The sequence below is a fragment of the Schistocerca nitens genome, chromosome 5 (genome assembly GCF_023898315.1).
Source record: "Schistocerca nitens isolate TAMUIC-IGC-003100 chromosome 5, iqSchNite1.1, whole genome shotgun sequence".
Taxonomy (NCBI): Eukaryota; Metazoa; Arthropoda; class Insecta; order Orthoptera; family Acrididae; genus Schistocerca; species Schistocerca nitens.
This window is the reverse complement of record NC_064618.1, coordinates 370628169-371567562: the sequence shown is the minus strand read 5'-3', so window position 1 is coordinate 371567562 and position 939394 is coordinate 370628169. Positions and strand designations below refer to the sequence as shown.

The 939394-nt window shown below is 42.1% G+C and overlaps 4 protein-coding genes and 1 non-coding gene across 12 annotated transcripts in view; 2 read left to right on the top strand and 3 right to left on the bottom strand.

The window, feature by feature from the left end:
- Positions 1 to 147799: 147799 nt before the first annotated feature.
- On the bottom strand, positions 147800 to 189827 carry LOC126259171 (ras-related protein Rab-21). The gene is made up of 4 exons (XM_049955738.1): positions 189502 to 189827; positions 189252 to 189419; positions 160676 to 160794; positions 147800 to 148400 (listed from the first exon to the last, which is right to left on the bottom strand). The coding sequence occupies exons 1-4, from the start codon at positions 189634 to 189636 to the stop codon at positions 148160 to 148162; spliced, it is 663 nt and encodes a 220-aa protein (XP_049811695.1). The 5' UTR covers positions 189637 to 189827; the 3' UTR covers positions 147800 to 148159.
- Positions 189828 to 190279: 452 nt separating this feature from the next.
- Positions 190280 to 222594, top strand: LOC126259170 (SIN3-HDAC complex-associated factor). Of its 2 annotated transcripts, none has more exons than XM_049955736.1 (6): positions 190280 to 190310; positions 205532 to 205632; positions 206139 to 206292; positions 215020 to 215212; positions 215573 to 215774; positions 216186 to 222594. In XM_049955736.1, the coding sequence occupies exons 2-6, from the start codon at positions 205559 to 205561 to the stop codon at positions 216562 to 216564; spliced, it is 1002 nt and encodes a 333-aa protein (XP_049811693.1). In that variant the 5' UTR covers positions 190280 to 190310; positions 205532 to 205558; the 3' UTR covers positions 216565 to 222594. The 2 variants fall into 2 exon arrangements, with proteins under 2 accessions (XP_049811693.1, XP_049811694.1); XM_049955737.1 differs by lacking the exon at positions 190280 to 190310 and adding an exon at positions 205380 to 205407.
- Positions 222595 to 383249: 160655 nt separating this feature from the next.
- Positions 383250 to 909504, top strand: LOC126259893 (uncharacterized). Of its 4 annotated transcripts, none has more exons than XM_049956973.1 (17): positions 383250 to 383323; positions 452770 to 452809; positions 584520 to 584553; positions 727801 to 727948; positions 791811 to 791913; positions 803790 to 803900; positions 814334 to 814505; positions 845518 to 845886; positions 849158 to 849283; positions 849425 to 849532; positions 849611 to 849853; positions 857588 to 857786; positions 893621 to 893748; positions 898357 to 898563; positions 907553 to 907667; positions 907767 to 907851; positions 907947 to 909504. In XM_049956973.1, exons 5-17 carry the CDS (start codon positions 791843 to 791845, stop codon positions 908962 to 908964), a joined length of 2952 nt encoding a protein of 983 aa, XP_049812930.1. In that variant the 5' UTR covers positions 383250 to 383323; positions 452770 to 452809; positions 584520 to 584553; positions 727801 to 727948; positions 791811 to 791842; the 3' UTR covers positions 908965 to 909504. The 4 variants fall into 4 exon arrangements, with proteins under 4 accessions (XP_049812930.1, XP_049812927.1, XP_049812928.1 ...); XM_049956970.1 differs by having other exon boundaries at positions 907764 to 907851; XM_049956971.1 differs by lacking the exon at positions 452770 to 452809 and having other exon boundaries at positions 383258 to 383323; positions 907764 to 907851.
- Positions 699537 to 699611, bottom strand: Trnat-ugu (transfer RNA threonine (anticodon UGU)). Its single transcript has one exon. It is a non-coding gene; the product is annotated as a tRNA-Thr (tRNA).
- Positions 909505 to 938070: 28566 nt separating the features above from the next.
- Positions 938071 to 939394, bottom strand: part of LOC126259718 (DNA-directed RNA polymerase III subunit RPC6) — a 69423-nt gene continuing 68099 nt past the window's right edge. For all 4 annotated transcript variants that reach the window (XM_049956693.1, XM_049956694.1, XM_049956695.1 and 1 more), the window contains one exon: positions 938071 to 938264. In XM_049956693.1, coding sequence (XP_049812650.1) covers positions 938190 to 938264 — 75 coding nt within the window. In that variant the 3' untranslated portion in view covers positions 938071 to 938189. The remainder of the gene's footprint in view (positions 938265 to 939394) is intronic.

The following is a 939394-nucleotide window of genomic DNA, read 5'->3' as shown; positions in this document are numbered from 1 at the left end:
CCCAGGAGCTTAATCAACAGACTAACCAAAGATGATTTCATAAAGGCACCACATGATTCTTCTGCCAAGTACTCTTTCATCAGTTTAGTGTTCTTAGAATGCAACTGTCATTAAAAATATGTCAAGTGGACTTTTGCTGTTGATGGCATATTTAATTAAAATGTATTGTTTTCTCTTACTCTTTTGAAATAAAATTAGATTAGAAGTACTTTTCGTTCCAGTAGCTCCATGGTGAAGAGATCCTCCAGGCTGTAGACTGTGTCAGAAAAGAATAATATGCGAGAAATATTTACAAAGAAAAACAAATATGGTAATGTACTTTCCTCAGATCCCAAGTGAAATAGACATCATGAATCTGAAATAAACCAAAAAAACCTAAAACTTATTTTCATTTACAAGGTAATAGCAAACTTGTCACAAAACATGTAAATGTTCAATACACTGAGCTGCGTACAATTTTTAGACTTTTCATTGCCATGCATCATCAGACAGAAAAATCATTTTGTACTTGTATAAAATGATCACATTACTGAATTGAATTTGTACAGAAGTGAGAATATTCACATTATTTGATATCTGATACTTCCGTGTATTCTATTTACAGAAAATAGAACTAATAAAATTTGTTCTTCATCAGGGAAACTCATGGTTGCAATGTCAACATCATTAGGATAAAGTGAAATTGCTACTCGTGGTACACACACACACACACACACACACACACACACACGTGACCAGCAACTCGGGCCCGATTTGTTGGAGATGGTTATGGTGTGTTGAGTGAAGTGTGCTTGCTTGTGATTTTTGTGTGTGTGTGTGTGTGTGTGTGTGTGTGTGTGTGTGTGTGTGTTTTCTTTTTGGAGAAGGTGTTGGCTGAAAACAAATTATGTAACAGTTTTTTTCATTGCGCCTGCCCACAACTCAATGTGTTATCTTTACAGTGAGTAGCAATCTATCCTTTTCCTGTTTTTGTTGACATCCTTGTCATATTCATTTTTCTCAATCCAAAATTATTATGATTTAACTCACTAAGTGAAAGGCACATTTTAAAACAGTTCTTTTGTTGGGCAGTGTAACTATTGATAGAACAGTTAAATGTTCCCAGAGGAGGAATGTTTGGTGTGTTCTCAATAATGCATAAGGATTACAGACTTCTGAAATCTCACCTAATCTTGACAAACTAGTATGGAATTATCTCACCTTTTTCCTTACATGAACTGTAGTGTAACATGGTTTCCTACTCCTTTTATGAATATTCTTTCACTATCTTAAAGGCTCTCTGGTACTTTTTTTTGTCCCCTTTGTGATTGATCTCCAGCATGCTTGCATTTCCATGCTAGAAAAATGTGCACGATGTTACTGTATCTCAGGAACCACTATGGAACTTCCCCTTGAAACATGTGCATTCAAATCTCGCACAGAATAATGTGGAACAGCTACATCTATTTTCCACAAGCTAACTTTTGCATCACTATTCCTTCCTCTCTCTTTCTTTTAGAGTTGATAATGATGTTTCAGGAGACTGACCTTTGGATGTGATGTGGTTTCCTCGCCCACACCACACATCCTACATTTGGGGTGTCCTTCTATTATCCCCATTGTATGTAGGTGTTTTTTGAAATTCCCATGGCCTGTCAATAGCCCATTCATGAGTTTCATTTCTCTACTGTTCAAGCCCAGGGTTGAGAGACATCTGCTAGAATATGGCTTCGTCATTAATACCTTGCCATGTTTTTGCTTTTGGACTGTAGCCCAATATTCTGCATGCTGTTTCCTTGTCCAGTCTTGTAATTTTGCTTTGATCATCGCCTTGGTGATTGTCAGGACATGTTCTGTTCCAATAAATGGTATCATTGCCCTTATCCTGGCCAACTTATTGGCTTGCTCATTACCACTAATCCCTGAGTGACCAGAGACACACAATAGGTTTACCCTCTTGCTTTCCCTAGCTCCACAGGGATGTGGCATACTACCATGATATTTGATCTTGTTGCAGAGGCTGCCAGGGCTGCTTGGCTGTCTGAAAAAATGAAAATGCTACGAACTCTGTAGCACCTCCGCAAATTCTCCTCCACACTCACCCTAATTGCAGATTTTTTTTTGCTTGAAACACAGTGGCTGTCTTCCCTATAGTCTTGGCTGCACTCCTTATACCTTGGCCCCAACACTATGGTCTGTTTCCGAACCATCAGTGAACCAAATTATGTCGAAATTTGTTCTTCCAGAGCTATCTGCTTCCAATTACTACACTGAAAGGCTTGTTGAAGGAGCTGGGAGTTATACAGTCAGGCAATATTTCCTGAACCATACCAATGTCTAGCTTACTCAGTATTTTAGTGTGAGATCCTGGATACACTGCTAAGTTCCACCAGTTTTTGTCAGTCTTTAACCTGTGTGGTCCAGCTGCTGCCTCCATCTTTACCCACAGGTGTAATGGAGTCATGTCTAGCATGGTTCCCATCCCAGCAGTAGTTATGCTGCTAATTTCCCCTGTAATGGCTAAGCAGGCTAATCGCTGCACCTTAGCAAGCTCCTTAGCAGCTACCTGCTGTTCTACCTTTTTCCCCCACACTGTAGCCCCATAAGTGATCATAGGTCTTACTATCAAGGTGTATATCCAGCACATACTCTTGGGGCTTATGCCCCAGTTTTTACCACAAGCCTTCCTGGTACTCATTAGAGTACCTTACGTCTTGGAACAGGTGCTCCTTATGTGAGGGGTCCACAATAGTTTCTCATCCAGGGTTATGCCTAGATATTTCACTATCCCCTTCACTGGTAGTGTTTAATCAAGAAGCTTGAAATTCCAATGTGTGTGTTGGATCTGCTTCCTCGTAAATGGTACAACAACAGTCTTCTTAGGACTGACCCTTAAATCCTGATTCCTGCACCAATTTTGCACAATGTCCAACGCTCCTTGTGCCATAGCTCTGAGTGTACTTGAAAATTTGCCAAGTATTACTATGAAAAGATCATCTGCATATCCCTGGCAAAAGTACTGTCTAGAGTTTAATGCTAGAATGAGTTCATTAACCACAAGGTTCCACAGTAGAGAGGACCGGACCACTCCTTGTGAACAGCCTCTGGTGGTGTTGTTTGACATATTTTCTTGCATCATGGTGGCTTCTACCTTTGTACCACTAAGCATGGCTCTAACCCACCTGCAAATGGTGGTCTCCGAACCATGCACCTCTGCTGCCTTAACCATGGATTCCAAAGTCGTGTTGCTAAAAGGCCCCTTCGATGTCCAAGTAGATGCAGATGGTTATTTCCTGAAAATGTAGTGCTTCCTCCACCTTCCCAATGTGGAGTGCAGTTCAACACAATTTTCCTGGATGCTATGCATGTTGGTTTGTGTGTAGAGGAAACCATGTTAACCTCCTATCCCTAACATGCAAGTTGACCAGTTTTTCTAATGTTTTAAGAAGAAAGGAGGACAGATTGATTGGCCTCATATCCTTGGGCTCGGTATTATCAATTCACCCTGGCTTTGGAATAAAGACAACCTTCACTGCCCTCCAGACATTAGGAATGATTCCTGCTGCTAGGCTAACCCTAAATAACCTGCCTAGGAATCTTATTAAATTCACTCCTGCTTGTTGCAGGAGCGCTGGAAATATTCCATCTGGGCCAGGTGACTTGTACAGTTGGAATGTTCCCTCTGCCAATTGGATTTTACTGTGGTCAACACATTCTCTGGCAGATTCCCAGTTCTCCCTTCAAATATCTTAAAATTGATATCTCACAGGGATCTCATCCTGTTTATGTTGTCTATCAGAGTACATTGAGGAAAATGAGTTTTGAGTAGTAGTTCCAGTGTTTCATGTGCTGTGCTTGTATACTCCCCATCCTCTTTCCTTAAAGTTCCTCCTAGAGTAGTTGGTATCTTAGTGAGGATTTTGTGATGTCTGGCATGAACAATCATACCCTCTACCTCCTCGCAGAATACCTTCCAGGATGTTTGCTTTGCTTGCTTAATTGCAAGATTGTATTTGACAAGGACCGATATTCTGCCCATTGTCCTTTCCTTCTCGCAAGGTTAAACAGTCTTCATACCTGTTTCCTCTGTGATTCCAGGTTGTTGTTCCACCAAGATACATTCCTGTCCCTCCTATATGCCTCCCAGTCCGTTTTCCTGGGATTCCTATAGGACATGGTCTATCTAATGCCCATTTCAACTTCGAACTTAATATATGTGTGGTCTGATGAGGAAGGCTCTAAAGCCACATGCCATTGTTTGACACAACTCCCCATCAAAGTGGAACCAAAGGTTATGTCAGTTACCTCTTCCCTTCTTATACTCCTAAATGTAGGTTCCTTGCCCCTATTGAGGATCTCTAAGTTATTAGCTAGAAGAAATTCTAGAAGGTTCTCACCTCTACTGCTGGCGTTCGTGCTGCCCTACACTAAGTTGTGGGCATTAGCATCGCATCCAACCAATAGATGGTTGCCCTGTTGTGCACAGGCTTACGTCAGTCTTCTCACCTCCTGAGGAGGAGGAGGAGCACTAGGCCATTGCAAACTCCCTCGTGATACCTTCCTCACATTGCCGCATCCTGATGGTCACTAAGTCCCTAGAACAAAAGTTCACCATTAGCATGAAGAGGATTCCATTTTTTTACATAAATGCACCTTCTGGAATTTCTTATATTTTTAGCATAAACCAGCTTACCTCCAGTGCCGCCGAGGCTCGATACAGCCCCTTTACATAAATAGAGCTCCTGAATCAGGGCCACGTCCACTTCTTGTCTGCCCAGAAGACGACTCAGGGCAGCAGTGGCCCAGTTACTGTGTTGCAAATTTATCTGCAGCACATTTAGTCTCCTTATTGCCACCATTGTCACTTCTGATGTCTTTGATTATGCTGATGGCAACCTGTGAGAACCCAAAGAATAGTCTCAGGTCCTGTTCCCGCACTGCCTTCAGGGACTTCTCTCCAACGTCCACCACAGGTTTTTGGCGTTTGATGCAACCTTCCAGTTGATTACCTTCCAATCCTCTGTAGAGACTTTTGGGTTTTGAGACCCCATTTTCTCAATCAGAGTCTCTGCCACTGTCTTTACCAGCAGCTTTGCATCCTCCCACAGTGATATTAGGGGCACCTTTTCCTTAATCCAGTCCACTGTACTCACCTCCTCACAGACAAAGATAAGAGCACCATGATCCGGATAGACTCTTTTGAATTTGGGTCCTGGACCAGCGACGTAACCAATCTTCTCAAAGAGAGCCATCTGCGCGAGCTGCTGCTGCTGCTGCTGCTGCTGCTGCTGTGAGGTGATGTTGACCAGTGGATAGCCTTGCTGGATAACTGCCATCCTAAAATCCGAAACTGCAGTACTGTAGGTCTGTTTCCCTATCTCTTGCCTCTGCTTTTTCTGGATTCGATTATCCTGAGAAGTAAGAGTATTATATTCCTCCCTTGGTCTCTTATTGCCTGTCCTCACTGTAGAAGAGGTTTGTACACTCCCTTCGCCCTGGGACAGTCTTTTCTTGGAGGTCTTGGGCTCAAGTCCTTTTATTTCCCTCCACTTTTGTTTAGGAAGCCACTCCTTTCTTTCCTTCGGCTTTTGTTCTCTAAGAAGTTTCCTCCTCTGAGCCCTAGACAAGTCTTTGGTCTTAATCTGGTCCAACTTCTTAGTAACCATTCCCACTTCTTGAACAGGTCTGTCCCCCTGTTCAGCTGAGGGGATGTTTTACATTGATTTCAGCCCCGATGTTCGGGTGTCTGAAGTCTCAACTTACCCCTCAGATTACTATTTTTTTTTTTTCATGTCCATTTTGGTTCCACAATAGTAAGGGGATCTAATCGATCCACACTACGGAAACATCACACGGTGCAAGGCTAATTACTCAAGGAGGTTGCCCGGTATCCCTGAGGCTCCATTCACAACACATCTTCTCATGTGCCACGCACCCCTCGGCACAGATTGCATCACACCTTGGGTTTGGATCTGAGGAGTTGGGAAAGGACAAGGAATAGATGAGATGACAGGTCATTGTGAGACTTGCTCTGTCTGGTCTACCAGCCAAGACCTTACTGACGGTAGGTTCCCACAGCTAGCATAGCCCTTAGCTTCACGCGGACACACAAACCTCGCCACCTGCACAGACAGTGCTACTTCAAGGTGGTGTCACCCGGAGGGGTGTAGATGGACTACTCATTCTAGCAATTCCTCCAATGAATCTGACCTAGGCATCTGCCTTTCTTACATGTAATTTCATGTCATTGTTATACTTCTAGCTGCTCTGCATACATACTTCCAAATATTTAACGCATGTGAGTTTTTTCAGTAATTGGCAAGTGTGCAATCTGACATACTCCCAACTTCAAAGAGGCCACCCTTTGTCATGGAGAAGAGAACCCAATGACTAGTGTGTGAAAAATTGCTCATACTATGGGCTTCAGTAGAGCTCATTGTGTCCAATGTTTGTGTACTGTGAAACAGGTGGTTTGAAACTGATCCTATCTTTAAACTTACTTACATCCAAAACAGAAAATTTCCAGACACAGCTTCCTTATCAGAACTGTTTCTACTAAATCCCCTCTAAAGTGCCTAGAAGCCTGTAATAGGAATTGTGGAACAGTCTATGTGCTGTGAATAGTAATGGTCCCGTAACACTCTCATGGGGTACTTTCTAAGCTAGTTCTACTTATGAAGATATCTTTCTGTTAAGAGAGAGATGCTGAATTCTATTTGCTAGGAACTCGTCAAATGTATCACAAACTTGGTCTCATCTTCTGTATGTTTGTGTGGGGCTTGTGGATGACAGAACAAGCTGTGCTTTACACGATGGTTGTTAGCACAACTCTTCTTGATTCCTACAGAGATTATGTGTCCCAAACGATCACAATACATGAACGTAAAATTGTGTTCCAAAACTACATCAGATTGACATCAGCAATGTAGGCTTATAACTGTTAATACTTGATGAATCTTCTTGAAATTTACCTGCACTTGTTTCCAGTCCATAGAAATTCTTTGATCGTCGAGTAAATTATGACACTGCTGCTAGAAGAAGGGCAAGATTCTTCATAGCTTTCTCCATCCTGAATGGGGTACGGGAACAAAGCAAAGTAATAATTTTAAAAAATTGCACTCTCATGCCGCACTATCTGCTTCCTGCATGTAATGCAAACTAAAGTTCAGAAACAGAGTGAGTATGAACGTAACGTTAAGGGTCGCGTAGCGTAGAAATCAAGGTGTTACTGATACATTAGTGCTGTACCGGCTTCCTTCTTTCCCACTGTATTTCTGCGAGTATGACAAGTCTGAGAATGGTGGCACTGTGATCGCTTCTTACCCTTTGACTTGTTCCTTTACTGAAATGTGCAGAGATGTTATACAATTTGTGACTTCGTACGGAAATTGAGTGCACGATCTTACTGTTGTAATGTAGGGTTGACAGGATGAAGTGACTGCTTGTCAGGTTCAGATGGCATGTAATGAAATTGTTTTGTGAGGGTGTGGATGGTGTAAGATGAAAATAAAGGGCTGCCATATATAAATTACAAATGTGCACTATTATATGAAAAGTGGTGTTTGGCAAAGGTTCAAAGCTGTAGTCATCTTTCAGACGAAAAACATACAAAGTTTATCCACTGTAAATATAGTTGTATTCTTGTTTATTTCATCTCGACCATGAGAAAACGCAAGTGCACTGTCAAACAAAATCATCACTGTGACCAGAAAATGCACTATTTGTCTATACTTTTAGTAATGGCAAATTGTGCTTATAGGCTAATAATGAGTTTGTAACTAATCATATATTTCGGTAACTTTTTCGAAGACTGCTGTAAATCTATTTTAGTAATTCATCACTGTTTAGAGGCTACACTTAATCCATGAGTTCTGTGTTCTAGTACCATCGCCACTGACTCAGTTATGTGTCAAAAGTGTGTGTATAACTATGTTATTGTTAGACGTTCTCTGAACAGAGATTAAATATGAAAACAATTTTACAGCAGTCTTCAAAAAAGTATTTCTCTCTCTCTCTCTCTCTCTCTCTCTCTCTCTCTCTCTCTCTCACACACACACACACACACACACACACACAGATATATATATATATATATATATATATATATATATATATATATATATATATATATACAAAGATGATGTGACTTACCAAACGAAAGCGCTGGCACGTCGATAGACACACAAACAGACACAAACATACACACAAAATTCAAGCTTTCGCAACAAACTGTTGCCTCATCAGGAAAGAGGGAAGGAGAGGGAAAGACGAAAGGATGTGGGTTTTAAGGCAGAGGGTAAGGAGTCATTCCAATCCCGGGAGCGGAAAGACTTACCTTACGGGGAAAAAAGGACGGGTATACACTCGCACACACACATACATCCATCCACACATATACAGACACAAGCAGACAAAGGCGACATAAAAATGAAAAAGCTTGCATACTTTGCCTACTTTCATTCCATAATGTCATATGGTATAATATTTTGGGGTAACTCTTCAAGTCAAACAAAAGTTTTCAGAGTCCAAAAGCGTGTAATACGTAGTATTTGTGGAGTAAATTCACAGACGTCCTGTAGAAACCTCTTCAAAGAACTGGGTATACTAACTGCTGTCTCTCAGTATATTTACTCCTTAATGAAATTTGTCCTAAATAATATATCTCTTTTTCCAACAAACAGCTCAGTTCATACATACAATACCAGGAACAAAAGTGATCTGCACAAGGACTTGTGCTTACTTTAGTTCAAAAAAGGGGTCCACTACTCAGGAACACTCATCTTCAATAATTTGCCAATAAACATAAAAAATTTAGTTACAAATGAAGATCAGTTTAAAAGAAGCCTGAAAGACTTACTAGTGGCCAACTCCTACTCCATGTATTGTATACAGGGTGTTGCAAAAAGGTACGGCCAAACTTTCAGGAAACATTCCTCACACACAAATAAAGAAACGATGTTATGTGGACATGTGTGCCGGCCGCGGTGGTCTAGCGGTTCTAGGCGCGCAGTCCGGAACCGCACGACTGCTACGGTCGCAGGTTCGAATCCTGCCTCGGGCATGGATGTGTGTGATGATGTCCTTAGGTTAGTTAGGTTTAAGTAGTTCTAAGTTCTAGGGGACTGATGACCACAGATGTTAAGTCCCATAGTGCTCAGAGCCATTTGGACATGTGTCCGTAAACGCTTAATTTCCATGTTAGAGCTCATTTTAGTTTCGTCAGTATGTACTGTACTTCCTCGATTCACCGCCAGTTGGCCCAATTGAAGGAAGGTACCGTATTTACTCGAATCTAAGTCGCACTCGAATCTAAGCCGCACCTGAAAAATGAGACTCGAAATCAAGGAAAAAAATTTTTCCCGAATCTAAGCCGCACCTGAAATTCGAGACTCGACATTCAAGGCGAGAGAAAAGTTTTAGGCCGCACAAACAAATCGAAATAAAGTTGGTCCATTGTAATACAATTTAGGTCGAATGAATGACGATACAGCTACAGTAGTTTGGTTCGAGTTTTAAGCTTAGCAGTTAAGCTTTACCATGCAGCCATTGCTATGCCTCAGGTGCTCCGTCCGTATTTATACGGGTACCATTCCTTTATCACGTGCTTCGTCTGGTTTGAATTGATTGCTCATTTTTCTTTGATCTGGTAAGTGCCATTCTCTTTGTTATAGGTGTTGACGTCACTCTAAGCTGAAAATGCATTACTGTTCTGTGTCATGCATTGTTTGTCGCATTCTCATAAAGAGTGTTTACGACATGCCGCCGCTCGCGGCATGGCTTACTTTTTTTTAAGGAATCATCTTAATAGCGAAACAATGGCAAGAGACTGCTTGCTATTTGCTGTTACTTACACTGCTGCTTTCTTTGATAATGATCAACAAGAACCAAATAATAGACTGCGTATGATAGAAGATGTTCTGAACGAGAGTTTACCGAAAATTTTTCTCCGGTTGAAAATCTTTGCAGACGCCTCTGTAGTACATTACATTCTGTACAGAAATTAGTCATCTTAGATTTAAAAATCTTGTTAATTGCCGTGCTTCATTTCTGACTGTGTCACTATTAGGCATAAGAACAATACGAATATAAACATGACATGATATGTATATTATTCCGCGTTTACTGTTGTCTCACTCTAGTTTCGTAGTTTATTAGGCAGACAGGATTTAAATGAGATGGCAGCAAACACGAAAGAATACATGGCAAAATGTTTATATTGGTATTATTCTTATGGTGAAGAGAATACTGTATATAATTCACAATTCATAACAGTTCTTATTAGCAACGATCTCTTGTCCCAGGTAGGAAAAAATTCAGAATGTAGAGTTGGCCATACTGACAAACATCCCAAACAATCTTGCCAGTCGGATTTTCGTAGTACGCTCAACGCTGAAATGGTGCTACATTCGAAGATGAACAATACGGAATTTGTATTTACTTCGTTGGATAATGTATAAAAATGCAGTGGTCGAAACTTGGAGCTGTGAAAAATAGCTCGTCTTCCACTTTTTTTTTTTTTCTTTACTGACGCAGATGTTTTGTCACCAGCATTTATCTTTGTGCCTGCAAAGCATACCTGTGTAGCGCTACATAATTCAACGGCAGAAGTTAGTTGTGGCGGCACCTACCAACATTTTTCAGAACTGTCGCTTACTTTGCACTCGATTCTAACAGGGGGACCTCCCCATCGCACCCCCCTCAGATTTAGTTATAAGTGGATAGGCCTTGAAAAACTGAACACAGATCAATCGAGAAAACAGGAAGAAGTTGTGTGGAATGAAAAAATAAGCAAAATATACAAACTGAGTAGTCCATGCGAACATAAGCAACATCAAGGATAGTCTCAGCTCAGGAGCGCCGTGGTCACGTGGTTAGCGTGAGCAACTGCGGAACGAGAGGTACTTGATTCAAGTCTCCCCTCCAGCGAAAAGTTTTCTTTATTTTGGTAAAGTTATGATCTGCCCATTCGTTCACTGTAATAAGTTTAGTGTCTGTGTTTTGCTACCGCACTGAAAACCGTGCGATTAGTAGACGAAAGGACGTGCCTCTCCAATGGGAACCGAAAACATTTGATCGCAAGGTCATAGGTCAACCGATTCCTCCACAGGAAAACACGTCTGATATATTCTATACGACACTGGTGACGGCATGTGCGTTACGTGACAGGAATATGTTGTCGACCCACCTAACTTGTACACTTGGCGAATGGGTAAAAACATTCTTCTACGTTGCCCGATTTAGGATTCTTGTGGATGTGATAATTACCCCCAAAAAGTGATGAAAACATAAGAGTTTGTCACATAAACTGCAACAAATGAATCCAATAGTTTCGCAGTCGCTCACTTTCCCCTGTGCTCTGTCAAAACGTATGTTTCAAATTTTTCCGTGTGTAGACCGTCAAATCCTGCCTATGTCCAAGCAAATCTGAACATGTCCTGGAATTTTAGAGAGCGAAGTTGATTATGTGTGAGTGCCTGAACTTTGATAATTGTCTGAAAATAAAAAACTAAACTTATCGCTCGATTGGGGACTTGAACGTAGAACCTCTCATTCCGCAGCTGCTCACGCTAACCACGGGACCACGGCGCTCGTAAGTTCACGCTCCCCTTTATGTTGCTTACCTTGCACATAGACTACTCGGTTTGTATATTTTGCTTATTTTTTCATAGTTCCACACAACTTCTTCCTGTTTTCTCGATTGATCTGTGTTCAGTTTTTCAAGGCATATCCACTGTGCCAACTTATAACTAAATCTGAGGGGGGTGCGATGGGGAGGTTCTCTTGTAAGCCGCAGGCGGGTTTCTGGATTACAAAAACCGGTAGAAAAGTGCGGCTTAGATTCGAGTAAATGCGGTAATGTTGAATTCGGTGCTTATGTTGACATGCGACTCATTGCTCTACAGTACTAGCATCAAGCACATCAGTACGTAGCATCAACAGGTTAGTGTTCATCACGAACGTGGTTTTGCAGTCAGTGCAATGTTTACAAATGCAGAGTTGGCAGATGCCCATTTGATGTATGGATTAGCTGTGGCGCGGTACGTTTGTATCGAGACAGATTTCCAGAACGAAGGTGTCCCGACAGGAAGATGTTCGAAGCAATTGATCGGGGTCTTATGGAGCCTATGACTCGCGACTGGGGAAGACCTAGAACGACGAGGACACCTGCAATGGACGAGGCAATTCTTCTTGCAGTTGACGATAACCTTAATGTCAGCGTCAGAGAAGTTGCTGCTGTACAAGGTAACGTTGACCACGTCACTGTGTGGAGAGTGCTACGGGAGAACCAGTTGTTTCCGTACCATGTACAGCGTGCGCAGGCACTATCAGCAGCTGATTGGCCTCCACGGGTACACTTCTGCAAATGGTTCATCCAACAATGTGTCAATCCTCATTTCAGTGCAAATGTTCTCTTTACGGATGAGGCTTCATTCCAACGTGATCGAATTGTAAATTTTCACAATCAACATGTGTGGGCTGACGAGAATCCGCACGCAATTTTGCAATCACGTCATCAACACAGATTTTCTGTGAACTTTTGGGCAGGCATTGTTGGTGATGTCTGGATTGGGCCCCATATTCTTCCACCTACGCTCAATGGAGCACATTATCATGATTTCATGCGGGATACTCTACCCGTGCTGCTAGAACATGTGCCTTTACAAGTACGACACAACATGTGGTTCATGCACAATGGAGATCCTGCACATTTCAGTCGAAGTGTTCGTACGCTTCTCAACAACAGATTCGGTGACCGATGGATTGGTAGAGGCGGACCAATTCCATGGCCTCCACGCTCTCCTGACCTCAACCCTCTTGACTTTCATTTATGGGGGCATTTGAAAGCTCTTGTCTATGCAACCCCAGTACCAAATGTAGAGACTCTTCGTGCTCGTATTGTGGACGGCTGTGATACAATACGCCATTCTCCAGGGCTGCATCAGCGCATCAGGGATTCTGTGCGACAGAGGGTGGATGCGTGTATCCTCGCTAACGGAGGACATTTTGAACATTTCCTGTAACAATGTGATTTGAAGAGAAGTAATAAAATGAACTCTAACATGGAAAGTAAGCGTTTCTGGACACATGTCCACATAACATATTTTCTTTCTTTGTGTGTGAGGGATGTTTCCTGAAAGTTTGGCCGTACCTTTTTGTAACACCCTGTATATTCATACTATTAGTATTGTTGTTTCAGCTTAAAAAAAAAAAAAAATTGACATGTTCCACATGCACGAGGATCTCCTCAGCACGGATCTATGGAACGAAAAACTAATCTAATCTGGCCCAAGACCCAACAGAGGAAGTGTCATATCCTGCCTCACATATAATGGGCAAAAGGCGATAGATGTATGGCCAGCACTCATTCTCACCTTCCATTCAGAGATTCATAACTCCACCACTATTTGCTTTTCAATCTCATATGAGTGTGAATAGAGAAAGTCAAACATATTGGAACACACTGACATTGAGGACGCAGGCAAAGCTAGAGGCTCCACAGGTATCCCAGCTTTTGCTGCAGATACCTCAACACCACTACACTTCCAACTATGTTTGACAATGGCCAATTTCCACTGTATCCCTATGCAACAGACACAATCTTTATCAATCTTTACCTGCTTTCAACTATACAAGAAGAAATACTCTTGCAACCCAAACAGGCACTAGATACCATTTAGTACTGTTATGCTACTTGTGGCTATCCCTCACTTGTCAAGGACACAAATATTACTGATTATTTTCAGCAGCAACTAATTCAAATTAGGACTTGTGACTGGTGCTCTTGTAGCGTGCAAATACACTATGAAGGCAGGTAGTACCCCATTAATACTCACAAAATACATAAACATTTAAGAGAAATGAAAATGCCTCCTGAACACAGACACTAAGTAAATAGCTACAGATCACTTCCAAGTGCTGCTTCTGCTACGACTTCTGGCTACTACTCATGCCTAGTCCTAGATCACTGCACTACAAATAGGTTACAGTATATAACCACTTGCAGAATATGCAGAGATATTGGAAAAATAAACAGTTCAACACAAATAGACAGTAACTGTTTACTCCTTCACAGAAGAATGTCGGAAAGTGTCTGAACTGCATTTTGCATACAAACCAGGCACTGCTGCTAATGGCAGCTGCTTGCTGTTCTAAAACTGTACTATTACTGCATAGTCAACATCTCTAAAGAATACACAGCAAGCTCCAAACTTCATACACATTGTGTGAGGATTCTGTTCGTAAAATAATGTTTGATAAATTTTGCTGTTGGATTAACACAAACTTGCATATGTCAGGTTTTGGGAACAATATTTTAAGATTTAGCAGGCTTTTGAAACTTCATAAGATTTTGTTATACGCGCACAGGGATAACATGGGTGTAGGAACATGCTATAAGAATTCAAGTTTCATAAAAAGAGGATATTATGGATTTTGGAATCCTCTAAATTTATGTTCAACTATTACTTCAACAGTTGTTGACACACTACAGAATGACATGTTGACAGCACTCATGGCACCAAAAATTCCATGAGATGGAAGCTAGGGTGCAAAGTGGTGGACATTGCTCTAAATTGGGATAGATGTTGAGAAGAAAAAATGTACACACTTCACATTCAGTTATTAATGGAGATATAAACATTAATACTATATCATATTTTTTATTTGTTTAAAATATGGATAAGGTGCCCTCATTTTAAGTTGGGGGAGGGGTCCCATGATTTTTGCTACAACCAGGACCCCAACTGGACATTTTTACTTTCTCCTCAAGTGACAAGAATAAATAAATTGTTGTATAATCAGTACTGAGCAAGCAACATAAAGATGTCTGTTGGAAATCAGCTCATCTCAAAACGCTCTGTCATAATTAATAGGTTGCTTCTGACTCTAATATTGGTTGTACCCAGTTACTTTTATGTTTAAACCTGTCCATACACCCACCCCTTTGAGTGCTGCAATGTCAGCCTCACTCGTATGTGTATCAAGTTCTGCTGATATTACATCAGGTGTTCCAAAGAATTTGATGGAAAGAATACACTACAGGTTTTTAGTTTCGAATCCAGCAAGTTATCAGCATTTTAACCAAATTACCTCTTGCCTTAAGGACTGTTAACTTGACACAAAATCTGGGTGTCACACATGAATAAAAGAAAAACATTGTAGTCATTGTAGGCTTGTGTCTGTATATGTGGGGATGGATATGTGTGTGTGCGTGAGTGTATACCTGTCCTTTTTTCCCCCTAAGGTAAGTCTTTCCACTCCCTGGATTGGAATGACTCCTTACCCTCTCCCTTAAAACACACATCCTTTCATCTTTCCCTCTCCTTCCCTCTTTCTTGATGAAGCAACCGTTGGTTGCGAAAGCTTGAATTTTGTGTGTGTGTTTGTGTTTGTTTGTGTGTCTATCAACATATCAATGCTTTCGTTTGGTAAGTTACATCATCTTTGTTTTTAAAAACATTGTAGTGGTAGACTATAATGTTGGGGGCATGGCACTAGCCAGTTGTTGCAGAATGGATAGATAGAGGTCCTGTACTATTCTCAAGGGAATCTGATCCTATTCCTCCAACAAAATAATGGAAAGTCAGCCAATGATAATGGAGGTGAATAGTGGTCTCACACTTTTCTTTCGTAAATAGACCACAAAGGCTCAATAATACTGAGATCTGGTGACTTTGGTGGCCAGAGGAGATGTGACAATTTATTCTTATGCTCACAAAACCAGTCCCAGATAATGTGAGCTGTGTGAACATGGGTCCTGTCATCTCAAAACAAGTCATCACCATTGGGGATCAAACATTGTACCATGGATTTGACCTGATCAGCCAAAATGGCCACATAATCCTTGGCAGTAACGTGACCTTGAAAAGTAACCATGAGGCCCATGGAATACCACGATATAGCCGCCCTTATCATCACTGAATGCCTGCCATGTTTCACTCACGGGGCGCAATCTCAGCAAGAAGATGTGAAAAGAAATTATAATGAAATGAACACCCTTAGCTGCTTACAAGTGTTGACATACGTCAGCGGGGACGGATGAAAATGTGTGCCCCGACCGGGACTCGAACCCGGGATCTCCTGCTTACATGGCAGACGCTCTATCCATCTGAGACACCAAGGGGACAGAGGATAGGGCGACTGCAGGGATTTATCTCTGGCACGCCTCCCGCGAAACCCACGTTCTCAACGTATTGTCCCGCACTGGTTTCTATTCCTTTGATATATGTTTATTTGATTTGTTTATGTATTTAATAATGTGTGTTAGAGAGTGTTTATGGTACAACTGTAGAAATATTTATTTAATTTCAAGTTATTTAAATGTAAATCCAGTATTTTGTATGTGTTTCAATATGTTTGTGAGTGTGCGTTGACTTGGAGAAATGGCGGGAGCGCTCTAGCCAACCACAATGCTCTTTAATGGGGAGACTGTATGAAAGTGGGGAAGGAGCATCGGGTGGCACAGGACGGAGGGCTGGACGGGAAGGCGTGACGGTCGGTCAGAGGAACTACCTGTAGGGTGGGGCAGTGTGCGCGTGGTCGCGGGAGATAGAAATTTTTCGTAGTGCCAACTTGTGCACCTGTGAGATTTCTGTGGCTTCTGCAGTGAAGACGTAGTATGTGGTTAGAAGTGAATACCTCTCAAGCTATGTTGTTGTTATAACTTATTACATGAAATAGGACTCTATTGTTTACCTGTTATTCAACTTATATTTTATTTAATTGCTGGACCATCGACACCAATAAGTGTTTTGCAGTAATAAACGGCATTCTTAAAGGTACTTCTGCTATCATACTCATCATTTAAAATCATTAAAAATAGTACCTGCAGATTTTATTTAATTGCAATCTTTCATTTATAAATTTCTTTGTTACATTCAAAATTCGCAATTGGATTGATAGGAACCTTCGACCATTCGATTCATGTGTATATTCATATTGTACACTGTAGACTCAGTAGTATTTGGCTTGCAATGCGGCAACTACGTATCCCAGCCCCTAGACGACAAAACCAGCCAAAAATTTTAATATTTCAACTCTGAGTCTGGGGGTACGTAGTTGAGGGCCACACCATTTTTATTTTTGAAAGCCCGCAACGCTCTGGTCGGAACCACACTTCATTTACACACACCATTGTATCACCTTCCTGTCACCAATTTGTGCATTCCTGACTCTGGCTTTTTTCTTTTTGAACGCCCCTTATACATTTCCGTCTGTGTTGTGACTTCGTGGATCATGTTTTTCTGCTTTCCTTCTTGATATAGTGCCTCTTGACACAGTAAACACTGTAGCTACCTTGGTTATGGAAGCATTCACCATATGAGCATAAAAAATTTGTTCACATTTACAAGTCATTTAGCTCTAAGTTAATGTTCCCAGAACTATGCGGAACGTTGTACTTACCACAACTGATAGTTGCAACAAATTGAGTACATTGTAAGGTGCCATTCATGCTAAAATACAATAGTGTACCCTACAGGCTTGGCTAGCATCTGCATTTATATTCAAGCATTCATTTCTCACTGTATTTCCATATTTTAGTACAACCACTATATAAAGGATTATGACAATGTTTTATTTACTAAACAGGTACAAAAATGTGATACATAACATGCACACATTTCAAGGAGAAAACATTCTTGTACCACCAAGTTCACTGCCCAAGTCCCAGGTGACAGCACAGTATAAGCAAATGGAAAGCGTTCTAAATATAAATGTGGAAGTATAATCCTGTTTATGAACATCAGAGAAACAAAGAAAACACAATGTTTTTAGCTGATTGACATATAACTCCCACTTCCATTAATAAATGCTTAATACTTTCATTGTTTTTTTGTTTCTAACAAGATCTTCAGTTTCCAAAACAGAAAGTAGCTGTCTAAGTTTATCGAAGTTGCTTCCACTGAGTGGCTGGGTGGGAATATCTCCTTGCCAATCTGCACAGCTGATATGTTCCAGGTTGAAGATGCTCAGATTGAATTTTTCTCATGTAAAATAATACATTATACCTGTGTGTTTTGTTTGCTTATTATACTTAAGGTGTTCAGTCAACCAGATGGAACTTCAGCAGTCCATATACAAGGTGGTAATTATTTCTTGTAGCTTCATATTTTGCAAAATTGATTGGCTCCATACTTGGCAGAAAGTTAGATATTCTACTTTTATTGCCCACCAACTTATTGCCAAGGTTGTTTCAAGTACACTGCAGAAGTTAACTGGGAAGCACGTACACAGCCTCCATAAAGCCCTGATCTCTCCCTGTCTGTTTTCGATATTTTTGGAGCCATGGAAAAAGACGTTTGTGTCCATCAATATGATTTGCATGAAGAGATGCTTGTGTGGATACAATAATGTTACTGTAGGCAACTGAAAATATTTTTTCATGAAGGTACTTGCCATCTTGCCTCACATTGAGATAAATATATTAATAGTTATGGTGATTACTTTTGAAATAAGAAATAGTTTACATATTCTTTTTCCATCTGTTTCATTTTCATTTGACTTTCCCTTATACATTTGAAGCTAACATTTCTACATTCTTTCTCCAATGACCATGTTACATTTTAAACATTTACCTGGTTTTCTTGAATTTTTTATTTCAAAACAGGGGCTATTCTTAAAGAGGTCATTTCTTTGTTGTTTACTTGCCAGAAATACCTCCTCTTTTGTATGTTCCTGGAGATTTAGGTGTTTTCCTTCTATCAGCAATCTTAAGGTTGAATTGTTAGTGTTTGTCGCTCAGTATTTGTTGCCTCTCAAGCACTCAGAAAATGGTTATAGCTCATTGCTAACGTCATTAACAGTTCCGTGATCACCATAGGGTTTGAAATACATTCACCTTGATTCCTCAAGCAATGGACCAGGCATTCGAACTGTGAAATATATGTAGCCATGTCACTTGAAACAAACCTTTTTAAAGTATACCGTCGCTGTTGGGATAAATGTGTGCTTACACTGTTTTTGTGGTTCATAAACTGAAAGTAGTGTGGTCAACACTGGCGACAAGATTTCAGTTAATAATGTGTAGCAGTGGCTCTCCCTCAGTTGATGTTCCGGTATGATTCTGAGCTACAGTGTCTGTCCTTTTCCATGCTGTAAGTTTCTTTTCATATGCCTGTACTGCTGTCATATTCATTTCATCATTATGCATTGGTTTAATTGTTTGACCTGTAACTATATACCAAGCTCCCATGGCACTTAAAATTATATGCGCTTGAAATTTCCAGTCTAGCCTATTCTTGATGCCTTTGAGATTGTAATATTGCTTTCCATGAATTTAAGATTATGTTTTCACTTGCATCTGGAAGAAATAGCTTCAAACCTTCTAACACGTGCATGTTTTTAATATTGCATCCAGTGTTGTACTTTTTACATCACATAAATTTGTCAATCACTGATTTCTCAGCCCATAACCTGATAAATGGAGTCACAGTAAACCAGCACTGATTCCCACTGTAGCATAATAATCATCATTTGGTTATCTGCTTTGTGGCTGGTTTAGACTTCATAGCCCTCACTGCTTCTCTCTCCCTGCTTTGCTCTTCATTCTTTGGTATCCTCCTTGCAGTCTACTGAAGTCATCTAGCATCTGGTACCGTACCTTCTTCTGCTCTTCCCTTTCTTCTCCATCATGAAACATTTAGTTGCCCTAGTAAAAGGCAGTCTCATCTAAAATTATGTCCTATCCAGTTTAGCTTCCTGTTCTTCACTGTCAGCAACATCCTCCAATCTTTTCCAACTGTTCTCAGTACCTCCTCATTTCTGACTTTATCTGTCTAGCTGGTCTCCATTCTGCACCCATATCCACATTTCACAAGCTTCAGTTCTTGTCTTGCCCTGCTTTCTCAGCGTCCATGTTTCTGCTCCATACCAGGTATTTGACTAATCACTTTCTTAATTCTATGTTCAAACCACTAGCTAAGACTTTTTTCTGATTTTGAAATGTCTCTTTTTGCCAGCATCATTTGATTTTGATGTCCTGCTCACAGTGCATGTCTTGCTTAATCCAATTTCTCAAATACTTGAATGCTCTCACCTGTTATATGGTTTTAGATCCTAACATATATTTCACTCTTCTTTTCTTTAAGCCTATTACCATGCCTTTCATTTCCTTTTTGTTTATTTTTATGCCGTGTGCTACACAGGCATAATTTAGGTCATTTAGCATTTCAGTCAGTGTATCTTCATTTTTTGCAAGAATCACCATGTCATCTACAAATCTTGTGCATTCTATTTTCTGTTCACCTATCCTGATGCCTATTTTCCCACCCAAAGGGATTTTCACTATTCCTTGAAATAAAAGTTAAATAGGATCATCAAGAGACAACAGCACTAATCTTGCTATCTGTCATGGTCTCATTTCTTATTCATACTTCTGGTTTGAATACGGATTTGCATTCAGTTTTCTCTCTTTCCACTTTTCTCCCTTTCTCTTCAAGATATCTATCGGCTTAACCTAAATAGGCACTGTGCATGTAACAGTGTGGAAGCAGAGAATGATAGTAGTGCTCCTAGTGGCTTGGCAGTGAACTTCAAATATGGGAAAATATGGCTCAAAAATCTATATTCTTGCTATACAAAATATGAGTATTAGTGCTATATATTTTTCATTTATACTTTGTGGGTTGGTCTTGTGGCTTAATGGTGAAATGCAAGCCTGGTAAAATTTTTGTGACGCAGGAGTGTAAGATATTGGAGAAATCGCAATCAAAAACCAAGATCAACTTCTCACAGCTGGGGTTCACAGTCACATAAAATTGTAAATGACATTGTGATCACCTTCTGACTGTAAAATTATTTATTTGTAAAACTCAGTATTGCAGCTTCAACCATGTGACGACTGTCAAGTGGAAATAATTACACTTCCGCACTTGCAAAACCTAAAAGTCATCTGATATGACATGACCCAGACACTGGTTTCATCACATTGTGTTCCTAATTATGGCATCTCATCTGTACTGCACTCTTTGAATTGCATTGTAAGTATATTGTTTGTATTCTGCTTGATTTTTGCTACCATATGTAGTATTGGCTGAAATAAATGATTCAGTATTTGTTTTTGTTTCATATAGAATAGAGGCTGGTTTTATCACACGATATTCTGTGGACTCCTGTATATTCCTGTTTATGGACCCACATATGAACTGCTTGATTTAAATGTGTTGTTAGTCTATGTCTTGTATTCTACTTTATTTTCACTCACATCCGTTTTTTATACTTTCTCGCATTTAATGGAAAATTACAAAATCATCATTGGAGTGGAAGGATGATTCTACTATAGTGATGTCTGCTAAAATGTATCTTTTGTTGTATCTTTTAATAACATGTGAATACATATGTGCTACTGTTGTTGCATTTTTAACATTTGGAAGCAAGAAACCTCTAATCACTAAGACTACAAAGCATATACACGTTGATTAACTTCTCATGGTTGGGATTCACAGTCATGTAGAATTTTCAAAAAACTTCATATTCACCATTGACTGTAGAATATTATTTATTTCACTTCACTGTTGCAATTTCAGCCTTTGGACCATTATCAAGTGGTACTGCAAAAGATTTTGCTGCAGCATATGTCAGACTTTAAAACTCTTCCGACTTGTATGTATGTTATTGTCAACCACAACTTGTGCAGAAGTAAAGCTGTGAGGACATGTCATGAGTCATACTTCGAGGAGCTCCATCTGTAGAATAATTGCTCATGAAAGGCAAAGGTCCCAGGTTCAAGTTGTAATCGCTGTCTGCTGTAGAGGGAAAAATCATTCTGGCATGCCATAACTGTTAGGAGCATAAGCTGTTGTTCAACCTGCAAATTTAGTTATGTAGCTAAGAATGGCTTAAGAACCAAGAGTAGGTACGGTTCTCAGACTGTGCTGAAGGTCATGTGCTGCTTTTGAAAACAAAAATTTGTAGATAGGAGAATTAGTTGAGTGTTAACACATGCATGTGCATGAATTTACTTTGCCAACAGTTAATCAATTGTATCATAGCCATCAAGATTTGCATCTGCATGGATGAGGCAAAGAAAAAAATAGGGATTTAATTTGTTGTCAAAGACGAGGTCTTAAAATGATGGACTGCAAGCTGGCATTGGGCAAGAGAGGGGCACAAAGTCACCTTCAGTGTTTTTAGAGAAACCACCATCAGTAAACACAGAAAATATCTTATTGCAGATAAATCTTTCTTTTACGTAACTTGGGAGAGTGGCTATACTGAAAGTCCACCCAAATGCTTACAACTCTTGCAATTCACTGTCAAAATTCTTAAATTGTTTTGGGCATCTGTAACATATGCAGGCTTCCACGCATGCTTTATTCATTGCTACTATTGTTATGACCTGATGAAACTGCAATTGTTGAGTCATAACTGTGGGTTCTTTGATTACTCTGGTGATTGGCTGATCAGAATTACATGTGAAACATTAGTTCACTTTATTACAAAAACAATAAAAAGTTTTACTCAACTTTATACAGTTCATTGTCTGAGCAGTGTGTGAAATATTTACAACTGTCTTTGAAAAGTAAAGCATCACTTGATGCACAAAATTACAAACTTTTCTCTTGATTTACAAGTTCAAATTTTACAAAATACAGTTCCATCCAAGACTTTTGTAGCAGTGTTGTCCTAACTAGATGATGTTGACTGCTTCATCGGAGGCAGAGTGAGTCCCATGTTTGGCTCTATATCAGCCTCTTTATGGTGGTGTCGTGGTGCTAAGGGAGAGGGCATGTCTTCAGAAGCATCTCTCACTTGTCATTGCTCATTGCAGCAAGACATTGCTAATGGCTGTGGTATCAATGCCCGTTGCCAACATTGGTGTGACACCACGAACTTTGGACGATACCACAACTACAATTCATTATACCTTCTCATGTCACAATTCCTTGTCTGCAGTACAGGTTATATGGTAGGTCTATCATAAATGAACATTCGCCAAGTTACTTCCCAAACATAAACAATGTGGGCTGATGTCAAGTAGTGGACCATTGGCAGTATCCCATTCCTCAGTTTTTAGTTTTCTATGTTCCTACTACAGGATATATAGAGCTTTTTTTTGAAGATGAAGAGATGATAGCTTTCGGAAAGTAATTTCTGTTCTTACAAAAACAATTTGGCCATTGATCAGTGTTGTTTTGTTGATAGTATGCTCAGGCTGTAGCTAGTGTGTGGTCAAGACGACTGAATTTAGGAGTTCCTTTGTTGCAGCAGAGATGTTAGCACTAAGCACCTGCTCACTCGGATTAATGTAAGTGTTTTTGTTAGTAAAATAGAAAAATAAGAGTCTAGTGCTTGGGTCATACTCAGTGACCACCTAGCCAAATAACTCACTTTGAAGTTGTAATTTTTTTAAACAAGGGTTGCTATCATTTTGGGAACATAGCTGGTTCAGCCAAGAGCTCTGTGCTCTCTATCTGGGATTGCTAAAGAAACTACAGAACCCGTTATAATAGATGACTATCAGATAACTGGTTATGAATTGTATGTTAGTGAAACCTGAACATCACTAGGACTTACTGTGCCCACCATAAAGCACCATCCAAAGGCCATACTAACCATTGGAAATGCAATGGATATGGGAATGATTCCCCCTCTATTATATTCAGAGATCCTCTGCAACCAAGAAGTAACTAAATTAAAAAATAGTGAAAAATATGAATGCTGTTAATTAAGAATCTAAAATCATGAATTATTAACTGGAAAATGTTGATATAAAAATCACATTCATTTTCTTGCCAGAAAATTCAATACATGCAAAGAGATTAAATCACAAGAACTCAGATGTCCATTAATTAATTCCTCCCAACAGTGGAAGAATGCATAATGATAATATTTTGCATCATTAATAAATGTATTCGGAGATAAATAAAAAATAATAATTTTATTTACATTTTTTTGTAAAAAAGTACCATCAGACTAACAGGTCATTAAAAATCTTCAAATATTTTATCTTAATTTCAATATAAATTACAGTGCTAGTTAGTAAATGACCTTCACTAAATAGCTTTCACTGGACACTGCTACTAACCTGATATTTAGCTAACTAATTAACATATTTTTCTCTTAAAATAAGTATCATAAGCTATTCATTTATGGGTAAATAAAATACTGCATAACTTTAATTATGTCTGGCAAGACAAGAAAAGAGATGCAAGCTGAAGCTAATATTAGTCAGAGGGTAAAAGTGGCAGTAATGTCATTTTGTTATGGAGTAGTCTTGGAGAGTGGGCGGGGGCGGGGGGGGGGGGGGGGGGGGGAATCAGACAGAAAACTGCCTGGATAGTAAGTACCAAGTAGCTAGTATTTTTAAGCCACACAGAGTGCTCAGCAAAGTCAATTTTGATTTAGGCCTTATGTGGAAAATTATCGATAAAGAATATCATATAGTCGTTGCTGGGTAGCTGGTAACTGTATGCATAACCTCATATATGCAACTGAGTGCAACATCAGACACATCAATGAGAACACCCTTCATGCTAGTGTGAAGATGTAAACAGCTTCAGATTTAGAATGAGATTTTCATTCTGCAGCGGAGTGTGCGCTGATATGAAACTTCCTGGCAGATTAAAACTGTGTGTCGGACTGAGACTCGAACTTGGAACCTTTGCCTTTCGCGGGCAAGTGCTCTACAAACTGAACTAGCCAAGCACGACTCACGCCCCGTCCTCACAGCTTTACTTCCGCCAGTACCTCACCTCCTACCTTCCAAACTTTACAGAAGCTCTCCTGCGAACCTTGCAGAACTAGCACTCCTGAAAGAAATGATATGGCGGAGACATGGCTTAGCCACAGCCTGAGGAATGCTTCCAGAATGAGATTTTCACTCTGCAGCGGAGTGTGCGCTGATATGAAACTTCCTGGCAGATTAAAACTATGTGGCGGACCGAGACTTGAACTCGTAACCTTTACCTCTTGCGGGCAAGTGAGTCGTGTTTGGGTGGCTCAGTTTGTAGAGCACTTGCCCGCAAAAGGCAAAGGTTCCGAGTTCGAGTCTCGGTCCGGCACACAGTTTTAATCTGCCAGGAAGTTTCATATCAGGGCACACTCCAGTGCAGAGTGAAAATCTCATTCTGGAAACACCCCCCTGGCTGTGGCTAAGCCATGTCTCCGCAATATCCTTTCTTTCAGGAGTGCTTGTTCTCCAAGGTTCGCAGGAGAGCTTCTGTAAAGTTTGGAAGATAGGAGGCGAGGTACTGGTGGAAGTAAAGCTGTGAGAACGGGGTGTGAGTCGTGCTTGGGTAGCTCAGTTTGTAGATCACTTGCCCACGAAAGGCAAAGGTCCCGAGTTCGAGTCTCAGTCCGGCACACAGTTTTAATCTGCCAGGAAGTTTCAGCTTCAGATTTATTTAACGTATGTATTGATCTAGACGATTAGTGAGAAATCTGATACACTTGAATATCTTACGCCTATAGCTTGTTGTTTCAATGTTGACAATAACTTTTGAATTTGTATAGACAATTAACCATTCTTAATTAATAATTTAAGCATTTTATTTGGTGTTGACTTAAAATGTCAGTTCATGTTCTGACCTGCTCCTTGCTCCTTTAACTGCACTAACTTAGCAATAAATAAATTAGCAAACTTTACAAACTACTGCCTTTGCATATGTTTGCATAATCAATACACATTAGTATGAGCAAGTGCAGGTACAATAACCAAAGTTGATTATCTCTACTTATCAAAATTGTTGTTTGGCTGTTTGTCTAGATTGTATATTCTTCTTCATGCAAGATATAATTGTGGAGTTATTTGGAGATATGTACATCAACATAATGTTATGATGCTGATTATTTTCTTCACATTAACTTTTTAATGAACATCGAACTTTTGTTAACACAAGGAAATGCACACTGTATCTTTACAACATTTTCAGTTTGCAGATGAAACATTCTAGCTCCATAGATGATTATTATTATTATTATTATTATTATTATTATTCTTTACTTTCTCAGACGTTAAGTCTGGTTAAAAATGAAAAGTGACGCGGACCTTGATCAGGCGTCACTTCCTTTTAACTGTATGGTATGTGTTATATTGCATTTAGGAACTTTCGGGTAATTGAACATGTATCAATAATTACTGATTTCTGTAGTTGTATATATACGTTTGGATGTAGCTCTATTGCATTGATGTACTGGTGGATATTGTGTGGTATGACTCCTGTAGTTGATAGTATAATTGGTATGATGTCAACTTTATCCTGATGCCACATGTCTTTGACTTCCTCAGCCAGTTGGATGTATTTTTCAATTTTTTCTCCTGTTTTCTTTTGTATATTTGTTGTATTGGGTATGGATATTTCGATTAGTTGTGTTAATTTCTTCTTTTTATTGGTGAGTATGATGTCAGGTTTGTTATGTGGCGTTGTTTTATCTGTTATAATGGTTCTGTTCCAGTATAATTTGTATTCATCATTCTCCAGTACATTTTGTGGTGCATACTTGTATGTAGGAACTTGTTGTTTTAAAAGTTTATGTTGTAAGGCAAGCTGTTGATGTATTATTTTTGCGACATTGTCATGTCTTCTGGGGTATTCTGTATTTGCTAGTATTGTACATCCGCTTGTGATGTGATCTACTGTTTCTATTTGTTGTTTACAAAGTCTGCATTTATCTGTTGTGGTATTGGGATCTTTAATAATATGCTTGCTGTAATACCTGGTGTTTATTGTTTGATCCTGTATTGCAATCATGAATCCTTCTGTCTCACTGTATATATTGCCTTTTCTTAGCCATGTGTTGGATGCGTCTTGATCGATGTGTGGCTGTGTTAGATGATACGGGTGCTTGCCATGAAGTGTTTTCTTTTTCCAATTTACTTTCTTCGTATCTGTTGATGTTATGTGGTCTAACGGGTTGTAGAGGTGGTTATGAAATTGTAGTGGTGTAGCCGATGTATTTATATGAGTGATTGCTTTGTGTATTTTGCTAGTTTCTGCTCGTTCTATAAAGAATTTTCTTAAATTGTCTACCTGTCCATAATGTAGGTTTTTTATGTCGATAAATCCCCTTCCTCCTTCCTTTCTGCTTAATGTGAATCTTTCTGTTGCTGAATGTATGTGATGTATTCTATATTTATGGCATTGTGATCGTGTAAGTGTATTGAGTGCTTCTAGGTCTGTGTTACTCCATTTCACTACTCCAAATGAGTGGGTCAATATTGGTATGGCATAAGTATTTATAGCTTTGGTCTTGATTCTTGCTGTCAATTCTGTTTTCAGTATTTTTGTTAGTCTTTGTCTATATTTTTCTTTTAGTTCTTCTTTAATATTTGTATTATCTATTCCTATTTTTTGTCTGTATCCTAGATATTTATAGGCATCCGTTTTTTCCATCGCTTCTATGCAGTCGCTGTGGTTATCCAATATGTTATCTTCTTGTTTAGTGTGTTTTCCCTTGACTATGCTATTTTTCTTACATTTGTCTGTTCCAAACGCCATACTTATATCATTGCTGAATACTTCTGTTATCTTTAGTAATTGGTTGAGTTGTTGATTTGTTGCTGCCAGTAGTTTTAGATCATCCATGTATAGCAAATGTGTGATTTTGTGTGGGTATGTTCCAGTAATATTGTATCCATAATTTGTATTATTTAGCATGTTGGATAGTGGGTTCAGAGCAAGGCAGAACCAGAAAGGACTTAATGAGTCTCCTTGGTATATTCCACGCTTAATCTGTATTGGCTGTGATGTGATATTATCTGAATTTGTTTGGATATTAAGTGTGGTTTTCCAGTTTTTCATTACTATGTTTAGGAACTGTATCAATTTAGGATCTACTTTGTATATTTGCAATATTTGTAGTAACCATGAGTGGGGTACACTATCAAAAGCTTTTTGGTAATCAATGTATGCGTAGTGTAGAGACCTTTGTTTAGTTTTAGCTTGATATGTCACCTCTGCATCTATTATCAGTTGCTCTTTACATCCTCGCGCTCCTTTGCAGCAGCCTTTTTGTTCTTCATTTATAATTTTGTTCTGTGTTGTATGTGTCATTAATTTCTGTGTAATGACTGAAGTTAATATTTTGTAGATTGTTGGTAGGCATGTTATGGGGCGATATTTAGCTGGGTTTGCTGTGTCTGCTTGATCTTTAGGTTTCAGATAAGTTATTCCATGTGTAAGTGTATCAGGGAATATGTATGGGTCTGCAATGTAACTGTTAAATAATTTAGTTAGATGTGAATGTGTTGAGGTGAACTTCTTTAGCCAGAAATTTGCTATTTTATCATTTCCAGGGGCTTTCCAATTGTGCGTAGAATTAATTGCTCGGGTGACTTCATGTTGCAAAATTATCACTTCAGGCATTTGTGGTATCATCTTGTATGTATCTGTTTCTGCTTGTATCCACCGTGCATGCCTGTTATGTTGTACCGGGTTTGACCATATGCTGCTCCAGAAGTGTTCCATGTCTCTTATGTTTGGTGGATTGTCTATTTTTATGTGTGTGTTATCTATTGTTTGGTAAAATTTCTTTTGGTTTGTGTTGAATGTTTGGTTTTGTTTCCTTCTATTTTCACTTTTTTTGTATCTTCTAAGTCGTTTCGCCAAAGCTTGTAATTTTTGCTTCTTTTCATCTAATTGCTCTATTGCTTCTTGTTGTGAGATTTTACCTAACCTTTTTCGTTTTTTGTCTGATATTTCATTTCTTATAAATTGTGTTAACTGTCCGATGTCTTTTCTCAGTTTTTCTATTCTGATCTGTAGCCTGTGTTGCCATGCTGGTTTTGTGGGTTTCTTCTGTGTGTTGGTTGGTTCTGATATCTGCCTAGTGTGTATATTTAGTGTAGTGAGTGCTCCTACATAAACCAGTAGTTGTAACTCTTCCATAGTTGTGTATTCATTTATTTTGTTGTGTATGATTGTGTTGATAGTTTTTATTGTTGTTTCGACTTGTGGGCTATTTGGTGGTCTATGCAAGAATGGTCTAATGTCTGTATTTGTGTCTTTGTATTCTATATATGTCAACTGAAATTTTTCTTCTATATCTAACATGTGTGTCACTTCGTGTTCTATTTGTGCTTGTGCTGGTGGCTGTCTTAAGATTTCATTTTCCTCTGATTGTTTAATTGATGCGTGTTGTTCTTTGTTTGTTTGCTCTGGGATGTTTGAGTCCATTACTGTATTTTCTTCTTCTTCTAATTGCACATTATTTTGTTCCAGTATTTGTTGTACTTGTTGTTTGATGTTTTCTAATTCTGACTGGGGTATCCTGTTATTTTTTATTATTACACGGATCTGATCAGCTAGACGTTGTTCTGTTAAAAATTTTAATTCTGGGTATCTGGTAATAAATGTTGTGTATACTTGTGATCTGTATCCAGTTGTGTTGGTTCCTAGGTTTGTTGCTTGGTAATAACAGAACATGAGGTGTCGATTAACTTCATCTGACCATCTCATCCTCTGTCTTTGTTTTCCTTCTAGGGTGGTTGCAGGAAGCATATCCTGCAAAACACCTCTATTTGGATTTAAATCATTTTCCAGTTGGCTAGCAGTGTCATTACCATTGTGGGCGGGCATAGGGTTCAAGCGCCGTCCCCGACCATGACGGCGCTTGTCCGAGGCTTCTTTAGTTCTGTCCTGAACCAAGTAATCACACTAAAAGGGGGGTTAGCCCTATTAGTGGTTTGTTCTTTTCGTCGCCTTTTACGACTGGCTGAACATACCGGAGGCCTATTCTTTTCCCGGGCCTCCACGGGGTTTATTATTATTATTATTATTATTATTATTATTATTGAGGGAGATAATGATTATGACGACCTGTGGTGAGGATGCTAAAGAGCAATGTCATAAGCCCATTGCATGAATGATATACAGACGAGCTTTGTGAAATCTATTAAAAAATAATAATGAATTGCAAAACTAAGTTGCATTCACACAAGAATTGAAAAGGCAATTCTGCTAAGATGAGCATCGGAAAAGCCCTCAATAAAATTCAAACAAAACACAGCAGAATAATTAGATAACATAAAGGATGAAGTGCTTGTACAAACGGTTAAAAAGGGTACAGGTGACTGGCTCAATGAATTCTTAGAAGTAATCGGTGACCGAGCCACTCTGTGAAACATTAAAATCTCACATCCATTATTTTGGTAAGAATTCCAGACATCAGACAAAATCTTACAATGTGAACCACAAACACCTCATTATCATTTAAAATAGAGGACAGACCCAGATCAACTGTCAGGTTGACATATAAAACACACTCAATTAAAATGTGTCTTATTGACAGCTGTGTCCCACATCTTACATCTTAAGACACTGGTGTCTCCTCCAACATAACAGAAAGCCATGCACCAATGGACATTGTCCTACTCTATGCTGTTTAATGGCTACTTCTTCTGGCTGTTGTGGTCAGAAGGAGGTAATCTATGACCACACTGAAAGTTAACATAACTTCTTATTCATCGCTTCCCTCCTCTGAGCCTCCCATTAATACACGGTTGTCTTGGTCAAAAATGAGGTAACAGCTTGCAGAGAGGCTGAACAGTGAGCAGGAGGTGGAAGGGAGCAAGCCTTCTAGGCAGACACATCAGTAAGTAAATTTTTCTGGATCCCTATGCGCACTGGACTCCAGCAGAAAATTATTTCCTTCTCCTGCCTTTGCAAGAGAAGGGGGGCAGCCTGCACTTCTTGCACCATCAAATCTGCTGCTGGGTACATCTGACTAGTAGTGTGAGGGATGCTGTGAGAATTTGAGCAGATGAGAAATTTCTTGCCATGATGCTGTCTCATCTGCTCCAGTCCGCTCAAGATGGCAAACAATTCAATGTAATAAACTGAAAACAGCTCTGGGAGCCCTCACTTGAAGAAAATGCCAGGGAACATGACGCAAAGCTAATAAAATACCCCTGCTTACAACTATCCATGTAAACTAATAAAAACTAGGTGGTAATATAAAATCTCATCAAATTTAATTTTAAAAATGTATTCTGGTCCAAAATACTTCCTGTAAGCAAACAGTTGCAAAAGTAACCTCAGCCTCTTAAGTAGCCAGTGTGATCCCCTACGCCAGCCCTGGCTTTGGACATTAATCCTCCCCCACCTGCAGTAACTCAATGCTCTCTCTCACATGTATCCTAAATGGCCTCAATGCTTGTGGATGGACGCAGAACAGCCATTCCAATGGGGAGGGATCCCCACACAACAGAGATGGATGCTGGATGCTATCAATTTTGGAATGAACAAAACACTGTATGCTTGGTGTGCCATGAGGCTAAGATGTTGAACAGATGGCAGAGGCTCACCAGTCTCTGCACACAGGCTAGCAACTAGCCTCATGCAATAGGCCCCTGTTGACAGTATAATACCCTCATGGTGAACCACATACAGCATTTTGAGGTGTGAAGGCCTTGCTGATCCATTAACCATTAACCTGTCATTGGCATTCAAGCCGAGGGTTGCACAAAAGCCTTATAAAGTTGGGGCAGATGTGCCCTATTGCTCCCCAAGATCTATGACATGAATTTATGGATGTTTAAAGTCTTGAGACATCTCAGTTTTACTTCTTTAAAGTGTGGCAACCACATTAGCCTCTCATGAAAAGTTAGTCTCATTTATCTTACCTTTTACTTGAAAGTGAAAACACTAACCCCAGTTTTGAAATGGGCATATTAAAATTAGAGCTGGAGCAGTTAAAATCAACACAAACCATTTTCTTGAAAGAGAATTTTAAAAATTGTGGTGTTAGACCATTTCTCCAATCACCTGATCATCAAATGCAACTGCCGAGTATCCTTTGCAAGGTTGGAGGGTAAGCACACTGAAGATGAAGAAGTTGTCCACAAACAAGGAGCACAGCACGGGGTGCCATACTGTGGACATGTTACACAACAATATTGCAATGGAAAATGATGTGTCAATTAAAACACTCCCTTGAGGGACAACATTCTCCTGCTGAAAATGGACAGAAAAGCCATTCCCAACCTTGTATCAAAACTATTTGTCCCAGAGGAAGGACTGTATGAAAGTGGATAGTCATCCACAGAACCCCCACTGACAGAGCTGCAACAAGACATTGTGCCTCCAGATAGTATCAAAGATCTTTTCAAAATGAAGAAGACACTGATAAGGTTTACTTAGGGAGGAAAGCTTGTTGAACTGCTGCTTCAAGCAGGGACAATTTATCGAGTGTAAAAGTGATACTATCTGAACCCACACTGGCAGTGACTTAGTAGGGACATGGTTTTGAGAACCCACAGTAGGTGCCAGTTGACCATATGCTCAATTGTTGTCCCTATGCAGCTTGTCAGATCGTAGCTATGATAATTACCAGGGTTAGTCCAATCCTTTCCTAGTTTTAAAATCAAGATTAAAATAGGTTTTTTCCACAAGTTGGGAAAGTCTCCTGTCATTAAAATTTCATTAAAGGGCTGAAGGAGGACCTCTTTTAACTGTGGGTCCAACTGTTTCAACAGACTGTATGTTATCAGGTTGTGACTGGGTGTAGTATCATGAGCTACTGACAAAGGAGATTCCAATTCCCACAGAGAGAAACTCGTCCCGAACAGGCAATGAAGGCCCAACAGTATCGACGGGCCTCCGTGTCATTGTCAGCCAATAGAGGTCAGTGGATGTGGATATGGAGGGGCATGTGGTTAGCACACTGCTCTCCCGGCCATATGTCAATTTCCAAGACCGGAGACACTACTTCTCAACCAAGTAGCTCCTCAGTTTGCCTCACAAGGGCTGAGTGCAACCCGCCTACCAACAGTGCTCGGCAGACTGGATTGTCACCCATCCAAGTGCTAGCCCATCTGACGGGATATGGCGTTACCACTGTGGAGAGAGGCAGGTTGTATTCCTCAATGTAGTTGGGATGGAAATCACAACCAATCCTCTCCTGTGTCCCTCGATAATAACGGAAAGCTAGATCCTGGCTAGAATCAGCTGTAGTGATCTCATACAATTGAGCCACTGTCTGAGCAATGGCTCTTGGCGATGTTAGGAGACACCCTAGCTCTTGTACAGCTGCTATTGGTGGTTGTGAGTTCCACCTTGAGATCCTCCTGATGGCTTCTCGTACTTTGCTTGCAGGCATGGACCTATTAATGGTATTCAGGAACCATTGTCAAGACCCCTGCTTACTCTTGTGAATTATTCTCCTTGTCTTTGCCAAATCATTTGAAAGGTTGCAAGATTTTCATCTGTAGGGCACTGACTGTATCTTCAGATTGTTGGTATCCTGTCCCTGATTGAAGGATGACACTTATCATTCCACCAAGAGACAGGCTGCCTCCTAGGTGTCCCCATTGACTTTGGAACAGATGCCTGAACACAGCTGTAATGTGAGCCACCAGGCCTGGATGCCATCACAGTGCCCGAAAACAGCTAACTGCCTTTAAAGGATCTGGTTAGCCTTTCTGAACAGCCATCTCAGTGACTTCCTTTTGGAATCAGCTCCAATGGTCAGATGGATCCAGATGGGGTAGTGGTTGCTACCATGGAGATCATTGTCTACTCCCCATTGAGTAGTATCTGCAAGGGGACACAAGCGGAAGGAGAGCTCTGTGGCCATAGACAAACCTTTAGCAGTACTAAAATGCATAGCTTGCCCTTGTTCAACAATATGATGTCTGTAGTTCATGTTAGATACTCAAGTATCTGTCTCCTGGAGCAAGTGGTGTTAGAACCCCATAGTGCACTGCATGTGTTAAAATCCCATAAAAGCAGAATTGGGCATTGTATTAAATCAAGAAGGTGGGCAGCACAGAGCACTATCTGAACAGCAACTGCTTGTAGTGTTGTGTTAAGAGCATAGGTGAGGAGTGGAATGTGCCCTTGACAGACACTGCTGCCCCACCTTTTGCCTTGTCACCAATAAGACCGTCTTTTGTGCAGAGATGGTAGCCCCCAAGTACAGGTGTGTCAATTGTTTGAAATGAGTCCCCTGTATGAAGAGTCTCAATTCCTGTTGATGAGTCCTGTATCCATTCATATTCCACTGAAGTATGGAAGCCATTTCAATGTTGTGATTTTCAATTACCCGTGTCCTTGCACTAAGATGGTGAGCAACTTGTATAGCAAGGGGGATTTGAGGGGCAGCCAAGATCAGGTGATGAGGCACTGAAATCCATGATGTCCTCATCAGTCAAACATGCTATAATGCTGTCTGATGGTGCCTGGGACAGCTTTTGACCAGAACATTGTGACCCTTTCCCTTCAAGAATGGTGGGAGAAGGGGTGTTGAGAGACACTCTGCTTTTGTGGTGCCTTCTCAATCGTCACTGCAAAAATGTTGCTAGTCTCTACTGTCATAGCTGCCTGGATCACAATGTCCTTACTCACTTTGCTTTGGCATGTACAGGAGCAAGAACAGTGATGGGTCCACTCAGACAGAGTTCTGCTTGTCTGAGTAAGCCTTATACATCTGAGATGCAACAGGTCCTCGGAGGTTGCCTGCTAATGATTGTTCCACCTCAACAGTCATACATGTCATCAGCTTGCAGTATACCTTAAGACTGAGGGTCTTTTTTATTTTATTTTATTTATTTGAGAGGTTCCTATCATCCTTACAACCCAGGTGATTAAGCCAAGATTCCTGGTTCCTATGGCACACAACGTTCCACCACTGCACTGCATTACTGTTGCTGAAGTGTGCCCAGAGGTTAGAATGATAGAAGACTGGTGGCGCTCATCACTTCATATTTCAGGATGTGTACCGAACAAACAAGTGTTGAGCTTCTGAGTAGCCCCGTAGAACAATCACAGCTGACATACTTCTCCATTCCTGCAGAACAGACAGATTCCAACTACCTGTTGGCAATTACAAAGATGTACAAAGTTTACCTACAAAGATGTATTTCTTAACCAAAGACATATAGTCAGATAATATTTCAGAAACAAAAGCTTTTATCTATCAATTTTAACTTTCTGAATAATTATGGAAAGCTATAAGTGTGTGTACAATGCTGAGTTTAAATGTTCATAACTTAAAACTGTAGTGCATTAGCTGCTTCTATACTTCACAAAGAAAGAAGTGCTTTTATATATGTTCCTTGGTGCTAGCAGAACAGAGAGGTACATGTGATTCAGTTGCTGTAAACTGTCAAACAATGGTTAAAATAATCACATACAATATGTAAATTTCTGAACATACCATGGCATTATCCTTCTATGAAGAAGATATTGACTGTCTGCTATACTAAGCTTCTGAAAATGACAAATTAATTTGTGACTGGTAAAGCATAATAAAATTTATTTGCGACTGATAACTGAAATTCATCCTGAAAAAATAATATTACAGTTGCTAAAAATTACAGCCACGAATAAAATAATGAAAAGAAGTGTGTTGAGTAGTTCCATTACAATGTGTGATTTATGACTATTAATAATAACAACAACAATTAAAAAAATAATAATATGGAGATTATGGTTATCCCATCATTTTATGTCAAGTGAAGACGTAATGATTCGAGAATTTCCACATAAATTCTGTAACCACTTGACCTTTGCCACCTTGAACATGCGATGTTTTAAAGATAAGCCTGAGAGAGAACCTATTTACTGCGCAACACATGTCTGTATGTGCAGGAAGGACACTGGTCCTGGGAGGACAGGAGCAGTTTCAGACGAGCAATGTCAACAAGTGTTTGCCACTCACGCCATAGAACCTGTATGGAGGTTGCAAGGAGTAACTACATATTATTCCTTGGTAGTCGAATAATTGTAATTGTTATAGACAATTGAAACATGATTTTTCTAGAGACTCATACTTAATCTTGGTGTTAGACTTGCTAGAAGCAAGACCTGTTTTTGAATTTCTGGTGATTATTAAACCTATCACATTGTAATTATATTTAATAGTGTCTAATGGTCAATGGTGCAGTTGACTTGCAAAAGTTTGTATCCTTATGTGAAACTTGTGGAAATGAAAATATACCTGAACTGAACTGAAAGTATTATGAGGGTACCGAATTATTTCAAGAGAGAGAGAGAGAGAGAGAGAGAGAGAGAGAGAGAGAGCAGCATTATTTCTTCAGAGAAGAAGTTGTGGAGATTGACTCAGCTGAGTATCCAGAGAAGAGGATTAGCTAAACGTTTCAAGTAAGTCAACTGTAGTAAGGGAAGTGTGAAGTTCGCAATCCAGTTTTGCACCACTTCTTTTGTCGCTGAAACTGTTAGAATGAGGTGACCATGACAGGACTTGAAGAAAGAGGAATCTTGAAATGAAATCAAGATAAGAAGATATTGAGAGTTGCCATAGCAACCAATAGTAACAAGACTTGGAAATTGTTTCACAGAGTTGGATTTTGCATAAACGGTAAAAAGGGGTGAAAATTAATAAATACCATACCAGAGAAGACGTACGGAAAATCTCAACAGTTTAGACTAAGAAAAGTTACGATGAGATCTATCTGACGACGAAGATCCAGTGTGGAGAGTAAGCAGCCCTCACACACATCACAGGGATGTGGACCTCATAACCAGCAACTGATGCCAATGGTGCCAGCTGCTGCTCACCGGTGCTGACTACCAATCCGTTCACTGGCACTGATGCTGAAACCAATCTTGAACGCTGCTGGCACCTGTGCTGTTCTCCGGTGCGGATTCCACACTGGCTCACCGATGCAGCCTAAAACTCTACGCCAGGTGAGTGAAAGGCAATAATTATTTGAGTGTGAAGTTAAGGACACTGTTCAATAGTAGGCTGTTAGAATAGTTATTACACTCAGAGGTGAATTTTTTTTTAATGATCACTAGACCTAAAAGTAAGAGGAATATGGATAATACTAAAAAAACTGGGGAAACACCAGAACCAGCCATGGCCATGACAGTGAGTAAAGAAATGCCAGACTGGATTGTGGTAGCAAATTTAATTAAAGCACTAAGTCTTAAATTAGACTCAGTGAATACTCAACTCAATGCTACATTAGATAACCAAAGTGCAGCTGCAAATGCTCAAATTGCAACTTAAAGAGAAAAATTAGATGCACAGAGTGCAAATTCAGCTACTTTAAGACATGAACTAAGTCCTAAGTTAGATTTAGTAAATACTCAGTTAAATGATAGATAAGATGAACAGAAGGCAGTTTCAGCTGCTATAAGAAAGGAACTAAGTGCTACTTTAAGTGAAAAACTAGAAGCACAGGGTGAGGTTTTAAATGCTAAGTTCAGTGTCTTAAATGGTAAAGTGGAGAGTTTGCAATTAGATTTAAAGAATGAATTAAGTAATTCCCTGACTATCCTTGCAAACTTTAGTCAGACACAGAGTAACCAATTTCAGAACTTAGCCAAAAAACTAGAATTTTATATTGAAGATAAATGTAAAAATGTGGAAACTGAACTTGGCGAAAAGTTACGATCATTTCAAAGCATATGCAGTGTTACATTCGATGCTGTAAAGCAGAGGTTGCACACCTTAAAAGAGAGTTTGGAAAAATAGGATAAATTAATACCTATAGTCAAATTGCATGTGTTAGTACCCGAGTAGATAACATGGAATGCAACTTTAAGGAGAAACTAGTCACTACAGACTTAATAAATATAAGTAATCTGGAGGAACAGGTAGAGGAAATAATTGATCGAAATGTTGCCGTGAGGATAATCTCCCGAAACATTTCGACTGTTGCTTTTTCCAAACTTAATGATAATAGCAATGTTATAGATGACTTGTATGAAGAATTCAAACTTGTCCATGACAGAGTAGAAAATAGAATAACTTTACTTAATGTTGTGTTTCCTAGAAAAGTGGTAATTGTTGCGTCGTGGGGAGGCTTTCACACAAAATTTAACGAGAAGTATTGGTCTGTAAGTAATCAAGTGAGGTTAATGTCAGATCCATCGGACCCGGGTGGAGTCACGTCTGTCTCCCAGGGACATCAACATTCTGTGTTACCGGGAAGAGTGACGATCGTTGGATCCTTAGTTGTTTTCAGTGTTTTTTCTGCAATAAAATTTTCCTGCACACTATCCCCCTACTTCTTATACTATCCTATTATCCATCGTTAGAGAAACATATCAGTGTGGAATTGTGGTAATGTCACCAAAAACTGCTCCTGGTATGTGATTAAGTCATCCTCAGTTGGAGGAGTGTGTCCGCTAAGTATTTGGAAGAAGTTGTCCTCAGTTGTTAGAGTATTGTGCCTGCTAAGTATTCACGCTCTGCTCTAGTCAGCGGTGGTCTCGATTGTAATGTCAACAGCAGCCGACGCAGTCTCCACATATAGTTAGGTCTTATTTTTGCCTAGCCAGCCAGTCTCTCCTGCCATCCCCATATAGTTAGGTCTTATTTTTGCCTAAGCTATTCTTTGATGAAAGTAATCTCTTATCCAGTTTGTCTATGCAAACCTGGGTGCAGAGGTCTTAAGGGGCTTCGGAACGCCCTATACTTGCAATGTTAAAATAACGCTTATAAATTACATCTTTCCTCACAAAGTATTTGAGGTAGGAAGTTGAACTTTTTACAGATTATTTATTGGAATATGGGCTACAACTTCACACAGGGATTTTACAAAATTTTAGTTCAGTTATTAAAGATGATTTTTTTTTTCAATTGTAATGAAAATTCAAAACATTTTTTTGCAATTTTTTATTTATATATTCAAAAATATACAGTTTTTTGGAAAAAGGCTTTGTTAAATTATGCAGAAGGTACTGTGTAACATTTACTGAAAGTTTGAAACAAATATGTTTGGAAGATCCTTAGAAAACATGTAATTAGTATGAGAAAATAAAAGTTTTGGGAATCGAGCGACAAAGATTGGATTAACTTTTTAGTGCATTCCAGGTCCATAGGATGGATTATCTTCATCCTCTGCAAACTCCTCCTCCAGCTTCCTCTTGTTCCTCCTCCTGTTTACTCTTGCTTGTATTTCTAGACTCTTTACAGCCCTGTCTGCAGCCCGAAGGCGTTCCTTGTCTAAAGCAAGCATCGCTCGTACCATGTTAAAACCTATCTTCATTCCCATATTTCTAAATACCTTGCACCTTACAATGTTGCCATCATTGAAAGTCGCAACAGCATCATACACACCAAAGTGAAGTGTTTCTATTCCAACAAATACAGTCTTGGGGATTCTCGACCATATAACACTATTTACACTTTCATTGGGGTTTTGAGTTTTTCCGTGAATACACTTTTTCAACAGTTCAGGTGCTGCTAAGTCTCTGAAAATAGGTTTTATCAGCTCCATTATTGCATGAGGCAGACTATGCTTATGAGTGTACACTTCACCAGTTAGCAATCCTTTGTTATATTTACACCAACTGTCTTCTTCTTTGGGACACAAGCTATGTTGGGGATTTTCATCGTCTTTATTGTTTACAGTAATAACACATACCTTTGGCTCTCCAACATTTCTCCTTTTCTTAAAAGCCTTCAGAGGATTTCTAATAACTTTACTTTCACTCATTATTATACTTCAACAAAACAGAGACTCAAGAAACAGAATTAATTACGAATATTTTTGAGATAACGACAGAGTAAATAAACATGAAACAATCGACAATCACACCAGAGATATATATTGAACCATCACAGGTTAGCCACAACACATACTTTATCTCACATCACTAAAATGTACCTGATGAACACAGACGTTAATAATAACACCATTTGACAACAGTTTAACAGCGCCACAGTGGGTCACGCCCATGTAGAACACATTTCAAAAAAAATTTAAAAATAGTTGTAGTCTTCGGAATTGAATAAATTATATATCTATTAAAAGGTAATAGTCTGCAGATTCAGAAAACGCAAAAAAGTAAAAATTGAACTTTTCATGATTTTGAGCCTTTCTGGAGCCCCTTAATAAACTGCGAAGGATATTAGATTAATAGAAGATATGATATTGTTTGAATAATTTCATAATTGTGATAATATGATACGTAATTTTATACTTAATGCAGAATGTTTTTTACCTTTTATGAAATGTGATGTAAATGGGAGGATTTGTATCAATTTTGAAACGGGTGGGTAGTGTAAGTAATAGCATGATTTACACCAGCAGATAAATCATGACTAACACTAAACACACATCACACGTTCCAAACGACCCTCACAAACAAGTGTGACTGATTCTTCACCATTTGTCATTCCGTAGGGGTTGCTAAGGTTTTTCTTTGGGGACCTCAAGGGTGAAGGTGAGAATATCCATTCTTTAGGTGACGATTAACACCATACCTCCTCTGGCTTCTCACTCAAGTACCGGCGAGGTAGGGATTCTGGGAAAGGGGGTGGGAAGGGTATCCTGTCTTTGGAACTATGTTCTTTCTCTTCTTCAATCTCAGCAACCATTTCTACTTTTTTCTTTCTTACTTCTCATTTAAGTACCTACCTATCTTTCCCTCTTTCCATATTCAACTACTTCTGTCGCAGACGTACTTCTCATTTTCTGTGGTTTCCAATAACCTTCAACTTATTTCATACAAGTAGGCTGAAGAATCAGGATACACAGACACACTTACGCATACACACAATGAAACACGGAAGAGGGGGGGGGGTTTTCTCTCCCAGATTTCCCGGTTAAAAATACACTTTCTTCCAGGTGGAAACATAGTTTTTCCCTGTTAATTGACAGTATATTTTATCTCGGAACTGTATAACTTATCAATCCTTTGAATGGTTATGGTTTTATACATGCGCGAAGAATTTCCCGGCGCTTTAGAAAATGAAACACCTTTTGGAAAGATGTTTGATGTGCAGTAACATGTACGCTGCATATTTTCGTATTACAAAAGTATAAATTCGAATTCCACCAAGCACCGCATGTTACTTTCCAAAGCATTGAAATCAAAATTGTGATGCGTATTTGTAAGCCAGGCATATTTCATGTGACGTGATCTCGCCAGCCGATGACAGCTTATATTCAGAGCTTCGGACACGTGGTGTAGTCAGCCAATAGCAACATCACTGTTAAGTAGCGCGAACACGCGAACAGGAAAAGTTAATGATTTCAATTAATATATATAATGTTGCTACAAGAAAAACAAAGCTTTCACATATAATATTGATCTCTAAGGCCAATACGCTGCAAGAGAAGCTAAGCTTTCACATATAATGTTGGGCTTTTATGCACGTATTACATTTTAAGATATATCACACAAATGTACCAGTAAATTTTTTAATAACGACATAAAAGTGTGATCTTCTGGGCTATAAACTCTTCTAAGTAGCTCGTCATCAAAGAGCTGATTTTTAAATGAGTCCCAGATTCCCAGTGAAGTAGGCATCAACCTTATATTAAGCTTTTCAATGTTTATTTCAGGATGTAAATTTCTTTGGGTACCAGTACTTTGTTATCTCATGTCTGGTTGTTTGTTATGGCATAATGCCATACGTTTTAGGAGATGAAAACGCACACTTGAAATGCTCCGAACAGTTGAAACTAGCCAATAGTCTGAAATTAAACTCTTTGTTTCAAATATATTGACTGCCTCACCGGAAAAGATTAATAAAAGAAAATTTCTTCAGCAAACCGATAAAAATAACTTCATTGTTCTGCATGGCAATTAATGCTTGACTGTCAGAAAGGTGGAAATAAAATAAAATCTAAAACTAATAACGTAGTTTAGCCATCTGTAATTATGTGAATGTATTTTAATTCACATGACAGCTCCCGGCCAAAGAAATCAATTTTGTTTTCATCTGACGTGAGTGCAGTAGACAAAGAGGAAACAGCAAAATCACTAAATGTAAACACGGGTCACGTGGAGACTACCCACTTCCCCATTATAACTCAGACTGCTCTGCGCATCAGACCTGTATCTATGATATTTCCGAATCGGGGCAATAGAAGATAGTGGTGTCCCTCGAGCGTTTGAGATAGGACATCAAAAATTTAAAAAAATTTAATTTTGAAAAATACATTCATTTTGTAGTGCACATCTTTCTGAAGACTCTGATACATAAAAAATACTTGTCCAAGGAATTGTAAGACATGTTATCTGACCTTAAGTGTGCCAAAGTGCAGCGCCACACCTCTTCACACAGCATTCTTCTATCGCACATCACTGTATTTCGGTCTGGGGAATTGAAACGTGTCTATTTTGTACTGGATGCCATCAAACTGTATTTAGGACAGCGGAAATTAAAATGTCCTATGGTGCCTCTCCTGCTTCCAGTCTGCCGGTTTGACATCCTGCCCCTCTTTTTTTTTTTTTTCTTTTTTTCTTTTAAAGAAAAAAAAACCCTCAGAAGATTATTTGCACTCTTTATTCCCTATTAGCTAACAACTTGCTGCTTTGTGTGACATAAAATTAAGTATAGGATACATAAAGCGAGTAAAGAGAAGAGACAATCAAGACAGTACACATTTCTTCAATCCTTAGCTCCCAGATTTTTTTTCTGCCTAATCTTGCTACAGCTTTACATGGCGTGCTTTCCTTTCTGTGAAAGGATCTGTTACCTCATCAAAGTTCGTCAAACGTTTTGCTACATGAAAAATCGAAATGTCGTTGTCTAATACTGAAAAAGATGTAATTACAAATAGGCCCAAGACTGGTGTGGTTTCTCGACCTGATTACCTATATTTTGTCAGTGTCTGCAATATAAAACAAAATACAGCTTTATAATACTGCAACAATTGTAACACGCCAAATAAATGAGACTGTTTTGGCAGAAATGGTCGTTTTTATAACACGGCAGATTATAATTCACAAAGTACCAATATCAAATGCCTATTAGGCCTACTACAAGCAAAAAGCTTTACGTTAGGAAGTAGTTTTACACTTCATTCATACCCTCCAGTTTCTCAAGCATGAGATTGAAAATTAGTAGTGCAAAATTTTTATAGACATTTGGAATCGTCTTATTCTTCCATAATTTGTGTGATTCCCCGTTTCTTCTCCTTCCTCGTTCTAACAAACAATGTTGTCATCACTAATTCCGTATCTATTCCTGCCAATGTCAAAGCTTATTCGCCACTTAACTTCACTAACTCTGCCAGAATCACCTGTTTAGTTATCCCGCGATTATTCTCCCGTTAGGCATTGTTACGTGTTCATACAATGCGTTTTCTGCGCTACTTCCAGAATAGACCTTAAAGCGGCTGCTAGCCAGACACTGTAGAACTGGCCCTTGCTAGTATTGCGATCTGGCCAAAAATTTTATGTCAAAATTTCATTTTCTTGGATACATTGAGAAGATAATATGTAATCTTTCTTACCTGTTATTCCTATTAGTCATTTATTCGCACTCTGGTAGTCTGAATCTATGGATTTCGCTGGTAATCGTAACAATGCTCATCATTCGCAAACCCTATCAACCACATAATCAGACAGTGGTTGGCTTTCTTTCGTTCGGCTATACTCTGCTCAGCTCGTATAGCCCCCTTTATCTACAGGAAAGTTTATTTCTAGATGTGACGAGTATTCCACTGACAGAGACATCACGTACACTATGCACGCATTCACAAATCAACTTATGATTCATTCAGAAATCAACTCGGAATGTGTTCAACAATGTTCACAAACCAACAGGGACATACGAATAATCGATAGACCAACGTGCGGTGGATGCTAGGCGCTTTGTGAAACAAGTTTTATATGAATTTAGCCCCCCCCCCACCCGCCTCTCCTAGAACTGGGCCTGCTGCGCATGCAAGAATCTGGCAGCTTCGGCGCGCCAGTAAAATTTTTCCCGGTAGCACCTAGCTGCTTTTTTTTCTGTAGCCAGAAGTGGAAGAAGGTACTACTCAACTGCGCATGCGCATGATCCCACTTGTAACTGCTAAAACAAATCTAATGTTAACAGTTGTGACATCATGCTCATCAGAGGCAATTTGTTGTTACGAGGCATTGCATAGTCTTCCTAAAGCCTTTGACACATTTTGCTGTTGGCAGACGCGTGTATGGGCACTGTGTTCTGTTGCTGTATACGGCGCATTTCCTTTGCAATTTAAGTTTTATTTTAGTTTTTTCTCTCGTTCACGTTTTATGGCTGCAGTATTATTCTGCAGTAGCAGGATACAGTAATATCCTTTGTTAGAGTATTGGTTCTTACCAGTCAAAGTAACAAAAATTTAACTGAGAACAAAAACAATGAAAAAATTCCCGGATTTCAAAAAAATTCCCGGGTTTTCTCCCGGATGAAAAAATTCCCAGGTTTTTCCCGGATCTCCCGGTTGTCCCGGGTCGTAGACACCCTGTAGAAGAACTATGCTAATTTTACATAGAGTATACCTAAATAGGAAGCATGAGTAATTAAGGAGAGCATAAGCCAGAGAGGAAGGGTTTGTGATAATTGTTAAGGAAGGTCAGTCTGACAAATATTCTGATGACTTGTAAGATAGTGAGAGTCTTATAACAAAATTAGACACATTTTGTATAAATAGTATATAGAGGTAGAGTATATACTAAGAGTATAAAAGTTGAAAAGTGGAGGAGGACTCTAGGGTACTAAATGAAGTATTGAAAAGCGAGTGTGAAGTGTGAAATAGATTTTGTATTTTTACCAGAGGATATTTAATTATAGTGTACATAAATATGTATACTTGGGGAATGAACCTAAAGGCCTACTCATAAAGGATAAGGAGGGCACACCCAGCAGTTATTGGATATAAAGGGCAGATAGGCAGACCTAAGGAAGGCTGACCTATATTGTGCAGATAGGGGCACCAAGAAGGCGATTGACCTGTGCCATAGGAGAATAATAATTTAAAGGGGTGTACCTACTGAAACAGAAGGAGGAAGGGCACCAATAGGATCAACCCACGTGAAAGGTATAGATGCTGATCTGAGGGGAGAAGGACAGTATCGTGACAGAAGTCACACATTTTGTAGGAACTATTCTGGTAAGTTTGAATTCTGTATTTCACTAACATCATTATATTTTCTGAGTGTCAATAGGAACACTTTTATTTTGCCCAGAGTTCCTCCAGACTACAAGGGTCCATTATGTACTAAAGAGGTAGTACAGAGAATTAGAATTAGAATAAAGGATGAAATATTCAAGGGTCCATGACACCTGGAATTTATGATTGGAAAAAGAGCAGAAAACAAAAATTTTGATCCTCCTGATTTTTAGATATTGAAAGAGCTAACTCCAATATGGATTGAAAGGTTCTTGTTTTATAATTGTAGTAGAATGGAAAAAAGGAATACCAAGCAATAAGAACAAGAGTATTTGTGATTATTAATAGAGAAAGATGTATTGTTGAAAAATGAAGTGTTATACTATGTGATATTAATGTACATGGTAATTATGTATAAAATATCACGTGTTCTATCTAAGGAGGGGGATATGTAGTGATTCAAGAATTTCCACATAATTTATGGAACCACTCGACCTTCTGCCACCTCGAACACGTGATGTTTTAAAGATAAGCATGAGAGAGAGCCTATTTATTGTGCAACACAGGTCTGTGTGCGCAGGGCGGACGTTGGTCCTGGGAGGACAGGAGCTGCGTCAGATGAGTGACACCGACAAGTGTTTGCCACTCACACCATATAATCTGTATGGAGGGTGCAAGATGTAATTATGTATTATTCCTTGGTGGTCAGATAATTGTAATTGTTATAGACAATTGAAACATGATTTGTCTAGAAACTTTTACTTAATCTTGGTGTTAGACGTGCTAGAAAAGGATTGGCTAAACAATTCAAGTACCGGTAAGTCAACTGTAGTAAGAGAAGTGTGAAGTTCGCAATCCAGTTTTGCACCGCTTCTCTTGTTGCTGAAACCATTTGAGACTCTTTTTGTTACCGTATTTAAAAGCAAATTTGGAATTATTGTATGTGGCTTACGACTGTTATGTATGTGAAGATAGTTAACAAACATTAATCAAATGCTAAAACATACCAAAACAGGATAAATAATTATTTGTATGAAAGAAATGAATACTAATAAAAAAATGTTTGTTACTGAATTTAACTAAAATTCTAGACTCAAGTGGTATACATTATTTGCTGAAACATTTTTTATGGACAGTAAACTTAATTGTGAAATAGAAGACTAACAAAGGACAATACGAATTGACTGTTAGAAGATTATAAATATCATGGCAGCTGAAACCACATGTCTTAGTCTCTGTTCACTCTTAGTTCAATCGGTTGCCTCAGTAATTAGCTATAAAATGCTCGAGTTTTTGACTCAGTATGGTTCATTTAGTGTTTCACCTAATTTTTTTTGTAATAAATGGCAGAACAATAATGAAACACAAATATTTTTATTTGCATACACATTTGTGCAACAAAATCCCAGGAATGAAAACCCTAAAGAAGATAAGAGTTTCACAAATTTTTTTATTGTAACACGCTACTCTACAAATATTTACTAATGTACTATAGTTGCAATGTAGTTTGCTAAAGAATGCTCAAGATTAGTATTAATGTTGTGATTAGGGCAGAGTAATAAGTAATATCTCACATGTCACTCTTTGAACAATATTAGAAGCCCTGCATAAAGTATTCTGTCAAAGTGTAAAGGTAGAGCTTCAGTAATTACTTGATGAAACTGGTCTATTACATGTAAATGTGACTAGTGCTTTACCCTTCACATAGCCACACCATACTCAGCATTATATATATCTGAATGTTTCCAATAAAAGTTTACTTGCATGAGTTATTTACAGAAGCATTCAATGTAATTAGAGCTTTGTCAGTTCAGTCCCTGTCATTTCCAACATTTTTATGAGGCATTTTCTAAAGTAAGTGTGTCTAGAAAATAATGAGTCAGTCAGTAATGATCAAAAGCAACTTCCTCTGTGCCAAACGGTGTGGAGTCTGAAAACATTAATCATGTGAAACTCAGCTTTCACTTTCCTTGCATTACATCCTGAAAGCCATGAATCAAGGCAGTCAAGTAGGTGTGGTATTTCTTGACTTCTCAAGAACATTTGACTCAGTTCCACACGTACACTTATTATAGAAAATATGATTGTATGCTATCAAGCAAAATTTGGAACTGAATTGAAAATGTCTTGGTAAGGAGGACACAGCATGTTATCTTGGATGGAGAGTCACTGACAGATTTAGAAATAACTTCAGGTGTGCTCCAGAACAATGTGTTGGAACCTTTGCTTGCAGACAATATTAATAGCAACCTCAGACATTTCACATATGTTGTTGTTATGTATAATGATATACTATCTGAGAAGGCTGCACAAATATTCAGTCACATCTTGATAAAATTTGAAACTATTGCAGAGATTACCAACTCACTTTAAATGCCAGAAATTGTGCTCTACACAAAACAAAACATTTAGTATATTATTACTACAGTATCAATGAGTCCCAACTGGAACCAATCAATTCATTCAAATACCTCGGTGTAATAATTTTTAGAGGTATGGAGTGCAACAATCAGACAAGCTCAGCTGTAGGTACAGCAGGTATTCATTGGTAGAATAACAGAGAAATGCAACAGATCGACAAAGGGTATTACTTACGAAACACTCATGCAACCTATCCTAGAATATTGCAAAAGTGTATGGAACCCCTACCAAATAGGTCTAACAAGGAATACTGACTGCATTCAGGGAAGAGCAGCACTAATAGTCACAAGTTTGTTTGACTCCTGGGAGAGTATCATGGAAATGCTGAAAAACTGAATTGACAAATGGTTAAAGATAGACACAAACTATCCTTTGAAAGCCTACTTACAAAGTTTCAAGGGCCAGGTTTAAGCAATGAATCGTGGAATGTACTCCAATCCTCACAGTACTGCTTTCATAAGGGCCATGAAAATGAGATTTGACCAATTGCAGCATACATACAAGCATTTAAGTAGTCACTCTTCCCATACTTCATGCAGAAATGGAAATTGGTGGATAAATTGAGAAATTCTTGGCAGGAAGTATGCATAATGTGGAACAAATCATCAAAACTTTTCCAAAAGTTTCCATTGAGACCCATTTCTTGTCACTGTATTACCAATAAAACTATTTGTGTGTGTGAAAAGTGCCAAGTTACACTGGGATTCAGAGTCCCCATGAAACTAATGTTCTCCTGTAATGGCTGGATCATCCACCTCAAAAGTTGGTGGAAGGTAAGATTATACCTCCTGAGATAGTGCCATGCCTAGTAGGGCATTGCAGTGTCCAAACCAATTTCACGTTGAGAGAAGCTGTACCCTACTACTTACTACTTACTACTTGCTACTTACTACTACTACTACTACTACTACTACTACTACTATTTCCTTTTTAGGTCCACTTTGGCCTCTGAGCTTTAGGTGCTGTCTTCTCTGACATTACTTCCCACTTGTGTATTTTATGTTTATAGACACTTTTGTCTGTGATGTCCTCTGAATCTACCCATGATTTTTCCAGACCAATTTTGACTTGTGCCATCCAAGGTGTAGTGGTTTTGAGCCTCTGTATGTATCTGAGTATTCTGTTGGTGAGTCTGGTCTGTGGGAGTCTGCTGATGTGGCCATAAAATTTTAGTCACCTTTTTCTGATGTCTGCTGCAAGGTTGGACAACTTCTCTGTGGTGTCTCTGGAGTGAAGCCTGTATCCTTCATCTGTGAGTTTTTATCCAATAATTTTCCTGATAATTTTTCTTTCCTCTGTGACGATCTTCTCTAGGTTGCCCTTTGTGTGTAGCATCAGTGTCTCACAGGCATATAGCACCTCAGGTTTGATTACAGTATTGTAGTGATGAATTTTGATGGAGGTGGACAGATATTTTTGGTTATAGATACACTGTGTTTTGTATAAGGCTCTCTTCATCTTCAGTAACCTGATGTTCTGCATGATTTTCTCCTTTCCTGTCAGTCCAAGCACTTCCCCTAGGTATTTAAAATGCATTACTCTGTTGATCTTGTCATATTTTGTGTTTAAATTCAGTATGTTGAATTTCGTGCAGAAGAACTGTTTTTTGGAAAGGGATTTGCAGTCCTACTTTTTCTGCGCACTCTTTGAGTACTTCTGCCTGCCTGATTGCTGTGGTTTCATTGTCTGCAAGTAGTGCCAGATCATCCGCGAAGGCTAAGCAGCCAACCTCCAGTTCATCCTTGGGTCATTATTATTATTATTATTATTATTATTATTTCATCCTTAATCTAAGGACCATTATAAGACCACAGCCATTATTACAGTTGTTCTTATTGATTATTTTATTATTTAAACAACTTGTTTTTCATCAGTCCACTATGTCTAGCATGGCATTCATCTGACCATGTGGCTTTAGTTGCTCATTTCTCATCTCAGAAAGTCCCAAGCATCACTGAAGCTGTTTTGAAGATGTCTCCGTTTTGCACATCTCCCAATTGTAAATTATCTTTGGGTAATTTTTGGCATTTATGTACCATGGCAATATTTTTTTGAATTGAAGATACAGTATTTATTGTGTTTCATCCTTTTGGACTCATTCATGCTTCTGCAGTGGCTTTTTGCACATTGTATCCATATTTTTAAAATATTTTAGAAAATATTTCTTGTTTTAATTTTTTTATTTAGATGTGGTCTTTTACAATTTTGACCAGTATATTCTATAAACTCATTCTCTCTTTTTCTTGCTTTTGTGGCAGAGAACAGTAAGGGACAGAAATTAGAAATTTCTTTATTAAAACTCACTCACATAGCCCAGGAAAATTCAAGTCATGTCAGAGACAGAGGCAGAAGCAGGAAGCGAGTCATTATGTTGCAAGTGGGTAGTTGACGACACTGTCTGCCGAGTAAGGAGTAAGCATTCAGCAGAAAAGAGGTTGGGAAACCAAAGGATTTTGAGATAAGCATATTTGTTAACTCCTAAGGCTTGTTGCAAGAAAATGTGTCTATTTCATAAGGGCACATGGCGAGGGACTGATACAGCAGTTAACAGGCTGTTAAGAGAATGTAGCAGATTTATGAATTAAGCTATGTGTCATAGCCTCATGCTAGCTCCCTTTAAATACTCCAGCTCTCCAGTTCTGTTCATGAGTTGATCATTAGGATTGATGACATTCACAGTAATAACACTCAATTCCATGATTGTGATACTGTAGTGAATCTATGTTCTAGAAGCTCCAGCACAGTCTATGAACCAGACAAAGATCTACTCAAGATGATGGCCTTCACAGGATGAAAGCCATGCTGCTTGTCACCTACCATCTACTGATGAAGAAACTGACTGTCTTCTAACAACATCACATCACAGAGTGCTGCCAATACCAAACATCAATGTGAAAGCCAGCAGCAGGACCTCTTGGGAGACACGTTCCTGTTGTAATAAAACTGCTCATAGTGAGATAAATGTACTACCCAGTCTTGAATCATATGAAGTGAACGATACTGTTGTGAAGATGTAAAAACCAAAAATCCATTACTACAAAGCTATGCGAAAATGTTTAAATGTCAATGTTTATAAATACTTGAGATAATTACAAAGATGATTATGGACTTCTCAAAAAAAGATAGACAATTAATTGTACTTTATTTATGAATTGTATGTCTCAAAGATTATTTTGCATAAATAGATAGATATATGATAGTAATTTCTTTGCTACATATTATTAGAGGATAACCTTTGTTGTTTTGGGCAGTTGGCTGTATGAGTCTGAAGTGCAAGGATGGAGAACAAATTATGCGTGTTTTATTGATTTGAACTGTGAAGTGAAATGACTGAAAATATATGTGCAATTCTGCAGAAAATCCACCAGATATCACATTGTTATTGAAGTTGTATCCTGATCATCCTCTAGACAATTATAGAAAGATGAACCTCATTAAGGAAGAGAACAACAAATTAATGACATGCAACAAAGAAGAGCAACAAAAAGGATGAGTATTATTATTAGCAGAACTGGTTATTAAAATTCGTCTGTCTCTGTCACTTGCTGCAGTGTGTCATTATCTCAGAGTAGCAATTGCTGTGAAAATTTGACCAACCACCCAAATTACTAACTTACTCCAAACATCACTAAGTTCAACATTGGGCAACAAGTGGGTGGGGATGGTCAGACTTCAAAACTCAGTTCACCTTTGGGCACTGAAGCCGCCAGGGACGGGGAGCAGATTGGCAGACCATATTTTTATTTATTTATTTATTTATTTATGATATGAATATAATAGAGGGAAACATTCCACGTGGGAAAAATATATCTAAAAACAAAGATGATGTGACTTACCAAACGAAAGCGCTGGCAGGTCGATAGAAACACAAACATACACACAAAATTCTAGCTTTCGCAACCAACGGTTGCTTCGTCAGGAAAGAGGGAAGGATATGGAAAGACGAAAGGATGTGGGTTTTAAGGGAGAGGGTAAGGAGTCATTCCAATCCCGGGAGCGGAAAGACTTACCTTAGGGGGAAAAAAGGACGGGTATACACTCGCACACACACACATATCCATCTCTGCCCAAACTATTTGTCTTTGAATATGTCTGCTTGTGTCTGTATATGTGTGTGTGTGCGAGTGTATACCCATCCTTTTTTCCCCCTAAGGTAAGTCTTTCCGCTCCCGGGATTGGAATGACTCCTTACCCTCTCCTTTAAAACCCACATCCTTTCGTCTTTCCCTCTCCTTCCCTCTTTCCTGATGAAGCAACCGTTGGTTGTGAAAGCTAGAATTTTGTGTGTATGTTTGTGTTTGTTTGTGTGTCTATCGACCCGCCAGCACTTTCGTTTGGTAAGTCACATCATCTTTGTTTTTAGATTTATTTATTTATTTATTGTTCCGTGAGACCAAATTAAGGAGAAGTCTCCATGGTCATGGAACGAGTCAATACATGAAATTATAACACGATATTAGAAACAGATGAAATGAAATATAAAAAAACATATTCAGGTGACAAGTCATAAGTTTAAATAAAGAAAATCAACAATGTAACACTGGAATTTGCTTAATTTTTTAGCTCTTCCAGGAGCTCCTCGACAGAATAGAAGGAGAGAGCCATGAGGAGACTCTTCAGTTTAGACTTATTTTTAAGTTCTTGTGGTATCTTATTGAAAATGGATGCAGCAGAATACTGCACTCCTTTCTGCACAAGAGTCAAGGAAGTGCATTCCACATGCAGATTGGATTTCTGCCTAGTATTAACTGAGTGAAAGCTGCTAACTCTTGGGAATAGGATAATATTGCTAACAACAAATGACATTAAAGAAAATATATACTCTGAGGGCAATGTCAGAATTCCCAGACTATTGAATAGGGGTCGACAAGAGGTTCTCGAACTTACACCACATATAACTCGAACAGCCCGTTTTTGAGCCAAAAATACCCTTTTTGAATCAGAAGAATTACCCCAAAAAACAATACCATACAACATAAGCATATGAAAATACACTCCTGGAAATGGAAAAAAGAACACATTGACACCGGTGTGTCAGACCCACCATACTTGCTCCGGACACTGCGAGAGGGCTGTACAAGCAATGATCACACGCACGGCACAGCGGACACACCAGGAACCGCGGTGTTGGCCGTCGAATGGCGCTAGCTGCGCAGCATTTGTGCACCGCCGCCGTCAGTGTCAGCCAGTTTGCCATGGCATACGGAGCTCCATCGCAGTCTTTAACACTGGTAGCATGCCGCGACAGCGTGGACGTGAACCGTATGTGCAGTTGACGGACTTTGAGCGAGGGCGTATAGTGGGCATGCGGGAGGCCGGGTGGACGTACCGCCGAATTGCTCAACACGTGGGGCGTGAGGTCTCCACAGTACATCGATGTTGTCACCAGTGGTCGGCGGAAGGTGCACGTGCCCGTCGACCTGGGACCGGACCGCAGCGATGCACGGATGCACGCCAAGACCGTAGGACCCTACGCAGTGCCATAGGGGACCGCACCGCCACTTCCCAGCAAATTAGGGACACTGTTGCTCCTGGGGTATCGGCGAGGACCATTCGCAACCGTCTCCATGAAGCTGGGCTACGGTCCCGCACACCGTCAGGCCGTCTTCCGCTCACGCCCCAACATCGTGCAGCCCGCCTCCAGTGGTGTCGCGACAGGCGTGAATGGAGGGACGAATGGAGACGTGTCGTCTTCAGCGATGAGAGTCGCTTCTGCCTTGGTGCCAATGATGGTCGTATGCGTGTTTGGCGCCGTGCAGGTGAGCGCCACAATCAGGACTGCATACGACCGAGGCACACAGGGCCAACACCCGGCATCATGGTGTGGGGAGCGATCTCCTACACTGGCCGTACACCACTGGTGATCGTCGAGGGGACACTGAATAGTGCACGGTACATCCAAACCGTCATCGAACCCATCGTTCTACCATTCCTAGACTGGCAAGGGAACTTGCTGTTCCAACAGGACAATGCACGTCCGCATGTATCCCGTGCCACCCAACGTGCTCTAGAAGGTGTAAGTCAACTACCCTGGCCAGCAAGATCTCCGGATCTGTCCCCCATTGAGCATGTTTGGGACTGGATGAAGCGTTGTCTCACACGGTCTGCACGTCCAGCACGAACGCTGGTCCAACTGAGGCACCAGGTGGAAATGGCATGGCAAGCCGTTCCACAGGACTACATCCAGCATCTCTACGATCGTCTCCATGGGAGAATAGCAGCCTGCATTGCTGCGAAAGGTGGATATACACTGTACTAGTGCCGACATTGTGCATGCTCTGTTGCCTGTGTCTATGTGCCTGTGGTTCTGTCAGTGTGATCATGTGATGTATCTGACCCCAGGAATGTGTCAATAAAGTTTCCCCTTCCTGGGACAATGAATTCACGGTGTTCTTATTTCAATTTCCAGGAGTGTATGTGAAGTAGACTACTTTTCATGTTGAAGTGTCACTTATTTCAGATACTGTTCTAATGGTAAGTAAAGCAGCATTTAGTTTCTGAACTAGATCCTGGACATGGGCTTTCCACAACAGCTTACTATCTATCCGAACGCCTAGGAACTTGAACTGTTCCGTCTCGCTTATAATATGCCCATTCTGTCTGATCAAAATGTCGGTTCTTGTTGAATTGTGAGTTAGAAACGGTAAAAACTGAGTCTTACTGTGATTTAGCATCAAATTATTTTCCACAAGCCCCAAATGTATTTCATGAACTACATTATTTGATACTGTTTCAATATTACACGCAAGATCCTTCACTACCAAGCTGGTGTCATCAGCAAACAGAAATATTTTTGAATCACCTGTAATACTAGAAGGCATATCATTTATATAAATAAGAAACAGCAGTGGCCCCAGCACCGACCCTTGGGGAACGCCCCCTTAACAGTGCCCCATTGGGACTGAACATCACTACCACTCTCAATATTGTGGAGAATTACCTTCTGCTTTCTGTTCTTAAAGTAAGAAGCGAACCAATTGTAAGCTACTCCTCTTACTCCATAATGGTCCAACTTTTGCAGTAATATTTTGTGGTCAACACAGTCAAAGCCTTCGTTAAATCAAAGAAAACACCTAGCATTCGCAACCTTTTATTTAATCCATCAAAAACCTCACAGAGAAAAGCGAATATAGCATTTTCAGTTGTTAAACCATTTCTAAAACCAAACTGAACATTTTACAGCAAATTATGTGAATTTAAATGCTCCAGTAACCTTGTATATACAACCTTCTCGATAACTTTAGCAAACACCGATGGCATAGAAATAGGTCTAAAATTGTCAACATTATCAATATCTCCCTTTTTATAAAGTGGCTTCACTACCGAGTACTTTAATTGGTCAGGAAACCGACCACTCCTAAAGGAAAAGTTACAGATATGGCTAAGTACTGGGCTAACATACATAGAACAATACTTCAGTATTCTGCTAGATACCCCATCATATCCATGAGAGTTTTTGGTCTTTAGTAATTTAATTATTAACTCAATCTCCCTCTTGTCAGTATCATGGAGGAGCATTTCAGGTAACAGTCTCGGAACACTTTTTTCTAAGAGTGCCTCATGATTCCCTGTTGGGACTAGGTTTCTATTTAGTTCACCTGCTATATTCAGAAAGTGATTATTAAGTACTGTACATATATGTGACTTATCAGTAACACGGACATTCCCACTACGCACTGATTCTATATCCTCGACCTGTCTCTGCAGACCAGCCACTTCCTTTACGACTGACCATATGGTTTTAATTTTATCCTGAGACTTAGCTATTCTATCTGCATACCACATACTTTTTGCCTTCCTAATAACATTTTTAAGCACCTTACAATACTGTTTGTAATGGGCTGCTGCATTTAGATTTTGACTGTTTCTAACGTTTTGATGTAATTGCCACTTTGTTCTACAAGATATTCTTATCCCTCTAGTCAGCCACCCAGGCTGCCTGTTTGTGCTAGTACCCTGTTTTGAATGTTCTAACGGAAAGCAACTTTTAAAGAGCCCGAGAAAAGTCTTGAGAAAAGCATTATATTTATCGTCTACTGTATCAGCGCTATAAACATCTTGCCACTCTTGTTCCTTGATAAGGTTTACAAAGGTCTGTACAGCAACTGGATCAGCTTTCCTAAACAGCTGATGACTATATTTAACACATGTTGCAGCACAAAATCTTTTAGAGTTAAAATTTGTGCATCATGATCTGAAAGGCCATTCACCTTTTTGCTAACAGAACGCTCTTCTAGTAATGAGGAATTAACAAAAAATGTTGTCTATGGTTGTTCTACTGTTCCCTTGCACTCTCGTTGGAAAGAATACAATTTGCATAAGATTATATGAATTAAGGAGGTCTACCAGCATCCTCTTCCTTGTACAATCACTTATACAATTAATATTGAAGTCACCACATATAACTAACTTTTTGTATTTCCTATAGTGAACCAAGAACCTCCTCTAGCTTTAGCAAAAGTGTTGTGAAATCGGAGTCTGGGGATCTATAAATAACAACAGTTAGAAGTTTAGCTCCATTAAATTTAACCACACCTGCACAACATTCAAACACCTTTTCAGTGCAGTACTTTGAAACATCAATTGTCTCAAATGGGATGCCGTTTTTCACATACATGGCTACTCCCCCACACCGCAACGAGCTCCTCGAAAAGCTGCCAGCCAACCTGTATCCTGGTAAAGAAAGCCTCTGAATTATCTCCTTATTTAAGAAGTGTTCAGATATACCAATAATTTCAGAGTCAACATCTATAAGCAGTTCACTAACTTTATCTCTAATACCTTGTATATTTTGATGAAATATACTAATTCCCTCATTACTTGGATGCCTAAGCTTTGTCAAAAGTGGTTCCTTTGTTAGAGAGACTTCCCTTAAGCAGGAAAACCTATCAGCTGACTTCAATCTAAAAAAGGTGCAGCTCTATCACCCACTACTGCAGGAATTTTCCCATGGGTGATCCCACCAACCCCACCTATGCTGTCACCTATAAGCTTTGCCAACCTCCCCTTCCCATACCTATTGAGGTGCAGGCCATGTCTAGTGAAACCTGTCCTGCTGATAGACTCCACCGATACCACTGAAATGTGACCCATGCTTTCTGTCATCAGCGCACCCCCAAGTCTCATGTTATTACGCCTGACGGCTGTATTAAGATGAGGCCAATCGTGACGCTGAAACAGTTCCACGAAATGCACATTCGTGTTGCCAGTCTGAGTGGCTATCTTTTCCAGGTCACCATCTATGTCATAATCCCCATCCCTATCAATACTACACTCCTGGAAATGGAAAAAAGAACACATTGACACCGGTGTGTCAGACCCACCATACTTGCTCCGGACACTGTGAGAGGGCTGTACAAGCAATGATCACACGCACGGCACAGCGGACACACCAGGAACCGCGGTGTTGGCCGTCGAATGGCGCTAGCTGCGCAGCATTTGTGCACCGCCGCCGTCAGTGTCAGCCAGTTTGCCGTGGCATATGGAGCTCCATCGCAGTCTTTAACACTGGTAGCATGCCGCGACAGCGTGGACGTGAACCGTATGTGCAGTTGACGGACTTTGAGCGAGGGCGTATAGTGGGCATGCGGGAGGCCGGGTGGACCTACCGCCGAATTGCTCAACACGTGGGGTGTGAGGTCTCCACAGTACATCGATGTTGTCGCCAGTGGTCGGCGGAAGGTGCACGTGCCCGTCGACCTGGGACCGGACCGCAGCGACGCACGGATGCACGCCAAGACCGTAGGATCCTACGCAGTGCCGTAGGGGACCGCACCGCCACTTCCCAGCAAATTAGGGACACTGTTGCTCCTGGGGTATCGGCGAGGACCATTCGCAACCGTCTCCATGAAGCTGGGCTACGGTCCCGCACACCGTTAGGCCGTCTTCCGCTCACGCCCCAACATCATGCAGCCTGCCTCCAGTGGTGTCGCGACAGGCATGAATGGAGGGACGAATGGAGACGTGTCGTCTTCAGCGATGAGAGTCGCTTCTGCCTTGGTGCCAATGATGGTCGTATGCGTGTTTGGCGCCGTGCAGGTGAGCGCCACAATCAGGACTGCATACGACCGAGGCACACAGGGCCAACACCCGGCATCATGGTGTGGGGAGCGATCTCCTACACTGGCCGTACACCACTGGTGATCGTCGAGGGGACACTGAATAGTGCACGGTACATCCAAACCGTCATCGAACCCATTGTTCTACCATTCCTAGACCAGCAAGGGAACTTGCTGTTCCAACAGGACAATGCACGTCCGCATGTATCCCGTGCAACCCAACGTGCTCTAGAAGGTGTAAGTCAACTACCCTGGCCAGCAAGATCTCCGGATCTGTCCCCCATTGAGCATGTTTGGGACTGGATGAAGCGTCGTCTCACGCGGTCTGCACGTCCAGCACGAACGCTGGTCCAACTGAGGCGCCAGGTGGAAATGGCATGGCAAGCCGTTCCACAGGACTACATCCAGCATCTCTAAGATCGTCTCCATGGGAGAATAGCAGCCTGCATTGCTGCGAAAGGTGGATATACACTGTACTAGTGCCGACATTGTGCATGCTCTGTTGCCTGTGTCTATGTGCCTGTGGTTCTGTCAGTGTGATCATGTGATGTATCTGACTCCAGGAATGTGTCAATAAAGTTTCCCCTTCCTGGGACAATGAATTCACGGTGTTCTTATTTCAATTTCCAGGAGTGTATTACCAGCCCCACCCACAATCACTACCTGATCCTCTTTAGTAAAATCCCTACATAACCCCCCATGTTAACAGTCACCTGAGCCAATCCTACATTGGGCTTCACAATCCTGGTGACCTGGTACTCACTCCCCAGCTCTTCCTGCAACTGCTGGCCTACATCTCTGCCATGAGAACTACCTAGCAGCAGAACCTTCTTCTTCCTCTTTGACTTTGCAACTGTTCTAGCCACCGTAACTACTGAGGTCTGCTGCATACTTCCTACATCTACAGCTACTAGAGATTCCTCTCCACTACACTCTGACAGTTGGTCACATCTATTGTAAACACCAATAGTAAAACTATCTGAAAATCTTCTTCTCCTAGGAGATCTCTTGCCAACAGCCAGCTCCCATTCCCCAACCCCCTTCTCCCTCCTCATCCTATCTAGCTCCTCCTGTGCGTTTTTCAACTGCACCTGAAGGGCACAGATCTTATGCTCCTGCTCCTCTATCAACTTACTCTTGCTACATAACCTGCAGTTCCAGGAGAGGATCTCACCAGAATGTCCACTGGCTTCCCCACTGCATTCCCCCCAGTGAAAATACTTCGAACAAGTTTCACACCGCAATCCACTACTCACGAACCTACGGCAAAGCCCACACTTCTCACTCATGGTAAAATTTTACTTTTTCTAAGTTCCGTTACTACAATAAGAAGATGTTAAAAACCTGACTACGATAATCACAAACTTACTCTACAAGGGAAGTAAATACTATTATTAACAGTATTAATAAACAACAAATGTGAATATAACAAAAGACTAATATAGAAAGAGAATCAAACGTCTAATGACACAGTAACGAAGCTGAAAACAGTTCCCAAAAGGTTCTTCTGAAATTATTTCACCAGAAAAAAACAAAAAAACACTGGTTGAAGACTACTAAAGTTCCTAAATAAACCACTATACACAAACAATTAATTAGTACTTAGCTTTCAATGCGCCGCTACAGCTGCAACTGGTCAGCGCGGAATGTAAACACAGGTAAGAGGTTACGTTGCTCGATATGAAACACTCACAAATATCAGGTCACAACACAAGAGGTGAATGAAGAAACCACTAATAAGTCACTTATATAGTAAATATTATCTCAAAAACCGTTAAAATATGTATCTGAAACCTAAAAATATATAAAAACTTGGAAAGCGATCTCACATGCAGTCACTCGCTTATGACGTCACACATGACTACTGACACCAGGTACTTTATGGATGAGTCACCAAGGGCCATCTTAGAATTCAGAGTGGGACCAAGTAGGAGAACCACTTCATGCTGGGCAGCTACTGCCCAGCTCATTGGTAGCTGCTGCACTGCCAGGGTCGCTGACCTCTGGGCATGAAAACTCTGAGCTGACTCAGCAGACATCAGCTAGAATCCAACATGCGGGTGAATTAGCAACAGCCAAGGCTGCTGCTGAACAGCAACAAAATGTAAACATTGTTAAGAAATTTACTAGTGTTGTTAACACTTCACAGGTTCCCAACATCTATCCTGATTTCAGGAAAAGGTGTCTAATCTTGGCCCTCTGTAAATTGGTGTCAGAAGTTCACTCCTATGCTGCCATCAGAGAATTTGGCATTGGAAGTGTTCAACTCCAATGCCTGGAATTCAGAGGCAGTTGTTTTCATCTATGATGGTCACACACCATAACAGTAATCTCGATGTGGTATTCACACAACACATTCTTGTTTTACTCTGATTGTGATATGGCAGAGTTTGTATGGATGGGCGTGCTATGTTCGAAGAATCTTTTATGAAACCTAAGGAACCTGTTGATTTATCAGAATTGAGAGGAAATTGTAAAGAGATGTATTTGCTACCAATGAAGTGTACTATCTGTAATTTAGTGAGTCATAGTGAACCATGTACTAAATTCATACCAGTAACTTGTGCTACTTGTAGGTAGGATGGTCATGCAGCACACAAGTGTAGTGAGTGTCACTGGGAGATGATCAGCCAAAGGAAGTAGTTGAGTCTAGTTTCATACATTGTAAATTGTATTTTTCTTGTTTGATATATGTTGCTCTCTTTGAAGCGTGTGTTCTCAGTAAAAAATTAAGTTAGTGGTAAATTGCACAAGAATGCTGGGCACAAGGCCTGTTAGTACTAGTGAGAGTATAAGCGCTCTGATGGAGCAAGTGTCACTGCTGTTAGAGGAAAATGCTCAACAAAAGTTATGCCATAATTAATGGATGGTTCAGTTAAAATCTTTGCATGCTGCTCAAGAGTCACAAAAAGAATTTAAGCTGCTAGTAGCAATGCCCCCTTTTCAATGGATCCTGTAGTAGCTAATCTAATCACACCCTTCGCTGGCAGAAAAATAAAGGATGTAACAGTATTCATTAATGAATTGGCTGTGATAAGAATGAGCAATTAACCAGATGAAACTAGTCTGTGAGTGCCATTTTATGCTCTATGGGTGAAGCCAAGACATACATAATGTATCATGAAACACTGAGCAAGATAAATACATTTGAACAATTAGCGAAGTGGAATAGTGCTAGGTTTTTTAGAAAAAAGTTGGAAAATGAAGCTGTGGAGACTTTTCAGACAGAATCTGCGAAGTAATTGCACAGACATATGAATTGACAGGGACTCCAGTAGCAGATCACGTCATTTAAGTTTCATTTTATTGCTCGTAACATGTAATTTTATATGCATGTGCATTTGTAACTAAGCATAAAGCTTTTGCAATTACAGTTTTTTTTAGTTTACATTATTTCTTATTTCATTATAAGTCATGATAAATTCAACTTATAAAGGCATTTTTGGATAAGCCACTGCTTGACTCGCTTTTAAAAGTATCCCCTATCAATATCTTAACTTCATTTGGTAACAAGTTGTTAAAAACAGCTCCTTTGACATAGAGGATTTTTCCTGTTAAAGTTAATCTTCTGTTAACCATATGAAAGTCTTTTCTATGCCTTGTTTCATGGTTGTGAATATCCAAGTTTCTTTTTGTAATCTTAGTGTCTTCTTTCACTAGCAGTCTGCTGGTGTCTGTATATGTGAGGATGGATATATGTGTGTGTGTGTGTGTGTGTGTGTGTGTGTGTGTGTGTGTGTGTGTGTGTGTGTGTGTGTGTGTGTGTGTGTGTGTGTGTGTGTGAAAACCTTTCGTCTTTTCCTCTCCTTCCCTCTTTCCTGCTGAAGCAACCGTGGGTTGCGAAAGCTTGAATTTTGTGTGTGTGTTTGTGTGTCTATCAACATACCAATGCTTTTGTTTGGTAAGTTACATCATCTTTGTTTTTAGATATATTATAGTTTCTAGTATATACATGGCATTAACTGTGAGAATATTGTATTTAATGAATATACGTTTGCAAGAAGTTCCTGGTTTTACTTTTGCTATGATCCTCAAGGCTAGCTTGTGCAGTATGAAAACCCTTTTCGTATTAGTCTGGTATGTCCCACCGCACAGTACTATTTCATGACAAGTAAGGGTACACTAATCCATAATATACAGCCCTTAGGGTTTCAGAATTAAGATGTGGTGATAATCTTCTTAATACATATAGACTGGGTGTTATTTTTTTTACAGACATAATCAGCTTGCTGCTTTCATGAAAGTCCGTTATCTATGCATAAACCCAAGAATTTACGATCTGTACAGGTTTTTGGTAGAATTTCATCAATTGCAATATTTTGTGTCTTTGGACCATTTGGTTTAAAATGAATAATATTAGTTTTTGTATGTTTATTTTTAGGTTCCCTCTTTCAAAGTGAGCTCTTGCCTTTTTAATAAAATTGTGTATCTCATCAAGTAGGCTGACTCACTGTCTGCACAGCAGACAATGTGCACACATAGCAATCAATTGCTTATTGTCAAGAGAACTTGGAAATCTGTATACATAGCATATGAAGAGGACTGGGCCTAAAATAGAGCCCTACAGAACACCAGAATGTATATTTCTGATACTTGACCTTCTCCTCTTCAGTATTTCTCCATTAGAATATATAATCTCCATGCACTGCTGTCTACCCTTTAAATGCATATTTAGCAGTTGCATGATTTTTCCAGTGACACCACTCTTCGCAATTTTTGATAAGAGCACCTCATGATGTATTCTATCAAAAACTCTTGAGAGATCCAGGAATACTCCTGCTGCTTGTGATTTTTCATTTATTTTTTCAAGTACGTGATGGACAAATTGTACTGCTGCTGACGTGGTACTTCAATGTCTTCTGAAACCACGCCGGAAATCACCTAATATTTCAGCATTGTTGTAATGTTCCAGGATTTTTTTAGCATTATTTTCTCTATCAGTCTGCTGAAAGTTGAGATTAGGGCAATAGGTTTGTAGTTCTGTACATGCTTTACTTCCCCCTTTTTGTGTATTGGTTTAACTACAGCCAGTTTCAACTTCTCAGGAAACATACCATCTTCTAGAACACAATTTATTAGATGAACTAGTGGTTTCATTATTTTGTGTTTGCATTGCTTCAATAGATATGGAGAAATTTTGTCTAATCTTGCTGATTTTTTGTTTCTGAGGCTATCAATAAGCTGCAGTATGTCATATGTGCTTACTACTGGTAATCTACTGCTGTTCTGTTTGTTATCGGACTCAAATGTGTGCTGTATATATTGTTTCATAGACACATCATTTTTGACAGTATCTATGAAGTAATTATTAAAAATATTGCTGGGTAGAAAGGAATCAGAGATATCATCATTATTAATTTCAGTTTCTGTCTCATTGTTTCTGATTTTATTTACAATTGACCAACAAGTCTTTACAACACTATCTGAACCTCGTATCTGTTGGCTGATTCTTTCTGCTTTTAATCTCCTGACTTCTTTGCAGTTCTTTTGTCTATACTGCTTGTAGGGTGCTTTATTTAACTCTGAGTTAGTCAGTCTGTGTAAGCTATACATGTTTACTGTTTATTCTTTCGGATTGTTTGTTTTAAGTCCAATGGCACAGGTTTTGATTTTAAAGGTTAATTTTCTGCATACTCACTTTTTTTAATGGCATGTCTCTATTTAAGTACTCAGTCATAATTTCTATGAACATGTTCCAGTTATTGTTGACCCAAATGGTGGTAATAACTGATACCCATTATTCCTGACTTAAACTATGTCTTAGTGCAGCAATGTTGTTTGCAGATAGTATTTGCCTGTACTTATACATTTTTCTTGGTTTGAATTTGATATTACTTTTTAGTACTAGTGTTTGGCCTAAATGATTTGAGAGGTGACTATTTATGATGTCTGTTGAGATGATGTGGTCATATTTTGTGATAAGATGATCAGTGGAACTACTATGTGTGTTAGCTATTCTGGTGGGTACTAGTCCAAGAAGATCTTTAGCCCTATAAGACAGGATACAACCTGTAAAATGTTTGCTTTCCTGACCATCATGTAAAGTGTTGATGTTCAGATTACCCAGTATGACAAGATTTACACTTCTACAACCCGACATTAATTTATTTAAAACTCCATCAAGTGATTTCAGAAAACCATCAAAATTTTCACTGGGGGATCTATATACACCTATGAGACAGAAAGGAACAGTGCAAAATATCAGTTTAAGAATTGCAATTGTCAGTACAGAAATTGTCCCCCCCCCCCCCCCTGCCCCCCATAGCGCTTTTTCTGTGGTGGTTGTGAATTTATATTTTCTTGAGTAGATGGCAACACAACTACTTTTATTATGTGTTCTACAGTAGAACATAGCTAGGTTGTACCCTTCTAATTTGTAATATTGTATGTTGTCCATTGTTTTCTGGTGTTCTGTAACTATTATTACAAGTGGAGATAGTCCTGTGATAAATGGTTCAAAAGCATCTACTTTTTTTTCCAAACCCTGCACATAATAATGCAAAAGTGAAAAATGATTCTCATGTAGACTGAAGCCTGTTTGAAGCACATATGAAACACATACACTTGTATCTGATGGAAAGTTTTATTGTCCTAAGAAAACATAGCTCTTGTCCTGCTGATGTATTGTTTCACTGACCTGGCATTTTGTGGTTGATTCCCCCAAGTATTCATTATTTTCGTCCTTGAGAGGGATGCCTCTGTAGCACAACACTGCACATTCAATTTGCTGTTTACTACTTCTTTGATCCATGTTATAACTAAATCCTTCCCTAGTCTGTTGAGATGTAAGCCATGGGACGTGTGGAATCTTCTTCCTGCTGAGTTTAATTTGTAATGTTTTTGAATCTCGTGCATATATTTAGAATCTGTTAATTTGTGCTTTGCACTTCTTTATTTTCACACGACCAGATTGGCAAGTCATGTCAATGAGGAACCGATAAGATGATCGCATTTGAGCTTCTCAGGTCATGTAGCCTACTTTTGAGTGAGATCTCTGTGTCTTTCATTTCGTTTCTTGGTACATCACTTGTTCTCAATAAGAACATGAAAAAGTCATTATCTGTTGTTGCTGTTTTCATGTCATGGTTCATGGAAGTCACTGCCTGAAGTTTTGCATGTGGTTTCACTATGCTACTTATTTTGTGATTGCTCCTAGACTGAAATTCAGCTGCTGTGTTCTGTCTTTGACTATATGCAAATAGATTTATTTTACACATTTTTGCTGGTCAATGATAACTGTTTTTAGGCCTACTGGTATTTTGTTTTGTCTTTTGCATCCATAGTAGTCGATAATCCATCTTGAGGAACACTTGATTTTGATGACAATGTTTTTGGTTGAAAGCGACTCTGTCATTCTTTGTTTCTGATGTCGTTTTTCTTCTCATGCGGTTTGACATAGCTTGTTGAATATCACAGTCTACAGTTGAAAACACATCAAAAGGTTTCTCATGCACAAAGATTGTGTCACCGGTACATTTACCATTTACACTATTTTGTAGCTATTGTGTGCTCTTTTAGTAAGTGACTTTAGTTCACTTTCTGCTAGCAGGTGTGATGCTTTGTGGAACTTGTCGAATATTTAGTTCACTTTTTCCAAGCTGAAAATTCGAGATGTCCACTTTCAGAGCACTGATTATAAATTGTAAGCTCAACAAACATTCCTTTAACTTTGTGATTTTGTCTTTACAATTTGTACATGCCTTTTTTTCATGTCAAATTAACTCTTTTTTTCCATGGAAAAACATGTTGAACTCTCATGCTGGCTGCCATATTGGTTAGTTATATTCAGAAAGGCAGAAAAAAGAATTATTGATGTGTTTTTGTAAAGAATTCCTGTGGAGATTTCGCTAGGTGTTTGCATGGAAAGCTCAGAGGATTTGGCTACAGCACTGCATGTTGCCACAAATTTGCAGGAAACAGATATTGCTACAGGAGTACAATTTTTGTTTCTGATAAACATTGTTATGGTTGTAGGAAGAAAGGACATTTGAAGGTGTGATGCTATCAGCCACAGTGTTTCAGATGTGGGCATTTTGCCCACAAGGCAAATGAGTGTGGGATTAGGAAGCAGGGTAACAGAAACATGCAACAGAAAATGTTAAACATAAACAAGGGTGTTTCATCCATTATAAAACATTCCCTGTAAGTCAGAGTACCATAGAAACTAATGCAGATATGGATTGTTGTTTGATGCGCTTTGTAAATAGTGAAGAAAGTAAATTTGTAGTTGATACCAGTGCACATGTATCTGTCACAAGTTTAGACATCGTGGGTAGGAATAGACTAGGGGCTCGAAGGTATAAATTACGTAGAGTGGGAACTAATGATTTGGTATCATGGCTCATTTTTAGGATTGGAACTATAGAGTTTTGTGAGCATATGGAAGTGTTGTCAACTGTGGGACAAAGATATTCCATGATTCTCACACCTGACTTCCTGGATAGGCACTGTGCAAAAATTAATCTTTCACAGTGCTTAGTTGAACTTGGTGGAAACTTGTTTCTGATGAGTCCAACAGCTGCAAACGTTTCAATGTTTCATAATACACCAATCGCTAAGATGTCACCAACTGAAATGTATAGATGTACATTGAAGATAATTATGCATGACAAAGTACCAGGGAAGTTAGTTTGGTTATCTGTAGACATTTATGTGCCACAGCAGAGATTATACGTGGTTGCACCTGAAACAATTAACTATAGTGAGTTTAGAGATACTTGAGGACAAGGATAATGATGGATCATAAGGTGATCGAAGCATCAAAGAAAACATCAGTGCCTCTGTATTTTATGCTACAGTTCGTCACTTAAAAGACAGTGAATGGGAAGCCATGGAAACTTTATTGTCCGGGTGTTCAGATTTATTCAGTTCAGATGGTCCACTACCAACAACTCTTATCACATACCAACAGGTGATAATCCAATACACAATCCATACAGAATAGCAAAATGTCTACAGCCACTGTTAGACCAATTTATAGACCAACAATTACATGAGCATGTTGTCAAGCATACTAATAGCATGTGTCAATATTATCAATGTACCAAAAAAGTCAGTTGATGGCACTCGAAAATATTTGTTGTGACTACCATTACTTGAATGCAGAAGCCACAACCTATGCATATCTATATTTGTTGTGACTACCATTACTTGAATGCAGAAGCCACAACCTATGCATATCAGATCTCTAACATTGTGGATACATTAGACAACCTAGGAAGACATAAATATTTTTTTGATGATTGATCTTGGAAGTGGCTATCACCACCTGGAAGTATTTCCTGAAGACAGACAGACCTAGGACAGCTTTCACAACACCTTCAGGTCTTTTCCAGTATTGGAGAATGCCATTTGGAGTGAAAAAATGTTCTGGTTACATTCCAATGCCTATTAGATGGGGTACTTCATGGATTAAAACGAAGGGTCTGTATGGTATATCTTGATGATATAATTTTCTATTCAAGAATTATAGAAGATCGTGTTAAAAGTCTAGATGAAGTATTTCGTAGATTGAGGGCAGCATACCTTACACTTAGTGTGCAGAAATGCCATTTTCCTCAGACCAAATAAGTTATCCTTTTGATCATTTGTTGTACAAGGTATACAATATGATATTGGACAAGTCATTGTGATTTATAATACATCTTGGGCGTCTTATCAGTTAAGACAGAGTTAGGGTGGATCCTTGACTTACTTCACCATAAGTGATATTCTGATGCCGCAAACTGCTAAACAGTTACAGCCATTTATTGAATTATTCAATTATTATCATGAATTCATGAAGATATTCACTGAAATTGCACAGACATTAACTTAGTAACTACAATGAGGTGTTAGTTTTTAGTGGACAGTGCAGTATTAAGAAGCTTGAGGGTATGTTAATATTAGATCCGTGTTAATATTCCCTGACTCTGAACAATAATTCATACTTGCATGTGATGCATCCAAGAATGCTTTTGGCTGTAATTTAATTCAGAATGTTGATGGAACAGACCATCTGATGGCATATGCCTCCTGACAACTGAATAAAGCTGAAACTAATTATTCGACAACTGAAAAAGAAATGTCAGCAGTTATTTATGGAATCTCTTATTTTCGTTGTTATTTTTATGGTTGGAAATTCAAATTGATTACAGTGTATGCATCTTCAAAATGGTTATTAAGTTTGAAAGAGCCATCAAATCAATTAACAAGATGGGCATTAAAATTAAGTGACTTTGACTATGAAGTAATTCATAAGCCAGGAGTCAAACACATACAGTAAGTAGGAATGTGGCAGTTTTACAAGCAGTAGGTGGATGCCAGGAAGATCGGATAAAGGCACAGTCAACTGATAGTGAGTGTCAATTGTTTTGAACGCAACCTCAGTTTGAAATGCAAGAAGGCTTTCCATGCAGATCAACGAAGTGTGGACCTTGCATTTTAGTTCCTGCAAAAATGGAAGAATTACATCAAGCACATGAGCATGTTTAATCAGATCACAGAGGGAAAATAACAACTAGTAGACATGTAGCTGAAAGGTTTTGGTAGAAAACATGTCACACTAATGTAGAACAATTTGTAAGAAACTGCATCCCATATGCACAAAGAGCAGATTGGAGTCATCAGAAAATTCAGTTACAGAGACCACCAGAAGCTGACAAACCATTTTCTGTGTTAGGATTGGATACTTTAGGACTTTTTAATAGAACACAAGTGGGTAATAAGTATGCCCTTATGATGTTATATCATTTTTCATGATATTTAGTTATGCTAGCCATCAGAGATCAGAAGACAAATAGAGTAGCACAGACCATGGTAAACAACTGGTTACTGAAATTTGGTGTGCCAAAACCATTATTATGGACCAGGGTACTAATTTTGTATCCAAACTAATGAAACAGTTAAGTCACTTACTGAAAATTCGGAATTCACGTTCCCACCTGTTCCATCCTCAAACAAATGGAGGAACAGAAAAGAGTTCACTGTACTTTATCCAATATGTTAAGCCATTACGTAAATGCACAGCTTTCAGATTGAGACATATATTTAAGTTTGTTGTTAGCATGTATAATTCAAAAGTTCATACTGGAACTGGCCACTCTCCATACGAGGTAGTATATGGGCAAAAAATGCTGTCACCTTTGTAAGTCAACCAAACTGGGTCCAAGGGGTAAACGAGTGAAAAATTTGGAAAAGGATAAAACATGCTAACACAAGACTTTTAGAGAAGCAAAAACGTATTGCGCAACGAACAAACAAACTGCCACAATAAAGAACAGGACAGTGGGCACTACTAGCTAATCTGTATAACCCAAATAGGGAAAATAAGTGCTGGTAGATAGACACAATAAAAAATAAAAAACACACACACAAATATCAAGCTTTTGCAACCCACGGTTGCTTCAGCAGGAAAGAGGGAAGGAGAGGGAAAGACGAAAGGATGTGGGTTTTAAGGGAGAGGGTAAGGAGTCATTCCAATCCCGGGAGCGGAAAGACTTACCTTAGCGAGAAAACGGGACAGGTATACACTCACATACACACACATATCCATCCGCACATATACAGACACAAGCAGACATGTATAAAGGCAAAGAGTTTGGGCAGAGATGTCAGTCGAGACGGAAGTATAGAGGCAAAGATGTTGTTGAGTGACAAGTGATGTATGAGGGGCGACAACTTGAAATTAGTGGAGGTTGAGGCCTGGTGGCTAATGGGAAGAGAGGATATATTGAAGGGCAAGTTCGCATCTCCGGAGTTATGATAGGTTGGTGTCAGTGGGAAGTATCCAGATAACCCGGACGGTGTAACACTGTGCCAAGATGTGCTGGCCGTGCACCAAGGCACGTTTAGCCACAGGGTGATCCTCATTACCAACAAACACTGTCTGCCTGTGTCCATTCATGGGAATGGACAGTTTGTTGCTGGTCATTCCCACATAGAAGGCTTCACAGTGTAGGCAGGTCAGTTGGTAAATCATGTGGGTGCTTTCACACGTGGCTCTGCCTTTGAACGTGTACACCTTCTGGGTTACAGGACTGGAGTAGGTGGTGGTGGTAGGGTGCACAGGACAGGTTTTACACCAGGGGCAGTTACAAGGGTAGGAGCCAGAGGGTAGGGAAGGTGGTTTGGGGATTTCATAGGGATGAACCAAGAGGTTACGAAGGTTAGGAGGATGGCAGAAAGACACTCTTGGTGGAGTGGGGAGGATTTCATGAAGGATGGATCTCATTTCAGGGCAGGATTTGAGGAAGTCGTATCCCTGCTGGAGAGCCACATTCAGAGTCTGATCCAGTCCCAGGAAGTATCCTGTCACAAGTAGGGCACTTTTGGGGTTCTTCTGTGGGAGGTTCTGGGTTTGAGGGGATGAGGAAGTGGCTCTGGTTATTTGCTTCTGTACCAGGTCGAGAGAGTAGTTGCGGGATGCAAAAGCTGTTTTCAGGTTGTTGGTGTAATGGTTCATGGATTCGGGATTGGAGCAGATTCATTTGCCATGAATACCTAAGCTGTAGGGAAGGGACTGTTTGATATGGAATGGGTGGCAGCTGTCATAATGGAGGTACTGTAGCTTGTTGGTGGGTTTGATGTGAACGGATGTGTGAAGCTGGTCATTGGACAGATGGAGGTCAACGTTGAGGAAAGTGGCATGCGATTTGGAGTAGGACCAGGTGAATCTGATGGAACCAAAGGAGATGAGGTTGGAGAGGAAATTCTGGAGTTCTTCTTCACTGTGAGTCCAGATCATGAAGATGTCATCAATAAATCTGTACCAAACTTTGGGTTGGCAGGCCTGGGTAACCAAGAAGGCTTCCTCTAAGTGACCCATAAATAGGTTTCCAACAAACCTCAACCTCCTCTCATTGCACACAGACCCAGTCTCTCCCATCTACTCAATCTTCCAATTCCAGCTCCACTCCCCCCAAAACCTCTAAATGCTCCCGGTGTAAAACCTGTCCCATGCACCCTCCCACCACCACCTACTCCAGGCCTGTAACCCGCAAGGTGTACAAGATCAAAGGCAGAGCCACATGTGAAAGCACCCACGTGATTTACCAACTGACCTGCCTATATTGTGAAGCCTTCTATGTGGGAATGACCAGCAACAAACTGTCCATTCACATGAACGGACATAGGCAGACAGTGTTTGTTGGTAATAAGAATCACCCTGTGGCTAAACATGCCTTGGTGCACGACCAGCACATCTTGGCACAGTGTTACACCGTGCGGGTTATCTGGATACTTCCCACTTACACCAACCTATCAGAACTCCGGAGATGCGAACTTGCCCTTCAATATATCCTCTATTCCTGTTACCCTGCTGGCCTCAACCTCTGCTTATTTCAGGTTGCCACTCCTCGTACATCACTTGTCACTCAACAATATCTTTACCTCTATACTTCCGCCTCGACTGACATCTCTGCCCAAACTCTTTGCCTTTACACATGTCTGCTTGTGTCTGTATATGTGTGTGTGTGAGTGTATACCTGTCCCGTTTTCCCCCTAAGGTAAGTCTTTCCGCTCCCGAGATTGGAATGACTCCTTACCTTCTCCCTTAAAACCCACATCCTTTCGTCTTTCCCTCTCCTTCCCTCTTTCCTGCTGAAGCAACCGTGGGTTGCGAAAGTTTGATATTTGTGTGTGTGTTTTTTATTTTTTATTGTGTCTATCTACCAGTGCTTTCCAGTTTGGTAAGTCACAGCATTTTTTAATATATTTTTCCCATGTGGAATGTATATATATAATAGAAAGAAACATTCCACATGGGAAAAATATATTAAATAACAAAGATGCTGTGACTTACCAAATGGGAAAGCGCTGGTAGATAGACACAATAAAAAACACACAAACACACACACAAATATCAAGCTTTCGCAACCCACGCTTGCTTCATCAGGAAAGAGGAAAGGAGAGGGAAAGACGAAAGGATGTGGGTTTTAAGGGTGAGGGTAAGGAGTCATTCCAATCCCGGGAGCAGAAAGACTTACTTACCTTGGGGGAAAAAGGGACAGTTATACACTCACACACGCACACATATCCATCCGCACATAAACAGACACAACCAGACATATGTAAAGGCCTATTAATAGATAATGGCACACAGTTTACCAGTCATAATTTTAAGGAATTCTTTGGATGGGAAGGGATATGTCATATATCTATATCAAAATATAATCCACAAACTAATGCATGTGAATGCATTATGAAGGAATTAGGACAATTTTGTTGGACTTACTGTTCTACAAAACATACTACATGGGCATAACTTGTTCCAGAATTTCTGATAATCCTAAATGAGCTACTGCATATGTCAATGGGATCAGCTCCACTAGAGATTATCAATAAAACATTTAGAGGAGAACCCTTGTTGAAAATGTTTACCCAGCCATTATGGCCAGAAACCGGCTTTGAAAAACTGTGAGAGAGGTTGTGGGATAATGTGCATATACAGGCATAGAAAAGAATGGACACTTTTAATGATAAAGCTATTACACCTAACTTTCAAATAGATGATCTGATATTAGTGCATGATTTTCATCATAGCTCAAGCTTAAAGAAAGAGACAAATAATTTTTTCCATCATGATGGGGGACCATTCAAAGCACAAGACATACTACATCTGGAAGCAGTGTACTTGGTAGACACTGACACAGGACAAAGTAAAGGATTGTAAAATATAGATATGCTTAAGAGGTTCAAGGTCTCAGGAGAGTTCACATCCTTTGTGAATTCAGTGGGTTGACTACCACCGGCTGTCTCAGCTAAGTTGTTTCTGTATTTCTTTTTTAATCTTCTCAGAAAAAATTTATTTGTTCTTTGACTATCCTGTTATCTTTTAATAAAGTAATACCTGCTACTATCACTTCTTCCATAGAAATAACTATAAGATAACAAAAGGGAAATGAGCTCAGCATTGTAACGGTCAGGTAGGCACCTACATCTACAGCAGCTGGATGTGTAGCGTCTAGTGGTTGTTTTATGCCTATTGAACCATGACATTAAGATTATAGATGATCAGTTAGTCCATAAACTTAACTGTACTGTAGATTAAATTTATCATGAATATATGACAGTTCATATTTCCATTTCATTTATTTAATTGTATGTTACCCTATACATGTTGTGCGTGAAAAATTAAGAACAAGAGTGATTTTAGTTTTTATTATCATATGATAGTATTAGGCGTTGGAGGAATATATAGCATTATAAAACATACAGAGAAGTGAAATAGCAATGAAAATGTGCTTTTGATAAACTATGAATCTAGTAAAATGACTATTTAAGAATTACAAGTAAAATGTTATCAATTTTATAAAACTGAAATAGGAAGAATAGTATGGTGGAGTTATATGTAGTTTTTTTAGGGCTTTGCTGCAGTGATTTTTATTTTACAATTTCCATTACCAACTTTAGCCCATATAAACAGATACTCATCGGCATTTAGTTTCTTCTTCCTCCTAGTACTCAACACAAATGGCATACTGGGAACAAGTGTACCATATGGAACTTTTGCTGCGAGTCCTGTTGTCTCTGCTATACTCCATGTCTTCCATGTAAGAATATTTGCATCTGGGAAACCTTCAAGGCCACCATAATCACAATGATTGCCCCATACTACAGCAAGTGTGAGCCATTTACTACCTCCAAACACGGCTTGCACATCACATGTAAAGTTCAAACGGAGTCCTCGAAATACGTTTGGACCTCCAATTAATTGTTGTTTATTGAACTGTCCAGAAAGATCAATGTCTATCGCCTTCAAAGCATGATAGACAGGAACGCTGCGCCACCAGCGACGACGGTAACCACGTCACCGAGGCATTGCTGTGGCACCGAAGTTAAGTGCTGTTGGGTTAGGCTGGCACTTGGATGGGTGACCAGCCATTCTGCCAAGCACTGTTGGCAAGAGGTGTGCACTCAGCCCTTGTGAGGCCAATTGAGGAGCTATTTGATTGGAAGTGGTGGCCCTGGTCACAAAAACTGACAAGGACCAGGAGTGCAGTGTGCTGACCACATACCCTTCCATATCCACATCCAGTGACACCTTTGGGCCAAGGATGACACGGTGGATGGTCAGTACCATTGGACCTTCAAGGCATGTTCAGATGGAATTTTTGCTTAGAGGTCAGTCATGGATAGTGAGGTATCACCTCTATAGAATATTGACAGACGAACAGACTGACTTTAATGATTTTACTGACAATTTGATGATGACGTAGGTGAAAATACTTCCCTTTCTATTGCATTTCAAAGCAGATTGTTAGAGTCAGTTTTTGGGTTTGCTGCAATGGTGAAACTGTGGCAAAGCCATTCTGTAGGAAATTCCAAACACTGCTTCCTCTGGTGCCATGATGAAGTACCTTGGCAGATATGGTCTTTGGTAGTAAGGGAATCTATCAATGAGGTACTGTCTCCTTTGTTTCTTCGATCCTAACATACCTGTCTCTTTGGTTTCTTTCCTTACTTCTCCCTCCATAGCACCAAATCTATTCTCCCTCTGTCCATATGCAAAGTTTCTATTGTAGGCTTCCTTCTCTTTACAGTTCACATAATTGAAGTTACAACCAAACAATAGCAGGCTTGCAGTGGGGAGTATTTCATGTATGAGTGGGGAGTATTTCATGTATGATGACAACAACAGATTGGCAGAATTTTATGGCATGTCAATCAGATGACAGATGTTACTCATGCCATGTGTTTTAGGGGAGGAGAGCCCATGGAGGATGTAGAACGCTCGTAAAATTGATTTTGTGCTAACATGTTATATAACAAGAGATAGTATGCTAAGGAGTTAACAAGCTAATGAGATGGTGCACTAACTTATCTTCAACAAGAAGGATGTTATGTGGAATATGTGTTAGAATGCTAATGTATATTCACAATGAAGGATTTTATAGAACAGGAGTTGAGATGCTAACGTTCTTGTGGTATATTACAAAGAAGTGCTTTCACTAAATTTTCTCTTTTTGAGAAGACAGAAGGAGTAATCTGTTTTACTTGCTAAAAACATTCTAAAGGCAAGATTGCATAAAAATTGCTTTATTTAAAACAACTGGTTTTGACAGACGTTGCTGTCATCTTCAGGTCTTAAAAAATCTTTTTGTTATGAAACATGTTCTTTTTAAGTTGAACCTCACATCAAGTTGTCATTTGTATAAAAAACAGTATATTACAAAAGGTGTGTCATAACTTCAACATAAAGCACCTAGTGGAAAAAGCCAAGTACATATATATACTTCTCACAGATGATTGTTACAGACAAAAACACAGTACACAGTTACAGTCTGCTTTGTGTTTTTAAGTGTTTTAGTTATGACAAACCTTTCATAATATGCTGTTTTTCAACAACGTGACAACCTGAAATGAACATGTTTCATAACAAAAAGATTTTTTAAGACATGAAGATGATAGCAAAGTCTGTCGAAACATGTTGTTTTAAATAAAGAAATATTTATGTAATCTTGGCTTTAGAATGTTTTTAGCAAAACGAAGTACATTGAATATACTCAAATAGTCAAGTTTTGTCTAAATCTAGTAGATGGAACAGTGTGAAAGATCATAAAATGTGTATCAATAAGCAGAAGCTGAATACACAGGCGTGAGAACTATGTGTATGTGGTGGTGGTATACACATTTTAAACAAGAGTAAAAAGTAAAAAAGAAGTTAAAAAGTAGAGTTAAAATGAAGAGGTAGAGAGTAATCAGGTCAAGACACCATAGAATGACTATGGAGACTCTTCTCATTTAAAGTGAATAAAGACTGTAGAAAATGGCTAGTAGCTATGTTTACTGATGAAGTTAAGATGAGGCACACCCAAAATCACAAAATAGGTGCAGGAGAAGAAAAGGGTAGGTAGATCTGTAGGAGGAATGGTCTATGCCTTGGTCAAGTGAATCCATGGGAGGAATGACTTTTCCCATTTATGTAGTTAGGAAAGGTGTAAGGACAGGCAGACCCATGGAGAGGATGGTATATAACTTGCTCAGGTGAATTCATTGAGGGAATGCCCTGTACCATATTTTTGGTATGTGAAGGGAAAAAGGGGGACTCCCACATCTATAATGGTATACAGGTTTATAAAGCTTAAGTGCTTAGTAGTCTTTTTGTTATCCCTTTCTGTGACTCGACATCTCTGGTGTATGGTGAGCAGCAATCTATCCATTTCATAGTATTGTCATTATTCCATCCTGTATTTTCTATTCTTTGCAGAAAGGTTGGTCATTACATAACAGTTTACTGAATTAAATAAACAGAATGTGAAGTAAATAAGATGAATACTTGTAAGTTAACAGTGTGCAGCAGAATCTGCTTGAAACCAAATAAAAGACTTATAATTTTCTTAAAAGGTTAAAATTGAAAGAACAATACTAGAAATAATGCTGAGAACTGAAATAGATGGGACTATACAAGACTTGTGTCTTGTTATGAAAGATAGAGTATTTTCTTCTTTAAAAAAAGGAGATCAATTGGCATTAAGCAAATATGTGTTTTATAGTTTTGTGTTATGAGAATTCATTTGCAACTAGCAGAGTAAAGAATTATCCCAACACCTTTCCTTTAAGTTGGGGAATCTATAGTGTTCCATACCATTTAGGCAAATGACATTTCCCACTCTCTATTTATGACATGGAAACATAATCATGACAAAATATGTTTGTGCAGAGTTGAATGGAGAGGTGTGCAGTTTGGGTAATGGGCAAGGCATGATGGTGAGTAAACATCTTCACCTGTTGTGGGTGGGACCTTTTATGTTTTGACGTTGTACCTCGGTGGTGTCTTTATTGTCAAGGACCAGACAACTTCCCCAAGAATGAAAACAGCAACAAACAAAGGAAGGTCTAAAATGAAATGTCACTTACATATGGACTACTACTTATTGAGCTCGCGGAGTATAGATGTAGATGTAGATGTTGTGTTTGAATTAAATTGGTTCTGCTCCAAGTTACAAAGTAATTGTGATCTGTACATCAACTGAAACAAATACAAGACAGTCAGTGATGAAATGTTGAAGTCATTTTGTAATAACAGCTGCAAAGGGAAGAGTTCAAGTCTCTCCAGAGCTATGCATGTTTCTATGGAGATACTGCTTTGCAGGACCTCTACATAAAGAAGATAATTAATGGGGACTGACTTAAATATATTAAAAGTAAATTAACACGCAATATATTGGGTGACAGATCAAATGCAAGTGTTGCAATTCAGCTCCAAACACATAAAAAGAGGGTAAAAATATCTCATAAGGAATACTCAGCCTTATTAAAACAGTACGGAACTTAACGATAGAATTAGAACATTATGTGCAGGACACTAGGAATACCTTAAATAGTGATCTAGGGAAAATACAAACCCGGTTAAGCAAACTAGACGAGAACGTGGTAATAGCTCTGTTGTTATGAATCTTAACAGAGATACAGACAGTACAAGGATTGAGGTCAAAACTTTGCATGAAGCAGTCTATCATGTTACTCATGGGCAGCTGAGTTCAACATTATTAAATCCACAGCAAATTTTGATGGCATTGCAGAAAACGCAAAGAAAATTTCCAGAGGGACTACAACATGTCATACCTATAACTACTAAGAATGTAGCTTTATTTTATTGCATTCTGATGTAAGAATAGATACTGAACAAGTCACATTGCACATCAAAATACAATTTTCAGTAGTAGTTATAAATGCACCATACTGATTGTGATGTACCCCTGCTTTATTTCTTCATTGATTGTCCTTTTTGTTGACATACTTCGTTGTGGTACTGGCTGAAAAAATACGGGGTAGAAGTGTAGTACAGTCTACTGTAAATGATGTAGCCAAAAGATGCACAGTTGTGTTTCACAGTTCTTTACTTCCACTGTTCACAACCCCCCAATATTAAACAGTTATATGACCAATGCACTATTATTTAATTTTCGATAAGCCTCATTAATAGGTTGCAGGCAAACATCCCAATACTGCTACAATAGTTAACTGTTGAACATCTATGAGCAGTAAAAGCTAACCTCACGGTTCACAGTTCTTGTAGAATAATAAGGTACACATGGAACAGACACTGTCATTTTTTTAACACATGGCCTAATTGTGTTACACTTATTTCATGGATGCATTGTTGTTGATGTAACCAATACAGGTTCCTCATCTGAAACTCGACCATGGACTGACTGTATCGGGACTAAAAATCGGGCCCTTATTTATCCTTACAATAATAGGCACTGAAACTAGACATTGTTTGATGTTTAATTTACAGAAATTACAATTAAAATTTAACTCATTAAATTAACTGGATACATTGAAAAATTGGTTCTTTATAACAGTTCCTTCTACTACAAGGGTTAAGCTGAATTATTTGCTTAAATGATGTAATTAACAAATATCATTATGCAAACAATACTTTTGAGAAAGCTGTTTATTACTTTGGAATTAATTAAGGGCTGGGTTTGCTAACATGTTTTCAAATAGAGCCAAAATAGATCCTGTAAGAATACTATTAGTTGTTCCTCCAAATGTTTATACACTCCTGGAAATGGAAAAAAGAACACATTGACACCGGTGTGTCAGACCCACCATACTTGCTCCGGACACTGCGAGAGGGCTGTACAAGCAATGATCACACGCACAGCACAGCAGACACACCAGGAACCGCGGTGTTGGCCGTCGAATGGCGCTAGCTGCGCAGCATTTGTGCACCGCCGCCGTCAGTGTCAGCCAGTTTGCCGTGGCATACGGAGCTCCATCGCAGTCTTTAACACTGGTAGCATGCCGCGACAGCGTGGACGTGAACCGTATGTGCAGTTGACGGACTTTGAGCGAGGGCGTATAGTGGGCATGCGGGAGGCCGGGTGGACGTACCGCCGAATTGCTCAACACGTGGGGCATGAGGTCTCCACAGTACATCGATGTTGTCGCCAGTGGTCGGCGGAAGGTGCACGTGCCCGTCGACCTGGGACCGGACCGCAGCGACGCACGGATGCACGCCAAGGCCGTAGGATCCTACGCAGTGCCGTAGGGGACCGCACCGCCACTTCCCAGCAAATTAGGGACACTGTTGCTCCTGGGGTATCGGCAAGGACCATTCGCGACCGTCTCCATGAAGCTGGGCTACGGTCCCGCACACCGTTAGGCCGTCTTCCGCTCACGCCCCAACATCGTGCAGCCCGCCTCCAGTGGTGTCGCGACAGGCGTGAATGGAGGGACGAATGGAGACGTGTCGTCTTCAGCGATGAGAGTCGCTTCTGCCTTGGTGCCAATGATGGTCGTATGCGTGTTTGGCGCCGTGCAGGTGAGCGCCACAATCAGGACTGCATACGACCGAGGCACACAGGGCCAACACCCGGCATCGTGGTGTGGGGAGCGATCTCCTACACTGGCCGTACACCACTGGTGATCGTCGAGGGGACACTGAATAGTGCACGGTACATCCAAACCGTCATCGAACCCATCGTTCTACCATTCCTAGACCGGCAAGGGAACTTGCTGTTCCAACAGGACAATGCACGTCCGCATGTATCCCGTGCCACCCAACGTGCTCTAGAAGGCGTAAGTCAACTACCCTGGCCAGCAAGATCTCCGGATCTGTCCCCCATTGAGCATGTTTGGGACTGGATGAAGCGTCGTCTCACACGGTCTGCACGTCCAGCACGAACGCTGGTCCAACTGAGGCGCCAGGTGGAAATGGCATGGCAAGACGTTCCACAGGACTACATCCAGCATCTCTACGATCGTCTCCATGGGAGAATAGCAGCCTGCATTGCTGCGAAAGGTGGATATACACTGTACTAGTGCCGACATTGTGCATGCTCTGTTGCCTGTGTCTATGTGCCTGTGGTTCTGTCAGTGTGATCATGTGATGTATCTGACCCCAGGAATGTGTCAATAAAGTTTCCCCTTCCTGGGACAATGAATTCACGGTGTTCTTATTTCAATTTCCAGGAGTGTACTTAGTACAGAAGTTACATTTGTTTATATGTCAACAATAGAATTTAGGTTACAAAAAAATTACCGATTTTGCCCTACAATGAAAGATATTAACTAGGAAAGGTCAAAATAAATTAGAAAATCAATTACATATATAAAACTAAGTACAAAATTAGATCTGGTTTTATATTCTTTAAAACTGAGGGCCAACCTTTCTCTTTTATGAAAATGCAGATTACAGTCACATATGTTAATGGTAATTAGTTCAAAAGTGAACAAATGAATTTAAGGAGGCAGATGGCAAAACACAAGGGGAAGTGAAATTATTCCAGCTTGCTTCATCACACGGTGTTACACATTGCATTCATATCCCATTAAATAGAATACAGTTTGAAAATGGATAAAGATACAAACTTATGAGCTGGTATTAGTTTCTAAATGGAGAGATGCTCATGTCATTATGTTTGTTGCAGATTTAAAACATTGCCCAACAAGGGTGACACAAAAGAACAACCAGTCAAGTGAAATTCAGGTAAGTTTTGGAAAAATGGATGCAATAGAGTGTAAGAAAAAAAGTTTAGTTCCTCAGTAAAAATTCCAGAAAACTTCAGATCACTAGAATTACTCCAAATTTTCATGTGAAACAGTAATTATTGCTTGCTATAAAATGGCAAATCAACTGGGATAATGTAACTAGAAGTGCATGGCAGTGAATTGTTAATTAATGGAACTAGATGTGAGGCAGAAGGGAGATAATTACACTTTCCAGCTACCATAACACGCACAACAATGATTAATGTGCCCTGACCTATGTTGCATTGGCAGAGGAGCTACCACATGTATTACCAAAACAAAACCTAACCTTTATTAAAAATACATTGAATTTAACTTTGCTACAATCCCAAACAAATTATTAACATCTGAAAATAACAAATTTAAGTCAATCATATTGTGGGTAGAGCAAACCAAAGACTGCGATTCTTTGGCAGAACACTTACAAGGTGCAACAGGTCTACTAAAGAGACTGCTTACACCACACTTGTCCACCCTATTCTGGAGTATTGCTGTGTGGAGGGGGGGGGGGGGGGGGGGGACTGATGGATGACATCGAAAAAGTACAAAGAACCAGTTTTCTCCTCTGATTGTGAAAACATTCTGTTGGCACCCACCTACATAGGGGGAAATGATCATCACAATAAAATAAGAGAAATCAGGGCCCACACAGAAAAATTAAAGTGCTCGTTTTTCCCGCGTGCTGTTCAGGAGTGGAACGGTAGAGAGACAGCTTGAAGGTGGTTCATTGAACCTTCTGCCAGGCACTTAATTGTGAATAGCAGAGTAATCACATAGATGTATATGTAGAATCAAATAACACATCATGTGATACAATATCGCGAGAAATGTAGACAAAATACAGTTATTTTTAGTGTATCACTGATGAATATAATCTTAGTTCTAGTGTTCATTTGTGCAATTTGCTTTTGTGTAAACCATAGGTTATCTCATTCAAAAGAAGTCATCATCATCATCCATCATATATCTATGGAATGGATACAAACTAGCAGTAAGTATTGTAAGTAGAAAGTGTAAACAGTGTGTTCCACCAGTACAGAACGACAAGGTAGATTAATTAAGCTATCTAACTTTCAAGACTTAGGTTGAGAAGCAACCCAGGAAACATTTATAGAGTACCATTTTTTTAAATGCAAGGCAGCTATAGACTAACTAGTGATAAGTGAAAGAAAAGTGAAATTTGAGAAAAAATTTTTAATGAGGAGGGATGTGTTACAGCACAAAATGGTAAGGGGTGGAAATTAGAAAAAATATATGTTAAAATTCACTCAGATTGCTTCAGGCAAATTCAAATCATGCCAGAAAGAGAGGCAGAAGCAGGAAGCAAGCCATTATGTTGTAAGTGGGTCAGGCTGACAACACTGTCTGCTGAGTAAGAAATAAGCATTCAGTAGAAAAGGACAGAAAATCAAAGGATGTGAGACAAGCACATTTTTTGGCTCATGAGGTATGTTGCAAGAAACTATCAATTTCATAAGGGCATATAGCAAGGGACTGATACAGCTGTTAAGGGCCTGTCAAGAGAATATAACAGAATAAGGAAGATACATTCAGTCATTACAAACTGAGATTTGTTTCAAAGCCTCAAGCTATCTCCATTTAAATATTCTAGCTCTCCAGTTCTTGTTGTGAGTTGATGATTGGGATCAATGGCATTCACAGTAATAACACTGGATTCCATGATTACGGTATTGTAGTGAATCTATGTCCAAGATGCTGCAGCAAAGTCTATGAACTAGCTGAAAGTCTACTCAAGATAATGACCTTCACTGGATAAATGTCATGCTACTCATCACCTACCACCCAAAAAGTAATGGAGAAACTGACTGCCTTATAACAACAACACATCATAGAGTGCTGCCAATACCGGCCTTCAATACAGAAGCCAGTACAGGGCCTCTAGGGGGTTCACATTCCTGTTTAACCATCACGTACCTTTGGGCACTGAAACCATCAGGGATAGGGAGGAGATGAAACAACCACAACTACTGACATCTTAGAATCATCTTAGAATTCAGAGTGGGACCAAGTAAGTTCTGCAACCAGCTTGAGAACGACTTTGTTCTGCGCAGCCACTCTGCCGCTCACTGGTAGCCATCATGCTGCCAGGGTTGCTGACATCACCTCCTGAATGTGCAAATGCAGAGCTGACTTGACAGATGTCAGCTAGAATCCAGATGCAGGTGAATTAGGCTGCTGCAGAAGAATGATAACTAAGTAAACATTGTGAATAAATAATTGACACACACACACACACACACACACACACACACAACGTATGCATACTCTATCCTGTGCAAGCTTCTTCATCTCCCAGTATCTACTGCAACCTACATCCTTCTGAATCTGCTTAGTGTATTCATCTCTTGGTCTCCCTCTACGATTTTTACCCTCCACACTGCCCTCCAATGCTAAATTTGTGATCCCTTGATGCCTCAAAACATGTCCTACCAACCGATCCCTTCTTCTAGTCAAGTTGTGCCACAAACTTCTCTTCTCCCCAATCCTATTCAATACCTCCTCATTAGTTACGTGATCTACCCACCTTATCTTCAGCATTCTTCAGTAGCACCACATTTCGAAAGCTTCTATTCTCTTCTTGTCCAAACTGGTTATCGTCCATGTTTCACTTCCATACGTGGCTACACTCCATACAAATACTTTCAGAAACGACTTCCTGACACTTAAATCTATACTCGATGTTAACAAATTTCTCTTCTTCAGAAACGCTTTCCTTGCCATTGCCAGTCTACATTTTATATCCTCTCTACTTCGACCATCATCAGTTATTTTACTCCCTAAATAGCAAAACTCCTTTACTACTTTAAGTGTCTCATTTCCTAATCCAATCCCCTCAGCATCACCCGATTTAATTTGACTACATTCCATTATCCTCGTTTTGCTTTTGTTGATGTTCATCTTATATCCTCCTTTCAAGACACTGTCCATTCCGTTCAACTGCTCTTCCAAGTCCTTTGCTGTCTCTGACAGAATTACAATGTCATCAGCGAACCTCAAAGTTTTTACTTCTTCTCCATGAATTTTAATACCTACTCCGAATTTTTCTTTTGTTTCCTTTACTGCTTGCTCAATATACAGATTGAATAACATCGGGGAGAGGCTACAACCCTGTCTCACTCCTTTCCCAACCACTGGTTCCCTTTCATGCCCCTCGACTCTTATAACTGCCATCTGGTTTCTGTACAAATTGTAAATAGCGTTTCGCTCCCTGTATTTTACCCCTGCCACCTTTAGAATGTGAAAGAGAGTATTCCAGTTAACGTTGTCAAAAGCTTTCTCTAAGTCTACAAATGCTAGAAACGTAGGTTTGCCTTTTCTTAAACTTTCTTCTAAGATAAGTCGTAAGGTTAGTATTGCCTCATGTGTTCCAAGATTTCTACGGAATCCAAACTGATCTTCCCCAAGGTCCGCTTCTACCAGTTTTTCCATTCGTCTGTAAAGAATTTGCGTTAGTATTTTGCAGCTGTGACTTATTAAACTGATAGTTCGGTAATTTTCACATCTGTCAACACCTGCTTTCTTTGGTATTGGAATTATTATATTCTTCTTGAAGTCTGAGGGTATTTCGCCTGTCTCATACATCTTGCTCACCAGATGGTAGAGTTTTGTCATGACTGGCTCTCCCAAGGCCATCAGTAGTTCTAATGGAATGTTGTCTACTCCCGGGGCCTTGTTTCGACTCAGGTCTTTCAGTGCTCTGTCAAACTCTTCACGCAGTATCTTATCTCCCATTTCATCTTCATCTACATCCTCTTCCATTTCCATAATATTATCCTCAAGTACATCGCCCTTGTATAAACCCTCTATATACTCCTTCCACCTTTCTGCCTTCCCTTCTTTCCTTAGAACTGGGTTGCCATCTGAGCTCTTGATATTCATACAAGTGGTTCTCTTCTCTCCAAAGGTCTCTTTAATTTTCCTGTAGGCAGTATCTATCTTACCCCTAGTGAGACAAGCCTCTACATCCTTACATTTGTCCTCTAGCCATGCCTGCTTAGCCATTTTGCACTTCCTGTCGATCTCATTTTTGAGACGTTTGTATTCCTTTTTGCCTGCTTCATTTACTGCATTTTTATATTTTCTCCTTTCATCAATTAAATTCAATATTTCTTCTGTTACCCAAGGATTTCTATTAACCCTTGTCTTTTTACCTACTTGATCCTCTGCTGCCTTCACTACTTCATCCCTCAGAGCTACCCATTCTTCTTCTACTGTATTTCTTTCCCCCATTCCTGTCAATTGTTCCCTTATGCTCTCCCTGAAACTCTCTACAACCTCTGGTTCTTTCAGTTTATCCAGGTCCCATCTCCTTAAATTCCCACCTTTTTGCAGTTTCTTCAGTTTCAATCTGCAGTTCATAACCAATAGATTGTGGTCAGAATCCACATCTGCCCCTGGAAATGTCTTACAATTTAAAACCTGTTTCCTAAATCTCTGTCTTACCATTATATAATCTATCTGATACCTATTAGTATCTCCAGGATTCTTCCAGGTATACAACCTTCTTTTATGATTCTTGAACCAAGTGTTAGCTATGATTAAGTTATGCTCTGTGCAAAATTCTACAAGGCGGCTTCCTCTTTCATTTCTTCCCCCCAATCCATATTCACCTACTATGTTTCCTTCTCTCCCTTTTCCTACTGATGAATTCCAGTCACCCATGACTATTAAATTTTCATCTCCCTTCACTACCTGAATAATTTCTTTTATCTCGTCACAGTAAGTCACCCAAAACCCCGAGTCAGGGGAGACTTACCAGACAGGATGAGAAGGAAAGACTGATTGTTGGCGACTCCACCAGATGAGATTTGAAAACCTTAGAGATTAAACGTAGAAGATAAAGTAATATGCAAGATAAAACGTGCATGAGTTAATAAGAATGAAAATCTAAGAGCATTGTATGTAACAGAGGTGAGAGGTGGGACAGTAGAAAATAGACATATCAGGAAATGAAAAATGTAGAAAACTAAAATGGAGTGAAGAAAAGAGTAGGTACTCTGAAGAAATTCTGAGACAGAAGGAATTAATGTAAATTAAAGCCAGGAGGGTGATGAGAACCAAGGACATGTAGTGCTTGTTTCCACCTGCAGAGTTCTGAGAAGCCAGAGTCTGGGTGAAGAATCTAGATGGCACTTGTGATGAAACAGGCACCAAGGTCACAACTGTTATGTATGTTTTGCCAGTTACAGGGCTGGTGTAGGTGGTGGTAGGAGGGTACATAGGGTAAGCCTTGCAGCAGGAACAATCATAGGGGTAGGAGCCAAAGGGTAGGGAGATGGGTGCAGGAGGAGCTATTCTAGGTGTGGTGGGCAACATCTCAGATGGAATGGAGCTCATTTCAGAGCATGATTTTAGGAAGTCGTGGCTTTGTCACAGTGGATGATTGATATATTCAAGACCATGATAATACTGAGTGATAAGTGGTGTGGTCCAAAGTTGTTTGTTGGAGGGATCAGCAGTACCAAGATTGGATATGATGGCCTGGAAATCTGCTTTTGAACTGGGCTGATGGGGTAATTACATCTGATGAAGGCTGAGACAAGAATGCTTGTGTGCTGCTGTAAAGAGTCTGCAGCCAAACAAATATGTTTTCCTTGAATACCAAGGCTGTTTGTGCAGGGGTGTTTGGCATGGAAATGATGTGAACTGTCAAAATGTAATTACTGCTGTTTGTTAGTAGGATTAAAGTGGACAGAAGTGTGCAGCTGGCCTTCAGTGAAGATGAGATCAACATCAGGGAAAGTTGTATGGGATTTGGAATAGGACCATGAATAATTTAATTGGAAGAAGGTATTCAGAGATTCCATGAACTTTAACAGGTCAGCCTTGCCATGACTCCATATTGCAAAGATGTCATCAATTTATCTAAACCAAACCATGGGCCGAAGGCTTATGAATCCCATGAAAGCCCCCTCCAAACCATCCATGAAAATTTTGGCATAGGAAGGAGCCACCCTGATTCCCATGTGGCCGTACCTCTGATATGTTTGTATGTCTTCCCCTCAATGTTAAAGTAATTGATGGTAAGTACAAAGTTGATTAAGGTGAGCAGGAAGGATGTCATAGGTTTAGAATCAGATGGGTGCTGACAGAATAAATGTTCAGCAGCAGACAGATCATGTATACAGGGGATGTTGGTATAGATGGAGGTAGCATCAGTGGCAACAAACAAGGTTTATGGTGGCAGTGGGATGGACATGGATTTCAGACGATCTAGAAAATGGTTGTATCTTTAGGGAAGTCTTTGTACTATGGGTTGAAGGTGTTGATCAACTAAAGCATATATACATTTGGTGGGTACTTTGAAGCTAGTAACTATAGGATGGCCAGGACGATTGGGTTTGTCGATCTTAGGAAGAAAGTAAAAGTTAGAGGCACATAGTTTGGGTGGGTAAGAAGTTATATGGATTGATGTGCAAGTTCATGTGAGGAGCCTGAGGTTTTTAGGTGGGACTGCAGGTCAGTTTGAATCACAGGGATGGGATCTTGATGGCAGATGCTGCATGCAGAGGTGTCAGACAGCTGGTGTAGAACTTCACTAGCATACTCCTGTCAGTCAAGTACCACAGTAGTAGATAATACTTTGTCTGCTGGGAATGTAGAGCCTGGAGTTCTGCAGAGTAAAGGTTAGGGTCATGTTGTAGGACCTCAGGAAGGTTTGTAAAGCAATGCTGGATGTGAGGGATTCTTTGAAGGCTTGTAAGGGATGATTTTGAGATAGTGGTGGTGGTTAAGCTGGGATCATGGCTGGAACTGTTCAAGGCAGGATTCAGTGTCAGGTTTGCTGTTGGAAATCTTTTGGGATTGGGTTGCAGAATGTAAAGGAAAGCAGGTCCTTTACTAAAGCAGCATGATTAAATGCAGCTTTAATGCTGAAAGAGAGACCCTTGGATAATACAGATAATTCAAGAGGGGAGAGTGCTTTAGACTAGAGGTTGACAATACTGTACTGTTGTGATGGTTCTTATGATTATGAGTTGTTATTGGTCTGGGAGCTACTAGTGAAGGCTGTGGGATGTTAAGGAGGTGGACAAACTCAGTTTGTAGGAGAGAAATGGTGTTTGTTGGTGTGGCTATGTGTGTGTGGGGGGAGGGGGCTGCAGAGGGACAGGAAGGGAAACACCACTGTTGACATAGTTTAGGAGAAGGTGGGATAACTTTTTGAGGTGAAGTCTGGCATGTTGTTGCTGTCTGAAGTTGGCTTGGTAGATGATACCATCCAAGGAAAGATGAGGGGCAAATAACTGCAGTATTTTATAGAAAGAGAGAAGTCTGGTCTTGAATGTATTAATCAGCTACTGCGACAAGACCATGACTTCCTAAAATCGTGCCCTGAAATCAGCTCTATTGTGTGAGTGATTTTGCCCACCACACCTATAATAGCTTTTTGCCACCATCCCAATCTGCACAGTATCCTTATCAGACCCTATGATCCTTCTGCACCCATCTCCCTACCCTCTGGCACCTATCCCTGTTGTTATCTCCACTATAAGACTTACCCTATGCACCCTCCTACCAAAACATGTACCAGCCCTGTAACTGGCAAAATGTACACTATCAAATGGAGTAATAACGTTTTACTGGCTTTGTCGATAATTCACACACACACACACACTGGAAAAACACTTTTTTGTGTGGCATTGAAAACTATTTCAGTTTCCTATGACTCTTCCTTTGAAGGCTTCTTTATGCAGCAAACTTGCTGTAAATGATTTGCTCTATTTAAAGATATTCATTCTTTTCTTTTCCTGTATCTGATGTTTAACTGGGTGATATTGTCCTTGATATTTCATATTACTTCTAGTTTTTCAAAAGGTATTTGAAATCTAGTTTGTTCTGCTCTTTCAGTATATTAAGTCATTCTGTTCCTGATTAAAAGTCCTCAGTCATTGTGCCTACAACATCCACAAAAGCTAAATAGTCGATTTTCCACACTATTCTTCTGAGTCTCTGTCTTTAAAGGTTGAAGATCTTTTGCAGTTTTAATTCCTTGTGATTTTCATGTAATATTTTTTTCCAATATGCAGTTGAATAATAGTGGTGAGAGTCCAATTCCTTTTGTAATTTAAAAGGGTTTAGAAAAACATCCTTAAAATTTTATTTTGGATGTTGTGTTAGTCAGGGTTTCTCTTACAAACTCTAGCAATTTTTCATCAACTTATTATTATACTACTAATACTACTACTACTACTACTATTTCAATTTATTGCAAAATACACACTGACTCATTACAAAGTTTAAATGGGAGCTCTATTAAGTCAGTACAAGATTTCAGTACTTTGCTTAAAATACATCTACATCTACTTACATACACCACAAGCCACTGTGTGGTACATGGTAGAGGATACCTTGTATCACTACTGGCCATTTCCTTTCCTGTTCCACTCGCAAACAGAGGAAGTGGAAAACCACCATAGCCAGAAGAATTACTGATTTCTGTAATTTCCAACAGCTGGTTTGGCAAAAGTGATGTCTGCTGATGAAGTGTGCAATGTGCTAAATAAACTGCTTGTGTTAAGGACAAATTTTATGAATGTCTAAGTAAGTACTTGCTTTCAGGTATCCACTCTTTTTTCCCAATACTTTCAGTTAATATCAGAAAGAATTCTTTGAATTTAGTGGCTAAATGATCTGGATCTAACTTAATCTATCTTGCTGATACTGTATTCAAGCAATTGACTATCTGTGTCTTACGGAATTTCTGTTTTTCATGCCTAATAATGCAAAAGCAATTGCCTTGGCCTTGTTCACATAATTTTGAATCCATTGTGCTTAGTGCATGGGTTACAAACAATGCAATGAAGAATTTTGCAATATTCTACATGGCTTATGTTTTTACTAACGTCCTGGTATATTTTGCATTATTGGTGGTAACAGAATTTTGGCTCATTCTCTAGATTAGATAGAATATGCTCACCCTAACACAAGATAGTTTAATCCTGGGCTTTGTATGTTCTTGGCTTTTTGCTTTTATTTAATTTAACATTGGCATGTTGCAAGAGAAAGAAAGACTTACAGTGCTGTAATACCTTTAAGACAAAGTCAAATTTTCTGTTTATGCAATCTGCTTTGTTTCTACATCTACATCCATACTCTGCAAATCACTATGAATGGTATCACATATTTAGGTTTCTGCCCACTCCATTCACACAAGAGTGGAAGAAGAATGACTGCTTACATGCCTCTGAGAATTGTATAACTATTAATAACTAATCTAACAGTCTTGATACCTTCCTATCCTTCCACCCAGGCCAGGTCATGGTGCTGTACCACCAGTGCTGGCGCTATGGCACTACACAAGTGACCATTAGCTCTCCCCCCCAATCAGATCATGTGAAGTTTATTTACAGTGGGCCTGGGAGGCTGCTTTCGCACATTGTTCCCAGCCTTGGCCCATGATGGACTGATCCACAATCTTGACATTCAAGAGACTGAAGTCTTCCATTATGCCTCCCCATATGTGGACCCATGTACACCTTTCTGAATAAACCATGAACACATTCTTATTAACCCTGAATTCTCCTCCTAACTCAGACTTCCACTGCCTAGCTTGGCCATTCTGCATGTGTAATCTGACCTGTAAACTTTTAGCCTATTCATGGCTGCTATAAGACTTCTAGAATGGTACTTTTAAACAAAACACAGTTTCCCTATTGCACAAAAGCTTGCTGGGCAGCCCTGGCATGCCATGCTTTCATATGTATTCTGATTTCACTAGAGCATGCGTATTGGTGTGCACTCTCAGAGGCAGCAAACAGTTTCTTGTTTTTGCATGGTTGGGTGCCACTTGGTGGGCATGTGTTACCTTCCATTCAAATTGTCTAGATGCGACACTGATATATGGTCACACCACGTGTGCATGCCTTTTGCATGCGAGTATCTGACTACCTGGACAGCTGCCTGCTTGCCCGTCCAGCTCGTAGAGGGTCATGAGACCGGCTGCTGCTCCACCACATGTCACCCACGCATCATCAAGCAGCAGTGCTCTGCTGCTTTTGCCATGAGGTTGTCCTCATTTGTAGCCTCAAGATGCCAAATGTGGGCATTGAACTGTTGTTATTCTAGGCCACTGCAATGATTGCTGAGCTAGAAAATGGAACAAGAAGACCAGAGAATATCTATTGTTTTAAAACATAGCTTTATTTACAGCTTCACATTGTCAAAAGAAGATGTCTGGCTATATCCACTTCCATTGAAACAGCATTTGCTTGACAATATTTATTTATTACTGCTCATTTGTTGCTTTTTTTTAACTGAAGTGTCTTGCTATGCCATTTATTTTATGTAGTAGTTTACTCTTTCTGTGAAAATTGGGAATATGTTGGTTAAAACTAGAGCCCAGGGGAAAGATGCCACTAATGGAAGTATTTCAACTGTAGAGGAAAGTGTTAACAGTAATTATGTTATGAATCAGGTCAAGTTAGAGCAGTTACAGCAGCAAATTGTATCTCTTATGGTGGATAAACAAAAATTAAAGGATAATCTGGAGCAGGCAGTTGCAGCTTGAAACCACCATCTTCCCAACAATACATTAACATTCTTTGTTGAAATAAGAATGTTGGAAATTGCCATTAACTTGTGATGCACTCTTCTAGCTGACTAACTGCCAACTTAAAACAGCTAATATGCGTGGATAATATGTATGGATGAAGAGGTGGATCAGTGAGACAGAAATATATGCAACTGCAGTTGAAAATTTCTGTCAAAGATTTGCTCATTGTCTAGAACAGGCTGTTCCAACCGAGCTCCAGGGAGCCGGAGCACTCTGGAGCACTCACTGCGGCAGCTCAGAGCCCGCGTGGAGGGGGAAAGCGAACTCACTGCCCCCTGGCCGCATGCAGCCGCAACTGATGCAATAATCCGTGTTCAATGACAGCTATGCCTAGCCGCGGGAGCGCTGTACCTTTATTGAGAGGGGTGGTCGTTCGCAGTGTCTTGTATGTCATAAAGTATTTAATTCTGCGAAGAGGTATAATATACAATGACATTATACACGTCTTCACGCACTGCACTACGGTCAGGTAGGAGGTGTTGCACGCAGGGATTGGTAGCCAGGCTTAAGAACAACCTGGAGACGTAAGTTTAAAAACTGTTTCGTAATATGGAGGGTATCAATACATGCAACATAGTTCGTGTTCTGTAATGCGTTTATAATTTTCAGGTGAATGAGAGTGGAGAAAACACTACTGAATCTGCAATTCGAGCAAGCTACAGGGTCGCTCACATCATTGCGACGAGTGGCAAGCCATTTTCAGTGGGACCACTCATAAAATCGTGCATGGTAGCAGTTGCAGTATGTTTGTTTCCAAGGGAGGTGCAGGCAACTTAAGGGGTTTGCCTGTCGAAGCAAACAATGTCTCGTCGAATCCCGGACATGGCAGCGGATTTAGAGACCCAGCTCAGGAAAAAGGCGGAGAGATTTGTTGCATTTTCGCTAGCGCTTGACGAAAGCACCGACATATCGGACTGTGCTCAGCTTGCAGTCTTTGTGCGTGGTGTCGACATGGAGCTGCAAGTAACTGAAGAACTCTTGGATGTGGTACCACTCGATTACACTGCAACAGGACGTGACATTTTTGAAGTTGTTTGTGAGTCAATGGACAATATGAATTTGCCGTGGGATAAGCTCCATTCTGTAGTGACAGACGGTGCACCACAAATGATCGGGTGTCACCAAGGTTTTGCCTCTCGTTTGAAAAAGAAACTCAGGGACGAATTCGGGAAAGACATTTTGACTCTTCATTGTTTTATTCACCAAGAGGCACTATGTGCTGAAACAGTAGACACGCACGACCAGATCAGAGTGTTCATGGAAAAGTTACGTTTATTTGAGAGGCAGATGAGTAATGGACATTTAACGTTCTTCAATCGTCTTGCTTCTTTAAAACTACCTGAAGGTACTACTTTCCGTGATTACCAAGCAAAGTTAAAGCAGCTCATTATGTCGTTTGAAACACGATTCTGAGACCTCACTAGTTTGGAAATGGAACTTAATGTGTTCGCCGGCCGGTGCGGCCGAGCGGTTCTAGGCGCTATAGTCTGGAACCACGCGACTGCTGCGGTAACAGGTTCGAATCCTGCTTCGGGCATGAATGTGTGTGATGTCTTTAGGTTAGTTAGGTTTAAGTAGTTCTAAGTTCTAGGGGACTGATGACCTCAGAAGTTAAGTCCCATATTGCTCAGAGCCATTTGAACTTAAGGTGTTCAGCACTCCTTTTTCAGTTTCCCCCGATGAGCTGTCATCGTCACTTCAATTGGAGACTATTGATTTGCAAAATTCAACTTTGTTGAAAGAGAGGTACTACAACATGTTGGATTTGTCATGATGGTATCATTCATTACAGCAAAAAAAAATTCCCAAGCTTCACAACAATGCCACTCAGATCATGTGCATGTTTGGACCTACATATTGTTGTAAGCAGCTTTTCTCAGCAATGAAAAGAGTAAAAAGTAAGGAACGATCATTTCTTCAGGATGCAATAACGAAGGCCACCCTCTGCAGTAATGCTGCGAACACTTTGACGCCTGATATTTCTGATCTTGTAATGAAAAGAAAATGTCAAGCTACAGAGGCCCAATAAATTTAGTATGCAATTTCTTGTAAAACAGTTGTTTCTTATTTATTTCCTGAACATTGTATTTCCTGGTGTAGCATATCACCACGTCTTACCAGCTAAGAGTATGAGGTTGTCGATCTTATAAGACGCTTCTGGCACATCAAAACGCTTGCCTTGCCACCTGCCTCAGCCAGCGGTGCCACGTGCCGGCGTGCCAGCCCACTTGAATTGTCACAGCGAGCGACACGGTTCCCAGGAGCAGGGAGCGCTCCGCGGCTCACAACGGAGCCGACGAGCTGGAACAGCCTGGTCTAGAAGCTATGCCAGACAGATTTTTCAGAAAAGAACACAATATGTCGAAATGTTTGTATTTATTTGCTCCTTCTCATATCATCAGTAAGTTGCAAAATTTCACATTATCTAGAAAAATGATGTTATTTAATGATAAACAGGACACATTAAAAAAGAAGTGCACATTTTTTCCATGCATAAGACGACGACAGGCTGCTTCCAAGGAAGTGCTAACTCGCACACCTTTCCTGAGAGCCAAAGATGTAGCAACTGTTTGCAAAAATAATTATGTTAGCTGAGAACTGAACAGCATGTAACTGAAACAGAAACTTGTGTGTCTCTGTGCCACGTAGATTATGAACTGGGCTTCTGACTCCCATGTGGTAGTTTTTGTTATTACTTGAGCAACTTAAATGATGAGTGAATGACATTATTTTTTTGAAAATCATTTCTGTTCAAAATTATGTTCCTGTACACTTTTCATTTTTTCTAACATGAAACTGTCAGGATGACTAACTTTCTGGTATATCATGTTTTCAAATTTTAACATACAAACCATTCTTGTTAGCTTCAAACAAACTGTATTAGCTGTTAAGTACTTTATTCTATGAAGTTCTTCTAGAATTCTTCAAAAGTAAAAATGGTATTGGAAGATTAATTTTGTTTAATGAGCTTAAATCTTTGTGTCTTACAGGCTGCAGCAGTATTCAATGGGGTTGAAAAAGTACAAACAATTCCCATATAGAAACTGCTTAAAATAGTAGTTAATGCAGTAATAGTTTCTTCTAGTAATTTTATACTGGCATTTGAGGAGAAGCCACATGAAAAAGTGCATAAATTCCTATAGAATATTGGAGATGTCAGTCATGTGTCTGCATGGTCAGGTGAGGTTCAGTTGACTATTACTTGAATTAATTTGTCTCTGATGCCAGAAGCTATACTGAGTGAGTAGACTCACTTAGAAATGGCTCCTTCTTTGATACTCTTGCTCAAGGTTTGGTAGAACATTTCACATACAAAGAAAGTGTTATCTGTTGTTGGGCTAAATTATCTACTTTGAGTAAAAAGTCTGCTGAAGATTTTGTTTCATTTGCAGATAAATTCAAGCTGATTTTCACTATGCCTTCAACAGAATGGTGAGGACATAATGATATTCAGCTTTGCAACACCAAGATTCATGCTGTAGACATCTTTGTTAACAGAACTGATCATAGAATAGGATGTGTGATCAAGTTCATCCCCTGGTACTTAAAAGAGATAGTATGACTTTTCCTGTTGAGGAAAGAAGTAAACTAATTAGTAACAGCTGCAATTTGTCTGACTGATACATGCCACATATTCACAACCACTGCCAGGTGCAATCATTGCCATTGCCTGAGACACAGTGGTCCAAGCATTTCTTATTGTTGAGGAATAGGCCATATACAACAGGCATGCAATGAGCTACATATTCAACAGAATAGAGATGCTTAAAGAGGACATAGTAGACACACCAGTAGAGGCATAAATTCATGAAATTCACTGGGAGCCAGAGTAGCCTCCGTCCCAAGTTCCCATTATCCCAAATAAATCCCATGAGAAGCCCAGGATTAGAAAATATGGGAAATGTTACATTGATTGGAGATGTAGACAAATAAAAAGTGAAGATTATTTATGATATTGGAGCACAGTTGACTTTAATATTCACCCCCTTAGTGACAGACTTGCCCTAGGTGGCAGAATTTAGGGGTGGCAAATTTTGGGCAAAATTAAATTTTTAGATTCAGCAGAAAATATTTATTTTTGCTGAATTTTTTAATAATCTTTTTGTTGTGCCTGTCTGCAACAAAAAGTGTTATTTTTATGGTGAGTAGTATCTATCTTTTCCTTAAATAATCAATGAGGGAATTATTTGTCACATATTGAAACTAAGCATGATACAGTTCACTGATGACATAGCAATGTTCACCAGGGAGTTAAATGCATAGTGAAATGGAATTTGTACTATAACTTTGAACATGGACAAGACACTCTCACAAGATAGCAAATTTCAACCACCTCTGCAAATGGAATATTTAAAGAAGGGAAATGGAAGGAAGACATAACAGCAAAAATTACACAAAGCAATATAACTTTCTACAAAATGAAACAGATGCGTACATTATAAATACGGACCTTGAGACCAGAAAACTATGTTTGGACCATATATGCAAAATATGGGTAATAAATTTGTCATGTATAGAATGAAGATACTCTACAATGATGGAAAAAATGTGTGATAAAGATTATTATGAATCAAATAGAAAGAATGGTTGGGCACAAATTGCAACACAAGGCATTGCTGAATACTATAGAGGAAGAGATGGTGGAAGGAAAGAGTCACATTGGCAGGCCTAGATATGAGTATATAAAACAGCTCACTGTTGAAGGATGCAACAGCTATTCTGAAATAAATATTATAGCTGGCAACAACACTTATTCAGTTGTGATGTAGAGCCCAGAAAACAACAATGGAGGATTAGTATAACTGCAAAATACAGTAGATTTATTTCCCAGTATCATTTTTTTTTGTGTACTGCATAAAATGTTACTTTAAAACCATTTACATAATAAATCTCTCTCCAGATGTCATTTATTCCTTATTCCCGTACAACCTATTTGCACCCTTTGCGTCTGTTGCTGAACTCCAGCATCATCACAGTAAGTATGCCCCCATCTACTGTTCCACATCGTGTTCCTGCTGGGCAGCCTCTCTTTTGTGAAAGATAACTTTGTTGTAACGTTTATGTGTCTTGAGTATGTGTGTATACACACTGATAACACTATCAACTGTCTTCATTAAATTCCTCCAGTTATCTTTCACAACAGAGCATTCATTCATTCTTCACAAACTTTTCCACCTGTTTTCACATTTTTCGTATGTTACAACATTGAATAAAGAGTCATACACATACTCAGATTGGCCTGAAGTTACATTTATAAAACTGTTTAATCATCTACAAAGGCAAATAAAATGTGTAGCAATCTTAGAAATACGTTTAAGTGCTCACAAATGTCTCTCATTGGCAACATATATTTAAGGTCTTTTCTTTATAGTAATCACACATCTGTAAATGGCTGTCAGTTACAAGTTTAAAACACCAACAAACATAGTGACTGTTCACTAATTTTCTTATATTGCATCATCACTGAATGATAATATCTAATTTCACATAGCTCAAATTAACAACAAATCTACCTTGCCCACTAGATGTCAATTTGGGGAAAAGAGAGAGAGAGAGAGAGAGAGAGAGAGAGAGAGAGAGAGAGAGAGACAAAGTTTTTATATGAATTTATTATGAAGCTGACAGAAAAATGGCACAGTTCATACTAAATCCTTGGTATATGTTCAAGAAGTTTCATATTTATAGTGTGAACAAGCAGACCTTTTAGATTTTTCACTGAGATGATGAAAGAAAAAGCTGAGAAAGAAAGGGAAAAATATTGCTGCAACTATCTGACCCAGAAAGGTATCACTTAAAACTAAAAATTCAGGAGGAGCATAGCAATGATGCATTTATAGACTGTAATGCTTTTTGATATTAGAGGACAATATAGAACACCTCATCTACATGGTAAGTAATTTGGTGTTAATAATTCACTTCTTGGCACTCTAGGAGTTTAAAATATATTAAACATATGTTCATGGTTCACTTTATATGAAGATTGAAAGAATCCCTTAGTTCTCAAAATAGTTGAAATAACCCAATCAGTTAATGCCCCATCTATCTCAACCCATCTAGTTGGTATCTTCCTTTCTTGTTAAAAGCCAATCGTACACCTCCCTTGGTCGAAAAAACATCCACGTGAATACAAATGAAGCAAAATGTAGTGTTAAATGAGTGTAGTGAGACAAGGAACCTAATATCCATTTTGTGTCCCATTTCCTTCCAAATGAGTTTAGGCAAAAGATTTTTGCTTGAGCAAATACAATTTTCTCTTCATCCCTCCCTCCTGCAAAGGATTCTGCCTTGGACAAATAAAATTTAATGTGATTTAATTTTTTCTTTTTGTTTACATTTTTCTTCCTACCCTCCACCCCACTCCCTACTATTTTCTATCCAACAGGTAAAAAGTTGCATGAATAGATGTAGATTTGGGACTGTGGTCACTGTATTCATAACATTTTAACAAAATATATACCTCATGTGTTAAGATAAATCAAAGAAAATACCAGCACACTTTTAACACAACTTAGCATAAATCTCACAAATGCACAGGCTGACAGCAACTTGGAACACCCACTATGTCCCAAATTACCAGGCACTTTTTCAGAATCAGTATACTTTGTCTAAGGTTTTTCTTTTGTTACAATACAAACTCAATATCTGGGGTGTTATGCACTTTACTTCTTAAAGGGAACCTAGAATTCTTGTGCTGTAAAAGACACATGAAGTAAAAAGCAGCAAGGGTAGTTTAATTTGAATTGTTTATGTTCACAAAAATCACTGTGCCAACCACAGTGTAACCTAACTATGAATGCCATTCTCATGTACAGGATGATTTAGTTGCTGTTTGTAAGTAACTCAACTTTGTCTCGACTGCTGCCAAGCAACTGGAAACTACTGTGAATGGATAGGTAGAGAAGGTTATTAAGAGACCTGTGGCGCGATCAGGAAAACTACAATCATCTGGTCAGAACTGTGGGTTCTTTGATTGCTCGGTGAGGTGGCATGTAAGAACTAGAATGCATTACATAAATTATAAAAATATTTGCTTACCTTGACATAGTACTTTGCCACAGGAGTGGATGGTAATTTTCAACTGTCAGTTACTATTAAAGAATCACTTGCTGCACTAATTAACAAACTGTATTCTTGGCATACAATGTTCCACATTTACAATAGTACAAATCCATCTGATACTTTGAATCAATAGTTAATTTTATTGACTGATGCCAACTGCTTCAGCTGAGGTCACAAACTGGGGCATAGTGCTGCTGCACTTGGCTCTGTATTGACCTCTGATGTAAGGATGCTGCTGTGCTGAGGGGGGGGAAGTGCATGTTTCAGGAGTATCTCTCATATGTTGCTGAGGACTGTAAAGTAGGGTGTCCATTCATCCCGTTTTTTACCAAAATGTTCCGCTGTCCCGAAAGTTTTTTTGGGGACGCTCAAATGTCCATTTTTTTTTATGATTCCGCTTGGCTAGAGTATTTTACGCTACTGGTTGTTTGACTTGCTATTAACTGCGCAATTATTTATGCTAGGAAACGTGTGATGACTTCCAGCTTACCCCAAACATGTACCGAACTGTCAAAAATTGCAAGTAATTTTAAATGCGCTATAGATTATGAATAACAACGGAGATTCTTCTCTTCTAAATCAATCCACTGAATCCGTCCTTTCCGTCCAGATATACTCTACACCACTGATACTTGCTCTCTGGCTTTCGTCACCACTGTTAATGTTTTTCACTGTGCAATCACTGTTTCATTATGCCAAAACGAAAGTGTAATTCTAACAGCAATATAAAAAGCGAGTTTCCTTTTATGACTGGTAGTGGAGAAACTGTAGAATGTATGTTGTGCAGATCAAAATTTGCTATTGGTCATGGTGGAAGGTCTGACAGTGTGAATCACATTAAGACGAAGAAACATCGCATGGGTGATCAAACGAAAAGAGCAAATAAATGCGTGAGTGACTACTATGTAAACTTAAAATCAGTAACAGAAATGGATAGGCAGTTGGCAGCACAAGAAGCTACTTTTGCATACCACAGTGCAATCCATGACCATAGCTTTAAGTCAGTCGACTGTACTACACCAGTTGTTAAAAAACTTTTCAATCCTAAATTCACATGTGGACACACAAAATGTAATGCAATTGTTTCAAATGTTATTGCACCATATGCAGCTCAGCAGGTTTTAAATGAAGTGAAAAGTGCTCGATTCATTTCAGTAATGATTGATACATCGATTCACCTGGATTTGAAGCTGGCTCCTCTCCTTATCAGGTATTTTCACCCTGAAAATGGTATCACGGTGAAAGTGCTCTAACTGGTTAATTTAGCTGGAGAAACTCAGATTTACTTCAGAATTACGTGCTGGAGGTTTTAAAGAAATATGATCTTGAGGGAAAGGTGATTGCAGTTTCTGTAGACAACACTAACACCAATTTTGGTGGTAAGCAGAGGAAAGGAAAAAACAATTTGTTCTATAAACTGAAACAGAACACAGTGAATAATGTAGTAGGCATTGGCTGTCCAGCACATGTGGTGCACAATTCCTTACAAACTGACTGTAAAATATTTGCTTATTTCAAAAGTAAAAACATTAACATGAAAAACATGATTCATTTGGTGGAGTTTTGTCTGGCAATTCCTGGGTCAAAAGCTGCTGTGGAACGTGTGTTTTCGTTAGTGAACTCTTTGTGGTCAGATGAAAAAAAAACAGAATGAAAGTTGAAACAGTGAGGACCTTACTCATTGTCAAAACACACTTTAATGGTGTATCGTGTACTGACTTTTATGATACAATTTCAAACGAAAATGCACTTCTTGATAAAGTACATAAAAGTGAAAAGTACGGTGACCGTGTGGCAGAATAATTGTAAAAAGTGATTTGGGATCATCTGAGTGCATGTTCTAAAGGTAAACTTGTATGTGTATTAAATTTAGTGAATACAATATTTATGTCCCGTTTTTTTTTTTTTTTTTTTTTTTTTTTTTTTTTTTTTTTTTTTTTTTTTTCCTTCATTGTCCCAGGTTTTTCTCTAATTTATTTTAAATGTCCCCTTTTTCAATGAAAATGAAATGGACACCCTACTGTAAAGAGACCTCACTAATGTTTTTGGTATTGATATATGTAGCCAACTTTGGTGCAGCACCACAGTATCTAGACAATACCACAACTTGTATCATGGATATATCAGAGGTACCACAACTACAGTGTTCTCCAGTTGTTAGTTTCCTCTCCAGAAAATGTAGGACCTATTAACACTTGTTGACCTGAATGAATTGTGTACCAGTAGCCCAATCAATGAAGACCAAAAAAGGTTGAATAGGGGGGAAAATTGTGTTGTTACAAATTTTTGTACAGTGGTAGGAGGAAGTGTTATGAACAACGTACTAAAAATCCCCACCAGTGTGGCATGAGAGTGGGGGAGGGGGAGTTAAAAATCACTTTTATGCTTTTCTTGAATAACTCAGAAACTGCAGCTTCTAGTGAAAATGTTTCCCTGAACAAAATTAAACTACATCAGATTTCCTTCAAAAAAGGTCCTCTTTATTTTTTTCCCTGGAACTAACAGTTTCTGTATTGCAGGGGATGTAAAACAAATTGTTAAAATAGTGTTTACTATTAAATGAAGTGGGTTAAGAATAAATATTAAATGCATGTATCACATATAAGTGCAGCTGAGCAGTATTAAGGGATGAACTGTGTTCCTAGGGCATAACATGGTGGAGGAGGTGGATGGTAGAAGGATGAGGGAAGGTAAGTCATCAAATTGTTGTCACCTGTACAAGTTGCCCCAGGCCTCAAATATGAGTAATTTTTATTCTTTGAATTTTACGAAGAGGCTGCCTTTTTCATCCATCACTTTTCAACTGATGCGACAACAACTAACCAGTTCATACCAGAATAGGCTGGATCATTGTCAGCACAGCCACCTTGCAAATTAAATCATACTGCAGGATCACCTGACTTGTGAGACTGAGGGATCTCAGAGCCATGACCAAAAAATGTCTCTCTTCTGTTCTAAGCTGACACCTAGAGCAGATGCCAAATGGCTTAGTTTTTTCACCTTTGAATTCTCCCATCTCCTTCAAGACGGCTCTGGTGCTTCTAGAGTTAACTTCTCTCATCGCCCTAGCTATGCTTGATGTGTAATCCCTATGAGCAAATAAACTGATGTTTTATTTTCTAAAGCTTAGTACAAGCCCACATCAATTTCCAATTCTCACTACATCTCTGAGGGGCATACCAACTGGCATCAGGAGTGGAATACTGAATTTACCCTGTTTTCGGCTTTGAGGTGCCACATATAAATTACAAATCCATGAGCAGATGCATGAAACCACCATCCAGTTGTGTGCTATGACAAAAATGATGAGTGATTAGTGCATTCAGCTCAGCCTACTCAGCTCAGCCTACTCAGAGGCACCACTGATACAGCTGCCCAAGGCCAACCAACCTTGTCTGTCGCCTTTGCCACCTTCACACAAGGCCACGTCATGTGCGTAATGACCCAGTGTCACACTGAACCAGATGCCACCATTGTGTCACTGTCCAATGCCACTGTGCCATTTGCTGATCAAGAAATGTAAATCAGAAGCTTCCTTCCCTCTTAGGAAGAAGATGTCACCAAGACCAGCCATCAAAGGCTATTTCTTTGTATTGATGTGTGTAGTTTAAAGCAAGCCCATCACCAGATTGGCCTGAGCACTCTGGATGGAGAACAAAGATCTTCAAAGGTGCCTTAATGAAGCATTAGTAAATGCAATGCAGAAAAGCACCACTGTGCCGGCAGGTAGCCTCACTTCACCATTTCTAGGGTTTCCACAGCTGGTTCCCAGCTTATAATTGACATTGCAATGAGTCCACTGATTCCCACTTTTGCAGGTAAACCAGGTGAAAATGTTCACTCTTTCATATAAAACATAACAGATATAGAGAAACTGTCTGCATGAAGTATTAAAGTGATGGCAGGAGTCACCAACCTAAAGTTGCGAGGAGAGGCACATACTTGTGTAAATTTTGTGGAAGGGCTCAGAAACACTAAGATGTTTGATGTCCTAGCTAAGGGAGAGATATGGAGACAAGCACAGCATTAGCTGTTATTTGGACCAATTTTCCACCCTATACTAAAATTACTGAGAGGATTTAAAGCACTTTGCTGACAGAATAATAGCTGTGTTGTGCCATACATATATACTAGCCTAGGGGAAAGTAGAAGCTTACTATGTAGATATATATGCTCCCAGGACTGACCCACAGGTAGGTGCTCAGGTGAAGTGTGCACACTAAGAGAGGCTGCATGACTCATTTCTATGTGAGGAGACTGCAATTCATCTGTTCATTACCGAAGTGTGCTGTACTCATTGCAAAAGCCTAGATCACAAGGCTTCCGAGTGTTTGGCACCAGCATGAACCTATAGTAAAAAGATTGGACATGAAAGAGCAAACTGTCTGACTCTACAACATTGCTTGACTAACCAAATAAGTTATGGAGATGCTCAAAGGAATGTGAATACAGGAAATGCATACATAGGTATTCTGCCACTGTCCTCGCTCCCCTTCTGCAAAACAAATCCAGTAAGAGAAATAGGAATCACTCAGGTGACAAATGTAACTTTTCAAGGTAAAAAATGAGGTAGACAGTCTACCTTCCTCTTTCATATAGGCGCAGAAGTGAGTGTTTTGTTCGTTAAATCTACTAGTGGGTGAGAATTAAGAAACTGTCGCATTGTAGGCTTGGTGGATTGGAACAAAAAGGTAATTTATCCAATAGGTTCACAACTTGTGGAACTGGAAATAGATGGAAATGAGTACCAGATCATACTTGAAGTGGTTTGGAAGTACAACCACATTTTTTATGCGATCTTATGCAGCAATTTTTGTGCCATTTTAAACACATAGTTAACTTCTGAACACAAGAATTCCAAATTGGAAGAAATGCTCACCGTTTTGGCAGTGTCGCTGCAATATGGGTGAGAGGAAGTCCAGAACAAATGGCAACATTCCAACAACCCACTAAGCCATGTACCACAGCACTGAAGTTAAACAAAACTAAGAAAATTTTGGCACCACAGGAAAATCGTCTGGATAGAGGTACATCTACATCTACATGGATACTCTGCAAATCACATTTAAGTGCCTGGCAGAGAGTTCATCAAACCACCTTCACAATTCTCTATTATTCCAGTGTCGTATAGCACGCGGAAAGAACGAACTCCTATATCATTCCATACGAGTTCTGATTTTCCTTATTTTATTGTGGTGATTGTTTCTCCCTATGTAGGTCAGTGTCAACAAAATATTTTTGCTTCCGGAGGAGAAAGTTGGTGACTGGAATTTCGTGAGAAGATTCCGTCGCAACGAAAAATGCCTTTTTTTTTAATGATGTCCAGCCCAAATCCTGTATCATTTCTGTGACACATTCTCCCATATTTCACGATAATACAAAATGTGCTGCCCTTCTTTGAACTATTTTGATGTACCCTATCAGTCCTATCTGGTAAGGATCCCACACCATGCAGCACTATTCTAAAAGAGGATAGACAAGCGTAGTGTAGGCAGTCTCCTTAGTAGATCTGTTACATTTTCTAAGCGTCCTGCCAATAAAATGCAGTCTTTGGTTAGCCTTCCCCACAAGATTTTCTATATGTTCCTTCCAATTTAAGTTGTTTGTAATTGTAATACCTAGGTATTTAGGTGAATTTACAGCTTCTAGATTAGACTGATTTATCGTGTAACCGAAGTTTAACGAATTCCTTTTAACACTCATGTGGATGACCTCACACTTTTTGTTATTTAGGGTCAACTGCCAATTTTCGCAACATTTAGATATCTTTTCTAAATCATTTTGCAATTTTTTTGCTCTTCTAATAACTTTATTAGTCAATAAACGACAGTGTCATCTGTAAACAACCTAAGACGGCTGCTCAGATTGTCTCCCAAATCATTTAAAAAAATAAGGAACAGAAAATGGCCTATAACATTACCTTGGAGAATGCCAGAAATCACTTCTGTTTTACTCAATGACTTTCCTTCAGTTACTATGAACTGTGACCTCTTCAACAGGAAATCACAAATCCAGTCACATAACAGAGACGATATTCCATAAGCACGCAATTTCACGACAAGCTGCTTCTGTGGTACAGTGTCAAAAGCCTTCCGGAAACCCAGAAATATGGAATCAATATGAAATCCCTTGTCAATAGCATTCAACACTTCATGTGAATAAAGAGCTAGTTGTGTTTCACAGGAATGGTGTTTTCTAAACCCATGTTGACTGTGTGTCAGTAGACAGTTTTCATCGAGGTAATTCATAATGTTTGAACACAATATATGTTCCAAATTCTGCTGCATATTGACATTAACGATATGGGCCTGTAATTTAGTGGATTACTTCTACTACCTTTCTTGTTTCTGGAAAACAGCACTTTGTGGACACTATTTTGTCTGTTTGGTCTATTTTGGAGTATTGTGTTTCAGAGGAACCTTTTGCTCAAGGTAATTTGATGCATCTTCATTTTTACATAAAGCTGAAAGAAGTCTTTGGGTATGGATCTTTCGTCGAGTAAACAGTTGTATATGATTGTTAAGTATGGAGCTAATGCATACTCCGAAAGGAACCTACTGGTATACAGTCTGGACCAGAAGACTTGCTTTTATTAAGTGATTTAAGTTGCTTCACTACTCCAAGGATATTTACTTCTACGTTATTCATGAGGTAAACAAGGATTTGTTGAGGGAAGATATTTTCTTAGTGGGCCCATTAACAAGAAATGAAAATCGGGAATGGACCCCAGAGATGCCACTCTTGTAACATAGTAAGGATGTGACACCATGCTGTGTCATATGATTATTATTATTATTATTATTATTATTATTATTTGAGGTGAGGGGCACTCAACATCCAGGTCATCAGTGCCCTGATGAAAAATCAGCATGCCAGTCTCATGGGTGTGGATGACACCTGATAATTCACAAAATTTCACCACTCTTGTAACACTGGAATCAGTATTGGCGAGGATGGTGGGCAGATTTCTACCGAGACTGCCCTAATATCAGTATGTAGAACACACATTGCCAAAATATGTTGAAATGAAAGTGGAACTTCACAGAGTGGTGGATCCTCTCGCCAGAGGAAGAAGCCACATATTAAAGGGCTATGTCCGATGTGCAGCCTGGTAAGCAGACCCTCCTTCCAGCAGTGAGACTGACAAAGTCTGCCATGTCTGTGTGGTTAATTTAGCAACCACAGTTTGTTTTCTGTCACCTGTAACCATTCAGTCTCCCACTGATGCATGATGCATCTGTCAGAAAATGAGATGATGGTGTGCAATGGGATGGGGCTATGATGGACAGCACCATTTCAATATGTTTCCTTGGCATCATTCCCCTGTATCCTGATGTGACCAGGTACCAGCAAAAGATCACCTCCTTGCCACAGTGTTGGAACTGCAGTAAGGAGTCACGGATGAGCTGAATCAGCTGGTCTACTGGATACATATGGTGAAGTTCTTTTAGTGCACTAAGCAATTTGGAACAGACAAGAAATCTTGTACGGTGATGTCATGAGTCCTCTACAGTGCCATCAGAATCCCATATAACTCCATGTCATAATCTGTAAATTGTTCTGGAAGAGGCCTTTGAAAACGCTATCAGGGAAAACGGCACAACAACTCAGGACATTCTCTGGCTGGGATCCATCCGTATAAACAAGGATAAAACTGTGGTAAGTACTTAAAATGGATGGAAACAAAGTTATAAAAAGGTAAACTGGAGATCAAGTTTTCTCATTCTATGTCAAGCTCAAAATCACTTTGGGCCTCTGAAGATACCAAGGTGGCAATGTGTTACATTCCTGGTTGTGAATTTGGAGATCTGACAGATCCACATCTTTGAGACAGTAGCATGTATCTCAAACGGCTTGGTCACATGGGGCTGATTCCTGAACAACCATTCAATGGTGGGTTGGGCCACTGCACTAAATAACAAAGACTCAGGTGACACAGATACACTCCTGGAAATTGAAATAAGAACACCGTGAATTCATTGTCCCAGGAAGGGGAAACTTTATTGACACATTCCTGGGGTCAGATACATCACATGATCACACTGACAGAACCACAGGCACATAGACACAGGCAACAGAGCATGCACAATGTCGGCACTAGTACAGTGTATATCCACCTCTCGCAGCAATGCAGGCTGCTATTCTCCCATGGAGACAATCGTAGAGATGCTGGATGTAGTCCTGTGGAACGTCTTGCCATGCCATTTCCACCTGGCACCTCAGTTGGACCAGCGTTCGTGCTGGACGTGCAGACTGCGTGAGACGACGCTTCATCCAGTCCCAAACATGCTCAATGGGGGACAGATCCGGAGATCTTGCTGGCCAGGGTAGTTGACTTACACCTTCTAGAGCACGTTGGGTGGCACGGGATACATGCGGACGTGCGTTGTCCTGTTGGAACAGCAAGTTCCCTTGCCGGTCTAGGAATGGTAGAACGATGGGTTCGATGACGGTTTGGATGTACCGTGCACTATTCAGTGTCCCCTCGACGATCACCAGTGGTGTACGGCCAGTGTAGGAGATCGCTCCCCACACCATGATGCCGGGTGTTGGCCCTGTGTGCCTCGGTCGTATGCAGTCCTGATTGTGGCGCTCACCTGCACGGCGCCAAACACGCATATGACCATCATTGGCACCAAGGCAGAAGCGACTCTCATCGCTGAAGACGACACGTCTCCATTCGTCCCTCCATTCACGCCTGTCGCGACACCACTGGAGGCGGGCTGCACGATGTTGGGGCATGAGCGGAAGACGGCCTAACGGTGTGCGGGACCGTAGCCCAGCTTCATGGAGACGGTTGCGAATGGTCCTCGCCGATACCCCAGGAGCAACAGTGTCCCTAATTTGCTGGGAAGTGGCGGTGCGGTCCCCTACGGCACTGCGTAGGATCCTACAGTCTTGGCGTGCATCCGTGCGTCGCTGCGGTCCGGTCCCAGGTCGACGGGCACGTGCACCTTCCGCCGACCACTGGCGACAACATCGATGTACTGTGGAGACCTCACGCCCCACGTGTTGAGCAATTCGGCGGTACGTCCACCCGGCCTCCCGCATGCCCACTATACGCCCTCGCTCAAAGTCCGTCAACTGCACCTTCCGCCGACCACTGGCGACAACATCGATGTACTGTGGAGACCTCACGCCCCACGTGTTGAGCAATTCGGCGGTACGTCCACCCGGCCTCCCGCATGCCCACTATACGCCCTCGCTCAAAGTCCGTCAACTGCACATACGGTTCACGTCCACACTGTCGCGGCATGCTACCAGTGTTAAAGACTGCGATGGAGCTCCGTATGCCACGGCAAACTGGCTGACACTGACGGCGGCGGTGCACAAATGCTGCGCAGCTAGCGCCATTCGACGGCCAACACCGCGGTTCCTGGTGTGTCCGCTGTGCTGTGCGTGTGATCATTGCTTGTACAGCCCTCTCGCAGTGTCCGGAGCAAGTATGGTGGGTCTGACACACCGGTATCAATGTGTTCTTTTTTCCATTTCCAGGAGTGTATTTTCAATGTCTGTTGGGCCAAAAGGATATGTTGCCAAATCTAGAGTGATGGTTCACCAGTCTCTGCACACAAACTCTGAACTGGGCTGGTCCAAAAGGCTCCAGTCAATATCTGAATTACCCCATGGTGGACAGTGTCTAACATCTTGAGGCAGAAAGTACAAGCTGATCCATAGACCACGCTGCCATAATCTAAATGTGATTGAACAAGTGCCCTATGAACTGCAGGGGATGGGATCTGTCAGCTCCCCACAGTTTTCCACTAATACATTTCAAAATATTGAGTGACTGGAAGCCTTTTGTACATATGTATTTCAGGTTGGGGAGCCAAGTTAATTTCTAGTCAAATAATAAAAAAGCGCACAGTTTCTTGAAAACATGAAATATTGTCCCCCATTGTGAGCATTTGATGGTTAAAACGATGACGAGCATGGTTAAAATTGACACGTGTAGTCTTCTGTGGTGAGAACCAAAAACCATTTGTCCTGGCCCAGGTTTCCAGCCTCTTAATGGTCAGCTGTAGCTTCCTCATCATCGTTGTAAAATCAGAGTAAGAGTGTAAGATTGCAAAGTCATCCACAAGCAAAGAGAATTTGACAGGGTTTCTGATTGTGGAGGAAATGCTATTGATAGCGATGGCAAAAAATGTGAGGCAAAGTACACTGCCTTAGGGGACCCCATCTCTTGAACACCACAGTCAGACAAGGCATTGCCAACACGATTCCTCGAGAAAGGACTGGATAAGAACTGGCAGGCATCCATGTAGTTCCCATTCATGAAGTTGGCGAAGGATGTTGTACCTCCAAGTAGTGTTGTATGCTTTTTCGATGTCAAAAAACACACAGACCAAGTGGTTTTGGCGTAAGAAGGACTCCTGTATCACTGTCTCCAGTGGAATTAAGTTGTCAAGGGTAGAATGGTAGCACCTGAAACCACACAGAGTGGCTCAGGTGACCTCGGGATTCGAGGAGCCAGACAAGCTAGCTGTTGGCCATATGTTCAAGAGTCTTAACCCTTACACTCCAGTAACTCTTAGGGGCACTACGGGTCCTTGCCCAGTTTCCAGAATGGAATTAATATCACCTCCTTACAAGTCATGGGGTACTGTCCATCAAACCCTATCTGACTGAAACAAGAGAGGTTTTGTCCTTTTGCTTCAGGGCACAGATGACAAAGCTTGTCATAATGGATCTATCAGGTCCTGGAGCAGTGTCTCTGGCTGCAGACAGAGCTGATTCCAGTTCCCACATGGAGAATGGAAGGTTGTAGACTTCCTCATTATGCGAGAAGAAATGGAGCTTCCTCATCTCAGCAGTTGTATGGAACACCTGCACCTGAAAAGCAGAAGCTTGTCTGGATGATGCAGTGACAGTAAAACTTGAGTCACGTATTCTGTTATGTCCACCAAGACTCCATTACTTGACAAGGCCATAAGGGAATGTTTACTACCCTTGCCTGAAATCCGTCTTATTGATTCCCAAACTTGTGCAGTGGAAGTGGACTGATTAATGGAGCTTGTGAATTCCTTCCAGAAAGCTCTCTTCCATTCTTTTATCACTCACCTAGCATGTGCTTTCGCAGATCTGAAGGCAAGAAGGTTTTCTGTAGTTGGATGGTGTTTGAAGTTCTGCAAAGCTTTTAATTTGGACACAAGTGCCAATTGACAATCGTCATTCTACCATGGAACAGGATGTTGTCCAAGGTGATTACTAGACTGGGGGATGGTCTCTGGGGCATCCCACTGGATCTCACAAGTGATATGGGCCACCATCTCCTGTGCACAATCCTTTTGTTCAAAAATAGCCTGTCGACTGTACTGCAACAAATTTGCCCTTTGTATAATCCATCTTCTTGGTCTCCCGTCAGCTACCATACTAATCAGCAGACAGATCCACACTGGGATGTGGTCACTAGACTGTAAATCTGTAGCCAATTCTCACTGAATTGAGACTGCAATAGCTGGGAAACAAAAACAAAGGTCAATGGCTGAAGAAGACCATGTAGCTGTGGAAAAGTGTGTCATCTGACCTGAGTTCAGAAGGCAGATATTCTCAGAACGGATGAGTCACTCGATCATCCGACCCCTGGAACAAGTTGTAGCCAAGCTCCACAGCACATTGTGTGCACTGAAGTCCCCCCCAAGGAGGAATGGGTGTGGGAGTGCCCAGATAAGTTCTGTCAGTATGTCTGCATCCAAAGCATCATAAGGTGGAACATACTGTGGTGTTAAAGGGTGCTAGAACTTTCACAGCAGTTGCTTGTATGGTCATGGTAAGAGAGACAGGAGAGGAATGGCATTTGTTATCAATGAAAAGAGCCACTCCACCCTTAACCCTGTCTCCAGTAATATCATCCTCCTTGGAGGGGTGGTAACCCTGTAATGCAGGTATTTCAGTGACTTTAAGATGAGTTTCTTGTAAGCAGATGCAAAATGGTTTCTCCTGGATCAGGAGCTGTAATTCTTCCAAATGTGAGTGGTACTCATTTAAATTTCACTGCAACACAGAAGTCGCTGTGGGAGCCATTGTTTAGTGATGTTTGGTATTTTTTTTCTTCCTTGGAGGCAGTGATTTACCAGGAAGGTCAGGGGGAATGTTAGCCAGTTCCCAGCTATCTGGTTCCTCTGATTGGAAATCCACAGTCCTCATCTGAGAGGGAGAGAGCTCGCCAATCTGAAGGTTTAACTATCACTTTCTTCAACTTGGAACTACTTTTGGAAGGATGTTTTTCCTTACTTATGGGAGGAGTTGGTTGCTTGTGTTGAGGGGATGGCTTAGCAGGCTTCTGATAGTGGGCAGTGGTATGTGGCTTAGGTGGCAATCCCATTGCCGACAGCTTCTGAACAATTTCCATTTCAATTGTAGCGTTTCCCCCACAGGTACACCAACAGGTGCACATGCTCACACTTGAAGCTGCAGTCTTATTTTGTTAGGAGGCATCACACTTGGTGACTGGTGTCTTAAGGGATGATGCAAAAGAAGTAGCAAAAACTGGAGGTTGCATAGCTTTGAAAGCTTTTTTAACTTCATCTTAAGGTATGCTTCTCTTGACTTTCAACTCCTAAATTTTCCTTTCTTCGTTGTAAACATCACACTTTATGCTCCACACTGGTTGACCTCCAGAGCAGTTTACACAGTTCAGAAGAAGTGTACAAGAATTTCCTGATTTGTGAGCTGAGCCTCCACAATTGCCCCATGTGGCCCTCCCATTACATCCCATAGTGGTATGGCCAAATCTTTGACATTTGAGCATCACAGTGGGTTAGGATCAAATGGGCAAACCTTAAGATGGATACAGCCTGCAAGGATATGTTCAGGTAATACTGGAGTACTAAACATTAGAATAAATGTTGCAAATTTTTCCAATTTGCCATTGACTCTCCTCACATAGTTCTGCACTTCCATGATGCCCCTATTTTTCCATTCTTCACCTAACTCCGTGCGGTCCACCTCCATTATATTGGAGCAGGTAACCATGCCCTTACTAAAGTTAAGTGTGTTATGTAACTGAGCCTCAACTGAGTAGTTACCTAAGACCTTACATACCGGAATCTTAGATGCTTGGTTCGAATTAGCAGTTTCAACTAGAAGTGTTCCATTATGAAGTCTTTTGACACTTTTTAGGGACCCAGCAATACCTTCCAGTGCCTTGTGAATATAGAAAGGGGAGCCCTTCTCAAAGGTTCCCTGTTCTCTTGATTACAATGAAGGTGTTATGGCACACTAATGCCCTGTTACTATGATTCTGAGACTTCTTTTCAGGGGTGACCATCTGAGCTCTCTGATGAGTGGGTATAGGTACTACCTGTTGGTATATCGATCCTGTCAGTAGTAGTAGTTTGATGAGAAAGTTCAATAGGGATCCCATGAGATGCTAGGGAAACAAACATCAACCTGAACAGAACCCTGCATGCTTGAGAAAGCCTTATAGAACTGGGGGGCAGCAGGTGGTCCAGAGGTTGCCCGCTAGAGACTGTTTTACCTCAACAGCCATTCACCTCATCAGCACATAGCACACCTTGAGGTTGATAGTGTTTTTATACAGAGGTGTGTCACTTCCTTGTGGTCCGGGCGGTGAAGCCAAAGCCCCCATTCTCTGAAACATGCAACATTCCTCCACCATGGCACAAGGTGGTCGCTGAAGCATACCCGGAGATCACAGTAAAAGAGGACTGGCAGTGCTTACCAGCACCCCAGCTCAGGAACCGGGGTTGCCACGCCCATACCCAGCAATCAAATGCCGAGCCCCTAGATGGATTCCATGTTATAAGCCTTCTGCAGGTCAAAAAAGACAGTGATGAGGTGCTGATGGAATACAAATTATCGGTAGTGGAACAGACTTTGCAAAAACTGCTGAGATATGCAGCCAAAATGCCCTGAGACTCAAGAAGCCAACACAGCCACTTGCTCACCATGTGTTCGAGCAACTTACAGAGAAAGTCAGAAAGGCTGATTGTTCAATAACTGTCCATAACTAGGCGGTTATTACCTGGTTTCAGCACTGGAACTATCATGCTTTCACCCTCATTCCAGATCCGATTAAAGAGGGCAAGAATGAGATGCTGACAGTCCACTGAGGGATGTTTCAGCACTTGGTTGTGAATGTAGTCTGGCTCCGGGGCCATATCAGGGCAACGGAGCATTATATGGCTCCAGGTGGTGCAATCACTCGACCCACTGTTTTATGAACTGAGAGATGGGTGGTATTCTCTGATACAGGTGCGTGAGCAAAATGTTTGGCAACAGCATCTGAATCAGTACAAATGGCACCATCTAAGGAAATACTTAGTACACTGCAGGTAACTGGAAGCTCTACAGGCATATGATCTTTGCCCATACCTCAATGGAGAGGTATGTGATCCAATGGCGGAAATGTACCTTTCCCAGGATTCTTGCTTTCATCATTTTATGAGGTGGTGGACGCAGGCACAGAGCCATTTAAAGGCAATTAGGTGCTCCAGTGAAGGGTGCCACTTATGGTGTTGGAGAGTCCACCTACAATCTTGGATGGCTGAGCCACCAGGATACTGTCTTCCGATGGGGAGATCCCGAGGAAGAGTGGATGGCTTGGTTAGCTACCAAAAGAATGCCTGTGTTGTATGCTGAACAGCTGCATCAATACTGCCTTGTGATGGGGAGGCAACGATGACAGCAGAGGTGAATCCATCCCAGGTAGCATTATGGAGAACCCATCTGGGTGGGCGTCCATGGGAGCAACACTGAGGGAGAAACAGGAATATTGCGAAGTGGTCACTACCTCACAGGTCATCGTGGACCCTCCAGTGGATAGATGGTAGAAGACCGGAGCTGCAAAAGGAGAGATCAATGGCTGAACATGTTCAGTGTGCCACACTGCAAGGTATGGGGGCACAAGAGTCCAAGAGGCATAGATCAAGCTGTGTCAGTAAAGTTTCAATGTCTTTAGCATCGCCAGTGACCTTTGTTCCACCCCACAAAGGGTTGTGGGTGTTGAAGTCACCCAAGACTAGGAAAGGTGGAGGGAGCTGAAAAAGTAATTCAGACAGTACATTCTGAGATATGACGTCGTCAGGCGGAAGATAAACATTAAGATGGTAAAATCCTGATGCACCCTTACCCAAAAAAACAAAAATCTCCAAAGGTGTAGCAAGAGGCACAAGATCATTATATTCACCGATACCATTTCATAGCCGATATGGTTCTCAAAATAAACTCAGGAACCACAAAGGGTGCAGGTCTGAGTTGCTGGAAACCACATTTCCTGGATGGCAGTATGGAATGCAGGGTAGGTGCTTAAAAGCTGCTATAGCTTAGCCAGGTGGTGGTTGGAGTATCAGACTTCCTGAATACTGTGGGGGCATGAAGTGACTGGGGCAGGGGGGGGGGGGGGGGGCAGGTTATGATCCAGGGTCATGTGCTGCCACCAGATGAGATGTCAGGGGATCCACTGACCACAAGTTCTACAGTACATTGCCTGGATCATAACCGGTGCCTCAGGGCCACCGGGATCTCCACCTTGGGCACAGAAGGAGTACATGCAGAGTACGGTGGTGTGGTCGCCACCAGGGTTTCATTCATCTTAGAGGACTTCCTTTTGTCCTTCTCCTCCTCCTAGAAGATGAGGACTGGTACAGTTTCCATGAATTTGTTTCAGTGACAGTGGCATAAGTCCAATGGCCAGCAGCCTGTAGTTCCTTCAGCCACTGGCTGGTGTCTGGCTGTGGACGAGCAGGTACTGTGAAAGGAAGAGTACCCAGGGACCTAGGGACCTATTCCTATCTAGAGAAGCTGGCCTCTGGCTGGGGGAAGGGACCGGTGTCCCTGGCAGGTGGGGAGCCAATGCTCCTGAAGTGGGTGCGATGGAAGGGCTCCCAACCACCTGGAGTGCAGGTATTACCAAGCGGCACAACAGAAGAAAGCACCATCAACAGAGAAGGTGATAACATTGTGGCTGTAGTGTAAGATTGTGTCATTTGTATTGGGTTAAGATGCTCATACTTTTTTCTGGCCTCTTGTTGGCTTGTCCAGGGTCTTATACTCCTGGATTTTCTTTCCACACTTAAAAGTAGAGCAATCTGGTGAACAGGGAGAATGGAGCTCACAACAGGTTACACAGATGCAGGAAGGGCACAAGGAACATTCACCTGCAACAGACGTCCACAATCCCTGCAGTCAGGTGTAGCGGTGCAATGGGAAGACATATGTCCGAACTTCACACACCTGAAGAATCTCATAGGGGGAAGAACATAGGGTTTTACATCAAACCAGTGGACCATCAGCTTGACCTTCTCTCTGGCAACATATCACCCTCAGAAGCCAAGATGAAAGCCCCTGGTAGCAACTCTGTTTTCCCTTGGTTCCCAATAGATACATCGGATGAAGTGAATACGTTATTGCTCTAAGTTGGCCCACAGCTTGTCGTCAGATTGCAAAAGAAGATGACAGTGAAAGATGATGTCCTGGGTGACATTGAGACTCTTGTGGGTAGTGACAGTCATGCGAATGTCACCCAACTTTTCCCAAGAGAGCAGCACCTGTGACTGGGCAGGAGATGACATTTTAATCAGGTGGAGAATCACTCTTCATGTTCGCGATGGCTGCAGCTTCTCTGTATTTGTATTCAATGTGTTCAACAAAAAATAATAAAATATGGATGATGATAATAACAATGAAATAAAGATTTTTCTCCTTGTCATCTAGTCCTGTATTTTTCCCATGGCATGATCGGGGAAGGCAATCTGATGGGATCATACTTTATTGCATCATATGAGGCCTTAAATTCAAAGAGTCTGCTGGGGCCATGTGACCACCGGTGGGAGAAAGTTTAAGTCACTTCCAGTGTGAACTGTCCACCATAGTGCCACTCACTCTGGCTGGGGGGGGGGGGGGGGGGCGGCTCTCCTCATGGGCACCACCCAGCCACAGCAACAGCTACCTGGCCAGTAATCCATTGCTGAAAGTCCCTGTGTCCTAGTTGTGATGGGTACATACTCCGGGGCACACATGGAGTATGCAGTGCAGTCACCAACAGTGCGATCCCTGTGTGGTCAAGGGGGGCTACCACCGGCCAGGTACCTAATGACCCCTGCCACCCCCAACAATGGAATGGCTATCATGCTGGGTTTTGGGTTTACTATGACAACAGGAAGGAAGGGTGTCAGGGTGGAAGGGCACAGAGGCAGAGCAAATATCAGAGTGGGCGACCTTCCCTGCGCAACACGCACTTTTGCAAAATATGGCAGGTCAAACCCAATGATTGAGACCATATAATTGTTAGGCTAATGGAAGTTGGAGATAGGGCCAGGAGTTAAATTGGAAATCATGAGCAAAATTGTGAACCAAGTCCAGGCAGGGTCTGGACCAAAAGGACCATCAAGCAGAAAGTCAGAGGTGGAAAGAGATAGTCAAAGTGTAAGTTTGCACCTCAGAAAGAGGAAGTAGTGCTGCAAAGTTGGCGGCCCTGTGGTAGACAACCATGTACTCACCAAAGAGTGGTGAGGTCTCTTGGGGGTGTTTAATAGTGCCAAAGGTATCTGTAATACTGCAACAATGTCACGATATTGAACAGGCATGTCATAATGGGATAAGCACAATGCATGCACATGTCGCGGACCATTATTGATAACCAAAATTAAAGAAAGACGTCTAAGATCATGTTCAAAATTATCTTCTGTGCACTGGGAGAGCACAAGGAAAAAGACCAAATTTACCTCTTCAAACTTTTTCTGAGACAGTAGGGCCTTTTCTAATCTTATCACTCAATTTAATCATAGCATTATCTGCAATGGCCCAAAATAACTTCTGTTTTACGTATCATTGAGCATTTCTCTTCCTATCTTATTATAACACATATTGTAGACATGGCAGCTGAAAGAGTTGTGAAAGCATTCATCAGTCATTTGGTACTACAATTAGGAAGTCTAGAGGCTACTATAATAGATGAACTTTATGTCCAGTCTTAAGGTATAGGTATGTCAACTTTATAGAAGGAAGTAGAGATGTATGCCATTTCATTTTGAGCGATGACAGAGTTGAACGCATTCAGGAAGCAGTTGTTAAAATGTTGTCTTATTACATGAACAGCTCATGCTCAGAGTGGGGGAGCGTATTGCCACTTTTAATTTCATTGTGCGATGGGTTGAATCCCTTTGAGATCATCTGGACACAAAATGTTTTCCTCATTCAAGATAGAGAAGCTGCTGCCTGGAATAAATTCCAGTGAAGTCAAGCACCTGGCTGAAAGATTAAACTTCATTTGTAAGAGTGTTCAGCAGAGCAATGTAGCTGTAACATGGAGACAACAGCTCAGTAGTTAAAAGAATGCTAGTATGTCACTGTACCAAGTAGGAGATTATGTAATGTTATGGCAAACTGCCATGAAACTGAATCGAACTTAGACATTTACAAGCCCCTGGGATGGACTATTTCAGATATTGTGTTTCACATTGATTGTCAGTGCTGAATTACAGCTCCCAGATTGAAGGATTGTAGTTCATTTAGATCAGTTAACCAAAGGACTGCATCCTATTGGGTAAAATATTCCAGAGGTAGAATAGCCCCCCATTCAGATCCTTGGGCGAGGCCCGCTCAGGACGAGTCATAAGAAAATAGGAATGCTGGTAAGCTAATATGAACAGCACAGAGGATGCATTATTTTAGCGAAGATAGTGTGTGTGTGTGTGTGTGTGTGTGTGTGTGTGTGTGTGTTTGAGGTTTACGGGCGCTAAACAGCGGGGTCATCAGCGCCCAAACGCATAAAAACAGGAACACATGCAGTGAAGGGACTAAGACGGACAGGGAACAGGGAGAACGGCTAAAAGACACAGATATGACACAGTTTCAAATCCTCACATACAGAGGCAAAACGAGGAGAAGGAACACACGAAAAAGGAAGGGAAACAAGGAAAAGAGAACAGAAACCGAAGGGAAACGAGGAGGTAATCGTGACTGGCTGACCTCTTACCTAAAACCTGGGTGAGCCAGTCACCCAGCAGCACATTAAAACCCTCTCCCTAAAATCTGAGGCAACAAATTGGACAGGACACAAAACCGTAAGACCTTAACTACAGTAGTGGCGTCATCTTGTAAAATAGAGGGCAAATCCGGTGGCAAAGAAACCACCGCCCTCTGGTCAGAGAATAAAAGACAGTCAAGTAAAATGTGGCGGACAGTAATCTGGACGCCACAAGCACTGCAGATTGGGGGGTCCTCCCACCGGAGTAAAAAGCCATGCGTGAAGGGACTGTGCCCGATGCGGAGGCGAGTGAGGAGAACCTCATCCCGCCTGCATGACTGGTAGGACATACGCCATGGCCGCGTGGTGGCCTTGACCAGAAGCAGCTTATTTTCACCGACTGCCAGCCACTCCTCTTCCCACTGACGCAGAACGCGAAAACACAGGAGGGAGGTAACAGCATGGAGGGGGACGGCACATGCAACAACGTGAGGGAGGGAACACGCATCTTTGGCAGCCACATCCGCCAGTTCGTTTCCCCTAATACCCACGTGCCCCGGCACCCAGCAGAAGGAAACCTCCTTCCCCTGCCGTTGCAGGTGGAGTAGGGCATCATGGATGTTCTGGACGACTGTATCCGCTGGGTACAAGTGTTGCATGGTCTGAAGGGCACTCAGGGAGTCAGAACAGATGAGGAACGTACGACTGGAAATACATCTCATCTGCTCCAATGCCCGCAGGATCGCAAACAATTCAGCATCAAAGATGGTAAACGCTGCAGGAAGCCGTAACTTGACGACTCGATCAGGGAAAACAACAGCACAACCAACAGAGTCCCCCTGTTTAGAGCCATCCGTAAATACTGGTACATGGTCGGGATGCTGGGTTAAAATATCATAAAATAAGGAGGTAAAAACAAACGCTGGAGTGCAGCTCCTCCAGTACTCCGACAAGTCTAAAAGGACGCTGGGCCTCTGGAGCAACCAGGGAGGCAGGCGAGTAAAACCTTGTCGTTGGGGGGCCACACGCTCGACACCAAGGGACTCAAGCAAATGCTTGGCACGAATCCCAAATGGTCTCGTAGCCCTGGGACGACTTGAAAAGAGACGTTCCATAGGTGGTCGGGCAACGGTAGGGTACGCAGGGGAGGTAGGACAGGCAAGGAATTGACACACGCGTCGCACCATGAGGAGTTTCCGCCGGATGGCGAGCGGCGGTTCCCCTGCCTCAGCACACAGGCTGGGGATGGGACTGGTACGGAAGGCACCAGTGGCCAGCCTGATACCCTCATGGTGTACTGCGTCAAGGATCTTCAGATACGAAGGCCGTGCGGACCCATACACGGTGCAACCATACTCAAGACGCGATTGGACGAAAGCCCTATAAAACTGCAGCAGACGCGCCCGATCTGCTCCCCAGGACCGATGGCTCAGACACTTCAAAATATTCAGCGCCTTCAGGGCCCGCACCTTGAGGTCTTTAAGGTGAGGCAACCACGACAACTTGGAATCAAAAGTGAGGTCCAGGAACCTCACAGTGTGTCTAAAAGGAAGAATGGTGTCCCTCAGACGCAATTCAGGGGAGGTAAAAAGACGTCGAGAATGATTAAAATGAACACACACACATTTGTCTGCAGAAAAGGTAAAACCCGTCTTCGCAGTCCATGCCTCTAATCGCTGTATCGTAAGCTGCAACTGCCGACTAGCAGTGACAAGACTGGAGGAAGAACAGAAAACAGTAAAATCGTCCACAAACAACGAGCATTGGGCAGGACTCCGGACAGTGGACGTGATACTGTTAATGGCGACAGCAAAGAGAGTGACACTTAAAACGCTTCCCTGAGGAACACCATTCTCCTGCACATACAAATCAGATAGCACATTACCAACCCTATATCGAAAGAGGCGGTGGGAAAGAAAGGACCGAATGAAGATGGGGAGATGGCCACGAAAGCCCCACTCATGGAGTTGATTGAGGATATGGCGGTGCCAAGTAGTGTCATACGCCTTATGAATGTCAAAGAAGACACCTAGACAATGCTGGTTACGCAGGAAGGCCTGCTGGATGGCCGCCTCAAGCAGGGTCAAGTTGTCGATAGTGGAACGACATCTCCGAAAGCCACACTGAGAGGGGCTAAGGAGCTGCCTGGTCTCGAGCAGCCAAACCAGGCGACGGTTGACCATGCGTTCCAACGTCTTCCCGACACAGCTCGTCAAAGCAATACTCCGATAACTACTGGGATGCGTTCGGTCCTTCCCCGGTTTGAGGAGGGGGATCAAAATCGCCTCCCTCCACGAGTCAGGGTACGTGCCAGATAACCATATCATATTAAAAAAATTCAGGAGAACTTCCTTGGAAGGCAGTAACAAGTGCTGCAGCATGCTGTACCGGATTTGATCATGGCCAGGTGCAGTATCATGAGCCTCAGACAGTGCCGAATCCAGTTCCCACATTGTGAAGGGGCAGTTGTAGGGTTCAGAATTTGGAGACCGGAAGTCCAAGTGACCCCTCTCGATGGCAGTGCGGTAGCGGCAGAAAGCTGGATCACAGTGAATAGTAGCGGTAGATTCCGCAAAATGCATAGCCAGTGTCTGGGCAATGTCTCTCGGCGCCGTGAGGAGACTTCCCTGATGCAGCAATGCCGTGACAGGTAGCTGGCCGAGTTTCCCGGAAATCCTCCTGATGGCTTCCCATACTTTCGTAGAATTAGTGGAACGGGAGATGGAGTTCAAGAACGATTGCCATGACCGTCGTTTGCTCTCTTTAATCACTCGCCGCGCTTTGGCCCTTGCCACCCGAAAGGCCGCAAGATTGTCAGCGGAGGGACTGCACTTGAAGCGGCGCAGAGCTGCACGGCGGGCTCGGATGGCTGAGTGGCACTCAGTGGTCCACCAAGGGACAGGACGCCTCTTTGGATGACCGGATGACCGTGGGATTGACAATTCAGCAACATGGGAGATCACGGCTGTAACATGGTCTACCCATTCGTGGACGCTGGCACGGTGTTCCAAAACAGCCAGTTGGCTGAAAAGTGTCCAGTCAGCCCTGCAGAGGTGCCACCGGGGCGGCACTGGTAATGCCTCAGCCCCATCCAGAAGGCGAATCCAAAGGGGGAAGTGGTCACTAGAATGGAGGTCTGCAGCAACCTCCCACAGAGCAGAATCCGCGAGTGCTGGAGAGCAAAAGGAAAGGTCAATAGCTGATGACGACCCAGAAGCAGTACAGAAATGGGTGGGAGCACCAGAGTTGAGGATGCACAGTTCTTCAGACATCATGAGGTTTTCCAGAATGCGACCCCTGGGGCAAGTAGTCGAAGAGCCCCATAAGACATTATGAGCATTGAAGTCCCCCAGAAGAAGAAATGGGCGGGGGAGTTGGCTAATAAGGTCTGTGAGAGCCTCAGAGTCCATCGCATCCTGAGGTGGTAAGTAAAGTGAACAGACTGTGAGCCTCCGACCCACAAGAATGTCAACTGCAACTGCTTGCAAGTCTGTAACGAGAGGGAGCTCAGATGAGGGGTGCATGTCACGGACAAAAACCGCAACACCACCTTTTGCCCTTTGCCCCGTCAGATCATCTTTCCGATATACGGTATAGCCCCGTAAAGAAGGAACATCAGTGGCCCGAAAGTGTGTCTCTTGGAGACATAAGCACAAAGGGCACTCTCGTACAAGGAGTTGTAATTCGGCCACATGCGTCCTGAACCCATTCAGGTTCCACTGTAATATGGGAGCCAGTGATCAGGGTGGCTGAACTTTCACCCTGCCTCTGTGTTTTGGAGGAGAGCCCGTACTGGCCGGAGATTTATTCCTGGGGCGAGAAGATCGCCCCCGGTCGACATCAATGTCCATCAGCTCCGATGACGACCCACGGGAGATGTCAGACAGTACGATGGCCTCGTCATCGGACCGACCCTGACCAGTCTCCTCAGGTGGCAAAACCTTCACCTTCGGCGTCTTCGTCTTGGGGGGCTTAGAAGGCAGAGCCTTGGCAGCAGGTGGAGCTGTACCCGTCTGGGCAGAAGGCGCCATATGGGAAGAGGCAGGAAGTACCCCAATGTCAGCAACCACGGCCTTGTCCAACGTTGCGGGGAGGGCCGCAGGTTTCAAAGCAACCGCAGCAGCACAAGTGCACTGGCAAACGCAGGTGTTAGTGCTAACACTAGCAACCTCCGTTTGCATAGCAACAGTGGCCATTTGTACCGGTTTTTTCAGAGCGGAAGCGAAAGATGTCGTAAACACAGGAGGTTGCATGGCCTTAAAGAGCTTCTTGGCCTCACCATAGGGGATGCGCTTAGATGTTTTGATCTCCTGGATCTTCCGTTCGTCGAGATAGATGGGGCAGACCCGGCTCCAGACAGGGTGACTCCCAGAGCAATTCACGCACTTCACAGGCGACGAACAATCGGCTCCGTCATGGGTAGGCTGACGACATTTACCGCAAGTGGCTATCCCATTGCACCCCAACGTAGTATGCCCAAAGCGCTGACATTTAAAACAGCGCATTGGGTTGGGGAAATATGGCCTTACTGGTAAACGTAAGAACCCCGCTTTAACATGCTCTGGGAGTCGTGGGCAACTGAACGTGAGAATAAACGAGTCGGATTTGACTAGGTTCCCATCGACTCGTTTCATAATGTGCTGCACGTCAACAATACCTTCATCAGCCCATTCAGATTTTAACTCATCTGTGGGGATATCCACCAAGTCCCGACATGTCACAACACCCTTACTGTAGTTCAGAGTGGAGTGGAGCTCGGTCTCGATAGCGTACTCACCGAGACTGGTTGCCTTCCGAAGAGAAGTGACTTGACGGGAACTAGAGGTCTCAACTAACAGAGTCCCATTGCGCAGTCGCTTCACAGATTTAAGTGTTCCTGCAATTCCCTCAAGACCCTTGTGGATGTAAAAGGGAGAAACCCTCTCAAAGCTACCCTCCTTCCATTTAATAATCAAAAACACATTCTGATTATCAGCATGTGCTCTGTTACGACAGTCTGATAAATCTCTATCAACACTAGGCGCTGGAGGACTCGCAGCACGAAGTCACTTCTTTGATGGGGTGTGTTTTCCTACCAGTGGCCCACCCAAGCCACTGGTAGGGGGAAATGTAGAGGTCGAAAGGTCCATTGCGGTCCCACGAGCAGCTAGGGAACTAAAGGTCCGCTCAGACAGAGCCCCGTGTGCCTGAGTAAGCCTAATACAACTGGGGTGTGGCAGGTGCCCCAGAGGTTGCCCGCTTGCGACTGTTCCACCTCAACAGCCATGCATCTCATAGGCGCGGAGCACACCGGAAGATTGAGGGGTTTTTATAGAGGTTGGCCTTCCTCGCAATCCAGGCGGTCAAGCCAAGATTACCATTCCCCGCAGCACACAACATTCCACCGCCGCGCCATACGGTGGTCGCTGAAGCATGTCCGGGGGTTACGGTGACAGGAGACCGGCGGCGCCGACCAGTCCCCAGCTCAGGACCCCGGGGTCGCCATGCCCGTACTCAGCAAATGAATGCTGAGCCCCTGGGGGGTTAGCGAAGATAGACAAAGCCAACAATCACACAGTAGTACAAGTTTATATGCCAACTAGCTCCACAGATTATGAAGAGATTGAAGAAATGTATGAGGAGATAAAAGAAATTATTCAGATAGTTAAGTGAGATTAAAATTTAATTGTGATCAGGGACCAAAATTCAATAAAAGGAAAAGGAAGAGAAGGAGAAATAGTAGGTGAATATGGAACCGGGGAATGGAATGACAGAGGAAGCCACCTGGTTGAATTTTGCACAGAGGATAATTTAATCATCGCAGATAGGTGGTTTAAGAATCATGAAAGCAGGCTGTATACACGGAAGAGGCCTGGAGACACCTGCAGGTTTCAGATTGATTATATAACGGCAAAACAGAGATTTCAGAAACAGATTTTATACTATATTCCAGGGGGAGATGTGGACTGACGCAATTTATTGGTTGGGAACTGTAGAGTAAAACTGAAGAAACTGCAAAAAGTTAGGAAGCTAAGGAGATGGATACATTGAAAGAACCAGAGGTTGCAGAAAGTTTCAGAGGAAGCATTAGGCAACATATGTTGAGAACAGGGGAAAGGAACACAGAAGACGATGAATGGTTAGCTTTAAGATATGGAATAGTGAAAGCAGCAGAGTACCAAATAGTTAAGAAGACCAGGCCTAGTAGAAATCCTTGGACAATGAAGGAGATATTGAATTTAACTGATGAAAGGAAAAATGTAAAAATGAAACAAATGAAGAAGGTGAAAGGGAATACAAACATCTAAAAAATGAGAGTGAAGTGCAAACTGGCTACGTGGAAATGGCTAGAGGAGAAATGTAAGGATTTAGAAGTATATTTCACTTGGGGAAAAATAGATATGACATACAGAAAAACTAAAGAGACTTTTGGAAAAGAGAGAAGCAGCTGCATGGGTATCAAGAGTTCAGATGGAAAATCAGTCCTAACCAAATAAGGGAAAGCTGAAAGGTGGAAGGTGTAGGGAGATGAACTTGTAAGCAATATTATAGAAATGGAAGAGGACATAGATGAGGATGAAATGAAAGATATGATACCGCAAGAAGAATTTGTCACAGTGCTGAAAGACCCAAGTCAAGGCAAGGCCCTGGAAGTAGACTACATTTGTCACAACTACTGGTAGCCTTGGGAGTGTCAGCCATGACAAAATTATTCCGTCTGGTGTGCAAGATGCACGAGACATTCGAAATACCCTCAGATTTCAGGGAGGATTTAATAACTGCAGTTCCAAGAAAGCAGGTGCTGACAGGTATTAACATTACCAAACTATCACTTTAATAAGTCATAGTTTCAAAATACTAACAAAAACTCTTTACAGAAGAAGAGAAAAGCTGGTAGAAGCTGACCTCGGGAAAGTTCAGTTTGGATTTCAGAGAAATATAGGAACATATGAAGTGATACTGACCCTATGAGAGAGTTAGAGAAAGCTTTTGACAAAGTTAACTGGAATACTCTCTTTGAAATTCTAAAGGTAGAAGGGGTAAAATACAGGGAGCAAAAGGTTACTTACAAATTGTACAGAAACCAGATGGCAGTTCATAAATTAAGGGGCGTGGAAGGGAAGGAGGAGTTGAGAAGGGAGTGAGACATGGTTGTAGCCTATCCCTGATGTTATTCAATCTGCAAATTGCAGTAAAGGAAACTAAATAAAAATTTGGACTAGGAATTAAAGTTACCGAAGACGAACTAAAAACTTTGAGGTTTCCTGATGACATTGTAATTCTGTCAGAGACAGCCAAGGACTTGGAAGAGCAGTTAAATGGAATGGACACTGCCTTGAAAGGAGGATATAACAAGATTATCAATAAAAGCATGATAAGGAGAAATGTATGAGAGAGAGAGAGAGAGAGAGAGAGAGAGAGAGGACATAGGTTACTGTAGTTATTCCAAGATGATGAGGCTTACACAGGATAGAGTAGCATAGAGAGCTGCTTCAAACCAGTCTTCAAACTGAATACCACAATCACAACCAAGCATAAAGGAAGCAATAAAATCTTTCGTTTTGGATTCCTCAAAACTCAGAAAGGATCATTCAGAGCAACAGCCAATATCCACTAAAACTGTTATACAGCAACTGGCAAGTTCATGTCATTATAATTTACGTTCTGCTCCTCCATCAATTTACGGTCTAGGGATTGAGCACAAATTTTATCCCAAGTCTTAGGTGGGAGGTAGAGTTAATATTTTCCATATCAATCTACTGTTTAGCCATACTGATAATTCTGTTGTGTTTTCACATCAATCAGGCCCCCATAGATAGAATTTTTTGCTTGTTGTTGTTGTGGTCTTCAGTCCTGAGACTGGTTTGATGCAGCTCTCCATGCTACTCTATCCTGTGCAAGCTTCTTCATCTCCCAGTACCTACTGCAACCTACATCCTTCTGAATCTGCTTAGTGTATTGATCTCTTGGTCTCCCTCTACGATTTTTACCCTCCACGCTGCCCTCCAATGCTAAATTTGTGATCCCTTGATGCCTCAAAACATGCCCTACCAACCGATCCCTTCTTCTAGTCAAGTTGTGCCACAAACTTCTCTTCTCCCCAATCCTATTCAATACCTCCTCATTAGTTACGTGATCTACCCACCTTATCTTCAGCATTCTTCTGTAGCACCACATTTCGAAAGCTTCTATTCTCTTCTTGTCCATACTAGTTATCGTCCATGTTTCACTTCCATACATGGCTACACTCCATACAAATACTTTCAGAAACGACTTCCTGACACTTAAATCTATACTCGATGTTAACAAATTTCTCTTCTTCAGAAACGCTTTCCTTGCCATTGCCAGCCTACATTTTATATCCTCTCTACTTCAACCATCATCAGTTATTTTACTCCCTAAATAGCAAAACTCCTTTACTACTTTAAGTGTCTCATTTCCTAATCTAATCCCCTCAGCATCACCCGATTTAATTTGACTACATTCCATTATCCTCGTTTTGCTTTTGTTGATGTTCATCTTATATCCTCCTTTCAAGACACTGTCCATTCCGTTCAACTGCTCTTCCAAGTCCTTTGCTGTCTCTGACAGAATTACAATGTCATCGGCAAACCTCAAAGTTTTTACTTCTTCTCCATGAATTTTAATACCTACTCCGAATTTTTCTTTTGTTTCCTTTACTGCTTGCTCAATATACAGATTGAATAACATCGGGGAGAGACTACAACCCTGTCTCACTCCTTTCCCAACCACTGCTTCCCTTTCATGCCCCTCGACTCTTATAACTGCCATCTGGTTTCTGTACAAATTGTAAATAGCCTTTCTCTCTCTGTATTTTACCCCTGCCACCTTCAGAATTTGAAAGAGAGTATTCCAATTAACGTTGTCAAAAGCTTTCTCTAAGTCTACAAATGCTAGAAACGTAGGTTTGCCTCTTCTTAATCTTTCTTCTAAGATAAGTCGTAAGGTTAGTATTGCCTCACGTGTTCCAACATTTCTACGGAATCCAAACTGATCTTCCCCGAGGTCCGCTTCTACCAGTTTTTCCATTCGTCTGTAAAGAATTCGCGTTAGTATTTTGCAGCTGTGACTTATTAAACTGATAGTTTGGTAATTTTCACATCTGTCAACACCTTTAAGTGTTGCATTTATGACATTCTTGTAAAGTTGCCTCTGGGCCTTATAGTTTTTAAATACATTATTTTGCTAGCAGTACTGCCTGTGCACAACCACTTCCCCAGAGGGTTGTTGCTGTCTGTTGTCAACATCTGGACTTCATCAAATAGTGTCCGCCACTCAGCTGATGCCTTTTATCCACAGCACAACACTATGTGTTCAAATGATGAGGCATTACACATAGCTATTTCAACACCACGAACTGATGAGACTTCGGTGCCAGTTGAAATAGCTGTGTATAATGCCTCATGTTCTAATATGGTTTGTACCTTTGTTCCATGGGATCACTGCTTTTACATTTGCATGTTCACACTCCCCATGCTTTTTCAGCCTCATTTCACATTTTTACTTATTTCTTTATATTTTATTATCTGCCTCTTATTTCTGCAGATTCCTTAAAAACAACAAGGCAGCCTTCTCCATGATAATGGCTCACGATCTTTTGTAATCCAAATCTTCAAATTCCTTAACACTGAATATAACTCCGCCATACCAGACAATGGCAAAAACTATGTAGCAACAGTGTCTCAATATAGCAAAACAATGCAAACATATGACAAAACCATTTAACAGCACTCCTATTGAATGGTTTTTTCATATGTTTGTATTATTTAACTATGTTGAGACACTGCTGCTACATAGTTTTGACCTTAGTCTGGCATGCTGAAATCATGCTCAAAGTTTATGGAATTTGAAAACTTGATGTACAGAAATGCAGATCACAAGCCATTGTCACAGAGAAGGCTTTCACATTGTTTTGAAGGAATCTACAGAAATAAGAGACCACTTTTTGCTGAACCTATCTGTTGTTCAACCTCCGCTGAAATAGCACAACCCAGCACTGCTCCATGTGCCTGGTCTCTGAGCAGCCACTGGCAACACAATTCAGCATCTTTTATGGCTTCTGCTTGGAACATACTGAAGGCAGTTTGTCTCATATGCAACAAATTCAATTGGTACTCAACCGGTAGTCAAATTAATATAACCTTTGTTCTGCAGCATTAGAATCTGCTAGTTATACGTCATTCCACACCCCATTCTGTTTTAACTGTGTGTTTTCCCACTGGAATTCCGATCCACATACATACCAAGTAATGGACTTCAGTTCAAATCATTCCATTGCTATATCCTGGGACCTGCATTTCGGTTCTCTGCACAGTTGAAAGAAACTGACTGACATTATCAAACTATTCCCATTATTCACACCTGAATTTAACTTCTCTCTTAATAAAGATCCTGCCTTACTTTTGGACGCCAACAACACTGAATTGTTTGGGTCTTTGGATTAGTTGATGGCACAGAAGCACCAACAAATCTTACTAGATCGAGCTGTTGCCCATATTACAGCATTCTATCATATTTTACTTAATATAACTGTTCCTGCAGTGACTTCCACCCTGCTTGCCATACTAAGCATGACTATATACTGATATTTAACATGCAGTTTATGTATTAGAACACACACAACCACTCCACCTGACCACTTTCTTTAGCCAAGTTCCAGTGCAAAAGTTACTGATAACTTTTATTCTTCTATTATCATACGAAATATAATTTGGTGATCTCACTTGGGATCGATTGTTTCCTTTTAATAAAAACTATTATTTTGTATTTGTCTCATGAATCGCTTACTGTAGTCACATTATTGTGCTTATTTGTTCATCTGATATTGTTTTATTTCTACAATCTTTCTATTCAGCGTAACTGAACTTAATTACTTTGTCCTTGCAATCATGTAAATTTGGGTTGAAAGAATGATCCTTCAGGTGTCATTGCAAATGATTTATTATTTTTTTTACAACATGCATCACTACAATGAGAAGCTTCACGTTTTGTAGTTGTCAACAGAGGTGTGCATTGAGCCTGCACACCTGCCTAAGACCACAGCCATGAATGCCATGCAAGCGTCGACTTGCACTGCTGAGTCAGCCAGGCAAGCCACACTGCGGCCTGCCACACCAAGAAGTGCCCCACCAGAAACTGAGTCCACCCGGACACCCGTACGTCTCAGCTGCTGCTCACGTCTCATGCCCAACAGACACCACATTCTTGCGGGCACAGAACAAAATCTGTGGCCCATATGCATGCAGTTTTTTACTTCACACAGTATTTACAGACACACTGCTTAACCTCCAGTGTTACATTAAAATAACTTATGGCTGTAACATCAGGAACAAGATGGATACTTAAATCTCCACCATTGCTTGTAATTGTTAAATCAACTTATTGTTTAATACATGTAAAAAATTCTATACCTCATGATGCAGTTAGCTTTATCAAATGTCACCCTACTAAATACCATATTTTTGTAATACTATATGAGGAAATAACAAGTATTTAAAAGTTTTTGTTGAAACACGCTGAAATTAGGTTATACCACAGCAGAACTGTTCTCCGACATTTTGAAGGTGTCGATGATGAGCCTTTGTTCTCTGCATGATGTTTTTGCAAATAACGCAACTGTTCATATAAATTTATGACTTTTCACTACTATATGATAAAACATTGATGACACTAGTGTTGATTAAATAGAGCATAGCGAATTAACATTGCATTTACCTCACAGAGCAGCACATCTGGAATGTGCTGGGGAATAAATTTCCTCTCTCTCAGTTATTGAGAGTTGCTTTATATGATGCACCTGTGGTACTAGAAATAATGCATGCAAATGCTTTGACTTCATTTCAATTTATTTATTTATTTATTTTTATTTTATTTATTTATTTATTTATTTATTTATTTTTTTTTTGCTTAAGAGGTTTCAAGCGCTTGCTTTCAGTAGTGCTGCTTCCCACAAACGTTTGACATTATTGAAGCACACAGTCTTCTTTAATAACTGCTTCATTAAATACATATACAGGAGTACTTACCTTACTGTCAGTTACATTCTCAACACAGTGTTCCTGTAGCTGGTACACCCATGGAAGAAGCAACAGCAGCACCAAATTACTATCAGCTTCCGCAACCTTGGCACCCCCTTGAAATACTTTGCGAAAATAAATTAATTTGCACTTGTTTGGGAACTTGAATTATCAGGTAACTGACTTTTTCGAAATTCATGTAAAACTTCAGCAATTTGTTGATCTGTATAAAGATCGATTTTAGCATGACACACAACATATTCCAGTGAGTCAACGTAATGCTTCATGGTAAACTACAACAATTTGTCTTTTTCTTTTAAGTAAGTTGCAACATTTTTGCCAATTCCAATGATGTGTGAACATTATGGCAATGTCCCTGCAACCATTTTTCCTCAACAGAGTAGCATAGAACAGTGTTGAAGTAGTGATTGTTGTATGGAAGTTCTTTAGGGATTTTTCCACATTTGCCTCCTGATCAGTAACAATCATAACCTTGAAGAGATGGCTTATAAATACCCCTTCCTTGCTTATGTTAGTTACAGTTTCATCCCATATATTTGTAGAACTTTTCTCCAACAAGCAAGAACTCTGCAACAAACAAGACCTGATTTTCGCACTGCAACTCAAAGTAATGAATGCATGATAAGAGTAAAATAATGCCTTTTAGTGTATGCATCTATCCACATGTCCATTGTACATGTGCCTGCACCATCCTCCACGTCCACAGTCACATGGTGTGCTGCTGCTATTTCCTCTTAATGGTGAGAAATTGTTGGTGAGTGAGGAAGCACATCTCTTGCACTTGCAGCGTTTCTGTTTCTGGCAGTGTCTGTGAAAGTTGTGGAAAGACTTCTCCTGCACCTTCGATGAAGGGTCACAGAGCTCTTGTGCACATTGTTACACATTTCTCCAGGGCAATGGATTTTGCTGACACCAGAAGATTGCCATACTATTCATCTGACTATCAGGAGAAGCTTTGCAGATATTCAAGTGTCACAACAGGGTCCACGAGTTTTCCTGCATGTGACAGCAAGTTCTAGTTGCTTTCAGTATGGTGAAGAAGTACACCACTGATGCCATAAAATACTTATAAAACAGTACTGCAAAAGACCTTCTTTGAGGAAAATAACCCAGGAATGTCAGATGAAGAAATATATAAAAAAATATGGTATACAAAGAGATTGTTGAAACATTTCTAGATGTAAAATGTAGACCAAAGTGTAATAAAACCTAACTACTAAATTTGAGATAAAGTTTCATAAAAGAGCTCAGAAAGGCAGAGGCTTTAGATCAAAGTGGAAAAGAGAAAGGATGAATTGTATAAGACAATAAAAAGTTGCTTGTACAATGTTCATTATTGTTACATACATTACTGTGTTGCATTCATTATTTTATACACTGGAGTGCCAAAGAAACTCATATAGACATGCATATTCAAATACAGAGAGATGCAAACAGGCAGCATGTGGCACTCTGGTTGGCAACGCCTATATAAGACAACAATTATCTGGTGCAGTTGTTAGATTGGTTACTGCTGCTACAATGGCAGGTTATCAAGATTTAAGTGAGTTTGAGCATGGTGTTGTAGTCAATGTGCGAGTGATGGGGCACAGCACCTCCAAGGTAGTGACGAAGTTAGGATTTTCCCTCATGAGTCCATGGACCATGCATATCAGCAGGGGACTGTTCAAGCTGGTGGTGGCTCTGTAATGGTGTGGGGCATGTGCAGTTGGAGTGACATGGAACCCCTGACACGTCTAAATATACACAAGTGCCCTGTTTAATCATTTGTATCCATTGATGTCCATTATGCATTCCGACGGACTTGGGCAATTCCACCTGGACAATGTGACACTCCATATGGCCAGGATTGCTACAGAGTGGCTCCAGGAACACTGTTCTGAGTTTAAACACTTCCACTGGCCACAAAACTCCCCAGACATGAACATTATTGAGCATATCTGGAATGCCTTGCAACATGCTGTTAAGAAGAGATCTCCACCCCCTCTTACTCTTACAGATTTATGGACAGCGCTGCAGGATTCATGGTGTCAATTCCCTCCAGCAGCACTTCAGACATGAGTCAAGTCCATGCCACATCATGTTGCAGAACTTCTGCATGCTCACAGGGCCCTACATGACATTAGGCAGCTGTGACAATTTATTTGGTTCTTCAGTGTAAATCACTCGTCACTTGATTAAATTGCTAGTCTATAGTGCAATGTAAGTGTTGACGGGTCCAGGCAAGGTGTAAAGCTTTGTGTCGTGCAGTTATCAACAGTACATGAGTGGGCCTTAAGGTCCAAAAACCCATACTGATAATGTTCTGTTGAATGGTTCTCACATTTGTTGATGGTCCAGGATTGAAATCTCCAGCAATTTGCAGTAAGGTTGCACTTCTGTCACATTGAACGATTCTCTTTAGTAGTTGTTGGTCCCGTTCTTGCAGGATCTTTTTCCAGCTGCAGCAGTGTTGGAGATTTGATGTTTTACTGGATTCCCGATATTCACTGTACACTCACGAAATGGTCATACAGGAAAATCCCCCCACTTCTTCATCTCGGAGATGCTGTGTCCCATCATTCGTGCGCTATCACACCATTTTCAAACTCACTTAAATCTTGATAACCTGCCACTGAAGCAGCAGTAACTGATCTAACAACTGCGCCATACACGTGTTTTATATAAGCATTGCCGAGTGCAGCGCCATATTCTGCCTGTTTACATATCTCTGTATTTGAATACACATGTCTATACCAGTGTATTTTCAGTTTTGCAACTTTTCTTTGGTCAGTTAAATAGTTACAATGTTACTTGGAGGACATAACCAGTGGTGCTAACAAAGGATCTGAAAATAAATTTTACTTACAGTGCTTGCATCCTCCCTGATTATGCTTAAAACAAATGGTTGTCTTTCAAAATTCTGTTCCGTGTTTTCAATCTGCCTTATCACCACGTTGATAACCAACTGGTGTCACCATAAGAAGTTGGACACTGAGTTCACACCTTTCTAAAGGAGTAAAAAATCATTTCCTTTATTAATTTAACACACTCGACATGTATCGATTTTTTCAGTTATATCCTAATCCTTGTAGTACAAGTGTTCCAGTTGATTGTACTCCTGAATCTAGCTTTGGCCACCTCACTGTCACAGTCCCGTGTCAACAACTGTAGTTACTGCATGGTGGTGTAACAATTACAGTCACATTCCAAGAATAAAATTGTTATAAGAAATTAAAATACTAAATTGTAAAATGGAAATCAAATGATATTACCACCATACATAAGGCCCTATCGAGACTGTTGAACTCACATGCGATGAACTCTGTCAGGGAGGAGATGTACGAGGCCCCAAATGCAAGTATTTTTATTACTTAAATTTTATAAAGCAGCCACCTTTTTTGCCCATCACCTTTTAGCTGGTGCAATAAGACTCAGTTGACCCATGCTGGATTAGGCAAAAATGGTGTCAGCAAAGCTGCCTTGCCAATCAAAGCATATCACAGGATCATCTGACTTGTGAAACTGAGGCCTCCTGGAGATGCAACCAAAAACATCTCTCTTATTAAGTCACTTATGTGTTATGCAGCTTCTGATATTTCAGCACAAGTCAAGCAATGCAGTACAGCAGATTAGTGTTCTAGACTTGAACACAATCAGTCCATTTCCACCATTCATGCCCACCTTTGAAGATATGCTGTGGATGTGTGGTAAGTAGCTCCATTCAGTAAAGCCCCTCCACATCTGTCAGCAGTTCCCAAATGGAAGAGATTTATGAATCTGCCAGTAACACAATTAAAGGTGAGCGAAATGCAGTAAATTTCTGGTCATTATCAATTCACCAACAAATGGCAACAACACAATAATAAGCCATTACAATATGCTGTCAGTGATAGACAGCAGCAAGGTGTCATATTTGCCAATCCAATCCTTCTCCAAACAACATTACACACTTATAAATTATACACCTTTCAGCCATTGTTTCTAGGAATGTGTTTTACACGATACTTCACTTAACAACTGCAAATAAGTACTCATTTAATACACTGAAAATAGCTCCACTAAATAAACACATTTCGCTAAAGTTATTTTGTCTAATCACATAAAATAACTGGACAGAAATGCTGAGGAGGTATGGTCTGTGCAAAATGGAAAGCCAGCAGCACCTATGCCTTCCTGGAATAACGTTACTGCTGTCATGTAGGATGATTAGGAATCAGTTTCCCCTGTAACAGTGTGCAGAGATTTATGTACATTCTGTCCATATCTGCTTCTTGTATTAGTATTATTAGTAACTCATGTCTGTATTCCATGTAGGGTTAATGCAATTTGTGGAAAATAAAACACCCCTTGGGCATGTCTGCGCACTATGTGACCATTGATTCATAAGGTGCTCTGTGGAGGGTTGGCATAACTTTTGTGAAACACACTGTAGTTGATTCTTATGACATAGTGGGGTAGATAGAGTGGGGAATCACCTGCTCACTCTTCAGTTTGCATATCTGTGTAGGGGAAAAGTGGATGATCACAATCTGGTGACTCACCTTCCTTAGTTGCACTTCTGCCCTACACTCTTGCACACTCTCTCCCTGCCCCCAGAACAGAATATATCCCATAACATGGTTCTACTGCACTTAGGAGTGGTATACAAATTTTAATGTTTGTTCTTAATCCACTTCATTTAACATTAATTTTATAGGATTAAAACACTATTTTAATAACCCACTGTTCTTCCATCCCCTGAAACGCAGAAACTATTAGTTCTAGAGAAAAAATGAATATGACTTTTTTGTAGGAAATGTAGTTTAATTTTGTTAGGGGAAACATTTTTGTTGGGAGCCGTGGTTTTTAAGTTATTCAAGAAAAATATAAAAAGCGACCTTTAAACCCCCACCCCTACTAGCGGGTATTTATAGTATGCTGTTCACGACACTCCTTCTTACTACTGTTGAAAAATTCGTGACTGCATGATATTTTTCTCTTAATTTTCCTTCGTTGACTGGTCTACAGTAGTGGGGATGTAAAGGGGAGGCAGTGACCAGGGGGAACTCAGTGTACTACATCCATCTGCCTAACCAACAAGTTTGAGTTGCTGTCTCCCAGCGAAACAAACTGATCACGAGTCAGTGTGATAAACTTCAGCTGTTGAGAATCATGCTGCATCTCATGCCTCAGGGAAGCATGTACAAAAGGGTGGAGCCTGGTAATCACTGGCAGTTTGAAAGTGTAGTGAATAATAATATCCCTTTGTAAAATGCTAGCAAGTGATAAGGAAGATCACTTTGTTCACTCAAGATCTATGTCCAGTGGCCTCATTCAACATACTGGAGAGGCTGTACTGACACCCACAAAGGAAAGAGTGCAGTCAGCTGCAGATTATGGTGCATGTTTTGATAACACTTGTTCTCTAGGCTGTGAAGTCATACTTTAATCATTTTAGTGACTGGCACAGAAGGTTGAGGCTATCAGCGTTGCTCACGGAATTTCAACTAAGCTCACAATCTGCAGCATTGTAGCCAGAATTGACTGTGACTCCATAGCTCTAAGTCAAGAAGAGTGGCTATGAATGGTGGGCTCCATATGGTTCCCAAGTTGTGCAGCAACCATAAACCATAAAATTACCAAATAAGCAGCAACCAGCGACAAAAGGACTGCGACTGGTTGCTGCTTATTTGGTGATTTTAAGAGTGGCTATGTCACAAGCTAGGCTGCAACTTATTAGGTTTGTACTGTAAGTTTTGGAACTATAGAGTCAGGTGTGCATTACATCATCAGGGCTGTTACCCACGCAGGTTCATTTTAGATTGTGCAATTCTCCTATTGGCCTCAATAAGGAAAGCTGTAGAGACCCTGAAGCATCAGTGTATGATTGAAAAAATGCCCTCAAAGATGATAATGTTAATATGCCAAAGAATTTACAATGAAGTGCCATAGTTGGAAGTACTCTCAACAGCAATGGTCCTCACATGGTACTACGTACAGACAGGAGGCTAAAGTTTGCAATTGCCAAGAGTAACATTTTTTAGGTAAAGCTCAATGCATACCAAAAGGGTAGATCAATGGAAAATGGAGGTGGTGTATTCATAGCAGACAAGAAATTCAAATCCTTCAAGATAGAAATTGAAGCTGCATTTGAAATTGCTTGGGCAAGACACACAGTTGAAGGTTAGAATAAACTTTTAATTGGGTCCTTCTATCGACCAGCAGATTAACCTCCGGATGTAACTGAAAACCTCAGATCACTAGTATGTATGTTCCTCAATTATACTGTCAACATCAAAGAAATTTGAATCGTCCATCAATCAGTTGTGATGATTAGGGCTTTTTAAGTGGTGAGTGTGACAAGGCATCCTGCGAAACAATAATAAATGCCTTGTCTCTAAACTGGCTAGAAAAGATAGTTTGGAAGCAAACATGTGACGAAAACATACTAGATTTAATGGCCACAGACAGACTTGACTGCTCTGAGAATATACATATTAAAACTACTATCACTGACCATGATTCAGTCACAGAAACGATGATCAGGAATTTGAAAATGATCACCTCTGGGCATAAACCTATAGTGGTATTGTGGCTCTGGACAACACGGGAGCTTTGTAAACAGTTTTTATATCTTCAATTAATAGAACCGTTTTTAATGGGAGAGACCACTCCATCACATGCAGTCTCTGCCAAGGGAAAACTGACTATACACAATGAGTATAAAACACAACAGAAGGTGGTGATGAGAGATAAGGAGGTGGTGGTGGTGGTGGTGAGAGATAAGGAGGTGGTGGTGGTGGTGGTGGTGGTGGTGAGAGAGGTGGTGGTGGTGAGAGAGGAGGTGGTGGTGGTGGTGGTGGTGGTGGTGGTGAGAGAGGAGAAGGTGGTGGTGGTGGTGAGAGAGGAGGTGGTGGTGGTGGTGGTGGTGGTGGTGGTGGTGGTGAGAGAGAAGGTGGTGGTGGTGGTGGTGGTGGTGGTGGTGGTGGTGAGAGAGAAGGTGGTGGTGGTGGTGAGAGAGAAGGTGGTGGTGAGAGAGAAGGTGGTGGTGGTGAGAGAGAAGGTGGTGGTGGTGAGAGAGAAGGTGGTGGTGGTGGTGGTGGTGGTGGTGGTGGTGGTGAGAGAGAAGGTGGTGGTGGTGGTGGTGAGAGAGAAGGTGGTGGTGGTGGTGGTGGTGGTGGTGGTGAGAGAGAAGGTGGTGGTGAGAGAGAAGGTGGTGGTGGTGGTGGTGGTGGTGGTGGTGGTGGTGAGAGAGAAGGTGGTGGTGGTGGTGGTGAGAGAGAAGGTGGTGGTGGTGGTGGTGAGAGAGAAGGTGGTGGTGGTGGTGGTGGTGAGAGAGAAGGTGGTGGTGGTGGTGGTGGTGGTGGTGGTGGTGGTGAGAGAGAAGGTGGTGGTGGTGGTGAGAGAGAAGGTGGTGGTGGTGGTGAGAGAGAAGGTGGTGGTGGTGAGAGAGAAGGTAGTGGTGGTGGTGGTGGTGGTGGTGGTGAGAGAGAAGGTGGTGGTGGTGGTGGTGGTGGTGGTGGTGGTGAGAGAGAAGGTGGTGGTGGTGGTGAGAGAGAAGGTGGTGGTGGTGGTGGTGGTGGTGGTGGTGGTGGTGGTGGTGGTGGTGAGAGAGAAGGTGGTGGTGGTGGTGGTGGTGAGAGAGAAGGTGGTGGTGGTGGTGGTGGTGGTGAGAGAGAAGATGGTGGTGGTGGTGAGAGAGAAGGTGGTGGTGGTGGTGGTGAGAGAGAAGGTGGTGGTGGTGGTGAGAGAGAAGGTGGTGGTGGTGGTGAGAGAGAAGGTGGTGGTGGTGGTGAGAGAGAAGGTGGTGGTGGTGGTGAGAGAGAAGGTGGTGGTGGTGGTGAGAGAGAAGGTGGTGGTGGTGGTGAGAGAGAAGGTGGTGGTGAGAGAGAAGGTGGTGGTGGTGGTGAGAGAGAAGGTGGTGGTGGTGGTGAGAGAGAAGGTGGTGGTGGTGGTGAGAGAGAAGGTGGTGGTGGTGGTGGTGAGAGAGAAGGTGGTGGTGGTGGTGTGAGAGAAGGTGGTGGTGGTGGTGAGAGAGAAGGTGGTGGTGGTGGTGAGAGAGAAGGTGGTGGTGGTGGTGGTGGTGGTGAGAGAGAAGGTGGTGGTGGTGGTGGTGGTGGTGGTGGTGGTGGTGAGAGAGAAGGTGGTGGTGGTGGTGGTGAGAGAGAAGGTGGTGGTGGTGGTGGTGGTGGTGGTGGTGGTGGTGGTGGTGGTGAGAGAGAAGGTGGTGGTGGTGAGAGAGAAGGTGGTGGTGGTGAGAGAGAAGGTGGTGGTGGTGAGAGAGAAGGTGGTGGTGGTGAGAGAGAAGGTGGTGGTGGTGAGAGAGAAGGTGGTGGTGGTGGTGAGAGAGAAGGTGGTGGTGGTGAGAGAGAAGGTGGTGGTGGTGAGAGAGAAGGTGGTGGTGGTGGTGAGAGAGAAGGTGGTGGTGGTGGTGAGAGAGAAGGTGGTGGTGGTGGTGAGAGAGAAGGTGGTGGTGGTGGTGAGAGAGAAGGTGGTGGTGGTGGTGGTGGTGGTGGTGGTGAGAGAAGGTGGTGGTGGTGGTGGTGGTGAGAGAAGGTGGTGGTGGTGGTGGTGGTGAGAGAGAAGGTGGTGGTGGTGGTGGTGGTGAGAGAGAAGGTGGTGGTGGTGGTGGTGGTGGTGGTGGTGGTGAGAGAGAAGGTGGTGGTGGTGGTGGTGAGAGAGAAGGTGGTGGTGGTGGTGGTGGTGGTGGTGGTGAGAGAGAAGGTGGTGGTGGTGGTGGTGTGTGTGGGGGGGGAGATGTTAAATGAAGTACATTTGGTTTCCAGAAAGGTGATGCATGAAGTCTTCAATGACTACTGTACAAGAATCTTACTAAAAGATCTCTCATAAAATTCACAGAAATTCTGGTCATATATAGGGGGCCATTAGTTGCACCAAAGTTAGTGTCCACACACTCATATACGACAGGAACTGAAATTAAGGGTGGCAAAACAAAAGAAGAACTCAAAAATTCCATTTCCAAATGTTCCTTTACAAACAAGGCTCCAAGAGAACTCTCCTCATTAAATCTTGCACCATTGCAAAGACGAGTGATACAGACATTGTCAATGGTTTTGAGAAAAGTCGAAACCATTAAAAGTGAATTGGTGTACACAAATCACATGAACAGGAAAAGGGGGGGGGGGCATTATCACAGAAGAATAAATCCTTGTGATCACTAGAGTAAACGAGACACATTTTTTAAGGTTACAGTCAGGTTATAGACAGGTGCTACAGAAAGAAATTGGAGTGGAACAGGACCATAACATATGTAATAGTTTGCAGAAAAATAAAATTGTTTCATCAGAATGTTAGAGGGTTGAAATAGAAGATAGATGATCTCCTTGTAAGCCTAGAAGATGGGGAAAATTCTAAGTGATTGGTGTTCTGTGCCTCTCTGAACACCACATGACGACTCGGATGGAGAAGGTAAATTTGTGTGTAGATTTCAAACAGAAAAAGGAGTTGCAACATGTATAAAAGTTGACACAAAGTCAAAAATGTTTAAAAAATAGTTTTTGTGATGATCAAAACCTACAAACACATGCTTGTAAGTCATTACTGCAGAGTACTTCTCTGATAATTGTCTACAGCTCCCCTCTAAGAAACTTTCAGCTATTTATGAGAAATCTTTATGTATAATTGACCTATCTGTCAGACAAGAAGAAACAGTAGTTTGTGGAGATTTCAGTGTAAACACAGACAGGAAAATTAATTAGAATTATTATTTGAGTGCTTCAATCTGATATCAGTGGTCAGTTTTCCAACTTGTATGCAGCAAGACGATAGGACACTGATTGATAACACTTTTATAAGCAGTGCTGAGTTTGAAACAATTAATGCACACCCAGTTGTTATTCATGGTATACAATTTAGAGAAATAAACAATATGGCACCTTACAGCACTGAGACAGGTTCATACAAAAAAGTGAGGCTTATTAATGAGAACAGGATACAATTTTTTACAGAAAGTAAAAGAGGTCGTATGAGATGAGGTGTACATAGAAAGAGATGCCAGTGCCAAATTCAATTTATTCCATGGTAAATTTGTGTTGACATTTGAAAGTTGCTTTTGTTAAAAGCAAGATCCATTACAAAGAAAAAAGTCATGGATAATTAAGGAAATTAAAGTGTCATGTAAGAGGAAGAGGAAACTCCATATAGACCAGAATAAGTCAAGATTCAACATTACTTGCATCCTACAAAACATACTGCAGTGCAGAGTGTGGCACACAAAACCAGCCCCATTGTATGCAATGGTAGTGTTGCAGTATGTGTGCATGTCAGTAATAATGGAAAACGAGATATCTTCCAAACAGTTGTGCATGAACTAACTATTTCCACTGATGTACCAACATTGCATGGAACTTTCTTAAGTAAGGCAGCTGCAGCCACATCCGGTGAAACTTGTCAAAAGCAACTGAGAAAAAGGACACACTGTATGAAGTGAGGTTAGCGACAGAATGTGATAATGCCTTATTCGTTACTCGAGCATGTTGACACTGTTGAAGTGTTCTTTCACACTGGACCTTTCGTAAACACAAAGAATTTGTTTCAGAAGAAATTTACAGGACATTCTGTGCCAGCAAAAAGCATCATACAGGAATTGATTGAAAAATTGTGGCACACAGGATCAGCTCAAAATGCTCCCAGGAACAGGCCATCACTTGTTGCACACCTAAATTAAAGAGCGAGGTGCCAGGAGATAATGACAAAAATTGAGTCAACAGATCCGAGTGTGTGTGTGTGTGTGTGTGTGTGTGTGTGTGTGTGTGAGAGAGAGAGAGAGAGAGAGAGAGAGAGAGAGAGAGAGAGAGAGAGGTTGAAGCTGTGTTTGTGAAGTTAAACCGTATCAGATAAGTGTTGTGCAATAACCGGAGGAGCCTGACCTGCAGAAGAGTGTGCTTTTCTGTTCATGGCTGTTGAGAAATGTTGCTAGTGGAGTCTTGGACCCACTAAGACTCATTGTGAGTTATGAGGCATGGTTCCACCTGCCTGGGTACATAAATACCAAAAACAACTGGAACTGGTAAACATAAAATCCACACACGATACACGAGGTATGTTTGCATGACGAGAAGATTGGTAAGCCATTTCTGCCACATGTGTTATGAGGCCGATATTTTTTGGGACAACAATGAAAAGTGACATGTATTTGGGAATCCTGGAGGAGCTTTATTCAAACTTGACAGAAGAGGAGTGTCAGTTATGCTACTTATGGACAGGGATAACTATGCTGTTTTACTATAGTAAGGGGAGGCATCTGTGAGCCAAATGCAGTTGAAGGCCCTGAGTACATGTTACCTCTGGATAATGTCCAACTGTTTAACTGTTGGATCATCTGGTTGTGGATGGAATCCGAGACTGGGGCTGTCATGTGAGGTGGTAAGAACCTGCATGAATTTCCATTCAGTGAAGGGTTCCTTATATTCTTCAGCTTAGTTTAGGTTGAAACAGAGGGGTTTTTTTCAACTCATTTCTGTTGGTTATAAAGGTAGCAGGATAGGAAGAAGATGCCGATGCTGTTGCAAAGTGTGTCACGAGGTGTTCTGGAAGGACCGATGGATCAGTCCTGTAAGACCCTGGACAGGAGATTGTCGTTGGCGGCCCAGAAGGTTACGAAGCTTGGACCAAACCTGCAACAAAGAGGCATACATCCTCAGGGACGGAACACAGTGCCCCATCATTCCTTTTTTCTCTGTTTAATAAAGTAGTGGGCCATAGCACTGATATATTTAAAAGGAATAAGGTAGATGTGTGGAGAATGTCATTTAAATCGTTGCAGCACCCATCAGTGGTCCTCAATAGTGACTGCGATGTCCATTGTCCATCATGGTACTGATTGATGATGAGGGGGACCTGTGGAAAGGGTTATAGCAGTGCCAGTGGCATGAAGGACAGTATCAGAGATGTCCTGCATGACCGCATCAATGCAATCTGAGAGAGAGATGTTAAAGTGCACAGGAGACGCCAATTGGCTCTGCGGAATGGCCAGCATGGGGAACAGTCTGCCTGGTGGCTGCAGGGTAATCATAGACTCGCCAGATAGTAGTCACTGTCCAAAGATCATCATGGGGTGACAACTGTACAGGAACCACGAGAGTAGGTGAGGACATCATGAGATCGATAGCAGAAAAGGGGCCATGAGTGGCACTGATGAGGGTAGAAGAACCATCATTGAGCAGACACAAATCAAAGTCTGTAATAATTTGGTCAATTAGAAGACTCCTACCCATCGAAGTGGCACTCCACCAGGGGGGTTGGTGTGCACTGAAGTCTCCAAGGAGGAGATGTGGGGGGGTGGGAGCTGCTGTTTAAGGTAAGCAGTTCAACATAAGGATGTGGCCTACCTGTAGGGAGGTAGACATTGCAAATGGTGATGGCTAAGATTGTTCGCATTTATACCACTATTGCTTCCAGTTTGGTATGAAGAGGGTTCAGTCACTAATGACATAGGTGTGAACCAAAGTGCCGGCTTCTCCACATTCTATCCCAGGGCCCGCATGGTTCCGACAGAATGCCCAATAACCATGAAACATGGGAGAGTGGTCATCATGAAAGTATGTTTCTTGAAGAAAATGGCTCTGAGCACTATGGGACTTAACATCTATGGTCATCAGTCCCCTAGAACTTAGAACTACTTAAACCTAACTAACCTAAGGACATCACACACATCCATGCCCGAGGCAGGATTCGAACCTGCGACCGTAGCAGTCGCGCGGCTCTGGACTGAGCGCCTAGAACTGCTAGACCACCGCAGCCGGCTGTTTGTTGAAGAGCAAGACAGAATGTAGAATAAGAGGTAACAAGGTGTTACATTTCCGGTAGGTGACAACAATATCAATTGCAGTTCCACAGGATTAGCAAGTGCCGAGAGTCGAGGTTAGACATAAAGAAGCTGAAGGGAGGTCATGTCACTCCATCAGTGGTCATCACTGACAAGGATGGGGTGACATCCATAAGTAAGATGTCAGACTCAGGTTGTGAGGGGAGAGAGATGGCACCTCCGGGGGAACAAGGGATGAGAAGCGGCACCCTGAGGGGAGTGTGTGGGAAATGCAGGGGATGGGGAGGGGAGTGGGGGTGTGTCTGGAGTAAGGAAGAGTGAGGAGGGGGAAAGGATGTAACATAGGCAAAAGTTGAAGAAAGTGATACTGGATGGAGTCTGTCATATTTTTGGCAAGCCTCAGCATAAGATAGGCAATCCAAGGACTTTTACTCATGGATCTTCTTTTCTCTCTTGTAATGTGGGCAATCTGGTGAGCTTGGAGAGTGGCGGTCAAGACAGGAGTGGTTGTCCACAGTCACCATACAGAGGGTCTGCTGTACAGTGGGGAGACATATGCTCAAAACACAAGCACCCAAAGCACCTCATGGGAGGCGGGACGTATGGCTTCACGTCACAGTGCTAACACATGACCTTGACCACCTCTGGAAAGTTATCCCCTCAAAAGCCAGAATAAAGGCACTGGTATCAGTGTGGTTGATGATCCTTCTGCATACATCGAACACGGGAATGCCTTGTCGCTCCAGAACCCCTTAGTTCCGCATCGGTTTCCAGGATGAGTTCCCGATGAAAAATCACTCCCTGGACCTGATCAACAAGGAGCCCAACTGCATTTTACTGAGAGACTCCACTTTGCCAAACTTATCTTTGATAGTCTCCACAAAAAACAATGGCTTTGTGGCAGAGAATGTGTTCCCATTCGTTCTAGTACAGACCAGGTAGTGGGGAAAGTGTTTAATCCCAAGACGGCGAGCGTGGCCCTCCTCCATATGTGTAGCCAGGGAAAGAAAGGCTGCAGGTTCATACGAAGCAGCATTCAATGAACATTTACCACTTTGAGAGATGGCATTTTGAGAACAGCCAGATTTTTGCATCTTGATGCTTCATGCACCAAGCATCTGCACTTATATTGCCCACTCCGATCAGGGGCTCTCCCCACGGGCACCAATCAACAATAGCAAGGGCTGCCTGGCACAGTGGCCATTGCTGGGAGTTCCGATGCTTTGGAATAACAAGTAACCACTCTTTGCACTCCTTGGCATTCATGGGGAGGTAACAGCTCAGGTATCAGTAGTATGATGCCTGTGTTGTCAGGGGACACACTACCAGATGGGTATATAACAGCCCCACCACTCTGACTGGCTACATGTGCTCGTGACAGTTACAGTGGGGAAGGAAGCGGGGAAGAAAGGGGAGGACAGGAATGTCCATGCTGTAGATGCTAGGGAGGGAGTTTTTCCCCAAATGGCTAAAAACAGAAAATTTAGAAGTGGAGGTCAAACCCCAAGTGGGGAGCAAAATGCCAAAAAGGATGCAAGAACAGCCAAGAGGAACAAAATTGCAAGCAATACAGGGAACAAGATGGCTAGTCAGGCCAACATAAATCAGAACACCAAAAGAGGGGAAGGAGAGGGCAGCGGAGAAGGAGCGAGGATGGGGAGTGTGGTGCACGGTGAAGGAAATGCAGTCAGGGAAGGAAGAATGGGTTGCAATATCTCGAGGCCCTGTGTTTGTGCACCATGCCCATTATCATGAAAGAACCGAGAACTTGCTGAAGGCCTGAACACTGCTGAAATGTTCTCTCTCTTCAGGAGCTAGCTAATCTTTCCCAAGACCAGGCCACAGCAAGGCAAAAATGCAAGTTTCTTGCTGTCTTCTTCAATGGCAGTTTGTTGTGCATCTTACCAGAAATAGCCTGTGATACCTTGCCGTGATTGTAGTCATTTTCCCAGAAGACTTTTCATTGGTGGCTTAGTTCTTGTGGCAGGTTTTCAGCATCTAAGATGACTTTAGCATGATGAACAAAGGTGTTCAAAGTGCAACGTTTTTGTGGTGGATGGCGGTGGCCAAGAGCGTAGAGATACTGATACGTGTGTAGGTTCCCTGTAGACACTGTGGCTGGGGTTCCCATTGGTTTTCCAGTGAACGAAGAAGTCAAGGTAGGGTAATACATCATTTCTATTTCCATAACAAACCTAATGAGGTCGTGAATGTTGCTCAGGTGTTCTTAGAATTCTCACAGTCCATGGGGCCAGAAAATACAAGTGTCATTGGTGTAATGACAAAAGTGACGGTTTAACTGGGGCCATGTCCAATGTAACGGTTAGCAGAAACCTGAGAAGATTGTATTAACTGATATCACTGTGAGACCATTATTAATGCTGTCAGTGACTCAGAAAGGAGTTCAATATGCAGCAACAAAATTCTTTGATGATTTGCCCAGAAACATGGGTCACAGGCAGAAAAGCAAATTTTAAGTCTAATCTTAAGTCATTTCTCCTGAATAACTACTCCTATTCCATGGAAGAATTTTTATTTAAAGCTGGTAGCATATATATGTAACTAAGTTTCGTTGTACAAATAGGAGCAACAAAAATGAATGTGTTCGTTAATGTTAACACTAATCATCTATAAATATCCTGAAAACTGATTTGGTCTACATCATTTTGATAAGAGAATCATTCAAATGATTTATGGAACATGTAACTAGTTAACAGACTAATGCTCCAGAGCCTGAAAATAACCCTTATCAAATACTATATAGAACTTGCAGCTGAACTGGCACCTTTTTTTAAATACAACACACTGCAGGTCCCTCAAACAAAAACCTGTGTCAAAGTTGGAAGAAAGCACACCCTGTACCTGCCTATGAGAAAAGAAGTAATGCACAAAGATACCTTCAGTAGCATAAATGAAGTATTTTGAATAAAATAACTTTCTCCATGTCAACAATGAACAAGCCCAAAAATCGAGGGTCATATGAAACCCTATCTGCACTTTCTGAAACATGTCAATCAAATCAATTAGACAGATACAGTATTTATTGAGTTCCAATATTGTCTCAATACCATATCTACACTACTAATCTAAAGTATGATCATATAGAGTATTAAACAAAATTTGTGACTGGACTGCCCCAAAAAAAATTGTTCAGATCTTTGCCGTCATGTTTTATTTTACTGATCTGGTAGATGTTGTTGATAATAGTACCCTCTGGCTTTTTTCAGATGATGTAATGAATTACCGGATGAGAAAAGCTGCACAAACATTTGTATGGATCTTCACACATGGTACAAAGAGTGACAACTTGCTTCATCTATTCAGAAATATAAATCTGTGGACACCACAAAATGCAAAAAAACATAGCAGCCTATGACTACAATAGCAACGAGTCACAACTGGAATTAGTCAATTTGTACAAATACATGGGTGCAGGAATTTGTGAGGATATTAAATGGAATGATCACTTAGGCTGCCATAGGTAAAGCAGGAGGCAGATTAGTCATTCATTTTTCCTGTTATCCTACCAATGAATCAATCAGTCAACAAAGGAGATTGCTAATCCATCACAAAATATTGTTCCAGTGTGTGGGACCCGTATCATATAAGACTAATTGATGATATTCAAGGTAGAACAACACAAACGGTCAAATGTTTGTCTGATGCCTGAAAGCATGTCCAGAAATTCTGTAGAAGAAAACCTGAACTGGCAGACACTAAGACAGATGTCAACTTTCCTGTGGTCTACTTACAAGATTAGAAGAACCAGATTTAAGTGAGGAATCTAGGAATATACTATAACCCTCCACACTCCAATAGAGACTGTGAAGGCAAGATTAGATTAATTACAACACACAAACAGAAGTATTTATACAGTTATTCTTCCCAGACTCTATGTGTGAATGGAACGAGAGGAAATTGTAACATGTAGCACCAACAGCTGGTATGGTGTTCCCATGCATTTCAAAGTGCATTTTAGAGTGTTGATGAGAAAGTAAACCCTCGAATTGTCAAAATTTGCAGTTCCTTGTTTATGGATAAAGGATTATCAAAAACAGAAATTACACAATGGAGCAGAGTTGACATTCAAATTTCTCATATGTTAAATGTAGTGGTGCTGTAGTGGGAAAAAAATCAACTATTCATATATTAGACAAAAGGAAACTGGGAACGACTGACTTCTTAATTTAAAGTGAACCCTTCAATACCCAGATTTCTCATTCCAGGAAAGGGATAGCTTTTTGCAAAACAATACATTTCAAATAATTGTCCATCTTTTGTATAACTGTTGGAATTCTTCAGTAAAGAGATAGACCGCTGATGAAGGCAAATTGTTAAATCAAATTTTGTGCATCCTCTGGTTGAAGTCATAATTTTTTTTTTCATTAATGTCACAGTAAAAATTATAATCAAACACTTTGGATTTTTTTATTTTTAATAGCTGATGCATTCAAAGCACAAATTAAAGGTTGTACTTCGCTAAATGGCACGTTTTGTTTCTGAGCACTTACGCAAACATAAAATAAAAATGCGGTAAATACTATGTAAAAAGTTTCTTACATTCATGAAACTATAATGGGATTTGTGCACCTATGCAATAATGCTGAGTGTCAGTGAAAAACATTTTTGCAAGTCTAACAATAAAGGTCTTTTCCTGATAACAACAAGCTGCCTTTGTTGACATTCTCTCACTGTTGTACGGCCTAGTGTTCTGCAGCGAGTATTTGAAGATGTTAGTGTTTATTTTTATTTAAGAAAAAAAGTCTCTCAACAATAACAGATATATAAAACAGTAATAATAGGTAAACCAACCCTGATAATGCCAAGGAGACCAATTCATGTTTAGATACTTTTGCAAGAAAACTGATCATAAAACTATAGCAGGACATACCAATTAATCAGTTAACATAATTTAAGAAAATAAGTAACAACTCTCACAAATAACACTACTTGAATCATTTAATTACTATCCAAATGGCTTTCTCTGTTTTACTGTTCTTGATACTTCACATTATGCTTTATTTCATAACGTGGAAGGGAGTTTTGATATTATATTGCCTCCAAAGCCACTTTCAGTATTTGACTAAGAAATGCCTCGTACTGTTTAGTGAAATACATTAAAAAGGTTTTTGTACTAAGTTAGGTGCAATTTAGTACTAACCCTTCATGTATTGAACGACATTTTTAGTCATTAATTATTAATTCAAAATTAAGAAGTCTCCATCAGAGCACATGCACACAATCTGTTCTTTGACTGCTAACATATGTACTTCATTGGACCCATTATGAGAGTTAAATTCTTTTTTCTTATTTTAAATACAAACGATTTCTCTCTCATCAAAGCACATAACTGACAGAAAGGAATATGAGAGAAAGTAGTGACAAGAAGTGTTTTTGACAGATATCTGTCACATAAATTGGGGAAACATCGCAACTTATGCAAAATGGCATTAAACAAATGCAAAATGCAAAATTGGCATTAAACAAGGAATTTGAATTCAAGAGAACAGCAATCAGTAGTCAGTTACTATGAAGGCTAGTTAAGGCCTGTTGGCAGGATAATGAGCGTCAACTAAAACTTTCTGCAAATACAGAATATATTTACAAATGCACGCACTCTCTAAACTCACCCACAATCATGGAAAAATTGTGCACCACATTGATGTAAGCATTCGCTCTCAACTTTGTGATACAGTGTCTGTATGTCTCACTCTAAGGAATTCAAGTTTTTCAACAACGGAGGCCATGCCAGAAATAGTCAGTCCTACAACATTAACCACTTTTTCTTGCACTTGTGAACTACAGCCTCTCTTCTCTTCCTATACCATTCCTCCCGATAATTTCTTCTGGCTGCTTGTACCTTCGACTCTACAATTACATTATTTTATTTTATTTCACCAGGTCTTTACATTCATTACTTCTGTCATACCAGTTTGTCATTGTCTTTCAACTATTACCGTGCTGTTCTCATTTCACAGATCTAAGCCCCATCCAGGTTTTTCCCTTTTGACATACATGCTGCATATGTTAATAATGAGAAGAGGAACTTACTTTTTCCTTAAAGACATCACTCATGTTTTCACTAATGAAATCATTACATTAGCATAAAAAAGTGTGTGTATGCTCCTGAATTTGAAAACAGGGAGCACCACACAAAAAGGATAGACTGTAATGTATCAATTCAGGATGTGAAATGGAATCTTACATCTCCAGCAGCATAATCAGTGCTGTCTGGAATCTTCTGATTCTTTTTTCCACTTTGTTGGAGAATACCATAATGGTAGCATTTCTTTGCTTATGTTATTAGAATTTGCTTCAAATTATTCAGTAAAATTCCTTGTCTGCAACACTTACATTGCTCTTGCCAATTTCATCTATATTTTTACCTTTAAGATCTTCCTTTCCTTCACAGATCACCTGTATATAGCTTTTGCGATGCTTACCACCTGGTTCTATAGTTCTTTTATTCGTCATCTGTTTCTCACCTATGCTTATACCTTCTCTTAACTTTTAATTTTTAGGCATTTTTCACAATATGGAAGTTAATAAATAAATTTCAAAAGATTCATGTCTGTCATAGTACACTATAGTTGTTACACTGATCACTATTAGGGCAAGAAAGGATCACATACCTTTTCCACACTCTCTTGTATGTTAACTGTTATACACATTATTTCATGGATGTTGGCTGAAAAAAGAATATGTTTACCTAGAAACACACACTCACAAATAGACTGCCTTCAATAATTTTTTTTGAGTATAGTTATCTGTTGCAGAATAGTTTGGTACTAGAGATCATATTAAATATAATAATCTTCTTTAATCTTGAGACAAATCTGAATTCAATGACAACAGTAGTTAACACAAGGGACTAAAATTTGAAAGAAATTATGATTTACACTTCATACATATAAGTGATATACAATGTGTACAAAGCACAATGTGTACTAAGCACAAATGTGTGTACATCTTTATCAGCCCTTTCATAAAGGTAAGGTGACTTGTCCAGTGTAGATTAACAATTTTTACATTTTACATACAAGCAACTATTCCACTTCCAGTCGTGGAACTTTACACTCACACATGTTATACAGGAACAAACAGTTACACAATCAAATGCATTTAAGGCATGTATCATGTAAATGAGCACATTAGACAACCTAAGAAACTGCAGTACTTCCACCACAACAGCCTGACTTAGTCTGCTCCACTTCTTCATCATCCACAACAACCACATTTCGGCGCACACTGCCAGAACGTCCCAATGAGCCTGCTTTCTGTATGTCCTGTTCATTAGCACGTTCCATCATTCGCTGACTTAAGTCCAAAAACATTTCTTCGATTCCTCGATTCAGTTTTGCTGATGTACTGAAATGTTTTGCTCCAACTGACTGTGCATACCTGAAATCAATTAGGCAATCATCATCATGATTCAAACTTCAAAATAGATTAGCAAAAGGTGCATTGGCCTTTACAAAACGGTGCATTTTTCTTATGAACAGATGTAAAAAAAAAAAAAAAAAACAAGTTCTTTTCAACCAAGAATGGCACTGAATGTTATTTTACAGCTTCTGCAGTAAAAAAATATGCGTTTCACTTGTTTCTTCTCATCTAATAAGTCTCATCCTGTTACACAAGGACTTACCACCGTGATACAACCCCCTTATATTTCAGTTTAATGACAAAATATATATGCACACACAGAACTGTGACTGTACCCCTCCAGTCACAACTATACAAGTCTAAGTACTGTACATTGGAAAAGGGTGTAAATATAAAAATTTCATACTGACTGAAGTACATAGCATAAGCGGTCTTATATACTCAGAACTGGACAGTAGCAGAAATCTATCTGTAACTTAAAGAAAGGACCTCTTTAGACTATGGAAAATGCTTTGCTCTTTTGACTTCTCATGTTAACTGACTTGTATATTGGTTCTTACTGTCAACAATCAACAAGAGTGGTCCACAAGGGGTACTAGATCTGCGAGAATGACAAAACTTACTGCATTCTATGGCACAAATTGTAAAAAATTTATCTTACATTGCTTCATTCTTGACATTTACGGGAGTGGGCAAACAACTAGAGAGCTTATTGACTGGGCCTAGCCCATGTGTGTGCAGAAGCACATTTTACTGCTAAAATAATGTGAAAACAACAACTGTTCTCACATCACTAAACTGTTTTTATGATTTGACTGTGCTGTGCAGATTTTTGTGCTGTTATTATTTTGTGGTATGTGGCCACACTGAACACACACTTATAAAATGACAGATGGGAACACGTAATGCACCCAGAAGCACTGTCAAACATGTTAGTTTTGTTGCTCGGGGTTATAGTGCGAGGAGTTAATAGTGCTGCATGCACTGACTGACCAAATCTTTGTACACTCACCAATCAACATTATTGTGACACTGTGGGGAGACACATAGTAACACGTCTACATCCACCAATGACTGTCCATCAGTTATCAACGAGCTGGTGAGGCAATGGAATGCCCTACCGAAAGGGCTGTTTACTAACCTTGTGGCTAGCATGGGAGCACACTGCAGAGCATGCACTGCTGTCCATGGTGAACACACATCCTATTAAGAACCATGTCCTGCTTTTGTAAAGTCCAGTGGACCATGATGAATTGGGTGACATGTGTAATAACTGTCTCTGAATGAACGTTCCATTCTGTTCATCTCATGTATTTCCTTCAGTTACCTTCTGTATTATACTGTATCAGTTCTTTCTGTGAATGGTCCAAGTTTCATTCAATTACAGTACTTGTCAGTGACATCATGCAGAAGTTACTTTCTTCCTTAAGTTTTCCACAACAGTGTACAAAAAAATATCTTCTGATCATGTGAATCAACCACAATTAGTTTGACAATCAACTATAATGTACCTAAAGTTATCGATTTTGATGACAATTTCAATATTTTCAGCAAAAAAGATTAGAAGAAGAAATATTAAAGCCATATGTTGGAATCACCTATCAATAAAAAGATCTTTCATTATTTTACTGCTCCATTAACAATCAAATTGTTTTATTTATAAAAAACACATCACTTGTTTCAAAACATAAAAACTGTGTATGAAATGGTTAACATATTTTACTTATTTAACTGTTTGTATCAAAAATTGCTTCCCCAAAAAACCATGTGTGTTTTTGGAGTTGGGAGGGATGGAGTGGGATTGAGACAAGTTAAAACTGCACACTGGTTGCCAAACTACCTAGCTACATTGCTGTCCACAAGTTCTGCACAGCATGAGTGCTTAAGCAAGATAAAAGCAAACAGCAACAGAACGTGGGGTAACAGCATCATGGAGAAGGAGAAACTAATTTCTTGACAATAACGTCACTTATGATAAAAATTGGAAGGAATCCCACATTTTTAAGTTTCCCAATAAATGCTCTGAGGCTTAGCTAAACATGAATACGAAACTAGAATTTTCTAATTGCTAGCTTTTGGAGCACTCCTCCTTTGAACACACACACACACACACACACACACACACACACACACACCTGTGACCCTACATGGTGCAGGATGGACAAACAGTGCCAGTTCTGCATTTTGGCAGGTGAACTAGGTTGTGGTTGAGATAGTGCCCGGTAAGGTGAGTAGAGGTTGAGGTGGGAGGTAGGAAGAGTGATTTAGGATTAGCTGTTAGTGGCTCGGAGGGAGGCAACTGGTATGCCACCAGGGAATGCAGGAGGGAGGAGTGGCAGGTACAAGGATTAGGCATATGATGCATGGTTGTCAGAGCCAGAGAGTGGGAAACACTGAATGTCACATGGGGCATGAATTGGGAGTGGCTGACAGGGCAGAGGATGAGTAAACTATACAGTGGAGGGTGTAGGGACAGCTAGTTACCAGAGAATGTGGCCATGGCGATTATGAGAGCAAAGGATGTATTGCAGGACTGACTTCCATCTGTGTAGTTCAGAGAAGCTGGTGGTGGAGTGAAGGATCCTGATGGCCCATGTTGTGAAACAGCTACTGCAATTGAGCATGTTGTGCTCAGCTACATGTTGTGCCACCATGTGGTCAACTTTGTTCTTGGCAACAGTTTGACAGTGGTCATTTATTTTGGTAGACAGCTGGTTGGTAGTCATACCAACATAAAGACCTAGTCCATCTGCTGAAATGCACCACTCACAATGTTCATCCAGATGACACCGTGTAAGGGCATGGGCATGTACGTGTTCTGTTCCACGAGTATTATACTCTAGCTCAAAAAAGGATTACTCTGAAACCTATCAAGTTTTCTTTCCTTTTGTGTATGCCTACCAATGACTCGACATTTTTGCTTCTTGGCGCGTGATCTCCTTCAATCCAAAAGTGTTTAAATTTTACCAGAACTTTCCTACAATATTTAAACTAAAATTTTCTTATCTGACATTGATTCCCACAATGGCTTACATAGTTGAAATATGAGTTTTCTGTTTCACTATATTCTTTATAGAAACCACAATATCAGTCATTTTTGTTAATGCAATGTAATATTTTTGTTAGCATCATCATAATTTCAGTATTATAAATTGAATAATAATTTATTTCATGGGAAGCTCGTAAACAAAATTTCTTTTATCACTATTATTCCTCCACAAAATTCCTTAACATTAACACATAATTAAAATAACTGTTACACATAAATTGTACAATATGACTTACAAGTTTCATACTCTGTAAAAATTATATCAACCTGGTACTCATTAAATTAAGTGCTTTCACTTTTTCTGCATCACAAAATAGGTGAGAAATGTGATCATACACAAATACAAAACAATTTGAACATCCATACCAACTTTCTAAAACCAGTCTTACTAGTCCAAATATTGTACTTCCACTCCTTTTCTGCTTGTTATTGGCTGGTTGATAAAAAGTTTACTAAACAGTATAGGTGCTACTAGATGCATTAAGACACTGAAAGACGAATACGAGTAAAACACCTAAGTAAAGCAAAAGCATTAGAACTATGGGCAGTCAGCTTAAGAATATATGCTTTAACAGCTGTTATCAACGATGTTGAAAGTTGATTACTGCCACCACAATATTTTTCCCAGAATCTTCGAATCCAACATTTGGACTGGCAAGTGTGCAACCAGTTCTCAGATGGAGGCACCAGCAAGGAGGTTGAACTCTGAGTGGGAAGACTCTTGCAAGAACTATGTGCTACCAATACCTGAGAACTTTTAACAGCTGTCAGCTTATTTTTCTTCCACAATCATTTTCTTCACTTTTACCCATTACTTCTCTCATTGAATGTCCAACCAACTAGAGAGGATAGTAACTGAAGTGCATCGGCTAATTTGCTTCACAGAATTTGCAGGGTTACTTTTTTCTTATTCTTTCGACACAAGGTCCTGGACCTTTTTAATCACTAAATGTGCAATACTTTCTGCAGAATATTGGGAATAAGGACACAGAAACAATACTGCATGCAGAACTTCAAGATTTACTGCCAAGAGCTGCTGTATAATTTCTTTATTGACAACCAGTTTCAGTCCATGGACCATCATCAGGTTCATGAAATATTTACAACATCAAACTAAACAATATAAAATCAGTGGCCTGATAGGATAGCATAAATATCTTATAAACTTGATGATGATTTGTGAACCAAAATTGGTTTTCCAATAAAGAAATTTTACTGCAGCTATTGGTGGTAAATAATGATGTTCTTCAAATATTTATGAGCTGTGACACTACATTTTTTAAATATCTTATGATCTTGCCCAGTACTGTAATCCATTTTTAATTCATTTGGTAAACAAATTCTGAACTAATCATAAGCAATAATTTCTCAGTGCTACAAACATCTATTCATTAACTTTTTTGTATTCAGTCTCCTGTACTGATTACACATATTCCTAAAATAAATTACAGCACGAAGTTCATACAGTGCTGTACATCTGAATTAAACAGATCTTAATGTGCAAAAAGGGTATAAATATATCCTGGCAATGAAGCAAAGTCATGTCCGTTTTAAATTGTCTTGATGCAGAATGCTGCACTATGACATATGGATTCCTTGTAAGTGAAGTACACTGACAAGTATGACATGCCTTTGGTATAATGCATTCAAAACAGCAATAATGTATATATCGCACACTGCATAATTGGCAGCCAGCAGTTTGTTTTGCAATTCTTTTTAAAATGCTGATATCTTAAAACTGTATACACTCAAACTGTGTTTGTATTAAGAATGAGATTTTCACTCTGCAGCAGAGTGTGCACTGATATGAAACTTCCTGGCAGATAAAAACTGTGTGCCAGACCGAGACTTGAACTCGGGACCTATGCCTTCAATAAGTGATCAGTTCTTTATGCTATACACTAAATGCATTTCACTGAAAGACAATGTCAAATTTAAACTTGTATGCATTTCAATAGAAGTGTGTGTGTGTGTGTGTGTGTGTGTGTGTGTGTGTGTGTGTGTGTGTGTTTGGTCCACTGTTTAATTAGACTGTGTGTCTCAGCATGTTCCGTACTGTGCTCTTTGTCAAGCTGCAAAGCATCTCTCACAACCTTATAATTCTCCAAAGACTTTCTTCTAATGGCCAGAAGATATAAAATGGCACTTTACTGTGTGTAATGAAAGATGCTAGTCAACTGCTGTGAATTCCTCAGTAGTGGCCAGGAAAATGTGTGGCCTTATAATGCCATCACAAAGAACAAGATTTGCTTATCATTTCATTCCATAAACTTGTCAAACATGGTCTAAAATCATCATTAAAGTTACAATACATTGCAGAGATTATGTATCAGTGAAGTCAAACAAATATGGTTAAATTACTATTACGGTATATGAGGAGGAAAAGGCAAGGGGCGAGTGGAACTTTGAAGTAGTTCTCGATTACATGACACACAGATGTAAATGCATACCACATTTTACAATCAGAATCAGATGATTCAAGATGCACCATTCAGTGGTAGGATCATCTGAGGTAATCTAAGATTGCTACATTAATACTCAAATTTGGTTCAACAGTTACAGCATTCATATTATTCATAATACTGAACAGTAGAACATCCCTGAAGACACATCTACATTTGCACTGAAAAGGTGTGTGCTAATTATATTGAATAAAACTTCATATATTCCATAGTTAGGCAACATAATAAAGCAGCTTACACAAGAAATACGATAAGAACATAAGACTGCAAACTACTTTGCTGGTGAAAAAAAGGGAAAAAGAGGCTCTTAATATGAACAAATTAGGGTGATGATACCAGAAAGAGTTTTGATTTTTCCTAAATTTAGCATGTTCTTGTGTAAATTACGGCATAGTTTGTTCACAAAGCAAATGACAACAATATACGCTTATGAGGTAACGTTTCTGTTTTAGGCACAGGTGTTGCCATAACAGCAAGCAGATGATATATTGGGTCATATTTATAATAAGATAAGGATTTAATATAAAAAGTGATACTGTGCAAGGTAGGCTTGTAATCTGATGAAGCTGCACTCTCACATTACTTGACTGGCTGCATCCATTCTATCGGAGCAGAGTAGACACCGAGATTGTCCTACAAAAATTATATTGAATCTACATGCAGATGCAATCTGGATGATTGACTGATCTGGCCTTGTAACATTAAGCAAAACGGCCTTGCTGTTGTGGTACTGCGAACCGCTGAAAGCAAGGGGAAACTACAGCCATAATTTTTCCAGAGGGCATGAAGCTTTACTGTATGGTTAAATGATGATGGCGTCCTCTTGGGCAAAATATTCCGGAGGTAAAATAGTCCCCCATTCGGATCTCCGGGCGGGGACTACTCAAGAGGAAATCGTTATCAGGAGAAAGAAAACTGGCATTCTACGGATCGGAGCGTGGAATGTCAGCCAAATAGCTCTGCAGATGACGAAGAAATTGAAGAAATGTATGATGAGATAAAAGAAATTATTCAGGTAGTGAAGGGAGACGAAAATTTAATAGTCATGTGTGACTGGAATTCGACAGTAGGAAAAGGGAGAGAAGGAAACATGGTACGTGAATCTGGATTGGGGATAAGAAATGAAAGAGGAAGCTGTCTGTTAGAATTTTGCACAGAGCATAACTTAATCATAGCTAACACTTGGTTCAAGAATCATAAAAGAAGGTTGTATACATGGAAGAATCCTGGAGATACTAAAAGGTATCAGATAGATTATATAATGGTAAGACAGAGATTTAGGAATCAGGTTTTAAATTGTAGGACATTTCCAGGGGCAGATGTGGACTGTGACCACAGTCTATTGGTTATGAACTGTAGATTAAAACTGAAGAAATTGCAAAAAGGTGGGAATCTATGGAGATGGGACCTGGATAAACTGACTAAACCAGAGGTTGTACAGAGTTTCAGGGAGAGCATAAGGGAACAATTGACAGGAAGGGGGAGAAGAAATACAGTAGAAGACGAATGGGTAGCTCCGAGGGTTGAAGTAGTGAAGGCAGCAGAGGATCAAGTAGGTAAAAAGACGAGGGCTAGTAGAAATACTTGGGTAACAGAAGAAATATTGAATTTAATTGATGAAAGGAGAAAATATAAAAATGCAGTAAATGAAGCAGGCAAAAAGGAATACAAACGTCTCAAAAATGAGATTGACAGGAAGTGCAAAATGGCTAAGCAAGCATGGCTAGAGGACAAATGTAAGGATGTAGAGGCTTATCTCACTATGGATAAGATAGATACAGTCTACAGGAAAATTAAAGAGACCTTTGGAGAAAAGAGAGCCACTTGTATGAATATCAAGAGCTCAGATGGAAACCCAGTTCTAAGCAAAGAAGGGAAAGCAGAAAGGTGGAAGGAGTATATAGAGGGTCTATACAAGGGCAATGTACTTGAGGACAATATTATGGAAATGGAAGAGGATGTAGATGAAGATGAAATGGGAGATACAATACTGTGTGAAGAGTTTGACAGAGCACTGAAAGACCTGAGTCGAAACAAGGCCCTGGGAGTACACAACATTCCATTAGAACTACTGACAGCCCCGGGAGAGCCAGTCCTGACAAAACTCTACCATCTGGTGAGCAAGATGTATGAGACAGGCGAAATACCCTCAGACTTCAAGAAGAATATAATAATTCCAATCCCAAAGAAAGCAGGTGTTGACAGATGTGAAAATTACCAAACTATCATTTTAATAAGTCACGGCTGTAAAATATTAATGCGAATTCTTTACAGACGAATGGAAAAACTAGTAGAAGCTGACCTCGGGGAAGATCAGTTTGGATTCTGTAGAAATGTTGGAACACGTGAGGCAATACTGACCAAACGACTTATCTTAGAAGAAAGATTAAGGAAAGGCAAACATACATTTCTAGCATTTGTAGACTTAGAGAAAGCTTTTAACAATGTTGACTGGAATACTCTCTTTCAAATTCTAAAGGTGGCAGGGGTAAAATACAGAGAGAGAAAGGCTATTTACAATTTGTACAGAAACCAGATGGCAGTTATAAGAGTCGAGGGGCATGAAAGGGAAGCAGTGGTTGGGAAAGGAGTGAGACAGGGTTGTAGCCTCTCCCCGATGTTATTCAATCTGTATATTGAGCAAGCAGTAAAGGAAACAAAAGAAAATTTCGGAGTAGGTATTAAAATTCATGGAGAAGAAGTAAAAACTTTGAGGTTTGCCGATGACATTGTAATTCTGTCAGAGACAGCAAAGGACTTGGAAGAGCAGTTGAACGGAATGGACAGTGTCTTGAAAGGAGGATATAAGATGAACATCAACAAAAGCAAAACGAGGATAATGGAATGTAGTCAAATTAAATCGGGTGATGCTGAGGGGATTAGATTAGGAAATGAGACACTTAAAGTAGTAAAGGAGTTTTGCTATTTAGGGAGTAAAATAACTGATGATGGTTGAAGTAGAGAGGATATAAAATGTAGGCTGGCAATGGCAAGGAAAGCGTTTCTGAAGAAGAGAAATTTGTTAACATCGAGTATAGATTTAAGTGTCAGGAAGTTGTTTCTGAAAGTATTTGTATGGAAGTGAAACGTGGACGATAAATAGTTTACACAAAAAGAGAACAGAAGCTTTCGAAATGTGGTGCTACACAAGAATGTTGAAGATTAGATGGGTAGATCACGTAACTAATGAGGAGGTATTGGATAGGATTGGGGAGAAGAGAAGTTTGTGGCACAACTTGACTAGAAGAAGGGATCGGTTGGTAGGACATGTCCTGAGGCATTAAGGGATCATAAATTTATCATTGGAGGGCAGCGTGGAGGGTAAAAATCATAGAGGGAGACCAAGAGATGAATACACTAAGCAGATTCAGAAGGATGGGGGGCGGGACGACGAGGGCGGGGGCAGGGACGACGAGGGCGGGGGCAGGGACGACGAGGGCGGGGGCAGGGACGACGAGGGCGGGGGCAGGGACGACGAGGGCGGGGGCAGGGACGACGAGGGCGGGGGCAGGGACGACGAGGGCGGGGGCAGGGACGACGAGGGCGGGGGCAGGGACGACGAGGGCGGGGGCAGGGACGACGAGGGCGGGGGCAGGGACGACGAGGGCGGGGGCAGGGACGACGAGGGCGGGGGCAGGGACGACGAGGGCGGGGGCAGGGACGACGAGGGCGGGGGCAGGGACGACGAGGGCGGGGGCAGGGACGACGAGGGCGGGGGCAGGGACGACGAGGGCGGGGGCAGGGACGACGAGGGCGGGGGCAGGGACGACGAGGGCGGGGGCAGGGACGACGAGGGCGGGGGCAGGGACGACGAGGGCGGGGGCAGGGACGACGAGGGCGGGGGCAGGGACGACGAGGGCGGGGGCAGGGACGACGAGGGCGGGGGCAGGGACGACGAGGGCGGGGGCAGGGACGACGAGGGCGGGGGCAGGGACGACGAGGGCGGGGGCAGGGACGACGAGGGCGGGGGCAGGGACGACGAGGGCGGGGGCAGGGACGACGAGGGCGGGGGCAGGGACGACGAGGGCGGGGGCAGGGACGACGAGGGCGGGGGCAGGGACGACGAGGGGGGGGGCAGGGACGACGAGGGGGGGGGCAGGGACGACGAGGGGGGGGCAGGGACGACGAGGGGGGGGGGCAGGGACGACGAGGGGGGGGGGCAGGGACGACGAGGGGGGGGCAGGGACGACGAGGGGGGGGGCAGGGACGACGAGGGGGGGGGCAGGGACGACGAGGGGGGGGGCAGGGACGAGGGGGGGGCAGGGACGAGTGGGGGGGCAGGGACGAGTGGGGGGGCAGGGACGAGTGGGGGGCAGGGACGAGTGGGGGGCAGGGACGAGTGGGGGGCAGGGACGAGTGGGGGGCAGGGACGAGTGGGGGGCAGGGACGAGTGGGGGGCAGGGACGAGTGGGGGGCAGGGACGAGTGGGGGGCAGGGACGAGTGGGGGGCAGGGACGAGTGGGGGGCAGGGACGAGGGGGGGCAGGGACGAGGGGGGGGCAGGGACGAGTGGGGGGCAGGGACGAGTGGGGGGCAGGGACGAGGGGGGCAGGGACGAGGGGGGGCAGGGACGAGGGGGGGCAGGGACGAGGGGGGGGCAGGGATGAGGGGGGCAGGGATGAGGGGGGTAGGGATGAGGGGTAGGGATGAGGGGTAGGGATGAGGTTATGGTTTACTGTTCAATCCATGATGGGATAATTAGAGACTGGAAAAAGACTTTGGTGTGCCTTTTCAAAGGCACCCTGGCACTTGCTTTGTCAGTTTTAGTGAAGTTTGTGAAACATGTGAATCTGGATGGCAGGATGAGGATTAATGCTGCAGTCTCCACAAATACAATCACGTTAGCAAATAAATTCTATTCACTCCTCTATCCATAAATGAGGGAAGTAAACGAGTCGTGAAATCACACACCCTCATATCAAATACAGGAAAAATCAGTAGTGGAAGAACAACATGAAATAGAATAGATTCCTATTCTATGTGTCATAGAAGGGGCATTGAACAGCAGACTGGCACATTAACAGAAGACTGTACATCTGGAGGAGGACTGTCTGATAGACTATAACATTCTTCTTTCAACTTATTTAGCTCTCACTAACAAAAAACAATGATCAATCCTATTCTCACAGGTACTGCACTGATTCAAATGGCACTTTAGTTTTATAATCTTTCCACATTCACACACAGAACATTTTCCTTGAGGTAACCAAACATGTACGATATACTGGTATCACTACAACTGCGTCCTTGGCCTGGTGTCTGAATGACCTGTCCATGTTAACTTTCCCTGATCTATCCCTCTCTCCTCCCAATTTGTTTTTGTGTGTGTTCATCAACAATACTACAGATTTCACATCAAGAAGGTAAGTATTGGCCAGCAATGATGTGTTAGAATTTATTAAATATCACACTGTGAAGGCCCTGATCTATAAACAGAAAACCCCACTGTGTTGCCGTCAAATCCACTAAGTGTGTTTAAAAGGAGAAATTACAGGTAACAGCAGGACAGAACCACATCATAGGGAAAATTCAGTTAATTTTATCAAAGACTGTTAATTGATTTAGTTATTAATTACTGTAGCATTTGATGTCTCATTGGAAAGAATTATGATATTCCATAGAATAATGGGGAACTTCTAATTTTATGGGGTGCAGTGAAAATGCCTTCAACTAGTTTAGGATACACATGTAGATAAATGGAAGGCCAGCAGGAACTTTGAATCTAAAGTAAGACAATTACTGTGTTTTAGATACTCCAAGAATAACATTTCATTTCTCTCACTGTAACAATGTAAGTTGATAAATGGCTTCATTAGAAAGGAAGAATATTTAGGAACAATTTTCCATGTACAAACTGCGATAGCATGTTTCAGTACTGATGCCAAAAAGCAATATCTGAATCAGTCAGGTGATGCACTTCCATTACTTAGTAATGGTTTTAGGTTGAGTTTGTGCACAGTTCTGTGAGCAGATGGTACTGTGACTCCAGGCTGAACTGCTGAATGGTGCAGAAGATTTTTAGGACTTCTTTCTGAAACCATTCCCAACTCATCTGGCTTATTCTCAGTTAAAACATTGTATGGACTGGAGCAACAGGCAATGATTGGAGCCAGCCTAAGAGGGTATTGGTTCTCATGTAATGCCAGACAACACTTGCATCATACATTAAACACCCTGTATTTAATTACTGTCACAATGAAACTACCTGTTCAGAAGAAAAACACACACTTATCAAGTAGCAAATAAAGTACACACACACACACACACACACACACACACACACACACACACACACAAAAGCTTTATTTAAGCATGAAAACATCTCTCTGCTCTTCTCCTCTCACTTATGATTTCATCAATAATAGTAGATTAACAACGTTAGCAACTGTTGTACACTCATTTCAGTCAGTGGTTATAGGATTCTATTTCTAACTACTTATTTATTACTTGCATATTAAAGAAAAATAATGAAAATGTTTAGGCTGAGATCAAATGGTGTTTATGTTCACTAATATGTCACTGGTAGCATACATACACAGCTGGTCACCACATCTTGGTGGAGAGGGAAGTAAATTTCAAACATTGCACCAGTAACACATATTAGCTACAGACCAATCAATCTGAAGTGAAATTATGGGTATACAAGCCAGAAAAAAAGGACAAAATAATTTTACAAGGTGCACATCAAGTATTAGCAAAGTTATTTAGCATGAATATCTGACACTTATTGAATTAGTGACTGATAGTTTATTCAAGGAAAATAATTTTTCTGAATGAACTTACTCTTCAGCAACTTCAATAGGAACTGTTCTCTGTTTCTCCAAATCAATTTTGTTTCCACAAATTATTAAACATATGTCACTTCCAAGCATCTTCTTCAGTTCCTTCACCCAGTTTTTCACCTACAGAAAATACAGCATAATTAGAATTCCCATTATTTTTAGGTACACAGAATCAGACCAAACTTAATAAATATATCTGTGTGCGCGCGCGCACGCACGCACGCACGCACACACGCACACACACGGGGAGGGGGGGGGGGACCCCTTGTGCAACTTGACATTTTTTATATTCATAAGCCCCTGCCAAAGATGAAATAACCTTTCAGCTGTTACTTTTTTTACTTTGTTTCACAAAAGCAGCTACACTTGGTACTGGTGTTGTTAAAATGTGTGTCTCTGAATTTACTTCACTCAGATTCACAATGCACAAAACCACAGCATAAAAGTTTCAAGACAAGATTCTTGCTAGCCCACTTGATATGTAAGCATTTGCCCCATTTATTTAGCACCAATTTTCTATTTAGACATTTGTTGCTTTATGCCTTAAGTAAAGAGTAAATTTATTCATAATAAATAGTTCTATTAGGGGAGACTGGAAAGCAATGCCGTTTCTGTGCACATTGATATTCATCTATCATCTACCAGCTCACTGTACACTTAAAAGTCATGCCGAAGGCATTTTAATGCCAGAGTGACTTGTTTACTAATAAATAATTGTTTTCTTAAATTTAAAGTGAAATGGCTAACAAAGTACCAGAAGACATACATATGCAGCACTGTATGCTTTTTGAGTTTCCCAAGGTTAGTAGCACAATATTTGCTACCACAAACAATTGCATTGTTTATCAAAGTGCATTAGATGTTCATAAATGCCAAAGATGGTTTTCAAGGTTCAAATCTGGTAATTCTGATCTTTCCAAATCATGTTGATCAGGAAGGCCAATAACTTTAGACAAAGCATGTTAAGGGCAGAAGTGGAAACAAATCTGTGTCAGACAATCAAGGAACAGTCAAACATAGTTAACCAACCTTGGTTAAGTATCCATGAATATTTGCAGCAGATTGGTAAAGACAAACAAAGCTAACCAATCTACCACATGCAGCTTATTGGTTCAACGGCACAATACAGAATCATTTTTTGATCACTGGAGATGAAAAATGGGCCCTCTAATCCAAATCACTAACAGTAGTGACTCTCAAGGCACTTTTGTGTCTTTGTGGAGTATTCACATGTTCTTTCATTTTGAAATGCCGAAACCTGGAGAACCCTCAAATGGAGATCTTTATTGCTAACAACTGGATTGGGTAAAATGCTCTTCAATTGAAAAGTGCCCAGTGATGGCCAACAGATACAGCGTTATTCTGTAACACAATAATACAGGACCACATTGTGCAAGACAAAGCCTGGAAAAAGTTAATGAATTGGGGTGGGCGACACTGACTCACCCACTGCGGTTGTCCATTATTGCACCATCGGACTTCCATTTATTCTGATCATTTCAACACTTTCTAAGTGGTAAAAAAATGTGAAAATGCTGATGATATCCAAAATGCTACCTGCACATATTTTGTTCAAAAACCATTTGGTTTGTATTGATTGGACATTGAAAATTTGCACACTAGATGGAAAAAAGTTGTCGATAAATGAGGATGATTACAAATAAAAACTTATTTATTTATCTGTTTGAAATTAACGTAAAAAGACATTACTTTCTGGTCCCCCAACATGTCCATTGTTATCAGTCACAATGTTCATATATTATTAATTATGATAATTTATCTGTGACTCATTGCAAAACACTGGTGTTCATCTCCAGGCATTAAAGAATACAAACCACTTAAATACTATTCACATTACTGACAAAATTCATTATAACATCAAGTAAAACGAGTACTGCTAAATAAGGTAAATGAACATTCTTACTATTTACCTAGATTATCTTTGACAGCTAGCACACATACATACACCACTGCTTATTTTCTAAACTTACAAAATTAATGTGGTTTACACGTTGGTCGTTTGTCAAAATACATAGCAAAAAATTATCGTTATTATTGCCTTACCATGACACTGCACACACCATGTACACAGATGGGATCAGAGATACCATTACTAACATTCACAACGACCCCCTCAGCTATGAAATAATTGTTGTAACAAAATTGTTACAGGCCGATTCAACTGTCTTCCTTCCCGTACCCTTTTATCTTTCTTACTGAGTTTTCTTTACTTATCTACAACTCACTGTTCATTCTTTATTCCTTAATAAGTATACACTTTCATCTTCTTTACAATATCTGCCTTCAAAAATCACTATAAAAAGAGCAGGAGCTGGAAAGCTACTACGAGTACTGTTTTCTGTTATGTGTGTGTACGCTCCATACATCAGTCCACTACAGGCGAGTGGTTGCCTTCCCTTTATCTTACATAAATATTTTATTATTTCTGTTACACCACTAGCAGCACACGAATATAGTTCCTTGTTGTCTCTGACATGAACTAAAATCTGTGTGTAATCTGTCACTGTATGGGAATTCCATTTAGATACACATAGCCAATAAATGAGACCTGGGTGATACATCTTGTGTTGGGGATCAGCAATTTATAATGTTATTATCTGTTTTATATGTCAGTTCCCTTCATAGCTTAAGATTTTTCAGGTATCTAATTCACATGCAGACATACCCCTGTTTGACTGGTTGATCTCGCACAAACGAAAAAATGGTTTACATTGAAATAAGTGTCCAAGGAATAGAAAAGCAACTGAAATCACTCAACAGAGGAATGTCCACTGGACCTGAGGGGATACCAAATTGATTCTACACAGAGTACACGAAAGAACTTGCCCCCTTCTAACAGCCATGTCTAACAGCCATGTACCGCAAGTCTCTAGAGGAACAGAAGGTTCCAAATGATTGGAAAAGAGCACAGGTAGTCCCAGTTTTCAAGAAGGGTCGTCGAGCAGATGCGCAAAACTATAGGCCTATATGTCTGACATCGATCTGTTGTAGAATCTTAGAACATGTTTTTTGCTCGCGTATCATGTCATTTCTGGAAACCCAGAATCTTTTCTGTAGGAATCAACATGGATTCCAGAAACAGCAATCGAGTGAGACCCAACTAGCTTTATTTGTTCATGAGACCCAGAAAATATTAGATACAGGCTCCCAGGTAGATGTCATTTTCCTTGACTTCCGGAAGACGTTCGATACAGTTCCGCACTGTCACCTGATAAAGTAAGAGCCTACGGAATATCAGACCAGCTGTGTGGCTGGATTGAAGAGACGTATACAGACATTAAAGTAACCTCTGGCGTGCCACAGGGGAGTGTTATGGGACCATTGCTTTTCACAATATATATAAATGACCTAGTAGATAGTGTCGGAAGTTCCATGCAGCTTTTCGCGGATGATGCTGTAATATACAGAGAAGTTGCAGCATTAGAAAATTGCAGCGAAATGCAGGAAGATCTGCAATGGATAGGCACTTGGTGCAGGGAGTGGCAACTGACCCTTACCATAGACAAATGTAATGTATTGCGAATACATAGAAAGAAGGATCCTTTACTGTATGATTATATGATAGCGGAACAAACACTGGTAGCAGTTACTTCTGTAAAATATCTGGGAGTATGAGTACGGAATGATTTGAAGTGGAATGATCATACAAAATTAATTGTTGGTAAGGCGGGTGCCAGGTTGAGATTATTGGGAAAGTCCTTGGAAAATTTAGTCCATCAACAAAGGAGGCGGCTTACAAAATACTCATTCGACCTATACTTGAGTATTGCTCATCAGTGTGGGATCCATACCAGGTCAGGTTGACAGAGGAGATAGAAAAGATCGAAAGAAGAGCGGCGCGTTTCGTCACAGGGTTATTTCGTAAGCGTGATAGCGTTACGGAGATGTTTAGCAAACTCAAGTGGCAGACTCTGCAAGAGAGGCACTCTGCATCACAATGTAGCTTGCTGTCCACGTCTAAGGGGTGTGTTTCTGGATGAGGTACCAAATATATTGCTTCCCCCTACTTATACCTCCCGAGGAGATCACAAATGTAAAATTAGAGAAATTCGAGCGTGCACAGAGACTGTCCAGCAGTCGTTCTTCCCGCGAACCATACGTGAGTGGAACAGGAAAGGGAGGTAATGACAGTGGCATGTCAAGTGCCCTCCGCCACACACCACTGGGTGGCTTGCGGAGTATAAATGAAAATGTAGATGTAGATGTAGACGTGAGGTTATTGGCCCCCCATCAGATTAGGGAAGGATAGGGAAGGGAGTTTACCATGTCCTTTTAGAGGAATCATCCTGGTATTTCCCAGAAGCAATTTAGGGAAATTACAGAAAGCCTAAATCAGGATGGCCGGATGTGGATTTGAACCGTCATCCTATCGAATGCGAGTCCAATGTGCTAACCACTGCGCCACCTTGCTCGGTACCACTTTATGGAAGAATAAACAAAAATACTTCAGAGATTTCAATGAGATATGACCTCACATGGTTTTCTTGAAATTGACGGGTGGTGGTGATATATTATTTATATTTTAAGTCAGCATGTCTTAAATTTAACAATACAGAAGCAATAAAAGGGTGAAAATGCAAAATGTGAGCTGCAACAATACCAGAGAAAGAAAGTTGCTACTCACCACATAGTGGAGATGTTGAGTCGCGATAAGCGCAACGAAAAGATTCACACAATTACAACTTTCGACCATGAAGGTCTTTGTCAGCAGTAGACATGCGTACCCGCAACCGCACCCCCAACTTGCACACCAGTGTGGTTTCAACTCTCTGAGACAGCAGATGTGTGTGCAAGTTGCGTTTGCGTGTGCGTGTGGGCGCGCGCACAACTACTGCTGACAAAGGCCTTCATGGTCGAAAGCTATAATTGTGTGACTCTTTTTGTGTGCTTATCACGACTCAGCATCTCTGCTATATGGTGAGTAGCAACTTTCCTTCTCTGGTATTGTTACATTCCATCCTGGATTTTCCATTGTTTGAAAACGTGAGATGCATTACTTATAACACCTCAAGGTTCACTTTTCAATTTGTTGGTATTATACTGTATCTGAAACTCATGGAACCATCCCTGATTTCTTGGCAGAAGAATTCATATTTAAAGTTGAAAAACAAATAGTTCTACTAATATTTGTTGATTTCAAATCTGCTTTCAGCTGACTGGGCCACTATCACGAAACACCTGATTAGTGTCCACAAGTGTGTAGGGAACAAAACATTAGAAACAAAGATATAATCAATACACACAGGCTAATATACGAATTAAAGTAATACGTTTTTGAAAATATAATGTAAATAAAATATCTACTCACCAAGTGGCAGCAGGAGAAAACACACATAAAAAAGATATTACATATGCAAGCTTTCAGAGCCAGTGCAGCCTCCTGGCAGAAGGATTTAAGGGGAAGGACGGGGGGGGGGGGGGGGAAGGTGTGAAGGAAAATGATTGGAGACACTTCCTATGTACCTTACTACTACTGCTTATACCAGCTCTGTAACTGGCAAAACATATACTATCAAACGGAGAGTCACCTATGAAACGGCACGTCATATACCACCTCTCATGTGAACACTGTTTGGCCTTTTACATCAGCATGACTACCACCAAGTTATCAGTTAGGATGAATGGGCATAGGCAGGGGGTGTATACTGGCAATGCGCAATATCCTGCTGCAGAGCATGCACTACAACAACATGACAGTCATGACCTCAGTGGCTGTTTCACCACACTTGCTGTCTGGATTCTTCCTACAGACACCAGTTTCTCAGAACTCCGTAGGTAGGAACTGGTGCTATAACATGTCCTTGGCCACCCACTTGGCTTTAATTTATGTTAACTTCTTCAGTCTCGGCATTTCTTCACAGTGACTATTCATTTCCTCATTTTAGGTTTCTACATCTTTCATTTACTAGCCCCTCTATTTTTTGCTGCCCCCCTCCCACTTTTATCACGTACAACGCACTTAGCTTTTCACTCTTATTAACTTGGAGCATGGTGTTTTAGCAGTAATCTCTGTCTTACATATTACCCTATTTTCCAACTTTAAGTTCTCAGGTTTTCAAGTCCTGTCCAGTGCAGTCCCCAACAATCAGTCTTTCCTTCTCATCCCGTCCAGTGAGTCTCCCCTGACCTGGGGTGCTGGGTGACTTTTCTGACCCCCACCCCTTTTGCTAAACCTCTTCAGTCCTTTTCCTTCACCCCTCTTACTTTCTCTTCAATCTCCCTGCCACATTACGGAGCCACTGGCTCTGGAAGTTTGCATATGTAATACTTTTCTTAAGTGTGTGTTCTCCTGCTGTTGCTTGGTGAGTAGATTTTTATCAATCCAACTACATTATATTTTTAAAAATCAGCACGCAAAGATTCTTCAGTCATAATATTAGGTGAGAAAAGTCAAATCATGTGACCACCACTCATGCTGTGCACCCAACATGTTAAATTACAGTGTTAAATTACAATATTGACAGTATCACACAGTACAGAATGAAAATACACAATATTGAAGTATACAAGTAGTATGAATGTAGTGCTGAAGGCTGTAAGGAAAAACAGAGTAAAGTATAAACTATATTGTGACCCAAGTTTGTGTAGATGAATGCGACAGTTGGGATTTAGTTTATGGAGTGTGTGTCTAGTTGACTGAATCCTGAAAAGCTACAGAATGGGTATGTGCTCATTTAGAAGCTGGTAGTAGTAGTGGTGGTGGTGGAGGAGGAGGAGGACGAGGAGGAGGAGGGAGGTGCTAAATGTCTATTTATCTCATGTGCTTCTACAAGACTAAGGGTTTTCCCTTTATAAGTTATGTAGAACTTCTGCACTGACTTTGTATATATGACCTTATTCAGTACATGTTCAATGAAAGTAGAGTTTGACTTGTGCAATCTCCAGGCTCAGTCTAACTGCTATAGCCCAGCTTGTTCAACCAATATACAGTTTGTTACAGTCAATATAAGTGATTAAATAACCACCATTACATGATAAATCTGTTTTATCACTGGTGTTGAATAACACTTGAGCTGTGGTGCTTTTTACAAAAAACGAAGTTTTATGGTAGCAAAGTTTGAGATTTTTTATTAATTTGTTAGACAACTTTCCTAATATGGGGTAGTACACCAGAGCTGATTTTAGTAACAACTGTTACTGCAGAGGGGGTTAAACACAGGGCGAGATCTTTCTCCTTTTCATTATTGAGTACAATGTTGTCAACTACGTCAGGGCTGTAGCTACTGCCAGATGCAAATAAAATTGTGTCTAGTTTCATTTGGTAATCCTGTTTAGATACTGGTACAGATGTGAGTCAACACATCCACAGAACAGAAAGTAGCATGTTTGTGTGTTGGTTTAAGGATTAAAGGGACCAGACTGTCATCAGACCCCCCTACCTGGAACAGGCAAGTTAACAGAACTACACACCAAAGAAGGGCCCAATGCGTGAAACCCAAGGAAAGAAAATCCCAAGGTCTAATAAAGATTCAAGAACAAGGAAGATGAAAAGGGAGGAAAAAAGCAAGAAAAGCTGGAGAAATGCCCCATACCGGGAGCAGCAGGAGGCCCTCAAAGTCAGAAACTAATATGGGAGACTTACCTCTCCCCCCCTCCCACCCCAACACTTAACACTTAACAGAGGCATCCAACAATACACAGCAAAGACTAGAGACATGGACAAGGTGACAGAAACATAAGAAAACAGAGGAAGAACACCATGTCACACAGAACACATGAGAAACAGCACAGTCGGGACAATGGATGCAACAGGGCATCCTATCAATCCCAAATGGGCTGAAAAGGCTGAGCCACCCTCCATTAGAGAGTGATAAAACCCCTTTCACAAATAAACCATAAAAACAGGTCAGATGCTGAGACACTGCCCACCAACATCAGGGGTAAGGAATCTTAGAATCTGCCACAGGGCAGATAGGTTAGAACAGTCCAGTAAAAAGTGGAGCACTATCAAACAGGCACCACAACAACAGTGTGGATCCTCATGATGGGGACAATGACCATGAGTCAGTCAACTATGGTCGATGCAGAGCTGCCAAAAGAAGATGGAGTCCTTGTGAGTGATCCATATGAAGGACATCCACAAAATTGTAGTCTCCTTTATCACATATATTTTGTTCAGTGAGGCCAGGGTATGCCATTCTGTATTCAAAATCCTTAAAACTTGACAGCACAGTACCAACTGAAGGTCCAATGTCAGAATACCAATCTCAAGAGGCGGTTTGCCAGTAGCCAATTTAGCCAGCCTGTCAGTGAGTTCATACCCTGAGTCTCAATGTGACCTGGGGTCCAGACAGAGACCACTGCACATAAACATTGTTTGAGGGCAAAAAAGGACTCTTAGATAGTCAGGACCAAGGGATGGCAGAGTAACATTGGTCAAGAGCTGTAAACTCCTCAAAGAGTCACTACAGATGAAAAGGGATTCACCAGTACAGAAACATGTGTTCTAGAGCATGAGAGATGGTTGCTAACTGTGCAGAGGAAACACTGCCACCATTCATCAAGGAACAGAGTTCACAAAATCCCACATGAATGTAAGCCAAGTCAGTATGACCGGCAACCATCAAGCCATCAGTACCAACTACTTCTGAATCCCAAAATCCACAAAAAATTGATAACAATTGGCAGCAGAACGCGTCAGGCAGAGCTGAGTCTTTTGGACCTTTTGATAGGCCAAGATAGAGCTGTGGATGGGGAATGCAACATGGAGATGTATGTGAGTGGGCCAGAGACGAGATGGTAGAGGGGAAAGTTGGAGTTCTGTAAAAAAAAGTGGGGGATGGCAACTGGATGCAGATGACCTGGGCTGCCATTGTGGGAGTGGTACCCTGCAGATGGAATGAGGAGACATTAGTTCAGGTGCTCCAGAGAGCAGCAGGTGCGTAATGCATAAGCCATCCACTGTTGTTGGCATAGAATTTGCGAGAGTGGAATCGTGCCTCTGCTGGAGGGCTGATCACGGGGCTAGTCTGAAAGGTGCCAGTTGCCAGTTTTATCCCCTAATGATGTACCAGGTCAAGCATCTGTAATGTCGAAGACGATGCCAAGCTGTATGCGGGACTCTGTACGCTAGACAGGGCTGGACCAATGCTTCATATATCTATAGCAGAGTAGAGCAGTTCACACCCCAGTTGGTACTGTTGAGGCATCAAAGGGCATTGAAGTGCAACCAACATGTCTGGTTTCGTTGATGAAGATGGGGAAGCCATATCAACCATCAGCAGCCTCATTTGCTGGCAGATTGACATGACCAGAAACCCACAGAAACATCACACTGGCTCCACAAAGAGTGAGCCAATGACAGTTTTTCTGGATCCACTGCATTAAGGGATGGATGCTGTACAGGACACAGAGGCTCTGAAGGGCATAGAGACTCTGAGCAGATGATGCAATTGGAAAGCCTGTGCCACCAGATGTACTGCGTGGCTTGGTACAGGGCAAAGAGCTCAGATGTAAATACTGAGCAGTGTGCCGGAAGCCGATATTGAAAGACATGGGTGCCAATGATGAAGGCACATCCAACCCCCACAGTCAGTCCGAGAGCCATCAGTGTATGCAAAGGTATATCGTGAAGTACCATACAAAGGTCATGAAACTGAAGGTTATTGACCGAGGCTGGAATGGTGTCCTTAGGAAGTGAATGAAGGCCAAGGTTAACATGGGCCACTTCACGAAGCCAAGGTGGCGAAGGGTTCACATCCACCGGGAAGTTGCAGGTAGTGTGAAGTCAAGCCGCCGTAACAAGTGCCAAAAGTGGACTCCAGGAGGTAACAGAGAAGGATGCGCCCCATACTGACAATCAAAGGAATCATCATCAAAGAAGGAGGCATAGGATGGGTGGCCATGCATGGCAGACAAATGGCATGCATACTTGCTGAGGAGAAAGTCACGGCAGTAGGACAGTGGTAGTTCAGCAGCTTCAGCATACAGGTTCTCAACCGGGCTAGTGTAAAAGGTGCCGATGACCAAATGGAGATCTGGACGGGGATGCACTGTACGGCGATGACAAAACCATAATGTAGGTCTTGTCAACTGAAGATTGGAAGCCATGTGTAAGAGCCCACGACTGCACTCTGTGTATTGTTCCTTACAGTCTGCATTCAGCAGTGCCCATCATGGGCAAACAAAAATAAATGCAAAAGTCATCAGCATACACAGAGAGCAACACGGTACATCCCAGTCACCACTAGACCATTGGTAGGCACAAAAAAGAGAGGGACACTCAAAACGGAGCCTTGAAGAACTCCATTATCCTGCAGATGGGAGGTACAACCTGTATCCAAAAAGTGAGGCATGAAAGATAACTGTGGATAAAAATCTGAAGCAGGCGATGGAGGCCCCACTCCTGTATAGTGGCAAGGATGTGGTATCACAAACTCTCTGCAGATCAAAGAAGACTGCAATAAGGTGCTGATGCCACACAAAAGCCGTTTGGATAGCAGACTCCAGGTGAACTAAATTATCTGCAGTGGGACTGCCTTAGTGGAAACGACCCTGGGTTGAAGACAAAGGTCCCAGTATTCAAGGATCCATACAGATTTCGACTTGCCATACTTTCAAGCCACTTGCAGAATGCATTGGTTAAACTGATCAGACAATAGCTATACATATGAAGAGGTGGCTACCTGATTTCAAAACTGGAATAACAAAACTACCTCACCATAGGGAAGGGAATTCCCCCTCACTCCAGAGACAACTGAAAAGGACAAATAAATAATGTTGGCTAGCCATTGAAGAGTTAAAGTTTTTGGTCGTGTACCTGGTCCAGTCCAAGAGCTGTGTTGGGGGCAGAGAGCAAGGGCAAATTCCCTCTCACTAAATGGGGCATTATAAGGATCCAGGTGATGGAGAACAAAAGATAAAGGGAGTCATCATAGATGCTGTTTGAGAAGATGGAATACTGAAGCCTTGACGAAATGCCGAGCAAAATGCTCAGTGAGGAGTCGAGGTTGGTGAGGAAACACCATTCTTGGTACACCTGCAGGATGACGGCAGTGAAAAATGCAGCTGATCTTTTCCCATACCTGTGAAGAGGGACTATTGCAGCCCTATGGCAGAGAGATGGATGCTGTTTGTAGTGTTGGAGGGCACGACAGTGGTCTTTAATAGCAACACCAACTTTGGGGGTCCACCAAGGGAGAGTCTTCCATCAGGGAGATCCCGAGAAAGAAAGAAATGCTAGAGCAGCTGCTGAAAGGATGTCATCGGTCAAACTCTGTACAGACTTATCAATACCGTTGTGTGGTGGAACAGTTAGCATGGTAGACAAGGAAACGGCATCATAATCTGCATTAGTAGAGGACAATCTGGAATGGTTACCAGTTGAGTGATGCTCAAGAAATGCTAAGACAATTGGAAAATGATCACTGTCACACTAATTGTCATGAATTCCCCATTGAAAGGAGGCGAGGAATCTAGGGCTACAGGTGGAAAGATCAATGGCTGAGAAAATGCATGTGCCACAGTAAAGTGTGTGGGAACTGAATGTTGAGGAGGAGGCAGTGATAAAGTCCTGCTAGTAGGTCTTCAACAATCCCGCTCCAGTCAGTTGCCATGATACCACCCCAGAAGGTTATGGGCATTACAATCCCCAAGGAGAAGGAAGGGAGGAGGGAGCTGTCTAAGGAGAGCAAGAACAGCAGAAAGCGTAGGTCAGTCTGGGGGGAGATAAATGTCACAGATAGTTACTGCATAGCCTAAATGGATCCAGACAGCCATCGCTTCCAGTGCTGTTTGAAGATGAACCCAGGAACTAAAAATGTCCTTGTGGACCAACGTATTGACACCACTGGAGGCTTACTAAGGGCTGATCTGGTTCTGGCAGAAGGCTTGGAAACCACTAAGACCGTGTGAAAGATTATCCATGAAATGAGATTCCTGCAAGACAGCACAAGCTACAGAGCAGAAAGAAAGAAAATGACTGCAATTCCAGAAGGTAAGAATAGTAAACATTACAATTCAATTGGAGGAAAGTAGACAAGAGCCCAGATGGATGTTGAATGAGCATAACTGATCATTGTGTCGAGCCAGTGTTCATCAGTAGTAAGGACTTAGTGACATCAAAGAATGTAAGATCGGACCCTGATTGAAAGAGAGAGGGGTGACACCCCCTGGGATGCCAGTGGGGCCTCAGCCTGAGACTTAAGCATCTTCTCCTTTGGAGGATGAGAGGAAGTATGGTTGTGAAGAGAAAAAGTCATAGCAACACCACGATCCGAAAGAGAATAAGTGGTCTTGAAGCCCACAGAGTACGGGTCCCACATCCGACTAAGTAATAGGTATCTTGTCCTGGAGACGCTCCTAGAGGGAGCCCCATCCCTGGCAGGTGCCATAGAAGAGGGTTCCTTCTCCAGCAGAGGAGGAGGAGCAGTTCCGTGAAAGGAGGCTGTGGGAACTGCCATGGAGGAGGAATGGTAAGAGGGACAGGATGGAGGTAGTATCAACATTTAGGACCCATCTGGACTTACCAGACAAAATGAATGCCACACTGTGCCAGATTAATCCTGAGTTCCTCATCAGATTGGAAGTGGAGGTCCATGTGGAAAATAATGCCCTAGGCCATATTTAAGGATTGGGAGGTGTATTGCTCACTGGAATGTTTCCTAAGTGCTCACCAGCATAAAGGGAAACCAATCGACTGGAAGAGGACATTTTAATAAGTGGGAACCAGACTGCTTTTTACTAAGTGAGTCAACTTCATCAAACTAATCTTCACCATGTTCTACAAAAAAGAGCAGTTTTGTAGCAGTGAAAGTCTCTCCATCTGTTCTGGAACAAACCAAGTAACAGGGAAAGGATTTTGTGCATGCTGGCGGGCCTGGCCCTCTGACCAAGGAGGGGAAGGCCAAGGAAGCAAACTTGGGGGGGAGAGGGAGGGAGGGAGAGAGAGAGAGAGAGAGAGAGAGAGAGAGAGAGAGAGAGAGAGAGAGATAACCGTTCCTATTTCAAGAGTGGCTGCAGAAGAGCAGCGAGAAGTGTGGAGCTTAGCATGCTTCATGTGCAGAGTGTCCGATCTGGTACCATCCACTCCAATCAGGAGCTCACCAAGTGGGCACCACCTGTCAGCAGCAAGGCCACCTGGGACAGCAGTCATTGCTGGGAGTTCCAATGCCCAAAAAAGATGAGCAACCACTTCCAGGTATACAAAAGGTGGTGACAGCTCTGGTACCAGAAGTGTGATCCATGTGTTGACAAAGGGCTGAGCCAGATGGTTACACATTAGCCCCACAGACTGGTTACCATGCTCGTGACCTAGTGGGAGGGAGGGGAGAGCTGGAGGCTATAGTGGGGAAGGAAGAGGAAGGAGGCAAGGAACAGAACATTGTAATGGTCCTGTAGTCTTTTACATTATCTCTCCCACCTTTTTTTGTATAAATTGGAATTACCTCAGTTTCAATACATCAAGGAATGTATCCTGCTTGGAGTGAGGAGTTAGGTAAGTGTGGAAGAGACTGTTGCAGGAACATCACCAATGCCTGGAAAATCTTAGTTATATAATCCTGTTATTGCTTTAGCTACTACTTCTACATCTACATCTGGGCCGACCAAACGCTGCACAGTGTGCAGACGTGCGGAAGTGCTGCACATGTGCGCACGTGTGCGACAGGGAGCGACAGCGACATCTGTTATTAGACATGTGTCCTAGATGAACGGCGGCAGCTCCACTTCCCTGTTTATGTGGTACAAGCAAGAGGAAAATTGGTCATTAAACCGATTGTTTCAATGTATACTTACATTTAGGGTGTTTCTTTTTTTTTTTTTTTTTTTTAAATGTGTGAAGAGCTACGCTCAGCTGAAGTCGATAAAACATAACATCCATCTAACTGTCGGTTACTATTCAGATTTCAGACGGAACTGATGAAAGATATAGCAATAATAGTATTGAAATAATAGGTGATCATCGAGAGGTCTGCGGTTATCATTCAGTTCAGAGGTCAGTGAGACAGAAATTATGTGGGTGTAACTGAGGGCACCGAGAATTAGTTATAGGAAACCTTGCATTAGTTTAATGTTATTTGAAATCATGAATAAGGTTCGTTGGAAGCCACTAATTGCTCTCTTTCTTAAATACTAGCTCAAAAACATTACGCGTATTTACGTGCCGTCAGTCAAGCTGCCTTAATAAAAACCCACGGTTGTTAACTGTATTACATGTCTTACTGGGTTAAACTGTTAACATAAAAGTAGATGTCTCAATGAGTAGACAGTGACAGTATTTTAAATGTTTAATACGCAAAATACCTTCCCATGGTTGGCTTGCAAGCTGTGGAAAGAGCACTAGAATGCGCCGGTACAGAATATCCCAGCGAGTAGATGAAGCGACATCTGTGTGTAGAAACATGCACTACATGAACGCTGACGGCTGCGGCGTGCACGCTGTGAGCCGGAAGTTGCACATGTGCAGGAGCACCGCGCGCGTGCAGAATTTCTGGCCGGCCCTGATCTACATCCATACTCCGCAAGCCACCTGACGGTGTGTGGCAGAGGGTACCCTGAGTACCTCTATCCGTTATCCCTTCTATTCCAGTCTCTTATTGTTCGTGGAAAGAAGGATTGTCTGTATGCTTCTGTGTGGGCTCTAATCTCTCTGATTTTATCCTCATGGTCTCTTCGCAAGATATACGTAGGAGGGAGTAATATACTGCTGGACTCTTCGGTGAAGGTATGTTCTCGAAACTTTAACAAAAGCCCGTACCGAGCGTCTCTCCTGCAAAGTCTTCGACTGGAGTTTATTTATCATCTCCATAACGCTTTCGCGATTACTAAATGATCCTGTAACGAAGCGCGCTGCTCTCCGTTGGGTCTTCTCTATCTCTTCTATCAACCCTATCTGGTACGGATCCCACACCGCTGAGCAGTATTCAAGCAGTGGGCGAACAAGTGTACTGTAACCTACTTCCTTTGTTTTCGGATTGCATTTCCTTAGGATTCTTCCAATGAATCTCAGTCTGGCATCTGCTTTACCGACAATCAACTTTATATGATCATTCCATTTTAAATCACTCCCAATGCGTACTCCCAGATAATTTATGGAATTAACTGCTTCCAGTTGCTGACCTGCTATTTTGTAGCTAAATGATAAGGGATCTATCTTTCTATGTATTCGCAGCACATTACACTTGTCTACATTGAGATTCAATTGCCATTCCCTGCACCATGCGTCAATTTGCTGCAGATCATCCTGCATTTCAGTACAATTTTCCATTGTTACAACCTCTCGATACACCACAGCATCATCTGCAAAAAGCCTCAGTGAACTTCCGATGTCATCCACCAGGTCATTTATGTATATTGTGAACGGCAACAGTCCCATGACACTCCCCTGTGGCACACCTGAAATCACTCTTACTTCGGAAGACTTCTCTCCATTGAGAATGACATGCTGCGTTCTGTTATCTAGGAACTGATGCAAAATGGCCAAGTAAATGTGCTAATTTTGTACTATTGGACTGGGTATTCTGGTTTGAATTATCATATTATCTGCCACACCTGTGAAAACTGTTAGATGTATTAAGCACTTCTAAGAGGTTTATAATTATTTTATTTTCTTGTGACAGTTATTTTTTTATACAATTCTCTGCTTTCATAGATTCTTTGTTTTCATAAGTTTCTTCTTATAACACTTCACATGGTATTTGCTGTATTTTATACACATTATCATTATGGATTCCTTATGCTTCTCTTATTACTTTTCTTGGTATTTGGGAATATTTTTTATAATAATCTCAAACAATGTAAAATCCAGGATGGAATATATCAATATTGTGAAAAGGAAAATTGCTACTCACCATACAGCAGAGATGCTAAGTCACAGATAGGCACAACAAAAAGACTGTCACAAATAATAGCTTTTGGCCAGTAAGGCCTTCTTCAGAATTAGACAGCAAACACACACATACACACTCCCGCAAATGCAACGCACGCACACATCTAATTCTGAAGAAGGCCTTACTGGTCGAAAGCTATAATTTTTGACATTTTTTGTTGTTGTGCTTATCTGCGACTCAGCATCTGCACTGTATGTATTATAATAATGTGTATGCTTTAGGTGAGAAATTGCTAAGTTTCACATTTTACGTTTTAGACCCTTCTAGTGGCAAGGAACTTTTATTCCCCTTATGAGCCATCTATTAATTCTAGTATGCCTTTTACGGTTACACCCTCCTGTGGAAATGAAATTTGAAAGTAATGTGTTAATATATCAACGAAGATTTTAAAATTTTTACTTTGATCGTTTAGTCATTAACTTGGGGCCGTTTCTATTTTTTTTTAGTAAAATGCTTAAGTAGTTTGTTATCCTGACTCTGGTACCTACATGGCATTCTTATATATATGTTATACCCAAAACTGCATTTTACTTTCAAGCTTAGTATTTGAGCTAGATAGTCACTCAAGCTCACATTCAAAATATTTGGCGAGGTGCGGTATAAACACTTCTAAACTAGAAACTGACATAAAACTGTTTCACAAGTGGCTATTATCTGAGTAGCAACACTTATTTCAGCATTTAAATTCTAGTATGTAGGAAGATTCAAAAGAGCCTCTCTTCTCCCTACTTTTTATAAGAAATTCAATATTGAGGGCTCCACAAACTGACAAAGCATATTTCATTGCATTTACTTTGTTTGGCAATGATTCCAAATTATTTAAGAAAAGTTTAAAATTTCCAGACAGTGATTGGTAAGTTGCAGCAATAGCCGAGTCAAACTTGGCAATTTTTATAGCTGCAGTCTCACTCCTTTCTGACATTCAATTCATGTCATGTTGTTGTCGTCATCATCTTCAGTCCAAAGAGTGCTCTCCTGCTCTCCATGCTACTCTATCCTGTGAAAGCCTCTTCATCTCCGAATAACTACTGTGACATACATTCTTCTGAATCTGCTTACTGTATTGATCCCTTGGCCTCCCTCTACAATTTTTACCCCCCCCCCCCCCCCACACACACACACTTCCCTGCAGTACTAAATTGGTGATCCCTTTATGCCTCTGAATGTGTCCTACCAACTGATCCATTTTTCTAGGCAGATTGTACCACAAATTTCTCTTCTCACCAATTCTATTCAGTACCTCCTCATTAGTTATGGGATCGACCCATCTGATCTTCAGCACCCTTCTGTAGCACCACTTTTCAAAAGCTTCTATTCTCTTCTTGTTAAAAGTATTTCATCCATGTGTAACTTCCATACATGTCTACACTTCATATAAACTCTTTCAGAAAGGGCTTCCTGACACTCAAATCTGTACTCAATGTTAACAAATTTCTCTTCTTCAGAAACGCTTTTCTTGCCATTGCCAGTCTACATTTTATATCTTTCCTACTTTGACCATCATCAGTTATTTTGCTTCCCAAATCGCAAAACTCCTCAACTACATTAAGTTCTCCTTTCCTAATCTAATTCCCCCTCAGCATCACCTGATTTAACTCAACTACATTCCATTATTCTCATTTTGGTTTTGTTGCTGTTCCATCCTATATCCTCTTTTCAAGACTGTCTATTCCGTTCAACTGCTCTTCCAAGTCCTTTGCTGTCTCTGACAGAATTACTATGTCATCAGCAAATCTCAAAGGTTTTATTTCTTCACTATGGACTTTAATTCCTACTCCAAATCTTTCTTTTGTTTCCTTTACTGCTTGCTCAGTATACAGATTGAATAACATTGGTGATAGGCTACAACCCCGTCTCACTCCCTTCTTGATCACTGCTTCCTTTTCGTGCCCTCGACTCTTATAACGGCCATCTAGCTTCTGTACAAATTGTAAATAGCCTTTCGCTCCCTGTATTTTACCCCTGCCACCTTTAGAATTTGAAAGAGTATTCCAGTCATCATCAAAAGCTTTTATTAAATCTACAAATGCTAGAATGGTAAAATATATTATTTCCTTTATATAAACTGGTTCCCCACCCTGCCGGCCATTACTTCTGCAATAGTGGGAGGACACTATAAAATTTGAATACCGTATTATTTCCAAGTTAAGCCATTGCTATGAAATTCATATTACAGATATATCCCTTTTACTACCTCATCTTCTAGTAGAGTATATTAATTTCACCAAATTTATTGAGCAGGAATTTTACACTATAGTGGTAACTTTTATAGAACAGCTTGTTTAGAACTTGGTAGTTTGTTGCCATTTATAGCATTACATAACTTTAGTCTTAAGTCAGCTTGCCAGTTGTATTGTTTTTTTCTTTCTCCTTTCTATTCAGACACTAGTTTGTAATTGTCTAACTGTTCTTACAATTCCACAGTCAGAAAATAAGTGGAAGGAAGATGGATTCCCACACTCTAGAGTCCCAACAAACAGTGAAACACCTGAAGCTATTTAAGATGTTTACAGTCTTGAGTTACTTCCAGTGTGGGAACCGTGTGGGTTTCTCACTGAAGGTAAGACCCAGGAACTTCGGTAATTCTTGAAACTAAGAATGGTGCCTGCCCCCCCAAGTTTATTCTAGAGACACAAACAATCAAAAGATTGAAAACATAAAAGAGGCAGCATCACACTGGGTCCCGGACTGTAGATGTTTCACTGTTACTGACTTTTCCAAAAAGGGTAACACTTAAAGACACTCACTCCAGTGACACCTTTCCACTGATTATGTTGAGCTGAGACTACTTTGCCGTCTCAAACTAAAATCCCACTTTGAAAAACCAGGATCACAGTATAAAAGGAAGATCCTCAGAAGCTCCATTCACGCAGTTGTATGAGCTGTACCTTAGCCTTCGTCCCTTGACGGATGTCACATACAAAGTCAACGATTATAACCTTCATTAAGAAGATGAAAGTGCAGTGGTGTCAATCTTGTTCTCCGTATGAAGTACTCAACTACAGTCCAGGGGAACAGATCAAGAATGAGAGGTTCAAGGAAGACCCACTTGACAGTCGTGAACTTTGACTAGAGGGGGCTACCTTCGATGCTCATCATAGTGAAGACAATGTAACAGCACAACTGGAAGACAAGAATCCACCAGTGTCGCAATACAGAGGACCATTGACAAAATCTAGATCCAGAGTGCTGTAGTCGGCTCCACTGAGGAGTTCTGAGGCACCGGGTCACTGTTTTTCCCTAAGGGGGAGAAATTCTGCACGCTTTGGTACATGTGTGGTTTAGTGGTTAGCATCACTGACTGGCATGCTCAAAGTTGCCAAGTCGAACCTGACAAATAGCAATTACTTTTTATTTTGTATTAATCATATCCGGAAGTTTCTTGAAATATCCGATGTATCTAGTGTTTGTATATCTGGAATACATGACTGTATAAATACTAGCATTCTGGAATACTGACTATTTGTATAAATAACTGCTCACTCCAGTTAGTATGTGTGTTGGTGTCAGTAATAAACATGTTTTCAGTACTAAGTGTTTAAATTATTGATGACGTTGCCTTCAGACTGACTTGATTGTGGTTTAGTCATGACAATATTTGATCACTGTGTTAAGGGTCTTTAAACGCCAAAAATATTTCTATCAACTGTTGTAAACACATAAGGGCCTCTTGTATTGCTATAACCATGAAAATTATATTGTTGTGGGGGAATGCAAACCAATGACTGCAATTTATTGGCAGAACATGTAGAAAATGCAATAGGGCTACTAAAAAGACAGCTTACACTATGCTTGTCTGCCCTCTGTACTGCTGTGTGTTGTGGAATCCACATCAGATAGGACTGACGGAAGACATCAGAAAAGTGCAACAAAGGGCAGCTCATTTTATATTGTTGCGAAATAAGAGAAAGAGTGCCATGGATATGATATGTGAATTTGGATGGCTATAATTAAAGCAAAGGCGTTTTCTTTGCAGCAAGGTCTTCTCAATTTCAATCACTAACTTTCCTCTCAGAGTGTGAAAATATTTTGCTGGTGCCCATCTACATAGGTAGAAATGATGATCATATTAAAATAACAGAAATCAAAGTTCACACAAAAAGATTTAAGGGTTCATTTTTTCCATGTGCTGTTTGAGAGCTGAACAGTAGGTAAATAGCTTGAAGGTAGTTTGATGAACCCTTTGTTAGACACTTAATTGTGAACTGCAGAGTAATCACATAGATTGTTGATTGTAGAGTGGTACCTAAAAAAACCACACTGTAGGTAACATACGAGTTTCTGGCTTTAAGAGTCCATACTAAAATGACGCTGATATTACTTCTACTGTCTTCTCAGTGTACCTTGTTCCTGCAGCACTGGGCTAATTGCTTGGGTTGGTGTGATCTTTCCCAGATTTCAAGAGGTGGCTCATGACTGCTTCCTTCCAAGAACCAGAGTCATAATCAGAGTCATTCTCCAGACTAGATTCAGTTAAGAAGTATAAGGAGGTAGTTCTTGGACTCAATATTCAAATGTTGCAATATGTACTGCACTTTGTCTGGCCCTGGTGTTGTAGTGAGCCACATACAGCACATGATCCAACATCTCCATACAATAGCTTTACTGGAGTTTAAGTTCAGTCAAGCTCTTGCAGTTAATTCCAATCCTTATTTGGGTGTGGGTTGTCTTGTTTGGTATTAAACATTATTTTTCAGAAGTATTTCGCCATTGTGTGGGTTACTGATCAGAAGACCGCTGTCCTGCATTATCTTTCCCAATGTTCCTTCTCACTGACTTGCAAGCCTTTGCTGACTGAGAGAAAAAGTTTATAGATTGTAAAAATGCTTTCTGTGACTGTTTTACTCACACTGAGTTTTTACTCCAGTAAAGTAAAAGGCTGTCAGCAAATGGATTATGATGAAACTTTCACAGTTCTATACATATGTAGGCTTCCACGGCAGGTGTCAAATTCATTAAAAGACTACTAGGAGTACTGCCACATCATATTATAAAATACAAAATAACCTATGTTGTAACCGTTAGCTGTATTGTAGCAGACTTCCTCAGGGCATTGACTAATTACCTGGTAAGTAGTATGCTTCAGTGTATTGCATTTCCAATCGTGTCGCTAGACCACCACTGCCACATTTATCAAATTTTATTGGCCCTAAAACACATCTGGTGGGTGTTAAGAGAGAGGGAGGGGATATGTGGATTACATGGCTTGATGAGAAATAAAAACCCACAAACAATCAGTAAAAAACTTCTGGGAGCAGTTTTGCAATACTGCCTGCCTGCCACTGGTAGCTAAATGGCACTCCTTGCTCTACTAAAGATACTGGCCATCTGAAACTCTATGGATGACAGTAGGATACATTCTATCATATCCTCAAATGGTGCACAAATATATAGGTTGCAGTAAGTGTCCAGCTAGCTCTGTTAAACATCCACTGAGGTGGCAGGTACTGATGTATCTGGATCCAAATGGGAATGTTGTCAATATAGGTGTTCTGCCACTTCTCAAAGGACAGTATTGGCTAGTGTAGGAGAGCAAAGTAACAGTATGGATGATGGTGATCATTTATAATACTGAAGTGTGAGAGTTTTCTCTGCAATTGAAAGGCACACATCATTCGACAACAAAAAACTGTCCACTACTAAACACCTGCGATAAGTGAATACAGACCCCCAATGTATGTGACATGTATTGAAATTCCTGAGGAGGAGAAAGGGATGAAAGAGTCTGTGGCTGAGATCCACAAGGACTTCATTATTCAAAGATTTATTCGATGGGACGTAAAAGGAGCACAGTTATAATAGCTGTTATTTGAAGGTGAGTGGTCAGGATTATTGGTTCAGAATGACATATACCATAGACTCAACACCTATAGGCTCCTCTCTATGGACAGTGCAACCTTCAAATGCACATTGTCTGAATGTTTGAAGAGTTGCTCTCATATGCGTGGACACAAGATACTATCCTGTGTAACAAGTTCTGCTTTCTTCACTAACGTTCGTAATCTTTTCATATACACTGCAGTAAAGAAGTCATTAATCAAAATGGTTCTTTTATTGCTCAATCTCTTTTTTTGTGGTCATGTAGAACAGAGTGGAGAAGTAGCACATATTGATATTTTATCAGGATATATTTCCAGTTCCATTTGAGCTATCTTCATAGCTCAATAGTGATCTCATATCTGATTGTTGTATACCAGGTTTCTTTGGATTTTTTGTGACACAGGCTGTTTGGGAAGCGATAAACTACTTTGCACATCTAGCTTTGTGACAAATTGTCTAAGCAATTTGTTAATGACTTCTGCTGGAACAGATTCAGAAATAGCTGTAGTCTTGCTGAGATAGAAACTGCTGTAGGACCATTTACACTAATGTCTACTACCTGTGTCTGCATGACAGCACTGACGTACTACAGCTTTTCTCAGAGTACTAGCAAAAAGACCAAGAAAAAAAAGGAATTATCTACATATGAAATTATCTTTGTCACTTTCAATGCTTGAAATCTGTTTTCTTCTAAAAACACTGTACACTTCCTGCTTCAAGCACAATGATTACATGAGCAGTTTCCATAGGAGTCTGGTGTTGAACATGCTGACCCTGCTTTGTTAGTGTCTTTCTTGCATGTTCTCTTGCTATTGCACCCAACTGTGAAGCAACATTGCCTTGAGCATTTATAACATCTTTTCTGAAGTTGACAGTATTATGTTTCTCTACTGCAACAACAAACTGAGCAAAATTCTTACTGTGCAGAATTGTGGTCACTTTATTCTTTCAACAGTGTTCTATCATTATGTCATTTCATAGATTTTTACTGTCCCAGAAGAAATTTCCAAAATTTGGTTCATGTAGAAAGGACACCTTCTTGAATGACACCTCTCTCTTTGTGTCACAACAAAGACAGTCTGACTAATATGCCCCGCTCCAATGATAAAGATTTCATTTTTGTAATGCAATTCCTTTCAGTGTTGGTGATCTCTTATGCCAAAACCCTACTCTCCAAAATAACAATCCCACATCCAATGATTGTCTGGTGTTCACTAAAACATGCCCAGAGTTTACAATAACAGAGGACTAAGAATGCTGACACCACTGACCAGTCCACCCTCTAGGAACCGCTGGTTTGCTATTCCAGTACCTGGCCATCACTGACAGATAATGGAAAGGGAAGGCGGGGGGGGGGGGGGGGGGGGATGTTAGATTTATAACTTGGAAAGGGAAACCAGTACTGCCAACACTTGGGGCACCATGTTTTCAATAATAAGCTAATTAAAGAGTTTTAATTCTGCTGGATGCTACAATCTACCAATGAACTGTTGGTACTCAAAATCCCCTTTCTAAGTATGACACTCTGAATGTTCTAAATAACGATATTTTCTGTTCAGCTGTTTCAACACGCAGAAAATTTGGTTTGACTTTAACTTCATTCAAACAAAACTGGTTATTAAGAAAAGAGAATGACATAGCCTGAATCAGTCTACAATATCTTCAATGATAATGTTCTATATTCCATTGAACAGATATGTGCTCCATTTCCTTGAATTTTTGAATCTTTTTCTCATCTTTTTAATACCAGCCAACAATCAAGCATTCCACAATTATTTATGTATGCCTGTCTTCTACTGCAGGGGATAGGATCAGGTAACCTGATTGCAAAAATAGGGGTTGACAGAAGCGTCCGATCCCATGTGTCGGCTTTGACCCGTGACGTAAGGGTGTTGTGTGTGACGTCATGATGGCGCGGAGTTTGGTTTGAGTGTGGCTGTCTCCTGTTTTATCTTACTTTATTTACTTTTCTGATCTGTTCGTTCTATCTCGTGAGATTTTTTTTTTAAATTAAAAAACACTTATTACTTATTTTAATTATCTGTTTCCTCCAATTTCTGTTTTAGTTTATTATATTTATCTTTCTGATCAGTTCATTCTACCCCGTGAGATTTTTTTTAAAAAGACAAAAAACACTAATCAGCTACTGAAGCATCTTTATCTTCTATGGGTTGCAGGGGTTACGACCCCTGGGGAGGTGGGTGGGTATTCATGCATGGCTGTCTTCACTTGCACGTTGTAGCTACGTAAGGCGTCTAAATTTGTTTATATTTAGTTTGCCCCCACCCAAAACACCCCATTTCCCGCACTTGTCCCGTTAGTGTCATTAGGCTTCTTGTAGAAAGTGTGTGTGTTTGTTTGTTTTTGTTTCCGCCATATTTGTGACGTCATGGGTCAAAGCAGACGGGCGGGATCTGACGCTTCCGTATTTCCAAAAATAGTCATGTATGTATATATGTATGTTTTTGAAAGTACAAATATCGAAAGAGGTGCAGATAATCACTTGTCTATAGTAAAGGCATAGTGATCATTTCAATCTCATTTATGCACCTATTGACTGCTAAGTGCCTCATCTAATACTTACTTCTTCCCCCAGGACTTATTATCAGAATTTTTTGTGTAATTTGCAACCATTCAAGCAATAAGGGATAAAACATACAACAAACTTTTTCCTTGTGTTTTATGATGTAGCACACAACTACCAGATCACTAGCACAAAGTGGGACTCATTTCTGTATATTCAAGCCCCCTTCTATCTACTAGCGATTAGGGTAGTAAAGGGACCTACATGTTAATGAAAAAACACATTGTATAATGATAAATTATAGCAAATAGCATATGTCTTAAATCAAGCACTATTCATTCAAAACCTACTGAGAGAATGGCTTCATACATATTATCTATCAAACTTCAGGAGTATTTCGCACAGGTTCAGATGGAATCCCTATCAGACACTATACCCAATATGCTGCCGAATTAGCACCTCCGTAAACTGGAATCTGTCTTACAAGGAGACAGCATGACCGTGGTGTCGGGAATTTGTCCGAAATTTTGTGTGGTGAAAGAGGACCCCTAACACCTCACGTGGTTAAAATAATAGGACGCACTACCCAGAAAATCCCGGGAAAAATCGATTCAAAGTTTCTTAGGTGGCTTATAAGTATAAAATGTTAGCCCATTGCCAACCCGCTGTCTGGCCTAGATGTTTAGGGCTCTGACTATTATACCAGATGTCTCTGGTTCGATTCCTACTCTGGCACCTTTTTTTTCTTTTGTTCATTTTCTTTTGTTATTCCACCAATTATTCAGAAAGTTTCCCAAACTTACATTATATTTAACAAATTAGTTACATTATTGAATAAAAATTATTTTCTTTTTGTCCAACAACACAATTCATGGCAGTGGGTTTTCCATTTTTCATTGTAAAGTATATGAGGAGAAACATTGGTTTTTAATCAGAATAACAAAGTCGATTGGGAAACATTCAATTTTTATACATATAATAATTATAAACAAGAACCGCAGTGGTAATTATCGTAAAAACAAACAAAGCAATAATTTTTGCGACATCTTGCGCAACATATAAAAGCGCATTTTTTAAAATCACAGGGTGTTTGCAATAAATCTGTACAAAAACATGCCCCATTAACATTTACGAAAATGTTTTGAGTTTCTAATAATTTTGAGGCAAACCAGGCATATTGAATCATGTCTCAGAATATTGGTGACAACTGATGGTGAATTACAGAATGAATTTTTATACAGTCTTCCTGGGAATTAATTTCACGATTCTCCCGTAACAGTGCGCTGCAATTTTGCAAGGGGGGGGGGGGGGGGGGGAAGTGTGCCGGAGAAGGAATCGAACCTGAGACATCTGGCGTAAAGGTCCGACCGCTAACCATGTAGACCAGACGGCGGCTCAGCAAGGGACTAACATTTTATACTCATAAGGCACCTAAGAAACTCTGGATCAATTTTTTTCGGGATTTTCCAAGTAGTGCGTCCTAATATTTTAACCATGTGAGGTGTTAGGGGTCCTCTTTCACCACAGAAAATTGCGGACAAATTCCCGATTCCACGGTCGTGCCGTCTCCTTGTTAGATCCCTTGAATGAAAAATCAAGCCCGGTAGCTGGAAGAAAGCACATGGTACAACTGTCTACAAGAAGGATAGCAAAAGTGATCCATAAAACTACCGTCCAATATCCTTGACAGTCATTTGTTGTAGACACTTAGAAAATAGTTTGAGCTCAAACGTAATGAGGTACATACAACAGAATGATTTCCTCCATGCCAACCAGCACGGATTTCGAAAACACAGATCTTGTGAAACTCAACTATCACTTTTTTCATGACACCCTAAAAGCCATGGATCAAGGTGGTCAGGCAGACATAGTATTTCTGTAATTCCGAAAATCTATTGACTCTGTACCACACCTACATTTATTATCAAAAGTATGATCATATGGGGTGTCAGACAAAATTTGTGACTGGTTTGAGGATTCCTTTATAGGGAGGGCACAGTATGTGTGGAGAGTCGTCTACAGATGTAGAAGTAGCTTTGGGTATATGCCAAGGATTTTTGTTGGGTGTCTTGTTATTTGTGTTTTATGTAAATGACATTGTGGATAACATTAATAGGAATTTCAGACATTTTGCAGATGATAGAGTTATCTACAACGAAGTACAGTCTGAACAAATGGGCACAAATATTCAGTCAAACTACTTTAAATGTTCAGCAACTTATATAAAAAAACCTTGTACCCTATGAATATAACATTGACGAGTCACAATTGGAATCGGTAAACTCTTACAAATACCAGGCTGTAACAGTAGGAATGTGAATTAGGAAAATACATCAGTCTATAGACAGAACTTTATAGAGACCGAAATTATCAGAACAAAGTCTAACAAAGTTTCAAAAATCTGCTTTAAATGGTGACTAGAAATATACCAAAACCTCCTACATATTGCTGCCATATGGACTGTGAGGGTGAGACAAGATTAATTACAGTACATAATGGTGTCACAGAGGCATTTAAACAATCATATTTCCTGCATTCCATATGTGAATTGAATGGGAAGATACCCTCTGCCTTGCACTTAGAAGTCATTTGCATACTGCAGATAATATTTTGTGGCAGCATTTTGGGTTTAATACAAACGGTTTTGTTTTACAGCAGTGTGTCTTATAAACAGCCAAAAAAACAAAACTAAGAACCTACTGTCATTTTTTTGAAATTAAGTTTTACAGCCAAATTGGGAAGACTGCCCGTAAAAATATGCAAATGGATGGCCAATAGTCAAACTAATCTTCTCTACCTCTATAGCTAGCAGGCGGGATGGAGTGCAAGCAATTCCATCTGAGTTATTACCCAGTGTGCCTATAAAACTGAAACCTATCACTAGTTTATATTAATGACAAACATTTTATAATACTGTGCAAAACTTTTCAAGTACTTAATAATCCATGTTAACATCATTAAATGAACTTTAAGAGTATTTACAAGTGTTTTCACACAAGTTAAGGTTATGTCAATATTAAGATAACTTTGTCAATGACAGCTTACTTACTCAGATGAAATTAAGTATACACTAGAAGATAAAGTTACATATTGGACACCATTCTCCCCCAACCTGACTTTTGCCAGTGTTGACAGACTGATCTGTAGTGCAGCCCATTGTCTAGGTTAGGTTGGAAAGCGACAATTTGGTTGAGAGTTGGTGAAGCCAACACATGTGAAAGCAGAAAATCTGGTTGCGGTAACAAACTGACTGATAGTGAAGCCTAATATTTATGACCACACCATAATGAAAAATGCTGCAGTGGTCCAATATGTAACTTATCTACAGAAGCATAATGAAAAATATTTGTGTAAAATGACATTCCTCACAGTGCTGTGTGAAACTGCTACATGTAAGATTATTAATTCATCACTCCACCATGAAAATCAACATCTCATGACAACAGAATGCTTTAAATTATTTGAGCTAATATATCACAAACTTAAAACAGACATTTAATAAACAAATTTCTTCTATTCCTTTCTCAGTTTGTCCTGGGTGTGGCAAGATTCTTTACTGAAGGGCACTTCTCTTTCAATGATTTGGCAATTGTTTTTATTCTATGGAAGGTTGCCATTCTTGTTACTAGGTAAAAAAAATTGTTGCAATAGTATATTATACATGTACTACTGTAATATTGTAATAAGTTACAGGTAAATAGTAGGTGGCCGCATAGATTCTCTCCTCTTTTTTCTCGAAACCCAGGATAAACCCTCTTCTTAAAAGTTTATTATCCTCACATCCCCTGAATAAATGAATTACTGCATACCTAATAACTGAATACTGTAACATGTTAATACTCTGGGTTTATTCTGTTTTTATTTACTTATCCCTCCTCTGACCATTTGGCACAACAGTACAGGACATGTCTGATACATTACTGAAATAATATATGCGCACACAAAGTATGATAGAATAAGGCAAGGATAGGACAAAGTCTGCCGAGGCCTAATGAAAGGAATCATCCCAGCCTTCACCTTAGCATCTTGGGGAAACTATGGATGACCCATGTCAGGATGACTGGCTGGGGTACAAACCCCACTCCTCCTCAATGCGAGTCCAGGCATTAACAGTACCTTAGCCACCTCACTCGCTACATAAATAATGTAATCTTCAACCCCTATTATGATTACTTACTTAATATTCTATGCACATTAAGATGTATTTACATCTAAACTAAAGAAATTATCAATGAACTTTCAGTTAGCAGCTCCCTGAAAAAATATTTAATGACATTTTATGTTATAAAAGTAGCACCGTCCGCAGCTGCAAGATAATTATGAACTTGTTATTACATACGTTTAGGAGCAATGGGCAAGTAATTGTCAATCTTGCAATTAATTACCTTTTGGAAAGAATCTTGATCTGTTATGTCATACACCAGGATAGCACCATTCGACATCCGGTAATAAATTGGTCCCAGAGCGTGGAATCTTTCCTGTCCAGCTGTATCCCATATTGACAGATTAACTCTCTTACCAGCGATATTCAGCTTCTTCTTCAAGAAAGACGCCTGTAAAAGTAAAATTGAAATCGTTCTCAAGTACTGGATTCTTCTAATACTTCAGTATATGATTAAAAAATAATCAACTAACCTGCAAAGTAGTTAAGTGTTTGTCGTTGAATTTATCCTCAACATATCTCAAAATTACCGAAGTCTTTCCCACACAACCTTCCCCAAGAAGAACTACCTTAAAATTATAATTTCCCGAATTTGTTAAGTTTGCCATCGCAAAAAAAACATTGGATGAAAATTTAAGAGACGAATATGTATTTCACATTACTCTAATTCTGCGGGGAGCATTCTCTTCCTCCTTGCGTTTACATAATACGCCTCTACATTTTGACAGCGAAAACGCAAACTACACAACTCTTGCAATCAGCTGTTCATTGATTAGCGTGTGGCTGTAGATATCTCGTTGTTGAACTGTCACATTTCTTTATTTGATATTATTGAACAAACACTAATATGGAAGAAAGACACTGACCAAACTAAAATAATTTAATAATACAGATGACATTAACTTATAATCCCAGTAATACTTCAAAAACACAAAAATTTGTAAAAGTTTCCTTGATTTGACATGAACAAAAAGTCATAGAGATAGTTTACATACGTTACGCATCTACTTCAATATAATGCAGTGATGAATTCTGGGATCTACATCCGGTCGAGTCGTGCAAAAGCTGTAATTTGGTTGATTATAAAGCAATAACTAAGAGACCAAATAAAAGGAGGCTATACTGTATTTTTAAACAATAAATAAATTTATACAAACTTTCTGATAATGTTTCATTTAACGGTAAGAGGATTTTTTTGTGAAGTAATCCTAATTTGACCAAACATGCGCCATAAATCTGCGCACTCAAGCTCTTGAATCTTGCCGTCACCTGCATTGAAAAGGTAAGTTGCTGTTTTAAATTTAAAGTCGTTTCAGTAGCTTACATTCGGAGTTGACATGTACAACGAATGAGTATACGTTAAGAAAATAAATGGAAGAACTCTTAAAATCATTGTCATTGTACATTGTTCATCTTATTCGATTATTTTACGAAAGAAAATTTCGGCGTCCTGGAGTCTCCATTGTGCGTACCTACAGTATGCCCATTTCAGAAAACGGGGTCAGAAAAGAACAGTAAAAATTGATGACTGAAAATTTTGTTTAATAATTGTTCTTTATACAAAAAATCGTAACTGAGATGCGCTGTTTCGTATCAACACTGACAGTAAGGCTGGTACAATCTATGACATTCCCCAATATGTAAGTAGCGTCCTCGGAAAATGTAACTGCAAATAAACGTAAATTTTAGTTACTTGATTTTAAAAATTGAGCAAAGTGGTTAAACTGAGTACAGTATTCAGCAACGTTGAGCGATATTTGTAAATCGCAAAGTAATTTCGTAATGTAAATAATGAAACTCGCCACCGACATTCGTTTTACTCTACTTGTCAGTCCATAACTTCTAAAATACTTTGGCGACATTGAAGCATCTATCATAAGTGTAGCGACATGGCACTGAAAAATATTAGTTTTGGAAAGTGTAAACTAACTGCTCCCGTTAAAATTTTCGATCTGAGTGATCAAAGCAACCAAGTAAAAATTTCTGAGTCGCATGATCGTATGATGATCACTTCCCTTTTCTGCCGTAATTTTCGTATCTGTCGGAATATTTCATCGATCTAGGGCTTCTTGAACTTCAAATGCATTTTTATAGTCTCCTGTGCGTTATAGCTATTGCAGGAACGACTAAAAGGTAAAATTCATTAGCCGAGCGTAGTACAAATAAGATTTATTCGTTGTTTTACTGTGTTTATTTTTTCAAAATTCGTAATACTAAAATAATAGGGAATATCGGTGAATATATTTTTACTAATATTTATTCGCATATTATAAAAATAAATCTTCAGAACCTTGCTGTTACAATTTTACTGCAAAGCTTTCATCATGAGATAAAAAAAACTATGATTTAATTACATCATTAATTGTTTACCTTTACAGTTATAAAAATAAATCTTCAGAACCTTGCTGTTACAATTTTACTGCAAAGCTTTCATCATGAGATAAAAAAAACTGTATGATTTAATTACATCATTAATTGTTTACCTTTACAGCGTATATACTTTCAATGCTCTCAGAATATTCTCATTAAATTTCTACTTTGTGTTGCCTCGTATAATAGAAAGAGGACAATCTATAGTGCAATTTGCTATTTTCTTGATACAGTATTGATGAAGATTCCTGAATTACCAAAGCTATTCTAATGTTGATCGTTTCAAGCAAAAACCATTTACAGAATTTCAAAAACAAGGACACAGTGAAACGTCAGTCTACACTACAGTTTCATGCCTTCATGTACTACTTGTTAAAAAAAGGTATACTGTAATGATAGACTGCAAAGAGACATTAGCAAGTCTTCCGCTTAAACACTGTGTGGGAATGAAATAGGAAGAATGCACAACATATAGCACAGGGAAAAGAACTATCTGCGTTATTTAATAGAGAAAGTGGGACTTAATTGTGCAATTTAAGTATTAGATGAAGAGCTAGCATTGGTTTTCAGTTAGTTCCACCAGTAGCAAGTCGATGTATATAATCACACATTGTCTAATAGTATTAATGCATATATTGCAGTGTGAAATTGAAGTGCCACTCTCCAAAATCTGCAGTAGGTTTTTTTATGATTACAGGTTTTACATTACACTAGTATTTCATCATCGGCTTAATGTATCAGCCTTGTTGGGAGTATGTACATAACTACATTACCTATTACTGTCCCATTTGTGACCTGCCTGTATAGCTGTGCTCATCACCATGCTGCTTTGGAAATAGATGGAGGCATGCTGGCCCTGGATCGAATCTGTCCAGCAAATTAATGATGAGAGCTGATGTACCAACCAGTCCAAATGTGGCTTTAAGGCAGTTTCCCATATCCAACTTTGTGAATACCAGGCTAGTGCCCATGTCCTGACTTGGTTATGCAATCGGCAAACATTTATAAAATGTTTGCATGTTTTCATTTAGGTAACACCAGATGCAGACAGATGGGGTACGTGAATTCCATGCGGTGGTGGAAGGTGGGGTTTAGAGTGGCGACAGGAAGGAGTATCCAGCCACCCTCTGACACTAACATTGTCAACTCCAGTAATTAACTTGCCAACCCCATGAAGATATGGGATAGAAGTCGGGAAAAAAGACGATATTCGATATTTCCCCAAACGCCACTTTAGAAATTTGAAGGATTTCACCTTTCAGAAGGCAAAAGAAAACAGTTTCAATAGTGATCCAGTTAGGCCTATAGAATTTTCTTTAGAAAATAAGGAGCTTACTCAAGCATAATGGATGAAGATGAAAAAAATTATCTACACCTGTCACTTAGGCCATGTACCTTGGAAATTGGAGCCAAAGAACATGAGAAAGATTATATTACAATTTCTAAAATTAGAAATTGTGAATATTTTTTGGTATATGATATCATAATCAGTCCTCGAAGATTTGCAAAATACAGTAGTTTTTGTGTATGGGCGATTTGAGAAAAGGTGTCTTCTGCCTTTTCTTTTGCTGAAAATTGTCATCCTAGCATAAGCTAAGTAGAATTCAATGGCTGTAAAACTAAGAAAGGGCCTTTTTTTCCATGCACCAGCTCTTGTTTTTATTTAAATTTTTTTAGACATCCAGATTAATTGCAAAATGTGTTTCTGACATTGCATTTTGAATCAAAGTTCAGGTTTGAGAAATGTCCATCTAATGTACAGTGAGCAGCTCACAGAAATAATAAACGTAGGGCTCATGCTGAGGAATATAGATAGTCATTTTTCCACTTTATTTGCTTGCGGATCAGGTAAGGAAATGACTAGTTGTGGTACAGGGTACCCTCTGCCACACACCGTGCGATGGCTTGCAGAGTATGTAAATGCTAGTATGATGCCCTGCTCCAGTGGCCAAATAAATGCTATCTCTCTTTTTTTTTTTTTTTTTTTTTTTTTTTTTTTTTTTTTTTGCAAAACCAAAGTTTTTATTTTTCCAATTTATGGTTTCAACTTATCAGCAGGTGGATGAGCTAGACAGTGATCAAAACTACTCAGTGTTTGCAAATTGTTCAGTTAATCCAAAAAGAGTAATTTACTGTTAATTTGTTCTACAGTTCCTCCAGTTGGGTAGTTTCTTTCCTTTATATTTTACTTGAAGAAAAATATAAACGAGAGGAACAACACAGTTATAACCATCAAGTAAAAATAATAGATGTCAAGAAATAAATAAGCAAATGGGATAAGAAAAACAGGTATTTAACTATGAAATATGCATTTTTTTGATGTGTTGAAAATAAAGAAAACGGTCTTGTTTTCATACTGTCACAGCATATCCATTACGGAGGAGCGGGTGAGAAGTCTGATAATGACTGTATGTGGGGAATGAGTTACTGTGCAGAGAAGATGAGATGATTACTCCAGTCACTGTTTTTCTGGGGGGGGGGGGGGGGAAGGTGGAAATATAACAACAACAACATTGTGTGCTAGTTGGGTTGATGGTAGAGAAATCGCAGGACCAACCAAATAAGAAACAAAGTTGAGGACAAGAGAGGTGACAGGCAAACATCAAGCAGAGGGAGGTCAGTCAGGGAGTGGGCCTAAATATATGAGAAAGACAACAAGGTGGTTTCTCAACTTTTGTTGGGGAAAATCTAAGAAATTTGGTTGGAAAATCGCAGGAGTTGAAGTTAACAAAACATGAAATCTTAAGACTGATTAAATGTACTAACAATTTTAAATGCATTTCTGTTATGTGCCATTATTAACACTTGATAGTATGGAACTAGGCTGTCATTTGAGTGCAAAGGTCCGCAGAAGTAGAATTACCTCAATTGAACACTAGGGTGTCAAGGAGGAGGGGAAAAAGTGCTGACACTGCATGAAACCCATTGCTGGTTTGCAAGAATTTGTGATAAAAGCACTCACATATGATGTTCCAGCAATAGAAAATTGTTTTTCAGAATGTTAGATAAGTATTAACACAACTCAATTGTGAAGAATGTGTGAGGAAAACCTGCAGGAAAGGTACATTAGGCCTAAAAACACAGCTTGTGTAGTACAGGGAACAGAGAAATTTGTGTTGCATACAGGAAACAAATTTGATCCTCTTGCCTATGAAGACAGTAAATATGAAGGAAAACAAATGATAAGAAAAACTGGTGATTAGGAGGATGGTGAAAAATCTTGAACAGAGGTGGATGAAAAAGTAGATTGTACGTATCACCATGTATCAAAGAAAAATGACAAAATTATGTTTTTGCGGATAGCCATGAAAGAGGAACAACCAAAATTTTTTGTAATACTTAAGAGACTTGACACTGTCACTTGGCACTGTCTGACCAGGAGCTTCTGCATCTGAAATTCTAAAGACCTGTCAAAGCTTTATATAGTCTGGAAGCCAATGTATCGTGATACGGGGTGTAAATAATATGTACTGTAATGAAAGTAGATGGGCAATGAGAGTTTTGAAAAATAAACTTTGAAATAATCCACTTATTATCATTTTTGTTATGGCTGTTAAATGGAGGCATGATGTAATAGAAAAATCTTGTTTTAGTATTGAAATCGGAAACACTAACGGGGCTGCAAAAAAATTGTGAATTATTTTTCTTTGCAACTTTCATACCAGTTGACAGTTCTGTAAAAGAGCTCTCTACAAAACATGGTCTGCACAGAAATATCAGAGGTAAATAACAGAAGAGTCTGCAGGAATGCTACCAAAACCTTCAGGTGCAGCAACAATGATCTTGCAGGCTTGAAATGCAGCCATCAAACCTACAATAACTGACCTGCATTCATCAGCTGAAGTTTCAGAAGCTTCATCTGCTGTTGACCTAACATCAGTTGCTCAAAATCTTTCAGCAATATTGGTCCCTCCACAATCTTCAGCAGTGCAAGACCTTTCACTACCTGATGTGCCTCTGCCATCATCATCTTCATCAACTACTACTACTACTACTACTACTACTACTACTAGTCACAAGCAGCACAAGAATAAGGAAACTCACTACTCTACAGGAGTTTTGGTCCCCTGCGTCAGTTCTGGAACTAACCTAAGTCAGATACTTGCTTGTACACTTTGTATAAACTCTAATTGCAATTTATGACAAAACAATGCCATCAGAATAACAAGCTTAGGAAATAAACTTAGTATATTTCACCAGAATATAATAAGTCAAAGAAACAAACTGGACTGGTTGTCTCATATTGGTGTTAATGACAGTGAGGCAATAAACAATGCCCAAATACTATATTTTGCTTCTCTTATTCCAGAACGAAATTTTTACCCTTGCTGAGAATTTAAGGAAGTACCAAACTGAGTGATTGTAGGATACAGTGGCGTACTAAGGGTAATCAAAACACCCTATAAGCAAAGAGAATGCTTTATACTTCACTCAGAAATCCTAATTAACTTCAGTATAGAGAACACTTTAAATTATATATTGTAGCATCCTAAAGAATGTGATTACAAATCCAAGAGCATATTTATTAAATTTGAAATAGACAGTACAAATAATAAAAACAGTTTGCAAGGTGGCAAAGGAAAGGCTGAAAAAAATCAGAGAATACAGACAGCTTAGAGTTTGTCATGATGGAAGCATGGTAAATGAAGGTTAAGTAGTTTCCAATATCTTTAACAACCATTTCTTGACAGTGGTAGATCAAAATGGTTGCAAAGGATCTGTGGCTAAAGCCAAGAAGTTTATAGAAAAATCAGCATAGAACAAAATTTGTCAGGTGTGTGTACCCTGGGATTGGTGGGGATCAAGCCCCACAGTTTTCAGATTTTCTAACGTGTGGCCAATGAGGCACAAATTTTCCTGTGATTTCAACGTGCCAAATTCCAGCTCTGTGCAATCATTAATTATACAGAACTTTACAATTTTGCAAAAGAGATTGCAGGTCTTTGCCCCATTTGAGATAAACATGGATAAAAAAGGGTGACTGCATAATAAAAACACTTGAAATAAGACTTTATAACATTGTTATATTTGGGCAAAGTTACTTAAAACAATACTAACCATGAATATATCGTAAATTTGAACATAATGCTTAAAAATACGTGTACAGAAATAATACTTTCTTCTCCATGATGGGAGGATTAGTAAGATAACCTGAAAGAGTTAAATTACTGTGGCCAAGCTGTCTAGATGCCTAGTAAATATTGTACCACTTTTTTTTTGTAGTAGTAGAGGACCTGACAAAGTTATTGCATTGTTGAACCATGCCGTGGTCATCTTCATACCTGAGGGTTTCGACAGTTTCAGTATCACATCATCAGTGGCAATGTGTCAATAAATTTGTAGGCTCCAGGTTGTTTTTTTTTTTTTCCCCCCCCACAGATTCTTTGCCTTCCTATTGGTATTACCATGGGCAAAAAGAGCCAGAATGAGTTTTTGGTTTTTCCCTGCACTTTTACTACAGTGAAGCTCTTGAGTGATAGATAAATTTGGTTCTTCCTTGAAGTTCTAGACTGCTCCTTCTTCTTCAGATACTTCTTAACCAAGTAGTAATCCCATACCTATATTTGAGCTACTGTCGTGATGTGAGAAGTTTGATCTGACTCTGAAGAATGACCAACTGGCTGCTTGACCTGTTTTCTATCTTTTTTGGCTTTGATGTAATGAAGTCTAGCTTATGTTGTTTGGTTTCTGTAGCAAGCTTTTTTCTTTCTGTGGCACGTCTTTCTGTCTCACAAGGGAACCTCCCCATCGCACCCCCCTCAGATTTGGTTATAAGTTGGCACAGTGGATAGGCCTTGAAAAACTGAACACAGATCAATCGAGAAAACAGGAAGAAGTTGTGTGTAATTATGAAAAAATAATCAAAATATACAAACTGAGTAGTCCATGTGCGAGATAGGCAACTTTTAGAATGATGCGAGCTCAGGAGCGCCATGGTCCCGTGGTCAGCGTGAGCAGCTGCGGAACGAGAGGTCCTTGGTTCAAGTCTTCCATCGAGTAAAAATTTTTATTTTCAGACAATTATCAGAGTTCAGGCACTCAAACATAATCAACTTCGCTCTCCAAAATTCCAGGACATGTTCAGATTTCCTTGGACATATACAGGATTTGACGGTCTACACATGGAAAAATTTGAAAACGTTAAAAACATATGTTTTGAGAGAGCACAGAGGAAACTGTGAAACTGTTGCATTCATTTGTTGCAGTTTATGTGACACACTCTTATGTTTTCATCACTTTTTTGGGAGTGATTATCACATCCACAAGAAAACCTAAATCGGGCAAGGTAGAAGAATCTTTTTACCCATTCGCCAAGTGTGCAAGTTAGGTGGGTCGACAACATATTTCTGTCATGTGATGCACATGCCGTCACCAGTGTCGTATGGAATATATAAGACGTGTTTTACTGGATCAAATGTTTTCGGTTCCCATTGGAGAGGCACGTCCATTCGTCTACTAATCGCACGGTTTTGCGGTGCGGTCGCAAAACACAGACACTAAACTTGTTACAGTGAAACTTGTTACAATGAACAAACAGACAGATCATAACTTTGCAAAAATAAAGAAAGTAAACTTTTCGCTCAAGGGAAGACTTGAACCAAGGACCTCTCGCTCCGCAGCTGCTCACGCTGACCACGGGACCACGGCGCTCGTGTGCTTACATCCTCCTTTATGTTGCCGATGGACTACTCAGTTTGTATATTTTGCTTATTTTTTCATAGTTCCACACAACTTCTTCCTGTTTTCTCGATTGATCTGTGTTCAGTTTTTCAAGGCCTATCCACTGTGCCAAATTATAACTAAATCTGAGGGGGGTGCGATGGGGAGGTTCCCTTGTCAGTAGCAAGCTTTTCTTTTCTCATGCATTCTTCTTCCACTCATTCTTTAATGTGTGTCAACATTAGAAACACAGATTTCAATGCATTGCAGAACATTTCCCCTTAATCATTATTTTAGACAGCGGAATTACATCTTCAAGTGATATAATCTTGCATAGTGTGTGTTGAATGTCATCATCAGTGGGAATTATCATTGAAGAATTGTGACATTGCGGGAGCTGTGAGCATTTGTCCCAGAACGCCTTTGCGGATTTGTTTTCTGACAAATGCACCATTGTTGAGTTTGGGGACTAACTGGAACAATAATGTCCACACGAAAGTGAAGCTTAAATGCAGTAGTATCAGTGAGTAAATGGTCAATTCTTCTTATACTATGTGCAAGCAAACTGTCAGAAAAGATATAAAAACAACCACTTACCCCATTGTCTCACCTCTGGAGCAACCTGCCAGGAAGATCTTTTATGGAACACTAAGTTACAGTAAGATAAACCTGTAATATCGATGTCAACTTCTGAATTGGTGGTGGTCAGTTATGAAACTTGGTGTGGGACTTTAACCCACATGGATCTTTACCCCACATACCCTATATCACAACAGATGAGATTGAGAAGGCAATAAGCCAAATGAAAAACAAAAATTCCACTTGTGGATAGTATACCTATCTAATTACTGAAGCAACTGGAGAAAATACGTACAAAGGTATTGAAACTTGCAAGCTTTTGGAGCCAGTGTCTCTTTCATATGGTGGAAAGGTTGAAGAGGAAGGAGGAGGGGTGAAGGAAAAGGACAGGTGAGATTTTAGGAAATTGGGAGGGTTTGGAAAAATTGTCCACAACCCAGGGTCAGGAGAGACTGAATCGGTCTTTCCTTCTCATCCCGTCCAGTATGTCTCCCGTGATTCAGGGTTGTTGGTGACTTTTCCAAACTCTCCCCATTTCCTAAACCTCACCAATACTTTTCCTTCGCCCCACTTCAACCTTCCACCAGAAGGAGTAGTCACTGGTTCCAAAAGATTGCATATTTCAATATCTTTATATGTGTTTTCTCCTACTTCCACTTGATGAGTAAATTCTATCTATGCAATTACATTATATTTTTAAAAACTGATTATTTTTGTTGATATATCGAAGTAGTGAAACACTACTGCCAGTTTGTTCTTAAAGTTCTTTGTTGCATATTTAGTGAGTCTGTAACCCAAGGTACTGTCCCTAATAGACTCAAATATGCAATCATTAAACTGCTGTCTTGCTGTCAAGAAAAGGTGATGAAGCTGCAGTTCCCAACTGCCAGCCTGTTTCACTGCTAGCAAATCTTTCTAAAATCCCAGATAACTTATGTTCAAGAGAATTGTGGACCATCTTAATAAACATAATATGCTTAATGAAAATCACTTTGGGTTCCAAAAGGGTATTTCAACTTAAAGTACATCTCTTTTGTCAACCAACTCCTTGAATCTATAAACAATAGGCTGTCACCAGACAGATAATCTTTTGTGATCTGTCTGAAGCATTTGTATGTATGGATCACAAAATTCTGCCGAAGGAGGCTGAGCACTATGGCATAACTAGCAAAGTAAGGTTGTGTCTCGAATCATATCTAGATGACAGAAAGCAGAAGGTAGTGTTGAAGACTCAGCACTGGCCTGTTTTTGCACTGATGGTGGCACAATGAAACGTGGAGTACTGCAGGGCTTGTGTGTGGTCCCTTAGTTTTCTTAGTCGTTATCAATGACTTTCCATGATGTGTGAGCCAAAAAGCACACTTCACCCTATTTGCAGACAACACAACCATTATGACTGATGAAGTATCCAACTGCAGTCGAGGCCAGTATATTCAAACAGGCTCTAAATTGGTTCACTTCAATTGGTCTGTTCCTAAGTTTCGACACGACTTAGTTCATTCAGTTTCGACAAGACTTAGTTCATTCAGTTTCAAACCACAAATAAAAAACAGGGATTATATATATTAATAACAACCTAAACTCATCAGTTCACATCATCAGGTTATATAAAAACAGAATTCAGCAGCATATGCCATTTGTTCGATTGCATTTGTTTGTGTCTGGAAACAATCAGAGCTGCATACTGTGGATTTTTCTATTCTGTGTTCTCGGCTTCATATTCTAGGGTAACCAATATTTAAGTCTTAATTGCACAGAAAAGGATTATCAGAATTATGAGTAGAGTGCACCCTTGGATGCTTTTCCAGAAATTTATTCAAACAGCTGGGGATCCACGCCATACTGTGGCAGTACATTTTTTGCTAATGTACTTTGTGAACAACAATCATTCAGTTTATAAAACAAACTGCATATTATGACCGTGACACAAGAAGTAAGGGTGATCTCCACAAAAATATAAAAAATCTCACCATGGTACAGAAAGAAGCAAATTATTCAGGCATAAAAGTATAAGGTTTCTACTCATATCTTGTGTATGTAACATCTTTTATCCTTAGAAAATTGCCATCCTTTGAGCTGAATTTTCAGTTGTGGAAACAAGCCAATCACATGAAGAAACATTGTGGTTATTGATGGAAAAAATCTGCAAGTTGATAGTAATTATACAGTTTTGATTGCTGTGCTGGAACATGTCATGAAGAAAGAACCAATTACAGTTGAATTATATATGCACCACTATCCAGTTCCATTCTGAAAATGTACAATATGATTTGGGCTTGTTTTATTTAGTTGTTAACCCCCACCCCGCAACCTCGATATTCTCTTCCTGACTGTTCACTATTTCTAGGTCATGAGAGGTGTGTACTCCTACTTAGTGACTTGCATCAAATAGTGTTGCAATTACATCAGATTCAGTGTATTAACAGCGATGATGTTCACACAACCAGGTGCATTACTTTTTGATTTTTACAAATAAAGCTTTATGCCATGAAACATGCACCATTTGCTCCTCTATTGGAAGTGTGGTGCCCATTTAGAATAAAGCTTCCTCACTTTATGGTAGACAGCTCCTCACTCTGCCTATTGTGGCTATTAACTGATCAACAGCCATGCAAAATGGTTTGGAAGTGCTAGAGCTCTTGGTTGCAATGTCAGTATGGATATGTGTAATATACACAAAATAAAAACATTTTAGCTGAACACAACTCTGTTGTAGTTTGCACTAGACTAAGGCATTCTCACAAAAGTTCCACGGGGTTCACCAAATGTGTCCACAAGATTCATATACTTAATGACTTCCCAGCTGTTCATGCAAAATTACAATTTTTATGGCACCGTGACAGATGAATTGTTACTGTGCCTGAAAATTACACATCTGCTTAGATTCACTCCATATATTTTGAGATAAATATAGAACATTTCCACACCAGCAAATGACTACTGGACCATCATGGAATATTTCTCCACCTACGAAAGCTGAGGAAGATGGTGCAATTTCATTGGATGCTATGCTGCAAAAGTGGTACAGGCTGTCATAAGGTGTGCTCTCAATTTGTTGTCATGGCAGAGCAGGGTGTTATCTGTCTGTGGGATAGAGAGTTTGAAAACTTGAGTTGGCAAGCTGCAGTCAGTGAAGCCAATGAGCAGTCTTGCCCTTTCTCTTCCTGATCACTATGATGAGAAGTAATAATTTATAAAGCAATTCTGAATATGCCACTGCACTGTAATGCATTAGTTTTTTCTTGGGTATGAATTTGGTAGGTGTTTCTAGATTTCATGTGACTACTGACCTGCATAAGCTATTGCGTAAGAGATTTTAATATGTTTTTAAGGTGGCTGGCATATCTATATATTTGTTAAGTGATCAATCAGCCATAATATCCAGGGTTATAATTTTAATTTGTTATTCAATCAGGATTCCAGTAGTATGTTTTGACAGTATGCTGTGTTGATAAGTGCTGGGAACCTTGTTGTAGAGTGTCCTAAATCTTCATTGCTAATATCTCTCATGTTTGTGGTGGTGGGGACATGCGAGCACACACACACGCGCCCTTGGTAGCAACTAAAGATCTGACAGGGTTTCAGAATGCAGCCTTACCATGGCTGGTGAAAGGGGTAGGGTATTATGGAGGAAACAGGACATTTTACTGTAGAAGAATGGCAGAAGCCACCGAGGACACCAAGCCAAAAGAGGCAGCAGGGCAAAGAGCGTTTGGGGCTAGGGATGTTATAGTCAGTGGAGGTGATATTTAATTTGATTAAAAATACCGTTTGGCAGAAGTTTGGCACTAACTTGGGATTTTGACCCAATTTGATGCATTTAGTGGACAATCTATGACAGGTCCAAGGATCTGTTTGAGCTCAGAAATCACATGGCCACATCCAATTGTGCGACATATTGACGTTTCTTCCCATTCCATTCGTGTATGGAGAGCACCAAGAATAATTGCACAAATACATGCTGACATAGTAATTAGCTTTAATATTATCTTCATGGGCCCTGCATAGGGGCCTGTAGTATTTTCCTAGATCTATCACGTAATATGTTCTTGAAATTTCATAGTTTAGTTTAGGGTTCTGCCAGTTCAAGTTTTTCAGTATTTCTGTGATTCTCTCCTGTGAGTCAAATACACCTTTGAGCATTTGTGCTGCTCTCCTTGTATACATTCAGTATCCCTCATTAGTTCTATTTGATAGGGGTCCCACAACTATTTTGTTACTTACCTGAGTTGTAAATTATTGCCATTTCTCCTCATATTTAAGTTCTCGTTTTGCCGTATGTGACATACTTGTTTACCCAAAGCCAATAAAATGTTTGGTCATGGTCTGTGAATTGCTGCATTCTTAATTGCTTCGTTCTTAATTTGAAAGCCATGGTTTTGTTGGTTGAGAAGAGCCACTTGTTTGAGCACAGCACTGCTGCCAAAACCGTTGTCATGATACCGGTTACGTGTGCTTATGTAGTGGTGTGGCCCAGTCTCGCAGTTGCTGGGCAGGCACAGCATCGCTCCGGTGGTGAGTGGGAGGATATGGGCGTTGTGGGAGCCATTGATCAGGGGGTGGCGAGCGCATCGATTAGTCCAGCGAGTCCGGGCGTGTGGGTGGTGGCAAGGGGAGAGGGTGGCCGCGAGAGTGGGGTGGCTGGGCTGCAGCATCGATTGCGGCCGCCGCACGTGTCGTCTGGGAGGGTGCCCGCCGCTAACAGGTGTGCGCCGGTCGCCTCCTCTACGATCTCCGTCCGGCGTCTCTCGCCGATGCCCGTCATCGCTGTCATAGTTGAATTTTGCCATTGATAGCTAATTTCGTATAACTCGGGAGAAAGTAGTGTTTGCCTGTCCGAAGCGCATTGTTAAATATATACCAAGGCTTTCGCATGATGGCCAGTTTGTCAGAATGCATGAAAAGAAAATTTTTTGAAGCGTTTTTGAGCATACCTAGGAAACCAATAAGTTACTGAAAAGATTGGTAATGGAATAGTCGAAATAAAATTGTCAGGCGTACTATGACCCCGGATAGATGGGAGAAGTTAGTTTGATTCTGTAACGACGCTGCTGCACATAATAATGGGAAAAGTGTGTTTCGTGGTGTCGGTTAGCGAACATTTTTAACGTTTCTGAGACCCAAAATTTTGCTTTTTGTCGTTGAATACTTCCGAACGCGCGCGCGTTGCGTTGTCAAACCTTTTGTTTGTTATTCAGTTCCGTCCGAAAACTAGCCAGTCGTGTCCCTTCATTTGCAAATAAGATGTGGAGTGGCAACTCAGTTTCTACATGAGGAAAATATGTTAGCAACTTAAAACTTGTCCGCATAATTCTTAAGTACGAGAAAATAAGAGGTTTGTGTGATACTTGAGTTCACGCAGAATTTAGCGAAATTCCTTCATGTTTCAGATGTCAAACTGTATCACCTTTGTTTCACTTACATTCTGGAACCTGTGTCTGAATAACAGTTGTTCGCTACAGAGTGCGTTGTAATTCCGAGAAACATATCTATAATTGACAGTTTCATTACGGTGTGTGCATTTCGAAATCCACCAGTCACTCCCGTTTTTGAAAGTTCTCTTTGATTGTCGCTAGATTTCGTTTGGTACTTTGAAGACGAATTTAATGGTATATTTGACTCACACAGAAATGTCTAACAGTATTGCAACTAAGCACAATTTAATAAATCAGTAATTTACAGACTAATTACATTGATTCAAATGCATACATGTTGAAAAGTGATGCAGAGATTGAGAAGTTGCGCAGGATTTATTAGCTTGAACAAGTCTGTGGACAGAATACTTCAGTGAGATTGAGTGTGCATATTATTTTCAGAAAAAAACTTTCTATTGTGTAATTGTAGCATCATTTAGTTTCTGACTGAAGGAATAGAATTGCACCCAATTTTATTTCAGAATAAAGGTTACGGGATGTCCCCTCAGCCATCGGTCAGATGCTATGTTCCCTTCCGCCAATTAGCAGTCCCGCGCAACTTTGTACAAAGAAATCAGTACCTTTTAGCACAGCTAAATAGAGCGTCAGATTGGAGTGGCTGTTGTTAAATATTCTGCTAAATTGATCGGCCAAGAAATGAAGCACCAGTAATTGACGTCGTTATTAAATTTTTATCCCTGTATTCCAGGATGATTTTTTTTCCCCTACAGAGCAGTTCTTTATCAAGGGTACGGTTGGTGATTTTTAGAAACCAGCATAAACATCGACATTAGCCAAATTCATCACCAGCAAAAAAAAGAGCGAAAGTAAACGATTCGTGTATTTCAGAAAGTAATACGTAAGGATGGACGTACTTACGACGCAATTGATCACGTAGCCAGCGGCGACGAAATATTGTTGGCTGAATATACCGAATTATATCTAATATTGACGTGTCAAGCTGGTGGCTGCACTACAGAGGCAACTTTCTAAATTTTGTTTTCCATCCTGTCAATAGTAGTGTACAGATTTACAGCATTGGAACCTGATCAAGAAAAGTGAGCGTACGCATCGCAACGGATTCCCGCCTTAGGCTGTGTGTGCTGCAAGCGCACGGCTGCGTACGTGCTCGCGGCCAACGACGGCCGATGCCATGTTGCCATGTTAGTGGGCCCAAGGCCGGTCGACTGGTCGCCGGGGGTCAATGCGCGAGCAAACCGGCAACGCTGCCACCGCCGCTGTCGCCGCCTGTATCAACAAAAGATTGCTCAAAACAACCACGGCGTCCTGCGGACATGACGATCTAGTGAATCTGTCCCAATGACCCGATAGTTTAGAGTACCTGCTTGGAACTGTGTTAGTTGATTTGTTATGTGCATGTAGAACTTCGCCGGCTGCCGGGAACCACCAGCGATGGAGCAGCTTCGCCGATGAGCGCACAAGCTACAGACGCTAAGCAGCTTACTCTTGTGTGTTTTAGGTAACTGAGGGGAAAGAAGTATCGACAATGTTTAGCTTTCATAAACCGAAGGTATACAGGTCTTCCACGGGCTGTTGCATTTGCAGAGCAAAATCTAGCAGGTAAGTTGAACCCCTAGATATCATTTGATAAACTTGACACTAGAACTGTTGCCACCATAAACATAAGCAGATGTTAGTTACTTAGTACAGTTGCATATAAAGCTATAGCTTACGTCGTCGTGAAGTGTTTCAATATTATATGTTTTTACTCCGTAGCTCAAACATTTTCTTTTTGACGATACCATCCAGGCAGTCAATTCAAGTCTTAACAATAAATGAAGCCAAAATACGTAAATTTGTATAGGTGCCTAGAATTTACGCCGTAACATTTTCTGAAATTATAGGACAGTTTGTATGAAAAGCTCTTTACAAGTCACTTAATCAGGTTCCTTTTAGTGCATAGTTATCTTGCTGGGAGAGACCCCCACCCATTTTTGTGTGTGTGTGTGTGTGTGTGTGTGTGTGTAAAACGTGACAAGTGGTGCTTACAAAGGAATGCGTGTAGCGTTTAAAGTGTTGTTGAAAATTTATACCTAAATGATAATTGTTAATTCCTATTGTTTCAGTTCACGGTTTACAGACAGCAAAAAATATGAAGATGATTTTATGGACTGCTTCCAACTCCATGAGCGTCGCTCAGGAGAGATATGCAATGCATGTGTGTTATTGGTTAAGAGATGGAAGAAATTACCACCTGGCAGTGAAAGGAACTGGAGACATGTAAGCTTATTGAAAATGACATGATTTGTCTGTTATTGTTTGCCGGTACCTAACTTTGTTTTTAAATGAGCTAAGTTTATTTGTATGCTATAATTATTATTCAAGTAAATCTAATTTGCTGCCATACTAAGAGAAGTGACATAACAGGAGCAACTCTGCAAGTTGGTTTCTCTCACCAGTGAGTGTTTTAAACGAAACAAGTGGTTGTGACTTTTTACTGAACGAAGTGGCACAGTGGTTAGCACACCTGACTCACCTTCAGGAGGCTGATGGTGCAAATATCTGTCCACCCATTGAGATGTAGGTTTATTGCAATTTCTCTAAATTGCTCCAGGCAAATGTGGCTGTAGTTCCTTTGAAAAGGGCATGGCCAATTTCATTCTCATCCTTGTGTAATCAGAGCTTGTGTGTATTCTGTGATGACCGTACTGTCGACAGGACAGTATTTGGGATGTAATCAGTTAACATACTCAACTCTGTTGCATGAAAGTGGCATGTGCATTTGGATTGGAACAGAAATATTATTGCACCTAAGTACTACCAGTTCTCATTGCCCATTTTCTTCTCTTGTCTTGTAGCTGCAAGTAGTTATCCAAACTTGTCTTAAGTTATCCCTTCCTTATGTGTTGTTTATAGAGTAAATTAATTTTATTCTCTGGAACTGGGGTTGTGCTAATCGGCCATTTTATGTTATGTGCACAAAGAATTTTTGAAGCGTCACCTCTTTTCAGCTCATGACCAGCATAGTGACACTTGTTTTCAGATACTGGTGTGAAGTGCTAAGACCATACCCCTGTGCCACCAACACATCCTGGACTTTATTTTCAGTTCTTGAATTCATAGCAGTTTTCCTGTAGGGACATTGTGATGGGCAGTGGTGGAGTCTATTGTTTTAGCTGCTAATTTTGATTAATTGTGGACATTAAATTTCTGTGCTTGCACACATATAGTTATTCAGAATTTACTATACTCACCTGTGTTCAGGTTTTCAAGATGCGTTACTGAGTGCTTAATTTTTTTGTGCCATTTAAATTCAGAAATTCTAGTCACATCATGGAGTGTATGTAAAAATGATAGTCATGGATTTGGCGTAATGTCACAGCGAATAAAGACAACGCTTCTCATGACAGTCACTGAACATTGTTGTAATAATTCAGAAAGATAAAGTTGATATTTATATATGCAGCTGTAAAGTCTTTGTAACAGTCAAGAATCATTCTTTTAGAGCATCACAGTATATAAAGGTTTATCTAAATCGTATTCTTCTACTCTCCGAAGGAAGTTACGTTATGCAAAATCTCAATGCAGGAACTACGTCTATGGCCGTGCTCTTATACGAATCATTACATAAGCTTCAAAGCTGATGCTAAAGCTGCCAACAGATTGGTTTATATATGTGTTTAGTATATAAGTAGGTGAACTGGTTAAAAGCTTGACAAACTCGTTATGTTGTTCTAAAAACCACTTCCAGGCTATATTAACCATTCCTGTCAGTAGTTTGTTTCCACAATTGGTGTTGTACAGATCAGAGGTTGGAATGTCCGATCCCTTAATCAGGCAGACAGGTTAGAAAAATTAGAAAAGGAAATGGATAGGTTAAAGTTAGATGATATAGTGGGAATTAGTGAAGATCGGTGGCAGGACCAGGACTTCTGGTCCGGTGAATACAGGATTGGAAGTACAAAATGCATATGGACTACAGAAAGAGCAACCCGCCAGATAGAATTTTACACAGAGCGTAAGTTAATCATCGCTAACACGTGGTTAAAGAATCATGAAAGAAGGTTGTATATGTGGAAGAGACCTGGAGACATGGGAAGGTTTCATATGACCACAATTTATTGGTTATCATCTGCAGATTAAAACTGAATAAGCTGCAAAAAGGCAGGATTTTTAAGGAGATGGGACCTGGATAAACTGAAAGATCCAGAGATTGGAGAGTCTTTCAGAGAGAGCATTAAGGAACAATTGATAAGAACAGGGGAAAGAAATACAGTAGAAGAAGAATGGGTAGCTTTGAGAGATGAAATAGTGAAGGCAGAGGAGGACCCAGTAGGTAAAAAGACAAGGGCTAGTAGAAATCCTTGGATAACACAAGAGGTATTGAATTTGATCAATGAAAGGAAAATATAAAAGTATAGTAAATGAAACAGGTGAAAGGCAATACAAACATCTAAAAAAGAAGATTGACAGATAGTGCAAAATGGCTAAGCAGGAATGGCAAGAGGACAAATTGAAGGATATAGAAGCATATATCACTAGAGGTAAGATTGATACTGCATACAGAAAAGTTAGAGACTTTTGGAGAGAAGAGAACCTTCTGTGTGAATATAAAGAACACAGATGGAAGACCAGTCCCAAGCAAAGAAAAGCAGAAAGGTGGAAGGAGTATTTAGAGGACCTATACAAGGGCGATGTGCTTGAGGGTAAAATTATGGAAAGTTAAGAGGATTTAGATGAAGATGAGAAGGGAGATATGAAACTGGAGAATTTGAGAAAGCACCGAAAGACTTAGTAGAAACAAGGCCCCAGGGGTAGATGACATTCTGTAAGAGTTACTGATAGCCTTGGGAGAGCCAGCCATGAGAAAATTCTTCCATCTGGTGAGCAAGGTGTAAGGCAGTAAACCGTCAGACTTCATGAAGAATATAATAATTTCAATTCCAAGAAAGCAGGTGCTGACAGGTGTGAAAATTACTGAACTATCAGTTTTATAAGTCATGGTTGCAAAATACTAACACAGATTTTTTATAAAAGAATGGAAAAATTGGTAGAAACCGATGTCGGCGAAATCAGTTTGCATTCTGGAGAAATGTAGGAACACATGAAGCAATACATGACCCTACAATTTCTCATAGAAGATAGGTTAAGGTAAGGCAAATCTACATTTAAAGTGTTTGTAGACTTACAGAAAGCTTCTGACAGCATTGACTGGTATGCTCTTTGAAATTCTGAAGGTGGCAGGGGTAAAACACAGGGAGCGAAGGCTATTTACAATTTGTACAGATACCAGATGGCAGTAATAAGAGCCGAAGGGCACGAAAGGGAGCAGCGGTTGAGAAGGGAGTGAGACAAGGTTGTAGACTATCCCCAGTGTTATTCAATCTGATGTTGAGCAACCAGTAAAGGAAACAAAAGAAAAATTTGGAGTAGAAATTGGAAGTCCTGGGTGAAGAAATAAAAACTTTGAGATCTGCCGATGACATTACAGTCATGTGAGAGACAGCAAAATACTTAGAAGAGCAGTTGAATGGAATGGACAGTGTCTTGAAAAGAGGATATAAGATGGAACAGCAACAAAAACATAATGAGGGTAATGGAATGTAGTTTAGTTAAATCAGGTGATGCTGGGGGGGGGATCAGATTAGGAAATGAGACACTTAAGTAGTAAATATTGCTATTTGGGGATCAAAATAACTGATGACGGTCGAAATAGAGAGGATATAAAATGTAGGCAGGCTGTGGCAAGAAAATCATTTCTGAAGAAGAGAAATTTGTTAACAGGGAGTTTAGATTTGTCAGAAAGCCCTTTCTGAAAGTATTTGTGTGGAAGTGAAACAGACGATAAACAGTGTAGACAAGAAGTGAATAGAAGCTTTTGAAATGTGGTGTTACAGAAGAATGCTGAATATTAGAATGGGAAGAAGAAAAATTTGTGGCACAACCTGGCTAGATGAAGGGATCAGTTGGTAGATCACATTCTGAGGCATCAAGGGGTCAGCAATTGAGTACTGGAGGGAGGAAGGGGGGGGGGGGATTGTTGATGGTGACCAAGAGATGAATACAGAAGCAGTTTCAGAAGGATGTAGGTTGCAACAGTTACTTGGAGATGAAGAGGCTTGCACAGGATAGAGCAGCATGAAGAGCTGCATCAAACCATTCTTTGGGCTGAAGACCACAGCAACAACTGTTTTAAATGTTTTGTTTATCAACTTGCACCTGTTCATCTTTGCAAGAGGACTGTTAGTAGTTACTGAGTTGAAGCTTTCCAACAAAGAGCTCTACTTTGTCAGCACAGAAAACTGTACACTTATCTAACAAAATAGTGTTACCTACCCTCATCTGATGGCACATCAGTGCAGTTATACATAAGATACTGCTTGATGGGTTAATTTACGAAAAATATTTTAGTTAGGTTAAATCAAAGGATTTGTAGTGAGCTCGTCAAGATTGTGGGAAAGCAGTCAAGGATCTGTTTTGTAAGAAATATGTGGGATGGACCAGGAGAAATGATCAGTACTCAGGAACATGTCAAGAACAATCATTTGAAGCAAAACAGCGTATTAAAAGTAGGCTCTAAAATGTGTATCGTAAGGGGTAAGAGCACTTCATCTCCAATGCTGTATAACATATCTTTTCTACTGCAGTCTCTTTGTTTTCCATAGTTTGAGAGGTAGTAATATGGACAATACAAGAAAAAAAGTCCAGTAAACATGGGCTCTTAAAGTGCATAGCTTAGAAATCTGAGTGCCTGTTCATCTTCTACGCATTTGAGAGCCCATGTTCACAATTTTTTTCTTGTTTTGATCCATATTGCCACCTCCGTAAACATGGAAGGCAAAGAGCTTGTAGTAGAAGAGATTTGTTTCACAGTATCTAGGCCAAAGTAATTCTCATAGCTCTAAAGGTACTCATTTTAGAGCTTGTGTTTAATAGACTTTTTTGCTTTGAAAGATCATTTCTGTAATATCCCTGGATATTGGCCATTCTTCAGGGGACACCCTGTAGTTTCAAACCACCTTGGGTGATATCTAATTGAAAACACTCGTCTTTAGCACTCACTTTAAATGGTAATTTGGGGATGCAATAGTTTAGATTCTTTCTGCCCCAGACTTAAAATTTTACTTACTGACTTGTTCAAGTGTGTGTGTGTGTGTGTGTGTGTGGTGGACACCACATTAAAGATGAATAGTATAATGATGTTAGTGATCTAATTATTTATCCTGGGTTTTAATTGGTGAGTATGCTAAAAGTTGTTGTTATTTGTCTGCCCTGACAGGTATCCAACTGACAATTTCTCAGCCCTTGATTGGGTCTGCAAAATGTTGTCAGTTTCAATTAATAGGAACCCCAACTGCACAAATACGTGTCTTGTGACTGGTTTCAGGCCATCCTCAAGTGACCAGAAACTAGTTTGCCTAAAAACAAGGCCATATAACATTAAAACAAGATGATAGCAGCTACATAATATTGTTTAAAAAATTTGGTGTTCGTGTAAAATGCATATAGTGGTCAGCAGTGCTTAATTTGTATAAAAAAGAAGAAAAAAGGTGACCACCTTGGGGAGGGGGGGGGGGGAATTAAGAGGTACCAGTGTGTGGTACTGTCACTGGAGGTCAGCATATAAGAGGTAAATACCATTAGTTCCCTGGTTTCCAGCTCTGAGTTTGTCAGACTTGTCAATGTTTCTAAGAGTGTCAGAATCCTAGTCTTCTAAAAGTGGGTATGGTTTGTTGAAATGTCTTGCTGTTTTGATGAACTCACCCAACTAAAACCCAAGAACTTTGTATTAGTTGAAGTAACAGTGAAAGCAACAAGATCATAGAAATCATTTTTTAAATTTGCCAGTGTCAAGGCCAAGGTGAAGTACAATGAATTGTTGGTTTATAGGGAGGGTGAGTAAATGAGAGCCAGAGGGGGCAGGGAAAACAGTCTAAATACCATCTGAGTGGAAATAAAATCCTGTAGACTGGAAACCACATGAAATTAATGTGAATCACGTGCAATGTCCAGCAGAGAAGATAAAGTTCATCAACAAAAATTTAAAAGAAACAGTAAGGCAGTGCGAATGTATTTCGATGAGTATAACTGTCTCAGAACAAATAATTTTGACAACAAGGGAGCAAATATAACTCATGTTGTTTATGTTTGTTTCCCTGACCTTATTTGACTCATTTATCACCTTATGATATGTGGGTGAGTAAACAAATAATAATTTCAGAGTAGTTACTCCTTTAATTTGTACATATACTGTGCAAAACTTCTATGACCTTGTCTTGAGTCTTGTCTTTATGCAGGCTAATTAGTAATCATTTGAGAATGGGCTAGGAGTCAAAACTGGAAGCAAGTTACATAAAACTGTAACTGCTTTTATTGAACCTGATAAAAGCTGCACATACCCTGTGTCCAAGATATGAGACTGCTTAAAAAATAATAAAAAGTTGTCACTTTGTTAGTGATTGCACTGTGAATCATAACCTGACCATCTACAGGATGTTTGAAGGTTCTGAGGTCCATGGCTGAGTTGTTCTCAGATTTCTGTGTTTTTTTCCATTTACTTGTTATTCATATTTTGTTGGACAAAAATTACTTTGTAGACTGCTCTCTCATTTGTAGTATTATCAAATGCTTTTCAGTCATGCAGTGCTCTGTGACTAACAACAAAGGAAACATGATTACTGACTCTGTCTCCATACAGAGAGTGAAAAAGATATACAGTTCGTAACTTGAGTAGTTCGAGAAATAAACTTAAGGTAAAAATGCACTCATGATTTCTGCAGCCTTTAATTTGCATGCTGCTGTTCTTAATGGTTCTCGTTATGGTGGGAAGTGAATGTGGTAAATATTTATCAAAAGTGGTCAGATAGTCACTTTGATTGTTCATAATATCCTATGCTTCGTAAATGAAGTTAGCTGGTAATTTGTTTCACTCTCAGTAGTTTAATCTGTGCTATTAGGTCCCATACTAACCACAACCTCAGAAATTGTGATACCTTTCAGAATAACAGCCAGGTATTTGTGAGAAATATACAAGTACAATTAAAAATGACCATTAGGTCACAAACTTGAAAACTGGCACATTTAGGAGAAAATGATTAAATTGAATTCTCTCGTTGGCTGCTGTACACTAATATCTGATTGGTTACAACCAATGACAATGAAATGCAAACAGCAGTAGGACACATTAGTCGTGGACACTGTAAGTGCACTTTAGACCGTACTTGTTCTCCTAGTGCCACATTGCTTCTGCCATTCTTTTGTATGGAACCCACCGCTCTTAGTCTTTCCAAAAGAAGTGGTGCAATGGTTGAGGCACTGAACCTGAATGACTATTCACATTAATTTTCCCTTTTCCATAAATTATGTCAGAATGGTTCCTTTTAAAATTACATGACTGGCATCTTCTGCCTGTCGTAGCTTGTGTGCCATCTCTGACATCATCATTGATCCTTTCTTCCTGTTAATGTTATCCTGCATAAGTTTCAGAATGCGGATATCAACCTACATTTGCAAAAGAGTTATTTGATGGTCATATATACACTGGGCACTGTCAAAGTTTGTTACTCCTTAATTACCATTGTTTTCTACAGGAAGAAGTTTAGAAAGTAATTATGATTTCAGATGTTATCTTCATTAAGATTGCACATCATCTTGGATATTCTAGCTGTGTAACATGTGCAAATCCATCACATCCTATATCAGACGCAGTTTTAACTTGCATTGCTGTTTAGTTGGTACATTAAAATATATACAGTAAAACCCCGTATTTACGAACCCATTTTTAAGGAATACTTTCGTTGGTCCCGGCGATAACACCGTAAAAACACTGTTACTGAAATTCTGTTTTAATGAATCACGCTTCTTTTAAATCCCGCTTTTAAGGAATAAGTGTGTTACAATTCACAAATTAAAATATGGTCTGCAGCTGCACTTCTTGTTTTCGGACATTAAATCATAACGTTAGGCTTTCATCATTTGCATTCTTAAAATCGATGTCCGCTTTAGCGTTCGAATATTGGTCTCGTATGGATAGTTGTGAAGTTATTAAGATTGGTGAATGTTATCATTTGAAAACACAATTCTTCCACACACCCACTATGGACATGAGTGAGCTGTTTGCTGCTGATATTGGTGAAAAAACTGAAATTGGTGGTGAGTGGGGGTTGACGAGGATGGTGATGATGAAGATGTGGACTCACCAACACCAAGTTTTCTGCAGCTGTGGAAGGACTCGAGACTGTTAGAAGGTATTTCTCATCCTTCGTTGTGGATGAGTCAGTTTTTAACAGTATTAACCAGCTGGAACAACAACTTCCAGGAGTACGCTGTGCTGGAAGGAAGCAGCAGACTACTCTTCTAGATTTTTTTCAGAAATAAAGAAAGTATAGCAGTTTTATTCATTAATGTGACATCTAATTCATTGAGTGCCAATAGCTAAATAAAATTTTCTCCTTTTTAAATCAAGATACCAGTTTGAGTTTTGATGTGACCAAACATCCAGAATATCTTGAAATTAAAAAAAATAAATGTATTGAGTAGTTTTAAATTTGCCAAGAAACATTTTCGTGTTCTGTATTTTTGTATGCAGCACAAGGTGAGTTTGTAATTATGGAGTATTTATATGGCCTAAATAGCCTAGGTTCTGATTCTGGAACACTTATCTAGTGCATTTTGACCTAAATCTAAGGAAAACTCTCTTTTAAGGAACAAATTTTTTGGTCACCTGAGATTCGTTAAAAAGGATTTAACTGTAAATCTTCTCCCATTTGAAGAGAAGTGTATGTAAGCACGTGATTGAGATTTGATCCCAGTGAAACAAATCAACATCTTACTAATCATCTTTTTGTGTTTCTCGTTGTTCAAATATTGCGTGCTTGATTACAGTTTCTCTAGGCAAGTGGGAAGTTGTATTTGAGTTATAAAACCATCAAGCAAATACTTCCTTGAAAATACACCAGTGTCTCTTTGCAATTTTATAATTGCCACCACTTTCTTTTTTTATGACAGGTTGTAGATGCCAGAGCTGGACCCGGTACAAAATCGCTTACAAAATTCAAATCAAAAAATAAAAAGAAACTGAAACAAAAAGGAGATACATCTCAAAAATTGGAAAAACTCATTAAGAAGAAGCATATCTACTTAAAGAATGATCGTTCGGCTCGTGAACAAAGTCCAGGAAGTTTGAGTGATGATGCCACAGGTATTTCAAACTTTATTTCATTCAAACAGAGTACTCCAAATATTGTCACATGTTATTTCTTGGTGTTGAATATTATCTTCATGTAACTGCAGATTTATAGTGCAAGTTGGATGGGATAGTAATTGAAGTTTGCTAATAAAAGAAAAATAATTTTTCTGTGGTATGTCTCTCACTCAAGTTTAATTAACTTTTCAACAGTGTCCATTATTATCTCGTGCCCCTCCTTTTGTGCAATAAATCTTTCCGTTTGAAATAACACAAATGCTTCAGTGATGTTGCATGAATTTTTCTGACAGTGCCTTACTATTCTAATAAAACAAAAGTGAAGGGATATATATCGTCCAATCTTGTTCATCACAGGTGACGATTTCATAACAGATCTCAGCACACTCAGTAGAGCTCAAAGTCTGGCACCAAGCCCAACTCCAAGTGAAGAGATTGTGACAACAACTAAGCATCGCAACAAGGCTCATTCTCCCCACCGACGTGAGAAGGCTGCCAAACGTCGATCGGCACTTTCACCAACTATCAGCAGTTTCCTTGACATGACATTTTGGAAAAGGTCAGTATAAAGACTTCCCTTGTTTCTAGTTCATAAAATAGGAACCACAATAGACTACGTACTGCATTATGCTGAGGACTAAATCTGAAAGTTGTAGCTGTGCTAGGAATCTTCGTTCTTACAAATTAGCCACATTAGTGTAATATAAGCCGGCCGAAGTGGCCGTGCGGTTAAAGGCGCTGCAGTCTGGAACCGCAGGACCGCTACGGTCGCAGGTTCGAATCCTGCCTCGGGCATGGATGTTTGTGATGTCCTTAGGTTAGTTGGGTTTAACTAGTTCTAAGTTCTAGGGGACTAATGACCTCAGCAGTTGAGTCCCATAGTGCTCAGAGCCATTTGAAGTGTAATATAAAATGTCACAAATTACTTCAAAGCAGTTTAGATTTTAACTTACCGTACTTGATATTTCAGGGAGAAAGTATGCTGTGGCACAATTTTCAAAGGGCCTTATGGTGAAGTCATTGTTGATCCTCGATTTCTGAAGCCGTGCCATGGCTGCAAACCAAAGCAGCGTGCAGAAGTACAATCAGTAGCAGGAAAAGAACCTGGGTCTTCTGGTGCCCCAGAATGCAGTAAGAACACTGGTGGTCCCAATAAGCTCACCAAATCCTACAGTGATTCTTCATCAGATTCAGGGTATGATGAGTCATCAAACCAGGGACCTGAAGCAGTGCGGTCCCGTAGAACTGCTTCCCGTGAAGATGCTGGAGTTCCAAGCAATCCTCTGGCGGAGTTTGCCATTCACGCTGCAAGCCGCTGTCAACAGAATGTGGCGAGCTCAGCTAATTAACGAAAATTTTGTTTATAGTTTAAACTTAATTTATTGAAATATTGATGTTGTATGTACTTGTCTAAGGGTGAAACTGTCGTTCCACATGCCATTTTGCATTGGGTCCAAAATGAAAACCACAATCTCAAACTTCCACATGAGAAAGTTAGGTATAATTTCTGTGACTTGAATACAAACGGCCACATTATTTTAAGCTACTAAGAGCAATAACAGCCTTGACCGATTACCTGTCCATAAATTCACAGCATATCATTAATTACCCTCTATGTAAGAGGAAATAAAATGTGTCTTCATAAGAATACTGCCATCATCTACTATCTGTACTTTGGTAAAATTTTACAGGAAGAAAATTGACTTTTTTATAACCAGTTCATAAATGGAAAAAATTAAAATGTTGATACCATGACAATGTTATATGACAAATATTTGATCTTTAGCTTTGCATCATTGTCCTCAAAGAGGAAAGTGAAACTTTCGGTGTAAATTTGCTGTTTCAGTATATCGGTGAGGAAAAGTTTGTTTGCAGTGTAATTTTTATGAGTGAAATGGCATTTGACATGAAGCAGAATTTTATATGAGAAAATTGTATTTAAACTTGACATTTTATGCATTTAAATTTTATAGGTGTGCAGTGTCCCTTTTAATGTAGCTTCTGTTGTTTAAAACTGGTTTTAGTTAACTACACTATGGCAGCAGAAAGTTTCCTTTCTATAATAGTGTTCAATACTCAACAATTTTTTTACTGACAATCCAACATCTAGTCTGAAGAGCACTTATCTTTTTTTATATAAATGTCATTTTATTGTTGTGTAATAAAATATAATTCCTATATGTTCAGATTTGAGACTGAAGTGTTTCAATGTTTGGTGTCTGGGAATGAAATTTTTGAATCTCTTAATCACTGATTCTTTGATTTTTTTCTGAAACTGAATGTTTTTCTCTGTTATCTGTTGTGTGCGTGTATGTGTGTGTACACGAGTGCGCGTGACTGTATGTAATTGGCTCTTTGTTTTCGCTCTTTGATTATTCAGTTATTTATATTTGACATTTTTTAATAATTTAGAGACTGATGACAAATGAAGGTTAATGAACTAGTAATCAAACTGTTGGTTACTGCTGAACTACTGCCATAGGTTATAAATGTGAGAGTCTTGAGAACTCTTCCAATATTTTTTCATGTTGTGATCTCATCTTATTAAATATGGATAGTATTCAGAATCTTAATTTACTTGTCCCACATTTTGAGGTGCAAAGAATTGTGGTGTTTGCACAACATTGATACCAGAATGTGCAAATAATTATAAAAGTGATTTATTAAGTATTATTAAAATGTTTGGAACAGGTTGCCTGTGTTCCAGCCAGCAGAGTATTAGTAGCTATTGACTATTAAATACTTTAGACTTTATTTTTGTTTTTTCTCCACATTTTATGTTCAATAAATTGTATTCAGCATATAATTATGCTCATTGTTGAATGCAGTGCTATTATTCTTTAAAAAGTTATGTATGCATATATTCTCTGATCTTTATATTTCAGTAATGACTTAATGTGTGAAAGTGCAATTCAAAATCTATGGTGCCACATGCTGTTGATTTGTGTGTATTTCTACCAAGAAATCTGTGCATTACCTTCACCTGTTTAAGGAATTAATCAGGAATATCTTACTGTTACAAACAGAAATACTCATAAATCACCAGTTACCTTGCAGGCTGATGTAGATTGTTCTATGAATATTTAGTAAAAAGCAGTCTTATGTTAAATGAGGTTAATATTTTTTGTGTATTAGTAGTATGGATTGTAATGTGTAAATATGTGTTGAAAGAGTAATGTGTGCATTTGTTTGTAACCTATATTGTGAAACATTGTTCAAGATTTTCAAATTATATGAGGTGAGTTTAAAGTTTACACCTCAGCTCATTTTAATGAGTAAATGTAAGAAGAAAAATAAAATTCTGAATGTTGTGATGGCTATTAGTGACTTTTTGACAAACCATAGGTTGATTTATGCACACTGATCTCAGGGTTGCATGTAAAATGTGTTAAACAGTTTGTTTTTTACAGTTTGCAAAAAGCAAGTTTTTGACTATGCCAATTTTTGCATGTATATTGGAGATAGAAGTTGTAATAAAATTAGGAAACCAATTTTTGTGTACAAACTGAACTTTAATGTGTAGTGTAAATTGAATCCCTTGCCAAATACTGGATGACTTTATATCATGTAGATTGCTAACACTATTCATTATATTAAATCTTGAATTGGATTTATCAATAGTTTAAACAAATTTGTGTGTTGATATAAATATACTGTTCTGTATATTACAAATGAAAAAGCATTTAAAATAGAGCTAAATTTAAACAAAGTGAGTTATTGATTTCATGTAGTTATATTTGTGATCAGTTCCCATTGTTTCATTAATCACCTACCAGAAAAATCTTGTTTTGCTACTAATGCTTATATTTTTTATCATACACATCTCCTGCATTCACACTGTGAGTGTGTGGTCCATAACAAAAATTCTGATTTAGAATACATCAGTGTCATAACCACTGAAGAAGCTATGCATTATGACCTTTGAAAGTGCTGAGTATCTCGTATCTTAAACAGGAATTAATGATCATTTTGGTAAGTTACTATAATATACAACAAATGTATTTTGCTCCATTTTTGGCAGCCAGACAAATGATTTAGTAACCCAGATTCATAATTTTTGTGCTGAATTAAATTAAAATTGTCATGTTCTTGCCATATATACATAAAAATACTGCAGATGATAGGTCATTAATTACTGCAAGGATGCAATTACCTACTTCATGATTGGATATGGAGATTGTGCAATTAAAAAATTGCCAGCAACTGCCTTTAAATTGTGTTTTTATTCAATTTTGTTTTTGATATTTTTCTGTAGATATATCTGTTGTTTCATGAAACACACAATTTGCTTTTAAGAAGTTCCACATGTGTGTGCTAATATATACTGTGGATATATTTTGAGTGGATACTGAGTAGTCATTTTGATTTTGCAATGAAAATATTATTTTGTAAAGCCTTAAATTTTTTATCATGATAAATATTCTCATGTAAATAGTTATATTTCACAGTGCTAATTGAAGCATCTGTGAAAGTGAACAATCATTATTTTCAAATTGGCAGTTTTAAGACTTTTGTTTTCAGTTCTTACTTACATCTTTCGCATATCTAATTAGTGTTTTGGTTAATAGTAGCACAAAATAAAATGATTGTTTTACACATCTAGTACATATTTGCAGTTTCAACTTAACAGAAAACTGTTCTAAGTTTGCAGTAAAATTTTTTCTCAGTGTTTAAATGTATAATCAGTGCAAGAGTAGATATTTACAAAGCTGCACAGCTAGTCAAAAATTTACCTTCTGTCATCAATCTACTCCTGCAGTACAAGTTAGCATTTCTTTTCCACAGTTTCTATTTCCAGGGTCAACTAAATGATTAAAATTTTTGTTCAACTACACATTGTTATTATATAACAAAATCAATTCATAAGACATAAAATGAACATTACAATTTTATAGGAATGTGATGAATGCTGGAGTTGCTAGTTCTCTTGACATTCATATGTAACCTCTCTTCAGTTATTTCTTATCTGATCTAACTAGTAAATGGTTGTTCATAGAATTAGGGGCTACACACATTTGTACCTGACCATCAAGAAATCTGCATGTATAATACTTTATCCAGAATCTATGCACCCAGTCTTGGTAATTGGAAGTGGGCAAACTTTGTTCTTGAAAGCACTTCTCTTGTTCACCATATAAAAATTGTTTTCTTCAATTAATTGAAACTTGATTGAGGTATTACCGATTACAACTAGTGGAATCAGTCCAAAGAACCAGAAATACGGAAAGTACAGCTTAACACTGCCTTTAAGATTTGACTGTGTGTTGGATGCTTTCCATTTTCCGAGAAATTGCTGTGACTGGCTTTTGTACTTCCAGGTTCTATATAACCTTGCCTTCATAAACATCTAATCAAATCATCACTTGTATTTTATGACAATAGCAGCAACAGAACTGCTCGAACTTTAAAACTAATTTTGAAACCTTGAGTAAATTGATATTTATGAGATTTTTTCCTTCAAGGTTGTTTCAGCCATTGTTAATTAATGCTTAGCACAAATTTCTAATGTTTAGCAGGGTAAAAACAATCTTGAAAATACCTTTCTGTGAAAATACAAAAATGCAGTGCATGTTCAGAGTTTAATGCTTTTGTTTAAGGTATCACATTACTAAATTCACTTTTAGGAAAACAACTTTGTAATGTGAAAATGCATGTATTTTAATTTTGGTGATTTTTGACCACTTTAAAAATTCAGCCAATTAATGATTTTAGACTGCAGGTTAATGCTGCACTTTAATTTCTTTGTGTTGCTTGTACAAGGACATCAGTACATGGGTACTTTTTCTTATTTTTATTTCACTTGGCTCACATACTCATACACAAAATTGGTGCTGTGAATAACTTTTTAATTATTAATATATTCGATAAACAAGAAACAGCTGTATTCCGTGAGAGGCCCAACATTTATTTCTGGAGTAGGGTGCAGTGGGCTGTTACTCTGGGTAAACCTTCTAAGAATTTTTGTCATTATGGTCTTGTAGATAGTATCTCTATTTCTTCTGTACATGTTGTACTTCAGTATTAGAAATTCATCAGTACTGTAAAGTCTCCTTAGTTCAGTGTGTCCCTCCAACAATACGCAGATAAAAATACTAATTTAATGTGACTGATAAATATTCATTTGTATGGCTGTCATGTAAGCAACTGTGTTCCATTGGTAAATTAAATGCTGACATGTTCTTGCTCACTGTTTTGTACCTCACATTTTATAAGTAAATAATGGGAATATAGTATGTATATAGTAATTTAAGAAAAATATCCGATCAATTGCAGATCAGAAAGAGTGAAATTCTAATGTGTTCCAATGGAATATTCATAACAACCTAAGCAAACTTAATTTTAAATAAAAAATAGTATTCTTCAGTGGGTATTGATACTGGAAAACTGAGTTAAATTGTGATTGTTTGCTTTACATATAACTTATAACTTAATTTGTGAGTGAGGGAATTACTTGATATTCTTCCATAATTTCTGTAATCCACATCTCCTAAAACTTTTAGTGAGTGTTATGTTGCTCCCTGAACCTCCCTCACTCTTTGGCCAACAATACGTGCTCTGCTGATTCTTTGTTCTTGGTCATTGTCTGAAGACAGGTTCCCTTCCCCCCCCTCTCTCTCCCACCCCTCTCTCCCTCCCCCCCCTCTCTCTCTCTCCCCTCCCCCCTCTCTGTCTCACTCTGACTGAAATACTGTGCTGTCATTCATATTTTTTTAACTTAAGTAAAAATTAAAAGGCTGTTCACTTACAGTGTGATCTAAAGTGTTTACAGTTATGAACTCTTAATTATTCACACATGTCATGAACAAGCTGTTAACATTCATTTATGAAGATGTTTTCTCTACTCACATGCCACGATTTAGTCAAATGTAGTGCTCATTCTCTTCCTACATGATACAGGCACAACCATAGGTATTCACATTTGGTACAAATTGGAAAGTCTGCTGATGAAATATTTTTCATCGTTCTTATTTTTAACAGCATCATCCATACAGCTGGTTTATAACAGCAGGATTTTGGAGCCAGCAGTTACATAATCAAAACAAAATCAGTATTATGTGTGTGTCTGAGAAACTGCCTTTTGTAGTTGCTGTACTTTGGTCTTAGATTTCATATCTTGAAAGTGTCTGTGTAGAGTAATGTAGTAACTCAGTATTTTTTTTTTTCTGTGCTCATAATGCTAAAGATTTTTGTGATAATTTAATGATTTTCAAGACCAATATTGGAATGAAATACATGTAAAACTGAAAGACTAAATGGGTAACAGTGTTTTGAAATTTTGTACATCTTCTAGTATATTTGCCCATGATTTTATGTGAAAGTGTGTACACTGGTGATTCTGTGAATGTTTTATTGTCCAAACACTGTGTAACTGATGCAATATATTTATAGTACTTTAAACAATGTGTCATAGGATGTTTTTATTATCCTTCAATCCTGTTAAAAATTCAAGTACAACTTTCAATTCCCATTTTACCTTTATTATATCTAAGTAACTGAGCCTTGGATGCTGCAAATACCTATGTGATGGCAAGATATGTAGTTATATAAAATATTATGTATTACCTGTTTTCTAAAATGTCACTGACAAAAGAAGACTCAATGTAAATCTGCAGTACCATAAACAGAAAACTTCACAATATGCTGAAGGGAAAACTGGTAGGTTGGGAAATCTTTGTCTTCGAGCATCTAATCGCCTAGGCTTTTCCCCTTGCATGAGTGATATTACAAACCTGGACCACATTCTGAATTGTTATTCTTTGTCCGACTGAGTTGTTTAATCATTCTTTACTATTTTGTGGCTAAGGAAGGAGATGAAAAGTACTTTTTCCTCCATTAAATGTATGCTGTCATTGACAAAATGTATTTGTAAGACTGCTATTTTATCTATGAATCACATCATTAATTGTAATAGATGGTATACTCTGTGGTTTGACTGCCATTTTTTACATTGTGCAGTGTTTCCTTTGCATGGAAACGGAAGGCAGTGGTATATTGCATCCTGTTCAACATGTTACTTCTAGTAAGGCCACTTGGGAGTTTATTGATTCTTGTGCAGAAAGGAGGCTTAGCAAATTTTTTATGTCTCAAAGGCTTATCTGACAATTTGAAGTTATGGCGTGGAATATTTGCTCAAGATTTCAAAGGGCATATAGAGGAACTTTGTGTGTAACTGCAATACACTGAGGTGACAAATTGCACATGTACAGATGGCAGTAGTATTGCATATGCAAGGTATAAAAGTACAGGACATTGCAGAGGCATCATTTGTACTGAGGTCATTCATGTGAAAAGGCTTCCAACATGATTATGGCTGCACGTGGTAAGTAAGTCTTTAAATGTGGAATGGTACTTGAGCTAGATGCATGGGGCATTCCATTTCAGATATCATTTGAGAAATCAGTATTCTGAGATTAGCAGCATCGAGAACACGAGATTTCAGGCATTACCTCTCACTATGGGCAATGCAGTGGGCAGCGGCCTTCACTTAAATGACCAAAAGCAGCAGTGTTTGTGCAGAGTTGTCAGTGCTAAGAGGCAAGCAACACTGTGAAATAACCACAGAAATCAATGCGGCACTTACAATGAACATAACCCTTAGAATAGTGCAGCGAAATTTGGCTATGGCACCATAAGATTGATGCAAGTGTCTTAATGAACAGCACATCACCCACAGTGCCTTTCCTGGGTTTGTGAACATATCGGTTGGACCCTAATTGACTGGAAAATGGTGGCTTGGTCAGACTAGTCCAGATTTCAGTTGGCAGGAGCTGATAATAGGGTTAGATTGTGGTGCAGGCCTCATCGACCCAACTTGTCAAAGGCACTGTGCAAGCTTGTGGTGTTTCCTTAATTATGTGGGCTGTTTTTACATGGAATGGGTCCTCTGCTTAAACTGAACTGATCGTTGATTGGAAATGGTTGTGTTTAACTTCTTGGAGATCATTTGCAGCCGTTCAAAAACGGAATTTTTTTCGGTGATGAATCATTTGCAATTGGTGTGAAGAACATTCTGCACAGTTTGAACAAATGGTTTGTAACCCAGATCACCCGATGTAAATCTCATCGAACGTTTATGCAACATAATTGAGAGGTCAGTTTGTGCTCAAAATCTGTGTCGGCAACACTTTTGCAATCATGGACAGCTATAGACAGTATTTCTGCAGGGACTTCTAATGACTTGTTAAGTTGATGACATGTCACTTTGCTGCGCTATGCTGGTCAAAAAGAGGTCCAACACTATATTAGGAGGTATCCCATGACTTTTTGTCACCTCAGTGTATAATAACCAGTTTTAGGGTAAAAATACAGTGCGTAGGTGGATCAGAATCTTGCTATATCTGATACTTGCCACTGAATAGATGGTACCAAACAACATTGTGAGTGTCAATAGAATAACATTAGCTGAAAAGTCAACTACTCAATTAAAAAACAGCTAAGGAAATAAACATAGGTATCCCAGAAGTAACTCAAACAGCTATTGCTGGAGATATGACAGGAATGTCTAGAACCATGACACCACAAAATGTGGGAAAATATTGAAAACAGTTCACTGTGTGTTGTCAGGAGCACAGTTGGCAAAAAGTTCAGTAATCACCAGGGATGAGAATTTAAGCAATACCATTAATTCTAACAAGGCAGATGGACAAGAGGATAGCAAGTTTTTAGACGGAGAGACCTTCAGTAGCATAGATAATCATGGAGAAGCACATTTGTCACTTAAAAACTGGAATGTCTACTCTATGAAGGAGCTAGACAGACCAAACTTGAGACTTCTGGTTAAGAGGACAAAGATACCAGGTGGTTATAATAAAAATTATTTCCAATTTTGGCCACCAGGTGCAAGTCTGCACTGTACACTGTGAGTGCAGTGAATATACAGAACTGCCAAAATTGGGGCACTGTTAAACTGCATGTTGTACTCGCCATATGTGACTCTGGTATGGATTTACAAGTACCTCTATTCTTGATCTGTTCTTTGAAGAGGGTACATCCAAAGGACCTGTCAGGTGTACCATGATCTCTGCATGGTATCAAAATCTTGTACAGGATGTGATTTGTGCTTTAGAAGAGCATAAACATGTGGAAACAACTGTTTATGCAACATGGGGCAGCACCTCTTACTGTTTACCCCGTGAAAGCTTGGCTTAAGGTATCCTTCCATGAATGTGTTATCTCCAGACATTTTCCAGATGCATGGGCCACAAGATCCCCCAAGTTGAATCCATGTGATTTTTGGCTCGGGGGATATTTAAAAGGACATGTTTACCAGGGACTTATTCGGTCTCAGCCTGATCTGAAGGCTGTTATGTAGGAACATGTTTAGATTCAGTCAGAACTGCTGCAGGGGATGCAGCATCTTGTCATTGTTTCCGGTGCTCATATTGAACAATTTGTGTGAGCTGTAGTCAATAATAAAATCAACATTATGCTTTTCTCACTTGTTTTATCTTGTCTGCCCATGTCCCGTCCCATTCCTAATCTGTTACATACAGAAACATTTCTATATGTCTTTCATGCATTCACAGTGTTATCGAGATACGCACCTGATGCCCAAAATTCGCATTAATTTTTTTCCAGCATAAATCAGTTCTGCACTAGCATTTTCAAAATTTTGTCGCTACACGATTACTACAGTCCACACTGGACCTCTGTAAGTAATAATTATAACTACCCAGTATCTTTCAGGGAGCACAAAGACTTTTGACAGGTCAGACCCATCCCAAAGGAGAAACAATCTGTTTCCTTTGATTGAATGTTTCATCAAATCTGATAAGTGGCTGACAAACCTGAGAGAAGTTTGTGAACTGCTTGGTCTAGGATGAACACGCTGATCTGTAGGTCTGGATCTTAACAAGATCCATAGATATCTAGTTAGCATCAATGGAAGCATGTTCAACACCTTCAAGCAACTTCAAAATGCTGTGGTTTTACAAGAACTGATAGTGTGTTACAGCTAAACACAATGAGGTGCACACTGGTGGCTGCAGAGGTGGGGGATTTTTAAAGGAGCTGAGAGTCGACTCAGTGTACAGTGTGTATTCTGCCTAATACTAGGGTCATAATTGGGCCTCGTAACACCATGGCAGCAGTCATAATAACCAAACCAAAGTAGACTATAGTGAAGGTATCTTAACTCGTTACAAAATTGTCACACTGAAAGTAGTAGGAGGCCACAATACATGGATACTATCATCAATGTATGCCCTATACTCGCATAAAATAGGAATTTATCGAGAGGATATTTGTGGACTTGCTGACTGTGGAAGGTGGTGTAGTTTATTAATAATGAAATGGAAATGCACAATTAGTGGTCTGCCTCTGTGATGAGTGATGAACAGCTAAGGTGGTACAAGATATTCTGAGGAAAATGACCTGTGTATTGATCAACAATCAACCTATGAAGGAAGGTTGGGAGTGCAAAGCAACATCGACTCACTGTGCCAATGAGATTTGTTTGTAGCAGAGCACTAGACAGATTGTGTCAGGGTTAAGGAAGTAATGTTAAACCTGAAAGAAGCCAACTGATCCCAAATGTGTCACTTGATATCAGTCTTGCATTCAGTGGAAGACAGCATGGACTACAAAATTCACATATTTACGCAACAGGAGATTGTCTCCACTAATAAAATGGCAGACTACCCCATGGACACCACAGCTGACAAAACTGACCAGAATTGATAGAAGGTTGTAACTATGCTCCTTATGGCAAAGGGTAGATAACTTAGGCTAGACCAGTACAGAACAGCTAAAGACTACAAGTGTCCTGGGAAATTCATCTGCTTAAAATTTCAAGTAGATATCTGTGGCCCACACTACAAACTCGTGGCCAAGTGGTTCAAAACAACTGTGGTCCTGGTAATGCTGTGGACGAAGGATAGAAATTACTCAAGAGAATCTGGATATATGGTGAAATAATTGTTCCATCAACTCCTTCCCAACAGTGATGCAGATACAGATCAACACAAACATCCAAAAATCAGGTCCGTACTAGTCAAGGATTAAGACACTGATATGACGTATCTGTATATTCAAGAAGTGGTTGTCATGGCAATAGTCAAGTAAAAGAGAAGGAAAATACGTGAAGCTGATTATCCACGCAGAAGTCCTGCAGCACCAGAGAAAATTCAGGTCACATAAAATCACTAAGTGGGTCAAAGGCTTTTATCTAGTCACTCATTGATCAGTCTGGTGTGACAATAGTGATAGCAAAAAGAGAAGTGAAGTTTTAAATTTCGCATTTAAAAAATCATTCATGCAAAAGGATTGTACATACATATTGTCATTTCCCCAATGGAGGACAGAAATAGGCATGTGTAGAAATACAATAAGTCCCCAGATGCAGATGGAATATCATTTCAGTTTTCCTGAGTGTTCTCTATGGCATATGTCCTTTACTTAGAGTGCATTTATCATGAAACCCTTGCCCAACTAAAAGTCCCAAGTGACTGGGAAAAAGTGCAGGTGGCCCCTTTATGTAAGAAGGGTAAATGAAGGTACCTGCAAAATTACAGACCAATATCCATAATGTTAGTTTGCTGCAGAGTTCTTGAACATATTCTGAGTTTGAATATAATGAAAGGTCTGTCCACAATTGACCACAGTTTTGGAAAGCATTGCTTATGTGAAACACAGCTTGCCCTTTTCTCATATAATATCCTGCAAACCATGGATGAAGAGCAACAGGCAGATTCCATATTCTTAGATTCCCTAAGCGTTTGACTCTGCAGATTGTTGACGAAAGGCCAGACATACAGATTATGTCCTCAGATATGCGAGTGGCTTGAAGACATCGTAAGTAATAGAACCCAGAACACTGTCCTTGACAGCCAGTGTTCATCAGGAGTAAGGGTATCATCAGGAATGCCCCACAGAAGTGCAGTCATATCTCTCTCAGTCTCCATTTACATAAATGATGCTGTCAATTCTGTGGTGTACAGGAAGATGTCATCCTTGAGTGACTGTAGGAGGATATAGGATGATTTAGAATTTCTAGTTGGTGTAGTGAAAGGCAGCTTGCTCTAAATGTAGAAAAATGTAAGTTAATGTGGATGGTTAGAAAAAACAATCTTGTAACATTTGAATAAAGCATTAGTGGTGTGATGTTTTACGCAGTCACAGTGATTAAGTATCTAAGCATAACACTGCAAAGTGATATGAAATGGAATGAGCACATCAGGTTCATAGTAGGGAAGGTGAATGGTAAAGTTCATTTTTTTGAGGAGAATTTTGGGAAAGTGTAGCTCATCTATAAAGGAGAAGGCATATAGAACACTAGTGCGACCCATTCTTGAGTACTACTTGAGTGGTTGAGATTCCCATCAGGTGGGATGAAAGTAAGTCATTGAGGAAATTCAGATGCATGCTGCTATATTTGTTGCCAGTAGCTTTGACCAACACACAGGTACTACAGTAGTGGTTTGTGTACTCAAATGGGAATCCCTGAGGGAAAATTACTTCCTTTTTGCAAGACCATACTGAGAAAATTTAGAGAACTGGCATTTGAGGCTGACTGCAGAACAGTTCTACTGCTGCCAATGTACATTTCATGTAAGGACCCCAAAGGTAAGGTGAGAGAAATTAGGGCTTGTACAGAGGTTTATGCCAATGGCCTTGCTGCGGTGGTAACACCAGTTCCCTTCAGATCACCTAAGTTAAGTAATGCCAGGCTGGGCTAGCACTTGGATGGGTAACCATCTGGTCTGCTGGGCACTATTGGCAAGCAGGGTGCACTCCGTCCTTGTGAGGCAAACTGAGGTGTTACTTGATGGAGAAGTAGCGGCTCCGGTCTCATAAACTAACATAGGAGAGCTGTGTGCTGACAACATGCTTCTCTATTTCCGCCTCCAGTGACACCTGTGGGCTGAGGATGGCATGGCGGCATAAACAGCTATTAATGAGTAACGTATGCAGTACCTCATTTTAATGATACGTGTTTTGTTATTGTCATCCAATGTTTTTTTATGATACTGGTTCAAATCCCAGTCCGGCACAAATTTTCATTGTCGTCATTCCATTCTACAGCTGATGATTGTCATTCGCAATTTTGAATACATTTAATGTAATGGTTTTATGGTGTGTCAGAGACAATATTATAATGATTGCACACTGATGTACAGTGTTTTTAAGTAACTTTATATGGTTAAACCGTAGTTTCTTGGTGTATACTTGACTTCTCATACCTTAGACATCCCTCTCCCAACTTTGTAAAACATTTACATTTACATATTTGTTAACTGCTGACATGAGCAACTACCTTGACATCCTCTAGAATGATTCCGCATGCCTGTTGCAAATGATTATGATTATCTATAGTAATATGACATTGGTGATGCCATGTATGCAATAGTTTTACATGTATCACGCCTCTACCTCCCCCCACCCCCCTTTTTACAATTCTACATTTCCATGATGCAGAAATGTTTTATCTACTTTTAATATGTATCTTGCATTTGTCTTTAGGGACCTAATATTATGAGTCTGCACACATGGTATAAATATTAAATAATATACATACCACGGGATAGGCCATGGAGACATAGAGCATATTTAACTCACACCTCTGCTCCTTCCCCCCACCCTTTTTAAACTCTTACACTTTTATGAAATAGGCGTTACTCCACAGCTGGGTCATTTGGATATGATAACAGATATGTACATGTTTTTGGATAATTAAATTCATATTGATGCTGTTGAATAATATATGGTATAATGGGCGTATGCCAGGTTCAGATAACTGGTAAATTAGTTTAATAAAATTGGTTAGTGATGGTAGGGTCACACATGTGTTGTTGTTGTTGTGGTCTTCAGTCCTGAGAGTGGTTTGATGCAGCTCTCCATGCTAATCTATCCTGTGCAAGCTCCTTCATCTCCCAGTACCTACTGCAACCTACATCCTTCTGAATCAGCTTAGTGTATTCATCTCTTGGTCTCCCTCTACGATTTTTACTCTCAACACTGCCCTCCAATGCTAAATTTGTGATCCCTTGATGCCTCAGGACATGTCCTACCAACTGATCCCTTCTTCTAGTCAAGTTCTGCCACAAACTTCTCTTCTACCCAATCCTATTCAATACCTCCTCATTAGTTATGTGATCTACCCACCTAATCTTCAACATTCTTGTGTAGCACCACATTTCAAAAGCTTCTATTCGCTTCTTGTCCAAACTATTTATTGTCCATGTTTCACTTCCATACATGGCTACACTCCATACAAATACTTTCAGAAACGACTTCCTGACACTTAAATCTATACTCGATGTTAACAAATTTCTCTTCTTCAGAAACGCTTTCCTTGCCATTGCCAGTCTACATTTTATATCCTCTCTACTTTGACCATCATCAGTTATTTTGCTCCCCAAATAGCAAAACTCATTTACTACTTTAACCGTCTCATTTCCTAATCTAAATCCCGCAGCATCACCCTATTTAATTGGACTACATTCCATTATCCTCGTTTTGCTTTTGTTGATGTTCATCTTGTGTCCTCCTTTCAAGACACTGTCCATTCCGTTCAGCTGCTCTTCTAGGTCCTTTGCTGTTTCTGACAGAACTACAATGTCATCGGCGAACCTCAAAGTTTTTATTTCTTCTCCATGGATTTTAATACCTATTCCAAATTTTTCTTTTGTTTCCTTTACTGCTTGCTCAATATAGAGATTGAATAACATCGGGGAGAGGCTACAACCCTGTCTCACTCCCTTCCCAACCACTGCTTCCCTTTGATGCCCCTCGACTCTTATAACTGCCATCTGGTTTCTGTACAAACTGTACCCCTGCCACCTTTAGAATTTGAAAGAGAGTATTCCAGTCAACATTGTCAAAAGCTTTCTCTAAGTCTACAAATGCTAGAAATGTAGGCTTGCCTTTCCTTAATCTTCCTTCTAAGATAAGTCGTAAGGTCAGTATTGCCTCACATGTTCCGATATTTCTACGAAATCCAAACTGATCTTACCCGAGGTCAGCTTCTACTAGTTTTTCCATTCATCTGTAAAGAATTCGCATTAATATTTTACAGCCGTGACTTATTAAACTGATAGTTCGGTAATTTTCACATATGTCAACACCTGCTTTCTTTGGGATTGGAATTATTATACTCTTCTTGAAGTCTGAGGGTATTTCGCCTGTCTCATACATCTTGCTCACCAGATGGTAGAGTTTTGTCAGGACTGGTTCTCCCAAGGCCGTCAGTAGTTATAATGGAATGTTATCTACTCCCGGGGCCTTGTTTCGACTCAGGTCTTTCAGTGCTTTGACAAACTCTTCACGCAGTATCGTATCTCCCATTTCATCTTGATCTACATCCTCTTCCATTTCCATAATATTGTCCTCAAGTACATCGCCCTTGTATAGACCCTCTATATACTCCTACCACCTTTCTGCTTTCCCCTCTTTGATTAGAACTGGGTTTCCATCTGAGCTCTTGATATTCATACAAGTAGCTCTCTTTTCTCCAAAGGTCTCTTTAATTTTCCTGTAGGCAGTATGTATCTTACCCCTAGTGAGGTAAGCCTCTACATCCTTACATTTGTCCTCTAGCCATGCCTGCTTAGCCATTTTGCACTTCCTGTCGATCTCATTTTTGAGATGTTTGTATTCCTTTTTGCCTGCTTCATTTACTGCATTTTTATATTTTCTCCTTTCATCAATTAAATTCAATATTTCTTCTGTTACCCAAGGATTTCTACGAGCTCTCGTCTTTTTACCTACTTGATCCTCTGCTGCCTTCACTACTTCATCCCTCAGAGCTACCCATTCGTCTTCTACTGTATTTCTTCTCCCCCTTCCTGTCAATTGTTCCCTTATGCTCTCCCTGAAACTCTGTACAACCTCTGGTTTAGCCAGTTTATCCAGGTCCCATGTCCTTAAATTCCCACCTTTTTGCAATTTCTTCTGTTTTAATCTACTGTTCATAACCAATAGATTGTGGTCAGAGTCCACATCTGGCCCTGGAAATGTCTTACAATTTAAAACCTGGTTCCTAAATCTCTGTCTTACCATTATATAATCTATCTGATATCTTTTAGTATCTCCAGGATTCTTCCATGTATACAACCCTCTTTCATGATTCTTGAACCATGTGTTAGCTATGATTAAGTTATGCTCTTTGCAAAATTCTACCAGACGGCTTCCTCTTTCATTTTTTAGCCCTAATCCATATTCACCTACTATGTTCCCTTCTCTCCCTTTTCCTACTGTCGAATTCCAGTCACGCATGACTATTAAATTTTCGTCTCCCTTCACTACCTGAATAATTTCTTTTATCTCATCATACATTTCTTCAATTTCTTCGTCATCTGCAGAGCTAGTTAGCATATAAACTTGTACTACTGTAGTAGGCATGGGCTTCGTGTCTATCTTGGCCACAATAATGCGTTCACTATGCTGTTTGTAGTAGCTTACCCACGTCCCTATTTTCCTATTCATTATTAAGCCTACCCCTATTTGATTTTGTATTTATAACCCTGTAATCACCTGACCAAAAGTCTTGTTCCTCCTGCCACCGAACTTCACTAATTCCCACTATATCTAACTTTAACCTATCCATTTCCCTTTTTAAATTTTCTAACCTACCTGCCCAATTAAGGGATCTGACATTCCACACTCCGATCTGTAGAATGCCAGGTTTCTTTCTCCTGATAACGACGTCCTCCTGATTAGTCCCCGCCCGGAGATCTGAATGTGGGACTATTTTACCTCCGGAATATTTTACCCAAGAGGATGCCATCATCATTTAACCATACAGTAAAGTTGCATGCCCTCAGGAAAAATTACGGCTGTAGTTTCCCCTTGCTTTCAGCCGTTCGCAGTACCAGCACAGCAAGGCCGTTTTGGTTAGTGTTACAAGGCCAGATCAGTCAATCATCCAGACTGTTGCCCTGCAACTACTGAAAAGGCTGCTGCCCCTCTTCAGGAATCACACGTTTGTCTGGCCTCTCAACAGATACCCCTCCGTTGTGGTTGCACGTACGGTATGGCTATCTGTATCATTGAGGCATGCAAGCCTCCCCACCAACGGCAAGGTCCATGCTTCATGGGTGGACACATGTTGTAAGAATATGAATAATTATAGTTTCTGTATGGCACTGTTAGAAGTGATTTTAGCCTGTGTGTCTCAATTGGCTACATTTGTTTATCCCTGAACTTATGATATAGGAGATGTCACTGGAATTGTTTTGGTGGTTGTTTGGTTTTTATGCTCTCTGTTTTTAGTGGTACTGCTTTTTAAAATATTTCAGCATTACATGTCTCTGTATATTTTTTATTGTGGTGTTGTTCTCACCAAATCATTGGTTTGTTATGTGGAATAATAATATCACTGGATTTTTTAATAGATTCATGTAATTATTATATTACATAGTACGTATGCAGTTCCTTATTTGGTTATACTATTGGTATCATCGAACCTCTGATATGGATTTGACATTTGAATTGTTTTGCTACTGCCAGTCTGATTGAGTCATGGTAGTTGGATTGCATAACATAATTGTTAAACATCACATACTTATGCACATTTTCGATGATGCAGTTTTATCAAATGGTCTTTTTCATTTTCATAGTATTATATGACATTGGAATAGCACTGTGAGAGATCAGATACCTGAGGTGTGATATCAGAATAGTGACACTTCATAGAGATACAATTTCCACACTATTTATTGCTAAGCACAATATACATATCTTGTATAATTGTAACAAGCATCCGGAGCATAATAAACTCTCCTTACCTGCCAGGGCAGCAATCTTCCTTTCCTTCCTTCAGAGATGTTATGCTGTCACAGAGCCCTCTTCCTACCTCCAGCGCAGTTCAGAGGTACCTGAGGAGAGTCTGAGGTGGTGCATTGTTTGTCATAAGTGATGTAGCCAGCTGTGTGAAGGTTGGCGTGATGGAAGACATGTCATAGTCAGCGAGGTGCACCGGGGGGCCACAGGTCACACCCAAAGTGTGATGTGATGTTGGTGGTGCGACTAACGGGTTCCTGCTGGCTGTGTTAGGGGATATGGTGTCTTTAATTGTTGCTGGCTTGTTGGCAGTATTTGAAGAGGGAGGCATGTTGGCAGCATTGTCTTGCCTTGTTACATCCACAGGAGGTATTGCAGGGCCTGCTGTGGTGTAAGCCAGGGCAACAATGGTGAGTGTTCGGTCTACTGAAAAACGAACGCTGAGTCGTGCTGCGTCAACTCCTGAGTGGTATGTACGAAACTGTGTGTGTGATGGTGCTTGCACCCGACTGCTTGCCCAGGGAGGTAGAAGTAATCATGAGGTCGGTATTGTGACAGATATATTGGCAGGCAGAAATCATGGAGATTCACACACACTTGGAAATTGACTAACGAGTGCATAGGTGGCAGAGGGGTGAGGAATACCCATTGTGACAGGTCCGCTGAAGTCCACACTGCTTTAAGTTGGTTCACTGACACTGCTGTTTATTTGCCAGCAATTTCAATATCAAAAGTGTTTGTACTTCATTTCAGCACTAAGTAGGGTTACTTAAAAGGTAGTTGTAGGATGGGTTTTGCTGCACCTGCGCATAGTATCACATGAGCACATTTAATAAAAATTCATTGTGTCAAGTGATAGAAGGGGGCTGGCACACAGATGTTTTGTATATGTGTGTGCATGCACATGGCTAAGTTTGGTAAGTCCTGGTCTGTGGGGACTGATTCATGCACTATGAATTCGGTGGGTAAGATGAGGGGCTCGCTGTAAAGTATTTTGGAGAGAAAAGCATTGAGGTCATCTTTATGCAAATGCCCAGGAGAACCTATGGAAGGGTCTTCACCCACAATTCCGAGTAGCACATGAGAGAAGCTTTCATTGTCTAATGCCACCGTTCCATGAGGCCATTGGATTGAGGGTAGGATGTTTTGTGGAACCAGCAACATCTGCTAAGGAAGTGTGGGTCATTGAACAGTTGGGATTTGAACTGCTGACCCTGGAATGACGTTAACGAGGCCGGGCAGCTGAATCTGGCAATCCGAATGTTGATGATAGTTTTTGCAACTATCTCTGCTGTATGAACAGCAACTAAGATAATAGTGAAGAAGCAGATCCTGAATAGCACCAACATCATTGCCTTCAAAATTAAGTTATCAGAGAAGAAATGGGACACTATTTACCAAACAAATGGGAAAAATTTTATAGGACAGTGCTGACGCATTTTGACTGCTGCTGCACTCTCAAAGAAATAACCAGGGTAGAAACCAACTCTTATCTTGAAAGTGATACTAGGCTGAAACTTACACCTAGGTTGATTAAGTTAAGGCAGAATATATATGATCTTGACTGTTTATGTAAGGAAACAAAGCTATATACACTCCTGGAAATGGAAAAAGGAACACATTGACACCGGTGTGTCAGACCCACCATACTTGCTCCGGACACTGCGAGAGGGCTGTACAAGCAATGATCACACGCACGGCACAGCGGACACACCAGGAACTGCGGTGTTGGCCGTCGAATGGCGCTAGCTGCGCAGCATTTGTGCACCGCCGCCGTCAGTGTCAGCCAGTTTGCCGTGGCATACGGAGCTCCATCGCAGTCTTTAACACTGGTAGCATGCCGCGACAGCGTGGACGTGAACCGTGTGTGCAGTTAACGGACTTTGAGCGAAGGCGTATAGTGGGCATGCAGGAGGCCGGGTGGACGTACCGCCGAATTGCTCAACATGTGGGGCGTGAGGTCTCCACAGTACATCGATGTTGTCGCCAGTGGTCGGCGGAAGGTGCACGTGCCCGTCGACCTGGGACCGGACCGCAGCGACGCACGGATGCACGCCAAGACCGTAGGGTCCTACGCAGTGCCGTAGGGGACCGCACCGCCACTTCCCAGCAAATTAGGGACACTGTTGCTCCTGGGGTATCGGCGAGGACCATTCGCAACCGTCTCCATGAAGCTGGGCTACGGTCCCGCACACCGTTAGGCCGTCTTCCGCTCACGCCCCAACATCGTGCAGCCCGCCTCCAGTGGTGTCGCGACAGGTGTGAATGGAGGGACGAATGGAGACGTGTCGTCTTCAGCGATGAGAGTCGCTTCTGCCTTGGTGCCAATGATGGTCGTATGCGTGTTTGGCGCCGTGCAGGTGAGCGCCACAATCAGGACTGCATACGACCGAGGCACACAGGGCCAACACCCGGCATCATGGTGTGGGGAGCGATCTCCTACACTGGCCGTACACCACTGGTGATCGTCGAGGGGACACTGAATAGTGCACGGTACATCCAAACCGTCATCGAACCCATCGTTCTACCATTCCTAGACCGGCAAGGGAACTTGCTGTTCCAACAGGACAATGCACGTCCGCATGTATCCCGTGCCACCCAACGTGCTCTAGAAGGTGTAAGTCAACTACCCTGGCCAGCAAGATCTCCGGATCAGTCCCCCATTGAGCATGTTTGGGACTGGATGAAGCGTCGTCTCACACGGTCTGCACGTCCAGCACGAACGCTGGTCCAACTGAGGCGCCAGGTGGAAATGGCATGGCAAGCCGTTCCACAGGACTACATCCAGCATCTCTACGATCGTCTCCATGGGAGAATAGCAGCCTGCATTGCTGCGAAAGGTGGATATACACTGTACTAGTGCCGACATTGTGCATGCTCTGTTGCCTGTGTCTATGTGCCTGTGGTTCTGTCAGTGTGATCATGTGATGTATCTGACCCCAGGAATGTGTCAATAAAGTTTCCCCTTCCTGGGACAATGAATTCACGGTGTTCTTATTTCAATTTCCAGGAGTGTATATTTAAGGGAAAATAAAATCAAGCCAAAAAATTTAAGACAGACCTTTTACACTTGAGGAAACAGATAAACAATGATGCAATAGAGCGTTCAGCCAACATAGGTAAGGCATCGTGGAGACTTATCAATATACATCATAAAGCCACGAGCAAGGCACAGAGTGAACCAGTTAGCGGTAGAAAAGAGGGCAATCTAGTGAAAGATCCAAATGAAATATATAAGTTATTCAATAAGCATTTTATCTCTCCTTCTGACCAACCAGCCCCTATTATAGATCTACAGGCTGGCACACCAAAAGATGTCATGGATGGTATAGAGCTCAAATTTATGGAGGTTAATCAACAGGAAATACTTAACACAATACAAAAGCTAAAGAACAAGCATTCATCTGGATGGGATGGTATCTCAAGTGTGGTGTTAAAGAATTGTGCTAATGAAATAACTAAACCCCTTACTATCTTATCAACTGTAGTATTAATGAAAACATATATCCAAATGCCCTAAAAATAAGTGTAATTCAGACATTCCATGAGAAGGGAAGTAAAGAAAAAGTTTCAAATTATAGAGCGATATCACTAATCCCTACCTTCAGTAAAATATTTGAAACACTTATCCTATCACAGCTCATGACATTTTTCTCAAGACACAAAATGCTTACCGAATCACAGCATGGGTTTAGGAAAGACCTAAGCGCAGCCACTTCTGGTACCAGTTTCTTCCATGAACTTTACAGCAATATAGAATGGGGATACACACAGACAGAATATTCCTTGACCTGAGCAAAGTTTTTGACTCAGTAAACCATCAGCTTCTCCTAAAAAAAACTGTGGGCATAAAATACCAGTGATACATCAATGTTGATGACACCTCAGTTTTATTTCATGGTAAAGATAGTGAGGAAGTGAAATTTTCAGCAAGAAATGGGACAGGAATTAAGTTCATATTTTCATGCACAAGGATTAAAGGTCAATGTAAATAAATCCCAAATGCTAATATTTACAACTGGCATCTCACATCACTCATGCATAAATGAGGTATGTGGCATAGTGGCAGAGGAGGCAAACGAGTGCAAATTTCTAGGGGTCCATCTGGACTCAAACCTCCAGTGGATTAGCCACATTAATGCTGTATGTAAAAAAGTCAGCAATGGGCTGTATCTTCTTAGCCAACTGTCCGAAATGGTGACCACCCACATGCTTAAAACTGTTCAATATGGGACAATCTATCCCCATCTTAGCTACTGCATAGAAATATGGAGTTGTGCTGCAGACATTCACCTTAACAGAGTACTATTGCTACAAAAAAAGGGGGTTAAGGATTATACTTGTTCTAGATTATAAAGACTCTTGCAATCATGTTTTCAGACAACACAGGTACTTCACCATATACTCTTTGTATCTGTATAAATTAATTACTCTTTTTCTCTAAATGTAGTGATATACATTACCACAACACCAGGTCCAAAGAGAATTACTATAGACAAAGAACAAGATTAATAATGACAGACCAGGGCCCATATACTAATGGACTGATATGGTATAATAAACTGCCAGCGTCCATGAAAGACAGTAATAAAAAGCATGTCAAATCAAAAATAAAAGAATTCTTAATTGAAAAGTGTGTCTATTGACTCAACAAATTTTAACTGGTGAAGTTTAAGAGCTGTTAATAATGTATTAAAAAATAATTGGCTGGATTGATATGTGTAAGATGTAATGTTTTTTGACAAGCATCAATTTACTGTTTAATTATTACCTGTAAGGCTGTATTTTATGTTTTTAACTGTACTTGATGCTTGCAAAAGCCATATTATTGATGACTCTATGCAAAAAAAATTAAATAAATAAATAAATGTCAGAAATTGGTGTGGTGACATGATTATCATTGACATAATGTAACAGTAACAGCGTGACTCAGGGAGTGGCCCTACAATATCAGTGTGGACATGTTGGAACTGCCCCTTTGGAATTGGAATTTACCAAAGGGTGGCTGCGCATGATGGCCAATTTTTGACTGCTGGCATGGATTGCAATTCCTAACCCACATGGCACAATCCTTTTTAATGGTAGGCAAGACAAACCATTCCATGATGAGGCGTATGGTAGTCTACATGCCCAATGTGCAAGGCTGTTGGAGAAGGTCAAAACGTGTCCTGTGATACAGCTCTGGAATGAATGGTCAGATCCGTCCATTTGAAACATCACACCAAACATGTTTGGTAATGCTGGGTAGCATGCGTTGTTGTAATTGGAGTCCAGTGTGCGGTTTATTAAATAAGCTGTGGAGTTTGGGGTATGTCCCTCGTGCATCTGTGATCCTATCCAAGTCCATCCGGGTGGAGGCAGCTGCGATATGGGAAAGATAGTCTGCCACAATATTATAATTGCCTTTGATGTATCACACATCAGTAGTGAACTGTGTTATGAAATCTAGGTGGCAGAATCTCCTGGGTGCAGAATCCACTGACAGGTTTCGGAGTGCATCTGCCAGTGGGCAGTGGTCTGGATATGTGGTAAGAGGTCTCCCCTCAACATCATCTTGAAAGTGACAAACTGCCTCATATATGGCAAGTAGTTCGTAATCAAATGTTGACCATTTTTCTGGGTGTCAATAAGTTTGCGTGGGAAAAACCTGAGCATCTGAATGATTCCACAGATCTCTTCCTGTAAATCAGCACTGATTATGTAATCATTAGCATAGGATGCAATAATTTAGACGTGTGTTGAGCAATGGTGGGTGAGGGTCATGGCACGTCACAGGTGTTCTTTTATTTTGTCAAAAGCTGTCTGCATCTGTGGTGTCCAAATAGGTGGCATTTGCCAGATGTACTCTTGCCGTGCAATGCTTGTGTGAGTCATAGTAAAGTCTCAGTGGCATGTGGCAATTGGTCCCTGTGGATGTTTCTTATACCGAAAAACCTACTCAGCTCTTGATAATTGTTAGGAGGTAGGTGGGGGTGGGGAAGCATATTTTTTCAGTCTTCTTGGGAATAGGAAGCACCCCAGAGGTGTCAATGTGGTGTCCGATAAAGGTCAGAAGGGGTTGTCTAAGTTGTCACATTTGTCATCGTTTATCATGATTCCATGAGATGCCATCTTTTCAAGCACAAAATACAGTTGATTGTCATGGTCTTGTTCATTTTGTGAAAAAATTATGACCTCATATAGATAGGCAAATGGAACAGTACACTGTCAATAAACCTTTTCCACATTCACACTACGTTTTTTAGTCCATATGGAATGTAGAGGAAGAGACTGAATGGTGTGATTATCACAGTTTTTAGTATGTCTTTAGCCATCACTGGAATTTGTAGGTATGCTATTAAATTGGACACAGTTCCTGAAAGAACAGAATGTAAAACAAATAAAGATGACCAACTACCACCCAGAAGCTAGCTTAGTTGAGAGAATACTTCAAGAATATAATAGACTTATGAGAACTTGTATTCCCAACAAGCATACAAACTGGGTAGAGTACCTACCGATTTTCAAAGAAATACATAACAGTATACCCCACACTTCCACGAGACATCCACCTCTGGAAGTATTAACTGAAAAGGAATGCAGGAAGGAATGGCTTAATCCCTTATCTGCATTGCCTAGGCACACTAAACAGAAAGGACAAATCTGTGATGAAGTTTTAGCTAACCTATCGCATGCTACACAGACCAGAAAAATTGCATATGACTCATGTCTGAACATGACAGTCTTATGTGGTACATGATTTAGTGTTGTTGTTAACGCATCCCAAATGGTCTAAGATCTTAAGAAGAATAAAGAAATGGCAATTACTTTACATCAGTCGTTACAAGATTTTAAGAATGACAAAATGGTTGTAGTTATGTCCTAGCGGGCATAAAGACATGAAAAATGAATTGCTTATACCCTTACAAAGATATCAAGCCATATCTAACAAAGTGTGAATGATTTGTAAATAGTAGTTATACGTGTACATAGCTGTAATTTTATTTACCTGATTAATATTTCTTTGTATATGTGTTAGTATGTAAGAAAAAACCAATGGCCATCTGCCATAAGAAAATGAACAGACAGTAATTTTCATTAAATAGTGAACAGTCAAGAACTTAATTTATTTAAATTGAAATAAAGACTGAATGGATTCTTATTCCTTTGTTTTTCATATTTTATGATTATGTGTGATTTTCTTGGTATATAAAGATGTACAGTTAAAGTTTAATTCTGTGCACCATAGAGTGCCACTAAATACCAAATATTTTCTGTACTTTTCACATTGCAAACCATGTAGGAAGGATATGTGCCTTCAGCACATATAGCATTATTTTGGATGCAAATCCGCTTCCAGAATTTTGGGTAATGTTACAGGATGAGTGTCTTATTTTTCTTATGGGAAAAAACACTGCCGCCTGATCTAAGACAACTTCATGAAAAATATGAAAGTCTGCATATGTATTTCCAACCCACAAATGATTGTAAAGTCAGATCAGTATGAAGCCAGGATGAATGTCTAGTAATTTTAAGCATTTGAGACAGAGGTGCTGATTACACTAACATGTACATGAGGTTGTATTACGGACCTAAAGTAGCAGACCTGAGCAATAAAGAACATGCATATAAAGTTGTACTCATGTGAACTGTCAGACAAAATGCTAATGGCAAATGTGGAGACATGTTAGCATCAGAGGTCTAGGAAGTGACATTTATCTGAAGTCAGACCACATTGTTTGCTGGGAACAGTTGAATCGTGGGAAGTTACTGCAAAGACTCGACTACATTGAAACGCCCATGGGAAACTGTAATTCCGTTAAACCAAGTATGTGCATGTAGATAAAGAACTTTGTGTATGACTGCTGCAAACAAACAATTAGGACTGTGTGCTTTGTCATCCATACGTTTGAGTAAAGACAGAGTGTTTTTCATTCAGAACTATCACTATGAACAAAACAATCAAATATCGAACTTTAATAGTGACTTACGTAGCGTGCAACAGAAATTGGCTGCGTGTAGAATATCTGTGATCTGCACTGGACTTGCATACGAGTATGGGAACTGTGTAGCAATAACAGTGAAACCTATGAACAATCATGTGAACCAAACATTACGCAAACTGAGAGTGGTGTCCATGTGGAAGCTGTGTGGACTAAGATGAATCTAGGTTAGGCAGCATAGTAATAAACACTCTGCACTGGTTCTGGGTGTGCAATTATCTGACATTGCTTCCATGCCTTCTCTTCTAGTGGAAACTATGTCATAAACTGTACCTAACACCACCTGTTCAATTTCATCAAACCTATCACAGGTGATGATCATGACACGTCCCAGGGTGAGGTATGAGACATCAGTGTTGAGGGTACAAGATGATGGCTTGGAACACTTACGTCGTAGTCCAGATGTTGACCTTCGGTTCCTGATGGGTACTACACTACCACTGGTTCCTGACCTATGGTCATGTCATCATGGAAATCGTTGGAGAAGACTTCATTGATGAAGAAGACAAATCAAAAACAATATTTCACAATGTATCATTTATCCAAAAAGCAATTTATGTAAACATCAACATCAAAAGATAGACAATTACAAAGAGACTCTTTTTGTTGTTGTTAAAAACAATAATGTGTGTATAGCAAGAATAATAGAGTGTGATCAATCCCTTCAAAGGTTTTTTCCAGGTTGTTTTTTCCTGTCCAAACCAGGCCTGAATACAGAGATATGTTTGAAATGGCATAAGTTATAAAATCACACTCCACTCATGTTTGTAGAGAATGTATAACCGTATATTTGAAAATGTTACACAATTTGAACCTAACAAACACTGAATACAAAGAGAAACGAATTAGTGAACAAAATGAGAAACATGTCATTATAAACAATATTTATGTGAGTGAAAATCTGAAACAAGTTTATTGAAAAAGACTATAGAAGGATCCTTACCAACATTATATGCACTAACTACCCTTCTAGGGGGCTTTGTGGCATTATTCCATAATGTTACTAGAAAATTATTTATTTAATTAATTATTTGTGTTGAGAGAAAGGGATAATGTATAAACAAAGAATATATATATATGATTCCCTAGCCTAGAGTATATGGTGTCCTAGCCTAGAGCATAATCTGTGTCCCTCTTGGTATAAGGATAACAGAGATAGTATTCTCTCTCCTTTCCTTTGTGACTGCCATGTGATGAACAGCTCTTTATTCAGGTCTGTTGTTAAAGTACTAATATTTCATTGAATCGGTTTCAGAATATATACAGGGTGATTCAAAAAGAATACCACAACTTTAAAAATGTGTATTTAATGAAAGGAACATAATATAACCTTCTGTTATACATCATTACAAAGAGTATTTAAAAAGGTTTTTTTCTCTCAAAAACAAGTTCAGAGATGTTCAATATGGCCTCCTCCAGACACTCGAGCAATATCAACCCGATACTCCAACTCGTTCCACACTCTCTGTAGCATATCAGGCGTAACAGTTTGGATAGCTGCTGTTATTTCTCGTTTCAAATCATCAATGGTGGCTGGGAGAGGTGGCCGAAACACCATATCCTTAACATACCCCCATAAGAAAAAATCGCAGGGGGTAAGATCAGGGCTTCTTGGAGGCCAGTGATGAAGTGCTCTGTCACCGGCTTCCCTTGCACAAACACCCATCCTCTGTAAACTGTTTATACCAACATTTAATACACCACCTATCAGGAGGTTTAACACCATACTTCGTTCGAAATGCACACTGAACAACTGTCGTCGATTCACTTCTGCCGTACTCAATAACACAAAAAGCTTTCTGTTGAGCGGTCGCCATCTTAGCATCAACTGACGCTGACGCCTAGTCAACAGCGCCTCAAGCGAACAAATGTACAACTAAATGAAACTTTATAGCTCCCTTAATTCGCCGACAGATAGTGCTTAGCTCTGCCTTTTGTCGTTGCAGAGTTTTAAATTCCTAAAGTTGTGGTATTCTTTTTGAATCACCCTGTATTATTATTGTTAAATGATAGTACATATTATCATTTGTAAGGTTAGTGCTCCCTGTGTCAAATTCTTTAAGATTTCAGCTTTTAGCACTGAGTAGAAGAAAAACAATCTCTGGCTAACGGCCATAATATGCGCATTTCAATTTACAGATTTTCTTTCACAGCATCACATTGCAGAAGAGCGCCACAGCATTAATTTATGTCATTCCAGCTAAAGTGCAGTCCTGGCAGAAACCAGTGTATCTCAAGTAGGTGCATAACAGTAATTTAATCTTAGCTGGACTGACTACCCAATTTGCTCACACAGCATGCAAATAATTTTAATTACAACCATAATTGAGGCATGTTAAGAAAGTTTACTAATAATAACAACATTTGTATCTGAGTTTTTCCAAGCTCTGAGATTATCTTGAAAGAGCTACCTGGATTATCTGTGGATTTACAGAATACGATTAAATACAGAAGTTCAGATAACTGTAGCTTATCTCATAAAGAGTACCTCAGCACAGGCCTCTTGAACCTACCTTCTACTAAATAGGCCTCAACTATTTAACAATTAAAGCATTAGTAACCAAACTTAAATAAATTGAAACCCCTTTGAAACCTTAAAGAGTGTATACTTGGAATAGGAGAGATAAGAGAACATACCAGCTAGATTACATGATGGTAAAATAGATTCCGAAATCAGATTTTTGATTGTAAGGCATACACAGGGGGATACAGAATCAGATCACAATTTAGCAATGATGAAGACAGCATGTTGAAGTTTAAAGACATTTATCAAGAAGAATCAATATTTAACCATTTCACTGCTGCAGATGTGCTCCCTGCATCCCATGCTGAGTGTGGCTTTGTTGTTGCTGTACTGTCATCAAATGCTGCTACCTGTGCTGAGAGATGGTATCCCTGCCTTATTGAGATACATATCACACAATTTTAAGAAAACTATTTGGTGAAAAAATTTGATTTTTGCACAACTTAGTCTCACATCTTTGCTCAATAAAGGACTGAATGTCTTTTTGTTATTTGTCATAGATACTATGTGGCATCAAATGAAATAAAACACCACAGAAAATTTTAGAGAGTTAGTGGAGATAAAAATACATTGTGTAAACTGTGCATGTGACTGATTCTAGTTGAGGCATTGCTGCTTACCAAATGAAGACAAGATATCAAAATTTTATTTCAAATTGAGAGCAGAACAATATCCCATTTCGTTTATGAGTTATCAGTTTTTATATCCACCAAACGATCATACACAATGCACTCACTTCCATCTCTGTGTGTTAGGTATTGTGTTGTTATAACAATTGTCATATTTCATATTAAGATATAGAAACAAGGCTTTTTGCAAATGGTAGCATGCAAAGAAGCCTACATGTTGTATGATAAATACTCAAAACTCTTTTATTCAGCTATGGAAGTAACTTATCCACAGCAATGAGAGATCTGATAGTGGAACATGTAAATGCATTAACAGCTCTTGAATGAAAACCTAGGGGCCACATTTAAGCACATCCTCAGCACCTGAGGTGCAATAGAGCATGATAAGTTAATTCACAAATAGCAGTCAAAGGGTTAAAGAAATGAGATGATGAACTATGAAGCTATAGATAAAGTGATAAAAGTACTGCATAGGCAGTTCAATTGAAGAGGAATGGACATACAAACAAAGGATAATCACTAAAGATGAACTGTGAAATACTGGTACAAGGGTAATAATGAAAAAACATTGGAAATAATTCAATGGACAGATGAAACAAGAAAACACAGAAATGAACAGGAAACGAAATTAACAAGTATCAATGATAAAAGATACATATGGAGAACACAGACTAGAAGAAGTGGCCTGGTAGGATTTTTGTGTGCATTAGGTTGGTTTTGGCATTTATTAAGGTGTACAAGACACACATTGGATTTGCCTCAGTCAGTAAATGGTGAGGGCTGGTGCAATGGCCAGTCTGGAAGTGGTTTGTAGCTGGTTACCCACATCTCACTAGGTGGATTTATGAAAAATGTCTATTGTGACAAATTCACATGTCATACATGCTATTTAACCAGAAAAGTATACAACATTGCTGACTTGAAAATGTTAAAATGATGCTTAATGTCATAATACCGGCTTAAACAAGCACAAAACATTGAAAACAGGAAAACATGTAACAGCAGTAAGTGCACAGCACTATTGCTCAGACACAACACCACCCACTAGGTTAACTAATGTGATCAAAGAAGCTACAAGTCAAAGTCAAAAGACAAGTTCCAAAACATGTGTGCACTATAGGACAGTCACAGAGGCATACACATGTGCTCAAGTTGCAATAAAACAAATACAATAAAAGAAGATACAAATATATAAAATACATTTTTCCTCAGTACATTTTCTTTTCTCCCCCTTTATTTATTTATTTATTTCTTCTTATTACTTTTTTCAGTACAATATTATATAATATAATAGTCACACAACACTATTATACTGTTGCATGCTATAATGTCACATGTTAAAACAAACCAACCATTTGGGAAAAGGGAGATCACTTCCCTGAGAAGCAAGGAGAGTTTAGTATGCTCTTGACACTTGTAACAAATACATGAGTTACGTATATTGTGCTTAGCAATAAATAGAGTGGAAATTGTATCTCAGTGTTGTGTCACTATTCTGCTATCACACCTCCAGTACCCCATAACCCATGGTGGTGACCCTGAATTTCTGAATTGCACTGTGATTTTGCTCGTAAGTAAAAAATCTGCCACTTCAGTTACACTGTTAAAAATGCTACCGTTACAAATGGTACAACTTCACTGTTTCTTTGGCAATGTTGACAACATCTCTCATTAAGTGCTAGTGAATTCCATGAACATTCTGTGTGCAAAATTCCTACATATATCTGCCAAGGCTTGGATAATACTACAGTGCCAAATGACTTAGCGCCAATGACTTCATTCTAAATTCTTAGACTTTCCCACAGATTCAATGTCAGTTTGTGGAATCGGGTGTGCTGCCAGTGATCTGCATCTTCTCAACACAATATTTTGATGCCATAACTTGGCATCTTCATCAGGCGTTTTCTGTAACTGGTTGATAAGCTGACTGCGTCCCATATTTATGCCTGGGTGGTGCCTGTGCCTGCTGCTGCCATTTCTGGGGGTGCTATTTGTCTCTAGGGATGACATTTTCCGTCCACGCCTGTTTCCACCATTTTTCCTAGTGGTTGCACCCGTGCCAAGGCATTCCATACTAGGTCTGCACCCGCCAGGTGTGTTCCCAGCAATGTAGACATGCTGCACTGTAGACACTGCTCCGGATTTCTGTCATACCCCTGTCATTATCTTGGCCTTGTGGGTTTGGTACACATCTACAAGGTGTGATTCCTGCTGAATCAGGCTGCTGTGGGTGTAATAAAACGTGGCAAGAATGTTTATGTGAAGTTTGGGATCTGTATTGTAGTTTAACACAAGAAAAATAAAGTTCAGTTTCTATCTAATTATTTAATACCACATTTTTCAACGCATAACCATTGAAGGATATGTTCAGGTTAGTTACACAAAACAACCCCCATTTAGCAGTAGTTTATTTATTCACCCAAACACAAACAAGGCTCACAAAGAACTGAATATGACAGAAAGATAATCTTAGTTCAACAATGGATGCATCGATGTTGGTGTTGATTTCATCGATGCCACATAGCCCCCCCCCCCTCCGCTCCCCGGAGTTGAGAAGCTAGGGGGAGGGGGGGGGATGACTATGACATCGGCAGGAGAGGTCCACGGAAGCCAGACCACGGTCAGCTTGACAGCGTCGCCGGGGAGCTGTGTGGGTAGATGTCGTGAAGGAAGGTTCGGCCACCAAACCTGGAAGTTGTTGAAGTGAGCCGGGCATTGTACTGGGCATGCTGGTCATGCGGCGACAGGTAGGCCGGTGGTTTGTGGGTGGAACAGAGCGATGACGACGATGTCTCCGGTGTGCGTGGCGAACACACTAAGCATGTCCAGGTCGACGTCGGGTGGGAGTGAAACACATTTCACCAGGTGGCAGGGAATGGCGGAGGTTGCGTCATGAGCACTGGATGAAGAGAAACACACGACGAACAGTGTATAATCACACAGTGTTATTGAGGTGTCATGAATTATGAGCGGGGGAACAGGCACAAACACCTCGAACGAGGGCATGTTCAAGATGGGGGGGCATGAGAAACCTCGACAGGGCGAGGCAGGCGGTGGTGGAGAGGTCGAAGGGACCGGCAAAGGGCCCGGCGGCAAGGGCGTGATCATAGGTAAGCTCAACGTGGGGAGCATGTGGTCACTCGACAGAGTGCATGAGACTGGAGTAGAGGGTGAGGTTGGAGGAGAGCTCGACGATTGGAGCTGGAAGTCACTCGACTGAGTGTGTAAGTCTGACGTGGAGGGAGTGGTCGAAGCGTTGTGAGCCACGACAGTGAGTGGCATGGTCATGGCCTGAAGGGGGGGTAGAAGAAGGCTCGACACAAGCAGGCTTAAGTCTGTTGAGAGAGACTGTAACAGCTGAATTTTTCATCTGGCTGTCATAGGTGTTAGCTGAGCGCCGGAGAACTCGGTATGGGCCGGTATATGGAGATTGGAGGGGAGCACGGACAGAGTCATCTCGGAGCATGACGTACTCGCAATTGTCCAGAGATTTCGGGACGTGAACCTTAGGGTGGAAATGGCTGGTGGGTGGAGGGATATGGAGGTTGATGAAATGGCGTCTGATGTGGTCCACGAAAGGAGGTAAGTCAGACTGAGGGAGAGAAGTGGAAGGGCTCACAAGTTCACCAGGGAGAACAATGTTCTGGCCGTATACGAACTCGGCTATTGTGCCTTTGAGGTTTTCCTTATAGATTGCACAAATGCCGAGTACCACAAGGGGAAGGGCCTCCGTCCATAGAGAGTCGTGGCATCAAAGAACCGCCTTGAAAATGTGGTGCCAGCACTCAACTAGCCTGTTATTTTGGGGGGTCATATGCTGTGATATGGATGCACCGGATGCCGCAAATGTTACAAATCTCATTGAACAGGGCTGACTCAAATTGTCTGCCCTGGTCAGTCATGATGATAGCTGGACATCTGAAACACGATACCAATGACCTGACGAAAGCTCGAGCAACAGTTTCTGCCATAATATTGGGGAGGGGGACAGCCTCGACCCAGCAAGTTGTTTGGCCGATAGACGAGAGAACATAACAAAAGCCGTTCGAGGGGGAGAGAGGGCCAACAATGTCAATATGAATGTGCTGGAAACGCCCAGGAGGAATCGAAAAGGCGCCGAGGGGGGTGAAGTGTGCTTGTGTACTTTGCAGCACTGGCACGAGACGCAGGAGCGTGCTCGTTGCTGGCAGTCCTTGTTGACATTTCTCCACACAAAGCACTCTGCTACGAGGCGGCGGACGCATAACATGCCCATACTGTCGTCGCACCAGATCTCACCAGAAATGCCAGGGAAGGTGGTGCGGACGAAGTGTAGTGAAGAGGTAGAGTCTGAAATCAGGTTTTGTGTTTCCTCATCGGCGTGTTGGAGGTTAGGCAGTTCAGAGAGGTTTAACAGTGAATGGACAGCATCGATTCGTGAAAGGAAATCAGCAACGATGTTGTCAGCACCCTTTATGTGTCTGACATTGGTGGTGAACTGAGATATGAAGTCCATGTATCTGAAGTGGCGAGGAGGCAGGTTTGTAATAGCCGCAGCCAGGGGTTTGTGGTCTGTTAAAACATAGAAAGGGCATCCCTCAGTGTCATTCTTAAAATGCTTGATCGCTTCGTAGACCGTGGGCAACTCCCTGTCAAATGCAGAATATTTCCATTGTGCATTGGTGAGCTTGTGCGAGAACTGCAGAGGCGATGTTTGGCCATTGATTGTCTGGATAAGGAGAGCATCGATGGCAGTATTGCTCGCGTCTATGGTGATGAAAAGCTGCGCATTGGGATGAGGAAGCGTGATGGTGCAGGCCTAGGTAAGAATATTTTTGAGGGCAGTGAAAGAGTCAGTCATAGCAGGGGTCCATGGAACGGGCTGAGATCCAGAAGTGTTGGTGCCTGCCAAGGCATGCGTCAGTGGAGCCTGAATCTCCGCACCCTGAGGTAGATGTTGGCGATAATAATTAACCATCCCCAGAAAGCACTGGACCTCTTTGAATGACGAAGGTCTGGGTAGGTTTAGTATTGTTTGTACTTTCTCAGGAGGTGGTGAAATGCCATCGGCAGAGACCCAAAAACCGAGAAAAGTGACAGCAGGTTGATGTAGCTGCAATTTGTCCTCGTTGATCTCGATGCCTGCTGCTGCGAGAGTGTTCATAACAGTTTGCACATGTTGAATGTTGTCCTCGACAGAGGAGTTGAACACAAGAATGTCATCAGATATGCAAAGCAGAATTTTAGGTCGAATAGCACTTCATTGATGAAGCATTGCCAGGTCTGGGTTGCGTTTTTTAGACCCAAGGGCATGAATCGAAACTGAAATAACCCAATCGGGGTGGTGATTGCTGTCTTCTCGATGTCTTCAGGTACCATGGGGATCTGGTGGTAGGCCAGTTTGCAATCAATGACAGAGAACGTGGTCGCACGTGTGAGGGAACTGGTAAAGTCGGCAATTGTTCGTGCGTTTAGTCAATGGTATGTAGGGAAGCAGCCTACTCACGCCGTATAAATTTTAATCACTCTTTCCATTGTGTGCCAATCAGTCCGCTGTAACTAGCTCTGACGTCATAAATGTTGCGCAATACTTTAAAAATCAAGTAAATAACCTGAAACGGTTCTAGCATGTCAGGAGTAATACTAAATCAATATGTGTTGAATATCAATTCAATAACTTTAACCATTTTCGAAATTTGGACATTTTTCTGTAAAAATCATTGGCGCAACAGAAAAGAGCTAGAGACTTAAAAATTTATATTTAGATTACTTTTTCATAATAATTTAGTAGAAACAGTATTCTGGATCTCACAAATTAAAATTTTTGTTGAAATTCATGATTTACTGGTTTTTGTCTTAGAAATTAAGGAAGCAAGATAGATTAAGTAGGCGAATAAATAAGGCTAGGATGTTTAAATTTAAGTAGAAGGGAGATCCGCTATAATCATAAAGATGTGAGAGGTTTCAATGGAATAACTATAAAACTATAGCGATAGCGTATCTCCAATAGGCAAAGTTCAGAGCTCGTCTACTTAAATTAATTCTCTCGCCCAAAATATTTGACTTAGCCACGTCAGACTTTTATTATGATTACTTACCTGTGTGCTAATTGCACATTTAAATTGTGAGCTTCATCGGCCATCAGCAAAGGAAGCAATGATTAATTCGATAACTTAAAGTGGTGCATTATTAGGCCAGGGGCTAGTCGGGAGAGCCGATTTGATCAGGCATTCCCTTAGCCATCCACACCGCGGCTTTATATATAAGAACGCTGCGCAAGGAAGTAAGGCCCCAGTTCTCTCCAGATGCTGATTAGCACACCATCTGTGCCGGGAGTCACGTCGCGTCGGTATCATTGCTATAAACAGCCTCGGATGCCGTAATAAGTTACTCGGGATACACGTAACCATGAAATCGTTTTCGAGTGAAGTGTTAATTCTGGGATGACTTTAATGATCTATCTTCAGTTTGCGTATGTCGTATTTTCATGTGCTGCTGCAGGACAGACATTCTACCATTATTTAGCGTGGCGTTTGATGAACATTATCATCAAATTATGGCGAGCATTCACTTAAACATTTAATTTGAACAGTTATAGTTGCATCAGCACATTAAACTCTGAACTGCTCTGGTAGTTGGAATGTGTGGAATCTTTTTTTTTGGTCTGTGACTTTCAGAATATAGTGAAAATTTTAGACAGAATCGTTTTTGATTATGAATCCGAGACAATCTCCTAATTCCTCAGAGTTATAAGCTGTAGATGTAAGTGTATTTCTCAGATGAAGTGGGCACTAGGAATTCTAATTACAGGCTTCACGTTTTGCTAATCACTTTCTGGTTGCCAATATTGTAGCTAGAGAGCCAGTGTTGAGAACGGCAAACAACAGCATTAAATAAATACAAAACATTTATAACAATCATTCCACCCGCTGCCCCACATATGGTGCATTGGCCAGGAAATGCATCTACATTACAAAACATTTAATATAGCAAAAATAATTCCACCTGCCCCCCACAGGTAGTCTCTGTACACGTGCTAGGACCAGTCTTTCTTGGGTGTCATATGTATGGGCGTAGACCAGCTACTGGCAGAGTGTTCAATGACGCTGGAGCTTAGTAGTTCAGAAATCTGGCTTTTTAGGTCGGAGAGGCACACAGGACAAAGTCGACGTGGTTTACTAGAGATTGGGGGACCGGGCATGGGGCGAAGCTTTTGAACCATGCTGTTGGTGATGACGGAAATGTTGCCGGCGGCGCAGGAGGCGGTTTGTTTGCGACGTGTGGCAGGCAAGGGCAGGTGAGGCGTGGTCGTGGTGTTCGGAGCCACTCGGCAGATCCGACGGGAGCCGAGGTGGCAAAGTGTCCCAGGAGTCAACACGACAAGATGGCCGTCGGCCCGAAGCAATGGCACCATGGTCGGGTTAGCTCGGTAGAGCTCATGAGCCGTTAGTGAGTCCATTGTCCGAGGGCGCGGCCTGTGGCATCACGGTTGCAGGCGAAACACTTGGCGTGAGTGCACTGTTTGTGTTGTCAGTGACAGTCGCACGGCAGTGCGCAGCAGCCGAAGTTGCATAGTTTGAGGTGCTGTCCGCGAGGGGTAGGGTAGGAGCCGTCAGTTCAGGAACACGTGATGCTCGTTGCACATGCACACTTGTGTTTGGCCGAGTGTCAAATGCTGTCATGTTAGGAGGGTGTGGCCCTGCGGAGCTGTCAGTACATGTTATGGCTGTCTTGATAGCACAATTGCGAGGGGTAGCGGGAGGTAAACACACAGAGGCTCAATTGCTGGGACTGCAAGCAGATTCGGTGCACTTACTGACCTTGCTTTGTCCTTGCTGTAATGTCTGTAATTCCTTTGCTGCATCAGAGAGCTGGAGCCGTGTTTTGTGGAGCCGGAGGGAGAGCTCGAAGTTTTCCTTGTGTAGGCGAGCGACGTTTTCAAGCTCGACAAGGCACTTGTGCATTATTTCTTGTAACGGCGTTGACAGAGACGAGCATGTACAGAGAGATGAGCCCAGGCCGATGTGTCACGGGGGTGCTCGATGGAGCACAGGGGAAGTGAGTCTTGGACGGGTGATGAAACACGGTGTTTTGCACTAGGTCCGGTGAAAGTTTTTGGTGTCGGAAGAAGTCAATGCCTAGTATAGGTTCGTCAATTTCACACACTAAAAAAGTCCACTCGAGTTTGCAGTTTGCATAGAGTGAGACGACGTGGGAAGTTGAACCTGAGCATTGTAGTTTAGTTGAATTCATGGCCTGCAGTGAAGTATGATGAGGGCGGATGTTCAATGACGCTAAGGATGTAGACAGCAGTGAAACATCGGCGCCTGTGTCCACTAGGAAAAGGTATCCTGATGAAATGTCTTTAATGTAAAGTCGTCCGCAATTATCTGGTCATTCCCAGACAGAATGGAGCACTGGGGGGTGCCTGTCATGTTGTGCGCAGGAGGTGGCACCCAGACCTATCTGCAATTAGCGTTTGGGAAGTAGCAGGGTGGTCTGCAGTTCCGTGCCACCTCTCCAAACCATGTGTAGAAGTAACAGTACGGGTAGTGCGGTTGCATTTCCTGCAGAACATTCGTTGCCAGTGGCGGTGGCTGAGGTTCGGTGGCCACAGCAGGCTTGGTTGCAGGAGGGGGTGTGACCATGGGCAGAGCCGGTGATGTCCCAGTAGCTTATTTACTGCTTCCTGGAGCGAGCGGAACAGTCAGCACAGTGCGACCGCGGCCACGGTCGGCCGCAGGATGATGAGCCTGAACCTGAGACTTGTCAGATTGGCAGTGGCTGGCGAAACAGTGCAGTGATGCATTGTGTAGCTTGTCAGCAATCGTCATTCTTTGCTCGACAGGTTCGGGAGACCTCTGAGCCAGAGCAAAGCGGATGTGAGGAGATAGTTTATCTGACCAGATGGCGAGGAGAGCTGTGTCAGAGAGTAGATCAGTGCTGACCAGGGCACATAGCCGTCTCCAGAGCTGGGAAGGTTTGCCATTGCTTAGTTGCTCGATGTAGATCACTTGCCGTATTGCTGCCTCAGTTGAGCGTGCAAGCCGACGTTGAACTGTCTTTTTGGCTAGAGTGTACCGGGTAGATGAGTCCGGCGCGTCGACCAGGTCAGCAATCAAGTCCTCCTGGTCGTGCAGATGGGTGATGAGGCACAGAAACCTGGTTGACTTGTCGAATTTGTAATGGTCGAACACTTCATCCACAATTTTGAACCAGGTTGTAGCTCTGTAGGGATTAAATGGCAGCAGCATCGGTAAGCATTGTAGAATGTTCAGAAGAACAGGTAGAGTTGAGTTCATTGGGGCACTGCCTGAAAAGAGCTGTTGTTGCTGTAGTATTCCAGGAGAGTGTGCCTCCAGGGGATGTGGCAACGATGGCTGTTTGGGTGGCAGCGTGAAGGTGACACACTGTGGTTGAGCGCAATCCGTCGTGACGCGGAAGGCCGATGTGGGTGACACCGTAATGTGTTGATTGCGGTTGCGGAAGCTCAACATGTTGCGGGTGTGTTCGGATTGACGCTTCGTGGAAGACCAACACAGATGAGGCACTGGGATGTGCCGAGAATGGTAGCAGAAGTCGAACGTGGGATGGAGTGCGTGAATGTTCACTGTTCATAGTCACTCCACTCAAAATGGTGTGCGGATAAGATGAATGTCGTGACAGAAAACACTGAGGTGTAGCAGTGGGACAGAGGTGCGGGTCAGGCACAGATACCAAGTTATTGTTCCTGTTGCAGGCCGAGGTATCGAAGTAGGAAGGCATGTGCTGATGCTGAACTGAGGTAGCCACGGGCGTGGTCGGATTCTGAGGAGGTAGACCTGTGAACGAAGCAGTTCCGGCCATATGGCAGGTATCCACATGGTGCTGCACAGATGGCGGCATGGCAAATCATTGTCCTGGTGGTAGTAGGTTGTCCGACGAAGCATTTGCAGAAATCCGCATCGGTCCCGCACTGCACGTAGATCTGTAAGAGGTAACTGCACAGTCGATGAGGGAGGGCACATGTGGTGGGGACAAAGGCTACATATAACATCAGGGAGAGGCTACAACCCTGTCTCACTCCTTCCCCAACCACTGCTTCCCTTTGATGTCCCTCAACTCTTATAACTGCCATCTGTTTTCTGTACAAATTGTAAATAGCCTTTCGCTCCCTGTATTTTACCCCTGCCACCTTTAGAATTTGAAAGAGAGTATTCCAGTCAACATTGTCAAAAGCTTTCTCGAAGTCTACAAATGTTAGAAACGTAGGTTTGCCTTTCCTTAATCTTCCTTCTAAGATAAGTTGTAAGGTCAGTATTGCCTCACGTGTTCCAGTATTTCTACGGAATCCAAACTGATCTTCCCCGAGGTCGGTTTCTACTAGTTTTTCCATTCATCTGTAAAGAATTCGTGTTAGTATTTTGCAGCTGTGGCTTATTAAACTGATTGTTCGTTAATTCTCACATCTGTCAACACCTGCTTTCTTTGGGATTGGAATTATTACATTCTTCTTGAAGTCTGAGAGTATTTCGCCTGTTTCATACATCTTGCTCACCAAATGGTAGAGTTTTGTCAGGACTGGCTCTCCCAAGGCCGTCAGTAGTTCCAATGGAATGTTGTCTACTCCGGGGGCCTTGTTTCGACTCAGGTCTTTCAGTGCTCTGTCAAACTCTTCACGCAGTATCGTATCTCCCATTTCATCTTCATCTACATCCTCTTCCATTTCCATAATATTGTCCTCAAGTACATCGCCCTTGTATAGACCCTCTATATACTCCTTCCACCTTTCTGCTTTCCCTTCTTTGCTTAGAACTGGGTTTCCATCTGAGCTCTTGATGTTCATACAAGTGGTTCTCTTATCTCCAAAGGTCTCTTTAATTTTCCTGTAGGCAGTATCTATCTTACCCCTAGTGAGATAAGACTCTACATCCTTACATTTGTCCTCTAGCCATCCCTGCTTAGCCAGTTTGCACTTCCTGTCGATCTCATTTTTGAGACGTTTGTATTCCTTTTTGCCTGCTTCATTTACTGCATTTTTATATTTTCTCCTTTCATCAATTAAATTCAATATTTCTTCTGTTACCCAAGGATTTCTACTAGCCCTCGTCTTTTTACCTACTTGATCCTCTGCTGCCTTCACTACTTCATCCCTCAAAACTACCCATTCTTCTTCTACTGTATTTCTTTCCCCCATTCCTGTCAATTGTTCCCTTGTGCTCTCCCTGAAACTCTGTACAACCTCTGGTTCTTTCAGTTTATCCAGGTCCCATCTCCTTAAATTCCCACCTTTTTGCAGTTTCTTCAGTTTTAATCTACAGGTCATAACCAATAGATTGTGGTCAGAGTCCACATCTGCCCCTGGAAATGTCTTACAATTTAAAACCTGGTTCCTAAATCTCTGTCTTACCATAATATAATCTATCTGATACCTTTTAGTATCTCCAGGGTTCTTCCATGTATACAACCTTCTATCATGATTCTTAAACCAAGTGTTAGCTATGATTAAGTTGTGCTCTGTGCAAAATTCTACCAGGCGGCTTCCTCTTTCATTTCTTAGCCCCAATCCATATTCACCTACTACGTTTCCTTCTCTCCCTTTTCCTACACTCGAATTCCAGTCACCCATGACTATTAAATTTTCGTCTCCCTTCACTATCTGAATAATTTCTTTTATTTCATCATACATTTCTTCAATTTCTTCGTCATCTGCAGAGCTAGTTGGCATATAAACTTGTACTACTGTAGTAGATGTGGGCTTCGTATCTATCTTGGCCACAATAATGCGTTCACTATGCTGTTTGTAGTAGCTTACCCGCGTCCCTATTTTCCTATTCATTATTAAGCCTACTCCTGCATTACCCCTATTTGACTTTGTGTTTATAACCCTGTAGTCACCTGACCAGAAGTCTTGTTCCTCCTGCCACCGAACTTCACTAATTCCCACTATATCTAACTTTAACCTACCATTTCCCTTTTCAAATTTTCTAACCTACCTGCCCGATTAAGGGATCTGACATTCCACGCTCCGATCCGTAGAACGCCAGGTTTCTTTATCCTGATAACGACATCCTCTTGAGTAGTCCCCGCCCGGAGATCCGAATGGGGGACTATTTTACATCCGGAATATTTTACCCAAGAGGACGCCATCATCATTTAATCATACAGTAAAGCTGCATGACCTCGGGAAAAATTACGGCCGTAGTTTCCCCTTGCTTTCAGCCGTTCGCAGTACCAGCAAGGCCGTTTTGGTTATTGCTACAAGGCCAGATCAGTCAATCATCCAGACTGTTGCCCCTGCAACTACTGAAAAGGCTGCTGCCCCTCTTCAGGAACCACACGTTTGTCTGGCCTCTCAACGGATACCTCTCCGTTGTGGTTGTACCTACGCTACGGCTATCTGTATCGCTGAGGCACGCAAGCCTCCCCACCAACGGCAAGGTCCATGGTTCATGGGGGGGGGAGGATTATGGCCATATCGAAATGTAAATTTTACTCGTACAAAAATTAATTGTTGCATCTAGGCCTTTCATTCAATAAAACTAATCACCCTGTACACCTGATAATGTTAGCATGATTTTGCTTTGAGTCAATAAATTACTATATGCAAATTAATGAGATATATTGTTGCATGTAATTCATAGTCTTAATAGAATGGATTCTTTCCTGTCTTTATATGGAATTATTCACGTTTTTTCTACATGAATGTCTATGTAATTTGGGGAGATGTATGTAAAAACTCTAATTGTTCTTATGAAAAATTCAATATGTAACAATGATAGTAATTGTTTAAATCCATTTAAATAGAGGCGATTTGTATGCTGCCATTCTTCAGTCTTAGGCTGAATTTTGTATCAACAGCATGTAGTCAGACTTTGTCACAGTGAAAACTATTTTATAAGCAGAGGATGTAAATTCTATGGTGTAAACCATCTAGCTAAAACTTATTTCGACCATTTCATATCACCCATGTGACAATGCAGTAACATCAAAATGAGCCTACAGCAGCATTAAGAAGCAGCACCCCGGGTTACACAAGATATGTACAAAACTGATGGAGAGTTAGCTGAATGATGGTGTGATGTCGATGAAATTGACACCAACATTGATGCATCCATCGTTGAACTAAGCTAAGATTATTTTTGGCTTCTTCCACCATGTTCAGTTCTTTGTGAGCTTTGCTTGTGTTTGGGTGAATAAATGAGCTACTGCTAAATAGGGGTTGTTTGGTGTAACTATCCCGAACATATCCCTCACTGGTGACCCCGAGTTGTAACGTCTTCCGTTTTCGCCATTTTATTGTGTCTGCGACCTCTGCGTCAGTTATTTTCGCATGTATTACATCAACACAGCATTCGAACATGACTTTGGCCCAGCGCCTAAAGCCAGATTTTGTGATCGACACGCATTGTGTTGCGGGTAATGTACATCCACCAGGACTGCAACACGATGCCTCTCACTCGACGATTCCACCGATTTTGCCGGACATTTTCGGACCTGCAACAATAAGTGAGGTTAGGAGTGTGCATGATTCTGCCTATCAAATGCCTTTGTCCCCACCACATGTGCCCTCCCTCATCGACTGTGCAGTTACCTCTTACAGATCTACGTGTAGTGTGGGACCGATGCGGATTTCTGCAAATGCTTCGTCGGACAACCTACTACCACCAGGACAATGATTTGCCATTCCGCCATCTGTGCAGCACCATGTGGATACCTGCCATATGGCCAGAACTGCTTCGTTCACAGGTCTACCTCCTCAGCATCCGACCACGCCCGTGGCTACCTCAGTTCAGCATCAGCACATGCCTTCCTACTTCGATACCTCGGCCTGCAACAGGAACAATAACTTGGTATCTGTGCCTGACCCGCACCTCTGTCCCACTGCTACACCTCAGTGTTTTGTGTCACGACATTCATCTTATCCGCACACCATTTTGAGTGGAGTGACTATGAACAGTGAACATTCACGCACTCCATCCCACGTTCGACATCATTCCCCACTCTGTGCTTCTGGACAGCCCGCACCTCCGCAGCCTCCCTGCAACACAGGTGGCTCCGGCTCTGATCATACATCAAGCTTTCCGCGGACTAACACATGTTCTCAAACTTTGAACTATTTCTCGCCTGTGGCCCCGCGCTGGCTCCAGTCGAGCTTCTGCTACCATTCTCGGCACATCCCAGTGCCTCATCTGTGTTGGTCTTCCACGAAGCGTCAATCCGAACACACCCGCAACATGTTGAGCTTCCGCAACCGCAATCAACACATTACGGTGTCACCCACATCGGCCTTCCGCGTCACGACGGATTGCGCTCAACCACAGTGTGTCACCTTCACGCTGCCACCCAAACAGCCATCGTTGCCACATCCCCTGGAGGCACACTCTCCTGGAATACTACAGCAACAACAGCTCTTTTCAGGCAGTGCCCCAATGAACTCAACTCTACCTGTTCTTCTGAACATTCTACAATGCTTACCGATGCTGCTGCCATTTAATCCCTACAGAGCTACAACCTGGTTCAAAATTGTGGATGAAGTGTTCGACCATTACAAATTCGACAAGTCAACCAGGTTTCTGTGCCTCATCACCCATCTGCACGACCAGGAGGACTTGATTGCTGACCTGGTCGACGCCCCGGACTCATCTACCCGGTACACTCTAGCCAAAAAGACAGTTCAACGTCGGCTTGCACGCTCAACTGAGGCAGCAATACGGCAAGTGCTCTACATCGAGCAACTAGGCAATGGCAAACCTTCCCAGCTCTGGAGACGGCTACGTGCCCTGGTCAGCACCGATCTACTCTCTGACACAGCTCTCCTCGCCATCTGGTCAGATAAACTATCTCCTCACATCCGCTTTGCTCTGGCTCAGAGGTCTCCCGAACCTGTCGAGCAAAGAATGACGATTGCTGACAAGCTACACAATGCATCACTGCACTGTTTCGCCAGCCACTGCCAATCTGACAAGTCTCAGGTTCAGGCTCATCATCCTGCGGCCGACCGTGGCCGCGGCCGCACTGTGCTGACTGTTCCGCTCGCTCCAGGAAGCAGTAAACAAGCTACTGGGACATCACCGGCTCTGCCCATGGTCACACCCCCTCCTGCAACCAAGCCTGCTGTGGCCACCGAACCTCAGCCACCGCCACTGGCAACGAATGTTCTGCAGGAAATGCAACCGCACTACCCGTACTGTTACTTCTACACATGGTTTGGAGAGGCGGCACGGAACTGCAGACCACCCTGCTACTTCCCAAACGCTAATTGCAGATAGGTCTGGGTGCCACCTCCTGCGCACAACATGACAGGCACCCCCCAGTGCTCCATTCTGTCTGGGAATGACCAGATAATTGCGGACGACTTTACATTAAAGACATTTCATCAGGATACCTTTTCCTAGTGGACACAGGCGCCGATGTTTCACTGCTGTCTACATCCTTAGCATCATTGAACATCCGCCCTCATCATACTTCACTGCAGGCCGTGAATTCAACTAAACTACAATGCTCAGGTTCAACTTCCCACGTCGTCTCACTCTCCGCAAACTGCAAACTCGAGTGGACTTTTTTAGTGTGTGAAACTGACGAACCTATACTAGGCATTGACTTCTTCTGACACCACAAAGTTTCACCGGACCTAGTGCAAAACACCATGTTTCATCACCCGTCCAAGACTCACTTCCCCTGTGCTCCATCGAGCACCCCCGTGACACATCGGCCTGGGCTCATCTCTCCGTACATGCTCGTCTCTGTCAACGCCGTTACAAGAAATAATGCACAAGTGCCTTGTCGAGCTTGAAAACGTCGCTCGCCTACACAAGGAAAACTTCGAGCTCTCCCTCCGGCTCCACAAAACACGGCTCCAGCTCTCTGATGCAGCAAAGGAATTACAGACATTACAGCAAGGACAAAGCAAGGTCAGTAAGTGCACCGAATCTGCTTGCAGTCCCAGCAATTGAGCCTCTGTGTGTTTACCTCCCACTACCCCTCGCAACTGTGCTATCAAGACAGCCATAACATGTACTGACAGCTCCACAGGGCCACACCCTCCTAACATGACAGCATTTGACACTCAGCCAAACACAAGTGTGCATGTGCAGCGAGCATCACGTGTTCCTGAACTGACGGCTCCTACCCCACCCCTCGCGGACAGCACCTCAAACTATGCAACTTCAGCTGCTGCGCACTGCCGTGCGACTGTCACTGACAACACAAACAGTGCACTCGCGCCAAGTGTTTCGCCTGCAACCGTGATGCCACAGGGTGTGCCCTCGGACAATGGACTCACTAACGGCTCATGAGCTCTACCGAGCTAACCCGACCATGGTGCCATTGCTTCGGGCCGACGGCCATCTTGTCGTGTTGACTCCTGGGACACTTTGCCGCCTTGGCTCCCGTCGGATCTGCCGAGTGGCTCCGAACACCACGACCACGCCTCACCTGCCCTTGCCTGCCACACGTCGTAAACAAACCGCCTCCCGCGCCGCCGGCAACATTTCCGTCATCACCAACAGCATGGTTCAAAACCTTCGCCTCATGCCCGGTCCCCCAATCTCTAGTAAACCACGTCGACTTTGTCCTGTGTGCCTCTCCGACCTAAAAAGCCAGATTTCTGAACTACTAAGCTCCGGCGTCATTGAACACTCTGCCAGTAACTGGTCTACGCCCATACATATGACACCCAAGAAAGACTGGTCCTGGTGCATGTACAGAGACTACCTGTGGGGGGCAGGTGGAATTATTTTTGCTATATTAAATGTTTTGTAATGTAGATGCATTTCCTGGCCAATGCACCGTATGTGGGGCAGCGGGTGGAATGATTGTTATAAATGTTTTGTATTTATTTAATGCTGTTGTTTGCCGTTCTCAACACTGGCTCTCTAGCTACAATATTGACAACCAGAAAGTGATTAGCAAAACGTGAAGCCTGTAATTAGAATTCCTAGTGCCCACTTCATCTGAGAAATACACTTACAGCTACAGCTTATAACTCTGAGGAATTAGGAGATTGTCTGGGATTCATAATCAAAAACGATTCTGTCTAAAATTTTCACTATATTCTGAAAGTCACAGACCAAAAAGAAGATTCCACACAATCCAACTACCAGAGCAGTTCAGAGTTTAATGTGCTGATGCAACTATAACTGTTCAAATTAAATGTTTAAGTGAATGCTCGCCATAATTTGATGATAATGTTCATCAAACGCCACGCTAAATAATGGTAGAATGTCTGTCCCGCAGCAGCACATGAAAATACGACATACGCAAACTGAAGATAGATCATTAAAGTCATCCCAGAATTAACACTTCACTCGAAAACGATTTCATGGTTACGTGTATCCCGAGTAACTTATTACGGCATCCGAGGCTGTTTATAGCAATGATACCGACGCGACGTGACTCCCGGCACAGATGGTGTGCTAATCAGCATCTGGAGAGAACTGGAGCGTTACTTCCTTGCGCAGCATTCTTATATATAAAGCCGCGGTGCGGATGGCTAAGGGAATGCCTGATCAAATCGGCTCTCCCGACTAGCCGCTGGGCTAGTAATGCACCACTTTAAGTTATCGAATAAATTATCGCTTCCTTTGCTGATGGCCGATGAAGCTCACAATTTAAATGTGCAATTAGCACACAGGTAAGTAATCATAATAAAAGTCTGACGTGGCTAAGTCAAATATTTTGGGCGAGAGAATTAATTTAAGTAGACGAGCTCTGAACTTTGCCTATTGGAGATACGCTATCGCTATAGTTTTATAGTTATTCAATTGAAACTTCTCACATCTTTATGATTATAGCGGATCTCCCTTCTACTTAAATTTAAACATCCTAGCCTTATTTATTCGCCTACTTAATCTATCTTGCTTCCTTAATTTCTAAGACAAAAACCAGAAAATCATGAATTTCAACAAAAATTTTAATTTGTGAGATCCAGAATACTGTTTCTACTAAATTATTATGAAAAAGTAATCTAAATATAAATTTTTAAGTCTCTAGCTCTTTTCTGTTGCGCCAATGATTTTTACAGAAAAATGTCCAAATTTCGAAAATGGTTAAAGTTATTGAATTGATATTCAACACATATTGATTTAGTATTACTCCTGACATGCTAGAACCGTTTCAGGTTATTTACTTGATTTTTAAAGTATTGCGCAACATTTATGACGTCAGAGCTAGTTACAGCGGACTGATTGGCACACAATGGAAAGAGTGATTGAAATTTATATGGCGTGAGTAGGCTGCTTCCCTACATACCATTGACTAAACGCACGAACAATTGCCGACTTTACCAGTTCCCTCACAGGTGCGACCACATTCTCTGTCATTGATTGCAAACTGGCCTACCACCAGATCCCCATGGTACCTGAAGACATCGAGAAGACAGCAATCACCACCCCGATTGGGTTATTTCAGTTTCGATTCATGCCCTTGGGTCTAAAAAACGCAACCCAGACCTGGCAAAGCTTCATCAATGAAGTGCTATTCGACCTAAAATTCTGCTTTGCATATCTGATGACATTCTTGTGTTCAGCTCCTCTGTCGAGGACAACATTCGACATGTGCAAACTGTTATGAACACTCTCACAGCAGCAGGCATCGAGATCAACGAGGACAAATTGCAGCTACATCAACCTGCTGTCGCTTTTCTCGGTTTTTGGGTCTCTGCCGATGGCATTTCACCACCTCCTGAGAAAGTACAAACAATACTAAACCTACCCAGACCTTCGTCATTCAAAGAGGTCCAGTGCTTTCTGGGGATGGTTAATTATTATCACCAACATCTACCTCAGGGTGTGGAGATTCAGGCTCCACTGACGCACGCCTTGGCAGGCACCAACACTTCTGGATCTCAGCCTGTTCCATGGACCCCTGCTATGACTGACTCTTTTTCTGCCCTCAAAAATATTCTTACCTAGGCCTGCACCATCACGCTTCCTCATCCCAATGCGCAGCTTTTCATCACCATAGACGCGAGCAATACTGCCATCGATGCTCTCCTTATCCAGACAATCAATGGCCAAACATCGCCTCTGCAGTTCTCGCACAAGCTCACCAATGCACAATGGAAATATTCTGCATTTGACAGGGAGTTGCCCACAGTCTACGAAGCGATCAAGCATTTTAAGACTGACACTGAGGGATGCCCTTTCTATGTTTTAACAGACCACAAACCCCTGGCTGCGGCTATTACAAACCTGCCTCCTCGCCACTTCAGATACATGGACTTCATATCTCAGTTCACCACCAATGTCAGACACATAAAGGATGCTGACAATATAGTTGCTGATTTCATTTCACGAATCGACACTGTCCATTCACTGTTAAACCTCTCTGAACTGCCTAACCTCCAACACGCCGATGAGGAAACACAAAACCTGATTTCAGACTCTACCTCTTCACTACACTTCGTCCGCACCACCTTCCCTGGCATTTCTGGTGAGATCTGGTGCGACGACAGTATGGGCATGTTATGCGTCCGCCGCCTCGTAGCAGAGTGCTTTGTGTGGAGAAATGTCAACAAGGACTGCCAGCAACAAGCACGCTCCTGCGTCTCGTGCCAGTGCTGCAAAGTACACAAGCACACTTCACCCCCCTCGGCGCCTTTTCGATTCCTCCTGGGCGTTTCCAGCACATTCATATTGACATTGTTGGCACTCTCTCCCCCTCGAACGGCTTTTGTTATGTTCTCTCGTCTATCGGCCAAACAACTTGCTGGGTCGAGGCTGTCCCCCTCCCCAATATTATGGCAGAAACTGTTGCTTGAGCTTTCATCAGGTCATTGGTATCGTGTTTCAGATGTCCAGCTATCATCATGACTGACCAGGGCAGACAATTTGAGTCGGCCCTGTTCAATGAGATTTGTAACATTTGCGGCATCCGGTGCATCCATATCACAGCATATGACCCCCCAAAATAACAGGCTAGTTGAGTGCTGGCACCACACTTTCAAGGCGGTTCTTTGATGCCACGACTCTCTATGGACGGAGGCCCTTCCCCTTGTGGTACTCGGCATTTGTGCAATCTATAAGGAAAACCTCAAAGGCACAATAGCTGAGTTCGTATACGGCCAGAACATTGTCCTCCCTGGCGAACTTGTGAGCCCTTCCACTTCTCTCCCTCAGTCTGACTTACCTTCTTTCGTGGACCACATCAGACGCCATTTCATCAACCTCCATATCCCTCCACCCGCCAGCCATTTCCACCCTAAGGTTCACGTCCCGAAATCTCTGGACAATTGCGAGTACGTCATGCTCCGAGATGACTCTGTCCGTGCTCCCCTCCAATCTCCATATACCGGCCCATACCGAGTTCTCCGGCGCTCAGCCAACACCTATGACAGCCATATGAAAGATTCAGCTGTTACAGTCTCTCTCAACAGACTTAAGCCTGCTTGTGTCGAGCCTTCTTCTACCCCCCCCCCTTCAGGCCATGACCATGCCACTCACTGTCATGGCTCACAACGCTTCGACCACTCCCTCCACGTCAGACTTACACACTCAGTCGAGTGACTTCCAGCTCCAATCGTCGAGCTCTCCTCCAACCTCACCCTCTACTCCAGTCTCATGCACTCTGTCGAGTGACCACATGCTCCCCACGTTGAGCTTACCTATGATCACCCCCTTGCCGCCGGGCCCTTTGCCGGTCGCTTCGACCTCTCCACCACCACCTGCCTCGCCCTGTCGAGGTTTCTCATGCCCCCCCCATCTTGAACATGCCCTCGTTCGAGGTGTTTGTGCCTGTTCCCCCGCTCATAATTCATGACATCTCAATAACACTGTGTGATTATACACTGTTCGTCGTGTGTTTCTCTTCATCCAGTGCTCATGACGCAACCTCCGCCATTCCCTGCCACCTGGTGAAATGTGTTTCCCTCCCACCCGACGTCGACCTGGACATGCTTCGTGTGTTCGCCACGCACACCGGAGACATCGTCATCGTCGCTCTGTTCCACCCACAAACCACCGGCCTACCTGTCGCCGCATGACCAGCATGCCCAGTACAATGCCCGGCTCACTTCAACAACTTCCAGGTTTGGTGGCCGAACCTCCCTTCACGACATCTACCCACACAGCTCCCCGGCGACGCTGTCGAGCTGACCGTGGTCTGGCTTCTGTGGACCTCTCCTGCCGATGTCATAGTCATCCCCCCCCTCCCCCTAGCCTCTCAACTCCGGGGAGCGGAGGGGGGGGGGGGCTATGTGGCATCGATGAAATCAACACCAACATCGATGCATCCACTGTTGAACTAAGATTATCTTTCTGCCATATTCAGTTCTTTGTGAGCCTTGTTTGTGTTTGGGTGAATAAATAAACTACTGCTAAGTGGGGGTTGTTTTGTGTAACTAACCTGAACATATCCTTCAATGGTTATGCGTTGAAAAATGTGGTATTAAATAATTAGATAGAAACTGAACTTTATTTTTCTTGTGTTAAACTACAATACAGATCCCAAACTTCACATAAACATTCGTGCCACGTTTTATTACACCCACAGCAGCCTGATTCAGCAGGAATCACACCTTGTAGATGTGTACCAAACCCACAAGGCCAAGATAATGACAGGGGTATGACAGAAATCAGGAGCAGTGTCTACAGTGCAGCATGTCTACATTGCTGGGAACACACCTGGCGGGTGCAGACCTAGTATGGAATGCCTTGGCACGGGTGCAACCACTAGGAAAAATGGTGGAAACAGGCGTGGACGGAAAATGTCATCCCTAGAGACAAATAGCACCCCCAGAAATGGCAGCAGCAGGCACAGACACCGCCCAGGCATAAATATGGGACGCAGTCAGCTTATCAACCAGTTACAGAAAACGCCTGATGAAGATGCCAAGTTATGGCATCAAAATATTGTGTTGAGAAGATGCAGATCACTGGCAGCACACCCGATTCCACAAACTGACATTGAATCTGTGGGAAAGTCTAAGAATTTAGAATGAAGTCATTGGCGCTAAGTCATTTGGCACTGTAGTATTATCCAAGCCTTGGCAGATATATGTAGGAATTTTGCACACAGAATGTTCATGGAATTCACTAGCACTTAATGAGAGATGTTGTCAACATTGCTAAAGAAACAGTGAAGTTGTACCATTTGTAACGGTAGCATTTTTAACAGTGTAACTGAAGTGGCAGATTTTTTACTTACGAGCAAAATCACAGTGCAATTCAGAAGTTCAGGGTCACCACTGTGGGTGATGGGGTACTGGAGGTGTGATAGCAGAATAGTGACACAACACTGAGATACAATTTCCACTCTATTTATTGCTAAGCACAATATACATAACTCATGTATTTGTTACAAGTGTCCAGAGCATACTAAACTCTCCTTGCTTCTCAGGGAAGTGATCTCCCTTTTCCCAAATGGTTGGTTTGTTTTAACATGTGACATTATAGCATGCAACAGTATAATAGTGTTGTGTGACTATTATATTATATAATATTGTACTGAAAAAAGTAATAAGAAGAAATAAATAAATAAATAAAGGGGGAGAAAAGAAAATGTACTGAGGAAAAATGTATTTTATATATTTGTATCTTCTTTTATTGTATTTGTTTTATTGCAACTTGAGCACATGTGTATGCCTCTGTGACTGTCCTATAGTGCACACATGTTTTGGAACTTGTCTTTTGACTCTGACTTGTAGCTTCTTTGATCACATTAGTTAACCTAATGGGTGGTGTTGTGTCTGAGCAATAGTGCTGTGCACTTACTGCTGTTACATGTTTTCCTGTTTTCAATGTTTTGTGCTTGTTTAAGCTGGTATTATGACATTAAGCATCATTTTAACATTTTCAAGTCAGCAATGTTGTATACTTTTCTGGTTAAATAGCATGTATGACATGTGAATTTGTCACAATAGACATTTTTCATAAATCCACCTAGTGAGATGTGGGTAACCAGCTACAAACCACTTCCAGACTGGCCATTGCACCAGCCCTCACCATTTACTGACTGAGGCAGATCCAATGTGTGTCTTGTACACCTTGATAAATCCCAAAACCAACCTAACGCACACAAAAATCCTACCAGGCCACTTCTTCTAGTCTGTGTTCTCCATATGTATCTTTTATCATTGATACTTGTTAATTTCGTTTCCTGTTCATTTCTGTGTTTTCTTGTTTCATCTGTCCATTGAATTATTTCCAATGTTTTTTCATTATTACCCTTGTACCAGTATTTCACAGTTCATCTTTAGTGATTATCCTTTGTTTGTATGTCCATTCCTCTTCAATTGAACTGCCTATGCAGTACTTTTATCACTTTATCTATAGCCTCATAGTTCATCATCTCATTTCTTTAACCCTTTGACTGCTATTTGTGAATTAACTTATCATGCTCTATTGCACCTCAGGTGCTGAGGATGTGCTTAAATGTGGCCCCTAGGTTTTCATTCAAGAGCTGTTAATGCATTTACATGTTCCACTATCAGATCTCTCATTGCTGTGGATAAGTTACTTCCATAGCTGCATAAAATAGTTTTGAGTATTTATCGTACAACATGCAGGCTTCTTTGCATGCTACCATTTGCAAAAAGCCTTGTTTCTATATCTTAATATGAAATATGACAATTGTTATAACAACACAATACCTAACACACAGAGATGGAAGTGAGTGCATTGTGTATGATCGTTTGGTGGATATAAAAACTGATAACTCATAAACGAAATGGGATATTGTTCTGCTCTCAATTTGAAATAAAATTTTGATATCTTGTCTTCATTTGGTAAGCAGCAATGCCTCAACTAGAATCAGTCACATGCACAGTTTACACAATGTGTTTTTATCTCCACTAACTCTCTAAAATTTTCTGTGGTGTTTTATTTCATTTGATGCCACATAGTATCTATGACAAATAACAAAAAGACATTCAGTCCTTTATTGAGCAAAGATGTGAGACTAAGTTGTGCAAAAATCAATTTTTTTCACCAAATAGTTTTCTTAAAATTGTGTGATATGTATCTCAATAAGGCAGGGATACCATCTCTCAGCACAGGTAGCAGCATTTGATGACAGTACAGCAACAACAAAGCCACACTCAGCATGGGATGCAGGGAGCACATCTGCAGCAGTGAAATGGTTAAATATTGATTCTTCTTGATAAATGTCTTTAAACTTCAACATGCTGTCTTCATCATTGCTAAATTGTGATCTGATTCTGTATCCCCCTGTGTATGCCTTACAATCAAAAATCTGATTTCGGAATCTATTTCACCATCATGTAATCTAGCTGGTATGTTCTCTTATCTCTCCTATTCCAAGTATACACTCTTTAAGGTTTCAAAGGGGTTTCAATTTATTTAAGTTTGGTTACTAATGCTTTAATTGTTAAATAGTTGAGGCCTATTTAGTAGAAGGTAGGTTCAAGAGGCCCGTGCTGAGGTATTCTTTATGAGATAAGCTACAGTTATCTGAACTTCTGTATTTAATCGTATTCTGTAAATCCACAGATAATCCAGGTAGCTCTTTCAAGATAATCTCAGAGCTTGGAAAAACTCAGATACAAATGTTGTTATTATTAGTAAACTTTCTTAACATGCCTCAATTATGGTTGTAATTAAAATTATTTGCATGCTGTGTGAGCAAATTGGGTAGTCAGTCCAGCTAAGATTAAATTACTGTTATGCACCTACTTGAGATACACTGGTTTCTGTCAGGACTGCACTTTAGCTGGAATGACATAAATTAATGCTGTGGCGCTCTTCTGCAATGTGATGCTGTGAAAGAAAATCTGTAAATTGAAATGCGCATATTATGGCCGTTAGCCAGAGATTGTTTTTCTTCTACTCAGTGCTAAAAGCTGAAATCTTAAAGAATTTGACACAGGGAGCACTAACCTTACAAATGATAACATGTACTATCATTTAACAATAATAATACAGGGTGATCCAAAAAGAATACCACAACTTTAGGAATTTAAAACTCTGCAACGACAAAAGGCAGAGCTAAGCACTATCTGTCGGCGAATTAAGGGAGCTATAAAGTTTCATTTAGTTGTACATTTGTTCGCTTGAGGCGCTGTTGACTAGGCGTCAGCGTCAGTTGATGCTAAGATGGCGACCGCTCAACAGAAAGCTTTTTGTGTTATTGAGTACGGCAGAAGTGAATCGACGACAGTTGTTCAGTGTGCATTTCGAACGAAGTATGGTGTTAAACCTCCTGATAGGTGGTGTATTAAACGTTGGTATAAACAGTTTACAGAGGATGGGTGTTTGTGCAAGGGAAGCCGGTGACAGAGCACTTCATCACTGGCCTCCAAGAAGCCCTGATCTTACCCCCTGCGATTTTTTCTTATGGGTGTATGTTAAGGATATGGTGTTTCAGCCACCTCTCCCAGCCACCATTGATGATTTGAAACGAGAAATAACAGCAGCTATCCAAACTGTTACGCCTGATATGCTACAGAGAGTATGGAACGAGTTGGAGTATCGGGTTGATATTGCTCGAGTGTCTGGAGGGGGCCATATTGAACATCTCTGAACTTGTTTTTGAGTGAAAAAAAACCTTTTTAAATACTGTTTGTAATGATGTATAACAGAAGGTTATATTATGTTCCTTTCATTAAATACACATTTTTAAAGTTGTGGTATTCTTTTTGAATCACCCTGTATATATTCTGAAACCGATTCAATGAAATATTAGTACTTTAACAACAGACCTGAATAAAGAGCTGTTCATCACATGGCAGTCACAAAGGAAAGGAGAGAGAATACTATCTCTGTTATCCTTATACCAAGAGGGACACAGATTATGCTCTAGGCTAGGACACCATATACTCTAGGCTAGGGGATCATATATATATTCTTTGTTTATACATTATCCCTTTCTCTCAACACAAATAATTAATTAAATAAATAATTTTCTAGTAACATTATGGAATAATGCCACAAAGCCCCCTAGAAGGGTAGTTAGTACATATAATGTTGGTAAGGATCCTTCTATAGTCTTTTTCAATAAACTTGTTTCAGATTTTCACTCACATAAATATTGTTTATAATGACATGTTTCTCATTTTGTTCACTAATTCATTTCTCTTTGTATTCAGTGTTTGTTAGGTTCAAATTGTGTAACATTTTCAAATCTACGGTTATACATTCTCTACAAACATGAGTGGAGTGTGATTTTATAACTTATGCCATTTCAAACATATCTCTGTATTCAGGCCTGGTTTGGACAGGAAAAAACAACCTGGAAAAAACCTTTGAAGGGATTGATCACACTCTATTATTCTTGCTATACACACATTATTGTTTTTAACAACAACAAAAAGAGTCTCTTTGTAATTGTCTATCTTTTGATGTTGATGTTTACATAAATTGCTTTTTGGATAAATGATACATTGTGAAATATTGTTTATGATTTGTCTTCTTCATCAATGAAGTCTTCTCCAACGATTTCCATGATGACATGACCATAGGTCAGGAACCAGTGGTAGTGCAGTGCCCATCAGGAACCGAAGGTCAACATCTGGACTACGACGTAAGTGTTCCAAGCCATCATCTTGTACCCTCAACACTGATGTCTCATACCTCACCCTGGGACGTGTCATGATCATCACCTGTGATAGGTTTGATGAAATTGAACAGGTGGTGTTAGGTACAGTTTATGACATAGTTTCCACTAGAAGAGAAGGCATGGAAGCAATGTCAAATAATTGCACACCCAGAAGCAGTGCAGAGTGTTTATTACTATGCTGCCTAACCTAGATTCATCTTAGTCCACACAGCTTCCACATGGACACCACTCTCAGTTTGCGTAATGTTTGGTTCACATGATTGTTCATAGGTTTCACTGTTATTGCTACACAGTTCCCATACTCGTATGCAAGTCCAGTGCAGATCACAGATATTCTACACGCAGCCAATTTCTGTTGCACGCTACGTAAGTCACTGTTAAAGTTCGATATTTGATTGTTTTGTTCATAGTGATAGTTCTGAATGAAAAACACTCTGTCTTTACTCAAACATATGGATGACAAAGCACACAGTCCTAATTGTTTGTTTGCAGCAGTCATACACAAAGTACTTTATCTACATGCACATACTTGGTTTAATGGAATTACAGTTTCCCATGGGCGTTTCAATGTAGTCGAGTCTTTGCAGTAACTTCCCACGATTCAACTGTTCCCAGCAAACAATGTGGTTTGACTTCAGATAAATGTCACTTCCTAGACCTCTGATGCTAACATGTCTCCACATTTGCCATTAGCATTTTGTCTGACAGTTCACATGAGTACAACTTTATATGCATGTTCTTTATTGCTCAGGTCCGTAATACAACATCATGTACATGTTAGTGTAATCAGCACCTCTGTCTCAAATGCTTAAAATTACTAGACATTCATCCTGGCTTCATAATGATCTGACTTTACAATCATTTGTGGGTTGGAAATACATATGCAGACTTTCATATTTTTCATGAAGTTGTCTCAGATCAGGCGGCAGTGTTTTTTCCCATAAGAAAAATAAGACACTCATCCTGTAACATTACTCAAAATTCTGGAAGCGGATTTGCATCCAAAATAATGCTATATGTGCTGAAGGCACATATCCTTCCTACATGGTTTGCAATGTGAAAAGTACAGAAAATATTTGGTATTTAGTGGCACTCTATGGTGCACAGAATTAAACTTTAACTGTACATCTTTATATACCAAGAAAATCACACATAATCATAAAATATGAAAAATAAAGGAATAAGAATCCATTCAGTCTTTATTTCAATTTAAATAAATTAAGTTCTTGACTGTTCACTATTTAATGAAAATTACTGTCTGTTCATTTTCTTAAGGCAGATGGCCATTGGTTTTTTCTTACATACTAACACATATACAAAGAAATATTAATCAGGTAAATAAAATTACAGCTATGTACGCGTATAACTACTATTTACAAATCATTCACACTTTGTTAGATATGGCTTGATATCTTTGTAAGGGTATAAGCAATTCATTTTTCATGTCTTTATGCCCGCTAGGACATAACTACAACCATTTTGTCATTCTTAAAATCTTGTAACGACTGATGTAAAGTAATTGCCATTTCTTTATTCTTCTTAAGATCTTAGACCATTTGGGATGCGTTAACAACAACACTAAATCATGTACCACATAAGACTGTCATGTTCAGACATGAGTCATATGCAATTTTTCTGGTCTGTGTAGCATGCGATAGGTTAGCTAAAACTTCATCACAGATTTGTCCTTTCTGTTTAGTGTGCCTAGGCAATGCAGATAAGGGATTAAGCCATTCCTTCCTGCATTCCTTTTCAGTTAATACTTCCAGAGGTGGATGTCTCATGGAAGTGTGGGGTATACTGTTATGTATTTCTTTGAAAATCGGTAGGTACTCTACCCAGTTTGTATGCTTGTTGGGAATACAAGTTCTCATAAGTCTATTATATTCTTGAAGTATTCTCTCAACTAAGCTAGCTTCTGGGTGGTAGTTGGTCATCTTTATTTGTTTTACATTCTGTTCTTTCAGGAACTGTGTCCAATTTAACTATGTGAAATAGGCAGCATTGTCTGTAACGACTGACTGTGGTTTGCCAACTTTTGGTATGCAATCCTTTTCGTGTAGCTGGTTACTGCCGTGGCGGTATTTGTCTTCAAGGCATAGAATTTTATATACTTGGAAAATGTGTCGTATACAGCAAGTAAACATTTTACACTCCCCTGGTAAGCACCGAGGTAAGTCAATCAATACCAAATGTAATGGACAAGTTGGTAACACTGAGTGCAGTACATTTTTATGCAATTGGTTGGAATATTTTGTCTTCTGACATATCACATGTCTGTACCACACTCTGTACCTGTTTTCTTAAGTTCCTTGAGTGAAAATATTGTTTAAATATTTTCCCACATTTATCGATCCCTGCATGCACCCAGGTCAAATGTATATCCATATGAAATACTTCATATATACTTGAGGTATACATAGACATCGCTCGTCATCATCTGAATTCTTCCTATGATATAGGATCAAATTCTTTAATTTGTGATCTTGGCTAAATGGACATGCCGTATCTTGTGTCAAGCTGGCAATAATATTCTGCCATTTCAAGTCTGCATTTGCAGGCCAGACAAGTTTTTACAGATCTGCAACAACTTTTGCCAATGTACATAATCTTTTAGTAGCATAATCTTAAATTCTGAGGCTTGTTTTAATAGACCGACAGATTGTCCATGCCCTGTGGTAATCAGGATAAGGCATCTGCTACTACATCGTCTTTTCCTTAGATATAGATTATCTTTATCTGGTATCCCCATAGCCCAAGTGCCCACCAGGCTAAACGGTCATGTAGCAACTTGCATGTAAGTAAGAAGCTCAAAGCTTGGTGGTTGCAGTAAGCATTCACAGGTTTGCCATAAATGTAATACCGAAACTTTACTGCGCACACGGCAGATAATGCTTCTAATTCTGTAACCGAATAACAGCACACACAACTCGTGCATACTCTGCTTGCAAATATGATTACTCTGATTTCTTTCTTTCCCTCAACTTCTTCAATTTGATATAGGCAACAGCCTATATCATAGCCTGAAGCATCAGTAGTGATACAAAGCTCTTTTTCTATGTTTGGGTGAAACAGGAGATTCACATTCGACAGTGAATTCTTTATCTTTTCAAATTCCTGCTGACCATCATTCGTCCACACCCAAGGTGCATTTTTCTTTAATAGTGCCAAAAGTGGTACACTATTAAGGATCTAATCTGGCATGAATTGTCTTAAATTGATACAAGACCAATATAGTCTTTCAATAGCTTTTTTGTTTGAAGCATGGGACATTCTTCTATTGCACACAATTTATTGGGATCTGGCATGATACCCAAAGGTGAAATGACATCCTAAGAATTTCATCTGCTTACGTCCAAACTTTGATTTTTCAGTGTTGGCTGTTATGCCACCTTCTCCATGTTTCTTTAATACTTTTTCTAAAATTTCTACATGTTCTTCCCATGTTGCTGTTGCTAGAACCAAATCAGCAACATAAAAGGTTACCTTGTTGAGTAACTCAGGCCTAGTACTGCATCTAAGGCAGTAATAAAGACACCCGTGCTTACATTTAAGCCATATGATGGTACTCTGAATTGTTAGCTTCTACCATTGAATATGAAAGCAGTGTACTTTCTAGAATCCTACATGAGCATTATTTGCCAGTATGATTGCTTCATATCCATTGAGGTGAGATATTTCACTCCATAGAACTTTTGAATTTGTTCCTCACAGTTCTCAGGCTGAGTTCTGACCAGAATAATAATTCTGTTGATCTCTCGAGCATCCAGTACCAGGCAGATGTTGTTCCCAGCCTTCGCAACAGCTATGCGAGGATTACTCTAAGGTGATAGAGAAGGCTATGTTATTCCCCATTCTATCGTCTTACGGATTTCTCCGTTGACAGAATCTTTTTCTGGGACAAGGGACAGAGTAATTTGCATGGCAGTATTTATTGTGTTGGTATACTTCTATCTTGTATTGGTACCCTTTTACTATTCCTGGCTTGTCAGAAAACACTGCATTATAATTACATAGCAAGTCTGGTAGTTGTGTTTGCTGTTCTTAGGTGAGATAATCAGATTGTCGAATTTTTGAGTGAATCCTCTTTTGTATCTGATGTACTGTTCTTTCCTCATTATCTGAGTAATAGACCTCTTTGTTCAGCTGAGTGTCATGGATGTATAACATGCTTAAACTTCAACACATAACTTTAATGTGTTGGCTGTATTTGCCATGCACTTCTTTTGTTCTTAACTCACCAGTGAAACATGCCTGCCTTGGTTCATAATGTTGAGTTCTCTGGTTGCAAGGTCCATGTATGCCTCTCTGTTCTGTACAAACTCACAGCCAACTACACAAGATACCAACAGAGCTCAGGATATGAGGAAGCACACTGTATCGCTTTGCCCTGTACGTGAGCTGTTACCTGTACCAGCTGCTTTATGACCTGTCTCTGAGCACCAATAACACCTGACATGTTGCAGTTCTAAGATAATGTAGGAAACTTTTGTGCACGAGATATTCTCTTGAACAGAGTTTCACTCATTAAACAAACAGTCGCACCCATGTCAATAATAATGTTTACTGGAGTGCTGCCAATCTCACCTACAATGACAGCTTTCACTATTTCTTTCTCTGACTTTAAAATGAAAGACATTCATTCATTAATTCATTAGGCATACTATTGCCGTCATTGTATCTTAATAAAGATACAATATTGCTGTGCTCAACATCAGTAATGCTCTCACTATCTTGTCCGGACAACAAAGGAGAGCGGGTTGTGGCTGTATTTAGTTTAAAACTGCAGATGTGCGTGGCTGGCAATCATTTGTAACTTCAACTATATATAGTTTTTGGTTTTGGAGTGGTCACCCCCATTTTTAAAATCTTCTAGTATTAACCCAATTGAATCTATGACCGAAAGGAACTGATCCAGATCAATTTATGTCACATTGACTAATTGCTCATAAATTTTGAGTAGACACCTTGAATAGCCTTTTAAAAGCCAGAAAATTCATCAAGGAGCAGCAAGAAGCAGTTATTGAGCTGCTTTCCTTCTCGACTAATTATTATCTTCATACACTTAGTGGTGTAAATTTAAAAAATGCACTTGCTTTGAATTTCATTTTTTTATTATTATTATTTATATGGCAGGATAGAGGAGGGCTGCTTCAGTATGGAACCATGATCATACCCAGGCATGCACCTCTTTGTCCAAAGCAAATCAACAGGGAGAAATGTCTTTCTTCAAGGTTCCAAAAATATGGAAATCACTTAAAGAGATATCAGGACTTCATGGGAGGTGTGTAAGAGCTTTGTAGGAAAACCTCTATAGCTTAGTCAAAACAACATTGGTGACATGTGGGCCTGGTCCAGATGTTGATTTTATTCAATTTAATTTGAACAGGAAGATAAAGACAACATTCCTAGCCCACTACTGCCTGGATCACATGTTGCCAAGGCTGTTTCGACTATACTTCTGACTCTTTGCTGGGCATCCCATATATATTGTTCATACAGTCCCGATCTCTCTCCATGCAGTTCCCATATTTTACAGCCCTGAAGAAAGACATTCATTGCTGTCGATTTTCTTTGGGTGAAGAGGTGTATGCATGGGTACAATTGTGGTTCCATAGGCAACCACAAACATTTTCCATGAAGGCACTGACCATCTTCTCTAACAGTGGGACAAATGATTAACACTTGTGGTGATTACTTTTGAAATAACAAACAATTTACATACTTTGTTTTCGATCTGTTTAATTTTCATTTGATTTCGCTTTATATATTTACTGCAGAAACACAAAATTGTAATAAAAATAATAATAATAGTAAAACAATGGAAAATCCAGAATGGAATAACAATAATATAGATTGCACCTGAGGTGAGGGGCAGTCTTCGCTGGGGTTTGCAGTAGTGTGTAGTGTTACATGTCACACTGGAAGAGTCACGTGTAACCCCAAGTTTGCCTTTCTGACAAACAGTACTCTCAGACAATAAAACAACATAATAAATTATTATATATAATGATGTCCAAAGTTAAAGCAACAAATGAAAATTTTGCAAGGCTGCATTTATTTTGCCACAAAATAGTGTAAACAGGTGATAGTATAAGTAGTAACAATGTAAAGAATACAAAACGTAAACAACTGCAGTATGCATAACGGTAGACAATAATGTTTTTACCAACTTAATCTGATTTGTACACACATTCTGACAACTGATTAATGTGCTCAGTCTGGCAGCAACACAGGCCTGACAACAACAGGGTATTCAATGAAAAATGTCATCAATCTCATGTTGAGGCAATAATGCCCATTCTTCCTGCAGAGCTGCTCACAAGTCTTTGTGAGTGGGTGGTGGAAGCTGGCGTGATTCAACCCATCTCCGCAGTGTATCACAGACATGCTCTAGGGGATTCAAATCTGAAGAGCAAGCAGGCCGCATCATGCATGCAGTATCTTCCATTTCCAACTACCCATGCTCTATGAGATCAAGCACTGCTGTCCATCAATACAAAGTCTGGGCCCACCGCAACTTGCAACAACCACACATGGGATCCCAAGATCTCATCACTATACCTGATAGCACTTAAACTTTACGAACTGACCTGTACAATTTCATGAAGAGCTGTTCATCTGTAGAAGTTGGTCGACCTAATCCCTGCCCACACCATTAGGGACCCTCCTCTAGATTGTTCTCTTTCCACAATGTTTGAGTCCCAAAATCATGTTCCATGTTCTCTCCAGATGTGAATTCATTGAGAATCACTCTCCAGACCAATCTGGGACTCATCTGCGAATAGAACATTGGCCCACTATTCGACTGTCCAAGTGGCATTTAACAGCTCCACTCTAGACATTCCATTCTGTGAAGACACGTCAGAGGCGCACATGTAGCAAGTCTCTAAAATAAAGGCCACTCTGCTGAAGCCTTCCATACACAGTTTGCCACAAAATAACACATCTAGCAGATGCTGTGATGTCAGATGCCAGTTGCCAAGCAGCACTGAGGTGGTACTGTTGTGTGCTTACAGCCAAATAATGGATCTCTCTCTAATATGTCACACATGGTCAGCCCTGTCTTGGTCTTTGGGACAGAGTTTTGGTTTCTATAGACTGTTGCCACATCCAAGAAACAACAGAACAATTCACTGTAAGCCATCAAACCACATCAGTTTCTGACTTCCATGCTTCCATTCTTCCAATGCCACTACACTGCAGAGAGCCTGGCAGGGCATCTTCTCTGTGCCATACTGCACTGTCTGTGACTGTGTACATAGCAACTGTGGATGTGGGACTACCCATCAACTACCACTCCATTTCATGGATGCCCTGACATCATCACTGGCATGGTTGTCCATTGACCGGAATGCCATCTTCCGTGCAGAACACAATCGTACAGACATCTGTTGACTATACAGTGAATTAGACACAGGATGTGGAAATAGCAGTTTGTTGCTTTAATTTTGGACACGAGTGTATGACAGTCTAACTAGTGTGCAAATTTATTATTTATTTTCATGTGTCATGCCATGTTGATGGGCTATGTGTATCTCAAGGTGGGATGGCAACAGCAATAACTTCATGAGAAGTAGTAGCTCTGCGGAGGTGATATTGACACTCCACATATTCTACATCTATCTACATATACATCTATACTCTGCAAATCGCTGTAAGGTGTATGGCAGAGGGTAAATCCCATTGTACAAGTTATTAGGGTTTCTTCCTGTTCCATTCTCATATGGAGTGCAGAAAGAATGATGGTTTGAATGCCTCTGTGCATGCAGTAATTATTCTGATCTTACCCTCATGATCCCTTTGTGAGGGATACGTATGGTGTTGTAGTATATTCCTAGAGTAATCATTTAAAGCTGGTTCTTGGAACTTTGTTAATAGACTCTCTTGAGATTGTTATGCCTATCTTCAGGAGACTTTCAGTTTTGTTTCTTAAGTATCTCTGAGTGACACTCTCTCAAGAATTAAACAAACCTGTCACCATTAGTCCTATCAGGGGGTATGGGTCCACACACTTGAGAAATACTCTAGAACCCGTCGCATGAGTGATTTGTAAGCGATCTCCTTTGTAGACTAACTGCACTTTCTCACTGTTCTATCAATAAATCAATGTCCACAACCCGCTTTTCCCATGACCGAACCTATGTGATCATTCTATTTCATATTCCTACAAAGTGTTACACCCAGGTATTTGTATGAGTTGGCCAAGTCCAGCAGTGACTCATTGGTATTGTAATCATTGGATACTAAAATTTTTTGTTTTATGAAGTGCAAAATTTTACATTTCTGAACATTTAGAGAAAATTGCCACTCTCTGCACCACACTAAAATCTTATCAATATCTGAATATTTAAGCAGCTTCTTCTGAATAGTACTCCTTAATAGATAACAGCATCATCTGCAAAAAGCCTGATTAATACTGCTGAAAGATCATTAATTTATAACATAAACTGCAAGGGTTCCAATACACTTCCCTGGGGCATGCCTGAAGTTACTTCTACATCTGATGATGAGTCTCCATCTGAGATAACATGCTGCATCCTCCCTGCCAAAAAGTCCTCAATCCAGTCACAAATTTGACTTGATACCCCACATTATGGTATTTTTGACAATAAGCATAGGTGTGGTACTGAGTCAAATGCTTTTGGAGATCAAGAAATACTTTATCTACCTGACTGCCTCAATAAAGAGCTTTCAGGATGTCATGTGAGAAAAGTGCAAGGTGAGTTTCACATGATCAATGTTTTCGGAATCCATGCTGGGTATTTTTCCTTCTTTTCCTGCTGTTGTTTATTTTGTAACATTTGTGGTGGGTCTTATACCAGCACTAGCGGTAAGTTGTCTTGCTGGCTGATATAACAGTACAATATTTTGCTGAACATTTTCACTATTACTTTTCACAACACAACTAACAATTGCTACGGTAATACCACTCTCTTCAGTACATTCAAATGTCTGTACATGCATACTGTAGGACCTGAGAGAAAAGCCAGAAAATCAACTACCACTCTTCAGTTGTTTATTACACCATTGTTGGTGTGTCATTTACTCCATGGCTCTCAGATTCATGTACTTGCTACACCGCAGCACAAATGATCCCCGGATGACCAGTGGTTGTAATACCATTTTTACTGAATCCCTTCTCGCTAGCTCCACCTCTGCTCCACATTCACTGTGTACAAGACAGGAAAAACACAGTTTCCCTTTCCCACAACATTCATCCTTATTCAATTTATTCATGAGCATCTCTTGTCAAAGGCTTTCCAGTGGTGTGTTGGAATGTTTACAAATATCCTGAAAAACTACAGTTGGCACTGAGGATGTCATTCTGTTTAAGATACCTTATTATGTTTGAGCTCAGAATATATTCTACAATCCTACAATAAATCGATGTCAAGGATATTGAACAGTATAAACTGACAGTTTGATCTGGCTGAAGACCTGACAAGAATTTGATATGGTATTAGGCCTACACCAGAAAAGTCTACAAAGTTACATATTGGACTTAGTTTTGTGGATCACTTCTACTACCCTTCTTGCAGATGGATGTGACCTGCACCTTTTTCCAAGAACTGGGCACAGTTTTTTTTTGTTTAAGGGACCTATGATAGATTACAGTTAGAAGAGGGGCTAACTCAGCCACAAATTTAGTACAGAATCTGACAGGGACTCCATCGGGACCTGAAGCTTTGTTCAATCTTAATGATTTCAGCTGTTTCTCAACACCACTGGCACTAATACTTACTCCATTCATCTTTTCAGTGGTACAAGGATTAAACTGGGATATTTCTCATGGGTTTTCCTTTGTAAAGGAACATTTGAAAACTGAGTCGAGTATTTCAGCTTTTGCTTTGCTACCATCAATTTCAGTTCCTGTCTCATTCAGTAGGGATTGGACACTAACTTTGGTGCCACTAACACCTCACATAGAACCAGAATTTCTTTGGGTTCCCTGCAAGATCACTTGACAATATTCAGTCATGGTAGTCACTGAAGGCATCATGCATTGCTATCTTGGCAGCGAAACGTGTTTCAGTCAGCAGCTCTCTATCTGTATCCCTACACTTTGTATTACACCTAATTTCTGTTTCTTTACAATGACTGTATACCATGGAGATTCCTTCCAATTATGAACTGTTCTACTGGGTACATATTTATCCAGCATTTGGTCAAATACTCTTTTAAATTTGAGCTGGGGTTCCTCTACATGCTCCTGTCCTCGGCTGAAAGTTTAAGTTCCTCATTGAGATACGGCACTATTGATTTTTTATCTAGTTTACTGAACATGTCCTTTGTACATAGGTAGTCATTGACACTTCAACCACATCACAATCACTGATAACAGTTTCGATGTGGACATCCTCAAAAAGGTCAGGTCTGTTTGTTGCCATTAGATCCAATACATTTCCATCATGAGTGGGGTTCCTAATTATCTGTTCTAGGTAGTTTTCAGAGAAGGTATTTAGTAAAGTTTCACATGATGTATTATCACACCCATCAATAACAATTAATTGTTGGATCATTAGAGCCTTCACCAACAATTACAGTACGATTGGGGAACTTATGTACAAATGAAGTGAGTTTTCACAAATTTAGACAACATTGTCTGTCGAGAGCAGTGATCTTATGCTGTACTTTAGTTAAAACAGCAGTAGAGATTTCAATAACATTTGTTTATTATGTGGTTTCAGCCTACATTAAAGCCAACCTCAGATTTTGGTACCCCTACGGTTGGTGCTGGTGGGGCCTCAGTTTTTCACATGATAACATGATTATGGTATCACGTGAAAAACTAAGGGCGCATCAGCACCAGCCATAGGCTGGGGGGGCAAAAAATCTGAGGATGACTAACTTAAGCCAAAACTGGTCATAATAAACAAATGCTATTTCAATCTCAACTGTTGATTTAACTAAACTGAACTGAAGTTTTCTTTGAAGTTTTCAGTTACATCAGGAGATGCGTCTAGTGGGCAATTGAAGGATCTAATTATTATTTTATGCCCAACCCTCATACTGAGTCTTGCCCAAACAATCTCACATGCAACTACTATTTTTATCTCAGCGGATCTGAGTTTCTTGTCTACCATAACAAATACACCACCTTCATTTCCCATTTGCCTATCCCTTTGATATGCTCTTAAATTTTCCCCAAAAATCTCACTGCTATCAATTTCAACCAGCTTACCGTACCTAGTGTGAGCTCCACTGCTTTTCGTGAGTGCTTTCTAACTCTGATACTTGGTTGCAATTGCTTTGGCAGTTTACCATTAGGATTTTTTAATACTCTCACCTGATGGAGCATTTCTTTTGATATTACACTGATATTTCTAGGTTTTCTACAGCTGTTGTTATCTGAATTGGATGGAGAGCTGCCTAATCTAAAAAACCCTTGTGTGCACCCCACACAGAGCCAGCTATCTGAGTAGTATCCTCTGATGTGTAGTGCACAACTGATCTATTTAGGGGGACCCTGTAGTTCTCAACCTTATGGCACAAGTCCAGGATGTCGCAGTCTAGCTTAGTACAAAACCTTCAAAGCCAAAGGGCCACAATCAGTTCTGGGATCAATGCTGCAAATTGTGAACTTTGTTGAAACTCTGTGAGCAAGGCTGGTCTTCTCAATCTTCTCTGCCAGTTGCTGGAATGAAAAACCAGGAAATCAATTACCACTCATCAATTGCTCATTATGCCCTTGTTGGTGCATTTTTTACTCCATGGCTCTTGGATTCAGGCACTTGCTGCACCATGGTACAAGTGACTCCCAGATGACAAGTGGTTGTAATACCATTTTTACTGGTCCCCTTCTTAACGGCTCCACAAGTGCTCCACATTCACTGCATACAAGAAAGGAAAACACACAGTTTCCCTTTCCCACTACATTTATCCTGATTCAATTTACTCACGAGCATCCTGTGTCGTCGGCTTACCAGTGATGTGTTGGGATGTTTACAAATATCCCAAAACACTACATACCCCACCATTCAGACAAGAGATCTTGTGCTTAAGCCTCTAGCTACATACACATTTTTATTAACAATTCTATTATTATTATTCTACTCTTATATCTTTAAGCTGCCTTTACATAATCTCTCCAACATAACTTTTTATAATCGTTAATGATCACATGTTCACTTAATTACTACTTTGTTACTGTTTGGCAGGATTCATTCATTTTCTTCATACTTATAGTTTATTTCTCATATCTTGTTCATTCATTTTCTTCATACTTGTAACATTATTTCTCATATCTTGTTACTTTCTTTAATAGTAGGGCTATCTTTTCTAGATCGGCCTGAGTATCTGAGGAATGTGCATAGTATTACAAACACATTACTTGTCATTAATGTTATTCTTAACTTTCTTTTATTTGTGATCCTCTTGACCTCATAACCAATTAAGCATTTTTGTTTTCAATTTAAGACAATCTTATTGTCTATCTACTGGATACTTGTGAGACATTTATTCTGATACACATAGACATCATAATATTCTTCTTCTTTAAATATGTAAGCAATGTTAACCTTCTTTACGTAGGTAGCTCATCTTTAGTTATTATATTGATTATAAGTTTACATTATATTGACATCTAGTTCTTCTCTTTTTAGAGGACTTAATTTCCTTAATATCTCACCTTCCAAGAGTATGGACTTGTATTCCAAAGCTTTTGTGTGCAGTTATGTTGTGGTGTAAATTGTCTCCACCACTGCACTCAAATCCTTTCACCTCTTTACTGTAAACCATTGGGAAAAACTTATTATTATTTACAACCAATTTTAAGAATAATCTATTGATTATCCTTTTAACAAAACTTATCCTGACTTCCACCAAAGACCACGTCTGTGTCTCAGTACTGTAAAATATTTCTATTTTATTCAGTGTAGTAGTGCCCCATACTACTATGGTACAGGTCAATCCCTTTCTTGATGCCCCTGTCCACATAGTATAGATCAGCCTATCTTAGGTCCACCTATCTGCCTTTTATTCATCATTCCTAATTAGAGAGTACACTCGACATTTCGGATATATTTATATTTTCCATTACTTTTCGTTCTACTTTCTCCCATATTACTTTGAGGTTCCCTTTTGACTTCCATTTCTGTGCTCTATTTCAGGTGTTAAGTCTTTTGCTTACTACCTCCTTCATATTACAACTCATCTATTGACATCACTACATGTCTAAGTATTCTTAATTGCACTCTGTTCTTTCTTTTGTTCTTTCTTTTCTTAAAATCCAAGCTCCAGCAAGATTACCAATTCAAAACATTACTGTTTCTGCTATCCTCTTCTATTAATCCATTTCTTGTACCTGTACCCTATCTTTCAATTTGTCATCTTATTATTATAGTCACATCAAATACTATTTAGTACTTGGTTGCTTGTCCTCTCTCCCCTCCTAAACTATGACGTGACTATTATAAGTTTATTTATTGCACAGTTTGATTATATTTCTTTAGTTTGTTGGCATTATATAAACCTTTCTTCTAATCAGTATGTGGGTCAATTAAATGGTATGTTTTCGGATGTAGACTACCCATGATCTTAAATGGTCCTGCATATTTTGGAAAAAATTTCTGCATTTCCTTTTTAAGATCAGAATCATGATATTCTTCTTATACCAACACAAGATTGTTTATTTCAGATGTTGGGTTTATTGCTGACGTATTTTATTTATTTAGTCCTTCAAATCCTATATGTATAGAATATATACAAGGATATTGGACATGATTAGGTCTTTACAAGGTAAAATACAGTTTGCATTGTAATCCTAAGGACTAGATATTGAAGTAATTTAGCAAAGAATCATATGCACTACAAATATTAGAGGCAACATACAAAGCAGAATATTCATAATGCATCTTTATTTTTGTTGCTTGGTTTCAAGGCACTCTGTCAGACTGTAAAAGCAATGATCAATTAAATATGCCTTTAGTTCAGCCTTAAAACTACTTTGTTTCCTTACTGATTTAATATGGTTAGGCAGATTATTGTAAATTTTAATCCCAGTATGTAGAGCGCGTTTTTGGCACAAAGATCTACTCACCTGTTTCATATGAAGGTTAGATTTTTGCCTTGTATTGTATGCTTGTATATCTTCATTTTTTAATCTGGGTGTCTATTAATATATTGTTTGATGAAAACTGATGTTTTGTAGATAAAAATGCAAGGAAGAGGAAGAACTGACAGTTTTTTGAATATGGGTCTGCATGATTTCGTATTGTTTACCCCTTCAATAATTCTTAACATTCTCTTTTGCATCCTGAAAAGTTTAATATTTGTTGTTGCATTGCCCCAGAAGATTATGCCATATTTAATTACAGAATGCACATAGGAGCAGTATACATTTAACAGGCTGGCTTTGCTGCAACAAGTTTTTAAGATCCTTATCATGTAGCACGTTTTGATTACTTTTCTTTGCAAATATTCAATGTGTACCTTTCATTTTGTGTTGTTCTGGAGCCAGAGTCCCAGAAATTTTGTGCTGTCAACACTTTCAAGTACTCTGTCCCTTAGTTCTATTTGTATATTTGGGTAGTCTCTTCCTTTTAGATTATAGAAGTTCAGTGCTACTGTCTTTTCTTTGTTTATAATTAGCTGGTTATAGCTGAACCACTGTTCTACACTGTTTATTGTTTGTATAGTGGAGTCTTTTAGTTTTTCTTCTGTTTTACTACTAATAAAGATGCTTGTATCATTTGGAAATTGGAGGGTAGTTTGGCAATACTTGTTGTACATAAGATCAATGACAGCGAGGAGAAACAGAATGGGTCCTAATATTGATCCTTGAGGGACGCCACATTTCACAATTTCACATCCTGAATAGTAGGAGCTGATTTTGTTATGGTCAGTATATTGCACTTCAACCACATGTTCTGCGACCACATAGGTATGTCCTGAGCCACTCATTGGATATGCCTCTAATTGGTCAAGCTTCTGCAGTAGGGCATCATGGTCAATGACGTCAAAAGCTTTGGATAAATCAAGACATATGCCCGTCACAAACTCACTCACATCCAGTTTAGTATAGATTTCATTAAGAAATTCAAATATTGCACTTTCAGTTGAATAGCCTTTCCTGAAACCATGCTGCGAGGGAGAGAGAATATTTAGGAAATCAGACAATCACTTATAAAAAAATTTTCTAAAATTTTTTGGTCTATAATTTGAAACATCTTCTGAATTTCCTTTTTTGAGCAGTGTTTTCAGTTTTGATGTTTTTAAGCATGAAGGGAAGGTTCCTGATGCCAGTGAGCTGTTACACAAGTGTGTCAAGAATTCAGCTAAAGCAAGACATAATTTTTTAATAATTGCATCTGGTATTCCATCAATTCCACATGAGTGCCCTGTTTTCAAGGTTTTTGTATACCGAGCGGGATGGCGCCGTGGTTAGACACTGGACTCGCATTCGGGAGGACGACGGTTCAATCCCGCGTCCGGCCATCCCGATTTAGGTTTTCCGTGATTTCCCTAAATCGCTCCTGGCAAATGCCGGGATGGATCCATTCAAAGGGCATGGCCGACTTCCTTCCCTGTCCTTCCCTAATCCGATGAGACCGATGACATCGCTGTCTGGTCTCCTTCCTCAAACAAACCAAACCAAACCAACCAAGGTTTTTATAAATGATAAAATTTCTTCAGTATTTGTGGGTGAAAAGAGCAATGACGTAGACACATTTCTCACGCTATTGGATGATGGAGGTGATTTTTGCTGTATTCTTCCAGTCCACTCACCAACTGTTGACTTATGTTTGCAAAATATTTGTTGAAGGTCCCTGCAATTTTTGTTTGGCAAGAAATCATATCAAGATAAGATGTATAGTTTTTATGAGGCACTCAGTGATGTAGTTGTTAGAGTAAAGGACAAGGACAGTGTTCTGCTCATGGGTGATTTTAACACCAGGATTGGAAATCGAACAGAAGGGTATGAAAAGGTTATGGGTAAATTTGGAGAGGATATGGAGGCCAACAGGAATGGGAAACAACTCTTGGATTTCTGTGCCAGTATGAGCTTAGTAATCACAAACTCCTTTTTTAAACATAAGAACATTCACCGGTATACTTGGGAAGGCAGGGGAACCAGATCTGTCATTGACTATATAATAACAGATCAGGAATTCAGGAAGGCTGTGAGGGACACACGTGTATTCAGGGGATTCTTTGATGACACTGATCATTATTTAATCTGCAGTGAAATTGGGATTATGAGGCCGAAAGTGCAGGAGGTCAGGTCCATGTGTAGGAGGATAAGAGTGGAGAAACTTCAGGATAAGGAAATCAGGCACAAGTACATAGCAGCGATCCCAGAAAGGTACCAGTTAGTTGAACGTAGTCAATTACAGTCATTGGAAAAGGAATGGACAAGGTACAGGGACACAGTACTAGAAGTGGCTAAAGAATGTCTTGGAACAGTATTGTGTAAAAGTAGGATGAAGCAAACAGCCTGGTGGAATGACACAGTCAAGGCAGCCTGTAAAAGGAAAAAGAAGGCGTATCAAAAATGGCTACATACTAGAACTCAGGTAGACAGAGGAAGTTATGTTGCAGAAAGAAACAAAGCCAAACAGATAATTGCAGCATCCAAGAAGAAATCTTTGGAAGACTTTGGAAACAGGTTGGAGACTATGGGTCAAGCTGTTGGAAAACCGTTCTGGAGTGTAATTAGCAGTCTTCGAAAGGGAGGTAAGAAGGAAATGACAAGTATTTTGGACAGGTCAGGAAAACTGCTGGTGAATCCTGTGGATGCCTTGGGCAGATGGAGGGAATATTTTGAAGAGTTGCTCAATGTAGGTGAAAATGCAATCAGTAATGTTTCAGATTTTGAGGTAGAATGGGATAGGAATGATGATGGAAATAGGATCACATTTGAGGAAGTGGTGAAAATGGTCAATAGATTGCAGTGCAATAAAGCAGCTGGGGTGGATGAAATTAAATCGGAACTCATCAAATACAGTGGAATGTCAGGTCTTAAATGGCTACACAGGATAATTGAAATGGCCTTGGAGTCGGGACAGGTTCCATCAGACTGGACAAAAGCAGTAATCACACCAATCTTTAAACATGGAAACAGAAAAGATTGTAACAACTACAGAGGTATCTCTTTAATCAGCGTTGTGGGTAAAATCTTCTCAGGTATTGTTGAAAGGAAAGTGCGAGTATTAGCTGAGGACCAATTGGATGAAAATCAGTGTGGGTTTAGGCCTCTTAGAGGTTGTCAGGACCAGATCTTTAGCTTACGGCAAATAATGGAGAAGTGTTATGAGTGGAACAGGGAATTGTATCTATGCTTTATAGATAGATCTAGAAAAGGTATATGACCGGGTTCCTAGGAGGAAGTTATTGTCTGTTCTACGAGATTATGGAATAGGAGGCAAACGTAGTCAATTACAGTCATTGGAAAAGGAATGGACAAGGTACAGGGACACAGTACTAGAAGTGGCTAAAGAATGTCTTGGAACAGTATTGTGTAAAAGTAGGATGAAGCAAACAGCCTGGTGGAATGACACAGTCAAGGCAGCCTGTAAAAGGAAAAAGAAGGCGTATCAAAAATGGCTACATACTAGAACTCAGGTAGACAGAGGAAGTTATGTTGCAGAAAGAAACAAAGCCAAACAGATAATTGCAGCATCCAAGAAGAAATCTTTGGAAGACTTTGGAAACAGGTTGGAGACTATGGGTCAAGCTGTTGGAAAACCGTTCTGGAGTGTAATTAGCAGTCTTCGAAAGGGAGGTAAGAAGGAAATGACAAGTATTTTGGACAGGTCAGGAAAACTGCTGGTGAATCCTGTGGATGCCTTGGGCAGATGGAGGGAATATTTTGAAGAGTTGCTCAATGTAGGTGAAAATGCAATCAGTAATGTTTCAGATTTTGAGGTAGAATGGGATAGGAATGATGATGGAAATAGGATCACATTTGAGGAAGTGGTGAAAATGGTCAATAGATTGCAGTGCAATAAAGCAGCTGGGGTGGATGAAATTAAATCGGAACTCATCAAATACAGTGGAATGTCAGGTCTTAAATGGCTACACAGGATAATTGAAATGGCCTTGGAGTCGGGACAGGTTCCATCAGACTGGACAAAAGCAGTAATCACACCAATCTTTAAACATGGAAACAGAAAAGATTGTAACAACTACAGAGGTATCTCTTTAATCAGCGTTGTGGGTAAAATCTTCTCAGGTATTGTTGAAAGGAAAGTGCGAGTATTAGCTGAGGACCAATTGGATGAAAATCAGTGTGGGTTTAGGCCTCTTAGAGGTTGTCAGGACCAGATCTTTAGCTTACAGCAAATAATGGAGAAGTGTTATGAGTGGAACAGGGAATTGTATCTATGCTTTATAGATAGATCTAGAAAAGGTATATGACCGGGTTCCTAGGAGGAAGTTATTGTCTGTTCTACGAGATTATGGAATAGGAGGCAAACGTTTGCAAGCAATTAAAGGTCTTTACATGGATAGTCAGGCAGCAGTTAGAGTTGACGGTAAATTGAGTTCATGGTTCAGAGTCGTTTCAGGGGTAAGACAAGGCTGCAACCTGTCTCCACTGTTGTTCATATTATTTATGGATCATATGGTGAAAACAATAGACTGGCTGGGTGAGATTAAGATATGTGAACACAAAATAAGCAGTCTTGCATATGCGGATGACTTAGTTGTGATGGCAGATTCGATTGAAAGTTTGCAAAGTAATATTTCAGAGCTAGATCAGAAATGTAAGGACTATGGTATGAAGATTAGCATCTCCAAAACGAAAGTAATGTCAGTGGGAAAGAAATATAAATGGATTGAGTGCCAAATAGGAGGAACAAAGTTAGAACAGGTGGACGGTTTCAAGTACTTAGGATGCATATTCTCACAGGATGGCAACATAGTGAAAGAACTGGAAGCGAGGTGTAGCGAAGCTAATGCAGTGAGCGCTCAGCTACGATCTACTCTCTTCGGCAAGAAGGAAGTCAGTACCAATACTAAGTTATCTGTGCACCGTTCAATCTTTCGACCAACTTTGTTGTATGGGAGTGAAAACTGGGTGGATTCAGGTTACCTTATCAACAAGGTTGAGGTTACAGATATGAAAGTAGCTAGGATGATTGCAGGTACTAGTAGATGGGAACAATGGCAGGAGGGTGTCCACAATGAGGAAATCAAAGAAAAACTGGGAATGAACTCTATAGATGTAGCAGTCAGGGCAAACAGGCTTAGATGGTGGGGTCATGTTACACGCATGGGAGAAGCAAGGTTACCGACTCATGGGTTCAGCAGTAGAGGGTAGGAGGAGTCGGGGCAGACCAAGGAGAAGGTACCTGGATTCGGTTAAGAATGATTTTGAAGTAATAGGTTTAACATCAGAAGAGGCACCAATGTTAGCACTGAATAGGGGATCATGGAGGAATTTTATAGGGGGGGCTATGCTCCAGATTGAACACTGAAAGGCATAATCAGTCTTAAATGATGGTGATGATGATGATGAGAAATCATTTGTCCTTCATAACATAAGTTTATATTTTTATATTGTTTGGTTTCACTTGTTGTTTGATTATTTATAACTTCCCATATAGCTTTAGATTTGTTTTTTGAATTTTCAATGTATTTGTCATGTGCCATTGTTTTAGATTTCCTTACAATATTTTTGAGGATCCTCTTGTAATTCTTCAGGTACAAATGAAATTCATGAGGCATGTATTGTGTCTTTGCTATATCGTGTAATCTTCTTTTCTCTGCATAAGAGATTCTAATACCTGTTGTAATCCATTTGTTCTTTTTGAAGTTAAGTTGACATTTTTGTTTTTTAATGGAAATGCAGCTGCAAAGTATGACATGAAGATTTCCATGAATTTTTCAAACTTTTGTTGGTATTTTCACAAGCATACACTTCATACCAGGTTTCTTCACTTAGTCTCTGTATAAAAATGTTTATTTGTTTGTTAGTGAATTTTCTTGTTTCTTTTACAAGTTCCTCTTTCTCATTTGTTTCACTTGGTCATAGTGATCACTGAAGCCAGTATTAAGATTTCTGGCACAGAAACTGTGATTTACATTTGTGTTTATTAATATCTGATCAATTGTTGAGCTAGTAGTTGGTGTAAGTCTCGTAGGAGAATCTATGGTGGCTTTTATGTTATATTTCCCCAGTAGGGCCATTAAGCTTTGCTGGTCTTTTGAGATTTCTTGAAAAATCAATATTAAAATTTCTACATATGATCACTGTTTTGTTGAGGCTTTTTATAGTATTTAAAACTGCTTCTAGTTGATGGCAGAAATCATTTAAGTTCCCATCAGGGCTCCTATACAGGGTGTTACAAAAAGGTACGGCCAAACTTTCAGGAAACATTCCTCACACAAAAAGAAAGAAAATATGTTATGTGGACATGTGTCCGGAAATGCTTACATTCCATGTTAGAGCTCATTTTATTACTTCTCTTCAAATAATCAAATAATCACATTAATCATGGAATGGAAACACACAGCAACAGAACGTACCAGCGTGGCTTCAAACACTTTGTCACAGGAAATGTTCAAAATGTCCTCCGTTAGCGAGGATACATGCATCCATCCTCTGTCGCATGGAATCCCTGCTGCGCTGATGCAGCCCTGGAGAATGGCGTATTGTATCACAGCCGTCCACAATACGGGCACGAAGAGTCTCTACATTTGGTACCGGTGTTGCGTAGACAAGAGCTATCAAATGCCACCATAAATGAAAGTCAAGAGGGTTTAGGTCAGGAGAGCGTGGAGTCCATGGAATTGGTTCGCCTCTACCAATCCATTGGTCACCGAATCTGCTGTTGAGAAGCGTACAAGCACTTCAACTGAAATGTGCAGGAACTCCATCGTGCATGAACCACATGTTGTGTCATACTTGTAAAGGCACATATTCTAGCAGCACAGGTAGAGTATCCCATATGAAATCATGATAACGTGCTCCATTGAGCGTAGATGGAAGCGTAGGTGACGAAACTAAAATGAGCTCTAATATGGAAATTAAGCGCTTCCTGACACATGTCCACATAACATCTTTTCTTTATTTGTATGTGAGGAATGTTTCCTGAAAGTTTGGCCGTACCTTTTTGTAACACCCTGTATACACAGATAATTATTAATTTTAATGCAGAGAGCTCAACTGCGGATATTTCAAAAACTTTCTCTTCAGGTAACAGTTCAATGGATTTTATGTTACAATAATCAGTACCAGTTCTAACAAGTATACATGACCCTCCATGACTGGATGTAATTCTAGAGAATGATGATGAAAGATTGAAGTCTGCAAGTTTTGTGACTGACATTGCATCTTTAGGCTGCCGGTGTTCAGTTATACACATTACGCAAGCATTTTTTAGCTCATCAGTACATAAAATTTCAAGTCCACTTAATTTGTTCAGCAATGATTGGACATTTTGATGAATCAGCATGAAATTAAAACATTTGTTAGACTTTAGCATATTGTTAGACTTCGGCATATTGTTAGACTTTGGCATATTTAACTGATCACTTACATTTATCTTGCCAATAAAAAATCATTCAGGTGTACTGGAAGCACTGCTTTTCTTTTCCCGACTGCACTCATTCTTCTATTATCATCTGTAGTAGAATTTTCTTCTGTGTCTGGCTCCCCTGTTAGTTGTTCAGCTGCTCTGGTTGTTGATTCTGCTGCTGATCCTACTGTTAATAATATTGCTGCTGGAGTTAGAGCTGGGTTTGAAATAGGTGGAGCTGTTACTGCATTCATTGTTGTTGCTGTGCCTTAATATTGGAGGCACCTTGCTTCTTCTTTTGTTGTTGTTGATGTAGGTGAGTGAGGTCTTGTGGGCAATCCAGGATGATTTTGCTTTTGAGTGTTTGATGCCTCTTGCTGATAATTTCTTTAATTTTTCCGATGGGCAGTTTTTTCCCCATGTTGTTAACATGCAATCCATGTAATGTATGGAATCTGCGCCCAATATCATTAACATTTACAAGTTCTACATTTCTGAAATGTTTGCAAAGTAATGAAATTTGGTGAATTTTGTAATCTTTTATCAGCTGATCTACACAATTGATTTTCTACTATTTTGTCTAAGTTTGCACTTTCTTCCTGCTGTGCCTCTGCCCATTGGGAGAATTTTAATAGTGGTTCCCCTATAAATAAGATCTCTTTATTATAATTATCTAGATTGCACATAAAAGAGCCACTGTGAAAGTCTATTACCACTGCATATTTCATTAGACAGTCTACTTCTAGTAATACTTGCGTGGTTATTTTAGGGACTATTAACTTGGTTTGTTCAAACACCAATTGATTTATTCCAAAAGTAATCCTTGTTTCCCATTTCAGTAGATTACTCTTAGTACCGTTAATACCTACAATATGTACTCCCGTAACAGGTAACTTAGGAAATTCCTTTATTCTTCCACTTAATAGCCATTCCTCCAAAATTATTGATACTTTGCTACCTGAATCAATGTAAATTCCCACTCCTGTATTTCCTACTCATCCGATTACAATTGGTTTGCTGCGTTGCACCTTTTGTAAATTTTCCTCTTCCGCTAATAACCAGCTGTTAATAGGTGATCGTTTTACTTACATTTGGGCTGGTTATTGATCTGTTACATCCTGGAATTTGCCCTTGACCCAGCATTTTTCTCGTTTTCTGTCACTATGACCAGATACCGGTTGAAACTTACTTCAATAATACGCTGATTTGCTCCTGCGTCATTTTTTTGTTGCATATTTATTTTGCCGGTTTTGAGATGTAAACACCTGCGAGTTTACGTTATCCATCTGATTTCTTCCCCCTCAATGGTTATTGTGATTTAGACCTTTATCCCTGCTGTGAACAGCTTCATTACTGCCTACTCTACGGCAATTGGATTCCTTCATCCACAGTAGGGAATTAGGAAAGGATTTGTTATTCCTATTCCCTGTATTTCAGTCATTCACTGAATAATTTTCATTTCTTTCAGTATTCAGTGTGTCTAAATCTTCAATAGCGGTAAGTAACTTGTTCACGGTTTGGCCAGTACTTTCTCTTAAAGCTTTCCAAAACATAAATTTTTCTGCATGAGCGTTTCCCCATTCCGCAGCGCCTCCCATTTAATATCATAATGTGAAATGTATTTTCTTTAAATCACCACACTTTGTAGGTAAAGATCTGACAGACACTCTTAAAAAATAAATTGGGTGTATATCACCATTTGGTTTATACTTCGGAAATTGCTTTGCTAAATTAAACCCATTTCCTATGTATAAATCCTCTATTACATTTTTAGTTACTCCTGTCAGTTTCAGGTTTACTATATTCTAATTTCTTTTTATTGTCGTCTGGTGCTTCCCACTGTAGTGACCCAGAATTTTACGAAAGTCTGGAGACACTTGTGTTCCAGCCGTTTTGAACACGCGTTATTTTAAAGCAGGGCGTAAGGATGAGCATGGGATACTGCACCCATTTATTGTTTGTGCAGGCGAAACTGGAAGGGAGATAGTTCGTCGGCGCTGGCAAGTGTTCAGCGCAACCTGCGAAGAATAAACACATACGTCCCGGAAGCTCCGTGGCCGGCTGCAAAGAGTAATGTAGCTTTGTATTGTTGAGAAACAAATGGAGTGACTCGAGATAGTGACTGTTTTAGTAGACGTTGAACTGCTGTTGGGAGTACGTGGACTGGACGTGGATAGTCAGCCACGATAAAAGCTTATGTGTTAATTGTGTTCAAAAACGTGTAATTAACTGATCTTGGGTGCCCGGTAATGTGTGGGCTTAGTCATAAAGTTTAGTTGTTTTTTTGGTACAAAGTGGAAATAAATATGTTCCGGTGCATTGAATGATATTCCGCAAGTAGCCTAATTTTAAATAAGAAGAGAGACCGAGAGAGTGAAAATTTCCCTTCCTAGCAGTGAAATCTTCGGAGAAGCGTCCGGTGCTAGCACAAGACATCGGCGCTGCAAGAAAGCAGAACCAGCATTCTTCAACAAGTAAGTCCACGAAAACGCTTAAGTTGTATAGAGGGAGCTTAACAATACAACGGGCCACCACAAGAACGTGGTGACCGTAAAGAAAGGACCTGAGAAAGAAGGGGAAATATTAAGGAAGTTATAAGAAAAAGATAAAAAAAAAAACAGTTGGGAGTTGCCATAGCAACCGATAACAGCGAGGCTGATGAGCGATTCCACGATACTTATCCAGAAATATCGTGTTGATAAATGGTGAAATGATTAAGGGAATCAAGAAAATCGCCCAAAGCTGCTTAGTCTCAAATCGCCGCCGCCACCGCACACCAACGCCGACGCCGACGTACACCAACGCCGACGCCGCCATACACCAACGCCGACGTCGCATCACACCTACGCTGACGCCGCCGTACACCGGAGCTGACGCCGCCTTCCACCGACGCCGGGTGAGCTACTACTGACCTTTGATTGTTTGTGAAGTGTGGGGTGTTGTGGAAATAAGCGAGTGTACTTTTAATGATAACTAGATTAAATGCAAAACAAAACACAATGGAAAAGGAACATCAATCCGTATAGAGTCTGTTGGGGCTATGGGAATTGAAAAACAGGTACCAGATTTAGGTGGATTAATGAGGTTTATCAAAGTGCAGTTTTAATCACAAAACACAAAACACAAAACTAGAGGCTCAAGTTAATATCCTAAGTAATCAGATGCAAGAATGGAAAAAAAGAATTGTCCGATCCCTGAGTGAACAGACAAATATTTTATTTAAGGATTTAGAACAAAGAAATGAAGCCAATATAAAAGAATTAGTTCAAAAATTAGAATATGATGTCGACTGTAAATGTAGTAATTTGGAAACACAATTTAATGAAAAATACGACTCTGAAAAATATATGTAATGTTACATTTGATGTGGTCAAACAAGAATTAACTACGCTAAAAACCAATGTCCAGAAACAAAATAAGTTGCTCCCCCTAGTACAGACGCAAATTTCAGGGGTCAAATCACGGGTGGAAATCGTAGAACAGAACTTCAAAGAAAAGTTAATGACTGCAGAGCTTATAAATTTGAATGGCTTAGAAGAACAAGTTGAAGAATTAATAGGATGAAAGGTTGAAGAGAAACTAAGTGTTGATATCTCTTCGTCTATAGTAACTTCCGATTTAGATAACACCAAGAAAGACTTAGAAACGTTGAGGAAAGAATTCAAGCTTATGCAGGAGAAACTAGAGAAAGGCACAGTTCCCCAGAATATTATATTAAGTAAGGACATGATAACTGATTTGCAATGGGGATCAAATTCAGGCTTGTCGAGACAGTTTCCTAATTCAAAACAGATGGGGAGGTACACCTCACCCATTTCTTAAAACGGTTTAACCAAGGCATACCTAAAAGTTGCGAGGATGCTAAGAAAATAGAGTTTGCGGTAGGTTATTTGGAGGGTGAAGCTTCAGAGTGGGGCACAGTAAATATTGAAAACTTCACATCCTGGGAAGATTTTCAGAGAAAGTTTAAGGAAAAATATTGGTCTTCAAGTGCACAAGAGAAGTTGATCTCAGATTTGTGGGATCCTAAATACTATAGTAATGCCTGGGGTACAATGCGCAAGTATTTTGACTGGCATTTGACAAGGGCGAAATATTTAGATCGACCAGTGGACGAAGAGGGATTAGTTAGAATTTTAATAAGACGTCTACCTACTTATGCTAGAAAGGATATTCTATGCAGTGGGTGGAAAACGGGACCTGTTATCCTTTGTAGATGCACTCGATGGAATCAATAAAGACAGGAATGAGAACTTGCATGTGCAAGAAAATCCGAATTTTTGGAGGAATAATATGAATCATAATAACCAGTCAAAGCCTTATGAATCCAGTCTTACCTGAGTCCACAGACCTAGCAGGAATGTAAATAGAGGGGGTTGCTCATGAGGACCACTAACGTCCAACCTCGGTCCGGTAACTATGCAGGAATTCGTGCTCAACAACAGCTGTGGAACAGGGGGTAACGCAGTTCCAACATTTGGAAATCATCCCATGGTTGCTACCCATGACGAAAACGTGGAGCGATCTGGACCCAGGGCTGGGGCCCAGGTCGTCGAAATACATTGAGAGGCCTAAATAAGAGAGTACAGGTTTTCTTTATGCATAAAGCACCTACCAAGGAGTGGCTACTGCTGGAGGAAACGATTAAAATAACTACACCTCCACAACCTATTATAACAGGAGAGATAGAAAACCACAAAGTACATATATTCATCGATTCTGGTAGTGAAGTATCACCTATTTCTAAGGAATACTTTAATATATTAAAAACTAAAAGTAATTTACCTGTTTTACCAGGAACTGAGGTATACATAGCTGGTACAACTGGAAAGAAGAGTAAGGTTGTTAAATACGAAACATTGGCACACTGCCGCATAAGTGATATGATTTTGTTCGCAAGCTTGATCCCCCCCACCCTCTGGTTTCCTCCTTCCTCTCCACCCCCGTTTCCGCGCCTCTATCGCTGTATCCCTCCCTCTCTCCACATCCACACCCTCCATCTCCTTCATCAGGGCAATTTCCAGCGCCTCCCCCTCCCGGATGACGAACTTCGCCGTGACATCTACCCTTCCTTCCAATTATAACCTGGCCTTGTTCCCCCCCACCCCAGGGCCCCCTTTTTCCTCTCCCCTCCTTCTCGCAGAGCGGATTTTCCTCCTGTCTGTATCTGTGAATGTGCGGATGGATATGTGTGTGTATGCGAGTGTATACCTGTCCTTTTTTCCCCCTAAGGTAAGTCTTTCCGCTCCCGGGATTGGAATCACTCCTTACCCTCTCCCTTAAAACCCACATCCTTTCGTCTTTCCCTCTTTCCTGATGAAGCAACCGTTGGTTGCGAAAGCTTGAATTTTGTGTGTATGTTTGTGTGTCTATCAACCTGCCAGCGCTTTCGTTTGGTAAGTCACATCATCTTTGTTTTTAGATATATTTTTCCCACGTGTAGTGTTTCCCTCTAAACCTGACCCCCAAATATTACACAAAATTAAAATGGAGAAAACGACAGACTGGACACAACTTTCACGAAGAATCCGAGAGGCCATGAAACTAGCACAAGCACCACGCACACGGAAACACCGTTGGTGCAACCACACATGTGGCCAAGCTATTGACCAACGAATCAGTGCATGGAAAAAATTTAGTAGCCATAAATCCCAAGAGAATTGGATGAACTTCTTGAAAACACAGAAGCAATCAAGCAAAATCATTCGTAGTGAAAAACGACAATATGACAAACGGCGACTGACAGAGATCGAATCGGACTTCATGAAGAACAATACAAGAAACTTCTACAGAACGTTCAGAGAAAATATGACTGGATATCAACCACCCAACTTGTGCTTCAGAAGACCGGATGGAACCCTAGAAACCAATACCAAAAACAATTGTGACATTCTGGCAAAGTACTTTGAAAAACTGCTCAACACGGACCCCCCTATGGAAGAAATGATGACAGAAACGAGCACACACAATCCAGATAGTGAACCTCCAACTCTAGAAGAAGTTAAGGAAATAATCAAGTCACTCAAGAATCGTAGAGCACCAGGAGAAGATGGCATCATCGCGGAAATCTGGAAGTTACAAGACCCAGAACTCACCAAAGACATCCACAGGATCTTGGAAGACATCTGGAAGACCATGAAAATTCCTGACGACTGGAAAACTGCCCTGATACACCCACTACACAAAAAAGGTGACGAGACTGACACGAACAACTACAGAGGAATGTCCTTACTACCGGTCACATACAAGATCCTCTCTAAAGCTTTATTGAACAGACTAGAATGCCAGACCGACCACTTGATAGGGGAATACCAAGCAGGCTTCCGTAAAGGGCGGTCTTGTGCGGAACAAATTTGGAACCTGAAAATGATTTTACAACACGAACAGAACCTGATCATTACCTTTGTTGACTTCAAAAAGGCGTACGACTCTATCGACCGGAAAACTCTCTTCAAAATCCTAGCAGAATACAAAGAAGACAACAAAACACGGGCTATCATAGGGCAAACCTTAACCAACACGACCTCCAAAGTAAAGTTCTGTGGGGAACTATCAGATCCCTTTGAAATTTGCACAGGTGTCCGACAAGGCGATGGCCTCTCACCTCTCCTTTTCAATCTGGTGTTAGATAAGGTCATAAAAGAATGGGAAACATCACAACAGGGGATAACCTTAGGAAACCTACAGATTAAATGCCTGGCTTTTGCAGACGATTTGGCGATTGTCACGAAAGGTATAAAGGAAACAAAAGACGCTATTGAAAAACTGCACGAAATCGCTTCCAAAACTGGACTACAGATCTCTTACGAAAAGACACAGTTTATGAGCACAAAGAAACTCTCATCTCTGAACACAAAGTATGGCACGATTTACAAAACGGCAAACTTTAAATACCTCGGTGAAACACTACAAATGAGTGGACATAACAGAGACTCAAACGAAGAAAGAAAGACTAAACTGGACAAGGCATACAAAGTGTTGTGGAATCATTACAACAAGAAGTCTATCTCACAAAAAGCCAAATTACGCCATTACGACACGGTGGTGCTCACCGAGGCACTATATGCAGCAGAGACCACACTAATCCTAGGGCATACACGTATCAGACAATTAGAAAAAGTAGAACGGAAAATACTTAGGAAAATATTTGGCGCAACTAACAACAATGGAATATGGATCAAGAAACCTACAGAGGAACTGTACAAACATACGGAGACAATCACAGAAAATATTAGAAAACGCAGACTACAATTCTATGGACACCTATACAGAATGCCATCACACAGATTGACCAAACAGATCTTTGACTGGGTAACCACTAGAAACAAAAAATGGGTGGCAGAGGTAGAAAACGACCTGAACCAACTCATCATAACAGCAGACACAATAAACGACAGAATAAAATTCAGAAACATCATTAAGAAAAGTAAACTACATGAGATACAATGTGACAAACGAACAGGCATAAAATAGACCGAAGAACGCAAGTAAGATCACAGCCAGAAGATGAAAGATATATGGGCAACCAAAAAGGCAATCAAGATGAAGCCGAAGACACAAAGCCGACAAGAAGCATGGACAGAGGACCGGAAACAGAAACACAGCGAGCGAATGAGGGAAGTTTGGGCAGCAAGGAAGGCAGCAAAAGGAACTGGCCATGTAGTTTAGTCCAAATGCGCTCTTTAAGGGCAAAACACCAATAATATAGTGTATGAAGCAGTAATTAAAAAATATATATATATATATATATATATATATATATATATATATATATATATTTATATTAATTACTGCTCCATACACTTCATATATGCAACATCAAATATTTTGTAAGAAATACTGGAAAAAGTAGCTTGAATAGGTTAACCACCCACAATGGGAAAACTGCCGAATCCTGAATTGAAGAAAACATGGCGGGCGATTCATCCTATCACAAAGGAGCTCTCACCCTCCTCTGAAATCACGGACGTGCCATCTTCATGAGGTCCAGCTGGTAGCTCAGCACAGTTCACAGACAGGAAAATTCATGTGACTTTGACTCGCAAGGCCAGGTGGACCTGTGCCCAGTGTCCCACTGAACGTGCTGAGGGTGGCTGTTAGATGTTGCTGTCAGTGTATAAGGATGACACGCCCACTGCTAGCATTTGGCAAACATTGTGGGCAATTAACATGCTCGACCGGCCCACTGAGAGCAGCTACGGAATATTTTGGTCAGTGTGTAAGCACAACTCGCCTACAACAGCAGCATCAAGATGCACACGTGGCTCACTACCGCTGAGCCGTGCATTGCGGTGCTGTCAAGGAAGTAATCAATGGAAGGAGATGAAGACTGGTACAGCTAGGAAGTGTACCATTCACAATGGTTGTCATGGTTCCACACAATGATGACACCCCAGTGCAAAGAGAGGCATGGATGGCTAGCCCATGGCAGCACTGTCAAAAAGCAGGCATGACTATTCAGGAGAGACTAGATGGAAGGATGGAAGTGGCACACTAAGGGGGTGTGTTATCCACGGTGTCTGTCAGTGCCACAGAAGCTGATAGCACTACACAATGACATGTCAGCAAGGTGAGACAATGTGCTCACACCAGTCCAGCTGACTACAGCAACCTGACACTATACCTGGTGTTACAAGATGTGAGGAAGATGTTCGCTGTATTCCAACGGGGTGTGATGGAAACCATGCGCCACCATGTCCTGCAGTGCAGACGAGTGTGCAAGATGATAGGAGTCCATACAAGTCGCGTTGAGTTCTCCAGAGGAATATCAGAGGTGGGAAGGCTGCTTGGTCATACATGAACAGTCTTCAGACACTGACAAATGGAACATTGAGCCCTCCCATTAACCTCCATGTATCCTGCACCAAAGGTCCACCAAGTATCCCACTGTCCTCAGTGTTTGAGTGACAAGTGAAGTGCAAGATGCAATGAATACGAAAGAAAGTCTGTGCATGTTCTTTGTACAAAATAATGTATGGTTTATTTTTCACCTTGATCTCGCTGATATTTTGATTATGTCTTTGTCAAATTTAGACCAATTGAGGTTTAACTGCGTGGTTATTTGTTGTAATGACTTTTAATTGGTGTTAAATTGGTTTGTGTGACCTTGGGCCCTCAGACCCATGACTTATCAACATAATTTTAATATCTGATGCCATGGAGGAAACTTTGACATTCCTGTTTCCAAGCCTAATAAAGGCTGAAGCAACTGTGTATGTTAATTGCATGCTAGATAGTAATTATGTTTTATTTTATTAATTGATGTCTTTGCTATATTTATTTTTGTCTTGTGATTTTTGTGACTATTGTTGTCTCGATTGAGGATTAACTAGTTGCATAATCTGTGACATTCTTTTCCGTCACTATTTTCATGTGGCAAGTCTTTTTCTTTAAAATTTCCCTGTCCTATGTTGCTTTAATTCTGTTTGCGTTCTGCATACACTGAGCCCCCTCAGGGTAACATCCATAAAATGATGTTATTTCCAACTCAGTGACAAAAGGAAACTTTGCTGGTCTGTAAGATGGCTGTTTTGATATACACTCCTGGAAATGGAAAAAAGAACACATTGACACCGGTGTGTCAGACCCACCATACTTGCTCCGGACACTGCGAGAGGGCTGTACAAGCAATGATCACACGCACGGCACAGCGGACACACCAGGAACCGCGGTGTTGGCCGTCGAATGGCGCTAGCTGCGCAGCATTTGTGCACCGCCGCCGTCAGTGTCAGCCAGTTTGCCGTGGCATACGGAGCTCCATCGCAGTCTTTAACACTGGTAGCATGCCGCGACAGCGTGGACGTGAACCGTATGTGCAGTTGACGGACTTTGAGCGAGGGCGTATAGTGGGCATGCAGGAGGCCGGGTGGACGTACCGCTGAATTGCTCAACACGTGGGGCGTGAGGTCTCCACAGTACATCGATGTTGTCGCCAGTGGTCGGCGGAAGGTGCACGTGCCCGTCGACCTGGGACCGGACCGCAGCGACGCACGGATGCACGCCAAGACCGTAGGATCCTACGCAGTGCCGTAGGGGACCGCACCACCACTTCCCAGCAAATTAGGGACACTGTTGCTCCTGGGGTATCGGCGAGGACCATTCGCAACCATCTCCATGAAGCTGGGCTACGGTCCCGCACACCGTTAGGCCGTCTTCCGCTCACGTCCCAACATCGTGCAGCCCGCCTCCAGTGGTGTCGCGACAGGCGTGAATGGAGGGACGAATGGAGACGTGTCGTCTTCAGCGATGAGAGTCGCTTCTGCCTTGGTGCCAATGATGGTCGTATGCGTGTTTGGCGCCGTGCAGGTGAGCGCCACAATCAGGACTGCATACGACCGAGGCACACAGGGCCAACACCCGGCATCATGGTGTGGGGAGCGATCTCCTACACTGGCCGTACACCACTGGTGATCGTCGAGGGGACACTGAATAGTGCACGGTACATCCAAACCGTCATCGAACCCATCGTTCTACCATTCCTAGACCGGCAAGGGAACTTGCTGTTCCAACAGGACAATGCACGTCCGCATGTATCCCGTGCCACCCAACGTGCTCTAGAAGGTGTAAGTCAACTACCCTGGCCAGCAAGATCTTCGGATCTGTCCCCCATTGAGCATGTTTGGGACTGGATGAAGCGTCGTCTCACGCGGTCTGCACGTCCAGCACGAACGCTGGTCCAACTGAGGCGCCAGGTGGAAATGGCATGGCAAGCCGTTCCACAGGACTACATCCAGCATCTCTACGATCGTCTCCATGGGAGAATAGCAGCCTGCATTGCTGCGAAAGGTGGATATACACTGTACTAGTGCCGACATTGTGCATGCTCTGTTGCCTGTGTCTATGTGCCTGTGGTTCTGTCAGTGTGATCATGTGATGTATCTGACCCCAGGAATGTGTCAATAAAGTTTCCCCTTCCTGGGACAATGAATTCACGGTGTTCTTATTTCAATTTCCAGGAGAGTAGTTTCGTACAAGACCACAGTTAAGGATAGGTAATAGACGTAATATGTTACTTTATATTATGATAAGTTTGGGATGCTTAGTGCTAGTTTTGTTTCTTATTCAGGTGTTTTCTTGTTTTTTCAATATTTCTTTGATGTTTCCTGGGATATCCTAGTTAAAAAAAAGAATAGTAACGCACTCGCTTGGCAGGGTCACTCCATGCTCATTTGTTTGCTGGAAGCAATAGGTGATGAAACGTCTCAATGTGAGCCTTTCCATTGCCTCTTTTGAGCTGCCTTCAGCCTTTCTATACTTATTTGCACCTCTGTTGGTTGTAACATCTGTATATTCGATTCTGGGAAGAAGTATGAGCAGTAGAATCTATCATTAGACAGCCACAATGGCATTTTAATAGGCAAATACTGTCTTTTGTAAATTTATATCCGTACATTTCATGTATCTAAAGGTATATTAAGTGTATATGTAGTCCTGTGTTTCATTTTCCCATTTGTCTACTACGTTTTCCTGCTATATTTCTGTGTTTCAATTTTCTGTTCTTTGTCTCGTCTGCTAGTGGTGCTTTCATGTGCTATCGTTCTTGGCAGAGATTGTTTGAGTGGTAGTGGCAGTTTGGCCAACTTTTGTGTAGAGAAAGAGTAGCTTCTGTTGGACCAGACAGACGCTAGGGGAGACTGGTCAGCAGACGTTGTATTCGATGGTGCAGTTCCCAGAACATACTGTCTCCGTTCGTTTCCGCTCTTACCTGGGGACCTCGGTCTCGTAGTGTGGAAAAGCCCTGCTCACTGGGTCGTCAGAAGGTGAGGTAGTCTACTCTGGTCATCTCTTATAATGTAAGTTTAAGTAATTAGTACATGTGAGGATTTTGCTTGAGGTGAGAAGTTAATACGTTACTTAGAAGTATGGTCCTGGTAAATCACTCCGAACTATCCATTTCAGTTACTTAGCGGGATTTTTTTGTTCTACTACTGCTTAGTGATGGGAGAGCGCTTTGTTCTACTCATGTCTTGTTTTAGTTAGTGTGAATCTCAAAGTGTGCATGTGTTTTGAGTGAGTGTGTGTTATCCGCTTCTTAAGTTAGATTTCTTTTTCTGTGTTTTAATTTTAAATTCAATTCATGAGTTTGGTTTTTCTAAACTAGACCATGTGCCTTTCCGTCATGTGGAGAGCTTTACACTCTTATGTTATTGTTCATTAAATCGTGCTGTTTAAATTGATTTCTCGATTGAATGAGAATCGGGTTTCATCCTGTATACTTCTGTAGAGTTTGTTTCTCCGAGCTATAGAATCTTTACTCAAGCTACCAACCACGTAGATTTGATAACGGGAAGTACAGTCATAAAAAAATAGCTTACATATACTGGGACACGTAGTTGTTACGAACAATGTTGTCAGCAAGAAGCGTAAGTGGACTGATTAGCCATATTATCGAGTGCAAGTAGTGAGTTGAAAAACACTTCAAGAGTGACATGAACATCCTAACCTGTGCGAAAAGACGTTCAAGTGCTAATTAATTATGTGTAACTATTAAGTTATTAGTCAGGCCAAGACTATGAGCGATTTAAAAGCCAAAGTGAACACGGTGATAAAAGTCTGTTGAGCAGACTGTACTGATTCAGCGATCAACAATTAATATTGTCGCGCTGCTGCTGCGACCGCCACGACAAACGACGAGCAGAATAAATAAACAGATAGTAGCATGCGCATCGTTGACGGACGCTCAACATAGCGCAGTTCAGTGACGCAGTGTGTTTTGGTCCTACGAGTATAAAATGAGTGTACGGAAATGGCCATACCTCCAGAAACTAAGTTGGAATATGTGTTGTCAATACAGCCACATGAACTACAGACAAGAGCGCGTAAAGTGTGGATCGGCAATGCTAATTCTGTTCCTCGCAGGTAGCTCAGTATTAGCTGTGTGGAAATGTGCTATAACAGCAGGAAACTCAAGCGTCATGCGTTCCTGACTGCTATCTCACCGGCGAACCGCATCGGTACCAGCTGCAGGAGTGTTCCAGATCAACACTCGACGTGAGCTGAAGACCGTCATCAAGACATAATTGTAACCAAGAAATAAGAATGTACAGTATTAAAAAATTATTGTGAAGTTGTAATCAAAGCATGGACACAACTGCAAAAAAATTCAGAACGTAATAACCTTAAAGACATTTCAAAACGATTGACAAATGATGAGCGGTTCTAGGAGCTTCAGTCCGGAACCGCGAGACTGCTACGGTCGCAGGTTCGAATCCTGCCTCGGGCATGGATGTGTGTGATGTCCTTAGGTTAGTTAGGTTTAAGTAGTTCTAAGTTCTAGGGGACTGATGACCTCAGATGTTAAGTCCCATAGTGCTCAGAGCCATTTGAACCATTTTTGAAAGCTTTCAAATGGGAGGTGAGCCAAGACGTCAAGAAATTCAAGACAACAACGACTTAATTGGAAGAAAGGAAGAAAATGCATGGTGATAAGATGAAAGAAGTGTGGCATCCGAGAGTACCTCACATCAAGCAGACGCTTTGAGCCGTCCTGCAGCGTTCTATATTTTTCTATAATAACATAAGGGTCGAACAAAAAATCCCATTTGAGTGCTTTACCGCACTGTATATGCAACATAGCGCGATTCCGATAAATTTATATAAGTACTGATATACAGGTAAGGGATTAGTGCGGTATTCGTATCTTTCCGATGTGCGTGCGGTAAATGTGGGAATGTAAATTATGGTGACGTTATAGCCAAGAACGTTCAAACAGAACCAACGTGCTGTTGATTGCCTCAGTGCGCACAGTCATTTTGACTGATTGGCACATCGAGTTTGGTCTGTATGGCCTTCGAATGGAAATATTTTGATCTCCCCTTATAATAATAAACAAATAAATAAATATGTAAATGATAAAAATGCAAATGGTCTTGTGGTACTTTCCAAACAGCAGGCGAATTGCAACAAATACAGAATATTGTACAGTTTCTTTATTACATTTGCGTTGCAGTTTTATCTGCTTGCTACTGAAATCACTTTCGCCTTAAATGTACGCCAAGCACCAATCTACACGGTCTAATAAGTTGCCTACATCTAGGCACTAGCGTACACTTGCTGTCACGTCGATTTATGAGCAGATCGATGAGCTTACACCGATGAAACCTTTATGAGCTGTGATATTTTATGTCATATTAGATTTACAGTAACTGTGTTACTACCGGTATGTGAGATATCAAATGTTTGCATTTCATCTTGAACCATTTTTGGATGACTAGAGGTAATACTGCTACAGTGCGTTTCCCCATTTAGAAACGGAGTCCCAAGGATGAATTCTACTCTAGAACAGAGGGAAACAACTATTCGAACTATAACAGCTCTTAACTGTCTTATTCTGCAGCCTCTTCTTACGCATAATACAAATAACCATGTGGACGAATATGTCTTCAGATATATTACTACATCTGCTTCAAATCTGAATTTTATTGTTGCGAATAATCCACAGTTTAAGGCAACACAACAGTTCATTGTCATGATCACTGAAGTGCTCTGTTGATTGACTCTCTTTGGAAGCTACGCTCTCGGAGTTTTCGCAGTGAACACCAAATCCACTCTGGTAGCTTTTGACTTTGGATCAGAATTTCCGTGACACTATCGGAAATGTTTTGCGTACAACTTATCTTTTAACATCCCCCAAATTAAAAATAAATAAAAAGATGGAGGCCCTCCATGCTACCGCCGACGTGGTGACCATCTCAATAGATCTACTGTCACCTCCATATTGTTAGTTTCAAATCGAGGAGTTCATTGGATGTGTGGGCGTGATGTTGGCCATGCGTCTGGGTAGGATTTCCAACTAACACTGGGCCATGGAGATAATAGAAGAGGACGAAAAGCGATGAAGAGTAGCGGGTTTAAGGGCAGAGAGAAAAAAGTGGCAAGGCAAGCGCCAAGGGAAAAACCTCTGTGACAGTCTGGCCGGGTAGTAAGAGCAATAGCGGATTTTCTTGCTATCTGCGACAGATCATGCATGGGTAAGGTTATTTATTGATTGGGTATCGGGCAAAGCACTCTACCAGTGTTACAGCTTAGGTGCCTCATGAGAATAGTCTTGAGGCACTGCTGGATTGGGCACAGACGATGACTCCTGGGCCAGCTGCAGCGCCTGCGTCCCTGTAAAAGCCATAGTTGTCATATTAGTGGTCGACTGGTCACCCAATCGATCACAGATTATAGGAGACTGTGTGGGTTCTGTTTGTGTTTAGTGTGCAAAAATTTGGCTTCCCTGCTGTGGCCGGCTGAGCGGCCGTGTGATTCATTTGACGGTGCCAGTCAGCTTTGCTGTGATGCAGCGGTTACCAGCGATTTGCGTTGTTTGTGTGCCTTTTTTTGCAATAGGTGGTTATGTGTCCTTACTGAGGAGTGTCTGTGGACGATTGTGTTTCCACGTATGGTTCTAGTCGTAGTTTCCTAGATTCAGGATGAAGGCGTTGTTCGAGTGTCTCGGGTTCCTGTATAGTCGTGTGACGAGCTTTTTAATACGCCGAGAGTCTGGAGGCGGTATTCATAGTGAAGGTCCACAGAGCGTTGCTAATGATACGTAGCCCTTGATTTGAATGAGCTGCAGGCGGGGCAGGGGTGTGTTGGAGCTGCGTATCCTCAGACTGGGGATGCATACATCAACTGTCTAGTCAGTGTCATGTATATGGACCTCGACACCCTCCTATTCAGTGTGCTTTGCTTAATAAGCAATGGGTAAAGTTGTCTGAACCTCGCGCTTGCTCGGTTGGCGACATATTGTATGTGGTCTCCCCATGTTAGTTTTCGGTACAGCCAGACACCTCATGGAAACGCATTGGGCGTGTGTGTAGTGTTGCTTGTCTGCAATGTTGGTGTTTGTGCAGTTATTTCGGTGTACGAGTGGACAGCACTGCCTCGCACTTGTCGACGCTTACTTTAATACGTCATCGTTCCAACGAAGGCTCGACAGCTCTGAGTACAGTCTGTAGTCGTGAGTTGATGTTTGATGCTTTCCAGTTTTGCGCTAGGATGGCGGTGTCATCCGCGTAGATGACAACCATCGTGTTTTGTATAGCTGGCAGATAGTTTACGTAGATGTTAAAGAAGAGATCCAACGGATGCTGCCTTGGTGCACTCCAGCTCGTACATCGTGTCGTGTTGAAGGCCCTTAACGTTGGTGCTGAAGCATCTGTTGGTGAGTATGAGTAGATGAGAGGTATCAGTCCTTCGGGGAAACCAGCGTCGCTAAGTTTGCGAATGAGTCCATTGTGCCAGAGACGATCGAAGGCTTTTTCGATGTCTAGGAGCACTGCCCCTATTGCTTTGTTGCTGTTGTAGCCGTTTGCTATGTGTTGTACAACACGGAGAAGTTGTGTTGTAGAGTGGTGTTTCCTGAAGTCGAACTGCTCCGGTCTCAGGGTGTCGTTGTTGATGCAGTGCCTAGTGACACGTTTCAGTATTACCTTCTCAGCAATCTTACTGAGCGATCACAGCAGGCTGCTGGGTCGGTAATTTTGTGAGAAGAAGTGGCCTTTCCCTGGCTTCCTGAACATCAGGACCTTAGCCACCGTCCAACAGGCAGAGAAGTTTTAGTGTCGTAGAATCATTTGTGATGTGTGTAAGGTATTCTATGGCTTCATCCATGAACTACTGGAACATGCGGTTTTGAATGCCATCCAGACTAGGAGCTTGGTATGCTTAATAGATAGTGTAATTTCGTGTGCTCTTGCACGTCTGAAATCATCGCGCGCAGGCTGGGCTACAAGTCGAGGAACCTCCTGGTCCGTTTCGAGTGTGAATTCTGGATCCGAGGGAACCAGGTCCGATGTAAATGACGCTGCAAGTGTTCCGGCCATAAGCTCTACCTTCTTCCTTATGCAGTCCGCAGCTCGTGGTCGTGCGGTAGCGTTCTCGCTTCCCGCGCCAGGGTTCCCGGGCTCGATTCCCGGCGGGGTCAGGGATTTTCTCTGCCTCGTGATGACTGGGTGTTGTGTGCTGTCCTTAGGTTAGTTAGGTTTAAGTAGTTCTAAGTTCTAGGGGACTGATGACCTAAGATGTTAAGTCCCATAGTGCTCAGAGCCATTTGAACCATTTTTGTTTCCTTATGCAGGGTTGTCTGGCCCTAACAGAGCAGGCGGCCAGTGTCTCTCCTTGGTGAAGTGTCGTGCGATATTCCACATACCAGGTCGAGTCGTATTGGACCCGGCCAGTTTCTGGTCCTATTGTGTAGTTTTAAATGTTTGTTTTTTCTTTTTCCCCGTATAATTCCCTGGAACCTGTTTGTACAACGGGCGCCTACTACGCTGCCAGTATCTCCTGAGATGGTTTCTCATTAAGATGAGGCCCAGGATTTTCTGGGACAGGGCTGTTGAGTGTTTTAATGGTGTAAGACCTGGAATGACGTCAGCCATTGCGTCTTGGACAGCAGTAGTGAGTGCTTCAACAGCTATATCTATTTGTTCTGTGTGCGTAGCTTTGTGCATCTCTGGGACACGACTATCAAGCGTTTCCTTGAATAGGGCCCAGTTCGTGCGCTTATAGTTTAGTATCCGGTATGGTTCAATGTGTATCTTCCGTGTGCATCATTAGTGGCTGGTGGTCAGAGGCCAGATCGTTCTTAACTTCATCGTTAATATGCTTGTGACGCCCTTGATGAGAGCTATGTCCATCACGTCTGACCTCTGTCGCCTCTGTGTGGGCACTGGCGAGTTTACATCCGGGCCTAGTATGATGAAGTTTTGGCCTAGTGAGTGTTCGTACAGTTTTCTGCCGTCAGAGTTTTCAGTTTGCGATTCCCAGTCCAGTTACTTTGCTTTAAGATCTCCAGGAACGATTACTTGCGGTGCTGTGTTGACTAATGTTTTAATCTCGCGCGTTACGATGTTCTGTGGCAGATTGTACAGCGATATCAGTGCGTCGTATGCTCCATTGAACTGGACTCTGATGGTTATAGCCTCTGTCCTTTCGAGTTCAGGGAGCTCTATGTTCGTGTGCTTTATGTACTTGTGTATGATGATAGCTGTGCCGTCTCCCGCCTTGTCGCCCAGTCGATCGGTACAAAAGACGTAATAACCTAAAATACATAGCTGTGTGGGCGGTTTGAGTTGTGGCTCTATCACCAGAGCGATCCGGATGCCGTTTCATTACATGAATGCAACTAGTCCTTTTGCTGTAGATCCAGTTGGTGTTCCAAAACAGGATCTTTGTCAGAGTTCTGCTTTTGCCTTATGGGTTGGGTGCGGTATATTATCCATGGAAGAGTACGGTAAGTGCGGTGAGAGAAGTTTGTATGACAGACATGCGCTGGCCGGATTTGACTGCCACGAGCTGTGTGCGCAGTGTGGTGGCGAGGTTTAAGACCCTCGTGAGGATTTTAAGCCAAGCGTCATTGGAAAGTAGTGACTCGACAAGGATGATGTTCGTGTTGGCCAGTGAGGCGGTGAGTGTGTTGTTGGCTGCTGGTTCTGGTGTTGGTGTGGTGGATGGGCTGGCTTGAGTTTTGGTGGTGCATGTGTCTGCTTGTGGCGCCTGTGTTGTTACTGTGGTTGAGAGGACTAGTAGTGTGGGCAAGGGTTTCGCTGTCTGCTTGAGTGTGTAAGGTGGCAGAATAAATGGTCAGATTCGCACCTTACACGAGACCTTTACAAATCGCTATGAGAGGGTGAAGATGACACCTAACGTAAATCGACAGTTATGAGAACATTTGCCTATCAATATGTAATGCAAAAAGGGATGGCAGTCAATCGACGGTAATGAACACACCATTCCTATACAATGCATGTCTTTGAGCGGAAGGTAGAGCAGGGAATGAGAGTCGAGTCGCTTTTAGTTTTGAAAAGCCAGCTCCACAACGGTGTAGAGAAACCGCGCTGTGGGAGTTACGCCAGCGACCACTTAAGGGGGTGGCGGGATAGAGGACATCAACCCCGGGCCAGGTGATTCAAGCTGGAGGGCCACCTGTAGCGAGGGCATCGGTACAAGAGCAGAGAAGAAGCTTTAGAAAACTGCGTTTCGAAATTCCAACGGGATACAAACAAAAGCAAGTGACCCATTTTCGTCCGTGCAACACACGGAAAGGTCAGTGTACTTTAGGCGACTAGAACTGGCACAGAACGTCCGATTGGCTGAACTCACTAGGAATGAGAAAACTACTGAAGTTTAGACACTGTTTGATAGAAGGGACGTGGCGATTGGTACAGGGTGTTTCTACAAAATAAGAGGAACGCTCCTACTGGTCGGAAAAAGCCGTAACGTGAAAAAGGAACCCAAGTGGAGTGAGGCAGTTCTGCCACGAGTAGGACAAGAGAGAATTTTTGAATGGGTAGAGTCTTCTCTGAACTAGCGTCAAGTGCAGAACGGAGCGCTTAACGCTCCATGTGGACACTGCGTACACAGCGGTTGCACTTCAACTAAAGTTAGCTGTAGCAACGTTTAGCTCCAACTGTGGACGAACGAACCAGCCAAATTAGTTAATTGTTCTTGCGAGAACTGAGAGGGCACTATAATCTGCACGCTGCTCCAACCATGCGCGTGTATATCGCCACGTAATAAGACTAGGGCTGAGTACATGTTTTCTCGCATAACGAGAAACATAGGGAAAGTCTCTGCTGGAAAGTTCAGCAAAGGCCAGATTAGTTTTGTAGGAATTTCAGTGGGAGAGAGCGGCCTTGCAGACAGCAGCACGTCGCAGATTAAGGTAAATACCGCGTACAGAGGTTCACCAGCTCGCGTCCACTGTAAACTCGAGCAGCCTTGGGTAATCTTGCGCTCAAATTTATCACTTGACTAACCATCCACCGTAGACTTGATTGTCATCCTAAATAGTACCGAACTTCTAACTGGAATTGGACGATTTTCGTAATACTGACAAACATCAGAACGTATGTGTAGGAGCAATTTTGTGAAGAAACGTCCAATTAAACTTTCATATTATTGTGCTTAGGATTAATGTAAAGAAACTCCCAATTAAACTTTCATAATATTGTGCTAAAGATTAATTTTCTTTCAGAGAGTTGATATTTAACATTGTTGTGTATAAACTTATTTCACTTTTTCATGTTGGCAAGATGCGTTATCTATTGCGCTGTTTTTGTGTTGGCGAGTTGAAAACCGTGTGAAAAGCTGTAATGTGCTGAGAAATATTGCGACATTACACTTGTCATTTCACCTCACACAGTTGTTCTCAATTTAAGAATAAGCAAGGGAAAAAAACCGCAACTTACAACTGTGTACTTGTGTGTAGTTGGCCTGTTGTTGGTGTGTTTGTTGTGGTGTGGTGGTGTTCCCTCTTCTGTTGTTGGTGCCCCTTCTCCTTCTCTGGGTTCTGGGTTTCCCTTGTGTAGGTGCGATTGTGTAGCTGCTTGGTTGTCACAGTCTGAGACTACAGGGAATGGTGTCTGTGTTGTAGCTGATGAGGGTGTAGTGGAGTGTGTTGTTTGAGAAGTTAGTTTGTTTGTTGCTGGGGATGTTAGTTGTGTGTGTGGTGGGCGCTGAGGGTCCACTGCCCTCCCCTCGCCATTGGTGCCAGCGACTGCATCAGTGAAGGAGATGGCGCTCCTCACTGGGCGTGGGGGAGGAGAGAGTTGGAGCTATTCCGCCGAACGCTTGGATGTTTTTGGCGTTTGAGCCTCAGCATTTCTTTGAATACTTCGCGCCCCCTTTAGTCGGCCACATGGGGCCCACCAAAATTAGCGCATTTGCGTTGGTCTGTTTGGCTTCGTGTGCACTGTTGTGTTGTGTGGATGCGCGTGCACTTACGGCAACGATTTTTTTTAAATTAGAGGTGGAGCCCCTCTACGCCCACACCGGCACGATGGCCAACTCAAAAGGTCTACTGCCACATCTGCACAAGGGTTGGTTTTCACTGATGTGAAGTGTTGCAGGATGTGGGTACTGCGATGTTTGCGTACATCTGGTTAAGGTTAACCATTACTAAGCTCTCATCTGGAGATAGATTGGGTCGAAAGTCGAACGAAGGGTAGCGGTTTGAAGGGCAGAGGGAAAAAAGTGCCAAGGCAAGCGCCAAGGGAAAAAAAACCTCTGCGATAGTTAGGTCGGGTAGTAAGAGCAGTGGCGGAATCTTGCTGACTGCGATAGGTCATGCAAGGATGGGTTAAGTTAGCAGTGGGTATGATGCAAGATGATACCACGTAAAGCCATATGTTCGTCATAAGAGATCAGTCCGTGACGGTACTGCAGCTCGGTGTGCTGCAATTCAAGTCGTTGGAGCCCCCTGCCCCGCTGCGTCAGTGGTGACTTGGCCCGGGGGAAGGCCCAGGTCGCCCATCGGTGTCTGGTGGACGAGCGTCGAAGCGAACCGCGAACCGCTCGGAGATGAGTGGTCGCGTGGCGGCACCACTTCTCACTCGTTGGCAGCGCTGACAGGCTCAGTGACGGCCGCGGCTGTCTCTCCCCTGTGTAGCGGATGACGTAGCCCATACCCCTGAGTGTTCTGACCGCTGTGGTAGCCCTCTCACCGAAGTGGAGCTGCTCGGACCCGATGGGTTTCGGCGTTGTTGCGGCGGCTCCCGTCTTCTACTCGGTGTGTCCACCGCGGTGTGGTTTTCCGAAGGCTGCTCCATAAGGGGGGCGGCGGCAGGTGTATTTTCTTCGTCTGTGGCGTCCCCACTAGAGAGCCTGTATACAGAGAGAGTGGCCATAGGTGAAGTTGCCCGTGATTGGTTGATTAGCTTTGGCGCCATTTTTCTGCCAAACGTCTCTCGTGCTTCCTATGTACGCCGTGATTTTGAGTTGAATTGAAGTTCAGACGACTTTTCAAAACGATTAAAAGGTATTTGAATTTCTGCGAGACTTGTTATTAGTTGTGCATGCATGTTCGATTTTGTTGTATATTGTTTTTAGTACGTAATTAGCGTTTGCGATCTTAAATATGAAGCGTTTTGTGATGAAGTCGGTAGGCCTACATGTTTGAAGTAAACATGTTAGTAATTGTACAGTATTGTTTTTGACATCTGTAATTCGTTCTGCAGACGTTCGTAAACGATGCCAGGTGTGCTGCATTTGGTTGTAAACAACAGCTTACCACTTTCATTCATCTGACGTAATACAGGTACGTTAAATCTTTGGTGTTATGCACTTCCGATACAAAACAAATGCTAGACACTATTTTTTATTTACGTTTCTTTCATTGCAATATGTCTAGTAAACGAATTTTAAAGGAGATAAATGCAAGTAACGAATAATTTTTACAGCCACTGTATCAGATTTTCCTGTGCTGTACGTAGTAGACTACTATGAGTATATTATAGCTGTAAAGAAAGACATTTAACGAATGATTCCGCCATATTGTGTTGTTCTTTTGATTCGGTGAGTATGTACTCCACTACTGGCCATTCAAAAGTCCCGCCCGCAGTTTGGCAGAAAAATGGCCGCCGTATCGTCCGGTTGGCCACTCTCTCCCTATACAGGTTCTCTAGTCCCCACAGATGTCGTCCGCCATCTGTTAGTGCAATTGCCACAGTTGGCTGCATGCCTCCTCCATCTCTGCAGTCAGGGTGGCCTTAAAAGCTGCCCTGTGTGCGTCCACGGCGGCTTTGAAGGCCGCTATCGCCTCCTCCGCCGCGGCCACCAGCATGACGCGCATCTCCTGCACTAACGGCGCCGCTGCGCTACCGCCGGCGGCCGGTCCCCCGCTCCACTCTCGCTGGCGCGATATTCCGGCCGTCTGTGGGCAGTGGGAGCTGTCTTCTCTCCTTTCGGTTGCGTCGTCGTGTCTTCTCGGTTTGCGCCTCGTCTCCGGCGCAGCGAAAGCCGGGCAGCCACACCATTGCCACATGTGGTCCGCCGCAGCGAGCACAAGTTGGACCCTCTTCTCGGCACCTATCACAGGCTCGGGTGTCGTGCGCGCCGGCACACTTTTCGCACCGCTGTGAGTTGTGGCAGTATTTTGTCACATGCCCTTCAGCTTGGCACCTGAAGCACTGTGGCCTAGGGTCCGTGCCTAGAGGGAGAGCTTCGGCGGTCACAGGAAAGGCCAAGAGCTTCCTTGTCCCGAAGATGTGGCTGCCTTCCGTCACAGTTCCCACCACGACGATGTACAGCGGCGGCCTCTTCTTATTCGTCCGGTTGTACAGCTCGGTAGTTGCACCCAGGAATTCGGCACGTGACAGCCCCTCTTGGACCGTCTTCTCATCACAGATCCAAGGCAGCCCTCTGATCAGGGCATTGGATTGCTTCTCGCGCTGTTTCGGCGCGGTCGTCTTCTCCACAGTAGGTGGATCCACAATGTGGGCTACCACAGCGTTCTTCAGTGCACGGTGGTCGGCCACGCTCGCTGCCTGCAGCTGGACCACGACAATTTTGCCGTGTCGTAATAACGATTTGCTGAGCGTCACGCCACAGTCGGAGCACGGCTTCACAGCTCTTCTTGTAGCTCAGCACAGGTAGCGCGCTGCACCAGTGATCGGCACGCCTCCGCTGCTCGAGGGCAACGAGGTGCCAGACTGCAGTGTTTAACGACATGCCTACATCGCTGTCAGCGGTGACATTGTTGGGGAAGTTACGGTGGTTCGTATACTTCTACTGTCACGGCCACGTGAAGGAGGAACTTTACCTTCAGCAGCTCGCGGAAGTGGGCTGTGTCGGCCAGCTCCACCATGTAGCTGGGTACGTTTTTGCGTGTTCGGAAGCCCAATATGCGGCTCACGCTTACGCATTCCCAGCCAAGGGCGAAGAGCTCCTCTTGTACAGTTGCGTTTGGAGTGCGTACTTTCCTTATCACATACTGTTACGTTTTTTCGTAAGCAGTTCTGTACGTGTAGCGTTCTACTTTTCGTTCGTTCTTTAAGGTTGTCAAGTAGATCTTTGTATTCAGCCCTTTCTGCCAAGTACAGTGAGGCTTTGACCCCTGAAAGTTTGGTGCAGAATGTTGTGTTAGCGTGCCTACTCGCGAAAGCTTTTTGAGGACACGTAGGCCCCCGTAGTTGTGAATGACGACTGGGGGAAAACCAATCTGTGTCGTGTTACGCGCAACTTCGGATTGGTAGTCGTTTCGCGCTAGCGCAGTGCGGTTCATGTTGTTATCCTTTGAGTGTACTCGAATGGCGGCTGGAGCTGTGGGTGTCGGCAACAGAGCTTGCCGGATGCCTTTTCCTCTATTTTCGCTTTGAATCTGCGATCTGCCACAGTTCATCTTCGTGTGTCTGTTCTTCCTCTGTGATCTCCAGTATCAGCGATTTTGGTTCCAGGGACGTCATCAGTGAGAGTGGGCGTGTTAGCGTTGTTTCTGTTTGTGTGTTTCTGTTTGCGATGAGAAATCTTCACGCTCCGGCGTCTTCATCGGTGAGATTGAGGGCCTATTCAGTAATGTTGGCGCTGTCGATATGTGTGACTGTTGTGCTACTGTCTGCGATTTGTCAGCGCCAGCTATCAGTAGGACAATGCACTTCCGTTCCAGGGCCATTATCTCTTGAAGGGCAGCGAGCAGGACGGAGATGCTGGCGGGAACAGCAGACGCCACCATCGCTTGTGCCGCATGCGTAATGCTGCGAGTGGTGGGATGGGATGTGCTGGGAGGACTCGCCGTGTCCCGAGCCTAAGGAATGTCGTTAGGAGGATGTGATGTGTGGCCTACAGAAGTGGGGTTCCCTGAGGTGCAACGCGCGGCTCAACAGAGCGCGGGAAGAAGAGAAAGGCCTACAGCACGCGGTGTTACCCGATGTGAACCGGCCCCTGACACTCACGTATCCTACAACGGAGCGGGAGAGGCCCTCTAGGGTATGTGCAACGGAGATTGCGGGAACTTTGAGGAGAAGAGTTTTCCGCTGAGCTCAAGAGAGAGTCAGCTGGTTTCGCGAAAAATCATAAAATTTTATATCTGGGGAGCAAGGAGGCCACTGAACTATCCTGTCATCAAAAACACCTCCTAATACTAAAACTTGCCGGCAAATTAAAACTGTGTGACAGACCGGGATTCGAAGCTGGCGGCAATAAAACTGTGAGGGCGGTAGAGCATTTGTCTGTGAAAGGAAAAGGTCCCAAATTTGAATCCCGGTCGGCACATAGTTTTAATCTTCCAGGAAGTTACAGATCACAGGACACTCCGCTGCAGGATGAAAATTCATTCAGGAAACCTTGTAATTGTGTGATAAACGCATTGGCAGTGTGCTCTCTTGTGCTGCACTGCACGAAATAGCCGTATGTCTTTTCGTTAGTCCTTAGATCTCTGAAAATACCCTATGTGATCAAAAGTATCCGGACACGTGGTTGAAAATGACTTACAAGTTCGTGGCGCTCTCCATCGGTAATGCTGGAATTCAATATGATGTTGGCTCACCCTTAACCTAGATGACAGCTTCCACTCTCGCAGGAATACGGCTTAATCACATGCTGGAAGGTTTCTCGGGGAATGGCAGCCATTCTTCACGGATTGCTGCACCGAGGAGAGGTATCAATGTCGGTTGGTGAGGCCTGGCACGCAGTCGGCGTTCCAAAACATTCCAAAGGCGTTCTATAGGATTCAGGTCAGGACTCTGTGCCGGCCAGTTCATTACAGGGATGTTATTGTCGTGTAACCACTGCGCCACAGGCCGTGCATTATGAACAGGTGCTCCATCGTGTTGAAAGATGCAATCACCATTCCTGAATTGCTCTTCAACAGTGAAAAGCAAGATGGTGCTTAAAACATCAATGTAGGCCTGTGCTGTGATAGTGCCACACAAAACAACAACGGGTGCAAGCCCCCTCTATGGAAAACACGGCCACACCATAACACCGCCGCCTCCGAATTTTACTGTTGGCACTACACACGCTGGCACATGACGTTCACCGGGTATTCGCCATACCCACACCCTGCCATCGGATCGCCACATTGTGTACCGTGATTCGTCACTCCACATAATGTTTTTCCACTGTTCAACTGTGCAATGTTTACGCTCCTTACACCAAGCGAGGCGTCGTTTGACATTTACCGCCGTGATGTGTGGCTTACGAGCAGCCTCTCGACCATGAAATCCAAGTTTTCTCACCTCTCGCCTAACTGTCACAGTACTTGCAGTGGATCCTGATGCAGTTTGTAATTCCTGTATGATGGTCCTAATAGATGTCTGCCTGTTTCAGATTACGACCCTCTTCAACTGTCGGCGGTCTCTGTCAGTCAACAGACGAGGTCGGCCTGTACGGTTATGTCCCTTCATGTTTACACTTCACTGTCAAATCGGAAGCAGTGGACCTAGGGATGGTTAGGAGTGTGGAAATCTCGCGTACAGACGTATGACACAAGTGACACCCAATCACTTGACCTCGTTCGAAGTCCGTGAGTTCCGCAGAGCACCCCATTCTGCTCTCTCACGATGTCTAATGACTACTGAGGTCGCTGATATGGAGTACCTGGCCGTAGGTGGGAGCACAATATACCTAATACGAAAAACGTATCTTTTTGGGGGTGTCCGGATACTTTTTGTCGCATAGTGTAGTTGTAGTCCATACATTTATAAGAAGTTATGGTTTGATGGGAAAAAAATTGATCCAATTATTCTTGTTGTTGTAATTTCCCGCCACAGTAATATTTTCGCGTCATGTAGAGGCTGTTGAATAACTGACGAGAATTTTTAGAATACCATCGTCAATTGTTGTGCGAGTTACGCCAGTAAATGCAGCCACGAATAATCAGAAAATAATAGAATGAACGTCTCCAACACGCACATATTGTAGTAGTCAGTTGCAGCAGTGAGGTCGAGTAACGCCATTTGGATTGTTAGTTGCTGCACTGCCGGTACTTCTGTAAGCTCACTGGGCAATGAGACACCAGTCTGAAGTGTTAACGTTAATCACTGGAGTAAAGAGGCATTCCAGGGGACTGAAGAAAAGCACACGACATCTCCGCTTCCGAGAATCCACAGGGATGCACCTAATGACAGGCATATATCGCTTAGTTCAGTCTGTTGTATAATTACGGTATACGTTTAACGCTTTGCGAAGAATGAAAATTTCATCTAAGGAAATCATCAACCTGAAGTGATACGACCAGATAGAAAAAGTAGATGCAAAATTGAGTTTGCTTGGAATATCCTCCAGAAAACGTACGTTGTCCAGTGACATTAATGCGAGCACCTGTCAAAAGCCTGAATAACCACCTTTTGCAGCGCGAGACGTGCAAGAAGAAAGTCAACAGATTCTGGAAGGTAAAGACGGGGATGTGGAGGCATGCCGACTCCAGTATCGTGGCCGGTTTCTCTGTAGAAGACCCGTGGCGCTAACAGCCCAATCGAAGTGGTCTCTCATTCTCGATTGGGTATAAATGTGGGGAGTTTGGTGGCCAGAGGAGGACGATCCCGATGCTCCATGCGCGTACCGTGCGAGGTGTGTGACACGTTGCATTGTCTTGGTGGTAGATTCCATCGCGACGAGCAAAAACAAATTGTGTATAGGGATGAACATGGTCTCCAACGATACATGCGTACTTGTGTTGATCCATTGTGACTTCCAGAATGACGATATCACCCAGGGAACGCCCTCCTGCCTAGACCCTTCCAACGATTGTCGCAGAATGTTTGCTTTCAGACATTTGACGCCATGCACGCCGACGGTCATCTGTCTGATGGAGCATGAAACTTGATTCATCTGGTAAAGCCATCTGTAACTACTCAATGGACGTCCAGTTGCGACAGTGTCGTGCAAATTCCAGCCTTCGTCGCCAATGAACGGCAGTCAGCACGGTTCCACGAACCAGGCCCACATGCAGCAACGTTCACGGAACGATCGTTGAGCAAACACTGCTGGTAGCCCCTCGGTTCACCTGGCCGGTCAGTTGCTCAACAGCTGCACGTTTATGCGCCGGTACACATCTTGGCAGCCGTTGTTCACCCCTGGGCGCCACATTTGCCTCTGCGCCGGTTTTGGATAGCGCCTTTTTTGCCATGCGCGGTGTACGTTAACCACTGAGGCACGCGAACAGTTTACAGACTTGGCCCAAAAGCGAATGGTCAAGCCCTTTTTAACATCATAAAATCTCTCCATTTCTGCATTACGAAACGACTTCACTGTTTTTAGCGTCCCGTTCATTTAAGAAGCTGTGGTTTGATGGGGAAAAAATTGATCCACTAATTCTTGTTGCTGTTATTTCCCGCCACAGTTATGTTTTCACGTCATGCAGAGGCTGTTGATTAACTGATGAGGATTTTCAGAACATCTCGAAGAAGAAAAATTCGCGCACTCGGACTTCGCAGCGCGGTTCCTCACACACTAGCAATACAAAAATGTCCTTCACAAAATTTAGTCCTGCGCAAATTTCCGGCAGTTAATGGACGTTAAAGATTAGCTATCTGACAACACTGTAATCTCTGTGAGCAATTCGGAGCAGTGGTGTGCATTTGGTGCTGCGGACAGCGTTAGTGTGCATGAGGTGTCGAGGTAAAGTAGTCTGCGTGGAACGTTATCTGGCATCTTAATCGTCACACAGCGCTTACAATGGGTCTTCTGCAAAACATTTGCTCTCACGTACTTCGAACACAGAAATGGTAGTACAATAATTTTTTCTTTTCAGCTTTAAAAAAGCCTTTTGCACGTCGTGGACGTGAACTGTTTTGCACCACTGCATCTACTAATTCGAAACCTGTTTTCTGTGTATGCTCCCCCAACTGTCCCATCGATTAGTACCAACTATTATTCTTGCCACGATCATTTCCATTACATTTCGTTAGGTCCTTACGTCACCAGTAGGGCTATCAAAGCGTTTTGCAAATAATTTCCAGACTCGGTTACCATTTGTATTTATTATTACTGTGGAAGCACTAATTATGCCTTTCAACACTGAGTCTGATAAGCACATGCTGTTTAGTAAGTATGTCCAAGTGTTACTGTTATTACTATTACTATTATTATCGATGGAAATGTGGAAAATTTACGTCCATTGTCGTTAGGGAAACAGTGTAATTGGAAAACGAACATTTTACAGTTAGTAATGTCGGGGTGTCTCATACAAAACACAAAACAAAAGCTGGAAGCACCACAATAGGCCACAGCAGTCCACCCATCCCACTGCCTCCCCCCCCCCCGCCCCCCCCCCCCACTGAACCAGCAGTGTTATTCTGCAGTTCGGCCTCCAGTGCCCCCCCCCCCCCCCTCCTCCCCCGGGATCGTCTAATACCAGACGAGTGTAACCCCAAATGGTTGCTTGGTAGAGTAATTATGGTGAACGCATATGTGGAGCAATCGTCGACATAATGTAAGTGAGGTGGAACAAGGGGAACCAGTCCGCATTCGCCGAGGTAGATGGAAAACCGCCATAAAAACCATCCACAAGCTGGCTGGCACAGCGGACCTCGACACCAATCCGCCGGGCGGATTTGTGCTGAGGAGGGAAGCAGCGCATTAGACCGTGCGGCTAGCCAGGCAGGCTGATTAATGAACATGACAATAAAATCAGAGAAATTCAAGCCCGTACCGAAGCTTACCTATCGTCACTCTTCTCACACAACCTTTCGAACTGAACAGTACAGTGAGGAAATGACAATGATGCACGAAGAACCCATCGCACAGCGTAAGGCGACGTGCGGAAAGTAGATGTAGATGTGTGATAAACTGACAGTGACTTTTATATAAGAAAGGAAATTAACAGTGAAATCATAAGTCAACTACATAATACATGAGATATTGTACGTGGTTTGTTTTCTTAATAGTCTAAGACTCCAAGTCACAGTGATACATTTGTCTACAGAAGAGGCTCTGAGGGATTGCAAAGATCGTTTAAGAAACTCGGCATCCACTTTTGAAGAAAATCTTTTACTGTACTCGTAAAGTGTTTCACAAGATACGAAACACCCGAAACAGTATGTCTGCCGAACGATTCGGACCACGAACGTAATGATCAACCTTTTATGCTCGCATTTATACGAATAGACTTTGGTTTGTCTTAAACTGAGGGATCTTTTCTGCAATGGACAGATGTAGAAATTTGAAAATGTGGGGGTCTTATGGTGATTTGGGTTATAAGCAGTGTGAGACTACAGAACAGTGCAGTGAAGAACTTCTGTAGTTCCAATGGTCGTTTTTCTACGAGGGCTATTCGGAAAGTGACGAACGATCGGTCGCGAAATGGAAACCACTTTGAAAATCCGACGAGGCTTTTCACAGATGTTTTGGGCAGTGTCTCTAGTATGCCCGTCGATCTCAAAAAGACGCTCTTTTCAGTTGTGAGCACACTGTGGGCGAGTAAAGGTGCCTAGAACAACAATGTCTCCCACCAAGTAGGAGGGTCCGCTGAGAGGCTTGCCTTAATGAATGCAGCCCACCTAGCACAACTGCCACGCACTTCCTTCTACATGGCAGTTCTCAGCCGCACTCTGCAGGGGCAGTGAAGACGCTTCTGCAGCCTTTTCGATGGGAAGTGTTCGATTACCCACAACACAGCCCTAAGTGGCTCATCCTGAGTATCATCTCGGTTCACATGGAACGCTGGATACGAAGACAACACTGGGGCGCAGGCTACGCGCTATAGACTAGCGTAGGGAATTACCGGAAAGCACAGGCGGCTGCCTTCTATGACGATGGTGTTGGAAATTTGGTAAACGCTCCGAGAAATGTCTAAGTGGGAGCGGCGACTACGTAGAGAAGTGCCTGGAAGGTGTAGCTAAATGTGCAAAGAAAACAGTTTTGATTTTCACTGTGGTTTCCATTTCGCGACCGGTCGCTCCTTACTTTCCGAACAACCATCGTATCTTAGAGCAGAATTTGTGCCCTTTGGTATTCTGCATACTGAACGTAAGTAATAAGTTTGATATGACAGGTACACACACACACATATCACACAATGAAAAGCTTTATCGGTGTACCGTCGCTGTTCTAGCGATATCCACACGCTGCAGCAAGGGGACGTAAGCGCCTGCATGTAGGCAACTCATTCTCCCGTGCAGACTGGCGTTTGGCGTACCATTCAGGCCCAAGTGTTCTCATTAGGAAACAGACGCAAGTGCACTGCAGCTACAATAATGTATTTTATCGTCTTCAGTATTTGGTGCAATTCACCTGACTCTTGGAAAGCGTTACAAGGCCTTTCGCTTGAGTATAATGTACTTACCCTCAAAGAACTGTTGCTTAACTGGAATTTTTAGCTGTTTGGAGCAATCATTGACCGAAATTAAGTCAGCTTAGTCTATTTGTACACGTCTTCTGAATGAGAAAAGTTGAGACAGCAACTTAATATTGACAAGTATGGACGCATCCCTTAGCTGTGACAATAGTTTTCTAAGAATGATAACTGCTTGGTATCTGTTTATTTTGTTATTAATTCATTTTACCTGATCTGATTAGGGCCATCAGGCCTCTCTTACATCAGACCAGGGTTTTCACATATACTGTACCTTTTCTACAACATAATTACCTAAGAAATAACTAATGTTTATATAACAATAAACAATATAACAATAATATAACAACAAATGGTATTAAAATTGAGTGTCTGTAGTGATAATGTGAGTATACTGGCAGCACTTGTACTACTGCTACTGGTCCCACTAATGATGATAATAGTAATATTATTAATAACAATAATAACGATAGTGGCAGATATAAAAACAATTATAGGTGTACGAAACAGATATTTTCTGATGTAACAACTTACGGAGAAAGGAAATTTAAGGAGACTGCACCAGCTACCAAAGCTGGGAAATGAGAAAGATGTGGCCGGAAAGAAGAATTACAAGAGTAACGAGTGCGTACAGGGACGATGATAATCGGTATTGTTGCTTCAGTAGATATTCGTTAACTGTCTTCTGAAGCCGAAGATGTTATTCAATTCTCTAATACACTGCGGAGATTCTTCCAGAGTATCGGCGTCCCGTTACTGAGACGGACTTCGAGAAAGTGGCTGAACGATGGAGTGGAACAGAAAGGATTTTGCACTGCTGGGGACAGATGTTTCTGCCATGTTGTTCAGACAAGAGTCGTGAGGTCGAAGAGAAGTACGGGGGACAGAGGACATTGATAAGACAGTATAGAAGACACAGGACATGGAAATCTCTGTGCTTGTCTGCACATAGCAAGGATAGCGGTGCATATGATGGCGAAATACGATCAAAGAGTCGAACAACACAGATATAACGAACACAGGCATTCATAACCACTTCCAGGTGCCATGAGCTTTCCTGAGAAAGGCCTTGTATGATAACTTCGCTGTAATGAATGACTGGAACTACGAGGCCTGTTCAGAAAGTAAGCTCCGATTGATTGCCAAATTGAAACCACAGTGAACATCAGAAATGTTTTACTTGTAACAATTAGCTACACCTTTCAGCTACTTCTCTACGTAGTCGCCGTTCTGACTTAGACTTTTGTCATAGCGTTGTACCAACGTTTCAATAGCCTCATCATAGAAGGCAGCCGCCAGTGCTTTCCGCCAATTCTCCACGTTGGCCTACACCTCGTTGTCTGTGTCAAAATGTTGTCTTCAAAGACAGCGGTTCATGTGACCAGAGATGAAACTCAGGGGGAGACAATTGCGGACTGTATTGTGGGTAATCTCACATTTCCATTTGAAAACGATGCAGGAGCATCTTCATTGCCCCTGCAGAATGCGGCTGAGAATTGTCTTGAAGAAGAAACAGCACGACAGTTATGTAATGTTAGCTGCATAGCTTCAGGCGAAATTTCTCACCAGGCCTTCGTACTTGGCGGCAGACACTATTTTCTAGACATCTTTACGCACTCACTGCGAGCTCAGAAATGAGAACAGCGACGTGATGCTAACTGGGGTTATACTAGAGACACTACCCAACACATCTGTGCAAAGCTTTATCGGATTTTCATAGTCGTTTCCATTTCGCGACCGATCGGAGCTTACTTTCTGAACGCCCCTCGTATATGTGTTTGTACACGTTTCTCTTTCAGGTCAAGAGGGAAGAGCTTTTTATATGTTTGTAGGGCATGGAGAGATCCTACTGAGCTCTTGCACATTGCAATTAGTGCTCAATCCAATTTAGATTCTCATCCGTTATTACTACTAGACTCTTTGTTGAAGGAGATAAGTTGATGTTTGTCCCATGTAGAACAAAAATGTGAGAGATTCCCAATATTTCGGGCTAATGAGCCTAGAATGACCAACCAGTACCACTTGGGTTTTGGACGGATTGAGCTCTAACTCTACCTCCTGTGCCCGTTTTGATAGCGCACACACGTCACTATGAGATTCTCGATAGCTGTCTTCAGGTTTACTGGTTTTGGGCTTCGATACAACTGGAATTCGTCAGCGTTACATGTGGTATTTGCAGTGGGACAAAAATAATGACGCATCATTGGCATACAACAAAAAGAGTACATAACCTAATATCGTACCCTGGGGGGGGGGGGGGGGCGCCTGATACTATCTGCTCTGTGACTTTATTGTGCCGGACAGCCCGCATTGCTGGCGAGACGTCAAGTATGAGCGAAACCACTGCACTGCATTTGGCAAGAAATTCAGACTGCTAAGTTTGGCAAGTAACATGTCGAAGTCGACAGTGTCAAAGGCTTTGTTAAAATCTAAGAAGCAAGCGATAGTCGCCTCTTGTGCGTCCATGGCAAGCTTCAAGTGGTCATACGTTACCTTCATTAAGGCAGAAGTTGTGCTGCGATGTTTAGGGAAACCTGACTGGTATTGGTCTAGTAGGTTGTTTGTGGTTAGGTAGTATGTTAGCTGGTCGCGGAGTACGTATTCTAAGGCCTTGTACAGTGCAGGAAAAATGTAAATAAGTCGGTAACCAGAGGGTACTATGGCAATCCCTTTTTAGATAGTGGCTTAATTAGTCCCTGTTTCCAGGCCTCAGGTAAAACATTTGTGGTTAAGGAGTGGTTGAAGATATTTGCTGTAATGGACAGTTTTGGATCAATAATAAGCTTCATCACTTGGACTGCAACGTCACCATGTTCAGTACAAGCTGATACCATACGCACGATGGCTTTTTTGACGGTAATGCAGCTAACATACTTTAGACAGAAGTTTTCGTTGTTACGTCGCTTACTGCCTTGGGGCAATCAATGAATCTCTTGTTTCGTTTATGGTGCAATTGTGGCCCTAGGTAACGTGAAGTTCTGGTTCAGTTCTTCCTCTGAGACAGTTGGATCAGTTGCAACTTTTACTTTGCCTATACCACAAACACGCAGGTTTTTCATAAGACAGCTGGTTTACTTCTATTGTCAGCCAATGATTGGGAAAGCCTGAGTTTTGCATTTCTTGCAGCTTGAAAGACTCTGTTCTGCTTCTGCTTGTAAGCAATATGATTTTCAGGCTTGGGCGCAGTTTATAAGCCCGATATGTAGCGTCTCTGAGATCAGCTGTTTTAGTTCTTCAGTTGGCCAAGGTGCAGGTTTCCGTCTTACTTCACCGGCCTTTAGGGGGGCATGTCATATAGTTGAGTAAGTGTGTTAGTAAATCCATAAACTTTTTCGTCTGTGTCCGAGAAGGGAATATAAGACCCCCCCCCCCCACCCATACACTATTTCTTGCACCTCAGTTGCAACTTCAAATTAATGTGTTTGAAGTCTCGGTACGCAGTCAGTTGCGGTTTCTTTCTGGGACTCTCTGTTTGGGGATTTCGTTGCAAATACAGGATGTAGCAAAAATAATCATCCGATTAAAAAAAAAGCAGTAACTACGAGGGTTGCCCAGAAAGTATTACACCGCATCTTTTTGCTCAGCCGAAAACAATGCTAGGAATGCGAAACGTTACGTATGTATTATTTGAAGTCTCCTGAGTGAGCGCGCCAAGTTTCCGTCACTTCCGACAGATAGCGTAGCTGCAGGACAGTTTCAAAATGGCGTCTGTAGGTGACGTACGCTTCAAGCAACGTGCCTCATTGAGTTTCTCACTGCAGAGAAAGAAACTTTATGGAAAATTCACAACCGTTTGTGCAACATCTATGGAGCATCTGTTGACGGCAGAAGTACAGTTAGTCGCTGGGCACGGAGAGTGAGGTCATCAGTCGTCATTCGCGAGGACAGACGCATTACGACTCGGCATTTGGCGCTGCACCTGTCAATCAGTAAAGGAAGTGTGGATGCGATTATCCGCATTCTTGGATATTCAAAAGTGTGTGAAAGATGGGTCCCTCGATGTCTGGCGGTGGATCAAAAATCGCACAGAAAAAACATTTGTCTTGAGTTGTTGCAACGTTTTGAAGCTGAGGGGGAGGCCTTGATGTCCCGGATTGTGACAGGTGATAAAATCTGGGTTCACCGTTTTGAGCCCGAAACGAAACGACAGTCGATGGAGCAGCGCCATTTCCACTGCCGACAGAAGAAAAAATCAAAGGAACTGCTTCCACTGGTAAGGTCATGATCACCGTGTTCTTGGGTTGTGAAGGTGTGATTCTTATTGATGTGATGCCAAGAGGCGGTACGATTAATTCAGAACAACACATTAACAAAATTCAAGACTCGCGTCGGGCGGCTTCGGCACCAGAGCAACCCAGGAGATGTTTTGCTGCAACACGATAACGCTCGACCTCACGCAAGTCTGAGGACTGCTGAACACATCGCAAAACAGGGTTGGACAGTGCTACCCCATACACCCTACAGACGTGACCTCGGACTTCCACTTGTTTGGTCCATTAAAGGATGCCATTCGTGGAAGACATTTTGAGGGCGACGAGGAGGTGATTCACTCAGTGAAGCACTGGCTCCGCCATTAGTACAAGGCTTGGTACCGACAGGGCATACACCCCCTTGTTTCGCGCCGGAGGAAGGCCATAGAACTTGATTGACATTACGTGGAAAAATAGTGTGTGCAGATAAAACACCATTCTTTCGAGTGTGTAATTCTCATTACGTTCAATAAAGAATTGTTGAAGGAAAAAATGCGGTGCATTACTTTCTAGGCAAACCTCGTATTATGTTATTTGAGATATATGCATGAACAACGGACTGTTGGAAAGAGCAAACTCTCGAGTCTGACATGATTCCCGCTAGGTAGCAGCAGTGTGCGCCAACTTCAGTTCTTTTTAAATCAAAGGATTACTGAAATATGGATCGGTCTCACTGGACCAAATGATTCAGCCTTACATCACTGGTCTCCAGGGTTACCGGAATTGACTGTTTGTGTTTATTTCTTGCGAGAGTTTATAAAAAAGACTCTGTTTATGTGCCTCCGTCACCAAGAACAGTGAATGAACTGAGACAGCATAACAGCAGCTGTGGAAGCTGTAACTCAACATCTCCGGCGGTACACCGAAAGGTTGCCGCCCTTCGATAGTGCGATTTCAGCGCTCATCGAAGTGCTAGGTGTTACAGGTGCCAGCCAGCCAGCCAGCCCAGCCGCGGTCCAGCAGCAGCAGCAGCAGTTCTCGGTGCCAGCCAGCCAGCCAGCCAGCCCTCCTGTGGCAGCAGCAGCAGCAGCAGCAGCAGTAGCAGTAGCGGTCCAGCCAGCCAGCAGCAGCAGCAGCAGCAGCAGCCGCCGCCGCCGCCGCCGCCGCCCCGGCCCCGTCCGTGGCAGCAGCGTTCCCGCCGTCGCCGTCGCCGTCGCCGTCGCCGTCGCCGTCGCCGTCGCCGTCACCGTCGCCGTTTCCCCGTTTGTTTCCTGTCCTTTTTCGTGCTGTACGTTTTCTTCCTGTCGTCATGTCCGCCCCCACCACCACCGTCACTACTACCACCACCGTCATTGTCTATACATCCCCCTCCGCCGCCTCCACCACTATAACTTTGTGTGCCCAGTCACACCCCCCTCCTTCCATCCCACCTCTCCTCACCCTCCCTTCGCCCTCGCTCTTTGTCGCCCCCTCTCCCGCTTCTTCCTCTCGTTCTGATCCTTTCCCCCCACTCCCCCAGCCTGTCACTGCAGCTCCGGCTAGGGTGGTGGCCCGTCGGGCCACTGCCCACGCCCAGCTCTCCCCGTCGCCTTCGCCTTCACCGCCACCACCGTCATCATCGTCGCCGTCACCATCACCGTCACACTCGCCTGCACCGTCACCGTCACCATCTCCGGCGCCGACTGCTGCGTCCACACCGGGACCTGTCCCTTCCCGCCACCTCCCCATCGCTCCCGTCCCTCATGTCACCACCCGCCCTTCTGCCGCCATCAAACGCCCTAGTGGCACCCCCGCTTCCTCCGCCCCCAAAAAGGCCCCACCCCGACCTCCATCCCCACCCCAGGGTGCCATGGATGTCTCCCCACCAGACCCCGCTCCCCCCTCCTCCTCCTCCTCCTCCTTCTCCTCCTCCTCCTCCTCCCCACCCGGTTTATACAAATATCTCCTGTCCCGTCCCAATCCTTCCTTTCTCGAGGCCCGGAATCTCTCCCTCCTCCTCCGCCAACATTTCCCTGGTGCCCCCATCTCTCTCCTTACCCCCCGACGGGACTCTGTTCTCATCTCCTCCCCCAGCCCAACCCTCCATTCTGACATCCTCTCCCGCCTCCCCATCACCCGTTTTGGTCCTAACGCCTCCCTTACCCCTGCTCCTTCTCCATCTCCTACCCGCCAACCCCAACCCCCGCGTCGCCCGCCAACCCTCACCGCCGTGATCACTCGGCTCAGCCCGTCGATCACGGAGGAGGAGGTGTTGGCGGAGCTCAAGGCCCATCCCACGCTGGAGGTGAGGGCGGTCCGCCGCATTTTCAACGCGGCAGGCCCCACCCGACTTATGCGGGTTTTCTCTGAGGACGCCCCCTCCATTGACCGTCTCCTGAAGGAGGGTGCCCTCCTCTTCAATCAGCGGTACAAGGTCGACCCCTCCCGTTCCCCTCCTCAATCCCTGCGCTGCCAGAGGTGTCTTCGCTATAATGCGCATCCAACAGCTGAATGCTGCGAGGCCCCCACCTGCCCGCATTGTCGGCAAGCGCACTTCCTCCGGCAGTGCCCTAACCTCCAATCCCCTCCCTCCTGCAATACCTGCAACCTCCCCCATCCCACCTACTCCCAAAAATGTAAAGCCCGACCCCCTCCCACCACTCCTGAACTCACCGTCCCTGTCCGTCCCCTGGACGCCCCCACCCCTCCTGGCAATTCCCTTCGTCCCCCCCCCCCCCACTGCTGAGGACATCATCAGGTTCCTCACCATCGTCCTCCAGAATGTTCACCCCTTTCAGCGCCCCCACACCCTACAACAGATCTCCCTCGCCGCCCGTTCCATATTCCACCTTAAAATGTTCGCCACCTATTCCAATAACCAGGCCCATTTCACCTTCTCCCGCCTTGACACCCTCGTCTAAATCCTTGTCATGGCGCGACAGCATCGTATCCTTTTCAACAACATCCGCTCCCTTCCCGCCAACAAGAACCTCTTTCTCCATACCCTTGCCTCCCACCGCGTGGACGCCTTCCTCCTTAATGAAACCTTCCTCCAACCCCACCACACCGTCCACACTTCGCCCTACCTCCTCCACCGCTCCGACAATCCCCTCCCAATTGCGCGTGGCGGAGTTGCCATTGGGCACCATCGCCAGATCCCCGTTCGGCTCCAACCTCTCCTTCCCGACCCCACCGAACACCTGATCCTTAGTCTCTTCTTCCCTGGCCTTACCGTTACCTGCGCCACCATCTATGTCCGCCCTAACGCCCCTATTCCCTTCGACTTCCTCTCCCACATTGACCGTACCTTCTCCTCCTACGTGATCGCCGCCGACCTCAACATCCATAGTCGTTCCGCCGCCCAGTTACGGCGGTGGCATCGGTTCCTCTCCTCCCTTCAAGGCGACCTCATTCCCATCCCCCAGCACACCCGTCCCGAATCCAACTCCACTCCTGATGTTATCCTCTCCTCCCCCAACCTCCTTGGCCGCATAACGGTGGATGTCCTGGAGCCTATTGGTAGCGACCATCTCCCTGTCCTCCTCACCGTTTCGGACGGTCGTCGCCCTCGCCCCGACCCTCGTACTGACCCTCCCCCTAAGTATGTCCACGACTATTCCCGCGCCGACTGGAATGCCTACCGGGATACCCTTTCCACCCAGGTCGATAGCCACCCTCTCACCTACCACCACCCGGACGATGTCACCCAAGCCGCCTCCTTTCTCCAGCAGACCTTGTCTGAGGCCGTGGAGGCCCACGTCCCTACTGTCGCCATCCACCCCCCCCCCCCCCCGTCCTACCTTGCCCCCACAGGCCGTTCTCCTCCTCCGTGAATCCCGTCGTCTCTACTGTGCCTTCCTCCGCACGCGTGACCCGGACACACTACGACGCCACCGGCAACTCCAGCGACACATTCGTAATTTGCTCGCGGCTAAGAAACGCCGGGACTGGCGGCAGATATGCACCCGCTTAAATGCTACCCTACCAATCAACTCGTCCAAGTTCTGGTCGGCCTTCCGTCGCCTTACCGGAACTAAACCCTCCCCCTATTATCCTCTTCTCCATGATGATCGCCCTTTCCCTGACTCCCTTAGTAAGGCCAATCACTTTGCCTCCTACCTCTCCGATGTATTTTCCATCCCCGATGATCCCCAGTTCGATTACTCCCTCTTCCCGGATATCCGCGATCGAACTGACACCTCTTCCCCTCCCCTCGCTCCTGGTTTCCAGTACTTGGACAACATTGCACACACGGAACTCAATGCCCCTATCACTACACAGGATCTCATTGCTACACTCCGCACGAAACGCAACACCGCTCCTGGTCACGATCGTGTCACCTACCATCACCTTCGTGAAGCTCCTGTCTCTTTCCTCTCCACCCTGGCCAGGCTCTACAATGTAGTCCTGTCCACCGGTTACTACCCCGACCTGTGGAAAACCTCCCGTATCCTCATGTTCCTTAAACCCGGCAAACCACCGTCCGCCGTCTCCTCCTACCGCCCCATCAGCCTTACCTCGGTCTTCAGCAAGGTCCTGGAATCTATCCTCACCCGCCGCATCCACCAGCATCTCCGCCAGCACCGCCTTCTTCCCGTTACCCAGTGTGGCTTTCGGCCGTCCTTCTCTTCCAACGACCTTCTCCTTCACCTCACTCATCTCCTTTCCGAACAGCTTAATTCCCGTCGCTCCGCAATCTTCCTCTCCCTGGACCTCGAACGTGCCTATGACCGCGTATGGCAATCCGGTCTCCTCTTCAAGCTCCAAACCTTTGCCCTTCCCATTAACTACGTCCGTCTGATCGGCTCCTTTCTCTCCCGCCGTCCTTCCTATGTCACCATCCATAACGCAGATTCCTACACCTTTTTCCCCTCTGCCGGTGTGCCCCAAGGCTCCGTCCTCTCCCCCCTTCTGTACCTTTTGTACACGGCGGACATGCCGCCGCCGCCAGCCCCCGTCCACCTTCTCCAGTTTGCCGATGACACCGCCTTCCTTGCCCTTGCCCCCACCCTGCAGCGCTCCCAACACCTTCTCCAATCCCATCTTGACCGGTTCACCGCTTGGTGCAACCAGTGGTTGCTCAAGGTCAATCCCTCCAAAACCCAGGCGATCATTGTAGGCAACACCACCCCTTCCTTCCGCCTCCTTGATTTCTACATCACCATCTATGGCCGTCCTATCGCCCTCACTCCCACCCTTACGTACCTTGGCGTCACCCTTGACCGTCGCCTCTCCTGGACTCCCCACCTCCGGACAATCCAAGCCAAGGCACGCTCCCGACTCAGTCTCCTCAAGCTCCTCTCCGGCCGTACGTGGGGTCTGGACCCCTCCATCATCCTCCACACCTATAAATCCCTCATACGCCCTATCCTCTGTTATGCCCATCCGGCTTGGATCTCCACCCCCCCTCCCTTTTATAAATCCCTCCAACTCCTTGAACGCCATGCTCTCCGCCTCGCCTATCGCATCCGTCTCCCCTCCCCCACGCGGATCCTGTATGATCTCATCCCCTTCCCCCACCTCCTCCTTTTCCTTGAAAGGATACGTATCCTGTACACCTCCCGTAAACTCGACCCTCCACACCCGCTCGTCTCCCCGCTCCTCTCCCACCCCCGCCCGCTGCCGCGCCTGTATTCCCACGTCCCGCCCAGTCTCCATCTGTCCACCCTCCTTACCCTCTCCCAAGGTGGCTTCCGCCAGCTCCCCCTCCCTGATGATGCCCTCCTCCCCTCCATCTACCCCTCCTACCAACTTTGATTCTCCCGCCCTCCTCCTGTGCCTGCTCCTCTGGGCGCCCTCCCTCCCTTCTCTCCCTTTTTCCCTCCCTCCTCCTTTTCTCTCCCCTCCTCCCCCGGGCCTCCCCTCCCCTGTCCCTCTCCTCCTGCCCCCGTCTCCTCCGCCATTGGCATCCTTTTTCTCCCCTCTCCCCCACCTCACCCCTGTTCCCCTCTTGGCAGGTCCCCGGACTCGCACACGCTAAGTGGACATTCGCGCGCCGGAGATCACCGCCATCAGTGTTTCGTGTGTGCCGTCATGTTTAGTGTTCCGTGTTCACCGTCGCACTCCCTCGTTCACCAGTGCCATCGTCATCTTCAGTGTTTGTGCGTCGTGTCATCTGTTAGCAGTGTGGATTCTCGACGAGTGTGAACGGCTCCGTGTGTGTCTCTCTGTGTCTCCTGTTTTATTGCCCACCTTTTGTAACTTTTATGTTTTCTCCTGTTTCTACTGCTTGTATATTCTATGGCTGAAGAGCAGCATAGTGTGCTGCTGACAGCCTGCCTGTTGTACAGGCTTTAAAATTACAATAAAGTAAAAAAAAAAAAACTGTAACTCAAGACATACTCACTGCAGTGTGGGTACAATTTGAATAGCACATTGACATATGCCGTGCATCTCAAGGTATGATAAAAAACTTTTTTAGTTTCCCGTTCATCAAAAATAAATTCATTGTATATTTTTATTAGTTTCAGTGCAGCATGACTATTGTTCGTATGATAGCCAGGAGCAAACTGAAGTAGCGACACGTTAGAAGAAGAAAACATCGGCTTAAATTTCACACTGGAAGGGCTACTGTATATAAAATTTATGTTATTGTCACCAGCTATAATTATCTGCTAGTGTGTCGATACGAGACTTGAAAAAGCAGTTTCGAAGCAGGCAAACCCGCCTACTTTAGGAGATTTGTAATCAGACACTTTCTGTTTAGGGATTTGATCTCTGTGAAAATATATCCCACTTGTTTATCTTCATTATTGTCGGATGTGTGTAGCACAGCAGGTGATAAATCAGAGCCTCTGCACGCCCCTGCTCCACCCCTTCGTCTGTTACAGCTGCCGTATCTTAAAAGATGTAGCCATCTAGATTTATTGAATTTGTGGAAATAGTCGAATTAAATCGGGTGATGCTCAGGGTATTAGATTAGGAAATGAGAAGCTTAAAGTGGTAAATGAGTTTTGCTATTTGGGGAGCAAAATAACTGACGATTGCCGAACTAGAGAGGATGTAAAATGTAGACTGGCAATGGAAAGGAAAGCGTTTCTGAAGAAGAGAAATTTGTTAACATCGAGTATAGATTTAAGAGTCAGGAAGTCGTTTCTGAAAGTATTTGTATGGAGTGTGGCCATGTACGGATGTGAAACGTTGACGATAAATAGTTTGGACAAGAAGAAAATAGAAGTTTTCGAAATGTGGTGCTACAGAAGAACGCTGAAGATTAGATGGGTAGATCACGTAACTAATGAGGAGGTATTGAATAGAATTAGGGAGAAGTGAAATTTGTGGCACACCTTGACTAGAAGAAGGGATCGGTTGGTAGGACATGTTCTGAGGCATCAAGGGACCACCAATTTAGCATTGGAGGGCAGCATGGAGGGTAAAAATCGTTGAGGGAGACCAAGAGCTGAATACACTAAGCAGATTCAGAAGGACGTAGGTTGCAGTAGGTACTGGGAGATGAAGAAGCTTGCCCAGGATAGAGTAGCATGGAGAGCTGCATCAAACCAGTCTCTGGACTGAAGACAACAACAAAAACAACTTAGTTTCAGCTAGGTCTAAAAATGGTTCAAATGGCTCTGAGCACTATGGGACTTAACATCTATGGTCATCAGTCCCCTAGAACTTAGAACTACTTAAACCTAACTAACCTAAGGACAGCACACAACACCCAGTCATCACGAGGCAGAGAAAATCCCTGACCCCGCCGGGAATCGAACCCGGGAACCCGGGCGTGGGAAGCGAGAAGCTAGGTCTCGACAGAAGTATTACATGGATGTCTATGTCTCGAAATGTATGCCGGAACTCCTCAAGATGAGCTGGCAGTTGGACATTTGGAGTGCAATGTGGATGAGCTTGATACGTTCAGGTGCAAGGCTCGCAATGAATCTGGATATTACTGACTCTGCGTCAGCGCTAGCGAGGGAACAGAGAATAGCGAAGTGTGCTGGTGTAGGAGCGCAGGTTTCCAGAAGTGAAAGCAGCAGGTACCTCCAGGGTGGAGGGAGGTTTAGTGACCAAGGCCAGTGAGCTTTGCAGCGGTCATTAAATAATCGACTGGCGACGGGAAAATAAATTCGCTAAACAGAACTAGACTAATCTATGCGAAACAGTACTGATAGCAAGATAACCGGAATAAAAACAAAGTGTACTGTTATTGGTGCTACTGACGAGTAACAACAATAATATGATAATAAACTGCTACAATAAAAATGATAGTACGCTGCTTGCCACTTCTAGGGAGGCAAGACTGGCAGTGGCACTATAAACACCTCACACTTTCATCATTTCAGGCCTCTTTGTAAGGTTTCAGACGCGGCTGCCTCGCCTGCATAAGCATGCCATCAGAAGAGTCTGATGAAAGTAACGTGTAAGAACGCCATCCACCTAAACTAGCTGCTCTGGCTGTAGACTGTGAATGACCCGTAGGATGCATGTGTCTGTAATTAGACAATACATCCCGCCATGTAGGTATTTACTTTACATATTTTTGAGAGGAGAGTATTCTATAATTTTGTGATTCTGGCGCCGATTCTGATGATATGTGGGTGACTTTGGCGCCTTCAGTTTATCGACTGCGTTCGCCTGAAGTGCGAGGCAAGTAAAATCGTCACATCCTCCTACAAACAGCTGATAAGTATTCTGGTCCAGCTCACTGGCCATCGCTGCAGTTACTGAATGAAGCTTCTAGTAATGTTACAGCCTAGCGCCAGGACAATCATGAAGGGCCTTCTTTCTGTTACGTTCACAGGCTTGGAAAAAAAAAATGGTTCAAATGGCTCTGAGCACTATGGGACTCAACTGCTGAGGTCATTAGTCCCCTAGAACTTAGAACTAGTTAAACCTAACTAACCTAAGGACATCACAAACATCCATGCCCGAGGCAGGATTCGAACCTGCGACCGTAGCGGTCTTGCGGTTCCAGACTGCAGCGCCTTTAACCGCACGGCCACTTCGGCCGGCTACAGGCTTGGAAACTAGTATTACTGATTTTAGCTCGCGCCTACATTGACTTCATTACGGTTCCCGATTCGGTGTTCGATTCACTTCGTGAATGTGTAAGCTATTTTAAAGCCCGTCCATGTTGCTCTGGGGTTCCGGATAACCTCTCTACAACACACAATAACACACATTTTTGTCGACACCAACACTACCTCCCGCTCACTATACCACGCAATATTCACACCCAGAAAGTTTCCCACGTTAGTAGTTGACGCTTCGCTGTATGAGATGGGACTACCCTATTCCATAAAAACAGGAATGGCACAGAGAATCCAATAGCGCACAGACGTCTAAAGTAACTATTGGAAATGGAAAAGAAGATGCTGGTAGTCTGTGCTTCCGTCGGACCTTGAATGAATTTCCCATTACTGCTTGTGAGATAAACACAGCCACACAGTGAGAGATGCTACTTAGTTTACTGTTGTCATCAACTGGTGGCTACGGCACCTGCCAAAAATGGAATATCTGCTGTATCGGTTATTCTTTTCTTTTCACCACCATATGAACACCAGAGACGGCAATATACGTGTACTCTTACCAATTAAAAAAAAATGGTTCAAATGGCTCTAAGCACTACGGGATTCAACACGTGAGGTCATCAGTCCCCTAGACTTAGAACTACTTAAACCTAACTAACCTAAGGACATCACACACATCCATGCCCGAGGCAGGATTCGAACCTGCGTTTGTAGCAGCAGCGCGGTTCCGCACTGAAGCGCCTAGAACCGCTCGGCCACTGCGGCCTGCACCAATTTAAGAGAGAGAGTGCTGCATTATGTGTCGGTCCACCCCTTGAACCTCCAATTGCTCCATACATTAAACTGGAGCAAGAATGTAGGTGCTAGAAATGACGCTACAGTTAATGGTCCAGAATTTAGTCCGTAAATGAGTACACTGTTCGGCCCTACCACACTTGTGCCCTAAACTAAACACCCCCAGGGCAATGTTTCTCTCGCTTGCCAAATGTTGAGTACCTTTGGGGCCTGTGCACATCGATCCTGACGGTCCATTTCAGGGAGATGTGTGGTGAAAGAGCTCTGAGATTTCTCACGTGTAGGATGGATGTCAAACATCTTGGGACAAAGCGTGGTTAAAATCCTGTACAGACACAGGTTCAGTACGTTACTTGACCCGTACCAAAAAGTTATCATCTCTTGTATGAGACAGGCTCCCATGTGTGAGCAATCCGGAATTGCACAGCCCGTCGATGGTGAGGGCGAGTGGGGGGGGGGGGGGAGAAGAGGTTGAGGGCGGGGAGGGGGGGGGGCACTGATGTTTGAAGTCGCTGCTGAACAGGAAACAGGATCACCTGGTTCGTCATAGAAATCAGCTGTGGTCATGACAGCCAGCAGAGAATGCGACCCAGTCCAGGCCGATCATGGACATACAAGTGACCTAAGCCACCCCTTAGATAGGTCTACCCCACCTCTATCCACATTCAAAGCCCTACAATCTGTGACGCCACCGTCAAATGTAGCACCAGTAAAAGGCTTATTAACTGATTAACAACACAACGATCCTGTCCTGTTGATGTTCATAAACTTGCAGATTACGGATTTTGAGTGTGGGATTATGGATTCACTTTAGTTTCTGAATTTGCTTCAGATTCGTTTCAAGAATCCTTAAGGCAGTATAACGACCGCTTGTGTCAATTGAGGTTGTGCAGTAGTCTCATTAAAATGAACAGTTACTGTTAAGTACACCAACAGTGATCACCCTGCTATGCGGTTTCGTTGTTCCACTCAGTTACCAGTTCTAGTGATACTCTCGTGCCAGAAAATATATATTTTGTAAATATCGTGCGGGCAAATGATGACATAAAACGAACGCCTATATGTACTGGCGTGCAAAACTTATGGACGAAAGTTACTTTCGTATGATATGTCATTGCCAACTAACGTAACTCTATGAAACACGGACCATAGGTGCCGGCCGCGGTGGCCGAGCGGTTCTAGGCGCTTCATTCCGGAACCGCGCAACTGCTACGGTCGCAGGTTCGAATTCTGCCTCGGGCATGGATGTGTGTGATGTCCTTAGGTTACTTAGGTTTAAGTAGTTCTAAGTTCTAGGGGACTGATGACCTCAGATATTAAGTCCTATAGTGCTCAGAGCTATTTGAACCATTTTTCGAACCATAGGTAGAAATAACTGCTAGAGTATAGTACAGAAGCAACTGAAAGAAATATGCAATGAGACAAATGATGGTTTCCTGGACATTACAGAAGGCAGGAGTTTGCGATCACCACGGACGGTAGTGCATGCTCTGCAACGTGCTCCCATGCTGGACACAACGCCGGTAAGGGCTTCTTGTGGTAGGGAGTTCCATTCCCCCACTAGCGCGGCTGACAATGCTGGATTGTTGTTTAAGCATGTGGACGTGCTGAAATACATCCCTCCATCGCAACCCACTCTCGATCAGCAGGATTTAACTAAGAGATACGAGCAGACCAGCCCATTCTCCAAATAACCTCTCGGTCTAAGAGCTCCTTCATCTGCACTGTTCGATACTTTCGCTCATTGTCGTCCATAAAAATGAAGTCAGGGCCGAATGCATCCCTGAAAAGATGCGCATTGGGAAGGAGTACAGTCTCATAACAACGTTGACCGGTGAGTGTACCGTGTTCAAACATTTCGAGATCAGTACGCACATGCAACATTAATCCTCCTGACACCATCATACTTGGACCACCACCGCTACGATCATACTCGACGTGCTGGACGTATCCTCGTATGGCGAGAGGTGGGGACACGTAATGCAACCAGGAACATAGTCGAACATGACGCTTTGGTGATCTAGGTGTTATTATACAAACGTTGAAAAGGTCACGTACTTCCAATTCTCAACATTTCAGTTAAAAAAAAAAACCTATCTTCAATTTCTGAACTTTCGTAGGTACAGGTTTCGGACACTGCAGCACTGCAAATGTCTACAGTCAGTCTTCTTCCGTAACCCTCCTGAAGTGCTGTCCCGGTAATATAACCACATATCTTGAGTGTACTCAACTTTTAGATTCCATCGTATAGTAAACGATCAAATATAATTCGCAACAAATGAGAGCTTCCAAACGATTTATAGCACAAATAAAGCTATCCTCAGCTCGTTTGTGGTTTTGTGTTCTGTAGTGGTTTACCAGGCACAGCGCTAGTGGATGTGATATTCCATCCCGCGTTGGAGCTGATTCACCCAGCCACTTATAGGAGGACCAACCATTTAACTGGGACCGCGAACCACGGTGTAGCCTGGCATGCTTCACAACAAGTAATTGCCAGAGGTGAAGGAAGCTAAGGGGATAGATACAGTCCTAATACTAGGTTGGGTTCGAGCGCCACACTTTGCATTTGCATTCTAATACTCGCCCACTGAATGTTACCGTGTTCCTCTACCAAATCGCTGAGTGTAGTCTTTGTCTGATTGACAGTACGGCTGCGGGTGTTACCGTGTAACAGTATGATTTCGTACGACAGCATTCCTAGACAGTTTCTCATTGATTGTGGTTCCACGCTAGAGGAACTCGACGAACAAAGGGTCCCTACGGTCGAAGAAGAAAAACATAATGTCCTTACCGGAACTTGTATGAAGAGCTTTGGATTTCGTTGGCGGGGGAGATGTTGTATATTTCTACTGCTGGCATTGCCGTTTGCCCTCGGGCTGTCGAATGTTGTCGGGGGGAATCATCCTGTTGCACGATAACGCCCGCTTACACACAGCCAATTGGTCGAAGCCAACGCTTCAGCGATTTGGTCGGGAAACACTGTAGCATCCCCCATAAGGACCGGAACTTTCACCGTGTGATTTTCACATCTTTGGCGACCTGAAGAAAGACATGCCTGGACATCGGTTTCAGTCGGACGAGGCAATACAAGAGTGGGTTCGGTTGTGGATCCGTGGGCGGCCGACCGCATTCTACGATAAAGGAATTGATAGTCTCGTCTCCCAGTGGGATAAATGTCTTAACGCGTGTGATGACTGCTTTTGAAAGGAACTATGCTATGGTCCCGTTGTGTTCAGTTTTCATTTGACTGTCCCTCATACTCTCGTCAGATACAAACAACTTTCTGGGGAGGGCATTATTAGTTCGGCCACAGCGTTAATGCCATCTGATCAAAATAGTTTCAGGCCAAGTTATCACAGAGTGCCGCGTTTCGGCTGAAAGTTAAAAAGAAAAATATCCGTCAAACATTCCTTATTCCAATGAATGTTGCTTTAGGTACAGGCATAATTAAAAGGTCGAATACAGTAGATATAATAGTTCTGGGGTTTATGAGATTGCCTGAAATGACTGCCGCAGAAAATATATAGATCAGACTGGTGACAATTCAGATAATCAAAATAAGCATATTTGAATTATTCTTCTGAGAAGTTTTGCTGTTTGCAGTTTTATCACCTAGATGTTGACGCACAAAGAGCACTGGGGCAAAAACATAAGGAGTGGTCAAAAAGTTTCCGTTCGAGTGGCGTACAGAGGGCCACACAGTTCAGAATCGGTACGCCAATAGGCAAAACCGCAGTGAGCATTGCGGTAATCATTCCGACAAAGCACCAGGTTGAAGATACCCGTTTGGTAAAACACCGTCTCCTCCTGCGTTAAGAAGCCCGTAACTGTCTGCTTCACATCCTCATCCGAACCTTCAAGGCCTTTTTAAGGCACCGAAGGCGTGACAAAAGCGTGGAGAGAGACCAGGCCCTTAGGGTCGATGCTCGAATGCCCCCCACTCGATTTGGCGTGGCCTTTGCGTCACGATATTGGTGATACGCGCACGTGCGTTATCATCAAGCACTAGCACCACTTGGCTACAGACATGCTACCCCATTTCGTTATTCACCGACGGACGTCTACCGGTGTTTGTCCTTCTGCAGCCATGAAAAGAATAACAGAACTTTGGTCCTCTTCGGACGCATTTGGTAACAACGTCACCATAGTTCACACTGTTCCTTGCATGTATGTTGGCGCTTATGTAACCGCATCGGTGTCGTGCTATGCCCAATATACGCTGCGGCAAAATCTTCAAACGGAAACTTTCTCATTGCCCCTTCTAAAACCTACAGCCATTCACTGAACATTGTCACACCATTATTAACAGTAGCGCACACAACTGTGTTTATGTTGTTGGTAACTCCATTTGGTTCTGAATCTAGTTTCGCTACACCTAACTGACAGACCTACACTACTGGCCATTACAATTGCTTCACCACGAAGATGACGTGCTACAGACGCGAAATTTACCGACAGGAAGAAGATGCTGTGATATGCAAATGATTAGCTTTTCAGAGCATTCACACAAGTTTGGCGACGGTGGCGACACCTACAACGTGCCGACATGAGGAAAGTTTACAACAGATTTCTCATACATAAGCAGCAGTTGAACGGCGTTGCCTGGTGCGACGTTGTTGTGATGCCTCGTGTAAGGAGGAGAAATGCGTACCATCACATTTCCGACTTTGATAAAGGTCGGAATGTAGCTTATCGCGATTGCGGTTTATCGTATCGCGACATTGCTGCTCGCGTTGGTCGAGATCCAATGACTGTTAGCAGAATATGGAATCGGTGGGTTCAGGAGGGTAATACGGAACGCCGCTGGTTCCCAACGGCCTCGTATCACTAGCAGTCGAGATGACAGGCATCTTATCCGCATGGCTGTAACGAATCGTGCAACCACGTCTCGATCCCTGAGTCAACAGATGGGGACGTTTGCAAGACAACAACCGTTTGCATGAACAGTTCGACGACGTTTGCAGCAGCATGGTTTATCAGCTCGGAGACCGTGGCTGCGGTTACCCTTGACGCTGAATCACAGACAGGAGCGCCTGCGATGGTGTACTCAACGACGAACCTGGGTGCACGAATGGCAAAATGTCATTTTTTCGTATGAATTCAGGTTCTGTTTACAGCATCATGATGGTCGCACCCGTGTTTGGCGACATCGCGGTGAACACACATTGGAAGCGTGTATTCGTCATCGCCATACTGGCGTATCACAAGGTGTGATGGTATGGAGTGCCGTTGGTTACACGTTTCGATCACCTCTTGTTCGCATTGACGGCACTTTGAACAGTGGACGTTACATTTCAGATGTGTTACGACCCGTGGCTCTACCCTTCATTCGATCCCTGCGAAAGCCTACATTTCAGCAGGATAATGCCCGACTTCATGTCGCAGCTCCTGTACGGGCCTTTCTGGATACAGAAAATGTTCGACTGCTGCCCTGGTCACCACATTCTCCAGATCTCTCACCAATTGAAAACGTCTGGTCAATGGCGGTCGACAACTGGCTCGTCAGAATACGCCACTCATTCCTCTTGATGAACTGTGGTATCGTGTTGAAGCTGCATGGGCAGCTGTACCTGTACCCGCCATCCAAGCTCTGTTTGACTCAATGCCCAGGCGTATCAAGGCCGTTATCACGGCCAGAGGTAGTTGTTCTGGGTACTGATTTCTCGGGATCTACGCAACCAAATTGCGTGAAAATGTAATCACGTGTCAGTTCTAGTATAATATATTTGTCCAATGATTACCCGTTTATCATCTACATTTGTTCATGTTGTAGCAGTTTTAATGGCCAGTAGTGTATATAGGTCAGACTGGTGAGAATTCAGATAATCAAAATAAGCATATTTGAATTATTCTTTTGGGAAGTTTTGCTGTTTGCAGTTTTATCACTTAGGTGTTGACGCACAAAGAGCACTGGGGCAAAAACATAAGGAGTGATCATAAAGTTTCCGTTCGAGTGGCGTACAGAGGGCCACACAGTTCAGAATCGGTACGCCAATAGGCAAAACCGCAGTGAGCATTGCAGTAGTCATCCAGGCAATGCGCCGGGTTGAAGATACCCGTTTGGTAAAACACCGCGTTCTCCTGCTTTAAGAAGCCGATAACTGCCTGCTTCACATCCTCATCCGACCCTAAAGGGCCTTTTTTAAACCACCGAAGGCGTGACAAAAGCGTTGGGAGAGACCAGGCTAGTAGGGCGGATGCTAGAATGTCTTCCACTCGAGTTGGCGTGGCCTCTGCGTCAAGATATTTGTGATACGGGGACGTGTGTTATCATGAAGCAGCAGCACCATTTGGCTACAGACATGCTGCCCCATTTCTTTATTCACCGACGGACGCCTACCGGTGTTTGTTCCTCTGCAGCCGTGAAAAGAATAACAGCACGTTGGTCCTCTTCGGACGTATTTGGTAACAACGTCGCCATAGTTCACACTAATCCTTGCCTGTATGTTGGCGCTTATGTAACCGTATCGTAGTCGTGCTACGCTGAATATACGCTGCGGCAAACCCCTCAAACGGAAACGCTCTCATTGCCCCTTTTAAAACACACAGATATTCACTGAGCAATGTCACACCATTATTAACAGTAGCGAGCACAACTGTGTTTAAGTTGTTGGTAACTCCATTTGGTTCTGAAGCTACTTTCGCTACACCTAACTGACAGACCTATTTCGTACGTTTCGAATACGCTGTATGTTAGGTAATCTGTTCTTCGGCGTAAAATGTTATTTTTACTTTCTTTTGCGAAATCAGTTTTGCACTTAAGCAATGCAAACTCGGTTAAACTTGAAGCTGCTCATCTAATACCTGGCAATTCGGCAACCCGCAGTACAGTTCGGCTTTGCTGCGTCGCGTGTGCAAGGCGTTCAAGTCACTGTGTCATTCTACAGGGTGGAGAAATCAAACTGTTAATAAGGTCAGACCAGCACAGAGGACGTCGGTTAGATCGAATTTCTCCGTTTAACCGTTGGTCAGGACTGCATCAATCTAGAGCTATGGCCATAAAACAACAAATAGTCAGTGATGAGCGCACGGAAGTTAGTCAGGAAGGCGAGCGCGTCTCGGTGTGTTATGCAGTGCGGTTCGACCGACTAAGCTAATTAATTAACGCTTACCGTTTGCTACGACAGTAAAAATTGAAATGCCTGGCTTTCTGATTTCATTATTAATAATATCGGGAAATGGTTTAATAACGCGTTGGAAACCTGCTACTTAAACAAACAGAGCTTCAGCACAGATTCAAGAGAAGTTAAAACTTAGCTGACAAACAAAAGTCGCACGAAGCGAAAATAAGCGTAAGGAAGCCAATGAGATAAGCAATTAACGGCTTTGAAAGTAAAATTTTGCGAAACGATCAGAATAAAAACTCTAAGAGTTTCCAGTCTTACGCAAAATCAATACTCGGATCGGAATATCTATACAGGCACTCAGGGACCATACTGGCATCGAAACGAAAGATGACACAGAGAACACCGAAATACTAGATTGGGTCTTGCGAAATTGTTTCACCGTGGAAGGGCATAATACAGTCCCTCCTTTCAATCATCGTACGAACATTACGAACATCGAAATGGCAGACACTGTGATAAGTAATAATGGAAGAGAAAAGCAACTACAATCGCCCAGCAGCGGAAATGTATCAAGACCAGATGAGACACCTGTAAGATTCTACAAAGATTATGACAAAGAACTTTCTTCCCTACTAACAGCAGTTTGTTGTAGGTCACTGGAGCAGCAAACGGTACCTAGCGATTGGAAAAATAGCGAAGGTCATTTCCGATTTCAAGAAGGGTCGTAGGACAGATGCACACAACTATTGATCGATATCGCTGACGTCAATCTGTTGCAAAATTATGAAACATGCTTCATGCTCACATATTATGACGTTTTTGGAGAATGAAAATCTCCTGCGTAAAATCAACAGGGATTCCGCAGAGATGCGGAACTCAGCTCTTCCGTTCCTTCACAAGATCCACAGTGCTGTAGGCACCAGCTTTCAGGTTGATGAAGTGTTCCTAGACTTTAGGACGGCATTTGACACCGTCTGGCACTGTCGTTTACGAGCTTGCCGAGTACGGAACTAGATTTGACAATGAGACTAGATTCAAGACTTCCTTGCATAGAGAACTCAACACGTCGCTCTTAACGGAAGAAAGTCGACAGATGTAAAGGTAATTTCAGGAGTAGCCCAGGGAAGTGTGGTAGGATCGTTACAGTTTACAATATACGGAGTAACAGGTATAATTGTAGGTATTTCATCTACATCTACATCTACATCTGCATTTATACTCCGCAAGCCACCCAACGGTGTGTGGTGGAGGGCACTTTACGTGCCACTGTCATTACCTCCCTTTCCTGTTCCAGTAGCGTATGGTTCGCGGGAAGAACGACTGTCTGAAAGCCTCCGTGCGCGCTCGAATCTCTCTAATTTTACATTCGTGATCTCCTCGGGAGGTATAAGTAGGTCGAAGCAATATATTCGATACCTCATCCAGAAACGCACCCTCTCGAAACCTGGACAGCAAGCTACACCGCGATCCAGAGCGCCTCTCTTGCAGAGTCTGCCACTTGAGGTTGCTAAACATCTCCGTAACGCTATCACGGTTACCAAATAACCCTGTGACGAAACGCGCTGCTCTTCTTTGGATCTTCTCTATCTCCTCCGTCAACCCGATCTGTTACGGATCCCACACTGATGAGCAATACTCAAGTATAGGTCGAACGAGTATTTTGTAAGCCACCTCCTTTGTTGATGGACTACATTTTCTAAGGACGCTCCCAATGAATCTCATCCTGGTAACCGCCTTACCAACAATTAATTTTATATGATCATTCCACTTCAAATCGTTCCGTACGCATACTCCCAGATATTTTACAGAAGTAACTGCTACCAGTGTTTGTTCCGCTATCATATAATCATACAATAAAGGATCCTTCTTTCTATGTATTTGCAATACATTACATTTGTCTATGATAAGAGTCAGTTGCCACTCCCTGCACCGAGTGCCTATCCGCTGCAGATCTTCCTGCATTTCGCTACAATTTTCTAATGCTGCAACTTCTCTGTATACTACAGCATCATCCGCGAAAAGCCGCATGGAACTTCCGACACTATCTACTAGGTCATTTATATATATTGTGAAAAGCAATGGTCCCATAACACTCCCCTGTGGCACGCCAGAGGTTACTTTGACGTCTGTAGACGCCTCTCCATTGATAACAACATGCTGTGTTCTGTTTGCTAAAAACTCTTCAATCCAGCCACACAGCTGGTCTGATATTCCGTAGGCTCTTACTTTGTTTATCAGGCGACAGTTCGGAACTGTATCGAACGCCTTCCGGAAGTCAAGGAAAATGGCATCTACCTGGGAGCCTGTATTTAATATTTTCTGGGTCTCGTGAACAAATAAAGCGAGTTGGGTCTCACACGATCGCTGTTTCCGGAATCCATGTTGATTCCTACAAAGTAGATTCTGGGTTTCGAAAAACGGCATGATATGCGAGCAAAAAACATGTTCTAAAATTCTACAACAGATCGACGTCAGAGATATAGGTCTATAGTTTTGTGCATCTGCTCGACGACCCTTCTTGAAGACTGGGACTACCTGTGCTCTTTTCCAATAATTTGGAACCTTCCGTTCCTCTAGAGACTTGCGGTACACGGCTGTTAAAAGGGGGGCAAGTTCCTTCGCGTACTCTGTGTAGAATCGAATTGGTATCCCGTCAGGTCCAGTGGACTTTCCTCTGTTGAGTGATTCCAGTTGCTTTTCTATTCCTTGGACACTTATTTCGATGTCAGCCATTTTTTCGTTTGTACGAGGATTTAGAGAGGGAACTGCAGTGCGGTCTTCCTCTGTGAAACAGCTTTGGAAAAAGGTGTTTAGTATTTCAGCTTTACGCGTGTCATCCTCTGTTTCAATGCCATCATCATCCCGGAGTGCCTGGATATGCTGTTTCGAGCCACTTACTGATTTAACGTAAGACCAGAACTTCCTAGGATTTTCTGTCAAGTCGATACATAGAATTTTACTTTTGAATTCACTGAACGCTTCACGCATAGCCCTCCTTACGCTAACTTTGACATCGTTTAGCTTCTGTTTGTCTGACAGGTTTTGGCTGCGTTTAAACTTGGAGTGAAGCTCTCTTTGCTTTCGCAGTAGTTTCCTAACTTTGTTGTTGAACCACGGTGGGTTTTTCCCGTCTCTCACAGTTTTATTCGGCACGTACCTGTCTAAAACGCATTTTACGATTGCCTTGAACTTTTTCCATAAACACTCAACATTGTCAGTGTCGAAACAGAAATTTTCGTTTTGATCTGTCAGGTAGTCTGAAATCTGCCTTCTATTAATCTTGCTAAGCCGGCCGGGGTGGCTGCGCGGTTCTAGGCGCACAGTCCGGAACCGCGCGACTGCTACGGTCGCAGGTTCGAATCCTGCCTCGGGCATGGATGTGTGTGATGTCCTTAGGTTCGTTAGGTTTAAGTGGTTCTAAGTTCTAGGGGACTGATGACCACAGATGTTAAGTCCCATAGTGCTCAGAGCCACACTCTTGCTAAACAGATAAACCTTCCTCCCTTTTTTTATATTCCTATTAACTTCCATATTCAGGGATGCTGCAACGGCCTTATGATCACTGATTCCCTGTTCTGCACTTACAGAGTCGAAAAGTTCGGCTCTGTTTGTTATCAGTAGGTCCAAGATGTTATCTCCACGGATCGGTTCTCTGTTTAATTGCTCGAGGTAATTTTCGGATAGTGCACTCAGTATAATGTCACTCGATGCTCTGTCCCTGGTAAATCTGGTAAATTGAAATCTCCACCTAAGACTATAACATGCTGAGAAAATTTATGTGAAATGTATTCCAAATTTTCTCTCAGTTGTTCTGCCACTAATGCTGCTGAGTCTGGAGGTCGGTAAAAGGAGCCAATTATTAACCTAGCTCGGTTGTTGAGTGTAACCTCCAGCCATAATAATTCACAGGAACTATCCACTTCTACTTCACTACAGGATAAACTACTACTAACAGCGACAAAACACGCCACCACCGGTTGCATGCAATCTATCCTTTCTAAACACCGTCTGTGCCTTTGTAAAAATTTCGGCAGAATTTATCTCTGGCTTCAGCCAGCTTTCTGTACCTATAACGATTTCAGCTTCGGTGCTTTCTATCAAAGCTTGAAGTTCCGGTACTTTACCAATGCAGCTTCGACAGTTTACAATTACAATACTGATAGCTGCTTGGTCCCCGCATGTCCTGACTTTGCCCCGCACCCTTTGAGGCTGTTGCCCTTTCTGTACTTGCCCGAGGCCATCTAACCTAAAAAACCGCCCAGTCCACGCCACACAACCCCTGCTACCCGTGTAGCCGCTTGCTGCGTGTAGTGGACTCCTGACCTATCCAGCGGAACCCGAAACCCCACCACCCTATGGCGCAAGTCGAGGAATCTGCAGCCCACACGGTCGCAGAACCGTCTCAGCCTCTGATTCAGACCCTCCACTCGGCTCTGTACCAAAGGTCCGCAGTCAGTCCTGTCGACGATGCTGCAGATGGTGAGCTCTGCTTTCATCCCGCTAGCGAGACTGGCAGTCTTCACCAAATCAGATAGCCGCCGGAAGCCACAGAGGATTTCCTTCGATCCATAGCGACACACATCATTGGTGCCGACATGAGCGACTACCTGCAGATGGGTGCACCCTGTACCCTTCATGGCATCCGGAAGGACCCTTTCCACATCTGGAATGACTCCCCCCGGTATGCACACGGAGTGCACATTGGTTTTCTTCCCCTCTCTTGCTGCCATATCCCCAAGGGGCCCCATTACGCGCCTGACGTTGGAGCTCCCAACTACCAGTAAGCCCACCCTCTGCGACTGCCCGGATCTTGCAGACTGCGGGGCAACCTCTGGAACAGGACAAGCAGCCATGTCCGGTCGAAGATCAGTCTCAGCCTGAGACAGAGCCTGAAACCGGTTCATCAGACAGACTGGAGAGGCCTTCCGTTCAGACCTCCGGAATGTCTTTCGCCCCCTGCCACACCTCGAGACGACCTCCCAATCTACCACAGGTGAGGGGTCAGCCTCAATGTGGGCAGTATCCCGGGCAGCCACAGTCGTAGTCCGATCGGGGGATGCGTGGGACGAGCTGGCCGTCCCCGACAAACCACCATCCGGACCCCCACAGTGATGCCCATTGGCAACAGCCTCAAGCTGTGTGACCGAAGCCAACACTGCCTGAAGCTGGGAGCGAAAGGATGCCAACTCATCCTGCATCCGAACACAGCAGTTGCAGTCCCTATCCATGCTAAAAACTGTTGTGCAAAGAACGTCTGAACTAATCTACAGAGAGCACAAACAACTCGACACAAAATTTAAACTGGCATTAAAATATAAGATTGCCTAGCAAATGCAGTAATGCTGCTACTTGCGCACTGCTGACACACTGCTCGGCGGCGGAAGGAGACTACGCGATTTTACACTATTCAAGTACTAAAACGCGATGCTACAACTCTCAAATACTATAATACGCCCGAAATTTATGAATTAAACAATGCAAGTACCAAAAACACGCAAAGAAATTAAGAATTAAACTATGTAACAAATAAGTGAGCTAGGAGTATACGAATTGCTGCTGGCAGCTGCTTATCCAACGGCGGCAGGGAGCACACTGGCTGTGACCAACCGACACTAGCCGTTCAAAACAAAAACAGAAGACAGACGACTACGCGAATTTACACTATTCAGGTACTAAAACGCGATGCTACAACTCTCAAATAATATAATACGCCCGAAATTTATGAATTAAACAATGCAATTACCAAAAACACGAAAAGAAATTAAGAATTAAACTATGTAACAAATAAGTGAGCTAGGAGTATACGAATTGCTGCTGGCAGCTGCTTATCCAACGGCGGCAGGGAGCACACTGCTGGTGACTGATGACGGCGCACTGATCATAATTACATCAGAATTTTTTCGCAGACTAATGATCATAGTTATTACAAGTCATATGTTTTTAGGTTGTTTAGTACCACCAAGTACATGTGGCAAGAGCAAGCCATTATTTCTACACTACTGGCCATTAAAATTGCTACACCACGAGGATGACGTGCTACAGACGCGAAATTTAACCGACAGGAAGAAGATGCTGTGATATGCTAATGATTAGCTTTTCAGAGCATTCACACAAGGATGGCGCCGGTGGCGACACCTACAACGTGCTGACATGAGGAACGTTTCCAACCTATTCCTCGTACACAAACAGCAGTTGACCGGCGTTGCCTGGTGAAACGTTGTTGTGATGCCTCGTCTAAGGAGGAGAAATGCGTACAATCACGTTTCCGACTTTTATAAAGGTCGGATTGTAGCTTATCGCGATTGCGGTTTATCGTATCACGACATTGCTGCTCGCGTTGGTCGATATCCAATGACTGTTAGCAGAATATGGAATCGGTGGGTTCAGGAGGGTAATACGGAATGCCATGCTGGATCCCAACAGCCTCGTATCACTAGCAGTCGAGATGACAGGCATCTTTTCCGCATGGTGGTAACGGATCGTGCAGCCACGTCTCAATCCCAGAGTCAACAGATGGGGACGTTTGCAAGACAATAACCATCTGCACGAACAGTTCGACGACGTTTGCAGCAGCCTGGACTATCAACTCGGAGACCGTGGCTGCGGTTACCCTTGACGCTGCATCACAGACAGGAGCGCTTACGATGGTGTACTCGACGACGAACCTGGGTGTACGAATGGCAAAACGTCATTTCTTCGGATAAATCCAGGTTCTGTTTACAGCATCATGATTGTCGCACCCGTGTTTGGCGACATCGTGGTGAACGCACATTGGAAGCGCGTATTCATCATCGCCATACTGGCGTATCACTCGTCGTGATGGTATAGGGTGTCATTGGTTACACGTCTCCGTCACCTCTTGTTTGCATTGACGGCACTTTGAACAGTGGGTGTTACATTTCAGATGTGTTACGACCCGTGGCTCTACCCTTCATTCGATCCCTGCGAAACCCTACATTTCAGCAGGATAATGCACGACCGCATGTTGCAGGTCCTGTACGGGCCTTTCTGGATACAGAAAATGTTCGACTGCTGTGATAGTGACACGCAAAACAACAAGGGGTGCAAGCCCCCTCCATGAAAAGCATGACCACACCATAACACCACCACCTCCGAACTTTGCTGTTGGCACGACACACATGCTGCAGACGACGTTCACCGGGCATTCGCCATACCCACACCCCGCCATCGGATCGCCACGTTGTGTAGCGTGATTCGTCACTCCACATAATGTTTTTTCACTGTTCAACTGTGCAATGTTTACGTTCCTTACATCAAGCGAGGCCTCGTTTGGCATTTACCGGCGTGATGTGCGGCTTATGAGCAGTCGCTCGACCATGAAATCCGTTTTCTCACCTCTCACCTAACTGTCATAGTTCTTGCAGTGGATCCTGATGCAGATTGTAATTCCTGTGTGATGGTCTGTATAGATGTCTGCCTATTACACATTACGACCCACTTCAACTTTCAGTGGTCTCTGTCAGTCAACAGACGAGGTCGACCTGTGCGCTTTTGTGCTGTACGTGCCCCTTCACGTTTCCACTTCATTATCACGCCGGAAACAGTGGACCTAGGGTTGTTTAGGAGTGTGGAAATCTCTCGTACAGACGTATGACACAAGTGACATCCAATCACCTGACTACGTTCGAAGTTTGTGTGTTCCGCAGAGCGCCCCATTCTGCTCTCTCACGATGTGTAATGACTACTGAGGTCGCTGATATGGAGTATCTGACAGTAGGTGGCGCCATAATGCAGCTAATATGAAAAACGTATGTTTTTGGGGGTGTCGGGATATTTTTGATCACATAGGCGTTGCCAACCGCAGCACCGTATTCTGCTTGTTTACATATCTCTGTATTTGAATACGCATGCCTATACCAGGTTTCTTGGCGCTCCAGTGTTAAATGACGTACCACTGATAAATATTATTGTTTAATGTTTTCATCTTCACTTCAAAATAGCAACGGGATTCTTCGACAACTCAAACTCAAACTTTTCATTGGTCCAATATATAGATGCTGAAGTCTTAACAGCATTGTGTTTTATTGCGAGTAATATATGCGATTAGAATCGGTGAGAAGCTGATGTGATGCAAAACCCACGTGTGGCAAGATCGGCCTAAAAACTGCAGTGAATGAGAATGTGAAAAAAGGATAGAAACAAAAGACCTTCATTCGCCTTTAGAATGTTGCCTACCGAGCGATATTTTAAATTTTCATTAAACTGCTCTGTGCAATGTAACATGAAACAACATCTGTTTTATTTCAAAGCTTTCGCCTAGGGCTAGTACTGGTAAACTCACATTCACGTAACTACAGTTACTACAGTAATTGTAATGAGATTTGGGGTCTTAACCAATACCAGTTAGTCATTATTAAATTCATATATTTACTTCAGAACAGACTTGATATTTATACCTAATGAAATTGCTGTGTTCGTGCAAATCATTCTTGTCTGATCCACGAAATTCTTCTGTGTTGAGTAACTGTAATGAGATGAATCACAATTACTTAACGCAAAAGAATTTCGTGGATCACATAAGAATGATTTACATGAACACAGCAATTTCATTAGATGTAAACATAAAGTCGATTCTGAAGTAAATATATGAATTTAATAACGACTAACTGATATTGGTGAAGGCCCGAATCTCCCTGTATTCCTGCAATCGGTTACATAGAAGTCACTCCTGAACCTTAGCCACCCCATTAATGAGGCAATTAGTCCTTTATGACTTATAGTCCAGTTGGTTCCTGTCTTCCACGACTGCTCTTGGATTTTCCAATTCTCTGGAACTCTTACAAGTCTTAGACAATCGTTGAATAGTTGTGTGAGGAAGGGGACGGACTGAGGTATTACTTTATGCAAAACTTCGTCGTGAACTATCGTCAGCACCTGAGGCTTACTTAGAATTAAGTTTCGCCAACACCTTCGCAACTTTCTATTACGTAAAAGAAAACTTGCTTCCACTTGAAATGTAACCACCTTCCAGATTTGCTCTTAGTTTACAGCACTGTGGCTCGTCTGCAAAATGTAGAGCGTTAGTGAGAAGCTACCTAGTAGATACTCTGCTGCTTGTGTCCATCCCTGTGTTTCTCATATACCTGTATCCATTTTTTAAATTTTAAATTTATCTTTTTGTCCATATTTTAACTTGTTTGTTCACTTCTTGTTCGTCTATGTACCAATGGTTGAAAATTCAACATCTCCACTCTAGGAGAGTACACACAGCTTTACCTAGACACAGACGTGCACTTGCTTGCGGACGTTTTCGAGAAATTCCAGAGTCTATGCATGACCACATATTTTCTGGATCCTGCCTTTTATTACTTGGCTCCTGGGTTATCTTGGAACACAATGCTCAAGAATTATTGACCGATGCTGACATGCTTCTTTTCTTTGAGCGAGGGATCCGTGGGGGCTTTGTCAATGTATCCACAGGTAAGCGAAGGCGAATAACCCGAGAATGGGCGACCAGTTCATCGTATCCCGTGATTCGAGTTACATAATGTACCTGGACGAAAAGAACTTATATGGCACACTAAGTAGCAATCACTGCCGATTGGTGAGTTTCCATGGGTGCCGAAGACGAATGCAACGGATTAAGTGGAGAAATCAGGGGCGTATGGCAGCTGATTCTGAGGTAGGGTACGTGGTGGAAGCAGAGCTCACGTACCCTATTAGTTTGCATGATTTGCAGGCTGATTTGCTGCTGTGTCCAGAGCAACTAGTTGCTAGAGCAGGCTCCATTCCAAAACTGACGACAATTCTGGGGAATAAGCGGAGATGCATTACTCATTATCATAATCTCCAGCAGTGTCTCAACTTGGGAATGGAGCTGGTTAAAATCACCCAGTCTATCTCCTTCAAGCAGTCCCCCTCGTTGAAGGAGTATATTAATTTGAATACGAGACAGAGAGTTTCCGCAACGTGTGACTTTGGGAGAGATTTTTACAAATTAATGAATAATTTAATTTTCGGTAATACAACGGAGAATTTGAGGGAGAGACGTGAAATTTTGATTAGAACCGAATGGGATGGGCGTTATGGCGTAAGAAAATGCATTGCCAGACCAAATTTTAAGAGGGTCACTATATTCAAGAAGAACTTCGTCGCTATGGAGATGGCGAAGACTGCAGTAGAGTTTATGAAACCTATTTAAGTGGGTGTGTGCATACTAGACTTGTACAAAGTCCACGTATACTGCTTTCATTATGGGTTTGTGAAAACTCATTTCGCAGATCCTAAATTATTTTATATGGATAGAGATAGCTTCATCTATTGGGTGAAGAACTGCGATCCATATGAAGTAGTGATGTACTATGGTAATGAATTCGACACGTTCTCATACACAGCCGATAATCCTTATGGTATTGTTCCACAGAACAGAAGATTATCAGTGTTATGAAGGACGAGGCGAATGGATTGCCGATTGTGGAGTTTGTAGGTCTACGCTCAAAAATGTATGCAGATCGCACATTGGAAGGTGCCACCCGGAGGCGGGCTAAGGGTGTGCGTCATATAGCATCGAGAGCCCTCTCTGTCGAGGACTTTTTGCGGTGCGTGTACAACGGTGTTCGCGGTGCTCCACCACAACCGCCGCATACGGTACAGCAGGCGACTATTCGATCGAGAGGACACGAAGCGTACACTGTGCTGCAGTCTAAAATTGGCCTGTCGCCTCATGACAATAAAAGGGTCATCTGTGATGACGAGACTGAAACTCTCCCGTACTCACACTACTCACTTGTAGTGAGAGAAGGGATGGGGGACTCTGATTGAGTGAGAGTGAGAGAAAGGGAGAGAGTGTTTGTCTGCAGAGTACTAGTATGGCCCTTTTATCATAGTGTAAGTAATTTTATGTGTGTGTGTGTGGTGCAAGTATTTATGTGTACCATATATTCATTTATATACATACACATAGGCACATGTGAGAAAAGAAGGATAAATAAGAAAAAAATGTATATATATGCACACCATGTGCATGAAAGAAAAAAGTTGAAAAAAGCATAAACAAAAATATTAAAAAAGCATAAACAGAAAAATATTTGTGTATTTATTTATTTGTTCATATGCAACATGTGCGTAGCCTATAAATACATATGTCTATGCACCATGTGCATCTTGTAAATAGAAAAGTTTTTAGTTTTTCACCTGCCGCAAGACATTCAATTTATAATAATTTTTAAGCTCACAGTTCATCACAATTGTTATTGTAAAAGCCTTTGTTATTAGATTCTAAGTATGCACAGTCCATTACAATTATTGTAAAAGCGATGCTATTGGGACTGTGGACTTCAGTTGTAGTAAAAAAAGTACCTCTGCATTAGCTTTAAGCGTAGATTTATAAAAAAATTCCAGTGCTACTGGGAAAAAACTGTAAAAAAAATCTTCTCGACCACTGTCGCTGTTGTAGCGTATATGTTAAAAGTATCTCTGCACTGGAATATCAGAGTCAATTTGTACCTCAAGAATACTATATCGTACCTCAAAAAGTACACTGTACCTCAAGAATTATATTGTATATATAGGCTGTGCAGGTCACAAATGTCATTAGTTTTGCTGAAGATGAGTGCTATTAACGATGTTAAGTTTAAGATGGAAATTACTAAATATATAGAATGGTTCCATGGAATTACGCCTATCGTGTAGCACGAATTGTGTTATGGGAGCAGGAGACACGTGACCGTGTCCGCTTCCAAAGATATATAGCAGGAATGTCAAATATTATATCTCCAGAGCTTGAAGAAAACCAGAGACATAATATCTGGTTAAAACCATGAGTTCTCCTCCTTCCCCTTCATGTAGATGATTGTGTCCTTGTGGTTGAGTAATGGAAGCGACATCACCATATCTTTATAGGGTATGCCAGGATTATCCCAGCGAATTCCATGATAGAAATATGTTAAACACTTTGCACTCTTCCGTGTCTTAGCACACTTCACGTACTTGAAAGACCTCGGTGATGCAATGTTTTCTGAGACATTCTCTATTATTCCTGCACCTTTTGTGTATGCTATGAATACAACATCTTTAAATATGAACTGTCTATGCTCACTATCTTAGAAACCCTGAGCGTCTGCAATGATTTTCACACCTTGAGATGTCATTGTGGAATGCTCTAGGTATGGCGCAGCATCTGTTCATTTATACAGCTCGTTGCACAACAGCGGAGAGCTGGCAGTAGTTGATCACAGAGTCACGTAGAACTAGAGCATATCTATAGGTCCAGACATAATTATCTCGTTCTGTTTCGAGCAATCTATTACGATGATCGGTGATAGCTCCTTGAACTTCTGTGGACTGAGTAGACACCGTCCTCCTTCTTGTTGAGCACTTTCTTAGTAAGAAGCACGAAACCTCGCATATGTTTCATATGCTATACTGTTTACATTTTCATCCCACTGCAAGTGTAAATTGTCATACGGGTAATTTTCTGAATTTAGGTGGACTTTGGCATTAGTTAACTTGCAGTTGTCGAAGACAGAGGAATCATTTGCTATATTCCCTTTTCTATCAGTCTGAAACGCAACTATGATGAATCTAGGTGTCTCTAGCTGCGGAGAGGTCTTAATAGCCCATGCTTGTCTGCTTGCAGTCTGTAGCACCGGGTACTCGAAAACCTCCCACGAGAGAAATGTTAGTGATAGAAATCCACCGGAGTTCAGGACTTTTAAAAGCTTCAAACGCTCCTCATCTGAACAATGATGTGAGATATTTTCCATATTATCTTTCTGATTGTGATGATATTCTCCTCTTGAGCTCCTTTAATGTATGAGTTATTATACGTGGCACTCCGTACTAGAATGAGTTCCTTTCTAGCATGCATGGTAACCTGCCTCATGTCCTAAAAGCAGCACATAAGAATTTTTAGAGGTATGCATGCAGCAAATCGCTTGTACTCTGCAACTGTTCTATCCTCCAGATCGTCTATGAACCATCCCGCTTTTCTAAACCATTCGAATCTATGGGTGATGCAGAGACGTATGTTTTAAGGGTTGACGTTATGTACGGTCGAGCTCAGACCCATTGAGTTCATAGCGTATCTCTTGAAACAGGAACTCCAAAGTATTACCTGTAAGCTTGGATCCCAGTGTATCGCTGCCGTCAGTTTTCTTGACTGACCCCTCCATGTATATGAAACTCTAGCATGGAGGTAAGGTTTAAGTGAGATTTATTCCTGACGTAAAATTCGCTCATCATAAAGTAGATCGGGGAGAAGATGCCATACTTCAGGTTTGGATGATCACAAGGCAAGTTAGAATTGGAGATTTAGGATCAGCACTAAAATATTGTCCACTGATGAGATTTTTCTATGTAAAGGCCAGTTGGCATTACGAAACCATTAGTAATTATATGCGTATTTAATTTTTTTATGAACAGTGTCGTTTAGGCATCTCACCGCAGGCATCGGGGTGAGATGACAGTTATACTGCAAGGAGATTTCAGCACTAGTTTTGTGCATTTATGATACAACATAGCTACATAAGTAATTCAGAAAGCAAATTTATTACGCTTGTAAGGAATAGAATACAAAACAAATATAAAAATACACTTAAGAATAAGCAAATGACAAGAAAGCATCCAAATGAAATCAGAATTCATTTGCACAGTTATTACACATGTATTCTTCCTCTGTACAGGTTTGATACAACCATTTGTTGCAGATGACACACTGAATCCAATCCACCTGTGGTCCATTTTTATCATAGTAATTCTTGCACACTCAGCACAATAATCACTGTCATTTGCTCAGTTACCTGGTTCGCTAAACTTAGACCGACCTGGAAATGATTTTTTGCTTTTAATTCGCTGTGACCTAGCTCTTGCTGCTTCTTTTCGACTACCATCTGTGAGAACTTCAGGGGTTTTCTTTCTACCTTCGATGATAATGGATCCAAGATAGGCATAGGAGTAATTTCTTCGATGTTCCTGGCATCGGCTCATTATCGACCAGTCCTTCAAGTCTTCTATTGCCTTTCTGTGGGAGAACAACCTGAACACATCCTCTACAGTCGGTGTTATATCCTTCATTCTTGTCTGACACACCAGTAGCAGCCAGATCAGAAATTTGAAATGCCTCCTCTGGAATTATTTCCGGGTTGTATGGGTAAAAGCCACAAACTTCAAATCCAGATTGAGCATTGGGTGGAACTGCAGCTTTCTTCCAGGTTTCGCTGAGGAAGACTGGGAACTGTGCTCTTGAGACTTTACGTCCAGGATGACACAATGTCCAGTTTCGCATTGTCCTGTAAAAAGCTTGTTTCAGTAATTTGAAAACACGCCTGTTAAGAAGCTGAAGGTAGTGTGTTGAATGCGGAAGTAAACAAATCATGATCACATAATTTTCTGTTGCAAGTTCAAGCATATCTGGATCAGTAGAATGTGAGAAGCAGAATTACTTTTCCTTGTTGTTCTCTGGGAATAAAGTGGTCTTTCATCCAACTCATGAATATATCAGAGTTGACATACCCTGATCTCTCATTCATAAATACAATCGAACCATTCGGAAGTCCATCCTCCCACGCAGACTTCTTTCTTTTACCTTTTAAAATGCTTGCTGGAGGAATGAAGTTGCTTGCAGCAAGTGATTACCGTTATGGTTTCCCCATTTTCTTGGGAAGTTACTTGATTCAAAGAAGGCGAACCTTTTACTGTTATCACTTTGTCTGGCCTAGGATTCATCTGAAACCCAGTTTTGTCCTTGTTGTACAGGCGGCCAGGCTTATCCAGTAAATAATTTGCCGTTAAGACTTCCAGAACTAAAGAAAAATATGCTGCAATAGCTTCTCTAGTCATTCCCATAGCCCTATCAATAGAGAGACCTTGTAGCTTCTTCATAGCTAGCTGTGGGGTACGTTACAGAAAGGACTGTAACCAGTCCCAACATGCCATTTGATTTTATTTAGAAAATCTATGAGGAATTCCATTTCTGTTTGCAAACTGGAATACCAGCCTAGGAAGAGTGGAAATCCACACATTTGCAACTGTCTTATGTAAGTGAGCAATAGTTTCTCATTCTCTTCACCAATCATAACAATAATTATTATGTGATAGTTATTCATCACTGAGAAAAGTTTGAGCAATTACAAAAGTGTAATTCAATCATTAATGTTTAGGTGAATTTTATTTCGGTTAGAAATTATTCTCATTTTGCTCCATAATCAAAGAAAACATAATTAATAGAATACTGCTTACTTTGTGGGCATATGCCATGCTTCCTTTCATCTTTCTTCAACAGACGTCGTTTCAGAGTTCTATATGGGATCCCATATTCTTGGGACGCTCAAAACAATTCATTCCATCAGTCCTTACACGTTCCATAGCCATTTGTAGCGATTATTCAGACCACTGGCCCCTGTTTGATGTTCTAACATACGTTCGAGGCATTTCTTACCAAAAGAAAGTCTGTGTACCTGGGGGATACGATTCGGCATCTTACCCCCACAAAACAGTGGCGTCTCTCCCGAGGATCGGGGTGAGATGCCACTTACCATGACTGGCACAACATGGCTGTTGTGTGGCAACGGTGGATGGCAACTTAAACTACAAAGTATCCTCTACGTTCAACATGTGCAGCATTTGGCTCTTCTACATTATTCAGACGCTCGTACGCTCTTGAAAATAGCTGTGCACTATTAAGAAGGCGTCAGTTTTAGCTCTTACATTGTATTTGTTGCTTCCAAAGCGGAGAAACAAGTACCACAGCGAAACACGGAGCTGCCTTCGCCCCATACTACAGCTAGCGATTGCCGTGCAGGTTAGTGTCGCGGTCTGTTGAGAGCCGGCGTAAATCCCAGCTTAGGCATCTCACCCCGATAGGCATCTCCCCCCGATCTACTCTACTCTACTGGACTGGTTATATTGAGTGAGGACGTCATTGCGAGGTTTCAAGCCAACTGATGGTTCAAATTGCTCTGAGCGCTGTGGGACTTAGCAGCTGTGGTCATCAGTCCCCTAGAACTTAGAAGTACTTAAACCTAATTAACCTAAGGACATCACACACATCCATGCCCGAGGCAGGATTCGAACCTGCGACCATAGCAGTCGCGCGGTTCCGGACTGAGCGCCTAGAACCGCTTATGACCTCAGAATTAAAGTCCCATAGTGCTCAGAACCATTTGAACCATTTGAGCCATTATTCTCATGTGAATATTTCATCTACAAGATCAGCCTCTCATAAGTCATCCAAACCATTAATCATAACAAGCCTACAAGGGTAAGTTTTGCGTGCTGGGTTGTGCAGTTCTCGAACTACTGTCTCCATATTTATTCGATGATACATCTCTCTCTAAGCTCAGAGATTGCTGAAACGGCCTCATTCGAATGAGCTGTATTACCTGCAGCAGCTGATGCCATGTGCAGCCCTAGCTATTGCTCGTTGGGGTCGTCATAATATTTATACATCGGGATCCGATTATTCACTGTTTTACGCTCAATATCAATACTATCGCCACTGCTGCTGTTGTTGTTGCTGTTGTTGTTGCGCCGCGCGGAGTGGCCGCGTGGTTTGAGGCGCAATGTCACGGATTGCGCGGTCAGTCCCACCGGATGTTCGAGTCCTCACTCGGACATGGGTGTGTGTGTTGTTCTTAGCATTAGTTAGGTTAAGTTAGTTTAAGTAGTGTGTAAGTTTAGGAATCGATGACCTCAGTAGTTTGGTCCGTTAGGCATTCACACACGCCTTGTTGTTTTCGCCATCAAATTCTGCTTTTATAATGGTTTTATATTTCTTGTTGCTCAGACTTTTTGCTATCTTATGTACATCAGTCAAATGCAGTATTTCACGGTACATTTCTCTGTCACTAACTGAATAATTTATTGGTTTTTGTTAGGTCTTAGGAAAATAAGATTCATTAAGTCAGTTGTTCTCTCAAAGCGCCTATCACTAATCTGTCATCAGTTACTTTTATAGGATACATGCCCAACATGTACGGTCTTCGCCTGCTAACGCCGAATGTTCTATATATCTTACCAGGGGCGTGACGAGTAATGAATTCGTCAATGACAGCACCATCGATATCGTGTGGTTTTGTTTTTGCTGAGAGCTACCTGAGAGATTCAGTAAATGGCTTAAAGGTCTCTTTTAGTCTTTGCTGTCGAGTCATATGCCCTAACCTTAGCAACCACAATTTCTCTCGAACCTCTTTCCGCACCTGGATGGCTTTCTGCTTCGTTGACATCTCGGTGTATACTGATCAGACGTCTCCGCAGTGTGAGGCTTTATGTATCCGCTATTCTTTCTCTTATTATATGCCTGCTCCCCCTTCTCAACAAATCGGTTACTTTCTTACCGATTACATTAACTAACTCATTTAACGCAATGACCATTCTCAGAAGAGTCTGGTAATACGTCTCTGTTTCCCTGCACATAACTCCAACTTTATGCTCAATAGCCTGAATTTTCGCATCCATGTACAAGCGAAGGTTCAGTCTGTGTACACCCATTCTCTCGGGTTGCGAGCTAGACATGCGTGCGAATTTGTCCATGGTACAGCGTATACTGATATACTCACCTCTCTTACCAGGCCATATATACAGAAACTCATGAAAGTTCGCCTGTACTTACCATCATTTAGTTTTCTTGTTTTATCAATAACGAGAAACCCCCACTGTGTATGATTCCAGCAGTCAGCATATATCTTTACAAAATCATTGAACGACATGTCAGTTCCTACATGTGCCTTGTAAATGCGTTTTAAATTCAGATTGTCTTGTTTGAAGGCTGCCTGGTAAATGCGTTTTAAATTCAGATTGTCTTGTTTGAAGGCTATAATGAGGTTTGCATTATCTCCAACCAACTGTTTCGGGATTCTGGATATGTTTGGCTTAGATAAAATAGATCAGCACTCATAGGACGACCGAAACAGAAATATTTTCGAATTTGGTCTTGGTTTTCCACAGCAACACCGTCAAATATCAAGACAGTGTTTGGCTTTGCTTTTGCAGGTGGGGGTGGGTGGGGGGGGGGACATCACCGATTTCACTGAATGTCATGTATGTAACACCATTTACACCGCGCAATATCTCCTGTAATAGCTGATATTTGGGCTGAAACAGTGTTTTTGAGAATACACAAACACGTTAAACTCGGACTCCATCTGCATGTGTTAGAAGCGTCAGGAGGGCATTAGTCTTGCCACAACTGAAAGGACCTACAATAATTACTCGTATATTATCAGGAAGGAGTATTCCATTCTTCTTCAGGTCTTGTTTTGCATCTTCACAGGACCAGTCACTGACAACAAAGTCCTTGTGATGAGGATGTTTCACTCACCCTGCCGTAATACTAACTACGGCAGGTACTGACAAGTAATTGGCGTATATAGCAAGGTACATGTGAAGGGATGGTAATAGTATGTGTAGCCACTATAGCTCCATCACTTAACCAACTGAGCTATATTGGCTACAAAGAGAAATCGGCTATATATATGTGACCCATGAAGAGTAACTTCGTTCATTTTGTCAATGACTGATGAGGAGATGTTTGGGGTAACTGTCTGCTGCTGCTGCTGCTGCTGCTTCATTGCAGATGTAGCATCGAAAAATAATGATGATATTAATAAGTGTAATGCTAGGACTATAATGAGAGAGGTATGAATTAAAATATAGTTTGAGATTTTTATACATTATTTATTTAAATATCATTCATCGGATGCAGTATTTAAAAAAAACATCAGACTCTTTCTTTATTTTCCCCTTTTCACCTGTACAGTATTTCCTAAACAGAGTTTTTTGGTGTGCAATAAATATCACACATATCTCCTTCAAGCCAATGGGTGCCTCACAGTACTCGGGTTTTTCACATGCACATTTAACCTGTTTCTCTTTTGGTTCTGTGTTCCTGTGCAAATAAAGGTACTGCTCCAAATCATCAACATGTACACTACACACATGTAGGAAGTTTACAACATGATTGTATGACGAGTCTATGCTCAGCAACCAACAACTCAATCTATCCAATCCAAGGTGTAGCGCAGTATCCAGATCATATAAATTCATAACTGAGGCGTGCTATAGATACACACACTTGCTCCACGATTTCACACATAGTGCAGAGCCATCATACACTGTTGCGATACATAGTGTCACACCAGTGAGGTGAATGTCTGAGGGGGGGGAGAGGGGGAGGTATGAGTTGGATAATACTCTGTAGTCATCTGCTGATTGATGCACAACATATTTCGCCACAGTCGAACACTTTAACACCCTTCGATGCATTTTCAATTTCTATTTTCCCATCCAAGCCCCAGTAATGATGTGCTTCTATATCCATGTTTACATGTTTCGTTCCACTGAGAGTTAAATTATATGTAGAACTGAAAAACATGGGTACACTTGATACCTTCTTATCCACAGCATCTGCACTCTAAGCTGGCACTAGCACAGGGATGCTCTGCTGAGATGGATCGTATGTCAGTGACAAGTACTGTCCTCTGTCTTGCTGTTGTTTAGGACCACCAGCAGTGTTCGATGTTTTGGGAGCAGACTGCTTGTCCACATCACACAAATCGACAAGTGGGACAGACAATAACAGTTCCTTGTCCTGCTCCAGCAAGTGGGTTATCTGCGCTACAGGATCCCACGGGGTCACTACAGGTTCAGACATGTTGGAGGTTGTTGTTGCCGCAGATCGAGAGGTCAGTGCAGGTCTTGACAAGATAGCAGTTGAGGTTGCTACAAGCCTGGAGGCGGTAGAGGTCGACTTGTTGGCGCTCGCCCTTGCAGATTTGGACGTGTCAAGGGCTACTACTGAAAAAAGAGAAGGAAGCGTTACATACAGATCAAGACGAAAAACATCAATAATGATAATGCTAACCACAGACAAAATTGTGGTGTGAGGTACTTACTTTTCTGTTTCTTCCTGTTCTGCAGGTCAGTGCTGGAGTGTGACTGCTGTTGATGCTTCATGGTTCTTCTTCTCCTTCTTCTTCTTCTTCTGCTGCTGCTGCTGGCTGACTGACTGAGACTGAGGTCGCAGAGCTACTGAGCCTGTCCTATACCCTCTCCAATCACATTATCAGATACTGCCATTCTACTGGCTGAAGTCTAAGGATTCAGGGTTCCTATTGGTTTCCACCTTTTTTTCTGGACCACTTTCTTGGATTACATCATGAGAAGGGAGGGGGTAGGGATGATAGTGCCCTCTGGTGGTGGCACTGTGTACTATGTCATTTGGACTCTGGACCTCATGGTGAACACACTGGATGGGGCTACTGCCCATGACTACTCAAATTGTTTAAATAAACAATGCATGCAAAATAAAGGCTTACATCCATCCTATCCAGCACCCCAGCACAAGCAGAGTCCTTTTTCCGCCAATTCCGAGGAATAGGTGGTGGTTGGATGACTTAGGTTAGAGGAGGTAGCCCAAGTGACCTTTTTTCCCGAAATTTTTTCCCGCCATTTTCTTGGGTTAGTGGGGGTAGCCCAAGCAACCCATTTCCCTCTACAATTTGATTTTTCCGCCATGACGTCATTGCGATGTTGCCACATCTACCACCGCCATCTTGGATCCGCTGTCTTGAATAAATTTGGCTACAATGCAACATGGGGCCATAACCCTGTTGCTCCACTACTGCAAAATACTATTATTAGTGAGCGCATCTTTCGATTTCATATTTTGTAATTTACGGCATTGTCAACTTTTTGTGAGTCTATTGGTCTTACTGTTCTTAAATCAGCTCATTATATACGTAAAATTCAATTTTTCAGATGAATTATTTTCGAATTATATGTGTTTGTGAACTACAAATTCTTAGAAGTTAAGTTAAAGCCATGTATTAAGCAGTAACGTAAACAAGTTATCATTGTCATATCAAAATTGTTTACATATTTTACTGTTATTATTATTAAAATCATAGACATGTTGTGGGGCAGAAGGTTAATAACAACAATAATAGTAATATATAAACAGCCATAAGTAATAGGAGAAAATATTTGAAATATTAGAATATTCTTGAATTGCTGTAAATATTGGAATATTGTTCGCCATCTTTTACAAGAGCCTAGAAACTACACTCCTGGAAATGGAAAAAAGAACACATTGACACCGGTGTGTCAGACCCACCATACTTGCTCCGGACACTGCGAGAGGGCTGTACAAGCAATGATCACACGCACGGCACAGCGGACACACCAGGAACCGCGGTGTTGGCCGTCGAATGGCGCTAGCTGCGCAGCATTTGTGCACCGCCGCCGTCAGTGTCAGCCAGTTTGCCGTGGCATACGGAGCTCCATCGCAGTCTTTAACACTGGTAGCATGCCGCGACAGCGTGGACGTGAACCGTATGTGCAGTTGACGGACTTTGAGCGAGGGCGTATAGTGGGCATGCGGGAGGCCGGGTGGACGTACCGCCGAATTGCTCAACACGTGGGTCGTGAGGTCTCCACAGTACATCGATGTTGTCGCCAGTGGTCGGCGGAAGGTGCACGTGCCCGTCGACCTGGGACCGGACCGCAGCGACGCACGGATGCACGCCAAGACCGTAGGATCCTACGCAGTGCCGTAGGGGACCGCACCGCCACTTCCCAGCAAATTAGGGACACTGTTGCTCCTGGGGTATCGGCGAGGACCATTCGCAACCGTCTCCATGAAGCTGGGCTACGGTCCCGCACACCGTTAGGCCGTCTTCCGCTCACGCCCCAACATCGTGCAGCCCGCCTCCAGTGGTGTCGCGACAGGCGTGAATGGAGGGACGAATGGAGACGTGTCGTCTTCAGCGATGAGAGTCGCTTCTGCCTTGGTGCCAATGATGGTCGTATGCGTGTTTGGCGCCGTGCAGGTGAGCGCCACAATCAGGACTGCATACGACCGAGGCACACAGGGCCAACACCCGGCATCATGGTGTGGGGAGCGAACTCCTACACTGGCCGTACACCACTGGTGATCGTCGAGGGGACACTGAATAGTGCACGGTACATCCAAACCGTCATCGAACCCATCGTTCTACCATTCCTAGACCGGCAAGGGAACTTGCTGTTCCAACAGGACAATGCACGTCCGCATGTATCCCGTGCCACCCAACGTGCTCTAGAAGGTGTAAGTCAACTACCCTGGCCAGCAAGATCTCCGGATCTGTCCCCCATTGAGCATGTTTGGGACTGGATGAAGCGTCGTCTCACGCGGTCTGCACGTCCAGCACGAACGCTGGTCCAACTGAGGCGCCAGGTGGAAATGGCATGGCAAGCCGTTCCACAGGACTACATCCAGCATCTCTACGATCGTCTCCATGGGAGAATAGCAGCCTGCATTGCTGCGAAAGGTGGATATACACTGTACTAGTGCCGACATTGTGCATGCTCTGTTGCCTGTGTCTATGTGCCTGTGGTTCTGTCAGTGTGATCATGTGATGTATCTGACCCCAGGAATTTGTCAATAAAGTTTCCCCTTCCTGGGACAATGAATTCACGGTGTTCTTATTTCAATTTCCAGGAGTGTATTTCTGTGGTCAGCCAGAAAGCGATGGAGAACATACTAACCATAGTTACCAGTCTGCATATCCATATTCTTGTCTGGTCCCACTGAAAGAAATGTTTCTGTTCTCTATTTGCCCAGCAGGATCATGACTATCATTATAAATGAAAATTTTTGAGTTCTAATTGATAGATATTTTTGGTACAGTTTCACTAGCTCTGCATTGCAATATTCATTATGTTAATACTGACAATAAATCTCTATCCTAAACAGCACTATGAGCAGTTCAGAGGGGACCTCTACAGTAAGTTCCTATTAAATTGTCCTTCGCCCTGTCTTCTGATAATCAAAATAATTGCTATCCACAAAAGTGGAAAATGTCATCACTTGCCACACAGATTAGTTAACATTACGAGCGGCACAGTAACAGTTACTTCTGCAAAATCTAAGGGATCCAGGATGGTGCGCAGTCCTCGCGAGTTCACTTTCTATTTTTACTGAAAATAAGCGTTTAGTAACAGGCTGTCGCTGACATCATCCGAGGCAGCGTGCACTCCGGCGTTTGACTTACGCGGATCGCGCAGTGGCTGAGTGCAAAGTGAAGCCTAGTCTTGCCTCTCGCGCTGTATTCCTGTATGTAGCGCAGCGGATGTCCAAGGTAACACCTCCCGTCAACCGCCCTATGTCCACGGTAGCAGCCTCTACATGGCCCCTTTCTCGGACACATATGTTATAACACGTGTATTAATTGAGAATCATTGTAATTTTTGTACACATGTAGTTAAGTTGGTTAAAATCACAGAAAAAGCTTTAGCTCGCCTGCATTTAAACTTTGCCATCTAGAATTTTCAGAACCGAACTGACAGTAGAACGTGACCTCTGAACTACAACTTTAGGAGACCTTGTATTTATTATTATTTACATCCAGGCCTTGAAACTTGCTATAGATGTATTATTTAATAGGTTTCATCACGTGCTGTAACCAAAACTTCCTAGCATTAATATAACAGATACTTAATCTACTACAAATAAGAACATTTTAGTTCCAAATTAAGTTTTCTTCAAATTACTCGAAAACTATTAGAGGTAGCTCAATGGGGTAACATAATTAATATTTTTATGTTCAACTGAAGCTTCCTACAAATTTTCATATTTCTAAGTCTTATTTTTAGCACCTCCAATTTTTCTTAAAAAAAGCGGATTCTGACAAAAAAAAATATTTCTTTAATCAACTTGAGACTTGTAGCCGTTAATTTTGACATACATCTGCACATTATGACAAATTTTTGGGTTTCTAGCTTTATTATTTAACGCCACTTATTTTTGTCTTAAAACGATGTATTTAGGGAAAAATATTGACCTGATCATTCTGAGATTTGACAGTTTACAAATTAATATATTAAAGCACATGTTAACAAAGCTTGGAAAAGCAACTTTAACTTTTAATTTCATTCTGAAAATATGGTGCAATATTTGTGTGCTACGCACAGTCGCGTTGTGGTGACGTGGCGCTACTTGCAGTGAACTGCGGTAAGTCCCGACATGCTCGATCGCCCCTGTATTTCTCCAGTGACACAGCGCTTGTTTCACCACAATCTACGGCATGCTAAAAATTAAGATTACGACAAGTTACGCTGCCAGGAAAAATATGCAACACCCTCAAAGACAAGGTCATTTTATTGACAAGTAAGGTGACAGGTAGTTCATCATCGTAGGAGTAAGTGAAACAAATTCAGGCCAAATGAAACACACGTATCACAGTAAAGGCTGCCCAAACAGTCGCATCATTACACATATTATACCCCCTCATGCAAACGATCACAAAGGTGCCGACTGTCCCAAGTGCCTTGGGCCTTTTGCTGCAGTAATTCCTGCAGGCCCTGTAAAACGAGAAAGTTTCCGCTTCATCATGTCTCATACGTGTTCAGTTGGCGAAGATCTGGTGATCTTGATGGTCAGGGCAGCTTTCGAACACAACGGAGAGCAAGTTGTGTCGCGGCACGGCTATAAGTGGACGTGCACTGTCCTGATGAAAAAGCGCATCACCGTCTGACGAAGAAATGGCAGTAGCACGGAAATAACAGTTTGCAATGTAGAGGGCATTGGTTACTCTACCCCACATAAAGACCTAATGTGCAACGTACAGGGGTGTAATGAATATGAAACTTCTTGTTTCGTTGCTGCTATCTGACATCGGCTCTGTTTAAAAGCGCGAATGTACCCCCAGTATCGTTTGCATCGAATTAATATGATAATTTTTTTATTAATAAAACCCTTATTCTATCAGTAGTTCGCCACCTATGGAAGTAATAATGCTTTGATTATGGTCTGTTATTAAATCTTACATTTATTCATTAAAAAACAGAATGAGCAATATTCGTAACCTAAAACATTACAATAAAATTAATTCCCTAAACTAACTATCCTACTGTTGGCACAATGGAGACTCTATCCCTAATCGTCCCTTTCCCTAATTTACTTAGGTTAATGCTGGCCACGCAAGTGGTTTTACTGAAGTTCCACCTAGACGCACACAGAATCAGAGAGCTCAATCAAAGAGCTAGTGGAACGCGTACGCACTTGCAATTACAGTGCCCTACTTTGCCAGCTGTTTGCTCTAATATCACCATAATTCGTGGATTACGACAGTCGTGCCAGGCACCAGCGTGATGTTGCCTTTCCACTGTGTGAGCTCTTGCGTAGCAGACGTTCAGCGTCCGCGTCGCACCACCGCCGACACCAGAGTCCCGATCTCGTTGCCGCCAAACTTTGCCGTTCCTCGCACATGTATCCATACTCGGGTTTTGGCCAATCAGGACTCTAAAATTTCGCGCGGGACACCCACCTTTCATGGGCACGCCGTATTTGTGTCCCGTCATCCGCAACGGAGGGAAACAGTCTCTCTCTCTCTCGCTCTCTCTCTCGCACATACGCCCTCTCTCTTCTTCCACCTGTGAGGTGTCAGGCCCCCCCAATACCCCCTGCGGTCACAAGTGTCACTCAACCGACAAAGCAGCCGCCGTGTGAAGCACCGGTCTGCTACCGGCCTGCTACCGGCCACCTCGCTTGTGTCCAACCATCTTCCCAATGATAATACGCACGATTCTAAAATCTTAAGTACCAGTGTTAACCTTGACATGTTGATACTAGCATCGTTCTGTCAAATGGCTATCTCTGTCCGCAAGGTACTTGTCATATACACTACTGGCCATTAAAATTGTTACACCACGAAGATGACGTGCTACGGACGCGAAATTTAACTGACAGGAAGAAGATGCTGTGATATGCAACTGATTAGCTTTTCAGAGCATTCACACAAGGTTGGCGACGGTGGCGACACCTACAACGTGCTGACATGAGGAAAGTTTCCAATCGATTTCTCATACACAAATAGCAGTTGACCGTCGTTGCCTGGTGAAACGTTGTTGTGATGCCTCGTGTAAGGAGGAGAAATGCGTACCTTCACGTTTCCAACTTTGATAAAGGTCGGATTGTAGCCTATCGCGATTGCGGTTTATCGTATGGCGACATTGCTGCTCGCGTTCGTCGAGATCCAATGACTTTTAGCAAAATATGGAATCGGTGGATTCAGGAGGGTAATACGGAACGCCGTGCTGGATCCAAACGGCCTCGTATCACTAGCAGTCGAGATGACAGGCATCTTATCCGCATGGCTGTAGCGGATCGTGCAGCCACGTCTCGATCCCTGAGTCAACAGATGGGGACGTTTGCAAGACAACAACCATCTGCACGAACAGTGCGACGACATTTGCAGCAGCTTGGACTATCAGCTCGGAGACAATGGCTGCGGTTACCCTTGACGCTGCATCACAGACAGGAGTGCCTGCGATGGTGCACTCAACGACGAACCGGGGGGCACGAATGGCAAAACGTCATTTTTTTCGTATGAATCCAGGTTCTGTTTACAGTATCATGATGGTCACACCCGTGTTTGGCGACATCGCGGTGAACGCACATTGGAAGCGTGTATTCGTCATCGCCATACTGGCGTATCACCCGGCGTGATGGTATGGGGTGCCATTGGTTACACGTCTCGGTCACCTCTTGTTCGCATTGACGGAACTTTGAACAGTGGACGTTACATTTCAGATGTGTTACGACCCGTGGCTCTACCCTTCATTCGATCCCTGCAAAACGCTACATTTCAGCAGGATAATGCACGACCGCTGGATACAGAAAATGTTCGACTTCTGCCCTGGCCAGCACATTCTCCAGATCTCTCACCAACTGAAAACGTCTGGTCAATGATGGCCGAGCAACTGGCTCGTCACAATACGCCAGTCACTATTCTTGATGAACTGCGGTATCGTGTTGAAGCTGCATGGGCAGCTGTACCTGTACACGCCATCCAAGCTCTGTTTGGCTCAATGCCCAGGCGTATCAAGGCCGTTATTACGGCCAGACGTGGTTGTTCTGGGTACTGATTTCTGAGGATGTATTCACCCAAATTGCGTGAAAATGTAATCACATGTCAGTTCTAGTATAATATATTTGTCCAATGAATACCCTTTTATCATCTCCATTTCTTCTTGGTGTAGCAATTTTAATGGCCAGTAGTGTATTATTTTCTGCATAAATATTGTGTAAGGTGCTAAAATCGGCCACCTTACAAATGTATCCGCGAGTTGTAACTTATCCTGTTGTAACTCATGACCATCCATCATGAAGCCTGGGATGGGACCCGCGTGTCGCTCGCCAGGTCTGCACCATACATGTGTACTCGTATGTTCGTCGCTCTCATACGCTCGGAGCCCATTTTCATCACTTAAGACAACACAGCGCCATTCCACTCTCCGGTCGATTCTTTCACGACACCAGAATAGCCATGATCAACGATGACGTGGTGTCAGCGGTAGCTTGGCCAGGTTCAACCTATTCTTGGGCCTGTTGCGAGCAGATGGCTCGCAGTCTTCCCTGATGTGCCCAAATTCTGTCCCTTAAGATGTTCCGTCGGCCACCGCTGCTCGCACAGTGCGTCGATCTTGACGTGCGTCTGTTCTATGTGGATTCCAGCGCTATTGGTGTGCGAATGTTCCAAAGCCTACTACTGAAAGCAACGACACGTCACCAATACATTGTGCCCTACATTGCAGCAATCTGCCGACAGGTCCATCTAGCACCCCGCGGGCCCATAAAGCGACCTCGTTCAGATGGCTGAAGCTGTTCACCAGGAATGTGTATGCGTCACTGGGAATGACTGTATCCTCAAATGAATGTTGCAAAAAATGTTCACCACTAAACTCAGCACAGTTACTGCCTGTAGAGTGAAAACACAGGGTTTCCCTAAATCGCTCCAGGCAAAGGTTTCTGGACATACACTTACAGGGGTTATTTGCTTGTTTCATTGCATTCTACTCGCTCCTACCTACAGTCAAACACCCTTCCTTTGAAAGGGCATGGCCGACTTCCTTCCCGGTCCTTCCCTAATCCGACGAGACCGATGACCTCGCTGTCTGGTCTCCTCCTCCAAACAACCCCCAACTAAAAACACAGGGTCCACAACAGGCCTCCTGAGTGCCATCTGATCACTGATGACGGTGACAAATGAACCACTGGCAGTACAGCTCTTCAGCATCCACGTATTCCTGGTGCCAATGAACACAGTCCTTGAGGGTGCTGCATTTTTTTTTGCGCGCCTGCTGTACTACGGTATCTAAGCAATGAAAATGTCAAGAAACGAGACACCGTGACAGTCTTGTTGTTTACTTATCGACAGACAGTGAAGATACACAATCTTGTGGCTTGAGACTCATGCCCTCTGTGCATGGTGATTTGACTGCTAAGTCATGTCCTGTCTGAAGTGACCCCACTGTTTACTGCCAGGCTTAAACGGTCCAACTAAGTCACATGAACGCATGACGATTGGGGTAGGTCCACGCTATTCTACAGGGTGTTTGACTGTAGGTAGGAGCGAGTAGAATGCAATGAAACAAGCAAATAACCCCTGTAAGTGTATGTCCAGAAACCTTTGCCCGATACGACGTATGCAAAAGTACAGTCAAGTCAGTGTTATAACATTGTTAATGTCCAAGTATTTGGATGATATTCCTTATGGTGAAAGGAGAGGTATGTGGAATACATGCATGTTAGGGCACCGGCACACTTTCTTGTGACTGTCAAGGAATAAACAGCACGAATCGTCGACAGCATGTGCATCGGTTTGCAATATTTCTGGCTCAGTCAGCCATCATATTAGGCTCCAAGAAACTGTTCCCAGAGCAGTGGAGATGCAAGAAGTATATAGATGACGAAATGTGGTGTTAGGTACCTGTGGCAGATAGATTCGGTACCTTTCCCGTGAGAAAGACCGCCTGCATAATGCTACTGCTCTGTGACTGGCTGCTGTGTTCGGAGCAAGGGCGCCAATAAGTTAAAGTATAGTTATTATTATTGGTTAAACTACTCATTGCAATAACTTCACTTTTTAATATAAATATCTCTCAACTGCTATCAATCAGTCATTTTAGAATTATTAAAAAAATTTAAATCAAAAGCAAAAAACTGACGAAATTGCGGACGAATCACTTCGGAAGCGTTCGGGTCACGCCTTTTCTGGTATGACGCGTGAAGTGTTTCGGGCTGTTCGTCACTCTGGATTAGGCAGTCGAGAAGAACAGACATGTTGTCTGTCGTAGGATGTGTTTCCAATTTTTATTTAAGTTCCTGTTCGTCACTGTGGATTAGGCAGTCGAGATTTACAGTCATGTTGTCTGTGGCAGGATGTGTTTGCCTGTATTCGGAATAAAAGATTCATTCCGGTAGTCATGAGACACAGACACGTGCCACAAATAGTGTAAAGATACATTTTCGTAAACATTGTGTTTGGTCATGTACTTTGCTGTCTCAGAAGGTGTTGTATTAAGATCATGTAGTCTTCTCGTGTGGCTATATTAAAATACGCGAGGGGCATCCCAAAGAACCTCGCAAAAAGTCAGTTTCAGCCTCAAGATACAGAACCTACGACCTGCGTGCTGTTTTCTGCGCTGGAGACATTAACTTGAAGACAGCAGGTTAGTGAACTATAACAGAACCTTCGTATTCCACACAGTGCAGTGGAAACAACTAGGCGCCTCACGTGTACTGCTTGCACAGAACAAATGTGCTCAGTGAGAAGTCATCTGGAGGTAAAGGAGGTAAGGCCGGTATTACAATATCAAATTTCTTTGTCAAATATCTTTGTCCAATATCTTTGTCAAAGATATTTCATGGTGTAATAGGGAACTTTGTCAAATGTCGTCCAATATTTGATCAAATCTAGGGCCTCGCTGTAGATTTGATCAAAGAAGTCTCTTGTCTTCTGTTCACTGCAATGTGACATGTTACCACATGAAGCGCTAGCATCGCTGCAGCATTCTGTCGTCTGAAGTGTTTTTATAAACATTGCCGGTAAAAACAATTGGTGTGTGCCGTCAACTACAAAATTAATAGAGATGTATGAAGCTGATGAGGCGCTTTAGAACGTGAGGCATGCTGAATACAAAAATAGATTACGAAGATTGGAGACCTGACCTGACCTGACCTGACCTGACCTAACCTAACCTAACCTAACCTAACCCAACCCAACACTCTCCTATAGCAAGGAATCGGAGTGTTACAGTGAGCCTGTCTTCTGCAGATGTAGCAGTTCTTAAGTGAATATTGTGCTTTGTGATATGAGGACACACTTCATTGAGCACATACAGAAATGTATGCTCATCCATTCTTAAGTAATTGATGTACGAATTGACGTCCTCCACTATAAGCTCACGTAACAAGTTTTGTTGAATGTTTTTATCGTGTCGTCGTAAAACCCACGGCTTCACCCTGGTATGTTTCCTTTTTTCCCCCCCGCTTCTCTTCCACATGTGCACACAGTGCAGTTGTGGTACATGCAACTGGTGCGATTAATAAGTTGTTGATGTCAGCCATCTTGAACTTTGATGAAAACTATCTAGCGCTACGTCAAAGATCTCTGTCAAATATATTTGACGGAATATTTGATCACATCTTTGATTAAATCTTTGACAAAGAATTTTGATAGTGTAATACCGGCCTAAAGGAGGATGATCGTTATTAAAACCAACAATCAATTCATTCTTCCTTTCTTACCGTAGGTTGTGGCTCGTCAATACCATGGCCTTCCAGTCCCCTGACTTGAACCCGCTGGATTTTATTTTGTAGGGATATTCAAAAGCTTTGGTGTATTCCCACCATCTTGATAGTGTCGTGAACTCAGAAGAACACATTGGGGATGGTTTTCAAAGCATTCGGGACTCGTTAGGGATTTTTGAGCGTGTAGGGGCATAGACGAGGAGACGTGCTGAACTCTGTGCGTGAGGCACTTAGTGTAATGTTTTGGTCCTCAAGTGCATATCTGCAGTTTCGATCCTTGGGGACTCAGTTATAAGGTGTTCATGCACTCAGTCATAATACATGAAATGTCTTCGCCGTTGCAGATAGCCGGCCGGCGTGGCCGAGCGGCTCTAGGTGCTTCAGTCTGGAACCGCGTGACCGCTACGGTCGCAGGTTCGAATCCTGCCTCGGGCATGGATGTGTGTGATGTCCTTAGGTTAGTTAGGTTTAAGTAGTTCTAAGTTCTAGGGGACTGATGACCATAGATATTAAGTCCAATAGCGCTCAGAGCCATTTGAACCATTTTCGTTGCAGATATGGACCATTTCCAGCTGTATAATAGAATGACTACAATGAAAATTTGCGCTGGACCGGGGCTCGATCACGGATTTCACGCTGTACACGAGCGTTGTCCTAAAATGCTTCTGCTATCCGCACACGACCCACGGCTAGACCCCGAGTTCTAGACGTCGCCGCCCATGTATCATACCTGCTCGTACCTCCCATCAATATTGTTCTCGTATAGGGAATACATTTTATTTGTTAACATATTCGTGTCAGTCGTAATACGTCATATCCGGGAAACCAGTGGTTTCCGGACCTATGATTATTAGGATTATTTGCTTGTTCCCTTGTTCTGTACTCATCTCATTTGCATCTTCAACTGTCGAACAGCCTGTATACCTCAGAGGGAAATGGAGCTGTTCGTGTATTCATAGCGAATTAGGTATGGAACACAATCACAGAACTTAATGCAGTTCTTAATATTCTCTTCTCTGCAGAAGAAATAAATGAGGGAACAATGATCCCTCGATACACTACATCTCTAGCAGTTCCGAAATGCATCGTTGATCTTCCAGGCACACACATCGATAGGTTGGGCGACACAACACACCACTAGGTGATTATTTGTTAGCTATTATTCTCATCAGTTTTGTTCGCGAAGCGTGGATCCAGTTTAGAAAAGCGTCGAGGTGAAATCAGCAACACATCATTTCTTACTCCTCCTGCGCCCACGCACACTGAGCACGATTACTTTCAGTAACGCGGGACCGCGGCTGCATGGGACACATGTCCAGACTCGTCTAAATGATGTACCACCAACACGTCAAGCCACTCGTCATTTTCACTTGTTTGCAAATAATGTTAATATTCGTGTTAACGTGTAATTCTGCACTGGATATGGACATTTTCTGTACCTGTAAGGGTTAGTCAAATGAAAATTAAATAGATGGAAAAAAGTAAGTAAACTTTATTATTTCAAAAGTAATCGCCATAACTGTTAATATACACTCCTGGAAATTGAAATAAGAACACCGTGAATTCATTGTCCCAGGAAGGGGAAACTTTATTGACACATTCCTGGGGTCAGATACATCACATGATCACACTGACAGAACCACAGGCACATAGACACAGGCAACAGAGCATGCACAATGTCGGCACTAGTACAGTGTATATCCACCTTTCGCAGCAATGCAGGCTGCTATTCTCCCATGGAGACGATCGTAGAGATGCTGGATGTAGTCCTGTGGAACGGCTTGCCATGCCATTTCCACCTGGCGCCTCAGTTGGACCAGCGTTCGTGCTGGACGTGCAGACCGCGTGAGACGACGCTTCATCCAGTCCCAAACATGCTCAATGGGGGACAGATCCGGAGATCTTGCTGGCCAGGGTAGTTGACTTACACCTTCTAGAGCACGTTGGGTGGCACGGGATACATGCGGACGTGCATTGTCCTGTTGGAACAGCAAGTTCCCTTGCCGGTCTAGGAATGGCAGAACGATGGGTTCGATGACGGTTTGGATGTACCGTGCACTATTCAGTGTCCCCTCGACGATCACCAGTGGTGTACGGCCAGTGTAGGAGATCGCTCCCCACACCATGATGCCGGGTGTTGGCCCTGTGTGCCTCGGTCGTATGCAGTCCTGATTGTGGCGCTCACCTGCACGGCGCCAAACACGCATACGACCATCATTGGCACCAAGGCAGAAGCGACTCTCATCGCTGAAGACGACACGTCTCCATTCGTCCCTCCATTCACGCCTGTCGCGACACCACTGGAGGCGGGCTGCACGATGTTGGGGCGTGAGCGGAAGACGGCCTAACGGTGTGCGGGACCGTAGCCCAGCTTCATGGAGACGGTTGCGAATGGTCCTCGTCGATACCCCAGGAGCAACAGTGTCCCTAATTTGCTGGGAAGTGGCGGTGCGGTCCCCTACGGCACTGCGTAGGATCCTACGGTCTTGGCGTGCATCCGTGCGTCGCTGCGGTCCGGTCCCAGGTCGACGGGCACGTGCACCTTCCGCCGACCACTGGCGACAACATCGATGTACTGTGGAGACCTCACGCCCCACGTGTTGAGCAATTCGGCGGTACGTCCACCCGGCCTCCCGCATGCCCACTATACGCCCTCGCTCAAAGTCCGTCAACTGCACATACGGTTCACGTCCACGCTGTCGCGGCATGCTACCAGTGTTAAAGACTGCGATGGAGCTCCGTATGCCACGGCAAACTGGCTGACACTGACGGCGGCGGTGCACAAATGCTGCGCAGCTAGCGCCATTCGACGGCCAACACCGCGGTTCCTGGTGTGTCCGCTGTGCCGTGCGTGTGATCATTGCTTGTACAGCCCTCTCGCAGTGTCCGGAGCAAGTATGGTGGGTCTGACACACCGGTGTCAATGTGTTCTTTTTTCCATTTCCAGGAGTGTAATTGTCACACTGTGAGATAAGACAGTCAGTGCCTCCATGGGAAAATGTTTGCGGTTGCCTACAGGGCCGTGATTGTACCCAGACGTGCTCCTCTTCGTCCGAAGCAAATCGAGAGTCACGAATGTCTTTCTTCAGGACTCCAAAAATGTGGAACTCGTAGGGAGAGAGACGGGACTATATGGTTGATGTGTAAGGGCTTCCCAGCATAATTCTGCAGCGTAATCGAAACAATCTTGGTGATAAATGACACTAATCATATGTGTGTATAGAGTCGATAGCCAGAATTGCGACAGAGTAAGTAAAGATGAAGGAAAGTTCCTCTGTATTAGAGAGGCAACAGTGGACCAGTGTAAAAGAGGAGGGCGCGGAGAAACCGCACCAAATGAGAAAAAAGTATCAGTCGGTCGTTAGCCATCATACCGTACCCATTCCGGTGTCGGTGTATGGCTTAAGTATCTGCAATTACAAGGAACTAGAGCCTTGAACGGACGTTGGTTCTGCATTTAAATATGTGGAATGCTAGTATTACGCTCCATGACAACTGTTAATTGCAAGAAGAGCCAAGTGTAAGCCTATCTACATTTGCCGACCGGAGTGGCCGTGCTGTTCTAGGAGCTACAGTCTGGAACCGAGCGACCGCTACGGTCGCAGGTTCGAATCCTGCCTCGGGCATGGATATGTGTGATGTTCTTAGGTTAGCTAGGTTTAAGTAGTTCTAAGTTCTAGGGGACTGATGACCTCAGCAGTTAAGTCCCATAGTGCTGTTGAACCATTTTTGAACACTCCGCTGCAGAGTGAAAATCTCATTCTGTCTAGACTTGTTTATTGCATGTTTTTCGTGAATATATTGAGGGATCTGAAGTTGGGTGTGTATCCAGACCAATCAACGTCATTTTATCTGTGGTAGGATCCGGGTTCAAATCCTAAAATCTACCTTAGTGTTAAAACTACTTTAGGATTCTAACTATACTAAAACAACAAAATTTATTCTAATGAAAACTATTAGAGATTAGCAAAATTTGTTGAATTGTTTGAAAAATAATTTACAGAATGAGCAAGGGAAAGAAAATTTAAGTGAGCCATTGCGTAGTATTGAAGTAAAATATGAAGTTCATTAAAAACATTCATTTAACAAAAAAAGAACAGCTCTGACGTTACAGTGATACCCAACGAATTTAAGATGAATGTTTAAATTTTCTTCTGCACTCCATTGTTCCATTGCGACAAGAATGTATTCAGGCATGTGTACTTGTGCTACTGGAGTATCTGTGTAAAGAAAGTCGGTCTGCAGGTTCACTTCCATGACAACTTTATGTGTTGATTGATTCAGAACCATACAGATTATTTTCGCAGTCATGAATATGAGGTAGCTACACTACTGGCCATTAAAATTGTTACACCACGAAGATGACGTGCTACAGACGCGAAATTTAACCGACAGGAAGAAGATGCTGTGATATGCAAATGATTAGCTTTTCAGAGCATTCACACAAGGTTGGCGCCGATGGCGACACCTACAACGTGCTGACATGAGGAAAGTTTCCAATCGATTTCTCATACACTAACAGCAGTTGACCGGCGTTGCCTGGTGTAACGTTGTTGTGATGCCTCGTGTAAGGAGGAGAAATGCGTACCATCACGTTTCCGACTTTGATACAGGTCGGATTGTAGCCTATCGCAATTGCGGTTTATCGTGTCGCAACATTGCTGTTCGCGTTGGTCGAGATTCAATGAGTATTAGCAGAATATGGAATCGGTGGGTTCAGGAGGGTAATACGGAACGCTGTTCTGGACCCCAACCGCCTCGTATCACTAGCAGTCGAGATGACAGGCATCTTATCCGCATGGCTGTAACGGATCGTGCAGCCACGTCTCGATCCCTGAGTCAACAGATGGGGACGTTTGCAAGACAACAACTATCTGCACGAACAGTTCGACAACGTTTGCAGCAACATGGACTATCAGCTCGGAGACCATGACTACGGTTACCCTTGACGCTGCATCACAGACAGGAGTGCCTGCGATGGTGTACTCAACGACGAACCTGGGTGCACGAATGGCAAAACGTCATTTTTTTCGGATGAATCCAGGTTCCGTTTACAGTATCATGATGGTCACACCCGTGTTTGGCGAACATCGCGCTGAACGCACATTGGAAGCGTGTAGACGTCATCGCCATACTGGCGTATCACCCGGCGTGATGGTATGGGGTGCCATTGGTTACACGTCTCGGTCACCTCTTGTTCGCATTGACGGAACTTTGAACAGTGGACATTACATTTCAGATGTGTTACGACCCGTGGCTCTACCCTTCATTCGATCCCTGCAAAACGCTACATTTCAGCAGGATAATGCACGATCGCATGTTGCAGGTCCTGTATGGGCCTTTCTGGATACAGAAAATGTTCGACTGCTGCCGTGGCCAGCACATTCTCCAGATCTCTCACCAACTGAAAACGTCTGGTCAATGGTGACCGAGCAACTGGCTCGTCACAATACGCCAGTCACTACCTTGATGAACTGTGGTATCGTGTTGAAGCTGCATGGGCAGCTGTACCTGTACACGCCATCCAAGCTTTGTTTGACTCAATGCCCAGGCGTATCAAGGCCGTTATTACGGCCAGACGTGGTTGTTCTGGGTACTGATTTCTGAGTGAGACCTGAGTTTCTCCTGGCGTATACAACTTTCAAATAACTTCCGGGAATTCAGCCAGGTAACACTTTCAGCAACCGCCGATATTTCGGCGGGAGAACACCCCGCCATTTTCAAGGCAAACTGCAACGGACAGGCGGCGTACATGCAAATCGTCGGTCGTATTTTACGGAAATACGATGTGAAATGTGTTTTCCGACCTCCATCTAAAATTAGAGCACTTTTGAGTTCTCTTAAGGATGATCTTGGACTGCGTAAGGCGGGTGTATATCGTATTCCTTGTAGCTGCGGCATGGCATATATTGGTCAAACTATCAGGACCGTGGAGGACAGATGTACTGAGCATAAACGGCACACACGATTACAGCAGCCAAATAGATCTGCTATTGCCGAACATTGCTTGGATACTGGTCACCCCATGTTATATAATAACACCGAGATATTGGCATGCATGTCCAGCTATTGGGACAGTGTCATTAGGGAGGCAGTTGAGATTAAATTAGCGAGCAACCTCGTTAACAGGGATGGAGGTTTCTGTTTAAACTCTGTTTGGAATCCGGCTCTCTCCCTTGTCAAAAAACAGAGGAACAGAGTCAATGCTGCCTCACCTGCGAATTCATAGTCTCACTATCGATAGCTCTGACTTTGGTCATCTTTGGTGGCACTAGTGTTCAGTGTGTGTGTGTGTGTGTTATCTTTCCAGCTTCTGTCGGAGAACCGAGGTATTAAATTTGCATGTACGCCGCCTGTCCGTTGCAGTTTGCCTTGAAAATGGCGGGGTGTTCTCCCGCCGAAATATCGGCGGTTGCTGAAAGTGTTACCTGGCTGAATTCCCGGAAGTTATTTGAAAAAATGATTTCTGAGTATCTATGCACCCAAATTGCGTGAAAATGTAATCACATGTCAGTTCTAGTATAATATATTTGTCCAATGAATACCTGTTTATCATCTGCATTTCTTCTTGGTGTAGCAATTTTAATGGCCAGTAGTCTATTTTATTGTTAATTACCGTCCCATAGTAAATACAAAAAGTAATAGTATAATGAAAATTCATTGCACAAGATAGTCCTCTCATGAAGCTGTTAGTCAGGAAAGTTCATTTATTGAAATATTGAGTTTAAAGCTTGAAATTATCTTGCTTACTAAAATATACGTCCGATTTGCACTGGCTATCTTCCTACATCCTACAACGTCTAGTAGCGAACTGTTTTGCGAGATCTCACTAAAATGGTTTAAATCCTGCATTTTTCTGTAGGCCTATACTGATTTTCGTGTGTTCCACTTTAGTGGAACTGCATTATAGTGATACAATTTGAATGAAAGCAGTACAGTGATATCGTTCCCCTCCAGCTCCACACTGAGCATAAACACTTTCATAATTGCGTGGCCCCATAATCAGACTAGAAATGAAGTCCATCCTATTGATTGGATTTCACAATCCTGATCCCACTTTGTTGGAGTAGTATTACAGCGACAAATGCGAATCAAAGCAAGTGATTAGAGGGCTGAACAGATGAGATCTTATAAACAAAAAAAGTAAAATAAAATAAAAATGGAATATTACTTTCTTCAGTGAGAACTGTAGGGGAAATTAAGTATTTACTACTCTTCGAAAATACCCCAGTCTCTCCGACGCCAAGAAATCAGGGCAGCAGAAGAAAAAAACTGATCAGAGAAAAGATTGGTATCGTTAGATAAGGTGTTCGTTCTTCATTGCAATAATGCATATATTCATCGCAAAACGTGTCAGATTCGTTCGGAATATTTTTCCGTATCAGTATAGCGTGTGCCTTAACTAAACTAAGACGTTCCGAAAAGTGTGTGGCTAGTGAAGAAACACCTAATAATATACGGCCCACATAATCGGTTAACTCTTCCTCATGTCAAGAACTAAGAAACTCAGTACCCTTATAGTGACAAAGAAGAAACCCATATCTGCTGCGCCTAGCTGCAACCGTTATTATCGGACGCGGTTTCTTCTGGGGATCTGTCCAGACCAGCGCGCCGGAGTGAAGCGACTGGCGGTGAGCCGTGACGCAAGCACTTGCGAAAACTGACCGCGCGCGGCGCTGCAGTCGATGCGCAGTCTGGAGCGTGCGCAGAACGTCGCTAGCAGTGGAGGTGTTCAGTACGACGGGGCCGTCCGTCGATAACCGTCAAGACGCCGTAGGCTGCTTGCAGGTGAGGCTGGCGGGGTGGCCGGCGCGCGCGTTTTCTGCTTCTTGCAGCACACGTGTTTCGCTCTCGTAACTTTTCGTATTCCGCTCACTTTATTGGCGACTTATCTTTTGAAACTGACGAAGTTTGCTCTTTAACATGCACGTATTCTGTTTGTAACCCCCTTACTTGATACTTAATTCGTTCGACGATTAAATCCATGTAAACAAACAAAATACGTTTTTTTTGTCTGTCAGCACAGTGCATTATTAGTAACTACTTCGGCAGCTAATCACTGCTCGTTATCACATGTAGGATACCAGTGAGTTATAAAAACAGAAAGAAGTTCCCTTGGACTGTATATTTAACAGTGCTGGTCGGCGTGTGTGCTCTCGTAAATAATTAACGAATCGTACTGAAATCGAGCCGTTACGACATTATAGCGTGGCATCTAAATCTATCAACGTTCAAAATAAATTTAACGCTTTTCTTGCACACAGGTAGGTACACAACAAAAAGAATACGATGCGCGTACTTCAAAGTTCGCACAAGAATATTCTGTCATCATGGAAACTATATTTCATTTCTCATCACCCAAATTTCAGGAAAATATTAGATTTTTTGTCGGTGATCAGTAGACAAGGAGACCAGAAGCCAGTAAATTCGATTGTTAGATGCTCGAAATTCGCCGGCGTCCGGGAAGCAATGTTGGTTGCAGTAACCACACGTCAGTCCGAGCGAATCGGGAATCGGTCGTTAGGATTTTCTGTCCATGAATTAAGAGTCAAGTGTCTCCACTTCGGTAATTTTTTCATAAATCCAGTGTGAACTGCATTTGCTGACGAAATCTAATGTACATTAAATAGTATACCTCTTACTCCGTAATCCTGTGAGTCATTACACTATTAGACAAATATCTGTTTACCTTGTCATCCGGCTAGAAGATTTTGTGCTCGTGGGTGGTGGCCAGACAGTTCGTAAACATTTAAAGAAAGTCGTATTTGTATAACAAGAGGAGATGATTATCAACAGCGTTCGGAATATATCAGTATGATTTTTCTTTGTATGATTATTAATTTTATTTTACATGAATTTTGGTGAAAAATATGGTATATTTTTAATAATGCCTGTCCTCGAAACATCGTTCTGTGTATGGTATTTATCGTTGACAATTTTCTTTGAAAAAATGTTTTTGAAAATCTAATACATATTATACAAGCACTTTCCATATATTCAACACCTTTTTTCTGAATCATTGACCACCATGTCGCGAGAGAGAAGAATTTTGTGTCTCCAGTCTTGATTTATTTTTACCAATCCTGCACTTCTGTTGTACTCGTAATGCACTCTGAATTTAAATGTGTTACAACATTTATTTTCGTTTCGATCCTCATAGTTCGTGAGCTGGTTTTCAAAATTTATCACAAGATTATTATTATTATTATTATTATTATATTATTATTATTAGGCAGTGAGAGATAGATCATACTTGTATTTTTTGTTGTTGCTATCGAGTAAACACTGGTTATATTCATAAATATCCGACAGTTATCTTGAAATCTTTATTATAACAGAAGATCTTAAGAAGCAAAATAAAAAATAATGGTCGCTATTTTTTTTCGTTTAGCGAGAACTTTTAGTGTGTACCTAATAACCTATTTTGAATGTTCGTAAGTTATCAAATCCTGTCCGCGTCATTTTGTAACATTCATTGTTGAAATATTTGCCGCCATATGTGACTGCCCCATAGCTGGGGGGTTCTTTTCAGTGAGCAAAAAAAGGTGTGGTATCAGCACGAAAATTTCAGGTTTCAACCTGCTGTTGCACCGCGACTACTACTGAGGTTACTCGCTTGTTGGGATAAAATCACTAAATTTGAAAAACAACGGCGGCTGTGCAGGAGATGAACATGCCAGTCCTCTGTATTCATGTGCTTAGAAGTAGGCAACATAGACGAATCGAACACAAAGTAATAATAAAATCGTGTACATTGGTTATATTATAGAAAGGAATTTGTAGTATTTATAAAATATTCGCACTGCATTTTAATTGTCAGGAGTTCACGTCTGACATGTTCTCTTCGCGCTAATAGGGGCGCTGCAGTGGCACAGAGGAAAACCAAAATCGGCAGATAAATGGCCGAAATGCCTTTACACAGAGCGACCGAAAGCTGTGACATCGTTTTACTAATTGGAAGGGAAGAAACCGAAATGTATATCCATAGAAAGAAATCTTGTCTCATAAAATGGCTGTAAAAAGCTACTTAATCATCACAGCACAGATACTAAATATATCGTCTTTAAACAGGTATGCAATAAAAACTAGCATACTGACCAAAGGAAAAGCTGGGAGTTAAACGTAGCAAGCTCTATCTTCTGTCAGAACACTTTTAAATGCACTGAGGAACCGCAGTGTATACAGTAAGGGAATTTCCCTACGTGTCGTCTCCTACAAAACAGTTCTACCTGTTTACACTGGCTGACAGTCGCGGGGTTGCGGCGGCATCATCATGTCGGGGCCATTAACTCTTCTCGGACTTCACAGGCAGTTAGCGTATAAATTCCTTACGTCTCCATTACTTCGCATATTCAGAGTGATACTGCTGCCTAGATGCACGCACTTATTTCCCTTCTTTTGCTGTATAATCTCTAGTTTTAGTGAATAGTCGGTTATTATTATCGTTCATGATACCGTTCGTTACCATTGGTGTAGCGCTTGGATCCCAAACTTGCTTTAAAGCTTCACTGCAATAAGTCAGACAGCAAGTGAAAAAAAAAAAACAAATTGTGGTATGGTGTGAATGTAATGTTAAACTGTATATAGGTGTCAGGTTGATGGAAGGCCATCTCCATTAAGATCTTGCACTGTAAAACCCTCTATTGTTCAAAGCAACCGCCTGGTTGATAAATGCTTTAGTTTTTTCAAGTAGGGTTCTGTTCTAAGAAACCTGTCCGTTCTATTGTTTCAGTTTTGTCTTTCTTGTTTTGAAGCACACTGACCTCTTAATGAGCTAAATGTAGTTTTAATACTGTCGTGAATCTTCCTGTTTTTATATAGCTGCTCAACATTGAAATTAAACAGACGGAGTAATGAATGATAACTCTCCCATCCTCATTTTTAGTAGTTTATTTACTCTCATTTTCAATTTTCATTACTGGCAACTTGTGTTTGAAAGTGTTATGAATTACTCACCAGTATCGTTATTCAATCCCTATTTCCTTCACGATTCTGAACAAATTACTCCACTTCGTCATATACTTCTGTTTATACTCACAAATGCCGCAAAGGTGCCCCGTATATATCTTAATTACTTCTGTACACTTACCTTATTGGGTATCTTACTTTTCTGAAACTTGTATGACTACTTCCTAGCACAATTTTTATTTCTAATTTTTTGTATGTTATTACTGCAAACAATCTACAAGCGTGGAGGTCCCATTCCTGTCAAATATTGCTATTGCTGTTGAGACTTGAGGTGAGCAAGAAATTACTAAATGTGTATGTTTGCTTGTGACATGCATTCTGGTGATAGAAAAATAGAGGAAGAAGAAACTGGATGTATTACGGACGTGATGTTACAGAAAAACGCTGTATATGTTACAGATAAATGAGCGAAATGAAGATGTTTGGGAATAGTTGATGATTGAAGTCTGTGAAATATATTAAGAGAAAAAAAATTAGTTGTCGACATATTTACTGAGACAATAAAGGTAGCAGTAAGGGGGAAAATTGCACTCGCTGACAAAGGCTGAACGTTGGTGTACAGAAATGAATCGTTGAGGGTGACACTCTTAACGATATTCGTATTTCCTGAAATGTTTCTCCATAACGAGCTAGAAAATTTTCAACGGAAACGAAAACAAAAGGATATGATGTCTAAGCAAAGTAATCGAAGAAGCAAAAAAAAACGTCATGTGTGTTATGCTACCCACCGTGTCTGTGCGTGGCTTGTGTTGCGTCATGATGAGCCAGTCACACAACTGAAGCCACCGCCCATATCCAGTATCTGGAAGAGAAACATACGTAGTAGTTGGCGTATCTTCCCCACAAACCAGAATTGCTGGCCTGGTTAGTTGTCGTCAAATGATTCTGGATTATAGTGCTGCGAAGATTGCAACTTCGGAGAGGCTAGCAAATAGCGAAATTTTACATATTGTGTGCATACAGTATGGCACAAAAAACACATGATTGAACTTTTAGGTGATTTGAGGGTATACAGGATGCGAAATTTAGTACGCAATCTGCCACGTCGAACACCAATAACGGCCCTAATACGGCCGTGCTTCGAGTCGAACTGAGCTGGTATGACGTATAAGGGTATGTGATTCCATCGTGTGTCTACTCTATACCACGGTTCACCATAGTGGCAGCGTGCCATTCTCTCGGTTACCCATGAGCAGGTGATTTTCAGTTAGTGAGCGACCCGGAGAATGTGATGGCCAAGACAACAGTCGTACATCCTCTGTATCGAGGTGGGTCAGGACAGTATAGGCAACATGAGGTCTTGGCTTAGCTTGCTGGAAGATAACACCACGGAGACTTCGAAGATAGAGCACAGTCACCGGCCGTAATCGCCAACAATGTACTGCTCAAGTCACTAGTTCTGGGAACTAGATGTGTTGCGACCGGTACCAAAGCTACTAGCTACTGGTCCGTATGACAATGATAGTTGCAATCTAACGACGACTGTTCTCCTCGGAGCCTCTAAGTACGGGTACGTCCATCGTGATGCTGTAGTATGCAGAACCCGGACTCGTCTGGTGTCATTCTTGTGTCCAGTTTTGTTGTTGCATGCACCACTGTCGACGTATCTCTCCGGAAGACTCAACAATAGTAGCGTGTTGACAGTTCGTGGTGCTAAAGACGTCATCTCTCTGCCACTTTGGATTCTTGTTTTGCCGCAAAAAAGCCCAGGTCCTACGTAACGAGCGAGGTGGCACAGTGGTTAGCACAGTGGACTCGTATTCGGGAGGACGACGGTTCAAACCCGCGTCCTGTCATCCAGATCTAGGTTTTCCGTGATTTCCCTAAATCGCTTCAGGCAAATGCCAGGATGGTTCCTTTGAATGTGCGCGGCCGATTTCCTCCTCTATCCTTGATACCATGTAAGCTTGTGCTCCGTCGCTAATGACAAAGATGTCGACAGGACGTTAAACCCGATCTCCCTCCCTCCAGTTCTACGTGATTTGACTGTACGATCCTGCATGGCCCACCTATGAATGTCTGGCGCTAGGCACATGGCACGGAGCATTGCGCATTTCAATCCATCAGTTCGGCATTCAGATGGCAATCGTGGGATCCCAATTACACAAGCAGCAATATTGTGGAACGATAAACCACAGTGTTAACAGACCACTATAGTGGCAGTGCCGAATTCCGGCATTTTCTACTATTTACACGAGACATAACACGATTTCCCCTCCTGCGGGTTCGGGGGTTAGAATAGGCCCGCGGTATTCCTGCCTGTCGTAAGAGGCTTCTAAAAGGAGTCTCAAATGTTTCGGCCTTATGTGATGGTCCCCTCTCGGGTTTGACCTCCATCTTTCTAAATTATTCCGAAGAGCGAGCCAATTGGGGAAGGGCGCCTTACATGGTGCACTGTATCCGTCGTGCATTGAGACCTTTAGCCGGCTTTTTCGTCGTTGGAATGGTGTCCCGCTCGTTTTCCATCTCTTGGACGAGGATACGTCCCTGGGTGCGATTACCACGCTGCACTCTGCAGTGTTGCTTTTAACTGCGACGACGACCTTGGACATTTTTGCACCTAAGATCCAGCACGGTAGCCAGTCCGTTGTGGTGGGGCCGCCATGTACCCTGTTGGTTGTAGCCCCCTGACAACACAGGGATCGCTCTACTGATGCCTGCGACGTTAACTCCCCACGTATGCCAAGGAGTAGATGCCCATCTCCCTGGGGCATCAGGACTCCCGGCAATGGCCATCCTGCCAGGTGGCTATTGCTGCGGCTGGGTGGCGCCCGTGGGGAGGGCCCTTGGTCGGAGTAGGTGGCATCAGGGCGGATGACCCGCAATGAAGCGTGGTACATCATCTCTCGCTGGCGGCCAGCCACCAGCAGTCTCTAAGCGTTCGAGGGCTCATTTTAAAGCTAACGTTTATGACCCCAAATCGTTCCCATCCCTGGCCACTCCATGGGAGGAACGAAAGGCAATGAATGACAGTGACGTGTATTCGCCCACGTATCTCGTCTGTACCAGAGCTGATGGTGACTCGTTTCTGTCCGTGAAGCCTCAGTTCTTTGTAGAGCATTTAGAGGACAAGTTTGGGGAGGTGGAGGGCTTGTCCAAAATGCGCTCTGGGTCAGTTTTGATAAAAACGGCATCCTCTGCCCAGTCACGCAGGTTACTTGCTTGTGACAAGTTGGGGGATGTTCACGTTACCATCACCCCACATAAGAGTTTAAATATGGTCCAGGGTGTTATTTTCCATAGGGACCTCCTTTTGCAGTCTGATGACGAGCTGCGCGCCAATTTAGAGCGCTGAGGTGTACATTTCGTCCGGCGTGTTCATCGGGGTCCGAGGGACAATCAGGTAGCTACCGGTGGCTTCATCTTGGCCTTCGAAGGTGATACCTTACCAGAGAAGGTCAAGGTGATGGTCTACCGGTGTGACGTCAAACCCTATATCCCTCCCCCGATGCGGTGCTTTAAGTGCTGGAAGTTCGGTCACATGTCCTCTCGCTGTACTTCTAGCCTCACATGTCGAGATTGTGGACGCCCATCTCATCCCGATACTCCATGTGCTCCGCCTCCCGTCTGTGTCAACTGTGGAGAGCCTCATTCCCCTTGCTCGCCGGACTGCAGTATCTTACAGAAAGAACGTAAAATCATGGAATATAAGACCCTGGACCGACTGACTTACACTGAGGCTAAGCGGAAATTTGAACGGCTACATCCCGTGCGCATGACGTCATCTTATGCCTCCACTGTCACTCCTGCTCCAGCTCCTTCAGCTGCAAGATATACAGTCAGCTCTGAGTCAGAGGGCCTCACCTGCCCCCTTGTCGATGGGGGCCCCCTTCTCTCACTGTTGCTCCCACACCATCTACCTCGGGAGCAGCACCCACTAAACCACCGGGGACACCAGTCCCCACTTCTAAGCCGGAGAAGCGTAAGTCTTCTTCGGCTTCTCCGGCTTCTCTCGCTCGGAAGGGATCCCTTGGGTCACTCCCTTCCCAGGTTCCTACCAGCGGCACAGCAGACACCAACCAGTGGCTGAAGAAGCCACAGGTCGCTGGTCGACGGGCTTCGCGATCCTCCTCGGTCCCAGAGACTGACTCCAATAAGCCCTCTCAACAACGGCAACCAAAGGAACAGCGAGAGAAAACGACTTTGAAGACCCGTAAGTCCAAGACACCTGCAGTGGCACCTACTCCACCGCTACCTAAAAGCTCTGCGTCTGAGGATGAGGTGGAGATCCTTGCGTCCGCTGAGGACCTCGATCTCGCCGATCCCTCAAACGCAATGGATAGCACTTGCACGGGTGCTCCATCAGAGGCAGCATGTGACCCAGCGGCGTAATCTGCCTTCCCAGTCCCGTCACGCCTTTCTCCGCAATGGACAATACCATCCTCCAGTGGAACTGCAGCGGTTTCTTCCACCATCTAGCTGAGCTCCGCCAACTTATCAGCCTTCACCCTTTCTTCTGCATTGCTCTTCAGGAAACTTGGTTTCCAGCAATGCGAACCCCCGCCCTCCGTGGCTATCGGGGTTATTATAAGAACCGGGCAGCATATGAAAGGGTGTCTGGTGGCATCTGCCTCTATGTCCTTCACACTCTGCACAGCGAGTCTGTCCCTCTCCAAACACCTTTAGAGGCTGTCGCTGTTCGGGTGTGGACGCCACAGGCTGTTACCGTCTGCAGCCTTTACCTTCCACCGGATGGTGATGTCTCGCAGCATGTCCTGGCTGTGCTGATAGCCCAATTGCCGCCACCTTTCTTGCTGTTGGGCGACTTCAACGCCCATAACCCTCTGTGGGGTGGGTCAGTGGCAACAGGTCGAGGCGCCACCGTTGAGCATTTATTGTCGCAGCTCGATCTCTCGATTTTAAATGATGGTGCCTTCACACACTTCAGTGTGGCGCATGGCACATACTCCGCCATTGACCTTTCAATCTGTAGCCATAGCCTCTTACCGTCTGTCCAATGGAGTGTGCATGACGACCTGTGTGGTAGTGGCCACTTTCCGATCTTTCTGTCACTACCACGGCGTCACTCTTTTGGGCGCCCTAGCAGATGGGCTCTGAATAAGGCTGACTGGGACTTGTTCTCCTCCACTGCCGCTATTGAGCCTCTCTCTAATGATGACATTGATGCGGTAGTTCAATCGGTCACCACCGGCATCGTTACTGCCGCCGAATCTGCCATTCCCCGTTCCTCTGGGTCCCCACGGCGGCGGACTGTGCCTTGGTGGTCGCCTGAGATCGCTGCAGCGATTAAAGATCGCCGGCGGGCGCTACAGCGTCACAAGCGACATCCCTGCATTGAACACCTCATCACCTTCAAACGGCTGCGTGCGCGGGCCCGCCGCCTTATCCGCCAAAGCAAGCAGGAGTGCTGGGAGCGGTATGTGTCCACCATTGGCCTCCATGTCTCTCCATCGCAGGTCTGGGCCAAGATCCGACGCCTCTATGGCTATCGGACCCCTGTCAGCGTCCCTGCGCTCTCACCGAATGGAGCAGTTTGTACAGACTCCGGCGAAATTGCCAACAGCTTGGCAGAGCATTTTGCACTTAGTTCCGCTTCTTCCAATTACCCACTGGCCTTCCGCTCCATTAAAGAGCGGATGGAACGTCGGGGCCTTTCGTTTCGCACCCACCACCCAGAATCTTACAATGCTCCATTCAGTGAGTGGGAATTTCGCAGTGCCCTAGCCGTTTGCCCTGATACCGCTCCTGGGCCAGATGGCATCCACTGTCAGATGCTGAAACACCTTTCAGTGGACTGCCAGCGGCGCCTCCTCGATCTTTACAACCGTCTTTGGGTCGAGGGGGAGTTTCCGTCGCAATGGTGGGAAAGCATTGTCATCCCCGTTTTGAAACCTGGAAAGAACCCTCTGGAGGTGGACAGCTACCGTCCCATTAGCCTCACCAACGTTCTTTGCAAGTTGCTTGAACGGATGGTGAGCCGGCGCTTGAAATGGGTACTGGAGTCTCGGGGCCTTCTGGCTCCGTCTCAGGGTGGGTTCCGTAAAGGCCACTCCGCCACCGACAATCTGGTGAGCCTGGAGTCGGCCATCCGTACTGCCTTTGCCCGCCGTCAGCACCTAGTCGCTGTCTTTTTCGACATGCGAAAGGCGTACGATACGACATGGCGTCATCACATCCTTTCTACGCTTCATGGATGGGGTCTTCGGGGTCCTCTGCCGATTTTTACCCGCAATTTTCTGTCGTATCGTACCTTCCGCGTGCAAGTCGCGGCCTCTTATAGTTCCTCCCACGTCCAGGAGAACGGTGTGCCACAGGGTTCTGTTTTAAGTGTCTGCCTGTTTCTAATAGCCATTCACGGGCGCGCTGCGGCCGTGGGAAATTCTGTCTCCGCTTCCCTGTATGCTGACGACTTCTGCCTTTACTACAGCTCTACTGGCATTGCAGCTGTTGAACGTCAGCTACAGGGCGCTATCCGCAAGGCGCAGTCTTGGGCTGTAGCTCATGGGTTCCAGTTTTCGGCAGCCAAGACCTGCGTTATGCATTTCTGCCGGCGACGTACTGTCCACCCGGAGCCGCAGCTTTCTCTTAACGGCGAACTTCTTTCAGTGGTGGAATCACACAGGTTTTTGGGGGTGGTTTTCGATGCCCGGTTGACTTGGCTGCCTCATATCCGGCAGCTCAAACAGGCGTGTTGGCGGCGTCTCAATGCTCTGCGATGTTTGAGCCACACCCGCTGGGGCGCCGACCGATCTACCCTGTTCCGGTTCTACCAGGCGTTAATCTAGTCTCGTCTGGATTATGGGAGCCTGGCTTATGGCTCAGCTTCCCCATCTGCGTTGCGGGTGCTGGACCCAATCCTCCATAGCGGGATACGCCTGCCACTGGTGCTTTCCGCACCAGCCCTGTGGACAGCATACTAGTGGAGGCAGGTGTCCCTCCACTGCGGTTACGACGCCAACAATTACTGGCTGCTTATGCTGCCCATGTTTTTAGCAAGGGACTGATGACCTTGCTGTTTGGTCCCTTAAACCTCAACCAACCAACCAACCAACCAACCATGTTTTTAGCTTGCCTGGGCATCCAAATTACCGTGTCCTGTTCTCGCAGTCAGTCGTCCATCTGCCAGACCGTCGGCCCCGATCGGGTTGTCCGATCGCCGTACGCGTCAAGGAGCTTCTCTCCGGGCTTGGGTTTTTCCCTGTTCCACGTCCTTTCCGGGCACCTCTGCGTACACCCCCGTGGTGTGTTCCTCGCCCTTGCCTTCCGTTCGACTTGGCACAGCGCTCGAAGGACTCAGTCCCTCCAGAGGCCTTCCGCCGCCGATTTTATTCCATCCTGGCCACGTATCAGGGCTCTGGAATTGTTTACACTGACGGTTCGATGGTTGCTGGTCGTGTCGGGTATGCGATAACTCTAGGGGACCATTCCGAACAACGTTCCTTGCCGGATGGCTGCAGCGTTTACACTGCTGAGCTGGTCGCCATCTTTCGTGCCCTAGAGTATATCCGCTCCTGCTCAGGTGAGTCCTTCGTTATCTGTAGCGATTCCCTGAGCGGTTTACGAGCTCTCGACCAGTGTTTTCCTCGTTCTCGTCTGGTGATGGCTATCCATGAGTCCCTGCATACTCTTGCGCGTTGCGGCCGCTCTGTGGTCTTTGTGTGAACCCCCGGTCACGTCGGTATCCCGGGCAATGAACATGTTGACCGCCTTGCCAAACAGGCCACCAGTGAACCCACCCTGGACATTGGCCTCCCGGAGACTGATTTGCGGGCAGTCTTCCGCCGCGAAGTTCTCTCGCTTTGGGACACTGAATGGCGCAATCTGCCCACGCCAAAACAAACTCCGTTCTCTCAAGGCGACGACGCGTGTGTGTCAGTTATCCATGCGAGCCACTCGCAGAGATTCAGTTGTTCTTTGTCGGCTCCGCATTGGCCACACCCGACTGTCTCACAGTTATTTATTGCGTCGTGAGGACCCGCCTCTCTGTCGCTGTGGGGCGGTTTTGACGGTGGTGCACATTTTATTAACTTGTCCGCTTTTAACTGTGCTCAAGCAGACATTTGCGCTGCCTGATACGCTCCCTGCCCTTTTACTAGATGACTCTGCCATGGTGGACTTAGTTTTGCGTTTTATTCGGGCAGGGGGTTTTTATAGTTTAATCTGAGTGTTTATGTTTTTTAGTGTTGATTCTGGCTTTTAGCCTCTGATTTTAAACTGAGTTTTTAATGTGTTCTTGGTGATTGGCTTTTCCTCTTTTTTTTCTCTATGGTCGGCCAACCACCGTCACACTCTGTGTGTTTTAATTTGTTTTGTCTGATCTCTGTCGGAGTCTTTCTCGTCCTGTGTCGTCTGACGTCTTTCCTGCTGTTCGTTTTTTATTCTCTTTGGGCGGTTCTAATTTTTTGGAAAAAGGGACCGATGACCATCGCAGTCTGGTCCCTTTAATCCCACAAACCAACCAACCATAACACGATTTTCTGACTAATAACCAACGTTCAGATGAGATATCTGAATCAGAAACCCGTTGCGTAATCTTTCCTTTTATACAGAATGTACAGGAACGCACAAGTGTATATGTAATATACGCTGTTTAAAAAAGTGCGGCATGTTCCTACAGGAGGAAGCATTGGTTAATACTATAAAAAAGTACAAATAACTTTCTGGGGTGGGAAACTGCGTCTCAGAAACATGGTGAATAACAATAAAAAAAACGCTGGGTGACCATTCAAATGCCGGCCGGAGTGGCCGAGCGGTTCTAGGCGCTTCAGACTGAAACCGCGCCACCGCTACGGTCGCAGGTTCGAATCCTGCCTCGGGCATGGATTTGTGTGATGTCCTTAGGTTAGTTAGGATTAAGTAGTTCTAAGTCAGGGGGAGTGATGACCTCAGCAGTTAAGTCCCATAGTGCTCAGAGCCATTTGAACCATTCAAATTATAAAATTATAACAAAAAGATGAAGCGTTTTTGAAAGTGTATGAAGGTGCTGTATTCGTAACTACCTGTTTCACGTCAGTATAGAAGCATCTTCAAGTTTATAATGGTTATAGTTTCATAATGCAGATTGACTATTTCGGAGTCTCGCCATTCTGGAAGTTATCCACGTTAAGAGTCAAAGCACTTCCGTAGGCTGTCATAATAAAAATCAGTGCACCCAAAAGATGTTTATCACAAAGCATGACAACTGAATGAACCAGGCCAGATAATCTGCCGTAGGATATATTATTTCACAATGTTAACTGGAATACTCTCTTTCAAATTCTGAAGGTGGCAGGGGTAAAATACAGGGAGCGAAGCGCTATTTACAATTTGTACAGAAACCATATGGCAGTTAGAAGAGTCGAGGGACACGAAAGGGAAGCAGTGGTTCGGAAGGGAGTGAGACAGGGTTGTAGTCTCTCCCTGATGTTTTTCAATCTGTATATTGAGCAAGCAGTAAAGGAAACAAAAGAAAAATTCGGAGTAGGTATTAAAATTCATGGAGAAGAAGTAAAAACTTTGAGGTTCGCCGATGACATAATTCTGTCAGAGACAGCAAAGGACTTGGAAGATCAGTTGAATGGAATGGACAGTGTCTTGAAAGGAGGGTATAAGATGAACATCAACAAAAGCAAAACGAGGATAATGGAATGTAGTCAAATTAAATCGGGTGATGCTGAGGGAATTAGATTAGGAAATGAGACAATTAAAGTAGTAAAGGAATTTTGCTATTTGGGGAGTAAAATAACTGACGATGGTCGAAGTAGAGAGGATATAAAAAGTAGACTGGCAATGGCAAGGAAATCGTTTCTGAAGAAGAGAAATTTGTTAACGTCGAGTATAGATTTAAGTGTCAGGAAGTCGTTTCTGAAAGTATTTGTATGGAGTGTAGCCATGTATGGAAGTGAAACATGGACGATAACTAGTTTGGACAAGAAGAGAATAGAAGCTTTCGAAATGTGGTGCTACAGAAGAATGCTGAAGATATGGTGGGTAGATCACGTAACTAATGAGGAGGTATTGAATAGAATTGGGGAGAAGAGAAGTTTGTGGCACAACTTGACTAGAAGAAGGGATCGGTTGGTAGGACATGTTTTGAAGCATCAAGGGATCACAAATTTAGCATTAGAGGGCAGCGTGGAGGGTAAAAATCGTAGAGGGAGACCAAGAGATCAATACACTAAGCAGATTCAGAAGGATGTAGGTTGCAGTAGGTACTGGGAGATGAATCTTGCACAGGAGAGAGCAGCATGGAGAGCTGCATCAAACCAGTCTCAGGACTGAAGACCACAACAACAACAGGATATATTACAGTATTCGGTAGACATCAGCTGTATATATAAGCTTAAAATCCGCCGTATCGCCAACAGGCCGATGTGGTGTAAGCAGCCCGTGGAATCCAGCAGTACACTCCAATGTTTGTATACAGCTAGTGTCTACGAAATCCTGTAATATATTTTACGTTGTGATATCCCGCCAGGCTCATTCAGCTGTCGTGCTTTGTACATTTTGACAAGCGACTTTTGGGTTTACTCAATGTTATAAGGACAACCCACCAGTGTGCTTTGACTTTTAACGTGGATAACTTCCAGAATGCCGAGACTCCGTAATTGTCGATCTGCATTATGAAAATATATCCATTATAAACCTGAAGATGCGTCTATGCTGGCGTTAATCCGGTAGTTGCGAATAAAGCACCTTCATACAACTATTTGGCTTAGGGGAAAAAAAACTTCATCATTCTTGAGTTCTCAATTGTTATAATTTTTATGATGATTTCAATGGTAATTGAGTGTTTTTATTGTTGTAAGAAAAGTTACTACAGTTATATATCCGAAACCAGTACCCACTTAGATACAGGCTGATTTAGTTGTGATAAGAAGTATTTACAAATGAGCCAGGATTAAGAAGAGATGGCATAAACAGTTACCATGATACACACGTGTTGGGAGGTACAAATCTTCGAGCAAACATGGAGATGAGACATCACGATCGCTTCAGTTCTGGGAGACAAACTCACAGGACTATACACTTCATCAAACTGATGAACAAGTGCTGTGTGTCACCAATCTCTGCGCGAAGAATTACTGGCGCTATTGGAGAAAGTTACTCTTGCAGAAAGCGACTGTGGTTTACACGCGACCGGTCGCCAGCTCATTTTTTACGGATCGCGTGAAAATAACCTCACTGCAATGTTTGATGAGCGATGGTTTGATCGAGGTGGTCCGATAGCATGGCTAGCCGTTCAAGCGGACCTGAATCCAAAGGATTTCTGGCTTTTCGGACATTTAAAGGCATTGATGTATGCCCGATCCACTACCCACTACAGGAGCGATTGGCCAATGCAACGCAGTCCTAATGGAGCCAGGCGTAGTTGAAAGAGAGCGTGATTCCCTACGAAGAATGGCTGAAGAACGTGTCAGGCTGCGTGGTTACCACATACTGCGCTGCCTATACTGTCTACTTCTCTGTATGGGAATGAGAAGACAGACTTGCCAGCATCTCAACAGATTCTGGTTTCCGGACCTTTGGTTATAGGAACTTCTAGTTTTGACTAATACAAGCTTCTGTATGAATACGAGACACTTTTCGTAAATACCGTGTATACTCCGCGACCATTGTTCATAGCATGGCGGATGGTACTTCGAACCAGTATTAGCGATTTTCTGTTGCAAATCTTTCAAGTATTGAAAATACTTGAAAGATTTGACTGTCTTTGTGCTCCTGTACGCACCGTAATCTCATTCCTTATTCACCTGATCCCTAAGCGAGATATACGACGGCGGGAGCAGAAACAGCCCGCTATCTGCCTCGAATACCGGAGTTCTAAAATTTCTCAGTAGTATTCATAAGAACAACGTCGCCTTTTCTCCATAGATTTCCATTTGTTTCCCGATCATTTGTTACGCTTTTTTTATGGGCCACAATAACTTCCTACGATTGTAGCACGCGTCTCTGAATTCATTCGCCGCTTGCTGTCATGCCTACCTGATACGAACATCAAACTCTGCAACAATACTCCAGAAATTCCTTTAAAAGTGCGCTGCTCTTTTCCAGAACCCCTCGAACAAACCAAAATATTTCATTCGTTTCCCTGCTACTGATTTTTATATGTTCGTATCGTTTCATATCGCTGCTTAATATTGGCTGTAAATATTTGAAGCTCGTGAAGTATTCCATTATGTACGCCCGTAATCTAGTAATCGGATACTGTAGGATTCTTTGTTTTTGTTATAGGCATTGTCTCCATTTATTCACATTTGAGAGAGCTGTCATTCGTTACACTAAATCGAAATTTGGCTCAAGTATTTCTGTATTTAATATGGTCGTCCAATGACGCTACTATAAACACAGCATTATCAAATGGTTCTTTTTCTTTTGGTTTATTTGGCCTTTGAGTGTGTACTCAATTTAGCCATCGGCAACACATAGTGACAATGTACACATAATTGAATAAACAAATACAGAAATGCATATTTACAAGAACAAAAAGCTTAACAGTTGCAGTTTTGTACATAATGTTTTAAAAATTGAATTGAATTGGAAAATAATTAAGTGTCTTGGCTTAGAATTCACACCAATTTTGAAATATCTTCATCAGCAAGACATATTTATAATTTACGTACACCATTAAAACCTACAGATTGTAACGCGTACTCTTGATGAAGTTAACTATCACTTTATATAGACGAACGTCTTTAGTACACAAAAGAGAAGAAGCTGATTGAGGAAGATGGTAGCCCATACTCAGCAATGTCTTCAGAAAGACCAACCGTTCATGGTCAAATTTGGGGCACATAAATAAGATGTGGTTGACATCAGCTTCCGACTCAGGATCACACTCACATGCTGGTGAACTGTAAACGTTGATCCGATGTAGATGTTGTGGGAAAGAGGCATGATTGAAGCGGAGTCTTATGATGGTAGAAATCGTGGATCGGTCCAGATGTGTCATCATGAACACGGCTGTGAAGGAATCCGAGGTTGTAGCACTGTGTAATAACCGCCTTTTGTCTGTTGAGAAACATTCCACATTTCCTGCCATTGTTGTCTTGCGTGATCCTTGACTTCACGTAAGTAGTCTGTATAAGGAAGGTGCAGATCCAGGACGGTGCCTAAGGTTGCCGCTTGTTTGGCTAATGCATCAACTTCATCATTATAGAGGATACCAGAGTGGGAAGGTACCCACAACAAATGGATCGTCCGGCCCGTGCGTGTGCTGCGAATATATTCAGATATCACATCCAAGATATAACTGTTGGTTGTTTTGTTCCATCGACTGTACTGAATGTTTTTAAGAACGCATTGCGAGTCAGATACTATCAATATGATGGGGAAGGAAGTGCTAGAGACAAACTTAAGTGCTTCCAAAACTGCCACTGTCTCCGCCGTAAAAATAGAAGTGCTCGTAGGCAGTTTGAAGGTTTTGCGGATCTGGATCTGAGGGCAGAAAAATGCGCATCCTGTACACTCTTCTTGCGGAATTTTGGAAGCATCGGTATATACACAGAGAAAACCCGGCCATTGTGCTTGAACGAGACGATTGAAGCTAACGTTGACATTAGTACTGTCCAGCCAGGTCGTACTTAAATAATGGACTGGGATCTGGGAGCAGAGCGTTTGAAGATCATATTCAAAAACAGGTAGATGCGCTGAACGCCGTATAGAATGTATGACAGGTGAGCAAGTGTCAACGCTGGCACAAACGGCTGGCAATTTATTCCTTCTGTGGGATGCAATCCACAGTCGATAAATGCAGTCTCTACTTTGATAGACGGAACTGTCCATAATGGCCATGCCTTGAATGTAGAATTTGTCTGATAACATTTGGCGCCTAATGCTCAAGGGCATCTCTCCTGCTTCTATTAAAAGGGCGTTGGTGAGCGTCGATCGCATGGCTCCAAGACAGGTACGAATGGCTCTATATTGAAGAGTATCTAATTTGGAGAGATGAATCTTTGACGCACTGTGGTAGAATTGACAGCCATAGTCTAATCGAGATCGAATTATCCCTCGGTACATGGTGAGTAAAACACTCCGGTGCGCTCCCCACCAGACACGAGTGAGTGATCTGATTACATTTAAACCTTCTTCACACTTGGTAACGGTGGATCTGACGTGGGGCGCCCAGCTTAACCGAGAGTCAAAAATCATACCCAGAAATCGAACGTGAGATTTTATTTGGAAGATGTGCTTGCCACAGGCAATGTGATCTTCAGTGCAAGCTGTCGTCGACTTGGAGAAGGGAACGACTGCTGATTTCTAAGCCGAGATCTCCAGCCCATTGATAGAGAGCCACTCATCGATGTGTGCGATGGTTGTGGTTAATGCCGTTTTGGCCTGAAGATATGAAGCAGCAGTAGAATAAACACATATATCACCAGCATACTGTAGGATTTTTGTGGGGGGAGTAAGTATGCGTTCTAGGTCGTGCGTATATAGAGTATACAGGAGAGGACTTAAAATTGCACCTTGCGGCAAGCCCTGGGAGACATAAAAAGGTCCGATCATGGTACCTTTGAAACGGACGTAGATCGTTCTTTGAGTAATCAGGGTACTGATACCGTAGATCATCCGTGAAGGAATTCCGAATCCTGCCAGCTTGTCCAAGAGTATCGGTATTTGTACGTGATCATATGCACCCTTAACATCAAGAAAAGCTGCCACTACTGTCTCTTTCGTTTGAAAGGCTGACGTCATATCCATATTAAGCAAAAACAGGTTATCCATGGTCCCTTTGCCTTTTCTGAAGCCGTATTGACTCCGAGGCAACAAATTACTTTTTTCAAGCCACTATTCTAGTCTCCTTTTTACCATTCGTTCCAGTGTTTTTGCAACACACGACGACAAGGCAATAGGTCTATAATTAGTACCGACATTTGGATCTTTACCACTTTTGAGAATTGGAATTATTACTTGCGTCTTCCATGTTGATATGAGGTCTTTCTTCATCCAGTACTGATTAAAAATGTTCAAGGGAAAGTCTTTCGCTTCTATAGGAAGGTGTGCAAGCATAGAGTAGTGTATACGATCAATGCCAGGGAAACTGTCGCTCGATACTTTAATAGCATCGTTGAGTTCTTCTTTAGAGAAAGGACGAAGGAGAACATGGTCTTCTTCAGCAGGGAACCGATGGTTTAAAAATGGCACCGTGGGAGGAGCGATTGTATCTATGAATTCCTCTAACCAGGCCGTGGTAGCAGGAGGGGAGGAAGACAGTCTTCTTGTTCTAAAAGCTTTTATTTTATGCCAGATGTTGCCATACTGGTTTCATTATTTAGGGACAGGCAAAATTATTTCCAACTGTCCTCCTTGGTTTTCTTCAGGAATTTGTTAACTCGCGCATTCACTTTTTGCACAGCCAAGAAGTTGTCCAATGAAGGATTCTGATGATAGGTTTTCAAGGCGAGTCGTCGCTTCGCAACTTCCCGAGAGCATTCAGAATTCCACCATGGAGGAGAACGGTGCTTCATTACTGTAAACTCTTTTTTCTTAGGGATGCTGATGCCAGCTGCGACGTTCACAGCATTGAGTAAAACTGGGTATGCATCTTCGTCCCGTAAGTCACGTCTCGTATTTGCGAGTGCCCGCCGAACCGTTTCCTTATAAGAGGCCCAATTGGCTTCCTTGATTTTCCACGTACTATTAGAGTAACAGATGTGCATAGTATCGACGTTGATGTTAATGTGAAACTCTATTGGGAGATGATCGGCTCCCATTGAATCCTTTTTAACGCACCAATTAGATATTTCAGTAAAGCAAGGGGTGCAAAGAGTTACATCAACTGCGGAGGGTCTACGGAGAGGTGAAGTTATCATAGTAGGAGAGCCATCGTTGAGTATCACTAGGTTATTATCTTAGATAACGCTTATCAAGGTCCTGCCGTTCCTGTCTGTCACGTCTCCTCCCCACGCTACATGGTGGGCATTCACGTCTCCAGCTACGATAAAGGGAGGACGAAGCTGACTTATTGTCTCCAGTCATCTTCCACGATACTGTGGTGGGGAGCGTTATACAACGAGACAACTGTAAAGGTTTTGTGGGCAGTTCGTATCAAATGGTTCAAATGGCTCTGAGCACTATGGGACTTAACGTCTGAGGTCATCAGTCCCCTAGAACTTAGAACTACTTAAACCTAACTAACCTAAGGACATCACACACATCCATGCCCGAGACAGGATTCGAACCTGCGACGTAGCGGTCTTGCGGTTCCATACTATAGCGCCTAGAACCGCTCGGCCACTCCGGTCGGCAACAGCATTGCCATCGAACGGTCTGTACCCTTTAACACTGCTAGATCAAAAGCATCCGGACACTCCTATATAATGTGGAATTGAGCACTAGATGTCACGAAGGTGGACCCATCAGTATAAAAGTGGGCGGGGACTGTTGTATTCTCAGTATAGAAGCAGTAAAAGCAGACTTCGTCACCCAGGAGAGCTTGCTGACTTAGAACGACAACTAGTCATTGGATGAAACTTCCTGGCAGATTAAAACTGTGTGCCGGACCGATACTCGAACTCGGGACCTTTTCCTTTCACGGGCAAGTGCTCTATCATCTGAGCTACCCAAGCACGACTCACGCCCCGTCCTCACAGCTTTACTTCTGCCAGTACCTCGTCTTCTACCTTCCAAACTTTACAGAAGCTATCCTGCGAAACTTGCAGAACTAGCACTCCTGAAAGAAAGGATATTGCGGAGACATGGCTTAGGCACAGCCTGGGGGACGTTTCCAGAGACGAGGTACTGGCAGAAGTAAATCTGTGAGGACGGGGCGTGAGTCGTGCTTGGGTAGCTCAGATGGTAGAGCACTTGCCCGCGAAAGGCAAAGGTCCCGAGTTCGAGTCTCGGTCCGGCCCACAGTTGTTAACTACCAGGAAGTTTCATATCAGCGCACTATCCTCTGCAGAGTGAAAGTCTGGTTCTAGTCATTGGATGTCACCTGAGTAATAGACCCCTCAGGCGCACTGCAAGCCTTCTAAAGCTGCCCAAGTCGACTGATAGTGACGTGATTGTGAAGTGGAAATGTGAAGGATTGAGCACAGCTAAACAAAGGCCAGTAGACCTCATGTACTAACGGACAAGGACCGTTGAGATTACGTACGGTGCTTGTAAAAAATCGAATGAAAACAGGGGAAGGAATCACTCAAGTTCCAAAGTGCTACCAGCAGTCAAATTAGCACAGTAACTGTGTGTAGGGAGTTACAAAGAATAGTGTGCAGTGGTCGAGCAGCTCCTTATAAGCCACATATTTCCGTGGGCGCTGCCAAGGGACGCTTGAGATGGTGTAAATAGCAACGCCACTGGACGGTGGATAGTCACGAATGATCTGAAGTGGTGATTTACGCTGTATTCTGTGGCAGTCCGATGGAGGGGTTTGGCGAGTTCCTGGAGAATGTTACCCGACGAGCTTAGTGTCGAAAGTGAAGTACGAAGGAGGGAGTGTTACAATTTGGTGGTATTTTTCGTGTTTGGTGTGCAGTCCTCTTATTGCGCTTAAGGAAATGCTGTGGAAGGACATGAACAGATTATGTAGCATTGTGTTCTGCATTCTGTAGAGGAACAGATCAGAGACGATGATTGGACGTATCAACACGACAGTGCACCCTGTCATAAAGCATCATCTAATGTCATACTAGTGACACAAAGTTGTATCGTGGTTATACACTTCATAAACAGACCAGAATGAGTTATAAGATAATCTTTAAATAAGAAATTGATCTTAAACCTGGTCGCAGTTTCAACTTCAGTCTCAGTATGACTACAAGTATTCAGAATAATACTGTATGTTTTTAAAGAAGGTGATTTTTTTCACGAGATTTGTTTACATATTTTGTAACGGAAATGTGGTCACAATAAGTAAGGAATACCGCCGATGGTTTCGTAATTGCATATTGCTCGTTTCAAGCATGCTGACCCACGTTTTCAATAAACTACGTGTGTGTGGTGTACGGTACCCAGCGCTTAGAGCTTACTCCGAAACAGGCACATGAATTCCACTACATATCGGTGTTCCACACACAGATTTGTAGTAAAATAGATTGATGTACTGATACGCAAATAAGATCACCCAATGTTGTGAACTAAAATGTAGTAAATTAAATTAAAAAATTATAAATACATACTAACATTAATATTTATTATTATTATTATTATTATTCACAGATTAACAATACAAAAAAATCTCAGGGTCTATTTTACTGGACACAGACACAACTTAGTAACTGAGCAAATTGTGAGCGGGGGAGGGGAGTGGGGGGGCGCATATGCGGCTGATCGAATGTTGGGGCGATGTATCGAATGATTTCGTTGACGGCTTTGAGATGACACCATATATGGAAGCTGATGTTGCACTAGAGAACTGGACTGTAAGAATGCCCATCCGATATGGAATGCTAAACGAGGATGTCACAAAGTGACGAAAGACATTGAAATGAAAACAGGCATCCGACTTAAGCTGGAAACTGCGCCAGCAAGGCAAATTTAGAACACTTTATGCCAAATATCATGCGAACCACTTTTCTCAGGAATCCCTGGGTCCTCTTCTCACTGATCGGATCGAAAGTTGTCCTAATTGACGCCTGCCCTAGCGGGTCCTCTTTACTCGACCGTATTTACTTCCCTCACTTTGCCCTTGAGGGTGCTGAAATTTCCATCGTATCGTCTTTGCAGTTGGTGGGGCCCATATTAGAATTTCACCGAGTGAACTATCGATACTTCGTAACCACCTCTCCCAGTCTTCGTACAGGGTGACAAAATTTCCGACTATGCGAGTCGGAAAGCCCCTCGGCGCTAGCTGGCATGTGGTATGGGAAGTTCTGCATCTACATCTGCTTCCATAATCCGCAAGTCCTCCTATGGTGCGAGGCGGAATACCACTAACAGTCATTTCCTTTCCTGTTCTACTCGCAAACAGAGCCCCAATTCCTCGTATCTTCGTGGTCCTACAGGAGAAGTATGATGGTGGCAGTAGAATCGTTCTGCAGTCGTCTTCAAATGCCGGTTCTCTAAATTATCTCACAAGGGAACCTCCCCATCGCACCCCCCTCAGATTTAGTTTTAAGTTGGCACAGTGGATAGGCCTTGAAAAACTGAACACAGATCAATCGAGAAAACAGGAAGAAGTTTTGTGGAACTATGAAAAAAATAAGCCAAATATACAAACTGAGTAATCCATGCACAAGATAGGCAACATCAAGGAGAACGTGAGCTCAGGAGCGCCGTGGTCCCGTGGTTAGCGTGAGTAGCTGCGGGACGAGAGGTCCTTGGTTCAGGTCTTACCTCAACTGAAAATTTTACTTTCTTTATTTTCGCAAAGTTATGATCTGTCAGTTCGTTCAATGACGTCCCTGTTCACTGTAATAAGTTTTCTGTCTGTGTTTTGCGACCGCACCGCAAAACGTGCGATTAGTAGACGAAAGGACGTGCCTCTCCAATGGGAACCGAAAACATTTGATCGCAAGGTCATAGGTCAACCGATTCCTCCACAGGAAAATACGTCTGATATATTCTATACGACACTGGTGACGGCATGTGCGTCACATGACAGGAATATGTTGTCGACCCACCTAACTTGTACACTTAGCGAATGGGTAAAAAGATTCTTCTACCTATCCCGATTTAGGTTTTCTTGTGGATGTGATAATCACTCCCAAAAAAGTGATGAAAACATAAGAGTTTGTCACATAAACTGAAAATAAAAAATTAAACTTTTCACTCGAGGGAAGACTTGAACATGGGACCTCTCGTTCCGTAGCTGCTCACGCTAACCACGGGACCACGGCGCTCCTAAACTCCCATTGTCCTTGATGTTGCCTATCTTCGCATGGATTACTAAGTTTGTATATTTTACTTATTTTTTTCATAGTTCCACACAACTTCTTTCTGTTTTCTCGATTGATCTGTGTTCAGTTTTTCAAGGCCTATCCACTGGGCCAACTTATAACTAAATCTGAGGGGGGTGCGATGGGGAGGTTCCCTTGTCAGTAGTGTTCCTCGAAAAGACTGTCGTCTTCTTTCCAGGGATTCCCATTGGAGTTCACGAAGCATCTCCGTAATACTTGCGAATACTGGTAACAAATCTAGCAACCCGCCTGTGAATTGCTTCGATGTCTTCCTTTCAGCCGACCTCGTGCGAATCCCAAACACTCGAACAACACTCAAGAATGGGTTGCAAAAGCGTCCCTTACGCTGTCTCCTTTACAGAGGAACCACATTTTTCAAAAGTTCTCCCAATAAAACGAAGTCCTCCCTTCGCTTTCCCTACCACAATCCTCACATGTCAGATCGCTTAACAAAGTTACGCCCAGATTTTTAAATGACGTGCCTGTGTCGAGCAAGACACTACTAATGCTGTATCTGAACATTACGGGTTTGTTTTTCCTACACACGCGCATTACCGCACATTTCCCTACATTTAGAACTAGCTATAATTCATCCCACCAACTAGTTCACTACTGGCCTTTAAAATTGTACGGGCCTTTCTGGATACAGAAAATGTTCGACTGCTGCCTGGCCAGCATATTCTCCAAATCTCTCACCAATTGAAAACGTCTGGTCAATGGTGGCCGAGCAACTGGCTCGTCACAATACCCCAGCCACTACTCTTGATGAGCTGTGGTATCGTGTTGAAGCTGCATGGGCAGCTGTACCTGTACACGCCATCCAAGCTCTGTTTGACTCAATGCCCAGGCGTATCAAGGTCGTTATTACGGCCAGAGGTGGTTGTTCTGGGTACTGATTTCTCAGGATCTATGCACCCAAATTGCGTGAAAATGTAATCGCATGTCAGTTCTAGTATCATATATTTGTCCAATGAATACCCGTTTATCATCTGCATTTCTTCTTGGTGTAGCAATTTTAATGGCCAGTAGTGTAATTTTTTCTGTCATCTTCTATCCTGCTACAGTCACTCAACGTCAACACCTTCCACAGCATCAACAACAAACAACCCTAGATTGCTACCCACCCTCTCCGCCAGATCGTTTATGTATATAAAAATAATAGCGGTCCTATAATACTTTCCTGGGGCACTCCTGACGATACCCTTGTCTCTGATAAATACCCGCTGTCGAGGACAATGTTCTGGACTCTATTACTTAATAAGTGTTCGAGTCACATATCTGTGAATCTGTTCCATATGCTCGCACCTTCGTTAACTGTCTGCAGTGCGACACCGTATCAATACGGAATCTGCCGGCTGCCTTTCATCCATAGTTCGCAGTATATCATGTGAGAAAAGCAAGCTGAGTTTCGCACGAGTGATGCTCTCTAAAACAGTGCTGCTTCGTGGACATAAACTTTTCGGTCTCTAGGAAATTTGTTATATTCTAACTCAGAATATGTTCTAGAATTCTGCAGCAGACCGATGATAAGAATATTAGTCTGTAATTTTGCCTTTTCTTTCTTTTACCCATCTTATATACAAGAGTCACCTGCGCTTTTTTCCAATCATCTGGGACTTTGTGCCGGGCGGAAGATTTGCGATAAATGCAAGTTAAGTAAGGAGCCGATGCCGTAGAGTAAAACCGAATTGCGATTCTATCCGGGCCTGGCGACTTATTTGTTTTCAACTCTTTCAGTAGCTTATCTATGCCAGGAATTCTTAATACACTCCTGGAAATTGAAATAAGAACACCGTGAATTCATTGTCCCAGGAAGGGGAAACTTTATTGACACATTCCTGGGGTCAGATACATCACATGATCACACTGACAGAACCACAGGCACATAGACACAGGCAACAGAGCATGCACAATGTCGGCACTAGTACAGTGTATATCCACCTTTCGCAGCAATGCAGGCTGCTATTCTCCCATGGAGACGATCGTAGAGATGCTGGATGTAGTCCTGTGGAACGGCTTGCCATGCCATTTCAACCTGGCGCCTCAGTTGGACCAGCGTTCGTGCTGGACGTGCAGACCGCGTGAGACGACGCTTCATCCAGTCCCAAACATGCTCAATGGAGGACAGATCCGGAGATCGTGCTGGCCAGGGTAGTTGACTTACACCTTCTAGAGCACGTTGGGTGGCACGGGATACATGCGGACGTGCATTGTCCTGTTGGAACAGCAAGTTCCCTTGCCGGTCTAGGAATGGTAGAACGATGGGTTCGATGACGGTTTGGATGTACCGTGCACTATTCAGTGTCCCCTCGACGATCACCAGTGGTGTACGGCCAGTGTAGGAGATCGCTCCCCACACCATGATGCCGGGTGTTGGCCCTGTGTGCCTCGGTCGTATGCAGTCCTGATTGTGGCGCTCACCTGCACGGCGCCAAACACGCATACGACCATCATTGGCACCAAGGCAGAAGCGACTCTCATCGCTGAAGACGACACGTCTCCATTCGTCCCTCCATTCACGCCTGTCGCGACACCACTGGAGGCGGGCTGCACGATGTTGGGGCGTGAGCGGAAGACGGCCTAACGGTGTGCGGGACCGTAGCCCAGCTTCATGGAGACGGTTGCGAATGGTCCTCGCCGATACCCCAGGAGCAACAGTGTCCCTAATTTGCTGGGAAGTGGCGGTGTGGTCCCCTACGGCACTGCGTAGGATCCTACGGTCTTGGCGTGCATCCGTGCGTCGCTGCGGTCCGGTCCCAGGTCGACGGGCACGTGCACCTTCCGCCGACCACTGGCGACAACATCGATGTACTGTGGAGACCTCACGCCCCACGTGTTGAGCAATTCGGCGGTACGTCCACCCGGCCTCCCGCATGCCCACTATACGCCCTCGCTCAAAGTCCGTCAACTGCACATACGGTTCACGTCCACGCTGTCGCGGCATGCTACCAGTGTTAAAGGCTGCGATGGAGCTCCGTATGCCACGGCAAACTGGCTGACACTGACGGCGGCGGTGCACAAATGCTGCGCAGCTAGCGCCATTCGACGGCCAACACTGCGGTTCCTGGTGTGTCCGCTGTGCCGTGCGTGTGATCATTGCTTGTACAGCCCTCTCGCAGTGTCCGGAGCAAGTATGGTGGGTCTGACACACCGGTGTCAATGTGTTCTTTTTTCCATTTCCAGGAGTGTTTGTACTTAGTCGTCCATACAGGATCTTGTGCCATGATGAAAGGATGGTGTGTTTATCCGATTCTCCAACGTAAATGATTTCTTAAACGCGAAATTTATAATATTGACTTTCGTTTTGCTGTGTTCTATTGCCACTCCTGACTTGTCGTCGACTGGCCGGGCAGAAACCTTAGAGCCGCTTAGCGATCTTACATAGGGCCAGAAAATTCGCTATCGTTCACATGTTTTTCTCGTTGTGGCGGTTCCCAACACTAGTTGCTAGCCGGATTTTCTTGGGAACACGGCTGATAATTCCTTCAAGTGTTGCCGAGAAGGCTTGTTTGTTACGCTAATGCCTGTAAGCCTTCACCCAAGCGCCCCAGGCCTCTGGGGCGGCCCTCTGCTGTCAGTCTTCAAACGGACAGGCCTTTCAGAGCGAAGCAAACACTTCAGTTAAACCGTACCTGCCTGACTCGCCAAAGTCTTACTAGGACCAAGTGCGGGTTCATTGGCGCCCTTTAGCCCTCAGCCAAGTGTATCGTACTTCGTCAGCCAGCACAAAACCTTCACGTTGGTGATAACGCCCAGGACCAGAACTGAGACCTGAAGTGAGACAGGGCTGTACGTACACCTTGCAGTCAAGGACACCAATGAGAAATTTGGTAAAAAGATTACTATAACAGTGTAAGAAATCAAAAGTTTAAGATTAACTGATGACGTAATTCTGTCATAGGCGGTAAGGCACTTGGAAGGAGAGTATAATATAACGGAATAGCTAGCGTCTTGGTGAGGTTATAAGATGGACATCAATGAAATTAAAACAAGAATAATGGAATGTAGAGCATTACTTTTGCTGTTTGGGTAACAAAATACCTCATGATGGACAGAGTAGAGAGGATATATAAAGCAGAAAGAGAAATTTGTTAATATCCAGTACATACTTACGTGTTAGGAAGTCTTTTCTTGGGAATATTTGAAGTGTGACCTTGTAGGGAGTGAAACATGGATGACACAACTCATCCAAGAAGAGAACAGACGATTTTGATACAGAGGAATGCTGAGGATTAGATGCGTAGATCGAGTATCTGAACAGAACTGGGGAGAAACTCAATTTATGACACAACTCATTAAAAGTACGGATCGAATGGTAGGACACATCTTGGGCCACCAAGGAACCGTTAGTTTGTTAATGCAAGAAATTGAAATTAATTTCAGCGACTGAGCCCTTGACATCAAAAATACAAAATGATGTTGAAAAAAAAACGACGTTCCATTTGTGGAGACTTTGATTGACTTCTTGTAAGGCTTTAAGTTTTGACTCGGTCACTTTTTATGATGCAATAAGAACGAGTTTCGCCCTTCAAAGGCCATCTGCATATGTTACATGCGGCATTTGATGGACAAGTGCTGATGCTTTGTAAATAGTTCACAACGCATGAACATTTATTCATCAAATGCTACCCATAGCATCTGAAGGCGGCATTTAAAGGCGAAAGAGGTAATTATTGTATTAAAAGAAAGTGACTGAGTCAAAAATAAAAGAAACAAAAAATGATGTGGTTAACCAGTACTGTCAGCCGCGTATGGTACTCTGATTAACGGTACTATGATTAACCCGTGCAGGTCCAGGAGTCGATACGGTCATGGACCAGCGATTACTGTGTTATCGAGGGGAGGAGGGACGGAAACTTTGCTCAAGTTCCTTCTAAGCTGTGAGCTGAGAAACGAGCGCGTCACACGCCAAGCTGCGTTGACTCGACATGTTGAAAAAAACATAAGGCAGTAGGCCGTTGCATTAACTGTAATTTTCCGTTATGTGGTCTTCAATTTTCAAGTTTATACATAACAAAGGAATAAATAAAATCATAAATAAATAAATGAGAAAAAACGGAGCTTCAAGAGAAACATGCGAATGCGAAGAAATACTAAACGCCTGGCCGTGATTAAAAGCAAATGCACTGCTGATAACTTCTTAAGAGGACAAACCAGGTGCTTGGTTATAGTAAGTGCTTTGTCAGTCCTTGTTAGGTGGGAGGTGGAGCAGCTCATCAGCTAGTTTTCATTAAACACATGCAAACAACAACTCACAATAAAGAAAAAGGGAAGAATTATCTTGCTTCATTTACACACACGCGAATCTTCTTTTTCTTTGCCGAAACCTGTCTTCCCGGTACAAGCCTTCTCTCTCTCTCTCTCTCTCTCTCTCTCTCTCTGGTGGTATTCCCGCTTTGATTACGGTCGTAAGCGGTCATTCGCCTCGGACACTGGTGCCCCTTAGCATTACTGCGACGCCACCTTTGTTCATGGAAGAGAAACACTGCAACGAATTTTTCTGCACATCGTCATAGTTTTAACAAACTGCAGATGTAAAACAGAAATGGGAAACGGGCGCAGTATTGCCTGAACGGGTGTGGAAAATCACCTCGGAACTATTCCTTGACGTGCGTATCACAAATAACTGTTGCCACACCACATTCCTGTCTCGCAAGCTTTCTGAACACACAGAAGGGCCTGTATATTAATCATTTTAAAAGGTATACTATCTCGGCACAAAAGACACTATACTTTGCGCATCACTAAAAACTGTTTGTCACATGGTGATAATGAGAACTCAAGTCGACGACTCTTACCTGAAAACTTTAAGTAAAGAAACAGTCAGTCTCATTTCTTTTGTGGCGGACGTCGAACACGGAATTTTGCGGCGGATTGAAAGGACACGTCTGTAGTAAACTGATTGCTCAACAGCCACTGCGGTGTTCGATTTTGAACTTGTCACAGCGTAAGAATATAGTTAAAGGACGAAAAAGAATCGTGCACCAACACACCACGCCAGGTAATTCATTACTAATATGAACAGTTATCAGTATAAGATAGTTTTGACTACTCGTTAACTCTTAATGTCGTTTAGCTTGAGTCATGGAGACGGTGCTGCGCTCTAGATAACCTAACCATAAAAAAAAAAACGCATTCGGCATTCATTCTAGGTAATGTCCCCAAAGCATTAAAAAGTGCTTGGCAACGTGTCATTTTATTGCATCCCAATTTAAGGTTATTTCCGGTTACATCATGTGTGGAACGTGGGAAAATTGCTGCTTATGTGCACCTCATCGAGCTGTTAGCAAATTCATTTTACCTCCGCGGTTCCTGCGGAAGATGTACACAGGGGCCTGTGGAATATAAGTTTATTTCGCTCGGAAAAGTAATTTCTGCAATCTCTTTTCCGTTTCTGAAGAATTTCAGATTTTGCACCGTTTTTATTAGTCTCATAACGCACTTAAGTATTAACGTTGACCTTTTTTTTGTATACAGTCGATATCTCCTGTTAATCAAAGCTAATTTTCGTCCTCTGTCTGATCAGGTTACAGTTATTTTATACTATCAGTTTTTCCATAGCCGAACTCCTGTTTGCTAGTAGTCTACTAATGAACAGAAGAAGCCTGCTATTTGTTTCTCCCACAACTAAACGTGCGTGATTATTTCGCTTCAAATTTACCACTTAACCGAAGTAGGTGCCGCAGAGATTAATACACTCCACTCAAATTCTGGGCGAGTAGGTTTCAAATTCTCGCCCATCGAATTTGATTTAGAAATTTTGACTCGTATTTATTAACTCATGAATACCACCTGTCTCATTCTTGTACAATAAGAGACGATGTATGACCTTCATAAATATCGCCTCATCTCGTTGGTCCTAACTGTTATTATGAAATGAGTCGTTCAAGTTTATAAATCGCGTCGTCGGAAAATGACGCTTCTTGAAACGAAGTACACAAACTTTACGTGTCCCTACAGTTAGATACGTCGTCTGTAAAAAAGGCACACAGCTTATACCACTGGCATCTGGAATGTTGTGGAGATATCTTTAGCGCAATACAGATAAAAAAGTAATGGCATAAGAAATCAAATGGAATGAAATTAGTATGTAACGAACCACTGGAGATAATGAGTGCATTAAACCAAAACACTAAAAGATCCCTGAAGACCCTCCAGAATTTTGTCATTGGATCACGGATTCACCCTGTTTAGTGACTATTGGATGAATGAGGAAAATCAGTCGACTTGTAGACAAGGCGGAAAGGAATAAAAAAGTGATGTACTATTTTTCACTAAAATTTTTGAAGATGTGCTGCTGAGCTTCTGTAGCTTAGAAACAGGTCAGAAGAACGTAAAAGCAAGTAAACTGGACGTAAAATAATTGCGTTACAAAGATTACATGTAGCTGCATCGCATAAAGAAACTCATTGGTCGCAAAATACAAGAAAAATTTCAGCATTGAACCAACCGAAAGCTTTGGAAACAATCTTTCTAGGTAGCGTTACTTGCTGAACGCTTCGAGCGAATGTGGCATAGGTTTTCTTGGCTGCCTGCTCAGGTCACACTGTTTCCGAAACATTCCCCCTTTGACAAAAATGTTTGATGTAAATTAGTGAACAAAAAAGGAAGAGGACTGTTTGTCTGCACATTATCTGTACTTTCTACAGGTGATGCTTCCGTATGCATCAAAAATTGCCTTTTATGTATTATGAGTGATGAAGATTAGATGGGTAGACTGCGTAACTAATGAAGTACTGAAATGAACTGAGGAGAAAATAAATTTGTGACATAACTTGATTAAAAGAAAGGTTCGGTTGCTAGGACATATTCTGGGACATGAAGGAATCGCTCTTATAATGGAGGAAAGTGGGGATGGTGGGTTAAAAATTGCAGAGGGAGACACATAGAAGAGCACAGCAAGCAGTTTCAAATGGATGTGGGCTGCACAACCTATTAGGAGATGAAGAGACTTGCACAGGCTAGAGTAGCATGGATAACTGTATCAGATCCGTTTTCGGACTGAAGACAACACGAAAAACATATATGATTTTCTGCAGTTACGTTATATCCGAAATAGATGTCATTTCTTTACGTTTCCAGCTTCAGATTGAATCTTTTATTTGCAGACTTTTCTTTGCTGTTAAGAAGCTTGTTTGTAATTTTTTAACATCGAATATAAACTTAAGTATTGGTAAGTCTTTTTCTGAAAGTATTTGGCTGGAGTGTAGCCTTGTACAGAACTGACACATGAACGATTAACAGTGTTGACAAGAACAACACTTAACATTTTATAAGTAGATTGGATAGCTAATGGTGTTGGAAGGTCGCAGTCGTCTTCAGTCCGAAGACTTTGATGCAGCATTCTGCACTGGTCTCTTCATCCTCGCATGACTAATGCAACTTACATGCATTTCACTCAGAGTGCTGTGTTTGACCTACCTCTACAATTTTTACTCCTCACACTTCACTCTGTTGCCAAACTGACAATCACTTAATGCTTCAGGACATGTTGTATCAACCGACCTCTTCTTTTAATCAGCTTGTGCCATAATTTTTATTTTTCGCCATCTGATTCCGCATCTTAAAAATGGTTCAAATTGCTCTGAGCACTATGGGACTTAACATCTGAGGTCATCAGTCCCCTAGACCTAGAACTACTTAAACCTAACTAACCTAAGGATTCGAACCTGCGACCGTAGCAGCAACGTGGTTCCAGACTGAAGCGCCTAGAACCGCTCGGTCACAGCTGCCGGCCTTCACATCTTATCTTCAGCATTCTTCTTTAGCACTACTTTTGAACAGCATCTATTACATATTTGTCTGAAACGTTTATTGTCCGCGTTTTAACTCCGCAAGAGGCTATTCTCCAGGCAAATAAACTACAAGCCTAAAAAGAAAAACGACGCTCCACGAAGTAATTAACCGAATGGGACGGAAACCGGTAGATGTTGACATCAATGTAGAAACAAATGATTACAATTTCAGAATAATGGATTGTTCATTCAAGACAAAGAGCTCCATAAACTGAGCAAAGCCGGCCGCGGTGGTCTCGCGGTTCTAGGCGCGCAGTCCGGAACCGCGCGACTGCTACGGTCGCAGGTTCGAATCCTGCCTCGGGCATGGATGTGTGTGATGTCCTTAGGTTAGTTAGGTTTAAGTAGTTCTAAGTTCTAGGGGACTGATGACCACAGCAGTTGAGTCCCATAGTGCTCAGAGCCATTTGAACCATTTGAAACTGAGCAAGTCCTTTGACTCAAACACAAACACCCTCTTGGTCATTTATTTTCCGATGATTCCGAGTCCTCAAAACAAAAGCCATGTTGCTAGTAAAATAAGATGCTCCCATGTCCCTATTGAAGACTTCACCAACTTGAAATGTACGAAAAGCAATAACATCTCTGCTATTAAAAGTCTCCAATCCAGAAACACCTTTAACGGTACTACCATCGTACCGTACAATAGCAACAGTTATCCAGCCATTACCATGCTGTGGAACTTTACTTTTGGTAATAGTAAAGTTCAAAACACCTCCACAAAACGTAGACGGGCCCTGAAGGATCACTTGACCTCCAAGACCTGACGTTGTAGTAATTTCAATATCATCTAGGATAGTTGTTTGATATTCTCCTAACAGATACCGGACCAAATTCTGTCCAACTGGCGCATTAGATCGTCAAGATACCTAGCTGATTAGAGTGCCCTGCCCATAATGCTCCAAGTTAGGGTTTGACAAGCAGTAGACACTCTTGCAGTGTGCAGGTGGGTATTGTCTTTCTGAAATATAAGCCGAGGATGGTTTGCCATGGAGGGCAACCAAACAGGCCGTAGAATATCGTCGACCTACCACTGTGCTGTAAGGGCGCCGCGGATGACAACCAAAGAGGTCCTGCTATGTAAAGAAATGTCACTGCAGACCACCACTCTGGATTGTCGGACCATATAGTGAACGACAGTCAGGCTGGTACCCGAACGCTGCCTGGAGCGTCTCCAGACACGTCTTCGCCGTACTTTGGGGCCTGGAATCTCGTTGACTGGTGTAGAATTGTCTCCAGTGGTGAGTCCCCCTTCGAACTGAACGCCCATGGCGAGCGAAGACGTGTTTGGAAATGTCCCGGACTGAGTGGGATACCAACCTGCCTGTCGGCCGCCATATGACCTGACATCGAAAAGCGATGGTCCGGAGTGCCATTTGATTTCATGGCAGGACCCCTTTGGTTGTCATCTGCGGCACCCTTACAGCACAACCCATATTCTACGCCTATTTTTATTGCCCTTCATGGCAAACCATTCTGGGCTTACATTCCGACAAGATAAAGTCCTTCCGTACACGGCAAGAGTGTCTACTGCTTGTCTTCGCGCTTGCCAAACCCTATCTTGACCAGCAAGGTCTCCGTATCTCTTCCCAATTGAGAACGTTTGGAGGATTACGGGCAGAGCCCTCCAAGCAGTTCGGGATGTTGATGATCTAACCCGCCAGTTGGACAGAATTTGGCACGATACCCTGCAGGTGGTTATCCAACGACTTTGTCAATCAGTGCCGAGCTGAATAACTGCTTGCATAAGGGCCAAAGGTGGACCAATGCGTTATTGACTTGCTCAATTTCTGGAGCTCTCTCTCTTGAATAAATGATCCAGTTTTTCATTTGTTTGTCTGCACATGCACGTCATATCTCATCATATCTACCGATTTCCGTCCGATTCGGATAATTCCTTCGTGGTGCATCGTTTTTCCTTGTGGTCTTAGAGTGTACATTCACAAAAAGTTCCTACCATAATTGAAGAGGTACTGAATCAATGTTTGGAAGAAAAGCAATTTGACAGCTTGATGCATAGAAGGGATTTGGTTCATAGGACACATTCGGGGTATCCAGGAGTCGTCACTCTGTTAATGGAGGGAAATGTGGATGGTACAAATTGTAAACGGAGATTAAGGCTCGACTCTAATGAGCAGACTCAAATGGATGTATTTTAAAGTATTTATGAAGATATGAAAAAGCTTGAATACAGTGGGATATAAATGGTGAGAGTGAAAAGTTCTATGAATTGTCTCAGAAAATTGAGAAAAGAAGGGTTACAAACGAATATCTCGACTGGTCTTCAAAGTAAGCACCATTAGCTACAACACACTTCTGACAACGGTTGTAAAGCTGTTGTAAACTGTCAGCAAACGTTTATGTGGAATCGCTCTAAGCACCTCGGTCACGTATTGTTGGACATCGGCAGTATTATAGGAGATGAAACCGGAGAGCAAGCAACAGTCAGTGGAATGGTATTCGTCTTCCCCACCTTCCAAGAAAGACGGCTGACAAAATCAAAGATTAAGACGAGGTTGATAGCCTTCTTCGACAGCAGGGCTTAATCCATCATGAATTTCTAGCTGAGAAATGTGGATAAGACGATGTTTAGCAAGCCGCTGACTGTCGCCTGGTCTCCGGGTCGTATTGGTAGCACCAGGTCTCATTTCATGTAATGATGCGGATATCCAAAATTGCAAGATGACGGTGCTTCGAGCGATTCCGCAAGAAGCGTTGGGTGATAGTTTCCAACAGCTTTACAACCGATGTCAGAAGTGTATTGCAGCTAATGGTAAGTACTGTGAAGTCAAGTAAAGATAGTTTTTGTAACTCTTACTTCGTTAATTTTCTGACACCATTCCAGTGAAATTTTCAGATCACTTTGTTCTAGCGTGAAGAGAGCTGCATTAAACCAACTTGTTACAGAAGACTGCGTAAAATGAACTTACACTGATGAGGCAAAACATTATGACCACCGTCCAGCCGGCCGCAGTGGCAGAGCGGTTCTGGGCACTACAGTCTGGAACCGCGCGACCGCTACGGTCGCAGGTTCGAATCCTGCCTCGGGTTTGGATGTGTGTGATGTCCTTAGGTTAATTAGGTTTTAGTAGTTCTAAGCTCTAGGCTAGGGGACTGATGACCTCAGAAGTTAAGTCCCATAGTGCTCAGAGCCATTTGAACCACTGCCCACTGCGACCTTGGATGCCGCGTGGTGGGGTGACGCGGTAACGAAAGTATGTAAGCGGAGCAATCACGGACGGGGTATCATCCTAGCGAAGACATGTGCTCCAGATGGGGAAATCCACTGAGATAAGTGACTTCGACAAATAGTGTATTATTATTACGCAGAGCCTACGAACAAGTATCTCGAAAACAGCGAATTTGGTCGAATTTTCACGTGCTACCGTCATGAGCATCTACTGAAAGAGGTAGGAGGACATTGAAACTACCATTAGGCGCTAAATGGTTGGACAGCCACGACTCTTCACAGAAGGCGGGGTTCGGAGGCCTTTCTGCTCTGTAAAGTAGGACAGATGGTGATCCGTGACGTCTCTGCCGGAAGAGCATAGTGTTGGTGCACTCACAAGTGTTTCGGAGCGCACCGTTCAAAGTAACATTGTTAGGCGTGGAGAATCGCAGCAGACTACCCCCACGTGTTCACATGTTGACCCAACGACATCGTCATTTACGATTGCAATGGGCACAGGACCATCGATATTCGACCGTCGATCAATGAAAACATGTCGGCTCTTTGGGTGAATCAGATTTTTGCTACACTATTTCCATGTTCGTCTCCACATACGCCAGGGCCGGCCAGAAATTCTGCACGCGTGCGGTGCTCCTGCACACGTGCAGCTTCCGGGTCACAGCGTGCACGCCGCAGCCATCAGCGTTCATGTAGTGCATGTTTCTACGCGCAGATGTCGCTCCTCTGTTACACAAAGTGCGTTATCGACACCTCGTATGTATATCACAACCTGGGCTGTATCTGTAAGATCTGTTGCTTCATGGAGCGCAACAGAGAAACAACAAAGTATTTAGCCTTATTTATTAGCTGCCTGTGCAGATCGCCGGCCATAGCACTGATACGTCTTGTCACTGTTTGAACAGACTGATTTCTTGAAACCTGCTAACTTTCGTGGGACACACAAGTTCTGCAGCATCAATCAGACACCCTTTCACAAACTCCCCTTCGGAAAAGGGTTTCCCAGATTGTGCAATTCTTAATGCGATTTTAAAACTTGCTCGCAGTGAAGATTTAGTGTGGTTGTCGTTCTGGAAAATTGAAAACAGTACATTGTACAGCGTACAGTAAAACAGACATAAATGTAACACAAGAAACTAAGAGTTCAAGAAGTATCAGTTACTCTGACGTACAGTAAAATCGAGTTGATGTGTCTCATCCATTTTCTGAAGGACATTTAATTTTGCTTGCCGTTCGTCACTGTTGAGTACACTACACTCGTCTTTGTGATATGTATTGCAATGTCTTTCAATTGAAAACTTGTGCTGGACGTCTATTATTCGGCGGCACATCAAACACTGTGAGTTTTCACCAACGGCTACAAAAAAGAATTGCAGTTCCCAGTCATTCTTAAACGACTGAGAACATAGAACTGCCGTCCTTTGCTTTTTCACAGTAGTTGCCATTTCTCAGTACTTCTCTGTCAAGCTTACGGTCACCAGGAGTAAACGAGACTGGATATGTTGCGCTCTTGCTTGTACCACAGGGAAGTGGAGCCGCCGCCGTTCATTTAGGACACATGCCTAATAACAGATGTCGCTGTCGCTCGCTGTCGCACATGTGCAGCACTTCCGCACGTCTGCACACTGTGCAGCGTTTGGCCGGCCCTAACATACGCAGTCATCGAGGTGAACGGCGGCTCGAAACGTGCAGCGCCCTACGGACGCAGGCTGGTGGGAGCAGTATTACGCTATGGGAGACACTCTCCTGTGCTTGCATGGGACGTGTGGTAGTAATCAAAGACACACTGACAGCTGCGAACCACTGCGTCCCTCCATGCTTGATGTCTTCCCCGATGGCGATCTCATATTTCAGGACTACATTTGTCCGTGTCTCAAAGACAGAATCGTGCTACAGTGCTTTGAGGAGCATTATAGTGAAGTCACGTTGATGTATCGGTGACCAAATTCGTCTCACGTAAATCCTGTAGAACGCATCTGGGACGCTATCGGGCGCCTTCACTACAAATCAGCGGCCCGTTATTTACGTGAATTACATGACCTGTGCATAGGCATCTAATGCCATATACCTTCACAAACCTACCAACGAACGGTGTGCGGACATTTGCCACGGCGGACATTTGCCACGATTGTACCTGCTCCGAAGGGTTGGGTCCCTTGTCTCCTCCTCCTCCTCCTCCTCCTCCTCACTCGCCACCCGACCCGCAGTAAAGGTACTTACTGAGCCTTTCCGCTGGTTTTCTTAACATAGGACCAGAATCTCTATGGATTTTCTAGAGAGAGTTTCGTTGTGCAAACTATTAAATGCATCTTGGAGATTTTGCGCTCGTCTAAATTATACGTGCCTTTTTCGGTGCTCCTGCAGCAGCCTTCTGTCGTGTTTTGTGCACCATGGGGAATCAGTTCCGTCTGTTATTAATTTATTTGGTATGAATCTCTCGAGTGCTGTTGATACTATTTCTTTGAACTTAAGTCACATATGGTCTTCACTTACATAGTTTGAAAGGATTGGAGACTGTCTCTTAGAAAGTAGTCAACCGAATTTTCAGTTGCTTTTATAAATAGATATATTTCGCGTTTAGTTTTGGTGAATTTCTCTGTTACGGAATTGAGCCTCGCTACGACTGTGTGTTCACTAATCCCTGTATCCGTTGTGATGCTCAGGATTATTTGTGGCTAAGAGGTAAAGTGTGTTTTCGTAACCATTTACAGTTTGAATGGCCTCGTGAACTAATTGTTCAAAATAATTTTTAAAAAAAGCATGTAGAACAATTACGGAAGTTGTTTTCTATCTACAATAGGATCTGAAAATGTATTTTTGTCAACATACGGAAGGTAGATTCAAGTCACTGCCAACTATAATTGTTTGAGTAGGGTACCTATTTGCGATGAGACTCGAGTTTTCTTTGAAATGTTAAGCAAGTGTTTCATCTGAGACCGTGGGTCGGTAAAAGGAGCCAGTTATTAATTTATTCCGGTTGTCTAATATAACCTCTGCCCATACTAACTCACAGGAACTACCTGCTTCAATGTCGCTTGTGAGCTGGAACACACATTACATTATTTTTCCTTAAGTTGTGCTTCTTGTTTCTGTTGTGGAGATCATTACAATTACGGCTTTTTCCTCCAAAACCTAGGATCAGTGTGCGATTTGCAGGGGGGATGGGGGGGATTTCCCCCCCCCCCCCTCTGTATCAGCCCATCCCCTCCTCTGGTTTTAGTTTATGCACCCCAACCTGGGATGTTTATTTCCCACGCACTGGAGTAAAACTTTACATAACATTTACATTTGTGGAGCCGAACACTGAAAGTTTTTAATAAGTCTTACTATTAATGCTATTAATATGTTTCAGTTTTCTATCATCAGAATTATTACAGCTTTTCACAAATGTGCCTCTACTTTCTGAATTCCCCTCGTATACCTGTATGTAGATGATTTTGTAAATAAGCTTTACGTATAATGCACTTTTAAAGATATAACAAGGGATGGCTTTTCTGATAGTGCATACGCATGAATAGTGAGTTTCGGCATTAACATCTATTTATAAATAGTTGTTTAACCATGCGTAACGCCACGGTCCAAGCTAGTAACATGTGTTATACTAATAACCCCGTAAGACATTCCCCCCCCCCCCCCCCCACTGGTAAAAGCACAAATCGCACCCTGGCTAGGATGCTTTCTCTGTGTCCTGTAAATACCAGAGCTAGACAATGTAGAACAACAACGTGGAAGCATAGCATTCTGTATTACTTCATTTCCTTATTTCTAACATTTTAAAACTGTACGTCGAATTTAGATGACATGTCAATCATAGATGTTCTAATCTCTGTTTATGAACGTACTTTGTCATGTTTTGAACATTGTCCCGCAAGGGATATCGGATTTTAGAGAGTAAATTAATATGGAGTATGTCGTTCTTCTTTTCGAACATTCACATACCCATTTCTTCTTTCCCTGTTGTCTTTTGGGCATGTAGTGATCAAAAAGAAATGATTAGCGTACATTGTCATTCTCTTTAATCGTTCCTTTCTTGTTGCTTCCATGGCGATGGACTGTTTCTATCGCAATCAGTTAAGCGTGAAAGGAAGCTACCGTGCAGACAGAGGTATCTATATTTATACTTGGAAGAACTAATTACATACTGACGTTGTTGTTGTTGTTGTTGTGGTCTTCAGTCCTGAGACTGATTTGATGCAGCTCTCCATGCTACTCTATCCTGTGCAAGCTTCTTCATCTCCCAGTACCTACTGCAACCTACATCCTTCTGAATCTACTTAGTGTATTCATCTCTTGGTCTCCCTCTACGATTTTTACCCTCCACGCTGCCCTCCAATGCTAAATTTGTGATCCCTTGATGCCTCAAAACATGTCCTACCAACCGATCCCTTCTTCTAGTCAAGTTGTGCCACAAACTTCTCTTCTTCCCAATCCTATTCAATACCTCCTCATTAGTTACGTGATCTACCCACCTTATCTTCAGCATTCTTCTGTAGCACCACATTTTGAAAGCTTCTATTCTCTTCTTGTCCAAACGTTATCGTCCATGTTTCACTTCCATACATGGCTACACTCCATACAAATACTTTAGGAAACGACTTCCTGACACTTAAATCTATACTCGATGTTAACAAATTTCTCTTCTTCAGAAACGATTTCCTTGCCATTGCCAGTCTACATTTTATATCCTCTCTACTTCGACCATCGTCAGTTATTTTACTCCCTAAATAGCAAAACTCCTTTACTACTTTAAGTGTCTCATTTCCTAATCTAATTCCCTCAGCATCACCCGATTTAATTTGACTACATTCCATTATCCTCGTTTTGCTTTTGTTGATGTTCATCTTATATCCTCCTTTCAAGACACTGTCCATTCCGTTCAACTGTTCTTCCAAGTCCTTTGCTGTCTCTGACAGAATTACAATGTCATCGGCGAACCTCAAAGTTTTTACTTCTTCTCCATGAATTTTAATACCTACTCCGAATTTTTCTTTTGTTTCCTTTACTGCTTGCTCAATATACAGATTGAATAACATCGGGGAGATGCTACAACCCTGTCTCACTCCCTTCCCAACCACTGCTTCCCTTTCATGCCCCTCGACTCTTATAACTGCTATCTGGTTTCTGTACAAATTGTAAATAGCCTTTCGCTCCCTGTATTTTACCCCTGCCACCTTCAGAATTTGAAAGAGAGTATTCCAGTTAACGTTGTCAAAAGCTTTCTCTAAGTCTACAAATGCTAGAAACGTAGGTTTGCCTTTTCTTAATCTTTCTTCTAAGATAAGTCGTAAGGTTAGTATTGCCTCACTTGTTCCAACATTTCTACGGAATCCAAACTGATCTTCCCCGAGGTCCGCTTCTACCAGTTTTTCCATTCGTCTGTAAAGAATTCGCGTTAGTATTTTGCAGCTGTGACTTATTAAACTGATAGTTCGGTAATTTTCACATCTGTCAACACCTGCTTTCTTTGGGATTGGAATTATTATATTCTTTTTGAAGTCTGTGGGTATTTCGCCTGTCTCATACATCTTGCTCACCAGATAGTAGAGTTTTGTCATGACTGGCTCCCCCAAGGCCATCAGTAGTTCTAATGGAATGTTGTCTACTCCCGGAGCCTTGTTTCGACTCAGGTCCTTCAGTGCTCTGTCAAACTCTTCACGCAGTATCTTATCTCCCATTTCATCTTCATCTACATCCTCTTCCATTTCCATAATATTGTCCTCAAGTACATCGCCCTTGTATAAACCCTCTATATACTCCTTCCACCTTTCTGCCTTCCCTTCTTTGCTTAGAACTGGGTTGCCATCTGAGCTCTTGATATTCATACAAGTGGTTCTCTTCTCTCCAAAGGTCTCTTTAATTTTCCTGTAGGCAGTATCTATCTTACCCCTAGTGAGACAAGCCTCTACATCCTTACATTTGTCCTCTAGCCATCCCTGCTTAGCCATTTTACACTTCCTGTCGATCTCATTTTTGAGACGTTTGTATTCCTTTTTGCCTGCTTCATTTACTGCATTTTTATATTTTCTCCTTTCATCAATTAAATTCAATATTTCTTCTGTTACCCAAGGATTTCTATTCACACTGACATAATCGTCAGAATTGCTTTCGTTTCCCAAAAGTTATAAATATTTCGATTTCGGATAAGAAGCTCCGTATTTCGCCAAGATGTCGAAGAAGGAGGTGCCTTGCATACTTGCTGTATCGAGTAAGATGTGGAGACGGCGGTTTGAAAGCGGGCAGAAGTAGTACGAGGAAGGGCGTCCCTTACCTGATGGATCGCTACTCAATCTACCTGGCGAAGGGGCAAGTGTGGCAAATGTCCGGCATTCCAACGAAGAGTGATGTATATCGTTCCAGAGACGGACAAACAACCTATTAAGCAAGTGGTCATAACGTTTTGGCTCATCAGTGCACATAAATCTAGTTAAATATTTTCGCCTGGTGTTTGGCTATCTTCTTAACCAAATTTTAACCTTAAATCGAAACGCCGTGCCAAGATTTTCGAAGGTGAACGATGCAGCGCCTCAGTCGAACAACTCGCGTATTGTATGGTGCTGCCAGCGAAGCTTGCAGCCTGCCGTATCATTCTGTACGCCGCGCCACGCGACGGGAACGAGCGTGCAAGCCTTCCGCTGCCAGCAAGGACGCGAGGCCGCGTTTTTGCAAGAGGCGAGGTGCGGCGACAGGGTCAGGGGCGGCTCGGCAGGCGGCGGGGTCGGCGCTCCCCCCCACGCTACACACGTGCCTCTCAGGAGGGACGGGCGCGCGCTATGCCACGCTAGGCTGGCCTCCGTTCTGCCCCTCGCCTCGTCGCGTGGAGTAGGTCCGCGAGACAAAGCGGCGCTGGCCGCCCAAGGCCACGGCCTAAACTCGCCTAGCCCGGGCTGCGTGGCGTTGCCCTCTTCTGGGAATTCCTCCGCTTGCCAACTGCGAGTCAGCGCGGCCTCGGAGCCAGCTGCGTACACTTCTCGGCACTGCAACATCGCTGTGCGTATGAGGCAACGCGGAACACTTTTCAAAAGGAAGTGGTATACTCGCTACTGTTGCGCCATCTCTAACGCACCGACGAAGTGTCCTCGCCGTACGGAACTTTTTTCTGATCTTCAGCGGGCGTCGATACGGAAGGCGGGGGCGCATTATGTGGTGTCATGACTCCACCATCCTCGAAAAAAAAAAATTATACCAGGATTTATGTATTTAATATATCGTTTTTCAGATTTCTCTGCTGACTTTTGGAGAACAAACTGGTATAAAAACTGTCTCGAAAATGGCAAGGAATTCTCGAACTTGGAATCTACATTTAACACGGGGTACTTCTCCGTTGCTTGCATGAGGGTGTGCCCTCGTGGATGGGCTTATGGCCTGACTCGCAACTTTCCTGCCAGGTAAGGCTGAGCTACCTGCTGTCAACGGCAAATTCGACATGTTCGTTAACTCACAGGTACCGGATGGTTTAAATAATAGCGCAGCTACTCAGAAAGGTCAAGTGTGGGCTGCAATTATCGTATAGCAGCGAAACTTGGTAGATAAGCTAATGCGTTAATGCGGAATCGATTTACGGTGAAAAAAAAGTTCCAGTTTTGGCCATAGGTGCAAATCTGGCGCTGTGCAACATCTCTTCCACGTCTCCCGTGCTAATATTGAATAAATAGTGTAAGCGGTAGTTAATAATAAAATTAACATTATGTTTTTCTCACTTGTTTGACCTTTCATGCCCACGTCCTTTCTCACCCATTGCATATGAAAACATTTCTACATGTCTTTCTTGCATTCCAGCGCCAGATTTGCATTTAGTCGCCAATTTTTTTCCCATCGTAAATAGATTCCGCAGTGACGCAGTAGAATGTCTACCAAGTTTCGCCGCCATACAATAGCTACAGCACATACTGGACCTCTGTGAGTAGCAGCACTTTAATTATAAACACCGTGTAGAAGCGCGATCCACGGCAAGTAAGAGAAGACATAAACGGAGACCCTACACTAAGGGATAAAAATTAGAAAAACTGACTGCCCGGACGTCTATTGAATAGAAAAAAAAACAATTGAATCGTTTAACGGAGGAAATGCCACTGTACCTGACAGATAGCAGTTCGATTCCTCACAGAGTATGCGAAAGAACTCTCACGGCAACAGTGTACTGTAGGTCTCTCAAAGAGCAAAGCGTTCCCAACAATTGGAAAAAGCACAGATCACTCCTTTTTTCAAGAAGGGCCGTCGAACATACGTAACAAAACTGTAGCACATATCTCTGACGTCTGTTTATTGTAGAATTTCAGAACATGTTTTATGCTCGCGTAATATGACATGCTGGAGATGAAATCTCTTCAGTAGGATTCAACAGGGGTTCAGAAAAAAACGATCGTGTGTAACCCACCCGTCCTGTTGGACCACGAGGCCCGGAAAGTAGTAGATACAGGCGCCCAGGTTAGTGGATCACTTGACTTCCGGAAGGCATACGTTACAGTTCCTCACTGCCGATTACTGGACAAAATACGAGAGTATCCATTGTCAGACCAGCTGTGTGACAGGAATGAATAGTGTCTAGCAAACAGAACACAGCATGGCATTCCCCACGGAGAGAAATCTTCAGACGTAAAAGTAATTTCGGGCGTATTCCGATGGCGAGCAGGATCATGGAGGTCATGATTCCACCAGCCCAAAAAAATTATATCAGTGTTTACATTTTTAAATGTATCGATTTCCAATTTTAAAAGCTAACTGTTGGAGAATAAAGTAGTATGAAAACTGTCTCGAAAATGGAAACACATTCTTGTACTTACAGGCTACGTTCAAGACAAGATACTTCTCAGATACTTTTTAAAATACAGGTCGAGTCAATAAATATTACCACCAAGAATAACTACGAAAGTAAGATAGGAGCTGTAAAGTTTGTGGACAAAAGTTGTATGGGACAACGGGGGCCATAACAAATATGATGTTGGATTTTTATTGCTGGGTGGAGTCGCTTCAGAGATATGAAGGTCAACTTTGTTTTTTTAATTGGATGCTATAGTTTGGTACGTATTTTCTGATAGCGGCTATCGAGACGAATCGAATGACGTGTAACAGTAAGGTCTTTGTAGGTCAACGAAGGTCAAAAAGGAGGCATGAACATCTACTTACAGAAGGTGTTCGAAGTGATGACCATTGGTATCAATGCAGTGCTGCAATCTTATCATGGATTGAATGGTATTCCTTATCACATCGGCACATATCGAAGCACATGCTCTGATAATTCTCTCTCGTATATCTTCAGTTGTAGTTGGAACGTCTTTATAAACTTCTTCTACGAATTCCCAAAAGAAAAAATCCGCGGCGTAAAGTCTGGCGAACGAGCCGGCCACGACACATCTCTCCGCATCCAATTCAACGATTTGGGAATTGTCTCTGCAACTCATTTCTAGTCATCAACGAAAAATGTGTCGGACACTCATCGTGTTGATACCACATTCTGTTCCTTGTTTATAAAGGTATTTCTTCTAATAACATACCTAATGTTTCTTGCAGGAATGTGCTATACTTCCTACCATTAAGATTTCCTTCGATGAAATAGTGGCCTATAATTCTGTCCTCCAGAATCCCACACCATACATTCACCAACCACGGTTTTTGGTGTGCAACTTGCCGCAGCCAACGTGGATTTTCAGTTGCCTGTTAATGCACGTTATGCGAATCAACATGCCCATGGTTCGTGAACATAGCCTCGTCAGCAAATAAAATCAAATTAATAAATGTGTCATCACTCTGAATTTGAAGTTCGGCCTATCGGCAGAATTCAGTGCGACGCATACAATCCGTACCAGTTAACTCCTGGTGGAGACTGATATGGTAAGGACGATATTTATGGCGATGCAGAACACGAATAACTCGACCCTGGCTCATGCCGGATTCCCTTGCAATTTAACGCGAACTAACACAAGGAACTCAAACCACAGTGGCAAGAGTACCAATTTCCGTTTCCTCGTTAGTAATTTTCCTTTGTCGGATATGTTTCCAATGCGTTAAAGATCCAGTTGTTCTCAATTTATCAGACACACATTTAAATGTACGACGTGTAGGGTGAGTACGTTGAGGATATCTTTCAGCGTATATTTCTCTAGCTCTCAGTGAATTTCGTTGGCATTCTCTGTAAATGAGAAGCACATCGACTTGTTCTTCGAAGGAATACTACATTCACATTCGCTTGATTCGACAATATTAGTCTTACCGTTCCTATTAGTGTTGTATTGCGAAACCGTCCAATGGTGTTTACATGTCAATGGCACATTAGATGGATTCGCCGTCTACGGCGATTATTTACAATTTGCACGATATACGAGAGGAAACTGTCAATGCATGTGCTTCGATAAGTCACGATGTGATAAGAAATGCCACTCAATCCATGATAAGAAGATTGCAGCACTGCATTGATACCAATGTTCATAACTTCGAATACCTGCTTTAAATGGAAGTTCATGCCACCTTTGTGACCTTCGTTGACCTTCAAAGACCTTACTGTTACACATCATTTGATTAGTCTCAATACCCGTTATCAGAAAATAAGTACCAAACTATATCAACCCAATTTAAAAAACAAAGATGACCTTCATATCTCTGAAGCGACCTCACCTAGCAACAAAAAACCGTCATATTATGTCCCCAGTTGTCCCTTGCAACATTTGTCCCACAAACCTTTCAGCTACTATCATACTTTGAGTTATTCTAGGTGGCAATAGTTAATGACTCACCCTGTATATATAAAGGAACTTTTAAATAACATCGGAAGCTCCATTAGGCTTTCGTGGATGACATTGCCAGAAAATTGTGGAGTACCCTTGTTTTACTTTTGTTAATGTTCTTTTATAACTTCTTTTCAAGACATTTTCCATTGCTAAAATATTCTCAGGTTTCAAGCCGCGACAAGTGGTTAACTGCCCACGAGCTTTCGGCAGAGATCTCCTTTGCCATTGTCAAGTGGTTGCCTGTCGTGTGGATGCCGCTGCCGTGCTTACGTAGGACCGCCGCGCCAGCGTCAGTTCACCAACCACAGGACCCGGGCCTTACTCAGCTGCAATCCACCGTCTTTATTGAAGTTGTTGACCGATGTTTTGATCTCTATTTCGTTTATTGTACCACCCCAGAAGCTGTTCGTCCGTTTAATAATAGAAGTCTCGTTGAATGCAATTCGGCGTCCTTTTTCCAGTGCATGTTCCGCTACAGCTGATTTTTCGGGATTGCGTAGGCGGAAATACCTTTCGTGTTCTATGCGGCGCTGTTAAATGCTCTGACCGACATAAAGCTGCCCACACCCACACGCTACTTTGTATGTTGCAGGTGTCCTCGTCTTCCGCAGGCTTCATTAGTCGCCGGATCTTTTCTGGGGGGCCTGAGATTAAGTCGATTGAATGTCTTTTTCAGGAGCCGGCTAATCTTCTGTTATTGAGCAACAAAACGGCAAAAACGAAATCTCCTTCGTGTCTTCTTCGGGAGGCCTTCTGCTTTCGTGGCATAGATGAAACGGCTGGCGAAATTTGTTGTTGAAGCGGTTATCCTTGAAAACTTTACGTAAGTGGCTCAGTTCCCTCGGGAGGTTTTCGGCGTCTGAGACGCTTTCAGCTCTATATACGAAGGTCCTCAGAACAGACTGTTTCTGTGCTGGGCGGTGGTAGCTCGTGGCGCGCAGGTACCGATCGGTGTGGGTGGGCTTGCGGTAAACGCCGTGACCAAGACACCCATTGAGTTTACGGCGGACGAAGACGTGTCCAGGAACGGCGACGAACTGCCCTTCTCTCCTTCCACCGTGAACTTTGCGGTCTTAGGTGTTGTTGTTGTATCCCAGGAACTCTTCCAGTTTTTCGTGTCCACGAGGCCATATGACGAAGGTAGCGTCAACATAGCGATAAGTTCGAGCTGCCCTATCATGATTAGTTTTGATGTGGTTTCCTTATTCACGTGTGTGCCATCACAAACTCTATAAAACTTGCTCTCCCGCCTATCTGACGACACCATCGTGGATTTATTGAAACATACTCTGACGTTATCGTATTTTTTACATGGTGGAGAATATTTCAACCAAACGGATGGCGTGGGGAGCTCATAACCCCCAGTTGTAGCCAACCTCTTTACGGAGCATTACGAGGATATCGCCTTGGAAAGGCTCACGCAAAGCCTAGTTGTTTTTACCGCTACGTCGACGATACCTTTGTCATATGGCGTCATGAACGTGAAAATCTGGAATAGCTCCTGGAACACATCAGCAACATCCACGACCACATAAAGTTCACGATGGAAGTAGAGGAGGACAGTTCGTCGCCGTTCCTGAACGTCGTCATCCGCCGTAAACTCAGTGGGTGTCTTGGTCACAGCGTTTGCTGCAAGCACGCCCACACCGATCGGTATCTGCACGCCATCAGCCGCCAACACCCAGCACAGGAACGGTCTGTTCTTGAGGATCGTGGTATATAGAGCTGAAAGCGTCTTAGACGCCGAAAGCCTGCCGAGAGAACTGAGCCACTTACGTAAAGTTCTCAGCAACAGACAAATTTCGCCAGCAGTTTCATATAAGCTACGAAAGCAGAAGGTCCCCGAAGAAGACACGAAGGACATGTGTCGTGGCTCAGTAACAGGGAATATTAGCCGGCCCCTGATGAGACATAAAATCGATACAGTCTTCAGGCCCCCGGAAAAGATCTGGCAATTAATGAAGCCTGCGAAAGATGATCTAGGCCTCAGGAAACCTGGAATATACAAAATACCGTGTGGGTGTGGGCAGTTTTATGTCGGTTAGATTAATGAACAGCGCAGCGCAAAAGGTGAAAGGTGTTTGCTCGTACGCTATCCGAAAAAATCTGCTGTAGCGCAACATGCACTGCAAAACAGATATCGAATTGCATTCGATGAGACTTCTATTATTAAACTGACCAACGGCTCCTGGGATAGCCTAATAAACGAAGTAACAGATCAAAATATCAGACGACACCGGGACAATCTCAATAAAGACAGTACGTTGGAGCTGAGTACGGCCTGGGGCGTGTGGTTGGTGAGTTGAAGCGGGCGCGGCGGTCACGCCTCCAAAACAGTTCCGTTTATGGTGCGGGACTTGAGCACCAGTGACGTTACTGGCCCGCTCGACGGTCAGCCACTTGACAATGGCAGAGGAGATCTCTCAGCGCGGTTTGAACCCTAAGAATATTTTATAAATGTATATCGCCGCAATGCATACATTCGTACACTTTCCATCACGTTCAACTGATCATCCGAGTGCTTTGTTGTCTTTGATAGAATCACAATGTCGCTAGCAAACTTCAACGTTTTCATATCTCTTCCCTGAACTTTAATTCTCTTTCAAAATTAAACCTTGGTTTCCAAAAAACTTTATCATCGGTGAATTCCTGAATATGCACAAGTAGTCAGCTACAATCTAAAAACGGCCAGTATGTTGCCATATAAATATAATTATCAATTACAGATTCCGTGAAGTTCGTAATTAGCGCTGAGATAAAAGAAGTGAAGGTATATGCGAATCGCTACTCGTCGAATTTTCGCTTCGAGGATACGCTGTCAATCATTTTCTTCTGTAATCTGGTAAAAAAAAAAAAAACCGCGTTTCAAAACAAAATACTGTTACACTAATTTTCTTGCAGCACAGTAGACATAGCATAGAGGAACTACGAGTGCTTTAGTTCTTCGAATGACAAATTTTGACACAATCGTCGTACAGTCCATATCGAACAAAGTAACATTCCCTTCCTTCCTCAGGTATGCACTGTGTGTGAATTCCTAAGGGACCAAACTACTGAGGTCATCGGTTCCTAGACTTACACACTACTTAAACTAACTTGTGCTAAGAACAACACACACACCCATGTCCGAGGGAAGACTCAAACCTCTGGCGGGAGCCGGCCGCGGTGGTCTCGCGGTTCTAGGCGCGCAGTCCGGAACCGTGCGACTGCTACGGTCGCAGGTTCGAATCCTGCCTCGGGCATGGATGTGTGTGACGTCCTTAGGTTAGTTAGGTTTAAGTAGTTCTAAGTTCTAGGGGACTGATGACCACAGCAGTTGAGTCCCATAGTGCTCAGAGCCATTTGAACCTCTGGCGGGAACGGCCGCGCAATCCGTGACATGGCGCCCCACTTCGCGCGGCCCACAGGTATTGTTTCGGTGAAAATTCTTGTACTGGTGATGTAGTTGAATAGGCGACCATAATGTGGTTGAGAAAGAGCAGGAACAAGTTTATGGACTTATCATAAATGCAGCTTGCTGCCCAGGCTCGCGAAGTATCTGGTGATTGACAGGAAGTAATTAAAATATGTGTCCTACAAGTGAATCAAGACAATGCAAGAATACATTGCTTCGAAAGCATTTTCGATACTTTGTACTTTTAATTTACCGATATTCTCAGAAATGAAATTAATATGTAATGAAGACATTTTTGCGTTGAAGCGCCACACAAATAGAGATTTGTGCATGTTGTAGGAAGTGGTAGGCACCAAGTAAGCTGCTGAAACACACAGGAAGAGTCCTTAACACGAAGCGTAGTAAGTTCCGGGAACAGCCAGCCACAGGATCTAAACTTGGCAGCGGTGGGGCGTTCTTGACCCTATTCTTGCTAGTCCTCCGGCGACGCACGAGAGCCTATCGGTAGTGTGAAACCGTAGTAAATCTAGCGCAGATTGGAACTGAGAGTCTACAGTTGCACGCTGCAAGTCAGTGCAAACTGCCTGGCAGAGAGTACTGTTCAATTTTGTATATAAGTGATGGCAATATTAAATGTGCCCGGGAAGTGTAATATAACGTAATATCAACAGCAAGTAGGCCATTTAGAAGACTTTCTGAAGCTTGTCAGAATAACAGATATCATTCATTAAATGGGAAATAACCTGCAGAAAAATACGCCAAAACCGATTAGCTGTGCAAGTAGGGAAAACAGTCCTTCGAGCAGGAACAATATTGAAAACAACGTTCATCTTTAACCTTAAATATTTTATGTATGAATTCAAGCTTCTAGAGCAACCTGCACGCGTCCAGTTCCGCTGATGGTATCTTAATGGAGTGGCATTTCGATCCTGATTGTTTGAGACAAGATCGAACATGTCCAGATATTCGAACTCACAGGCTATTTGCCTTTATTCAGAAGGAAACCCTCATCAGCACAGCGAATAGACGTGTGTGTTACTGCTGGTGGTCGGAGATCAATGTCCGGGCAATTTACATCGTTGGTTTGTTCCTTTCCATTCAGGGGTGGACCGTGAAAACAACTCCTTATATGCATATATGCGAGCTGTTACTAGTATTAATTTTGTCCTTAAAGTTCCAAAGAGAACGCTGAACAGCACTTGTGTAGTCTTCCGATAATATCAATTGGTGACATATTCGAAGTAGAATTTCGCAGGATGTGAGTTTAGCTGTCCGATCAGATTATGAAGCAGCCTTGTTCACTCCCGTACCATTCAGTCAGGCCTGTCGCTATTTACAAAGGCATGCCGAAAAGGACTGTCTCCGAATTTTTTATGTGAAAAATTCTTAAAGCTTTTTAATTGAGACATACGTTTTTAACTGTCTACATCTTTATTCTTCATGTCTACGTATGTGCAGGCAACTGCCACTAGAGGGTTCCGAATCGTAACGTGTAACATAGTGGTGTGTAACGTATCTACGTTGATGCTCGAGAAACAGCGGGCCGCAATCGAAATTCTAATTCGAAGAGTTCGTTCAGACGTGCAGATCCTCCCCGTTAGTATGACAATGCCAGACCACACAGGAACGCTCGGAAATCCGCAACAATTCGACGCCTTGGTTCACTGCCATCGATCATCCTCCATACAGTCTCAACTTGGTCCCACCCAATTTTCATCTGTTTCCGAAACTTAAAGAACACCTTCGAAGACTTCACGCAGCAAGCAGAGGTTAGGTTGTGGCTACGTCAACAGTCAAACATTCTACAGCGACGGTGTCTACAAAATTGTCTCTTGCTGGGAGAAATGTGTTCGTCTCCAAGGTCACTATGTTGAGAAATAAATATGTAGAGATCAGTAATAAAGTTGTAGAATGTTAAGAACATGTTTTTTGTAAAAAAAGCTTTAATTTTTCACATTAAAAATTCGGAGACATTGCTTGAGCGCTTCATGTTCCTTGTATGTCGAAGCTTCGCAGATCTCCATACTACAGCAGCTGTAGCCACACGTGTACTTTACAATTCAACTGATTGAGGTACAGCAGTCTTGCCAGTGAATGAATGTGCTTTGTTTACAACTGAGCCCAGACGACACATCCATTCCTTAAACCATTGTAAAAAAAAACTCTGACGTTGACATGGCATGATATGACTGACTCCAGTTTCTTTAACCGCGTGGTCAAAGGCTACCAAATTACAACGTTTCGTGGAGTCCACTGCCTTTCATTTCTCTACGTGAATATTAGTTTTCGAAATCGTGTTCGACAAGCTAGTTAGCTAGTAGCAGTCTGGCACACAATAGCACCGAAAAGCGTTGGTAATGTCCTTGTATAAAATAAATACCATACATTTACGTAGAAATCAAAGGGGATATCTCGGCACATTATATACTACAAATCTGTCATTTGACACTTACAAGGGAACCTCCCCATCGCACCCCCCTCAGATTTCGTTATAAGTTGGCACAGTGGATAGGCCTTGAAAAACTGAACATAGATCAATCGAGAAAACGGGAAGAAGTTGTGTGGAACTATGAAAAAATAATCAAAATATACAAACTGAGTAGTCCATGCGTAAGATAGGCAACATCACGGACGATGTGAGCTCAGGAGCGCTGTAGTCTCGTGGTTAGCGTGAGCAGCTGCGGAACGAGAGGTCCTTGGTTCAAGTCTTCTTTCGAATGAAAACTTTACTTTTTCTATTTTCGCAAAGTTATGATCTGTCCGTTCGTTCATTGACGTCTCTGTTCACTGTAATAAGTTTAGTGTCTGTGTTTTGCGACCGCACCGCAAAACCGTGCGAGTAGTAGACGAAATGACGTGGCTCTCCAATGGGAACCGAAGGCATTTGATCGCAAGCTCATAGGTCAACCGATTCCTCCACAGGAAACCACGTCTGATGTATTCAATACGACACTGGTGACGGCATGTGCGTCGCATGACAGGAATATATTGTCGACCCACCTAACTTTTGCACTTGGCGAACCGGTAAAAAGTTTCTTCTACCTTGCCCGATTTAGGTTTTCTTGTGGATGTGATAATCAGTCCCAAAAAAGTGATGAAAACATAAGAGTTTGCAACAAATGAATGCAACAATTTCACAGTCGCACAGTTTTCCATGTGCTCTGTCAAAACATGTTTTTAACGTTTACAAATTTTTCCGTGTGTAGACCGTCAAATCCTGCATATGTCCAAGCAAATCTGAACAGTCCTGGAGTTTTGGAGAGCGAAGTTGATTATGCGTGAGTGCCTGAACTTTGATAATTGTCTGAAAATAAAAAATTAAACTTTTCACTCGAGGGAAGATTCGAACCAAGGACCTCTCGTTCCACAGCTGCTCACGCTAACCACGGGACCACGCCGTTCCTGAGCTCACGGTATCCTTCATGTTGCCTCTCTTGCACATGGACTACTCAGTTTGTATATTTTGCTTATTTTTTTCATAGTTCCACACAACTTCCTCCTGTTTTCTCGATTGATCTGTGATCAGTTTTTCAAGGCCTATCCACTGTGCCAACTTATAACGAAATCTGAGGGGGGTGCGATGGGGAGGTTCCCTTGTTAGATACAGGCATTTCAATGTCTGTGGTCTTGGAGACAATGTGAAAAGTCAACGTCTTCTTACATACGTAAGTTGAGTATTGACCAACTGAGTTATAATTCTCTGTTTCAGATTAGTAGTTCGGGGCTTTGAGGTTCGAATTCTTTGATTTTTTTGTGCTCTTTGACGTAACTATCACTTTTGGCAACACATCGGTATGTGAACAAAGAATCCATATGGGACGATTGGCATTCTGAATTAAACGATTCGTACCCCGTCGACGTTTTGCAGTGTGGGATGGGCAAGTGGTAGGGAAGGGGGAAGAATGCGCCAGGTGTAACAAGTACATGACTGGTATAATTCTGTGGCGCTCGAACCAACATTCCAGTTGATGACTAATAGCATAGATTGTCTTTGAAAGGGATGCAGCAATAAACGTAAATAAGGGTGATGGAAGAGTGAAGATCAGTGTTTAACATCTTCAAGATATCGAGGGTTGCGCCCGTAACAATAGGGAGGTGAACCGGCCGTGACTTCGTTCAAGGAACAATGCAGACATTCACAGGAGACTATTTTAGTGAAAGCTAGACCGGATCGGTGATTTGACACCTGTTACTCTCAAATTAAGCCCAAATACACTAAGACAAAAAAAGATACTCCACGAAGAAATTATGAAAATTGGAGGGAAATAGGTATATGTAATGTACATGCACAGACAAACAAGTGATTACAATTTCAGAAAAACTGCGTGATTTATTGAAGAGAAAGAGCTTCACAAATTGAGCAAGTCAGTAACACAGTGATCCAACTCTGTCCCTTATGCAAGCAGATACTTGGCTTTGAATTCAGTGGTAAAGTTGTTGGACGCCCTTCTGAGGGATATCGTGCCAAATTCTGTCCAATTGGTGCGTAAAGTTATCAAAATCCCGAGCTGGTTGGAGGGCCCTGCCAATAATCGTCCAAACGTGCTCAGTTGGAGAGAGATCCAGCGGCCTTGCTGGCTAAGATGGGCTTTGGCAAGCACGAATACGAGCAGTAGAAACTCACCGTGTTGGGGGCGGGCATTATCTTGCTGAAATGTTACCACAGAATGGCTTGCCATCATGGGAAACAAAATGGAGCGCAGACTTTCATCGACGAACCGCTGTGCTGTCAGGGTACCGCCGATGGCAACCAAAGGGGTCCTGCTGTGAAAAGAAATGGCATCCCGGACCGTCACTCCCGGTTGTCGAGCCGTATGGAAGCAGACTGTCAGGTTGGTATCCCACAGCTGTCCGGTGCGTCTTCAGACACGCCTTCGTCCTGGGATCTCACTGAATGGAGTAGAATTGTCTTAGAGACGACCCCGCTTCGAATTGAGCCCCAGTGACCTGTGAAGACATCTCTGGAGGCGCCCCAGACATTGATGGGATACCATCCTGAGTGGCGCCCTCCATACGACCCGACAACCAGGAGTGATGGTCTGGGGTGCCATTTCATTTCATAGCAGCACGCCTTTGGTTGTCATCCGCGGCATCCATACAACAGAGCAGTACGTCGACGATATTCCATGCCCCGTTTCGTTGCCCTTCATAGTAAGCCATTCTGGGCTTACATTTCAGAAAGATAATGCTTACCCGAACACGGCAAGAGTTTCTACTGCTTGTCTTTGTACTTGCCAAACCCTACCTTGGCCAGCAAGACCGCCAGATCTCTCTCCAATTGAGAATGTTTGGAGGGTTATGGGCAGGACCCTCCAACCACCTTTGGATTCTGAAGATCTAAAGCACCAATTGGACAGAATTTGGCACATTACCCCTCCGGATGACATCCAATACGACTATCAATCAATGCCAAGTCCCATAACTGCTTACATAAGGATCGGAGGTGGATCAACGCGTTATTGACTTGCTGAATTTAAGAAGCTCATACTCCAGAGTAAAATATACATTTTTTCTGGAACTGTAAGCACTATGAGACGTAACATCTGAGGTCATCAGTCCCCTGGAACTTAGAACTACTTAAACCTAACCAACCTAAGGACATCAAACACATCCATGCCCGAAGCAGGATTCGAACCTGCGACCGTAGCGGTTGCGCAGTTCCAGACTGAAGCGCCTACAACCACTCGGCCACACCGGCCGGCGGATTTCCGTCCCATGCGCATAGTTCCTTCGCGGTGCATTTTTTTTCTTTTTTCCTTAGATTGTATGTTACCTGAAGCACCGCTCAGCTCAGTAAAGAATGCAGACAGCAGAGAATGATAGCTCCCTCTCCTTACCAACCAACAGTTCGCTCCGAAATGTTTCGTGACGAACATGGCCCACTTCTCATCTCGGAATTAACGATGATTGCGTATCGTTATATGGGTCATCGCTAACTGTTTGCGTCTAAAACTGAACAATAATATATTCCGCAACTGCAGTTTTTTTATATAAATCCTGTTTCCACATTCCGTTTTCCCCCGTTTTCCAGCTCCTGCACCCACCACACCACACTGCACCCACGATTGAGAGAAACTGAATTCAAATATTTAGCAGCCTTCCATATTTAGATTTTCCTATATCGTTTCTGCGAAAGTAGCCGGGTGAATTAATGCTCTGTCTCTAATGACTTAGCTGTGGACGGATCGCTAACCTTTTGTACCTATTGTAGCACTACGTGTGCCGGATGTAACAGCGCTATTCTTTCCTGTACCATCAGACATTTCTGAGTGTCGTGGCCCTATTTCACCTCACGCTCTTGAATAAATTGCGTCATTCCCACCGATTTTCGTTCTCGCTGTGGTAGCATTCTTGCTTGCTTCAGAATCTTTTTCACTTGATCGATCCGCCCGTTTGTATTTTTACCCTTTTATGAATCGCTAGCTATTTATCTTCCTTTTAAGGTGACCTCATCAACGTTCTCTCCATCTCCCCTCCTACTTTACCCCACAGTGGTTGTCAAGGATTCCCTGGTTTGTAGTTCCTCCATTACTGAGACATTTCGTGCTTCAGTCAAGGGTACCCTTGGCGACATAGTCCAGCATCGTGTCCGAAAGGCGTCTGTTCGTTCCGTATCACTAGCTCTGGATTCCCCAGTCATGCAGTCCTAGAGAAAGATAGAAAATATTTTCGCAAGATGTATTTTGTAACTGTGGTTATTGCTGTGCGTTTCCAAATCTTAGTCATTGCAAATTTTCAGAGATCGTCGTCCTCTTGCTGCTCTTCTCACCGCTATCTGCATTCTAGGCGAATAATCCTGTTTAAACGAGGTTATTGAGAGTATGTAATGTTGTCAAATAAACAATTTGCTTTTACAAGCTGCGTTATAGTCTCAAGTAAAGAGATCTACATAATTTCTGTCTTTAATTCCAAACATTGATTATAAACATATTATCGTCAGACTACCAATTTTGGTCCGTAACAGCCATCTTCACATCATAACATCGTCATTATGGACCGAAGTAATTTGTGATTATTGGCTGGAATTGAAGAAAGAAATTAAAACCTATACTTGCTCTGTTTGAGATATAAAGATGTTATTTTGTTTGTCCAAATTGGCCTCTAATGTCGCTGCCGGTTTATTGCTTACTGTTTTTGACATAAAATTAAAACCATGTTCAATATAAGCAGAGGACAACTTCCTCTTCTTGCCACTGAGATACTTACTGCAAGGAAGTTAAGTCTCCATCTCCTACGTCTGCTTGCCGTTCACAGTAATTAACCCGCCGGAGTGGCCGTGCGGTTCTAGGCGCTACAGGCTGGAACCGAGCGACCGCTACGGTCGCAGGTTCGAATCCTGCCTCGGCCATGGATGTGTGTGATGTCCTTAGGTTAGTTAGGTTTAATTAGTTCTAAGTTCTAGGCGACTGATGACCTGAGAAGTCGCATAGTGCTCAGAGCCACAGTAATTACTTCGGCTGACAGTGCAGTGTAACAATCATAACATGTAACATTTACACTTAGTACACACAGGCGAAGTCATTTGCTTCAAAATTTACTCTGGATCAGATTTTAAAAAGGTGACTGAAACAGGCTGTTCAATTTAAACTTTGTTGTGGCTGCCAATGATACATGTCTCATAGTTACAAGCTGCTTACAACCCACTCCACCGGAGAGACCGAAAACACCCCCTTTATATCTGACAAGTAATAACCGCCAGAAAATAAGACGAAACGAAAGGTAAAGTCCATTCTCTCCTCTGATTTCAGCAAACATGCTCACAATTGGAGAAAATATTCTGCTAAAATAGCTGAAGTACTTGTAGATTGAAATATATGGCTTCTTAGAACAGAATATTCATACCACCCTGACCATACGCAGAAACTGACCACATGGAAGACATTCAGGAGATTATTGTTCTAGATTTACAAGATGCGAGATCAAGGCTCAGATATGAGCTTCAGTGAGGAGTACCGAGTTTTTCAGTATCGCAGGTGTTCAGTATCACGTACCTAGAAGATTTGGCTAACACTACGGTTAGATATCTAGATGTCACCAGCTTTTATCTGCAATTTTTTAACAATTTGTTGTAATTTTTGAAGGTTTGTTGTTCGTTAAGTGAATCTGTGTTCCACATCGTGTGCTGCTGTCACGATGAATAAGAAAATGAAATTGCATTTGATTTTCTTTTTGAATGTTACGGGCTTCGGTATACACGCGTTGGACTGTGACTGCAACTAACATATCAAAAATTTGGACCCATTACTATCGTTGAAGGCGTGTATCGTGTTAGTTAAAGAAGTGAAGTAGTGCGAGGCGTGATCAGAAAGTAACGAGAATTTTTTTAAGAATCTTTATTTAATTGTAAACATCAACTTTGTCCCCTTCATAGTAATACCCCTCAGATAAAATACAACTGTGCCACCGCTTTTTCCAATCTTTGAAGCTCAGCAATTCTGTTTGCTTCTCAACTGCAGATCCGATTCTCTTCACCCTCGGGAACAGAAAGAAGTCGCAAAGGATCCTGTCCGGAGAAGGGTGACTGAGGCGACTTGGTTTTGTTTTTTGCCAAAATGTCACGAACAGGCGCTGAGGTGTAAGCGGGAGAATTATCGTGATGCATTTTCCATGAATGGTTTTGGCAAAATTCTGGCCGTTTTCACGCAAACGGCGCATAACTTCCACGCAGTATGCCTTATTGACCGTATGACCATTAGGCAGGAACTCATGATGCACTATCCCTTTTGAACCGAAGAAAACAATGAGAAGAACGTTATATGTGGTCGAACTGGTCTAATTTTTTTCAGTCTCGGCTCTTCAATCAGCTTCCAATCGGACCATGTGTCCTTCGTTTCGACATCGTACCGTATACCCAAATTTCGTCACCTGTTACAATCTTCGTTACGAGTTCTGGATTGCTGTCGACTTTCTTCAGCAATTCCTACGCGACGTCGTTTTTGGTCGAAATTTAACGATTTCGAAACAAACTTTGCAGCGACACATTTCCTGCCCAAAATATACGAAAAAATTGTTTGACATGAGCCAAAGTATACGCCGATATCAGCAACATCATTGATGGTGATTCGGCGATTTAACAGAACCATTTGCTTTCCTTCATCGCAGGGCTTTTTATACCATTAGGCAAGAATAGGCGTCCACCTAGGGCAGCAAAATTTTAGGGACAGCAAATGACGTATGAAATTAATTTTAAATAAACAGCGAAACGCTGAGCAAACGAGGAGAAAAAATGAAAAAGAGGAAGAATTAATACACTGAATTGTTTTCAAAAGAGTACAGAACAGTTTTTTAATAATTCTTTACTTACTTTTACGAAAATAAACACGTTGCCTTTACCTACCTATGGTACTGTGTACGGGACGGAAACAAACATGACACTGAATCAACTCTGTCGAGTGCTGGAGCTGAGGACCTGCGAGGGCTTACGATCATGTTGCCGGCTTAATAGCATACCCTCAGTCCGTCTTTTTGTTTCGTCTCTGCAGATCGTCTTTATACAAGCAGAACATCCATGCTTCACCGGGATTCGAACCCGGACCCTTCTCGGACGACTGATCAGAAGCCAATCACATAGACCACTGCGTCACCGGGTCAGCTAATAAAAATTCTGGAAATTTCAGTAGAAAATGCAAACGTGGCTTCATTTATTTATCACAAGAAAGTGGATGCTGAAAAGGATGAGACTTACCCCTCATTCTGAAAGTATTTTACTTTAAACAGAAATGAAATAACACTGTACTTATCCAGATGACCTAGTTCGATACTTCGGCATGTATAGCTCAATTTCGGTACTCAAGGAAACATTCATTATCTCCAGAAAATAGTTTCACGCCTTTATTAGCCCATTTTCTTGCAATTAAAATAAAATAAGGAATTGGTGCCAAATTTGGCTGCAGTGGAACAGTGTGATCAAAAGTATCTGGACACCCCCAAAAACATAAGGTTTTTTTTATATTAGGTGCATTATGCTGCCACCTACGGCCACGTACTCCATATCAGCGACGTCAGTAGTCATTAGACATCGCGAGAGAGCAGAATAGGGCGCTCCGCGGAACTCACGGACATCGGACGTGGTCAGGTGATTCGGTGTCACTTGCATCATACGTCCGTACGCGGCATTTCCACGCTACTAAACATCTCTAGGTCCACTGCTTCCGATGTGATAGTGAAGTGGAAACGTGAAGGGATACGTACAGCACAAAAACGTACAGGCCGACCTCGTCTGTTGACTGACAGATACCGCCGACAGTTGAAGAGAGTCAGACATCTATCCAGACCATCACACAGGAATTCCAAACTGCATCAGGATCCACTGCAAGTACTGTGGCAGTTAGACGAGAGGCGAGAAAACTTGGATTTCATAGTCGAGCGACTGCTCATAAGCCACACATCACGCCAGTAAATGCCAAACGACGCCTTGCTTGGTGTAAGGATCGTAAACATTGCACGATTGAACAGTGGAAAAACGTTGCGTGGAGTGACGAATCACGGTACACAATGTGGCGATCCGATGGCAAGGTGTGGGTATTGCGAAAGCCCGGTGAAAGTCATCTGCCAGCGTGTGTAGGGTCAACAGTGAAATTCGGAGGCGGTGGTGTTATGGTGTGGTCTTGTTTTCCATGGACAGGGCTTGCACCCCTTGTTTTGCATGGCACTCACTGCACAGGCCTACATTGATGTTTTGAGCCCATCTTGCTTCCAACTGTTGAAGAGCAATTCGGGAATGGCGATTGCATCTTTCAACACGATCGAGCACCTGTTGATAATGCACGGCCTGTGGCGGAGTGGTTACACGACAGTAACATCCCTGTAATGGACTGGCCTGCACAGAGTCCTGACCTGAATCATATAGAACACCTTTGGGATGTTTTGGAATGTCGACCTCGTGCCAGGCCTCACCGACCGATACCGATACCTCTCCTCAGTGCAGCACTCCGTGATGCTGCCATTCTCCAAGAAACCTTCCAGCACCTGATTGAACGTATGCTGCGAGAGTGGAAGCTGTCATCAAGGCTAAGGATGGGCCAACACCATGTTGAATTCTAGCGTTACCGATGGAGGGCGCCACGAACTTGTCATTTTCAGCCAGGTGTCTGGAATCTTTTGATCACATAGTGTATATTCACTTAAGTTCTAATTTAAGATGTTACATTCATCCTAGTTCGATTCTCTTGGGAAGCTTCAAAAACTGAAGACAAAAAACTAAAAAATAAAGAACATTTCTTGTTCTCAGTCAGTTTTAAAGAAATCGAGGACAAAGTATGAAAACTTACATCAGCGAGACCGATTATAGTAAAAAAGAGGGGGGCGTCATTTTTTATTCTTCTATAGGATGGCAAAACATCTAGAAAGGGGCCTGCTCCTTACACATTTGGTCAGTAATTGATGTGCTAGGGCGTCGAGGGTCGTCGTCTTCAGCGTCTTCCCGACCCCCTTTGAAACGTTTACACCACTCGTAAACTCTTTTCTTACTCGTAGTAGTACCACCAGAAGCCACAGTCAACATTTTGAATGCCGTGCTGCACTTTATTCCTTTTTCAAGCAAAGTTTGATGCAAATTCTTTGATCCATTCACGGAACACTTTAAAACATGTATAATATTTTCTACTATCAACAATAAACTACATATTTAAAACCTCTGAAAATACGTACGTACTTCAGGAACATGTGTATCCGCAAGATAAATAAATAATCGGAAGTATAAAGCGCTCGAAATTAAATTTTCATTACTTTTTGATCACATTTCATAATTTTTGCAAATTTTTGAAACCGCAAGATTGTTTTATGTGCACCTTCTCTAGGTTATCACGGACTCTTTATTGGAGAGATGCTGCAGTCCTTCACTTGTTACTGTTACATTCCCGTGTGCTCGTGTATAGTCATTCGTAATCCACAGCTTTCGTGCAGGATATAGACAATTTCAAAGATGATTAACGTCGGAAGTGTTCCTTAAAATAATGCACCGCAATCGTTCGTGATATATTGTTGTGTGTTTCGTTTTTCTTATGTCTACATGCGTGCCATATGGAAATGAAATTGCTGGTAGGTGCTGCTGGAATGCTGGTACCAGCATCAACGGGTCGCTTTCCTCAGTCACTGGCTGAGTGGGCTTGCACATAGAATTTCCATTGGCTTATACATTCCGGCCGCTTCTTTCGCACTAAACTTCCATCAATGTTCTACGGTGATCCCTCAGTAAGTTACAGTATCAAAAATTAACGTGAATTAGATTAGGTATTTTTTTTTGTTCCGTAGTGAGATCATCAAGAATGTAGTACATCTCGTGAACGCAAAATAAAAATTTTACAGGAGTGTTACTTCCACGGATCCTAACTAAAAAGGTCATTATTGACGTGGAATATTTCAAAAAAATCTTACACGAATTTTCATTCAAAAAGTAATCACCAGCTTGTCAAAAAACCTATAACACGAGGTGCATAAGATAATTTATTCTTAGGTTATTGTAGCTTCGCATCATCAAACAGTTTGCAACACTATTCACATAAGTGCAATGAAGATGTGCAAAACTAAGAGTTTACGCAACACTCACGTTACTTGATACTGTTAATGACACTGGGTTGGTACATAAGTTCGTGGAGTTTTTCCATAAGTTTAATAAACTCAAGAAGTACACATAACAGAGATTTTAGTCATCAGTACGGTACTTCCCATCACTGTTTACAATCTGTCTCCGTTGGGGCACCTTTAAGGTTGTTAAATAAAGAGCAGAAAAGGTGAAAAATCTGAGATCATGTAAATAAGGTGGGTACGGAATGGCTTGCCAACCGAACCCCTGGCTAGTGTTTTTGTGAGTCTAGTAAAACACAGGAGGACGTTATCTTCGAGTAGCATCACTTTATGCAATGTTCGTGGTCGTTGTTCTTGGACTGCGTCTGCAAGACGACTCACTTGTTGACAATAAATATCAGCAGTGATGGTTTGGTTACACGGGGGGGAAGCAATTCGTAGCACAGCAGACCGTCGATGTTCCACCAGATGTGTAACATTGTATTTTGTGGATGCGCACAGGTATTTATAAGGGGAGTTGTTGCTTTGTTTATGCTCAACCGCTCCCTTCATTTATTTATATTAGCATAAAGACCCCATTTCTAATTAACAATAACGATACAAGTTAGGAATGGCCGGTGTTGGTCACTAGCCATTTGATGACGAACAAGCAGGGGTGTGTGTATCGACACCCGCTGATTTCTGTGACTTTTGCTTAGAGCATGCCGTACCGATTTTCGAACCTTCCCTATTGCATGCAAATGTCGCGCGGTGGTGGAATGACCATACACAAATCCTCACATTTGCCTGTTCTCGAGTACACTCAAGTGGATCATTGTGGATAAATGCTTTTAAAATATCTTCATCGAAGCCCTAGGGTCATCCTGAACGTGGAGATATACTATTGTCAAAACAAGGCTTCTTACAATGAGAAAACAATTTTCTTGCTGTGCTTTGTCGAATGGCATTATCCTCATACACGACGTAAATGTTTCCGTCTCCCTCCGTTGCTGTCATCCCTCTGTTGAACCTCAAACAAAAGAATGTCGGAAACGTTCAGGTTTCTCCATTTGGCACTCTGTTTTCTAGCTTCCACAGCTCCTCTCACTATCTCCAAATGACAAAATGACTGTATTTAATTTGATAGCAACAGTGAACTATAAATAAAATTTTGTGGTTTTTTGAAAAGAATTTACACTCAAAGTAGCTACGTAACTTGGTTTTTTTATACTTCATATACCTGAGGTACCAAGACACTTCTACTCGTTTCTGCAAACTCCCCAGAACCCATCTGTGTGCTTGCACAGTAGATTGCCCACCTGGGGTAATTTGTTTTACGCCACACTCTTTCGTGATGTATGTGGTGACTCTAATTGCTAGAGCCACCGGTTTACAACTATGGTTTCATCTCATTAGACATTTTTTTAAATTTTCTTATTTTTAAATCTAGTAGACATATATTACGTTAGCGCTATTTCAGGTGGTTTGCTTCGGCTCGCCTACGCTAATTCCTTCACTGTGCTGTTCATAGTACTTCGCTCTTTACTGTTTATTATTTCGCCGCTTCTGCATTACCACCTTTAATTTTGTGTTAATATACATGTGGTCACACGACCAGAAATCTTGTTCTAACTGCGACCTCATTTCTCTCAGTCTTTAATTTCAATACATCATTTCATTTTTTATTATCTCTAACCTATCGATACGATTAAGGGGTCAATCATTCGATACTCCAACCTGTAGAACGCCAAATTTGTTATTTGTTCTGACGAGATCATCCTGAATACTCCCTGCCCAGATGATCGATTGGGGCTGCTTTTCTTCTGGAATATTTTACGCAAGGGGTAAAGATAAGTTCACATTGACTAATGTTAGTCCGCATCTCGTGGTCGTGCGGTAGCGTTCTCGCTTCCCGCGCCCGGGTTCCCGGGTTCGATTCCCAGCGGGGTCAGGGATTTTCTCTGCCTCGTGATGACTGGGTGTTATGTGACGTCCTTAGGTTAGTTAGGTTTAAGTAGTTCTAAGTTCTAGGGGACTGGTGACCATAGATGTTAAGTCCCATAGTGCTCAGAGCCATTTGACTAATGTTACAAGGCCAGACCAGTCAATCATCCAGAATGCAAGTGCAACTACTGAAAAAATTGGACCCCTCTCTTCAGGAGGCATATGTTTGTTTGCTCCACACATACCCTTCCGACGTCCGACGACAGTCGCCCTCCCCCCCCCCCCCCTTCCTCATGTGTTCGTTGAGGCACGCAAGGCTTTCCACCTCGGCGGCAAGGTCCATTGCTCGTGGGAACGATACGTCCTAGAACCCCCGGATGAGAGCCATCTTTGGCGTCCGAGCGGCGGCTTCCTTTGTAATGTGCTGGAAGCTACGAGATTCCACGAAGGACGTAAACATACGTAACTGCTGGCAATATCTATCTCTCTCTCTCTCTCTCTCTCTCTCTCTCTCTCTCTCTCTCTCTCTCTCTCTCTCTCTCTCCCCCCCCCCCCCCCCGAGAGAGAGAGAGAGAGAGAGAGAGAGAGAGAGAGAGAGAGAGAGAGAGAGCGCATCGATGCTAGTTTTGAGCCTATTACTGCTTGTAGGGGAACGGTCTTCACATCTGGTGAGTGATCTTCCAACATTCCGTCTGCCTAGTGACTTACACTACAGAAGAATGAAATTCTGTTACTGTTCATTACTGGAACATGTTCGGTCCGTTGTAGTATATTGTCTTTATTCTATCATTTATATTGAAAATTCCAGTTCCTTCTGTACATTATTTCTGTCTTCTCGGTGACTTCCAGTTGCGTCTCGTCTGGTCTGATTAACGTCCAGTTGTTGCTGCCGTATGTCAATATGGGGACTACCATCACCTTATAGAACTTTCTTTCCGTAGATTTCTATTAATGTCTTACTTTACTGTACCAGACGTCCTTCGAAATTAGCTAATATTGTCGGAAATCTTGTAATTCATTCCATTGTCTGTATACGTTAAAACTTCAAGCTTGTTAGGTTGCTCACTACGGAACACGAGAGCTACTTAGAGAGTGAAAATGGCCGATGAAAGGCTTTTAAAAAAGAATCGCCAAACTTGTTTGTACCCGACTCCTTTCACAGCTGGTTCTGCGCTTGTTCTTGTTATATTTTGTGTTTGAAGAATTAATTGCAGAGGCAGAATACGCTACTGGACAGCAATAACACGGGTAACGTGCGACCGTGTAAAATTCCAGTGCAATACGACGACGTATATCGCAATGTACAGCAATAAATTTTCGGACTTCGTTTTGAAAGCAATTAAGACTGCAGGGTCGACCGGATTGGCCGAGCGGTTCTAGGCGCTTCAGTCCGGAACCGCGCGACCACTACGGTCGCAGGTTCGAATGCTGCCTCGGGCATGGATGTGTGTGGTGTCCTTAGCTTAGTTAGGTTTAAGTAGTTCTAAGTTCTAGGGGACTGAGGAACTCAGATGTTAAGTCCCATAGTGCTCAGAGCCATTTGAACCAAGACTGCAGGTTCTTATGAGCAAAGTAACGATTCATTTAAAAGTACGCGGATGGTGTTACTCTCCACATCACTCAGCTAACGATTCCCAGCGGAAAAATTGGTCTGAAACAGAAATTACTGGGACATACAATCATGCTTGTGGGATATGTAATGTAACAACTAAAAACTCAATATCTGACAAATTATGGTAATTTTGAGCATTCAGCTTAAGAACAATAATAATGTCTTACATTGATGGACGCCAGTGACAAAGACTGAAGAGAAAGGCTTATTAAACTCATTTGTTTAACAAATTGACGAACGTAATTATACCAAGGATTCCTTATCAGTCTTACAAGAAAATTGGTAAAGATATTGTTTAACCTCCCTTCTCTCGCATTAAGATTCATTATGTCACAAGTAATGGAAATGGCGTACTTATTCTGGGATTTTGTCGTTTGTCGTTGTTTTACTTCTCATCTGTTGTTTCCAAGGCTCGAATATAGTAATTAGGTACAAATCTGTGTATGTTGCAGTAGTTACGCAAAGATGAAGAGGTTTGCACAGGATAAACCAACGGGATGAACTATCAGACCAATCTTCGGTCTGAAGGCAAAACAACAACAACAATAACAAACTGTTTTTCTTCTGTCTTTTCATTACAGATGCCTGAGGTAATAAAATCTGACTATTCATCCTGAGATTAAAGCTCACTTTTCGTGTTCATATTTGCTTTCACCTCTGGCTATGTTTTTGAGCTAATTCGTTGCTAATTGCAGAACACCTTCTGAATGCTTCAAAATAACCTCGTTATCAACAAATAAATGGGGATTTAAAAACGCATTGTCCATTTTAGAATGACTTTGTCAGGAATACTTTTTATTCCCGTGTGACTGCATTTGTCCGTACATTAAAACATTACTGTTGTTATTCCGCCAATAAACAGGAATTTTGGAGCTCGGGATCTAAAACCCTAGAGATACGGAAACTGAAAAACTGACGGAGGATAAATTGAGCTAGTTTCCAAAATTAATAATTAACGTGTGACATAAATATTATTAACTAACGACGTGATTAAGGAAAACAATTCTGATAGTTTGGTAGTGTCGTTTTCACACCAAAAAGAGAAGTACTCTTTCAAAGAGTCTATAAAAATTAAACTTATAAAATAGCTTCATGAATGAATCAACCAAAGAGGTGTCCACTAGAAAGATTATCTGAACGATCGTTTTGTAAAATGCTAAAAGCTGCTACACATCGTGAGGAAGTAACATAAATATGTCAGCGAAGTACTGGTAGTACGCTATATCTCATTGCAAACAAAGGCTGCAGTATGATGCTGTGCATCAGAACATGATAGGGTAGAATACATTTTAATTAACTGAAAGTACTCGGTAAGGACTTCCTGGATGACGTCAAGAGCACCACGGCGTTCCAAAATACATGGCTCTCAAAGTTGCTGACATGGAGTGGCCTGTTGCCTTTACATTATGGTACATGTTGCTGGTGGTACGACAAAGTTTTTTTCCAAATAATCGATTTCATAACGCGTGGAACAAAAAGTGGCCAGTTCAACTGTGCAGTATCGCACCATCGAGGGTTGCAAGAGGTTATTATAAGAAACTGTAAAATCTTCCCTGAACGACCAAAAGAAAACGACACTGCATCAGTTTCTATATCTGACCTCAAGGCTTTTCGGTGGGAGAGACATAGATTTGTTTTCCATAGGCGAACAGCTGCTGCTAAGCCATACACCGCACTGAGAAATGCTGGCGCTGTCTCGTGTTATTTACGGCACGACGCCACAGGATCATGAAAACTGGCGACACAAATCTCGTGCCGCGATGAATCAAATACAAATGTGTCCCAAAAGGAGCCTCCGGCTCCGGAAAACGCCTGGGGAATGTGAGCTACCGTACTACATGCAGCTGGACGAACATGAACTCCGCGATTAATACAAAGCAGAGCAGCACAGATTCGCTACCATGCCAATAAAATAGCAAAAATTTCCGTGAACAGGCTGAGAGTCAAACTTAATCAAGTATGTATCGATCGCTAAAGCCACAGGATTCCCGTTGCACTCGTCAACGCAGAACGTGCGGCTGTGTAGAAACGCGATCATTTCCAGAAATTTCATAATTCTGAAATGAATAAAAAGTCGATCTCTGATATACCTGCTTCGTGTTGCGGTCGGATGTGCACTTTATTGGACGAAACAATGTTCAGCGTGTTTATGTGGAGTAAGATTTCTCCTTAAGCACCAGACATGCCAAGGTTTACGGTAATGTTGGATTTGAAATTTTGTATTCTGAATTATCGTAGTTTCTGTACACTTAGGCTCAGAAAGCAACAATAGTTAACGAAACCTATAAATCTTCACGGAGGACGTGCTAAAACGTAATGCCCCCGAATTTTTATATGAAAACTCTTAAAGCTTTTTAAATAAAACAAACGTTATCAACATTCGACGTCTTTAGTCTTCATTTATACGTATTTTCAGCCCTCTGAATTGTAGCGTGTTACATAGCGGTGTGTAACTTAACTATACTACTGGCCATTAAAATTGCTACACCACGAAGATGACGTGCTACAGACGCGAAATTTAACCAACAGGAAGAAGATGCTGTGTTATGCAAATGATTAGCTTCTCGTAGCATTCACACAAGGTTGGCGCCGGTGGCGACACCTACAACGTGCTGACATGAGGAAAGTTTACAACCGAATTCTCATACACAAACAGCAGTTGACCGGCGTTGCGTGGTGAAACGTTGTTGTGATGCCTCGTGTAAGGAGGAGAAATGAGTACCATCACGTTTCAGACTATGATAAAGGTCGGATTGTAGCCTATCGCGACATTGACTCTCGCGTTGGTCGAGATCCAATGACTGTTAGCAGAATATGGAATCGGTGGGTTCAGGAGGGTAATACGGAACACCGTGCTGGATCCCAACGGCCTCGTATCACTAGCAGTCGAGATGACAGGCATCTTATCCGGATGGCTGTAACGTGCAACCACGTCTCGATCCCTGAGTCAACAGGTGGGGACGTTTGCAAGACAACCACCATCTGCACGAACAGTTCGATGACGTTTGCAGCAGCATGGACTATCAGCTCGGAGACAATGCCTGCGGTTACCCTTGACGCTGCATCACAGACAGGAGTGCCTGCGATGGTGTACTCAACGACGAACCTGGGTGCACGAACGGCAAAACGTCATTTTTTCGGATGAATCCAGATTCTGTTTACAGCAGCATGATGGTCGCATCCGTGTTTGACGACATCGCGGTGAACGCACATTGGAAGCATGTATTCGTCATCGCCATACTGGCGTATCACCCGGCGTGATGGTATGGGGTGCCATTGGTTACACGTCTCCGTCACCTCTTGTTCGCATTGACGGCACTTTGAACAGTGGACCTCACATTCCAGATGTGTTACGACCCGTGGCTCTACCCTTCATTAGATCCCTGCGAAACCCTACATTTCAGCAGGATAATGCACGACCGCATGTTGCAGGTCCTGTACGGGCCTTTCTGGATACAGAAAATGTTCGACTGCTGCCCTGGCCAGCACATTCTCCATATCTCTCACCAATTGAAAATGTCTGGTCAATGGTGGCCGAGCAACTGGCTCGTCACAATACGCCAGTCACTACTCTTGATGAACTGTGGTATCGTGTTGAAGCTGCATGGGCAGCTGTACCTGTACGCGCCATCCAAGCTCTGTTTGACTCAATGCCCAGGCGTATCAAGGCCGTTATTACGGCCAGAGGTGGTTGTTCTGGGTACTGATTTCTCAGGATCTATGCACCCAAACTGCGTGAAAATGTGATCACATGTCAGTTCTAGTACAATATATTTGTCCAATGAATGCCCGTTTATCATCTGCATTTCTTCTTGGTGTAACAATTTTAATTGCCAGTAGTGTACGTGTGTGCGTGAGAAACAACGATTTTTGGATTCGAAGAGTTCGTTAACATATTTGGCACCCTCTCCTTCCGCATGATAATGCCAGATGACACACGAGCACTACGATATCAGACGCCTTGGCCTCACTGTCATCCGCTATCCTCCACAGAGTACCGAATTGCCCCATCCGATTTTCATCTGTTACCAAAACGTAAAGAACACCTCTGAAGACTTTACTTTGACAGTGGTGAAGTGGCACAAGCAGAGGTGACGGTATCAACAAACTGGTATCTCGTTGGTAGAAATGTGTTCATCGCGAGGGTGATTACGTTCAGAAATAAATATGTAGAGACGAAGAAAAAAGATGTAGAATGTTACTAACGTTGGTTTATTTAAAAAAGCTTTAAGAGTTTTCACAGAATGAATTCGGAGGCATTACTTTTCAGCACACCCTCGTAAATGTAATTCAGTCTCAATTTTTTCTTTTCTTCTTCTTCTTTTCAGCCCTGTTCATCGAAGCCAATTTTATATCCAATCTACGGGGGTGAGTCAAATGAAAACCTTAAATATTTTTTAAAATATTATTTATTGTGCAAAAGTGGTACAAAGCTGTATCACTTTTCAACATAATCTCCCCCAAGCTCAATGCAAGTTCTCCAGCTCTTACAAAGTGCATAAATTCCTTTAGAAAAACATTCTTTTGGTAGTCCGCGCAACCACTCATGCACCGCATGGCGCACCTCTTCATCGGAACAGAACTTCTTTCCCCCCACTGTGTCTTTGAGTGGTCCAAACATATGGAAATCACTTGGGGCAAGGTCTGGTGAGTATGGTGGATAATGAAGTGGTTGGTGGAAGTGAAGCCAGGTTTCGTCCCCAGTAACGATTCTTTCAAGGAAGCCATCACCTTCTCATTCAAAGCGCCGAAGAAGTCCTTCACAAGCATCAACACGTCGTTCTCTCATTTCAGGAGTCAGCTGCTGTGGCACCCATCTTGCAGATACTTTGTGAAACTGGAGCACATCATGCACAATGTGGTGTGCTCCACGACTAATCTGAAAACATGCTGCAATGTCATTCAGTGTCACTCGGCGTTTTCCTTCACCATGGCTTCAGTCGCTGTAATGTTCTGTGGAGTCACAACTTGTTGTGCCTGACCTGGACGAATAGCATCTTCTACTGAAGTCACACTATTTACTAACAATTTACAAACTACAAAGTGGCTATGTTTTCGTTTTTGCTTTTATTATACCCCGGTGTGCAAAACTTAAGGACGAAATTAAGTTTCGCATGATATATCACTGGCAAGTAACACAGCTCAATGAAACCTGCACTATACATGGGAAGAACTGCTACAATATATACAGAAGGTAATTGAAAGAAATACTCAGTGAGACGAACAGAAATGACACTTTTATCAACAACAAAAAATTACATTGAAGTCACAGCGATTAATTGCAATCCGCTGGACACTAAAAAAGGCGCAGGATGTCAAATTAAACACCTTTTCAGCAGCGTAGTTTCCAACCTTATTTTATTTGGCAACCAGCTTCAGGACCCTGACCGACGTGTAGGAAAATTCTACATCGATTGTAATCAAAACAGGGATTTTGATCACAACCGAGGCAGAATCTGAAAGGTGTTCAATTTGACATCCTGTACCGAACAGACGAGTCCAGCAACCATCCCTAAAAAGATGGACAGAGAGAGACCTAAAAAACGATGGACAAGGTTCTTAATAGAGTCTGTGGTCACCAGGGACGGCTGTACATGCTCTGCAACGTGCTCCAACGCTGGTCATAAGGCTGCCAGATGGTCGCTGGTGCATGTGATGTGCTGCAGTAAGATTCCCTAACGCAAGGGATTTAAGTTGGGGAAATGAGCAGGCCGGTCCATTTGTCGAATATCCTCTCGTTCCAAGAGTGCTCCGTTTGCTCTGTCGAGAGCGGTCACACATTGATCAAAATGAAGTCATAACCGAATGGACCCCTGAAATGACACACATGGGGAAGGAATATGTCACGATGACGTTGACCAGTGAGTAGAGCATGTTCAGAGATTTGCAAGTCAGTACGCCCATTTAGCATTATGACTCCCCGCACCATAACGAACGATGTTCCTGGGTGCATTTTGCATTGTGCTTTCACTTCTCTTGTCATGTGAGAATAGGTCTAGCATTGTAAAACATGATCCTCTTGGTGCTCCAGGGTGACACTGTGTGTGTGTGTGTGGGGGGGGGGGGGGCATAATATTGCATGGGCGTTCTGACCTCCAGATCGTCACACGCTACATTCACCATTGTTATGATACTGTACTCCTTCACCATGTGCATCTTTTCAGGCGTGCATGCGCCCTTGACTTCATTTTTATGGATGACAATGGCAACCGAATGTAACTGTGCAGGTGGAGCTGCTCTTGGACCGAGCGGATATTCGGAGAATGGACTGGTCTGCCCTTTTTCTCGACTGAAATCCCATCGAGCACTTGTGGGAGCCGTGGGGAGAACGTATTGCAGCACGTCTACACGAACCAGCGTCCATCCAGCGGTTGACAGCCACACTGGTGGAGGAATGGAACGGCCTTCCACAGAACTGCTTACCAACCTTGCCAACAGGGGAGCACGTTGCATAGCATGCAGTCTCCCCTCTGTTGATCGCACACCCTATTAAGAACCATGTTCCGCCTTTTTTATTGCCCAGGAGAACTTAATAAATCGCGGTGTCTTCAATGTAATTATTCTCTCTGACTAAGTGTCATTTCTGTTCTTCTCTTTGCGTATTTCTTTCAGTTACATCCTATAATATATCGTAGCAGTTATTTCTAAGTGTGGTCCAAATTTCTTCGAGTTATCTTACTTGACGGTGACACATCATGCGAAATTTACTTTCATCCATAAGTTTCGCAGACCAGTGTACTTTGAGGTAAGGTGATATGACAAGGAAACGGCAGAGGCGTGGCTTCTAGCAACCTCACCACTCACGGAACATTAAACAGGAAAGTTCAGAGCGCTGTGACTGCCAACGAGCTCGCGACTGACACAGGCAGTTGCGTGAGCGATGTGTTGACTTGCGAAAGGCGATAGATAAGATGCGAATTAAAAACCAGTACGAAGCACGAGTCGTCGTCAGCTAATTGCGGAATGTGCAATGAGCAAGTCCAAAGCAAGACAGACTTTTACCCGTGCCGCTTCCCAGATACTGAATGACGCGTGACGTATAGCTTCGAACAATTCAGAAGAATCAGTGAGAGGCTGCCGCGCTCTTGTCCTTCACGGTCCTACCCGGAAACGCTGTGTGGGCACATGGCACTCGTTACGAGCGCCACGCACGCCGAGAATCGTATGCTGTCGACTCCGACACCTCTAGAGCATCGAATTTATCATCAAGTCGACATACCCATTGTACGATATTGCAAACTATAATGTTCCAAGACCTCTCTTTTCCGCAGTTTCTACAGGCCTGTGCAAGAGTTTATTCATACCAGTGACGGAGATTGACTTATTTTGCGATTATTGGGAAACATAAGAAAAATTTCCATAACAAATATTTTTGGCAGGATGGATCCTTCCAAACGGAATAAGGTGTGAAACGTGGTAATCACTGGAATTAAGGAAAACGTGGAAGGGAGGACCCACCATTACAACTTTCTTTTCACACAACCTGTTCATCTGACGATATAGCCGAGCGGTCTAAGACGCTGCAGTCATGGACTGTGCGGCTGGTCGCGGCGGAGGTTCGAGTCCTCCCTTGGGCATGGGGGTGTGTGTTTGTCCTTAGGATAATTTAGGTTAAGTAGTGTGTAAGCTTAGGGACTGATGACCTTAGCAGTTAAGTCCCATTAGATTTCACACACATTTGAACATTTTTTTTCTGATAATATATAATCATACATTATTTTTTTTACAAAATGAGTAATTTGTGAAATGAATTAGCTTTTGCAAGGGAAATCAAAACAACAACCAACATGACAATAATTACAAGACGACCGGACCTGCAACCCGCCCGTTATCGGGTCAAACATTGGTGTTTACTACCGCGCTGGGCACAATTTTTCTTATTAAATGCCCTTCTGCAACACATGAAAACTATATAAGCACCATTGATGACAAGAGTGATTCAATTACTCAAACAGATGACGTAACTTTTAATTTGAAACCTGTATGTCGAAACGTTCGGCGTTAAGATGCGCACATGTGCTTAAAGGTTAAACAGATTAGGAAACAATTATGAGAATGATAAGTCTTACTTCAAAGCAAGCAACCCCTTAATTTCAATCTGCAACCAAGGTGTGACTGGATCCCAACCCGCCTCTTTCGATAATCTTATTCTGGCTAAAGCCCTTGTGACAGTTGGCTGTTAATATATTAAAAGTTAAACTGATTGTCAGTTATGAAGACCGTTCTGAAGGAACGTTTTAAAACATTACTTATGAACACTCATTACAAGAGAACTCACTCGGCGGAACCACAAGATCCACTTAAAAAAAAAAAAAAAAAAAAAACAATAATGGCCCGGTCTTTCAAAGACAGCAACGTTCAGGTTAGTACAGCAGGTTGTTCAGATTATAACTAATGTAATTACAGTCAAAGAATTGAACCAGTAGCCGGCCGCGGTGGCCGTGCGGTTCTGGCGCTGCAGTCCAGAACCGCGGGGCTGCTACGGTCGCAGGTTCGAATCCTGCCTCGGGCATGGATGTGTGTGTTGTCCTTAGGTTAGTTAGGTTTAAGTAGTTCTAAGTTCTAGGGGACTGATGACCTAAGATGTTAAGTCCCATAGTGCTCAGAGCCAATTGAACCAGTAAACATCTAAATCTAACCACAAGACTCCTGATTAACGGCAACCTGTGCCTTAGTACAATTGTTCCGACTGTATTTACGACCAGGAGCTGATTCCTTAGAACATTGATGATCGGGTATAAACCAGAAAGGAAAGGCAATATAATATCGGAACAAATTTTCGAACGACAACTAGTGCCTATATTTACGACCAAAGAGCTGACAGAGTAAGATTCTGAGGGTCGGGTTCAAACCAGAAAAAACTAGGAAGGCAGGTAGACGATACGAATCACCACGAGGCTTACAGAATGTTACTCCCCTTCATCAGCAAGCAGCTCCATGGATCCACGGTGCGTCGCGGCGGTTACTGAGTGGTGCCGATGAAAGCCAGGTAGAAGGGGACAGCCAGGCCACGAGCGCTCGTCCGACACAAATGTTGCCAACCAACCGACGGGATGTCGGCCTGCTGCTTGTAGTCGACGCTGACCCTTGTGAAGTACTCTTGTATCTTCGCTCTGCGCAGGCCCTCCTTACGTAGCTCGTGGCTTCGGCCGCTCGGACATCCAGACTACTACTTGTCGCGACGCTACCGCCAATCCCAAAACTTTGTGCCGCCTCCTCTCGGGCCAGCGAACCTAGTATATACAGGGTGAAGCGAAATTCCAACGAAAAAAAAGTCTCTCAAAAAATTACGTCCGGCGAGTACATCCGGCAGAAAAAGGACGTTAAAGAGTGGCAATCTGGCAACACTGTAACCACATGTATGGTAAGTATCTCTCTCGCCATGCATTAGTTGTGCTGTACAGTTGGTCCAATGGACAGAGTTTTATGCTAGCATGCAGGAGGTCGAGGGTTCGATCCTGCGTTGGGGCGCATTTTTATTTGTTATTTCGTTCTGACATTTCCTGCTGTAACATACACCGTTTCTTAGGTCACATGTATCCTAAATTCATGACACTTTTTACCACTGAACATAACAAATACGTGGTTAGACAAATAATAAATACAAAAAATTGAAACAAATAACCACTCATATGACAATAACTACAACAGTTTCGATATGTTAAAGATGATAGCACAATACAGTAACACAACATTACTTGTCACTTATACTACATGTAATATGAGCGCTCAGATGTTGCACATTAGCAACCAGTGACAATAATAATAATAACGTACATATTAATGACTGCATGACGTTGATAACAGAATACGTTGTCCTCAGAACAGATGCTCAAAGCGACCTCCCTGCACGTCCAAACATTGCGCAACCCGCCGGATCATATAGCTCTGTACCCTTTGCAGCAAAGCCGCGTCCACGAAAACAAGAGCAGCATGAACACTCCCTACCAATTCTTCCACATTCGTTGGCGGAGTAGAGTAAGCACGTGCTCGTTCAGGTGTGCCCACAGGAAGAAACCCTGGGGATTTAGGTCACGTGAGCGTGGTGGTCATATGCAACTGGACCTCCACGTCTAAGCCATTTCCCTGGAAATGTTCTGTCGCACATGAATTCCAGAGTGTGGAGTTGCACCATCATGTTGGAACCATATCGTCTGCCGAACATGTAGTGTAACATCTTCCAGTGCATGATGAGACGAATTCATGATACCTTTGTGCAGTCAACCAGTCAGGCAACATGTAGGGGCCTAGACACCTATCGCCCAATATTCTGGCCCAGATGTTGATACCAAATCGAACTTGATATCCACGGCCGCGGGTGACCTGCAGGTTAACCTCACACCAATGGTGGGCATTGTGCATTTTGCAGACACCCTCACGAATGAATGCTGCTTCATCCGACCACATTACGATGTTCACAAAGTCATCGTTGGCTTCCTGCTGTTATTGTTGTTGGAACCATTCACAGAATGATGGCGATCTGCATGATGCAGGTGTTGCGTGAAAGCATAATGATAGGGGAGCAGCCCGTACTCGTGCAACACGTTAACGACCGTGCATTGCGAGACACGCAGCTTCCTTGCTATGCTACGTGTACTTCGCTGAGGTTCTTCATGTATGACCTCCAGAATAGCTTCCTCAGGAGCTGGAGTATGACGAGTCCGTGGATGACCTCTGTCACACGATGGTGGAAGGAGAGAACCTGACACCAGAAGGCGCAGCTCCAGGCGACGAAACACATTTTTATACGGATGACGTCCACGAAGATATCTAGCAGCATATTCACGAGTGACAAGACCAGCCCGGTTATGATATGCACCAAGGACCAGAAGCATATGCACATATTCTCCGTTTGTGTATGCTATACGTCTACCACACTGGTTTAGAGGTTTACAACGAGAAAATTCGATACGTGTACGCATGTACGTTGCAATATGTCATGGGTGCGTTACTTCGCTCTTAACTAGTCCCTGTCTGGTGGACAGCGCACACAGTATAAACACGCCGTCGGTCCTGCGCGATGTTCCATTTAACGGCATTACCCCTCTGACAGATATTGTTCTGCATGATTCATCCCGACACCGACAACTGTGAAATGTTCAGTTTCGAATTACACTGTTTCCCAAATGGTAATAGACGTGATGTTTCCACAATATCATCGATAGAATGATAATAATAATAATAATAATAATAATGCATTTAGATACATATTAAACAGCATGCGGTTACCAGGCTCAATGTTGAAAGGCATAATTAATGCGATCATGGTGATAACACATACAATTATTAACCTAGTTGGACATTATTCGCAAAGCACATTGCTAGTCCCACTGGTAACGTAAGGCCCTAACGAATTGTACTGTACCTGAACGAGGCAACAATAATAGTTGGTACTAATCTATGGGACTACTGGAGGAGGGTACAAAGAAAACAGGTTTCGCATCTAGTGGATGAAGTGGTGCTCATAAATTCACTCCCACGACGTGGAAAGAGCTTCTTTCAAAGCTGACCAATCTTCCATTTCTGCGATTGTAGTATGTAAGTGCAAATGTTTTCCAGAAGACACACTGCAATCGCTGTTGAAGATGAAGATGCCAGGTACCATACCACCTGGACTACATTTAGCAAATAAGAAACATATGCCTCGAGCCAGGATTGAACCATCGACATCCTGCATGCTAACCCAAAACTCTATCCACTGCACCATCTGTAGTGCACAACTGAAATGTGCTGTCAGAGGTACCGTCAGAGGTAGTTACCATACAAGTGGTTACAGTGTTGCCAGATTTCCACTCTTTAACGTACTGCCGGATGTACTCGCCAGGCGAAATTTTGTGAGACATTTTCTTATCGCTGGCATGTGAGGAGTCGCGCTGCGAAGCCCGAGTGCGCGGATTTCGCTTCAGCCTGTATATCGGCAAGCAAAGGCCTAAGAACGCAACCCACAGATACCAACTCTTCCTCATAGATATTAGCAATGGGGCTGCAAGAGTGATAGTCGATACTACCCTTGAGCCAGTAGCGCCAGACAGAACAGTCTATTATCTCAATGGCGCCACGGCTCAGGGTGGGGGTGGGGGGGACAGTAATTTCCGTAATAGTGAAGTAGCGAGTGCAACAATTACGCGAACAATAGAAATTAGCTATCGCATTGATTCAAAGACGAGGAACTTGAACTTCGAATCATGATACATAATTAAAAGCGTTATTGAAAAATGTATCTTAAGGTACTGTCAGAATAGTATTCCGGACGAGCAGGCCTATTACGCAACTGTATTGCTCTCGCGTGTCAAGCCGGTTGTACTCGTTTATGAAACACGATATTTAGACAGCATGCCTTGTCATCATGTTCAGGTGATACCTGCACCACACTCAGCTGCAGAGTGAAAATATCATTCTGGAAATATCCCCCAGGCTGTGGCTAAGCCATGTCTCTGCAATATCCTTTCTTCCAGGAGTGCTAGTTCTGCATGGTTCGCAGAAGAGCTCCTGTGAAATTTGGAAGGTAGGAGACGAGGTACTGGCAGAATTGAAGCTGTGAGGACGAGTCGTGAGTCGTGCTTGGGTAGCCCAGATGACAGAGCACTTGCCCGCGAAAGGCAAAGGTCCCGAGTTCGAGTCTTGGTCCGGCTCACAGTTTTAATCTGCCAGGAAGTTTCGACGTACGACTTGTTTGGTTCACAATTTGTTACTGTCGTTATATGACTGTCATAGCTATGATGCTGCTTTTTTTGATGAAGGAAAGGGGCGGGAGCATCTTCAGTCTTCTGACTGGTTTGAAGCGGTCCTCCACGAATTCCTCGTCTCTGCCAAACTCTCCTTGTCAGAGCAGCACCTCCAGTGTCTTGGATATATTCCGAGCTATGTCTTCTCTTACACGGTTTGCCATCTACTGCTCTCTGCTATCCTGGAAGTTTTCCCCTAAGTTTTCAACACATGCCCTACCATCCTGTCCCTTCTTCGAGTCAGTGTTTGTCACATATTCCCATCCTCATCGATTCTGTGGAGGAGACCCTCATTTCTTATCTTGTGATTCTACTGACTTTCAGCATTGTTCTGCAACACCGCATCTCAGTCGATTCGATTCTCGATGGTCTTTTATTGGTTATGACTATGGTAGGACCCCACAGGTTATATTTTATTACTAAAGACGTAGTATTATGTACATAGAGTGCGCTGGTTTGACATTTCATGATATGACTATGATCAGTGCTATCGAAATTGATAGTAAATAAGTTCTTTCTGATAAACTACTAGCTTCATTTGATGAATATGATAACCATTAAATACAATAATATTTCAACAATGAGCTTTTATACTGTTATTTTGTTGAATTATGCAAGACTATAATAAATAAATAAACCATTTTCTGGGCGCTATACCGTTAAATACAACCCGACTCTAAAACTTTACACAACACTGCTACTTTTTGATGTATATATTTTACATCATTACATATGTCACCGTGTCGAGGCAGCTACATACCTCTGGCTATATAATGCACCTATAAAGTACACCAGTTATAGTTTTCCGTAATAATTTCCTGCAGACGTGCAGCTTTATCACTGTTTGGGTAGTCGGCATATAACACAATGAACATTAGCGTGTGCCATATGTGCCCATCGCAGTCAACGTCACCAGACAGGATAAACATCGTAAAGTACTACGCTGAACACGTGTGCCGAAACGAAAATCTTTTATCGCCCAGTCTGCACATATAGGTGGCCCAAATTCCAAAAGAGTATTTCTTAAAAAAGTCTTATGTTCCTTATGTTCTTTTTTAACCGCACTGGGCGATGTATACTCACGTTTAACCATGCTGACCCTCCTTGAAATTAGTGTCGATGTGGCAGCAGACAGGAGCAGCTAATTTATGGTTGCTGCGCCTTTCTGGCGGTTACATTTCCGCTGTTATGCATAAATGGTTTCAATCGGAAGTGAGATTGGAAAATTTGAATAATAGTAGTTTTTTGTCGGAACTTGAAACCATGATACCGCCAGGGCTGCAAATATATTGCAAAAATTAAGAAATTGGCACCTAATACAGACCAAATTCGGCTTTTAAGAGATTGCCAAGAGATACTTAAAATATGAAAAGTATACATTGATTGTATGCAGATGTAAAGCAATCTGTGAATTATGTCAGAAGAATAACAAAATGTCTGGGTAAAATAAATTTCATTGTCATTAAAAAGTGACCTGCGTCAAGAACATTTTTGCAATGATTACTTTTCTCACATGTATGTCACTCCAGCTGCATACGCCCCCCACCATTACGGAGTCTCTACCAGCTTCATCAGGGTCCATGGATTCATGAGGTCGTCTCCGTACCCGTACACTTCCATCAGCTCGATACAATTTGAAACGAGACTCGTCCGACCAGGCAACATGTTTGCAGTCATCAACAGTCCAATGTCGGTGTTGACGGGCCCAGGCGAGGAGTGGGTACTGGGCTCCGAAAGCCCAGATCGATGTTGTTTCGTTGAATGGTTCGCATGCATTGAAATTTGCAGAAGGGTTGCACTTCTGTCAAGTTGAAAGATTCTCTTCTGTTATCGTTAGTTCTGTTGTTGCAAGATCTTTCTCCGGCCGCAGCGATGTCGGAAATTTGATGTTTTACCGTTTTACGGTACACTTGTGAAATTTTCGTACGGGAAAATCCGCACTTTATCGCTACCTCGGAGATGCTGTGTCCCATCTCTCGTGCACCGAACATAACACCACGTTCAAACTCACTTAAATCTTGATAACCTGCCATTGTAGCAGCAGTAACCGATCTAACAACTGCACCAGACACTTGTTGTCTTACATAGGCGTTGATAACCGCAGCGCCGTATTCTGGCTATTTACATATCTCTGTATTTGAATACGCATGCCTATACCAGTTTCTTTTGCCCTTCAGCGTAGTACACAACAATAATCAGTTATAGCTGAAATTACATCAGGAAAGTGAAAAATGTTATTCATGGCCATGCGTCGTAACCTACTGGCTGAATGAATATCAGTTTATCTCAGTGTACGATATAAGGCGCAAACAAAATGCCTGGAGAAATTTGTAGATTTCAATCGTGCTTTTAGCAAACATAATCGTAGTTTCGTATTTTCCCCATCAGATATTAAATATGGAAGAACCTGAAGACAAACACTCGTAAATTAAAGATCAGAGAATTCACGTATAACAAAACTAATTTCGTATCCTCTTCGTTTTAGATTGAGGAGATTGCGCGGTCACAGGAACGGCAACACGTCTGAAAAATTGGACTGTTGATGCTTGACAGAGAAAATATTAGCTTTGAGATTCAGGAGAAGCGGGTACGACGGATGGAAATAGTGGAAAAAGGTCTAAGAATCATACCAGTTTGTTTTAATGTAGGGAATGACTGGTAACGCAAAGCTGATGTTACGGCATTACTTCTCGTTTCCATTACAGAAACGGAATTTCGCAGAGTCAAAACTTGTCGTGATTTGTTCCGGAAAAATTCCATTCCGGTACCGGGAATCGAACCCGGGCCTCCTGGGTGAAAACCAGGTATCCTAGCCACTTATTTTTTTAAATCTCATTTTGTTCGTTTTTGTTCGGGGCGGACGTCGCTAGACACCCGTTCAGTTCGTCGTTGATCCATTTACTCAGATTTTTATTAGAGAGGGCAGCTAACCCTCTGACCGAACACGCTGAGTTGCCGTGCTGGCGAGCCACTAGACGACACCGGACGTGCGCATTTTTCTCGTGGTTTACACGCCGCCCACGCACTTTTCGTGTCTCATTTTCCGTGGTTGCGAGCATCTTTTCGCGCATGGCAAAAGTCACAAACCATTGCTTTTGGCCTCGTTGATACTGGGATAGGAGGAAAAGCAAAGCTGTAAGTAGTAATTTTTATTTAGTTATTTCTCAAGTGAAGACCTTCTGCCTGTCATTGTATAGCAGGTCGTACATCGTCTCAGTCTTTTGTTGAGTCGACGCTGTGTATTAATTATAAAATTTATCTCTCGATTTCTATAATGCACAAAATTGGTGTCATTTCAGTTCAAGGAATTGTATCGGCTTCCGATTCATTTTCAAAGGCTTTATTATATAAGCTTCTTTCGTTTTAATCCTCTTAACTTTCAGTAAGGTTCCCTTAGGGATTACACGAAAGTCTTATCAGCACTCTTACACGAGGGTGATCGAAAACTGTGAAGCGACGTAGATGTTACATCTTCTTAAGGCTTCGTATATTCTGTTTCAAGTCCGAGGAAGACGGAGTTTCGTCTTTAAGTATCACCCAACGAGGAAAAAATTCCAAACAAAGCACACTATGGATCGAAGAGAGAGAACGACTGGGCGCTTATTAAGACTTAGGTTGCTGCTGGAAATATTCGTTGAAAGGATTTTGGAAGGAAAGAAGTTAACAGAAGGCCTAAATAGAAATAACAAGGTAGACCCGAGCTCCACCTACAATATTACAGACTTAGTTCAGGGATATTTTCTTATTTTGATAGTAGGGACTCGTCATACCCGGTGGCTTGTCACAGAATAATTTGAGATTGTTTGATTTATTAATCCAGTTTATTTTTGTATCGGTAATGCACTGAAAGTACCAGCACAGCAGTGGAAATAATGACGATATGCGCTGTTTGTCTTACTTTGACAGAAGCTTTTTCATTCACTCACGGTGCTTGGTGTTAAAATTTTATCCTCAAACTGCATTGAGTACTACTGGGTTCTGGCTCGGAGAGTTGACCAGTATGCTACTTCTATATGGGGACACCGAAAGCTATGGAAGAGCGGCATAACGACGCTAGGCTGGGCTGTTCCCGGATTCCCGCAACGACGGCAACATTGTCGCAGTTCTTTTGCAATAGGCGCGTCCGAGAAACCAGATCCTTCCGGGCTGGAACGGAAGATACGGAGCATACTGTTTAGATTTGCAGTGTAATGCAGGTTCTTTCAACGCAATACAGATATAAAGATAAATGTCGTCGTCGTCCTCTTTCGTCAGAAGTGTAGTTTGATGCAGCTCTCCGTGCTACTCTGTCTCTCAATAACTACTACAACCTACATCTTTCTGAATCTGCTTACTGTATTCATCTTTTAATGTATGTCTACGATTTTTACCCCCAATATTTCCCTCCAGCCTTTGATGTCTCAGTATGTGTCCTATCAACCGATCCCTGCTTCTAGACAGGTTGTGCCACAAATTTCTTTTCTCTCCAATTTTCCTTAGTACCTTCTCGTTAGTTACGTGATCTACTCACCGAGTCTTCAGCATCCTTCTGTAACACCACATTTTAAAAGCTTCTGTTCTCTTCTTGCCTAAACTGTTTATCGTCCATGTTTCACTTCCAAACATGGCCAGACTCCATACAAATATTTCAGAAAAGACTTTCTAACACTTACATCTGTATTCGATGTTAACAACTTTAATTCTTCAGAAACATTTTTCTTGCAATTACCAGACTACATTTTATATCCTCTCCTTCGGGCACTATCAGTTATTTTGCTGCCCAAATAGCAAAACTCATCTATTGCTTTAAGTTCTCATTTCCTAATCTTATTCCCTCAGCATCATCTGATTTAATTGTACTACATTCCGTTATCCTTGTACTGCTTTCGTTGGTGTTCGTCTTAGGTCCTCCTTTGAAGACCCATTCCATTCCATTCAACTGCTCTTCCAAGTCCTTTGCTATCTTTGACAGAATTACAACTGTCATCGGTAAACTTCAAAGTTTTTATTTCATCTACCTGAACTTTAATTCCTACTCCAAATTTTTCTTTGGTTTCATTTACCGCTTGCTCTGTAACGAGGCACCAGAGACCACAGGTCTTTCGTATCAAAATACTCAATAAATATCCCTGAAAAGCCTCCGAAATTTTGTAGCTGGATATCGGGTTCATCCTGTAAAAGACAAATCGTTGAAGTAACTTCTAGCAGTTATTCCCAATGAAGTGCTAGGACGGCAGAACGGTAGAAAAAAACTTTTTGTGGTCGTGACGAAAACAACAAACAGTACTGTATTGTCACGTGTACGTATTACCCAAGTCCTTCCATTGAAATGCCACAGGGTACAGTGTGATTCATCAATCCCAATCCCTCGTTTCCAGTCATCCACTATCTTAATGGCGTCGCTCTTTACACGACCTCAAGCGTCGTTTAGCATTGACTGTCCGTCAGTACATCAAGTCTGCCTGGTTTCGGTTCAGCTGTCCGCAGCTCGTGGTCTCGCAGTCGCGTTCTCGCTTCCCAAGCACGGGGTCCCGGGTTCGATTCCCGGCGGGGTCAGCGATTTTCACCTGCCTCTAGATGAGTGGTGTTTGTGTCGTCCTCATCATTTCATCAGCATTCATGAAAGCGGCGAGATCGGACTTCGCAAAGGTTGGAAATTTGTACGGGCGCCGATAAACGCGCGTGTTTGAGCGCCTCACAAACCAATCGTCATCATCATCCGTTTAGCTGTAGTTGTTCCTTCGCGTTCCCACTTCACGATCACGTTACCAGCAGTCGACATGATCAGCTTCAGAAAGGTTGCAATGGATTTGTTACTCAGGTGACATCCAGTGATTGGTCCGCGTTTGAAGTCACTGAGCTCTCACGATCGATCCATTCCGCTTTTACTGCCTCTACTGACAACACAATGTTCCTTGCCTCCTTTCATACGAGCGAGCTGCTACTCGTGACATTTAGTGGTCAATTGGGCATTACATGGGGATGTCCCGATACTTTTGACCAGAAGACATAGTCTTCGTGTTAGACATGCACTAATTCCCGCTCCTAGACGAATTCTATATCGTCTTTGAAACTCCATTACTTTCGTGGACCTTCCACCGTGATGGCATAGGTTTTGTAAGTTATCCTGGATTTAACCTTTGTTTTTTACTTTGACCGGCTACAGTTATTGTCATCACATAACCTAAGAAGCGCAATTCATGTATATTATTTGTTGCAAATCGTGTAAATTTTATAACCCTTGTATTTTACCTGTCTGTTGTTTGAGGCAGAGTTGTAAAAAGTACTCAGCCTCTGCGTACACAAATGAGGGTTAACCGCTTGGAGACTACATTTTCAGTCTGGTCAGTTCACTAGAATAACATCAGTTAGCCCAGAGTGCGGATGCGATGCTGGTGGGGATCTCTTCCCTGCCTCGGAACACAGTACTGTAGATCCAGAGTAAAGTTCCAGACATAATATGTATGCATCCCAATTTGGAAGATAAACTGATGCAACATTAAAAAATAATTAATGCACAGCAATGGAATTTCGGTAATTACATTTGTCTAGCTAACACATTTAAGTGATTAACATTACGATGGCGAGATAAGCCATTGCAAATGTGAAACGATGGCACATTAATAACCGGTGTAACCACGACAATGTGGAATGCAAACATGCATGATTTGTGTTGTACAAGTGCCGGGTGTCAGTTTGTGCGATGGAGCTGAATGTCTGTTGCACTTAGTCGATCAATGAAGGGACGGTTAACGCTGTTTCTGGGTGACGCTGGACTTGACGGCCGATGGTGTCTCATGTGTCCTCGATTGGTGACAGATCTGGTGACCGAGCAGGCGAAAGCAACATGTTGTCACTTTGTAGAGCATGTTGGATTACAACAACAGTACGTGGGCGAGCATTATCCTGTTGAAAAACACCCCCTGGAATGCTGTTCATGAATGCCACCACAACAGGTCGAATTACCACATTGACGTACAAACTTGCAGACAGGGTGCGTGGGATAGACACAAGAGTACTTCTGCTGTCGTACGAAATCGCACCCCCGACAATAACTCCAGGTGTAGATCCAGTGTGTCTAGCACGCACACAGGTTGGTTGCAGGCCCTCATCTGGCCTCCTCCTATCTGACACACGGCCATCACTGGCACCGAGGCAGAAGCAGCTCTCATCAGAAAACACAACAGACCTCCACCCTCCCCCCCAATGAGCTCACGCTCGAGACCCTTGAAGTCGCGTAATGCACGCTACAGGACGTCGGGCTTGGCGCCAGACCCGCGATGTTCTTCCCTCTCGGTAGTGCCACGTGGCCCTTCTGGAGACCGCTCTTCTTCTGACCATACATTTCTGTGACCATCACTACCAGAATCATGTACAATGGCTACATTCCTGCCAAGTCTTTCTGCAGTGTCGCAGAAGGGACATCCAGCTTCTCGTAGCTCTGTTGCACGACCTCTTTCAAACGCAGTGAGGTGCTGATAATGGCGGCTTTGTAGCCTTAAAGGCATTCTTGACTAACATCAGTTCACCACTCTCAAAGGTAAAAACGCTCCAACTGTTACAGTGCCTGTTTAAAGCAGCCGGCCGTTGTGGCCGAGCGGTTGAAGGCGATTCAGTCCGGAACCGCGCTGCTGCTACGGTTGCAGGTTCGAATCCTGCCTCGGGCATGGATGTGTGTGATGTCCTTAGGTTTACGTAATTCTAAGTCTAGAAACTGATGACCTCAGATTTCAGTCCCATAGTGCTCAGAGCCATTTGAACCATTTGTTTAAAGCAAACCTGATTTGCATCCTCATAGCGGCACTGCTGGCGCCATTCTTACGCGACTTGCGCGAATTGGATCGACGTCATCTTTTTGATGTAAAAAAACGCCTCCCAACTTTCGTTTGTCTCACAACTCCTCCTAGATGTAGGATGTCAAATTAAATACCTTTCAGCCGCCAATTTTCAACCTTATTTTAATTGGCAACCAGTTTCAGCGTTTTATTACGCCAGAAATTGGCGTAATAAAACGCTGAAACTGGTTGTCAATTAAAATAAGGTAGAAAGTTGACGGTTGGAAGGTATTTAATTTGACATCCTTTATCGAACACTCAAGTCCCGCATCCATTTCTAAAAAGATGGAAATGCAGATACCTTCTAGGTGTTGATTCTTTTGGGTCAGTGTATGTAGTTTTAAATAATTTTTAAAATATCTTCTAGTTCTAAAATAAAATACCGACTCTAGTTCCGAAAACCACATTTTATCATGTTGCCGTTAAAATTCTTTCGGATCGCATATTGAAATAGCATTTACAAATGTGACACACACACACACACACACACACACACACACACACACACACACACACACACACGTGCACGATTCAGCTACCCCTACCGCTGGAATTTATGCACCCCCTTCCCTCCAAAGACGCCATCGAATACCACGCGCAAGATTTTCTATCTGCCTACCTACCTACATTATATTCCGCAAGTCACCTAACGATGTGCGGCGGAGGGTACTTCTGGTGCACTAACTGTATACCGTCGAAAATAAATTGAAGCAAGTGGTAGTGTAGAGTACCTAATGATCCGGCCGATGTGGCCGAGAGGTTCTAGGCGCTTCAGTCCGGAACCGCGCTGCTGCTACGGTCGCAGGTTCGAATCCTGCCTCGGGCATGGATGTGTGTGATGTCCTTAGGTTAGTTAGGTTTAAGTAAGTCTAGGGGACTGATGACCTCAGATGTTAAGTCCCATAGTGCTTAGAGCCATTTGAACCATTTTTATTACCTAATGTAAACAGGCTGTTTACTTCAAATTTCCTTAAGTGAAGGCGTTCATGTTTCAAACTTCGCTTGTCGTGAAGGGTCAGTAACACAAAAACGGGTGCAGAGACAGCTGAAGCCGGCCGTTCCTTTTTACGATCCATCCCGCATCATCCCAGCAGTCTCCCACTTTCGAAGGAAGGTATCAGTCACGGAAAGTACAATGCTTTCATCTTCAGTTACTTTACAGGAGATAATTTATTTGCTCGGGTATTACTCGTTTGAAATAAATGGAAGCAAACTGCCTCACTCCAAGCAAACGTTAATAGTTTCCTTTTACAATCTGCGGGTGTGTGAACTAATTGTGTGTGTCTAAGTGCCATGTCATTTTCTTACCATTTTTCCATTCTTTTCCAGAAGCATGGGCTAACGGGCATCCTTTCTCGTTCTCCTCTTGATCCCAAGCTAAACAGAACTTTTTTGTGTGCAAGGGAAAGAAACTGGGGAACAGGGGAAAGAAAGCAAATATCGAAAAATATGAACCACTCTATTGCACATGTGTGTACAATCTTCTCATCGGGTCGGCGGGCAAAAATATACACACGATAACGGGTTAACTAATCTACATTCAAAGCTGCCAAGTTAGGACTAATGCAGTTAGCAACAGTCAAGTGCCTCATCACATGTCTAGTTAGGCGTTTGAATGGGTTATCGACCTCCCGCTGTTCCTAGCTGTTGGGGTGCACGGTGGATTAGTTTACTTGTTACCAGCCATTCTTCATACTGGCAGGGTTCTCTGCTCCGAATAGTTGTTTAACGACCACTGTGTCGTACTGGCTGTCAACAACTCTTTTGGTTTACATCTTTTCCTGTTGTGCCTTCGTGGCCTGTTCGGGAGGAGTTTAGTAATAGAACTTTTCCGAAGATTCCTTACGTTACTCTGCTACTTTCATGCCTTCCAACATCTCTGAACATTTGTTACAGCGCTATGGAAATATTCAACCACATTTATTAAAAATCAGTGAAACAAAATATTAAAGGCAAAAGGTGCAGTTTTTCTACCATACGATATAGCTCCTTCTGTTTTATTGATGGATGTAGGATGTATAAGGGGTAGTCGAATGAAGATGAGACAAATGAAAAAAGTAAACTGTTAATTATTTCAAAAGTAAACGCCATAACTATTTACACATTTATCCCACTGTGAGAATAGACAGACGCTCAGTGCCTTCATGGCAACATGCTTGCAGTTGCCTGTGGAACCATGATTGTAGCCAAGCGTGGATCCCTTCTTCCGAAGAAAATCGAAGGCCACGAATATCTTTCTTCATTGCTGCAAAAATATGGAAATCGCATCGGTAGAGATCGGGACTATATTGAAAATGTGTGAGGGGCTTCCCAGCGAAATTTCCGCAGCATACTGGGAAGCTCTCGCGCGTCCTCCAAACAGTCCCGATTTCTCCTCTCACGATTTCCATGTTTTTGGAGCCCTGAAGAAAGATCAGTCGTGTTCGTCGATTTGCTTCGGGCGAAGAGATGCACGTCTAGGTAAAATCGTGGTTCCATAGGCAACCGCAAATATTTTTCCAGGCACGTACTGATTGTCTTGCCTCACAGTCGGATATCAGTTATGGCAATTACTTTTAGAGTAATAGACAGTGAATTTACTTTGTTACATATGTCTCGTTTTCATTTCACTGCCGCTTATAGGAAGAACTGCTGTTCGTATGCCTCAGTGCGCGCTTTTATTAGCTCTATTTTTGTCCCTGGCGCCAGTGGAGCAATCCATAAAATCTAAGAATATTCCTCGTTGTCTCTGTGGTGTTAAAGTGGTTCTTGGGATTTTCTGAGTAGGTTTCAGGACATACTGCGTGATCTGACTTAGATTATTCGAGTAGCCGTTTTTGCAGGTATTTAATAGGCCGTGTCAGTCTATCCTGATTTATAGCTATAGACAGTGTCCCAAACGACGCGTACATCGTTAATATTTTTAAAAACAGTTGAAGATATACATTGTGTCAGAAACATTTTTGGGTAAAAATCGTACAGATGGTAGAGGATGCTGAGCTATTTTGAGAGATGGTCAGAAATGAAGTTTCGGGTGGTATGAGGTCAGGAATGAGCCACCTGTTCGTAAATTGAATGTGTTTCATAACAAACTACCTGTTTCATACACACTGATGATGTTAACCCTGAGAGACCATACATGATCGTTCGCAGTGTAGCAACGGTGGAGTTTTCATTGTTCACAGTTGATGACTGGTTGTTGAAGATGGGGCATTACTCGTTTGAGGAGTTTGCAGGAACGGGCTCAACGGGAGGGTTACCCCACTGGGCGGCACACAAGCCCGGACAATTTTATGAAAAACGTTATTAACGAACTACAATAAAAATTTCATTTTCAAAATACAACATTAATACTACAAAATCACAAAAATTATAAAGATAGGCCGTCTTCAATACATTATAAAAAAATATATGCTACAACTAACTATACCTGACGCCAGACACACTCTCAGTAACGAAATTTTGCGATATGAACACAAAAACAAAATTTAATAGAACAGTAATATCGATGTTGTTAGAGGCTTTTAAAAACCAATTCTTTGCTCTGTTGAAACCTTGTGTTCTTTGTAGGCCGGTAGACTGGGCTCATTGCAAGGAAAATTCGGAATGTCGCTTCATGAAACCCCGCAAAAAAATGTATTATCTACAGTCCTTTTGTTCCTATTGAATATTTCGCTGAATCATAAACATAAAAATTCTGTTTTGTTTTGTGACAGAAACCAGTTGTCTAAATGTTTTACGGTATTTGATTACCTGATCTTCAAGTTGATTAGTGAAAGTATTATTAATCTGCTCCAAAAAGGTACCATTGCTATACTTTCCAATGTCTTAAGAACAGCAACACATTCTGCTATTGAGCTCTTAGGGACAGAGAACAATCCTACTTCCCCGGTGCTGATTTTCCAGCTTTTTTTTCATTTTCTTCATCCCGTTTTGATTTTCTTAAAGTTGCCATTCTGACAATAATCCCTAAAAAATGAGACACAGCTTCAGACTGTTTGTCTGTAAAATTGATTCCATGTCTAGGGTTGAAATCAACAAAACAGGTTTAAAAACCACCACCACCAATTTACAGCTCCAGGCTGGGTCGTTTTGAAACGTAAGTCTCGCTATCTAGTCCTCTCTTCCCACTATCTTTCTGCGTTTACTCTGGTCCAGTCCTCGGCCTCTTTTTTTCAACGCTTTTCTCCACAGCTTTCAGCCAACAATCCCTTCGCCTTCCTCTTGGTAGTTTCCTTCGCATCTCCATTTCGTGTCTCTTCTCGGGACTCCTCTTGTTTTCCATTCCCTTTAAGTACCCATGCCATCGTAGTCTTGCTGTTTGTATCCTGCTCTGCAAGGTTTCCTCTTTCACTGCTTCCTTTACCCTTTCATTCCTTATCCTCTGTCTCCTTGTTACTATATCCTACTACCGAGGAACTTCGTTTCACATGCCTGTAATCTGCTTATATCTCTTTTCTTCATTACCATATTTGAGATGCATGGCTCAGTACTGGTATGTAGTAACTGCTGTATTCGTGTATTACTACTTCGCTTTTCTTGTGAGAGGTTTTTGTTCCAAACCACGCATCTAACACTGCAGGAATTCTTCTACGTATCTGCCACGTTCACTGTTCGCGTTCTCATTTCTTCCGTTTTGCTCTGTTACACTTCCTAAGTACTTGAGACTTTCGATCTTCTTCACTTGCTCACCTCCCATCCATATTCCTCGATTTGGTCTATCTTTTTTAAAAATGCATATTGCGTTTGAAATATAGGTAAGTTTCGTTAGCAAAAGAACACAGTATTGTTCTTAGTTTAAACACATCTTAACCGACACTGCAATAGTTTCGATAAAGTTACCAGAAGAGGTCCCAAAATTCCCACGAAAATTATCAGCGTAGCTCTAGTAACGGTGGATTGTACAGTTAACAACGGATTTCTCAGATCCGAGAAGAGCAAAAGCAAAGTCGTTTGAGAAATGCGCACAAGCGTATTCCTGTAAAACTGAAAACTAGTCATCTTCTGCCTTCTAGCATGCAAATGGGTCAACCAAACCAAGCCGCTGGGCAAGCTGCGGGTTGTGGTAGTGCTCGAAACGCCAACGGATATAGAGAGAAGTCGTTCTGACTGGAAGAAATTTAGCTGCTTAAATAGATACTTACGAGAAACTGGGTCGTTCAAGCCACAGAGTGCTGTTCACGGCTGTCGGGAAAGAAGTGCTCGCACAGTACAACCGGAGGATTTAACTGTAGGAATTAATGTCTTTGTCACATTTTAGTTTGTTAAAATTCACGTACGATTTCGCCTCTACAGTCATCACCAGATTCGATGAGTACAGCAGTGACACTTAGGCATGTAGTCAATGCAAGTGGGTACTTGCCCTGGTACAGGTTTTTCTTCAAAAAATTTTGACATTCCCAGCGAGCCTACACTGCCTATCGCTAAGGGAAATACTGTGACATAAGCAGTCAGGAAACGTCATGGGCCTCTTTGATTCTCCTGCTGTTCACAGGAAATTACGCTGCATCTTTGTTGCGATGGCAGTTTCGGCTCCATTGTGCAGTCAATCCTTACAGATCGGTGCTGAAACAAGAGGCCTCAATCTTTCCTCTGTTACTTCCTCGTACAACTCGTGCCTATCTCCGAGGCGCGAATTTCCCTTCTTCCGCAAGCTCCGTCAGAGGAAAACAAAACTTCTTACAGAGAAGCCACGAGGCCCCACCACTGAGTTTCCACTCTGAATGCGTAATCGACTATCGAGATTTTAATTAATAATCACTGCCTTGTTAATCATCTTACACTTACAGTAATGTTTAGTTTTCTGCCTTGCTTAAAGGTTTCGATTTGTACATTTGATGTTACTTTTAAATTTTTAATTTTTTTACGTAGTTGTTGCTGTTTACTTTACCAGGCTTTCTATACAATACACATTTTATGCGCATTTTAAGTATGGTTTTCTTCCACATATTGTATGTCCGTTCATGTTTTATTGTCAGACGCTTGTTTTGCCATGTAAAGTAATTTTAAATGATGGCTACGCATGCTGAATTTTAACAATTGAATTTACGATATTGGTTACCCGTGTCCCCTAGCATTAGCGCACTCTACTGGCCTCAATTATTCGTATAAATACTGGACACATCTAGACCATCTTCAGCATTTATTACATACCTAGATATGTAATTTTGACGTTGATATCTACATCAGTATATTTTTATGTTATGTATGTCGGGTATGCATGACTGTTAATTATGTTAATATTTTTACTTTCCTTATGTCTCACTGGGCTTGTTGTAGATTTTGCTTCGTATAATTGAAGCTAGCTGGCTGCACCATTGTGTTTCTCTTTGTAATAGATCTGAAGATGGCAGTGGCCGAAACCGGTAACTTTGAATTGTGCAGTTCATGTGATCAAGACGGATCCTTACAAATAAAGTGCCATAACATGATCAGGGACTCATTTACAGACTTTCTGTCTTCAGTTGGTCTACACAAGAATGTGGTAACAGTGGGACCTGTACGTCCCCATCATCTGTCCCCAATTTAACCCCTCCTCTTACGGCACAATGGAATAACAGCATGGTATACCGTTTGTCCGTTGACATGAAACACCTGGTGTGGCTTGATAATTGTGCAAATCTTTAGATGGAAGAGCTACTGTAATAGACTGTGAAGAACACTGTCCAAACGTGTCACCCGAAAAAATATTATACTATTTTCTCTGCTGAAATGAAATGTCGTGTGGCGAGGGCCTCCCGGCTGGTAGACGTGATCACCTGGTGCAAGTCTTTTGAGGTGACGCCACTTCAGTAAAAGGCGCGTCGATGGGGATGGGATGAAATGATGATGATGAAGACGACACAAACACCCAGTCCCTAAGAGGAGAAAATCTCCAACTCAGCCGGGAATCGAACTGGATGCAGCATGTTTTCGAAAACTGACGTGCCTGAAATTTTTACGTGATCTCCTTTAAAACATATAGTTCCTCCCTTGTCGATATGCTAGTCATGTTCAATGTCCATGAGCGTGATAAAAGAAAAAAATGAACTTTCCATGTCTAGTCATTTTTCTCAGTTTTTAGTAGAACACGAGAGTTATTCTTATTGTTTCACATCTTACATTAAATCGTTGAAGTTTTCAGAACATATGAGATGGAGAACTTCATAGAAGCCAGTGATAAATCTCGTGCTGCAAGTAGTGTAACCTCTCTTGTAGAAAAAGCTAAAAAGCCATTTATTTATTGCAATATTACTGTCAAATTTTTTGTTCGACGCGCGCGCACACACACACACACACACACACACACACACACACACACACATTGTGCAACGGTATCAGTTGTTTTTATATTTCGTATCTTAGCAACATCAGTGTGCTGGGTGTTTTTCTCTGCGCTCAACAGACTTCCCGTGAGCACCTCATTAACTCTACTACTTGATGTTTTCTGCACGGTCGTAACTGCACTCGGAAGACTACGCCTGTCGGTATAGATTGCTCGTTTTGCAGTCTGACTGATCTTGCTTCTGCGAGGCGTATGTGGAGGTACTACTTAACCTGAAAACGTACTTCTAATAGCTATAATCATTATTCTAAGATAACGTAATACTGATATTGTTGTTCAGTACACCGTCCTCTGTCACCAACAGAAATACTGAATTTATACCAGTTGCACTCTATATAGGGTGTAACAAAAATCTATGGCAGAAATTGTAGGACAAATTCCTCACACGTAGACGAAGAAGTTATGTTACTTGAACATGGGTCTGGGAACGCTTTGTTTCCATGCTAAAACTTATTTTCTCCAACACATTAATCATGGGAAACACACACACGAACGGAACGCACCAGCATACCAAACACAACTCTTTCTCACAGGAGATGATCAATATGCCCTCCGTGGGCACTGATACTAACATCAATCCGCCGTCGTAGTGCATCTCGCATGCGCTGATGTATCCTTAGAGCATTGCGTATTGTTTCCAGAACATTCGAGAGTATTAGAGAGCGCTCCACAGCATTCTAGAACGTTTCACAATGATTCTGGATGTTCTGGAATGTTCGGGAATAGCCTGGTATATTCAGGTAAATTCGGGAACGTCCCGGAACATCTCAGATCATTGTGGAACATTCCAGAACATTCTCGAGAGCTGTGGATTGTTCTGGAACATTGTGGACCATTCGAAGCCTTTTTGGTACATTGTGATCAAAAGTATCCGGAAACCTGGCTGAAAATGACTTACAATTTCGTGGCGCCCTCCATCGGTAATGCTGGAATTCAGTATGGTGTTGGCCCACCTTTACCCTTGGTAACAGCTTCCACTCTCGCAGAAATACGTTCAATTAGGTGCTGGAAGGTTTCCTGGGGAATGACAGCCCATGCTTCACGGAGTGCTGTACTGAGGAGAGGTATCGATGTCGGTCGGTAACGCCTGGCACGAAATCGGCGTTCCAAAACATCCCAAAGGCGTTCTATAGGTCAGGACTCTGTGCAGGTCAGTCCATTACAAGGATGTTATTGTTGTGTGACTACTCCGCCACAGGCCGTGCATTATGAACAGGTGCTCGATCGTGTTGAAAGATGCAATCGCCATCCCCAAATCGATCTTCAACAGTCGGAAGCAAGAAGGTGCATAAAACATCAATGTAGACCTGTCCTATGATAGTGCCACGCAACATAACAAGGGGTGCAAGCCCGTTCATGGAAAACACGACCACACCATAACACCACCGCCTCCGTATTTTACTGTTGGCACTAAACACACTGGCACATGACGTTCACCGGGCATTCGCCATACCCACACCCAGCCATCGAATCGAATCGTGATTCGTCACTTCACACAACGTTTTTCCGCTGTTCAAATGTGCAATGTTTACTCTCCTTACACCAAGCGAGGCGTCGTTTGGCATTTACCGGCGTGATGTGTGGCTTATGAGCAGCCGCTCGACCATGAAATCCGTTTTCTCACCTCTCGCCTGACTGTCATAGTACTTGCAGTGTATCCTGATGCAGTTGGAATTCCTGTGTGATGGTCTGAATAAATGTCGGCCTATTACACATTATGACCCTCTTCAGCTATCGGCGGTCTCTGTCAGTCAACAGACGAGGTCGGCCTGTACGTGCTGTACGTGTCCCTTCACGTTACCACTTCACTGTCACATTGAAAACAGTGGAACTAGGGATGTTTAGGCGTGTGGAAATCACGCGTACAGACGTATGACACGAGTGACACCCAATCACCTGACCACGTCCGAAGTCCGTGAGTTCCGCGGAGCACCCTATTCTGCTCTCACGATGTCTAATGCCTAGTGAGGCCGCTGATATGGAGTACCAGGCAGTAGGTGGCAGCACAATGCCCCTAATATGAAAAACGTATGTTTTTGGGGGTGTATGGATGCTTTTTATCACATAGTGTATGTTGTGGGATTCACACTGGTGTAGCTACCCTTTTGTCGGGGGGTGTATAAAGCAAGACCCGTCTTGGGTTCGAATGCCTGATTCTTATTAGTGACGAAGAGAAGAGCTGAAAAAGTAGGGGAGTGAGTGAATAAAACAAATAGTGAAGTGTGAGTAGTCAGTGATACAATGACTCATTATAAATCGAAAATAGTGCCAAAAGTTTTTAAAGGTACTTTGTGTACTTATTAATAAAAATTTGTTTTGATTTATATTTTACGTAGACAATTCCCAAACGCAAAAGAGTAGAACATCTTGCCAGTTCTCAAGCAAAACGGCGAACATAAAAAAACAGCGAAGAAACGAAGCCTACGAAGAGCGAGAAGCACGTTTAAGTTACCAACGAACGAGAATGAGGAACGTGAGAAGCAGAGAAACCGAAGAACAGCGTAATAAACGGATTGAAGCATCAAAAATTGCGACACAGTCTTTTAATAAAAGACTGCGATCTCAAGACAGCCATGAAAATATCGCCCTACGAGAAGCGTGGACGAGGACAAGTAAACGGTACAACTTAAGAAATTAAGCATTCAATACGACTCGACGAAAGTTTGTAACGGTAATCTGAAGCTAAAAATGAACTGTCGAGAATATTATAGCATTTTGCTATAAAATTAAGAATTACCAGTTCCAGTCCTTTTTGGCCCACTGTGCATGAGCGAACTGTCATCGTTATCACGGAAGGTACACCTAGAGAGAAAAGATTCTGGGAAGCTACGGAGAAATAATTAGGGAAAAGGGTCAGAACGAATGCAAACTCGCATTTCTGCGCGGCGACTAGAAAACTTTTCGTTCTGAGCACTCCAGACGTCCGCTCGCGGTTCGTATCGTGGGCAGAGCGCTTATCTAATCTGCCTGCAGCAACGGCAGTACGAGCGCCCGCATTCGATGGCCGTCCGCTCTTAGGATCTTACCTCAACTGGCCCTGTAAGAGCCCTGCTACGTACAGATCGCTCTGCCGTAGCACGCGTGCGTTCTGCCTTCGTAATTATAACGCATTTAATTTCGCTCAGAATGAATTGCTGGTCGACGGACCGCGGTTGTCGGTGCATCGACAACAGGTTTTCGTTACTACCTCTTCCATAATATGAAAACTATTGAGAATAAAAACCACAAAAAATGTTACGGGAGTGTAGTGTATTCTAGCTTCGGGGTTGCCAGGACTGAACCCGTGAAAGGCGGAGGTTTTCGGATAAATATTACATGTTCTTTGGAATTTGCCAACCGCTTCAAATTAGTGCCAAGGACTCAATCTGGTTTCTGTCAGCCAAATACCTCTGTCTCAGCAGAAAAAAGATTGACTTAGAAATATCACATAACCAGTGTGTCCAGTATGGCTGACGGCCTATTTTATCACTTGTATCTGTTCTTTATGAATGACACTAACAGACGACGTAAAACCCTGTACATTAGTCTTTCGAGTTATAACCCGCGCTCTTCGCTACACTCTAAATTTAATCACATTAGGCAACACGTAGGCTAACCATCAATCATATCATTCATCAAAAGTGTATTAAATTTTATTTGAAAACAAATTCCCCTCCTCCTCCTCCTCCTCCTCCTCCTCCTCCTCCTCCTGATATAAATTCTTTAAGCCAAGATCCTCCACATTCTCGTCAAAAAGACCAAAGATGTCTCTGACACGACACTTTAGACACTGACTACTTATAGACCACACAAACAGTTACACAACTAACAGATCACATTGCACCGATAAGTGGTCCGAAACCGGTCGCAGATTTAATAAAAAATATTCTTACAGCCAGTGCGGAATTTTCTTTGAAAAAATGTCGAAGTTTGGTTGTGGTTGCCCGCCCTACAAAACAACAGATCACATTGCGTTACTTACTATTTATCTATAGCTCTTTAAAATGCCTAGTGGCACTTCTGGGGTACTAGAAACACATAATCTAGTGCCAGCGTCTACGGATAAATACTTTGCGGGTTCACTTGGAAGGCTTGTTGCCTTTATTATGTAATGTTGTTGTCTGTCTGTTCATAGTACGTATTTTGTTCTCTAAAAGAACGATGACATCATTAAAGGCTGTGTACAAGGACTTTGTCCTTTTCGAAGGTGCTCTCCGGCATTTTCCGTAACCGGTGTATTAAATCCACGGAAAGCTATATCTGGATTTCAACCACTGTAATCCCGAAGGCGGGCCCAGTATCTTTTCTCTGCGCCACATCGCGGGTGCTCTGATGTTTCAGTTTGTATGGTAAGCGCTCTTTGCTAGACGATTTTAAATTAATCCTCTCAGGCTGATAAATACAGTGAAAGAATTCAAATTCCTCTAAGAATTAACCCGTATAGTACAAGTGCTTATAGAAACATTCTGTTGAATCAATAATCCTCGAGGGGAAAGACAGGTGTTGGATAAATGCTGGACTGAGACAAGGCGACGTCGTCTAGTCCGCTGTATGTTTCATATTCTGAGAGAAAACTGACAAAATGTATGAAGACGAATCAGGTGGGAATTTGGTTGGGACGCGGTCGGTAAACACTTGGTTATGCAGGCGATTTTGCTTTAAAAAGCAGCTTACAGGACATCTCACAAAACTGAAGCAAAACTATTTTAAAACATGCCATGCATGTTGGTCTGCGTATCAGCACAAAGAAAAAAAGGAATATTTTCTCATTAGTAAAAATGATAAAAAGAATACTCCTTTATGGCCAATTTCAGCATGAAGAATTCTGTTGCAATGGACTTACGCCGCGCGGGATTAGCCGGACTGTCTGAGGCGCTGCAGTCATGGACTGAGCGGCTGGTCCCGGCGGAGGTTCGAGTCGTCCCTCGGGCATGGGTGTTTGTGTGTGTGTTTGTCCTTAGGATACTTTAGGTTAGGTAGTGTGGAAGCTTATGGACTGATGACCTTCGCAGTTAAGTCCCATAAGATTTCACATACATTTGAACATTTTTGGACTTACGATACCTACTTAATGTTTACAAAAGGTAGTTATTTCAACTCAAAATATACTGTTAATAAAATTTTACGAACAAATGACGATATTGGCATGTGCATATGATGAAAACGGTTAATGAACGTTGCCAAGCAGGTAAAACCGAAGCAAAACACATACGTAGGGGAATGGAGTTCAATCATTATGTCGCATGAGCTGAAATACATATGAGGATGCGGAGAGAGGTATAGAAAAAACAGTAGATGCTCATTACACTAAAAAATTAATCATTCTCTGAAACAGTCGAACGGAATGACCCGAAACTGGAACAAGGGAGAAAATAGGGAAGTAAGGTTTGTTACCAAAAGCTTTTAGCTTCTCAAGCCTCAGCAACGGCGATATTATTATGGATTATCATCGAGAAAATGAAATACATGCACTGTGTGGATATAAAAAGTTTGGTAGGAAAGGTATATACTAATGTAAAACATTTTATATGTGATGTTCCTAATTGAGGTTGTTCGTAATTGTAACCCCTACATATTTAGAAGAGAACATTTAAATTTGTGAGATTTATCATGTAACCGATACTTAACGGATTTTTTTTTATTTCTATACAGGTACATTGTCTAAAACATTTTGCAGTTCGTTGTGATCTTCTGATGACTTTACTGGACAGTAAATGTTAGAGCGTCATCTGCAAACAATCTGAGGGTTGTTCGGCTTCTACCCTAAATACAATTAAGAACAGCAGAGGGTTTGTAACCCCAGGTATCACTTCGGAATTGGGATACCATCCGAACTTGGTGATTTATTTGCTTTAAAGATCTTTCAGTTGTTTCTCCACGCCAAGGATGCTTATTACTATATCGTCCGTACGAGAGTCTGTCCGATGGTCAAATGACGGTATGTTTGTGCGACTCTCCTGTGTGAAAGACTTCTTGAACGTTGAAAAAAATAAAAGTAAATATTAAATTACAGTACAAATTGAAACTTCTTTGCTTTCTCGTGATTTACCGTATATACTTTTAATAATAGTAGAATACCGATCGACATATAAATATATTTCATGCTTGCTGAACAGAACTTGAAAATAAAAAATAATTTGAGAAAATACAAATGCTTTGTGAAATGAGTTGCCCAAAAAAGAAACAAGACATTAGGGAAACACTTGAAGCGCTATACTTATATACATGATTTCGAGAATCATCCAAAGGCGCGTCAAAAGTTTCTCTAACTTGTTTTTTCCTTACCCTTAGATAAATCATTTCACTAAACATTTGCCCGCTTTTTTCTTTTTTCCAAATTTTTTCATTTGCTGTTCATTTAATTCATCGGCCCTGAGAGGTATAATACTATCGCAAAGTGGCTATCGCTGAGATAGAGGCCCAGGAAGATTGTATAACTAATCAAGTATGAGAGAGAAGATACTTCAGATTATGCTTCACAACATTAATCTAGAATATCTTATGCCAGTACTGCGAATACATGTCAGTGTATATTCACAGGTCAAAAGAGGGCCATAATCTTAGCGTATCTCAGTATCCTGCAGTGTCTGCAGCAGAAATTCCTACCCTGACTCTTTTTCAGCTTCCCATTAACTATGCAATATAGCACAACGGAAGCCGTTTTCTGTTGGGCATTGCGAATATTCTAAGAAAAAAATTGGTAGATGCTGCCGCTATTTTTTTGGATCATCAGTTTTCTGAGTGGTCTGACGCGGCACGAAGCTAATTAATTTCGTGTACAAACCATTTCATCTCAGAGTAGCACTTTCACCCAGGTTCCTAAATTATGTGTTGAATGTTTTAAAATTTCTATTTTCCTCTACAGTTTTTCCACTCTACAGCTCCCTCTAGTACCTTGGAAGCTATTCCCTGATGTCTTAACATATCCTTTCATCCTGTCCCGTCTTCTTCACTCTTACCTTAACAGTTAATCTAATTTGCAATCTCCTCCTACAGCACCACATTTCAGATGCCCTTGATTATCTTCTTTTACGGTTTCCCCACAGTCGTTTCACTGCATACAGTGCTGTGCTCCAAACGTACATTCTTAAGAGCTTCCTCCTCAAATTACGATCAACGTTTTATATTAGTACGTTAGATTTCTTTGGGCCAATAATGTCCTCTTCGCCTGTGCTAGTCTGATCTTTGTGTGTTCTTCACTTTCTTCGTCCAAGACAGATTTCTTTAACTTTATTTAATGGTCCCAAATTTTGATAAGTTAATCGCTAATTTTTGCTACTCCTAACTACTTTCTTCTTTCGGAACTCATTCCGTAGTGCGTGCTCATTAAACTGCTCATTCCATTCAGCAGTTCCAGCAATTCTACACAATCATTTCATCAGCCGCTCTTATTATTAATATTTCACTGTGCGTAATGAGGCTCGTCTTGAAGTCTCCCTACACGAAACGTACTCGTTGAGGCATAATGTTATGCGCCATTGCGGGGAAGCATGGCATGAAATAGGGCCTACACACACACACACACACACACACACACACACACACACACACACACACACACACACACACACACACACACACATATATATGCGCACGCCTGCGCGCGGTCTTCTTCTGATTCTGGTTCTTCATGTAATGTAGTTACTGCTGTGGTATTGTCGCTTCAGATACCCAGTGTGTACCTAAGTGACAGCCGTGATGTGTGTACTTCCTATTCACAACAATATGGTAGCATTAAATACTGTTCTTTTTTGTGCACTTGTTTCGTTTCTCTGACGTGTAGCTGTCTTTTTTTCCAGTGATCTGACGATATGCTTGAAACATCAGTGCTGTAAGTTCAGTGAAAGGGGAAGTAAATATTTTGCTGTCAGGTAATATAGTTATGCTGCGCGACTTGCTTTGTACGTTCTGAAACTGGCAGTATTCCGTTCTTTTTCTTAAGTTAATTTAAAAGAATTAATTTGATAGTTATCTCAAGCCCATCCTTGCCTACCTTTGCCGCTCATCCAATCGAACGATCATAAACTGAGGAGAAATTACAGCTGCAAGTAACATACAGAGTGACAATTATTGAATTATATGAAATAAAATCGTCATAACTTCTGAGCGGTTTGCGTTAGGACGTTCAGACTACACGGTTGGCGCGGGATATGATGGGAATTAGTATGCGCATTGTTGTTTGTTTTAGCAACAAAGTCCACTTTCATTTGGATGGGTTAGTCAAGAAGCAAAATTGGCGCATTTGGGGAACTCAGAATCCGCATTTCGCGATCGAGAAGTCTCTTCACCGTCAACAGGTGTGGTGTGCAATGTCCAGTGACGGAATAATCGGTGCCACATTCCTCGATGGCACGGTGACTACTGAACGGTACGTGAAGGTTTTGGAAGATGATTTCATCCCCATTATCCAAAGTGAGCCTGATTTCGACAAGATGTGGTTCATGCAAGATGGTGCTCGACCCTATCGAAGCGGGAGAATGTTTGATGTCCTGGAGGAGCACAGTGGGGGCCGCATTCTGGCTCTGGGGAACCCAGACGCCACTGGCATGGGCCTTGATTGGCCACCATATTTCCGGATCTGGGCACATGCGACTCCTCTAATAAAGACAAGGAGTACAGCAATAACCCCAAAACTATTGCTGGGCTGAAAACAGCCATTCAGGAGTTCGTCGACAGCATCGACATTCCGACACATCAGCGCGTGATGCAGAAATTCGCTATTCGTCTGCGCCACATCATTGCCAATGATGGCAGGCATATCGAACATGTCATAACCTAAATCCGAATATCTGTAGTGACGTTATATGTTGAATAAAATGTTTGCACGCCGTAGTTTGTAAAGAATTTACGTTTCTTTCTTATAGTTCAATAATTGGCACCCCGCGTGAAGTCTGACTATAAAAATCAGAGATTTTCTCAACTCTTTGCTGAAACAGACTAGCCCGTCGCCTTTTTGTGTAACACAGGACGTGGATGGGCCTCACTGCAGGAGGCGAGAGGAGGAAACCTTCCCAACTGCAAGGCAACATCGTGTTCGGCAGATTATAAATATACAACTTGGGTGCACTTGACCTAATCACAATACAAGTGCAAGAAGTGTAACTGGAGATATGGAAAATGGCAACAAAGTCTAATGAGATCGAAAGAAAAGCTAATAGAGTTTTAAAAGAAACTATCAATGAAGTTTTTCATCTGCTATAGAAAATTCTCGATATGCGGTAAGTCGCAAGAGGTCTAATTAAGATATTTAAAGGAGAGGTCGTGAAATGGAAAGAAGCTCTGCGAAATAAATGAAAAACATTTTGGTAACAAACTTAACGAATACCATGAAATGAAAAAGGCAGCAAAGGAATAGAACAGTCTTTACAGGGAAGGAAGAGGAAACAGGCCCCGTGTTTTACTGGTAGTGCAACAGACGGACGTCGTCCTGATTCGAGTGGATACTACCAGCCCTAGGGCTACAGCCGGCTAGCGTGGGAGCACTGTCTGCTGCGCCTCGCCCGCCTTTGATCTCGCCGCGCCAGAGGACATGCAGCCCTCGCAGTCCCTCGGGAAGTACAAAAAGGGACCCCCGTGTCGGATCCAACATTTGACCCCAATGACCTAACGCAGACGACCGCCCTGCGTTGGTAGACATTGGTAACTTAACTTGAATCCGACTTTCACCGACTGAAAGTCGAACTCGAAGCCACGGCTTTGGAGCTTTAGTTACGCCTGCACCTATACGCAGTGGTGTGGTGGTGGAGTGTATGACTAAGAAAAACCAAAGCAGAGTAAAAATACTTGTAGCTTCTTTGAAAGTCGATATACTAACTTCTCCTATTCCAGTACAGCGAATTTAGAATATGTGAACTCATCATCATCTTGTAACAGAATATTTAGTATCTGTTGGTAACAGAACTCAAACCAACTGCTTCATAACCTCACCAAAAACACTAACTTTCCTCAGTCCAAAACTATTTAATTTCTCTCACCAGCTGACATGCAAGTATATAGGAAAAAGACCTTAATGCAAATACACTAGACTCGCATTCGGGAGGACGGCGGTTCAATCCCGCGTCCGGCCATCCTGATTTAGGTTTTCCGTGATTTCCCTAAATCGCTCCAGGCAAATTCCGGGATGGTTCCATTGCAAGGACACGGCCGACTTCCTTCCCCTTCCTTCCCTAATCCGATGAGACCTATGATCTAGCTGTATGGTCTCCTCTCCCATAAACAACCCAACCCAATTTAATGGAAATATTTCTTTTCAAATTGCAACATAGAATCCAGTATAGTTGTTATCATTATTAAGAATGACAGAGAAACACAAAAAACTTCTCGCACTTAAAAAACGATGTAGCAAAACAACATTTAAAATTTCTTTGCCTTTAAGATGGAATAAGTGTAATTTTCTACTTACAATCAGTGAACATCGTCATTCTCTACATTGTTAAGTTTATTCCTCGTTGACGAAACTGGGTCTTATCAATATATTCAAGAATAACTACTTGGAAAATTCAGATTAATGTGAGACACTTTCTACCGTTAATTCTATCACATTGTTTTCAGATATACTACAGTTTAAACACGAAAAACTAGATAAGCTGCTTCCATGCAATTACTGTAAATTAAACTTTGCATTACTGGTCCACACATCTGGTCGTAGTACGCAAGTTTCAAGTTAATTGGATTTCCAATCTCGCTCTTCAGAAACAACATAAACAAAATATAATATTTATAAATGATGCAAAGTAGCACATCAAAATAACTATACAAGTTGTTTAGTTCTCGTCTTTCCCATTATTAAAACTCCTCCCACGACTCCGCTCGATTCTCCCCCGATCAATATTTCTTGGTTAACGGATCTCGTCCGTCACATGGTGCTGTTGTCCAGTGGCGAGAAAGGGAGTCATCTGGTCACGTCCTCGTAACTTGTTATACCGTTTAAAGCTTTTCGACGAGTCGCGTATCTACGTTTCGGTTCTGGGGTTGCGACCTCAGTTTATTGCCCATCCAAGAATAGTTATACACGAGGAGGCTTCCAAAAGTAAGTTACACATTACTAAGGCAGGCCGAGTAATTTTTACTGTATACAGTGCTGCAGTTCAAAGTGACGCATACATGACAGAATTTTCTTCAAAATTGTTACCGAGCCCCGCAAACAACAATTGGAGCGTTCCACCAGTCGTTCAATTAATAAATTACTAAACCTTTAAAGTTGCACAGACGCTTGCCGTTATTTAAAATGGCGACCAGTTTCCCAATTTACGCCATTATCAAGCCATCCTCATAAGCGCTCCCATAATTTTGTGTGTGTGTGTGTGTGTGTGTGTGTGTGTGTGTGTGTGTGTGTGTGTGTGTGTGCGCGCGCGCGCGCCAAATAGTACCTTGCACTTAGCCACTCTCAAAAGCAATGTGGCCAGCATAGACACATTGTATGTAGTAGCACTTGTGTAGATGGCCTGATAATGGACTAAGGTCCGAAACTGGTCGCCATTTAAATAGAAACAAAATTCTGCGCAGCTTGGATGGTAATTATATTGAATCATAGTAAGTTGCTGTCTATTGCCATCCATCATGCTGGAAGTGAATAAATCGCTCAATTCCTGGATGACAGGTATCTGCTGTTTGGTCACGAAGCCATTCGAGAACCACTGTGTGGACGTCCTCATCGTTGGAAAATCTCTTACCCCCCAGATATTCTTTTAGTTTGCCGAAAATATGGAAATAGTGGAAGTTGCATGGTGGAAGATTTGGAGTGTATGAAGATACTTCCAAAACAGCGCGCCTGTGGGGTGTTGCGTTGTCACGCAGGAGAACAATGCCTTTGCAAAACCTCCCACGCATGTCGTTCTTTATGGCGTCGCACAGCTATGTCAGTGTTGTGCAGTATCAATTGACATTGATGCTACATCTACATTTAGACTCCGCAAGCCACCCAGCGGTGTGTGGCGCAGGGCACTTTACGTGCCACTGTCTTTACCTCCCTTTCCTGTTCCAGTGCGTATGGTTCGCGGGAAGAACGACTGCCGGAAAGCATCCGTGCGCGCTCGAATCTCTCTAGTTTTACATTCTTGATCTCCTCGGGAGGTATAAGTAGGGGGAAGCAATATATTCGATACCTCATCCAGAAACGCAACCTCTCGAAACCTGGACAGCAAGCTACACCGCGATGCAAGAGCGCCTCTCTTGCAGAATCTGCCACTTGAGTTTGCTAAACATCTCCGTGACGCACTCACGCTTACCAAATAACCCTGTGACGAAATGCGCCGCTCTTCTTTGGATATTCTCTATCTCCTCTGTCAACCCGACCTGGTACGGATCCCACACTGATGAGCAATACTCAAGTATAGGTCGAATGAGTATTTTGTAAGCCACCTCCTTTGTTGATGGACATCATTTTCTAAGAACTCTCCCAATGAATCTCAACCTGGCACGCGCCTTACCAACAATTAATTTTATATGATCATTCCACTTCAAATCGTTCCGTCCGCATACTCCCAGATATTTTACAGAAGTAACTGCTACCAGTGTTTGTTCCGCTATCATATAATCATACAATAAAGGATCCGTCTTTCTATGTATTCGCAATACATTACATGCTTGTACCTTTTGCCCCAAAATCTGTGAACACAATTGCCGCGCGGGATTAGTCGAGCGCTCTAAGGCGCTTCAGTCATGGACTGTACGGCTGGTCCCAGCGGAGGTTCGAGTCGTCCCTCGGGCATGGGTGTGTGTGTTTGTGTGTGTGTGTGTGTGTGTGTGTGTGTTTGTCCTTAGAATAATTTAGGTTAAATAGTGTGTAAGCTTAGGGACTGATGACCTTAGCAGTTAAGTCCCATAAGATTTCACAGAGATTTGAACGTTTGTGAACACAATTGCTTCATGTCGAAGAAACCGGTAGCCACGACCTTGCCGCCAATGGCGTGACTTTGCATTTCTCCCGCGGAGATGAGGAAATGTCTCCATTCCGCAGATGATCTTTGTTGCAAGTGTGAAATGTGGACCCACTTCTCATCGCCCGTAGTTATGCGGCTTAGGAAATCGTTGCCTTTCACGAGATAACGCCCGAGGAAGTTCAGAGACGTCATAAATCTTGCGCCTTTGTGTGCAGATGTCAGTGATGACGGTACGCAGCGTGAGCGCAATTTCCGAGACTACATACGAACTCGGTCGTTGGATTGAGGTCTGCCTACCGAGGTGAGCATGTGCGTAACGACGTCCCTGATAGTCGCTCTGCGATTGCTGCGAATCAATTGCTCGATTGCCTGGGCATTGTCGTCTGTGGCCGATAAATGGCGACAGCCTTCCTTGCCGGTCAGCATCAGTCACGTCTGAGCGGCCTTTGTCAAATTGTTTGTATCATTTCACTGCGTCTGGACGCGACACTGCGTTTGGTCCATACACTGCCAGAATTTCACGGTGGATCTGTATATAACTCGAACAACTTGTCCGCACGACTGTTTTGTCCCTCGCACTTGAACTTCGGAGTGCGTTTCCAGTTGCTGCTTTGTCTCACTCCCACACTGTGATGCAACCTGCTACCCGTGCCGCAGCAGAGGGAACCTGAAACATAATACTCCCTTCTCACGATGCGCCACTCTTCTTGTGCAACGGTCTTCATTAGAGACGACATGTGCAACCGCTTCAGCTTAACTTCCAATAAGTACCAAGTCGGATAAGTACTTCATCTGAAAAGTATTCATCCAAATTCTGAGACGTACCCGTGATTTGCATTTTTTTTAAGAACTGGATTGTACTTGTAGTTGAACGGAATGGACACTGTCTTGAAATGAGGATACAAGATCAACATCAACAAAAGCAAAACAGGGATAATGGAATATAGTCGAATTAAATCAGGTGAGGCATGGAGAATGAGATTAGGAAACGAGATATTTAAAAGAGTAGATGAGTTTCGCTATTTGGGCAGCAAAATAACTGATGGTCAGAAGTGCCAAGGATATAAATTATAGGCTGGCAATGGCAAGAAAACCATTTCTGAACAAGAGATATGTGTTAACATCGAAAATGGATTTAAATGTTAGAGGGTCTCTTTTGAAGTGGGCATGTACGATAACTAGTTTAGACAAGAAGAGAATAGAAGCTTTTGAAATGCAGTGCTACAGAAGAATGTTGAGTATTAGATGGGCAGATCACATAACTAATAATGTACTGTATAGAATTGGAGAGAACAGGAACTCGTGCCACAACCTGCCTAGAAGCAGGGATCGATTGATAGGTCACGTTGTGAGACATCAAGGGATCGCCAGTTTAGTATTGGAGGTTACTTGGGGGGGGGGGGGAGGCAAAAATCATGAAATCGTGGAGGGAGGCAGAGATGAATAAAGTAAGCAGATTCATAAGGATGTGGGTTGCAGCCGTCATTCGGAGGTGACGAGTCTTCCACGGGATATAGTAGTGTGGACAGCTGCGTGAAACCAATCTTCGGATTTGAGGTCCACGACAGCAACGACAGTAGTGATGAACTTACACAACTTTGAGAACCTCATGATTTCTACGAAACAAAATCGAAGTGTGCACTCACGAATGTCAGAATTTGTTTTAGGTCTACCTGTACGCTACGGCTTAGGTCGACTGCCTATAGTTTGTCGGTATCTCCTGTGACGTCAGGAACCGTATCAGATCTGTTGTAGGCAGCAGGTACTTTTCCTGGCTGGAATGTTCGAAACAGCCAGTTAGGCCACAAAAACAATGTACGTGGGCTAACCATCAGAAATGGAACTGAAATGTATACTGCGTTGTATGAGGCTTAAAATTTTTTAGAATTTCATGCCATTTTCGAAACTCCTATTGTTCACAACACCGTACTCTCCGTAAGTTAGGTGAAAAATTGGGTAATTAATACATGTATGAATATAAACTCGTTCGTTAAAAAGTTGTTCGTGTGAGGTTTGAGAATAATGAGGCTCCTCACGCCACCCTGGATCCGCATATCCTTTTCAATGTGTTGGTGCAAAGGTTCGTAGCGTTTTCCATAATTTTATTAAATACAACAGAAACACGTAACAGAGACTTCAGTCATCAATAATATATTCTCCTTCATTATTTACAATAGTCATCCAGTGTTGGAATAATTTTTCGATTCTGCGACTGTAGAAATCACGTGAAGAACTCTTAGAGCCATCTTCGGACCGCATTTTCATCCGGGAAGGAAGTTCCTTGAAGATTTTTCGATAGAGCGGAAAAGGTGAAAATCTGACTGCACAAAATCAGGTGAATAAGGTGGGTGCAGAATGAGTTCGCAACCCAACTCCTCTATAGTGTTTTTTGTTAGTCTGGCAGAATGCAGACGAACGTTAGCATAGAGTAGCATCACTTCACGTAGTCTTCCTGGTCGTTGAACTGGGACTGCGTCTCAAGACGTCTCAACTATTGACAACAAATGTAAGCAGTGATGGTTACACCTCAGGTAAGCAATTCGTAGTACACACCGTCGCTGTTCCACCAGATGCACACCGTTGTCTTTTGTGGATGCGCGCAATTCTTTGTACGGGGAGCTGCTGCTTTCTCTGGGCTCAACCATTCCTTTCGTTTTCTTATGATAGCATAAAGACACAATTTCTCGTCACCAATAACGATACAGGATAGGGATGGTCGGTGTTGTTCATGAGCAAATTGATGAAGAACAAGCAGAGATACACATCTAATCACCTGCTGGTTTTTGTGATTTTGGCTTAGAGCATGCAGTATCCATACACCTGATTTTCGATACTTCCCCACTGCATGCAAATGTTGCACGGTAGTGGAATGATCACAGTTCATCACATTTGTCGGTTCTCGAGTACGCTGACGTGCACCATTGTGGATTAATGCGTTTAAACTATTTTCATCAAACCCCGAAGGTCTCCCTGAACGTGGAGAGTCATTTCACTAATGTCAAAAGAGCCTTCTTAAAACGACAAAACCATTTTCTTGCCGTGCTCTGTCCAGTGGTATTATCCCTATACTCAGCGCAAACGTTTGTCTGCCTCCGCTGCTGTCACACCTCTACTGAACTCAAACTGAATAATGTGTCGGAAATGTTCAGATTTCTCCATTTGGCAGTCCATTTTCTAGTGTACACAGCTCCACTCGCTATTTCCAAATGACAAAAATAACAATATGTAAATTCAAATAGCTATAGTGAACTGCAAACAAAAAATGACAATCGATAATCAACCCCGTAACCGGAATACCAACACGCAAAACAAAAACCGTAGCAACATACAGACTTCTCTAAGCGCTACTCTCCTCAGATAAAATGTTCAAATGTTGTGAATTCATAAGGGACCAAACTGCTGAGGTCATCGGTCCCTAGACTTACACACTACTTAAACTAAGTTAAACTAACTTAGGCTAAGAACAACATTCACACCAATGCCCGAGGGGGGACTCGAACATGGCGCCTCAAACCTCGCGGCTCTCCTCGGTTACACACAGCTGTTTTCCTGCTGCATGTTTTCTGACTGACTTACCTGCCTCCCATTAGGTCATCGTCTCATTCTTTCGTTATCTTTTAGAATGTGGCAAAGAATTCCCTTGGCCCATGTATCGTCAATTCGCGTTACTAAATGGCCCGCCCACCTATGTTATTTTTATTGGAAACTTTCCTGATGGATTCCCCCCTCTCTCTCTCTCTCTCTCTCTCTCTCTCTCTCTCTCTCTCTCTCTCTCCCCCTCCCCCTCCCCCTACCTACCTCCTAAAGTGCGCGTCATTTATGTTGGCGGCCGAGTTTAGGTTCGTTCTGCGCATCTGACGTCAAAAAATACAGTCAGCCAATGAACAGAGAACGACGTTGCCAGATCTCGACTGCAGAGCAGAGCATGGACGAGTGTCTTCACTTTTAGAAACCTTCAGTCATAAATACAGTAATAGAACAAAAGCAATATCTTGATAGCAGACTTTGTTTTTTGAAAGTTTGGAAAACCATTCTTTATTCCAATTGCTTCATTTTCTATTAATTAAACCAAACAAGCAATAAGACTCTTAATTCAGGCGATAGCAAGGAAAGGTGTTTGTATCAATTTCACGAACCGCTTTTTCGCAATAAAGAACTGCGGTAATTGTTTATTTCCTATTGTACTTCGACGAAGTGCGAGTAATTCATAGGCATACCAATAGTGTTTGTCAGAATTTTGCGTTACCTGTTAGACTCCTTATGGTGAGACATTGTTGGACAAGCTGCGTTAGCGTAACGGTTAAGGCGTTGGGTTTGAAAGGTAATGAGTTCAAACCTTGTGCGATGCTAGATATTTTCTTTATTTAAAAACAATATCGAAGTGTCTTACTTCACGAATTTTATTCGTTTGAATGCAATTTTATGAAATTTCTAGTGCTTTGTCTCTTCATTAATCCTTTCGCTGCTGCAGTCACGTGCTCCCCGCATTCCGCGCTGTGCGCGATTTTGTCATCACTGCACTGCTCGCCTGTGCAGCACATGGTGTTCCCACTGCTTTGACACACTTATCATTCGATTTCACAAAAACTATTTGGCCCAAAAATTAGATTTTTACACATCTTCTTGACTGATACCTTCCCCCCATAAATGACTTAATTTTGTTTCGATGTTCAACCCAGTTATTGTGCAGCATTAAATGTAGTAAACCATTACACGAAATTTTGACGAGTTTGCAGAGGTAAAAGTCCATAGCGTATACTTTCCATATGGTCGATTTTAGTTGCCACAATGTTGAGAATGAAATGTGGACAAGGTACCTAAATTTCATATAAAATTTACTGTATAAGAATATCTCATTTAATTTAAGTACCACATAGGTGTCGTATGTAATATCGAGAAATATTCAGTCTTTCGCGACTGTAATAAAAGTTTTATTTACACCGGGCGCGTTTGGCTTTATTTTAAAGCACTTCAATCAGTCAAAGGAAGTGGGGGGAAGGTATCAGTCAAGAAGATGTGTAAAAATCTAATTTTTGGGCCAAATAGTTTTTGTGGAATCGAATGATAAGTGTGTCAACGCAGTCGGAAACACCATGTGTCAGCACAGGCGAGCAGTGCAGTGACAAAATCGCGCACAGCGCGGAATGCGGGGAGCACGTCTCTGTAGCAGCGAAAGGGTTAATGCGGCCGTGGTGGCTTTACTTCATAAACTGCGCGCTCCTCCCTAAACGTAAGCTTGCGTACTATACTATACTATGGCGTTGCTTCTCTTGGCGCGTGCGTCGTGTGCAACTGGCAACGCAGCAATCTCCCGCGTCTGGGCGGGCATGCGCGAGCCGCAAGATAAAAGAATTCAACTATAGTAACTACCAACAAGCTTCTCTCCATTTCTCGCTACGAAACTCTGGTTTTGAATTGTTTTCTGATTCTTAACTTTCCTTTTCAGACGAATCGAAAGCTTGGTTCCGGTTAAGATTACCAAAAGCTCTGTGGCCGTTTTTACACTTTTGTTTTTATTTCTTCTAACCTGTCTTCAACTGCCCTGTATATGTAAAATCGCTAACCAGGTCGAAGAGCTCTATTCGATCTCTCGTCGACCAGTCTGATGTGGCAGTAGGAGGCGGCAAAAGGAGAGCTCAAATTTTAAATTTAGAGTTTAAAAAATCGTCCACGTAGGATTATCGTGCAGACATGCCATGGTTTGACTGTCGCATAGAATCACATATGGAGGACGTAGAAATAGGCATCCCTGGTGTAGAGAAACGACTAAGAGAGTTGAGAACAGACATGACATCCTGTCTTTATGGAATCTCAGTTCCGGTTTACAGTGAATACTCTGCGGCATTGCATTTGCCGCAAGTCTCTCACCCAGTCCACTGTCCCAAGCGACTGGGATGTGAGTCTTGTTTTAAGAAGGGCAAAAGAAAGAGCAGATTTAGGGAGTAGTATCCTTCATATCCTGCAGAACTCTTCAACATTTTATAATTTTGATTACAATAAACTTCCTTGAGATAGAAAAACTTCTGTGCAGAAATCAGTACGGATTTAAAAAGCACTACCCGTGTGAAACTCAGATTGCTCTTACCTCACATGGAATCCTGCCATCCACGGATGTAGTGCAACAGGCAAATTCTATATTCCTTGATTTCCGGAAAGCATTTGACCCGATGCCCCATTGCAAACTGTTAACGAAGATGTGGCAGATGGAATAGGTTCCCAGATAACGTGAGCGGCATGAAGACTTCTTGAGTAATAGAACCCAGTATGTCGTTGTCGACAGCGAGTGTTCGTCAGAGACAAAGGTTTGGTTTAAATGGCTCAGAGCACTATGGGACTTAACTTCTGAGGTCATCAGTCCCCTAGAACTTAGAACTACTTAAACCTAACTAACCTAAGGACATCACACACATCCATGCCCGAGGCAGGATTCGAACCTGCGACCGTAGCTGTCGCGCGGTTCCAGACTGTAGCGCGTAGAACCGCTCGGCCACACCGGCCGGCCCAAAGGTATCGTGACAAATGCCCCAGGGACGTGTGACAGGACAGCTATTGTTCTCTATATACATAAATAATACATAATATATACATAATATATACGAGTAGGATGAGCAGTAACCTGCGACTATTTGCTGATGACGCTGTAGTATCCTCATTGAGTAAATTTAGATGGCTGCAGGACGGCTTAAACAGAATTTCTGTTTTATGTGATGAACAGCAGTTTGCTGTAAATGTAGAAAAATAAATTTAATGCAGATGAGTAGGAAAAACAAGCCTATGTTCGGATACAGTATTAATGATGTGCTGCTTGATACAATCACGTCGGTTAAACACCGAGGTGTTACGTTACAAAACGATATCAAAAGGAACGAGCATGAAACGACGGTAGCAGGGAAGACGAATGATCGACTTTGATTTGTTGTGGGAGTACTAGGAAAGTGTACCTCATCTACTGGGTGATTCAAAAAGAAAGAATAGATTTCAGTTGTTTACTGCAGATTATAAACAATATAAACACATTGCGCGTGCCACTGGATAGAGGACGGTTCGAAGTTTTTAAACAACATGGCGACCACAGCAAAAGAGAGATCATTTTGTGTGTTGGAATTCGCGCGGAATCAATCCAACGTTAGAGCGCAACGTGTATCCCGCCCCCGATTCAGCAAGAAGCCCTCTCTGCACAAGCAGATATATAACTGGCATACAAAATTTTTGGAAGCAGGTTGCATATCCAGAGGGAAGAGCACTGTTTGGACACCCACATCTGATGAAAATGTTGAGCGTATCAGAAGTGCATTGACACGGAACCCTCGGAAGTCCACAAGACGAGCAGGCCAGAAACTTCAGCTACCACAAACAACGGTGTTATGTGTTCTGAAACGACGCCTGCTTACGAAGCTTTACAAGTTGCAGCTACTGCTCCAATTGCAGTCCGGCGACCATATCAGAAGGTACGATTTTGCATTTCAGTTCTCCAATATCGGCAGAAGGCATTTTTTTCAGAATGACACATCTTTTCGGACGAATCGACGTTTTGTCTATCGAGTAAAGTAAACGACCATAATATAATAATTGGGGGGTTCCAAGATCCTACCGTCATCGTCGAACATGAAAGAGACTCACAGAAACTGAATGTGTTTTGTGCCGTTTCTGTTCACGAAGTTTATGGGTCTTTCTTTTTGCGGAGGAACTTGTGACAGGAATGTCACATCTGGACAACTGAAAAATTCTGTTGTTTCCTCAGTTTCACGCATGGCAGCGCTCCTCCTCACTTTCAATCTGAGATGCGACGTTATCTTAACACCACCATCTCACAACGCTGGGTTGGAAGAGGTGGACAACAAAATCTTGTTCATTGCTTTTGGCCTCCTTGGTCACCAGACCTCACACCTTGCGATTTTTCTATATGGATACATAAAAGACAACGTCGTTGTGCTAGCTGTAGCAGCTACCCGTCGAGAACTGAGAAATAAAATTGTTACAGCTGTAGAATCAATATACACGCACTTGTTGTTTCGTGTGTGGAATGAAATGGTTTCGATGTCTCTCGAGCAACGCGTGGTAGTCATGTTGAGTCAATGGTGTAGGATCTGTGCGGACATAAAACTTTGAACCTTCTTCTATCTAGTGACATGCACAGTGCGTTTCTATCTTTCATACTTTGCATGTAATAAACAATTGAAATCTGTTTTTCTTTTTGTATCTCCGTGTGTAAAAGTTAACTGCATGTAGAAAGATAGCGCGATCCAATCTTAAGTACTGCTAGAGTGTTTGGGACCCGCACCAGATCTGATTAAAGGAAGACGTCGAGGCAATTCAGAGGCATACTGCTGGATTTGTTACTGATATGTTCAAGCAACACGCGAGTGTTACGGAAATGTTTCGTGAACTCAAAGGGAATCCCTGGAGGGTAGACGACATTCTTTCGCGAAACGCAGTTGAGAAAATTTAGATAATTGGCATCTGCTGCTGACTGCAGAGAGATTCTACTACTGCCAACGTACATTTTCCGTTAGGACCGCCAAGACAAGATAACAGAAATCAGGGCTCGTATGGGAGCATATAGGCAGTCGTTTCTCCCTCGTTTCATTTGCAAGTGGAACAGAACAGGGAATAACTGGCAGCGGTGCAATGCACCCTCCACCATGCACCGGTTGGTGGCTTGCGGAATATTTTTGTAGATGAAACGTAGATGTAGATTTAAATACAAAACATCACCTGCTTCTACGATCACTTGCTCACGGTACTAAGAAAAGGGTGAAATGAGGTCATTTGCAGTTGCACTATGCTTTAATATGTATTAATCATATCCAGTAGACATCAAATGATATGAGAGCAGTTTTAGAAGTCAAGTATTTTTTTTAAAGAGCTTTAAATATTTTTATATGGCGCAAATATAGATGTGCAAGATCGTTAAAAAAATCTAGAATGCGTGAATTTCTTCCTTTCCTTCCACCAAATGGGTGCCGTTTGAAGTGATCAGTGTGGCTCGCGATGTAGCCGCTGGAGAAACAAACAGTTCCTCGCCATCATTCAACGTTTCAGTTTGAAGAGTCAGACATCTGCGCAGACCGAATGCCGAATATTAATGAGCTTCAGAGTGGTCGCAGAAGCACGGTGTAACGATGCTACAATCTTCCTGATCGTTACATAAAGTTTCTTAACCTTTTCCTGGAGTTCATTTTGATGAAAGAACCTAATTTTGCAACTTCTCATTATTTATTGACAACAGAACTGCATTCTCGACACGTTTAAACAAAGCACTTCACAGACATTACTGATCTCTTTGACAAACACTCTCAAGCAGACTCAACAACAACAACAACAACAACAACAACTACTACTACTACTACTACTACTACTACTACTACTACTACTACTACTACCTCTCAGCCTCGCTGCTTTCCCTTATATAGAATTTCGAATTTTAACAGTTGCTCACAAAATATTCCATTATTAATTTTGTATAATTTCAGTGTTACAATTAAAAATTACAAAACGTAAAGAAACTGGTGTTACGGCCGAATAAGGTATAAAATACAATGTTTGAATAACAATCTGAACTTTAATTACAATAATGACTAGTATTATTTTTGTTACGTAATTAATTATAGTTTGGATTCGGTTCCTAACATGTAATGGTAGTACAGAGCCGTGCTTAATCCGATTAAATACATAGAACGTACAAATAAGGCCTCAATTACTGCAATTGGAAAACTGTGAGATGTAAACAATTGGAGAGCTAATTAGAAATGTAATTACAAAGAATAGCAATTACAGAAGAGGACATAAGAATAAGTAACAAATGAAAATGCATCGATTGCTGACAGCTTTCAAGCCGTCTCTCAAGATAATGAGGTTCTTTGTGTTAACTCGTTACTTGATTGTAATTATGGTAATTAGAGGAGCCGGCCACCTATGCCAAAACTTCCACAGCATTTTAATATTTTCCGCCTAATTTTTAGCCCTTCAATTTCTTTATTATACATTCAATCCAGCATTTGTACGTAATTTTGTTAATGACAACAATCTCTTGATAATGACAGTGTACGTCCCCCTAGAACATTCCACACGCCTTCGCAATGAATATCAAGGTATTTTATCAAATAGGCAGAATGATATATATAAAGACACACATACAAGGCCTTAAGAAGCACTGAATTGTCCGACAACAATCCAGATGCTTTTCATAAAAATTTTCGGGAAAACTGTATCGTTATAACGGGAAGATGTTGCACGTTACGGACGGCTAGTGGAGCTTCGTACACACACAAGCAATTCCTCAAACCGTGGACGACGACTCCGAGGGACGTAGGTAACTCATCGAGATGGATGGAAGACGAGGAGACTTCTGTGGCCTTGACAACATTCACGTGTATCGATTATGTTAGAAATCACACACCCTAGTTAGTGACGCCCAAAAGTGCGGGAGATTTGAATGTGTGTTGCTGTATTTTGCGTGTAGCGGGAAAACTGTACGTGTCTGGGCGTGAATTCCTACGCTAAACTTTGCAAACTTTTCTACACTTCAAGTCCTCAATGTCTGTAAAAGGAATTTAGTTACACCCTGTATACAACGAAAGATTGAGCGGCGGGTTTCTCATTCAGAAATCTTAGTGAGACTTGAAAACATCGTTTTATGCTTCATGTAACCAGGGGAAGCATGTACCAGCATGCCCTGGAATCGACAGCTGTAGGATCGTAGCTCATTTAGATTACAGTTGATCGGCCAGCGATATCGCCGCTCGTGTTAGTCAGGATACCACGACTATCATTCGAATATGGAATGAATGGGCTCATGAGGGCTATACTCAACGCCATGCAGGATCTCAATGGCCTCAAGTGACGAGCACCCGGGAGAACACACACATTGTTCTCTTTGGACGTGTTGGACCGTACATCCGCGTCACGTTCTTTGAGTCAGAACTCGCTTGTTTGCAGTAAGCCAAGTATCCTGGCCAAAAGAAATCTATTTGTATCAAATAGTGGTCTTAATTTGAGGAAGAACTTTCTGAGAATATACATCTGGAGCACAGGATAATGGTAGTGAATCGCGGACTGTGGGAAACCTGAAATGAAGAGAATCGAAGCGTTTAAGGTGTGGTGCTAAAGGACGTTGAAATTTGATTAGAGAAAATAAAGTAAGAAATAAGATGGTTTTGCACAGAATAGAAAACTTTGGAAAACATTGATAGGAAGGAGGGACAGGATGATTCGGCACGTGTTAAGTCATCAAGGAATAACTTACGAGGGGGCGTTCAATAAGTAACGCAGACTGAGGCGATGAGAGACAATTTTCAGCAACGCCAGTATTCGAATCCAGGTGTCCTGCTCACTAGGCAGATGCGTTAACCACTGCACCACACTGGCGATCTGCTAGGGTAGTCTTTGCACTTGTGCAAAGCCACTGTGACGGGATGGTGTAGAGGTTTACATCTACCTAGTGGGCAGGAGAGCCAGGTCTTAGTAAAAATTTTCATTAGTTGCTTCACTCTGCATATATACATCATAGATGTTTGAGACAAGAAAATGTCTCTGTAATCATATAGCTTTATTTGATTATTACTGATGCCAGAGGTGACAGCTCTGTGTACTGAAGTGCAAGAGCTGCATTACCTCAAATCACCTACAAGTTTGATCATGTCTTCGTTTCACTATGATCACTTCTGACACACACGTTATCCTTCGTGGTGTTGCAGTTTTAAAGGCCAGCATTGTATTTAAGTTCTATGTAGATGCAGATTTTAAGTATACGAGTTGTGAAGAAAATTGCTGGGCTCCGACTTTGGGTCGTTTTCATTTCTACATGCAGTTGTGCAGGTTCCAAATACTATGAAGTGTATAGGTCAGGGTATTTTCCATTTTTCGATACTCAAGTTTACTTTACGTTCCATTCGCGGGCTAAGAATGGAAAGAATGACTGGTTACGTGCATCTGGACAAGGCACTGTCTACATAATTTTGTCTCCCTGTGACATTAGGACAGTGATATGAAGGTCTGCTGAATATCCATAGATTATAACGTGAAAACTATTGTGGTAATTTTATAAGTAGTTTACGCATGTGAATGTGTGTACAAAATCTGAGGCATTAGCACACCTTACATGTCACGATTAGTATAATTATGCTCCAAGAAGAACTATTCTATCATCCATCAGGAAGTATACAGGGTGGTTTGGCTAAATGAGGACAAACCGTTAGAAATGATCTCTCAGATGATAAGGAGCAAAAATGTAACGTGGACATATGGCAGGAAATGTGTACAAAGACGAACGTGTGGAACATCCTTCACGTGAGCTGCCAGTATCTGTATCGCAAAGCGTGCAGTGTAGACTTGCCTCCACAGCGAGGGTTAAGTCGCTCCTTCGTCGCACAGGCCACCGTGTTGCTGGAATTTCTATAATTCGTTCTCTCACAGATGAGGCTCACTTTACGAGGGGTGGTATCGTCAACCTTCACATCACCTCCCTGAGGGCTACGGGGAATTGCTGCTGAAAGACGTGCCTTTCGTGGTTCGAAGGGTGCTGTGGCTAACTACAGGATGATATTTCAGATCATTGCTCTTTTGAATGTGGAGCTAAAACACTAGTACCGATGAAACATTCCCATTTCCTGGTGTGTTCTCATGTGTGCGTTAAATCATTGAAACCTACATTTTCAAAGGTCTTTGATCTCCACCTTCAACTGTGAGCACCTCCCTAGGAAAGCATTTCCGGCCATATGTCCATAAGACCTTTTCTGCTCCGCATCCTCTGAGGAACGGTTTCGTGGGTTTTTTCCCCGTTTAACAGACTTACCCTCTATAAGCATGTGTATAACACGCAATCAATATGGGACGTTGTACTCTAAATTCACATGAACGAATTTTAGCTTTGATCCAGTCTCCATCTCAAAAGCAGGCCTTTGCGTCAACAGTTCATGTCGTATTTAATTTTATTGGTGCACTGACGTGAGACGTAACATAGACGACGTTCGCCGGTCGAAAAGCAGAATGCAGTTCCCAGTGACAGGACACAGGGAACACGCTTGGAGTATCTTCGTCATTGGAGGTTGGAGGGGATCCTAAGCGACAGATTAAACTTCCATTAAGAGAACAAAGAGGAATCGGTGCAAATTTTTAAAGGACGGAATTTTGTCTGTTATTAACCACAGCCTAATATGTCACAGCATACCCAGTTCATGACTGTATAACAGATTCAGCTACGAGTGCGGTGCAGCCCGTGTTAGGTACGGCCCGACATGGTCTCATTACTTAGGTAACACCGCCTGGGTTGAGTCTCTGGCGTGAGCCCGTTGTTAACTCCTTCCATTATCAGCTCCGCGCTTGGAACACGCTCCAACTTCCCCTTCCTCTCACACGCGCTGTCCTTCGCACATACCAAACTCTCATCGAATCACTGCCTGAGCATCATATCACTTAGCTACCCGAGGTCCGAGATTTCTTCGTATGCGTGTACAAGGATATGAAACTTATCAACTATTGTTGGTAACGAAACAACATTCTTCACTTCTTCGCCGGCCGTGGTGGCCAAGCGGTTAAAGGCGCTACAGTCTGGAACCGCGCGACCGCTACGGTCGCAGGTTCGAATCCTACCTCGGGCAAGGATGTGTGTGATGTCCTTAGGTTAGTTAGGTTTAAGTAGTTCTGAGTTCTAGGGGACTGATGACCTTAGAAGTTGAGTCCCATAGTGCTCAGAGCCATTGGAACCATTTTTTCACTTCTTCAGCCCGTCATTCGAGTCATCGCACTGCTTTAGCTATATCAGGTCGATGATCTTTCATCTTCCATTGTCGTTTTCTGGCGGGAAAATAGTATACCCCACTCATATATGCTCTATGGTGTAATCGACGTTGTGTGCAAAATTGTGAAATGCATGGGCACTTATTGGTCTAGCTAGTTTTCCAGAGCGTTTCTACTAGTTTTTACTCACTCTTAGGAGACGAAATTCTTTAACGTTCGCCTGTATTCCTTTCTCATGTGACTATCCCATGACGGTTGTTTCTGGTCTGCAAAACGAATGTTGTCTTGGTATTCTTCTCATAATTTAAGTTTTTCTGATTGTATCTCGTAGTGCATCGACTATCATACCCATAAATTTTTTCGCCTCTATTACTATCGACTTGTTTTTACTTTAGTGTCTGACAGTCTTTATCGTATGTGTCTACATTTTGTCCCGTATCTCTTACTTGTATGTACAAGGTGATTCATCTGCCTGTAGCAATAGGTTTTATGCAACCCGCAACGCCTTCATAAACCACGCTCGAAATTTTCATATTCTCTGCTTGCAACACACGAGCTGTTAGTCCTTCAGGAATAACGAAAGAGCACCTTTTTGTAAGAAATTTGTTGTAGTTAAATTTTGTGCTAGAATACGTTTTCGCTGGAGGCCATGGTTTTCGAGTCATTCAAGTAAACCGCGTTTGAAGGTCACGCTTGTGCGTTTCTATGAATAATTTGTAAACTGTCCCAGTAGGTATCCCAGTATAGAATTTAACTACATTAAATTCCCTTCGAAGAGATCCTGTTCATTTTATGTGTAGGAGTAATAGTTTGCACATAGTGAGCAAGAGAATATGAAAATGTTGCATGTGGTATTTGAAGCGTTGTTGAGTCACCTTCTATACGCTGGATCAAGACGTTACGAGCACCTGCTTAAGAGCGTCGGTCCAACTCCGTAACCTAGTACAGCAGCGGCTCTGCTTGACACGGATTCGACAAGTCCTTGGTAGATTTCCGGCAGTTTGTGGAACCAGCTTTCCACGCAATTTCCGTAAATTACGGCCAGTGGTTTGTGAGCAAGGAGCTGGCGCTCGATAGCGTCCCAGATGTGATGCATCAGCTTCATAACCGGCAAATTTGAGTTCAAGACATCGAAGTGAGTTCACTACATGCATTTCATACAACTGTGTCAGTGACACACACAGTTATTTTGCTGGGATATGCCATCACCAACTGGAAAAGCATCAAACATGATGGGATGCAGGTGGACCGCAATAATAATCACGTAGTCCACAATGGTATCAGTGCTTTCAGTTACTACCATAGGTCTAATGGAAGCCCAGGTAAATGTCATCCACAGCGTAGTACTGGCCCCATCGGTGACGCGGTTCATGTTTCGAACAGTCAACCTGATGTGAGAAGAAACGTGTTTCATCCGACCACGCTACACGCTGCCATTCATCTACAGTCCACAATCTCGATGATCCCATGGCCACTGTAGTTGTCACTGACCATGTCGTTGAGCCTACATGGGAACGTGTAGGACTCAACTGCTGTTGATGTCCGATGTTCAACAATGTGAGATGAACGATTTGCTCCGAAACGCTGTGCCAGCGTCATATTTGCCATAGATCGCCGCTTATCCTGCGGTACAGCGCTGGCAGGCTTTTAGTCACCACGTTCTGTGACGAGATGTGGGCGTCCAACACCTTGTCGCCTACTCGTTGTCTCACCGTCTTCCAAACATATTCTATAGAAGCTGACTGCAGAAGCACGCGAACACCCAAACAGCTTCGTTGTCTGCGGAACGCTCGATCCCAGGCGCCGAGCCGTAACGATCTGCCCTTTGTCAAAGTCGCTCAAGTCAGTGGATTTCCCCATTTGCGGCCAGCATCTTCTCAAAATGATTCCATATCCGTCTCTGCTCTGCTTACATAAGTGCTTCCTTCAGTGCGTCGTCTGCTCGCAACGTCACCAGAGGATTCTCGCAGTGGTCATAATGTTTTGATGCATCGGAATATGTTGGTTTATCATTTATATTCAGTTCTGAAGTTGTATATTTTTGGCGTCATGTGTTAGATATCGTCTTGGTCTTCTGCACATTTAACTATCAGTAGACAAAAACTAATTGCCCTCTTTTATCACAAAATTACTGAGACTACTCGTATTACCAAGGAACTTTCTGTAGTGTCGCGTTACTAGACAACTATTACTGGACGTTGAACTGTGCCCTAAAGTTCTTCAAGTTATGAAAACAGAACAACTCAAGGAAGGTGGACCAGCAATTCACTACAGTCGTGACAGTGCGCTCCACCAAAATGCAAAACATGACGGATTATGCTGTCTCATGGAAAAAACATGCAGAAATGGTTTGAGGAGTGGAAAGAATGAACACGATACGAACTCGAAGTTGACCATTATTAACTGAACAAGCCAAGTACTCGAATCAGTAGCATCAGTCTCCTTCCGCTTGAGTACACATTTTCCGTCCGTTCGCAAGAGTACGTCTGTAGTGCATTGTTTGTTAATTGCCACTCTACTGATGCATTTCATGAATTTTGTAACTACGTTAGGATACAGTTCAAGGTCAATAAAGTCACGCTCTAATATTGCTAGATAATAGTTCCTTAGTAATGCGAGCATTCTTGTATCCTTAGATGCGGTGTGTAAAATAAATTTTGTTTTATTTGATAACTGTTGGTTTGCGCCATATTTCTAGCTTATTCCTATTCATACTATTTTACATTTTTACACGCATCTGCTACATTGTATTAGAGCTATATTGGTGATTTGTAGTGACAGTATGCCCACCGGTCAATCCAAAAAGTTTGGATTAATAAAAATAAAGAAAAGCTTAGATGATGGTGTTAGTGCTTCTTGTGTTCTAAATAGTCTCCCACAACATGAGTACAGCGCACAGAACTTTCGTACATTCATCAGTGTCAGTCAGAAAAGTCCATCTTCGGGAAGTTTTTCAACTCGCCCATCTCATTGACTTGAATATTGGTTGCGTCGCCAAAGCGTTGACTCTTCATACGAATTTTAGCATTTTGTCGTTTCGTTGTAGGTGATTAATTTTTTTTTTCTAGGAGAGAAGTATTCGCGTTGTGCATTTCAGTGAAGTCGCTACAGGCGCCCACGCGTTGTCGTTTTTGTTCGGGAGTCAAGGTCTGCGGGACGGACTTGGCATACACTTCCCTCTTCTTCGAAGTATTCTGGTGAATGTCTTGGACGCCTGGTTTAGAGATGTTGCCTCATTGCGATGTGACACAACAACGTTGACGCACCACGGCCGGACGTCGACTATTTAACACTGCCTGCTCACAACTGACAGGTCGAATGTACATCTGCTGTTTACAGCTGCTCACTCGAGCTGCCGTCGTAGTTAGTGCGCTGCGCTGACATCGCTTATACGCTAGGAATAAAATAAGACACGAAACTTGCGGATGGACATTATACTTGAAGAGCTCGTTGTAAGATCTGTTCTGGTTATTTGTGTACGGAATGACGCGAGCGATACTTGGACTGTGTGAGTAAACAAGGGTATTTCTTGTATATTGTAGCTGGCTATATGAATGTAAAACAGAGAGACAGTAAAATTAAAAAAAAAAGTTTGTCTGATCATCTTTTGCTACTGGAGCAGCCACACAGTCTGGCAACCGATGGCTAAACTGCACAAGTTCGTGTTAGAGAAGTGGAGCCCTCAGAAAAGAAGTGGCTTGAGCCCCCTTCTCCACAAGAACAGAAGGGAGCTTCCACGATGTGCAGCCTGTGCGGATGTTTACGAAATTTGCGTCTGGCTATTAAATATTCCTGCTGCACACAACCGGATTAGAAGTTTCATTTGGCTACACCTTTCTGACCACTACATCACTACTTCATCTCTTCACCGAAGATTGTCATAAGGGTTAATGACACGCAGTGACCTAGTCTCAGAGCATTCCTTTCTGAGAAATTGTCATAACATCTATCATTCATAATTTGATTGCTTTATCTTTATACGGAATAAACTACATCCTGCAAGTATGTCATCGTTTAGCTCCGTGTCTGTCCAGAGTTCTATTTACTGTAACGTTACTGTATTGTTTGAAGTTTTCATGTTTTCTTTAAGATAACTAACCTGCCTCTACAGAATCTTGCAGGTCGTCACCCATAGTCTCCTGTAAGATGTGCGTGATATTCAGTCTCCTTCATATTGAGAACATCGTCTGCTTAAACTAAGGTAAAGGGCTCGCCTTAAGACTCAGAATATGGCGTCCAGCCAGTCTGGAACCGCGTGACCGCTACGGTCGCAGGTTCGAATCCTGCCTCGGGCATGGATGTGTGTGATGTCCTTAGGTTAGTTAGGTTTAAGTAGTTCTAAGTTCTAGGGGACTGATGACCTCAGCAGTTGAGTCCCATAGTGCTCAGAGCCATTTGAACCATCTTATGGTGTCCAGCAGAACAACAGGTACAGGTTTGCGGCCAGAAGACACTTTCTGTTCCTTCCACTAGACCTACTCTTTACACAATAACTCTTTAGAATTCTTGATTGTGTTCTCTGTTTAATGATGCGAATCTTCTTATTCTCACTCGTTTCGAGGATGGCCACGCAAATAAACTCGATATGAAATTGTTTAATGTATTTCTTCTGTTGTCCTACATATGTAACTTGATCCTTTCCATTACCATGATCCCAAATCTGAAACATACGTATGAGGTGTCAGACCATTCCTTTTCCGTTATAGGCCAAGACCACCGCGTTTAATCAGCTAGTCATCTTTGCGCGTTCTCTAATGCTCTTTCGTCTGTTCGCTATTTTGTGTACTCGCTTCTGCTACCCATTTTCTTCTTAGATACGGCTTAGTTTCGAAATGTTCCCACTGCTCTAGGTTTTGATCCCACTTGAATTTTTATTCTTTCCCAATTTCCTGTAGCTCTTCTGTTACATTCTGACAGTACATTTTCTTAAGTATTTTTCAACCTGATAGGATTCATGTGCTTGTAGAACATCAATCCTAAAAAGCAGACATTTATATGAGACAGTTAGGCCTACTGTAACTACTTAGAACGAAATTACTGAATGCAAATTGTTGCAGAAGCAACGAAAAAAGCATGCCAAATTTAAAAGAACGCAAAATCCCCAAGATTGGCAAAGTTTTACAGAAGTTCGAAATATGTCGCGTACTTCAATGCGAAATGCTTTTAATAATTTCCACAACAAAATTCTGTCTCGAAATCTGGCAGAAAACCCAAAGCGGTTCTGGTCATACATAAAGCACACCAGTGGCAAGACATAACAATACCTTCACTGCGCGATAACAACGGTGAAGTCACTGATGACAGTGCCACTAAAGCAGAGTTATTAAACACGGTTTTCCGAAACTCCTTCACCAAAGAAGACGAAATAATTCCTGAATTCCAATCAAGAACAAGTGCCAAGATGAGAAACATAGAATTAGATATCCTCGGTGTAACAAAGCAGCTTAAATCACTTAATAAAGGCAAGGCCTCCGGTCCAGATTGTATACCAGTCAAGTTCCTCTCCGAGTATGCTGATAAAATAGCTCCATATTTAGCAGTTATATACAACCACTCGCTCACAGAAAGATACGTACCTAAAGACTGGAAAATTGCTCAGGTCCACCAATACCCAAAAAGGGAAGTAGGAGTAATCCACTGAATTACAGGCCTATATCACTAACGTCGATTTGCAGTAGGGTTTTAGAACATATACTGTATTCGAACATTATGAAGTACCTCGAAGAAAACGATTTATTGACATATAGTCAGCACGGATTCAGAAAATATCATTCTTGTGAAACACAACTAGCTCTTTATACTCATGAAGTAATAAGTGCTATCGACAGGGGATGTCAAATTGATTCCATATTTTTAGATTTCCAGAAGGCATTCGACACCGTTCCTCACAAGCGTCTTCTAATCAAACTGCGTGCCTACGGAGTATCGCCCCAGTTGTGCGACTGGATTCGTGATTTACAGTCAGAAAGGTCACAGTTCATAGTAATAGACGGAAAGTTATCGAGTAAAACAGAAGTAATATCCGGTGTTCCCCAAGGAAGTGTTATAGGCCCTCTGTTGTTTCTGATCTATATTAACGACATAGGAGACAATCTGAGTAGCCGTCTTAGATTGTTTGCAGATGATACTGTCATTTGCCGTCTTGTAAAGTCATCAGATGATCAAAACGACTTGCAAAATGATTTAGATAAGATATCTGTATGGTGCGAAAAGTGGCAATTGACCCTGAATAAAGAAAAGTGCGAAGTTATTCCAATGAGTACTAAAAGAAATCAGCTAAATTTCGATTACGCGATAAGTCACACAAATCTGAGGGCTGTAAATTCAACTAAATACTTAGGGATTACAGTTACAAATAACCAAAATTGGAACGATCACATAGATCATATTGTAGGTAGAGCAACCCAAAGACATTCATTGGCAGAACACTTAGAAGGTGCAACAGGTCTACCAAAGAGACTGCTTACACTACGCTTGTCTGCCCTGTTCTGGAGTACTGCTGTGCGGTGTGGGATCCGCATCAGATTGGACTGACGGATGACATCGAAAAAGTACAAAGGAGGACAGCTCGTTTTGTATTATCGCGAAATAGAGGAGATAGTGTCACAGACATGATACGTGAATTGGAGTGGTAATCATTAAAACAAAGGCGTTATTCGTTGCGACGGGATCTTCTCATGAAATTTCAATCACCAGTTTTCTCTTTCGATTGCGAAAACATTCTGTTGGCACCCACCTACATAGGGGGAAATGATCATGACGATAAAATAAGAGAAATCAGGGCTCGCACAGAAAAATTTAAGTGCTCGTTTTTCTCGCGTGCCGTTAAAGAGTGGAACGGTAAAGAGACAGCAGGAAGGTGGTTCATTGAACCCTCTGCCGGGAACTTTATTGTGAATAGCAGAGTAATCATGTAGATGTAGAACACCTATAACCAGCCACAGATGATTTTAATTAACACACTACTACAACTTTTGACATTTACACATTTTCAGGTAGTTCAGGTTTTACGTATCACTTACGATATCTGCTTCTTTATCTTTCGTACAAACCCACGACACGTGTAGTGCAGCGTTAATAAAGTTATTAGTGTTTTGATCTAGGCGATAGTTTATTTTTCAGACATTCATTTTCATGTTTTATAGTTATCTACTTCAGTACACCATTTTAATAATTTAAATAATGTTATATTCCTTGGCCAATTATTTTTCTCACAGTTTGCCTTCCTTTCTTCCCTAATTAAGTCATACATTTTTATCCATTGTGAAATTAATATTTCTGAAGGACATATTCTTTCTGGCGCAGTTACATATATACTGTAAGATTGTAAACGCGTGAGTCTGGTTTGGCAGCACAGAAAATTTGTTTGCGTAAACAGTGCATTTCAAATAAAAGTTTGTGAAAAATGATTAGTGTGTGTAACTTCGGGCAAATTAGAACTGAGTACTGGACCGGGACTCGAACCTGGGGCGTCTGCCTTTCGCGGGCAAGTGCTCTAGCGATTGAGTTACCGCAGCTATACATCACCTATCTTCATTGCATACCTTACAGGACAAGCACTCCCGGAAAAAAGGATATTGCGAAGACTTGTATGGCTTAGCCACATTCTGAGAGACTGTTCCCGGAATGAGTTTTCACCCTGTGTCGGAGTGTGCGCCGTTTTCATGTTACCTGGCGGATTAAGACTGTGTGCCTAGCTGGGACTCTGATCTGGGACCCTTGCAACGGTTTTTATCTCCAGTTTTTGATTATCCGCGGCCGTGCGGTTCTAGGCGCTTCAGTCTGGAACCGCGTGACCGCTACGGTCGCAGGTTCGAATCCTGCCTCGGGCATGGATGTGTGTGATGTCCTTAGGTTAGTTAGGTTTAAGTAGTTCTAAGTTCTAAGGTACTGATGACCACAGATGTTAAGTCCCATTGTGCTCAGAGCCACTCTTTTTTTTTCCCGCGAAGTCTGCAGTCAGCGCCCGCTCCGCTGCAGAGTGAAATTCGTTCTGGACATGTGTGTTTTCTGGAGGCAACCATTTCCAGCTTTTATTGAGCACGCTACTTAAGTACGGAGGCCGATGAAACTCGCTAACTCCCGTAACGAAGAGCGAGCGCCATGTTTATTGTTAGACAGTGCCATCACCGCCCAGGCGAATAAAACTCGCTCGTTTTCGCTCTCGCCGCGGCGAAATGAGAGCCACACAACGCATTCACAGCGACACGTGCCGCCGATAAGGGCGCCGACAGCGCTTCCTGATTTCGCAGTTGTGCAGAGGTCTGCGCTCTGCTTTGTGCCTGACGTCAGATGCAGCCGGTGATTCACGCTTGCACTTTCGCTCTTGCTGTGATTTAACGATATTACGACGCGTTACCGTCAGAGGCCAAATCAAGTTCAAATGGCTCTGAGCACTATGGGACTTAACTTCTGAGGTCATCAGTCCCCTAGAACTTAGAACTACTTAAACCTAACTAACCTAAGGACATCACACACATACATGCCCGAGGCAGGGTTCGAACCTGCGACCGTAGCGGTCGCGCGGTTATAGACTGAACCGCTCGGCCACATCGGCCGGCTCCAAATCAAATTCTTCAACCGATACATGAGTTAAGACGGTGATGGAGCGAAGCTCCTCAATCATGTTCCGCGTTCACTTTGTGTAAAAGTACTGTGACAAAATTGGATGCTCCTGATGATTGGGCTGCGTCGATAGGAATGTCTTCGTGGTCATGAGAACGTATCTTTGTGACTTTAGATAGCCGTCGTACTCGCATACATTAATTTAACAGTCATGGCTTACGACAGTTGACAAAATTTGTTTTTACGTACCGAGGCGTGTACTGAAAACAAAGTAGTTATATAACGTTTAACTTATTTATATTCGCAGAGGTTGGGCCGAGCTGTTCTAGGTGCTTCAGTCCGGAACCGCGCTGCTGCTACGGTCACAGGTTCGAATCCTGCCTCGGGCAATGATTTGTGAGATGTCCTTAGGTTAGTTAGGTTTCAATAGTTCCAAGTCTAGGAGACTGATGACCTGAGATAAGTCCCATAGTGCTTAGAGCCAAGAGGCTGGGACAAGAAACTATACCTGGAGATAGAGCGTGTGCATACGGAATGTTTTGTTGTTTTTAAAAAAATTGATGGCAGCTGTGAGAGTAGAAAGTTTTGTTGTATACCTTTAATAACATAGCTACAGAATACTGCAATATATGAAAGTAATAGTGTGCTAGTCCACTTTTGCAAAACATTTATCAGTTTTATTTTTGCCCCCACATATTTACCATGGTTTTGTCTCATTCTTGGGCGCTCTATTTCTGATCTGCAAACGTTTTTTTCGAAAAAATGGTTTTTACTACGAAAACTAAATCATAGTTTGGTCTCAGAACGCAATTTATTTTCAATAATTCCCTTTGTAGTGTCATATACAGTAATTGGAAAAAAACTGAAGACAGTCTCGAAAACATTTTAGTGTTAGTTTATTTCCTGCAAGCCATGAATTTATGTCATGAACTGCACTATTTGAAACAGCCAGTGTTGCACACAACACCTTTTACTACGAAGCTAGTGTCATCAGTAAGACTCAGTTTTTACAGTTTCTAACACACAATTCAACAAAACTCGTAGTTTTAATTTCACAGAATGGGCATATGATTAGTGAAACTGAACAGTTCAAATTTCTACGTGTCCAGACAGTAAATTGTCGTGGGAAGCCCACGTTCAGGATCTTTTTCAAAGACTTAATGCTGCCATTTTTAGTATTCTAACGGTATCTGAAACAAATGATCCGACACGAACGTTAGTCTACTTTGCTTACTTTCGTTTGCTTATGTCGTAAGGTATTATATTTTGGGGCAACTCTTCCCATTCTAAAAGGATATTTCTGGCTCAGAAACGGGCTGGTCGGCCAATAAGTGGTGTAAGTTAGCGACCTTCTTTCGACCGCTGTTCATTAGTCTGGGTATTTTGACATTGGCCTGTCAATATATATACTCTTTACCGTCTTTCTTGTTAACAATATCAGCTTATTCCCAAGAATTAGCAACTTTTACTCGGTTAATACTCGGCAGGAATCCAATACGCATTGGGATCGCAGTTTAACTCTTGTGCGGAAAGGTGTACATCCATTTTCAATAAGCTACCACAAGAATTCGAAAATCTTAGCAGTAGTCCACGCGCTTTCAAATCGCAACTGAAGAGTTTCCTATGGGTCAGTCCTAATATTCTGTTCCTTGAAAAATTAAGTTGATTCTTATGTTTGTTGATTGCGTTTACCTAAAGTTATGGATTGACTTTTGTGGGTTCATACACATTTTATTTTATCTTATCTGTTATTACTTTTATGTTGTAATTTCATGTACTGGCACGTTCCATGACCTTGGAGATTTGATCCTCAATTTGACCCTATGGAATTAGACTTGTAAATAAAAAGAAATAAAAAACATAGTACGTCCTCATGGAAAGTAAGAACTTTACAAGTTGCGACACGGTTGCGAATAGGACAGTGAACCAGAAAGTGGAGAATAAATTTGTTTACTTCTGTCTGTGATCACAAACTTGTCAGGTCCTTAGACTATCGGTTTCGGTCAACAATGACCATCTTCAGACATATTTTAGAAACATTTCCTAATATAATGGAGCCATAGTGGCAATGTCAGAAGATAAACGCAAAACCAGCTTAGCATCGTCGCATACACCATATTTTAAGTATGTGAGTCTAAGCTTATCTGATTTCGTGTTTATCTTTTGACGATGCCACTATAGCTCCATTACATCAGGACATGTTTTTAAAACGAACCTGAAGATGGTCGTTGCTGACCGAAAATGGTATCTAAGGACCTAACAAGTTTGTGATCATAGACGGAAATAAAGAAATTTATTGTAAGAATTTTGAACGGTTTTTAAGTAGCATGTGTTTTGTCTTGCAATCGACTCCATTCCTTCGTTCAGACAGTAAATGCACAAATGTGGTACACAGTTAAAAAGTGCATTAACAAAAATAATAGACTAAACGAAATTAGTGGGAATATCTTGCAGGAGAAGACAGAGTTTAATAGAACACTACTACGATATAATTTTGAACTAGAAGGAGCAGTATACGAGAAAAACAGTTCGAACAAGCAGACGAGAATGCGCTGAACAAGACAGTATCGTATGCAGAACGGAATCAGACAGGTCGAAAGACTAAAGCCGTTCTCATGCGTGCTGTGAGCAAGAAGCGTGACCGGTATTGTAGCATCAAAACATGGAATTTCACTCTGGATAGCTTCATGAAGCTCGTCGAATTTTCTGTGTTTGTTGCTAGACGTGACTCCTTTTGATACAAGATGACGTGCTGTCACAGACTGCACTTTAACAAACGTCGTCTTAAGATACAAGCTTTCGTAAGCTGTACTTGCCGAAGTCTCTGGATTTTGTAATAGGCATAGTGTATTATAAAATATGCTGTTAAGGGGCATAGAGAATTTAATACACTGTATAGGAAAATCGGATCTGTTTAGCAGGATTTCTTGTAATAAAATGACGGCATGTAATTTTGCACAAGTTTTACTATATCAATGATCGCATGCATCTCCACTGAATTTGTAATTGTGAAAATCTTTCGAGATGAACTTGGAATGTACAGAGGCAAACAAGTTAAAAACACAAACTTTGAGAGTACTGAATCCATATACAGGAATAAACGGATCGATAGGATACAGATCCTGAAGTTTGGCAATCTATTTCTGATCCACGATGGGCTACATTATTTGAACTCTCTCAAATGTTCCAAGGATGAAATTATAAAGAAAAATATAGCACACTTTTCAGCATATTGAACACTCTTGAATCTATAGGTTTCCACACTGTCTTTCGCGATTTTCTCTGTCCCTCTTCGACAACCGCTCATGAAGTTAAAGCGCGTATTTCGTGCTTGCCTGTTCGCGGAACCAAATTATTATGCTCGGTGCGCCAAACGCAGTTGGCCACTGACGCTGGAAAGCGTTGCGTCCGCAGATCATGTTGGGAACACGTCCCATGTGATTTTTCACATTGTTCTCAAACACGTTGGAAACCACCTCCACACTCATGTCTACGTTCACAGTCGCGATTATCGTCACGACGGATTGAAAGCGCTCAAGGAAAAAAATGAAGAGCAACTGCTGCTGATGATGCATCTCATTTTAATCATTTATGGAACGTAAAAAAAGCAAACAATTTGTGTTTAACAAAGTTGCACGTCAGTGACCTTGCTTAACATAAATGTCTGCTCCTGCTTTTCTCTTCTGCAGACTGACCTCACCTTCGAGTAGCGTGAAGCAGTCATCAAACAGAAGATTGGTTCAAAGGTCCTGTACTAGGCATTGTGACGTCGTTGGAGCAGATATACACTACTGACCATTAAAATTGCTACACCACGAAGATGACGTGCTACAGACGCGAAATTTAACCGACAGGAAGAAGATGCTGTGATATGCAAATTATTAGCTTTTCAGAGCATGCAAACAAGGTTGGCGCCGGTTGCGACACCTACAACGTGCTGACACGAGGAAAGTTTCCAACCGATTTCTCATACACAAACAGCAGTTGACCGGCGTTGCCTGGTGAAACGTTGTGATGCCTCGTGTAAGGAGGAGAAATGCGTACCATCACGTTCCCGACTTTGATAAAGGTCGGATTGTAGCCTATCGCGATTGCGGTTTATCATATCGCGACATTTGTCCAATGAATACCCGTTTATCATCTGCATTTCTTCTTGGTGTAGCAAATTTAATGGCCAGTAGTGTATACAATGCGGCCGAAATCGGTTAAGTTTCCTCTTCATAATCCGGTACAGAAAACCCCTTTCTCTTATGTTCAGATAAAGTGGAAAAAGCAGCATGTAGCGTTCTTGATGTGGCGAGTAGACAGTGGTAACAGTTAGTTGCTGCGACAACTAATCAGTTTAATGAAAAGTGGTTCAAATGGCTCCGAGCTCTATGGGACTTAACATCTGAGTTCATCAGTCCCCTAGAACTTAGAACTACTTAAACCTAACTAACCTAAGGACATTACACGCATCCATGCCCGAGGCAGGATTCGAACCTACGGCCGTAGCGGTACCGCGGTTCCAGACTGTAGCGCCTAGAACTGCTCGGCCACTCCGGCCAGTCCCGTTTAATTAACTGTTGCTTTATTTCCTAAGTCAAAATGTGTGGCATTATAAAACACGTTTAGCATTTCTATCTGGTTACTTTATTTCTACATACGTACTAGTGCGTACAATGTAAATCCGTCTCTGTTACTGTTTTAGTCATCCAGTCTCGAGTATCGAATCAGACCAAGGGTTACTCTGCGTAAACGCGCATTCTGCTGCTTGCCAACATTTACACGCCTGAGTCAGAGGTTGGCGTATCGATAACGGAGCTAACGTTCGCCTCTACTTCTTGACGTGAGTTGTCGAACGTCAAAAAGAGGACATCGACGAATGTCACTACGAAAGGAGTTGTCGCAATCCGCGAAGTTTCTCCAGAAAACATTTCACCAAACGTCCCAGAACCCATTAACGCAAAATGAGACCTGTTATAGCGCTATCAATCACTGCTCAAACGCCTGTCCATATGACACTATGACTGTAATCCTCTCATGGCGCAAAGCTGTACAGGAGACTTGGCACTCTTTCAGGCAGTCGAAGAGAGCCCTCCACCGTAAGTTATGGAAGACTCAGTCATAGAAAACATCACGAAAACAAACTCTGATGCATCACCAGCTGTTTGTCTTGTCCTCTGTGGACATACTTTCCCAATCGCATACGGGCCACATTTTGGATACTGTGCTCCTGTGGTATTAGTACATGTCCCTGGATTTGTACCACGGTATTCAGTAGAGAGTAGTCACCACAAGATTTCGGTACCACTCCATTGCTAGATACCTGTCCCACTTGGCGCCACTCACGAACCTCGTCAGTGAGGGACAGGTCTGAAATAGTTCACTGGAGGACTTCAATGGCGCTGGAACGAGGACCTAGGCCTACATACAGCCCGTTTCGAAGAGGATAACTGTTTCTCCAACCTCGGTGTACAGCCTCACAGGCGGTCATCGCCCGATCACTCAGTTTCCGTGTCAGAGCTCAGGATTTCCATTGTCCGTTTCCATTCTTTCGTCCGAAAACAAGGCGCCAATTAGGGCCACTTCGGATTACCTCCTGTCTCCTGCGAAGCTCCCTTAATCTTCGGGGTGTAAATAGACATTGACGACCGAACCTCTGAAAAAACGATGTTGTCCTGTCTCAAGGATCCATTGCAACCCTTTCACGCACGAGTCTCATTGGAAATCTCGTCAATACATTCAAGTCGTAACCGATCAGTCTAAGCTCAAGGGGCCACCTGAGATTACGGACGTTCCCTAAGGGGTTGTAGACTTCGCTCTGCACCCTTATTAGCTCAGGACAAACATTAACTTTGCAGGAAATATACCTTGTGTCCTTGACAGTGCTGAAGCGAACCGTCAAGGATGTGAATTTTCCAGTCTTGGTATGTGTAAAGAGCTACAAAAATAAAGGGGGGCATAAAGTCCGAAGAACAGCAGCGAAGTTCATCGCAGGTTGGCTCCAAGCTTCAGCAAGCCGCATTACAGCAGAGACAGCCTCACTCTCGAAATTTCGAGTGCCTACTTTCCAGTATAAGCAAAGATAAATATTCTTCTTCCAACAGATACCTAGCTTAAAAATAAGATAAAAATATTTTTTGCAGCAGTACTCCACAGTGCTCAAATGTTGCAGGAATTACATCTATATGCCTCCAAAAACAGCTAAATGAAAATTTTATTCATAGCTAATTTCAGTCCTAGGTTATCAAGTGAATGTAGTATGGAAGGGCAGTTTGTTGACACCAGCCATACAGTCCGCAGCTCGTGGTCTTGTGGCTAGCGTTGCTTCCTCTGCATCACAGGCTCCCAGGTTCGATTCCCGGCCGGTATGGGGATTTTCTCTGCCCGGGGACTGGGTGTTTGTGTTGTAATCATCATCATTCGTGACAGTGGCTAGATTGAGTTGTTTAAAAATTGGACTGTGAAAAAATTGGGACTTTGTACGGGCGCTAATGACCTCGCAACTGGGCGTCCTACAAAACAAACTTCATCACCACCCATACAGTCGAGATGTAAGAGCCCACTGTATTGGGAATCATTTATCTGCAAATGTTCAGCTAACCTATGAAATTGTAGAACCATGATGCTCAGTAGAGTTGGCTCTTGTATTTCACTTGTATTATATATTCGGGCCCATACATCGCCTCATATAATTACTGCGGAGCGAGAACGCAGCTGCAGAAATGATTAGCACACGGAAATAAGGGAATTAATTTGCTGGACGAGACCTGCAAAGAATACGCTGGAAGTAAAGGTTTGGTTCAAAAATGGTTCAAATGGCTCTGAGCACTATGGGACTCAACTGCTGAGGTCATTAGTCCCCTAGAACTTAGAACTAGTTAAACCTAACTAACCTAAGGACATCACAAACATCCATGCCCGAGGCAGGATTCGAACCTGCGACCGTAGCGGTCTTGCGGTTCCAGACTGCAGCGCCTTTAACCGCACGGCCACTTCGGCCGGCCAGTAAAGGTTTGGCATTACGTCACGCTGCCGATCGAATTTTAGCTGATAAAGCCAAGCAAATACTTGGAAGAAAGGACATCGGCATAGCGGAACGAAGCTAATAAAGCAGTACGTGCCAAACTTGCTTCCTGGGAGAAATTTCCGACAAGTAATGAGTGTTGGAGCTGGAGGGAATGATTTTGGTATTCTATGTACCTTCCGTTTTAGCAAGTCAACGTACCTTGATTTGCGGACTGTAGATTTATTGTAGACTGGCAACAATTTCTAACAATATTCCGACGACTCTGTTCCACTAACGGTGGTGGTCCCACATAGCCCATGGAAGAACAGCTGGTAGTAGAGCTCGGAAATAGCAGATGGAAACATCAGTGGCAATGAAAGATTGAGTCAGCCCTGGAGATGTGCTCTGATATCTTAAAAGTTAAGGCTACTGCTCATAAAACAAAGAATCGGAAATCCGATACGAATTCCGGTTTGGCACAAATTTGTGTTTATCATAATATATTCACTCTGCACATCATCTTTATGGAATACCAATTATCTCATAAGAACACGAAAGTTGTTCTTGCACTTCGTGTTCGAAATGTCTTATACATTCGCCGTGTACTCCCAGAAATAGTGATTCAGTCGTTAACCTGATAATAACACGGGTCAAGTTTTTTTGATGTACTACGAACAGGTGTGAATAGTGGTGACGTACTTGCCTTAATGGGTGATGTCTGAAATCAGTCGCGCTGTGTTAGCAACCGAATTATGCAAACTATAAACTACAAACGCCTCTCGCTCGTTTTTTCCATGTGAAAATCGGATGTCGTCAGACAGGGTAAAATGGGAGGCAGTGGCCTTGGTAAGCTACTAGTGATAAATATCAGCTTCCAGGCCGTTCCGCACAAACACAATACGTCAGCCCCTCCCGACCATTCTGCTAACGAGGCTCGTCCGCAGACGACTTGTTTGTGTCACTTGGGGAGAAAGGCTTGTGCAACGAGTGGAGAAGAAAGGCGACGGAGACGTGGGAACACGAGAACGCCACTAGGAAACGTCTCACGCTCCACAACACGACACCCCAAACAACTGGCGTACGTTACAGAAGAATACAATTCCCAGAAACCCACCTCTGTTACTAGTTGGTACAACAAAGCAAATAGAAAACCACAAATAATACAACTGAGAAACTCCTATGAATATGGAGTAAAAAATCTAAATGGTGAAATGATTTTAAGAGCATTAAATACATCATTTCAGTCATGCTTGCTTCGGACATACACATCATGTTAATACTGTATGACCGACTAGGCCTGGTAACAGGAACTCTATCTAAACTGCGAAAAATGGAGCAGCAGCATTGCTAAAAGCTTTCGGATCAGCACCAGTAAGGCATGCTCTTAGAACATAGTCATATGTACTTATCAGAGAGCAACACAGCATTACCCTTAATACTAGATAACTAAACACTCTTGAAATTTACGATTGCACTTCGAATCTCCTTGCGGTTCCCGCCGATATAACCACATGAGCGACACGTACTCTTGAGTCCTTCATTGCAAAAATGTTGTTAACAATGGATTTATTGCCAGACCAGCAGTTTGCTGACGCTGCTGCTCTTGTCGTTAAGGATTACGAATGTTTAGTAATGATGTACCTGTTTTCTGAGAGTCATCGCAGTTGTTTTGTTGTTTCGATCCAATCTTATTGTGGCATCTTAGATGAAATATCAAGTAGTCATAGTTAGAAGACTGTTAGTTTATTTCACAGTGCCCATCTTCAGTGCCAATCAAATCCTTTGCGGCTGAAGTTAGTACAATATGGATGCTGCTGGTTTTGACACTAACATACTAGGTGTTGTTTTTTTGTTCGTTTTCGTTCGTTGCATCTGTTCGGTGCGGACGTCGTAAGACATCAGTTTAAGTTCGTCGTTGATCCATTAACTCAGTTTTTTTTTTAAATTACAGTGGGTAGCTAAACCCTCTGACCGAACACGCTGAGCTACCGTGCCGGCTACCACTCAGCTACCGGGGGCGGACTGAGTTGTGGTGGGGAGGTTGTTCGTCTCCACGTGACCTATGTTTACGTTCAGTGATTTTGTTGTTGTCTCTTCGTTTATTGCTCTCACGTTAAATGATAACAAAACGGATTATTGTGGCCGGGAGCTATGAAATTAATTAAAATACGTTCTCATAATTTCGGAAGGCTAAAATATGTTATTAGTTTGAGATTTTATTTCAACCTTTCTGACAGTCAAGCATTAATCGCCTTACAGAACAATGAAGTTATTTTTACCGGTTTGCTAACGAGATTAGGCTTTTATTAATCTTTTCTGCTGAGGCACTCAATTTATTTGAAACGAAGTATTTAATTTCACGCTATTGGCTAGTTTCAACTGCATTTCAAGTGCACATATGGCATTATACCGTAATAAGGAACCAAACATGAGGTAATACCCTACTGGCACTCTAGAAAGATTTACATACGAATGTGCATTTTAAGCCAAATTATGCATTTCAGTATGGTTCACGAAATTCCGACGCTCTTGAAGTATTCTCTGTTGTCTTGTTTCTTTTATGACATAATGTAATATCTTTTAATGTTTTACACATGCGAACATATGGGCTTCCTGCGTCATCATAGTTGCGCAAGCGCGGTGACGCTTGTTATCTGGTGCTCTCTTGCAACCGCTGAAACGAACCTATTTCTAACAGGTCGCGGGAAAACATTGCTAATGGCGGTTTGAAAAGCGTTGCAGTCAAAGCAGATTTCCTTTTACACAAGATGAACTACGTGCGAGAATGTACGATGAATTTCTTAAATCACAAAGCGTTTGACTCTCATTTAAAAATCAACTCTTTGAGGACGACCATTTAGAAGAATTTCGAGCTCAGAAGATCAGACATTTACGTCATTATTAAAAATTTTACTGGCACATTTGTGTGATGTATCTTAAAGTGTAACATGCGCAGAAATGATCAACATTATATGTGGAAGCTTAGCTTCTCTTCCAGCTTATTAATCTTTGAGACCAATATTATATGTGAATGCTATGTATATTAATTTAAACCATTAACTTTCCTTATTTGTGTGTTTGCGCTACTTAAGACTGATCTTATGTTGTCATGAGCTGGCGAGATCATGTGACATGAGCTGTGACTGGCTTACAAAAGCGCATCACAATCTCGATTTCAATGCTTCAGAAAGTGAGATGCGGTGTTTGGTGGAATTCAAATTTATACCTTCATAATACGAAAATATGCAGCGTACATGTTGCTGCACATCAAAGGTCTTTCAAAACGTGTTTTTCCCCCCTGAGTTTCGTTTTCTAAAGTACCAGGAAATTCTACATCGGTATATAAAACCATAAACATTCAAAGGATTAATGAGTTTTTTAGTGTCGAGGAAGAGTATACTGTCACTTAACGTGGAAAAAGTGTATTTTCACCTGGGAGAAAATGTATTTTTAACCAGGAAATCCGGAAAAAATCCGGGAATTTTTTTTCCTTGTTCACGTATACACCCTGACCAACAATCTGTCCAAATTCGAATTGCACTCATAACTACACAGAACACAGTTCGGACCACGACTGACACTTGCAACGTATTGAGGACAACTGCACAGGTGAATTTCGCAGTCTAATACGGAGTGTTCAAAAAGTCTCTGCAGTGCCGTATGATTGTTCGCCTGCCTGCCTTCAGGTGGACTCTCCTAACATTCCACTGCTTCGTTTATCTCAGCCAGCATCAGTAGTATCGTTGGTGTGTGTCGTTACGTGTTGACATGAACGTTTTAGTTCCTTTGTTCGTCTGTCTCGTTTTTTGTCGCCGTTAAAATGCTAACCATTGAAGAACATGTGTTTTTAGTCGAACAAGTGTTCAAAGCTGGCAGTATATACACAGTTTCAGTTCGTCAAACATTTAATTCAGTTTTCCCGGAGACAACACTCCCACATCGCGATACTGTGCGAGATTTGATTAACAAATTTCGAAGTACGGGTTCAGTGACAGATGCACCGAGCAGTGGTCGTCCTAGAGTTTTGTCTGAGGATAAACTACTCGGTATTTCCGATAAAATGTTCGAGTCCGAACAAGTCAGTGAGAAAATTCGCCCAGGAAATCTATGTTAGTGTCGGAACGGCCCACACAGCTCTAAGGAAAAAATTGGAACTTTTCCCATACAAAGCGACAGTCATGCAAGAACTGAAAAATACTGATCATGGCAAGAGACTGCATTATTGTCAGTGGTTCAAAAATATCGTTCAACAAAATGGAACGGATATTCTTAATGAAACGTTTTTCATTGATGGCGTGGTTTCATTTATCCGGGTACATGAACTCGCAAAATTCTCGTATGTGGTGTACTGCAAATCCATTGTGTATTCATGAGGAACCACTTCATTGTGTGAAAATAGGAGTTTGGATTACAACTTCTAGACGTCGGATTTTTCAACGAAACAATAAACGCACAACGATACTGCAGTGATAGTCTGTACTCATTCATAGGAGAACTTGTGTTAAGCGAAATACTGAACGGTTATTTTCAACAAGATGGTGCAACCGCGAATACAGCTCGCGTTTCAGTGTCACTGCTTGCAGATGTTTTTGGTGATCGCATAATTTCACAGGGATCCTCCACGATCAAATGGTTCAAATGGCTCCGCGCACTATGGGACTTAACTTCTGAGGTCATTAGTCCCCTAGAACCTAGAACTACTTAAACCTAATTAACCTAAGGACATCACACACATCCATGCCTGAGGCAGGATTCGAACCTGCGACCGTAGCGGTCACGCGGTTCCAGACTGAAGCGCCTAGAACCGCAAGGCCACAACGGGCGGCCCTCCACGATCGCCTGACGTAACACCACCTGACTTTTTCTTCTGGGGTGCAGCTAAAGCAACTGTCTATAAAAACCGTCCAAAATCCATCGATGAATTGAAAACTGCAATATCCACTTTCACTGCTTCTGTTACAGAAGAAATACTACAGCTTGTGTTTGGAAACATGGTTAGACGAATTGAATTGTGTATTCAACAACAGGGGGTCACTTTCAACATTCAATGTGAAAATTTGTAAGTAAAAATGAATATTAAATAAATTAATAACTTGTATTTCACTGATTTTCATTTCAGTATATTCACTGCATCATACGGCACGCGCGGGTAACAATCATACGGTACTACGGAGAGACTTTTGAACACACCGTACAACAGCGCAACCTGTAGGCTTGCCTAGCGTCTGCATCAATGTTCAAACACGCATTTCTCGTGGTCCTCCCATATTTTTGTCTACTCCTTGTACATCTTATAAGACCACAAGTAGCTCGCTAAGGTACAGTGATATTTAAGTCCCTTTTACATTTAACTGATGCTGCGAAAATGTGCTGTTTAGACAGTCGCTAGAAATCCATTTGTGATAGAAGACCTGGAATTTATAGATAGGTAATACTTAAGGAATATTAAATATAGTACGAACGATTTGGTACGTTCTTTACCACTTCCTAATGGCGAACGAGATAAGTTTTCAAGGTGGGTTTACGTCTTATTTCCTCTCTTTGTTAAAGTCTGGAAACTCCCCGTCTAGAAATCTCATCTCCGCTTGGTGCTGTGCACCTTTGTGCGAAAGACACTTTACCCGCTCAGATGATGGCGACGGCCTTTAACATTTGCGTCACGAGACTTCCCCGAAGGCCGGTCTAGTTGCGTCGGCTACAGAAGACAGCAACTGTTGCTCCCCGCGCGCCTTACGTCACACACCACCAGCTAATTCTAATTACTATCGTTTACCAAGCGGGGGCAGTCATGATCCTCGTAATCAATCATAATTTCCCCTTATCTCGCGGCGCCTCATCGACAAGCAAATCACTTCAGCGAGTGTGATACCTCAGGCTTCTGTGTACCAAATGTCAGCGTACTGTGTGCTGGCGGATCAGTTAGACACTTTCACACACATTTTCTGTATCCTGTCATTTGTCACACGTCATACCATGCATAATTCAAAGATATTAAAGCAAAAGGCTTTATGCCATGCTATCAAATCTGTAGAGATTGATTTATGATATACGAGGTATCGTTGACAAGCCGATAAGCACACACCTATAAACAGATTTTCGATCTTGCACTTCCGATGTAATTTGGTCGTAGGATTTCTATGAATGCCCTTAAACATGTTCTTTAATTAAGCAATGGTGTATTTATATGTCCTGTTCGGTGAACTGCATTTCCCGTTACTTTTTACATCAATTATTTTATTGAGCTGCTTCTCACATGAGAAGATACAGGTTACTAACACTTAAAATGAGAAATTAAACGAACTTTCTGTCATGCCTATTAAATTTATATCAATTACAACAGTATACGTCTACTATTCCAGTTAAGTCTTGAGAGATGTATAATTTTCCTCTGCATATTATAACTTACGTACCAAGTATAGAAAGGAGATGTTTGATATAACCTAGCTTCGCGGAAGGCAGAAAGGAGACAGAATTGGAAACAGATAGCGCAAATTGTTTGTCTCTTGTATTAAAGTCTAAATATTTTTTGGTGTTCGTCATTTTCACTTGTGATAGTGTGTGTGTAGTTAATTGGTACCAGAATTTACTATTGTTTGGGTTTCAAGAAGAATACTCCTTGTAAGACCACATGTAGCCCACTGAGGTAACGGTACTCCACGAAGCTAAGCGCGTAAGTTCTTGTTATATATGTTACTTTCTTAAAATTTGGACGAGTTGTTATACAGGATGTCCCACATAGAACCGGTACGCCACAGCACACCCGAGATTCAAGTAACAATGAACTACAAAATTGTTAAGGCTTTCGTGGCCACTTGTTGACAAACTGCCTATTGGCTTCTGTCTCGGGTTCTTCGGCCGACGTTCATCTAATGATTTTTCTGACGTTTCGCCAGCACGAGTGGCTGGCATTGTCAAAGCTTCACCCTCCATTGCCGGTGGTGAACTGGAGGCGAGCTCGCGGCCGCAGACTATATGTACCTGGCGCGCCAACGTCCGAGGGCTTCTCCGCGGTCATTTCCGGTGCGGTTCTCCTCTTGCTACCTGCGACGGTCGTTCGCTGCAGTACGGGAAGCCAGGATCCGTTTACCTTAAGGCTTTCCTCTTTCTTGTTGAAACTGTTCGCGTGTTTTTGGATTTCTACAGCTTCTCTGAACAAGCGCGTGTGATAGTGCTTCTCTACAGCCAGAACTTCCGTGTCGGCGAATTCTATTACGTGGTCGGTCTCATTCAGTGCGTGCTCTGCCACGGCCGATTTCTCCACCTGCCCCAACCTGCAATGTCGCTTATGCTCTTTGATCCTGGTGTTAATGGATCGTCCAGTCATTCCGACATAAACTTTTCCGCATGTGCAAGGTATACGGTATATTCCCGACATTGCAAGTGGGTCTCTTTTCTCCTTCGCCGATCTAAGACACTCTTTGATCTTCCTTGTCGGTTTGAAAATCGTCTTTACGCCGTGTTTGCGCAATATACGGCCGATTCTGTCCGTCACTCTGGGAATGTATGGCAGAAAGGCCGTACCCGACATTTCTTTTTCTGGTTCCTTACTTCGCCGAGTGTTTGGCTCTGTTACACTTCTAATGTCATTTGTGGAGTACCCGTTGCTCCTCAGAACAGTTTCCAGGTGTTGCATTTCTCGTTTGAGGTGTTGAGGCTCACATATTCGTCCTGCTCTCCTTACGAGCGTACTAATCATGCCTCTTTTCTGGCTCGGGTGGTGGTTTGACAGTTTGTGCAGGTATCGGTCCGTGTGTGTCGGTTTTCGATACACGCTGTGTCCCAGGTTTTCGCCGTCCCTTGTGACCAGCACATCTAGAAATGGCAGTTTCTTATCCTTTTCTACTTCCATGGTAAATGTTACGTTGGCATGGAGGCTGTTCAAGTGTCTCAGGAATTCACCGAGCTGTTCTTCACCATGGCTCCACACCACGAAAGTATCATCGACGTACCTGTACCACACCTTAGGTTTGCAAGTCGCCGAGTCCAGTGCCTGTGCTTCGAATTGTTCCATGAAGAAGTTGGCCACCACTGGACTGAGAGGACTACCCATGGCGACGCCTTCCAGCTGTTCGTAGAAATCGCCATTCCACGTGAAATAGCTCGTGGTGAGGCATGCATGGAAGAGCTTTTTGATGTCTTGCGGGAACATGGAACTGATGTGCTCCAGGGCGTCGCTGAGTGGCACTTTCGTAAATAACGAAACAACATCAAAACTGACCAGGATGTCGTTTGGCGCAAGTTTCAGTTTCTTCAGCTTCTCAATGAAATGTCCTGAGTCCTTAATGTATGTGTCGGTCTTTCCCACGTGTGGCTGGAGCAGAGAGGCCAAGTGTTTCGCCAGTTTATACGTTGGTGAGCCAGGAGCGCTAACGATCGGTCTCAGTGGAACGTTGTTCTTATGGATCTTGGGTAATCTTCATGGAACAATTCGAAGCACAGGCACTGGACTCGGCGACTTGCAAACCTAAGGTGTGGTACAGGTACGTCGATGATACTTTCGTGGTGTGGAGCCATGGTGAAGAACAGCTCGGTGAATTCCTGAGACACTTGAACAGCCTCCATGCCAACGTAACATTTACCATGGAAGTAGAAAAGGATAAGAAACTGCCATTTCTAGATGTGCTGGTCACAAGGGACGGCGAAAACCTGGGACACAGCGTGTATCGAAAACCGACACACACGGACCGATACCTGCACAAACTGTCAAACCACCACCCGAGCCAGAAAAGAGGCATGATTAGTACGCTCGTAAGGAGAGCAGGACGAATATGTGAGCCTCAACACCTCAAACGAGAAATGCAACACCTGGAAACTGTTCTGAGGAGCAACGGGTACTCCACAAATGACATTAGAAGTGTAACAGAGCCAAACACTCGGCGAAGTAAGGAACCAGAAAAAGAAATGTCGGGTACGGCCTTTCTGCCATACATTCCCAGAGTGACGGACAGAATCGGCCGTATATTGCGCAAACACGGCGTAAAGACGATTTTCAAACCGACAAGGAAGATCAAAGAGTGTCTTAGATCGGCGAAGGAGAAAAGAGACCCACTTGCAATGTCGGGAATATACCGTATACCTTGCACATGCGGAAAAGTTTATGTCGGAATGACTGGACGATCCATTAACACCAGGATCAAAGAGCATAAGCGACATTGCAGGTTGGGGCAGGTGGAGAAATCGGCCGTGGCAGAGCACGCACTGAATGAGACCGACCACGTAATAGAATTCGCCGACACGGAAGTTCTGGCTGTAGAGAAGCACTATCACACGCGCTTGTTCAGAGAAGCTGTAGAAATCCAAAAACACGCGAACAGTTTCAACAAGAAAGAGGAAAGCCTTAAGGTAAACGGATCCTGGCTTCCCGTACTGCAGCGAACGACCGTCGCAGGTAGTAAGAGGAGAACCGCACCGGAAATGACCGCGGAGAAGCCCTCGGACGTTGGCGCGCCAGGTACATATAGTCTGCGGCCGCGAGCTCGCCTCCAGTTCACCACCGGCAATGGAGGGTGAAGCTTTGACAATGCCAGCCACTCGTGCTGGCGAAACGTCAGAAAAATCATTAGATGAACGTCGGCCGAAGAACCCGAGACAGAAGCCAATAGGCAGTTTGTCAACAAGTGGCCACGAAAGCCTTAACAATTTTGTATTACGCCTCTACGGGGAGGAGATTTGCAGATTGTACCGACGCCTTGACCAACGACGGAAGAAGAAAGCGCGACTGATGTCCTCTCTCGCCTTTCTGTCACGGTGCCGAGATGAATGTGCTACACCGAAGTTCTTGAGATGCAAGCGCCTATTCACCAGCGCCCAAGCACATCGTATCTACGACAGAATGGAACGAGCTTTTCTTCGTGAGCGAATACATACAACACGGAGAGACTTGGCAAGAACGGATCAGGAACTTCTGGACATTTTCTATCAACTAAGTAGCAGAATGCATCGAGACGACTGGGACAAGATCGACAGCATCACTCACAGGAGCATGCAGAACGAACTCGAGCGCTGCACCGAGCGGCAAAAGAAAAAGTTTGAAAGATGCCGGAAGCAGACCGACAAGGCGATTCCCGACATGTCACACACAGTGGTCAACCTCACTGAACGACAATTGACCGAAGAGGAAGTGTCAGTTCTTCAAAAAGGAGGGAATTTCGCTATCATACCGAGAACTATACCTATGGAGGACATCATTGCCAACACCGAAGCAGCCATTCGGACCCTTCCTTGTGAAAGGGCAGAGGAAATACGCACTGAAACAGCCAGGATACTGCGCCGAGCAAAACCACCAGCTTGCAACCTGAAGAAAGAAGAGGTACAAGCCATTAAGAATCTCAACGCCGACAAGAGTATATTGGTACTGCCTGCCGATAAGGGGAATGCGACCGTCGTAATGAAGACCGAAGATTATGAGCAAAAGATCCGAGACCTATTAGATCCGACGACGTACCGAAAACTAAGCGCAGATCCGACGCAGCGTATCACTCGGAACACGAATCGATTAATCAAGGCGTCCTCTCTGCCGGCGGACATACAGAGAAACCTGCGCAACACAGAAGCCCTACCACCTCGGCTGTATGGATTACCCAAGATCCATAAGAACAACGTTCCACTGAGACCGATCGTTAGCGCTCCTGGCTCACCAACGTATAAACTGGCGAAACACTTGGCCTCTCTGCTCCAGCCACACGTGGGAAAGACCGACACATACATTAAGGACTCAGGACATTTCATTGAGAAGCTGAAGAAACTGAAACTTGCGCCAAACGACATCCTGGTCAGTTTTGATGTTGTTTCGTTATTTACGAAAGTGCCACTCAGCGACGCCCTGGAGCACATCAGTTCCATGTTCCCGCAAGACATCAAAAAGCTCTTCCATGCATGCCTCACCACGAGCTATTTCACGTGGAATGGCGATTTCTACGAACAGCTGGAAGGCGTCGCCATGGGTAGTCCTCTCAGTCCAGTGGTGGCCAACTTCTTCATGGAACAATTCGAAGCACAGGCACTGGACTCGGCGACTTGCAAACCTAAGGTGTGGTACAGGTACGTCGATGATACTTTCGTGGTGTGGAGCCATGGTGAAGAACAGCTCGGTGAATTCCTGAGACACTTGAACAGCCTCCATGCCAACGTAACATTTACCATGGAAGTAGAAAAGGATAAGAAACTGCCATTTCTAGATGTGCTGGTCACAAGGGACGGCGAAAACCTGGGACACAGCGTGTATCGAAAACCGACACACACGGACCGATACCTGCACAAACTGTCAAACCACCACCCGAGCCAGAAAAGAGGCATGATTAGTACGCTCGTAAGGAGAGCAGGACGAATATGTGAGCCTCAACACCTCAAACGAGAAATGCAACACCTGGAAACTGTTCTGAGGAGCAACGGGTACTCCACAAATGACATTAGAAGTGTAACAGAGCCAAACACTCGGCGAAGTAAGGAACCAGAAAAAGAAATGTCGGGTACGGCCTTTCTGCCATACATTCCCAGAGTGACGGACAGAATCGGCCGTATATTGCGCAAACACGGCGTAAAGACGATTTTCAAACCGACAAGGAAGATCAAAGAGTGTCTTAGATCGGCGAAGGAGAAAAGAGACCCACTTGCAATGTCGGGAATATACCGTATACCTTGCACATGCGGAAAAGTTTATGTCGGAATGACTGGACGATCCATTAACACCAGGATCAAAGAGCATAAGCGACATTGCAGGTTGGGGCAGGTGGAGAAATCGGCCGTGGCAGAGCACGCACTGAATGAGACCGACCACGTAATAGAATTCGCCGACACGGAAGTTCTGGCTGTAGAGAAGCACTATCACACGCGCTTGTTCAGAGAAGCTGTAGAAATCCAAAAACACGCGAACAGTTTCAACAAGAAAGAGGAAAGCCTTAAGGTAAACGGATCCTGGCTTCCCGTACTGCAGCGAACGACCGTCGCAGGTAGCAAGAGGAGAACCGCACCGGAAATGACCGCGGAGAAGCCCTCGGACGTTGGCGCGCCAGGTACATATAGTCTGCGGCCGCGAGCTCGCCTCCAGTTCACCACCGGCAATGGAGGGTGAAGCTTTGACAATGCCAGCCACTCGTGCTGGCGAAACGTCAGAAAAATCATTAGATGAACGTCGGCCGAAGAACCCGAGACAGAAGCCAATAGGCAGTTTGTTAACAATGAACTATCCGAAAAAAGAATAGATAATAGTAACGTTAAAAACATCTAGTTACCTGTTTGTAAGAGATCCCGGAAGTGGTGGCAATGCGCATCCAGGCACCGCTGACTTCGTGTGAAGACGTTATCAGCAACATACACTAGTTCTGCACGCGCAGTGTTGTTAATTTCTCTAGAAATATTTCATTTAATGTCGACTGTCACCATACACTTTGCTATTAGTTTTTTTTCTTTTTTCGTTCCATAGATCCGTGCTCAGGACATCCTCGTGGATTGGAACATGTCCATTTTTTAAAGCTGAAATAACAATACTAATAGTATGAATATATACAATACATCATTTGTTTCTATTAAAAAATTCGCCAATGGAATAGGAGGAGGCTCCTTTTAAACTGATCTTTATTTGTAACTAAATTTTTTATGTTTGCTGGCAAATTATTGAAGATGAGTGTTCCTGAGTAGTGGACCCCTTTTTGAACTAAAGTAAGTGCTTTTAAGTCCTTGTGCAGATCATTTTTGTTCCTGCTATTGTGTGTGATTGCGGCCAACGAAGAAAAGAAATGTTGTTTAAGTGGTGGCAGTACCTCGTCTCTCTACCTCCTGGTGTCTGCAGTCATCCACCGCCCACCAACCATAACGGCACAGAAAAATTTCTGCGAAGTTTTGAGGAAGCAACAGTTTTATTAGAGCTTTACTAGTGATGAGAGAAAGACGGTAGTAATAGCTACCTGTTTGTCTGTAATCACAGTAAGACAGTTAAGTGAGATTGTATGCCTGGCGAAGATGCCCACTAATACCACAAAGGCCCGCATCTCGTGGTCGTGCGGTAGCGTTCTCGCTTCCCACGCCCGGGTTCCCGGGTTCGATTCCCGGCGGGGTCAGGGATTTTCTCTGCCTCGTGATGGCTGGGTGTTGTGTGCTGTCCTTAGGTTAGTTAGGTTTAAGTAGTTCTAAGTTCTAGGGGACTGATGACCATAGATGTTAAGTCCCATAGTGCTCAGAGCCATTTGAACCATTTGAATACCACAAAGGCTTTAATAATCCTAAGAAAGAGAGGGCGAGTTCAGCGCCACTACAAAGGCGCGTAATGACTGAGTGAATGCGTTGGCAGTATTTCTAATACGTTGTGTTTACTAATTAATTTTAATACACCTGATGTCCCAGAGTATAACGTGTGACTAGACAGGCGGTCCTATACATGCAGATTCTGCTTAATTTTAATTTTTATATAAATAAATGACAAACAGTAACCTAGTATGAGGAAAGCCTAAGGCTGTGATGGTCTGTTCTCAGCCGGACTCGGGATGACGCGGACTGCTATTCACTTAAGGTCACTCTTGACGTGGCTTCCAGCTTGCTAACAGACGTTTCTCTGCGACTCTCAAGGTGCCATTGTTCCCAGTCTGCACAGTTCTGCTAAGTCTTCTACACAGAAATTTACCCTATTAGTGACACACATTTTGCTGTTGCGTGCACTAACACTTTTATAACTAGTTTAATTTCTGAGAAGTAGTGAATGTTTTAGTCTATCCCTGAATTAACATATATATCCCAAACTCTTCTTATATAAACCTGTAATGAACGTGAAGACTAGTTCTGATCCGAGAGCGGTTTACTAAGCACGGTCAGGCCTATTGGAGGTGCTGTGCCTTGCGTTTCTCTGGCCTCTGAACTGAATTACGCAGTCAGTTATAGGGGAACCACAGCTTAGCGCGGACTCCGGTAGACGTTGCAACCTGGCATTATACACATGAAAAAACATTGCCAGGTGTAAAAAAAAAAGTGGTAAGTGACAAAAAATTCTAGGACCGACCGAGGACCGAACCACAGTCCTTCTGATTCGTAGAGAGACATTTACTCACAGAACCACCGAAATCATTAGGGTCCTTCAATAAATAACGTCCCACCTTTTTTTTCTCGGAACAAATGTGTTCTTGAGAGTAAACATTTCTTCTGCATTTATCATTTTTCTACATAGTCTCCGTCACATTCTGTGGCCTTACGCCAACGTTGAGTAGAAATATATGTTCGCTGCTGGTAAAGGTCCTTACCAGGTGCTCGAAGACGTGTTTTTACTGTGTGACTTATTCTCTCAAAATGTCAGACAGAGCACGTCGGAAACGGTTCTCAAGTTTGAGTCTTCACACATACCTCTGAATCAATGGTTGACCCTTTCGGCAAAACATCCACGAGAATGACACCATGACTACTCCAAAAGACTGTCGTCATGACTACTCCAAAAGACTGTCGTCATGACTTGGCCAGCAGAGAGAGCTGCCCTGAATTTCTTCTTTTTTGGTAGTTGTGGGTGGTGTCGCTCAGTGAGTACTTTTTCGTATCTAGCTCAAAATGATGCATTCAGGTTTCGTCATCTCCAACGATTCGTGACAGTTAGTGTCTCCCACTGGCCTCAAACAGCTAAAACAGTTGAAACGAAACGACGTTTCTTTCTATCTTGCAGTCTATTGTGAGCATTCGTGGGACCCATCTCGAGCACATTTTTGACTATATAAGTCTTAGTCACTGATGTCATTTCCAACGCTCACAGTTAGCTGTAGAACCAATTGTCGAGTCCTGATTCGTCGGTTTGCACTAATAATGGAATCAGTGCGATCCACCATTTCTGGAGCTGTGACTCTTTCAAGACGTCCCGAACTTAATCGAGCATGGAGCTCAGTTTCGGCACTTCCTGCCGGTTTAACTCGTTAGCCACCATCCAACAGTTTCCTATCAACTGCAGCCTCACCATACACTATAAAAGTTTATGAATGTTCACAACAGTTTCTTTTTCTGAAACCAAAACTTAAAATCACAGTTTGTTGCTTGTAACAAGTGAGCAGTGTAGATGCAATTGTGATGGTTCACTACCGCTCTGTCGGTCTTGTTCGAAACTTCGCACACGTGCAGAAGAAACCCCAAATGTTCAGCACCTAAAACGACGTTTTCCTGCGTATATTAATACTGTAAAGAGAACTTGGGGCATTATTTATTGAACGACCCGTGTATATAAAATTACGAATACGTTCTGAATTCCGCCATTAGTGAACAACTTTACGAAGAACGTCGGTGACAGCACTAAATTCTCAAATATGTGGTAATTCGATATCGTCAAGAGCAGAAATAAATGGCAGTTTTCGACAACATAGTGTTAGGAACGTACCTTTCCTTACGCGTTCCGAGATCGCTGTTGGTGTACAAAGAAACTTTAGGCTCCGAGCTCTAGTTTACTCTTCACATCAGAACTACCGACACCAGCCCGGTCGCTTCCCAAACTCATTGGCCACAACACTATGAACACTTTCCTAAGATAACAGCGGCACGGAAACAATGAGGCCTTGGCCGGTTGGTGGAGGGAGTAGGCACCAGATCTGCACACACAAGTCACTTAATTCCCGTCAATTCCGGGGAGGAGGCCGATGAGCTCTGACGCCACATTTAATCACATCCCAGATGTGTTCGATCGGGTTCAGGTCTGGAGAGAGGGAGGGCCAGCACATCAATTGTTAACTCGCCACAGTGTTCCTCGAAGCACTCCATCACACTCCTGGCCTTTCGACCTGGCGCATTATTTGCTGAAAAATACCACGGTCGTTGGGAAACGCGAGTGTCGTGAAGGGATGTACGTGGTCTGCAACCAGTGCACGATACACCTTGGCCGTCATGGTGACTTGCACGAGCTCCACTGGACCAATGGATGCCCACGTGAATGTTCCAAAGAGCATAAAGGAGCCGCCGCCAACTTGTCTCCGTCCTGCAGTACAGGTGTCAAGGAGCTATTCGCCTGGAAGACGCCGGATTCGCACCCTCCCATCGGCATGATGAAGGTATCGGGATTCATCAGACCATGTAACGCTCTGCCACTGCGCCAGCGTCGAGTGTCGATGGTCACGTGTCAGTCGTAGGTGTCGATGTCGTGGTGTTAAAATTGGTACATGCATGCGTCGTCGGCCATGGTTAGGAGTGTTCGGTGCACTGTATGTTCGGACACACTTGTACTTTGTCCCGCATTAAAGTCTGATATTAGTTCCGCCACAGCTCGTCACCTGTCCTGTTTTACCAGTCTGCCTAGCCTACGTCGTCTGACATCTGTAACGAGGGGTGCCCGCCCAGAACCACATCGCCTGGACGCGGTTTCGCCACGTGTTGAAGACACTTACCAAAGGCACTCCTCGCACAGCCGACTAGTCGTGCAGTTTCCGAAATGTTCGTGCCGAGCCTCCGGGTCATCACAATCTGCCCTAGGTCATACATAGCTCGCGCGCCTTCCCTATCCTACACACGGACAGCACTCTCATTGATACTAATGCACCGTGCGTGTGTCTGACCAGCAGTCATTCCTCTCCAGGTGACACTGCTATCAGATGGGCTTATATCGATAATAGGTTGGTGATCATAATGTTCTGGCTGATCAGTGTATTCCTGTGACTGTATAGGCTATAAATATCTCCCCATCCCTCAAATCATTCCGAAAACTTTATCAAGATTCAACTGCACACTGCAATTTCCTCCCTTACTTACAGAAATGTGCCGCATTGTAGCAAGAGAAGTAGTGATTTTATTATTATTTAGTGAAATGAGAGTGTAATACTCGTTTTAATAGTTGTTACTGTTTCTGACAAATTATGTCACCATCATATTAAACACTGAAATGCAGGACTATTGCGACCACCGGCACCAGAGCACTGTTTCTGAACGTTATGGAGCCACGAAGGAATCGGCAAAAGCACCTGACGAACTGTTTTGGCCTAATATTGCCGTATACCTTCAACACACAAATTTCACACACAACTGTCTCTTTATGTCTATTGAAGTCTTTAATGTAACGAAAGTCTCACACTGCAGTGGTTACATCATGGAAGTATTTCAAGGCCGGTCGGAAGTGGTAATGTCTGGGTTTCTGGTTCAGCAAACAGTGGGTTATCGTCAAAAAGATAGCACTAGACGTTATCTCCTTCGATTGGCTAAGCTTAATCTTATCTGTCGTTAATGCCGTAACTGTTTATACAGCGGTTTGCTGTTCCTGCTTCCTATGGGCTACAGAGAAAAAGGACCTACGTTTTGATAGAACATGAAAATTCGTCTCAGAGCTCCAAATTTAGCTAATTTTGTGATCTTAGACGCGGATTTAAACAGTCAAAATCTTTGTGTTAAATGTCAATGGCCTGAATTTTGGTGCTGGCAACGTGTATTTCATCTTTGGTTTAATATCCATTACTTCCCCCACCATCAACTCAAATGCAGTACATGGAGCGTTGTTGATGCAAATCATCTGTTACATGGGATCTGTGATCCACATCATCATCATCATCCTCAATGTCAGCAGTGGCAACCACATGACATACACAGTTGGACAAAGGTCTCCTCCAACCTTATCGGTGAATCACGTTTTTCAGCTATGGGCGTCCACGTTTTGGTCGTGGTGTCGTCCTTTTCTAGTCTGTTGGGACGCAGCAGAGATCTTTCTTCGTTCACCTACCATCAATTATCCTGGTCACAATTCATGCCAATCCCCATTTTATATTCGTTACTATAGTAGTTACACTGACGACACGAAACATTACGATACCTTCTTAATAGCACACTGCTGAGCGGTTCTGCGTGACATGGACTGGATTAGTCCTTGATAGGTTTCCGGAAGTATGTGGCACCAGATGTCTGCTCCCTTTACACTGCAGTGGGTGTGCGAACACAACCGAATACACATTTGCGGACAATTCGCTAGTGTTCCCTACTATTAAAGTGTATCTGTGAACTAATGTTTACATTAGAAGGGGTGGAAGGCAACCGGAGATGACGATCATAGCCTGTGAGCGCTGCGTTATTGTTATCTGGTGCTAATAATCAGGACATCGAATACGACACTATATAGTTAGAGCCACAATGCAAAACTGTCATATTCAGAGTGCATTTTTTTTTTTTTTTTTTTTTTTGCGAGCGCATTGCCTTTGACAAAAGAGACAAAACAGCACAGGAAAGGAAGAACTGAAAGAGAGAGCTGTAGTTTGTACGTAAAGGCGAAATGCGTGGACGTGCACTTGACACTTTACTTGCAGCTCCACCATTCCCTACCATTCGTTTAAAACTTTGGGTATCTGTCGGTTGACGCTTTTCTGACTTCTTATAAACTGAGGAGGAAATTTAAAAGCAGAACGCTAATTATCGACGACTAACACAACCTGGAGAAATGCTAGCAATTGGACCCTGGTTATTAGCAACCGGAGATATTTATGTTGGTTGATTGTTTCACATTTCAATGGCTGCCATATATATCAGATAGTTTCTTATATCTGCAGAGACATATGCAAAGCCCTTCAAGCATTTTACTGAAGTACGTGTGAGGAAGATAATATCCATAAAATATGAGTAATGAAATGTGAAATATACAAAGGACCTACCATATAAAATCTGCTAGGCAGTTTGTTAGAGGGCAGATAGCGCGATCCCGTGTAAACCATTTTTATCACAAAAAATCTGATATAACAGGGATTCATCAGCCGTGTAATTACAGCTACTGTGAACACAAGCAACCATAATAAGGTCTTTGGTATATTTTTAATTTCGATGAGCATAATAGATACATATTCACACTTTTTTATGTTCAAGGAAATTTACTGTGCTTTTCCTTTTTAATAAAAAGAATTACAAAGTTTGTGTTTATTCACTCTGTTCGCGCTTAATGCAAGGTATTTAACGAATTTATAATCTTTCTCATGTCTTCATTAGAAACTTTGAGTACTTTGGCAGTTTTCTAATAATATTTCTTTTCCTTCGAGGTTTGTACAGTGAATCTCTTGGATCTCAGAAGCACGTTTGATATCTATATACTGGTAACAGTAACATATTCTGTTCGGACCACACGACAGCAAACGAAAAATTTCAATAATGCTTGTGCCGAAGATGAAAGGACGCGAAATAATTTAGATGGTTTGTTAAAGAACCGACAACCACTGGAAAACGAACGAACAGAAACGAATGCGAATCGAATACGAGCGAATATCGTTTGCTCACACGCAATTACCTTTACACCAGCGAGAATTCTCGTTCGATGTTGTACATTCGTTTGTGTTCGTTTCGGTGTGAATGGCGCATTACGGAACGGTGCTGAACCCCGACAGCTCCTAGAAGTGTTCCATTGGGTTCAAACGTGGCGAATTTGGTTGCCAAGACAAAAAAAAATGGCTCTGAGCACTATGCGATTTAACTTCTGAGGTCATCAGTCGCCTAGAGCTTAGAACTAATTAAACATAACTAACCTAAGGACATCACACACATCCATGCCCGAGGCAGGATTCGAAACTGCGACCGGAGCGGTCGCTCGGCTCCAGACTGTAGTGCCTAGAACCGCACGGCCACTCCAGCTGGCTGGCCAAGACATCAACGATGGTTCTCTGTTATGCTCCTCAACACAACAGCACGATTCTGGACTTGCAACACGGACAATCGGCAGTGCAGAAGACAACACGTATGGAGAGATACAGCTGGCCCGCAACTGTTTTCACGTAGTCCACAGCTGTCATGATAGCATCGATTACTACCATAGATCGCGCAGAAACCCAGGTATGTGCTCCCCATAGCATAATGGAAGGAAGATTAAAGAAAAATCAAGACACTGTCATAGGATTTGTCGATCTGGAAAAAGCGTTCGACAGTGTCAAATGGTACAAGGTGTGCGAAATTCAGAGAAAGATGTGGGTAAGCTATAGGGGAAGACGAATAATACGCAATATGTACATGAGCCAAGAGGGAACAATAAGAGCGGAGGACCAAGAACGAAGCACTCGGATTAAAAATGGTGTAAGACAGGGATGTAACCTTTCCCCGTTACTGTTCAATCTATACATCGAAGAAGCAATGACGGAAATAAAAGAAAGGTTCAAGATTGGAATTAAAATTCAAGGTGAAAGGATTTCAGTGATACGGTTCGCTGATAACATTGCTATTCTCAGAGAAAGTGAAGAAGAATTACAGTATTTGCTGAATGAAATTAACAGTCTAATGAGTAGACAATATGAATTGTCAGTAAATAGAAGAAAGACTAAAGTAATGAGAAGCAGCAGAATTGACAACAGCGAAAAACTTTACATCAGGATTGGTGACCACGAAGTAGATGAAGTTAAGGAGTCCTGATATGTCGGTAGCAAAACAATCGATGACGGACGGAGCCAGGCCGACACAAAAAGCAGACTAGCACTGGTAAAAAGGAGCACTGCTGCCCAAGATAGGTCTGCTAGTATCATAGATCTTAATTTGATGATGAAATTTCTGAAAATGTATGTTTGGAGCACAGTATTGTATGGTAGTGAAATGCAGACTGCGAGAAAACCAGAATAGAAGAGAAACGAAGCATCTGAGATAGGGTGCTACAGTAGAATGTTGAAAATTAGGTAGGCTCATTTTTTAAGGTAAGGAATGAGGAGATTCTCCGCAGAATCGGTGAGGAAAGGAATACATGGAAAACACTGACAAGAGAAAGGGACAGGGTGATAGGACATGTGTCAAGACATCATAGAATAACTGCCATGGTACTAGAGGAAGTTGAAGAGGTGAATACTGGAGAGTAAGACAGAGATTGGGATACATATAGAAAATAACTTAGAATGTAGGTAGCAAGTGTTACTCTGAGATGAAAAGGCTGGCACAGGAGAGGAATTCGTGGTGGGCCGAATGAAACCAGTGAGAAGATTTCGTCCTTGGCACAGTGCGTGTTTCTAGGAGCCATTCGCATGGATGACGTTTCCGGACACATGGTGTTACAAGAAACGTGAGTCATCCGACCAGGCGACACGTTTCCATTCATGGACAGTCCAATCAGCCCAATGTCGATGACCCCGTGCCAACTGACGGTGTCGTTGGATCAACATGGTGTTACGTAGGGGTGGTCTGCTGTCGAGTCTCGCGTTCAACAACGTGCGCTGAAAGATGTGCTCGGAAAGACTTTGTCAGCACCAGCATTTCATCTGTCCTGCTTTACAGAGCGCGCAAGACTCCCATCCGGTTCCTGTAATGAGGCCTGGACGTCCAGCACCTTGTCTCCTGTACGTGGTTTCACCGTCCTTCAACTACTTTCGGTTGATGCTCACAACAGTAGCACGCGAAAAACCGACCAGTTTCGCCGTTTTCGAGGTTCTAGTTCCCAGGCAACAGACCATAACAATTTCTTACGTCAGTGGACTTCCCCATTTGCAGGCAGTATCGTGGCTAGGATGTTTCCCCATTCGCCTCTGCTCCGCTTACTACTTCCCTTAGCGGGTCACGTGGCGGCAAAGCCACCATGATGCATTCGTTCTCGCGGTGAGCTGCCTCGAGCAGCTGTTGCGAATGAATGTCTAACAGGGGAAGGTGTTTACCGAATGGACTGTCCAGCTAGCGGACATGAGTGGCACGGAATATGTCTGAGGTTCACTGGGTAGACGAACTGGAGCCTCTCGACTGCCAAAGAGGGTTCAGCCAGAGTCACACTCAATTCATTCTGAGCACGGGACTGACAGCCGATGGAACTCTTGCAAACATTAGAAATGTCTACAACGTGAAGCTTGATCTCAGTATTACAGTGATTTAACAGGCGTGCTCCCATTCAAGGTGTAACGGCCTTGCCTCCTCCTAAGCCAGTTGTATGATTACCTGTGGTGTAATGTGGACTCTGTTGCGAAGTCTTATAGCACTTTAAAGACGCAGTCGTGAATTATTAATTGCCAGATCAAAGAAGTGAAGTTGCGACCTTGCGGTTAGGCGATGGTGTTAATCCATTTCTAAATATTTACTCTTCAGTACAACACTTTCATCCCAAATTCGATGACATGGCGCAGATCATCTTTGGAGGAGTCTACATTTCAGCTGTTTATGGAAACGACACCTTGAAAATCACGACATGTTTCTGTAAATGCCTATCATGCAACAGTTCCTTCATCTGAAGAAGGGGGAAAAAGTCATTGGGTTCCATGTTAGGAGGCGGGGGAGGCAAAATTTGACGTCCCAAAGAAGCAGCAGGAGTGGCCGCGGCCTGTACAGAATCCACTGGAGCGCTGTAGTGGAGCAAAAAACTCCCCCTTAAACAGCTTCCCAAGACGTTTGGTCTTTACAGCCTTCCGTAACCTTGTCAGGAAACTGATTTCGATAGTATGATCGAGTGACGGGATGCCTATTACGATCATAATATGTTAGCACCATACGGTGACTGTCCCAAAAAATACCTATCACCATCTCGGCCGCTCAGGCGTTTAATCTTTTCTGGCGATGCTGAATTGCGTGTTTCAACCCCTTGCTTTGGTCCTTTTTGTCGAGATCATAGTGGCATTCCCAACATTCGTTCAAATGTTGACTGTCATCTAAATTACGTGACACAGTAGTAATATTTGCGCTGCTGCCGTGGTTCGTCGGACCTTGTGAATGGGTGTGAACAGTCGCGGAACCCAGCGGGCTGGAACCTTAGTTATGTTCAAAATGCCGTGCAAGATGTTGAAAAATGATAGAGGACTGATTTCTCTCTTTTTCCATTATCGCCTCGATTGTGAAACGCCGCACGAAGGTCTCTTGTGATTATCTGTTCTTCACGGACGGACGATCTGCCACTTGCTCCTTCGTCATTCTGATATATTTAACCACACTGAAAGTATCCACGCCACTGAGTCATTCATGGTGTAATATTGCCGTACACTGCACCCAACTCGGGGTGGATTGCAGCAGCGTTGTTCATTCTCCAATGCAGAAAACGAATTGATACACACTACACGACTTTGTCAATAGGTTGTGGCTTTTAGTTTTTGCTCCTCTGGCGGCGCGTTACGGTACTGTGGCGCGGGGGCTAAGACTATAGACATGTACTTTGTAACACGGCGGCCTATTATGAACGGAAGAGACACTTAACACTTTATTCAATCACAAAGACGCCACCGCGGATGCACAGGCGTCGACTAAGATCGGATCACATGCGTTTTGACAGCTGAAATCAGCTTGACAAGAGCACGTGGAGGGCCCGTTTCAGACTGTTCTCCAGAAATGGCTTTGTCTCTGGACTTCCATCGGCCGCTAAGGCGACCGAGAAAACCCTTCTGTTGTGCAGCACAACGGCTACTCGTTTCTCGTGGCCGCTTTTCGCATTCAGTGCTAAATTAAAAATTACCCCAAAATGAATAAATATTGGACTATGTGTGGACTGAAGAGCCAGTAGTCTCTTTTCAACCGGAAAAGATGGACGGTTACGCATGTGAAGACGCGCCTTCGATTTCTTCTTTGGTTTATAAGTTATTGTAAGTTAAATGCTATGTCGGACTGTGATAGCAGACTTACCGAAATTATTCACATAGTTAAATGAGAGGCTGAAAAGTGATTTCGCACAGTTAAAAACAGTTTTCTATTAAATAAATAGAGAAACATTAAACGTAGCGGCAGTATTGTCAGCTTCAGATTGCAAGAAATTATTTAATGTGTAATTTAAATTGTTTGTTAATATTTACACTTATAAATACGAAAATGCAGGAAAACCGTATAAATTATTATTTATAAAGAAACTATGGTAGATAAAAGAAAACTGATAACAGTATAATTTTTCTCGGGAAAATTTTCCGTGTGATTTGATGTATCGTGTGTATAAAAGGTTAAAATTAAGAATTTCAGCAGTTTTCGTGTTCAGTAGTTTGACTTCAGTGGTGCTTGCCCGAGGTTTCCGGGGTGAACAGCGGCAATTTGGAGGGGAGTTCGGGTTCGGACGCCGTTGGAGGCAGGCAGGCTGTGTTAGTCTGTATTAGTAGAAAGTTTTATAAGATGAGTGGCGAAATACACCGCGGTTCGTATGGATGAATTATTCAGAGTTCCTACTTACGAAAGTAGATATTTTTCGGGATCTGATGAACTTGTCACTTTTCGAGTTGCGTGGTACAGAATCCGCCCTTACAGGGTTTTATTGTGTAGCCATTGTGGAATTTATAGTTTGATATACTGTGGAACTTCAACGGTGTTCTGCAGATAACTCACGTAATTAATCGTTGTATGTTCAACGGCCTCCAAGATCTTAAGAAACTCGGCCAGACTCTGATATTAATTTATTGTGAACCGTGACTTTCAATTTTTCTGTGTTCTTATTGGAAAGAAACTCGAATTTGTGAAACTTAAAAAATATGTGATTTCATACGTGATTCTTGCGTAGCAAATCCTGCCTGCATTTGTATTAAATATTTTTGTGGCACATTGGGTGTAATGCGACGAATGAGAGATGATGCCCCGTGGACAAAACGTAGGCAATCCTCTAAGTACAACCACACTTACGGAGGCACAATGAAGTCTTTCTGCTGTTTAATGTGTGGGTAAATCTTTTCGTGCAGTAGCACATGGGAGCTCCGAGCTGATATAGAACTTGTGAATAGTTTAGAACTTTGATTTTTGGCCAGCTGATGAGAGTGTATTTTATTTCGTCACACACACCACGTTCACATTCCCATACAACCAGTACGGCCGCAACCTACAAAAAAGAAAAAAAAATTAATTACGTAACATAATTTCTTGGAGGCGACAATCACAACTCTGGCTACCCCTCGCAGAGTGTATGGGGTGCGCCTGCCATGCATGTGTCTCAGCTAGATACGACCAAGTCTTCCTCGTTGTAGAATATGTTACTGCCTTTTTAATATAACGCTTCACTTTAAGATTTTTTGTGCTGTAGAATACCAGATGTTTCACGATTACGCTTTTCTACCTCGCATAATCACTGAGAGTTCCGCGTCACTTGATCGTCAGCATGAGTGGCCGGCATTCTGAAACAGTTTCGCCAGAATGATTGGTATCATTCCTGGAGAATAATTCTTTGAGAATCTAACACACTCTTGCCCTCGTTACGACAAATTATTACGCAAACAGCTGTCGCCACCGAACTCGAGACTCCTCCAGGCAACGTGTTATACTTTACATTGCTCTGTTATCTCATCATGAGTCCACTGATGATTCTTAACTTTTGACTCTTAGTATATGAGTAGGATTCGGATGTCTGTCTGCACACATTACGTGGGATTTCAATTTGTTAGAGAGCCTACCCGGTTAATTGTCTTGACAGTTAAACTCCAAAGACGGACAACCTTATTTTTTTAGGCTATTTTAACTAGAACCCTGCAGCTAAACGTACTTGTTAAGAATCATCTCATAACTGCGTCGGCCTTGGTAATCCAGTGGTAAGCGTCCTAAAGGTTGCAGGATGAATCCTGGTCCAACAACTGAATGTTTGAGTCTGCTCCTAAACTAGCTTTCGCTTATCAATGATGCTCCAGGAATGATCCGTGGGTCGGATTCCACGTTAAACTGTAGGCCCCCTTTTCCTGGTAATGGTAATAGGGTCGGTAAGAGACTCAAAGGCCACAGAATTGGGATCCTATGGAAGACCTTCACAAAGCTCTTGAGCCACAGGGAATTATAATTATTATTATTATTGTTATTATCATCGCAATGACAGCAACAATGTCATTTCACGACCGCTATGAGAAATAAAAAATTGAAGGAGGTCTTCGGCAAGAAGTATGTGAAGAAAATGAGAACAAATCCGAGATTATAAGGGTAAGTTAATCTGTGCACGTAAGACTTAGATGACACGCCTACAAAGCCAGCTGACTTGTCTGATAACAGCTTCTCAGTAACTGCCGCGCGTCGAAGAAGAGGTCTGTATTCCAGCGCCGTCAACGGCTTTTACGAGAGAGCGCTTGTATTTTCAGCTGCAACGTGCAAACGATTATAACTAGCTATAAAACTGAATGCCCATTGTGCAAAGGTGGGTTGGGAAACGTCGCGAGGAGTGACAAGACGTCAGGAACAGAAAAGGACGCTTACAGAAGGTTAGGTGTGTGGAGGCATTACAAGATACCATGACTAGTGAGCTGCCTGGAAGGTTATGGCGATTTCGTATGGTTTCACCTTTGTGTTTCTGTATGAGGTGAAGTTTCTTTGAAAGATTTTTATCTGAGTAAAACGTCTTTTAATTTTGCCGGTTCGACCCCCATTAATAATGACTTCATCAGAGACCGATCAGTTTTATGCCACCTTTGGAGAGCGACTTCGTTGTATGGTGGCTCTGAGCACTATGAGACTTAACATCTGAGCTCATCAGTCCCCTAGAACTTAGAACTACTTAAACCTAACTAACCTAAGGACATCACACACATCCATGCCCGAGGCAGGATTCGAACCTGCGACCGTAGCAGTCGCGCGGTTCCGGACTGAAGCGCCTAGAACCGCACGGCCACCACGGCCGGCTTCGTTGTATGGTTCTCTGCCCAATTTTCAGAACATGATTCATGGCACCTACGGCAAAAATCAAGATCACATGTCTAAAATTTTAACTCGGCTCCCGCCAGATAGTCTCTTATCTTTATGGGTCCACAACCACTGTCAGTCTGATTGAATCTTCTCATATTGAGAGATGAGAAGTAGCGATCTGTTTTACTTGGTAAAAAACTTTCTATAGCCAAGACAGCATACATACTTCATTTTCGAAAACCGGTTTCGACAGACATTGCAAAATTTTTGTTACAAAGCGTGTTCAATGTGAGTTGGAACCTCATGCGAAGTTGTCATATTAGTGAATAAAATGTACCACACTATGCAAACGTTTATCAGAAATAACACGTTCACAGTTAAAAACCACCTTGTGGACATGGCCATGTACATATATGTAGCGCTCACACATGATTGTTAAGTCTTAAAAAACAATATGCAGTAAAATGTACGATAACATATATGTTTACACTAGCTTGACATGTTCCATTCATTGATGATCCACCGTAGACGGCGTATGTGGTACCACACATATAATTAACTGTACTATGAATAACCTACTCGTTCGCACTTTTAAGTACCCTGGGTCCATTGGACCTGTTATGTGTAATACGAGAATTTAAATGAAAACAAGTAATTTTTTGGATATTATCATAAACGAATATATTGTTTTAAGATTTATCAGTGCAATATAAGACAGGTGAGATCATGTTTAATAGTTTTATTAAGTTAAAAAGACTATACTTTTTAATCCTGAATAAATTTCTTTGAATATACAGTATTACATAATGAAAACATAAGCCACCATTTTACTTTATCACAAACTGTTCACAAATTGATGATTATCGTATTGACAAAAAATCATTAAACAAAAAACCAGGACATTAATTTTGAACAAATGTTGCACATCACACTTCTATGGTTCCAGCAACATTTTTTGTGCACCTACAGCACACTGTTTGATTTTCCTGTCCTTTGAAGCAGGACACAATGAACACCTCTTCTAACAACCCATTGAACCATTTCTGTTGTTTACAGAATAATAATGAATTTCACCATATCCGGGAATACAGATTTCTGTAGGAGGGGATTAGAAGCTCTTCTGATCGTAGACGGATGGATCAACTCCAGCAGTAGTAGTTCACTAATTGGAACTTTCCAGCTTCAATAGGAAGTAAAGTTCCCCAGAAGGTGAACATTTCTTTTCTAGGTACATCACACCAATATATTTTTCTTCGTGCGCAAAATCAACAATGACTAGAGGAATAAATAAAGCCCAAGCATCTTCTGGGGTTTAAGCGATTATGCCCCTTGTTGGTCCTGGTATAAATTTCACCCATTTGTGTGCAGACGTTCTATCTTGCACTGTACAGGGTGGGGTGGTTTTTACTCCATAACGTGGAGAATATATGCTAGCAGAGTCACTGTGTATTTGTCTAGAGGCATTATCACTTGCATCACCACCACCACTACTTCGCTCTTCATCCAAAGAGTTGTACGCTGCGGCCTGAGGAACAACTGCATGGTTTTCATCCGAAGCAGTACTTACATCTGTCAGGAAATCGCCATCTTCAGCTACCCACCGGCTGAATAACAATTGATTCAAAATTTGGGCTTGAAAAACGTATGTTGCTTTCTTTCCTGCTCCTTTTTTTCTAGATGTAGGTTCCAACATTGTATATGAAAAAGAATAATGTGGAGATATAGCCTAAATCTTCTTCTGTGCACTGCTGTTCATGATACTTTTTAGTGTTAAAATGACCCTTACCTTTCTTCCAGATGAGTATCCAATATCAGAGACAACACTGCTTTATAGCGAATTCTCATATCTCTGTACTGCTCCATACACTTGTAAACATCTACTGCAATATTTCGCTCTTTTACACGGCACGGGAGCACGCTATACGACAGCTGTGCAGAGTTAAAAGTTATAATAACTATTTTCTGCAACCACAACATAGTATTTGTGCGACAATAACGTAGTCTCTGAATTCCAATAAAAAGCAATTGATTACAAGCCACTCTAATTTAATAATAATGCGACGTAAACCACAATGTCCATCGGACACAGGTTATTTAAATGTGTGGTATAAACAAGAAAATGTAAGTGATACTTAAAACCAATGACACAAATTGCTAATACTACGTTTATTGTGTGATTAAATATTGGAAGAGAACATAGCTGATGAGTAGGGGATCAATCTTAAGTCTTCCAGTCAGCAATTAAAAGTTAGAATTTTATCTGCGTATGCACAGTCGAGTTAATAAGGTGCTAAGGCTTAGTGTCCTCAGGGGCTCAGCATTCGTTTGCTGGGTATGGGCTTGGCGACCCCGGGGTTCCTGAGCTGGCGACTGGTAGGCGCCGCCAACCCCCTGTCACCGTGAGCTCTGGGCGTGCTTCAGCGACCACCGTACGGTGTAGGGGTGGAACGTTGTGTGTCACAGGGAACGGCTATCTTGGTTTGATCGCCACCTCCCGGATCGCGAGGATGGTACAAATTTATATATTATTTTATTATTATTATTCGTTACAGTCAACTTTGGACTACGCTAAGCATCAGTCATTTCTTGTGCTTTTTCTTGCGTTCTTCCCAGTACTTCATTTTTTCTGAGTGGGCTTCTTTACGTTCTTGCGACCAGGTTGTTCCCGTCTTCTTTGATTGCGTTCGGTCTTTGAATCCCTGTATTTTGTTGATGGCATTCCTATATTCCATTCTGTTGTAAACTGTCTCTGATATAATGTTCATTTCTGCAATGTCTTCTTTTACTTCTTTCAGCCAGTTAATTTGTGTCTTTCTGCTTTCCATGTATTCCAGGATTTTCTTTGCCGTTCTTTCTGGTGCCATTCTTTTGACATGCCCATAGAAACTCAGTCTTCTCTTTTTAAAGGATGTTGTCAGTTTTTCAATTTTCTCGTATAACTCTTTATTGGATCGCAATTTATAATCTTGTCCATCCTTTTTAGGTCCTAAGATCTTTCTCAGTATTTTTCTCTCTTTTATTTCCAATTTCTCCAACAGACGTTTTCTGTTCAGTGGGATGCATTCAATCGCATACAAACTTTCTGGTTTTATTACCGCATTGTAGTGCCTGAGCTTGGCATTGATGGAGATCGACTTTTTATTGTATACATTTCGGCATAGCTGGTATGCCGTTTCCATCTTTATTGCTCTTTCCTGTAGTGAAACATTTGGTAACCCTGTCGGTGTAATCCATTCCCCTAGATACTTAAATTTATGGACTCTCTTAATTATTCCATACTTAGTTTGCAATGTCTGTGTTGGGTCTGTTTTGTCCTGTATCATCAGTTCTGTCTTTTCATACGATATTTGTAGACCTGTCTTCTCAGCGATCTCATGCAGCATTTCTATCTGAATCTTTGCTGTTTCGATGTCATCTGCCAATATTGCCATGTCATCAGCAAATGCCAGACATTCAATTTTTGTTTTATTTCTTCCTAACGTTATCCCATTTTTCACTCCAGCTTCTGCCATCTTCTTTCTCCATTCCCTGACCACTTTTTCAAGGACAATGTTAAACAACAGTGGGGAGAGTCCATCCCCTTGTCTAACACCTGTTCCAATTACAAACGGTTGTGACAATCTACCCAAAAACTTCACTTGCGATTTTGTTCCCGTAAGGGTTTCCTGGATTAGACTTCTGCTTTTATCATCAATCCCAAATTCTTCTAATGTGTTAATCAAGGTTGGTCTATCAATAGAATCATATGCTTTTTTGAAGTCTATGAATGTAATTACTAGATTTTTCGATGTGCGTGCGCGAAGTTGTATTATGGAGAGTAGACTGAATATCTGTTCACTGCATGATCTTCCTTTTCTAAACCCAGCCTGATATTCACCCAGTTCTTTCTCTACTTGATTTTCAATCCTGTTTTGTAGTGCCTTGGATAGGATCTCATAGGCCACTGATAACAATGAGATACCTCTGTAGTTATTTGCATTTGTCCTGGCACCCTTCTTATGTAATGGATGAATCAATGCTGTCTTCCATTCCTCCGGAATCTTCTCTGTATTCCAAATTTCTTCAAACAGCGCCTCGAAATTATTTATTAAGTTTTCTCCTGCGTATTTCAGTAGTTCCGCGACTAACGAATCTTTACCAGATGCTTTATTGTTTTTCAATCCTTTCAAGATCTCTTTAATTTCTTCTTTATTAGGTGGTTCAGAGTCTGGTAGCTTATTCTTAGGCTTCTCAAATGTCAAGGTTTCATCAGGTCTTTTGCAGCTTAGCAGCGTTTCAAAGTAGTTCGCTAGGTGTTGGCAATTTTGTTCTACACTGGTGATCAGATTTCCTTTTTCATCTTTGAAGCAGAGTGTCGGTGGTTTATATCTTGTTATTGTAGTTCTGAATGTTTGAAAGAAATTGCGTGTATTGTTCTTAGAAAATTCATCTTGTATTTTCTGTATTTGTTGTGTGTCATATTTCCTTCGTTCACTTTTAATGATTTTCGTCGTTTCACGTCTTTGCGTTTTGAACTGCTCCCAGTCAGTTGGCCTTTTGGTTGCGTTGTATTTCTCCCAACTTCTGGCTCTTTTCTGTAGTGCTTTCTCACAGACCTCATTCCACCAGGGATGCTTTTTCTTTTTGGTTAGTAAAATTGTTTGTTCTGCTACGTCTCGTATTGAGGTTGCAATTTCTTCCCATTTGTGACTTTTGATTTTATCTGTCTTTTCCTTGTAGTCGTCTAAGACTTGCTGATTGAGCATTAAGTCCTGTACTCTATATTTGGCTATTTTTGTTTCGTCACTCTTGTGACTTCTTTCTGGTGTTAATTTCATCTTAATTTTGGTCAGATAATGGTCAGAATCAAAGTTGGCCCCTTTCACCACCTGTACATCTTGAATGTCCTTTGAATTATCATAACTTATTGTCACGTGATCAATCTGGAATTCGCCAAGTAATTTGTTCGGTGATTTCCATGTTGTTTGTTTTTTGGGATTCTTCTGGAATTTAGTTGTCATAATGTTCAATTTGAATTTCTCACAAAACTCTACTAATCTCTGGCCATTCATGTTAGTTTTAGTGTGTGCTGTAAACCTCCCTGTGCTTTTTGATAATTCGTTTCTTCCAATTTGTGCATTAAAGTCTCCTAACAGAATTGTAGTGTGTTGCTCAGGGATCTTCCCTATTGTTTCTTCCAGTTCCTCCCAAAATGTCTGCACTTTCTCTGGATTTTGTTGGTTGTCTTTGTTTATTGGTGCATGGGCATTTATAAGTGTGTACTTTTTATTTTTATTTCTGAATGTTATCAATGATATTCTTGGTGATTTAGATTTAAATTCTAGTACCTTAGTAGAGAATGAGTTATGTATCACAAATGCTGTGCCATATACCCGAAGACCTTTTGTATTCTTTACTATCTGTGCTGGTTTCCCTTTATAAATCCTGTACTGGTCTGCCTGTACTGTATCCTCATCTGGGTATCTTGTTTCTTGTATAGCCAGAACTTTTAGTTTGTGTTCATCCATTAGTTTTGTCAGTTCTTTTTGTTTACCTGTTCTCAGCATTGAGTTCACGTTCAGTGTTCCTATGAACGTTTGATGTCTGTTCCTATGTTTAGCGTTAGGGATCCTAGGACCCTCCGACTGGTCTGTTGCGCAATGATGCTGGGCCCCCGGATCCGAATGCCCAGCTTCGGTGGTATTACCACCACGGGGAGGAAACTTTCTCATTGCACCTTCCATTTCTGATACTTGGTTAAAGCTGTTGTTTCCAGAGGTATACACCTCCTTCCACTAAGACTTAGCTCGCTACACTAAGAAGTTAATTCAGGCCGCTCCTCTGGAGTACAGACGCCTTTCGCAGCCGCTTCTCTGAAGTACAGACGCTGCTGATTGAAGATAACTCTTCCGCTCCAAAAGCCGTTGGGACATATAGTGTCTTCTTCCGCCTTCTGGACCGTTGGTTAATCTTCACCTTTTCCGCCAGTTCCGCCGTTCCGATGATCTTCATCTCCGCCTTCACTGCCGTTGAGGTCTTCACCGTTACCCTGGCAAGGGAAATTTTTATATATATATATATATATATATATATATATATATATATATATATATATATATATCCACAATCTCAAGGTGTGCCGATGAGATGCGTGGCCCTTGGTGTGGAACAATCGTTAGCAGGCAACCTCTGGGGAACCTTCCGCACCTCAGTTGTATGAGGCTTACCCAGGCAAGTGGGACTCTGTCTGGATGGACTTTCTTTCCTAGATGCTTGTGGAAACACAATTTTCTATTCCCAGCAGCTCGGGTGCGACGTTGGATAGTATTAACAACAAAAAATCCTAAGAAGCCTCGTGTGGCTAGTCCACCTGGGTCATCTCTGACCGTCAACGACAGTAAGCAAAGTAACAGACCATATCCTATGGTGGATAACGTCTTTGTTGTGATGAAACGTGTGGGCGGTTCTTTTGAAAAATTGTCGCCGTTTATATCCCTAAAGCTACTGAAGGACTTTTAGGGAAAATCTGCCGAGAGGCTACAGAGTGGTACTCATCTGCTGGAGACTTTGAAGGCTCCCCAAGTACATAAGCTACTGAATGCCAAGCTACTTAGAGAGTATCCCATCACCAATGAGCTGCATACCACTGAGCTGTTGTATCATCCCGGAACTTTATCCATATATGGATATGGATACAAAAGAACTGCAACAGGAATGGGAAGGTGCACGGTTGACTGAAGTCCAAAACGTTATAAAAAGGGTTGATGTTGAGCTCAGAAAGTCAGCATCATTTATTCCGACATTCAATGTGCCAAAGTTGCTAGACTGTATTGCAGCAGGATTTCTCCACTTTCAGGTAAAACCATATATCACAAATCCATGCGTTTAAAGTGCCAACACTTCGGTCATAGCTCTATGGGTTGTAATGGTCAGGCTACACGTGAACTATGAGGCAGTGTGGCACACAAACAGGGTTTACAGTGCACTGCGCCACCCAGTGTCTTAATTGCTACCAGGCCCATCCGGTTTGGAGCAGGGATTGTGCGTTCTTCGCTGAAGAAAAGAAGATTCAGGAAATTAAAGTCACCCACGTATCTCGTACTCCGATGCAAAGAAGGAATTTACGGCCACTCGGCCAGCAAGTTTCATAAAGTCTTTTGTCTCGGTATCCAGAAGGTCAGACCAAGACTGTAAATTCAGCTGCCAGCCTGCGCCACTGATCCCTATTGCTGAAGCACTGAATGTTGCAGAACAAAATATCAGTGTACACAGCAAACCCTCATGGCAGGCATTGGAAGTGGTCCAGCAGAATGTTTCTGTTGCATCAGCATTGCCAACGTCCCAAAATCCAAGCTTGGGACGAAGGCCAATGGCCAAAGCAGTCCATTCCAAAGCCATCAGACCATGCGACATTGTTGCTGTTTAATTGATCTGGAGAAGATCGTAGCATCGCTGGTGTGGACGTCAATTTTTGTCTGAGGGTACCAGCGAGCCCCTCAAATGGACACCCCCCTCCATTGCTGTGTCACCACCACAGCAGAACAAGAAGAGGAAAGAAAGAGTAAAACATCGCCGTTTAAATGGCTTCCACACTGCAATGGAACATCAATGGGTTCAGAACACTTCTGGAGGAACTGAAACTGCTAGCACAGGAACGTCCCCTGGGCTTTGGTTGCAGAAAACACATTTTTAAAGCGTTTGGTGCCCCTGTCTCAAGAGGCACTCTACCGCAAGGATGACCTGATTGGCGAAAGGGCCAAGGGAGGTGTCGCTCTGTTTGTTAATAACACTCACCACTCTTCTGCTCTCTCGCTCGCTACTGACCTGCAAGTGGCTGTAGCTGATGTTCATGTCTGTCAGAGGATCACACTTTGCTACCTATATTTCCCTCCACATGATGTGATTCACTCTGAGGTTCTAACAGGTCTTACAGGACAACTCCCAACCATTTCTCCATTTATACACTCCTGGAAATTGAAATAAGAACACCGTGAATTCATTGTCCCAGGAAGGGGAAACTTTATCGACACATTCCTGGGGTCAGATACATCACATGATCACACTGACAGAACCACAGGCACATAGACACAGGCAACAGAGCATGCACAATGTCGGCACTAGTACAGTGTATATCCACCTTTCGCAGCAATGCAGGCTGCTATTCTCCCATGGAGACGATCGTAGAGATGCTGGATGTAGTCCATGCCATTTCCACCTGGCGCCTCAGTTGGACCAGCGTTCGTGCTGGACGTGCAGACCGCGTGAGACGACGCTTCATCCAGTCCCAAACATGCTCAATGGGGGACAGATCCGGAGATCTTGCTGGCCAGGGTAGTTGACTTACACCTTCTAGAGCACGTTGGGTGGCACGGGATACATGCGGACGTGCATTGTCCTGTTGGAACAGCAAGTTCCCTTGCCGGTCTAGGAATGGTAGAACGATGGGTTCGATGACGGTTTGGATGTACCGTGCACTATTCAGTGTCCCCTCGACGATCACCAGTGGTGTACGGCCAGTGTAGGAGATCGCTCCCCACACCATGATGCCGGGTGTTGGCCCTGTGTGCCTCGGTCGTATGCAGTCCTGATTGTGGCGCTCACCTGCACGGCGCCAAACACGCATACGACCATCATTGGCACCAAGGCAGAAGCGACTCTCATCGCTGAAGACGACACGTCTCCATTCGTCCCTCCATTCACGCCTGTCGCGACACCACTGGAGGCGGGCTGCACGATGTTGGGGCGTGAGCGGAAGACGGCCTAACGGTGTGCGGGACCGTAGCCCAGCTTCATGGAGACGGTTGCGAATGGTCCTCGCCGATACCGCAGGAGCAACAGTGTCCCTAATTTGCTGGGAAGTGGCGGTGCGGTCCCCTACGGCACTGCGGTCTTGGCGTGCATCCGTGCGTTGCTGCGGTCCGGTCCCAGGTCGACGGGCACGTGCACCTTCCGCCGACCACTGGCGACAACATCGATGTACTGTGGAGACCTCACGCCCCACGTGTTGAGCAATTCGGCGGTACGTCCACCCGGCCTCCCGCATGCCCACTATACGCCCTCGCTCAAAGTCCGTCAACTGCACATACGGTTCACGTCCACGCTGTCACGGCATGCTACCAGTGTTAAAGACTGCGATGGAGCTCCGTATGCCACGGCAAACTGGCTGACACTGACGGCGGCGGTGCACAAATGCTGCGCAGCTAGCGCCATTCGACGGCCAACACCGCGGTTCCTGGTGTGTCCGCTGTGCCGTGCGTGTGATCATTGCTTGTACAGCCCTCTCGCAGTGTCCGGAGCAAGTATGGTGGGTCTGACACACCGGTGTCAATGTGTTCTTTTTTCCATTTCCAGGAGTGTATATTGTGGGCTTCGACCTCTGCTTGCCCTCGGGGTCGGGTATTGGAGAGCCTCATGGTGTCTTACGAGCTGTGCATCCTCAATGCAAGTACTCTTAACTCATTTCTGTGCTGCTACTGAACTATTCTCAGCCATCGATCTCTCTTTCTGATCATCTTGTGGACTCTGTTCAGTGGAAAGTCTCTGACGAACTTATTTCTAGTGACCACTTTCCATTCCTTATTCACCTAATGGATGGGGTTCTCCCTGAAATGACTCAGCCACAATGGATGATCAGCAGAGTAAACTGGACGATTTTCGGCCAGCTGGCTGTGTTCGAATGCCTCCAGGAGTGGGTTGATCACATTACACAAGTAATCCACCATGCCGCTGATATCTCTCTCCTCATCGTCTTAGGAGGCCCCTGTGCCTCGGTGCACTGATGAACGCCACGCAGTCCTTTGGGTCAGGCGTGAAACTCTGTGATGGTTTAAGAGCCGTCCAAAGTTCATCTCTCAGCCTTTCCATTAGCGAGGGCAAAGGCTCGACGCAACATCAAGGAGAGCAAGACAGGGTCATGGCGAAAGTTCCTGGACTCTATCAACCGTTCCACTTGGCTTCTCATACTGCAGTAGAACATCAGGAGGATTTTCTGTAAAGGGAGTTGGTTACCTGTAGCATCGTTGCATAGTAAATGTCAGAAAATTTTGCGCTGACTACTACCACTGCGAGCCAGGATCCAGCGTTCTGTCGCTACCGTGCCACTGTGGATAGGGGTGAATTGGACTTTAGGTCAAACAGTTCAGTCGTACAATTGCCTATTCTCCTTGTGGGAGCTGGATTCGGCACTGTCTGCAGCTCGTGATACTGAGCCTGGTCACGAGCAGATCCGATGTAGCATGCTTCGATATTTGTCAGCTACATCAAAGGAAATCCTCCTCCATATGTTTTAATCTTATTTGTCTGAGTGGCAACTTCTCAACTCGCGGAGAGAGGCAATTCTGATACCTATCCTCAAACCAAGAAAGGAAGCACATGTTCCAGGGGTTAACAGAGTGTCGCCTTAACAAGGTATATAGGAGACACCTTAGAGCGAATAGTTCACCGTCGTCTGGTTTAGATGTTGGAGACCAGGCAGTTCCTAAGTCGCTCTCAGTGTGGATTCAAGAATTTCGATCCGCTGTCGACAACCTGACCTTGCTAGAGGCTGCTGTTCAGCAGGCTTTCATAGGTAACCAGTATTATGTTAGGTTTATTTTTTTACATAAGAAAGGCATACAATACTACTTGGAGACACTTTGTTTTAGGGCAGCTCCACCAATGGGGATTCTGTGACCATCTCCCCGTCTTTATTCGGTCCTTCTTATCAATGCGCTTTTTTCGGTACTGAGCTGGTTATGTGCTGCCGAATGACTTCTTGGAGGACAATGGTGTTCCTCAGGGCAGTGTTATAAATGTTAGCCTCTTTGTCATAGCTATCATATCTATGTAGCTATCGTATCTACTGTAAGGAGTCCTGTACGGTGCTCCTTATCGGTGGACGATTTTGCAGTTTTCTGTTCTTCCTCCTGTTTTGCAACAGCAACTCGTTAATTACAAGTTACATGGAAGAGACTGGAGGAGTGGGGTGCAAGGACTGATTTGCGGTTTTTGCAGGAAAGTGTGTGTGTGTGTGTGTGTGTGTGTGTGTGTGTGTGTGTGTGTGTGTGTGTGTGTGTGTGTTAATTTTATTGATTCTCTTCATATTTTTAATTTATCTGACTTGTATATGTGAACACTATTCTCCCTTTTAAAGACTCAGTGCCGTAATTTGGCCTCATTTTTGACTCCAAGCTGTCGTGGCTGCCACACCCGAAGGACCTGAAGGCACATGCCCAGAAGGCATTGATCATTCTGAAGTGTCTTAGACATAGGTCTTGAGGAGCAGGCAGGGCACATCTGCTCCAGTTTTATAGGACTTTTGCTCGATCGCAGCTGGACTATGGGTGCACAGTGCACAGGCCAGCGGGGTCTTTGTATCTGAAAATCATTGACGCTGTATACCGTGATGGCATCAGGATGCCCACTGGCGCTTACAGGACCAGCCCCAGACCCAGTGTTTGTGCTCAGGCTGGTGAACCGCCACCTACCATCCAGCGGCAGTTCGTCGCTACTCTTAACTTCCGCAGCATATCACATCATTGCTCGTCCAGCTATGGAACGCCTTTTTACGAATCGTCCACAGGTAACGAGACCGATTGGGATCCGTGCAAAATATGTGCTGGGGCTCTTGTTGTGGGGCATGTATAGGTTCCAATCCGGGGTTTTAACCGACTGCCACCGTTTTTATTACAGAGGCCCAGAGTAATTTTAGATGTAGTGCAGTGCAAGAGAGATTGCACCCCTGCTTCTGTTTTTAATGTGATATTTTCTGGCGTTTTAAAGGAGTATCACAACTGTATAGCTGTCTTTACATACAGGTCTAAACAGAGCGACTCTGTTGGTTGCTCTCGTGTTTTCCCAGACGATGTCGTCAAGATTCGGTTGCCTCCAGAGTCCACTATATTTGATGCCGAACTATTTGCGATCTTGACGGCGCTGGAGCAGATGAGATGTGCCATGCTTGCTAAATTTCTCGTCTGCTCCGACTCCCTCAGTGCCTTTCAGTCTCTGTAATGCTTGTTTCCAGCTGATAAAGTAGTTCGGATATCCAGGACGCCTTCCTCCAGGTACAACGGCTGAGGAAGAAAGTGTCATTTTGCTGAGCGCTAGGGTACATGGGTATTGTGGGGAACGAAAGAGCGGGTATAGCAGCCGAGGACGCGTGTAGCGATCCTCAGCTAGTTCAGTATGCCATCCTCTGCATGCTATCACCTCGATGCTGAGGTGATGGGACTACGAGTGGCTGGAAGTGACAGACAATAAGCTCAGTCTCGTACAGCCCACAACGTGGCCGTGGCGTATTCCTTCCAGCCACGTCGATGGGACAAGGTCCTCATTACTCATATTCACAAAGGTCGCAGCCCTATGACGCAATGACTCATGGCTTCTGGATCCGGCGAGAGGAGCCAACAATGTGTGGTGCTTGCAGCGTACAAGTTACTATGCGCCATATTTTATTGGACTGCGTTTTATTTTCCGACAGGCGGGCCGCTGCGGATTTGCCGATGGATCTGCCCTCCATTTTAAGTAACCTTCAAGTAACGTAGTTAGAGTTTTAACATTTTGTGAATTTTCCAGTATTTTTCCGAGGTTTAAGGGAGACGGTTTTAATATGTTAACAGGGTGACTGGCTCACCCATGTTTTTTCTGAGTTGTCAGCCAGTTACATTTCCCTGTGCCTTTCTTTTAGCTCCTTCGTCGTTTTAATTGTGGTTTAGTCCCATATATAGCTACTTTTACTCTGTCTCCGTTGCTTTAGCGCATGTGAGATAGAGTGATTGTGTAATCAATTTGAGTGCGTGAGATTTTATCCACATTCGTTCGTTTTAATGAGTGTAAAGCAGCTGATAACCTCACCACTGAGCGCCCAAAAGCTACAACCGCGCCTACACGCACACGCACACAAACGACGTTCAGTGAGATATTTAGTGCAGATGCACACCAAGTTCGCACTCTTACGGGCATCTGTGAGTTGCCGCGACTAATGAGGCTAATGAGCAGGGGCACTGCATCATTGGTATATGTGGTATCAGCTAGAATTTGGGTCTGACGGGAGGCATGCTAGTGTGGTCTGTGCGGTTATGGTGACCATTGTGTTAGGAGAGCATAGTCGTCAGCATCTACCTAGTAAACAGGAGACCCAGTTCGAAGCCCGGTCAGGCACAAGTTTTCAACTTACCCCGTTTATATAAATCAATGCCTACTGGCAGCAAATGTCTTTAATTGCTTTGTTTCTTGACTCATAGCGGCTGCAGGGTCAAAATGGTATCTGTTCTTTCAGACATTGCTTTTGGACATGGGCGAAAGAACAGACACTACATATGTAAAAATATAATTTTTACCTAATAGCATTTCTTGATTCTTAACACCGTCATCTGAAAAAAGTCTGTGAATGCAACTAACATTTTATTTAAAGATATTTTATTCGTCATCGACTGTAGAAATTGTTTTTCACTATTTCAATTTTGGCGTTAAGGCCGTTATCAAGTGGTGTACTGCAGACGGCTGAGCTTCAGAACATGTCAAACATTAAAATCCTCAGACACGTACACGTGCCATCGTTATGTCGTGCGTGTACTTGTCGGAGGATTTTAATGTTTGACATGTTCTGAAGCTCAGCCGTCTGCAGTACACCACTTGATAACGGCCTTAACGCCAAAATTGAAGTAGTGAAAACAGTTTCTACAGTCGATGACGAATATGTATTTTAAAAAGTTCTGCATGATTGTGAACCCCAGTCATGAGAAGTTAATCAGTAAATAATATTGTCCACTAATTATTAATGTATAAAATTAACAGCTCCCTCTCTCGCTCTCGCTCTCCTCCTCCCTCCCTCCCTCCGTTCATCCCGCGATATGGCATTCGTTGTCTTCATGATTTGATTGATTTACTTTTATTTAACTTTGCGGCCGGATGCCCTTGTAGTCGCCAGTAACATAAGGCGGGGACTCCATGCAGGGAAGCCAACTGTCTGTTACTCGTGTAAACATCTGTGCGTTATCGTATCATATCTTTTCGTGTATCGTATTTTCTGAAAACCACACTCCAGATTGACGGTGTACCAGATCGACGTTCGTTAACAGATTCGATGTGGGTCTGACTCAGCTCGTTGTCCCTGAAGAACTCATGTTGTACGTGTTACGCTACACGAGCAAGCGTTATAACAACGATAATGATCGTTTTAAGCTTCACTAGAGCACGCAAAGTATTATTTTACCGTACACATGTGACTTTTCATCAGAGAGAGAGAGAGAGAGAGAGAGAGAGAGAGAGAGAGAGAGAGAGAGAGAGAGAGATTCTTAATGTTTTACATTAATAATTAGGGGATAGTATCAGATGTGTCGTGTCTGTCAAGAAATTTTCGGAAGAATTGCAGCTTGTTTGGATATCACGAAGGTACATATTTTCTTCAGAAAGCATTCCCTCACTACATACATTTATCTTCACACAGAGTTTGTGATAATTTACCGTCGAGAATGAAATTAAATCACTCGCAAATTCTTGATAGCGACTCGAGTGGCCACGGGGCTACGTAGAGTTCTCGTGGTGATAGCCGCTTTTCAACAGCACTAGGACCGATTACTGTGTCCGTGAACTTAGCTCTTACTCGATTTTCTTTCGTGAAAAAGACATTTAAAAACTGAATTCAATATTTAATGTCTTCTTTTTCTCTTTTGGTTTCGGTTCGTAATCCACAGGCTTCTGGACACTAATTTTTGTGGCAGTGACAACTTAAACACCTGACTAAAATTAGTTGAGGTTATAGTACAAATCCTGCGATAGCATTTTTACGGTTACAATTGAAAGAAAAACAGCCCTCGGTCACTATATTTAAACGAATTAACCGGGTTTCAACACTCCTAGGAGTGTCTTCCTCAGAATTTAAATCAAAGAATGGTCTATATTCTATAACATGGTCACAGAATTATGACTAAAAACGTATGGTAGAGCATAAGTACGGAATTATCGTAATTATATGCCATTTATAAAATAATAAATATGCGAGAAGGGCATTAGTCACAAGGATATTTAAGATAAAGAAAACAGTGATGGCGAGCCACTAAGGGCTGCTCGTTACTTGCTTGGTGCAGGTTGCAAAACGGACTCCATTTTTACGGTATTTCTATAATTGCCCTTTCGGTAGACGAGCAAGCTTCAATTAACATTTGGCTGCATACGTTTTTAAGCTTACCTTCTATAGCTACTGTGCAGTAGGAGCTATTTCTGTAGATTTTAAATACTAATTGTTTGCCAAGGTGAGCTTATCAGAGTGTCTGCACTGAGAAGAGCGTCCAATATGTCGTTGATATGTGATATCAGTATGTTCCGTAATATTGGTCCATTGTACCGAGTGAAGTCCAGCACTGATTGAGACACTGGTCTCATTCATGTTAGGCAGGAAGGCGGCTCAGATCCCCTGACGGCCAATGAGGGTTATGTTCCGCTAAATCCCTTAAGACAAATGTTGGGTTGGTGCTTTTGAAAAGAACCCCATCGATTTCCTGCAACACAGTTCCTCAGTGTGAGCCCGTTCCTCGAAGACGGTTCATCAAATTGTAGTATAGGGGGATTTATCGTACTCGGTCTGCGTGTGCAGTAAAAATATCTCTTGCCGATTTGAACGCTCTGATACAACTCATAAAATGCGTGCGTGCACTCTCTCCTTGTTAAAGTTACGTAGCATGAATGATTGAATGATTAGACATTTAACGGATCATTACTGCATAGCTGACGAGTAGTTCATGGCATGGTGAGATGCCGGTTCCTATTAGCAGACTATTAGCGGGGCTTGTGCAGAACCCTCCCAATGCTGTCCTTGAGGCGCTGCAACGTGTGACTCCAGCAGCTTCACTACCGACGTGGCAGCGCCGCGGGCCTGTAACACATCACGTCTATAGTTCAGGCAAGGTAGCTTTCGGAATGTGTACAGAGATATACGGAGAGCCTCGAGTCATTAGGGCCAAAATGGTAAAGGATTCCAAACTGCATATTTTGAGATGAGGAACCCATGGTCGAAAATGAATTTTTCTGGCGCTATGATATCTTCAACGAGCAATGTCTTTACCAAGTTATATCACATTGCTAACATTAATCAGAAAATAATCTGTAACATTAATTTTAAAAGTTTCTGTACAAGTAACATATAATGTCGAAGTAGCAGTTGCGACTGTACCTGACAGTTTCAGCTGCGTAGTTAGTTGCTCTTCTAAACAGCAACCCATAAGAGCAAACCAGTTTCGTCTTTACCTGTGGTCACTCGTACGTTAGGTACTTGGGCTCAGTTTAAAAACAATAGCTCAGCGTAGTCATAGGGTCGAACTACTAGTGTCTCGTGTCACTGTCTCCGTCTCCGTTTTACTTTCTCTTACTGTTTTCCTGTTACTGCTGTCTCTTCTCATTGACACTGTCTCTCTCTTCCTCGTCATTCTCATGTACACTCTCTCATTATCACTAGCTGTCACCCCCTACCATTTCCTCTTTCTCTTTATCCCCCTCCCCCTTCTCCCCACTTGTCACTGTCTCCTCCACTCCTTTCCTACCACTGTTCTGTCGTAGTCCACTGCCACTGTGTCCCTCTCTTTCTCTCACGCTGCCATTGTCTCATTATCTCTTTCTGCACCACAACCACTGTCTGCTATCTTCCAGTACTTATTACTTTTCCGTCTCTTTGCCACTGCCACTACCACTGCATAAAAAACCGCGAATATGTTCGCATGCTAAAGTTTTTGGGAAAAATTTTTATAGGTGCTGAGGAAGGTAGAATGAGGCAGCTGGTATCCCACATTTCAGTCAGTCTTTTAATTAAACAAGAACATATTCCAGTTTCTTGTTCGCCGATAGGAGCATTCTTCCGCTGGATTCCTTCTTCTACCTGTTGCAGCAGGACACGTGCCTCATATGAAAAGAAATGTATTGGTCAGTAAAATTTAGATAGTTTATTTATGTGAAACTGAAATAACGCAAAACAAACTTTACACAACAGACCGGATTTTACGTACAAAAAAAAAAAAATAAATAAATAAATAAAATAAAATAAAATAAAATTGCATATTCAGCAGTACAACAACATGGGGTTCCCAGATGATAACAGATACACTTTACAACACATTTATCCATGCTTCGTCACTGTATAACACTGGTTTTACGTGCATACTTTACGTACACAGATAGGGTAACTTTGAGTGTCTGTATCACGAAAACGGTTACGATATGTAGAAAATTTCAGTGATGTTAGAGATCGAGATCTTCAGAATATATCGTACAAATTTCAGCCATTTGCCATGCTTATCCGTCTAGGAATACTCGCCTGGGTTTTGATCCGCTGGTGACGACGAAAAATATTTAAAAAAACCTTTTTTTTGGAGGGGTCCTAGGAACCGCTCATGAACTAATAGTGCCACTGTAAATCCCATGAAGTCCACCTCAGACCGTATAAAACGCAAAGAGAACCAACCGCTTTGCTCCATTTGCCTAAGCAAGAGGAAGCGTGTAATATTCATTTTTTTCACCCTGTACTGTAGGATAGTTACACTAAGACGATCCTTGGGTATACAAATGCTCCTTAGCCCAAGGGCTATCCAACACCCTTGATCCTGCCCCCCCCCCCCCCCTCCCTTTTGCCGATAGCACTTGAGGTATGAGTACGGAAAATCGTTTTAATGCGCGGCGCTTTGGAACTTATTAGGTACGAAAGCAGTCGTGTGCATGCCGATTTCTTCTTCGTTTCCCAGTGCAGGCACCAGGATGTTCAAGCAGAAGCGCCGCTTCCTGCGACGGCTGCGCCTTCCTGTCAACAGGCGTCGTATTGTGCAGGCTGCAGACTGCGGAGCCCATATACGCCTGTGATAAGCGCGGCGGCGCGGACCACGTGGCTCGCGTGCCAAGGCGCGGCGGCTCCCACAGTGGCCTGCCGTGGGCTCGTGTAGCAGGTCCGCTGCCTACATCACGCCCTGGGCAGCGTGCCCGAATCACACGATACGGGCATTTCCAGTTGACAATATCACTCGTGACATGGGTACCCTAAACAGCGGTTCTCATATGCTCTGTACTGACACAATATTACTACTATTATGTCAATACACTGCGCGAAAGTTCGAAACGAACAACGGCACAGCATTATTGCGTAGATCTCGTGCCCTGGATGTGTCACTTACAACTATGACTTAATTGCGCACAGCATAGATTCGCCAACCACAACAGTAACTAACTGCAAATTAAGCAAGTGAACTGTAAATTTTCTACGTATTTCTATGCTGCAATAACTGTTGCAAATTAAATAAAACAGTCGTGCTGATTGAAAGCTTACCTCCTCATACGAATGTGCTGTGATAAGTTGCAAGAAAAATAAACATCTACGCTTACTGGACAGTGTAATGGTCGCCTAGTCGTAGATATTCCTAACTGCTATAATCGCACTATTTCACTCCAATTTACGGAGCTTGTTAGCACTTGATGTTAGATTGGCACCATTAAAATGCATTGTGGTAATCGCTGCTGCTTGCTGGATCGCTGCTGTGTCTCGATGCTGATGCTGGCTCTAAATCTGGTTGTCTAGGGTTAAAAACATGAGGTCCCGTGTTTTTTATGTGCTTTTGATGATAAAGAACGAGCGAAACCAACAAATATGTAAACTTCAAATATTTATTACTCTGGTGGCCATCTTAATTCCACTGTCCACCAAAGACCATGACACAACACAAAGTAGTACTTCCTTTACATGTTCTTTGCATTGTTTATCCATCTCAAACAATAACACACAAACACATTTTACCAAAGTGACGTTCCGACTGCGCCCTCAACCCTTCTTGCTGCTTGTATTTATAACCTTGTCAAAGAACTACTAAAAAGAGATATAGTTTATAAGTCACATGTACATCTGTTATCATAATTTGTGCAGAAAAGTTATTAATTTACAGCAAGTTACATAATTTAACATGTTATTAAAATGACAGACAGATTTGTTGACTTGACAGAATAATTCTTTGTTACAAAAAGGCCGTTTTTTAGAAGTTTGTCAACTGACTTCTCTAATTTGCATAAATAAGTAAACAACATGAATTATTAAGAATTACATTGGTTTTCGTCTAAAATAGGATTGATTAGGTGAATGCTGAGTGAAAACGCTCCTAGTGAACAAATAGGTTTCACTGGGTGATTTTTATTTAAGGAGATCAATAATACCGAAGTTGGCCACTATTTTTCGTACTTCGTATTAATTATTTAAGATGAACTTAGTGTTTTTACATGATGACATTTGCTGTATCAGTGATCAAGTGATATTAACTTTTGTGTGGGTCAGTTATTCAGTATAATTTAATGGATTGACTGTTTATGGAGACATGTTACGCAATCATTGGTAACATACACAATAACTTGTCTATAATCATAAATACTCGATAAACTGGTTGAATTTGGAGGGTATCGCATACTTCGGTAAAGTAAAGCCTTTAATAGGTAACGTTACAACAGGTAACCTGATCTTATTTACCAATTCTGAGAATTTCTGTAAGAAAAATAAACATTTATTGCATGTCCATCCTATTGCATGGACAGGAGGCTTCAGCTGATGATATACGAGGGTAATCCCAAAAGTAAAGGTCTCCTATTTTTTATAAGTACATAGACCTCTTTATTTCTACAATGGTTTACATCAGTTTACAACTTGAACATTTAGCTATTTTTCGACATAATCACCATTTCTGTCGATGCATTTTTGTAGACGCTGTGGCAGTTTTTGTATGCCCATGTCATACCAGCTCGCCGCCATGTTGTTCAGAAAGTTATGAACCTCTTCTTTCACCTCTTCGTCGGAGTTGAATCGCTGGGACCACAATTAACGCTGACAGGTACTGTGAGACTCTGAAAAAACTCAAACGGGCAATTTAGAACCGGAGAAGAGGAATGTTGAGCAAGGGCGTACACATTCTCCACGACAACGCTCGCTTTCCTGCAACAGTTTCACTGGAACATAATCACCCACCCACCCTATAGTCCTGACTTGGCGCCCAGTGACTATCACCTGTTCCCTAGGTTAAAAGAACATTTGGCCGGAAAGTGATTCAGCTCTGACGACGAGGTGAAAGTTCATAACTTTCTGAAAAGCATGGCGGCGAGCTGGTATGACATGGGAATACAAAAACTGCCACAGCGTCTACAAAAATGCATCGACAGAAATGGTGATTATGTCGAAAAATAGCTAAATGTTCAAGGTGTAAACTGATGTAAGCCATAGTAGAAATAAACAGGTCTATGTACTTATAAAAAAATAGCAGACCTTACTTTTGGGATTACCCTCGTATATGACAAAAGTACCACCACAGCTGTATTTCGAGAATGACTTTCTCACACGATTAGTTTCGTCGGCACTTTACTTTCATCCTCGAGCCCCACCACGGCGAAAAGAGTATAATATTTCCTTGGTGCATTTGTTGTGGAGTCCTTGTTACTAGTACACGTGGGCTAGCTTTTGTTAGAAGTCTCTACATGACATCGTATTGTCTCATGTGTTGGGAGACAACACGGTGTCGAGTAGAGGCTTCTGACGAAAGCTAGCCCACGTGTACTAGTAACAGGGGCCTCACAATAAAAGCACCAAGGAAATATAATACGCTTTTGGGAGTGGTGGTGCCTGAGGATGGCGGTAACGTGCCGCAGAAATTATTCGTGAGAGATAAGTCATTTTCAAGGCGCAGCGATGGTGGCACTTTTTCTCATATAAAATAAGCATTTCTGCTTACTATCATCAAACTGTGATCTTCGGTTTCCTTTGTTGCTATAAACAACAAACTATTTGGTGTTTCCTGGTCGGTCAGAACTTTATTCCTTCAAAGTACCACATGGTGCTTTCATATACTAAGGTAAATCAAAAATTATCCACAATGTAGCTTTTATTGTTATGTAAATACGACACTATGGTAACATTTTTTAGTATAGTCTCCTTGCTTTTCAACGCACTTGGTCCGTCGTAGCACAACCTTCGTGATTCCCTCAGAAAAAGCGGTTTTCGGCTGAGCAGTGAGACACGTGTGTACCGCGTCCGCCAGTTCTTGGTCCGAGGCGAATCCACGTCACTTAAATGGCTTTTGAGTTGGCCAAGCAAGAAAGGGGACAAGATCAGAACTATACGGAGGATGAGCCATTACTTCAAACTTGAGTTTCGTAGCGTTTCAGCGTGTGGGCAGCAGTATGTGGACGGGCATTGTCGTGCAACAACGCAACACATTTCGACAATAGTCCTCGGCGTTAACTTCGAATTGCAAGCTTTAGCCCGCCTGTAAGCATCAGTTTTCCTGCGGATGGCTGGGTTTTGAACTTTTTCCTGCTAGGCAGTTATGGATGGTTCCATTCCATACTCTTTTTGCTCTCCGGCTTGTAATGGTCGATCCAAGTTCCTTCAACAGTGATGATTCTGTCTAAGAAGCTGTCAATTTCATTACCATAGCGATCCAGATGTTTTTGGCGTACGGCCAAGTTCGTTTGTTTATGCAACGCTGTGAGTTGTTCCGGGACCCATCTTACACACACTTCATGAAACCCAAGGCTATTGTGGATGATTTCGTAGGCAGAACCTCGACTAATTTGCAGCCGCTCTGCCACTTCATCAATAGTCACTCATCTGTCTACCAGAGCTCTGTCAAGTGAACGCTGGCATCATTTGTGGCCGTGGATGGTCGTCCGGCTCCTTCCCCATGCCTAATAATTGTGCGACCATTTGCAATCCATTTGTAGACACTGTCTCGTATTCTGCCGAAAGCCTTTGACGGATTGCCGTCCCCGATACTGCTCCCGACCAAAAAAAGCCAGATCACCACTCGTTGTTGGTCCAAACTTCTAATGGGGCGGGCATGGACTATCTGCAACAAAAGGAAGACAAATGGAGGAATTAGGATCAAACTTTCATCAGGATCCCCACGCCCGGGTTCCCGGGTTCGATTCCCGGCGGGGTCAGGGATTTTCTCTGCCTCGTGATGACTGGGTGTTGTGTGATGTCCTTAGTTTAGTTAGGTTTAAGTAGTTCTAAGTTCTAGGGGACTGATGACCATAGCTGTTAAGTCCCATAGTGCTCAGAGCCATTTGAACCATTTTTTTCATCAGGATCACAGCAGCGTAGCTAGAAAATAAACGAGGACAGAGGTCAGTGTGAACAAGGTAAGAACAACTACGTCAACATTGCGGGTAATTTTTGACGTAGCCTCGTACATTTTACAGCCCACTTACTCATCTTCTGTCATACACTTCTTTAGTTCTTTGCAGGAATTCATTCTGACTGACTTCCATTTCCATCGGTCTCGGTAGGAACTGACGCGTATAGTACAATACCACCCTTACATGCTACAGCATATGGAACGATATTTTTAAGGCTGAGCAATCTTCTTCAGTATACTGCGCAAACCGTCGATACAAATCTCAGATGGTCAAAATTACTGAGCAGTGCTCAGTATTGCGCAATAAATATTGAGCATGGAAAGTTCCCCTGCGCAGGAACCATTCAATATTACTTTCTTCATGTGTCGGTCCACAGCGTCGACATAATTTCTGAAAGTTAAAGCCATTTTGGCACAACTTTAAAATGTAGCATGTACCACGGATGTATTTCTCCATCACGTAATAAATCCATTTTAAATGTCTACCGTAGACTGAAATTTTTAATATGGTACAGATAAACAATATTGTATCGTGGATTACATTAAGGACTCATTTCGGACTACGGCCATTTTAAAATGCATCCATTGCCAACAAAATAAAATGATAAAACACTTTTTGACATATTTACAATTTGCATCTTATGGTTACTGTAAGTTACTTAAAGTTAAATCGGTGAAATGAAATGTCTCGTATTTAAAAAGTATTTAGTGATTACATCTCTGCTGGTATTAACGCCGACTGGCAATTAAACACAAACCCTCCTTCCGCTCGCGTACGATAGAAAATAAATTAGAGTATAACAGCCGATCGGCTTGAGGTACATTATTACCTCAGTTGAGGATGAAGTTTAGTCGCCTACAGATTTTTGGGAAACCACCTCGGCATTCATTGACTTTTAGACACTAAAAAAAAAACAAAAAAAGAAGCAAAACGGTAAGGCGATATAAGCTCTTTCTCCTATCATCTGTAAGTCCAGTGCCTGAGACACTGGATCGACTAGACATTCTGATCTACACTCATGAGCAATTTCGCAAGAGATATCTTCTTAATAGCATGTATCAGCGTTTTTCGACTTGATGAAGATTGCGATGTGTCATGCCATAGACTCCAGAAGAAACGGAAATCTTTGGGGAACCATTCAGATCTCTAGCCACACCAGTGTCGTTTACATAGATACTCCGCAAGCCACCGTACGGTGCGTGGCGGAGAGTACCCTCTACCACTACTTGTCATTTCCCCTCCTGTTGTACCTGCAAGTAGGGCGACGGGAAAATGATTGTGTGTCAGCCTCCTACGAGCCCTAATTTCTCGTAACTTATCTTCATGGTTCTTACGCATGATGTATGTTGGCGGCAGTAGAATCGTTTGGCAGTCAGCTTCAGATGCCGGCTCTCTAAATTTCCTTAATGGTGTTTCTCGAAAGGAACGTCACCATTCCTCCACGTATTCGTTCCCATTACTCCTTGGAGAAAGTCTGAAGCTGGATCCAAGGTGAGCATGGCTCGGTAGGCGACGCTCTTGGTATGCTCATCAGGACTGAGGTCATATGACCTACGAGACCTCATAACAACCCTTATGATGATCGAGTGAACATTGCGCCATTCTGACAATTAATTTGCCTTAGGGTGGAGTTTCGCGTCGCTGGAGGCATTGGTCGCGTGGGAGGTGCTGTAGAAAAACAAATGAATACTCATCTGAACGAAAGAACCTGCAGTGCCTGCCTCGGTGGTGCCTGTAGGCAGTCAGGATGCTTTGACTCACACGGTTTCGATGCGCTCTTACCCAGCCCTCTGGCGTTTATCCACGTGCACTACGGCTGATCAGTACAGGCGGCATTTTCCCCTGCTTACAGCATCCAGTAGCGTTGTTACCGCGCCCGTGCATATTTTGTCATGTGACGTGCAGCTGTCGCAGTTACTCTTGTTGCGCGGTGGTTTCAGAACCCGAAAGCGCTGTTGTGGTCTCGGTGGTTGTCCAATATTGATCTGGAGAATGGAATATCGCCTCATTAATGCAATTGGATTCGTGATTTTCTATCAGAGATGTCACAGTTCGTAGTAATTCGCGGAAAATCATCGAGTAAGAAGTGATTTCTGGCATTCCCCAACGTCATGGAGACAATCTGAGGAGCTGTTTTAGGTTGTTCGGAGATGATGCTGTCGTTTATCCTCTAGTAAAATAATCGGAAGGAAACCAATTGCAAAACGATTTGGGTAAGATTATGTATGGTGCGAAAATTGGCAATTGACCCTAAATAATGAAAAGTGTGCGGCCGTGGGAGCTAAAAGGAATCTGGTAAACTTCGGCTACACAATAAATCAGTCAAATCGAAAGGCCGTAACTTCAACTAAATACCTAGGAATTACAGTTACGAAATAACTTAAACTCGAAAGAACACACAGAAAATGTTGTGATGAAGTCGAACCAAAGACTGTGTTTTATTGGAAGAGCACCTAGGAAATACAACAGATCTACTAAAGAAGCTGCCTCCACTACGCTTGTCCGTCCTCTTCTGGAGTACTGCGCGTTGGCGGGTCCTTACCAGACAGGATTGACGTTGTACATCGAGAAAGTTCAAAGACTGGCAGCACGTATCCTATTATCGAGAAATAGGGGAGAGCATGTCACGGACATGACACAGGATTCGGAGTGTTTATCATTAAAACAAAGGCGTTTTTCGTTGCGGCGGATCTTGTCACTAAATTTCAATCGTCATATTTCCCCCCTGAATGCGAAAATATTTTGTTGACGCCGGCTTACATAAGGAGAAATGATCATCATAATGTTGTTGTTGTTGTGATCTTCAGTCCAGAGACTGGTTTGATGCAGTTCTCCACGCTACTCTATCCTGTGTAAGCTGCTTCATCTCGCAGTACATACTGCAACCCACATCCTTCTGAATCTGCTTAGTGTATTCATCTCTTGGTCTCCCTCTACGATTTTTACTCTCCACGCTGCCCTCCAATACTAAATTGGTGATCCCTTGATGCCTCAGAACATGTCCTACCAACCGATCCCTTCTTCTAGTCAAGATGTGCCACAAATTTCTCTTCTCTAATTCTATTCAATACCTCCTCATTAGTTACGTGATCTACCCATCTAATCTTCAGCATTCCTCTGTAGCACCACATTTCGAAAGCTTCTATTCTCTTCTTGTCTAAACTATTTATCGTCCATGTTTCACTTTCATACATGGCTACACTCCTTACAAATACTTTCAGAAACGACTTCCTGACACTTAAATCTATACTCGATGTTAACAAATTTCTCCTTTTCAGAAACGCTTTCCTTGCCATTGCCAGTCTACATTTTGTATCCTCTGTACTTCGGCCAACATCAGTTATTATGCTCCCCAAATAGCAAACCTCATTTACTGCTTTAAGCGTCTCATTTCCTAATCTAATTCTCTCAGCATCACCCGATTTAATTCGACTGCATTCCATTGTCCTCGTTTTGCTTTTGTTGATGTTCATCCTAGATCGTCCTTTCAAGACACTATCCATTCCATTCAACTGTTCTTCCAGGTCCTTTCCTGACTCTGACAGAAATACAGTGTCATCGGCGAACCTCAAAGTTTTTACTCCATGTATTTTAATTCCTACCCCAAATTTTTCTTTTGTTTCCTTTACTTCTTGCTCAATATACAGAGTGAATAACTTTAGGGGTAGGCTACAAGCCTGTCTCACTCCGTTCCCAACCACTGCTTCCATTTCATGCCCCTCGACTCTTACAAATGCCTTCTGGTTTCTGTACAAATTGTAAATAGCCTTTTGCTCCCTGTATTTTACCCCTGCTACCTTCAGAATTTGAAAGAGGGTATTCCAATCAACATTGTCAAAAGCTTTCTCTAAATGTACAAATGCATAATATAATAAGGGAAATCTGAGCTCGCACGTAAAGATATGTGTGTTCGTTTTCTCCGCGCGTTGTTCGAGGGTGGAGTAATAGAGAACTAGAGTGAAGATGGTCACTTAAGCGTGATTTGCAGAATAGCGATGTATATGTAGATTTGCTGTAGTTTCGCTCGTCCCTCCGTTGGTGCAGTTCTCTGCAGTCGGCGGCGACCTTAATCTTCAACACGTTCTTGCCTCAGGGCGTTGAGTGGAGGCGTGGGAATTCCCCGAGTACAGGCGCTCGCAGTGCTCTGTTGACACTTAGGCTCTTGCAAAGTCCAGACAGTGCGGGACCTGCGTTGGACTGCCACGCCATCGGCCTGTACAACGTCCGATGACTTCCCACTCGCGTGACGTGTCTGAACGATTGCATCCGCCGTGACGAGTGGAGCTCTGTCACACGACAGCTATCTATAATTCAGTTGCTTATGAATGTGTAATATAACCTCTCGTTTGTACCAGATGCGGCCACAGACCGCGTGGAAAGTCATGACATGCAAATATTGGGAGTACTAACACAGTTGGTCGGTTATCAGGCGATTGGACGTGACGATGTGGCTGCGCGGAAAAATGTTTTCGCACTGGCTGTCGATTTTACTAAATACTGACCTGCGGCCGGTAACACTATTTTATCATTCCGTAAATAATTTCTTCTTTGAGGGTTGAATAACACATCAGCGTTTTTTTGTTCTACTGATTTTTATTTGTATGAACTAGTTTTCGGCTTATTAGGCCATCTTCAGATAACTACTGGCTATTGTATACAAGGAGCTTGTGTTCTAGGCGCTTCAGTCCGGAACCGCGCTGCTACCACGGTCGCAGTTTCGAATCCTGCTTCGGGCATGGATGTATGTGATGTCCTTAGGTTAGTTAGGTTTAAGTACTTCTAAGTCTAGGGGACTGATGACCTCAGATGTTAAGTCCCATAGTGCTCAAAGCCATTTTGAGCTTGTGTTCTTACGAACCAAATTAGTTGACAAAATCTAGCACATGAAACAAAGAAGGAAAAGCTTGCCCTACATTTATGCCCCCTCTGCAATAACTATCACACCAAAAACCAATTGGTGTACTATTCCATATCTAGGTGAGCTATCAGACGAACTAGCCAAAACACTGAAATCCCAAAACTGCAAAACATTTTATGGAAGAGGCACTACAGCTAATCTCCTATTCAACAGCGAGGACAAAACAGATAAACTAAGCAGCAGTGGGGCCTACAAACTAACCTGGACCGACTGAAATAAACTGTACATTGGTCGAACGGACCGGGCCATAGCAATAAGGCTGGCTGAACAGGAACGCAGCTGGAGATTAAATAAATCAGACTCCACCATTGCTGAACATGTGCTCAAAGGAGGGCACAAATATCTAACACACACAGAAGTTCTACATATAGCCAACAAAGGCAGAAAACTAAGCCTACTAGAACCACTTGATATTAACAAACAGTTAGCCCTAAACCCACAGCTGGTTCTAAATGACCAATTACAACTGAGCACATCACCGCTCTTAAACTTAACACAATACAGTAAACCTGCTGCTAACCACAAAGTATGCCAAGAGTTAACAAATTCACATCCTAATATAATGTAATATCCCTTATGTGTTTACATTCCTAACTGTAACTCAACTGTAACGCTGTCATATTTGGTATTTTTTATACGATAGTTCTCTTATCATGACATTTAGTGGCCAATTCTGCATTACATATGGCATCCGGATACTTTTGATCAGATAGTGCATGAGCTGTGACCAACAAATTGTTGTATATTTTTTAACATTAACCGTTCCTCAGGGCTGTAAAGAATACGCACAAATAATTAGTCCAAATCCATGAGCATTTGTTGATTGCAAAACTCAAACATACATGCATACATACGGTGCAGATTAAACACATAATTTTGTCCAGACTGAGAACGAACTCCCATAAACGAGAAGTCACATGCAGAAGTAAACACCCACCCCAAAGACAAGGTCTTTTACCACGCCCCTGCCACGGCTGTGGTGGTCCCTATCCTCGAAGGCTATTTGCTTTTGGGCGACAGATTCCAGACCGCTGGCAGCACTCGTCCGACTGCTGCTAATGAAAGTTGCGGTCCACGTAACTCGTTCCTTCTGACCAGCAACTGGCGAAGACAGACTCCTGTCTGCCGATGATTATCTGCTGCCTGTCGAAGAGTCCTGAATCCGTGGCTTTGTCTTTGATGAAACCTACCGAACTCCCAATATACTCCACGGATGAACTGACACTGACTCGCTGGGTTGCGTGTTGTAAGGCCGCATGGATTACTATACAGAACCCGTGATGCCGGAGGAGATAACGGGCGCTCCGCTTGTTTGCTCTGCAAACACGATGATGTCAATGTTGTGCACCATTGATGTTCGTGCAAGGCATGGCTAAAAAATGCTGTCACCGCTGGTGGCTTCTGGGAACAACTGCCGAAATCCTCACCGTTCTTGGCCTCGCATCGATGTAGGTACGCTGACACACTGCAATGTCAGAAGGGTGGACTAAACGTCAGGGGTAACGACGTGAGATACAACAGGCCACGACCGGTCGAGTGTAGTATAGGAAATAAGCGATCATTTTCGTGAAATTGCACATTTGTTGCCTTGGATTCACCTCGGAACAATCAAACAGCTGACTACTGCTTCGTTTCCAACTTGTAGGAATACATCCAGAATTTGTCTCTTCCGTGTAACTTTTCGAACGTTCCCTTTCACGAGGTACCACAAACAAATTTTTGAGCCACAGTGAAACTCTGCAGAGTATGAGAAGAACGAATGTTTTTCGCTGCTGAATGTCGATAAAACCTGGAATGTACTGCCGACTTCGGTGTGCCTAACGATGCACCTATTTCACGGGCAAGTCACATGCCTACCCTCTTCAGTCATGTTGCACAACATAGGTATTTCTTGGAAGATATACAGTTTTCGTTCTACCTTCACTAATTTCATCGTTGACAAAAAAGCGTGACCTCGACGAAAATTGTTAAGTCTTTCCTGAAGATTGAACATTTTTTGAAGGCGATCGCCGACAGCTGCTATGCATTTTAGAAAACACGTGGCACGCAGCTATTTAGTTATTTAAGAACATAATCCTGAAGGTGATTTAAGGCCAGAGTTAAACAAAGCGATACAAGACATTTACGAATTTTTTTAAATTATGCAGCATCTGAAAGCCTCTTACCTTTCTGCTTTGCATGAAGTGAGTACATGAAAATATGTGACTTCAATAAAATGGCCTGAAAAAAAGTGTACCTCTCTATAAAATATTTTGACCCACGAAATAACACTATCTGACGACAGTTCTGTAAACATATTCAAGAGGAGATGCTTTCGCTGCGCAACAGGAAGAAAGGGGGACGTGAATGAATATATGAATTAATTCAAGATCACCTTAACTTTTTAAACTTCCACGCGCGCGCGCCGTTTGTGTGTGTGATATATATAATCTGCTTTGTAGTCACACCACGTGCAGTGAAGGATGTGAATATCACACTGATAGCCTAACGTGGGTCCGCACAAGAACAAGAAATATATGTCACTTAATATGGAAACACACGCTTTCTCGGAGTCCCGCAAACACAACTTACCTTGCAAATTGTGAAGGGATGCAAAGAGTTCAATAATAATTTTGCTGACAGCAGTTTGCCTTTGCTTTGGCTGATAATTGTTCCGAAGGAAGATTTCACAGTAAAATACCAGCACCAGTCAGGTACAGAAAGAATTAATATGAAAGCACGTGTGCAGACCGAATATAGCACCGAGTTCATAAATGATAGGAGAAGGAAAATTAATCGCTTTATGTGAAAGTTCTCAATTCAAAAGCATTAAAAAAATAATGGCTTTACACTCGACACATGACGGACCACGCATAGCCAAGTCCACGACATATGAGAATCAGTACAAAAGAAATCTCTATATACGCCAGAATGTGTTAAGCAGTGGAAGAGTGACGAAACCAACACGCTACACCCAAATACGAGCCAGTGAATACCGACACCGTACCACGAGCCTGGAACACCGTCTACCCATTATAACAATAGTTAAATTTTCACACGAGTGAAGGTATATTTGCCGACCTGAAAACGTTGCCAGTAAAATATTACATCATGCAGCACGTGCATGCCACAACCTAGCCTTAATTCTTGTAGCTCGTTGCATGAGAATGACCATCGGAAAGCAATCAATTCAAATACGCAGCGTCCACAAACAGGCTCCGAGACCAGTCGTCCGTAGCAAGATGGAAGCAAAAAATAGCAGACTACTCCAGAACACAGTTCGAGAATGTCTACCGTTGAAAGGGGCTCGCACAAACGCGATTCGGTCTGCACAGGGCTCTGAATGGCCCGTACGCGACACCTCCAAAGTGTTGCCTAGTAGACATATCTTCACTTTATCAGTCAAAGACTGTAGTATGTTAAGCAGTCGTTAACCCGGGTACAGAATGTCTTTGCTATAGACTCACGAATCAGAACTCGAGCCGGACATTTTAATGAACGATTTCCACACTGTTTCTTTAAACGCTTACTGTGTTAAATTCAGTGAACAATTTCAGAGCTGCCGTTGATTAACGATAATGACGCGTTTTAAAACAGTAATGTCGTAAATGAATTTTATCCATAACGGATTGAGTTGAACTTCGTGACTTCTTTTATTGAGTGTAGAATTGTAGCCGCTACCAATAATAACATAAGGTAATTTTGTACTTATCACACGACGGGTTTCGTGCTTGTATCCGTATTCAGGCAGTTTACTTTCATTTACATGTTTCCACAGTCAGTAATAGCGTTCACTGTTTAAATAAAAAGCAAATAATGTGACAATTACAGTTGCGACTATTTAAGCAGTGAACTCCGAAAACTGAGTGTGGAAACATGTAAATTCCCGAAACCGATCGTGTGTTAAATAAGAAACATCTTTTATTGTGACTGGTAGCGGTTATTATTCTACACCCTAGTAACATCATAGCTCATTATCGCCATCAAGGTGATGGTTTGTACAACATTTTAAAGGCGACCCCTATCAGATTACGGGGTACAAACTTTCTTGGTCTGGATTGCTTGACTAAAACACAGAAACAATGTTCATCGAATGCTTCACTTGTCACCTTACTCGCAATTAGTCGCTGTTTATGAACCGAGAACTTCGTAGTGAAGAAATAATTATTGTTTCAAAAACGTCTGGTTTATGCGTTATTGAAACTTTGAAAACTGTCTTTCTTGCGTCGTGTTGGCAACTGCCCTGCGAGAGGCTGTGGCGTTTCTGCTACCACGCTGTATTAAAGAAGTGCAGCCGGCTGGTGTGGCCGATCGGTTCTAGGCGCTATAGTCTGGAACCGCATGACCGCTACGGTCGCAGGTTCGAATCCTGCCTTGGACATGGATGTGTGTGATGTCCTTAGGTTAGTTAGGTTTAAGTAGTTCTAAGTTCTAGGGGACTGACGACCTCAGAAGTTAAGTCCCATAGTGCTCAGAGCCATTTGAACCAAAAAAGTGCATCTAGGTTTCTCTCTGGTCTCCTGCTTAAAGCGGTTACGTTAGGAAGGCAGAACTTTGCGAATCGGTTGAGGAAACATTGGCCAGTATGTAAGATTATTACCTATGTCCTTCAGTCAGGTCAAGCGATTCTGGGAATGGCGAGAGGTAATTTGCTTGTAGCACGCGAGTTACTTTTTTTTCTCTCAACGTGATAAGACGTCACTTGCGGAGTTACGACATCGCATCGCGGTTAGCTAGAGGCTTTGGAGCCATGTAGCTGCAAAACATTTCGCAGTATTCGGCTAGCCCTGGCTAGTGGATGAGTGTGAATTTTAGATGTAACTGACGGAAAGTGAAAAACATCACGAAGCGCTGTCAAGAAATGTTGCACGTGATGGCTCTAGCGCAGTAAGAACCAAGCACATAACTGCAAAATTCGTTGATTACCTATACTGAGAAATACACCTTCTGCGATCCTGCTGATGTTTCTTCTCTTGACCGTACACCTGTATTAGTACGCCACGCGGGGTAGCCGCGTGGTTTAGGGCACCTGGCCACGGTTCGCTCGCGCGCGCTCGGAGGTTCGAGTCCTCCCTCGGGGATGGGTAAGTGTGTTGTCCTTAGCGTAAGTTAATGTTAGATTAAGTAGTGTGTAAGCCTAGGAGTCGATGACCTCAGCAGTTTGGTCCCATAGGAACTTACCACAAATTTCCAAGTTTTGTATTAGTACAGACATACGAAATGTTGATGAACCTCTCTCGAGGCACTATTGTCGCCTCTACTGAAAAAATAATGATCTTGAGGAGCTGTAGCATCAGGGATTTTTATTCAGTTTCGTTAAAGGATATGTTAATTTTGTTTGTGGATACTCCACGATTCAGCTGCCGTTTCATTCTAGTCGCATATACTCTCATGAGGTCACATCCTTAGTGACATTTAACTGCCCCTTCCGCTATTCTCATTCATCATCACTAAACCACCGGCCAAAATTCTCAGCGAGTGGTTCGAGCATCATCCAAGGCGCATACATACAAATCGATAGCACCCCAGCTGTGCTCAATACGACTGAGAACCGTTGCCAACAATAAGAGTTCAGTTACACAAGCAGACAATAAAGGAACGGTTCAGTATATGATGATATTAAACCTATAGCTCAGTATGTAAAAGGCGACGAAAAAGTGATAAGCAGGGGGCCTGGAACGGAGTAATAGCGGAAGGAATAGAATTATGGGAGAATAGTGAATGCGCCGTCGGAAACGAGACAAGGGAAGGCTCCTTAGGTACGGTATTGAATTTCATGTAGTATTAACAAGCACACAAAGTATCACAAGAGGATATAGTATCTTTGGAAAAGGCCTGTAGACATGGAAGACGCCTATTGGACTATAGTACACGGCGTACCCAGGAGCAGACATACATTCGTAGTTCAATACGTAGTTAAGTCCCGTTAACCACTGTCGCTATCTGCGAACATTGAACCCAAGTTTAAATGTAAAAGAAGAAGAAAAATGGTTGGGAGAGAAGTAAAGATGACATTTGCCCTAAACATTTAATGTCAACATGTGTCGAACTTAAATGGCGAGTTTTTGTGTCTCAAGAGTTTCTAATTTAGAAAGCCTGATACTTGACTTGGAAGTGAAGGTCCTATGCCTAATAATGTATTATATTCGGTTGCCGACAAGGGAAGTTTATCGGCAATTCGTATGCTATGGCAGGTCTTTTAATTCAAGCTTTTGGAAATATTTCTGACGTATTTTCCTACAGTTGATGGGTATACAGAGTGATTTTTCCCACCGGGTACAAACTCTAGGGATTGATCGATGGGAGCATACGGAACAAAGAAGGTCTAATGTTCAGAAATGCATGGTTCCCGTGCTAGAGACCATTTATTCAATCATACCTGTTTGCCACCATGGTGTTTACTTACAGAAAGGTAAATGGCAACGGGCGGCGGGCAGCAAGGTTGTATAGGAGAGCTATCCCCGGCGACATCCACCACGCATTCAATGTTCGGAACAGTGTTTCGCCGTTTGTCTGAGGGAGGGTCGTTTCAGGAAGCAGGAAATTCTGAAGGACGTACCCGAAATGTTCGGACACCAGACTTGGAGAGAAATGTGATTAATATTGTGAAAGACGACCTCCGTGTCAGTACCCGCCAGTACAGAGTACGCCAGACGACCGTGTGGATCATTCTGCATGACATTTGTTACTACCGTTATAACTTACAGCGTGTGCGGAGCTTACTAGGGACAGATTTTCCACATCGGGAGCAATTTTGTCAGTGGCTTCTTCACCAGGCAACCACGATTCCGGGATTTGGGTCATCCATTCTATTCACAAATGAAGCCACCTTTACGCGGGGTGGTATCTTCAAAATGATTCAAATGGCTCTGAGCACTATGGGACTTAACATCTATGGCCAGCAGTCCCCTAGAACTTAGAATTACTTACACCTAACTGACCTAAGGACATCACACAACACCCAGTCATCACGAGGCAGAGAAAATCCCTGACCCTGCCGGGAATCGAACCCGGGCGCGGGAAGCGAGAACGCTACCGCACGACCACGAGCTGCGGACGTGGTATCTTCAGCTTTCATAACAGTCATCTGTGGGATAGTTTGCAGAACCTCCTTGGTATGATGACAGCGAATCATCAGCATTGGTGCAGCCGGAATGTGGGTGCTGGGATAATTGGCGACCATATTTTGGGACCAGTCTTCCTTCCACCTCACCTAATTGGCCGGAACTAACGGCTTTTCTTGCGGATGACCGTGCCTCCCCTGCTGAAGAAGTGCCATTGATAATTCGAAGGGTTATGCGGCTCTACGAGATAGTGCTCCAGCCCACTTCGCCGTTAACGGCCGGACGCTTCTCCATCGTGTCTCCCCTGGTCGACGGATCGGACGAGGGGGTCCAGTTGCATGGCCTGTTCGTTCACTGGATCTCAACCCGTGCGATTTCTGGTTACGGAACCATCTGAAAAGTATCGTGTATGTAGAGTCCATTCCAGATGTGGAGACACCGGAGCAGCGTATTCATACTGCCATTGAAACTGTTCGGTGTAGCCTGGCCGATGTGAACGTGAGAGACAGAAAATGCGACGGCGCGTACACGTATGCGTTGAGGCACATGGAGACCATTTGCAACACACTACTGTGTCCGCATTGTACAGCACTATTACACCGCAGTCTCTGCAACGACGTATGATTGAATAAATGGTCTCTAGCAAGGAGACCATGCGTTTCCGGGCTTAAGTTCATTAGATCTTTTTCGCTCCATATCCTCTCATCGACCAATCACTAGAGTTTGTACACTGGAAAAAATCACCCTGTATAAATGCTTAGTATTACTATGTCCCTTGATGCATGGAACGACAGGGAGGATGGACAAATGTGGTCACTGCTGATAGTGTTATCGGGACTCACAGAGTTGATAGGGGTAGTGCAGAACACCAAACGCATAGCCAACGCGGTGTGGGAGCGCAGAGAATCCCTCACAGACACCTTACACAACGCTGCCAGTAAGTGGAGTTCATTACACGTCGCACTGTGTCTCTGCATCCAACAGAGTGGTCGAATCGGGAAATGTACGGATGCTTCGGGCGTTTCCACGTCACAAAGACACTGTGAAGGACTTGGTGAATACACGGCGGACCCATAAACGTTCTGATGCTATGGGTAGAAGGCAATGCGTTGAGAGGTCTGGCATTTCGTTCACCTTGGAGTATACTCTCGTGAGCTGTTGAATTAGTAGCTACCGCAAGCTTCAGTTCTGAGAGTAGAGGCGCTGACAGATTTTAAGCTTCGAAGGCGAGTGGTGAGTTAGGCCTGGTCAGCTCAGTCTGTAAAAACATTTCCTGCGAAAGTCGAAGTTTTGGGTTAGGATCTCGGTCAGCACATAGTTTTAACCTGTGAGGAACTTTCACGTGCACTCTGTTTGGCTAGGTGAACGGAAATTCATTTAAGACCTGTCTCCCCCACAGAATTTTTGTTAATAGCCACGACAAGAGATATTTTTTAACTCGATTTCCTTCGTAACTGTACCACATTTTGGAAAATTATACCAATAAACCAGAGACCCCCTTTTCTTATTGCTAAAATGGCGTGTGCGTTACACAATACCTTTCACATCATAAATATTATTATTCTAAATTTTTGGTCATTAGTAAGTATTCCTTTTTTTCGTAAGTATTCCTTTTTTTCGTAAGTATTCCTTTTTTCGTAAGTATTCCTTTTTTTCGTAAGTATTCCTTTCCTTTTTTTCGTAAGTATTCTTTTTTTCGTAAGTATTCTTTTTTCGTAAGTACTTTTTTTTCGTAAGTGCTCTTTTTTTCGTAAGTGCTGTTTTTTTTTTCGTAAGTGCTGTTTTTTTCGTAAGTGCTCTTTTTTTGTAAGTGCTCTTTTTTTCGTAAGTGCTCTATTTTTCGTAAGTGCTCTATTTTTCGTAAGTGCTCTATTTTTCGTAAGTGCTCTTTTTTTCGTAAGTGCTCTTTTTTTTCGTAAGTGCTCTTTTTTTTCGTAAGTGCTCTTTTTTTTCGTAAGTGCTCTTTTTTTTCGTAAGTGCTCTTTTTTTTCGTAAGTGCTCTTTTTTTTCGTAAGTGCTCTTTTTTTTCGTAAGTGCTCTTTTTTTTCGTAAGTGCTCTTTTTTTTCGTAAGTGCTCTTTTTTTTCGTAAGTGCTCTTTTTTTTCGTAAGTGCTCTTTTTTTTCGTAAGTGCTCTTTTTTTTCGTAAGTGCTCTTTTTTTTCGTAAATGCTCTTTTTTTTCGTAAATGCTCTTTTTTTCGTAAGTACTCTTTTTTTTCGTAAGTTCTAGCTTTGCCAATACCTTGGGTATGTGGCAAATGTCAAAGTGATTCGTCGTTTGTATTCCACGATGAAACGTAGCTCTCTCTCTCTCTCTGTTTCTCTCTCCTCTCTACCTGGCTAACGAATACGGCTCACAAGTACGAAAGGCGTAAGTTGTAGCTACCAGCTAAAAAGCCTGGTGTTCAAAATCCAACGTTGTGGATGGAGTTCGTAACGTTTTATGTGCTCCAACATATCAGGACTGTATGATTCCACTCAGTGACTATCACGGTTGTTGTTTTTTTTTTCTGAAGCCACCCGCCATTTTATCATAGTATTTGGCTCCCGGATAGAGTATTTATGCGTATCTGTCAAGATTTCATTTAGATAACTGACTTTCAGAAAGTTGCTGTTAATCGATAATGCAATACTGCATTGCAGCATTTAAGAATAAACATCTGTATCTACAGAATGAGATTTTCACTCTGCAGCGGAGTGTGCACTGATATGAAACTTCCTGGCAGATTAAAACTGTGTGCCCGACCGAGACTTGAACTCGGGACCTTTGCCTTTCGCGGGCAAGTGCTCTACCAAAGTTTGGAAGGTAGGAGACGAGATACTGGCAGAAGTAAGGCTGTGAGGACTGGGTGTGAGTCGTGCTTCGGTAGCTCAGATGGTAGAGCACTTGCCCGCGAAATGCAAAGGTCCCGAGTTCGAGTCTCGGTCGGGCACACTGTTTTAATCTGCCAGGAAGTTTCATCTGTATCTACAGTTTACAAGTTCACTTGCTGTACGTAAAGAAAGCGAGCTAGTTTGTGACCGAGAAAGATGTACAAAAATGTTAGTGTATTATTCCTTCAAGGGCGTTAATTATAGCAGACATACTGTCACTTGATAATGTATACAAGCGACTGTAGATACACATATTGGTGTAATTGTCTGTAAGTGCTCGTGTAACCTTCTTATAAGCAAGGTGTGCTTGTGTAGGGGCAGTGGTATGGCTGATCTGAGCTGTGAGTGAATGTATGCCTTCAACGTGTTATTTAACGACTATATAAAATATCAGTTTACACAAAAACGTCAGTGACAGTGGCTTTAATTTTAAATCAATCGCCTGGGTAGCCAAAATAACAACAAAGATTTATCTACAAAATAACGCTTCCCCTCGACGATTCTGCAAATTCTAAAGAATAAAAGCAATAATAGTAATACTTCTTTAAGGCAGAGAATGAATTTACGCCATTAGATTTAGAGTAAATAAAAATAGAGAGCTAAACAAAATTATACTACAGGGAATATACAATACACAGGAAGCTCAGCTTTAGTTAATGAAGGCCATGGCCGTACTGAATAACGCACTGCCAAGTAATTAGAATTACCACTATTTCTCTTCTATGTCGAGCAGTATTTCTCATTTTCAAACGATTGTTCTTACCTGTTTTTCCTGAGCAAGATTAATAAAACTCAACTAGACGATCATATGTAAAAAAAGTGTTAAAGTAAGAGATGAGAGTGCAAACCCGCATTCCATGACGAATGTAAAATTCTTCCCAGTTTCCTTTGATATGATTTATATTTTCAGCACCATCTTAATTTTTCGGGGATGTGCTTTAATATTTTAGGATATCGTAGGTTCTTTTTTGCTCCACAATGGTTTCAAATCGCAGGAAGTGGAAGATTTTTGTATTGCATATATAACTGCGTAGGCTTCCGCGGTCAGAATCAGTTAACATGAAAATTTTGCAGGTATGGTACCGCGTGGTATTGTAAATAACTATCACTGATGAAACCCGTGTTTCGTTCGCGGCTACAATGGCCGCCTCCTGGGACTGCTAGTCTAATTTTGTTACCCAGGGTCTTTATATTTTGTCATGACTGCTCTCCTGAGCATGACTGTTAATTTAAAAAGGTTGATATTGTTTTTTCGTTCACGAAGGACTGAGAAACTTTAATGAAATAGGTTTTTCTGTAGTGGAGGGAGTAATGTTCAAATCTCTGTGAAATCTTATGGGACTTAACTGCTAAGGTCATCAGTCCCTAAGCTTACACACTACTTAACCTAAATTATCCTAAGGACAAACACACACACACACACACACACACACACACACACACACACACACACACACACACACACACACACACACGCCCGAGGGAGGACTCGAACCTCCGCCGGGACCAGCGGCACAGTCCATGACTGCAGCGCCTGAGACCGCTCGGCTAATCCCGCGCGGCAGTGCGGGGAGTGATGACCTGCTGTTGTCGGTTACACCTTGAAGTGTGTACCGTGATCGGTAGTCATTGGCGTGTGGAGAGTGGGTTCTTGATTTCTCCATGTTGGGCACAGATCGCGGGGAGGCAGGTACTGGCCGGTAACGTGCGCGTCTCGATATATTTGAGAGACCTCTTGGGGCTCTTATGGCTGGCAGGCAGGATGGTGCAAACCTACCATCCTGTCTGTTCATGTTGTTATCATGTTTTAAAAGCACAATTTCCTCTCTGATACTGCGTTCGATCATCCCTGGCTGAATTGCAAGCATATACGTTTCGTTGAATTTTATTTCTTTGCCGCAATCTTCACGATGTTCGGCGACAGCAGATCTGTTGTTCTGCTCAAGTCGATAATAGCGCTCGCTCTTCCGTTTGCGCGTTGCTACCGGGCTGCCACTGAAATATTAAAACGTCTTAACAACAACGATAGGGTAGCCTCAGGTTTGCACCATCCTGGCTGCCAGCCATAACAGCTCAAAAGGCCGCACAAACAACGCGAGATGCAGCGTTACAGGCGAGTAACTGCCACCCGACGACGACCTATGTTCAGCATGACGAAAACAAGAGTCCATAACCCATTCGTCGATGACTACCAGTCATGGCACACACCGCAAGGTGTAATAGACAACCGCAGATTCCCACAGGAAACCAATTACAATAAGGTTTCCCACTCCACCCGGCACAAGAAACCAATAATCGCGTCGTTTTTTAAATGGTAATGTAATACCATGCTCATTAAAGCAGTTATGTCAAAATAAAAGGATCTTGGACAACAAAATTGCACCAGTAGACCCAGAAGAAGGGCACTGTAATCGTAACTGAAATATTGCTTTCATCCGGAAGTTGGTTGCAGTATGGAAGGGTTCCATACCCAGAAACACCTGTGTTAACTGGAAAATACTTTTATCGCTAGTGTTGTATTTTCGAATACTGACTTTGCAAGGCTGCTGGCAATGTATTCAGTTAACGGAACTGCTGCACGTATCTATTTGTGTGTGTGTGTGTGTGTGTTTTATTTTAGATTTCTCCTAGAATTCTGTTATACGTGAACTCAACTTATATGCAAAGTGAGCTAGTTTTCAAACAGAAACAAAACATGTTATTTTCATAGATAATAATGTCAGACTTCTCTTTTCTTCACAGGTGTCAGTTCTTGGGACCAGCACACAAGTAGCACGTAAGTGAACGCCTGTTTTTTTCATCATTACGTAAAAATTTATCGTAACTGTCTTTGTTTAAATACACTTATGTTTATATTGTTATGGTCTAGAGAAAAATCTGCGACAGGGAAATCTTCTGTACAAAGTAGCTGCAGCAACTAGCGCATTATTTTCCAACTGTTATTAATATACTGTCTTATTATTGCTTTAGAAGGGGGTCATGGAATGTAGGGCTTGTCGCAGGGTTCTGTTCTGGTATCGTTGCTTTTCGTATAATCAGTGACCTGCTACTGAACATGCCTCAGACATGTTTCTCTTTGTAGTGTTATTGTGAAAGACATGGAACGTAATGTAACTGATTCCAAAAAAATCTTACTGACGTGCCCGCAACGTGCATTAAGTCCGTAAATGTCCTAGTATACACTGATGAGCCGAAACATTATGACCACCTGCCTAATAAGTTGTTTGTTCGAAATACATCACTGATTCCGTTTATCAGGGATCCGACAGTTTGTTGGTAGGTTTGTGAAAGTATGTGGCATTAGATGTCTACGCACAGGTCATGTAATTTGCGTAAATAACGGGCCTCTGATTTACCTACGCTGTGATGGCGCCCGATAGCGACCCAGATGGGTTCCGTAGGATTTCCATCAGGCGGATTTGGTTGCCAAGACACCAACCTGTGTTCACTTCAAAGCTCCTCAAACCAATGTACCACGTTTCTGGCTCCGAGATACGGAGAGATGACATCGCTGTCACTGAGGAAAGGGGTGTAATGGTTGGCTAGCAGCTGTCAGCGTGTCTTCCATTACAACAGGTCCCATGTAAGCGCAGGAGCATAATACTTCTCCCACCAGCCTGAGTACATGTCGCGCTGCACATTTCGAGCCACCTTTCACCTCGATGACGTGGAGACGACTATGGACCTAACGTAGCAAAAATGTGATACACCCGAAGAGCCGACACGTTTCCGTTGATCGATGGCCGAATGGCCCCGTACCCACTGCAATCGTAATTGACGATGTCGTTGGGTCAACATGTAAACACGCGGGGGTGGTCTGCTGCGTAGCTTCATGTTCAACAATGTGCGATGAACGGTGTACACCGAAAGACTTGTGCGTGCACCAGCATTGTGCTCTTACGTCAGAGATGCCACAGATCACCACTGCCCTACTTTACAGAGCAGACAAGCCTCCGGACCCCAGGTTCTGTCAAGGGACGTGGACGTCCAACCATTTAGCGCCTAGTGGTAGCTTCACTGTCCTTGTACCTCTTTCGTAGATGCTCACTGCAGTGTCACGTGAACATTCGACCAGCTGTGCCGTTTCCGAGATACTCGTTCATAGACACTCCGTAATGATGATCTGCCCTTTGTCAAACTCGCTTGACTCAATGGAAATGGATTTCATTTGCAGCCCATATCTTGACTCGGATGATCCCTCGTCCGTGTCTGCTCCGCTAATATATTTTAGTTAGCGCTTCCCCCCCAGGGGATCCACAACTCTTTTGTGGATACGTGCGTAGCGAGCACGGGACCCCGAGCTGATGTGGCCTTCCTTCCTTTCCGGGCTGCATACCTTCCCTTTCCGCATCATTCCCCATCCCCCCTCTTCGCCTCCCCCCCCCCCTCACCTCTGGCTCTTTCCTTTCCTTTCCTTTCTCTCCCTCTGGGGGTCTGATTTGTGCCTACGTCCGGAGACGGACGCTTGTAAATGTACCACATTCTTCGCCTTCCTTGCTTGTAAGTCTTCATCCTTCCTTTGTCCTTCTCTTTTCCTTTCCTCTTCTCTCTACCCTTTTCTCCGCTGCGGCGTTTGAGACCTCTTCTTTCCTTTCCCTTTCTCTTTCTTCCTCCCTGTGCGTGTCTGAAGGCCGACCCACGCACTTCCATGCGTAGCCGGTGACGGGGTAACGCATTATTCCCCGCCCCGGGTAGACAGGTAGGACACGTACGTACCCCCTGGTAACGGCCAGGCTCAGGGAGGGGTGATTACCCGAGCTGATACCTTCCGAAAGGTCCGATTGGTCCCTCCGTCCGTTTGTCGGGAGGTGTGACCTGAGGTGTGAACAATCACCTAAGGTGGGAGTGCCCTCAGAGAGGGCCCCCACAAGGGAGGAGCGCGCCATCGGAGACGCCGGTAATCATGGGGGATTCTTCCGCAATGGTTTCCTCACCTTACACTATGTCTGCTCACAAACGTTAAGTTCACTGAGTCTCAACCACAGTCAGTTCTTCCATCGTTGCTACAGTTCCTTGTTGTTTCTCGGTCTGACGAAGGTCACGACTTCTCCACGGTCAACCCTTTCATTATTCAGAAAGGTGTCGACGCAATTGCAGGTCCTGTAAAGTCTTGTTCCAGATTACGGAATGGCACCCTGTTGTTAGAAACAGTCAGTGCCCTCCAGGCACAAAAATTGCTGCGTACCTCACTACTACACACTTTCCCTGTCCGGGTGGAACCGCACCGTACCTTAAATTCCTCGCGTGGAGTCGTTTATACTCGCTCCCTCGATGGACTGTCTGACGAAGAAATTCAGCACTACCTGTCTGACCAGGGTGTAACGGTTGTTCATAGGGTTATGAAAAGGGTTGACACGAACATCATTCCAACCCGCACTGTCTTCTTGACATTTGACAAAGTTCAACTCCCATCGACAATCAAAGCAGGCTATGAGATAATTTCCGTTCGCCCTTACGTCCCAAACCCTACGCGTTGCTATCGGTGCCAGCGGTTCAATCACACCAGCCAGTCCTGTTCCAATCCGGCCAAATGTGTTACATGTGGCAGGGATGCCCATGAGGGTGCTTGTCCACCTCCATCCCCTCGCTGCATCAACTGTATGGGTGACCACGCCGCTTCCTCTCGAGATTGTCCCGTTTTTAAGGACGAAAATCTCATCCAGGAAATTAGGGTGAAGGAAAAGGTGTCGACCTTTGCTGCTCGAAAATTATTCGCCAGTCGACAGCCCACCGTGCCTCAGAAAGGAAAATACAGCACTGTCCTTGCTTCTCCTCGGCCAACAAAGGAGGCGGCCACGCAGACTTGCGACCTCACCTTTAGTGCCATGGTCGTCAGATCGGCCAGCGCAAAGATCGCCCGTTCAACCTCACCACTTTCGCCTGCCCACTCTCTGGCTCACCCTTCGTCGAGTTCTGCTAAATCTCGAGCCCAAAAGTCGGACACCAAGACTTCGAAAAAAGAGCATACTCGTGAAGAGTTTTTACGTACGGCAACTTCCCAACCATCGGTTCCTCCTTCCTCTAAACATCATACTTCCAAGAAGGCTACAAAGAAACCCAGTTCCTCTCCTTCTCCGCCAAGGCGTGTCCCATCTACAGCACCACCTGGCGGAAATCGCCCTCGGCCGTCTTCTGTGTCGCCGAGGCGCACTGCTGGCGGCCGATCAACCGGCCGGTCGCTGGTGGCAGGAGCTGCTCCTGACCAACCTATGGATCAGGATCTTCTGCCTTCGGCTGAATGCCATTCCATGCTGTCGGTCGCAAGCTCAGAGCAGTCGTTGAGTTGACAGCGACCTTGGTCACATTCCTCCATTTTCTGTTCACCCTATGTCCATTATCCACTGGAATATCCGCGGTATTCGAGCCAATCGGGATGAATTGTCGATCCTCTTACAATCCTACTCGCCGGTCATCTTCTGTCTTCAGGAAACAAAGCTGTGTCCCCATGACCGCTTTGTTCTTCCTCATTTTCAGTCTGTCCGATATGATCTCCCCTCTGTTGAAGGCACTCCAGCACATGGAGGACTCATGATTCTTCTCCATGAAACTCTCCATTATCACCCAATCCATTTAAACACTTCTTCCAAGCTGTCGCCGTCCGTCTTTCCCTTTCCGGATACACGTTCTCTCTTTGTACTGTATACATTCCATCGTCCACACCAATAGCACGAGCTGATCTCCTTCATCTTCTTGGTCTGCTTCCACCCCCCTATTTGCTGGTTGGGGACTTCAATGCCCACCACCCGCTTTGGGGATCTCCACATCCTTGTCCACGTGGCTCACTATTGCTAGACGTCTTCCACCAAGCAGATCTAGTTTGCCTCAACACTGGGGTCCCTACATTTTTGTCTGCCTCCACGAGAAATTTATCTCATTTGGACCTTGCGGTCGGTACTGTTCCGCTAGCTCGGCGCTTCGAATGGTTCGCCCTTGATGATACACACTCGAGTGACCACTTTCCATGTGTCCTTAGACTGCAGCCTCAACAGCCATATATGCGCCCGCGACGCTGGAAGTTTGCCCAAGCCGATTGGACACTTTTTTCGTCTCTAGCGACATTCGATGACCGTCACTTTCCCAGCGTCGACGATGAGGTCACACATATTACCGACGTTATTCTTACAGCTGCGGAACATTCAATACCACGCACCTCCGAATTGCCCCGGAGCCCCCCAGTTCCTTGGTGGAACGAGGCATGCCGTGATGCACTACGTGAGCGGCGACGTGCTCTCCGCGTTTTCCGCCACCATCCTACTTTGGCCAACTGTATCCGCTATAAGCAGCTCCGAGCGCGATGCCGTCGTGTCATCCGTGATAGCAAGAAGGCAAGCTGGAAATTCTTTATTAGCTCATTTAACACCTTCACTCCCTCCTCGGAAGTTTGGAGTCGGCTTCGACGGTTCTCAGGCGCGCCTAGTTTCTCCCCGGTCTCTGGGCTCACTGTCGCGCATGACACATTAGTGGACCCCGTCGCAATTTCTAACTCGTTGGGTCAGCACTTTGCTGAGATTTCGAGCTCTTCAAATTACCCGCCAGCGTTTCTCCCGAAGAAACGTGCAGCGGAAGTGCGACCTCTTGCTTTCTCCTCTCAAAATCGCGAAAGCTACAATACTGTTTTCTCCATGCGGGAACTCCAACATGCACTCTCTTCTTCTCGCTCCTCCGCCCCAGGACCGGATGGTATCCACGTCCAAATGTTGCTGCAATTATCAACCCATAGTCTGCGTTACCTCCTTCGCCTTTATAATCGAATTTGGACCGACAGTACTTTTCCCAGACGATGGCGGGAAGCTATCGTCGTTCCTGTTTCGAAACCTGGAAAGGACAAACATCTCCCCTCTAGCTATCGCCCCATTTCTCTCACGAGTAGTGTCTGTAAGGTTTTGGAGCGTATGGTGAATTACCGTTTAGCGTGGTGGCTGGAATCCCGCAGTCTTTTAACACCTGCCCAATGCGGATTCCGAAAGCATCGTTCTGCAGTTGACCATCTTGTTGCTCTCTCCACTTATATCATGAACAATTTTCTCCGGAAACGCCAAACGGTAGCAATATTTTTTGATCTGGAGAGAGCATACGATACCTGTTGGAGGACAGGCATCCTCCGCACACTGTTCAAGATGGGGCTTTCGAGGCCGGCTGCCCCTTTTTCTTCGCGAATTTATGGCAGAGCGCACATTTAGGGTGCGGATGAACACTACTCTCTCCCGCACTTTCTCCCAAGAAAACGGGGTACCCCAGGGCTCCGTGCTGAGTGTTGTACTGTTTGCCATCGCTATAAATCCAATTATGGATTGTCTCCTTCCTGATGTCTCGGGCTCCCTCTTTGTGGACAATTTTGCGATCTACTACAGCTCTCAACGGACCAGCCTTCTTGAACGACGTCTTCAAGGATGTCTCGATCGCCTCCACTCTTGGAGCATCGAAACCGGCTTCCGTTTCTCTCCCAGTAAGACCGTTTGTGCTAATTTTTGGCGACGTAAGGAGTTTCTTCCGCCCTCCTTACATGTAGGTCCTGTCAACCTTCCGTTTTCAGACGTCGCTAAATTCTTGGGTCTTACGTTTGACAGGAAACTGTGCTGGTCCTCCCACGTTTCCTATCTTTCGGCTCGCTGTCTGCGATCGCTTAACACCCTCCGTGTCCTGAATGGTACCTCCTGGGGAGCGGACCGAGTGGTCCTTCTCCGCCTCTATCGCGCCTTAGTGCGCTCGAAATTGGATTATGGAAGCATAGTCTACTCCTCTGCTCGGCCGTCTATTCTTCGGCGTCTCGACTCTCTCCACCACCGTGGATTACGTTTAGTGTCTGGAGCTTTTTACACTAGCCCTGTGGAAAGCCTTTATGCTGAGACTGCTGAACCTCCGCTGTCCAATCGGCGAGCAGTCCTTCTGAGTCGATATGCTAGCCATCTGTCTTCCATGCCTGCTAATCCAGCCCATGACCTTTTTTTCGACGCCTCCTTTGATGTAGGGTATGCAGGCCGCTCCTCCTCCCTACTACCCCCGGGAGTCCGCTTCCGTCAACTGCTCCATTCTCTTTCCTTCCGCTTTCCTAAAACCTTCTTGACAACTTGGGGTACAGCACCGCCATGGCTCCGTCCCCGGATCTGCCTGCTCCGTGACCTTTGTCGATTTCCCAAGGATGGTACCCCTACACTTGTTTATCGTCGGGTATTTGCTGCTCTATGTGCACAAATGACGGACGCCACATTTATTTACACCGACGGCTCGAAAACATCGTTAGGTGTAGGGAGTGCCTATATTGTTGGCGACACCCCAAATCAATTTCGGCTTCCCGACCAGTGTTCGGTGTATACTGCGGAGCTTTACGCTGTTCTCCAGGCTGTCCACTACATCCGCCGCCATCGGCGGATACAGTACGTTATCTGCTCAGATTCTCTCAGCTCTCTCCTCAGTCTCCAAGCTCTTTATACTGTGCACCCTCTGGTGCACCGGATTCAGGACTGTCTGCGCTTGCTCCACCTGGGGGGCGTCTCAGTGGCGTTCCTCTGGCTCCCGGGACACGTTGGTATCTATGGAAATGAGGCGGCCGATATTGCAGCCAAGGCTGCAGTCTCTCTTCCTCGGCCAGCTATTCCATCGATTCCTTTCTGCGATCTACGGAGCGTTTTATGTCGTCGTGTTGTTCATTTATGGCACGCGCATTGGTCAACACTTCCCAATAATAAATTGCGGGAAGTGAAAGCTGTTCCTTGCGCTTGGACTTCTTCCTCCCGAACGCGTCGTCGGGAGGAGGTAATTTTAACTAGACTCCGGATAGGGCACTGTCTTTTTAGCCATCGACATCTTTTAAGCGGCGATCCTCCCCCACTCTGTCCCCACTGCTCTCAGCTGTGGACGGTAAGACACCTTTTAATTGAATGCCCCTATTTTAATCCGTTACGCGCCCGTCTACAGCTATCGCCTGATCTATCGTCGATTTTAGCAGATGACACGCGCTCAGCCGACCGCGTTCTCCAGTTTATTAGTGCTAGTGAAATGACGTCAGTCATTTGAAGCTTTTTTTGGGGACAACCAACCCCTTTCTGTAGTGGATTTTTAGCCCTTCCTTCTGCTTTAGGTTTCTCCAATTTTATGACTTTGTTCCCATTGCTGCTGGTTTTCAATTTAGGTTTTTTTACTGTTTCCTAAGTCACGGGCTGGGCGCTAATGACCATAGCAGTTTTGCGCCCTAAAACCAAAAAAAAATGTTAGCGCTTCACGTGCCAACACCACCAGGCGGCATCCAAGATCGCGGTGGGCAGTGTTCATAATCTTTTGGCTTATCAGTGTATATATCTCAAGTTTCTGCTGCACAACGACGTTATTAACTATATACTTATATGGATATAGTGTCTGTTCTTTCGGACATGTCCAAAAGAACAGACACCATTGATGACCTGCTGCTGTCTGGAACGAAATTAGAGTTATATTAACATCTTCAGCTGCTGACGGGCATTGAAATACATCAACGGGGCGAGGTGAAAATGTGTGCCCCGACCAAGACTCGAAACCGGGATCTCCTGCTTACATGGCAGACGCTCTATCCAGCTTAGCCACCGAGGGCACAGAGGATAGTGCGACTGCAGGGACTATCTCGCGCACGCCTCCCGCGAGACCCACATTCTCACCTTGTATGTCGACACACTACATTCGTAGTGTCCCACCCCAACTGTGCGGATGCACACATATTCCCCGAACTCTTATGGGACTTGGTAAGAATGTCTTCCGCGAGTAATGAGTGGAAGAACATTCTTCTGAAACCCGTCGCTTCGTATAAACACTTGCGTAGTCAGTATACAAGTCAACGCAAGGGATCCACGTATCCACTCTTTCACGCAGAGGACGATTAATTTGCTTTTTGTGGTAATTTTAAAGCTCTTAATCCCAATTTTAATCAACAGAATATTCCGAAAATAACATGTATCTGGTACAGCGAATTTTAAAAAATAAGTTTGATGAAAAAAACTATGTAACCTGATCGGCATTGGCATTGGCATTGTCGTTGTCGATGGTTTATATGTAATGCGAAGACGTAGCAGAAGTGTGTCCTTTAAGCCGCAGACGTTGAATCTCGTGACGTCGTGCTACGAGGATCGTATTAACATCAAGACGACGCTCACTACCTTCCCTCGAGACATTACCGACGTGCCTTAGCCAACGTTGTCTATCAACGTTAACTATCGTTCGCTAGCTGTCGAGATATGAGAAGAGAACCTGCTGTCTCTTTCGTTTATACCCATCCTGCTTCATTGCCGGATTGTGCACGTAAAAAGGATTCCCTCTACTCGCACGTACATGGGCCAGATTCTCTGAATTTATTATCGAGATCCTTGCGTCATATACAGGTGAAATAATTAATGTGACACCGCTCACAGTCCATAAGACAAAAGTATTGAATCGCATGGTGCTTCCAAGAATTTCCATTTAAGTCTAGATTTGTAGTGCAGGCCGATCACGTTTAACGTTGCCTACTTTAGCGGATATTTTCACGTGCATGCTCTAAGAAGCAAAAGAGCAATATGAAGAAGTTTATATTCCCATTGGGTGACTGTGTCCAAGAGCACGACATGTGGAAGGCTTTTGCGCAAAGAGAACTGTGGTGTATCCTTCATGCACCTTTACAATGGCTGGAAAACACAAGATTCTGTTTTTTAAAATTGGATTTCAGGACATGTCCATTCACCATGTCAAGAGTGAAACGTCATTTTATGATTTTACGAACATAAGGGCGACACTAAACCCAGTTCCTGAGCGGAAAAAGTATCCGACACGGCCGGCAAGCGAACCCGGGCCCATTTCGCTTGTCAATCCACCACGCTGATCGCGCATCTACCGAGGCTGATAAAAAAAAATGAGCCTGTACCATGAGCAATGACGTAAAATATGTGTCACAGACCAGTTTTCTCTAGACAATGTCTCCGCACAGTCGCTGATCTGAAGAGAGAAAGCGACACCCCACCATAAAACCTACATCATTTCTAGATAATTACTATTAAAAACAGTCTTGATCACGATTTATTTAACAAGGTGACCGGTTTCAACCACACTAGTAGTGATTCTTCAACAGTAAGAGGTTCCTACTCAATGGTCTGAAGATAACCACAGTAGTGGTTGAAACCGGTCACCTTGTTAAATAAATCGTGATCAAGACTGTTTTTAATAGTAATTATTTATAAGACATTGATCACTGCTGTGCCCATAATGTATTCAAAAGTAAATCATTTCTAGACATCGATCTAGAAACACAGTCGCGTTTGTTTAGGGAGCTTTACTTTTGCGCACGAAATTGTGACTACTCAGACGAACGATGATGCCATCTTTGATAACTATGTGAAGGAGAGGGAAAATAATTTCCCAATACGATAATGCCCATCGAGAAAAGTCAGTGTCTAGTCGGTCACGGAAAAAATATCCAAAGAAGGAGAATTATAAAGCGTCTACCTATATATTCGTAGAAAGCGTGAACAAATTGCCGGACGGGAGAATGGCTGATCTGATACCACGTACCCCTTAGACGAACACCAGCGAAATGGCAAATTCGTTTTCAAATAGACCGTTTCTAAAAAGTTATAACTTTTTGTTGATTGACAGAAATTTTTGTTTTGCGTCACCAGTGAGCATTTGGAAATTCGTACTTGCACCAATAATTACACAGACCGGTTTCGTGTCTCAGAGTTGGGTAGCCTTAACTCTAAAACAAATCTTGTCGTATTTAATATTTTTCCAGATTTAATTCTTTTGTTGCAGTTAAACATGTATGTTTTATTAAACTTACTACAGAGCAGCGACAAAACACGAAGAGGTAAATCAATGGTTTTCTAAGTTTAAGGAGAACTATTGCGTCCACTATAGTCTATCAGGCATCAATTAAGAAAGTCTCGATCATATCCAAAAGCCGGCCGAAGTGGCCGTGCGGTTAAAGGCGCTGCAGTCTGGAACCGCAAGACCGCTACGGTCGCAGGTTCGAATCCTGCCTCGGGCATGGATGTTTGTGATGTCCTTAGGTTAGTTAGGTTTAACTAGTTCTAAGTTCTAGGGGACTAATGACCTCAGAAGTTGAGTCCCATAGTGCTCAGAGCCATTTGAACCATATCCAAAAGTGACGCATTGCATAAACAATGAAATATCACCCACTATAATTTGAAATTTGGAATTCTGAAATCGACTAACCACGACATTAAACAGAAGAAAATGCTATCATTCTTTTAAACAAATCATACACGTCATAAACTCACAGTGTCTTACCGTCGTGGAAGATGGACGCTGTTAAGAAGCAAGATTTCCACAGATGAGACAGTTTTTCTTCTGAAGGTATCCACAGCCCGATATAAATGTTGGATGAATGTTTTTCTGCTATTGACCAAAAGTACTAACTTGGAGGCAAGTTACACTCTCACTGTAGAATTCAGTTCTCCTCGTAGAAGAAACTGCCATGAGAGTTAGCTGCGTATATTTACGTCCATTCTTACAGACCCGGGCAGTATACCGCATACTCATTTCCCGGCAGAATGACAAATCACCGTTTCCGACTGGGAAGTATGAAAAAAAACTTCACATCTGTGGATGAATAGGCGATGTCACAGTGTGTGGACATTTCGAAGTCCAGATTTCGTACTACTGAACCTTGGTCTGCGTTGAGGATTCTGCATAATTCTGTTAAGCTGATGCTGCAAACTGCTGCAAAGACCGCTGCTCAGTAGTACTAATCCAGAAATCTGAAACATCATTTCTCCAGAGTATGCTAGCTTTAGGGCAAATAGAAGCTACACAGGCCAAGTGTTGATTCTTATCACACATGTAGAGGCAGGATTCCAAAAACAAGAAAAAAACTTAAGTAGTTTGTGTAGATTTACATCTACATCGCTAATCCACAAGCTACCGCAAGGTGCGTGGCGGAGGGTACTTGTTCCACTAGCAAACAGAGCGACGGAAAAACGACTGTCTGTACTCCTCTCTACGAGCCCTAATTTATCGTTTCTTACATTCGTGGTCCTTGCGCGCGACGTATGTTGGCGGCAGCAGAATCATTCGACAGTCAGCTTCAAATTCTGGTTCTCTAAATTTTCTCAATTTTCCCGAAAAGTACACCGCCTTCTCTCCAGCGATCCCTATTTGAGTTCTCGAAGCATCTCCTTACAAATTAAATTTTGTTCGAACCTACCGGTAACAAATCCCGCAGGCCGCCTCTGAATTGCTTCGATGTCTTCCTTCAATCCGACCTGGAAAGGATCCCAAACACTCGAACAATACTCAAGAATAGGTTCGCACCAGCGTCCTATGTGCGGTCTCCTTTACAGGTGAACCACTCATTCCTAAAATTCTCCCAGTAAACAGAAGTCGATCATTTGCCTCCCATATCACAGTTTTCAAATACTTGTTCCACCTCATATCGCTTTCCAACTTTACTCCCAGGTATTTAAACGACTTGACTGTGTCGAGCAGAATACTGCTAACACTGTACCCGAACATTACAGGTTTGTTCTTCCTACTCATCCGCATTAATTTACATTTTCCGACATTTAGGGCTAGGTGCCATTCATCACACCAACTGAAAATTTTGTCTAAGTCGTATCTTCCTATAGTCACTCATCTTCGACGCCTTGCCGTACACCACGGCATCACCGACAAATAAGTGCAGATTTGATAAAATCCTTGTCTCTGATGAACACTCGGCGCCGAGGACAACATACTTAGAGCCACTCACATATCAGTGAAGTTATTCCGTATGCTCGTACCTTCGTTAACAGCCTGCAATGGAGCCCCGTGTTAAATGCTTTCCAGAAATATAGAATCTGCCTGTCACCCTTCATCCATAGTTCTTAATACACCATTGAGAAACGGGAAAGCTGAATTTCGCACGATCGATGCTTTCTAAAACCCTGGTGATTCGTGGACATGCTTCTTAACCTCAAGAAAGTTGATTATATTCGAACTGAGAATGTGTTCAAGGATTCTGCAGCAAACAGAAGTTAGGGATATTGTTCTATGATTTCGCGGGTCCGTTCTTTTACCTTTCTTATGTACTGGAGTCACCTGCACCTTTTTCCAGTCGCTTGGGTCTTTATACTGAGCGAGAGATTCGCGATAAATGCAAGTTAGGTAAGGTGACCAATACCGTAGAGTACTCTTTGTAAAATCGGACTGGTATTCCATCCGGACCTGGTGATTTGCTTGTTTTCAAATCATTAAGTTGCTTCTCTACACCAGGTATGCTTATTTCTATGTCGTCCGTGCGGGAGTCTGTCAGTCAAATGACGGTATGTTTGTATGGTTCTCCTGCGTGAACGATTTCTTGAGCGTGAAATGTAAAACTTCGTCTTTCGTTTTGCTATCTTTAACTGCCACACCAGACTGGTCAACAAGGGATTGAATGGAAGCCTTAGACCCGCTTAGCAATTTTTACATACGACCAGAATTTTCTCGGGTTCTCTGCCCCATCTTTTGCTAAGGTGTGACGTTGGTAGTTTCTGTATGCTTCGCGCATAGATCTTTTCACAGACCCACAAATCTCTACTGACCTTCGCTTGTCATTTGTGCTAGTTATGACACACTTTGGAAAGAGGGCCTTCTACACAATCTGAAAAGGCAGTTGCACAATACTGAGGTTAATCAGCAGCACGCTGTCAGACAAATTCTTTCGCATTGTACAACGCAACACTGCAAGTAAACAGAGACAATGGACTACAGCACGGGTCTGTTCTGGCTTCCATTTTATTCGTTCTTTATATCTCAGATCTGCCCCACACTGAAACATTGTGGAAGATTAAAACTGTGTGCCGGACTGCGCTTCTAGTTTCGAGTCCTTCTATGAAGTTCCAAATTAGCTTACACTCGGCTGCAGAGTGAAAATTCGTTCTGGTACGTTTTGCGTGTTTTCTTCATTAAATGTGTTGTAATACTATATGTACCATTCGCTAAATAAATAAATATACTTGTTTTATGATAGTCTGTAAGTTACATCATTCACGCCAAACGACAGTGAAGTGTTATTCTCGTCACGCTCGAAATGATAAAGCAAATGAAGAAAGGAAATTGAATATCGTCTAGGTTTGTTCACACTACTAGATATGCCCAAGCGAAATTGATTAACAAGTGCTCAAAAATGAATGTGTGTCACCAGCGCGTGTACAAAAATAAGCACTCTCACTCAATATGTATTGTAGCAAGTTGTTACTGCGACAAATGGTATGCACGCTGATTAGTGATAACAGATACCAGCCCACCCAATCCATGCGCTTATTATGTAGTACTCTGTTTCATTCAGAATGTGGCACTATTCAGAGCAATCATATGCCTTGTTACAATTAGTCTCCGATCTTTTGTTTCTATTTTCAAATCGTTCAAATGGCTCTGAGCACTATGGGACTTAACTTCTGTGGTCATCAGTCCCCTAGAACTTAGAACTACTTAAACCTAACTAACCTAAGGACATCACACACATCCATGCCCGAGGCAGGATTCGAACCTGCGACCGTAGCGGTCACGCGGTTCCGCACTGACGCGCCTAGAACCGCACGGCCACACCGGCCGGCTGTTTCTCTTTTCCTTGGATTTTTGTGTAGCACTATAGTGTTTAAATAACAGTATTTTGTCTTTGGATCCGTCAGTAGAGCGTTCGTCTCGTTAATTATTTAAATGGGAGGCACGATAATTACTCGTTACCTGTTATGTAAATTTATACGAATTAGTTTTGCAACTAGCATGCAGTGTATATTGAGGTCGTTCCTGTTTTGATGGCCCACTGCACCAACAGAGGTTACACCAGTGATTGTCAAGCTGCGGTCCGCGACATGCATCAAATACTCGTGCGTTCCGTAGTATTTCGTAATAATATGCCGAATTCTGAAACGTCAAGTAACGTTAAGAGCATCTTAAGAGTAATTCTCCTGCTCAATAACAACCAAAAATACTTAGACAATAATATTTTAATTTTAATTAAAGCTTTTGTCAGGCGCGTGCGTGGATACTGAGAGGTCACGGGGCGAATCGCAGTCGGACCGCGGAATTTTCAGTCTGCATTTTAACTTTGCCCTCATCTCCCTATGATGATGTGAGGAGTCACCAGAAACGACGCGTGGTTCGGATTCCACGTTGAACTATAGGTCCCGTTTTCGCAGTTGGATAACTAGGGAAGGTTAGGTACACGCAAGTCACCGAAGGGGCTTGCACCATGACATTGAGCAGCACGAAATTGTTATTATTACTGAAGCTTTTGAAGGATAACAACTTATGTAGCTACTTTTGGTTACACGTGACTCCATCGTCGACTCAAAAATGTACAGGAGGAATTGTAGTTTGCACGTAAAATGTTGGCCGATCACTTCAGAGGCGAAGCTGGATGCGGGGGCATGGACAAGATATTCCTCTGCTGCACAAACAAGAGAATATGGAAGCAGTTTTCAAAACGCCAGCTTGATTACTACGCGAGGTCACTTCCGCTTCCTTCAGCGATCCTTGACCGACTTTAGTTAACGCACGTCCTCGGAAAACGGTTGCGGACGCGCGCGCGCCCACACACACACACACACACACACACACACACACCTGTCGCTCACTTTCTGACACTATGTTCTCGAAAGTCATTGTCTTGCACTGTCAAAGCTTTTGTCACAACTTGGTTACACTACAATAGCCTGTCAGTTCACTGGAAATTTTCTGAACATAGCATAACCTTTCTGCTCATACAGTGTGCAGTAACGTGACCTGTTCTTATGCGAAACAGAAGAAACAGCCAAGCATTTTGCCCATTGAGTATTCTGAGATAAAGTTGTAGCGTTTCAATCAAACAATACGTCAAATATGATACTTCAAGAGATCGTAAATTACGCCTCTGGTCTCGCAGTGTATGTTTGCTATGTGCTACACCTTGGACTATAGATAACATAGACTGGGCATCAGGTCATTTTACTGAAACAACAGCTAAGTCACGTGACTCGGGACAAGAAGCCGAGTATTTTATTGCGCATTTATAGTGCGCAATTTATGACATTTTTGTTACAAATAAAATGTTGTGCGTTTTACTAGATGCAGAAGTAAAGACCTTCACGTATGCTTAGATAAGTCTTGTTTTATGTCCTACAGATTAGGTAAAGTGACAAATATATCAGTTGTGTAAGCGAATTACTTCAAAATACTTGCAGAGGTATTTCCATAAGTTGAAAGTTAGAATGGATGTTGGTCGTTGGATGTAAAACTACTTGCAGAGGTATTTCCATAAGTTGAAAGTTAGGATGGATGTTGGTCGTTGGATGTAAAACTTGTTGAATGACTAAGATTTTGAGGCGACATATCGTTAATATCTAGTTTACTACGCCAGCATAATCAATGTTTTGTAGTATATTACGCTTCCTATCTTGTTATGATTTCGGTATCTGTACTGGATTAAGTAAAAGTCAGAAAACGTATGTGCTTATTTTACGTAAATACCTCATATTATACACAAACCGAATTTCCTTTCTTACAAAATACTACTACAGCATTTCACACACATTCTTGTGGAATCTTTACAAAACTAATGCTGCGTTCGAAATTGTTATTTTTTCTCTTCCAGTCCTGTGGAAGCGGTGAACTGCAAGAATTCACAGTGAAAGAAAAGAAAAGAAATAAGAATTCACTAAATTCTGTCGCTTGTTAAAAGAATTATCAATACAACCTGATCACATGTAGAAAAGATAAGCACTGCATTATCAGGAATTTCGGAGAAACTATGCTAACTGCACTACTACATGTATAATAGTAGTACTACACTTCTTCGAACTGTCAAAATCAATGCTTGATTTCAGCTACGAATGGGAGAAACTGTAACTGTCAGCTCCACTTCACACAGGATGTAATGACAGACACTCGGCCTTCTGCCCCGAGTCACGTGACTTAGGTGTTAGTTTCAGGCGTTAAGACGGCAGAGACGGGGACATGCGTAGTCTGTTATATATGGTCTATGGATACACCACAGACGCAGTGTGGGTAATTTGAATCGGATATACTTTTTCTCGCTGACTTCGATCTCGCAGAGGAAGACTTTTCAAGGATCACACAAACACGAGCGATGGATCGCAGCAATCCGTCGAACGCAATATCGCCTGTCATCGGTCGCTCGCTACACCCCACACACGAGCGATTTGCCAATCAATTTCAAGCAGTATTATGAACGTCATTGTATCGAGAAGTTATGCGATGGAAAATGAACTGCTATGTTTAACGGCAGTTCAGTTGATCTCCGTATTCCATGAATTACTTGCGTAACATAAATTTAAAATAAATGAGAATTATAATTTATTTTGATGCGCCGATTCCTTTTTATTAGTTACTCTTACAGTTTAACTGCAAGTATTTACTCAATTTATTCGCTGTGTCTTTAAAGATGATGTCAAAAGCAGCACTACTGACTACCGTAATTCTTGTTATAGATTGTATGGAAGAGTGTTAGTTTGTATGCGATGACAAGGGATTTGGATGCAACTTTGTAATACATTTGCCGTGAGCAGTTAAATTAAAATGCCCTCTTAACATTACAGTAGGTACGTATGTCACTCTGCTTAAAAGCTAAAACTTTAATAATGCATATAACTATTTCATAAATGAACTTCCCATCAATTCTGCTTCTAAGGCACAAGCTTCAAAATTCTAATCATTGCAAAATGGGAGTGTGTATTTTGTGTTACTTTTGAATGTAAATGGAAACTGGCTTTCACTTAAATTCTCATAGTAGACCGTGTTTCCTGGATAACTTCAAATTCTAACGTAAATTTCTTGCTCAGTGCGGGCAAAGCGAAACGAGACAAAACTGAAAAATCGTGCTTAACAAGTAGGGAAACGAATCGCCGCCAAATTGCCACACGCCTCTGATAACCAGCCAGGGAGCCATATTGCGTGCACGAATTGCATGCGATCAAAATGGTTCAAATGGCTCTAAGCACCACGGGACTTGAAATCTGAGGTCATCAGTCCCCTAGACTTAGAATTACTTAAACCTAACTAACCTAAGGACATTACACATAGCCATGCCCGAGGCAGAATTCGAACCTGCGACCTTAACAGCAGCGCGGTTCCGGACTGAAGCGCCTAGAACCGCTCGGCCACAGCGGCCGCCTACATGCGATCCATTAGACTGCCTGTGATTTCAACGCACCAGCGATTAGCGACCGATCGCAGAATTTACCCACACACATGCGATCTACGAAGCGATAGGTCGCCCATGCGACGGATCGCTGCAAAAAATGGTTCAAATGGCTCTGAGCACTATGGGACTTAACTTCTGAGGTCATCAGTCCCATAGATCTTAGAACTACTTAAACCTAACTAACCTAAGGACAGCACACACATCCATGCCCGAAGCAGGATTGGAACCTGCGGCCATAGCGGTCGCGCGGTTCCAGACTGTAGCGCCTAGAACCGCTCGGCCACTCCCGCCGGCGGATCGCTGCAATCCGTCGCTAGTGTGTGAAGCTTTTTAGCTTCATTGTCTTTCGAACCATAACATTGACGAGATGCTAATATTTATTATTCGCGGTTAAGTCGCCGTTTTGTGTACGGAGGCAATAAATCAATTATATTGTGGTGAGCATTACTTCATAGTAGAAACTAGGTCAAACAAAGAAATAAGTTTTTTTTATTATCCTTAACATTAGGGCCTATTGCTAATGGCCATTTATCATCGTGTAGTATTTTCCATGAGTTTCAATGAAGGCGTAGAGCAGTTGCGTAAAGAAAGAACCTCATTCCAATATGAATCTCTCTATAAATAAGGCGTAAGAATTACTATTCAATAACTTTCATTTCTGTGTTACGATTTTTTTGCCCCTTATTTCGTAAAAATAAAATTTTGCTATTCCAATACATTACATATTCAAGCAATAGAAGGAGTTAGCAGTGTTAGCCTGCATAAGAAATTCAGAGCTTACACGCTGGTGTACATAAACATACTAGTGATATAACAGCGAAAACCTCTGGCGAGCAATGGCCGGAGCACTTACGGCTAAGTAAGTCCCTCACCATAGAATTGAATATTCTGAGACTACTTCTTCACAGTTTGCATTTGTGTAGGAAGTCTACTAATAACATAGGCTAATGCAGTCAGATACATGTTTCATAGATCATTTGAACGATTCTTTTATCGAAACTGTGTGGGACGAGTCAGTTCGCAGGATATATACTCGTATATGAGACTGGTAGTAAAATAAATGAACACATTACTTTTTAGTCTTGCTCACGCAAGTACATTTAAAAACGTCTTTCTTTACAGGCTGTCAGAAATACAAATTCGTCCATGGAATAGAAGAAGTTGCCCATGATTAATAATTTTAGATTAGATTTAAAACGTGTGTTGCTACCTGTCAGACATTTTATTCGCATAATTGGACAAACGATCAAAGATTTTTGTTGTTGCATATTGATCTCCTTTCTGAGCCGTAGGTAGCTTTAATAAACGGCAACAAAGGTCAATCTTCCCTCTAGTGTTGTAAGTATGGAGCTTACTGCTCTTTTCAAATTCTGATAGGTTATTTGTAACGAATTTCATTAGCAAATCGTGACAGCGCAGATAAAACACCTAGCTCCTTGAAGACGTACCTATATGATGCTTACTGCTCGATTTTGTGAAATAAATACTTTCTTTCTAAGTGGTGAGTTATCCCAGAAAATAATTCCATAAGACATTATTGAATGGAAACATGCCAAATAAGTCAGGAGGTTTATTCGCTTGTTTCCAAGGTTAGCAGTCACACGAAGAGGAAAAAGTAGTTGAACGTAATTGTTTGAGAGTCTCAATAATATAGTTCTTCCAGTTCAAATTTTCATCAGTATGTAGACCCAAAATTTGGAGCATTCTATTCTATTTACTGACTCCTACTCATGTGCTACATCAGTTGTTGGTATGACTCTTTGTTACGCAGAACTGAACATAGTGTGTGTTTTCAAACTTTAGGGAGAATCCGTTTTCTGAGAACCACTTAATAATTCTTTGGAGCACATCATTAACAATCTCTTCTGTTGCTTTCAATCTAATGGGGTTTATAATAACCCTAGTATCGTCTGCAAAACGTACCAATTTTGCTTGTTAAATGTTAAGCGGAAGGTCGTTCACATATATAAGGAATAGGAGTGGACCAAAAATTGAACCCTGTTGGACTCATCTTCATCTACATCTACGTGGATACTCTGCAAATCACATTTAAGTGCCTGGCAGAGGGTTCATCGAACCACCTTCACAATTCTCTATTATTGCAATCTCGTATAGCGCGCGGAAAGAACGAGCTCTGATTTCCCTTATTTTATCGTGATGAACCTTTCTTCCTATGTAGGTCGGTGTCAATAAAATATTTTCGCATTCGGAGGAGAAAGTTGGTGATTGTAATTTCGCCAGAAGATTCCGTGCAACGTAAAACGCCTTTCTTTTAATGATGTCCCGCCCAAATCCTGTATCATTTCAGTGGCAATCTCTCTCATACTTCGCGATAACACAAAAATTGCTGCTCTTCTTTGAACTTTTTCGATGTACTCCGTCAGTCCTGTCTGGTAAGGATCCCACAGCGCGCATCAGTGCTCAAAAGAGGACGGACAATCGTAGTGTAGGCAGTCTCTTTAGTAGATCTGTTACATTTTCTAAGCGTCCTCCCAATAAAACGCAGTCTTTGGTTAGCCTTTCCCACAATATTCACTCCCTTTGTGATTTTTCCCCCAGTCACTAAAATTTGTACCCTTCCAAACATTGTCTGAATTATGTATCACAGCTTTTGCGTTTTGTTAGTATACTTCAGATCAGCTGTGTGAAAAGCCATCAGCTCCATAAAACTTGAATTTTTCTAAGAGAATCACATGATCCACATAATCAAAACCCACGAAAGACACAAAAATACCAACTGGTCATATTTTATCATTTAAGACTTGTGTCATTTGATGAGTGAATGTATAAATGGCATTCTCAGTCGAGGCACCGTCAACAATCGAAACTGTGATATGCTGAGTGAATTGTTTCTACTTAAGTCTGAGACTGCTCTTGAGTACATTACTTTCTCGAATATTTAAAAAAATATGTCATTAAGCATATTTGACGATAATTATTTAAGCCCTCTTTTATGACAAGATTTAACAGTTGCATATTTAACATGTCTGGAAAATCCCCCATGCCAGTGATGCATTATATATATCACTAAAGGCATGAATTATTAAATCGGAACAACTTTTCAGAATTATGTCTGGAATTCCATCAACACCAGATGAGATTTTCTTCTTTAGAATTTTTATAATTCTATTAATTTCAGCGACGGCCGGCCGTAGTGGTCGTGCGGTTCTAGGCGCTACAGTCTGGAACCGAGTGACCGCTACGGTCGCAGGTTCGAATCCTGCCTCGGGCATGGATGTGTGCGATGTCCTTAGGGTAGTTAGGTTTAATTAGTTCTAAGTTCTATGCGACTGATGTCCTCAGAAGTTAAGTCGCATAGTGCTCAGAGCCATTTTTTCAGCGAAGGCTATACTAGTTGCTTAAAGTTCCGTGAAATGACGTTTTTAATATATTCTCTTGCTTCAAGTGAACCATTTAATCCTATTTTCCTGCTAAATTTAAAAAGTAATTGTTAAAAGTACTCAAGTCTTGTGAATTATCAGTCACAACAGTGCCATTTAGTTTAATTATCATGGTGTCTTGTACACCGACTGGCTATCCTGTCTCCCATTTGACAGTACCCCAAATATTTTTAATATTATTTTCCGTATTCAAGATGTAACGAACACTTTGCTGTACAACATCGAAGAATTAGTTATCCGGGGTGCGTGCTATAGGCGGCCGCGGTGTCAGAGCGGTTCTAGGCGCTTCAGTCCGGAACCGCGCGACTGCTACGGTCGCAGGTTCGAATCCTGCCTCGTGAATGGATGTGTGTGATGTCCTTAGGTTAGTTAGGTTTAAGTAGTTCTAAGTTCTAGGGGACTGATGACCTCAGATGTTAAGTCCCATAGTGCTTAGAGCCATTTGAACCATTTGGGTGCGTGGTATAGAGCGTTTGAAATGAGTCCACATTATTAACCTCTCATTTTATGAGCGAGTGAGTTAATGTACTGAGATGACAGACAGAATTCCAAGACGCCTGAAAACCACCAGTCAGGACGATTTTTAACATTTATTGTTTTTGATTTTTGTACTCCGAATCTCATGCATTTAGCTGACCTGCCATACGTAAGAAACACAATAGCATATAATACAGATTAAATTCTAGTCCAACGTCTGCTCATATGAGCTTGTGTGTTAAACTAAAAGAGAAGCAGGGAAACATGCAATACATCGAAAGCGTAAAAACAGTGCCAGCATAGCAGGGAAAAAGAGAGAGAACGCAAAAGTGAAAAAAAACTGTTCTATTCACAGTTAACTTATCTTTCGCTCTGTAACGGAAGAATTAGAACCTATGCAATTACAGTGACCTAAATGGTTGTAGATGTTTTTATCCAATTCCTTGATTTCCCTTGTAAAATTCTATCTCGAGACTAACGCAGGTATTGTTTGACATTATTAGATATTATCAGTCTTTAAACACAGTGTATAGCTTTTGTATGCGTTGGACTTACAAATGCTGTTACTACTACTAATATAGATACAGTCTTTTGCTGTATTTAAAATAAACTGCAAAAACAAGCTTTGCATAGCCTTCGTATTTTCGAACGTGCTCAGGCGGGGCAGGGAATAAGTCTTATGAAACTAAAAAGTAACTTTACTGTGAAATAAAAACAAAACAAGAACCAAAATAAAGGCAGTCTGTTCGAAAGTACACACCTGCGCTTCTGTAAAATCAAACTTTGCTGCTGGGTAACATTCAACACCAAATTGGCTTGGATACTCTTTCGCATGTCCACATTCCGTAGGAGAGAGAGAGAGAGAGAGAGAGAGAGAGAGAGAGAGAGAGAGAGAGAGATATTCATTATTACTCTGTGGCGTGGTGAGTTTAAATAATTATTCTTAGATAGTAAGCTTTTGTTCTTGATAAGATTTAATTTCATGAGAGGAGTCTGTACTTTATTGTGTAGTACAAATCGACGCCATTGCGAGACTGAAGGTAATTTGTATATACATCTTTATATATGTCAGAGAATCGCTTATTCACGTGCGAGAAGAATTTCATTGACACTTAGGTCAATAAAACTTCGTTCATTTCAAAAGGGTACGTGTTATTTCCACAAGCGATATATACTCAAGTGTGATCTATTCATACCAGCTCGCGAACAATTCCGACGGGAGCGTTCTGTTCTAATTAAATAATTTGATGCTTTCTTCGGAAAATAAGTGATTTCAAGGATCTTTTTTTTTTCACCTAAGTTTCTAAGAACTGAAGGCAAATCTAATTGCTGTGCAACAGAGCCCCGACGACTATTTCTCCGCAACTTTGATTAACACTTTCAGCTTCAGTACAGCATCTGCAGCAGATCGCCATAACAACGGAAGCGTATAGTGTGAAAGCAGTTGCAGCCATCGCCCTGTGTCCCACCAACGGTGGATGTATTCTCTACAACAGAACACACACAATCACTGATACATATAAAGCCATAACACAAGGTGGTGTGGAAACATCTCCGCATAAAATGCTCTATATAGGCAAAATACAAAAACAGTAAGTGAAGATAGCGGAGTGATTTTGTACTGTGTCATTGAAAAGGACAGTGATGAAAAATAAAGGGATGTCAGGGCAAAAGTCACTGCAGAACTGAATGTCTCACTCGCGATAGCGGTCAGCATCAAAACAGCTCGAAGAGAGGTTTATAAGCAAGGAACTGCAGGACGAGCTAGAATTCCAAAACTACGCACCAAGGATGCAAATGCCCGTAACAGGAAAAAGGTGGTGGCGAAGCCATAAAACCTGGAATGTGGACCTATGAATGAAAGTCACTTGTTCGGATTAGTTTTGTTTCCAACTTCTTGCCGAATTAACGTCCCAATACTGAAACATGGCTGGGGTTTGGTGATGATTTTGGGCAGTCGTATCGTGATATTCCATTGGCCCCATGGGTACTCTGCAAGGTCGCATTGCCGCCAAGGATTGCGTGACCAATTTGGCTGATCTAGTGTATCCCATGTTACAGTACTTGTTCCCCAAAGGTGACGCTGTGTTCCGGGACCACAGGGCCCCTGTTCACACAGCTCACATCGTCCAGGAATTGCTTTGTGAGCAGGAGGATGTATTGTCGCTCCTTCCCTGACTACCAAAGTCACTAAATCTCAACATTATAGAAATTGTGCGGTCTACTTTGGAGAGAAGGGTGCGTGATCGTTACCCATCTCCATCATCGTTACCTGGACTTGCCACTGTTTTGGAGGAAGAATGGTATAAAACTCGCTTCAAAAGCATACAGGACCTGCATTTATCCATTCCGAGGCGACTGGAAGCTGTCTTCAATACCAACGTGTTCCCTACATCGTATTAGGAATGGTAATGTGTTGTGTTCTTGGCGTTCCCATATGTTTGTCCACCCTCTGTACTGACAGGCTTTCACTTTCAAATTGATACCCACTTAGTCTCCCCTACAGGAATGTGTATCATAATTACGAAGGTATTCCAGGAGTAGCACCAAGTATTTTAGGTGGTGGTAGTACCGACCAATTCAAATAAAACATTCCCTGTAACAGATGTCCAGTTTTCATTAGTGATAGTGATAAAGCTGTTAGAATATAACCCAAACAAATACAGAAGATGTTAAACAAAGGCAAATGATTAAGTTCCAAGTTTAATGACTTCTTATCAAAACAGTATTGTACATTGGGGTTCAATAGAACGAGGTTGTGCCTTGCATTCAGAAGGATGGAATCTCGAATCTCCATCTAACCATCGTGTTAAAACGTTAGGTTCTTCCTTAAATTACTTCAGAGAAACGCCGGGATGTTTCCTACTATAAGACCACGACAGACTACCCGTCCCATTCTCGTCAGATGAAGCACGTAAATACATGCAGACCAGACTTTTAAATACAAGTGTTACATATTCCTAGACGGGGTAGTATTGGTCAAATACGGCATAAAAGTTGCTATAATTATATGAAAGAACAGATACCATCCATGTTCTATATGAATATCAACAAAAGCAAAACGAGGATAATGTAATGTAGTCAGATTAACTCGGGTGATGCTGAGGGAGTTAGATTAGGAAATAAGACACTTAAAGTAGTAAAGGAGCTTTGCTATTTGGGGAGGAAAATAACTGATGATGGTCGTAGTAGAGAGGATATAAAATGTAGACTGGCAATGGCAAGGAAAGCATTTCTGAAAAAGAAAAATTTGTTAACATTGAGTATAAATGTCAGGAAGTCGTTTCTGAAAGTATTTGTATGGAGTGTAGCCATGTATGGAAGTGAAACGTGGACGATAAATAGTTTAGACAGGAAGAGAATAGAAGCTTTCGAAATGTGGTTCTACAGAAGAATGCTGAAGATTAGATGGGTAGATCACATAACTAATGAGGAGGTATTGGATAGGATTGGGGAGAAGAGAAGTTTGTGGCACAACTTGACTAGAAGAAGGGATCGATTGGTAGGACATGTTCTGAGGCATCAAGAGATCACCAATTTAGTATTGGAGGGCAGCGTGGAGGGTAGAAGTCGTAGAGGGAGACCAAGAGATGAATACACTAAGCAGATTCAGAAGGATGTGGGTTGCAGTATGTACTGCGAGATGAAGCAGCTTACACAGGATAGAGTAGCGTGGAGAGCTGCATCAAACCAGTCTCTGGACTGAAGATCACAACAACAACATTATGATGATCATTTCTCCTTATGTAAGCCGGCGTCAACAAAATATTTTCGCATTCAGGGGGGAAAGATGACGATTGAAATTTCGTGACAAGATCCGCCGCAACGAAAAACGATTTTGTTTTAATGATAAACACTCCGAATCCTGTGTCATGTCCGTGACAGGCTCTCCCCTATTTCTCGATAATAGGATACGTGCTGCCAGTCTTTGAACTTTCTCGATGTACAACGTCAACCAACAACAACATATATATGGCTCACCGGCCATTCTTCTTCTGTGCGGATGCACAAACAATGCCCGAACTCTTACGGGTATCGGCAAAACGCCGCGAGTAATGAGTATAATGGGCAGGGGCACTGTGAATGTAGTGCGGGACAATAAGTTGAGAATGTGGGTTTAACGGGAGGCGTGCGAGAGTGCAGTCGCACTAACCTCTGTGTCGTCGGTGGCTCAGATGGGTAGAGCGTCTCGCCATGTAAGCAGGAGATCCCGGGTTCGAATCCCCGTCGGGGCACACATTTTCAACAGTCCCCGTTGACTTATATAACGCCTGTTTGCAGCTAGGAGTATTCATTTCATTGTAATTTCAAAGCAAGTTGAGATGTGGGTCAGTCGGCTTATTACAGTAATGCACAGCACTCAGTGGTGGAGGGAGGACTAGCAATAGATGGCATGGAAAATTATCAGAGAACGCACGTACGAAAAGATGCAGGTCCTCTAGCAATCATGGAGGTGAGGCATCAGGATACCTACATTATCAATGTATGGAGAGGAATTATCGGTGAGTGGCCCATAGTCACACAGATTAACAGCTGCTGTGTGTCATCGATTTCTGCGCGATAAATTACCAGCTTTGTTGAAGAAGAACGTTATCCTTACGGAAAGACAAAGACTGTGGGTCATTTACAATTGGGGGGGGGGGGATGGAGGGGGCGGCAGCACTCCCATTTCTACAGCTCGTGAGACAGTACTTTACCACATCGTTTCGTTTGCGATGTATTGGTCGAGGATGATTGGCAGCGTGGTCTCACAACTGACTGGACCTGAGTCCGTTGGTTTTCTGGTTATGGGGCACTGAAAGGCACACATCGAAAATATGCAGACGTTGTAGGAGCGTCTGACCAAATCATGTGTGTTGAAAGAGCACGTGCTTCACTGCGAAGAAGTGAATGGTGTGTTAAGATGCGTGGTAACCACGTGCAGCACTGCCTATAATGTCAACATTTACGTAATAGGCGGATGAGAGACGGTATTAGTTCCTGAATTATCATTACTGGATTTTTTCCTTTTTTTTAACCAATACTACTTCCTGTGGAATATGAAACTTTTTAAAAGCATTCTGTATATGAATAATTTTTTTTCGTTAAATAGTAATAGCGTGTCACGTTTTATACCATCGTAAAAGCGATTCACAGGTAAATATATCTTCTTCTTCTACTCCTAGTATTACTGTAATCTAAAGATGTGTTAGGCCGTAGGTTCCGGCTTCTGCGCTGTTCTTCTCTTACTGGTAAGTCTGTATTTGCACACTGGCTAAACTACGAGTACTGTAGACGCTGTGAGGAGTTTGCTTACGCACCTAACTGGATAGCACTGTGAGAACATTCCTACAAAGGTTCCCTAAGTGCTGCGGTAGTCTACCGGAAGTTTCAGGAGTCGTAAGTGCCGAGTGGAGCGTGGCCGCCGGCAGTGGACGCTGTATCAAGTTCCGCTGCGTCGGCTGGGAGAGTGCTGACAGAGCAGGACCGGCGTCATTCTGCTCTGGCCACGCTGGGAGCGCCCCCCAATCCCATTCTGCGTCTCGTGTGGCCGACTGCTTCTAAGGGTTCCGTCAATACTTCGGGGCAGTATTTACGTACTCACGCACACGTGCGCGCGGGTATAGGCACTTGTCAACACAATGCCACCGGCGTCTGGTGTTATCGGAACCACGCGCGCTGCGCATATTCTGCGCATCGCTTGTTTACGAGGACGTGCTATGTGGCTTCCCAATGATTCGCATTAAACTTGCCGCCAACAGTATCACCTGCTATTCGCTCACTTCTTGAGGATACCCGGTGCGTGGTTGAAACAAAAGACATCGAAGATACTCGACCGGCACTGGCAGCTTTCCCTTGGTGACAGCCTAGCCTGACTTCGTTGGTAGACAGCACTCGGTTTAGCGTTTCGTCTGATACGTCTGTATACGAAGGCAGACGAGACGAGCGAAACTGATGGGACACGAAACAAAACCCAGGCAGCAACAGTGACAGTGTACGCTGCATTGCATGCAAGCAAACAAACCGAAACAAGTAAGTTCAGTCCAAAGTAGAATGCTGTCTAGTGACTTGTCGATTCTACTACTTCCACCAGCCGCAGCGCCGATTATCTTCTGACCCCTCACCCTCATTTAACTATTAAAAATAATATTCGAAATTTATTATTGGTGGCCATTATCCAAAAATTACTCACTGACTGCGTTTTTGTTAGAATCAGAAAATATTCAGCATGAACCTGAGAGTGGGCAGGGCAGTTAATTACCGACAGTTAATTACCTCCAGTAATTTTAGCAAAAAATGTTGTCAACTTTGAGTGTTTCTCGGCTATAATTCTTGTCTGTGGCACAGTAGTCTTAGCGGATGATTCCTTTCCGCATTGGCTACAAAAGAGGTCTGTAGGTTTTTTAGTTCCATACACATTTAATAAGTCGTATAGGATTGTATGTTGCTATAATATACTTTCAACACAAGAGTCCTTCCAACTCGATAGTACAACTAATGTCATACAGCGCAAGACTACAACTCCGCTACAACTGACTCGCGCCAACCCCTTACACACACACACACACACACACACACACACACACACACACACTCTGATTGTTAACAAGAACAGAGCTATAACAATTTTAGTACAAAGGTATGCGTGTACAGTCTATAGAAACAATATAACCAAAGAGTATATTTCGATAGTATTTCATGCAGAAAGACATACATCTCTTAATTTATCCTTCGTAATTAATAATTATGTTAACAATTTGAGCTTTAAATATTTATGATTTCAATTATGAATATGACTGAAATACTCAACAAATATAAAAATCATTATGTTAGTAATAAAATAATTAATACTAGTTAAATTCAGTTTTTCGCCGGTGATTTGACGATAAAAATGCAACAGAATACAATGAGTTCTATGAAACTGATGTTTCAATGAAATTAGATCACAAGATTAGAAACAATTCCTCATAAACATCTAAACAGTACAAAGGGAAAATAATTTTTTAGTAAGTACGTTACAAAACAACAAAACAAATTTATTAATTTAAAAATTGGAAGAAGTCAACCACCACATTTAAATTTATTAAAAACAGCGCAAATTTTTCGATATTTTACTAGAAGAAGTCAGTCTGGTGTAGCATCTCCACTAGATTTAATACAAAACTGCTACATTAACCATCACATCTAATGAAATATCCACTCTCGCTCCTAATATTCGTGGTTAGTATCGAGAAGAAATCCTGCAGCGCAGTAAATAGACTGAGACAACCAGCAACGTCCAATTTCAAATGCAGCCAATAAAAATAGCATCGACTATTAGCTAAAAAGCTGGCTTTGTCTTCGCTCCCCAATACTTTTTATATTTCCTTTCACCCTCAACAAAATAGCTTAACGAAGGAAGATCTCTGCTACTGTGAACGTCGTGACAACCTGTCTTCATCGTTTTTTGAACAAAGATGCATAGAATGATAAGAGAAGGGAAGATTATAGATGCCTGTAAGATTGAAAAATCGATTGGACAGGAGTTTCAATACAACGTACGATTAAAAGAATGAAGAAGTATTATTTTAAGTATAACGTTGTCCCCCACTATAATAGTATATTCTGTCCTCAAAACCACAAAAGTTTTTAAAGAATTTTGGTGACACTTGGTCAGTGTTTTACAAATAAGCCTTCGTACACCTGTTCTATTAAATGTCTGAGTATTTCGTTGACTGCCATTTCTTTACAGAAGATATTGACGTGCAGTGTTGTTACGCATGCATCGATTGGATCCTGCCGTGACATTTCGTTACAGCGAGTAGTTATCGTTGACAAAGGGCTTTTAGCCTCCAGCGCCGATAGCAGGCGATAGCTAACACGGGCGGCCACTCACACTAGCAAAAAGTTAGGACAGGACTATACAACAGGTCCAGGTTGCAAAAGAGGAAAGCCGATGTGTCATCATAATTTATCGGTTTGGATCATTGCGTTTCTTACCGTAGTCAAAGGGAGATACGTTATCAAGTTAGCATACATCACTTTATTTACTCCTCTACGCAACATTGAGGTTCTAAGGGAAAAACTAAAAGAACAGTGTGCTTAATATGTATCATGTTAACGATCGACTAACAATGCTAAAACTGAGGGTTTCCCCGGCAGATGTATCCATAAGAAAATTTTGCTCCCCAACAACAAACAGCGAAAATAATAAAAAATAAGAGCTGCTAGGAATAACAAAGGTAACCGACAATTAACTTCATTCATCATAAACGATGTTGTTGCAAAGCCTCCAACTGTGTCATTCGTGATTTAAATCCCGGAAAACAACAATTTGTAATAATGGAAGGCTCTGATACCTGTGTGGGCAGATACTACAATATTCAAAAATGACTGGCAAATGTGGATCATAAAACATGAATGTTAGAGGTGAATGGCTATTAGAATTCTGTAAATACTTAGTGGTCGTAACGAACACAGTTCAAACTTCCTAACAGAAGGAGGCATACATGGAAAGCACTATTACGTACAGGAGTCAGATAAAATCTAGTCTTTCATACCCTCGTTTTGACAATGACAGTGATCACGTAATAGTTACAGTCTAGTGTAATACTACATACAAAAAGCAATAAAATACAACTGAGATTAAGTGTTGTATAGAAACACTAAAGAATGAAGAGATCTGAGAAACTAAGTGGAGACAGACAAGATCTATCAGGAAACTGCAAACTGAGAGGAAACAAGATGATGTATATTAAGGAGCACAAAATGTACTAGAGAAAAAGGAATTGAAATCAAGGAAACTACGGATGACTCGAGAAATAATGGGTCTAATAAAAGAACGAGGTTGAGAGAAATAGATTTTGACCGATATGTAAAGAAGAGTCGTGTAATCATCTTGTACTAGAAAAAATCCAATGAATGAAACTAAAAGAAATTAAGGAGAAAATTACATTGATTAAAATGATACAGAGAAGAAAAACTAAATTAATTAGGGCACTTAATTCGACATAAGTTTCATAAAAAACGGCAAAATCCTGGGAGAAATAAAGAGGCAGGTTGAGAACATCTATATTAAAAGTGTTATCAGTGAAATAAACTGCAGAAACTATAAGCGAGGAGTTCAGTTGACGAGGGACAGGGAAGGATAGCTATATCAGCATGGCGTTACCTTTAGTGTCTGATGATGACATAACCTGTTCGTTATGAGATATGATTATTATATGGGAGGCGCTTAACATGAGAAAGGTGTGCAATCTGAGTCTTAAAATCGAGAAATAATAATAAAAAAGGGCACTTCAAACAGATGCTCTGTAACTTAGAAAATTAAATTGTTTAGATGCTTATAACATCCAACAAATGACGTCAGTTACTGCTTTTATTAACACACTGAGAGAGTTATAACATAAAGATGTCATACCTTATGAACAATCTAAATCCAGTGTCCTACATAGTGGACAGACTCTCATATTTCGAACTTCGTCTGCTAAATTCATTCAAAGATATGCACTTACCTATTTCTTCCACACGGCGAACAGCATAGTCCACACAGGACTTCTAATATCCTTCCTACCCTTCACTGACTTCCCCATCGACACTTCTCTTTCCTCCTCTCCCGTCCTCTCTCCAACCCCCACACTCCTTCATACCTTGAATTCGCTGGGTGGACTATTAGTGTCGCGCATCCTGTACCGCACTCTCTCCCCAGCTTCTTACTTCAGAACATGTTCCCAAGTCACCCTGGCAGTGACAGGTAATTGCGACACCTGACTACTGAGATATGTGAACGTAGTAAATCGGTATTATAATAAGTTGTCACATCATGTTCGAGGAAGTCTTTGTTAGTGTTTTTTATGCCTTCGCCATGCTTAGAAAGAACGCTGCAAGTGGACTTGCCCAAACCTGCTGCCTGTGAATGCAGGAGTAGGAAATGCTGTCCGCAGCTTTGCCGCAGATCTTAACCGTTTACGAGAACATGTAAGACCGTCAACGTCGTTCTGATGTTTGTTCTTTGTTCCTTAATTTGATATTTGAGAAATACAGTGGTACCTCGTTTATACGGCTGTTATTAATCCGAATATCTGGTTCATCCAGGGAGGTTTTTCCGCAATATTTCCTACTCCAGAAATGCATAATTTGTAATAACAGCATTCTACGACGAGAATTAAATTTAAATTCAGCCAACCGCCGAACACAGATCATGGCGTCAGGTAACAAGTACACACTGAGCTGTACATTACTGTACTGCCCCCGTAACAGGCGAGTGTAAAATGACTTCAAAGAGCAAGAAGGTGATAATGTCCACAGGCAAAAGAATAGATGTAATGCACGATGTGGATAAAGGAAAATTGTTGAAAAACTTTGATGCTCAATTTGATGTTGGAAATTTGCCAAAGGTTCCAGCACGCTCAGACGTGGCGTAAATGGCGCAAAAAGGTCGGCTGCGAAATGACGACGCTTACCTGATGATGATGGATTAGCTGTTGTAATTGGCGGTCAATCTGGAGATATTAAAACATGTACCGAAGTAACCACGCTGCTACACAAAATAATGGTTGATTTGGAACGCTGGGCGGAAATAACTTCGGCCGAATTAATGCTGGTGACAGACCTGCGTGTAACTGGTATACAAAACTGGCTCAAAAGAAACATGGTGATTATTTCAGTGTATAAAACTTAATACGCTTTTCCAATATCTGGCCAACATTTATTTGAAAATAATGTAGAACTTGCGTCTTTATGTGAAAATAAGTGTACCATGTGTGTTTGTAACATTTAACGCGTTTCATTCTATTTTTTCTCAATTTTCGGATTAACTGGTTTGCGATTATCTGGATGACCTAGGGTCCCATGTTGTTCGCACATTTGCAAATCTCTTAATTAGCTTAGCGTGCAGCGCGCTAGTTTGATCCAGACCCATACCGAATCCGCGTGGCAGGATAACGATCGTTGATCTGGTACACCGACCAGTCGGAAAGTATTTTAGGCTGTTTTCCACGCTCGTCTAGGCAAACGCTGTGTTGGTCAGAAAATACGATACACAAACAGCTGAAAGGCGGTAACACGCAGTAAAGTTTACACGAACCACAGGCATCTGGCGCACACGACTTCCTTCCCGTAGATTTCCCCTTGGTGAAAGGAAACTAATCCAGCTACAAAGACAACATAAATTTCTCAAACAGCGAAAACAGTGGACCACATACAAGAGGATAAACGCTACGAAAGATAGATTTATGTATCTTAAATCTGCATTGTTGTCGACCTTCAGCTGCTGCGCAGTGTAACTGCGACATGTACCCTACATACTGTATCAAAAGTGCTTGTTTCTGAATGGACGTTGGTTCAGTTAGGGCGTTACAACTTCCGATCCTCTCTCAGATCAGTGGTTTCCAACAACCACACAAAAAAATTGTTGCTGTAAATCGGAAACTATCTGAGGTTAAAATAATGACAATAAAGACCATAGAAGATACAGGAATAATTGATTTTGCCCCATCTGCGGTTCACACAATCCGTACAACTAAAGATGAATATCATTGCAACAGGAAACGCAACCGGCCATTACTGTGATGATCCAGCCACGTCACACACAAACAGTAGTGGACCTATTGCGACCGAAAATCCCATTCCGTGCAAAGGACAAAAAATAATACACTCCTGGAAATGGAAAAAAGAACACATTGACACCGGTGTGTCAGACCCACCATACTTGCTCCCGACACTGCGAGAGGGCTGTACAAGCAATGATCACACGCACGGCACAGCGGAGACACCAGGACCCGCGGTGTTGGCCGTCGAATGGCGCTAGCTGCGCAGCATTTGTGCACCGCCGCCGTCAGTGTCAGCCAGTTTGCCGTGGCATACGGAGCTCCATCGCAGTCTTTAACACTGGTAGCATGCCGCGACAGCGTGGACGTGAACCGTATGTGCAGTTGACGGACTTTGAGCGAGGGCGTATAGTGGGCATGCGGGAGGCCGGGTGGACGTACCGCCGAATTGCTCAACACGTGGGGCGTGAGGTCTCCACAGTACATGGATGTTGTCGCCAGTGGTCGGCGGAAGGTGCACGTGCCCGTCGACCTGGGACCGGACCGCAGCGACGCACGGATGCACGCCAAGACCGTAGGATCCTACGCAGTGCCGTAGGGGACCGCACCGCCACTTCCCAGCAAATTAGGGACACTGTTGCTCCTGGGGTATCGGCGAGGACCATTCGCAACCGTCTCCATGAAGCTGGGCTACGGTCCCGCACACCGTTAGGCCGTCTTCCGCTCACGCCCCAACATCGTGCAGCCCGCCTCCAGTGGTGTCGCGACAGGCGTGAATGGAGGGACGAATGGAGACGTGTCGTCTTCAGCGATGAGAGTCGCTTCTGCCTTGGTGCCAATGATGGTCGTATGCGTGTTTGGCGCCGTGCAGGTGAGCGCCACAATCAGGACTGCATACGACCGAGGCACACAGGGCCAACACCCGGCATCATGGTGTGGGGAGCGATCTCCTACACTGGCCGTACACCACTGGTGATCGTCGAGGGGACACTGAATAGTGCACGGTACATCCAAACCGTCATCGAACCCATCGTTCTACCATTCCTAGACCGGCAAGGGAACTTGCTGTTCCAACAGGACAATGCACGTCCGCATGTATCCCGTGCCACCCAACGTGCTCTAGAAGGTGTAAGTCAACTACCCTGGCCAGCAAGATCTCCGGATCTGTCCCCCATTGAGCATGTTTGGGACTGGATGAAGCGTCGTCTCACGCGGTCTGCACGTCCAGCACGAACGCTGGCCCAACTGAGGCGCCAGGTGGAAATGGCATGGCAAGCCGTTCCACAGGACTACATCCAGCATCTCTACGATCGTCTCCATGGGAGAATAGCAGCCTGCATTGCTGCGAAAGGTGGATATACACTGTACTAGTGCCGACATTGTGCATGCTCTGTTGCCTGTGTCTATGTGCCTGTGGTTCTGTCAGTGTCATCATGTGATGTATCTGACCCCAGGAATGTGTCAATAAAGTTTCCCCTTCCTGGGACAATGAATTCACGGTGTTCTTATTTCAATTTCCAGGAGTGTATAATACATTAAAGAAACACATGACGCACAATTGAGTGATGTTCGAAACCATGTACAGCAAATGTGTCACTAGATAATTTAAAGTTCAATGTTTAAGTTACAATCTTAGAACTTAAAAGAATGCTAGAGGATATTTGTGTGCTGTATTATGTAGTCCGTGCAGTCTCATTTGCTGTACATTATTTCGAACATCACTCCTTGGCGTGTGAAATATTTTCTAATTTGCTATATTTCTTGCTTTGACAATTCATTTCACAAAATGAGTGACCTTTTTAAAATTTTTTTATTCATTAGTTGTCAGATTTGTTTATATGCGGTATCCACTCGTGCGTCACACAGAGGATAGTACGTTATGACACCAGTCGCTAGAGTCAGACGAACGTTGGCCGTATCGCTGAGTGTTCGTGTGGATGGTTATTACTGAAAGAAAATCGGAAAAGGGCTAAATAATGCGCAAGAACAAATAAATTATTATCGGCGATAGTGATTGTAGAATTAGGGAAATAGTTTTCCAGCGTGAAAGATATGACTTTAAACATTAGTTTTATAGTATACGTAACTGATACTGAAGCTTGATCAACTGTCATCATCCAACTCAGCATTGATTGTTGCGGCGCCCTTCCCCTTCATATGCAGAAGATGAATTACCACACACTTTATCAGTGAGCTGCTCCTTCGTGTTTTGGTTCCTCTAGCAGGTACTACGGGATTGTGGTGTGCGGATTCAATTTTTACCATATCTGTAGCCATCACAGACGTCACCTTATTTTTCCGAGGTGATAATTTTGACTGCCCCTTTTTACTGACCAAACCGCAGATACGACAATCTTCATTTTCTTCTTCTTCTCCAGTTTCCCAACTAACTGCGTTTTATTTCGATAAAGTGCTACAACCGCACAATTTGAGACACTTCTGTCCCAACTCTAAATTAATTTTAAGTAGTGTCGTGCTAGTCTACCTCTAATATCTTCCTCGATTCAGAATTATTGTCCAGTCTTTGGCTATAACTTTTTCCCCACGGCATTTTCCTCAGTCCTGATATTAAGTCACACGTTGATGTCATACTATTCTTCTTCACTTTCGACTTTATTCAGTTTATTCTTAGCGTAAATGACGTCCTTTACAGTCTTAGAGAAATGCTACAATCACAATATCAAAAAAATATCTCGAATCTCCAAGTATCATTTCGACGGTCATAAAGTAATATATTTGGTAAACTGGAAGTTCCCTCGGAATGGAGTCTGCGGCCAGCTGCGCGACGACGCCAGGTGTATTTTTGCCATAGCGTGCCGGAACAATAGACGGAAGTCGTAAAGGCAGGCGTCCCACCGTGCAGCGTTCACACTGCTGCATCGGCCCGGCTGCGGTGCCCACGCTGCAGATTGGCGACCTTGTCAGGATTCTCGTGCTACTCCCAGCAGCGGCCAGGTCATTCTACTACTAGCTTCACGACAGTATGTGTGTAGGCGGTTGGGGGTGGGGGCAGGGCTGAGAAGTGAGCTCACTTCCAGTGAAAAACGTTCTAAGTACATTTTCTTCCGTAAGCAGAAAAGAGATTTTCTGTGATATCAAAAAATGTCGAGAACACGCCTGCTGGGAGAACCAGTGACACAGCAGTATGTTTAGATTTAATGATGAACATGATATGGGATGAGTGAGACAACGAAACTACGCTGACCTGTTTCAGCACCGACGGCAACACCACCACAGCATCTTTGCATGTACAACGGTAAGACTATCCGTACTAAAACCTTTTACATCGGCATGACTACTACCAAATTATATTTAGGATGAATGGGCGTAGGCAGAGGGTGTACACTGTCAACACGCAATATCCTGTTGCAGAGCGTGCTCTATAATGTGACAATCGTGACCTCGGTGCCTGCTTCACCCCACGCACCATGTAGATTCTTCCCCCAGGTGGGAACTAGCGCTACAAGATGTCCTTGGTTCTCGCCACCCTCCTGTCCTTAATTTACGTTGATTTCTTCCGTCTCAGCATTTCTTCACAGTTGCTACTCGTTAGTTTACTACATCTTTCATTGTCTCGCCCGTCTTTTTTTTCACCGGTACCCCTGCCACCTCTGTTACGTACAATGCACTTAGCTTTTCACTCTTATTAACTATTGCATGATGTTTAAACAGTAGTCTCTGTCTTGCATCTTACCCGTCATCCACCATTAAGCTCTCAGGTTTTCAAATCTCGTCCGATGGGCTCTCAGGTTTTTCAAATCTCGTCCGATGCAGTCCCCAAGTCAGTCTTTCCTAATCATCCCGTGCGGTAAATCTCCCCTGACCCGCTGTTTTGGGTGACTTTCTCGAAATCTACCCCTTTTCCTAGACCTCTCCTGTCCTTTTCCTTCACCGCTCTTCCTTCCCCTTCAACCCTTCTGTCAGGAGGAGGAGCCACAGGCTCCGAAAGCTTGCTTAATTACGACCCTCTTTTGTGTATATGTTCTGCCGCCGCTTGGCGAGTAGATTTTTTTTATCTGTCCAATTAAATTATTTTGTCATAATGACTGTGTGTCACTTTAACGAGTAAGTAATTCCGCTGGGCAAACAAATCCAAGGCAGAACTGAGATCTGCAGAAAGCTAACTAGATGGCGAAGAACAAAATGGTCGTTATAGTTGTCGACAACTAGTAAAGCGAGTGACTTGAGCAAGTTTGTATTCAAGCAAGCGACACAGTGCACACTGTCGACAGTTGAACTGTCTCACAGTTATTTTCGGTGCAAAAAAAATACAAAAGTAAATAGAAAGCGGAGCAAGTGAAGATAGAAAATGAAATACAATTGTTATGTAACGAACCACCTACGGACGCGGGTCTCATATAACAAATTTCACAGAAAAGATCTCAGAACAAGTTCCGAAATTTTATTAACGGAATTAGAGTTCGCACTGTATACTCTTGTGGTACTTAAATATGGAACATCATTTAGAAATGCAACGGCTTAGGTTGGATTCGACGATTCTCTTTGTATTCAAAACTTGTGAGAAGGAAGAGCGAATAGAATTTTAATGTCACGTCTCTGCGGTTAGAGGTGGAGTACACAATTGAATAACAATGATGGAGGAAGAAAAGTGTGTTTCTCACTGGAAGCATTCAGAAATTCACCTTCATCGCATCGGATCCTCAGGAAATCTAATTTCCTTTGGCAAGCGCGTATTTAAACCACAACCTTTTAAAAGACGATTCCTGCACCCCATCTCGCTCTACCTCTTACTGTGTCAGTCTTACTCTGTACCATTTCCCGCAAAGTCGTTGTAATCTCTTGAAAGATGTAGTAGATGATGCCGGCCGCGGTGGTCTCGCGGTTCTAGGCGCGCAGTCCGGAACCGTGCGACTGCTACGGTCGCAGGTTCGAATCCTGCCTCGGGCATGGATGTGTGTGATGTCCTTAGGTTAGTTAGGTTTAAGTAGTTCTAAGTTCTAGGGGACTGATGACCACAGCAGTTGAGTCCCATAGTGCTCAGAGCCATTTGAACCATTTTTTTGTAGTAGATGATACTGCTCTTTGTTTTTCTAATATAATATACAAAAAGTCTCGATAATATTTATATCTAGAGTCATTTCATCATCTTATTAATATTAACCAGTTGTGGACATTTTCTGTTATTTGAGAGGGCGCTTTACCATCTTGAAACAAGTAATTACCCGCAGGAAGCACTGACTGCACTGTTGATTGAACTGGTCCTCTAAAATGGTTTCGTAAACCTTAACAATGAAAATAATAGTCAATGTGACCTTCAGAGCCACTGGAATCAATACGACAGCCCAAAACGTTGCAACAAGCTTCCCCTTGCATTTCCTATACATAAACACTTCGTACAATACGGAAAACTGTCAAAATAGGTTGGATGACATTACATGTTTGTAATGATTGAGAGACCAGGTTTTGTGGTTTTTATAACCACCAAATCATCGTTTTGTGTTCATCTGTTTCATAAAAGACTTATCAATATGGACACCACCGTGTTCGATTGTTTATGCAGTTTTCGTCGTACTGCCATTGTTAACTCTGCTGGACGCGCAGTAAGCTCTAGATTTCATGGTTTCCTTACGTTTGCTGGAGCTTATACTTATCTAAAAAGCCAGTACGTTTAATTTTTCTGTCGCTGTTGTTCAGATGATGGAATTTACCTTTGAGCTCCATGTACTGTACTAGGATGGCATAAGATATGGCAGCTCTAGACACAACTAGTAGTTACGCGATCATTAGCGCAGGTGCAATAATAAACTCTGACTTGACTGTGAGTACCACACTCTAATTTTCAAAGTCGTAGGTCTACTGAAGGCTCACAACATTTTTTAAATGTAAGTGGAAAACGTAAGACAAGGCTCGTGAGTTATATGTAAGTGTGTCCTTTTCGTTATAATTCATACAGATCTATAGTTTTATTTTGATCTTGATGAAGTTTCGCTCACTTCACCTTCAAGACAAAAGGAAGATCACTGTCTACATAATATTTCGTAATCGGAGTTAAAACAGATATATATGTAATATATAGAGGGGAAAGGTTATCAAAAACTTCTAAAACTTCTTGGCCCATTTACCTCGCATCTAATGAACATTTGGGTGAACATAGGCGCTATATAAGAGATACGTTGTTACCAAACATCTCCACATCTACATCGATACTTCGCAATCTACCTTACGGCGCTTGGCGGAGGGATCCTGTACCTCTACTACTCATTAGTCATTTCCTTTCCTGTTCCATCCACAAATAGAAAGAGAGGAAACCGACCGTCTATATGCTTCCTTATGAGCCTTAATTTCTCGTATCTTCGTGTTCCTACGCGCAATGTATGTTGGAGGCAACAGAATCTTTCGGCAGTCAGCTACAGATGCCGGTTCTCTAAATTTTCTCAATTGTGTTCCTCGAAGAGAACGTCGCCTTTCCTCCAGGGATTCCCATTTGAGTTCCCGAAGCATCTCCGTAAAGACCTTCGTGTTATTTGAATCTACCAGAAACAAATATAGCAGCCCGCATTGGAATTATTGGAATGGCTTCGATGCCTTACTTCAATGGACCTGTTAGTGGTCCCAAACACTCAAGAATAGGTTGCACTAGCGTCCTATATGCTGTCTCCTTCACAGATGAAGCATACTTTCCTATAATTCTTCCTAAAAACCGTCAAAATTCTGATTCTCGAAGGGATGACTTTTGCTCTTGGTGTATTTTCGTATAAAAAAATAACATGTGACAATACAGTTGCAACGATAGCAAACGTGTAATAAATCATCGGCCAACAAATCTTTTTTTTTTTCTTTCGTGTCTTTCAAATACCATAATCGGTTTCAGATAGCGAGTATATGACATCCGTTTGTTGAAGACTTGTGGATAGTCTTCTCACTGGTTTGATATGGCCCCCGAGGAGTTCTTGCTCTATGCCGATCTCTCTATCTCAGACTGGTACTTACATCTAATATCCTTTATTATCTGTCTTCCCCTACAATTTTTCCTCTCTACCGTTCGTTCTAGTACCACGATTGTTGTTCCTTGATGTTGTAACATCCCGCCTCCTCTTCTAGCTAGCGTTTTCGACAAATTCCCTTCCTCGCCGATTCTGCGGTCAGCCTACTCATTTATAATCAGTCGGTTTAATTTTTAATATCATTTTGTGAGATCAAATCTCTCTTCCTTTGCTAATTTTCCGAAATGAATGAAACGAAAATGTAGGAGAAAGAAAAACCGTTCGTCGACAGATAAAACCTTCCACCAAGGCCGCTTTAGTCTTTAGTTAGTTTTTTTAATACTCATTACGACAAGCTAATTTTGGCCTTTTGTCCACTTCTTAAATGTTGCATGTGTCACTTGCTGGCGAAATTTTATGCAGCGGAACAAACCGTTCTTATCTGCATACTTCCAAACATGAAATCGGAATTCACGGACGAGTTCACTATACAGATTCCATTCGTTTGTGTAATGGAATTGTCTGAAATTGAAAATGGCAACAAGTCCGAAACCAGCTAGTCCTGACGAAATAATTGACTGACTTACGAATAAAGAAGCGTAGGTAGTAGATGAAATGGTTTTATCAATTGCAAGACTTTTGGAGCCTGTGTAATCCAACAGAAAAATGTCCGAATGGCACCTGGTCGGATTAACGTCGTACATTTTCAGCGGCGATGTCGTAAGCTGTGCAGCAATGGGCAAGGTGTTGGCGGAAACGACCGCTACACAAAGGTCGCGTAGCTGTGTGGGGGTTCAACAGCGCCTGTAGACGTGAGTCGCGTTACAAGGCAGAGTGCCCGTGACACAATGGCGTGGGTGGGGGTTGGGAGGGGGGGGGGGGGGAGGGGAGACCGCCACCGCTATCGCGAACGCCCACCCAGTCGTTAACCCGGAGTTGCGGCAGCACAGTGCACCAAGTTTGCCGACTACTGACCACCAACAGACCGGAATTCAGTAAGTGTATAGTCAATTCGCAAGGCGCCAAGACATCATTCTACGTCACTCGGGTAAACTGTTTGCTTTCGGGTCTTAGCCGAGTTATTTATTTCAGTTAATACAAAATATTTCGACGATTGACCAAATCGTCTTCTTAAAGTTCTGCGAATTTGTTGTTTTACGTGCTCGTTGCTGGACTCCAACCAGCATTCATAACAGCACAACGTGCAGCACCTAAGAAAATGACTACGCCGGTCGTCGAAATATTGTGAGTAAAACTGAATAAACGACTCTGATGAACACCCGAAAACACGCGACTAACCAGTCACGCCGAGAAAACCCGAGATACCGCTGTACTTGGGTAGTGGCCATTGCGCAGACTCCCGTATGTTTAGTACCTGTGGCGTATTGAAACATCTGAGAGTTCAACACATGTAAGTCACAAGGTCGGGATGGAATCCCATTTCGGTTTTACAAAGAGTACTCTATGGCACTGGCTCCTTATCTAGCTTGCGTTTATCGCGAATTTCTCGCCCAGCGCAAACTCCCAAGCGACTAGAAAAAAGCACAGGTGACTCCTGTATATGAGATGGTTAAAAGAAGGGCATCGCAAAATTACGATAACCTTAACATTCATTTGCTTCAGAATTTTAGAACATATTCTGAGTTCGAATATAATAAATCTTCAAGAGACCTAGAAGCTTATGTCCATGAACCAACATGGTTTTAGAAAACATGAATCGTGTGAAACTCAATTTGCCCTTTCCTCGCATTATATACTGCGGACTACGGATGTACGGATGAAGGGGAACAGGTGGATTCCATATTCCTAGATTTCTGAAAAGCATTTGACACGCAACCCTACTGGAGACTGTTAACGAAGGTACAGTCATACAGAATATTCCCAGATACATGACTAGCTGGAGTACTTTTTAACTAGTAGAACCCGGAATGTTATCCTCGACGATGAGTGTTCATCAGAGCCGGCCGGTGTGGCCGAGCGGTTCTAGGCGCTACAGTCTGGAGCCGCGCGACCGCTACGGTCGCAGGTTCGAATCCTGCCTCGGGCATGGATGTGTGTGATGTCCTTAGGTTAGTTAGGTTTAAGTAGTTCTAAGTTCTAGGGGACTGATGACCAAAGAAGTTGAGTCCCATAGTGCTCAGAGCCATTTGAACCATTTTTGAGTGTTCATCAGAGACAAGGGTATCGTCAGGAGTGCCCCGGAAAAGTTTGATAGGACTGTTGTTATGTTATTTATACCTAAATGAGCTGGCGGACAGAATGAGCAGCAATCTGCGGTTGCTTGCTGATTATGCTGTGATGTACGGGAAGATGTCGAAGACGACTGACTGTAGGATCTTAGAGGATGACTTAGATAAAATTTCTAGTTCGTGTGGTGAAGGGTACCTGGCTGTAAAAGTAGGAACAAGTTAATACTGATGTGTATGAAAAACAAACCCGTAATGTTCGGATACAGCAATAGTAGTGTCCTGCTTGACACAAAAGTGGTTCAAATGGCTCTGAGCACTATGGGACTTAACATCTGAGGTCATCAGTCCCCTAGAACTAAGAACTACTTAAACCTAACTAACCTAAGGACATCACACACATCCATGCCCGAGGCAGGATTCGAACCTGCGACCGTAGCGGTCGCGCGGTTCCAGACTGAAGCGCCTAGAACCGCTTGGTGATTGACACAGTCACGTCGTTTAAATATCTGGGCGTAACGTTGCAAAGAGATATTAAATAGGACGAGCATTTGAGAATTGTGGTAGCGAAGGCGGATAGTCGCCTTCTGTTCATTGGGAGAATTTTAGGGAAGTGTGCTTAATCTATAAAGGAGACCAAGTATAGCTCGCTAGTGCCATCTATTCCTGAGTACTTTTCAACTGTTTGGGATCAGCTCCAGGTCGGAAAAGGAAGAGAGCGAAGCAATTCAGATGCGGCCTGCTAGATTTGTCACTGGTGTGTTCGAACAACACGCAAGTGTTAGGGAGATGCTACGGGAACTCAAATGGGAATCCCTAGCCAACGTGAATTTCTCCTTAGGGCCACGAAGATAAGATACGGGAAATTAGGGCTCATATCAAGGCATATAGACAATAATTTTTTTTTCGCTCTATGTGCGAATGGAACAGGAAAGGAAACGACTGCTAATAGTACGGCGTACCCTCCGCCACGCACCTTACGGTGGCTTTCAGAGTGTGTACGTAGATGTAAATGTAGGTGTTACTACTTAAGACGACCTCTGACAGAATCAGATGTTCATCCACGTCTGTACTTTAAGCGTGTCTACAACACGGGTGGGTGACGGTACACATTGTTGGCCGTTAAAATCGCAACGCCATTGATGTGGCAAGCAACAAATGTCAAACTGGCGTGAAATATAATACATCACTGAATATGCAATTGATCAATATTTTAGTGCATCCGCACGAGGTATGTAGGAAAATGTAAACAGTAGGTTTTTCATTCAGAAATTGTGTATGAATGTTGGTTATTTATGAGATGCCTCGTGTGAGGAGGGGAAACGTCTACCAGCAGGTGCTGGATTTCGGCAACACCGTGGTAATGTCCTGTGAAGACCCCAGTTTATCATTTAGCGATACTGCTGTTCCCATTGGTCGGGATACCAAGAGTGTCAAGAGGGCGATATTCAGCGCCATGCAGGGTCTCTGCTGCCTTGCACGACTAGTGGCTGAGATGACATACTGTTCGCCACATGTCACAGTGAGTCAGGAAGGACCTACACAGACAGTGTGACAACGTGTGCAATATCAGCACAGCGAGCGTTGTTACAGCTTCCCTTGACGCGGCAACAAACACAAGCGCGCCACGTTAGGTACAGGATTATCACCTTGTTATCCCTTCAGACGAGCATCACGGTCGATACATCCATATTTGCAGGATCCGAAGAAAACTATCATCGTCATACAGATCCAGAACCTGGCATGATGGTATGGAATGTACAACACGATCACCTTCAATATGCTTAGTTGGTAATTTGGACGGTAGGTGTAACTTTTCTGTCGTGTTAAGACCGAATGATGTGCCCTGTTCTCGAGGTTGAGATCTCGTCGTATTTTTCAACAAGACCGCACGCATTCCGTGCTGTCCTGACCTACCTCTCGACAGTGTGTGTGTTCGACTGTTGCCCTGGCAAGCACGTCCTACAGATCTCTCACCCCCCCCTTGAAAACATCTGGTCATGGATTACAGAGAGCCCAGCAATTCACCACTCAGCAGCCACTGCAAGTGATGAACACTACAACAGAGTTGAAGCAGAATGGAATTACATATCATCCATGCTCAGTTCGACTTTGTCCAACTGGGTTAGATATTGTTGCTGCCATAGGTAGCACCTCTATGTACTAAATTTCTCATCATCTATACCCCTGAATCACCTATAGATTTAATGGATTCCTTCCTACTGTACTGTATACACACAATAAGTAAAATTTCTTTATTTGCAGTGGTTTCAGTGACCAGCAGTATATTTTGTCATACAACATATAGTTGTTTGCTCCTTGATCCATACATAGAAGCCGGATAGGCATAATGATTTCCTGTATGCACTCCTCCTCCTCCTCCTCCTCCCCCCCTTCCTTCCGGAAACGTTTATGAAGATCGTCCACGGAGCCTCTTCCACGCTCCTCTTTCCTCTCACTATCGTTTAGCATTCCCCCCCCCCCCCCCCTTTGCACTCCCCGTCCGTTCACATCATCGTGGTCACTTCACCTTGTTCGTGGTCTCCATTGGTCTTGGTCCAAATTCTGTCTATTCTAGGGCTCTTCTCGGAAGTATTTCTGGTCCCATTCTTATAATGTGGCCAAACCAGTTAAGCCTATTACTCTCCATAGTTTCTTTTTGTGGCTTGATCTGCAGGCTGTTTCGCATTGTTTCATTTCTTACCCTACCCATTTTCGACTTACTCAGGGCCCCTCTATTTGCTCTTATTACATTAATTTTGTCTTCACGCCTTCTATGGGGCTGATCGACGCAAGCACTCCCATGTTCTATACGGATTTTAGAAGCGAATCAGCTCCACTCTTAAACATAAGGTACCACAGACATCTTCAAAATAGTGACACCCTTAACAGGCATGGACAAAGGTAACCTGGAGGACTCAGTGTTTATTTAAGGTCGATTTAAGAGTCAGATTGCAAGTTTTTCTCCTGCGAGGTTCCTTATTAAACCGTTTTCGCAAGTTCTCATTTGTTACAGCGCATTACATTATGTATTTTTTAGAAAGAACTCTTACTGCAGCGACGCTATGCAAAACATAAATGCCTAACAGATAATGGAAATTTAATGAACAGCATGCTCCTCACAGGTGCAACAACCTAGCATGAACTATTCACAATGTCCTTGGTTGATTGCTGCCAGATCACAAATGCATACCTCGACTACAGTGGAAACAGACACAGATTCCGAAAATACCAAATATATTTAATTCGACGTACTCTCTTCGGGTATGAGTTGCAGTAGTAGTAGTAGTAGTAGTAGTAGTAGTAGTAGGCTTCTAAGGGACTCGAAGCTCTTGTCTTGTGCTGCCTCTTGCCAGTTATTTATTCCCAATCTTTAGCATATGCAATCACGTATGATGCATTCAGTATTTTCAGAATCCATGTTTGTTTCCGTAAAAGATGAGGTAATTTGTGTCAGATAGGCCCATTAAGTCTGAATTCTGCAGCGTTCTCGAATTCTGCTATTTGTTGAGGCCAGTGACATAACCTAGTAGAGCACTCCATCTGCCTCTTTTTGTTGACAGGTGTGATTTATACTTTTTGCTAAACTCTATGCTCAATGGATCTATGACAAATTATGTTTAAGAATAAAGTTACATGAAAAATCTTTGTGGAGCTTGACTGTCCCTACGTCTTGTGTTACTCTTCTTTTACAGCCCGAGTAGTACTTTGTTTATCGAGACGCTCATACAGCAATATAAATATACAGGACGTCTGAGGAGGAATAGTCAATATTCAGGGATATAACAGGAACGACCAATTGAAGCAAAAAAGGCCACTAAACATGGCCTCCAAAATGCATACCTTAAAAGCTATGAGCACTTGTTCATCTTCAGTGCTGTTAAACACATCTCTTCTGCTGAACAAATCCTCAGGATACATTTTAGATCCCATGTTTGCTACACAATTTTTTCTTGTTTTGATCCATACTATCTCTTCCCAAAACATGGGAAGCAAAGAGTTAACAGTAGAAGAGATTTGTTTCACAGTGTCGAAGATGATGTAGTGCTCATAGCTCTTAATGTATGCATTTTAGAGTCCATGATTATTAGACTTTTCTGCTTCGAATGATCATTCCTGTCAAGCCCGTGAATATTGACCGTTCTTCCTGGGACATTCTGTATAAGTGACACTATTTGTGCGTACTTGGATTCCTCTTACTCCCAGAGTATGTACGAGCACAAAAACTACGCAGTGTATTTCTCACCAGCTTGTATCACTTCGTTGCCGAAAAAGTCACTTTCGAAGCGTCATATTGGCTCCTACTTCAGTCGGACCTCATTAGCATATTTGATGACGAAAGCACCCAAACAATACCGGTATTCACAATCTTCATTGTACGCTCAAAGGTCGTTCCATGTCAATTAAAGTTTACAGTTGGCCTCACGTTTTAACGACGTGTTTAATTGTTAAAGACATTCAGTGTCTGCTTAATAGTATGGGAGTTGGATTAGGTAGTAAATAGTCACCTACACATCCCTTTTTTTATGTGTATGGGATCTACGTCACACTTCCTGAAGTCACAGTAAGTTTCGCTTCGAACACTGACAAGTAGCTTCGCTGTCATCGCGCGTTGCTGAGACTCGAAAAGTGAAACCGAAAAACCTGATGAGCAGTGGTTCCACACAGTTTTCCTGAGTGCACACATTATTCGTGAGATTGATATCATACACCTTTACGTTTTCCTGCAGCGTTATTCGCCAGTTGTATTTTCCAATAGGGCAGTTTTCAAAGAAAGTGGGGGAAGTAAGTTACAAATGTACCGAAATTATCTAGAGTTTTTTTGCATGAAAAATATCAAGAGTTGACTCAAACATGAATTTAATGCATAGACTGCTCATAATATCTACTTCATTCAATGAAGTAAGCTCGTTTCTCTAAACATTACACTTTATCAGACTGTTCAGATAGCACTGATTTGAAATAAATAAAAATATGAATGTTCTTCATAAACATAACACAGTAATAGTTATGTTTGTTTTCTTTCTGCGTACTGTGCCTTATGAACTATGTTAAGGTGTACTCTAGATAGAAAATACTTCCCACTTACTATATATACTTATATATCTCCATAGAAACAAACAGTTTGTACTAGTTATCAGTGAAAATGAAACAGTCTTCTCCGTGTAAATACACACCCCACAAGCCACCATACGGTGCGTGGCGGAGGGTGCCACGTAACACTACAGTTCACTTCCTTTCCAGTTCCATTCGCAAATAGTGAGGGAGAAACGACTGTTTATAAGCCTGCGTACGAGCTCTAACTTCTCTTATTTCATCTTCTCATCTGGCGGCAGCAGAAATGTACTGCAGTCGGCCTCAAATGCCTGCTCTCCAAATTTCCGCAATAGTGCCTCTCGAAAGGGGCGTCGTCTTCCCTCCAGGAATTCCCATTTGAGTCACGAAACATCTCTATAACACCTGCTGCTGACAGAACTTACCAACAGATCTAGCAGCACGCATCTGAATTGCTTCGATGTCTTCCTTTAATCCGATCTGGTGGGGATCCCAAAAAGTGGAGCAGTATTCAAGAATGGGTCGCAATAGTGTTCTACACGACGTCTACTCTATAGACGAGCTACACTTTACCAAAATTCTCCCAATAAAATGTAGTCGAGCATTAGGCTTCCCTACAACCATCCTGACGTTTTCATACCATTTTATATAGCTTTGCAACGATAGGCCTAAATATTTAATTGACGTGACTGTGTCAAGCGCGACACAGTACTAATGCATTCGAATTTTACAGGATTGGTTTTCTTACTCATCCGGATTAACTTATATTTTTCTCCATTAAGAGCTAGCAGCTATTCATCACACCAACCAGTCATCTCGTCCCCTCCTATTGTCACTCAACGATACCACCTTCCCGTCCACTACAGCGCCATCAGCGAACAGCCATAAACTGCTGCTCACCCTGACCGCTAGACCATTTACGTATAATACATACAGCGTAAGACCGGTCCCATGAAGCTTACCTGAAGCAGTTCTGACGTTACCCTTGTCTTTCAAGAACACTCGTAGTCGAAGACAACACTGGGTTCCGCTACCTAAAAAGTCTTTGCCCACTTGTATTTTTGGGAATCTAATCCGTATGCTCGGGCCTTCGTCAACAATCTACAGGACAAATGCTTTCATGTAATCTAGGAATATGAAATCTGCGTGTTGCCCTCCGTTCATGGCTTGTATGATATCATTTGAGAAAATGGCAAGCTGTTCATATGCCGTGGTTGACTAGGACACATCGATGGATAGCTTCTGGCCCCTAATTGCACAGATTTGTTTGTGTAATGTTACATTTCCTCACTGCGGAGAGGTTAGTAACCTAATCCAGGACATTGTCTTGAAGTGTAGTGATTGACACGTATTCCACCTTCTTTCCTCTCTCTGCCTCCCAAATAGTAGTGACGAAATTTTTTCCACCAATACGATTCTAACTGGTTATGTTAGGACAGAGCGTCACCGCTGTGGCGAACTTCAGCGATCTCGGTTTCAAAGGTAGGTACACAATTATTGTTGAACTGAACATATATAGCCTTTTAATTGTGTATGTGTAAATAAACCCTTTTGTTGTTGTTGTTATGATCCTGAGTACGACGACTAATTCGATAGAACTGTCATCTTTGCGTAGCTATTGTAACCTACATCATGCGTAGATCTCTTTCTAGAATGTTACCCCAAACACTTCCCTCCAATACTAAATTTACGCTTCTTTTGTGCCTCAGGATCAACTGAATCCAGTTTTTAGCTAAAATGTGTTAAAATTTCTTTTTTCTCCAATTCGATTCGTTACTTCATTGCTAACCCGATCTAACCATGTACTCTTCAGCATTCTTTCGTAACACAACATTTCAAAAGCTTCTATTCTCTTCTTTGAACTGTTTATCGTCCACGTTTCACTTCCGCACAAGGCTAAACTCCAGACTTAAACCTTCAGGAATGACTTAAATTTATATTAGACTTCAACAAATTTCTCTTTCAGAGGAACCTTCCTTGCTACTGCCACTCTGCGTTTTACACAATCTGTGCTTCGGCCATCGCCAGTTATTTTGCTTACACTACATTCCATTTTCCTTGTTTTAGTTTTGCTGGTATTCGCTTTACAATTCCTTTTGTTCAACTGATCTTGCAGGTCCTTTGCCATTTGAAGGAATTACAACGTCATCAGCAAACCTCAAAATTTCTGATTTCTTCTTCCTGAACTTTAGTTCCTTTTCCAAACTTCTGATTGATTTCCTTTACTGCTTGCTCAATGTACTGATTGAATAACCTCTGGGACTACAACTCCGTCTCAGTAAGTTGTCAACTACTGTTTCCCTTTTATGTTCAACTGTTATAGCTGCACTCTTGTTTCTGTACAAGTTGTACATAACGTTTCGTTCCCTGTATTGTATCCCTGCTATTTACTAAATTTTGAAGAATTTAGTCCAGCCAACATTGTCAAAAGCATTTCTGTAAACTTACAAATGCTATAAAATTAGTCTTGCCCTTCTTCAAACTATACCCTAAGGTAATCCATTGTGTCAAAATTACGTCGATATTTCCACAAGGTCGTCTTCTACCAGTTCTTCCATCATTACGTAAATAATTCGTGTCAATATTAGGCAACCATGACTTCGTAAACTGATGGTTCGGTGATATTCACACTCGTCAGCACCTGACTTCTTTGGAAGTGTAGTTAGGTGTTTGTAAAGTAACGTATTGTACGAGCTTGCCTTACATAGTACTATAGTAAATAAAGAGTACATCTTACATACTGGTGTTTGTTATTTGAAAATGCGTTTAAGTCTTAACGATTTTTGGCATAGATCAACCAGAGGACAGAGTCCCCTTACCTTACATTGCGAATAAGTTGTTACAGAAGATGACCTGCAAGTCGCAGCACGGCCATGACAGAGTGGCGGATCATTCTGTCAGTGACCCTCTTACTCGAGCTACGTCGAGAGTCCTCAGCTATGACGGAAGCCCTATGCAATTAATGACGAGGGCTTGTAACGGCTGCTTTGTATAGTGCTCTTTAGCGTCCTGTGGTCAGTATCAGTTAAAGCTGTACGTATTTTTGGATCATGTTTTCCTTTAGTGCTTTCTTGATGTTTTCAAATCGCAATGTCACCGGTTGTTGATGAGAGGAAATTAACTCTCTGACGGAATAACTGAAATGCTACTATCAGGCCTCATTCGAGCTGATCCAGTTCCCTCTGATAATTCAGATCGCTTTCATTAGTTGCTCGAGGACCTTTTATCACAAAGTGCTTTTGTATGCCGTATTAATTACTAATTAGTGTTAATTATAGCATGTCAAATCCCGTATCTGACAAATCTTTACATTTTCTGTGTATTAATTTGGCAGTCAATTTAGTACGTTAATGCGTACAAAGGGAACCCACGCTCTCTCATTGTTTTTTTTTAGTGGTTATGCTGTACAGCTGATGTTAGAATGATGCTGTAAATTTATTTGTGTGGGCATACACAAAAACGCGTATTTACGCAAGGAAAAAATATATTTAAATACAAATAATTTAGTCTGCAAGTTTATTTTGACATGTACACTATGTTATACAGCATCAACATACATTAGAAGTTCCAGATTCCGTAAATGTAGAAAATATTTTCAAGGGAATTTTAGATGGAAAATACGTCGGAAAGTGCACAGTAAGCGTGAAGTTTTAGGTGAAAATTGTGTTGAAAAGGTGCTAATGCCAAACACGAAAATTTATTATGGAATATACATGCACTGATGTACAAAACTTAAGGACGAAAGTTACTTTCGCAGGATGTGTCATTGCCAATGGCGTGATGAGACTTGGCCCATACACAGAAGAAACTGCTGTAGTACAACGCAGAAGGTGAAAGAAATACGCAATAAGCCAAACCGAAATGACGCTTTTTTCAAAGGCAAAGGCAATAATTACACAGAACTCACCGTAATTTATGATAGTCCCCTGGAGATTGTGAAAAGAGGTGCCCAACCAGAAAAGTTCCTTAACAATCATGTGCCTAGCATTGGAGCACGTTGCAAAGCTTGCGTTGCCATCCTTAGTGCTCACACACCCTATTAAGAAACGTGTACCGCCTTTGCCCAGGGGACCATCATCAATACCTCAGTGTAACTATTATCTTTGAATAATATGTCATTAAATCTGAAACCTTCCAAAAGTACCTATTTGCTCAAACACTGAAATATGCAGTGAAACGCATTACTGAACACGCTGGCATACTTTACTCACTCATTCAGAAAACTGATGAAAAAATAATTTCGCAGTTTTTTTAGTTTGCATGTGCGAATACGCCGCAAAATATTTGTGAATAGAAAAGGAATATTCTAAATCAGCAGAAACAACAGAGGCGTATTTTGAATTTAAATGTCCTCCAGATCAGGATTTTTAGCTAGGCTTTTCTCAAGCTTTCGTTTTCCAATACCATCAAGCGCATCACTCACGTCTCTGTAAACAGTGCACTGTGCTTTTTTCTCAAAACTCTGGTTCTCCAGTTTTCTCATTCCTGTGGTCAAGGGGTGTGTAGGACATAAGGTACATCTTGCAGTTCGTATTTAGCGGATACTTCTTGAAGTTAAAAGCTTTTTTCTAGATTTTCTTAATGTTGGAAAATAATTGGATCATTTATGAGTATTCTTCTTTCAATCCCTCGCAAACTCGATGAATAACGTGCACTATGCAGATCACTTGTTTTAAATTACGGAAAAAAGACATGAGATTAGAAAACGGTAGTAACAGTAAAAACCTTGATCATATCTTACTCCATCTGATGCATGCATTGTTAAAAATTTACATCGCATTGACTCTGTTTTCTTAAGAAAGCAAGTTAACAACAACATGAGTTGGTCTCCACTCAGGCGTCCATAAAAATATTCAATCTAGGCTATATCTGTTCTGTTTGTCAGTGTTTCCATCTAGAATAAAATACATAGGTACTTGCAAACAGGACGTCATCAGCAAGTTATGCCCTTAGCATCCTATCGTCAGTGTGTAACATGCAGTATCTTTTAGTTAGATATTATTCATATGTACACCCGATTCTTAGCTACGGCATTCTTTTTGGGGAACAAACGAACAAAATATGAACACAATTTTCAAACTCCAGAAAAGATCCATAAGAATAATATCCAAAAATACTAGTCGAGCTCATGGAAAAGACCTGTTCAAAACACTGGGGATTTTAAGTGCTCCATGTGAATACATTTACCAGTCAGATGTACACATAAAAAATAACATAAGTAATTACTGCACAAACAGCTCTGTCCATGACCATGCAACAAGAGATACTCAGCTTACATTTACCAAGAAAAAATAAACATAAAACTCAAAACAGCATTTTCTACCAAGGAATAAAACTGTACAATAAATTACCAAACGAGATTAAAGAAATTGCAAAAATGCAGCTAAAAAGTACCTGTTACGCAATACATTTTATACATTGAAGGATTACTTAGATAAAACAGAGTAGGGGTTTGATTAAAAAACGTTGTACAAATAATTGATAATAATTATTATTATAAAACATCCAACATCACACCTTCACTTTGTTTTCTTTTTTTCTTTTTTCCCCTTTCTAGAAATACGTACCTCCAAGCTATGCATGGCACTGTACTAACACCTCTTCCTCTTTCTGAGCTCAACATCTCACTCAATATGGAGGGACGCTGACTCAGTTTTTCAGGATAGCAAATGGGAAGTCGCGGTACAGAAAATGGCAGAGAGATCACCAGTGTGTGTGTGTGTGTGTGTGTGTGTGTGTGTGTGTGTGTGTGTGTGTGTAGTGTAGTGTTATGAAACAATGTGTGTATAGTGTGTGCATTGACTGATAGTGAGATATGAGTGAACGGTGTGGCATTACATTATTTAATAAGTTATTTGTATACCAGGAGTAAATCTAATGATTATGTCTAACTAGAAGTCTGTAAATATACGTGTATATGAATTAGCTTATTTTAAATTGGTCTAAACTTGTAAATACTTTGACATGTCCTATATCCTTGTAAAAAGAGATCTACAAATGAATAACGCTACTACTACTACTACTACTACGAGCTACTACTAATCAGGTTAGTGACACTTTTCCTTCATGCAGAGGCTGAAGTTATAACTTTCTTAATGGTCTCTCATCTGGAACAGACGTTCCAGTCCACTTCTTCAGATATGCTTTCACGATGGCATTGTTAAATTTCGAAAGGGAATGCCAGATGCTAGAAATGCCACCGCTGTGTCACAAAAATTCATTTCTTCTTTTTGAACTTGAAGGTCTCATTGCCCCACTAACAAACTGCTGTGTCACTCTACTGTTTTCACGCTGTCGTTACTTATTCTTGGCGCGCTCTAGTTTACTCGTGGTGCAGAAAACGATTTCGTTGGTACTTCCCATCGTTTGCAGCGGAGATGTCACAAATGCTAGATCTCAGAATGTCTGTCACCTATTATAAACTGTTTAACAAAGTCACACATTATTCCAACGCTCATTTTGGATTTCGGCATTTTTCACGTAGACAGAAAATAAAAATTAAACAAAAAAGCATACCAAGTCAGACATGCGACACTCGGCCCTGTGAACTCCAGATTGCTTCTGCTTATGGACCAGTCGCCCATGACAGCCGCAACCAATGCGCTGACCAGTGCTAGGTGTGATACACTGCATAAGTCTGCCTTACCAGGAATTTTCGTATTTAATGAGAACCGTTCACGTAAACAATAGAGAGAGACATCCTTTGTGGTTTCATTTGATCTTTTTTGTGACTGTTTTGCTCAATTTTTATTAGACTTTCCACAATTTCTCTAGCGTCACATATTTCGTTTTATTTATTATTTTGGTGTGTTATTCATGATAATGTGACTCTAATGTCTTGCGTTACAAAATTACGTTTGTTCATTTGCTGTACGTGAAGTGCCAAAACATTTCTGCTGAAAGTATTAGAGTAGGCTACCTTTTCTACTTCTGTTGGACCAATAGTGGATTTGTAACTTTTATGTTTTCCAATGGAAAAGAATCACTGGGGAATTAGGGATATTTCTGAATATCTATCCTCACTTTATAGGAATAAACATAAATTAGAAGAGTAGCTTTTAGGCTTACAGGTGCCATACAGGGCATCCATGAGGGTGACAATCCCCGGTAGGCGTGCGTGAGCATTTCAGACAAAGCAGCTGAAATGCAGGCCTAACCTCAAAGGGATGAGCAGTAGTTCAAAGTGCCTTGAACCATGAAGCCGCTTACTTTGAGGATATAAGCAAGAGGAGAATCACTCAACCGGCAAACAACTCGGAAGGTTTGTGGGCACTTCACAACTTTCTATAAAAAAAGATGTAAACGAAACGTGAAAGTCTGTCAGTGAAATATCGCTGATATTTAGAGTTAATTAGCGATGACTAAAAACTTTTTTTTCTGTCACATAACGTAAATATTCAGAATAACTTAACCGCATAACTGTTCATTTGATGTCTAATGGGAAACAGTTGTGTATTTTTACTATTTTCCAAAAATCAAAATGAAGTGCCAACTTTTGGATACACGTCTTAGATGGGAATCTCTTTCAGGCCAAAACTGAAACATGTGTCATTAGGTCTCACAGGTTAAACTGAATTTGTCACGAAAGAGTTGAAGCTATGAAAAGTAACAAAAAGCTCCAAAAGGATCAGACGCTGAGAAAAAGTACAAACAATGACTCTGAAAAAATGTACTGAGGTTGAAAAAAGGAGCAAAAGGCGTAACAAAATCTCAGGAGCATTTTTCGTGTTTTCTTTGCTGGAAAACTTATCTACAACCATTCAATTAGCAAATAAAGTTAAGGATCAACATATGAAATTCCTAGGGTTGTTATTAGTACATTTTAAAATATTCTTTAATTGTTTTAACTTAAAAGGCCATCGCTCCACCTTTAAAAATACACATAAAAATTTGAAGGTCCATGAGTCCTTAGCGCGACGGATTGTAATTAGCCTCGTAGACCTTACTTACTATACTCCATTGTGGAATATCACCTTCAGAGTTCCGGAGGAAAAGAGGTTCTCATTGTTGGCTTTTGTCCATTTAGGTCAACAAAACATCAGTTGTTGCCGGACGATGCACGAGGAAAGCTAATGTATAGCCAAGGGCAAACGCTGACTCAAAACGCTGTGGCCATATGCAACTCAGCTAGCCTTGTTTACTCATCACACTGTCGTTTAAGCGCTCATATTTCTTCTTACAGCCCGTTCCTCTTTCTTGTTTTAGCAGGACAGTTTGTGTGCCGAAGAGTGAATAAGAGAGCTGTACTGTCTCCAGGATAACTGCCATCTTACGAGACACCGTAGCGAAATATCAATCGACATTCAATAGGTCTGATTAGTTGGTTATCATCAGTACACTGCACCTTACCTCTCCCCTCCCTGCTCCTCCCTCCATCCACACAAAAACCAGACATCCAAATCCTAGCAGCTACTCTTTTCAACCATGTTGTGGTTAATATGCAGAACACAAAAATCTCCCTGTTCCATAACTCATATTCTTCTGCTGTCCGGTCCTACAGAAGTGCTTCTGCTGATCAACCACCCTCAGCCCCCTCACACCATGTCACCCCTCCTTAACTTCAGAGCCCCTTCAGCACCAATAGCAGAAACCCCTGCCCCCCGCAACTTCTACTTGAGATGGGCCATACAGTGCATCTCGTGGTCGTGCGGTAGCGTTCTCGCTTCCCACGCCCGGGTTCCCGGGTTCGATTCCCGGCGGGGTCAGGGATTTTCTCTGCCTCGTGATGGCTGGGTGTTGTGTGCTGTCCTTAGGTTAGTTAGGTTTAAGTAGTTCTAAGTTCTAGGGGACTGATGACCATAGATGTTAAGTCCCATAGTGCTCAGAGCCTTTTTTTTTTTTTTTTTTTTTTTTTTTTTTTTTTTTTTTTTTTTTGGGCCATACAGTGATGAGCGGAACGAAATCAGAACAATTGAGTTTCACTTCATTAAATGTTGAGAAAGGTTGAAACGAGGCCTAAATTTTGATTGCAAAAGAAACTGGCCACTACATCATCTGGACACAGTGTTCACCGCTACGACACAAACTATAGCACGACTCCTATCAGACCCAGATTTTCAACTTATACCACACACTACTGAATTAGTGCCCCTGCTCGTTAACTCTGTCCCAAAGAACAGATAGATACCACATACATACTTAAGGAGTTGTTTCTTTGCGGTTAATGAATGACCGATTTCTGAATATGTATTTGTTGTTTCGTTTAATTGGCTCTTGTTGTACGAAGATTCAGGTTTTACGTTTCGTTTTTCACTTCACTTTAGAATGTAATCTCGAGTTATCTGTACGTACTAGTACTAACATGAGTAGGTGCCTGCTACTTCATAATGAACGCAGATACAAACCGATTGAGGCTGAAAATAAAACTAAATTTACAATCAAACCCTCGTAGCTTTTTATATTTCGCTTATCTTTCTATATTGACCTAGTAACTCACAATGGAAGCATTATTTTTAACAGTAATAGTAATAACAGTAGTAGTAGTAGTAGTTGTTGTTGTTGTTGTTGTTGTAGTAGTAGTAGTAGTAGTAGTAGTAGTAGTATCAAAAATTAAGGAGAAGGAACTTGAATAAACTGAAAGTACCAGAATTTCAGACGAAGCATTAGACAACTTTGTACTGAAATGGATGAAATAAATGTAATAAAAGACGAATGGTAGCTCTGAAATAGGTAAGACCGCAGAGGATAACACAGGTAAAAAGACAAGGCCTAGTAGAAATCCATGTATAACACAATAGTGATTGAATTTAACTGACGAAAGCAGAAAATAAAAACATGCAGCAAACGAAGCAGGCTAAAGGAAATACAGACGCCTAAAGCTTGAGATTCGCGGAAAGTGCACAATGACAAAGCAGTGGTGGCCAGAAGCCAAATGCAGTGTGTTTCAAAAAGGACTTTACAATTTTGAAAATACATGTAAATTAATTCATAGTACCTACAAAGGTGACTGTAATGTCAATTTGTAGGGAAATACAAGTTTTGTCTCGCGCAGTTCGCTAGTGCCGAATCGCACCATAAGGAGCGCTAGCGGCAGTTGCGTTAAAGATGGCTGCCTTCGCCGGACCCGAGCGTGCTAGCTGTGTGTTTTAGTTTGAAGAATCGAAGTTGGGGACAACAGACCGGTGTAACTTCCGTACCAAGTATGCTAAAGATCCTCCTAGTAGGCCTACAATTTATGAGTGGCATAAATGTTTTGTAGAAATGGAGTGCTCGGTAAGACTTGGGAAATCGTCAGGTCGTCTAAGCTCATCTGACGACGTCATTGAGCGAGTGAGACAACGTTACAATTACTTTTGATACCACAGATCTATGATGATGACCAAGGACGAAATGTTGACTTCATGCAAGATGGTGCACCACACCACTACCTGGCTGACATTCGGGATTTTCTCAGTGACCACTTTCCAGGTCAATGGATTGGCCGTGATGCACCAATTTCATCCACATAATTTTTTTATGGGGATTCATCAAGGATATCGTGTTTGTACCTCCTGTGGCAGCTTCTCTACCTGAACATAGAGCAAGAATTTACGCCACCACTGAGCAAGTTACAACTACAATGCTACAGCTAGTTTGGGAAGAAACTGACTTCCGGTGGGATGTAAGCAGGATAGTTGAGATCCTTTGAAGTGCCAACCGTGATAAAACTATTCCACCCGGTGTACAAGATACGAGACAGGCGAAATATCCTGATTCCAGAAAGAATGTAATAATCCCAGTTCCAAAAAAGACAAGTGCTGGCAGGTGGGAATGCAACCGAACCATTAGTTTAATAAGACATAGCTGCAAAATGTTGACATTAATTATTCACAGAAAAATGGAAAAACTGATAGAAGCCGACGTCGGTGAAGACCAGTTTGGGTTCTGGCGAAATGTAGGAACACGCAGGGCAATACTGACACTACGATCTATCTTCCATGGTAGTTTGAAGAAAAGCAACTCTACGTTTATAGCATTTGTAGAAAACATCTAACAATGTTAACTAGTCTAAACTCTTCTAAATTTCGAAGGTAGCGGTATTAACTACAGGAAGCGAAAGGTTATGTACAACTTGTACAGGAATCATACTGCAGTTGTAAGAGTTGATGGATGTGAAACAAAAGCAGTAACTGAGAACGGAGCAAGACAGTGTTGAAGCCTATTCCCGACGTTATACTATCTGTACGCTGAGCAAGCAGTAAAGGTAAGTAAAAAAAATTTGAAGGAGTTAACGTTCAGGGAGAAGAAAAAAGAATGTTAATATTTTCCGATGGCGTTATAATTGTCAGAGACAGTGAAAGAATTGAAAAAGCAGTTGAATGGAACTGATAGTGTCTCCAGAGGTTACAAGATAAATTTCAACAAAAGTAAAACAAGGGTAAGGGAATGTAATCGAATTAGGGAATTAGACTGGGAAATGAGACACTAAAAAGGGTAGATATGTTTTGCTGTTTGGGTAGCAAAACAACTGATGATTTACTCTTGGTTAGGGACCACCGTCATAATCTACTTTTTGAATGAGATGTGCATCAAAACAGTCTTCTGACTGAAGACGACCACCACCACCACCACCACCAACAACAACAACAACAACAATGCCTAACAGGTTCAAAATTGTATACTAGATAGGGACTCTAACCAGAAACCTTGCCTCCTTACCTGTATTGACAGCTTTCATCTCACAGTGTCACCCTCTTATTTTCTCCTGTGTCTGTTACTGGACTATAACCTTCGCATTGAGCAGAATTACAGAGATATGGCTTTGACACATCTTAGGATGTTTCATAACAACACACAATTTGCTGCAGGATGAAAGAGTCATCTGAAAATGATAGAACTACAGGAAACTGCAGTATTACGACCAAATCATGATTTAGCCAAATTTTTCATTCTCGCCTGTTAATGAAACTATTATCTTACAGGGAATTTTATATTGCAGCGAACGAGAGAACGAATAGTGCAAATTTAAAGCCCATTTTTTAGTGTCAGTTTAATGAGGTAAGCACTTGCGAAGCAGCATTATGAATTAAAGAAAGATGAGTAACGACAGGAAAAGAGTGACTCAGTATTTTTTTTATCAATGCGATATATAGATCATAGAAAAATAATTCAGAAAATAGCTCTTATTTACCGTCTCATTAATGTGGACGATAATAACACAATCTGAAATCGTCGCAATATGTAACAGTTAACGAAGTAATCTATCTCGCTATTGTTGTACGAGACTAATCTGCCTGCTGATAGTGTAATACCAGGCACTATCAAAAAGCAATCAGCCACGAGTCTCGCTCCTAATCTGTTGACTGGTAGCCACAGATTTCATCAGCAAGAACATTATCACCAAGTGCAGTTGATTCAAATTAAACTCGGAAAAATATGTTTCGTCCTACGTTAGCGCACGGCAATTTGCACTATCATTTTGATGGTGATAACTTCATCAGACTTCAAGCTGTCCTTTAATGTGGTTTAAACTGTATTGCTGCAACAAATAATCAAGCAATATATCATTCTGTTGTTACCTCATTTACAAGACCTAGTGGCGTAATGATGGAACAATTATGCAGACGACTGATTCTCTAGGCTATAATTGCGAGTATTATTGTTAATGGAATGTCATTACTTTCAACAGCCTGTCGACACCAATGTCGAATACCGGTATACGTGTCGCATCAGTGTCTGAACGAGAGTGAATAAGCGAACATTCAATCAGGTCCGGCCTTTCGTCCTCTTCTGATCAATTTCCTATGTAGGTTTCCATCCTGTGCTTTCTCAGATTGTGTCCACACTTCTCATGAAACGTTTCGTTTTCATTTCTATGTATAGAGCCTATTTTTGCCGAAGTTCTTTCCTAACCATTCAAGGTGGACCGGGAACAGAGTAGTAACAAACTTGGCTGAATATCAGAATAACGAATCAAGAAGATTCGCAGATACAATAATAATAATAATAATAATAATAATAACCACCTTCAAAAGACTCTTTTACATATATTTCTACGACATCGCAAATTTTCATTTTATAATTTGGCGCTACTGAAATATGGACCAAAGAATCGCAGACATCGGGTAGCGTACTATCTCGTGGTGGTTTTAGCCCCTTTAGAGTAAAACTGCCTCGCAGAGACGTCGAACTCTTAAATTCCTCGTATAAACTGAAACGATATCCCTCTAATAGTCATAATACGACGTTCTGAAACGACGACATTCAGTTTTAACAGTACTAAAACTGCTACCGCTGCGTTACTTTTTTCTCCATTTACATCTACATGGATACTCTGCAAATCACATTTAAGTGCCTGGCAGAAGGTTCATCGAACCACCTTCACAATTCTCTATTCTTCCAATCTCGTATAGCGCGCGGAAATAATGGACGCCCATATCTTTCCGTTCGAGCTCTTATTTCCCTTGTTGAATCGTGGTGATCGTTCCTCCCTATGTAGGTCGGTGTGAACAAAATATTTTCGCATTCGGAGGAGAAAGTTGGTGATTGGAATTTCTTGAGAAGATTCCGATGCAACGAAAAACGCCTTTCTTTTGACGATTTCCAGCCCAAATCCTGTATCATTTCTACATGTGCATCTACTTCCATACTCCGCAAGCCACCTGACGGTGTGTGGCGGAGGGTACTTTGAGTACCTCTATCGGTTCTCCCTTCTATTACAGTCTCGTATTGTTCGTGGAAAGAAAGATTGTCGATATGCCTCTGCGTGGGCTCTAATCTCTCTGATTTTATCCTCATGGTCTCTTCGCGAGATATACGTAGGAGGGAGCAATATACTGCTTGACTCTTCGGTGAAGGTATGTTCTCGAAACTTCAACACAAGCTCGTACCGAGCTACTGAGCGTCTCTCTTGCAGAGTCTTCCACTGGAGTTTATCTGTCATCTCCGTAACGCTTTCGCGATTACTAAATGATCCTGTAACGAAACGCCCTGCTCTCCGTTGGATCTTCTCTCTCTCTTCCATCAACCCTATCTGGTACGGATCCCACACTGGTGAGCAATATTCAAGCAGTGGGCGAACAAGTGTACTGTAACCTACTTTCTGTGACACTGTCTGCCATATTCCGCGATAATAGAAAACGTGCTGCCTTTCTTTGAACTTTTTTCGATATACTCCGTCAGTCCTATCTGGTGGGGATATCCACCACCGCGCAGCAGTATTCAAAAAGAGGACGGACAAGCGTAGTGTAGGCAGTCTCCTTAGTAGGTCTGTTACATTTTCTAAGTGTACTGCCAATAAAACGCAGTCTTTGGTTAGCCTTCCCCACAACATTTTCTGTGTGTTCCTTCCTATTTAAGTTGTTCGTAATTGTAATACCTAGATATTTAGTTGAATTTACGGCTTTTAGATTAGACTGATTTATGATTTATCGTGTAACCGAAGTTTAATGAGTTCCTTTTCGCACTCATGTGGCTGACCTCACACTTTTAGTTATTCAGGGTCAACTGCCACTTTACGCACCATTCAGATATTTTTTCTAAATCGTTTTGCAGTTTTTTTTATCTTCTGATGACTTTATTAGATGATAAACGACAGCGTCATCTGCAAACAACTGAAGACGGCTGCCCAGATTGTCTTCAAAATCGTTTATATAGATAAGGAACAGCAAAGGGCCTGTAACACTACCTTGGGAAACGCCAGAAATCACTTCTGTTGTACTCGATGACTCTCCGTCAATTACTATGAACTGTGACCTCTCTGACAGGAAATCACAAATCCAGTCACATAACTGAGACGATATTCCATAAGCACGCAATTTCACTACGAGCCGCTTGTGTGGTACAGTGTCAAAAGCCTTTCGGAAATCCAGAAAAACGGAATCGATCTGAAATCCCTTGTCAATAGCACTCACTACATGTGAATAAAGAGCTAGTTGTGTTTCACAGGAACAATGTTTTCTAAACCCATGTTGACTGTGCGTCAATATACAGTTTTCTTCGACGTAATTCATAATGTTCGAACACAATATGTTCCAAAATCCTGCTACATATCGACGTTAACGATATTGGCCTGTAATTTAGTGGATTACTCATACTACCTTTCTTGAATATTGGTGTGACCTGTGCAACTTTCCAGTCATTGGGGGCGGATCTTTCGTCGAGCGAACGGTTGTGCATGATTGTGAAGTATGGAGCTAATGCATCAGTATACTCCGAAAGGAACCTAATTGGTATACAGTGTGGACCAGAAGACTTGCTTTTATTAAGTGATTTAAGTTGCTTCACTAATCCGAGGATATTTACTTCTACGTTACTCTTGTTGTCAGCTGTTCTTGATTCTAATTCTGGAATATTTACTTCGTCTTCTTTTGTGAAGGGATTTCGGAAGACTGTGTTCAGTAACACTTTGGCAGCACTGTCTTCGATAGTATCTCCATTGCTATCTCGCTGAGAAGGCATTGACTGTTTCTTGCCGCTAACATACTTCACATACGACCAGAATCTCTTTGGATTTTCTGCCGGGTTTCGAGACAACGTTTCATTGTGGAAACTGTTACAGGCATCTCGCATTGAAGTCCGCGCTAAATTTCGAGCTTCCGTAAAAGATCGCCAATCTTGAGGATTTTGCGTCTGTTTAAATTTGGCATGTTTATTTCGTTGCTTCTACAACAGTGTTCTAACCCGTTTTGTGTACCAAGGAGTATCAACTCCGTTGTTTGTTAATTTATTTTGTATAAATCTTTCAATTACTTCCGATTCTATTTCTTTGAATTTAAGCCACATCTGGTCTACACTTATAATATTAATTTGGAATGAGTGGAGATTCTCTCTCAGGAAGGCGTCAAATGATTTTTATCTGCTTTTTTGAATAGGTATATTTTTTGCTTATTTTTCGGGATTTGGGGATGACAATAATCAATCTCGCTACGACAACCCTGTGTTCACTAATCCCTGAATCGGTTTTGATGCTCGTTATTAACTCAGGATTATTTATTACTAAGAGGTCAAGTGTGTTTTCACAACCGTTTACTATTCGCGTGGGCCCATGAACTAACTGCTCGAAATAATTTTCAGAGAATGCGCTTAGCACAATTTCGGATGATATTTTATGCGTACCTCCGGAATTAAACATGTATTTCCGCCAACATATCGAGGGTAAATTAAAGTCACCGCCAACTATTATCGTACGAGTCGGGTACGTGTTTGAAATCAAACTGAAGTTGTCTTTGAACCTTTCAGCAAATGTATCATCTGCATTTGGAGGTCGGTAAGGATCCAATTATTATTTTATTCCGGTTGCCACCAATGACTTCTGCCCATACTAACTCACAGGAAGTATCTACTTCAATTTCGCGACAAGTTAAACTACTTCTGACACCAACAAACACGCCACCGCCAACCGTGTTTAGCCTATCCTTTCGGAACACCGTTAGGTTCTTCGCAAAAATTTCGGTTGAGCTTATGTCCGGCTTTAGCCAGCTTTCAGTGCCTATAACGATTTGAGCATCAGTGCTTTCTATTAGCGCTTGGAGCTCTGGTACTTTCCCAACACAGCGACGACAATTTACAACTGTTATACCAATGGTTCCTTTATCTACGTTCTTTCTGTGTTCAGCCTGCTTCCTTTGTGACTGAAGCCCTTCTTGTGTTTTCCCGAGACCCACTAACCTAAAAAACCGCCCAGTTCACGCCACACAGCCCCTGCTACCCGTGTAGCCGACTCCTGCGTATAGTTGACACCTGACCTATTCAGCGGAACCCGAAACCCAACCACCTTCTGGCGCAAGTCGAGGAATCTGCAGCCTACACGGTCGCAGAACCGTCTGAGCCTCTGATTCAGACCCACTCGGCTCTGTACCAGAGGTCCGCAATCGGTCCTGTCGACTATGCTGCAAATGGTCAGCTCTGCTTTCATCTTGCAAGCAAGACTGGCAGCCTTTACCACTTCTGTTAGCCGCTCGAAACCAGAGAGAATCTCTTCTGATCCAAAGTGACACATATCATTGGTACTGACGTGAGCCACCACCTGCAGTAGGCTGCACCCTGTGCTCTTCATGGCATCCGGGAGGACCCTTTCCACATCTGGAATGACTCCACCCGGTATGCACATGGACTGCACATTGGATTTCTTACCCTCCTTGTCGGCCAAGTCCCTAAGGGGCCCCATAACGCGCCTAACGTTGGAGCTCCCTCCCTCTGCGATTGCCCGGATCTTGCAGGCTGAGTGGTTTCCTCTGAAACAGAACAGGCGACAGCATCTGGCTCAGCGACAGTGTCAGCCACAGACAGCACCTGGAACCTGTTTGTCAGACAAACAGGGGAGGCCTTACGTGCGGCCGCCTGGGAAGTCTTTCGCCGCATGCTTCGCCCCGGGGCGACCTCCCACTCGACCTCAGGTGAGGGGTCAGCCTCAGTGCCAGCAGTAACTGGGTTAGCCACCGGTGAGGACCGATCGGAGGACTCTGACGCGCTGGACGCCCGTTGGATCCCGACGGCCGGCCCACAACAGTGGTGCCCATCCACTGCAGCCTTAAGCTGTGTAGCCGAAGCCATCACAGCCTGAAGCTGAGAGCGAAGTGTCACCAACTCGGCTCGCATCCGTACACAACAATCGCAGTCCCTGTCCATACTAAAGGCCGTGAAAAACTAAACTATGCAGATAAACGGACTATCGAGTCGCGCTACGGAAATCTACCGTAGAACCTGACGAAAACGAACGAACTGTGTCTAGTAATACGCAGATATTCAAAAACCTAACTACCGAAGCACTCAGGTGAAACTAAATAATTTGCCCCTGATAAGGAACTTTTAATATGTCACAAAATCGGTTTACTTTCTTACGCAAACGAAAACGCGAGAACTGTGGCTATTAGTTTTTAAATTTACACGCAGAAACTCAAGAAACTAAACTATTGAAGCACACAGATATAATAAAATTCGCTCCTGGTTAGGACCTCGTAAATATCATAAAAGCGTTTTGCTTTATCTGTTCCTGCGTCTGTCGCGGTCGGCTACTGCTGCCTGACTTAAAGTTTGGCAAAATTCAGACTCACGTATGCTTATCCTGCCGATCCCGAGAAGAGGAACCCCAGGTCACAAAATAATATGATTAAAACAAAATACTTTTCCGATTTATATGGAGCAGTCTTTTTTTCCCACGATTGGTCGATTTCGATGGGTCCAGTATTTTTCGTTGAACATATCCAGAAGATCATACCTAAAGCCGTAACATGTTGCAATAACAAGAAATGAAATTTCAGAAAATGCTCCAGGGACATCGAAAGCCCGTAAAATACACAAAACACACCATGACGATTCGTACAGTTACGTTCAGATCAACAACAAAATTCTCCTAGTATTCTCTCATGTTTCGTTCTTAATCATTACATCGTGTACCATCTGTTAACGCATACGTACATGCGCATATAAAAATGCTCGTGCTATAGAAACTGACGAAGCGAGTGAAATAAAACGTTTCTTTTGAAACGGTAGACATGACGTCAAGTATAAAGGAAACAAAGGTTATGTGAATAAATAACACCTTTTGGCCTGCCTGAGCAGGCAAAAAACTTGGAATCTCTGACCTTTTGCAGGATAGGCTGCAGTCACTGCCCGTCTGCTCTCCGTTTCTCCCAAGAAACCGCCGCGCCCAATTTAAAGTTTTTGATGCCAGTGTTCAGCGCCGAACGAGAGCAGCATTTTAAAGATTCATTTCTGACAGGTAGGACCGAATAACCTTAACACACTGCTGATGATCAATTAGAAGTGTGTTTAAATTTCACTGCAAGTACGTGGGAGCAGCGTTAAAGTGATAAAATGGGCGATTACTCTTAAGTAATTATTTGCTCAGTATGTTGGCGTATGGGCAAAAAGCAGGTGCCGGGAACGTGACTAGGTAAAAATACAGACACTCGTGGAGCCAGTGTGGCGTGCCGGTGGAACTGATAGCGCAGCCTTCGTGTTTGACGTGGTTGCTGCTCGTTTCACCGCGAGGCGTCACGAATTTCTATGTGCTGAATGCAACAAGTGTCGCAGTTAGCGTGCAGTGGATAGTGTTTATCGATCGCGTGTACATTTTCCTTCACAGTAGGCGCATCATAGACGACTTGAGCAAAGTTGCCCTTTATAGCGGAGCGTGCTAAAATATCGATTAGCGGGGAGCACGCTTCGGGGTCGATCTTGTCTGATAGTCTGTCCGCTGTAGGGGGATTAATGGAACCAGCTGTTCTGGGTTCGTAGACGCCTGCTGTTCGTCGTTGCAGTACTTTTCTCCGTAATTACAGCATTCACTGTACTGAAGAACGGACGAATGTCCTTTGTAGAAGATCTTCGCAGTTAAAACTTCAAGCCATATGAAATTCTCGGCTGATAAATCTCGATAATGTAGCTATTTTTACTGTTATTTGGTGTACGTACCTACAGCCAGCAATTTATTACATAGGTGGTACATATTATGATTAAAAAACTGTAAGACATGCAGCCCCCCATAAACCATGGACCTTGCCGTTGGTGGGGAGGCTTGCGTGCCTCAGCGATACAGATGGCCGTACCGTAGGTGCAACCACAACGGAGGGGTATCTGTTGAGAGGCCAGACAAACATGTGGTTCCTGAAGAGGGGCAGCAGCCTTTTCAGTAGTTGCAGGGGCAACAGTCAGGGTGATTGACTGATCTGGCCTTGTAACATTAACCAAAACGGCCTTGCTGTGCTGGTACTGCGAACGGCTGAAAGCAAGGGGAAACTACAGCCGTCATTTTTCCCGAGGGCATGCAGCTTTACTGTATGGTTAAATGATGATGGCGTCCTCTTGGGTAAAATATTCCGGAGGTAAAATAGTCCCCCATTCGGATCTCCGGGCGGGGACTACTCAAGAGGGCGTCGTTATCAGGAGAAAGAAAACTGGCGTTCTACGGATCGGAGCGTGGAATATCAGATCCCTTAATCGGGCAGGTAGGTTAGAAAATTTAAAAAGGGAAATGGATAGGTTAAAGTTAGATATAGTGGGAATTAGTGAAGTTCGGTGGCAGGAGGAACAAGACTTTTGGTTAGGCGAATACAGGGTTATAAATACAAAATCAAATAGGGGTATTGCAGGAGTAGGTTTAATAATGAATAAAAAAAAATAGGAGTGCGGGTTAGCTACTACAAACAACATAGTGAACGCATTATTGTGGCCAAGATAGACACGGAGCCCATGCCTACTACAGTAGTACAAGTTTATATGCCAACTAGCTCTGCAGATGATGAAGAAATTGATGAAATGTATGATGAGATAAAAGAAATTATTCAGGTAGTGAAGGGAGATGAAAATTTAATAGTGATGGGTGACTGGAATTCGAGAGTAGGAAAAGGGAGAGAAGGAAACATAGTAGGTGAATATGGATTCGGAGAAAGAAATGAAAGAGGAAGCCGTCTGGTAGAATTTTGCACAGAGCATAACTTAATCATAGCTAACACATGGTTCAAGAACCATGATAGAAGATTGTACACACGGAAGAATCCTAGAGATACTAGAAAATATCAGATAGATTATATAATGATAAGACAGAGATTTAGGAATCAGGTTTTAAATTGTAAGACATTTCCAGGGGCAGATGTGGACTATGACCACAATCTATTGGTTATGAACTGTAGGTTAAAACTGAAGAAACTGCAAAAAGGTGGGAATTTTGGGAGATGGGACCAGGATAAACTGACTAAACCAGAGGTTGTACAGTGTTTCAGGGAGAGCATAAGGGAACGACTGACAGGCATGGGGGGAAAGAAATACAGCAGAAGGAGAATGTGTAGCTCTGAGGGATGAAGTAGTGGAGGCAGCAGTGAATCAAGTAGGTAAAAAGACTAGGGCTGGTAGAAATCCTTGGGTAACAGAAGAAATATTGAATTTAATTGATGAAAGGAGAAAATATAAAAATGCAGTAAAAGAAGCAGGCAAAAAGGAATACAAACGTCTCAAAAATGAGATCGACAGGAAGTGCAAGATGGCTAAGTAGGGATGGCTAGCGGACAGATGTAAGGATGTAGAGGCTTATCTCACTAGGGGCAAGATAGATACTGCCTACAGGAAAATTAAAGCAACCTTTGAATAAAAGAGAGCCACTTGTATGAATATCAAGAGCTCAGACGGAAACCCAGTTCTAAGCAAAGAAGGGAAAGCAGAAAATGGGAAGGAGTATATAGAGGGTCTATACAATGGCGATGTACTTGAGGACAATATTATGGAAATGGAAGAGGATGTAGATGAAGATGAAATGGGAGATGCGATACTGCGCGAAGAGTTTGACAGAGCACTGAAAGATCTGAGTCGAAACAAGGCCCCGGGAGTAGACAACATTCCATTAGAACTACTGACGGCCTTGGGAGAGCTAGTCCTGACAAAACTCTACCAACTGGTGAGCGAGATGTATGAGACAGGCGAAATACCCTCAGACTTCAAGAAGAATATAATAATTCCAATCCCAAAGAAAGCAGGTGTTGACAGATGTGAAAATTACCGAACAATCAGTTTAATAAGCCACAGCTGCAATGGAAAAACTAGTAGAAGCTGACCTCGGGGAAGATCAGTTTGGATTCCGTAGAAATGTTGGAACACGTGAGGCAATACTGACCTTACGACTTATCTTAGAAGAAAGATTAAGGAAAGGCAAACCTACATTTCTAGCATTTGTAGACTTAGAGAAAGCTTTTGACAATGTTGACTGGAATATTCTCTGTCAAATTCTGAAGGTGGCAGGGGTAAGATACAGGGAGCGAAAGGCTATTTACAATTTGTATAGAAAGCAGATGGCAGTTGTAAGAGTCGAGAGGTATGAAAGGGAAGCAGTGGTTGGGAAGGGAGTGAGACACGGTTGTAGCCTCTCCCCGATGTTATTCAATCTGTATATTGAACAAGCAGTAAAGGAAACAAAAGAAAAATTCGGAGTAGGTATTAAAATCTATGGAGAAGAAATAAAAACTTTCAGGTTCGCCGATGACATGGTAATTCTGTCAGAGACAGCAAAGGACTTGGAAGAGCAGTTGAACGGAATGGACAGTGTCTTGAAAGGAGGGTATAAGATGAACATCAACAAAAACAAAATGAGGATAATGGAATGTAGTCGAATTAAGACGGGTGGTGCTGAGGGAATTAGATTAGGAAATGAGACACTTAAAGAAGTAAAGTTTTGCTATTTGGGGAGCAAAATAACTGATGATGGCCGAAGTAGAGAGGATATAAAATGTAGACTGGCAATGGCAAGGAAAGCCTTTCTGAAGAAAAGAAATTTGTTAACATCGAGTGTAGGTTTAAGTGTCAGGAAGTCGTTTCTGAAAGTATTTGTATGGTCTGTAGCCATGTATGGAAGTGAAACATGGACGATAAATAGTTTGGACAAGAGAATAGAAGCTTTCGAAATGTGGTGCTACAGAATAATGCTGAAGATTAGATGGGTAGATCACATAACTAATGAGGAAGTATTGAATAGGATTGGGGAGAAGAGAAATTTGTGGCACAATTTGACTAGAAGAAGGGACCGGTTGGTAGGACATGTTCTGAGGCATCAGGGATCACAAATTTAGCATTGGATGGCAGCGTGGAGGGTAAAAATCGTAGAGGGAGACCAAGAGATGAATACACTAAGCATATTCAGAAGGATGTAGATTGCGGTAGGTACTGGGAGATGAAGAAGCTAGCACAGGATAGAGTAGCATGGAGAGCTGCATCAAACCAGTCTCAGGACTGAAGACCACAACAACAACAACAACAAGACATGCAGAGCATTATCATCTGATAACAGATCATAACGTATATTCGAGGAGGTAACAATACAGTTCTTTCTGATTATTGGTGGAGAAAAGTTAAGAATAATACAAAATAATACTTTGTTATGAAGTCACACTGCTATGTAACTTGTTTATAAGGCGGCTTTCATAAGGTGACAATCTATAGGATAGTGTAGAAACTATTAGTGTGAATACTCTCAATTATCATCAGTTATATGTGGTAGTTGTGAAAATAATGGGAAATGCGTGTTTCCGCGGGCTGGGTTCAGCCGCTTAATTGAAAAGGTTTTCATTCGTCTGGCTAGTGGAACCTTTTCTTCGCGTAAGTTTGAGTGTTGTGTTAAATCTATCGGTCGAGTGCGGGTTATTGTGATGTTAGCGAGTGGAGTTTTAATACTTTTATTGCTATATGCCTGTCTGGATTGTTGTGCATCAGTAGCTCGTTAAAGTGCAACATCTGTATGACTTTCTTCTCACTCATTCCTAAAAACGGTAGATCGTCTTTTCTACTGATTATCGTAGAAGTTACAAGTCTTCATAAGCCTACTCACTAACACGAGGTATTTTAGAAGAGATGATGATTTAATGGCCAATGGATTTGGCCTTCGGAGTGCTTAAAAGATGACTTTTTTTTACATGATTATAATCTGCAGTTTCCAAGAATCATACTGCTGCGGAGTGTACGCTATAATACAGGGCTGGCCAACCTTTTCGGCAGGCGGACCAAATTTTTGACAGAGGCTTTCCCCCACGGGCCGCATTACCAATTTTTGTTTTGTAAACCAAAACAAGCAAGAAATATTAATTTATTCTTTAAAGAAAATGAAACAACTCTGAGGAAAGAACATTTATTATACAATTTAATGGAATACTACGTTAGAGGGATGTCTGGCTTTCTTTCTCTGAATCAAGTGAGTCAATGTTGATGCCAACTAAAGTTGTTGCTACACGCAAAGAGTTTTCCAGATGAATATCTGTAATTCGTATTCTCATTTGTGATTTGATGTAATTCACTCGACTAAAAAGCTGTTCACTCACGTGTTTCTAAATAATGAAATCATTGGTATTTCTTCTTTTCCAAATATGTTCTGTAGGACTCTTCCAAGCCAACCTGATCAAATTTCTCTTTTACCTGTGCACAACATTGCATTTCGCAGCATTCTGTTTGTAAATGTTACGATAGTGAACTCACGTCTACGGAGAATGGCGCAGCAAATACAGAAAAAAGCAGACGATGTTTTTTGAAATCGGTTTTCGAAAGTGTATTTAAAGTCAGTATGTGATCGCTGCTGCCTCTGTGATGTCCGACTGCTTTGACTGTGTAGGAAAATGTGTACAGTTTATTGTTCGTAGCAGTTATTCCCAAAGCCCAAGTTTCATTTGGAATGCGGAAATAAGATCATGCTTGACATTAATCAGCTGTACATATCCTTCAAGTCGAGTATTAACATCATTTACTTGGCTAGTTATATCGACCTAGAACGCAAAGTCGGAAAGCCATTCTTTATCTTCCAACTTCTGGAGTCTCTTTGACTTGCTTTCTAAGAGCGATTGTACTTCTTCCTTCAAATCAAATTCTCCTTTCAACATTTTCACAAGGGTAAGCCATCTTACTTCTGTATAATACAAAATGTTATCATGCTCTGAATCCAGAGACTTCAGTAATTCTTGGACTGACCGTGATTCAATTCTTTCGACTTTAATAAAGTGCACTGTTTTGACAACTACCTTCGTGATATAGTCCAAATTGAGGGACTTGGCATATGAATTCTCGTGGTAGATAATGCAATGAAAGTTTAGCATCGACGTATTGCCAACTTTGCGGGCCTCTTTTTTCAACCAACTGAACTAAACCTTGGTGTTTCCCAGCCATTGCTGGAGCACCATTTGTTGTTAGCCCCTGCAGATTAAGTCTGAACTAAAACCGACTCAATATCGATATATCTGCTTCCACCAAATCTCGTGACTTCGTGGTATCCTTAAGTGGATACGACGCCACTACTTTTTCTGTTTTATTAAAATGGTCATCAACACTTCTGACATACATGGCCACTTGGCCGGTATGCATCATACCTGTGCATTAATCCAAAGCTAGATTATCTTCCATTTGTCTTCCCACGTCATCCACACGTCTATTAATAGTTTGACGAGACTCGCTTATTTTTGAGAAACCTTTTTTTCTTTTCTGGGCACACAATTTCAATGATGGTCTCTAAGTATCCTTTAATCCATTTCACCATCTGAATATGGCTTTGATTTTTTTGCCATTATCAGAGATACTGCGTAACTCGCTTTCACGTGGCATATTGACTCAGGATTCGCCCTTGTAAATATCTCACGTTGAGCAGAAAGTTTCCTTTTTAAGTCGTCTACCTGATATTGTCGAATTGTCCCTTGTGCTTATCATACATAACCCCATGTTTAGTCTCGAAAGGCCGTTTGACCTTATATTCTTTTGGAACCGAGAGAGATTCATTGCGTATCACATATATATGAGTTTTGTTTTATATTCTACAAAAAGTAGTTTAAAGTCCACTTATTTTGAAAGGTTTTCAACTCCACTGTAACTTTCGTCGTCTTAGATCCTATTTGTTTACCAATTGACGCCATACCAAGTTACGTCTTGAACTGAAAGGGACTTTTTTAACTCTAGGTGGGAAACTGAGAGACAACACGATGATCGGAGTTTTGCAGTTTTTTGTATATATGGTACGTGAAGTTCAGAATCAAATATCGGTTATCTAAAGTAGTTCGATGCAACTCTCAAAAATTCCCTACAAAATCTACATTAAAGTTCCTCGAAGTTGTTTAACACCGTAAAGCAAGTTGACTGTTTTGATGGGCTGTGTGGATCTGTGGTAGGATGTGCAACTGCCTTATGGGTGGTCTTCGATTTCCAGCTTTAGTAAATTTTTAAACAAAGCTTCATGTTACACGGGCATTTCCGTGAAGCGTAGTGTACATGAAGACGAAAAAAAATTAATTTTATATGTTTTTCTTTTTTAAATAACCTCACATATAAAGGATCGGTGATATCTGAAATTAAAATTGGATTTTTGTGTATGATATGTAATTAGAAATAAGAAGACGTGCATTTTTCGTCAACTGACAAATATGTGTTAATTAGCATATTTTATATGACGTAAATATTGGAACTGAACGGAAAAAAACGAAAAAAGTAGTGATCGAAACTAGACTCGAACCACCACTCCAGCAATTACCAGTCTCGATCACTGGCTTTTTTAAAAATCTTTATGTATTTCACGCTTCAAGGAAATGCTTGTAGAATATGCGACTATGTTAAATAATATATATCAACTATACGCCTATGTTTAAAAATACAACCCGCCTGGGAATGGAACACTGGCCCTTCATATGTAAGGTTACCATCGTACCAAACAGCTTCATTTGAATATTATTCACACTTGGGAAACTTCGTAGTCTCTTCTCTCGAGAATTTTTGAGAGTAGTATTCAGTTGCTTTAGGGAATTAATATTGTAGTTCTGAACGTCATATATCACAAAAAATACATAAGCTTCACTTAATCTAGCAGCCTTACTTTAAAATTTCGAGCCCCATTTCAACTTCTTTTATTATGATTATTTCTTAAAACTATTCTACATTTCAAGTCGATAACATTGTTAGTTGTTGTAAAAAAGAAAGAAAGGTAGGTGGATGAAGCTGCTCTAAGAGGGTCTCTTTTCCACCTTTGTATTGCAGAATCCTTAAACGTCATCAGTAAAAGAAATCATTACAATTAAGTCTTTATTTATTTTGTATTACTAAAATTAAGAGAAGGTAGTAAGGCAGAAACCATTGTTAATGTCGATTGGTGTACCTACTCACCATAATTGATTGCATAAAATAAATGCAAGCTAACTAAAATTAAAGATAAGCATCACAGATTAATTGTAAAAAGATAAAAGCTGGCTTTACTTAGCTGAATTGATGATAGGTCTATCGCGATCGGTGGTGCACCACGTATACACGTGAAAGGCCCTAACTTCACGGCCGATATTTAATACGGAATGTATTGGCTATGTCTGGCACTCGTCTCTCTCGCGCAACGCAACAAACGTATCTGGTTGCGCAATCCATACTGCTGTTGATTCCTGGTTGCATATCGCCGAGGCGAACTACATTTTTCTTTTTTTTTTTTTTTTTTCAAAATGGCTTGTGGGCTTTTCAAAATAAATCCGATAATGTGATTTTTTTTTCGTACAGAAATCTGACGATAGTTTAATCAGTGAACTGGGACATTCCTATTGGAATTGGATATTATACGAAAAACGCTTAATGGGATGCTCTTTTGGTGGTTTTACGTGAAGTTTTTCTTTGATATGAAAAAGCTCCGCGGGCCAAAGATTAGCGCTCTTATAGTGCGACCTCTTCGAGAACAACTCCCTATACGACTCAAAGTTTTAGTTTGTTGGTACCTAGCCCCCAATGCTCAAACTCACATATGCTCCGTCATACACGTTTGCTGGACTTACATACCTGCTATACCAGGTAAAGCATTCGCAAAACCTAGCGTAGCAGCACAAAATGTTTTGTTTCCAAAATGTAACTTTCACTCTACTTTGGAGGATATGTTATTATCTAAATTTCCTAAAATAGGTAAACAGTGAAAAGTCCCGTTTTGTAATATCCACTCAATCCTTAGCTGAAAAGCTTTGATGTCTGGAAGATCCACAGTGTCACTGAAGGGTATGGAAACGTTTTTCTTTCCATCTGAAAGTAATTTCTGAGCCACGAAGTGAGACAATGGTAATTATGAATACGTCAGTAATTGACACTGTAACTGGAGCGGCAGGGATCCGGTATCGTTAATAAAGGAGTGCCCGCAGTAATTTCAGACTCTATGCAGTAGCCAGGAAGTAATCCATATACTGCCCATTTTATTTTTCTTGCTGTTATACGAAGCGGAACTAGAACTGACACTCGGGTTACGCTTTTACATCAGAATTAAATTTTAATCTCGTTTCTAAAACGTCTTAAATGAGACGAGGTCTGACACTAGGCACTGTACTGTAAATAACTTTGCGCGTTTAACGACGACGTATGAAGTGCGACACAGTCTGACATGTGTTGTAACAAAACAAAACTTCCGAGTGGTAGGTACAGGCACTTTGAAAATCATTCTCAAAATTAGGTATCTTGTAACTTTACACAGCGCCGTTCGCAGCAACCGTGTAGTACGAACAAGTTCGAATAAAACAATAAATTGTAAAAATATTCTAGAAAACAGAAATTAGATCCTGACATTCTCATTGAGTCGTCAGGTAAATAATAATTTGCAAATGCTTATTTTAATTTTTTTTGAAAATATCTTCACAATATTAAATTTGGTTATTTTGTAACTGTCTTAAAGGTCTTTTACGATCGAAGCAATGTCCACATTGTGAAAGATCATTTCTAGTCTTAAGCACTACTCTGCCCAATTAATGGTACAAAAACAAATGGATTAGGACTTGGAGAGGTTGATGGCCAATTAAGGTGGTGGTCCGTTCAGGGAAAGTTGGGTGTACCATAATTCATTCGTCATCTAAGGAGTAGGGCGTGCGGCTATCAATGATGATGGAGGAACAAAGGCAATCATATAACCAAAGGAACCTCTTAGTCACTAGTGAAAGCTCATTCCGAAATAACTCTTCATACAGTGAGCATATCATACATGTAAGACTGTTCGCGGATCAAAGGCCCAGTAAACTATTACACTGTCATACCTTATTTCGTTTTCACGAAGAAACAATGCTACAACGAGTCCCTACAATGGCAAGTGGATTATCATGGGAGGACCGGAGTCACGAAAGAGTTTCAGGAGAACAGCGGATAAGGGTCAGTCAAATTAAAACGAGACATATGTAAGAAAAGTAAGTAAACTGTTTATTATTTCAGATGTAATCTCCATAACTCTTAATACATTTACCCTACTGTGTGACAAGGTCAATGCCTTCCCGGAAAAATGATTGTATCCAGGAGTGCACCTTTTCGTCCCAAGCAAATAGATGACCACGAATGTCTTTCTCCAGGCCTCCAAAAATTTGGAAACTGCTTGGGTAGAGATCGGGACCACTAATGTCTTTTCTTCAGAGCTCCAAAAATTTGGAAATAGTTGAGGAGAGATCGCCACTGTATGAAGGATATAGAAGAGATTTACAGAGAAGCTTTGGCAGCGTAGTCGAAACATCCTTGGCAACATGTGCGCCAGCTCACGCTTGGTGTAACCACGGTTCTGCAGGCAACTGCACACATATTTCCAGGAAGGTATTGACAGTCATGTCTCAAAGTGCGATAAGTGTATTAACAATCATGGAGATTACATTTGAAACTTTTTTCCGTCTGTCTCATTTTCATTTGACTGTCCCTTAATTCATTATCTTAGCATACTGGTTGCATTATTTTTCGTATGGACATTACATCTGCGATATTCATGCCCGTGTCAACTTCGACTGTGCGAAACTCTTGTCACATTGAGGCTTTTTCCCCATTTGTTGTTACATTGTTAACCTGCTGCGACTTAACTATTTTTGGTGTGATGTAGCTTGATAATGACGAAGCGGGCGAAATTAGCTAATTTCTGATAACGAAATAAAATGTTTGTCTTTATATACAAAAGGTAATGCCCTGACTGACTCATTCACTCGCTCACTGACTCCTCGTGGCGCAGCCCAAACCACTGAGGATAGAAATTTGGAGTATGGATGGAAACTTCAGATTTCCAGGTGGTGGTGATCTTGTACTGTAGGCGTCTGTTAAGAAGGGATTTTTTTGAAAATCCAGCCCTTAGGAGGTGAAATAGTGGAAGAAAGGTTTTTTGAAAATATGTCGCTATTAAGACAATTTTGAAGCTAGATATACGAAAATTGGTATTTTGTTTTTCGATCAGATATAAAAAAATAGATGTTTCAACATTTTTGGAAATTTGACCTCTATGGAGGTGAAATAGTGGGTGATAGAATTTTTGAAAATAGTTCATTATTAAAGAACTATTAAAGTATTTTTAAAGTCACAACAGTGAAAATTGGTATATGACTTCTCAGTTGGTAATAAAAATCACGTGTTAGAGTGCTTTTCGAAATGTAACCCGTAAGGGGGTGAAATGTTTTATGAAAATGTTACATTGTGAGAGTATTTTTGAAGTTAAATCTTTGAAAATTGGTATTTTGGCTTTTCGGTTAGAAATTTTAAAAAATCGTGTTTCACTCCTTTTGGAACTGCAACCTCCAAGGCGGTGAAATAGGGGATGAAAAATTTTAAGAAAATGTTTCGTCATATTAAAAAAGGGGATGAAAAATTTTGTGAACATATTTCGTCTTATTAAAAAAGTTTTGAAGCCAAATCTATGAATACTATTTCATTTCTCTGTTAGATACAAAAAGTTATTAAATGGAACAACAAGTTCACTGTTACCAGTCACCGTTTTATTTATTTCCACGACGCGTTTCGAAGGTTTAAACCTCCATCATGGGGTGGATTTACATTGGTAAGTATTACTTTTGTGTGTGTGTTGTGTTACGATTTTTGGGGGAACTTGTGGCACTGCCTAGTGGAGAAACGAGACACTAGTAAATGCCGTGCTTCATGCGTTCTCAAAACCCGTACACCTTCTCTGGAACACCGTACAGAACGTGCAATTCGTCAATACGCGTAACAACTGCCACAATTATGATCTGGTGACGTCGACCGGTATAATAGTTTAATTGTATTGTAGCATTTTTCAGTATGATACGTGGACGAGGGCAGTTGCTTCGCAATCGAGACCAACATGCAGTTTAACATGTCGTCGTCGTCGTCGTCGTCGTCGTCGTCGTCGTCATCATCGAGGTCCTGAAAGACTAAGCACAGACGCGAACAGGACAAGGATGAAGAGGGCCACGTGATGTAGGGACCGTCGCTGGCGCTTTGTAGGGACTGGCCCTGAACTAAATAAACGTAACAAATTGCCACAAACAGGCGAAGAAATCCATTGTTGGTGACAAATAATTGTAAACAATAGAACTAAAGTAGACTAAACTCCGTCCAAACAGGCATTGGACGGCCCAACGGTACCGACCGGCCGCCGTGTCATCCTCAGCCCACAGGCGTCACTGGATGCAGATATGGAGGGGCATGTGCTCAGCACACTGCTCTCCCGGCCATAGGTCAGTTTACGAGACCGGAGCTGCTACTTCTCAGTCAAGTAGCTCCTTATTCTGCATCACAAGGGCAGTGTGTGTGTGTGTGTGTGTGTGTGTGTGTGTGTGTGTGTGTGTTCTTAGCGTAAGTTAGTTTACGTTAGATTAATTTGTGTGTAACCCTAGGGACCTATGACCTCAGCAGTTTGGTCCCATAGGAACTTACCATAAATTTCCAATTTCATTTACATCAGTATCTACTCTCGGCACTGTGCAAGAAATTTGTTAAAGGAATTTTTTCTCACCTTGTATACTGAAATGGATGTGGACAGAGAATGTATAAATGAAAAAAGAGTACAGAAAAGATGGAGCGTTAGAGCGTGACCTCTCATAAACAACATAGTCATTAGATGTTAGTTGAAACGCAAAGAGGAATGAATGTACAATTACCTTTTAGAAGCAAACTAAGCAGCATTTGTCTCAAAATGGTTCAGAAAAAACTAAATCATTGAGGCTGGATGGGATTTGAAAACCGCTCCTATTGAACGCAAGTGTAGTGAGAACTATTGCGTACTTTTTTTATGTTATAATCGAATACCTCCTACGGGTACCATAAAGGATCGACCTACTTGTAGACAATTATATTCTTCTTCTAGTGATACGTACAATGTTGGTGATTGTATTCCTGTAATGAGTAAATTATTTTTGTTTAATGTATCTGTCTTATGACGGGTTTTAACTAGAGGCTCTCCATCGTTTTCTGCTGTGAGCATCTTTATCTTTTTGTATGTTCGTCCTAATGTCGTCCATCATTCCAAATCTCTTCCTATCATGCCTTCCACTTTTCTCTCTATAATTCTTCATTGCAGACAATTCCTAAGCACTAAAAGTCACAGCCAAGATTTTTTTCCTCTTCCTGATCTCATCCAGTCATCATCTTTCTTTCCCTGTTTTCCATAACTTCTCGGTTCTTTAGTCTGTCAGTCCAGTTCACCTTAAGCATTCTTCTCCATAGCCACGTTTCAAAATTATCTAAATATTTTCGTTTTGTAACTGTACGTGATTCACTGATGTACAATACTACACTGTAGACGCAACACATAGCAAATCTATTGCTCAGCTTCATTCGAATCCTAAAAGATAACTGTTTCACGTTTTCAAATGCTCTTTTCCACAGATATCCCCCCTCCTTATTTATTCTGTACATCTTCCGTTCCAGGTACATAAAGGATTTCATTTGTTCTATATTTTTTGTCAATAAATGTTAACTGGCTTCCTTCTCGTTTAAGCTCATCACTTTTGTCTTTATTTATGTTCGTTCCGCAAAACTGACCTTTTCCTGCAGTACTCTTCAGCACCTACTGTAGCTCCCCTCTTCCGATTCTGCGGATACTGTATGATCGTTTACGTATTTTATAGTCTCTAGACTTTCTCCTTCAGTTATGTAAAATGCCTCTTGCGTTCTTCATGGCCTTACCTATCAGTTCTTCATATACGACGAACAGTTCCGGCGATGAGAAGGTAGAGCGCCGGGAGCTGGACCTGAAAGGATAGACCAAAACCTATTTAGCCCAAAACAATTTTTTAAGCCATTGCTGGAAACAGAAACACCGGTTTGTTGCCGTGAGACTTAGCAACAAATACAAGCAATTTATTAGTGCTACATTGGCACTTAAGAAATTTATAACAACATGAGCTAATGCTGTTGTCTAGACTGGACGTGCATAATTAAAAAACCAAAGGACAGGCAGTAATCAATGCCAATACCAAAACATACTAGGGGCGTTCAATAAGTAATGCAACACATGTTCTTTCTCGGTTTTTAAGTGAGAAATTTGCTGTCGGACATCATTGTGTATTCCTCTTCAGCTCCTGTGGTTTCATGAATTTCCGATAGGTGACGACACTTTACGTAGCTTTCGAAATGGCGTCTGAAATGGAGGTGCGTTTCAAGCAGAGAGCTGTCACTGAGTTTCTTTTGGCGGAAAAGCAAAGCATCGCGGATATTCATAGGCGCCTGCAGAATGTCTACGTAGACTTGGTAGTAACAAAAGCGCATTGAGTCGTTGGGCGAGGGGTCTGTCATCATGGCAAGTTCGCGCAAACCTGTCCGGTCTCCCGCCTGACGGCCGTCCGCACACAGCTTTGACTCTGCGGTGTTGGAACGTGCGGACACTCTCATTCGAGATAATCAACGGATCACAATCGGACAACTCGCTGCTCAACTGAGCGTCTGTACTAGTGGTGCTGACACACTCGTCCACCAGCTGGGGAACTCAAACGAATGTGCCCGCTGGGTTATCTGGCTAACAGAAGACCTTGAGCAACCATCTGTACGGAAATGCTTGCTCGTTGCGAGGCTGATGGTGACAAGTTTATGTCAAACATCGTCACAATCCATAAAACATGGGTTCATCGATTCGAACCGGAAAGAGAACGGCAATCCATGAAGTGGCGCCACACCACCTCTCCTCTGAAGAAAAAGTTCAAAGCCGCACTCTCCGCCAGTAAAGTTATGGCGACGGTCTTCTGGGACTCTGGGTTACTCAGTCTGATGTCCTTCCACGTGATACATAAACAACTCCGAAGTGTATTGCAGGAAACTGAAGAAACGACTTCAGCGTGTTCGTCGCCACAAAAATTCACACGAACTACTTCTTGACAACGCAAGGCGTCACACAACTCCGCGCACCCGAGAGCAGCTCACAGAACTTAATTGGACTGTGTGTATGGCTCACCGGTCATTTGACCATCTTCTGTGCGGATGCACAAACAGTGCCCGAACACTTACGGGAATCGGCAAAAAGCCGCGAGTAATGAGTATAATTGGCAGGGGCATTTTGAATATAGTGCTGGACAATAAGTTGGGACTGCGGGTGCCAGAGATAAGTCCCTGCAGTCGCACTGTCCTCTGTGTCTTCGGTGGCTCAGATGGATAGGGCCTCTGCCACGTAAGCAGGAGATCCCAGGTTCGAGTCCCGGCCGGGGCACACATTTTCAACTGTCCCAGTTGGCTTATATCGACGCCCGTATGCAGCTAGGGGTATTCATTTCAATGTAATTTCATTGGACTGTTCTTCCTCGTCCACCGTACAGCCTGAGTATCGCACTTTCCGACTTCAATCTCTTCGGCCCAAAGAGGGATGCACACCGCGGGAAACAGTACGCTGATGAGGGAAGGTCATTGATGCAGCAACGGGTTGGCTCCGACGTCGACCCAGTAGAGTGGTACCATGCGTGCATACAGGCCCTCTCAGTAAGGTAGGGTAAGGGCGTCGCATTGAGCGCAGGTTATGTTGAAAAATAGGGCTTTGCAGCCGAAAAAGTGGGGAATAGTATGGTGCAATGGAATCCCGAATAAAACCCACCTGCTTTCAGAAAAAAAGTTGCATTCCTTATTGAACGCCCCTCCTAATAACACTAACACAACCTGGTATGTGTAGATATATGTCCCTAATACTCCGTAAAACCCGATGGCAGTGATTTACAAATTTTTAGCTAGAGAGAAACCGCTCTGCCAGTACACTGAAGATCATTGGCAAGTTAGGCAAGTTAGTCTTATGCATATACTTCGGTCACTGCACTGTGGAACACAGTTTATCTGAAAGCGCGTGTTCTGGAAGGCTCCTCACCGTATGGTCTTCGGTGCTCCGCTGGCGATGCAATGAACGAACACAACAATTCCTTAGGCGCAGTTGGCTTCGGTCTGTCACTAGCCCGATCCCTCAGACTACAGCAAGCATAGGTCGAGGTCTCGAACGGGATAGCACGAACAGCGTGGGACAGCGCAGCGCCTCTGCCTGCAGCTTTATCCACTGGCCATCGGCATCACCAAGACTGAAACCGATTAAACGAAGAAAGCACCCTGTGAGGGAAAATGTGCACGGAGCGTTCTTAAATCAGGCAGAGGGGATAAGTAGCGCACTCTAGTGGAACGCTGTAGCACTCGCTGCTAAGTCACAACGTGAAAGGCTTAATAGAGGGAAGGCTACTACCGATAGTACGCCCTACATCCATATCATTGCTTATGTGCTCTGTCTCCTCATTCCCACCCTGCCACTCCTTGCGCTGCACACGCATTCCCTGTATTAACCCTCTGTCACTACGCTCTGCAGTATATTCTAGTGGACCATATCGAGTGCCTTCTCCCACACACCTCCTTACTTATTTCTGTCATACTTTCTCCAGTCATCATCAGACAACCTGTACCATCCATTTTTTTGTTTACTCTTTCTGAACCCAACTGGTCTTTCCGGGTATTTTCTTCAGTTATCATTTTAATTCTCCTTAGTGTGACTTGTTGCTGCTTTTGTAACATGGCGAATACAACTAATTGCTCTATAATCTTTGCATTCCGTTTTCGTGTAAGGATACTACAATGGTCTTAAGCAGATCTTGAGGCCAAAATCTTATGTCATAGTTTATGTTTACGACCTTAGTTACTCTGGCTATTTTTTTTGGACCTAAGACTTTCAGTGCCTCACATGGTATTCCGTCAAAGCCCAAAGCTTTCATTTCCCCGAAATCCTGAATTGCTTTCTCCAGTTCCCAATCGGATAACAGTCATAGTGTCGAAAGTAGATACTGATACGTGGCTGAGTTCTTAGTCGATTTATGAGAACGACTGCTCCGGCGATCTCAGGAGGTTAAAAAACAAACGACACGTTTACATATTGCAGACAGTTACCACATCATCACAAAATCAGAAGCAGTTGTCCCTCGTACATTCAGGACGATTGAGTCTTCTCGCTACTCCTTGTTGTGCAGTCAGCATCCAATCGACTTAACGCGGCGGATGTCCACAAAAGGTGACGTGCTGTCGTATCTGCAAGTCTCATGGTAACTGCGATCGCCGTGTGTTTCAACTGGCAGATGACGCCATTATGCCTAGAGCCCTCTTGTTTTTTTTTTTTTTTTTTTTTTTTTTTTTTTGTCTGGATACTTCTGGTAACGCAGTCAGTGGCACTAAATGCACGTGGATTTATACAGGAAGGTCAGTTAAGTAATGGTACAGTTATTGAGGAGTAAAGTTGTTTCTATAAACGAGTCTACTGTAGAAAGTTTTGGAAATACAGCCGTTTGAATAAAGCCCGCGAATTTTTTTCTCTCGACAAAACTGCGTTTTATTGAAAAGGTCAGTCGTTTTCTGAAAGCATAAATTACAGACTTCTCTTTATTGTTCCAATGTATTTTCTTTGTCAACAACAACGACGACGACGACGACGACGACAACAAGAACAACCATATCAACATTTTCGACGTCATCAACAATAAAATCACAGACATCAGAGATTAGATCTACTGACCTGTTCCACATCAGAGCTGTAGACGCCATGTTATTAAAGGGTGGGCAATACTTCTGGTATTGCAAAGCAGCTGTAGTGATCAACCTGTCTTCCATTCAGTGTTAATCATATCTCCACATCATTCTGTATTTTTTTATAGCATCCGTAACTGACTTTACATTTAATTCCTTTCGATGACAATATTATTCTTATGGCGTAGGAGTTTGTATCCCGGAACATAGCGGTGAAACATTTCAAACGATACAATTTGTAATATTTAGTCAGGCGTCGGTCCAGCTTTCGGATTCGCACAGCAGTAACAGAAGAGATATAACTTTTTATAGCTTCGGACGTTACATTTTGCGGCGAAGGAAACGATTTTTGCACACGTTGTACCCTACACGACACTGTACACAGCTTAAGGAGTGCAGATGTTGCTTGTGTTCCATTTATAGTAACTTCGTCGTCTACAGGAATTTACACCCAAACTTTCCTTTTTACACCAGCAGCAATGCTGAATCTCTTATTCAGTTTTTAGTGGGCATGCAGTATGGTTCGTTACCAACTACTAACTAGGTAAACAAACAATTCTGCGTCAATGGGAACTTGCTGCTGCTGCTGCTGCTGCTGCTGCTGCTGCTGTTGCCGCCGCCGCCGCCGCCGCCGCCGTCGCCGCCGTTGTGGTCTCCAGTCCGAAGATTGGTTTGATGCAGATCTCCACGCTAATCTTTTCTGTTCAAGCGAATTCGTCGCCGCGTAACGAATGGAAACTTACACAAATTTAAACGTGTGTATTGTATTCAAGCTTTGGTCTCCCCCTACAATTTTTAGTCGCCTCCTAATACACGCACACACTTTCCTCCATTATCAGATTAATGATTCTTTGATGCCACAGGATTTATTCTATCAACTGATCCCTTCTTTTAGCCATGTTATGCCATAAATTTATTTTTTCCGTGATTAGATTCACTAGTTCCTGTTTAGTTATTCGGTCAATCCATTTAATCTTTGGCATACTTCTGCAGCACCGCATTTCGAAAGCTATTCACTTCTTGTCTAAACTGTTTATCGTCCACTTTTCATACCTTTACAAGGCTATACTTGAGACAAATACAGACAGAAAAGACTAACTCTTAAATTTATATTCTATGCTAAAAACTTCTTAGTTCCAGAAACGCCTTTCTTGCTATTACTAGTCTGTAGTTATCTCCTCCTACTAATGCCATCATCAGCTGTTTTGCTGAGCAAATATCAAAACTTACCTACTACTTTTAGCGTTTCATTTCTTAATTAAATAGTCTCAGCACCGCGTGATCTAATGCTTCTACATTCCACTATCCTTGTTTTACTTTTGTCGGCGTTCATCTTATAACCTCTTTTCAAGACAGTCATTCGTTTCAACTGTTCTTGGAAGTCCTTTACCGTCTCTTGCTTTCTGTCCTTATACTGTCCACCATCCGGTATCTTCTTCTTCTTCTTCTCCTCCTCCTCCTCCTCCTCCTCCTCCTCCTCCTCCTTTTCCCATTCACCATTCCTTTCATTACATCCATCAGTAAACAATCCCTTCTCATCCGATGTCCAAGCCAATTGTGTTTCCTATTCCATATTATCTTTAAAATTTCTCTATCTTCCCCCCATTCTTCTCAGCACCACCTCATTTCTTGCTTTGTCTGCCCATTTTATCTCTTCCACCCTCCTGAAAATCCACATCTCAAATGCTTCTGTTCTTCTTCCTTCCTCTTCCCTTGGCGGCTATGCCTCAGCTCTTTATAATGCCACGCTTCATATAAGGCATTTCGCCAGTCTTACCTCAGGACCCTGTCCATGTACCCACATAGAAGCCTCCTTTTCTTATTAAATGCCTCCTTCCCAATTGTTGTACGTGTTTTCACTTTCTTATTGCATCTCAGGTCTTCCGTAGTTCTGCTTTCCCGATACTTGAAAGCACTAACTTGTTCTATGTCTTCCTGTCCTAACTTTGTGGTTGTTTTTACTTTCTTGCATTTATCACCACACACACACATTGTCTTTTCCTTATTAATTCTCATTCAAATTCCTCGCAGGACTTCTTTAATTCTTATAACATTCCAATCATAGTTTTTTCACTCTCTGCCAATAACGCCATATCATCCGTAAATCAAATACATACTATCCTCCTACCACCCACCAGCACTCCTTTTTCGTTTCAAACATTATGGAATAATATGCTCTAAATATGTGTTAAACGATGTTAGGGAGAGACGGCAGCCTTGCTTCACTTCGCTCCCAATTGTGCTCTCCTCTGTTGTCTCATTGCCAATCTGTACTCTTATTTTCTGTTGTAGTTACAGATTCGTAATCGATCTTCTGTCCTTTCAGTCGACTCCATTCGTCTTTAGGATGTCCATTAATTTATTCCATTGTAATCTGCCGGCCGCGGTGGCCAAGCGGTTCTAGGCGCTTCAGTCCGGAACCGCGCGACTGCTACTGTCGCAGGTTCGAATCCTGCCTCGGGCGTGGATGTGTGTGATGTCCTTAGGTTAGTTAGGTTTAAGTAGTTCTAAGTTCTAGGGGACTGATGACCACAGATGTTAAGTCCCATAGTGCTCAGAGCCATTTGGACCATTGTAATCTGTCAAAGGCATTCTTCAGTTCAATGTAAACAGTATACACTTTACTGCCTCTTTCAGTGTATCCCCCACTTATAATTCTCAATGGTCCAACTGATCTCTTGTATCTTTCCCTATTCTAAATCCGTACTGTTCCTCTGCAATACTCTTTTTCCGATCTTCTGTGTAGTCTTCTGTTTATCACAGTTAGCAGAAATTTTTCAGCATGAGAAATCAACCTTATGGTTCTAAAATCCTCACATCTCTTGGCATTGCTTTTCTTCCCAGTCAGCACCATTACTTCCAAGAGAAAATCATCCAGCCATTCAACTTTTTCACATGTTTTATTACTTAGATCAGTTAACTCTTTCATACCACTACTCCCTAGCTCTTAAACAAATCTGCTGGTAATCTATCGTTTCCAGTTCCTTTATAGTTCATCACTCTTAAAGCAGTTTCTACTTCCCCTTCCAAGATGCAAGATCCTTAGCCCACTTCTATAACTCTCGTCTCGTAATTCAGTATCATTTGGTTTTTGATGCACTGAAGATAGCTACACTGTAGCTGAAATCGCTTTGTAATAAACAGATCAAAAATTTACGACCAATGGCGTCCTTGCTTATATCTTAGATCTCTTTAAGCTATACATCATTTCACATTTTCCTTCATTTTCTAGTTTCTCTCTGTCTTTACATATCTTTTTCATCTTTGTATTCCATGTCTGTTTCTTTCAAACAATGTTATCGACAAACCGCAATTTTTTTATTTCTTCTCCCTGAACCTTAATTCCCTCTGCAAATTTCTTCTTTGTTTCCTTTACTGCTTGTTCACTGTTCAGATTGAATAACTTCGGGGATAAGCTACAACCCTATCTAATTCCCTTCTCAACTATTGCTTCACTGTCATGTCCTTGGACTCTTATAACTGCTGTCTGCTGTCTGTTCAAGGTCCCTGTATTTTATACCTGCTACATTCAATATTTCAAAGAATGTAGTCCAGCCAGTGCTACAAAATATCTCTGTAAAGCTACAGCTGCTGTAAATGTAGGCTCTTCTAAGGTGGTAGTGGGTTTCTTATGCCCCCTCTCGTTTCTGTTGCGGTGTTATTGTTGTTATCCTTTCGTTATCACTGCGCAAACACTCGGAGCTCACCCATACACATTTTTTTTGCCGGCCGCGGTGGTCTCGCGGTTCTAGGCGCGCAGTCCGGAACCGTGCGACTGCTACGGTCGCAGGTTCGAATCCTGCCTCGGGCATGGATGTGTGTGATGTCCTTAGGTTAGTTAGGTTTAAGTAGTTCTAAGTTCTAGGGGACTTATGACCACAGCAGTTGAGTCCCATAGTGCTCAGAGCCATTTGAACCATTTTTTTTGTATTTTTTTTTAGTGGAACGGCAAAGTTGTTACTGAAAAGATTCCAGAGCTGTCCTTTAGCACTGAAATATATATTCAAAACTTGTTGTTTCAAGTCTTTGCTCGCCAGCGATGTTCGAAGCCCTAAGTTTTTACCTCATTAAGGCGACTATAAATATCAGTTCCATTGCTAAAACAGCCTCTGTATTGTTCCTTTCTTCAAACCAGTAATAAAACTACTGATAAGTAAAGAGTTCAGAAAAAAACGCTGGCATAAGAAAGATTAAGGAAAGGCAAACCTACGTTTCTAGCATTTGTAGATTTAGAGAAAGCTTTTGACAATGTTGACTGGAATACTCTCTTTCAAATTCTAAAGATGGCAGGGGTAAAATACAGGGAGCGAAAGGCTATTTACAATTTGTACAGAAATCAGATGGCAGTTATAAGAGTCGAGGGTCATGAAAGGGAAGCAGTGGTTGGGAAGGGAGTAAGACAGGGTTGTAGCCTCTCCCCGATGTTATTCAATCTGTATATTGAGCAAGCAGAAAAGGAAACAAAAGAAAAATTCGGAATAGGTATTAAAATCCAGGGAGAAGAAATAAAAACCTTGAGGTTCGCCGATGACATTGTAATTCTGTCAGAGACAGCAAAGGACTTGGAAGAGCAGTTGAACGGAATGGATGGTGTCTTAAAGGGAGGATATAAGATGAACATCAACAAAAGCAAAACGAGGATAATGGAATGTAGTCGAATTAAGTCGGGTGATGTTGAGGGTATTAGATTAGGAAATGAGACACTTAAAGTAGTAAAGGAGTTTTGCTATTTGGGGAGCAAAATAACTGATGATGGTAGAAGTAGAGAGGATATAAAGTGTAGACTGGCAATGGCAAGGGAAGCGTTTCCGAAGAAGAGAAATTTGTTAACATCGAATATAGATTTAAGTGTCAGGAAGTCATTTCTGAAAGTATTTGTATGGAGTGCAGCCATGTATGGAAGTGAAACATGGACGGTAAATAGTTTGGACAAGAAGAGAATAGAAGCTTTCGAAATGTGGTGCTACAGAAGAATGCTGAAGATTAGATGGGTAGATCACATAACTAATGAGTAGGTACTGAATAGGATTGGGGGGAAGAGGAGTTTGTGGCACAACTTGACCAGAAGAAGGGATAGGTTGGTAGGACATGTTCTGAGGCATCAAGGGATCACCAATTTAGTATTGGCGGGCAGCGTGGAGGGTAAAAATCGTAGGGGGAGACCAAGAGATGAATACACTAAGCAGATTCAGAAGGATGTAGGTTGCAGTAGGTACTGGGAGATGAAGCAGCTTGCACAGGATAGAGTAGCATGGGGAGCTGCATCAAACCAGTCTCAGGACTGGAGACCACAACAACAACAAGGCAACAATCAAGATGGAATAAATAAAATCAATACATACGTTCTGTTGCGCAGAAATTTCAAAACACACTGTACTTTGACCATGTGTTACGCAGTATCAGTAGTTTAGTTTTACCCATATACTCTTGGTTGGTTCTGACATATACTATGTAAACGCAGCGTCAATTAAGTGCCTAAGTGATTTCAACACAATAAGCATGGTGTTTTACGGCATACTACAGTCAAGTCACCCACAAATTCGGACAACGTTTAATTAAGGCTTCATACTCGTTAGCGTGCTAGTATTTTCAAATCCGTGGTATCTCGCTTTTATATACGACATGGCAACTGCTTCACAGAATAACACGTGACATTTGCAAAACATTTTTCAATTTTCACGTAGGAGAAAACATCGATCAAATCCGTAAATAATCATGAAGTTTTTCTGATTCTTGCAGATTTTAGGGGGAAGGGAAAGTAGAAACCTGTTTGACAGCACCTCTGATTCCTCTGTGATAAGAGGGTACAATCTTTATAGAAAGAGCTACCTCAGTGGTGAAAAGAAGAGATCCCTATTGAGCAGTCCTAGCGTTAGATTACATGATGTATGTGTGGCTTGGTCGCGAAGAACGTGCAGACTAGAAATCGAAAGACCCGCGTGAGAAACCTCAGTCAATTCTAAGATTTTTTCAGACACTTATCGCTTCTTTCATCTCTGGTAATGATTTGTTAATGTTATAAATCACAAGCTGCACCGTGCTTCGGAGATCACTTCAAACTAGAGGTCCCTCTGTCACTTGCTTGATAAAGCAGTTCAAAGGTCAGAGGAAGGCAATGCTTAGCAAAGCACCGTGCTGTTCAAACCAGTGATGGTATCAGCACAGTTTGACTATGAACACGTCAGTCAAATCCTTATAAACTTCATTCAAGAATACTCGCACCTTGCATTTCTCCTTCTAGATGTCAATGTCTTTTAAATAACTGTAAAATGACATTTCTGCAGTGTATCGACCTCATTCAGCGTCAAAGCTCTCAAATTACGTTTACGTATACTTGTAGATGCTGCTTTATGGGAATGACTACATTCCAAAGGAACCCCGACAGTCTCTCAGTATACATAACAGAGACGTCCTCAAAAATGGCTGCAGTAACAATAACTGTACGCTGCATAGACAACTGGATGTGGTAGAACACTGTGACAGTGTACAAGAGTTAGTGTACTGTGTGGCAGATGGCATCCACAAGGCCGATGAAGTACCCATTCCGAAACTTCTCATTTTAGGATGCGACCTGTTCCGTGGTAGAACAGCGGCTACTAATGTGCATTGAGGATCAGAAAGGCGCCGCTACGAGTATTCAGAAACAGAAACGTTGAAGCATATCGGATAACTAGAACTAAAGCCAGGAAGTTAGCAAAGCGTGTTTTAAGATGTCATTGCATGAATTCCGGTGCCGCATAACCACTCCAATTCCTCAACAGAAGTGTATCAATCATTATTAATGATTTCTGGGAGAGGATGAATATTTCTAATCACTGCTGTACCGAATAATATTTCAATTTCCTCTCCAGACTGTGGTGAAACACTTCTTTCAAATCACCATCTCAGCCTGTCAAAGTCCTACATTCTGTCTGTGCCTTGACACTGCAGAGGAATACAGGCAGATGTTATGACGAACAACAGAGGAGTGCAGCCGTTCATTCACAATGGAGCAACTGGATTGAGCTCTCCTGTGGCACACATTACCTTCACCGGGGCAGATAAGATTCAGTATAGCATGCGACAACATCTCAATTTGTTGTCAAAAGAAACCCTGATCGCTGCTTTCAACATAATTCGGACTTACACAGCCAAGTCACATAAATGTGACCACCACCTATGTTAGACATCAACGACTAATTATCACTCCCAGACGGCAGGTAGCAACACTAGCAGTGTCTGGGGATGCGGAAAACAGTGCAGTCGTTGTTGGAATGAGGAAAGCGAGCTATTTGTCCTACATCCAAAGCAGCAGGATAGTTGGTTTTCAGGCCAAGATTGCCAACATTTCCTAAACAGCTAATGTTATAAACTTTTCGCGGCACAGCAGCAATTGTGGTGCACCAGGGGCCCCAGATGACAGGGTGAACGACGCCCTCAGAGATGTGCACGGGCGAACAGACATGCAACTGTTGACCAACTGACTGCCCAGATGAACCAAGGGGTTACCAAAAGTGTACCCTCAGTGACCATTGAGAGAACGTTGCTGCATATAGACCTCCGCAGCAGGCGCTTGGTTCATCCACCCATGACGACTGCTGTTCATCGGCGATGAAGGCCAAAATTTGGACATCCACAGACGGCCTTTTAAAATGAATCACGTTTTATCCTTCATCGCACAGACGGCTGTTGGCATGTACAGCGTGAAATGTCTGAAAGAAAACATTCTCCAACAATTGTCAGCGCTTTTGTGGCATTCTCTGGGTAATCGCGTCATTCTGGAAGTCACAAAGAATCAACACAAGTGTCCCTCTACCCTTAGGGACCATATCCATCCTAAATGCACTTTTTTTTTCATTAGCACTATGATATCTACCAACGGATCAGTGTAAGGTGTCGCACAGCTCGCAGTGTGTATGCATGGTTCGAAAAGCACTAGCCTGAATTTACCCTACTCCCCTGGCCACCGAACATCCTGGATTTAAACCCAATCGAGAATCTGTGGGACCTCGTCGATCAGGCTGTTCGCGCCATGGATCCTGTCCACAGAACTGGGATCAGCAAGGCTCTGCATCCCTCTCGGTACCTTCCAGAACCCCATTGCCTCTCCTCTGGCATGTCTCGTAGCGCTCCACGCTGCAAAAGGTGCTTATTCGGGCTTTGTCACGTGGTCACATTGGATACCTTACCCAACTCATGGAGGGAAACAATCTTAATAACGTAAATACATAAAATGCAACCAGTCACTTTTTCGAATAATTACTTATTATTCCACGAACCGATTTTCGAACCTTTTCAGGTTCATATTCAGATGGTTTCTGGAAGTTACACCATTATTTCTAGCATATTGCGGGTGCTGGCTTGCGACAATAGGGGCGGCTTTTTTCTGTTACTGTCTGTCTGCTTCCATTTTGATGGCTAGTTGGTATATCACTTCACACGCTTACACAATAGATATAAATTTACACTGTGACAGTGAAACTGCGCCGTTATCCAGCATGTCCTGTACAACTGCGCTTTTTCTTACGAGCTAACCCTACACCCCAGCCCAGTGAGCTCTCTTAGACCACCCCGTCTTACATGTGTGGTGAGACGGGTAAGGCAAAACAGGGACAAATTTATGTTCTTCTGGAGAGTGGGATGCTTCTACAATAGGAAGTATCCGAGAGTGAGAATGTATCTGTAATGGGTTGTCTCCTAGAGTGGGGCTGCATACATCATTAAAGTTAATGACACATTATGTCAAACTGCACGATATGACAAATATCATGCAGGATGACGTGTCATGTTACTTTACTTGACGCGATGCATTATATTACATGACATAGGTACTAATACTAACCAGTAAAAAATTGAGAATATATCAAGATGCCAGACAAGTCAAAAAGCTAGTTCCCTTCTTTAAAATCCCTAACTCTACCCAGGACATACTCACCTTTTTTGTTCTGCAATAGGAGCAATTTTCAATCTGATTAATTTTTGTTTGTTTTCAGCTACACTTCTGGAGTCCAGATTTTTTTTATCGATTCTCTTCAGTTCCGGTGTTCGCATAGTCCATGTTTCATTACTGTACAATGAAGAGTTTGAAAAAATCATCCAACTAGTTGCAAATAAAGGCTTACTAGCCCTTGACCTAGGCTTCGACATTTGTAAAAATATCTTCTTCAGAAGTAGTGTGCCTTGTTACATCACATGATGGTTCATCTAATCTAATGTACCATCATGTGATGTAGCAAGGCCCACTACTTCTGAAGAAGACACTTTTACAAAAATAGAAATCTGTGTCATGGGCTAATAAACCTTCATTTGCAACTTGTTGGCTGATTTTTCAACCTCTTCTGATTTACACAGTTGCTGTTTCGCAGCCATGTTTAAAATTTTCAGTTTTGATAAGTTTGTCGCAGTTCTCATTTCTGCTCCTTCCCATTACTTTAGTCATTCTTCGATTTACTCTCAATCTGTATTCTGTACTCATCAGACTGATCATTCCAGCCAACAGATCCTGTAATTCTTCTTCACTTTCACTGAGGATAGAAATGTCATCAGCGGATCTTATCATTGATGTTGTGACACAACAATCATTTGCTGTGATCTGGAGAGAGAAGTTTGGTCGCGGACCACGCTTAAAGGGCTCGCGCACAGCGACTGGTCTAGCCGGCTCATAGCGGAATAGAAGGCGCCGGCGAGCGAGTGGTCAGCGGCAGCTCACACCACGTGGACCTTCAGTTTCAAACGGCTGACAGGTGACGTCATGCGGATGTATCCCGTTCCAGCGCACGGCTTTAAGACAATGTTATACACAAGTTTGCGTTGATTACACGCAAATGCAAATTAGTACGACAAAGTACAATATGGCAAATGAAAGAGGAGTTTAAGACGATTCAGCCGAGACGCTGATATAATTTATACGATTTTTGTATCAAAAGATATTAGATAAACAAATCTGTAACATGTGCTATTTACTACATTACTCATAATTTTTGAACTAATGCAGGCACAGAGTAGAATGAATGCTCTATTTAAAGGTCTCATCGAAACGCCACGACTGACATATTTGTATAATTTCGGGCATTAATGTTCATTGGAGAAACACCAATTCTATTACTTTGTTGATAATGAGTAATCGAAACGAATAATACAAGACAGATATACGAACAGCGAGGCAGTGTAAGACCACAGGTGTCGCTACACACATTTCAACATGATAGTTAGTGATATTTGTAATTATTATGATTGCCGTCTTTGTTTACTAATAATTTTTGCATAGTTTTGCCCATATTTGCTTAACCTTTGTATATATGTAACTTCTGATCACCGCATCAGAAAGAGTGCTTCAAGTCCGTATGGAAAGTGCTGGCCCATAAAGAACTGTAATGTTATTTAGTGGCACAAATGGACAAAAAATATTTTTGCACTCTGCAGAGAGAACTGCAGAACATTGAAACATTAATTCTGGGCAAACAACTGCAGTTACAAATTTGCGTATAGTTTTTTTAGGAGAATTTGAGAGCGCATCATATAATGGTGCAAACAGAATTAAGGTTGCTCTTATATGTAAAAAATTATGTTAAGAAGTGTTGATCAATTGAAAGCAGTTACGTGACGTAGCTTGGGGAATGTTGGATCGAGGATACTTAAGCGGAGTTGACACAAAGCTCCAGGACAGAACCCAGTCATGGACTGCGCGTCTGGTCCCGGCGGAGGTTCGAGTCCTCCCTCGGGCATGGGTGTGTGTGTTTGTCCTTAGGATAATTTAGGTTAAGTAGCGTGTAAGCTTAGGGACTGATGACCTTAGCAGTTACGTCCCATAAGATTTCACACACATTTGAACATTTTTTGACAGAACCCAGAGGTACAATAATTCGACCATTCAGGAATAGAGGAGGAACAGCTTCCAATAGCTTAAACTCCTATGACTTGGGTCAAGGCTAAGGCCCGTCATCTCATCGTCAGCTCCAGGACAGAGTTCTGCGACACGCAGTTAGAGGCGCCATGTCACGAACCGCACGTCCACGTGTGTGTGTGTGTGTGTGTGTGTGTGTGTGTGTGCGCGCGCGCGCGCGCTGTCCTTAGCGTAAGTTAGTTTAAGTAGCATTTAAGTCTAGGGACCTATGGACACTTTGGTGATGGTTGTTACGTTTCCAGAAGTACTGAACTTACGTTAGCCTAATTCAGCGTGTGCGCGCAAACGGAAGATAGCATTTTCACGACGTATCCGGACTTAGAGGACATTTTCGATGTGAAACGCAGTAGGGACTTGCGTTTTTTAGGCGTTATGCCTTTTGTTTTTTAGAGCAAACGGCACTTTGCTGCAAAATCGTAGCTGTGGGATTCTGTTTCCATTAGAGTGCCGCCACACTTAACCGTTGCAGCGACACTTTGGGACTCAGTTTATTTTTGAGCATTCCGAACTGTGTTTTGGGGCACCATCGAGACTTAGTTTCTGATATGGTCAGGTTGGACTCTAATTATTTTCACCACGATTAGGTGATTGATTTTGAAACAGTGCCACTGGACTTTAACTGTGTTTAAACAAGTCAGGACTTCGAATTTTTGTGGCATCCGACACTTAGGAACTCGCGCTAGTGTCGAGTGAATTTTAAATCACAGGGATTAGGCCGTGTTTTAGCGAACTGATCGATTTGCTAAATATCGATCGATGTTCTTCAGCATTCAGCAACTTTTATTATAATTGACTATTGGTGGCTCGAGCAATAAGTGAAACGGCACGTAGCTGTTTGGAAAATGCCACCAATGAACTGTATTTAAAACTTTTGAATTTTAAGGAACCTAACACATGCATTCGATTCATCATTTGACTTCAGCCTCCTAGACTGTACCCTGTTTAACATTTGTACCTGTCGGTCAGCAGCATCGATTATATTTTATTTATGCACTTCAAAAATGGTTCAAATGGCTCTGAGCACTATGGGACTCAACATCTTAGGTCATAAGTCCCCTAGAACTTAGAACTACTTACACCTAACTAACCTAAGGACATCACACACACTCATGCCCGAGGTAGGATTCGAACCTGCGACCGTAGCAGTCGCGCGGTTCCGGACTGCAGCGCCAGAACCGCACGGCCACCGCGGCCGGCTTATGCACTTCAACAGATGTTAAGCGCACGTGTCTGGCGGTAGAAAGGGTAGGTGTGTGTGTGTGTGTGTGTGTGTGTGTGTGTGTGTGTGTGTGTGTGTGTGTGTGTGAGGTTTTCGGGCGCTAAACAGCGTGGTCATCAGCGCCCAAACGCATAGAAACAGGAACACATGCGGCGAAGGGACGAAGACGGACAGCGAACAAGGAGAACGGCTAAAAGACACAGACCTGACGCAGTTCCAAATCCTCACGTACAGAGGCAAAACAAGAGGAGAAGAAACGCACTAAAAAAGGCAAGGAAACACAAGGAAAAGAGAACAGAAATCGAAGTGAAACAAGTAGGTAATCGTGACTGGCGGACCTCTTACCTAAAACCTGGGTGAGCCAGTCACCCAGCAGCACATTAAAATGCTCTCCCGAAAATCCGAGGCAACAGATTGGACAGGACACAAAACCGTAAGACCTTAACCACAGTCGTTGTGTCCTCTTGCAAAATAGAGGGCAAATCCGGTGGCAAGGAAACCACCGCCCTCTGGTCAGAGAATAGACAGTCAAGTAAAATGTGGCGGACAGTAATCTGGACGCCACAAGCACTGCAGATTGGGTGGTCCTCCCGCCGGAGTAAGAAACCATGCGTTAAGGGACTGTTCCCGATGCGGAGGCGAGTGAGGAGAACCTCATTCCGCCTGCATGACTGGTAGAACGTACGCCATGGCCGCGTGGTGGCCTTGACCAGACGCAGCTTATTTTCACCGACTGCCAACCACTCCTCTTCCCATTGACGCATAACACGAAAACGCAAAAGGGAGGTAACAGCATGGAGGGGAACGGCACATTCAACAACGTGAGGGAGGGAACATGCATCTTTGGCAGCCACATCCGCCAGTTCGTTTCCCCTAATACCTACGTGCCCCGGCACCCAGCAGAAAGAAACCTCCTTCCCCTGCCGTTGTAGGTGGAGTAGGGCATCATGGATGTTCTGGACGACCGTATCCACTGGGTACAAGTGTTGCATGGTCTGAAGGGCACTCAGGGAGTCAGAACAGATGAGAAACTTAAGACTGGGAACACATCTCATCTGCTCCAATGCCCGCAAGATCGCAAACAATTCGGCATCAAAGATGGTAAACGCCGCAGGAAGCCGTAACTTGACGACTCGATCAGGGAAAACAACAGCACAACCAACAGAGTCCTCCCGTTTAGAGCCATCCGTAAATACTGGTACACGGTCGGGATGCTGGTTTAAAATATCGTAAAATAAGGAGGTAAAAACAAACGCAGGAGTGCAGCTCCTCTGGAACTCTGACAAGTCTAAAAGGACGCTGGGCCTCTGGAGCAACCAGGGAGGCAGGCGGGTAAAACCCTGGAGTTGGGGTGCCACATGCTCCACACCAAGGGACTCTAGCAAATGCTTGGCACGTATCCCAAATGGTCTCGTTACCCTGGGACGACTGGAAAAGAGACGTTCCATTGGCGGTCGGGCAACGGTAGGGTAGGCAGGGGAGGTAGGACAGGCAAGAAATTGACACACCCGTCGGTCGCACCATGAGGAGTTTCCGCTGGATGGCGAGCGGCGGTTCCCCTGCCTCAGCACACAGGTTGGGGATGGGACTGGTCCGGAATGCACCAGTGGCCAGCCTGATACCCTCATGGTGTACTGCATCAAGAATCTTCAGATACGAAGGCCTCGCTGACCCATACACGGTGCATCCATAGTGAAGACGCGACCGGACGAAAGCCCTATAAAACTGCAGCAGACGCGCCCGATCTGCTCTCCAGGACCGATGGCTCAGACACTTCAAAATATTCAGTGCCTTCAGGGCCCGCACCTTGAGGTCTTTAAGGTGCGGCAACCACAACAACTTGGATTCAAAAGTGAGGCCCAGGAACCTCACAGTGTCTCTAAAAGGAAGAATGGTGTCCCTCAGACGCAATTCAGGGGAGGTAAAAGGACGTCGAGAACGATTAAAATGAACACACACACATTTGTCTGCAGAAAAGGTAAAACCCGTCTCCGCAGTCCATGCCTCTAATCGCGTTATCGTAAGCTGCAGCTGCCGACTAGCAGTGACAAGACCGGAGGAAGAACAGAAAACAGCAAAATCGTCCACAAACAAGGAGCACTGGGCAGGACTCTTGATAGTGGAAGTGATACTGTTAATGGCGACGGCAAAGAGGGTGACACTAAAACGCTTCCCTGAGGAACACCATTCTCCTGCACGTACAAATCAGATAGCACATTACCAACCCGGTATCGAAAGAGGCGGCGGGAAAGAAAGGACCGAATGAAGATGGGGAGATGGCCACGAACTGATGGAGTTGATTGAGGATAAGGCGGCGCCAAGTAGTGTCATACGCCTCATTAATGCCAAAGAATACGCCTAGACAATGCTGTTTACGTAAGAAGGCCTGCTGGATGGCCGCCTCAAGCAGGGTCAAGTTGTCTATAGTTCAACGACATCTCCGAAAGCCACACTGAGAGTGGCTAAGGAGCTGCCTGGTCTCGAGCAGCCAAACCTGGCGACGGTTGACCATGCGTTCCAATGTCTTCCCGACACAGCTCGTCAAAGCAATACTCCGATAACTACTGGGATGCATTCGGTCCTTCCCAGGTTTGAGGAGGGGAATCAAAATCGCCTCCCTCCACGAGTCAGGGAACGTGCCGGATGACCATATCATATTAAAACAATTCAGGAGAACTTCCTTGGATGGCAGCAACAAGTGCTGCAGCATGCTGTACAGGATTTGATCATGACCGGGCGCAGTATCATGAGCCACAGACAGCGCCGAATCTAGTTCCCACATTGTGAAGGGGCAGTTGTAGGTTTCAGAATTCGGAGACCGGAAGTCCAAGTGAACCCTCTCGATGGCAGTGCGGTAGCAGCAGAAATCTGGATTACACTTAATAGTGACAGTAGATTCCGCAAAATGCATGGCCAGTGTCTGGGCAATGTCTCTCGGCGCCGTGAGGAGACATCCCTGATGCAACAATGCCGTGGCTGCGTTTCCCGGAAATCCTCCTGATGGCTTCCCATACTTTCGTAGAACTAGTGGAGCGGGAGATGGAGTTCTAGAACGATTGCCATGACCGTCGTTTGCTCTCTTTAATCACTCGCCGCGCCTTGGCCCTTGCCACCCGAAAAGCCGCAAGATTGTCAGCTGAGGGACGGCACTTGAAGCGGCGCAGAGCTGCACGGCGGGCTCGGATGGCTGAGCGGCATTCAGTGGTCCACCAAAGGACAGGACGCCTCTTGGGATGACCTGAGGACCGTGGGATCGATAATTCAGCAGCATGGGAGATCACGGCTGTAACATGGTCGACCCATTCGTGGACGCTGGCACGGTGTTCCAAAACAGCCAGATGGCTGAAAAGTGTCCAGTCAGCTCTGCAGAGGTGCCACCTGGGCGGCACTGGTAATGCCACAGCTTCATCCAGCAGGCGAATCCAAAGGGGGAAGTGGTCACTAGAATGGAGGTCAGCAGCAACCTCCCACAGAGCAGAATCCGCGAGTGCTGGAGAGCAAAAGGAAAGGTCAATAGCTGATGACGACCCAGAAGCAGTACAGAAATGAGTGGGAGCACCAGAGTTGAGGATGCACAGTTCTTCAGACATCATGAGGCTTTCCAGAACGCGACCCCTGGGGCAAGTAGTCGTATCGCCCCATAAGACATGAGCATTGAAGTCCACCAGAAGGAGAAATGGGCGGAGGAGTTGGCTAATAAGGTCTGTGAGAGCCTCAGAGTCTATTGCATCCTGAGGCGGTAAGTAAACGGAACCGATTGTGAGCCTCCGCCCCACAAGAAGGTCAACTGCAACTGCTTGCAAGTCCGTAACGAGAGGGAGCTCAGATGAGTGGTGCATGTCACGGACAAAAACCGCAACACCACCCTTTGCCCTTTCCCCCTTCAGATCACCTTTTCGATACACGGTATAGCCCCGTAAAGAAGGAGCATCAGTGGCCTGAAAATGTGTCTCTTGGAGACATAAGCACAAGGGGCGCTCTCGTACAAGGAGTTGTAATTCGGCCACATGCGTCCTGAACCCATTCAGGTTCCACTGTAATATGGGAGCCAGTGATCAGGGTGGCTGAACTTTCACCCTGCCTCTGTGCTTTGGAGGAGAGCCCGTACTGGCCGGAAATTTATTCCTGGGGCGAGAATATTGCCCCCGGTCGACATCAATGTCCATCAGCTCCGATGGCGAGGAGATAATCCCCGAGTTAGATGACGAGAACCAGCGAGCGGAAGCATTTGCAGCCAGATTGCATTCCGCCGACCGTCGCAGTGTTCTTTCACCATGCATTTTAATCCCACTCTTGAACCTTTATTTTATTTCCGTCAGTGCTTCTTCGATATATAGATTGAACAGTAGGGGCGACAGACTACATCCCTATCTTATGCCCTTCGTAATCCGAGCGCTTCGTTCTTGGTCTTCAAGTCTTATTGATCCCTCTTGGCTCTTGTACATGTTGTACATTACCCTCTTTCCCTATAGCTAACCTATATTTTTCTCAGAATTTCGAACATCTTGCACCATTCGACAATATCGAACGTCTTTGCCAAGTCGGCAAATCCTATGAATGTGTCGATTTTTCTTCAGTTCTTGCTTCAGCTTTCAACCATAACATCAGAACTGTCTCTCTAGTTTGTTTACCTTTCCTGCATCCAAACTGATAATCATCTAACAGATCCTGCATTTTCTTTACCATTCTTCTGTATATTATTCTCATCAGCAACGTCGATGCATGAGCTGTTAAGCTGATTTTGCGATACTTCTCGCAATTGTCGGCTCTTGCAATCTTCGGAATTGTGTGAAAATTTGATGATATATCACCAGTCTCTTCAACTGAACTGCCTACTGAGCTGTTCATTATCGCAGTATCTAGCCTTAGAGAACTTCAAGCGTCTCTCTTCACTCCTTAGTACTTCCGTATTCCACTTCTTTGCACACTGACTCTTTCTGACTAGTCTCTTAAACTTCAGCCCGCTCTTTATCACTACAAAATTGTGCTCTTGGTCTATATCTGCTCCTGGGTATTCCTTACAATCCAGAATCTGATTTCGGAATCTCTTCCTGACCAAATATTTCTGTATTTTTCTGCCTTTTCCAGGTATATCTCCTCCTCTTATGATTCTTGAACAGAGTATTAGTTATTAATAACTGAAATTTGTAGCAGAACTCAATTAGTCTTTCCCCTCTCTCACTGCTACTACCAAGCCCATATTCTCATACAACTCTTTCTTCTACCCCTTTCCAGACAACCGTATTCCAATCCCCCATGACTATTAGATTTTCATCTCCCTTTACATACCGAATTACCCTCCAGTATCCTCATATACTTTCTCTATCTCTTCACCTTCGGCTTGCTATATCGGCACGTATACCTTAGCTATCGTTGTTGCGGTTGCTTTGCTATCGATCCTTATGAGCACAAGCTTATTACTGAATTGTTCGAAGTACCGCACACTCTCCCCTACCTTCATATCCATACCGAGTCTTACTCCCGTTAAAGCATTCTCTGCTGTCGTTGAGACTCATCTGACCAGAATTCCTTGTCTTCTTTCCATTTCACTCCACTGGCCCCAAGTACGTCGAGACTGAGCCTTAGCACTACCCTTTTCAGATTTTCTAGCTTTCTTCCCACGTTCAAACTTCTGACATTCCAAGGCCTGACTCGCAGAAAATTATCCTTTATTTGGTTATTCAGTCTTTCTTTCATGGTTACTTAGTCCAGAATCTTTTGCCAATGAAGAGATCATGACACTTTTTCAGTTACAGGCCATAAGTCGTGTGGATACTGTCTTGTGTCTGTAATGCAGTGGTTTCCATTGCTTTCTGCATCCTCGTGCCGTTGACCATTCCTGATTCTTCCACTTTTTACAGCAGTTTCCCAGAACAAAGTTTCCCAGAAGAGAGTGCTCTGAACCACTGTCCGCTCCTCTGCCCTTCTTGACAAGGCCATTGGCTGAATGAGTGTGACTTCTTATACCGGGAGTCTTTGACCGCCACCGCTGATGATTTTATTCAAAATGTAAGCTGTGGCGGCGTTCGAATCCGGAATCGAGAACGCTACCCCTAGACCACGTATCTACCTGTACACATTGAAATTCCCACGCCACAATACCTTAGCACGTCGGTAGAGGATATAAAACAAAATGGTGTAGCCTTTTGATGAAATGGAGTTTCGTGCGGTACTTTGTTTTCGGCAGCAGCGGAAACGTTGCAACTGTGTCCAGCCAATCAACAGGGCTACAGAAATCATATGACTCCATCTGACGCAAAGACACTAGTGCACCCAGGAAACTGCTACCAAGCGAAGAGTCGCATTGGTAACACACTAGCCTCGTATTCGGGAGGACCAGTTTCAATATCTTTTCCGGTCACCCAGATTCACGTTTTCCAAGATTTCCCTAAATCGCTTAACGGCGATGCCGGGATGGTCTCTTCAAAGAAAACACGGCCGATTTCCGTTCCTAATACAAGCGCGCGCACTTTCTTTAATGACATCGTCGTCGACGGCAGGATACTAATTATTTCAGCCTTTCACGTTTTCCGCGGACCATATTAGCGACAACTCTCCACGATGTGGAAAGTGTCAGTAGGTTCAAAGAAGACAGGTTTTCTCTGCGAAAACATGCCTACATGCTGGCCATTTACGTAAATGTATTTTTTTAAAAAATATCATTTAATAACAAAATTTAGTAAAGGTAACCTAATTACATATAGGGTGACAATTATTGAAATATATGAAAAAAACTACAGCGTGCACACGCATTATTTAACATGTAAACGTCACTACAGATATTCGGATTTATGTTATAACATGTTCGATACGCCTGCCATCATTGGTGATAAAGTGTCGCAGACGAATAGCGAAATTCCGCATGACCCGCTGAAGTGTCGGAACACCGATGCTGTCGATGACCTCCTAAACAGCTGTTTTCAGCTCAGCAATGGTTTTGGGGTTATAGCTGTACACCTTATCTTTGATATATGGTAGCCCCACAAAAAGGAGTCGCATGTGTTCAGATCCGGAGAATATGGCGGCCAATCGAGGCCCATGCCAGGGGCCTCTGGATACCCCAGAATGCAGTCCTCAAATTGCTCCTCCAGAGCATCAAACGCTCACCTAATTCGATGGGGTCGAACTCCGTCTTGCATGAACCACATCTTGTCGAAATCAGGGTCACTTTGGATAATGGGAATGAAATCACCTTCCAAAACCATCACGTACCAATCGATAGTCACCGTACCACCAAGGAATATCGCACAGATTATTCCGTAACTCGACATTGCACGCCACAATGTCACCCGTTGAGGGTGAAGAGATTTCTCGATCGCGAAATGCGGATTCTCAGTCCCCAAAATGCGCCAATTTTGCTTATTGACAAACTCATTCAAATAAAGTGGTCTTCGTTGCTAAGCCAAACCTACAGCGCATACTAATTCCCATCATTCCCCGCGACTTTCTAACGCAAACCGTTCAGAAGTTATGACGATTTTATTTCATATAATTCAATAATAGTCACCCTGTAAATAATATCCTAGCAGAAATTAATCTGTGAAATAAAAGTAGATGCTAGTCAGGAATGATTTCAATTAACTTTTAAACTTTCATTACCTACAGTATCTTTATTTCACGAGGAAAGAGGTCATATTTTTATGCTACTTAGTTTGCTCCTCTGTGTGCACGAGTAATGTTAATGAGTGGATGGTGTAGGCTGTTTTTGTTGCCAGAGTCATAATTGCTAAAGCTGTTATTTAAAATTGTGCTCGATTCTTCACAAGAAACTTCCTAAGAGGGTAAATACAGGAGGTGGACAGAAATATGGGAACACCAAAAACACAACACATATACAACACATTACGACATCAAGTATGGTGTAGGAAAAGCGTTGGCGTCCTAAACAGCTTCCATTCGTCTCAGAGTGGTTAAATATCGTTTCCAAGGGAATCTTATACCAAAAAATGGTTCAAATGGCTCTGAGCACTATGGGACTCAACATCTGAGGTCATCAGTCCTCTAGAACGTAGAACTACTTAAACCTAACTATCCTAAGGACATCACACACATCCATACCCAAGGCAGGATTCGAACCTGCGACGTAGCGGTCGAGTGGTTCCAGACTGTAGCGCCTCGAAAAGCTCGGTCACATGGACCGGCTCGAGCGTGTCTTTCTCACGGTGTTCCCATAGTTCTGTTTATCCAGTATATATTGTGTAGCTGTTATTAGTATTCTAAATTTTTTAGTTGCTTGCATGATATCGAGGATAGCCATCCGATATTATCCTTGCAACCCGTTTATGCAGAATGAGTATGGGTTTACAAACAAGTGTTTGCGAATGTGCCTCTTGAATGAAGTGATGTGTATGGAAACGATGGAGAGAAAAAAGTATGCTGTTGCTAAAGCGTTAAAAATGCTTTTCTTGCATTATTTGGAATATGCATTTCATCTCATTCAAGAGAAAAAATAAAGCATGTATTAAGACGAATTACACCTGAAGATTGACACACAGGGTCGGAAATGCATCGTGTAATGAATAAAAAACGAAAAGTTGTGAGTGAAGGCGTTTTTTAATTCATACCTCCAGTGTATTGAGTACAGTCACGTTTGAAGCTGCAAAATATGGATTAAATTAAAATATATATTTGTGTCTGTTTATGGAATTTCCCCATAAAAGGATTGCAAGTAAGCTAATATTGTAATTCTTTCATGACCAAGACCTTAGTTACACGTAGAGGAAATAAATGTTGCTGATGTTAAGTTCCGATCATTGTGCACACCGAGAAATTTTTAGTAGTGTTATACATTTACCTTCCCCTGTGCTGTATTGTAATTCATTATGACGTATCTCGATGTATTACAGAATTGAATGAACTGTGAGTGTTCTTTTTTTATTTTATTTATAAGTGGTTTACCGAGAATTAAGGCACAGGTGAATTATGTGCTGCTGCAATGCCGCAGTTGATTCAACTATGCTCGGTCTAATTCTAATCTATTTGTATTCCATTCAAGGTTGGTCGGTTGATTTAGGGGAGGGGTCGAAACAGCGAGATCATCAATTCCATCGGATTAGGGAAGGATAGGGAAGGACGTCGGCCGTGCACATTCATAGGAACCATCCCGGCATTTGCCTGAAGCGATTTAGGAAAATCTATATCAGGATGGCTGGACGCGGTTTTGAACCGTCGTCCTCCCGAATGCGAGTCCAGTGTCATAATCACTGCACCACCTCGCTCTGTTTCCATTCAAGCATTCTCTTCGTGGAAGAAATGAACTAGGGGATTTGTGTGGGAGATTGTAGTAGGAAAGAGAGCCCTGCAACGTCGGAAGAGAGATGTCTCATTCTATGGCGGGGGTCAATTGCTGTTGATCCGCAGTTAAGTAACGCGCCGTGTCAGCGAGCTCGCACTGCTACTGCACGTGGCGCCGGCTGCGGCTGTGCTTGCTTCAGAGGTGGCCGACCAAACGATGCGGCGTTAGTACAGGGCCTCACACAAAATCATGCACAAACGAAGCATTTGTGGTCGTATCAACCGAAATCGCTCAACAGAGGAAAGACCACTTCACCTGATGCGATACAGTACGATTCTCAGGGTGCCCAGCGATGGAGTCCCTGATTTCAGAATTAAATATCTCGAAAATTAATGTAGATAGGCGAGTGCAATAAATGGTATGTTTATTGTGAAAGCTGCACTTCACCTGATGCGATACACTACGATTCTCAGGGTGCCCAGCGATGGAGTCCCTGATTTCAGAATTAAATATCTCGAAAATTAATATAGATAGACGAGTGCAATAAATGGTATGTTTATTGTGAAAGCTGCACTTCACCTGATGCGATACACTACGATTCTCAGGGTGCCCAGCGATGGAGTCCCTGATTTCAGAATTAAATATCTCGAAAATTAATATAGATAGACGAGTGCAATAAATGGTATGTTTATTGTGAAAGCTGTAAGAATTTTACGCAGTTTTTGATATAGTTCGAAAAACTGCTAAACAGAAGGCGCAGTAACCGGAGAACGTAGGGCTTGTAGTGCTTATAAATAGCGCACCGGACCTTAAGAGCTATTACTTCCACACATTAAACGAGAAGGTGGTTCGTGTACCGCAGGAAGAGGTTGAAATTGAACAAACCATTGGCAAGCTCTTCGCCAAATTCCAAGGGACAGACAGCGTGGCTTATGATCTAGCGGTGAATGTTGGCTCCAGGCAAACTGCAGTTACTCCTGAAGATTTAGCTACGTTTTCTGGAATTGCTTAGCAAAATCCAAGGGAATCCGCCCGAAGGATTGCAGCAGGATTTCGTTTGAGGCGTTCCAGCACGCAGAAAAATACTGTCACAGAGCCTACACATGTTTCCATTCCAAATCCGAAGCCATAAGACCGCATCTGTACGAGCTGTGCGACAGGGGGCTGACTTTGCGAACCAGATTCTCACACTGATTAATAATGAACGTCTTGGCTACATATGGTTCACAAAAGAAGCACACTGCCACTTCGATAGAGTCGTGAATAAACAAAACTGGTGATTCTGGGGTTCCGAAAATTTCCATTTGTTCGAAGCGAAACCACTGGATTGTTCCAAAGTTACTGTTTGGGCTGCGGTATGCAGCAGAGGCATTAATGGCTCATCTTTTCACGCGGGAAAGCTATCGCCAGTGAACGTTACATTATAACTTTGGAACAATTTGTCGCCACATAGCCAGCATTGGAGGACTAATCGGGCTCAGAGTGGTTCGTTCAAGACGGGGACATACCACATCGCTCCGAAAAGGTGTTTCGCTTACTTGGCAAATACTTCGGTAATATAATAGAGTCATTGCGTTGGATTATTGCATATTTCAGGGATGGAGTGGGCGCCACATTCGCCCGATTTGACTCCTTGTGCATTGAAAGACACTCTGCCGGAACCGTCCCACCACGCTGGACGAGCTTGAATTGGTAATCTTTGTGGCATCTGAATCCATTTCCTCAGAGACACTACAGGATGTAATGGAAAATTTCACGGTTCCGTACTGCGAGTGGTGGGCACATTTCGAAAAGATTGTGAGAGGATTTCAAAGACTGCTTGCAGAAGACGAGGTCAATTATGCCCGCTGATACTGTGCGAGCTGCTTAGTGTACAGGGCCACCTATTAGCAGCTTTCGAACCATTTCGAAACTTCTGTACAAGAACCTTACCGCTTCCATATAATCGTACGATTCTTCTAGATCAAATTTTATGGCTGTGTCCTGATATTTGTAAGTCTTGCTTACATTGTGAATTACAACTTTTTTCTATTCTTCTGGATACAATTCTGGTCAGAAATTTGGGTTCTTAAGCATTTAAGCTGATTGTGTGATAGATCTCCTCTTTAATTGCCCTTGCTGACCGAATGTCAACTAAGAATATGGGAAACCCTGCAACCTGATTCCAGCATGCAGTTTACTACTCTCAAATAACAAGACTGTCGCCGAACGTAACGCCCCATACGGAGGGCGCAACACATTGTCACATGCTTCCATTCCACGAGACATTTCAGGGACATTTATATGTTAACTCAGAACAGGCTACGTCCCATATACTGAAACTTTACTTCGCTTCCTTTCCTCTCATTTCCAGCCAAAATCCGGTTATAACAAAGCAAATTCCGTGGAATCGTCTTCGAAACTAATACCTGATGGTGAAGTTGATTGTACTCGAATAATTAACTATGTCAGTCTTGTGATAGCCCACACATGCGTCAAAGAGTGATTAATAATAGATCACCACACGAAAGAATCGAGTGACTGCCAAGGTCTTGAAACCTCTTGGATGACTGGAACTTAGGTCCCAATTTACGAGTGGCACAGAAGAAATTTAAGAGCTGAACGAGACTTCGTTGCGAGATCCTTTTTATGATGATGATATTTCACATCATCTTGCGCCCTTATTCGGAGGAGGATCAGTGCCGTGGCGTTTGATTCATGTGTAAGAGTCACTCGACTGAATACAACCACAGTACCGCATAGTGCTCCTGTTCCCTCTACAGCTCTTGAAGAATTGAAGATGACGGCAGCTAAATATTTTTATAAGAATAACTAGTTATTCTCTTATCATGTCTCCCATTAACCGTTATTTGTTTATTTTAGTCTATTTGAGATCGATTTCGAAGATGTAAGGCTTCATCTTCAAATACTGTAGCTTGGTAATTGATACTGTCTATCGTGTATCGGATTCTCGTAATCCGGCATCCTCTGGTGTCGTTAATACGCGATGAAACGAGTAGCAACTACTGGAATACGATAACCCGATGCACTTGAGGAGGTAGACGGTATCGATTACCAGGATAGAGTGCCTGAAGATGAAGCCTTGCACTTCCGAAGCCGATCTAAAATGGACAAAAAACAAGTAATTCACACAGCTGATGGGGGACAAAATAATAAGAGAGAATTGTAATAATTCCAATTCCAAAGAAGTGTGAATATTACCAACTATCAGTTTGGCAAGGCATACCTGTAAATACTGACACGAATCACTTATATAGATGGAAGAGCAGATAGAAGCGGTCCTCTGGGAAGATCAGTGGTGTTCTGCGAACTGTCCCAAGTGAATTCGCGCCCAGAAATTGTCGCGAGAACGCCCATCAATCCCTCTGACCGAACTCCGTAGGTTACACTCACCAGGTACAAGATCCGAGGGCTCTTACGTGATGTAATGAGGAAGAGTACTGGAGGTGCTCCAATAAGAACTGAATACCGAAATTTTTATCATTGGAATTGATCATAATTTTATTTGCTGTCGGACGTAATCATAAAATTTTTACTTATGATCTGAGCTTCAGAATGGAATATGGAAAAGATAGAAGCTAAATTACGAAGGCGGAATTTAAAAGTCGTATATCATCTATACGACAAAGCCTACTGAAACATAACCGTGAAATCAAATCTGGTTCATACTCGTGGATCAGAATATGGTGCGTGTAATGTACAGAAGAGATATTGTCAGATTAACATGTGTGGGTGACATAAACCATATATAGTTCCTCCTTTCACTTACAGTTTTAAATGCACACGTCCTCTGTATGTGACTTCAAAACATGAAAACAGTTTCCTTCATAGTTACAATTCTGCATATCATAATCATCATTACCAAGTGGAAGATCTGTGCGTATAATAAAAAATTATAAAGTATCATCTTTCATACGTGACATAGTATGCATCATAAAATAACTTAAATAATAACAACCAAAAGTATGTCTTAAGATGACAGCGCACAATATGATTTTTCGTATTAGGACAAAATACGCTTCATAAAAGAATGAAAAGCAGGATTTAAATAACAAAACAGTGTAACCAGTATAATATTATGTGTAAGCGGGCATATCGAAGAACGCTGTGTCCACCATTGGTTGAGCGCTTCTTCCGTAGAACGTCTACGTTGCTGGTCATTTGCATGGCGGCTTACACGCGGCTCGGACAGGGCGGTACGTCACGTCACCTAATGTGGGTAAACAGAGTCTCTCCGCTGGACGACGACTACAGTGGTGCAGCTACACTATGAGTTAGTGAGCACGTAATTTCAATAAATACAGGGTGCAAATTCCACGGAGTGGCCGCGCGTTTAGACTGACTGCGTGGCCCATCCCGCCGGAGGTTCGAGTTCTCCCTCGGCGCTCGCGCTTGTGTGTGTGTGTGTGTGTGTGTGTGTGTGTGTGTGTGTGTGTGTGTGTGTGTGCGTGTTGTTCTTAGCATCAGTTAGTTTAAGTAGTGTTTAAGCCTAGGGACCGATGACCTCAGTAGTCTGGTCCCTTAGAAATTCACACACACTTTAACATTTGTATGGGCACAAATTTCAATAGACACAGTTTTCGGAGAAATGTGGTAACACGCGAGGCAATATACACGACTTAACGTGTAAAATACATTCAACAAAGGCAAACCAAATTTTATAGTATTTGTTAATTTAGAGAAAGCTTTTTGACAAATTTGATCAGGCTACATTCTTCGAAATTCTGATCGTAACAGGGATAAAATAAAGGGAGCAAACGGTTATTTACAGCTTCTGCAGAAGCACACACCAGTGAAAAAACTCCAAGGGCACGAAAGAGAGACAGTGGTTGAGAAGGAAGTAAGACAGTGTTATAGCCTATCCCCGATGTTGTTCAATCTGTAAATTGGACGAGCAGTAAACAAAACCAAGGAGAAATTTGGAAAGTGAACCAAAGTTCAGCGAGATAAAATACAAACTTTTAGGTTGCTAATGACATCGTAATTCAGCCAGAAACGACAAAGGATGCGGAAAGAGCACTTTAATCGACTAGATTGTATCTTCAAAAGAGTTAAAAATACGAATATCAACAAAAGTAAAACGAGCGTAAAGGAATGAAGGGAATTAGAATAGGAAATGAGACAATAAAAGTAGTAGATGAGTTTTGCTATTTGCGCAGCTAAATAACCATGATGTCTGAAGTAGAGATTAAATGGAATGCACACTGGTGATAGCAAGAAAAGCATTTCAGAAAGAGAGAGATTTTGTAACATCGAATAAAAATTTTCTGAAGGTATTTGCAAGGAGAGTATCTTTGCATGGAAGTGAATTGTGGACGATAACTACTTCACATAAGGAGAGAACAGAAGGTTTCGAAATGTGTTGGTACACTAGAATGCCGAAGACTAGTTGGGTAACCGAATAACTAATGAGGTGCTACTTGGAATCGGAAAAAAAGAATTTTATGGTATAATTAGACTGATGTAAGAGATCGGTTGATAGGAGGCATCGAGAAATCACCGGTTTGGTAATGGTAGAAAGTGCGGAGGTAAAGATTGCGGAGCGAGAACAAGGCTTGAATACAGTAAACAGAATCGGGTGTACGTAGGTTACAAATTACAGTAGCTGTGCGGAGACGAACAGGCCCGCACAGGATATACTAGAGTGGAGAATTGCATCAAACCAGTCTTCGGACAGAAGACCACAACAAGAAAGTTCAGAAATTTATCTTTCTTAGAAACGCTTCTCTTGGCGTTCGAAGTCTGTATTTTATGTAATCTCTGCGTTGGTATCGTCAGTTATTTTGTTTCCCAAATAGCGAAACTCTTCTGCTTTTACAGTCTCATTTCCTAATCTAATTCCCCCAGTATTACCTAATTCGACTACATTTTATTTTCCTTGTTTTACTTTTGTTGACGATCATTTTGTAACTTCTTTTCAAGAGACTGTCCATCTCATTCAATCGATATTCCCTTTTCCGTCTCTCGCAGTATCATAGTGTCATCTGTAAACTTGGAACTCTTCAGTTTGATTTTTTTGAGACATAATTAGATTTCCACACTTCTCCTTGGTTTTTCGTCATTGCTTGTCCAGTATGCAGATTCAACAGCATCGGGGATAGTCTACAGCCCTATTTTATTTCCTTCTCAATTACAGCTTCGCTTACAACTCCGTCGACTCTCGTAACTCCATTGGGTATTATAATTGCAATGGACAGCATACGTTTCCATTTCTCATGTTCTGTTCAGTTCAGTGCATTTCGCGTTTAGTTTTGCGCTTGAGAACGCAGCTGTATTACTATCGCCATGAAGTCAGTCGGCACCTAAATGTAGCTCTACACAATGATGTAACAGTTCCGCTGCCGAGAATGAAGTTAACACGCTGGGACGACCTCGCTAACCAAGCGCGACTTCCCTCCATTTTACGTGCAGATAGTTTCAGTAAACCAGTGTTAGCGAGAACTACAGAAAAGTTGAGAACTATTTAATTACGCTACGGATACCATGTATCTACAAACGTTCCTTGGTTTGAAATGGGTACCAGTTCATTAATGAACAACATACTCAAAATTTCATTAATGCATCTTTTTCGAATTGGTCTCATGCTAGCCAGCAGCATTTATCCTACAGGATGGGTCTTCAAGAGGAAGGCTAGGTGATTATAAGAGCGTATAGTAATCTCCTGTTGGTCACACCACTGACTAGTGTTTCTTACAACTGTTAGCTCAAAGCACACAAAGTTATGTCTTTTTTGCTATAAACTATGACTGGAGCCACACGGCAAATAGGTGCCATAGAAAAGACATTGGTCTTGTATTTTTAATGAATAAAGTTTAGTTTACCATTTGGTCATAGAGATTTAAGTTTTCCACCGTTTCTTTAAATTGATTAATTTGCATTTCCTTAAAAGAAAACTGCTAATTTCCTTCTCGTATCCGAGTATGTGGTCTGTCGCTAAATGAGTCCGCCGTTGACGGAAAATTACACCCTAATTTCCTTTTAAATAGTCCTGAATGTCAGTAATTCAGTATCATAGAATCAGGTATAAATTTCATTAAGAGATCAGTTGAAACTACGATGCAAGGCGCCAGCTGTTACCTTTGACGTAATGACTTTGCGTATGACGTCATATGTGCGCAAACAGAGGTACAACTGTTCTGACATTTATTTGCATCTACTCGTATACTGTCTTTTGAAATGTAGATTGTGATGAGTGATCAGAAGCGTAGACCGGGTCTAGGTTAGGTTGTAAGATGACAGTTTGATTGTGAGCTGGTGAAGCCAGTAAATGTTCAAATGTGTGTGAATTCCTAAGGGACAAAACTGCTGACGTCATCGGTCCCTAGACTTATACACTACTTAAGTTCACGTATGCTAAGAACACACACACACACACACAGCCGAGGGAGGTCTCGAACCTCCGGCGGGTGGGGCAGTGCAGTCCAAATGCTATGTCAAAGAAACGACTAAAATATTTAGTATTGCGCGTATTTTACGCATATTAGATTTCAGTAAGCTACTTTTTGAGCCCAAGTGGATGGGTGGTATCGATAGGTTTATTATTTTACATTTATCAATACTACTATAGAACTGAGAATAGCAGTAGCCTTATGAAATTAACAAACACGGAAACTCTTCCAGTGAAATAACTTTTCAGTTATTCACATTACATTGACGCATTATTCTATACATGACACACTTCTTTGCTGCGCAGTGTTTTTATTCAGCGAATAGGTTATGTGGTGAAGTTTTGTCGCTGTCTATCAGAAAACGTTTATACACACTGGTTAACAGTACCCCGTGCTGTATAAAGATTTTAAATTCTTTGTACAAATCGGTTTGGTGTGACTTGTCTCTTTTACGTAAAATACATGATCATAATTTGTATCACGAAATGGGTGACCAATGCCATTAACATCCAAACTGTTTTATTCAAAGCCATTTATCACATTTTTGAGAAACTATAGATAATTTATTCGTAATTATATTCAGTGAAGAACAGGCCCGCATCTCGTGGTCGTCCGGTAGCGTTCTCGCTTCCCACGCCCGGGTTCCCGGGTTCGATTCCCGGCGGGGTCAGGGATTTTCTCTGCCTCGTGATGGCTGGGTGTTGTGTGCTGTCCTTAGGTTAGTTAGGTTTAAGTAGTTCTAAGTTCTAGGGGACTTATGACCTCAGCAGTTGAGTCCCATAGTGCTCAGAGCCATTTGAACCATTTTTTCAGTGAAGAACAACTTCAGTTACGTAAAAAACACAAAAGCAACGAACTAGAAAAATATAAAACTGCAAGGCATACAAAATCTAAAGATACAATAAAATTCGGGTGTTCTTCGTTGTTTTTGTGAAAAATGATTTAGATATTTTTCATAGTATAGACAAGAACGTCAAATTGTCCTAAATAAAGAAATGTATACGGAAAGAAACAGTTGAATGGCACAGTAGAAAGAACTACACTAAACGTTTGCAAAAATTTTCTGTTACTGGCAACTTAAGTTGTTGCATTAATAATAGTAGTATTGTGCAAAACAATTGTCTATGCTTATAAGATTCCGAGTCGACACTTCAGGATCGCAGCTGAATTGTTTAGCACGTCTTCTTGCTTCCCGATTCTTCTTCCTTCTCTCGCTCCTCCTTGTTCCTTCTGCTTCTCTGATACAGTTGCCAGTTCATCTGTGACCTTCCGTACGAGGGTTTATTTCAGTTATTCCAATACTCTTCCTTATTTCATCCAATTGCTCCCCATAAATCATGTTGCACACCACAAATTCTTGGTCAACAATCAGTTATCCATTCTCGTGATGTGGCAGGTGCCCAGCATATATCTCATACGGGATTACACAATCTTTCTTCTTCTTTTTCCCATAGCGTTTATCCTCTAGTGTGCTATTTTTTTCTCAGGATTTGGGAAATTTTACTTTATTGTTTAACTTTGTGGACGCCACAGTCGTCAAGATAAACTAACGGAGGGGAGTCGTGTGCGTCCCCTGTCTGCGAATCTTTGTGTGTGTTAGCTTGTTTTAACTGTTTGCGTATCATATCCTCTGAGCCCAAATTTGGGGACCAGCCCAGCATTTGCGTAAACGAGTATGCGAAACCGCCCAATATCCGCACTGGGACTGGCTAGTGTACTAGACAACGGTCAGCAATCCGCCGCGCGGACTGGACCCGGGTCTGGTGCACCTTCGTGTCTTGTACGCGTACGCTATAGAGCCGTGTGTTACGCTATAGGAATAGCTCGAATGCGTTACACAATACGCTGTTTATTAAAGGAAGAACAACAGTTTATTACGAAGCGCACGACAGTAAGTGTATTAATTGCGATGTAACAAAAGATTTGCCGCTAGTTTTCACCCGCGCCATCGTGGTTTTTTGCCATAGCCTTTAAGAAAATTTTGTGTTTCTTGAAGAGTTCTTCGAATCGGAGAAAAATCTCTACGTCTGACATGAAGAATTATGAATGTCCACAGTTGATGTACAAACGATCCCACATGTCTGCCATTGGAAAATGAACTTTCGTGTGAAGCAGGTCGTGGCCCAAAATGAAATGAAGTCTAGAATCCACCTTTTGTGGTCTTCAGTCGTACGGGACCTTCTTACATATATCACAATATTTCGCAGAAAAACTGGTTGCGCCATAGATATTAAAAGTTCAGATGCATTAATAAACGAGTACCCTGTTAAGACAGCCGCCACGCCTTGATCAAAATGGTGTATGCATTAGATATACTACGCGCTTCTGTCTGAGTTACGGTATCTTTAACATCCACGAAACAACGTGAGGTACAGCGTTAATATGTACTCGCCAAAAAGTGCCCTGAAAATATTATGCCACATAACCAAGTAGTACAGAAACAAGGTACGCAGAACGTCAATATGGGATGTGCTTACTTCGCGAACTCCTTTCAGATGAGCAATGGTACGCAATGCCAGTGTTAGAACTGCAGTGTGTTAGGATTGCAATCCTTCATCCCATTTACGTTCATTCGGATGTACGCGAACTGGTTCATCCAGGCTGATGTCCTCATACCGCAGGTACTCGTCCACCAGGTCACTATATGTGATCGAAGATCCAGATTAATCAGATGCATTAGATGTAATCTAGGTTCACTTGCAGCACGAAAACTGCACTCGTATCATAGTAGGATGTCAAAACTATAGACCGCAGCCGTCACCTAGGAAACAGCTGACTTACGCATTCCGTTCATCATTTAACCTAGACGAAAACGACGGAGTTACCGTTTCGGTCCTTCAGCGATAACTTTGCGAGGTGGAACAATCGCCCGCATTCGAAAATGGGGGAGGGGGGAGGGAAGGAGGGGGGGGGGATAACTGATTGTGAGCGGTGGCGATTTGAGGCCCATGGCGGTTAGTTGGCCCTCTCCGTTGCAAGGGTTCCTGACGATTTTATCAAACACCTTTCTCACTCCAGGCGGGATTGAGCTAGATGACGCTTTCCCGGATTTCTAGGTTTCAAGTATTAATGCTATTGCTTGCCTGATGACAGAGTCCCAGAACCCTCAGGTGGGACACAGCGTCTTCGTGTCTTCAAGGGCGAATACACACAGAATGAAATGATGATTAAATCAAGACCCTAAGCTGTTGACAAGCGTTGATATATATCAACGGGGACAGTTGAAAATGTGTGCCCCGACCGGGACTCGAACCCGGGATCTCCTGCTTACATGGCAGACGCTCTATCCATCTGAGCCACCGAGGGCACAGAAGATAGTGCGACTGCAGGGATTTATCCCTTGCACGGTCCCTGTAAGACCCACATTCTCAACTTAATGTCCACACACTACATTCGTAGTGCCCCCACCCATTACACTCATTACTCGCGGCAGACAATCTTACAGAGTCCCGTAAGAGTTGGGGCAATGCGTGTGCATCCAGCACAGGAGGAGGTCAATGGCCGGTTAGCCATAATGAAGATGGCATCTGATCTTTCGGACATCTTCATTTAATATACACGGAGGTGACAAAAGTCATAGAATATCTCTTAATAAGGAGTCGGACCTCCATTTGCCCATCGTAATGCAGCAGCTCGACGTGGCGTGGACTCAACAAGTCGTTGGCACTCCCCTACAGAAATACTGAGCCATGCTGCCTCCACAGTCGTCCGTAATTGCGATAGTGTTACCGGTGGACCGACTAGCCCCTCTATTATGCCCCATAAATGTTCGATGGAATTCATGTCAGGCGATCTGGATGACCAAATAATTCGCTCGAATTGTTCAGAATGTTCTTCAAACCAGCCGCGAACAATTGTGGCCCGGCGACGTGGTGCATTGTCATCCACAAACATCCCATCGTTGTTTGAGAAAATTTACTCCACGAATGGCTGCAAAGGTCTGCAAGCACTCGAACATAACTATTTCCAGTCAATGATCGGGTCATTTGGACTATAGTATGTAGTCGATTCCATGTAAACATAGCCCACACGGTTACGGAGACATCACCAGCTTGCAAAGTGGCTTGTTGACATATTGTGTTCATGGCGTCGTGCAGTCTGCGCCTCACTCGAACCCTACCATCAGCTCTTACCAACTGAAATCGGTACTCGTTTGACCTGGCCACGGTTTTTCAGTCGTCTAGGGTCCAACCATATGGTCACGAGCCCAGGTCAGGCGCTTGAGGCGATGTAGTGCTCTTAGCAAAAGCACTCTTGTCGGTCGTCTGCTGCCATAGTCCATTAACGCCAAATTTCGCCGCATTGTCCGAACAGATACGTTCGTCGGTTGTCCTACACTGATTTCCATAGTTATTTCACGCAGTGTTGCCTGTCAGTTAGCACTGACAACTCTATGTAAACGCCGCTGCTCTCGGTCGTTAAGTGGAGGCTGTCCATGGCGAGGGGGAATGCCTGAAACGGGATATTCTCGGCACACTCTTGACAGTGTGGCTCTCGGAATATCGAATTCCCGAACGACTTCCGAAATGGAATGTCCCATGCGTCTAGCTCCAGCTACCATTCCATGTTCAAAGTCTGTTAATTCCCGTCGTGCGGTCATAATCACATCGGACACCTTTTCGCATGAATCACCTGATTACGAATGACAGTTCCGCCAACGCACTCCCATTTTATACCTTGTGTACGTGATACTACCGCCATCTGTACGTGTGCCTATCGATCTCCCATTATTTTTGTCACCCCAGTGTATGACCTCCTTTGATGTTATACTCAGTCACCACCTATTTTCCTTTGTACTGTACACTTACAGATCTTTCGTGCTCCATGGAATGATCAGTAACAGTAGATTTACTCTGACGTAAAAGTCAGATGCTTATTTGATGCTCGGCCCATGGCTGCTGTATAGGGAAGGTACTCGTCTTTATACATTGAGAGGAATTCTCTGGCAACGTGACTATTTGTATACAACTGGGTTATCTACGATCAGTCTCATAGAGCGAGGTGATGCAACCGTAAAACGATGGACTTGCATTGGAGATGACACCGACTCAAGTCCCCGTCCTGTTATTCAGCTTACATTTTCCGTAGTTTCCTAAATCAATTGCCAGAATGGTTCCTTTGAAAAGGACACGGCCAATTTCCTTCCCCAATCAGAGTATGTGCTCCGTCTCTAAGGACCTACACCTATGTATCCATCTACATCATTGTTCTGTAATTCACAATGAAATGCCTGGCAGAGGCTTCATTGGACAGAAGATCAGTTTTAATCTCCTTCTTTCTGCGAATGGCATCAAAGAACAGTAGAAGTAGACTTCATATATGTACTGTGAAAAGTAACGTTCGTCCCATAGTTATTTACGTTTGTGAATTCGTCTCCCCATTAAGAACTACGTACTAAATTATATCGCTTACGATAGCCACATTGCAACAGCATCCTTGAGCTTATACTTCTGAAGTACCCAACTTACGCTCTGTTACTTATAGAATTCTGTACTTCCTAACCAGAAATCGATATTCACCTTCGTAATCCCGATTTCCAAGAAATGCGTTGTTGTTGTTCTTTTCCAGATATAACACATATGTCTAAACGAAAGGTCGAGTTAATCTCTTTCCACTTCTTTTGACAGCCCAGCACAGAGCGGAAAGAGGCTTCTTAGCTCATACAGTTGACTTTTTATCGACGGACTGTTTCGATTGTTAGTTGACGATTATAGCGTATACACTACTTCAATCAGATCTATCATGCCGACAAATGTGTAGAACAGAACTATTGTCAAAATGCAGATAAGTTAAACAAGAAACATATCCAAGAATCAGACGATAGCTTTATGAGCGATTCTCTTCGTGAATGAATTACACTTCCTATCCAAAGCCATCTTCCACCGACACGGAATCGGATATACAGGTTACCCTGGTATTTTTATGAATTCCTTTGGAGACTACGAACAATCTCTTTGATTCTAATCAGGTAAATCAGAGAGAGAGAGAGAGAGAGAGAGGGGGGGGAGGGGGGGAGGGGGGGAGGGGGTATATCTGTAGTGAGGTTTATGCTTTACGATTCAACATCGTATGCGTCCATTTCGGCCACTAATTATTGGTAAGATGTGGCACTGTCTCCCTGGACTTTCTGCCGCTTGAAATAATGGCCATAGCGAAACGGTGGCTTACGTAAGCGTGTCTTGCGTAAACGGATGACGGCACATCAATTAGTGTGGGCGGATATTGGTAACCGCAGAGCGCCCGGCGTCACTGTCTGTTGCATGAGACCACAAACGCTGCAGACATCTGTACCTCCCCCGAGACCGTTGCGTCAGAGATCAACTGCCTCGAAATAATGATACGGACTGTGTGCTGAATGACGATTTTGCAGATTACGCACACGGCCGCAGAGCAGATGTCGTGGTCATTTTGTTATGAAACTGATCACAGTGTTAACCGTTTGAAGTGCTTCAATTAAATTAAAGATGCACTTTTTCAAAAAGTTTATTACTGCTAATCAGCAAGTCGCTGTGGTGACCGCAGATGTAATATCGCGTTTGAAGATGAACCCTTAGCAAATACGTTGTTTACGGGATTGAGCAGTAGGTTGGCGGATCCTGACTTGGTGCCACTCAACCCTCAAATTACCCTTGATAGCGGTAAGTGACAGCATGCATATGTACATTATACCCTAATCAACCCTCAAATTACCCTTGATAGCGGTAAGTGACAGCATGCATATGTACATTATGCCCTAAACATGTCTGCCTCGCTGCTGAACCATGGGACCACACACTTTAGATGAGCACTGACATCAACCCATCTCCACACGATCACCAGGCACCAACTAAATCCTGCACTCATCGGTGTAGAGAACCCGACGCCATTTATCCAACTTCCTTTTTACGTAGTCCCTTGGACACCACCTTCGTGCTCCACGTTGCTGGGAGTTTCTACCGTTGTTGATAACAGGTCTGTAGAGGCCGATTTAATCATGTGGAGACGGAACAGTTACTCTCAAAGCCATTAAATTTTGTAAATACATGTTTGAAATACAGTACCGTATCAGGAGATTGGCCAGCTGCAGTTGTCATCCGATTTTTTTTCTTATTTTTAAATGGGACACACAGGATATTTGGTAGTAATATAGGTATTAATTTTTTGAACTTTGGCTTCAGAATTATGTGAAATTAATAACAATTATACTGAAAACACTTTCAGAAACGCATCTTACAGAGCAACGGAATGAGTTTCGGGTGGGAAGTTCTTGTTTAGGCAGCGTTTTTTTTTCTTTTTTTTTCTCCTTCAACGTCCCAAATTACTGAAACACAGAGAATACAGTTATCCCACATACATAGCTTTTTTAGACTGTGAAAAAGCTTTTGATAAAGTTAGGGGAGTTAAATTACGGCAAATTTTAGAAAAGTATGATGTTCCTCAGCTTGTAACGGATGTGGTGTAATTGTAATACAAAGTACAAAAAGGAAATCCATTTGCGAGAACCATCTCCCAAGGAGTGATACTAGGATGTCCGTTATCACCCACATAGATGACGTTGCAAATATATGACAGAATATAGTAGCGCATTATTGTAAGCTTCATAATAAAGTTATAAATACAATCCTGTTCGCATGTGACCAAATAATCTTAGCAGATTAGGAAGATAAGTTACAGAGAGAAATTTTGTCCCGATACAGGGTAGCAAATGATATGTTAATATCTAAAGAAAAAACTGAAATACTGGCATTCCATGGGAACATCATTTAAGATCAAAAATACCTTTAAATACCTAGGACGTGATATTGCATCCATCAAAAAATGGTTCAAATGGCTCTGAGCACTATGGGACTTAACATCTGTGGTCATCAGTCTCCTAGAACTTAGAACTATTTAAACCTAACTAACCTAAGGACATCACACACATTCAAGCCCGAGGCTGGATTCGAACCTGCGACCGTAGCAGTCGCGCGGCTCCGGACTGAAGCGCCTAGAACCGCTCGGCTACCGCGGCCGGCGTTTGTCCTTAGGATAATTTAGGTTAAGTAGTGTGGAAGCTTAGGGACTGATGACCTTAGCACTTAAGTCCCATAAGATTTCACAGACATTTGGTCAAATGTTCACGTGGTGCTGTCGTGAGCATCTACGGAAAGAGGTAGAACGACAGTGAAATATCGCTAAGTGCTAAATGGTTGGACGTCCACGACTGTTCACAGAACATGTGGTTCGAAGGCTTCCCTGCTCTGTAAAGTAGAATAGATGGTGATCTGTGGCATCTCTGCCGAAAGAGCACAGTACTGGTACACGCACAAGTGTTTCGGAGCACACCGTTCATCGTGCATTGTTGAACATGGAGCTCTGGAGCAGATCAGCTCTGCGTGTTCACATATTGGCCCAACGACATCGTCGATTAAAACTGCAGTGGGCAACGGTCGTCTCCGCAAACGCCGTCATCGAGGTGAACGGCGGCTCGAAACGAGCAGGGCGCCATGGACGCAGGCTGGTGGGACCAGTATTGTGCTATGGGAGACATTCTCTTGCGGTTGTATGGGATCTATGGTAGTAACAGAAGAGACGCTGACAGCTGCGAACCATCTGCATCCCTTCATGATTGATGTCTTCCCCGACGGCAGTACAATTGGACGTGTCTCGTAGCCAGAACCGTGCTACAATGGTTTGAGGAGAATTATGATGACCAAATTCGACTGATATAAATCCTATGGGACCCATCTGCGTACGTAAATCAGCGGCCCGTTATTTTCGCGAATTACATGACCTGTGTGTAGACGTCTAATACCACATACCTCCACAAACCTACCAAAAACTGTCGGATCCCTGATACGCAGAATCAGTGATGTATTTCGTTCCAAAGACGGACAAACGAGCTATTAATCAGGTGGGTATAAAGCTTTGGCTCATCAATGTATATTGTCCAGGTCGACGTAGTCCTTCCAGTTGCCTCCAAAAAGGCAGTACGAAGTTCTCTTGCACTCTGCTTGGGGAGTACTACCGAGCCACAAGTTTTAGGTTGTGGTGCTCAGCTGGTGGCGTTTGCGCGGGCGACAGCTACTGGCATATCTTCAAATGTTTTCTGTCTCACGATAGCGGCTGAATGTTTCAGTGACGTTACTGAGGTGCGCGTCTATTCGGCGGGCAGTTCCTCGAGCCGGCAGTCCGTCTCGCCGAAATGCGACAACGCTCGCACGCTTTGCCTCGCAGTGGCCCATCGAGGCATGCCGACGGACAGGTTGCACAAACCACACTGGCGCTTCACAGTTGGTGACACAGCGCGCTCTGCTGACCTGCATGAGAGTGCGGTTTATTTTTACCTGCGTTAAACAGGTAGCGATTAACTGTGGTCGGAAGAGTAATGCGGAAAACAGCCCGGATGGCCGCTCGCGTTATGTGACGGTACCAGGGGCATGTCGCGCCGGCCCTGGATCGAATCCGCCCGTCGGCTAACTACGAGAGTTGGTATGACGGCCAGCCTGGATGTGGTTTTGACGCGGTTTCCCACAACAGACTAGGTGAATACTGCTATGGTACTCACATACGACCTCAGATACACTTTTCGCAAACATTTCGAAAACTTATTTGCACTTTCACACGGAATGACACTAGACGCAGGGGGCGATGACACGAAGGGATCCGGCCACCCTCTGCCATTAACACTGCCAAACCTAGATTAACATGCCGACCCCGTGATGACTTGGTTTAAGGCCAGGAAGAGGAAAAAGAAGAAGAGAGTAAGCTTCAGAGTTAAAAGAACAACACGCACGCTATATGCAAGCCACGAATATGGCACAAAGCTTTTTTTAACAGCCTAGTATAAACATCTTTAATGACCTGAAATTAGACTGCAAATTGCACTTACAACTATATTGGAACAAGTGTTCAAAAATTTCAGCTTATGCTTCTGGTACTACCGTAAGTATTTTTATTTGTTGCACGTTACCGTAAGAATAACATTACGTCGGTGCAAACAAGGAAAGTGCGTGACCTCGAACGCTCAGAATCGGACCAAAATGTACTTACAATGTTAATCGTGTTATGAGCCATTCGCATACAAAGCTTCACGTCTTGCTACGAGTAACACTGATTCAAATTATTTTTGAGTGTATTTTAATTCCGTCTTCACAACTACAAAAAAATGCCTCTTTTGTCAGCAAAAGCATATCGTTTATATCATCAGTCGTCTGTAATGAATAATATTTACAATATGACTTACTTTGTAGGTCGAAGAAGCAGTTAGTTTACTTACGGTATTTCATGGCTGGTTTTTCACTCAGTTCAGGGAACCCCGTCTGCTTGTACGTTTATGGATTATTTCTTCGTTTGGTAATGCTGATTCTGGCCTAATCCCACACTGCTTTGCAAAACTATGTATTTTTTACGTTAAACGTAACACAGTGTAATTCTATCACTGTTTCTTTTTACCCTTCTCGCTAAAGATGAATCGTGATTTTGTACAATGTTGCCAACTTTGGAATTAGTTTTCTTTTATGTAATTTTTTTCCGTGCAGTTTGCCATTTGTTTGTTACTCCATTGAGTTATGTTACTGTATATATATTTAATGTGTAAGAGAAATGAAGGGGCAATGATAGGACTGAAAATCTTATTGACAGTAGGTGGGGTGAGGGTGGGGAAAACACACACACACACACACACACACACACACACACACACACACACACACACACACACACACACAGAGAGAGAGAGAGAGAGAGAGAGAGAGAGAGAGAGAGAGAGAGAGAGAGAATTTCTTTCCTATGTGCTTTTTTCAGTTATTTTATAGTGTTGGATTTCCAGTATTTATCAGACATTGAGTAACTGTTTTTTTGTGTGTATTTGGAAGGTGCCTGTCTTTACTGGTTTTTATGACATTCATATCTTTTTCTATAGTGGTTATCGAAAGTCTAACAGAGGAACTTCGCTAACGCATAGAAAAATGTCGATAAATAGGACCAAAAACACACGGAAGACAACAAAATATTACCAATCTCTTAATGTACGTTTCTTTAGGCAGAATCGGGATGGGCGATTTATGTTCTAGGCACGTTTTCGTGCGGCTCTGAGCGTTAGAGGTCACACGCTTCCATTGAACGTAAAATTTGTCTTTGATATTCGCCAACTGATTGATCCTCACCGGGCAAAAAAATTTTCACGCCACTGCGGACGCACAAATGAATCGTTAAACCTTTACACGTGGCTCAGCGATCCAGTCACGTGCTCAACCGCGTGGGCATTGCCTCTACGTGAGTGACACATTTATGTCTCAAGCGGGCATTGTACGTAAACATGGGTAAACGTAAGGACGTGAAAGAGTGCAAAAAGGGGCACTCGTATTTGGCCGTGCCTGTGATCATATGATATGTGAAGTTGCTGGATTTCTTGACGTTTCTACAAGATGTATAACATAGATGATCACTAAACACATTGTCAGAATTGTGGCCGAAAATGCGACAGGAACTTCTGCAGGCAGTGAATGAAGGTCCATCCCAACCGGTTAGCGAGCGAACACAGCGACGGAAACTGCATGCAGTGAACATTTGAAGTCTGCAATTTCGCAAGGGCCATTGCTCAGTCGGTTACAGACGACAACAAGAATGCTCATCGAGCTGGAAGAATGTGTGACTGGTTTTCTGAACACTCCCTCACCATATTACATCTCGATTGGCCTGCAAAATCCCCTGCCTTGAACGCCATCGAAAATCTGTGGAACACATTGAAACAGCGGTGGAATTGCGCGAGAAAATCCTCAGCGAACGTACTTGACAGCCTAACCGAATCCAGGCGGTTATTACGTCCAGGGGCGAAATTGCGCGGTATTAAATGATGCTTGTAATTTTTCAAGGGATGACTAACTTTTTATACATTGAGCTTTATAAAGAGAGTTTTGGTTGTCTTACATCTAATGAACGCATCTCCGTAGCGCAAATCGCAGATCATTCTGACGGAAGAGAAACAGCTCCTGATGACTATATAATGTCTTACATCGAGAAAGTGACTGCTAGTGGGAGGGCTGGTGGCTATCTACAATTTCTCAGCAGGATGAGTGCTACAGTGGTGGATTAAATTTCAGACTCCATCGTAATGCAGCATACAGCGACGGCGTAACACGGTTATCGATCACACTTCTGTTGGATGGGGCCGTTAATATCGTGTTACACGGCAAACGGAGTGAACGATCGACTAGGTACCGCCTCAGTGTTATACCTGGTTTCGAAACTGACAGAAGCCATGCAGGGCTTTAAAGAGGTCTGCATGCGTATTGTTTCATTTACACGATAGTTGCACTTCCCAGTTTCCCGATAGTGACACAACGGACACTTAAACTGTAGGGTCGCAACATGGGAATATGTGGCGTACATGACAGGCTGTCGAGAGATTGCGCAGTATGACATCAGCTTAGGTACTGGATACAGTGCTTCTGAATGTGTGTTTCGTATGTGTTCGTCACACAATATTCAGTTGTTGGAAAAAGCGATGGCATGGCGAACAAATTTAGATGATATTACGTGCGGGCTGACCATTGACAGAACAAACCCAGTAACGTCATTTCACGGGTGTGGAAGAGATTCCAGGAAGTAAAAACTAATAATACGCTTTTGCCAACTGTTCCCTAATATTCGCAGACGCATAGTCCTTGCCCATGTGAACTCCAGCCTGGACATTGTGCATCACTCAGCGAGACGCGCCCATTATCCACTCTATCTGTACAAATTCAACAGTAACGACAGTGATATGCCATTTTGTTCTTGGGGGGAGCACCCGACGAGATCTTGTGTAACTGTGAAGTTTACAATGGAATTAGGGAACCTGGTGAGACAAACAAACCACTATACGAACATTTAAGAAACTACGAATGGTCGACAACTACAGATAATAATACTGACATAATTTCCTCGAAATGTAAAAGACAAATAAATGTACAAGTGTATGGCACTTCCCAAATCCCTGCACCTCTCCCCCCCCCCCCCCCCTTTTCCAACCTAAACAGCATGTTGCTGCAATGTTGAAAGTACAAAAACCTTTGGAAAGTACTGGAGGATAGCATCAGGAGAAGACACATTTCTAACAAGAGAGACCTAGAAATGGCATTTCAAGACGAATGGGACAAAATCCCAGCCTCTCTGAAGGCAAACTTGGTCAAGTCGATGCGCAGACGATTAAAAGCAATAATAGCTGTAAAGAGAAACCCCACTAAATATTAATTTTTGTAATTGAAATCATATTTTCAGATTGTAAGTTAAAAAAATGAGTGGACGAATACTTTTTGAAGTAGCCTTTGAGTAAATTCTTCATTTTGTCAAATTTGTTATCGTTATGGATGTATTTCTTTCCTTGTCCATCAATAAAGATGACTTACCAAGTTCGTTGCATATGACTGGATGTTCACATTTTATGTTCCCTTCCTTTCACGTGACATACACTTAGTTAAAAAGAATACAACTAGACGAATACTTTTTGGACTCACTGTAGATCATACTCCACAAGCGGAGGGCACTTTTGGTTCCACTAACTGATCCTCCCCTATCTCGTTCCACTCGCGAATGGTGCTTGGGAAGAATGACTGTCGGTAAGGCTCTGTATTGGCTCTTAATGTCTCGAAATCTGTCATCGCTGTCACTACGTGAGATCTATGCGGGAGGAAGTAATATGTTGCCCGACTTTACATAGAAAGTACTCTCTCGAAATTTCAATAGTAAACCTCTCCGACATTCACAACGCCTCTCTTGTAAAGTTTGCCAGTGTAGTTTGTTCATCATCTCGGTAACGCTCTCGCGCAGACGATCCCGTGAAGAAATGCGCTTCTCTTCTTTGGATCTTCTCTCTCTCTTCTATCAGTCGTACCTGGTAAGCGTGAACAAGAGCCTTACAATTCACTTCCATCGTAGACGAGTTACATTTCCTTAAGATTCTTTATAGGAAGAATCTCCGTCTGGCATATGTTTTCCTACTATTTATTTTTGTCGTCATTCCACTTACGGTCGCTCTGGATAGTTATTCCTAGACATTTTACGTTAGATACTGTTTCCAGCAGTTTGTCATCAATAGTGTCATTGTACAGTAATGGATTTCTTTCTCTGCGTATGTGCAGTATATAACATTTATACATGCACCATTCATCAATCCTCTGTGGGTCCTTCTGAAAATCGATACATTCTTCTGACGTTACTTTCTTATAGACGACCGCATCCACCCGCTAATAGCCTTAAAGAGCTGCAGACTCTTCCTTCGAGTTCATTTATACAAGGTGTTTTAAAAAAGGACTTTACAACTTTAAAATTCATATACATTTATTGAAAGGAGATAGAGCTGGGTTTAGTGTTACTTTGTAGGGAAACGCATCATTTTTTTTTATCTTAAACTAAAGATGTATGTGGCTTCCGTTAGTTATCCTGCACACATCCCATCGGAAGTCAGTTTCTTCCCAAACTCGCTGTAGCATTGGAAGTGTAACTTGCTCAGTGGCGGCGTAGATTCTTGCTGGAAATTCAGGTAGGAAAGCCGGCGCAGGAGGTACAAACACTATATCCTTGATGAAGCCCCAATTAAAAAAAAAATAAAATAAAAATGAGTGGGGTCAGGTCTGGGGAACGTGGGGGCCGTGCAATTGTCACATCACGGCCAATCCATTGACCTGGAAAGCAGTCACTGAGAAAATCCCGGACGTCAGCCAGGTAGTGGCGTGGTGCACCATCTTGCATGAAGTAAACATTTCATTCTTGGTCATCCTCATTGATTTGTGGTATCAAAAATTGTTGATGGTTCTCTCACGGAATTTTATCAGTGTCTTTTATTGGCACGATCGTCAGTCGGTACGGTTTCAAACGCGAACGGTTTCTCAACACACGCCAAACAGTCGTACGTTGGATTCACAGTTCGCGACATGCACGCCGGGTCGATTTCGTAAGGCTGTTGACAAAACTTGTCTCACTCGCTCAACGATGTCGTCAAATGTGCTTGGACGGCCTGATGATTTCCGTCTTACCGAGCACCATGTTTCTACAAAACATTTGTGCCACTCATAAATTGTAAACCTACTAAGAGGATCTTTAGCGTATTTTGTACGGAAATTACGCTGAACTGTTGTCGCCGACTTCGATTCTCCAAACAAAAACACACAGCTAACACGCTCGGGTCCAGTGAAGGCAGCCATCTTTAACGCAACTGCCGCTAGCGCTCCTTACTGTGCGAACTACGCGAGGCAAAACTTGTATTTCCCTACAAATTGACACTACAATCACCTCTGTAGGTATTATGAATCGATTTATATGAATTTTCAAAGTTGTAAAGTCCTTTTTGAAACACCGTGTGTATAGTGTAAACACTTACGGTCCTTTCACACTTCCTTGCTGTTCTACGGAAATTATCTTCACGTCTGTCGATTTTGTTCCAGTAAGAATTGAGTTCTATCTGCAAGAAAGTCTTGAATCCAGGGCAAATCCTGTCCGATACTCGACGATCTCGTATTGTTTTCACTAAACAGCAGTGCAGGACAGTGTCAAATGCCTTCCCAGGTTAAGAAGCACGGCATCAAGCTGATCGCTGTTGTCTACAGCTATGGATCTCATAGAGGAACTGAGCAAGCTGAGTATCCCAAGAGCTCTGTTCGCGGAATCCGTGTTGATTTTTGCAGAGAAGACTTTCGTTCTCCAAAAATGTCATAATTCTTAAGCATAATTCTACAACAGATTGACGTCAACGATATTGAGTGCATCTGTCCTGCAGCCTCTTTCTTGAAAACAGGGATGACGTACGCTTTTTTACTATCGCTAGGTACCTTTCGTTGCTCCAGCGATCTACGCTAAACTAGAGCTAAAAGGGGAACAAGTTCTTTTGCATAATCTTTGTACAACCTTATAGGTATCTCATCTGGTCCTGATGTCTTTCCACTATTAAGCAATTGTAGTTGCTTTTCTATTCCGCGATCGCTTATATTAGTGTCTGTTGTTTCGACGTCTCGATATTTCTTACGGTTACTGAAAGGAGGGACTGCGTTACTATTTTCCGCAATGTAACGGTTTTCGGGAGACCGAACACAGTTTTTCGGCCTTTTCTCTCGTATCTTCCGCTTCGGTGCCATTGTGGTCCCTGGGTGAATGAATGTATGACTTCGAACCGCTTACTGAGTTTTACGTAAGACCAAAACCTATTAGGGTTTTTACGGGGATCAGTTGACAAAAAAAATTGCTTTCAAAGTCATCGACATACTCTATACTGTTGGAATCAAAAGTTGGATTGGAGTTTTCGCCCATAATTAGACGAAGCAAGACAACATTGAGTTCAGTTTGCCACATAATTTTAATCGATCTTAATATGTAGCGAGTCTTTTAGAGAAACAATACACTGTGTCTACGTACGCTGTCTGACAATTACTCACCGGCTGAGCTTGTGTTCTGGTCGCGAGCCAGCGAGACATCCGTCAGACTCGGTCAGTCACACGCTCTAATCTCCCGGGTCCCACCTGGTCTCGCGTGGAAGCCAGCTGACCTTCCGCCAACAAGTCCACCCACACTGCTTGCAGCTGTCCGATCTGAAGACACTCTTGGCCGGATTTCAGCCGCCTGAACAATAGTGCAAGCTGTGCTCAAGAATACTCACTCCTCGCGAAGAACGATCATTACGTAAACAGCTTACTTCGTCACCAACGCTTTTACCATCTGGCCAAATTACGGACATTGTGTATAGCTGTCACTGGTGCCTAATGTTCTTGTGTGGGTATGAATGACATGTCGCAGTAATACACTCATGAGTCAAAACATACACTGCCTACTGTGAGAGTAAAGGCCTCGCCGTGGCGTTGCTGCCACGTGACGGCTCACAGAAAGTGTACAAGCAGATAGAAACGAATGGGAATGCACGTACATAAGCGATTTTGACAAAGGACAGCTTGCTATGGCCGGGTGTGCTGGGAACGGGCATCTCAGAAACGGCAAAGCTGGCTAGCTTTTCGCATGCTGTTGTCGCGAGTATCTTTGGAAGGTGGTTGAGGGACGGTGAAACGACGAGTAGATGACTATGTGTTGGACTTCGACGTTTCATTACAGAACTGTCCGCCCTCGGTAGATGAGTGGTAAGCGCGACATCGTGTCAATCCTAAGGGCCCGGGTTCGATTCCCGGCTGGAGATTTTCTCCACACAGGGACTGGGTGTTGTGTTGTCCTAATCATCATTTCATCCCCATCGATGCGCAAGTCGCCGAAGTGGCGTCAAATCGAAAGACTTGCACCCGGCGAACGGTCTACCCGACGGGAGGCCCTAGTCACACGACATTTACGTTACAGAACTTCGAGATCGGAGGCTTGTCCGCTTTGTGCAGTAGAATAAGAGCTGATATGTGGCAGATCTAACGACGGAGTACAATGTTGGTGCAGGCAAAGCTATTCTGGTACACATCAGCGCATATTATTTAACGGCAGCAGACTGTCCCTACATGCTATCTTGTTGACCCTACAGCATCGTTGAGAAGGGATCATCTAGAGTGGACCGTAGATCAATGGAAACCTAAAGCGTGGTCGGTTTCTCTTTGCACCAGGTCGATGGCAGTGTCCGGAAATGCCGTTATCTAAGCGAACGGCTGCTAGAAACACGCAGCGCCCCACAGACGCAGGCTGGTAGGGCAATATTATGTTATGGAAGACATTCAGATGGGCTTCCATGGGATCTGTGGTAGTAATCTAAGCCACAGTGATAGCCAGGATTAAGTGGAGACTATTGCGTACCACTTACATCCCTTCAATCTTGATGACTTCCACAACAGCTATGGCATTTTCCAGCAGGAAATATGCTGTGTAGATAAGCCACAATCGTACTGAAATTGTTTGAACAGCTTGATAGTGAACGCACGTTCGTGTCTTAATCATTAAATTCACCTGATGTGAACCCGACGGAACGTTACAGGGACACTACGGGGCGCCACCTCCGCGTCCAAAAGCCATCTGTCCGTAATTTACGGGACTGCGTGAACTGTGCGTAGACACGTGATGAAAAATATCTCCGAAAACCTACAAAACATTTGTGGAATCCATGTCAAGCAGAAACGCTATTTTGTATCGTTTATAAGTGGTACAGTACACTCTTGCGCAAGTGGACATAATGTTGTGTATCCTCGGTGTGTGTGCACTAAGAACAAGGTTAGGTTCGAGAGTATTATATAGTCAGACCTCTTAATTATAAACTAAGCTCTCTGCTGTAATATATTTGATACAGTGTAGAACGACAAAGTGTTCTGTTTGTGCATGGAAGGTCAGCAGTGCATTTAGAAATATGCTCTTGGCCCATGTTTCTTATTTTGTTGTATTAGCCGAGTCTTCTATTACTCTCTCTATTCATCCCTCCTCTTCCTTCGCACCCTCTTCCCCTCTGTCCATCCATCTACTACTTCCATTACTATATGTCCACCTCCCCCTCACCCCACTCTCTGTCTCTCCGTCTTCTCCTCACCCCCCCTTCTCTCTCTCTCTCTCTCTCTCTCCCCCCCTCATCCCCTCTCTCTGTCTCTTCCTCATCCCCTCTCTCTGTCTCTTCCTCATCCCCTCTCTCTCTGTCTCTTCCTCATCCACTCTCTCTCTGTCTCTTCCTCATCCACTCTCTCTCTGTCTCTTCCTCATCCCCTCTCTCTGTCTCTTCCTCATCCCCTCTCTCTGTCTCTTCCTCATCCCCTCTCTCTGTCTCTTCCTCATCCCCTCTCTCTGTCTCTTCCTCATCCCCTCTCTCTGTCTCTTCCTCATCCCCTCTCTCTGTCTCCTCTCTCTGTATGCCTCATCCTCCACACTCTCTCCCTGTCCATCTGTTCCTTTTTCCCCCTCTACCTCCCCCCCCCTTCGTGTCTGTCTCATCTTCCCCCCTCTCTGTTCATCTCCTCCTCCTCCTCCCACCTCTTTGTGTCCATCTGCTCCTCTGTCTTCTTTCTTTCCTATCTGCCCATTACCCCTCTCCATCTTCCACTTGCTTTCTACAACCCCTTCCTCCCCTCTCTCTATCCCCCCTCTTTACATATCTCCTCATATACCTCTCTTCCATTCCTCTCCCTTATCTGTCTGTCCATCTCCTCCTCTCCCAATCTGTCTGTACATCTCCTCCTCTCCCAACCTCTCTGTCCATCTCCTCCTCCCCTCTTCCATCTCCTCTTTTGGCTTCCCCCATTGGAGGTTAGAGTCCTCCATTGGAGGTTAGAGTCCTCCGTGTGTGTGTGTGTGTGTGTGTGTGTGTGTGTGTGTGTGTGTGTTGTCCATAGTGTAAGTTAGTTTAAGTTAGATTAAGTAGTGTGTAGACTTAGGGACCGATGACCTAAGTAGTTTGGTCCCATAAGACCTTACCACAAATTTCCAGATGTCCGTCTCCTCATTCCCCTTTCTCTGTTCATCTCCTTCCCCCATCTCTCTGCTCACCTATGCACATCTTTATGTATACCCCCTGGAATGCATTCTCATACTACCTATACAACATGCCAGTTCTGCAGGGCAGCCTTGATGTCAGTGTTGCCGTCACTTTTTCACCACCCCACCCCTATGGGAGCTAGATGGTATTTATCCTCATAGTACTCCTCTTCAGATATTTGAAAGAGGAATTTATGACCACTCAATGGCGAGGTTACCAGCTTCCCGACAGTAAGTAGTATGTATACCAAATTTGATTGAAATTGATTCAGTGCTTCAGGAAGAGATGGACACACACACACACACACACACACACACACACACACACACACACACACACACACACACACACACAAACTGGTTCATATGTTTCGTATGTGTCTTACACTCCTCGTTCGATAGCTCTAGGGAGGGTAACTCCACATACTCATTATGATTATGGGCGCATTACTAAGCAGGCGCAAACATTTTTTCTTGTACAAAATTGTAGTGCCTGACATGGCGGCAGATTAGCACGATTATAAACAAACTAGCACCTAAATAGACTATGATGATATTATAGAATAAGAGAAACATAAGAGATTGCCAGTATGTCAGGAAAAATGCTGCGGGAACGAGATGGTCTTACGAGGGTGTTCATTTTGTTTCGTACAATCTCTGTAAATCTAAATCGGATTCAAAGGATACATATTTTCGTTGCTAGGATGGGTTTTAAATGTTTGTTCCCCATATTTTGGATTATTAACGCCGCACACCATCATGAAAGGACTCTCCACAAAATTCGTTTATAATGATGTGGATGTTCAGTGTGACCTCATTGTACGAGAGTTAAAGCAAATGATCACCACCACTTTCGTGTAACAGTGGATCTGCACTCAACCCATACACCTGGTACTCATCATCAGTGTTCGTGGTGTTAAGAAAGTTATTACCACTGTTTGCGCTCTCCAGAATATCCTGTGCAAGTTCCACCCTGAATTATTTCCGACTTACACTAACACCATTCTGCACCCCTTTCCCTGCAAGATCAAATATATCGTGAAAACTGAAAGTGCCGTCCAACATATTCCTAAGATGTCACACTCTGACACAGTGCTGCACACGAAAGTCTACACTTTAACAACGACACTTTCATTTTTTGTATATATGCGTATATTCATTTTTATCCTGCATCCAAGCTTATATCACATACTACCGATGTAGTGCATCCGCTTACTAGCCCCATTACTCGTTGCATCTCGCCGATTCCTGTAAAAGTTCGAGCTTGGTGTGCATCCGCACTCAATGGATCGCTGGAAATCATCGCCCGAATTATATATGTGATGTCTGTTCTTTCAGACGTCCGAAAGAACAGAAACCACGTATAAAATTTGGGCCAATGATCCATTCAGTGCACGTGCACACCTAGTTCAAACTCTTATGGGAACTGACGAGATGCCGCGGGAAATGACGCTAATGAGGAACGGCACTACATCAGTAGTGTGTGGTATAGGTTGAGAGTTTGGGACTGACTGGAAGCTTCCTAGGGTAGTCCGTGCGTTTGAGATGACCATTGTGTCCAGATGGCTTAGTAGTCAGTAAGCAGAAAACATAGGTTCGAATTCCAGTTCGGCACAAATTTCGACTTGCGTAATTGATATAAATAAATTCCCACTGGCAGTTAATGTCTTCAATTCCTTTGCGTCTACTTTCATTTTGGTTTGATGGGGGACTACTGGGGCGCAATTCACTGTTATTTGCTCGGGCTTAGTGGTGTTGCGTATAGTTTGTTCCTGATAACCGAAAGCTCGCGTGAGCTAATTCCAATCGGAACACGAAATTTTTCATTTTGCATCTAATCGAGCCTTCACCTCTCAATGATTAGATGATTCGCCAGGAACGACAGGTGCTTCGGATTCCACGTTAAACTTTAGGTCCCCTTTCCCCAACAGGACACGCAAGTCACCGAGGCAGCGTCCAATTCAAAGACTTGCTCCAGACAGTATTGTACAGATGCCAGATGTCTGTTTGTGGGATGGAGTTCCATGCCTGTCGTGCTTGGTCGGTCAAAACAAGGAAGGTTAACGCTCTTAGTGGACGACGCTGGAGTTGTCGTCCGAGGATGCCCCATATGTGCTCGACTGGAGACAGATCTGGGAATCGAGCTGGCCAAGGCAACATGTCGGCACTCTGTAGAGCATTTTCGCTTACAGCAACGGTATGTGGACGAGCGTTATCCTGTTGGAAAACACCCCCTGGAATGCTGTTCCCGAATGGCAACACAACAGATCGAATCACCATACTGACGTTCAGATTTGCAGTCAGGGTGCGTGAGATAACTGCAGGGTGCTCCTACTGTCTTACAAAATCACACCCAGGGCCATGACTCCAGGTGTCAGACCAGCACGCAGACAGGTTGGTTGCAGGACTTCAACTGACCTCCTCCTAACCAACACACAGCCAACTCTGACACCTAGGCGGAACCAGCTTTCATCGAAAACACATCAGCTCTCTACCCTGCCCTCCAATGAGCTTTCGCTCGACACCACTGAAGTCACGAACGGTATTGGTTTGGGGTCAGTACAATGCACTGCTTCAGGGTGTCTGGCTTGTCGCTGTGGTCTTTGCTCTCGGTAGTGCCATGTGACCATCCAGAGCCCAGTTTTCTTGCTACCATACATTCTCGTGACCACCGCTGCCAGCAATCGTGTACGGCGACTACATTTCTGCTAAGTGTTTTTGCAATATCGCAGTAGGAACATCCAGATTTTCAGTCCTATTACACGACCTCGTCCAAACTGAGCGAGATATTGATAATGGCGTCTTTGTCGCATTAAAAGGCATTTTGATTAACACCAACTCACCATGTCCGATCTCAATGATAACTAACGCTCACGGCCGCTACAGCGTGTCTTTAAAGCATACCTGATTTTCATCCTTCTAGTGACACTACTACCGCAACTTTTATGCGACTGACGCGAAACTTGAAGAGACATCAACTTTCAGATGTAGAAACACGACTACAACTTTGATTTATGTCGCACAGCTACTTCTCGGTGTTGCGATTTTTTTTTTCCGTCAGTGAAGTTTTCAGGTTTTTAGGTACTTTCGGGTAGCTGGTTAACTGGTACCTATAGATTACCTCGTATTTTAGCGTAGTGATGAGCTTACGGTCCAGCAGTAGAGTGGTTGAGCGTGAATGTGCATAGCGGGCGAGTAGATAGGCAGAGCTACACCCACCGCCAGGCTCACAATTCGCTTGGCCAAGCCTTCCTCTCTTCGTACTGTGGCAGTGGCAGTTGGGATGTCCCCTGGCAGTTGGCAGTTAGTAGTTAGTGAGGTGGCCGGCGCCTGCAGCGCCGCCGTAGGAAACGAGCAATTGGCGGTGCGCGCGCGCAATATCCGGACGCTCACCTGGCGCCGGAGCCGCCGACGCATCGATCGCTCAGCGGCGGGTCACGGCGGGACACGCAGGGCCGGGACGCGACACCACTCGCCGCTGGCGCCAGTCGGCTGGCGAGATACCCGCGTGTACCACCGCCTCTCATCAGTTCCGCGCCCGCCAGTCGCCAGAGCGTCCGTTCAAAGCTTGCAAACGTTAAACACCTATTAAAGTACTTTTCAACACTGATTTCTTCGTAGTGGGCCCCGCAGCCTCAAGAAATTTTGAAACGTGACATGATTCCACCATACAATTTTTTTAAATTCTCTATTTGCACTACTAGTTTCAACGCTGTCCATTTTCAAGTGCATCTAAAAAACGTACATCACGCCGTATTCTCTGACTCACAGTTGAAATTTTCCCACATATTAATGCACATCTGACAGTCATTTGAACAGCTGCATATAGCGTGATTCGTAGTAAACATTAAGCGGTTCCTTTGCCTGGTGCTTCTGGCTAGATGTGACATTTTAATAAGGCAGTAATGTTACCATTCTCGAAAGCTCTTTGCATGTCGTGCACCTTACCCTGTCTGATCAAAAGTATCCGGACACCCCCAAAGACATACTTTTTCATATTAGGTGCATTGTGCTGCCACCTACTGCCAGGTACTCCATATCAGCAACCTCAGTAGTCATTAGACATCGTGAGAGAGAAGAATGGGGCGCTCCGCGGGTCTCACGGACTTCGCACGTGGTCATGTGATTGGGTGTCACTTGTGTCATGCGTCTGTATGCCAGATTTCCACACTCCTAAACATACCTAGGTCCACTGTTTCGCGTGTGACAGTGAAGTGGAAATGTGAAGGGACACATACGGCACAAAATCGTACAGGCCGACCTCGTCTGTTGACTGACAGAGACCGCCGACAGTTGAAGAGGGTCGTAATATGTAATAAGCAGACATCTATCCAGACCATCACACAGGAATTAGAGACTGCATCAGGATCCACTGGAAATACTATGACAGTTAGGCGTGAGGTGAGTAAACTTGGATTTCATGGTCGAGCGGCTGCTCATAAGCCACACATCACGCCGGTAAATGCCAAACGACGCCTCTCTTGGTGTAAGGAGCATCAACATTGGACGATTGAACAGTGGAAAAACGTTGTGTGGAGTGACGAATCACGGTACACAATGTGGTGATCCGATATCAGGGTGTGGGTATTGCGAAAGCCCGGTGAACGTCATCTGCCAGCGTGTGTAGTGTCAACAGTAATTTCGGAGGCGGTGGTGTTAGGTGTGCTCGTGTTTTTCATGGAGGAGCTTGAACCCGTTGTTTTGCGTGGCATTATCAGAGCACAGGCCTTCATTGATGTTTTAAGCACCTTGCCTCCCACTGTTGAAAAAAAAAAATGGTTCAAATGGCTCTGAGCACTATGGGACTTAACATCTATGGTCATCAGTCCCCTAGAACTTAGAAATACTTAAACCTAACTAACCTAAGGACATCACACACAGCCATGCCCGAGGCAGGATTCGAACCTGCGACGGTAGCAGTCGCGCGGCTCCGGACTGAGCGCCTAGAACCGCTAGACCACCGCGGCCGGCTGTTGAAAAACAATTCGTGGATGGCGACTGCATCTTTCAACACGATCGAGCACTTGTTCATAACGCACGGTCTGTGGCGGAGTGGTTACACGACAATAAAATCTCTAATGGACTGGCCTGCACAGAGTCCTGACCTGAATCCCATAGAATGCCTTTGGGACATTTTGGAACGCCGACTTCGTGTGCCAGACCTCACCGACCGACATCGACACCTCTTCTCAGTGCAGCACTCCGTGAAGAATTGACTGCCATTCCCCAAGAATCCTTCCAGCACCTAACTGAACGTAGGTCTACGAGAGTGGAAGCTGTCATCAAGCCTCAGGGCGGGCCAACACCATACCGAATTCCAGCATTACCGATGGAGGGCGGAACGAAATTGTAAGTCATTTTCGGCCAGGTGTCCGGATACTTTTGATCACATAGTGTATATTTTAGATGATGATCTATGACGAGTGTGCTGCGCAGAAATATTCATGGCACGCGATTTATTAACGAACTGACAACGATGTGTCCTCATCTATTACTGTAGGTAACTACTAGCTTAGCGCCCGCTGCTTCGCTCGCATAGACTGTATGGTCTACATAGATTTTTTGTTCTTTCTTCCTTGAATCGAATTTTTATGTTGTTCACAAGTTGCAACACTTTCTATACTTTTCACGCTAATAAGACCATAGAAGCATGGTCTTTTCCGAATGTACTTCTGACCAAAAAGCGACTTAAGCGTTGTTATTTCTAACCAAGAAGTCGAATATCAATTTCCATAGAGGCAGCTGTAAAAGGCTTTAGTTCTTTAATAATGATTTATTTTCAAAAAAGCTTTCACCCATTATTTTACCCCCTTAGTGTTGAATTTCTAAGAATGCTGAAACACAATTTTTTTTATTTCTGACTGACAAATCAAAATACCCATTTGCGTAGTTGTAGCTTCAAAATTGCCTTAATAGCGTCACTTTTTCACAAAGCATTTCATCCCGTATTTCACCTCCTTGGGGTGGAATACCGAAAAGTCACTTTAAACGACGCTTACAGTAAAAGACTGCAGATTTCAAGTTTGTAGTATGTTCCTTGGCCACACTTAAAAATGGGCAGTATCTGAAGGTAGTTCGTCCAAATAATTTAAAACACAGCCTCGTGGAATAACGTTATTTTTCAATACTTTGAAACCTTTACTTCCCATAAACATTGCATATTGCTGACACTGTATCCCTGCAATGTTGTCCGACATCAATGCGACCATACGAATTACAGCCACATATAATACAACGTTACCGGCGGCCATCGCCCGGCAATGTTTGCGGCAATACTTTTCCAGGGCAGAAGTATTTACGAGGAGCCTCACTATTGCAACAAAATGGACGAAGTCGTGGTAGTGGAAGTGAGTACCGTTCAACTGCTTATACATGATACAGGGAATATCGTTAGGGAGAACAAGAGAAATCGGCGATGCGTTCTTCTTTAAGTAAGTGGAAATGCTTAAGAAAATTTGACTCGTGAACTGATAGTGGATACATGCCTTTTTCAGAATTTTACCAGTATGCCAAAACACTATTTCCAGTATCTTGCACAAGCAGTTGGTCTGAGAATCACTAAATCCGATACAAAGACGAGAGACTGTATACCAGTTACAACCTTAGCAACTCGTGATTGGCACTACTTATCATTAAGCCTCTTGGTAGCAGAAGTAAGCAATGCTTTGGGAGAATGACAGAAGGTTTTCATTAACGTAAGTCTGAAATAAGAAAACAATTTGTATTTAAATTTTCTTCTTGTTCACCAGCACAGGGAAACACACGTGATATAACTAAAAAAAAAAAAAAATCGTGATTCCGATCTAACCGGAAACAGCTTGCGAATTGTCCTTTTTCAGATTTCAGTTTTAGTATACATTACTTTCGGCGTCCCATAGCTCAGGTAATAGATACATCGTATGTATGAAATTCATAATTCTCCAATTTGTCTACTTCACCATTGCTGTAAACAACAAACTCAAAATTAAAAAGAGGTAACAAAAAATGTGGCTACATGTATGCCCAAACTTTCGAACAACATCGAAACGACATTGTTTTCTCTTAGATACGTGACTGCAGCGCTTTCGGTGAGATAAGCAAGAAACTAAGCTGAGAGTCAGAGGGAAGCTTTTACAGACAGGAACAGAGAGAGATGTTGCTAATGCGAGCATCCCTCTTTTCTTCTTCTTTTTTCTGCAAATCGAGATTTTTGTAGCTCTGGCCAGAATTTTTTCAAAGGTAATCCGGAACACCTATTTGTGCCGCATTTAACAGTGATGAAACGATTTACCTCGAATAATATATTTACTTTACCTGTGTTGATATGTTCTATTATACGTTTTAGTTAAGTTGGAGAAAATTCACAGCACTGGTAAATTTAGTATGTTTTCTCACTCTCCATCATAGCAGACACTAGTAAAAAAACAAATTAATGTACTTTTCGTAACGAATTAAAGTTCTGCACTGACAAGTTGCTCTGTAACTGCAATATATGATCTGAAGATGGGCAGCTAGCCTGAAACCGACCATTGAAAATAAAAAAATAGCGATCAAAGACTGATGCCATATTTTTATTGGTCTCCAAGTAGTCGCACATAATCATTTCCAGTCAATCATAGGTTTAGTTGGACCAGGGAACCCAGTTCATTCCAGCTCCGCCATTGTTCTTCGCTTACACACCTTGTGTACGCGATATTAACGCTATCCGTATATGTGCATATCGCTATCCTATTACTTTCCTAATTCAGTGTAATTGTTAGACCTTTGCAATTTGGATATGGATTGTGTGTCGTAACGTAAAGTTTTCTTTAAGCAAATGGAAAATAGGGAAATGGGGTTGAGGGTGTCCCAGGCCTTGCTTACAAGTGCACCACTCGGCGATCGGATTTTTTAATTTTTTCATACTTATTGTATCGATCGGGCAGTTCGTGATATGGATCCAAATCCAAAAAACCTTGTACAGTTGGCCGTGGCACTGGAGTCGGCGTGGCTCCAAATCCCTGTCGGATCCTTTCAGAACCTCACTGACGTCCTACGTCCTTCCTGCACATCTAGCAAACTGCTAAGGTCATCAGTCCCTAAGCTTACACACTACTTAACCTAAATTATCCTAAGGACAAACACACACACCCATGCCCGAGGGAGGATTCGTACCTCCGCCGGGACCAGCCGCACAATCCATGACTGCAGCGCCGTAGACCGCAAAAAGTTAGTTAAGGGGGCTTTTGATATGAGATCACATTAATGTGACAGGATGCAGCTGGAGTTGTTAAAAAATCTCGCCTAGCTGATGTTTGGATAGTGACCTACCTGTCGACGTTTACTCTCTGGTTATCATTATTGGCATTCATCCAGTGTTCATCTGAAACGGATTTGGCTCTGTTTACGGATTACGCGATCGTATCAGAAGTAAACGTAAGCGTGTCCAGTCGCCATTCCATAACGATCTGTTCGTTCTTTTGAATAAAGAAAGGGAGATTAGGATGTAGCGTTCCATCGATGGCTAGGGCATTAGAGGCAGTTTTTTTTTCACTCAATTAGTTCCCGCGCGTCATGCAAAGCGTAAGAAGGCTGGAGAACTAAGATTGATTTTCATCTTCGCTTTGTGTCTGGCAGAAGAGAAGCTGTATAATGTAAAATTCATTATTCTCAAATTACTCTGTAAAGTCGTTGCTTCAATTCCAAACATTTTTGTAGTTTCTGGGAATGTAGGGCGCATATTTTTCCATCCGCCTGTGGCCGGCCTGTCACTTTTTTTCAAGTGGCTTATCAGTATTTTCAAGGATCACTCTCCAGTGACTGTAGTAACTTATAAGCCTGTCTTTGTAAGACGAAGCGAGGTGACCCATAGTTAAAATCTGGTCTCCTAACACAGAGCGGAGACGGAACACCTGTACGGAGAGACGTGTCTGCGGAGCCTGGCGCTCCTGTTCAAATCTGCTTTTCGCATGTGACTCGGAAGCACACTAAAGATTTTATTTCCTGTCTAGCAGTGTAGCACAGCGCGCTGTAGTGGACGGCACGTTTTACTAGAAATTAGTTTTACCGTTACGTTGGAAGGTTCAATAAATTGTGAAGTCACTTTTTATGATAATTTATTTCTCCTTTACTAATTTTAGGCTGGTCTTCCAATCTTTAAGCGAGGTCTAGGCTAGATTGGAATGTGACAGTTTGGTTTTGAGTTAGTAAAATCAACATATGAGAAAGCAAGAAAGTATCTGATGTGTGTTGAGCTCTACAGGAATGCCATCTCATTCAATCTCTGCACACGTGTCACTCAGCACAACTGCCACAAACTCATTGGGACGGTGGAGTCGAAATCTTGTCCTGCCAATGTAATTAAGGTTTTTTGATGTTTTCCAAATTACTAAAGGCGAATGCTGAGTCGGTTCCTTCAATGAAGCAAAGACCGATTTCGTAATTCTATTCACGTCCAATGGACCCCAATATCCATTTCTAACGTTCTCAAGATGAAACAGACATTAGAATCTTCCCTTCTTTTCACCTAACAAATATTAACCCAAGGTGGACGTAGCTTTTTATGCGCACGAAGTAATGGCCGCTATCGACAGTGGATCTTAAGTTCATTCCGTATGTCTAGATTTCCGGACAGCTTTTGACACAGTTTCTCACAAGCCACTTCTAATCAAGCTGCGGGCCTATCGGGTATCGTCTCAGTTGTGCGACTGGATTCGTGATTTCCTGTCAGGAAGGTCGCAGTTCGTAGTAATAGACGGCAAATCATCGAGTAGAACTGAAGTGATGACTTGGTTCAAATGGCTCTGAGCACTATGAGACTTAACATCTACGGTCATCAGTCCCCTAGAACTTAGAACTACTTAAACCTAACTAACCTAAGGACATCACACAACACCCAGTCATCACGAGGCAGAGAAAATCCCTGATCCCGCCGGGAATCGAACCGGGAACCCGGGCGCGGGAAGCGAGAACGCTACCGCACGACCACGAGCTGCGGACAACTGAAGTGATATCAGGTGTTCCCCAGGGAAGCGTCCTGGAACCTCTGCTGTTCCTGATCTATATAAATGACCTGTGTGACAATCTGAGCAGTTCTCTTAGGTTGTCCGCAGATGATGCTGTAATTTACCGTCTAGTAAGGTCATCCGAAGACCAGTATCAGTTGCAAAGCGATTTAGAAAAGATTCCTGTATGGTGTGGCAGGTAGCAGTTGACGCTAAATAACGAAAAGTGTGAGGTGATCCACATGAGTTCCAAAAGAAATCCGTTGGAATTCGATTACTCGATAAATAGTACAATTCTCAAGGCTGTCAATTCAACTAAGTACCTGGGTGTTAAAATTACGAACAAAAAGGTTTAGGTGTTCGTTTTTCCCGCGCGCTGTTCGGGAGTGGAGTGGTAGATAGATAGTATGATTGTGGTTCGATGAACCCTCTGCCAAGCACTTAAATGTCAATTGCAGAGTAATCATGTAGATGTAGATGTTAAAGACTGACAAAGACTTCAGCTACCATGTTCTTGACAAAGAAAAAAATATTGATTTCAGTGCGAAAACCTCAGACCCGTTCGCTACGTCAGTAACCCTTGCAAGAACACCCTCAGACAGTTGAGAATCTGCCTGAAGCTATCTAGGCCCAGCCTAGGGAAACCCAAATTATCAACAAATGCCGACAAAGGGAACATTCGAAAGAGATATAATCCGGCAGCGTCTTCACCGTCAAATGTTGGCAGATTCCCACGCTCATTTGAATGATACGAAAAATGCATCCACTCTACTGTGGTGTTTCTCATTAATTTTAATGCGTGTAAAACTTCTACCCTAATTAAATGCCCGTAGGATACATCCTGATACAAAGGTCCTCTCCAGCAGACTTAGAAAATATATATTATATGCGTGGAAGATGTTTTCGGTTTTCCATCTCCGTGAATAGAGGTAAAATTGCGGAGGTGCCATCAGCTACTACCGCCATCGTGCTCGTGAGGTAAAACTTCTTAATGTCAGAACGCAGGAAAGTGAGTTCAGCAGCCTGTTAAAAAAAAGTGGTAAGGTCTTATGGGACCAAACTGCTGAGATCATCGGTCCCTAAGCTTACACACTAACTTAAACTAATTTAAGCTAAGCAAGAGAGACACCCACGCCCGAGCGTGGATTCGAACCTCCACGGGGCAGCCGCGCGGACCGCTATAAGGCGTCCAAGACCGCTCGGCTACACCCGCGTCGCAGCCTGTTAGCAGGCTCGAGAGGCCGGCGCCACTTTCGAAATTCCGTCCTGCCGACGACACGACGACACGACACGATTTCCGAACGATTTGGATGTTCACACAGCGGTTCTCGGATAGATCTATGTTCACGGGAGCAGATGTCAATCTTCGAGGAACTGGACGAATTATAGTGTCTTCCGACCATTGTTTACAGAGACATGGTGACTATGTAGAAAAAGTGTGTCATGTATCTATGTCACTTCGAAATGTAGTGCAGCATTCGAAAAGGGTTACTTAGCTTGCCATAATAATGTGTAACTTAACTTCTTGAAGTACCTCGCATATCAAGATCTTCCTCTGATCCCATTCGGTGTCAAAAGCCGACATGCAGACTGTGTACAACTGTCTATATTGTCATACAGTAAAACCGTACAATTAGGACCATTAGTCGATTTTAACTGGTGTACATTAAAACGACTGGCTAACTGTATGCTGAAATTTCCTATTAGATTAAAACTGTGTGCCAGATCGGGGGCGCGAATTTGGAACTTTCGCCTTTCGCGGGTGAGTCGTGCATGAATAGCTCCGTTGGTAGCGCATTTTACCGCAAAAGGCAAAGGGTCTAGGATCGAGAACCCTGTCGATGACACAATTCTAAACTCAATGCGCAATCCTCTGCTGAGTGAAAATTCATTCTGGAGATAATCTGCTACTGTTTGACGCTGTATCCTTCTTATAGACCCAAGAACAGATACTTAAACAAAACGTAATTTATCCTGCTCATAAATGTATAAAATCATTGGAGCAACTAGTTTATATATATATATATATATATATATATATATATATATATGGGCGATTCAAAGTTTTGTGTTTGCTTAGTTATCCAACGTACCAGTAGTGAGAGTATAACTGTACTAAAGAGGCTGTTTGTGTTTAATTATGCATTGATTTTGTTTTCTCTGTTCCAGGATATTTATTTTGGGACGCCACACCACCTTGAATATATTTCTTGGATCCTCCAGAGCAGTGCTGGACTTCGCTGACTGGAATCACTTGTAGTTGGTGTGTTATCTCTTAGTCAGTGCTCAAGAACAACTTCGGATAGACTCACTATAGGTGAGTACCGCAGTTAACACCTATTTTTCTTTCTCTTTCTCTTTTTGTTTCTGTACAATACTTTCAGATATGTCGCTGTGTTGCAAACTGTGACGTGATGGAACAGTGTTTGAGCATACTCTGGCTGATAGACAGCTGTAATGCATTCCATTGTGATTGTCGTTGTCACAGATTTTAAGATCGCACGAGGTGAATTTTTTTTTTTTTCGTTTTTATTTGATGTTTCTGTGTTTGACGGCAAGAGGAAATACAGGTACTGTACCATTTAAGGCACTACTAGCTCCGCACAATACTTTTAAAAGGGCTGTTTCATATTTCTAGAAACTCGCGTGTTTTTTTCCACTTCGCCAAAAAACTAGATCGCCTTTCGTTGTATGTAATTATCTTCTGATACGCACGAGAAGGATCGAACTCTAGTACAGAGCAAGGCTAGAAAGCCTCCTTTGTCAATCTGAGCGCCATATGAACGATCGGAAGTTTCTAAGAGCATCCAGTTTCGTGATGTATCATAAGGTCTTTCTTCCATCCCTTCGTCTTTATCAGTGTATCATAATATAGCATTCATGAGGAGTCTTTTTACTGACAGAGCAGCAGAAAGTCAGGAAGATAGATGCTGTATATTAATGCGCGAAGAATTCAGAAAAGATAAAGAAAATCTTGCAGAACAGCTAAACTTAAATAAAGTTTCTCCCATAAACTGAAAAATTTTGATGAGAAACATATTGTAAGGGCCTCGGCTGATACCCTTATGGTTGCAGGTTAGCGACTCGTACAGTGCGACCCTTATGGTTGCAGGATAGCGACTCGTACAGTGAGGTGGTAAAGGCTAGTTGGCACCCTCTGCACTAATGAAATAGCGTTAGCAAGACATATACACTGAGGTGACGAAGGACGTGGAATAGCGATTGCACATGTATAGATGACAGACAGTAGTGCCGCGTACGCAGGGTATAAAGGGGCAGTGCACTGGTGGAGCTGTCGTTTGCACTCACGTGATTCATGTGAAAAGGTGTCTGACGTTGTTATGGGCGCACGACGCGAATTAACAAATATTGAACGCTAAATGGTAGTTGGAGCTAGACACAGAGGACATTCCATTTCGGAAATCGCTTGGGAATTAAATAATTCGAAATGCACAGTGTCAAGAGTGTGCCGAGAATACCACATTTCACACATCCCCAGACAATGCAGCGGCCGACGGCCTTCACTTAACGACCGAGATCAGTGGCGTTTACGCAGAGCTGTCAGTGCTAACGGACAAGCAACACTGCTGTCCCTGTCGGCTGGACCCTAGACGATCGGAAAACAGTGACCTGGTCAGATATGTACCGATTTCATTTGGTAAGAGCTGATGTTGGGATTCGAGTGTGATGCAGACCGCACGAAGCCATGGACCTAAGTTATCAACGAGGCACTGTGCAAGCTGGTGGTGGTTCCATACTGGTGTAGACTGTGTTTATATGGGCTAGGACTGGGTTCTGTTCTCCAACTGAACCGATCATTGACTGAAAACGGTTATGTTCAGCTACTTTGAGACCATTTGTAGAAATTCATGGACTCCATATTCTCAAACAAAGGTGGATTTTTATGGATGACTGTGCACCATGTCAATGGGCAAGAATTGTTCTCAACTGATTTGAAGAACATGCTGGGCAATTAGAGCGAATGACCTGGTTACCCATATCGCCCGGCATGAATCCCATCGAACGTTTATGTGACATAATCCTGCGCCAGCAACACTTCGCAATTATGTCCGACTATAGAGGTAGCACGGCTCAATATTTCTGCTGGGAACTTCCAAAGGCTTGTCGAGTCCATACCACGTTGAGCTGCTGCAATAAAAAAGGAGGTCCGACTTGACATTAGGTGGTATCCACTGGCGTTTGTCACCTCGATACATTTGTTCGATGTAAGTGTTACAATTGAATCATCTTCCCCGCAGTCATGGAGAGGGCAGTGGATGTAGAATGCACTTAGTACACGCTTAGTCGTCCCCCTCAGCGGATTCTCCACTCACGTTGACACCTTAGTGCCGTGGAGGGGGTCGCGGGGGTGGTAAGGGTGGTAGTGGGCAGCAGGCGTAGCTTGTACAGTGTCATCGATCTCTAGATCTTTGACTGCTTGTTACAAGGTCACGCTCTCTGACATCGAAGGTATGTGCCCAAGTAAACTCCAGCATGTTTGCATAGGATGCAGATGGTAGTGCAGAGTTGTAGCATGCCCCTCCGCCAGAGGTAGGCCGGCGTCGGTGTCTGTTCCCAAATCCATATCGGCGGCAGCAGTCCTTAAACATGCCTCCCAGATAAAGCGACAGGTTGACGGAGCGCCAAGCACCATCAGTTAGCCTCTCAGAGAGCCGTAGGTAGAAGTCCCGAAGACTCTGCATCAGTGGGTGAGACGTTGGCAGTTCACAGCATACAGGTTCAGCAGACCAGGCAGGCAGCAATCTCGAAGGCAGAAGTCATCTGACGAATGGGAGGCAGCACATTTGGTTCTTCCATCGTAGCTGGATCACTGTAACTGAAAAGATTAAGGGTTTGGAAGCTTCAATATTAATTGCTGTCTGCCTGAAGCAATGGCGTTATGTCTTGCTGAGTATGAGCACACTTATCCGCGTTTTCTGGTCTCATCAGCGTTCTTTGCCACACTTCGATGTCACAACAGAGGCTTTCAGTGCTTTAGCTTGGTGCTTTTTCGCCATGTCAGCAATCTGGTAGGTGTTCTTGTAGAGAATCGACTCGTCCTAGCAGTATCGTGCTGTGCTGTCAGAAAATCATGTCTGCTTGTTTGTCTTCCTTATTTGCTACACGACATGCTGGTCTGGTGTGACCTGGCTCAGCGCTTGTTGGGGAAAACTTTAAGAAATTTTTGCACGTGTCCACATGCGGCACAACAGTTTGGAAAGCTGGTTTCCTTTCATCTCAAGCAGATCAAGATAAAAGAAAATTTTCATTCAACCAAAGGATTCTGCTCTGTTTTTCCTCTGATAAAGCTTAACCCACAGTTGACGTTGTATTCTAATGTTAAAGTGAGTGTCGTACTACATCTTGTACATCTGTCTGTTACAGACCGTACTACGGCGTGTGTCACAGGGCACATACACTGGTGAGTCAAATATTATGACCATCTGTTTAATACCGTATTTGACGGCCTTTGGAGCATAATACAGCAGTGATTCTTTGTGGATTTCCGGAGGTATGCGGCGCCAGACGTTTAGGCACAGGTCATGCAATTCCTGTAAGTTATGGGGCGGTAGGTTGTGGGCGCAGAGGCTGCACGCGATAACATCCCAGAAATTTTCGATTACCTTCAGTTCAGATCTAGAGAATTTGGTGGCCAAGACATAAACATTAGTTAACTATCATGTTCGTGAAACAACTGCAGCACCACCTGTTGCTCTGCATAGTGCAGCAACCTGATGTGACACGGAATCAACAAGTCGTTCGAAGTCCGCTGCATAAATATTGAGCTCTATAGCTGGCCCTATAGCCGTAGATAATCGCGACAATGTTTCCGGTGCAAGATTTTGTGCACGAACTGACCTCTCGATTATGTTCCGTAAATGTACAATGGGATTCATATCGGTTGTTCTGGATGGCCAAATCATTCGCTCGAATTGTCCAGAATTTTCTCGAAACCAGTCGCGTACAATTATGGCCCAGCGACATGGGGCATTGTCAACTACAAAAATTCCATCGTTATTGGCCGCAAATAGTCTCCAGGTAGCCGAACATAACCATTTCCAGTAAATGATCGGTTCATTTTGACCAGAAAACCGAATCCACTCCATATAAACACAGCCCACGCCATTATGGAGCCACCATCAGCTTGCATAGTATTTTGTTGAAAATTTGCGTCCATGGCTTCGTGGGGACAGCGCCAGACTCGAATCGTACCATCAGCTCTACTGCGATCGGCACACACGAGCCCAGAAGCAACGTCGTGCTGTTAGCGAAGGTACTCGCGTCTGCTGCCATAGCCCATTAAGGCCAAATGTCACCGCTCTGTTCTAATGGATACGTCTGTCGTAAGTCCCACATTGATTTCTGCGGTTATTTTCTGCAGTGTTCCTTGTCTGGTAGCACTGGAAACTCTATGCAAACGTCGCTGCCCTCGGTCGTTAAGTGGAGGTCGTCGCCCACTGCGTTCTCCGTTGTGAGAGGTAATATAGGTAATGCCTGAAATGTAGTATTGTCGGCACACTCCTGACACTGTGGCTCTCAGAATATTTGAACCCTCTAACGATTTCCGAAATGAAATGTCCCAGGCTTGAAGCTCCAACTACCATTCCGCATTCAGTGTCTTTTAGTTCCCGTCGTACGACCATAGCCACATCGGAAACCTTTTTACATCAATCGCTGGAGTACAAAAAATGACGGCCTCGCCAATACACTGCCCTTTTGTACCTTGTGTACGCTTTACTACCGCCATCTGCAGATGTGCAAATCGCTATCCAATGACTTTTGTCACGTCACTGAAGTCTCCCTATACACTAATGCAGTTGGTCCCGCCACGTTCCAGTGCCTTGATGCCATCTCGAATATTGTATTCCTCCACGCCTGGAAAATCCCCTCTCGCTGCCATTTCTTCGTTTGAAGAGAATATTCGCTAACCGAGGAAATTTTTGAGCTTTGGGAAGATCTGGAACTCTGATAGAGCCAAGTTAGGCGCATAAATTTGGTGTAGGAACAATTTGTATCTTAATTCAAGCATTTTTGCCGTGCAACGACTCGTATGTGTGGGCGCAATGTCGTGATGAAGGATGATTTTCTTCCTTCTAAACCTGGCCTTTTTTTAAATTATCTTTTGCTGTACTTAGTGCAGGAAGTTAGCGACATATTGTTTCGTAGTTGTTTGACCAGTGGGAAAATAATCTGTCAACAGAATCCCTTTCGCATCTCAGAAAACTGACATCGTGAACTTTCCGAGCGACCGTATTGTCTTCGGTTTCTTTGGTGGTGGTGAATCAACGTGTTTTCCACTGCTTTGATTGTCGTTTTGTCTCTGGGGTATTGTAGTTTACGCAAGTTGCATCTGTGGTCAGAAATTACAGCAGAGAGATTTTGGTGGTTGCTGCGAAAACGAGTGAAACTTTGTTCGGACGTTTCAATTCTGATGCGTTTCAGATCCTACTTTAAGAATGACGGCACCCATCTACGACATAACTTTTTTCATACGCAATTCCACTATTTAAATGTGATATACCCGTTCAGATGACATCGCTGCAGCTTCAGCAGTTTTTCGTACTTTCGGTCGGCGAACCTCCATGATCGTTTTATCCATTTTCGCAGTACTTTCTGGGGTAGTGGCACATGATCACCGACCACTAAGCGGTTCATCAACTAAGCTGTCCCCACCAAATTTAAACTCATTTGTCCATTTTTAAACAGTTGAATACGAAGCAGCAGTCCCTACCCAGTGTGTTCGGAAAATCGCCACTAGTTTCTAATTTTAATGCGAACTTGGTAGGTTAAGCTGTTCCGTGACTAACTGATATGCAAGTACGGGCACTGTGGCATTAGTGAGGAGTTAAGTTCAAATACCCTTACGGATCTCCATATTTGAGGCTTCCGTGCTTCCCCTAATTCTGTTAAAGTGAATACGGGCAGTTTCCTTTGATATGGACATTACATGTTACTTCATAGGGACCGAAGACCTCAGCAGCTTGGTCCCATACGAAGTTACCAACCATCATGTTACTTCATCATACCTCAATGTCGACTCTAATCTTTGTTCTGTTTGTAGTACTCAATTCAATTTGTCTAATTTTCATTTCTTTTACGAGGTGAATTTGCCAACTGCATTGCTTTCTTCGGTTGCAAAACCAGTATCATTAAACTGTTTAATGAAAGTTACAAATGGTTCAAATGGCTCTGAGCACTATGGGACTCAACTTCTGAGGTCATTAGTCCCCTAGAACTTAGAACTAGTTAAACCTAACTAACCTATGGACATCACAAACATCCATGCCCGAGGCAGGATTCGAACCTGCGACCGTAGCGGTCTTGCGGTTCCAGACTGCAGCGCCTTTAACCGCACGGCCACTTCGGCCGGCTATGAAAGTTACAGTTAAAGTCTCTTACCTGTACACGGTGATTCATATTAACGCTTAAAAACCTCTTCAGGACATAGACGACGCCGAGACAAGTAATTTAATCTCATACAAGGCACATGGGGTCGCAAATGTCTGGAAATACCCGCAAAATGGATGAGCGCTGTGACGTCGCCAGAGGAAGTAGGCTACCTCGCCACACATAGCGGATGGACTTGGGTGAAAATGGATGACTGAGTGATACAGTAGAACACCTTTTTTAAATGTGATCTGTTGTAAATGTAGAAGTTACAAAATTATTGTCATTGCTGTAATCAAGTAAAAGCTATTTTTAGTGTTTCTTTCCTCTTGCCCTTCTTTTTGTTGGTTTACAGATATATTTACTAAAGAAAACGTGTGTTATTTACTGGTAACGACGGAATTCGGAAGCTTATACTCGTTTACTTGTGACGCAATACGGTAGGTTTTTGCTGTAGGCCTACTGTACTTTGCAAGTAACCAGCAGAGACAACGAGACGGCTAAATAAAATAGCAAACCTTACCTCAATGTAAACACACAACTGTCTACCACAATGAAAAATGCTGCCTGCCAGACGCAAGACTCGAGCCGTCAACTCCGCACTCTGAAGTCGCGCGCGTGGGCCCAGAGTCACACCGACGTCAATACGTCATTGTAATGATCAGATCGATAGGCTCAGCCGCAGCACGTGTGGAGAGGTACATCATCTGGTAACGTCACTTGTTCAACATTTGTCGTCCATTTTTGAGGTAGTTCCGGACAGTTACGACCACATGTCTTATTTTAAATTTCTTGTCTCATCGTCATCTGCATAAATTGAAGGGGATCACTGCTGTCAGCTGCAGCGGGACATTACGCGGAATAGCGGTGACGAGTGAACTCGTATACTGGACCAGGATTCGAATCCGGAATCTCCTGCTTATTAGGCAGGTGCGGTAACCACTAAGCCAACCGGAACACAGCGTTATCGGAACTCCGCTGACTGTCTCGACACACCTCACGGCCTATCCACATTCGCATTGAATGCCACCTATCAAAAAAATGGTTCAAATGGCTCTGAGCACTATGGGACTGAACTTCTGAGGTTATCAGTCCCCTAGGACTTAGAACTACTTAAACCTAACTAACCTAAGGTCATCACACACATCCACGCCCGAGGCAGGATTCGAACCTGCTACCGTAACGGTCGCGCGGTTCCAGACCGTAGCGCTTAGAACCGCTCGGCCACAATGCCACCTATCCACAGTCCCTGTCCATTGACTCCTGTCCGCTACTCTGAGATTCCCACGGGAGATGGGACGTATTTGCGCAGCAGCACTGAAGGAGGTCTATCCATTTGGGCAATGGATCGACCTTCTTCACTGCTGTTAGACGTATCAACGATATGAATGCGTGGTGTCTGTTCTTTCAGACATGTCCGAAAGGACAGACACCAAGCAGCTGACAGCAGTGATCCCCTTATATGTACATATATTGTTTCTGCGTGGTGTCTGTTCTTGCGACATGTCCGAAAGAACAGACACCACACATTCGTATTAACGTCGTCTTCGTTGCTTCGGAAGTTTTTAAAGGTCAATAAGAGTCGTCTTGTATATTACGCAGTCCGTGGTGTGGTACAGATATTAATAGATCCTTTGCATTAGAGACTGACATGTTTCCACAGATAAAAATCTTTCAAGCAGCATATCTCGCCTTGTTCCGTGTCTGTACCGCAATATATACACTATATCTGGTACACACAACTACGAGTAATAACGCTCGCATATACAATCTCATTTAAAGCTACGCTACACATAACCGTGAATAGACTCGCTGTATCATTCGCATCCGCTACACGCGATACAGATACCAGCAGGAAGTGGTAAACAAGCGCTGTTGACACATCCTGAAGCTCATGCTAAATATGCAGCAACTGATAAACTTGCCTTTTCACACACTGGGTGACAAATGGTAAATGCTACGAGAATTTTGTCATATTATCATGAATTATATTTATTTCCTTACTAGAGTATCCATTCTTCTCAAAAGCCTGCTTTAGATGTTTTAACTCGGCTTCCAGGTGTTCCGGCGTACAAATCCTTTTAGCTCTGTCCACCAGACTTTTAACACATAGTTTTGCGACAGAATAACAGGAGGCCTAAGGACAACGATAGGACACAGCGCTGGAAGAACACAGTTTCTCTACCCTTCATCAAAAACGTAACGGATCAAATCGGCAAGATTTTAAGGAAACAACGTTCGACCGATTTTAAGACCAACTAAGAAAATAGGCCAAGCGCTTCGTTCCGTTAAGGACAAACGTCCCCCTCTGTCTGCAAGTGGTGTATACAAGATTCCGTATACATGTGGTAGGGTCTAAATTGGAACTACAAAGAGAAGTGTGAATACACGGTTGAAGTAATATAAATGTCTTTGCCGTCTAGGGAAAACAGCCAAGTCAGCTGTGGCGGAACATGCTCTACAGTCGGGTAATCACTTACTGAAATTTTCGGAAACTGAAGTTTCATGTACTATGATGAACTATTATCCACGGCTTTATAGAGAAGCCATCGAAATATATAAACATTTGAATCATTTTTGAACTTCTTTTGAAGTACAGTCACGTACAATCTCATGGTTTTGTGACCACGAAAAATTACGGCTATTGCCACCATATTACAAAAACACTGTAAACCCAAGCCACAGTTCGAAGCGACAGTATTTACCTGATGGCGCGTCTCTATTTTCTTCGTCTTTGTAATGCCTTGCGTTGGCTTCTGGATCTCTCTTTGAGGAATTCTGAAAACACACACACACACACACACACACACACACACACACACGAAGCACGAAATCTAACATCTGCCTGAGAGCTATCACTTGTGCCAGTGATCACGTTTATACGAATCAAAAGTGGCTATGGAATTTTTTTTTGCCAGTCCAGGACTCGAATCGTGATTACCTGTGTGCCTAACTGTGACCTACCCAAGCACACTTCTGTCCCGACCCAAAACCTGGGGGTTTCCTTTCATACCTCAACATAAAAGTTCTCCCATCTTCGATTGGCTGATTTAGAGGTGGGGGGACCAGGCAGCGCGGTCATCGGTCCCATCGAATTAGGACAGCATGGGGAAGGAAATCGGCCGTGCACTTTCAAAGGAACCATCCCGTCATTTGCCTGAAGCGATTTAGGGAAATCACGGAAAACCTAAATCAGGATGGCCGGACGCGGATTTGAACCATCGTCGTCCTCGCCGTGCGAATAGATTAGGGTGTCCATTCAATTTTCATTGAAAAAGGGGACATTTAAAATAAATTAGAGAAAAACCTGGGACAATGAAGAAAAAAACGGGACATAAATATTGTATTGACTAAATTTAATACACATACAAGTTTACCTTTAGAACGTGCACTCAGATAATCCCAAATCACTTTTTACAATTGTTCTGCCACACGATCATCGTACTTTTCACTTTTATGTACTTTATCAAGAAGTGCATTTTCGTTTGAAATTGTACCATAAAAGGCAGTACACGATACACCATTAAAGTGTGTTTTGACAATGAGCAAGGCCTTTACTGTTTCAACTTTCATTCTGTTTTTTTCATCTGACCACAAAGAGTTCACTAACGAAAACACACGTTCCACAGCAGTATTTGACCCAGGAATTTCCAGACAAAACTCCACCAAATGAATCCTGTTTTTCATGTTAATGTTTTTGCTTTTGAAATAAGCAAGTATTTTACACCACGTTGCACTAACACTTTCTTAGTCTCCTTCACTTTTTATGAAGTTCTGTGCACATGAAAATTCATCGAACAGTTCGTCTTCATCAACAGGAAAATTTGGTACAATACTTTTAACAAAAACACAACAGGCCGGAATATCCTTCCACTGTAGATGCTCCTTTTCAGTATTAACCCAGTCAAATGCTTTAAAAGGTGTGAGAAATTGTAAACACCATTCTTTAATACACTCAATGCAAGAGTCGTAGAAGATGTCAGCATAAATATGAAATTGTTCTACAGTAATTTCACCCTCTTCTTCCAGCTTTCTTAGAGTCTCATGTACAAAGGATGTGAGAAATCTTTTAGATTTTCTACATTGTAATTTGCCCAATAATTTGTTTATTTCTTGGTAAACTTCCACTATTGTGGTTTCTTGTTTCTCAATACATTTAATTGTTGTGGAGAAAGGTTTTAGCCGGCTAACAAGAAAATGTAGAAGAACAATAGACACAGGGTTATCAAAAAATTGTTTAAGGATAACAGGACACTTATCAAGGGAAATGAAATATGATTTAGAAGCAGGAAATATCTCTACAATTCTTTCCAATGCTGGTAGCAGAGATAGCCTCTTTGTCTTGCTGTGCCCAAGTACAGTTTTGTATTCATTTTCAGTAAACTTACAGAATGACTTCAGACATTCAACCCTTACTGTATATATGTGGAAATGCTGGTAGATTTTGTTTACAATTAATTGGCAGTCCATGGGTAGGCAATCTGAGCCAGTTTGTAAGGAATTGTGCAAGACATGTGCTGGACAGCCAACACCTACTATTTTATTCACTGTGTTCCGTTGCAGTTTATAGAACAAATTGTTTTTTCCTTTCCTCTGTTTACCACCAAAATTGGTGTTAGTGTTGTCTGCAGAAACTGCAATCACCTTTCCCTCAAGATCATATGTCTTTAAAACCTCCAGCACGTAATTCTGAAGTAAATCTGAAGTTTCTCCAGCTAAACCAATTCGGCACTTTCACCGTGATGCCATTTTCAGGGTGAAAATACCTGATAAGGAGAGAAACCAACTTCAAATCCAGATGATTCGATGTATCAATCATTACAGAAATGAATCGAGCACTTTTCAGTTCATTTAAAACCTGCTGAGCTGCATACGGTGCAATAACATTTGAAATGATTGCACTACATTTTGTGTGTCCGCATGTGAATTTAGGATTGAAAACTTTTTTAATAATTGCTGTAGTACAGTCCATTGACTTAAAGCTATGGTTATGCATTGCACTGTGGTATGCAAACGTAGCTTCTTGTGCTGCCAACTGCCTATCCATTTTTGTTACTGATTTTAAGTTTACATAGTAGTCACTCACGCATTTATTTGCTCTTTTGTTTGATCACTCATGCGATGTTTCTTTGTCTTCATGTGATTCACAATGTCAGACCTTCCACCATGACCAATAGCAAATTTTGATCTGCACAACGTACATTCTACAGTTTCTCCACTACCAGTGATAAAAGGAAACTCGCTTTTTATATTGCTGTTAAAATTACACTTTCGTTTTGGCATAATGAAACAGTGATTGCACAGTGCAAAACATTAACAGTGTGGTGGCGAAAGCCAGAGAGCAAGTGTCAGTGGTGTAGAGTATCTCTGGACCGAAAGGACAGATTCAGTGGATCGATTTAGAAGAGAAGAATCTTTGAGCGTCCCCCAAAAAACTTTCGGGACAGCGGGACATTCTGATAAAAAACGGGACTGTCCCGGGAAATACGGGACGAATGGACACCCTAGAATAGATCCTCTGCAAAGGAACGGATTAGGCGATCTAGGCTCATATATCGTGTCAGGGGATGTTTTTAAACATGTTTGATACAAGAAATCAAATATTTGTATGAAAACCATTACTTAAAACAGAAACTGAATACATTTGTTACCGACTCCTCAGTTTTCGTGGTAGACACCAAATGTCAAAGGCTCAACAACCATACTTCACACATTCGTGGCGAAATTGCGCAATAGGGTTATTTATTGCCTTCTGGAAAGAAGTATTACCGAGCGTCCGTCCGAAATGACCAGTGTGTTCCCCCCCCCCCCTCTCTCTATCTCTCTCTCTCTCTCTCTCTCTCTCTCTCTCTCTCTCTCTCTCTCTCTCTCTCTCTCTTCCTCCCCCCCCCCCCCCCCCCCCCCCCGATAACCATTTAGCGTAATTACCGTCGCTCCCAGGCTGTGTGTGTTCTCTGGAGATCTACATGGGACATAAGTCAGACGCAATCGCCCTAGTGTGATCGAGCAGCTCGCGAGGCGATGTGCAGACCTTGGCGCAGAGATAATACTACTAATTTCTTCGCCACTCTCAACTCAGACAAGCACGGTATTCATATTCCCTCTTTTTCTGCCATATTCTCTGTTCATCCACCTCTTATTTATTATTTCCTTCCAACATCCCTATTCTCGCTCTCCATCACAATATATTGCAATGTTCAGGAATAAAATCGGCAAAACAGAACGTTTAACATATAGGGTGTACAAAAGAAAATGAGAAATTGAGTATGACAGAGGACACTACATCCATGAAAATCTCTCAAAGACCCAGTGGTCCAAATCGCGTCTTTGTGGAACTGCAGCAATAAAACAGCATACAATAAGCGACGGACGCGCACGTGGAAGTTTATGCTTTTATCCTAACTTGACCGAAATAGTACCAGATATGCTTTAGAGCACAGATACTGACTCAATTAGATTAAGTTGATTACTTGAGCCGGGCAGCACAGCTAGTGTAAACATTCAGTGCTGTTTACATTCGATGTGATTTTGTCCGTTACGTTTACTGGGTAAAGCTTGTCTGTTAAATAACTACCACAAAGAGTCATTTTCTACGGTAATATGCTGTTCTACAGAATAGTCACTACAGTGTGGCTCAGTAATACACGATGTTTTAAATGAAATTTAGTGGTGGCTTGTTTTAATTTTTGATAATTTATGGATAAGGAAATTGGGTTTTTATTCTAAGTAGTAGTTTAGTATTTGAAAAAGAAAAACTAAATTAATTTTAAAAACACTCTTGGCTTCTCAGGTTACATTTATTGGAGAAAATACTAAATTTCAAAGGTGACACCGCCGAAGAAATTATAGGCACAGCTTCTCGAAAATTTCTAGCGTGTTGAAAATGATTCCTACTTGCTCAAATATTCGTATGATCAGTTTCCTGAGAGAGTCGACTGGTGTTTTCTTGGCGAAACTATTCATGAAACCCCGCACATTATGACTGTACAAACAGCGGCTTGTTGGTTGGTACAACAAACCAGCGGTGAAAGTCCTGTGGTCGTTGATCTGCAGCTGAGAGAGAGAGACTTCAGCGCGCCGAAGTTAACGTGGATACGTTGGGTTGCCAGTGAGACTACGTTGCAGCATTTTGCCGTATTCTGACACCTGCATCGTCTTCGTCAACCTAATGAGTGCTTTCTTTGTGGACAGGTACAAGAGCGAATCTTACCTACCTCATTCCATTGCTGGTTGCTGCCACGGATCCTTTCTCAGCAACCCGACAACAAACATCAGTAGGGATTGAATGATACTGCTCTCTTTCTGTTTGGAACTGGGTTTTGATACAGTCTTGGCAGCCTATTCTTCATTACAGTTCGTGTGGGCATACATTCTTGCTTGCGAAATTAATATCCTGCCATGGCCAAATGGAATGCGTCACTCGATTATTTCACAAAGTTAATTTTAATTGTAGGTGACAACCTCAGTTGTACAGAGTTATTTTTATGTACCATTCGGGTTTCAGTAGATGACTGTACGAAAACTTCCAGACATAAAAAAAATACACACATCAGTCAGGGGACAGAGCATAAGTCTAAGTTTTTAACTCAACTTATAGGTGTTCAATATAGGCACCGTTCGTGATGTGGCAAATGCTAATAGAATAACCTGTTCTTGCCGTGCCTACGATCCACGTATTTGCACTTTGGATTTCTCGCTACGCGGCGCTGCGTCCTCTTGTCTAGGCTGCGTCTGCTTATTCGCCGACTCGCGCGCCTGGCAAGAATGGCTGTAGAGCGCGCCGTTTTAAACGATTCTCTGTGACGAAGACATGCGTAACTATAACATTTTTTAAAAAAGTTCTTGCAGTGCGCCTTAGCAGCTGAAATTTCGATAGTGCAATAACCCCCCCCCCTCCCACTCCTACTAAACGACCACAAATGTCTCAATTTAGCCGCCGAGTCCGTAGATGGTGGTGTAAGGGGCGCACAGTGTAACTGGCCACGCTTTCCCATCCGAGTTTTGCGATAATGAGGCCAGTCCGTTCTTGAACTGACTTAGTGAGCCGCCGCTTAGGAATTCCTCCTACCTGATATGTGGAGATGCTCTCGTAGCTGTATGTCCCGTTGCAGAGCCGTCTGATCCTGAAAGTTGAATGTTACAGTCTATATTTTACGTGATGAAGCGGGAAGAATTTTTTTGTGCAAATAATATTTACATGGGATGCCATTGTAGTGCGTGCGTTTATTTAAGAAACACCGTAAAATGAACTTGGTCACACTGATTATAAGCTGACTGTTAACGACACGAGAGCGTGGTCTTCCGCATGACCAGATCAAAAGCCATCCTATTGACGACTGCCGACTATGGAACATAGTCTGACACTTTAGCGCACACTCGTTACAGTTCGTATAAGATAGTACACTTCGGTTATACCAAAATTATTAATTTGTTTATTAATATCAACGTTTCCTGGCATTGTAAAATCACTGAAAGGTGGTATTTATGACCAACAGACTCCTCCTGTGTCTGAGTGACAAAAGGTAACTTTTGTTAGCAAATATCTATTAATAACAGTTACTTGATTCGCGCCAGAATAAATGTATTTTCCCTACGTATTTTTTTACTGAAGTCAAGCGCGATTTCTGCGTCGGCACCTCAACTCACTGGATCTGAAAGTGCCAGGTGCCCAACCGCCTGTGCTAGCCAGTGTGGGAACCTACCGCTCGCTCCTTACTCCGTACGCACTGCAGCGCTGATACAATCACTTCACATATGTGAAATAGCAAAACTGGAAATAAAGTAAAATGCTCTTATCTGCTAATAAGAGGTATCTTACATGGTGTAGTCTCCTGCGTGGATAATTTCAGGGTAGGTTTAGACATGTCGGATTGGACCATTCCCTTGTCAGTAAAGAGCTTAGACAGTTGAGATATTGGATAAAACCAGTTTTCACGAATTCGGTCGTCAGTTTTCTCTTCTGTTTGTGCCTAATTATGAAGGAACTGCCATTTCTCTCACCTCCATAAATATTCTGCGCTCCACTTTTAATTAGATGACATCATGGACACACGACATCTCCACTCATCATATGTGATCCGTGATCAGCACATCTATATAAATAAAAATGTAAATGTTCAAAATCGTGTATCTCTGAAGGTTTTTGACCAAATGCTTTGAAATTTTTACACAATGTTACATTTTAATATAGGTGTGTTTGTAGGTACCTATTTCTTTATATATAACTTTCGTTATTACTAAATCTGTAAAAAATTATATATTGCACTATATATTAATAGAAATTGGTATACAAAAACACACGCATTCCAGTGCAATGTTGCTTCAAAATTTCAAAGCATTCGGTCAGAAATTTTTGGAGATTTGCGATTAGGAACATTTACAGTTTAAATATGAGTACAAACGCATATGTTCGTTTCTTAAAGAGTCCAAGTCTCAGAAAGTTCTTCACAGATTGCTTTGAAGTTTTGGCACAACATTGCATTCGAATACTAACGTGTTTTATATAACTACTGGAAGAACATCTGGTATATATGTAGATAAAGGGAAAACGTTATAAAAACGTAAATGTTGGTTTGCTCAAAATCTTTAATCTCCGAAAGTTTTTGACCAGTTGCTTTGAAATTTTGATACAAAGTTCAATTCTAATACGGGCACTGTTTTAGGTACCTATTTCTTTAATATAAGTATATTTTAGTAATGTAATATATATTTCATATATAACGAGAGAACATTGTTACCAAAAAAATCTCAAAATGTATCTTCCCCATTTACTCCAAATTTATACATGTTACTGTAATAGACGGAGGAGATGGACAGAGAGAGAGAGAGAGAGAGAGAGAGAGAGAGAGAGAGAGAGAGAGAGAGAGATTAGGACGTATATTCACTTCCCATACATATAAGAAACGTTTGCTTTCTCTTTCTTCTTTTACATTTAAGCAGACTGAGCTACAGCAAAGCGTGGCTGGGTAAAGCTAGTCTTCAATAATGAGGGTATCTCCTGCTAGGCAGTGGTATCGGCAGTCCGATGTAGCTATCCAGATCATGCGTCATAGGCCAACGACATCCCTCCTTCCCGGAATCGCTTGTCCCACGTCTTGACTCTTGCAACGAGCATGTTCTTGGTATACTTGTCATTATCTGATGAATTTCCGCTCCCCGCACTCCTTTCGTTGTCAGGAAATTCAATACACCCCAGAGCTCTTCTTTTGAAGCCTCCATTTCGCTGTTTTCAGTACAACTGAGGGCAGAGAACGTCGAAGTGTGTGTTTGCTCGCTCTATCGTAACATGGGTGTGCGGCGATGGTCCTCTAGCGGCGAGTGTGGGACATCAGTGCTCTTATAGAGAACACATCCTCTTCCGTAGGCAACGGCATTACGATGCTTTCAACGGTTTTCATTTTATAGCCTCCAGCTCGTTCATTTTTAATGGACCTTGGATTTAGAAATCCCGCTGATACTGTTGAATTAGAAATGGACAGAGGCCGAACGCACAAGAAGTAACATCGTCTTCATTACTAGTACTGAAACCACCTGCAACTTAACACACGATTGCGCCACTGAAATCCCCCTCTAGCTCTCTGCCTCAGCAACGTCTAATAAGTGTAGAAAAGACAGAAGGGCTAGTGGTAGTATTCGAATCCTTAGTCATATTGCATCGTTTATGAATATCAGATACATTCGGAATGTGCTTCTGTGAACATATTAAACAGCCAGTCTTCACCGCGTTTAAGTTTTGTATTTTTATTTAATTTTTTATTTAATTTTTTTATTGTTTTTAGGTGACCTGTTTCAATCTTCTAAGAGATCATCTTCAGATATTACATTCTGTGAAGAATAAAATGTAATGATTCATTTACAATCCAGACAGACACTAAAATAAAATAATGTAGGAAAAAAAGCGTAGCTGATATACCCTTGATGACCGTAGGAACCGTTGGCGTTTTTAAGTGATAAAATATTATTATGTCTGGTAAACACAACACTATAACAAACTGCAAATTATACGTACACATGTAAATATTTACACCAAATAGCCATACAGGGTAGCTCTTACTGCACCACTATTATTAATTTTATCGCTCTTTGCGACTATAACTTAATTCGCTCTGGAATTAAGTGCATTCTTGATATATGCATGTATCGTACATTAGTAAAAAGTGGTTATATGTCTTGTGAGCCATACTTTAGGTCTGTATTTTCCTTGAAGAAATGACTCGGCCTTTTAAACAAAGAACAATTATATCTGGGCAAACGGAACGACATATCAAGCAGCTAATTCATGTAAAAGACGCATGACGTACATTTTTTATACTAGCTCTACGTCGTTACGTAGATCTGTTGGCAGATAACGGTACTTACCGATTCCGCGTCGTTTCCATAGTTACTACTGCGACCCTTCTGGCAAATGGGAATTCACAACATCTTTGACTAACTGGAACGTATATCGTCTACCGGGTACCACGATGGCGTCTTACCGTCCGTCTTTACTACGTTTACGTTTACCAGAAGGCCCTGCAGAGGGCAGTGCATGTTTAAATGAGACCTCTCATTGGGTAGTGACTGTTTCTCTATTTCGACGCTTTTTATAACATATGTTCTTCTTTATAACATCAAAATATTCTTCGTTGTTTTCTCAAGGACCAAACTCCTAATAACTATACAGCTAATACATGTTCTTCCCACAATGCAATCAAGTCTCACGGCCGTTGGCTACCAGTGAGACAACGATCGGAGCTTCCGCCATTTAACTAACGCAGTCGAGCCGTATTCGTATTCTCTGCGCATCCACAATGGACATGCTTCACGCCAACGGATCCTACGGTCATCAGGAGTATATCAGCTGCGCTTTTTTACTTTATTATTTTATTTTAGTGTTCATTGCGATCGTAACTCTTCACACAATGTAAGATCTGAAAATGAGCCGTCAGAAGATATAAATCGGTCATTTAAAAATAAACAACTTAAATGCTATTACAACTGTGCGCATCGAAATAAATAATAATATTATAGAGCTTGCTGTTTCTCCAGGAACAATGTTCCAAAAAATTTTAGATTAAAGGGCACCCACCGCACCCAGTAAGTTTTCTGGAAGTGAGAGGAGATCACCAACCCTACCCTTCTCTTTTTCCACTCCTATACGAAGAACATTAGCGGAAGACGTTGGCGAACAGCCAGCGGGGAGTTCATTATCGAACGTAGCAGTGCTGCCTCTGCACGAGAGGTTGCTTTTGGCTGCTTAGCCCTTCTCATCCTCTTTGTGAGAAATAGCTTCACTCCGTACGCAACACCCGCCTCCTACGAAGAGTTACGAGGGAATTTATTTTTAGTTATGCAGACAGTAAGAACCCGGCGACTGTAGACACCTGGCAAACGTCTTGTGCTGTTAGCCGTGTCAACTGCTCTGCAGTCGACTGATTTGATAACTGAGGTATTACAGACACTAGTACAACTCTTACGAAAATCACTCAGATGTCTACAGCAAGGATTTTCCTATGGTCCAGTTTCCACGTTTGATACAGGTAACGCAATTTGAAACATTTCGTAATGCACACGGTGTAAATGTTTGCAATAACATACTAGAACTCTTAGCAAAAAATAGCTCTGAGCCAACAGGGAGCATGACGAATACAGGGATTAGTGACCACAAGGTCATTGTAGCGAGACATCGAAATCCATAAAAAATAAGCACAAAATATTCTATCGGAAAAAGTCGCAACAGTACAACATAATTAATGTAGAGTAATGAAATTTCGTGAATATATTTGTGTAGGTAACATATTTTATTGATTAACATTGAAGATCTACATCTACCTCCATACTCCGCAAGCCACCTGACGGTGTGTGGTGGAGGGTACCTTGAGTACCTTTATCGGTTCTCCCTTCTATTCCAGTCTCGTGTTGTTCGTGGAAAGGATTGTCGGTATGCTTCTGTGTGGGCTCTAATCTCTCTGATTTTATTCTCATGGTCTCTTCGCGAGATATACGTAGGAGGAAGCAATATACTGCTTGACTCTTCGGTGAAGGTATGTCCTCGAAACTTCAACAAAAGCCCGTACCGAGCGTCTCTCCTGCAGAGTCTTCCACTGGAGTTTATCATCTCCGTAACGCTTTCGCGATTACTAAATGATCCTGTAACGAAGCGCGCTGCTCTCCGTTGGATCTTCTCTATCTCTTCTATCAACCCTATCTGGTACGGATCCCACACTGCTGAGCAGTATTCAAGCAGTGCGCGAACAAGCGTACTGTAACCTACTTCCTTTGTTTTCGGATTGTATTTCCTTAGGATTCTTCCAATGAATCTCAGTCTGGCATCTGCTTTACCGACGATCAACTTTATATGATCATTCCATTTTAAATCACTCCTAATGCGTACTCCCAGGTAATTTATGGAACTAACTGCTTCCAGTTGCTGACCTGCTATATTGTAGTTAAATGATAAAGGATCTTTCTTTCTATGTATTCGCAGCACATTACACTTGTCTACATTGAGATTCAATTGCCATTCCCTGCGCCATGCGTGAATTCGTTGCAGATCCTCCTGTATTTCAGTACAATTTTCCATTGTTACAACCTCTCGATACACCACAGCATCATCTGCGAAAAGCCTCAGTGAACTTCCGATGTCATCCACGAGGTCATTTATGTATATTGTGAATAGCAACGGTCCTACGGCACTCCCCTGCGGCACACCTGAAATCACTCTTACTTCGTAAGACTTCTCTCCATTGAGAATGATATACTGCGTACTGTTATCTAGGAACTCTTCAATCCAATCACACAATTGGTCTGATAGTCCATATGCTCTTACTGTGTTCATTAAACGACTGTGGGGAACTGTATCGAACGGCTTGCGGAAGTCAAGAAACACGGAATCTACCTGGGAACCCGTGTCTATGGCCCTCTGAGTATCGTGGACGAATCACAAGTTCATATTAGCGCGAGATAAAACGTTGCAAATGTGAAATGCTGGATGTCAGCTTGTGGGGTGTAGTTAACACGCCTGTAGCATTTGGTCGTCTAATAAAGGAACGGTTAATTCTGTTTGTGGATGACGCTGGAGTTGTCCGATGATGTGTCATGTGTTCGATGGGAGGCAGATCTAGTGAGCGACCTGGCCAAGGCAACATGTCCGCTCTCTGGAGCATGTTGGGTTCCAACAGCGCTGTGTGGGCTAGCGTTATATTTCTGGAGAACACCCCCTGGAATATCGTTAATGAATGGCAGCACAACAGGTCGAATCACCAGGCTGACGTACAAATTTGCACTCAGGGTGCGTGGGATAACCAAGAGAGTACTCCTGCTGTCATACGAAATCGTATCCCAGACCATAACTCCAGCGTGTCTAGCACGCACACAGGTTGGTTGCAGGCCGTCAAATGGCCTCCTCCTAAACAACTCACGACCTTCACTGCCACAGAGGCAGAACTAGCTTTCATCAGAAATCAAAAAAAGATATCCACCCAGCCGTCCAGTGAGCTCTCGCTTGATACCACTGACATCGCAAATGGCGGTGATTGCGGTCAGTGGAATGTACGCTACAGGGCGTCTGGCTCGGAGCTGTCCTTGAAGTAATCAATTTGTAACACTCCGTTGTGTCACTGTGGCGCCAACTGCTGCTTATATTGCTGCTACAAATCCGGTACGATGCGCCAGTCCTACGCCGAAGACGATGGTCCTCCCTCTCGTTAGCGCCGTGTGGCTGTCCGGAACCCGATCTTCCTGGTGCCACTGTAAGTAGGCTGTTTAGGTTTTTATGTTGGTAACGCCATGTAGCGCTCTATATGAAAATCACTGACCGTGCTGTGTGCAGTCTGTGGCTGGTTTGCATTGCTGGAATTTGCTATTGTAGTGTTGGGCAGTTGGCTCTTAACAGCGCCTAGCGTTGCGCAGTTGGAGGTGAGCTGCCAGCAGTGGTGGATGTGGGTAGAGAGATGGCGGAGTTTTGAGAGTTGACGATCGGATGATCTTGACGTGTGTCCATCAGAGAGAGTAAATTTGTAAGACTGGATGTCATCAAGTGAGATATATATATATATATATATATATATATATATATATATATATATATATATATATATAACTTTTGAACACTATTAAGGTAAATACATTGTTTGTTCTCTATCAAAATCTTTCATTTGCTAAGTATGCCTATCAGTTGTTAGTGACTTCAGTGCTTAGAATCTCTTATTTAGCTGGCAGTATTGGCGCTCGCTGTATTGCAGTAGTTCGAGTAACGGAGATTTTTGTGAGGTAAGTGATTCATGAAAGGTATAGGTTATTGTTAGTCAGGGCCATTCTTTTGTAGGGATTTTTGAAAGTCAGATTGCGTTGCGCCTAAATATTGTGTGTCAGTTTAAGCACAGTCATTTATAAATTTTTCTAAGGGGACGTTTCACCACAAATTCTCTTGACCACCACTGCCCGCAGTCATGTCCGGTGGCGACATTCCTGCCAAGTGTTTCTGCGATATCGCAGAAGGAACATCCAGCTTCTCGTAGCCCTGTTACATGATCTCGTTGAAATTCAGTGACTTGTTGATAGCAGCTTTTTTGTCGCCTTAAAGGCATGCTTGGCTAACATTAGTTTACCACGTCCAATCTCAAAGACAAGTAACGTTCATGATCGTTTCAGCGTGTATTTAAAGCAAACCAGATTTGCATCCCGCTACTAACGCCACTTTTCTGGAACACGTGTGAAAGTTGAAGAGACATCATCTTTCAGATGTAGAAATACGCCTGCCAACTTTCGTTTGTGTCGCACAACTATTTCTCGGTGTTGTGACCTTTTTTCCGTTACGGTATATCTACTTCAGAAAGCAGACAAAATTTCGCTTGACACCTTCCTAAGAGACAATGTAATTCCTTCGAAACTAACTATGTAAGCGTAGACCAGACGTGGTTTAAATTCAGAGAACTTGTTTCGACTGAAATTAAGGGATTTATACCAAATAAATTGATTATTGACTGAGCTGATTCGCCTTGGCACACAAAACAGATGAGAACACTGTTGCAGAAACAACGAAAAAAAGCATGCTAAATTTAAAAGAATGTAAGATCTCCACAACTGACTATGTTACACAGAAGCTTGAAATTTAGGGAAGACATCAGTGCGAGTTACTTTTAATCGTTTCCACAGCGAATATGACAAAAAATCCAGAGGGATTCTGGTCGTTTGTAGAGTACTCCAGCGACACGACACAATCAATACATTTACTGCAAAATAGCAATGTTAATGTCAGCGCTGGCAGTCTCATTAATGCACACATACTGAACAAGGTTTTCCAAAATTCTTTCACCAGGCAACACGAAGTAAATGACCCAGAATTTGAAATAAAGACTACGTTTTATTAAAACACTTAGAAGCTGCTACAGATCTGCTCAGGAGGCTGCCTACACTACACTTGTTCATGCTCTTCTGAGTATTGCTGAGCGACATGGGATCCTTACCCGCTAGAACTGCCGGAGGAAATAAAAAAAAAGAGTAGCTCTTTTTGTATTGTCGCGAAACAGGGGAGAGAGAGTCACGAATCCGATACGCGAGTTGCAATGTGAATCATTAAAACAAAAACGCTTTCCGTTGTGGCGATATCTTTTCAGGAAATTTCAATCACCAACTTTTTCTTCTAGATGCGAAAATATTTCGTTAACGTCTATCTACGTTCCCAGGAACGATTATCGCAATAAAATGAAAGAAATCAGAGCCCGCACAGAAAGATTTAAGCGTTCAGTGGGTGGTTCGATGAACTTTCTGCCAAGCACTCAAGTGTGAATGGCAGAGTAATCATGTAGATGTAGCTGTAGATATTTTACCTTCATTCGAGTATTAATACCCGGTTGGTACCTCTAAAAAGTAAACAGCCGGTTTCTCTTCACAACCGTGTTCTACTCGAGCTTGTGCTCTGTAACTAATAACGTTGTAACCACCGAATGACACACTCTAAACTTCTTTTCCTTCCTTCAAGCATTAATATGATGATTCGTAGCTAAATAAATAACTACTATTCCTCCCCTCCCCCTTAAAAATGCACTCTGATCGCTGTGGAGGCCTACTAGATGGACACGTGACCCTCCGACGCTGACATTGCAGTTATTGCGGAACCAGCACACTAACACGGCTCGACGCGGAGACGTGACACACTGGCACAGGGAGCTGTCGTGTTTGGTTGTGACCCGTCTACCAAGATAACGACAGCCGTCTTCACAGGGCCGTGCGGATATGTTTCAGGCTTGACGAACACTCAGCCACTGTACCATACCTCAGATGGTCCGAAAAATCACCCTTTCTTGATCCCATAGAATATATTTGCGTCTACGTGGAACATCGGCCGCGTAGCAGTCGACATTTGCTAGCTCTGTCGGATCTGATCACCGATGAGTGACTTCAGCCGCATATGGTAAACCTGAAAGAATTTGTAGACCTCTTCGTCGCCGAATAGAGACCAATATCAAGGTTGTACCGTTTCAGCCTATTGTACCCATGGGCAAGGATGGCGGCTATCGCTGAAACTGCTGGTTTTCTTATATCGGTATTTTCCCACGCTAGTTTAACGTGACTGTTAAAGTCGCTAAAAATAAACAGTTTCCGGAATGATGATTCGTAGCTGTTATTTCCTGCAATAAAATTAGAAATCGAACAAAGATTGAAAAAATTTTACTCTCTAAGTTTCAAAATACGTAGAAACAAAATATTAAATTACATTGGCAAACATAAGAAAACTTAGTTTTTCCACTGTTTGTTGCTATTCTCGAAAAGTGATAAGTGGTTGAATGCTACAAAAAAATCAGTAGCATTCTCGCATTCATTCTAATTTTTAGAAATTCCGCTCAAAAATCACGCTTTAATCGGGGATCATACCACAATTTGGGCATTACGAATAGCCAGTGCTAAAGGGTGAAAACTGAGGTGGAAGAATGTTATTTTACGTGTTAATTTGTCCGTTTTCACGGACTACAAGCAGATAAACTATGTACACAGTGGCAGCAGAACAGCTATTTCTGTTTTCATTGTGTACTACGAATGAATTGCTGTAAAGTTCTTAATTTATTATAATTTCCTTCCTCTTTTATTATTTCATAGAAATGGCAGACAAATCTAATCTTTTAAAGCAAATGAAGCATTGTACTTCATTGCTAAGACACTTCGTAAAAATATTTCCAGACTAGGGTTGGTGGCATTCTGCAGCACACATGATACCCGGCGACGACAGCGAGAAACTGCCGTGTAGGCCAGGTGGGGGCAAGTCCTGCACACTGCACGTTCATGCATACTTAAGGCAACAGGGACATAGTTGTCTCAGCAATGCCGTACCATTTCTTATGCCATGTTCTAATTACTCGTTTCTGGCAATATTTCAAATCAACACAAATTTTAGAAATAAAAGTTCCTCTTTTTAAGAAAGGTTTATTTAAAAACCAAAAATTTTCGCATTGTTTCTACGGGTAATATGTATTTCGGTTTTTTATTCGGTTATTGGTACAAAATAAAAAATACCGAAAATATAGGTGATTCAGAACTAACCGGTTTTAATTGGTCTGTTTTTCCTGTCCGTATTCTGGGGCGACGGTTTTCTTGTCTGGCGTGCTTCACTAGGCACGCATCCAAACGCCTGTCATGCAATTTCTGTAGATTACATGGAGGTTGATTTTCCGAGCTGTGAACTGGCTTTCGATCGCTGTTTTTCTTGTGTCTCTGTCCCGCATCGGCGCAGGGTTGACGTGGTTATGAAATAATGTAGCGTGATTTATTTAAGGAGTGGCCAGGTGTCCTCCATGCCGCCACACTCCGTTAATCCCCGTGACGGAACATGTGTCCCCCAGCTGTCTGCTGCAGTGTTACTCATGTCAAAGAGGACGAATTTTTTTCTCTTTCTTTTAAGTGTTTGCGAATCGTATAACTGAGGAGGGTCTTGGGTATCAACCCGGTATTCACCTAGAGAGCTGTGGGAAGCCGCGCGGGATTAGCCGAGCGGTCTGACGCGCTGCAGTCAGGGGCTGTGCGGCTGGTCCCGGCAGAGGTTCGAGTCCTCCCTCGGGCATGGGTGTGTGTGTGTGTTTGTCCTTAGGATACTTTAGGTTACGTAGTGTGTAAGCTTAGGGACTGACGACCTTAGCTGTTAAGTCCATAAGATTTCACACACATTTGCACATTTAGCTGTGGGAAACCGTCTGAAAACCACTTATAGACTGGACGACCACACCGATCCGATTCGATCCGAGGATGGTACACTTCCCTGTACCGGAAGCTGTGCCTGAACACTAACGACTATCTGGACGGATCTAGTGAACTCGCTGTCCACGATGTTCGAAAAGTAATCATATAACTGGAGAATTCAGGGGCAAGGCAAGTGCTTAGCAATAATACAGCTGTCGTCCTACAGCCCGCTGTATCAGCGAGGCACAGAGGAATCTCACAGTGGTACGACACTGCCGCCGCTGGCCCGAAATCCAGTGAGCTAGCCCAGAGTGTGATCACACCGGAAGGAACGATGATGACAAATCCCTGTTCGACAGCCCACCCAGTACACAAGGCGCCGTGGCGGCTCGCAGTTTACAGCCCGTGAAAGCTGCCACCGACGGATCTGCAACTGTCATTGTCGAGCTGTATAGGACGGAGACGCCCCCGGTGCGTGTGTTTGTCGGCTATAGAAACGCACATAATTTACGGGTTCCGGAGGAAACGTAATTTTCTGTAACGAAGCAATGCCTTCTGTAACGAAGCAATGCCTTCTGGGGATAAAACTACCTTGGCGAAAAGGTGTGTAGTCTTCTTAGTATGAGAAAAGTCTGTTACGAAAGTTTTTAAATGATTCGATTGGTGCGAACGACAACATGAGCATGCCTATCAGATGTACGGACACGCCCATAGAAATCTTGGAAGAAAGCTAGTGGAGAGGTCGTCCTAGCGTGGCGTTAGATTTCAAGGCAGTGACTATAATGCTAGCCCTAAAGAGAGACACTTCGCTGCAGCTCGGAGATCGCTCGGGGTGGCGAAGCGGCTCTAGGCGCTACAGTCTGGAACCGCGCGACCGCTGCGGTCGCAGATTCGAATCCTGCCTCGGGCATGGATGTGTGTGATGTCCTTAGGTTAGTTAGGTTTAAGTAGTTCTAAGTTCTAGGGGACTGATGACTTCAGAAGTTAAGTCCCATAGTGCTCAGAGCCATTTTCGGAGATCGCGCAAGAATTTGCCTCAGAGTCCAGTCACAGTCAGTGGGAGGCCCTGCTAACAACGCTCGAGGTCTGCACCTCCCTGGATCACAGTCGCGGTCTGCGCACAGACCATCCAGCATGATACCTATGAGCTCCAGTGTTGCAGACGGACCATCATCACCTGGTAGATGACACGCACTGAACTCATAGTTCACCAGTAAGTGTTCTGATCGTTTCTGATGAGGATGATTTTAATTTATGGTGGTGGTATGGCGACACGGAGACATTATTTAAACGATATCTGTTCTGCCAAACGAAAATGTTGCGACGCTTCCCCAGTAACACAGTTCGTCTCTGAGGAACAGTACCTAAAAACTTTGACCCTGAGGCTCACTAATAAGTTGCACATATTGTTTTATCATTAACAACGTAGTGACGGAAATTCAGTAATTGTTTCAATGGACTGGAAATAACAGCCAGCCAGTCAGTAGCAAAATACAGGTTTATTGAACTTTGACCATGGTTTCGACATTTTTAAAAATGTATTGTACGTAGAATCACATATTATCTGTATCTGATATGAGAGTCGTTGACTCTCCCCGGTATATGCTCGTTTTATTCACTTAATCACCACTTAAAAACATGATTAAAAGTTGTAGCTCTCCACCGTAGGGCTTTCTCTTAAAACTTTTTTTAAACATTCACACATTAGGCAATGGATCCAACAACAGTTAGTGTGGATCCATTGTCTAATGTGTGGTTTTGGAGAGCTTCATAAAGTCTTATGAGCTGTGCATCAGCAACACAGGCACTTCCACTCATTTCTGTGCTGCTACTGGGTCATTCTCAACAATCTATCTCTTTGTGCTCTCCAGCCCTTGCGGAATCTTTTCTAGTAAGGTCTCCCGAAGACCAGTATCAGTTGCAAAGCGATTTAGAAAAGATTGCTGTATGGTGTGGCAGGTGGAAGTTGACGCTAAATAACGAAAAGTGTGAGGTGATCCACATGAGTTCCAAAAGAAATCCGTTGGAATTAGATTACTCGATAAATAGTACAATTCTCAAGGCTGTCAATTCAACTAAGTACCTGGGTGTTAAAATTACGAACAACTTCAGTTGGAAAGACCACATAGATAATATTGTGGGGAAGGCGAGCCAAAGGTTGCGTTTCATTGGCAGGACACTTAGAAGATGCAACAAGTCCACTAAAGAGACAGCTTACACTAAACTTGTTCGTCCTCTGTTAGAATATTGCTGCGCGGTGTGGGATCCTTACCAGGTGGGATTGACGGAGGACATCGAAAGGTTGCAAAAAAGGGTAGCTCGTTTTGTATTATCACGTAATAGGGGAGAGAGTGTGGCAGATCCGATATGCGAGTTGGGGTGGAAGCCATTAAAGCAAAGACGTTTTTCGTCGCGGCGAGATCTATTTACGAAATTTCAGTCACCAACTTTCTCTTCCGAATGCGAAAATATTTTGTTGAGCCCAACCTACATAGGTAGGAATGATCATCAAAATAAAATAAGAGAAATCAGAGCTCAAACAGAAAGGTTTAGGTGTTCGTTTTTCCCGCGCGCTGTTCGGGAGTGGAATGGTAGGGAGATAGTATGATTGTGGTTCGATGAACCTTCTGCCAAGCACTTAAATGTGAATTGCAGAGTAATCATGTAGATGTAGTGGAAAGTCACTGGCGGCCTTGATACGAATGACCACTTCCCACTCCGCATTCGCCTACTGATTGGAGTTCTCACTGGATGAATATCACGGCCAACTAGACGCTTTCCACCCAGCTGGTTATTTTGAATGCTGCGACAGCATCCAGGAGTGGGTGAACCACATCACACGAGTAATCCGTCACGCCACTGACTTCTCCATACCGAAGTCATCTTATCATCCTAGGAGACCACCTGTCCCTTTGTGGACTGATGAGTGCCGTTCAGTCATTCGGGTCAGGCGTGCAGCTCTGTGACGGTTTAAGAACCACCCAACAGCGGAAAACCTCGCAACCTTTCGGTTAGAGAGGCCAAAGGCTCGACGCATCATTAAGGAGAGCAAGGAAAGGTCATGGTGAGTGTTCCTGGACTATCAACCGTCCCATTTGCTCTACCACATTATGGGAAGCTATCAGCGAATTTCTGGTGAAGGTAATCGGTTACCTAAAGCAGCGTCGTCGTTGAATTACGGGCGTCTCCAAACACCACCTGGAGACATTGCATAGACTGTGGCAGAGTATTTTGCACTGACTACTGCCATTGCCATCTAGGATCTGTCGTTACCGTGCCGCTAAGGAATGGGGTAAATTGCGCTTCAGCTTTAACAATACGGAGTTCCATAACTGCCCATTCTCCATGTGGGAGCTGGATTCAGTGTTGTCTGTGGCTCGTTATACTGTTCTTGGTCACGACTAAATCCGATACAACATGCTGCGGAACTTGAAACCACCATCAAAGGAACTCCTCTTACAATATTTTAATTCGATATGGCAAACAGGCAACTTTTCCATTCGCGAAGGAAGAAAATTTTAGTACCTCTCCTCAAACCAGAAAAGAAGCGCACGTGTCCCAAGGTTACCGGAGAAACGCCTTAACGAGCTGTGTAGGAAATATCTTGGAGCGAATGGTTAACCGTAGCCTGGTCTGCTTGTCACACGGCCAGCCAGCTTCTAAGTTGCTTTCATTCTGGACTGTAGAGATTTGGATCCACCGTCGACAACGTTGCTATGGCCGACTATTCACCAAGCTTTTCTATGTAACCAGCATTGTATAGGTATATCAGTAAATCATATGACACTACTTGGAGACACCAGATTGTAAGGCAGCTCCACCAATTGGGTTTCCGTGGCCATCTCACCATCATTATTCGCTCTTTCTTATCAAGCTGCTTTTTTCGGTACCAAGTTGGTGACATGTTGTCGAATAGTTTCGAGCAGGAGAACGGTGCTCCTCGGGCAGTGTTTCAGATGTTTCCCTCTCCGCCATAGCCATAAACATCATGTCTGTGTTAAGGGATCCCTGACAATGCTTCTAATCTATGAACAATTTTGAGATTTTCTGTTCTTCCTCCAGCATTGCAACAGCAACTTGTCAGTTGCAACTTACAGCAAAGAGGCTTGAGGAGTGGGCTGCAAAGACTGGTTCCAAATTTTGTTAAGAGAAGAGTGTGGCGCGCGCGCGCGCATTTTAATCGTTCTCGTCGTATTCTTAATTTACCTTATTGCGTTGCTGGAACACCACTCTCGTCTCCGTGGTCTGCGCTCGTTGGTAGTACAACGCGCCCTGTACTCGTCCCCGCTGCTCTCGCGGTCACAGCACCAAGTTAAAACACCTGATGTTGGGCGCATAAGAGCTCGAAACTGGCCGTGTTCTAAAAAAAAGAACCTTACAACTGAAGCTGTATTTTGAACCTCTACCAACGGATACAGCTTATGTCCCCGCGCTGTCCATAAGCTGCCGTGCCCACTCTTACTGCGTGCGTCGGTGCCCAGCGGCAGCGTACTGTCGGCTCGGTGCCCCCTCCATTGGTGATCACAGTTACCTGCAGACAGCCACGTCATTCTCGTGCTCACTCTGTCCGCAACTCGGCTCTGCAACTCAGCTCCCTCTTCTCACCCTCTACGATACTCAGATATCAGTTACATAGGCCAGCTGCCTAGCTTGTGGCTCTGAAAAAACTATGGCTCGACCCCGGTCTAGCAAGTTCGATACATCGACACACCTCGAAAAGTAATGTTCCGAATTTTTTGTGTGAAAACTCTTAAGGATTTTTTAATGAAACTAACGTTATTAAGGTTCTACGTCTTTATTCTTCGTGTCCACATATTTATTTCTCACATAGTCAGCCTGGCGGCGAACGATTTCTCCCAATGAGAGATCGGTTTCTCGATACAGTCACTGTAGAATGTTCGACTTTGTTGACGGATCCACAATTGTAGAGGGGCCGGCCGCGGTGGTCTCGCGGTTCTAGGCGCGCAGTCCGGAACCGTGCGACTGCTACGGTCGCAGGTTCGAATCCTGCCTCGGGCATGGATGTGTGTGATGTCCTTAGGTTAGTTAGGTTTAAGTTCTAGGGGACTAATGACCATAGCAGTTGAGTCCCATAGTGCTCAGAGCCATTTTTTGAATTGTAGAGGGAGGCCAAGACTAACACAGTAAGCAGGTTCAAATGGACGTAAACTTTAGTACTTACGCTGAAACGAAGAGGTTTGCTGAGGACAGACTAACGTGGAGAGCTGCATCAAATCAGCCTTCGGACTGAAGACCATAACAAGGAAGGCACAGGCATAAACCCTCCAACCGAACAGTGCCTAGTACTCCAGTCCGTTCAAACGCGTCCGCGAATTTTCGGTGCCTTGCTGACTCGAGGTTGCCCGAAGACAGGCGCTTTGGTTCCCAGGCGCTTATTTTGGTTCTCCCGGTCAAGATTCCCAGTGTTTGGACACTGCTTGCGCCCACAACTGGCAGGACTCCAGGAGACGCGTCACCTGGCGCTCGTCAGCTGACCCTCCTCATTCTGAGCCTGTCGCGTGTGGAAACACGGACGCTCTAGCGAAACCGTGGTGCGCTCGGTCAGCCCCGAGCAGCAGCTGCCACGTGTTGCGTAACTTGGAGGCGGCAGCTTGTCTGCCTACACCGCAGCTGGCTGTGGCTGTCTCCTCAAAACCTCACGGAACTAATCAGCGCTGTATCTGCTCACATACGGCTGTTACGATTTCTACTGTATGATGCAATACACAAAACTGTTCGCGAATTTCTCGCCCAGCTGAAAGTCTCAAGCGACTGAAAAAAAAAATCGCAGATGATTTCTGCATAGTAGAATGCTAAAAGAACGGACTCGCAAAATTACAGGCCAGTATCGTTAACGTTGGTTTGCTGCAGAATTCTTGAACGTTCGAACATAAAAAAATTACTTGAGAGAGAGAATCAACACGGATTTGGCAAGCTTTCGTTGAGCGAAACTCAGCTTGCCCTTTCCTCGCACGATATCCTGCGGACCATGTATGAAGGACAAGAGGCACAGTTTATACTCACAGATTTCCGAGAAGCGCTTATCACAGCGGCATACTGCAGACTGTTAAAGATACGAGCATACGGAATAGGTTCCCAGAGGCATGAGTGGCTCGAAGACTTGAAGTGCTGCAACACAGTATAGTTTCCGTCAGGAGTGCCCCAGGGAAATGTGATAGGACCGCTCTTGTTCGCCATATACTTGTACGTAAATGATCTGAAGGTTGGGTGCGCAGCTGTTTGCTGATGACGCTGTAGTATACGGCAAAGTATCGCTGTTGAATGACTGTAGGAGGATACAGGGTGACTTCGAATTTTTGTGTTGTGGTTCAAAAAATGGTTCAAATGGCTCTGAGCACTATGGGACTTAACAGCTATGGTCATCAGCCCCCTAGAACTTAGAACTACTTAAACCTAATTAACCTAAGGACATCACACAACACCCAGTCATCACGAGGCAGAGAAAATCCCTGACCCCGCCGGGAATCGAACCCGGGAACCCGGACGTGGGAAGCGAGAACGCTACCTCACGACCACGAGCTGCGGACATTTGTGTTGTGAATGGAAGCTTGATCTGAATGTAGGAAAATGTAGGTAATGCGGATGATAAAGAAAAGAAAAAAACACCTGTGATGTTCGAATACCGTAATATTGATGCGCTGGTTGATAGTCACGTCGATTAAAAATCTATGCGTAACGCTGCAGAGCGTCATGAAATGGAATGAGCACATCAGGTCGGTTGTAGGAGAGGCGAAAGATCGACTTCGGTTGTTGGCAGAATTCTAGAAAAATTAAACTGTTTATTGTTTCGAAAGTAATCGCCATAAGTGTTAATCACTTATCCCGCTGTGAGACAAAACGGGCAATGCCTTCAAGGAAAAATGTTTGGCTTGCCTACGGAACGATGATTGTTCTCGTATCCAGGCGTGCACCTCTTCGTCCGGAGAATGCATAACGGCTTCACAGCCAAACTGCTGCAGCATAGTCTAAACAACCTTGGCAACAAATGGCGGGCATTATCCGGCAACAGAACGGATGGCGCGCTTCACTTTTCACAGTTTGTCTCTTACCGCCGGCCCTTACTTGTGGCGCCATGAACCAGAAAGTCAATGAGCAGCAAGCTGTGCTAGTCAAAGCAACATGTCAAGACTTTCCAGTGGGGGTGAGACCACGTGCTTCCATTGTTGGCTCTGACGTTATCTTTTTGAGCCAGAGAGCAAACACCACGTTTCACCTCCAGGACATTGCGGGTCAGGAAACAACGTTCTTCATCGTAACACAGTACCAGGTGCTGCAGTGATGTCGGCGTTCTGTTCAACTTCTGTGCCTCCGTTAGGCTGTGGGGAACCCACTGCGCACAGGTGTTCAGGATGTGATCGTGGCGTGAGCGTTACAAGAGCCGTCCGTCATTCCTGACGGCAGCAATGACACGATGAGCCTGTCCTGGCCGACTGCTGTCTTTCAGTGACACCCCACCTGCTCTAAAGCGTTTACTGCATGCAAACAAACGCGAAAGTGACTTACTGTATTCACTATACACTGCAGACATTCGGGCTTGGAAATCATTAACACATACCAAAAAAGAACAGCGCTAAAATAAAGCCCCCTGGAGCGCCATGGTATCTCGGAAATCACAAACACATTTTCAAGTGCGTTTATTCGAAATTTTTTTTATTTGTACACTCGCTGAATCTTAAAACATGAGCATATAAGTTGAACAATGGAATAAACCTTTCATATTAATTTCCTCGGCTAGTCAATTCACTTTAAAGTAAGAAATCTTCAGTTATTAATGACAATTGCGGCCCACACACACGCACGAAAGTATTTTTTCTTACCTCCGTTAACCATTGCATTGTAGTCGGAGTCCTGGCTCTCGGCTGTAGTACTGAAAATAAGAATCTTAAAACTACGTATTTTCTGCAACTTCGGGCGGCTGTGGAGAAAAATGTATATTACGTTAATAGTGGGCGAGTTTTTCGCTTCCGCTACTTTTGTAAGTTAATATCGCCACGTAATGGCGTCGTTGGCTGCATCGGCCGTTGCGATTGTTGCACTGTAAATTACTCGAATGCAGGTTAATTAAAGGAAGGCGGACATGAAATCAGGATCACCTCTTACAAATTAAAAGTGAACAATAATATTAAATCAATATAGTATCTGCTTAATTAGTACAAATATGTTTACATTTGCCAGCACTCGCAAGAAGTCCTACACACAACCAAGACAAGAGAAGTAGTAAAAGTGAGGACGACTAAAAAATTAACAAAAGAGCGCATCTTGTTTCTTTAGATCATTTTGTTTCGAGTTCATCTTTGCCCTCGAAACTTAGAGAAATTATTACAATTTTTAAATGTCTCTTCTTTGTAAATACTGTTTTTAAGTCTTTTCTTAGTATTTCACTGGGGTCGGTATAAGGGGCACAAAAGGTTTCATGAATGCAGAGATTCAGTGCAAGAAGATCCCAGAGTTGGTCGACGGTCTACAGCACATACCGATGCCAGCGTGGAGCATGTAAGGCAGTTATTGCACGATGGCCGTCATAACTGTGCGTGCGATTTCAGAACTTAATTTGAATCATGATGTTTGTCATACATTTTAAGCAAAGATTTTGATAAACGGAAACTTGATGCAAAATTCGTCCCTCACACACCAACAGACGAACAGAAAGAGGAAAAATGAATTTTGCTGAATTACTGGATAGAGCCAGACATGATCCCACATCTCTGTCAAAGATTATTGCTGTGGATGAAAGTTGGTGGTGCCAGTTTGAGCGTCAAAGGGTGAATGGTGGAGTCATGGATCACTATCTTCGAAAAAGTCAAACGATAACCTTAGAGAACAATGTTGATCGAATTCTTTGATTGTTAAGGATTAACTCACCATGAGTATATTTCTCCAGGTCAAAGAGTGAACCAAACGAGTTACATCGATGTCTAAACGTTTGCGACAAGCAAGTCGAAGTCGCCGGTCTGATTTGTGGCATTCTGAGGACTGATTCTTACTGCTTTATCTGTTACCGAGGATCAGGCCAGACATTCTGTTATTGCCATCCCATATCCGCAATATTCGCCCGACCTCTCGCCCTGTGATTTTTTCTTGTTTCCGCAAGTGAAAATGTGACTGCCAGGAGAGCTTCAACATATAGCAGACATGCAATGGGCTGGGAAAAATTGGTTTAAAAGCATAGCAGTTGAAAATTTCGCTACTTGAGCCAGCAACTGTGTATAGATAGCCAAGAGGACTCTTTCGACAGGAGCTAGGATTATTACTTGGTAATTGCAGTTTTATATATTTTTTTAAATTGTCCTGGAACTTTCCTGACAGAGTAGAAAAATGAGAGTTGTTTCGTTTGGCCGTTGTTTTGGAATCCATGCCAGTCTGCATGGGAGGACGTTCTGCTAGAAATAGCTTCTTGAAACTGGTAGCTTCGGTGAATCTGATTCCAGTTCATTAAATCGATTGGAAATAATGAATAAGACACCGCACTGGACGACTACGCAACCAATGGCGACTCCACGGCGGCAGCCCTGGGTTTCCTGTGTCGCGAGGGAGGGAGAACGGGATGCGGCCGAGGTGCGCAATGGCATTTTCCACACAGGGGCAGGTTCTCGGGGGACAGTTCAGGGCAGTCAGTAGCAGCCAGGCATCTGAGATCGCGCCACAGTTATATGTTTAGTTGGACGACAAGCTCGACTGCTACGTGCCTTTGACCGCTTAAACTGTCAAGTAAGTCTGAGCAGAAGTATACGTTAAATAAACGTGCTTTGTGAGTTGAGCAACGTTACTTCGGCCTGTGGTTTTGGTGCTTAACTTACAAAGAAAGAATACTGCTAAAGTGTCAATGATTTTGCGCGATTGTAGTACGTACTTAGAAGTAATGAATCATTCTCTAGTACGAGACTACAGGAATACCACACGAGAGCGCCACCCACAGTGCTGGCGCTTTAGAAGACTGCCCTTACTGCGTTTGACACCCGTCACTTTTTCCGCTGATCTTCCATCGAACACTCGTATGATGATTAACCATTCGCCGTTGAATGTACTGGTAAAGGCGCAATTCGAAAAACACGGTAAACTTACCTTTGTAGTGAACAGTAACGAACAAGCTTCTCACAAATATATGAACGGTTCACTAACAACTCTGAAGGGGTCGGCAACGCATCATGTAGGAAAGCAGGCGACCCCGACCCGTTCTATTATTGTGGTACACAGTTGCTTTCTATTTATGCTCCAAATGCAATAAAAATGCAGTGCACGAAAGTCGAAGTAGTATAATCTGGTATGACGTGTTTCGTGTATGAATGTATCTACAAATAAATTGCGGTAGTTTATTAGAAAATCGCCATTTACATGCTGCAAATTATTTTATTTACGCGCTTAGGCGAAACGTCTGTGTGCATAAATAAAATTTGCAGTATGCAAATGGCGTTCTTCTAGTAAACTACTGCAACTTGCACACAACTGCTGCGAAAAATGGAAACCACAAGACATTTGCGATAGACAGATGTTCATTCCTTAACGATCCCGTATTGTACCTAGATTACACGTTACCTCGAATGTACCACTATGATCGTTCGTTGCGAAGGAAACTAGACTTGCTGTAAAGCTACAAGTGTTCCGAGAAAAATTAGTTAATAAGAAATAAATATGAAGAGATTTGAATGCAGTAGGGAGAGATTTCCAATCTGGTGCCTTACTTGGTTGCGCAACGTCGCTTCACCGACCGGCCCTGCCGTATGGTATTCAACAGGTTCCTAAGACTTTGAACTTCGATTTCTGGAAACTGTTTCAGAAGCGCACCGTACTAGAGTAGTGCATAGAATTATGTACTAGTCGCAAGGAAGATTAACAAAAATCAGTGATATCTCGGGTGTATTCTTTCTTCGAAAGGAAAACTCTCACTTGGTAACGATGAAGCCCCACCCGAAAATAGACCGTTCGAAACCTGTTAACGAAACGAATTTATGTCGACAAAATTTGGCTGGTCGTAGAACAGGAGCCTGACGCACATTTAGTGGCAGACTATTCGACCGAGTTCTAAGATGAACGCAAGTGGGAACAAGGCACAAATAACAGCTGTCATTGAAGTAACTTCAACCAAGAAGAGGCCTAATTTAGTGAATAAATTGTAATCCATAGTTAAAACCCCACTGTAGCAGTGAGCGTCCACAAACAAATATTCTGAAATTATAATTTGTTATTGAGTCGGTGCGTTTGGATACGTGTCGCACAACTAGAATTAAATTTTATAGGTGCCAATAAAACTTACTATAACTCAAAGAATTTGTAGTTATCCATTCAGTATTTTTTGCTGGTAGATGACGTTGATTACATGTTCATTAGTGCATACTAAGTCATTTGAGGTTTAAGGTAGCACACGACTTAGTACTATCCAATAATACGTATTCATTCTGTAAACGTTATTTTAATTTCATATGATACGTGAAAGAACCACCGTTCAGCAAACTATTTCACTAGCTCGCAGCAGGCTCTACTTGATGATTTGGCTCAGATAATGTTTTAAAAATCAACATTTCTTGAGACACTAAAACCTGTAGCCATATTGCACTCTTAACTGTATTCACATAGCAAAAAAAAAAAAAACACTGTTTACGAATAATAATTCTTCCTATCATAAAATTTGAATAAAATTAGTGTACCACTATCTACTTTGGGCCGTTTATACATTGAAACTGACAAAGTGACAAGCCTATTTTACTTTTGTTTTCGTTAAGAGGGAAGGGTAACGCAACCATCGCTAGAATCAGCGGCAAGCAGAACTGATACTGCCGTTACAGGCGTGACTTGCATTTTGACATTCGACATTCTGATAACACATTAAACAAGAAACACACAATAAAAATGAAGGGCCAACACTTCGCGAGTTGCACGGCTGTGAATGAATGAATTCGTGGTACGTTCACGGCGACAGTATCACTCTCCAGAAATCCGACGAGCACGCAAGGCTGACGGCAGCACTGCCGTTGGCAGCGGCTCCGTCCCATGGTGTGTGTGTGTGTGTGTGTGTGTGTGTGTGAATACATACAAATTATAACAAGAATGTTTTTAATTTTTCAGAAAGGAGAACAGACCGCTCTCTGCCCTTTCACGTCACGGGTGTGCGTTGATCGACTCAAAAGGCGGCGGCCGAAAAACTTGCACACTAATACGAGAAATAGTTAATTAGCTATGGGAAGTGAGTTTTTTACCTAGTAGGCCAATTATCTTAGAGACTACATATATAACATCAGCAAAAGTAATAAAAAAATGCTTTGTTATTTCGGCTATCAGTCCCAAGTTTGGTTGGCGTAGCTCTCCATTCCTGTTGTTCGTGTGCGGTCTCTTCAGCGACAATCCATACCGTAATACACCGTCCGTCCGAAAAGTTCCAAGATTGGTCTTATTTCTGGCGTATAGGCGAAGTTAGCGCATTAACTGAGGTGGCTGCTTGAACAAGCAATTGCAAACAACAGATGTGCTCTCTGCCAGTCAGTTGTGAGCAACTAGCGTTATGTAATGGACGTGCTGCCATAGCGTGTCAATGTTGTCTCTCAAATCCCAAAGGAGCATTTGACATGAGCTAAACGACATCCTAAAGATCGATTTTCTGACTGTTTCGCATGGTTGTATGAACGTTCTGCGCGTTGTACCGAAGTGGGGGCAGACTAGGTGGGACACGTGTTGCATTAAAACCATCTATTTTGTCTGTCCGTCCTTGTGATCGATGGCCCGTGGACTTCGGCCGTTCACTTATCCAATAAAATGAAACACCATCTGTCGTCTTGATTTTATTACACTGAAACCTGTTTGTGACTTAACTGACGCCGAGGGAGTGAATTCATATCTTGTACAAGATTCCATCATTGGCCATTTATGAACTGGCTCCCGTAGAATACTGTAAAGGCGATGCTGATGGTTGCAGGCACAACGCCGCTGTTGCAGTATTCTACCGAAGGCCGCTGATGGGATCGTGTATAAGATCAGAGTTCATCCTCTAAAGCCTGAAGATGGTGGACCGAGTCACCGAAACTGATTGCAGTAAAATAAAATATCAAAAAGACGGCTCCAGGTGTTTCATTTTACTACCATCTCAATTATTCTCTGTTTATTCAATCTCGAAACTCTTTGCATTCACGTGGTAGCATCCTCAACAGCATCGACGTTGAATGTGTTTCTTCAGTTTTGAGAATTATTACTCAAACGCGTTCTCTACAAAAAAGAAAAGCCAGATGCGAGTGAGGCTCGAACTCTGAGTTCCGTACAAAATTATGTACACCGAGCTCATCTATCCCGCAAATCGAGAATGTCTACGATTTTTGTCTGTTATCGACATCGATCTGGGAAGGTATCGGGCCTGAAATTCCCATACTTTCGAGAGTGTTTAATTTTAAGTTTGGAGTTCGATCATAAACGACAAAAATTATTTTTCGTGTGATAATTGCAAATTATCAATTTTCGTATTTTCCTCTTACTTGTACTGTGAAACTTTGCTTCTTGCCAAATTTCATGAATCTAGGTCAACGGGAAATCCGCTATTGTATTGACTTAGAAGCTTAAGAGTTTTACACCGCCGAAGAACCGCAGACTTTATATGTAACATGAATTTCAGCTTGATACTTCCATCTGTTCGTGATTAAAAAGGATTTTTAACAGACGGACAAGAAAGTGATCCTACAAGGGTTCCATATTTACCGATTGAGGCACGGAACCCTAAAAATGACTGGACAAAGGTAAAAAGGTATTGCGGCCCCAACCCGAAGGTCGTTGGAACACCCCTGGTAGCTGCTGGATTGAGTTGCAGCTAGTGTATCCAACGTTCAACGTCGATTCTGTTGAGGATGCTAACACGTGAGTGCAAAAAGTTTCGAGATTGTATAAATAGATAATAATTGAAATAGTAGTAAACTAGCGTATCCACATCATTTATGTCGACTGCATACATCACGGTCTTTACACGTCGCCAAAGCCAAAAATCCACAGGATCCAGGTCATGAGAAAGGGCAAGCAAGATATTGGTCCTCCATGAGCAATCCTACACTTCTGAATGACTCGCCACATCCGAAGTTGAAAATAGGCCATAACTAGGACGATAGGAGGTTTTAGACCAATGTTTATACGAACTTTTTCCTTCCCTAAAAGCATACTACATCCTCTGTACGTCTGTAACACTCCACCCATCACTTACCTGGTTTGTCGTGTGTCCACCCCAGGTAATTGAGCCGGCCGCGGTGGCCGTGCGGTTCTGGCGCTGCAGTCCGGAACCGCGGGGCTGCTACGGTCGCAGGTTCGAATCCTGCCTCGGGCATGGGTGTGTGTGATGTCCTTAGGTTAGTTAGGTTTAAGTCGTTCTAAGTTCTAGGGGACTTCTGACCTAAGATGTTGAGTCCCATAGTGCTCAGAGCCATTTGAACCAGGTAATTGACTAACAGATCAACAGAGAGTGCAAAACTACCGCAGTGTCGGATAACGCAAAGAAAGTAATAAGGCCCTGTGACTCCTGATTGAACTGTGGTGGCAGTGTTGACATTAATTGATTCAGAATTGATCCCTTTTAATTAAAAAAAGGGTGTACATTGATGTTATATTCACTTATTGAACACCAGATGCAAATGCTGAACATAAAATTAAGGAAGTGACTTGGGATTTCCACTACTTGATTGAAAACAGATGCAGTCGATTAGCACAAATTTATTTTAACTCACGACCTTCAATCATCACATCACATTACATGACTCTCCTAACAGGCAGTGGTAATAAATTGCGTTTGCATGGAGTAAAGCGCGATAAATCGAAAGTAATTCCTATCGACTGACCCAGGCGTAATGCGAAGTGCGAGAAGATTTCTACAATACACAGCCCATGAAACCCTCGTGGAGACTTTGCCGACGTGATCCAACAAATTCATCAGTGGCCTAACTCAAGCCGGAGCAGGCGCAATATCACCGAATTCAGCGTGGCAGGGCGGCATCGTTGTGCGAACGTCAGCCGACCTCGTGGTGCTGCAAGGCTGCGCTCGTCTATTCACTCTTAGCTATCTTGCTCAGTACATAGCTGAACGAAAACTTTCTATCTCCAAACTCAATTGTTCCATTTGCTAAGTCCTAAACTGCGGAGATGCTCACTCTCTCTCAGGCAAGCTGAGTAAAGAACGCCACATCCGCACTCTGGCAAGCTGGGAATGGAAGACTTCTATCAAGACTTCTGCCAGTCTCCTTTTCGCCTTGGTTTCCCCTCCAGCAAAATCACTTACGCCAATTGCAGCGCAAGTCGCGCTAATTATGCGTCGCTTCCCAGCGATGACCAATGCCTGCTCTGGGAAGTGAACAAATTCCCACAAAATTTCCCTTCCTCTCAGCTTCTGCCATTTAGCTCCTCCCAGGCCACCTATCAAGGTTAGAGTCTGCACAAAACACCAATTTTTCTGGAATTCTGACTCCCAGGAGAGTACTTCAAATTCCTTGGTCCTACGTTCCCATCGGAGGCCGGCGCATTTCATTCTGTCGCTCTTCACCTGATTTACTTCAGACTCTGCGGACCGTGAATTCAGCGTAAAATTGCTATAGTCATGAACATGTATATTTTGGCCTCTGTTGACCACTCCACCGTAGCTTTGCGCGGCTTTCTCGCATGTTTCACTGAAAACGGGATGACATACATTTATCAACTGGCGTACAAGTTCTCTGTCTGCTTCCCGGTACACCAGCATGGGGTCAACCACCCCCCTCACTGTCACTCATCTTAAGCCAGTTGGAGGCCGTGCCCCGTTACCGCTTTCTCAGAGCTTGAGCCGCCCTAAGCTGCCTATTGTCGCTTCCCTTTGCCGCTCCCCGCCGGCCTTGGTCAACTCTTGAACACTTCCCTGGGATAAACTAGCCTCCAGTAAATCGATGCGTTTCCACAAAGTTTTCATGTCGTGTGAATTACTTTAAAACCATCACCCGACATTAGTTATTCCAATACGTCCACACTATACCCTCTACAAGAAGCATTGTGCCTTGTCAGTCATTTTTGTTCAGCCCTACTGTTCACTCAACGTGAGTTCGGTGATCTTTAATGACTTCATGTAAGGGGCATAGTTCTTGCCATCTTACACATGTAGCACATGTAGTATCTATTATTTAAGGAATGAAATTGAAAGGCATAAATATTTGGTTGGTGCATAACTTCGTAGCATGATTCTGTAAGTTTAATAAACACAAAAGATACACATCACTATGCCGCTAGAGAGAGTGGTAGGACTAGGTTGAACTGTGGATCGTTCTTGTTCCTTGCTAAAAATTTTATTTTATTTAAACAAGTTCTGAATATTTATTTTCTCGTTAAAAAAAGATATTTAAAAGAATTTTTCCAGACCAAAACTGTTACAGTATGAGCAAACAAATCAGCTTTGTAGCTACTCAACAAGAATGATTTCCTCAGCACCAAAATGCTCACATAACAGTATAAAATTCCACTACAATGAAAGAACGAAGTATCAGTGCTGCTTCGTAATAAAAACTGATTTGAAATACATATTAAATGTTGAAACCTACAACTATGGATAAAGGGGTTTAAGGCGAAAGATATTAGTGTCCATGTACCATCATGTGTCATTTCCTGTTACTACCTTATTGACAAATACCTCTGAAACAGGTAGGTCTGTGGCAAACAATTACAACACAGATTGAGTAAAATAGCAGATCTCAATAACAGGGCAATAAAAGCAGGAAGGCCGTGATTAATAAGATTTTCAGCTAACCCAATTATGAAATAGCTCTTAATTAAAAGAGAACAGACTGGCCTTCGGTAATAACAGCTTAAGATACTAAATAGAAAACTGGCAGGCCTTCAGTAATAACTACTAAGACCTCAAAATCAAAAATTTAACTGGAGTTCGCGAATACAAGCTGAAGCTTGCCGGTTCCAAAGGAGCCAGAATTCAGCCCAGCGAAACTGATTTCAACTCAGTCATCCGTGTGTGACGTCCCGGAGCTGGCTCGGCACTAAGTCAGCCACAGGTTCAAATATGCCCAGTGAGCGGTCGCCGGACTCCGTGCCCAAGACACTTGCACAAGTGCTCACCAAAAGCCTAGTTTACACGACGACATTGGGTTGCGTCACTCGTTGCATGGAATGAGTTGCACGCTAGTGGTTCCATATATGACTGTAGATATGGCAACACCAGTACGCACTTCAGTTTCGTCGTTTTGTCGGTCCCTGAGTCGTGTGTGAAATGAAAGGTTTGGCAGTTGCACATCGCACGAGTTGTGGAGTTAAAGCTTGTTGCGTGGAATCATTGCTTAACAAAAAAAATAAACTTGTTTCGATTCGTGACTGGATGAAGAAAAGACGTCAGCTCGGTTGCTCATCATCACTGCTGAAATAATTTATAACGGAAGATCCAAAAAGTTTTTTAATGATCTTAGAATGTCACCAGAACTGTCCACGTTTGTTCTAAATAGAGTTAATTATGCAATAAGGAATAAAGGTGCTGTAATGCATGAAGTACTGTCGCCAGAACTGAAATTACAAATCATATTGCGTCTATTACAATCGAGAACACTCGGCATGCTATAAGATACGGTTTTAGTTGGTGATGACGCTATTTCATTAACACCAATAATTATTAACATTAAGAGTAATAATTATCAACATTAGCAACAATTTTTCGAAGCAGGCCACATTATGGTAGATTTGTATAGCGGCAATATCTCAAAATTCTAACGTGTGAATGGAGAGCACTGCAGCGACGTTTTAAATAGATGAATATTGAATAAAGAATGCAGCTTCTTTAATTTGTATAGCGTTCCCTCCTGTCAACAATATTCCTTAAAGAGCTGGCCAACTCAAACGATGACGAAGACGAGGGCATTGCCACAGCTAGAATTACACTTGCTTGTATTTTTCTTAATTCAGTTGTATATGTGCTCCTAACTCAAAAAATTTTGCCCTGCAGCAAAGATATTGTCAAACCATCTATGTTATGATCGCACATGACGGTGTCAGCGGCAGCAGTACGTTGCTTATTTTGGTAATCAGCATCACTGAAATCCCACAAACACCTATCAAAGCATGATGTGATGATGATGATGAGGTCCCATACTCAGAGGAGCGTAGGGGACAATGCGGGAGACCCGCACCGCTGTACTAGGCAAGGTCCTAGTGGAGGTGGTTTGCCATTGCCTTCCTCCGACTGTAATGGAGATGAATGATGATGAAGACGACACAACAACACCCAGTCATCTCGAGGCAGGAAAAATCCCTGACCCCGCCGGGAATCGAACCCGGGACCTCGTGCTCGTGTAGCGAAATACCTTGAGACCACGAGCTGCGGACCTATCAAAGCATAGATATCCAAAAAGCTAACATTCTCAGTTCCCCACTTCATATTTCAGTTTGTCTACACTCTACGAACACACACAACCTCAAAACTCGTGCAACTAGTTGGAACACGCCGAAAGTGCTTAAGTTGCTCAAGCGCGCGGCGCGCATGCGCAGTGGCCGGTAGCGCAGTTACCTGCAACCTAGTGTCGTGTAAACTAGGTTTTACTCGCCGGGCGGACGGACCTCCCACACCGTCCTCGCTCCGTTACCACTCCCCAGCTTGCCACGCCACAACACGACCCGTCCCCATCAACAACCTCGAGCAAAGATCTCAGGGGCCTCAGGCCAGAGAGACATCAACACGACAGATCGAGCTAGTGGCGCCAGCTATTCGAAATGCGACGCCAGCAACCCGCCACGCCTCAAATGGTACACACAAAACCATTACGCAAAGAGCGAATTCTACTTTAAATGTATAAGAGAAGTTTTATAGTAAAGATACAGCCCAAATAAGCATCAGCTGCAACGTGACAGTTAAACAAGGAGTCAGTTGATTGCATAGAATACAACGAAAAGTCAGGTGACCTCAAACACAATGACTAAAAGAATACGCATCTGAAATACTTACGGAATCTGTTAGAAAGCAAGTACTGGTTTTGTAATATGTGCTTATCTGGGTGAATTCACTCGGACACAGCAGCGCGCACCACTTACTGCAGACGTCCTACACAAGAGAACAGCCCTATATAGTAACCCATACAGGCAATTCCGCTATCTCCAGGTTCTGCTTCGGTAACGGCCAGCCAGGTAGCCCTGAAGCAAACTGCGCCCAGTCTCGCCGTATTGCAAGTTTCCGGCCAAAACCCTCTTGCCGTCCACCGCAACAGCCACGGCGTGCAGTTAAATCCAACGGGTGCTTCCACTACTGATCTCTGGCCCTGGTAGATAGTCGCACGCCGTCCAAAACCAGACACCTCGTACTGCTAGTTCTACTGCGAAGGTTCGCTCGATGGCGCCTGTGTCGCGATGCACCCGGCGCAGCGCCGCCACCGAGCTGCTCAACCACGTATGCCTCGCAATGGCGCGGGTTTTAACGGGTGGCGGCTGCGTGCCTTCTTGTGACAACCAGTGCTGTTTTTCTGGGGGATGCGTACCCCTAAACTTTTTCGTCGAGAAAGTAATTTTTTTACGATGTTGAGAACTTGGAAGAGTAACAAATTTATTTCACGGACGTAAATTTTTTATTTCATTTTTTCGTGTTGGTAATTGCAATACGAACGATATCAGTGCAGTTTTTGGTGGGAAAATCGATGTCATTGACTGTGTCCAGCATTTCGAAGCTGCTGCAACCGTTCTCAGGTGAACAAGCATGTAGTGCCCTCGCCCGCTAATAGTGGGCGATGGTTGTGCTAAACGGATATGCGTACGCTCAAAGCCGAGCTACCGATAGATGTCTCTACGGCCCCGCTACCATGATGCTTCGCGATTCATTGCCATCTTTGTTTTGTTGTTCTTTATTCGTTTGCGTTTGCCGTTCCGTTTGCTGTTTCATTTGAGTTGTATTATAGGTCAATTGAAGTGTATGATGCCATTTTCTTTCATTGTTCAGGGGTTGATGGGAATCGCATGCTTCATCTGAGGTGATGTAAACTGAAGTGCTCGATACCACATTCTCTTGTATGTTTGGGTGTTTCTCGGTATCGCCTGCTTCATTTGAGCTGCAAAGTCAACTGAACAGTCCGATACCACTTTTTTTTAGTTCGACATGTTGATTACGTCATGGCTAAAAGTAGACGGGTGGTATCCCATGATTCAGTTATAAGTGATTTTTGCTGGATTATATCCAATGTACCCTCAAACTTTTTTTTAGAAAAAAAGCACTGGTGACAACACAATAACAGAGACTTCAGTCATCAATAATATATTCTGCTTCACTATTTACAACAGTCTGCCAACGCTGGGATAACTTTTTGATTCCGCGACTGTAGAAATCACATGGTTCTGAGGCGAAGAACTCGCCGACCTATGTTCTGAGCGCATTTTCATTCGGAAAGGAAGTTCCTTGAAAGTTGTTCGACAGAGAGTGGAAAAGTGAAAATTTGAGGGCGCAAAATCATGTGAATAAGGTGGGTGCGGAATGATGTCCCAACCCAACTCTTTTATAGTGTTTTTTGTCAGTCTAGCAGAATGCGGGCGGCCATTATCGTGGAGTAGCATCACTTCACGCAGTCTTCCTCGTCGTTGCTCTTAGATTCCGTCTGCAAGACGTCTCAGTTGTTGCAATGAACGTCAGCCGCAGTGATGGTTACATTTCGGCGAAGCAATTCGTAGTACACCACACCGCCGATGTTCCCCCAGCTGCATAGTCTAACATTACTTTTTGTGAATGCGTGTAGACCTTTGTACGGGGATTTGCTACTTTGTTTGGGCTCAATCATTCCTTTCTTTTCCTTACGCTAACATAAACGCGTCATTTCTCGGCAGCAGTAACGATACAGGATAGGAATGGTCGGTGTTGCTCACAAGACAGTTGATGACGAGCAAGCCAGTCTTTTAGGATTAAGAAAATCTGGCACTAAAAGAGCTGTCGTGAAGAAGATCGAGAAAACCAGTTGTAAATTTCCTAATCAAAAAGCCAGAATTCCTTGGAAGTCATTCTGCAGCTGCTGCAGAGGTTGCAAACAGAATGGAATGGCAGACACACCTTATAAGCATCAGACGCGGAATCTCACTTTTAAGTATTTCATACGCTCCACTATTAATACCAACCACCACACTAGCATTATCTCCTCCTATTCCCTGCAATTTCGTTAAATGTAAATTAACTAATTTCAACGAATCTTTCATAGCTGGCACGACATACCCAGCACCAAGTTTTTCAAGTTTTACTAGTGTAACAAGTGTCGATACAATACTGTGTGATGTTTTACTACGATAAATTATAACTACCGCTAGAAGTTTAGGGACACTAATATCAGTTGATTCGTCAGTTAAAATGCTGCACATAGCATCGTCAACGTAAGCTCTCGGACCTAGGGCCCAAGAACATTCTCAGTAACAGTACTACGCTTTGTACGACGTAACCTATTTTGGCTTGCAGTAACACTATCTTTGAACCTGTTTTTACACATATCTCCTACGTGATCACACGACATTATAACACAATGCGCGGACACAAAACGGGCAAGTGACCCTTAAGACTCGTTAAGTTCCATGGAATCCTCCACTGGTTTTAAAATAATTTTTGCCTGTCCCTGTGAGGAAAAGGAAGAAACAGCAGATTTGTGTTGTTTTTGTTTCTCTGTGATTTTCTATGTCCGATAAATGAGCTGTTACAGTAAAGTCGCACTCTTGAGAGAATGCCTTTGTTATCCCCTACAGCTTGTGGTAAACACTGCAAAAATTTCGGATTTTTTTTAACCACTCTTCCCTGTACTGTTCTGTGCATTGGGGTTTGACTGTATCTACACTACTGACCATTAAAATTGCTACACCATGAAGATGACGTGCTACAGACGCGAAATTTAACCGACAGGAAGATGATGCTGCGATATGCAAATGATTAATTTTTCAGAGCATTCACACAAGGTTGGCGCCGGTGGCGACACCTAAAACGTGCTGACATGAGGAAAGTTTCCAACCCATTTCTCATACACAAACAGCAGTTGACCGGCGTTGCCTGGTGAAACGTTGTTGTGATGCCTCGTGTAAGGAGGAGAAATGCGTACCATCACGTTTCCGTATTTGATAAAGGTCGGATTGTAGCCTATCGCGATTGCGGTTTATCGTATCGTGACATTGCTGCTCGCGTTGGTCGAGATCTAATGGCTGTTAGCAGAATATGGAATCGGTGGGTCCAAGAGGGTAATACGGAACGCCGTGCTGGATCCCAACGACCTCGTATCACTAACAGTCGAGATGACAGGCATCTTATCCGCTTGGCTGTAACGGGTCGTGCAGCCACGTCTCGATCCCTGAGTCAAGAGAGAGGGACCTTTGCAAGACTACGTTTACAGCAGCAGACCAAGGCTGCGGTTACCCTTGACGCTGCATCACAGACAGGAGCGCCTGCGATGGTGTACTCAACGACGAACCTGGGTGCACGGATGGCAAAATGTCATTTTTTCGGATGAATCCAGGTTCTGTTTACAGCATCATCATGGTCGCATCCGTGTTTGGCGACATCGCGGTGAACGCGCATTGGAAGCGTGTATTCGTCATCGCCATACTGGCGTATCACCCGGCGTGATTGTATGGGGTGCCATTGGTTACACGTCTCGGTCACCTCTTGTTCGTATTTAGGGCACTTTGAACAGTGGACGTTACATTTCAGATGTGTTACGACCCGTGGCTCTACCCTTCATTCGATATCTGCGAAACCCTGCATTTCAGCAGGATAATGCTCGACCGCATGTTGCAGGTCCTGTACGGGCCTTTCTGGATGCAGAAAATGTTCGACTGCTGCCCTGGCCAGTACATTCTCCAGATCTCTCACCAATTGAAAACGTCTGGTCAGTGGTGGCCGGGCAACTGGCTCGTCAGAATACGCCAGTCACAACTCTTTAATGAACTGTGGTATCGTGTTGAAGCTGCATGGGCAGCTGTACCTGTACACACCATCCAAGTTTTGTTTGACTCAATGCCCAGGCGTATCAAGGCCGTTATTACGGCTAGAGGTGGTTGTTCTGGGTATTGATTTCTCAGGATCTATGCACCCAAATTGCGTGCAAATGTAATCACATGTCAGTTCTAGTATAATATACACTCCTGGAAATTGAAATAAGAACACCGTGAATTCATTGTCCCAGGAAGGGGAAACTTTATTGACACATTCCTGGGGTCAGATACATCACATGATCACACTGACAGAACCACAGGCACATAGACACAGGCAACAGAGCATGCACAATGTCGGCACTAGTACAGTGTATATCCACCTTTCGCAGCAATGCAGGCTGCTATTCTCCCATGGAGACGATCGTAGAGATGCTGGATGTAGTCCTGTGGAACGGCTTGCCATGCCATTTCCACCTGGCGCTTCAGTTGGACCAGCGTTCGTGCTGGACGTGCAGACCGCGTGAGACGACGCTTCATCCAGTCCCAAACATGCTCAATGGGGGACAGATCCGGAGATCTTGCTGGCCAGGGTAGTTGACTTACACCTTCTAGAGCACGTTGGGTGGCACGGGATACATGCGGACGTGCATTGTCCTGTTGGAACAGCAAGTTCCCTTGCCGGTCTAGGAATGGTAGAACGATGGGTTCGATGACGGTTTGGATGTACCGTGCACTATTCAGTGTCCCCTCGACGATCACCAGTGGTGTACGGCCAGTGTAGGAGATCGCTCCCCACACCATGATGCCGGGTGTTGGCCCTGTGTGCCTCGGTCGTATGCAGTCCTGATTGTGGCGCTCACCTGCACGGCGCCAAACACGCATACGACCATCATTGGCACCAAGGCAGAAGCGACTCTCATCGCTGAAGACGACACGTCTCCATTCGTCCCTCCATTCACGCCTGTCGCGACACCACTGGAGGCGGGCTGCACGATGTTGGGGCGTGAGCGGAAGACGGCCTAACGGTGTGCGGGACCGTAGCCCAGCTTCATGGAGACGGTTGCGAATGGTCCTCGCCGATACCCCAGGAGCAACAGTGTCCCTAATTTGCTGGGAAGTGGCGGTGCGGTCCCCTACGGCACTGCGCAGGATCCTACGGTCTTGGCGTGCATCCGTGCGTCGCTGCGGTCCGGTCCCAGGTCGACGGGCACGTGCACCTTCCGCCGACCACTGGCGACAACATCGATGTACTGTGGAGACCTCACGCCCCACGTGTTGAGCAATTCGGCGGTACGTCCACCCGGCCTCCCGCATGCCCACTATACGCCCTCGCTCAAAGTCCGTCAACTGCACATACGGTTCACGTCCACGCTGTCGCGGCATGCTACCAGTGTTAAAGACTGCGATGGAGCTCCGTATGCCACGGCAAACTGGCTGACACTGACGGCGGCGGTGCACAAATGCTGCGCAGCTAGCGCCATTCGACGGCCAACACCGCGGTTCCTGGTGTGTCCGCTGTGCCGTGCGTGTGATCATTGCTTGTACAGCCCTCTCGCAGTGTCCGGAGCAAGTATGGTGGGTCTGACACACCGGTGTCAATGTGTTCTTTTTTCCATTTCCAGGAGTGTATTTGTCCAATGAATACCCGTTTATCATCTACATTTCTTCTTGGTGTAGCAATTTTAATGGCCAGTAGTATATTTCAACGGAAGTGTAATTAATCATTATGACTAGAAGTACAGGCACGGCTACTACTAACACGAATTTAATAGTGACTGATATCAATAATAACAAGCAGCATTCCTGAATTTGCGTTTGGTTCAACTGCTCGGTCCTCGACAATGGAAGTACAATTATTAACTGGAAATATTATATCATACATTATTGAAGTTAGTTAAATCACCATGTCATTGTTTAAAACTATTGAAATACTTTAACATTTTGTTCAGGAATTTGAATATTACTTTTATACCTTTAAATAATGCAAAATAAGGAATAATAGTTCTGTACTTAGGTTCTACTTGCACTCGTTATTTACCCCATCGAGTACAGTAGCAATTATGCTTGTGTTTCTTACCAGTTTTTAGATTATAACCAGTTGCAGGAAAGTATTTTTTCTATAACCTTTAAGTACAAGTTGTAGATAGTGACATACAACACACAACTTCAGAAATGAACAAAATTTTTCGAAGAATATTTAAAAAAGCTAGAATTCAACCAGATAATATTTTAAAAAGGCTAAATTCCCCACTAGGATCCAGATCTTACTTTTTCCAGCCAGGTGGCCTTCAAATGGTTCAAGTGGCTCTGAGCACTATTGGACTTAACATCTATGGTCATCAGTCCTCTAGAACTTAGAACTACTTAAACCTAACTAACCTAAGGACATCACACAACACCCAGTCATCACGAGGCAGGTGCCCTTCCAAAAAAGCTATATCTAGTTGGAAACCTTGTAATTTTGCAGCAGTGCAGTGAACTACAAATAAAAAATGACAATTTATAAACAAATCCATAGTGACCTGAATACCGACATGCAGAACAAAAACGCTACGAACATATGCAGCAACCTAATAATAGTATCAAGAAAGGCCTATACGCTTTCGTTTGCCTTGTATGAGAGTTAGTCGACAAGCCGCATATAATGACGCTTACGAGTCACGACTATCAGGTTTTGTTCTTTGACGTTTAAACAATTTTACCGGCACTCCGTACCGCTTCTGGAGCGCCGCACTGTCGCTAGTTGGTTCACCGAAGTTCTGAAGAGAAACCTCTTACAAAATCCCCTGTACAGTGTTTCGAGCTCACGAGTTGGGCGGCTTCAGTGGAGAGGAGCGATTGACAAGCAACCGGTCGCGCGAATGTTTAAAAGATGTGCATTCGGAAGGTCATAACTGCGTCCTGTCGCTTATATGATCCAAATTTTCACGTAGGATCGTTTGCTGGAGGCTGATGTTTTGCAAGTGTGCTTTTTTCCCCTTAAAATATGAGGTCAAATTGGTAATGTTTCCTTATCGGAACTAGGACACAAAATTTTGTTCTTAGAATATTCTGTATCTTGCGTGTACATTGATGATTTCCCTCTTACGTGAATCGAGCCATGTTAGTATCGGAAAGCAGAATGTCTTACTTGACAAATTGTACCATAGGAAAATGTTAAACTGAAAACGGATTAGGTTTCACGAGATTCTGAAGAATTATGCTGCCACAAAAATCCTTGGTCATTTGCCAAATAGTATTAAAAGGTTGACAGATATCCAACCAACATTTAAAAGCAAATTAAAAGATGAATTCTTAGATATGAAGCGGTAACTGTAAAAAAAATAAAAAGTAATAATAAAAAATTAATTAATTTGTATAAAGAAAACTTATGTTAAAGTGATAGTTCCACATCATTACAAAATGTCGTATTGATGATCTATGGAACAAGGATTAATGTACGTTTGTACATTAACATCCAAATACTTTAAACAACTGTTCAGAAACTATTTTGTTAGCTGATGACACAAGATACCAACAAAAGACCCAGTCTCAACAATAGCAACCTACAGCTCAAGTGATAACCAAACAGAACTGCAACTGATATGTTAATCTCGTGCAGATTCCTATTATCCAGATTTAGACAAACAGAAATGAGCTGCTGGTGCCAGAAACGATATTAATGGCCTTACATTGAATGTAAGAAGCTTGTTTCGATATATTTTGCATTCAGAAGTCTCAAAAATGGCTCTGAGCACTATGGGACTCAACTGCTGTGGTCATTAGTCCCCTAGAACTTAGAACTACTTAAACCTAACTAACCTAAGGACATTACACACATCCATGCCCGAGGCAGGATTCGAACCTGCGACCGTAGCAGTCGCACGGTTCCGGACTGCGCGCCTAGAACCGCGAGACCACCGCGGCCGGCTGAAGTCTCTCTTACTGAATGACCCGAAAGCTATCTTGTTTTGCAAATTTCTATTCCCTATTTCCCTGTGTAATAACTCGTATGTTAAGGGATATTGTACCTAATGAAACAGATTATTTATTTACCAAACGCGGGCAACAAGAAAATTGTCTTAAGTACATTACTGCATGTCTTATAGATGCCTCTTGAGACATCACATACTCATATACCAGTTCATTTGCCCTTTAATGTATTTATACATCGAAGAGCCAAAGAAGCTGGTACAGATGCCTAAAATCGTGTAGGGCTGCAGCGAACACGCAGAAGTGCTGCAGCACGACTTGGCATGGACTCAACTAATGTCTGAAGTAGTGCTGTAGGGACCTGTCACCATGAATCCTGTAGGGTTGTCGATAAGCGCGTAAGAATACGAGGCGGTGAGGATCTCTTCTGAACAGCACGTTGCAAAGCATCCAAGATATGTTGAATAATTTTCCTGTCTGGGGAGTTTGGTGGCCAGCGGAAATGTTTAAACTCAGAAGAGCGTTCCTGGAGCCACTCTGTAGTAGCCTTTCTGGTCGTGTGGGGTGTCGCATTGTCCTGCTGGAACTGCCCAAGTCCGTCGGAATGCAAAATAGACATGAATGGGTACAGGTGATCAGACAGGATGCAAACGTACGTGTCATCTGTCAGAGTCGTATGTAGACGTATCAGGGGTCCCATATCACTCCAACTGCACACGCCCCACATCATTACAGAGCCTCCACCAGCTTAAACAGTCCCCTGCTGACACGCATAGTCCGTGGATTCATGAGGTTGTTTTCATACCCGTGTACGGACACGTCCATCCGCTTGATACAGTTTGTAACGAAACTCGTCCGACCAGGCAACACGTTTCCAGTCGTCAACAGACCAATGTCGGTGTTGACGGGCCTAGGCGAAACGTAACGCTTTGTGTCGTGCAGTCGTCAAGGGTACATGAGTGGGCCTTCGGTTCCGAAAGCCCACATCGATGATGTTTCGTAGAATGGTTCGCACGCTGACACTTCTTTATGGCCCAGCAGTGAAATCTGCAGCAATTTGCGGAAGGGTTGCACTTCCGTCACGTTGAACGATTCTCTTCAGTCGTCGTTGGTCTCGTTCTTGCAGCATCTTTTCCCGGCCGCAGCGATGTCGAAGATTTGATGTTTTACCGGATTCCCGATATTCACGGTATACTCGTGAAAAGGTCGTACGGGAAAATCCGCACTTCATCGATACCTCGGAGATGGTGTGTCCCATCGTTCGTGCTCCGACTGTATAGCCACGTTCAAACTCACTTAAATCTTGATAAACTGCCACTGTAGCAGCAGTAACCGATCTAACAACTGCACCAGGCGCTGGTCTTATGTAGGAGTTGCCGATCGCAGAGCCGTATTCTGCGTTTACATATATCTGTATTTGAATACTCATGCCTGTACCAGTTTCTTTGGCGTTTCAGTGTAGGTTGTAATAGGTACGTACAAGGCACGAAAATAATTTCCGTGTAAACCTTACCGGCCGGCCGTGGTGGCCAAGCGGTTAAAGGCGCTACAGTCTGGAACCGCGCGGCCGCTACGGTCGCAGGTTCGAATCCTGCCTCGGGCATGGATGTGTGTGATGTCCTTAGGTTAGTTAGGTTTAAGTAGTTCTAAGTTCTAGGGGACTGATGACCTTAGAAGTTAAGTCCCATAGTGCTCAGAGCCATTTGAACCATCTTTTTTTTTGTGTAAACCTTACCGCTTTGGTCTAGGACAGAGAGAGCTTTTGTACTTTCTTGTGTTGGTAAATATAAAACAATGAACTGGGAAACAATGCAAATTCTGTAAATGCCATGTGACTAGGGCCTCCCGTCGGGTAGACCGTTCGCCGGGTGCAAGTATTTCGACTTGACGCCACTTCGGCGACTTGCGCGTCGAAATTCAATAGTGGATGAGTGCGAATGGTATCATTTGTATTGGTTTGTAACTTAGTTTTTACAGTGGGGAGCGTATGTCGTGCCATAAAAATCGACAGTAAGTGTTAAAAATGACAGCTCATTTGTCTGTCTTTGGTTTCCTAAAGACGCCGGGATGTACGAAACGGTACATTACAGGACAGTTTATTTATTATTATCTTGTAACATACAGATACTTTTATTGAAGAATGTCGTTTTCTTTTAAGAACAAAGAGAGCTAGTAAACAGCAGAAGACGTGACCACATGCAGAAAGACTTCGTACATCTACTCAACAATGTGAAATTTTGTCCACCACACTTCTAGACAAATCAGTGAATGTGGAACGTAGCAAACCCATATGGAATGAAGTACCTACCTTATTTAACGTATAAAATATGCCACCACAACTATAGCAGGCTCAATTTTAAAAGTAACAATAGAAAAAATGGTCAGTATCGAGCAAGGAAGTGACTAGAATGACGGAAAAACAGCGCGCTAAACTCGCTTAACTGCTTTTAACCAAGAGACTCTTTCGCCTATGGTACATCCTGGTTGTTCTGCCTTCAATAATTCATTCGACAAATATTGACACGATTTTTTTAGTTTCCATTTTCTGCCTAATAAGAAGTTTCAAGAACATAAAGCACGACTTAGTGCTACAACAGATAACTTGCCAGATTCAGGGCTCGTGCCACTTTTTGAAGCAATTATTGTCAAATAGGAACGTAGCAGAAACAGTAAATGTGCAGAAATATCAAAATGCAGCGATTAATTTTTTAATTATCACCAAAACCATTAGCTCTCCGTCGTCACTGTTTCTTTAGTGCACTCCTGGTACGTTGTAAACACAGCACTGGAAGAAAGAGGGTAGTTGCACAATGGGGACTCCCTCCAAGCGTCCCCTCTCCCCTTCCCTAAACCACACGTGATGACGTTCAGCTACCGCTTCGGCTGTTCTCGGTTCCTGGCCACGATTCGCAACGGTTTTACTGTTGCGAGGAAGGAACATAATTATGGGGCCGCTGTTTCGCGCGCGTCAGAAACCTCGAGTGGTACATTTGTTCCAACAGATTTCCCTGCTTACTACCGTTCCGCAAGAAGATAGTTTTACTAGCTGATTTGTTGAATATTGCTCTTACTTCAGCATTGTAAGTAGGGTTGGTAAGTCGCATTTCTTTGCATTTTTCTTCGCTTACGTGACAGTATGTTAACCATTGTGATTTTTTTTTTTTTTTCGTACTTGACAGGGAGGTCAGTTTCCAGCTATGTAAGAATAATATTTATTAATAGTGTATGGAATGTTGAAGTAAACTTACTTTGAAATATTGATGGGCAGCAAAAGGAAATGCATGACGCTTTTAGAAGTAAAATCGCGAAGCCATCGTTCATAATAAATTCTGCATGTCAAACTGAAAAATGTGTCAATGCCGATTTCATGAACTGCTGTACACAACAGGACTCCTTGACCTGATGATATCTTCATGGAATTAAGGCTAGGGTTATTGCTTCAAATAGTTCTCTCCATTTTCTCCAGGATTTCTGCTGTCTCGTGGTAAATTCTAAAGAACATGCTTATGTAGAAGTGACTTAGCTTTCGAAATGGAGCCCGACGATCAGGTTTCACAGAATTTCATATCATTGAACAATGGTGTCACTATATGGAAGGCTGCTAGGTCATTCAGACTTCTCTTTTCGAAATTGAAAGACTTCTCGACCTTTCAGGCAGATTTCTACTGGATTATTTTCCCTTTAAAAGCTGCTGATACTTTTATATGTAATGCACGTCTAGCAGCAAGTTGAGCAACAATTTTTGATGAAATTCGTGTCCATATTTTGGATACCGTATTCAGCGTTCGAAAAAATAGCTCGCACATTCTTATTCTCCTAATTGTGTTTTACATAGCGTTGTTTGCAAGCAGCTCGTTCGTCGTCTCACCTATTTCCTGTTTGCAAAAGTGTGGAATAATACACAACTTTTTGCAAATGAATCTTACCAACATACCACTGCACCGATAAGTACTTCGATCTGTACAGGCTAACAGGCCTATAGGATCTGCTATCGCTGCAGACGTAGCTCATTGTCGCTTTACTTTCGAAACAGGAATAGTTTAACAAAGGATTAGGTTTTTACAATGTGTGTGTCACGTTGTATAGCACACACACACACACACACACACACACACACACATATATATATATATATATATATATATATATATATATATATATATATATATATATATTTCAAATCAACCGAGTAACAAGCTTGGAGATCTTTGCAGGAAATGGGTAATCCAACGATACGTGACTTGAGAGATGGGAGCTACTAAACCTGAATCTCTGGAGATTATGGTTTTTGCTCTCACTTGCACGAGGTTTTGATTGCTTTATGTGATTGATTCCTTATTTATTACACAGTCTGCAAGCTTAAAAAGAAACTTAACTTAGTCTTCTCGTGTACTAGTGACTTCTGAGACTACTGTCGCCACCCTTCGCTTCTCTGTGTATAACTCCACAGATGTTTCACATATGTAACTGAGTGTAAACATTGTTTCAATAATTAGTACTCGGCGCTCGTTCGTGGAATTGATTGCTGTTGAAGGTATAACATGTTTTGATTTATAAAAATTTTGTTAATGAATTTATAAAGTTTATTGATTCTCAAGAGTTAACGAAAATATTATTTTCACTATTGTTGTGAACGTTGGAGTGGTTCGAGTAACGCGTTTGCACGATGTGTAAAACTGCAACTAGACGCTTAAAAAATGAAATGTGAAGAAAGCGATTTTGCAAATCTTTGTGGGAATGCTAAGTTTTCAACATTTCCACAGTTTCTGCTTTTCCTTGCTGTTAATTTTCTACAAGCAGGTGTGAAATTTTCGCATTTTTAAAGGTTTTATTTTTATTGGCAAACTTGTTATTACAACAAGAAAATCTACGGTGCACTGCGTAAATTGCCGACAAAAGTATAATCACAATGCTATTAGGACGAATGTTGGAAAAAATAAACGTTATTTCCAACATATTTTCTTCGCTTCTGAAGTCACGCATGAATCGGAAATCAATCGGCGAATTGCGAGTAGCTGGGTCAGGGACTGCCAACCGTTGTGATCTGATAAAATTTCAAGGTTGAAGGGCCACATCGTCGTTGTTGAAAAACCGTTTTAAGTTTTGGCTGTATATTCTTTCACATACAGACACTAAAGTTTGGGCTAAATGAAGCTTTTACTATATGAAATAAATATCTGCGTACAAGTTACGCATGCAGAAAAGTACAAGGGGGGGGGGGGGGGGAGAGTCCAGTTCTCTCCTTGGCAGAACCTCATGGACGTAGTTTAGTGTACCTCTTCCCGTCTGAACTGCTGCAGCCCTTGTGACAGTGTTGGTTGAAGTTGAAATACAGTCTGAAAGCGCAAAAATAGGAGTTGCGAGAATAGGACAGGCGTCGCGCCACTGCCGTGGGGAACTTGTCACATATCGACACAGTAACGAAAGTAAAGCATTTGCAAGACAGCTGGGACTTAGAATCCTCGTGTTATGGCCGAATAGTAGAAAATACGTCGGCAACGTCATTTTCTTAGTACTTTGGCAAGTGCTACACTGTAGTTGTAATTATTCGATGTATCATTCGCTGGTATGTCGTTTAGTGTACTAGTTAAACTGAGTGAGAAGCAAATGAAGATGCGGAAAGACGTGCCGATACTGGGTGAAGCAGTAGAATAGTGACAGAGAGCGAAGTACCTTCTCTTACGTTTATGAACAACGCTGGTACTCAGGGCAAGATAAACAGACCATTGAGCGGTTGGTATCAACTCGTTTTCCTGAAAGTGTAGCTAGCTCCCCCACAAGTTGCTACAGGTATTGGGAGTTTTGTTCATTCATGAATATTCAACTGCAGCCTGTAACTTGCGGAAATTTGTCACAATGAAACCCAAGACGCGCACTCGCGGATCCTTTTTCCACGGTGTAGCAAGTGCTGTACCTTCCACTGAGTTGAGCCAGCGTAATTTTCCTCTGCAAGAACGGTCATGTGGTTGAACAAAATACTTCTGGCACGGTTTGGAAAGCTAGCGTGACATATTGTCTTTACGAACATATACGTTTGCATTGAGATGCTTTAGGTTTTGTATCTAATGCATTGGTCCTCAAATGTTTTTGCCCAAGAACAGTACTGACACTATGGGACGGCATCCCAGCCCACGTATGTACAGATTGTATTATTAATTGGTAACTTACGTGAATATTAGTGTTTTATGATCCCCCGATAGGCTACCTATAGTAAGGGCGCGATAAATTGAGCTACAGTGAAATACCGGTGCTAGACAAAATTAATATCTAGAGTCTTTGAAAATAATTTAATTATCTTTTCACAGTATTCATTCGGCAGTAAAACCTTTTAGATAGGGGCCAGAGTTAATGCGTCCATGCTGACCTTTTGTTTTCGGTAAAACCATGAGTACACCTTTTTCTGACTTTTTGTTATATCAGCTTCATACAGATGTACAAATGCATTTTGATTTTTGCCATCTCTCTGCAGAAATGTCACTTCATGGTCACCTCCATCCTCCTCCTTTCTCATCTCTTAACCAATATATTGCGAAGTAGGTTCTTATCAGGAAATTTTACTAAAACCTAACCAACTTGAACAGGTGGCCTAATGTTTCCCTGCCCCCGTTTAGACCTTTAATATCTTTATTGTCTGAATAATCTAAAGATTCACACATTTTATTTCCCACAGTTCCACCCAAGTTAGAATCTTTGGAAAACGATTTCTCTTGTTGCTTTTAGTTTTTTCACTGTCTTGAATGATCTTCAAACACTTTTTAACTAGGTTACCTGTACAGTGATATTCATTTCCGTTTTTCTATTTTTTTCGGCTACTTATTATTCCGTCAGCTTTAGGGAAACCTCTAAAAATATCAGGCCAGTTAAATTCTTGCATGGTCTATATTCTTCAGTTGGTGTATTAGATGGGCCTACCTGTGACACACTTTGATCTTCATCATTGTCTGTGGTGTCTACAACAGGGGTTGCACAGTTCACATTACTATAACACAAACTTTCTTTGCAAAAATTATGAATTTTTGCAACTTCATATGTTAAACTAGTATATGACTGTGGCCATAAGACTCAGAATAACACCTATTGTTTGTGATTATAAAAAATAGAGAGAATATCATGTAATAAAATTTTACTTTACATAATCCAAAAAAAAAAATTTTTTTTAATTACACACCAAAGATGAAATACGAGAGTCTCACTGAAAATAATCAGAAATTTTTTTAATAACTTTTAATCCTTATTATTTAGACAAACCAAGTACATCATCTTATTCTATAAACTTTCTGACACTTTTTGACATAGTTTTCAGTTCTTTGCACACATTTTTGCTATCACTCTGCAAGTTTGAAAATACTCTTATGACAGAACTTCTTTCCAACCTCCAGAAGACACAGATTAACTGTTTGTCAACCACCCTCCATTGTCTCGTAGCATTGTCCTCGCACCTGTTCCGTAAGAGAACCGAGAAGATGTTAGTTGGAGGGTGCCAAGTCAGAAAAGTAGGGAGGACATGGAAGAGTTTCCCACCAAAATATCCTAATATGAGCAGTGGGAGGACATGGGTTATTCTGTCACAAGATGACCTTCCCAGGCCATTTATGGCAAAATGCGCGATGGAGCTTCAAAAGTATCAGGATATAGCGGACAGCATTTTATGGTTTGTCCAGATTCGACAAAGTTGACCAGAATCATTTCCTTGTAGTGTTCTGTGTGGAAGTAGTGCGAGGGCCACCATCACCAGTCTTTTCCTGGATACTCGTATCTGCACCTTTGAAATATTTCACCCATCTCGTAACACTGCTAGTGCCGATGCTAACTTCTCCATAGGTAGGATGAAGTCGGAGGTGAATTTCAGTAGCACATTTTCCCCCCTTTGACAAAGAATTCAATGAAACAAAACATTGATGTCAGCCATTTTGGAAGTACTGCATGTGGTCACATGATAGATGCTAATGACATCACAATATGGCAACATATGGTGTTAAGTCTGTATTACTGTCTTGCAGTTGTTTTTGTTACTTTGTTGGAATTGGAATTTTAATGGTGGGTTGCTCACAGCTTTCAATATGGCCCTCATATAAACACTTCCAAAGTTCACTGGCCAAAAGTGATAACAAAGACAACTGGAAATATGTTAAACACAAAGCTAGCAACATGATACACAAATCCAAATGTTACACTGTGCTCCATTTTACACAGCTCCTCACCTTCCCCTGCTGACCGATAAGCCAACACCATTTGGAACACTTTGTGTTGATTGTCCTGTTTCAGACTGCAGCCATCCTGAGCAATTCCAGAGCTGTCACACTGTAATTGCCTAATTTTTGTTTGTTACTGTGTAGGAAAACTACACTATAAAGAAGTTCTTGGATTCACCTGTTGGTTGCTAGATTCTCATTATTACAAAGTACTGCTGAGAACCTCGGGTCACATGAATCCTTGATTCCAACCACATGTAGCCTGTGGCCGCAGTTTAATGACCACTGACAAAATGTATGGAACGAACATTGCACACCCATCAATGGCTTGGATTTCACTCTTTGTTATCCACTAGATGGCGTGTCACAACTGTTTTAAACTGTACTGTGTTGGCAAAAAAGGTTCAAATATGTATTGACAAATTCATATCACGAAAGCAGTAGGTGTCAGTATGTACTGCGTCATTAGTCCAGATCATATTTTCTTATGCCTAACATTTCCAATGTTGGTAGCATTATATCCATAATGTCCCCTTTGTGCTGTAATTTGTGATTAGCATCGAGTGGAAAGCTTATATCTGAACTTCATAGATAGATCATTCTGGAAATTATAGCTGCTTATCAGATTTTGTTGCCAACAATGAATTAGCATGTGATCCTCTGTAGTGTGGAAAAGTTATCTGCTGTTGCAATTCTCTAAGCTGTTGTTGGCTCAAATGGCTCTGAGCACAATGGGACTTAACTTCTGAGGTCATCAGTCCCCTAGAACTTAGAACTACTTAAACCTAACCAACCTAAGGACATCACACACATCCATGCCTGAGGCAGGATTTAAACCTGTGACCGTAGCGGTCGCGCAGCTCCAGACTGTAGCGCCTAGAACTGCTCGGCCACTCCGGCTGGCAGCTGTTGTTGGCCCTCTGGTAGACCTATGACATGATGACATGTGGAAGACCAACTCAATTTCAGAGTTAGGATGCCCCATGCATTCTCTGGCTGATAACATTTAACTGTGAGCTACAATGAGTTATTCCATTTGCTGAGATGACAAGTCTCTTTGTCTGTGTGGCAGGTCTGATATCGCTGACTGAATCTTCATCAGTGTGTGCTCTAAACAGTGGTTACTTTTTCCATTAACAAAAAGCAACACAGTCTCTTCAGTCAAGTGACTTTTACATTTGAGGGTAACAAGACCTATATGCTCAATAATTATCTTTTCATTGGGGATAAATAAAAGGGGTGGTAAGACCATGTGCACCTCCTTTCTGCCATTTGAACATAATGAAGTGTAGATCCATCAGTTTCTGATACTTGTTGTGTACTGATTACAATTTGACATATTTTAATAGTGTATGTTTTACATAATTAAAAGAAATTTATTAGCAGGCCTGTCCTCAGTTTTAAATAACATTGAGACAAATATTTATATTTTTTAGAAGAGGGCAACATGATTTTCTTCACCCTACATTGTGCATATTTCTAACGAAGCTTTTCTGAAGTTTTAATGTTTGACAAGGAGTTACCCCAAAACACAATTCGATACCTTATTACTGATTCAAAGAAGCCATGATATACTGCTTTTCTTATGTCTTCACTGGTAGCATTGTACAGTATCCTCGTGTCATACTGGTAGCATCATTGTACAACATCCTCATTGCAAATTGTGGGCTATTTAATTTATTTGCAAGGTACTGTGTATAATAGAGACAGAGGTTAGTGGTCGTACATTATGTGAAACTCTTGAGTGTAAATGTCTTTGGGGTCCAATGGGATAAATTAAAATGCTGCAAATACATAGATAAACAAATGAAGCAGTTCATATAAGCATGTTTTGCTCTTAGAAGTATCTCTCATTGCGTTGCCCAAAGATAACTGTGATTGCATATTTTCACTTGCTGTTATCTTATGAAATTGTCTTCTGGTGTGGAGCACTTAAATAAAGTATTTATTCAGCAAAAATGAGCAATAAGAATATTGTGTGAAATAGATGACTGCTCGTTTTGCAGAGATCATTTAAATGACTTAATAATTCTTCCAATGCCCATTGATAATCACTATTCCATTAGCGTAAAAGTTTTAAGTACACTCCATGTAGGAAGTAATACAGAAAGGACAGGTTACAGAAAAATTTTCCCACCAAGCGATTTTTTTTCCTCGTACAGTTTCATCATGTCAGTTTTCACCACTAATTGTGATATGCACTGTACTCAAATGTTGCACTAGAACACACTCTGTCTGCTGCCCAAATTGGCCACTACTGATTGTGATACATCTTGTATAGAAATTTCACAATTGTGGCACCTTTGGTGCCCATCATAGCTTGGTGTCCCAAGTGGCAGCTTGTGTCGCTTGGGCCTTAAACTGGCCCCGGATACGAAGCAAACAATGTAACACACAAATGCTGTAAGTTTTTTTCCTTTAGCATTAAGTGGTCTACAGTTATAATAATTGTAAAGCTACATTGAATTTCTGTTGCTCATTCGGCCAACAAATGAAAGTCTGAGAAGAACATTGTTTTACATGATTGCTCCTCTATTACGTACAGTATGTGGTTCGCTTCTGGACAAAAGTTATTTTGCAAAATGGTAACTCCTTACTTCCTGCTATGAGCTCAAATGTGTATGTTGAGAATTTGGAAACACTGTGTAGAAAGATTCAGGGAAATGGTGAACTGTATGTATTATTGTTTGCTGTTATAAAACAGTGTGACAGACTACGATCATCAGTTGATTAAGTTATGGATTCTGAAAGGGAGTGAGTGATAGATATTTATCAGTGTGCTGTATCATTGTAAAATAACAGTGTCTGTGAGGTATAATCGAAAGGCCATGACAACATTCTGGGAAGCAAGCTAGACATTGTAAACATGTTAGTAGATCAAGAAATGTAATACGTCCATAAGTAAAATGTAAATACTAATAGTAACATATAATTAAAGAAAGAACTCCATTTACATATGCAAGCACATTTATAAATGACTTCATCAGTAATACACACTCTAAATAATAATTTAATTCTAGAGATACTGATATTTCTGTATCAGTCTATTTATTCTCTGTTTCAGTCCAGAAAGGCAGTGATAATGTTATTAAATGTCCTTGGATCCTGTCTCATAGAGAAACACTATGATATGCTAAATCCACAAAGAAACAGTCCCCTTTTGAATAAAATTCCCATTTTCAATAATTTCCTCAATTTCCACTCAAAACAACTCCATCTACTTCACATTTAGTGCACTACCCGCGAATATGCACTAGCCCTAAGATTTTATTGTTGCATCTAACTTTTATATTTCATACACTATCGTGTGCACTTATGCCAAAGTTCAGAGAGCACAATTCCACTGAACCCTATGTAGTTCCACATTACTGAATTTCTTTTTGATTCCGTTGGACCCTATATAATTCAAAATTAATTAATTCCATGATGAGGTAACTTATCTCTTAATCAAAATAAATAATAAATAGTAATTTATTTTAAGAAATCTGTATAACAATCTTGCCCATCCTAAACATTGTATAGCTGTTTGATTAGTAAATTTCTGGACGTGTATTTTACTTTGAAGCTTAAACATTATTGAAGCTTGTAATGACGTGGTTTTATTGTCATATGAGATTACTTTTGTACATTATTTTGGAGGATGATCCAATAATTGGCCATAATTGTGTTTTGCAGGTTCACATACGCAGAAGGATTGAAAACTAAATATGACTATCACTTATACTGGAGAAGTTGCCACGTGCACTGGACTTGGTTGTTTCTGGCGGTTACTCTTCAGGTTTGTCATTTGTCAGCTAAATTGCATTCATGAAAAAAAGCTTTATATGCTGCTAGACTGAATATAAATGCTGGAGAATGTTGTTTAGCATATTGGACTTGAAAGAAGCACTTGATCACATAGTGTTATTTTCATGTTACCGAAAAATATTTACCGTGCTAGTTGATTTTTCTACTAAGAGCCTGTACAAAAGTCTTGGATACTTCATAGTCTTAGACATTTGCACAGAGATAGTTATTTGTGAGAGACAAATTGCACTCATTTCCAAACACTAAACTGTCCTATTCTATATATGAATTGCTTTTAGCTTGAGATGATTTCAAGCAGCTAGAATGATGACTAAACATTAAGAATGCCCTTCACAGATGTAATGTTCCACTAGATCCAAAGTGAGGATATCCTCCAGCAGTAGAACATGTCAGAACATAAGTAAACATTAAATATTTACAAAGAGAGAGAAAAAAAATACCACTAATGTACCTTCCACAGACCCCAAGTGAAGTGGTCCTCATGGATATGGAATAAGTAAAAAATCCTTTAAAATATTTTCATTTATAAGATGACAAACTTGTCACAAAATATATAAATGTTCAATGCACTAAGGTGTGTACGACAAATCTTGGGCTACTGTAGTGATCCATCATCAAGTAGAGAAATTATTTTACAGCTCTTACTTACACTGATAGCATTATTGTCCTGAATTTATACAGAAGTTGGATTGTACATAATACTTCCATTATTTGATATTATTAGTAATATGCACACATCCATTGGTTCTACTAAGAAATTAATCTGCAGAGTAGGAGGAATCGGCCATCAGTAAATCCTGTAGGCTCCTCTTAAACTGAACGTAATTAGTATGTAGTTAACCTTTTATGGACGCTGGCAGGTTATTGAGAATGTGAGCTCTTGAATAATGGACAAGTTTCTGGACTAAAGTAAGTGACTTCCACAAAGATTTAAAACTGTTGTTGTTTCTAGTACTGATGTCATGAACTGAACAGTTGGTTTGAAAAAGAGATATATTTTAATAATGAATTTCATCAATGAATGAATAGTTTGAGAAACCGTAGTTAATAGTCATAGTTTTCTACACAGTCCTCTGTGAGACGTTCTTGAGTTTGCACCACATATCATTGTTTTTGCACATTTTTGGCCTCTGAAAACTTTAGTTTTTGGAGTAACTCTCCAAGCCAAGCTAACCCCATATGACTTTTTGGAATGAAAGTAGCCTAAGTGTAGTAACCTAGCTTTTCTATTTTAATACCACGTATGTCTGACAGTATTTGTATTGCAAATAGAGATTTGTTTAAGTGCTTTAACACAGTCAGCTGCTTCTTTATTAGTATCCATGAGAAATTTCATTAACTGATCTTTCTAAGGCTATACTTTATTTGGTATTTGTTGCAGTGTTTGTATCATCTGGAAATAAAACAAACTTGGTATCTGACATGAAGTTGGGTTAAATCAGGCCCTATATCTTTTTGATACTTGAAGATAAATTAGTCAGTCAGGTGGGAGATAAGTTATTGGCCTTGGCTGTATCAAAATAAGCAGCCTAACATTTATCTCATTATTTGCAATGAAGAGCTAGATAGTAAAACTGCAATAACCATTAGTGTTTATGGTGCATATATTGGTATGAGAATGTAGGAATGTGATGTATTAGAAAAGTGCCTCACTTGTAATATTTATACCATCTGCCATATCTGGTCATTCTGATTTAGGTTTGCTGTTATTAGATTCACCATTTCAGTTAAATGCATGCTGATTTATTTAAAAGGCCGTAGGTAATTCCTCCCCATTTGCTTCTCACAATGAGGTAGTGCTCTTTCTCCAATGGTCACATTGTTGAAAAGATATAAAATTCTAGTAAATGTAAGTAGATTTGTTAGAGTTCCCATAACCCTGTGTGGACCAGCAAAATGCCATATTTTTTTACTGCAATTATGATGATAGCATATAATCTCTGGTATCTCTCCTCTTTGACATTGCTAGGGTGCTGAACATTTTCTTCGTGGAACTAGTGTATCTAAATTTGATGAGTGACTATTGTACTGAATTTATTACTATTTCATTAAGGTGCAAGGACCACTGAGTAATATACCTACTAGTGAAACATTTTAATAAACCACCCAACTGCAAAAACTACACAGAATGATGTCTTGAATATTAATATCTTATGTGTTTTCTCTGTCTCAAATGAAGGCCAGTTAGCCAGGTGTGTGTGTGTGTGTGTGTGTGTGTGTGTGTGTGTGTGTCAAATGAAGGCCAGTTAGCCAGGTGTGTGTGTGTGTGTGTGTGTGTGTGTGTGTGTGTGTGTGTGTGTAGATTATGACACTGTTCTCTTCTCCCCCCTATCCTGAAATAAAATAAGCATTTCTAAAATAATCATAATTGGTTTATTAAGAATTAGTTACTTGAAACACAGCTTGCTTTTCTCACATATGATAAGTGTAGGTGAACAGTTTTATTCAATTCCATCTTCATGGATTTTTAAAATACTTTCAACACCATTGACTCACCACCTAGATATGATTGTGGAGCCATTTAACAAATTGTTATTGGCTAGAGGGATTTTTGACAAATAGAACTGGCCAGCGAATGTTCATTAGATATAAAATTAACATTAGGTGCTCTCCATGGAAGCAAAATATGATCACTAGTGTACTCAGTATACATTAACAATTTATTATGATATGAATATAACAGAGGGAAACATTCCACGTGGAAAAAATATATCTAAAAAGAAAGAAAGTGATGAGACTTACCAAACAAAAGCGCTGGCAGGTCGATAGACACACAAACAAACACAAACATACACACAAAATTCTAGCTTTCGCAACAAACGGTTGCTTCGTCAGGAAAGAGGGAAGGAGAGGGAAAGATGAAAGGAAGTGGGTTTTAAGGGAGAGGGTAAGGAGTCATTCCAATCCCGGGAGCGGAAAGACTTACCTTAGGGGGAAAAAAGGACGGGTTACACTCGCACACACACACATATCCATCCGCATATACACAGACACAAGCAGACATGTCTTGAAAGTTATTAATGTACAATATGAACAGCAAGGGTCTCAACACACGTGACTGGGGTATACCCAACACTACTTCTACATCTGACGATGACTCTCTGTCCAGGATAACATACTGTGTCCTCCCTAGTGCAGTGTTACGTTGCCTTATGCTTAATTACAGACTTACTATTTTATCAGTTGATTTGTTTTCACCACGTAACACCCACTGTTTACGCCCTTCTTCATTGCTGAGCGATGTATCACTTTTCGTTCTAACGCCGCAACTCTTCCTTTCCTATATCTTTACTACTTTTTATCTATATAAATGATGAACTATTGGTTTTGACATTTAACAACTTGTTAATGATTGTGGAAGTACAACAGGCATCAGGTCCCACCTAATGTGTCGCCCGCCTATACGTTTTACAAGAACCTTTCAAGACTCGATCGATCTTTTTACAAAGAGAAAGCAGAATATCTCTTCCTTTGACGTTGTCCAACAACGATCTAGGAAGCTTGACGCCCTCGCGGCCCAGGCTCTTCCACGGCTCGCGGTAGTTTGCAGCATTTGTTTTATTCCTTGCCCACTTGCCGCTACGTCGAACTTTCGTGGTGATCGTTGGGCAACGTCTTCCACGTTATCTGCAACATAAATAAACTTTCTTCCCACAGTATTTCTGAAAACCCAAAAACAAACTTAAGGAACATAATAATAATAACTGTTCTTACAATTATTCGTATAAGTTTTGGTCTATTTAATGAGGGGTGGGACAGGCCTAAGCCTTGTGACACCACACTAGCAAAAAGTCCAGTCACAAATTTCACATGATACCCCCATATGATCGAGCTTTTGACAATAAGCAAAGATGTGGTACTGACTCAAATGCTTTTCAGAAATCAAGAAGAACTGCATCTACCTGATTGCCTTGATCCAAAGCTTTCAGTATGTCATGTGAGAAAAGTGAGAGCTGAGTTTCACATGATTGATGTTTTTGAAATCCGTGCTGGTTTGCATTGAGAAGATCATTCTGTTAAATATTGGATGGTAGTTGTGTGGATAACTTCTACTACCCTTCTTGTAGATAGGTGTGACTGAGCTTTTTTCCAAGAACTGGGCACAGTATTTTGTTCAAGAGATCTACATTATATTATATTTCGAAGAGGGGCTAACTCGGCTGCAAATGCAATATAAAATCTGACACTGATTCCACTGGGCCTGCGAGTTTTGCTCAGTTTTAACAATTTCAGCTGTTTCTCAACACCACTACCACTGATACTTATTTCATTCATCGTTTCAGTGGTTTGAGAATTAAATCAGGACAATTATCCTGGGTTTTCCTTTGTAAAGGATAGTTTAAAACATAGTTAAATATTTCAGCTTTCGCTTTGCTACCCTCAATTTCAGTTCCCGTCTCATTTGCTAGGGACTGGACATTAACTTTGGCACCTCTAACAGCCTTTACATACGACCAGAATTTCTTTGGGTTCTGTAAAAGATCATTTGACAATTTTCAGTTACAGTTGTTATTGAAGGCATCAGGCAGTCAGCATCTCTCATTCTATAGCCCTACATTTTGTTTTACACATATTATGGAGTAGCCTCTGTTTCTTTAGAAGTATCTTTACAATGACTGTATACCATGGAGGTTCCCACCCATAATGGACTGTTCTACTGGGTATGTATCTATCCAGTGTGTGGTCAACTATTCTTTTAAACTTGAGCCGGAGCTCCTCTACGTTCTCCTGCCCTGTGCTGAAAGTTTCAAGTTCCTATTTGGGATATGATGCTACTAATTTTTTATGTATTTTACTGCACAGATATATCTTGCTGCCTGGTTTAGTTGTCCTTTGTACTTTGGTAATCATTGCTGCCACAACTGCATCATGGTCACTGATACCAGTTTCAGTGTGGATGTCCTCAAAGAGGTCAGGTCTGTTTGTTGTCATTAGATTCAATATGTTTTGATCATGAGAGGGTTCCTAACCATCTGCTCCAGGTAGTTTTCAGAGAAGCCGTTTAGTATGGTTGTAAAGTATGTCTTATCATGCCCATCACTGACAAAACTCTAATTTTCCTAATTGATTGTTGGATGATTAGAGTCTCCACCAATGATTACAGTATGATTGGGGAACTTATTTACAAGTGAACTGAGGTTTTCTCTAAACTGATACCGAGTCTTGCCCAAACCACCTCACATATAGCTTCAATTTCTGTCTCAGTGGATTCGAGTTTCTTGTCTATTGAGACAAATACACCACCTCCATTTGCCATTTTCCTATCCTTTCAATATACACTTAAATTGTCTCTAGAAATCTCACTGCTGTCAATTTCAAGTTTCCACCAGCTTTCTGTGCCTGGTATTATGTGAGCTTCACTGCTTTTCATAAGTGCTTCAAACTACCATTTCGCTGCAAATGCTGCAGCAGTTTACCATTAGGATTTCAGTACTCTCACCTTTGAGAGGCATTCCTTTCGATCTAACACTGATGCTTCTCGGATTCGTACAAGTATTGTTATCTGGATTGGATGGAGAGTTGCCTAATCTAAAAAACTCTTGTTTGCACCCCACACACAGTCAGTTACCTGAGTAGCAGCCTCTGATGTGTAGTGCACACCTTTCTGTAAAAACTACCTGGAACACACAGTTTGGAACCCCACTCATGGTGGAAATATTATGTTGGTGAACAAGTTCCTAGCATTTCTGTTTCACATGTTGGTATCCTGGTTGCTGTGGGTTTATTTATCCATTGTAATTTTTTATTTGTAGTTCACTGACGCTATCTGAATTTACATATTGTCATTTGGAGACAGTGAGTGGAGCTGTGGGCGCTAGAAAATGGAGTACCAAATGGAGAAATCGAAACATTTCTGATGTATTCATCTGTTTAGTTCAGTAGAGGGGTGGCAGCAGCTTTGACTGCCAGAAACATTTGTGCTATGTATGGGAATAATGCTGTTGGATAGAGCAGGGTAATAAAATGGTTTCCCCATTTTAAGGAGGATCATTATGACATTGACTCTCCACATTCAGGAAGACATTCAGGGTTTGATGAAGATAGTTTAAATGTATTAATCCCCTATGATCCACAACACTGTACTCGAGAATTAGCAGAGCTGATGAACTGTAATCATTTCGCCTTCATGCAACATTTGCATGCAGTGGGGAAAATTCGAAAATTGAGTTTATGGGTACCACATGCTCTAAGCCAAAATCACAAAAATCAGTGAGTGGGCTTATGCACATCTCCGCTTGGTTATTATCAATTGGCTTGAGAACAACACGTCCATTCCTATCCTGTATCATTACTGATAACAAGAAATGATGTCCTTATGCTAACATAAAGAAAAGAAAGGGAAGGTTGAGCCCAAACAAAGTAGCAGCTCCCCACACAAAGACCTGCACACATCAATGAAAGATAATGTTATGCATCTGGTGGAACAGTGCTAGTGTGGTGTACCATGAATTGCTTCCGCGAGGGACATTTATTCTCAGCAACTGAGATGCCTCGCAGACTCAGTCCAAGAACAACAACCAAGAAGACTGTGTAAAGAGATGCTGCTTCACAATAACACCCGCTTGCATTCTGCTAGATTGACAAATGACACTATACGGGAGTTTGATTTCAAAGTCATTACACACCCACCTTATTCACTTGATCTTAGATTTTCACCTTTTCTGCGCTCTATCAAACAACCTTCAAGTAACTAGCTTTCTGGATAAAAATGCACTCGGAACATGGCTTGATGAGCTTTTCACCTCAGAATCACATGATTTCTACTGTTGCAGAATTGAAAAGTTAACCCAGCATTGGCTGACTGTTGTCAATAGTGAAGGACAATATATTACTGATGACTAAAGTCTCTGTTGTGGGGTATCTGTTGAGTTTATTAAACTTCTGCCAAATGCTATGAACTTATGCACCAGCCCAATGTATTAGATCTAGTGATGTCAAACAGACCTCACCTCTTTGAGGAAGTCCAGATTTAAACTGCTATCAGTGACCATGAGGCAGTTACAGTGACAATGAATACTAAAACACACAGCGCAACTAAAAGAAGCAGAAAGATTTATGTCATATCTCAATGAGGAACTTGAAACTTTTAGCTCTGGACAGGAGCATCTAGAGGAACTACGACTCAAGTTTAAAAGAATAGTTGTCCATGCACTGGATGGATATGTACCCAGTAGGACAGTTCATACTGGAGAGATCTTCCATGGTACACAGTCACTGAAACAAAACTTCTAAAGAAATGCATGCTACTGAATAATAGGTATAAAACAGAGCATTGGGCTATAGATACAGAGCTGCTGAAGAAATGCATTTGACAGTCAAGAGAGCAATGTGTGAAGCCTTCAATGACAACTGCAGCAGAATATTGTCAAATGATCTTTCATAAAACCCAAAGAAATTCTTGTCATACGTAAAGGCTGTTAGTGGCACCAAAGTTAATGTCCAGTCATTCATGGATGGGACAGGAATTGAAGTTCATAGTACCAAAGCAAAAGCAGAAATGCTTAATACTGTTTTGAAATGTTCATTTACTGACCCAGCAGTATTGCCCCAATTTAATTCTCATACCACTGAGAAGATTAGTGAAATAGATACTTGTGCAGGTGACATTGAGAAGCAGTTAAAATTGTGAAAATTGAGCAAAGACCCGGGGCCTGATGGATTCCCTGTCAGATTCTATACCCAATTTGCAGCTGAGTTAGCCACCCTGTGGACTGCAGTCTATCATAGTACATGCTTGCCATCTCTTTATTGTAGAATTTTTGTATATATTTTGACGTCAAATATAATGAAGAATCTAGAACAGAGCGACCTCCTCCATACCAACCAGCATGGATTTTTAAATATGGACTATGTGAAACACAGTTCACACTTTTCTCACATGACATCTTGAAAGCTGTGGTAGTCACGTAGATGCAGTATTTCTCAATTTATGAAAAGCATTTGACTCCAATACCACACCTACACTTATTATAAAAGTACAATCATATTGGGTATAAGGTGAAATATGTGACTGGACTGAGGATTTCTTTGTAGGGAGCATGCGGCCTGTTATCTTCAATGGAGAGTCATCGACAGATGTAGAAGTAACTTGGGATGTACCCCAGTGAAATGTGATAGGTCCCTTGCTCTTCATATTGTATGTTAATCATCTTTCAGACAATATTAATAGCAACACCAATCTTTTCACTGATGATGCAATTACCTTCAGTGAAGTACAGTCTGAATAAAGCTGTACAAATATTCATTCAGACCTTGATAAGATTTCAAAGTGATGGAATGATTGACAATGTTTTAAGTGTTCCAAAATGTAAAACTGTGCACTTCACGAAATGAAAACATGTAGTATCCTCTAAATGTAATATCACTGAGTCACAGTTGGGATCTGTAAGTTCATACAAATACCTGAGGCATAACACTTAGTAGGGACATGAAATGGAATGATCACATAGGCTCAGTCATTGGTAAAGCAAGTAGGAGACTGCAGTTTATTGGTAGAATCCTAGGAAAATGCAATCAGTCAACAAAGGATATTGCTTATAAATCACTTGTGTGACCCACCATAGAATATTGCTCAAGTGTGTGGGAGCGTACCAAATACAACTAGCAGGGGATATAGAATGTATACAGTGCAGGGGAGCATGAATGATCACAGGTTTGTTTGACCCACAGGAGAGTGTCACAGAGATGTTGAAAGAGCTCAACTGGCAGACTCTTGACTAAATGGAAACTATCCTGACAAAGTCAACTAACAAAGCTCTGTGAACCGGCTTTAAATGTTGACGCTAGGAATATACGAGAGTCAGTCCATAAGTTGTGACAACTATGCTATATCGTGCTAACTTGTGTCATCACCGTATTCACAGTAAATACATTTGAAAGCCTGCAGCAAACAGTGCTGAAATCAACTCATAAATTGTGACTGTACCTCTAAAGACATTACAGGATCTTATTGAAATTGAGTTGTGCCTCATAATTATTGTGTCACCCTGCTCAGTATGCTATTATTGTTGATCTGATAATATATGAGATCATTTTGTTAAAAATTACATTCAGTTCCATTCATATTGAACTTTGTCCATCTTCAGTTAATGACAGTCTAATTGTTATAAAAATCAGAATGACACTATTAATTACTACAGTGTTGCATCATGTGTGGAATCCACACACAGTACGATGTTGCATTCTACATTGAGCATTGATTTCCTATCAGAGAGTACTGATCAGTACAAATTTGTTAAATTTACATTCACATTTTGTTTGAGCTCCACAATAACATTTTCATTGATAGAGGAGCAGTGAGTTTGCCTAGTTGCTCATTGATCCAATTGTTTGCAGTGCTAAATGCTTGTTAGACATTATGATGACATGGTTACTTAAAAATATATATAAATTTTCTTTAAACATAATAATGGTCAGTTACTAAAATGTCTTAGATTATCAATGCATTCTTCTGACTGTGTGCATGCTACTTTTATGGGTAAAAAGTGGATCAAATAACCTATTATTTAAGCAAATAATGTACTCCTCTTTATACATATCTTCATTGAAATGTTGCTGTTTTTTTTTTAGGTAGTATGGTGAGTCTTTTTTTGCAGAAAGGACACCACTTGTTGATTTGCCTTCTGTTTTGTTAGTGGGCAGAAGCATATTTTAACTTTTGCTTTAAAAATGATATGTCACAATAGAAAGTCGTAATGAAAAAGACTTCACATTTTTCACCAAACCATATAAAATAATCACACCATGATATGCTTGATACAAAATGAGAGCCCTTGTACAAGTAAGTGCAATTACACACATTTTTCAGAGAACAAGAGAACCACAAACTGCTTGTAAAGACATGCAAATTATGATGTGTATCTGTGGGCTGCAAATTACTAACTAAATCTTGGCACATTTTTTACTATTGTTCATAATCTACATGTTTGCACCAGAATATTCTGAAACCTCCATTGTCAGACTAATTATTGTATTAAAATCCAGTTTTCTTGACAGAGAAAATTTAGATGAAATTGTGTGTTTTTGTAAATAGAAAAATTTAAGAGCCAAAATGATTGAAAAGATATGGGAAATGACCATGAATTGAATATTGCAGTTTCCAGAAAATAACACAGAAAAGCTGGTTTTCATTATTTCATTGGTTTGTTGCAATGCAGTAGGTGATAATGACTCAGCAGTCAGCCCAGCATATAGCAAGAACGTCTCCAGCAGCTAAAGTGCTATAATATGATGATCTTATTCTATATAATGATATGGATACACAGCTGCATTAAATGTTATTGGACCATATTGAATCATAAAAAATCAGTGTTTCATATCATTCGCAAACAACAATTTTTAATGTATTTTACTGACATTGTTGGCCATTTCATGTACAAGTGAATGATTCCTTGTCATTGACCACATATTGTTTCTGAATATAGATTATTTGTTGCTCTATTGCCTTGGCATCGTCAGCGAACACTAAAACCACAATGTACAGATATGTGAATGGCTCGAAGACGTCTTAAGTAATAGGACCTAGTGTGTTGTCCTCGAAGGCGAGTGTTGATGAGACAAGGCTATCATCAGGAGTCCCCTGAGAGGTGTGATAGGACCGCTGTTGTTCTCTACATACATAAATGGTTTGGTGGACAGGGTGGGCGGCAGTCTGCAGTTGTTTGCTGATGATGCCGTGATGTACAGTAAGGTGTCAAAGTTGAGTGACTATAGTAAGAAACAAGACGACTTACACAAAATTTACAGTTGGTGTGATGAATGGCAGCTAGCCCCAAATGTGGAAAAATGTTAGATAATGTGGATGAGTAGGAAGAACAAACCTTTAATGTTTGGATACAGTATTACTAGTGTCCAGCTTGACACAGTCAAGTCATTTAAATATCTGGGTGTAAAGTTGCAAAGCGATATGTGGTGGAATGAGAATGTGACAACTGTGGTGGGGATGGAAAATGGTAGACTTCGGTGTATTGGGAAAATTTTAGGAAAGAGTTGTCCACCTGTAAAAGAGACCACATGTAGGGCACTTGGGCGATCTATTCTTGAGCACTTCTCAAGTGTTTGGGATCTGTACCAGGGTAGATTGAAGGAAGACGTTAAAGCAATTCAGAGGAGGGCTGCCAGATTTGATACCGGTAGCTTCGAACAAAACATAAGTGTTATAGAGATGGGAATCGCTGGAAGGAAGGTGGCATTCTTCTTGTGAAAAAATATTGAGAACGTTTAGAGAACTGGCATTTGAAGCTGACTGCTGAACAGTTCTGCTGCCACCGTCATTTTTCCCTCGATCTATTTGCGAATGGAACAGGAGGGCAAATTACAAGCAGTGGTCCAAGGTACCCGCTGTCACACATCTTATGGTGGCTTGTGGAGTATCTGTGTGTATGTAGATGCAGATGTAGCTCAATCAAACGTAAAACAGTTGTACTGATCATGAAGACTGATGAGACTCACTACATTTTTTACCTTAAGAAGAGTGCTGTAGTTTCACTATCAAAAAATGAGAGCAAGTAATATGGAAAAAAAGTACTAATTATTTTCAAGTGAGACACTTGCATGCTGCCTGAAATGTACATAAATGCACAAGAACATCTCATTCATGACTTTCTTCAACACACACACACACACACACACACACACACACACACACACACACACACACACACACACACACACACACGTGAGAATTGTCTCTGGGTCAGGCCGTGGCAGCCAGAGACAGTGGTTTTTTGGGTGTGCTTTAGTAGTCTTTTTGTTCTGCCTGTCTGCGACTCAACATCTCTGCTATATTGTATATGTCTTAGTTATATATTAATTGTCTAACATTTTGTGTGTTTACTCACATTTCAGATGGAAAGGAAGTATCTACAAGCTCCTTTGGCCAAATTTTTTTCTTTATGGTGCTGTTTATTTCGCACTCAGTTGTGTGTATAGGTTTGTACTGAGTGAAGAAAATAGGCGGTAAGTGGTCAAATATTCACTGATTATACTGATATTAAAAGTGCATATTTATTTGAGCTTCAGATTTGTTTTCATTGTTTTCCGACCTGTCTTGGGTGTACTCTAGCACTGTGGACAACACTTTCTTAGTTTGGCTTCCTTTTAAGACTCTTTTTATGAAATTTAGTGATTTACAGGCAAAACTGCTTAAAATTTGGACATGAGTGAATGTTCCTGGTCATACTGTGTTATAAATACAGATTTTACTTTCAGAGTGTAGGTTCACATCTATCCTAGAACTGTACTAAGTAAAATTTAAAGAAATCTAGGTTGAACGTACCGTTGGTGGCTAGACTTTTGAGATACTGTATTCCACTGAACAGATAATGTATCTGGTGGTGTACGAGGTGCGACAATAAAGTAATGAGACTGATGTGAAAGAAAAAAATGTTGCTTACCATTTTAGTCAAGTTTAGTGTTGTCTCCTTCAAAGTAGTTCCCTTCTGATTGCACACAATTTTTCCAGCGCTTCTGCCACTGATGGTAACATTTCTGGAACTCATCTTCTGTAATATCCTCAAAGTCCCTCGTCACAGATTTTTGGACATCTTGTGTTGTTTATGTTGTTTGACCGCCGTTTTGACTCTTGTAAATAGAAAAAAGTCACATGGAGTGATAGCCGGTGAATAGGGTGGCTGTGGTAGTACTGAAATTTGTTTTTAGGTTAAAAATTGCTGTACTGACAGAGCAGTATGGGATGGCGCATTATGATGATGCAGATCTTCAATTATTACTAGACGAACCATTTCTCGATTGACGTTCAGTTCTTCTGCAATCATTTCCACGGATAATCTTCGATCAGATTGTACGAGTTCACACACCCTGGCCAAGTTGACATCTGTCCGTGAGGTTGATGGTCGTCCACTGCGGTCTTCATCTACAACATTCGTTCTGCCTTCACTAAACACTTTATGCCAACAAAAAACTTGAGCTCTTGACATAACCTCCTCTCCAAAACCCTTCTGAAGCTTACCGTAAGTTGTCGTCACATTTTCACCCAATTTAACACAAAAAGAAATGGCATACCATTGCACAATATTATGTGGTTCCATTTCTGTGACAAGAGACACAAACACGTGTTAACTTATTACAGCACAACTCATGACTGAGCAGCTTCATCGATGTGTCGCTTGGACTAGAAGCAGCCTATAGACCAAGATCAAAGATATTGTGCCTATGCAAGCCTGCAGAGTTGCCACATCTTGCAAGGAAAATAAGTCTCATCACTTTATTGTCGCACCTCATATATGTGCAGTCACAACACAGGAACATCATAGACATGTTTAATTTTATAATCACTATCCCACTGAACATGTAGATGGTGTATATATGCAGCCACAATGCTGAAACATCACAAACATTTTTAATTCTAGAATCACTCATGAACGGAAAAGAATGAGTTTAAATGGAGTGTGATTGTGAGAGCCCATTATATTGAGCAGTCTGTTGGATATTCTTCTCAATACTACAGAGTTCCTCAGATATAGTTAAAGTATGTAAATCAGTGACAAAGTAGGACATTGAGGGGTGATAACATACAGTTAGTATGGGTGTGATGCTGCCCAGTCACTGATTCTTACATGAACGATGCGTGACGTTGCTGAGTAGTGGAAACAACGCTATCATTGGTCAGTGGACAGTTTTATTCGATTTTTCGGAATGTGAAATATAGTGCATTTAATGTGATGATCCAGAGTTACTTTTCCTGGATTTGGATCTGACTTATTTTTGCTCAGTAGCAAAATGAATGTGAATGTTTATGAAAACTTTTTCAGCAATAGTATGCTTCCCACACTGACACAGTTGTTTGGAGCCAGACCTGTTCTGTAGGTGAGTGACAATGCTCTTGTCCACAAAGCTCAAACTGTCACATTGTGACTTGAAGAAAATAGCCTATGTTAGTTGGACTGGACTGCTTAAAAACCCAAGCTGAACCTAGTTGGACAAATTTGGGATAAACTAAAGTGTTGTGCATGTACCCGATCAGTTGCTCAAAAACACCAACTGCCTTTCTTGAAGATTAAATTTTATAACAATTGCAAAAGGTGGTCCTACCTGCTATTAGTTGTGTGTCTGGCATCTTTGGAACAATGAGTAATGGGTGTCCAGAAACTTTGGGCAATATGGAATTACATCACAGTGAAATGTTAGCTGGTAATTTCACCGGGGTTGTTAGTGAAGGCCAGTAATTTTGAAGGCAACGTTTTGTCCACAAGCTTTCAATTTCCAATAGGTGTCTGGCAGTAAATTATGCAATAGAAATGCTCAGCTGAAATTCTCCTCATTCCAATCTCGTAATTTCCCTGCCATTTCACATCCAGTTCAGATCCCCTTACAGTATATTTTTTTGTGACTCCATTCTTTTCTCCAGACACTTCTTGCCTTACAATTTTTTGAAATGTGAGTGCACTCATGAGAAATTGTACTAAAGATGTATACTTTGTTGAGGAGAGAGCACTCTTTTTGTCATTTGGCATGTAACTTGACCGTGGCATTGTTTGACCTATTGCTGGCAGTTGGTCTGACAGTCTAGTACAAGATGTGCAACACACATGATATGAGTGTATTTGATGACAGTCATTTTGTGGGTGCTGATGTTTAGAAGACGTTACTGCATAGTAGTGCTGCCATTGAGCTTTTCAGGCTCCTCTATATTGAGAGTACTGTGAGTAACTCAGTTTCAGATAATTCTTTGCCAGTGTCGTCTGTCATGGACAACTGTGCTGATGAAAGGGACCAACTGTTGACAGTCACGTAGTTTAACTGTGCAATGCCATCCACATTGCAGAAAATCAATCACCAATCCAGTGCTAAACAATAGCAAACAGTGAACAGCCTTGCCAATCAGAACCATCACTTCACTATTTGGTACAGAAACCATTGCCCCTCATGCAGATTAACTGTTGTGATGGTGTTCGCAAGTCTTTGTTCCATCATAAGTTAATTAACACTGTCCAAACAGTTAAAACTACAAAAGAAACAAAACACTTCTCTGGTCTCCGTGTAACTATCTGAAACACAAGTAAACAGTTTAACTCCCTCAAGGGAATTGTGAGTTCATAGGCTGTGGAATAGGAGTATGTGTTGTTACGTTTTGTACCAGGAAAGGAACAGCAGTAGTGAGAATGCAAATTCTGTTGGTTACATTGTCCATGTAGAAAATGATGACATTGTCTTGGATCATACAGTAGATCATCTGTAAGTGATGGCACTGTGATACTAGAACACCCGAGAACAGTGCAGCTCCGAAAATTCACTTATCTGTAAAGTAATTGGCTCATGAAGCAAGTGTGTGGTATAAGCTGGCCTAGACAATGAGTAAAACTGGGACTGTCTACCATGAGAAACTGTTGAGAATGTATCAATCAAAGTCAACAGAAAAGTTGTGCTGATGGAGTGTTTCAGTACAAAGTGGCTGAGGCATGTCAACACCATGTGACTCCACAATGGATAGGAAAGCTGGTACTAATCATTCTGTTGGAATACAGTTTTTAACTGTTGCAGCTCACCTAGCTGGTTGTCAGGTCCTGGGATTACATGTGCTTTACGTACCTGGCAGTGTAAGACCCCACCACTTTGCATAAAACTTAAGAATTCAATATGGCTGGTCATACTAGGTGCCCAGCCCTCAAAAATAGCCCTTTGCTCCAGGACACATAGATATTAGACTATTTAGTAGCTGTAAGTTAAACTGGAGAAAGATTAAATTTGTATCCACTTGAAGATTCAGTTCACCATGGAACTAGAAAACAATGGCAGCTTGTTATTTCAAAATGTTATGATTAAAGGAAATGATGACATAATGTTGAGCCATTGTGCCTACTGCAAACCAACTCGCAGAGTTTTAATACGAGTGCAAAAGCTGTCATCACCTATGCAAAGTGGTGGGGTCTTACACTGCCAGGTACGTAAAGCACATGTAATCCCAGGACCTGACAACCAGCTAGGTGAGCTGCAACAGTTAAAAACTGTATTCCAACAGAATGATTAGTCAGATAAACAGATACATAATAATGCTTTCTGGTCAAAGTGACTTAAGTGTAGGAATGTAAATAAAGATGCAGAAACAACCACTGCAATGGCCTTCCTGCCTTATTTTGGCAGCGTGCATTCAAGAATCAAAAAGACTCTTAATATGACATTAATTGCACTTTTATGTTCATCTGCAAAATTGAGAAACAGTCTTGGCACTAGAAAGCATGGTGTACACAGGATCCCATGACAGTCTTATATTGGGCAGAGACGTTGCATTGTGCAAGAATGTTGTGCCGAATACCATAGACAAATATGTCAGGACCAGCCTGGTAAATCAGCTGAGGTAGAGTACTGCCTGATTGTGGAGCCTTACATGTTCTAAAGAAACATTGAAGATTTTTTCTTTGTATCATCACTCTGGGATTGCATTTATAAGGAAGTCATACATGTCTGCACAGCAGGGATGTAGGATTCCAAATAAGTACTGTCTGGAATGTAGCACTGGCTGCCATTAAATTAATATGTGATGAACAACCACCTCAGATTTCTGACCTGACACAGTGAACTGCAGAGAGTTAATTCAGCTTTCAACTACAGCAGCATCTGGCAGCAGTCATTTCCCACTGTGCACATGCAGAATGCCTCTCTCTGTCTCCCAGCAGTGGCACTAAGATCGCTACTTTCATCTAACTGTGAGTGCCTCTGTGTGTGTAATTTGTGCTCCTGGCTTTGAGAAATTCTGATGCCGCTAACACATGAGTATAACCGATCACTTCTTGCAATAGTAAACATAGCAATAGCAACTTCATGGAGGTTTTGAACTGTTGTTTTGACTAAATATTTGGTGACTTGCACCATTTTATGTAGCAGCAAAGTGAAGAAGTGTTTTTGCAGTAGTTCAACTTGTTGTATGGAACGAAAAAAAAAATCCAAAAGCTTCAAATGCATCCATTCCAAAAATGTTAAGCATTGTGTTGTTATATACGGTGCCTTGCTATCAGTGCACATACAGCAATCTGGTGTATTAAATCATTTTATCTCCAAAAACTTTACTGTCATCTGTAAATTAAGTCCCATGAAAGAATTAAAAAATCTTTAATTGTGTAGTTTCTTCATTGTACACCACTTGTTACAGAAATGTTTCCAGTATGCCAGAAACCTCTTCATTTTGAATTTTCTCTAAACATTGCTCTGTATACATTACAGACACTTCTAACAATTTTGTTTACCTATTGGTACGAAAAAGTGATACATTAAATGTTGATAGTTTCTGAAACTTGTTAATTAACATTAGGTTTTCTGCTGAAACTATGTGCATATGTTAAGTTTTGCTTTGGAAGCCTCTACATCATGACTGTCAGTCTATTATGTTGCTTCCTTGTATCTCATGATAATTAGAATCTTTTATGTTAATTCATTCTGACCTGAATAGCTCACTACTCAACCCTCCATCCCCCCCACCCCACCCCTCTCCTGTACCACGGAAAAAACAACTCCTCATATATGTTAGGTTGGTGCATAAGTTCGTAGCATTTTTGTTTTGTTTTGCAATTTGGTATTCTGGTTGCTACAGATTTATTTATTGATTGTCATTCTGTTATTTGTAGTTTACTGTTGCTATTTGAGTTTACATATTGTCATTTTGTCATTTAGAGATGAAGAGTGGAGCCGTGTACACCAGAAAATGTACTGCCTAGTGGAGAAATTGGAACTTTTCTGACATATTCTTCTGTTTGAGTTCAAGTGGGGCGACAGTAGCACAGGCAGTCCAGAAACATCTGCACCGTATATTATGGGGATAATGCCATTGGATAGTGTGTAGCAAGAAAATGGTTTTTCCATTTTAAGGAGAATCATTTTGACGTTAGTGACTCCCCGCATTCAGAAAAACCTTCCAGGTTGGGTGGACATCATTTAAATGCATTAATTCACAATGATCCACTTCAGTGTACTCTAGAACTGGCAAATGTGATGAACTGTGATGTGATCATTCCACCATCATGCGAAATTTGCATGCAATGGGGAAGGTTGAGAAATCAGGTGTGTGGGTACTGTCTGCTCTAACAAGGGAATGGGCCAGTAAGACATGCCAAAACCTAGCCTGAAATTTTTTACACTGGAAGAAGACAACGAAAGAAATGCACTGCCAAAATTTTATCTGCTAAGGATTTTGTAAAAGATGTTGAAGTTACACATTTTTTGCCACGTGAAGAACAGCTTATAACAGCAGTTTGTACAGCTCTGCCTGCCTAGTGTGCAACTTGGCGAATCACTCACGCAGTGCTGCATAGTGGAATTATCTGGAGTTCACAGACACAAATTTTAAGCACCTAAAGCCTGTTTTACATTGGAGCGAATGGAAGCAAGCATATGCGAATGAGCATTTGTAGAAAATTCACTTGTATATGGGTAGAATTGTTTATACTAGAGGGAACGGAAGAGAACATGAGGTATTGAACATTGCCTGTGAAAGCTGTGTTATTAGTCTTCAGTTTTTGGAGCTAATATTTGGCATACAGGATACAACTCTATCTTGTTAGAGCCGCAATGCGAAACTTTGATATTCAATGAGGATTATTATGTGTGGCAAGCGCACTGTTCTTGACGGAGTTTGCAAAATGGCACAGGGAAGGAAGAATTTAAGTGTCTCAATTTGTATGAAAGCGTGGCATGCTTGGAGATCATGCTCTTTACACGGAATTGCATCTCCATCTCTCCTTAGCATTGGTCTAAAATTTTCCTTGTATGTTGGCTGCCATTTTTCCCTGGCTTCTCATTACCATTGAGGGGGAATTTATAACCAGAACACTAATTACTGACTTCGAGCATCATCTTGAGGTGACACGGCTAGTGATTCCACTACTTGTGTAAGGTCTAATGGTCATATTCTTTTTTCTTTCCCCAAAAAAACAAGTGGTCTAGTGGCAAAGCACGTGCTTCTGCGCTCCAGAGAGCATGGGATCAAAACCTGTTCAGACCACAACTTTATCACTATGATTTTTAATCGAGCGTTCACTTCTCACAGATGTTGGACTGGCCACAAAAGACATGTGGTTCGCATTCCACGTTAAACTGCAGGTCTCAGTTTTCTGATTAGGTAACTGGGGTGGGTTAGGGACACATAATTAGCTGCAGTGGCATCCAGTTGGAAGACCTGCAAGAGGCGTACTGGGAACACCAGACAGAATTCTCTTTTGCTCGTGCTTGTTAGCTTGTTTGCTCTGGTGAAAACCTGGCTTAAACTATACAAACATTTTTTTGAATAACTTCATATCAACAGTTCAGTTCTTGGACATGTAATTCTGATAAAGTGGCTTGCAGAGAAAATAAACTCATTACAGTGTTTGATGTCACAGATGACTTCCAGCAATGAGGACTTGTAATTTCTTGAAATGAAATGTGTCCGGCAGTGCCACATTTTATAACAATTCCTGTAGGCCTTTCCTTATAATAATGTTTGAATGTTGTATATTTGACTATCAGTGAAACAGTTCTTTGTTTATTCCCTGTAGTCGTCACAAAAATGCGAAGTGTCTATTGAGTGACAAAAACAAACATTTTTCATGTGCCAGGTACACCGGACAAAGGAAAAATTGATTCAGTCAGGTATTTCATGGTGAGCACTAGTTTTACTTAGACAGAACTGGGATGGAGTCAGAAATGGTCCCAGCCATTTTTCTGCACATTGTACTGCATTAAAGGCATACTTGATCAAATTCGTAAAGCGTGACGAAGAAAACTGGTAATGTACAAATGACTACAGCTTGAGAATACTGTTCTGCTGATAAACCTGAAATGAGAGAAGGTATCAGAAATTATGTGTCTGATACTTTCCTGAAAAATCTTGTCCACTGTCAAAAAAATTCTTTATTGAGAGGTTGAATCGCTTCAGTAGTTCCAGGCGGAATCCACATTACATCTACAGATTTTTCATTATCCTCAAGAAAAACAGAGGTATCATTATGTCCAGACCATGAGTCCAACAATAGCAATGAATTAGTTTCTGGAGCTGGTAGGAATATGTTTCAAATGAAATGTTGAAAATTATTTGTTCCCATTTTTCCAGATTTTGAAACATCGATTGTAAGATTTTTGCAACTAAACAGTCCATTTCTTATTTTTGGTCCTAATTTGCCTTACAGTTCTTGAAGACAGATATACAGCTGCAGAAACAGTAAACCACTCATACTTATCATTGGCATTATTGTAAATGAATGTGTCATTGCATTCATTGATTGGGCAACCGACTCCATCTTTTTTTCACACCGAAATGATAAAGTGCAGTGTGCATGCAGTTATTTTATGGAACCTGACTGATCAGCATTATAAACAGCAGTCTCAGGGATAACAGCAAGTTTCATATTTATGTCAGCTATGAATTTCTCTACAGCATTGTCTTCGCTGGCAAGTGCTCTACACGTTTATGCGACATAAACTTTGTAATTTTGTGACTTTCTATGCTGTATGATTTCTTGAACCTGCATAGCCAGGTTGCTGAAGCCTGGAAATTAACAATTTCATGTCAGATGCAATTCGGAGGGCACAATCTCATAGATCTCCATTAGTAGCAGTGCATAGCCTCTCACGAGCAGTTCTAAATCTTTCAAACAGTTTTTCATTTAGATGGTTCCATGTTTCGTTTGGCGCATATTTCCTACTTCTGTAATTCATTCTATACCTTTCGTACAGTTCACGTTCCGATTTTATGAAACAAAAATGCTTTTACATACTGCATAACTTGAAGCGTTTTTTCCCCCCTCCTTTATTTAACCAATATTTTACTGCCTCTTCTTTGTCACTGAAAGCTGTTGCAGTACGTGTTTTTTTTTTTTAGGCTTGGAAGGTATTCTTCATCAGAACTATTACTGGCATAAGTGATGTCATCTGAACCATGATTCATGGAGTCATTTGCTATTCCTTCTCAAGTATCCACAATTTCAAATGAAATGCCGATATCATTCAAATGAATGTAATGGAAATCAACTAACAAATGACACATGTACATCTTCAGGAGAAGTAAGTGATTTCAGCTGGAAACCAAATTCTTCATACTTCATCAATGCTAAATTGAGAATGTTAATTGGATTCCACATTACTGTGAAACTGGAAGAAAGAAAAAGGTACTATCAGCAGGCATCCCTTACGAAAACAAAATAAATATTAATTCGGCTATATCTGTATTGTCAGTACTTACCAATACTGTAAAAAGCAGCTGATAATTTGTAATGTTATTTGAATCACTAATTCGAGAGAATAGTAACTGTGTGCTGTAGTGTCACAGAAACTATCAGTGAACAGTAACTTGAAACATCCTTTACAAATTACAAACAGGTTGTCATGATTCCTGTTTACAAATGTATCACTGACCTCGGCTGTGTGTGTGTGCCTAGTTGTGCTGCACAATTGGTACAGCGCCACTAGCGGTGTACATTTCTACCGCCGCCTGGCACACTACGAATTTGGCAATTTTCATCTTATACATGCAGTGCTTCTTAGCAGCTAAAATTTTGACAGTGCATTTCTTTTGTTGTCTTCTTCCTAAGTAAAAAATTTGAGGGTAGGTTTCAACATGTCTTATTGGACCATTCCCTTGTAGGCCAAAATCACAAGACCCGAGCGCATCCACAAAAAATAATGTGAAGCATCTGGTGCAGTAATGATAGCGTGGTTTTCTACGAATTACTTCCCTGCGGTGTAACCGTCACTGCTGACATTTATTGTCAACAACTGAGACATCTTGCAGATGCAGTCCAAGAACAATGTCCAGGAAGACTACTTAAAGTGATGCTGCTGCATGATAATGCCTGCCTGCATTATTTTAGACTGACAAAAAACACTATACAAGAGTTTGGTTTCAAAGTCATTCCACACTCACCTTATTCACTTGATCTTGCACCCTCAGATTTTCAGCTTTCCAGCTCTCTGTTGAACAACTTCAAGGAACTTCCTTCCTGAATGGAAATGCTCTCCAAACATGGCTCAATGAGTTCTTTGCCTCAAAACCATGTGATTTTTACAGTTGTGGAATCAGGAAGTTACCACAGCATTGGCAGACTGTTGTGAATAGTGAAAGAGAATATATTATTGATGTCAAAAGTCTCTGCTATGTGTATCTGTTGTGGCTATTAAAATTATGGAAAAACACTATGAACATATGCACCAACCAATGTCTGTTGTCTCCTTACTTGGACAGCATATCAGCAAACATGTAATGATAATGATGTTGTCCAGAGTGTTATTGTTACTCACTTAATTATTGGTAGTATAGTTACATATGACACTATAGTTTTTCATATTATACTGCCCTTTGAAGGATTAATGTGTCTAAAGAAACAAAATTATTGATATGATTATTAGACTAATGGCAACTACACTTCCTTTCACAGTCAATTAATGTGCTGACTTTTGTTTATTTTCAGGTTGTTTGAAAAAATTTGTCTTCACTGTCAGACATACGCAGACTTGATACCAATTGCTTTTATACTTGGTTTCTATGTTTCAATAGTCATCAAACGATGGTGGGACCAGTATATGTGCATGCCATGGCCTGATAACTTGGCCATGTTTGTTAGCACACTTATACCTGGACAGGTATGGTTATTAATGCCACTAATAGTATTTATTTTTAATTCAGTGGGAAGGACTGAAGAGAACAACTGGCTAAGGTTGGCTTGAATTTTTGCAACTATGTGTCTTGTGTCAGAAGTTCTTGTTAGTTATGTACATGTGTGTACAGTAAAATGCGTGCCAAATATCTCGCAACCATTTAATGACAGTAAAATCTACCATTATTTCTGATAAGCATGAGAAAAACGGACTGGTTAAAATTGAAACGAGCACTTTAGTTCTGGATAACCAGTATATTTTGGTATTTTTTTTTGTCTTGGTTACAACAGGTGTTTTCTATTTTTTACCAGTAATGGAAAAAACTGAAATACCAACTAGTCATAGCAGAAATGCTAAAATGTTTGGTTTTTAATGTAAGGAGAAAGTTTAAAACTTAGCAATTCATTCATAGTTAACAATAAATAGAAAATAGCTCATGTCTTCATAATATGCCTTTATTTTTGTATAGCTTTTGAAAATGGGCAGACTGGCATGAAAAATAGAGTTCTTCAACCTCAGTTTTCACACTCTAGCACTGACTATTCATAATACCCAAATAATCCTTGATTACAACATGATTTTTAGCAGCATTTCAAAAAATTAGAATCAGTAGGAGAATAAAGGTGATTTTTTGTAGTATTCAACCATTTATCACTTTCCGGGGCAAGCAGCGAATGGTTGATGGACTAAGTTTTCTTTAATTTGCCTATTTAATTTAATATTTTCATTCTGTGAGTCTTCAAACTGAGGGAGTCAAAATTCTTTTATATTTATCAATCTCTACATTTATTACAGGAAATGGTAGGGATAAAAACCAAAAATTGGTTATTTCAGAAACTGGTTACTCTAAGCAGTCTTAACTCTCAGGTTAAGCTGGTATTGACAAAAAATTATGTAACCAGATACAGATTACTTCAATGATAACTGCCATCTCTACTTTCTGATTCTTGTGACTGACGCCCTAGGAAAAAACGAGTAGGTGTAAAAGCTCAGAATAGCTTTACTGTCCCCAGCATATTAAATCTTGTTTTCTGAATGGTGTCCTTAGGTTTTGAAGTGTGCAGTCCTCATAATGTGTCCTATTAAATATTTTATTTTCATGTTCAAGAAAACATTAACACTTTAATTTCTTTTAAGTATTATGAAATACAAATTGAATTAGAAAACTTATAAGTGTCTTTGTTTATTCACATGCCTTTTCTATTTCAAATTGTGAATAAATAGCCAAGGGATGCCTAGGTTGTGTAAATGAAATATTTTCAAGGATCTTTCTTTCTCGCGAATTATATTGCCAATCTAGGCAACCATTTCATATTCAAGCAGCTACTTGTTTCCTGGGAGGGAAGTTTTTGAAGCAGTTGACTTAAAAAGGAAAGTGTGTGTGAAAACAATGTGATTATGAAATCTTCAGAATCTTTGAACTGTGTTTCTGCTTGCTGTGTCTTCATATTGTTTCTCAAAGTATAACTCTTTGCTTTAACTGTAATAAATTTTAGTGTTTTAATTTTAGTTTCCTTTCTTCCTGTTTCTTTTTGACCAGATGATACGAAGAAAAATAAGATGAAATATGTGAAAGCTCTTAATGTAACTCACATTAATATTACAAATGCAAAAGTAACTTTGTGTGTTTAGTTTTTATGACTAAACCACTGAACTGATTTTCATAAAATTTGGTATGGAGATAGCTGGAATGTTTGGGAAGAACATAGGATACTTAAGAAAGTGTATAGTACAGAATACATATTGATTTGAAAAATATAACGTGAAATAGGGAACAATAATTACTTTTGAAAAAGCTATTTGGTCTTTGACTTTTGAGCTTTATCATATTTGTAATAATGGATAGTGCTTTTATTGTTTGATATGTTCTACATAACACAGTTCAATATAATGAATACAATGCTTATGGAGCAGTCATCTACACATTTAATCAATACTTCCATACTAATATCAGTCACAAACTCATCGCATTTTTGCTGCTGAGTGTCATATGTCCCTTATAACTTGTTTGGTGCATTGAAATTTTCATGAATTGGTCTTGGTCATATTGTTAGTGTTGCTTTTTCACAATAGTGGGTTCCCGGTCAAGTCTGGATGTGTGTTTGCTCTTATCGTATTATCATCACCACTGAAGTGGCATCAAATAAAAAAACTTGCACCAAACTGCTGAACATCCCAGTTGGGGTCTCCTGGCCAATAAAACCGTATGCGCATTTCATTTCATTTCATTTTGCTGATATGCGAGTGCAGCCATGGCTAACTGCTAGAATACAGTGCTTATACAATCCCCAATGTGTTCAGTCCATGCCAATCCATACTTTCTGTTTTCATGACTCTACTGCTAAACCAATTCCAATGTTATTTGGTTGGGAGATAGCTTGAACCCTGAGGAAGAACACAGGATACTGTAGAGAGATGTATATTTTTCAGTATTATTAATATTTTTGAATATGGTATACACTAGTGGCAATCAGACAATGCTGGTGTGATGGTTGGTGACTCTTAGTGTCTATAGGTTATTTCGTGATAGTGCAAATCTGAAGTCATTGTGTGCGTGGTTTATGACATTGAGTTGCTACACCATCCAGGATTGCTGGAGAGTTTTGGTGGAAATACAACAATAAAATCAGCCAGTAAGCCAGAGGACCTTATTTACAACTGTTGCCCTCAGGCTCGCAAATATAAGTCTGATTTAGCACACAGTTCCAAAAGAGCTCAAGCTGCTAAAGTTACTCAAATCCAGCAAATGTCAGAGCAATCTCATGTCTGCCAGAACTTGGATGCAGAAAGTCAGGTGGCCTTAAGAGCTATAGAGACATAAGAGCAGTCATGAGCCAGTTGCATTTTAAATGTTGAGAATCATGTATCCCTTACAGGTTTCAAAACACTTGAAGTTTTTTTTTTTTGAGGCTGTACAACAAATGGAGAGTCATACCCTTTCATGTGCAATGTGGCAGGCTGCTGATGAGGCTGCATTTGAATATGATCTATTATCTGACTGTGTTAATCATAAGTTAGTCATTGTTGGGGGTGGATCAAAAATGTAGGCACCATAGTGCATTACAACGGAAGCTCTGGTGGCAAAATCTCACATAAAGAACTAGGCGAGCCAGAAAAAAACCCTAAAAACTCTACTTATACATGAATGTGATGAATCGAGGCATTTTTTAAATATAATTAAAAAATGGAATGCATGATTTAAGATTTTACATTCATCAAAATAATAGAAACGCATTCATTATGTACCTGCATACAGCTTATAAATATGTCCTTACAGCACTGTACACACAGACACCTCATAAAATTACTAGCTTACTCATCACTCATCATAACAAAACTACTCATATGTGAGCAAAGCAATGGGTAGCAGCTAGTAAGCATATAATTCATACGGTTATAAAGCTCAGTGTGTAATAATTCTTGGAATATTGTGAAATATTAAGCATTTTCATAAGAAAATTAAGTTTCAGAAGTGAATGAAATCTATCTAAGGTGGAGTGCGATAACAAATAAACTGAATCAAACGGTGGAAATCCAGGATAAATGATGACAATATTATGAAAAGGATAGATTGCTACTCAGTATACAGCGGATATTCTGAGTTGAAGACAGGCAAAACAGAAAGACTGCTACATAAGTAAGCTTTCAGCTAGAAAGCCGCCTTCTGGATAAGACAAAAATACACACACACACACACACACACACACACACACACACACACACACACACACGTATGTTGACACAAACACTTTCATTTATGTGAATATGCGTATGCATGTTTTCTAATTCAGAAGAAGGCCTTTTGGCCAAAAGCTTACTTGTTTAGCATTCTTTTTGTTGTGCCTGTCTATGAATCAACATCTCCAGTATAGGTGAGTAGAAATCTACGCTTTTCATAATATTATAAACAATTAAACTGGCACATTTATTTGCTTGATTTCATATTGTTTTGAAAAGATTATCTAGCCATGACCAAAATTGTTTCAGGTGACATAGTTTTGTGAAAAGGAAACTCGTTCTTAAATTTAACACCATCACTGTTGTCTGTCTGTGGTTTTTGGACACTCACCATTGGTGCCCTTGGCCTGTTGGCCAATGTCTTCTTGTCGTGTCCATTTCTGGTAGATATAAATGGTGACAAGGAAAAAGGTTACAGTGTCTTGTGGATGTGAAACTCGTGCAACTTGTGGAACCGCAGCAGCAGCAGCTGCTGGAACAGCATTTTGCCACGTTTTGTGTTTCTGATGATGCTCTTAAGACAGTTGCTCTTCCTTTTCTGGGCTTCCCTGGAGACATTTTTCTTGCTAAAGAAGCTGGCTCCCCTCTCAAATCGAGTTGCACTCACATTCAAGAAAATGTGTTCATTGATGTTGAACTATTATTCGCAACACTTCCATGTGGTTGTGTCATGCCTCAAGATCCATCAATACCACAAGCAACCGGATCAGTCATACAGCTCATGGGTGACGGATTTGCAGGGACTAAGTCGGCATTGTGATTTCGCTTGCACAAACCTGTCTTGAAAAACCTCATATTCAGAGTCCTTGATTTGAAATGTAGTCCAATTGACCCCCAGTATGGAAGTATGCACTGCAGCCCTTGAGCTGGACAATCCTTCCTTGGACGATATTTTGAAAATCGCACGCTCTGTCGACATTTCACAGGCAACAAATGCAGGTGGCAGCGGTTCAACCACCACCAGAGGGTCAAAATTCTCATAAATCTTTATCTTTTGGTATAATAATTCATCACTTTCAGATATGCCAGTGGCTTCTGAGCAGCCAGTCACACTGAGTAAGCAGTGGGGTCTCCCATCTTGTCCTGACTGCTTCACAATGCGCCACTGTACAGACTGACCAGATCACACTGTGAAAATTTTGGATCAGCAATGAATGCCCAGACACATACGGAAACCTCCCCCATGCCATCCAGATCACCTCCTGCTATGATAAACCTTGCCAATGCATATTTACAGGTAACACTGGATGATGAATCACAACACATATGGTTATCAATATACCCTTTGGCTTGTGTAAATACAAGTTTTTGCTCTTTGGCATCTTTTCTGCTCCAGCAATCTTCCAGAGATACCTAGAACAGTTAACCACATCCATTCCCAATTGTACCAATTACTTAGATGATATAATGGCTATGTGTGCTATGCGCCAGGACCAGCGCAACGTGTGCATCCTCTTTACTATTTAGGGTGCATCCATTCTCTCAACAATGACCTCTCACATCACCTTTTCCCAGCACATTGCCTTACATCCCGTGTTCCTTCTCCCAGATGGCAAGCTCCTCTGCCGGGACACAGTCTGTGCCTCCAATTCATCTTTGAAAACATTGTCCAGAGTGCATCTGTCCATTTCAGGTAGGAGGTATTTGGTACTCCTGCCCAATAGTTCAAAAGCTCTCCAGAACGCACGGACCCAGACGGCAGCCACTAGGCAGTGCTCCTAACATTTGTGAGCACTGCCATCACCATCTCAGTACTAGGCATGTGCCTTGCTTCGTGTGCCAGCCTGTCAGCACTCGCTGCAGCCCTGTAAAACGAATAGTGCAGGGGTCCAGACCTCAGTCGTGTTCCAGCTGTGCTATCGTAATGTTCATTGTACTCGGTGTTGCTTGATTCTTGATATTGCTGTGTCTAGGCCCTCAATTCGGTTCACTCTCTGGACTTGTCATTCTGTTGTGTTGTCTTTGTTGTTCATCCATCACTGTTGTTGTCTGCACTTGGTTTTTGACGGTGCACCGTTGACACACTTGGCCGGCCAGCCAGCCAGTGTCTTCTGGTCATGTCTGACTCCAGTTACTGTAGATACAACACCTTGCTGTCGATGATGAGTGTTTTTAGGTTAAACAGCATGTAGTGTATGGAATTTGTGTCAGCCATGAACTGATGTTGGTTTGTGGCATTGTTAGCTACATTGCTAAAACTTATCATCCTCTTCTCTGAGTGTGAAGCAACAGTCAGGCGAGAAAACAATCTCCATCTGGTTGCAATTGTGATAAAAAGTCTAGGACAAATAATATACCCGAAAGCCATATTCTTAGCCCAGTCCCATTTTGATGGTAAATGACAGAGCGTACAAATACAGTAAATCAAATACAAATTGATCTAAAGGACATTGGACCAGTAACTAGACATCACACAGGCTGTCAAGAATTTCAGTGGTTTTACTCTCACATGACAGTAAATTTTCTCTTTCACAGCATTTTCAATTAATAATAATGTGGATTTCTGATTAACCACATTGTACAAAATCATAACACAATATACAAAAATAATTTTTATCCTGTCCATGATTGAGACTGACTTTCTGTATTCTGATGTGGAAGATTTAATAAGTTACCCCCACATATAAAATTTTTATAGTCCTTGTAATAAAAAACTAAATTGCAGGCCTAACTTAGCTAACTTACCTGAATTCTGGGACATTTGTTTATCAAGCGAATCATCTCCTCATAAAGCAAGTCATCTCCATACTAAAATAAGTTGCAAGACTACCAACAGTAGGTGAAGTGTGCATTGGTATAGAAACTGTGTCTGAATAGTTAATTGTGAAGTATTATTTTTCTTTGTATTAAAAGTGATTTTTATTCGCAGTTATTTGAGGTACAAATAGAAAAAAGAATTCTTTCTGCGATTCCTCATGAGCAGACTAACTGAACTAATGTAGAAAACTGAAGTAATTTATAAATATTGCTTCTCATCCTGTTTTTTCCTAGACCTTGGTTCATTGATAGGATATTAGGAAATACACTGCATCCACGAAGGAGACTGCTTACGAGAAACTTATGCAACCCATCTTAGAATATCGCTCAATTGTGAGAGACCCATATCAGGTAGCACTAACAGAGGATGTTGAACATATACAAAGAAGAGGAGCATGAATGGTCGCAAGTTTGTTTGACCAGTGTGAGAGCATCACAGACATGCAGAAAAAAATGAATTGGCAGACACTTGAAGATAAACACAAACTATTCCATGAAAGCTTATTTACAGAGATTCAAGAAACAGCTTTATGTGATGAATCTATGAGTATCCTACAACCGCCTATGTATCACTCCCATAGGGATCACAAAAGCAAAATTAGACTAATAGTCTATTTTCCTATGTTAGAAATGTGGTTTGGATGGTTGTTATTCTTACTGGCTGTAACATTTAAATTGCATTTATGGTCAATGTTATCACAAAATATCTGTTATTTTTATGTAATTAAAGCTTAGAAATCATGATCTGGTCAGATAATCGAAGATTCTTTATTATTGGCTGATGCTCTGGTGATGTCAGAGGCTAGGAGTGAGAATAAGCAATATGTGTGTTACAGGAGCATTAGCCAAAGTTACAAGGTTTTTATGTACTTTTTCAGCAAACAGAGTAGCTATTTAGTGATGGAAAATGCAATTACAACTTCTAAGTAACAATAGAAAGGAAATTTATGAAAACTGATAGCGGAAGCCTTGCCAGAATTGATGCCATTGAAGCAGCGATATGTACAGTAACAGACATTCTGCTACATCATTAAACTTGCTCAGAGCCAAGGAATTGTAGAACTTTTGCAAATGGGTCTGTATATTATAACCAGATTGTTGACTATCAGTCATGTGCTATGACCCAAAGCACAATAAAATTTTTTTGGCAAAACTTAGTGCTGATTTCCTTTTTAGAAGACACTCAGCAGAAAATCTATTTCCAGCAGGCATTTGGTGGTGCAATGGGTAACGCATCTGACTGCAGTGAAAGAGATCACATGTTCGAATCCCAGGAGGGTCACATATTTTTAAAGATTTTACACAAAATACGAAAATAGCATTAGCAAGAATTGATTGTAGCAGTTGTTTCAATTCCGGGATTTGTTATATACAGCTTCACATTAGTCTTAGTCTGAGAAATGGACATACATTTACTTTGTGAACAAACAATTCACTTTTTTGGAAAGCATTACTAGTAGTGAAGATATCCGTACACCCACAGTACAATGAGGTATAGAACGATAAGGTTATATGGAGAGATGTAAAATATGTTCATGTCACCTGCATGTTGTACCTAAGTGCTGTGATGTTTGTGAGTGTAAACTAACATTGGCATGTGAAGCAGACTCACTTCATCTTCATGTAAGATGATGAAACTGCAAAAGTATATACAATAAGGATCCTAGCTGGATGTTACTAAGATAAAAACAGTTTTTCTCATAAAGTAAAAAGTGTGTGGTGATATTAACTAGAAAATATCTTTTTGAACATGAAGTGTGCGAACAGTGATTGCGAATATAAGCACATGTAAACAGCAAGGAAAACACAATAATAATCTTTCCTGATTGGTGTGCTGAAGTTTTGTGATTGTGATTTGGTTATTATATAAGAGGACTGTTGGGTATTTTATGAATAAGTTAAAATCTTCTTTCGGGTTTGATTTGAACCAGTGATCTGCGGACATCAATTTGTAAAATTCGATGGTCTACTGCTCTAACAGCAAAGCTACTGAACAGCTGACGTGTAGCTGGGTAAAACGATAATTTGCACTAGGAGTTTAATTTCGAATGATGTTATTTTTCTTTGTGACAGTGGAAGAGCATATATCAGAGGTAAGTTAATGTTAACTTCACAGTGCAACACATTTTTAATTAAGTTAGTGAACTCGAGTGTCAATGTCGTGGCAATTTTCTGGAACAATGAAACCACATTTTATGCATCTTCTCGTTCTCTGGAACACTCAAAAACAACTTTTCGGGAGTTTATAGAGTATCTGTGCAATGTAGCACCACACACCATTTGTACCCATTTTCTGAAACATAAGTTCCAAAACAAGACGTCACTGTGAATTAGCATTATGCCAGTAGGAGCAGCGAGCTAGCCAGTGACGTCTCGGGCATCACATAACTCAAATGGAGCGTTTTAGCGGACTTTCAAATTATTTGAATTTTGTTTCTGTTTTTATATAAGAATACTAAAATTTAAGAGGGGAAAAAAGCGTGTTAGGAACATAAAATGACATAAGTAATTGTTTAAGACAATTTCCAGAAAATATTCTTCCCATGCTCCATATGGGAATAGAATGGGAATAATATGTAATAACTGGTATGTAAGGAAGTACTAGCTGCTATGTATTTCACAGTGGTTAGCAGAGTACAGATGTAGATGTTGACTTAACCCAAGTTCTTAAAGGGCTTTATGCTTGTATGCGCAGAAAATAATGTATGTTTGATTAAATGTTCCTTTGTAGTGTTGTGGCATACTGATCGTAGGAGACTCAGATTTGGCCTTACAGACTGGCATTTACCTCAGTTTTTCATTGCACGTCACCAGGTAACAAACTGGCAAAACATCTTGCAAAAGCTTTTCTGTCATATCAGTTTACTGGATCACTTTTCAAGGTAATTATTTTGTATGCCTGGTTTTATTTCAGATTAAATATTGAAACTGGAGAATTCATTTCTTACTGCTCGTTTGTAGGATTCCATACCCCAGTCAGTAAAAACAGAACTCTTAAAGGATCACTTTGTTGTCTTTCTGTAAAGACTTTTTTTTTCCCAGGAACAAATAGAAGTATCAAATTGAAATTTATGTTGATTTCTAAGGTCTTCAGTTCCATGGTGGTGTAAAAAATTTAAGCTTCTAAGTCTAAGTCAATGCAGTCAAAAGATACATCCATTTATTTTGATACTTGCAAACTCACTCATGAAAATATATATACAGGATGAAGCGAAATTTGTGCACTCGGGCTTTGCAGTGCGACTCCTCACATGCCAGCGAGAAAAAAATGTCTTTCCAAAATTTCGTCTGGTGAGTATATCCGGCAGATCTAGGACATTAAAGAGTGGCAGTCTGGCAACACTGTAACAACACGTATGGTAAGTACCTCTGACAGGACATTTTAATCATGCTGCACAGTTGGCGCATTGGATATAGTTTTGGGTTACCATGCAGGAGGTCGAGGGTTCCATCCTTGGTTGGGGTGCATTTTTTCAATTTGCTAATTTCATACTGTAATATACACTGTTTCTTATGTCACATGTACTCTAAATTTACAACATTTTTAATGCTTAACACAACAAATACATTATTAGACAAATAAGAAATATACAGTTGAAACAATTAATGGGACCATGGTGATAACACATACAAATACTAACCGAGTTTGGACATTATTCGTAAAACACTTCGCTAGTCCTACTGGTAACATAAGGTCCTAACGAAATGTAATGGACCTGAACGAGGCAAGAATAACAGTTGGTACTAATCTATGTGACCATTAGAGGAGGGTACAAAGAAAACAGGTTTTGCTTCTAGTAGATGAAGTGGTGCGAATAAATTCGAGCCCACAACGTCGAAAGGACATCTTTCAAACCTGACCAATGTTCCATTTCTACGATTGTCGTATGTAAGTGCAAATGTTTTCCAGAGGACCCGCTGCAATCGTTGTTGATGATTAAGATGCCAGATACTGTACCACTTGGACTATATTTACCAAATAAAAAACATATGCTTGAACCCAGGATTGAACCCTCGACCTCCTGCATGGTAACCCAAAACTCTATCCTCAGCACCAACTGTACAGCACAACTATAATGTGTTGACAGAGCTAGTTACTATACATGTGGTTACAGTGTTGCCAGATTGCCACTCTTTAATGTCCTTTTTCTGCCAGATATACTCGCCAGACAAAATTTTGGGACACATTTTTTTTAATCACTGGCATGTGAGGAGTCGCACTGAGCAGCCCGAGTGCGCAAATTTCGCTTCACCCTGTAAAATTAAGTCTATATGGAACCCGGATTTTTTTCTGCTCTGAGTGTCAGTGTAGCAAGAGTGAGTGAGTATATGATGTCTTTAAACGAATTTCTATTTTCTTCTTTCATTCACCTGAAGAACAAATCTTTTAATTAAATCTGTTTAATCATTTTTTTATAAGTACATAGACCTGTTTATTTCTACAATGGTTTACATCAGTTTACAGCTTGAACATTTAGCTATTTTTTGACATAATCACCATTTCTGATGATGCATTTTTGTAGACGCTGTGACAGTTTTTGTATGCCCACGTCATACCAGCTTGCCGCCATGCTGTTCAGAAAATTATGAATCTCTTCTTTCACCTTGTCGTTGGAGCTGAATCACTTTCCTGCCAAATGTTCTTTTAACCTAGGGAACAGGTGATAGCCACTGAGCACCAAGTCAGGACTATGGGGTGGGTGGGTGATTATGTTCCACTGAAACTGTTGCAGGAGAGCAACGGTTTGCTGAGCGACGTGTGGGTGAGCGTTGTCATGGAGAATGTGTACACCCTTGCTCAACATTCCTCTTCTACAGTTCTGAATTGCTCGTTTGAATTTTTTCAGAGTCTCACAGTACCTGTCAGCATTAATTGTGGTCCCACTGGACATAAAGTCGACCAACAATACCCCTTTCCGATCCCAGAAAACGGTTGTCATGACTTTACCGGCAGACTGTGTTTGTTTAATTTCCACGGCTTTGGCAAAGAAGGATGCCGCTACTGGTGTGATTGTTGCTTGGTCTCAGGTGTAAAGTGGTATGCTCAGGTTTCGTCACCCGTGACAATTGAGTCTAGAAAGTTGTCCTGTTCGGCTGCAAGGTGGTGAAGAAATGCGCGGGAAGCATCAACTCGTTGCCGCATTTGGTCCTCAGTCAGCATGCGTGGCACCCATCTTGCGCACACATTCCGATAGTTCAATGTTTCTGTTAAAATTCTGTGAGCGGTGCTTTGGGAAACCTCATTAACCAATGTACAGAGATCATTCAGGGTGATCCACCGATCTTCACAAATGCTTTGCTCAACCTTCAACACTGTCTGCTCAGAAACTGATAGTCTCCTGCTCCTTTGTTCGTCATGAATTTTGGTCCTACCAGCTGCAAACTATCTACACCACTTACAAACATTTTTGATATCCATGCATGACTCGCCATACACTTCCTTCAATTGGTGATGGATTTCAATAGGCGCAGTGCCCTTGATGTTAAAAAACTGAATAACTGCGCGCAGTTCGCACTTGGTGGTAACAACCAACAGGAGCTCCATTCTCAATGGCTGCCAAGCCAAGATTGAGCGACTCAACGCGGCGTGTGCATGTTTACACACAGCGCGTGAAGCACTCTTCATAACAGTGTGACCAACTGCCACACAAACAGAGTTCTGTACTTAATAAAAAAATAGGAGGCCTTACTTTTGGAATTATCTTTGTAAATACTAGCACTTTTCTGCAGAAATTTATATGAATCTTTGTAAAGTAAGTTATTTGTCATTGCACTTGAAAGAGAACTGTCATGCATGTGGGTAACGAAATTTTGATGATACTTTTCCAGCCATCACAAGCTTTTCTCAGTTCTCCAGGTACATCCTGTTCAAGCCAGGTCGTTGGCAAAAAATTCATATGTGATAAAAGGGCCATTTCCATTGTGTTATTTGGCAGGTTATCTGTAAAAGCACTACCAACAGGAAAGGTGTACTTGTGATGATGAGGAATGCTGTGTTGTCACCATTAAAAGTAAAGTTGTATGGCACAACGGGGTAGTAGATCCTAAAGGGCAGGTTCAGCAGCCTAGTTGGAAAGGTTTTTATGTCCTCCACATACAATGGTACTTTCCTTTCACAGAGTGTGAGAGTTGTGTGTCTAAGTGTATGTAACTGTAATATGTTTGTGTTGTGTGGTGTTGTATTTGTGTTGGATGATTAGAGATGAAGGCACATAGTCTACTCCTCTCAAATAGCAGCATGGGGGCTGCTGAGCTTAATGTACCCATCTGATGGGTGGATCACCATCAACAGTATCACTTGCTCTCACTTCTTGAGTCACTGTGGAGAGGTTTGGAATTTAATCCAGGACTTTACCACAACATCTGGTGATGTGAAACTTTACACCATCCTCCCTCCTCCTCTTTGGTGTAAAGGTAAAGGGAAAGCTACCAACAGCAAGTGGTGTATTGCTCAAACACAGTTGTCTGATGAGAACCGGTGTATTCAGCAGGGCAGGTTCATTAGTGTTGCTGCCGTTACTCATACACTACATTGGTTTTCCATCAGGCAGCACTGATTGAGGAGACCTGGAGCTGTTACATGCAGCTCTGGATTATTTGCCACACTAAAATTCCCTACAACAATTGAAGGACATAATGCAACAGCCAGACTGTTTGTTTTTAGAGTCAACAACCTGTAGTGATTTAGTTATAGCCCTGTAGTCAATGGTAGAAAACATGCACTACATTACAGAAATAAAACATTTCAAAAATACAGCCAAGAATTTGGAATATAATCAAATAAGCAAACAAAAATAGCAAAACAACAATCCAAATTAAACTGAACTCCCAGAAAGTATGTGTGTGACAGATATTTTCTACCTTATCAGAAACAAGGTCCCCTATGAAAATAGCCATGTAGTCTACCAATTGAGCTGCAAGCACTGTACAGCATTCTGTGTGGGCATGGACACTGACTGGCTGCATGAATTGCCACTGCTAAACTGCTGCCAGGAGACAGCAGTTGCTGATCAGAAAATCTCTCCATAACACCCCCCTTAGATTTAGTGGTAAGAGGGCCCAGTGGATAGCCCATCAAAAACTGAACACAGATAAAGCTTGAAAACAGGAAGAAGGTATACTGAACTGTGGAAAAAAAAAGAGAAGCAGTGAATGGTCCAAGTGCAAGAAGTGTAACATAGAGCAATGTGGAACAGTCACGGTGTCGTGGTTAAATGGTCATGGTGTCAGACTGCAAAGCGGATGAGGCCTTTTCAAAGCTCCCTTATGCTAGCTATTTTATTTATTTATTTAAATTTTTCATTGTTTGCTGTGTTATAATTTGTGTCTGTGTCATGGTGTAATGTCTGCAACAGTGAGGTGTAAAGAAGGGACCTATAATGAATGATTCTGCACAACTACCGTATTTACTCGAATCTAAGCCGCACTTTTTTTCCGGTTTTTGTAATCCAAAAAACCGCCTGCGGCTTAGAATCGAGTGCAAAGCAAGCGGAAGTTATGAAAAATGTTGATAGGTGCCGCCACAACTAACTTCTGCCGTCGAATATATGTAGCGCTACACAAGCATGCTTTGTGGGCACAAAGATAAATACTGGCGCCAAAACCTCTGCATCAGTAAATAAATTAAAAAAAAAAAAGGTAGAAGACAAGTTTTTTTTTCTCCGCCCCGAGTTTCGACCACTGCATTTTCATACATTATCCAACGAAGTAAATACAAATTCCGTATTGTTCATCTTCGAATGTAGCAGAATTTCAATGTACTACGAAAATCCGACTGGCAAGACTGTTAGGGATGTTTGTCAATATGGCCAACTCTACGTTCCGAGTTTTATCCTACCTGTGAGAACAGTTGGTTGCTAATAGGAACCTGATGAAATGTGAATCACATGCAGTATTCTCTTCACCATAAGAATAATACGAATATAAACATTTTGCCATGTATTCTTTCGTGTTTGTTACTATCTCATTTAAATCATGTCTGCGTAATAAACTACGAAACTAGAGTAAGACAAGAGCAAACGCGGAAGAATATACGTATCGTGTCATGTTTATATTCGTATTATTCTTATGCCTAATAGTGATACAGTCAGAAATGAAGCACGGCAACTGACTAGATTTTAAATGTAAGATGACTAATTTCTGTGCAGAATTTGATGTACTAAAGAAGCGGCCGCAAAGATTTTCAAACGGAGGAAAATTTTCGCAAAACTCCCGTTCAGAACATGTTCTACCATACGCATGTTCTATCATACGCATTTGGTTCTTGTTGATCATTATCAAAGAAAGCAGCAGTGTAAGTAACAACAAATAGCAGTCTCTTGCCATTGTTTCGCTAATGAGACGATTCCTCTTTTTTTTTTTTTTTTTTTTTTTTTTTTTTTTTTTTTTTTTTTTTTTTTTTTTTTAAAAAAGCGGCGGTAGCGCCCACAAAAGCAAGTCATGCCGCGAGCTGCGACAGGCCGTAAACACGCACTATCAAAATGCGACAAACAATGCATTACACAGTACAGTAATGCATTTTCAGTTTAGAGTGACGTAAACACCTATAACAAAGAAATCGGCACTTATCAGATCAAAGCAAAATAAGCAATCGATTCAAACCAGACGAAGCACGTGAAAAAGGAAGGGTACCCGTATAAATACGGACGGAGCGCCTGACGCATAGCAATGGCTACCTGGTAAAGCTTAACTGCTAAGCTTACGACTCGAACCAAACTACTGTAGCTGTATCGTCTTTCATTCAACCTAAATTGTGTCTCATATTACAATGGACCAACTTTGTTTCGATTTGGAGGTGCGGCCTAAAACTTTTTTCTCCCCTTGAATTTCGAGTCTCAAATTTCAGGTGCGGCATAGATTCGGGAATTTTTTTTTTTCCTTTATTTCGAGTCTCATTTTTCAGGTGCGGCTTAGATTCGAGTGCGGCTTAGATTCGAGTAAATACAGTACTCTATTAGCAGCCGAAAGGAAATGGGTTTCAAATGGGGACTGCAAATGTTTAATGACAAGGCGAAAAGTCAACTGAATCCTCCACCTGAAAACACATCTAGCGTGACAACGTGTGTGTCATATGATAGGAAAATCTTATCAATGCACCCAACTCACATGGCTGATGAGTAGGTGAGATATGCCTCCTTACCTGATTCAGGTGTTTGTACGAATGTGAATGTGAATGTCAATATGATCATTCCCAACAAAATGATGAAATCATAATAGTTCGTCACATAAGCTGCAACAGATGAACACAGCAGTTTCATAATCTCACAGTTTATCTGTGGTGTGTCAAAACATGAGTTTTTAACATTTTTGAAGTCGCATTCTGTTTTTGAAGTTTTGACTCTTGAGTTCCTTCTTTGTAACATAGTTCACAACTGTTTATTTGTTGTTTTCATTTACGTGAGATGTCTATGTGATATCTTGCTTGCTCCCACTATTCATCACATTTACTTGCAAAGGTAATATTTTCTTAAAACATGAATCATATTATATAACTAATGTATAGTATGACAATTACCAAGACTGGACAGACAGTTCATGATGTTGAGAAGAAAAAAAGTAATAAAAAAAAGTGAATGACATGAGAGAGTATTGAACCTGGCTCATCCACTTTTTAGTCCAACACCATCACCACTTCACCACGATGCTGTGATGATCCCACAGCACTCGGTGTTGCACTTTTTGTGCTTGGACTGTTCACTGTTTCTATTCTGCTTTTTTCCCCACAGTTCAGGAGACCATTTTTGTTTTCATGCTTGATCTGTGGTCAGTTTTTGATGGGCTGTCGACTGGGCCATCTTACCACAAAATCTGAGAGGAATGCGATGAGAAATTTCCCTTGTGAGTGTACCACATAAGATGGTGTGTTTGACCCTTCCCACAACATTAGCTTTCCTGAACTGTGCAAGTTGGAACACTTCCTGCAGCATATCATTTGTTCCCATAATCCCACTGGCCTTTGCTAGTCCCTGTCCTCCACCTGCCTCTACCCTCTTCCCACTTCAGCCTCACCCTGCCTTCTACCTGCCTAGACGTTTCCTTTCCATTGCTTCTCTCCTCTCCCCAATAAAGGGCACCAACTCTTCCCCACTACAAGATCCATATCATATGTTGATGCGATTCTGTGATCTTACGCAGTGATCTGATGACGTCATGAACCAACAGTTTGGATACGTAAAAACAGTTCGACTTGCTAAGCTTGTTGTAGTATGTCATAGCTTTCCGAGTCATAATTCCTCTGATGACATCACCAGCAATGAAAGATGAAAACATTAGACAGAAATCAAACAATGGAAAATCCAGGATGGAATGTAACAATATTGTGAGCAGGAAAGTTGCTACTCACCATACAGTGGAGGTGCTGAGTTGCAGATAGGCACAACAGAAATACTCTGATAATTAAAGCTTTTGGCCACTGGCCTTCATCAACAACAGACACAGACACACGTGTTCCCCCCCCTCCCCCTCCCCCCCTCCCCACACACACACGCATTTGCAAATGCAACTCTCACACACAACTGCAGTCTCAGGGAACTGAAATCACACTGCGAGCAGCGACAGCACTAGTGCATGGTGGGAATGGTGACTGGATGGGGTAAGGAGGACGCTGGGATGGGGAGAGGGAGGGATAGTATGGTGGGGGTGCTGGACAGTGAAGTGCTGCAGATTAGATGGAGGGCAGGGGGGGAGTAGTGGAAAAGGAGAGAAATAAAGAGATTGGGTGTGATGGTGAAATGACGGCTATGTAGTGCTGGAATACGAACAGGGAAGGGGCTGGATGGATGAGGACAGTGACTAACGAAGGTTGAGGTCAGGAGGGTTATGGGAACATAGGATGTATTCCAGGGGAAGTTCCCACCTGTACAATTCCATATGACACAGGCTGTGAAGCAGTCATTGAAATGAAGGATGTCATGTTTAGCAGCATGTTAAGCAATAGGGTGGGCCACTTGTTTCTTGGCCACAGTTTATCAGTGGCCATTCATGTTTACAGGCAGCTTGTTGGTTGTCATGCCTACATAGAATGCCTTCACTGACCGTAATTATCCTCCCAACCTTGTACTAAAACAAATCTCCCGTGCCTTATCTTTCCAGTCTCCCACTACCTCCCAAAGTCCCACTGTCCAGCCACAGAGGAGCATTATCCTCATAATTCAGTATCACCCAGGACTGGAGCAATTGAATTCCATTCTCTGCCAGGGTTTCAATTACCTCTCGTCGTGCCCTGAAATGAGAAATGTCTCCTCCACTATCCTTCCCACCCCTCACACAGTGGTATTCTGCCATCCACCAAACTTGCACAGTATACCCGTCCATCCTTACACAGTCCCTGCTCCCAATCTCTTAGCTCATGGCTAATATCCCTGTAATAGACCTAGATGCAAGACCTGTCCAATACATCCTCCCACCACCAGCCCCTCCAGTCCATTCACTAACATCACCTATCCCATCAAAGGCAGGGCTACCTGTGATACCAGTCATGTGATTTACAATCTAAGCTGCTACCACTGTGCTGCATTCCATGTAGGCATGACAACCATTAAGCTGTCTGTCCACGTGAATGGTCACCAAAAAACTGTGGCCGAGAAACAAGTGGACCACCCTGTTGCTGAACACGCTGCTAAACATGACATACTTCATTTTAATGACTGCTTCACAGCCTGTGCCATCATATGGATCCTTCCCATGAGCACCAGCTTTTCTGAACTGCACGGGTGGGAACTTTCACTGCAATACATCCTACGATCCCGAAACCCTCCTGGCCTCAACCTTTGTTTGTCCTCACCCATCCAACCCCTTCCCTCTTCGCATTCCAGCACTACACAGCCGTAATTCCACCATCACAACCAGTCTTTTTATTTCTCTCCTTTTCCGCTACCTCCCCCCCCCCCCCCCCGCCTCTTCTCTCCTCTGCCCTCCGTTTAACCCGCAGTACTTCACTGTCTGGCACCCCCATACTATTCTTCCCACTCCATGCCCCAGCCTCCTCTTTATCCCATCCCGGTCGCCACTCCCGTCATGCACTGGTGGTGGTGGTGTGTGTGTGTGTGTGTGTGTGTGTGTGTGTGTTTTGTGTGTGTGGGCGCACACGCACGCACACGCGTATGTGTGTGTATTGTTGATGAAGGCCAATGGCCGAAATCTTTAATTATGAGAGTCTTTTTGTTGTGCCTATCTGCAACTAAACATTAGACAGAGCATTTTGTCATGTACCACAGCCTTATGCTCGAAAATCAAATGTCAGTAATATAGCAAATGCTGAGTGTGAAAGCTGGCATTGTATGATCGGTTCACTGTGTTTTGCTGTTTTGCCATTAGAAATCTCTCTCATTCTGTTGATGTAAAAACAAAAATGTTGGCTTTTGCATATTTTTTCTCTTTGATGTCTTCTGGAATTTTCTTCTGGAGCAGTACACCTAAAATAAATAAAATGTTCATTCAGCAGAGGTGAGAAGTAAGAATATTGTCTAAGGTAAATAACTGCGCTTGTTGCAGAAGCCTTTTGATGACTATTGGAATTTTTACACACATTTCCCAGTGAATTTACTTCTCATTGGTTTTTGTAGCTGACAATGATAGGTTTCAACTGAACTGTGATACTGTTGTAGAGAAGTTGCAACACTATAAAACTCTAGTGAGGTGCTGGAAGGCCTGCAGAGGATGAATGCTTGGTGCAAGGTTGGCTGTTGACTCTCAGCATAAACAAATGTAACATATTCCAGATAAATAGGTGGGTACACCAATAATTGTTTGATTACATGATTGCCAAAAAAGCACTGGAAACAATCACTTTCATTAAATACCTAGGAATATGCACATGAAGTAATTTAAAGTGCAACAGCCACGGGAAACTAATCATAGGAAAAGGAGATGGTAGACTGAGATTCATTGGAAGTATCTTCAGGAAGTGTTGTTCATGCACAAAGTAAGCAGTGTACAAATTCTCATTCAACCAATACTTGAGTGTTGCTGTTTAACCTTGGAACCTTATCTGATAGGATTCACAGAGGAAATAAAGAAGATACAAAGAAGGCAAGTGCACTTCATCATGTGTATGTTCAGAAAGTACAAAAGTATCATGGATATACCAATCCAACATCAGCTGAAGATACTTCAAGATAGTGTTTCATCACAAAGAAGTTTACGGCCAAAATTCTGAGAGCATGCATTCCTGAAAGAGTCATTTAATATATTGCTTCCTCCTCCATGTATTTTGTGAAAAGATAATGAAGGTAAAATTAGAGAGATTCAAGTTCACATGGAAACTTATCAGATACTTCAGCACACCATTCATGCCTGGAACAGGAAAGTGCTAAGTGACAACTGTGCATGACAAACCGTCTGCTTATGCCATTATTTATTTATTTGTTTATTTATGGTGTCAAAAGTACAGAAATGTCAATTATAAAGTGTTGACATAATTTTAAACAAAAGAAGACCAAAAATTAGACACTTCAAGTGCATTTGGTGTAGCTCTCATAAGGTCTTGCATGGTGCTGGTGCAGGTGGTTGGTGATGGGGAACACTGAAGGAAATGGCAAAGAACTGAGTCCACAGAGAATCCCCAAGTCCACAGATTGGTCTTGTATCTTGTTGTGTTTGATTGTAGTCTAATGAGAGACCTCCATATTGACCACTTCTCCAAATGTCCAGGGGGAAGTTCTTCGTTTACAGCCATCCATTCTCCCAAATACCGACATTTCTCCCGTCATTGCGAGATCCTTGCCGCATGTGGATTCTTGATGAGATCCTCAGTAGTTGTCAAGAAACTCTTTCTTGATTTCAGCCTAGGATGTGCAGGCTGACGACCATATAGTGGATGGGCTTCCTTTGTTGTGGCCTTACTTTTCTCATATCTCGCAGCTACCTCATGTCTGATTTCAGGAGGAGCTAAGCCAGTGAGGCAATGGAATTTGTCCTCAGGAGTAGCTCTTAAGCAACCCGTGATAATCCAGCAAGGCTCATTTAGAGCCAAATCTACGTTCCTGGCACGACTGGACTTGTACCATATTGAACATGCATATTCAGCAGTGGAATAGCCTAAAGCAAGTGCGCTTGAGTGCAAAGAATGCATGGATTGGCACCCCATTATGTACCTGTCAATTTTCACACTATGTTATTTCTGGCTGCCACTTTCTGTTTGGTGTTTAGGTAATGCTTTTTATATGTTAGCACATGATCCAGAGCTACTCCAAGAAATTTGGGAGTAGGATTATGTTCGAGTATGATGCCTCCCCAGGGTATATTTAAGGATCTATTTGCCTGTTTATTCTTCAGGTGGAAAGTGCAGGTCTGAATCTTGGCAGCATTAGGTTTCATGTAATTCCCATAGTAGTAAACAGTGAATTCTTCCAAAGATTTTGATAGCGTATCTTCTACAGTCTCAAAACAGTCAGCCTGAGTAGTGATAGCACAGTCATCAGCATAAATAAAGCTTTGAGTTCCTTCAGGTATAGGTTGATTGTTGGTATAGATGTTGAGTAGTAGTGGTGCAAGCACGCTGCCTTGGGGTAGCCCATTTTTCTGAGTTCTCCATCTGCTTTTCTAAATGTAGCTTAGAGATTATAAACATGTGTGTAGGTGTACATTATCACAATACAAAACACACAAATAATTTTTATTTAGACTGGCTTCTTTGTATAGGGTTCAGAGTGAAGTTATGTATTATACTGCAAAATATTCAATGAAGTCCCATCTGATGTAAAGCAATAAATTGGGAATCCTTACAAATCCAAAAGAAATTTTATTATGCCTCATTAATCAGTCTTCCTACAAATTATTTGAATATGATGTAGATTAAAGGGTTGAAAACTTGTGTTAGATACAGAGGAAGTATTCTCTCTCTCTCTCTCTCTCTCTCTCTCTCTCTCTCTCTCTCTCTCTCTCTCTCTCCTGAATGACAGGAAGTGATGTAATGCTAACAGGACTTGTATTCTTTGATGTAAGCAACTATTTTTTAAGCTATAAATAGAGCAGCTATTCAATATAACTAAAGAGGCAGCAGCTTCTTTCAAACTAGCACGTTTCTTTCTAATTTACATGGTTAAAATTAATTTGGCGTCAATATAAAATATACGAAGCAATGTAACAATAGTTTATTACCAATACAGTGTACATATGGACTTTGAATAGTTTGCCTGTTTTTCATTAATGCATACTTTGTCTCATTCCACAATCCTGAAGGTTTTCCTTCTTGATGCAATCTAATGAACATAAGTGAATTAACAAATGAATGAAAATTAAATAGTAATGGCATATTATTGAAGTTCAAAATATATTCTACCAGATAATATGTGGCAATTCAGTTTTTCGTGATGATATGTGAGCACCACATGAAACACTGCAAATTTTGACAGAAGTCTGTGTATGTGAGGCATTGAAAAAATTCTAAATTCATCAGAAGAATAACCAATTTGCTGGATGTAATCCAAGGTTCAAGGATGGTAAACCAGTGCTGTACCCTGTGTACTTCCATTACTAACATCATTTGCATTTGATCCTAGAAGCCTAATTTCTGACAAAGAAAATATTGTATTGCCTTCAAGATGCTTTCAAACATAACCATTCAGAAAATGTATAGTAAACAACCATAAATTGCTTTATGGCAGCACTCTCAGACATTGGTCATTACTGCTTAAAACCTCATCAGCAATGATGATTGTACACTGGAAAATCCATCCAGAACTGTATATTCTGATTTCTGTCAGTTTTTTGCTAAAAATGAGGTTTAAAAGACAGTTTATGCAAACTTTGAGGAGATGGAGAATCAAATACAGCAGTTGAAGACACTTCCTAATAGAGTGTTCCAGCTGTGTTTTGTAGAACTTTCCAAATGTTGAGACAAGTACAAAAATGCAAAAAGGAAATGCTTTGAAAGAAATAACACTTTCAATGTTGTAACTACTTGTCTCTCTCTCCCTTCACATTCTACCTACTGTTTTTAGTGTTTCATTTTTGTCTATTCTGTATAACTTTTGATCTTCCATGTAGCATTGCACACATTTCATTATTATATCTACAAAGAAATTTGTTATTTTCAAGATTTGGTTTTTCCTTCTTCTTGGTTTGTTAGTCGACCTTCTTCTTGTTCTTCTTATATTAATAATTAGTAAATATGTTGTGGTTTATATAGGTAAGCCACATAAATAATGATACATAGCCTTCAAAAGTACAGAAATAAATTTTATTTTTACATGAATATATAGAACACTATTTGGTACAAAAGTTGATGAAGAACTGAACTTACAAGGTTACACTAAATATAAAAATATGTACCAGAGAGGCCATGTGTACATGTCAATATCACAATATACAGATACAAAATACCATCACTGCCACACAGCACCCCCTCTGTAGTGCGCAGCACCTGAGATGTCATATTTTAATTTGAATTGACAACCAGCTCTTGTTTGGCCCAATTGCTGTGATGGTATGAAGCTTCTGGCCATTAGTGCAGGCACATCCACAGGCAGCAAGATGGCAGTAGTGTGATTCAGTGACTCTCGATGGGCTGTGCTATGAGGTGTGAGTGTGTGACTCATTCAGTGGAGACTTTCAGGGGTTTGCCATTTTATAGAATATCTACTGTGTGGTCTCTTTTGTGCAAAACAGGGAAAGGACCAGTATATAGTGGTTGGAGGGGTGATCTGACTGAGTCTGTATGCAGCATTACATGTAGGTGTAATCTATTAGGTTGGTGCATAAGGTCATAGCATTTTTGTTGTTGGTATTCCAGCTACTGTGGGTTTATTTATCAACTGTAATTCTTTTTTTAGTTCACTGTTGTTGTTTGAGTTTACAGCTTTTCATTTATCATTTGGAGATTGTGAGTGGAGCAGAGGACGCTAGAAAATGGAGTGCCAAGTGAAAAAATCAGAACATTTCTAGCGAATTGTTTTGATATTAGTGACTCTCCAAATACAGGACGACCATTGGAGTTTGATAAAGATCCATGTCAGTGTACTCAAGAATTGGCAAATATTATGAATTGTGATCATTCCACAATTGTGCGACATTTGCATGCACTGGGGAAGGTTCGAAAATAGGGTGTATGGTTACCACATGCTCTAAGCCAAAATCACAAAAATCAGCAGATGGCTATGCTTGCATCTGTACTTGGTCATTATCAACTGGTTCATGGACAACACCAACAATTCCTATCCAGTAGCGTTACTGGTGATGAGAAATGGTGTATTTATGCTAACATTGGGAAAGGGAAGTAATGGTTGAGCCCAAACAAAGCAGCAACTCCCTGTACAAAGTCCTGCTTGCATCCATTAAAGGTAATGTGAAGCACCAGGTGGAACAGCACTGGTGTGGTGTATTACGAATTGCTTAACTGAGGCGTAATCATCACTGCTGACATTTACTGTCAAGAACCGAGACACCTCGCAGAAGCAATCCAACAATAACAACCAGCAAGAATGCTTGAAATGATGCTACTCGGTGATAATGTCCACTTGCATTCCATTAGACTGACAAAAACACTATACAGGAGTTGGGTTTCAAAGTCATTCCACACCCACCTTATTCATCTGATCTTGTGCTCTCTTTCAAACAACCAACTAACTTCCTTTCCGGATGAAAATGTACTCTGCTCTGAATATGGTTCAATGTGTGTGTCACCTCAAAACTGTGATTTCACAGAAGCAGAACTGAAAAGTTACCCCAGCATTGGCAGACTGTATTAAATGGTGAAGGAGAATACATTGTTGATGACTGAAGTCTCTGTTCAGTGTATGTGTTGTGTTTATTATACATACGGAAAAACACTATGAACTTATCCACCAGCCAAATAAATTCATATCAAGGGACAATTGGCAAACTTCCGACTTGTGTCCTGCCTTGCCACAGGAAGAACATTTAGCCCAACGATAACAACACTGTTACTGTGTGTGAGCAATAAAATAGTTGCTGCATAAGGTTAGCTGTTATGAGCACCACCCATTGTTTGCGGTTTTGCCAGCTGCAGGTGAATCGGAGCATGTGGTTGGGGCTATGGCTGGTGAGTCTGCCACTAAAGACTGTTCAAATGCCATAATAATGGTGAGACAAATCTCTAATGTGGAATCCTTGAGTTTGAGGACGTCGTTATGGAATGTATCATCTGGTGAATGTATGAGATTCAAGTCACTCAGGAAATTAAGTTGTGTATGACTGATTATATTGAGGGTTTGCTCACAGGAATAGACAGTCACAGGATGAATGTTGCAGTTTGGCTATGAAGCCTCTGTAAAATTGTTCACTAAGGTTAAGCAGTTAAAAAACTTACGACAGGCAGCAGCAACATGCACTTGGGAGTCGAAATAATCTAGCAAACAAGTATTTAAGCATTCATATGGGAGGGCATGCAACTCCACTTCAGGGTGGATTTGTTGCAGCAAATGGTAAATATCTGGGCCTGGATAGGCCAAGAACAAAATGTGCTGCTCTTGCCACTTGCTGTCTTCTCTTGTAGTGTCTGCCACTGAAATTTGTTGGGCACCTCTGTAATACTGTCACTCTCACTAAATGATTTCACTCTTTATTCTATCTTCAGCTGCCTGTTAATCTGTCTTCCACTTTAGGTTGCTGTGGACAGTTGCTCCTATGTGTCTTAAAGTTGTTACTGTTACTGGTAATTTTTCATAAATAGCTTAATTGAACAGTAATGTATCTTGCCACCTATTTACGCATGATGTATTACATTTATTTGTTATGGGTAAACTCTCTGTCCTTGCAACAATAATAGATCCTCTGTAGGTCTTTCTGATTTTTGTTGCAGCTTGTGACACTGCAACCTTGTTATAGACAACAGCACCATATGCAAAAAGCTTCATAGAGCTTCCAACACTAGATCATTTATTTTTTATTTTTAATATATATTATAAACAGTAATGACCTGGTAACACTAAAATAGGAGACTGTCTGCCATAAGTGAACAGCTAAGAGTATGTTGTTACATGGCCATATAACATTCTGAATGGAGTTCCCATCAGTTTTCTGATCATCAGTATAATATTTGCATTTGTCAACGTGGCCAGACAAGTAAAATTGGGCCATCCTGATAGAAACCAATTAATAAACATTTATGGGATTTCCCTGTAATAAATGCAACATGAGAGTAAAGAAAGTAGCTCTTGCTATCTTGTTCCTATTGCTTAAATCGGATCAAATCAAATCAAAGTTTTGTCATCACATGACATGCCTTTTACAGTCAAAGAATGTGACATAGATGTCTTATCAACCCTAAAACAATATACAGGCTAATGAACATAATCTAAGGTTATAGTTCATATGTTGTTTCTTCTTCAAACAGAAATTTTACATGGTTGTCATTAAAAAGATCTTTGCTTATAATAAATATGGTGTTACTTTAGAGAGATGTTATTTTGCCTGGTCATCATTCAAGAAAACTTCTACACTAAAGTAACATTTGCTTTTGAGATATTATACCAGGTCTCCTTCACTACTAATTTTCTTTTTGATTTAGGTCAAACATACCCTTCTAGATTTTATGTATAAAATTCATGTCCACATAATGTGGAGGGTTTTTTTTTTCACATAGTTTTAATCTGTGGTTGGGTACTATGTGACTTTCTCTATATCTAGTCTCATACCTGTGCAAGGAATAGTTGCTGTCAAAAAGTTGTGTGTTACCTTTTGTGAAAATGAGACTCATATATGTACATGCTTGAAACAGATAAAAGTTTGCAGTGTTATTTCTTGTTAGTTCCCACCATGGCTCAGATGATTTTTTTGTGGTCTACAAGCTCTGGAAGATTAGTTTTCTCAGCTCCTCAGAAAATTATGCTATGTCTAATGACTGAAACAAAATATGCACAATGACAGTTTTTTTTACAACTAAATCAGTGATGTTATATAGGATGTTCATGACATAAACAAGCTGTTCAGGCAACACAGAATTCTGTCGATATGATAAAACCATGACCTAGTTTTGTTTTCTAGTCACTGAGGAACTTGACACAGTTCGTGATGTCCAGTTTTTTTTGTCCATGTAGTGTATTTCAGTTATACATTACACATATTGTTTCATGCTGTTTTCATAAAATTTAATTACAAATTATTATTTTTGACCCATGACTACTTTTCCAAGTCTGTTCTCAGTACAGTAGACTAAGTCTTCATTGGTTTTACAGCAGATATTTCTGTTGAGTTATCTGCATAAAGGATGATATCGGGCTGAACCTGACATGTCATATCACTGAACAATGTGGAATGACTAATTGTATGTGTTTCTAGCCACTGTTATTAACAAGATCTCTTTATTTTCTGTTTGCTAAGTGTGATGACATCCAACTAACAAATTTTCCTTGAAAACCATAGCTTGTCAGTTTTTGGAGAAGCCAGTCATGATCCACAGTATCGAAAGCCTTGGCAGTGTCACAAAAGATCCAGATACTAACATTCTGTTACTGAGACATCTGGTAACTTTTGTGTCTAATTCATTTATTTTGTGGGTTGTGCTACAGCCTTTAACCATACAGATTGTGTAAAATAGTGCTGCAGGATGAATTATAATTTTCTATCTGATCACATGCAGCTCTTTCAGATATTTTTGAGAAAATTAATTACAGTAAGATAGTTCTCCAATTTTCCATTTCATCTTGTTTGCCCTTTTTATGAATGGGCCAAGCTTCGGCATATTTTAATTCATACAGAAAAAAACTCTAATCTAAAGAGTGTCTGCGAGAGAGAGAGTGGATGTGCAATACTGTGACAGATTACTTGTAATATTATAGCAGGAACCTGATCCCAATCCAGTGAGTTTAAATTACATATGGATGTTGTTATTTTCATAATATCATAGTTGGAAACATGAGAAAACTTAAAACCTGAGCTATTCTATCTGTCATACTAGGACCTGTACTTGCTGGTGAGCAGTTACTTATTTAATTACAATTTATGAAGAAGTCATTGAAGGATTCACTTATGGAACTGGATCTATAACAGTTCTAGCATTTGTCATTAATTTAGAGAGGCATTTTCTCTCCTTCTCATTGTCGACTTCACTTATTATAAAAGACCAAACATCTTTTGTTGCATTTGAAATGAACCTATTGTTTGCAGTGCGTTTTGCTAGTTTAACTACTTTATCAATTTTTTTCTTTTTCTATACTTTTTGGATGTGCTTACCTGTCAAGAAATTTGGGTCTTCTATTAACTTTCACCCCCATATGCTAGACACTGTTATTTCCTTTTGTTTCTACTTTTATGAGAGACAGTCTGCACTGTTACAAAAGGGAAGCATTCATTAAAGGTATTCATGCATTCAGTTGAAAAGTTTTTGTAGTTGTCATTTGTTGGAGCACGTTTTCTGACTGCCCACGTGGTGAAGTTTAGTTTTATAATAAATACCTCCGCCATTTCGTGACTGAAGTTCCTACGTCATTTTGTTGTGCAGACTGAATTTAACTCTGATAATGATACAAATAGAGCTTTGTGATTTGATACTAATAACTGTAAAATAAATCTTTCTTTTAAACTAGAGCTATGCAGTAACTTACAATATTATTGATACATGTTGGAACATTTGCTCTAACCCTTTGACATTGCTCAAAATTTAGATTTAACCCATTTGCGGCTATTGGGTTCTTTAAATGTAAAGCAAATTTGTCATCAGTTCTTGCATTTGTGTAGAAATCAGCTCGCATAACCAGTTTCTTAAACAGTTTTTCATTGTTTAATTTATGTAATAATTTTTCAAATTTATCTGTGAATACAGAGCTTATATTGTACCCACGCATGTGATATATGCTGATATTGTACTCTTTTAAGTTCTATACAAAATCTTTGAAAAGTAAGTTCTTCATTTAGATGGCTGAAATTCTGTCTAATTTCACGGTCTACTGAGGAATGAACTAGTGTCTAAGAACTTCCATATCCATTAGTTTTACAAAAGTTGGTAGCCAATTTGTTGCCTGCAAGTCATTGAGGAGATGGATGTATTCAGCTTTAAACCACTGTTCATTTAGACAAATTACTTCTACTGTCTATTCCATACTTTCTAACAGAATTTACATATCGTACAAGCTTGCTGATCAGTTATTATGACAGACCTCCAGTATTCAAATGTGCAATGAAATTACTACGGCATACATTATCAGGCAAAGAATCTTTGAAATTAGTTTCATTACAAGGTAAGTGAACTTACACCTATGTATTTAATACATATTCTGGATTTTTAATGTTGGGTGAAATCTGGCTGGAAATGGCCCCTTTCAGTAGTTTCCATGCACGTGAGCGTTTAGGCACTAGCTTGTTAGCATTTTCAGTGCTTTAGTGCTTTATGTCATCAAGAGCTTTGTTTATATCTGGTGAGTCTCTTCTTACCAGATCGATTTAGGTGTTGTCCAAGCATTGTGAAACTATATTTTTCATTACTGTTCATGTCAAGAAGTCATAACACTTCAAACAGAAGTGTTTTAATTTTTGGTCCATTCATCGAATTGCACTGTTCACACAAGACCAGTTCACCAGATCATATCTCGTAGATAGATTTATCAATACCATGTCTGGAGTTAACAGTAATTGCAAGGTACCAAACAGCCTTTTTAAATGCACTGGCCTCATTGCAGTTAAACATTGTTTGATCCAGATATAAGAACAAGACAGTCACTTTTGCATTATAGTGCTTTTCATTTATCATCATGTTGTTCAATCAAGAAGTGATGGAAGAATCACTTAACACTTTTTAGTAGAATTGGCACATCTTTTCCTATCTTGCTGGTCTTATTTGTGAACTTCACCCTAGGCTTAACAATGCCGACACAATCACAATCTCTTAAGCATAGTTTGATAGAAAGTTTGAAACACCGAATGCATGGTTGTCTTCAAATCTTTTGACCTTGATTCCATGATGTATTTGTTTTTGGATGGGGGTGTGTAGCTGTTCTTTGCAGATTTCATGTTTATTTTTGAGAGGCCACCTTTACATGTGATGTTAGACACAGCAGTGCTAACGTCGTCCTGTACAGACACAAATATTTTACTGGTCACATTTTTGATATGTGTAGAGTGTTTTTCGTCATCTACTATTGTTACACATTTTTCTTTATTGTCCTTTTCTATTTTTTCAGATAGGATCCCTTTCTTGGTTACATGTGAGCTAAATGATTCAAAAGACTTACTTTTGTCCACTTTTAAAGGGTTGCTCTTCCCCAGACTATTGCATCTGTGTTCTACAGTGGCATGGGGGGTGGGGGGTGGAACCCTTAGAAACATTCAGAATGAAATTGTATGTACACATTAATTTGTGATGTGAATGTACAAGGACTCATTCCACATCTTTACGATCTATCGTGCAAAATGATCCGTGGAACATGTAACTAACTTTCACTTGAACTCTTCAGTATCACTTTGCAACACATGACTTATTGAATTCTTGTCTCTGATAATGTTTCAGTATTTTTTTCACACATTTCTGTAACACAAGCATCACACAACCACAAGTAGTTAACAATTACCAACCTTCTGTTTATTTTGCAACAGTTTTTGTGAAGCCTCCATTTACAGCATTTGTACTGGATACATTTCAAGATTTTTTTTGTTACACAACTTACAATTACCAGTTTGTATTTCACTATTGTCACTTTTATTGGAACAGTTTACACCTGCTAGTCTTATTGGTACAATCTTGAAACTCACAAAAGTTTGTGGTAGAGACATAAAATGCAAAACTACTGGTTCGTTAGGCATTGACAGCAGTATATGAAAGCTTCTCTTACGCTATAAGAGATCTCTGTCTTGTAGATATTTTGAAGAACTTCACACTGTCACTCACTCCAGGTTTCTCCACTCAAACCAATATGGTATTCTGAGACAGTACTGATCATATTAATCAACATTGAACTTTATGAACTTCCAGCAAACTGAAATAGCTGTGGGCCAACAACTTCTGTAAATCAGTACAGCAAAAAACCAGTTCAAAATTGCAAATATTACTTTTTTATTCACTTGGTGACTAGTTTTGGGTCAAGACCCATTTTCAAATCCTCATAACATAGTCAAAAATGGTATTTCCGAAGATGTGAAAACCATATCAAAAATGTGCATTTAACAGTTCATTGCACATTTTTTATATGGTTTTCACATCTTTGGAAATACCATTTTTGACTATGTTACAATGTTTTAAAAATGGGTCTCAGCCTGAAACTAGTCATTGAGTGAATAAAAAAGTAAAATTTGCAACTTTGGACTGCTATTTTGTTGTACCAACATTGAACTGATGTCTAAAGAAACATTGTTACAGTTTTGGTGTCACATTCTTTATCTCATAATAACTATGAACTGGCACCAACTCCATTACAGCCGAGTCTGGAATCAGAACTGGTATTTTCTCTCCTGTTGTTTCTCTGACTGCAACAGTAAACAATAGCACTTGCACCATATTAAAATTTGAAATTTTCTGTCGGCTTGGCACAGCTCTTTACATGTTACTTAGATTGACAAAACTATTACATCAGTGGTTGATGTAATTTTTGCTTTGGAAAATTTTTGATTTTAGGATGACAGAGGACGTCTAATGCGCAGAACAGTCATAAGATATGTTAACCTAAGTTTAGTTATCACTCTCCGCATGATGAGCCCTCGTGTAAAGAAGAGATTTCCTACTATGGATCACTTAGTGGAAGCTGGTTTTATGCAGCCCAATGAAAAGAAGGTCTTTGATGCCCTGGACCAAAAGACAAGTCACCCGAAGTACTGGATGCCACTAGTATGGGCAGGAAGTATAATTACAAGAGCAAGAAAAGAAGGCAGAATAAAGGATGATTTTTCAATGAAGACCCTCATTGATGAACTAAATACTTTCAGAGGTGGTTGTGGAGGAATGTTAAATTATGACTGGATCAGCATACCTCTTGTTTACACCCAGGTAAAAATTTTTTTCATTTTATGTTCTGTCACACTCTTTCCATTAAGAAAAAGGTGTGGTATGTCTAACTTGAAAGTGTAAAATAAATTTCTATAGTTTTGTGTGCACTCAAAGGTGTTGTTTGTGTGAGACTTGCCTCAGAAGTAAGGGTCATTTGCCTAGAAAAGATGCAGATCGTAAATTTATTGTAAGATCCAAACAAATAAAATTTCTGCCCCTAATTCCGTGGAGTGATTATTATTCTCCAATCACTTTTGGTAACAAGCTTAAAAAAACTGTGCATACAATTCCACCACCTTGGATTTCAGTCACTCCATAATTTAAGTTTTCAACATTTCACTATTTTAAAACACTTGAAAACAAGCCATTTCTTGAGATGCAGGAAGTGGTAGATAAAGGAGGCGATATCAGGGCGAGTGTTTTTGAAAGTTCCCACCCAAAGCTCCAAATCATGTAAACTCTGTGGGCATTGATGTGTGAAAATGTATTGTAATGATTGTAAATAACTCAAGCTTTTAGCCTCTTTTATTCATTCCTTCAAATGACTACATCTCATTTTTGAAAATACACTCCTGGAAATTGAAATAAGAACACCGTGAATTCATTGTCCCAGGAAGGGGAAACTTTATTGACACATTCCTGGGGTCAGATACATCACATGATCACACTGACAGAACCACAGGCACATAGACACAGGCAACAGAGCATGCACAATGTCGGCACTAGTACAGTGTATATCCACCTTTCGTAGCAATACAGGCTGCTATTCTCCCATGGAGACGATCGTAGAGATGCTGGATGTAGTCCTGTGGAACGGCTTGCCATGCCATTTCCACCTGGCGCCTCAGTTGGACCAGCGTTCGTGCTGGACGTGCAGACCGCGTGAGACGACGCTTCATCCAGTCCCAAACATGCTCAATGGGGGACAGATCTGGAGATATTGCTGGCCAGGGTAGTTGACTTACACCTTCTAGAGCACGTTGGGTGGCACGGGATACATGCAGACGTGCATTGTCCTGTTGGAACAGCAAGTTCCCTTGCCGGTCTAGGAATGGTAGAACGATGGGTTCGATGACGGTTTGGATGTACCGTGCACTATTCAGTGTCCCCTCGACGATCACCAGTGGTGTATGGCCAGTGTAGGAGATCGCTCCCCACACCATGATGCCGGGTGTTGGCCCTGTGTGCCTCGGTCGTATGCAGTCCTGATTGTGGCGCTCACCTGCACGGCGCCAAACACGCATACGACCATCATTGGCACCAAGGCAGAAGCGACTCTCATCGCTGAAGACGACACGTCTCCATTCGTCCCTCCATTCACGCCTGTCGCAACACCACTGGAGGCGGGCTGCACGATGTTGGGGCGTGAGCGGAAGACGGCCTAACGGTGTGCGGGACCATAGCCCAGCTTCATGGAGACGGTTGCGAATGGTCCTCGCCGATACCCCAGGAGCAACAGTGTCCCTAATTTGCTGGGAAGTGGCGGTGCGGTCCCCTACGGCACTGCGTAGGATCCTACGGTCTTGGCGTGCATCCGTGCGTCGCTGCGGTCCGGTCCCAGGTCGACGGGCACGTGCACCTTCCGCCGACCACTGGCGACAACATCGATGTACTGTGGAGACCTCACGCCCCACGTGTTGAGCAATTCGGCGGTACGTCCACCCGGCCTCCCGCATGCCCACTATACGCCCTCGCTCAAAGTCCGTCAACTGCACATACGGTTCACGTCCACACTGTCGCGGCATGCTACCAGTGTTAAAGACTGCGATGGAGCTCCGTATACCATGGCAAACTGGCTGACACTGACGGCGGCGGTGCACAAATGCTGCGCAGCTAGCGCCATTCGACGGCCAACACCGCGGTTCCTGGTGTGTCCGCTGTGCCGTGCGTGTGATCATTGCTTGTACAGTCCTCTCGCAGTGTCCGGAGCAAGTATGGTGGGTCTGACACACTGGTGTCAATGTGTTCTTTTTTCCATTTCCAGGAGTGTATTTGACTGGCTACGTTATCTACTATTAGTGTTAAGACTGCATGAAAGCTGCCAATAGCACATCTTATTAGCCCCTAAATATGTTTCTTTATGAAGTGCTGTGCAGATTAAGGAAGGGGCAAAAGTCCTGCTTCACCCTTAGGTATGAGCAAGTCACACATAATAGGGTTGTTTCGTCTTTCAGTTGTATTTTCATACAGCATTTTGAGGGTTCATTTATATTTTAAGTTATCTAATTGTGATCTTCAGCTCGGAGTAGTCTGAGAACCCCCGACTTGTTAAATATTCTTCCTATCTGTAGAATAACTTAATTTTTTACAAAAAAACTGGGACTTGGCAACTCTGATCTTTTAAGGCTTTTATTGTGCCTTTAAATACAACACTTATTAGATGACAAGTATCTTGTTACAGGCCACCATCTGGGTAATGAATAACAAGCTTTTTTTTTTTCAATACATACATATATACATTATTGATACAAACAACTGATGATTGGTGTTCATTGACAACATGGCTGGAATAGAAGACTTTTTGTTGCCTTGACTACTTTGCCCATTGAGACTCCAAGTACATTTTCATCTCTCTTGGAATGGCACAGAGACCAAGCAGAATACCTCATGCAAATAATAAAGTACACAAAACAGGACCTGTCCCGTAATAAATCTTCTTATATAATAACGAAAACTGTATATTCTGAACAATTACTCTGGACAGCAAAAATGCACATAATTATAAAGCTTTTTCATTTATATTCAGAATTAGTATGAGGTTTCACTTCCATACTACAAAATTATTTAATTCCGAACTTTGGCTACAAAATATCTGGAAAATCTTGTGCTCTCACACCATGTATGGCGACCATTGGCTACTTAGGCTCTGTTCTGTGAGTTACTGTATAAGTGCCGGCTGATCACTGCTGTAAGTCATATTATCCAGCCAGTTGGTCCATGCTTCTGTGATGTGCCTTATGGATATGCATTCCATGGAATGTAATAGCAGTGGATGCAGTGCTTTATAAGAGTGTGAACAGTTTGAGTGATAAATACCTTCATTCATAGGAGACATAAAAAATACTGTAGTGGAAATGACAGTTTATTAAGAACCACACTACAGTCTCCAAGTTTTCATTCTCTTTTTTCCTGCCTTTTGTTGTGCCGGACATTATTATAGAGAGCTAAATGAATGGTAAGCCTGAGCAGTGCTGTGTGACAAAATGAAATTTTACTTCGTATGCTACTCTCATGAGACCATCTGTTGACAGGTTCCTCGCTGTGCTTCCAGGTTGTCACTCTGGCAGTGTATGCGTACTTCATAGCTACTTTGATGTCCAACCAGTTCCTGGATCCTTCAATGAAGTATCCCAAGCATGAGATTGATTTAGTGTTTCCTACATTCACATTTCTGCAGGTAAGTTTTTTGCATAAATATATTTACAATGAAATTAACCCTAAACTTGAAAAAATCATTGTAGAGAGATGAGTAAAAATCGTGTACTCACACAGTTATCGATAGTACCAAGCGGTTCTAGTGATCATCTTCTGTTCACAGTTCTCATTTTACATGGGATGGCTGAAAGTGGCAGAATCACTTGTTAATCCTTTTGGTGAAGATGATGATGATTTTGAATTGAACTGGTTGGTTGACAGAAACTTACAGGTATGCCTGCTTGAAATAAATGAAACATTTACAAAATGATAGTTTGTAAATTGCTGAGATGTGCTTTTTCTCAAACAGGTTTCATATGTTATTGTTGATGAGATGCACCAAGAGCATCCAGAAATGGTGAAAGATCAGTACTGGGATGAAGTGTTCCCAGCAGAACTGCCTTACACTGCAGCTGCAAAGCAGTACCAGACTGGGCCACCACCTCATTCTGCTGAAAATGTTGAGGTTTCTCTTGATCAGGCAGAATTCATGCCTCTGGAGACTGTTGTAGAAGAGCCCCAAGACGAAAGGGATGAAATGGGAGATATGGAGGTGAATATCTGCAGTAGCCATTAAAAACACATTTGGAAATTATTGAATAGTAACTGATCTTTTGTAGCCTTACATAATTATAATCACATATTGCACATGACTAGGGAAACATGATTTGGATCATGTTATATTACTGTGATACTTGGAGTAAAGCTGAAGTAAGTTGTGAAAATCAGAGATCTAATTCCATTTTTCATTACTACAATAACATAGTTGTACAGGCAGTGACATTTTATGGCAATAACTTCATTTTTCCAGTGTGTTTTCTACAATAAAAGTTTTGTGAATTTCAAATTTCATAGAAAGGCAGTGTTACTTCGATTTTTTTTTTTTTTTTTTTTTTTTTTTTACATTTAATCATCAAATAGGCAAACAACTGTGGTAGAAAGTACAAGGGAACAAGGGCTTTCCCTCCCTATTCTAGCTGATAGTTTAAATAAGACACACAGACAGATGTCGCTGTCAAGCATTCTACTGTCAGAATGTTTTATTTATTCGCAAGTCACTTACTTGTGGATTAATATTATCTACTTCCATTTGTTGTTCTAATATTAAGAAAAAAGTTTCAGCAGCTGTCTCCCTTTACTGTTGTGTGCCTTCCTTTATAATATTTTACTTAACTCATTCCACATCCTTTTAGGCTTACATCAAGATGGGATTTACAGAACACAGTGTTCCATTGATGTTATTCATATTAAATTTTTCATCCAAACAGACCAAAGCTGAAGATAACAAGAAACCTAGAATCAACACAGGGTCACTGAACAAAACAAAGATAAGTACCTCAATAATGTGTCTAATACAGAGATGTACAGCTGTGAAGAAATCAAAGAATAATCAGCTAAGGCATCCAAAAACCCAGGTGGTGGAATAAAAGTTATGATGAAACACTTGAAAGAAGATTAAAATCCTGGAAGAGGTGGGACTCTGACAAGACAGAGGAAAAATGGGAAGACTTCAAGAATGGAAGGAAAGAAACAACGGGAGTGGAAAAGGTGGAAGGAGAGTTCAAAAAGAACATCATGGAATTTTACAGAACCATCGAAGAACTACTACAAGGGTATCAATGACAAAGCCTGTGCTAAAGGTGAACAGATGGAAGCATAGATAATAATGACAAAGAACGCAATCAGCTCTTGGCAAACTACTTAAAGTGCAGCTAAATTGTGAAGAGTCTTGTGAAAGCCTAGATAACTAGAAACAAATCCACAATAATTTCGGTTCCATGCCACGAAACCTAGGTGAAATCAGACAGGTAATCAAGGAGCTTGAGGATAATAAAAATCAAGTGAAGATGGTGTTGCAGCAGATGTTGAAGACTGGAGGGCGTCACTGCAGATGGAATGCTTTACCTGAAAACTAGAAAGATACCAAAGGCTGGAAATGTGCACTTACACATCCACTCCATAAGAAAGGTAACCAAATTGATACAAATGACTGCAGAGGAATCTCCTTGATCTCAGTTGTTTATAAGATACCCTCCAAAGTCCTGATGAGAATATCTGAACACTATCACCTCATCGGAGAATGTAAAGCTGCTTCCTGAAACGACTGGTCATGCATGGTATAGATATTCAACTTTGTTATCAATAAGAAGCCACAACATAATAGTAATTTTTGTCAACTACAAAAAAGTGTGCAACTCAAATTAAAAACATGGTTTATTTAGAGTTTCAGAGGAATTCTGAATTGATAGAAAAGCAAGGGAAAATTGCAAAGCAAGCTATGGTTGACACTATCATGTAAGTTAAGATTTTTAGAGAAATCACAGAGCCCTTTGAAACAAAGATGAGAGTCAGTCAAGGAGACGGGCCATCTCCATTTATTTTCTGTATCACCTTGGAGAAAATAATGAAATTGTGGGAAGAAACTCTGAAGTTGGAAGAAATAATCAAAATACACCTTGGGGAGAAAGGAAATAAGCTGGAAATCAGGTGTTTAGCTTTTGCCAATGACCTTGCCCTTTTATCCAAAAAGTAGAAGGGTGCACGAAGAATGCTGGAGATCTTGTTTGAAATCTCAGTCTTATATGAAAAGATAAAATATATGAAACACAGAAGCCAAGGTGCAAAATACTTGGAGGTAAAATATGGGAAGATTAAAGGACAGATAAATTAAAATACTTGGGAGTGTAGATCCAACACAAGGGGCAGAGTAAAGAGGCAGTCGGAGAAGAGCCAGAAAATTAGACTTTGCTTACAGACAGACAGAACAAGTAAAACAAAAGAGTGATATCCTGCATGGCCAAAATGAGGTGCTACAGTTCGGTTACGAAACCAGAAGAACTCTATGCTTTGGACTGTCTTGTTTTAAATAAAAAGGGACAGTTGGAGGAACTTGAAAAGAAGGAAATGAGGTTCTCTTTAGGGACCACAGAAGTCTACTGATGAAACTTGGAAGAATAGGAAAAATGAGGAGCTCTACAAATACACCAAAAAAATCAGACACAATGTGATAACAATGGTTGAAATTTTAGGGACACAAAGTAAGAATGGACAAAAACTGACATGAAAAAAAGATCTTAAATTAGATGTAGTTAACTATAACATTTGGGTTGCATTCAAAAAGTATTGATATAATCAATCAACCTTAAATAGAATAAGAAGTGAAATATTACAGTCAGTTTTGACCTGGTAGATTGGTAAATAAAATACCCTTATTCTTATTAAGTGAAGCCAAAAAGAGGCATATTACTGTTAATAATATAATTGAACTATGAAGTTCCAGTTAAGGAAATGTAAAGCTCGTCATTGAAGTCTACTTGTAAGTGAATAAAAGAGGTCAAAAGAGATGTACAAGAAATTGATATTATTCTAGAAATATCCAGAACACAGAATAATTCAGTAACCGTTGACTTAAACAGCATAAAATCATTCCATGAGAAACCACTAATTGGGAAGTCTATACATTACATTTCAGTGTTGGAGAGAAAGAAAAGAAGTGAAAGAATGAAGAGGTGCTTGGGAGAAGGAAAAGAAAGGCTAGGAAGCCTTAAGTTCAATGCAGTCCATAGTTTGACCAAATCTGGAAGGGGGAAAATGTTAGAATATGGAGTCACATCCTAGTCATTTATAGAAATGGATCAAAGAAAATTTGAGAAGAAATACACACTTTTCTGTAGTTTGTCTCAATAAATCCAACGTGTGTAAATGTGGGACTCATAAATAAGACTTACTGTTATGTGGCACAGATTCAGAGTGCCTACTTATGAATTAGTGATATGTAAAAGGTCAGCAAATGAAGAAGCAGAAATTGATCTCTTGTTTTCATATATTTTTCAAGCTGTTATTCTGTCGAATAAGACAGGGAAAAAGTTATTAGTGCAAGTAGTATATGCTAGCTTGGTTGTACATAATGAAATAATAAGCAACCAGTTGCATAAAAGAAATTTAATTTCTTCACCAGTTTCAGGCCTTTAGTGCCCCTCTTATTTGTAAGTGTTAATAATAAAGTGCATATAGCAAAATGCCATGCTCATGTAGTTCATAGTGTCTGCATAAAACCAATACAAAGAAGTGCAGACACTGTGATCTGCATGACCATGGCAATGACACTCATAAATAATGTGATAGGCATATCGATCTAAAGAAGGGCACTGAGTGATCGAAACCAATAAATAAATTGAATTTCTTTTATGCAACTGGTTGCTTATTATTTCATTATACAGGGTGAGTCACCTAACATTACCGCTGGATATATTTCGTAAACCACATCAAATACTGACGGACCGATTCCACAGACCGAACGTGAGGAGAGGGGCTAGTGTAATTGTTTAACACAAACCATACAAAAGTGCACGGAAGTATGTTTTTAATCACAAACCTATGTTTTTTAAAATGGAACCACGTTAGTTTTGTTAGCACATCTGAACATATAAACAAATACGTAATCAGTGCCATTTGTTGCATTGTAAAATGTTAATTACATCTGGAGATGTTGTAACCTAAAGTTGACGCTTGAAACCTCCGACGTTCAGTTGCGTGTTGTAACAAACACGGGTCACGGTCGGCGAGCAGCATCTGCAGGGACAGGTTTACGATGACGACCGTGTTTACGAGTGTGGCTGTAATGCACTGTTGTGGTTTGGTCTAGCATGTAGCACTTGCTGCTATTGTTATTCTGCATTCGTCTCCGCACGCAGACCAACTGTAGTACACTGTGTTACCAAACGTCTGTGATAGTGTAGTGTTGTAGGAACTGTGACCATGGTGTATTCGAACTCTGAGAAGGCAGAGATGATACTCATCTATGGCAGGTGTCGACGAAATGCAGCTGAAACCTGCAGGGTGTATGCAGAACGGTACCCGGACAGAGAGCATCCAACGTGCCGCACATTGCAAAACATCTACCGCCAACTGTATGCAACAGGTATGGTTGTAGCATGCAAACGGGTCCGTAACAGGCCCGTCACAGGAGAAGCGGGTGCAGTTGGTGTGTTAGCTGCTGTTGCCATGAACCCACATGAGTTCACGGGACATTGCGAGAGCCGGTGGACTGAGTCAAAGTAGTGTCGTGCACATACTGCATCGTCACCGCTTTCACCCGTTTCATGTGTCGCTACATCAGCAATTACATGGTGATGACTTTAATCATCGAGTGCAATTCTGTCAATGGGCATTAACAGAGAATGCGTTGCAGTTCTACCTGTTTACTGATGAAGCGGGTTTCACAAACTACGGGGCAGTGAATCTACGGAACATGCATTACTGGTCCATGGACAATCCTCGCTGGCTCAGACAGGTAGAGCGACAGCGACTGTGGACTGTAAATGTATGGTGCGGAATCATTGGCGACCACCTCATTGGTCCTCACTTCATTGCAGGGGCCCAAACAGCTGCAACATACATTGCGTTTCTACAGAATGATCTGCCAACGTTGATCGAAAATGTCCCACTGGAAACGCGTTGACGTATGTGGTATCAGCATGATGGTGCACCTGCACATTCTGCAATTAACACTAGGCTGACCCTTGACAGGATGTTTGACGGGCGTTTCATAGGACATGGAGGACGCATAAATTGGCCAGTCCGTTCTCCTGATCTTACACCTCTGGACTTCTTTCTGTGGGGCACGTTAAAGGAGAATATGTACCGTGATGTGCCTACAACCCCAGAGGATATGAAACAACGTATTGTGGCAGCCTGCGGCGACATTACACCAGATGTACTGCGGCGTGTACGACATTCATTACGCTAGAGATTGCAACTGTGTGCAGCAAATGATGGACACCACATTGAACATCTGTTGGCCTGACATGTCAGGACACACTCTATTCCACTCTGTAATTGAAAACGGAAACCACGTGTGTGTGTGTACCTCATCCCTCATGGTAATGTACATGTGCATCAGTGAAAAAGACCAATAAAAAGGTGTTAGCATGTGGATGTAATGTGCTGTTCCAGTCTCTTCTGTACCTAAGGTCCATCACCGTTCCCTTTGGATCCCTATGTAATTCGGTGCTCTCAGATACACACGATCGAACAGCGGAGGGGTGGTACTCAAGTGTCAACTTTAGGTTACAATATCTCCGGATGTAACTGACATTTTACAATGCAACAAACGCCACTGATTACGTATTTGTTTATATGTTCAGATGTGCTAACAAAACTAACGGGGTTCCATTAAAAAAAAAAAAAACGTAGGTTTGTGTTAAAAAACATACTTCCGTGCATTTTTTTATGATTTGTATTAACCAATTACACTAGCCCCTCTCCTTACGTTCGGTCTGTGGAATCGATTCGTCAGTATTTGATGTGGTTTACGAAATATATCCAGCGGTAATGTTAGGTGACTCACCCTGTATATGACTATAGGTGCTGAAGATGGACAAAATACTATCTTGGTTGCATCACGTGTGAGAGAAAGGAGACACTCGAACCAAGTACTACTGTATAACCTGCTCCTCTCAAATAGCATCTAGGGTGCCACCAAACTCAGTATCATTACTTTACAAATGAATCACTAGAGTAGCCCATTTCTTCACATGATGAATAATTGTGGAGAGTTCAGCATTTTATTCAGGAAATTGGCATGTATCTTGTTGTTTTGGAAAATGCAAACCATGTCAGCCAGGTTCTGATGATGAAAATTTCTTCTATGCTCGCACTGACCTCTGGATCAGGTACCATGATGCTAGAATGTGTTACCAGTGTTAGCTACAGAAGGAAGTTTTTAGCCTGTTTATCACAGTGAATTTCTTATGTGGCATATAGTGAGTCATGAATGCCACATTTCCATATTTATGACCAGTGAAACTTGTTCATTCAAACTAGTTAATTCATTGTTTCATTCTCACTTATGTTCGGTAGATCACATCATGAAGAAAAGCTTTCATGGATGTGGAGTGAGTCAAGTTCAATATATATATATATATATATATATATATATATATATATATATATATATATATATATATATATATATATATATATATATATAAAGAAAGATGATGAGACTTACCAAACAAAAGCGCTGGCAGGTCGATAGACACACAAACAAACACAAATATACACACAAAATTCAAGCTTTCGCAACAAACTGTTGCCTCATCAGGAAAGAGGGAAGGAGAGGGAAAGACGAAAGGATGTGGGTTTTAAGGGAGAGGGTAAGGAGTCATTCCAATCCCGGGAGCGGAAAGACTTACCTTAGGGGGAAAAAAGGACAGGTATCACTCGCGCACACACACACATATCCATCCACACATACAGACACAAGCAGACATATTTCCCCCTAAGGTAAGTCTTTCCGCTCCCGGGATTGGAATGACTCCTTACCCTCTCCCTTAAAACCCACATCCTTTCGTCTTTCCCTCTCCTTCCCTCTTTCCTGATGAGACAACAGTTTGTTGCGAAAGCTTGAATTTTGTGTGTATATTTGTGTTTGTTTGTGTGTCTATCGACCTGCCAGCGCTTTTGTTTGGTAAGTCTCATCATCTTTCTTTTTAGATATATATTTTTTCCACATTCCACGTGGAATGTTTATATATATATATATATATATATATATATATATATATATATATATATATATATATATATATATATAACAGAGGGAAACATTCCACGTGGAAAAAATATATCTAAAAAGAAAGATGATGAGACTTACCAAACAAAAGCGCTGGCAGGTCGATAGACACACAAACAAACACAAATATACACACAAAATTCAAGCTTTCGCAACAAACTGTTGCCTCATCAGGAAAGAGGGAAGGAGAGGGAAAGACGAAAGGATGTGGGTTTTAAGGGAGAGGGTAAGGAGTCATTCCAATCCCGGGAGCGGAAAGACTTACCTTAGGGGGAAAAAAGGACAGGTATACACTCGCACACACACGCATATCCATCCACACATACAGACACAAGCAATATATATATATATATATATATATATATATATATATATATATATTATTGCATTGAGGTTATACCTAAAAAAAAGTGCACCATTTAAAATATGTTCTTTGTGTTTTAACTAAAACTATAAATATGAAAAATCCAAATAGCATAAGGTTACAATGTTTGATTAGTGGAGAAGTTAGAGAGAATTTGCTCTTGTGTTTGTGCTGTAATCTGTGCCAAAAAGACTGCTAACTTATGAAAACTTAAAAAAAGAAAGCAGTATGCATTACCATGAAATTTAACTATTTATTTCGTTCAATACTTCCATATTGTTTGGATAGCGTAAATAGATGACTTTACAATACATTGATTAAGTATTTGGTCTCAATTTTCATTTTAGCTTGATGGTGACATACAAGGAGATTCTGGATCAAGAACAGAGACCCAGCCAGTGAAAATGACAAGAATGATTCGTCTGAAGAGTGGGTCTGCAGGTTCTATATCCAGCAGTTTCTCTGGGCCTCGAACAAGCCGAAAAAATTCTGTGCTCAACATGCTTACAAAGCTGTTTCGTAGAAATGAAAGCAGCAGAGATATAGGTAATTGCATGCCTCATGTAATATATCTTTGTTGTGGTGCATTTTTCATAAACAATATAAATTGTGGCCTAGTTAATATAAACAGATTTTGCTACATTGAAATATCATAATCTAGTTTCTGCATAAAATTAGATATCTAGTCAATTTGCAATATTTTTTATAAGCTACAAGATATAATGGGACAGACTTGTAAATCTGTGAGGTAACTGAAACATATTTTCCTAAGCACATCATGGCTTTCTTAAGGTATCCTCTGTAGAATTCATGGTCACCTACACTTTTTTCTAATATAATTAATGTAATTTAGAGATGTGCTACATTGTTTCTGATTTGTGCATAGTAACGATTATGCTACATATTTCTTATAGGCTTCATCTTCTTGCAAATCCTTATCTTCACTTACAGTTTGCAGTTCTGTTTTGCTGACTGCAACTGCATTATGAAAATCATAGTCACTGTAGAAATCTGAGATGGCCATTGTTTCTCAGAATTGTCACCTCATATATACCCAAAAATGACATGGTTACCCATATATTGTGATTATATTGTACACTGTCAGCGGTGGTTACTACTAAAGTTTTGGCATGTGAGTTGAATTTTTTGTGTGCTCCATGAGTCACGCAGAAAATATTCTCATAACAAATTAATCTCTGACACTGTGTAACAAGTCCACACTAATAGCATGTACAGCATGTAGTATCTGATCATAAAGTTGCTGTCCCATTGTCACAAATTGTATTGTATTGTATTGTATTTTTTATTGGTCCTGTTGTCTACATAGCAGCTTATGCATAAGACATTGGACAAGTCAAGTTATAAATATACAGGCTGAAAGTCATTACAAGGCATACACATTTAAGGTTACAATAATACACTTTATAGGTAAGTATTTACATAACACATTTCATAAATTTAAATATTGTTCAATGGAGTAAAAGCAGTGCTGCTGTAAATATGACTTAAGAGATTTTCCAAATGTATTGACCTCAGTGATAGCTTTTATGTTTTCAGGAAGTTTGTTATAAAGCTTAACTCCCATGTGAAAAGTACCTTTTTGGCACAGTGCTGTGCTGATTTGAGTCATGTGTAAGTTTCTGTTTTGTCTGGTAAAGTGTTCATGTATATCACAGTTTTTTTGCAGTCTCTGGTCCTTGCCTATTACATTTAATTTAAAGAACAAAAGGGTTTCCATAATGTATACACATGGTAATGGAGGAATACCAGATTTCTTAAACAGGGGTTTAAAAGAGTCTCTAGGCTTGCACCCAAACAAGATTCTAATGGCCATTTTTTGTAGTTTAAAAGTGCTATTAGCTGTTTTTAGAGTTTCCCCAGAAGGTGACCCCATATCTAAGACGAGAATGAAAAGTACGCATGATATGCATTAAATAATGTTTTCTCACTACAGCATGATTTTAATGAACAAAGAAGGTAACATGTTTTGCTCAGTTCTGCATTGAGATATTCAATACGCTTATTCCATCTGATGTTACTCTGCAGCCAAAGTCCTAAAAATTTGGTTTCAGTATTGTTACCAACTGGTTCGTCATTGATGGAGACTGATGGGATAAACATGTCCTTGTTAGGAACATTGTGGAATTTTAGAGCAATGGTTTTCTTACTGTTTATTACAAGCTGATTACTCTGTGCCCAGCTGCTAAGTTGTTTCGTGACCGTGTTTACTGTCTGCTGTAACTGTTCATTGTCGTCTCCTTTTAGTAGAATCGTGGTGTCATCTGCAAATATGATTGTTTTGTGTGCATCAAGATTTAAGCTTAGATCATTTATGTACAGAAGAAACAGATGGGGTCCCAATACTGATCCTTGGGGTACACCACATTTAATTTGTTTATAGTCAGATAAGTGATTAGATACAGTTTTTAGTTCAATATTTGTGTGCTTGATACACATTGCCTGCATACGATTAGTCAGGAAGGAACTGATCCACTTGTTGGACAGACCTCGAATACCATATCTTTCTAGCTTTGATAGCAGAATTTTATGGTCCACCATGTCAAAAGCTTTTGACAAGTCAATAAAGACTCCTATTGTTTCCTGTTTTTTGTCCATCAGGTTTAGGATGGAACTGATGCACTCATAGACAGCAGTTGTCGTTGACCTCTTGTTTCTGAATCCATGTTGTTCATTACATAGGATGCTGTTTTTATTTATAAATTTCGTAAGTTTCTCATACATAACTTTTTCCAGTACTTTAGAGATGCAGGAGGAAATTGTGATGGGTCTGTAGTTATTTACATTGTCTTTATCCCCTTTTTTATATGCAGGAATAACTTTTGATGTTTTCAACACATCGGGGAAAGTGCCTGCCTGAAGTGAGCAGTCGCATAAGTGTGTGAGTACTTCAATTAGGTTTGATGCACTCTTCTTTAACATTGTTGCAGTTATACCATCAATACCTGCCGATTTGGAATTTTTTAGTCGTTTTATTGCTTTAGCTACTTCATCTTGTGAAACAGAACTGGTGTACATTGATCCTCTACATGCACTTATTTTATACTCATTTGCCTGGGTGCTCTTAAAGTTTGATTGTAACATATTATCAGCAACACCTGTGAAAAAGTTGTTAAATGGTAGTAAAACAGTCTTTGAAAAGTCCTCAGAGAAAGAAATTGTTTTGTATGAGAACTAGCAACTGGGTGACCTATAGCAGGTTTGACACAATGCTAAAGAGTGACATGACTTAGAGAACCTCAGTAATTGTGTTAAAATTGGGGTTCTCCATCAAGTTCTAGGACATATTTAATTTAGATGCTATTTAGTTCAGGTAACATGCAACTTTACTATATGTTCGGAAATAAGTTTTCCTTTCTGTTTGCATCATTGAGGAAAGCTGTCCTTTTTGTTGGATATAAAGCAAAAAGCATTGGCATTTTAAAGATTGTGATGTTATCATTACATACATTTACTTGAGTTTCCAGAAGCAGATATTAAATCTGTCTGTCTTGCCACTGATATCAGATTCTTCCATGACTTCACTAAGATGGCTGTCTCTGACAGAAAGAGCCAATTGTCCTATGTGCAACTAGAACATTGTATGTACGTATAAGTAGGTGTATACACATGATTGGTATTTGATTCCAGATTGTACATGACATAGTGTGGTGAAAGTGTCAGGGAACTTGGATATTGACATTACCATGGCGTTAATAAGGCTGTGCAAAAGACATGTGCTTCACAGGCACCTACCAGAGCACAAGTAGTACAGTCTTCCTATGCACCAAACCATAAAGGTATCAATTAATACAAAAGTGTCAGTGAGTCAGATGCACATAAGGCACCTAGAAGTGTTTTCAAAAGCAGTAAGTCAGGGTTTGATGAAAGGTCTAAAGGGAATCAACCGTGTCTCTAAATATGACAGCTGAGATGACACAGTGTTCCTAACCAATGTCTACTTCTACTTGGATGGCACAGTTGTGCATTGGTTCAAAAACAGTGAGGAAATGCAGAAGAGCTGGGACAACTTTCAGGCAGGAATTAAGAAAACGTGACGACAACCAGTACAGGTTTGCTTAGCTGAATAACTGAAGAACAGAACCCTATGCCAGGGGGAAACAGTACAATTATATATGCAGAGTGTTTTGGCACTCTGCCGCATTATGAACTCCAGTATTACAGAAGCCAACAAACTATCACACCTACTGAATTGAAGTGTGTGACAGAGGCCATTTATCAAGTGCATTTTTTGAAAGGTGTCACTACAACAGAGGACTTCATCAAGTGGTTCAATCACATCAAGGTAATGCACCACAAGAGTATGCCAAACGATGATAAACAGACTTCTGAATCTTATACCCAAGGCAGTCATAGAAGACCATCAGGACGTCACTTCACTGCCTAAATAGATAGTTATTTTGTGGATGTGTCACATTTATCAAATTTTGTTTTAGATTACAAAATCCATTCATGTAATGGGCTAGAAATAAGGAATAATTTCAAAGAGAAAACATTTTATTTGTAAACTTACTGTCACATTCCAAATCATTGTGAGTTGTCATGAACACAATCCATAGAACAGGCAAAAAATCATACTAAACTACATGAAAAATAGTAAGAGAAGAGTTACAAGTATTTATGACATCTTTTAATATCCAACCCAGATGGCTAGATTAGTGTTGACTGTTGAACCCAGCCACAACAAGATGATGATCAGCATTATGTGCCACTGATTTCTACAAGGTAAGCCAACACTGAACAATGGAAATGGAGACCCTGAACATGTGCTGCAACTGTCAGGAAACATCCAAAGTTCTCGATGATGCAGATAAAACTGATTCCCCATCAATTTGATCACTACGTAGAAAAAAGGACGTTTTCAGGAAAGAGGACAACATACCAGTAAGTTTCCATTGGGACACAAAGTTCATGTCATATGCTTCTGTAAAGAAAGAAGAAAGGTGTTTGATGACTAATACACTGCACAACATCAAACAACAGAGTAATTCCACACATGAGTCAACTGCTGATAACTACAGCCAGCCTGCGAGGTGAAGCCCATTGCCATACCCCCTGGTAGAGATTACTCTCCAACATCATGCCATTGTTCACCACCACCACCACCACCACCACCATACAGAGATTCCACCCACTGATCTACTTGCCAAAATCAGGAAAACCACTTTCATGGGCTCCCACAAGGACCGACCAATCCACCGATTTCTTTATTGATAAACATGTGTGTGTTCATACTAGACGCATGTGTAAAATGTCAAAAGATGACTCTTCATCAGTATTTATACATGGTCTGGGTATTGCAATGAAACTGATATTTATTGGTGATGGTACTGTGTATAATAGTATATAGAATGCTGGTGTCAGCCGAGTCCCCTGACTGTATACTAAGAACCACTGGGCTCAAGAATGCAACAGTTTTATTAATAAATAACACTGATCTGTCAGAAAACGTTTTTTACTATCTTATGAGGGTGAGGTAGCTACAGATGAAAATCCTCCTTGGATAACAGTTGTCAAGATGACAGGAAATCACATTTCTCATCAAGAACCAATCTATTTAGGCACTAGTGGATGGTAGGGAATCATTTTCTGTGGTAATGGATGTTTATTGATGCCAGGTGAAAAAGACAGTGTTCTGAGATTTGAATACCATTGTACTGATGATTGTAAATGGAAAATTCATCCAACCAATGGGAACCCGTGGTTTTAGAGCAACTATAAAGTATAGAACACAGCCCTTCGAATTTGTCATTTTACCAGAATTTGGCCTTAGTGTTATCCTCCGATGGAACTTTCTGTTAGACGTTGATCCTCCCTTGTGATCCTTGTGAAGAAGAAATATGGCACATGGCTCTTCTGTATCAATTATCATTGACCTAATAAAATCACCAAAAAGGCTGTAGACCCATTTTCACAATTTAATGGCGCATCAGGCTGCCTGATGGGAGTGAAGTATTTCTGTAATATGGTTATACAGTCTGGCTACTGACAGATGCAAGCTGATGAGGTTTCATAACACTTGACAGCCTCTCTGAGTTCAGAGTTATGCCATTTAGTCTATGCAGAGTGTGATAGACCACCTGATTCAACACCTTAAATTGACAATGTGTCATCCTGAGGCAGGCATTTCAGTTTCATCTCTACTTTCATGAGATTGTTGATAGACCATCTTGGGAAATCATCTTTTTCTTGTGCCTTTGTCCTGCATTGGCATAGGGCCAGCACATTTATTAACAGATTTGTCATGGTTAATTTAAAGGGTGGGCAGGTACCCTTCTGTCGCCACTCCATTACTCCCCAGGCCAGAGAATGTGAACCCAGATTGTCTGCATATGGTGTCATTTATGTGAAAGTGAGCAAAATGTTTGCAAATCATGTAACTGAGGTGGGTATCAGTATCAGCCTGATATTCACCTAGTGGGATGTGGGAAACCACCTAGAAACCGCACCCAAGCTGGCCGGCCATCGACCCTAGTTGTTAATCCAGTGGACACATTCAATCTGGCACCAGCACACCTCCTTGTCCCAGAAGCAGTGCTTCAGCATGCACAGCTGTTTGGGGAGGTCTATCTGTACTTTTGTGTGTGCTTAAGAAATATGCTTTCATTTGAAATGTTCTTGCTCATAACCCTGCTATCAGAAATGGTATTTTGGGTCCATGTTTCACATAACAATGTTTCTGTTTAGAAAATGTCGCCAGAAACAGATTGCAGGCTGTCTGAACAATCAACATTTTTCATACTTGAATTGTGAAATGTGGAATATCAACTGATTAAAGTCAAGAGAATCTATCCCTCTCCAACCACCCTAGGCAACCATTTTTTCCATGCTTCCCAAGAGCCATAAGCTGAACCACCCATGATATCCTATTACGACTGGTTACTGCACTCTCACTGAAAGATTCTACTCTCATGTAGTTAAAGCCTTCAACCTATTGCCTGTAGCCTATCCTCCTTCATCGAAGACACTAACTGCGGGTGCCCCTTCTCTCCAAATGAAACTCTCCAATACATGTGGTCCCACTACTGTTGAAAATGGCTTCTCCCAGTCCCAAGCTGAGTCCAAACGTCACCACCTATCAACAAATTCCTCAGATTGTAATCAGGGAACACTTGAATGGATCTATGCGATGACAACTTGTTGATAGACCATCTTGGGAAATCTTTTTTAGCCACAAAAAACCATAGATGCGTCATTTGGTTCATGTTCATTGAAGACATATTTGATTTATGCATGGTGAGCATGCTTGAGAGGTCTTGTCAAGGCCATAACAGACTGGACGTAACCTCTTAATACCGGCCAAAACAACCCTTCCACGACATGTCTCTGAACACATCTAATAATGCATCATGTTGATCAGTCACAGAGGAGCAACCTGTTTGTCAATCACTAGTCCCAGGACTAGAACAACTAAATCATATCCTACCCCAGGGCTTTGAATATCTCTTATTGTACTCTCCCACTTCTAACCCCCTGTTCCATGTATAATGTTCCCGTGGAAGAACCAGGTGCAAGACCTGTTGGTTGTTTGGTTGGTTAGTTGGTTGGTTGGTTGGTTGATTTGGTGGAGGGGACCAAACAGTGAGGTCTTTGCTCCGATCAGATCAGGGAAGGAGGGGGAAGGAATTCGTCTGTGCCCTTTCAAAGGAACCATCCCGCCATTTGCCTGAAGTGATTTGGGGAAATCATGGAAAACATAAATCTGGATGGCCAGACGCAGGTTTGAACCATTGTCCTCCCAAATGCAAGTCCAGTGTGCTAACCACTGCAGTGCTGCACTCGGTGCAAGACCTGTTCCCAGTGGCTGCCCATGATTATACATCCTGGGTGTTCACAAATTTTTAGATCCACATAAATTTGAGAGTGTGGAGTTACTAGCATCTTCTGTATAGCAGTTTGCTTATTAACAAGGTGATAAACCTACAGCCGCTGCCAATAATAATAATAATAATAATAATAACAATAATAATAATAACAACAATATGCATAACTTGTTTGAAAAGAAAGAATTCTTATGTGGAATTTTGTTGTTTTGTATGTAAGTAAGAACAGTTTAGGGCAATAACGAAATAATGTTTAAGCTTTCGCTACTCCCCATTTTGCATTTTTGTGTAATGGCAGGTTTCGTGTTTTTTTTTTTAACAAATGTGTAAGATCCTTAACATATGTATTAGTCCACAAATTAACTTCCAGGACAATCTTATGTTGCACCTACACAACTACTTACGCTTATTATAAACTTCTTCATTAAATGTTCATTTGTAGGCACAATTTCAGATATCGTCACTTTCTGAGTCAACGGACCGGTCAGAGAGACCTTAGTTCCTTTGCAATTAAGTTATCCTGGTAATTTTCTTTTCTGTTAGCATAAACAGATTCAACAGAGTTCACGTTGACACTGCACATGAAAGCCGGTTCCAGCACAGTAAAGAACCAACTCAAACTGCCATTTGTTGAAGTGATTAAATTCAGGTAGTAATGTCTACCAGTATGGTCACTTGATTAGAATACAAATGAGGCGCTGAAAATCATAAGGATCAAAAGCACACTGCTATCGATCCCACATTTAAGTGAATATCAGACAAACCAGAGAAACAGCTTTTTGTGATTGTTTATATATACAGTGTGGGCCTACATCACAGATAAACCTGACTCACTGTAAGATCGACAGATTTCAGAGGCATGAATAAATGCTAAAATCTCAGAATTGATGACATTGTGCTTTATCGTTCTCAGTGCCTCAAATGGATTACTATGTGATAAAAGTCAAAACTTAATATATTATAACTCATTCATAAATCCACAAAATTGGTTTTTCTGTCAGTGTAACTATAACATATACAGACATTTGATCTAATTTTACTACATAGAGAGTGAACTGAGGAGTCTCCACCTGGTGGCATTGATGTAAACTTCTAGTTGAGTGGTGAGGGCTAGCTGTGCCTACTGTGAACCGTGCACGTTGTTTATTAAATCTCTATGCATGTAGCCTGTAAGGCAATTATGTCACATCAGTTGCATATGCTCAAAAGGTGCTTAAAATGTGCACAACTGAAGGTGTGCTCAAGACCCTGATGCCAAGTTTCATGTAGTCTTGAGGAGTATCAAAGCAGCATAGCACGGTAGATTTAGTGCCATGTATTTCTGATTACAGCATCTATGTTACATTTAACAGCATTCAAAGAAAAATACCCAAAACCTCTGCTAAGTGTCAAAAGTTAGGTTGTTCACATGCTCTTGTGCTCTTACACAGCAGCTGACACTGTCTGTTCTACAAACTTGTGTGCCACCTTCTGTTTCATACCCCATCACAGGCAGACTCGCATGTATAAGCAGCCACATCTTGTATCAACTTTACTGCAACTACTGCTCAGGAATGTACATGTGTTTGACCACAAACTAACTACCCACTTGGAAAAATGACAACTTCCAAATTGTAATCAAAGGTCAAAAAGGTGATCCACTTAAGGAGTTTATGTGGAATTTGTCACTTACTGCCACCATTAGCGATGACAACACACAACAAATGGAATAAAAATTCACGATAAAACTTTCTTCAATAATGTGTGTGTGTGTGTGTGTGTGTGTGTGTGTGTGTGTGTGTGTGTGTGTGTGTGTGTTTTTCAACAAAGGCCTGGCTGAAAGCCTATTTGTGACAGTCTTTTTGTTGTGCCGATCTGTGACTCGGCATCTCCACTACACCGTGAGTAGCAACTTTCCTTTTCATGATATTGTTACACCCTGTATTATGTTGGTTTTAAATTAAGTTTTATGCACTAATAGTATGTTATTCATTAAATAAATTAGCAATTTGTATGGGACTTTCAACAGTTCTTCTTTTTTATGATAAAATCATTGTGTCCATTAAACAGGTTAACATAGTCTGACTTTTTTCTGGGATTTCCATGAAAATATGAATTTATGACTAAATTGATTGCACTTATGACTATGAAGCTTGTTTTTATACAGCACTTCTTGGTTTTGCACCACCACTACCATCATCATAACTGAAATCTCTATGTAGTGAAATTAAGCAGTTCCAGGAAGGTGGAGGTGAAATGGAACAATAAAATGGCAAAAAAAGTAATGTGGGAGACATGTGAATTAGAAGAAGCAAATACCTATGATGTGTCAGCCAAGTTGTCCTGGAAATTGTTTAGGTGTGACATTAGAAAATGTAGTTTTAGGGAACCTTCATCCTAATTGTTTCAATGACTGTAGCATATCTTACATTATTTCCTTGTAATCAGGCTGCTTATTCTAGCCAAGAAAATGATGCACAACAATTTTTAAACTTCTCTAAGCTTGCTGTTCTATTTCTACATCTATATCAATACTCCACAAACCACTGTGGTGTGCATGGCAGAGGGTACATCCCATTGTACTAGTTATTAAGGTTTCTGCCTGTTCCATTCATGTGTGGAATGTGGGAAGAATGACTGTTTGAATGCCTCTCTCTCTGTGTGTGTGTGTGTGTGTGTGTGTGTGTGTGTGTGTGTGTGCGTGTGTGTGTGCAGTAATTATTCTAATTTTATTCTCTCGATCTCTATGTGAGCAATACATAGGGAATAATTAGGGTATATGTGTGGATGGATGTGTGTGTGTGTGTGTGTGTGTGTGTGTGTGTGTGTGTGTGTGTGTGTGCGCGCGCGCGTGTGTATACCCGTCCTTTTTTCCCCCTAAGGTAAGTCTTTCCGCTCCCGGGATTGGAATGACTCCTTACCCTCTCCCTTAAAACCCACATCCTTTCGTCTTTCCCTCTCCTTCCCCTCTTTCCTGATGAGGCAACAGTTTGTTGCAAAAGCTTGAATTTTGTGTGTGTGTTTGTGTTTGTTTGTGTGTGTATCGACCTGCCAGCGCTTTCGTTCGGTAAGTCACATCATCTTTGTTTTTATATATATATCTTTGCCTCTGCACTTCTACCTCGACTGACATCTCTGCCCAAACTCTTTGTCTTTAAATATGTCTGCTTGTGTCTGTATATGTGTGGATGGATATGTGTGTGTGTGTGTGTGCGAGTATATACCCGTCCTTTTTTCCCCCTAAGGTAAGTCTTTCCGCTCCCGGGATTGGAATGACTCCTTACCCTCTCCCTTAAAACCCACATACTTTCGTCTTTCCCTCTCCTTCCCTCTTTCCTGATGAGGCAACAGTTTGTTGCGTAAGCTTGAATTTTGTGTGTATGTTTGTGTTTGTTTGTGTGTCTGTCGACCTGCCAGCACTTTCATTTGGTAAGACACATCATCTTAGTTATATATAAAAAACAAAGATGATGTGACTTACCAAATGAAAGTGCTGGCAGGTCGACAGACACACAAACGAACACAAACATACACACAAAATTCAAGCTTTCGCAACAAACTGTTGCCTCATCAGGAAAGAGGGAAGGAGAGGGAAAGACGAAAGGATGTGGGTTTTAAGGGAGAGGGTAAGGAGTCATTCCAATCCTGGGAGCGGAAAGACTTGCCTTAGGGGGAAAAAAGGACAGGTATACACTCGCACACACACACATATCCATCCACACATATACAGACACAAGCAGACATATTTAAAGTATATATATATATATATATATATATATATATATATATATATATATATATATATATATATATATAAAGATGACCTGCCAGCGCTTTCGTTCGGTAAGTAACATCTTTTTACATATATATATATATATATATACATATATATACACCAACAACCTGACAACAGCTTTCGCATCCCGCAACTACCCTCCCGACCTGGTAGAGAAACAAATAACCAGAGCCACTTCCTCATCCTCTCAAACCCAGAACCTCCCACAGAAGAACCACAAAAGTGCCCCACTTGTGACAGGATACTTTCCGGGACTGGATCAGATTCTGAATGTGGCTCTCCAGCAGGGATACGACTTCCTCAAATCCTGCCCTGAAATGAGATCCATCCTTCATGAAATCCTCCCCACTCCACCAAGAGTGTCTTTCCGCCGTCCACCTAACCTTCGTAACCTGTTAGTTCATCCCTATGAAATCCCCAAACCACCTTCCCTACCCTCTGGCTCCTACCCTTGTAACCGCCCCCGGTGTAAAACCTGTCCCATGCACCCTCCCACCACCACCTACTACAGTCCTGTAACCCGGAAGGTGTACACGATCAAAGGCAGAGCCACGTGTGAAAGCACCCACGTGATCTACCAACTGACCTGCCTACACTGTGACGCATTCTATGTGGGAATGACCAGCAACAAACTGTCCATTCGCATGAATGGACACAGGCAGACAGTGTTTGTTGGTAATGAGGATCACCCTGTGGCTAAACATGCCTTGGTGCACGGCCAGCACATCTTGGCACAGTGTTACACCGTCCGGGTTATCTGGATACTTCCCACTAACACCAACCTATCCGAACTCCGGAGATGGGAACTTGCTCTTCAATATATCCTCTCTTCCTGTTATCCACCAGGCCTCAATCTCCGCTAATTTCAAGTTGCCGCCACTCACACCTCACCTGTCATTCAACAACATCTTTGCCTCTGCACTTCTGCCTCGACTGACATCTCTGCCCAAACTCTTTGTCTTTAAATATGTCTGCTTGTGTCTGTATATGTGTGGATGGATATGTGAGTGTGTGCGAGAGTATACCCGTCCTTTTTTCCCCCTAAGGTAAGTCTTTCCGCTCCCGGGATTGGAATGACTCCTTACCTTCTCCCTTAAAACCCACATCCTTTCGTCTTTCCCTGTCGTTCCCTCTTTCCTGATGAGGCAACAGTTTGTTACGAAAGCTTGAATTTTGTGTGTATGTTTGTGTTTGTTTGTGTGTCTGTCGACCTGCCAGCACTTTCATTTGGTAAGTCACATCATCTTTGTTTTTAGATATATTTTTCCTACGTGGAATGTTTCCCTCTATCATAACTATATATATTTATATAAAGAAACATTCCACATGGGAAAAATATATTAAAAACAGAGATTCCATGACTTACCAAACGGGAAAGTGCTGGTAGATAGGCACAATAAAAAACACACACACACACAAAAAATTTCGATCTTTCGCAACCCCCGGTTGCTTCGTCAGGAAAGAGGGAAAGATGAAAGGATGTGGGTTTTAAGGGAGAAGGTAAGGAGTCATTCCAATCCCGGGAGCGGAAAGACTTACCTTAGGGGGAAAAAAGGACAGGTATACACTCGCGCACACACACCTATCCATCCACACATATACAGACACAAGCAGACATATTTCTGCATATGTTATTTAAAGACTTTTTATACTTATCACACAAGTTCCACATGCGTAACAAAATGTAACTAGTGTATTCACACATTGCCTCCCTGACACCTTGTACACAGCTTCAGTGAAATAACACAACTAGGAAACAGTTCACATCAGCACCTTCTTCTAGATCTTGCACTCAATCAACTGTTGATTTCTGTGGTAATAACAGACATCATCTTTGGGTTTATTCTCCCCCTCTACTTCACCATCCTATTGCCATATTTAGATAAATTACACAACATAACATGGGTTTTGCAGCCAGTGGTAATAGTCAATATTCTGCAGGAGGTTGTGAGGAGGGGTACCTGTGCATAGAAAACTAGTGGTGGAAAAAAACGAATATGATTTTCATGTTCAGGGGTGCCAAAATAGTAAAGAGCACCATTTACTTTCCAAACACAAGAACCCATGTCAATCTGCATTATTATTTGTACTCCAGATTGGTTTCTTTTTGAGTTTTGACAGTTGAGTCATTTGCTAACTTTTTTGCTGTTACTGTAACTTTCCTGTGTACCTTCTTGTACCTTTTTACACATGCTTCAAAGTTGTTTTTGTCTGATGCAGTATCAAGTTTTGTAAGAGTTTCTGATGATTTTCTTGTGCGCTGTTTTATTGTTGACTTTACCGTTACTCTTATTTGCTGTCATGGCAATGCAACCCAAACAATGCTTCTGATTGCTGAAAATGAGTCAAACACTTTGTTGATGCTACCTTGGGATACCTTTTCCCAAGTTATTTTCTGTAACATGCAACTGAAAAGCCTGTTGTTGTTTTCATTAATTTCTGTTCCTGCAATGCAGTTGTTGTTTAATTTCTAGTTATTACTAATCACACTGTGAAACACAAATTGAACTGTCTTGCAAGCTGAAAACCAAGCATCTGTCATCTGATTGTCGTGTTTGTATATCTATTTGTCATTAAATATTTTGTCAGTTTTGTCCCACTGGCCTCACCATTTATTGTGGTTTCTTATACTGTTACTGGGAGGTTGGTTGTACTTAATAAGTTCACAATTGAATCCTTTTAGCACACACTTATTAAGTTGCATTGAAGTCACACAGCACAGTTGTACATTTGATTGAATTTAAAGTTCATTTAATACAAAGAAAAAGTACTTGTTACTGTTCTGCATATATACACCTACAGGCTTGCTTATAGAAGCAGCTTGTTTCAAAAATCTGTCACAGCAGTGCTGTATATTTTTGTTTTCCTCAGTCAGTGCTCACTGATGCAAAACATTCACACTTCTTTGAGATGATCCTTTAGGAGCACTTCTAATTCACCTTTTTTGCTATTCAAACCTTCAACATTTTGGTACAGCAATGTTAGAGAATCTAAGCAGTCTATCTTTTTGTTACTGTTTACCTTAGTGGTTTCTTTGATACTATCTTACGCTACATCCTTCTCCAGATATGACAATAGTATTGCTCTTCTCTCATATGCTATTTGCTGTTACTTCTGCTGACGATTATCATCAGGCTGGCTGTTTCGTTGTTGATTGTGTTTGCTATGGAGTGCACAAGGGCCCCACATTAGTTTCTGACATATACAGTGTATTTGTTTTGACACGAGACAACTAAATATCTTGAAAATGACAGACTGTATGAAAACTATGTTCCAGGTGGAAAGTTAATATTAGTAAAGGGGACATCTGGTCACCTTGTAACCACCCCTCCTGTGTGGGTGGGGTCATCTTTGTATTTTCAAATGGGAACCCCCTTTTTATTGCTTATTTGGATTCTACACCAAAAATTATATCTGGCTTACTCAGACCATGGTAGATGGTGCTACAGTCGGCAAATATCAAGTGTGCCTGTTTCTGTAATTAAGAACCAATAAATTTCATTTTACATTTCATTTGTGATGTAAATGTAGACTTTTGTGTTCTTATGGTTGATATTGATCTTCAGAAATTACTTCAGTGTTGCAAATGTGATTATACGATACAAATAATATGGCTAGACATTGACACTTCTATCAAATAAGCTGCTTGCTTGGTAACATAGTTTTCTGTTCCCTACGAGGTTGATTGTGTCGAGTCCCCAAACCACCAGAACGCTTAATTTCACTGGCTGTCATCAGGGTAATTGATTTCAACAAGTGTTTCCATCCATCAGCTGTAACTCTTGCACTGGCCACTACATGGGTACTAGTGGAAGACTTACCACATCCGTTGAAATGAGATAAAAGTCCATGAAGTGATAGTGACAGGAGCACCTGCCATGGATACTCATGAGAAGCCAGCACCTCAATGGGGGAAGACGAAGGGACTCACGGAAATCAAGCACTTCAATGGTGACAGGCAAGGAGACTCACTAATATCAGTCATCCCAATGGGACCAGAAAACTATTACATCCACATCGTTGATCCTGGATCGTGCTAAACATGAGTTTCTAACCATACATTGAAACAGCTAATCATATTGTACTATAAAATCAAATTAGCAGTGCTAAAGCAAATTTCAAATAGAAATATCAATGATTGGAACACAAAGATTTACATTTAGGTTTAAATGAAATGTAGAACCTCATGCGTCAGTTCTTAATTGCAAAAACAGATGCACCTGTTATTTGTCAATTACAGTGTCATTTGACACAATTGGGAAATAATAATTTGAGTAAAAAATGTATTTTTTGGCGTAGAATCCGAATACACAGTAAAAATGGGGAGAGAGGTGGGTTCCCATTTAAAATTGTGAAGTTGACCCCTTCCATGCAAGAGGGCTGGATGGAAGATGGCCATTTGTAGCACAGGCAGATGTTTCCTTTATTAATATTAACTTTTCACCTAGAACAGCTTTGTGGTATGATGCCTCATTTTAGAGATATTTAGTTGTCTCAAGTTAAAACAAACATCCTACATTAATGATTTGCCAAACCATTTGATGGCAGCAGATACAGTGATTTTTCCGATGAGATGAACGTTTTTATAATTGGATGCACTGAGAATGGTCTGCAGCAGAAAGTTTCTAAGATGATAAAATAGTCAGGAAAATGTTTTATGGGCAACACTTTGGTCATAGATAAGGAAAAAATGGCATGAATGAATTTCAGTAACATCAGTTGTAAAGTTAGCAGCAGCATAAGAGCTGAGTCGGGGAACTGAGCTATTGTACACGCTCCATACACAAAATTTCGGAGTGTATGGATGATGTGCATTTGAGATGGGAAAAGCATCTAGAGTTTTAAATACAAAACTAAGTAAATGATGTTATATGCTAAGTATACTTCATGAGTGTTGCAGCACTGAATCATTGTTGTATGCCTATTATGCTTATATGACCAGCTAGAGAGCCGTGCAGGGTAATATGTAAAGAATTTAAAATAACAACATTTCCTAGCTTATGCACTTATGAATGTGTGTGCTTTCTGGAAACCTGGCAGGAAATATCAACTTAAACAACCGGGTTCATAACAGGAAACAAGAAAGAGAGATTATTTTGACAGAGCAACACACAAAAAAAGCCCTTTACCAAAAAAAGAGTTCATTATTACCTGAAAAACTTTTTAAACAATGGAAAGTCCAGGATGGAATAACAACAATATCATGGAAAAGATAGATTGCTATTCAGCATATAGAGGAGCCACTGAGTCACAGACAGAACACAAGGAAAAGACTGCTAAACGATTAAGCTTTCAATCAAAAGGTGTTCTTCGGAAACAGGGAACACATAAGCACAACTCGCACACACACGACACCGTCTCCAGCTACAGTGACTGGAGACAGGTGTGTGTGTGTGTGTGTGTGTGTGTGTGTGTGTGTGTGTGTTTTGGCTGAAAGCTTAAACATTCAGAAGTCTTATCATTGTACTTTTTTCTGACTCAGTACCTCCTCCATATGGTGAGTTGCAATCTTTCCTTTTATAATACTGTCAAAATACTTTTTAGTGCATTGCCCGCTAGGATACAGAAAATTAAAGAATTACATAAATTCAAATACAACTAAAACAATTTTTAATAACATGCAGCTTTTATAACATTGAAGAATATCTGTATCTGAAAAGTAAAATTATTTACATATAATGAACTAAGATTGTAATTTAAATGTAAGAAGTTTTATTTAACTAGCTTTGGATACATCCATACAACATATATTGTTAATGGGTGAATAAAAAGATTGGTTGATTTATACTGCTGCTATTCTGTTTTTAACCGAAAAAAGCTCATCACCTCATGTTCAACAGTCTATCAAAGGCAGACCCATGTATGCAAACATCAAGACTACATATAAACTCCACCAAAATTTAGACTCCCTTGACCACAAATGAGCTGTACTTTTTCATCAGTGAGAAATACCATACTGTGACCAGAGACCGAACTGCATATGTGGAAACACTATCTGTAACATATCGTTCATTCCAATACCAGGGCTAATCTCAATTTATACTATTCTTTTTACCCTATTTGCCTTCCACAACTCCTACCCTTTCTTCTTTCCTCTCTCTGTTCCTTCCTGCAAACAGTCTGTTCTAATTCTCCCGTTACTTCCTCTCTGCATTGCACACAACTTTCATTTACCATCAGCCATCCAGTCTGTGATGATTACTTGTCCAATCAGTTGTTGTCATTTGGATTGAGGAACGTGGCAAATTATTCTTGCGAATGTGATTTTGTGGATTTTCCTTCTCTCTTACTTATTTACTTTCTTATACACTTAAAGTTTTTACCATCTTACTTTGTAATGATTTGTTTTGGATTGATATATTTCTTGAATAAGAAAATTCATTGAGAAAAATATGTTTTTGTTGTGATCTTCAGTCAGAAAGTGGGTCTGAGGCAATTGTGCCCACTAATGTATCACTTGGAAGCATCATCATTTCTGTATAATTATTGGAGCCTAGATCCACTTGAACCTCCTTAGTCCTTGGTATCCCTCTACAATTTTTATCCCCACATACTTCCCTGGATTACTAAGTTGACTTTTCCTTGATGCCTCAGGGTGTATCCTTTTAGTGAAGATGCACCATAAATTTCTTCCTTCCCTTATTCAGCTCTGAACCACCTCATTAGTTACTTGATCTACCAATCTGATCTTCATTCTTCTGTAGCACTGTATTTCAAAAACTTTTTCTCTTTGCTTGTCTGAACCATTTATTGTTCGCATTTCACTTCTGTACAAAGCTACAATTTAGACAAATATCTTAAGAAAGGACTTTCTAACATTTAAATTTATACTAGATACATGCTGTTACCCACTGCTTTGCTAGCATATTAGTAGTTTTGTTACAATGAGCGACGATGAGTAAGCAAGCTAATGATGTCTGTGTGTATATAGTGGTATAGAGACGTAAGTATAAAAAAAAAAAAAAAAAAAATGTGTGCAGTACCGTTACATAGGTACTAATGAATGTGTTTCTGTTACTTTGTTGTATGCTGCATCTGAATGCATGCATTATATTTTATAATTATATTTTAAAAATGCCTCAGTTCATTAGTCACGCAGAAGTCTAGTTTTTAGGGGTTCCTGTGGGTTACTTAGTACTGGATGTGGAATCTTGCCACCAGAGCAATAAATACTATCTGTTTCTCCCTTCCATTTCCATGCATTATGGTGCCTACATTTTTGATCCATTCCTGTATGATGACTAATTTATGATCAACGTAGTAAGTTAATAGATCATAGCCAAATGCAGCTTCAACTAATGCTTCTCACCTTCCACAAGTAAAGGTATGACTGTCTGTTTGCCATACAGTCTTTAAATGATGCCATTGTTCCTGAGTCTTCAAGCATCTTGGAAGCTGTAAGAGGTGCATGATACTCAACATATAAAATGCAATGGGCTTGTGACTGTGCTAATATCTCTGTAGCTGTTAAGGCTGCCTGTTGTCCTACATCCAAGTTCCGGCAGACATGAGATTGCCCTGAAGTTTGCTGTATTTGAGGAACTTTCGCAACTTGAACTGTCTTGGAATTACACATTTGTAGGCCTAATAGTAAGAGTTTTAAATATGGTTCTCAGGCTTAATGGACAATTTTATTATTGTATTCCCAACAAAATTCATCAGCAATGCCTGGTGGTGTGGTAGCTCAATGGCATAAACCACTTGCACAGTAACATTGGATTTGCACTGTCATGGTATAATCTACAGACACTAAGGGTCACAAAACATGGCAGCAGCATCATCTGTATGCCACTCACATGTGCCAGATTTAAAAATGTTAATGATACTCAGAAAGATACAACTTTCTGAAGTAGCCTATTGTCTTCCTTGGGGCTCATGCTGTCTCTATACCAAATACCATCGGAATCGTTTCACCAGTAGAGATGTGAAAATGTAACAGATTGAATTTCTTTGTAATCAATAATCACAGTAGTATGGAAGTATGGATTAAATTCGTTGAGAATTGAATAAGCATTGTATTGATTACTTTGAATCATATAGTGTAGAACATGTTGTTGTTGTTGGTGGTGATGGTGGTGGTGGTGTCGTTGTGGTCTTCCATCCAGAACCTGGTTTGATGCAGCTCTCCTTGCCACTCTGTCCTGTGCAAGCTTCTTCATCTCCCAGTACCTACTGCAACCTAAATCCTTCTGAATCTGCTTAGTGTATTCATCTCTTGGTCTCCCTCTACGATTTTTACCCTCCAATGCTGCCCTCCAGTACTAAATTGGTGATCCCTTGATGCCTCAGAACATGTCGTACCAACCGATCCCTTCTAGTCAAGTTTTGCTACAAACTTCTCCCCAATCCTATTCAATACCTCCTCATTAGTTATATGATCTACCCATCTAATCTTCAGCATTCTTCTGTAGCAGCACATTTTGAAAGCTTCTTTTCTCTTCTTGTCTAAACTATTTATCATCCATGTTTCAATAACATATATGGCTACATTCCGTACAAATACTTTCAGAAAAGATTTCCTGACACTTAAATCTACACTTGATGTTAACAAATTTCTCTTTTTCAGAAACGCTTTCCTTGCCATTGCCAGTCTACATTTTACATCCTCTCTACTTTGACCATCATCAGTTATTTTGCTTCCCAAACAGCAAAACTCATCTACTTCTTAAGGTGTCTTATTTCCTAGTGTAATACCTTCAGCATCACCTGATTTAATTCCGTTCAACTGCTCTTCCAGGTCCTTTGCTGTCTCTGACAGAATTACAATGTCATCAGTGAACCTCAAAGTTTTTATTTCTTCTCCATTTATTTTAATTTGTACTCAAAATTTTTCTTTTGTTTCCTTTACTACTTGCTCAATATACAGATATGACATAGGTCTTTCAATTCTCTGTCAAATTCTTCACACAGTATCACATCTCTCATTTCATCTTCATCCTCTTCCATTTCCATTATATTGCCCTCAAGTACATCACCCTTGTATAGACCCTCTATATACTCCTTCCACCTTTCTACTACTTTTCCTTCTTTGCATAGAACAGGTTTTCCACCTGAGCTCTTAATATTCATGCAAGTAGTTCTCTTTTCTCCTAAGGTCTCTTTAATTTTCCTTTAGGTGGTAACTATCTTACCGCCTCTACATCCTTACATTTGTCTTGTAGCCATCCCTGCTTAGCCAATTTGCACTTCCTGTCGATCTCATTTTTGAGATGTTTGTATTCATTTTTGCCTGCTTCATTTACTGCTTTTTTATATTTTCTTGATCCTCTGCTGCCTTCACTATTTTGTCCCTCAAAGCTACCCATTCTTCTTCTACTGTATCTCTTTCTCCTGTTCTTGTCAGTTGTTCCCTAATTCTCTCTCTGAAACTCCCTACAGCCTCTGGTTCTTTAAGTTTATCCACGTCCCATCTCCTCAAATTCCCACCTTCTTGCAGTTTCTTCAGTTGTAATCTACAGTTCATAACCAATAAATTGCTATAAGAGTCTACATATGCCCCTGGAAATGTCTTACAATTGAAAACCTGGTTCCTAAATCTCTGTCTTACTATTATATACTCTATCTGACACCTTCCATTGTCTCCAGGCCTCTTCCACAAAATGGCCTATCTTTCGCATCGGGGTTCTAGTTATCTCACACCATATATCATGGGTATCGGTTTTATTTTCGCATTTATAATATTAGTAGGGAAGTTTGAATTGACATAGAATACACATTGAGGATTGTATAAGCATTGTATTCTATGTTACCCATGGCTGCACTCACATATCAGTAAAATCAAATGAAATGTGCATACAGTTTTATCGGCCAGGAGATCCCGGTTGGGAATTCGGGAGCTTGGAGCTAGTCTTATTATTTGATGTCACTTTGTTGACTTGCATGTCAATGATGATAAACATATCATACACATCTAGATGTGAGTAGAAAAAAACCATGTGGTAATTGAACCGAGGAACCTATGCTTGTGATACAATGACACTAACCACATGGTAAAGAGCTGTTCATGCAAATGTAAGCACAACAAAGTAGTTATAAGAGACGCTTGATGCTCAGTGACTAAAATGTGATGGGTTTGTGACTGATATTAGAATGAAAGCATGGATTAAACATGTAGAGGATTGTATAAACATTTTATTCATTATGTTGAACCATACCATGTAGAACATATCAAACAGTAAATGCATTTTCACAAATATGATAATATTAAACAGTCAAAGAGTAATTATTGTTCTGTATTTCATGTTAATATTCTTCAGATCAGTGAATATGTTGTACTACACACTTTCTAAAGTAGCCTATGTTCTTTCTTAGTGTTGAAGCCATCTCCATACCATATTTTATCAAAATCAGTTCAGCAGGCTAACTGTGCAAGCATAACAGAGTTACTTTTGCATTTGTAATATTAGTGTGTTAGTACGCATTAACAAATTTATCTTTCTCACAAACACTTTTATTGCTGTTTCCTGTCTGCATTTTATATCCTTTCTGCTTCAACCATTCTAATTATTTTGCTACCCAAATATCAAAACCCATCTACCTGATTTCGTAATCTAATTCTCACAGCGTCATGTGATGTAATTCACCTAAATTCCATTAACTTTGTTTTTATTTTTGTTGGCATTTGTCTTATCTCTTTTCAAGAACTATCCATTCTTTCATCTGCCCTTTCATATCCTTAGCTTGCCCTCAGAAATACTTTGGCTGTTTAAAACTGGTTAATTCTCTGTCTGAAATTTTGTGGTGTATCCAATTCTGTTCCACATGTACATGCTTCTTTATGATTCGTGAACCAAGTATTATTGATGATTAATCTACGCCTTGTATAAAACTCTGCCACGAGGCTCCCTCTTCCATTTCTTTCATCCACTCCGTGTTCTCCTGCTATTTTTTTTTTTTCTGTTCATTTTCCTACTGTTTAATTCTATGCTCCTATCACAATTAAATTTTAATTTCCCTCGATTATCCAAATAACTTCCTTTATCCCATAATATAGTGTTTTAATCACTTCATCATTTGCGGAGCAAGTAGACATGTAAACATGTAATATTGTAGTGGATATTGGCTTCATGTGTGTATGACATGTGTAATCACATACCACATACTCAGTTTCTTATTCATTGCCATACCTACTCTTGTATTACCCTTATTTCATTTTGTATTTATTACCCTGAACTCACCTGTCCGGGTGTATTACCTTCCTGTCATCACTCTTCACTAATTTCTACTGTTCCTAACTTCACCTTACCCGTCTCTCTTTTTAAATTTCCTAACTTGCCTACCCAACTAATGGATCCAATATTTCACTATCCCTAGATTGTCAGTTTTCTTTTTTGTGACTACAACATCCTGCTTACTTTTTCGTGTCTCTAAGTCTAAATGGGGCACTACTTTACCTTCAGAATGTTTTATCTAAGGTGATGTCATCATCATTAAACACATAATAGAGGTACTTGGCCTCAAGAAGAACAGTGGCTGTAGTTTTCTCTTGTTTTCAGTCATTTGCGGTACTAATACAGCAGTCATGTTGGCTACATGTTTTTAAGACCAGATCAGTCAATCATCTCAATTGTTGCTCCTGCTGGAAAAGCTGCTGCCCCTCTTCAGGAACTACAGATTTTGACTGGCTTTCTCACAGATACTCAGGGTTAACAACACAAAATTAGAGAGGGGTAACTCGGGAACAGTGCAGTAATGAATGAGAAATAAGAATACAGGTACTTACTATGCCTAGTAGCTACATATATGATGAAGAAATAGAAGAAATGTGCAATGAGACAAAAGAAATTATTTAGTTTACTAAAGAAAATGAAAATTTAACTGTGGTGTGTGACTGAAATTTTAAAATGGTAGGGGTTTGTGATGAGATTGCCAAACAAGTCTTATGTTGGCAACCTCCATACAAGAGAAAAACAGAAAGACACTGTGCCCCATCTGTCACCTGTGACACATCTCCAGGGCAGCAGGTTATGTGTTTAGCTTTTTCCAAGTTTTATTAGTAGTACATAGTGCTTAAATTTCGTGCGTGTTTTTGTATTGAAGAGTTTTAGTCTCGGATTTTGCAAGTGTAAATTCAGACAGTCTGTAGCTCAGTTGTCATTTCTACTGAACTGCCAGCTACACAGTTAATTAAGATATCAGTGTCCATTGGTGACATATCAAGAAGGTTACAAGTTGCATATCTAGGTATCTCTCAGGTTTTATAATTTACTTTTTCACTTAGTCTTACTGGAATGGGTAGGATGTGTGTGTATTGTGTGCAGACTCAAGAGGAGCTGGCCACAGTTTGCGAGCAGTTGAATGTGGTTTTGGCTGTGGTCAGCAGCCTTCAGGCTGCTGCCTCAGGGTATAATGGTGGTGGAGAATGTGGTGTGTCACATAGAGCGACTCAGGTGTCACTTCTTTAGCCCATGGGCTCTGCTGCTGGCAGAGGTGGTGAAGGCTACTGGCCTTATGTGCAGGGTGCAAGATGAGCTTGCAATCTGCAGCATTATTCCCAGAGTCGATCAGGGTCCTTTAGTTTGGGGCCAAGTGGAGGGTCTCAACCAAAGGATTCGTCGACACTGTGATGGTCTTGCCTGTAGGTTTATAGACCTGTGTTATTGGGTGGGAAATTGTAGGACGCACCTTGATAGGTAAGAGGTGCACTGCACAAAGGAAGCAGCTACTCAGGCAGCAGAGTATGTTTGTGGTGTGCACATGGGGGTTTTTAGTCTAGGCAGTAGAGGTACTCTGATGAACTCTAACCATGTGATACGCAGGTAGGGACACTAGACAGCATTCAAAGTAAAGATATTTTGACTGTCAAAATTTTATCAGTCAATTTTCGAAGTATCTGTAACAAAGTTCCCGAATTTACTGCTCTCCAGGTAAGTTCTTATGCTCAAATTATTATTGGGACTGAGAGCTGGCTAAAACCTGAGGTAGAGAGCTCTGGATATTTGGTGACTCATTGAATGTGTATCAGGGCAGATTAGATATCTTAGGGTGCATGTTCATCGCAATTAACAAAACCATTGTCTCTGTTGAGGTTGAGATTGAGATTGAGTGTGACAGTGAAGATACATAGTCATGTATAAGAGGTCTGTATGAAACCAAGTTAATTAATGGATGTTTTTACTGGCTACCTGATTGTGCAGTGAAAGTTCTAGGTCATTTGAAAAAAGTTCATGCTCAGCAGCATATAAAGACACAGACCATGCAATACAAGTTGGAGCTGATTTTGATCTACCGAGTATAGATTGGGATGTCTGTGGATTCAGTACGGGAGGGGGGGGGGGGGGGCGCAGACAGACAGACAGTCAGTCAGTCATGTGAAGTCCTTATGAACACATTTTCTGGAAACTATCTTGAGGAGCTAGTTTGGCAGCTTACACACAATGGAAATATCTTAGACCTTTGGCTACACATAGGTCAGACCTTATTGTAGTGTCTGTATAGAGATGGGGGTTAGTGATCATGCTTTCACCATAGAGACTATGATTACGAGAGTTAATAAATCAGTCAAAAAGACTAAGTGACTGTTTCTGCTACAAAGCCTAGACGAGCAGTTGTTAGCATCTTGTGTAGACAATGAATTGCAGTAATTTAGTTCCATTATGATGGCCGCAGAGGAATACGGGCAAAGTTTAAATAGATTGTAAATCGTGCTCTGGACAAGTATGCGTCTAGTAAGTGGATTAAGGATAGAAAAGACCTACTGTAGTTTAGCAACGAAATTCGTGAAATGCAGAAGAAGGAAAAGCTGTTGCATTCCCAGTTCAGAGGAGAATGTGCAGATGACAACAAATTCGTGTACCTATGAAAAGGTCTATGTGTGAAGCATTCACCATCTAGCAGTGTTATACATTGTCAAAAGATTTGACTGAGAACCCGAGAAAAGTGGTCCTATGTAAAATCGTTAAGCGGGTCTAAGGCTTCCATCCAGTCACTCATTGACTGGTCTGGTGCTGCAGTTGAAGACAGCAAAATGGAAGCCGCAGTTTTAAATTCTGCATTTAAGAAATCATTTATGCATGAGAATTGGACAAACATACCATTGTTTAACTATTGCACAAAGTCCTGGAAGGGCTACATAGCAATAAACATCCCTGGCATAGAGAAACAACTGAAAAGGTTGAAAACAGATAAGTTGCCAGGTCTGAATGGAACCCAAATTCAGTTTTACAAAGAGTATGTTATGGCGTTGGCCCTTTAGTTAGTGCAAAGTCCCAAGCAACTGAAAAAAAGTACAGGTGACTTCTGTATATAAGAAAGATAGACCAATATCCTTAACATATTTTGAATATAACAAATTACCTAGAGACCAAAAAGCTTTTATTAAAAATTAAACTCCTCCAGCTGTACTTAAGATTTCTTATTTATTTAGCTACTAATTTCAACATTATGTCAATGCCATCTTCAGGCCCGTACACTTTGATGATATCAATTGTGTGTGGCTGAGTACTAGAAGTCCGCGGTGAGACCACATGGATGGCGGGCAGTAACTCAAAGTTACGTATTGGTCTCACCGCGGACTTCTAGTACTCAGCCACACACAATTGATATCATCAAAGTGAATGCGCCCGAATACGGCGTTGACGCAGCGTCGAAACTAGTAGCCAAATAAATATGAAATCTTAAATACAGCTGGAGGAGTTTCAGTTTTAATAAAAATTATACCAGCTGATGTCCCACCATCATCCAATTTAAATATGGATGTACGAAGATCAAAAAGCTTATGTCCATGAATCAGCGTGGTTTTAGAAAGCACGGCTCATGTGAAACCCAGCTTGCTCCTTCCTCATGTGACCTACTGCAAACTATGAATGAAGGGCAACAGGCTAATTCCATCTTTATAGATTTCCAAAAAACTCTTGACATGCTACTGCACTGGAAATTGTCAACAAAGGTACAACTAAACGGAATAGGTTCCCTGATATGTGAGTGGTTTGAGGATCTCATAAGTAAGAGAAAACAGTAGTCGTCCTCGGTGGTGAATGTTCATCAGAGACATGGGTATTGCCAGGAGAACATCAGGGAAGTGTGATAGGACCATTGTTGTTTTTTTATATACATAAATGATCTGGCGGATAGGGTGGGCAGCAAACTACAGTTGTTTACTGAAGATACTGTGGTGTATCGGAAGGTGTCTGTAGGATGATAAAAGATAACTTAGACAAAATTCCTAGATCGTGTTATGAATGGCAGCTGTCTCTAAATGTAGAAAAACATAAGTTAATGTGTTAATGTTCGGATACAGAACTAGATGTGTCCTGCTTGAAATGTCATTTAAGTAGCAGGATGTAATGTTGCAATGTGATATGAAATGGAAGAAGCATGAGAGGATTGTGGTAGGGGAAGTGAATGGTTGACTTTGGTGTCTTGAGAGTATTTTAGGAAAGTGTGGTTCATCTGTAAAGGAGATCGCGTATAGGATGCTAGTGCGATCTATTCTTGAGTACTGCTCAAGTATTTGGGACCTGCTTCAGATCAGATTAAAGGAAGATACTGAAGCAATTCAAAGGCAGGCTGCTAAATTTGTTGCCTTTAGGTTCAAACAACACTCAGGTGTTACAGAAATGCTCTGAGAACTCAAATGGGAATCCCTGGAGCAAAGGCAATATTCTTTTCGAGGAACACTTGAAAAAATTTAGAGAACCAGCATTTGAAGCTGACTGCAGAACAAACCCTCTTCTGCCAACATATATTTTGTGTAAGGCCCATGAAGATAAGATATGAGAAATTATAGCCGATATGGCGTCACATTTTTCCCTCGCTCTATCTGTGAGCAGAGCAGGGAAGGTAGTATAGTGGTACAGGGTACCATCTGCCACACACTATACAATGCTTGCAGAGTATATATGTAGATGTTGATGTAGAATAGAAAAATCAAGTGAGGGAGGGTAAGCAATAAAGAAATTTGGAAGAAGATTAATACTGATCTCTGTGACCACTCCTTTTGTAAGATGCTCCTTATAATAACCATACTATCTCCAACTACTGGCTAGAGCTCTCGTATCAAATGGAAACAACTTGTATCACACATCAACTTTTATTCAATCACTGTCCAGCTTTTTATGCTGTTTTGAAAACTCCATGTTGTTGATAAAAATGAAAGGACATACTAGTTACTATCTTGCAGCCTGTTTTGCCTTATGTCTCATCTGGATCCTTTCAAAACTTAACAGTACGGTAACTTGCTCTACAATTGTCACCATCCACCTGCAATCAATTTACAGTAATTTACAGGTCTTGTTCTTTTTTCTTCCCATGTTATTTATTTTCCTAGTCCTTAATTTTCATTTGTTTTTTCCTACTTAACTATTTTATATGCATTTAGTTTTTCCCCCATTTTGGCTTGTTTATGACATACATCCACTCATCTTTGACTTTCTCACTCATCTCTCAACCATGTCTTCAAAATTTTTCTAGTGCCAACAATCCATTTTTCACTCTCATCGTGTCTGGTTAGTCTTCCTGGACCAAGGGACGTGGGTCACTTTACAATATGTGTCCTCGGAGTCTTTTGCTGTGGCATGCCTGAATACTCTTTTTCCGGTTTACAGGCTGCATCATTTTGCATAAAACAATATGTGTCCTCAGAGTCTTTTGCTGTGGCATGCCTGAATACTCTTTTTCCGGTTTACAGGCTGCATCATTTTGCATAAAACAATTGAGTTTCAACGGCTATTTCTTCCAGTCTCATCAGAAGTAATAAACCACTGTTTGCTGGGTATGACACACTATTCTGCTTATATGATCACAATTGCAGAGTTTGGGACCAATCAGATAGGAACAAAGTGATACATTAAAGATAAGTTGCACAGCTCACAAGCCCTCTGGTCCGCCACAAGGCCAATCGCATCAGGAGACGTGAGGGGCCATTGTATATTTGAAACTGAGTGCTCACATCCCCACTACCAGCATCAAGCATCCATTTTTTATTTCTCTAGATATGTGAAGCCCACCTCCCATGCCCTGTGTGTACAGATGGTCTCTGGTAAATTGTTGCTGTTTAATCTCAGCTACCTCCCTAATGAAAGAATCCTAATCTCAGCTATGGCTTACCTCTCAAGCTCCCTTTGTTTAAAATGTCACTTGTGCTCCATACAATACTCCACAACAGTATCACTGGGTGACCTGTAAAGATGTCACATTTGTAAGAGGCACCATAAACACCAGGCACTCAAAGATCTATGTTATCTTAAAAGAGCGTAACATATCTTGTATCTTGAGGGTGGACCAGAATACTGTTCTTGGTACATATCTCTGTGGCATATGTTCTAACATGCTGCTTGTTGCTCCACAGTGTGGCAAGAATGCAGCTGGCCTGGCCTCTTCTGCCAATTCAGAAGTCGCCCTTCATCAATAGCACCTGCAGGCATCTGCAATGACTCCCTTTCTGTACCCATTCTCTCTGAACACGTGTCTCAAGTGCTGCAGTTCAGACTGTAGGTATTAATCATCAGAAAAAAGGCACTGCAGCAGTTCATTGATCACATCAACAGTGTCCATCTCAACATTGAATTTACCGTCGAGATGGAGAAGGATAGCAAGCTACTGTTGTTAGATGTTTGAGTCAAGTGGAAGGCAGCAGATCAGCTTGGTCATTCAATGTACAGGAAACCAATACACGCCAATTGGTTCTTAAAAACGCCAGGATTTTTCACCATGTACACAAGGAAACAGCCCGGAACATGTTAGTACACGGACCAAAAATTATTCCTAATGATGACCACCTAACAGTCCAAATTGCAGCACTTGAAACACATATTCAGAGATAACCTTTACAGCATGGGAGATATTACAATTGCTTTCTGGTGTCTCCAACAGTAGGTGCCAGAAGAGGCCAACTGGCTGCATTCCTGCCATACTGTGGGGCAACGAGTAGCAAGTTAGGATGTGTGCTGTAGAGACATGGGCTGAGACCAGTGTTTTGGTCCGCTCCCAAGATACAAGGTATATGTTAGGCCCTGTTAAAGATGACATGGGACTTAGCATGGTCGGTGTGTGCAGTGTCCCCTGTGAATGTAGCAGTATCTGTATAGGTCAAACAATTTGCAATGTTGTAGAGCATTTTACAAACCACAAGCAACATATTAAACAAAGGAAACTTGAGAAGTTGGCCATATTGACCGGAAAACCAAAATAAAATACAATTTGAAAAGAAAAGGTCTTGACTCTTCCGTTGTTGTGCTGGGTTTCTGTAATATGAGTAAAATAGAATAAACGGCAACAGTTTTAGCAGAGACACTTAGTATGGCATGAGTGGCTGTTTTAAACATGGAACTGGCTCCTTGTGCCACATGATGTCGTTGGTCTTGCAGTGAACTGAAGCTGCTGTGAGCTATGCAACTTGCCTTCCATGCATGTGTCACATCAGCCCTCTTTGATTATTTCCAAATATTGTAATCTTGTACATATAAGCAGAACACCATGCCAGCCTCAGCAGTCAGTGGTTTTTACTTCTGGTGACTATGGTGGAAACAGTCATCAAAGCTTGAGTGTTTTATTCAAAATGATGCAGCTAGCAAACTCAGAAGAGTTTATTGACTTTCCTATATTTTAAGCTGTATTAGTCTGTTTTCCTTATATCCATTCCATATTTTTGCCAGAAGAAGGAACCTACTGATTCCTGGCATTTTACACCATTCAAGAGGTACCCATCTGCTGATGCTATCCAACAAGTTAATTTTCTCCATATGTATTATAAATACTACTTGTTCATTGACTATTTTCATAGATATAGTATTAATTTTTACTATACAGAACTGTATGTGCTTCTTACTGATAGAGGCTAGTGCTGTACATACCAGGTGTACCGGTATGAAATGAGGTTTCTTTTTTTGTGAAAATGAAACACTAATTTTGAATTGAAAAGTAAAAACATTTTATTCAAAGTACTGACCATTGCTTTCTATACATTTTGACCACCCTTCTGGCAATTTGTGGACACCACGCTAATAGAAATGTTCATCTTTTTGAAGCAAACCAATCATACACCCAATTTTCGACTTCTTCGTAGGAATCGAAGTGTTCCTCAGCCAATTCGTGTCCCATTGATGAAAACAAATGGTAGTCGGAAGGGGCCAAGTCTGGTGAATACAGCGGGTGGGCTAGCAGCTCCCAGCCAAGTATTTTGATTGTATCCTGAACCAGTTTTGCTTTGTGTGCAGGTGCATTGTTGTGTAAAAAAATTACTTTGCCATGTCTTCTGGCCCATTCTGGTCTTTTTTTGATCAATGCATAGTTCAAATTGATCATTTGTTGTCTGTAGCGATTAGTATTCACAGTTTCATCGGGTTTTAGAAGCTCACGATACACCACACCTTTCTGATCCCACCAAACGCAGACCATTGTCTTCTTGCCGAATCTATCTGGTTTTGCAGTCGATGTTGATGGTTGTCCCGGATTAACCCATGATTTTTCCCATTTAGGATTCTTAAAATAAATCCATTTTTCATCACCAGTAACAATTCGATGCAAAATTGATTTTCTTTCATGTCTTTGAAGCAAAATTTGACAAATGGTTTTTTGGTTTTCCATCTGTCTTTCATTCAATTCATGTGGCACCCATTTTCCACACTTTTGGATCTTTCCCGTAGCTTTCGAACGGTCAGAAATTGTTTGTTGTGCAACATTTAGCATTGCTGCCATTTGCTTCTGACTCAAAGTATCATCTTCGTCCAATATTGCTTGCAATTCAGCATCTTTGAACTTTTTTGGTGGTCTTCCACTTCACTCATTTTTTAGATCAAAATCATTATTTCTGAACCGTTGAAACCATCTTTAGCATGTTGCTTCTGATAGAGCATGGTCACCATATGCCTTGACAAGCATTCAATGCGACTCTGCAGCAGTTTTTTTCAAATGAAAACAAAAAATTTAATGCTTTCCACAAATCATCACTTTCTGGTACAAAATTCGACTTGTTAACATGATGAAAACATATGATGTTGTTTGTTCCATGACTTGATGTATACTAAATATCTTTGACAGATGTCATACCAACCAAACAAAACGAAATTAAAGCTCGTTTACGACAAATGTTCCCTATCAACACGTTTGTATCTTAACACTCATTTCGTACCGGTACACCTGGTAGTTACCCGTTATAATTTTTAACTGTGGGAGATGCCTTCAAGTTATTAAATTTGTAATAAATCTAATTAAATCCTCTCCTATAGGTGACTAATGTGTTGCATGTAGAAACATGCAACAGGAAACAGCATTTACAATAGCTTTCAAGCTCTTGCTCTTTCTCTAGTAGAAGTACATACATTCACACACACAGACACCCAAAAGCACACACCCGTGACAATGGTGAAACTGACTGTTGATTATCGATAGCAGTTGCCTGGGCAGATGGAAGTGGGAAGGGGGTAGGGAAAGATGCATGAGGTGAGGAGGTGCTGCAGGATAGTGAGAGGCAGGTTTCTTGACGGATGACTCAGCGGCTGCACAAAAAGATCAAAGGAGTACAGAGGAGGGAGCACATAATAGTTAGAGAGAGAGGGAGGAGGGGAAGTGAGGGGAGAATAAGGGAGGAAGGTACCTCTTATATGCTGTACCCTCTGACCTTTCTTGTTGTGTAACTGCCAAGTCATCTGTTGAAAAAAATGTCTCTCACTATCCCATCTCCCCCTCATGGTTTTGTGCATCCATCCCTACCTCATCCCCTCTTCCATTTTGCAAGGCAGTTGCTATTGATAATCATTAGTCAGTCTTGCTGCAGCCGCAGGGGGGTATGTATGGGTGTTTGTGTGATTGTGTGTGTGTTAGATTAATCTAAAAGCTAGCCTTTCTTTAATGTATTTTCAATGACTCTACTGTTGGGCCAGTTGTTGCCTTTACTCTTAATTATTTGCATTCTACCAGGTCTTTTCATTTATTCAGTATTTTATTCAGTTGTATGTAGTATGATGTAGCTCTATGGAATTTTGATGGTAGCGTACCAGAATAAAATCTTATCAATACTTGATGGTGTAAATCAATCTTTAATATGCTCATATTGCTTTTATTCATATTTAGTTGTAAACTAGGGATGTTAAATTTACTACAGTCTTCATTTATTGCCAATGAAATATCTTGGAGATATTGTGAGAAGGAAAGTTGTTACTCACCATATAGTGGAGATGCAGAGTCTCGGATAGGCACAACAAAAAAATTTTCACACTTAAAGCTTTCGTCCAATAGCCTTTGTCAACAATAGACACACAAGCGCACACGTGCGTGGGTGCATGCGCACGCGCCCACACACACACACACACACACACACACACACACACACACACACACACACACGCCAAATACAACTCTCACACACGACTTTAGTCTCAGGCAACTAAAACCACACTGCGAGCAGCAGCACCAGTGTGTGATGGTGGGAGTGGCGACTGGGTGGGGGAAAGGAGGAGGCTGGGGTGGGGAGGGGGAGGGGTAGTGTGGTGGGGTTGGCGGACAGTAAAGTGCTGCAGGTTGCACGGCGGCCAGGGGAGAGGTGGGGAAAAGGGGAGGGGGTGGGGGGGGGGGGAGAGTAGCGGAAAAGGAGAGAAATAAATAAAATAAAATAAATAAAAAAATACTGGGTGTGCTGGTGGAATGAAGGTTGTGTAGTGCCGGAATGGGAGCAGGGAAGGGGCTGGATGGGTGAGGACAGTGACTGACGAAGGTTGAGACCAGGAGGGTTATGGGAATGTAGGATGTATTGCAGGGAAAGTTCCCACGTGTGCAATTCATAAAAGCTGGTGTTGGTGGGAAGGATCTATATGGCACAGGCTGTGAAGCAATCTTTGAAATGAAGGATATCATGTTTGGCAGCATGTTCAGCAACAGGGTGGTCCACTTGTTTATTGGCCATAGTTTGTCGGTGGCCGTTCATGCAGACAGCCAGCTTGTTGGTTGTCATGTGTACATAGACTGCAGCACAGTGGTTGCAGCTTAGCTTGTAGACCACATGATTGGTTTCACAAATAGCCCTGCCTTAGATGGGATAGGTGATGTTAGTGACCGGACTGGTGTAGGTGGTGGTGGGAGGATGTATGGGACAGGTCTTGCATCTAGGTCTGTTACAGGGGTATGAGCCATGAGGTAAGGGATTGGGAGGAGGAGTTGTGTAATGATGGAAGAGTGTATTGTGTAGGTTCGGTGGACGGCAGAATACCACTGTGGGAGGGATGCGAAGGATAGTGGGCAGGACATTTCTCATTTCAGGTCACGACGAGAGGTAATCAAAACCCTGGCCGAGAATGTAATTCAGTTGCTTCAGTCCTAGATGTTACTGAGTTAGGAGGGGAATGCTCTTCTGTGACCAGATGGTGGGGCTTTGGGAGGTGGTGGGAGACTGGAAAGATAAGGCACAGGAGATTTGTTTTTGTACAAGGATGGGAGGATAATTATGGTCAGTGAAGGCTTCAGAGAGACCCTCGGTATATTTCGAGAGGGACTGCTCGTCACTGCAGATGCAACGACCATGGGTCTCTAGGCTGTACAGAAGGGACTTCAGGGTGGCAGCTGTCAAAGTGGAGGTATTGCTGGTGGTTAGTAGGTTTGATACGGATGGACGTACTGATGTAGCCATCTTTGAGGTGGAGGTCAACAACTAGGAAGGTGGCTTGTTGGGTTGAGTAGGACCAGGTGAAGCAAGGGAGAAGTTGTTGAGGTTCTGGAGGAATGTGGATAGGGTGACCTCACCTTTGATCCAGATAACAAAGACGTCCTCAGTGAAAGTGAACCAGGTGAGTGGTTTAGGATTCTGGGTGTTACGTAAGGATTCCTCTAGATGGACGATGAATAGGTTGGCATAGGATGGTGCCATGCAGGTCCCCACAGCTGTACCCCAGATTTGTTTGTGGGTAATGTCTTCAAAGAAGAAGTAATTGTGAGTGAGGATATAGTTGGTCATGGTGACTGGGAAGGAGGTTGCTGGTTTGGAATTCGTCGGGCGTTGGGAAAGGTAGTGTTCAATAGCAGTAAGGCCATGTGCGTTAGGAACGTTAGTGTACAGGGAGGTGGCATCATTATTGACGAGCAGGGCACCATGTGGTGAAGGGGCAGGAACTGTGGAGAGTTGGTGGAGGAAATGATTGGTATCTTTTATATATGTGGGTAGGTTCCGGCTAATAGGTTGAAGGTGTTGGTCTATGAGAGCAGAGATTCTCTGAGTGGGGGCACAGTAACCAGCCACAATGGGGCATCCTGGGTGGTTATGTTTATGGATTTTAGGAAACATGTAGAAGGTAGGAGCGTGGGGAGTGGTAGGGGTGAGTAGAGAGATGGACTCCGGGGAGAGGTTCTGGGATGGGCCTAAGTATTTGACTAGTGACTGGAGAGCCTGCTGGATTACTAGAATAGGGTCACTGGGGCAAGGTTTGTAGGTGGAAGTATCTGACAGTTGGTGGAGTCCTTCCGCCAGGTAATCCTTGCAATTCACAACAACAGTGGTGGAGCCTTTGTCCACAGGTAGGATTATAATGTCGGGATCAGTTTTTAGATGATGGGACTGTGGTTCTTTCTGTGGAAGTAAGGTTAGTCTGCATGTTGAGGGATTTGGGGAATGATAGTGAGTCAAGGTTTGAGGTTAATAAACTCAGGAAAGTTAACAGGGGGTGGTTTGGGGGAGTGGGGGTGGATCACGGTTGGATAGAGGAATGAACTGAGTTAAGCAAGGTTCAACATTGGTCTTTGGTTGAGTCTGATCGGTAGGGTTGATGGCGAAAAAGTGTTTCCACTGTAGGGACCAGGAGAAGGAGAGAAGATCTTTAATAAGTTCTGCATAATTCAATTTTGGAGTGGGGCAAAAGGTGAGGTCTTTGGAAAGGACTGATATTTCTGTGGGGCTAAGGCTTCTGGAAGAAAGGTTCATGACTGTCTTGCACATATGTTTAAGTTCTGGATTCTGTTTGCTGGTGGGAAGGAGTTTTGGAGGTGAGGTAAGTGTACTAGGTCTGTGAGACAGGGTTTGTCAGCTATGAGGGGGCATGGGGGAGGTTTTGGAGGTTGTTGTAGAGGTGGTGGACAGTGGTACTCCAAGGCGGGAGTAGGAAGTGAGCAGGATGGAGAGCTTTTGAGGTGGCGTCATACTCGTTGCTCAAGTTCCTGCAGGGCAGAAGTTTCAATGTGTGTTATGCATTCCAGGAATTTGGGATTGCATAGCAGGAGAATCTTGTGGATGGAGAGAAGGTAAGGCAAGGAGGTTTGGGCTTGGTTGATAAGGTTTTGCAGGACTATGTTAGTGAGGGATAAGGATTGGTGGAATTTAAACAGCAGGAGGTCATTGTGGAAGGAGGGGTGGCAGCCAGGAGTTGGGTAATTTGAATGTAAGGCCATTAGGGGGGATTCCATGAACCAAGCAACAATGCAGGAACAGTATGTGGGACTGGGATCTGGCTAGGAATAAGGAGACTTTTCTGTATTGATGCAGGTGGTAGGAGCAAGGATCCTTGGTGGCGGAAATATGTGAAAAATTACATAAATAATGTAGAAAAACATCCGAAAAAATTCGCAAAAATATACCCAAATACGTGTAAAAATATATGAAAAGGATAGAATGGATGCAAAAGGGGCAAACTAGATGAAATCTGAGGGAGTCGACGATAGCGAAACACAAAAAGTCGCTAAAATTGGTGAGAAGTCACAAGGATCAAAGTAAAGTATAACTGATAACAATTTTCATAGAAGCTACTCTATGTTAAAAATAATTTTTACACACATACACAAGAAATTTCATGCTACTCATGTTAATGTAGTATGTAAAATATCATTTGCTAATTTTCTCTTTATTTCAGGAAGTAACATGGGAAGCAGTGCATCTATTCAGAGTCGTCGTGGCCCAAGAAGTAATTCCAGGATGAGCTACTTGTCCCAGTCTCAGGGGCAAAGTCGAACTTCAATCTTCAGAGAAAATACATTCCCGGTACTGAATGAAAATTTTTTAGTTGATTATTATGATGATTATTTCTCTTATGTCAATCTTTAAGATTATTATTTTCTAATCAATAGATGCCAGGTTATCTCCTGCCAGTGTTAAGATTTTTAAGATAGACTCTTACTCTGGCATTGAAGAATAAGAAGTTCTCTTACTCTACTGGCAGCTCCCTTATAAGAAGGCAGACGAGTGCTTGAATATTAAATTATTGGTCCTGAGTTGGAAACTGTGTGTGTACATGAAAGCTTCACTGTTCGGAAACACAGAAGACAGCAGGAATGTAATATATCCCCTGGAAACAAAATCTTTCATAATGTCCTGATAATAAGTTATGTATGGAAAAAGAAGAAGAAAGAAATGCTGCTGAGGCAAATAACTTGGCCACTTGGGATTCATGGACAGATACTCCTTTGTAGTTTTTTAAGGTCAGAAATAATAAAGATGAATAAATATGTTCTTCATACTGGTGCATAGTATAAGTTTGATTTTTTTGAGAAAACTGAAACCTCTGAAGATGATGATGAAGTAATGGCTCATATCAGTTAAGCAGTTGTTAATTAAATGAAGTGGAAAGAGAAATATTGATGGTTAGAAAGCTTTAAAGAAATAAACTAATTGTGTTGCGGATATTGGTGGTGTTATGAACTTCGTCACAGAGTTCGGTGGAATATCTGAAGTATTATTCCAATTTTTGTGGGTAATTATAACATTGTACACATAAGACGGAGGTAATGTTGCGATATACAGTGCAAGGAGCACCATACCATGTGACGCACCATCTACTATGCACACACTCCTGGAAATGGAAAAAAGAACACATTGACACCGGTGTGTCAGACCCACCATACTTGCTCCGGACACTGCGAGAGGGCTGTACAAGCAATGATCACACGCACGGCACAGCGGACACACCAGGAACCGCGGTGTTGGCCGTCGAATGGCGCTAGCTGCGCAGCATTTGTGCGCCGCCGCCGTCAGTGTCAGCCAGTTTGCTGTGGCATACGGAGCTCCATCGCAGTCTTTAACACTGGTAGCATGCCGCGACAGCGTGGACATGAACCGTATGTGCAGTTGACGGACTTTGAGCGAGGGCGTATAGTGGGCATGCGGGAGGCCGGGTGGACGTACCGCCGAATTGCTCAACACGTGGGGCGTGAGGTCTCCACAGTACATCGATGTTGTCGCCAGTGGTCGGCGGAAGGTGCACGTGCCCGTCGACCTGGGACCGGACCACAGCGACGCACGGATGCACGCCAAGACCGTAGGATCCTACGCAGTGCCGTAGGGGACCGCACCGCCACTTCCCAGCAAATTAGGGACACTGTTGCTCCTGGGGTATCGGCGAGGACCATTCGCAACCGTCTCCATGAAGCTGGGCTACGGTCCCGCACACCGTTAGGCCGTCTTCCGCTCACGCCCCAACATCGTGCAGCCCGCCTCCAGTGGTGTCGCGACAGGCGTGAATGGAGGGACGAATGGAGACGTGTCATCTTCAGCGATGAGAGTCGCTTCTGCCTTGGTGCCAATGATGGTCGTATGCATGTTTGGCACCGTGCAGGTGAGCGCCACAATCAGGACTGCTTACGACCGAGGCACACAGGGCCAACACCCGGCATCATGGTGTGGGGAGCGATCTCCTACACTGGCCGTACACCACTGGTGATCGTCGAGGGGACAATGAATAGTGCACGGTACATCCAAACCGTCATCGAACCCATCGTTCTACCATTCCTAGACCGGCAAGGGAACTTGCTGTTCCAACAGGACAATGCACGTCCGCATGTATCCCGTGCCACCCAACGTGCTCTAGAAGGTGTAAGTCAACTACCCTGGCCAGCAAGATCTCCAGATCTGTCCCCCATTGAGCATGTTTGGGACTGGATGAAGCGTCGTCTCACGCGGTCTGCACGTCCAGCACGAACGCTGGTCCAACTGAGGCGCCAGGTGGAAATGGCATGGCAAGCTGTTCCACAGGACTACATCCAGCATCTCTACGATCGTCTCCATGGGAGAATAGCAGCCTGCATTGCTGCGAAAGGTGGATATACACTGTACTAGTGCCGACATTGTGCATGCTCTGTTGCCTGTGTCTATGTGCCTGTGGTTCTGTCAGTGTGATCATGTGATGTATCTGACCCCAGGAATGTGTCAATAAAGTTTCCCCTTCCTGGGACAATGAATTCACGGTGTTCTTATTTCAATTTCCAGGAGTGTGTGTGTCTATATATATATATATATATATATATATATATATATATATATATATATATATATATATATATATATATATATTGTTTTCATTGTGAGTAAGAAACTCATCCAAACCGTAAAATTACCTTTCCAGAATAAATTGCCTCAGAGGCTCCCTGAAAGTGGACTTCCAATCTTTGTGGAAATCATGCTTCCTTCTTTTACTGTATTCATTATATTCACTGTTTCTTTTATATGACTCAGTATTTTTACTGCTGAAACATGTAAGTGATAATATATGTATTGAGAAGTAGTAGTAAGAATTTTTAGTTTCCGGAAAAGGTTTGTACAACTAGATTTACAGTCTACACCACTCATTATTCTTACAACAGGTTTTTGGGCCAAGAATATAACCTTTGGCGGTGACTGGTTTCCACAAAGTTTAATTCCATATGTCATTAGAGACGTATCCACAGTATGCTGCTTCCATAGTGTTTAAGTTCCCACTCTCAGAAGTAATATGTATGGCAAAAATTAGTGAGCTGAGCTTCTTGTGAAGATTTATTATATGATGATCAGTTTACACCGAGGAAATTTGTTGTTCAACTCCTTCTATTGTCTATGTGGCACACATCAGTTAGTTCTTCCTGAGTTTTGGCAGTTGCTGTAAACTGAGTGTGGTTAGTTTCATTAAAGTATAATAAGGCTCTATCGACACCAAATCATTTTACTAAATCAGTAAGGGTATTGTTAATAGTTCCCTGAGGATTTTTGTGGGCACCAATCATAATGTGATAAAATTGATAAATCATAATGTGATAAAATTGCATTGCAGCTTTATACATTGTGGTAGGTCATTTGTAAATATCAGGAACAGTAGAGGACCAAGAATAGAACCTTGTGGCACTCCACTTTTAATGATCTTCCACTCTGATCAAGACAGACCACCACAAAAATTGTCTCAACTGTCCAATAACACTTTCTGCTTCCTATCATTGAGATGTGACTGTAACCACCTGATACACCACATATTTCTGTAATAATGTTTGATGGTTTACAGTGCCAAAGGCTTTTGATAAATCACAAAACAATTCTGCTGGCAACATTTTGTCCTTTAGAGATTCTAGAACTTTATTTATAAAAGCAAAGATTGCTTGTTTGGTTGCCAGATGCTTCGGAAACCAAACTGTCTTTTTCTGAGAATATCAAATCTGTTAGATGTTCCAAAATTCTTGTACATATGAGCTTTTCTAGAATCCTCGAAAAAGCAGTCAATAGAGAAATTTGTAACTTCTATTTTTTCACCTTTCTTGAAGAGAGGTTTCACAACAGCATATTTGAGCCTTCAGGCACAGTTCGTTGTTGATGCATTGAGAATCTGGCTAAGTACATCACTAATAAAACCAAAATCTTTTATTCAACATATTGTTTGAGATATTATCTACTCCAGTGGAATTTTTATTCTTCAGAGAGTTGATTCTTTTTCAAATTTCAGATGAAGCAAATATGAATTATACCAATATTTCTGGGAATAGTATTTTGCATAAGATTCAATGTTTCATTAACAGAGCCCTTGTAGCTTGTCTATGCTGATGCTGATAAGAAGTGTTCGTTGAAAATATTGATTATGTGTCCAGATTTCATTCATGTTTGTTTTTTTTGAAGTCTTCTAAAGTTATATTATTCTCCTCCCCCCCTCCCTCCCCCTATCTAACAAAATGCCTAATGGTTTTCATCTTGTGGTTAGAGGTATCAGTTTCTTGTTTGTAATAGAATGCTTTTGACTATGGTATCAATTTCTTTAGGATCTTACAGTACATTTTATAATGACGAGTTTTATTGTGTCCTTAGATATTCTAACCACAGTGTAAAGGTCTGTCTTTGTTTTACACGACTGCTTGACTCCCTGTGTGATCTATGGTTTTTTCAGGGATGCAGAAGTATTGTTTCTAACAATCATATTTTGAAAAACTTATTCAAAGAGGGATGAGGATTCAGTTATGACTGTATTAAATTTAGTGTTAACCTCATCCGTCCTGTACAGCAATGCTTGTGTGTGTGTGTGTGTGTGTGTGTGTAATACAAAAGTGAAATATTTACAGCCAAAAAATGCTTCACTGTTTCCTCATCTCTCTGTTCTTGATCTCATTCACAGTGTAATCAAGGCTTCCTCAGAGCAATGATAAAATTCACTGATACATTATAAGCCTTCAAATAAGTGCCAAGATTGCCCCATTAATGGTTTCTTTGTCTAAACTTTTCCTTAAGCAAGCCTCATTACTCTTAATTGCTCTGTTAAAGAAAGACATTAACCTTAGAACATGTGAAACTGAACCAGATATTATTGTTTCTCATTTGCTTTTTAATTTAATTGGTTTAATAAACACATCTGTTGTCTGTCCATAGGACGAAATGTTCCGAATGTCTGATATATCTCTGGCTGGATCAACTAACACCATTGGCTCAGCAATTCAGATGGTGGCACCTAAAGAACATGCTCCAAAATCACACCAGGGAGCTGGTGAAGGGGTTGAAGAAGATCATGAATCAACAGAAGCCTCACAGCTGATTCCACCTCGTAAAAACAATCTTGGTCAGAGGAAAATATCAAGGGTATGGATGATTGTTAATTTAATGGAAATGCAATCACTCACCTATAGCTGACTGTTGTGTGACACAGAGGAAACTGTTTATACAAGCTTCTGAGCTCTTGCTCTTTCCCTGGTAGAGGTACACACATTCACACACAGACACCCATAAACACAAACCTGTGGTCCAGTGCATAGATAAAATACACTCTAAGGAGGAAAAAAAGCCAACAATAAAAGAATTATCCAAATGAGACAAAAATCAGTAGATGTGATGTATATATAAAGACAAACAAATGATTATGGTTTCAGAAAAAATGGGTAATTTGTTCAAGAGAAAGAGCTTCACAAATTGAGCAAGTCAATAAGTGTCGGTCCACCTTTGGCACTTATACAAGCAGTTGTTCAGCTTGGCATCGATTGATATAATTGGTGGAAGTCCTCCTTAGGGTAACTTGCCAAATTCTGTCCAATTGGTGCATTAATCATCAAAATCCCAAGGTGGTAGGAGGGCTCTGCCCATTATCCTCCAAAAGTTCTGAAGTGGGGAGAGATCCAATGACTTTGCTGGCCAAGGTAGGGTTTGGCAAGCACGAAGACAAGCGTAGAAATTGTCGCCATGTGTGGGTGGGCATTATCTTGCTGAAATGTGAGCCAAGGATGGGTTGCCATGAAGGGGCAACAAAATGGAGCATAGAATATCACTGATATAATGCTGTGCTGTAAGGGTGACACAGATGACAACTAAAGGGGTCTTGCTGTGAAATTAAATGGTACCCCAGACTGTCACTCCTGGTTTTTCGGGCCTTATGACTGTCGATAGGTTGGTCTCTTACTGCAGTCAAAGGCATCTCCAGACACGTCTTTGCTGGTCATTTGGGCTTAAATCGAATCAGGGCTCATCACTGAAGACAATTCTACTCCAGTCAATGAGATTCCAGGCCGAAGATGTGTCTAGAGATGCCCTGGACAGCGACAGGATACCAACCTGACTGCCACTCTCTGTACAACCTGATTACCGGGGGTAATGGTATGGGATGCCATTTCTGTTCACAGCAGGATACCAACCTGACTGCCACTCTCTGTACAACCTGATTACCGGGGGTAATGGTATGGGATGCCATTTCTGTTCACAGCAGCATCCCTTTGGTTCTCAGCTGCACAACTTTTACAGTGTAGTTGTACGTTGACGATACTCTACACCCCGTTTTGTTGCCCTTCATGGCAGGCCATCCAGGGCTTACATTTATGCAAGACAATGCTGCCCACAGATGCAAGCGTCTTTACTTCTTGTCTTTGTGTTTGCCAAACCCTACCTTGGGCCAGCAAGGTGGCCAGATCTCTCCCCAACTGAGACTGTTTGGAGCATTATGGGTTGGGCCTTCCATGGTCTATTGCACCAGTTGTATGGAATTTGGCACAATATCCCTCAGAAGGACACCCAACAACTCTGTCAATCAGTGCTAAGCCAAATAACTGTGTGCATAAGGGCCAAGGGCCACAGGTGGACCAACGCATTACTCACTTGCTCAATTTGTGAAGCTCTTCTTCATGAATAAGTCATCCAATTTTTTTCTGAAATTGTAATCAGTTAATGGTCTGTACATATATATCACATCCACCATTTTCAATCTCATTAAGATAATTCCTATGTGGTGTGTTTTCGAGTACATAGTTTCTTCAAGATTTGAAATTCACAAATTGTTTCCATACATCTTCTGATCTGTCCAAACAAGTACATTAGCCAGAAGCTTTGCCATTGTTGTTGATCAGTTCAAGTTATCAGATATCACAGTGGAAGAACAAAGTATGCCAAGCCATCTTCTTTCTCAATAGCTGACAATGATAAAAGATTTAAGAATTTAGTACAAGGTAGAAGTACATCCTGATAATACAAGGGTACTGATTATTTGTTTTTGCCCTCACAGACAACCATCTCATTCTCTGTGGGACTAAAACCATTACAAAAAGGATGAAATAGACATGTTAGAAGAATGCATAAGGCAAAAATAAAAGTTCCTGTATACAGCTCATATATATACAGACCATAAAGATCATTGCAGAATGCAGGTTGTTCCAAACCTTATAGCAATATGGTTTACACAAAATTCTGATGCATACCATATGACAGACAGTTATAATTAGGCACACTTCTGAGCTAGGGTCTCCTTCTCCAGGCAGGAGAAGGAAGAGGGGTGAAGGAAAAGGAATGGAGAGGTCTAGGAAAAGGTGTAGATTGCGGAAAAGTCACCCAGAACCGCAGGTCGGGGAGACCTGCCAGACAGGATGAGAAGGAAAGACTGATTGTTGGTGACTGCACCAGATGAGATATGTAAACCTGAGAGTTTAAAGGAGGAAGACAGGGTAATATGCAAGAGAGAGATTACTGCTAAAATCAGTGTGTGTTCTGCCACAGCTTGGTGAGTAGATTTTTTTATCTATCCAATTACATTATATTATAAACATTCATTCTTTTCCTTGTTATATTAGCCCATGTGGCCATTATTCCTTCTTATGTAACCCTCTTGTCAATCTTTGTTGTCAACTGTCTTGTTCGAACGGTTGTCTGTTTTCTAACTTACGTGCTAATCACCATGCTTATTTACCTGTATCAACAAGGTTAATCAACACATTGCCCCTACATCTTTTAGGGTACCGAATTCTGTACACAAAGACGGGCCCATTTCTATTTGTGTATAACAATTCCATTGTTATTTACGAATTTGCCTATAACTATTTACAGGCCACTGCACTGCAGGGCCTCCTCCCGATCATCTTTTGCAAATTTATTCACCTATTTGACAGCTAGTTTCTTTCCCACCTTCCACTTCTCTTGTTTATACATAATTCTTTTACGTTTTTGTGCAAATTACCCCCCTCACCCCCCACCCCACCCCCCACCAAACTGCTCTGATCGACTTTTACTCTCATCTCCTATGTTACTTTACTTTCCAAGCCAAGTAGTTTACATTTTCTCCTATGACTTTCTGTTTATCCAGTTTTTAAAATTTGTCTATTTTCACAACTTTCCCAACAGATTTTTTTTCTTTTCCTATCATATTTTTCGTATCATATAGACCACTTTTCGGGTGAGAAATTTTTATCCAGTCATTACCTCTTGTTAAGCAGTGTCTGTTCTCGCAATTTTTGTAAAAATTTTTCTGATTTTTTCCCAAATTTTTTTCCTTGCTTTCCTTCCATTTTTCTATCTTTTATCTGCCCTCTGCTTATCTTTTTTGCCACTCTCACAATTTATAACACTCCAAATCGTCCTCTTTTGCCATGATGAATCATATCACATATTACATATGTTCTTTTCAAAAACAGATTTTACACTATCAGAACTAAGGTCCCACATTTTCTTTCTTGAAGCTTGCTTATCCCAAGGAGTTACTCCAGAAGGCCTAACATTGAAAGTCCCTGTTTCTGAATGTAATCCTACTCTACAATAGGCTCTTTTACAGTTTCAAATACTCTAATCCCTTGCTCTTACCAAGCTAATCTGTCCTATATGCCTCATCAGCCAATTTCCACTTCACTAGACTTTTCTTTTCTTTATTTATTTTATTTTATAAAATCCTGCAGTTATCTTCCCCTCATGTGTCCTTGGATGGTATCATCCACCAAGCCAACTTCAGACTGCAACAATGCCAGACTTCACCTCAAAAAGCTATCCCACCTTCTCCTAAACTATCTGATCAGTGGTATTTCCCTTCATGGCCCTTTGCAGCTCCCTACACAGCCACACCACCAACCACCAGTGCTCTCCTACAGACCAAGCTTGGTCAACCTCCTTAACATCCAACAGCCTTCACGAGTGCCACCCAGACCAAGAATAACCTGTAATTACAAGAACCAGTCACAACAGTACAGTGTCCTCAACCTCTCATCTAAAGCACTCTCCCATCCTGAATTATCTGTATTATTGAAGGGTCTCACTTTCAGTCCTAATCCTGCATTTAATCATGCTGCTTTGGTGAATGATCTACTTTCCTTTACATGAAATGTCGACTGGAAATATCACTTTGCAACCCAATCCCAAAACCTTTCCAACAGTGAACCTGACATAGAACCCTGCATTGAACAGTTTTGACCATTATCCCAACTTGATCCACCACAGCTACCTCAAAATCATCCCTTACAAGCCTTTCAAGAATTTCTCACATCCAGCATTGCTTCATAATCCTTCCCCAGATCCCTACAACATGATCCCAACCTGTCCTCCGCAGAACTCCAGGCTCTACGTTCCCTAACAGCTGATGACTCCATCATTATCCTCCCAGCAGACAAAGGATCTACCACTGTGGTACTTGATCGAAAGGGGTATGTTAGTGAAGGTCTACGCCATCTGTCTTGACACCTCTACATGCAGCGTCTGCCATAAAAATTCCATCCCTGTGATTCAAACTGACCTGCAGTCCCTCCTTAAAACCTCAGGCCCCTCACAAGGACTAACACCTCAATCCATAGAACTTCTCACCCCAACCAAACCACACACCCCACCTCTTACTTTCTTCCTAAGATCAATCATCCTGGCTGTCCTATAGTTGCTGGCTTCAAAGCACCCACTGAACGTATATCTGCCTTAGTTGATCAGCATCTGCAAACCATATTACAAAGACTTCCCTCCTTTATCAGAGTTACAAACCATTTGCTGGATTGTCTCAAATCCGTGCCATCCCACTCCCAACACAACCTTGCTCATTACCATTGTTGCCACCAGCCTCTATACCATCATCCCCCATATACATGGTCTGTCTGCTGCTGAACATTTCCTCAGTCATCACTCACCTGATTCCAAACCTATAACATCCTTCCTGCTCACCTTAATCAATTTTATACCTACCAACAACTGCTTCACTTTTGAGAGGCAGACATACAAACAGATTAGGGTTATGTCCGTGGGAACCAGGATGGCTCCTTCCTATGCCAACCTTTTTGTGGGTCACTTGGAGGGTGCTTTGTTGGGATCCATAAGTCTTCAGCCCGTGGTTTGGTTCAGATACATTGATGACATCTTTACCATGTGGACTCATGGTGAGGCTGACTTGTAAAAATTACTGGAATCTCTGAATATTATCTCCCAGTTAAATTTCACATGGTCCGTGCCACTTTCCTTGATATTGATCTCATCCTAGCTCCATACTTCTTTCCACATTAAACCTACTTACATTTTTACAGTTGCCATTCTTTCCATGTCAAATGTTCCCTCCCATACAGCCTTGGAATTCGAGGCAAACATATTTGTTCGTATGCAGACTCTTTACAGCAGTAGGCCACCATTCTCAATTCGGCTTTCACTTGATGTAATTACCCCACCAGCCTAGTTCGAAAGCAGATTTCACTGGACATCACATTCAATCTCGGTACACCTGATCCCTCCAAAAAATGACTTCGGAACACACCACTGATCATTCACAGAGCACTGGTCATTCAGTATTATCCCAGTCTGGAATGTCTTAATCAGCTACTTTGACAAGACCATGACTTCCTAAAATCATGCCCTGAAATGAGATCCACTCTGTCTGAGATTTTGCCCACTACACCTAGAATTGCTTTTAGTCAACCTCTCAATTTCCGCAATATTCTTGTCAGACTGTATGCTCCCTCTGCACCCATCTCCCTATCCTATGCCTCCTACCTCTGTGACCATCCCTTCTGCAAGACTTGCCCTGTGCATCATCATCCTCCTCCTACCACCACCTATACCAGCCCTGTAACTGGCAAAACATACACTGTCAAAGGGAGAGCCACCTGTGAAATGACACATCATATACCAGCTGTTATGCAAACACTGTTAGGCATTTTACATTGGCATAACTACCACCAAATTATCAGTTAGGACAAATGGGCTTTGGCAGAGGGTGTATACTGGCAACACTCAGTATCCTGTTGCAGAGTATGCTATACAATGTGACAGGTGCCATCTGGTTTCTTCCTCCAGATACCAGTTTCTCAGAACTCCGCACGTGGGAACTAGTTCTACAACAACTCCTTGGTTCTTGGCATCCACCTGGCCTTAATTTATGTTAATTTCTTTTGTCTCAGCATTTCTTCACAGTAACTAGTCCTTTCTTCACTCCATTTCAGTTTTCTTTGTTTTTCATTTTCTTACCCGACTATTTTTTGCAATCCCCTCCCACCTCTGTTACATACAGTGCACTTAACTTTTCACTCTTATTAACTCGTACACAATGTTTTGGCAGTAATCTCTGTCTTGCGTATTACCCTGTCTTCCACCTTTAAGTTCTCAGGTTTTCACATCTCGTCTGGTGCAGTCCTCAACAGTCAGTTCTCATCCCATCCGATAAATCTCCCTTGACCTCCGGTTCTGGGTGACTTTTCTGAAATCTACCCCTTTTCCTAGACCTCTTCAGTCCTTTTCTTGTACCCTCTTCCTTCCCTTTCAACCCTTCTGCCTGAAGAAGGAGTCTCTGGCTCTGAAAGCATGCCTAATTGCAATCTTCTTTTATGCGTGTGTTCTGCTGCTGCTCGGTGAGTAGATATTTTGTCTGCCCAACTACATTTGACGGTTTTCATTGTTATCTAACTATATAGGTGAGACAACCAACAAGATAGTCATATGCTTTAACCTATGATAGAACACCACAGAATACCATCAAGCTGTTATTCAATTGTATATAAAACTACAAGGAAATGATATAAATCCAGAGCAGTACACTTTGTGAAGAAACTGTCTCTTAAAAACAATCTCCAAGTTGTTCATGTATCTCAATAAACTAATACACTGAGGTGAAAAAAGTTGAGAGATACCACCTAATATAATGGACCTCCTTTTCCCCATCATACTGCAGCAGCTCGATGTGGCATGGGCTCTACAAGTTGTTGGAAGTCCCTTGCAAAAATATCGAGCCATGCTGCCTCTATAGCCATCCATAATCACAGAAGTGTTGCCAGTGCAGGATTTTGTACAGATTGACCTTTGAATTATGTCCCATAAATGTTCAGTGGGATTCATATTGGGCGACATGGGTGGGCAAATCATTTGCTCAGATTGTCCAGAATGTTTCCCAAACCAATTGCAAACAATTGTGATCTTGTGACGTTTGGATACATGAAATCTATGAATGAATGGCTGAACATAACCATTTGCAGTCAATGATTGATTCAGCTGGACCAGAGGACCCAGTCTGTACTATGTAAACACAGCCCATACCATTATGGAGTTGCAACCAGCTTGCCTAGTGCCATATTGACAACGGGGGTCCATGGCTTCAGAGGGTCTGCATCACATTCAAACCTATCATTAGCTTTTACCAACTGAAATTGTGCCTCATCTAATCAGGTCACGGTTTTCCAGTCATCTAGGGTCCAGCTGATATCATGACTCCAGGAGAGGTGTTGCAGTTGATGTGCTGTTATCAAATACACTTCTGTTGATCGTCTGCTGCTATAGTCCACAAATGCCAAGTTTCTCTGCACCGTCCTAACATATATGTTCACAATACACCCCACATTGATTCCTGCAGTTAGTTCATGCAATGCAAATGCTGCTGCTTGTGATCATTAAGTGAAGACTGTTGGCCATTGAGTTGTCCATGGTGAGAGGTAGTGCCTGAAATGTGGTATTCTCGGCACACTCTTGACACTATGGGTCTCAGAATATTGAATTCCCTAATGATTTCCAAAATGGAATGTCCCATTTCCAACTACCATGTTGTGTTCAAAGTTTGTTAATCCCTGTTGTGCAGCCATAATCACATAGGATACATTTCCACTTGAATCACTTTAGTACAAATGACAGATCCACCAATGCACTGCCCTTTTATACTTTGTGTATGCAACACCACTACCATCTGTATATGTGCATATTGCTATTCCATGATTTTTGTCACCTCAATTCATATCCAACAACATCAGAATGGATCAAATGTATAGATTAACATTATGTTATATATAGAGAAGAGCCTCAAAATGTTGGGAAACAGCAGCATGGCGATTGAGACATAATTTTCAAAACATCCCGTGCAGTAAAGTATAATTGAAACTGGAATAAAATAGCTATAAACTGTAGCAGTGAGATTTGATACTTGTTGTGATTTCCAGAAGTAGAGTATGCCATGCAATGAGCACACCAACACAGTTTTTTTTATACATGGGGAACACAGACTCCCGCCACATCCTACATCATCATCCTACTAATGCTTTATCTTATATACAGAATGACAATTACTGAACTATATGAAACAAAACGTAAATTAGTTACAGTCTATGGCATGCACACACTTTATTCAACATGTAAACATCACTACAGATATTCAGATTTAGGTTATGACACGTTCGATTTGCCTGCCATCATTGGCAACGATGTGGCGCAAACTAATAGTAAAGTTCTGCGTGACTCACTGAACTGTTGGAACAGCAATGCTGTCAATGACCTCCTGAATGGCTGTTTTCAGCTCAGCAATGGGGTTATTGCTGTACACCTTATCTTTAATATAGCCCCGAAAAAAAAAAAGAGATCACATGTGTTCAGATCCGGAGAATGTGACAGCCAATTGAAGCCCACGCCAGTGGCCTCTGGGTACCCCAGAGCCAGAATGCGGTCCCCAAAGTGCTCCTCCACCTGCGTCCATGGCCAGTTTAAGGCACAAGCGGGTGAGCATCAGGGGTGTCTAGGTGCAAGATATGTGTACAGTGTGTATCACAGTTAGAAGTGAAAATTCATGTGGATGAAAGTTTAAGGGAAAAGGGGGAAGGAGGGGGTACCAAAGGATAAGTCACTTGTTTGGTGAAATGTTCTCAAACCAGCTCTTCCTGCAGCTTACAGCATTCTGTAACTCTTCAGCTTCTTTGTGTGCTGTAAATAGTGGTTATGCTGAACATCAGCAACATGTCATAGTAATCTGAAAAATGTCTATTTCATACTGCTGCCATTAGTAGCTTAATTAAAAAAAGTGCAGAAATATTCTATTTTACAGGCTAATTTTTGTTATTACTAATTTTTAAGTATTTCACAGATGAACCATGCTCAAGTCATATTCTCTTTTCAGAATCTGTCTGCTGAAATTAAGGCTGTTGATTTATCTGTAGCAGATGATGGGAGTGATGCCAGCTGTAGCTCTGGCAAGATAACCTTCTATCCAGACTGCAACAGTAATGCCCATTGTAAGCAATAGTTCTGATGTTACAAATCAGAGTAGAAATAGTAATATTTTAAGTTCTATGGGGACTGTATTATACATATGTGTTTACCTTTTTCAGTAGCTGTCTCAGATACATATCCATCACCATCATCATCAAAAGTTACAGAAATATTCAAAAGAGGGTTGAGATCAGTGAAAGAAGACTGGTAAGCAGAATAACAGCACAACACACCTGTTTAAATATATAATGTTGATTTATTTTGACATGCTAACATATTTCGTTTTATTTATTCATTTACAGGAGAGACAGTGTAACGTCATCGCCTTCTGTGACTATAACTGAACCAGCTGCTGCAGGAGAGCAGCAGAGTATGACTACAAGAGTTATAATTCCAAATAGTCCCCCTAAACGACAAACCTTCTTACCCATTTCTACCTATTCATCGGCTGTCAAAGATATAAAAAGAAAAATTTCTGATCCGAAGAGTGACATTCCTCGGCAGCAACTGGCTAGTAGTTTAACTCGTAGCTTACAACAACAATTATTTGAGGGATCCCCAAGGACTGTCCCTCATCCAAAGCCAGAGCCTGATCAGCTTGCTGAAACCCATATTTCAATTAGTGAACCACCATGTACAGAGCTGAATGTATATGAACCAAACATAAAACCTGAACATGAACCTGTGGTTACAATCTTGCCTCCAGTATCGCATTTTACATCAACCACTGCTACCGCAACAGTAGTACCCAGTGATATGGTGTTAACTACTTCTGTCTCCCTTCCATCTGCTACTGTAACAACAACTAGCACCATTACAACATCTGCAGGATCTACCCAGCCAGTTACTACATTTGTTTCTTCTCCAATAGCTTCCGCACAGCGGGATGCTACAATTATCAACATACAGCCACGTTCTGAAACAGACACTATCAGCGAGTTTGAAGAGAAGATAAGTAACATCCTTGCTTCGCAGCAGTTACCTTTCCAAACATCTGCTTCAGAAGAAGTACCAAGTCAAGAAACCACAATGCCAGAGGAGAGTCCTCCACCTCCACAGTACATTCCAAGTGCGGCCATACCAGTACCGTCAGTGTCACCTGCCCGAGCAGCAAGTGCAACAGATATGTTGGAGAGTGATTTTGAGCTTATAGAAGCTGCATTAATGCCTATGCAAAGGAGAACTCATCATGATTATCACAACTTGGAACCAATAAGTGAGCATGGGGAAGTGTCCTCAGACAGTCCTGTGACATCAGCCATTGAGTCTGATGGGACATCAGAAGCCGCTAACCTTGAAAGAGAAGGTTTACCTACCTGATCACATGAGACGTTTTAATGAATTGTACAAAAAATGCAGTATTTATATGTAAACATTTTTGAGAGAGAGCTATTTTAATGTCCTCAGAAAAATGTGTACTTAAAGTATTCCTACTACTTTTAAAGTGCCTGTAATGAATGGATGCTGTGATATTCTGTGAATGCTCTTTGCAACTGAAACATATCAGTGTCATAAGTGATACGCTTATTTTATTTTATAACTAAATATACTTGACTTTATTAATCTTGTACAGAAAAGACACACACTGAGAACTCTTCCTATTTTTAAATGAAATGTCACAAACATGGTATCAACTGGAAATTATTATTACAGCTGTGACAGTCTCCTCAGTTCCTTCCTTTTCCTCAAATGTATGAATATTTGCATAGTGTGTGCAGTATCAAACCAGAATGAAAGATTTAAGTGATATTTGTATTTACAATAATTTACATTGTTCCTGAAGGTGTGAGGAAGACCAAATTATACTTACAAAAACATCACTGCAAAAAATGTGTAAATTACAGAGTAAATGTGGATGAAATCAGGTACCGAATTGATATTTGCCTGTGTAAAAATCCGAACTGGTTTATTAAAACTATGCTTTGCTACCACATTTTAACATTAACCTCTTTGGGTCCGGTTATTTTTCCTCCAGAAAGTGCATTTACTGCCTGATAAAGATGATTTTTTTCAATATTTAAAGTATCATTTGACAAATTAATATGGAAACCATATAGTGAAAAGTACTACAGTTTGCAGTGAAGTTCTTATCATAAGGAGACAAGATCAGTGATGTAGCAAGTGTTCATAACCAACAACATGCAAAGCCATATTCTAATTGGATGGTCATAAAAGTACCCAATTTCAGGCTTCTTTTCAGTTGTTTTGTAGAAGATCTTGCACTTGTTTCTAATGATGAGATCCCATTTCCATAATTACACACATTCATAGTAAGACATTGTGCTGGAAGGAAACATTGCACAGACAAAAGACTCAACTGCAAGTACTTTTTTAAAATTTGTAGATATAAAGGGAAACTTTTTGCCACAGCCAGCTTGACTGAAATGGGATATCTGTACAATTTCTATTGTGATGAATAAGGCTGGAATTGAAGTTTCTTGAAAGACTGTCAAACCAAAGAAAACTTCCAAATTCAGAATTTATCAACTCTATCATCTTCTCTGAATCACTGGAGCGAGATTACTGTATTATTTTCTGTCACGAGCAGACTCTGTGGATCATATTCAGTTTGTAGTGGAGCAGAAAAGGATTCTAGTGTTAGAGAAATGATGCCCAGAAAAGACATTCCAGCCACTCCATGGGAAAGAAAATTGTACAACTTAAAAACAAGAGTTAGCTGAACAGTTTTCATTGTCAACATGATGTATTATCAGCAAAAAGCCATCTAATATGGAATTTAGTTCTGGAAATAATTTGAGGAGTAAAAGTAATGCCTCACCAAATAGTAGAAGCGCTCGGTCATCACTAGGAGTATAAATACGACAAATCCTTCTTTAAAACTATAGAATTATGCTTGTGCATGTCTCTCTCTCTCTCTCTCTCTCTCTCACACACACACACACACACACACACACACACACACACACACACACACAAATACACACACACCTGCTAAAGAATGTGTCACTAGTGAGATCAGTTGGGCTGCAGTAGGAATAGTGGGCAGTACCTGATGACACAGAGAAGATAGATCAAAGAAAGAGGGAGACTGTGAAAAAGAGGGCGTGGGTGCAGGATGAGCAAAGTCAGGGTCATTGGGTAGCAAAAGAAGTGGGTAAGAGGCAAGGCCCTGTGGAAACTGAGGCCAGAATGATTTAAGAGATTGAAGTATGTGTTGCAAGAACAACTGCATATATGTAAGTCAGAGAAGCTGGTGTTTGGGTGGAAGGATCCAGATAGCGAGGGTTGTAAAGCAGCCTTTGAAATTGAAAATTTTGGCTCAGCAATTTGATAGGACAGCATAAGCCTGTGTATTTGACAATTATTCAGTTTCCCTGGTTTTCCTGAGCATCAATATGGAGAACAGGTCAGAGGTACTCTGACTACAGCCTGTCCCTACGTGAGGTGCTGCCACATCTACAAGCGTGTTGTATGGTGCCACTTATTTGCACGAGGTGCCTGTAAATACAGTTGCCACACACTTGTCAGTCAGTCTGTCTCACTAGTTCATTGAAGCCTTAGAGATGTGCCATTGATTAGTGAAGTATTTTGACCTTACTTGTATTACGTTTTTGATTCAAATTGGACTCTGGAATGTTTGTGTACACTGAAGATGACTTTGCTACACTCTGCACTCAGGAACTGCCTGTTTGTTCTGCCAGCCTCTTAATTACAGCCAGAGTGAGTGATCAAGAACTGTTTTCTACCTATGCAGACTAGGATAGAATAGTGGTGAGGAGGATTTTCTCATCATGCAACTATTCCTGTGAAGCATGGATCCTGAATTTCTAAAGTTGTGGCAGCAGCAATTGCAGCAAGAGTAACAAAATCACTGGGAATTCCAGCAACAGTGGAAATCCCAATAGCAACAACAGAAATTGTTGTTTCAACTAGCGGTAAACCAACAATAGTCTACAGCTGCAGCTTCATTGTCTCACCTTCGCCATTCACTTGCCTCAAAGAGGCAAATGAGGGTTGGGAGGTCTATTTACGTAGTTTTGTTCTTCATTGCAAGGCAAGTCAAATAACTGAGCCAGAAGGCCAGAGTGGGCTCTTACTGTCTGAAGTGGTGTAAAAACTACGCCCACTTTCAACTAATGTTTTTGGCTTAGATGCTTTTTGGTTTCCAAATTTGAGACCAAGTGAATCTAGTTTCAACTGTGATACCATTCACAGAATTTGACACCTTCTGTGTGCAATATAAGCAACTGTTTGAACCTGTTAGGTTGTGCAACAGGTTTCAAAGGCACACATATTCTTAAAACAATCAGCAGGCCTAACTCTTGTAAAACATGTCTAGTGCTTTCACCATGCACAATCTAGATAAAGCAGAACTACATTGCAAAGTATGGGAGTAATACCTCAGTATCATCCAGCCAGAGGGAAATGTTCACGGTCATAGCTAAGAAGCCAAATTGATCACTTAGGATTCGTCACGATTTTAAGTCTACCTTTAATGCTCAAGCAAATGTTGATATGTATCTAATTTCTAGGCCACAGGAACTGTTGGCAAAGGTAGATCTCACTAATGCCTACTTTCAATTGCCTATGGATCTTCAGACAACACAGTTTTTAGTGATTAATATGCCATTTGACATGTATTGTTGTAACAGAGTGCCATTTGGTGTTGCAAGCACTCCTGCGATATTTCAGAGGCATCTTAAGCAACTAATCCAAGGTATCCCAGACTGTAATAATTATTTAGATGATTTGTGATTATCGGGCCACATGGGAGCAGCATCTGCACAGTCTACAGATGTTGTTTGAGAGGCTAAATTGTCACCTTGATAAATGTAGTTTCTTTGAGACAAGTGTAAAGTAACACACCCACAAAGGATCGTGTGGACACAATCACTAACTTACCAGCTCCAAAGAACTAAGTTTTTTGTTTCTGGGAAAAATAAATTGTTACACAAAATTTATTCCCATTCAGACCAGATTTCTCATCTACTTAATCAGTTGCATAAAAAAAGGTGTATTTGTGTAGACAGATGTATGCAAGAAAGCTTTCTTGGAAATTAAAAAAAGTGCCTTAGGGCGGCTCCAAACTTACCAGTGTTCCATTCTGGAATAGTGGCATTGGTGCCATGCTGTCCCACAACATATGCTGATGGTATGGACCAGCCCATTGTTTTTGCATCTAAACCATTAAATGTGGCACACAGAAATTATTCACAAATTGATAAAGAGGCATTGACTACCATACAGTCCATCAGACAGTTTCACTTATATCTCTCTGTACTACGTTTCACCGATCAAAAGACCTCATTTCACTATTCGGTCCCCATTTGAAACTTCTCAATAAGATGGCATGGTGGCTGCAATGTTGGACATTGTTTCTGAGTAACTATATTTACAAGATCCATTAACAGACCACCACACAGCACTCAAATGCAGACATACTTTTTCATTATGCATGCAACTGAGATGCTCAGTTTGACAGGTACAAGGAGCTGTGTTTTGCCTCTGATGCAAATCAGTGACACACCCACAATAAATTCCTGACTAAGGCATGCAAAGTTGCTGCAGAAACAGGCGTTGACCGGCTACTTTGCAGGGTGCCAGTTGTACAGCATGTTTGGCCAGAGCACCTGCCTAAGGGCACCAACCTGGAATGGCGTACCTATTTTTCACTATGGCACATGCTTAATGTCACTGATTGTGTCATGTTGTGCTGCATAGGATTCTGAATGCCAGGCAGTGGTTCCTCCCATGCTCAGCCCTCACATACTGAAGATCCTCCAAACAGAACGCTGAGGTATGTCACAATGAAGGCAACAGCATGGCATCAGTTTGGCCTGATGCTGATTCCACCACAAAACACACTGGCTAGAACTGCCAGGTCTGCATCTACGATCAATCAGTCTTGGCACAGTGTTTCAACCCCTGGCAAAAAGTACATGTTGATTTCGCAAGACCATTCTGGGGAGCAATGTGACTGCTAGTTGATGATGTCGTCTCTAACTTGTGCATGTGGCATGAATGGCTGCCACAACCACAGTGTTATATTTGCAATAGAGGGAGCACCTACCCCACTGGTTTCTGAGAATGGCCTGCAATTCACAGCGTCTGCATTTCTGAGAACTTTGTGAATGCAATGGCATTGAGCATATGACCATCACCACTTTACATTTTGTATCCAATTCAGAAGCTGAGCAGAATGTGGCAGGGGAGGCAAATGGTTGACTTTGGTTTGTTGGGAGAATTTAGGGAAAGTGTGATTCATCTATAAAGGAGGCCGTGTATAGGACTCCAGTGTGGCCTTCTTGAGTACTCTTTGAATGTCTGGGATCTCTACCAGGTTAGATTAAAGGAAGACATCGAAACAGTTCAGAGACTTCGATATCTTATAGAGTATATATGTAGAGGATGGTCAGGACCTTCAAAATGCAGATGTGCAAGATAATGACAACAGCTGCGTTGGGGAGACTCACCAGATTCCTCTCCACCTACTGGTCCAAACCCGTAAATTTACATACCCTGGCCAAAAGTTTACATGGGCACAGGCTCTGCACCCTCTTCAGGCTGCTGCACATGACTCAGTGGGCCCACCACCAACGCACGCAACTCGTGCTTTCAGTCAGGTTGAGCCAATTCATTGTTACTGGTAATAGGGGGCAGGAAGCATTTGAGGTTGCAGCTGGCCAGGTGTGTTTGGTTAAGCATCACAATCACAACTGGCTTCAGCCGCAGTGAGAGATTCTGCCCCCCCCCCCCCCTCTGCTACTGATTAGCCAAGGTCTATGCAACCACTTCTGGGACAAACCTGTCCAACAGTCTGCCTGCCATCACATCACCTCTGCCCACGAGTTCGGCATTGACAGGGAGTCGACAGTGACCAGCAGTGGTAGCCGATGTAGATGGAACCACTTCCACCCCCTAACCCACTTGTAATTCGCACCAACAACAGTAACCCCCTTACCGCATAATCGACAGAAGTTTTTTGACTAGGGTTCCCATGAAGGTTGAACAATTAACCCCATCTCTGTCATGGCTGGCTCCTACTCCCCTTGATTAGTAGTGTTTGATCTTGCCTGTATTTTGTTTATGATTCAGATTGCTCCCTGGACTGCTCGTGTACAGCTCTGGACTTTGCTTTTGGGTAGCTACATGAACATTACCAACATCAACCTCAGGAACCACCTTCATGTTTCACCCCTGCCAATATGACTAATCATAAACTGAGCTCTACCAGTGCAGAGTAGAATGGAGTGGACAGGACTGGAATAGTTTTGTTGGATGGTTAGAATGGACCGGTCTTTCTCCTGCCTGGGATGATATTAGGCGATTGGGGGTAATCCTTTGCAACTGATTTCTTGTGTGGTCTGAGGACTGGGGACGTGTGTGGACATGGCATGAGAAATCTGTCTGCAGACTAGGATTGAGAGGTAATGTCTGTCTGTGAAGGCCTTCAGCATGTTGTGTAAGAGATAGCTCATCAGTGCAGGTGCATTGTCCATGGGAGTCTAGATTATATCTAAGTTATTCTTTAGCGTGGGTCATCAGCTATCAAAAATGCAGGTACTGTTGATGGTTAGTGTGGCTGATATGGACAGAGGTTTAGATAAAGCCATCAGAAGGTCCAGGGAGGTGGCATGTTGGCCTGAGGAGGACCATATGATGTGGATGGGAGAGAAAGTCCTGAGGTTGAGCTGTGGGGGAATGATGATAGGCCCTCTTGACCCAGGGTCCAGATCATGAATGTATCACCAGTGAACTTGAACCAAGACAAGTGCCTTTGAGTGGCTAGAAAGGTTTCCTCTAGCTGGCATATAAACAGGAGGGTGCCCTCATGCCATGGATTTGTTCGTACATCTATGCCTAAAGGAGAAGTAGGTGTGCATGAGGATGACATTAAATAGATACGTAAGGAATAAAATAGTAGGTTTGGGATCTAAACGACAATGAGATATACTGTTCGATAGTGACAAGGCCATTTGCAGAGGGGATGCTAGTGTTTAGGGGTGTGGCAGTGACTGAAGCATTACTGACCTGATTAAGTCTCTTGGCCTTTCTTCTTTGATCATCCTCGTGTAATTATTGGATTTGGTGAACAGTTGTTAAATGACACAAGCAACACTGTAGAAATTAATTTTTTATCTGCTCATATGTATTGTTACTTAGTAACATTCTATGATTAGTTTTTATCCAGGATTTTTTGCAGTTAATTTATCACATAATCTAAGAGTGACTTACCAGAATTTTTAAAGTGGCAACATATTAATTTTTCACTTTAATGGCCAGGCATTGACTGATAAATAACATAGTGACTGTACTGTTTGTTTAGTGGATGTAAACCCATAACACAAGGTCTGAATTAATTGATTAATTGCTTAGTAACTTAACATTATAATAGCTGATTACTTACTGACTGCAAGTCGCATAATGAAACCTAGATGTTTGATGCTAGCTTCCGACAGCCTGTGGCTTTGTACACACTGGCTGTTTATAGATGTGCATATTACATAAAATACAGCAAAATTCGAGAAAACAAAAGTACAGTAAGCAAACAAGTAAGCTTTTGAACTAGGAGAAGTATAACTAGCTGATTGTAATGTACACTCATGCTCATAAATTAAGGATAATTGCAGAATGTGGTGCCACAAAACGTGGCACTAGACAAAACTGGTGCTAACAGCATAGGCACATAGGGAACACACACGCACAGATATGTAAGTCCACGGTATTGGTGATAAGTTGAGAAAACCGTCCCGAAATACATGTGCTACAAAACGCCTCTGTTTCCTGCACATGTACTCTGACATCTATATGGGATATGATCACATTGCACACATACACAGGCCGCATAACGGGTTGGCATACTCTGGATCATGTGGTCGAGCAGCTGCTGGGGTATAGCCTCCCATTCTTGCACCAGTGCCTGTCAGAGCTCCTGAAGTGTCCTAGAGGTTGAAGACATGCAGCAATATGTCGACCAAGAGCATCTCAGACATGCTTGATGGGGTTTAGGCCTGGAGAACAGGCAGATCACTCCATTCACCTGATATCTTCTGTTTCAAGGCACTCCTCCGCGATAGCAGCTCGGTGGGGCCGTGCATTATCATCCATCAGGAGGAAGGTGGGACCCACTGCACCCCTGAAAAGGCAGACATACTGATGCAAAATGACGACCTGTTACAGTTTCTATGTCAAGACACGCAGGGGTGTACGTGGACCAATCATAATCCCACCCCACACCATCAAATCACGACCTCCACACAGGTCCCTTTCAAGGACATTAGGGGGTTGGTATCTGGTTCCTGGTTCATGCCAAATGAAAACCTGGTGAGAATCACTGTTCAGACTATACCTGGACTTGTCCGTGAACATAACCTGAGACCGCTGTTCCAATGACCATGTACTGTGTTCTTGACACCAGGCTTTACGGGCTCTCCTGTGACCAGGGGTCAGTGGAATGCACCTTGCAGGTCTCCGGGTGAATAAACCATGTCTGTTCCATCGTCTGTAGACGGTGTGTCTGGAGACAACTGTTCCATTGACTGTGGTAAGGTCCCAAGCAAGGCTACCTGCAGTACTTCGTGGCTGTCTGCGGGCACTGATGGTGAGATAATGGTCTTCTTGTGGCGTTGTACACTGTAGACGTCCCGTACTGGACACGTTTCCTGTCTGCTGGATTTGTTGTCATAATCTTGAGATCAAACTTTGTGCCACACAGAGGGACCTGTGCTATGACCTGCTGTGTTTGACCAGCCTCCAGTCGCCCTAGTATATCATTAATATGTGTTCTTTGAGCCATTTTCAACACACAGTCACCATTAGCACATCTTAAAATGTCTGCACACTTACTCGCTGCACCGTACTCTGACATGCACCAACACACCTCTGCATATGTGGACTGCTGCCAACACCACAATGCGACAACCGCAGGTCAAATGCACTGCATGGTCAACACCACAATGCGACAACCGCAGGTCAAATGCACTGCATGGTCATACCCCATGGTGGTTTAAACCCGCAAATCGCCCACCAGACCGTTGTTTCACCATGTATCAGCATTATCCTTAATTTATGAGCATGAGTGTACTATTTTTTGAGGGAATGATTTAATGTGCATGAGAACCCCAAAAAGTTTTGAGAAAGTAATTTCTTTTTCCCCTCCTCCTTCTAAGTGATTTTGCTTATGCAGGTCATTCACAAAGACTCTCTTAATCTAGTGTTTTGTTCAGCATTCCCCATGGAGGTCCTCTCCAATTCACGTTAATTTTCTAACTGGACTAATTAACAAACTAACAAGTTGTATTAGTAAAATTATACAGTTTCGGGGACAAAAAAATTCAGGGTTACAAAACTGCATTAGTGAATTTTGGAAATAATTATATTTTAAGATTAGAGCAGTCTAGAACCTGAAAAATAATGAATACAAATAACTTTTAAAATTAACAATTTACGGGGAAAAATGTTTGCTGAAAAGTGGAACATGGGGGCTTTTAAATGAAGTAAGTCAACATTCAAATATATTATTTTCACATCCTTAAATTTTGACAAGCATAGTCTCTATGTGTATTGTAAATGCTGAATATGTCGTTATGCATTTACTAGTGAACTAACTATACAGGGTGTACGTAAAGTCCAGGAACACTTTCAATTATTTATTGCACAAGAACTAAACATTGTACAGATGTCATAAATATTGCATTTTGAAGAAAAACTCTGAAAGTGTGGTTTTTTTTTTTTTTTTTTTTTACAAACATTTTGAGTTCACAGGATGCACCAATTTCTTTTGACTCCTTATGAATGTCTATCATACGTGCTCCACATTCACTTCACACACACACTGGAACGTCCGCTTCTCTTTACCGGGCACAACCAACCTATCGTAACGAATTTGTTGTGGTAAATGGCCTTCCTTGTTGGTGGATTCTTTCTGTACTTGGTTCCAAACAGCTGTTGCAAACTTGTTTTTGTTGAACTCCAACACACAGAAAGCTTGCTCCACACCTGAACTCGCCATGTTTGTGACTAGCGCTTGTGACGGTTTGCCTTCTTTATTCGTTCTCTTCATTTATTTGTCCTCAGTGTCGACTTACTGTGTTGGTACACCCCCAATAATACACAGTTATATGGGCAGGCCACTATTGTTTAACCTTCGATAAGCCTCGTTAATAAGTTGCAGGCGAATATCCACATACTGCTACAATAGTTTCCTGTTGAACATCTACGAGCAATAAAAACCTATTCTTGAAGAATAACAAGGTACATATGAAACAGACATTGTCATTGTTTTAATACATGGCCTCATTGAGTTACACTTATTTCACGGATGCATTGTTGTTGTTCTAACCTCATCTGAAACTCGGCCATGGACTGACTGTCCAAGGACCAAAAATCGGGCCCTTATATATCCTCGCAATAATAGGTACTGAAACTACACATTGTTCAAAGTTAAATTTACAGAAATTACAATTAAAACTTAACTCGTTAAATTAACTGAATACATCAAAAAATTGGTTCTTTTTAACAGTTTCTTGCACTACTAGGGTTAAGCCGAATTATTTGTTTAAATCATGAAATTAATAAATATTGTTACACAAACAATACTTTTTACAAAACTGTTAATTACTTTGGAATTAATTAAGGGCTGGCTTTGCTAACATTTTTGAATAGATCCAAATAGATCCTTTAAGGATACTATTAGTTGTTTATAATTAGTACAGAATTTATATTTGTTTATAAGTCAACAATAGAATTTAAGTTGCGAAACAATTACTGATTTCACCCTACAATGAGAGATGCTAACTAGGAACAGTCCAAATTGATTTGAAAATCAATTACATACTTAAAACTAAGCACAAAATTAGATCCAGTGTTATATTCTTTAAAACTGAGGGGCAACCTTTCATTTTTATGAAAATGCAGATTATACTCACGTTTGTTAATAGTAATTAGGAAAAAAAACTTTAAAAAATCTACTACTGAACAGGCCATGAAGGCCCAATGGTACCAACCAGCCACCGTGTCATCCTCAGACCATAGGCGTCATTGGATGCGGATATGGAGAGGCATGTGGTCAGCACACCGCTATCCAAGCCATATGTCAGTTTCTGAGACTGGAAAAAGTGAATTTTAATGAGGCAGACAGCCAAATGAGGGGAAGTAAAAATATCCCAGCTTTCTTCAACATACGCTGACTATCTGCGAATTACCAAACTACGCTGTGGCAGTATACATCTGTACAATGTTTGGTTCTTGTGCAATAAATAACTGAAAGTGTTCCTGGACTTTATATACAACCTGTATTATTGTCACCAGAAAATTGCTCTGCGAATAATAAATTTATGAAATAAGTCAGATCAGAATTTAATCATTTAACATAATTATGAGATATGCAATTGTGTGTATACTGGTAAAAAGAAAAAAAAATTACAGAGTAGAACTCCTTCCCACCATATTTGACAAATAGGGATTGAAGTGGTAACGGGGAGGAGAGGTTGCGTTGGTGAAGGAAGTGGTTTGCCTCTTTGGTATTGGAAGTTAGACTGTGGGCAATTATTGGACGTATTGTTCAACAAGCTGAAGTTCTTCAGCAAGGCCACGCTATCCAGATACAGTGAGATGTCAAAGATTACTTGCTTTATTATTTTGGGAAGCATGTAGAAGGTGGGTATGCAGAAAGTAGTTGGGGTAAGAAGGGAGATGGATTCATGGAAGAGATTCTGGGGTGGGCCTAAGGATTGGAGTAGGTGTTGGAATTTATGCTAGACTTCTGGGAATGGATTACAATAGCAAGGCTTGTAAGTGGATGAATCATACAATAGGCTGTTGCCTTCTGTCAGCGGTTTATCACTAAAGTGACATAAAGCCTTTGTCTGCAGAGAAGATGATTACAATGGCACCTGTCCTAAGGTTGTAAATGGCTGTTCTTTCCTCTGCTCGGGGGTTTATGTTCCTGGGAAGGATGGTGAGCCAAGTTGGAGGTAAGGAATTTGTGGAAGGTTCCCAGGGTTTGATTAGCTGGACAGAAGTGTGAACAGGGACAGGCACAATTCATTGTTGGATTTGGCTGGAGGGACTGGTATCAAAAAAGTGTTTCTACTGTAGGGACTGGGAGTCGAGCATATTAGAAATTGAGTATGGGGTTGAAGGTGATGGACTTTAGACAGGACTGAAACAACTGTCGGATGAAATTTTTTTGGCAAAGATGTAAACGAAATTTTCATATTATATAGATGATTACGAAGATCACTTTATCTATTGACAAGTTGCTTGTTTGTGTCAATGTAGACTTTTTGTGAAACATTCAATAGGTTGTTCAGTGCCATTGACATACACTGATCACTCATAATATTATGACCACCTACCTAATACGCGTATGTCCACTTTTGGCATGGATAACAGCAGCGACATGTCATGGCATGGAAGCAATGAGGCCTTGGTAGGTCTGCTGGAGGGAGTCTGCACACACGTCACCTAATCCCCATAAATTCCCAGATGGAAGCGATAAGCTGACCCCATCTTCAATCACATCCCACATGTGTTCGACCGAGTTTAGATCTGGCAAGTTGGGGGGCCAGCACAACAACTGGAACTCACACCTGTGTTCCTTGAACCACTCCTGATATTGTAACATGGCGCATTATCTTGCTGAAAAACGCCATTGCCATCGGGAAACATGACCATCATGAAGGAGTGTATGTGGTCGCAACCAGCATATGATATTTCATGGCTCTCAAGATACCTTGCACGAGCTCCACTGGACCCACGGGTACTCGCATGACTGTTCTCCAGAGTATAATGCAGCCACCACCAGCTTGTCTCCATCTGACAGAACAGGTGTAAAGGAGCTGTTCCCTGGATGACGACGGATTTGCACCCTCCTATCGGCATGATGAGGAAGGTATCAGGTCTCATCAGACAATGCATTGCCCTGCCACTGCACCAACGTCCAGTGCTGATGGTCATGTGCCCATTTCAGTCATAGTTGCCGATGTCTTGGTGTTAACATTGGCACGTGCATTGGTCGTCAGCTGGCCCATCATTAGGAAGTTGAATGCACTGCGTGTTCAGGCACACTTGTATTCAGCCCAGCATTAAAGTCTGATGTTAATTCCACCACAGTTCACTGCCTGTCCTGTTTTACCAGTCTGCAACATCTGATATTTGTAAAGGGGTGTGGCTGCCCAATCCCACAATGTCTAGACGTGGTTTCACTTTGGTTTCGCCTCGTGTTGAAGACATTCATCACAGTACTCCTTGAACACCCAACAAGTCATGCAGTTTCCAAAATGCTCATGTCAAGCCTCTGGGCCATCATAATCTGTCCTCATTCAAATTCAGGTAGATCATGTGCTTGCCCTATCCCACACACAGACAGCACGCTCATTGTTACTACATGCGCAGTTGGTGTGTCTGACTAGCAGTCATTCCCGGCAGGTGACACTGCTATCACCTGCACAGGGTTACATCAATAACATTTCAATGGTTATAATGTTCTGGCTAAACAGTGTAACTGTTACAACTTGTTACCTATACCATTCAGTGATACACCCTTGGCCACGACAAAGCATTCCTGTGGTGAGAAGATAGCCACATCAAAAAAAGTTTTGCATCACCCCGGTTCCCAGAACTCCTGAAGATAGGTGTTGACTGTGGATATTGTATCACAGACGCAGTCACTTTGACTGTTCAGAGATGTCACTAAACGCACCCAAAGATGTAAACAACCAAGCATGAGCAGCACCTATTGGACGGAGGGGGTCCGAGTGTCTATCAGTTCCAGTCATTCCACCAGGAAGAAGCTACACGGCTTGTGTTGTCTGTAGTTCAACCATGCCTAGACAGTCAATACTGCAGTTCGAACATGTCCACATTGTTACTTTGTGCCAGGAAGGGCTCTCAACAAGGGAAGTGTCCAGACATCTCAGAGTGAACCAAAGTGATGTTGTTCGGACATGGAGGAGCTAGAGAGAGAGACAGGAACTGTCGATGACATGCCTCGCTAAGGCTACCCAAGGGCTACTACTGCAGTGGATGTACTGCTACCTACAGATTATGGTTCGGAGGAACCCTGGCAGCAACGCCACCATGTTTAATAATACTTTTCGTGCAGCCACAGGACATCATGTTACGACTCAAACTGTGTGCAATAGGCTGCATGATGCGCAACTTCACTCCCGACATCCATGGCGAGGTCCATCTTTGCAACCACGACACCATGCAGTGCGATACAGATGGGTCCAACAACATGCCCAATGGACCGCTCAGTGCTGGCATCACATCCTCTTCACCAAAGAGTGTCGCATATGCCTTCAACCAGACAATTGTCGGAAACGTGTTTGGAGGTAACCCGGTCAGGCTGAATGCCTTAAACACACTGTCCGACGAGTGCAGCAAGGTGGAGGTTCCCTGCTGGTTTGGGCTGGCATTACATGGCGCCAACATATGCTGCTGGTGGTCATGGAACGTGCCGTAACAGGCTGTACGATACGCGAATGCCATCCTCTGACTAATAGTGCAACTATGTTGGCAGCATATTGGCGAGGCATACGTGTTCATGGACGACAGTTCGCGCTTGCATCGCGCACATCTTGTGAATGACTTCTTTCAGGATAAGAACGTTGCTTGACTAGAGTGGCCAGCATGTTTCCCAGACATGAACCCTTTCGAACATGCCTGGGAAAGATTGAAAAGGGCTGTTTGTGGATGACGTGGCCCACCTACTGTTCTGAGGGATGTGAATCACTGTTGAGGCGTGGGGCAATCTGGACCAACAGTGCCTTGATGAACTTGTGGATAGTATGCCATGACAAATACAGGCATGCATCAATGCAAGAGGAGGTGCTACTGGGTATTAGAGGTGCCGTTGTGTACAGCAATCTGGACCACCACCTCTGAAGGTCCTACTGTATCTTGGTACAACATGCAATGTGTGGTTTTCATGAGCAATAAACAGGCAGAAAGGATGCTTATGTTGGTCTCTATTCAAATTTCTGTACAGGTTCCGGAACCGAGGTGCTGCAAAACTTTTTTCGATGTGTGTATGATTTTATCCATTAATACATAGCGTCAACTTCCCATAAATTATTTAAGGAGTATGAAATTTGAATTGCACTCATAATGAGTTTTCCATAATGGTTGACTTTCCCTAGTAAATACCAAAATGCTTCAGGATTTATTAGTTGAGATTTGATTAGAGCTTCAATGTGCTGCTAAGTGTGTGTCCTAAACACTCAGATAGTGTGAAAAAAGTTATTTTTGTATGAACCTAGTCTATTGACATATGGTAACTAATGGTTTTTATGTTTATAAAATGCTGTTCTCACAAAGCCCCAGTCAAAGAATATAAGCTTTATAATTTATCATATAAGATTCTTTGTATAAGTTGTTTTCAATATATTTCAAAGACTGGCTATCCAAAAGGGGATGTAGTTATATTTTTATAGTCCAAAAGTTGTGCTAGCTACTTGAAAATGTTGTGAATCTTCATCCAACAGGAAAATGAGATCTCCCAACAATTTTGTCTTTGGCATGATTAAAGAGAGGAGGGAAAAAAAAGACCACCACTGACTGTAGAAATTATTTATTTTCAGCATTAGTCTATGATGACATTTAAAAAGTTTTATGTGACTGAACCCCAATCTTGAGAAATTAATCAATTTTTTCATTAGTTCCTCAGACCTTGAGATCAGATAAACAGCAGTTTCAGATTGTCTGTTGACAGTAGACCTGGAAGTCCACAACTTGTTTTCATTTTTTGGCCACGTGCCCCAGTGATTACATGCTATACAATGACTTATTTCATTTGTATGACGTATCACAAATGGTGAATGGTATGGACAAGTGTGACAGGTTTTTTTAACATTACATGAGCTGTGTGTCCTCCTCTACATTGACAAACAGATTCATACAGTGATGTGTGTTCTTCACATAAATTCTCTTTCAAAAATGATATCTTTTATTAGAGGTGTTATCATGAATGAATGTGAAGTTCTAATAACTTTTTTGTATGTTTTTGGTGTTAGCGTGACTTGTTCCTTTAATGGAATTTCATGCTGACTATAATTTAAGAGATGCCTCTCTGCTTCTTACTGGAAGGATGATTGTCTAGTATACATTCAGCTGAATCATTGTACTGTATGAAAGGCACAGTTATGCCAAAACAACTTTAATGGAAATTTGAGAATGCGATTGCTTCTAGTCATACAGTGAGTAGCTGAGGGTTTTTCTGCTGTGAGTAATTATTGTGCCACAGGTAAGTGCCGAACATTTTCATTTGCTGCTTCTGTAACTTACACTACACACAATCCCAGCTTTGCTGCATGTGCAGGGAGAGAATGTGCCTTCTGCAGACTAGCCATTCTTATTTTTATGCATCACTACACAAGGTCAATTGTCTCTCGGTGGCCAGTTTACAATCAGAACAAAATAGGATGTCACTCTGACAATCATTCTGAATAACATTTATTTAACAGGTAATCATTATTCAGGAAGAGAGAAATTTGCATCATGATAAGCCTAGTTGAGGATGGGGAAGATTGACAATATTAGTGCATTAGATTGTGGGTAGATCATAAATGTCCAATGAATGTTGCATGACAAAGGTCGTGCAGGCACATGCTGAAAGAGGTCACTACTAACTGTAGCATGCTAACAGTCGATAGATGGGGCATAGTGCAGCACAATAGTTATTAATTCAAGATAAGACAACAACAAACTGAGCAAAAATATACTCTAAAACCACAATCGTGTTATGGAGTACAGAATCTACAGACCCACATGTGTACTGCTGCTCGCCACACATCACACATCACAGGGCACACGGGCTGGCAAGGAAACAAGAACGTTATCCATGGGCTCTTCAAAGCACAGAAGATCACTTGAGTTATGCATTGTTAGCACACTGGACTTGCATTCAGGAGAATGATGGTTAAAACCCATGTCTGGCCATCCTGATTTAGGTTTTCCATGATTTTCCTGAATCGCTTCAATCAGATATTGGGATGGTTCCTTTGAAAGAGCAAGGCTGAGCCAACCAACCTGCCTACCAGTGGCAGTAAATCAAAAACACATGATGTGAAGTATCCCACTTGCTGACAATGCAAAGAAATTGGTAACATTTTCCACCAGTATTGATAAGAGTCCTTCAATAAAAGACCATAATTTTTTTAAATAACCTATAGAACAGAATAAAACATTTATTTTTCACCATGATTCCCCTCAAGTTCTATGCATTTATGTCAACACTGGTCAAGCTTCTCAGTTCCATATGCAAAGAATCCTTGGGGGCATGTGTGTAACCAGCTATGCACTGCTACTTGATTTCCTCATCAGCAAACCTCGAGCCACTAAGAGCTTCTTCCATTGGATTAAAAATGCAACCAACTTTCATCTCCAATTACAATATGGTGAAGAACTGCGTCCCCTTCAGCCTTGTACTACCTGCATGTCATGTACAATATGGTAGGCTCATCAGACATGTTCATCGTTCCTGGAATATAAGTCACCATAATACACTTGTTTTCTTGTATCAATTCATCAACTCTCCCAACGTTGCACAGAGAGTGTGCCCTGGGTATGGTTGATCTTCAACACTTGTTAAATCCCATTTGAACTAACAATTCCCACTAGTACACTCAAGTTTGACTCAAACAGCTTTCACCATATTGCATTGCTAAGCAAAGGAGAATTTCAGTTAAGTTGGTTTCAACCCTTCAGCTGCCAGAAATCCAATGACATTCAGCTGCTCCACATTGATGCAAACCTGCAAAACTACTGCCATCTTATTTTACTGAATCCCAACAGTGTGTTTGCAAGGCAAGTGCACCAAGCCCATCTGATAATAGCTCTAGGACACCAGCAAAAAATAACAAAGCAGCACAAACTTTGCAACTTTTCCGCATATTTATTGACTGGGCCTGTATATAAAAACAGTTGCTTACAACATGTGTGTGGACCCAGAACAAGTCTCAACATTTACTTTTATGCCAATAATACTTTTAGCCTTCATTACAACTTACCTCATTATTTACACCTCATGGTATCCATCAAAGAGTATAAACAAAACATCTAATAAAAACTGTCTTCTGGCATTCTCAAGTGATTCAAACTGCACAGTATTATAGGACACATGTTGTTTGCCTACGATTGCAAGTCCTTCTGAAAATCTGCTGCATTTCTTGTCCTGTTTACATTGACATTACGTACCACGTGGTGTTACATACCACTCTGGAAGAGTCATACGTACCCCTACATGTTCTTAATGATAAATAATACTCGAGAATGAAAGACTATAAAATGAGTTACAGTACAGGAGAGAATAACTATTGTGCAGATTTATTGTGTTATTCGCACGTGGAGAAGCATACCAAAGCGTGATGCGTGTCTTCAAGAGGGGACAGCGATCGCAGTACCTTTGCAGGCATGATATAGGAGCACTCTGTTTACCAGCCTGTACTGGAGAAGCATGACGTACCCAAAGTATATGCAAGAAACAATGACAATGGGTGTAATAAAAAATGAACTTTTTCTTGACTGGTCATTCTAAATTTTTGTTCTTCGTAGAAACTTGTATATAGTGATTTTGAGTTGGATATTTTACACACACGATGGCAGCCAGTCAAGGACTACTTTAGGCAATTAGTTTAAAAATTCTGTTTCAAAGGCTCCAGTCAAGTCTTTACACGTTTTCTTGCAGAGTAACTTCAACTCTACCTACCTTTCAGAACCAAGGCAGTTCTATATGGTTAAAGCTGCTGACAAGAGATGCCTTCAGCTCGCTGCTGAAGTTTGCTGGAAAATTCACACCACCAGATTAGCCAATAGCATGCGTGGGAGGCAGGTCATGTGGATGCTGGTGAAATCTGGAAAGCGGAACTCAGTCACTTCCCTCGCCTCTGATCTAGACCTTGAGGGCCGTCCTTAACATAAACCACCACCTCTTTTGTCGCCCACTTGTTTGATCACCTAGACTATCCTACAGTAGGGAGTCTACATTCTGCATCGCAGAAGTACCCGGATCACGCTATATTAGTCGGAGGCGACTTCAACCTACCTAGTATAAACTGGGATGTCTATGGATTCATTACAGGTGGTACAGACAATCCGTTGTGTGAATTACTTTTGAACACATTATCCGAAAACTGTCTTGGGCAGCTAAATCGATAGCCAACGCGTAATGGAAATATTTTAGATGTGGTAGCCACGAATAGACCAGACCTCATCAACGATGTCAGTGTAGAGACAGGGATTAGTGATCATGATGTTGTCATTAAGACTATGGTTACGAAAGTTAAAAAGTCGGTCAAGAAGGCTAGGAGAGTATTCTTACTAGAAAGAGCAGATAAGCAGTTGTCAGCATCCCACTTAGTAAATGAATCGACTTCATTTACTTCCGGTACGATGGATGTGGAAGAATTATGGGCAAATTTTAAACACATTGTAAATCACGCCTTGGACAAGTATATGCCGAAAAAGTGGGTTACGGACAGCAAAGACCCACCGTGGTTTAACAGCGCAATTCGGAGAATGCTCAGGAAGCAGGTACCACTCGTGGTACAAAAAAGATCGGGAGAATGAGGATAGGCAAAAATTAGTAGAGATTCGTGCTGCTGTAAAAAGAGCAATGCGCGAAGCATTCAACCACTACCACCGTCATACCTTAGCAAAAGATCTGAAAACCCATGGAAATTCTGGTCTTATGTAAAATCGGTAAGTGGGTCGAAGGCTTCCATCCAGTCACTCACTGATCAGTCTGGCCTAGCAACGGAAGACAGCAAAACGAAAGCTGAAATTTTACATTTAGCATTTGAGAAATCTTTCACACAGGAGGATTGTACAAACATACCACCGTTTGAGTCTCGTACAGATTCCCGTATGGAGGACATAGTGATAGACATCCCCGGGGTTGTGAAGCAGCTGAATGGGTTGAAAATAAATAAATCGCCAGGTCCTGATGGGATTCCAATTCAGTTTTACAGAGAGTACTCTACTGCACTGGCTCCTTACTTAGCTTCCATTTATCGCGAATCTCTTGCCCAACGTAAAGTCCCGAGTGACTGGAAAAAAGCGGTGGTGACGCCTGTATATAAGAAGGGTAGAAGGACGGATCCTCAAAATTACAGACCAATATCCTTAACATCGGTTTGTTGCAGGATTCTCGAACATATTCTCAGTTCGAATATAATGAATTTCCTTGAGACAGAGAAGTTGCTGTCCATGCATCAGCACGGCTTTAGAAAGCATCGCTCCTGTGAAACGCAACTCGCCCTTTTCTCACATGATATCTTGTGAACCATGGATGAAGGCTACCAGATGGATGCCATATGCCTTGACTTACGGAAAGCATTTGACTCGGTGCCCCACTGCAGACTCCTAACTAAGGTATGAGTATATGGGATTGGTTCCCAAATATGTGAGTGGCTCAAAGACTTCTTAAGTAATAGAACCCAGTACGTTGTCCTCGATGGTGAGTGTTCATCGGAGGTGAGGGTATCATCTGGAGTGCCCCAGGGAAGTGTGGTACGTCCGCTGTTGTTTTCTGTCTGCATAAATGATCTTTCGGATAGGGTGGATAGCAATGTGCGACTGTTTGCTGATGATGCTGTGGTGTACGGGAAGGTGTCGTCGTTGAGTGACTGTAGGAGGATACAAGATGACTTGGACATTATTTGTGATTGGTGTAAAGAATGGCAGCTAACTCTAAATATAGATAAATGTAAATTAATGCAGATGAATAGGAAAAAGAATCCCGTAATGTTTGAATACTCCATTAGTAGTGTAGCGCTTGTCACAGCCACGTCGATTAAATATTGGGGCGTAACATTGCAGAGCTATATAAAGTGGGACAAGCATGTAATGGCAGTTGTGGGGAAGGTGGATAGTTGTCTTCGGTTCATTGGTAGAATTTTAGGAAGATGTGGTTCATCTGTAAAGGAGACCACTTATTAAACACTAATACGACCTATTCTTGAGTACTGCTCTAGTGTTTGGGATCCCTATCATGTCGGATTGAGGGAGGACATAGAAGCAATTCAGAGGCAGGCTGCTAGATTTGTTAGTGGTAGGTTTGATCATCACGCGAGTGTTACAGAAATGCTTCAGGAACTCGGGTGGGAGTCTTTAGAGGAAAGGAGGCATTCTTTTCATGAATCGCTACTGAGGAAATTTAGAGAACCAGCATTTGAGGCTGACTGCAGTACAATTTTACTGCCGCCAACTTACATTTCGTGGAAAGACCACAAAAATAAGATAAGAGAGATTAGGGCTCGTACAGAGGCACATACGCAGTCATTTTTCCCTCATTCTGTTTGGGAGTGGAACAGGGAGAGAAGATGCTAGTTGTGGTACGAGGTACCCTCCGCCACGCACCATATGATGGATTGCGGAACATGTATCTTGTATACTGAAACATATTCTCTGAATTTGTCCAATTTCCTGTTCCCATTTAATATCAGCCCTGGACATCCACTTCCAAGTCCTCACCACTCAACCATCTGCACTTTGGTGTCAGCATCACAATCCACTACCACCTTTCGGTCATAGGGCAGCTGGCCACCTTCAGTTCATATTTGATGTTGTGTGGTTGGTCAGCATCTGCCACTGTTATTTTGTTGTGAGCCAAGCCTGAGTGCTGCAGTGCGCCAGCTATGCTTCCAGCCAGATCCTGTCATATCAGGGCCAGCGCCAAAGTCTAGTGAATAGGCTACCGCAGTGGGGGCGAACCTCACGGAATGCACTGCAACTGCATGCATGCCGGCCCCCATTTGACATTCACAGCAGGCACAACTTCTCAGTCCCTGTGCGCTAACCCTGAGCTGGGATGTGAAGAGGGCAAGGGAGAGAATGCGCCATGTGCCGTTGCCATTCACACCGTCTTGCCTAGCATGCAGGCATCTTACCTAAGCTTGGTGCGCCACCTGTCACCGGCAGCATGTCGCCCACAGGTGCCACCCAACTGCTGAGTGCAGTGTGACTGGCTGTGCTGTCACACTGCTTTCCAGCAGAGATGTCCACATTGAGGACCATGCTGTTGCCACCATCCAGCTGTGTTGCCCACCGATCACACCACCCAGAGCCCAAGCCGCAGCCATGTGGGCATCGCATGCTTATGGCCTGGCTACCACACCTACCACCGACCGCTCATGCCTCACCTACCATTGCCCCCATACCCTGCACCTAACACCACCCTCACATATTACACCACTGCTGTCAGTCCTCATCTATGTGCCGCAGCTACTGTACCGACATATTAGCAGGAAGTGCTGCCATCAGAGCAGATTTCTCCTTGTGGATGTTTTCCTATTTGAGAGCCCAGACTAATCTCTTTTTTACCTATAACTTCAATTCAGAATAGTGTTTTAATATGTGTTACTATACTAGATTGTGTTTTTATGAACCATTTCTGCTGTTGTTGGTACTGTTCCTCTTAATAGTTAGATGTAAGCGATGATAATAAGATTTGAGAGTATTCAGTTTATCTCCTGGGATTTTCCTTGATGTCATGGGTTCAGAGAAGACCTGATGGCACCCTGGACCATGATGCGTATCGGAAGAAAACACCCTGCGCAGAGGAATGGGGTACTAAAAGCACTAGTACACTGGGTACACACCACATCAGATGCAGAGAGTTTGTCTCAAGAATAGGAACACCCTATAACTGTTTGCCGGGAAAACTGATGCTCAGAATGGCAAGTTAACTGCACTCTTCACTCCACCACTACAGAACTGTGGAGATGGAAAAAAATTATGAAGGAAGATGTAGCCACAGCCTTTATAGTGTACACTGTTGCACTATTGGGAGAAGTCTGGTTTATACTGAAAATGTATATGTATGAACTGTCTTTTGCCCACCCAAACAAAAATGGGCATTACTGGGGAGTGTCGCAGATGACCTTGATCTGCAGAAGGCCAAAGTCTATCAGGTTCCATGCCAACGTGGCCAGACATATATTGAACAAACAGTGTGCACCATCAAAGATCGATGCCAAGAACACCAGCAGCACACTTACATATCCCACCAAGTCAGCAGTCACAAGGCACTGTTTGTCAGACACTCATGATGGAATATGAATGTACCAGAATTTTAGCACATACTGAAACAGTGTCATTAGAGAAGCCATTGAAATTCGCGCCAGGGATAATCCTGTCAATCAGGACTGCGGCTATAAAGTTAGCAAGGCTTGGGAACCAGCACGAGGTCTAATTAAAAAGACACTCAGCAAACACAATGCTCTGGTGACCAGGGTAGACAGGGCAACTACATCAACACCACCACAGATGCCGACACAAGCATTTCCGTGACTAAAGTGCGCGTCATATATCTTGGCGGCCGAGTTTAGGTTCGTTCTGCGCATCTGACGTCAGAAAACACAGTCAGCCAATGAACAGAGAACGACGTTGCCAGATCTCGACTGCAGTGCAGAGCACGGACGAGTCTCTTCAGTTTTAGAAACGTTCAGTCATAAATACAGTAATAGAACAAAAGCAATGTCTTGATAGCAGACTTTCTTTTATAGAAAGTTTGGAAAAAGCATTCTTTATACCAGTTGCTTCTTATTCTATTAATTAATTAAACCAAACAAGCAATAAGACTCCTAATTCAGGCGATAGCAAGGAAAGGTGTTTGTTTGAATCTCACGAACTGCTTTTTCGCAATAAAGAACAGCGGTAATTGTTTATTTCCTATTGTACTTCGACGAAGCGTGAGTAATTCATAGTCATACCAACAATGTTTATAAGTAGTTGCGTGACGTGTTAGACTCCTTATGGAATTACTCTGTTGGATGAGCCGATATAGCGGAACGGTTAAGGTGTTGGGATGCCAAGTAGAAGGTTACGAATTCAAACCTTGTGCGGTGCTTAATATTTTCTTTATTTAAAAGCAATAATGGAGTGCCTCACTTCACGATTTTTATTCGTTTGAATGAAATTTCTAGTGCTTTGCCTCTTCATTAACTTTTTCGCTGCTGCAGACACGTGCTCCCCGCATTCCGCGCTGTGCGCGATTTTGTCATCACTGCACTTCTCGCCTGTGCAGACACATGGTGTTCCCACTGCTTTGACACACTTATCATTCGATTTCACAAAAACTATTTGGCCAAAAAATTTGATTTTTACACGTCTTCTTGACTGATACCTTCCCCCCATAAATGACTTAATTTTGTTTTGATGTGTAGCATTAAATGTAGTAAACCATTGCACGAAATTTTGAAGAGTTTGCAGAGGTAAAAGTCCATAGCGTATACTTTCCGTATGGTCGATTTTAGTTGCCACAATGTTGAGAATGAAATGTGGACAAGATACCTAAATTTCATATAATATTTACTGTATAACAATATCATTTAATTTAAGTACCACATAGGTGTCGTATGTAATATTGAGGAATATTCCGTCCTTCGCGACTGTAATAAAAGTTGTATTTACACAGGGCGCGTTTGGCTTTATTTTAAAGTGAAAGGTGAAAAGGTATGGCACATACACAATGGTATTCATGTTCTATTTCTTGTTTTTGTTCCACAGTCGCAGTTTTACCAATGGTATTGAAATATATCCCTCTTCTGCAACTGTAATAAGCGAATTATTTAGACCAGATGCGTTTCTCTCTTTTGAAGCATCATAAGAGGACTGTATTTTGTGTCCTCCATTGCCAAGTCACCTTTCATAGTTTTGTGCTGCGGTAGCACAATATTCAACGTTTGTATTGGCTCATCAGTGTTTTAGCAAATAAATGCTGTTTGTGTGTGCCACACACAAAATTATATTTGACATAGCTCTGAGCACTTCACTGACAGACGGTATATTCAAGTCCTAATGTTTTTGTAAGTCCACAGTTTTGTTTAATGTATTTTGTCTACTTCCTTTTGATTGATTGAAGTGCTTTAAAGTAAAGCCAAACGTGCCCAGTGTAAGTAAAACTTTTGTTACAGTCGCGAAAGGTGGAATATTTCTGAATATTACATACGACACTTATGTGGTACTTAAATTAAATGAAATATATAGGTATCTTGTCCACATTTCATTCTCAACACTGTGGCAACTAAAATCGACCATCCGGAATGTATAATCTATGGACTTTACCTCTGCAAACTCTTCAAAATTTCGTGCAATGGTTTACTATATTTAATGCTGCATAATAACTGCGTTGAACATCGAAACAAAATTAAGTCATTTATGGGGGGAAGGTTCAAATGGCTCTGAGCACTATGGGACTTAACATCTATGGTCATCAGTCCCCTAGAACTTAGAACTACTTAAACCTAACTAACCTAAGGACAGCACACAACACCCAGCCATCACGAGGCAGAGAAAATCCCTGACCCCGCCGGGAATCGAACCCGGGGACCCGGGTGTGGGAAGCGAGAACGCTACCGCACGACCACGAGATGCGGGCATGGGGGGAAGGTATCAGTCAAGAAGATAGGTAAAAATCTAATTTTTGAGCCAAATAGTTTTTGTGGAATCGAATGATAAAGAGTGTCAAAGCAGTCGGAACACAATGTGTCTGCACAGGCGAGCAGTGCAGTGACAAAATCGCCCACAGCGCGGAATGCAGGGAGCACGTCTTTGTAGCAGCGAAAGGGTTAATGCGGCCGTGGTGGCTTTACTTCATGAACTGCGCGCTCCCCCCTAAACGTAAGCTTGCGAACTATGCTATACTATGGCGCTGCTTCTCTTGGCGCGTGCGTCGTGTGCAACTGGCAACGCAGCAATCTCCCGCGTCTAGGCGGGCATGCGCGGGCCGCCAAGATAAAAGAATTGAACTATAGTGATACACACCATCGGGCGTGGACTGCAGAGGATATAGCTTGTGGTGGGAGTGGATATAAGTCGGCCACAGGCCCTCAGTAGCCGAGATCGTTAACGCACCTGACAATGGCAATTTGTCTGATCACCGAATTACTGTGCCCGTTTAACGCTATGGACCAGCAGTACCTCCGTGGACTGTTCAATGCCAGTTAGAAGTTTGTTTACAAATTGTGCCCCTGTTCCACAAAATGCATTCTAGCCACCCCATTTTTGTACTTCGTGAATTCATTAATTACTCATTGCATATTTTCCTTTCCTTTTTGTGAAGTTTTATGAATACATTTATATTTTATTTGCCTTTTCTAGTGTTTTGTCTTGTTCCTCTATGCCAATAACTTCATATCTTCTACTTTTCTGGCATATTTTCACATTTTACCTCCTCAGATTGGTCGGAATTAGTAATTTTTGTTTCCTGTCAAAGGGACTTGAGTGGTATTGAATTAGTGGGCCATGGTTTTCTGTAATGTTGACTGATGAGGTAGTGAGCAGTGTTCTTCCCTAATATAACTGACATGAGATGAGTATTAGTTTTTCATCTCACAGACAGTACTGAATTCCAGAATGAGATTTTCACTCTGCAGCGGAGTGTGGGCTGATATGAAACTTCCTGGCAGATTAAAACTGTGTGCCCGACTGAGACTCGAACTCGGGACCTTTGCCTTTCGCGGGCAAGTGCTCTACCAACTGAGCTACCGAAGCACAACTCACGCCCAGTACTCACAGCTTTACTTCTGCCAGTATCTCGTCTCCTACCTTCCAAACTGAATTGCCGAAGATCTGTTCCCTCAAGTACTGTTGCATCATTTTCTTATTATAACTGTGATGTAATGAGGTGACACATGTTGGTGATTTTACTTTGTGATTGTGGGATATCAATACACATTCAAAGGAGTGTGTGTCCTCTATAGTTAATGAGTAGTTTAAGTTGAAACTGTATGATGTGTGGGAAGTTCTTACACTAATTGCATTCACTCTACAACTATTTAAAGTCATACCAGATCCTCACTTTGTAACTGGACAATACTGTGTCGAGTCTTGAGCAGTAACTTATGAAAAAACATAAAGTGACATCTGCTTGTGAGGTTTACAGTTATCCATTTACGAAACCTGTATTATTTGTTGTGCAAACCTGTAACATGCAGACAACTACTTGGTTACTTATCAACCTTCTTAATTCTATTTTGCCTAGTTAATCTACAGGCTGGGATTGTAAAACAGTAACGATCCTTAGACGCCAGGAAGGCATCTGGCACAGGCGGTATCCCCGTAAGATTATATGTTGACTATGCTACAAATATAGCACCATTCTTATCCATCATCTATCAGAGATCATTGGAACAGCAGAAAGTTCCGTGAAACTGGAACAAGGCCCAGGTCATAGCAATCTATAAAAAGGAGAGAAAATCGGATGCACATAATTACCGACCAATTTCACTGACATCGATTTGTTGTAGAATCATGGAACATATTTTGTGTTCAGACGTAATGACCTTTCTAGACTCTGAGAAGCTTATCTGCAGAAACCAGCACGGTTTTAGGAAACAGCGGTCATGCGAGACACAGCTGGCCCTCTTTGTGCATGATATACAACAGGCTTTAGATACTGGGTCCCACGTTGATGCCATATTTCTAGACTTTCAAAAGGCGTTCGACTCAGTTCCGCACTGTCGCTTGCCCCAAAAAGCGCTTGCTTACGGTCTATCCAATGACATATGCGGTTGGATAGAAAGTTTTCTAACAGACAGAGAGCAGTATGTCGTCCTGAATGGGGTGACTTCAACAGAAACAAGTGTAACTTCAGGTGCGCCCAAGGGCAGTGTAATAGGTCTGCTGCTTTTTACGATTTACATAAATGATCTGGTTGATGGTATTGAGAGCGGCATTACATTGTTTGCCAATGATGCTGTAGTCTACAGGAAAGTAGTATCACACGAAAGTTGTGAACAAATCAATGAGGGGAGGATTTGAAGAAAATAAATGCGGGGTGTAATGACTGGCAGTTATCTCTCAATATCAGTAAGTGTAACCTACTGCATATAACCAGGTGAAAATGCCCCATTAATGTACAAGTACAAAATAAGTGCCCAGTCTTTGGAAGCGGTGACATCCGTAAACTATCACGACCGCGATGCAGCAGCTGGAACACAGTACAGCACTCGTGGCTGCCACATCGCGGTCGTGAAGTGGGGCTGAGGCAGTTTCAGGTAAGTCTTGAAGTCTGACGATAATTTATGGATTTGTAGTTTTAGCTTGATGATGTCCACTATGGACAAACTGTAGTTACTGTTGTTCTGAAGAAGGTTGGGTTATCATGACTGAAACTTAGGTTAATTCTAGGTAAATGGTGCAACTGAGGCTGTTGATTATTAAAATTAAAATTAACATTACATGTACCTGGAGGGAGATGTAAAAGCATATCCTGTCCTACCCATGGTGTTAGAGCTGTCAGTGTAAATGACAGTAGCACCCTGGTGCTCCTGAAGATCCCAAAGGAACACATAAAAAGGTCACTGAAGGCATTCTAAGGGGTTCGGGCATAAGTCCTGGCAGAGGGCCTCAAGGAGCATTGCAATTGTAATCCCACAAGAGGGCTGGCGTCAATGTCTTTCATGTGGAAAAAGGAGTTGATAGGTTGGATGACTGTATTGGATTGTGATTGCATAAGGGAGAAAGAGTTGCTGCTGTCATTACTGAAGAAGAGAGGTACCCACTTTGACAAAAAGGCTTTCTATTGGACTAGTCTGGAAGGTACCAGTGGCCAGTCTGACTCCACAATGATGGAGCCAAAGATGCTGTAGAGCCATAAACCTGTCAAGCATAGCCTCTTAGGGACATGACAAGGGCCTGGTAAATGTGGAATAGAGCAGCATGATCCAAACTCGAAGTATGGGCAAGGAAGCAGAGAGTATAAGCTTTTACACATAGCTAGGCTTTCGCTCGTGAGTACAGGTCAGCCATGTCAGCTTTTTATCACGGAGCTATCTCAAAAATAGAAACAATGTCCTAGCGCTGGATACCCAAGTAGAGTGCTGGGTCAATATGGACTGGCATACGACAACATAAATGCACAACTTGCATTTTTTGTGGGAAAGAGCTGGAAGCCATGGGGAACAATCCAATGCAGGCCTTTTGGATGGCACCTCGGAGCTGCTGTTCACCAAGGTTACAGATTGGGAACTTACCAAATGCACAAGTCATCAAAATGTAGGATCGCAGTGATCACTGGTCCAAAGCAGGTCAGTAGCTCACCAATGGCAAAGTGGAAGAGTGCAACACTTAGCATGTTGTTTTCTTGGCGAACTAATGTGGATTCAGGGGTTTGAGACAAGTGTTAAAAGTGATTAACAAGAGTTTTCTCTGGAATGAAAATGTAACATTTCCCTAAACAGTGACACACACAATCGCCAGATATCATTTACGCCTTGTATTCTGCTATGCAATAAGCAATGTATCAGTAAAATTACAGCTCCAATAACAAGTAATATAAGAGACTGCTCATTACAACTTTATACCATGTGGCAGACAATTTTTTTTAATTAACCTTTAATCACAACAGCTTTCTTTATGGTATTCCTGCAAAAGGATATCGATAAAAGAAATAAAATGGATCATTTTTCCCCTTCTGGAGTTGTTAATTGAGAGCAGAAGGTTTAATAAAAAGCTATGTACTAGAGCTCATGAAATTTTTTATTAACAAGACAATAATGTTTACAAAGAAGGATGATTGGTTCCTTCCACTCAAAAGGATTTTCTGTTTCAATCTACAGCACAGCAAAGGGAATTCATTACTCCAGCCATTCTTTCATATAAACACACTTTCTTGGATTAACGGATCCAATTTCGTTACAAAAATGTGATACCTGAAACAAATAAGAACTTTTAGTTCTCAAATCTGAAAGATAAGCACTGGCTTCTTTTACATTATTTCTTACATACTTTATCATTTTAGCACGTTTTTCAGATGAATCACTCTGCATTAAGACTACCAATGCCAAATGATGTAACCATGGAGTGTACTCAATGTTCTGTCCGGTTTATATACAGGAGGTGGTCACATGGAAGTTAAGTTTGTGGTGTTTAATCCACTGACAAGCAACCAGCAATCATCCACAATTTTGTATGTTGCAAGTATTTCATTTTCATTGTCTGGCAATATACAAAAACTTACAAAACCAATGTTTCTCAAGACAACCAGCTTTCTGAGAACCAGACTACAATTTTGTCACCTAAGAGGTGTATTCAAACATGTTCAAAGATTTATATTGGGATCAAGGGCCACTGCTGATTTCTTAGTATGTGCAGTTACTGAGAACATTTACGGAACTTGTAATATATGACAACATATAAAATGTCACTGTACTAGTAGCAATGCTAATTCAAAAACTGAATTTAAGAAAATCAGCAGTAGATGGTTCTTCCTTAACTTGACATATTCTGATAGAGCACCTACTAATCATCTTCAGACAAAGATGCCGACTGCTGGCAGAGGAACCTTAAAATTATATTCCTCAATGACTGTGCTTGTTCTTTGTCACTTTCCCATGAAAGATATGCAGTGCCCATACCCATCTATTTTATTATTGTACATTTCAATAGTATGAGGTTATTAAACCCAAAAGTACCTCCACTGTAATGCTCTATACATTATTCAAGTGCTATCTGCCATCTAGCTGAATTTCAAATGTGGTGAGACTCCACATATTATCTTGGACAATCACTGTCCTTGGTTGATAAAAGAAATTTTCTTGAAGTTGGTATTTGACCCATAAGTATGGAAGGAGTCATAAGTCAGGATTTTTCCCAATTACGCTTGTCCAACAAGAATTTAATGTATTTTTTATGCTGCACACTTTAAGAATGCAGGCAGGAACCATAAACTGCTATACTGATAAGCATTAAGCTTCATGAGAAGTAGCTGAAGTTGGGCCCGAATCCTAACCATTCTTTATCAACTACACCAAAAGCCACTATAGAAGAGTTCTGAATCTAA

What these genes read in the sequence shown, in the direction of transcription:
- LOC126259171 (XM_049955738.1), bottom strand. Translation starts at nt 189,636, where the DNA reads ATGGCAAACTTAACAAATTCGGGAAATTATAATTTTAAGGTAGTTCTT. An exon ending in AACACTTAACTACTTTGCAG is followed by an intron (nt 189,420 to 189,501) that starts GTTAGTTGATTA and finishes TTACTTTTACAG; the next exon opens with GCGTCTTTCTTGAAGAAGAA. An exon ending in CCTATTGAAGTTGCTGAAGA is followed by an intron (nt 148,401 to 160,675) that starts GTAAGTTCATTC and finishes AATTGATTTCAG; the next exon opens with GTATGCACAGTCAGTTGGAG.
- LOC126259893 (XM_049956970.1), top strand. Translation starts at nt 791,843, where the DNA reads ATGACTATCACTTATACTGGAGAAGTTGCCACGTGCACTGGACTTGGT. An exon ending in CTACATTCACATTTCTGCAG is followed by an intron (nt 849,284 to 849,424) that starts GTAAGTTTTTTG and finishes TTCTGTTCACAG; the next exon opens with TTCTCATTTTACATGGGATG. An exon ending in TGGTTGACAGAAACTTACAG is followed by an intron (nt 849,533 to 849,610) that starts GTATGCCTGCTT and finishes TTTCTCAAACAG; the next exon opens with GTTTCATATGTTATTGTTGA.
- LOC126259170 (XM_049955736.1), top strand. Translation starts at nt 205,559, where the DNA reads ATGTTTAGCTTTCATAAACCGAAGGTATACAGGTCTTCCACGGGCTGT. An exon ending in TGCAGAGCAAAATCTAGCAG is followed by an intron (nt 205,633 to 206,138) that starts GTAAGTTGAACC and finishes CTATTGTTTCAG; the next exon opens with TTCACGGTTTACAGACAGCA. An exon ending in GACATGACATTTTGGAAAAG is followed by an intron (nt 215,775 to 216,185) that starts GTCAGTATAAAG and finishes TTGATATTTCAG; the next exon opens with GGAGAAAGTATGCTGTGGCA.